General features: G+C 43.8%; 8 protein-coding genes, 15 long non-coding RNA genes and 1 pseudogene across 58 annotated transcripts; 10 read left to right on the top strand and 14 right to left on the bottom strand.

Moving 5' to 3' along the window:
- Positions 1 to 6,237: 6,237 nt before the first annotated feature.
- On the bottom strand, positions 6,238 to 12,172 carry LOC311432966. Its single transcript, XR_014690452.1, has 4 exons — positions 12,044 to 12,172; positions 11,757 to 11,951; positions 10,759 to 10,970; positions 6,238 to 7,448 (listed from the first exon to the last, which is right to left on the bottom strand). It is a non-coding gene; the product is annotated as an uncharacterized lncRNA (long non-coding RNA).
- Positions 12,173 to 18,558: 6,386 nt separating this feature from the next.
- LOC311432734 lies at positions 18,559 to 19,642 on the bottom strand. Its single transcript, XR_014690278.1, has 3 exons — positions 19,136 to 19,642; positions 18,866 to 18,965; positions 18,559 to 18,781 (listed from the first exon to the last, which is right to left on the bottom strand). It is a non-coding gene; the product is annotated as an uncharacterized lncRNA (long non-coding RNA).
- A 621-nt stretch (positions 19,643 to 20,263) lies between these two features.
- Positions 20,264 to 24,470, top strand: LOC311431972. Its single transcript, XR_014689745.1, has 3 exons — positions 20,264 to 20,777; positions 20,983 to 21,076; positions 23,706 to 24,470. It is a non-coding gene; the product is annotated as an uncharacterized lncRNA (long non-coding RNA).
- A 44,930-nt stretch (positions 24,471 to 69,400) lies between these two features.
- HIVEP1 (HIVEP zinc finger 1) lies at positions 69,401 to 198,226 on the top strand. 12 transcript variants are annotated; one of them, XM_084508781.1, is made up of 12 exons: positions 70,299 to 70,341; positions 72,194 to 72,340; positions 144,327 to 144,380; positions 161,090 to 167,022; positions 173,577 to 173,710; positions 174,996 to 175,177; positions 177,222 to 177,326; positions 186,605 to 187,122; positions 189,938 to 190,951; positions 193,050 to 193,189; positions 193,833 to 193,940; positions 197,676 to 198,226. In XM_084508781.1, the coding sequence occupies exons 2-10, from the start codon at positions 72,301 to 72,303 to the stop codon at positions 193,053 to 193,055; spliced, it is 7,986 nt and encodes a 2,661-aa protein (XP_084364907.1). In that variant the 5' UTR covers positions 70,299 to 70,341; positions 72,194 to 72,300; the 3' UTR covers positions 193,056 to 193,189; positions 193,833 to 193,940; positions 197,676 to 198,226. The 12 variants fall into 12 exon arrangements, with proteins under 12 accessions (XP_084364908.1, XP_084364907.1, XP_084364905.1 ...); XM_084508779.1 differs by having other exon boundaries at positions 189,938 to 191,011; XM_084508780.1 differs by lacking the exon at positions 193,050 to 193,189.
- On the top strand, positions 88,314 to 90,255 carry LOC311431359. The gene is made up of 2 exons (XR_014689375.1): positions 88,314 to 88,466; positions 89,759 to 90,255. It is a non-coding gene; the product is annotated as an uncharacterized lncRNA (long non-coding RNA).
- A 1,820-nt stretch (positions 198,227 to 200,046) lies between the features above and the next one.
- On the top strand, positions 200,047 to 206,791 carry LOC311431410. Its single transcript, XR_014689405.1, has 3 exons — positions 200,047 to 202,421; positions 203,748 to 203,907; positions 206,330 to 206,791. It is a non-coding gene; the product is annotated as an uncharacterized lncRNA (long non-coding RNA).
- A 17,885-nt stretch (positions 206,792 to 224,676) lies between these two features.
- LOC311430895 lies at positions 224,677 to 225,957 on the bottom strand. Its single transcript, XR_014689103.1, has 2 exons — positions 225,869 to 225,957; positions 224,677 to 225,433 (listed from the first exon to the last, which is right to left on the bottom strand). It is a non-coding gene; the product is annotated as an uncharacterized lncRNA (long non-coding RNA).
- EDN1 (endothelin 1) lies at positions 225,915 to 230,536 on the top strand. Its single transcript, XM_084507830.1, has 5 exons — positions 225,915 to 226,157; positions 226,261 to 226,402; positions 227,373 to 227,531; positions 227,798 to 227,905; positions 229,244 to 230,536. Exons 1-5 carry the CDS (start codon positions 226,094 to 226,096, stop codon positions 229,380 to 229,382), a joined length of 612 nt encoding a protein of 203 aa, XP_084363956.1. The 5' UTR covers positions 225,915 to 226,093; the 3' UTR covers positions 229,383 to 230,536.
- Positions 230,537 to 232,461: 1,925 nt separating this feature from the next.
- LOC311432492 lies at positions 232,462 to 255,110 on the bottom strand. The gene is made up of 3 exons (XR_014690082.1): positions 254,935 to 255,110; positions 238,569 to 238,678; positions 232,462 to 232,758 (listed from the first exon to the last, which is right to left on the bottom strand). It is a non-coding gene; the product is annotated as an uncharacterized lncRNA (long non-coding RNA).
- LOC311432493 lies at positions 237,001 to 244,163 on the top strand. The gene is made up of 2 exons (XR_014690083.1): positions 237,001 to 237,146; positions 243,900 to 244,163. It is a non-coding gene; the product is annotated as an uncharacterized lncRNA (long non-coding RNA).
- An 11,439-nt stretch (positions 255,111 to 266,549) lies between the features above and the next one.
- Positions 266,550 to 706,200, top strand: PHACTR1 (phosphatase and actin regulator 1; the record flags this gene model as incomplete). 11 transcript variants are annotated; one of them, XM_084511511.1, is made up of 21 exons in its annotated part: positions 266,550 to 267,202; positions 277,178 to 277,217; positions 277,388 to 277,489; positions 287,204 to 287,508; positions 288,215 to 288,292; positions 290,353 to 290,446; positions 378,969 to 379,086; positions 390,941 to 391,087; positions 392,569 to 392,715; positions 564,616 to 564,780; positions 625,608 to 625,688; positions 632,110 to 632,295; positions 633,302 to 633,508; positions 646,114 to 646,444; positions 652,287 to 652,489; positions 654,775 to 654,931; positions 683,090 to 683,145; positions 687,593 to 687,654; positions 699,002 to 699,142; positions 701,939 to 702,015; positions 704,213 to 706,200. In XM_084511511.1, the coding sequence occupies exons 7-21, from the start codon at positions 379,026 to 379,028 to the stop codon at positions 704,226 to 704,228; spliced, it is 2,037 nt and encodes a 678-aa protein (XP_084367637.1). In that variant the 5' UTR covers positions 266,550 to 267,202; positions 277,178 to 277,217; positions 277,388 to 277,489; positions 287,204 to 287,508; positions 288,215 to 288,292; positions 290,353 to 290,446; positions 378,969 to 379,025. The 11 variants fall into 11 exon arrangements, with proteins under 11 accessions (XP_084367637.1, XP_084367643.1, XP_084367642.1 ...); XM_084511517.1 differs by lacking the exons at positions 266,550 to 267,202; positions 277,178 to 277,217; positions 277,388 to 277,489; ... (1 more) ...; positions 288,215 to 288,292; positions 290,353 to 290,446 and adding an exon at positions 348,209 to 348,306; XM_084511516.1 differs by lacking the exons at positions 266,550 to 267,202; positions 277,178 to 277,217; positions 277,388 to 277,489; ... (1 more) ...; positions 288,215 to 288,292; positions 290,353 to 290,446 and adding an exon at positions 376,513 to 376,856.
- LOC311432574 lies at positions 323,619 to 325,607 on the top strand. Its single transcript, XR_014690141.1, has 2 exons — positions 323,619 to 323,697; positions 325,269 to 325,607. It is a non-coding gene; the product is annotated as an uncharacterized lncRNA (long non-coding RNA).
- On the bottom strand, positions 388,339 to 392,259 carry LOC311432934. The gene is made up of 3 exons (XR_014690435.1): positions 391,955 to 392,259; positions 390,870 to 390,988; positions 388,339 to 390,208 (listed from the first exon to the last, which is right to left on the bottom strand). It is a non-coding gene; the product is annotated as an uncharacterized lncRNA (long non-coding RNA).
- LOC311432935 lies at positions 653,195 to 816,025 on the bottom strand. The gene is made up of 2 exons (XR_014690436.1): positions 815,953 to 816,025; positions 653,195 to 653,475 (listed from the first exon to the last, which is right to left on the bottom strand). It is a non-coding gene; the product is annotated as an uncharacterized lncRNA (long non-coding RNA).
- TBC1D7 (TBC1 domain family member 7) lies at positions 717,384 to 735,778 on the bottom strand. Of its 7 annotated transcripts, none has more exons than XM_084511522.1 (9): positions 735,632 to 735,778; positions 734,545 to 734,749; positions 733,970 to 734,090; positions 733,163 to 733,243; positions 729,420 to 729,607; positions 727,948 to 728,085; positions 726,104 to 726,249; positions 718,404 to 718,533; positions 717,384 to 717,615 (listed from the first exon to the last, which is right to left on the bottom strand). In XM_084511522.1, exons 3-9 carry the CDS (start codon positions 734,079 to 734,081, stop codon positions 717,529 to 717,531), a joined length of 882 nt encoding a protein of 293 aa, XP_084367648.1. In that variant the 5' UTR covers positions 734,082 to 734,090; positions 734,545 to 734,749; positions 735,632 to 735,778; the 3' UTR covers positions 717,384 to 717,528. The 7 variants fall into 7 exon arrangements, with proteins under 7 accessions (XP_084367648.1, XP_084367652.1, XP_084367653.1 ...); XM_084511526.1 differs by having other exon boundaries at positions 733,970 to 734,113; positions 735,632 to 735,702; XM_084511527.1 differs by lacking the exon at positions 735,632 to 735,778 and adding an exon at positions 735,300 to 735,568 and having other exon boundaries at positions 733,970 to 734,113.
- On the bottom strand, positions 746,805 to 815,533 carry GFOD1 (Gfo/Idh/MocA-like oxidoreductase domain containing 1). Of its 2 annotated transcripts, none has more exons than XM_084511440.1 (2): positions 815,078 to 815,533; positions 746,805 to 754,255 (listed from the first exon to the last, which is right to left on the bottom strand). In XM_084511440.1, exons 1-2 carry the CDS (start codon positions 815,328 to 815,330, stop codon positions 753,336 to 753,338), a joined length of 1,173 nt encoding a protein of 390 aa, XP_084367566.1. In that variant the 5' UTR covers positions 815,331 to 815,533; the 3' UTR covers positions 746,805 to 753,335. The 2 variants fall into 2 exon arrangements, with proteins under 2 accessions (XP_084367566.1, XP_084367567.1); XM_084511441.1 differs by lacking the exon at positions 815,078 to 815,533 and adding an exon at positions 783,767 to 783,907.
- A 9,012-nt stretch (positions 816,026 to 825,037) lies between the features above and the next one.
- On the bottom strand, positions 825,038 to 826,415 carry LOC311432555. Its single transcript, XR_014690127.1, has 2 exons — positions 826,279 to 826,415; positions 825,038 to 826,043 (listed from the first exon to the last, which is right to left on the bottom strand). It is a non-coding gene; the product is annotated as an uncharacterized lncRNA (long non-coding RNA).
- An 11,606-nt stretch (positions 826,416 to 838,021) lies between these two features.
- LOC311430903 lies at positions 838,022 to 841,903 on the bottom strand. The gene is made up of 3 exons (XR_014689106.1): positions 841,699 to 841,903; positions 840,983 to 841,078; positions 838,022 to 840,693 (listed from the first exon to the last, which is right to left on the bottom strand). It is a non-coding gene; the product is annotated as an uncharacterized lncRNA (long non-coding RNA).
- Positions 841,904 to 852,178: 10,275 nt separating this feature from the next.
- LOC311430904 lies at positions 852,179 to 855,644 on the bottom strand. The gene is made up of 2 exons (XR_014689107.1): positions 853,588 to 855,644; positions 852,179 to 852,717 (listed from the first exon to the last, which is right to left on the bottom strand). It is a non-coding gene; the product is annotated as an uncharacterized lncRNA (long non-coding RNA).
- Positions 853,051 to 934,818, top strand: LOC311430900 (solute carrier family 12 member 7). 3 transcript variants are annotated; one of them, XM_084507843.1, is made up of 25 exons: positions 853,051 to 853,286; positions 868,792 to 868,889; positions 871,148 to 871,270; positions 876,767 to 876,913; positions 877,688 to 877,742; positions 888,287 to 888,417; positions 889,449 to 889,690; positions 894,003 to 894,214; positions 899,986 to 900,153; positions 902,092 to 902,190; positions 902,825 to 902,882; positions 904,932 to 905,106; positions 906,495 to 906,613; positions 908,477 to 908,575; positions 910,573 to 910,692; positions 912,247 to 912,351; positions 914,609 to 914,777; positions 918,863 to 919,058; positions 919,415 to 919,584; positions 919,731 to 919,862; positions 921,236 to 921,343; positions 923,252 to 923,368; positions 925,612 to 925,793; positions 933,261 to 933,394; positions 933,831 to 934,818. In XM_084507843.1, the coding sequence occupies exons 1-25, from the start codon at positions 853,151 to 853,153 to the stop codon at positions 933,920 to 933,922; spliced, it is 3,387 nt and encodes a 1,128-aa protein (XP_084363969.1). In that variant the 5' UTR covers positions 853,051 to 853,150; the 3' UTR covers positions 933,923 to 934,818. The 3 variants fall into 3 exon arrangements, with proteins under 3 accessions (XP_084363969.1, XP_084363967.1, XP_084363968.1); XM_084507841.1 differs by lacking the exon at positions 923,252 to 923,368 and having other exon boundaries at positions 853,055 to 853,286; XM_084507842.1 differs by lacking the exons at positions 853,051 to 853,286; positions 923,252 to 923,368 and adding an exon at positions 859,574 to 859,592.
- On the bottom strand, positions 885,299 to 887,623 carry LOC311430902 (inositol polyphosphate multikinase pseudogene; annotated as a pseudogene). The gene has a single exon. The product of its transcript is annotated as an inositol polyphosphate multikinase pseudogene (transcript).
- A 4,558-nt stretch (positions 934,819 to 939,376) lies between the features above and the next one.
- MLH1 (mutL homolog 1) lies at positions 939,377 to 957,995 on the top strand. 3 transcript variants are annotated; one of them, XM_084511506.1, is made up of 19 exons: positions 939,377 to 939,568; positions 939,955 to 940,045; positions 940,179 to 940,277; positions 940,829 to 940,902; positions 941,975 to 942,047; positions 942,942 to 943,033; positions 944,296 to 944,338; positions 944,641 to 944,729; positions 946,115 to 946,227; positions 946,792 to 946,885; positions 947,843 to 947,996; positions 948,706 to 949,082; positions 949,870 to 950,018; positions 951,691 to 951,799; positions 952,595 to 952,658; positions 953,166 to 953,330; positions 956,605 to 956,697; positions 957,054 to 957,167; positions 957,676 to 957,995. In XM_084511506.1, the coding sequence occupies exons 1-19, from the start codon at positions 939,462 to 939,464 to the stop codon at positions 957,841 to 957,843; spliced, it is 2,268 nt and encodes a 755-aa protein (XP_084367632.1). In that variant the 5' UTR covers positions 939,377 to 939,461; the 3' UTR covers positions 957,844 to 957,995. The 3 variants fall into 3 exon arrangements, with proteins under 3 accessions (XP_084367632.1, XP_084367631.1, XP_084367633.1); XM_084511505.1 differs by having other exon boundaries at positions 947,843 to 948,015; positions 948,719 to 949,082; XM_084511507.1 differs by lacking the exon at positions 939,377 to 939,568 and adding an exon at positions 939,599 to 939,806.
- An 8,697-nt stretch (positions 957,996 to 966,692) lies between these two features.
- On the bottom strand, positions 966,693 to 991,309 carry STARD3NL (STARD3 N-terminal like). 3 transcript variants are annotated; one of them, XM_084511209.1, is made up of 9 exons: positions 991,226 to 991,309; positions 979,295 to 979,591; positions 976,148 to 976,225; positions 974,109 to 974,186; positions 972,692 to 972,745; positions 972,473 to 972,590; positions 969,932 to 970,030; positions 967,909 to 967,978; positions 966,693 to 967,177 (listed from the first exon to the last, which is right to left on the bottom strand). In XM_084511209.1, the coding sequence occupies exons 2-8, from the start codon at positions 979,517 to 979,519 to the stop codon at positions 967,926 to 967,928; spliced, it is 705 nt and encodes a 234-aa protein (XP_084367335.1). In that variant the 5' UTR covers positions 979,520 to 979,591; positions 991,226 to 991,309; the 3' UTR covers positions 966,693 to 967,177; positions 967,909 to 967,925. The 3 variants fall into 3 exon arrangements, with proteins under 3 accessions (XP_084367335.1, XP_084367336.1, XP_084367337.1); XM_084511210.1 differs by having other exon boundaries at positions 991,162 to 991,295; XM_084511211.1 differs by lacking the exon at positions 991,226 to 991,309 and adding an exon at positions 979,949 to 980,435.
- A 10,728-nt stretch (positions 991,310 to 1,002,037) lies between these two features.
- On the bottom strand, positions 1,002,038 to 1,003,904 carry LOC311432016. Its single transcript, XR_014689779.1, has 2 exons — positions 1,003,870 to 1,003,904; positions 1,002,038 to 1,003,408 (listed from the first exon to the last, which is right to left on the bottom strand). It is a non-coding gene; the product is annotated as an uncharacterized lncRNA (long non-coding RNA).
- Between the last annotated feature and the right edge of the window lie 149,529 nt (positions 1,003,905 to 1,153,433).

The following is a 1,153,433-nucleotide window of genomic DNA, read 5'->3' as shown; positions in this document are numbered from 1 at the left end:
ACAAGTTATCTTCACACCAGTCTTTTTGATGGTTTTGCTATAGGACAACTTTAAAAACAGGAAGGGATGTGCTTCTCCTCAGCAGATGCCTGAATTCACAAAAATGAATGTAGATGCATGCAAAATGGCAAGGTATGTTTTTCTTTTGTGGAGGATTTTAGCCAGTAGGGCTGAGAAGGCGTGAAGTTTGGTGACAGTTTTGTGACGTGGACACCTGTCCCACAGACTGAAACCATCTGCTTTGTTTTCCCATATACAAGAAGCAGGATACATATCCTTCAGCTTAGCTAAGGGATGTAAGGGATGAAGTTCCACTGTAGAAAAGTCACAAAGAAAGGATGAGTGCCAGATAGGCCTGAAGTCTCTCACGTTATGCTTCATAGAGCCTTTCTTATCTCACTGCCAGTGTGATGCAGAGAGCAAATACACTGGAAAAGGGGTTTGCCTTCTCCCCATTGGTGTGAACATCTACTCAAGGTTCAGTGGAACAGGAAATTAAATCCAAAGCCTTTTTCACAAGGGATGGAGGGACTTTCACAAGGAAGGAAGAGGGACCACATCAGGATAAAGGCAGATGCACTGCTACAGATTAAGTAGGACAGGTTGGGGAGATCCATTTTCCATCTGCTTGAAACCACACCCCAGCTCAAATGTACTGCTCCCCTGCAGCTGAGCCACATTATTGCACCCTGTCAATGCTCCCAGCCTGCTGTAGGGGCTCACCTGGTTTGAGCAGTAGTAGTTGACTTTGTACTAAAGCAAATTCAGAGCTTGGTCCATTAATGTGATCCAGCTGCAGCACACTAACAAGTAACTGGTGTTGTAAATCACCTTATGCACACAAAATAGCCTCTGCTCATGCCCTCTTCTAGGAGAGAGAGCTTACCCTTCTTCGCCCTGAAATGTGCTCCACTGATTGGCATTGTATTTCCAGGCTACCAAGCAGTCCCCTTAAGTCCATTATTGCCATGCAGGGCCTAGTTAACACTTCCACCAGTCTCTAATGAGACTGAAAAATAGGAGCAATAAGTACTCGTTCCTACGATGTGTGTGTGATTATGTATGCAAATGGCCTGCAAGGTGTAATGCACAGAAGAGGCTCTGCTCTGGGACCTGGAAGCTGCCCCTGCTGCTAGAAACAAGTATTCCTGCTTCCTCGTGGGCTGGTAATTTATTTAAAAAACAATGAGGTGTCTTTCAACTATTTCCTGATATTTTTGTGCTGGCTTATTTTGCTTTCTGCCAGGGCTGCATCCATTAATGCAAAACAAGTAAGACCAAGGCAGAACATTGCAGGCAGGTGACTGCAGTTAAGGACAGGTGGGAGGAAAGGATTCAAAACCAAGACTAGGAAAGTGGTTTGTTTTTGTTTGTTTGTTGTTTGTTTGTTTTTGAGGGGGGTGGCATTGGGGGAGGTGGAAGGAAGGAAAGAATATGAAAACAAAGCTTTGTCTTTGTGTCTAGCTTCTTTTTCAGGTGGTATGCTCTAGGAACCAGGGACTTACATGGAAATGGAACTTGTCTTAGGTGGATTTTATTAGGTGAACAAGACATGATGAGTGGGGCAAGTACAATTTTGTCCAAACTTTCTGACACTTGTTTCCATCATGAATGCAGTTTTATTATCCTATGCCTGGATTTAATTGCTTAATTATTTTTTAATTTACTGCTGTCATAAACTGACTTGTGTTAAGGGTGGCATTCCTTGAAAGCGGAACCCAGGGCTGTTCTTCTACAGCATTTTCTGTATGTTACATGAGCCTGTCCAGCACTGATATAGCACATCTCTTCTCAGTTCTGGTGTTGTTGTGGATAATGCAGGAGCATATGCAGAAGGCACATTTTCTAAGGAGTATTAGCTAAGAAAGCTTTTTAGCATATAGCAGGAGGCTGCGTGAGCCTTGTCCTTATGGATGTTTGTAATAACAGTTACAATAATGATTCTCTGACTGTCCCAATGTATGAAATGAAATGAAATATAACTGGCAAAATTGCAAGCCTGGTGTAGTCTCCTCTAACATTCTCAAATCCTGAGGCAAGCTCTCAAAACTCACGTGGTTAGCGTAATGCACAAGATTTAGTTCTTTCCAATCTTATTTGTCTAGGATTTCAGTAGCTTCTAGGGATCTGAGTTTCCTAGCTCTTCTTTACAGTTGTGTGAGAGACAAATGTAAAAATGCTCTATCTGCTAATAAAAGCCAAGGGCCTTGCCTAACTACATGGCAGAGTTAGCAGTAACCAATAAAAATATCCTGAGAGTTTGCTCCTTCTCAGAACTTTATTGAACACAGCCACTGCAACCTGCTGTTTATGGAAAGCAGAAAAGTTCAACTGTTGAAAGAAAGCTTATGCAACTTTCTGCATTGGCCTCTCATCTTCATCTTGCATGAGATTTTATTTATATGTATGTTTAAGGGCAAGACAGAAAGTGATTTATATCACATAATCACCTAGGTTGGAAGAGACCTCCAAGATCACCTAGTCCAACTGCTGACCTAACACTAACCAGTCCTCCACTAAACCATATCACTAAGCTCTACATCTAAACATCTTTTAAAGACCTCCAGGGATGGTGACTCAACCACTTCCCTGGGCAGCCTGTTCCAATGTCTAACAACCCTCTCGGTAAAGAAGTTCTTTCCAATATCCAACCTGAACCTCCCCTGGTGCAAATTTATCCCCTTCCCCCTCGTCCTGTCACCAGGCACGTGGGAGAACAGACCAACCCCCACCTCTCTACAGCCTCCTTTAAGGTACCTGTAGAGAGCAATAAGGTCACCCCCGAGCCTCCTTTTCTCCAGGCTAAACAATCCCAGCTCCTCAAAAGACTTGTTCTCCAGACCCCTCACCAGCTTTGTTGCCCTTCTCTGGACCCACTCAAGCATCTCCATGTCCTTCTTGTAGCGAGGGGCCCAAAACTAGACACAGTACTTGAGGTATTGCCTCACTAGAGCTGAGTACAGGGGGACAATCACTTCCCTAGACCTACTGGTCACACTGCTTCTTATACAAGCCAGGATGCTGTTGGCCTTCTTGGCCACCTGAGCACACTGCTGGCTCATATTCAGCTGACTATCAACCATCACTCCCAGGTCCTTCTCTGCCTGGCAGCTCTCCAACCACTCATCTCCCAGCCTGTAGCTCTGCTTGGGGTTGTTGTGTCCTAGGAGCAGGACCCAGCACTTGGCCTTGTTGAACTTCAAACAGTTGGCCTCAGCCCATCGGTGCAGCCTATCCAGATCCTCCTGCAGAGCCTTCCCACCCTCGAGCAGATCAACACACGCACCTAGCTTGGTGTCATCTGCAAACTTACTGAAGGTGCACTCGATTCCCTCATCCAGATTACTGATCAAGATATCAAAGAGAACTGGCCCTAGTACTGAGCCCTGGGGGACGCCACTAGTGACCGGCCTCCAACTGGACTTGACTCCATTCACCATGACTCTTTGGGCCCAGCTATGCAGCCAGTTTTTAACGCAACGAAGTGTACGCCAGTCCATGCCAAGAGCAACCAGTTTCTTGAGGAAAATGCTGTGGGAAATGATGTCAAAAGCCTTATTGAAGTCAAGATAGACCACATCCACAACCTTTCCCTCATCCACTAAGGGCTTCACTTTGTCATAGAAAGAGATCAGGTTAGTCTAGCAGGACCTGCCTTTCATAAACCCATGCTGACTGGGCATGATTGCCCGGTTGCCCTGCAAGTGCCGCATGATGATACTCAAGACAATCTGATTCATGAGCTTCCCTGGCACTGAGGTCCAACTGACAGGCCTATAGTTCCCTGGCCTGGCCAGTTCTTCCAATAGTTCTCTCAGTACCCTCAGGTGGATCCCATCCAGCCTTATTGACTTGTGTACATCTAAGTGCTGTAGCAGGTCGTCAACCATTTCCTCGTGGATTGTGAGGGCCACATCCTGCTCCCCATCTCCTTCCACCAGGTCATGGTAATGGGTAACCAGAGAACTGGTCTTGCTGCTAAAGACTGAGGCAAAGAAGGAATTGAGCACCTCATTATTTTCCTCATCTCTCATCACCACTTTTCCGCCATATCCAGTAAGGGGTGGAGATTCTCCTCAGTCCTCCTTTTTGTGTTAATGTATTTATAAAAACATTTTCTGTTATTTTTAACAGCAGTAGCCAGACTGAGCTCCAGATGAGCTTTGGCCTTTCTAATTTTGTCCCTGCACATCCTTACGACATCCTTTAGTCTTCCTGAGTGGCCCACCCTCTTTTCCAAAGATCATAAACCCTCTTTTTTTTTTTTTTTTTTTTTCCTAAGGTCTAGCCACAACTCTTTGTGCTGACTTTGTGGTGTATGTGCAATCATAAATAGCTATTTGAAGTACGAGGCAATAGAGAGTCACCCAACAGTGACCGCATCAGTCAGTACTTGCTGAACAGTTGTAGCTTAAGTGCAAATCTATCTTAAATGTATATATATATATATCTATGGTTGCAAATGGATAATGGAAAAATGAAATAAAGACAAGGCCCATCTATAGCCTGTGCTTTTGTAGTCCCTGAATCTATCTCAGCTTTGATTATTTACAGGGACTTCCTTCCCCAGGGACACTGATTTCCTTAGTATATCAAATCCATGTTCAGTTCCTGTTTGTCCCCTGACAGTGAAAAGAAAAAAGTAAATTTTTCAGTATGTCATAGACATGGGTAAAATAAAGATTAAAATGCTTTAATGGTGCTAACAATGTGATGTCAACAACATTATGAAATTTAGTGACTTGGTGAAACTGCCTGCCTAGCGATGGGGACAAAAAGTGGGTTTCTTCCCAGTGTCTACCAGCAGTGCTTTCTTGTAGTGGTCTTCACATAAGATATCACTAGGCTCTGACACAGCCTGTAGCTCTGTGTCCTACTTCAGTAATGAGAATCCAGCTGTCAGCCATTCCTTACTGAAACAGGGGTTAGTAAGAAGGCTGTGCAAGTACCAGTGATATCTCAGTGTCTTAGCTACTGTTCTGCAACAGCAGTGTGTGAATGGTGCCGTTGAAGAGCTGGCAAGTTGTTTCCTGCTACCCAGCTCCTTCACCTGGAGATCTCCCCTCTGAGTTTTCTTGGTTCCTTGTTGAAGATGAGATAAGAAAGGACTGTGTTCTGAGCAAGTCTCTGTGCACATTCACACCTGGCTTCTCCAAGTTGAAGTGGTCTACACCTCCTCTCCATTTCTTATCCTGTTTACCAGGACTGACCCCCACTTAAAGATGCTGGGGTTGGGCTACTTCCCCTGGTTTCCTCTCAGCTCTCATTCATACACTTGCTCTCTGTAGTTTTTAATTTGCACAGATCTTACTGTCTGTGTGTCTTTTCCCTTTCCCATCTCCTCCAAATTCTGTAGTAAAACCTGTGTTATCTACCTAGCTGCGCTAGGTAGTAACAAGTTCTAACATAGGTACCCATCTGCAATCTGCATAGACAAAGGCAAAGGTATAGATAACCAAGGTGACATTAAGAACACTTTGCCTCCTTCCTCAGCCCTGCTATCTCTGCTTGTAAGTTTTGGGAAAGAGAGAGCAGCTGTATTACTTCTGTACCTGCTGCCAGGGCCTGCTTTATTCATGTGCTATATCAGGATCTTGAGGACTGGGTCAGGTCAGTGGTGGCTTCTCAAAGGCAGGCTGTCTGTTTAAAACTTTTTTTAATGTTATTGTATGTAGAAATGCACTTGCGTTCAAGGAAGAGATGGGAGAAAACAAACAAAAAATCAACATTTTTCCATCTTTTTTGACAAAATCCACATTACCTTTCCTATCATCCCTACTGGTATTGCTGTGTGTAGCACAGTAGTGTGCTTCCTTACTTTACAGCTATTTTCAGTGCTGAGGAGAAGTGCCTTTAGCTTTTGCAGCACTTCACTTGGTTTTTGGTTAAATAATCAGACATATCTGTGAGGAATCTGAGTTTGGAATAAGGCCATATGCTACAAAACTCTTGCACTGAGCCCTTCCTTTCTGCTGCCCTCTGAAAACACATTACTTAAACACTAAATGTTGCACAATATTTGAGGGGCCTGAGCTTTCTTGGTCACATGTTTTAGCTTCTTAGTGAAGCACTTTCAAGGTGCTTGGTAGACCTGTCTGCGTCCTGGACCAGCTGCTGGAGGATTTGTTGTTGTCATCTTGTTTCATACACTTAGGAGTTCTCTTACATTCTTGCTTCCTGAAAGTGGGGCTGGAAGAGAAACCAAGAAACCTGCCCCTGCCAAATTCAAGATGCTGGTTATCAGCTCATTCTACTGTTTATTGCTCATGCAGCTAAACAATTGCTCACATTTGGCAGTGAGCTTGAGTTCATCTGCAGCCTGCAGGACAGAGCTGCTTGCTTGTTTTCCTCAGAAGTTTTCTTCTCCTGTTTAATTGTAAGACTGAGGAGAGATCCATGGTAATGCTTTCTGCTTGCACATTTTGAGACACATTAAAAAGGGAAGGCGTAGTCACTCTTGTGTTGAATAAACCTGAGATCCTGGATGAGCTGTGCAAGGGTTGTGGTCACAAAGTATTGGGTGGAAACAGGTGAAAAGACAGCAGTTTGGAGTTGAGAGAATCCTGTATCTCAGCAAATCATGCCCCACAGCAGTGGCATTGCCTGCTTTTGTGTTTGCTGACATTGAGTGCTGCTGCTTCAGGTGGCTCTGACCAGTGATGATTTGTGCTGGTGACTGAGGCAGAGTGGCAATGAGATCAAAAACCCTCAGAACTGGATGAGACTCTTGCTGTTTACCATCAGCACCAGCCTCACATAAGCAGAGATGAAATTTGGCTGGGATGCTGAGGCTGAAGGTTCTCAAAGCCAAACATAGCAAGTGCAGGGCAGTGCCAGCTCCCAGAAGTGTTACTCTGTCCTACAGAGGAGTGCTGGTGCCACCTAATGAGGTGCCAGTGCCACTTCCCTCTGTGCCCTGGGCTGCCAAGAGGAAGTGTCAGCCTCTGCGTCATTAGTGACAGCTTCATGCTGTTGAACGAGCCTTTGATCCCTTCCTCCTCTGTAAAACTGCATGGTGGGTGGTAAATTAATCCCTGGAGTTCAGCCCAGCATGTATACAGAAAGCACAGTGGAAAAAGCAGGTGATCCTGCAATGATACTAAAAGCCAGGAGCTCGCCTGTGCTCTTGGGTTCAGTTTGTTGTTATTCCTCTGGCTTTGGTGGCAGAAGCATTCATTTACATAGAAGTACATAAGCATGGCCTGTTTCTTTCCTTTGGTCTGTGGAGGGGTTCATACAATAAACACGAATCAAGATGTTGCTGCTTTTCTGGTTAAATGTGCCGTAACTGTGGAGTAAAACAATCTGGTTCAGTCTACTGTGGCTTCAAGGAAAGGTGATATATTGTCAGCTGAGTGGGCTCAGTGCTATGAAATCAGGCATTATTTTGTGCATGCTTCATGATGAAACCAGGAGCAGAGCAGAAGAGAATCCAGACTGTTTGAAAACTAACGAATAACCAAACAGTGAATGTCATTAGTTAAAGGAAAGGACGGAAAGGACCTAAAGCTCATACCAGAATGTTGGTGGACAAATTGCTCTGTTAAAAGGACAGCCATTCCCAGCTTTGCTTATTTTGCTCTCTTATCCTTTTGTCTCTATCCTCTCCACTGGGATGCAAATTTCCAAGCTCAAAAGCTAATGTTATTATGTTGTTTTAGGAAACTTAAAGGGGAGAGAAATTTTGTTTTGCATGTGACCACAAGACAGAAACATTTATGCTTACCATATAAAGGTTGCAAAAGTTGTGATCTGATAGCCAGTTTGGTGTTGGAGCTGAGGGAAACTGATGCTGTGTTAGAGGAAAGACTTTGCCAAGAATACCAGTGACCAGATCAAACCACTGTCTGTGGAGAATGTTGAGTTCAATCCTCCCTAGCAGCAGATAGGATGTGGCACATGACTGCAGCACATGCTGAGGGTGCTTTGAATTGCTTTTTTTTTTACTTTACTTATTTTTTTTTCTTTTTATTAAGGAAAAAAAAAAAAAAAAGAAGGAAAGAAAAAAAAAAAGAGCATAAAACATGCAATTCAGGAAGGCCAAGTATCATGTGTGCATATGGTTGACTGTACTGAGCAGCGAAGGTCTATGCTGAATGATGTTGGGCCTCTCTGGTTCTTTGCAGGTATTTCCTAAATCCTTGAACAGCTTATCTTTGCTTTCCAAAACAGTTTTCCTGGTTTAGCAAATGCATACTCGTCGCAAAGATTGATCTATATACCCTGGTGGATAAATTTAAGTAAAGCTTTCACTTATTCAGTCATAAAAGTTAGGCTGCATATGCTCTCAGAAAGCTTTGTTCAAGGCAGAATAGCTACTCTAAAGACAGTGCCATGCAATAATGACTTCCAGACTGTCCAGAGCTGCATTCCTTCAAGCTCCTCCATCAGTGCAGAAATAAAGGATCTGCAAACCACCTGGGCTGCATCTGTACTGTGTGGGAGGTAGAAACTGTGGTGCACCCTACAGCCCTGCTCCCCTAGCTGTCCAGATGAGCTTGCTGTTGTACTTCTCCCTTGCTGCATGCCTGAGTCTCTTTACAGTGGAGCCAGGAAATGCAGCGTGACAGTGTGCATGCACACACAACAAAATGTGACCTTGTGCAACTAACAGGGGCTGAATCATGCAGGTAGGGTTTCTACAAGCAGAGCAAAAAGCAATTACGAGAGGTTCTGCAAAGGACCAGAAGGGTCTGTGTTCAGGGCAGCTTGCAGATTTAGGATATGAAGCTACCAGAGGGATTTGCTAGTGCCGTTTTGCTTTGCTTTACTGTTGCAAAGGAGATGCTCTTCATCAGCACAAAGCTAATGCATAAAATAAGCAGATCTTACATGCACCAAAAATGGCTTACATCTTCATGATATAGGAGATTGTTTCTCAAAGACAGGACAGACTTTGCTATACAAGAGCTTTGCTATAGTTTGAGAATAATGTTTGTGGGGAGCAACCAGTTAACAAAAAAGCTGAGCCAGATGTCATTAAAATCCCAAAGCTGTTTCTTCTGTGAAACTGGTTTTTGTGGCTCACCAGTGACTCCACAGCATTTGTTGCTTTGCTGGACTTGTAGAGGCCATTCCAGCAGTGACTCAAGCTTACAGGAGGGATAAGGTAGCAGCTTTCATTAGTATGCCTCATGCAGTGGGAGGAAGCAGACAAGCTCTGAGAACAAAAGCCCTTCTTTAGATCTGAAACAGGAGCCTTCTGCTTCAATGTGGAGGTACTCCAAATACATACAACATAAAATTAGGATATGCTGTTTCCTTTTTTTGTCCTATTTGTTACTATATATATAGTGAAAATATGAAATAGAGCCACGAAAAACTGTGTGGAACAGGAGAATATAGGTTTAAATGAGTTCTTAGAGTTGACTCAGTAGTGCAATGGTCTGGGCATCTTTAAATGATGGATTTGAGGATTGCTGTCACAAATCTAACTAGCTGCATAAGTCTGTAGGACATGTGCAGACTTTTAAAGATGTATTTGAAATGTATTTCTGCAGTGGAGGAAAAAAAAAAAAGCCCTTCTTCTGTCCAATTCTTTCTAATTGGTCTCACAGAGTTCACCTTTGCTTTCACAATGTGCTTGAATGGTTAGCTTTGCATTTAGGCCATGGAGACAAGTCTGGCAGGCAAAAGAAGATGAAGACAAGGAATGAAAAATATCCTGTGATCTACAGGAAGAAAATATGCAGAAGAAAAGAGACATAAAGGAATGGAAACAGGAAATGGCAACCAGCTTTCAGGAAGCTGGAGTATAATTCTTCAAACTGTTCTGCTTTTCAAATGCAGAAGATACCTGCACAAATAGTTAGTTATTGGGAGCAGCAGTTCTGAGTGGCCTTGTTATCTTTGGGTGCTATCTCTGTAAAGGATGATAAGCTATGAAGGTTGCTGGTTTAGAATCAAAAAAATGGTTTGAAGAAAGGAGGAGGGATTATGTCTTCTGGATTCTGTGTGTGTGTGTGTGTATCCATGTGATTTTGACCACCTGTTGAATGACCTTACATTGTTGCTTCATTTGTATCAGAGCAGCTCCATGATGGAGAAATCATAGAATATCCTGAGTTGGAAGGTACCCATAAGGATCATCAAGTCCAACTCCTGGCACCGCACAGGTCTGCCCAAAAGTTTAGACCATGTGACTAAGTGCACAGTCCAATTGCTTTTTAAATTCAGACAGGCATAGGAAGGGATATCTCTGAATTGTACTTCTGTATGAGGCCCTGATGTCGGTTGCTCTTCTGGCTCACTTGTTGCATTTAATGCATGGGTTGCATATTATATGCTTACGGCACTGCCTAACAGGGTGAACGGAAAGGTTGGGTAAGCACAGTATATTTCCAGTGTGCTGCTTGGTAACTGTAGTGGCAACTGGTAGCTCTTTGCAATTAATGAAAATCACCAAGCATCAGACTTATCCCCAAAACCAAGGTCCTAGTTAACCTCAAAAGCTGGTTTAAATTAAGATGGAGGCACAGAGAATGGGCAGAAAAGCAATGCACAGGAAATAGGTTTGAAGATGTCCCTGTCGAGCTTTTGCTGTCCCTCCCCTCCCCTCCCCTTCCCTTTCCTTCCAATATGGTATTTTGAGTCTGGTATCTCTCTAAACCATCATTTCCTGGTAGTTACCATTTTTATTCTGCAGAGGATTGTTGCTGGTTTAATGCTGCTTCTCATCTCTCCCAACCTCTTTGTTCTTTAGTCTGTCATATCCATCCCTGCTGCCTTCCCTTTTGAACAAACCACAGCATGGCTCACCTTTTAAGAGAAATCAGGGCAGGTAGGACTGGTGTGCAGGGCTCTTACCCCCTCGCTTGGAGGGCAGTGAGGAAGAAACATGGCCACAGCCAAGTTATTTTTGCAGACAACCCGGTGGTGCCCAGTCCTGTGCCCTGCCACTGGGCTGCAGCCGTGCCTGGGTCATGCTGTGGGACTGCTTTTGGCAGAGGAATGAATAGTGTGGAGTTCCCCTGTGCAAAAAGGCAAATTGTTTCTTTATTTCAGCATGGGAAATGCAAGCCTTGTACTTTTCTTCCCCCACCCCCACCCCTTCCGTTTCTCTGTTTTTATTTAGAGCAGAGGAGAATCCCCAGACCTGATCTTAAAAAAAAAAAAAAAAAAAAAAAAAAAGCACAAGCATTTCTTTCATTTTCACACATATGTTATGATTTGGATATTCCTGTGGTTCTACAATAGCCATTCTTGGATGTGTACAGGCTGAGGAGGCTGAGGAAAGCCAGCAACAACTGGGACTGCTCAGTGTGAGGACTTGCATTCCTAGACCCTCCTCTGGGCTTTGTTTTTCCTTCCCCTGGGTGCTCCAAAGGGGCTGATGCCTGCAGTGATCTGTGGGCTTGTGCAACAGCTGCAAATCATCTCCTAAACCCACCCCCAGCCAACTCCAAGAACAGAGAAATGTGTGCTTTGGTTTTGTTTTGCTTCCCAAAGTGCAGCACAGTTGGCAGGCTGCTGGGTGAGGCACTCAGCCCCACAAAATGTGATGCTTGAGGGCAGCCCCATATATGAGCCTGGCCAGGGCTGGCAATGTTCCTCTGTTGGAAAGGAGGATGTTCCCTGTCACCAGATGCTGACGGTGCTTAAGAATAAGGCAATGTTTATATAGAGACCAGGCATCTTTGGGAATACAGATGAAAAACAAACTTTTTTTTTCCCTTCCTGCTTAAAAGTCCCCTGTTGCTTCACCCTCCCTCGTGACACTCCCACAGCTCCTCTGCCAGCATTTCCCTCAAAACCACAACCCAATGATTGCTGCCGCTGCTCCCCGGGGATGCCCCTGCCGCGGAATCCCGGGGGGCCTCTCTGGTTGCCTGCTGCTTGGGTTTATTGATGTTGCACCGGGGACACCCCACGTGGCTCCAGAGCGGGAGGGAATCAGCCGAGAGTGCATCAGCCCTCGCATCCAAGGCGCTGCAGTGTGTATATATGAGTGCCTATAGAAAAGAGTATTTAGCAGCAGAAACCCTCATTAAGAGCAACGGGGCTTGCATGGCTTACAGCCCCAGGAAGCTATTTGATAACTTACTCTTAATTAGCAGGTCCTTGAAGCCCTTTTGCTGTACCTGGTGATTAGTTTTTTAGCAATAATCCGATGCCATGAAAACAGAGGCCTCTCAATGGCTTGCATGAAAAGGTTCCTGAGTGAGCGGTATGATTCACAGGCCAAAAATAATATGCTGCATTTAAACAATGTTAGCTCTGTGATAAAAACTGACAAAAGCCAGTAAAATTTAAAGGGACCTTGTCAAAGCAGGTCTAAAAATAACTCTAGCCAGCTGTGTTTTGGTGAGTAGGAGCATGTACTCACATGGTGCTGTCCCTCTGCTCTGCCAATTTTTGTTGTTGTTGTTGCTGTTTTCCTGAAACAGGCTAGTGCAAAGCTTGGGAGCTTTGCCATGTGGTCACCCAGTATGTGAACCAGCTCTGTCCCAGGAGAGAGAGGGCCTGGTGCTGACACAGGAGAGGCCGTGCCATTCCACTGTGCTCAGCCCACTGTGCCAGCAGCAGGGATGCCCAAGCAGCTCTCTTCTGCAGCAGACCACAGCCACAGACCTGCAGATGCAGGGAGTGAAGGCAATATTTATTAGGAAGCCTCCTGGTGGGCTCAGCTTTGTAAAACAGCTCCTGGATGTAAGACAGGGCTCATTTTAAAATTGGGCTTCCCTTCAGAGCTAACAAACCACCCTCTCTGCAACACAAACAGATGCAGCTCTGCCAGCTTGCACCTTGTCTGACTTTGTCTTGCTCTTCTTGTGAAATTAATACAGGCTTCATATCTCTAAGTGGCACTGTTCTTTCCCTGTCCTCCTCATGGACACGTGGAGGAAAAACAAACAAACAAACAAAAACATAAGGTGCATGTAAGTGTATGTACATGGTGCAGATGCTGTAAAAAGCAGAGTCAGGCTTCAGTTGGTTTCCCCATCTGAAGCACAAACAGAAGTTGGAGGGCTGGGTATTTTTCAGTGTCATTTACAAACAAATTTTCCCAAGTCCCCGTTCTTCAGTTGGAAGTGGTAAAAAAAGCAACTGCTGGGGAATCCCCACCCCCCAGAAACCTTGGTTAGGGACCTTTACCATGTCCCCAGCAGCAGCAGCTGCCATTTGCTCTTCCCTCTCCCACATGCCCACCCCCTTTCCTGCCACCTTTTCTGCCTTCTTGATGTTTGCATTGGGGAACTCCCAATGGGTAGAAACTGCAAGACTCCAAAGCTCCTTAGACCTTCCCTGCTGGGCAAAGGGAAGACTGTGAGTGCATGCAGCATCTAAACCCCTCAGCTCTGCCTTGGATGAAGGAGGGAGGTGCCCTTCCACGATAATTTCTCAATTGTTTTATCCAAGTGTTATTTCCTGCCGATTCAGAGAAACAACCCCAAATTGCACAGTTCTTGACCATAATAATAATAAAAAAAAAAAAAAAAAAAAAAAAAGAAAAAAAAAGGCCCCAAAACCATGTCCCAGCATGCCTTATGCCTTAGAGCATTTCCACCCCACTCTTCTTTTCTTGTGGTAATAGATCATAACCCTGAAAAGTGAAGGAGAAGTTGTTTGGAAATGGAAACATTAAATCTGTTTGAGAATACTGAAACTGTACAACACCGTCTTTTTGATATTGACAACATTTACTTTTTGGTATTATTTCCAAAATTAATTGTCAGTGAAACCTGGCATCTTGGTGTGGTGGTTTTACTTGGGTGGGTGGCCAAACTTCACTACAACCGCTCTCTCACTCCCCCTTCTGAAAGAGGAACACAGGGAGAAAATACAAAACTGGCTGGATACCCGGGCCCAAAGAGTTGTGGTAAATGGAGTCAAGTCCAGTTGGAGGCCGGTCACTAGTGGTGTTCCCCAGGGCTCGGTGCTGGGGCTGGTCCTCTTTAATATCTTAAAGATCTGGATGAGGGGATTGAGTGCACCTTCAGTAAGTTTGCAGATGACACCAAGCTAGGTGCGTGTGTCGATCTGCTTGAGGGTAGGAAGGCTCTGCAGGAGGATCTGGATAGGCTGCACCGATGGGCTGAGGTCAACTGCATGAAGTTCAACAAGGCCAAGTGCCGGGTCCTGCACCTGGGGCGCAACAACCCCAAGCAGAGCTACAGGCTGGGAGATGAGTGGTTGGAGAGCTGCCAGGCAGAGAAGGACCTGGGAGTGATGGTTGATAGTCGGCTGAATATGAGCCAGCAGAGTGCTCAGGTGGCCAAGAAGGCCAACAGCATCCTGGCTTGCATAAGAAACAGTGTGACCAGCAGGGCTAGGGAAGTGATTGTCCCCCTGTACTTGGCTCTGGTGAGGCCGCACCTCGAGTACTGTGTTCAGTTTTGGGCCCCTCGCTACAAGAAGGACATGGAGGTGCTTGAGCGGGTCCAGAGAAGGGTGACGAAGTTGGTGAGGGGCCTGGAGAACAAGTCCTATGAGGAGCAGCTGAGGGAGCTGGGCTTGTTCAGCCTGGAGAAAAGGAGGCTCAGGGGCGACCTTATTGCTCTCTACAGGTACCTTAAAGGAGGCTGTAGAGAGGTGGGGGTTGGTCTGTTCTCCCACGTGCCTGGTGACAGGACGAGGGGGAATGGGCTAAAGTTGAGCCAGGGGAGTTTTAGGTTGGGTCTTAGGAAGAACTTCTTTACCGAAAGCGTTGTGAGGCATTGGAACAGGCTGCCCAGGGAAGTGGTGGAGTCACCATCCCTGGAGGTCTTTAAAAGACGTTTAGATGTAGAGCTTAGGGATATGGTTTAGTGGGGACTGTTAGCGTTAGGTCAGAGGTTGGACTCGAAGATCTTGAGGTCTCTTCCAACCTAGAAATTCTGTGATATTCTGTGATATTCTGTGACTCAAGGGTTGAGACAAGGACAGGGAGATCATGCAGTAATTATTGTGACGGACAAAAGAGACTCAGCATAGGGAGATAGTAAGATTTATTACCTATTACTAACAAGCTAGAGAAGTGAGAAACAAAGGAAAGAAACCAAAAACACCCTAACCACCTTCTTCCACCTCCTCCCCCTGAGCAGCACAGGGGAACAGGGGAATGGGGGTTATGGTCAGTCTACAGCGCTTCTTCTCTGCCGCTCCTTCTCGATCACTCTCATTCCCTGTGCTGTGGGGCCCCTCCCATGGGATACAGTCCTTGATGAACTGATCCGGCATGGGCTTCCCACAGGCAGTAGCTCTTCAAGAACTGCTCCAGGTATGGGTCCATACCACGGGGTCCATCCCTCAGGAGAAAACTGCTCCAGCACGGGTCCCCCACGGGCAGCAGCTCCTGCCAGGTCACCTGCTCCTGCGTGGTCTCCTCTCCACGGGCTACAGGTCCAGCCCAGAATCTGCTCCAGCAGGGGTCTTCCACAGGCCGCAGCCTCCATCGGTGCAGGTCCACCTGCTCCACCGTGGTCTCCTCCACGGGCTACAGCATGGAACCCTGCTCCACCGTGGTACTCCATGGGCTGCATGGGGACAGCCTGCTTCACCATGGTCCTTACCACAGGCCGCAGGGGACTTCTGCTCTGGCACCTGGAGCACCTCTCCCCCTCCTTCTTCACTGACCTTGGCGCCTGCAAGGCTGTTCCTCACTCCTCTCACTCTCCCAGCTGCTGTGTGGTGCAGCGTTTTTTTCCCTGTCTTAAATATGCTCTCACAGAGGCGCAAAACAACATTGCTCATTGGCTCAGCTCTGGTCAGCAGTGGGGCCCTTACAAAAGAACGGGCAGCTTCTAGATCCTTCTCACAGAAGCCACCCCTACGCCCCCCTGCTACCAAAACCTTGCCACATAAACCCACTACACCTGGTATGACTTTATGCTTCTTTGATTCTGATTGAATGCTGTTTTCGAAGGGAACATATGCTTTTTGCATGGTTATTTTCCTTTATTGATTACTTGTGATATCAGTGGTCTCTTGCGTGATGTGATTTGTGTATTTTGTTGTAACAACATAATGCGGTTGGTTACAAATTTGGCTAGTAATAGGATATTTATAGTGATGCTTGCTATCTAGCAGTTGGGGTTATTTTTTAGGGCATCCTTCCTTGGCCCTGGGCTTACACGTGTAGTGGAGGACAGTAGTGTCCAAGGATGAAGAGGACATTTGCCACAAGAGAAAACAAAGGGAACCAGGAATATCAGCCAGCTGTTATTTCTCTAGGCTTATACTTAAAGGGGCGGGGGGGGAAGGTAAGAAACCCTTCATTTTGATCTCAATACTGGCACTGAACAGGCAATGCAGTTCAAAAGACTTTTCATCTTAAAGAAAGAGGAAATTTTCAAGATATTCTTCTGAAAATACTTGAATGGAAGATCCCCTGTCTACAGTCTTTCACATCCATTGATCTGATCCTAGGCAAGACAGACCAGAAAAAAGACCACTTTAAATCACTTTGACTTTTATTGTCAGCAAATTGTCCACGGCTAATCAGCATAGATTCACTATTTGTCTGAAGAATCAGGGGTCAGAGCAAGTGTTGCAGAGAACTTTTGTAAATGAATAAATTGCAACTTTTACGAGAAACTACTGGAATACATCCACCTCTTCTGTTTATTTTCTGTAAATGGACATACTGGTGAGAGTGCTGTGGATTTTTAGATTAAATAAGAAAAGACACATATCATGGTTGTCCCCCCAAAACCTAATTCTTACTTCATAATAAACATAGGCATTTTTCCTCCCCGGTCATTAAAATACAGCAAGACACTGGCTGATTTGGGTGTTCAATCAAGACTAATCAGCACAGCTTGAATTTTGAATATTACATGCTTATGGAGTCTGCTCACAAATAATCTACGTGACAAATTATGAAGATAGTTATTTGAAGATTTATGTTAGACAACTCATGCATCCAAAGGCTGGTGGACAATATGCAATTGAAAGAAGAGAAAGGTGTGAAGGAATACAGGATATAATTTGCTATGAATAGTTTATTCATTTCTGAGCATGATTCTGAGGTCTGTGGTTCTTAGTTTTTCAGCAATACCCTTTGATGTATGATGAGCATGTGGTGTGTTTGTTTTGTTCTGTTTTTACACCAGATAATATTTATGAGGGAGCCATCTCCCTTTGAAGTTAAGGCACCAGGAGCTGCTAGATGCTACTAGGTTGCAGAGCATCCTCCTAAGAGCGGTGTAGCTACAGCCTCTTTGGTCTCCCTGTGGGAGCACTGCAGCAGCTTGCACCTGTCAACATCATCTCACCTTGTGGCTGATTGCAGCCAGGTGAGGTAGGCAGAGCTAGGAATGATGCCATCAGCAGCCTGGACCTCGAAAAACAAAGCCAGTGTCCTGACCTACTACATAATGATGGTGATTGATCAAGTGGAAATAATGAACAAGGAACCAGCTTGCTGGACCAGAGAGAGGTAAAAGCCCGATTTAAGGAATCAAAGCAAGTCTGCAGGTGAGAGCCAGCAGAGTGCAGGATTCCAATTGGAGTGTGAAGCCAAATCAATTAAGTGGTGAATGACAGAGCAAGCATGAGCAATGAAAGTGCCATGTAAGACCTCAGAAAAATATCCAAGCAGCGTGATGTTGCACCCACAGCATGGGGTGGGTTAAAATGACATGTTTTAAAGTGTGGCTAAGGTGCTCTCACTGTGCTGCACAGATGGGGTGAGCTGTGTACTGATGGAGCAGGGCTGAGTGGTGTGCCCCCCTTGGAGGTGCTGTCTGTTCCCTGCAGGGATGCATCTTAACACCACTGAAATTTGCTTATAGCAAATGTTGGTGCTCCCAGTGGAGGAAGGTACCTCTTGCTATGATTCCCTTTGTTTGCTTGTTTTGTTTGTCTCTGCTCTTTGGCAGGGTGGCATTATTCAAAAGGGGATATTTTGTGTTTGGTACCCAGGTATCACAGCCCATCTGGGGCATGACCTAACTTGAAACATGTGAGTTCAGACCCTCCAATGTATTTTATGGGGTTAAAGAAAAGACTAATACTGTCTTTTGGACTTGGATTGCTTAGACAATAAACTGTATAGTTAACTTAGAATTTCTTATTTTGGCACAATCTGTGTTTGTGGAAAAAGCCTGAAAACAGCCTGATGCAGCAATCATGTGTATATGGTAGGAATGATAATATACATGTACATGATGTCTTTGCCAAAACGTTAATTTGAAGTCATTTTTGACAAACTATATTTTCACCCTAGATTTCTGTTAAGGGCAAATCCTAAAACCTCTGAAAATATCTTTGTAGGGGGACCCTGGTCCTCCCATTGCCGTCATCCTCCTGTGACCTCTAAGAACAATGAGTCCCTTCTGACACTGTCATCACCTTCATCTGTAGGAATGTGTTTGTGATTTGCTACAAATTAGGCAATGATAGGAAAAGAAACGTAGAAAATGTCTCCCATTTTTTAGGAAATTCCAATGTTAGCAGCTGGTTTTCATCCACAGCTCCGTCCCTTCCCTGTTTCATCTTTTGCAGCTAAATCCCAACAGTGAAATTTAACCATAAATAAAAATGAAATCATAAACAGAAATGGAATCAACCCGATTATCCAATTTGATAAAGGTACAAGAAATTAAAAGTATAAGCTGGCACAAATCAAAGGGATTGTGCTTGCTTTTTTCTTCATTAATATATTTTTCAATTACTAACCTGAGCAGGTACATTTAATTTGGGCCATTAGAGTCACACTGTATTGTCAATGAAGAATTAGGTATGATAACAACTGAGGTAAACAAAGACGTAATACAAGACAGGATCATCTAGGAGGTTGATCCCTCATGGTTGTCCCTCAGTGCTAGGTCACTCTACTGGAAGTGAGAGGCCTTCAGCCCTGCAAGAAAAACATGCAGTTTCATTTTCCAGATGCCCAGCCACCCTCTCAAGTAAGACTCACTTGCATCACAGGGCAGCTCACTGTGGTAGGCTTTTTCAAAAAGTGTCATCCAGGAAACTAGAGATTTCATTCTCAGCCAGTTGAATCTCATGAAGATCTCTCCTAATTATTTCAGCTGGTGCTGGAGCAGGGACATAACAGATCATGACAGGAAAATGAAAATGTTGTGGGGAATTCTGAATAGTTTCCAAAAAGTACATAGCTGTACTTTTGTACATACAGCGAAGATGCCTTGCTAGATGAGGGGAGGGGAAAAAAAAAAAAAAAAAAAAAAAAAGTGAAGCTTCTTACCACTGCAAGTCAGCAAAGTCCTGAAGTTTTGTCTTGTTTTGTTTTTAAAAAAAAAAGACATGGGAAGCTGCATGGATAACAAGAACTAACTAGTGCAGTTCTGCAATATTCATCATCCACATTGTCCTTTTTGACGGGATAAGGTGCTCAAAAAGTTGGTTGTGTTGTTCTTGGGTGTTTCAGAAGAGATGGATCCCTCAGTCTTAGTAATCGTCCTTCAAGACCCAGTGCCACAGGCAAGGTGTGCATATATGAAGACATCCTCATGAAAAGGTGAAGAGAGAAAGTTCTGAAGAGGGAAAATTCCTCTGGATTTAAAGAATTGTTGCTCACAGGAAGCAAAATGTATGGTTGCTGTTTTGTGAGAGAGCTAAAAGGCTGTCCTGACCATGCAATATCACCAACCACCTTGTCAGTACCTGCAGGCTTGCTTGATCTTCCCTTCCACAGGGAAGATCTGTTACCTGGGTGATTTGTTTCCTGTCATAAGGATGGTTTGGGTAAAAATAAGGCACTTCATACATTTACACAAAGAAAACAAATGTTTCAAAGGGAATAATCTCAATTCCTGGAGGTATTCAAAAGCTGTCTAGACACTGTCTGGAGGAAATGGCTCTAAGTAATTCTGCTTGAGCAAGGCGACCTTCTCCAGAGGTCCCTTCCAACCTCAACCATTCTGTGACTCTGTCAAAAGGGGGAGGGGTTAAGGATGATACAAGTCTAAAGGCATAGTTCAAATTTGTGTCCTGTCGCTGCCATCCTGCCCAACTTTCTTGGTCTCTCTGCACGTGCCAGAGAGCCTGTATGAAGATGTTTGTTCATGCTGCTTAACAGCTAGCTCTGTTTTGGATGGCTCCAGCTGGCTCTGCCCAAGACACACTGCTCTTTCTGGGGTTACCCATGAGGCAGCATCTGCTTCTCTGCAGCAGGACAGCAGTTCATCCCCAATGTCCTCTTCATAACAAAGGTATAGTCAGTTTCCAAAAGATTAATTTTGTCAAGAGAGTAATAATGAAGTGAAGAATGTCAGAGCCTTTTCAACACCTCATGGTAATGAAAATTGAGCTCTTTGTTTTAGACTATGCTGTAATAATTGTGTGCACTTTCTCTATTGATAAATGGCTCCATAACTCCAACTGCAACTTCTCATAATGGGTAATATCAGTTAAAAAGACTAAATATGTCTAGCAGCACAACCAAAACAACAAAAATATCTCCCAAATACAGCCTTTTCCAACCCAAAACTTGGAACACTAAAGGGAAAAACATGCCAGAATCCCCTTCAATCCTTTAAAATCCATCCTTTCTTTCACCCATTCTGGAGCAATTACACCCATTCTACCCCTTCTGGAACAATTACAGGAAGAACTGCATTTTGACTTTTTAAGCTTTTTCCAACCTTAAATTCTGTCTATCTAGCTCTCCTCTGATGCTTGCAATGCACATGGTGCTCATTAAGTTGGAGGAAGGTATGGTGTGATGCTGCTTATATCTGACATGAGCAACAGCTGAGGTAGGTAGTTAATGGGTAGCTGTTGGTATTGGCTTCTTCAGTGTTGTGATGCTCCATGAATTGCCAAAAGCCCAGGAGAGGTTGGAGTAGCCTTTTCTGAGGAGAGTGCAAGGCCAGCACTTTGTTTTGGTAAGCCAAGGACTAATTGGAAAAAAAAGATTTTGAAGCCAAGATGAAAAGCCGAAACCCTATTAAAAGCACAGAGAGTTCCTGATTCTCAATTTTGCAAAGAAGTTTTTCTCCAGAAGGCTGGCACTGCAGCATCCCAAGCTCTTTTGTAACTCTGTGTATATAAAAAATATGTTTTGTTTGTTTGTTTGTTTGTTTTTAATAGAAATGGCTCCATAAATATATTTCTTACATGGGATGGTCTGGGAAATAAGCAGGACTGCTTCACGTGGACCCCACCAACTCCTCAGGCTTCTTTGGTAAGCTCTTCCCCTTAGCCTTCCCCTGAGGCATAGCAGTACCTGCTTGACCTTGGGGTAGAGGAGGGCCAGAGCATCCAGTGGTGTACCTAACATCAGCTTACTGCCAATGTCTGCTAGTAGGTATTTGGTATTTGTATCCCCTTCTCTTTTTCTTTCTTTTTTTTTTTTTTTTTTTTAATGACATCCAAGGAATTGGGACAGCAGCAGATCTTGCCTATCTCTGGTGGGTACCAAAGCCATGAAGGAGGGAGAGTGGGGTGAAGATCATGGGTCTGGGCTTCTCAAATATCTGGTGGCTTTGAGGTCCCAAAAGGGAAGTGATATAAGGAGCAATGGTTTTGAGCAGGCTCTAGGGGTGTTTGAGGCTCATCAGGTAAGACTTGCAGAACTCCAAATCACTGAAGTTTTTATTTCCAGTCTTGGCTATGTTTTATGCTAGCCTTCACCCTGGGTGAATGCTGCCTTTTATTCAGGACAAGTTGTCTTTTCAGCAGTGTTTAAATGTATTTTTAATGTGAATTATCATGTTTTATGGTACAACCTCTGAAAAAGAAAGCAAGAAAGCTTTTTGCTGGCAGTAAATTAGATTCAAGTTTCTGTGATAAGCTGTAATAGCTCTTCAGAGCAGATGTTTTATCAATTTAAGAATGCAGACTCAGAAAACATATACTGTGTTTAGGCTTTTAAAAATGTATTTTCATGTTTGCATGTACACAGTCAACAATAAATCTATAGAAGCCATTGCTTTCAGTTAAACATGATGCAGCTTGTGCTGTGTCTATTATTTACACATAGAATGATAGAGGAGCATTTTGAGCCACATATTGCTTCTTATAAATGGCTACTGATGGGCTACTGACCCTGGTTCAGTCAAGGGAAAAAGCATCCAACAAGGCAGATAACCCTCCCACATGCTGTTGTATACACCCATGGAAGAAGGCTCAGTTATTTGCAATCTAGTTCCCTGGCAGACAAGCCTTCTTGGCTGCTGCGGTTGCTGCTACATATGGTATGAGGCATAACACTGACACCCTCTTCTTCCTTTTCCTCCTCCCAAATGTCTGGCTATCACCCCTGGGGCAGGGAGCTGGTGCTAGCTGCCAGCCTGGGCTGAGCTGAATGCCTAGCAATGCCCCTTGTGCCAGCACCTCACTTCACTCCAAGAGACAGCCCTGCATGGTGCAAAATTTGTAGGTGGTGCAGAAAATGTCGGGTAGGTTGTCCTGCCCAGTAATGAAAGTCCACTGAGAAGTCAATGCAGTCCCCATCTGCCAAGTGCTTCTGTGGCAGATCATGTTTGTCTAAAGTTTTTTTGTTTGTTTGTGTTGTTGTTGTTGTATGTGGTTCTTTTTTTTTTTTTTTTCTTTAGGAACAGGTCCACCTTTTCTGGGTGTTGTGTGGTAGGTATGGAATATGGCCTTCTCCATTGCCAGGTCAGCTACCCCTTTCACCAGAGCATCAGTCTGTAAAACAGGTTTTTTTACTCACCTCGTACATACGCTATACAGCTATGTATCCTGATGAGCACTGCCAAACAATGTTTGTTAAAACTTTTTCTTGAAGATGATATCTCAGATAAGGCTGCTCATTTCTGCACAAGCATGCCTGTTTTTCAACCATGCGCTGAAAATTTTCAATAAAATATTCATAATATTTTCACCAAAAAAAAACCAACAGGCAAATGAAGGAAAGCTTTGCTAAATGATGCATTGATTTCTTCACTACTCTAGAACACGGGGCTCAAAAATGGAGGCCTTAAATCTTTAGGACATTGTAAATGCAGACAACGTGACTTCTTTGGACTGCACATTTTCCAGTCCTTCTGGCAAACTAGTTTGCTAGAATTAGAGAACTAAGAGACTAGGATGGCAGCTACTTGAATTCTGTTTTCATTTTGTTTGAATTTTGGAAGCAAGTCTTATGCAATTGTTTTGGCTGCCTGGCTTGGTCCTCTTAGTGGTTGAATCTTTCAGTCACTTTTGAGAATATTTTTTATAGAGGAAAAATGTCTGAGACATGGTTAAATTCCATCTGTCATGTGAAAGTTAGAGCCCAATAAAGTAAAAAGGCAAGATGCATGTCCTAGTTCAGGAAAAGCCTGCAACATGATCATATACGTTACTAACTGCTTGAGTACCCATGTGAGAGAGACCCTTTGAGAGTCTGAACCACAGGAAAAACTTCTCTGGGAGCTTGAAGTCAACCACAAGACACAGATTTGCAAGAAGCCAGAATTTGTTGGGTTGGAGTGTGTGAGGGACAAGCTTTCAAACCTGTTTCTCCTTGCCAGCACTATCCCTATATGGTTTGATTCCTTTCTGAAACTTGCTCTACAGCCCTAAGAATACTGCTCAGATCTCAGACATCCACAAAAGCTTTCCCAAGTAAGGTAGTGGATGCTGGTGGATGTGCACTTTCAGAGCACAGAGGGAATTTTCCAGAAACACCTGCTGAGCTGAGATAAAGTAAAGCAAGTAGATATTTTCAGTCTTCATTGCCTCATTCAGTTGTCTTTGAGCTGCAGAAAGGCCTCTAGGGTTCCCAGGATAGTTCTACTGATGTGACATTATACTGGCAGTGTTTTTTTTCCTCCATTATTTGCATGTTTTTCAATTTTATTCTGTAGCTGGACTGAAACATGTTGCCCATGGTTTGGGGTTTCCAACCTCAGTTCCTTCTTTCACCACAGAGGAAATTCACAACTTCTTTTTACAGCATGACATGATGCGGACTATGAATTTTTGTGAAAACTGTTTCCTAGTGCTATTCCACCTGGAGCTTCATGGCAGTGACAAAACCAGATATGTTCACTTTTAGTTATTTGCACAAAATGGAGCAGCTCCAACTGGAATTACTGAATCTGAAGGCCAAAGAGCCAGCAGCCCTGTGGTTCTTGGGAAGGCCTATACTGACATCCTCGGTCCACATGATTTGGAATGGGAACCTGAAGTGGGTCTGCTTGCTGGAGTACCCTTACATCAGACATCCCCTTTTTGTTGAGAGTAATAAGTTTTAGATCATGTTGGGTCAAGACCAGAGAAGCTGGAAAATGCCAATGTGGCAACCTTCTGGGTGACCGCGAGTTGTGCTGGCAGGGAAATATTACGTTTGTCTCTTTCTCTTCACTTATTTGGCCCTCAGAGGGGAGAGCCAGAGGCTGCGGTTTCTGCAGCTGGTGATTCAGTTTCCCTGACTACTGTCCTTGGCAGACAGGTGTATCTGCAGACTTACTTTGAAACATGGCGATGAGGTTCTTGTCCATTGAGGTGCTCTCTAGTACAGATTTGCAAAATTCCATTTTTTTTTCAACCTGAAGTTTGGAGCTGGAATTTAGTTTTCCCTTACATGCAGTTCCTGTTTAAAACAAAACCACCGTGTACAGAACAAAATCCTGACTACGGGTTGCGGAAGGGGGGGGGGGGGGGGGGGAGACTAGTCACATGGACACAGTTGTACAACTGCATTAGCTTCCTTTCTGCCACAACCACATAAGGCTTCTTGTTCTCAAGCGTTAGATTCCTTTCTAACATGTCTAGAAGATAAGAGCTCAGAGGTGTGGTTGCATTACTTGAGAAGAAGAGAGCTAGAAAACTTCTTAGCAATGCTGGCTTTGTGCATTATTCTGTACCCTCCACTCCAGAGAAGGCCATTTTCTTATTAAATACCTCCAGCATCAAAGATGTTACTGTTGCTACTGAAAGGTTGAGACTTGCCTCAGAGTTTGTATACAAACCCCTTGACTAGAACAAATGACATGGTAAATTCAAAACAGCCAAACAAAATTATTGGCAAAGACACAAGTTGTTTTTGTCTGGGAAAATTTAAGGACAACTGACCTCAGGTGCAGAGGGGAGAGTGAGAGTTCCTCTTAGAAAGAGGAGTAGCAGTTCTCTATAAGCTTTCATTGCAAATATGGTCAGCAGATGACTGAGCAGCAAGCAGAACAGAAGGAGCTTTCTGGACGAGTTTCCATTCTCAAGCTCTCCTACAACCACCTTTCTATTGAAAACTCCCTGAAAAAAATCCGTGTTATTTTATGGTGCTTACCCTGCCAGCTTGTATACGATATATTTAGCTTTGCAAAAGCATGGCTCAGCGTGTGTGCGTGCAGCGTCTCTCATCCAGGAGTGCTCTGCAAACATAGGAAGTGTCGGGGCTGCAGGAGCCCCAGCTGCTGGGTGCTGCTGAGTCACTGCTGCACAAACAGGTCCTCTGTCCTCACAGGTGGGAAAATACTTGTCTTGGTGCTGGCTGGGCCTTCTGTAGCTCCAAAGACACTTGCAGTGTTACAAATAGCAGTGGTGGGGCTTCTAAAGAATGCAGGGCTGCGACTACTGATCTCTTTGAATAACGTGCCTTCTGCAGCAGATTTATATTTTTTATTTCCAGTGTACATCAAACATTCATAATTTTCCCATCCTGGAGTGCATGATGAATTTGGAAGGTAGAAGCTTTGCTTTCTCTTTCTGTAAACTGGAATGACCCCAATACATTGGACCTGTTGCAGACCTCTGCCCAAATGCTTGGTGCATTTAGTAGCTTAGTGGGTAGTATTGGTGATAGGAGGACAATTGAACTAGATGATCTTGTAGATCCTTTCCAACCTTGTGTTTCTATGATTCTATAATTCTGAAACAGGGAGTCCAGATCATACATTATTCAGCAAATATTCTTGGTTTTGTTACATAATTTAGCATTTTTTCCTTTAGTTCACAGAATCACAGAATCACAGAATTTTCTAGGTTGGAAGAGACCTCAAGGTCATCGAGTCCAACCTCCAACCTAACGCTAACAGCCCTCCACTAAACCATATCCCTAAGCTCTACATCTAAACGTCTTTTGAAGACTTCCAAGGATGGTGACTCCACCACTTCCCTGGGCAGCCTGTTCCAGTGCCTCACAACCCTTTCAGTGAAGAAGTTCTTCCTAACATCTAGCCTAAAACTCCCCTGGCTCAACTTAAACCCATTCCCCCTCGTCCTGTCACCAGGCACGTGGGAGAACAGGCCAACCCCCACCTCGCTACAGCCTCCCTTGAGGTACCTAAAAAGAGCGATAAGGTCGCCCCTGAGCCTCCTCTTCTCCAGGCTGAACAAGCCCAGCTCCCTCAGCCGCTCCTCGTAGGACTTGTTCTCCAGGCCCCTCACCAGCTTCGTCGCCCTTCTCTGCACCCGCTCAAGCACCTCGATGTCCTTCTTGTAGCGAGGGGCCCAAAACTGAACACAGTACTCGAGGTGCGGCCTCACCAGAGCTGAGTACAGGGGGACGATCACCTCCCTAGCCCTGCTGGTCACACTGTTCCTAATACAAGCCAGGATGCTGTTGGCCTTCTTGGCCACCTGAGCACACTGCTGGCTCATATTCAGCCGACTGTCCACCATCACTCCCAGGTCCTTCTCTGCCTGGCAGCTTTCCAACCATTCCTCTCCCAGCCTGTAGCTCTGCTTGGGGTTATTGCGCCCCAGGTGCAGGACCCGGCACTTGGCCTTGTTAAACTTCATGCAGTTGACCTCAGCCCATCGGTGCAGCCTATCCAGATCCTCCTGCAGAGCTTTCCTACCCTCAAGCAGATCGACACACGCACCTAACTTGGTGTCATCTGCGAACTTACTGAGGGTGCACTCGATGCCCTCGTCCAGATCATCGATGAAGATATTAAAGAGGACCGGCCCCAGCACCGAGCCCTGGGGGACGCCACTAGTGACTGGCCTCCAACTGGACTTGGCTCCATTCACCACGACTCTTTGGGCCCGGCTATCCAGCCGGTTTCTAACCCAACGAAGCGTGCGCCAGTCCAAGCCAAGAGCAGCCAGTTTCTTGAGGAGAATGCTGTGGGAGACGGTGTCAAAAGCCTTGCTGAAGTCAAGGTAGACCACATCCACAGCCTTTCCCTCATCCACCCAGCGCGTCACTCTGTCATAGAAGGAGATCAGGTTCGTCAGGCATGACCTGCCTTTCATAAAGCCATGCTGACTGGGCCTGATCGCCTGCTTCCCCTTCAAGTGCTGCATGATGACTCTCAGGAGGATCTGCTCCATGAGCTTTCCTGGCACTGAGGTCAAACTGACAGGCCTGTAGTTTCCTGGGTCTGCCCTCCGGCCCTTCTTGTAGATGGGCGTCACGTTTGCTAGCCGCCAGTCGATTGGGACCTCCCCCGATAGCCAGGACTGTTGATAAATGATGGACAGTGGCTTGGCCAGCTCCTCTGCCAGTTCCCTCAGTACCCTTGGGTGGATCCCATCTGGCCCCATCGACTTGTGCACATCTAAGTGCCGTAGTAGGTCACCAACCAGTTCTTCATGGATAATGAGGGCCACATCCTGCTCCCCATCCCCTTCCACCAGCTCAGGGTACTGGGTATCCAGAGAACAACCGGTATTGCCGCTAAAGACTGAGGCAAAGAAGGCATTGAGCACCTCCGCCTTTTCCTCATCTCTTGTAACTAAGTTTCCCCCCGCATCCAGTAAAGGATGGAGATTCTCCTTAGTCCTCCTTTTTGTGTTGATGTATTTATAGAAACGTTTTTTGTTATCTTTAACGGCAGTAGCCAGATTGAGCTCCAGATGAGCTTTGGCCTTCCTAATTTTGTCCCTGCACAGCCTCGCTACTTCTTTAAAGTCCTCCTTAGTGGCCTGCCCACTTTTCCAAAGCTTATAAACCCTCTTTTTCCTCCTAAGATCAAGCCACAATTCTCTGTTGAGCCAGGCCGGTCTTCTTCCCCGCCAGCTCGTCTTTGGGCACGTGGGAACAGACCGTTCCTGCGCCATTAAGACTTCCCTCTTGAAGAGCGCCCAGCCTTCCTGGACCCCTCTGCCCTTCAGAACCGCCTCCCAAGGGACTCCACCAACCAGTGTCCTGAGCAGCTCAAAGTCAGCCCTCCGAAAGTCCAATACAGCGGTTTTACTGGTCCCCTTCCTGGCCTCGCCAAGAATAGTGAACTCCACCATTGCGTGGTCACTCTGCCCTAGACAGCTCCCGACGATCACGTCCTCCACCAGTCCTTCTCTGTTTGTGAAGAGAAGGTCATCCAAAATTTACATCAAGGAAATTAATTTCGAGAGCTTTTCTCCTTCAAATCTTTGAATGACTGAATGCCAATACAACTGCAGATTTCTGATGCATAAAAGCAGATAAAAGGTAACAGGAAGCATAACCTTCTCTGTGTCCAGCTAAAAGTTAATGGAATTTCATTGTTTCACTCTCCTATGGTTATAGAAGTGCTGCTTTATATTGCAGTCTGCAGAAGCATAAATAAACATGTATTTATACATGTAGATGGTCACATAACTTTACTTAGTAAAACTCAGTGTGATATAAAGTTAAAGAAGCAGCAAAATAACAATTTTCACTACCCTGCTTTAAAATGTCCAATGTATGTATTATTGGAGACAAGAAAATAGGGCTTAATCAGTATTTGCTCCAGTGTCTTGCAATAGATAATGTTGGAATATCTCAAAATGTAATTGCTTTTTTGTTGTTGTTGATTGGGATAAGTTTTATTATGGCACAAGCTTGAGTAAATAATGTACTACGGATGATATCTTAATTGGTATGGCTTGTAATCAATTTACCAGCTACTTTGATGTGTGTGACTTCTGCTCCCCCCTGGTCAGGCAAAGTGTAAGCGGAGGAATAATACTGCAGTCTTCCTGTCTGAGCTGATTTACTACTCTGGTAAGTCCATCACTAATAATAGAGCAACTGAAGCCAAGGGGAACTGTAAGGCAAAGCAGGGATTTACAGTAACCAGAAAGCAAGGGTTTAAAGGAGCCAGGAAGAGAGATAATTGCAAGTTGCAGAATAATTAAATCTTAATATCAGGTGCAAAACATTAAGGAGCTGACCTAGCAGTGTGCATCCATGCAGATTTGTGCAAAACACTTGCTGGTTTCCTAAAGGCTTTGTTGGCATCACCTCAACAATCCCCAAACACAGTCTGAGCATACATCTAATTCAGCAAGGACACACTTGGAGGCTGAGAGCTCTCAGCATCTCACAGTGTCAATCTTTCATTTAGGATTGATCTGAGTACTCAAACTTCTGTTAAAAATAATTTGTTAATAGTCCCATTCGGACAGATGAGAGTTTTATTTACAAGGCAGACACTCGTCCTGCGTTATGCACTTCCTGAGTTTGTGCATGTGCAACTCTGCAAGTTATATTGCCACTGGAAAGGGCCACTGGAGAATACCATGTTTAGTGGAGTGTTTTGAAACAGATAAGTTATTATTAAGTTGGGAGGGAGAAGCAAGGAGCTCTTTGTAGCTTTTATTCTGCATTATTAGAGCTGAATGCTAGTTTCTGATATCTGGTAGAGTGCTGCTTGAGGCTGCTGTTTTTTTCTGTTTTGGGTGATGCATGTTTGAATCTTCTGTTGGGCCTGTAAAAAAAAAAAAAAAAAAAAAAAGCTTTTAAATGTGCCCCTGTTTTTCCACCTAACTTTGGGGTTTCTGCTATTAACTCCACATATATAAAAGCACTGTTTTTTTTTTTTTAGCTTAAATCTTCAATTAAGAAACATAAAAGTTGTTGAGTTGCTGTTGCTGTGCAGGGGTAATCTGGCTACTAGATGAATTTAAAAAATATTTACAAGCTGTTCGCCTTTGAGAGGCTTTCAGACAAAGAGCTGGAGAAAGAGAGAACAACAATGTGGAGATTTAAAGGCATAAAACCCATCTCCTTAGAAATGTTCTCCACTTTTAGAACTAAAAAAAAAAAAAAGATTGTCAAAACAATATTTTTCAGCTGGGGCTGCTGTGCTGTGCCATGCCATGGCTTGGAGAACAGTGTGGGAGGGCAGTGAATGGCATGGGAGGACAGGATGCAGGACCAGGGCTCCTATCTCCTTGGAACTGGAGTGGGCCAGGCAAAAGCCTAAGTGCCCACACCTGCCATGGGGCCAAGCCCCTGCATCTGCACCTCACAGCTGATCTTCCGGAGCACTGAGTCCCTGCAGCTCCTGTGGGAAGCTGCTTTGAGCATGAGACAATCCCGTGTTTGCTCAGTGGGGCTGAGGTTATAGACCTATTTTTGTTGCTGCTAGGTGTCAGTTCCCTATAAGCTGTTAAACAGGGCAAAAATAAATTTCTTCTGGGAAAAACAACTCTGTTGCACTTTCAGATGCTTGAGAGCTGTGGCCTGACCTCTGGTCCAGCATCACCCTGTTTTCCCAATGCTGGGTGTAAGCAGAAGAGCTGAACTGAAACTTTCTCATTCAGGTGTATCAGGCCACGTACCAGCTGGCGATGCTCTATCCAAAACATATCTGCAGGATTCTTTGTCCCTGAAATTAATAAATCTGTTAAATTAACCCCTTGGGCAGTACGCCATTTCAGTGTTTCTGGCCATGCAACAATTATCTAAATATATTAGCAAACTAGTGCTTAAATCAATGTTTCTTTGCCCAGTCTTCACCTGGAATATATACGAGTATGATTTTATCTATTTTAAAGCAATGCTATTTTATACCAGCCAAAATAATGGCTCTTTCTTTCCAACATGTGTTTGTGAAAGCTTTATTAGGTTGAGCTTACCTGGGATGTACATCCCAGAAAATTTTGACAATCATTCATGCTCTCTTAATCCAGAAACAAGGAGGGGTTTTATGGTTCTTGTACAAAGAAAGTTCTTTTGTTTTTATCTTCTCAGAGTGATTATTGCACTTGATTATCATGCAAGGATTTAATCTGACATTGAGTTTAGGTGTACCTGAATTCATTATACTGTGTAATTTATATTTGATATAAAATGACAATAGCTAGGAATTGTATTGACAGATCTTTATTGAAGATAATTACTCAACAGGAATCATTCTGAATGAATTAATCAGGTTGAAAATTTGCTTCAATTTTACATCACTCCAGCAAGAAGAAGTGTAGCTATACACATTTTCTTTGCTAAATTGTAGCTATAATTTTGTTTAAAACTCTTTGAATTCTTTCAGGTAAATTTGAGCTCCCCAGAGAAGCCTATAACACCTGAGCTCAACTTCTGAGATTTGATTAATTCACAATTGAAGATGATATCGCTGCAGGCATATGTCTCAGTCATTTCCCTGCTATGGCAGGCTGTTGCTTGTTCTAGGGAGATGGTTTGGTGGGAAGGCTGGGAGAAGCTACCACCTTCCTTGCTGGCATCAGGGAGTGTTTTTTTTCCGCATTTGTGCAGCAGGTGGGACACTGGCTGCTGCCGCATGGGCCTGGAGGTTTCTCTCCTTCAGCCAAACCCTAGAGAAGAGCTCAAGGCCCAGGTTCCCCCCCCCAGCCCATTTTCTCTGCAGTTGCTGACCTCCATAGGACTTAGCCATAGGCTCACATTTAAGCATGCACATAAGTTGCTTTGGGACTTCAGAAGCCTCATGCTCAGTACTTTGCACAATCAATCTATAGATGTATGAAATAGTGCTTCAGTGTGACTATGCACATTTTACCTCAATAGGTTGTAGTAAATTGTTATCTCAGTCTTGATCTATCTCTACTTAAAAGAGTTGTCATAAGTGAAAACCTAAAAATATTCCTTCCATTTTCTTAAGTTATAAAAAATCACTTGGAAATGCAGGTCATGTGTGTGGTATAGTGGTTGATTCTATCTTCTGTTCTTTGGCTGGAAACAGGTATGTATAGAACTGGTTTTCCCATAATTACCTTCTAATGAAGTTTTCTAGAAAGGATATCTAGCCAGGATATAAAACAGCAGAAAAAAATCTAACAGTAAACCATGGTGAGGAAGGAAGAAAGAGATGAAAAATCGACAATGCATCTGAGGTATGGCTATGGTGTGCTCACACAGAGGAGGCATTCAGTGGTCACTATAGCTTGTATATGCTTGACCTAGTAAGTGATGTAATTGCCACTCAGACACATTGAACTGTTATTCATTATGTGTCATATCTAAAAATGAGTTGAGTCACAAAAGTGAGAAATGAAGAATACTGAAGATAGAAACATATAAGAAGGCAGACAAAGAGGGAACAAAATTGTATTGAGCGTGTGCACACCATGGATAAGTTAATTCTTTTGTAGACTATTAATTAAAGGTTTATTTCTTCATTTTGAAGTCTTATTGTCTTAATGCGTTTAGACAAAGAGGAAGAAAAGGAGAGGATGGAGTGGTCATAATTCACCATCAGGAGAAGGAAGCTGCTGAGTATAATGCAGTCCATCCTTCCATATGTTCTCCCTCCCCACTAACGCATTTTTGGATTCTCCTCTGCATCTTGGAAATCATTTATTTTATTGTGCTTCAGCTGGTTTATTTGTATTCATTTTCCTCTTAGCCAAATGGGATTGTTTATTGGGAAGCATTACAGCACATTGCTCTGTATTCGTTATTTTAGTTTGTCTGTGTTTGCTTCCTGCAGGTTTCAAAGATTACTAGCTGCTTGTTCTGAGTGTCTGAGCCAGCAGATTATTAGTACCCACCTTAACATCGATTTCTGTGACTTAATATGGCTCTTCAGATGTGTACCAAAGGCCGTTGTGATTTTCATGTAGCTCTACATATCCATTGTACCAGCCACGGGACATCCTTTATAAGTAACCATGTGTGCAGAAGCACTCTCTTTGCAGAGAGGAGAAAAAGGTAGGCATTGCCTCAAAAGCTGTGCAGACACTTTTTCCCCATTCTTTGCCCCAGGAGGTATAAAAGACAAAGCACTGCTGTGCTGGCAGTCTGTGTCAGGTCAGGAGGTAGCCGTTCTTCATGGTGGTACTCTGACCTGACCTCTCACTCCATCTCACCCCCAAGGCTGAATCCAGACTCTGTTAATTAGCATCAGTTAATTAGTGAGTGCAGTTCCATAGTGTCACATCTCAGCAATCCCTTTTCTCATTTTGCATGTTTGCTTATATTTCTGGTATCAGGTGAAGTACAGAGTGAAACAGCAATTGGGAATGCTGCTGGAGTGCAAATCCTACAAGGCAAAATGGTACGATGCGGAGCCTTTGCAGAGGCACCATGTGCCCCAGCAAATGTCTTCAGTATTGGTGGAAATGGCAGTCATGAAAACTGTACAGAGCTAGTCTCGGTGGGGATGCCTCTTCGTGAGGGGCTGACAAAGACAACTGACATCCTCTAGACCCGTCATCCCAACCCAAGGGAAAAGAGGGCTACACTGCATGTTGCTGAAAGGATGGTTGGAAAGTTGGCCCATTGAAAAGGTCATTTTTGGTATCTGGTCCTACAACAGTTATTGCTAATGGAGGACAACATGGTTCAAATCCTCTTGGAAAGTGTTTGTGGGTTTCTGTTTGGGACGAGCCAAGGCAGGTGACCTCCTGCCAAGGCTGTGGCAGTATCTGGGGCAGAGCTACTAGCAGGATGGGGCCATTGTCATTTGCACCTCTTTGTTACCATCCTGTACAAACACTAAACTGCAGGTGCTCCTGGGGTTGCCCAAAGCTCTTGGACAAAGACATAAGAAATTATTGTCTGATTTTTGTCACTGTGCTTTGTTTGCTTTGTTCAAGTGCAGATGGCTACACCAAGTAATCTTGAGATACCTTAACACTAATGGGACAAGTTCTCTGCTTCTCCACTGATTTGTATGAGAAGAGAATCAATCTCGTTACTGAAAAAGGTGCCAACAGATTTGTATCACCTTACATCAGATTTATTTTCATGTCCCTGTTATAACATTTCTTCCTCTGTGTTTTTTTTTAAGAAGGATTTAATATGGTTTAGCAGGATTTCAAATATACTCTGATAAACCAACTAAAGATATTTCATGAATTTGCTCAGTCCTTTTAAGAGAGGAAATAAAAATATTGTGTAAGATTATGCTAAGGACTTTTCCATACATTTAGGCTAAACACAGGTGTAAAAAAAAAAAAAAAAAGTATGTTGTGGGAAGCTGGCTCCCTATTTTTGCTCTCTTTCACAACCATAATTACAGACCTGTGAATTAGATGCAGGGGAAACTACATTTCTCAGTTGTGTTGATGAACTCAACCTCATGTATGAAAATACTTTGCTAGCAGTAAGACATGAGTTATTATATAAACCCCCTAGACCATCTAAAAGAAAAAGTAGAAACCTCATTGGAAAAAGGTGTGTGTGTTGGCCAGCTGTTGTCGCACCAGGAACTGATTTATTTCTACTAACAATTCCTGTTGCAAAAGATAATTTGGAAACTGCTGAACTTTTATCCTTGATTTTGCAAATACAAGGTGAGGGCAAATGGCCCATAGTTCAGCAGGTGGTCTTAGCCTACTCTGTGGAAGACAAGAGGTGATTGATGGTGATTGATGGAGAATTCCCAGAAAGTGTTTTTTGTTTTTAGTTTGTTTGTTTGTTTGTTTACAAACAATAACAACAGAAAAACATAGTAGTCATTGTCTATTCAAGTATTTGATATCACACTGATATAGTGTAAGCCTGGCTTCAGCAGAACTTCAAACTAATAATTTTCTACATCTTTGGGTAAGGAAATTAGCAGCAATACCAGTTGTTCTCTGGATACCCAGTACCCTGAGCTGGTGGAAGGGGATGGGGAGCAGGATGTGGCCCTCACTATCCACGAAGAAATGGTTGGTGACCTGCTACGGCACTTGGATGTGCACAAATCAGATGGGATCCACCCAAGGGTACTGAGGGAACTGGCAGAGAAGCTGGCCAAGCTGCTTACCATCATTTATCAGCAGTCCTGGCTATCGGGGGAGGTCCCAGTTGACTGGCAGCTAGCAAACGTGACGCCCATCTACCAGAAGGGCCAGAGGGCAGACCCGGGAAACTACAGGCCTGTCAGTTTGACCTCAGTGCCAGGGAAGCTCATGGAGCAGATTCTCTTGAGAGTCATCACGCAGCACTTGCAGGGCAAGCAGGCGATCAGGCCTAGTCAGCATGGGTTTATGAAAGGCAGGTCCTGCTTGACGAACCTGATCTCCTTCTATGACAAAGTGACGCGCTGGGTGGATGAGGGAAAGGCTGTGGATGTGGTCTACCTTGACTTCAGCAAGGCTTTTGACACCATCTCCCACAGCATTCTCCTCAAGAAACTGGCTGCTCTTGGCTTGGACTGGCGCACGCTTCGTTGGGTTAGAAACTGGCTGGATACCCGGGCCCAAAGAGTTTTGGTAAATGGAGTCAAGTCCAGTTGGAGGCCGGTCACTAGTGGCGTTCCCCAGGGCTCGGTGCTGGGGCCGGTCCTCTTTAATATCTTAAAGATCTGGATGAGGGGATTGAGTGCACCTTCAGTAAGTTTGCATATGACACTAAGCTAGGTGTGTGTGTCGATCTGCTTGAGGGTAGGAAAGCTCTGCAGGAGGATCTGGATAGGCTGCACCGATGGGCTGAGGTCAACTGCATGAAGTTCAACAAGGCCAAGTGCCGGGTCCTGCACCTGGGGCGCAATAACCCCAAGCAGAGCTACAGGCTGGGAGATGAGTGGTTGGAGAGCTGCCAGGCAGAGAAGGACCTGGGAGTGATGGTTGATAGTCGGCTGAATATGAGCCAGCAGAGTGCTCAGGTGGCCAAGAAGGCCAACAGCATCCTGGCTTGCATAAGAAACAGTGTGACCAGCAGGGCTAGGGAGGTGATCGTCCCCCTGTACTTGGCTCTGGTGAGGCCGCACCTCGAGTACTGTGTTCAGTTTTGGGCCCCTCGCTACAAGAAGGACATCGAGATGCTTGAGCGGGTCCAGAGAAGGGCGATGAAGTTGGTGAGGAGTCTGGAGAACAAGTCCTATGAGGAGCGGCTGAGGGAGCTGGGCTTGTTCAGCCTGGAGAAAAGGAGGCTCAGGGGCGACCTTATTGCTCTCTACAGGTACCTTAAAGGAGGCTGTAGAGAGGTGTTCTCCCACGTGCCTGGTGACAGGACGAGGGGGAATGGGCTAAAGTTGAGCCAGGGGAGTTTTAGGTTGGGTCTTAGGAAGAACTTCTTTACCGAAAGGGTTGTTAGACGTTGGAACAGGCTGCCCAGGGAAGTGGTGGAGTCACCATCCCTGGAGGTCTTTAAAAGACGTTTAGATGTAGAGCTTAGGGATATGGTTTAGTGGGGACTGTTAGTGTTAGGTCAGAGGTTGGACTCGATGATGTTGAGGTCTCTTCCAACCTAGAAATTCTGTGATTCTGTGTGAAATGTAACATACCTTAGCCTAGTAGCATTGTATTTTAGAAGGATAATTAAAAAAATAATAATAATCAAATAAGCTTGGATATCTTTTAGATCCTACAGAAACAGCAGAGAAAGGGTAAAACAAATACACAAAAACAAAAAAGACCCTCACCAGAATAAAGCACTAGAAAGCAGGAATACCACTGAATTAAGAAGGGAGCATGGACTCCAATATACCTAGTAGGCAAGAGTAGCCAGGATGTAATTTTAACCATCAGAAAGTGAAAATTTTAGTGTATCAAGCCAATAAGAAGAAATTAAACTACAGCAGGAGAAATGTAAGGAAGAGATCAGAAGAGCTGTAATGGAAAAGGCAAATGGTACAGATATCTGGGGGAAAGACGCATCAAAAAAAAAAAAAAAAGAGAAAAAAAGAAAAAAAAAGTTAGCAAGAAATCTTTGACATATCAGGAGGACAGAATTCAGAAAAGAGTTAGATTTTGGATGGTTAGAAGGATCACTGCAGAAACGTGAAAGTCACTGAGTCATTGAAAAGACGCCTAATCAAGAGTGATTCTTTTCTTTCCTGATGTTGGCCAGTGGTACTGTTCAAAACTACAGAGAAGAAAATAACTTGAAAGAACTGGACAAACTAGATCATAGAAATTCTCCAGAGCTCTTAGGCTTTGTGAAAGATAAAAATGATAAAAGGACTGAGTTTATAGAAAGAGCATTTATCTGACGTCCATTATTTTGGACATCTCAGAGGTGTCACAGTGTCCTTGATGTTTGAAAGTCTCTTCTGGGAGGTAAGACAATTACAAACCACAAAATTGTATTTGTGCGCTTACTAAATTAAATCATAAAAGATCACAGAACATCTTGAAGTTATGGGAATTGCATAATATGACGAGCAAGTATTGTATTGTAAGAGATGATCAACAGGAAAATCATAAATCAGAGTAAAAGGTAGATAGGTGAAATGGTGGAGAATGAACTGATCAGATGGATTTGGTCTTGGAGAAGGCATATGCAAAGTAGTTCTCACTTTAAGGATGTAGAAGCTGAGCTTTTCAAATTGTCTTTGTTTCTCTGTGTTTAAATTTCTGCTGATTTACCCCCACCAGCCTCAGCTGGTCTGGAGCAGAGAAGGCAAAAAAATAAAAAATAAATTAAAAAATAAAAATGGAGCTGTAATGATGGAATATTTGTGGGAAGGCTATAGAAAATGAGAACATTATGGTGGTGTACAGATAGCAATACCATGCTGCTAGTTTTTCCTGGGGTTGGCAATTGGTGTAAAGAAGCTCAAGAGAACCGAGTGTACTTTGAAGGATGAACGGGAGTTTGTTTGTTTGTTTATCTTTGCATGTGTGTTTTTTTTTTTTTGTTTGTTTGTTTGTTTGTTTTAACAGATTTGTATTTGGAGGAGAAGACCCAAGTAGAAAACTACAGTTTCCATTTTTCACATCTTGCAAGCTTGTAATAGTGTGTTATAGTAAATAAAAAAATAAAATAAAATAAAATTGCAAATGATTTTAGAAGAGTGTGAACAATATATATGTCTTTACCAGTGTTACAACAATGAATTTTAGCTTGTCTTGTCTAAAAATACATAACACACAGATTTCAGGGAGAGAAGAAGAAAACAGTGAATTCTTGTCAAGAATATAGATTCTCCTTCAAGACATCTGACTGCACATTCAAACATCTGACTGCCAGAGCATTAGAAAGAAATTTCTGTAGCAGGAAATCATCCTTTAACCGTCCTTTACAGAATTTGTCTCCTGTGTATACTACTTCTATCATAGTTATACAACTTTCATCAAAGGCAATTTGATGGCAATGTGAAGGCATTGGCTTTTTTCACATTTTATGTTCCCACTGAATTACAGTTTATGCTGCAAAGAAAGCATGAAGTGACAAGAAGTAGAGATTCAAATTGCACCCTTTACTTTTCTTGTTTAGTCTGTTCTGCAGCTCTGCCCAGGTTAAATTTGCAAGATTAAGCTCTGGGTTACTCATGCTTTATCTGAGGCTAGGGCTGAGGTTTAGGGCTTTCATCCTTTCTCTAACATTCTTATCTTTCAAGGGCTGCAATAAAAAGATTGACTTATCCAGGGTCCTCTACATCATTATCTATGTTTGAGGCAAGTCATTCTTTGGAGTGCGGGTAAAATCCTACATGACTTCAGCATGAGTTTGCCCCTTATTTTTAATAGAAAGAGCATTGGAATCAGTTTCTGTTCTGAAGCATTTTATCTTGTGGTTGAAAACTGGACTTTTGTATTGTAAATATAGATTTGCTTAAATAGACATCATACTGTACTTTTGAAATGTTTTTGTTCAAATTCTGTAATTTACCATTTAAAGTAACCAACAAGTTAAATCTGTGAGATCCATAATTTCTTCATGTTGACACATAGATGAGGAAGCTCATCCTGAGAAGTAAATCAAAGGTAACTTGTGTTTTAATTCTAAAAAGAACATAGCTGCCAATAAAGTCACTGGTGTTATCTTACAGTATGCTGGGCACACAGTGTTTCTCTGGACAGTTGTGAAGATATTCTTTCTTGTCTTGACTTGCACAGAGCTATTCCAGGAACTGGAGGGATGAAGGCCAGGTACTGAGATCAGATAGTACTAAGGATGTGTAACTACTGCATAACCCATTGATTTCATATAAAATAAAGGCCAATTAAGATATTGAAGAACATCTGTGCTGGAAATGTCCTCTTATCTGATATAGTTTTATGATAATGAGTAACTGGTTAACTTGCAGATTTTTTCCAATTAATTATGCCAAATTGTCAATCAGAGGCATGTAGTTTAGTAGTATTCAAACAATGCATTGAAGGTGTACCAGCACTGAAGAGTGTGGGACAATTTATTTAAAAAAAAAAAAAAAAAAAGAGAGAGAGAGAGAAAAAGGCAGCTCCTCATGGACCGGACCTTCTCTCATGTTCCTTAAAGAGGCAAAATCCTTTAAAATCCTTTATTTGCCCTAATTGGAGTAAGGGCAAACTGCCAACATAAGAAATATGAGGCTGGGTTATGTATATGCTACCAACCTCCTCTCACCCTCACCTGAAATGATCTAGTATAAGTTTCTGGTAGCAGAAACTTATGAGTTAGTTTTGTATTGCTTGACCTTGACATCAACAAATACCTCCCATGATCTGGGAGGGGCAGTTAGAGGGAGAGAATAAGATAAAGGCCAGACCTAGAGATGTGTAAGCTGAAGAAATACACCTTCAAATTTTCTGTCTTGCTTTGAGAATGCAACTCTTAATCCTCCTGCAGCCACAGGAAAGCGTGGTCACCCTTCTGAGATAAAGCTGTTCCCACTGACCCATTATTTATTTCACAAGTTAGAAAGTTGTCAGCATTGCATAACAACCTTCATCATGAATATTTGATGACCACAGCTCCCATAAGCATCACAAATCTGATATACTGCTAGCAGCCATTAAATATTCTGTTTACTCCATAAATGTACAATTTTAGAAACCTATCAAGAGACACTGTCCAAAGAGATTTGAAGCTGGTATTTATCATGAAGCTTAGTTTTGAATATGAATTATGTACTTCCCTGAGAGTCTAGTCAACATTTATATCCTCAGTACATATTCTGACATTTAATGAATGCTTAGAACACAGCACCACTTTTGCTTCTGACTATTGCACAACGAAATGCAATGGCTGTTCAGTTTGCACTCTTCTGAGATGCCACATAAATGGGCCTATATTTTAATAGTCGCCAGTAATTTATAAAGGTTGGATCATTTTAAACTGTGTTTTATGCAAGGCTTGGTTGTATATGCATAGTTTTGCAATTTTCAATCCTTTTAAAACTCGAGCAGCTTTGCCTTTATGCAAGAAAATCTCCCTGGATTTGCAAGTGAACTTTGTGTTTTGCTACCTGTTTAATGCAGAAGAGGTTTGATTTGTCTGTGCCGAAATATATGGCTCCAGTGACTTATACTGTGAATAATGCCAGCTCTTTTTATGAAGTTTGGAGTTACTTCTAGGTAAGTAAATAACTTTGTGACCTGATTTGGATTATAGTTATTTCTATTACAAACCTCAGAGATCAGTTAATGATTACAATTAGAAAGCCACACATTGATGAGTGTTCATTAGGGACTGGTACCCAGCCTGTGGGATATTTAAGTAAGATGCCCAACTGGGGCAGCAGGAAGGAGAAAGTCTGTCTCTCAGCAGTTCCTCCATAGAGAAGCTGCTGAGCTTTTTTTGAAAATCTATCCATTTATTTTAGGAGAGATGTTGGGTACTAAATATTTCTGAAAATAATCCTAGTGTTGGACATTGAAGGGAAGGTAAGTGGGGAGGCGTGGGAATATTCCCCAAAGAGGTTACCAAGGAAAAGGCAGTTGACTCCATGCATTCAAAATGCCTCTGCCAGGAAAGAAAGAATGGTGGTTGTGGTAGGTGTCTCCCTTCTCAGAGGAACAGAGGGCCCCATTTGCAGACCAGACCCGAGCCATAGGGAAGAGTGCTGCCTACCTGGGGCCCGGGTCAGGGACATAACTAGAAAACTCCCGGAGCTGGTTCACCCCACTGATTACCCATTACTCATACTTCAGGTGGACAGTGATGAAATAGCTCAGAGAAGCCTGCAAACTGTTAAAAGAGATTTCAGGGGTTTGAGGCAAATAGTTCAAGGAGTGGGAAAACAAGTTGTGTTTTGTTCTGTTCCTTCTGGGGAGGTGAAGGACGCAGAGCAAGCTAGGAAAACGCAGGTAATGAATAATTGGCTGAAAGGCTGGTGTCAAGATAAGAACTTTGGATTCTTTGACCATGGGGCTGTTTACTTGACCCCTGGCCTGTTGTCAATGGATGGAACCCACCTGTCTCAAAGGGGGAAATGAAGCCTAGTGCAGGAGCTAGCAGGACTCATCAAGAGAGCTTTAAACTAGCTATGACAGGGGAGGGGGGTAAAACAAGGCTCACCAGAAAAGTGCCAAAGGGAACAATGCTGAAACTGGGGGTGAGGCAGATGTCCCATCTGAAGTGCATCTACACCAATGCACATAGCATGGGCAACAAACAGGAGGAGCTAGAAGTGATTGTGTGACAGGCTAGCTACAACCTAGTTGCAGTAACTGAAACATGGTGGGATCACTCCCACGACTGGAGTACTGTGATGAATGTCTACAAGCTCTTCAGAAGGGATAGACAAGGTTGTGGTGTGGCTCTTTATATTTAAGAGTGTTTTGATGTTGAAGAGCTTGCGGTTGGGAATAATACAGTTGAGTATTTATGGATAAGGAACAGGGAGAAGGCCTGTAGGGGTGACATCTTGGTGGGGGTCTGTTACAGACTGCCTAATCAGGATAAAGAGATAGATGAGGCATTCTATGAGCAGCTTGCAAAAATTAAACAATCACCAGAACTCGTTCTCATGGGAGACTTCAACTTCCTTGATATATGCTGGAAGTATAATACTGCGCAGAGGAACCAGTCTAGGAGGTTTCTAGAGTATGTGAAAGGTAGCTTCCTGACACAGATGGTTCAAGAGCCTACCAGGGGAGGTGCCACGCTAGACCTGCTCTTCACTAACAGAGAAGGACTGGTGGGAGATGTGAAATTTGGGGACTGTCTTTGGCAGAGTGACCATGAAACTTTAGAATTTTCTATCCTTGGTGATGTTAGAAGGGTTACTAGCAAAACCATTGTCTTGAACTTCTGGAGGGCAGACTTTGAGCTATTCAGAACACTTGTTGCAGGGGTCCCTTGGGAGTCACTCCTGAAGGGCAAAGGGGTGCAGGAAGCCTGGATGCTCCTCAAGAAGGAAATCATCTTGAAAGGCACAGGAGCAGGCTGTTCCTGAGTCCTGTAAGGCAAGCTGGAGGGGAAGAAAACTGGCATGGATGAACTGGGAACTTTTATTAAGACTCCGGGGGAAAAAGAGAGTCTAAGTCCACTGGAAGAAGGGACAGGCTACTTGGGGCAACTACAAGGAAGTTGCTAAGATATGCAGAGAGGAAGTTAGAAAGGCAAAAGCCCAGCTTGAACTCTGGCCACTGCAGTAAAAGAGAACAAGAAATCCTTTAACAAATATATTAACAGCAAGAGAAGAGCCAAGGAAAATTTCCATCCTTTACTTGACGCAGCAGGGAATGTGATCACTGAGGATAAAGATAAGGCTGAGGTTCTCAGCGCCTTTACATCTGTCTTTAATAGTTGGAACAGTTATCCCCAGGGTACTTTATGCCCTGACCCGGATGTCCCCTGTGATTCAGGTAGAGAATCACCCCCTGTGATCCAGGAAGAGACAGTTAGAGAACTGCTCCTGCATCTGGAATGCCACAAGTCCATGGGACCAGATGAGTTCCACCCTAGGGTGCTGAGGGAGCTGGCGGAGATAATTGCCGAGCCTCTTTCCACGATCTATCAGCATTCCTGGTTATCTGGAGAGGTCCTGGAAGATTGGAGGTTTGCTGATGTGACTCCCATCTACAAGGAAGGCCATAAGGAGGACCCAGGGAACTACAGGCTTGTCAGCCTGACCTTGGTTCCGGAGAAAGTTATTGAGCAAATCATCTTGGGTGAGATCACACAGCACTTACGTGGCATCCAGGGGATCAAGCCCAGCCAGCATGTGTTCATGAAAGGCAGGTTGCGCTTGTCCAACCTCGTCTCCTTCTATGACCATGTGACCAGACTAGTAGATGAGGGAAAGGCTGTTTATATAGTCTACTTAGACTTCTGCAAAGCCTTTGACACGGTCTCCCACAGTATTCTCCTGGGAAAACTGGCTGCCTGTGGCCTGGACAGGTATACTTTTTTTCTGGGTAAAGAGCTGGCTGCAGGGCTGTGCCCAATGGGTAGTGGTTAATGGAGTTAAGTCCAGCTGGTGTCCCGTTACAAGTGGTGTCCCCCAGGTGTCGGTACTGGAGCTTATCTTGTTTAATAGGTTTATTGATGAGCATATTATATCATATTGATGAGGGGATTGAGCATACCCTCAGTAAGTTTGCAGATGACACCAAGCTGGGAGGTAGTGTTGACCTGCCTGAAGGTAGGGTGGCCTTTCAGAGGAATCTGGATAGGCTGGACTGCTGGGCTGAGGCAAATGGGATGGCATTCAACAAGGCCAAGTGCCAAGTCCTGCAGTTTGGCCACAATAACCCCATGCACTCTGGCTTGGGGCAGAGTGGCTAGAAGACTGTGAAAAGGAAAGGGACCTGGGAATGTTGATCGATGCTCGGCTGAACGTGAGCCAGCAGTGTGCTCAGGTGGCCAAGAAGGCCAATGGTATCCTGGCCTATATTAGAAATAGTGTAGCCATAAGGAGCAGGGAGGTGATCATCCCCCTGTACTCAGCTTTGGTGAGGCCACACCTTGAATGCTGTGTTCAGTTTTGGGCCCCTCACTACAAGAAAGTCTTTGAGGCCCTGGAGCATGTCCAGAGAAGGGTAGCAAAACTGGTGAGGGGTCTGGAGCACAACTCTTATGAGGACTGTCTGAGGGAGCTGGGATTGTTTAGTCTGGAGAAGAGGAGGCTCAGGGGAGACTTCTTGGACTCTACAACTTCCTGAAGGGAGGTTGTAATGAGAAAAGGGTCAGCCTCTTCTCTCAGATAACTAATGATGACTTGAGGAAACGGCCACAAGTTGCACCTGGGGAGATTTAGATTAGATATCAGGAGAACCTTTTTCTCTTAAAGAGTGGTCAGGCAGTGGAATGCCCTGCCTGGGGAGGTGGTGGAGTCACCATCCCTCACGGCGTTCAAGAAGCGCCTGGACAAGATGCTACAAGATATGATTTAGTAGCTTAGTGGGCAGTATCGGTGATAGGACAGTTGGATTAGATGATCTTGTAGATTCTTTCCAAACTTGTGTTTCTATGATTCTATGAAATCTCTCCCTAGAATGGAAATATTTTGCTTGGGAGTCTGGGGAAGCAGGGAATAAAAATGGACACCACAGAGCCGGGAGACTGGAGCAGGCAGGGCCGGTTTTCCATGGGTTACCAAAGAGAGAGCCACACACAAACCCCCCGTTTAAAGGGGGACTACTGTTGTAGTTTAACCTGGCTGGCAGCTAAACACCACACAGCTGTTCGCTCACCCTCCCCCCTCCCTCTCTGGGATGGGGGAGAGAAACAGGAAAATGAAGCCTGTGAGTTGAGATAAAGACAGTTTATTAAGACAGGAAAATAATAATAACAACAACAATAATAATGATAATAGTACTACTAATAATAATGTGTATGAAACAAGTGATGCACAATTCAGTTGCTCACCACCCGCTGACCGATGCCCAGCCTAACCCCAAGCAGTCCAACCCTCCCACCCCGGCTAACCACCCCTATATATTGTTCAGCATGACGTCAGATGGTATAGAATACCCCTTTGGCCAGTTTGGGTCAGCTGCCCTGGGTCTATTCCCTTCCAACTCCTGCTGCACCCCCAGCCTGCCCGCTGGCAGGACAGAGCAAGAAGCTGAAAAGTCCTTGGCTTAGTGTAAGCACTGCTCTGCAACAATTAAAACATCAGCATGTTATCAGCACTCTTCTCATCCTAAGCCAGAACATAGCACCCTACATGCTACTAGGAGGAAAATTAACTCTATCCTAACTGAAACCAGGACAACTACATTTCCATGTAGTTTAGTTGTGGTTCAGGATGGAGTTTTGTGTGGAAATTGTATTCTCTGGTGTGTCTATATTTTTTCTCCAGTGGTACAAGACAGAAAGGGAAAACAATCTAGTGATACTTAATCTGCAAATTTTACCATAATAGATGAAAAACTTGTACATCCAATGTTTCTGTATTCATAGACTCCACAAATTGCCAACTTTTCCAGAAACTTATATAAACTTTCTAACCATACTCCCTTAAAAATATAGTTTCGCATACTTCTATAGACTTTTGTGACAGTATTTATGGTAGACATTCTTCAGCTAATATCTGAATTTCTACAGCTTTTATGTGAAGCCTAGTTTAGCTAACATGCAATTGGATGTATATATTCCAAAAGCCCTCAACAATGAGTAGAATTACCTGCACCTTATTCTTAGCACTCACTGAAAGAAATAAAAAACTCCATGGTTCAAATATGTCTGGTAAAAAGCAAAGCAATGGTGGCAATCTGGAGCCACCATGTCACATCTTCTCACAAGAATGTAAGCTTTTATTTTTTTGACAGCAAAGATTATGTATCTGAAACGAATATTTTAAATCTGTACCTTAAAAAAAAAAAAAAGTTTACACCACTTTAATGGACAGGAAAGATTGATGTGAAACAGAAAAGAAAATGAAATATCAGTTGTACCTTTTTAAAATGTTTTTCTTCTCCTTATGAATAATATAATGTGTTTAATATCACTGTAGGAGTATGAAATTAAACCATTTCCCTGTTGATTTGGGTTGGCTTTTTCCAGTTGGAAAGAAAGAAAGGAATATGCTTTTTTTTTTTTTTTTTTTTTTTTTTTTTTTTTTTTTTCTAGCATTGCAAAAGCCCCACAAGTATTCCCTTCAAAGAAATCTGATCAGTGATTTAACACAATATAAAATGTTATGTAAAAGCATTAAGAAATATTCTCATGCCATTTGGGAAGAAAAAAAGAGACAAAAACAAATGTTTCAGCCAACATTTCCGAAGGAAAATCTATCATTTTTATTATTATTTTAGACTTTTTTTCTCACTCCAGCACATGAAGAATTGGCTTTTCATATGTCTTGTGCCAAACTGGGAACAAGGTGCCTCTCTGCTCTTCAGCATTTGCAGTGGTGGAGTTCGGGATCCTGAGGGGAGGAAACAAGACTAAATTACAGCCCTGGACTGTAATTTAGAAGGGCAGGATTTGGCCTCTTCAGTTTCTGCATCGAAGAATCCCAGTAAGAAAAGGCTCTGGAGATAAGAGGGGTCCAGGAGAGCTGGTTGATTTTCAAGCATCACCTCCTCCCAGCTCAAGAAAAGTCCATCCCAATGAACAGGAAATCAAGACAAGGTGGCAGGAGGCCTGCATGAATGAACAAGGAGCTCTTGGCAAAATTCAAATGTAAAAGGAGGTGTACAGGAAATTGAAGCAGGAGCAGGTGATCCAGGAGGAATATATGGACACTGTCAGGGCGTTCAGAGATGAGACAAAAAAAAGCCAAACCCCACCTGGAGTTGAACCTGGTGAGAGATATAAAGGGCAACAGGTTTTTCCATTGGCACAATCTAATGTGATCAGTGGCACAACTGGTGTGCCCTAATGGATGAGACGAAATCCAATACTGAGTAATCTCCTCATTAATGAGCTGGACGATGGGATATAGTACATCCTCTACAATGTTGCAGTTAAAGCAGAGCTGGGAAAAGTGATTGATAAGACAAAAGGTTTGTGTTGTCATGTGGAGGGATCTCAACCGGCTGGAGGAATAGGCTGACAAGAACATTGTGAAGTTCCACAAAGTAAAGTGTCCTTCAATAAGAATAACCCCATGCACCAGCATGTGATAAAGACCGATCAGCTGGTGAGCAGCTTTGCAGAAAAGGACATAGTGGTCCTGATGGACAGGTTGACCATGAATCAGTAAATATGCCCTTGGCACAAAGAAACCCAGCAGCATCTTGGGCTGCACCAGGAGGAATGTTACCAGCAGATCAAGGTGACCCTTCCCCTCTGTTCAACCACGGTGCAGCCACCGCTGGAGTGATGCTTCCAGTTCTGGACTTTCCAGTGCAAGGGAGATAAGGGCACCACCATGGAAGGTGATAAAGAAACATCTATAGAGGGCTGAGAGAGCTGGGACTGTTCAGCTTGGAGAAGTCATCACTGTGTGCAACATCTGATGGAGGAAGTAAAGAAGACAGAGACAGGCTATTTCCAGTGGTGCCCAGTGGCATGACAGGAGGTAATGGACAACTTAAAAGAAAGGAAATTCCATCTAAGTCTAAGCAAAAGCTTTTCCACTCTGAGGGTAGTTGAATGCTGGGACAGGTGTCCATGGAGGCTCCATCCTTGGAGATGTTCAAAACCCAGCTGGAGGTGGCATTGAGCAACCTGCCCTAGTTGTCCCTACTTTGTGCAGGGAGGCTAGACTGCATAATCTCCAGAGGCTCCTGCTCACCTCACCCATTTGGTGATTCAGTGACATCCAGCATAGCCAGGGTGCAGGACAGCACAAGCTGGGAATGCAAAATATCCTCTCATTTGCTGTCACCTACAGACGCTCCACTATTGCCAAAGGAACGAGTTACCATGTTGCTTATCCCCAAAGAAAGAAGCAAAGAGGTCACAAGACCTGTGCTGCAGCCTGCCACCCTGCCCCAGCCCAGCAGTGATGGTGGGAATGGTTTGGTTGCACTCCCAGGGCTGGTGCTGCTCCACAGGTACCATGGGCTTCAGTAGTATCAAAACCTGAGTGCAAGCAGCTTTCCCACATTGTGAAGAACAGAAGTGGATGCAGCTCCTTGAAAGAGGCATCCTGCTTCAGCACAGGGTAAATATTATTTCATCTAGTAAGATTCCTCTGGATAGCTTTATGCCATTATGAAAAATAAAAAATAAAAGGAAGTCTGCCAGCTAATTTTGAACAGTCACTACTCAGAGAGTTAAAACCACAGGGAATTTTATTGGCCTGTTGTGGTACAAGTTAAATATAGGGGCATCAGGAATTTCCCTGCAGGCCAGATAAGTCCCACATAAAATATTTGAACTTTGTCTTATGGGGTGTGCACGCCTGCAATGCTGAGCATTTTGTCTGAGTAATAACATAATGAGGGCCCACTTGCCAATACTGCAGCAGTCCTGTGCAAGAGAGCAGCTAATTCCTTTTCTTTATGTATTTCATTCTTACACCGCCATGGATGAGATCTGTGTATCATCCGCCTTACTCCTGGTTGTGTACTTCTCATCTCTGATCCTTCCCAGCACCACGGAACCAAATTTACGCTAACTCCATTGCGTGGCACTACTTCAATAATTACAAGTTCCACAGTTTGTTCTCTCATTACTTAGAGCTCCGTGGGAGGTGTTTGTTTTGCTTGGCAATCAATGTAAAGACAAAAAATTAAATGGGGGAGAGGGACAGGGCGGGGAGGGGGGGGGGGGGGGGGTGGAAAAGAGTGAAAAAGAGAATAAAAGCTGCTGGTTTCCAGGTAATTGATCTGTCCTGGAAGCAATCTTCTTTGGATAGATGACAAAACTTCACTGTGTGCAAACACCCAGAAATCCCCAGAGAAATAACTGTTACTGTTCCAGTGTAAGCTACTACTCACACATAAGTACTCATGGACAGCTTGCAGCCTGGAGAGGAAGGGAACAAAAGAAGTCTGGTATAAAAGAGCAAGTCAATGGAATTATTCCTAGAAACTTTTGAGATGTTTTTAAAATGAGCTCACTGTGTTAATTACTGCTGCTTTTTCGTGGCTGTGCATGCTGTTAGGGTAGAGGAGGAGCCGGCTATGGCCAGACACTTGGGTTTTGTATGCTTTACAACTTTGACCAAAGAGAGAGAGACTCCTGACTTTTCATCGATTATTTATGGCTTAACTGAGATTACAGATTCTCTGAAAAAGATGTGTATTGTTCCAAATAGTACCTGTCTTGGTAGCAAGATACTAAGTGGATTATACATGTAATGTTTCCCAATGGAAAGAGTATGCTTGTAACAGATACAACTTTTAAAACCTAATACTTGTGGGGGATAAAGGAAGATATGAACAGTTCCCTTCAGCTTTCCTCCCTCCAACACACAGATGTCAAAGTGAATGAAAGTTCCCAAGTAATTAGATACCACAAGGACACAGTGAAATTCCTAGGGAATATTGATTTTTAAAACATGAACATATTTTCTTGCTTACATTATATAGTACAGCCTTCCCCCTTTCCCCAACAGCTTCAGTTCTGGCTGCAGAAAAGCATATTTTTGGAAGCATGTTTTTGTCTGCCTTGGCCCTAATGATGTCTTCGGGGGTGATATGGCAGAGATGCCTAGGACAAGTGCTCTGTTTCAGGGTAGGCTGTAGGTCTTTGGTCCCCCCATGGGGCTGGGGGAATGAATGAATGACATGAACAAATAAGGAAAAACATAGCAAGCTAGCAACACCACCAACAAAAAGGACAGCATAGACATGTAGCTAAGCTTAAAAATTCTTCCAGAGGTGAATATAAGGAAAAAGTCATGTTGGTCTATTTCCTTGTTTTATAGGCTATATTTTCTGAAACACATCATTTAAAGTTTATGCTTATTCTCTTTTAATCTTCTTCCAATAAAATAAGAAGTAAAAATAAATATCCTCAGCCTTTTCTTGTGCCTCCAGCTTTTGGTACTTAATGGAAAGGGAGTTTACAGTAATCATCTTGTACAACAAGGAAAAAGTTGTATTGTCTCAATCATGTCTTAGAGCTTTTCTGTTTCAGAAATATTACTCTGCAGCATTCTCCTGTGCCTGCAGATATTAATAAGACTGTGTCATTCAGATTGGAGTATCCAATGAATTTACCAAACTAACTGCACAGTAGAATTAATTGAACCTGTCTCACAGTCAAGTATCTTATCGTCCATATGCAGCAGCTAGGTTAGGCACCTGCTGTAAAAACTGAAGCCATGTGCATGTGTTTGAAGGTGATAAATAGAAGTAATTGTTGTGCAAAAACACTTGATGCAGTATTCTTTCATGTACAGAATTCCTCAATCCTCAATTTGTATTTCCTCTCCACCTTAAATCAAATACTCTTACTGGGGGAAAATGGGCGATTAAGACAAATGAGAAAACTAGACACACATCTGCCAGCAGTCTCCCAGCCATCGAGGCTGCCTGCTGGCTGATTAGCACAAGGGAGCATACTGCAAACTTCCCACAAAGTACAAAGCAATGACTGCTCTGAGCTCAGCTGTAGTGCATGCAAACAGAAATGGCTGCAGTATTGCTGGCTGCAGCATGAAAACTTCAGAGCTGAGAGAAGCAGGTACCTGTGCATGTGTTGAGGGACAGGGGGACAGAGGCTACCGCCACAGTTCAGTTGGACAAGACAGGTTGACAAGGGGAGATGCAGGCTGTGTGACATTTTGTTGTTGCTGTATCTGATCTGTTTGGCCTTTTTGCCTTTTTGCAAAATTGCAAGCCTCTGTTTTTGCAGTTAATTGTGTTCTTGAAAGTGACAGACCAGGAAATTCTGATTACAATAGCCATTTAGGGGGCTGTTCTTGGTTAGATGCAGTCTACATCAATCAGAAAAGCTGTGCCATGAGAACTCATTTGATTTCACAGAGGATTTTGATCTAGCAAAATCTGGTTCCTTTCCAGATGGGAATGAAATCTAAATTTTAAAATTTTCTGTGAAAAGAAAATCCCTTGGGGTTGCTTCATTTCTGGCAGGCTGCTAGGGAAGGGGGGGTGCTGAAAACTGGTTCATGTGGCTCACAGGACCAGGGCTTGCAAACTACAAGGTCTCCCACCTTCCTGAGGAGCTGGAAGGTTGTGGGCTGGTGATTCAGTTCATCACTCCCCAGCAGTCTGCATGGTGAGCTCTGGAGAGCTTGGTGCTGTACTCTCAGTTCTGCTCTCCCTCCTCTCTGTGTGAGTTGGTCCAGTCTGCAGTATGCTTGCTTCTTGGCTTTGGGTTTCTAGACATGTTCTCAAAGTACTCCCAAAGCGAGCATCCCCTTCTGAGAACTGAGACCTTGACATCCAGCTTGGTAGGGGTTTTGGCATTTAGCACCAAGTTCATGTGTGCAAAAACATTGTAGCTGGTTTGTCTTTGGTGCCAGCTCAAATCTTTGTCAGCACTGAATTTGACCTCCATGTAACTGTTTGCTGTCACTGATGCAGGTCCTGAGCCTGGTATCAGGTCTCAGAGACCCCCTAATGACTTAATCAAACCCTTTCCCAGAGCACCAGTTCTGTGAGTATTCTGGCAGATTGCCTCTTCAGGGATACATGATAGATGAAACTTATAGTGGAGTCTTTGCAGAAGGTTTCCAACCACATCCCCACACCCCCTTCCTGCCCACTCAACACTACTAGACAAAATAATAAAATGTCTATGTGCCATAATATGCCTCAGTTTTCTCACCGTGCCAAGATGTTCTTGAGTGCTTTCCTGGGCTATGCTCTCAGGAATACAGAGCCTCTTCTCCTTGAACCTCAGCCTGCACCGTGCACCACAGCAGTTTTCCTTTCCCTTTTCTGAGTTCTACCCTTGCCTCCCTCCTTCTTCCAACATTGCTGTCAGTCAGACTGATGCCACTTAGCACTATTTTCTTTAGCACACCTATCACACTGTCAAAACATACTGAAAATATCAGTGACCCATCCAGTCCCTTATCTAAAATAGACCTGTACCTCTCTTTCACTTATATACATCCACACTTCATCCATCCGTCCATCCATCCATTGCCCAGGCACTAGCCCCAGGAAAGATCTCTAAATACAAGAGGTCATGTAACAATCAACAACTGGACATTTTCTGTAATCAGAGTCTCTTTGGAGCATTCGGTGTAGATGAGTCAACATTCTCCATTGGGGAGAAAATACTTCCTTCAGGCAGTTTCTGACTACAAGGGACCATTAAGTGTTCTACTTGTGATTTACTCTGAGAATGAACATGCCAAGTTGAAGTGACTGCAAGAGGGAAAAAGGTTTCTAGGGATGTGAAACATAGCCATCGGTCTCTATTTGAAATGTGCCCTAGGACACATTTCCCTTTTCCCTCCATCTGCAGCTTTGGGGCAATCTGTTTTCTTGCAACAACACAGAACAATAGTAAGATTTTTTTATTTTTATTTTTGTGGAATGATGGCAGAAACCTGATGAAAATCTCCATATGTAGGTCTGGATACAGATCTGGATTGTTATTTCCTCTCTCTCTCTCTCTCTTCCTTCCTTCCATCCTTCATTTGACTATCTAGAAACTTCTATAGGAGGAGACCAGAAAAGCTTAGCTTATTTACTGAATGAAAACCCAGTCTGCAAGAGTTCATAGGTAGTAAACAGTGGGAAGATCATTGATGCTGAAGGACAATTTTAGCTAAGAAAAGATCAAGCTGGAGATGAGATGCTTCTAAATGGTGAGCATCTTTTAAAGGGAAATTATAGAAAGAATTGCCCACCTTTTTCTTTTTAAAGACAGAGCTTTATCACCTGCAAGTGGTTCAAATACAGAATGTCTACCAGGCACAGCAGGGAGCAAAAATCAGACACCCAGAAAATCTTTCCAGCTCTAAGGTCCTATAAGTATTCTTTCTGCACAAGCTTGTAATAATGAACTGATAGAAAGCTGCCAGAAAAGGAATGCTATTTGAGCTTAAGCCTGGTCATGTGGATTCATTTGAAAATTCAAGCAGATGATTTCAGGGTAATTATTATTATTATGTTGCTTGCTTAGCTGCAGCTGTGATTTCCTTTTCACATAGTGTAGATCGAGCTTTACAGGATGTTTCCCAGCACCTTCTGTGATAATTGACAGCTATATGTAAACCCTACCTATTGTTTCAGATAGCACAACATGTTCTTAATTGCATGTTTCAGAATAGAAACTGATTGAAAAATGAAAAGACAAAGCAAAAAAGTCTTTAGAATTTGTTTTACCTGTTCACCTTTTGTAACTGCCCTTGGGTATATTCTCCTTATCCCACGCATGTGAACCCAACTGGTCTCTAATGGAAGCTTTGTGAAAAAGCTGAGAGAAGACTGTGTTTCTCTGAAATTCAAGAGGTTGACATTGGTTGTATATGAGTATATGAGAGATTTTTGCTATCCAAAGGAATATTCTGTCGTTTCCTTTGCCTTAGTATCTTTGGAGATTACTTATCTTTAATAAGATCGTGATACCAAAAAATACAGGGCTAGAGTGTACTGCAGACTGGTACATAGGAATGTAATCGCTGTTTTATCTCAAGAAAAGGTCCCACAAGCTCACAATCTGCCCCCAGATGGTTGTTTGTAGGATGAACTCTGAAGACACACAGGCTCTCTGCAGAAGGTAGCTGTAGGAAAGAGAAGGGCAGGTAGTTACTTAAGATAGTAAGCTGTAAGAGATAAAGAAATTGTGTCCTGTAAAGCAAGAAGGAGAGGCCTACAAGATCTGACAGCATTGGTCAAGACTCCATGCCCAAGCTAAATTGCTTCAGCAACAACTGCACAATTTTACCTCAGTGCTGTAGCTAATCATCAACCCAGTTAGCCACAATGGAGACTTTGCTGAAGTAGATTTGAGGAGAACTGTTAAATGTGTGAAACTAACACAGGGAGGAGACATGAGGAGAGGGTGGAGATGATATAAAGATTTGGATGCAAAGTCCTTCCTCCATTAGGAGAATTATTGCAAAACTAGCTTGATGGGAAGATGGAAGGACTTATTTTAAATCAGAAAGCAAAATAAAGGTTGAAACACCATTGCTAACCCAGTGAACCAACAATAATCAGCCAGATAATACTCTATGACACTGGGAAGGATTTTATGCAGATGATATCATTCTTTGTTTGAATGAGTGTTATTAATCTGCATCTGAAGCGTAAAACCATGAGGTAATGGAATACATTAATTGCTGTAAGCTGCCAGTGTCGTGAGGCCAGTGGTTGCCAACAGTTTTGAAGCAAGCTTCTTTGCACTGGAGCTTTGACTTTTTTTCCTCCTCAGCCTTGTCCCCAGTGTATAACTTCCACCTTTGTCACAGGTTCTCACTTCAGTCTCCAGCAGCCCAGAGTCTTTGCTGCTGCTTTCTCTCCTGTGTCTCAGCTTCCCATGCTCCTGCTGATTTTTTGCTGCTCCAGAAACAAGAGCATAGATCCCAGCACAGCTTATTTGGTTGGCTCCTGAGCTCTGCTGAGCCACACCTGCACTGAGAATGTACCTCTCTGGTTGGGAAGGGAAGTCCTACGCTGCCTGAACTCTTTCCCTAGCTCAAATGCCATGGTGGAAAAGAAGGTGAATGCAGAGAATCTGAGTGGCTTTTTTTTTTTTTTTTTTAATCACAAATCAAGCAAGTGTGTGGGAGCTCTTTGGTTCAGGTGGGGCCTCATTACTGCTTTCTCCAAGCTTCTCAGCTTTGCTCATGGGGAAACCTCAGGGGATTTTCAGATCCCCATGTAAATGACCTTGCAGAGCAAGCTATTAACATTCACTGAGTATGTCTAATGGTAGGAAATAATATTAAGGCAATATTTTGTGCTGTAGCACTTCCATTAACGTCTAATTAGATTACACATCCTTTAGAGCAGATTCTTCTGCATCTCATGTAAGTATGAGCAGACAACTGATACTCAATACTTGGTTTATAGCTGTGTATTAGGGTTAGAAGGACAAAGATAGACGTCTGCTTCTGTAGTTCCTGCTGCAGGCTTCTTTGGACAGAGAAAATTACCAAACTCTTCAGAGTCCTCTTCTCTTCATCACTGATAATCCATCCACATGCCAGCAGACAAGCGCTTTGGAGTGAGAAGTTGTTGAAGAGGAGACCTGGAGACAGGTTTTAAGGGGATATATGAAGCTAAGAGGTAGTAAGATTGTAAGCTTGTTAAGGAGATGATGCCCACCCAGTGGGAAAGGACAGGGAGAAAGGGATCTGGGAGAGAAGAATCACCCTTAGTCCAATGTGGGGCTGACTGGAAAATCAATCTATCAGTGGGAAAGGGGAAAGAAAAGGGTCAGGATGAGATGATGCTGAAAACTGAGATTTTTACAGAGGGACTCCCATGGGCTCAGACACTTTTTTAGGAACTTGGGAAGGAAAACTAGAAGAGCACGGGCCTCTTGTAGCACATATTTTTTGGTTCATACTTTCTGGTGGATAACAGTGAAACCCACAAACAAAGTTTCTCTCTCTCTCACACACAGAGATCCTGGCAGATATACAGGACAATGGTCAGACATGAGTGGAAGGTGTCCTTTAGCTCAAGTGGCAGACGTCTTCAAACCCATTGTACAGGTTCCTGTGTGCCAATGACTGTGGCTTTGAGAAGCAACAAAAATAAATTTCTGGGCTTTCAGGGTGCTTTTAAAACAAAAGGAAATAATAATTATATCATTGTCTTTTTTTCTTTTATTAATGTTTTAAAAAATCAAATTCCTAGTATTTGGGTACTATTAGAATTAAGGTTGCACATGCAGCAAAATCCTCTCAGAGATGAGATTTGTGCCTTTAATTGGATGACCATGCATGCTTTTTCCCTGAGGGCTCTGCTGAAGGTGCAGGATGGATCTCTTTTGGAGCAGATCTGGGCTTTTTTCCCCTGCTTTGTTTGACATAGAAATCACCAAATGTGTATTATATGAGATGAAGGATTGAGGGAGACTATAGACTGTCAGAGCCATGGCTTGGCCTGGAAAAAAAAAAAAAAAGTCTGTTCATGGTTCTGCTCTAATTCCTATATGGTGCTAGTCAGATTCTGACAGCTTATTTTAAAAAGTATATTTCTTATATCCTACATTCCATACCTCATGTGCTGATGCTTATGCTTGCAACAAAATTCAACCTAAGTTGTTCCCTGATCAAACAAAGTGCTGTATAATGCTAAAGATTCTGGAAAAAAATAAATCAAATTGGGCATTTAAAATTAACGAACAAATGGGTATTTGTGATACTGCTGTGGTGGGTGTTGTAGATATTAGTAATCCTGTCTCCACCACAGGGTTTGAAAGGCACCATTACTAAGGCTTTGGTACCATGCCTTGAGCAATACGGTGAAAAAGCAATATTGAACAGGAGCTCATTAATGGTGCAGACACAATGTTCTGGCTGCATCAGATCCTGTCTTAGGTTGCTAACCCCTCAGATCTGCTGGCAGAGAAGCACTTCTAGCTGCTCCTGTTTGCAAAAATGGTCTGACCTGGTGGGGGCACAGATTTGTCTGACCTTTATATATATATATACCCAAAAAGAAACCACAAACCACAGATCATTCGACAGAACTTGCGTTAAGAAATTACTGCAGATGGAACTGTTCTGGCAGATCAGAAAGTGTGATCATATGCCTGGCAGAGAAGGGGTGGTGAGCAGCTGGCAGGAGGACCAGGGCAGTAGACTCTTGCTCGGGACGAGCTGTGATCAAAACACACCTGACCCTGCTCCACTGGAGTGCCATCCCCAGCCACATGTGGTGCATGCTGTGGCTTCCCCCAGAGCAAAGTAACACGAAGTTGATTTGCTGTACTCACCACTCAGGACTGAGCCAAAGCAGAGTGGGCAGTCTTTCTTGTAGGGTTTCCTGCCTACAGAGTGCCGAACTTTACAGTCTGAGTAATGTTTTCTGTGCAGGTTTTTGTGTCTAAGTACACATAGAGATACATGTTATGTAAAATATATGTGAATCATGTGTATGTGTGACTTTCCACAACAATCTTTTTGCTATCTTTTCTTTGCCATGCACCAGGAAATACTCTAGGGGGAGATGATTTTGGCCTATACCATGGCCAAAATCACAGTGAGTCTATCAAGTGGCCCTCACAGGGAACATTTAAATCCCATAGGTATTTGAGAGATGCTTAGTAAATTCTGATGCTCTTTAAATATTAATAGCTGGTCTGGCCTGTTGGATGAATGATAGTTTGGAAGTTTTTCTGTGCAGATCCATGATTTAACAGTGTCTCAGTTGAAGAGGAATGCTTCCTTTAGTCGAATCATTGTGTAACATGTCTGATTCACTGTGGAGTTACTAAGTGTTGTGTCCCGAGTGTCTTTGCTGAAGTAGATCAGCACAAGGCATCATTTTGGGGGTAGAAGTGGTAAAGGGAATTTTTTAAATTATTGTCCACGAGTCCAATGTGAACAAAACTGTTTTCCCAACCTAAAGTGAAGACTGAAGGCTTCTTTGATTTATGCCAACTGCTGGTGGCCCCAAGAACAGTATGAAAGGAGAAAGCAAAGGGGACAAGTGCAGCAACTCAGCATTGCCTGGTGGTGGGGATGTCCTAGTCCTAATCCTTACATCATCCTCAAATTTAGAAATCGCTCTGCTCACTTTGTAGTAATTTGAATTGCCAAGTTAGGCAATTCCCTCATCATGAAACTGGATAGCTTTCAGACTGCTCTGGGTTGTCTCTATTATTCCATCAGGCTGAAATGCAGATATACGGACAGCTAGCAAACCCAATTCTCTGCTGTGGTGTGATATTTGTGTACAAAATGCTTGTTTTGGTTAAGAAGGCTTTTCCAATGGAAAGGAGGTATAATATTGGCAGAACTCTGATTTCTACCAATTATATGTCTTTTCTGCACTGAAGGAAAGATTGAAAGGTAGTTACAACTGAAGATCCATTTTGTGTAGACAAAAGGTGCTAGGCTACAAGTGACATGGGTGTTGAGTGTAGGTCTTGAGGTGGCTTACAAGACCAAGAGGGCCTGGGACACATTACCAACACCTAAACCTTCCCTGAGGAAGCTAACTTTGTCTGTGAGGAGAAAAATAATTTATTCTCCTTTGAGAATGAAAACTTGGTTTAAAAGTGGAAATAGTCTTCTGATAAACAGTACCATAAAGCTGGAAAGAGCTTTCTGTGACAGCATTCTGGATGTGATAACCTGGAATAAAGGTCAGTCAGCTGAAGGGGCTATCCACACAGAAACTATTTATGTTATGTACAAGTTGTGCAATCGATTTTTGTAATCCCAGACAAAAGTAGACTCTTCTGAATCATTGTCAGCCTGTAAAAAGCTTCCAAAGACCAAAACTGCTGCTGAAAAGCCATGGGGTGGCCAGCATCCATCTTGGCATCCACCATTACTGTTCCATCTACCTAAAATTGCTGTTATTAGTTAGAAAAGGCATTTTTCATTTCCCGTTCCACACTCATGTGTGGAGTTACTATTATCAACTAAATTATCTACTTTATTAGATATTTTAGATATTATCATAATTTTAGATATTATCATAATTTATTAAACTAAATTATGATAATATCACTATTATCAACTAAATGCCGGTTTTCATTTCAGAAACAGATGAGGGCTGGATCCTGGCAGCTCATCTGTAACTGTGGAAATGAAAAAAGGTACAAGAAGTTGCCTGTTCATAAATGTATAAGAATGGTGCTCTTTTCATCAAATTTTTGTTTTTGTTTTGTTTTTCCCACTCCTCAGCCATGGTCTCCTCTCCACCAGGAAGACCATGCTTATGTAGTGCGAAGAGGAGCCCTTGCTGCATCTCTTCAGCAGGTTGCTCTGTAGTTTCTAAAGCATTTTGGATCTCCTCTGGTTATGCATGCTGAGCAACAGACACTGTCTACAGTTCAGAGCATGATAGCTGCTACTGGTGACTGGGGTTCAGTGTGAGTCTGGTTCATTTTCTCTGAAGTTGCTTCAGAAAGTAAAACTGCCCTTCTCCTCTCCCTGGATAATCCCCTTCTGCCAATGGTCATGAATCACCCTCGATGAATTATTCCGTATAGATGGTTTTGAAGTTCTATTGAGTCATCTGTGCAATCCAGGATGGTTTGCTGTTTTTCTGGCTCCACACACATGCATTTTCCAGAACAACCCAGAGGGAATTGCCCTGTGCAATTGCTCACCAAGTCTTGTAACTCTCATATGCAATACCCTGCACAGTTCTTCTTTGCCACTTCTATCTCTCTTTCCAAAGCTTAACACAGCTCTTGCAGTATTCTTGCTTTCTTGGTTTTAGCTGAGGTAGGTGACAAATGCATGTTTGCTTTGCAGTTATCTCTGCTGGTTGAAGATGTTGCCAACCCAGGTATTCTATTTTTCCGGTGCCAGAGGTCACCATTCCCACTGACCTGCCAGCAGCTGGAAATATGTTTACATATGCTATTTGCTTCTTTACAAAATTAACTCATTTAACTTAAACCACTAACGAAGGCAGTCTAAACTAGCCCACATGCAGTGGAGCAGCTTGGGGAGTGTCCACACAACCCCTTCTGCTGCCAGAGCTGGAGTAGTAAATTTCATGCAGGACACTAGTGTGCTTAATTATATCAAAGAAAAATGAGTAGTAGAGGATATTTATCCACAGACTTGAAATCCAGCTGACTTACACCTGTGCCATTGGTGGAGGTGATGCTAGGGCATGGATGGGATTTTAAATATTAGCAAATTCCAACACAAACTAAATTAAAATTTAATTACACAAATCTGTAGCAAAGAGGAAAGAAAAAATACAATATCCCACCTCTATTAAAGGATTTGAATTTGTATGGGAACATTTGCAAAATTAAATGTTTAAGAAAAATTGTTTCAGATGATTTGGCCAGGAATAATTATGACTTAAAAACAGACTGTAAATACAGAGAAAAACAAATTAAGCTGGAACATGAGGTAGAGGAAGTCTGTAATGAAAGTAATTGTTTTATATTTAATATATTGTTTTCAGCAGCCCCAAAAGGTCTTGCTGCAGGATCATTGGGATCTAATCCTTGTCCCAGGAAACCCAACTGTTGCAAACCTGATCCTGTGTGTGCGTGTGCTTGTCTGCATGTATGCTGCTTGTAACAACCCAGCCAATGGCAAGGGCAAGTTCTGGGAATGCAAATTTTTGTCCAAATTCATGCCATTTCAGGATTCAGTGCAGGGTGCAGCCTGGTGTCAGATACTCATTAGTAAGAGCAGAGAAAAGGCACATGAATGAAGAAACAGCACATGAATGATTTTTTCAGTTGATTTTTAACTTTGACGGACTACAGGTGCCACTGAAGACCACAAATAATAGAGAGCAGATTGGAAAGGTTACCCCTGTGGACTGGAAAGATCAAAGGGAGAATTAATTTGAGGAAAATAGTTCTAGGAGTAAACATAGCAGGTAGCAGCAGAATTAGAAAGCAGTAATGTAAATAAAAAGATAGGATGTAGGAAGGATGCAGGAAGTGCAAGAGGAGTCTCTGTGGAATTATAATACTTTGGAGCAAGGCGATATAAAAAGTCCTCAAGGAGATTTTAAAGTAGGACTTGATATAATTTTGAATGCAGGACATAGTATTTGAAGCTTGGAGTTTGAATTGAAATTTGCAATCCCTTAGCTGTGTCTTTCTTTAACTTTTCAATCTTTTTCTTTCAGTGTGGCATCAGATACATTTTTATAGCTAGGGACTATTCCAAGCCTTAGAGGATCTAAAATCATCTGCCAGGTGTTTGGAAATGAAGAGAAGGTGTTTAAGAATGAGAGTATTAACACGATGACATTACATTATGTGTTATACATACATACAGATATACAAGTCTGTATATGTAAACAAGTGTAGTTTGCAACTTCTTTTACTCCTTCTGTTGGGGCCCCAAGGCCACTTGCAGGCCTTAATGCCCTGACCAGCCTCACCTGTGGTCTCCACCTACCTTAAATGCTCTCAGAAAACCTTTTAAGCTTAGCCTGAGATCATCAGCCCCTGCCTGAGCTTTTTGGAGGAGTGCTGGTCTCCAGCTCAGTTGTGCCTGGCTGTGGAGTCCTTTTATCCTGAGCTTTGTATGCAGATTTGTCTCCCAGCTTGAACTTGGCTCTGCCTCATCATCACAGCTCTGCCTGGAATTTACTAGAGCTGACCCATAGACTGGCTTCCTGGTTTGACCTTAGACCTGCCCTATCACTATGCTTTTGGCTTGTGACATGGGTTCTTGGTTGGACCTGGTTACCATCTTTGAGTCTGTCCTGCTCGGTTCACTCAGGTGGTGTGGGGCAGGCCATGGGATCACCTCAGCTCCTCACCTCCTCTTCCCTTGAGGAGAAGACATGCTCTTGCTGCTCTCTGATGCTCTCTTATGTTTGTTAATGTGTAGGGATGAGCTAGTGTGGCTGTCAGTACTTAAGCAATAGTAGATGGTGATTTCTGTCCCCTCTGCAGAAGCTTTCTAACTGAAGTTCTTTTTGTCTAATGAAGAAGGAGTCGCTTCCTACTGGCTCCTCTTTCCCTGGAGGCAGCAAAGTGGCAAAAGATGACAGAAGTAAGGAACAGAAACTTCTGGTGACCCTGCCATAACATTTCCACTGCTGAAGAAATTCTAGATAATACTTTTATTTTCAGACACGAAAATTCATGGTTCAGTTTTCTCTAGAGGACTTTGTTCGTGAATAAAGATAATCCCATATTCAGTGTTTCACCTCATTGGATTGAGCCTGCAAAGCATTTCCTATCTAGGTAAGAAGCATGCACTAATGTGGTTCATGTGAATGTTTCCAGAGCTTAGTGTTTAGGTTGTAGTCACTGTTTCTTATCAATCAGACTAACATGCTTTTATTTTGTAGGTCGAGAGGACTAAGATTGAAACTGGATGGTGTTTCTGCAATAGAATTCCAGAAACATCATTTTGACTTACTTTTGTGTGTGTGTGTGCATGTGACTACATCCAGTCCATTCCACAATATTAAGGAATTGGTTTGGCCTCAGTATTACCATGACTGGGTAGTAAGTCTCAAATCTGAAAACAAGGAATAGCTATTTGCACTTCTGCATCCTTTCTGTGCTCCCATGGTGAGCTGCCTAAGAGGCATGTACCAGATGGTCAGCTAACAGGCTGAGACAATAGAAAAGTTGGTGAAGGAAGCTTCAGTCCTTTTTCTTCCTAATCTGCACCTTCTCAAAATGTGCATTTGGGGAGGAAATAACATGGAGCATATAATATCTCCTTATTCAACCTGGGTAGGAAGAAGGTCCTTTGAAGTTGGGAGAGTAGTGTGGGGAGGAACAGGATAAAGAGACAAAACAGCAACAAGATAAGTCCTGGGAATGGGTGTGTGGAATGAAGAAGTAATTAAAGTGTAAGTGGAAAGGATGTTTAAAATAACAAAAGCTTATAGGCAGCATGCAGGGAAAAAAAGAGGAAACGCACAGTGGGTGCCATGAGTTTGGCCTCCATAAACCAGATTGAAGCTGTCTTGTTTGCTTCATTCTACAATCCATAGCAATTCAGGGAAGTAATTCTGCATCTCTTGACTTCTGTGTTATTAAAATGTTCTTGGCATCTGCTTCATTTCTAATGCGATTGGTTTTCTAACATAATTAGAATGAATGGATTTTACAGCTTTTTGTATTTTTATTTAAGAAACAACAGAAGTAGTACACAGTTGTGTGTTGTTGTTGTTTTTTGTTTGTTTGTTTTTTACTAGAGAAGTATCTCTAAATCATTATACCAGAATGGCACTACAGTCTTGATAATAAGATCGTGCATAGCAAGGGTTGCAGAACAGGCTCTTAATTTCACCACACAATGGTTTTGACTCAACAAAAAGGCACAACCCATGTTTTGTTAGCCCCACTGATCTCAGTGTCACATTGTGCAAGCTGTTCATAGGATCATATGTACAAAATGAAGGCTGATGTTGGTGGGTGGGGTGGGAGGTGTGTGTATGGGTTATATTAAAATTATGAGCTTTTATGACTGTAATACGAACTTATTTTTTTCTCCATTTGAAGCTTACTGGTGAGACCATTGTAAGACTATTAGGAACACTATGGTTGAGTAGTCCCACCAAGCCAACAGGGTGACTTGTGCATTCAAATAATGCCTGTAAAATTTGATACAACAAGCACTTAAGCATATGCTCTCTCTTCCTGAAGGCATGCTTGCTGGCATTAGTAGGACTTAACAGGCACACAAGCCCTTTCCTGAAGATACACACAGGAAAAACGGCTCCATAAGGTATGCCCCTCTCCAGAGAACGGTTCATACTCTGCTATATACTTTTACCTGCTTCTCTGTACCTTGGTGTGCAAAGCCTTCATGGAGCTGAGTTTCTTCTTTCCCCCTCTATCTGTGTTCCTAATCTAAGTTCACTCCTAATCTAAGTTCCTCCCCTATCTGTGTGCCAGATTCTCCACACCTGGGTAGGTTCTCTTACCTCAGCAGGCCTGGCCTCCATGGTGGGTTTCTTCAAGTGAAGCACTGACCAGGGCGTTTGGCACCCATATCAACCTCAGTGCTGTTATGAGTTGCCTGCATGCCACATTTGAGGTTTCACAGGCTATCCAGCTACTCCTACCACCTCCAGTAGGATTTTGATAGCAATGATATAATATACATATCTCAGTGGAGCTATGCCAGTTCAAACTCAGGGAGGATCTGATGTCTTAACTTCCACTTCTTGATTTACTATGAGCGTAACTGCTAGCTGAATTGTGCACCAGTGTCAGATTCTCCTCTCCACTAACATGGTCACATTTAATTCATCAGTATGATTGTTTCACCATTTGGTCAAAACACAATATATGTTCTATTTTTGTGACATAGGAAAGGCCTTAGTACATGCTGTAAAAAGGAGCCTGAGGAATGATTCACCTCTGAAGTAAACGAAGTGCTGTTTTTTCTGTTGAAGCACGTCTTAAGCCAATAGATGGGTAGATTTGAGGCTTCCTATTGTAAACAAGAGTACATTTTGACATTGCATTTTAAGACATTGCACTGTTTGCATCAGAAATTGGTGGTCAGAAGGACTAGGGAATTTCAGTGTTGTGTTCAGTTTTGGGACCCTTTTCACACGCAAGATTTGGGTTGCTTGAGTGTGTGCAGAGAAGAGGACCAAAAATAGGTGAAGAGAAAACAAGAGGTGTGAGGAGTGGCTGGGGGCCCTGGGGCTGCTCAGCCCAGAGGGGAGGAGGTTGAGGGCAGAACTCCCAGCTCTCCACAGCTGCCTGACAGGAGGCTGCAGCCAGGAGCAGCTTGTCACTCTCCTCCGTGCTCAGGTGACAAGCGACAGGACACGAGGTGACAGCCCCAAGCTGCACCAGGGGGGGCTTGGGCTGGGTGTCAGGAAGGATTTCCTCTCAGAGAGGGTGGCCAGGCCTTGGAAGGGGCTGCCTGGGGCAGTGGTGGGGTCTCCATCCCTGGAGGTATTTAAGAGACGTGTAGATGCAGTATTTGGGAAAATGTTTTAGTGATGGACTTGGTAGTGTTAGGTTGATGGTTGGACTTGATGATCTCAAGGTCTTTTCCAACCTAAGAGATGCTATTCTATTGTAAAATATAGTCAGGTCTGAAAAACTTTGTCCCCTCTTAGAGAAAAGGAGCATTGCAGCCAGGATGTGACAAGCTGATAGCATAACCTCCTGAAAAGGGTGCAGCCGGACCTGAAGAAGCCCTGACAGAGGCGGCGAAGCCAGCCTGACCACTCTCTGTGTGACCAAGGCCAGGGTATTTTTCTCAGTATGACTTAGCATAGTGACAAGCCAGCCTTGAACTAGGTATCCTAGTTGTATCATTGTTGCTCTGTATGCCTAGTTTCCCTCTATCTTTTATGCTACACAGGTAATTGTTCATCCATGTGTGAAAAAGGGTATATGATGCAGTCATGCTGCTGTGATAGGATTTTGGAGAATGAGAGTTAGGGCTCTTACAGCTTTGGCTTTGTGAAATTTTGGGACAGCTGCAAAATAGCAAGTGCTGTGTTTTCAATTCGCATTTATTTGCTAAAGCGTGTTTTGAAACTTTATGCTCCTTAGCATTGGGGCCTGACACTTGTTAGCCTTTGTTTTTAAAAACAGATATAAAGACTTAACAAATTCATTGACCATAGCTGGAGAAACTGATTTTTCAGGAGACCCATAAAGGGAGAGATTACATGGCAAGAAAAGTATCAAGATCACTCAAAGCAAAATCTGTACATTTGGTTATTGCTGTAGTCCTTTGGATTTAAGGGTGACTTGCGGAACTTAAATGATTAGAAATGCTATAGCTTATAAAAGGTTCTACATGTCTGGCTTGTGATGCATCATTGCAAGTACTCTCTATATTACTTGAATGTCATTTCAGTCAGGAAAACAAGGCTAGAGGAACTTGAAGTTTCACTCTTGAGCTGTGATTGCTTATTTGCAGTATGCATGGCAAAGCAAACATCCCAGTAATCAGAAATTTTAGTTTGAAATTTTCAATACAAAGTTTTTCTTTTTCTTTCTCTCTATTTTTTTTTTCTCCATATTTATGGCCTTCTTTTACTCACATATGTACTGGAGAGTGTATGAGAGAAAACGTATACAGGGAAGAAAGTAAGGAAATGAATAATACATCATCAACCCTGCAAACTTTGAGTTGCTAAACTAATTTTATGTGCTCAGAATGTGATATTTAAAAAGAACTCTCTCATACATGTCTGTGGCAAACATAATGCTAGACTGCAGTTGAATGGCAAAAATACTTTCAGAGGAAACCACAGGGTGAAATGCTTTTCAGTCATTCAGATATATTAACATGTTTATGGACAGATGTAAAGAAAAAGCATACCATAGCAAACATCTTGGCAAGGTGAACATGTCTTAACTGCATGTATGCCTTCTGTTTCTTCAATAGATAAAATAAAAGGTTTTGCAAAAAAGTGCTGGCAAACCACACTCTATTTAAATGAACTGTTCAGAAACTACTGAAAAAAAAAAAAAGATCAGAGCAAACCTGTGAGCTGATGTGAAGGGAGATGCAGTGGAAAATGTGAGCAACTTTATGAAAAAGTTCAGAGATGGCAAGAAACCTGTCTATCTCAGTTGAGAGTAAAAGTACATGGTTGGAAGGAAGTAAAATGGCTGCAAAAGTACAGAACCTGCTGAGCTACAGAGAAACAATTCTTTCTGAAAAGACAGAAGCAGTTCTCAGGGGAAAGCAAAAAGCTCTGGGACTTGCTTTTCATGGATGCATCTACACTAACTTCAGAGCACCAGCCCAAGCTGAAACTTGTCTTGTGTGTTTGGACACAAGACTGTGCTCAGGGCCTTGGGTGAGCTCCATCTCTGGGAGGAGGAAGGGAGGCTGAGCTGTCTCAGCCTTTTAATGTAACCCTAATGGTATTATATCCTGCATGGCACATGACCCTGTGCCTTCCCCTGAATCCTCCATTGCCCATCTCAAAGTTGCATGTGACCATAGCTCCCTCCCAGAAGGGGCTGATGCTGCATCCCACAAAGCCCTGCTGTCACTGCCATCACGGAGGGTTTGGCTAGGCAGAGTGTACAGCCAGTCTGCAGAATGCTGAGGAGGAGCCTCTTGCTCTTGGCCGTGTCTGCAGGGAGGCCTGGGTTGCGCACACATGGCCTGGGCATGGTGCTACAGCCTCAACAGAGCTTGTGGTAGTGAAGGAGACCTCACAGGGACTCTGTGAGAAGGTGTCCTCCTCAGCAACTGCTTCGCTCTGCGGCTGATCTCAGGTTCTGTGACCAGACATATGAGGCCTGGTGTGCTGGGAAGGAAGACGGAAGGTTGAATGAATGTCTGCAAAAATGTCTGGTTAATAATACCTGAGAAGGTTTAAAGCTCTGTCAGTAAATTATGCCCTGTATCACTCCGTTCAGCTGGAGCTGGATGGACTTGCCCCATTTCTTGGTGGCCATCACACACAGCTGTGGTACACAGGAGAGGTAGAAAGTAAGATTGGGCCAAAATTCCTCACCGGAGCATTTTTCCACTGCATAATACCAGTTTGTCCAAATGGGAAGGAACTGAATCAATCTACAGGACAAAAGAAAAGCAATGTCCCTTTCAGACACCCTGGGAGTGGAGACAGGGGACACTGCTGTCAGGTCCTGAGCAGGGAGGTGCTCAGAGCAGAAGGCATGTGGCCAGGCCCCTGCTGGTGACCCTGCCTGCCCCCAGGAGAACGCCTGGCTGCTGCTGACAAGGGCAAGGTGTGGGTATCTGGGGTGACAGTTACTGCCAGAGAAAAGTGGAAAAAATGGCTGCCCCTGGCAGCAGCAGATGCTGCCGTATCTCTCTGGCCTTGCTTTAGGAACACAGCCCTGGAAATGCTCTGAGCACTAGCTTGTACTAGGTAAGCCACAATACTTCAGTTCCTCTGGCTGATTTGGGCTGAATGAGGAGCCTCAGAGCACAAGCTATTAGATGGCAATTCTCTTAACAAGCCCTTTATGTTAATTCAATAAAGGCTGCTTATGGAATTTCCCTTCTCTGAGAAAATTTCAACTTTTGCAGAGAAATGGTGCACAGTCTTTTTTTCTTTCCTTTTCAGGACTTCAGAAGTTACCTCAAAAATTCCCTGAAGCCTTAATAATAAAGATTCTGTCATGTGTTGGGATGTAATGTACAGTATAACATTTTCACATTTGATGCTCAGCACAGTTAAATTTACCACAGTGCTTCTCATTCACTATATACCAAGAATTCTAGCAAAATCACATACTGTTCAACTAGAGATTTATCATGGGGTGCTTAACAATGAATTATTTAAAAGTACCTAATGTATCGTGGTTTCTTGAGAGCCTAATGTGTGTGTGTGTGTATATATTTATACATAAAATACCTGTGAGCCATTAAAGAATACCAGTTTCTGAGCGTAGGGGTTTCAAGTGTAAATCTAGAGGATGTTTAAAAATAGGTACCCTCCTGAAAGCATAGTTGAGTTTTAGCAGGAAAAAAGCCTTAATCTTCACTGTTCGGATATACATGCAGTCATTTAAAAGGAAAATGTATCCTGTAGGGCTTCTTTTCGGTGAGATTTTTAAAAGTATCTAAATTCTGCCATGAAAGTTTTTTTTTTTTTTCAACATGCTTACCGATGTGACATTTCAGATGTTGCTGAAAACTTTAAAAAAAAATCCCTCATTTGCAGGTTTGAGAAGATTACTACATGCCTCCTGCCAGCAAGCGTACATAGTACTTTTCCCAATGTGCTGTGCTAAGTGGGTATGCACTTCCTTTTTACTGATGGAAAAACAGACAGAAAAAGATGAAGTGGTCTGCCCAGGCTTACACGGCCAGGAAACAAACAGCCCGTTATGCTGTCTTTTCAAAACTTTCCCAGGGCTGCTCTGGGAGCAGATTTTCTGCCACCCTTGAGATGAACCAGAGACTACTCTTTGGGTCCTACCCCTGCTCAGTCGGGGTGTGCAGGCTGAGGAGCGGCAGCAGCCCATGGCTGCTTCTCCAGGTCCTGGTGGCAACAACCTCATAGGGTCAGACTTTCAGTTCTGTGTTGTGTACTCGGACCCAAATCACCTTTTTTATGTTCTAACTGGCACCATTTGATAAATATGAGTACCCCACTGTCCTCTTCTCCCCCATCAAGGAGCTGCCTCCTCTTTGCCATCTCACTGAGTTGCTCTGGAAGGACAACTTGTGCTTGTCTGCAGAGGAAGGGCACTGGTTATACCTCTGTACATATTGGTGAGCAAAAAGGGATGGATTTTCACATTGCTGGGTGGGATGCAGTTTTACTTCTTTCAGTTTCCTGCTGTCTATCATGCTATCTTGCAGGTCAGAGCATCTGTGTTGAACTTACTCAGGACCTTGCAAAGAAATGGGTGGATTGGGTCTTCCTTTGGCACCTGCAACAGCTGTGGCATCTTATGAGGAAGGGCAGCATCTGATTCTTCCTCCCTTACGACATGCTGATAACAACCTAAAGCTTTCCAGCAATGGGTAGAATAGGAAGGAGCGAGATGGGTGAAGGACAGCTAAAGATGCCAAGTGGAGGTCCAGAGCTAATTTCAGAGGTCATGTGAGCTCAGGTTTGTGACTGGTCAGATCTGGTGGACAAGTTTCAGCTGTCAGCACCTGGGGGGGGGGGGGGGTGTCAAATTCATCATATCAGCATGCTCAGGCTAATGGCAATTCTGTTTTTCAAGTCAGAGCCCTAATTCTGAAAGCCAGAGGGGGAAGATGAAAAGGCTCCTCTCAAAGAGTTCATCTTTTTCTTCTCTGACAAGAGGCAGTGGAATGGAGTATTTTTCCTAAGGATTCTCTTTGAGGATTCCATCCTCCCATGACACTCTAATTAACAATGGCAATGAACGTCACCTCAGCCTTACTGTCTGGCTGCAGACTAGCCTGGTTGTTTGCAGATGGATTATCTGCCTGGCTTCTGCCTCCGGCAGGGAGCCCACCACTGCTGCAAGCCACGCGTGTTTTCAAGGTGGAGATTAAGTGAGCTCAGGAGGAAAAATGGCTCAGACCGTGACCAAAAGCTCTGGTTTCATGTCTGCCCCCAGCTCTGCAGTGAGTGACTGCCTCTCCCCACCTTGGTTTCTCCCGTGTGGAAGGCAGCACTCGTGAAAGCCATGATGAAATATAGCTTGAAATAGGGCCCCCTGCAAAACTGGGGGCTCTCTGGAAACGGTGCCCAGCAGGGGCTGGTCTGGGCGCTGCAAACTTCCAGGCGAAGAGGCTGCTGGGCGGCTGGGGGCCGGGGGAGCGCAGGCGTGGGAGCGGGAGGAGGCATTTAATTATTTCATTGGGGTTTTATGCGCTGAGGGCGGCGTGCGCTGGGGCTGACGGAAAACCTGAGTGGTTCCGAAAAGCTGCCAACACCTTCCCCCCCCAACAAAAAAAAAAAGAAAAAAAAGGGGGGGGGGGAAGCACAGAAGCCACCAACCCCCCTCTCGGCGCTCAGAGCCCCTCCCTCCCCGTCCCTCTCCGCCTGGGGGGCCGTCCCCATCCCCACCCCCGCATCGCCCCCCCGGGCCAAAAAAGGGGCGAGCCCGACGCGCCTCCCCCTCGGATTTCCTCCCCCGCCCACTGGCGGCGGTGGAGGGGCTCGGTGCCGGCACCGAAAGTTGGGGGGCGCGGGGGTGAGTACCCCGGCGGGGCGCGGAGGGGGGACGGGCAAACCGGGAGGGAGGGAGGGAGGGAGGGAGGAACCTCCGGGATCCTCCGCGCTGCGTGGCCGTGCCGGTGCCCCGGGGGCCGGGAGGTGGCAGGGGGGAGCGCGACCGACGGCACTAGTGTGTTTTTTTTTTCCTGTTTTTTTTTTTTTTTTCTTGGGGGGGGGGGGAGAATAACTTTTGGGGTGTGGGGGGTGAATGGGGAGGGGGCGTCTGGTGCTTAATAGGGCTGCTCGTGGAGGGGGCGGGGGGGTCCCCCATTATGGGGGCCGGGGGCGGTCCCCGCACTGGGAGGGATGGATGGGGGGGGTAGGACAGGGTGTTCGCCGCCCCTCCCCCAGCGGCCCGCGAGGAAACCCCCTTGGTGACCCCTCCCCCACCCCCCGGGCTCGGGGGGGGAGGGAGGGCAAGGGGGCGGGGCCGGGAGACCCGGTGACGTCACCCGCTTCCTGCAATAGAAAGTGAGGGAGGGTGACGCCCCCCCTCCCCCCCCCTCGAGCACCCTCCCCCCGCCCTTCCCCTCCCCTCCCCGCCCTGCCCCGGTCACGGCGCGGCTCTCCCCGAGGGGAGCCCGGGGGGGGCGGAGCCTGGAGGGGGGGGGGGCACGGCGCTTGGAGGAGGAGGAGGAGGAGGGAGGCTGTGCGAGGCGGCGCCGCTGGGTCATGTTTGTGTTTGAGGCTGTCAAGTGAAGGAGGCTCCCGGCCTCCCCCTTTTCCCCCCCCCCTTCCCTATCCCCCCCCCCCGCCGGCCTCCCCGCCGCCATCAGCCTCCGCCAGGTTTGCAGCGGGCCCTGGGAGCGGGAGGGGAAAGGGGGGAAGGAGAGGCACCGATGGGGGAAGGGGGGGGGGGGTACTAGAGGGGCTCCGCTCCCCACAACCCCCGCGTGGGGTCCCCCGTGTTTTGTTTCTTTTTTTTGTTTTGTTTTGTTTTTAATTTAATTTTTATGGTGCTGTTGTGCCCCCCCCCCCCAGGTGCCCGGCGTGTGCGCAGCGCTTTGTTCGGCGCGGCGTTGCGGAGGGGTTTTCCCAGGCTCCTCCCTCTCTCTTCATTCATGTTTTTTTTTTTTTTTTTTTCTTTCTCCTTTCTCATTTCCTTCCCTCCCCTTCCCCTCCTCCCCCCCCTCCCCCCCTATACCCCCCCAATTCTCCCCTTCCCCTGTATCCCCTCCACTTCTGCCCCCCCCACCTATGTGCCCCCACCCCCACCCCCAAAGTTTGATCCCGGTTTTCCCCTCCTCGAAGCGTCCTGGCGAGGAGCCCTTGGGACAGAGCCGGCAGCCCCCAGCCATCCTTTGTGCCAGCCTCTTCCCCTGCCTGGCTCCTCTTCCTGCTGCAACAGACAAAAGAAGCGTTAAAAATTAATGCTCGTGCTCCCCAGCGGCCTCTAGACCGAAGGGGTGGCGGCGAGAAGTCTGCTTGAAATGGGGGGGGGGGGGGGGGGGGGTTTGAATTTCGTTTTTATTTAAAAAAAAAAAACAAAAAACTTCGCCTGGCTTAACCCTCCCCCCCCCAAATTTAATGTTTAAATGCTAAAAATCCTACATGCTTCCTCCCTTAAGTAGCTCTCTGTAATCATCTTGTCCATATTAAGGGCCATTGAGGGATTTGTAGAAATTAAGAGAAATTCTTCCTTGTGTTAATTACGAAAATCTCACTATCCAAGACGGTATTGCCATAAAAAGAAGTGGTCGGCGTTTCGCTTTGTTTAGCTGGAACAGGGGGACTACGCGGTTGTTTTCTCTTTTATAAGTTCTGTGTAAGTAATTTGCTATAGGTCTGGGGGGATTTTGGAAATTAAACAAACTGCTCTTTAAACCAGGAGTAAATCGTAAGAACATTTGAAAAGTGAGAAAGTTTTGTTAACATGGAATAAGGTGTAATTTTGGGTATGCATGTGTGGGTTGGTACCATTTCAGTACAAAATCTGGTATGTTGGCTGTTTAAAAAAATATTTAAAAAATTCCCCTATCCGTGGGGTTTGTGCGTACTTGGCCTTTGCTGCCTGCAGCCTCCTGCAAATGCAGGGACTGTTGCAGCTACCTGGGAGGGTGGCAGGGCAGAAAGTGGCTGTGCAACAGCTTGCAGCTGGGTCAAGGGCCTGTGTGGTTCTGTGCTGCTCGTGGTATTTTACCAGAAACTTCCCCTGAGGAGTTCCTCTGGACCTGCAAGCCCCAAGTGGGGGAACCGGAGGCTTCCTTGTGTTGCAAATGGGGTTATCGCTGCTGCAGTCTGTGTTTGCCCTTCGCTCTGCCTTCTCCCCCAGAGAAATGTATGTATTATCTTAAAGCCCGATGTCAAATTTTGTTTAGTTTTCCAGAATTATTTACATGGGGCACAAGTTGTTGGAAGACATTTTCTGGCTAGAAAACTGCTGACGAATGTGGAAAAGTGTCTTAGTTTTCTCATGCCTCCTGAGTAATCCCAAAAGGAGTTTCACCCTCATTTAGTTTTCTTACAGTAGTGGAACATCTTGCTCCATAAAGGGATGGATACAGAAATATTTCTTGGTCATTGCTAAATTCTGTAACTGTTTTAGGGTGAAAGGGAGTGGATAGGTATCTTTTGTTTTCCTTCTTAATGCTGTATACATCTCCTAACTTCTCTCTTTTATTTCTTTTATTTTTTTTAGCATACAGATTAATTTACCCCTTTGTCAAGTTTATGGCGCTGCCATCTCTCTGCTTGCTGTACTCTTCGTTTCTGAGAGGAAAAAGTGGTATATGAGATTAGAGGAAAATGCCGCGGACAAAGCAGATACATCCAAGAAATCTGAGAGGTATGTAGCTCTCCATAGAGAGAAAAAGCATTTGCGAAACTTGGTTGTGTTTCCAGTTATGAGGTTGAAAAAATGTGTACTCATGAAGTCTGTTTTGACCCCAAAATATCTTGCCAGCAAATTCAGGAGGCTTCTCTAATTTTGAGAGAAATAAGTGGATCTGTTCTTATTGCTGTACTGTGTGCACGACTGCGTACTTGATATCCTCCAGATTAGAGCAATAAGTAGCTTGAACTCTGAAAAAGCAAAAGACGACACAGTTTTCTTGCCAGAGAATTTACAGTTGAAATATACTGGGAGGTTGGAAGTGTTTGCAATGTAAAATGCAGTCTGAGATCTGGCTGGCAGTCATTGTTTTTCTTGATAGTAATTGGTTTGGCTTGCTTTGGAGGGGATCAGACTGTCCTCCCGTGCATGCCTTCCCACTTTTTATCATCTCCGTCGTCCATGCTACCCCAGGAGTCACTGGGTTTGACCTTGGTCTCCTCACTGGCCTGCCTTCACGCAGCTGAGCTCACTTGCAGAAGGGAACAAGTGTGTAAAAGACATGCTCCACAAACTGACAGGCTGAGATGTCCAGGTGGCTCCTGGAACAAAATCCTGGCATTAACAGAGCCCAGGACGGGCAGATGAATGTGTGCAATCAGATCCCTTGATTATTTGTTGCTGTCTTGGTCAAAGTGGCCCTGGAGGAATTAAATGAGGGGAAAAATACAGATTAGTTGAAAAGCAGACGTGTATGTGGAAGGACAACAAGCTTCTACCATAAGCCTCATATGTAGCTGTTGGGAGAACATGCTTCCACATGCACCCCCTCATGTGGCTGTCATCAGCTTCTTAAGGTTAATTTCACTGCTGTGGTAGGGAAGCATCCCTTTAGAAAAAAAAAAAAAAAAGGACAAAACTACAAATACCAACATAAACTTCTTGGAGCAGGAACAGCATTTGATGCAACTCTTATTTAAAAAAACAAAACAAAACAAAAAAAAAACACACACAAAAAAACCAACACCTCCAAAACCCAACAGTCATAAGCGCGTGTTTCACTTAGTTTACAATTGTGAGGCTCTGAAGTGCTAGTGTATACAGCTGTATCAAAAACCTTGGGGTTCTGTGAACTGTGTCACTGCTACCAGTGACCGTCTCTGCTGCAGAGGATGTTTTTGCAGTGCCTTCACTCAAGAAACGTGGAACAGCGTGATGGATAAACCTCCATCACGGATCAGGAGAGGGAAAAAAGCAGCAGTGGGCACTTTGCAGTGCCTTGCATTTAGGTGATGCCATTTCCCATTCTGAATGAACTTAAAGCAATAAATTAGGCCCCAAGTTTCATTATTCCTGCTTACCAAGTTGCTGATGTAATTGATGTAATGTTTGCCAATCTAATATAAAAGTGATCTAATTTTAGTGCTCTAGTATCCACTCTTGTACTGCTTTGAACTTAATAGGAGTTAAGTCTACTGTAAAGCTTTTAGTAGCTTTGTATTCATTTAACTGAAAGCATTTAAAATAAATAATCCAATTAAACTCTTAATTGTGTAAGAAATAAATTACTTTTTTTTTTTTCCTTGTGTAATATCCCCTGTCATTTAGCTTTTATCACCCCTCTAATAGCAGTTTTTATCAGTTTCTGTTTTTCTACAACTAGGAGAGGTTTTTGAGTAAATTAAGGTGGGTTAAATGTTGGGAAGGGAACCAGAGGTATACAGTGAGCCCATAATTTGAAATGATGGTGGAACTTCTTATTAACAGTTAAAAATGCTTGTTGAAACTACATAGATGCTGAGATCTTCAAAATGTTGTAAGCATGTATTGCTACCATAGGTTATTAGAGGTGAAGTGATCTGAAAAATCAGTTTACTTCTCATTAGTGATGCCCTATTTTTATTTTTAGTCTTGAAAATGAGGAAAACTGGATTTCAGTTTTAGTTATTTTATCTGTCTCTGAGAATACAGCAGCAAATGCTGAAAACCTCGGGTTTTGATGGATTTTGAGGAGGCTGAAAGATTGCATATCTCTCCTTTCTGGCAGTTTACATTTGTGTATAGAAGGTTAGACCAGACTTAAACTGAGAGTCTTAACCATTAAAACTTTTAAGTATACATTGTAGATGTGCTGTTTAATTTATGGCGATTGGTACAGGTAATAACTAGATCTGCAGAAAGAATACACATCTGTGGTCTAAGGTGAAACTCAGCAAGCTCTGAAATTTTTATAACCTTTGGAAGACAAAGATGTAAGGTTAAGTAGCTTTTATTTTTATGATAAAAGTTATGTTTACATTGTCTACACCTAATTATTACTATCTGAACTATGTACAAAGAACACCGTAGCCTTACCTGCCTTCTCCTTTCCTTGTCTCAAACCCTCTGCTTGCCCCATCGCAGTCAAGTTGCCGGTAGCTTTGCCATGTCTGGAGCCCATCAATGTTTAACTTTTCCAAGAGAGCGCTGCTGAGCAATCCTTGACACTGTCTATCTACTGTCCTGTGTATCAGATGAGTTACTTGGTTTGCGAATTTGAGTCCAAATCTGCCTCAAGAGTAAGCAACCAAATCCAAGAACCTAATGTATGTACACAAATTCTAAAACAAAAGCAAACCCATGACTTTACTTCTCCCCACCCCGTAAAAAAAGTTAATTTGTGATTTTCATCAGCACAGAAATAACTGTAAAAAAAAGTTTTAATATTGCCCGTGTTTACTGTGAGCAGCTGTATTGTCTGGGGAAAATGAAATGGCATTGTTTAATATGTAGATCTAAATGTAAGAATTTGGCAAGTAACCTGAAGGCTCTTCTTTTTGTGTCATGGCTTTATTTTACTTATTTTGTATGCTTTTGAAAGAGCAGACAGTCTTTGACAAATTAGAAGTGTCCCTGAAGTGTTCCACAGTGAAGATCAAGTTTGTTTTTTGTGTGTGTGTGTTTTTGTGTGTGCTGAGGTCCCCTACCCTCACCCCCCATCTTGGGTTTTGCTGTCTGTTTATAGATGAGTCAATAAATATAGTGCTATACTAGCCTATTTTACAGCAGGAAAAAAAAAAACACACCACAAAACAAACAAACAAAAAACCAAACTGTTATCGAGAGGGCAGGATATGGGAAACATTACTTTGTAAATAATTTTTAAAAGAAAATGAAATTAGTTGGCTGTTTGTTTTCACAACTATGTGCTTGTCACATGGTTTTAATGCCTGACTGCGGCTGAATGAGCATGTTATATCTGATGCCTTATGTCAATAAGGCATCTGCTGTGCTGTGCTTGTTTTATTATTTTGTTTTGACATGTCAGTCTTCCCAGCTTCTTGCTGCAAATACATCCTCAAGTAAAAAGCGTTAGCATCACCAGTGGACTGCCTTGGTAAGAGCCGTTGTGCATGGTATCAGACTTGCATGTCTCCTGACAAGTTTAATAATAATTGTAGCCATCCCCAGAAGTGGCTAAAGTTGGAGATAAATTATGTTTTTTCCAGGTCTCAAAAGGATATGATTTGAATGCATACAAGTTCCAAAAATGAAGTAGTTTCAAAAACAAAGGCTAAAGACATGCCTGGGAAAAGACTGGCATTTATCTGAGTTACCAGTCAGCTATGCAACTGAAATGGAGCAAATAAGCAGGCGTTCCTGACCTTGTCTTAGCCTCTTAAAGAAAAAAAAAAAAAAAGCTAATCTCAGACACATTATCGTGTTGTTAACAAAAAGCATTGTCATCCCCCCCAGGAAAGGAGTGTGTTGTGAAAGAGGGAAAACATCGATCTCATTCAGGAGGGAGGCTCGAGAAAGTACTGCTTACCAGACATCCAGAGGTCATTGGTCCTAAATTTACTTTATTTGTTGTGTTAAGTTTTAGGTAACTGGTAAAAGACTACTTTGCATGCAGTCACACCATGTATTTACATGGCCAAGTGATACACGTCTGTAACAAAACATTTCACAGAAGCAGTAATGTATTCCCAGAAGTACAGCTACATTAGAGAATCATGCTTTTAGCAGAGCTGAGTGGGCTTGGTTTTGTTGTCAGATGGTTCTGAGGATATAGGAGGAAAAACAACTCATGTTTTTGTTTACTTAGGTGCACCCAATTGCAGAGTTCAAATCGAAAACTTGCTTATTATCTGTGCAGTGTTCAGCACAGTGCTCTGATGCACTAGTACAAAAATGTAACATATTTTTGTCTTTTTCCTAGATAAGCTTCTCTTTATTTTTAGGAATGCAAATTGTTGCTGTTTCTACTTTTTCTTCTCAATCAAATATTTCCATTCAAAACAAATGGTGGAGGGGCCCATCAAGTTCAAGATCTGTTTTCAAAGGTTTTAAATCTTTGTACTTGTTAAAGAAGTGCAAGTATAATATAAATTGTGTTTAATAGATTGATAGCTTTGGTGTAATCTGAAAAGTGTGCCTAAATTGGCTGGACAACTGGATACATTCTGGGTCCGATGATTTCCATGAGAATGAAGTGTCTGAAAAATCTTAAGGCTCTTGGAGTTGGTTTAAAATTATAATTTGCTTTCAGTACTGAAATAGGCCTGTCTACATTGAAAACTGACAGGTTAACATTTCTCATTAGTGTTTGGTCATGTCATCTATAAAACCTGAGAAGTGATCATTGTGCTGAGCTTTAACTCATGATTTTTATCAAAGGATTTGCAGAGTCTTCATTTTTATTTTTTTATATATATTTTTTTAAGACTCACTTCTGTAACTTGTGCTTACTCAGTTCAAAAGAAATGTTCAGGCATTATGTTTGACTTTTGGGCCACGGTGCTGTTTCTGACAGAAAAATGTTTTGCTTTAGGGTATTTCTGAGGCTCCATTGGTGTGGTATTGGTATACCACAAGTGCTGGTGTGCTGTGCCCTGTAGCGTACCCATAGACATCCCTAAAGACACTGTAGAGAAAGTCCAGGTAAGTATTTCGCTGAAACGTCTGGAGCATGTGTGATGCAGGTGGAACAAGAAGTCAGAGCTTTGACTTGGTAACTTTATTACATAAATCCCCATTCATTTGGCAGCAGTTATGGTTTCTTTGTGTCGGGTTGTTTCCAATACTTGAACAACTAAAAAGCCCAAATCTCCCTCATGAAGGTAGAAGGTACAGGTGGCTCTGTAGGTATGCTGTCAGCGGAAGTTCCAGAAGACCTTCCCACGATGCAACGCATGGACTTCGCATGTATCTCTTGTAAGCCACAGAAGTAGTCTCTCTGTGCCTTGTTTGTGGTGTGGAATAATAATGTTTCTCTATTTTGGGGGGGATTTGTTTTACCTGTTTGGAGCGTGAGAACTTCACGCTGACAGTTGTTTCCTACTGTGCTGTATAAGCGTCCTTGCACCTTACAGAGCTTCTTGGCTACAGCCAGTAAATTCTGTTGTAAGGTGAATAATATACATATTTATGTTTATAAAACTGTCTAAAATACACTGCAGTGTATAAAGGCTGGATTTAAAACTGTGGTTTGCCACCCTTTTCCGCCTTACCTATCCTATCCCCATCTCCCTGTTATATATCCCCAGTTTTGATCATCTAAGTGTTTTTTTTGACAGGGTCTAGTCCTGTTTGCTGTGCAGGATGGTTGGGCCCCTTATGTCAGTGGTCACAAGCAATGGAAAAGTGCCTGCTGAGAGGGGATTGCTAGAGAGGAAAGAATGGTAGGGTGGATAAGACTGTACTGCCTTGAGAGAGCTGCGTTTTGTTCCTGCCTCTGCTTCCAAGCTTCTTGTGTGAGGCTGAGCAATTCTGTTAAACCTGATTTTTGCAGCCAACTGTTAATTGTGCTCTTCATTTTGCTAGAGCTGAGATGCCAAGGCATGAATTCTGAGTTTCTGCAACTGCAGTTGGTCCCCTTACTTCCAAGTTGTAGATGTAAAAATGTGAAGTATCTTTTTTTTTTTTTTAAAAAAAAAAAAAAAAAAAAAGTAAAAATCATAGTCTAGGTGACCTAAGATTAGTCAACACTTTTGGCAAATCTGTTAATCTCTCCATGCTTTTGTCTCTTGCCTGTAAACTGGAGATACCGGTACCACATCAGCTTCTAAGGGTTCGAAAGATAAAGTTGTCAGTGTTGTGAAGCAGCTGCTCGGTGGCTAAACAATGGAAAAGATGATGAAGAAACTGGTAGTCTTGTATTTGGCGTGTGCTGCGAATAAGGCCCAGAGCCAAACTGAGTTTGTTTGGGTAAACAACCTTACTTTTGGCATTCTGTGACTTCTTAGCACTTGGCTTCACCATCTTAACATTTAAAGGATATTCTTAAATGTTGCTTCTTAGCTATTAAAATAGTAAACTGAAGGGGGGAAAAACAACAAAAACCAGAAAACCCAAGAAATTCAATCTTATTGAACCGCAGCACTTCCCATGTGAGTCACCACCATGGTGGGACCGCACCGCGTGGGCTGTGTACCACAGTGATGTACCCCCCATGGACCAGGCATGAGGGAGCAGAGGGAGAAATCTCTCCCATCAGTGAGCTTTGCAGCATTTGTTCCTGGTATGAGAGCTGTTAGGGCTCTTATAGGTTTTAAACGTTTATGCCAGTTTCTGTAATATTCTTCTTCTTGTATGTGGTGTAATGTTGCAGAGTTTGGAGCTGCTGCTAAGAAAGCCCCTGCAGTGAGGAGGGGCTCAGTGCAGGAAAAGCCTTCAGAGAGGAAGGTCTTTAAGGTCATAGTTTCCCAGGTGGTTTCAAGATAACTTTAGCTATGCTAACACCGAGGGCAGGGGGTGACTCTTATGCTGGATCAGATCCCTGATGCTGTGCACCCTGCAGCCTGGGAGGGCAGAGCATGAAGACAGGCTCAGCTCAGACCCCTTCTTACACCCCAGCGGTTCTGTCACTTGGGCTCACAAAAGCCTGTGCTGGTGTAAGGGTGGAAAAGCTGTGGGGATGGAAATGGAGGGCCCAGAGTAGGTAGAATTACAAGATTGCCTCCCCTCCCCCCCCCCCCCCTTTTTTTTTTTTTTTTTCCCCCAAAGCTTGTGCTAATGTATGCCAACTTGAACATCTGAAACTGTGCTGGAAACCTGTATTTGCCATGTATAAATGGTAGGCTTTTGGAGATTCTTAAATTGCCCAAAAATAGGTATGTATTTTCATCATGATAACATGAGATCTATTCCTTATTCCTAGCTTGTTCCCCTTTAGAACTGTTTCTACTGACAAAATTCAAAACTGGGAAGCAACAGAGGTTCTTAATGGAATGACTTTACAAATTTTAGTAAACCAAGAGGAAACTGAACTTTTTTCTTAGTTAACACATCAATTAAAACATAATAATAATAAAATGCCCCTAAAATTTGTCATACAGCTTTTATTCAGAATGGACAAAGTATGGCTAAGACTGAAGTTTAAAAACAAACAACATTAAATGCAGCTGGCACTGTCATCTCTGAATATGTGTGTATTACAGATTGCTGTGTACGCGTGATTAATATTAGGAGAAGGGGATAATGCAAAGTGAGTCTGCTTGATGCAAACAGTGGCAAGAATAGGTGATTTCAGAGGGTGTTAAAATAACATTAGGAAGAGGGATAAAAGAATGATGTTCCAGGTAAAAGGATTGCGAAGACACATCTGCGAGGATGACTTTGATAAAAAGAATGGAGGAAGCAGATTGGTTCTGCTCTCTTAATGGCAGAAAAGAACAAATTGCTTTTTATGGAGTAGAAATTTTATCATTGCAGTTAAAATCAGGCAGAAGCTGGAAGAAATTAGTGAAGGGTCAGGTTAAAAAAGAAAAAAAAAAAAAAAAAACACACAAAACACAACACAACTTAATTCCTACAGACATGAAGAAGCAGCCATGATCTGGGGGATTGAAGATATCTTATAAGCCAGTTAGATGTCTTTGCAAGTAAAGTGAAGTTGAAACAATGCGGATATATGATTCTGTCTCACCTTCACATTCACTGTCTTGTTTATTTTAATTAAGCAAAGAGTAAGAAATATTACAGAATTTGGCATTTGCTGATGTATGAGCCCCAGTATGTTAGGAATGTCTTGGGGGAAAAAAAGCAGAGGTTATGAAAAGAGAAACAAAAAGTAAGATTTGTTCTTTAAAAAGCAAGCGGTTGTTCTTTCAAACATTTCTATTACAACAGACAGTTGGCTCTGGGATGAAACTGAGTCAAGTTTTTTGGGCTCAGGAACAGCTACTTTTTACGAGAGTCAAGCTTTCTCAGAGCATTCAGAAGAATGACTTTTTTTTTTAAATTCTTGCAACTCAGAATAGATTTTGGTTTGCATTAAGATGTAAGGTAACTGTTTTAAAGTTCTGAGTGGCTGGTGAAGTTCCCTTAAAAAAAAAAAAAAAAGAAAGAAAAAGCTGCTTCCAGTATGCAACTATTAGAAATTAAAATGTAAATAACAAAATCCTGAATAGGCTACAGAGGCTTAGTTATCAGAGCTTCCTCGCAGATTTATCATCATCATCTTAAATGTCTGTTAGGAAAAAGGCAAAGGTTTATAGTCTCACGTTTTCTCAAATTATCTTTGTAATGCTTTAAAATCATGCAAGTTTATCTGTTGACACTCACGTCAGTATTTTCAAACTCCGTATGCATCAGTTTGTAGTTGTGTGCTGTGTTATTGCACAGGCCTCTTTTCCACAGCAAAATAAACTTTCCAAGAGCATTGTAAACATTTCTAAATATCTTGCTACAATGCATTCTCTGTAAGTAAAGAATTAAAAAAGGAATTTGTAGCCTAGTAGTGCTTCCATTAGACTTTACACTGAGCCTACTTTATGGTGTTCGGAAGGGATGGTAAGGTAAGTACATACCTGCTGCTGCAGGCAAGCATCTGTGGGCTGCATTCATTCCCTGTCCTTGGCAAAGGGAGAAAGTGGGCAGCACCTCCCTCAGCTGCCTGTAGGTAAGTGGGTGACATGCTGAAGAGGTGGGTGAAAACTCTTTTGTTCTAGCCACAGTCATTTGTTATCACTAGAACGGTCTGCATGTAGTCCAACTTCATGCATACAGGAAGTTGAGAAAAAAAAATAGCCCTCTGTTTTTGGGGTTTTTGTTTTTTGTTTATTTTATCTTGAAACAACTCCCTTTTGGTGCAGTAAGCATGTAGTTTGAGTTTCTTGCGATCAGACAATTTGATTTAAAATTGCAAACTGCTCTAAATATTTATGCAGGGGACATAAACAAGACTTTCTAGAGCTACACATTTTCAAGGAGCTGGTTATACAAGTATGTGTTTCCTGGACTTGCTTGTTCTTTATTGTGTTGGACTTCTATAGCAAGAATTTTAGCTCAGTAATGGCTTATGAGATTACGAAGAGAGAAATTCAGGCTCTCCACTCAGTTGGAAAAGTAAGATTTTCCTTTCTATGTTAAAGGAGGTGAATCAACTGGACTTTAAATTTCCAAATGAGATGAATTGGGCAAAGTGTGTGGTCTTTCCCTCCACTTGTTTAAATGTGTCATAACTCAGAGTATTTACATTAAGAAGAAGGAGGGGGAAAAAAATTACGGCTGATGTTTGGAGCCTTCTGTGACGCATTTGTGGGGGAAGTGGGGAAGCTTTTGTTTAGTAGGATAGGCAGGACTGTTTGGTTTTGTACAAAAACTTTTAAAAGGTCCTTAAAGATTCTTTCAGAATGAGATTGCTCAGAAGAACATGCTGATTTAGCAATTTCCTTATAACCTTTGGTGACTGAAAAATAAGTGTCTTTTTAATGATCCACAGGATGTGAAAAGTGGAAGACAAAGTTGAAAAAGTCTTTGTACTTTTCAGTTTAATCTTTGATTTAAGGTTCTGTTGGTGCTCCTAATTGAATCTGGTTAATGAAGTAAACTGCACTTAATGTCTTCAATATCCTGCAGAAGCAGCAAGCAGAGAATTGCTTAAAAAGGACCATGTGCTGCTAGGCTAAGATGCCCTGTGAATGTTTTTTCCACAGATTTCTGCGTGTTTAAAATATAAGTTCATGCTAAGTCCCATTTGTAAATCCCAGGGCAGACCTCAGCGGGCTGAAATTGCAAAAGGTTTGGAAAGAGGTGCAGAGAGAAAAAGTAGTGGTTGAGGAGGATCCTGTGGCCTAACGTAGCTACAAAACAATGGTGCGTGTGTTCCTAGTTACCTATGAAATATGTGGCTCAAGTCCTGCCAGCAGTGGTAGTCATGGAATATTCAGAGCACACTGCATGATTTCCTCTGATTTTTGGCTTAATTTGGGGGGGCAGGGAAGCAGGAGAAGTTAATGCTGAGCAGTATTGTTTTTAAATACTGAGTACTGCTAGGTCAGATAGGAGACCGTACACTTGTTCTTACCCTAAAGATTGTGACGCAGACATGATATGGAGACAGGAAAAAGAAGTGTTATGGCACAGTTTCTGGGATAATTTTCCTATTGCATTACCTCTGTGGAATCTCTAGCAGTTGTGCCTTTTGAAGAGGAGCTTGTCTTTTAGACAGGAGGTTTTACTGTTCTCCCCACTTTAGGATTTGTTACAGGAAGAAGTATTTCTGTCCCAGTTTTATCAAGGAAACACGATGCTGTATATAGTAATTGTGTTTATAATATTTTACTCTATAATTTTTATTAGCAAAATACATATGTCAAAATGTTCCTGTAATTCTCAGTTGTCAAGAGGCAGAGTTAAGTGTGTATGTTGTGATAGTTCAGTGCATTGAATCTTAAAAGGGAATTGCCTTCGTCAGTCTGAGGACAATGCTTCTGTGACTGGGGCAGATTAGGAACTATGAAAATACTGGGTGTTATTACAGGGATGATTTAATAATTTTCAGAGTAAATATTTACGCAGTGTACACAGTAAATTTGTTTCAAGTATTGCAAGCATTTATCAAGGGGTGGGAGAATACATATCCTTTTTCATGGTATTGATTTATGGAATGTTTCGGTAAGTTCTCTCTGGTATTTTTTCTTTCTTTTAAACAAAGTATGTTTCTGTGCCAATGAAATCATACATTTATTTTAGAACATTTTTAATGTATGTTAAGCCCAAATACATGTCCATCAGTACATTTGAAAATAGTATTTTCTTTATGTGCTTTTTCCTTTTTTTCCTCAAATTTCTGAAATATAACCTGAAATGGTGATGTACCTTCTGGAGATATCAGAGGAGTTGCTGTGTAGGTTGAGGATGATTGTACTTTTGTCAGGCTGTCCCAAATACCTCTTCAACAAAGTTTCCTGCCAGGATTGCTGCACAGTCTGCCTGCCACCCTGAATACATCTATTGCCACAGGGGTACCAAGAGTGAGCCAGTGTTTGTTGCTTGTCTGCTGAACGCAGATCTGCTTCCCTGCTAAAATGGTCTATCTTCTGTCTTTTCAGCTCCTTAAGCAGGCCAGTCAGACTTGCTCTGAAGCTCTACAGTGCTTCAGAAAACCAGAAACTTTTGCTTGTCTCAATGTATCATCTGCATATGCCAGAGTACTCTGAAGGTGGACTCTGAAGCTCCTGGAATCAGCTGAAGCAGCTGGAATCTCCTGCTTGTGGCCTTTGCTGGAGGAATGCCGTCCCCTTGAACGGGAAGGCACCCTAGGTGGATCCAGGCATGTCCCAGGGCTCATGGGAAGCTTCACAGAATTCAAGGTGGGAAATGGCCTTGACACAAAACAGGTTTTAACTATCACTTTTTTTCCAGCATTGTAAAGCTGGTTTCTACCATGTTTTTTTTTTGGTTTTTTTTTTTTTTTTTTCAAAAAGAATAGTGCATTCCTCTTTAAGACAATCATTTTAACTTTTTTTCTTCACAGCTTTTTTTTTTTTTCTTAAAGTAATGTTTGTGTTTTTCTTACTTCTCTGTGCTTTTTTCCTTCTCTTATTCTTTTTTCCCCAAAGCAACTTCCAGTTCTCACTGTCCTTGGATGTTGCTTCTCTGCCATTCGGTGGGCTAGTATAACTATTATCATCAGTGTATCAGGCATCTGAAATACAGGAAAATTCATGGTGTCCTTTTATTCCTCTCTAATCTGTTCTGAAGTTTCACAAACTTTTGATATTGCTGACATCTTATGTGTTATGGTTTGTTCACTGAACAAAGTTGTCGATATAAAGACATTTCTACAGAAGCAGAGTAAAGCCCTCTACATGGCGAGGCTTTAAAAAATACAATTAATATGTTATGTTTTCAGAAATAACATTTTTACAGCGCAGTGAGAAAGCAGAACAAGAAATTGACTATAGAGAAACATGGTGTATTAAGAGCCAAGGTTCAGGGGTTTGAAGAATGTGATATCCGTCTGTAACATGCTCAGAAAGCATTGCCAAGTAATGGATTTTCAGTATATCTGAAAACTGACCCTATTAAGTAATATTTCTACATTCTGTTCAAAATAAAAGAGCAAGCCTGTGGATGGTTACATCTGTAGTACATTTGTATAAACACACTTAGAACTGCTTGGAAGTGCATGAATATTGAAACATTTTCCTAACTTTTACAATAACTTTAGTACTTTTTTTCCATCCTGTTCTTTTTGTAAAAGTTCTCAATTTCCCTGTTCAGTTGTAGATTCACACTTCAGCATCTTTACTTCTGAATGATCAGCCTCTGTGCTTCAGCAAAAGGTTGACTGTATTTGCACTCCAGCTTCTGTCTACTGCCTTGAACTGTCAAAGTGAACTTTGATAAAGAAAGGAGAGTGTGTGACGAGCAGACTGCTGTGCCACGTGTGCCTTACAGCTTCCTTTCTGTGCTCATTTGTAGAATCAAGAGTGAAAGAGAGATTGGAACCTCCTTGCGTATTTTCTAGGGAACCTTAATATGCCACCCAGGGTCAGATGTTAAAAGCTTACAAATGCGGCTTACTAATTTCTGATTCCCAGTTTGGCTGGGAAATCATAATTTGCACCTCATGACCAGCAGTAGTCACAGCTCACTGATGTTGGGCTTCTCTAGCTGGACATGATATTTATAAAAAGCTACTTAAAAATCTTTAGAAACAGGGAGGAATCTGAAAGCTAAGTTCCTTTTGGCAGAAGAAAATGGCTTGAAAAGCATGTAATGGTCAGTGTTTTCCAGAGGTGAAAGTTCCTGGTTACCTACTTATTTTTGTGAGGGCATGCAGAACTGTAAAATGCTTTAAAATATACTGACGTCAGGGAAGAGGCACAAGAGGAAAAGTCTATTTTGGAATTAACAGAAAGGGTTATTGTAGGTGCACAATTATACACTAGTTACCTGCAAGTTAACTTGAATATTGCGTTTCTAGTAAATGCTGACGTAAAAAGTGTCTCTTGAGCCAGTAGGATAACTAATCAGCTTTTTCTCCACCAGGCTTTAAAAATACAATTTTGGCAACAGTAATTAAGATGATATTTTCCAGAAGAACGCCCAGTAAATGGAGGGAAAGCTAGCAATCAGATTTGATTAACAGATCTGCATTCTGTTATTTAAATGTTTATGTCCTGATTAGTATGCATGCTCCATTTAAATATGGTATTTTACCTCTGTTCCTCATGCTCCAAATTCCTCTCAAGTAATCTTTCAAGTGCTAAAGACTATGGGTGTGAGGTAGAAATGTGCGCCTGCCCCCACACCAGTCTTGGGATGTGATGCCTGTGCGACTGATATTTTCACTTAATTGTAGGATTACGTGGTTTCTTAATCAGATGGGGTAAAGAAAAAGGTGTCTGGGATTGGTGCTTTTGTTCTGTTTTGATCAAAATTCTGTGTAGTCTAGGATGGGCTTAAATTAAGTTTTAACTGAAGTACTGACTTAGGGCTTTTGGTAATGAGATAAATGTCTACTGCTCCTTATTTCTTTAAAGCCAAAGAAAGTTGAGCATATGCAAAAGTTTGAGATTTTCTGATTTATGTTAATCACTAACTTCTGATAGTATCTAGTCATTTAAATCTGTGTTTTCATTGTGATATTTGCTTCACAATGCATATGCAGAATAGTTACTATTTTTTAGTTGTTGATAATTCTTTCTTGTAATGGTAACAGTTGTTAGGTTCCATAGTGTAGTGCCTTGCTTTGCTGACGCACCTGTGTTGCAAAGTTGAGACTTTTGGCCATGCAAGTGTGTACATCTTTCTGGGTTGCAGATCCTGGCTTCAGGAGAGACTGGCGGATTCAACGGAAAGGTTGGCTTGCCATGTAAGCACACAATAAAAAACGAGCATCTGACAGCTCTGTGGCTTTAGTTAGTGGATCTGACACAAGCATATGGAAAATTCATGCAACAGGGATACTGTATCAAAACAAATTCTGTAGAGAGGCAAACCAAAGCCTTTCCCTCCCTCCATCCCTCCACTGCTTTTCTGCCTTGTTTGCTTATCTTTTGCATCCTGAATGATCACTCTTCAAAAATCAACATCTTACGCAAGTACTGAATGCTTCCTCACAGGATTTTAGGTAAAATGAAGGGAAATAATCACAGGGAGATAACATGAGGGAGGTGAGATGTGTTGGAAAAGCCACGGTTTCCCTTTTGCTTGCTGTCCCTGTCCAAAAGGAGAGAGAGCATACTGTGCTAACATCTTGGAAAGAGAAGTCCTGTGTACAATAACCCGACTTTCTTCTGAGTGTTATAGTTTACATGTATAGTCTTCCAATTGACACTTGATTTTATTTCTGTGCCCTCTAACTGCTCAAACTGACACACACACACACACATGCACCCACCCTCCTCCGGGTATATTTGTTGTTGCATGAGTTTTGACATGCTGGAGAAGGTTCTGAATTCTACCTTCCACCTGGGCATAGAGAGCAGAGAAGTTTGCACAGAAGGCTTCCTGCTGGTTTTGGTGAACTGGCAAAGGTTTTGAGAACTGTGAAGGGTGTAGGAAGAAAATAAAGGCAAGCAACAAATAAAACAATCTGCTGTCATAGTGAGCAAGTCTATTACTGATCTTGCCAACTTTTGTTTTGAAGGAATTTTATTTTTTTCCCACCTCCCCTCATGCCTTAAGTGTCTTTAAAACTGTTAGACATGAGCAGTACCACAAATAAGTAATTTGTGATTGTCAATCTTTCTGCATACGTAGTATCCAAACTACTCGATGCTCTGTCTATTGCATTGTTGGTACAGTACCGTTCATGCAGCCTGTTTTCTTCTGTCTCTGCTAGAAGAAAAATGAAGAAAATAACTAGAACTGACTTAAGCATTCATCCTGTCATTTTTCTCTATCATCCTTGAAGTGGTCTGAAATCAAAATAGTTGAACAGTAACATTTTTCACCAACTGTTATCTGGGCTCCCGTATCTTTTTTGTTTCGTTGCGCTTTCTTCAGCAGGCCTTTGAAAATATGGCATTACTTATACATTGTCTACTGCAAAGGTGAGGAGCTGAGGTATGTGGACATCTATTCTACTAAAGCCTGAGGAGCTGTAGTGTCCAAAGGCTTTGTTGGATCTGGCCTTGGAATGGTCATGATGGGGAATGAAGCCAGATCTTTTCTGGCTGTACTGGATAGCAGCATTCCCTGTTGACCTGTTGTTTTCAAGTAGAACCCTTTCCTAAAACTTTAGAACTGTGGTTTCTACACAGGAGTCTGTCTTTTTCTTCCCATTTGTGTTCCTCCAGTCCCCCTGTTGTGTGCTAGTGCCCAGTGCTCCTGCGTGTAAGTTAATGGGGTACAGGTCTGCCTGCCAGAAGCGTATGTGGGTGCCTGTTGCCCTGCTGTGTATGCGTGGGACATGGCTGGGTGAGAAGCACCATGCGATCCAAGACCTGTTCAGTATGCTCCTCCTCCTTACCATTTTAGAGTTTTACTGCCTTTCATTCAAGGGAGGTTCTTCATGGTGAATGAATTATTGAAATGAAGTGCCCGAAGGTACAGTTAGGCTTCAGTTCATGCTGGAAAGTAATTAACAGCTGGATGTTTCACCACCTTTAGTAGTGCACAAGTTCTCCTCTGTGTCACTGCAACTATGTTTGTGCTTCTTCAGTTGAATTGTGCTGTTGCAAGAGATGTGGCAAACTCTTTAAAAAAAAAAAAAAAAAAAAAAAGGGGAAGAGCTTGTGCTCTTTCTTCTGTTTGGTTTCTGAAGCAGGTACTGGGGAGCCAGAGCTTAATGAGCACAGCCTGTGGGTTTGTAATCTGGCTGCAGCCTCCATGAACCCTAACCTGGGAACCACAAAACATGAATAACAGGGATTAGATCCTCATGGAAATATAAATGGAACAGGCTTCTGGCTGTCTAAAGGTAGGAAAGGTTTTTCACCATCACTGTTGCCATTTTTGCACACAGGAGCACTAAGGAATTTAGCATGCTGGTGTGGTGGAAGTCATTGTGGGTTTGTTTTTTGTGTGTGCCCGTGTGAGAAAAGCATGCTTACTAAATGAATTTTAAAATGCCTGTTTTGCTCCTTCTGCTTCATATGTGGGAACTGCATAGTTCTTAAGTTGCTTAGTGTTTTGAAGTTGTACAACGCTGAAGATGCTGCAGCATAGGTGAGTGAAACCATGCTATAGCTCTTTGTGTTATTTTGCTGACCAGCTGTTAGCAAACCATACAGGAGACTGCTTGTGGGAAGGATAAGGGGGCAGTAGCTCTCCTGGTGCACTGCTCCTTTGCCCCCTTGGGTAAATCTCTGATTGACATGCAAATAGCTTTGCTTATTTCTGGCTCTGACAAATTATCCTAAACAATTGTTGTAATAACAGTATAGATTTCTTCCAATGGCCGTTTTTATGTAAAAAGCTGAGTTTTTTCCAGAGCTGGATCCAACCACCCCACCCCTTTTCTCTCTGCAGAAATTACAGCTCAGATTGTTACATGGTAATGCTTTTCCAAGTCAAACTGTTACGTCCCATTTGTACTTCCTCACCACCACAGCAGCAAGGCTAGTGATGTAATGCTCTGAAACTCATCATATATGAAACCCTTGATACAGGAACAAAAAAGAATTAGTTAAGTGGATAAATGTGTGCTGGAAACAAAACCTTGTCCATACCTGTCTGTAGCTGATGCTAATGTTAGTGCATGCAGCAGAGCAGGGGGAAGAGGTGGGTAAATATTCCAGCTGAGCGTTTTTTGCTTCTTTCTGTGTATACTTTCCTATTCATGCTCAATGCCATGGAAATGCTTTGAAAGTATTTCCTTAGAGATAATTTCACTCTTTTTTTTTAAGTCATGAAAAATTACATATAGAGCATCTTACCCTTAAAAAAAAAAAAAAAAAAAAAAAAAAGATTAAAAGAACTACTGGAAGTTACAAAAGCAGATTTTTGGCTTTTTATTAAATATTGGTTCATTTAATTTGTACTTCTGTCCCGTATTGAGCTGGAGCTTTTTTCTTTTTTAAAAAACTATGCAGAGAAGAGAAGCATGTATTCATGTCAAGAGCATAATTCCTAGTTGTTATCAGCAGGTGCTTAAACACGTTCATAAATTCCAGCTTATAACTGAGCAATTCACCTTCTACCCCCTGTATGTAAATTCATAGTGGAGAACACAATGACTAATTTGAGTGTATAAATGATACCTTTTTTCAGTGTGGAATTCCCATTGAGAGGCCTGGTCTAAAAATACCAAATGTTTCAACAAACAGTTCCTGTGCACAGCATGTTGAGTAATACAGCTACAAGGAAGGAGAGAGCTTCTACTGACAATTTCTCAACCAAATGCAAGAGTTCAAGCTGAACTAGTTTATATATAGTTTTTTAGTATTGGTCATATGCTCTTACCAGAAATCCAAATGCATTTGAATCATGATGAAGATTAGTGACACAAAATGATTGTTTGGTGCAGGATGGAAGTTTCTTTTACGTAGCACAGATGATGCAGTAACTTCCAGTTAATTATTTCAGAAATGTTTTCTGGAATGCAAATGAGCAAGTTAAGGCATGTAAACAAAAGTTGCCAGACTTACTTTCATGTAAGATGTGTGAATTATATGCTATTAAAACATGTGACTTGATTTACAGAAGTACATTTGTATCAGTGCTGTACTTTTTCAGTAAAGTATTTCAATAAATCAATATTGAAAAAACACCCACAAAATATTCTCATTAAATAAAAGGGAAATTCAAAACGTCAGATGTAAGGGGAGTAAAGGAAGTTTGCAGGACAGGCAAGAGTCATTCTAAAATAGAAAATCTTGTGTAAGGTAACATGCTATACTAGTCTAGGAAAGTTTATAGTTTCATATTTCATATAGTTTTCAAATACTAGTTTCATTTTAGAAAGCTTTCAAAATGGCAGAAATTTGAGTGTCTACTGAACTTCATATAATTATGAGTTTAGGTACTTGTCAGTGTTTGTATCCAATAGTAGCATAAGCATATTTCTGCAGAGTTACTACCCTAAATTTTTCTTTTTTCCTGCTGCTGTAGTACAGTGCTTTCTTTGGTAAAATCATGGTCAGGTAACTGGAGTTTCTCATCAAAGTGCCCTCTCTCCAAATTAAATCTCTGCAGAAGGAGGCACGTGACATAGGGAAGTTGTTTACAAGGGGTATTTCAACCAACTACGCATTTTCTTGTTGCTTGGTGGGAGAGGCATGGTTTTCACTCATCCAAATCATTTTTTTGTTTGGAAAATAAATGGATGAGAGTGATGCCTTCAAACTCCTTTCACCAATGTCTTTCTTCACCTGAAACCATTCTCATTTGTAATCTATAATCTGCAACAGCCTGGGAGATTTCAGTAGCCTCTGAGGACTTCCAGAGGTTTTGTCTTTATTTTGACACAGCTGATTCCGCTCCTGAAGTGTCTGAGTGACTCTTGTGGAATATCCTTTGGCACTTAAGTCAGGAGATATCAGACCTGGATGGATTTGACCTAAATGTATATTTCCAGACTGACAAATCCAGTTTAAAACCAACGTCAGGTACTTAAACTAGCAGCTGTTATAGTCAGTAGCATGGGTAGCAGTATTTTTCACTCTGAGTATGTTTGCAAGTAGTCTAAGCTGCAATTAGTGCTTCAACTCTTTCTAAGCTTATTTCCAGCTTTTTTTTTTTTTTGTGTGTGGAATATTTGGACTGTTGTCATGGACTGTGGAATGAGCTGTGTGTTTCTTCTGTGTTACAAAGTTTTTGTGTATTGACTTTTTGCTAATCTCAACTTCTACAGAAGTCCACCTTTTGAGAAAAGGGTGGTGTTTCCACCAAATTTTTTGCTTCCTTTGGGAACACAGAAAAAGGAAGATGTTTCCTCCTCCCCACTAAATCCTATATGTAATCAGTTCTGGCAAGTGTTCAATCATTTAAGGTTATTGATAGGCTTGAACAGCAGCTCTGAAAATACACAGGGGAAAAAAAGCTAAGAACAAGGACAGACAGTTGATGTTAAAACAAACAAAAACACACACAAAACCTACAGGCCAACAAAACTGGATCCAGATGAAGGAAGTGGAATCTATATTGTTTAACTATGGAAAGACTGTCCCCTGTTTATCCCCATTTCCCATTATTTTCAGCACAATGTGAGGAGCTCTGCTACATTTATGTATTGGAACCAAGAATAAGAAAGTAGTAATGAGTCTGTTGTCAGTTTGTTGTGTTTTCTTTAATTTATAGCAGCATCGCTGTGTTTTTCTGCCATGAAGGACAGAATATATCCTTTGTCCATATTCAACATTAGCAGAGCCAACAATGATGCATGCAATTGGCAAAGACTTAACAACAAAGTCTCCATTCACTGTTGCAGAGTAGTTTGTTTTAGCTGTGTGTATGGTGCCTCTGTTACATAAGCCATTTGTGGTATAATTTAGGACATCACACAGAATAATATTGGGCATGGATATCCATCTGTTGTGCTGCTGTAATGGGAAAAAATACCTTATTGCACTCTGTTGTTTGGGATAGGCTTTTGAAAAAGCTTGCAGAACTAAACTACTATGACCCATTCCTTTAGCAGTATCATACAACAACTGCTAACAGCAGTAATGCACAAGTGCAATAGATGTCCTACTTGCACAAATATATACGGTTTTACCTTCTTTAATGTCAACTTTGACAGTTATATGTGGAGTGAATAGGTAGGAGAAAGCTTTTCCTGAAAATACTGTGTGAGTTACCAGTCTCACGATGTAATAGTGATGTTTCGTTGGGGCTGAAGGAGCTACAAATACAAAGCAAATAAGATTTTTGTTATTAAGCTCTGAATAGTTAGTGCCATTCGGTGCTGTGTTTCCCGAAGGTAAATCCACCTGCCTTTTGTAATTAGCATTCTCTGTATGAGTATGCAAAATAATATGAAGTAGAACACTTTTGACTGCAATGGAAAGAAAAGCTAAGAAAGAAAAATGAGCACCTGAAGTACATCAGAAGAGGATGATACTGAACATATTGTTTTACCATCCTGAATGTTGTCTGACAAAGAAGTAAAATGCTATATACAACTCTTCAGTTAAAGTGATGTGTCTCTGCATTGTGTTTTGGAGGGCTTTTTAAAAAAAAATAAATGAAAGCAGACGTTTTTCAGAGTCATATACATGTATTGCCTTTGTTTTGTCTGAACTTTACCAGGGAGGGCATGTTCTGCTTGGCAAACAAATCTTTTTCTTGGCATTTGTTACTACTAGTCCTCAATGTAATCTTGCAGTGTGACTAGAGATGCTGGAGAGACTTCAAGCAAAAAATAATTTGTGATTTTATTTATTTATTTCAGCCAAGTGGTGGATTAATTTCTTCATCACTGAGTAAACAAACAAAAATATACAGTGCTAACAACAAAGTATAGACTCAGAGACTATCGTCGTGTATTGTGTTCTACCTATTTCTCCAGTATTTGTTGTCAAAGGTATTTATAGCTACAGAAACCTGAGAGTCCATTTCTCCATAGGTGCTCTTTATAATACTCACTTTCACAGGCAGAATTAAAGGAATAAAATTTTGGATCATGTTTCTGTTGATTTTTTTTTGAGCTCTTTTTTTTCTTTGTTTTCTTGTCTTTAGTTATGTGGCAACCAATATACCAGCAATGTGTTATTCTTTAAGCTTATCTAGGAACAAGTCTTCCTGATGAGTAAGAGGACTCATAATTCTTGTGTTTTACCTCTTAAGGACTCAGTTACATCATGTAGTAGAAGAGTTTTATTGAATCATGCATCACTTTGTCTTCTAGAGCTATAACACTTTATAGCAATTATGTATGACATTAACATGCACTGTTAGTTTTACTGCAAGACCATATGTTGCAAATTAAATCAATGACAGACTTGGCCTTGTAGGAAGATACTTGTTAACTGTCTTCAGCTACTATCCTGTTCTATATTTAGTTACTTCTGGGAGCTCTCTATCACAGTGGTGAATTATAAGTAAAATCTTGAGAATCTAGTTCCACTGTCGCTATAATTTTTCATATTCATAAATACATGTGGATGGGAAATGTTGATAAACTTGTTTAGGTCCTCTTCATGTATTATGGGGCTTCTTTTCAGTTGGCTGTAAGACTGAAAATACCCAGTTGAGTCAGCTTAGTAGAAGGCAGCTTTCATTCCTTATAATGTATAATAAAGTCTTCTGTAGTTGGGCCATGCAAAAAAAGAAAATAGCTTCCAAATGCAAAAAGTCCCTAATTTGAATTTAAAGGAGGTATGACTGTAAAATTCAGAGAATGTTCCAGCTCCATGGAAAAGCTTATTCTGGGACAAAAAACTGCTCTGTGTCTGCTCAGCTTCACCAATTTTTAAAATAGAATATTTAATCACAAATAGCTACTAGCTGTGTGTGGCTAGGCTTTGAGTATATGGAATTTGTGCATGTCTTACTTGGCTTCCTAAAGAGGCAATACCCAAGTATTATTGAAGTATCAGATTTCAGGCTGAGTATTTTTAGTCATCTTGTTTTGCAGGCACCTAAATTTACCATAACTGAGAGAAAGGAAACAAACTGTAGTTTGTGCTTTTGATAACAATATGTATGTAATCAACACCTGCTGTTTAATGAATTAGTTGACTGTTTCTTTCGTACATCATTAGCAGGGAAGACTGCTGGGATAATCAGCGAGTATTGGCAAAGGGGTTCGGCAACATGTATAAGCTAGTATTTCCTTTAAATAGTTTTTATGTAGACTAGATCAAAATTTTGAATGAACCCCACTATGTGTCTAATTATTTTCCAGAAACTGCCTCAAGTCAAATATTATGATCTGTACAGTATTTAATTACAGTCTACCTGAAGGAAGCACATTGAATGGTTTTGTTTCCCCTTTACAATGCAATCACAATCTGCAGAATAAACTCTTAATTTTGAGTTAGAATTTAACGTATTTGATTTTTTTTCCAAAGAGTTCTTCTGCACTGTCCATATACATGTTTTTCTTGAGTGGTGATAAGAATACATTCTTTGTACAGATTTCTGTTGTGCTTCTAACACAGTAAGTTCCTGGGGCCCAACCATGTGTTCAGAAGCTCTATTACAATTCAGAAATCATTGTTTACAATGCTTCTAGAATTCAGGTATAAAGATAGAGAGCTGTGTCGGCCCAAAATATTTGTTTTTCCTTGGTCGTGGCTACTGAACCTCAACAATATGATGTTCCAAAGTCTAGGCTTTTCTTTCAATATAATTTATTGCCAGCTGGACTGAAAAACCATTGGAGAGGAGGGTGGGGCCATTCCCTGAGCAGTGAACCGCGAGGAAAGTGTGGCTGGCCACCAAGTGCTGGCTGCCGGTCCCTTTCCAAGAGGAAAAGGCAGCAGGTGAGGAGTCAAGATTCAGGTCACGGGGATGCTGAGTGGTGTTGGACAGGAGCTGAGGACAGAGAGGGGCTCCTGGCCAGCAGAAGGCTTTGCCAGCCATGCAGTGTGGCTTTTGGGAGGATCCAAGCCCTCTGTGCAGCTCTGACATGTGCCGGTAGTTTGAATCATGTCGGTGTTACCTCAGCTTTACATTGGGTGGTACAGGCAATTCTCTGTACGATCTGGTGGTTTTGTGTTACCTCTGCTTTGTTGGAAAGCCAGTTATAACTATTATTTTCTGTTCATCAACTGTACTTTCCATCTGTAGGAGTGTTTTTTATAATCTAGTTAAGTTTGACAGTATTTTTGTCAAATGTCCAGTAAAGAGAAGTTAAAATAATTTCTGCTCAGAATTGGGGGAATATGTTTTGCAAACATAATTTTCAAATACAATAATGTGCAAGTATTTTGCATTTGAAAAAAATGGACAGCAACAAGTGACTGTAGAAGAAGTTGGGATCACTGTAGCAGAAGCAATGGTGCACAGAAACTACTTGAAACTGTTGAGTCTGTGTATGTGTGCTCTTCCCATGTCTGAAGGCTGCCAAATTCTAGATGCCATCTCTCCTGGGAACTAACCAATGCTCTCTGGCATGATTTTAACTTCTCCTTATGTCTATATTTGAAAAAAACATATGTGTAGCGCCTAAATGAATATAGTGGTTAACAAGCTATGGATTACAACCCACAAAACATATTTTCTAAAGTAAGTTTCATAATGGCTAATGAAAAACAAATACCAGAGCTACTAAAACAAGTATAATGCTATACATGCATATATTTCATATATGAGAAAAGCCGAAGGAAAAATCTTCTGAGTTTTTTGGTTTTTTTTTTTTTTTTGCTTCTTTGCTATACTAATATATTTTCCCTGGTAGGGCAGGACACTAGTGTATGGCAGCAACCTGTTTGCTGTCACTACACCCCCTGTGCTCCCCATTAGCATCTGCTGGAGGTTCTTGGAAAAGGTGAGGAGCATACCTGGACTTGGAAGGAGTGTGCTGGTATAGAGCAAATTTTCCCACTGTCTTCATCAGGAAATTGCCACACTTACTTGCAGTTCTTTGTTGCCCAGATTGGGTAGCACTGAATGAGGAAGCTAATTCAGCTAGTAACTGCTAGCTTGAACACAGTGCAAAATTAGAGGGTTGATTACAAAAGGCTTATGTTAGTAGTATTCTTAACCTCAGGTGCTCAGTCTTGAGCCAGGGCTTTCAGAAGTTGGCTTAAACTGTACTTTTATATATTTATTTATTTAAAAGGAGCTTGAGGTGCATTTACATGCCTTATTTCATCTGGTACCTGCACATTCACTTCTTCTACATTATTGTACTGCTGTGAAGGTTAGGAACTTGAGAAGAAGCAAGGTTTCTGTAACCTTTTGATTCTTGCGTCAAATCCCTTAAATTATCAAACATTGCCAAGGTTTATGATGTAATTAAAGACTTACTAATACATTTTATAACTGCCTAATTCTCCAACTAGAAAAAGGAAAATGCAGTTGCAGAATACTGTGTAGTCACAAGTATGCTGGCTCACGTTTTGAAAAACTTTGTTTTAAAATTAACTCTTATATGCCTATACACATACTCTTAGTTCTAGTAAGATCAGTGGAATTTGTTAGATGGTCAGCACTTCTTTTGATCTAAACTGTACTTTTTTTTCCCTTTGGTTATTATTTTCTCAGTACTTTGTTGATCCTAGTGCTGCACTTTGTATTTAGGAAATGGGAGGTAACTTCCATATTAGCTGCCTCTTTTTGATACAGCAGCTACTGTGGAACATCTAACCATCTTGCCGAGTTCAAAATTTTTTTATTTTGTTTGTAATAAAACAGTTTCTTGTATGCATGCATACCTAAATATATATTTTTATTCGTATAAGAATATATTAGCTGGTTGCTAATGTGGGATGTTTGTGGTTTTCTAATACGTAATTTTATACAAATCAGAACGAACTGGCCTTTCTGATTTCAAAATGAATTGAAGCATGGCTCTTAGGTACTTTCCAAATGAGTATATTATGACATCTTATGTAGCTAGCCAATACAAATCTCACTCCGTACCAGCTGTTGTCACCCTGTCAAGAACATCTCATGAAGCCAAAGGCCATGTCTGCCATGCATTTGTATAAGGTTTGGGCTACTTCAGAAAAAAATGAGGATTGCTGTGACTAATAAAAGTATTACCGCAGCTTAACATTCTGCTTGTTTTTCTTGGGCTTTGGAGCGTGTGTGTGATGTATGGATATACGGAAACTTTTTCCCATCGGGCAACACCCGGCATTATAACAATTCTATTTCACCCGCATGGAACAACAAATGGAAATAAACTTTCCAGTTAAGGCACTTCATTGCTATCTACTAAAAATAAGAGGTGTTTGCCCAGTAACAGTTCTGATAAATTGGTTGTCAAAAGCTGTTGTATTTAAACTCAACAGTTGCTTTGCATGAGAGACAACTTCAGAACGAGTTCCTGAAACTTAGTGTTGCATGTACTGTGGGCAAGGCTTTGGTAAATGAAAAGTATGATAGTAATGTAATAGCTGAGGTGTTCTATGTTATCTGAATTATTTCCTCAGAGGGCTTCAGTTCAAAAAACCATACAACTTTCTGTGTTGCCAGTAAAAGGAAAACACAAAGGAGTGTTTAGATATGATGACTGAGATTTTCACCAGGACTGCAGTCCTTTCAATTTTCACATAAACCTAGAATGGTTTTAATGGGATCTCTGTAATCTTTTGGGCTTGGAAAACATGCTTCATTGCTGGACTCCTGATGCAGTCTGTGCTCTGGAAGATGGGAGGAATGCATAAGGATCCTCCTGCCTTTAAGACATAATGGTTAATACACAAAACTCAGCACAAAAGAGGTACCTGCAGGCATCCAGATTATGTTGAGGCCCCTTCAAGCCCTACAGCAGTCCAAAGACAGGAGAACAAAAAATGGTTTTGAAACCAGCTATATTGTTCCCTGGTCTATGCTTTGTCCCATAGGGGCATGGTAGTTTGTGCCCCTGCTTTCTAAGATGACATTGCAATGCTTTTGTTCTTAAGTCTTGTTATGTGTTCTGCATCTTCCATAGTTCTGTCAGGCTTGCATCTTTTTTCCACCTTCTCTATATGTGAAATGTTTCTTGGTTTGGTCAGCTTTGATAGCAAAATCTGATGTTGCCCTTGATTGTTCAGTATTAATCGGTGCTATTACGGCTTATAGGTGAGTGAAGCCTGGAGACCTTTGCTTTTGAACGTTTGGAGGAAGCAGGCAGCAGGAGTGTCCCCGTTTTATTGGAGTTCAATGTGCTTGTCCTACCACTTTTCTTCACCCTGCAGTGCAGTGTAGGGGAATAAGAAGCTGCAATGAAGAATAGCTAGTGGAAACCAGAAGAGGTTGGAAAAAGAAAAGAGTGGAGAAGAAGAAAGGGGAAATAGATACATTTAAAATAAAATAAAAGAAAGCAAAACTTAGTTGTGGGACAGGGAAGGGGAAAACAGGTTAGCCCCAAATTTCTAGCTGTAAATAAATCCCAGTGAAGTGAGATATGCAACTCATTTGTTTGGGCTTCTGGTGGGTGATGAATGCCTGTACTCCAGCTGAGAGAGTTCCCTATTTTACTAGGGATAGTGTAAATAAGTAAAGGAGTTTTTAGTCCATACTGTTAGTAGTTTGTATAGACAAAATATGCATATGAGAGGGAAAAGCTGTGTGGTTAATGTAGTAGTAGGGTTCAGAGAGGCTAATGCCAGCACACAACATGCATTGTCTGCTGGTACAGCGAAGAGAAGTCAAAGGTGATGTTCCAGTAGATTTTTGCCATTTTCAATTTGTATACCTGTTGGCATCAAACTGTAAACTGCTTTCTGTTCTCTCTGTAGCGTGTTACATGGGCTTTGTTTTTTTTCCTTGGCTCATGTGACTCGCAGTACTCTACTCAGCTGCGTCATTGTGTGCTGTTCTGCCCTACACTTGCTGCTGAGGGCCAGGTTGTACCTAACCTTTGTCCAGGATTACTAGGGACAGCATGACCGTAGCCTCTTTTCTTTTTGTATTTTGAATTAAAGGGACTGCTCCTCTCATGGGCCTATGTGGGCACTTGGTGCTAGGAAAAGGGTGACTTCTGACAGCAACAGGCATCTTCATAATCTTCATATATAGATATATATTCTTCTTCCTATATATATAGATATATAAATATATGAAATAGCCAAAACTGACTGACTGTCTCTTCCTCCCTCCCTCTCATCCTCCCTCACCTGGCCCCATGTGATATGTCTGTTATGTGCAAGAGCATTTCTTTCTGTCAGAAAGCTTCTCTCACTGTTTTGGTGAAGTCTTTCATGTTATAATTTAATTAGTTATTCTGCTGGCCCTGGATGATGAAAATAGTTTTTTTTCCTCTTCATATCATTCTTCTGGACCATTGAAGAGCCATACCTTGGCTCTCTTCAGTCTTCTTTAGGCTAGATATATAATTCATCTTTTCTCAGCTCTTCTCTGAATATCTTGCGATTTGTGCTCATCTTTATTGGACTGCAGCAATGAAACTTGACCAAAATTATCTTGCTGACATGCCAGTAACGGTGAGTGCAGCAGAATGCTTTCCTGGTAGATCTCCTTTGCTGTCTGTATATTCTGATACCACGTTAGCTTTTTTGCAAGAGTGCGGTATTGCTGATGCACATCTACCATAATAATGTATTTTTATATAACTCTGTAATCTCTAGGTTTTTTCCACATAACTTCTGCTTAGCTGCAAGAATTGAGGTAGGGTGGTTGATAAAAGGTGGAAAATTGGTTGATTGTAGACCAGATCATGAAATGGAAGGGAGGGTAACAACTACTTGGAAGGAAACTACTAGACTAAAAAGACTGAAAAAATATTTCACTGAATTTATTACAAAGAAAAGGGAGGCGGAAGGGGAAGAGGGAGAGACAAAGCTTGGAAGACTTTATAAAGTCACTAAATCTGATGCGAAAAGGAGTTCAGGAATAAATGTGCTTCAGTTCTGCAGTTTAGCTTGTGTTTAAAGGATATATAACCTGACTGAGACTAGCAGATAGCCAAAACAATCTGTTTCTGTTGTATATATGTGATAGTACTATTATTAGTATTAGTGTTAGAAGTATGAATGTTAATGTTTGCTTGCTTGTCTTGGTGTATGCCTGAAAGCTGTCACTTTACAGCACAAGTAGATTTTCTCTGTGACCTTTTCCTATTCTTTGTACAAAAAACTTCTGTTCAAGTAAGTTTTATATAAAGTGCTAGAGAAACTCACTTGTGTTTGTTTGTACATATTTTCTTTTGAACGATAGTAAATTTTTAAGCTTGAAGAAGTGGTACTTCACAATTTTCTGCAGCTCTTTTGACCCACATGTGGAATGCCAAGGTTACTGCTGTGTTGTGGTCCAAAGCGAGTACACGCCTGGATGTTTTGGGCTGTTTAGGCTGTGCCACACATATCACAGAATCACAGAATTTCTAGGTTGGAAGAGACCTCAAGATCATTGAGTCCAACCTCTGACCTAACGCTAACAGTCCCCACTAAACCATTTCCCTAAGCTCTACATCTAAACGTCTTTTGAAGACTTCCAGGGATGGTGACTCCACCACTTCCCTGGGCAGCCTGTTCCAATGCCTCACAACCCTTTCAGTGAAGAAGTTCTTCGAAATCCTCACTCATTGAAACAATTTGGCTTCCAGATTGGACAAAAAGCTGTGGGCCTTTGTAGTGGGCTAAAAGCCTGCAAAATCTTACCACTGTATTTTTTCCAGTAATCCTAAAACTGTTTGTTCAGCTGCTTTTATTCAGTGTAGCACTTAATGTGAATATTTGAAAAAGGTGGCTAAAGCAGGGAACTTTTTTTTTTATTTCTTTCACATATACCTGTAGATTCAAACTCATTTCCATGTTCACGTTAATTTATTTTGTGTGCGTGTGTGAAGGAGTGTGTTCTTTGTGTAAGTACTCCCAGGAGGGATGTCAGCAATTTGTCTGAGTCAGCAGTTGTTAGAAAATGGAAAAATGGACAGAAGTGCAGCAACTACTGTGATGAACAGTAGTTGCTCTTGAGGTTCAGTTTGTATAGTGTGATCCTGATTATGAGCCTTAAGCCCATACCGACAGGCATAATCCCATTGTTTCTGAACCTGCTTCTAAATGCTTTCTTTTGGAGGTGCAACAGCTATACACACAACATGGTTCATTTTGAGGTTTCCTCATTAGCCTTAAGGGGACTTTCCTTATGTGTGGACCTGTGATCCTAGATGACCAGTGCTGGATTGGGGACTGGTGGCTATGCTGGGCCTGGGGACAGGAGGAGGAACTCGCGTGAAGGCTCCCAAATATGCCTAGCTCCCCAAAGGAAGGTATGGGCTGAGACTTGCTCCCTTGTTGACTCCTGCCTTGATAATGAGGGAAAAACCCGACCATTACCGAATGGGCAAAGACTGAGTCAAAATCATGTAGGGATCTGGGAGTTCTAATTTCTCCTTTAGTGCTTCACTTCTGGCAATTTTGAAACAAAACTTCACATGTTGACAGGAAATATCTTGTCTAATTAAACATTTTTTCTCTTTTTCCCATAGAAAAATAAATAATTCAGCTGAATTCCTGAAGCACTACACTTGATCACCCTCTGATGCTTGTATTCTTGAGCAAGTATACTACTCTGAAAGCTTGTGCAGGGTGTCATTGGTTGTAGCTATGGGACAGTTGGTTATAGAATTGTCTTGTACTATGTCTTTTAAGGCCTGCACATTGGTGAAAGCATTATTTGTTATTTAGCATGTTTTGTGATCGGTGCTGAAATTCAAGAGTTGCAGTTCTCAGAGATGCTGAGTAACTGCTGCTTTTCTCTTATTTTGTTTTAAATAATTCAAAAAGACGCTTATGCAAAGCTGTGGGCACCCTACTACATAATTAATACTACAACAAACTACAGCAGTATTAAAATAAATTAGTCAAAAAGGAGCTCTGCCTTTTTGCTACCTACAGAGAAAATTCTGTCCTACCTTCTCAGTGTTCTAGAAACATATTTCCAGGTCTCTCTAGGAGCAGTTTAAAATAGCTTGGCTGAAGTCCCTACATTGAAATTGAAGAAGGTATAAAAAGAACAGGAACGAAGAGGACACACCACTAGAGAGCTCAAAGGCTACTCTGAAAGGACCAGTGGATGTGAGATGAGATCAAGGCTTTGATCTCAGTAAGACAGGGTCTGTATTCTTTGGTTTCAGTAAAGGTGCAGTAGGATTTAAGCTGCATGCAGGTAGTGGGTGGGACGCAGTGAGATCAGGTGGGTGCTGGGTGTCACCCTAGTGGGTTACATAACCATCTTTTCCCAAATTGTTTGCAAATGAGCGCAATGTGATCTCCAGATCATAGCTGAATTGTGAACTTTTTTTGGATATGTATACTGAATACTTCCAATTCAGAACTTGAAAGTTAATAATGTTAACAATGATTCCTTTGTGTAGTGGTCCCCTTTGAAGTAAAGAGCCCTGTATCTATAAGAAAACATTATACAGAGGAATAAATTCTGCTTTTAAGTCTGTATTTCTTATATAGATGGCTTCTGAATCTTCTCAGCACAGTATATGTTAACATGAAGATTTATGTATTTTACGTATAAGAAGAAAATATAATTTTGAACTATTTATTTGAATACGTAAGTATACTGTCCTTGTTTGATGTTGTTTTCAAATAATCAGCAGAGAACTTTAAGGCTTTGGCATTTCATGGTCTTCTCAGTAATTTCTTCTTGAATGCTGATACTTGGTTCTGTCTTAGCTATTTGATAGTGAAGTGTCTCAGAAAGCTTTTACATCCCTATCCGCTGGTCTGGCTCTTTTGTTTGTGGGGTGTTTTTTGTTTTGTTTCGTTTTTTGTTTTTTTTAAGTCCCCTTCTTAATGTCTATCACAACATTTACTACACAATTTCACATCTGGCTTCAGCTAGAAAACTGCTGATGTTCTCATCTCTGCCTGAACATCCCAGTGTGTAGCCTGCATCATGGTGGTGTTGCTGTGGCCTGGCGAGGAGCTGGTCTGAGAACATCAGCAGTGACAATGGTCACCACTCCCAAACCCCATTTTAGCACCGAGCCCAGGTAGAGGATCCGCAGCCATGTCTGGCCCTTCGAAGGTGGTGTTGCCTTGTGTTGAGGAATTCTGTTGTTAGTCGCTTGAGGCGTTTTCTCACATTAGCAGCCTACTGGCCTGTCTTCTTCCAGCTGAGCCTCAAGGCTTATTGCACCAGCGCTCAGGAGACACTGTGTGCTGATGCTTTTGATCAGGCAGCGGTGATGTGGAGTAACAGGTTGCCCTTGGTCATGTGCTATATGCCTGACTTAATAAGGGCACAGGCAGGGCCTAGTTCAGGAGAGTAATGTGTGCGGCTGCCACTTAGTGATGCAGTTGAAACCTCATCCTGGTGAGGGTGAGAAAAGATACTGTTTGCTGGTTGCCCACAGTGGACCCATGACAACTGATTGTGATACACCAACAGTGTGTTGTAATGAATCCTGTGAGTCATGCTGTTACTTTTGGAGTATTGGTTTCCTTTAACTTTGCGCTGAAAGGGAGCACAAACGCAGCCACACAGATTCAGCCCTTCTTCACCTCCATATAGAAAGCAGCTCTGTGTGGTTTGGGCAGCAGGACGCTGTTGTTGTGTGAAAGAACTTTTTGTACGTGTTCATGCAAGGTTCATACAAGAACCTGAAAGATTTTTGGCCACCTAAGGGGCAAGCACCACAGAATTCCTTCATGGATAGTCAGCATTAGCACAGGGTGAGCAGTCACTCTGTTGTCGTCTTCTATGAAGTAACCAAAGAGTTGTGTAGTAAATATTTGTGGTTTTGATCAGCTGTGCAGAATACATTGTGTGACAGACAGCCATGCTTATGGGTCTGTATCTTCAGGATTGTGTTGAGTCATGCAGCTGATTATTTAAATGTATATAATAATTGACACACTTGAAAATTTGAATTTCATTAGGTGGGGGGTTAGACTTAAATATATGGATTATTTTTTACATAACACTGTAACATGCTTACTAGTTTTGTCAGAGTTCCCCCCCCCCCCCCCCCCAACACAGAGATGACAGATGATAATAAGCAACCAGACATGGTTATACAACAAGGGAATATTTTAATCATCTTCATTTTGGAGGAGACAGGCCAATGTGAGTTAGCTCTTAGACAATATACTTTACTGATACTTTGCTTCAGCAGATTGACAACATCTTGAAAAAGAAAATAAGTATTTGCTATTCCTGTCATAGACTTCTTTCAATCACTGCGACAGATGTTCCAAGCATGTTGTTCCTTTGTTAGGTTTCTCTAGTAGTAAAAATACTGTGGTCTAAAAATAGTTTAAATTTGGTGGGATACATTTTTGGAGTATGTTTCAAGATTGCTTTACACCTGGTTTAAATCAAATGGTAATGGGACAAAACTATGAGGGGGAAAAAATGGGAAAGACTATTTTAGACTTTTTCAAACCCAGGTAGGAATTTTTGTGCAATTATATTTATAGCAGTTCCAAGAAAGTGCTATTTCTTTCTAACAATTTTTCTTCCAAGTGCAAGAAAGTGCTTTCTTTTTCTAAACAATCTTTGTTGCAGTCTGACTTAGGATGAAGCATAGTGAGTTCCTATTTACAGCATTCATCGTTTAGAAATGGAAAATGTCAAAAATAGCTAAGTAGTTCTCTCTTCCTGTATCTTCATTGTTGTCACTTGTGACAGCTGTATTTTATGCATCAGAAAAATACGAATTTTGTTTTCCTTTTTTCAGTTGAAGCAGAGTTTAGAATCCAGCAGCAGTCAAAGTAACTGAGAAGAGAGGGATAACCAACGAGCATATGAAATGTACTTATGTTTAATTTGGGGAACTCAAAAGGTGAAAGAACTGTGATCCTCACAATCCTTTTTCCCTCTGTCAATGAGGTGCAGTTCAAAGCTCTTCTCTGTTGTCTCTCCTGCTCACGCAGTACTGGAGACCACTGGGAGAGCTAACAAGATGTTGCAGGCTGTGTTCTGCTGGAGTAAACAACTCCTCCTTATTACCCCCCTCACTTCGTATCCGGATGACTGCTTGCTGTTCATGAGACCCGTTCTTGGAGACCACCACTTGGTAGCTGCTGCCACTGGTTCTGCCTGGAACTGGGTTACAGGGCTTTTCCAGTAACTGCTCCAGGTTCTTCTGTGATTGCAGGTGAAATTCCGTTCAGTGGCATTGATCAGGGAAATGTTCTCATTGGGCTACTGGCTTTCTGAAGGCTTTCTGCTCTCTCTTCATGACATCTGTCATCAGGACACGTGTACAGATTAAATTGCTAAATTGCAGTGTCTGGGATGAGGCACTCATTCGTTTTCCAAAAGCGATGAGTAGTTCAACAGTAGGGCACAGTTCAAGGTTTATTTCATCACTTGGACTTTTGCTCCAGTGGAAGAGATTGTGAGATTTCAAGTTTAAAAAACAGAGATTATCACTTTGTAAATGTGTTTTTGTTACATTGCTAGATAATTCTGTAATAAGGCATAACACTACTCAGAGAAGGAGGTAGGGGAGGACAGGTGCTGTGGTCTCCAATTCCAAATGACTGAAAATAGTTGTCATCCTTTATTTTGTGCCCTTTCTTGGGGGAGGAGAGAGAAGCTCGTGTGGTAGTTCCATGTTGTAAAGCTGGTGGCTGTAGAAAGACATCTTGGTAGTCCTTCTGAGCCTTTACAGGAACAAGTAGTTTGTATGTGCTTTGTTGTGAAGCCCTTTGTGCTGTGCTGTGATCTCATGTAGGGAGAATACTTCTGGGTTTGTTTTACAAATTTTGAGTGAAGTTCATTCGTACTATATGTCGTTTTCCTTGGTTTCAAGCTTCTTTCACAACAGTGAACAGAGGATTGTAGCTATTATTCATTTCTTCATGCTACTTATGGGCACTAAATCAACAGATGTATTTAAGCTGAGAGAACAGTGGGAAAGACTTTGAACATCTAATTTCTCTCCCTTTTTACAGCATTGCTCTTCTGATTTAGCAGCAGTCCTGTTTCACTCGCCCCAGGAGGTGCTTTATGAAATTCTTGGGGGTAATTTTTAATTATTTAATCTCTTAAATGTTTTTATGAAAGAAAATTCTTTATGCAAGAAAATCATAACCTACCTCTTGGGTTTTTTCACCCATCTGAAGAGCCTAGAGGGGTATGTTGGGGCGGTTACAGCATGGCAAGACCATTTTTTCCTGATAGGTAAATTGTTCATTTAGGGACAGATGCCTGAGATTCTTTTTTAATTCTTTGTCCTTACCCATTTCTGACAACACAGTTTGCAGCAAGATGATGGTGCCTTTATCTTTGTATTGAGCAGTGATAATTGCTGCAGATGAGAAGAGGTAAAGTTTCTTGGGGGTGAATAGTAAAGCTGCTCCTGCCTGCCATAGCATTTGGATATAGTTAACAAGAAGGGGAGATACCTTGATCATAACATAACCTTTGGCAGGGTGCTCTGCCATCTGTCTCAAGACTTGCAATAGGAGATTAGACTGCCTCTCACAAGCTTTCCTATCAAGGCTGTCTCCCCAAAAGGCAAAAAGGAACAGAATAGTTACATAAGCATGTTTTCCTTCAAAATTCTCCAGTATAAAATTCAGCTAAGACTCTGATTTAGCGAAGTCTAAGACTGGTGCAAACCATTTTCCAAGGTCCATTTTTCTGCCCCTATAAAGAACATAAATAAAGCAATAGTTTAGTATATGGGGCACAATATTCCTAAATAACAGCAAGGAGAGCCAAAAGCGTTGATTCACTATTTGATAAGATTTCTTCTTTCAACAGGGGATACAGTTTCTTTGTAAGAAATCAGCAGGTGAGAGCTCTGGGGAGAGGTGGTGTGCTGTGAATGAGAAATGGAAGCAGCTGCAGACGTGAAACCTTGCTGCTGAACGTTAATGAACTGTAAAGTTTGTGTTTAAGGTTTGGAACTCATTCTGTGTGCTCAGTTTGTCAAAAGTTTCTGGGGGCATCAGGGGCAGGCCAGTGTCAGTTGTGCAACAGGCGAAGACTTCAGGCTGTGCTCCTAATAGTGACCTCACTTGAACTGAGAAACAAACGTCTTATCTGCAGCCATTAATGACTGAGACGTGTTCATAGTCTGCAGCGTTTTAAAGTTTGCTTCAAAAGAGTTCATTGGTGGATAAAACAAATGCATGCACTGCTCTGTGGTCCCTTCTGGCTTGCAGCTGCACATCAAGGGGGTTGCGGGGCTTGTAGAGGGGCAGAGCAGTCCTTCTGCTGTGTGCCAGCTTTCTTCCTCATGAAAGGTGCTCGTTCATAGGGATGTGTGGCAGCATGCAGCCTGTTGATCCCACAGGGGGAAAACAAAAAAAGAAAAGTTGGGTTTCATCCTTTTAATGGAAAGTGAAACTTATTTTCTGTTTGTATTCTCTGGTTTAATCTGAAAGAAGGCAGAGGCAATATAAACATTTAATGAGGGCAGTTCATTCTGTTGGTTCACAGTGGCTTGGATTTGGGGAAAAAAACACAACGTTAATCAGCATAGTACTTAAGGACTTCCGTTTAAGAATGCTATGCTTCAGTGCTATGCTACAGCAGATGCTTATGGGCTACCCCGAATAGTAATGGCTATAGGAACATGCCTAAATGTTTTCCTGAAGGAAGACCTAAGTTATCTTGGCAAGTGTTGTATTATGGCTATATTTACCTTTCCCATAAATCCCGGTACCAGAGGCAGAGTTCCCTTTCATCTCTTGAAAGGTAACCAGGTCCGTAAATTTTTCCACTTGGCTGGCTTTCCAGGGCTCTGTTGCAGCAATCCAATCAGACCGTCAGAGGTGCCCGTGCTGATCCGATTGCAAGATCAAAGTCCGTGCCTTGCCTTTTGTACCCCCTGTCCCCAGTCTTCCTATAGTTATTATTTATTTTAAGGCATCTAATGCAACGTTTCTCCATTTCAGAGACCTTCCCCCCCACCTCCCGCCCTCCCCCCCCCCCCCCCCCACGCACACACCCTTTCTACCCCCCTCATCACTCTTAAGTGGAAGCAGAGCCAGAGCAGCGAGCTGCCAAGTGGCTGGGCTGTTTTTCATTTATTTTTTATATTTTTATAGATGGTCTGGAGCGTGTGTCGGTGGGTTAATATCAGTGACCCGGCACTCGGGTGGATGCCTGGTGCACCCTCCTCACGCCTCCGAGGCGGGCCGGGCCGCGTTGCCATGGCGCGGCGGCGGGGGAGGGCTCCCGGGATGGCGGCCGGCCCGCGGCCTCTGAGCCCGGCGCTTGCGGGAGCGGCGCTCAGGGGACGGGATTGCAGCAGTTTTTGCACCTTTAATGATAATGCCGCTCTGATGAACGCTTCCTGACATCCGCCTTCCCCGAGCAGAGCCATCGGGTCAGATCCAGCCCTCGGCGGAGGGTCCCTGATTGCATGGAGGGGGTGCCAGAGGGAGATGGTGGTGCCCGCTGCGGTGAGTTTGCTTTTGGTTCCCCCCTCGCTGTCAGTGCTCCCGGCAGTGGGGCATCCGCTGCCTGCTGGCCCCCCCACTCCAAAAAATGCTTCCGAGGAGAGAAGAAACCCTGCCCCAGCTGGTAATGATGTGGTGTCATGGTTCATTGCCTGAAAACAAAATGCACAAGCAAATTTAATGTACTAAAGGTATTTCATGGCAGTGGGGTGAGAAATGTGTTAGGATGTAAGAGAGTGCACTACTGGGAAATGAGCTTGCATTACACCCACAGAGCATTTACTGTACATTAGTTATAACCCTGTTGTTTTTGTTGTCTGCAATTAATTGAGTAATTTCTTCCATGACTGAAACTGCAGGTTAAGCGTGTTTGCTTTGAAAGACAGTCTTCCAAATACAGACTGCTTCCACGTTTACCATATTAACAAGCTCTTGTGAGGCACGCTTTGTATGCTGTGAATACGAATTCCTGAAAGGTATCGTTGGGGGTTAATTCACTGTTACATAAACAGCCAATAACAGCGTCTCATTGTACTGGAATTGCTCTAAAATAGTTATTAGCTTCCAGGCTATTACTGGGGGAAAGGCTCTGTTTGGTATACATGAGCAAAGGCATTTTGCTGTTTGCAAATGTAATTTGTAGGAGAAGGCAAAAATGAACTAGGAGAATTTTTAAGCACTAAAGTAAGGATGCTGTTTTAAAAATAGGGAAAGTCTAACCTTGGGCTGTAATGCAGCCTTAACATTCAGTTTTACAGCTCTGACAAGATCTTTATGTCCTAAATTGTACAGGCAGGGGTGAAGCAAAATCATGACCAAACCGATTTTCAGGGAGCTGAGTACTGTACGAAGACGTTTCCAAAGGGTGTTGTTTTCACTCCTGAAGCATGGTCTACCTGGCGTAGGTACGTGTGCAGCCATCCTAAAAATGCAAAAGTTATTGTACAGCAGAATAGCATCGCCTTGCCGAGATGCAAGTGCATGAGCAACAAGGTGAATTGTAACCTTAGGTTTGTCGAAGCAGCATTATGTAATAGTTGAAATGCCCTGGGCCATGCAGGGAATAGCAGAGAAATGTGTGCCGGGAGGCGCTGTGGCAGAGAAGCAGGGGTGCTTCAGCCCGCTTCAGCCCCACTGGGGGTGAGCAACTGTTTCTGATCACTTTTTTTTTTTTTTTAAGCTTTGAAGCAGCTGGCAGCTAGCTAATTTCATCGTTTGGTTGGCAAAACAGGCTTGCTACCTGTTGAAGGAGCTTGAAAAACTGATGCTGTGATCTTAGAATGAGAGCAACAGTGTTTACTCCCAGAGCTTCACATGCTTGGGTACAAGAACTTTGCTGGCATGTAGGTGTTTTCAAATGGCTGCGGAATAGCATACAGCTATTACGTAGCTGGTGTCAGCTAGTGTCTGGATCTTCATCTTGGTATACGTATGCTTGTCACAGGGAATTAAGTGTTTGTACACAATTTAAAAATGGCAGACCTTTAGTACAGTCAATATAATTATGCAGGAATTAATGACATTTTAAATTGAGAAGAGTTTTTGCTCCTTTGTCTGTTATGTACTGTGATTTGATTATTAATCCCAGCAGTGCCGATGGCTCAGGAGATGCTAGATGGCAGGGCACTGTATGTCGTAGAGAATCAGCTATTAACATCAGCTCATCCATTCCTGGCTCATACTGTGAAAAAAACATTGAGAAGGCACCTATGACACAAGAGTGGGATTTATTTTCAGGGAGACTCCACAAGAAAACCCAAGCCCAAGTCTTCCCATTAATATATTTGGGAATCTTTTCATAATATCAAATCTGACAGGTAAGTCCATACAGCGTATTTTACCAAATATGAACTTTGGCAAGCTGTCTTTCGTCTAGAAAGTGGGTTACTACAGGGAGACTGAGAGGCAGGGAAGAGTCTTTTGGACCTTCTCTTAGCTGGCATCATTCTGCTACCTGAGCCAGGGGAGGCTGAGCTGGTTTTAAAGCAAATCACAGGCTTCTTTCAGTGTGGTCCAGGGGTATGCTAAGATGCTTTATGGGTGCACCCTTCTGTCTGGGTCTTGACTCAGTGCATTATAAAGTGAATGGTCACAAACCAGCTTGTGCTGACCACAGTAAGATTTTATTCTGGTTGAACATACCTTTACATATATGAGGTTTTTATTGCCACTGCAAGATAAATGTCTTTTTTCTTTAAAATTAAGTTTTATCTTTAAAGATAATTCTCAAAAAGATAGAAATAGGTTGTTACCACACTTGGAAGTTATGAGCGTGATTGTCAGGAACACAGGGGAGTTGACTTGGATGAATGCTGTTTTCATTGGTGGTAGTTCTACAATTGGCTTCTGTGGGAAAATTAATTAAAAACCCATCAGCAATGACTGAGTGCCTTTTGAAAATCCTCAACTATGTTATTAAGATTTTTGACTTTGGAATTAATTGCTGCAGGTCAGAAGAAGAGGCTATTTTCTAACTACCCTAATTTTGCACTGTGTGCGCAATAATTGCTTATACTGCATTTAGGAGACACGTACAGAAGTCAGGTGTTCTTGCAAAAGGGCTTTGGGCATCTTTCTTTGCACGGGTCAGATCTGAGACAATCTAATAGGGTCTGATTTTTAGAAAGTCCCTTGCTGAAAAGGAGGCTGTTTCAGGAGAACAGTGCTTGGGCATCTTGACTTACTGGCTGCTTTTGCAGCTATTGGGCTGCCTGTTTAGCAAGACCTGTCAGAGTGCTTCAGGGCAGGGGGAGTTTGTGCCCCTGCCTTGGGTGCAATAGTGATGTGTGGTGAAACAGCAACAATTCATCTTCCTTTAAATCTTTGTGCCGTTGGAAAAGGAAGCAGTAAATGAGAAGACGCTCAGAAAGATATGTAAAGGGTTAACTCAAGAGCATGTTTTATGTGAGCAGTTGGCAGCAAACTATCTAAATATCTCCATAAGACTTCATCTCTGCAGCAACTGTGTTCCTTAGAAACACACAGTAATTCATCATAGCAATAAATCACTGCAGTGTGAAAGCGTTGTGGGTTGGAGCTGAGGCACATGGGAAGGCTGCGGTTGGCCAGCACTGAACCTCCATATTCCAAGGAGGTTCCATTCCTTAACCCTGAGTCCAGGCTTTTCCTCCTATAAGTATTCCCTATGCTGTCTCACCCCACCTCCCCAGCCTCATCCTGCATGTTCTCCTCTGCCTGCCTGTCACATAATTGTGCAAAACCAGGTGTCCCCTTCCCTGTTTTCCATCTAACGGGATTTTGTGCTACTGATAGGCACCTTGCTGCTACCTGCTGCCATTGCACTGCTCCTGGAAGCTTTCCAACACTGTCAGTCCTTGCTTTCATCTATGCCCTGGGATTCCAGAGGAGCTGTGAAGAAGCAAACCTTTGTGTGAGATTTGGCTGCTTCACAGAGTCGCTTGCCACAGGGGAATGGAAGTAATAACAAGGGAGTTCCTGCAGATGGATGGATATTGTGGGGCTGTGCCAGGAAGTTTCATTTCCTAACAAAGTTGTGAACCATGGGCATTCTGGTTCGCTTAAAATCCTTCATAGCTTTACAGTTGGTCTGAGCACAGTCTGGATTTCAGTGAAGAAGTACAATTAACAAGCTAACAGTTTTCTAATACTCAGGCTTCCCGCTGCTCTAAAGATGCTTGACTTCAGAGAGTGGGCTTGTTGTTCAATGTCCTTTGGTGGTGGTGTCTTGACGGAGGAGTAGTGTGCGTATCTCAGTTCTGAGGGTGAGGTTAGGGAAGGGATTTTGGCTTCACCACATTTATTCCACACAATGCAGAGAGAGTTGTCTGGGTGCAAGTGTGAGGGACGGGAATACAACGAAAAAGCTGTGTTTCAGGATCCTAAACTAGGTTTGTAGGTTCACAATGCATACAGTGTTGTTCATGCAAAAAGCAAAATATATGCCTATTAGAACCACATAAAACTGGAGTATTTTCAGAGTGAATCCTTTGAACATTACTAAATTCATTAATTGGTTTGAATGCACAACAGATGTTAAAATCTATACTTACTACCAGACCAAACCATTCGTTGTGGGTATGTCAGATGATTGTAATAGACTTCAAATTTATTCCAACATCTACAATTAAAACAAGTTGAAATTAGATTCATAGGTCATTGTTGACACTACTCTTAGAAGTGTGCCTCTTTTTCCTGTACAACTTTTTTAAATGTGAAAACTAAAACCTCTACTCACAACTTGCCATGCTTATGTAATATGGAATTAAAGTAAGTATTAACTTAGAGTATTTAATTGTTATAAATTTAAAACACTTTGTTTTGAATTTGTCTTCTTACAGTCCACATGGCTTTTCTTTGTGTAGATTAAACAAGAGTGAAACAAAGCTTTAGATAATACATGTTTTTTTCTTTTTTGGTTGGGAACTTAGGAAACTGTCCTGGAGAAATATTTAATAATGTAAAACTTGCTGAAACTCCTACTTGCTACAAACAGCTTAGCTTTTGGTAATGTATTTTGTGATGAAAAGAGGTTTGTGGTGCATTTCCTCTAAGCAATATCCTCTTGTCAAAACAGAAGCCTACAATTTTCCTGGGGAAGCAAGGCGTCAGCCCAACCTAGGCCATTTTAAGCCATAGAAAATTTGCCAGCTACTACCACCAAATAGTGCCAGCTGTGCCCTTTAGTAATATTAGTATGGGAGAATAGCTGTTGGGTCGCTAAATAAAAATTAAATTTATATAGGATTTTGAAACACCACGGTATCTTGATGATTATTGACTCCCATGATAATACAGCTCTGTTCAGTTTGCACATGTGCCTTGACAGTGTGCTTCCCAACCATAAAGTGTTTCAATTTACTTTGCTCAAATTTTATGAATACATGTTACTTGGTTTGGGGATAATTCTAGGGATAATGTGCCATACAATGCATTTTATTCTCCAATACTAAAATACCAACCTCTGATCTTCTTAAAACTTATTTTTTATATAGCAATTTTAAAGGACAGTATATGATTTGACATGCTTCGTCCACTTCTTGTTACACAGGATTTGCAGTACAATACTTAAAGTCCCTTTGATAATACAGCACAGTTCTTATTGGCCTCTACAAGGTATTCCCAAAGTAAGTTTATTAGTGTGGTTTATTGCAGCCTTCTGTGTTTTTCTGGCACTATGCCTTAAAGAAGCTTTTCTGTTGCACTGTTTGTTTTCTAGTGTTACTTAAAAATGCAAATCAGACGTGATATATTTATAAAGCAAAATTTTGTGAACTTACATGGTCTGTTCTGAAAGTAGTAGGACTCTCTTTTTCCTGGGCGAATGGGCAGACGAGAGGTGGTCTGCGCGCTCAGGATCAGTGGAGGGGGATTTTGGGAACGCTGGGAAAAATCGGCAGTTGGCTGTTGGCCGTTGAAGAGAGCAGGTCGCTTGTACTGTGAACACCTGTTGAAACGCCTTGTCATGGAGAATCATGGAGCGTTTACTGGAGCAGCGATACGCAATCAAATTTTATGTAAAGCTTGGTAAAACAGGCAAAGAGACTCATGATATGATTAAGGAGGCCTACGGTGATGCTGCCATGGGTAGATCGGGTGTTTTTGAGTGGCACAAGCTGTTCCGAGAAGGTAGGGAAAGACTGGAAGACAACGACTGCTCCGGACGCCCTTCGACCAGCAAGACCAACGAAAATGTGTCGCGAGTGAAAAATTTACTGAACTGTCATCGCAGGATGAGTATCAGAATGATTGCTGATGACTTAAGCATTCCTCAAACCCAAGTTTTTGAGATGGTGAAAGAAAACTTAGCCATGAGGAAAGCGTGCGCGAAGTCTGTGCCACGAGTGTTGTCAGAGGAGCAAAAGGCTAACCGGAAAGCAATCTGCCAGGATCTTCTTCATCATGTGAATGAGGAGCCCGACTTTTTGGACAATGTAGTGACCAATGACGAGACGTGGGTGTTTGAATACGACCTGGAGAGTAAGCGGCAGAGCACAGAGCACACCCCTTCTTCCCCACACCCCAAGAAAGCACGAATGAGCAAATCCAAGCAAAAGTCCATGCTCATTTGCTTTTTTGATCGACATGGAGTCATCCACAAAGAGTTTGTACCACCCGGACAAACAGTTCATGCAGTTTTTTGTGTGGAAGTCCTCACAAGACTGCAAAAACACATTGCCCATGTCCGCCCAGCCATCATCAACAATTGGCGGCTGCACCATGACAACGCGCCGAGCCACACAGTGTTCCGCGTAGTGGAGTATCTTGCCCAGCACAAGGTGGCAACGCTGCCTCAGCCCCCGTACAGCCCCGACTTGGCCCCGCCAGACTTTTTTCTATTCTCAAGAATAGAATCGACGCTCAAGGGGAAGCATCACGCATCGCTGGAGGTGCTTCAAGAGGCCGTGATGAGGGAGCTAAACAGCATTCCGGTCCAGGCATTCCTGGAGACGTACGAAAACCGGAAAACTCGTTGGCAGCAGTGTGTAGATGCGGAAGGGTGCTACCTTCAAAAATTCTAATCGTTTGTTCTATTCTCATGAATAATTGTTTTTTTAAAAATGAGTCCTACTACTTTCAGAACAGACCATGTAATATGACCAGCCACCTCAAATCTGAACTAGAAATAAAATATTGCAAATAAAATTTTGTTTTTCTTTGCTTAAGTATCATTAATTTCCCCAATAAGGGGGACAAGGGGTATCATTTCTCATTGCATATCTTTGGCAATCAATAGTATAACAAAAGTCTGAGGAGTTCTTCTCTCTTGTAGATCTTAAGTTCAACAGCATTAAAAAGAAGCGTAGTGTGGTGATTTTTAATGTACATTTCTTGGTCACATAAAACATGAACGTTTTATGGAGGTTGTATTTTTAAATCCTGCCAGCTTCATATTTGTTCCTTTTTCCTATTAAAATGTTTAATTTCACTTGGACAACTGAACATTTTTTGTTCCACTTGAAGTAATGGCAAGGGCAAACGTGTTTGCCAACATCTGTTTGACCTGCAGGTTGGTGATGGGAGAGTGTGGCCTCCAAGAGCTTTCTTTACCCAGGGCACAGGGCAGGTTTTTCAAAATGCAGTTTCTGCCTGGGTTATGCTTAAAGAAGGGTGCGAAGGAAAGGAGGAAAGAGCTATGCATAGCTAAAATTTCAGAGTATGTTTTGTTACTAACCCCTGTACAGTCAGTTGTGCTTATTTTTAACCTGTCTCAAAACTCCTTAGTCTCAATTTCTACTCTGTCTGTAAGCCCTTGTACAGCCTGAAGGCAGCTCTTGGGTCTTCATGGACACAGAGCTCTTCCCCTGGACTTCACTCTACTGAAAAGCACAGAGTAGTCGAGGTGGCATTGCAAGGAGCAGGTCAGTCCGTGATGTGTATTGTGCCTAGCTTTCTCATAGCATGGTGTGTATTGTGCTGGACCTTTTGGCTGTAACAGTGTGCACCTTAGAGATGAAGTTGGGCTATCTTACAATACCTGCAAAGGCAGGATGTTTATAAAATTTCTCTGCTTTGCTTTTGGGTAAAAAGACTGAAAATAGTGTTTTGGATGAAAGAACAAATGGTACCTCAGCAGTCACAGCAACTTTGTGATGATGTACAGGACCTTGAGCAGAGATACGGCTTTGGGGATTTAGCAATGCTTGTGAAAGAGTCACTATTTAAAATATTTAAATTACTTCAGACTCCTTGGGAAAAGGAGAAGGTGAGGTAACTCCCCCTTTCTCCCTTTCATAGCTCAGTAACCAGGGTCCTTATGCTTACTTGTCAGGCTGGGACACAACCAGCAGTAATTTCCCTGCACAGCCTTTGGACCTGTTGGATCATAATCCTCCATCAGCACAGGGTGGTGCTCTGTATTCTTTCATGTTTCTAAGTACTCAGGTTGCCACCTCCCATTTCTACTAAGAAGTGACCAAAGATCTCTTGGATGCTGCCTGGCAGAGATCTGTTGATGATGGATGTGATTTGTATCTTCACAGCATGAGCATGCAGTGTCTTTTCCTGAACATGTACCCAAATGAAGGCTTCCATGCGTGTTGAATGCCTGTTAGGGGGGAATGTATTTTAAGGAAACTTGGACAAGTACACATCCTTGCCATAAGGCTCTTGAGAGCTGTGTATATGCTGCCTGGCTGATCTATATTTGACTTCATCTGTGGCTTTTCAAATGCAGAGTCCAATTTTCTACATCTTGCTGCAGTTGAATATAGTGTGTTGTCTCACTGCTGCCTGCCTTCCACTCCCAACACAATGTCCCTTTGGCTTTTCATGGGCAAATACTCCTTTAATTGTTTGTATCCTGGTCTTTGCCACTTTTCTTTCTCTTGTAAAATGAGTTAAAGGCTTTCATTTACGATAAATAGTCAGATAGCTGGTGCTGTTCTCTCTCTGTGAAATGACAGAAGGGATGTTTGTTCCCTGTGGTGGGGCTTGCTGGCATAGCTAGCTGCCTTTTACATCTTCTAGAAGAATGTTCAGTAGAAACTAGATGACCTGCTGTAGGAGGAATAAGGTGCACGGGTGGAAATGGAGGAGGTTCTCAAGGTCTCTTGCAAGCCTGGAGCTCAGCCTACGTTGCCATGCATAGAGGGAGGGAAACACAGCCAGGAAGTTTATACTTCATTGGGATGCTGAGCTGAGGGTCTTGGTGCACCACATTCAGAGCTCTCGCATGGCTTTGATTACAGGCCTAAGTTTGAAATAAAATAAAATAAAAAATGTTCCAGCTAGAAATGAACTCTTTAATTATTTTTTAATTAAAAAAAAAAAAAAGTGGCTTGGGTGTACTGGGTAATTGAGTACTTAAGAAACGATGTTATCTAAGTGAAGACACTCCTGTAACTCCAGCCTGGCAGGAAGACACCATAGAAAGCTCACTCATCACCAGAGAACCCCAGTAGGTGGGAAAGGGGAGAAACTGTAGCTTTTGCTCTGTGCTTTGTCAAAGAGAGAAGCTGTCTTGGGTATCTCCACCTGGCTTCGGAGGTGTCCTGGTTGTTATCCCATGGATCTGCTCTTTCTCCTTGATGTTGTGAGCCACAACCCCTTACACCTGCGGAAGGGGTGAGGTGGGCATTTTACACAGCTCAGCACCAAGCTCCTGTTGCCAGCTGCAACAGCACAGGTGAGCACTTCCTAGAGGCACGGTGGGAGGTGGAAGCAAAATTTGGGGCTGCAGCTCTGGTTGTCCTCCCAGTGTTGCCTGTGGAGAAGGCAAGGGTGAGGATGGATGTAGGGGCAGCACCTGGAAGAGGTCTGTGCTTTGCATTCCTGGGTCAGTAAGTGTTATATATGGAGTGGTAATTCGTGTCGAGAAAAAGGTTGATATTAATAAAGAAGGGGGAGATTTGGGAATGTGGCCATGGGGGTTGGAAAACCCCATGATTGAGATAACATTAGACTCTTAATGATGAGGCCATCAGGGATATAAAAGAGTTTAGAGGGAACAATGAAGGGTGGTTCAGGAGACTCCATGCAGTCTCCGGTTTCTTGTTCTCCAGCTGGTTCTCTTGTTCTCCAGCTGTTAAGGCATGGATGTTTCTGGGTGTTTGCTGTTGTTGTTACATTCCAAGTTGTTTGACCAATGAAAAGTTGCTTTGAAAAGAACTGCTGTGGAGAGAAGGGTATAAGAGGGGAGCCTGCCCTCAAGAGAAAAAAAGAAAAAAAGAAAAAAAAGGCAGCACGATGAAGTTACATCAATAAAGAAGCAGGAAGAAAAAAGTGAAGAGGAACAGGCTGGGAGAATGGAGACCAGGACGGGAACAGGCACATTGATTGCCTCATGAAGATAGATTCAGCCAAACTCAGCAAACTGCTCAGAGAAGCTCATACAGAATGTCACTGGAAATAGGCACACCGGAGCTGGGAAGAAGGTCAAGCTGAGAGAAGTGGACCCGCACACACAACTGCCCCTCACTGATCAGCAGTTGCGCATTATGGGGAATCATATGTCCTTAGGAACAAAGACTGTCCTGATAACCTTACAGCTTACTCTCCTTCTTAACAATTGGACAGTTTATGAGCCTGAACTATGGGACCAAACTGAGGTCAAGGTGTGGGACTCTGCAACTAGAAATGACAAGGTTGCAGTGGGATTGCTCGGCACCTGGCGAGCAATCTCTGAGGCCTTAAAGAGCCATGTGGAGCCACAATGACAGACGTGTGGCTTGCCAGATAGTGAGGGAGCTGTGGGCTCCTCTACTGATCCGACTGCTACGCCATCACCATGGGCCCCTCTGCTGCTACAGCCATCGAAGGCCTTTGCTGTTACGCCCCCTGTTGACCTGGACGTGCCCTTTGACCCAGGCCTATTGGCCTTGAAAAGGAGACAACTTAAAGCAAGACATTGTTCAAAAGGAATGGTAAATGGAGACTGTTAAGTTACGGAACTTAAAGGATTGTTTGTTACCTATCCTGATTGTATGTATGTATAGGCATACTTGGGTTATTATATAAAGCAATGTTCTGCATACATGTATTTAGAATGTTTGATGTGTATGTGTGCATGTTGGTGGACTGTAGACTCCCCACACACCCAGCGCTGTTTACTTGCCTTTTATACCTTTTATAGCTTTTATACCTTTTAGAAATAATTGTTTTATAAATATTACAAAATTCAGATTGACTTGAGACCTCATTTATAACAGTAAGGAAGACAAATAGCAAGACAGTAAGCAAATCCTAAGCAGGGACCAGTGATGTCCTGCTCTAACTCCCACTTACCAGTGTGGTTTAGGGGAATTTTAAAAGAAAGAAGCAGCCAGGGGGAAAAAAAAAAAAAAATCTAGGCTATACTGTATTTACTAAGTAGGGACGCTTTCAGTTATCTTCTTTTAGTTTATGAAACATATGACCAGGCCCTAACAGCTCACATTGCTTGGGGTACGTGTCAGATTTAAATGGATGTTGAACTTTTCCATGTATTTCTTGTGATTATTTCAATGGCAATTTGTTTTTACTGTGAGAACATTTCATGAGTTAAGTTTGGAATGTGCAGTGGAACAGCAAAGATATTTAATACTTCGCTTAATTTAGAAAAATGACCTTTTAGAGAAAAACACTGTGCATGTCAAAAATATACTGATGAGTTAATTCCTTACGATGTCAATGTGTTAGTTGACTTTTGAGAACAACCTTGTAGATAATGAGTTTTATTTTTACCTTAGATCTGTCTGATTGTAGTGCCTCTCACAAATCACTTAATGGTTATAAATGCATAGCAAAATTTGGAAGCAAAAAAAAAAAAGATAAGAAAAAGACAAACCACCAGCAACAAATAGACCACCTGGGACTGTCTGACTAGCATGGATAGATGTAATTTGAAATGTTATTGCAGTTTTAAGACCAGCTCACCTTCCCACCCCTCCACTCCCATCACCCTCCAAAACCTACCTTGCAGTGCTATCTGGAGATGGTTTCTATGAGAGCCACTTAAATGCAGAGGAGAGGTATGCTATGCTGTGTGCGTTATCAACCTTGCATTGCATTAGAATATATTCACTGTTTCCACAGACTAAGGCAACAACTTTGCCTGTAAAAATCTGCAAGAAATTTTGTGGAAACTTCAGTACTTTCAGCTTCTGACTGCTGAAGTTGGATTACGTTGAGAAACTCATCTGGCTTGCTGTGCCAGTCAAAGTCAGCAACTTCAGTGGGTTTATTTGTGCAAACAGTGAGAAGGATTCTGCATTTGATATGAATACTTTTAGCTTTCTGGTCCCCAAAAACTATTTTCTTACAGTTAATTATGCACCCTTAAATGTGTATACGTCTGTATGCATACATGGAGGGAGAGATGGCCCTTGGGTTTGCAAACTGCTGAGCGTCTCATTGCCTACCAGTGCTTTTAGTGTTGGTTTGAGTCAGAGCAGCCTGTGAGATGTGAAGACAGACTTGGACTGGGAGACTTCTAAGCCAGGTCACGCATTAACATAAGTTGAAGCACGTGCTACATGCAGGCGCTGAGTTCTGGAGCACTGTTGCACCTCATTGTTCCTGTGCGCTGCTTTTTGTGTCGCTGCTGGGCTTGCTCACAGCAGTGTCTCGGACATAGTTCGTTTGGGCAGAGCCTGGAATTTTCAGTAGCCAGCTCAGCAAGAGTAGTCTTATGAATGGGTTTATATGGAATAAGACACAGCAGATCTCCGAGGAGCCTGCTAATAGAGACGATGACAACAAAGTCACTACTTAAAATAGCTCATGTTGCTATTTTGACGGCATTTTTTGCTTGGATCAGTGGGCAACAAGTTACTGTAATGTTTTGGTGGTTACAGTCAGGTCACTCCAAAGCAGACACAGCCAAGCATTTTTGGTAATATTGAGAACATGCTCCGAACTTTGCTACGGCAAACTTACTATAAATCTGCAATGACCTCTTTTTGGGTTGTAGTTTCTTAGAATAAGTGGCAAGTCTAAACTGTGCTGCGCACATGAGGTGTTGTTTCATATGAAACAATACAAAGGATGTCAGTGTCTAAAGCAGCCAAAATTATTTTTAACACTTTCCTCACTTCTGTAAAGCAAAACCGGACTGATTTCACAGAATCACAGAATTTCTAGGTTGGAAGAGACCTCAAGATCATTGAGTCCAACCTCTGACCTAACGCTAACAGTCCCCACTAAACCATATCCCTAAGCTCTACATCTAAACGTCTTTTAAAGACCTCCAGGGATGGTGACTCCACCACTTCCCTGGGCAGCCTGTTCCAATGCCTCACAACGCTTTCGGTAAAGAAGTTCTTCCTAAGACCCAACCTAAAACTCCCCTGGCGCAACTTTAGCCCATTCCCCCTCGTCCTGTCACCAGGCACGTGGGAGAACAGACCAACCCCCACCTCTCTACAGCCTCCTTTAAGGTACCTGTAGAGAGCAATAAGGTCGCCCCTGAGCCTCCTTTTCTCCAGGCTGAACAAGCCCAGCTCCCTCAGCCGCTCCTCGTAGGACTTGTTCTCCAGACCCCTCACCAACTTCGTCGCCCTTCTCTGGACCCGCTCAAGCACCTCCATGTCCTTCTTGTAGTGAGGGGCCCAAAACTGAACACAGTACTCGAGGTGCGGCCTCACCAGAGCTGAGTACAGGGGGACGATCACCTCCCTAGCCCTGCTGGTCACACTGTTCCTGATACAAGCCAGGATGCCGTTGGCCTTCTTGGCCACCTGAGCACACTGCTGGCTCATATTCAGCCGACTGTCCACCATCACTCCCAGGTCCTTCTCTGCCTGGCAGCTCTCCAACCACTCATCTCCCAGCCTGTAGCTCTGCTTGGGGTTATTGCATTCCAGGTGGAGGACCCGGCACTTGGCCTTGTTAAACTTCATGCAGTTGACCTCAGCCCATTGGTGCAGCCTATCCAGATCCTCCTGCAGAGCTTTCCTACCCTCAAGCAGATTGACACACGCACCTAACTTGGTGTCATCTGCGAACTTACTGAGGGTGCACTCAATGCCCTTGTCCAGATCATCGATGAAGATATTAAAGAGGATTGGCCCCAGCACCAAGCCCTGGGGAACGCCACTAGTGACCGGCCTCCAACTGGACTTGACTCCGTTCACCACGACTCTTTGGGCCCGGCTATCCAGCCAGTTTCTAACCCAACGAAGCATGCACCAGTCCAAGCCAAGAGCAGCCAGTTTCTTGAGGAGAATGCTGTGGGAGATGGTGTCAAAAGCCTTACTGAAGTCAAGGTAGACCACATCCACAGCCTTTCCCTCATCCACCCAGCGCGTCACTTTGTCATAGAAGGAGATCAGGTTCGTCAAGCAGGATCTGCCTTTCATAAACCCATGCTGACTGGGCCTGATCGCCTGCTGGCCCTGCAAGTGCTGCGTGATGATTCTCAAGAGAATCTGCTCCATGAGCTTCCCTGGCACTGAGGTCAAACTGACAGGCCTGTAGTTTCCCGGGTCTGCCCTCTGGCCCGTCTTGTAGATGGGCGTCACGTTTGCTAGCCGCCAGTCAACTGGGACCTCCCCCGATAGCCAGGACTGTTGATAAATGATGGAAAGTGGCTTGGCCAGCTCCTCTGCCAGTTCTCTCAGTACCCTTGGGTGGATCCCATCTGACTTGTGCGCATCCAAGTGCCGTAGCAGGTCACCAACCATTTCTTCGTGGATAGTGAGGGCCACATCCTGCTCCCCATCCCCTTCCACCAGCTCAGGGTACTGGGTATCCAGAGAACATCCGGTATTGCCGCTAAAGACTGAGGCAAAGAAGGCATTAAGCACCTCCGCCTTTTCCTCATCTCTTGTAACTAAGTTTCCCCCCGCATCCAGTAAAGGATGGAGATTCTCCTTAGTCCTCGTTTTTGTGTTGATGTATTTATAAAAACATTTTTTGTTATCTTTAACGGCAGTAGCCAGATTGAGCTCCAGATGAGCTTTGGCCTTCCTAATTTTGTCCCTGCACAGCCTCACAACATCCTTATAGTCCTCCCTAGTGGCCTGCCCACTTTTCCAAAGATTCTAAACCCTCTTTTTTCTCCTAAGCTCAAGCCACAATTCTCTGTTGAGCCAGGCCGGTCTTCTTCCCCGCCAGCTCGTCTTTGGGCACGTGGTGACAGACCGTTCCTGCGCCATTAAGATTTCCCTCTTGAAGAGCGCCCAGCCTTCCTGGACTCCTCTGCCCTTCAGAACCACCTCCCAAGGGACTCTACCAACCAGTGTCCTGAGCAGCTCAAAGTCAGCCCTCCGAAAGTCCAATACAGCGGTTTTACTGGTCCCCTTCCTGGCCTTGCCAAGAATAGTGAACTCCACCATTTCGTGGTCACTCTGCCCAAGACAGCTCCCGACAATCACGTCCTCCACCAGTCCTTCTATGTTTGTGAAGAGAAGGTCTACCGGGGCGCCACCCCTGGTAGGTTCACTAACCAGCTGCGTCAGGAAGCTATCTTCCACTCTCTCCAGAAACCTCCTAGACTGCTTTCTCTGGGCAGTATCCTTGACAGTGCCCTTTACGAAGTGATTTGAAGAGAGAATAGCAAGTGCTTCAGTGGGCAATTTTGCAAGAAATGGCTGTGGAGCCTGGGGTTTTGTTTTGTTCTGTGGCTTTTTTAAATTTTTTTAAATTTTCATGCCAGGCAGTTAGTAGCTGGGTGGTGCTCTGAAAACCATGTTTGATCTCTGTCGAGAATATTATCTGTTTGCCCTTACCAGGGTATGTTTTTATTAATAATAGGAGTGTCGAGATTGTCCTGTATACACCTTCAGTACTTCATGGCAAAAGCCAATATCTCATTGTGTTTAAAAGGATTTCTTTTCAATATTATCAGACAGAATTGATCAATGAATTCATTTGCAGTGGGAAAGCTAACTTTAGAACACATGTATTTAAAATACCTACCTGAGAGCAGGGAGGAAATGAGAGTTGAGATTAATTGGTTAAACAAAGCCTGTGGGAAGTTCAGCTGCTAAGGCTTACATCTTGATATTGCAAAAAAGATTTATGAGTTTTCAATTTGTTCTTTTTTCTGCAGTAGTGTGCAGTTTGACCTTCCCTAAAACATTTATTATTTTATATACCTGTATTATGTCATTTTTCTTCCATTTCTTCATAAATAAAACTGCTGTGATCTTTTAGACTTTTCTCATCTAGAATCTTCAGCAGGCTCCTAAGTAATTTTACTGCCTTTTGAACTTTTTCTGTTTCTGCTCTTTTCCTTTCAAGATAAGGCAGCCAGCATAGAAAATGGTTCTCACTCATAGCACTGCAGTAATTATATTATTATTGTCTATATCTTTTCTTAATGCAACCTGACATTTTGTTCATCTGCAAATGCCTCTTCCCAAAGCAATCAGTCAAAACAACCACAAAAAACAGGTGATCCCTGTGCATTATGTGGCTGTTTCAGAGAATCATCAAGAACTGTGGGTCAGTTCCTCTGTGCTGTGCACCAAAAAGCTATAAATTAATTATGTGAGTAGTTTAAACAGATAAAGGGATTTGACCTGTGTATTTCCTTCTATACTTCAATGCTTTATAAGTATATACTTATATAAGTATATAAGTATATAAGTTTATAAGTATATAAGCTTTTTCGCTTACAGAATCACAGAATTTTCTAGGTTGGAAGAGACCTCAAGATCATCGAGTCCAACCTCTGACCTAACGCTAACAGTCCCCACTAAACCATTTCCCTAAGCTCTACATCTAAACGTCTTTTGAAGACTTCCAGGGATGGTGACTCCACCACTTCCCTGGGCAGCCTGTTCCAGTGCCTCACAACCCTTTCAGTAAAGAAGTTCTTCCTAACATCTAACCTAAAACTCCCCTGGCTCAACTTTAGCCCATTCCCCCTCGTCCTGTCACCAGGCACGTGGGAGAACAGGCCAACCCCCACCTCGCTACAGCCTCCCTTGAGGTACCCATAGAGAGCAATAAGGTCGCCCCTGAGCCTCCTCTTCTCCAGGCTGAACAAGCCCAGCTCCCTCAGCCGCTCCTCGTAGGACTTGTTCTCCAGACCCCTCACCAACTTCGTCGCCCTTCTCTGCACCCGCTCGAGCACCTCCATGTCCTTCTTGTAGCGAGGGGCCCAAAACTGAACACAGTACTCGAGGTGCGGCCTCACCAGAGCTGAGTACAGGGGGACGATCACCTCCCTAGCCCTGCTGGTCACACTGTTCCTGATACAAGCCAGGATGCCGTTGGCCTTCTTGGCCACCTGAGCACACTGCTGGCTCATATTCAGCCGACTATCCACCATCACTCCCAGGTCCTTCTCTGCCTGGCAGCTCTCCAACCACTCATCTCCCAGCCTGTAGCTCTGCTTGGGGTTATTGCGCCCCAGGTGCAGGACCCGGCACTTGGCCTTGTTGAACTTCATGCAGTTGACCTCAGCCCATCGGTGCAGCCTATCCAGATCCTCCTGCAGAGCTTTCCTACCCTCAAGCAGATCGACACACGCACCTAACTTGGTGTCATCTGCGAACTTACTGAGGGTGCACTCAATGCCCTTGTCCAGATCATCGATGAAGATATTAAAGAGGACCGGCCCCAAAGTAGGCCCTTAGCATACTTTTAGGATAGCATTCCAGGTAAAAACAATTTTCTCTAATTCACAATTTTTTTTTTAATATACTGATTGCTCTTGCCGTCTTATGAGGAGATGACTCCCACAGTGTCATAAAGTAGACTATATTTAAATCATAGATTAAGTCAGGTGTTTACACTGTTTGCATGCTCAGAACTATGTCCTTGTAATAATTTGAAATGTTTTTTTTTTTTTTTCTCCATATTTCAGTTGTGCTTTTAGAAGGGTTTTCTTTCCAGTGAGCACCATGAGGTTTGTCTCTGCTTTTCTGCTACATTTGGGGTAATAACTTCCAAATCTTTTGTTTACCATAGTATGTGAGCTAATGAAACTGCAGCTACCAAAATCTTCAAAATTAGCTACCAGGAGTGCGAAAGCATAAATTTCATCCAGCTGATAATTAGTAACTAAGGTCAAATTCTGCTACTGAATCCTGTCTTGAGTTGATAATGAATACCTGCTAAGTATTTAATTTGAATAAAACTTAATTTCTGGAATTCTTAAAAATAAAACAGTCACAGTTTAATACACTTGGAAGCAATTACTAAATGGGATAAAACAAATGAAAACTAAAGTATTTAAACTGCTAAACCATAAACTTCATCTGAGTTGAGAGTACTGTGGTTTTTTTTTGTTTTGTTTGTGGAGGGGAGGTATTACATGAAGCATGATTCCAAAAGCTGAGTAGCTGACTACATAAGGAATTGATTAATCCTGAGGCAAATTCAAATAAAAAATTTGAATTTGATTTGTGATAATCAATTGTAACCACAGAAAATGAGAAGCTTGACAGAAAGACTCACCAAAGGTGAGAAAGCAACAGGTTATCTGCTATGAAAGTGTATTTTTGATTAATTTTTGCTACCTGTAGGAGAGTGTCTAATATGTTTTTCATAAAGGAAAAGAAATAGAAAATCATGTGTTCAGTGTTCTCCTACATCCTGTGATTCCTGCTAAGTAGAGGCCTCGGAGTATGAACTGGTCTATGATTTTCAGAGGAGGCAAGAAAGAAAAAGAATTTCAGAGTATAATTTCTACAGTGCAGATGCCATTTGTTGGCTTTGTTATTTTACTTCACCATTTAAACCATGCATGATTTTTGTCTCAGTTGTCCTTCCTCTGGTTGGAAATGAGGAAAGTTTGAGTGGAAAGTTATTTTAGCTGAATTATTTAAAAAAAAAGGGGGGGGGGACGGGACTCCATATTTGGGAGACATAGGGATTTGGCCAACCTCTTTTCAGTGGTTTGTGGGGGCAGGACAAGGGGCAATGGCCACAAAATTGGTCACAGGAAGTTCCACACCAACATGCAAAAGAATTTCTTCACGGTGAGGGTGATGGAGCACTGGGACAGGCTGCCCAGGGAGGTTGTGGAGTCTCCTTCTCTGGAGATATTCAAGGCCTGTCTGGACGCCTACCTGGGCAACCTGCTCTAGGGATCTTGCTTTGGCAGGGGGTTGGACCAGATGATCTCTTGAGGTCCCTTCCAACCCCTATAATTCTGTGATTCTGTGACCATTTAAAAGATGAATAGTGTTAGAAATTTGGGGTTGTTTTCTAAGGGATGAATTTTAGCACTATTGAGAAAATGTCAAAATGGGCATATTAAAAAGAAAACCAGAAAATATTTCCAGGATATTATAGTGGCTTTGCATTTTCATTGTTTCAGTCAAGTAGCATATTCTAATTTCTTCTCCCATTCACCATGTTTTACCGAAGCCGTTGTTTCAATGACTAAAATAATGTAAATGACTTAAAAAGTCAGATGCAAGTCTTTCTACGTGGCACAGGGCTAACAATTTCAAAACCTTCTTGTTGAAGGACAAAAACTCTGTGAAGACTTGAAGTCACTGGATGCACAATTGGATGCAGGGCTCACCAAGCTCCATTGTTTGCTTCCTGACACAGTGTGCTGTGGCTGCCTGCCACGTGTTCCTCACCGCCCCCTCATCTTCAATCAGACAATGCAACATGGAGCTTGAGTGCTAAGTGAAAAAGGCAAAAACACACAGGGCAGTGTTCAGATTGCATCACATCATGGTTTTGTGGGTGTCTGAGAAGCTAGTTAGAAGTTAATTATCTTCCTTAAACTTCCAATAGGTGAAGAAATATAGGTTAAAAAAAAAAAAAAAAAAAAGGTAAAAGAAAATTTCCCCAATGTACCTAGGAAAAGGAGGGGAGGAGAACTAGGTTTGTTTTAGTATATTTTTTATTTGATATTACAGTGTTTTTAAAAAAAACGTAATGCTTTGTTGTTCACAGGAATAGGAACTGCACTTCATTTGGGATGGTTTATAAAGTGGCTAAAACAGTAAATAATGTGAATGGACCTATAGAGTTTTTGCTCTGTTTTTCAAAATACTGGTTAGTATATTAATAATGCACTTAAATAGCTACGAAGTAATACTACCATAATTTGCTTCCTATTCTTCTTTATTTACTGAATGAAGCCTTCGTAGTTTCTTGTAATAAGAAGCTTTTTGTACAAAAATAATGAACTAAATTTGCAGTGTCAATGTTCCATTTTTTTTTCCCCAAGAGCTTCTTTGTTGTTCAAGAGATGATCAAAGAAGGAATGCCAAGAAGATAGTTCAGCCTACTTCCTTTTATTTCTTGGAGAGAGGAGAGAGAAAACATCTTGTATTTTTCTTCAGAATTGGTGCTGCTTAGAATCTAGGGTGCATGGCAGATTCCTTTTACCACTGCCAACGTATTCCCCTCAAGCCCCACAACCAAAAAACCCTCCAGATTTCATGGGGCTTGGGGGATCATGGTAGGGGACCTCTTGCTGTGTGGTGTGGGGCACTCTGCAAGACCAGCATGCAATTTCTGCTTTCATGAGTTGAGTGGTGACTTCATAACAACTTGTTTCTAATGGTTCTTGTATGTAGTAGAATAAAAAAGCTGCAATTTGTTTGTAATTTCAGGTTGTCTTGATCTGCTGGAAATATACTGGTGAACGCATGAACCATTTTTGTTTCCTTTCAGCATAAAATTCCTCCCTGATGCCTCTGATTTCCTCTACGTATGTCTGCCAAATTGCCCCCTTCTCCCCGAAGTAGCAGCCTGGGATGTGTCTGGAGAAGTTGGATGATTTAGGCTAACCTTCCCACAGCTTCCCTTCTGATTTTCATTTTCTTTCGTTAATTTCCTCTTCTTCCTCCTGCTTGGCCTGTATTTTTCCCTTTGGAGCCGTTCTGTCCCTTGAAGCAGGTTGCTGAAGGAACACCTGAGGGCACTGCAGGTTCTGCTGCTTCTCTCCACGGGTCTGAGGGAGTTCCCATGCCTGAGCTTCCAGATCACCTCTGCTTCGCTACTGTCTGCATCCCCAAACCCAAGCACCCCATGCAGCGTTCCTGAACAAAATACCATGTTTTCAGCCTCAAAATTGCCATCTGTGGTCTAATTGTTTGCCCGGAGAAGCAAACATGAACGCTCCATGGCAAGTTTCTCTGGGTAAGCCTCTTAGAATGGCTAATACCATGTTCATGGCTAGAGCGCCATGCTAACAAGAGAGCATCATATCTTTGTGCCTTCACTTAGGTTTTGTGTTTCAGGTACACGTGATCCTGCATCAGCTTGTAGCTTGACCAGCTTTCAAAGCATTTTGCTTTTTGCCAATACAATATTGGTTGTTGTATTTCCACTTTAAAGCTTCAGCTCATAACATTTCATGTAGCATTTAAAGGAAAAAAAGGGACAAAAATAGAAGACTACGTTGGAAAGACAAACTTTAGAAGTCCACAGCTGAGCAAGATCTAGTGTAATTGTGGATTTTTTAGATGTTTTGTTTTTTTCAGCAGTAAGACCCGCTGATGTCATTCTGAGTGGACATAAGTTTGAGTCACGCACTTCACTGTGTAATATTAAGTCCTGTTAAACTCTTGGAAAAACAAGCAAGCAAAAATTAGATATGTTAGTCTGAATAATGGAAAGCTTTAACTTAACTGGTCTAGGAGAAGACCACAGGCTGTGTTAGAGCCAGCCCAGTTATAAGGAAGTTGTATGAAGATGCTGGAGTTCGGTAAGGGATGGATGGGCAGTGCAGCCGGGGGACAAACCACAGGCATGTTCTTTGAGCAGTCTGGTGAAGGCACAGAGAAATTTGGAGAGGGTGGATTTTAAAGAAGGTAGAGTATTGATGGAGTATTGAGTAAGCTCCCTCTACATGCCCCCTTCTCCCCCCCAACCCCTCATGTGTGTAAATTCATTCAGAGGCTGATACTCACATGTTTTGCAGTCTGTACCTGTTCTGTAGCAGACAAATGCTGTCTGCCATTTTGTAGTTAATTTAAATGTGCATCTGTCAATTCCAGTTCTTCTGAGTGATCCGGGAAAGAGCACAAACAGTGAAGTGACAGCATTGCTGATTTGATGGGAGTTATCCATGGTAGTAAAGATGAAGTTGCAAAACGAAATGCAAAGCATTTAAAAATTAAATTAGGTTATAAAATGACAAATGAAATCCAGTGCAGATAAATGCAAAGTGATATCCATAGGAAAAATATTCTAGCCTTTCATTTAAATTGAGTTTCTAGTTTACACTCAGGCACGGGATCTTGAGGTCATATATTTGTGTGGAGAAGTGAACTCTATACTTGCTAGCTGTCAAAAAGCAAATAAAATATTGCTAATGTTTATGGCAGCTGTGGAGGAAAACATACCTGTTGCAGTACATGCCTTCATCTTGAACAGTGGGATTCATTCTGACGTTTTGCTCCTAATTTTCTTTCCTTTCCTCACTTCTTCCTCCACCGTGGAGGTCATATGAAAGGCCTTTTTTTTTGTGAGCCTCATCAAATATATATATATATATATATATATATATATATATTATTTTTTTCTTCTTCAAAACCACCGGTACTATTTATTTACTTAATATCTGAGAATTTTACCAACTTCGGAATCTAAAGTCCTCCTAAAGATCTTATCTTTTCCACCATTTCTATCAGTCAGGGTTTTGGGATCTCAGTTAAGAGATCATTTTTAAGGTATGCTAAGCTTAAGAAAACCTAACGTGTTTTTAACGGGGTTGTTGGTGCTTCGGGCTCCTGAATGCTTAGTTTATAAAACTGCATGATTTCTGGCTTGTAACTCAGTAGTGCTTGAGGAGCTCCAGAAATAGGAGGAGAAATTAAAGAGCAGTTTGACCCTTCAGAGAACTTGAAGAAAGTCTCTGAGCTATTGTTTCAGGTGATGAAACACAAGCTTTCTCATTGCTCTGCTTGTTGAACCAGTTCTGTTCCTTGCTGGGTTTGGTAAGCGCTCCCTCAGCAGCTGCAAAGCTGAGTAGGAGAGCTTTTGGAGTACCAGAAAGCTTAATGGAAAATCGCTCCTCCCTGTTTAGCTGGGGAGTGGCTGGCTCAGCTAATTGCTTCTTTGGTATAGTCTGTATTTGAGACAGTATAGAAATTTAAGAAATCTTTTGTGCCTCGTGTTATTTTTACATGTTTCTGGTGAGTGGAAAATTTGAAGAAAAACACACAGGGATTTCACTGGCATTCATTTAATCTTTGTGTCAGGTGTTTTAAAAAAAAAAAAAGAATAAATGAAAAACACTTTTTTCTAGTTTTGGGGCACAAGATCAAAGGACAGTGAACCCACAGGGGGAGAAAGGAGAGGGACCTGCCTCGGTACAGAAGGCCTGAAGGTGCTCATGGCAGCAGCTTGGAAAGGTGGTGAGCTAAAGCAACTTGTCAGCTTTAAAATTTTACTTTAACTTTTAACCCTGATACTGGGATAGGTATAGAAAAAAACAAAAAGCTGAAATGAAACCTGGAACAGTAAATACCCTAGAGGCTCCTAAATAATTATTAAGCAGATTGCAGTGATAGCAATCACCCTGTCCTAGGCGGATAGGTAGAATCTGGCTGCATAGAACAATGCACTAGACATCAGTATAGCAATGTTGTAATTATTTTGCTAGATAACTGATTAGAAGTCATGCAAATGTAAATGCAATCAGTACTGTTTCTAGTTCATTACAGAAGTGAAACAATGTGTAAGTGAATTATCTCCCTGGTCAGGCCTCGCGTGTGTCGCAGAAGTAAAGCAGAAAGATGGGAAGATGCCCAGCAGCAGCAAACCATTCCAAAGAGCTGCCCACCTCAGAATTCTTGGGCTAGAAAGTTACTGAGGTGTCTCTTTTGTCCTATATACTTCTGGAAAGAAATGACCATCCAAAAATCCTTGTGTGCTCAGCTTTTGGTAAATTTCAATGCTGCATAATAAAAAATGTCCCGAAAAATTGGAAATTCCACAGTAGCGACTCAGCTTGGGTTCCTACATGAAGTGTGTGTGTAGTTCATGCACATACACCCTGTCAGTCTCATCAGAAGTCCTTGTCCTGCTTAAGTAATATGTATGTGATGGCAAGGATAGAGCATTTGTGGTGGGGTGGGATCAGCACTGCTATCAGTTGTCATGCTTAGCCTGTGTTCAGTAACCCACTGAGCCCTGGGGCTTTGATTCTCCGAGCCCCGAGCTGAAAAGGAGAAGCCATGAAACAGAACGTGTGCCAGAAGGTGTCAGGTTCCCACACTAAAATTAAAAAGATGTGGGGACTGCTTTTGCCTCATCTGATCTTTTCCTTTTAATCTTGAACATTCCTCATTAAATGAGAAAAAAGAAACATTTGGGGACAGACAAATGGTTTTTAATTAAAACTAGATTTAAATTTGAATGTCATATAGGTTTCATGAAATGTCTTTTTGCTGCCGTTTGCCAGCCTCACAGATTTTAATTTTGCAGCAGGAAGGCAGCGGTGGGAATTTGGGGCCATCAAAGGAATCCTCAGCACAACTGGTTTATCTTCTGCCAGCTCTTCAACCTACTTGCTCAGGGATGAGCTCATCCTTGCAGCCAGGACCGCTGCTGCCAGCAGTCCTTCCCACTCCAAGTGCAGGCCATGCTTCTCCTGCGTTGGCAGGTGCCTCTGAGAGGCAGAAAAAACATAGGGGCCTCCTGTTTTCTCCATCCCTTTTCTGTGTCCTTCATCCTACCAGCCTTGCCTGCAACAGTGTTCAATTTAGTGCGTGCTCTCTTTTTTTTTCCTCCCTTCTTTTATAATCAGCTAGTTAAGGGAAGTCCTAGGGTTCATCTCAGTTACCTTTTGGACTAAATGATGGCTGTGTTGCTGAGGGAACTGCTCCATCATCCTGCTCTTGCAGAGAATCGGTCCAAGCTTTGTCCCACCATCAGCTCCCGCACCCCTGGGTGAGCGTTAGGGACATGAAAACCTGAAGGCTTCCCTTTGGGGGAGGTGGGAAATTGCTCCAGTTGCAGCTGGGTTCTGGCAACTCCATGAAGCACCTGAGCTCTCCGTCATGCTCAGCACCTGTCTGCAAGGTTCATATTGTGCTGTGTTTTTATTTTTTTATTTTATTATTATTATTTCATTATTTTGTTAATCTGGTAGTATTCTAATGCTTTCAGAAGCAATGTTCATACACTGAGATGCAAAGTGCTGGCATACTGGAGTTTTACCCTTTTGGGTTCAATAGACAGAAGATGGAGATTTCACACAGAATCACAGAATCACAGAATTTCCTAGGTTGGAAGAGACCTCAAGGTCATCGAGTCCAACCTCCAACCTAACGCTAACAGCCCTCCACTAAACCATATCCCTAAGCTCTACATCTAAACGTCTTTTGAAGACTTCCAGGGATGGTGACTCCACCACTTCCCTGGGCAGCCTGTTCCAGTGCCTCACAACCCTTTCAGTGAAGAAGTTCTTCCTAACATCTAACCTAAAACTCCCCTGGCTCAACTTAAACCCATTCCCCCTCGTCCTGTCACCAGGCACGTGGGAGAACAGGCCAACCCCCACCTCGCTACAGCCTCCCTTGAGGTACCTAAAAAGAGCGATAAGGTCACCCCTGAGCCTCCTCTTCTCCAGGCTGAACAAGCCCAGCTCCCTCAGCCGCTCCTCGTAGGACTTGTTCTCCAGGCCCCTCACCAGCTTCGTCGCCCTTCTCTGCACCCGCTCAAGCACCTCGATGTCCTTCTTGTAGCGAGGGGCCCAAAACTGAACACAGTACTCGAGGTGCGGCCTCACCAGAGCTGAGTACAGGGGGACGATCACCTCCCTAGCCCTGCTGGTCACACTGTTCCTAATACAAGCCAGGATGCCGTTGGCCTTCTTGGCCACCTGAGCACACTGCTGGCTCATATTCAGCCGACTATCAACCATCACTCCCAGGTCCTTCTCTGCCTGGCAGCTTTCCAACCATTCCTCTCCCAGTCTGTAGCTCTGCTTGGGGTTATTGCGCCCCAGGTGCAGGACCCGGCACTTGGCCTTGTTAAACTTCATGCAGTTGACCTCAGCCCATTGGTGCAGCCTATCCAGATCCTCCTGCAGAGCTTTCCTACCCTCAAGCAGATCGACACACGCACCTAGCTTGGTGTCATCTGCGAACTTACTGAGGGTGCACTCGATGCCCTCGTCCAGATCATCGATGAAGATATTAAAGAGGACCGGCCCCAGCACCGAGCCCTGGGGAACGCCACTAGTGACCGGCCTCCAACTGGACTTGGCTCCATTCACCACGACTCTTTGGGCCCGGCTATCCAGCCAGTTTCTAACCCAACGAAGCATGCGCCAGTCCAAGCCAAGAGCAGCCAGTTTCTTGAGGAGAATGCTGTGGGAGACGGTGTCAAAAGCCTTGCTGAAGTCAAGGTAGACCACATCCACAGCCTTTCCCTCATCCACCCAGCGCGTCACTCTGTCATAGAAGGAGATCAGGTTCGTCAGGCATGACCTGCCTTTCATAAAGCCATGCTGACTGGGCCTGATCGCCTGCTTCCCCTTCAAGTGCTGCATGATGACTCTCAGGAGGATCTGCTCCATGAGCTTTCCTGGCACTGAGGTCAAACTGACAGGCCTGTAGTTTCCTGGGTCTGCCCTCCGGCCCTTCTTGTAGATGGGCGTCACGTTTGCTAGCCGCCAGTCGATTGGGACCTCCCCCGATAGCCAGGACTGTTGATAAATGATGGAAAGTGGCTTGGCCAGCTCCTCTGCCAGTTCCCTCAGTACCCTTGGGTGGATCCCATCCGGCCCCATCGACTTGTGCACATCTAAGTGCCGTAGCAGGTCACCAACCAGTTCTTCATGGATAGTGAGGGCCACATCCTGCTCCCCATCCCCTTCCACCAGCTCAGGGTACTGGGTATCCAGAGAACAACCGGTATTGCCGCTAAAGACTGAGGCAAAGAAGGCATTAAGCACCTCCGCCTTTTCCTCATCTCTTGTAACTAAGTTTCCCCCCGCATCCAGTAAAGGATGGAGATTCTCCTTAGTCCTCGTTTTTGTGTTGATGTATTTATAAAAACATTTTTTGTTATCTTTAACGGCAGTAGCCAGATTGAGCTCCAGATGAGCTTTGGCCTTCCTAATTTTGTCCCTGCACAGCCTCGCTACTTCTTTAAAGTCCTCCTTAGTGGCCTGCCCACTTTTCCAAAGCTTATAAACCCTCTTTTTCCTCCTAAGCTCAAGCCACAATTCTCTGTTGAGCCAGGCCGGTCTTCTTCCCCGCCAGCTCGTCTTTGGGCACGTGGGTACAGACCATTCCTGCGCCATGAAGACTTCCCTCTTGAAGATCGCCCAGCCTTCCTGGACCCCTCTGCCCTTCAGAACCGCCTCCCAAGGGACTCCACCAACCAGTGTCCTGAGCAGCTCAAAGTCAGCCCTCTGAAAGTCCAATACAGCGGTTTTACTGGTCCCCTTCCTGGCCTTGCCAAGAATAGTGAACTCCACCATTGCATGGTCACTCTGCCCGAGACAGCTCCCGACGATCACGTCCTCCACCAGTCCTTCTCTGTTTGTGAAGAGAAGGTCTAGCGGGGCACCTCCCCTGGTAGGCTCACTAACCAGCTGTGTCAGGAAGCTATCTTCCACGCTCTCCAGAAACCTCCTAGACTGCTTTCTCAGGGCTGTGTTGTGCTTCCAGGATATGTCAGGGAAGTTGAAGTCCCCCACGAGTACAAGAGCTGATGATTTTGCAACCTCTGTCAGCTGCCTGTAGAATTCCTCATCCGTCTCCTCATCCTGGTTCGGCGGTCTATAGCAGACCCCGACCAGGACACTAGCCTTGTTGTCCCTGCCGATCCTAACCCAAAGGGACTCGACCTTGTCATTCCCAACCTCGAGTTCTACAACCTCGAAAGACTCTCTAATATAGAGAGCCACACCACCACCCCTTCTATGCTGCCTGTCCCTTCTATAGAGCTTATAGCCAGGCATTGCAGCACTCCAGTCATGAGACTGGTCCCACCACGTCTCCGTGATGGCAACCAAGTCGTAGCCTGCCTGCCGCACGATGGCTTCCAGCTCCTCCTGTTTGTTACCCATGCTGCGTGCATTGGTGTAGATGCACTTCAGCTGGGCCATTGCCTTATCCTCCGGCCTTGCCATTGTTCCCCCTGGCACAGCCCCAACAATCCTAGCCTCAGCCCCATCCCCCTTCCTACCTAGTTTAAAGCCCTCTCAATGAGCCCTGCCAGTTCCTGGCCCAGGATCCTTTTTCCCCTAAAAGATAGGGACCCGTCTGCGGCCATCAGACCAGGTGCTGAGTGAAGTGCCCCATGATCAAAAAACCCAAGATTTCTGCGTTGGCACCAGCCCCGGAGCCACGTGTTTAACAGGTGGGCTTTCCGTGTCCTCTCTGAACCCCTCCCTGCCACCATAGGGATGGACGAAAACACCACCTGCACTCCCGCTCCATCCACTAACCGACCCATTCCCCTAAATTTCCACACTGCACCTCAGCCTTCTGCCCCTTGTCTGTAAGTTTTCCTCCCGAAAACACAAGCATCCCACCCAGTATTCTGTTTTCAGTAACACTTCCCAATACGTGTAGTGTGATTGCATTACTGTACTTTAACTGAAGAATATTTTGTAACTGTGGTTTTATTTTCTGCTAGTGATCTAGATGATCAATACAAGAAAAAAATAAGTCGATAAGATAGATACAAAAAAAAAAAAGTCGACTGAGGGAGCTGGGTTTGTTCAGCCTGGTAAAAAGGAGGCTCAGGGGCGACCATATTGCCCTCTATAAGTACATTAAAGGAGGCTGTAGCGAGGTCAGGGTTGGTCTATTCTCCCACGTGCTTGGTGACAGGATAAGGAGAATGGGCTAGAGTCGCACCAGGGGAGGTTTAGGTTGGATGTTAGGAAGAACTTCTTTACTGAGAGTGTTGTGAGGCATTGGAACGGGCTGCCCAGGGAAGTGATGAAGTCACCATCCCTGGAGGTCTTTAAAAGACATTTAGATGTTGAACTTAGCAATATGGTTTAGCGGAGGACTTGTTAGTGTTAGGTCAGAGGTTGGACTCGATGATCTTGAGGTCTCCCAACCTAGACAATTCTGTGATTCTCTAAATTGATATCTTTCTTGGTGTCCACTGAAAAACATGAAAAGTGATCTTTAAAATTATCTTCAAATGTCTTATGATAAAGAAAGGTTGAGAGTGATTTTCTTCAGAAAGCCACAAAAAACACTGCTGTCATATGAAGCTGTTTTGCTGGAGGTATTTTTAGGATGACTCAGGAGTAAGGCATGGGAGTTCTTTCTTTAACTAAAGCGAAGAAAAGCAGACATTTTCCTTCCAGCTGTTATGGTTAAAAAATTGAATATAAAAACCTAGCTTTTCAGGCAAAATAGAAATGTTTATTTTTTGAAGTTTTGATACAGTAGTCTAATTTTAGCAGATTTGTACCATATTAAGTGCTAATCCTCCAGTTATCTGTAGAGAAGTATATGGATTTTTACAAAACACGCTTTTATATAGAGAAGTTTTAAATATTCATCAAGAAATCTTTTTACAGTTATACGGATGCATGTAAATGTATACAGTGAAATGTATTGGGCATTTTGCTTGAGTTTAATGAGCATTTACCACCTCCCTCCCCCACCCCCCCCCGTAAACTCTCCTGGTAACTTAAAGTATGAGGTTTGTTTGTTTGTTTTTAAAAACAACAAAACAAAACGCACAAATGAAACTGAAAATGGAAGATTACATTTGCTGCAGTTTAAACTGCTGTCAGAAGTTACTGGTTTCATGTTTTCAAACCTCATGTGTTTCAGTATTTGGACTGTCCTTTCCACAAAGCCTAAACCCTTTTTTTTTTTTTCTTAGCTGATCATATAAGTAAGGCCTTTAAAATTTCTCATGTGTAAAATGAAAATGCCTAATGCACTTCTAATACATGTTAGCATGTTTGTTTATGTTGATGCCTTAAAAAGAAAACTACCCAAGGTCTTTTAAAACTACATTCTATTTGTGGTGTGTGCAGTTAAATCTGTGAGGTTATATCCTTGACGAATACCAAGAACAGAATGTAAAGTTGAAAACTCTGGTTCGTTTTTGCATTTATTTTTCATTCACCACAGCACTGCCTTTTCAAACTAACTCTATTGGTGTCCACTTAATGATCTTCCACAGCAGGAGGCATGTAAAACAGTAAACATCTTTTCTTGTGTGCAGATCTCCTTCCTCACATTCCTAGAAAGCACAGTTACATTATATATTTAAAACCCCAAGGAATTTGCTGATATTTCCATGCTGTGGACATCTGTTGGGAGAGCTGTATTGAACAATAGTGTGAAAAGCTTTAATACTTGAGATTAAATCAAGAAGTCATCCCGGTACTACAAACACTAATAAAAATGCAGCTCTATTTGTTTGAATGGGTTATGGTGGTGGTGGCAGGGCAATGCTCCTGAGCAAGTTAAATTCAGAGCTTGGGCACTTGGACTGCAATATTGCACAATCGGTGCAAAGCTGCGGGGCAGTGGGCTGAATGCAGTCAGGACAGACGGACAACTGGAGGCTGGAAAAGGGTAGTGGTGCTCATCCTGTGCTGCAGTTCACAGGTGCCTGCAGCTACAGACAGGCTTTGTTGGGAATTGCTGCATCTCACAGGTAGTCACAGACTTTTTTTCCTCTCTCATGTACCCATGTTGTTTTGCTACATCTTATATATATATATTACTGTTATGCTCTATTACTTGTGCTTTGTTTTTTTTTGTGGTATGCACCTGCTTCTGATAACCAAGAGTTGGTTCCGTGATGTGTGGCACTGTTGGTCTCCTCTACTTGATGGATGCACCACAGTTTCCTTTTGTTATTGTTCGCCTCTAGCGAGCACTTAATGAGAAGTGTCCTGCCTTAAGTGAGAGTGTGCCTTCACGTGGTCATCATTTGCTTCTAGATGTATGCCATTCAGAAGAATGTCTGCTGGCAGTATTAGAATGTGTCTTGCAAGAAGCCCACAGCCCAGCTAGGCGCTGTTCTGTCATTGTATGAGCAATAAAGAGGGTGCTATACCTGCAGTGTACCAGAAATTTCCAGAAGTAATATTACTTTCTGTTATCCTAGTAAAATTAAATAGTATTCTAGTGATACACAAATGTCTCCTTTGTAGAATTTCAGGTGAGGCAGTATCCTCAGTACTGTGAGTTTAAAACTGAAAGGACGCTAAATCAAAATTAAGTGAGTATTAGATCAGATAATGTTATTTCCTGATATTATTTTGAATTAACAGTGGACTTCGCAGCTTTCGGTTCCTCCTTGGTTTTGCAAGATGATCTTTGTATAAGGTATTTTTGTTTAAGAGTTAACAAAGGTGTTTACTGTTAGAGAATCTGTAATACAATTATGAAAGAAAGGATACATTATTTTAAATAATTTGCCTGAAAATGTTTCACCTAAGGCTAATTAAAAGGGACAAAAGGGAAGGAAATCATAGAATCATAGAATCATAGAATATCCTGAGTTGGAAGGGACCCTTAAGGATCATCAAGTCCAACTCTTTGACACCGCACAGGTCTACCCAAAAGTTCAGACCATGTGCCTAAGTTCACAGTCCAATCTCTTCTTAAATTCAGACAGGCTCGGTGCAGTGACCACTTCCCTGGGGAGCCTGTTCCAGTGTGCAACCACCCTCTCTGTGAAGAACCCCTTCCTGACGTCCAGCCTAAATTTCCCCTGCCTCAGCTTAACCCCGTTCCCGCGGGTCCTGTCACTGGTGTTAATGGAGAAAAGGTCTCCTGCCTCTTGACAACCCCTTACGAGGAAGTTGTAGACTGTGATGAGGTCCCCCCTCAGCCTCCTCTTCTCCAGGCTGAACAGGCCCAGTGACCTCAGCCGTTCCTCATACGTCTTCCCCTCAAGGCCTTTCACCATCTTTGTAGCCCTCCTCTGGACACTTTCCAACGGTTTCATGTCCTTTTTATACTGTGGTGCCCAGAACTGCACACAGTACTCGAGGTGAGGCCGCACCAGCGCAGAGTAGAGCGGGACAATCACCTCCCTTGACCTACTAGCGATGCCATGCTTGATGCACCCCAGGACACGGTTGGTCCTCCTGGCTGCCAGGGCACACTGCTGGCTCATATTCAACTTGCTGTCTACCACGACCCCCAGATCCCTCTCTTCTAGGCTGCTCTCCAGCGTCTCATCGCCCAGTCTGTACGTGCAGCCAGGGTTTCCCCGTCCCAGGTGCAGGACCCGGCACTTGCTCTTATTGAACTTCATGCGGTTGGTGATCGCCCAGCTCTCCAACCTGTCCAGATCCCTCTGCAAGGCCTTTATGCCCTCATTTGAGTCCACAACTCCTCCAAGTTTGGTGTCATCAGCAAACTTGCTCAAAATACCCTCTATTCCTACATCCAGATCGTTTATAAAAATATTGAAAAGTACCGGCCCTAAAATGGAGCCTTGAGGGACCCCACTGGTGACCGCCCGCCAGCCTGACGCAGCTCCATTTACCATAACCCTTTGGGCCCTGCCCGTTAGCCAATTGCTCACCCATCGTATGATGTTTTTATTTAGCTGTATGGTGGACATTTTGTCCAGTAGGATCCTATGGGAAACCGTGTCAAAAGCCTTGCTGAAGTCCAAAAAAATCACATCAGCTGGTTTCCCTTGGTCCACCATACGGGTGATCTTATCATAAAAGGAAATCAGGTTAGTTAGGCAGGACCTACCCTTCACAAACCCATGCTGGCTGGGACCAATGACTGCTTTGTCCCCCAGGTGCGCCTCAATAAGTCCGAGAACCAACTTCTCCATGATTTTACCAGGCACTGACGTGAGACTGACAGGCCTGTAATTGCTAGGGTCTTCTTTCTGACCCTTCTTGAAAATCGGCACAACATTTGCCAGCTTCCAGTCTACCGGGACCTCTCCAAATTCCCAGGATCGTTGAAAAATAATTGAGAGAGGTTCCGCGATGACATCCGCCAGCTCTTTCAGCACCCGGGGATGAATCCCATCCGGACCCATGGACTTGTAGGGATCCAGGTGGAGTAGCAAATCCCGCACACGTTCAGGGTCAGTTGGGAGTTTGTCATCCCCACCGTCCCGGTCCTCCAGCTCAGGGCACCCTGGGTCCCGAAGCCCATCATCGGCATTGAAGACAGAGGCAAAGAAGGCGTTAAGCGTCTCTGCTTTGCCTACGTCATTGTCTGTGAGGAGACCTTCCCTATCAAGGAGCGGCCCTATGTATTCTTTAGTTCTCCTATGAGAAATGACTAGATGATATAAATGCTCTGCTATTCAGCAAATTATTTTTGGTATGCTTGTGAGTATTCAGGAGAACGAAGGGAAGCCACCTTTCAGTTTAACTTCAGTGAGTTGCTTACTCACCTCCATGCTCTTCCCTCCTTCTCTGCAGAGTTTTGGGATAACCCACTCCTTCCTTTGAGCCAACAGTGTTTTGGGGTAACCCAGTTCTTCCCTCAAAGCTAAAACTATTGTGAACCATTCTAGGAGGCAGCCACCAATGTAGTGTCTGGAACTGTAAAACACAGACCAGATTTATCACTCTTCCAGATTTAGCACTGGGCTGTGAAAAATGCCTCGGTGTCCTAATAAGAAGGGGCAGCTACCCGGTAAGGATCATTAAAAGGATGTTGTGCCCAATGAAGGTGCTAGCAGCTAGACCTATTAGTACCTGTTCTACATATATTATCAAAATTGGAAGTATCTGGTCTCGGTCAAGATTTAGCAACACAGTGCAGCAGCAGGGGCTTGCAAGGCATTGCCGTGCATGGTTACAACTCAGCAGACCTTGCCCAACTTGTCACCAAAGTCCCTTTCCTGATGCTGTGCCCTCTCTGTTCAGGTCTTTGCTTGCTGTTTGGCAATCCACAGCCACCCCCTGAGTTACCAGAAGCAATATTCATATTTTTGCTGTGCTCGTGGTTCTTGAAACTCTTCTGCACAGATACCTCTACAGGTAGAAAGACATCTATGCAACTGATGTTACTCACTGGGAAAAAGATTTAAGGAGATGCAGGAAGTGTAGAAGATTTTCTGGCTGTGTACAAAGCATATGGTTACCTAGTTATTATTTCTGTTGTCTGTGGTTCTTTGTTTGGGATTACAGTTTGACAAAGAAGCAGTTGGGAATTTCTGATAGAAACTCCTCTCTCTCTCTCTCTCTCTCTCTCTCTCATTTAAATGAGATAATTGAGTTTAGGAGATCAAGATACTTTATCTTTCTGGCAATTTAATGTTACATATTTCCAAAATACGTAAGTAATTTTTCTCTTTAAAATAGAATGATTGTGAATTTAAACACTTGAATTTATTTTACTATTTATGTGAAGTATGCAGGTAATTCTTTTATTAATTAAATTACATTTGTCAGTGTGCTTGTTTATAAATATTTTGGTGACAAATCTTTTACGTCCTCTCAAGAGCTAAACACTGCATCTTGTACATTAGATATATTTCTAAACAGAGGGGATATGAATTTGATAGCCAGTCTGTGGTTTTGCTTGCTTGCTGCTTTTTGGTAAATCTGGATTAATTCTTCAATGTTTATTTTTTCCTGTGTGTTCAGGTAGCTCATCGGGTATTGTGCAATTCTGTAAATAGCTTATTCCATCACCTTTCTATAAAGAACTAATCTGTAGAAAAACAGCGTTTTTCTACATTTTTTTTTTCTACAAAAAGATTGTTAGATGTGTTTTTTCTAATAGCATTAGTAGCATGTATTTATAAAAGATGCTTTGTTTTCTTTCTGTTAAAAAATGTAATTTACAACCCTTTCTCAATAATAAAAAGTATAGATACATACACTATTTCAGCAGTAGCTTAATCTAGAAAGCTGTCCAACAATGAAGACTTGAAGTGAGTGATTTAAAGTGAGCCTGTGTAACAGGGTCAGTGATGAGCGAGCAACGTGGTGTTCTCCTTCTGAGTCACTTAGGTTTTGCGTTTAGCAGCCAGTGAATCAGTACAGAAGAAGCTGCATATATAAAAAAAACCTTTACTTTAAATACATATGTACATCGTGCTAACCACAGAGGAAAAAGGAAGACATTTGGCTTTTAAAGTTGTGGGGGTAGTCTTTCTCATCAGCAGCTCAGTTTGCTCTAGCTCTGGAAGCCCGGTTGGTAACCATGCGTGTGGGTCGGTCTGTTGTGTTCTTTGCATGCAGGAGAGAAATTACCCAGCATCTGTAAGAAAAGGAGCCAGGTGCTAGGTTTGAGAAGCAGAAACACAGGACTGGAGCAAGCTGAAGAGAACTCGGCCATAAATCATCTGAGAAGGGTCTGGTTCAGTTACAGTTCTTTAGTTCTACTGAGAATACAATGAAGTCTGAAATTGTTTTCCCAACCGTGAACAAATGATGAACAAACATCCTTCAGTGGTTCAGCTCATAAGTATTAGAAAAGTTGTTTAAAACCACTGATTTTGAGTCTGTTGAAGAAAGGACCGTCTTCTAGAAACCTTGCATTGCATAGGGATGGTGAGTAAATAGTCAGAGTAAAACCCAGCCTCTGCACTGGTGAACAAAGAGGTGAAGCCTTTGCAGGCCTGTCTTCCCCCTTGGTATGGCAGCCAGGAAGCCTGGTATTTCACAAACCGTACCAGTACAGTCAGAGAGGTTTAGGGTGATTGCAGTTCTGTTCTGTTCTTTCAATTTAATATTACAAAAACTGCACCATTCAAAAAAGCTTTCACATGTATTTTGGGAAATGTTCGATGATGTTTGAAAGCCATGTTCCAAGCTCAGGTCTTGGTCAGTCAGGCCACGGTGCAGTGCGGGGTGTAGCCTGTCCTCACACCACTGCTCCTTACTAACATGACCTCTTTTTCCCTCATACACACCAAAGGACTGTTTTCTACTAAAAAGAAATGAGCCTTGAGTTTTCGTTTGTTCCTGCTGCCCATTTTCTTCTTGCTCTACATGTAAACAGACATACACAGATTGAGGCTCACCCCCTCAGCCAGATCTGTGGTGCCACAGCAGTGGAAACACAATTCCTTTTCTTGGCACACATGAGTTTGGGGGCAGCAGGCGTGCTAACAGCAGAGAGAGCTTAAAGGCTTGAGGCTGCTTTTTGCTCCTACTGTGTGAGTATGAACGATGGGTAGTTTTGCGGAGGAATTAGCGTGGGGCTACTGCTCATCCCCCGCTACTCCCTTGTGGCAGCGTTGGCTCCGACGCTTCATGTATCAAATCTTAATTGCTGTTTGTATCACAATGCTTAATGCTGCATTGCCTTGTTCTAACAGCACTTTTCAAAAACATATTAAAATACCCTGTTATGCACAATAATACCTATTCTGATGAATCCCCTGACTGCATAAATTATTATTGATGGTATGAAGCTACAGTGGGATTAGCTGTTGACTGCAGATCTGATCCCATTGCTTTTCTCTCTGCAGTTCTGTGTAATTTAACATGTCAATAGTCTTGCTGGTAAAACATGATGAAATTTTATATGGCAGTATTACTTATAATGTGCTGCATATTTATGTGTGAATGGTATTACTCCTCAATATAAACAGACAGTTCAAGACAGACTTCAGTAAATGATTTTCTCAAAACTTGCATTTTTTTTATATATTTTAATAATGACTTCTCTTTCTTGCAGACAAAATCGAAGAAGCACAAAAACAACTAAATGGAACAGAAGACCAACAGAGAGGTAATAAGCAAAACCAAGATGAAACAGCAAAAAGGAAAATTATATTGCTGTTGTATAGGCTGATGCAAAGCCTTCCTGCATCAGTGAAAAGACTCCACTGGGCCATGGGCATTGGATGAGGCCCAGGGAATGTGTATCTGCAGATCAGGCGCTGTGATCTGTAACACCCCAATTTTGCTGAGACACAAATGCTTTAACCACTTGAGTAGCTGCATTGACCTTGATAAGGCTGCTAAAGCTGTAGCAGTAGAGACTGTGTAAGTTACTGTCTAAAGCCCTCTACTAACAGGTTGGTTCATAATATGATTTACCTAATCGTTAATAACCATATTTGGTTTATGACAAGCAACGTACGATGATTTCTAACAGATGCTGAAAGGAGATTGATCCTCACAGGCTATTTTAAGAAACAGATGACCTGTGACAGATTAATTATGTATGTTAGGGCTTAGAAAGCTAGTGGAAAGTCATTGTATTTCAGGGCTGTCTGACTGCTGGAGTACCTGTTAGGTTTTATGTGATAAAGCTTATCTGTACATCCACAGAGGAGCACAGAGAGATGAGGGCTGGGCAGGGGACAACACAAATAATCTCTGACGAGGCTATCCCCAGGCCCATCGCAACACCATGAGCCATCAGTATGAGCTCCGCAGGTCACCTTTTGGACTAAGGGGGATTGCTGCCTGAGCGTGGGATACATGAGGGAGTGCAAGGGATAGTGTGGAGGCTCAAATCTGCATGTCCAGCCACATATATGTATGTATGTGGTATATATGTGTGCTCTGTGTGTATGCACCTGCTGGGAATACATTTTAAGCTTCGCTGCTGGTTGGAGCTGGAGGCATGGAGCAGCAGCTTCACCTCCCTTAGGCTACTGGATCCAGCATGATGCATTTTACCCTATCAGTACCACATTTCACTGCTTTGTGTTGTTTTCTGTAGGCATTCACGGCTCTTACAGTGACATGTCCTTCTGACTTGTGACACATCTTTGAACAGCAGTGTAAATTGTTGATGCTCTGTCCTGGTATCCAAGTTTATTACCTTTTAAAACAATGAATTTCCAAACTTTCTGAATATTATAGAGCATAGGAAATACCCTACTGGTTATCAGCAGGGTCCTTCTGTCCCAGCATTCTGCCTCCAGCATAGGGAATAGGACATACCGGTTAAGGACAGCAGCTAAGCTTGTCCACTTTCTGTAGTCCATTCCCTTTAGACTGTCCACAGACAATGGGATGTCTGCCTTATCCCTTTAGTATCTGGACATTTATGGACCTGTTACCATTATATTCTTTTTCAGTGCTGTCTGCCTCTAGTATTCTTTGGCAGCAAATGGCAGAAATTTGCTACCAGCTGCATTAAAAAGTACATTATTTTACTTCTCCTCCCTCCCCCCCCAATCTCCTGCTAGCTCTAACAGGTGTTCTCTAGTTCAAGCATTGTACAATTTGTTAAATAGCAGTTCAATATTCACCTTACCCACTGCTTTTGTGATTTCATAAACCTTGTCCATATCCCACTCAGCTTTCTTTTCTCCAACTCATGTTTGGGTTAGTTTTACCAAGTGAAGGTTTCATAGAAGGTATCTTGAGTGGGCACCAAGACTATGATATCGCTCTGTACCTGAAAAAAGTGAAGGAGAAAAAAAACAAGTGGATAGGTTGTAAAAGCAGCTCTTTAAACATTTACAGAGATTTTCCAACAAACTAGAACCTTTCCAACAAACTAGAACTTCTACTGAATAGTAGTGTGACATTTTTGTTCAGTGGATCATAGGCAAGTGACATTGTCATCCAAACATAAGAACTTCGTGGTGTGTAAAGTATTACTGTCTGCCCTTGTTCGTCTTGTAGAAGTAATATTGCTCTGGATTATTTTTGTAATGGACATGTTCAAGCTGAAGATTAACCCCCTATTTTCATGGGCTTTGTTCATATGTGTGCCTCACTACCATCTTTGTAGTCCTGCATAAATGAAGAGACCTTCCCTAGTGTGCACTGAAAAGTGGTCTGAAGTGCTCTGGAAAGGACTGAGTTACTAAGATCTATGTGGTGATAGCACTCACCTTTCAGGGTTGCAGAAGTCAGAAAGACCACAGCTTAATTTTTGGCTCCTAACCTAAGTTTGCATGGCTGGTAGTCGAAAACTACTTTTAACATACATAATTGATGCAGAAATAACTGAGTTAGTAAGACTACTCTTTCATTTTTCTTTTTGAATGAGAAACATTCTTTTCTATTTTCTTTGGTTTTTTAAATGTCTAACAGGTTTCTTTGTAACATGAAGTAAATTAAGTTACTTGTTTGAAGGCCGGGAACAACAAAAAAAAAAAGAAAGAAAAAAGGAAATGTGTTTTGAGATAAAGAAGTAAACAAATATGTGAACATGTTAATATAAGGTATTTTAAATTACAATCCAGTGCCTACAGGCTCACCTGTAGTATTGTTGTATGTTTTTCTTATTTGTTCATTTCCTTTGCCTTTCAGTTCATCTAGATCAACTTAGATTTGTCTATTTCCTATCTGAAATTAATAGGAGATGTAATTTTGTGGAAATTATCACAAGTTAACAACTGCCCTGTCAGTACTGAAGCTGGTGATGGCTTAGCGTATTTGTATGGAAGAATTTCCTATAAGTTTAATCATGCCGCATTTTCGGCTGACTAGCATTGTGCAATGATCAGTTATAACTTTATACATGTATGGGATTTAAGTTGGATTTAATTGGGTACAAAAAGGTATGTATTTAACACATCTCATTTTTCCATTAGCTGTAATAATCCAATTAAGTGCAAAATGAAACAGGTCTGTAGTAAACACAGAGGAGATAGTAAATGAGCAGATCTAGTTTTGAAATCTACAGAATTCAGTTATGTAGTATGAAGTTGTAACTGGAAGATCTTTTTATTATTATTATTTTGGAGTGATAGTCTACAAATACATTCTGATTATGGATATAGAAATGGCCTGTCACTTGAGACTAGAAAGATATTCTTTAGAGGCCATGCTTAGCTCCATTCTTCTTCCTGCTTGGTGCAAGTATAAGATGGACAATTCTTTTACTGTCTCATTTCTTTTTAATTGTCCAGTTGCTTCTATGAATTCCCAGTAGGAAAAGCTTTGCTTCTCTAACTCTGGGTATTGTTGGTGTGACAGAGAAGGTGGTGTTCCCAATGAGTGCTCTGTGTGGTGTCCTTTAAAACTAGCTGAGCTTCAACGACAGAAAATTTCACCTTGAGAAGGCAGTGAAAGAATTTTTCTGATGTGGGACCCTGGGTATGAAGGGCTGTGGAATGCAGTTAGCTGAATCTGACTGCTATGACTTTGATCTACCACTGGCCATACTCTTAAGAAATCCATCACAAGAAAGTCTCTCTGTCTTCTCCCTTCCAGACTGGTAAAATCAAGTCCTCTCAGATCCTTGTGGTTACCACAGAGGCTTCTGATTTGGTCATCCCCAGAACCAGTTCAGCCACTGAAGGCCAATATGAAGCACTGTAAGCATTTGTTTTCTTCTTTATCCATTGCAGCAGCTCTCTGCTTATCACAATAGTCCTAAGTTCAGCTCCACCAGCACTGCCATAACATTCTTTAGGACCAGTGGTACTAATCTGGTTCTCTCAATACTTGGCACCAATGATGCTAAGACTGCTGAATGGCTCTGCTTCTCAAACTCTTCAGAGAACTAAAGCTGGTGACAAACTTGAGCAACACTGAGATTACCTATGAAAGGAGTTTCAGATCCTCTACAGAGTCTCTCCAGATTCTGGAACTCAACCAATTGTTGATGTGGAACCATCTCATGGCCTAGCGTATACTCTGTGCGCCCACCAATCCTGGGGGCTCTCTGTCTCTTAGGAGTACTGTTCTGGACATTATTTGGGATAACTGCTACTTGCCCTGTCACAGGAAAAAGAATCATTAATAGAGGCTAGATCACAGGGAATATGCTTCCTTCTTCAGCTTTTCAGTTGTGTCAATGGCTATGTCTTCCAAGTATAAAGACAGAGGTGGTCTGGGAATGCGTGTATGTGTGCATCTTCTTCAGCTTCATTGCAGTTTAGACTTGCAGGCTGTTGTGGTTGCTGGATATAAATTCATCCCTCTGAATAAGCAGCTGTTCTTGTTTGAATTTCTACTTTTTTTTTTTTTTGACTTCTGAGATGGGTAGACTTACTGTACCTATTCCTTCAATAGGTAAAGGGTAACAAATCCATCCTGGATTCAGAATTCCAGTCCCTCTAATGGCACACAAGCATCTGCCAGTCTTCTCTCGTGATCATTTCCCAGAACTGGCAGGCATGTCCTTGTCTAGGTTCATGGAGAAGCCTTTTTCAACCTATTTTACCAAGGGTCATGGACTTTGTATTACCATGTTTGCCTCAACAATTGCAGCCAACTTTATTCAGACAAAGCACGGGACTTCAAGTTCTACACTCCATGGACCAGGGTCTGTGTTGGCAGACAGCAGTTTCCAATCAGTGCACTATGTTGGCCCCCTCCAGTCCATCAGTTCTGGTAGAGCAAGTACTTTTTTGGAGAACCTACTTCAGTTGAATGAATCAGGTCTGTCCTTAAACTATGTTCAGGTTTATCTAGCACCTGTTTAAGTCTGTCATTTACCTATCAACCACGTTGCTATACTTTCTCACTCTGTCACTTTCAGGTTTCTCAAAGGGCTTTTTTCATTTTTTTGCCTACTGCTGGAGATGCTGCACGGTAGAATTTGAATACAATGCTGTGTATTCTGAATCCTCCGTTTTTCACATCCTTAGCATAGCTGCTCATTTCTTGGTCAGTGAAAGGAGATTTCTAAGATGCTCTCACCTCTTCCAGAAGCCCAAGACATTGTCACAGCTCTGTCTGGATGAGTGTTCCCTTGCGGAGTTACTGCAGGTTTTACCCTAAGGCTGTATTAGACTTTCAGCCAAATATGTTTTCCTTCCAGGGTCTCATGCTTCTGTATTAGTAGTACCTTCTTTACTTGCATCCTTAGATAGAGAAGCACTGTTGACAGATCCAAGACTTTTGTCTAATTTGGATGAGCGTGTGTTTAAATGGCAGCAGGTTCTGTCAAAATTTGCTGAGAACCAACAAAACAGAACCATTCAAAGCCATGGTTTGGAGTCCAGGAAAGTCCAAGCAATTACTGTGGTGGTGTTGAAACCTTTATTTCCAGCTTCTGTCTTGGCACTACGCAAAGTCTCTGTCCACGCTTTCAGTGGGTACTAATCCATTTCTTGTTAAAAGGTTGACCTGGCATTTGGCTTAGTGGTTCACTAGTCACTGCAGGAATACGATTCTCCATTTGCTGGCTCATGTCCTCGTATAACAGTGTGGAATGTTATGTGCGTTCGAACTGCCGTGGAAAGAAAGAATAAAGAAAGAGGAGACTGCTTACCAGCAGCAAACATACTCTGAGATGCACAATCCACATGCACATATGTTCCCCTCCCACACTTACAGTCTCTTCAAAGTAGCATATTGGCACAGAGGAGAGGCAAATTAAATCAAATGCCCTTTACCTTATTTGCCCATCTGCTATTTTTTTTTAACTTTTTTTTTTTTTTTTTTCCAGTAAATTGAACTGTGCTGAGTTAGGAAAGAAGTTTGGCATTGTAAATGGAAGCACAAGACTTTAGTTCAGAAATGTAGGTTCTGCTGCAGATGGATTCTAGTGAAATTTTTGTACCGAAGTCCTTCAGAACCCTTCCTGATCATCTCTCTTGTTAAATGAACGCATCTTACTGACAAAATTATAAAGAGTTTCAAATACATTATTGTAAGTATACCAGTGTTCACTCTAGTTAATCAAAATGCTGTGTCCATCTCACATTAAAGATTGGTGACCATTTTATATTGCCATGTCCCAGCTTACAGATGACTTAGTGGCCTACCATCTGGCCTCAGAGGAGCAGCCAGGTCCCTTCCTGTCTCTCCCTTACCCACAGGCACTCCTGATTCCTCTTCCTACCACTGCAGTGCTCTCTGCCAAAAAGTAGGTGGGAATGCTGCGTGCTGGTGATATACCCTGCTACACAGTTCATCAGCCATGGTCAAGACTATTCTTTCATCACAGTATTCAAATGAAATAGGAAATTGAATAAAAAGTGGGTAGGTCAAACAAAAATCTGGAAATGCATAACTGAACAATTTAAGCATTTTGATTTGCTATCTTAGAGTGGTCTCCTCCTCCACAGAGGTTTCCTTGAATTTCTCTTGTAGGTTTGCAAGCATGTGAGCTTTCTGGGTTCTTTGCTACTGCGGTATCCATCTACTTTCATTAGCCCAAAATACTTCCTTTCCATTTCATACTTACAGGAAACTGCTTTACATTTTGGACAAGGAATATAACCAAGATCCAAAGTTTCATTTGATTCTCTTCATCTTTCTGTCCTTACCTTCAACAACCATATGGGCTAGAAATACAGTTGTTCTAAATGGAAGTGTATGATCTTCAGAAGTTACAAGTTACAGCACTGTCCTGTTTGCTACTTAATATTTGTGAGAGGATTAGTCAGCCTTTTTAGTTTTCTGTTGACATACACCAGAGCTACCTACCTCTTACTTTCCAAACGTTCAAAATGACAGCTAGCAATGCTATTTCATGTGATTGAGTTGTGCGTTTTCTTAATGTCTGATATCATGGTGTTTGTATCTCCATTAAAATATGTCAATACATGTGTATGAGAGGTAATTTATTTAAATTGTTCTGTGTATGTCAAGCTGTAAGGCTTTAAATCAAGACTGAATTATCTTCCTCAAACATTTACAGCAACTCAGCAGCGATAGGCTTAATACGGGAACTGTTGGTGTTTGTAGCTTATGTCATACAAGATCTCACATTTTCATGAGGTCCCATCTATTCCCAAAATCTGCAATGTTTCCACATTAAGGGAACATTGTACGCTACTAATAATAACAAGGATGACTTGAAAGGTTCTTTCTGTCTTCAGGCACATTCAGTGCATGGTTTTGTACCCAAGAAGGATGGTGAGAAAACTCCACTGACTTGTGTGGCAGAAGGAATAGTCTCTGATACCATTTATCTTCAGTTTTCATTGGTTTTGTGTTTGATAGTTAAGTACGTTTTAATGTCACCATTGTGGCTGTGGCGGCAAACTGATAAAAATTGAGATGTTTATATGTTCTTTGCATGGAGAAATGTAATTAGAATATGTGCTTAACCCAAGGAGTTTTCTGGCTCCTGTAATATTCCTGGATTGTGAGTCAATGTCTATATCTGTTATTTCTATTTATTTTTTTTTTTGTTAGTACATTTAGTTTAGAATACTAGCAGCTGAAATCTGCTCAGTAAATCCACTGTTGGTACTAGACACAGCAAGAGCTGGTATTGTTTTGGCAGACAGACAAACAGATTTACAGTTTTAAACTGAACATTTAATACGTTAGAGCTATTATGAGAACTTGGTTAAAACATTAATGTGATGTTAAAGTAATAGTATTTTGACTTTTCTTGACAAGGATAGCAAATTTTTTGAGTGACATTTCAGCAAAAGAGATTCCAGACAAAAAAAAATCTGAGGTCAGAACAAGCTCGTTTTATGGTGGAAGGATGCTGAGCTAAAACACTATCTAATTAAATTGGCATACCTATGTGCATGTTGTAAATGCACTAGGGTGCTAATTTTAGCATAAGTGAACTGGGAGCAAGCCAGCTGTGGAAATGCAACATTTTTACTCTTTTTTTTTTTTATATTACTCTTTTCTTACTCTTGCATAAGAGTAATGACTGGCTTTGTTGCACTTTGCAGATAATCCTTCAATTCAGGGAGTTGTGAAATTCTAGAGTCATCCTCTAAAAGGAAAATACAGACAGACACACACACATGGTGAGTTAGATAGAGTATACCACTGTCTGGTGGCTATATGCTAGAGGCTGACCTGACCTGATGGAGTTTTTAATAGGAATTTCCTAAAAGGCTGTTACATGTGAGAGGGCAAAAAGAGAGAATATGCACATCTGTGGAAAAGGACAGGTGAAGACGGGGAAAGGAAAGAGATCTGACCAGCTCAGTGGGCTTGACATTAAAGACCTCTGAAGAAAGCCCACCCTGAGACAGATCTTTTTGCCCACCTCTCAAGCATGCTAGAGCTTCCATGGTTGGGGCATTCCTGGTTTCTAGATTTCCAGCAAATTGACTTTTGCTTTTTGTAAAGTGCACAATGCCATTTAGTCCTAAAAGAAAGACCTGCTATGTGTAAGTAAGACTTTCCCTACTCACTTTGCCAGAACTTCTATTCCTTTCTGCATTGTTAGATAGGTCTGAGCTCTTTGTCGCTCTTCATTTTTTTTTTTTTTTTTTTTTTTTCCAAAGGCAGTATGGAAATTACTCCATTTGATCCCTGCTTTTCAAGTAGAAGATGATGTTAAAGAAATACAGAGAATATGACTAAGGACCTTGTTCTGTTTGAACACCATTATATGCAAAGAGAGTGTAGTTAACATCTTGTTCCTTTCATTTCTGTTTTTTCCCTTCAGACTCATGTTTGGGGAGTTCAGGTTCAGTATTTCATCTGACCAGCTAGCAGTTGCTGGTTGCTGATGACCTTTAAATTGGTTGCTGTTTCATGAGCTGTTCTGTAATTATGGTTTAATAGCCCTTCTTCTTCTTCATCCTAAGGGTAGAAGGTGCTGTTATGTTTTATTAGCCAAATCTTAATTTATTGATAAAAATTGATAATCCATAAATTGCAAGCAGATAATTTAATTGTGAAACTGTTCACAACATTAGTTTAGTGTTAAGGCTTCCGCTTAAGAAATGTGTCATCAAATGGCTGGAATACAGAGCAGGACATTAACTGCATAGCGTAGTAAATATTTTTGAAATTTTCAGGATGTTGAAATGAAAACTGTAGTGCATGCCCTTCCTTGAACATTCGTGTATTGACATTTTGTGCACGTTGCTAAGCGTTAACCATGGGTCATGTGGTAGGCGTTTGCTGTTCTCGTGTTTTTTTGTCTGTCTCTCAAAGAAGTGTTCAAGTTATGTGAAACTTTTACAGTGATTCAGTCTCTGTTTTTTTTTATATACGTATAATGCTGGGAAATCTTGATCAGTATCAAATGTCTTGTTTCATTTAATATGTTTTGTGGTGGGCATGAAATTAGGTCTTTTTAGGAAAAAAAAAAAAGCATGCATTTCACTTTGGAGATTGGTCAGAGATTTGTAGGTGTGCTGAAATGTTACATTCAATTCCTTTTCACATACGGATGTTCGCATTTCTCAACTGAGGCTCTGGTGTTACCTCAGTGATCAGATGTTTATTGCTGTTTGGTTTTGATGGTTTTCCTCATTAAGCATACTATGGCTAAAAATCACAGAATGGTTAGGGTTGGAAGGGACCTCTTGGAGGTCATCTGGTCCAAGCTCTCTGCTCAAGCACCCAGAGCAGGCTGTCCAGGACCACATCCAGGCAGCTGTTGAAGATCTCAGCAGCCTCTCTGGGCAACCTGTGCCAGGGCTCAGTCACCTGCACAGCACAGAAGTGCTGCCTGGTGTTTAGACAGAACCTCCTGTGCTCCAGTCTGTGCCCATGGCCTCTTGTTTTGGCACTAGGCACCACTGAAAAGAGCCTGGCTCTTTTTTCATTGTGTCTTCCCTTCAGGTATTTATAGACATTGATTAAGATCCTCTCTGAACCTCATCTCCTGCGGGCTGGACAGTCCCCAGCTCTCTCAGCCTCTCTTCATAGGAGCGGTGCTTCAGATCATCTTGGTGTCCCTCCAGACTTACCAGTATGTTGGTTACTTCTTCCTTTGCTCAGGCCAAGAAGCTAAATGCACAGTTGTTTTTAAGAAGACCTTGGTCTTGTTAGCATAGTGTGGTTATGTCCCTACACCCCTACACCTGATATCTACCTCTGTCAAGCTTATCTTGATGTAAGCAGCTACAGGACTTGAAAAGATGCTGTCATACAGACAGTCCCAGACTGTAATGTGTCGTTTACTCTTTACGTATCCTAAGGCAAAAAAAAAAAAAAAAAAAAAAAAAAGAGTTGGCAGACTCTCATGGCTGGGATGAAAGTGCATTGTAGCAGAACTTCCTGATACATACAAGCTGCGTGCCTTGGGGCAAAGGTGTCTTACTTTATTCTGAGATGTTATTGCTCAATGTCTAGAGCTAATAAACTCTCTGCAGTCACTAATGGTTGCACAGAATTTCATTTAGTGTGTGAGGAGCAGCCCTGGGTACGCCTTTTTCTATGGCTGCACATTTAAACCTGTCATTTGCTTTACTTGCGTTTACTTGCTAAGTTGTACCTGTTCTTGCTTCTCAAAGAAGAAACTTACATTTTTAAGTAATGTATGGAACAGATGGATGTCTGTGTAGCCTGGGTTTGGTCAGTCCTGAAAGTTATTCTCTCCGTTCAGCTTTAGTATGGCTTTGCAACTGAAGCACTAGTGAGAGGTGCTAGTTTAAAATATAGCCAGGCCTAGTGTTTTGGGAAGATGTTATTCCAAGGCAAGAAAAACTTCCATTCTCCAGCGTTATCTTCAAAGTGACAATTCACTTGTGTTAATGTAGATTTAGTGGAAACAGATTGTATAGTTTAAACGTTACAGTTTGTACTAAACATTGCTAAACAATGTTTGCCTGTTCTTAACTGTTGCTTACTTTGGTAGCCAACAACATGAGTATTTCTTGTACTACTAGACTGGTTTCTGCCCCACGAGGACAGTCACGCAGTGTAAGATGTTGCTCATGGAGGCTGGGCCAACACTATCTTTGTAGGTTTCCAGGACCTGACCACATGAAGCCTTAAGCAACCTGGTTGCTTCCTTTAACTGGCCCTGTTGTGAGCAGGAGCTTGGATTAGAGACCTGCTGAGGTCTCTTCCCACCTGAATAATCTCCTGAAATACTTGTTTTTAAATCTGGGGAAATTTACCTGGTGGTAGAGGCACCAGATTTCTTGGAGTTTATATCAATATACAGTTTTTTTGCAATTATATTTAATATATGAACTTTGGATGCACTAATTGTATAGGCTTATCAGTCTGTGATGGTAGAGAGCACTAAAATTTAATTTTACTTTGCATAAGTGAACACTCATTGAAGTTAATGGTACTGCTCAAATGAGTGCTGATAACATATACTAGCATAACTGCACATTCCTTGGAGCTTGTGTTTGCAGGACATTTGCTACTTTAGTTAATAAGGCAAAATTATGCTAATGAAACAGCTGACTTGGAGTGCGCCAAATTCCTTGACTTGTACCCTTGCCTCTACTGTACCATCTCGAGAAGTCTAAAGTTAGGCACCCAAAATACATCTATTAAAGCTATTGATGATTGACTTTAAAATCCTCTCAATTTGTGCTTGAAATTAAGCACAACACATGGCTTAATCTTGTTCAGATTTTTCTGTTAACTGAGAACATTTTTATAAATGCACAGTTTATGTAATCATGATTTTTCTACGCTTTGGAAAAACTATGTTAGGAAAACGTTTATGGCACTACTTAGCACATAGGAGGCAGTATGAAGCTAAAGATGTAATACAATAGTAATAAAAAAATGGCAATTTAGTTATGCCCTATTGCATTTAATGTAAGTTCTGGTGTCCTTACATTTGCTAGTTAGGCTTACGTCTTTATCTCATAATCATGTTCTGTTACTTATTCATGGAAAAAGACCCACTGGGGTGATTTATGACTGCTTTGCAATAGTTTCAGAGAAATCAAAACTAAATAAGCATCAGATGTCAAATATAAGAATATTTTGAATATTTTAAGGCACCAGGAAGCTTAGCTTTTAATCAGAGTAAAATTCTTTGTAATGGTCTCTTTTGAAGAGTTGTCCGTCTTTGAACAACTGCTGTTGTTAATCATCAGTAACATTTTAGCTGTATGTTTAAGACTTAACGTTTGAACAATATCACAAGAAGTTTGATTTTGCTTGCAGTTCCCTGGGAGCTGAAGTACAGGTTTAGGATCCAAAGGGTGTGGCACTTTCATTCGAAAATCTGGTCTTTGTATGCAGTGATTTTAAAAATTCTGCAGTATGAATTGAGCATGAAAGAGGATGAAAGTTCATTGGGCTGTAGGGCAGATAGTGGCTGCTGGCTGAATGTTTCACAGGGTCATACTGAGAAGGAAGGGAGCTTGGTGCTTTACTTCAGTTCTTTTCCTTTTTAAAAAAAATAAAAGCACGTAGCTCTGTTGGAAGGGAGAGAAATGGAGTGGGTGTTATAATAACACATAGGCTTTGAGACAGGCAGTTCTGAAAGTTACTTGAACAAAACCATTGAGATCATTTTGTCAAGACACTGTCTAGTTCACCAGCAAATGCTAAAGAAAAAAAAAAAAAAAAGGTTGCTTATACCTCTCCTTTATTTGCTGCATGAGTTACCTCACTAGATTACTATTGGCACCATCACACTTGTGTTCTTTTGCTCTATTTCCTGTGCGTAAGTGCAGTAGAGAAATTGTAGTTGAGCAAAACCATGTTTAGAAAGATGGCATGTTTTGAGCGCAGAATTCACAGAATCACAGAATCACAGAATTTTCTAGGTTGGAAGAGACCTCAAGGTCATCGAGTCCAACCTCCAACCTAACGCTAACAGCCCTCCACTAAACCATATCCCTAAGCTCTACGAATTCCTATTGAAGCAAAGGAATTAAACAGAAAGTCCTGATAGGAAAGCAGAGCAAAGCGAGAAAGAGATGCTCTGGTACCTGAAAAGTGAGTCATTGTGCACAGCAGCATTGCTACCTGTCCTGTTAGACTGGGTAACCTGATTCTATTGGACATCATACAGTTTATGGAAAAGATGCTTTTTAGCCTTCTGTTGGAAATGACAGCACTTGCCAATAAAAGTATGAATTCACCCAAGAGAAAGAGGAATTGCTGCATCAGTGTCACCAGCTGAACAGGGAGAAGGGTTTTGTGACTGCACCGCGAGGCAAGCAGAGCGTGGAGTGGCAGAGAGAGGAAGACAAGGAAATCAACTTTTTTTTCATGTCAGGTTGGTTTACATTCCCTTTGTTTAGCTTCAGCTTGTTGGTATGGGTGTGCAGCCCTGACAAGGTATCACCCTTCTGAAAGTTTGTATCTCCATTCCTGTTAACAGGAAAGTTAACAATTATGGTACCCATGCTTCCCGCTGGTTTTGTTATTGCCTCTAGAAATATTGATACAGCTGATCTTTGTGCAAATATCTAGCTGTGGGTTAACAACCATGTAATGGAATATCTTCAACGTAATTTGGCAATACGAAAAGAAGACTTACACAAAAGGAACAAAAAAATAAAACTAAGTGGAAAGAAGTTGTCAGGGTTTCCTCTTTTTCCCCAAAATATGTTAGAAGTTTGATCGCTAGAAAACCTGAGATATTTCCGTTAACAATAAGTATTTCTAAACCGTCAAGGAGTGAAATACAGCACAGCACTTATACTACTGTTAAGACTTGTAAAGCCATCGAAAGAAAGTATGTTTTGCTGGATTTTATAGACAGGAATAATCTCTGGAATTGCAAAAAGCATACAGAAGTAGAAATAAGAAACTAGTTCTTATGATTTCCATAGCCTGGAATTTTATAGGTGTAGATGCAGCATAATTAATGGTTGTGAAGACTAAAGTAAATGACTATTTTTGCATAGGATGTAATGCATAACTTGCCTTTTTTCTATTTTCTTCTTTCATTTTCATACAATTTTTCAGCTGTGCTGAAAAGTCTTTCAGCTGTGCTGTTTTCCAATCTCCAGTGTGGTGCAGTGTTTGAGTGTGCCTGCTGTTCCTCACTGTGTTGATGAAGCCTTGGAATGGTTGTTATCTAATGTTCGGAGGCATCAGGGAGAAGCACATCATTTGGTTGTTCAATTACTGCAGTATAAAACACCTTCGTCTTTCTGTGTACGTTTGTCTGCTTGGATGTTCACGCTTTGTGGCACTATTATCTTCCTAGCTGCATGTAATCTGCCCAGCACTTCCCCCAGTGCTCCAGTACAAACCCCGACAGTGTGATAGGTGTGGAGGCGTGAATGTGATATGATAAAAGCTGCAGTATGTTCATAAAAGGAACCAAATTACTTACACTCAATTAACATGGCCATGGTTTTCAGAGATCACCAAACCATGACTAAAAACACCTTTTTATATAATTACCTTGTTATTTTCTCTTCGATTGGTGTAAAATGGAGTTTTGTTGCTATTGAAAAAAGTTGCAGTAGGCCATTAATTTTAAAGAAATCGCCACTAATGATATTAGTGTGAGACACTGATTTAATTGGGAAGCAATGGAAAGTATAGAACATCATGATGGAAGGCAGCTCTGCTTTGAATATGCTAAATGTAGCCTAATATGAATAGGTTTAGGTAATAAAGCAATAAATGCAAAGTTTATTTAGTGGTTAAATGGACAGTTACTACAGAAATTTCTTTCTGGGTGCATAAGATGAGCACAAGCTCCCCACAGCTAGGATTTCAGAGCCCTTGTTTCTGGAGAGGGATTCTAGTCTCTCTGTTATGAGATGACAGAAGGCAACAAGGCAGCGTCTTACTCTCCATACTTAAATTTCTTCAGGTAGGGCTTGGAGAACAATAGGTCAGGTTCTGCAGCTCTTCCACATGTGCAGTACACTGTGTACAATGTTTGTTCTTTAACCTTTCAGTTTGCAAGGAAGTCTCAATAGCCTTTCGCCCTCTGTGAATGTATGTGTAAATGAAGTAGGCAACAAATTGAAAACAGGCTTTTGAACTTCCAAGTACCTGAGCTCTGGCCTTAGCACACAGCTCAGTTAGGTTGTGCTCTGGCACCGGGCAGACATGTCATCTTCTTGCCCTTCTTTTCCCACTAGTCACTTTGTGTTCTTTTCTTCTAGACAAGCATTAGGTGCTGCCTGGATTTCCTTTAAATGGAGCAGGAATTTCACCCTGGACTCATCAGCGCCAGTATCTCTCATCAGATGCAGACAGTATGTTGGCATTCCTCTCACCATAGTGCAGAAAGCATCTGGTGTTTCTGCGAGAGGATACTCTTTATGCTGCTGAAAGGGCTGTAGGAGTTGATAGGTACTGGGAAGCCTGAGCTTTCTCCATCTATCTCCTTGTGAAGCTGACTGTGAGAGTTTTGTATACGCTGTCTTAATTAGTTTTTTCTTACCTAGGAGTGCACATAAACCTCTGTTCCTGAGAACCTCTATATTGAGGTAACCATACCACGTGGAGTTTCTCAGCACAGCTTCCCAAAATGTGTGTGCAGCTGAACCTTTTTAGAGGTATCAGACTTCTTGTCACATCAGATCCTTCCTTTGTGTTGAATATTGGCAATCAGACAAAATATGGTTTTGGCTAACAGCCAAACAGTTGTAAAAGTTTGAGAAATTGGATTTACACCCATTTAATGTTTGGCTTCCTCTGAAGTAAGTACCAGTTAGGCTATGATTGTTTGTATGTTAGGAAGTATGCTTACATGTAAAATAGTTAATTGGCAGAATAAATATGACACTGAGGTAAACAAAGGTATAAGTAAAAAACAAACAAAAAAACCCACAAAACTTTGTAAGTATCAACACTAAAATTCAGTCTGTCTGTATCTTTCGCTAGAGAAGTTTAGACTCTTTACAAATAGTACTCACTATAAAGTTATTCTGCAGAGTAATATTCAAAAATGTTTGCTTTTCACTACGCTCCTGAAGCTCCCCATGCATACCTGCTTAAACCAGCAACAAGTGTAGCTAGTAATGAAGTAATTCAAATTTATTTTGTTTCATGATGCACTAATAGAAGAATAAGTGTCTGATTTTATTCCTCTGCAGTAGTTGCTCATCTGAAACGCTATTAAAGTTCAGTAGCTCCGAAATACAGTATTTGACAGATGGCGTGGGTGGATTGTGCCATTTCCATGATAAATCTACTTATCTGCTTGCAAATATAACCATGAGGAAGTAGTCTTCATTCCTTGACTGGTGTAACATATAGACAGAAAAGGTGACAACGTGACATGAAAATGGGTTTGTGTCTTGGTTCTTCATTTTCCTGCTGTAATGATTCGGATTTTGGAACAAGTTGCCAGGGGAGTGTTAGGTTAGATGTTAGGAAGAACTTCTTTACTGAAAAGGTTTTTAGGCATTGGAACAGGCTGCCCAGGGAAGTGGTGAAGTCACCATCCCTGGAAGTCTTTAAAAGACGTTTAGATGTAGAGCTTACGGATATGGTTTAGTGGGGATTGTTAGCGTTAGGTAGAGGTTGGACTCGATGATCTTGAGGTCTCTTCCAACCTAGAAATTCTGTGATTCTGTGATTCTGTGAAGTGCAAAAGAGATTTCTTTTTACTTTATCTAAAAAAGAATTGCTGTAAATACTGAAATATTTTTTCAGTGGCCTTTCTTTTCTTACATTTTCTTTGAAACCTTAATTACTTTTGTAATTACCTTATTAATTAATTATTAATTACTTTTGTAATGTCTTAGAGCATCAGTTAGAATGTATTACTTTTGCTAGATGGGAACAAACTGGATCTTTACTAAGATATATTTGCTATATTAATATTATTGATATATTAAGATATATTTGCTATTCAAAAAATACTGGAGGTGGGAGAGTTGGACAATCCTGTTACACCAGTGCTCACTGTGTGAACTACTCTTACAGCTGAAGCTTAGAGACAATAGAATGCCATAAATAAAAATATACTACATTATCCAGTTCTAATATTCTTTCTTACTCTTTGTGTTTTAACAGAAATCACAGATGCTAGTACTAGAGGAAACCCAGATACAATTAAGGGTGTGAAAAGAAAAAAGATTGTGACTGAAAACCATCTAAAAAAAATACCAAAATCGCCTTTGAGAAACCCCACAGAATCCAAGGTTAAACAAAATGTACACCTTCCACCACTAAAAGTTCTTCCGGATGCCTCAGAACAGGTCACGGCACAGGACCACCTACCTGTGAACAATGGAAGTCAATGTACCAAACAAAACGGGGCAGTGCTTAATAGTGAGATAAGTGCTGAAACAACCAAATCTGAGATACCAATGCAGACAAAGCCTTCATCGACACATCAGTCCTTTGACTTGAGTAAGCAGACAGTAGAGGATTCTGATGTGAGCCAGTTGAGCTCGCCAGAGAAGAAGTCTCTCTCCAACTCCTTACCAAGTAAAACAAAGACTGACAATAATGAATGTATCACTTTTGTTGAAGGTAGTACATCATCCCCATGTACACGTACTGCATTCGATGTCTTGTTAAAAGCTATGGAGCCTGAACTGAACACCTTAGCACAAGAGTGCCCCCGTTATGGGGTGCAGATAGAGAAACTGAGACCAAATAAAATTGTAAGCACCTCTCCTAGTCTCACATCCAATACAGTGAGTGTCCAAAATCAGTCTGCTTTGTCTCAGCATGAGTTTACAGCTGGACCTCACTATTTTCCATGTACATTGAACAACGTGCATGTAGCAACAGCTGCCAAGAGTGGACAAACGCAGGTCCAGTCGGTTTCTCATTCACAAGACCTTGTTACTAAAACCAGCCAACAAAATCACCAGGTTGTTATGTGTCCAAATTTCACAGGTTCTGTGGTGCAACAGCAGAGTCAAGAAAATGCCAAGCTCCAGCAGATATACAGCATAGCAGTAACTTCGTCTGGTGTTCACACCTCATCTTCCACTGTAACTCAGGTTTTTCCCCCAAATCAGTTAGTAGCTAGTTCATCTTCACCTTTGTCAGTTAACACACCTAGTTCAACACACTTGTCTATAGGTCCCATGTATAATTCAGCCCAGATAGCATCAGTTGTAAACCATGGTGTAGAACAAATATGTAACCTCTTGAAAGACCAGAAACCTAAAAAGCTGGGGAAGTATGTCTGTGAGTATTGCAATCGGGCCTGTGCCAAGCCCAGTGTTCTCCAAAAGCACATCCGATCCCATACTGGAGAGCGACCGTATCCTTGCGTTACATGTGGGTTTTCATTTAAAACTAAAAGTAATTTGTACAAGCATAAAAAATCCCATGCACATGCTATCAAACTTGGACTTGTCCTACAGCCAGATGCTGGTGGTCTCTTTTTATCTCATGACTCAGACAAAGCACTTAGCATTCATTCAGATGTGGAAGAAAGTGGTGAAAGTGAAGATGAAGGCACTGCTGATGAAAGACAAGATGATCAAGAACTGGAACCTGCACAAATAGTGAAAGTCATTTCAAGTGCAGAAACTGTACGGAAGGGAAGCCCTGTTCCACTAAGTAACCCAGATTGTATCCCAGGTGATTCCTCATTACACAATACAGAACCACAAGTAAGGGCAGCTTTACCAAAAGTAGTGGTTCATGCTGTAAATGTTTCTCCGTTAAGGGCCGATAGCCCCAAAGTAACAGATCCAGCACCTGAGCTTTCTGCAGCACAGAGAAAAGGAGATTTTAAAGTGACAAATCTTCAATCAAATTTAACACATACGGCCTTAGTAAAGGAAAATGACATAAAACAAAGTCAGAAAACAGAACTGGGCCTGTTAGAGGAGCAGCTGGGATCTCCAGTAGGAGCTGTGCATGCTCAGCTTCAGAGACAACAGGCAACCGACTGTTCTCAGGAGCAGCAAGGAAAATGCCTTCTGAGCCCTAGAAGTTTAGGTAGTACTGATTCTGGTTATTTCTCTCGTTCTGAAAGTGCTGATCAAACAATGAGTCCACCAGCTCCTTTCGTAAGAGGATTACTGCCCTCTGAAAAAGATTCAAATAAAAATTTGCCCTGTGTACCAAGAGCAAGTGGAATGGTAGCATCAGTGGTACAAACAGTCTGTGCCGAGAAAAATTTGATTCTCTCTGGCCAAATGCGACCTCCCATAGCAACAAAAACCCTTGAGGAGCGTATCTCAAAGTTAATTTCTGATAATGAAGCTGTTGTGGATGACAAACAGTTAGATAGCGTGAAACCAAGAAGAACATCTCTTTCGAGAAGAGGAAGCATAGATTCACCAAAATCCTACATATTTAAGGATTCTTTCCAGTTTGATTTAAAGCCTATGGGAAGAAGAACTAGTTCAAGCTCTGATATACCAAAGTCTCCTTTCACACCCACTGAGAAATCAAAGCAAGTTTTTCTTCTCTCTGTACCATCCCTTGACTGTTTGCCTATAACACGAAGTAATTCCATGCCTACTACCAGTTACTCAGCAGTACCTCCAAACGTAATACCTCCCTCTCATCCACTTAGAGGAAGTCAGTCATTTGATGATAAAATCAGTTCCTTATACGATGATGTTTTTGTATCAGGACCTGCTGCTCCACTGAACCAAGGTGGACATCCTCGGACCCTTGTTAGACAGGCAGCAATAGAAGATTCTTCTACTGGTGAAAGTCAAGTTCTTGGATCAGTGCGACCTGCAGAAGAAAGTTATCTGGGATGTAATTTATCAAACGAATCTTTATTGCAAAGGAACAAGTCCCTGGCACAGGGATCAAATTTAGAAAAAACTAAGAAGTCCCCTCAGGTGCGAGGAACAATGTTTGAGTGTGAAACCTGCAGAAACAGGTATAGGAAACTGGAAAACTTTGAAAACCACAAGAAATTTTACTGTTCAGAGTTGCATGGACCTAAAACTAAAGCTGCAATCCGAGAGCCTGAACATAAAACTGTTCCAAATAGTACACAACCTCAAATTCTGCACTACAGAGTCACTACTTCAACTGGTGTCTGGGAACAGACTCCCCAAATAAGGAAGAGAAGGAAAATGAAAAGTGTTGGAGATGACGATGACCTACAACAAAACGACACAAGCACACCATCAAAGAATGCAGAAGGCCAAAATAAGCCAGCAATTTCTTCCAGTCAGTCAAAACTCAGTGCAACAGTAGTAGGTTTGCAACAGCCAAGCAACCTTCTACTTCGAAGTTCACAAATTCAGCTTGTAGCTCGAGGTACAGATCTGACAACAGAGCCAAAGATGTCTCCACTCATTGAAAAGCAGACAAGTTCAGTTATGCAAGAAAAGGTGGAGTTGAAAAGACAAGGGACTGGTATTTCAGTAATACAGCACACCAATTCACTGAGCAGAAATAGCTCATTTGAGAAATCGGAGTCATTTGAAAGAGTATCACCAGTTTCATCTCAAGAGCCCAACAAGGTTGCAAAACATCGCTCTTCGAATGCAGTTGCAGTCCAAGAGGATAGACCCTCTCATCTGAATACTTCCCAGCATCATCAGTCACTGTCATTAGAAGCATCTAGAGGGGAACTGCAGGGAAGCCAAACAGTTTCTAATGAGAGGAACACACCACTTCAGACATCAAGACTTGTTCGCCAGCATAACATCCAGGTTCCTGAAATACTGGTCACAGAAGAACCAGACAGGGAGCAAGAAAACCAATGCAGTGATCAGGAAAAGACAGAAAGATTTAATTGGCCACAGCGCAGTGAAACACTGTCAAAATTGCCAACAGAAAAGCTTCCACCGAAGAAGAAAAGAATTCGCTTGGCCGAAATGGAGCACTCATCTACTGAATCGAGTGTTGACTCCACTCTTTCCAGAAGTCTAAGTCGAGAGAGTAGTTTGTCTCATGCCTCCAGTTTCTCGGCGTCTCTCGATAAAGATGAGATTTCAAAGGTGGACAATCCTTCTAAAGCAGAACTTATTAGTAAGTCGTCAGAATTCCTTATGATTCCCACTGGCTCTCATGTGCTGGGCATGCCTGGCCCGCATTACAGGGAAATGAGGCGTGCTGCATCGGAGCAGATCAGCTGCACGCAGCCCTCGATGGAGGTTGTAGACTACAGAAGTAAGTCTTTTGACTGTGGAAGCATATCTCCATCAAAACCTGCCTCACTCGTAGAGATAGCTGCTCCAAAGCTGTCGTCTGGAAATGGAGTTACTGGACACGTGCCTTTGCTAGAAAGAAGGAGGGGACCGTTTGTAAGACAAATATCTTTAAATATTGCTCCAGAAAATCATCCAGTTAAATTGACTTCTTCGTTTCAGACAGTTCATGCTACAGATGTGCCATTTCACAGGCTGCAGACCTCCAGCAAATCCTTGGTGGAGTTTCCTTCAAGTACTCAGCATTCTCAAACTCACTCCAGGCCTCACTCAGCAATTCAAAATTCTAATCCTATTATCCTGTCTTCAGTTCAGCAGCCTCTAGATGATGTTTTGGATAATCAAAGACAGCAATCTTCAATGCATCAGCCTTCCCAGATTTCTACTAAAACATCAACCCAAGGGGAACAAGTGAATTCATACCCAGTTTCTTGTCACCCTGACGAACAAAAGGATTGTTTTGCTCCAAAGTATCAACTCCAAGTTAAAACATTACATATAGGTCAGCCATACTCTTCTAAATTGCTAAAAAATAGTCTATCAAGTCAGACTGTCCCAAGTCAAGCTGGAGTGGACCAGAATGCATCCTCCTTTGAGCTGCAGGCTACACTGTCTGACAATACGTCTAATCCTTACTCTGTGCCTCCTCTAAAACAAATTGTCCCTAATAACTGCAGCAGTCAGATACATCAGATTCCTCCTTTTGTAGTTCCTGTTCGTATTTACAGTAGCATCCCATCCTATGGCTTTGCAACCGTTACACCCCTTCCTCAAATTTTCGTGACTCAGGATCAGGTAAAACAATCTATTTGCAAAACAAATGCTGTGAGAATGCCAATGATTGAAGGCAAAACTCAGCTGCCAAAATCACACAAAGATCATCAGAGGACTTTGCCAAATTCATTTGAGTTTGAAAATTCAATACCAGAAAGTGGAACCAGAAATTCACCTTTGTCAAGCTCTTTGAATATTATTCAGAAAGTGCCAGTTAGTGGACTGTTCCCTCAACAAGAAGCTACACCTTCAAGTAAACGAATGCTTTCCCCAGCCAACAGTTTAGATATTGCCATGGAAAAACAGCAAAAACGTGTTAAAGATGAGAGTGGAGCTGCCTGCATGACCGATGCCAGACATTCACTGAGTGTTCGATCTAATGACCCAGCTAATAAGCAAAAGAAACCAGTCTTGGTGCGACAGGTTTGCACCACAGAGCCTCTTGAAAATCACCTCCTAGATCCTGATGGTGTTGCACAGAATGAAAAAAGCAGCAAAGCTAGTAGTTCAGACATGCTGTTGCCTGACCGTCATTCATCTGAAACTGGGGTTTCGGAAACCCTGAGGGAGTCACCAGAATCTGAAGATGTGAATTCTTCAGCATCACCAGCGTTTGTAGTTAGAAAACCATCTGAACTGTCTCCAGTGAGTAATCAGAATTCTCTCTTAAAGGCTGTAGGCAGCAGTCAAGAAAGAAGATCCCCAAGTAGTAATCATGAGAGCAATCAAATCAATAGCCAGAGTCAAGCAAAGCCTCTAACCACTCTGGCTGCAGTGAATACAGGAGAAATGCAGAGGTTGTCATTTCCAAGCCTCAAGACATCAACGAGCTTTACCTGGTGTTTTCTCCTGAAGAGGAAACCATTGCATTTGCTGCAAAATGATCAGAAAATTTCAGCCTACTCTACGTGGACCATTAGTCCCAACAATCCTAATCCACTTGGTTTGTCAACAAAGGTAGCTCTTTCTCTCCTCAATTCAAAACAGAAAGTTGAAAAACCGCTATACACTCAAGCAAGAACTACTCATCCCAGATCTGATGTACTGGTCTATTCAAGCAAGTGGAAGAACAGCTTAACTAAGGTACTTATCCTATGCTTGATATATACTGATCGTTTACGGAGGATTTGCTTTGGTGATTGAGTTTGTTCATATTTTGGAGAATGTAATATGCCTGACATGTGTAATACATGCTCTTATTTATTTTAATTATGCTGGATCAGACTGCTAAAAAGATCTTAAGTAATTCCATTAAGAAACCTCTTTATAAGGATTTATCACTTTTCATGGAAATTAGTTCCTGGATTTAAATCTGCATATGAAATGTTTATTGTGACAGGATTGTGTTTGGCTATTTTTTAAACGCAAAGCATCTGCATTTAAAAAATAAATAGTTCAGATAGACTTTTTTTTTAAACAATTGAAACAAGTTAATTCAAGATCATAGCTGCATATTTTCCTTTAAAAATCTGCTGGTATTTTCTGTTATAAAAATATGCTTATGGTGAACAGGTGTCCGTGGACAGTGTAAAGATATTTTTCACCATTGCTGATCATCTAACTGTGGGAGGAGCAGTGTACCACTTCCCTTTCTCCCACCTAGGTTAGTTGGTGGTGTGAAATAATGACAAAAATAGTGAAGTTTAAAAGAAAATTACAGCTTCCATAAAAACATTGGCAACTTCTTGGATTGACATGGCTCCAAAGATGCCAAAGATGCCATTAAATCTTGTGCAGTGGAATATACTCAGGGTAACATTTGTGACACACATAAAACACCACATAACTCCAGAGTCAAATGTGGAAAAGAGCAAACTAGTCGCTTTTTATTTCTTTAACCACCTTAGGACTGCACGGATGTACTGGGATTTACTAGACCATGTGCTGATTTGCACAGAATCAGGCATTTCTAAGTAACTGGTGTGCCTCTGCAAATTGTCGAGTGTGACTCTTAGACCTATAGTACAGCAACAAGTGTCACTGTCTATTTAGTGGATGACATAGCTTTGGTTAACTCACCTATTAAAGCCATAAAGCTTGCTGAGGAGAACCTTGGTATACAGTGTGGTTTCACACTCCTCTTTGTTATCTGCTGTGCGTGGGGTATGCTCGTTGCCATGTTTCTCTTAGCTGGCAAAACAGAGGATTTCCATAGAGCACCAATTCTCCAGAATTGCTCAGAGGCTGTCAAGGCTATATACAAATGCTTTGGGGAGGTCAGAGCAACTGTTACTACTCTAAACCTGCAGTCTGCCATCTACAAAACTTTCTGGGCATCAGGCTGGGAATCAGGACCCATGGGGCATGCATTCACTCTAGAGGAAGCATGCCACGGCCTTGGGAAAAGACATGCATTCCTGCTGATGTTGAGTGGTGAAAACTTGCTCCTAGAGGTCACAAGGGGATGTTTCTGTGCTTGTTGAGTGTTTTGCTAAAATACAAAGCTGTCTATGGGGGAAAGAGCAATAAGATGAGAAACTCTATATAAGAGGAAGAATTAGTTGCAGAATTACAGGGGGAGTTGAGAAATATGCAGAAACCCCTATGGCCAAAAGAGCAATAGAGTTAAATCTATCTCTCTTGATATCATAGGGAGATTTTGCTAACATTCATCTTGGTGTTCAAAGCTTAGTTGATAATGTTTCATGCAGGAAATACAGACTGCTGACTTGCTGCTAGTACTACAACTAAATTCAGTTACTGGTTCCATATTAGTGTGCCTCCTTTTACTTGCTTAAACTCATATTGCCTTTTCTAGCGTGCTTCCTCATATGTTTTTTGAGATGTTGTACTTAAATAGTACTAAACCTTAAAATAAATAAATAAATAAAAATTGGAAGGTTTAGCTTTTTTCAGCGTACATGGTTAAGCAATTTGTTCTAAGGAAGGCAAGTCTCTCATTACTTGTGTTGTTGACTCATGCTTGTTTTATTTTTAAAGAACAGTCTATTAGAAGAAATTCTCTGATAACAAAGCTACTATGTGCCTCATGAAGAATAAATTTTATCTACAAACAAGTTCTGTTTAGAATATAAATAATGGATAACAATACTCTGAAAAATATTTTGACAGCACCCTTTTAAGCATTCTAGGAGTTCTTAAATGCAGTAATAGGCAGCTGTCAGGTACATTTACACTGCTTCTTCCACAAAAGAACTACAGTTATTAGTCTTTCTTGCTGACATTTTGCATCAAACACACTAGCAAGGTCAAGATGAAGAGTTCTTAAGCTCTGCTTGGGGCTGATATACAAATTTTCTTCAGAGCCATTATGAAGGAAGAACGTACAGCGAGAAATCACCAATAAAAGTTTAATTGGCATCTTAGACTGTACAAACAAGGTTCTTCAGGGTGGTAGAAATTAAAAATTTTAAAGGCCTGATAGGTAGGATATGACGTAACACCTGCAAAATTTGTGTTGTGTACCTTTCAGTGTCTTGGGCTTTCCAGGATGATGAGGGTGCTGTTAGAAGATAACCTCTGTGTTACCACTTTCTAGTTAGACTTGAAAGTGGAATGGCTCGTGCCCACTTGGAAACTTCTAGTTACTGTCATCACAGGAGCCATGCTGAATGAGAGCAAAACCTGAAATTGCTCATTCTGTTCATGCCCGGTAATTCTCCCACTGTCATCTTCTGGTTGAGGTTCACAGTGGAACCAGAACATTCGTGGTCCTTTGGGAAGATAATATTCCATTAAAAAAAAAAAGAAGGCAAAGTAATTCTCTCTTACCTTCAAAAGAATGTGGTTGATTTCCTGCTTAAACACGTGGCAGGGTCCTGAGTTCGTTGGAGAACCACAGTTTAGATTACAAGTCTTTGATTACAAGTCTGACTGTCATTCAGAAGATGTTTGCTCGAGTGGTTTGCACATTTTAACCCTGACCTGACAAAGAGCTCTAAGGGTCACTATAATACTGTTTATAAATAACAATAGAAATATGGTGTTGTTATCCCTCACCTCTTCTCTCACAGTCTCAGCCCTTTCCAGAGAGATGTGGAGCATTCTGTCAGGGGGCTTTAACTGCAGATCTCACAAAGATAAACCATCCCTAGTTTTGCCACCAGAACCAAATCATGTTTACTGGAAGCTTACATTGCTGTATAACTGCTACTAATCACTGTCACAAAAAGGTAATTCCTTCAACAATAGAGACATGGGAAATGAAGAGACGTGAACAAAATGGAAACAATAAGTAACCCTGGGACTTTGTTTTCTCTTCACAACTCACTGCTCAGAGGCAATAGGTGAAGTTGCCACGTTCCAGTGATTCAAAGAACAAACCACAAAGTGGGATTGTGAAAGAAGCTCCTGGAATGAACACAGCATGTTAAAATGTAACATGGGGTTCACTTGTATGGAAAAGGCTTATTTTATCTCCCTACTCCTTATTTTTTTTAATGGTTTTATTCGTTAATGTTGTTGCCAGTTTTTGTTGCCTGAAATCATTGGTGTTGCAACAGGAGCTCTGTCTCAAGCCTCTGCTTTGTTTTTTTTTGGCTTTTTTGTCTGAGGTGAGTTAGTACAAACGTATGCCAGCATGAAGATCTCAAGGCATGAATAGGCTGAAGAATGGAAAGCTTCTACTAACTGGAAAGCTTTCCTTTCATGGACGATGGACCACAACTGTCCAACTCACCAACAGAAAGTAGTTAAATTCAGAAGATTTTTATGTGTAAACTAGGAAAATTTTAAAAAGTAAAAAAAAAAAAAAAAAAAAAAGTAAAAAAGATAATCAATCCCTCAAGTGTCTGGGTGCCAGTTTGAAAAATGTTTAATGAATATTGTCTGAAATTTATAACTTCAATGATTCAGGCTCTGAGCATTTTTTTGTGTGTGAGTGGTGGTTTTGTTTTTGTTTGTTTGTTTCCAAGGGATGCTGTAAAGTACCAGAAGTATCTATTGAACTCTTGTCTCTGGGCAGCCTAACAGCAGGGTTTTTTTTTGTTGTTGTTTTTTGTTTTTTTTTCACCAGTTAAAACTGATATAAATCTGATATAAATATCAGTAATTGGAGACAGTAGAGTGAAATTGGAGCAAAACAAAGTAGAAATGAATCATGGTCTATGTCTCTGTAGTAGGAGAAAAAGAAGACTTAGAAGTGGAAGGTGTAAGCAATTGTGGAGAGGAAAATTTTACTGCACTGTCATTTTTTACCCTTCCCCCTGGTACGTGTGGGGTTTTGTTAGTTTTCAGGTGAGGTATGGTAAAGTACTTGCATGCGAAAAATCTATGCTGCTTAGAGACTGATCCCTCTTGAAAATTTACAGAGGGACACAAATCTCATTCAGCATCAGTGCAGATCTTTTCATAAAATTGAGCATGTTTTCTTCATTATCAGCGAGCACTTCTGTAGATATCTGTGACAAGCTCGATGTTTCTCTTAGAGCATTTCTGGAATGGCAGCATTTTGCATGTTTAAGACACTGAAACAGCTGCTAAAAATAGCATATAATCAGTAAATTAAAGTACATCAGTGGGAAGTAGATAATAATTTGAACTATGTTAGATTGTCTTATCTCTGTATATAATTGTTTGTATAAAAAAAAAAAAAGGCCAAGAAGGGGATAGAATCCCAGAGCCTGGTGCTAGCTTTTGTACTCTAGGTACTTTTGTGAATATATAATATATAGTTTGGGTAACAACCTAGACCAGATACATCTGGTATCTTTCTTTTTCCTTTGTCTTTCCATTGTTGAAACATAAGTGTGGAAAAAAATACTGATCATTTAGCATCGAGAGATCAGGTACTTAAATGTTGCATTGTTTCAGATGCTGGGAATATTTATACAGTATTAGACTTATGGCATATATTCTTTTTTTTTTTTTTTCCCAGAACTCTTCTTGTTAAATTATAAATGTCACATTATTACTGTTTATTTACAGTGGAAACAAAAAGCAATTTCTATGTATATGATACAGGAACTACAAGTTGAGTTACAATTGAGTTGCAATTACCATAGCAAGCTTATCTTCTGCTATTTCATCCTAACCATCTTTTCCTCCACCTTGTTTGAATACTGTTAAAACATGCAGGGTGAAATTTCTTTCTTCCTACACACAGGCAGAGTTGTCATGTGTGCTTTGGTAGGACTGCTCAGATGCTTGAAAATCCATCCAAAATCAGTCACAGGACCACATGAGAGCATATGGACTGGAGTGGTGCATGCAGCCTGTGCAGATTCCCGAGGATTTGAACCTGATAGGAAGTCGCTTTTCCTCTGATCCATATTAATTCCCCATCATCTCCATTCCTTCTCAGAGGGGAAGCAAATACGGTGGCAGAGATTGCAAGGAGGGTGATGGGTGAGAACAGGGTGCCAGGGCGATGTCACCCTTTGATGCATGTAATGACCAGTGTAAATCATCAGTCATTTTAAGGCACCCAGTGAAAGCCATTCCTCTTGCCAAGAATTCTCAAGCTTGCAGCATTAGGTTCTATAATGAGTAGAAAACATAAGGCCAGTCTTTTTTCTCCCATCATTTTATTCACTTATCAATATGAGCAAATGTGGCAATTATGCCAGCTATGTGGGTAGAACAGTTTATAAATACAGCAGTAATAATTGCTAGCTAATTGGATCTTTCCTTCATTGTTGCCCATTTTATAAATATCCCAGACTTGGAAGGAGTAGACTTTAAGTGTTGGGGGAATTCATCCTTTTTTTAAAAAAAAATAAATAATAATAATTAAAAATTTAAAAATTAATTAAAAAAAAAAAAAAAGTTCCTTAATTAAAATAAAAGGAAACTGAGAAATGTACTTTTGTTCTGCTAGACTGCTGGTAATCTTTTTCTAGTAATTTGGCCTGGTAGTGGTGGATAGCTGTGGAGTCCTGCTCTGGAAGAGTTCTGGAGTCCCTGTTAGCAACCTCACCAAACTGGGAAGAGCCAATCCCCACACCACAACAGGAGTGTTTTATGAAAAATATTAGAAAACAGAAATATTACCTGTTAGTATGTCTTCTCGGTCTACCCTTTTTCTTCTTTGCTGTGCTGCAGGAACGCAGCTCTTAGGACAAGGGAGTCCTTCACTGCCCATGCCCCTGGTAGCCATCAGGCAGCTGGAGCTGGGAAGGTGCTACTTAAATGACCAGGACTTGAGCCATGGGGAGAAAGCACTGCTAACTGTGCATGACCACTTCCTCCCTCCCTCTCTGTCAAGCTGTGCGGCACAGTATCCGATGCTGCCGCAGAGCCCTGCCTGCGTGGTCTGGTTGCTGCTTCTAGGGCAGGGGAGTTGGTCAGTCACCATTCAGGAGTTCGCTGGAAGCATCTTTTCTCTGTAATAGGCTATGTGTGAGGTTAAAAATGTCACCTCTGCTTTCCCAAAGGAAGGAAGAGGCATCTCCTATGGTATATTCAAAGCATTCCTGGTTTCCTACAGTGCCATAATCTCCATATAGATTTGCCAGTCCACGAATAGTCAGTGCATAGTAGATAAGTGTAGTGCATATTAAAGAAGTTTAGCCAAAGATGCTGTTTGATTCATGTATTTTAAAATTAAATATATATATATCAAAATGGTTGCTTGTAAAATGAATTATGTTTTTATTCCTAATACTTTGTATGTTTCAATGGTGTATGGAAGATACTAATTTTAATGATAGATGTGTGTATCTCTCATTTTCTTTCAGCGAGCATTAAATAGAAAAAAAATGACTGCATCTGAATTCAGCAATAAGGAAAACTCTGAATCAAGTACTGAGCATGATAAAGAAAATTCCTTTAACAAAACTGAACCAAGAAGAGTGAAAATATTTGATGGAGGGCAAGTATTGTACTTTGTGTACTAGATACTGTTGGAAAAATATTTTTCTTCATTCTACACTTTGCAGAGATGTTGTTTCCTGTTAGATTTATTTTAGACAACAGTTCCTATACTGTGGTCTGTGGATGTTGGTTTATGTTTCTGAAAAAAATGGAAAGTCACCAGAAGCATGGAGCCATGAGAGTTGAGGGGACATTTTGAAATAAAGAACAATAGGCAGTGTGATTCATTTTTTTCCAAAGGGCAAACATTAATCAGCAGTAAAGACAGCTAGATACAGCCATAAATGTAGCCTATTTTCCTGTATTTCTCTTATGTGATAAATAATATGTATATATTCTGCCATAAGCTTGTATAATTATTGTCAGAGAGGATACAGTCTGGGACAGTCCAGTTGCTGTCTGGAGGTTGCAGAAGTCCTTGTCTGAAAAGTACTGTGGAAATACTTAACTGAGAGTTCCTGTCTACGCACTGCAATATTTTAAAATCAGTTGCCTGGTATGAGTAACAGTTGCTTTAGCCACAGTGTTGTGCCATGTACAACATCTAATAAAACATATTTTTTAGTTGGAAGATGTGCCAGTGACACTTCTAAAAGTTCTGAGTACAAATTGTATGTATTTTATTGTTCTAGTAATTGGTAATGGGCTCTAGGGCTTTCCATTGATGGATTTTTGTTTTGAGTCCAGTCCAGGCTAGGAGTTAAGCTATTACCAGCCACCCAGGTAAAACATTGCTATGTGCCTCAGGTCAGCTCCAGACGTTGCAGGAACCAGGTCTCAGTTTGCTGCCCTTGACTAGAGAGGTGAATGGTGGAGTTCAGTCTAAGAGACTTTTTCCATCAAGAGACAGCCCCAAGAGGTTGAGTCCTGAGCACATCAACAGGAATGTTTAAAGACGTCCCCACTGTCATAACTGATGTTGTTCCTTCTCTGCATCCAGCACAGAGCATCAGAGATGCTCCTTTTAAAGCTTTCTCATGGTGCCCAAACTCACTTCCAAGAGCTGACATTTTTTCAAAGTATATTCCCGTGTTGCAAAGAAGAAATTTGAAATCTTGAAATGCTTAGTATCAAATGGCATCTTTATTAAAAAAAGATACACCATTAATCCTAAACAAGTCCATGATTATGAGCTTAAGAAATAAATGCACAAGTAGAAAATAGTTTTGTTTTGTTCTTTTCATATTTTACATATTTTTTTTAATTTAATAGATTATGGTTGCTAACTAGATTTCTTTTTTCCTTTACACCTAATTCCCTTATTCTTTTGATACTGTTACTAGGTACAAGTCAAATGAAGACTATGTGTATGTTCGGGGGAGAGGAAGAGGGAAATACATCTGTGAGGAATGTGGAATACGTTGCAAGAAGCCCAGTATGCTGAAGAAGCATATTCGCACACATACAGATGTCCGTCCTTACCATTGCAATTACTGCAATTTCTCCTTCAAAACTAAAGGTAGAGGTTGGTTTTCAGTGTACATTTTTCCCCTTTTTTTCTTCATCGTTAAAGCACAACTCTTTTCTTCTCAAATTTGGCTACCTATAAGCCAAAGAAGTTGCTTCTTTGTGGAGTTAGTTGACTAACATTTCTAGGATTTGAAGTCTCTGATCTCCTTCTTTTCCTTTGTCTTCTGTATGCTTATTCAGATAATCACACCTTTATATGAACAAACTGTGTGGCATGTTGTGGTAGATAAGAAATTATGTTGGAAAAGGAAAATACGGTGAAAGTTATGTCCCTCCTGTGTAGGGATGTGAGCACAGTTTTAAGTCCCCACTGATGATCATTGGGACATGACATTGGCATATTTTGTACTCCTATTAGCACTCAATTTAAATGTTCCAGTCAGTAAATTGACATTTATTAAATTATTATATTAAAATGATTTCTGTCTCCTCAAAGGACAAAGTTCATTTTCCACTTGACCTTATAAGACCCAAAGATGGACCCCTACTTTCTAAAGCCTGTTTACACAAGTATGTAAATGCATCCAAATTTAAATAGGAGGTGAGAGACAGGATACGTTCATAGCCAAAATACTTTCAGTGAAAAATTCAAAGCAGTAAAGTTTTTCTGAGCTTTGAACATCTTTTAGTTATAATTCCCCCCAGCTATAACCTCAGAAACGTTTGTACTTTTAGTGGGCTTGAGACTACTCAGCAGTTAGGTGGAAAACTTTCAAGAAATAACACAGGATTGCAGAAAGTGGGATGGATATTTTTCAGATGTGTTCAAACCTAACACTGCTTCCTGACACTCTGGGGTGTCATATTGCTTTGTTGCACCATCTTTAAGATGAAATACTGGATTGTGAACCCAATAAATTCTGTTACAGTTTTTGCTGAGTAGGCTTGCTGGCCCAGTTCAGGTAATTGAGTTTTACCCATATAAAAATCTCCCTTGCTTCAGTTGTAGAAGATGCTTGTACTTGATTCCTGTTCTACAGTTGCTGTCATGGCTGCTGCCATTACTAGCAAAGTTAGATGCAGAGCTGAGTGCTTGAAGCTTAGTAAACCACCCTTCATGAAAGAACAATGATTTCAAAGGCAATAATTTCACACAGATAGTAATTTTGCTATTTGTGAGTCAATAGCAATACCATATAGCTTCATAAGAAGAAATTCAAAATTTGGGCTGAAGTCCTAACCTTATTTCAAAGTGGGAATTACATATTCTATAACTATAGTTATAGTTATAGAATATGTAATTATGTAATAATTATGTAATTAATGTAATTAATTATTATGTAAGTATGTGTTAATTATGTAATTAATGTAATATGTAATATTCTATAACTATAGTGGGTGAATCTGTATTTCACCCACTGTAACTTTCATTTAAATGTCTCAAAGAAACTGTAAGATAATATTGTGTAAAGTGAGTTGTTACTTATATACATTCAACATACTCATCAATTATAACTCTCTAATCGATTTTAACTTTTTTTTGGATGATATTTGCCATACTTTCTTTCCCAAGGAAGAAGGAACAGTAGCTCATGGAGCCTCTCAGTAGATATGCGTTGATTTTTGAGATTGAAAGCAAGTATTTTCAGGCTCTTATTATGGATAAAATTAATCTCGTTGTTTAGGTTGGCAGTGGAAATGATAGATACCATCACATACTAAAAGAGCTGCAGGATATGAACTTTAGTTTCACATGGTAGTTTTCTGTCAATATAATTTTGAAGATTGAATCAGCCTTTATTTATATTTATCAGAAAGACTTGAGGGATGTTTTACACACATGCAAAATGCATCGTTTTCTATGATTTCCACCCTATTCTATTTCAGTAAAGAACTGAGCCTGGGAACTAGTAGCATTCATGATGATGAATCTGCCATAGCCCTTGATAAACTTACATTGAGGAGTAAGGCTCTGTCAGGCGTTCAATTAAATTATACAGTTGGTTGTAAATGTAACTGAATGAGATGTGGATGTATGTATATTGGTGTATATTTGTATAGTCAAAGAGCATTTCATTTTTGGTTTCTTTTTTCCTAAGGAAATTTGACAAAACATATGAAGTCAAAGGCACATAGCAAGAAATGCATGGATTTGGGAGTCTCAGTAGGCTTAATAGATGACCAAGATGGAGAAGAAGAATTTGGTAAGAATTTAAAATCTTTTCTTTTCTGCATTGTGGTATTTATTTTATCATCCTGGTGTCTTACCCTTTCTTTTCCAAAGCTTTTAAATTCTTGTAGAGGGAAAAGATACAGTGATAAAAATCTTAGAAGCTAGTCAAAGAGAACAAAAAATATTGGAAAAACCTTCACCAAAATAAATGACAAACATATGCTAAACATACTTTGCTGCTGAATTTTTCACAGTGCTATGCAGTTTAACTTTATCAGTTTCACAGATAAATATGAGAAGATTGAAAGTACCAGAAGAACAGCTGTGTCTAGGGGGAAAAGAAAAGGAAAATGTAGTATTTTTTGAAAATAGTTGTTCATGAAATTGTCAAACTTTTGAATACAAATATGGTAAATTGTATCAATAACACACCCCACAGAAATACATATATTTGCTGAGTTCTTTGCACAGGCTTTTCAAGGAGGCTGATTATCTTCAGGTATAGAGTGCTGTCCTTCACAAATAATTGGGCATAAATCAACAGATTTTCAACCTGTTTTTCATCTTGACCTGTTCTACTCTTCCATTAGTGCCAAGAGTATTATCAAGATTACTTGTTAGTAATTGAAATTCTGCACTTTCTGCATACCAAGACAACTCTACTGAAAAGGAGGTGAGATTGAGGACAGTCAAGGAGGGCCACGCTGGGGTCATGTAGGCTTTGCTCAGCATGGTAAGAAAGATGTAGCTGCATCAGATGCAGTGAGATGTAAGACAGGTTTTTGTGTTAGGACTTCAATTTGGGTCTCAACGTGTCTTGATGCAGTGGAGGCATTTTCTGCTTCCTCCCACTTCTCAACAGGGATTTGAGTCCTGTTGCCTTGCCTTGTATTTTTTTTTTTCCAGTGGAATAGTTTATTAGATTGTAGATGATGTTTTGAGAAACAAAAGCAGTGGGGTATTCATTTAAACAGTAAAGGGCAAGAAAGATAAATGCACTTGCTCCCATATGACAACTGCTAGTAGAATAAGAGAATCATCTTGAATCTAATTCTAAATTATGTTGGGTATATGACTCAACTAGGATGATTCAGTTCTAGGTATATAGTGCACTACATACTAATAAACTTGCATTTTCTATTTTTAGCATTGTTAGTTATATTCCTTTTTAGTAAGGTTAAAACCTTTTTCCCCTTTGCAATTGAGGTACCAAACAACACAAAAGATAGGCAGCAGGACAATTTACTATCCTTTCCTCATAAATAAATGCTGTTCATTAACATTTTCAGCATTTGCTTGACAGAAAAATTGTCACCACTTTTTTAAACATTATTCTGTAGCTTTCAACGTTTTATTCAGTTTTGTAAACCACAAAGTATGTCCATTTTCTAGGAACTGAAAATATTTTATTAAGTTGGTATTCCCAATTACATACTTGTGCAGTTATAATGTAATGGTTATTGTTTAAAATGTTGATTTTTCAGTAACATCCTGTAGAAAAAAGCCATTTCAAACAGTTGTGGAAAGATTGTTCTTCTTTGTCTCTAGTACTATATAACTGAAAGTGTCCTTATATATTGTGTAATGGTCTATTACAGGTGTATTTAACCATACTATAAATATGCTATATATTCCCTGAAATACGTTCTTTGTTTCAGCACAGTAGTTACTTAGTAAATTAAAATATTGTATTTTGAGGAAAAACAAACAAAAACAACAAACAGGAAAAAAAAAAAAAAAAAACACAAAAGACAAACATTTGCTAGGGTTTGCCACTAATTGCATGAAATTATTCCAGAAATTCAATTTTTTTCAGTGCATTTTTTTTCCAAACAAAACAGGGAACACTTTTTTTGGTTGGTTGGTTGGTTGGTTGGTTGGTTGTTTTTTTTAACTGAGAACCCAGAAACAAATATCAACTTGGTGATGAAATCCCTACCTTTATGATCTATTCTAATCCTTATTTTATATGATCTATTATGATCTTTATGATCCCTAAATGATCTGGCTCAGGTACCCATAGCAAAACCAGCTGTGCAGCACAAAGCTCAGCACAAAAAAATCCCATCCAAGAAGCAGGGTAATTAAGCCCATGACAAACACGTGTCTGCCACAGCCATCCCAGTCCAGCCTCTCTAGCTGCTGCACAACACAGTGTATTTACAATTATCGGTGGACATTAAATGAGTAGCCGTACACTTCAAAAATATGATTTAATCTCTCAGCTTACCTAGCTGCATGGAAAGGTGTTTCTTATGATAATTCAGAAACTTCCTGTTGGCCCATCTTTAAAGCAGAGCCAGGAGGAAAACAAAAAGTGCAAATTATTTGCATTTTTTTTTTTTTTAATTTTAGATGGTTCTGCTGTACTCTCTGAAATCCCATACATACTAATCTTCTGGTTGCATTTGAATGTGACTGTTTTTTGAGGCATGTAGGCAGTCTCCTTGCGTAGTGAAAAGGTGGCTTCAACCACCTTTTGGCTCCCCTTCCGCAGGGCAACCTGGCAGGGTTCATCCGCAGGGCATCCCCTCTCCTGGCAGGGCAGGGCTCAGGGAAGGAGTTCCCTGCCAAAGCCAGAGGTCTGCGAGGTCCAGTGGCTTTCCTCAGTTGGAAAACAATGTGAGATGATGTGAAGAAAGGTACAGAAAATCTGATAAGAAATAATTATGACCTCGGGGAAAAAAAAAATCTTTGCTGTAGGCTGTGCAAGGTTGGCTGGTTTCCTGACCTGCAGAATGTCTGTGTCTAGTTTCTTACCCAAATACTGATTATTCTTATGGCAATAGAAATGTCTACACCTTTCATTAAAATAACTAAGCTGTATATCTTCTGTCAGACTTTGAATTAGAGAATTCATTTCAGAGAGTTAGCAAGAAATTTAACAAAACCACCAACCTTTTACTGCTAAGGAATTTGGCAATTCTACTTTTATGCATTTTTTAAGCATAGTCATGATTTGAATGTATCAGATTTATATCAGAAGTTAGCTTAGCCCTGATGGTAGTACACATAATGAACACACACACATTGAGTAAGGAGTGCAAAACTGTACAATCCTGAACACGGGCATGCACACACCTGTTTTTTCAGTAATGTGAGAAGCTGAAATTTTGTTGTGCTGTCTCATCTAGGGAAAAAAAAAAAAAAAAGAGATGCCCTCTAGCTGTTGGAGAATATATGTGATCAGAGCTCTTAACATAGCATTCTTTGTATGTGGACTTGTCATCATCTGGGTATTAGTAAATACTTTCTGGCCTGGCTTTTTGTGTTTAAAACTATGCCCTTATCCATTTATCTTTCATCTTCTGCTCTGTGGAATGTTCTTGTCACCAAAATACAGGGTTACAATGTAAGGAATGTTAATATCTGAATTAAATTGTCAGATGAGGTGAACTGCTTAGTGTGATGGACTGCAACTGGGGATATCCTCTTTTGCTGTGTTAACATTTTGCTATGCAGTCTTAAAAACAGCAATTTGTCTTCAAATTAAAATAGTTATTAACTTTAAACTCATAATACTTCATATGTAAGCTAATGCATGAGTGGTAGGGTGTGCCTAAGTAAATGTGAAGATGAGTTATTAAATAATGAAGCCTGTAAATGGGCAGAACTTGTTTAAATTGTATATAGAAAACAATATCCAGAAACATTCCAGATGTACCTATAAGAAGGCCTAATTTTAAGTTTCATGTGTCTTACATAGATATATATCTACACATAGTATAAAACTCTCATTTTCTGCAATATTAAATAAACCCTTCTAAAGATACAGTGTTTCTAAGTTAATTAGCTATATATTATTATCATACTGGATCTTAAATTAGTTTCTATGGCTGTTCATTAGCTTAATCATGACTCACTGTGTTTTCACTGCACCTGCATATAAGTAAAAATAAATGAAAATTCTTGCAATAATATCCTCCTTTTGAAAGTAGAATGGAAAGCTGTTTCTGTGTAACTCACATGATTTTTTATTGTTATTTTTTTTTAGTATCACTGCCTAGTCTTCAACTAGATGTATATTAAGTATGCTGGAGCCTTACACCTACAGCCTGAGAATAGACTAGCTAATGGTAGGGTGGATTTACAATATATAGGTTACCCTGGAAGATTTAGGCATAAATAATCTCTTTAAGGAAACAGAGATTACTCTTATTTTTTTAGGTTATTTTTACTTTATTTTCCGTACTCTTAGGAGTGAAAATCAAAAGCTCTTTTTTTTTTTTTTTCTTCTCATTTCTGAGGAGCACTGGCTGTTACTAGTCTGAATTTAACCCAGTAGATGTCACTATGAGTCCTGTGTGGTGATGATGAGCAGTGGACAATAGCTGAAGCAAGATTGAAATCAGTCAAGTAAAGCCTGTGAAAGGACTTGCAAAGACAAGGAGACAACACATTTGGATATAGATGCTACCATTGTTTCACCCAGCAGTATTTTGTTTACCCTTACTTTTTAAAATTTGTTTGAATGGTTGTGGAACAGTTCGTTGCAAGAGTAATTCAATAGGCAAAAGGCAAATCTAAGGTTGTATTTGTTTAGAAAAATACAGAATGTGTTAATAACATACAGAACTTACTTTTAAGTTAAGGTTATATGATACTGTACTCAAAATATTTCTGCCTTTATTGTCATATTGTATATATATTTCTTAAATTTGATGGAGAAGAGAGAGAGAACAGATACATTGTTACTAAATGCTTTTATATAGATTTTATATTAATCCGTAACTGAAGACACTTACACCATTTGAGTTGATAAGCACTGCTTTGAATTACTCAAGTGCTAAGAGCCTATAGATTTAGTACAGAGAGAATCAATGATGGAAATAGGCAGTAGACAACAGATACTAAGTAAAATGTCTTTAATCTGTATAAGCAGATCTAATAGTGATACCTATACTTAGTCTAAGTACGTGTTTCCATTTGCTTAGAAACTCATAAAACTTACGCAATCTGGACCTATATTTTCACGGCTTCATGGCAATGAAAGAACACAAACAAACATTTTGCTCTTCATGTGAAAATCTGCCTAAATATGATCAAGTTATAAGCCATCAAACTCTGTCATTGGATTTGGTGCAGAAACCACTAAGCCTGTAGGACCAGGGCGTGATAAAACTGATCATATAATGGACTAATTGGTCATAATATGTCAATTAAAATTACAAACTCCTAAGTTTAGATTCTGAAGAACATTTCTACTGGTACTTTGCAATATAATAATAACTAGATGACCATTGTTAAAATCATGTACAATAAGGATTCACGCAGGAAAACCTTTGAAATAAAGAACTTTAAAGTACATAGAGAAAGCCCTGTATCAGGTACCTAATTCACAGCATTGCGAAAAAAGTAGCATATAGACTTACCAGACACAGGCTGTTTGCTAATGGACATATTAGGATGCCGATAACTCCGACTGATTCTATTGTGTTGAAGAACTTGAAGGGTTTTTCTTTCTTGCTTTGGGGTAAAGTATTATAACAGAGCCTTAGCCAATTAGCACAACACCATAAACAAAATACTTACCTGATTAACGATCTGAGGATTTAAGGACAAAATAAATGAAGCAATAAGATATCTGGGTATGATTTTTGTGTTTACATCACTACATAGGATTAAAAATATTAATTGTATTAAATATGATTAAAGCTGGAATGCTAGCAAAATCCTCGATCAAAAATTGTGTTAGCCTTTCTAGTACACTTTTGTTTCCAGCTGTTACTAATTTTTGAAGCATTTTTGTCTATAGTCGAAAGTACAAAGTTTTCCTGCGAAGTCCAGAAAGTAAAGGGCTTAAAAGAAGAGATTGCAGCGGTTGGCAGAGGATGAGAGACATTCCTTACTCTTCCATAAGCAGTCTTTATCAAAAATTGAGGCTGTATTGAACAGTCTTTCTTCTAAGATGATAAGAGTTACAAATTTGAAGGAGAAGTAGAACATAGAACAGCTTTTCAGACATGAGAAATTACAGACATTCAGACATGAGAATTACAGGTTGGGTTCATGTAGGACTTTGGATATGCATTTTCAGTAATGTTTGCAAGCTTCCTAAGCAAAGGTTGGAAATGAGAGAAGGAAGGTGCTAGGAAAGTGCTCCGGGAACCCCACTGGGGACTTGCTTTGCCTGATAGCAGATGCCTTGCTGAATGATATATGCAGAGTGACGTGAAGAGGCTTTGGATCAGCCATGTGTTGAAGGAAAAGAGCCTTCCCTATTAAGTGTGAAACTTTTTTCCTTTGTGTTTTTTTTTTCTTTCCTCTTAACAGGGAATTTTCACAGCACAAGCTATTTCCTTACATGCTAGTGAATTTGAATTTATGACTTATCCTTTGCTCTAAAATATCCCACACTGATTTACAACCTCAAACAAAGTTGAACACAGAAGCAGTTCTGTTCCCTTTGGAAATTGAGTCATTTCTAGCTATATATATCAGCTACATAAGCATATGGTTGTAATTGTTCATAGTTTAAGATAGGAAGCAAACAATTATTTTTTTCCCAATTAAAAGTGCAAGGTGATCTGTAGTGGGCTGAGCACAGTTACCAAAATGGAACTGGGCCAGAACTCCGTGGTTAACAAGATGGTGCTTGGGAAAGAGTCTTTCACTGTAATGAGTAGTCACAGCTTCTATACCTTCTTTGGGTAGACCCATAACCTCCCTGGTTCCTCTGACACCTCAAACTCCAGAATCAGGTCCTCACACAATTCCACCTCTGTACAGTGAAGCTTAAAGGGATCGCTTGCAGAAAAGTTTGGGCACCTCTTGTTTCAGAAGACATACAGGGGTATAGAAGGAAGAGCAGTCCATTTTGCATTGCCAGAGAAAGAAAACAGATTTGGGTTTTCTTGGTTGTTTTGTTTGTTTGTTTTTCATCTGATGTTTCCAAAACAGTGTGAGAGTAAGGGAACCACATTCATTACTGTCACCTCACCCACATTGCAGGCGCTGGCCTCAGGTAACCACACTTAAATAGAAGCTGGCAAACTCATAAAGGGTGGAGGTAAGCAGGGAAACAATAGAGGGAAATGATATCCCACAGAGGGATTCCTTTAAGGAATCTGTACCACGCGTGGTTCCCCTTTTCCCTTTCCATGTTTTTTTTTTTTTTCTAGAAGGCACATGCAAAAAAAGATATACATAAGCAATGTTTTGTAATAAATCCTGGTGTGCTTTTAAATGTTGATTTTGAAAGGGTAGTTTCATATTATAAATCAGGGAATGTTTGAGCGTGTATTTTCCCTTTAAAAATGTGGCATCACTCTAATCATTTCAGGTTGTTTCTTTTGCCAGTGGAGATAGTCATTCATGATGGAAGTCAACTTCATAGAAAATGTGATTCATGTAGAGAGAGGGAAAGAAAAGAAAAGAAGCAGTAGGATTTCCCAGAGGAAATATAGGTATGTGATGTTAGTAAAGAGAAGAGTACCCTACAGTGAGATCAAAATAGAGAGGAAGTCCAGTCTGAAACCCAAGACTTTGTAACGCTCCATGCGTTATTTTAGAAGTTGCAAGAAATGTGTTACCCTTTAGATGTAGCACATGGAGAAATTTTCAACATCTGTTGCAGAGGCACTGAGTTCCATTCAGAACTCAAACATATGTGGAGGTTCTAACATTTTAGATTTGTTTGCTTTGCAAATTACTGTTGAAGAAATGTTTGTATGAGGAAGAGAAATGACAGAAATACAGAGAAAAACTGTTAAACAACTCTATGTGGTTTTGCTAATAACATCTTTAACAATCCTACTTCTGATATTTTGGGAATGGACTTTTCTGAATTAATTTTTCCACTAAAATGTACTTTGTTCTCTAACAGCTTTGTCTGTAGATGAGAATTTTAAATGAAGACTATATAAAATCCTAAAAAACATTTTTGTTCCCACCATTCCAATGACCTAGAGTATTTAGCATATTTTTAATAACATTTCAGTTTCATGCCTGCTGTAGTAAATGTAGAAAATCTATAGTTTCTATATTTAGTTAATATACAAATTACTGTGTAGGCAAAGAGGGGCAAAGTCACTACAGGGGAGTTTTTTCAAAGAAGCTATTAGTCTTGTTCCTAATTGCACTGCTCATTTGAAAGGCTTATAGTGGTAGGTAGTTTTTTGAGAGGTAGCTCAATTAAACCCATTTATTTTACCTGGAGCTCAAGATGCTTATTTTGGTTTTGGTAGCATAGCAGCCTAATATATTTGTCATACCTTCTCCTTCTTGTAAAAGTCTCATTTTTCTCAGGGTCATTCATTCTGATGGTAAGCTACTGCAAAGATTTCCCTAGAACAGGACCTCTTATTTTAGCTAACCAGCTGCCACTTATTTTGCAGAGCCAAATGATTTTTATGCTGGTATTTTTGGGGGGGAGCTTAGCAGACAGACCTTTAATCAAATACGAAATATTAGTGCATCCAAAGCATTTTGTCTTCTATAAAATGTGATCCCAGACAGTCTGGCTTGGAATCAGATACAGCAGATGAGATTTTGTGTCTTTACTAGAGAAGATTCTTTCTTTCCAAGTTATGATATAAAAGGAGGTTAAAAGCTGCAGTAGAGCTATATTTTGTAGAAAAATGTACCAATAGACAGCAGAAAGTATTTGATCCAGTTTGGCTTTAAGACATGAAGTCAGGAGAGCTTCTTCTTATGAATAAAATTTCATGCATTAGTAAGTTTGTATACTTACTAATGCATGAAATTTCTTGCCTCCTAAGACATCTTTGGTGACTTGCTCATAATCCTTTCAAAACAGCGAAGTGAAGAAATCTGGTATGGTCTAATTTTGATCTCTTGCCTGTTAATGAGACAGATTCCTGACTAACAGCCTCCAGTCTTTCTGTTTGTATCTTTCGAAAATTTTTGCAGCAGTGATTCATATTAGGTACAAGGACACCCACTTATGAGTCAGAACCAGCTAGAGAATATCCCACAGTGAAGGTTGGCAGACAAGCTTCGTATGTCGTCACTAGGAGCCTAATGAAGCAGGAATCTGCTTGCTTCTCCTCAAGCGAAAGAGTGAAGGGTGACTTTGAGCAAACAACTATACATAGCTTAAAACAGCCAAATACAAAAGGTTGAAAACAACACAAAAACAGAAGATGAAAGATTATGTAACTGTAGAATTAAATATGTACACTGAAAAATCAAAGTGACAATTTTCTTGGTTGTTTTGATGCAATGGGAAGTGACTGAAAAATGCACATGTCCTGAGTTTTTTTGGTGTTTCTACCTTTTACCCTTCTACCTCTTTCCTAATCTGTCTGCAACCTTCATTAGCTTAACTTTTAATTCTCACTTTTGCAGGTGAGAAACAAAGATTTGGCTGTGACCGGTCAGGGTTTGATGCAGAGGAGTCTGATGGTGCAGATGAAGATGAAAATGACAACGAAGATGATGATGAAGACAGCCAAGCCGAGTCAGTCCTATCCACAACCCCCTCAGTGACAGCCAGCCCCCAGCATCACCCCTCTCGACACGGCCTGCAGGATGCCACAAGTGCTGATGAAGATACCAGACTGCCAGACTGCTTTGCTGGGGTTCACACAGACTCAATGGATGGTCTACCGAAAGCACTGCTGACAAAGATGACTGTCCTTAGCACGGTGCAGTCAATTAGCAGGACCTCCAGGTCACCAGTAGAGTTCTCCCACCAGGAAGCACATGAGGATAAAGCCCAGGAGAGAGGAGCAGGTCCCCAAAATGCTAGTGCTATGCTGGCAGATGTCGCTCCTACATCTCCAGGTCACCAGATGTCCGTGGATTACCCTGATCCAGAAGCAGCTATGGGCCACTCCTTAGTATCAACTGCAGTTCTTACAAAGGTAGGAGTGTCCAATTCGGGGGGAGAGAATAGGATTTTAAAGATCATTTTAGAGACTTTTCAGAGATCAAAATGTTTGCCTTTCCCTGTATTCTTAGAGTTGTTGGCTGATGCTTTAAAAGAGTTGAAAGTGATTGAAGTACAGGCTGTAGAAACAACAATGTCGTGGGAGCACTGTTTTTTAAAATTCTGTAATTTTGATACAAAGGATTACTTGGAACAAGGTCATTTCAGCTGAAGTCTGGAACTGGTAGATTGTGTTACTAATGAGAAGGGATATAACAGATATGTGGAATGAACATATGGTTGTGGTTATGAAGTTTTCAGTGGAAAGTGATAGAATTCAGAAGTCATTTCACTTCGAAATATGACAACAGAATTATTGGTAACTCCTAAGGGAAATTAATCTAGTCCCAAAGGTTTCTGCCTTATCACTGTAAAAAAAAATAAAAATGTGCAGTTGTTTATCTCTCCTCCAAATATGCTTAAGCAGTAGAATTAGAAAGGATCATCATATGTTCAAGGAAGCTAGGAGATTGCCCTTGCACAATAGCAAAAGGAGAGACAAACACAGATCCGAGATCTGAGTTCCCAATGCCATCAGTTTTCCCCAAACTGAAAGAATGTTTTGGTAACAAAAGAACTGATTGCCCGTGCCTATTCTAGACATAGAGCTCTTCAGAGCATGAGGAAAGACGAGGTCAGTCTATGCGCAGGACTGCAGGTGTATTCAGTAATGTTTGCAACCGGTGCTGGAAAGCACAGAGGGAAACCAAAGGAAACTGGCAGGTATTAGGGATTTTACAATTCAACAATATTTTAATGGACTTTAATGGGGACATTTTAAATCATACACTTGATTGATCCTAATGATATCTCTTGAAAGTTTTGAATTCTTGCTGCGACCATGAAGGCAGTAGGGCTTCCCAGAGTAGTGTTCAGAAAAATGTGATGCAGAGTATTCAATGGTTTAAAATAAAGGAGTAATTACTGCATTCTCTGTGATGAATTTACAAGCATTATATGCATGCAGTTACAGAAAAATAAGCAACAGGAAATTTTCAAAAGCATAAACAGTAAGTAAAAATTTCATTATAGTTTAAGTACTCAGTAGCTTGTTTGTTCTTTGAAAATCTCTTCTACTGAATTTATTTAAAAAATAAGAGAATGAACTGTGGACAAGGAAAAAAAGTAAAAATTATTGCTGCATTTCGTTGTATGACACATGTTCGTTCCTACTGGTAAGAACTGTGAGTCCATGTAGTAGGTTTGAGTTGGAGCGATTTTGTAGTAGGATAGGAAATAAAATGCATTGGTCTCTGGTCACTGCAGCCAGCTTCCACAAAAGGTAGGAACATAATATTTGTGTTTTGTATTTTCAGCTGTTGCCAATAGATACCAAAAAGACATTTATTTGACTGATTTTACTCTCTCGTCAGATAGAACCACTGAAGGCTTAAGAAAATATTCACAGAAATGAAAGTGTTAAAAGGCATTTTATAATATAGCTGTAATGATTCTCCACATTAATATATAAAAGTCATGTATATGAATATACAAGGCAGTAATTCCTTATGAGTCAACCATCTCCTTTCCTAGACCAAATGAAAATGGTATCTGTGGGTCTGATATTTAATCTATACTCTGCTCCTGTTGTGTGTATTTGTGGATCCAACCTCTTGCCATCGAGACAAGGGGTCAAGAAAGTTCAGGGAGGCTGTGTGTTCCCTCAGAAACACCTGTACCAGCTTAATGAGGATTTCTTGTGAACTGTCATACAGTACTTAATCCTTAGATAGATTTTGACTTCTTTCTGCCATGTGTCTTCCCATTTAGACTGTATGACACTGCATGGTCAATAGATTGTGTTCTCCTTTAACCAATACATCTCCTACTAGCAGTTTTCAAAAGCATTTCTGTTACTATTTTGTTTTTGTGCCTGCTCTAGAGTGTTCTTCAGAGTTTGGTCAAAGCCACAGAATTACTATTTAGGACTATACAAACCAAATTAATATTGCACTACTCTTTATGTATTGGAATACGCCTACAATGAAAAGATATTGCAAGACTGCAATTGCAGTTTAAGACTTCTTGTTTTAGGTGTTTTTAGGAAAGGAGTTGCCAGCCTTGGTCAGTAACAGAGGCTGTATGAGAAGAAAAGGGAGCATATAATACGATTATTGGTCCAGGTCTGTGCATGGAATCAAGGCAAGCTGGGGCAGCTATGGGATGTGGATCCTTAATATCACTCCAGTATTCATCAGTCACATCAGCCTCCATGGATGCTGCAGTTGTCATCCTTCTCTTGTAATTTCTTATCACCTATTTTCCGGTTTAGAATAATACATGGATAAACATGCTGTAATGCTGTCCTTGCCTTTCAGAGGCTGCAGTGCCTCCAGTAAAGGATCTTGGTGCATCAAAAATGCCAATCTATTTAACCATTTTGCCTGAGGTGTTTTCCACAATAAACAGCTCTCCAAAGCCTTCTCCCTCTTAAAAAAAAAAAAAAATGTGAAACATGTACAGAGGATATTCAACAATGTTCTTGAGTACTGGTGCTCAAGAGAAATGAGCCAGGGTAATTGTGAGAGGAAAATTCAATTAGTGGGTGAGGAAGGAGTTGAAAAAATAAAGGAAGGAAATTAGTTCATTGTTCAAGCTGGGCAGCATTTACTCTGAACCAGTTTCTTGTTGTTTTTTTCTAAAAGGGAGTGCGAGAGGGTGGGCAGCATGCCAAGCTACCTCACATTTCCATGTAACTGCAAGGGTAGTAGTGGCCATCCTGTTAACGCGTCTCTCTTGTCCTCTCCCAGAGCACGTCCTCCACCAGCTCCCCCTCATCACCCACAGACCGGGGCATGCGGACCACAGCGGCATCGCCCTATGCTGAAATCCCAGAAGAGAAGCCGCCCAGGTGCCCGCCACGTGCTGCCAAGTTGAGGACTCCCCAGACCCACCTCTTCAGCCACCTCCCGCTGCATTCGCAGCAGCAAGCCAAGGCACCCTACAGCATGGTACCGGTAGGGGGTCTTCAAGTGGTCCCCGCCGGCCTGGCCACCTACTCCACCTTCGTGCCAATTCAGGCAGGGCCAGTGCAGCTCACTATTCCCGCTGTCGGTGTAATCCACAGAACTACAGGCGCCCTCGGCGAGGCGGGTTGCGCTACTTCTAGCACTGCCGCGAATCCTGTCGGGGTTGCCGAAGTGAACAGCGTCGTGCCATGTATTCCCATCGGACAGATCAACGTGCCAGGCATCCAGGGTCTCAACACGCCCAACCTGCAGCCTCTTCCACCCCTCAGCATGGAGACGGTGAATGTCTTAGGCCTGACAAATACGAACATAGCCCCCCAGATGCACCCTCCAGGAATTACTCTGAATGCTGTGGGCCTCCAGGTTTTGGCTGCCAGCGCTTCCCCCCAGGGCAACCCCAGCCCTCAGGCACACATCCCTGGCTTGCAGATACTGAACATCGCCTTGCCCGCCCTCATCCCCTCCGTCAGTCCGGTCAGCACAGATGGGCAGGGAGCCTCTGAAACACCAGCCACAGGCAGCAAAGCCAATGACGTTCCACAAGAGCCTGTTCCTGCCAGCTTCCCCACCATCAGCAAGGTGGCCAGGGCTGCTTCTCCTCAGGTGGTCCCCAGTGGCCAGCGGTACAGCGGGAAGAGCCTTGCAGAGCCTGCCTCTGCGAGTGACTATGAAAGACTCAACAGACCGGGTAAAGCAGATGCTGAAAAGACTGACCTCTCAAACCATGTCAAGCCAAAGTGCAACATCTCTTCGGTACAAGTCAAAAGGGCTTCTCCGGCAGAGCCCTGCTTAAAGGTGAATTCTGACGTTTTGAGCAAGTCCCCGGTCCATCAAACTGTCTCTCCGGATAGACAGGTACACAGGCCAACAGCATTGCCCCGGAGGCAAAATACGGTGCAGTTTAGTGATGGCAGCAGTGACGATGAGGATAGACTTGTAATAGCAACCTAGTTTTTGTTTTCCATTGTGTTTCTTTTTTTTTTTTTTATAACACTTACAGGTTTCTTTGCAAACCTTCCTTTCCTTAAAGCACATTTTTCTGACACAAACTCATTACTAATATTTGTGCAATCATGAACTCTTGACCAATAATTGTTGTTTCTTGTCAGCTCCAGCCATTTTTGTACATGTTGTATAGACAATTGTGCCTTTTTGGAGTTTTATGTTTAGAAACTTGTACAGATTGTTGAATATATATATATAAAATATATATATATAAAATATGTATATTAAAACCAGGTAGTTGCTTGTGTTTAGTAAGTAAACATCTTATGTCAGATAAATAAAGGATTAAATTATATGTTGCACTGTTAAATGTAAATTTTTATGGCTGTGGGACAAAGTTTCTGTGTACAGATCTAGTATGTAAAACTCCATATTTATTGTATCCATATTAGTCTTGGAAAAGGGTCTGTCCATCTTTCTTGTGTAAGACGGTAGCTTTACACTTCAAAGAGAAATACAGTATCTGTGTTATGAAATATTACAGTAAAATTTTGTTTACTGACTTTACCATTGCTTACGTTGTACCTTCTTGATGCAGCCTAGTAGGTGGAGAGGCACTCGATTCATTCATTGTAGTATCGTTCCAATTGTTTGCAGCTTGAAAGGATTTGCTGATGGTATATATATCCACATTTTCATCTGCCATAAGAGAAAGAGTATGTTCTTCAGGCACTTGGAGGAGAACCTTCCATTTCAAAACATCGGTGATGATAAAGTGGGGAGGGAATCCTTCAACTTTTTGTACAGTGAGCATCCATCTGCCCCATTTTTTCTTCTTCATAACTGAAAATTTTAAAACTTCCCTGAGGGAAAATAGCAAGAGGGTCAAGATGAAATATTTTTCATTTGTAATCTTGAACTATAAAGCCATTTTTTATCAAAATTAAAATATTGTTAAGCAAGAAAATAATAATTTTGTGTGTTCTTAATTGCAAAACTTGCCAAGATGTTAGTTAAAATGCCACTTGCTGTAGTAAGGATTTTGCATTACAAATTACTATCAGCTTCTGATAAGACTTCATTTCAGGTAGTCTTCATTTACAGCTAGACAAAGTTAATTGCTCCCTAAATATGGCTTTGTCTTACTCATTCAGGGAAAAAAAAAAAAAAAAAAGAAAGAAAGAAAGAAATAGAGTTTTTACGCATACAATTAACATGCCGTTATATCAACAAACTCATTATTATGGGCATCCAAGGCATGGATGGATCCCAGAATAATGCAGCTGGAATGCAATTTGAAGTTACCATGAAATTTTTAATGTGTTCAGCTGCTTCAAGAAAGAAGTCTGACACGCTGTAGGGCCACACATCCATGGAAGTTTCATATTGACCTGGGATTCATGCTGTAATTTTCAAATCCAGTTGTTTTTTCTGCTATGCCCTAACGTTGCATTCTTGCAAAAGTTTATAAAATCAATTTAACAAACAAGTTCCAGTAGAAAACTCGAAGATGCAAATTAAAAGCAGCATCACCTTTGAAAATAACAAGGATGAGCACACATAAAACAGCTGGAGGAAAAGGGTGGGAAGCAAAGCTTGAAAACATCAGGAATGAAGCTGAATGTGAGCTAGGCTGTGTTGTTCACAGATTAACTCCCATATCCAGCTCAAAGAGGTAATTCATACCTCATATCACTTGTATGCAAGAACAGCAATATTCAAGATCCTACCTTACTTCGGCTTTTGTACTATACTCACGTTGTACCCATTACATTATTCCATTACAGTGTGTTGTAAACTGTAGGCGATGTTGAGTGAGTTTATTAACTTTCAGAAAGAGCACTTCAGGACCAGAAAATCATTTATATTACTGTTATTATCATCGAATTGTACTAGTCCAGCAATTAGAAATGCACGTACTAGAAAGGAGAAATTACTCTTGTTTCAGACATGAATGTTCATATAATTCCTGATTGTGTGGAGCCTCAATGAGGCCTGAGCACCTGAACTACAATGCGCTCCCAACGCACTTTGAAGTTAGTGAGAGTTAAGAGTACTCAGCGCCACACAGCATTGGACTTCAAAGTTGTGAGTGTCTTGTGTGCTACCACTGTAAAATGTCACTGTGCTTTTTTATGTTATTTTTATATGTGTGTAGTGATGTCAAGATGTCTTGCATCGTTATCATTTATACTAAATGTGTGAAATTACCTCAACCAGCCAAAGTTAAACAAACCCATTGCTGAATTACATATGCTTTGAGAGCCTGCAACTGACTTGTGCTAGTGGAACTAAGTGAAGGCTTACTGTTACAGAACTCTAGCAATTTGCATTAGTTTTAGCTTCTTTAAAATGGACGCATACCTGTAAACTAAAACTATGCTGATTAATTTGAGCCTGTTTGTCTACAGCATGACCAAAAAAAGGTTTACAGCAATGTGAAACTATCCAAAAATTTTAATGCTATCACAAGAGTTAGTATTTCTCTGAATTTTATAAGGAAGCAGTGAGAAAGAAAGTGCTGTTCCACATGCCCTGAAGTCCTGATTTTACTAACCATTTAGAAACTCTGGAGATTTGCTGTGTACACATTTTAAATATTTATTTGACTAGCAATTTTGTGTGCTCATTTTCTAAGTTTTAATTTCAGGAAATACTGTACTAGCACATAGAGGCAGACAAATTCAACCTGTTGAATCAGACTATCTACATGTTTCTCTTTTCTTTGTAGGTGTTTTGAAGACATCAGGTCAACAGATGGAAGCAATACCTTGAAGAATAGGAATGACAAGACAACAGATTATGTCATAATGAGGAAAGTTATGACGTGTATCGTTTGGTAAGTCAACAATAATAAAAGAATTTATTTGTAGCAGGATCTCTGCTAACAATGAAGATGAGTGGGTAGCTGTACATATCTCCTTTTTCAAATGGAGTGGGAGGACATCATACTTTTCTAGAAGATAGGTGTTTATCCTCCTGAATATTGTACTGTTTCCCTTCCTTCAAATATGTTTTAAAATGAGCATTCATTGTCATGCCTCTACAGCATTGGGCAACAGGAAAAAAAATAATCTAGGAGTATGACCAGACTGGAGAGAAGGCCACACTCCCTACCTCTCATCCATCAGTGCCTTTCTGCCTCCTTTTAATAATGTGTGTAACCAACATCTATACTGTACATCAGCACACAGAGGATTTGCGTGTCAACTGCATTGACACAAACGTAGAACATTGTGTTAGCAAGTATATTTTCAATCCAAATTAATTCTTTTTTTTTTTTTTCCATTTGTACTGCATCGTTGTTTTCTTGTTTAGAGTCATTAGTGGTAGGAAACTTACACTCCCCTTGCTGCAGGGATTCTTCTGCTTGAGTCAGTAGCAAATAGCTCAGAGATTTGCCAGTGCAGGATTAGGCTGCTCTTCAGATGGTGTGAATTATCACAGCTGAACTGGAGTAAATAGCACAGGGGCGTTTTACTCAGGGATCAATTTTTAAAGACTGTCGGACACCCTCTGGCAAACAAAGCACAGCTGTTCAAACATGAAAAGGCCAGGGCAAGTGTCACTTCTCAGTGCACCCAGGAACAGTCTGGCATCATCACACAACTTGTTCTCATCAAGGGGCTGTAAGCAGGTGCTACCTAAAGTCTGGGCACAAGTACAGCTACATTAAGGACATGGCATGGTGAGCTTCTGTGAGAGCCCTCCCTAGAAAAAGAATGAGGCAGTAGAGTGTACCTCTACTCTTTCAGCTTGGACTGCAATTGATTTCTCATTGCAGGATATGATGTTTGTTGGTAAGGCGGTTATCTGATTTTGAAGGCGACTTGTTCCTTTGCTGTCCATGTGACAGCATTGATTTTGGAATAGGTACCTTATTAAATGTGTCCACGTTCTGCATTTGGGCTTAATAAGCTACAGCATGGCCTACCTGTTGCTTCTTAGGACAAGACCTAAAACAGAGGCAACCACTTTTGTTGTAACTGGCCTTAGATCTCTTGGTTTATATAGCATTACATTCCCAGATATAAATCCCAGCCTCTGGGCTGTAGTTCAAATAAGATAAACTTGCTAGGTGCGGGGTTTCTGTGGCTGTGTCAATTACTGTTCTAGTTTACACTTCTGCACTTTTCACGTTCTCAAAGAACTTGCTGTAGCTTTTGGGTTGATGTGAATTATGCCCTGAGGCCAGAGCAGCACACATTTGGCCTGTATCAGCCAGTCCCCCATCAGAAAGTCTGTGAGCAGCACTTTGAACCCACACGAATTCAAAGGCACATCACATGCATTTCATCTCTGATTGCATACTTTGGCTGAGCACCACCTGGCCAACCCCAAAAACAAACATATACTGTGTCTTACACTCAACTAAACATGTTCTATATCGGTTCTTAATAAACAGATTTATCTTGCCTTGACTTTACTGACATGTATCTTAAACTGAACATAAAATGAATTTAATTATACTTCTTTTTCCAGAAGCCCTCATTTTTACAAGATAATCTTCACCAAGGTTTTATAAACACTTCTGTTTAAACCTGTAAATTGCCTGTCAAACACATGTTTAGTATGGGGATGGTTTCATCAAAACAGGAGAAAAAAAAGATCTGTTTTAGCATGAGTGACTTGCCATAAGCCAGGGAAATCAAATAATCTACAAGTAGGAGTACTTGCTCAAGATAGCCTTCAGCTAATTTATCCAACAGGCCCCTGCTTCTGTTGCTTTTGAAAGATCTTCTGAGACCAGTAGCAGGGAATCCTTACATTGCTTTCAGGCTTTATACTTAAAGGCTTTATAAGATGAACACTAGGTGTCATCCATTGTAGACTGTTGTGGTTAGTCTCTAGTTGTGAATATTAAATTATAAATGTCTTTAAAAAACGTGGCTGAAATTGTCATGTCTTAAGGAATTTTCCTTTGCCTAGATGGGGTCACCATATGTATGGATGGCCATTTTCAATTATATTTAAAAAATACCAGAGACTTGGATCACATAGAAAAAAACATTTATGGGTTTTATGTTGAATGTGAGACCACTGTCAAAGGTTTGGATTGCTAACATAACATTGGATTGCTAACTCTGTTGTTGGCTAAGGATAAAAACAGGCTACTTTAAAATACTTAAGACTGATTATTAGATAACTTTAAGTGGAATGTCAGTGGGTGGATGAGCAAACAGCAACAAGGATGTAACAGCATGTAATTATTTGATTTGATGTTCATGTTTTGCTTCAAAAGTGCTGAATCAAAAAAAAAAAAAAAAAAGAAAACAAAACATGGCAAAGATGTTACTGGTGTTTTCTTTGCTCCTCCACTTCTCCTCTCTACACAGACCAGACTACTCAACATGTTAGGAGGTGGGTGGTTATTTGCAGATATTCCATGTTAGACCTAAGGAAACCATACTAGCTGAAAGATGATGAGGCTTTACATTCCTAAGTTTCAATCATGGAAAGAAAGCTTGTCCTAAGATCAGTCAGCTGGCCAGGCATGCTTGGTTTTCTTTAGTAGTAGGTTTGTTTTCCCCACAATAAGGTCAAATATTAAGACCAGTTTGGTTTTGTGGCTGTGCTCGGTAGGTTATTGGAAATCCGTTACCATGCATGAAGCATTTATGCTGGCAATAGGCCAGCTGAAAGCTGTTTGTAAATTCAAAACCTCTAGCATACCCTCTTTTTGTTAAGTTAGATGGTTAAAACATCCCTCTTGTGCTTTAGAACCAGCTGCAGGGCATTTGTTGGTCCCCAAATACCTTACAACTGGATTTCTCCTTCTAAGAAATAAAATGTTATGTAGCAGAGGTGCCAGTTGTATCCTGTAGATAGCAGCTGTCTAATAAAAGGAAGCATGTGCAAGGCAGGGACCAGCAAGCAAGGGAGTAGCATTGCCGTGTACATCCACCAGCTCCCAGGAACACAGGGCCACCATGCACCAGCTGTGATTTTCCCCTTGTCAGGAAGTACCAGGCATCATGCAGGTGCAGTGGCAGCCTTTTTCAGAACAGTTCTAAAAGACTTCTGAAAATCTGGTCCCAACATCTGGAAGTATGCAGCCTCCAACTTCTCATGGGAGGCTGAAGCACGTTAGTGCTGTGCAAGTTCTCCTTGTCAGCCAGGGTCTGCGTAGTAAGGGAGGTGGTGCCTGCAGTAAGTGGGCACCGACTGAGCTACACCTCTTTTCCGTCACCCAGCTGCAGGCACTTGCTGGCAGAAATGTAGCTGTGGTACAAGAAAGGAGAGTGCATCCAGGCTGCAAGACAGCAAGCCGGGGGAGCACTGCACTGCGCCCAGGCACAGGAAGGCAGCATCCTGTGTTTCAGCCCCATTGTGCAGCGTTAGGTGTGTCTCTGATTTGCAAAAACAATCCAGGAGCCAGAGCAGAAGCAAATGTTGAAAGAGTGGCTCTTTGCAAAACAGAAATCAACGTTTTAGTCTGGACACCAGAGAGTTTTGCTCATCCAATAGGTCAAGTGGGCAGTTAAGAAGCCATTTTTGAGGCTTGGAGGTTTCAGTTGTGTTTCTTTGTTTATTCCCTTATCTATAATCATCTATGACTCTCTCTTATTTACAGTGTTTCAGAGCAAGAGCTCACACACCTAATGCTGATTAGTTCTGTTGGACTAGGTAAGTGGCTCCCCTGTGGATACCCTGTTCTCCTGTGAATCATCGTTCCACCTGGATATGTCCTCCACCTCAGATCAAAGACCCAGGATGTATTAGGTATGAAGACATGAGACAGCGCAAACAGATTAGCAAAGATACACACAAAGAAATGCATCCCAGTTTTTCTCTCGTGTGCCCCTGAAAACTGGCATGGTCAACACAACACTAAGCCCTTGTTATACAAGAAACAGTAGAAAGGAAAAAAAAAGAGACACTTCAGAAGTTGTTTAGTTTACCCAGAGTTTTCTATAAATTACCTTTTCTAAGTATTTGCAGTTTTGTACTTAGTTCTTCCTCACATTTGGAAACTCTTTAGGCTAGATCCCCACCTGATGGAGAATGACATCTGCAAGCTTCAGCAGAGCAGTGCTACCAGCATCAGCAGAGGACTTGGTACTACTAAGCATTTAAGTATTGAGCCTTGCCAACAAACACACAAATTAAAGGAACGTGAAAGCATGTGGTCTCTTTGTTTCAAGTTTATGCAGTCTGTTGTGTTCTTGATGGTTTTATTCATTTTTTTTTAACCTATGCAAACAACTGAAAATAAATCTGTACCAGTGAAATACCAAAACTTAAGGTTGTGAGGTCAAACTAGATTATTTTAATAGTCTCTTCTACCTTCATAATCTTTGAACACAATTTTGAGCTGACAAGTCAATTAAAGTCTTTATTTCAGCAGTGTGTTTTACCTAAAGGATTGCACAAATAATTATTCTTTTACAATTTTGAACCTCTTTTTTTTTTTTTTTTAATTGAATTTTGACCTCCCCTTTTAATGGGTGCCTTTTAATCCTTTTGTTTAAGAATAAGAGTTGTGCTTGATTTAAGATGGCAGACAATGTGTTTGGATAGTGAGAGAGACTGGTTTTGTGGGAGCATTTGGACAATGTACTGTTTTTCTAAGAAGTTGTTCTTCCTGTTAGTGGAAATAGCTGTAATGAAGGACCAAAGAGCTGTCATTTTTCTGTCATTAAGTTCATATAAAAGGGTGATAAAATGTGCTGCTCTTACATCTTCAAGTGGATTGTGTCAGTCTTTTGCTCCGGTAATCAATTGTAATTAGCAATGCACTGAAAATGACTAAAAACATAATTTTCCACAACTGGAGAGAAAAAGTGGGGTTATTCAATCTGGAAGGTGGTTTGTAGGTGCCAGTTAGGCATGCCAGAGCATATGCTTGAACCTTCATTGTGGACATAGTATATCACACCCAAATTCTTCCCTGTCATTTCATCCAGGACAGTGGTGAACACTATGAGGGCTGCTAGCTTTTTAATGGGTGCTATCCAATTCCTTAAAGCAGTTCCAGCTCCAACTTCACCCTATTAGGATGCACACTTACTGAGTTAATTTTGTGTTTAATGTTTGTGCAACAATGACAATTGACAGCCTCACACTGGAGTGAGATAATAAAGCTGTCTGCAAGATGATGGTGCCAAACATGGAAAAATCAAGCTAGAGCCAACTTTGCCCATGTCCCTGTTGAATATCTTGTGACTTTCTGGTACCAACAAAAAAGGGAGCCAGCTGGGATGGGGTTGGACTTTGGTGATTTGGAAGATGAGGGAGAATACTTTTAAAATAACTCATTTTCTGGCCAAACCAAGATAAAACCTGGTCTCATGGTGGTCAGGAGCAGTCTCCTTCTGCCTGCGGGATGGCCAGGATTCCACACATTAATTTTTAAGGTTGTAGCAGGGACAATATCTGAGAACAGAATGTGGCTATTTCTGGCACAATGGGGGTTGCTGTTAATGACATGGGATCATGATTTATTTATTTTTTTTAAGCTGGCATTGCTCCTTCAAGCAAATTAATGTCTGATACATTTGCATTTCTATGTGTCATTAACCCAGATGCCTACTGCAGGACCTACTGCTTGTGTCTTCTGGCAAGACTAAATCCTCCTAATGCACTTTTCCTAATACACTGAGTGAATTCGGAGTCTCTCCGTTTGAAGCTGACTTTGTATTTTGACTAATTGCTTCTGGTAGCAGTTAATAGCGTTCTGTGAAGGTACTTCCATCTGCTGACAGCAGATTGATGTAAGGAAGGGACACAGTTCACGTTTCCAAAGGGAACATCAGGAAACCTATTACCAGCTTCATTAATCTGTTAATAATAAAATTAAAGTACAAATAAAATGTGACAAACTGTTGTGAAAGTCACTTTAACAGGAGGCTGTGAATAAAGGTCAAAACAAACTCTGATTTCTGCTGTGTTTTAATAGTAGAATCAGAGGAGAGCATTGTAGAAACACTGTAATTAATCTGGTGATACTATGATTGTCCCCAAATGATACAGAAAGAAGTTTGACAAGTGATTTTTTTTTCTCCTTGAGAACGTTTACAAAACCTGGGACATAAATCTTTGTCACACAACATTTAAGTGCTAATCCAATTACACAGGAGGCTTTCAACAACATAGGTACAGGAGATAGGCAGATTTTCCCTGCCTATGCATTTCCAGCTGTTAATTCAATTGAATATCAAGTTTAGCCAGCAAGGGCAAAAAAGGAGAAGACTCTGTGTGCAGATCTGGCAACAGTCACAGAACTGAGCCTGACAGCAGAAAAAGGCTTCATCAAAGAGTCAAGAGACCAAATCAGGCATTCCTTTTCTTGCAAGGATGGCGTTGGCTTGTCAGCGGCCCTTGTGACAAATGAAAACAGTGCAAAACTGTGCACAATCAGCTCACTGTCTGTCACTCTTCTAAGGATAACTCCCAAGCCTGTCAGGGCCCTGCACATCTCTGACATCAGCCTTCCTAGCCACATCCTAGTTTAGCATAACATCTTAGCCTAGCCTTGGCACCTGAGTAATCCTGCTACGATCTTCAGCTCAGACGGCAAAACAAAACCGCTAAGAACAAGGACAAGGTGTTAATGGGTTCTGTAGGAAAACCTCCAATTCATCCACAGTCCTGCTCAATGCAGCTGCAAAGAATGGAGGGCTTCCTGCAGCCTGGCAGAGCACAGTCTGCTGAGAGCACCTGAACTGAAGGCATGCTTATTAGGGAGCCCAGCTAGGCAAACAAATACATAAACATGTTAATCTGAGGTATTTGAATGGAATGGCTCATTAAATCAGGCGGGATGGCTGTGTGGAAAACTGATAGCTCTATTTTAAAAATCAGCAGGCTGCTGTTTTGGTTTATGCAAGTCAAAATGAGCCTGTATAGTCTTTCTCTCCTCTGGTTATTTGAGGGATAATTTCAGACCTCATGGAGAGCAGATTTCCAGCGTGAGAAGCACCATGTGGAGTTAGTCATGTCAGCAAAGAGGTTAGGGGAGGAGGGAGGACATGCTTCTCTCCTGGTCTCAGAGAGGAGTTTACAGCTAAACGTGGGATGTGTGACCAGTGAAGAGGAATTACCTGGTGTTGATGGACTGGGGGCCTGGGAAAGGCAAAAAGCCCAGAGCAAATGCCCATCAGTGCAAAAACACCGATAGCTGGAAATCAGAGCTAAACTGGGCTTAGAGGCCAGGAAATGAGTGGGTTGTGTGGTGGGCAATAAAGCACCAAAGCAGAGTATGGGAGGGAGCCAAAAAGCAGCCTGCTCTGGACAGTTACCTTCCATTAGCACAGAGCTGTCAGAGGAAGTGGCAGGACAGGCTCACACAAACATGCAGATTTTTCACTACAACATGTAGTGAGAATCCTTGTGCTCAGGAGCACCAACCTGACTCCAGCTACTTGCTTTATGCTCAGTTTCACATGTAATATTTATTGGCCATCAACGTCAAGTTAGCTCTCTAATCCATATTCTGGAGGTTGGAGCGCTGGAAGTGCTGCTATCCATTCAGCGTAGTTTGGATTCATGAAGAGCCAAGTTGTCTGTGCCTGGAGGAAGATTTTGGGCAAAGTGACAAAAGGCAGATTTCATCTGCAGCTGCTTTGGGAGCTGGCAGTTGGCTGATTTGAATTTTGTTAGCTGAGGACTCTGCTGCCTTCCACCTGTGCAGTCAGAGCTCACAGAACACTGCTCCTACTAATTGAGGTTATTCCCTACCTCCTCCTGTTCCCATTTCCTCTTGCTGTTCCTTTTCCTACTTTTCTGGAAGGGGTCTCTCTCATACAGAGTTTAATTCCTTCAAATCAGGGGACTTTTTGCCAAATTTTAACCAAAAATCTCAGTTATCTCTGACCTTGCAAAGACCCCCAGAAATGTATCCTAGGCATCTTAGAGCACAGCTTTTTTGCTATAGCGTTTGTGAGAGTTAGTTCATCAGATACAGAGCCAAGCTGTTTTCTGGGGCACATGCTGCAGGGCCCTTCCCACTGAGGAGGTGTGGTAGCAGGGCCACCAGGACCAAAGCAGCCCCAATTCCAGCAGCACAGCATGACAAGAAACCTGGGGTCTAATGTAGATCAGCCCCTGTCTCACAGGGAATCCTCTCTATGTAATTCAATTGCCCTGTACTTCCCTTTCTTACATCTCATAGTGGACCAGCTCCTTAATTTCAGGTTTTGATACCCATGGAAGATTTCTACCTCTGTTGGTAATGGTTGGTAAGTGAACTCACAGCTGCTCAGGATACTTCCAATGGTTAAAAGAACAGAGAAGACCATCTGCAAGGCTGTTTGCTACCTACTGGGTTGCTGGGCCTCATCACAGTCTTCCCCTGCTATATCGGCTGCATCTCAAGGAGGTGAGCTTCATACTGCTGTTGCCTAGGCAGGTGATCCTACAGCTGCTCATCATAAAAGTGATGGTGCCTCCGGCTTTTCTTCTGTTTCTTTCTGTACAGCACATTCCTCTCATAATTGTTTTTTCTTTCTTCTCCTGGTTGTTGGGGTGCCTCTGCTCTTTTGAACAGATCTGCCAAAACTTCTGTAACACACAAGATGAGCTGTAACCAACCCAAAAGAAAAATGTCACCTATTTCTTTAATGGATTCATTGCCACCTTTTTTCTCTTCCACTTTGGACTGCAGATGTTTTCCAAAAGGGATTTTTAGTTCAGATTTCTGTATCCTATCACCCTCTAAAATACATTTCTCTATAGAGTTAAAATATGCCAGTGAAAATCTCTGCTTTTGTGTTCAAATCCTCATTGTTTATGACCAACAGCACTGAACTTAATTTTTTGTTCTCTCTTCAGACAGTGAATAGCAGAGCACATGTGCCATTCTGCATGGAGGATTGGGATTAGTACAAACAAAGCAGTAAAAACGTTATTTCATTTTGAAAAATTAGGAATCAGAATGTCTATTCAAAAAGTTAATTGCTTTTTATGTTTTCTCACCTTTTTTTTTTTTTTCTTTTTTTTTTTTTTAAAGCAGTGGCAGTGTCTCAGCATTGTGCCCACAATGCACTTACAATGTCTCTCTGCCTCTCAACAGTTGATCCACTCAAAGCCAAACACTTTCTGCTCTACAGATTTTTCTTTCAACTGTAACAGGGAGCAGGTGGGCAGGGCCTGGCTGATGGACGAAGGGCACGGTCTTGCAGCCCCAAGCAGGGATAGCAGGGCCATAACTAGGGGCAGCCCAGAGTCCAGATCTCCAGGCAAGCCCACAGTGGCCAGGCAGGTCCCAGCTAAGCCAAGTCATTAGCCCATGAGTCAGGGTCTGGATCACTGTGGTCAGTGGCCAGGCAGGAGCACAGCTATGACCAGTGCAGATGGGGCTGTGCATCAGAGCCTCAGCTGAAGATCATTGATCAAGATAGGCACCTGGTATGTACCTGGTATGCCAGGCTCATCTATCAAAACCATCACATACAACCTAAATGGTTGCTGTCTCCTTCAAAAGGCTCTTTTCAGCTCCCTGGGGTTTCTCACAGTAAACTCAAATAGTAGGAAACTGAAAAGAAAGAAGATTTTAGCAACAAAATAGTAATCTAGCTAAGAGTAGAGGGAAGTAAAGAATATCTGTTGATAGTTTGGAAAACCAAGCTATTATCAGAAGTATTTAGAAAAGCCTATATGAGGGTGGAGTTGGTTTTTTTTTTTTTTTTTTTTTTTTCCCCCCCAGGAGGTGCCTAAGAGGAGGCTTGCTCACTCTGCAAATAAATTAGATGAACGTTTCTAAGGGGAAAGGGCCATTTCATCTGGCAAAGAGCAAAGAAGCAAAATGAAGAAGTTGTAAGCTTGTTGGAGGTGTGTTTTGCTATAAAGATAGAAGGCAAATGAAGGTATGTAGCTGATATGAGAACAGTTTAATATGGGATGTTCCCCATTCCTCTTAGTTTATGTCAATATTTGGATATCTTTCTCCGTGGCTCAATCAGAACTTCTGAGCTTGGTGCAAAAGTTGTTGAGGGAGGTGCTTTGGTCTGTACTAAACGAAAGACAGAGGAGACAGTCATAGTTGTCCCCATGGCTTAAAATTGATGAACTTATGGGACTCAAGCTTACTTTAAAGATCACAGTCTCTGTCAGTCCTGGGGAGAAGGACGGGTACCACCTGAGGTGGGTATGTTGGACCCTGACCTGCTAATACTCTTGTGCTACTCCATTTGTCACCAGTATTCCTAGCTGAGTATTTTCAACACATTTTCAAGGAGCTAGTTTCTATCCCAAGCCTGAAGCCTGCAATGATTTATGTCCTCGACACACTACAAGGGATGCCACCAAGAGACTGGGGGGATGATCACCAAGTAAACTACAAGCCATACAATCAGGTGTATGTCAAGTCAAAGGGACAATTCACTGCTGTTAAGACCAAAACTCAGCAATATGTGTGAGTCTTTGAAGCTTCAGGGTCCAGAAGGATCAGAAAATTTATAGGAAAGAAAATACTATTGAGTTTTGCAGTCACAGACACTGTGGTCTCTTAACAAGAGTTAAAAACCTAGATTATTCCTTAATACTGGAGGCGTAAAGGAAGATCTGTTGCAAATATATTATAACTGCTGGAGGGATTCCTCTTTCCTTCTGGTGGGTAGCATCTCCTAGGCTTTGCAGGAGCCCTGGCCAAGCTCAACCAGGCAGCAACACAAGGCTGGGGCATGGGGACAGGCCTGCAAGGACAGGACCACAGTGGGAGGTAGAGGCCTGAAATGCTGGCTTTGTTGTGCCTGGGTTGTCAGAGCCAGGAGTGGCGCCTGGGGGTAGGAGGAAAGGTGGGACTGTGTGGGGCAAGATCTCAGGGGCTGGCTGGCCTGGGTATTTCAGAAGGAAGGACATGAAGTCCTTGCGTATTCAAGGAAGTGGGACTTTATGACCCCTCTCTCTGTAAACAAGGTCACGCTGGAGCTACATGTATGTTTATGTATATGGGTTTCTGCTTCAACTGTCTCCCTCTAAGGAGAAAGAAGGCCAGGCAGGCCCTCAGGTTACGAAGTGCTTTGGCAGCGCAGCCTCTGCAAGAAATATAAAGCTGCGGGTCCAAAAATTAAGTCTTCATCAGGACCATGAGACCATCCCTAATAGGTTCCCCCCATCTTCTTACACTTGCCAGTCTTAAATTTGCTTAAGCTATAAGAGTCTCTTTGTTCCCAATATTTTCTCATGTCTTCCCTATGTAAGCCTATGTTTATGACATTAAATATATTCACTGTATATTGGTATCAAGCATTTGCTTTTAAAAGATAATCTTCCCCTGTTATTACCCTTTTATTTCCTCTGCTATTTTACTTGGTGAGTTATGTGGGTAAGTAATTACTGCTATTTTGTCTGGAGGTTTCCCTGAGGAACCTTGTCAAAATGAACAGCACTTTTACTAATCTTTCCCATACAGAAAGAGCAAAAATAAAACAAAATAATTAAATAGCTTCTGAAAGAATTCAGTGTCTAAAACCTTGGGGAAAAATAATGGCTCCATCTATGCTGTTTTGAAAGCCTTTTTAGTAGCTCAGCATTTGTGTTCTGCATAGGGTCTTCCAGTGTCATCATCACAACCATCAGATCTGAGCACTTTCCAGGTGTGCAGTTAAGTGACAGGACTAACAAGTGTTTTGTATTTGTTCTCACATCCTCTTCCCAATGGGTAAGACTGGTGCAGCTGGGAGCCTTGTTTTGGAAGTATATTGCTTTTGTTTGAGGCATTTTTTGTTTGTTTTTAGTATACTTGTTATCGTCTGTTTCCATCAAATAAGTTTAGTAGCACTTGGGGAACAAGCATGCCTCCTAGCTACCCATTCTCCTGAGTGCTTTCTTCTTCAATGTGAAATTGGGGGAAAAAAAATTACATGAACATTTGGAAAGTTTTTCTCAAGTTAGAAATAAGAGGCAGAATTTCACACTAGTGATGCACATAATCTATGCCTGACAAACCAGCATGATGAATAATGTCTTGGCTCTCTCTGGCATGCAAAAATATCCCACATTCATACAAAGTTATCGTTACCACAGCCCAAAGCACAGTTGTAGCACACGCTCGCTCTCTCTCTCTCTCTTTTTCCTTTTTTTACAAAGTGCATGAGGGTTCCTCTGCTTTGGAATTTGCCCTTCTCATTGGATCAAACAATCTGAAGCTGTTTAGTTTTCTGGCTCATCTGTTTCCCCCCTACTTCTCTTCAAGAGTGAGAATTAATGTGCTCAGTCCTGCAAGACATTGCTCTTGCTGGCACTGGTTCAGCAAACCACTTACACAAGCGTTTAAATTTTAACCAGGCATAGGAACTGAGCCACGGAAGTTAATAGGGCTGTAGCAGGGACCGTGGTGGAATCAACTTCCCTGACCTGCAGCCTGACCTGATGACATCCCGCTGATTCCTGTGCTGCCGCAACTTGGGGGTGACCTCAGCATGGTTGTTTATCCTGGAGTCAAACGGTATGTGGGGACTTTGACTCCACCTTAGCCTGCCTGGCCCAAAAGTTCACATCTCCACAGAGGAATCACTGGGAAAAGTAGATGGATTGGATCAACTCCATAACATCGTCCAACGGCAGCTGATTATGAATCCCTTGAGGGACCTATGTCATGGATACCCTCCTGTGACAACAACACCCTCTTCCTTGCTTACCCACTGAGGGCTTTTTGCCTCCTGAATGGGTTGTGTGGTGCAGAGAGAAGAGGCTGGCACCGTTGTTTGAGCATTCAGGTTTCTGAACACCTGGACACGCACAATTTCCTCCAGTCCCATATTGTAGCGGTGAAAGGAGAGGCCACCACCCTGCCAATGCCTGCAATGGACAAGGGCTCTCACAGGTTCTTTGTTCTGTATAGAAGCAACAACAAAATTCATCTTAGGCATGATCACTCACAAGCTTTCTGAGGTAGCCAATATTGACCCATCCATTTTTGAGAGAGAGGGTGGGGGGAAACAATCTCCAGTGGTCCAAATTACTCTGTTCAACAGAAAAAATACTTCCATGTAATGACCTCAGTAGGGAGTGAGCAGCTCCTTTTGTGTATTAAATTAAAATCTCTGGGGGAACATTAGGCCCTGTAATTTGTATTTCTCAGATGCAATTTAAGTCTTTCATCAAAAACAAAACAAAACAAAATAAATAAATAAATAAATAAACCATAATAACTGAGCTCTGTGATACCCAGAAGATTCATTTTCATGTGAAGGATGAAAATAGCCAGCAACATGTTAACAAATTCCACAGGGAGAACAATGTGATGATAAAAATAATTTGATGTGGGCATGATTTCGAAAATGCAAACACAGTGCTTTATGGATCAACAAAAAGGAAAAGGCTGTCTTAAACATTTTCTTTATATTAAGATAGAGGTGGGGAAAAACTCCCCAGCCTGCTCATTAAGGGTAAAGTACATGAGCAGTTTCCAAAGAACAGAGGCCCAAAATGATGCATCTCCATATCTTATTTAGAAAAAAATCCCTTGTACTAGGAAGACTACTTGCATAAGTTGTCATCACTTATGCTGTATTATATTGACTGAGGAAAAAAGAGGTCTGCCCAAGCAACCACTTTCACATACTGGCAGCAGTGGAGAAGGATGTAGATTTCTGCACTGACAACTGGTGCCAGATCAGATATCATGCTTTGAGGAGTATGTGTCATTCCCAAAGTTATGAAGCTTTTCCGAGAATTGCCTGTGAGTGTAGGAGAGAAGCAAACTCCAAAGTGCTTCCTCTACCTCTCCCTGGGAGAGCACTGTGTTGTAAAACAGCATCAGCAGAACTGGACCTTGGACAGAGGGTGTTTCTGGTGGGAAGAGCAGCATCCAGCTGGAAACCTTATCTAACCTCTTTGTTTATTGAAACACAGTCATGCATGCTCCTGCAATGGTTCATCTCCTAGGACGAAGCAGAGCTTTTGGTAGGATGCTCAGTGGGTGATTCTGGGCAGCCACGATCTGAGTACAAGTCACAAGCTGCTGCCCAGGTCAATAAGTGGCAGGAAGTGAAGAGGAAGAGAGAGGAAGATGGGAAAACACAGAAAAATACATCAAATTATTTATAAGCACCAATCAAAATAACAGATACAGTCTTTGTACTGTATTGTAATTCAAGTCACCATAAGCACCTGGCAGTCTCAGAGGATAGAGGGCCAATATATTAGTGACTTTGTCTATAATAATTTCTATGATGATTTTAAACAAACACCGCTTTATCAGGATTCATCATCTGCACTTGAAACATCTGATACTGTGACTCTCAGTTTTTGTACTTCCTATGTACTTACTGCTATTAAATTTAATGAAAAGATGCCTATCAATCCCATGAAAAACATATTTTGTTGCATAAAAATTATATTTTTGTCTATTTTTTATTTAATCACATATAAATAAGCAACCTAGGACCTAGTCCCACAGAACACTTGCAGTCCATGTGTACCTTAGGTACTCATTTTCAGCACACAGTCAAAAAATACTGAGCAGAATAAGTTTCCTAGGCCCTCTTAGTAAGAAACACTGAGGAACTGAGGCAGAGTGCAGTCATAGTAATCTATGAAAAGCAGAACAGAAGATCAGTCCTCCGTTATGTATTGTTTCCTGATGGAGAATCAGGAGGACAGAGATTACAAGGAGATAATGCTGGTGAATGATGCAGCTGTACTAGAAAATTTTCATGGTGAAAAACATGGGCTACAACCTGCAAATACAGATTATTCTGCTAAGTTAAAGCAGAAAACAACAACAAATACTGAGAAGACCTAGCTAAAAAACATGGCTCAAGTTATGTGGTTAATCCTTTAAGTGAGACCATGAATCACCATCATCTCTTCCTAAAGTCCTCGTGTCACAAAGTGGGTGAAATTATTTGCCTCTCCAACATCTGCCAAACCACTTCAATCCTCCCTACCCCCCAGAAAGCAGTCTGGAAAACCCCATAGGAGATGTTACAGATGTACGCACAGGCAGGGGAGAAGCCAGCTCCCATTTGCCCAGGACAGACCAGCTGAAGCCACCAGAGAAAGAAGGGGCAGATTGTTGTCACGCTGGTAATAATTCTTATTTTCATTGCAAGGGATATTTGCCATTTTCTTCTGTTTTCTTACTTCTGTTTTCTAACTGTGGATACCTTAATGCCAAGTTTCTACAAGGCATGAATGCAGGGCTGGTAAGCAGACTGTTCCTTCTGCAATTCTCTCTGCAAGTTTGGGGGAATCAGGGGGAGAGCACCAAGCCCCGAAACCAAGGAGGAGATGAACCAACAGAGAAAAAGGCCAGTGTGTTATATAGGAATTTCTTTGTTAGCAAGAATATTAAAAGAATGAAAATCAATTCATAATGAATTCAGGAGGCTCTCTGTACATATTTTAACTGCTTGGTATTATCCCATTGAAGAGGCACTCCAACCTCACTAATGTACGTTCTTACACAAGCAAAGCACTCCAGCATTGATTTTTCTATTACAGAGGATTATGAATCCACATGATTTAAGCAACTGAGAATAATGACCAGCCCTGTAAGTTGAGCCAAGCACAGGAACTTTCTGGACTGAAGCAGTTTGTATCAGCTCTTTTAATTACATTTGAAGACATATACTGTCCATTAATATTTGACGTCTAATTATGTTTTTAAGAGGTGGCTCTATTGAAAACTAGTTATATCATGAAGATGTGTGCAGAAGCTTAAACCAAAGCTATTTTTTTTCTTATGCAGCCTTTCCAGGAACAATGGTCTAAATTAAAAAGCAAGAAACTCTTGCCCTGACTTGCATTTGGAGGTACTGAAAGGATGTGATTGCCAAGTGGTGGCTGTGAGGTGTGGCAACCACAGCAGGCTCCACTCTGCCTGCATCTTGTATCCCAGTATCCTGTATCCCATCTTGTATCCCAGTATGCCTGTATCCCAGAGCATCCTGAAGCTGGCAGCCCCCTAAAGCCACTGCTTTCTTGTAAGCGGGACTGAGCAAAAGCTGTTTCAAGGCATCCAGCACCTGCCTGTTGTGCAATACTTCTTAGGCAAGAGGCAGGGAGGAAACCTCCCTCTGCAGATCCCCAAGAACATAAATACAATCCATAGCTATGGTGTAAGCATTTAGGGCTGGAAACACAAAAGAAATCACTTGGCCTTGCACTTCCCACTGCAGCAATCAGTAGTTATTTGCTGTCTGTGATGGGTGCCAAATGCAGTGACCTTCTGGAGAGCAGAGCCAGGCAAGGCCCTCCTGGGAGTGGTGGGGGCTGCAGTTCTCTCTCCAGGACTCCCCTACCTGCCCCAAGCTGAGAAAAACCAGAAATTCTTCTCTGTTTGTCACCCCTTCCCTTGAAGCTCACTGGTCTCCAAGCTGTCCAGATGTGCTGATATCATCCAGCAGGCCTTGCATAACTTCCCCTTGGAAAAAAAAAAAAAAAAAAAAAAAAAAAAAGTGCTGCAGTAGCAGTTCTTATGGAATTTTATTATTTTAAAAAGAACCTCTGAAACACTCAAAACCAAACTAACAGCTGTTCAGAGACCAGTTGTTTTCCCTGAATTCATTGAGTTTCTGGGTGAGCATGAACGTTTGGGATATAAATATGAACAATTCTAAAACCAATGCTCAGAAAACATCCATGGCAGAAACAATATTCTGATGAAGCTGAAAAGTGAATTTAGCTTTTAGGTCCCTGTTATCTCTTCCTTCTGGACTGGAGGGAAAGGATCACTGGTTTATTGCTCTGCTACTAATGGCACTAAATAGCTTTAGATGTAACATAAGGAAATCCTTTGTGTTGATTTAGGGCCACATTATGAGCCCTAAAGCCAGAGCTTGCATTAAGGAACCACAGTGCTATATTCTCTCCTGTGCTTCCTGCCTGGCCTCTGTAGAGTTCACTGTGTTACTGCTGGCTTACACCAATGCAGAAAAAAGGGAAAACACTGCCACTATAGGGACAAATGCAGGGCTTTGGCAGGCATCTATACAGTGCAGAATGACCTTCCTTGACAGAAACTAAGGATCATAATGAAATTATCGTGCAGCAGATTTGAAATGAGCTAAATGATATTTCTTTAATACCAAATACAAGTTAACCATAGAAACTTGCCATGAGATGCTGTGAACACTAAAGGCTCATCTGTATTCAAAGAACTAGATAATGTCTAAGAATAGGAACATGTGGAGGGCCGCTCCATGACACCCTTCCTGGAACAAGGAATATGGGTGAGAATGGGATGCACAAGGGATCTGAATAGATACACACAGGGTTGCAGTGTAGACCTCGAACCCGGGAGAGGGTGAGCAAGATGAGCCAACCTTCTTCGGCAGGAATGGGCCCCAAATCTCACATGTCTTCTGGCTCTTGAGTTTCCCGACTGCTGGTTGACACAAACCCTTTGGGATGCCCCTGGACTACCTCCATGGCATCTCAGCTCTTTTTGTTTTGTTTTGTTCTGGTTTTGTTTGTTTGTTATCTAACTTCAATGGATAACCTTCAAAGATTTGCCAAACTTTCTCTTTTGGTTTGGTTTGGTTTTAATACAAATTGCTCAGGATGGCAGGATTTACCTTATTTAATTTAACTGTGTTACCAGAGACTGTATTACAATTTTTCATACATAGACATCTTCAAGAATTATTCATTCAGGCTATTTCACCTCCTGCCTGGAAGCAGAAGAAAACATCTTACCTTAGGACCTCCTGGTGCATACTTTCCCATCTTTTATTTAGTCTTATTTTGCTATTAGACAAATCACTGGGCAGCATGACAAATGTGGAGATGCTGTTTCCCTCACACTGTACATCTGGATGCAAATCCTTTCCCTATGTATCACACTTTCATTAAGCCCGAACCTTAGTCTTACAGCAGATCTGCAGTATAATTGCCATGGATCTGTACCTTCTTTCTTCACAGGTTTGCCATGGAGTGTGAGAACTGGCTATTGCCTCTGCTCACATAGAAAGCGACTGTGTGAGAGCTTAATCTGTTCAGAAACGATGACCCTGGCAGCGATTTATTTATAAAAAGAAACTGCACAAACTTTCTGGGCTGTGCAGGGAAATATCTATGCCTGTTCAAGTCTGGCAGAGATGTCCTTGTAGAGGGGTGTGGGATGAGCTACGGAGATAACACCGCTCCTCACTTGTTTTTTCATACAGCAATTGTGAGAGAGGGACAGAAAGGACTTCTGCAATTTAATTGTGTTTAAGCCATCTTGCCTGAGACAAAAACTTAAGTATATCCTTAACTTTAAAGGTGGTGTTAATGCCCAAGAACCTCAGGTAAGCATAAGCCTTGTAATAATTTAAGCAAGATGTTGCACAATTTTCAGAGTAGTCCTTGCTTTTCCTCCAGACATGGGTTTGAAGATGAACTGCAGGAGAAAGCGTATCGATCAGTCTGTGTAAAGACCTAAGTCCAGAAGGATATATATGGACTAATTGTTCCTCGCCTGCAGCAGTGTAAAATGGTTTTAAAGAGCCCCCTTGTTTCAGGCACTGATGAAAGAGGAAGCCCGTCAGACAGTGGGATCTGGCTGGAGACAGGCTGTATTACCCGTCTTTGGGAGGGAACACTGGCTTAAGCTGACTGAATCTCCCTATGGACATGCAATTAGGTGGGTTGCTTCCTTCAGAGCCTCAAAATGGCAAGAGCTGAAACAGGGCCTGTTATAGGCATGCTCACACAGCATTTAGTGGCCATTCTTGTGATGGGTTCTTTAGGAGGTTCTGCATCTCCCCCACACCGTGTCCTTCAGGTATTTTATCTTAGTTGTGTGACCATCTCCACAGCCATCTCCTCCCCAGGGCCCTCTCCAGTTCTGTCCTTTTCCTTCTCATCCCATCCACACCCCCACTATATCTGACTTCAGTTAACAGCTGTGTTTTTATTTTTTTTTTTTTAGGTTTATTTTCTTCTCCTTTTAGAATTGCATAATGCTTTGGGTCTGCAGGCTGTGGTGAGGGATGAAGTAGTTAAAACAAGGGCAAAGAAGCCAGAGATGCTCCTTGTTATTTATCATAAAAGAGCAAGTTTGGGTTTAGTCCTGAAAATCTTCCAAATCTCAAGCCTAGAACCTGCATCAAGCAGAAACTTGTTTCTTGTCTGCTCTGAGTGAAGCTATGTGTAGTGCTAGGTACAGCCCAGTGGGAGGAAGGAGCCAGGGCAGCCAGCAAGTTACCAGTCCCACCAGAAAAGCTGCTGGAGAAAAAACAACAAAAGGCAATTTGGTGATACTGGGAGTCAAGGGGAGGAGAAGGAATTGGTTATTTCAGAAGGATTAAAAGGTCAAAGGCCTCAACGTGGAGAAGTCAGCCCCAAACCACCTCAAGCTGTTAGCATGGGATCAGCTGAAAAACAAATCCAAGGGCTAATTCTTTAGCATGCTATGAAAGCAGTGTGTGTCAGGGAAGATGTTCGCCCACTGCTTGTCCTGCTTCAGGGATGAATTGGTGTGATGACCCCATGCTGATGTCCTTCTGGCTGTGACACAGCCTCCCCCTTAGTCCCAGGTCTGCTTCCCCCCCCCCCCCCCCCTTTGCATGTAAATACACAGAAACAGGTAGGGGCAAGGAGGAAGCCCAAGGGCAAATTCTTCCTTCCCCTGACCAAATACAGGGCACTGTCATTTCTCTCAGGAGGAGGGGATAGCGGGGAAGACAACAGCACATCATCCACAACAGTACCTGTCTTCCCAAGCAGGAGTCAGGGAGCTGTGTTATTCCAGCATGAGGAGGATGTATATGAACATACCATGAGTGGTAGGTGGGGAATCCCAGCTGTGTCAGGGCTGATTTTGACTTTGCATGACTATGAGTATCTAATAGTTTGCTTCAAAATAGGGGATATGTTCTGCTTTCTAGTCGCATGGTGGCAAATGGAAAGAAATGATGAAGGGTTGTGCTGTGACCATCCCATGGCTGTGATTCTCCCTGGTTGTTATCCTTCACCTCAAAGATGTAAAGAGAAATAGCCTAAGCAGCTTTCTCCACACCCAGCAAACTCAGTGTACCCTTCCATTTCCAATCCATTACATTGTCCTGCCTCATAGTCAAGGATAGGGAACAGTTCTACACCATCTGCAGGTTTCCTGTGCTCAACAGCTGTTTCCAGAAGTTGTTCCTGCACCTCCCCAGATAACCAAAATAAGCTGCAGAGCAGGAAAGAAAAAGGCATCCACTCCCACCCATGAGGCTGCCCGTTTCAATTTTCTCTTCTCCAGCCTGAAGGCTATAATCTTACAGACTCCAGCTCTCTAGTTCACAGGGCTCTTCAGCAACCCCAAATCAAAGCAGCTGATGTCTGTCTTTGTGATTAGGGGCCTGACCCACAGCTGGCTTTAAAGGAAGAGGTCTCAGGGGGCTCTAGATGAATCCTGAACTGCAGGCTCTAGTGTCTGATGCTGTGTGGTATCTCTCTAATTCTTGCTGCACTTCCTTTACCTAAAGCAGGTGTTATGTTCAGGCAGACCCCTGGTGAAGAACCTGGTGAAGAACTGCTCTGCCAGCCTGGGACAGGTAGAGTGGTGATGGGGCTGCAGGCGCCACCTTGCTGTTCAAAAACCAGCCTCCTGAGGCTGCTTCTCCCCGGCCCGTGGTACTAAACCTGAGAGCAAGGCACCACCTAGAGGCATGCGGTCTGTAGTAAGGCTGGAAGAGGGAAGCGCAGGAAGGCTCCAGCTCTTTTCTGTGAGAAAAACATTGTAGTGTGGTGCTCATTAGAAACTAAAAGCATCGGAGTTCTCACTTTCCTGCTCCTTATTTTATCAAAACAAGTTGATTAGTTCAAACCATAAGTGCAAACCTGGAAACACTCTGAGAGACTAAGCTGTGGTCAGATAGACCAGGAGGGAAAACTCAGCCAACACCAAAAACTGTCCTGTAGGAGACTTTAATTGAGATATAATCCAGGCAAGATGCTCTTGATTTACTAGTAACTTGGTTTAGGCATTTTTTTGTGAAAGTCCCCGCCTCAATGTTTATGAATTAAACAAAAGCAGTTTTTGCAATTGCTGGTTTTCATCACCCAGCATATATCACAGCCTTTTAATCTTAAGTAGCTGGGGCAGTCTCTCCAGGCCAGAAAGGACTAGGATCAGAGCACTCTTGAGGCCAGCAGGTATTTCTCTCTTCTCTTCATGCAAGTCATTTCCTTTGGCACTTGGACACTGAGCTGAGGTATCTATTCCCTGCTCTGAACCACATGGGTTCCTGTCCTTGTGTTCAGATCTGCTTCCCAGAACCTGGGGACCAAGTTCCTTCAGAAAATAAATCCAACTGCCTTAGCTTTCTACATCTTTCTAATTTTCTTCTTTACAGGTTATCCTTTTCCTTTTTGCAACATCTCTTTCCACTATAAACCTATTACTAGCCTCTCTAAGTGGCAATTTAAAAAAATATAGCTAAGCTTTTGAAAGCAGGGTGCATTTGTTTGTTTTGTGCCAACATCATGAAGTTTATTGAGTCTCTGAAAACTGTTACTAGTATAAAGCAGATCTCCATAACTGTAATTATCACAACTGGAGACTAGCCCTGGTTCTATTTGCACCGAGATTTGGCATTTTCCTACATTAAGTCTCCTTGTTCAGTCACATACTTGGAAGAAGCTTGTTTTGAAAACCACTTGAGCATGTGCTTAAGGATGTTCTTCAAGTCAGTGGAATTGGTCGTGCACTGCTGAACACAGGTTAGGAGTTCAAATGAGCCCAGCAGTGGAGACCTTGCAATTTTGGGAGCTGCATGGATTTTCTGCAGAAATTGTCTCTCCTGTATGGCCTCCAAAACACATTTCTTTCCCGCCTCTTTCCCGGTTCACGTTGCTCTGGGACTAAGCCAAATACTGGTGTTACACTGCAAAAAGGATGAAGCGCCCTGCAGTTTATTCATTGCTTAGATGCATTTCCCATGCAGTGGGCCTACACGTTTGATTCAGGACTCTTAGAGGACAGAAGTTCAGGCTGCGTGTAACTTATCAGTGCCCATTTTTATTTATTTATTTATTTTAGCTGCAGCCTGCTTTGCTACGAGGAAATGTGCTACAGGTCACCATAAATCCTGCCCAGGAGCCCGGCCGGCTCCGCTGGTACCACTGCCCTCTTTAGGGGAGGCTCCGCATTGCGCCCTTCGTTGCAGCTGCGGGTTTTGTAAATGGGCAGTGCTACCTTGTTTGCTCGTTTCCGGGAATTTACCATTTGCACAGTGACAAGTGCAAGGTCCTGGATGTCAGCTGATTTGTTCCGACTGCATTTCTACCAGTTTCTTTTCCATACGGCACTCGTGTGTACGGTGGCACAGGGAGAGCAAACTTGCTTGTGGCTGAAGCTTGCTTCCAGTAAAAACCTCTCTACTGCTGGTGTTGAAAATCCCACCTTCTCCTTTCAAGGGATATCTTATGCAACCCTGTACAAGCTGCAGGGAAAACAGGATGTTACTTTCATGAAAGATATGAGTGATGTTTATGGAGAGAGAAGTGACAGAAGGAAAAATTGTGAATAGCGACTACATCAGAAGGGTCCTTGGGTGCCCTGCTTTGTCCTTTTCTTGTAATGAGGGCAGAAGAAGAAAACGAAACACATCTACTAATTAACACATAGTGTAATTTCCCTAGAAAAAGGAAGTAGAGGTTTCTGTTTTGCCTAATCCTGAACAAGTTTCCTGTGAAGATAAGTGGGTTTTTGACTGGGGTCATTTTGCCTTGCTGCTTTTGACTTTATTTTGCCAGAAAAACAAGCAAGCTGGAAACAAATCTGCAATGCTTTAAGCTGTGTCATTTAGCCTAGTTCAAAGAGTAAGTATCAGAAAAGGAAGCAAGGAGTTTTATTTCTTTTTTGTTGTTGTTATGCAAAACAGTACATCTTCAAATTTAGTGCCAGGTCATCCTCAGAGAAAAGTTACAGTTCTGCTCGCTGGTGGCTGGAGTAATTTTTAAAAATTTGATGCCAAGAGAAAATCTTGAAAAATAAGGTCTTTGAATCATGCCTCTGCTGTTCCTTAACACCTGGCTTGAACATTCTCGAGATTGAGTTTCATTGTTCTAGGGAATAATGTGATTTTTTAAGGCATTTTACAAGGTAGAAACACAACTATATGGTCAAGTCACAGTAGATACATATTGAAAATAAAATTCTAACTTTTGCTCCAGTTAGAATTGGGCCTTCCTTATTTTTCCTCCTAAACTAAAATTAAACTGCTTCTGCTTCATTTGAAAGAGGAAAAAACAAAACAAACAAAAAAACCCCAGCCTTTTCAGAAACAGCATTTTCATGGGGGAGGGGGGGGGGGGGGGAAGGGGTAGAAAAGAAATATATTTGCAAAAATTTGAACAAAGCTGCTCTGCTGTGTCAACTGCTGGCTAGAACTCTGATTTATACATTTCTCATTTTTGCAAGACTCATCCTAAACCTGTGTAGGATACAGCTGTTCCTGTCTGTGTCTATTGAAATCAAAAACAGTATTAGTTTTACAGCATAATTCTGCTAGGAAGGGTGGAATATGTTTGTCTTTAAATAAGAAGATGTCAGTAAAAACTGTAAAGGGGTGATAAATGTTGGGAAGATGACACTAGGGAGCAATTCTTAAGGCAATAGCTGGACACCTATAGGAAACAGGAATTTGCATGCTGCCTTTTGCCAAGGCAAATAAATCTGCTTGGAGCATATTCTGCAACAGCGGAAAGGTCTGGCTGCAGTCATGAAGCCTGCAGAGGCATTCCCAGTGCTATCAATTCAGGTTCTGCTGGTGAAAAGCTCCTAACAGAGATACGCCTCAAGCATGCTGACCAAAAGCACTCAGAAAAGCTGGCCTCATCCTTGTATGCTGTATGTCATATGGGGCAAATATTGTTACAGGAAATGAGAGTTGTATATTGCTGCTTCCCTGCCAGTGTTTTCTTACCTTTCACATTTCCCAGGGACTTTGTTGTGTGCTGGTGGCCATGCCAATGTTTCTGGCTGTATGCAAACATGAGAACTGACTCATTCTTGCAACCTGGAATATATAAGCAAAGAAAAGCAAAGCTATACCTTTGGCTGAGGCTGGATCTAAACTCTAAACTGTTTCCTAATATATGCTTATTTGCCTCATAAAGCAAGCAGAATGATTGGCAAGGCTGCTCATGTAACCCCAGACTTAAAACAGGTGTCAAAGCAGCCACAGAAGGGCTACATGCTGTAGCAAAAGGGCTACACTGCAACGAAAGTTCAACATCATTTTTGGAACAATGCATTTGCTGATTACCTTAATTTCAGCAAAGCTTTTATGCACAAAGGAAAGGGTAGAGCCAGCTAGATCTCAAAAATCTACTAAATTGAACCTTTGGAGACAATCCCATATGAAGGTGGAGCAAAGCTACATAATATGTGGGGAAAAAACAGCAAACAGGCATGTGAAAAGAAATACAAAAAGCCAATTAAATTAACGAATTCAAAGAATTACCTTCAAGTGAGCTGCATGAAACAAAGATCTCATAAATGCTTTCTGAGCAAAGCAACCCCAAATTCAAGACTAATCAAAACAGTGAAAACCGGTGTTTTGACAAGCAAACCTCTGTGTACTGGAGGGGGCAGGATACAGTTTTGTGGAACTCGGTTCATTTCTCCACCCCTCCAGGCCTAAATTTAGGGCTGCCAGCATCTGAGGCCCCTTTCCACAATCAAAGGAAAGCCAGTGGTTTTCTAGAGGGCAACTCAGACACTAGGTGAGCTAAGATGTCCATCTAATTCAGAAACTGCAGCAGAGTACCAATTGTTAGATAGGATGAGTACTGGTCTCCTTGTTTCAACTCCAGACTCTGAGAGTGGGGATGACATCATCAATTCTTTGCTGAGAATATGGGAAACTTGCATTTGTTAAAGATGGTGAAACTCTGAGGATTATCCATCAGATAGCTGTGCGCTGCTGTTAGTTATTTGCTTAGAAAGATTTTCCAATTTGATGCTTTGGTTTCAACTTCCTCACAAGACAGACTTGCCAAGAGAGAAGTAAACAAACCTGATAAAGCACATTTCCAACTATCCTTTATTTGCAAATAAATACTCTGTCATATGTTGTTGCATTCATAGAAGTTGTATATGGAACCAAATCTGGTTTTGCACAAGTGACAATTTCCGTTATATATTTTCCTTTTCTTCACTAAAGTCCTTCTGCTGCATTCTTGGAACAAACTTCTTGTATTTACTGGTGATAATCCTTATTACAGTTAAACTCTTGCTTATATGCCCCATTCTTAAGAGGCTGATTATGGAAACATGTAACCTTCTAGCATCTTTTCACAATTCTAGAAGACAAGATTTCATGCTGTTTGTATTTTGACTTGGAATGGACCTGCAGACCATGCAGAAATGCTTTTTTAAAAAACAAACAACAGATACAGAATCCAAGCATAGCTATGAGAACACATAACTATCCTCCTGGATCAGGCCATCCAGCTCACCATTTTGTCTGACATGGCCAGTGATGGATGTGTCTGCAAGAGCAAAAGTTAAATGTAGGGGGGAGGAGGAAGTCAAGCACCACAGTAGATCCAGTTTATAGTGAAAAAGGGCGTGGGCCGCAAGTCCTTCAGGGGGCTCTGCATGTAATCTGAGGCCTGGCTGAGAAGGCTTTGGTTGCCAGCCCTGTGTTATGCCCACAGAGCTTAACCTTGTTCCTGCCATTCTACTTGCTGCTCCTGCCTGAGAGCAAATGGGGAATAAAGGATTGAAACAAGAGGAGCTCCTACAGCTTGTTGAAACAGGGCACAGCCAAACACCTTCAATATCCCTGTGACTTCACAGAATCACAGAATCACAGAATTTCTAGGTTGGAAGAGACCTCAACATCATCGAGTCCAACCTCTGACCTAACACTAACGGTCCCCACTAAACCATATCCCTAAGCTCTACATCTAAACGTCTTTTAAAGACCTCCAGGGATGGTGACTCCACCACTTCCCTGGGCAGCCTGTTCCAACGTCTAACAACCCTTTCGGTAAAGAAGTTCTTCCTAAGACCCAACCTAAAACTCCCCTGGCTCAACTTTAGCCCATTCCCCCTCGTCCTGTCACCAGGCACATGGGAGAACAGACCAACCCCCACCTCTCTACAGCCTCCTTTAAGGTACCTGTAGAGAGCAATAAGGTCGCCCCTGAGCCTCCTTTTCTCCAGGCTGAACAAGCCCAGCTCCCTCAGCCGCTCCTCATAGGACTTGTTCTCCAGGCCCCTCACCAACTTCGTCGTCCTTCTCTGGACCCGCTCAAGCACCTCCATGTCCTTCTAGTAGCGAGGGGCCCAAAACTGAACACAGTACTCGAGGTGTGGCCTCACCAGAGCTGAGTACAGGGGGACGATCACCTCCCTAGCCCTGCTGGCCACACTGTTTCTTATGCAAGCCAGGATGCCGTTGGCCTTCTTGGCCACCTGAGCACACTGCTGGCTCATATTCAGCTGACTATCCACCATCACTCCCAGGTCCTTCTCTGCCTGGCAGCTCTCCAACCATTCCTCTCCCAGCCTGTAGCTCTGCTTAGGGTTATTGCACCCCAGGTGGAGGACCTGGCACTTGGCCTTGTTAAACTTCATGCAGTTGACCTCAGCCCATCAGTGCAGCCTATCCAGATCCTCCTGCAGAGCTTTCCTACCCTCAAGCAGATCGACACATGCACCTAGCTTGGTGTCATCTGCAAACTTACTGAGGGTGCACTCAATGCCCTTGTCCAGATCATCGATGAAGATATTAAAGAGGACCGGCCCCAGCACCGAGCCCTGGGGAACGCCACTAGTGACCGGCCTCCAACTGGACTTGACTCCATTTACCATGACTCTTTGGGCCCGGCTATCCAGCCAGTTTCTAACCCAACGAAGCGTGCGCCAGTCCAAGCCAAGAGCAGCCAGTTTCTTGAGGAGAATGCTGTGGGAAACGGTGTCAAAAGCCTTGCTGAAGTCAAGGTAGACCACATCCACAGCCTTTCCCTCATCCACCCAGCACGTCACTTTGTCATGGAAGGAGATCAGGTTTTTTAAGCAGGACCTGCCTTTCATAAACCCATGCTGACTAGGCCTGATCACCTGCTTGCCCTGCAAGTGCCGCGTGATGACTCTCAAGAGAATCTGCTCCATGAGCTTCCCTGGTACTGAGGTCAAACTGACAGGCCTGTAGTTTCCCGGGTCAGTCCTCTGGCCCTTCTGGTAGATGGGCGTCACATTTGCTAGCTGCCAGTCAACTGGGACCTCCCCTGATAGCCAGGACTGTTGATAAATGATGGTAAGCAGCTTGGCCAGCTCCTCTGCCAGTTCTTTCAGTACCCTTGGGTGGATCCCATCCGGCCCCAACGACTTGTGCACATCCAAGTGCCATAGCAGGTCACCAACCATTTCTTCGTGGATAGTGAGGGCCACATCCTGCTCCCTATCCCCTTCCACCAGCTCAGGGTACTGGGTATCCAGAGAACAACCGGTATTGCCGCTAAAGACTGAGGCAAAGAAGGCATTAAGCACCTCCACCTTTTCCTCATCTCTTGTAACTAAGTTTCCCCCCGCATCCAGTAAAGGATGGAGATTCTCCTTAGTCCTCCTTTTTGTGTTGATGTATTTATAAAAACGTTTTTTGTTATCTTTAATGGCAGTAGCCAGATTGAGCTCCAGATGAGCTTTGGCCTTTCTAATTTTGACTTGCTTCAGTGAGAAGTGGATATTTTATCTCACAACATCCAGAGGCAGGTTGTGAAAGTAGGGGCAAAGTCCCTGTTAACTCTCACCTAAAAGTTCCACGGATCCTTTATTCCAAGATTATTTAAAACATTTTTTTCCCACCTGATGTTTCCCCTCTTCTAAAAAATTGGCTTGGCTTCCAGCAAAACATTTCCCTGACACTTCCAGGTCTTTGTTGTGGAAAGTACAGGCAGGAGGAAGGTTTCACAACAGTCCCTCTGAAACCCGAATCCTTGCAGACCATGTTTTTTGCGTTTCTGGTAACAACAGTTTAAGCTCTGGGAGAAACTGTGACCTTTGCTCAGTAAAGTTGATTTTCTCCTCTATTTGAGTGCTATGCTAATTGGATTTCTGCTACAACTGAGTTTTAGCTGCTTGCTTTCCTTTCCTCACCAATCCTTCACCCACCTTTACCACAGAGATAGAGTCAGTGGTAACCAAAAGGAGTGGAGAACAGAGAAAAACCTGCCACAGAAGCATTTTCCTCTTCCTTAGAAGTCAGGGCTCTAACAGCACATAGTTGAAATGGTTTCTAGTCACTGACACCTAGAGCCAGGACATGTACGGTCAGGAAGAGCTTTATTTTCTCACCTGTGGACAGGCCTTTTGTACCAACCATCATATAGCTACCACCCTCCTTCCCAGTTTAAATACGATTTAGTATGCAGAATGAGTTTTGGAAGGAAAATGACCATTGGTGGGATTAGGGAGGGGAGAGGATTCTGGTACATATTTCAAACAGGTGGGACTGTGGTTTCTGGGTTAGTGGCTAACTCTCTACCTCTCCTCAGTGCTTTACCAGGTCTACAAGTGTGATGTGAGGTGTGCATCCATGTCCTTTGAGAAACCTCACTAGTTGCAGATGGGGAGAAATGAGGAAAGTTGGTTCACCAGAAATTATGCTTCTACCCAAGAACCCCAATAGCAGAAGTATCTGTGAAAGGAATTACTTTGTAGGCTGGGTAGTCACAAAGGAGAATAAGGTCATTTCCAAGAAGTCCCAATTAGTTAGCTCTTAGTTGCATGTTATGCAAGGAAAGGGAAGAGTCCCCTTCCCCCTCCTCTTGTGTAAGAAGGGGCGGAAGAGGACTGGATGGCCCATAAGGGGAGAGAAAGGTGCAAGAGAGGCAGTCAGCGAAGGGACAAGTTATGCAACTTTCACTTAATTGAGAATTGTGTTTCAAATCTGCAGAAAACAGCACATTGCTCTCCTTGTTCCCTGGACAGAAAGGCACAGTTTTACAATCTCCTTTTATTGTTTTGCTGATAAGCAGGCATTTCACTTGTCTGACACTATACAAAATGTCCTTTAGTAAATTCAGTCAGTGCCATGGCCTTTTCCAGCTGGAACGTTAAACCAGATCCTGGCTGGCCAGCTAAGTTTTTACCCCATAACAGATTGTTGCAGCTGTGGCTGGCCAAGGTACCTGAGCTAGAAAGGGAAAAAGTCAGCTTCAACTCCTGCTTCTACCCTTGCCCAAATGTGCAGTGCAATTATAGTGCAAGCTTTGAGACCTTTGGGACAAGCTGGGTTGGCATGCACAAGAACAACTTGAGTACATGACTTTGTATTATTGTCCATGACTTTGTATTTCCATTCTGCAAACTGACTGCTAGCCAAAGTTTAGGCCTGCTCTGCTTATTTTGCAAGAACCCTCTATGACCTATACAGACTCCTACTGTAAACAGCTATAAAGTTAGCAAATCTTCCTTCTTTGGCAAAACTCCCAAAGAGTACTTCTGCCTGGTACCTGTGTCCAAGGAAGGGTCAGGGGTTACCTCTTCCAGGGGAAACCCATCTCCTGGCATGGTAATCTCCATTGCCTGAAATGACCCATCTGGGTCACTGGCAATTGAACACAAATTTGTTTTTGCATTACTCTGACAAGCAACAGGATTGTTTGATTCCCGTTCAGCTCAAGACCTGAAAGCAAAGCTATCAGAAATTGCTGAATCAGAGGACACGGATCTCTGACAACAATAATATTTGTGAATCTTAAAAAAGAATATATATATTAAAAAAAAATAATAATCTGAAGTTGTTTTTGTTTTCTAAAAATAAATAAATAAATAAATAAAAAAGAACAGCGCCTTCTGAGGTCCCTATGATTACCATGTTTCTTTGTTAGTCAACGGAAACATGCCATTTTTGCCACTTAGCAAAATACTTTCTAACAAGACATTATGACAAAGATGAAAATACCTTGCATTGGTATGAATAATTTTGGCTTTATGTGAACATATTAGAGAAAGAAACCTCAGGAAAAAAAAATATTTTAAGTGCTGGCATGTTCTTAAGTGATAGACCTTCTGTATTTTACACAGAAATGATAGCTATCTTTCAACCCACACAAATGCATTTATTTTTCTTTTTTTTAAGCATAAAGCAACCAAAAAACTTCCACCTGATTACTATCTGAGCTTTTGGATATCAATAGAGTTTATTATTTCAGTGGGTTATGATTAGTTTTTATTTGTGTCTAGGTGACCTCTGCTGGTAGATTCTTATTATTACTGTAATCTTATCATTCTTATCATAACTGTAATAATACTGTAATAATAATTATTATTAGGAAAAAAATCTTCACTAAAAGGGTTGCGAAGTATTGGAACAGGCTGCCCAGGGAAGTGGTTGTAGAGTCACCACTGGAGGTCTTCAAAAAACATGTAGAGCTTAGTGACATGGTTTAATGGCAGTGCTAGGTTGGACTAGATGACCTTAGAGCTCTTTTCCAATCTGAATGATTCTATGATTCTAATTCACATGTAAGGGTATAGATGCATTGATATTCTGGTAAGTACTACCCTACATTCACAAGAAAACATACAATCCTTGCTCTGAAAAATAGACTCCCATTCTGTAAAGGTGTAAACAAAACAAAACAAAACAAAAAACCAGCCCCAACCACAAACCAAATAAATAAGAACAAAACCAAAACAAAACAGAAGGCAGTTTTTAGAGAAACATTTACAAATATCTAAGAACATCTCAGGATAGGGTCACTGGCGTTTATTCAACATAATTGCCTAAATGCCAGCTATTGCTCGGAAAGCCCCTGAATTTCATCCTGCAAGGAGGTTATACCAAGGAAAGGGTTAGTCTCCATTTGCATTCTTTCCTTGTACGCTTTCTCATCCCAACTGCTAACAGCTACTGTATACCAGCTAAATGGACCTTTATTCTGACTCAGCATGGCTGCTGACAGTCTGTCCCATATGCTACAGCAGAACAGGATAATATGATACTTGATAATAATAGCCATTCACCTCAGGTATCACAATGCAACTCGCAGCTAACAGCCTTGGTCTTTGTGAGACCCAAGGTCACTTCTATTATTACAGCACAGTGCAAGGAAATGCCACAAATACCAAGAGGGCCTTATCTGTTTATCATAGGTGAAATTGGCACGCTTTGCAGTACTATGGCTCCATGTCGGAGCACAGGCTTTGAGTTCATACAAGTTTATAACGCGGGGCTGGCTCTGGCAGCCCAGACAGAGCTCAGCGTGTGGTGCATGTGTGTATTTACGATGACATTGCTGCGACCATTTCTCAAGCATTCAGCTGCCACACCGACAGCAACAGTGCCTCAGGACAAGGCATCAGGTCCAGATGCACTGGAAAAAACTTGTCTTGGCCATGTCCTGCTCATGGCGGGAGCCAGGGGCACAGGCCTGGCATGGGGCTCGCCTCTTCCTTGCCCCGCATCCTTCGTGTAATGTGCCCAGTCCCCTACACGGGCTTCGCTTTGCCTGTCACGACAGAAACGCGAAGTTAGCCAACAGTCTGTGTCACGGCTGCCGCCAATCCGACCCCGCACACCCCAATGGAGCCTGAAGGGGCCGGGGTCGGGCCAAGCCCCGAGATCCGCCGCGACACCGCCGTGCCGCGGCCGACCAGTACAGCCCAGTATGGCCCAATACCGCCCAGTACTGCCCTGCCCGGCCCAGCCCAGCCCAGTCCAGCCCAGCCCAGCCCAGCCCAGCCCAGCCCGGCGCGGCGCCCCCCGCCCCCCCCGCCCCGCCCCGCCGCCCCCCTCTCCCCCCCCTCCCCCCCCGGGCTCCCGCTCTGAAGTTTGCAGGCGATTTCCTCTCCGGGCTGGCCTTATCTCGGGCCGCACGTTGGCGCGCGGTGACTAATAGCGGCACAACATTGTCTCGGGATAAAATAGAGCCGGGGCTGTTTACCCGCTCCATGGGGGTTCGCTATAAAAGGGCGCCGGGGGCTGCCGCGCCAGCCAGACGCGCCGGGCCGCCCCAAGCTGCCGCCTGCCCCCGCCGCCAGCGGGAGCCAGCGCCCTCCGTCCTGCGGCGGCCACAGCCTTCTCCTTCCGTCTCCTTCCCTCTTCTTTAACTTTGTTTCTTATAAAAGGAAAAAAAAAAAAAAGGTTTAGCTTGAGTTTTGCTCCCGCTATGGATTACTCGCACGTCGTCCTCCCGCTGCTCTTCGTGCTATGCCCGGGGCTGCTGTCGGCAGGTAGGTGCAGCCTCGGGACGCAGCGGGAGGGAGAGGGTCGGGGGGCTGGGCACTACACCGGGCTGAACCGAGCCGCGCTGAGCCTCTGCCTCTCCTTCCTTAGCCCCCGGAGCCGAGGTGGGCTCCGCTCCACCGCCCCCCGCCGCCCTGCACCGCCGCGCCCGGCGCTGCTCCTGCTCATCGCTGCTGGACGAGGAGTGCGTCTACTTCTGCCACCTGGACATCATCTGGATCAACACCCCCGAGTGAGTGGGCCGCCGGCGGTCTGCTGAAGGTGGGGTGGGGGGGGAAGATAAAGTGGATGGGGGTATTCGGGGGGGGTGGGGGTGGGGGTTGCTGAGGAACCTCAAGATCCCCCGCGGAAAGAAGGGGGAGAAAGGAGTGTTTCTGTGTTTCTGTGCATGGGGTCTCCTACTGCTTCCCCCCTACACCCTGTTTTTCTGCCGCATTTAGTAGCAAGGCTGTTCACTTGGAGAACGTATTTGAGCACCTAGAGCGAGGGGAGAGCGCCTCATAGCCCTAACGCACCTGCGCTCCCAAAATCTAGGCAAGTGTTTCCTTTGGGTGCTGCCCTGCAAGGGCTGCAGGTTGCTTTTCACCATGAATCAGAAACAGAATGCCAAAAGCATGTTTGTATCACTCTGATTTTACATGGCCATTTTTCTGAGATGTTACGAAGCTGAAAGGTTTCCTTTGACACAGGGTGTCTTCTCACCAGCTCTCGCTACACTCTGCTGCAGACTAATGCATCTTGCCTGTTAATAGTAATAGGTGCAGAGTCTGTTTCTGCAGACTCCTTTCCAAAAGGTAGCAAGCTAGAGCCTCACCTAACACTGCAAACACTGACTTTGGCAATCTGTTCTACTGCTGGAATTCCTCTGAGGATATGTGCCTCACTTTTATTGCTTCTCTCAGTATTGGCAGTTACCAAAGTTCAAAGAGATGAGGCTCTATTGGTTTCTATTGCACAGAGCGGTGTAGCAGCTTTATGAAATCACAATTAAAAGGTCATTAGCCTTGCCAGTAGCCATGTTAATCACTATGTTGCAGGTTCATCAGAAACATTTACATGGAAATTATGACCAGCAAGGCATTGCCAAACCCACAACCTTTACTCACGCAATCAATCCCATCAATAAGATTGCCCAAAATACCCTGCTGTTCTGAAGCCACAAAATTATTTGAATAACTTTCATGTTGTCTGTTTGATCATAGGAAGACTGTTCCTTATGGTCTTGGAGGCCCTTCTCGATCCAGAAGATCTCTGAAGGACATGGTGCCTGAGATGCTCACTGAAGCCAGCAGCAGATGCCAATGTGCCAACCAGAAAGACAAGAAATGTCTGAACTTCTGCCAGACAGGAAAAGATCTCTGGTGCGTTTATTGTTGCTACTCTTTAAAAGGCAGCACATGTGAAAAGGCTGGATTGTGGTAGACTTACTCATTTTGGCACTTGCTGAGTGAATAATCTTCCCAAAGCCTTGCCTCCTACCTGGGTGCTCATGCTGCTATGATACATACTAGGGTTTGGCCCAGATAGATGGCTTATTACATGCCTTGAGAAGTGGTTGATGAGATGCCTCGCCTTGCGGACTGCAGACTTGTTTTTTTTAACAGCTGCATCTTTTTACTTCTAATAGGGCTCAGTCCACAGTGGAGATGACCTTGCATCATCGCAGCAAAGGTGGCAATTGCATTGGACCCAAATGCATGAACCAACAGTTTGTTGACAGCAGGAAGATTAAGAGGTGAGTTTCCTCTCATCCAGCTGTAGTTCCCTAGAATAGCAATAGAGAGCACCATTCACCTCCCTTTGGGTCAACACAGGCATGGCTGTTGATTTCAACTTGAGAGTTCTGAGGGAATCAGTGAGGATATTTTCAGGGCTTTTGTTCATGCTGTGGAACCTTAGCTTGTGAAGACAAGGGTACTGAGCTCTGCCTAGCCTCATCCATTTGCTTGTGGGGAGCAGATTTGGTTGTAGGTTTAAAGATACCCCAGTTTTCAGAAGAGTATAAAATTGTATTCTGGCAGAAATAGCAGAACCTGATACATGAGTGTGTACAGGCATTATCACAATTACTTAAAAATAGTACGTCCCAACTATTCTAAAACTAAGTTGAGTCTGAATACTTTTTATTAGATTATTTGCTTCATCTCACTGGGGGAAAATCCAGATTTGAATATATGGTTTCTTCTGACTGGTGTGGCTGCTTATCCCTTATGTTGTCTGATTAAAACTGTGTATGATGAATACAGGATGCTAGCAATAGAAATGACTGTAGAGAGGCTGAGAAAACGGAAAATAAATATTAAATGAATATTCAAGCCCAATTTGACTTCTGAAACTGAGAGTAAATTCCAGGACTGCACTTTGAAATCCATGCAGAAAAAGTTGAGTGGCAATAGAGAGCAGTATCCCTTTCCAGTGCAGTTCAAAGAAGCATACCTTGGACTTGCTGCACCCATGAACCCCACAAGATGCCAGAAATCAGCTTTGGAGCTGAGCATCAGTACAGTTACATCACCTCTGGTGTTCAGTCTTCATATATATGCCCATGTGAAAGTGCAGCATACAAAAGTTCACCCATGCAAACGTAGGCTCTCAAGTGCTGCTTTCAAAAGCAAAACAGGGTGTGCGGGATCAGGTAGCCTGGTGATTTTGAGTGAGACTTTGGCCCTGGAGTTGTTAAATCATTTCTGAAGATGAGACTTACTTCTTAATTCTGGTATGGGCCCCATTATGGGTCCAGATCTATTTTACCTGAAAGAAAAGAAACAGTCAAAAAGAGTAATGTTGAAGACCTCTTGGTTGGATATATGCTATTTAAGAAAGTCAAGGGCATATAAAGTTGAATAAATATTTCAACATATTTTAATGTTTGGATTGAAATTCTAATTCACATATTTTGAGTGGCTTAGGTTAGCGTAATTCTGGCGGTTGTATAGCAGTCACTGGTTTCTGAGGATCCTATGGTAGAAATTGAGGCTAGGGTTTAGTTAATCAAACCGCTGAGTGTCTGCACACTGGACATGCATCTTCATTATTCATGTAATAATAAGGGTATATTTCTTATTTTTTGCAGGCTGGAGGCCATTGGTAACAGTATCAAAGCTTCCTTCAGTATTGCAAAGCTGAAGGCTGAGCACCAGAAAGGGTGGAAGTTTAAACATAACAGGGCAAACAAAAGGCAAAGCATCTGGGAAAGCCTGAAAACATCCTAGTGGGAAGATCACCCCAATCTTTCTCCATCACATTTGCTGCCAAAGCATCATCAAAACTCTCCTTTGACTTTTAACATGCCGCTACGGCAAAGGGCCTCTGTCCAAGTGTTTGTGCAGCAGAGCAAAACACTGAGGAAATCCCATATATGGAGGTATAAAAGCAAAGGATTTCATCCTTCTGGAATTCAGACAGATGGGTAGAGGGGGAGAAAGGAAATCCACATGTAACATGTTAAAAGCTATCTCTATGAAGAAATAGTTGAATATTACTTCTGGAATGTTACTCATCAATTGAGCAGCTTTCAGGGTCTACATCAAATGCATTTTGCAAGGAAGACCTCGCAGATGTGCTTAAAAAGGACAGAAAGTAAGATCTGAGCGGACAAACTTCAAAGCAAAAACTCTATTTCTTGACTAAAATGCAAAAATGAAAGCCACAGTGTTACTTTAACCAGGACTTACTGCATATATACATGTCTACCTCCCATGCTGTTTGTTGCACTCCTGCTAGAGCATTTTTACACCTTTTTATTGCCTTTAGTAATCAGTAGCAACCCTTTGCCTTTTTTTTTCAGAAGTCTAGTTTACTTGTACAACTGGAGTTAACTGAATGTGGGTTAGATGCTGTGCTTGTTTGCATAGGTAGAGTTCTTTGGTTTTGGATACCAAAGGACTGTTCAACAGAAAATAAGCATTAGAGAACACTACTAGATTTCCCATAACAATGATATCTTGATAACAAGTTCTAATAATAGAGGTTGTTACGTCTTACACGCCACCAAAACAGCACTGGAGCAGAGCTGTAACAGATACTGTTGTTGGGTTCATTCAGCGCTTTGTTTGGTATAAATGTGTAGAGACAAAGGGTTGTCTTAAATTATGTAAAAGGCTAATATTGGGTGAATTTTTATATCAGTGAATTTGTTCACATTGATGAATTTGCTGACAGGTTTGATTGAATTTTATGTGCTTAATTTTTAGGTGGTATGTATTTATATTCACACAAGTTTTTCATTATATTTACCATGTTGAATACACATTGAAGTAGGCCATATTGGTCTATGCATGTTTTATGTATTTCTGTATGAAATTGGGAAGTGCTTTATGCCTATCAAGGTAAATATTTTCAGAAATAAATATTTTTAATTACTGTATTGGCTTGTTTATCATGTGCTCTGCTTTTTTCCTAGGCCCATGGTGATGGAGGCAGACTGCCCCACATACAAAGCTGACCTAAATGAGGTGTATGCCCATGATTGCTTTTCTGACAAATTAGCAAGATTCCAGCACCGACAGTTTAGACCAGGGCTGTGCCAGATGTGAAACAACAGGCATTACTTGTTCTAGCTTAATGCTTCCACATTGAAATTTATTGACAAAATTAGAATTGGCCAAATGAGATTAGACTAGAGAAACACTCTGTCACATGGCTAATGTTATTTTTCATCCAATATTATAAATTCCAGTGTTGGATATATCGTATAATTAAAATATGGCCAATAAGGGTTGGATATTGATGAACTAGAGGAGAAAGATGAGCACACTTTGTGGGCTATATTGGGTTCAGCATGGTTATGCTAGTTATTACCATGCTATCCCAGAAGTCTCGTCTCTTAAAGATGGAGACCTCAATGCGACCTGGCCCCAACCCAGGAAAGAGCCAAAGCAGTAGTAAAACATTGCATATCTCCAAATGTTTTAGGCTATATGGGAAAACAAAACAAAAGAGTTAGTTCATACTTGCTGGATGAAAATGAGGGTTTTGTGCATGTGTGAGGGGGGGTTGTTTTGTTTTTAAACATTTACAAGCAGATAAAAGGTGTGAGACACAAAAGCTGATTATAGTGGCAGTTAAAAATTGCTGAAATAGTTCTGTATTTCTTGTTGATGTTCACTTGCTTGTAGAGTGCTTCATACTGAAACACCAGAAGGCTAAATGCAGCTATTATACCGTTTCCTCCAATACACTCTGCTGCATTTTGGGCAACAATTGAATTGAGAGGTGGCAGTGTTGGCAGCCCAGCTCTGTATTAACTGTGTCTTGCCCTGGTTTGCATTAATAAACTGGACCGAAAACCAGAATTTAATAGTCTGTTTGTCTCAAAGAATAAGCAAAAGGGAGCATGAAGTATTCTATCTGAAGGCTGGCTCACACACAAGTAACAGGATCTGTCCCAAAGGTTTGATCCTTCTTAACCTGAGCTGCATGGCAGAAAGAGCCTCAGTAACAGGGCCAGAAACCCCCGATTAAAAAAAAAGAAAAAAAAAAGAAAAGAAAAAAAAAAAAAAGAGGCATGGTATGTGCTGGGATTTATGGCATGGAATATGGAGCAGTGTAAAAGTACATTATGATTCATAATAAACTGCACAAAAATATGTTCTACCTGAAGCCAATGGAAACATTGTGCTGATTGTGAAGGCAAAGCTGCAAAATCGGGGCTCTCATTATTTTAACTAGAACTATTCTCAATTTTTCTCTTACAAAGTAAACCTTTCATGGACACTGTCTATTTTCAGGTAAGTGATAGATTTCTCTAATTCAGGATGAAATCTGAGAAGGACAAATGGCAACATATAGAGAAGAGGGCTTTCTACAGTGGCAATACCATAACAGTCCCAAAATACACCTGATATTATAGCTCAGATCAAGAACAAGAAATAGCCCAGTTCCCAAACTGTTACCAAGTTGTATCTCCATCTTCTCATTTTTCCTGGGTTCAGCATGATCATTTCTGAAATTGTAAAAAGCTTCACAGCAAAAGACTATTTCTCTCCTTCCAAATATAAGCTTGCTGTACTTATTTTCATTCAGTGCAATGTGTAATCTTACTTGCTCAGCCAGTTTATTTTCATTTTCTCTGGATAAAGGTTGTTTTGACCGCATACCAAAACAAGGTATACAATAAAACAAAGCTTCGAAATGTGAGTCAGGCTTGAAGTCAGGAAAATAATACAATGCCACTGAAATTCTTTCCATCTTATCTACATAATTCTGACCTAATTTTTCCAGAAATGGCAACTCTAATCTGTACCATGTTATCTTGAACTACCCCAAAATAATTCACACAGGAAGTCCTAATGTTGCCTATAGAAGTTACCAAATACCAACTTCTTTGTTCATTTCCTTACATTAGGATAAATTTAGCCACTACAACACATTTCCATATTTACAAACAGTATTCAGACAGTGGTTTGTGCAGCTCAGTCCATCTGATGTTTACTTGCTTCACACTTAACTGTTTGCCTCTGTGTATAAAAACTATATCAATTTCAACTTCATCTGCATTGTGGTGTTATTATTAGGTTCCTTGGGTAGAAATCCAGCTTTCATTCTCGACTGATAACTTTATTTAATTTACTGTTCTTCCTTTGTGACCTAGGAAACAAAAGGACAGAGTTTTTGATTAATTAGATGAGAATGCTTGGAAGCTGTGATGGTGAGTGTAAGTATGTGAAAAGACAGAATGCCTCAGATAAAGTACAAAGATACTGGCTGGATCATTTTTCCTGAAGTCAACATCATGCAAACGAGGTTTTGGAAGCCTATCTAGAATTGGTATTCATGTTTTACTCTAGTTTACATCTCTGATCAAATCTGAACTAGGTGAAAAATGATAGGGGAGCCTATTTTTCTATTTCTCAATATTGTTAAACTGTCAGCTGTTATGTCTTCATAGCATGCCTGGGACAATCTCCTATACTCTGATCAGGTCAAGAAGACCTGATTCTATCTGAAGTCCTCTGGGTCAGTCGGTCAGGCAACAATACTCTCAGTTTGGAGGCATCATTTATTCCAGTGAAAATGAGAGCAGAATTTGACCCAGAAGGGCTTTCTTCTTTCTGATATCACCATGATGGGGCCAAATGGACACTGATTTGCTGATGCTAGCACAGCGCTCCAATGGTTCTTGTAGCTGTTGTTCTGCCCTATTTTTTATTTTTTCCACAAGCATTTGCTAGCAACAAATTTGATAAATATCACTTTGGGGCAGTATGTAATTGGCTCAAGAAAGCCGCATATGTGAATGGAAGAGCCCCATGGAGGTTGCGGTTTTGTCAACTTCTCCAGCTATTTTGGGGGCTGCAGAACTGATCTGAGTTCACCAACTGTAATTCAAGCTCACACTGTTGTTGTTTTTCCCCCCATGGAAATAAAAATAACACTAGTAATCAAAAACAAACAAACAAACAAAACAAACAAACAAACAAACAAAACACCAACAAACACAACCAATGTACAACTAACTTCTTTCTAGCTGAAGAAAAAATGTAATGTTATATGCCCGCCATTAGAAACAAATCCAGGCTCTACTCTGGCAAGAAGAAAGCAGCCCTGCATTTTGGCCATGTACACTGGATTTACATTTTCTGCTGCTTTCTCCATCTGTTTTCAAAGATATGATTCAATCAAGTATAAGGTAAAGTGTCCATCGTGAAAAATAACGCAATGACTGCAGGACATGCCTGTGAAAGGCAGCCACATGCATTAAACATTCTGATAACCAGAGCTTCTCCTCTGGTCATCTTTCTCATATTCATTTCAATTCTGTTGGTTGTTTAAAGATGTTTTTTCTTCTGTTTCTTATTCTCATCTTCTCTTGTTTCTAACAGAGACATAAAACAGTGTTACGAAATATACAGCAAACTAAACTGGACAGAAAAATTGGGCAAATGGTTCCTGTTGTATTCTTAGCAGAAATGCACAGGCCTTCACATTATGTATTTGCATGCAGAAGGGGGTTTTAAGTAGCTGAGACCTATGACAAATGATTTAACCCACAACCAGACTCAGACCTGCAAAGAGTTAAATTTTGTGACCATCAGCTTCAGCAACCCTAGTCATGTACAGAAGTGCTCATGTACAGAGGTGCTGGGTGCTTTGCAGGACCAAACTCCCTCCTTGGGACTTCTCCTTTACTTTCTCATGTCCTGAACTTGCTCACCCACTTTGGTAAACCTCTCTTGAAGCAACTACAAAACAGGAACCATGATATCATGCACAGGAGAGGCACCTTGAGGGTGCCCTCTGAGTTCTTCCCTGATGTTTGATGAGACTGTATGTCTCATCTCAACACAAGAGAGACATCTCTTTCCTTTTACATGGGTTGCCTAGCACATCTGTCAGGCTGCTGACTTCATTATGTGGTAAGGCAAGCAGGGATCAAAGAGTCCATGCTGCTGAAAAGAGTGATTATCTGGAGGAAGGCTGGAGGGAGGGATGCGGGCTGCATGGGGCAAACTGCACAATGAACAATACCAGTGCATGCAAACTTTTCCGTGGATGGGACAGCAGGTAGCTGCAAATCACATCAGCAGCCTTGCTTGGTACCCTGGAAATGTAAACCACCCCTTCCAGGTAGCCATGAATTCACCCTGTGTAATGCCATTTGCGCTGCTTTGCTATGGCGGCTTCACATTAGATATGCATGGTCTCAAAATGGTCCCACTGCCTTTGTCAGTATCTTATGGCAGATATTTCTGAGAAAGCATCTCAGCTGGGATGGTTTTTCTCTGGCTGCAGTTTCCCTACAGATGAACTGAGCTTGGAGGAACTCCACTGACTTCACCAGCCCAGTGGTTTTCTGGGTTAAAAGTCATGAAGATACAGCATATGACCATAAAATACAGATACTTCTACAGAGGCTCCTTTGTCCATGTTTCTTCCATGTTTTCACAAGAAGAACCTTTTCATCCTTTTTCCAAAAAAAAAATTATACTTCTGTGTCTTTCTAAAATCTTATGGCATTTGTTGAGGATTTGGCCTGCTGTTTTTCCTCCCAAGTGTCTGCTAACCATTATGTCATTCTCGGTACACATCCAGCAGGACACTTTGCAGCTATGTTCTTTCCAGCAGTTTCCAAACAATGTGCGCTAAAGCTAGTAATGTAATTGTACTTGACCCCAAGTCTGCTTCATAATAAGCATATCTTTTACCTGGCTGAAAAATGAGGTGCCTGCAAATGCTCTCCTTTGCCCTGAATTGGCAATGGATTATGGATTGCAGGTTCCAGTGTTGAGGCAAGTCACAAAGTTGGCTGGATATCACCATACAGTAAAAATTTATTCTTTGAACTAACCACTTTCTGCCGAGTAATTATTTTGCTCTACAAATATTTCTAAAAATGTCTATACAAGCACAGGGGTCAACTTTCTAAGCAAACTACAACCCTTCCTTCTCCACCCCTTTATTTTTCTTCTCTCAAGCATTTCTGTGTTATTCCTGTGACCAAACACAGCTTTTGTGAGCTTTTTGTAAACTGCTACTGGATGAAGCTCTGATCATGGTTGTTTGTTCAGCCTGTGATCCATGAATATCTGAAGAGCCATGAAATGTGATTAAGAAATGCAAATTCATACATGCTTTATGGCAACCTGCATATGTGAAATTCCTGGAACAGTTTGTACTTCCACTGGGAATTTTTTAGTGGTCCATATTAAATAAAAAGTAAACCTCTGTGTCATACATGGAAAGTAGGTTTGAAAAAAGGTTGCAAAACCAAGCTGTGAGCATAGGCAAGCATAGAATTGAATCCAGACACATAGCAAATAAGAAAGATATAATTCTGATTAAAAAAAAAATAATAATAAAATAAAAAAAAATGATTGTATAACTGTATTATCAGGTATTGCAAAGTGTGTTTGTGACAGGATGGGTAAATATATCAGGAAAAACTTGAAGTGCTTACTGGTAATATGTATGTACCTGTAATCATAGATGTGAGCACATAGTGAAAGTCTTTCTGATGTTGTACAACACAGTTTGGATCTGCTTCCTGTTGTCAGAAAACTCCAGGCTCAGGGGCTCTCTGCCTTGACCTTTGTCTTTTCTTGTCCCATTTTAATCTAGCACATTCTGATCAGTACAACCAAATTCTCTGGGTGCCCTCACAAAGGATGCTTTAGCTGTTGCTCACAGCAACCTGCCCAGGCACTGCTGAGCAGAGCGATTACTTTTACATAGACTTCTGGTCTGTTCAAATAAACTCTTTTTTTTCTTTTTTTTTTTTTTTTTATTATTATTTTTTTTTTCATTACGAGGTCTACAAGGAGAGAATATGTTTGCCCTCAGTTTCCCTCTCTGGACAGCACAGTTGCAGAGCTCTGAATGGTCTATAGGCTAATTAAAAACAGCCCACAGGTTTGTGTTTTTCTATGTGTTTTGTTTTGTTTTGCTTTTGTCTTTTTGCTGCATTTCAGTTTGTTTAGTTGCTCTGTGGGGATTTGATAGGGGCTCTGTTAAGGAGATAGAAAAGCTATGGCCTGGGTGACTTTAGCATGCTAAGAAATGCCTCATTTTCACCTGAAAACCTCACAAAATTAGATCAGGTATCAGAAAGACTGGCAAAACATCTGAGGACATGAAATATGCTGCAAATGACTGACCTGTACATCCTATCTGGGTTTAGCTACAGTAGCTTTGGAGGGGAGCTGATGCAGAACTGCCTTTCTCTCTCCACCTGACAAGCTCAAACAGATGATAAATTACCAGAACTAATTATTGCCCCCACCAGGTCTTTGATCCCAATTTATAAATGATGAGCTCCTTTTACATACCACAGCTGATGGAGCTGTTGAGAAAGTTATAAAATCAATAATCCTTGCAGTCTGGCAATCCTTTAGTTTTCTACCATTTATTCAGGAGACAGCTCAAAGTGTCTGCAAGCGCCCATTTCTATTTCTTCCTGGTGCCCTGTACAGAAGAAGTCAGGCATTTCCACAGGAGGGAGGCTCGGTACAAGGAGAGAGGTAGCATCTGAAAAACTGGTAAGTCCAGGTGGATAGGGCAATCTCTAGATCATACCACTTGTGATAGTCTCTCCAGAAAGAGGATGTTCTTACAACAGAAAGGCAAGGTGGGTTTCATGGTTTCACAAATATGAAGGAATAAGCCAATATTTAGCGATATGGAATCCCTGTAAGCAAGAGTTTTCTCTCTCTCTCTCTCTTTCTCTCTCTCTCTCTCTTTCTCTCTCTCTCTCTCTTTCTCTCTCTCTCTCTCTTTCTCTCTCTCCCTCTCTTTCTCTCTCTCTCTCTCTTTCTCTCTCTCTCTCTCTTTCTCTCTCTCTCTTTTTTTTTTTTTAATTTATTTGCAGAAAAATTACACCTTATTATAGAAAGATACTGAAGTTCAGAGGAGAGCTGTGCACTCAGCTCTGACAAAGCTCAATAATCAGAGCTTACTGGACTTCTAGCAAGGGGCAGCACCTGCACAGAAATGGTTGTTCCCTTCAGCAGGCATTTCCTGAACAAGACCTGAAGGCCCTAGAGGGTGATGGCCGTCTCCTGTGGTGGCAGTGCAGAGAGAGGCTGACTTCCAAAGACCCTGCTCATAAAGAGTATTAGCATCATGCTGCAGGGTCACCTGGGACCCCATTTTCCTTGGGCCATTAGAAGCAAAGAACAACTCAGAAGAATAATAGTAGTTGGATTTGAAGGAAAGCTCTTGACCTATGCTCGCTGATGTTTGCTCATTCTCCTTTTTGTGATGATAAAGCAAGAGCACTTCCAGCAGGGCCTCGCTGACTGCTGGGAACAAGGTTTGCAGGCCTGGACCCATCGTCATTACCACTGACAAATTTTTGAAAACACAGACTCATTGCCATGAGTCTATCTTGTAACTGGGAATTTTATTTGCACACAATCCTGTCTTTCAGTACAATCACTTTTCCCATGTCTGATTATTCCGATGAGAGAGCACTCATTAGAAATAGGGAACAAAACAACCCAAGTGGAGGCATGAACAATAGGAGGTGCTGACTGATGCTTCACTTTTCATTCTGCCCTGAAATTGTGTACACAAATGTGAGGTTTTTGTAATGTGGTTATGCCAAAGCCATCTGGGGCCTGGCCACCAAGGCTTGGCCTTGCAACAGACAAAGAGATGTTTTCTGATTTCCCTCTGATGTCCCACAGACAGAGGAACACTTGGGCTGAATCAGGGCACCCCTTATAGAAAGAAATAACTGAGATGAGCTGAATCCTTTGCCTTATGCATTTCCAACCACACTGATAGGAGCCAAGGGTCACTTTCCCCATACAAACCAAACTTTATGCAATGTGTTATGAATTAAGAAATTTCATTTGCCTAGAGCTGCCTATACAAAGTTTCTGCAAAGACAGGGGACTTATATAAAAGTGACATAAATGACATAAGCACATGTTTATACAGTGAGATCCAGCGCTCACCTCTGGCTTAATTCTTCAGTGACTTACAACTTTGGAAGTTCTCTAAATCGTCAGCCTGGGTATTGTGCAGATGATCCATCGGGAAATCTTTCTTCAGGCCATAAGATGACCTTAGGAGTGGGAAATAAACGTGAAAAAGTTATTTAATTAGTATTGATTAGAGCTAGATGTATTAGGAAGTCTTGCATTGGAGAGAGAAACTAAGCTTTTTGTAATGAAAAAGCACTTGGGGACTCCTCTTCACCACCAGCTTATGTAGTAAAGGGACAGAAAGTTTGTGTAAGTTGACAGCACCAGTGGGGAAGAGGCAGTTTCCTAAACAAAACTAAAAAAATAAAATATGGTTTCTGAAGCTAGGTCTGCAGGACAGCTTTAATTGCTGTTCCCTCTAGAAAATTAGATTTTAAAGATGCAACAAGACAGAGGCAGGAACAATGCTAGAGTGAAAGAGGACTTGCAACAAGTTATTTTCTGACCCTAAGGGTCCCAAGAAACTCTCAACAAGGAACTGCATTTGAAAATGGAATTAGAGCAACAGGAATGCACCAAATGAGTAGAGCAGGGTGAACAGTTGGAAGTCCTTTACCTGGTATTTAGTGGCAATTCAATACCAAGCAATTTATTGTCAAGCTGCTATTCACCCTGAAGAACAGATGTTTCTCAGCTGGTTAAAACAGCTGACACAATTTCAGGTGAGTTTGTATACACTTAATAACCAATAAAGGAGAGCTACAATCAGCCTAATTCAAAGAGAAATGGTTAAGTGCAAAGTGTCTGAGGGATCTTCTCCAAGGACATGGAATTGCTCTAAAAACACGTGTTTATGATAAGAGAGGTAGGTATAGGCCAGGAGGACAGGTTGATAAGGAAAGGCCAGAAAATAGGATAGCAGGGTAAATGTGGGGAAATTTTCTACTGGCAATATGGTGGGACGGCAGGAAAAAACTTTGTGCCTAGGTTGAGCCTATCTAATTTACATAGCTGGCAGATATACCTGAACTGAGAGGAATGATTTTCTGGAGGCATCTGGTATTTTCCACTGACCTGGTAAAGGAGCCTAGGAGAATATATCCCTTTATTGCCATGAAGTAGCATTTGAGGAATGCAATTGTATTAAGCAGGTGGAAATCTATTTGGGCCCATTGTATTCAGTATCTAATTTTCTTATGCAAATTCTGAATTTCCCATGGGGGGGTGAGGGGTGAGGGGAAAGCAGGGCAGCTATTTTTTTCAATTGTTTTCTCATAGAAAAATTATGATTTTCCAATATGTTCCAAGCAAGTGGTAAGAGTTACATGCACTGTATAACTACTATGCAATAAACTGAAGGTACAGTGAAGCAAATAGCATAAACAAAACTCTTGGCAAGAGAATCTCATCCTCTTAAGCTGTGTTTCTAGGACAGGCTTAATTACTGTGAATTACTTGTAGAACATTACATCCTGAAGAGGCAACAAAACAAAGAAAGAAAAAAGTGAGAAGAAGCCAGTCTAATGAGAATTTGATTCCAATGTAATTCTGAATAAGGCTAGGTCCTGCAGCCTGGCCCATAACCTTCACATAGCTGGGCTGACTCAAGGGGATGAAATGGCTGACTTTGATTACTGTAATGAGGCGGGGAAAAAAGAATCTTTCTCTTTTCTAGCTTTGTCAGATTTTTGCAGAGCCTGCCACATCCAGGAGATGTTATTTTCAACTGTATGTTTCTAGGACAGTCTTTAATTGGGAAATCTTCCACTCTGTAGAAAAGGGGAAGGGTAAAACAACAAAAGGAATCAGTTCAAAACTAAGATAATTGGGAAGTGGTACTTTCAGTGTGGTTAGAAAGGATGAAGAAACAGCTTTGAAGCTGTTGCTCTCAATCGCATTGGAGTACATGCCAGGATCTCAATGAAGATCAGTTCTCATAGTACTTGCTCCGAGTTTGAAGAAACCTTACAAATTCATACTACATATAGCAGAAATCAGAAAATCAGATCATTTAGGTAGCACCAGCATTCCTTGAGAGAACTAGTTTAAACTGAACTTTTCAATGTGAGTTTGGTTGTTGAGAAAGTTGAAGTCAGGATGGGTCAGCTGAAGTTTCCAGAGTGGTGTCAAACAAGAGGACCAAGCAGGTCCAGGACCATGATTCTCTGCCTGAAATATCTAGGTGATGTCACTGGGAAGTTATGCTAGTGTTGAGCCAGGTGACTACTCAGTGAAACCTGATGAAGTGACCATGTGCTGAAGATAGAGAACAAAGTTGTGAGATGGGGCCACCTTGGTTTGAATTGATTTCTCATTAGTGTTTGATAACAGAGGGTACTGATAACAGCTACAAAATAATATTGCAATGGCAAAGAAATGTTATCATCATGTCTCTAATATTCTCAGATATTAAAACCTGTGATGCATGTCTACTATTATTTTAGATAAGCTGAAATGTTGTGTTTCTCTTCACTGGTTGAGACAGTCAAGACAGATAACATACATTGATATTGACCTTTTGCTGCAGGTGAAAACAAGGGAAAGGACCATACTCTGTTTCTTGCGCTCTTATAAACAAGTGCACATAAACAGAAGTGATAACATTTGTTGACTTGTCTCCTAATCCAGAGACCTGTATACAACTGCAAAGACAGAGTTTGCTTAGCTTATCTCCTGTTTGTTTGCTGAACAGTTTACCTGGTAGAGATGGTACTCTCAAGTTCACAGGGACCCATGTTTGAGTTTTTCTGGATTGTGGTGACACAAAGAGCTCTGAGGCACCGCAAAATTTGGTGCACTTCTTTGGTGACTATTATTGAAAAGATTGGGGAAATGCCTGTAAACCTGAATGAAAAATAATTAATGGTGATACTTTCCTGAAGAGAGTTTTCTGGTTAGGCATCATCATTTACCAACTCCCAGGTTTGCAATGGCACCAGCAATCTTTTCTAAAAGAAACAGAGGGGTAAAATCATGGTCAGTCTTCATGTCTGACCTATCCAATTTCCAAAATGTTTGTGTAAAAGAGCAAAAGGGAAATGTATGCAAGTCCCATGCCCTCCTTGTCTACTAAGATACCAGAAGTGTCCAGGGTACCAGATATATGCTGGCTGTAAATTATGGGACTAAAGAACTACATTTCACAGAAAATATATAATTCTGGAAATTTTGCAGAAAATGGATTTCTAATGAGATTCTCAGTGATTCCTACTTCCAACCCCCTGTATTTATTTATACAATAAAAGAATAGCTGTAAGCCAAAGATGTACATTTTGGCTGGTCTTACACAAGCCCTGCATTTGTTGTACTATCGAAGTCACATTGACCTAAGTGGAACTTTGGCTTGTGCCAGAAAGTGTTAGAGATGACTTACAAATGTGCTCAAAGAATTCATTGACCCAAGGTGAAAAAAAAAAAAATCTTGGGGAGATCTAGATAGACTCAACCCCACTGTTTGTATCTTGTGGTGAAGTGCACTATTGCTAAGAATTTGTCACTTTTTTTCTAGCTTCTGATACCAACTCTTCAACATTTGTCTGAGTGACAACATTTTTTCAGTGCTGATAATTTTGTTTCCCAGTTCATTCATTTTAATTATCTTTCAAGAGCCTAATTTTGCTGATATATTCATAATAGTTTGTCATTCAGTTCCAGATATGAAGTAATGACAGGAACAGCTAGTCAAATTGAAAGGCAGACTTGAGTCTGCAACAGCGGACATTAAATGCTTGCTGTGACACCTTGGAAATAAACCAAAAAAAAAAAAAAGTTGTTAAATAGATCTATTTTAAAATCTATTCAGACCAATTTGTGTGGGAAATTTGGTTTTGAACTTTCATTCTATTCCTCCATGGTTTCACTGGCTTGCATCAAAGATGTATTTCCTTATGTAAATTTGCATTCAAATGCAGTGAAAACTGATGTGAAAAGCTGAGTGAACTGAAATGCTGCTGTGTTGCATCTCCAGCACAAGATGCTATTATGGGAAAGAGAACTGGTGAGAGAAAGAGTGCTATCATAAAAGAAAGATTTCAGTACCACAGTCCTTAATTCTGAACAAAGTAATGCTGACATAAGACTTAAAAATATTTTCCATTGTGAATCAGGTGTCCTGGCCAAGTCTGGAAAGATCTGAATTCTTTTTCTCTTTATATTTTAAAATGAAAAAATGTATTGTTATCGGGACTGAACATAAAAATAGATGTGTTTTATTTAATTTGTCAGCACCCAATTCTTTTATAACTATGCAATATTCTGTGTTTTTTTTTTTTTTTCTGACTTGTTAACTAAGTTTCCAGTGCAAATGAGTTACAACTCAAGAACTTAATATTCAAGGTTGCTAAAATTTTGCAATTTCATGGTATATGAATGCACCATCTGTTCTTCCTAGTATGTAGCTATTTCAAAATTATATTTCATATGTTTTTTTACCATTCTTTGATGAAGAGCCTAGGAAACAGTTTAGTAAACTCTGACGCGCTAGACAGAATAAACTCTGACACACTAGACAGAAGTAACTTCAAAAATATTTTGATTGTTTCTTTCAAAATAAAGGAGTATTCAGTCACATCTTGTTATTCATAAGGTGTGTTATTTAGCACATACTTACATATTACCAAACTATGGAACTTATTTCCAATAGTTTAACAGAACTGGTTCATGATTTTCAAATTTAAATTCTTTCAGAACTAAAAATGATGTCTCAAAGTTTAGTTGTCAAAGTTTTCTTTTTTTTTTTTTTTTTTTTGCGGAAGTGGATGAAACAGGCCTTTTTCATACAGGAACTTCCTCTCCGTCATTTCTTTTCTCTGCATTCTTCTACTTTCCTCCATTTTCAGTAATGAAATTATTAAATATGGGGAGAGGGAAGCAAAAGAGAAATAATTGTTTAACACAGAAAAGGGAGAACAGTTTTCATCCTGGCTTGCTGTTAAAAATAGATGAGCCTGTTACAATGATCCTCTTTCTGTTGTTGCAATTACTAATGTAGCAACAGAAAGCTTTTTGAGAATAGATAGGAAAAAGCCACTTAATTGTTACTGTGATTCAAGGGCTCTACTCCTATTTTAGGTGGTCTTGATAATTTTGCTTAAGTAGACTGTGAAGTTTGATTTGGAATAGCTATACAAAAGTAAGCTTTCCACCCAACAGAAAAAATCTCAGGTTTGTGAGAACTGAGAAATATTAGGGGTTCAGTCTTGCTTCCCACATTTCTCAGCTGGCTGCATCTCTCCTAACCTTTGGGAGGATATTGTCTCTGCTCTGCTGAAGTCTTTGTCCTGTGCTCTGCACATCTGATTTGGACTGATGCAGTGAACACATGAAAGCTGTATCCCACTCTGCAAATGCTCTTGCCCGCAGGCCCACAGGAATGCCCAGATCTGACAGGACCTGCAAGCAGTCTGCCACACCAACAGTGGGATCTGCTGAGGTGGCCTTTCAGGGACATCAGAGGACTGAGATCTGTGTGGAGAAATAAATCAAAAGAGCTCAGAGAACTGGAGAACTGAAGCAGGGATGCAATGTACCCATCTGCTGATTGAGTTGCATTACTACTGGGACCTGCAAATGAAACACTTAAGAAAATTGGGGCACGGAGCATTTATCACTCTTTCTCCAGCTTGTCTGGAATATGTCATTTCCTACTTAGCCTCCCATTTCACAGCTCTGACTTTTTTTTATCATGCTTTTTTCAAAAGGAAAAAGACTTAACCACCATCCAGCCCCAAGTGGCCCCCTCTAGCTGGTCTCTCTCTCTTCCAGCTGTCCATCTCTTGGTTTTAATGAACTGAAGCCATAACAAAGTCTGAACAACACAAGGGTAATTCAGTACTGAATTTCTTTCAGCAGTTCTAATTCTTTTGGCCTTTACAGAGGCATTGAACCAGAAACACACCTCAAATGGGCAGAGGGTAAAACAACACAAACAAGCTGGGGAAACAATCTGCAAGGTTAAGAAAAGATAACCTAAGCATGTTCTTGGGAAAGTAGAGTGTTTTCCTCCAGCTCAGTGCACTCATGGCCAGACAGGTCAGGACTGCTGGTACTGGGTTAGCTCACCTATAAAAACAAATATTCCCCTATCATTGACTGCTATGCTGTCAGCACACAATGCCTTTTCCTTTTTTGAAGTTCTTTCCACAACAAGTAAAAATCAGCCTGGCTAATTGACATGTGCATGTCTTTTGTCCTGATTTGTATTTTGTGTGCCAACATACCCATAAGAAAGCAGGACCTCCAAGAGGGTGTAAGAGCATGCAAGAGAGGGAGAAAGGAGATGAGCATGTGAAAATGTGTAACAGACAACTCAGTGTGTGTATGTGTGAGACAAAGAGGAAGAAGTTTTTTCTCATCATCATTGTTATGTTAGAAGATACCTTCTTTTTTTAAAGAACAGCCAGAATGACACATGATGAAGAAATGGGCAACAGAAATGGGTAACAGGGCATTTCTTTTGTATAACTGATCTTTTTTAGTCATACTGCTTGTGCATGAGTTAGTTTGGAAATGATGAAGAGAAATAACAGATAAGATGACAACTCAGAAGCTTCTGGAAGGCGATATACAGGGTGGTCAACTTCCCTACCTTCTGGAAGTTAGACATGGCAAGCCTGACAAGTGTGTGCATCTTATCTGGGGAAAAGATGCCACATACACAGAACAAGCTGAGACTGCTGCAAATCACTGCCCTGTGTGTGTGTGCGGCAGCTCTTGGCTCTCAGCAAAGCCAAACACAAAAGGAAAGCTAAAAACTGCTATCTCTTACAGATACCAGTCATAAAATGCAGTGACTTTTAGTTGATTGCTGGCCCAGCACTGTGTTGTTTAAACCAGGCCATCTTTTGGCAGTCCTGTGGCAAGCTGATGGTTTCTAGGGTAGGGTCTAGACTCAGATTTCTAAAGGTTAATATATGTCACAAATTTATGTATGTTACAAATTTAAGTTGATTTCACTGCTGTCCAAAAGAGCAAGTGATACAATGAACAGCTTTAACATAGACCCACAACACACGCAGCTTATGGCTATGGGGTGGTATCTGTGACTTTCCTGATCCACTAGGAAGTTGGGCTGAGAAACCACATTGGATGCTGAGCCTTGATTTGCTGCTGTTACTGCAGGGTATTATCTTTAAGCTGCTCACAGTTTTCTTGGAGAGAAAGTGTCTCATTGCCAAGAGAAGCCTCTGTAATCTGCAGGAAATAAAGTGTGAGATGTTCTTGCCTGGGATCATCAACCCAGTCTACTTAATCTGACGGAGAACTATTGGGTTAACAGTTTAATTCATTCTCAGTTCAGCCTGGATCTGACATAGCACCCTGTAAGGAAATTATTTCTAATACCACTGTTTTGTTTCCATTGCACTCCTTACTGCCAAAAGAGGACGCTTCTGGATGTACAGGCACAAATTATTGTACGTACATCAGCAGTTTTTTTGGAAAACACCACAACTCTTCACTGGCGATAAAAATCTATGAACTCTCCCACGGGCTTTTTAGGTGAGTCACAAAACCTAGGGAGCTTGAGAGCCAGTCTACATGCAAAACTGGAGGAATAAAATCTTTTTATAACAGTGCAAGTCTACAGCTGAAAAAGGACTCCAGGTTTAGATGCAAGAGGGCTTATTTACACTACATACAGCATGTCTAAAAGGCACACGTTGACCAAGAGAAAACAAGTAACACTGTACAATAGGATAGAAGCTCTTATTCCAAAATGAAATATAGGGTTTTGATGCACTTGATATTAGTATAAAAAGTCAAACAATGTGGATAATCACTGATGCAAAACAGCATCTACAGACATAAAAAGCAAACTAAACTGTCAGTTAAAATGTGTGGTTTTTTGTTTTGTTTTTTTTTTTTCTTGCAGTGAATGTTTGTTGTTTTTTTTTTGTTGTTGTTGTTGATAAAGGTGCATATGCTGGAACTGTGACCCCTGCAACTTTCCAGTTTTACATGTAGTGTGCTGACTTAGGCCTGCCCAAGCAGAATGAAAAATACAGTTTCTCATATCCAGCCCCAGTTTTCTGCATGGTTGGCTCAGGCAGATGACACCACAAAACTGGTAAGGGCCATAGCAGGGGGAAACTCAGACCCGTTTCTCTTTACTGTTTCTCCAGGGTGCATTTGATGTGTATGTCCGAAGCGAGTACAGACTGAAACACGAGGCCTGGTTGAAGGCCCAGCTCTTTCCTTGCCTCTTGCTGTCTGAAGCAAGGCTGATGAAATTACTCAGCTGTGCCAATCAGTTGAGCCAAGAGCCTGCTTACCATAAGGACAGCCAAACACAGGTATGAGATCTGTCTGGAAGACGACAACTAACAGCTTCCTCCAGTCAGAAGGCTCAAACCTGAAAGTCTTCTTGCTAGGGGAAGTGAGGAGGAGTACTTTTTGATTTTATTTCCACTCCTATACAACAGTGACCTGATTCTCCATAATAAAATAATTACACTTCGTTGAAATGCTGCCCTGCAGTGCAAGGCAACACTGTCAGGAACATATACAGAGCACATACCTAAACACAAGGTCATGCAGAAATACATTTTGTATTTATACATACTTGCATGTGTATATATATATGCATTTGTATGCAAAAACTGTATTGGACCTGACATCAGTTCACTGAAGGAAAAAGTTCTGTGTCTCAGAATGTTTCTTGCAGTTCTTCAGATTACACCTCGATCAGAACTCAGAGAATTTCCCAGCTGTAGCACAAACTTACTGGTGGCCAGAGGGCTTATAAAATATTTAAGGCAGAGTTGTTGAAGTACAGAAATACATCTAGGATCTGTATTATTTACTTTGTTTTTGAAAAGAAAATTAAGACTTGTTCATCAGAAATGTATTTTGCTCTTTCTGTTAGTCAGCCCAAAAGCAACAATAAGATTATTTAAAATTTTCCTTGTTTGGGCGTCATCTCTTTGCCCAAGGATTCAACCATGTCTCCCTGTCTTGTACATAGTAAGAGAGGGGATTCACATGGAAGCACTTAAATTAACTTCATATTTGTTTAGCATCTGCAACCAGACAATATCACAAGCCATATTAATTAGGAACACTGATATGAATATGGTCATTATCCCTCTTGAAGGCACTATCCTGGAACAAGAAATGAAGTAACAAAAAAAAAGGGGGGGGCTATTCTTAGTTATTCAGTTACTTTTGCTCTGTAGAAAACTGAGTATAATTTGAACATCAGCTAAGCACACACCTAACCCACACTGTAAGAAGTCATTTGTGCCCTGCAACACAGACACGGTAAGAATGTATATGCCTTCTGTTCGAGGCTGGGTGGGAAAATAAGGGCATGAGAAAAAAGACAGAGGAGAAACAGAGAGGAGCTGGAACAAGGTGCTGAATAGAAGAACAGAGTTTTGCATAGTTTACACCCTTCCAGGGCCTCCTGACTGCTTTCTTAACTTGCTACTTTTTTTTCCTGTGAATTGTTGCTATTTCAGCATGAAAGCTCAGCCTGGGCCCTATTAACGTCATTGAAAAATCTTGGCTCTGCTTTAACTTCAGATTCTTCATCAGAGGAATTCTGTTCATCTGCAGAAATGACAAAATGTCATCCCCAATCAAGGATACATGTTTCAACAAATGTTAGCAGGAGCATTATCCAATGTAAGAGAGCCTTGCACTCCTTTAATACTTTCTTGTCATTCACTCTGTTGTGCTGTTTCTAAGAAAGCTGTTAGCTTTCAACATTGAGCTCAAGTAGTTTGTTGCATGCAGCTGAAACAACTGCTGCATGTGGTCTTCTAAAAGAAAGCAGCAAATACATTGCTGGTTTTGCTGCTTTGCCAGAAATTGAGACTTTTCACTACCTAACAGTCAATTCCAATAAATAGCATGATAATTTCCTTTCTCTGAATATCTAAGACATCAGGAACCTCTTCAAAGTTTTCCAGTACTCTTTCATCCCCAGACTACCCTCAGTCTGATTCTGAATCATACCAGCTAGCAAACCCCTCTGTTAATCTGTTTCCAGGTAGTTTGACCCTTCCTCCAGCAATTCCCTTCTCCCCCATAGTACCTCAAGAGTTACAACAAAGAAATTTCTTCTATTTCCCTTGGAGATGCATCCCTTCCAGGAAGTTCCCCCAGAAATGCTTTCTTAGCTGGTAAAACAAAACAAAACAACAAACAAACAAACAAACAAAAACACAACCTAGTGGTATACAAAGAGAGAAGCAGAGGTGTTATTCTTCTGTTTCTGACTTTCAGTGCAAGATGTAGTTGTGGTCAAGTGACTCAGGCATAATTTTGTAAAATCTTCTTTTAGCTAACTTCTGCCTTACAGTAATAAATAAATAAATAAATAAATTTATTTGTAAAGCACACAACAGCCTTCCAGACAATTTAGTGATCTGGGAAATATTTGTGACTCATGTATGACCTCAGCAAAATGCCTTGGGGAAAGCTACCTAAAGCTATTATGCCAGTGCTTGTATAGGTAAAGAGCCATCTCTTCTCTCTGTGTGAGGTCTGAAATGTGTTGACTCAAAGGCTGTGATGCAACAGCCTTGGGGAGGAGCAGAAAGCATCCTGCCTGCCTGTGCCTTCCCGTTCTCAAAGGGATCACATTCCACTTGGAGATCTGAATCCAGAAAGGCACATAGATACCCTCAGAACAATGGGTGGGGGGTGGGGGAGAAGCATAGTAGGTAGAACAGCCTGAAGTTTTGTCTTAGCCTTTTGGCATACACCCATCATTATAACTCTTTTTGTTTGTTTGTTTGTTTTCCATCTGTGCTGGTTCCAAACTAACACAGATTAGATATACATGTATATATGGCTGATTATCTGTCATTGCAATTCACGGCTTATTCTGAATGAGACTTGGTATTTTATCTGCTGCAGTAAGGTCTGCTTAACAGAGTGCTGTAAAGCAATTTTTTTCCAGTTCACCTTTTTAGGAGAAACTTGGTATATATTGATAAAACATGATTGCATGAATTGGCATTTAGCTTAGACACTAACACAGCCAGAGGGCTTCCCTGTAAACCACTGCAGTTTTGTTGGCTCTATGCACAGATCATTCTCAAGGCAAGTAATGAAATATCAGTAATAACAAGAAGTTGGTAATTAATTCTGAGTTGTATTTTATCTGAAAAATTGCTGTAAAAGAAGAATATAAACTATCTCCTATAGTTAGTCCAATCAGTCAAGTGTGCAGCAAATGTTCACGTAAAGAGATTAAAACAGGCCAGCATACAGATATCTGCCTTGCAGAATACTTCTACCCTCAATTCAGTTTATGGCTAAAGAGCAGGATGTATCCTCCAAGGATTTGGCTGTAGTGAACTACTTTATACTTTTGGCTGTCACAAATTCTGGCATGGCAAGGAGTGCTAGAACTTGGTTATGCTTCTGTGGAGAAAACAAACAAACAAACAAAACAAACACAACACTTTCTGTCTGTCATAAAACTTCTGTTGGGTAAATTGTTGTAATATCTGGTAATGTGTCAGGTACAAGCTCACCAAGAAGCCTCATTATGGTAACTTAAACATAATTGACCATTTTCCTGTGTTCTACCCACACATCTCCAGTTTAATTGCCAATGGTTTTTTTTGCAATCCACTGAGTGTATGGTGGGTGCTACAAGTCAATTCATTAGTGTGTACACACGCAGCTGTGTGCACTACAGTGACTCACAGGTGGAAGAACAATCAAACCCAATCATATGGCAAATGCAGTGTAAACCGGAGATGAACAACAGCTGTTCATTTGTACAAAGCCTTTACCTACATTAACCCCCCTATGCCAAGCTGCTGTGTCACTGTGCTTGGAGCCTGGTTGCAATGGATGACTCTTGTTTCCTGGGAATGGGAGGCAACAGGGATGAGTTTACACCTGGGAGATTTTGGAAAAGAGATTGAAGGCGAGCTTGCTGAGCTGAGTGCTCTGCTCTGAAAAAGTATTGTTTCTTGTCCTTAGATAATGCTGTCCCCAAATGCTCTGGTAGATAACTTATCAAGTATGATAGATACACCCAGCTAATCATAGCTAGTACAAAGTTTTGTACCAATCACAGTTGGTACAAAGTACAAATATGATATGCTGCTGAGCCTTCTCCATTAATTATTATTCACTAATAACTTGGGAGATGTAGGGTAGGGAGTTGAATGAGAGCCTAGTAGAGTGGAAAATACCCACTGATGAGCCCTGTCCTGACAGACTTCAGTCTGAACATCTAAATGTGCATCTTTTTGTTTGTGCAAAGCTCTTCTCCCCATTGAGAGGGAAGGAGTGCCAACCTTCCTTAGATGCCATTTCTAGGGCCCGTGAAGATGAGACACACACTCAGTAGACCTTTCACTGGTATTATCAGGATATTTCACAGGGGAGCTCATGAAAGAGTTTTGTTTTGGAACACTGCGAGCAATGCTCTGAGACTGTGTGCTCTCAGGCTAAGTTGTTCCTTGCTGCAGACAAGGAGTGGTGCTGACAAGGTTGTTTTCCGGGCTGCTGAAATGCAGAGTTCTGCAAGTTTGCATAAGAAGAGAAGACCAGCCAGGTCCCTGTCATCACAAACAAGCCAAGCAGTAAATGTTTAATCTCAACAGGGCCCTAGAGCATCACCTCCACATGCCACTGACAGTTAGAGGCTTCAAAATACTTTCCTAATGTCCTCTGACAAATTAAGACCTATGGTAAAGACTGTGAGCCAGAACAAATAATGTAGCATGTAAAGGGAGAAGAAGAGACCCACAGGATGCCCATGTCCAGGAACAATGATGCAGTAGGAAAATTGTTACTTGAAAGTAACAACAGCCCAAGAAAGCAGCTTGTATCTCACACATGAGAGAAGGCAATCTTCCTTTCCCCAGAGGATCAAGTCAAGAGGATCTTGGCCCTGGATCAAGTGTTTGACTTAACCCAGACTTCATGAACAAGACACACTACCAGATTTAATGCTTCTTGCATCTACAATACATGCTGCCATATCAGTTTTACATTGAGGACCTCAACACATCTTTTCCCACTACTTATTTTCAGCATTTCTCTAGTACTCTGCTGAAAGCACTTTTGATTTGAGTACTGGAGATACAGCAAACCTGGCAGGGCTCAGACTGCTTGGACAATAGGTGAGCAAACAAATCAGCCCTCACAAAGCCACTCCTGTTGGCATTTGCATAATCCTAGGGAGCTAATCGAGAGCTAACCTGACCAGTGTGCTGGATCTCTGTCTTCACAGCAGTGTTATAGATTTTTGCAGGGCAGTATTTAGTGTCCAACATGGTTTAGCTATATGGCAGCTATACATTCCCAGTCTGTCCCCTTCCCTTTGAGCAGGAAAGCTGCCCATGGATTTAGCATTTGGTGGTCACGGCTAACCTTTTCTGCAGTGGATGATCAATACACAGTGCCTAGGCGGCTGTGAAGTGGAAAACTCAAAAGTGCTCCATGAAGGTGTCCCCACCTCACTAGTAGCCCTAGATGATCTACCCTTTTGTTTCCCTTTCAGAAGGGTGATTCTGGAAATGAAGCTTTGCCGTGTTCTTATCCCAGGAGGACCTTGCAGCAAGATGCTGACATCCACAATGGCCTCCTCTCCGCAGTCTTTCCACGTTTTGAGCTTTATCTTCATTGCAATCGTGTTCCCTATTTTATTTTCCTTTTCCTGACTTCAGGGGTACCTACCACCACACTCTGTGTCTTTACACACAGGAGAAACTAGCTCTGAGAGGAATGAGATCTGTAACTATGCCTCTTCTATTTTCAATAGCTTTTTTTTTTTTTTTTAACAAGATCAACAAGGACAAAAAAAAAGTCAGCTGACATCTGGAGAAGTTTGACTGCAGAGTTAGATCTTCATCTCCTACTGAGGTTGCTTCACTGAGTCCAATGTTTCCACGAGGCTGAAGTCAGGTCAGCTCTACTAGCTCACACCCTCTGTATATCAGATTTACACCATAATAGTTTACAAGCGGGCAGGTGATGATCTCCATTGCAACTGCAAGTAAATCTAGAGTTTATTAGCATTCTAAATAATTTTATAGGCAATTTCACCTTGTTGCCTTTTAAGACAGGTTTTCTTTGCTGTCCATGTATATATCTATTTGAGAACACGTTTATTTCTTAAATGCAGAATCAAAGGCTAGATTTTAAGTGAGCCTTAATGTGGCTGCAAACTGTCCTGACTAAAGTTCTCTCTTCAGACAGTGTTCAAATGAACAAGAAAATTAAATCCCTTCAGTCTGGCATCTTCTGTAGTCAATTGCCTCTTGGAAAATCGTACTCTTTCTAATCACAAAATTGTGCATGTCAGGAAAGAGCCCAGTGGAAGACACCTCATTTTACTTTGTACAGATGTGCTTATGTCTGAATGTTTTGATGACAGAGACAGAATATACAGGTAAAATGTACTACTATGTCATCTATATGCTGCTGCTTATGCCAGTGAAGGATTGTGGATTCAGTATACTTATATAAATATTAAAGAAAGAGTTCAGAGGCTGTTCTAACTTACCATGAAGTCATGCACAGTTACAGCTGCTTCAGAACATGGGGCTCACTGTATTGAATCACAACTACTCTTGCTCTGTCCTGAACTGAGAGGAGGACAGAATAATCCACGCTCAGGGGGAGTGAAAGCAAAGCGGAGCATGCCTAATTCAAACTCCTTCTGAGGTCTCTCTGCCTGCTCTTTGGAAAATATCTGTCTGTGACTACTCCACTACAGACTGTTTGAAGGTAAATAGCCAGTAATGCGCAGCTCACTATGTTGACATCGCTCCAGAAGTCTCAAAAAGCAAGGCAGTTTTAACCACATGATATTTCTGTTGAGTAAATACCTTTACTGACATTGAACACAGAGAAAAACCAAGGCACAGTGAAAACAGTTACACAATATGTATTTTAAAGGAAGACTATTTGCCATGATGATGACTGAAACCTTAATTTGCCTGTGATTGACCCAGGCCCATGTAAAATTCTCATAATGATATATTTTTCAAATTATTCTGGAACCTAAAGGTCAGAACGAAAAGCTGACCATTCAAAAGGCCTGAATGAGAGCTGGAAATCTTTTAAAGACAGTTTTTGTCTTCAAAGTTTCTTCACTTTGAAGTGAAAAGAACCTCCTGATCAAGAAATCTTTCTCCAGCCATTTCTAAAAATCTGGCTCCTATTACTTTATAGAAGGGATACCCACCTTAGCTGTAAAAGAAAGGTGGCATCCTCAGACCACTGGATCCTCCAGGATATCTCTTCAAGGTGCGTGGACTGAGAATAAGTAATGCTTCACTCCATATACATATGGACCCAAGGCTCCATTAAATCACAAGAATGACCTTTTTTTATCTTGGCTGCCTGCTTTTTCACATTTTACAGTTACCTTTATTAAAAAACAAATAGTCACAAAACCTGACACATGATCAATTGTAAATAACTGAGAATTATTCTGCATAATTACTTCAGAAATATTACTCAATAAAAAAAGGGCCCCAGAGAGTCTACAAAACTGATAATATGCTTTCACAGATTCTCTGTAACATATTTAGTATTACACATTCTCTCAAATGCCTTTTTAGTATACTTTATCCTGACCTGTCAGTTTTGATAATTTACTGGTTCATCCCAAGATCTTTCTTCCACATTTAAATACATATGTGAATTTCCTGGATAAAGACAAATCACTATTAGATCATCATCTATCTCTACATCATGAAAGTAAGTTCCGTGACAATGCTAAGCCAGCATTACATGTCCACAAGCCATTAATCCGAAAAGCTTCAAAAAGGTCGTTTTTTAAAGATAATAGTGTAAAACTCACATACTAAAACATTCAGATAGAAAGTTTAGGAAGTGTCTTTTGCAACTTAATTTAAATCCACTGTAGACTAAAATGTCTGGATAAAGCTCACAAAAGATTAAAGACACTAGAGGACCTGACTTTCTAACCCATCACATTTTCTATCCCAGTGCAAATCCACACAAATCTTTACCTCTTTGAAGTTGCTAGCAAATCTCTTGGTCTTTTCAATGGGACTTGCAACTTCACTTCTGGTAATTACATCAGCCTGCCACTGTGGAACCTCACTCCTGGGAAATGTTAATAATATAAATCTGGCCACTCTCAGATCCTCTTTGTACTAAAGCTATTTAATTTAAATAGGTTTTCTCTGCTTTGTTGAACACACAAAGATGTTACTGGCTTCACAGATGCACAAATTGTCTCAGAAAGGGACAGGATGATCTTTTTAACAACAGTTTGAACCCTGATGATATGTTTCAAAGAGCTGATCATGGCTAGGCAGCGAAGTCTCATCAGCTTTCAGAGATGGTTGATTCAATGGATCTTCCTTCTCCAAGGCAAGGCTATCTTCCACCTGTACTCTCTCTCTGAACATGCCTGTCATAAGCCTCTTCTGAAAATTGTTCTTACCTCTTACCTACTCCATAGCTCTCCTCTCTCTTCCTCATGACTTGTGCTGGTGCATGGCAGCTCATTGAACCTGTCAGCCTGTGCCTTTCCTCTGCCTTTCACAGACTGCCTCCTCCTGCCACGGTCATGGGGATGCTTCACCTCTTGCTGTTGACTCTGATGGCTCAGAAATAAATGAAATAAAAATATGGCTGGATAAGACAGTAGGTCACCTTTTATCAGAAGACTTGGCACGCTGATAAATCTTTCCTCTGTGAACCTCCTTAAGTTAATATGCTGCAGTGGCAGGTTGTACTGGCTTAGGACATAATGTCTGTCCAGGGTTACTTTCCATCACTTACTGCTCTGTGTCCACATCTTGAAAGACATCTCATGGCAGCTTGAAGAGCAAAGAAAAGGAAGTAGAAGATGCAAACCGAGCTGCAAGGAAGTAAGGGACACACGCTGTTGAGTCTGCTTTTTTTGCTGGTAAGCTTCCAGACAAAACACTCCATTAATGTGCAAAGCATTGTGTTTTATTTATTTTTTGTTTGTTTGTTTATTTCTCTGTTATACTTTTCCATAGATTCAGATATAGACAAAAATGCAGAAAAAAAAAATCAACTTGAAAAAAAATTGTTGACTAAAGATCTGGGTTTTATTGTGGATCACAAGAAAGACCAATTGCAAATACTGAACTCCACAGTATCTGTATCACCAAATGCTTGTCTGAAGTACAGTTCACTCTAATCCCATTGCTGAAAATTGCCCAAAGGCTCTCTTTTTCAGTAGCAATGTATTTTCCTAATCAAAACTGCAGGATATTATGGCCTGGCAGGTTGCTAAAGCAAAAAGCTTCTTGTGCACTGCAGGCTGCTGTTCCTCTTGCTGTTGTCATTTCTTTTCTCTACAGGGGGAACTGTTGACAGAATAGGTGATAAGTAAAAACCTAGATGATGATCTGGGTGTTGACAGATAAGATCAATACATTTGTTGTCTCAGCCCAGGCACTGTTTATCCATTACAATGGTGGGCTAATTTCACTGGCACTCTATGTTAATGCCCTGCCATAAATGAAGACTTAGGAGTTATTACATCTCCACCTGAAAGCCAGTAGTACTCCTCACTTCTCTTCTTTCTCCCACCAGCCCTCCCTCTCCCCACCAGGTGAATGTCAGCTGAAATACCAGAGGCAGAGATTGCATGCTCAAATGTTTGTTTTGACCTAGGTGGATTTGCTCAGAGTATTAATATGGTACAAGTTGAATTAGATCCTCTGTTTGTGAGATTTAATGCATATCACTCCCTAGGCATCAGAAAAAGCATACAGTGATAAACCAGTATAATTTGAGTCTGGAATTACTCTCAATTACATATTAGATCTGTGTTATTCCAACTCCTTTGATGACATTACAGCGGATGTAGACTTGTGCTGTTGAAGGTAAAATCTGGCCTGTTTTCTTCTCTCTAATCACAAATGCAATCTTTTGGGAGCAGCAAATCATTTGCATGTCTGCATGACAAAGAATTATTGCATAAAAGAGAGAATTAAAAACATCACTTCATAGATCTTGTTTGAGTCACTTATTTAGTTTTGTACCCAGGTGATAAATGAGGGCTTTGCAAAGAGGGAACTAGTGTTTTCTTACTTGAGACAAGAAAGGATTTGCTGAATTCTGTCAGATCTCTTTTCCCTCTTACCACTATCTTCTTTGACAAATGCTTGTAATTTCTTTACTTCTCCAAAGATATCTCCCTGAAATCATCCAAGATAAGGTCTGTTCCTCAAGGGCCTCCCTCACACCTTTGTATTCATCAAATGGCTCTGAGATTTATGCCCTTGGCAATAATCCCAGAAAGACACTCACTTCTTAATCTCAGCATCAGAAATACATCTGAAGCAACTTCCAGTCCCATCAGCGGTGACATTGATTAAGAAACTGCTGCTGAAAAGGGATGAATATTTAGAGGTACTTTTTGTAACCATTGCAAATCATAATTAAGGCTGAATGGAAAATATGAGTAGCTTGCTGAGAAGATGAATTTGCATTTTTTTAATTAATTTCCTCAGATGGTATCCATGCTTCTTTCTAATGTTTTTGTGTTGCACAAACACCTAAGTGATAAGGATTTTCTTACCCACACAAGTCTAGGCTTGGTAAATCATACTCAGCATTGCTCCTGGTGTCCAAAGTGGCTGAGGGGGAGTCAGGAAATGCGTTTTCTCCCCTGATGCTCAATCCTGCTAGAGGAAACTGAGTTTCCAGAGCACAGACTTGCTCAGGGCACATGTGGTGCCAAATACCAGCTCCAGAAAAAATACAGCAGTGAGTTAAGTGTACTATAGCAGCCCTTTGGGCTCCCCTAAACTGCGTTTCTGGGTGATCACCCTAACAGTGGAGATACAGCTCTCCTCCATTAGCTCCAGTATCACTTCTTGAGAACATCTCACTAAGCAGAGCACCCTAATGTTACAGTCGTATGGGAATTATGTCCTTTAACTTGTGCTGTCCTGTTTTAGAGCCTGTGAGGCATAATTGCTGCTTGTAAAATATTTTAAGCTCCTAGGATAAGAGATAATGAATGCTTGTTACTGCATGATTATCATTAATACTTTCTTTTTTATTTGTAGAATGATTTTACTGTTACTTCTAGTAAACCAGTTTTCTTCCTTTTTTGAAAAAAAAAAAAATGATCAAGTCCGTCTATACTTAACGTTGTAACAGCTTTTTTTTTTTTTTTTTTTTTTTTTTGTTGTTGTTAATAAACACTGTTTACTGGAAATTTAAACTTCTTTTATTTGTTGGAATGAGTCAGAACTTTAAAGCAGAAATTAGCTTTGAAGTGGGGCCCAAAGTAAGGAAAAACAAAACAAAACAACAACAACAAAAAAACTTTAACGCTTTATCTGCAGGTTTGCTGACCAAACCCATATGCTTTATTTGACAAATGATAAAGACTGGCAGGTGCTCTAATAAGCTGGCTTTAGCTGCACTTGCAGATCATCCTTTTGAAACTTGCAGCAGTGCTGTCCACCAAATAGCGGAAAGACAAGATTGACCTCAATGTCAAACGTCTCAGTGGATGCATTCATGACCATTCTTGCAAGCGTGTGTAAAATACCCTCCCACCCCCACCTTACTACAGCTTCCTGACCCCTGCTCTTCTTTGCCCTACACGTGCACACACCTTGCCACCACATTTTGTGTCCAGACTTTCCTGCAACAACATTGATTCCTGCTGGGAAGCAGAGTCCAGTTCCACCTGTGGTACTGGTTCCTACTTATGGCTGACCCCATCAGATATAGAGAACTTCATGAGGCTAAAGGATATCATCCAGAAAAACAACTCACAAAAAGCAGAGGCTTTTGGCAAAGCCAAAATAGGACAGGAACTTTTTTGTAATAGTACACGTCTGAGAGAAAACTTACTAAATAGCCCATGTTACTCCCAGGCTTGTAGAAATGGGGAAAAAGGAACTGGCCAATGCTCTGGTCCATGTGTGCTGTTATGATTTATGTGACAGAGCTTTTTCATTAAAAAGACAAGATTTATGGAAAGAGGTAAAATAAAATTGCAGATCCCCAAGAACAACTGAGATTGGAAGAGACCTTCAAAGGTCCTCTCCTCTGCTCAAAGTAGGCCCAAGTTCAACTTCAGTGTAGTTACTATCAATACCTTCCTGTGAGACAGATATAAATATGCATGATCTGGTGCTTTGCAGGCACCAGCTGGGAATACCTTTTCTCTCTTGTAGTGTAAGGGGACAGTATAATCAGACTAAAATTAGAGCATTTTTTCCTAACTTGCATGTGGCCTTTCAGCTTCTCAGATACTCAGACTCAGAGAAGGATGCACTCAGATAATTGTTTGCTTTTCCAGCTGTGTCAGCCAGTCTGATAAAAAATATTACCTCCTCCTGAAAACCTTTCTTGTATTCTTAGACTCTCCCAGAAAGAACATTATCTTCAGTGACAGTTTTGACTCGGTGAAACTGTCTCGGAGACCAGAGAATTTTTGTCCCTGAGATTGCGTGCATTTTATCTTGGAGAAGCTACTGAAGTTGTTATTGGAATAATCAGAATAATCCAAGATTCAGTAATGCTATCTAAAGTTTAAAATGGTGCATAAAATAAAAGAGAAATTGAATTTAAATGGCCTGTGCAAAAGCAGTGTTTTTTTTTTTTTTTTGGTTTGGATGTAGTTGAAATTTATTTGTGCCATTAATCCAGAGCTTTTTCTGTTGGGGTAGTAAAATTTCACACTGTTTGTTGCTGAAGTTGACAACATGTTTGGTTTGCCATTCCAAGTGAAAGGGGAAAATATTAGGAGAGCAGACTAAAAGAAACAGGATTGGGCAGAGATGTAAATGGTAAGATGTGCTGTGCCCAAAGTTCACTTACTTAATTATGGTAAATTATTAAAGGACATTACCTCATTTTAATCCCTACACTAACATCCTCTTCTTGAAAGTAAAAGCTAATCTGTTTACAAAAGAACAATGCAATTATCTTTAAATTAGGCTTTACAACCAAAAATAAAAATAGGAAAACTTTGTCAGTTGTTAATTTTTACTGGTAATATTATGGGAAGCCCAGAGCAGACTTTTCTTTATGCAGTCCTGCTGTTCCCGACATGACTAAGCACACACACCAGATTTTTCACAGGAGTGTAATCTTGCTGTGTTGAATCAAGTCAGAAACTTAAAAAAACATCAGCTGTATCACCCTGACCCTCACTACATTTTCAAACTCCTAGGGAAAGAAAAAAAAAGAAAAGAAAAAAAAAGGTGAGCTGTTCAGACTGCCTTGTAAGGAATGTGGATTCCATCAGTATCCATTTGCATCTGTCAGTGGAAATGACCCCAAAAAAATGTTCTCTAATTGCTGGAGCTTCACTTGTTGCACTGTCTGTATTTCTTCCTAGTGGCATGTTATTGGTGGTTATGCCTTACAACAGGAGATCCCTTCAATGTGAGCACAGTCTAACCTTGAAGGAGTTCACAGTTTGATCAAAGACAAATGAAGGACAGAAGATAGTACTTGTTACCACCAATTACAGATGGTGACCTGAGGCACAGAGGGACATTAATATCTTGAATCACAGAATTTCTAGGTTGGAAGAGACCTCAAGATCATCGAGTCCAACCTCTGACCTAACGCTAGCAGTCCCCACTAAACCATATCCCTAAGCTAAACCATATCCCTAAGCTAAACCATATCCCTAAGCTGTACATCTAAACGTCTTTTGAAGACTTCCAGGGATGGTGACTCCACCACTTCCCTGGGCAGCCTATTCCAATGCCTCACAACCCTTTCAGTAAAGAAGTTCTTCCTAACATCTAACCTAAAACTCCCCTGGCTCAACTTAAGCCCATTCCCCCTCGTCCTGTCACCAGGCACGTGGGAGAACAGACCAACCCCCACCTCGCTATAGCCTCCCTTGAGGTACCTATAGAGAGCGATAAGGTCGCCCCTGAGCCTCCTCTTCTCCAGGCTGAACAAGCCCAGCTCCCTCAGCCGCTCCTCATAGGACTTGTTCTCCAGGCCCCTCATCAGCTTCGTCGCCCTTCTCTGCACCCGCTCGAGCACCTCCATGTCCTTCTAGTAGTGAGGGGCCCAAAACTGAACACAGTACTCGAGGTGTGGCCTCACCAGAGCTGAGTACAGGGGGACGATCACCTCCCTAGCCCTGCTGGTCACACTGTTCCTGATACAAGCCAGGATGCCGTTGGCCTTCTTGGCCACCTGAGCACACTGCTGGCTCATATTCAGCTGACTATCCACCATCACTCCCAGGTCCTTCTCTGCCTGGCAGCTCTCCAACCATTCCTCTCCCAGCCTGTAGCTCTGCTTGGGGTTATTGCGCCCCAGGTGCAGGACCCAGCACTTGGCCTTGTTGAACTTCATGCAGTTGACCTCAGCCCATCGGTGCAGCCTATCCAGATCCTCCTGCAGAGCTTTCCTACCCTCAAGCAGATTGACACACGCACCTAACTTGGTGTCATCTGCAAACTTACTGAGGGTGCAAACGATGCCCTCGTCCAGATCATCAATGAAGATATTAAAGAGGACCGGCCCCAGCACCGAGCCCTGGGGAACGCCACTAGTGACCGGCCTCCAACTGGACTTGACTCCATTTACCATGACTCTTTGGGCCTGGCTATCCAGCCAGTTTCTAACCCAACGAAGCGTGCGCCAGTCCAAGCCAAGAGCAGCCAGTTTCTTGAGGAGAATGCTGTGGGAGACGGTGTCAAAAGCCTTGCTGAAGTCAAGGTAGACCACATCCACCCAGCGCGTCACTTTGTCATAGAAGGAGATCAGGTTCGTCAAGCAGGATCTGCCTTTCATAAACCCGTGCTGACTGGGCCTGATCGCCTGCTGGCCCTGCAAGTGCTGTGTGATGATTCTCAAGAGAATCTGCTCCATGAGCTTCCCTGGCACTGAGGTCAAACTGACAGGCCTGTAGTTTCCCGGATCTGCCCTCCGGCCCTTCTTGTAGATGGGCGTCACATTTGCTAGCCGCCAGTCAACTGGGACCTCCCTTGATCGCCAGGACTGCTGATAAATGATGGACAGTGGCTTGGCCAGCTCCTCTGCCAATTCTTTCAGTACCCTTGGGTGGATCCCATCTGGCCCCATCGACTTGTGCACATCCAAGTGCCGTAGCAGGTCACCAACCAGTTCTTCATGGATAGTGAGGGCCACATTCTGCTAAAGGAGCAGCTTGTGGCTGACTGGAAAATGGCACAATTAAATGGGCTTCTGTCATGGAAGGAGAATATGCTAGCCCCGAAATCCCAAGCTCTCAAGCTCTGACCTGTTCCTTAAGCTTGGAGTAGACACAGGAGCATCCTTGCTCCTGGAGAGAATTTGATGCGTAGACCAAAGTTACCCTCAGCCACAGACCTACCCTCAGGACAATAACTCTTGAAATATCCCATCACAAAAGCATGAACACCAACAAGGAAAGGGTTTTAGGGGCCACAGAGCAGGCAACCTGCAAGTTTGTGAGAGGATTATCAAATAGGGCATTACTGATCATGCCACTGTTTCACAGCAATAGCTCCTTGTAGCCTCTCTTCCTTCATCTCCTTTTGCCCTACCTCCTCCCAGATTTTCATGACAGGGAGGTCTGGACTGAAGAAGCAGGAAATAAACTGTTGTTTGCCAGAGTAATTCTGGAGAACTTAGTGACTTACCCCTTGGACATTAGAGCTCACAATTTTAAATGCTAAGAGACAAGTAAAACAAGCAAGGGGATGGAATTTCTTCCCCTGTTTTTTCCTCCCAAATATTAAATTTAAGTATGCCAAATAACTTGAAAACTGTAATGGAAGCACACACAGTGTCCTGAAGGACAAAGGAAAATAAAACACATTGCTGTTCCTGGAAAACTTATGCCTGAGGTCTGGCCAGATAACCCTAACAACTTCCACAAAGCCTTTTGAACAGCCACACTCGATGTCTAGAAAATTCATCAGCTGAAAAGTGAAGAGCCGTCCTATCCAGGAAAAATAATAACCCTCAGGCAAACAAGGCAAGTAATGCAGAAATGACTGGCTGAAATCCCACTGCAATGCAAGCCTGATTGTAATGTTACAGCTTTAAAATCCATGAGTTTGATCATAGACTGCATTTGCTCCAACAGCGTTCGTGTTCTTCCCTTCAGGTTTTGACTTAAAAATCAACCACAGACTGTTGCTGTTTCCTGGTGAAAAAGCTACAGCAGCAATGGCTTGCTGTGAGCAGGAGGTCTAGGCACAATGCACAGCCACTGTCCATTTGCAGCATTTATTTGAGCTAATCCCGCATGGGCTGCAGGGTGTATCTTGCTGACAGTCCTGACATAGGAATAAGAAGAAAGTATTCTCAGTGGTGGGCTGAGCATTTCATGTTCCTCAGCCAGGCATAGAGTACCATAAAAAGGGTTACTACTGGAGTTATGTAAGGTTAGTATGTCACATGTATGTGGAAACAGCTATATGCTCATGTCTAAAGTATTCCTGTAACAGGGTATTTCCTACAGGCTTACTGATACAGAGACGTACACCTCTAACCTAGAGCATATGGGATGTCCCACTGAATTCAGGGGAATGGTTTATAAACCTCATATATTGGTAAGGTCAGATAGAAACAATGGCTTCTGAGAAAAATCTTTGGAAATGGTGAACAAAAAAGAGATGGGAGTAGATGGAAGGGCAGGGTAAGAATGTATATCCTGTAGATCAGAAAATACATCCATCTAACCATACCCTTGGAACCCTTGGAATTACAGCTGAGGGTGCAAGGATGATTTATTCCAAACACAGATCACACATGAGACCTGAAAAACACCCAGAATACCCTTGAACACCCCATAACCTACCAAATTTTCAGCACCCAAAGGTGTGTATCACAATACTTCAAATATTTGGGGGTTTTTCCAACCCTGTCACAAACAGAACATAGCCTCTGCAATTATAAAGCATTTGCTAGAAGCATTGAGATAATTTTAACCTGAAGTCTTTGTGTTAGGTCTTTTTTTTCTCTTGTATCTGGTCCTTTGCAGAGAGAGATTCAGAGAAAGCAGCAGCTACAGCCCTAGAGCAACCATGATATAGCAAACCTTGCTTTCTTCCTGTTTTGATTTTGGAGAATACAGCTTGATATGCAGAAGTAATGCTACAACTCACAAAATTGCTGTTCTAATATTTGGCTTGGCTTTGTTGCTGGTTTGGTTGGTTGGTTGGTTTGATTTGGTATGGTGTTTTTTTGTTTGTTTGTTTGTTTGTTTTTTCAGTTGGTTGGCTGGTTTGTTCTTTTAAAGTTTGATGTCAACTAGCAAGCTCCATCAGAAAATGATGACTTCTTCTCATAAAATGTTCCACTTAATTCTGCCAATGGAGATTGAAATGGGCACTTTCAGTAAGTCATGTATAGTAATTTTAGCAATTTTGTTTGCTTGAGGTATCAGAGCCTATCACAAGCTGCATGGAAAGCTGTGCAGCTCTGGGTGGCAGATGATGCAAGGTTAACCACAGGGATATGGGTTTCTCAAGCAAGGCTGTCAACTCTCCCAGACTTCCCAAACAAAGCAGCCACAAGAGAAAAGGAGCCAAGGTTATCCAGGAGGCAGGCTCACAGCTAGTTGACATTGTTTTCCACCTTCTCTTCTTCTCTCAACATGCTTAAAATCTTGCTTAAAAATGAAAAGAATTGAACATCAGGAAATGTCAATCCTTGTGGGTCATCATCAGGTTTAAAATATAAGAGCTGCTTGTAATGATGGAGGATTTCTGTTCCATTCTGGTGAAGATGATCTGTGGCTTGCTTTAACAAGCCTCACCGCAAAGAGCAAACCTATCCAGAGCCTCAGCTCAGAGCACTAGTGCTACTGCTACCCCTTGTGCAGGGCATGGTGGTGACCCCAGCTTCTGCCTGGGCTTGGCTGCCCACTGGAGCCTAGGCTGGGAGAGAGCCAGTGACGCTTGGCACTCAGCACGTGAGTCTGGGCCTCCATCCTCCAAGCTTCCTCATCAACATAAGTGAGAGCAAAATGCCTACCTTTTTAACAGGACATCTTTATTTGCTTTGGCACAAGTGGCAGCAGTGTAGAATTTTCTTTTTTAGAAATATGTGTGCAGTTTCTATGGCCGATCCTGTCCCATTTGTGTTTGTCCTGAGAAAATGTGGCAGTGAGAGGATCAATGGAAAGAGCTTCACTTTTCAAACTGGAGTCTACATGCAAACAGGGTTCATTAACTGAGTTTCATTACAGAGTTGGGCACTGTTATCCTGACAGGCAAAATGGTCTTGAAGGAAGAAAACAATGACTAAGCACAGACTTCCACAGGAAGAGATGCCCAGACCTCTATGTACAAGCTGCAGTTCTATTTTTTTCATTCCTTTAAGTACCTTCAAGTCAGAACAACAAAGTTGTTCCATATATGGATTCAAACTTTAAACTCTCTCCTGGTGGTGGCTGCATTTCCATAACTGAGCTGCTAAACAAAGGAATTTTAATATGTTCCTCAATAAGTTCTGAGCCGTGTTTTCAAACTGCAGAACTGTGTTATCAGACTTTTGTGAGCTGGAATCATCTTTCATCTCACAACGGCAGTGTAATAAACTTTGTATCTATTGAGTTGGTGAGATACTGTTCTATGCTATATAAAACTTGTGTTTTATGAGAATAAAGTTGGATAATCCAGCTGCAGCTCACAAGAAAGGAGGTGATGTATTATGTAAACTTTGATCCAAACAAACAAACAAACAAAGCAAATAAACCTACTTCTCTTTGATTGAGAAGGCAAAGCAAATAAACCTACTTCTCTTTGTTTGAGAAGGCAAACTGCACAGTGAAGGTAGCAGTGACAATAGGGTAAAAGTAGCAGAGATCAGGTGCCTGCTAAATCGTACCTTGTCAACCAAAGAGGCCTGTGAGAGACTACATTTGAGTTACAAGAATTGGATGTACATGTTTGCACTCATATATGGAGGAGTAATATTAAAGGTGGTGAGGTCCATGTACTTTGATGTCTAATGGAACTCTGAGTTAAAAAAGGAAAAAAAAAAAAAAGAGAGAGAGAGAGAGATGCAAATCTGAAATTTTATACTACAAAGTAACCTGTTACTATTAGATTTGAGCCTCCTGTTGTGTAACTCTGGCTGTAATTACATAGGAACAGCATTTGTGGTAGCGTCAGGACATCTATTACCTGCATCAAGTCTTGAACAAGCATGAACAGAGAAGTGTAGGTGTTCTCTAACTTACTCTATCCACGTAATACCAGTTAATTGATTTTATTGGGTGCTATGGGCACCCAACAATTTTGAAAAATTGTGTTTTGATTGCCCTCTAGTGGCTATTGCCACTGCACCTTGCATCGCTCCAAAAATCTTAGTGGTCCCTGAGGCCTTTGGGGTTGGACTGGACAGGTGTAGTGGGCTGGCAAGGGTCAGTGACAAGTCAGCCATGTCACTAAAAGGACTGAGAGGCTCTCAGGCTTGACTTTGCTTAAAGAAGCTGTAGCTAGCTTATAACAATGTTTAGTAATTCATTTAATATTTGCAGTCATTAACAGCTTTCTTTGAATGTAATTTGTCACAGGGTAGCATAAACTCTCCCACTGTCTCCTGGAGGAGGAGAGGGGAATCTACTGTGTTTGAATATGTCTAGTCACAGTATTTACCCCTGCACCCACTTATGTTATTTGCCTTGCAGCAATTCTCTTTGGATTTTGTACAGCTCCAATTTAAAGCTTATGCCAGCAAATTAGCATTTTTGGTGCAAGAAACATTCTCAACAAAAATTGCTTCTCTGGCCTATATTTGTGTGCAAAGTCAGACCCAGCCTGGCATTGTGCTACAAGTTGGGTGTCTTTACTGAGAAACCAAACTCTCGGGGGGAAATTATGTCCAAACAATACACTGGCAGGGTCCTTGAAGCTCTTCAGAAGTGGCCTTATCAACTCCTTCCAGCAGCAGATGCAAAATTAGTCTATATATTTTAATCATTAACAGCAGTGATAAAAGTTTACAAGATCTCCTTAAGTTAATGTAAGACTTTTCTTCCTTAATAAAGCTTATAAATTATACTTCTGTTTTTCCATGTGCTTTTTGATCTAAAGTCTATCTTAATACAGTAACCAACAACAAGCAGAAGGGTGTGTTAACATGTTTCACTTGCTAGCATTGCTACAGGCTAGAAAATACTCAAACTTTGAGAAAAGAATCAAAACCAAAACAGTGTAGTAAGATCAAAGTGAAATCACAGAAGATTTTTCTTTTACAGAGAGTTTCCTTCATTTCCTCCTCATATTTTCAGAGATGGTTCTGCTCTTGAGGTCACCCTCAGCAATTGTAGGAGAAGGATGACATGGAAACATTGATATGAGTATTAAAGTGATCCCAACAATGGATCAGATCTGAGGACAAAATTTCTGCTTCAATCAAGTTTAACTGTTCCACTGCATTTGTTTTACATATGGAAACTTCAGATGTGAAGCCAGAGCAGCAGAAGTAGCCCTGCAAGTAAGGCATCTATGATACGCACTGAAGAGGAGGACTTCACTATGGTTTTGGCTTTTTCTTCTTTCAGCTACCACATGGCAATTGAAATAAGCCAGAGTTGGAAGGACAGACTCCTTCCCAGCTGTGACTGTCACTTAGCAAAGCAGTGACTCATCCTGCAAAGGAGTGATTTCCATCCAAACCAGTTGTTTATATGCATCTGCATTGTATGTAACCTCTCTGAAACTAAAAGTCCACAGGCAGAAGTGGTCACCAAGTCAGTGGATCCTAAGTGAGTAAGTATCATGCATTAGCCACGGACAGTCCATTCTGATTTTGTTGGACAATAGGAAACAGTAAAGTAAATGTTATAAATATATATAGAATTTTTAAAGTAGAAGCTATTGATGCTACTTTTATCTGGGATGTTGTATTGGAGATAGAAAATCAGAGGAGTTCTTGTAGCTCTGCTATCAGGCTGACACAAAGGCAAGTCACTGTACTTTTTTGCATCAGACAGGGAGCACTGTTCTAAAAATGTTTATAATGAAATTGTGTCCTTCTGGAAAAGACATGGAAATCCTCTGAAGGGAAGGGCAGTTATCTAAATATTAAAGCTTATTATGATTATAGAGTAATCTGAAGGAAGGACTTGGGCTGCTGTTAGAAAACACAAAACATGCCATTGGTCCCAGGCTTCTGATTTAAATGATTTTTGTTTAAATGTCAAACACTTAAAGTACATATGAGTACTTCTGAATAAGCCTCAAATTCAAAGAAGAAACACACTGTTTGTTCACAAGCAGTTTGTTCAAACACGGCAATTTGTTCAAACACAGCAGTTTGTTCAATTCACAGCAATTTGTTCAAACTATTCTAGAAGAGAGCCAGGTAAAATTCATTAGGTAGGTTGCTAATTACCAAGTGCCCATTTAACTCCAGCTGCAAAACGATGACTACCGAGTAGCAAATGTAGCCGATGTGTGGGTCTTCAGCAGCACCCAGCACAGGTGACTCACATCATGTTACATTACATTAAAGGCTTTATATAAGTGTGGGTGCTGCCTGGAAATAGAGGGCTAGTCAGCTGCAATGGTGGGATGTGTTGGAAGCAACTGATGCTTCTCAGAGTTGTGTTGCTGTTTGTTTCTTTGTTTTTACAAGCAATTCCTCGCTGTAAGGGTAGTGAGGTACTGGAAGAGGTTGCCCAGAGAAGAGCTATGGATGCCCTGATCCTGGAGGTGTTCAAGATCAGGTTGGATGGGGCCTTGGCACACCTGGTCTATTGAAGAGGTTTGGGGGTATGTATGTGTGTGTGTGTGCACGCCTAGAAAACTAAGTGATCTTTAAGGTCCTTTCCAACCCAAGCCATTCTATTTTTCCTGAGAGGCTGTGTTTTGTGCCTTTCAGGTGTGTGCAAGCCTCCCTCCCTATGGGCCTTGAAGGGTCAGAAAGTTTGCTAGCACAAACTAAGGTGTGTTAGTTGGTGTAGGCTGGGGTGGAGATGGTGGAGTTGCTGTTTCTGTGCTGTGAATGGGAAACTGAGGTGATGTGCCCTAGCATGGGAGTTGCAGAGGTAGGAATTATTGTGGTGCTCCAGCAATGGAAGAGACTGCTGGGAGCCTTGTCCTAACGTGTTGCATGGTCCTCATGGTTTCACTTGCAGGTCCACAGGCCTGTGTCTGCAAGCTGAAGCTGATGGTCATATTACAAAGCTATGTTACAAAGATTTGATATGGTTATTTGGGTCCCCCAAAGATGAAAATGCAGGTCTTTTCTAAACAAAACTTTGAGCCTTGTGTGCTTTGGGGGCCACAAGGGACCTATGAGATACAGAGAAAGTGTAACTTAAACCTATATCCTTTCCTACTTTCATTAGGTGTTTCCTCTGTTATTTAAATTAATGCTGGTATCTTCATTTTTTGTTTTGTTTTCTATTCCTATCACTTATATCTTTGATTCAAGTATATTGTAAGGGAAAGTTGTTTCAGTCATTATAAACTTAAAAAAAAAAATAAATAAATTCCACTTATATTCTACCACACAGTTCATCGCAAAGGTCGTTTCTAGATTCTCATTGTCTTACTGCATGTTGTGGTGAGATTTTGATTCCCTTATTAAAATTTAGTTTGCTCGTAACTACCATCTATCTTTAACTTTTAAAACTTCTTGTTTAGATATGCTTTATTCCAGTGTTCATTTTATTTGCAGACTGAGGTTACCTGACAGTCATTGCTTGACTTGTCTTGGTACCTACACAAAGGCCCCATCTATGGCTGAGGTATGAGGGTTAATACAGCATAGCATGATTCCATTGTGATGGACTCATGTGAAAATGGTACTGCTATTGTTCTGCAGGATTTGACAGAACGTGAGCTACAAGAAGGGGAAAGACACATGAGCTATAAAATCAGGATTTTTTTCCGCTTTTCGTATTTGGTAATGAAAGAAGATGGGACATTAGGAAATGGGGGAAGTATGCTGCGTCGCAAAGTCTGTTTCCCCCTATGTCTCAAATGCCTATGTTCCCATTTTCAGGTACCTACAGTAATTTCAAAATAAAGAGTTGTGGTAAAATACACTCACAATCAAAATACTGTGTCAGTCAAATCCATTCTGTGAGAGGCATCCACAAATCCTGTGATTTGTGGGCTCTTTTCCTTTTGTTCTAGCAAGTATTTCATTCTATGATCAGTTCTTCCCTTCTCTTGGTTCTTCAATATCTGTTGGAATTAGCTGTTGACTGCCAACAAACTGAGTTAACTTCAGGTTAACCTATCCTATAAGGCCTTATTCTACTCTTTGGAGACTCAATAGAGGCATCTCCTCACTTTTGGAACCTCTAAAATTTCTGTTCTCTCAAACAGTTGTTTTGAAGAAAAAGTAGTAGGTATATTGAAAGCATTAGGTGCTGCAGAGTATTTTATAATTCTTAAGGCTTTTTTTTCTTAGTCTCTCAGCCCTTAAAATCTCATTTATGTTTTAAGCTTTACCTCACTGTGAGGGCAAGGCATCCATTTTTTCAGTCTTGAAGTGTAGTTAGCACTCTAAAAAATAATGTTAGTTTTTAAATTTTTCCAATGAAAAATAAGTCTATAAACATTGTGTGACCTGGTATGGTCATGACAGTGAGACTGGTCATTTATTACTTAGTCAAAATGTCTCCAAGTGCATATCAATCTTTCAAATCTACACACCCCTTGTCTATGAGTAGTTTTCATGTTTGTTGCATTGTGTGATGGGTGAAAGAGAAAGTTTAGGAAATGTTATTGCTTCATGCAATATCTTAAAATACATCTACCACCCACTGTGCATATCTAATGCACTATCTACCACCTAGTAGAGACTGAAATTGCACCATAACAAAATTCAGCAGCAGTTTAGAAGAAAATAACTTCATCTTGTGAATAGGCCTAAATCTCCATGTCTCTATGTTTGGCAAATCCACTGAAGTCCTACTTCCCCTGCCAACTCTGAGGTGTTCAGTGTTTAATTTATACTTGTGATTACTGGACTGATTCATTCAGACCATCTTTCCAGAGGTGATGCAAGGCATAGGTGTTTTTTTCCTTAAGTCAATTCCATTTCCTAGGCCTTAACTGAGTTCCACATAATAGTGTCTGTATGACTGAAAAGATGCTGCATGCAACTGGCGAAAATGAAATTAGTCCATGCAAACCAATCCATGCGATTAGACTTACTGTTTATGCTTCCAGTTGCCCTTATAATCCATAGGTGTCAGTTTTTCCAAAATTAAGTATAACACTTTGCTCCAGGTAGCAATGTGATATAAAAGGCTTGGCAGATGATTAGTTAATAATATCGCTCAATCTGTTTCAGTAATTATTATCAGCAGCTGAAAGTGCCTATTGCAAAGTAGCTGCTCTAAGGATGCTTAATCTCTTTGTAAAGTGCTTTTGAGATCTACTGATGAAAGTTAGGTGGTATTACCATTATAGTCATAAATCTGGGTGTATACTACAAAATATTTTTTGAGTACTCACTTGAATTTGGATTTTAAATAGCCTGCTCTAGCCAACTTTTATTTCTTTCAAGCTTCTTTTCACAAATTTTGCTGGCAGGAAAGTGTACAGGGTATATGCATTTAGCTTGAATTCTGCAAGCATTAGCACTGTGAGGTTGATAGTTGAGATATTGCTGGGTTGTTGTTGTTGTGAAGCAGCTAATGCCATGCAGAGTATGATCAGTCTTTACACAGGGATGTATAGGGGTGGATAAACATATCTGCTGAGCTTTCCAGTCAGAAACAAACCCAAGTCTATCTCCTAGGTTAAAGGTAGGTAAACTCTGCCTGCCCATATTTGTTAGACTGCACCACTGATGGCTAAGGACTGTTATTCTTCCTGGCTCATGAAATGTCAGGTCTCCCCTGCAATTTGTGTCCTCTGACAGGGAGCACTGTACATCTGGTGAAGAATATTTCAAGTACTGCACATGCGAGCAGGACAAAACATAATTAGACACATATTTGAAATCTTTTGTTCTTACATGTATGTATCCAAGTCTGTGTGAAGAAACCACAAGGGCTTGGTCAGATTCAAATACCTGTGTTTACTGAATATACACAAGCATAGGAGGCCTAGAAATTTGTGCTAATACTCTAGTTGTTTTCTGGCACCTCCTGCAAAAGAAAAAAAACTGTGGAGGACAGAGTACAAGAGTAAGGAAGTGTTATTTACAGGTTTAGTGACTTTTTTCTTAAAACCCATAACAGGAGGATACTGATGTTACTTAGCAATATTTTAAAGTTGCTATATGTTTCTAGAATGATCGTTATGAGACACCTTGCATGTACCCAGAGGGTCTGACTTTGTTTTCAATGGAGAATGTTGTTTCACTTTTCACTTCTTTTTTCTGCTACAGAAGACCCAGTACATTCTCTGGGATAAGCAGTTTTCCTTCTCTGGTAATAGCTATTCTGACCCAAACAGTTCTAAATGGGCAGGGATACTGTGAACAGTAGGACAGGTTTAATTGGATATGTATGGTTGGATGCAAGTCTCAGTTCATGGCTGGATCCAGAAGTGGGTCTTTCTGAGGTTGCTGAGACTACCTCATTGACAGGTAAGCCTTTACCTTTGCTTTATGTGATATTCTTTAGTGATAAGTATGAGGAATCAAATTATATCCTTGCACTACAACAGTATTTGCATAAACAGCAGGATTAGCTTGCATTTTGACAATTCGACAAAGTAATGCCTTACTGTAATTGTACCAGTTGAACTGTCATGGGTAACCTGTGTTACTATGCTATTTGGGAAAGTGCTGAGGGTTAAGGAAGATACTTGTGAAGTAATTGGGAACAACCACTTATCTTCAGCAGAAGAATTACTTCAGTGGTGCTACAGATACAGGATTACTTCTTGAACCACTTCATGTTGTCTTGTGACTCCAGGTTGGGTCCTGAGGATTAGTAACTATTTTTCAAAGGTCTGTAATGACTGCCTGGAGGACAGCATGGCAATGCATAGGATGCAAAGCAAATCCACGTGTCAGACTTCTGTGCAAATTTACTGCTAAGCTTTGCTGTGGGGATGTATGTGGTAACAGGGCTCAGCCTCTTCCCTTTTTGAAGTAGCCCAGTGAAGTAGCTAACACTTGCCTAAGTGGGCCCAAGCTGACCTTGCTCCCCATGTAGCCCAGAAATCCTGTGCAGCCTGGCTGGATGTTGGTATGAGGAAGAGGCCTGGGTTGCACTGAGTAATACATCCCCAGGGAAGGCTCTTTTTATCCACCATAATGCCTCACTAATGGAGGCGGGAGGGATATAGTGCCTGTAGCCCATACCCCACCCTGAGAATTCCCCCTGCCTCCCAGGCTCTTCTTTCCACAGACACTTTTGAAGCCTGCTGGTAATGAAAAATTTGATGTCTGTTAAGTCAAAATGAGAGGAACAACAAAGTAAAGAGGATGCCTTAGTGCTTACTTTCCTCTCAGTGGCTCTTCTGAGCTGCGGTTGACTGTGAAAGAGCCCTACTTCATTCCAGGGAACCAAATGATGTTTATGTGAGAGGAGAGAAAAATGTGCTACTAGAGGATTAAAGATTTAATAGTCAGAGATGCTCTGTAATGAACTACCAACACTAACTAGTTTCTGATGTTTTGACAATCACCAGGTGTTCTGCAGTAGCATGATTTGCACCTGCCTGTGTTATTTTAGTAGTACAGAGGCTTTCCTCCCCACCAAGCTATGTTTGCTCTGCAAATCTCCCCTGAAAAGGATGGGAGCAGTTGATGCTTGGCATGTTGTCATGTTTCAACAAGGCCAAGTGCAAGGTCCTGCACCTGGGCTGGGACAATCCCCAGACACACACTGGGGGATGAGTGGATTGAGAGCAGCCCTGCGGAGAAGGAGTTGGGGGTGTACTGATGGATGAAAAATTGGGTGTGAACTGGCAATACTCTCTTGCAGCCCAGAAAGTTAATGTATCCTGGGCTGTATCAAAAGCAGTGTAGACAGCAGGGCAAGGGGGGTGATTTGTCTCCATCTGCTCTGCTCTCCTGAGACCCCACCTGGAGTGCTGCATTCAGATCTGGGGTTTCCAGCATAGGAAGGACAGCGACCCATTAGAACTGATCCAGCAGAAGGCCACAAAAATTATCGGAGGGCTGGAATGCCTCTACTATTCAGAAGGGCTGAGTGTTGGTGGTGTTCAGTCTAGAGAAGTCTCCAGGAGACTTTATAGAATCATTTCAATGTATAGAGTGGGCTTATAAGATACTTTATACCAGAGCCTGAGGTGACAGGGCAAGTGGCAATAACTTAAAACTGAAAGAGTGTAGATTTAGATTGCATTTAAGTGTAAGGCCACTCTTGCTGTGCGGGGGAGACTGCCCAAGCTCAGTGTTTGGGAGACCTGGAGTGCACATGTGCCAGGTAGGCTCCCTGCAGACCTGTACCTTGGCCTGGTTTAATTTCTCCTCTAGAAAGCAATGCGCTCCCTCCAAGATGAATGTGCATGCGGAGCTCATGCTAGCAGTGGGTGTGCAGACTTGTTGGTCTCTTCAGTATTCAGAGTTTGCAGCAGGAGTAGTGGCTTGCTGTTAGTACTACTGACTGGGTTTCAGGAGTGACTGTGGCTCACATTCAGGAGAATGGTGGTCTCTGAAAGTCTTTTCTTTTTTTTTTTTTTCAGAAAATTAACAGAATTATCCTTTTGTTCTGCAGCTGACTTTTGCCTGCTAGAAGTCTGCTTCTGCTTTTGATGCATTCTGGGGTGCTTTTTCCCTTCTATTGCCAGTTCTGTTAAATATCACAACTCTGTTCCAAGGTGCTGGTCAATGCAGGGACATAGATAAGAAAAATGAGGAAAGCAGCTGATATTAAATTTGGGTTTGGCTGTTTGTGCAGCTATAACAGTCATGTCTTGCAAATTTCATCACCTGATTTGTTTTTCCTTGTGCCTAATGCTCCTGCTCCAAGCCTGATTCTTTCCACTTTCACGGTAGACCACTGTATTTCAGTACACCAGCACCAACACCATTAAAGACTGGAGGATGTTATCAGAAGATCAGAGGAAGCAACAATCATTCCTCCTATACTTTTTTTTTAGACACTTCCTAGAAGTCAAGGGTGTGGTCAGACAGCGGAGTAAGGCCAGCATTGTGCCTTGCCATCAGTGTGGGTGCTGTCTGCCCCCATCCCTCCCAATCCCAGCAATGCTGTGCTAGCTCTGGTGCATCTGTTTGCACAGACTTGTTCAGCCTTCTAGTCTGTATATGGGTTGTTCACACACACACACACACACACACACACACCCCCGGCTTAGCTTCCTGATGGGTTGCTGGCTTCAATTGGTTTATCAACATAAGCTGTGCGCCAGTGGGAGGGAGGTTTCAGGGAGGGGAGATAGGTTGGGTTGGACCTGCTCTCCTGTGGTGTCTGTGAGCCTCTATCAACCCTGCTGAGCATTGCACCACACCCTCAAACAGAAAAGCGAAGGACACCTCAATTATTCTTGAAATAGAGGTCTAGATAATAACAATAGACAATAAGAGCTGTGTACTGCTTGCAAGCATTTTTGGCAGATAGTTGCAATTTGGATATCAGTCTGAAGAGCAATGATCGTTTCAGCTGTTACTGACACAGACATATCTAAGTGCTTTTTCTTTTTTTTTTTTGTCAAACTTCACCTCAATTGATAGAGCTTTATCTGTATTAATTGCATCTTATCATAAGCACAGTGGCAATTTTGTAACTGCTGATAATTATATTTCAGAAATATGATACTAGGATTGGCACATTGTTAAAGTTACCGCTTCTCCCAACGTTGCATTTCAAAAATGTGTATTTGCTTCCATTTTTGAAATCAGATTGATCTGTTCTTGAGTCTTGACATTAAACTCAGATGCACGTGGTCTCATGTATTTTTGAAGAAATAAGCCTTTCTATTAAAAGCTCAGGTTATCCTTTTGCCCTCTTCTCTCTAAGCTGGATCAAATCTAGAATTTCAAAGTTATGGGTCTAAGTTAGCTTAAACTGAACTTCTATAAGTGATCACAGCAGTAGTTGGGAACATGGTTGTATCACAGTCTAAGTCTGCCTAGGTTTTGAGATGCTAAAATCCACAGATGTGACCAGTTCCTATTAAAATGTGTGAGCTGCAGCAACTCAGTCAATAAAAATTGGAGCCTCTCTAGTATCTGCACTGGCATTTTGAAGGCTAGACATGCTTTCTTGCTCAGTCTTTCTTCAGAAAGCATTTAAATAAGTAATCCTATTCAGCAGAGCATTTAATTTGAGTGCCAAATTAAAAAGGTCCACTAGAGTTGAGTATGAAAGATCTCAAAGTGCAGATTAAAATGTTCTCCAGCTCTTAGCCACATTAAGGCCACTTGTAGGGTAAAATCTAAGGCCAAATTTGATTCTCTAGTTCAATCTTAATAGCTAAAGCTGAGCTCTTAAGACTGAAGCATTTATAGAATTTTATTCATGTTTTCACAGGTGCTGAGTACTTCTGTTCCTGGTAGAATTGAGTGGCACAGACACCCTGCAGCAAAACAAAAAGGGTTTTATAGCATATTCCTGGCAGTCAGCTACCAGTGTGTATGGGCAGTTAGCCATCTCTCTTACAGCGTTTCTAGAGGGCTATGGGACAATATAATGAAGCTTGTTAATGAAGGGCTAAAGTCATGCTCTGATCTTTTTGAAAGCATGCCTGAATTGTCCACAATCTTCTGTTTATCAGCTATTGCTAAAGTTCATTTATTTATAACCATGACAAATAACCCTCATGTACATTCCTCCAGTGATTTATTGTGCAATTGTTTTGCATTCCTCAAATGTAAAATAAACCATTGGAGTAAGATGTGATGCAAGATATTCGTTTGTAAGAAATAAATGGACAGTTCCTTGAAATGAACAATGTAAAATATAAACAAACCAGCTGCTCATACACTACTGATAAGATTCTAGCTGAGAAGTTATGGTACTGATGACTTTACCTTGAGATGTAAGTTTTATTGCAGGAGAGATGATGACTATGCCACTTTGTCACATTGTCGCTTAGTTTCCAATAATTCATAGTCCTGCCTTAAAAATGAGGCTGTTTCTGGGCAGCCTTGTTCTAGGGCCTGCCTCTCATTTTGACTTTTAGCTGCAGAAAGTGGTTTGTGCAACTTGATCTGGTTTCCATTATGTCAAAAGGGGGCCAGCTCATGCATTCTATGTGTGGTGTCAATGATCATGTTTGTCTGATCTCTACTTCTCCAACACCCAGTCTAATAACAGCTCATGCACAAAGAAGGTGAGCTACAATTAAGATACCATAGGAAAGACATGGAAGTCATGCATCTCCTGAAACCTTTGGAGGAGACAAGACTGGGACTGTATAATGAGTCCCTGTTATGCAAGGAGATGGTGTTTCTCTGTTGGCTTCACTGTCATCATCTGTCCCAATTAAACTCATGAGGCAAGAAAACACCATAAAGTTTCTTGTTTGTTTTTTATGTGAATAAGCACATTGCATTCCCTCATAAATTAATGGATGCCCAGTGTACTACTCAAAGGGATTAATCTAAGACAAAGTTGGGACTTTCACAAATATTAGTTTTGAAGATCTTTGAGGTAAAATGACTCCCTTAGCTAAAGGTATGTCAACTAATATGTTGTAGGAACTTTACAAGATATCCTATGGCTTGTACTGTCATGCTCTACTGGATAATCCAAGTCCTGACCATCAGAATACTCATATGAGTGAGCATGTGGTGCTGGCTGCATTATTGTTGATTTTTACCACTGTTTTTTTCAGCTCCAGCTGGATCCTGCTATCACCCTGCAGCAGAAAACAGGTATGCTGGGAAACCTGCTGAGGTTGCTGGGATCTTCCAAAGATCCAGGGTGGGCCTTGAATGAAGCTTTTCTTGCTTGATTACATGAGCTTTATGGGGAGCTCACCCTGCACTCTTTTCCCTTGAGTGGGCTATTTTCTGATGTATTTCTTCTACTTGCCTGTTTGCAGGCAAGTAATCCTTGTAACCTATGCCTCTGATAGATCAGGCTGGCTGCGACTGACCAGTAGGTTCAAGAGCTACTAGAGAAGGACACACCCATATCTCTGCAGGTAAATACAGATACACACCCATGTGAAAATACATGTGAACAAGTACATTACGATCACACCTGTTTTTTGTAGAAGCCAGTTAAATGGATCTGTTTGCCTGAATGCTGAGAGCCCACCCTTGCTATTAAGAGTACGCTCATTCTCTCAGGATCCTGAAAGTCTGTAGTGAAAGTGCCTCTTAGATAAGCTTAATACTGATTAACATTAATATAATCAAGCTTCATTTCAGCAAGTGCTGAAACAACGTACAGAGCTCTAGCATTACTGGAAATTTGTGAAATAAGCATGCTGTCTCTTGGTTGTTTTGTTCCTTTTAATATCAATTGTTTAGGAAAGAACTTTTCTGAAAAAGGAAATCAAGAGCATTTCTCCATCCCTACTGTTGCTGCAATAACAGGAAAGAAAATTCACATATACAGAGCTCAGCAGATAAGGGCTGATTTGTAGTGTTTTTGTTGTTTGTTAAATAACTGGTGTGCAAGTGATCCAAAAGAAAACCAAATTGCTTACCTCTCTAATTCACAGTGAATTGAGCCCTCAGTCTCCTGGGGCACACAGGCACTGGGATGGAGAGCCCCATGGACAGGAGCTTCAGGAGACCCCTCTCCTGAACCAGCGAAATGACTTCAAGCCAAGCAGGTCACAGCCATGGGTAGGTAGCTGTAGGACCATCAGCATAAAGTGACCCAGCCACTCAGGGAAGGCTAGGGTGGCTGTCTATGCCTCTTCCAGGAGCTTCTGTAATGCAGGGTCTGCAGCTTTTCAAATAAAATATCACACTATCAGATGAAGGAAGTAATCCAGGTAGTCTGTATGCTCTTTGCCTTGATAGTAAGGTCAGCTGGTGGTGGTCTTTGCGCATGTGACAAACTTCAGCAGCATTTCAAACTCTGGAACTGGAGCTGCCTTGCAAAGCCTGTGGGATGAAGGTTAGTGCAGTGAGAAGCTGAGGGCACTGCTGCAGCATTTGGGGGTTTGGGTCAAACACAGTGGCTAAATAGTTTCCCAAATGTTATCAGCAGTGAAATAATCACTAGGTTTGACTGTTTAAATGTCTTTCTTCTTGAGATGGTGGTAATGCTCGGAGTGGATTTTCACTATCTATAGACTCACACTTCTCAGATGGTTTCAGGCTACTTGCAAAGTTGGGTGCTCTCTTGGTGTGTGCTGTGTTCACAATTTCCAGATTGTTTATAAATTTTGGATGAGAAAAATGAGGGTTTAAGGTGCTGTAACCATGTTTCTATGGCACACCAAGGACGATGCTCCACAGCTCACCTTGTCAGGAGGTGTACTTAAACAGTACTTGGCTGTTTCCCTTCAGGTTTCTGCATCGTGTTGCTTCTCTAACACTTTCCATTTAGTTTCTTAGGTTAGCATGTAATACTTTGTTTCACATTCATGTTTGAAGATCCTGTAATAATATCAGTGGATTTCATTTAATCCCTCCTTTTCACCTAGTTTGAGAGCTAATCCTACTTTCTGGCAGCCTCTTATTGCCTGCTAAAGCTGGCACTGCAAAGCATCTGTTTTCTCAGTTGGGGCTAGCTCTGTGGCTGGTGTGATTTGGTATATGGGTGTGATACTGCGTCAGTAAAAAGAACTGCAAGAATCCATCTTCAGTAGTAAAAACTCAAGTGTTTTAAATGACAGAAATACCTGTTGACTACTGTGTCTTTTTTCAGGTTTGGGCTCAAGACACAAGCACTCATTTCTGGGTTTGTAATGGTGGGGGGAGGATGTAGACTACCCTTCTGTAAACAAGGGCCTGTGGGAACTCAGGATTCCTGCTCTGAAGAATTTACTATTTAAGAAATAATGTGCTTCCATAGTGCGTATGTCTCACCCAAAAGTCCAATCATGCGATTCTTGTTAAGGACAGAAATTAAGCTTGTTAAGGTAGCCTTATTAATCTATTTACACATTTTTTGCTTTTAGGCTGGGCTGCATTGTAGATATGTTTGCAGGCTTAAATGCTTTGAACCAGTTTGTCTTGACATAGCAGAGAAAGCATACCGTTTGTGTTTTTTTTTTTTTTTTTTTTTCTAATGGCGTGGTGGTGGAATACTTTCAATGGCGTCAGTCAGGCTGGGATTCCTGTGTGAATTTTTCTATTGCTTAAAATGCTAAAGTAGAAAATCTGTCCGTATTAGTGACTGATAGCTTGCTGTCACTGGCCCTGATGCTTGCTTCTCTCCACTTGCCCACTGTCCTCCACAACATCCTCTATCTGTTGTATTTCCTACTTGGGGATGTATCTCTTACCTATCTTTGTTTACATAAATTGTTTCAGAGAGGAAAAATGTTTTATAAAAACAAACAAGAGCTACTTAAGTATAAAGATAAAGCAACAGTTTTATCACTAATGGTACTGATGCAGTAAATTTTGGGCTGCTTGTGAAATCATGGATGATGTTATGCTTAATACCTGTGATATCTGAATTTTCATCCATTGGGGTGTAACTTATAGAGCTGCTTGCTGCTGTGACATGTGGCTGAGCAATTTTTGTCATATCTTATCAGGGAAATACCTGCAGTACAGCCATTTTAGTGTTGTTGCTTTAACGTAACTGGGAAATGTCATCTTTAAATAACCTGGAGGAGTAACTGACCTGGCAGCGTTGTTTGTGGAAGGCAACTTTTGTAAATGTTTGGCATGTCCAGCACTTGTGTTGATTGTTTGCAAGTGGGTGGCAAGATGTAAAAGTGAATATCAACTGCTAATGGTAGCACACAGGTTCACATGTGTCCTGGTTTCAGTTAAAACAGAATTTTCTTCCTAGTAGCTGGTGGAATGCTGTGTTTTGGCTTGGGATGAGAAGAGTGCTGATAACACCCTGATGTTTTAATTGTTGCAGAGCAGTGCTTATACCAAGCCAAGGACATCTCAGCCTTTTGCTCTGTCCTGCCAACAGGCAGGCTGGGGGTGCAGTAAGAGCTGGGAGGGGACAGACCCAGGACAGGTGACCCAAACTAGCCAAAGGGGTATTCCATACCATCTGATGTCATGCTAAACAATATATAGGGGTGGCTAGCTGGGGGAGGGGGCTGGACTGCTCGGGGTTAGGCTGGGCATCGGTCAGCAGGTGGTGAGCAATTGCATTGTGCATCACTTGTTTGTACATATTATTAGTAGTAGTACTATTATCATCATTGTATTATTGTTATGATTATTTTCCTGTCTTTATCTCAACTCACGGGCTTCACTTTCCATTTCTCTCCCCTGTCCCAGAGAGGGAGGGGGGAGGGTGAGCGAACGGCTGCATGGTGTTTAGCTGCCAGCTGGGTTAAACCACTACAACATGGTTGAGTTTCTAGATGTTCACTGCAAGTTCCTCAGAAAAGTTAGCCCAAATCCTCACCATGGCCCTTGGCACGCAGCTTCAGAGCAATGCCTCTTTACTAGTGAATCTTCTAGAATAATTAGTTTATACTTATAATCAGGGACAATGGGTGCTCCCTGCTGTCTAGGGGCTAACTGTAAGCTTCAAATGACACCTTCACAGGGATGAGTGCAATTAAATTTTCCACTGTAGGTCTGGGTGGCTAAAATTCATTGGAACTTAGCACTAGTGTGGTAATGCACAAGATAGGCAAGACCCATTCTCACTTACCGTAGTAGTGAGAAGCCTTAGCCAAAACCTCCAGGTGTTGGCAAGGCTGGAGAATGCTGGCTGCAAGTAACAAGAAGCTCTATGAAAAAAACCTTGATTAATAAATCATTGGAAGCTTTTTGTAATGCCCAGTTTAATAGAATTTAAAGATGAGAGAGAATTAACTGAGTAACAGGAAGCATCCTGCAAGAATTTCCCCCAAAGCACTGAAGGTGAGTGAGAGAAGGGAGAGACAGAGCATACACAAGTTTGCAGTTGTGTTACGCATGCCTCTGAGGGGTGGTGCACTGTCCCTGCCAGGGCAAACCCCACTCACTGTATCCCACACAAGCTCTGCTGGGAGAAACCCAGGCTCGCCAGGGAGCAGGTGGGCAAACCCTTCCTTTGTGTTCAGCCTATGAGTCAATGAGGCGTGTTTCGTTTCACACCATTCTTCTGTTCCCTCCTTTCCTCAGCCCTGCAGTGAATCTCTCTGTCTCTCTTAAAGTAAGGCCCCTTTTGCTAGACAGCCCCTGCAAGGGGCAGGATTTTCAGAGCAATGCTCAGAAACTACATAACCCAGCATTGAATATATTTTATGAAACAAACCATTTCCTGACCTCCTTGAAAGCAGTTTAGTGGCAGCACAGCTACCCATAGGAAAGATAATAAAAAATGCAGAAAGACAGGTTTTATTTGAACTATAAAACACTGATGAGAAACAACAGCTGTAAGCATTAAAAGTAGTTAACCAGAGAAAATGAGTATTGCTTAAATAGGGGAGCTTGACAGAATAAGTTATCAAAGGCATGATGATGCTTGGAAAGTGCCATGAGAATGACAATGATTTTCTGCCACAGAAGTGGAAGTATGGTTCTCTTGAGCCACAGAATGTAATAATCTGGAATAAATAATTCCCTCCCTTCTCACACAAGTGCTTCTTACTGCCAAAAAGACAACTGTACTGTGGATGGGGGAAAAAATTATTCCATGAAACTCCGAATAGTGCTTTGTTTCTAGATAGCAACTTAAAATTGACGTATCAAAGAAGAGGCCTGCTAGCATCTCTTTAATTAAAATGTCCACAAATCTTGTGACCCTACTGATAGTGCCAAAACAAAAAATGTGTATTTTTCTCATTCCCAAGGTAAGATTGTTACGTGAGCAAGGCAGCAGCTATGTGAAAGGTCCCAGAGGAGCAGGAATGAGCAAAATTGCCCTGCTGACTGTGGGCTGTAACTGGCATGGCAGGGGAAAAGGAAGGGGAAAGTGTTTGAATTTTCTTCCTAGCCTCTAAAATGCTGCAAAACAATGCCAATCCTCTATGTAGCATGATCCAAATTTGGAAGAAGCTCAGCTTGCAAAAGCAGTAGCAGAGTCCTTTTCTTTACCTAACTGTTGTTAGTGTATCAAATTTTTTTTCTTTTTCAGCGTTTAGTCTTGAAATGCTCCGTAAGGGAGTGCTAGCCTCCAGAGTTAACAGGAAAGTCAGAGTCTAAAGAGTCATCTGAGGGGAAGGACTGATGGGATTGTGATGGAGCAGGTAGATGAACCCATACCTACCTCATCTCCAGCTACTGTCTTAGCCCTGAATCTTGTCCTCCTCCTTCCTCCACTTCTTCCTTTGGGCCAGCTTTCCTTTCTTTGTAGATATAAGAACTGACACCTAGCAACATTTCTGGTTTTAGCAGGCTCTGGGGAGAAAGTAGTGATCATACAGCTGGGGGGGGTGTCTTCTATACATAAATCACGGATATTAAAATTTGTGTAATTTTTCATCACGTAGAAAAAAATGTTCTTATGTTCATTGATATGCAAGAAAGGAGTAAAATGATAAATAATTGAAAAATCTGAGGTACTATAGTGGAAAAGCAAAATATCTCTCCACCAGCATGATTCAGTTCTGCAAAATGCAGCATGTGTTTCACACTCCCAGCCCTTCATCTCTACCATGACATTCCATACTTCACTAGCAGTCATCTAGCATCCTGAGGAATGAAGGACAGCAAAGGGGGAAGAAATCTGAGACATCTGAGTTAAAATACTGGTGTGGACTTAAAAGCATAGTATTTCATTAGGGAGATCCCATTTTTCTGAGGAGGAGGATGTGAAATATTCTGCTTTTTAACCAAAGCTCCTTTGTCCAGTTTCAGGTGTAGAGATTTTCAGTAAAAAAAAGAACAATTTGCTATGGAAGATGGATGGGGGGGGTGGGGGGTTAACACAACACTATATTTTTTGACTAAAACTTTAGTTTTTCTACATCAGATAATGTTTGTTATCAGCTGAAAGGGAACTTCCTGTGAGCAATGTTCCAACTCAAAGGCGAGTTGATATCAATGTGAGGTTTTGTTTATTCAGAGATGTTAGGATCAGGCTTTAAGCCTGTAGAAAAAAGAGGCCCTGTTAATCTTTTACTTGTAGATGTACAACTGATGGGTGTTCAGCCTCCAGGATTTAAGATTATCAAGATAAGGTTTCAGATAAACATCCAAATGTTTAGATCTTTATCTAACCCAAAGCTCTGAACCTTTAAAGGATTACCTATATCCAGGGATAATGCTGTAGTGATTTCAACACCTGTACTGAGTCAAAGTGAGTGCATAGTCTCCTGGCATAAGAAATGATTCAAGCCCACCCTATCATTTGTTCTGGATAGTTTAAACAATGCATGTCAGATCTGAACAAGATTAGCTGGGCATTCTTATTTTAAATGACTCTGTCTGGGGATAACTCTAAACAGTCATCAATAGGATCACTTATTACTGCAGAAAAACAACTTGTGACATCATTCTTCTGTGGCCTACAGAGCAGATATGCCCTGGATGTTTTTATGGTGAATCAGATGCAATAAATATATCCCCCAGTTTTATAGATAATTGAACGAACTGCTTTCCTGTCAGCATTTTGCTTTGGAAGCAGACTTTGCTGCCCTCTTTTGCAGTTATCTTGAAAACATGTTCACAATGGCACACAGAAAAGCTCTGCTGTAGGTTAGGGCATTGATTATAAATTGATCATAAAAATAGCATCCCCAGATACAGAGCATGATAAATCTGAGTGGCCATTTCCATCTGTTATTGCAAATATATTTGACATACTGAGGAAAACATTTTTTGGTCCTGTTCCAGCATCTGTGCAGTGTCAAGCCCATGGCAGGTTAGGTTGTACACTTCTTTTTCCAACTCAGCAGCAACTCCTCCAGGTGCCCTGAGGAGCAACTGGACTTTCAGCTTCTATCAAACTTCTCCCAAATGAAGCAGTAGCTCTTATTAGGGTTACTACAAGTCTTCCAATGAATCTAATGTGATTCTGGGTTTAGTTTCATTCTGAGATTCTATGCTCATGCCTCACAAGCAACCAGGAATTGGGAAGAACTTAACAATTTCTTATACATGTGTATGACATGAAAGTACATAGACACATTATTTTACTGTGGCTCTGAAAGAGCGTTACATGTGTTAACTGACCATGCTACAAAAATCTCATTTCCTTATTAAAAAATAAAAATAAAGTAAATATCCAATAGGTATTATTCTGACAATAAAATTATAGACAGTACACAATCTTCCCTGGGGCCTTTAGGCAAATCCTTTAGCCTTCTCTGGGCTTTGGGCTGAGTTGGCTTTTAGTCTGAAAGGAAGGCAGAGTTTTTTTTGTTTTGGTTTGGTTTTTTTAGTTGAAAGATTGCCCGGTAGATTCAACTGAGTTTTTCAACCTGAGCAAGAAAAAGAAAAGGACTTACTATTCCTTATTTGAGTTCATCTGCTGTAAGTAAACAGATCTCTGGAAGCAACTACTAGCTTTGACCACTCTCCTAACATACAACAGTATTTAAGGAAAAGTTGATCTTATTTTAATCACTGGTTCTTTAGTTCACCTTTAATTAGAAAGAAAGCTTGCCTCAACAGTAGTCAGGTGGAATGCATTGGAAACATATGATTAAATGGTAAGCCTAAGTTAGCTTTTCACCTCCAGAAACCAAAACAAGTATTGGGTGCAAGAGACATTTGGAAGACCAAGTTAGTTAATAATGGCCTATATAGTAAACAAAGGATGAAATCACAGTGAATTAAAATCACTTGGCCTCTTGCTGTTGCATTCAATGGAGCTAGGCTTTTGATCTTCCATTTGAGAACTGTCTCCTCTACAGATTTGGTTTTACATTTATGGTGATGTAAGTTGCAGAGAAGTTTATCGATAAGGAAAAGAGATGGGATGTGTTGTCTTATGCCAGTCCTGCCTGATCAGTCTGAACTAGAAGCTCCTCCCTGCCTTGTTTTACATCCTACTGCTTGGTAACTTCAGACAAATGTTTTTAACAGTGTTCTGGTGATTACATTCTTTATGTGTTGTAAATCCCTGGAAGTGGAGGAGGATGTCTTCCTGGAGAGAATAAACTTGTTTTTCCCTTTTAAATAACGCTGTTCTCTAGTAACTATGTTGATCTGGCTACTGTCAAGCAGACCTGCAAATGTATGTGTTAGTAATGTTTGGACTTGAGAAAAACTAAGATATGTTGTACCATAAAGTCTATGTGTTGTGGTTTAACCTGGCCGGCAGCTAAGCATCACGCAGCTATTCGCTCACCCTTCCCCCTCCCTCTCTGGGATGGGGGGAGAGAATCAGAAGGAAATGAAAGCCTGTGGGTTGAGATAAAGACAGAATATTAGAACAGAAAATAAAGGAAAATAATGATAATAGTACTACTACTAGTAATGTATACAAACAAGTGATGCACAGTGCAATTGCTCACCACCTGCTGACAGATGCATAGCCTATACCCAAGTAGCTGGTCCTCCCACCCCAGCCAGCCCCCCATGTTAATTTTTCAGCATGATGTCAGATGGTATGGAATACCCCTCTGGCCGGTTCAGGTCAGCTATCCTGGGTCTGCCCCTCCCAGTTCCTGCTGCACCCCCAGCCTGCCTGCTGGCAGGACAGAGTGAGAAGCTGAAAAGTCCTTGGCTTACTGTAAGCACTGCTCTGCAGCAATTAAAACATCAGTGTGTTATCAACATTCTTCTCATCCTAAATCCCAAACACAGCACCATACCAGCTACTAGGAGGAAAATTAACTTTACCCTAGCCAAAATCAGGATACTACGTCTAACTTATGTAAAGATGATGGTCCAGGGAGTATTTTTCATGCACACTACTGGTATTATGTGTGGGATACCTGCTGTTTGTATTTCTTATTCATTGCTTATTTCCCCGCTATACCCCAAAAAGGTTTATTCCTTGTAGGGATGTAGCAATAGAAATAGAAGTTACTGTGTGAACAGGTAAGGCTGCCTTCATTATATATTGTACTAGGAAGCCAAAATAAAGTTAAGTGTTTCCAGGGTTTCCTCCAACTTCTTTAGCCAGTGCTTTCTGTACTTCTGTGATATTCTCACCACCCTTGAATTTTATACCAGGTTAAGTAAAATCTGTACCATTTGAAAAGTGCAAATTCTCAATTCTATTTTTAGAAATTGCATTGCTTCGTGCTTTCTTGTGTTTCTAACACTAGCTCAGAGGATCATCAGAAAAAAGGCCATTTCCTAAACAGGGTTTTAGAATACATAACAAAATATGATGCACTTTTTTTGAATCTGGCACATATTTGAGTCTGAAATATCTTCTTTCCCAACTAACAGGAATAAAACATACAGTCTCAGTTCTTACCTGTAGAAAATGATGGCTGGACCATGATAGTGATCTCCAATGGAAAACCATTGGTAGGAAATCAAAATAGTAGATTTTTCCCCACCTTTTTTCAAAACCAGTTCACAGTAAAAAGTATTATTAATAACAAATCTCCTTAACAATTAATTTAGGCATTTGGCAGATCACTTGGAGTCTCCAAAGAGATTAAGAGAAAGTTTTAAAAGTTTCTTTAGCTCTGAAAGATATTCAGAACTAAAGGCAGAAGCTACTTTATTTGAGGGGAGAAATGAGGTAGATAGGAGACTGACCAGATATCTGGGGTTTAAACTCTAATGTAGATTAAGTTCAACTTGTCAAAATATTTCTATTTGTTTTCTTGATTTCAAACTTTGATGTCGATCTGGCAATTTCTTTTGAGTACAAGTATCGTGATAAGGAGCCACTTAATTCTTTCTATTTCCATTTGCAGAAAAGCTAAGTGGAGCACAAAATGTTCCAGGAGTGCCCAACTCCTAGAAAAAGGCAGCCAGTCTTTGCTAAGAGCAGCAGGCATGAGACTATGGCCTGGAAATTGAGGAAGAAAGAAATTGAAAGAGATATGGCCCACAGAAAGACCAAAAACAACTTCCCTCCTACCACCCCCACTGAGCCTTAAGAAGGGATTCTTCATTTTGTTGTGTTCATCTAGCATCGCTGTGACTCTCATGAAATCATGATTTCAGATCAGCCAGCTGCCTAAGTGAAAGAAATGGAGTTACAGGGCTGCTTTGCAAGGTAACTTAGTGTGTATGTACTTGAAAATACCATGAAATAACACAGAATATGCATATTGTAGACCATATATAACCAAGTATTAGAGCACATAGTGAATAGTTTTGGATGATAAAGTAGCCAATTATTCTTACATGGGTATTTTTTATCTGTTGAAACCTCTGTAGCTATTAATTTTATAGGAAAACACAGTAAACTCGCTGATTGGCAGGGACCAACTACCCCAGCCTTCCCTTTGGATGGTATTACTGCAAGATATTCTTCAAATGATATTTAATTGCTTTTTACAATTGATGCCTTTAGTCCTTGGCAATTTTCACTAAAACACTTCAATATCTAGAACATCATATTTTATTGATGAGTAAAAGGAGTCATGGTCTTGATTCTCCATTGTCCAAAGCTGAACAGCCAAAGTAAATCCAAATGCCATGTTTTTCCAAATGGGTGTTTGCAGAGCTCGCCTTGTTGAAATCTTTCCTTAATCATTTAAATGTAATATATCAGCTTACACCTGGCCAATCACATATTTTTAGGGTACATATTAGACACCAATAAGCAAATAAAATTTTGAAAATGGGGGAGCACCTGTGAGTCTATTTTACCTGACTGTTGAAGCCAGCAGTCCAGCCATCTCTGCTTCAGTATAACAATACTCCCTCTTAGAGCTTCTCAGATTATGAATGGAATCTAAAATGTGTCTGCCTGACAGGGGAAAGTAAGAGAGGAAGACGAGGAAATGGACAGGAATGGGAGGAAAAGAAGAATAACAATGCAGTGCTTTGAAAAGGTAGGCTTGACTCCAGCTTAATTTCAAAAAACCGCCGAGCTACATGGTAGCTCAGCAGCTGGAAGGTTTTCATAATGATATTGTGTATTGTGCTGTAGTGGCTTTTAGCATTGTGACCAAGCCACTCTGCAGAAGACTCTGGGGAATTACCTTGGTATTTAATTTGTTGTTATGAAAACAGTGAGTTTGACTGCAGTAAGAATAGTTTCTTCCCAAACAGTTACCAGAATCCTATTGTTGTCCTCCTCCTTGTTGACCTTTTTGCTGGTTTTGTGATTATAATAATGATTTTCCCGGCCTTGTTATCTTGAATTTGTTTGATTTATATTGTGCCAGGAATTCAGAAGGGGAAAAAAGCAGCCCATCTCAGGCAGAAGTTCTGCTGGATGAAGGATTTAAAAAAACATTTTTTTTTCAATGGAATAGTGATGGGAAGAGCAAAATTTTCCGTTCTTTAGGCATTTTAATTGCATATGGCCATTACAAACAAACATGGGACCCATTTTCAGACCCTGCTGCTACCAAAAAAGCTGTTCGATTTTTTTTTTTTGCATTAAATTAAAAGCAAGTATTAACTCTTTTAGAGTATAAAGAGGAAAAAAAATAAGTCATAATGTTATTTGCATCTATAAATTTTCTGAGTTCAGTTACTTCCTTACTTAGTTTTGTTCTTTTCTGAGGGTGCATACTGGGCTTTCTGTTCTAACTACCCCTCACATAAAATTCCTAAATGAAGAGAAAAGCCCTGAAAGAGCAGTTCACAATTCTTCTTTGGATAGCTATAATTATGCTTTCACAGAATCATCTAGGTAGGAGGAGACCTCCAAGATCACCTAGTCCAACCTCTGACCTAACGCTAACAAGCCCTCCACCAAACCTTAACACTAAGCTCTACATCTAAACGTCTTTTAAAGACCTCCAGGGATGGTGACTCCACCACTTCCCTGGGCAGTCCATTCCAATGTCTAACAACCCCTTCAGTAAAGGCCTTCCTAATATCCAACCTAAACCTCCCCTGGCGTAACTTTAGCCCATTTGGCCCTGGTCCTGTCACCAGGCACGTGGGAGAACAGACCAACCCCCACCTTGCTACAGCCTTCTTTAAGGCCTATAGAGAGCAATAAGTTTGCCCCTGAGCCTCCTCTTCTCCAGGCTGATCAAACCCAGCTCCCTCAGCCACTCCTCATAGGACTTGTTCTCCAGACCCCTCACCAGCTTTGTCGCCCTTCTCTGGACTCACTCAAGCACCTCGATGTCCTTCTTGTAGCAAGGAGCCCAAAACTGAACACAGTACTCAAAGTGCAGCCTCACCAGAGCCGAGTACAGGGGGACGATCACTTCCCTAGCCCTGCTGGCCATGCTGCTTCTTATACAAGCCAGGATGCCGTTGGCCTTCTTGGCCACCTGAGCACACTGCTGGCTCATATTCAGCCGACTATCAACCAATACTCCCAGGTCCTTCTCTGCCTGGCAGCTTTCCAACCACTCATCTCCCAGCCTGTAGCTCTGCTTGGGGTTGTTGCGCCCCAGGTGCAGGACCTGGCACTTGGCCTTGTTGAACTTCACGCAGTTGACCTCAGCCCATCAGTGCAGCCTATCCAGATCCTCCTGCAGAGCCTTCCTACCCTCAAGCAGATCATCACACGCACCTAACTTGGTGTTGTCTGCGAACTTACTGAGGGTGCACTTGATCCCCTCATCCAGATCATCGGTAAAGATATTAAAGAGAACTGGCACCAGTACTGAGCCCTGGGGGACTTCACTAGTGACCAGCCTCCAACTGGATTTAACTCCATTCACCACAACTCTTTGGGCCCAGCTATCCAGCCAGTTTCTAACCCAATGAAGCGTATGCCAGTCCAAGCCAAAAGCAGCTAGTTTCTTGAGGAGAATGCTGTGGGAAACAGTGTCAAAAGCCTTACTGAAATCAAGGTAGACCACATCCACAGCCTTTCCCTCGCCCACCCAACATCTAAAAAAAATATGGAATGCTTAACGAATTTGTGTGTCACCCTTGCACAGGGGCCATGCTAATCTTCTCTGTATCGTTCCAATTTTAGTATATGTACTGCCGAAGTGATATTTCCTCAAGATCCTATTTGCAGCACCTCTGTGTACAACCTCTTGTTAACCTTCCATAAAGGTAAGGATCAGGTAAGTCCAGTTGAGGTCATGCTTTACCAGTGTGTGTCAAGGGGGACAAAAGCATGACAAAATTACTTCCAGGTTTAATTTCTCAAAGTGCCTAAGATGGTGGCAATACTAGAAATGTGTTGTGTTGCCTGGCACAGAAACTGCATTCTTGTAAAATTATCTGGATATGAAATAAATTGGAAGAGCAGCTGGATGAACTCCCCTTTGCTCTCTGCTAATGGCCCAAGACACTAGCACTAGGGAGTGTGTAACCATGCCTCTGTCTCTGTTCATTCAATGTTCCCCTTTGTATTTTAACAGATCTTGTATGATATCCAACATATAGCAGCAAACTAAAAGCTAGTGATAGCAAGTGTCTGTTAACTTAGACACAGATATGCGTAAATTTATGATGCTGTTTTGAAATTCAGTTGTAGTAACTAAATAATATAAAATGCTTTTTACATTTCCTGCCCTAGATACTCTTTATTGTAGATATCATTGACTATATTTGAGGTAACATTTGCATACAAAACTATGTACCACGATGATAAGATAACATAGTCATTATGTTATTTACTGTGCTTATACAGCATGCTGATTCAGTTCCTGCACATCACTTTTCATTTAGTACTTATGGCTGTGTTTAAAAAACACAACATAACAAAACAATTTTTTGTGTGTGTGTGTGGAATTTGTGTATGAAACTTATCTGTGCTCTGCAAAGCTTGCATTTTAATTGACATTTATTATCTGCCAGGACAAACTTTTCAACAGTCAGGGCAATGTGTCATAAGCTGCTTATGAAGGTCCTATTGGGAGACAATTATTGTAATTATTATATATATCAACATTAGAGTAATGTTAAAAGAATTCTATCCACTTAAGGAACACAAAATAGACTTTTCCATCCTACACCCAGTTCTCATCAAGATAGCTTGTAATCCACAGACACAAAACTAGCAAGAAACAACCATAAAAGTATGCAGGAGTTGGGAGATCAAAGTGTTTTTTGTGGACTTTCTTAAAAAGAAAAAACACAAGTAGATTGAATACATTTTATTAGGGCCTAGATGAACAAACTATAAAACTATGCTGTGTACTGTATATATTTTGTTCTTAAATTTCATTAATAAAAATGAAAGAAGACAAACTTGAATTGCTGGTTTGCCACCAACTTTTCCAGCAATGTTGTAATTTTGACAACTTTCTTTTTTTTTTCCCCATAGCTTTTTGTTGTTGTTTTTTGGTTTTGTTTTGCAAACTTATTTCTTTCATTTTCAGTGGAGTAGTCATACGTTAAGAGTTCAAGAATTTCTAAGCCTTGTCCCCACAGAATATATGAAGACTGATACTATTTGTCCTATTGGCCTTCTATTGGACATTTTTTTTGTTTTAAGCAAAGATACCACCAGATCACATTAGACTTGTTTCGTTTTCCAGTTTTGTACATAGTTATTTGCATGGATATGTGCAGTAGTAGATTTTAGCACGAGGGAGACAAATAATTCAAGGAGAGCAAAGTGCTGCTGTTGAATGAAAGAAACTTGGTATAAATAGCCCACTGAACTTCACTCTCTCTCACTTGTTATTTTGCTCCATTTTTCCTCATCAGCACCAGCTAATATTTGTCCTCACGGAGCAGAAGGAAAAGACTCAATAAATCTCCACCTGGGTAGTATCAAAACCTAAACAGAGTTGAAATATTGCTGAAACAGAGGGAGAGAGACATACTTAAGAAAAGATCAGGAGAACGAGTCTGGTGCTGGAATACAGTTAGCATGCCGGTCTTCCTCCCTGTCCCTTGACCTCCCTTTGGCTGCCTTAAGCTCACATAGAACATGGATGTTCACATACTTCAGACTCTTGGAATTTATGTTAGTGTACTGGAAAGTGGGAATTAGTTTATGGAGAAATGACTCATCCCAAGGCACAGAAGAAACTACTTTTACCAACATTCTGGTCTAGCTCAAAGTCCATTTCTCAAGGGCAGTCTTGCAATCAATGGCTTTGGGAAAACATTTGGATCCCTTCTGCCAGATCCAGACAGGTGGACACTGACCTAACCAGACCTCTTCAGGCAAATAACTCCATCCTGCAAAACCACTGAGGCCTCAGACCTTGACATGGTAAATGGTGAAACTAAACCAAGCAGCACCCTTCTGGGTGCTGTCCTCAAGCACTAAGAAAGGCCCCAAAATATTCTGGGAGCAGATGGCTGCTCTGCATCTGTTGCCAAGTAAAAATGTTTTCAGGACTCTGGTAAGATTTCTGGGAAAGGATTTTCTTCACAGAAAGCTCTTAATACTTTGCAGAGTGACCATCAGGCAGGTGACTGTTTGGATATTTGTGTTTGTCAACATTATTTCTCTGTCTGCCCACTGGAACATGAAGAAAGCCACAGCCACTCAGATACAGATGATATGCTTAAATCCCAGATACCAGAATATGAATCAATTAGGAGACACAATGCTCTGCTGTTCAGCTGGGTTTTCTGCACAGTGGTGCCCAAGTTAAGTGAGAGAGGAGAAAGCCATTTGTTTGAGACTGTGCACAGGTAAGGAAGGGAGGCCAGCTCCTAGACTGTAGCCCGGCCTCCAGTTGATGGTTTCCTCCTCATGTGCCAGCTCTTAACTCCTGCCTTGAAATGTGTAACTGAATTATCTTTCAGTTCTGTGTTTGTACAGCACCTAACACAGTGAAGCCCTTCTCCTTAACTGCAGCTTAGAGACATTATCACAACACATGTAGTAAATAATAATCAGGTCAAAGATAGCACTGAATTAAACCAGAGCAAAATGTCTACTGGAGGCCAAATGGTACACAGTGCCAGCTCAGAAAACTGCCTCTCAAAACTGAAAGAGAACATTCCTCTGCAGTAAAATAAACGCTACTCTTTTTTTCTCAAGCTAGATAAAGTGTTGTGTGTTTCTGATAAATCCATATGGTTTGCTTGCTTGCAGAGGAAAGCATGAAGAACAACAATTCCCCAGATTTCTTCCTCAGAAGTTGCATTATCAATAAATGCCTGTGATATCAGTTGGGTTCTTTAACCCACACATCCGGCCAGTATCTTAATTGCAATAACTTCACATCCCAAGAAGCTAATGCAGTGATATACAATGGACCTGATTTCAACCCCTAACCTCCCAGAGCCCGGAAAGTCTTTCGGCATTCCTGCAAACTTACATAAGACAGAAGGAGCAGATAACATTGTATGCTTGCAGTTAAAAATGCAGAATGCTTATGTTCTCTTGCAGAAAGGAGTGAAAGAATAGCCTTTTAGGAAGTGCTTCTGAATTAGAAAATGGTTTTAGAACTGAAGAATTTGGAGTGCAAAACCAACGACCTTTGGGATTGCTCAAATTGTTTTTTTAACTCTCTGGAATGACTTAATTGCACTATTTTTTAATCTAAAACAACCCAAAACCTACTGAATAAACAGAAAAAAATACTATACGTGGTCCTTTATACATATTGAACTAGGCTTCACCAGTGACATAATATGAAGTGGATAGAGGAGAGGACTTATTCTTAAGTGCAGAAGGAAATTTTATTGATTTAAAATACTTCCTTTATCTAATTTACCTTTAGAATTAGGAACTATGGATTAGTACTGGGAAGTCAGACCAGTCTGATTTCCATCCATGGTTTCATCCATGGCTTCACATATCTCTTAGGAAAGAATCAACTTTTGAAAAGGGAATAGCTGTCTTTGGTCTCTAGGAGGGTGCCAATAACTCTCAAGTGAAAGGAATCCAATCGGCACAATGCATCTGAATTTTCAAATGCTTTTTAAAAGGTTCCACACCAAAGGCCATTGAAAACAGATGGTCAGAGGATTACAGTCAGCAGCAAAGAGTCCCACAGGGATTGTTGCTATTTCTTTATTCATAATGAAGAGGAGAGAAGAAATTGAATGGTAAAATCTCCAAGTCTACAGATAGGTAGTTTTGCATAGGCAAATGATGTGCCAGGTTCAGAAGGACCAAGCGAGTGAAAGAAGTTGGCATATGAGGTTCAGACAGGCAAATGAAAGGTAATGTATTTTTGAAAAAATAATCCAGACTATGCCTTCGTGATGCTGAACTCAGGCAGCTACAGCTCAAGAAAGAGACCTCGGTATCATCAGTGATAGTTCTCTGAGGTCGTGTGCTTAGTATGTAGTGGATGTTGAAAGAGTCACTGGCCATCACAAGGAAAGGAATGGATAAGGAGACAGTACTGTTCCCAGAAACCTGCTTCAGAAAACTGTTGCAGTAATAATACCTTGAGTATTTCCTGCAGTTCTGCATCTAGAGAAGGATTTAGTGGAGCTATAAAAGGTCCAGAGAAGGGCAAGTAAAACATCTGAAAGACTGCCAATTGAAAAATCTTACAAAAAGATATTAAAAAGATTGCTTCAATTTGGAGAGAAGAAAGCTAGTAGTATGAGGGGGAGATGGTAAAATCTTGCAGAATGATAAAGGTGGTGGATTAGGTGAAGGTAGAATGGTTAACTATGAAATTCAATAATGGTGGAACTGGGAGACACTTGCTGAAACTCTCAAGACAGAAGTTTAAAACAGATAAAAAGTCTACTTCTCTTATGTGGATGGCAGTAGGTTCTTGAACTTGTTGCCACAGAAAGTTGCAGGCAGATAGTGTTTACAGATTCAAAGAGAGATGGGACAGCTTCAGACAATAGTTCTCACAGGTGAAGGAAACTGGCAGAGAATATCCCCTAACGTCTCTAGTATGGTGGATTTTGAAGAATAATGAACAGACGCCAGAAAACATGGCCAGGCCCATATACTCTATTTAAATAGCATGACCTATTCATTGCTACTGTCTGAGATGTAATACTGTGCTAGATGGACTGCTGGTCTGATCCCATATGTCTCTGAAGTAGAGACAAGCGGAGATTTTCAAAACCATGGAGGATAAACAGATATATATTTCACTGGTATTTTATTTAAATCTTTAAGGCTGCATTAAGAAGCTCTGCTCCACTTTCCACCCCTGGTAATTCTTAAGTACTGGAATCAGTGGGAGTAGCCATTGCAATTTACTGCCAGGTAAGGATGGTTTTCTCCCCTTTTTTGCTTCCCCATGTTATTTGGTCAGCATTAAGAACTGCTCAGCACTCTTTCTCTGCTAGCTTGTGACCAAAACAGCTTCTTTTGACATTGGGATTATCTGGGTACAAAATAATTTGAAGTTTGATTTATCATGCCTTGGGGATAAGGGAGGTGGAAAGGTGTTAATCTCCTGGTAAGTAGGAGAAGTGCTGTGTAATGTATGAGTTTGTACCAAAGATTTTGTCTCTAGGAGCAATGAGGGAGAGAGTGCTGCTGTACTCAGGCTTTGTTTTGATTATGTCCTCTTCTAAATTACTGTTTAATGCGTTAATGTCACTGAATTTCATGGGTATATGAAAGTAAGTAAGTGAGGTAGCATTGATGTAGTTCAATTAGTAATGAAAGTAGTTAATTAAGTACATAATGTAAAAGTAAGCAATTCACATTTGAGAAATTTGGGGAAGGGGTCAGGGTGAAAGTGATCTCATGGATTTTGGTGAGCCAAGGGTCTAACTATCCTTGAGTTTGGTAAATGGTAATGCTGTCTTCCTGACCTAAAAGATCATATTGGCCTTTTCCTTAAGGTATTATTTCTGCTCTCTTGTCATCTTTGAGATCCTTATTAACACCAAAAAAAAATAGGAGTACCAGGAAAGATATCCCTCCTCCCTACTTCTGTTGCCCTCCTAGGATATTCTTTGGATGAGTGGAGCAACCAGTACCTTACAATGTGACTCCTCAATGCTGGTGCCATCCCTATGAAAGGATGGGGATGGGGATAAAATGCTGTTAGAGAAGCCCTGGCACAGATGGAGGAAAACCTCTGTGTTATTTCAATGAAACAAAGAATGCATATCTAATTTTGATCATTATATGCTTATTGTTAGTAAATGGAAGCATTACCAGTTCTACAAGGCTGTGATTCATTTTGTGAAATCTCAGTTCAACAGAAGGTGGTTGCAGTGTAGTCAGATCACATCCTGAAGTCCGTACTTTTTACTCAGTTTCCAAACAAAAAAGATTTTCTTATTTGTTGTTTAGATGACATGATTTTTACGGTAATGAAATATTGTTACAGAAGAAGGAAGCAATTCTTGAATTTAAACATGCCAGAACTTTCCAATAATTTTGGTTTGATCCAGATTAGTGTCAAGAGCTAGTTAGCTCTAGTTAGAATGAGTTGAGATATATTAAAAATCTCCCCTTTTATGTGATTTATTACTGTTATGAGTTGGACCCCGTTACCACTGAGTACTATGCAAGCTGTTAAAAAATATAAATGCCCAAAATAGTTCAAACTCTTGTTCAAAGACATATGAGTAAGGTATCTAGGCCACATCTATGGATGTCAGACAAAACATAAGATGCCTGGTCAGTTCCAAGTGTTTGCACAGAGTACAGGAAAGCAAACTTGGGGGTTGCACTAGGTTTTAATTTGCATATTTCTGAAAATTTATCCTGGCACCTATTATGATGTATCAGGTGTGTGTGGTCTCTTTCCATTCTGAAATTGCCCTTTTGTTCTGACTTTAGCTTTAGGAGAAGGAAAAATTAAAAAAAAAAAAAATTTAAAAAAAAAAAAAGGCAACTGGACAGCTTTAGTCAGTTAAATAATCCACATTACTTCCACAGCTACTCTCTTCACTGACCCTTAACAGTTTAGTAGCCATGAGAATTAAGAGGCTCAGACTTAATCTTCTGTCTTCAAAGGAGTGGGAGCTGCTGCAGAATGTGTCCTTTTGATTGTGTCTTTCCCTGAATTTTAGAAACCCACCTTTGTCAGCTGGCCATTTCCACACTTTTATCTGGATGCTGACAAAGGTAAAACTAACGTAATTTATACCGATTTGTCTAATGGCTTTCATTGCTCCTTGATACTTTGTTCTCTTCCTGGAACAAGCTCGTGCTAAATAGCGAACTGTTACCTAAGGAACAAAATGTTCAGAATTGTTGGATGAGCAGCCCAGAGGAAATATGTTTACCAAATATTCTCTGGCTCATGAGTAAAGCTTTCATATCATTACTCTAAACTCAAGAAAGGTGGCACACAAATGATGTGATGAATTGATGATAAAACTGGCTCCACATGTGGTTTCAGAGACTGCCTTTCTGTAATCTGCACAGATGTCAAGACTGGGCCCAAGGAAGCTTGTTACTTAGGGAAAATAGTCATTTTCAGCAAGATGGGGGTCTGGGCTGGTGTTCTCAGCAGATTTTTTTTCTGCTGATAGTAGTGTTCTCCCATAGTTTCACACAGTTACTGTTTCCCATTTCTTACTCTCCTTGATCTCTTTGGGGCAATGTGCTCTGGGCAATAAGTACAGAGAGCAACTGTGGACATGGTCGTGAACCTTGGCTGTTTTAAAGAACATGTTCAGAATTGGCATTTAAGGCATTGGAATTACATCCTTTCCTACCGCTCCAAGATGCACGTGGCTTCCCATGCAGCAGGCAGAGACTTGTGTGCCTGCTCTGTGTAAGAGGTTAATACCACAGAGAAAATATCTTTCTAGGGGATAGATGCATCTAAAGAAAGCAAAAATTGAAAGAAGGAGAGCCGGAAGGGAGAAAGGATCCCATTGTACAATGGATTTCCTTGCAGTATCTAACTCATGATCAGTAGATTTGTAGACAAAGGTGCTAACTATTGGCAACTGCTCTGCAACCACATATAGACATTGCAGCGCTCCTGCTTTCACCATCAATGCATGTGGACCTGCTGGCTTCCCAGGCACAAACACCGATGGCTGATGTTGGGGAAGGCTCAATTAAGATGCAAGGGCCTGTGTAGGATTGCTGTATGTTCAAAAGTCTTGACTTCATTGTGCAACATTCCTTCATATCCTGTCCTCTCTTGCTGACCTTTCTTCCTTGTTTTCCATGTGACTGACAGCCCTGTAAAGCACAAAGCAACAGGATAGTGTCAGATGGTGGGAGGAAACACTGTCATCGGTTTGGGATATCATTATTGAAACAGCTTCAAGTTATCAACAGCTTCAAGGGGGAAAAATACTGATACTTGTTTTTGCCTTGCATACTATTCCCCATTCATTAATTGGTTTCTTGACACTCTGACCCACTTTCCTGCAGTAATAGTTCTATGGAAAATCCAATATTTCTTGCCCCAATGCCTGTATTACTTTCTCTGCATCCTGGTCTCTTTAATTTCACTATTCTAACTTGGTGCCACAAGAGCTGCTGTTTTTAGTAATGTAATTACTAGCCTTGCTTTACCATTGTATAAACTGATATGCAAAGAGATAGCATTTAGTTGGGCAGCAACCTAATGTAATGTATGTGGTAGGGAGAGAAAACAGGCTGCATCTGACTCCTTCAATTCTATTTTGACAACTAGGGTAATTTTGCTTTTTGATTCTCTAAGTTCATCTAGTGTCTTCCGTAGCACTTCCCTATGGCAATAGGACAGAAACTAATGAAAGCTGTGGAGAAGCAGTGGGTGGTCAAAAAGAAACTTCCTTTCTTTTTCATTTTTTCCCCTCTTCCCAAGAGCTAAGTCTGAATGTTAACCAATGACAAATTTCTCATGAAAAAGGTGTTAGGAGTTGAGCTGCAATGGAAATTAAGAAACCTTTAAAAGTTGCCAAGATTATAGGGACTAAGTAGTTGTGAACAGTCCTGATGCTAAAGAAAAACTAGCTTTAGGGACGTGGAGCAGTGGAGAGAGCAGCTAGCCCAGGACCTTCACTGTGTAACAAATGGTGTGGCAAATGTGTTATAATTGCCATGGCTAGAGTCATAGTCTGCTAGAGAGCTACACAGGTGAGCTATTTATAATTAATAAGCTTGGTCTACTTTGAAGATCAGAGAATTCACCCAATGTAACCTCTGATAGATGATACAGGCCATGGATAGTTCTGCCCTGAGGCCAGTAACCAGTGGTGTAGTTTCATATATGCTGTTGCCAGTATGAGGCCATCATGTTCCTGATTGCTCTCTCCTTCCAGTAAATCCCTGCCCTTGTTCTCACGCTCTATCCCTTATACCAGCTGTAGTGGTCATGAGGCTAACTTAAAACTACTGAAAGAAGTGTTGTTTTCAGCTAGATCTGTAACTGCAAAGTATTTGGAACTATACAAACAGTGGGTGGGATGACACAGCCAGAGTCTGAGAAGGCTGCCCTTGGCTTGAGTGTGTGAAAGCACCAGACTATAATCGGGATTGTCTATAAAGTATTGCTTACTCTTCCTATCTGGTCCTGAAGCAGAAATGTTGACATTAGGAAACTCCCATCGTTGACTTTTATTTTGTACCTTGGGTGAATTAGAATATTCAGGAATGCAGAACAACCTTCAGCTATGTCGCAACACCCTGTACTTTGTCAGAAATTATATTTATTTTTTTTGTTTGTTATTACTTCTATTGGTCATATTGGAGGCTGAAAACCTTGAAGAACACCTTAACTTCGTGCAATATTCAGTAAAAGTCATGGGTCTAGCTAGAATTTATTATGGAAAAGAATTTATTATGAAAATAATAGAATTTATTATGGAAAAGCTTTATCATGGGGCCTCAGAAGTGACAGCAACCTCAGTGTTCAAATAACAGAAGCATGCAATAAGTTAAAAATAACACTCAAATTCCAATCGCTAATGGGTGCTGTTCAAGTGGTGAGGGTAAGGAAGGGAGTTATTTGCTAAGGTGTGATTTATATATTGGAGGATTAGAAAAAGGAAATAATGTGGAAGTAACACTTATTATTTTTAATAAAAAATAAACAAAAAATATATATATAACAGAAAAAAATATATATAACAACAAAAAAAAAATAAAAAGATGCCCAGAAGTCTTGTCTTTTACTGAATGAAAATTTTCTGGATGTTGACTTTTAGTAGGATTCTGGCTTGTGCCTATTTTCTGCTACTACTCCCAGCTGTTTTTTGGACTCTCCCGTTTGATTTCTTATGAAAGGCCAACTCTTCTCACACAGCTCCTCAGAGCCATCAGCACTTCTGCCAAGTGGGTGCCATGCAGCTCTGTGCAAGGTGTTTCCCAGAGGTGAGCAATTGTTTCTGTCTCCTGTGGGCATTAATGTAGACCGGGCTTATGAGATGGGACCATTTGGGATGAAAAGGCAGTGATGTTGTCTACTCCGGGGTCTCTGAGCTTTCTCAGAGGAAGGTTTGTACCTAAAGACAAAGTCTGGTGTTTCCCTTGCTGCTTAGGCTGTGTTGGGGAATCATGCCTTCACTCTTAATGTAACCACAGAGTGAAGGTAAGCCTTTTTGCTCAGCCCTGCCCACTCTTTAAGCTCACAGACCTGTGCAGACTTTGGCCATAATCTTGGCCTATATGTTTTTTTTCTTACAGTTAAGATAACAAACAAGATGTTGAAGGCAAAAAAAAATAATTTAAAGGATTCAAAGACAGTGATAATACTAATACAGAGTACAAATTTATTAGCTTCTTCTATTGACAAACTGGATGGGAGCTTCCAAAAACCTACACAGAAGCTGAAACCCTCATAACGGTAAATAAGCCACTGGGAAAGCCTTAGAAGAGAAGCCAAGAATACAGCACAAGTATGCTGAAATAAAGAGTGAATTGGTCAGGAGCTCTTAGAAAACATTGGTTTGAGGGGTGATGACATGATGATAACAATATCAGTAAGTGAAAGGAAATACTTTGAAAGAAAGGAAGAGAGTTATCTAGAAAGTAGTGTTGAACAGAGTTTAGCCTAAAATTAAAAATGGAAGAAGAATCAGGCTAGACATTAGGAAATATATATATATATATATAACCTTGAGCATGACTGGAATAAACTGTCAGGCTGTAGCAGTTGTGGGTGGGTGAGACTAGGTAGGGTAAGACAATAGCAAGAATAAAGTAAGGAAATAATCTTTGTAGTGTGGGTGACTGGAGTGGATGACCCAACTCATGTTTTTCCAGGCCTGGCTGTCTATATATAGTTCAAGAGAGACAATAAACAAAGTTTGTGCACTTGTCAGTGGAGGCTGGCTGCAATGGCATGCGATGATAAGCTTCCTGTGCCTCAGCATGGTTTCATGGAAATGTGGTAGTGAGGGAGGATCACCAGCCCAACGCTTGGCTGAGGTCAGGCTGCACCAAGTACAATGACATGAAAAAGAGAGAAATCATCATTCAAGACTGTGGCTTTCAAATCTTCCAAGCTTTGGTAGTTTCAAACTGCAACTGGAACAGTTGCCTTGGATGCTGAACTGCACAAGTTTGGTTTTCACAGGTCTGTCATCCTTGCTCCAGCTTCTTAATTTTCACGTCTGCCATCTCTAAACAAAACCCCTTCATCTCAGTCCATCTCTGATGTGGTGACACAGACTGTGGACTACACCAGATATTATTAATACAAAGGATCCTACAGCTCTCCCATCAGCTTTGAACAAAAAAAAATAATAATAATAAATTAAAAAAAAAAAACACAACACAGTTCTGCGTCTATTTCTGTTTTGTTTTATACTCTATATGGTGGAATGAGATAGAATGATACAAAAAATGAAGGGAATGAAAGGCATGAATTTGCTATGCTGCTTTTTGTTTTATACATGATATCAGGGTTTGGGAATTACTTTTTTTTTTCTTTATTTTTTTCCCTAAAATGTGTGTTAATGCAGCCTCAATTCCCTTTTGAAGAAGGGTGTCAAAGGAAACCATCCATCAGAATACCTTTTGGCCCTTTCTGTTTGTTCTTGTTTAATTTTGTAATGATAGGCCCATACTAAGTGACAAATAAACCTTTAAAGGAAGCAAGCCTAAATGTGCCTTAAGGTCTAGTCTCTCGGACCAGACATAAGCAGAAGAGAGAGGTTGAAAATCTCCTGCTTGCTAAGAGAAGGGGTCTGTCTGCATTTCTAACCTAACAAGTCATTTTCCCCATACTTGGCGTTCAGTAAGTCCTTAAGAGAGTTTCAGTTACGTGCCAGAGACATACCAAAAGGGAAGAAGCAAGATTTTGGAGTACTGCCAAATACTGTACACTGTTACACACCAGTGTGCTCTCTGCACACCCTTTAGGTTACTGATATGCAAATATTCAGGTAGCAATCATTTTAAATTTACATCACACTCTACGTGAAAAATATTGATCCTGTGTCCCCCTCCCCCCCAGTACCTTAAGGCAGTAGGGTTTCTGCTGGTGATTTGCTACTCAGAACACATGCTGCAGGTTTAGAGGAACTTTTTAGGAGATTAAAGAAAACTGAGGTCTGCTTTTGTAACCTGAGGAGGAGAGAGGCTGGGAAGGTGGCAACCATTTCCTTAAAGTCAGAAAGTAAGAAGGCTGAATGTACTGACACTGGGTCAAAAGTGGCTGTTCTTGGGTGGCAAGAGAGGGAGGAAATGCTTCAGGCTTGAATGAGGGAGGGCAAAATCTGTTTTCCAAGTTTTCTGCAAAAGGGGATTTCCACACATGCACAAAAAATAAAAAAATAAAATAAAATAAAATAAAATAAAATAAAATAAAATAAAATAAAATAAAATAAAATAAAATAAAAACAAAAACATGTTCAGGAAAACTTCAAATCTCATTTTGAGGGGTGATCTAAGCTTCAAGACCTCAGGAGAAGCCAGAGTTCCTGGGGCCTTTGGTTTTCTACCTTTTGATCAAGCCAGGGATGTCCTACCCTGGAGAAGGGTTGCTAACATCTTTCCATTCCCCAGTGTCAGATCAGGTAACCTAGCAGAAAATCACTTTGGTCTCACATGTGCTTTATCAGAATATTGTCAAACAAACATTTCCTAAAGACATTGTCACTCTGAATTGTCCTTTTCCAATTTATTGGAAATTAGGAATGCCTATAGGAATAGGTAATTCCTATTGTAGTAGGTAATGCCTACTTCACTGTTAATTCCTGACATACCCTAGCAGCTATCCAAGGATTCTAGAAGAAACTGAAAGGTAGCAAGCTGAGAAAATGAACTATTTTTTCCCTGTGCTAAATAATTCAACTACGCAACCCATTAAGTCGGTCTGTCTCTGAGGCCTGGAACATAGCAAGATTCAGAAAGGACTGGGAATGTATGTTGATGGTGAGCGTATTTGCAATTTTGTTAAGTAATGCTGTAAAAGGAGGTTTGGAAAGGGCTGTAAGAACTATTAAGTTAGGACATAAGCTTGTGTCCTACCATAGTTTATGATGAGGCCTTTATTGATCTCATATTTTAATGTGCTGAAGTGTAACCCTATTACGTATAGATGTATATTGCATAGGGAGTTTCTTGTGGTTCTCCTGTATGTACAACCAATGAGTCTTGATGCTGATCATTATCAGAGTGACTGATCTCACTTATTGGGATCTCATCCAGTTTTGATGGGAGAGGCTTAAATGCAAGATTTTGTATTAAATATTAAACCTTATCTTTGATGTATTAACGATGTAAAATCTGAGGGACTTTTTGCTTGATATCCAGAGTTGCTGTAACTCCCATTGGAAACAGAGGAAAAGAAGTTATTTCTCTTCAAAGGGGTTTGAGGCCCTGTTGTTGTGACAAAGGAGAGTTGGAAATGGGGAATGGACAGCAAAGACTTGTGGGGTGTCAAATCTGCACACAGCCATTGTGGGTGCAATAGGTCACAGAATGGGAGGGGAGATTGAAAGAGGAACTGAATTTTTGGCAGTTGACACTAAGATTCCTGAACAGCAAAGACAGGGGCCAAGTTTATACTGAGACATTGCTGCCTCAAAGATTTTGCCACATGGGTAATGTCAGTATTTCTGTCATAGAAAACCACTTTTGAACATGATTCACCTCACTTAGTTTCAGCTGTTTAAGATGAAGTCTAGTCATCTAGAGTCCCTGTATCCTCAGCAGAGAGAAGCCTGTCTATAGGATGATTCATCCTTCTTGCCTCAGATATCTGTTACAAAATGGATTGAATCATCCTGTGAAGAGCTCATCTCTTTCCTCTGACTTTAAAGGGTTCCTAGATGCACGAGTTTATGCTAGACATCTAATGCTCAGACAGCTCATGTAAGGTGAGAAATCTTCCTACCTGGGTAAGTGTGCTCATACCAGAAATAACAAAACCCACAAATAAATCTATTTGTTTTAATCACCTCCTGTGCTCACTGAAATGACAACATGATGTAAATTGTATGTGTACTGGGGAGAGAAGGTTGCCTTCAGAGTTGTCAGCAAGGTACCCAGCTATGTTTCTCCTCCTTTTACCTCTTAGGCTTTAATCCATAACTGTCAAATTCTCTACTTCTTTGAGAGGTGACATTACATGGAGCTGAGAAAAATTAAGAACAGAGTGTATCAGCACTGGTGTGCATCAAAGCTTGTTTGTTTTGTCTCCTGCTATACCTGTTTGTCTATTGAAAGATATCAATTCTGTCCATAAGCTTTGCCTCCTATTCTTCCACCATCAAGGCAGCTCCAAAACCATCCTTACCTTGCCCTCAGTTGATCTCTGGTGAACACGTGTTAAACCAGTAGTGAAACAAACCCGTGCTTTTAAAACATGCACTTGTCTATTGGTACCTATAGCCAGCAGAACTGCTTGCATATTTTTTTTAAATCAGAACATGCTTAAGCAACTCATAATGATGAGGTAGTTTTGCCATCGCTTTTATCTGTGGTTGGCAACATTTGTGCCTTCTTCACTTAAGAACATAGGAGGCTATGTGCCTATGAAAGAGGGATTATGTGTGTTTTATTGCAGAAAGTAAGTACACTTTCAGAACTCCAGAAGTTTCTCTGATAAAAAAATCATAAGTAGCAGAAATGAATGACACAAAAGTATACATGGGACTAAGTTACTCATATAGTAACTGTTTCTTAGAGGAGGAAAAAAATCACCTAGAAAACCTCAGAGGAGAAGCATGCAGGGAATTTCAGTATTTCGCAAATCCCTCATTTTGGGTGCATGTGTAATAGTCCTTACCATCTGGGAGGTTTCTCCCACAGCCGTGCTTCAGTAGCCACTCATTGTCCTTCTAGGGGAATGTACAGGAAGTTGTGCAAATAGGGGCCATGAGGAGACTTCCATCTCCCTCTGACGAGGAATGAGGGTGTGGATAGTGACCAGCCCCTCTGGGGCACTGCCCTTACATGGCCCAGAGTACAATTACCACAGGGAAGTGTTAAGAGACTGTGAAGGGGAGGGTGGGTGGGAAGAAAAATCCTGGTGTTGACTTTAATGTGCATTGCACAGTGCTATTTCTGGGGATAAATGATGTGTGCGTAAGTTGATGTGCTGTCTTTGTTCACCTGTCTGGGATGCTAGCAGAAGTAGATGGCTGATGTTACAGCATGGATGGTGGAGGTGGCCTGGGTGTCTCCCGAAGGTGACTTGCTCTTGGGTGAGCTGTGCCAGCTCCCCTTTTCACTAGGTGGGACCTCTCCCAGCTGCCAGAGAGGAACATCCTGCAAGTGCTGTCCCTTAGGATGCACGTGGTAGAGAGACTGAGGAATTGGTAGTGGCAGAAGCCCAATAACATCCCAAAATAATTAGTTTCGTGTTTACCACTATCTGTTTTGCTATCCCACTTTCTTGGACTTCAAGTGTATCACGGCGACTAAGTGCTGCAGCTCATTTTTGTGTTGTGTGGGGCTGGCTTGTGTGTATCCCACCCACATCAAGGAGAGCATGTATTCCCCAGGGAGTGGTTTGGAGCAAGCAGCTCCTGCGAAAGCTTCCTGCATAACATCACCTCCTTGCTGGCAACGTCTACATCCAGATGTTGCTTTCTTAAACACATCTTTAAAAACGTGCTTGTCCTGAATTTCCTGGGTGCTTTCTTAAAACACATCTTTAAAAATCAGTGCTGGGAAGCCCTTGTAGAGGAACCACTGTAATAACCCCACCTGCAATGCAACATGTGAGCCATGTCATACTTCTGGCACAGCCATGGGGCATGGGCAGCCTTCTCAGATGACCATGCCACTAACAGAGGCTGTGACCGCTCATCACAGTTACTGCAACAAAAACACCAACTGGTTTAGTCAGGGGGTTCATATTACTACCAGTAACAAAGGAGGGAGACATAGCTAGCCAGAAGGGATCCATGGGTGCGAAGGTTAAATGATGGTGCTAATCAGCATTAAGAGGAGGTTGCCTGCCCTGGTCCTTACTGCCATGCTTGGTAACTGATGCCAGTAGCAGGTTTAATATTTTCAGATGTTAGCTGCTGCTGATTGCAGCAGCTGGTGTTGTAACCTTTGAAAAATCAGCACAGTTGTTCAGCTGTTGTTATCTGGAAGAAAATAGCTGCCTGTAGGCACCCATGTTTGAAAGTATCTGAATTTTGACAAATGTCCCTCAGCTGCTGCTACTACAAAAAAAAAAAAAAAAGTTTTTTTTTTTTTTTTTAAACTCCAATTTCCCCAAAACCAAATGCAGTGGAAGCAAGCAAACTCTGATCGCCTTTAGCTCTGGTTCTGTACATTTTCCCTCAACAAATGCAGTATGAATAAAGCCAATTGCCAGGGTAAATTTTCTGAACTACCAATCCTTTGTGATCCACAGCAAGCTGTATCTCAAGTATGATTTCTGTAGGTTTCTTGTTAATGTGTACTGTATTTAAAAATGTGTAATGCAGACGCTTGCTATAGACAGTCTGAAAAATTACATTTAAAGAAAAAAATATTGGAAGAGGATGGGCTACAGGGAGCTGATGTTATTTGATTTATTATAGCTGTTGTAAGCCTGTAAATGCAGGGTAAGGAGTGACAGTTCACAGCATTATCTTCTTGCATGCTAAACCTCTATTTGGTTGGTAAACTTGGAAGGGGGGAGTTATTAGCTATGCCCAAGATCATTCTGTTTCACCCATCAAATCAAGTAAGTATTTCTGAACATAGAAATAAATAGAGAACACTGCTCTTGGAGCATTGGCTTGAGTTACAAAGTTTAGGAACACATGTGGAAAGGATTTCCGGAGCACAGCTTAGGTTTCAGTGTCTGCTTCTCATACCTGGGACTGCCTGAGCCTCCCTGGCAGAAGGAGAACTTGGCTGCATGTTTTTCCCCAGCTAGAGGCTGGATTACATGCTCAAAGACATATTTATGGGGAAAAAGAGACAAGATGGGCTGGTCAAAAAATGTGAGGATATAGCATTCAGAATTTCACATTTTTAGAAGGAAAGTGATACGTTTCAGCTAGCTCCAATAAGAAATTAGATTTTGCGTTCCTGGTTTCACCTTGGATATGGAGGAGGTGGGAGCAGGGGCTTGGAAGAGTGTCTCAGCTCACCTGAGGAGAATGTCTGTTCTGAGGTAGACAAAGCTACATCACCAGGGCTCTGTGGCATGGATGCATGCTGCCAAATCATGCCCTCCCCCTGCCCCCACCCCTTCTTCACCCTTCCCTTCCTTCCTTCATTTCCCAAGCTCTTTGGGATTCAGTGTTTTGTCTTAGTCTGCTTGCTGGCTTTACCCAGCATCTTTGCCTTGGACTCCCTTGATCCTGTTTTCTTTTCCCAAGCTCAAATGCAGTGAGAGTTCTGAGAGAGAGTCAGGCAACAAAACATTGCCCCCGGACCTGTATATTTATTTAACACTTGCTTTTTCAGATATGCAAGCTGCTGACACCCTTCAAAGTGAGTGACTGCATTTCTCCAGCACTGGCAGCCTGTAAAGAAGAAGACATCTTGCCTCAGGGGATGCCCGTGGCTCTGAGTGACAGGCATCAGTGTGGCAATTAATCTGCCAGCCGGCTTGGGCAGCTGTGCTGGAATTCAGGACAAACACATCAACACCCACTCTCAGTGGGGAAAGGGGCTCTTGCGGGACATGGTGGTCCTTTATTTCTGCTTGTGGTATTTGTGAGGGGCATGGGATGAGACCTTAGTTCCAAGGAGATGGGGCTTGGCTTGGTCAAGGGAGATCCAAGCAGCAAGCAGCCAACCGAAGGGCTTCCTTTCTCATAAAATATTCAAAATCCATGGGATCATCACTGATGGCTAGAGCTTAGCGTAGGCATGAAAAGGTAGCCTCAGGCCAAATGAAATCACAGCTCAGATGTTGTTACGCAGCCAGCACTGCTAGACTCTGCCAATTAAGTCAAGCTGTTCTCTTATTTGTTTGTGTGTTTGCTTGCTTGCATGCTTATATCTAAAATGTTGTTCTATTTTGGAGATGTAATTTGATTTGTCCTGGCTTTTAATGTGCTGTCGAGACAAGCTGAGTGGAAATTCCAGTTAGAAGTTTTCATTTGTTCCCCATGTAGGTTACGGGAACAGAGCAGTGGGCCCGTTGGCCTACATGTCATTAATCTTCTGGGAACAATGAAAACAGAGCATTTGAATGTGTCTTGTGTTTTCCGTCAGGCTCTGTCTGAAGGAGTTTTCATTTGTGTAGTGAGAAGAATAAGGGGAATCCTTGAGAGGAGAGCATTTGCGTCCATGGATGTCCATCAGCTTCACTAGACGAGGGCCGCATCCAAATAGCAGGAATGAAAGCAAGGTGGGGAATAGGGCTCCCATTCAGAGGTTCAGAACCCAAAATTTTGAGTAGATACAGCTTTTGACAAAGAGCTGTGGTTGTAGACAACCGTGCCTCTCCCCTAAAAGTTTCCTGAAGGCAAAGCAGATGGCTGGTATCTGCAAACAAATAGGTTGACCTCCCTGTGTCTCTTGCTGAAGGGTGACTGTTGACACTGCATGTGGCACTTTTTTTGTTATTCTGTAATATTCTGATGTTTTTTGTCACCTGTATTCCTTATTCACTGTCTTCACTGCTGCTCACTTGTCACATTTACTTCTCATAGGCTCTGTGGTGTGGAGCTGTTGTTTATTTAAAGTTACTGTACTAAATGTATCCCCATACTCCAACCAGGAGTTTCAAAGCAGTATGTGCCAACGTCTGACTGCAGGTACTTACATTTTAGTTCATCGTTTGGTCTAAGGACTTCCAGACTTGCTGGTAAAATGGATGTCTGAGGAAAACCTCAGCATTTTGATTATAGGGCTGGGCAGGCAACTAGAATTCCATTTTGCAAAATATTTCAAGGTGTTGACACTTATGTCAAAGTGGAATGAAACCAAGACTCTCCCAACTGTTTTTGCCAAAAAAATAAAAAAAGGCGGGGAGGTAGGGAGCGGGGTGGAATATACATGACATGATAGCCAACAGCTCACACATGCCAATATTCACTTGAGAAGTGGACTGTAATCTGGAAGAGGAAGAGCACTCTTACCACCAGGATACTCACTGCACTGGGGTGTGACTCCCTAGGCTAGGGAGCCTTCTCTGCACCCAAGCAAAAAATGTTTCCTGTATTCCTCATTGAAAAACAAGTAAAAACAATAGGTCTCCAAGGACAGTTTCAGTTTTAAGCTACTGCGCTTTCCAAGGAAACACCCCCTCCCTTTTTTTTTTTTTTTTTAAATTATTTAATCTCCCCTGCCATCTCTAATTATAGCTTTCCTTTTGTGTGTTCTCCACTCTGGAAAGGGTTATGGTAGATCCAATGCTATTGGAATTGCTTATCTTTTTCCTATAGAAGCAAAAATAATCAGAATTTCAGAGTATACTAAGAATATTTTGTTGTTCAGCTTCATAGTAAGACATGTTTTGGTTTAGAATGTTAAATTTCTGCTAATCCTGCAGTGGATTGGTAATGAACTGCAATCCAATATCCTTGCCTTTCTGGAAAATTGGGGGGGGGGGGGGGAGGAGGGGAGGCAAAATAACCCCTAATGACAGGTGACTCTAGGGCAAGAAAGAGCAAGTTTGCTCTCCCTTTGGGAGAAAGCCCCAGTTGTTGCCAGGAACTCTCTTCAGTGCCCTTACAAAGCTTTTTGGTTTTGAAAGCCAAGAAAAGAAGGGGCATTTTCTGCCCCTTCACGGCTTGGAAATGGTCTGTAAGACAACATCGAACAAGCTCATGTATTGTTGCAGCCTGGGTGTTCTGGCACTGTATTTACTCTAGAATAAAATAGGTAATGTTACTGATAAGGAAATAACTAATACTTGGCAGAGATTTAATTGTGTTATTGGAATTTTCAGCAATGAAACAATCAAAGAATCATGCCGTACAAACTGAAGCTGCCTGTCTGAATGATATGTGAGAAATTATGTTTAGAGGAGAACTGATGGGGAAAAAAAACAAAAAACAAAAAACAAAACAAACAAACAAAACAAAACAAACAACACAATTTTTGTGCCAGCAGAAAAGCTGGAAAACATGAGTGCCTTTAAAATAAAAAAATGAATGGCTTGACAGAAATGGGTATTTTAAGAAAACAGTAATTTATACAATCTGCAGTTTTAATGATAAATGATAGGATTTTCACAATCAGAATTAAAACTTTGTAGCATCACAGACAGAAATCCCATTTGCATATGAACAGCATATGTGAGAGTTCAGAGTGAAAGGGTAACTGGCTGGAATAAAATCTTTTATTTCAGCATATCCACAGAAAGCTAGGAAAACCCAAGTATTTCTTAAATTCAATTTGAATATTTATAGAAAGTGATCTCAAAAGTATTGCTGTTAAAAGCATTCTCAAGAAAACTGGTAATTTTTGTTTGTATCAAGAAACAAAAGCAAAGAATCACCCAGTCATTGATATCAACTCTTGCACAGGAGACAGTTTGTGGTTGGAAAAGGAAGCCTCTTTACCATGAATATTTCCCTCTCCTTTCACCATTTCCCAGTGAAAGAAGGAGATCTCAGAACAGGGCCAGCCCAGAGGATGGGCTGGTGGCAACCACCATCAACAGGGGACATGTGGGGCTTGTCTTCCCCAGCGGAGACCTTGAAAGGCAGAAGCCACTGATAGATCTAGGTCTGGTATAAGCTTAACTGCAAAAAGTGTGGCTGACCCAAACAATTCCCGGGCCTCAAACTGCAATCTCCACTCTGTATGTTTTTACTTTTTTATTTTATTTATAATTTTTATTTATTTCCTTCTGGGGTGTTTAAAAAATCATCCAGACTCACCTCGACCTTATATTCTGTTGTAGCTCCAGGTTCAAGACTGTCAGCTCTGCAAGTGAGAGTTTGGTGCGCAGCCTGCTACTGGCAACACGAGCACCCAGTGCTTGATTTTCTGGGCACATGGGCTTCCCTCAGAACTCTCTCTCCTCTACTCCCCAAATCTGAAGGCATAGATAACCACTTCTCATCCCATTTCACAAACAGCTTCTTAAAAGCTAAAATTCATCTCCAAGCAGCAGCATTACTCAGATAACAGAGCAACCTCATTCACTGTTTCCTTTTGTTCCTCCCTGCTTGTGGTATCCACCTGTGGTATTTCATCTTGCACTCAGTTTGGAAAGATTTATGCAGAGCTCCTTTGTTTGTTGTATGTTTGCAGGCATAGCATGGAGTGGGAAGACCTGAGTCATGACTGATACTCCTAAGGAAAGATACTCCTAAAGAAAAAAACACTACGCACACTCAAAGAGCAGCAGATAGGGCTTTGTCAGTACTTGAGCTATCCTCAGCATCCCTGTGCAGTCATGAGCCACATGCTAATAGATTTCAGTCCTGTGGGGCAAAGGAGGAGGATATCTACCTTTGGAGAACTCCATTAAAGCTCAGTATGTCTCAGCTCCCCAAAGGTGTCCTGTTCCTCCCTTGTGAACTCTTTTGCTGCTTGTGGTGATGGAGATCACCATACGTTAGCTGATACAGAGTCAAGGTGCAGTGGGGTTAACTCAGAGATGTACTAGAAACTAAATGTAATGGTCTTGGTGATGTAAGACAAGGTAAACTAGCCATTCAAGTCTTAGAGGAATATATCAGCTCGTGGCATGTGTGTATTATACACTGTTTTGAATGAATTACGAAGACGTGCATATATATACTTTATTGATGTGATTTTTCTCTCTCTTTCACTGACCTTGTGTTTTTCTTGTATTTACAATGCACGAGGAAATAATTTCATTCTGTAAAGCAAGTTTCTAATACAGGCTTTTACTTCCTTTGTATTATCAGAGGAAGGCAGGATGGTTTGAAAGAAATGCAGCAGCTTAGAAAGAAAAAAATAATGCTTTTATTTTTCACAGGTGTCAGTGTTCATAGGGGAACAGTTACTAGCAAGAATCTTTGGAATAAATTAACACCTACCAGAAATACCTTGGGCCTCAGACCAACAAAGCAATTAAGCATGTGCTCAACTTGGAACTCTGCCTATTTTGCAAGGCACTTATGTGGATAATGTTAAGCAGAGGCTTAATTGCTCTGCAAGATCATACAAAAGCAGGGTTGGAGGGGACCTCAAGGGATGACCTAGAGCAACCCTGTCTGCTGTTTCTCTAACCTTCTCTATTGGTAAGATTTGTACAGTCTCTTCTGGAAGATTGTTCCAATTGCTGAGCTATTCCTCAAATGAGAAAGATACATTACTTCCCCCCGCCAAACAGCTATGTTAAATCTTTGTGTAAAATGAACCAAATTCTCTCTTGATGCAGAGAACAAGAACATTTTTGATATTCTGGTAATGTCGTGTTTCCATGCTAGAAGACTAATAGCATCTCTTCTTCTCTTTTGTTCTCCCCCTGCTTCTGTTTCTCTACTGAACCATTTCCCCAGCCTTTGCTTGTTTAACATTTCTTACATCACATGCTAATCCCCACTGCTCTCTTCTGAAATCTCGCTTGTGCGCTGATCTCACTTCAAGAAGAAACCAAACTGATGCCCCACCAGCATCACACAGAGCAAGCTGATTGCCTTGTGTCTCACATCCTACCCTCCTAAAGTCTCAGCTTTTAGGAGGCTCAGCTTTTCTTCCTCTTTTTTCCTACAGAGCTTTTGGTCCTCTGTAAACCCAAGATCACTTCTTGGTGTGCTGCCACTCCTCTGTTCATTCAATCTAATTTACTTGTGTGGTCAAAAATGCTCCATCTTCATTGGGTTTATTTCTGCTAATTTGAAACCCACACTTTGTATCACTAACTAGTATAAGCGCTCTCCTCGCTGTCAGTCCATATCTTTAATAAATAAGGTAAGTGGAACAGACTAGGATGAATGTATGAAGGACTTTCTTAAATGTCATGCTTCTCAGACAGTAAATGACTAATAACTAAACTCTCACTGCATTTTTTTTCTCTCTCAGTGGTACATTGAAGTGAATGCAACTTCACCAAGACCATGTTTTTTGATTTTTTTCTTCTCAGAATTTAGTGTAGGAAAATGACATCCTGCCTCTTAGTTTCTGGCTACTTACTCTGTAAAAGAATTTGTCTGGCATGACTTGTTTTAAAAAATAAATAAAAATCCACACTGGCTGATATTTGTCAACATATTGTTCTCTTGGGGATTATAACTTGGTTATTTAATTATGTGTTCTATTATCTTTCCATTTATCAAAGTTAGGCAGATTAGTTTTGAATTCCCTGGCTCCTCCTTTTTCCTCTCTGCAAATTTAGGTCCTCTCTCTGCCATTTTCCAGCCCTCTGGGACATCCCCTTTAATCCTTGAATTCTTGCAGATAATGGCTAATAACTCAGACTGCTTTGATTAGTTCCTTAATTACGCTAGTGTGAGTTCCATCAGGCCTCATGAACATGAAAGCATTTATCTTATCTAAAAATTGTTTGAGCAATTCTTTTTTTCTATCCTGGTCTTTATACTATCACCTGTTAAATCAATCTCTCTCTCTCTTTTTTTTTTTTTTAAAAAAAAAAAAAAGAATTCAAGTCTTCTCTGTTTTGGCTATTATTTTTCTGTTTTATCCAGTAGTAACAGGTTTTCCTGTGTTGTCCAATTGCTTCTGGATGTTTGGGAAGCCATTTACACCCCTTACTAGTTGCTATTCATTTTTGTACTTACATGCTTGTGTTATTCCTGTATGTTCATTCATCAACGTAAGTCTGCACTTCCACTTTTAGGAATTTATTTGACACAGCAGATTTTCACAAGCTCCCAGTGCTGTCCTACTGATTTTCAACATTACTTTCTTTATTCCTCTGCAACTCAGACTGCTTTGAGGCTGTCCAAATACAGTTGTTTATAGTCACTTTTCTGTACTTTTCTCCTCTGCAGTTTATTCTTATGAGACCTGACTTACCACTTCCATGATGCTGCTGAAGTCTGCATTCCAGAAAGAGGAATTTGTTTTATATATTTTACTCCTTTCATGTATGTGACTGTTTTGTTACCACTGTCATCCTCCTTGCTTTCCATTTTAAAATTTAAAGTTCATGCCTATTCAGTAGCACCACAATTAAAGTATGCACTCCTTCCCCAAACAAACAGCCTTCTTTCTTGGAAACAATTTTTATTTTTTGGCATAGTATTCTAAGAACATGATGAAATATGCCCTACCCTTTTTAGTTAGTTATCTGAAATTTCACCATCACCAATTCTTTATTTGTGAAATTTGCAGAATTTCAGGCTAATTCACACTCTGCAGGTGCTGCCTTGTATCCTCAGATCAGGCCCGGTGCTGTTGGTTTAATCACAAGGTGCAGAGGTCAGTGAATTACTCCTGCTATGGAGTGATATCATCTCCAACATCTTATTGACCCAGCTACCTTTCTGTCTTAAACAGGGTATTGCTGATACGTCAGCTCACAAATCCACTGAAGACTGCAAAACATTCAGGTATCTGATAACAGCCAAGTGCTTGATGGTCACCCCACTATATATGCATTGTTCTTTAAATATATAATTGCATGCACTTACTTAGACTTCTCTGTAAAAATTTAATATTGAAAAGGTTTGGGCAGGTGCTGCCTTTGCATTGTCTGAAAACCTCATACCCCTAGGGAAACTTCATTTAAAAAACAAAACAAAACAAACAAACAAAAAAAAAAACATAAACAGAACAATTAGGGAGCCCATAGTAATTTCATCCATGGTATAAACTGGTCATACTGATGAGGATCCACCTTCAATTGCACTGTTGATCTGAAGCAGCATCTCTGTATAATGTTTCTTATTTTTCTGTCTGCAATGAAGGATCGAGGGGCACCTGGGGCAGAGATGGACACAGGCAGAGGTGTAATGCTCCCCTGGTTTCTGCACCTCCCTTTGACCTGCTCTCGCATCATGCAGATGCTGCAGTGAGCTCATCTTGCACACAGGGTTCGTGCCTGTTGCCTCCAGGCTCTCATGAATGTGTAGACCCCCGGGCAGGGGTAAAGGCTTTCCCAAAGGAGTGCTGAAGGATGGGGGGGGGGGAGAGTGCCCCCTGTGGTCCTACCATCTTTCCTGTCTAAAATGTGTCTGACTACTCCTTTACTAAGTGGCTATTCTCAAGGTACATCTTGTAATGCTTATTGTTTCAGCTTCTGAAGCAGCAGCTGGTACCCCCTGCCTTACCCTGCCCAGTCAAGGCTTCTGGCTCTGTGCAAATCCTTGGAGTCCTAGATGGCTTTATCAGAAGTCTCCCTGCTCCTGTTTAATGAGTGCCATGGTTACGAGCACTACTAGACTGATGATATTCACATGCAGGAAACAATGCAGGGAAAACAGGATTTGCACGGCTCCGGCTGCACTGCCCCAAGAATTGCAGGAAACGATTGTACTTTATGAAACCGCCTGTGCTCCACTAGATTGTCTATAGCTTTTAAGGTCAAGCCATAGCATGCTGAGTTTGAAATGCCCTTTGTAATAATGAAGACTGTTTATGAACCAGAGTACAGGCTGTATTGTTTACCCTAGGCTTTGGTTAAAAGGTGCTATATTTCAGTCTGTTTTGCAGGATGGCACAGGGAATCTATCATGGGCCTTTCTGGCATGGGTCAGGCCTCAGTTCAAAGGGGGAATGTCCATCATGTCAAGTCAAGTATCCCCCCGCATGCAGAAAGTCACGCAGCCAGTGCCGCCACTGCACAGAGTGAACAAAAGAGCTGGGAGAGGGGGAAATGGCGAGGCCTCATCAGGGAGCCAAGAAGAGGTTCTGCAGCAGCCGAGCTGCTCCCTTGGAGATGTGCACAACCCCAGGAGGAACGATCCCTGCCACAGCCCCTGCCAGCCATTCAAGGGATTCCTGGGAAGTAGCCATAAATTCCGTGTCCTTCCCCAACTAATTCCCCACTCATTTGCATCACGCGAGCACTGGCTGGTGTCAACACAGGTCCGTGCAACAGGGTGAGAGCAATGGGTTTCTAACCCAGTCATGTTCCGCAGAAATGCTTACACTTCCTGGTGAGGATTTAACAATTTGTTGATTAATGAGCATAGTGCTCAAAGCTCCAGCAACAAATTCTGTGTGGCTGCAGCTTGCCCCAATGGGGGGTGGGAGGATGGGGGGGAGAGGGAGGGGGGAGATGCCCTACAGATCTCCTGCTTTATATTGTATTGAAGGCACCAAACCAAAAACGTCACTTCTAAGCCCCCTTGGGGCCACAAGCATTGCTTTTTGAAAGTGGGCTGCTTCTGCAGCTTGCCAGTTCTGCAGAAAAGCTGGTTTTAAAATGAACTGGTGTTTCTTGCATCTCAGCAGCAAAGGTGATGCTTGCAAGCTTGCAATCCTGGTGTGAGGAGAGTGACAGGCTCAGAGCCTTTCGATGTGGCCAATGGTGACCACATGGATGGGTCAGGGATTTCATGGACTGCCTGAAAGATATCCTATGCTAGGTAGTCTGCTCTTGGTCCTGTTCAGTTTGCTGTCTCTGCACCACAGAGGAAGATCTCCTGGCCTCAGAACAAGATAGGTACTTAGTCTAGGTAGGCAAAATCTCCTCCTTGACCAGAACTGAATCAAGGCACAAAATTGTTTTCTAACAAATAGCATATAAGAATGGGAGTTAAGGGAAGATATAATTAATGTTTACTGCAGATGCTGAAGGGTGAAACACTTGCATTTGATAGATCAAAGGAGCAATGGGATGTGAGACTTATTTTTCTGTTTTATTGACCTGTTGAATCTTGACATGAATTAGAAACTTAGGGAGCCCAGAGCAGAAACTCATCTTGGATTGCATACTTCAGCAGAAGCATGATTACTGAGCTGTAGCTGGGCCTCTCCATGGTCCTTGCAACAACCCTTCTGGCTCCTGCTATGAGGAAGACAGGCAGGGGAAGGCACCTGTCCCAGGCGCCACCAGCTCAGAACCACCAGCTCAGATACCGGTTTGGCAAAATCTTTTGGTGCACGGAATATTCCACAGCAGAGAGAGCAGCTGGCCTCAGCTGCACCTTTTGCACACCTCCTTCCACCCACCCTCTCCAAGTCTTTATGTACCAGTCTTGGTGTCCAAAAACAAAAGCTCTATCTAAATCCTAGTATCCTGTGGCACCAAAACTTTTGAGGAGCCTCACCAGCAGTCCATATATGTTGAGAAGAAGGGGCAACAGAACTCAATACCAGCAGATATGATAACACCCAGGTGGTGGCATGTGGGAACTCCAAGGAACCTAGGGACAGACAGCATGAGGTCTGGGAGAGGAGAGTTGTATCAGGTTAACAAAAAGTAGAAAACAGTAGTTTCTCAAAGCATTATTCACTGTCAAAAAATCTTGGCACAGTTATATCTTGTGTGAGCAAGCACAAAGATCTGAGCTTATTTTAATTACTAAGTGCCTAATTGTGGTTAAAACATTAGACTCTGTTCAGACACACTGTGCCATACCCTCTAGGGTATCTAAAAGCAGAAAAGTGAAGAGGTGGTCAAAGCAAACCTTGAAAATAACATTGACTTGACTAAGTCCACTCATACATCTAAGATTAGTCATGAATGAGCCTCTGCAGACACAGGACAAATGCTCAGCGCTGGGAAGAGCCTGTTTCTATTAACATACTGGTCTTCTCGGTGTGTTTTGAAAAGCTGTGACACCACTGTATAGTTCCTTACAGCACATCTCAGATGGTTATTCACAGTTCATCCAATACAATTACTTGCTCGGTTTCTTCTGGGTTTTCTTCCTGGAAAACAGGAAGCATGTACCCAAGAAGATGATGACTACATTCCTAGAGCAAATACCTGAAACTTCTGAGGTTGAGAAGTATTTCCTTGCGTGCTACATATGTGAATAATGAGGAGAATGACCTCATGAAAGCAGCAAAGCACCTTTATTTCAGATTTTATTCTCAGACCTTCTCTTTCTTCATTTGGTCACTTTTGTGTGTCTGGTAGGCCAGACAGGCACATAGGATAAGGACATGTGAAAATATTATACACTCCCATCATAAGGACAGAGGTGTGTTTTTTGTTTTGTTTTCTGGGAAAAGACTGCAGTGCTGGACTAGGAGAACTGATGCAAAACATAGATACACAGCCCAGTAACCTAGGAATTTGCAGCTTAAGGAGGAAATATATCAGAAGACATTTAAAGACTTAGAATGAGTAAATGGGAAAACAATGAAAAAGAATAAAGAACTAAAAAACACTTGTTGGAGGAGCATTTGGGAAAAAAAAAAAAAAAAAAAAAAAAGAACTTCGTAATTTAGGGCTAAATTCTCCCTTTGCAGGGAGAAATGTTTTTATCTGTTAGGAGATAGGGGTGAAAAAGCTGCCAAGGAATAACAAGGCTGTAGGACAGAGCCTGTGCACAACACGAAGAAGTACAGAGCAGGCATCAGGGGCTCCTAAGTCCCTTTCTGGAGCACCCACGGAAAAGGAGCAGAAAGCATATGGAAGCTGTCGATGCTATTCTCAAGATGAAGAGAAAACTTTTTAAAGTGCATGACAACCCTCTGTTCCAGCATTCTGCAGTTAGGGTTTAAAAAATGAGAGTCTTGCACGGGTGTTTGCAGCCTTTGTGACAAAGGTAGGTGCAGCCAGTATTTTTATAATAAATCTCAAGTCTCAAATTTAGGGGCATAGTCACAAACTAGCAGCACGCAAGCATCACCATGATTACTTGTATGGTTGTCTACCTGCAGGCTACTCTGACCTTTTGCTCTGTTTCTCCCTTTGTCCTGTACGTAAGGTGAGAAAATTGAGGGGCATCCCTTTCACCACCCTTCCCTGTGACCATCCCAGGTGCTCAGTGTGGGAACATCTGAAGCTGATGAGTAGGTCCCACAGGATGACCTGTAGTTCCCACCCACCACCAGGACACAGCTCTCTGGTTAACATAAAAATAAACTTTAAAAAAATATATACAAAAATTACACAGGAAACTCTTGACCAGTTTGGCTCCCTGCTTCTAACAGCTTTTATAAGAGCTTTGCTTTACTTGTGATCAAGAGTAATTCCAAGGTCAGCAGATCATAACCCTTTATCAAATGATAAATATTTGTCTTTATAACCTCAGCACAGCCCATGCAACTGGGGCAGGAAATTAACTTCCACCAAAATATTTCTTTTTTGTTTGTTTATAACAAATATCCAACATTGGCACCAGACTCAGTACTGAGATACCTAACTGCATGGCTTGGTAATGCACTTGGTAAGTGCAATATAATGCACTTTGCTGGCAAAAGAAGAACTGGTTGCCTCTGATCATCAACCTCTGCTTGTAAATCACTTACCTAATTCAAGAGCTTCAGTCTATATTACAGTATTTTTTAAATCCTCTTTTATATTATTATTATTTTCTTACAGTATTCCAAGTAATTTGCACAGTTCTAAAGAACAAAATTCAAAGAAAATCAGCATTTATAACTTCAGTCTGTTCCCAAGTATTTCTTATCTATTGCTTTTAATTTTTATTATTGTTTCTTGTTGCTAATTGTTTGCTTTCAATCAACACTTTAAAGCATCTAGGACATTATGCAAACACATTTTTACTGACCTCAGAAGTTCACAAATTTTCAGTGGCTTAAAAACTTCATTGCCTTTGTTTTATATGTTATAGAGAATCTGAGATTTTCATTACCCCTGTTCTGACTTTTCAGCCTCTTGGAGGCATTTAGGTGGCACTTTCAAGCTTTTCCCTACAGCTGTGCAGACATTCTTTCTCTAAGGGGATGCTGAATAGCACACAGTCCCAAGAGCCCAGAAACTGGGGTTTTAACTGGGCCATGAACTATTGCCCAAATCATGGTAAAGTTGGAAACATTGCAGACAATTCAGAAGAGATCTAACCAAGGTATAATCAAAAGAACAGGCTGTAGAGTTGAGACAGATATTTGCATTTAGACTGTTCTGCAAAGTGTTTGGCTCCTCAGCACAATGCTTAAAATAAATAAATAGAGGACCGGTATGTTTAGAACCCAGCCGGAGTGAAAGTGCTTTTCTCCTTTATGTTAAAAGTATGCACAGCAGGACAAAAAAAAAAAAAAAAAAAAAAAAAAAAAAAAAGCCCTGGGTGTAAGGGACAACACAACCCCACAACCCCAAAAACAGCTGCTAAAACAGACATTTACCTAGCACTCTTGCAACATGAAAGAAGCCCATGAAGAGTTTTAGTTTTTTGTATGCATTTTTAGTTAAAGTGTGTGGACAGTTTCAAATGAACTTGAAAGGCTGAAATCCTCTGCCACAACTATATACCCATCTGGCTTAAGAAGAAAATCCCTAAAGTATGTTTGTTGACAGACTAGTAACAATTGTAGAGTTAATACTATTATTTACCCCTCATTCTTTTCTTTTCTTCTACCTTTTTCCCCTTGATGCTCTCAGAAGCTTTGTCTATGTGTATTTCATTTTCTCATTGATTCAGATCAACTCTGTTTTAATCCAGAACAAGAATAAATGAGGCCTGGATTTTTTTATTATTATTTCTATTTATTTTTTATTATTATGATTACTCTTACTCTTTTTTGCAGGTACTCTTTGTTTGGAGATTAGGGATGCCTGGGGAAAAAGGGGCATTTAAAGCATGTCTCCTAGCATGCCTTATTAAAGGATGGCAGTTTCTTATCACTTTTCATCACACAGCTGTGGCCTCTTAATTCCTGTTGTTTCTCAATATACATTCTTTAAGCATTTCCATGTTGACAGTGATATAATTTGTGGCATGTCCTCCCCTCCTTTCCCTTTCTGTTTTCCTCTTATCTGATTTGTTGTTGCATTATTTTTTGTTTTGGGGTTTTTCTCTGAACTTGTAGGGAGCTATTTTTAACTTTCACAAGGTTTTAAAACAGAAGAGAAAAATAAAAATGAGGTCTGGTTGGAAGAATAAGCTGCAGATTTTGGGAATGCTAGCAGGCAAGAACACCATGGACTCTGGCTGCTTTTCAAAGAGCATGGCCTGGTCTTCAACTGCTGCTTTTAAGAGTGAGATGTGGTGCATGTGCTAGAGTAGTCCTGAGCATCTCTGAGAACTGGAGGTGATGAGGTTGCATTAATTAACTATGAAATGTATGAAGTAGAAGCTCAGAGAGCAGGCCACAGGAGCAGCAAGCAGCTCCAGGGCAGCAGGGCTCAGATTTCCTTGGAGAGCAAAGCCTAATTAGGTGACAAACTGGCTGGCAAACCATGGCAGAGAACAGTAGAATCATCAGAAGGACTAAAGTGCTCCTATTTGACACAAAGTGCAATATTTTCTCAGTGTGTGGCTGAACCAGAGTCTCATACTGGAGTAGAGCCCTCATTTAACTGGAAAGGGTGTATCTGAAGAAGTAGAAGTCATAGCCAACACACATTGTTCTGCTTGGTCTAGAGAATCCATAAGGAGCTCCTTGCTCTCTTTCACCTGCACTCAAAATTGCCATTTTGATTTGCATGGGAGGCCAAGAGGTGAGCACTGGAGGGTATTGCTTCATGGTCAAGACCCAACGTCCAGTGTCAAGAGTTTAGCCTAGCTGCAACTTTGTGTTAGTGGAAGACAGCCACAGAAAGAAGAAGCAATACTACAAAACATTTTAGAACAAGGTAGGAGGACAGGACTGGGAGCTTTGTTCCCTCTGGTACTCCAGTAGGCAATGGGGAATAGGCATGCTCAGGAGAAAACATCCCACCTCCTTATGTGGGCCTACTTTGCCTCAGTTCCAGAGCTCCAGGCAGTTTGAACTTGGAGCTGGGGGTCACACACAACCCCTCAAACTCCTCACCAACACCAGTGGGACCTTTTGGAAGACATGGCAACATCCTGGAATGGTTACTGGACATTTAGTTTCCCTTTCTCAGTAACCATGGATTTAGGCACCTTGTGTTACCTCTTTTTTAAGAACAGTAAGAAAAGAAGAGAAGGGAATCACTAGGAATATAACAGCTCAGTGACTAATTAGTTATTGTTACCAAATTTGTAACTACAAAAAAATAAAATCCTCTCCCCCCCCAAATTACCTGATGTTCCTGTCAGCCAGCTCATAAACTGAATATAAATTAAATAACAATCTGTAACACAGCCAGTAAAATTGCTAAAGAAAGCACGCACAGAACATTTCAGACATAATAAGGAAGAGTTTTCAATGGCCAAGACATTACAGCACCATCTGAAATTCCCTAATATTTCTGTCCTTAGAAGGTCAACATGGAGATTTATCGAGCAACGCAAAAAAAAGATCTGCTCAATAGAAACAAATAGGCATGCAGAGAAAGGGAGCGACTCGGTGCTTTTGCATTGTGTACCCACAGTATACCCATTTTCCTTGGCTTTGCTGTTGATTTCCTTCCTTCTAGGCATTGATACTCAAGTTTTTTTGTCACTGCTGTTGCAAAAGTGGAGCAGTTGTCCCCTTTACGGTCTGGGCTTTCTTCTCACATTGCAGCGTAATTCTGTTCTCTAGTCTTAATTCTCTTTGGAGAATTGAAGGCAATAGATGGAAGCAGGGGAAATTGTATCCTGTACATTGAGAATTCTGAGAGGAGTGTGGCAACTCAAATGTGTTTAGTGGCATTCAGACCAAAATACAAGTCTCTGTTTCATTTTAGATATGGGATGGTTTGTTTTTTTTTTTTTGCTTGGTTGTTTTTGTTTCATTTTGGTTTTGTAAGAATTTTCCACCTGAGGGAAAAACTGCTATACTTCAGTCAAGTGATAACTTGCTGCTACTGAAGTCCTTCAGGTTTATTTTGAGTATAAAAAACAAAAACAAACAAACAAAAAAAAAAACTATCAGACTTTTTTTGTTGTTGTTGTCTTTTTTCCTTGCTGTAATTCTAGACAGATTTCTAAACTTGGGATTTCAGACAATCATACAAAGTTACCTGGGAAGAGGGTTTCAGAAGGTCATCTACTTCATCCCTCTGGAATGAGGTATTTTTCCATGTTATCCCACATAGTGGATTTCTGTACCAGTTTTCAGTATTCCTTGACCTTTTTTTAATTAAGGCTAAAAGCACTGCACCTTGGCTGCACCTCAGAGGTCTTATTTGTCGGGCTTTTGCCATTCCTCTTGCCCCACTCTGGGCTCAGCCCAACTCCCCTATCTCCTCCCTGGAGTGCAGCCCCCAGAACCTGAGGGAGTGTCCAAGCTGAGGCCTCAGCAACACTTGGTGGAGGACAGACAGCCTGCTCCCCTGCCTCCCAAACAACACTCTAGGTAGGCAAATAAGTGTTTTGAGGAAATTAACATGAGTATGATGAGAAGTTGAGGGCTTCCCTGGGAGACTAGGAGACTAGTGCTGCTGCTGCCCCCCTTGGTATTGAGGCCTTGCCTCCTGCTTTGGAGATAAGTCCCCCAGGCTTATTAAATATGCAGAGACTCAGGCACCAGGATGCTCTTCTAGAGTCATAGCCAACCACTGCTACTCATAAAATGCCAACTAACCTTATAAACATCTATACATCTACTTTTTTTCTTTTTCTTTCTTTTTTTTTTTTCTTTCTTTCTTTTTTTTCTTAATGCTTGGGTTTCCATTGGGGAAGTTTGGTTTTTACTCACATCCACCTGGCTCTGACGATACAGGTCTCCTGTATGATCTCCTGTGCAGATCTCACACCTCAGCCTTGCCAAGACTTGCAGAATGAGCACTGCCCTGTGTCACTCTACATATTGAAAAATGGTTTAAATGTGCCCCTTTGGTTGTCCTTTTCTCTGCACTTTTCATATTTCTCCTCTTATTTTCCAATCCTTTTATTGTCAATATATGAGGCATAGATCAATTCCTCTCTCCCAAAAGTACCTTTTAGACCAAAGACACAGCAGTGTAAACGGTACTCCAGTACCACAATACGGTGTGATACTCCATTGCCCCAGGCACTGAATCAGGTTCTGCCCCTGCACAAAGTTGTTTTCTCTGTGTGCCAGTCAGTGCTTTAATCACCATGCTGTTTGGTCCTTCACAGTCACCAGCCCCTTCGGTCAGATCATGCAAAGATCAGCTTTTTCATGACTGTTTTAGCTGAAATCCAGAAGAAAGGCTGTTGCTGCCAAGCCTGGTTAAAAAGCAATGTTTGTTAAAAAACAATGTCCTTGAGGGAGCTAAGCTGAGACTGCGTAGTTTTGAATGATTAAACAACATTGTTATCTTGCTGGCTTCTGGAGAGCCTGTTTTTAGGCACTGAGTTTTGAGCACCACAATATTTTAGGTCAGAGCTGTTTTTTTAGGGCTCAGTATCAACAAGTGTGCTAGGAGGTTAGACCAGCAGTGAGTCTGGCCTGGTCAGGCTGGCTTAGGAATAGCAGAACTCATGGGGACAGGAGGGTGGCATAGGCTTTCCTGCCACTGATGGAAAGAGTGAAAGTGGCTTTTTTTTTTCTAGATGCAAAGATTATTCTAGATATTAAAATAGTAAATTGAGCTTGAGAAACACTCACCTGCAGTATCCTTCCAGGCTCAGGCTGATCTATATTGCTTTCATTCAAAGTGCCTTGAAAAACAGCACTATACAATCTATACTTACCTCACCTTTCCAATGCATCAAACTGCATACTGAATTATAAGTAGACAATTTTGCCCTTTTCTTTTTCTTTTTGTTTTGAGTATCAATTTTCAACACTTCAATTTGTTCGGTCAGTGTTAAGTGTTTGCAGATGAAATTAGGAAAGATTCCACTTGAACAGAAACTTCGAAACCTCATCGTTGGCCTAAACTTTTTTGTTTATACCAGAGCAACTTTCCTTACTATTATTATTTAACGCTTTTTGTTTTCTTATGTTCTAATTCCTAGATGTGAACAGGGGAAGCACTCTTCCTTCCGATGGCCACAACAGTCTGGTACTAAACTGAAGTGTTGGTGCCCTCTAGTGAGCAACTTCTAATTTCAAGAAAAGAGTTTGTTTTTCAGATGTTAATCTTGTCTGCTGCTGCGACAATCCCCTGCAGCTAGAGCTCTTGTTTTAGATAATTATCAAGTCTGAAAAACTAAGAAACAGAGGTCCGCACCTCTGCAATCCCAGGGGCCACTGTTAATGCAGACCTAACAATTCAGTGTATAATTTAGGAAACATTTAGGATCGTTTCCTGCGCTTGAATTACCTATGAATAAATCGTTGTTTTCTCAAGATTGCATGATGTGTATTTGGGGGGTCACCTTGTGCTGTACATCCACCTAGATGCTCTTTCCCTGAGTCCCCTTCCTGTGTTTAACTTGGACATAATGCCCTCCTCTTCCAGCAGCATTGCCCCTTCCCAGTCAGTTCTGTCTTTTTGTCCACTGAGGCTTATACATGTAAGTATGTTAAGGTTTGGACAAACTGTTTAATATGTGATCATATAGTGAGGCTTTGATCCTTGATACTACCAAGATGCAGAGAGCAGTAAGGAGGAGCACTGTGATACTTGGTGTTCACAACTGGATCTGCTGGTTAACAGTAACTGGTCAAACAAGTCATGGTTTAATGTTGTTCTGTTTACTGGTTAGAAGGATGTCCCCTGTATGATCAGTACATCGCAATTATAGGCCTCTCTGAGAAATCTAGTTGATAACTATTGGATATCTGCTTCATTTTCCTGAAGGGCTGTACCAATTTCTGCAATATCTTCCTGGAGAAATTAAGGCACTTACTTTTACATTCATTCAAATTAATAGTATGTGCAGTGTGCATTTATCTTGGGAAAATATTGACTGATTCTTCTTTAGCTGAGGTAACTGAAGTCAGCATCTGGCAGGACTCTGAAAAATTTGTCCCTCATGCTGCATCATGCAGGGTAAAGCCTAAGGTATACTCAAGGGGGCTTTGGTGCTCTGCACAACACAAACAGGGAAATAGTGATGGCAGTGGGTTATAGAAGAAGTTTGCTGCAGTCGTGGCTGCACAAAGCTATTGTGGAGACTACATATGGCATAGCGAGCTGTCCTGGAGAGCTGCTGGTCCATGTGAATGGGACACCCAGGCAGCACAGGACTGGGGCCATGTGTGCAGGGGACAGAAGCTGCCTAACCTCAAACAGGTAGAGATGCTACCAGATAAGGGTAGCGTTAGGCATTTTCTTTATTGTCCAGATAAGGCATGTTTCCAGGTCTCACTGAGACCGGTGAAGGCAGAGGCACAGCTCCCAGACTCTAGGAAAAGTGAGCTGTGAGATTAAGTGATGGGGAAATGAGAAGAGCCACACTGTCTGTGGCACAACAGCCTCCTAACGACAGTCTGTGTTACAAGTAGGAAGCAGTATAATGAGGCAGAGATCTGTTCCTTGTGTTTCTTGTACATTTTTAACCAGCACTTCCTAAAGCTTCAATGCTTTAGTCGCAGCTTAATGCCAGTATCTAACTTATTCGCTGGTGCCCTGAAGAGGTTCCTGGGATAACAAGAGTAACAGGCATAATGCAACTCTTCCTTCTGAAAAAGTGCATGACTTGTCAAGAAAACAGGACTAATACACAATTCCAGCTATTCCAGGCAACTGCAGTCTCTCTGTAGTGTATATACTACAATATCAGGTGGATATTTTTCTATAGTATTCTAGGCTGAGCTGGCTGATGGTCACATATCCTTACTCACAGGTGCTGCTCCAGTTTGACACAGATTTCACACTACAACAACCCTAAATCAACTGGAAAGTGCTTATATAGTGACTGCTCAAGTAAAACTCTTGGAAAACAGCTAAAAAGTAAATGTACATAATGCACTTAACTAGCATATTTTCTAGGATGCATTCAGGTTAAGTGCGTGGGTAGGTTAAAAACCGCCTTCTCTGGGTATGGCTCTCCCTAACAAATCTCTGTCATGCACAGGAGAAGGCAAGCAGAATCTGCAAGTGGAGGAGGAGAAACTTGGCAGAGCTTTGGAAAATTTTATAGCAAACCATGGCAAAATCTCCAAGAATTACAAAATTGTCTTCCTTACAGGAGTTGCAACATTTTTTGAAGGGCAGCACCTGTACACTAGCTACCTACCTAGATTCTTTCATAATTAAAAGGTAGGGTTGGGGTTTCATGTTAATTTGAGGAGAATTGCAATGTATTCAGAGGACTCAGTTACGTTCAGTTATAGGTATTCCTGTTTATGAGGAGAAACCGTTTTAGTTATTTGAGAAAAGCAAATCTATAAATAGCAGTACAATTCTGCTGCAGATGGGCAGAAACTCCATCTCTTAGTCAGAACATTTCATGCTTTGGGCCACTTGAAATCTGAGTCTGACGTTTGCATCATTAAATGTTTAGAGTCCTCCTACACAAGATTGTAAAACATGCAGTTTTCAGCAGATATTACTTAAGTCAGATTCCTTCTCTCTCTGTTTCTCTACCTCTCTCTCTCTTTATTCCCTCTTCTTCTGCTGTTAAGTCCTAAAGATTTTCACAGAAACTTCTTTTTATAGATGCTTTTTATTAGAGCACTATCATTGCTAAACACTTCCATGAAATTCTCAATTAGATTGTACCCACCTACAGACCCTGTGGTATCCTGTTAAATTTCCAAACTTTATACAAGTTTCTCACTGAGCACATTTTAAATGTCAAATTATAACTTTAAGCCTGTGATGGTATATATAGTAATTTCATCCCCTTCCTTCCAGCTTTTTGAGGAAACTTTTTCTTCCCTTTTGCACATGAAACCTCCACAAGCTGTCTGATGTTTCCTGTCATAGTTCACAGAAAAATCTCTCTTTTGAGAGATGCAAAGCATTAAAAAAAAAAAAAAAAAAAAAGGCAATAAAAGTATAGTTTTGAAGGTTATTATTATGTAAGGGGAGCAGAACTATTATGTAAGAGGAGTGCTATGGAGAGGAAAGAGCACAAAATAATCTGCAAACTTAACTCCTTGAAGGCCTGACAAAAAGATTACATCCTTGAGAGCCTGTGTATTCTTCTAATAGTATCAGCCAGATTAACGATATTATCTCTGCTGGAAACCTTCCTTAACTTGCTGTATCCAGCCCATGGCGAGATATGGTGATGCTGCCACTGCAGTAGTAAATCATGTTAGAGCTAGAAAGTGTTATGGCTGTGCAGTGGTGAGGTCAACCTGAGCAGACAAGATTATACAGACCCATACTAACCTGTCAAGTGTATTCTAGAATAGCAACTTAAAGAGAAACTTCAAAAGTTGAAAGCACTGTCTAAGGCTCTTTCATTTGGAGTCCTTCAGCTGCTCCATCCTGCAGATGGATGAAAATGAAAATCAGCAGAGGCAGGACCCTTGGAGAAGCAGGCTGTTTTTCTGATACAGGCTTCCTGTCTTCACGGGAGTCAGTAAAATTGTGTTGTAATTACCTACTGTATTCATTATTTAGCTCTGACCCTGCTTTGCTTGTTCGGCATTTATCACGTACACACTTTACGTGAAGACTATATGCTGGATTTACAGAACATGCAGAATGAAAGAAGACTCCCAGATCTGTGTTCCTAAAAGAGGCTGGATAGAAAATCCTCCAGAAAATGAACTGCTGGGGATTTAATAGGTTGGCTCTTCTCTTGAACAAATCATACCCTAGTGCATTAACAGAAGCACTAATGTAAGGTTCAATGCTGTTAATGTGACCACAGAAGCATTCTTATTACTGTATGCAAAACATTTAGTTTATACTGCCCTCTTCTGTAGTTACACTGAAAATGAAAACAGAATTAAGGCCAGGAATTGCTCTAAGAAAACAAAATCCAATTTACTAATAAAGATACGTCTGTGTTAAATTCTCCTTCCAGGACAGCTTTTCCTTCTGGTTATTTGTGAAAACATTGTCCCTAGCCAGAATATAACACATCTTATTCACTTTTTCATTTTAAGTTGGCCTTTGCTAATAGCTGTTCTGCAGAGTAGGTGTCACTTCTCAAAATATCACTGTTACGTAAAGCCTGATTGATACAAGGTAAGGTGGGCAGAAAAAAAAAGTTATCAAAATCTGACTGTTTGAAAGAGAAGAATGTATTTTTGTTTAAAGCAGTGGGAGGGCATAATTACCTGCACTGAGGATAGGAGAAATTTGAGCTCACTTTGCCAACATGGAGGTCTGTAGAGAACAGACCTCCCTCTTCTTGTGCTCTCTCTCTTTTCGTGTGCTCTCCCATGCTACGCTGCCCTGGAATACCCGACAGGGGTTTCCAAAACTCCACTGCAGCCTTAATGTAACAACCAAACAACACTATGCTCTTTATCCAAAGACTGTGAGCAGTCAGTGTGTTTACACCACACATGTAAAAGTCTATGAGCGCTGAAAGATGTGCAGTGAGAAGCCGGCTGTATGCATGCTGCACTGCCCAGGCTGCCCTGGGGCACCTTACCTTGCCACGGGGAGGTGAATGGGGTGAGGAGGTCCTGAATGTTCCCTGGTGCTCTGAAGCTGATAGAAGATAGGGTGAAGATTTGGAGGGGAAAAAAAAAAAAAAAAAAAAAAAAAAAGGAAACAATGAAGCCTTGGCACACAGAATTTATTTCATGTTCAAGGCATGCTGCTTGTTAATGGATCAGAGAGAAGCTGGAAAGTGATGCTTTAAATGAAGTTTGATGCAAATTTCCAGCTTCCTTCTTGCAGGGGATTTGGTTTGGATCTACATCTGTGTTTGAAAGGTAGCTCTCAAAGTCCTTCCTTTAAAACCCTAAGCCAGCTGTTTGCAGCATTTCATTCCTCTGAAACCCTGGGAATCCTATTTTCTGTGTTATCTCTGCCAAGATGTCAAGTCTTCTGCAGTTGCGCAGAGGTTTTGTAAAGGTTTGGTTTGGCCACAGAAGGCTCTGTTCTAGTCCTATGATGAGGTTTTGCCATGCAAGTTCATTAAATTAGCTACTCTATCAAGAAGCTCTTTTGCTCACTCAGTAAATTGTAATGGAGAGCAGGAAGGATTTGTATGTACACAGCATATTGCAGCCTTGATAAATATTGGAGCTGGTGTTCAGATAAAGAAATCCAATAAAAGGCACTCTTTGCTGAACAAGTTATTTTAAGACACATTTTCACTTCTTAATGATCCTTCAATTACCAACTTCCTGACCAATAATGAGAACAGCTAGAGCAAACCAATTTACAGGGACACTACTTGACATTTTTGTAATTTTGCTTTGCATCCAGTATTCTCACACCAAACTACCAGAACAGTGATACTGCAGCACAGCTGATATCACTGTTCATCTGTACATGAACATAATTCTTTTGAAATAACCTGTCAAAGCATTTAATTTAGTAATAATGCCTTCAAACTTTTTAGTCTCCGGTACTGCAGTGGCTTTACTATTAATAATATTTGTTCCAGTGTTTTATCCTGAGAGAAATATACATATATACATATATATATACATATATATATACATACATCAGTGGACCAGAAAACTCTTTTCCCTTGAATGTTAGCACATCTTTGGCTTCCCTCTTTTCTCCTGCAGTGGAAGATCTTTCAGAAGTGTTATGGAAAACTGACAAATTCCCTGAATACTTTACAGCACATAATACTTGGGCCTGCTTAGCTCTATTTGTTAAGACTTTTGTTTGTTTGTTTGTTTTGAATCTGTGTTAATTCATTGGTTTTTACAGTGTTCTCATTGCTAATTGCTCATACTCTGTAGTATTTTTCTAGTTAAATTCAGGTTTCTCTACTGTTATTCTGATCACATTTCCTAGAGAATGTAAATTCCCTTTTGTATTACTTTGAAGCCTACAACAAAAATAAAAATTCATTAAAACCTAGTATTGAGTTTAAGCAGAAAAGTTCAGATCCCGGTGCAAATTCTGTCAAAGTCTGAGTACAGTCCAACAGAGGTGCAAAGGCTCGTTCCACTAACCTTGATGATATATATGGATTTCCCCCGCACTTAGGTGATAGGGAAGAACAGCTGTTCTCCCTCACTTGTGACGTGTGGCCACCTTTTACCATCCATCTTCCCCACCCTGAGGACAGGAGCACTTCAGTGGGGATGCTGCTCTAGTGTGGAGGAAGGAGAGGATCTCTCCTATGGCAGGGAACCAACCTGCAAATTAGGAACCTCTCCCCCTCCTTCCCTTCCCTCCCCTCCCCCCCCCCCCCCCCCATAGCTTGCTCTCTCCTCCCCTTGCAGAGCTGAGCCCTGCTAAGCTGAGTGAAGCCCCTGCCTCATGCAGCACTCTGGCACGCCAGCAAAGCAAAGGTTTTTCCCTGCTGTTGACCGAAGTACAGCATTTTCCTCTGCCACAAGCTGAGGCTCCCCAAGAGTTCCAGCTCTGTTTGCAGTGAATGAAGGCTTTCACTGAATAGAAAGCCTCAATAGAAGCAGCTGCTATGTGGGAGCATATTGAAAACAGCAATTGGCATCACACTTTCTTTCTTCTGTCTTCCCTAGTGCTGAAACTCCAAGCATTGCAGGAACATGTCTGTTACCCTCTTCTCTGTCCCTTATTTCCCTGCTCCAGTGTGGGAATAGAAATGTTGTTTTTGCAGAGTTACATTGTTTAGAAGGAGGGAATGTGGTACTGAGATATGCTTACAGTGATAAGAAAGTTTAGCAGGCGACCTTGTAAAATGCAGACAATCAGACTCCTTAGGACAATTAGGTGAAAATCACGGTGTCAAGTCAAGTCAGATAAGTGAAGAAACATTACCACTTCAAGCAGTAAAAATGTCAAAAGAAATTTGAAATTTAACAGGCCGGCGACTGAAGGCCATGCATTGTTTGTGAAGCATCAGATAGATTGTGAATCTGGATTACCCACTCAGTGGGGAAACAGGGGAGGGTCCTGCCATCAAAAGGTATATAAACTGTGTTTTGGAACTAGTAGATGCGCTCTCTCCTGCTTGTGGGGCGCCCGCCATTGCAATCGCGAATAAATTACTACTTCACTGAGATCCTCGCCTGAGCCTAAGTTATTGGCTACGGAGTGTTTCTCACAATTTGGGGGCTCGTCCGGGATCCAGTCACCTACTGGGGAGCCCCACCGCCGCAGCAGCAGGAAGGCATGCCCCGCTGATTTCAGCGGTCCTGTGCATCCACGGTGGCGGTTCTGCGGAAAGCTGACAGAGGGCCCGAGACTGGTTAAAGAGGCAGGATCCGTGAAGTAGTGGGGAAAAGAAGAAGGTAGGCACTCCGGGTTTTTAAGAATCGATCCGGTAACTCTGTGCACAGACCAAGGTAAGAAATATTAAGTATTGCCTTGGGGGTCGGGTGATCTGGTGTATGGTAAACCCTTGCACGGGGAAGTGCTGGCACTACACCAGGGGAATCTGGTGTACGGTAATCCTTGCACGGGGAAGTGCTTGGAAGTACACCAGGGAATCTGGTAAACTCAGGTGTGCAGTAACGCTGGCACGGGGAAGTGCTTGGCGGTACACCCCCATTTTTCAGTACGTTGGTGTGTGGTACACTGCAGAAGGGAAATTTCTGTAGCACATACTGGCGAGGGTTAGGAAAAATGGGAAAATATGAGTTCCAGGGGACAGGGAGATATCCCTGGGGGAGTGCCTACTAATAGTTCTTCCTGAAAAATGATAAGAAATTGGAAACATAATCCCAAAATTAGAGGGATTGTAAAAGAAAAGTAATTAAAAAAAAAAAAAAAACACAGGTTAAACATTGTGTATCAGTCTGGACAAAAGAATCAATTAAGGAAACAGCAGTATTTTGGCCAAAATATGGGTCTGATGAAAATTCAGGTGTAAATTTATGTGTAAACAATAAGATTCCTTTTTCAGAGAAGGAGCCAAGTTATGCTCCCTATAATCTTAATATTGAACTGGTGGCAGCAGCAGTCACTCCGGGAAGGGAGACAGGGACTGTAATTAACACTGTCCCTAAAGAAGGATTGTACTCTAGGCTCTGGCAAGAATTAGAACAAGGTAGAAGATATGTTGAGAATTTTGCCTTCCCTGATACTAACAGTACTAACACTAACTGTGTATCCTCTTAGGTGAACTACCCCCTCCTCCTTACCAGCAGAGAGGTTAGGACTTTTTAAGAAGGAGAGGAAGTCTTTATTCAAGGACCCCAACAGCCTAGCTGAACAATTAGACCAGTTCCTACGACCTGATTTATACTCTTGGGGGAGGGAATTATGTCTATAAGTATGTTGTTTACAGGGAAAGAAATGGGAATGATCAGGAGGAGAGCTGCTATACAAGAATGGGAAAGAGCTCATCCTCCAGGACCAGGGGTAATACCGGCAGGGCAGAAATACCCACTTGCCAATCCTGGCTGGAATAATAATAGTGTGCAACACAGAAATTATATGAGAGACTTAGTGTCAGAATGAGAAAGTACTTGGGGATGAGACCTGAGGACCCAGTATCCCAAGGGCTCTTGAAAGTTCATTGTGTGATTAAAGCCTGGCAAAATACGCAGAAAATGCTTCAGAAGGTGGGGGGAATGTAGTGAACAGTCACTGGGGGACCCTCCTGCGGGAGGCCCTGGAGGTGTGTGTCTGGAGGGGAGATAAGAAGGGAAAAAAAAAAAAAAAAAAAAAAAAAAGATCGAAACTAATGGTATTGACAGTGCAGCGGGTAGTGAGGCAGAGGGTTGGAGAAAGATGAAGAAAATCTTCAGGGGGAGTCAGGGCCAGGATGGAAAGGAGAGGAAGAGAGATGAAGGAATGGCAGGCAAAGAAGGCTGCCTGTGTTGTGGCCCGAGTCCTAGCAGAGACAGGCTTTGATAAGATGTTTTAAGTGTGGCCTTTAAGTGTGGCCAGGCTGGCCACTTCGAATGGGAATATCTGGAGTGGAAGAAGGAGGAAAGAAGGAATATGGGATGAAATATGCTATATTGATATGTTGTTTCAGTATCTTGGAGGGAAAAGGTATGGAATTAAGTTGGACCCTGACTGAGCCTTTGGTGCTGGTATTAGAAAAGTACAGGCTGGAAAAAGATAAAGGAAGTGTTAAAAGAGTTGCTGAAGGTGTTAAAGGTGTGGCATGTAATATTTAACAGAGCTGTTTGAAGTTGAATGAGCAGGGAAAGAGGATGTAGGCATTATCTAAGTAACAGTCTAGAAGTTATGGTATATTTGCATATTTGCTGTGGTGTTTGGTCAGTTTCCCAAGCATCGGGGAGGGGGGAACAGCCTGCTCCACCAGGGGCCTCTCCAGCGGCCGCAGGGGGGTTTCGGCTCCAGCGCCTGGAGCGCCTCCTCCCCCTCCTTCTGCACTGACTTTGGTGTCTGCGGGGGGGTTTCTCGCTCTCTCAACTGCTGTTGAGAAGCAGGTTTTTGTTTGTTTCTTTGTTTGTTTGTTTTCGTGGATGTGCTCTCACAGAGGCACGGACTGTATTGCTCATGGCTTGGCTCTGGGCAGCAGTGGGCCCCTTAAGGCCAGATGAAATTGTCCCTTATCTGCCACGGGGAGGCTTCCGGGTTTTTTTCTCATGGGGGCTGCCACTGCAGTTTCCCACCCCCCTACTCACAGCCCCCGAACCTTGCCATCAAACCCAATACACTGGGGAACAGCTAGGTCATTACTGACCTGTAAAGTATCAGGGATTAAATTAACTAATGAAACCCTAAAAAGTGGGGCTGGGATAACAGTGCCACTTTGGGGGGATACCAAGCTGAGACTAGGGGATAAAATGATCACTGGGTAATTATTGTATGTACCCAAGGCAAGGACTAATCTGTTGGGAAGGGATTTGATGATTAAATTGGGCATTCAAATAGTAAATTATTAGACTGGAATAACAGTGTTATTAATGGAGTGCTCTCTGGCCCTGAGAGCAAACATACATGTATATTCACCTCTGACTGGAAAGACCCTTAAATGGGGGCGGAAGCAACAATATAGGTGGACAATTTTACCTCAGGGGTTTACAGGGCCACCTATCTATTTGGGTCAGTTTAAATAACAAAAGATTTTGGAGCAATTACAACCTCCCAAGGAGGTATTAATGTTAACAAATATGTGGATCGTTTTCTATTGTCAGGACAGGAGAAAAGAGTTGTGAAGAAAGCTACTAACAAGCTATTCAACTTTCTGGGAAAGCAGGGCTTGGGAGTATTAATAAATAAATAAATAAATAAATTACAATATGGAGAAAGAGAAGTCAGGTATTTAAGGCATCTAATGTCTGAAGGAAAACAGAATAAATGCAGAGAGGATTCAGGGAATTGTTGAAAATTAAGAAAGAACTAAAAAGTTTTAAAAGAAAGATTTTTTTAAGGAATCAGGAGCCATGAAGTCTGAAGGAAAATCGATACTCCCTGATGGGAGAGAAATGCTGAATAAAGTGATAATGAGGCAAATATTAACTGTTTTACATCAGAAGAGTCATTAGGAGGTGCAAGCAATGTGTGATGTTGTGCTAAGAAAGTATGTCTGTGCAGGAATATACACTTTAGGGAAGCACATATGTAGAGGATGTACCATATGTCAAAAGGTAAATAAAAAGGTGTTCTGTAACCCATCTAGAGGGGGACGGGAGCCAGGGGTTTGACCTTTCCAAAGTATACAGGTAAACTTTACTGAGTTACTTGTTTGTCCTAATTGACCATGTGACTAGATGGGTGTAAGCTTTACTGCAAGGGTTAAAGCAGGCCTTAGAGATTGAGTGGGATTTTCACAGCCCCTGGCACCCCTCCTCTTCTGGGAAGGTGGAGCGAATGAATCAGACATTAAAGAAGCAATTAACTAAACTAGTGTTAGAAACCCAACTTCCTTTGGTAAAATGCTTACTCCTACAGGTTTAAACAGCACCAAGAAAGGATATAGGAATTTCACCATATGAGATGCTGTTCAGATTGCCCTATCTGGGCAGAAGGGATGAGATACCACAATTCAAAATAAGAGAGTTTCCTTAAGAACTGTATTCTGGGGTTGTCTTCTTCTTTGTCATCTCTCAGGACCTGTGGGTTGTTGGCTCAAACCCCACCTTTGGAATTCCCCATTCACCACCATCATCCAGGAAACTGGGTCCTGATTCGGACCTGGAAAGAGTCAACTCCGGCCTGAATGGGAAGGACAATTACTGACCACTGAAACAGCCGTAAGAACTGTGGAAAAAGGTTGGACTCACTATACTTGAGTGAAGGCATCTGTCGACGCTAGTACCTGGGAAGCTGTTCCTACAAAAGACTTGTTGGAAGTTGAAATTGAAGAGAAAAATCTCGTAGTGGACTCTGAGCAGGATAAGAGCTTACAATTGTAAACTAACCTTTTATTTTCACAGGTAACTAATGAGTGTGACTTGTGATTGAGAGAAAGGACAGACCTATAGTGAACTGCAGTGCTCCCAAGGGGGGGGTTGTTATAGTAGTAGTGTACATCTTATTTTTGTATCGATAATTATTTGGAAACCTAAGGTTTAAAAATAATGACAGGGGAAAATTGATTATTAATTTTGTTTTTAGTGATTCTAGGCCTCAGAGAAGGCCTTGGTCAATTGGTAACTTGGAAAAGGCATGACCAGATAATAGCAAAAACGGGATACCCCATCAAAATATGGGTGACTGTGACAGAGGGTTATGTACCACAAGCCGTCACGTTTGATGCTTGTGAGGTGTTAGCTTGTGGAGATTTAAATGCCCAATGACAATTGAGCAGAAAGAACAAATAACTGGGAGAGACACAACAGCCAGATTGAGAATAGCTGTATGGAAACAATCCTCTATTGCCATCAGAGAAAGGGAGAAACTCAAGGAGAAAACAGGAGAGTAAACAGGAGGCCCTCTGAAATGTGGCAGTTCAAACATTTGAGATTCAAACAGGGTATGGGGACGTGAATGCCTGGATAGAATGGGTCAAATATACTGTCCAGAGTCTCAATCGTAGCTACTGCTATGCTTGTGCCTCGGGATGACCGATTGCCCAGATAGTGCCCTTCCCATGGGGGTGGACCAAAGACTCCCAAGGGATGCGATGTATGATTGCATTGTACCAAGAAAAGACTGCCTGGGGAAATGAGGCCTGTAAGTCTCTCTTTGCTGTTTCTTGCATGATAGCAATATCGCAGTTCCCCCTGCGTTCTCTACAGCTATAGGTAACCATACAGCTTGCCTCTCACGGCAGGGTGTGAGTGCTACCTGGCATCTGGGAGAATTTGCCTTGTGCTACCAAGGACTTGATGGGAAACTGCTCAAGACTAGAGATCCCCAGGGCAGATCTCTGGTGGTACAGTGGAGGGAAGATCTTACGGTCCACCCTACCATCTAATTGGGAAGGCACTTGTGCACTTGTTCAATCAGTTATACCCTTCACCCTGGCATTTGAAAGAGAAACATCACAAATACCCAGAAGAAGTAAAGGAGGCTTAGGAATATCATTTGATGATAGAGTATACATAGATTCTGTTGGGGTACCTAGAGGAGTTCGAGATGAATATAAAGCCAGAAATTAAATTGCTGCAGGGTTTGAGTTACTGTTCTGGTGGGTAACAATCAATAAAAATGTGGATTGGATTAATTATTTCTATTATAATCAGCAGAGATTCATCAATTATACCAAGGATGTGATGAGAGGAATCGCTGAACAACTAGATGCCATCAGCAAAATGGCTTGGGAAAACAGGATAGCATTAGATATGATGCTTGTGGAGAAGGGTGGTGTATGCGTGATGCTGGGCAACCATTGTACTTTTATCCGTAACAATACTGCCCCGGATGGCACAGTAACAAGAGCATTGCAAGGGCTTACCACCCTTGCCAATGAATTAGCAGAAAATTCGGGAGCAGACACTTCCATCACAGGATGGTTAAAATCTTGGTTTGGTAAATGGAAAGGGATGGTAATGTCCATATTTACATCCTTGATTATAGTAGCAGGAGTTTTGACAGCTATTGGCTGTTGCGTTATCCCCTGTGTAAGGGGACTTGTCCAGCGGTTAATTGAAACCACATTATTGAAACAAATGACCATAGATCCACCACCCTACTCAGATAAAATGATATTAGAGGAAATGGAGAGCAAAGAAAGTGAAGAAGAGGAAGATATTTACCAAATTACACTTAAAATAAATAAATAAATAAAAATAAAAAGAGTTTTTGCAAAAATCAACAGTTTATAAAAAAAAGAAAAGGGGGGAATTGTGGGAATAGAAATGTTGTTTTTGCAGAGTTACATTGTTTAGAAGGAGGGAATGTGGTACTGAGATATGCTTACAGTGATAAGAAAGTTTAGCAGGCGACCTTGTAAAATGCAGACAATCAGACTCCTTAGGACAATTAGGTGAAAATCACGGTGTCAAGTCAAGTCAGATAAGTGAAGAAACATTACCACTTCAAGCAGTAAAAATGTCAAAAGAAATTTGAAATTTAACAGGCCGGCGACTGAAGGCCATGCATTGTTTGTGAAGCATCAGATAGATTGTGAATCTGGATTACCCACTCAGTGGGGAAACAGGGGAGGGTCCTGCCATCAAAAGGTATATAAACTGTGTTTTGGAAATAGTAGATGCGCTCTCTCCTGCTTGTGGGGCGCCCGCCATTGCAATCGCGAATAAATTACTACTTCACTGAGATCCTCGCCTGAGCCTAAGTTATTGGCTACGGAGTGTTTCTCACATCCAGTGATTAATTCTTTTAGGAATAACGTGAAGTAGCCGTACCCAGGGCAGAAGGCTTGTAACTCCCAGCCTTGCACTACCACAAACGTACACCCACGCTTTGTGGGTGTCTTGTGTGGGGCTCAGTTCTTGGCCAAGTCCCTGTATACATATGGGGGACATGCATGAGTGTATGTGTGTGTAAGGAAGCCTCTGAAGGCTTCTCAGTCTGAGATGTTCTCCGGTTTTATCTTGCCCTTATGAAAACGGAATTAGAGTCCTTGTTACAACCAGCCCCTTCTGCTGGCACTTGCTGATCGATTCGTCTAAAACTTAGTTGTGGTTAAACCTGGTTACAGTGGTAGTGAAAGAAAGTACAGCTGTAACGTTGAGAGTCATACCATATCTCTCCCCTCTGCCAAAGCTGAGATGCTGGGAACTGAGAATTTGTTTCTGGTCAACATCACTCAGAGAATCACTTGTCTTTTCTTCCCTCTTTTTTTTTTTTTTTTTTTTTTTTTTTTGGGGGGGGGGGGAGGGAGGAGGAGGGAGCTTGCAAGGGAAATGGTTGCTAATGGAGCTCGTGCTACAACAGTATCTCTCCCTGCTATGATTTCTAAGTGTGTAGGTAGTGCAGCAAGCCTACGGAAACCTTTTGTACTTTTGCAAATTGAAAGAGAACAGCCACTGCCTGTTCACAAAGATGAGAGCCAGAAAGTTATGAGGAAAGTACTATTAACCACTGACTTCTGAAACCTTGATGGAAGAAATTCAATAATGAAAGCCACAGTAATCAACGAGACAATAACACAAAGATGAAGAAGGTAGGATTTTTCTAAGCTAGGCAACTGCACTGGTGAGGGGGAGACCTCTCAATGTATCTTTACAAGTCTGCATGTATTTGCTGAGGTGAAAAGGACTTTGAAACATGTCCTGGTATAGTACATTGCTCTTTATTATAATTATCAGTGCTACAGCAGTGCCTAGCAACTTCAGTGAAGTACCAGGGCCTCTTTGCAGAAGTCATAATGTTAAGGAGAAATGGAAAAAAAAAAAAAAAAAAAAGAAAAAAAAAAAGTGATTTACCATCTTAAGCATTTCAGACAGAAAATAGCATGAAACAAGCACCCAGACTGGGACTGCATTAGCAGGTTTTAAAATATGGGTCCCATGAGAAAGAAAATGTGCAAAAACCAAAGGTGATATTTTATATTTTTAATGATAAAGGGAGTCAGGGGAGGTCCTAAGCAAAGAAGGGAAAGAAATGAAATATTAGACCAGCAACATGGGAAAGTGAGGTTATTTTAAAAAGGCTTGAAGATACCTTCATTCACTGGGGAAGAAAAGTCCAATATCAAGCTCTCAAAATATTATTTTCATGTCCATTCCCCATGTTCATATATTTCTATCAGTCTGGTCATGGTGTTTCCATACCATTCTCCCCTATTCAATCTCTAATTGTCACTGTGCTATTGATCTCCAGCCCAGCTGTGAGTGGTCTCTAAGAGCAGCATACAAATCATCTACGGGACTTTGCACTCTCTGCTTAGCAGCTTGGCTTCAGGTGTGAGAGGTGTTTTCAAATCTTGTGTTTTTTTTTCCCCCCAAAATAAGTGCTGTCACTGGTTGACTGTCACTCCCTTCTCTGACTTGATTTTTCCCATCTAATCAAAGAGAAGCTTCTGCTGTGAGCTGAAGCCATGCCCTGTGGCTCTTCTGTTCCCCAGCCAGGGCCAGTATTTCTGGAGATCAATATTCTTTATTTTCAGTGGCCGTATTTTAAGCCTTGTTGCTTTTCTGTATAGTTCCTTCCCTGTTCAGTGCTTTGCTGAAACCTCTCATAAGACTGATGCCTTGATTAATCAATAAGTAACAAGACTGAGGTAATTCTAGGGCCAAGAGGGGAAATCCCAATGGAAATACTTTTGGTGCTTCTTTTTAGAAGTCTGTAAGACCTACATGAAGTTCAAAGGGCTAATTAAAGGACTTTACAGAAAGCAAGAACCAGAGTACTGAATTTTTGTACTTTGTCTTGACCAAAAGCAACAGATGTCAGCTCACAGCCCAACATGCAGGGTCTGCAGAAATAAAGTGCAGGTAAAAGTGAAGGTTCATTATAATGGTTCCTTCAGACATGAAATGGAAGAGAGGCAGGATGAGACCTGCAGACCCTACTCCTTGCACCAGAGGAGACTGAACAGTTATTCAACACCTATATATGGGACTTATGGTTTTCACAGAATTGTAGAATCATTCAGGTTGGAAAAGACCTCTAAGATCATCTAGTCCTACCATTAACTTAGTACTAAAGTACACCACTAAACCATGCTACCAAGTTCTAAATCTACATGTTTCTTGAAGACATCCAGGGATGATGACTCAAACACTTACTTCCCTGGGCAGTCTATTCCAATGCCACACAACCCATTCAGTAAAGAAATTTCTCCTACTATCCTACATAAACCTCTCCTGGTGCAACTTGGGTCCATTTCCCCTCGTCTTATCACTTGATGGTGGGGACAAGAGCCCAATCTGATTTTGTAGCCCATGTATTTTACCTTAGAAAAATCATATGCCTCCCAGGCTGCAGAACTCCTGCCTGTTTCCCTTGTGCTGTTGGCAATCTCATTGAATCTTAATGGACAAGCCCTGCAGTTTAATATGGATATTGCATTTTTGAACTACTGTCAACCTAGTTGGTCTAGACTGCGGCTCTTAGGAGGGTCTGTCAAAGCCATAGGTGGCTGTAGGTGGTGCTTTCAGTTCAGGTTCACTGGCTTGTCTACTTCTAGCCCTTGGTGGGGAAGAACTTGAAAAACTTTGCAGTCATGAAGTTGTCAGACATCTCCTAGCTGTTAAAAAGTTCCCTTTGCTGAATTCAAGAGATTTGTGAAAGTTTTGCCAAGAGCATTGTGAAAGTGCTTCTCCTTATCCACCTCCACACATGAGCATGCATCTTGATGGAAGAGGTCGGACAAAGCTAAAAACATTGCCTTTCTCTAGCACTACAGAAAGACACCTTGAGCTTTTGCCATGCTCCACAATGGAAAAGTACACATACACAGCTGACATCCGAATACTTACTGCCTCTGTATGCAGCGATTCCTAATAGTTGAATTCTGTACTAAACCTTCACTTTTTAAAAGTTTATTATGTGGGAGAGGATAAAGCAGAGACAGCACAACCTTATTCAACAGCATAAATGGGTTTCTCTGGCAACCATCATCAAACTTCATTACATAGTAACTAAGTGTAGAAGCAGCTATATTTAGATTCTGGGTCTGCTATTGCCTTAATTTTTCCACTGCAGAAAATTAACATGTATCCGCACACCCATCCTCTGCCAGTAAGGCAGAAATGTGTCTTTGAAATCTGAAAAGGTCTGTCTGACCATTTTCATGCTCCTTCTCTTTGTAAGGTGGTGGTTGTTGTAGGTTTTTTTTTTTTTTTTTTTTTTTTGATTGGTTCATTGGTTGGTTGGTTAGTTGTTTTTTTCTTTTTGTGTGCCTTTCCAATTCTTCACAAGTTTCTCAGCCTACTCCAGACTTTCCAGTTAGTTTTGTTCATCTGTGTCTACAGGGGGCAACAGATGCCCTTTATGGTGCTCTCTTGAATCCTAAGTCCCAGGTGAGTCGCAACTGCATGCTGAGATAAGAGGTGGCTGGACAACGTTCCCCTATGCACCCTGAACTGAATTTGAGGGTGCAGGTGAACGAGCAGAGCTGCAGTGCACTGCACTGGTCTTTCCAAGGTGGTCAGTCCGGGGACCTGAACCATGGGGCTCCTTGCATGGCACATTACGCCTTGGAGGACCTGGAACTGTTCATAGGGTGAGGAGCCCAAACACTCAGAAGCAGGCTTCTGATTACATTTAAATCATACTAAATGTCTTTGAAGTTCAGAGCCTGGCTTCTTCTGTACCTGGCATTCTAGCAACACTCCAGCTAAAGAGAGAAGTCAGATGTTTGTTTACGGAACATCCCCAGCACCACCACAGCTGCATAATACACAGAGATAGGGTAATAGCCCCACTTCAGATGGGACTGTATGAACAAAAAGAGATATGTAACAACCATTTTCAAATTGCCCGTGGAATCTGAGAGTGCAAAAAGTTAGAAAGTGATAAATATCACCTTCTGATGACCAGCTTCCAGTAAAATGTCTCAGTTTCAGCACCCAAAATAGCGGCATCTAAAATCACGAGTCCCTTTTCTGAAAGTGTTGGTTCTATATATAATACAGAGACATCAGCTAGAGTAACATCCAAGGGAGTTAAAAATAAAATATTCTGGAAGAAATGAGCTATGAGGAACTTTCTTGATGTCTTTGTAATTTCTATAGAATTTCTTAGTATCACTTGATTTCTGTCATCATCCTTTCTCTTAGCTTATTGAGAAGAGAAAGTTAAAACAGCTATGTGAAGAACAGTAACAGTTAAATAAATTACTACAAATCAGATCAAAGGAAAAAGATCTTACATTCCCAAGAACTAAGAAATAATGCATATACACTGCAGGGCATAAACACTAAAGACAACAACAATACTGTTTATTCATATTTGGCAGATAAATCACAAACAATAGTGATAGCTTGACATGCAGAGATTAGCTTACGGTCTCATTATCTGCTGAATGAGCTTAATGCTTTTAGAATTACTAGATCAAACTTCAGTCTGACAGAGGTATTATGTAAGTTTTCTTCCAAAACCCAATCTATGCAAGGTGCCCTCCGTCTCACAATATTTTTGATTTTTCCTCTGTTTTTTTTTTTTTTTTTTTTTTTTGGCAGACCTCTGGGCAGTAATTTCACAATCCGCAAAACAAGTTTTTGGCATAATATTCCATCACAAGTTATATGTTTACTTACAGCTCAAGATGATAAAAAGTTGTGTTTTTTTGTTTGGAACCCAAATGGTTATTTTAAGTCCCAACTTATTCACACCTTCCTCTGGAAATTGAATTTATAGTGAAGTTGCTGAGAGATGGACTGAATGAGGGGACAATAAGTTGGGTCAAAAAACATCTGAACTGTCAGGATCCAAGGGTGGTGATCATGGGTACACAGTCCAATGGTGGCCACGTACCTGTAGATTCCCTTAAAGATCTATACTGAGGCCAGTACTGTTTAGAGTCTTTACTAAGGGAGTGGATGAGGGGAATGAGTGTGCTCTCCATAAGTTTTCAGGTGATATAAATGCAAGAAAGCAGTCAATATGCTGGAGAACAGGCTGGAGAAATGGGCTAAGATGAACCTCATGAAGTTCAAAAAAGGGTAATACTAGACCCTACCCTGGTAAGCAATAACCCCAGGCACAGGACAGGCTGAGGTCTGACTGGCTGGAAAGCAGCTTTGCATGTAAGGTCTGGGAAATTTTGACTCAATGTAAAAAAAAACATTTTTACCCTGTGAATAGACACACACTGTGGGAGATAATGAGAAAGGTGCTGGGATTTCTATTTCTAGAAAAGCTGAGCTGGACACAGCCCTGAGCAGCCTGCTGTCCTTGGCCTGTCTCTGAGCAGGGGGCTGGACCGGTGACCTTCAGGGACCCCCACAGCCTCTGTGACTGTGCAATTCCTCTAATTTCCCTTTAACAGCTACTCTGCTGGGAAACTTCTGCTAGTCTTTTCTGCTGAGCACCAGCCAGCTTTTGTAGCATGAATTATAAATTTTACTTACTGATATCTGTATTAAAAAAAAAAAAAAAAAAAAAAAAAAAAGCAGTGAAAAAGTGAAAACACTGCACTAACTATGCATTCATGACAAAGGCAAAATTCTTTCTTTGAGCCTCAAAGTCTTCCAGTGTATAGTGATTCAAAGATCGAAGCCGAAATTCCTTTAAGTGGTATATTCTTTATTGCAGCGCTGGATGCACGGGGGATCTCTCCACCTATCGTGCATACCTAAAGCGGAAAGCAGTCTTGAATTTATACAATCAATCTATCAATATTCTACAAGCACCTATACATATGCATTACCTATCCCCGCCTTCCCTCGCTTCTCATGCTAATTAGCCTTTTGGCACCTTGCGCCTGCGTAGAGCCTTCCAAGAATTGTGGGCAGGGGTCTTTGGGACGTGGGCAGGGGTCTTTGGGAGGAAGACCCCGAGTCTTCCTCACAGTGTACTTTTCACCTTTGGTCAGGAATCTGCTGAATTGGCAGGTTTCTTAATTGCGAGAGCTGGTTGTTGCCAATTCTTCCGTTTGTTGTATCTTTATAATGAATTCCAATGTCCAGTTTTGAGATTTATAGTCCTTACGTTTGTTTCTCTGTCCGTCTGCCGCTTCCTTATCATGAGTTTCAGTGTCTTGTTTCGAGATATACAGTCCATGTCTGGGGATTGTCCTTGCCTCCCCAATGCCTCCCCAATACCTCCTTAATCAATAGGACAAAAGAAAGGCATCGACCTCACCTCTCTCTAATACCAAAAGTGAAGGGCAAGAGCTACCTATCCTATTGCAAAATGTCACCAAAGACAGGTCAAAATGCTAGGATGCTTTCAGAAGACAACAGCACCTTCCAAGCCACGTTCCTTCCCTCCTGATAGGCCTGGTGTGAAAGGCCTATGATTCAGCTGTGCATCCAACTCCACTGGAACCACAAAAGGCTAAGCTCTCAAAGGTTCCAAGAGATTTACTTAATGGAAGCAAGATATTATTTTCTACTCTTAGTACCCCCCCCCCAAAACAAAACAAAACAAAACACAAATCCTGATCTTTAAGGTAATGTAGCCTGAAAGACAAAGTCAGAAGTAAAAAGCAGAATTTTGTTTTCTTTAAGGCAGTATTAACATAGTTGAAACTTTTTACAATAATTAAAGAAAAAAAAATCATGCAAAAAAAAAAAAAAAAAAAAGATTTTAAACTTTCAGGCTATAGAAACTCAAACTGAAAAAAAAAAAAATCAGCCAGCTCTGTGTTTTCCAGTTTAGGACTAGGCTGCATTACAAGTATTTAGGCATCTCATGCTAGTGGGCTAGGGGTTGTTGTTACTACTACTTACAGCAGTGGGGGCTTTTAGCTAACACGAGACCAACAATATAACAAGCAGATGAAATGTGTGGACTGTTGCTTACACAGCATCAACATCTTTATAAAAGATATGCATCTTTTTTAGGCTTTACATGAATTCTGTCACAGACTTCCAAGAATAAAGAAATCCTCCCCTGCCTCGCTAACATATCAGCCCAAGCATCAAGCTGTAGCCTTACCTCACTTACAAATGCTGATTCCAAAATGCTTATCAGCTTACCAAAACAAATATTACAAAGAGATTAAATAGAATGGTATGTTTGCATTCTTTTTTTCAAAAACATACGAACCTAACATTTGCCTCCATTTGGAGAGGAAAATATAGATCAAAAACACATGTCCTGATTACTCTCCAAAAGCAGCCAGGTGAGGGTTAGCTAATATATTCTTACCCAAATCAAAGCAGCCACCACATCTTTAAAAATAATGTGAATAAATTGAAGTCCAAAGAAAATACTAATACATGCTAATTCCATACCATCCCATCATCCTGTGAGAAATTTATATAAGGTGTTTTTAAAATTATGTGTAGTATTGTAACTTTTTTTCTTTGTCTGAGATGGATGGTGCAGAGAAATTAATTGCCTTTCAAATTATCCCTGTCTTTTAATCAAAGTGTGGAATTTAAATAGGTTTTTAATTAAAATGCAGTCAAGAAAAGTACAAAAAGAGGAAATGCCACACTTAGGTGTTCTAGCGGAGAAATTGCTGGAAACATTTTGCTGTTGTATGTTGCAGACAGCTGGAGCACGATTATTCAGCAGCCAGTGCCACAGACTTATCATGATGGGCTTAAGGTGCTAAGCACTTTGACACTGAGCTCACAGTATGGTTTCTTTGACAAGAAGTAGTTAAAAAGAAAGGTTCTTCTGGTGGAGAAATGGTGTTTTGGTAGCATATAGGTAGCTGTGAGGAGAAAGCAGAGAAGAGATGCAAGTCTCCTTTATGCAGCTGGCTGAACCCACCTGCCCAGAACACAGTGTATTCCCGAGGAGTGCTTCAGAAAGGTTTTGTGCTCTCTTGTAAAGCCAGGTGTAGAAAAGTGCCTGAAGGGTTTTTTCGAAGCTTGAATAGCTTTTCTTATACAGTAAACTCCTGCTTTTGATAACTCCCAAGTCCTTGAAACTGAAGCACGAATGGTGAAACACAAAGAGCAGGCAGTCATGGCACCTGCCTCAAGAGGCTGCGCTCGAGGCTGCTTTGCCCCTTGTTTCAGGCAGACAGGAGGCAAGTCAGGGCTACTGCTCCATTACTCCTGGGGAAATAGGTCTGGAAAACTCTCCTGGGGAGAAGTGACCAGTTGCTGCCCCATTCCAGAGGGGCTGTGCACTACCAGCACCAAGGTGCCTGGTGTGAGAGGCTTCGGAGGATCACTGGATAGTTGGGAGAGGCTTGTCCTCTGTTCTTGGTACGTCATGGCCTTTAAGGAAATGCTAGGCAGGGTGAGGACTGCTCAGTGCTCTGGACCAGAGGGTGGTTTGCAAATGTTTATTAAGTGGCTTGACTGTTAAGTGGCTCTTTTAAGGAAAAAGAGGTTCTGCCTGCACATGCAGCTGCACCCTGTCCCACAGGCCCTCTCCAGCCTACTGGCTGACCCTGGAGATTCCACTAGGGCCGGGTTGGGTGCCAGAGAATGGGGAGTTGGGGAAGGGCTGTTGCAGAGAGATCAGGGACCGAAGAGGGCACAGGCCATGTTGGTGACAAGGGCACAAAGGCTTGGGGCGCCAGGCTGGGCTCTCCATGGCACAGTCATGGTAGGGATGGCTTTCATTGCAGCTGCCTCTAGAGGGCTCATTGCGTTGTTGGAGAGGCAGCAGCCTTTGTTCTCACTTCATGCAGCATCACTGCCTGAAAAACGCTTTGTGCCTTGCTTTGCTTTTTAACCTTCTATCCATTCCCGCTAAAATAGCCGATGGCTTGGCTTCCAGATTGAACATGTGGGTTGCAAGAGGTCTGTATGCCCTCACCCTGGCATCACTAGGGTGCAGCGCATGCATCCCATCGGGGAGGCAACAAGGAGTATCCCCTTTGCATCTTGCAACCCTCTGAGAGTTTTATGTCCTTAAAAACTTCACGACTCTGCACCTAAACTCTGCTTCACATCTGCTCGTACCAGCACTTCTGCTACAGAGCTGGCTTGATGTGGTTATTTGTCCTGCTGCCCAGGATGGGCTGCCAGAAGCATTGAAATTCAAGACCAGTGCCACTAATGAGTTTTGCATTTGAACAAATTTTCTGGTCAGAAGAAAAAAAGGGGAAAGACAGACAAAAAGTGTTCCTGTTAAACCCATGCTTTAATCTGGTAGATGGACACATGTCTCCAAACACCCTCTAAGTCCTGGAAGTTGTTCATGACTAACTTCATTCTACAGGTTGCTAGGTATGTAAGCATACTTTTAAAGTTTCTTTTTTGTTTGTTTGCTTGTTTTTTTTTTTTTTTTTTTTTTGGGGGGGGGGGGGGCAGCACTTACAATAGAATCTGTGAATAAGAAGCTTTAACAGTTAGCACTGTTTAATCGTTCTTATGACTTTCCCTGTGAACTGCACCATAGTTGACAATATTAGATTTCATCTACAATTATGTTGCCTGTTCATTAAGCTCTATCCTAATGCAGGACAACCAGTGAGGACTGCTTTGCAAAGGAAACAACATAAAAGATTAAGCTATTTGTTCTGGCTAGTGATTCTTCCTTGATTTTATAAGTTTCAGAAACCTCTTGATTTCGTCTGGATTTGGTTTAGACTAGTCAGGGTGCGATCATCTCACTTATTGTACAGTTCCTCCTTATGTGGAGAGTTCGGCCTTTATTCTTTGCAGCTTTTGCCATCTCCTGCTGAAGTCAAACGAAAGGCTCTTGTTGGCAAGATTGGAAGGGGGACAGACTGTTATCCCCCAAAAGGCACACATGACTTAGCAGTGGTCCAAGACTCCAAGAGTCAATATTGCTGGTTGAGTTCATTGTTCTCCCCATGGAAATGAAAGAGCTTGTGGCAGGGAACAGCCCCTGCCATAAGAAACAAAACTGAGACTTTCTGGCTACTGGAGTTCAAACCTCTGGCATAAATCACTGAACACAGTACACAAAGGTAGTATAATAAATCTTTACTGAGGCAAGAGTGTGAGTCAAAGCAAGAGGCAAAACACAAACACCAAACACCAAAAGGGAAAAAACATCTGACTCTGTAGTGTTGTGTGCCAAATGCCGCAACACACGACAGGACACTGTCATGTTGTTGATGATATTTTGTCATAATTATGTGCAATTTACTTACAGACCTTGTTTGACACAGATAATATAATGATCAGCCTCTGTTTGGCTTCTCGCTGAGAAATGACTATTTCAGTCCTGAAAACAGCCTTTGTAATCTGCATTCCTTAGTGCCTCCACAGTGAGAGCATGAGCGTTTGTACAGGCGCGGGGAACCAGGCCAGCATTTCACCGGCTGCCAGCCTGATTTCATGTAGTTTTGGAGGGGACAGACTCTGGGGACTGCTCACAATTGCTCCAGTGCCCTTGATTGATAAACTTTGTCTTGTGGCTCCATGCAATTGGAAGGCCAATTTGCATGTATATTGCCGACGATTATTCACTCATTCTTTTTATTAGGGAACCATACAGAGACCTCATCTGACAAGCTATCCAGTAAGTGCTGTATGAACCTAAAGCTTTATGACAGTCTTGCCACAAAGGCTTTCTAGTGCCTAAGAGGCAAACAAGAGCTTGATCACTCTGATTATATACTGTTGTTGCAGAGCTAAAAGGAGCAGGATCCTTTCTGCAAACTGCTCTTTATTTGTATGGAGTTCAGAGGCAGCCACATCTCTTTTGGGAGCAGAGGACAACACAATAAAGTCCTTGCAAGCTGGGCCACATTCCACCTTTGGGATCATTTGGGATCAAGTTTGCTGAAGTCAGGCACTGTAGAGTCCAACCCAGTGCATGTAAATATGTGAATGGTCCACATGGAGTTCTGCAGACATTCCAGTGCCTCTTCACCGTCACTTTCACTTCAAATCACCGTGAAGTGCACGTTATAACCACATCCCACGGGTTTCCATGGACTATACAGTCCTTGGTCTTCTCAGGGTGTTTTTTTTTATCAAGGTTTTAAGCAGAACCGGCCCATCCTTGAGAACTGACTTATTGTATAACACGCCATTTCATTTTAAAAAGAATTATACAGTCATGAAGTTCATTCCTATAAGCGTATTAAAATAGTCAGAAGTTTCCTTTCTGCTTTTGATTATACAATTAATTGAATATTCACCCCTCTTTCCCTGATAAATGAGATAAGTAATATACATTTTAAAAGAATTCCCGGTGGCATTCAAACTTGCACTCCATAATGTTCGTAGTTAGTGGTATGCTGTGAGACTATAGCCATCAACTTCATAACTTGGTAACACTCTAAAGTTTTGTGGCTCTTTTTCATAATGGAAGACATATATAGCAATTAATTTTGTCTCTTACTCTTTATCATCCAAAGAAAACAAGAATCTGTGTAAGGACCAAAGGTTCCTATGAAAAAATGTGTAGTGTCTTACCCTTTATGTTTTAGTTTCACAATATACAAGGTCTAAAAGCTTATAATCAAATAAAAAATGTCTCTCCTTTTTATTAACCTGTCAAATCAACTATCAGAAGAGTGGCTTTCACTGAAGATGGTCAGTTTGCATGCCTTCAGTGTAGTGCGGACTGCTTTATTAAAATATTACAGCAGTGACTGTGTTCCCTCAGCCTCCATAATTCATTGAAACAGATTTTAAGACAATATTAAAGTCATCACTAAAACAGTGTCCTCACTATTAAAGTAGCTAAAAAATTTGTTGAAAATCCATCCCTGCTAGTGCCCAGTTAATAAGTTCAATTTTTTAGCCTGACTAGATAAACCTGTGAATATAAACTCTGAAACTAATTCAATTTCCAAGTAGAATGCAAGCCATGTTAACAGTACAGCTCATAAAATGAATAGATTCCAGTAATATACTAAAACCTCCTCCCCCCACATGGTGGCTGAAATGTTAAAGCAATAACAGCAAGCATTTCAGAGGTTCCCTACTGACTCTATGCTCATTCAAGGTGATGGAGCTTAGCTTTCTGTAGTGAGCCTAATTTCCATTCACTGATGGAGAAGTCGTGCTTGTAAGCAGAGAGCCCTTCAATTGCAAAAGAGATCTGGGTAATTTCTTCTCAGCAACTTGAGACTAAATTGGGACAAATATATCTGTGGCACAAATGTACTGATTTCCATAGAAATATCTCAGGTTGAAATGTATTCTATCAGTACCCAGGGTGACTAGCCAGAAGTAGTTACATGCAATATTCTTCTATATATATATACACATACTGACACACAAACACAAAGGCATGCACACACATGCGCATGTAGAAGGTGTGTCTATATGTACATATTGTATATATAAATGCAATATATATATGTACATTTATTTCCTAGGTACTCTTCTATAAGATGCTCAGCTGCTACTTCTGCAGGATAAAAATGCTAGTAGTGCTATACACTATGCAAACCAATATTCAATGGAAATTCCAGACGTCATCTCAATGATGGATATTCTATATGCAGAATGCAAGGCAGTATACTGCTTACATCTCAGCAAGCAAAGCCTTAATTTTTGATGTTGAGTAGATGCTTTTTATTGTTGTCTTCCACTTCTTGAAGTATATCAGCACTTCACAAGTGTTACCAGAAGAGCTGCCCAACATGCAATCGAACATCTGGATCACACTCTCTTTCCATTAGGCTTAGTATTCAGCATGGCAGAATTATATGAGCTTATCCTGAAAACAGCTGTTCAGTTTGATGCCAAAGATTGAGTGAAAGTTTTTTAAATATTTCAAACTGTTGCTTTAAATTTGTGTAACATGCTACTATCTCCTACGAGCTTATGGGTGGACTACCTTCAGAGGCCACTGCATTTCTGTTTGCCAAAACAAAATGTGTGCACCAAGGGTGCAATAAATTTAACTGCAGTGAGTGGCTTTTTGGGGTCATTCTGAGGGAAAAAAAAAAAAAAAAAAAAAAAAAAAAAGTTAATTTTACTTCAGACAATGGATATTTTATGCAAGATTTATGCTTAGGGCAATGTTTTGTCACTGGTATTGTGTAAACCCCACAGAAATGAATGGGTCAAAGACCCAAGAACGGGACAGAGGATGCAGATGACAAACAGATGCCTGAAATTTCTTAAGAAAAAAAAAAAAAAAAGGCAGTAACTGGACTGCTCTGTGTGCCTATGCACACAAGTACACTTATGTTAATACCATCATACATGGACCACTGTGATCAAATGTATTTAACAGTTCTGGGCAGTACTTTGGCCTTAGCACTAGACTGGCTTTGAGAAGGTCTTTGCACATGACATTTCTTTTCTGAAAATGCAGCTTGCCAAAAACATCCTCCCTCTTATCTGAGATTCCCCATCCATGAAAAAGTATGCATAGGTTGTATCTAGCTCTGCATCAAAAATATGAAGCTCCTTGAAAAGAGTATGAGCAGGATACAAATCACTCTCATCTAAGTGTCAGAGCTCAGACCTTTCTGTTTATGTATAAAAAAGCTATCACAGGCCATCTGCAAAGTATATTTTTATTCTCTGTAAGGTTTCTTAATAGTATTCAGGACTGATGTGCTAAAAGTTTTCTTCTCCACTAATAGCTGTTAAAACCAGAACCTAGCTGTACCAGAGATGAGCCCTGTGCATAATGGAAAGCTATATTCACCTGCTATCTGTGTCCTGGCCCACTGATGGCTGATGGAGTGGTTCACCCTCAGGAAGAGGAAAACAGCATAGCAATGAAATTCACCAGGCTGAGATGAGCACCAAATTTTGCAGGCTTCTGTTTTAGTGTTTGCTCTCCTGCTTTTTCAGTGCCTTACCTAACAGTAATAATTCTGTGTGTAGAACATCAGTGCCAAAGTCAAAAAAGGCTTACATACAGCAAACCTTTTTATAGCAGTTTAATACTTCCATTAGAAATTATTTGACTCAATTACATGATTAACTCAGTCTTTGTAAATAATTTCACCAACAATTTCTGGCTAATTGAAAATGTCTGGGTTTTTTTCTGCATGCTCTCACCTGACCCTTGACACATATCAATAGGTGTATATCAATATATCAATAAAACTATTTTATTCCTGTTTTCACTTCAACAAATGTTCCTTAGAGCATCACTTTAGCTCATTCATTAGAACAAATCTGAGTAGATATCTGAAAGTAATTTTCCTTCACTATGGCTATAAAAGCTTAATTACATAAGGTGGGATTCCGATCAACATTTCAACAATGTATCCCTTTTCACTTCCAAATATTCCACCAGTCTAACAACTTTTACATCACTCCTTAGGGCTGGCTCTAAGTCAACAGCTTCATTTCCCAAGTCAAATAGCTGTATGCTTGCTTATTCTACCGTATGTGGGCACTTTGCCCTAGAAAACACTGTAATTAAGAGTTTAGACAAGACCTTGGCACTAAATTGTCCCTGAATACTGAAACTATGCATGCAGAAGCAGGGAAATAAACAAATTTATTTTCTTTAAAAAAAAATAAGATTGAAAGCAATAAACACTCACAGTGTTCGTGACCATTTAAGTGGACAGATGGAGCTGTTTGGGCCTATCAGGTCAATAATCCACAAACTAAGAAGGATTTATGTGATAGGCCATAATGGATTAAAATCCACTTTGAAAAGGAGCTAGCGATAATGTTCAGTGTACGCAGGGGGCTGATGTGGTAAATAACAATGAACCATTTTTGAATTAGCATAGTTATTTAAAAATTGAACATACAGGTGAAATAACAGGGTTTTAAAATGCCTGCATTTCGCTGATTGTCAAACTACACGAGCTTTAATGCTGAGTGTCACAATAATGAGTCAGAGCCAGGTTGGCAGAGCAGCATTTCCCCTGGGAGTGGTGCAGGACACATGCAACCATGTGATTTGGTGGAATGATGCTTGCTCCAGGTGCATCATACGTTGTTTTTTTTTTTTCCCAGCTGAGTTGACCACTAGGCAATTCCCAACCTTTCAAAGGCTATCGTTTGTCATGAAGGACAGTGAACCCAGCCTGGATGGGGCCACCGGGTGCCCCAATCAGAGTCTCACTGATTCCCCACAGCAAGGGGAAATGATCTCCACCTGAGGTTACCTTTAGTCTGGTACAGGAGTAGTTCAGGTAGCCTTTCTGAAAATTTTGCTTTTTCTGTTTGCATTTATTAAGTGATTTACCAGTTTGATTTGGACTAGGCTAACGTGTGACAGCGGTTTTCTATGTCCTATTCTGGCCAAGTAGAAGCAGAATTTCTTGGGTCTGTTATGAAGCTGATGTAATGATGTGGGTAAGTGTTTATTTTATTGTTGTATGCTTCAGGAAGTCTATAAGTAGTAGCAAATATGAGTTCAAGCTCTTTTCTACCTTCCTGGATAGTAGTTATGTCTGCATTATCTCCTCATCTAAAAAGTCTTTCCTATTTCCACAGATTCTTGGCTCTGGCTTTCTTAGTTTCCTATTACTTCCCTCACACTTCCTTCCTTCTCCAAGTGTTTTTTTTTTTTTTTTTTTTTCTCTTTCTTTTAATTATCTAAAATATTGGAAAGCTTCTATGCTGCAGTCCTAGCAATAGTAGTTTCTTTTCTTTTTCTGCCTCTGTAATAGCTTGGAAATATTTCATAATGACTGTGTCTGTCAAAAACATTATGGAGCATTAGACCAGTTTTTCATTATCTATAGAAAACAAGGCCCCACAGCAAGTTAGAAGAGCTGAATTCAGTGGTGATGATGGGGATGAGGATGTGGAATACAACAGGTACCTCATACAGAGAGGCAGCTCCCTGTGCATGAGGGGGTTGGCAAACTCTCTAGCGTTCCTCTGGTCACACCAACTCCTCTCACTTTTTCACCCAAAGAGCAAAGCTCACGGTACTTCTCTTCCTCCTTCTGGTAAGGCAAGTACACTGAGAGATGTTTGAGGCATTCAGATACCCTGGATACACGTGTCTCATTGAAACTGATAAACAAGTACAGAATAAATAGAGAAGCCCTCAGAAATGCTGTGAGCTGCTCACCAGCATGTCCTTGGATGCATGCTCCTGTTCAAGTCAAGAGCTGTTCTGCTTGCAACTCAGGAAAGTACGTGGTTAAATGCACTGATCTACAGTCTTTTTTTGTTGCTTTTGAGAAGTTCAAAAGACCTACACCCACCAGCAGCAGAAACTTGTGGGAGCTGAACAAAGGAAGGGTGCTAGGAGTCTGTTAACTTAACTGCTTGTAGTTGGATCTGCATGCTTCTTCCCCTGATGTGTGAAATGCATGTGTATGTATAAAATATAAGCAGCTTGAAATGTGGTTTACATCGAAATGTGTTATTTTTTTTAAATATATGTATATACAAATGGAGCCTAGTCTGTTCCAAAACATGTTTGAACTATACAGAAATGAAGAATCAAGTTTAAGCTTGATTGCCTAATCAATTTGTATAGACGATACTTGGCAGAGCAGGAATAATGGTAACTTAATTGGTCAGGTGTTTTCTGGAAAAAATAAAAGAAAAAAAAAGTCTTTTTTTTTTTTTTTTTCTCAGTCCTTGCTTCTGTGCCTTTATATCCATCCTTCCACACAGATATTATTTATCAGAGGAGAAGAACCTTTCAGATGCCCAAGAAAACTCACATAATCTCTAAATTCGAAATTGTTGGCCTTGAGAAAGATAGCAAATAAAACAAGGTCAAAAAGTCAGGAACAACATCTTTGAAATGTGTCATCTTCTCATAATTTCTAAAACACCATCTTTGCCTTTCCACTGGGCAATGAAGCAAAATTATTTGTAAGATCTGAAGAGGGGAAAAGGAAGTTGTTGAGGCCTTGCTAAGCTTAACAGTTTGACATACCTGGAATTCACAGTTATTCAGTGCAGGACCTGAACAGGTACTTACCTTAGCCTCAGAGTTGAGGACATGTTTAAATATTCTTTTAAATTGGGTCCAGGATCACAGCTGTACATGAAGAAAGGTTTCCAGATTTGCTGACAGCGATAGAAAAATCAAGAAGTAATTTTGATTTCAGATGATGAATATTTAAACAAAAATTCACAGAATGAAGAACAAAAAAGAATCACTTGTGGTAAAGAAGTGTCTTGATTGGTCTGAAACAGAGTGTGTTTTTCAATTTGAGCTTTTTGAATAATTTTAAAATACTTTTTGAAAGTCATTTCAAAGGGAAAAGTTGTTTTGTGCTTGAAGCAAAATATATCACTATCAAAAATGTCAGAGTACAATGTTTTGACTTCTTCAGGTTTGTTTGTCATGCACCCCCACCACAGCTATTTCTAAGAACAGACACTTTGGTAAAATTGACCCAAATTCAAAAAATATTTCTTTATCACTACATAGAAGCTTTTTCACTTCATGTTTCAGACCAGCTATGATCTGGATGACATAGAAAATGTTAATAATAACTTATTTCTATAACCTTCTGCCCTGTATAATCCTTCAAATGTCAGAATATGCACTGGCTACGGTACTTATCCCCAGAAAATGGATAACCCACAAGTGAGCAGAACAGCAAGATACACTATGTGTTGGTGTCAGCAGTGAGATATCAGTGTGCGATGACACAGTGAGAAAATGCTTAAATGGAGCTATTTGTCATGTAACTAGTGCAGTGATGAACACAGACTCTGGATCAAGCTGAAGGCTGAATTTCTGGTATGTACAAGGAGCACATATTTACTGGCTATGGGAGGCTGAACATCACCATGGTGCCTGCAAAGGTACCTCATGATGAGGTCAGCTAGAAGAAGCAATAATAGAAAAAGCAAGACATGCCAGAGGAAATAGTGACCCCATTGAACTTGTAGGGAATTTTTCTGTCTACACTCCACTGCCTTTATCTTCACCATGGGACTCAGGGTACATTTTCATAGAATCATAGAATATCCCAAATTGGAAGGGACCCATATGGTTTATCGAGTCCAACTCCTGGCTCCACACAGGTCTACCCAAAAATTCAGACCATATGGCTAAGAGCACAATCCAAATGCTTCTTAAACACCAAAAGGCTTGATGCTGTGACTACCTCCCTTGGAAGCCTATTCCAGTGTGCAACCACCCTCTTGGAGAAGAAACTCTTCCTGATATCCAGCCTGAATATCCCCTGCTACAGCTTGGCACCATTTCCTGGGGTCCTATCACTGGTCACTAAGGAGAACAGATCAGCACCTGCCACTCCACTCCCCCTCGTGAGGAAGCTGTAGACTACGGTGAGGTCTCCCCTCAGCCTCCTCTTTTCTAGGCTGAACAGGCCAAGTGACCTCAGCTGCTCATCATAGTCTTCCTCTCTAGGCCCTTCACCATCTCTGTAGCTCTTCTCTGGATGCTCTCCAATAGTTTCATGTTCTTTCTGTACTGTGGTGCCCAGAACTGCACACAGTACTCGAGGTGAGGCCACACCAGAGCAGAGCGGGACAATCACTTCCCTCAACTGACTAGCACTGCAGTGCTTGATGCACCCCAGCATTCAGTTGGCCCTCCTGACTGCCAGGGCACACTGCTGGCTCATACTCAGTTTACTATCAACCAAAACCCCCAGATCCCTCTCTTTGGGGCTGCTCTCCAGCATCTCATCTCCCAGTCTGTACGTATAGCCAAGGTTGCCCTGTCCCAGGTGCAGGACCTGGCACTTGCTCTTATTAAACTTCATGTGGTTGGTGATTGCCCAGCTCTCCAATCTGTCCAGATCTCTCTGCAAGGCCTTTCCACCCTCATCAGAGTCCACATCTCCTCCAAGGTTAGTGTCATCAGCAAATTTGCGCAAAACACCTTTCTACTTCTACATCCAAATCACTTATAAAAACATAGAAGAGAAGTGGCCCTAAAATGGAGTCTTGGGGGACCCCACTAGTGACTGACCGCCAGCCTGATGTGGCCTCACTTACCACAACCCTTTGAGCCCTACCCGTCAGCTAATTGTTTGCCCATTGTGTTTTGGGCTTGTGAGACTGTGTAAGTGTTTTAGTTGTGTACCAAATAGAAACTTACCTAAGTATTTGTTTCACTCCCATGCATGTGCTGTTTTACCCAGAAGCATAGCTACAAGGAGGGAGAAACTTCACCATGGTCTAACAGGTCCCGGTCCAGATTACCATTAAAATGTTATGATATGCCATAGTAGAAAATCAGTTTCCCAGTAGAAGTATTGGATTGGATTGGTCTGTTCTCCCACGTGCCTGGTGACAGGACAAGGGGGAATGGGCTTAAGTTGCGTCAGGGGAGTTTTAGGTTGGATGTTAGGAAGAACTTCTTTACCGAAAGGGTTGTTAGACATTGGAACAGGCTGCCCAGGGAAGTGGTGGAGTCACCATCCCTGGAAGTCTTTAAAAGATGTTTAGATGTAGAGCTTAAGGATATGGTTTGTTTGATGTGATTCTGGATGCAATGTGAGAAACCAGGAGTTTCTCTTTACTGTTCCCCTGCAGGTTTCCTTTGGTAATCTATAGGCAAGTCTTCTACACTATCAGATCAATAGTAGGGGAATCAGTTTGCATTGTTTATTTGTTGTATGAATGTATTCAAGGTTTCCATGTGTGAGGGGCAAATAATTTAATGATAACACTGTAAGCTTCTACTTATATCTGTAAGAGCAAGCTTCTTCTCGAGCCTCTGAGCTGAGCCCCTTTGTGCAGGGGTTTGTGTCCCTACTTGCTGCATAGTAGCATGACTTCTACACCCTCAAACCTTCAAGGGCAGTGATTCCCCATGAATCCTTCAAGCTCAACCTCTGGGTGCAGGCAATATATCCTGAACGTGGAAAGGTCTTAAAACAATATGAGCAATAGAGAGAAAAGCAAGCATGGAAGAATGACTTTGGGTGTCTTATATTAGCAGAAGATATCTTTATTTTTTACAATGTTATGGGGACAGGGTGATGCAAGTTTCCTTTAGCTTTCACCAGCTGAACTTTATGGCAATTTATTTGGCTTCTTAACATCTGGCCTGTGAACAGTTTGTATAGTCATTGGAGTTGTTTTGATCTTAGTCTCCAACGCTGGCCGAAGAAATTTTAGCAGCTTGACTGGAGCCCAGAAATAGGATCTTCACAGCTGACAATTCTGGTTTTATCACTAACTGACCTGAGGGTGTTTATCAGCAAGTATATTACTTTTAACAAATATTTCAGGTTTTGTCTCTGTCTTTGAATTAAATCAAACCAACATAATAATAAAATAAACATCACAAAAACCAGGTCAGCATATACAGCTTGTAAATTGTCACAAAGCATCTGTCACATGCTTAATCTGCTTTTTAAAGCAGGGTGTATGCCTTTGCTTAAGGCCATGTCTCTTTAGCCCCCTGTGGTTTGACAAGGCATGATCGGAGAGCAAGATTACTTGTACAATGTTCAGTGTAGAAGCAGCTGACACATTATCAAGCAGTAGCTCTGAACAGGTTGTTTAAAGCTTTTAGCATTCTAACATAGGTCCTGAAAAGTTACAGTCCATACTAGCAGACCTCCACATAGAAAAAAAAATTAATGTATAGCAGAGCAATGCATTTCTTTTAAGAAACATCATGAAATCAGCCTCTGTCAGGACTATCCTGATTGGTCCTTAATCACAATCATCTGACCAGTACCATTAACAAGCAGCTAAGAGAACATTGTTTTGACTGATTCTTTGGTTGCGTGGTTCCATGAGCGTGAACAGAGGATTGATTTTTATAAAGGCATCTTTAGATTATTATTCTACTGTCTCTTGAACAGTGTTCACCAATAGAGGATTCACTCTTTCTGGTAAATAATATCACTTTCACTCTGTACCACTTTCATTGTCCGAGCCTGATTCCCTTGGGGACATACTGTACTGATCCACAATGACACAGGATTAATCAAAACAATATCAGAACTGGGAATTTCTGTGCTAAATCTAATGCTTCTTGGAGAATAATATTCTACTTTCTCAGTGGGAAAAGTAGGTAGCAGCTTCCATAAGAGTTGTGACAATGGGCCCATCAGTCACCTCAAAATTTTAACTCTGCAAAAGTAAATGTATTTTTTCAAATCTTCTAGGGACTTCTTTTACTGCAGTTGCATATATTTGCATAGTGATTCACAGATAAGTGTATGCCAATAGCCACTTCTGTGAACAGATGTTGAATTCTAGAAGTATCTGAGTTCCATGAACAAGTATGTATTTTTGCATGTACATAATCTAGTAGTATGCTGGAAATTTAAGTTTTGCCTTCCAGCATGCATATAGAGTCACAGCATGCTCATCAGCCTTTGTAGAAGTATTCCTGCCTTTCAGTAATAACAAGAAAGAATTTAGAGTAAGAAGAGGACAACCAGAAAAGAAATTGTGCTGCAGTAATGTTGCTAATAGAGACACTGTATGCAATACATGATGGTATCTTATTAAAAAACAACCAAAAAAGCAACATTCAATTTAAAATGGTGTTTTTCAAACAGTGTAGTGATTGAGTATATTCTTAGTCATTATTATAACAATTATGTAGCAAATATTGAAATAACAGACATTATCTGAAAATTCAAACATTTGGTATGGGCTGTTCTAGTAACAGGTTTGTAGGAATCCACTACATATTTCCTTTGCGTGTTGGTATTATCAAGATGAGTCTTATGAAGTAGAGACATTTAATAGGGATATTGTAGGACAGCATCATATAGTGGAAAAGAGAACGAGTTTTGAATCAAGTTTCATCACCCTTTTTGCAGAAAACAAAACAAAACAAAACAAAAAAAAAAAACACTTATTAGCTCAAGGGATAATCTGCCCTTCTGATGACAGAAGGTTTTTATAAATGGTAATAAGATTTCAGGCACTAATATGTTTTTCGGACCAAAATGAAATAATGTAGCCCAAACTCAATGTTAGGGCAATGAAATGCATATACTTCTCTCTGGTTCTGTTCTTCCCCTGGTGTTCTAAAAAATCAGCAGTGCTACCCCAGTAATACGTGTTACTAGACCAGTTTCTATAGATGCATACAAAATTTGAGATATACTTAGCCTATGGATTGGGTTTTTGTTTGTTTGTGTGTTGTTTTTTTGGTTTTGTTTTGTTTTGTTTTGTTTCTTGTATGATCAACAAGGAATCTATTCACTTTTATTTTAATGTTCTCTTTGCTATGTTCTTTCAGATTATACACAGCTGGCATTCTGAACTTTGTTGCATCAGAACATTAACTACTGAAAATTTTGTTTCTCCTTTTTAATATTCTTTATCACGCTTTTGATTTGTGCCTGAGAAACCACATTTTCCATTATGAGAAACAGTCCAGTAACACTTCTTGTTTTCAACATGGCAAATAATCTGAAGAAGACCCTTACCCATACAGACTGCTTGCTTTATACAGACAGGAAGCAGATGGCTCAATGAGACCATACTAAAAAGGGATCAAAAGGGCAGAAAGAAGAGGGGGGAAAAATAAGGATATTCAATTCTTTATGATTTATTCTTTAAAAGTCAGGTCTGTAAGTCCTGTCTCAAAGGCTAAGTTAACTTCTCCGGCTGTGTACTAAGAGTTACCAGCAAAGGCAAACCTTTCCTAATGGCTGTTACGTATACTTTTATTTTAATCCCCAAATGGGTTTTCACATGAATTTTTGAAAGCCAGTCTGAACTTCTGTCCCAGTCTGACTGCCTTGGTATTCCGGGGGTAAGAAGGAAGACAGCATATGCAGTCACACAAAGTCCTCAGGTTTAATATGCGTTACTAAATATGCGTTACTTACTATGCGTTAATATGTGTTACTAAAAACTTGTAAGGCCCATTATGAACATGCTGCAGCTGAACAACTCTTCCAAAATATCATAATTAAAGCCAAAATGTAGTGAATTGCTACTTCACTATAATTCTCCTATATGCCTGCCTGCAGAGGGGGATCAGCTCACGTGAACTGCCCACATTCACATAGATGATTATGTATCTGCAAAAGCCTGTACCTGAAAGGGTGTGTGAATTCCCTTGCAGCTGACTAGCTTGGGAGATCTCATTTCCTATTTACTGCCACAAGAATAGGGCTAATGGTCTTCTCATTGGCCTTTTATTATCAGCATTTTGTTATGATAGATATAAATTATGTATTCTCTAAATCTCACTAGGAGACACACTTCACATTAAGTTAATCAACATAAATGTTTCACAGTGTCCCTTTCCATTTTAGGAAGTTTCAGTAAGAATAATTTATGTTGCGTATTATTTTTGCAGGTTGAAACTCTTTATCTTGATGACTTTGACCTCTTTCAGGAATGGAAGCCTCCCTGGACACTGCTGTTGAAATCTAACTACTAAAGTTAAATTCCAACCCATGTTCCTTTTCCTAATTACTTAGTGATTCAATCTCCTTCCTATACCTTGAAATCATAAAATTAGAATTGGCCATAGGCAGATTTTTCAAAATCCTTCTTTCAACATGGTAGCTCCTATTAGTGATTTTATATTGTGCAACACTTGAATTAACCTTATGTATTCTGATTTTTCTTTAGTTCTCTTCTATGGATTGCCCCCTTAACAAGATGCTGACAGGCTTTGATACCACTTGGCACAGTCACAAAATAAATAAATAAATCTGAACTTTCAAATTACACAGCCACTACCTCATTATTTCCTAGGAATGTCATACTGTGAATTGTCTTGTTTGTGAGATGCTCAGGGGTAGATTTGGCAGAGGCTTAAATTGGAATCCAAAAAATTAAAATAGTGACCATCTCTCAATGAAAATAAGCATTTGGCTACCTTAATTTCCTCCATTTCATGTACATATACAAAGTGCCAGTTCAAAGTTTGTCTAGTCACTTTTCCAGTTTTATAGCAGAGACTTGGGCAGTAGAATTGTATCTAAAGATAGAGGGCTATTTTTCTGACACATCCATAAATTAGAACAAGTGAGCTGCATTAGGAGACAGCAAAATAAGTGTCTGAGTCTCCTTCATGTATGAAATAGCTGCAAGAAAAACAAGAAATTCTATATTGGAGGATAGTTTGGAGGTTTTTTTTTGTTGTTTGTTTGTTTGTTTCTGTAAACATAGTCTTGACTTTTTCAAGGATTTCTGGGAAGCACAAGGACAATAGCTTACCTTGAGATTTCTCATCTTTGTTTTTCATTTCTGGTTACCTCCTTTAGCAATTGCCTGTATAGGCTATTTTCTGCTGAGTAGAGGACTAAACAGTAAAGTATAGAGCAAATGTCATCTTAAGACTTGCTAAAATATGAAGCGGATGCTTTGGAGTAAAGTATGTCTGAGCTGGCTGATGAAGAGACGTGCTATTTAATAGATTCTCCTAAAAATAAGTGTGTGTGTGTGTAGCTATTCAATATTTTTAACTTACAAAAAGGAAAGTTTTTTGACGATATGATCTTTGGAACTTTTTCACTGATGAACCTCCTTTCCTTTGTAATAAAAATAATTTTTTGGCAGGGTTCTCTATACTCAGTTCACAAGTCTAAATAAGTCTGTTTCCTAAATTTTTATTTTTATATCCTGTTTTCAGCAGCTAATGAACAGTGCAAAGTATCAGTAGCTGAAAGCATGTGATTTGAATAGTACTGGACTCACAGGGCATTGATTACTGAACCAGAAGGTAGTTGGTAGGGCTCTGAGAAGCAAATGAAACTTGCTTCTAAGCGTCATTAGAATCACTTCCACATGTTATTCTAAAAATCAGATGAGGTATCATTAATGTCTTCAGCCAAGCCTAAAAAATATTCTTGAACCATTGCCATGTGATGTGCTTAATGACAGTGAGAAATTAACAAGCTGGCTAAAACTCTAATCTTTTATGCTTTATTTATTCATTTGTTTACCAGGCCATCTAAAAGGCCCTGGTATGATAGTGGCATTGTGTGCACACAGGAAAAAAAGTGGTCCTAGCATGGAGAGTTGATAACTAAAGATATGAGGCAAAAGATGAAAATGAGAAAGTGGGAAGCACTGACAGCATCATTTATAGGTGTGTGTCTTTGTGTTGGTTGGTCGGTTGGGTTTTTGAGATTTCTGATAAAGTAACCTTTTTTTTCCTTGATTTTTAATAAGACAGCAAAAGAAAGCTTTATAAGAATGGAGGGAAAAACAGGACAGTAAAGTTAAGTGAAGATTTTTGAGGGGTAGATTGGTGAAAGCAGACGACATTACTTGATAATCTTACAGTGCAATAATGGAAGAAGAAATATGTTTTAAGGAAAGAAACTAGCCAAGCACCTGTTATCCTAAGTATGGTCTTACATTCATCCTTGTCCTGCAGACCGGTGGAAGTAGATAGATTTGAAATGTAGCCTTATATTGAAGTGAGTGCTGTGATGAATAAAGGTTATGCTAAAGTTCGTACAAGTCTCTCATAGAATTACCACTCCAACCTATGCATTTCTACTGCTTGAACCTGGAGCTATTAAAGAATCTCCTTGAACTAAAGGAATAGAATTTTGCTTATTGCAGTGCAAGTAGTACTTTCGACTAGGTAAATACTTCCTAGTTCTTAATGTGATATTTAAAACTATAATTCCCATTTTGCACTCTATAATTTAGGTATTAATCTTTGACTCATCCTTGACATTCTACTTACACCTACAAGTACAAGCACAGTGTGTTTTGGAATTTAACAAAATTAGATATACTGCATTTTGCCAAAGAATGACTGGAGAAAAGGCATGCTTTTTCCAAAGCTAGATGAGTGAAAAGCACACTTCTGCAGCTTTAGTGAGTCCATGTGTGGCAGAGCAGTACATGTGGGTCAGGGAAGCTATTTCCATGTTTCATCATTGGATCATCATTTGTCACACTAGAGATGAACAAACTGGGCAGAAAGAAATACTTTGTATTGCTTAAGTTTGTTTTACATGCTTTTTTACATGTAAAAGAGAGATGCATGCATCTCTATTTTTGTATGTATGCATTCCCAATAGACACTTTGTGCTACCAAGTTTCCAGATGGAAAGAGTTCATCTTTCTCTATCAATCTCATAGGTAGATGGGTCTCTCCATCTCATCTGTTTGCTAGGGGGGACACCTCTCCAGCTATTTACTTGAACCTGTATTTCAGTATATCTTTCAGTATGTCCCAGCCTTAGTGATTTCTAAGACAGATCAGAGCGAAGAACAGTCCAGCTTCTATTTTTCAACGTTAGATTGGGTATGTGCTAGTGGGAACCCATGAGGGCCAAAGGCTGTATAACATCCCCAAATGCTGGAGATGATGTGTGGCAGCAATCAAGACGTGAAAGACATTGTTCTGCCTGTAATTATCATGCCACTTCGTGTGCTGGAGCCAGAATGGTCATGTCCTGGAGGACACAGAGCAAGCACAGTGCTGTTTATGCTGCTTGTCTGTTATGTATTTTTCCCCTTCTTATCATCAAAAGCAAGTGTCCTGAATCTCATGTGGTTGGGTCTTAGTGAATGGTGGAATAACAGAAGCTGAAAATTTACAGAAAGGAAGAAATGTTTAAAAAATGAGTCCCAAAAGAGCTGAAGCAATGAAGAAGTATTGGGAAAGGGGGAACATGGCACCTGGTCACCTAGGGAAAAAATACAACATGGTTATACCTTACTGAAATCTCAGAAGTGCTCGTGTGTTATGCCTGTGAGCTAAAACAACGGCAAAATGCAGCAGGCTTGCTGCGGTATCCAACTAATGATAACAAACCACCTGCTCTCTCTGTTGTTCCCCTTTTTTCTCTCATTGAGCAAGTAGGCCCAGGAGCTTTTGCTATTGATTTCAAGAGAAAATATTTAAATTCTTTCAGGCAGGGATTATTTTTGTATTGCCTGACACACTGGGACTTTTGAGTTATGACTGTGGGCATTAGGGACTCAGGCAAATTATGGAGAATAACAGTAGTGAAATAGTATAAAATGTAAATTATTTTCTGAAGATTGTTTAAAAGAGACATACACAGTGCTTAGCTAAACGTCTCAGCAAAATCAAGATCTGCAGCAAACTGAGGATCATCTGGGCTGGAGCTGTCCCTTCTAATCACAGCAGAAGGAAGTCATTCAGTTAATTATGTCATGGAGATATGATCTCCTGTACCCCTCAGGTCAGGACTGGGCTCTCTCTCACATCCTGCTCTAGGTTTAGGCAAAGCAATGTTTCATAGTGCAGCAGACAGCCAGAGCATGAAGGGAGCCCTATAACAGGAGTGGCTACAGAGCTCCTTGACAGAGCTCTGCTTTGATCCTTTGCTTTGCCAAGTAGCTACTGCTGGGGAGTTTCAGCCCTCCCAGAAGCAGCAGTTGCTGTTTCACTCTTCCAATTCCCCAGCAGCAGCAAAGAGGCAAGCCCAGCTTCTGCAGCAGAAGAGGCACAGCACCCAGGGGGATACTTGAGCCAGTCTATTTTACACTTGCTAGTTTTACCTTTTATCCTGCTCAGTGTTTATTAATCAACCCAAATCAAATACCTATCACTGCAGTTCCACTTAGATACTTGTTTCTGGGGAGGTGTGTGGGGGGGTTGTCTTTCCACTGTGATTGCCTGTTGTCTCAGAGCCCTTCTATCTTACAATCCCTTTGGAATCAGATGTGGAATTGCCCCTGCCCAGCTTCATTTACTGAATATGACGTAGAGGGAACAAATCAAACTGGTGGGGATAGAAACCCTCAGAGGCAGAAGGTGGTGAGAAGTCTGAGAATAGATGACAGGAATTTATTTATTACAGAAATATGCATGAGTTGTAAGAGTAAAGAAGTCCTGAAAGTGAAAACAATAGGAGTTCTTATTAGAATAGTAATGATAAGCAGGCTTTGGAACCTTTTAAACTAATAATGGCAATATCTGTCTCTGTCACAGTTCTCCAGATGATTGGATAGTTCAATGGACTATTAAATAAACTAAACAAAATCCTTCTCTGAGGTGACAAAACTTCGGAAAACGTCTTTACAGAAGACAAACAGGAATTGAAAAGGAGAGTGCTTGAGGGGCTAGGCAGATTTGCTTTGAGCACCTCAAACACATTCTTCATTGAGAAGAAAATTGTCAGCTGTACTCTTTCAAAGGTTCTCACATTTCACAGTCTCATGGTGGCTTTCTACTCACCTAGAGAAGACTGTAATTCTCCCTTCAGCAAAGTAATTGAATAAGTTATTTCTACGTGAGTGTTTCTAGTTACATCATGTTGCTCAATTATTCACGATGTGCACCAGAGGAAAAGGGAAAAGAAGTTCAATTTGTAGCAAAGAAATTGGGCAATTTTAAGAAGGGAAATAAGAACCCTAAGGGTATTGTAACACTAGAAAAGCCTACCAGGAAGGTTGTGCTGTCTTTCAAAGGAGGTTTTAAAGTGTAGGTTAGAGAAACATCAGTTAAGAATGAGCTAGGTGAGGTTTATTTTGCCTCATTGCACAGAGAAGAGATAATATCTCAAGGTCCCCTTCTGTCTTGTGTTTCTGTGAATCTGTGCTTTTGTTATTGTCAGTCATTGTCCTTTTATTGATATATTCCACTATGCTGTTTGTCGTTTAGACTGCAACTCGACACTAAGTGCTGCCTTCAAAACTTTTTCCTTCCACAGTAATCCCTTTTCTGGAGAGCACACTACATCTTTCTTTTAATAAACACATACTATTTGTGTGTTCCAGTCCTTACCTCCTCGGGCTTTTACAATTGTTTCCAGCAAATTGCATTTTCTCATAGGCTCCAGGCATTGAGAGGAAAATTACAGCCTGGTAGTGAAAGTTCACCTAACTAAAAAATGTTAATGTCTCCCAGTATGTGCTATTCACATGGGGTCAAACAGTGGGCTCACAGAATTCAGGCATAAAACACAATGATTTCAGCAGTGCTAGCATTTGGCTAAAGGAGCCTGTCAAATACAATATAGAGCTGCTATAGATACTGTCCCTGTATTCCCTTTGGTTAAGATACCATTTAATTTAGTAGTACAATTTATCCCGTTTTTGAGCTAAACCTAAACCAAGAACAGCCTATTCTCCCTTATTTCTACACCCAGATGCCTCATTGTCATTTATAAGATCCATTGAAGCCTCTCTGTGAATTGTGAATGTTGAAGAACAAATGACCAGCCACTTTGTGTCTGAAGGAGGAAAAGGAAGATTCTCATGGAGAGCTCATTTCCACAGGATCCTCAGAAAAACAGTGAGGAAAGGGAGGCAGGAGGCTCTCTTGGATTGCTCGGATGTAACCTCTGGAGTAGCCGCATTTTGCTGGCTGCTGACAAAATACAGAGCCCTGGGAGAATAGCTTTCCAGCTGAAGTACCTCCCTGGATGTGTAAACCTTGGTGAGCAGGAGAAGGGGTGGTGTCCAAGTCCATTTGTCCCCTTTGTCCAGCCCTGCTGAGGAAGGGAAGCAAGCCATGGTGCGCATATATGCTGTACAGGTTCCTTGCTCAGCCTCATGAGGAGAAGGAAAAAAAATAAAGAAAAAGAAAAAAGAAGAAAAAAATGTTGTTGGATGATTTTGTGGAATAGTGTTTGAGGAATTTGGGTATAAAATATATTTATTCCATGTTTTCCTGGTAGAAGCCCTCTCTATCCTAATTCTAAAACATCTTGAATACCAGGTCTTTGATGGAGTAAGTGAATTTCAGTTTAGGACCTGAGACTGTTTTTGTCTGTATGCATGAAAGAAACTGAGCTTTTATAGTATTGTACAAGCCAAAAATGCGAGCCAAACAAGAAATACATTAAATACACATCATAGGGTTACTGCCAACTAATTTATAGCATGCTGCAGCATTCACTCCACACAGCAGTAGTTTCCTTCCTCTAGCCCCTGTCCTACCCATTTTCAGCATGTTTCTATTTTTATCTCCCCACCACTTGTGGTTCCAGAGAGGCAGTCTTTCATATGGGGCCAAACCTTGCAAAAGCCTGGTCAGTTACTCTTAACTTTATTTTGAAATGTGGTTCCTTTGATAAAAAAGCACTTGGTTATGCCTTTATCTCATTGAATCACACTTGGAGGTATATATACTATATACTACAGGTACTTGCCAATGGTCTATGCCTGTGTGTGCTGGAGGACTAGCACAAGGAAGCTGCAAGAAAGGTTATTTACAGGATGCACCTAGCACTGGCTGGCTTCAGCCACCGTTGAAATGGTATTGTGTCCACTTAGCTCTGCAGCAGAAGCTCAGGTTCCTCTGTACACCTCAAAAAAAATACTGGAAAAAAACATTCTCCTAAGTCAGTTTGTACTTCTCTCTTTTTGGCCCATGCTGTGCATCACTAAGAGGCACAAAACTCTGCACAATTGTTCATTTCTCTAAGCGTACTATAAAGCTACTCAAAGGACTTTGCAGGTGACACCTATCCTTGATGAGGGGCCAGGCAGAGGAAGGATTTCCAGAGACTGCTTAGTAGCTTTGAAAGTTTTTTATATGACAGGGACCTCTGATTGCAGCCTGCAAATCTATTAAATACTGTAACTGCTCCTGGTTTGATCATCAGTGTTTGATTTCCACCCCCTCCCTTCTTTTTCAAAGGTATTTTTAGTTTTAATACTGGGCTTTTGAAAACTACAAATATGACCACTCAGTCAATATATTTTTGGTCTTTGTTTCCTCAATTGCATTTTCAAAACCAGTATTTTTAATTGGTCACTTGAGCTTTTTTTTCAGTGACGTTGAGCCTCTGATGCATGTCACTTCAGCATTTTCCAAACATTGTAGGCGTCATGGAGCAATTTTAGCATAAAAAGAAGAGTAAAACTAGAGATGACGGGGGAGCAAATTACATTTTGTATATATAGTATTATATGCTTCCATTAGTTGCCATAGGGATGGGCAGAAGTTGGTCTAAAATGACAGCTTTTCTGATGCTTGATGTGTTTAAAAAGAAAACATCGGGGGGAGGGCTTTTCATTGTTATTATTACCCTGGGAGTCTTTTATACAGGAGGGGAATGTATTAAAGTCATATTTCTCTAAAAAACACAGTGGGGCTATGTTAACAGACCAGGCATCACCGTCACTTCTCTGCGGAGGCACTGACCTCTACAAAACATGTATCTTTGTAGCTTCAGGACTGAACTTCCACAGCTGCTCCAAGCTTCACATTTCTTCCTGTTGTGCAATGTGGGAGCTATCAGGCAACCCCTCCTCCTGTGCACTATCTGTAAATCTGTGCAGCAGTAACCCAAGGAAAACTTTGTCCTGCAATTGCTGCTGTGCACACCCTGATTGCAACAGAACTGACAAGACCTGGTTTTCAGACCAGGCTTTTCTGTTTGTTTGCTCTCTTCCACATTTGCTTGGTCTGAATACTGGAAATCAACAGAACATGAACCCTCAATTTATAGATATGCTGTGAACTGCCACACAATCATGTCAAAAACTAAGAGGTGCAAGTTGTATCACAACATGTCATCCAAGCCTGCAACCATCTGATGTTAAAACTCTCTCATGTCAAGCATGACCAAGAGTAGGGCACCAGCTGTGCTGTTTGCTGGCATTCAGGTCCCTGGAAATTGTAGATTGTACGTGTGCCATACAAGGGACAGTTTTTGGTTTTGCTAACAAAAAAGGTAAATCAGAAATGGCTACTATATAACATGCAAATAAGATCTAATTAGGAGGCTTAGTGTTATAACTGTCAGTGTTTCTTAAAGAATCCCATAAGAGAAGGATCTAGCCCATAAGGAATGAAACTGAAGCAGTACACTTTCTGCTGACTTTTAGTAAGTTTTCAGTCAAGCACCTGTGAAATTATTTAAAAACAAACAAACAAACAAAAATAAATAAATACATAAAAACCCAAAACAAACAAACAAACAAAAAACACAACTCTAGCCTCTTGGCTGTGTCACATGTGCCTTTTTTTCTTCATTCTCCTAAAGAAAATGTTTTATTAAAATTACTTATCAGCTGGGGGGACACTGAGCACATGTGTTGAGAAGGCCACCCATAGACTGTGAAATGTCACTCATCAAGACAATTATTTGCTGCCTTCCTGTACATGCTGTTCCGACAGTGCGTGGGGGTGCACCTCATGTGATTGTACTGTCTCCAATAGTTAGTGAAAGTTGGGCAACAGAATCAAAATATTATTTTTTCTCAAAGGGTTTGACTGAAAATAAGTGCAACCCATAAAACACTAGATTTGTCCTCAGCTAATGTTCTTTTTTAGAAACCATCTCTGGTCCAACATTGTGACCAGAAAGAAAGAGCAGGTCTGAAAGACCTGCTCTTCTGTCAAGTCAAAGGAACTTGAGGAGAGGATCTACATCAGATGTTCCATGTTGGAATGCAAATTTGGTGTTAGTCCTACAGATTCCCATTGAATGTGCAAAGTGGTTTTCCTCAAAGGCAAGCAGAAATTCTTCGAAATCATGAGCAGCATGAAGAGCTTGAAGTGATCTCCCAAGTCTGCAGTGTTTGGTGAAAAAGGAGGAGGATGTGGGCAGAAAACAGGCATGTCTGAGGAGACAGGAGAACTAGTGCAGTCCCCGTCATGCTAATGGAGCACATAGCTGCAGTACGTATTCCTCTTTTAGACCATACTTTTGCCACAAGGCAGAAGTAACTTAACAGCTCTACAGTCTTGCTGTCATTAAGAAAGAATTAGGTTCTTCTGGCTTGCTACTTTGCACATCATTTTTGACATTGCATAGCTCTGTGCTATGCAGGATCAAATCTTTTGATTAAAGTCAGGAAAGCACAGCAATATGTAGTTGCATATACTTACGTATTTGAAATGCACAAAAAAATATACAATTTGCACACAGAAAACTATGTCTAAGCTAAGTAAAAGGCAGATGCAAACTTTGGAATAACTCCAGTACTGAGGTACAGTGATATGTGTCCAGGAATACTTGAGGTATCAAGATGATTTTGTCAATTACATTCACATATTTTATTACAAGTCCTATAAACATTCCTACTGCAAAATATGTGGCTTCTCAGTAGCTCAAGGGCAGTGCAGGGTAAGAAACAAAAGACAGGTGGATGTTTTTTTCTGAAGCTCTTGTTAATCTATTCTAGCAAAGTGAAACATTAAAAATGCAGTCTGAAAATCCTTGAAAACTGTATCTAAGTTGATGCAGTTTTTGGAGGATAGCACAATGTAGAAACAAGAAAGGAGATTGATTTTATGTAAATTATTCAGAGATTGTCATTCATATGCATTATTTATCTATGTATGTATGGTGCCCCATGAATATTAAATCTCATCACGTTATTTGACATATACAAACTATACTTTGTAACTTCATTAATACTCCATTGTTATGTCTTTTCCATACATAAATTCAATTGGCAAGAATTCATTTGATTTTGTTCTAACCAGATAGCAGTTCCTAGGTTTTTATCAAATTTAATCATGTAACACTGCTTATGTCCAGCTGCTCAGTTATTTCAAAGTTGTTTATCCCACTTACAACCAGCAGCCAACTGAAACCAGATTTAGGAATGATCCACTAGCAGTGCAATTTCTCAGAAGCCATCAGAAGGCTGTAAAGAATGTAAATACACATTTGTTTTCAGTCTCCCGGTGTTGGGTTTTACCCCTCTTTTGATGAAGGTTAAGATTGTATTCATTGGTACCTGCACTGGTATTTTAATCAACGGTGTTTTAATCAATAATGATCAATAATTTAATCAATAATTAAATTATAATTTAATGGTGTTTTAATCAATTAAAATCATTCCTTATCCTGTTCTCAGCAATCACACCATCCTTGGTGTTGCGGCTAGTGCAAGCTCTGGGGACTGCTCAGTCCTAAGAAGGTGTAGAGGACGGATGATTTTGCTGGGTTCCTCTCATGGTTTCTGGTTGCTCCTTTGAATCTTTTTAAATTTCCCTTGCCAAAACTCCTAGAAAAGTAAGGAAACCAAAAGGGATACCTCCCCTCCATGACTGCTGTGTACTGGCAGAGCTATGGAGGAAAGCTTAACCAAAAAATCTGTTTTACTAGTTTCATCCTGTTCCCTGCTCCAGACAGCTCTGCATTTTTCTGGTTACCCCACATGTAACCTGTAGGAATGAACTGGGGAATGTATTTTTTTTTATTTTTTTTTTTCCTGTGTGGTTTGTTATAGGGAAAAAATAATAATCTGGTCATGTAATTGAGGAAGATGATGAAGTCTATTTAATGCGGAAGAATTTCTGCCTGTATAAGGACTGAATAACTCATCTTTAACATACATGTGCTCCCAAAATCTCTCTTCCCTAATATGTTTATCATATAATTATGACTTCAAGCTCTCCTCCCTCAAATGAAGGCGTATCAAAGTGCCATATATTACCTTAGAATAGACTTCTTCTATGCAGGGTGTCTAACCTTTGTTCTCCATGACAGCATTTTAAGATTTTCTCAGATAATAACTTTTTGAACTTCTTGTTCATGTCACTGGATCCTGAAGCTGCCTCTTTTCAAGATCGTCTTCTCTGCTTTGGAAAGTGTGCAATGCTTGCTTCAGAGCTAAATAATGAGAATGTGACCCTGATGCTACAAAAGCCAAAAACAAACTTTCCACTGATTTCAAGAGCCAGAACTACCTTTATATTCTCTTAAATGTTTCTGGATATTGATCATTTTTATGGCAGAAATATCAGAAACAAGTACATCCACAGTGGGAGTTCCTCTTAGTCTTGATAACTCTTCTATAACTCGGAAGTGTTTTCAGCTTGGGGACACCAAAATGGATTTGTACAAAATCTGTTGAAACTTCTGAAAACATCAGTGTTAGTCTCTGTCACTGTGAAGCATATATAACACTCATTTAAATATTTTTGTGTTTTATCGCATGCTGTGTGTGACATATTTGTCTTGCATTACAAATAAGAAATCTAGAACACATTTGTGTCCTAATTTTGCTATCAATCCTCTCTTTTTAATATATCTAAGCACAAAACTGATAATTATGATTTAAAACACACACACACACAAAAACTACTTTTCATAGCTTAGGGGTTTAAACTTTTATATTCTTCCTTTATTCTGAATGTATCCCTCAGGAAACAAGTCTCTGTAATAATCACCTTGCCTACACTTCTTCAGTCACACATTACATTCTCTCTCCCACTTTCTTTCAGGTTAGTATTAATATTTGTCAGCAGCAGACTTTTCTTCTTTTTTTCTTTTTTTTTTCTTGAGGTTCTGAGTCATTACAGTAACAGTTATATTCTCAATAGAGAATTCAGGGTAGGAAGAAAAAAAAAAAAAAAAAAACAGCCCTCTTGCCTACATGTATCTGACTGTTAGAAAACCAGAAGGCTACTCACTTCTTTTAAATGCCAAGTGTTCAATTACTTTCTTCTTGAGGGTTTTTTGTTTTGTTTTATTTTGTTTTTCGGTTTGGTTTTCTTTTTTTAATTTGGGAAAAAATTAAATGTGATGCAGTAGGTTACTTAAGCTCCTGATGAGGAATGCCAATTTCAGAGTTTTCCAAAGCATGACAATTTTTCTCCAAGTATTTTTCTGAGGTCAGTTGGATGGTTTTATATTCTACCTCACAAAGAGTTCAATCTCAGTCTAGTCCTCTGGGGGTGTCTGTGTATATTACAAAACCATTGCATTGATTATCTTGCATAGGGATCTGTGCTGATAAGAGGTCTGGCCAACAGCAGAGGTTTTGCAAGTTTGGCTTCAGGGGTTGATAGAGCACAGGGAAGCTTTCAAATAGCTGGTAAGCAGTTTCTGGTTCTGGCTGTTGTTGCACTTCCCTGTCCTGCCCTGTGAGGTGCTCTGATGTTCTTGGAAACAAAGACAGAGAACGCATTTCAATGCACCGTACATTATTTCAAATGTTCACTGTCAAACTTTCAGAGTGAGCTTCAAGGATATGTGAACCCTGATCTGCAGACTATATTCAATACTGAACATGTTTCACCTGAACATGTTTCTAGACATGTAGGCTTTTCAGCTCAACTGGAGGTTATGGATTTCCCTATTGAGGGACTGAGGGTTAAATGTGGGACCATGCTACCATCCTAAAGGCTTTGTAATCGGGCAGGCAAGGATTTCCCTCATGGCGATGAATGCCACAGAAGCATATAAGTAAAAGGCACTGTTATCTTTCTTGTTGCTAAGTACCCCAAGCTCTTGGCAGCTGTCAGAACTACTGCACAATAATTTAAAGTGAGCTGTAAATCCCTGAAATGGATGAATGTATCAAGATGGTTGATTATGCAATAGTCAGTAGAGAGGTTGCTGGTAATTGCAATGACTGTGCATATCAGTCAAGTTAGAAGATGACAATGTGGATTGAAAGGGTGATGACAAAGAGGACCAGAAGAACACAGCAAAAGTTAATTGATAGATGTTATAAAACATTCTCCAGCATGCAAAGTTATGTTGTTCTCAGCTTCCTTTGGACTAAGAGATCCAGTAACTCTAAAGAAAGAGAAAGAAAGAGAAAGAGAAAGAGAAAGAGAAAGAGAAAGAGAAAGAGAAAGAGAAAGAGAAAGAGAAAGAGAAAGAGAAAGAGAAAGAGAAAGAGAAAGAGAAAGAGAAAGAGAAAGAGAAAGAGAAAGAGAAAGAGAAAGGAGAAAAGAAAAAAAAAGTATCGTTAGCAAGTAGCAGATATCCTTGCAGAACATGAAGGATAGTTTTCTTCTGTCTTCCATTCTCCATTGCCAGTCTTTTTTTTTTTCTTTTTCTTTCTGTTTTTCTATCTGAAACCCATATAGCTCACCCATATCTTCAGTACTGTATGGATGCTTCGAAGAAGCATTTAAGAAACCTTAGAGTGGAAATCCCTGTAATGATCTGCTCAGAGTGAATCTTACTTTCTAACCTGTACCAAATAACCCATAGTGTGAGGGTTTATTTATCTTTTGGGGCTTCTTCTTAAAAGTCCAAAAAATCCATTGTATTTGATTTAAACAGCTGTCTGATGCTGAAACAAAATCTGACCTTTCAGAACCCCCAGTTTTGAGCATCATTTAGGTTTGGTGGCAGTGCATTTCAAAGGCGTTTATAGCTGATCTCTTGAGCAGAATATCTGCAAGCAAGGGAAAACTAAGCCTGATTGTTTCCTGACACTTCTCTTGGACAGAACTTCTGCAACAAAAATTTTCAAAGGATCACTTTTATCCCTGCCTTTGTCACTTTCTGACAAAAAGCTTTGGGGAACTATTCTAGGAACCAGGCTTCCATCCCTCTCATGAGGGATGTTCTGTGCAACTTAATAACATTGCTTTTGTCAGCCCCTATTTCTTGGCTTCATTTGGGTTCCAAACAATGTGTGACTCCAGAAACATTAAGCTAGATGAACTGGAAGCCATCAAGAAATAACTGTGCTGTATTTCAGTTTATTAACTGTCCAAGCCCACTTTCAAACCTGGAAAAGGTATATTATTATTAAAAGGATCTCAGTAGAATCGTATTCTGCTTTTACGGTTTGTGAATGTGCATGTTTAAGCTATCATGACATGACACTGTGCTATTTGATTTATGTTTTTACTGATGCTTTGACTGAGGAGTTTGTTGCAATGCACTGTTAAATGGAGGAAAAATCAGAAACTGCATCAGACAACCACTTTGTATTTCATTCTAGAAAATAGCTGGCAATTACAATTACTCACTGTGTTTCTGGCTCAGAATAAAAGTGGCATTGCACAAAAACCACACTGAACATTCGTCGTGATTAGAAAATGCTCCACACCTTGGAGTGCAGTGGAGACATAAGAATAATTTTAAATGCAAATTAAATTGTGGGGGTAGCAAAGAGAACAGATAAAAGACAGTAAAACAAAGCCTTTCACTTTCTTCAAATTAGCAGGCTAATGTAGTATAAAAAAAAAAAAGCAGTTCTACTCAGATCTGTACTAAGAGCTTTCATTTCATCATAATATAAAACAGCAGATCCGTCACCTTTCTCTGTTCAGTACTCGTGATTTTGAGGATGAAGTGAAAATTAGAAGCTGTTCATTCTGGCTCACAGACTAGGTTGCATTTACTTAGTCTTAGTCCATAACAGTAGGATGGAAAGAGGTCAGTAACAGTGGTAAGTACTTATCTCCTGCATGCGATTTTATTTATTTATTTTAAAAATTTTTCATAGTGCTTTTGCTTTTGATCAATGTATATTTCCTGCAAAAAGCTACATCTTGCATTTTGTATAAAGCTGTATGTTATGCAGAAATGCAATGATTCCTAGAGAATGCTTGTATCAGATGTTATAGCACCTTCAAGAACGAATGAATTACTTAAAGTAGGAATTCTGGAATAGGGGAGATTTCTGGATAATCTATATATTTCATAGCATCTGTGGAATGTTTTTGTGTTGTTTTTACTGTATGCCTTGTCCAACAAGCAGTACCAGATAAGAAATGAATATTTTCAAGGCAGTATTTGCATTAAATCCATAGCAAAACATTCTCATTACCCTTGTGGTAAATGATGAAGAAAGTAGGTGTTTTGCTTACTGGAAGCAAATTATTGCACAAAACACAATGTTACAGTAATCATTAGGAAACACTTTAAAGTATCTCAGAATACAAGCTGCAATGAGGAAGATCAGAGAGAAAAAAAAAAATAATCTTAAGGAAACTTGATGCAGTGTATTTTTTCTATTTTTTTTTATTATTTTTTTTTTCCTGAGGAAAGTTTTTATCAAATCAAAACCAGGGGCTTAATTTTTCAGTATGAAGGGTGAGGGGGAGTGGAGGAGATGATCATAGTGTCACCTCCTGTTGCTAAGTAACAGCATCTCCTGGCCATTTTTATCTGATAAAGGAAGTCCAGTTGACGTTATGCATTATTCATCAGAGTTCCTATCAAACAATCAAAATTGTTTGCTTACACTGGGGACATTTTCTAAGATCAAAGAAACCTTCCTTGAAACTACTGGAGCTTACACGACTGCCAGTCAGCTCTTGATATTTTGCAGTAAGTATCATTTCTGGTCTGGGAGTGCTACAGCCAACTGAATTGCTGAGGAATTTTAAAAGTTTGCTCATCGGGGTAGGCTTCTGAATTTTAGAAAGGACTGCATGTTGATCGATGAAAACCAAATTAAAGAAAAAAGAAAAAGCTTTGAAACCCCGGTTTCCTGATTTTTGCCAGCATAATTAAAAGAGTTGCTTGAAGTAAGTGTCTTGGTCTCCCTGCCCAAACCTTTCCGTTGGGTTTGTACAGAAAAGGACTAGAGGTATTTTTGTCGGTTTGTCTGTTGTGCAGAGCTGTTTGTATGCTTATGATTATATGCTGTAACTAGCTGAGGTGTGGAAGAGAGATCTGGGTTGTGCCTTTTCTTCAAATCTTGGGTTTTTATGTGAGTTGGTGAGAATAGAGGAAAATGCAAGGACATTTAGCAAGAGCCCGACTGGAGAAGGGTCAGGCTGATGTGCATAATCCTGGGAACTCTGCCTGGCAGAGGCACACTTGATTCAGTGTGCATCTTTGTCAAAAGTAACCTAGGATTTAAACAGATCCAAGGTTCTGAAGAATGCCAAAAATACAAACCTTAACTAAGCCACAGTGCTAGGAGTATCCTACCATTTCTTAATGGTTGCTCTTATCACCTCTTTTAAAACTGATGGTGGGATGTTCTGCTGCTACTTCTGGTCAGTACGTAGGAAGGAGTAAGGAAAGGTTGGTTTCTGCCTGTTTAGGCAGAATGAAATGTCCAACAAAGTACAACCTTGTGTCTTTCTTCTTAGTGCTGTGTTTTGTTGTGAGCAGCATTAATGCTGTCTTTACTGTAGTCTATTACAGTGGAGTCTGCTCGGAGGTCCTGGCATTGCTGCTATCCATGGCACCCCCAATCTCTTCTGCTCTCATTTTTAAGAGCAAATGTAACAGGCAGAGTAATATAAGTCTGTACTGTAAGAAATGGAGACTGTGGCAAGAATAAAGGTGATGGTTCTGGAAAGGCACCAAGAACCTTGCTAACACTGTAGCAGTACTTTTATGTCTTTAGACAAAGATTTAAACCAGATATCCCAAAATAGAAAAGGATACTTGTGAAGTTCTACAACTAGTGATTTGAAAATGTTTTTACCCTAATAATCCAAACCACAAACTTTAATGACTGCCTACACTATTCTTTCCACAAAGAAACTCACCAACTTTTCTATCTGACATCTCTATTTTTTTTCCCAGGAATCTGACTGATCATCCAAACAGGAGTATTGTACACACAAATAAAGTTCCATCAAAATGGACTACTTTTTGGATGTTGAGTCTGCTCACAGACTGTTTTACAGTCAAGGAGCCCAAGGTAAGAAATTTTGGCACTATCTCAGACTGACTATTTTAATGGTACAGCTAAGATATATAGGGCCAGTCAATGGCCAGTCCTTGTGACTGAGCTACTGAAATGTACACAGGCAATAGGGAAAGGCCTTCAGAATGCATGGGGTGTAAAAGGGATTACAAAAAGAGGCTGATGTGCCCTTTCAGAGGATAAGGAAAAGCTATGTGAAAGCTGCTGGGTGTATGGCAGAAGCAAAATGGAAAAACAGGATCTAGACTCTGGGGTTGCAGAACCAGAGTGGACAAGTCAGAGGGAACAGCCAGCTGCATGCTGTGTTACCCTGTGGTGCCATTCCCCTCTCTCCTTGATTCTCAGTGCTGTCAGGATCACTCAGTACAGTCCGGTATTACTTTCTGCTGCAGGAATAAATGATTTAGGAAAGATCTGAGATGTTTTAATGTGCTGCATAGAAGCAGCATGCTCTCAGGGGTCTGTGTCCTTCCCAATGAAATGCTGGTCCCCCACTGAACAGAAACAGTGCAGGAGTGTGAAGGAGTAATCAAACTTCTTTGCTTTAAGGTAGCTGAGAATTGTTCACAACATAGGTGATATTTTTGGTAAAGTCAGTTCACATTTTTCTCACTAGCTCTATTTTTGGATAAAACAGTTTCAAAGAGGAGGGTTTTGTATTCCTTAAACTTCAAGCATCATACTAAACTGAATAAAAATTGAAGGACCAAGCAACTCTATCAACCTTTTACTTTTTACATATTGCCTGCATACTATTCTTTGAAAACACAGTCCAGGTTTTTTCCACTGTTAATTTCATCAATTGCTAATCCCATTCAAAGACAAGCCACCAGAATTTGGCCTTCCCTCTGTAAGTCATCCTCCCAGAGCAAGACCTAATCTACATGGGGAATGCTACCATCCCAGGAGATGTAGGGGTCAGTGCCACTTGACTTTTGGCTCAACTGAGGTGCTGCTACATTGCCCAGCTGCTGCCCCAGTTACTGTGGTACATTTTCATCTGTATATTTCAAAGAAAACTGTTTGAGGGGAAAAAAAAACCACAACTATTGTCAAAACACAGCCCTCTGCATTGAACAACAACAGAGGCAAATGCTAAGCGCCTCAAAGTCAGGTTAAAATTGGCTGAGGGCAATGACTGATTTTGCTCGCTTTTTTACAATCTCTAAAATGCAGTGGATGCCTGAGCATTTATATAAAAGTGATATTAAAATAGGTTCTTTAATATCCCTATGGGAACAGTGCCTTTTCTATTCCATAGATACAAAATTTCAGAAATGTACAAGTTACTGCTATGTAATGTACAAGTTATAAGCTGTATCAATTTATCAACAGCACCCTTCCCAAGCATGGCTAGGTACAGAGGACTATGGAAGAAATATGTATTCAAGTAGTGAAAGACAATTACAGCAACATGCACAAGGTGGCTAATAAAGGTTGCACAGGCAACATTCACTCTAAGTATTTCGAAGAAGGCAGGGAAAAAACATTTTCCCCATATTTGGAGAAATTATATTGTTAGCACATACAGAATTGCATTGCGTTGAAATTTTCACCTTAGCATCTGGTTGAGTCTTCTTTTTAATGCAATCATTTTGCCTTTTAAAATGCAAACAGAGGAAAGAAAAAAAAAAAACAACATTATGCAGAAATGTATCCATTGATACACAGGTCATCAGGGCAGGATCTGTCCCTTAAGATCTGTCATGAGGGCTTTTACCCCTTGGACAAAACAAGTAGGAACCAGCAATGAGAATATGAGACTTTCTGTCCACCCATGTGTAAACCTTTTGTTTAAGACACCAATGACATGCTTCTACTGTGCACCAGAGCATGGTACAGAGGTTCTCAAACCCTCATTACCTCTGTAATTGTAAACTGTGCATTGATATAAAAGCCATTCTGAACTTATGCTCTGTTTCCTTCAACTTTTCACCTCTCTCTCTGCATTTTTTTCTAGCTCCTGCCCTCCACATCACTTACCTCACATGCTTGTGAGCCCTCTTCCCCAAGTGTCTAGTGCTCTCCCCTGCTGAACGTCTATGTTTGGTTGAGGGCAGCTGCTTTCTATCAAGTTGCATGCCAACAGGGAAATCACTATGAGCAGAGAAGAGACATTTCTGCTCTACTTGCTCAAATGTAGCAACATGGCAATCTCCTGCCAGCAAGAGAGGTGGTTGAAGATGTGGATGGACAGACAACCCCATTAGCAATAGAAAGTGTGAGAGGTGAAAGGTGGCCTGTGCAAGAGCAGCTTCGGGAGGCTTTCACTGTCTGAGGCAGCACCAAGCATGAGGAGACAGAGTTGGTTTCAGTGGGCCAAACAATAAGCCTCTGGAAGAGTTTCAACAACAAATTTTCCTGTAGCAAATGTCTTTATTACCACCCTTAGCCTCAAACTTCTTGATGGTAGCATCCTCTTTCTCTGTGCTCTTAACCCTATACAGCAAAGAACTCAATGTTATCTCGGCGTGCATTGGTGCTGCTTGTATGGCTCCGATAACTCCTGTCATCTTTATACCTTGTGCCAATTTTAAGTCTGTCTTTCACAGCACAGGCATTTCTACATGAGATAATGGCATGATTTCTCCAAATGTGGGCAAAAAGAACCTTTCTTTTTCCTTATCTGCCTTCTGAAAAACAGTTAAACTGCATTAGTTTAAACATTCTGAGACAAGCAAAAAAACAACCAAACCCATACTGATTGTGAGGCACCCCTCTAACATATATAGCTTAGCTCAAGTAGCTACTTTGGAACTGAAAAAAAAAAAAAAAGTGTGCAAGAAAGCACTGCCACCAGATCTACCTAATGGGATCACAATTAACTATTTGATGATAATAAAATAACACGATGTTACTAACAAATCATACTATCACAGAGCTTGTGTTTATGCATTAAAATGGTATTATACCAGAATCGAGTGAAGGAAGACTATGGTATTTTGCCATTTAATTAAAAAATACATCAAAATGCATTACATTTATTATTACTTTAGTTATTATTACAGTTACTGCATTACAATATGCTCTGTTCACAGGCTGTAGAATAGGGGTTTAGGACCCACTTACTCTTTCTGCGAGATTGGAATATTTCTGCTTTTTAATCCTTTGATCCTCCAGATCAAGAACAAAAACTCATTTTCAATGTTTTCACATTAATGACACGACAATGTTACAAACAACAGCTGGAAAGCACTCATTCTCAACTGTACCCACTCCTTGTGGGTGGAAGAGAAGGGAAGGAACAAGACTGCAAGATGTTTGGAAGGAACTCGAAGAGCTATGATGGCGTTGCTAGCAAAGGATATCAAATCCCAGATGACCTCAGCTCCTCTGCAGTTGCATGCAGGATACCCTGACCTCAGCATAGGGACTGAAACAAGTTCTTGGCACCCAGCAGCTAGCTGGTTCTCTATCCCATACTGCCTGCACTAATGCCCACATCTCGTTCCTACCCCTGCAGAAAGCTGCAGAGCTGCCCTTGCTGCTGTAGGGTGGGAGGAGAGAGGTGTTACCTTATCAGCTGCCTTCTTTCCCATCCTCTCTTTCTGCAACAGCAGCTTTTACCTCACTCCTGTGGGCTGAGCACAGAACAGAGGATATTTGGCCGTTCAAGGCTGCATGTGCTGTTCAAACAGCTGCTCCCCATTTCCTCCAAGGAAAGTGAAGCAGGAGGGATGGAAAGTCCAAAAGCTGTATCTGGCAGCAAAGATTATCTAGATTTAGAAAACTTAGTGAATGAAGCCAGCTGGCTGTAGTCTTCAGATACCAGCCAGAAATATCTTAAGCCCTATCCTGATTGTTTCTTCTGTGGCCGTATGTTAGGATCTAGGAGATGGGGGTGTCCTTGCCAACTGTGTAATGCCTGGTGATGCATCTGCAAGTCAGAAGCAGGAAAGGGACTGTGTCCCTAGATCCAGCCCCTTGCCCTAGGAAAGTCCAAATCTGAAATGTAAATACGGACCTGGAGTTACATTTTTGAAAAAGTCTGCCTTTGAAGTGTGGGGAATTAAAATATTAGTCACTCCTGAATGTCAGTGTATTCTAAACACAAATCTACCATGGCTTGCAGACATAAGGCCTGAAAGCATACAATGGGGCCTGGAGTAGGATGCAGCTCACTTACCTCTTAGGTGTCTTCAGTGAAGACGTTTCCATCCAAGACATCTGACTAGCTGACTAACATGTATCACTGGAGAGTCTCAGTCATTTTGAGAGCAGAGTTCACCTAATCATAGACATCTTCCTTGGGATAATATGAATCATGTCTCATTCTCTACACAAATTAAAAAAGCCTAGGGAGTGAACTCAGATGGAAGACAGCTGTGCTAATGGCATTTGTTTGCACAGAAGGAATCCCATGTTGACAAGTAAGAAGGCACCTAACTCAGGAAATGGAGTAACTTCATAAAACAGGTCAGGCTGTAATCAAAAGCTGTAAATTTGCAGACCATAACAGTGGTAGCCTCATTTGGAGAGACAGCTGGTTTGAAGTTCAACTTTAAGGAACTCCTGCTTTGGGGCTTGCAAAGGAACCCCTCATATTTGTCAGAGCTGAGCAAGCTGGCATTGAAGAGCAGCATTAGAAGGCCGCTCCACAAGGGAAAGCGAGCCAAGAGGCAGCAAGACAGGCAGAGGCATGGTCTCTCCTATGAGAGGTAAAGCACTGAAGCACACAAGCAGAGATGGTCACCCAGGTTCAGCCAAGAGTCCAGATCACCACACAAGTCCATGGCAATGAGGAAGGTACAAGGCCAAGCAGGACATAAATCAGCAGCCAGGACATCGATCAGTGAGGAACATAGCCAGCCATGGGCTCAGGAAGCAGGCAAAGGGTAAATGCAGCTCCCAAAGGCAGAAAGCAGTACCTGAGGCTTTTTGGCTTTTTCTTTTACAGCTCCAAGGCTGGTCAGGGTGTCTCAAACTGCTCTCTCCACAGCTGTGTTGTATCAGAGAGCTGGCCTTGAGCACAGGAAATGAAACAAGGTACAGGGATGGCATGCAGTGCCCTGGCTGCTGGTTCCTATTGGCTCACACCTAGGCTTGTTCAGAATCAAGAAACAAGGAACCTCTCTCTGCCATTGTACAAAATGGGAAAAAATCTCTTGAGGTGACTTCTAAGAGAGAAGAATGACTTCTGTTTGGTGTGTCATAAATTAAGGCTTCAGGTACCCTCAGAAAAGGAGAGATACCTATTGCAGACTTTACATAACACTTTTCTGTGGCCGTGAGTTTGATGGAAGTGGTCACAGGGCTCACCCCCCTCTAACAGCCACAAATCAGAACCTGACTGGATGGGCTGTACATCATGGTCAGGATGCTGTTCTGGGCTGTGCAAGTCCATCCCTGCTCTACAGTCCAACTTTGATCCTGACGGGAACCCAGGTTCCCCTCTGCTCTCAGGTGACTTTTGACTCAAGCATAAAATCTTTTATAATTTCCTCAAGAACCATATCCACTTTTCCAGTCTCATTTCCTTTTGCACCAGCAGGGGGCATGAAGCTTAAAATTAACTGCATTAATTGAAATTTTCCAAGATGTTCCTACATACGTTAAAGTTGTTTGCCAGTCCATTTGGCAAGATACACTGTGAATATTTAAATAACTGAACAAAACTTTGTTGAAGGCTTATCTTAAACTATCTTTGTACCTAGAAATAATTCAAAGATCCACTTGCAAGAGATATGCTCTTACTGGTTGCAACATTCCTGCAATCTATTTGATGATTGTAAGGAGTGATTAAAAGAATGCAAAGTAGAAAAAAAAGTATGGAAATAAGCAAGAACATAGTACATAGGGCAAATGGATAATATATGCACAGGATTGTATAGACACATATGGAATTATTGCTCAAGAGATTTCAGAAAATCCTGCTCTATCAGTTTTCCAGGTTTAATACTCCCAGTTACAGTCTTAACTCCACATTCCCCTCTTCCACTCTGTTGCCACGATTTATTTATTTCACTGTGCTTCACTTTTGCTCATTTATTTTAATTCAGGCAGTGCTGACTCATTCTAGATATTTGACTTTAATCATTGCTGACTACCCAGTGCTGCTTCCCTTCTGCTTTTGCATACTAAATTATGTCCATTATTTCACAAAAGTATTGTTGCAGTATCCCCAAATCCTAGTCCAGAATGATTCCACTGTAGATGTTCCTTGTGTAAAGTAACGTTTGGATACTCCACCCACACAAATTTTAGAAATAATCCATCCCATAGATTAACATCTCTTCAGAATTACGTAATTTTGCATGTCTTTTTCTTATTCATGTAATCTTATTAGTTCTTAGACTAATAACATTAACAATAGCAAATTAATAACAGCAAATGAGCTGTTGTAATCAATTTCTCTCCCTTTAAATACAAGGAAGTAATTGATCAACATCAACCCTGCCCTTATCCTTTTTAAACATTTTCCCCCCTTTGCACCTCTTTTGTCATTATTTAGAATTTATGAACAGACAAGGGAGTACCATGACGAAAGTCTCTGGCTTACAGAGTCAGGTAGACTAGCTTCAGCAATTGTATAAAAATACCTCATGATTAGTTGCAGTAACTGCTTCAGCTACTTCTTGGTCATTTATTTCAATATCCAGTCAGCCAAATTAAAGTCGGAATAAATTAGAATCTTCTAATTCTAAGTGGCATATCTAAATAAAACTAGTATGTTTGCGACCCTGTTCTTTATACCCCCTAACATAGAAACTATGGAAAACTTATATGTGGCTAGCACTTGAAAAAAAAATATTCTGAACACTAAATTTAATTTTTTCAACTAAACTAAAAAATAATTTAAAATAACAAAACCCCTACTTGTCCCTATTTCCTAATCACCTAGCTGCTTGCTTGCCCTTCCCTTTCTCTCTCTCTTTCTTTCTTTTTTTTCCTTCTTTCTTTTAAGATACTTACATATATTCTGCTTTCTTTAGCCTATGCCTTTGGATTCAAAGAAGGACAAGCGCATTTCCTCTAAAATGTACAACAGATGCTAAGTAGGCATATTGTGCATAAACTTACTAAATATCACAAACCAGCATAACAAGCATGTGCATCAAAGTGGATGTCTTTTGCCCTATGATCTATTTCTTGCAACCACATATCTGAGTACTTTTTTTCAGATTACTGGTGTCCATCAAACTGGTGTCAAAGATCTCAACAGCTTCACTTTAGAGAGAGACAACAATCCATATGCATGTACTTCTCTGTTTATCCGGGAGACAAAAACCTATAAATCATTTGTCATAAATACCAAATTATGTCCTCTCCAGTGCTTGCACACATGTTCTACTGTTTCCCTCTCCTGCCAGTCAAACCCTATTTCACATCTCTACTCCTTCAAATGTTGTTCTTTATCACTTAAATTTAAAACAAGACAAAAGTGAAGTGGCATTAAATCAGCCCACGAGATTTTCTTTTTCTGGTAAGCATCCATTTGGACCCACTGTGTGATTGTCTTTAACAAACATTCACAAACTAAAAATATTTTAGCACAGGTAGATTATCATGTTCTAGATACATCAAAACCTATGGGAACCAACATTTTTAAAGCTCATATGTAGCCAAAAATGCATTTCTGTGTGAATTATTTACATGTGATGCTATAGTGAGCCCTTTCCACCAAAGCATGAAGGAGGAAAACTGAAAGAGCAGAGGATGCCAGCAGAATGCAGTAAATCAAACCAGAAACTCATACCTTTCTCTAATGAAAATAAGTAGCAAGAAAAAATCCTACTCAGTCAGCAACAGCAGCACTGCAATTAAAATGTTTTCACAGGTATTTTACCAACTTGTTCAAAATTTGCTCTGATAAATGAGTTTTTGCTCTTTAAGATTTCTGTTGTGAAGCCAATATTCTTTTACAGCCATTTGTGCGCTATCTGAAGTTACTCGTGGTTATATACAAAGAAAGATAGCCTTTCCAACACATCTAGGTCTAGGTATCTCCAGCAGAAACATCTTAGCACTTTGCTTGTAGCAAGATTAAAAACATCAGGTCTCAAGAGGTGGTGTTTTTTGTTTTGTTTTGGTTTGTTTGTTTTGCCATTTAGAAGTGAGAAACTGTTATGTAAACTAGAGTTTCTAGATGAAGAAATTATTAAGCCAAAAATGACTAGGGTACTTGTATTATCAATAAGATGTTTTTAAAACATTTCAGTAAAAGTTGATTAATAAAAGTGAACAAGAAAATCTAGATGAATATTTCACATTTTCTTTAAATAATTTTAAGAGGATGACTTTCCACCTCAGAAATTTTTCTGATTAAAAATGTCCAAATTTCTTCTAAAAACATTAGTCTTAAAAAAATATATTATAACTTTTCAAAGCATAAAGCTAGTTCTTGGCAATCAAAATTAGTACTAATATTTGTATTAAATTATGTGAAAAAGTATTTTAATGGAAAAAACAGAAACCACCAATAATTCTTTGCAAACTGTCCCCCATGTTTTTGGTACTTTCAAACAGTATTCAGAAACTGGACCACCTTCAGATGTAACTAAACATATTGAAATTACATGTTTTAAAGGTCTCTAAACACACACTTACAATCCTTCATGTATTTTCCATTCCCCTCTCCCAAATGCATGCTTGTGTCATACTTCAATAACATACAGTGTTTTGAGACAACAAATATGAGATTATATGCAATCAATTCTAGCATCATTACATATATTACAGCATTTTTATTTTCATTTTTTTTTCTCCATTAGCTACCTTTTCTCTTTCTAACAAATACCAAACTTGATGTTGGCAAAACATACTGATCGTAGCATAACCCTATCACATCAGGAACAATGCAAATGGAACAAAACAATTTAACCAAAATGACTAAGTTGTGTTCTGTGCAATGCTAGACTGGCTGCTTGAAATGAGTTTTCTGACACTGCTTTCAAATCCATTTGCAGCATAAGAGGGCCCCTTAACATGTATCATAATGTCATTCCTGTACTCCAGCACCTTCAAGGGGATATTTCCTAGTTTTCCTGAAAAGCCATCTCCTAAAAATGTGTAGCAGACGCTGAACTCATTTGTGGAAAGTATCTCAAGCTAGAAACACTGGTTGGTTGTCAGTGATGGACACAGGGTCATAAGGAAAAGTGTGTACAGGTATATTCATGCCATTCATGTATATTCAGTGTCACCATATGGATATTTGAATGTGGTCAATTATACCTTCCTGTTCCACAGCTGTGAAATAATTGATCTTAGTTTTTTATTGCCAAAAAAACACCAACACATTAGCTCCCTCTGAATATATTCCAATGTTTATTTAAAATTTCCAGGCATTCTTGAAAGCAGTTGATAATATACATAAAGGGGAGATAATCATGGTTGTCAAAATAATATGTAAATAATACTCCAGGAAATATTTTCCAACATCCACCTACCTCTAGTCAAAATGTGTATAGACCAGATCCCAGTGTTTTGACCCAAAAGGTAAAATATGGTTTATAAAGGAATACAGAAAAACTCACTTATCTTGTGTGTACAATAAATGTGTATGCAATTTGGTGTTGGTTTTTGTTTGTTTGTTTGTTTATTTTTCTGAATAGTCTCCTGTGCTGTGATCCAGCCACCCCTGAAGTGCATGGGTGGCCTTTCACTGACTTTAACTATAGCTAGATCATACCAGTTTTAAAGGACAAATCTTTTACATGGTTCTTTTATGAGATGCTTTTTGCAATGTTGACTTCATATACAGATAAATATTCCTTTGGTATACATTTGATGATGCAGTACACAAAATTCTCCGTGGCAGAAATTTTCCATTCTCTTTCATCTTCATTATTGTACATCCCTGCTACAATGGAGTAATAGTTTACAGTCTAATAGCAGTGTTTACTTTAGCTTAATCTAAATAGCTGACCTCATTAAATCAAATTCAACTCTTGCCCTATGCTTTTACTTCAAATTCAGAAGCTGTGTTAGGAGGGAGCAAAAACTTGAAAGAAATCTATTTAAAACCAGAAAACAAATAAATTAGACCAGAAATAACTGCTACCCCTAGCAGCACAGATTTTCCTGTTTGGTAACCTATGTAATTCTGCAAATTGAAAAATACAGTGTGACAGCTTTTGTTAAATCATATTAATTATAAGCTATCTTATCTAACACCTAACTCAGGGTTTAAGCATCTGAAGGCTTCTGATTGACAGATATTATTTGGAACACTCAAAAACTTTTTAAAGCAAGAATTGCAGTTACAAGGCTGCAAAATTTGCTCTTAGTCACCATCAGTTGTGCTCTCCATTCCCAGCAGGAAAATAGAGTTCATTATTAGCTATTTGAAGTGTGGTGACTTACAAAAGCCCTGAGATAAGGACTTGTGCCAGATGATCCCAAACCATGAGAAATATCCATGGTTTAGACTCTTCTTAAGGTTGAACACAAAGGCATGCCAGGTCTGATTTTTGGGCATGTATGTGTGCGCATGTGGCAGACCAGAGCTGAAACCAGCTCTCTGAAAGTCCATGTCATAATAAAAGGATAGCATGTGATAGTTTGAAATTCTCAAGCCCTAGATTTTACTGCACCTTCTTATCTAAGGAAGTATAGGCTCTTACAGAGCCCCACAATAATGTTAATAGACCCACATCACGGGTAAGGATGGGCTTTCAGTAGAAATTCTCTTTCCAACTCTGTATGGGGTAGAGGGACGAGCAGCATACTGGCAGGGTACTTGTGCATGGTACTCAAGCTTTCAGTGATCAGCCAGATTCTGCCCAGCGTTTGTGACAACCTTTTTCTAGTCAGGTGGATATATTGATAGGGCTTTTCTGTTTGTGATTTGTAATTTATAGGCTCAGTTTCCAAAGCAATCAACAGACACTCATTACATTTCACATAAAAAACACCTACATTGAAGGGACGTTATCAAGGCTGTAAGGTCAAGTGCCGAATACTTATGCAATGCCAGAATGAAGGTTCCTTCCACAACATTAATTCAGCCTCTAAATCCATATGTATTATGGTACAATTTCTAATTGCATGATGACACTGTAATTTTTTACTCTCCTACCACTCGCTTCATCAGTGGGCAGCACTCAATAAATGAGACAATATTAAATATTTTGCTTTCTCCTCCTTGAAGACATGGCCCCAAGCCACTTAGAGCCTGTTGAGAAGATAGAAATATTAATTTGCTCATGGGGTTTTCATTGGTGCTTCACTAAAATATATGAACACTTTACAAATATTAATGAATTTATATTTTTAGAAAATACCCACTGAAAGAAAATAATGATTCTCCCCAATTCATAATTAAGACACTAAGACATGGAGTGATCAAGAACAAAAATTAGTTGTTAATTTTGAGTGCCCAAATTAAGACACCAAGGAATTGAGTTTTTGGATAGCTGTTGTACACATCATTTCATGTGTTCCAAGCATTGCTCCCTCTAATTTCTGCAAACTAAATGAACACTTAACTACTTCCTCAGTGATACTCAGATATCACTGTATCAAACACAGTATTCAGAAAAGGAGGGACTGTGGCTGTTGACAAGTTGTGAAGAGTGATGCAAGATGCAAAACTAGCAAACTGTGAAGAGGAAATCCGTGTCCGAAACAGGGGTATTACTTATGTCTTGGGGGGACACAGTGCATCAGTCTTTTGTGCTCTTTGTATTACTTGGTGCAGAACATAAATTCTGCAGCATGTGAGGCAGGGACCTCACAGCAAACAGCCTCATCTACCACGTATTACAGATTCTCTTTTCCATTAAACAATTTTATTTCTTTTTTATTATTTTTTATTATTATTTTTTGTTCCTTACCCTTTTTCCCCTTTTCATTTTCTCTCTTCTCCTTCTATTGTCTTCTTCATTCGTTCGTTCTTTCTTATCAGCTCGTCGGGCAACTCTTCTCACTGTGCCCACACTGATGTCGGCTTCTTCTGAGGAGGACATAGACCGGAGACCCATTAGAAGACTGCGGTCTAAGAGTGACACCCCATACTTAGAAGAAGCTAGGATCTGCTTCAACCTTGACACATGTAAGACTATCCCTTCCCCAAACAGCCTATGCTGGTTTTGTTGGATTTTTATTTATTTATTTATTTTGAGATGCACATGGACTGGATGGTACCTCCTTGCTTGCCAGTAGTATGGTGGTTCACCAGAGGTCCAGGGATGTCACAGCTGTTTTGCTGTGAACACCTGCATTTCTATTAACATAGGACATTTCCCCCTGCATTAGCTGGGTTATGCTAGTAACATCAAAGCAAAGAGGATGGCTTTGCAAGCAAGATCTTATGTCATCCACTCTGGTCATCAAGAAACATGAAAGTTCTCGTAAAGTTGTATGAAGGGATTAGTCCTAACAGCAAACTTCAGGTAAACCTAATAGTACAACCATGGAAAAATATCCGGCACACCCCCAAACAGCTACCAGTTCAATTGGCAGAAAGGTGGCTGAAAAGTGCTGATCTTGCAGGAATGAGTGAGAAAGCTGTTCGCAAAATTCCTAACTGTGAATGCCACTATGGCTGCTTGCAGAGTTGCTGAGCCCCTGGCATTCACTGCTCCATTTGATATTGCAGCTGACCAAAACAAAAGATTTCTGAGATACTGACAACTCACTGACCTTAAGTGACTGTGTTCCTGTTAAAAATAAAATAATAATAAAAAAATAATTAGGATGAACTGCTACAATCACTGGAACACATTCTTAAGTGTTTAACACTTTATGTAGCATTTTTGAAAAGTAGCATTTTAAATAATTTCACCTACATTAACATCTAGAGCTTCCATTTGACACTGGTGCCCTAATGGGGCAGGCAGCCTACATCCACGTGAAGAGAATTAACACATTTATCGGAAGCTATTAAATAGAGAAGACAAAGGTGGGTTTTCAAACTCACCTGCCTGTATGACTGAAGCATGGAGTGCCCACCTGTCAGGGAAGGATGTTCAAAAATAAAAAAAAATGCTGCACAGGGAACCTCAACCAGGTTGGTGCTTCAAGACGCCAGGACAGATTGCCTGTTTCTGGAAACTTCTTGGCCCTTCTGCCTCGCTTCGGGCACCTGGCCTAGGTTAGAAACCCCCGCTTAGGGGAGAAAGGGGCGATGGATGACCCCACAAGCCGCGGCCTCCCTATGGGGCTCGGGGGGCAGCTGAGGCGGTGGGGAGCACGCGGGCCAGGCGGGGGTGCTCGGGGAGGGGGTCGGGCAGGGCCGGGGTGTGCCGGGCAGTGCCGGGGGAGGGGGGAGGCTTGCATGGCCGGCCTCCCTCCGTGGAGGAGCTGTCCTCCCGGGGGCGGGGGGGCAGTGGGTAGGGCCTCCACTCCCGTCCGTGGATCCTTGACGGGTTTTCCCTCTCTCTCTCCCCCTCCCTCCCTCCCTCCGCTCCTTTCTCCCTCTCTCCTTCCCCGTCCTCTCTCCCCCCCCCCCCAACCCCGACCGCCCCCTCCCCTCCCCTCCCCTCCCCTCCGGCCCCGCTCCGCTGCCCGCTGCCGCCCGCTCGCCCTCGCCAGCTCGCCGGGCCACGCTGCTCACCGTGCCCACATTAATGGCGGCATCTTCCGAGGAGGACATCGACCGCAGACCCATCCGCCGCGTCCGCTCCAAGAGCGACACCCCCTACCTCGCCGAGGCCCGCATCTCCTTCAACCTCGAGGCAGGTGAGCGACCTCGAGGCCAGGGGCTTGGGGACACGGGGCACCACCGAGCTCCCCCGGAGCGGCTGCTTCGCACCTGTGTGTGCCCCCAGCCCCAGCCGCCCACCCGGGCATCCCCGCAGGGCTCGGGGTCCTGCCCTGCTTGCCCACCCCAGCCGGGCAGCCTTGCCTCCCCTTCATCCCCTCCGTGTGGTGAGGTTGGCCCTGGAGGGTGCAGCTCGCCTCGGCTGCCCTGGCTCCCCAGGTCTGCTATTGTCTCTGCTGGCCGCTCTCCGGTCTGCCTTGTCAGCTGCCTAAATTTCCACATCCATGCTCACAGGCCTCGGGACTAGCCTCCCTGCCCGGCCTTCCTGTCCCCCTTCTCCACTGCTGCACTGTCCTCTCAGCTGCCTCTTCCTCATGGCGCCTTTGGGATTTCGGCTGTCCCCTCCTGTTCATGCCACACGTGGTGACTGTCCTCTGCCTTTCCTGCCAGGCCTGTTGTTTTCCCTCCTTGCCTGACCTTCTCTTCCCTTATGGGCTCTGTCAACAGCAAACTACACCAGAGCTCATTTGCTCTCCAAAACAGAGGAAAACAAAGTACTTTCTGTTGGGTTTCTGCACCACACCACACTTCCTCTGTTTGGAGGGGTGGGAGTGAGGATCAATAGCCAGGAAGCCCCACTGCTGCCTCTCTCCTGTCCCAGCAGCAAACAGACCTAACTGTGTAATACCCTGTGGTGCCACCCCTTCTTCAGCTGAGCCTGCCAGCAGAGAGGGGAAAAGGGCTGCCTCAGAGCTGCTGCTTGCCATGCTGCAGCCTTCCCCATCCCTCCTCCCCCCTTTCAGCCAGCTGAAAGTTGGAGGTGATGGAGATGTGTTTTCTCCTCCATTTGGTGATGGAATGGATTCCCCTCCCCCTCCTGTCATACTCAATGTAGTTATACCCTTGGTAATGGGTAATACACGGTTTGGTTTTACCATCAACAGAGCAGTTGGCTACATCGTACAGTGGGTTGTTATTTCTTTCTGACCATGGCTTCTTAAAAAAACACCTAGCTGTAGGTAAGTTGGGTGCCATTTCAGAGCACAGGCTGGAGTGCAGGGTGAGATGCCACCTTTCAGGCCTGAAGAACTGGGAGTGCGAACAGAAAGCAGCACTGCAAGTAAGGTGTAAATCACATGAGGCTGTGTATGGTTGTTTGATTGCTGAAATAACCCTGAGCTGGCTTGTGCTGTCACAGGTAATGTTATGTCACGTAGTTAAAAATAGATAAACCAGTTAAGAGCAAGACACCTTCAGGTCACTTGGTGCTTCACATCTCTATGCTGAGCTGGGCATGCTGTTTTTACTACAAGTTCCTGAGGACATGCAAGTCCCTAGGTACCTCTTTCCTGCAATCCACTGGAAAATTTGATAATTACACTTAGCTTCTTCCTGTTCCTCCCCTTTCCCCTGCTAGCTCAAATTTGTCTTTACTTTCAAACCTGGTATTCCTTTAAAAGAAATAATTGAAGAAAGTAGTATTGGCATATCAAGATATATAAATGAAAAGTGTTTTAAGCAGTGCAGGTGTGTGTTTTCAGTAATCCATCTGGCAGTGAGTAGTTTCGAGCTTTAAAAAAATATAATTTTTGCTTAGCAACCAGTACAGAGCAAGTGAGCCAAAGCGAGTGAAACATGCCAGTGGTGCCCGCTTCATTCCTCAGCTTTTGCTTTCACTGCTCAGAAAGTCTGCGTTGGTGAATTCTGCCAGGCAGCCACAGGGTGATTTTTTTTTGCCCCATTTTTGGGGTGTGAACCACCCAATTTCGTCAATTTCCCCATGGGCACTGTCCGCCGCCCGTGGTGCTGAATCGGCGCTGTCCCTAGCCTTGCTGCCATCCCCAGGCGTTGGGTTGGCCCCACGGGGCTTCTGCCTCTTCCTCTGCCTGTGCCGGGGAAGGTGCTGAAGAGGAAGCAGTGCTTTTTCCTTGACCCGGCTGAAAGTAAAGTGATACTTAGGGCACAGGAAATAACTTCTTCCTTTATGTGATTATTGCTTGCTTTCCTTTTCATGCATCCCGTGTCTACAGCTGGTGCTCAACCACTGCTTACAGAGCTGTGGTGGTGTTTTTTTTGTTTTTGTTTTTGTTTTTTCCTACAGCTGCTACAAGTTGGGTTGCATTGCCCCCTCATTGTCTCCTTTCAGGATATGGTCAGGGGTGGGATGCAGCACACAGCTGCTTTGCTGTATTGGAACTTATGTTTCATTAATAAAATTGGATACTAAGCAGATGTAGTGAATACTACCCTTCTCCAATCTTAATTACAGTCACTGGTTAAGAACTAGCAGTTTTTTATCTACTTAAGCTGTAGGTTATAATTATACCATTACTGCTAATATCTGTATTGTTGAGCAACTGAGAAATTGCGTACATAGAGTCAATTATACAGTTTGGGGATAGCACAGATTTGGTCCAGACTGTTAAAAAAAAAAAATAAAAATTATAGGTGATTAACAGTGCATATTCTACCAGCCCTTCTCTTTAGAACATTCTTACAGTTTTGCTTTTTTTTTTTTTGTCCAAAGTATTATGGTTTGTCTGTTTCTAAATATTTATCAATTAACTCACAATTATTACTTAGTAGGAGTTAACAAATGCTCTTCAATTACTTGTCCTCAGTATATATTTTTTGCTGTTCTTCCCAAACTGATTAAAAGACAAAGCAGTTTTCCAATCTCGGGGTTATTCTCCCTACTGCTATACATAAACAAATCCTATTAATCTGAGTGATGTGTTTATATCAAGAGGATAATGTTTCCCGAAGGATTTAAATTACCTCTTCTGCCAAAAATAATGTGGCTGCATAACATCATAAAGCTATAGACAGGTACAAGTTCTTTTTGCATATTTGATAATGAATCAGTCCACATGCAGAAATTAATTTTTAAATTTTCTGAAAGACTTCCTCTGGTGCCACACTAGAGGAATGTAGAATGCTCTCTTGCTTTTGGGTGGCCGTCTTTTGTTTTCTTTATTATGGCTAGCAGTCTGGCATAGCTCCATTTCTTAACATCCATCTTTAGCTTTTAGTATGCATCTTCTTAAAAGCAGTTTTCAAATTTTCTTTCTAACTTTCTTATTCAGGCACCTAGAAGCTAATCCCAAATTGCTTCCGAAAACCTGGGCCTCCATCTGTAACAACTGTTTAATAGCATAATCTCTTTCCTGGGACTGTGCCATCTAGGAAGCTAATGTGTTTTTAGAGGTTTTGACCTGTTTATATTCCTCTTGTTGCAAAATACTGGACTTCTATAGTGGCAGTGCATGATAGGTAGCTTTCAAGTTTGATAAACTAGCAGAAGTCACGACTGGTAAGGAAACACAACTCTCACTAAATGATCTAATATGTGTGAGTTTTTCTTCTGCCATCCCCTTTATAGTGTCTGTGGGCTGCAGGGGGGTCTAACACGTTGAGTTGACCTGACCAGTTTTGCTTCTATACACAGATAGATACTCTTACTCCTTCCTAGCTGAAAAAGAGCAAGGTTTGTACTGCACTCCTTTGAGAGTTGATTTTTGCAAACAGACTTATTTTTAAATGGAGTAAGAAGTCATCTTTATCTCAGCTGCCATGGGACCTTCCTGAGATGGTTCAGGGAGGTCACCAAATGCCAGTCTTTGTTTGAACAAGGTTGGTTGTCCACATAGAATTTAACCTGGCAGTGAAAACCTGGGGAGAAGGAAAGCCAGTGCCTTGGAGAAGCTATAAGGGCAGAATGACTACAGTAGCTGTGCAAGGGGTCAGGAAACAGGGGACATTCCGACAGAAGGAATATATTTAGTCTCTGCTGTGAAACGAGAGGAGGGGAGCTTTTGAATTTTAACACCCTCCCACCCCAGCCTTAAAAGCATGGGAAAGTGGTGCAACTGAACAGAAACCTGTGACCAGAGAGGTGCAGCAGCTGGGCTCTGAAAGTGGGGAGGGAGGTGTCCACAGGAACGGGCCGAGTAGGGTCTTGCAGATGGTGCCAACTGTGGAGCCCTGCTGGCTCAGTCTGCTCTGAGGCACGGCACAGGTTTGAAGTATACTGAAGTTTCTCAGAGATCTCGCTGAAGTGGCTGGATCCTCCTAAGTCATCTGCTGGCTTGAACTAGATATCCGTATCAGACTGTAGAAGTAAACATCTCTGCTTCTCTTCAATGATGAAAGATCTGCTTTATATCTTTGTATGTAGTCACATGTTCTCCTGGAATGCAATCTGGGAAAGCAAAGATGAGGGGAACGGATTGAGAGGCTCAGCATAATTTTGCCATGTGGAGGGAAGAAAGATCTTTGCATCTAGAAAAGCAAGTCAATTCAATGCCATTTACTGTTCTTAAGCGATGATGATTTACTCACATTGGGGAGGGGAAAAAAACAAGCCCACAGCAGCTTGCATTAGTGCTGCTGCAAGCAGAATTAATTCACAGGGTGTAAAGGAGGAGGAGAATCCTGGCAGAAACTGCTGAATGGCTAAGACAAATGTTAGCGATCTGGGAAATGTTCATAGTTGGTTGTTTCTGTGATGCAGGGCTGGTGGGGGAGGGAAGCCAGGACACGAAGAATGTGGAAGAGTGGCTGTGGATTTCATACGCAGGAATTTACCCAGTCTGAACTGTGCACAAAGTTGAAACCCAAAGCTGCTTCTATTTTCACTGTGCTGGCACCTTTTACAGTCTTTTAGTGCCATAGCGTTTCTTACAGTCTTCATGGTAGGCTGCCTGGTTATTATTTGTATTTCTGTATTCATTCCATTATATAGCTTTGGAGCTACGCTGAATACTTTTCAGAGGGTAAAATGATGTATAGTTTTCTTTTCTAATGAAATGATAATGTCATGTGTCTTAGCCTCATACATGTTGATTTATCTAAAAGAATTAAAGTACATTTCTCTGCAGTGATCAAAGAGCAAGTTGTGTACTTGGTTTTGTCACTGTGTAAAGCAAGAAAGAGTATTTATACAGGTGGGTAAAGTCTTAAAAATGGGAAAGCAAAATGAAATGACTGGATTTTCTGCAGGAAATCTCCATCCTATCCATTTGTATTTTTTTCTAAAAACTCATCATCAGATTAAAAAAAATCTGTTTCTGAATTTGCCTGTGGTCATCCTTACATATGATTTACTACACTAACCCAATTAATCATCATTGTAGTCGTATTAAATGTTAGGGAGTTATGCTTTTTTTTTTTTGTTCCTGTTTATCCAACGTGTGTTTCTGTATAACTACAAGAAAGCTTTCTGCATGGTTTCATGATTAGAATATCTAATCCTTGGAGTGATACAAAAACTAATTAGACTACTTTGGATTCATAGAGCTAACAGATTAGAGATGATGTTGAAGTGGTAATCTGAAAGGCATATTTGTATTTTTAAAAATACTTCCAAATTATAGTGGGTTTATGATTTCAGGTAGAAAAGGCTGCGCCCAGAAAAACAGGGGAGAAACATGCAATAGCAGGCTTTCTAATGAGTGCGGGATGATTTATTTCTTTTTGGAGAAGGATTAGTAGCAATGCATGCTTGGAAAGATTCCACCTTTATCTCTGCTGTAATCACTCCCTCAGGTTATTGTCATGGAGATCCTCTTGTACAGATGAAGCCAAATCATTGGATTTGTCAAAGCATTTCTGAATACCTGTATAAAAGGGTCTGAACATCTGGCCTCTTTTGTCATCAGGCTTTGCATTACCAAAACTTGCACCTGCCCTTTGGATCAATGGAATTATGACCATTAGCTTTAAAGCTGCTTATGTTGCAATATAGCTAAAAACCAAATTTTTACACAGCCCTTGTTTTGTGCCTGCCTTCCAAACCCAGGAAAAAGAGCACACACCACTTAAAACAAGCCTCTAAACTGTGCTCCATGCATTGTATGACAAGAGTATGCCAATTGAGATAAAAGGCCCTTTCTGGGGCTAAGTGGAGTTGCTGAAAATGCCTTAAGATCAACATCCTATGTGACAGGTAGATGTTCTGTTTTGAGGTCCTAACAGCAACTGATACTCTTCTCTCTTGGACTTGACTTTGGAGACCTTTGGCTTAAGAAATATGGCCCTAAGTTTCTTAAAGGGGTGCCAGATGGGAATAAGTTAAAAGGCTCACGAAGTCATGTAAAGGGGAGAGGTCCCTGTGCTTTACCAGCCATCATCACACCAAGAAGTGTTAATGCTTTAGTTAACAAACACAACTGGGGACAATTTGAAGGGAGAAGCAGAGTTAGTCAAAGTGAAGGATCTGGCAAGAAGAAAAATCTACAACATCCATTTCTCAGAGTGCTGGATAAGGTGCTGGAATCAGCTAAAAAAATACCATCTACATTTTATCCATTCTTGCAGCACTTGCACATGTGCATCAGCTTTCTGTGTCAGGGAGGCAACTCACACCAGTGCAGTCAATAACACTGACATTGCCATGGAACAACTCTGACAGGAGGTAGAAGGAAGGTAGAAGTTTGTTTGTGGATCAGAATGTGCAGAGTTGGTGCCTTTTACTGCTGTCTGCATTATGTACTGTTTTATGACTGCTGTAGTGCTTTGTTGGTAACCTTCATGAAAATTGATGTAACAGAATTTGCTGAAGTAAGAAGTTCTCTCTTTATTTGCCTTGTGCTTGACGAGCTTGTTGGGTTAACATAGGCAAATGTAGTCCTGCAAGGACTGCACAATCCTTTAATATTTCTTGTTTTATCAGGAGCCACGGTTTTCTTCTTGAAACCAGGACTTTAAGGAAAACACCTTTACTAAAACTTCAGATAAAATTGTCAGAACTAGCAACTCTATTCAGAATTATTAGCTGTAAAATCTAGTAAAAAAGAAAAGGCCTAATTCCCAGTAACAGGTATAATTAGCTCTAATGCTTAATTACTCTGAGTCAACTAATTGGTTTCATCGGGACTACTGACAGTAATACAGCTAGGTATGTAAGTAATAATGCCTTCAGAATCAGTGTTAAAGGTTGTAACTTTTTTGCAGTATGACAGAAGTTGATGATATGGAAAGAATGTCCTGGGCTGTCAGTTTACAGATAATAAAAAAATTCCAGAGTTAATGAAATTTTCTGTTACTAACAGTTGTTTCTTGTGCTTAGACTTCAGAGCATGGAATCAGTGTGGAATGTTATACTTGCCCGTGCTCGTGTTTTCTTGGTGGTGAACATTCAGAACAGTACTTCTCTTAAGGTGCAAAGTGTGTTAGTTATGTTTTATTTACATGGTAATACAATTTGTTAATGTGGTTGACTATTTTTATTTCTTCATGCAGAATACTTTTAGGGTAAAATTATTTGCAATTCACCATTTGTAATCCTGTAGTTTTATTGATTTCATTTGGAGTGCATTGATGGTCTTGTTGTATATTGATATGCTGAGGCTATAGTTTGACCTTCCATACATGTCTGCCTTCCCTGGGTTTCTTTATGGAACCAATGTTATTGAATATTTGAAAGAAAGTAATTATTACCTGTAGCGCAGACGTTATATTATGGGCATTGTAATAACTTTCGTTTCTTGATATTACAACTTAAACTATAAGAATCAAAATGAAGGTGATGGCCTAAGATTTTTAATGAGTAGCAAATTCAGCAAGAAAATAAGGAAGCAACGTTGAAAAATGAACTGATTTTGTGTCTTCTACACTCCAGACTGTTGTTTTATTCTAGTTATGAAGTATATTAAATATGGGAACTATGTGACAAATGTTCTCATGTTGACATTCTGTATGGACACATCATTTTAACTATGGTGGGCAATGACTGCAGCACGTTTCAGTTAACCAGAAAATCTATGCATAATTTATAATGCAATATGATTTTTGCAATTATTGCTTACAGTACTTGGACACTCAGATATGTGGTTAATAGTTCATAAGCAAATTAAATACTTGATATATTATTAAAATGGAAGAGAAATTTCATCAAGTCTAATTCTTTGCTACAGTGTTGGAAAGAGTTAAACCCTGATGCAAGCTTGATGCCCCACACCAGGGTGGATCTGGTTAAGTGTGGCACATGTTTGCTTATATGTTCTTGTTTCTGTTCTGTGGGAAAAAAGGTGAGGGATGGTAAGGAGTCTACAGATGGTTACATGTGAGAACTGACTGGATTGTATGTCCCAGGGAAAATGCTCTGATGTTCCCTTGGTCAGTAAAAAAAAAAACCTCACCGAGTTTAGTCAAGTGCTATAATAATATTAAGCCACCAGAGACAGCCTTAAGTTAAATGAATATATCTTAAGATGGTCCCATTTTGCTACAACTTTGAAGTAAACAATAGGAATTGTTCTCAGAACAGAAAATAGGCCCCAAGTTAGGATGAAATGAGAAATTAAGTTATATTGCAGTTTTTCTAGAGAAAGAGATTGCTTCCATCTGACATGCGTAATGGTCGTTTGTTTTCCATGATCAGATCATAGTAGTACAGTTTTCATATGCACTTTCCCCCTCCCCTGCTTGATTCACAATTCTTTTTGCACTATAAAAGTTCTGGAAACCAATGCAGAGATCTCAGTGTGGCTGATGCAGGAGGCATCTGTCATGGTTGGAGGAGCTTGGCTCTCCCCCGTGCTCAGCCCCAGGAGCATGTGGGTGTAATGGTCATGCTTCGCACTCCATCAACCCCTTGTGAAGAGGTCTGCAGTTGAATTTCTTGTGCAGTGCCCTTAATTTCTGCGCCTTGTGGGATCTGGTTGTTGTCGTCCTCTCTCTTTCCCTGCCATCTTTTTAATTTTCTTGCATTTGTCAGGGCTATGTGTGCTGGCAACAGCAATATGTGAGCCTACAGCTTTTTGAGGGCTGTCTGTACTGGGTTGTGAGTTGACAAATATGCATTCTTCCATCGGGAGCTTAGGGCTTGGATTGATCACCCTGTATTTGTAGAATATCTATGATAATCTGCAAGGTGCATCCCTGAACCCAAGCAAACCAATAATTCCTCAGCGTGATTTGCTCCTGCTCTCTGCTATGTGAGCACTCTTTGGTTTGTTGTGGGTAAAGATAGTTTACTGAAAATACTGAGGTGTGAAGAGCTACAAATAAACTAAATCAAGCTGCTAATAAGTAGTCATAGTTTATATTTAAAGAAATTTGGTATGTTCTGCCACCCATGAACAATTTAATTTTGTTTTATCACCATGCTTGTTCATCAGCATATATTCCTCATGACTTACACTAGTCACGAGGACACTTCTTAGATTTCACTAACGTGATGAACATTTCTCAAAAAAAAAAAAAGTATGTTTCAGAATTATCACAATTATTCATTAGGTTGAAATAGCCAAAAATAAGTGGAAAGGAATTGATGACTTTAATTTTCTCTGTGTGGAAGCACAACAGAATCTTTGAGCATTATAAAAATAATAAAAAATTAAATGGGGTTAACTGATAACTTTCAAAATGGGGGTGTGCAATTGAAAGGCAAAAAGAAATCAATAAGGCCTGATTTGTAACTCAGTCTTAGCTCAAAGCTCAAAAAAACAAGTCACTCTGTGGAATTAATTCAATAAGATTGCTACAAACAATAATTTTTGGAACAAATTAATTTATAAATAATGTTTATTTTTGAAAGGAAACAAGATAGGGATCACTGAGTGACCTTGGGGCCCAACCTTGAAAGCTTTTCCCAATGGAAGCAGCATGTGCAACAGCTCTGTCAGTGCTAAGGAGACCCAAGGGGAGAGCAAGAGAACTGTTTGGTCGGGAAACATCATTACACAGCTGGAATACAGCTTTTTGTTAACATGTAGTATGAAATGCTAGCAAACTGGGGGAAGGAGTCCCTGAGGTTAAGGTGGCCTAGAGCACAGGGTGCCACTGAGAAATGGCAGGGCTTGCTGAGCTTAGCTGCTGCCAGTTAATGGTGCCCTAGGCAGCAGAAACATATTTTTAGCAGCATTCCGTGCAGTGGTCCCAGACATCCATAGGGACCGGTGTCAGCAGCCTCAGGAGCATGCGGGATCTGTCTGCTACCAGCAGGAGTTGCAAGGCTTGCAGTGGGTAGCGTGGGGAAAGTGTGCACTTGTTCTTGCAATTGCCCAAGGCAGTCGCAGGCAGGTCAGGAGCAGTTAGCTGCTTCTTCCTCTTAGTTGTTTCAGGTTGTGTTTCTCTGTGTGGCTTTTCTTGGCAATGCTTACTGGTGTCCGTAGCCAACTGCAATTTGAAATAGTGCTTAGTGTTCAGAGGGAGCAGAATGCAGGACCTGGTGGCTTACCTTTCCAGAGATGTGTCCTGCTTTTAAACCCCTTTCTTCCCTCTGCCCACTAGAATAAAAAGTCTTACTAGCTATCAGTGTAGTGAATAAGGAGACACTTATCTTTCATTAAGGCTCATAACAAAGAGAAAGATTAGTGTCGGAAGGGGATGGAGGCACATGCTAAGTGGACATGGTGACAGTATTAGCCATAGTAAAATCCAGAGTTGCTTTAGCAAGATATATCATTCAAAAAATCCAACATCCCATGTAATTTTTTGCCACCGTGTTGGAATACATTCAGTCTTGTTTGTTCACTTGTGTGAAAATAATGGATGAGGTTTATGTGTGTGATAGTGCTTCAGTGTACCATAGCCATTAGTGTGTATGCAACTTCCCCTGTTAAATGGTATGTGGTGATGGTTTGCATTTGGGAACTGAGTGTTTTACCCCCATTAGAATTTTACATTCTAGGGCAGAGGTTTAAAGTGGATTAAGCAAATGTAGGTTGGATCTCAAGAAAAGTGTTCTCAGTAGCTTACATCAACTTTGATATCTTTGTTTAGCTAACATAGGTCTAGTAGAAGGAGATCCAGGACTGTAATGAAGTATCCCTGGTATATTTTTTTTTATCTCTGAAGAAAAGTGTTACTGTTGCTATTACTCCTACTTACAGTGTGGCCACGTAACCAACATGTGAGTCAATGAACACAAAAACATATCTGTTGTCCTTATGCTGCCTTCAAGTGTGTCCTGAAGACTCAGGAAAAGTCATCTCCTACCTGCTTGTATGTCCTTTCCCAGAGGCAGAAACTCAAAAGACCTAGAACTCAGAAAGAAAAGGTGAGTGTGGTGGAGAGAGAACCGATACCGTGTCTTTCTCTAATCCCAATGAAATGAATAAGTGAGCTTAGAAATTTTACTTACCCACATTTTCCCTCTCCAAATTTTGGGAATGATCAGGACATTTTCATGGAAGGCATTGCATGCATGGAGTGAGGGAAGAACAGACAAAGTGGATTGAATCACTAAGGTGTATTTCTTTCCTTGAAAAGAAGAGTGGACTGAAGAAAGATGCTTCTTTGTGCTAGGACGGAATGGTGCATGTTTCTGCGTTTCCTGATTAGTGGGTTTTAGAGGATTGTATTTTTCTTATTTAACGTCTCTTAATATTTCCCACAGAAAGTTCCCAAAAGAGTTTCTATTAAACCTATATGTACAGAATATTTTGAGACAGATATTTTTTCTTGCTAGATCTTTTGTACCTTGTGGTGCAACTGTGTAAGTATTTATGTATCTCATAAAAGTTTTTATTCTCATCTGTAAACTAAAACCTGAGTACTAACCACTTGCTGCTGTCAAAGTCCTCTGATTTTTTTCTGTTTTCATTAGGAATCCCCTACCTTAAGTCCTTGTGGTAAAGTGGGTGCTCTGTCTAAAGTATTTGTCCTCACTTCTGAAGACTTCATTGGAGTCATTTTTGTTTTGATGTTGGAGAACTAGCAGTTTTTACTAAAAGAACTTATCTGTTTTCTTCTTCATGTTAGCTAAGGAAATAACTATAAAAGCCAGTAAAAGTAATTTTTAAATCCTGACTGAACAATACCCTGAAACCATGTTGGCCTTGGAACAAAGTTTTAAGCATACATCTCATTTAGAGAAATTTCTTTAATTGCAATATCTTGTCACTGTACTTGCATGATTCACCCTGTGAGGGTGATGGTGATGTGTTTGTTATAATGTGCACCTCACCTTAGAAACTTTTGTTTTTCTGGAAGCCTCAAAATTAAGTAAAAGTGATGCCACTGTAATTTTTTATTTACTTTTCTTTCTTCTCCCTTTCCACGCAGGAAGAGAAAACTAAATATGAGCAAATAAGCGTACTTTTAATGCAGTTTTAAAGTGTGTGCAAATAAACATACCTTTAATGCAGCTATAATGCAGCTACAGTAGTTCTGAGTGGCTTGAATACAAAACAAACAAACAAAAACAGACCAGACTGATTTCCTACTTGTTTAAATTGTTTGCTTCTGAAGGCCCTTTCATAAAATACAATTTTTAGTTCCCAGTGTGTATGAAAGAGTTACCTGAAGCTCTACTTACTTTTTACACTGTATCAGCATGAATCTCCCAAAACAACCTTTAAAGGGTTGCAGTGTAATTACCATTTAGTGGTACAACAGTAACTAGATGGCTATATTTAATTAGCCTCTCTATGGGGTAGAATTGGTGTATCATAGTTGAAGTGCCCTTTGAGGAAGATAATGAAATATGCCTTACAGGAGCTTCAGTGTGACAATCATTGTGGTTAGTACTTAAATTTGCTGCAAAATGAGCTTCTATTACACAGATAACCCAGCTTCTGATAGATCACCATTAGGGAATCCTTCTTCAGGTAAATACATTCATATTCTATTGCAGTGCCTTACTTAGACATGGAAAAGAGAAATGTTGTATCACAATGAAGCTGAATTCCCTAGCCATCTGCTGCTTTGTCTTCACCAGAACTGTGAATGGACCAAATTCAGGGAAGTACTGATATATATAGGATCATCATTAACAGATATCAGAAGGGTATTCCTGAATCTGTCTTTAAGTTGCAAATGAGAATCTGCTTTGTGGAGCTTATCTTCTCAGCACCTTCTTTATCGGAGAGAAAGGGGAAAATGGTACCACATCAGCTCAAATAAAGGTTCCTGCTGCTCTCATTAGTAACTGTTCTTTAAAACTTTATGCTTTCCCTGCTTGTATGCTCATTTTCAGCTCGGCCAAAGGCAGCATTCATGCTTATTAAGGTGAAAGAGGATGCCCACATCTGTGATGAAGGGTATAAAATCAAATGGAAAGGGAGGAAATAGTGACATGGGAGAGAAATGCTGATGAAGTTGTTTGTTACTTGGTTTGACATACTACTGGAGACAGGAGTTGCAAGCATTTGAATTATGTTTCTTGTTCTTAAATGTTATTTCTCATGTTTGTGATGTTATTTTTCATGTTTGGGTGGTTACCAAAATACAACCATTCATGAAAGAAATACCCTTGTAGCTGTTAAACTCTGCATTGTCTGCAATCTAAGAAAGATCCCTGGGTGCTCAGTGTTTGCTAGACTAGCCTCTTGGAAACGACAGCCGCGAATGTGTGTCTGTTGTGCACCCTAATACGTGGCAGGGATGTGTCTAGTACACATGCACAGATGTAGGAAGGCAGGAGTGTTCCCCAGATTCCTAATAGTAGCATACCATTGATGTTTGTCTGGCCTCTTCCACCTTACTTGGACAGCTGGCTCATACAGCCTCTGAACATCTGCATCGTTAGGCAGGCTTATGGTTTCCAGATGTGCTGGGTTGCTTGTTGTTTCTGCCCAAACACAGCTTCTCTGCAGGGAGAGGATCCAAGGCTACAAAAGGTTTGCCAGGGGTCTCCAGATGTGAAGCAACCCCATCAGAGCTGTGGAATAAGTGCCTTACAAGACATGTAAGTCTGTGTATTTTTCTGGATGTTCAAAGAGCATCTCCACAGAGCATGTGTAGCCAATGTGATGTATCCTATAAATGTATGTATTTGTCTAGAAAAAAAAATAAATCCAAGGGATGCCACCTGCCTCAGCCTTACTACTGCTCTCAGGATGCTCTGTGGAAAGTAAGTTGTTGCTGGCTTCAGGGTGCCTGTGGTAGAAGGAGACTTTCTGGGCCAATGAGGACACTGATGTGCTATATATATTGTTATATGGGTACACTAGTGCAACAGCAAGGGGAAAAAATGTTTCCTGTGTTTCTCATCCTATAGGTGCTAGCAGATAAGTATTAATTACATATATTGAAAATATAGTTGACACTGCTTAGTTAGCTGGAACCTCTGCTATTAATACAGAGGAACAGATGCACTGAACTGGATTAGCAGCTTATCAGGTCTGAGCTCTTGTTCGCTGTAGTTTCTAAAGGATGGACAATTCAGGAATATAGGACTGTGACAGTTCTTTAATCATTGCAGAAGAAATTAGCTGTGCTCATCAGAAGGTCAGAGAAATAATATACTTAGACAAACAAAATTTACAGAAGGCATAGAAACACTTTTATTTTGGCCATTTGGAATACAGGGTGATTCTTCCAGTGTTTATTCATGTTATAAAAGAAGTCTCAACTCAATCTGAATTTTGTAATATTTATACTTATAAAAGGTACAAAAGGCAAGTAAACAGTACTGGGTGTGCAGGGAGTCTACACTCCACCAACATGCACACACAAACAAACATTCTAAATATATAGAACATTGCTTTACATACTAAACGCGAGTATGCCTATACATACATACAATCAGGAAAGGTAACAAACAATCCTTTAAGTCCCATGATTTAACAGTCTCCATTTTCCATTCCTTTTCTTGACTACAAACAAGTCTCCATTTTCCATTCCTTTTGAACAATATGTCTCGCTTTAAGTTGTCAAGCAACTCGGCCTTCAGGCCGTATGTATCCCGTTCTTCCCGGATCGAAGAAAAGCATATCCATCTCCTTTTCAAGGCCAATAGGACCTGGATCAAGAGGCACGTCCAGGTCACCAGGGGGCGGAACAGCAAAAGCCTTGGATGGCTGTAGCAGCAGAGGGGCCCATGGCATAGCAGTCGGATCAGTAAAGGAGCCCACAGCTCCCTCACTATCTGGCAAGCCACACGTTTCTGACTGTGGCCCCACATGGCTCTTTAAGGCCTCAGAGATTGCTCTCCAGGTGCTGAGCAATTCCACTGCAACCTTGTCATTTTTAGTTGCAGAGTCCCACATCTTGACCTCAATTTGGTCCCATATTTCAGGATCATAAACTGTCTGATTGTTAATAAGGAGAATAAGCTGTAAGGTTACTGGGACAGTCTTCTTTCCTAAGGACGTATGATTCCCCATAATGCGCAGCTGCTTACCAGCAAGAGGCAGTTGTGTGCACAGGTCTGCTTCTCTCAGCTTGAGCTATTTTCCAGCTCCGGTGCACCTATTTCCAGCAACTTTGTGTACGAGCTTCTCTGAGCAGTTTGCTGAGTCTGGCCGAACCTATCTTCATGAGGCAATCAATGTGCCTGTTCCCGTTCTGGTCTCCGTTCCGCTAGCCTGTTCCTTTTCATTCCTTCTTTCTGCTTCTTTATTGATGACATAACTTCATCACATCATGTTGCCTTTTTTTTTTTTTTTTTTTTTTTTTTTTTTTTTTTTGTTGAGGGCAGGCTCCCCTCTTATACCCTTCTCTCCACAGCAGTTCTTTTCAAAACAACTTTTCATTGGTCAAACAACTTTGCAAATAACAGCAACAGCAAACACCCAGAAACTTCCAGGCCTTAAGGGCTGGAGAACAAGAAACCCGAGACTGCATGGAGTCTCCTGAATCACCCTTGTTCCCTCCAAACTCTTTTACATTCCTATTGGCCTCATTGTTAAGAGTCTAATGTTATCATCAACCAGTAGGCTTTCCAACCCCCATGGCCACATTCCCAAATCTCCCCCTTCTTTATTAATATCAACCATTTTCTCAACACAAATTACCACGCCATATATAACAATTCACATCTTCAAAACATTGAATCTTCTGCATTTGAGAAGGGGAAAAATGAAATGGATGTAACAGCAGGTATGTCCATTTCATTGGGCAAATCAAGATGCTGAAAGTTTTAAACAGGATTTGGATTCTCTTAGATCAGACTTACCAGGCAGTGACAGAAGTGGTAGATTCTGATTTCAAGGACTCTATGTTTTTCAGAACGTGGCCCACGTGACATCCAAAAAATCAGTGACCTCCCAGCAAGAAGCATATTAGAAGTAAATCTTTCCACTGGCTGACCTGCATGTAGTTTTAATAGTTGTCTTTTATTGATGTCTTGGGGTTTTCAATTGTTGGCTTGTTTGGCAGCATTTGAAAGAAAAACAGTAGGAAGTGTGGCAGCCATGTCTCATTCATATCTGTTTCTTGTCTATTTGCTACCATTGATCTCAACTGGGATGTCTGCTGGGACATTGTATTTTGCTGGCAGAAGGGCTTGGAGGACTGGTAAGGAATGACACCCAAATGGCTGTGTCCCTGAAGGATTTGATGACAAACCCAGGCTACAAAGCACGGAATATGTTCTGTCTTAAGCCTCTTCACTGTTCAAACCAGACTTTCAAGGCTTTTACGCTCCAAATATTAATGCTCTTCTAAAACTGTGATAAAATAGTGGAGGTCAGGATTCCTGCAGGTTTGATTTAAAGTCCTAATGACTGTCAGATGATGCATTATCTGGCAGTTAACAGGGTAGCAGGGGGGCTAGTGTTTATTAGCATCCTAAATGCCAAGAAACGGAAAAGCCAAATGTTGTCACAAATACTGTGCACTCTGGAAAGAGATGAAGGTGAAATTGGAGTGTCAAGCTTTGCCTTCCTACTCAGGAACTGCTTTTCACAAACTGAAAGATAAAGTTAGTGGTGTGATGCAAAAGGTAAGGTGGTCTTGGCATGTAAAGTATGACGGATTTTTCAACTAATTTCAAGTAATTATCAGTAATAAATAATCACAAGCTGGTTTTTAAAACTTTAAAGGTAGAAAATAAGGGGGAAAAAATGAATAATGTGCTGCTACTGTTGTGTTCATAGAACAGTTTATTTTCTAAACACCCAATACAGTAACTAAAAAAAAAAGATTGATACCATCTATTTGTTATTGACAGTTACCTTGGTTTATTGCAACATGAACATACAACTGAAAAAAAAAAGTAATAAAAATAGTTTGTGGGGAGAAAAGGAGGGAAGAAAGACACCTGCAACCCAGAGGTGAGACCTTGTAGGACTTTTCGCTGCTTGCTTCACTGCTGCATTCCATTTTAAGTAATAATCTTTATGATGAGTCTAAAGGTGACAGATTTTGAGTAGGAGCTACTGTCTTGTGCAGCTGTATTCATTGCAGAGGGACTGCTCACATGAGTAGGGGCTACAGAGCTGATACACTGCTGCTGGGGGGTTCAGGTAGGTGGGAGGGAAAAGCAGTTTTTCCGCATGCCTCCTGGGGAAGATTCCTCTCTGCTTCATGGGATGGGAAGACCTGTTTTCTCTGTGCAGTCAGTCTGGACCCCGCTGAGCAGTTATCCTCCTGCTGGGATGTGTGTCCCACCAGGTTAGGTGCCTAGCCCAAGGTGTGTTAAGGTCACTTGTGTTTCTCATTGCCAGCCATCCTCTGCACATGTGTCAGGGAAAAAAATTGCCCTTCAGGCCTTCCCTGCTGTGATGCCATTCTGTGCTGCTGCCACTGTGGAGCTAGCCCTTGAAGACAAGAATATTTGTCTGTTTGAAAAGCATCAGTGCTTCCTTTCTGGTTTAGATCTGTGTCAATGAAAAGGAACTCCTCTGAGCTAAGCTACTATAGACCCAGTGAGAAGGAGATGTAAATAATGTAAGCCTTCTTGTTAAAATTTGGTTCTTCCACCCTCTGCCTTGCTGGTCTGTAGGTAAGATTTGTTAGTGGGTGAGGTGTAATTTAGGTTTGTTTGGGCTTCTACTGAGTGATTCAGACTCAGGGATAACATTGCATCAGTCGTACTCACCACTGAAAGAGGATGAAGGTCACACATTTTGCAGCCTGATTAAAATGCTGTCCAATGCATATCAGAAAACAGAGACCCTACAGAGTATGGCATCAGCAAGATCCTGCTCAGCCCTTCTTTTAAGTCTCTTTTAAGTCCAGCTTTTAAGTAGTCTCAGGGTAGTTGTTTTTCCTCTCAGCAAGCAAAATAACTGAAAATCCTGTAAGTAATCTTTATGAACATCACTTAAATTTTCTGGATTGCATTTGAACACCTAATCCCTGGCCAGGTCTTTCTTCATACTCATTACTTCTCAGTCCATACATAGTTCTGTGTTGCTCTGTTACCTTTCAACTCCCTTGCCTGGAGGCTAACACGTGACAGGTGAAGCTGTGAAGACCCCAGATCATGACCATTCAGATACTGTTCTGCTGGAACAGGTCAGTGTAATAGCAGGGCAGGAACAACATCTTGATTCTTCTTACTGCTGAAATCAGTGGCCTTGCAGGAGAGCCCCAGCGTGCTTATATAGTTTCAGGTTTTGATGACTTGGTCAAGGATAATCTGAAATGAAGAGTGAAAACTGGAGTTTCAAATCAGTAGCAGTTCACCATTTGTCTGGTCAGTAGGGTTGCCAATTAAGAGTGCCACTTTAATCTGTATTTCATCAGCCTTGTGAATGAAATATGAGTGTTTGCCCTAAGGAGCAACTTAAAGACTCTCAAAGGCTTAGAGGTATGCCAAGTGCATTTGTAAGAAAGGGGATAGTGGCTTGTGGGTTTCCTTTTGTTTTTGGTGGTTCAGCTAAAAGCAAAAACACTGCTGCTTGCTGTATGTGTGTCTTGGCTACATAAAGCACCAAACACTATGGCCTTGTATGTTATTAATTTCTTTTGACAGTGCTTCTTATGGTACTTAATTTTGGATTTTATTGGACTGCATTGAGATGGGAAAGTAGTATTCAAATAGACAAAAGAAAACTAGAAAGAATATCTAAAAACTGGGATTTTGACCTCGTTTTGATGTACAGGTATACACTATGTGAAAAAACATGCACTTGTTCATACATCCAACCCTCAAACTGTGACCCTAATTGGGAAATACCTTTTCTAGCCTTAACTGTAATTCTTGAGAGAGAGAGTCATTGAGACGATTCCAGCTACGTTGCTCAAGCTGGACAGGTTTTCTTCTGTAGTGCTAGTGCTAGACTGGTCTCGCTTGCAGCTCGCTGCACTTCAGCATGGTTTATCCTTGCATTGCTAGGACTTGAGCTATTTGTATGGAGTATGGAGAGTTTTCCTCCCTTTTTGTTTTTGTGTCTTTTGTTTTTGTGTGTGCGTATTTACATAGTGTGTCATAAGGGCATGACTTTACAGGGAATTCTTTTTCTTTCTGAGGTCTTGGGTTCTGGAAATTATACTAAAGCCAAACATACTGTTTCATAATTTTGTTTGTGTGGAATTAATCAGACCTTAATAAAAAATGGTCTACAATGGAAGAGAGCTTCATTTTTGAAACCTATTATAGAGATCTGAAAGGGAAACCGAACTCCCCTTTAGGAAACCTGTTTTTATAAAAGGAATACCTTCTTTTTTAAGTTACCAAATTCAAGCAATTGAGATATCAATCTGTTGTAGGTGTAGCAAATCCAGTTTTAGGGAATGAATGCTTGTGTGGCCATTCAATCAAATAAGGAATTAGTCATATATTTAGTGTAATTGAACGTTTGTGATAATGTGTATTGCTGATAATTTATACTGACAGTATGCTCTGAAAATATCAACACACGGCTATTTTGACAAAACTTTCCATGTGGCAAAACATAAATTTGCCTGTAGTCATTTAAAAATTGAAGTGATGTCCTTGTGTGGCTTTCTGAAGCATTCTGCTATTTTATGAGCCAGTTGTCTAAAGAAAAAACAGATACATCTCTTGTGAAATGAGTATTGAATGCCTTAGCTAAATTTATATTTCTTTATTTTTATTTTTCCTTACATGTTAGATCTTTAAGGATGTTTGGATTGCTGCCTTTTTTTTTTCTTCTTAATGTAGAAGACTACAGGCTACATGTGGCTTCTATGCATCCCTCATTTTTATCCTTTCTGGTGATTTTTAGAGTTCAGTTTTCAAGTTAATTCAGTCTGTAGTCGATCCTGCAGTAGACTACAGGTTGATGAAAGGAAAGGAGATGATAAAGAAAATGTTCAAGTCCTGCGTCCTTCCTGCTAAATCTTACTCTACTTTTCAAGTCACCAGTTGTGTTGCATGTAGCTCTAGTTAAGTATTCTGAATTCGATCTGAGATGCTGCTTCCTGTGTGTTTACAGTTGTCCTTTAAGATTTAAGATGTATTTTGATTTCAGAGTTGTTTCAAGTGAGCCATCCATATCATACTTGCTCTCACTGGCTCCGTTCTCATTGATAAATGTTTCTGTGCTTTTTTGGCTGAGTAATTTAGGTGTTCGTTCCCTGTTGTCCTTTTTCTTCTCCAGTTACTGGGTAGTGATGAATGTAGTTTGCATGTTTTATAAGTTTTCAGCAATATAATTCATCATATTTCCTAATTTCCTAGGGATTTCCTTGTTTGGTTACCAAAACAAACAAGCCACCAAACAAAAAAAAAATGAGTCCAACTAACAGACAAAAACCCCCATGATCACCACCACCAAAAACAACAACAACAACAAAAGAACCTCACCACCCTTTAAATTCAAATTCTTTTCGTGTGGAAGCTCAAATAAACACTCAGTTTCTGATAAGTCCTATCTTCTGTGCAGATGTTACGTTTTACGTATTTTAGTTGCTACGGATCAGTTATGCTTTATTTATACTTGAGTCTCTTCATATTAGATTCCTTTTTGTCTATGATCACACATTTAAACTGTTTCTTTCTATAAGAATACATTTTAAAAGTAATTTTAGAAGTATATGGTATACCATTCGGAAAGTCTTAGCTTAGCCCTCTGCAGACTGTCTGACTTTCAGATATTTTGATTAAGGACTGTGTTTTTCTAATAGTAAGCAGTATTAACAGCTCTTTATTTGAGCTAGTCATCAAATCTCTGCTTTAGTAAAGACCACTGAACAGTTAAAATTGTAAATCCCATCTTACAGTAACCCAAAGTACTGTTGAAAATTTTTAAAGTAAACTTTCCTAGCACATTTTTAATAATTATTAGTGACCTAAATATTACTCAACTTTTTTTTTTTTTCCCCCAAGCTTCAGGAACCTGAAGGAAAAGGGTGTTGCTATTTGATCTTCCCAGCGAATCAACACAGAACTTAAGCAGTGATAAAATTTCAGTACTTAAAAGATGTTGTGGGGCCTTTGTCTCACTGTCTGGAGATTGAGGGGAAAGCCAAAGCTCAGGCTTGTATGTGCAGCGGGGCCTACTTCAACACTGTATTGCCACCTCCTTTCAGTTGAGGGCAAGACAGGAAAGGATAAGACATCTCTTCCATTTGCTGTAGGTAGAGGTCCCTTAATTCAGGTTGCCCAGATACTGCCAGTGAGGGGAGTAATGGCCTCTGGGTACACACATGAAGTAGTATTCCGCTGGTTTTTAGCCATTGGAGTAGGCCTGTGAAGTGCTTAGTGCTCTGCTAATGATATGGGAACTGCCAGTTTAACAACTGCAGCACTAAACCATTCCTTTCTCTTTCTTTCTTATCCACATGCTTTCTCTGGGATGAAGCATCTGTGATGTGATGAAAACAGACTTGGAGGGAGATTAGGTCACAAAGCCAGGTTTTGAGCTTAGTCTTGCAGATATCTGATTTCATGTTCTACATTGCTTGTATGTGAAAATGTTAGCCTTCATTGCCCATGTTTCACTTCACTGAATTTGTCCTTTAACACCATAGGTGAAAGACTCATGGAGGACTATGGGAAACTCTTGTAATTCTCACTGGGTAACAAGGTTGTTAATCTAAAAATGGGAAGCATTAGCCTCCCTAGTCCCCAAATACCAACTTCAAAATCTAAATTGGAGCACTGAGAAAGGAAAGGTTTATGTGTTCTTATGACAATCTTAAGGGAAAAATCCCTGGAAAGAACAAAAGGGCAATTGAAATAGATGATTATTCATTTTTTGCTCAAGAGAAAGACCAAAGGACCAAAAGCAGACAGTTGCTCTCTATACTGAAAATCTCCTCTTGCAAGTCTGTTTTGAAGTATATCACAAAAAAATGCCCAATAGCATTATAACAGTTTGCAGTGACAGCTAATGACCAAAACCAAATGACTCTTCAGTATTTCATTTAAATATTTGTGTACGTGTTTGTGGAATTAGAGAAATCCTGAGTCAAACAGTGAGATTGTAAGAGCTGAAAATTATCTTCTGCTGGGGGCTGTCCAACTGTGAGTGACACCATCTATTTGTCAGGAGCTGGAAGACTGCTGAGAAAGTGACCTAAGTTACCGATATCTTTGACAGATAAGCACCACTTCTGACTACTATGCAGCGTGTCTGTAAGACATATTCTCCAGTCATTGCTACACAGGGGATAATGATTTACTTCTGTTCAGTAAAGAAGCTGTGCATACAGAATAGTTGAGTTGGGAAGGGTCCTCTGGAGATGTCTAGCACTGCTCAAAGCTGCATCAGCTACAGTAGGTTGGTTGCTCAGGTCTGAGTCCAGTTGGGTTTTGAATATCTCTATGGATGGAGACTCCAGAACCTCTGTTTGACCTCACCACCATGCCATCATTTATTTATATGTTTAAATGGAACTTCTTTTGTTTCAGTTTGTGCCCACTGCCTCTTGTCTTGTCACTGGCTACTACTAAGAAGAGCCTGGCTCCACCTTCTCTACAACCTGCCATCAGATATATATGTTAAGATACCCCCTGAGCTTTCTCTTCTACAGGCTGAATAGTCCCAGCTATATCAGCTTCTCTTCACACGAAAGATACTCTAAGCCCTTAATCATCTTTGGCACCCTTTGCTGGTCTACCTCCAGCATATTCATGTCTTTCTTAGGGGACCCTGAGCTTAGGAACCCTAGAACTGGACACAGGATCTCAGATATGGTCTTATACCTTAATTATCTGTGTGCTGAAACTCAAGGTCTTTGGTTTAATTGCTATGATAATGCATAACAAGCAGATTACTGGCATGTTACTACTTGTTTAAGCATGCCATATTCCCTGATAACTATCTTTTTCTGGTGCAAGCATGATATCACAGTCTATCGTGTCTCCCTTCCTGTAAACATGACTCCTGCCATCTTACAAAACCACGTAAACAGACAGTCCATATCCACTTGTGTCCAGTTTCCCTTGTAGCCTGTTGGTATGGTGATAGAATGGTGTAGCCTGTTGGTATGGTGTCTGCTCACCAGAGTCTTGTACCAGGAGCCAAAATTATCCTCAGAGGGAAACCGACACTAGGCCATAAATCCCTGTGCCTGAATAAAGCAAGGAATAAGATGAAGTCATGACTGAGCTATATGGTCTGTCATATATATCTGTCATATATATCTGTCTATATATCCTGACACCTACTTCAAGTGCATGAAGTAGGTGTCAGGATACTAACTATACCCATGTCTTCTAAATGTGTGTAAAAGCCCTTCCTCCTCGTTCATTTACTTTTGGTTCTGAGTGGCCACCTTGAAGCTGGTATCTGGCTCCCCAGGCCAGCTCATCTGGTTTGATATAAGCCCCTCTTCCTGCTTTCACACTGGGCATGAATAAGAACATCAAAGCCTTGCACTTAAGCCCTTCTCTTATGGAGGGGCATAGGTTCCTTTAGGTAGAGGGAGAAGGATGCCTGGCTCTACTTCCCAGCTACTTTGATACATCTTTCATCCTCTGCTGATTAAAGGACAATTTTCCTGTCCTGGTCTTAGACAGGAGAAAAGGCACTGAAGACAAACCTTAGTTGTGTGCTGAAAGTTGAGAAGGAGATAGGTACCTCAAAGGAGGCTGTAGTGAGGTGAGGATTGGTCTATTGTCCTATGTGCCTGATGAGAGGACGAGGGGGAATGGGCTAAAGTTGTGCCAGGGGAGGTTTAGGTTGGATATCTGGAAAAACTTCTTTACTGAAAGGGTTGTGAGGCATTGGAATGGGCTGCCCAGGGAAGTGGTTGAGTCACCATCCCTGAAGGTCTTTGAAAGACGTTTAGATGTAGAGCTCAGTGATGTGGTTTAGTGGAGGACTGGTTAGTGTTAGGTTATAGTTTGGACCTAGATGATTCTGTGGATATGCTCTCCCTGACATGCAAGCCAAGAAGTTTGGATGTCAGTTCCACATATTCCACTACTTTCCCTGTTTTGTCTTGAAAATAGCAAGAAATAAGGCAGTAGGACTTGTCACAAGCAAAGAACTTAGAAGACTTCTCTGCAATATTATAAGGTGCCCCTGTAGGGCTGGTATGGTTGTCAGTCTCTGAAAATGGATCCCAGGGAAGTGGTGGAGTCACCATCCCTGGAAGTCTTCAAAAGACGTTTAGATGTAGAGCTTAGGGATATGGCTTAGTGGGGACTGCTAGCGTTAGGTCAGAGGTTGGACTCGATGATCTTGAGGTCTCTTCCAACCTAGAAATTCTGTGATTCTGTGAAACATCAGCTGTAGAAACCTCCTGCATGTTTGATTCCTTGTGATGACCATGAGAACTCTTTATGAGCATTTATGCAGTGCTTTGATATGATCAGGTAGTAAGGCTTTTTTCTGTATGCATGTAAAGGGACTGTGCTTTTTATAATGTTAATAGAAATGACTTTGTTAATTACAATTGTCTCATAGTGAAGACTTCTGAGCACTAAGAAGTGCAAACAACAGAGACATAACGATGCAGAAGCCAGAAAATCATAGGGCTGCTGGTGGCTGTCACTCAGATGATTTTGTGTGACTTAAAATTAAAGAGAATGTATATCAAGTGGCATGAGTGACTCACTGGAATGGGGATGACTCAAGTTGTTGCTCTGAATTTGGTGAGAAATGCTAGATGATGGATTCCCACAGTGGCAGTACTGCAAGTCTCTAGGTGACAAGGAAAGAGCTTAAATATTAGCAGTATAATGAAGTGAAATTTAAAATTACCTTAGGTTACATTGGGAACAATAAGCAAGACTCTTGCAAGTTGTCCAGTTTCACAGCCTTGGAACAGCGTATAGGAATATTTTACTAAATTGTCTCACATAATGCTGCTAGGATAAGTGTAAGGAGAGTGATTTTAAATACAATACTTCTTGTACATAATTATTTTATATAATTGATTTAACTGTCTTTAAACACAGGAACAGGTGTAAGCCTTGCTGTGATGAAAACTTTAATGAATATACTGGAGAATCAGCCTAGAAGCCAGGGTATGTCTGCTTAGAGCTACTCAGTGGAACACCATTGCTCCTGCACCCAAAGGACATTTTGTTTTGGAAACAGAAGGTCTGAGTGTTATCACTGATGCTGTCAAGCTTTCTAGTAGTCATGGTTCAGAGCAAAAGTAGAGCTGGAAAGTCCACAGACGTATCGAGTTCTTGAAGCATTTTGTTTCTTATGGACAAGAAATAACAAGTTTTTTACGGGGAATCAGTTAAGTGAAGCAGAGTTGAGGGCATGAACAGGAAAGAAAACAGCCCTTCTGACTGAGCATTTTCAATAAAATATCAGAAGACAATTTGCATTGGTGCACAAATGCAAGACTGCAGAAAGCTGTAAACTAGTGATCCAAGCAGAATTAAAAGAATGTGAAATCCCTGCCTGCTCCAGCATTTGTTGATGCTGCCAATCAAAAATAATCCACACAAAATTCCCTTTCTTGTGTTCTATTGAAGTGTCTGAACTGGATCTGGTTAGCAGTCAGCTGTATGGCATGCAGGATCTGGGTCTCTCAACAGGTCTTTATTCATGGTTTGTGTGAAGTGTGGTAATGTAGCGAATGCACTCACTTGCCTTCAGGGAATATGGATGTTGCTGTGTGATAGTCCTGAGGTAATGGAGCTTCATAAAGGTCTTCAAATAGTAGCCATAGTATTATAACATACTGAACTTCAAGTGCAAATTTCAGCTGCAGACAAGGATACGGAGGAGGAGATCTATTCCAGATTGAAAATGACTGGTGTTCAGAGCAAGTTTTAAAAGAAAACAAATGCATGGCTTTTTTAAAGTTATTGACTATCAAGTGATTACTCCCACTAACCTAAGAGATATTCATGATCCTAGTCTTAATACAGCTATATAAACTGCACTTGCAAGCTTATTTTTGCAACCCTTGTATGTACAAATGCCTGTTACTCACAGAGCAAGTGAATGTTCGTATTCTTACTTATGCAATTGCCTATTTGTTTAATCAAGCCCGTTGTTTTATTCGGTTGCTTGATTTCACACCAACCCTCCTGTGACCATGAAATCCCAGTTCCCTTTGATGTATCCAAAAATAAGTCCTATGCATGGATCAGGTAAAAATTCACCTTCTTGAAAAAGTGGTATACTAGACTTGAGGTAGAATTAGAGTCCTGGTACCCCTAGTGTCAGTGTAGCTTCTCTTTAAGAAAGCCAAAAGAATGAAGCCGTGATGTAGAACTTTCTGGCCTCCACAAGTTCTTAGCACCAGTTCTGAGGTTTGCTCACTCCAGATTTTCATGAAGAAGTTTATTGGAGACTTTCTCATGTCAAGAATTTGGCTCGCTATACTAATTTAGCTTCTGTAATAATATGTGTATTCTTCTGGAGAACAGAGATTCAGACTGAGCTGTGCCAGAGTAGGTTTTGACACATCAAGCATCCTTCTTTTTTCTGCCTAGCAATGGCTGGTTGTTGTTTTTTTTTAATCCTTCTATTACGCACCTTTCCAACTGCATTGCTATACACGTGGAAAGAGACACTAACTAGGTGTCTTTTGGCCTAATGTGTCACTATGTCCTTTTGTTGAGTTAGTTAGATATAGCCAGAGCAATTCTCTGTCAACAAATTTAAGACAAATACTGTTCCTACTGATGTTGTGGCTACTCTACTGAATGGTGTGCAAATGCTAAATAGACATTTCCGAACTACCTTTCAAGACACTAAATATTTAACGTTCTCACATAACGGATAGTCTGAATAAGAGCTTCTGTGAAGAAATTGGCAAAGCACTTCAGAAACTTTTCAGTCTTGACTACTCCTACTCATTTGCTATTCTTAGCGCACTCTATTGCCGTCAAGAAGCTAGCTCAAAGCTTTAAGATTCTTCTCACTTCATCAGTATCGTAAGATTCCTTTTTTGCATCTTATATTTTTAGACATGCAGTTTCTGGCAATTAATGCAAAACCTCCTTTCCTGGAGAAAAGTGTGATTGTTATGTACTGTAAAAGCAGATTGTTTCACAAATGTTTGAGGGTAGGGAATGAACTTTTTCCTATTTCATTCTTACTCTGCACAGGGGGCAGATGTTACTGGTACTGCTGAATCTGCTTCAGTTCTATCAGTAGGATTATCCACACTCCCAAAATTCTGTTCTGTACTTGCTTAAATGTTTTACTGGCCTGGAGCTTTGTTTGAAGCAATGACTAGAAAGTCTGTTTCAAATTAATGAAATATGCATCAGTGAGCAAGTGAATAAACACAGTGGATTGCAGAATAAGAAGCACTATAAGAAATGAACTTTATTCATTTAATAAATGCTGTTGTTGTTTTTTTTTTTATAACTCATGGTTATACTCATGTGAAATACTGTCAGAATGATCCTGTGTAACACAGGAAAATGAGCTGTATATATGAGCATAAGATGGAAAAAACATATGAGTTGGACAGGGAAACCCCAACAAACTTGGTCCTGCCTGAATGAAACCCGTACCACTGGCTGCCAAATTCTCTTTCCTTAGCATCCAGAGTAGGTGTGAAGAGAGTACAGTGACATTTATTATTGGTTAGTATATGGTTGTTACTAAACAAGATATAAAGAACTTGTGATTTGAATAGTAGCCACACAATACCACAGACCCTGTTGAAAGAATCACTTAATGTGCTTGTATTTCATTTGTTGCAGCACCAAAATGTTTTTAAACTCTGGAGGATGACATGTTAATGAGGGGAATTCATGGATAAGCCCCGAAACTATGGTAGTTAAATGCATCTTGTATGGCAGGGAGCAGACTATTTTCAGAAGACATGCAGTCTCCATTTCTCTGTCTTTTACTTATTTATTTTTTCCCTTCTGTCCCTCCCTCCCACCACCAAATAGTGATACAATTATTATATATCAATCAGTTTACAAATATTTACTGACTTTTATGCTACTGGGATAGTGCAGAGAAGCAGCTAATCTTTGACTGCAGTGGCTTTCACGCACAGAAAACCCAGTTTTGCAGTGCCAATTCCCAGTTAGTGCGTGTTTTAGAGGTATTTATGCTGATTCCTTCTCTGCAGGAGCTTGTAGAGCTTGCTAAAATGCCTTCCAGTTGGAGGATGCATCCCTGACTACGCACAGAACAAGTCAGGGCAGTGCTGAGACTGCTCTCACTTGACCTGAGTGACGAACCATCTTCATGGAACTGAAAGTCAAGGAGACAGTGACAGTTACTTACTTTGATTAAAAAGTAATTAGGCAAAAACACCAGCAGATTGTGGTGATAACTGAGAAGCCGTTGAAAAAATTGGTGCTGTGAATTTTGACTTTCTGCAACACTGCACACAGAACACATTGGATACAAAAATAACATGTGTCATTCTTCTGTTCCCCTAACTGTGTGTTTCCTTCTAGATTACTGTTTTACCTTTAAGTAGAAGTAAATACAGTTAAAAATAGGAATGAGGAGTGGTGGGTGTCATCCACCTGATGCTACAGAGTAAATACCATCTGTGAAAGTGAGTTAACAGTGCAATACCCCACTTGATGATAAAAAGCTTTAGGTGTGTAGGGAGCAGAAGCCTTTGGACTCAATAACCACAATCTGACTGTCTATAGGAAGTAAGGGAAATGCAGTGGTGGGAAGTGAGTAGATTGATCCTTTTGGATTTACTCAACATACTGCTCTAGACTGGAGGGATTATAGAAAGTTTGGGGTGGGGCTCCATTCTTTTTTAAATTGGTCAAATGAAGGAGTGCTATCAAGAGCCATATCCCATATTCTGTATGTAGGCCAGCCTGTCTGAAAAACATTTTTGCATCTGTCTTTAACTGATGTGCTGGGAAGCCATGCAGAAAAGCATAAGCTGATTAAAGAATGCTAGAATTAGGCTGAATAGAGAAAAAACAGACCTAACTTGCTGGAGTCCTTTGAAGATCTTACTACAAAGGTATAGTGGTTGTTACTGTGTTTAGCAGCTAGAGACAAATCACTAAAATCAAAGCAGTCAGTGCTTCAGTATAGAAACCAAGTGATAACATCTGTACTGCACAAATATTTAGCGTATCACTCACCAAACTCTTCAGATCTCAAGCTTCTGTGACTACGTCCAGGCATAATACCCGTGGGTCAATTGCTGTTATTGCTATTAATATTGTACTTTTAATACTTCTCACAGGGAATATGACAGTGATAGCTGTCTTAAAAACATACTTGACAGTCTTCCCTCTCTGTGCGTGACTCAACAGATATGGTTGTGAGAATCGGGAACACTTTTGTTGTCTATTCATGCAGTCACCTCTGCTAGAAAATGTGTGTATAATTGTTCCTTCAAATGAATATTCCAGTCATTCTGCCCAGAAGATTTAAAAATACTTAAAATTGCTTCATCTGTTCCTATCCAACCTTAATGATTCTGTGATTCTGCTGGACTGCTTTCATGCCTGGAGAAAATCAGGAAGTAGTATACAGTGTGTGCTTTATTTAAAGCAAAACAAAATCAGAATGGTTATTCAAATGCAGTCCTAGAAAATGAGACTCTTGTGCAGCAGACCAGGGAAGTGGCAGGGTAATTCCTTGCTGGGGTGCCCCAGTTCCAACCTGAAGGAGTTGCCTGTAGGGTTGTTTCATTCCTTATCTAGTGGAGTGTGTGGCATCTCCTGTGTGATCAATATGGACTTTGCAATGCAGCCATCCCTTGTGCTTGTAGGTAGGCTTTGGACATCAGCTCCTTTTGCACAGGTTACTGATGAGTGGTTGTGAAGTAATGCCTTTTTGTCACCACCACCAAAGTGGCCTTTGTGTGAATTAGACTCCCAGAAGTCAAGGACTCCGTACAGCATTTCCAGGCCACTGAACAAGCTGTTAGTCTCTTCTCACAACCTTGAAATAGAGAACTCAACAAAATAATCCAGCTAGATTGTTTTTAAAACAGCAAACAACCTCCTGTCTCTTTGCTCTTGGCTGGTCAGGTTTTGAGTCTCACCTCACTGCACTGAGAGAACAGGAGGAGCTCAGATACATTGGCCATGTATGTCTTGGGTTGCATTTTGCCTATGTATGTACACACACGTGCATGTCTTACATAAATATTTGTGTAAAATAGCACCTTTCTTAGAAATGATATATCTCTAAGATGTCAAACGTGCAGGCACCTTAATGATCTAACAGCCAGAGACATGCTGAATAGAAATATTTGCCCTGCATCACATGATGACAAGTAAAATAAGAGTGCAGAATAATTCAGTTCCCACTAGAAAGCTTAGTGCTGCTCAAGCAGTGTTATTTTGGGGTTGGTTATAGCTGTGCCATCATTGGCGTTGCAAATGCAACAGGAACTACTGACCTACCTGTGCTCCTGTCCTGCCTGAGCCTCAAGAGCTATTTCATGCAAAATTACTCTCTAATTAAGTTGCACAGTGGTAGAGCTAGCACAAGCTGTACTGAAAAGGGGATGCCACTTTCCAGTAGGTACTAGAAGCTCAGCGTGGTGTTAAGCAAATGGAATAAATGCCTCTTCACGGCCCAGTGATCCCTGTATTTGACCTTGCACTGCCAGCTATTGGCTAACAGTATCCTTTGTATACTATAAACTGGGCCCTGATAGCAAGTCCAGTTTACAGCAGTTATGCCTCTGCCATATTACAAAGTGAATTTTGATTCAAAAGGTAGACTGAGATATACAGTTATATTTCATAACTTGGTGCTGCTCTGTCAGAATATTATTAACTGAGGCACCTTGAGGAGCTGGAAAGAAAATCTAGAACTAAAAAGTCTGTAGATGTGTGTTATGTTGCATTCAGTGTCACTAGCAGGTGCTGCATGAGTAATTTTCCATAAGGAAAATGTGATCTTTTGCTGCTGTCTTGGCATTCTAAAATGCAGACTATTTTGTGTGAATTGAAATAACACTTCGTAAGAAATGGTAAATGGAGAATGTATTAAATCTTGCATAAAATGAAAGAAAAATGATACTAAGGAGGCAGATCATCCAACTACAGAAACTGTTCACCTCGTTTAAGTGCAAAGAGATGGGAAAGTGAAAGCCATTAATCTGGTAGCATGAGAAGACTGTGAATTATTCTGGGCTGGTGACAAACTAAAATGTAATTACATATGTTTCATTGCTTGAAGTTACTTTAAACATCAAAGATGGAGAAAACGGGGAGAACAGGTTGGTTACTGAAGTAGGGGTAGGGAGTAGCTTTATCAGAGCCAGTGTCTATGTGACCATTGCCAGTCCTTGGCATTTGGTGACCTGTGCTACATACATACAGTGTCATTCACAGCTGTTTTCTGTGCCCCTGGGAGCCATTGTCTCTAATGCAAACTAAAAGCTTTGGGGGCCTTTCTCTTACCTAAAAAATAGTGAGATGCTCACAGGTGTGGAAATAAATAAAGAATTCATGCAAGTACTCATGGTCAATAATGGATAGATTAGCATTTTGCTGCGGGGAGAGCTGTAGCGTTAGTGAAGTTTGATGTACAGCTGTCCCTGGAGACCTAGCTCCTCTTTGCTTGTACAACTCAGTGTCACCAAAAAATGGCCATCACCCTCTGTCTTCCAGGAAAACTCTTCTTCATTTTCACAGCTGCATTTCACATTTATTTCTTCCTGGAACACTACTTCTTTGTAATGCTTCCCTTGAACCATTCTGTCGAACCACTATTGCTTTTCAGTCTCTACACAGGTGGCTGGTTTTGGGAAGGTAATCCTTTTGCTGTGACCTTAGGTTCTCCTCTTGTGTGTTTGTTTGTTTTTAAACTGGAAGCTACTTGCTGAAGCAAAATAAGTCATTATGAATGCTCCACCTGCTGTAATCATTTTTGTTCCTTATATTAACAGTTTGAGGAATTCAATCTTCCTTAGGTAATAAAGCAAAAACTATGACACTAGACTGGTATCTGAAAATTAAGTGGAATTGCAACTCCTCACACTGCTCCAACCAAGGACAGCATCCCACTGTGCAGCATCAGGAGCAGAGTAAACTCCTCTGACCATTGTTTCACACCCTCTGCCATTTCTTCAAGGATGGAATTAAATTGGTTTTGGCAAGTTTCATGGGGCCAGTACACAGAGTGATACTGTAGATAGTCAGCATGGACATGGAACTGGGACACTGCACTTTTGTCTTCATGTTCCTCCTAGTCTATTTACCCATCCCTGTGTGCATAAAAGGAAGGCAATCAATGTTCAAATTTTTCCCATTCTTCTCTCACCCTGTTGCTGGAGTCAGAAGGTAAGAAGGGATGGATGGGAATGCCAGCTCTTTCATAGGATTGCCCTGTTTTTCTGTACAGGAAAAGTTCTGCACTAACACAGTTCCAGCTTTAATATAAAGACTGATCTCTTTCTTTAAAAGCCATAAGGTGTGGGTTGCTATCCTTCATACCTTTCCTGTAGGAAACCAGTGTGATTGATGAGGTTGTTATTCTTGCCCAGTTAAAATCCTTACGGCCTGCTCAGTCTCAAGGTTTCTAATTTTTTCCCTTTAACCTTGAAAGGGAGAAATGGAGAGGGAATGTACCTGGGTGGAGGCTGTTCACAAGTGGTGTCCCTCAGGAGTCGGTCTTGGAACTGGTGCTCTTCAATATCTCTATCAATGACATAGATGATGGAATCGAGTGCACCCTCAGCAGGTTTGCAGATTACACCAAACTATGCGGTCGATACAATAGAGGGAAGGGATGCCACCTAGAGGGACTTGGATGGGCTGGAGAAGTGGGACCATGAGAACCTAATAAGGTTCAACAAGGCCAAGTGCAAGGTGTTGCACTTGGTCTGTGGCAATCCCAGGTATTTATATAGACTGGGAGAAGAACAACTTGAGAGCAGCCCTGCATGAATCTGGACATGAGCCAGCAGTGTGTGCTTGCAGCCCAGAAGGCCAACTATGACCTGGGCTGCATTAAAAAAGGGGTGGCCAGCAAGGAGAGGGAAGTGATTGTCCCCCTCTACTCTGCTCTTGTGAGACCCCACCTGGAATACTGTGTGCAGGCCTGGGGCCCCCAACACAAGAAGGATGTGGAGCTCTTGAAACAGGTCCAGAGGAGGGCCACTAAAATGATCAGAGGGCACCCCTCCTATGCAGAAAGGTTGAGGGAACTGGGCTTGTTTAGCTTGGAGAAGAGAAGGCTCTGGGGAGACCTCATTGTGGCCTTCCAGTACTTGAAGGGAACATATAAACAGGAGGGGGAACACCTGTTTACATGTGTTGGTAGTGATGATAGTGATAGAACAAGAGGGAATGGTTTTAAACTAAGATGGGGAGATTTAGGTTAGATATTAGGAGGAAGTTTTTCACTCAGAGGGTGGTGAGGCACTGGAACACCTGTTTACATGTGTTGGTAGTGATGATAGTGATAGAACAAGAGGGAATGGTTTTAAACTAAGATGGGGAGATTTAGGTTAGATATTAGGAGGAAGTTTTTCACTCAGAGGGTGGTGAGGCACTGGAACACCTGTTTACATGTGTTGGTAGTGATGATAGTGATAGAACAAGAGGGAATGGTTTTAAACTAAGATGGGGAGATTTAGGTTAGATATTAGGAGGAAGTTTTTCACTCAGAGGGTGGTGAGGCACTGGAACAGGTTGCCCAGACAGGTTGTGGATGCCCCATCCCTAGAGACATTCAAGGCCAGGCAAGGATGTGACTGGGTAGCCTGCTCTAGTGGTTGGCAACCCTGCCCAGAGTAGGGGGGTTGAAACTGGATTATCTTTAAGGTCCTTTTAAACCCAGGCTATTTTATGATTCTATACCTGCAGCAGGTGCTCAGAGGTCGAATCAAGATACCACCTGTCATCATTGTGTTTATACTGCCAAACAAAATGATTGAAAATGAAGATTAAAATTGGAAATCTTCTTTCACATCTAATGAAAATCAGTAATCTTGGCATAACATATGGCACTGCATTCAACTCTTAGTGCCGTAGGAGTAGTTTGCAGCTGACAGCGCATATGTCTGTACAGTATGTTTCAGAATCCCCAAATTTAGATATTTAATTGAATCAGTAATTTTTAAGCTTGAAATGTAAGCAAATTCCTTTTCCCCTTTCTTATACTCTTCCCTTCCCCATGCCCCCAAAAAGCAAACCTTTAAAAGTTGAGCATTTCCTAATGCTTTGAAATTATCTCCTGTGCTCATTCAGAGTGATCCTTTCTCTTAGTCTACTCAGTATTCCTTTGCAATAAGAAAATGGTACATGCAGTTCTGTTCAGGTGAACAAAGGATTCTCAAAGAAAGTCAGGTGGCATCTCACCACTCATGTAATTACCTGCCAGGAAAGCCTACTGAGTTGTTAATTTCCAGTTGTAGAAAAATTTCAATGCAACTGCCAATATGGGCTTGAGAAAAAAGGGTGTGAATTACCTGTATAGTGTAATACTGTGCTTCCTCCCTGACTGACATAACAAAACTTTCAGATGCCTGCTTTCTCTTAGTAGAGGATTAAGAAAGGATTCCAGTTTCCCAAATCATTTCTCTACCTTCGCTATGCCTAAACTCTAATTCATCCGCTTGTGCTGAGAATTGTATTTTCCAGAAAGAATAGAGAGTACAATCAGCAGTGAGTACCCTGATCAGAGACTTGCTTTGCTTGGACCCCTTCAGGGCAAAATGTCAGGGCAAAAAAAAAACACAACTTTTTTCACATAGCATTAGATTGTGTTTGTGTTCCATTACCAATATCACTTGTATCAAAATTTTGATGCATTTTATATTGTGGCATTTTGATTCCAAAGCCAAGTGTACGTTAATTAAAATTGATAAACACTTTTTTTTTTTTTTTTTTTTTTAAAAAAAAGGCAGTTTAATGGACACAGAAGTAACATCTGCTTAGTCCTAATCAGAAGTTGGGTACAACATGCCTTTGCAAATTCATGAATGTTAGCCTGCTTTCCTGAAGGTGAAAATCTGGTGAGTCATAGTAAAAATATAACTGTTCAGCATGAAATGAAGCTTAGGGATGAGCTTTTCTTGACTGCTAAGTTGAATTAGATATGGGGAAATACTGGAAAAATAAATATTTGACTGCAAAAATCTGAAGATTAAGAGAGTATCAAGATACCTCAGTGCAAAGTTGAATATATTGCAAAGCCACAGTTCTTTCCAAGTTACTCATTTTGATATTTTAAAATAGGTTTTCTCCTCACATATGAAACAGGACTGCAGGAGATTGGATTTATTTGCTTTATTTATTTGTCTTTATTTATCCATCCTTTGGAGAGCTGTGGCCCTGTGAACTGTGGTGTCAAAGGTACTCCAACAAAGCCACAGTTATGCATTTGCTCTGCTTGCTCCTATTTGTTTCCCAGGCTGTGTGTGTGTTCGTGTACCATTGTGTGAGGTGGTCCCCTTTTAAGCTCTTTTATCCTTCCTGAGAGCTCTTGGGAACTTAGCTTCCCTTTATCTCTGTTCTCTCACTTAACTGCAAGCTGTTTTCAGTGTTCCCAAATGTACCTACCAGGTTGGCAAGGCTTTTGGCTAAGCTGCTCTTATCTTACTTTAACAAATGGATCCCATCTTTTTGTTCTTTTCCCTGAAAGATGAGTCCTTGGCCAGAAAAGCCAAAGCAGTACTTGCAGTACTAGCTGCAGAGCTGGTTATTAACTCACAATGTGCATCCACTTGTGTCCAGCTCTTCCCCCTTCACCTGCAGGCTCAGTATCATTGCCTTGGCTCCCATGTCCTTTACCTTTTCTTTCTGTAGTCATTCTGGAAGTCCTAACTGTAGTCATTCTGGAAGTCCTAACTGTCCATCTTGTTCTAATTATTCATGCTAATCGCACAAATAATTAGAGATACAAAATGATTTCAGAAACTGCAATTTGATATTTTAGTTTCATTGTTAATTCTGGAACTTGTCTAAAACAAACCAACTAACGACAGGGCTTTACTGGTAGTTCTACTTATTTCAAGTAAATAAGTGAACTGTGTTATTGTATAAAATGCTGAGGATCGATTATTGGCTAGAATAACCTAGATTTTCTGGAAATGTAAGATTTGCTTCCCAGTAGAGTTGGTTCTATACTAAAAAAATAATAATAATAATAATTAAAAAAAATGTAGAACTGTCTTTATAAATCAAAAATGATTTCAGGAAACAAGGTTAAATCTAGAACTGAACAAGTACAAAATCATCTTGAAAACAGAAATCAGAACACTTTGATGGTATTCATGAACTCTTTCATCCATTTTTGATGATCAGTGACACAAGTGATGTTTTGTCTGCAAGAATGTGTGCAGAACTCTGTCTCACTGGTGATTCTTAAGTAATAGTCTAGTAGTCTTTTAAATGCAATAACAATTTATCATATAAGTAAGATTTTCCTGATTTTATGAGAAGTTTCAGCAAGGGAGTATGGGAAAAAAAAATCACATTTCAAATCACATCACAAAGCAGCTCTCAGACAGTTGCTATGCTGAAAGTTGCTTGCTCTGATGTTTGAGAAATTTAAGGAAATTAGGAAAAAATCAAAGTATTTTGTAAAGTGAAAAAGAAGTTAGATACTTCTTGGCAAAATATCTCTTTGGTTTATTTCATGGTGGGCTTATTTTTGTCTTCTGTTCCACTACTTCTGTTCCACTACTGAGTGTTAACATTTTTGCTACCTGAGATGAAAATTTCTTGCTCTTCATAATATCGTGTTCTGAGAGCTGGTTGCTGTAATCTGCTTTCCTTTCAGTGCTTGTCTGCTCATCTTGGATTCTCATACCATATCCACCATATTATGGTCTTAGTACAATCCAGCAATATATGCCATATCATGAAGAAACATTTTATATTAATATTTATATCGCCTCTAGCAAAGGTGATTAAAACTAAATAAAGCTTGATAGATTTTTAATAACTAGGTTTCATGTTTTCCACGTTATTTTCTATCTGGCTTTAGGAGTATGTGTATGTGCTGCTCTCTAGCAGCATATTTCCTAGCATTGCTGTTGTTTCTGTTTGTTGTGATAGGGACATTTCTCTTCCCCACCTCACCCCCTTTACTTTTTCTGTGTTTTGGTACACAGAAATTGCCCAAAGAACATGGGTTTATACTTGGGAGCCCTGTTGCAAAGAGGAATTATCACTCAGGATCTCTCCACATGGCTCCACAATCACTTTATAAATACTGGTGGTCTCCACATCTTTATTAGTGTTCTTAGATGGGTGTTACATAAAGATGAGTAGTTGAGAAGGAATTTCCACGCATCCCTTGTCCATTGTTTGGGCAGTTTTCTCTGGATGCTATGACATACCTGTGCCACCTTTGCAGAAGACCTCAAGAACTGCCCCAAGGGTCCCCTTGTAGTGCTTTCTTTAAAAAACAAACAAACCACATTTGGATGCCAATATATCTCTCTTGGGACCAGTCCTTTACTACCTTGAGGTCTGCTACATGTGTAGCATCTACCAGATGAGAATTATTGATAGGTAAATGATCATTTGTGCCAAAATATTGGAGGAGTACCACCCTCAATCTCCTAGGAGACTGAAGGATTCTCTGCATGTCTGACATAATATGGGAGAAGTGAAAACATTATGTGCATGACATTAAAAATGCCAAATACATGATTATCTGTGTCTAGATTTAAAGGTGGTGTAACACACAGCTTTGATTAGGGGAAAGCTGGAATCTCAAATACTGTCAGTTTTTTTCCCCACAAAGTTATAATATCATGCCAAATTTTAATTTATTTCTTACTCGCATATGAAAAAAATACTGTTTAATTACATATAAATTTGATAGGGTACATCTCTGAAAATGAACCTTGACTTGTGAAAATTTGTAACTTATGCCATTCTGAATTGGTATTTGAATTTCAAAAGTGCTTTGAAGTGGAAGTAAAAAAAAAAAAATCAACCCCAAGCTGTTAGCACAGCCTTTCCTTCTCCTGAATGAACTTTCTTTTCAAATTTTAATAAAGATATGATAACTTTTAAAAAGTAAATATTTCCCTTCTTCATTTTTTATACAGTGAAACCATCTCTTATTTTCTTCATTCTGTGTAACACCAAGCAGATGGTACAGGTGTTGGGAGCAAAGAGATGAAAAGGCTAGAGTTGTTCAAGCAAAGAGAGGCCAAAGGATTGATCATTCAGCTTTTTAGGAGGACTGAGAAAAGCCTTTTTCTCTCAAACTGCACCTGCATAGGTAGGTCTCTGAATGCCCTCTGTCCTAGTTGTATTTGTCTTGAAGGTGCATGAAGTGGGCCTGTTGCTTTGGGCTCATCCCCCTATGTTATTTAGGGAAGAGGAAAGAAAGAGAGCTTCAAGCTCTGCAGTTCCTGCCCTGGCACCTCTCAGCTTCTACAGAGACTTAATGGCATAGTGAGCCTTCAGGTACTGTAAAAACTACTGTAAAGCTTAACTGCAGTCTTTTGACAGGCTCTTTCTATTGCTGGCAGTTGTCCTCATTTATTCCTATTACTGTGTCAGTTACTGAGTCTTTTTTTCTTGTCTTGAAGGCTTTGTGTTTTTTTTTTCCCCTTCCCTCTAAGCTGACTTTCTGTATGAACAGGGTAGGTAAGATGGCTGTTTACCAGGCTGTGCTTTCACGAGCTGATGGGGCAGGGGGCTACCCAGGAGGGGCTGTGTATTCCTGGTGTCATTACCCTCCGTGCATTTTGCAAGAATGTAGGGACCAAATGAGGCAAGCACTGGCTCCTCATAAAACAAACGAGAAAATGGGAGTGCTGAATACTATGAAGTTAGTTGGTTTAAGTAATTCTTTTTTGTTGAGAGAGGGAGGCTTCAAGATATATTTGGAGTGGCCTCTTAGGCAAATTGCTGTGTCACAGAACTTCGTGTAGTCTTTCAAAGTGTCATTTGACATACTAAGAAGTTCTTTAAGAAATATATTACTAGCATATACATAACCTATATCAGCAATAATCCTGAATTTCTTGCTACTGCTTTGGAGCATAGGGTAGGAGGAGGGACAACTGGCTCAACTTCTGAAATAGTTCACAAATTTCATGTTCAATGATAACCTTTTAGTAGAGATTTTAATTCAGACTGAAACAGATAGCACCTAGTTCAGGTCTGCCAAGAATTAAAACATTCTCCCCGGTAACAACATTGGGGCCCTCAGTATAAAAAAGCAGAGTTTAAGAGGTTTCAACAATGTGTTGGCAAAGCTTCTAGAAGTACATGAGAAAAAATACATATTAATGTAATTAATTCAGTACTGCACGTGTATTAGGGCTCTGTGTTGATAACTTTTCAGAGGAACTTTTCAAACAGTCTGCCTTGAACAAGAGTCCTAATAACTGAGTATTGATCTGTGGACTCCTCGTATAGCTGAGGCACCAAGAAAAGGGTTCACCCAGAGCCATAAACTTGTATGAAGTCAACCTAAGCAAGCCAGAAGGAAATTCTGAAGAAAGGGCTGGGGCCTCATAATTAAATGGTCTTCTCTGATATCGTGATTTATGGTATTTCTCCTCTGCTGCCTCTGTAAAAGGAATAATCCCACTGGGCTCAATATGAATACCAGGGCACTTGTCCAGTGAGATTAAGACTTGTTTTCAGATCCCTTTCTCATAGTTCAGTGCTTTAAGCTCCAGGCTGCTGACTGAGTAACTCTTTTGGGAGTGTTCCTCATTCGCTGTGGTTGCTGAAGCTTTCCACTTGGTATGGCAGACTGTTCATTAAAGATTGAAGCTGTCTCTTCTAAGTTCAAAGAGAGAAAGACTGGCGTAGGAGAGCTGCAGAGCTTCTTCCCCAACCTATTGTCAATTAAGAAATTATTAAGAAACGTAACGTACACTGGAATGGTTTTGATGGAGAAAGAGAGAGATGTTTCTCTCAGAATCAATATAGATGAAGTCAGTAGTGATCAGGAAACATGGTTCAGGTCTCTACTTTAAATTGGGAAGAAGATGACTTTGCAGATGGATTTCCTCCTCTACAGTCAAGGGCTCTGACCAGTGGGCCATTGCCTAAAATGACTTCCATCTCTGGCTGCTGTGAAAATTCACTTGCCTAGTGATCTTCTGTGTGGTATGGCTAGTGTTCTTCCACAGCAGTCTGCTGTCCCCTCAGGAAAATTTTGGATAACTTGGATAACTTCCTATGTTTTATTAACTGAAAAGGAAGGGGAAAGAAATATTTCAGAAGAGGTATTCCAGATGCTTATTAATATTACAATTTTGAAGCATTGTGTTGAAATCAATGATTTCATTGTAGGTAAATGCATTAAATGTTATTCTGAATAATAATGTGAATAGCTTTTATTAATGTTAATTTGATTACAGTGAATTTAGATGCTACTGTAGATCTTGTTCAAGATTTCAGCAGTTTGTATCCAAATTTGAATTTTTATGCGTGAGCATCCTTAAACCCCAGTTGAAATGTTAAATAATTCTTCCACTAATACTAGAAAAGCTGTAAGCATCCTTACAAAATCCATTCTCAAGCAATTTGAGGAACTGTCAGTTTTTTGATATTAGTGGTGTTACCTTTGCTGTTGATGGAGATGCATGGTTGTCAGTTGCATAATAGCGTTTTTGTGAGTAGTTGCTGTTGTTGTGCATAGGCCTGATTAAACTAAAGCACTGAGATTGGTGATCTCAGTTGAAATCACTTCATGCAAAATTAATAAAATATTGTTTTTCTTGAAATGCTGTACTTATTATAAGACTTACATATGTCTACATACCTTTTCGAAGATTATATGGCAAATTTGCCACAGTCCCTTTGCATAGGGCAATGGGAGGTGATTTTACACTACAATTTGTTTTGTTGCTAATGCCCGAGGTGATGCACAGCAAGGAGAAAATTATCTTGTCCTCAAGGTCAAGCATCAGAAGCACCCTTAGATATATCACAGTGCAAGAGGAGATGTAGCTCCTCTACCTGCAGAAATGCACCTTCTGGCAGGAAGAGCCAGTGTGGTGGTGTTTCTTTTACTTGTAGGCACCATGCCAGGCATGGTTAGGTCTGAAGAAAACTGTGGAGATGCATTGTGTGTATGTGGGATGCCGCCACATGGAGGCCAACAGAGGAATTCTCACACTGAGCATGGAGCAACTTCATGGAGCAACCTTGAAAAAGTGTCGCCCCCTGCCGTCTCTGGTATGTTACAGAAGGGAAAGAGGAAACAGTTCTCTGAGCTTGTCCCCACACTTCTGCCCAGTTACGGTGTGCTTGCCTCATTTTCCAGTCAAAATAAGAAACTGGGGACATCATTTAGCTCTGACTGTACATTGCAGCAATACTGGTTAACTAAGAAGTACTAGCTTATGCATTAGTTGTTGTTCATCTTTACTAGGGATCTTCTACACTTTTTTCTAGCTCAGCCTAGTGGTATCACCTACTTAAGGTCATCAGGCAAGCAGATTCAGAAAGTACAATTTGGTAGGCAAAGACTACTTTTTTTTTTTTTCCTTACCAATGCAATAGGCATTTTTTATATCCTTTTTTATTCCTAATAGAGAAAAAGTATGTTTTTCTGATGTTTGGGTTCCAATGCTTGAGGTTCAATTTCAGCCTTCCAAAGTGAGCCTTAATGAATATTGTATCTATCCATCTATCTATCTATCTATATGTAAATATATACATATAGGCTTGTCTCCCTACTTATCCCTTCTTTGGGAACGTGTATTTTATGTTCGGCTTGGTTTGTGTTCTTTTTTTTTTTTGCCCATCCATATGACCAGAAGTGCTAAAGTTAATTTGCAGTGGTGCAAAACTCTACTCTGTAAGGCATCTACCTAAGTGGGGAGGCTTGTGCTTTAATCCTACCCCATCCTGCAACTCTCCTTCAACTCATGAGTAACCTTAAATGCACAAAATATGAGCATGCAGATTTACAAGTCTGTTCTTGAACACTCAGTTAAAGATGCTTTAGATTAATACAACACCATTTCAAAGTTCCCTTTGCAGTATTCTGACAGTCAATGTTGAGTAGGGACAGAGGTAATTCAAAAAGCACTGCTATTAACTGCAGAACAGCTTTGAACAAATAAGCTTAAATATTGTACCAGCTTCTTCTACGTTGTCCTCCCTTCTACTACTGGACATTTTATAAATGACACTGCAGCAGAAAAGTTGTATACTGAGGAGTTTACTGGTGATTACTATATCCATGTTACCGTGTGCTGAGACCTGAATGCTTTGGCCTAAGTTTCAGGCAGCAATCAGGCAGAGCATCAGCAGTTCTTTCACAGAAATGAGATCTGGTAGCATGTACAAGCAAAGTCTGAGTGAAGTAAAGGGGCCTCCACATCTGCGTGCCAATGTACTGCTGTACAGTCTGACCAGAAGCAAGTAAACCATTGGTCAGATTCTCCGATAACCTGCACCTCCTTTGCCCCTTACATGTTTCTGGTAATAAAATGAATTGAATCAGATGCATTTCTCAGAGTGTTACTAATTCAAACGTGCATATATTTTATTAAATAGGCAGAAAGTATGGCAAAATTGAGCAGAAGGGGGGAAGGGGTACTGGGTCTGGTTGGGATGGAGTCACCTTTCCCTGCAGCAGTCCACACGGTGCTGTGCTCTGCACTCGTAGCTGGAACAGCACTGGTATCACTCCAGTGTTGTGTCCATTGCTGCATAGTGCTGACACAGCATCAGGACTCCTTCCAAGCCCCCAAGAGCCAGCAAGTGATGGGCAAGTGATGGGGAGGGGACATCGCCAGGGCAGCTGACCTAAACCAACCAAAGGGATACTCCATAACACCTGATGTCACACTCAGCAATAAGAGGGGGGCTTTCCCAGGGGAGGGGGCTGTCCTCCCAAATAACCACTACACGTTTTGAGGCCCTGCTTCCCAGGACGTGGCTCAATATCACTCATTGATGGGAAGTAGAGAATAACTTTTTTTTTTTTCTTTTCTCGCTGTGCTTCAGTACGGCCTTGTTGTGTTTTTTTGTTTGTTTGTTTGATTTGTGTGTGTGTGTTTTTTTTGCTGTTGTGTTTTTTTTCCATTCCCTTTAATTAAATCATTCTGATCTCAAACCTCGAGCTCTTTGTGTCATATTTTCTACCCCTTCCTCTTTGAGGAGGGGGGAGTGAGAGAGCAGCTGTGGTAGAACTGGGCTGCCCACCTGAGTAAAACCACCCCGGGTGGGAAGCTGCCTGATGGTTAGATACCATTGTAGCAGATGCCATAGAAATCAGTTGCAAATACTGAACTTAATCTAATATAATTTCATACGGTACTGTTTAATCTAATTACATAAGTATTGCTACGGTTCATTTTGTAAATGGAACTATGGGAAGACTTAAAAATGTATCTTATGCTGGTTTTAAAATGATTTCCTTTAAACTGGAGGGAAAAAAAAATTAAATTGCAGTGGTATGCATTCGGTCCACATAATAAATCATATAATGTTAAATGCTCTAGATCGGTGACATTGAGCACTAGAGACTTTTCAGGAACCAGCCGCAGCTAAATGGTGCAAATGGGCAAGATACCTTGCTTTTGTTTCTTACCCAGTTTTAGGGTAGTCCCCTGGAAATAATAAAATAACAGGATGTCCCTGGCCTGTGTTGAATCTCCAGTATTCATCTAAACACAAAGAAAATAGATAATTTTCAGTTAAACCCCACAAAAGACAAAGACAAATAGTATCTGGAAATTGTATCACTCAAATTCTGCAAATTTTAATTCTAGAAGAAGGCCTATCTTGAAGTGGTCTGTGAAGCAAAGGAATGAGCTCAGTGACTGTGGCATGCATTCCGTGGTCTTTAAAGCATATGGCTCTTGCTGTTGTATTTCACCTTCTAATTGGTGCCATCTGTCCAGCATCAATTTTGCACCTCTTGTGAATCAATTGATGTTTCCTATTCCTTTCTCCTGTGCTTGAATATTGTCTGTGTGAAGATAACAGTTCCTTCTTGGAGACTCCCTGGAGCAAGCTCTCACCTATGTTCATACACCCCTTTTTGCTGATTACCTTGCTCTTGCAAGCACAGGAGAGGTCTCAAGGCCACTGCCAGGCTGAGCTCGGAGATGTACGGAGCCAAGCCACACTTGATCTTGTTTCCATGACTCTCCGGAGCTGGTGATGCTTTGAGTCTGAGGGGCTGCACTCCAGCCACCAATGCTGTTTTGGCTGTGCTCTCCCTTGGCAATGCATCAAGGGGTTTGCAAGGCACTGTTTCTAAGTCCTCTCTATGCTGGGAAGCAGTGATGCTTTTGGAAATGTTGGCATGGCAGAGCAAGCCACAGTATTTTAACCACTGTGCCATTTGGGCCTGTTACAGAAGGATTTAAACATAAGCTGAAATGTCAGCAAGTGCCTGAAATGTTGTCTGACAATACTCACGGAGTTGCCCCTGCTAGCAGTAATGGGGAAGAAGTGCTCAACATAAATGTATCTGTGCACTTGTTCAATTTCAACGAAGTTCAGAACAAGCTATACTTCATAAAAAGTATGTTCATCTGCTGGGGAATCTAGTGCAGAAATGAATCATAGTAGAACAGAAATTATGCTTTTATAACATGAAGTATATTTCACTTTTGGAACACAGTAGAAGTGTATTTTTTTTTCCTCAAAGTACAGTCTTTTTGCTAGAGTACTCTTTAGGTTACGCAGAAAAGTTGTGATACTTAACCCCATTTAAAACTCCCTGCATGAATATATCTTAGCTTAAAATGGACTATATCCTGTCAGGTAGCAAGTGTAGTCTAGTCTGAAGAATACACATCTGAACTCAGCTGGTGTCCTGGCAGGATTTTGAACTAGTTTAATATACTGTATAAAACTAGCAGTTCTTCCAGTGTAGTATCTATCCAGGTGTAAAATCACACCCATAATTAGGCCATAATTAGCAGGTATATCTGTTGGTGTAAACCAGGAATGCAGTTGTGAAACAGATCTCCACCTGGGCCATGCTTCCTTTGAGTTTGCTTGCATTGTCCAGTCTTGTATGGGAAGGCTTGTAAGCCCCTTGCTTGAGGTCACTCAGAAGGCAGTACTGGACTCTGCCCTGCCACAGAGGCAGGACAAGAAACAAAAGCCATAAATGGAACAGGGAAGGGCTTGACTCATCCCCTTCCCCCCCCAAAAAAAAAGTAAATAATAATAATAATAATAATTCTAACTGTGGCTACAGTCAATGCCTGGACTGGGCTGCAAAGAAACGCTGTGCAGGCTCCATCACTGGAGGCTCCCAAGACCCAAGCTGGATGTAGCTGTGAGCACTCTGGTCCGTGATTCTGCCTGGGCATGTGCTCCGCCCGTGAAAGACTGGTTGTGAGGTGTCTTCAGATGAGCATGGATGTGGTTTAAGAGAGACAAAAGTATTTCTAGGTACAGAGGGCAGAACAGGAGAGAGTGTCGACCTGTTTGTGAAAGATGGACGTTATAATTATTGAAGTGTAACACAACAAAAGGCTTTATACGTGTCATGCTGTGTGATGCTTCTTGAACACTAGGGCAGACTGGGTTGCTAAACTGAGCAATTGTTTTTAAAACACAGCTTAATAAAACTCTTAAAAGTATTCTTTTATTACCTTCGTTCTCACAACCAATTAATTGTGTTGGTCACCTGTCTCAGAATTCAGAAAAATAATCACAATACCAGATCTGTTTTCTTGGAGGGAAGCACTTAGATATACAGATGATTTCCTCATCGAGCAGTTCTTCAGGACTGATGCACGTTTATTGATGGCTTAACTAATCTTTCCCCTCCGTGCCCAGATAGTCATGTTACTGCTGTTTGGTTGCAGAAGCACATGGCTGCATCTGTCATGCTCCTGCTCTGGACTTAATCTGAATGGTTACAGAAAGCACTAGTGTATGTATTTCTCTGGTTACAGTCTTCTGTGGTGTTTATCGTAGTGTTTCTGCCTTGGTATTGTTCATAGTCACGTTGATATAACTTGGAGTACTGAGCATCTCTGTGAAGGACAGTCTTACATCTGTATGACATTTAGCACAAGTCACAGGAGCTTCCAGTGTCTTTGGTATCTCATCACGTACAATCAAGATTGTTCTAAGAACCACAAATACCTGAGTTTACAATGCTGTGTGTTTGTTTCACTTACAAGTACAAATAGTGTTATCTGGGGGGGTAAAGGAGATCAGGGTTGTTTGCTTTTAGTTGTATCCACATTCCAACATTCTTTGGAGCTGATAAATATTGAAGGCTAAGTAAATGAATTACCCCTATTAGTGGGAGATCAGAATTAGTGCTAGGAAAATTGTATTTTTGCAACAAAATTGCATTGCATATATTTTTGGAGGGACATGGTAGAAGCCTTGCTTTCTCAACATGGCTGTCCTGTATACGATATTTCCAGTCCATGTGACAGTTAACAAATCTAGCTTTTCAGGTTCCCAAATTAGATTTAACATCTACACATTGTTACTTCTGTGAAAGGCTTTCAAATTGCTCTGATTACAAAATACTTCTTGTAATCAGATCAAGATGAACAGGAAATCCCAACTAAGTGCAGAATCTTGTGAGTAACTGCTGTACAAATACTTTAAACAAATTGTGAGTAATTTCTTATGCAGTGGCTTTAGCTAATGTTATTAGGGTGCTTAATTGACTGTGTGTCAGGTTTAGCTACCATACTGAAATCAGAATGGGAGAAAACATCTGAAGTTGAGGCACAGTTACTTAATTTACATGGAAGCAAGAGTGACAATTTGTCTTTCGTACGTTTGTAAGCCTTAATATTAAAAAATGAAAAAAGAAGAGGGATGAGAAAAGGCTGGAATTTCAAAGCTAAGGACTCTTCTAAACTACCTGATTGCATGTGTAGAAAAGGGTTCTGGGGAGGCAGATGTAAGAGAAGGGGAGCATCTGTATATGGGAGATATTTTTCAACTTGTGTGGGGAAATCCCAGTGGTGAAAACAGTCTTGAATTTTGGAGGTGAGCATTCAAGCCAGCTTTGTATTAGTAACAAATTCTTGACCCCAAGTTTCTATCTCAGCAGGAAAGAAGCTACAGTATATGATGAGGAGAGTCTTACTTTTTCTTTCTTATTTTCCTCAGATAAAGATTTTAAAAGTTCTGAATTTGTTTCCCTGTGGCATGAGGATATTTCAAAAGGCAAACATTTCCCCTTCCAAGCATTTGGAAAGCATGAGCTTCCTACCAGCTTTCATTAAAATGGTGCAATGATTCCTGTTGGCTTTTACTAGATGTTAAGTAGAGTTCACCATGAGAATGGTTAGATGGGGAACTTGACTCTTTTGTTTTAAGAATTCCTATAGTATATCTTCAATGACATTGTCAGCACCCGGAAATAGTGTTGCACACTGTGAAATGGATGCCATCACACTTCCTCTTGTGGTTTTGATTTAGTTGTTGAATTTACATGTAACTCAACACTTGAATGTCTAATCATATAGGCTGATTTATCTCAGTTTTTTTTTTTTGTTATAAAATTAAAGTGAAATCACTAATATCTTTCTAGATGATATGTGGTCTTTTAATGTCAGTGTTAATCTATGTTCAAAGACTGTCTTTGTAGTTAAAACTACAATTTAACTGTGCTGTTTAAGAAGCAAAGAAATTCTATATGGTTTAGTATAAAATAAACTGATCTTACTGAATGAAAAGCTTGCATAATGCTTTATTTTTGTAATCATTGTAATGTGAATATTTCACATTAACAGGTATTGCAACCTATTCTACAAGGTAGTGCAGTAGATATTTACATAAAACAAGAAGATAGAAACAGGGGACTTCTCTTATTTGCTGTCCTAAAAACTCAGCTGTCCCCACACCTCCCCACACCCTCCTCCTATGAAGGTTATTGTTGAGCAACTCCTTTGAATATGCATGAATATTGCTGAGGAACTACAGCAGAGACAGATTTAATAATTAATGCACTGGAATTATTTATTTCCCTAATATATTGTAAAGCTTTCTCATTTCAGTAATGCAAAGTTCTCGTGGTGCTAGAGGTTGGAGCATTGAGAACAAAAAGATGAAAACAGCTACTGAGACTCATTTATCATTTGAATATGTGGTTTAATTATTTTTTAATGTTAAAGCATATATTTTCATTGTATTCAATACTTATATATTGTTTATTAGTGGAAGCTTGGTAGATTTTAGTTAGACCTTACCAAAATATTGATCGAAGGGAGATTTTTCTTTTATCACAAGACAGTTCCTTTCATTAAAAAGTATGTTAGAAAATATTGTTTCTGGTTTGGCATCGCTATTGTCTAACTCACGCTCACACGCAAGACCTGTTCCAATAGAAATATTGTTTCAGATATCTATTAGAGATTTATTTTTCACAGTTTAGCCAATTACTCCAGTGCTCATGTTCTGCTTCTGGTTTTCTCCTTCTGCTATGTAGTATTTTTGTTTGGCTTCATTTTGTGTTATTTATATGGCACTGTTTCATAAATCTATCAAGCTCATTTTCAGTTCTGTATTCTCTCTTCAGCTTGTTACTCCTCCAGTCAAAAGTTATCCACAAATTTTAGATTCCTGCTCTGATACTATTAGTAACTGCTGAAGTTGTTGAATTCCCCCCTAGTCCAGAAAATACTTCTTTACAGGGATCCTACTTAAAAACACTTTTTTGGTTTGTACAGAATGATTAATAGCTTCTTCTTCAGATGTGTTCTCAACCAGTTGATCAATCTGAGAGTCATTTAAAAGAATAACATTAATAGGCTTAATAAAAAACAATGCTCTGCATCATCTCTTCTGCTCTTTCTTTCCTTTTTTTTTTTTTTTTTTTTTTTCTGCTTTTCCATCTAACCTGTGAAGCCAAGAAGAAAAGTAAGTTGATTAGATTTAACCATGTTCCTGACATGTCTATGTCATGACTTTGGATAGGGTGGGGAAAATAAAAGGTGGAAGACAGCTGTTTGTTTAATAATTTGCACAGTGTCATTCCAGTCAATCAAGTAGACTTGTCTGTAAGTCTTTTTTCCCACTCTTTAAAGGTTAGACACAGTTTTTCCCCTCAGTGATAACACTTGCTGGTTAGCAGTTTTCTACAACTTAACTAAATACTTCTTGACCTGTTCTTTCTGTATTTTGGCCTGTATGCTTCCTCTATTGTTAAATCAAATCTAAATACTTAACTTTTTCCTAGGATGAGGAGGTTTTGAATATTTTTCTTTGTAGACTCTCCTCCTCCCCTTGAGACACGGAGTTAAGTAACTGAGATAATGGTCTTCCTCTTGTTCCTTCTGTATTTAGAGAATGCTCAGTAGTTGTAACTTATTTTGCCTCTCTACTTGTCCAATTTTCTCTGCTTGTTTTTTCTTCCATATAACTTCTGAACTGTGTGCTTTTGATTCCATATTTTATGACATTCTGGTTTTTAGATCTTTAAAGTTTCTCATTACTTATTATTATGGAAGTTTGTAGTGATTTTATTATGCTCCCTTCCAATAGCCGCAGTTCTTCTGAATATATTTATCCCTGAGGCTGTCTTTCCATTAAGTTTCTGTTGGCTACATATTTTTTTTGTTTGTTTATTTTTATGAAACTTAGTCATCCTTGCTTTTATTTATTTTTTACTGATAAATCATAGAGTATCTGCTCAGGCTTTCTTTTAGGATATTTCCAGTGTCTGTTTTTCCAGACATTTTCCTACTGGTCAATGCATTAAAGGCATGATGTGGTGGTCAGCTGACTGTGTGAGCCATTAATATGCCCATGCTGCAAAAGTTAATGGTATCTTGGGCTGCATTAGGAGGAGGGATGCCAGCAGGTTGAGGGAGATGATCCTTCCCTTCTGTTCATCACTGTTGAGGATCCTTCTGGAGTACTGTCCGGTTCTGGGCTCCCCAGTACAAAGGAGACACGGACATACTGGAGAGCATCCAGCAAAGGGCCACAGGAATGACAAAGCACTGCAGCACCTCTCCTATGGGGAAGGGCTGAGAGAGCTGGGACTGTTCAGCCTGGAGAAGAGAAGGCTCGGGGAATCTTATCAATGTCTATAAATACCTGAAGGGAGAGTGCAAACAACATGGAGCCAGGCTCTTTTCAGTGGTGCCCAGTGACAGGACGAGGCAGTGGACACAAACACGCAAGGTTATGTCTGAACATCAGGAAACACTTTTTTTTTTTTTTTTTTTTTAAACTGGATGTGAGACTGATCACTGGTGCAGGTTTCTGGGGGTGGTTGTGAAGTCTCCCTTCTTGGAGATCTTCAAAAGCTGCCTGGATATGGTCCTGGGTAAGTGGCTGCATGTGACCCTGGTTGAACAGGACCCTTCCAACCTCAGCCATTTTGTGGTTTTGTGATGGCATGACATGTCAAGATGGCAGCATTCTTATGTTCTCAGGGTTTTGATTATTACTTATTACAAACACTTCAGAAGTACCATGGTTTTCTGAATGCAGAGATAATGAGATAATATGACAGGGAGCACTGACATTGTCATCTAGTTATGTCTGACTTTTTTTCTTTTTTCTGTCTTTAGAGAATTTTGATGTGGAGTTTAGGTGTATCTTGTTGTGCTGTGTTTTTGTTTTTGTTTGTTTGTTTGTTTTATTTATTTTTTTTTTTTTTAATTGTCATAAAAATATCTTCCTGGTTTAAGTCTCAGCCGACCTAGTCAGACATCTTTCAGGAACAGGCTTGAGAGTACTCTTTGGTCAAGTTCAACTGTTGTCATAGACATCACATCAATGTCACTAGCAGTCATCTTCCCTCCATGCTGCTGCAGTTCTGAGAAGAAGCAGGCAACTGTTTCAGTGACAGCCGTTAGTACCAAATACAAAGAGAATGTCTACATCTTATCCTAACTTCAGTTATTTATAGATTGGAATTAATCATCAAATGTGACAGGATAATTACCAAAAGTTTTTGGTGTAGCACCATTCCAGGATCTATTTTCTCTCCTCTGCTGCTTGTTATATGTGGCATTCCAATATGTAATGATGCTTCTTGCCTATACCACTTCTAAGTGTACTGTGCTGTCATGTAAGTGTTCATCTCCTATATTGTGAATCCTGAGATTTCATTTGGTTTAACTTTTCTTTTGTCCATCCAATAGAGAGTCAGTCGAAGCAACTTCATTCTAAATCCTAGAAAGTTCAAGTTATGACAACTAAGAGCTAACATTGCAAAATGAACTGCTTATTCTGGTTTCTGATGAAGAGAATTTAAGGTAGAATGTCCCCCATACTCCAAAAAAATGTTGAAATATGTCTGTGGTGTTCCTTTAGATGTATATGTATATATAAATAAAAGCTCTTCAAAGGAAATAGCACATCTTTGCAAGGTGGGAAAGCTTGTATATGTCAAGTATTTCAATGATCTCAAAATAGACCTGGGAGATTACATTTGGTTTAGAGGAGAACACTGAGGAAACACTATCTTGTTACTTATTGTTCATTGCTCAACAGTAGGATAATAAAATATGGGAAAAAAATGTTTAGAGAAAGATATCAGCTAGTGTGGATTTTACTCCAATTATTGGTTTGAATAATGCATGTTTTTCTTGTGCTCAATATTAACTGTTTGTGTGTACTGCTGTTGTATTATTTGCCCAAGATGTTCAAATGTCAGTAGCTGTTTTGAGGACCCACAGTCCCCACCTCACCACATTCCCAGGACAGGCTATTTCCACTTTCGCCCTGAAGAAGCAAACAGTTCCTTGTCTTCTTTCTCTATTGATGCATTTGCTACTGAGATGATTTACTACAGTCTGATGCAGAGCTGGGCTGATGCCACTAGCTCTGTGAAGAGGGATGGACAACTCATCTGCTGCAGCTTGAGATAAAATCCAGGTTTCTGCAGCAGAGGGTGAGGAAGAATTCCTTCCCTAGCATAGAGAGAGAAGCATTTTCAGCTCAGAAGGGAGGAGGCTTTCAGCCATTTGTTTAGGTTTCTTCCTCAGACATCTTCTGGGGTAAGGGCAATGGGATGGGTGGAAGCAAGCTGCTTGGCAGATCTGGTTCCAGAGCTGCCCAGTGGATTACGCTGATCTACAAACTTTTTGGCTTATTTTAAAAGTAGGTTTGTGTATTTGGAGTTCATGCTTTGTATACATATGTGAGTCATTTTGTTTCCTTTCCTACTTAGAGTATTTATCAAGTCACTTTTACAGGCAGTCCTAAGCATGTAGAACATATTAACCCAGCAAGAGACTTCAGGCATTGTATTGCAATAAAGCTTTAGGGCATCTTTCTTGCTCAGAAATAGCTTATTTTGGTTTACAATCTGTATTTAAAGATTTTTTTTTGCTTTCAGAGCTTAACTATCAAGGTCTATTCCTGTAGTTGTTGTTTCACTGATGAACAGCCCACACAGCTCTCCACAGTAAGTGTTCTAGGCCAACAGTGTACCACATTAGCCTAAGCTTCATGGTACTACTTGAAGATTTACTGACAAGTAAGCAAGCCTAAAATGTCATATTTCTCAGCCATCTATCCTGAAGAATTTAGTCTTCCATTCCTTAATAACTTTCAGACAAACAACAGGATATTTTCAATTCTTAAAATCTATTTGTTAAGCTTTCTACCTCAGTTGAAAACATCAGAATGTCCATGCTGGAGCAGAGTTTGTTTTGAAATGGCTTTAGTGTTTATGAATAGGTGTTTCAAGAAGCCATTGATTGATTGAATCAAATAGATGACCTGTATAATTCCACTTGATCACTCCCATTTCCTCTTCCTGAGGGATTTGTGTGCGTCAGGCTGGTCATTATTTTATACTCTCACCTTATGTAGTGGCCAAATGACACTGTCTTTAGATCCACACTGATGTGAAACCTGATCTTGAATTGAATTAAAATTCTCTTGAAGACATTAGGGGATATACCTACTGTAAGAAAAGGATTGACTTTTTATCTAAATAAAAATATCACGCACAGTTTCAGTGGTGAGGTAACAAGGTCTAGAGAAGCAATGTGATTTGCCAAGATCACACAGTGGGTTAATGTCAGAGCAAGAAGTAAAACCAAGTCTGATTTGCATCCTGGTGTTATTTGAACCCTATTGTCTTGAGTGACTTCTTGAAGGCTATTGAGGAAGTATTTTACAGAGCAAGAAATAGCTCCTATTTAAGGATATTCCTAAGATCAATTCCTAAGGAGTGTTTTTTATCCTTTCTTACTCTTACTGTCTCTTTTGTTTTCTGTATTTCTAATAAATCTTAATCTTTTCCTTCAATTATATGCTTGACTGCTGTCCTGGACAGTTAAGGTTTCTGACAACAGATTTAAACAACCAAAAAGATAAAATAGAAAATTGGTAGAAATTGCTTTATTTTTGTACTTTTGTTCCTAATTAAAACTATGGTAGGGTTGCAAGTTACTCTTCTAGATCTGTTAGCAAGATAGTTTGTGTAATGGATGAGTGTTTCTTCAGGATTAGTAATGGAAATTTTCTTAAACTTTAAGATTGACACAGCGGTATATGTATTCATCAACTCAAAGGAATATATAGTATAGGTGTGGAGGTTTCACGGTGGAGTTGTAGCACAAAGCAAAAAAAAAAAAAGATCTTTTTTCTCTTGTAACAGGAAATTAATTTTCTTCATTTTTATTTCTGAAAATTAATATAGATCCAGTTCCGTTGGGTTTAAATACAGAAAAGCGTTGTTGACTTCAAGGAGAGGAATACGTTGAAGCAGCAAAACTAATGCTATGTTTTTACTTGACTCCTTGACAGTATTCAAATTCTTATCTGTGGTCAATATGGCCAGAATTTGCTTTGTTCTTTAGTTCCTCAAATTTATGGTGTATGTAAAAATAACGTTTTATGTGTCAAGTTCTATTGTAACTATTAGTATCCCACCCAGATCATTCATGTTATCCCAGTTAATGACATGCTGAAAAAGTTATTTCTGTGTAAAATACCTGTTTACGCCTTTTTTGGCTCTGTAACAGTGGAAGTATTCTTCTCTCTCTGTTATACACATTTATTCTGATGAAAACAAATCTAAGACAGCCATTAGGGTTTTCTTGACAGATAAGTATCTCATATAAACACAAGAAAAATATGCTTCCATGCTACCTGAGTATTTAGTATTCTTGAGGTTTTATTATCAGTGTCTCTGTAATTTTCTAATTTTTTTTTTAGTAAAGTGGAAGAACTGAAATGGTCCAAGAAAAGCTGTCCTCATAAGCAGCCAGCCAGAGCTTGTAACATATCCATCTTAAGCTGGAAGGATCAAGAGCTTGCTTCTGCATAAAGTTGTCCTGCAATTTGTAGTTGTACAAGGGTTAGCCATGTTTGCATGGTATAGCAGATAAAGCATTGGTTTGTGTTGTTTGTAGCTGCTGGATTGCTCTCAGGTAACATATATTTTCTTATTTTCTCTCTCCCTATGGATAACCTGGATTTTTACACGTTTAGGTGTTGAAGAGAACTTGAAAAGACCAGATGTTTGTCCAGTGGCAGTAAGTTATTTAATCCGATAAGTGATTAATACAGTCACAAAAAGAGCTTTTGCTCTTCACAAAGCTTCAAGAAAGGAAATTAAACTGCTGCAGGGAAGACACACAATTAAAACTATTTGCCAGCTGTTCCTTTTTCTAATTTAAAAATAGCTGCATTTAAAATATAACAAAGCAATCGTGAGTCTCAGCACATACAGTCCAACTGGTTATTGGCCATCAGATTTTAGTATCTCATGTAATAGTGGGAACTCCTTAACAGTTTCCTTAATGGGTCAATATCTTGTTCTCATTTATTTCTACAGTTGTCATATACTTTCAAAATGTTATTATGATTCTCTGTGTAAATGGCTTTCCCAGGTCTGAGATACCTAAAATGCTGAGACAGTGGGTGTGTTCCCAAAGAGAAGAATGAGGAAATAAGGAGTTTCTATCTTTTAATTTGCTATTTAGACAAAAACTTTCCTGCTTTCCTGGAGAATTTAATGAGCACATGATTTTTACACTGCAAATTGTGAAACAGATAATGTGCTAAATTTAGTTTGTTTTTGAGGTTCCATTTTCAGAAATGCAAAATGATTTGATCAGAAATGCAGAGGAGGGAGAAAGTACAACAATTTCAGAGAGTGTAGGAAAACTAACTCAAAATGTATCTACGGATTTACCATATAAGCATCTGCATACATCTATACATACAATACTCAAATAAGCATATGCACTTTTTTGTTAGATCAGAAGCAATTTTAAAAATTCCAGCCATTAGCAGTATATAGAAAAGCTCCCTGGAGGCTTCTCAGCATGATATTGCCGTAAGAGCTATTCAATGCTAGCAAAAGACGTATTAGTGCACACACCCACAAAATACATTTGTACTTTGGCCAAGTAGTTAATCACAAATAATTATGTGAACAAGCTCAGTTAATGCATAAGCTTGTTACCCACACCATATTTTCATCTTCTGCTGGTCCTTCAACACATATTGCATCATATTTTGGGAGTGCTGAAAATCCTTTTGGGGAAGGAAGAGCATAATGATTGTATGGTAAGTCTCTCAGCTGCAGAGTATGAGCTCACCCATAAAGGAAAAAGCTGTAGAGATGTTCTAGATCAGTGAAAACATATTTTGACATTGCGGTATGAGTGCAGTCATGGCATGTTCCCACTATACCCCTAAACCATCCTATAATCCTGAAAAACACAGGGCTGTGCTGTTGTTGGGATGTAGTTGGAGTCAGTGCTGCTACTGACATAGGCATGTTATAGTGGTTCTCTGTGCTTGTAATGAGGGATGAAAAGAAGCCTACCTCATACGTGGATTCAAAGAAACTCTCACTGCAGTCTTCAGGAGTTTATAGATCATCATCTGATAATGATTCTACTGATTACAGTGGACTCAGTAGTCATTTCTTAACAAAATACTATATACCTGTAGTCTATGTACTTGTCAACTACTTGTCATATGCGACGTACAAGTGTTGACATACAAGTCTTCCCTTCTTGACAGGAGCCACATTAAGTAGCACAGAGAACAACGGAAACATAATAAATTTGTTGTACACATCACTAATATGCTTAGCTTGTTTCTCTGGTTTCCTTTTTAGTAGTTCAATCATGTCATTTAGGCTCGTTTCAGTGTCTTGCCCACTTGCTGAGGAATGACAATAGTATAACACCTTGCAACTGTAACATCTATCTGCAGTCTCAAATGCTGTATTGTCGCTAATTCTCTTGCATTTCCAATCTGACCTTCATCTTACTCTGTATCAATTATGGCAGGGGAAAAACAAGTGCACAGAGATCTGGTGTCTTCCTCAAAGGCTGGCAGAGCAGAAACAGGTAATGCTTTGGCATTCCACACTGTGCATCTTTTCTGTCATTTTCCTTTCACGACAGAAACGACATCTTTCTTCTCCTGCTCACTTCAGAACTAAGTCTTGTCTCTTATAAAAGTTTTTTAGCTAAATTACTCTACTTTCATGTTCTTAAAGCTTTCATATGAACCTTTTCCAGATATCTTCTGTTTCCAAATCTTATTCTGTTACACTTCTGCAGTTGTGCTGAACTCTAGCTATTGAACTCACAGGACTGGATAAGCACAAAATTTGGGCAGCTTTTATAGCTTCGTATGGGACCCTGAAGCTGACACTGAGCATCAGTCAGGGGAAGCAGAAAGAGTGCAGGATGAGGCAGCCCCCAAGATCCCTGTAAAGACCACCACTCTTAATTTTTCCCAGCATATTACTACATATTTTAATGGACACTAAAGTCAAAACTTGAAAGCTTCTGTTTGTTTCTATGCTTGCTAGAAATCTGGACCATGAGAAGCATCATTAGGGTGAAACTGACCTCAATGAATTGGCAGTAAAGTGGTAGATGAAGTACAACCTGAAGTGACCTTACTCTTTCCTACTAGGTTTAAATCTAACTCTGTCCACTCAGGAAAGACAGTGGACACACTGAAGAACTAGTGACAAGTAACTTTTGCTTGGTTAAACAAAATGGTTCACTGTGGTTTAGTAAGTTCCTTCCACCTTACTGCCACCAAATGGTTCCAGGAGAGGTTTCTCTTGCTTTGGTAAGGTCACATCTCATGAATAGGCTTTGCAGAAAGGCCAACAAGCACACCGAGAATTGGGTCTGGCTTTGACTCCATCATCTATCTGAAACACTGATGCTAGAGAGGATTTCTCCTCCATGGGGAGAGCTTCCTCCTGCTCACCCCACCTGCCGTTTGCCAGTGTTGTCATGCTGTTTATTTGCATGCCCTGTCTGAAGGGCAGAATTTACTTAATGAGGTGGGAACAGGTTGAATGATTACATTTTTAGCACAGTTTTCTTTTACAAACTAATATTGTCTTTGAAACTAAATTTAATGACCCTAATTGATGAAGAATAACAGTAGCTGTCACATTAACCAGAAGTACTCATCTTTTATCGCTTTTGCAAGCAAATTCCAAGGCATGTGGCAGTGTCTCTTGTTGCTCCTGAGTAAGGAACGCTTCTCTCTTTAGTAATGTTAGCAATATCTGGCCCTCCCTGACTTGACCTGAACCTCTAACAGATCTTGAGACATCCTTTTGTAATATCAGTAATTATCGCTTAGAAAATATTTTAGCATTGTCTTTTTTTTTTTTACCATTCAAACCAAAGCGGTTAACAAACATTGCTACACCATCACCTTTAATTTTCTGAGCATACCCTATGCTTTTGTATCCCTGTTATAGTTACAACTTTGAAGTTATTGTTTGTCACCCCTATAACCCGTAAACTTGCATCCTACACTAAGTTCTTAGATAAAATGATAGAATACCAATATCATTGGTATTCTAATATAATGAGACCCTGCACACCATCCTGATGGATCCCAACTTACACCCTGGTCATATTAGTCAGTCCTATTGCTAACTATACTGACTGGCAGCCTACTCTTCACATTAATATTAAATTTCTTACCCTTATCAAAGAGATGGAATTCTCACCTCCTCTACATTGCTGCATTCTTTTTAATTGAGCTACCCCTCTCTAGGTGATAAAAGACTAATTTTTCTTCTTTTATTTCTTTCTATTTCTATCTCATCAGGTCAAACTTTTTCTAGTCAAGTTACACTAAGTTTCATAGTGACAAAACCAAAAAACTAGAACCTGGCTTTGGCCTAATCTGAAGATTGTTGTGTGGATTTAATCTATGCGTACCTTTGTACAAGGAAGACACATGTAATTGCATTTTTTTCCTAAATGGAGCAAATACTGGAACAAATGGAAGGTATTGTGTTGTATAACATTAGGGCTAATGCCCTAGCTTAAGGGTTAATCTAAATGAATTAAATGATTGTGCTGAACTATCCTGAAAAGAGGAGAGAAACTAATATGGAAGAAATTGTCAAGGCAGGGGAAAAAGTGTTGCTTCTGTCACTGTGTGGATTAGTTAAAATTTGTCTGCTAGGTTCTCAGTGCAGAAGATTTTCCTTAGGCGCATATGTGTTTTGGAAAGACTGAATAGTCAAGTTTCTAGGTGTTTTCAAAAGTGGATGTTATTTTGTGTAATAGAACTTTTGTGAAAGACAGATGTTTCCTAATAACACTTAATAACATGTTTTAAAGTATCTGCAATGAAACTGATACCTCTCCACGTGCTATAATTCAAAGTTGTGTAATAAAAGCAGTATATTTTGTTATAGAATCCACTAATGTTCTTCTGTTCTTCAAGGATATCTTTCTTTTCTTCATTCACAAGCATGTCTAGTATGAACTTGTTTTTATACCTCTTGAGCATTTAAGTACTATGTTCTATTTCCCTGAGCTCTACCGATTCTTTTAAGGGGCTACTTGGCACTATGCTTTCTTTATGGATGATAAAATAACACAATATTGAATTGTTAGCACTGCGTATCCAAGGCTTCTGAGCTTTCTCGGAAGAACCACATTTCCCAGTGCAGCTAGGGGGTGTTACAGCCACCTGGGGGCATAAGCAAGGTTTTGAAAACTTGAATGGTTGCTTGGGTTAGGTTACATATCAATGAGAGTGGATGTCTGCCCTTCCTGGATGGGCTGTTTTAATGCACCTAATCCCCCATGTAGAAACTGCAAATGCAAATCCAGCTCTAGACTTAAAGATGTTAAACTGAGAATTAGTATCAGGGAAGAAAGGCTGTAAGGAGATTTTTTTTTTCATTCATGTGAAATAAATCCTCCATGCATTGGCTGATCCATCTTGATACCCTTAGCAGAAAGGCTGTTAAAAGCTGTTTAATTTTATCACTGGGGCTGTGGACTTAGAGTCCAGAAGACAACCAGCAGCTGCTTGTTGTCTGAGTGAAAGCATTTTCAAGAAACATATCCCACGGCAGCCTGTCTGAGCTCAGTAACGATATGTCAATTTACAGGTGAAAACACATTTAGCCTGAAATGTGTGTGATGCTGTGGGGTTTGGGGATATGTATATATATCTTACATTTCAGGAATGTGCAGGGAAGAAGCACATCTTCCCTGTTAAATGATGTCATCAGGGCATTAATAAACCATCACCAGCAGTAACAATACTTAGCACCTATGCAATGCTTTTCAGCATTAAAATGCTTTATACACATCAATTAATGTTATTCATCTCCCTTGATTCAGCAACTGGTAATTTTCTTCTCCTTAAGAAAAAAGAACAATTGCCTCATTTGATTGACAGTTTATTCAGAGCTAGAATTATCTGTACAAAGAGGGAGCTGTAGGTTGTAGTTGCTTAACTAAACCTCTCCAATTGCAGTGGACTGAGTGGGTTGGCAAAGCCAGGGTGGCTGTGACAACGACCTTGAGACGTGATGGTGGTGCAGCAAAGGCACAGCTAAATAAATTTCTAACCCTGTAGAGAGATTTAGTGCTTTCCCACAAATTGTCACTGTTTTTTGTTTGTTTGTTTGTTTATAGTTAGCCAACACAGTTTTATTTTTAAGTAGGTAATATGGGCCACAAGTCTCTACATCCTGAGTTCATCTCTGGATATGATCTCATTTTGGACATGACGCTCCTGGGGATAATTGTAAGGTGTCAGGTGCTGTCTGGAGGCTAACTGTACGTCTGCCACTGTTTATGCAATGAAAGAGGGAGCACTGCATTAGAGTGAAGTGTCTGCTATTCTTTGCAAAAGTCCTGGAAAAATCAGTAGAGTTTTCACTCTTCACAGAGTGAAACTTTCACAGTTTTTAAGCCATATGCACAGTCAAGTACAGAATGGTAGTACTAGTAAATGTAGGAGATTCAGAATTGAGTCTTTTGTGATATACAAGTACATGACTGTTTTTGTTTATTTATAAGAAATATGTATATATTTGTATGTGCATCTGTGTATAGAAGTGTGTGTGTATTTATATATTAAAAACCACTGATTTATATTCAGCTGCATCAGTTGACCATCTCTTACTGTTAAGCACAGTGAGTTTGTAGAGTAACTTCTGTTAATTCTGCTACAGTAATTTGTCTATTCCTCTGTTTATTTTTTCCCCTATGGGTCTTATCCATAGAGGTACCTGCAGGAAAAATTATTAGCATTTTGGCTAAAATACTTCTTGGCAGCATTCTTCCCCCCACCCAGTTTTTCAAGAGGTAGTATTTTTCTACCACGTCATGAAATTTCAGGTCACTTTGTTGATTATGTCTCTTAAATAATTTGATATTTTCTTGATCAGCATGAGGAAGAGAAGATTGTAAGGCAGAACATTTACTTGTGCATGTTCAAAGCTCCTAAAAAAAATAGAAGTTAACTTGATTTGACACAATTCTTTGCTCTAGCACAAGTTTTCCTGCCTGAAGGTTTGGCTTGGCACAAAGATGGAGCTGGACTCTGGGATGGGGCAAATAATTTCCAGAGGAGAGAAGGAAGTGCTTGCAGTATAAGAAAATATGTAGCAGCTAGGTAATCAAAATTGATTTTGGTCTCAATATTAAATACATAATGGGAATGAAGTCTGTCTCAGAGAAACTCTGGTTCCCATGTGGGTAAACTGAAACGATGAAGACTAATCAGTTTATTCCAATAAGAGAATCAAGATACTCTGCAAAGCCAGATGGAACATAATTCCTGACATAGTGAAAATTAATTAATATTTCACACCTCCCTCTTCACTTAAATTTATCCCTCCTATCTCCTGTCACATTAATGAATGGAACTATCTGAAATGTGTAACTCACCCAATGCATTTTGCAATGAGAAAGTTGAGGGTCTCAGGAATATTTGGTGACTTTCCAAAATTACAATAATAACTCTGTTTGGTCTCACAAATAACAATACTGTTATTTTCCCAGTTTTCTTCTTTCTTACCCTCCTTAAACCTGATCAGAATTGCCATGAATAGCAAGGAGATGTGAATGGTGGTTACTCTTTCAACTGAGTGCTGAACCCATGAGGTTATTCTTTTTTTCTTTTTTTTTTTTTTTCAAATTTTTTTTTGAAAATTTGCACTTCAGCCTACTTGTCAAAAGGCTTTTTATCCAAAGACTAAAGTATCCTACATTCCACCACATCCATCTCTTCTGTTTTTGTACCACTCTATACATGTGTGCTGTTTTGTCTCTGTCAATAGCAGTATGTTTCATTCAGTTTATCTTTGCACTTCATCACAGAGCAGCTCAGAATAAAGCTAATACATAGTGTGGCAATAAAATAGCCATGATGCACTTTAGTTTAAAATCTTTTGTTGGCAGTTAGCCTCTTAAAATGGAGGGAGGAACTTTCTCCTTTCTGTAGTTGGATGTTCGATTTTCCCACAAAATTTACCTGGACTTGAAGTTTTTCCTCTCCATGACCACTGAAGTCTGAGGCAAGTCCTGTTTGACTCTTGCTGGGGTGTCTTATGCCCCTCAGGATATCTGCTGCCACACTGTTCACTTGTTCTGGCTTGTTTCCAGTCTCGTTCAGCACCCCTCCTTCTCCTGGGAATGCTCAGCCAGCACCTGGTATCTGTCCCCTTCTAATTTCTGGAGTGGTAAAGCAAAATACAATTACTTTTAATTTTATCGATCTCTGTTTTTTGTCAGTATGTAGTCCTTATGGAGTTTTAAAGGCACTGCAGTCTTGAATTGTAAAACCTTGTTCTCCCAGGGAAGGGAATACTTACTTCACAGGTCTTAATGCTGTGTTGTTAAATTCACCCTATTATGAAGTAATCATACCTCTGAGCAGGAATAATTTTTCCTCAATCTAGGAACTGAATCTAGGAATCTGCTGTCACTTCCAGCAGTTGTTTTTTATCACTACATCCAGCTGCATTTCCTCTGTAAGCTACATAGGAGTCTGAGTGCAACCACCAACCAAAACTGGCAGTAATAACTTAACACCTTTAGGACAGGCTTTTAATTTATGACAGGCTTTGACCGAAAAAAAAAAAAAAAAGTAACCTTGAGATCAGCCTAGGCAGACTAGCAGAGACATCTGTTATGTTTGTTTTCATTATTATGTTGAACTTAGTTGGTTTTGACCTTGTAACCATAACATGGGGATTCATGTCAGTGCTTGAATTTCATCTGTGTTTTACTAATTTTTGTTGACTTCTCATCATTTGAAGGTTGTTGATAACACGGTGATCTAGTGCTTGCTGGTTGGAGCATTATGCATTCTTTACACTGCCTGTCTGCAAAACTGAATACTGACTATGTTCTAGCATGGCTGCTTGTCAAATTAGCTTCTGGTGCTGTCTGTTCCTCTCCCTCTTCCTCTTTATGAATCTTGTATTGAAGACATTCTACAGCCAAGAGCTCCAATGACTGTATCAATGCCAAGAACATTGGTGAGCCACTTGACAAATACAATTTGCACCTGCATTATGAAGGCTCTGTGGTTCTGGTTGCACAGTATCAAAAGTACTACCAGAAGAAGAACAGAAACGTCGTAGAGGTGGTGAGGATAACAAGAGGTATAGAAAGAACTGCGTGGGAACAGCTAATTAGACTAGAAGACCTCAGCCTGCAAAAGATACAGCTGAGAGTAGGTATGATGCAGGTACATAAAATCAGAAAGGGGGTGGGAAAGGGGAATAGAGATCAGCACTCCTTTCAGTGTGGGAGCTAAGGGTTGTCGAGTGAAGTTTGAGTGCTGGAGTTTTAAAGCAAACAGAAGCAGGCAGTTCTTCAGAGTTTGCTGTTAAGCTATGAAGTTCCTCATCACAGGATGCTGATGCTAAAAATGCATGTTTTCAAGGGAATACTGGAGAAGTTCATGGAAGAGAGACCTATCAAAGGCTATAAAATACAAAAACATTTGCTTTTAGGTGAGGTAATCCCAGAGTTCCACATATTCATGCCTGGATGAATAGGCAGGGAAAGGATAGTTTCTTGCCTGCTGTGTTCTTAAACTATCCTGCAGGCCTCTCTTTTTGGCTCCTGTCAAAGCCAGGATATTGGGTGAGATTGCCTTTTGTTCTGACATAGCACTGTTTTTGTTTTTATGCATCACTGCCATGACCCTCAGGAATATAAAACACAGTAAGTTTAGCTTCTTTATATAGAATCATGGCAAATACACAGTCAATTTAAATACAGTAATACTACTATACACAAAAGCTCATTTTAGGATTTCAAGGAAAAATCTGCTGGGTCAAATGTCCTGTTACATAGAAGCTATGAAGCTGAAATTCTTCAGACTGATACGGTGTGAGGGGTGAGCCCAAATTCTTCAACACTCTTCCCATTTCTGTACTTTGTGAAAGGTGTAGGGAGTACCATCCCATTTTTCTCTTTTTTTTTTTCCATCAAGTAATATTCATCAAGTAGATGAATATTCATCAAGTAGATGAATCTTACAGTATTTGAGTAGCTTGTTTGGTAAGTACCAACAAGTCTGGAGACTTGAAACACTGTGTCAGTAAGAGCAGAAAAAATCTCCAGAGTTGACTGGGCATGCAGATCTAGCACAGTAAAAAGCTAAGTTTAAAAACAAATCCTAAGGCTTATGATTCAAGTGTCAACTGAATCTACACACGCATCTTATTTTCCTTGTATCTTTCTACTTAGATACTTGGTCTCTGTCCATACTTAGCTTTCAAGGTTAAGTTTTATCTAGCTGTTAACTTTTCCTAACCCCATTTTACTTATACACTCATGTATACATTGTAGAATAGTTCTAATATAGCAGCAGTTTTGCAATGTTTGTGAGACTACTTGGAGATCTGATGGAAATGCTAGAGGTCTTCTGCTTAAGTTCAGACTATGATTTCTCAGTTTTGTATATTGCAATATTTCTGAATATTAGCCACTGTCCTGCAAACTAAGAGGTGAAGATAAATCAAATATGGGGGGAAAAAAAGGCAAGAAAATATTTCCCCATAAGACAAATCTTAACCACTGACTATTAAAAGTACATTGATGTAGAGGGTATCCACTAAGAATCAATTTCCAGTGATTTCCAGTGATGGAATTAATGTTAGCATACTGCTATTTTACATTGTTCCTTATGACAAGTAACCATTAGAAAACCATTAGTAACCATTGAGAAACCATTAGAGTTGCCTCAAATTATTTTATTGCTAGCTATTCTACTATTCATTAATAATCTGGAACTTCCTGCCATGAAGAAATACTTCAATTTTAGAAAACATCAAAGGAGTGAAATTTGAAGCAATTCTTTTACAGGAGTTGATTTTCTACATGGCAGTTGACAAATGGAATAATTCTTTTTATACATGGAAGTTAAAACCATTCATGAATATCTCAGGAGATTATTCTCATTTAGGGCATTTAATTTCTCTAGTCAAATTCAGAGCACTCTTTAAAAATCATAACTTGTTCCATAATCTAGCTGAGGTTTTAAATAGCATATGCATTTATGCATTTCATATGCATATGCTCTTCTGTGCTTTAGCATTTAAAAACCGCAGGCACAGAATAGGATTGCAAAGGTCATTTATATATAATCTTGTCGTAATATACCTTGCAACATGGTGTCAGTCTGGAATTCTGCCTCCACAGTTTCAGCTGGCACAATTATGAGGAGTCATTTGTCTGCCACTGTCAGAGGTGCTAAACTGAATCGCAGCATGATCGTGTTTGCTTCCAGTTAAGTCTAGAAAATAAGAAATGAGCTTTGCATAAAATAAAATAAAATAAAATAAAATAAAAATAAAATAAAATAAAATAAAATAAAATAAAATAAAATAAAATAAAATAAATGAAATCATTCAAATGACAGAAGTTATTTGTAGCTATACTAGAATTAAAACCAAGACTTCTTGAATCTTTTATCCTTTTTTCCCTTCTGTCCTATCTGAATCTGTTGAACTAATCAGGTCTGTAAAGCTAAAGCTACCTGCTTTTGCAGAATCTCAGTTGCTATTGCTGATGCTGCCCTCTGTCTCGTAAAGGGGATTGTAGAGTAGTCTGCAGTTTCTGGAGTTAACTACACACAAACAATATGCTTATAAACAGATGATAACTACATTTTATTAAGAGGTAAAATTCTTGGACCTATGTAATCTTTATCAGTTGTAAGGGTTAAAATTGCTTCTTTTGCTGCTAATGACAAAGCTGTTTTTAACTACTATTTTTTAGTAGAGCCTTCACCAGAATTTTTTTTCTTATGGAGCTGGTCAGAGGATGGCAGTTACAGTGGCTACTGTAAGACTGAAGAGTTGGATTGTATTTTTCTCTGCAGTGAGAAATCCATTTAAAGCATTTATTGACTGGATTGAAAATGTTAGTCACTTTTCCTTCTTCCAGGAAAAACTAGATGGAGAAGTGTCCTGGTTTAATGTTGCTGTATCTTCACCATGTGGTTTAATGGCAGAATCCTACAGTTATACCTACAGTTTCTGACAGTCTGTAATTCCAAAATAGCTGCATATGAAGAAGAGGAAATAATTATTAGACGTCAAAAGCAATGGAAAGAACAGCAATTTTGGTACTTGATCTTAGCATGACATTAAGGTGGACATTATTTTTTTTACTGTATATTTCAGAAAATAACTCATTGACTTCAATCACTGTAATCCACAGTGCTCATCGCCTGAATATAGTTTTTGTTTGTTTGTTTCCTTTAAGCATTCTTAACATGAGTGCATAATTACTGAGGAAAGTGAAGTCATTCAGCTATAGAACAGATACAGCTACACAGCTGTAGTTCTGTACTAAAATCCTGTGGATCTGTAACAGCACTAAAATGAGAAAAACATCAGAATCTATTGCAGTGAATTCTAGTCATTTGGAAGATTTTCTAAGAATGCTATCAATAAACCTAAATAGTCTTACTAAAGCTGGGAGCGCAAATGTTTGTCATGCAAACAGTTCTTTTGTTCTTTTTGCTTGATGAATACCTGTGAAATTGAACTCTCACAGTGAATCTTGAATCCCATTATTTCTACAGTACTATCCAAAATAGACATGTCTCTTATAACTGGAATCTAGCCTAAGAATGAGAAAGTGGTGCTATAAATTGCAGTTTAGGGATTTTGAAACAATTACTGGTATCATTTTGAAAATAACTGACCTCTCTCTTCTTTCCTCTTATGCCAAAATTTACTGATCATCTTTTCTGCCTTTTATTATTAAAATCAAAGACAGTAGAGCAAAAGATTTAAAAAAAAAAAAAGTATTTGTTTTGCTGAGCAAAAAAATGAGTCCAAAGCGAAATAATTTTAGTTCAAAAATATGGAAATCCATGCTTTGTCTCCTTATAGTTGATCTAGTTCCAAATGGCACATTTGCAAAATGCTTGTTACTTATTTTCTTAGTTCATGTTCAAAATCAAACCAAGATGTAGCAGATGAAATCAAGTAACGTGTTGATAAGAATAGCAAATGTATGCAATATCTACTCAACTAGCCGGCGCTTGTTCATTCTGTTGGAAATCTCTTGAAGAGTATCAGTACAGATGGCTGTACAACAGGAATATGTTATTTCGGACACTTACAGTCAAAATTTTTTATTTGTTCTATACCTCTGTCCCATATTGATGATAATAGCAAGATCATAAAAAAAAAAAAAAGTCTAGATTTCACTGTAAAAATACCATAGCTATGATGACATCATTTTGAGATGTGAACCAGGAAGACAGGTGTTTTTTTGATACTGAAAATAAAAATATTTCCTTTGTTTATTTATTTATTTATTTTTATTTTTTAAATAATGGCATTTGAAAATAGTTCTGTTGTATTTTTAAAGGTGCTTTTCTTTTTAAATCCATGCCAGTCTTGAATTAAGATCATCTCAAACAGAACAGTGCTGCTGTTCATCTGGCTCAAAGTACTAGAACATATTCTATCCATTCTTTATGTATTCTTAAGGAGCTTTCTTCACCTACACAATTTTTGTATACTTCTCATGGGGAAACTTGCTAGAAGATTCAAAGGGATCCCTAAGGGATTGTTCCTGACCTGGCAGGTAACTGTCAGAGCAGGTATTCATAGCTTCTTGCTTGATAAAAGGAGGAAAATCCTTGATGCATGACTGGGGAGAGCAAATGACAGCAAAGTTCTCTAGCATTTATTTCAGTTGCAGCAATAAAAGTGTCCTGTATATCTTCCTATTGTTCGTTCGTGCCTATTTTTGAAATATAAAATACTAATTATCAGGTATACATCATAAAATGTGAATTACAAAGTAACTCAGGAAGACCAAAGCATTTATATACCTTAGAAATAGCCCCTAGCATGAAATCTGTCTTTATTAATAAATCAGTGGTTTTCCTGAACACAAATTGTAAAGAACAGAGGGAGGAATCCTTGCCATTTTTTTTTTTTATAGAAGTTGCCTGAAGTTAAGTATTTAAGAGCCGTAACTAGTGGGCTGCTTTCTGGAAGTTTTAAGCTGTGACGCTTTCCTCAGATTGATACAGGTGTACAGCTTTAGCTTTTTGTTCTATCCAAAAACTGATTTCCTCAAAACTTGATTCAAAGAAAAAGCAGAATGTAACCTGCAGATGCTACTTACATAATAGGAAACATAATTTAAGACTCTGCCGGGCAATGTTTGAAATGACTAGAGGAGTTTCTCGTGTGTCAGATTTAATTGCCCTGGGGGGACCTCCAGAATCATGGAATCATCTGGGTTGGAAGAGACCTCCAAGATCACTGAGTCCAATCTCTGCCCTAACACTAACCAGTCCTCCACTAAACCATATCACTAAGCTCTACATCTAAACGTCTTTCAAAGACCTCCAGAGATGGTGACTCAACCACTTCCCTGGGCAGCCCATTCCAATGTCTAACAACCCTTTAGGTAAATAAGTTTTTCCTACTATCCAAGCTAAACCTCCCCTGGCACAACTTTATAGTAGACTCAAATAGACTCATGATTAAACAATGAGATGGCAAATAAAGCAAATAGAACTTACCTAGTCTCTTCCATAGATTCTACTTACAAAGGTACCGAATTTCTTCATTTCTTTTCATTCCCCTGTACAGCTTTATGGAGAATTTCCTGTATTAATCAAAGCTTGGTAAAATAAAATGCTTCAAGAGAGATGGTTCAGTTCGTTAGTAAATTATGTTGTTCTCACTTGAACAATTTTAACCTCAGGTAAGGCTGAAAGATGCAAGGTATCTGAGAATAATATTTGAGCAGTAAGGCCTATGTTTAATTATTTCTGGCTAATGCTGTGCTCAGTAACTGTTCCTGTCAACTTTCAGTACCTCAAGCAGAGGTCCAACACTAAGTCCTAAGTACAGTGCAAAGCCCAAAAGGGTTGCATCAATTGGTAATGTTGTCTCCTGAAGTGAATACAGAGGCAAAGCCTAAAACTGAAAGGAAGTCAGATTCTGCACTTGTCTGAGTAATTATATTATTTTACATTTGTATTTGCTAAATCTCATAAGCGTGATATGTGGTCTTGGTTCTGCCTTCTGTATTGCTTGCATGTCTCCTGTCAATGTCCATGTGGTCAAGGCTGGGATATTGAATTTGTTTGCATGGTTCTTGTAGAATCTTGCACAGAAAAGCAGAAGATTAGAGAATAGGCTTCTGCTTTCTTTCAAAATATGTAATATATACTCATTTTCTATGATTTGTTTACAGTTGTATTGCTGACCTGTATGGTCTCAAACAAGGGCCCGCATATGTTTGCTACTTTGTAGGTGCAGAAAAACTACACGGATGTAGTTGTATTCTGCAAAAATTCTGTTTCCATTTAGAAACCCTGTTGGAGAGTTCTGCTTCAGGCAGCTCCTCACCACTTGAGCTGAACAGGTGCACGGTATTGCAGAACTGCAAGAAGGTGCTCACACAGAGGGGATGTGGTAGTTCAACTAACTTTTTTTTTTCCATAGGTTAATAAAACTTTTGTTGAGAATTTGGTCTCCCATTTAAAAACAAAAAGTAAAATAAACACAATCCACCCATGCGCACACCTCAAAAAACGTTGTGGAAAACGCTACTTTGACATTCTAAATTGCTTTGGGATTTTGACATTTAGGGCGGCAGCAGCACTGAATACTGCCTTAGGGAGAGGTGATAAATTAATCTGGAATATATCCAAATGTAAAGTGAAACATTTGTTTTACGTTGTTCTATTTGAAAAATGATCTTCCTTATCTTCCTATTCTTCTGTTAGTAGGAAATCATCTCATGCAAATGTTTTCTTCTGCTACCATTATGGCATAAGCAAGTTGAAGTTAATTTCAGGTGTCTCTGGCATTTATTGCCTTCATTACAGAAATGAAAACTTCTCCTGAAACCAGTTGTTCTGGTGAGATGCATTTGAACACTCAGACTCTGAAAAGCCATTATGATTTAAACTACCCTTGAAGCATTTAGTCTTGATTTCCTCTTCTTACTTCTTTAGGAATCCTTCACATTTAAAACATGGTTACTATTGGAGATGCTTAAGATAGAGGCCAACCTCATCCAGTATCCTGACTGAGAATGGCTGTATCACATGCTTTTTGAAGCGTTGAGGGAGTTACCCGTCCCTGCAGACCCACAGAGCAGGAGAATTGCTACCTCACAAATGCTGTGCTTCGTGGGGTGTCAGGGTATGTTGTGCATCCTGTGCTAACACAGCATGTGTGCATAAAACATATAATCGCCTCCTAGGCTTGAATGGAATGCCCATGCTAAGGGTTATCCAGGCTCTTTTTCTACCACCCCACCCCTGTAGATGTCAGCTGTAGTTGCTGAAAACTTAGTTGCAAGTTTTACTTGTTCATATTTTACCAGAACCATGTCTATTTGATGTACCTTGAAACATGAGGGTTCCTATTACCAGCCTGACTGCATGATGGACAAAACTTTCTCTCCCTTGGTCAGGAGAAATTCCAGAAGCGTCTATTTTGAGGAACATCTCTGAGCAAATAACTAAATCGTGGCCTGTAGAGGAATAAGTCTCTGAAGAGGGGTATGCATATATTCATTCTCTAGAACTCTTTTTTTTACTAAGAAGAAATTTTATTTATTTTTTAGACTGAAGGGAGTATCATAATGTTACTTGAAGTATTGATCTCAGTGTGACATTTAGTAAGGGACTGTCTCTAACTCAGTGCAGTAAATGTTCATTGCATTCGATTAATGTTAAATTTCCTGCATTATTCAAATGTGCAAGCCTTGGATGCCAGTGTTATTTTCTTCATGTTGTTTCATATTTTAGGTCATGTTGACTGACTTGCCCCTATATAAATTACTAGTTAATCATCTATATTAAAGAATGTCCCAAGTCCCAATGTAAGGCTGCTCTGCTGGACTCATTAGTCTTTTTTTTAAGTCTCAACATAAAATAATCTTGCAATATTCCTATTTATAAGGATGTGAAAATAGTTTTTTAGTTTCTGCACAGGCTTTTTAAATATTTACTCATTTATAGTTGCTTGGCAAATTAGGAATTCCTTCCCATGTAACAGCGAGAAATGAACGTTGTTGGTTCTTACCTGTATGTTATAAAGAAGTAGCATTTATAATAGCTGGATGCAAAATAATTTCATCATCAGATACACCAAAGCAGATATTTTCTTACCCTATGTAAAACAAGTAAAAGGCTGAATTCCATCTCTTTCTGCTTTTAAGGTAGTACATTAGCAGAGCTGTAAATAACTATGCAACAAAGCAATACACATGCTTGAATAAATAAGATGTAGTGTATACCTGTGAAGACAAGCTTTCTATTCAGCCTTGTCAGTATACCTATTCTGCCTGATTATGGGTTGTCCTTGAAATTATGGGGAGAAGCTGAGTGGTAGTTTACCTTTTAAAGATTTGGGGGGAGTAGGTGGGGTTGTGTATGTTCTTGGAAAACATGTTGAAGGGAGGGTCATGCTTTTTTCCTCATAATGTTTAGTGTTGCTGTACATTTGCTAGTAATAATAATAATAATAATAAATAATAATAAAAAAACAATGGCTCAAACCTCTATTCTTTATGTCATACTTAACCTTTGTGTCAGTCTGTAAGCACTAGCATGCTTATAGGTAGACTTTCAGACCTTGGGCTTCTTCATGTGGGTATGATTATCTAGCATTCAAGGCCAGAGTCTTTGTGCTAGCTGCTGTGCTCTAGAGGGGAACATAGCAGCCAGTTGTTAGGTCCCGAGTGTAAAGCCATTCCTTGTGCATGTGAAATCAAATCTGGAAAGCAAGTGATGTAAAAAAATCTATTCCACCAGCTATTCCCCCTTCCTGCTCTTTTTCTTAAATAACCCAAGCAGTGCTTCTGTTTCTTCATAGTTGCTAGTGCTGCACTTGTTGACAGCTATTTCATCCTAATCTGGCTGCTCAAAACAGAGCCCACACATGGAAAGGCTATTGACATTCAAATCCTTCTTCCCATCAGGGGACCAGCAGGATCTAAGGTGAGCAGATTACTGTTGTTTCTCAGTACTCTGTCATACAAATTTACGCTGTACAGTAAAGGAAAATGGGATCTTCCCCTCCACTCTCATAACATATCAAGAGGCACAGCATGCTAACTAGTATCTCTGCACCTCTATAAAAGAGGAATGTAATGGCTGTTACAAGGAATAGAAGGTAAGGATGTTTTATGTCCCTTTAGTTGAATGAAAAACAAAACAAAAATACAACATTATTAGAATCATAGAATCATAAAGATTGGAAAAGACTTCAAAGATCATCTGGTCCGACCATCCCCCTACCGCCAATATCATCCACTAAACCATGTCTCTAACCACCATGTCCAACTTTTCCTTGAACACCCCCATAGACGGTGATGCCACCACCTCCCTGGGCAACCTGTTCCAATGCCTGACTGCTCTTTCTGAGAAGAAATGTTTCCTGATTTCCAACCTGAACCTCCCCTGGTGAAACTTGAAGCCATTCCCTCTAGTCCTATCACTAGTTATGTGCATGAAGAGGCCACCCCCAGCTCCCCACAGCTTCCTTTCACATAGCTGCAGAGAGCAATAAGGTCTCCCCTAAGCCTCTTCTTTTCCAGACTAAATTAGAAATTGCTTGAAGACTGGGGAAATCTGACAGGGCATAGTAACTGGAAAGATTAAATGCTCCCACTTTAATGCAGAAAGATTATATAGGCCTAGTGTAGCACTGACCATGCCAACTGGATGCATAGTTTTTTTGTGGGGATGGGACACAAAACACCTAAAAGATTTCTAAGCAGGAGTGGTAACTGTGGTGTCTTGTTTCAGTAGTTCTGCAGAAACTCATCCTCAATGGCTTTAAAAAGAAAAAAGAGGAAAACGTATCAGGCAAACTAGAAGAAAACATCATGACAGATTGGCTTAAGTTTACTGGGTTATTGAGAAACTTCTGTGGTAGTTATCACATCTTCAAAATCACTGAAATACAAACCCTGTTATTATTTCAGTAACTCTTGCAGTAAGCAGGTCTTAATTTTTCAATGGTGCACCACTGAAATAGCAAAATCTATTAAACCCTCACTTCCTTTAAATCCTGCCAAAGAAACCTCAAATGCTTTGGAGAAATTGGCCTTTTAAACTTATAGCAAAAAAAAACAGTCACTGGAAATTGGCCTCTAGTTCCATTTGTTATGAATCAGTCCCTAGTAATTTCATTTTTAAGATGGTAATACTGCTGCTATAATGTGATGCTTAAAAAAAAACAAAACAAAACAAAAAAAAACGGTAAAGAGTCCTCTTATGTGGAAATGGTGTTGGGGTGAATGCTGTGCTCAGCCAGGCTTTTTTCATGACTTCCCACCAGTGCAGTAACGTGTTGGAATGAAGTCCTAAAGAATCCAGCAAGTTCCTCATAAAAAGCCATCAGTCTTTAAAATATCAGCTGAACCCAGAGTAATGTCTCTTTGTGCTAGTCTGTGCACCTGCATAATATAAAAGAAAAAGTCTCTTTTATTTCTCACCAAAAGCATACATTCACGCAGTCCTTCTCGTTCTTGAGATATGGCCGCTGTTTTGCTTTTCTTTTGCAGTGTTTTTCTGATTGCAGGTATGCAGATGGAGAAAACAGGGTTGCAGCAACAGGGCAGAGATCAGGACAGGTGTGAGAGCTTTCTCATTTCTGCTTCTGTTGTGAATAAGAATAGCGTATTTCTGTGACAGTCCATTGACAGTCAGGATACTTGGTTGTCTTTCCACTGTGGGTAGTAAGCAAAGGAAGTTAATAGGTAATAGTTTTCCCCACTCTGAAAACACCTCTGTTACTCAGTGACACAAAGCCCACATGTCTTAAAACAAACCAACACACAACCTTTCCTTTTTTAGTAGAGAATCTTTTTCTCTATGTTGTTGTATCCCTGCATAACCTCTTCCAAACCCAGAAGTCCACAAGTTAACTAGTTTACCATCTCAGTGATGACGCCTGAGGGGCCTTCTGCCTGCTGGGAGGCAGCAGGCTGGCTCTGCCCCTCAGGTTGCTGCCTGCTGTGGGTTGAGGGCCTGTGCGACAGCAGCTGAAATGCCCCAGATTTATGGGGACTAACTATAAGACCCAATCCTCATGCATCCCAAAGGACATGAGGAAATCTAGGAAGGATTTCTCACTGCTGAGAGAAGCTTGAAAAGGCTCCCCTTTCCCACAAACTAACAGCCAGCAGCATGAATTCCAAATTAGATTGTTTTAGCACAGATTTTTTCATTGAAGTCCTGAACCCTTTTGTTCCTCCCTCTCTTCCCTTCAACATATTGTGTTGTAACCCTAGGAGTTACTCCTGTTTAATATTTCTGTAGCAAGGGATAGAATGACATCCCCAGAATCAAATATTTCCTTTAAATAACCTAGCAGAGATGTTGCTTCTGTTGGGATTTGCATTCATTTTGCAGTGGTTCCTGGGATAATGGGAAGGCCCAGCAGAGCTCTAGATACGTGAGGAAAAGGACAGTTTGGACAGGATTCATGTCTCTTAACAAGGGGTATGTTCAAGGGAGGTATCTAAATCTGACCTAATCCTTTTAGGCCCCATTTACAAACAAAAGAATTTAAGAGGCACTTTAAAGCTTGAAAGGATCAATTCATTTTCCATATTGTAATGGTTACTCTAGGGGGAGATTGGCTGCTGTCCTCTTTTTCTCCATCGACTTCAAAGGGAACTTGCAATTACTACCTCAGATGGAAATGTCTGTGCTGCATTGTGTTCATGTGGTGGAACAAATACATGCAAAAAAGTATTTCTATCTTTGTAACTCTACCTTACAACTGTTACTGAATTGTTTGGGATTTTTCTTATTGTGAGGGAAAGTGTAATGTGGTCTTCTGGCTGAAATTTAGTTTAAGAATGCTCTACTGCTCCACATACAAAACAGGGTCCTAACCTGTAACCTGAGTTATCTACTCATCTAGTGGCCTAACAGTGGTAACTAACCTTCCAACAATCAGACTGTGGTGAACACTTACCCTGAACTACTTAAGTATCTTCAATGTTTATTTTCTTTTTTTTGAAGCAAACAAAACTACAAGTATATTTTATATAACACTTAGAATAAAAGACTGCAGGATTAGATGGCTTTCTCTTTTTTCAGTCAAAATTAACTGCTTCCAAGGAAATCTCTCTTAGCTGTTAGGATTAGGATTTTTCTTAGCTGTTTGCTCTGAATCAAACTGTTGCCTTGTAAATAAAATGCAATAAAACAAAAAGATGTAAGTGTGGTGGTCATGCAGAACTTGATCAAAATCAGTCTGACGCCCATGCAGCTGTATATGGCCCTGTGATGAAAAGAGAATGCCTGCACTCAGCTGGATTGCGTAGGGTCCTTTTCCACTCCACAGCTTCAAAATCTGAAGACTGAGAACAAATAGGAAGCTTTTCTGTTACCTTTGTCTTTCTCCTGTACTTCAGAATCGTTCTTCAGTGAGAGGAAGGACAAAAGGAGTTACTATACACTATTTTTCTTCTGTTCTGCCGTGGATACTGTCTGTGTTGCAGGCTTTATTTGACTAAAAGGTGTGCATATTTGTTTGACATGATATTCTAAAATAATCAGCGGTTTCAAGGTGGGAAATAATACTATTTCATTGTGTTCTTCAAAATGTGTTTCCAGAACAAAGCATTCTCTTGCTTTGGCAATTCACCAAGACCCATACTTTCAATCGTCCAGTTTATGAAACTGTGAAAGAGCATTGCAATTCTTTCAAGTTAAAGCTTTCCTGAGTAAAAAGGTAAACAGTTTTAGGATCTCTAATACATGCTGCTACAGGGATGGAAGAAGCTCCAAGTTCTGATTGGCTAAGCACATTAAGTTTTCTTCCAACAGTTTGAAGACTGGCGTAGCTCACAACCTGGAACAACAAGAAGACAAAAGTCATTTTTAGTGATGCTGAAACCTGAAGACATTCCTCTTATTTGAGTACTTCACTAAAATTTGAGTAAATATGCAGAAGCAGTAGATGCTAAAGCAAAAACCTATGGCTATTGTGTATATACGAAGATGTAATTCTGTCGGTGTAAACAGAGTGAGAAATAAATGCATGCACAACTGCATGTTAGAGACAAAGATACATGTCATAGGTCAGCTTCATTAATTAAAAATTGGCATAAGTGTTGTTTCTGATTGAAGCTGATTTCACCCACTTGTAGATTATACTGAGTAAGGATTTGTTTTAGGGTGTTATATACACATGTTGAGTTTAGTGTCGTCTTAGCAAAGCGAGCAGATGACGATACTTGTAAGTCGATTGACATTGTTCCAATATATAATCATCTTTAAGCTGTGTGGGTTGGCATAGAGGTGCTGCAGTCATCTGGTAATCAGCGGATTCAATTGTGCGTAGGTAGGTCCTTACAGCTGTGTGCATACTGTGTATGTTGCAATGGTTTCAGGAGAGCCTCTTCAGTGTAGCTATCTTGGTTTGTAACCTGTGGATTTATTCATGTTGCTATAGTGTGGCACTAAAATCAGACACTGCAAATGATAATTATGCATCCCATACACCTCCTCCACATGCTCTATTTTCCACTTCATCAATACACTCCAGTAATGATATCAAGTAATGATTTCTTCAGCATGTCTAGCTTCAATATCCTGCATACAAAAATCTGGTGAGAGAACTTACTATTTCCATCTAAAGGAAGTGTTTCATCTGCATTATTACGTGACAGGGTACCTGCAAAGCTATTCCTTTCCTATATAATGAAACTTTAATTAAGCACTCTTGTTTAAGTGAAGTATTGTCTTAGTGGACAATTTTAAACTACCTCTGTTTATTCCAGCAAAAGTCTCTTTGACCTTTACTTAGCATGTGACCAGATGTGGTGAGGGGAGCCTTTTGAGACACTCCCCAGTGTGCATCTGTCATGATCAAATAACGTTGAATGTGTCAGACCTATCTAGATATTTTGGGTGAATTCCTAATCGTATTGAAATCAAGGGCTAAACAAATTCTAACTTCTGTAGGATCACATTATCCTTGGATGTTCTTGACAGAACACTCTTTTAGGTATGTGACAAGTGATATTTAAACACCCGGTCTTAAGATTTCCTTGTTAGTTCTCTGGCCCATACAACTCCTTTCCCTCAGCCAAAAAAAAAAAAAAAAAAAAAGCCTCTCACAGAAGTTAATGGAATATTTAAAGAAAAAATAACTAGAGCAATAACTAGAGAACTTACTTGTTGCTCCAGTCAGATTTTATTTCTTTTTTCTGAAATAAATTTGAGAGATTAGGACTCTTAGTTCATTTTCTGGATGCTGATTTTGTCTCTAATTTTAAATGGTAGATGATTAGCTTGTGTGGTTCTTGACAACAATGAGAAAACATGGTGTCTGAACGAATGATAAAGAACAAGTGCAGTAATACAGTGTACTCATTATTCAGCTGTAACTCAAGTACAAGTAACTAGATTTGTTTTCCTACCTTGCTCAGGTAGGGAAGAATGTGAAACTCTTGCTTATACCTTGGAAGCCACTGGTGAATTGGTGATCTTGTCAGAAGACTGTACAGAGTTTTCTGAGGTTCATCTGTGTCACTTACAGCAGGCAAAATTTCAGACTTCTCCTAAAATGTTGGATAGAGAAGAAATAGGAAGTTCTACTTGGGGCAGGGGGAATGGCTGTGTGCTGATGGCCAGTCTTATGATACATTGCAACTTCTAACGCATCATGACAAATGCATTTTTTGCCCTGACAATAAAAAGGCTTTTCTTTTTCATTGTGATAACTATTCTTAATTGACAATAATTAATCAGTGATGTCAACATATTCCACTTTTTTTTTTTTCAGAAGTTCACATGAAAGAATATGCCATTGACTAAAAGGCCTACTAAGATGCAATTTTAAAGCAGTATTAAAATTAGCACTAGTCTTTGTGTACTTGAGTTGATACCAAGCACAGAATAAAGGGAAGGGTCAATCAAGAAATAACCTTTGATCTGCTCAGCAAGAAATCTTATACCAGCTTAAAGCAAATTCTTTCAGCAGAATTGGTTCTTTTATAGGATTCTCTCTGAATGAAGTTCATCTGTACTAGTTAGGGAAGGTAATTTGGGATTTTTCATGACATTGCTGTTTAAACATACATCTGATAATTTCTGTCATGTAACGAAAGTGCAGCTACTGTCTAATGTGGCTTTGATTGCATTGTGATCTGAAGATAAAAGGTCACATGCATCACTTGATCAGCACAGCTGTGTTTGGATCAGTATGCAAAAGCTGGAGGTCTAACTGAAGCCTTTATCAGCCAAGTGATGCTCCCTTCTCCAAAACACTTACAAATAAAGTCATTTTAAATATTTTTCACTTGCAAATAAACACAGCACGTTCTTCCATATTCTATTTAAACTAAACATAAAAGTGAGTGACTAGAATGGCCCTGAACTATAAATACAAATAATAATGACCGAAGTGAAGACGTGAGTAGGCATTACTCACTAGCTGATCATCTCTGAAGAGTTGCGGAGATGCCTTGGCATAGAGTCCTCCTGATGCCAGGGATAAAAGGCTTATTCTGTAGGAACTTTTGTGACAATAGTAAGCACAGCTTATGCCAAACTGACAGCTTTGTATATAAAATTAAATGTACAGTTACTGATTTACTATAAGATAGCTTATTTCTTTTCCCCTTGCTCTAGCATCCTCCTTCCATAGGCTTTGTATACTGTATCTGAAATCATTACTTGTCAGCACAGTGGAGAGTCATCTGGGACAGATACAAAATCAGGAAACTTGTATCATGCTAGTTTAGGATTTTTGACATTCTTATGATGACATTACAACATGAAATCTGGAGAACGAGATGCTGAAGATATGTTTATTGTCACTAGTGGTGCTTACTATTGTTGAGAGGTAGGTTTTTCATCTAAGTTTTTACTATTACAAGAGACAGTTAATTTCAGTGGTTTAGCTCAAATAGACTTGCTCGGGACATCATACTGACCGGATTTTGAAAGGATGACCGGCACCCTTCTGAGAACAAGAGCCAGCATAAATGACAGGAGTCTGCAATGTAGCCAACTGAAATAAACTTTCAGAGCCCAGTCCATAAATAATCCTTTTGTCGCTCAAGCAAAGTCACCAAAGGAAACAAAGGTACAAACATCCATCTGTGGGGGAGCCCTAAGGGAAAGTGTGGGATGGGGTCCCAGCAGTAGAAAGGACTTCCACTTTTGTATAAAATGTGTCCATCCTCTTATAGGCTATGCCTTATCAGGGTGTTGAGAAGCTCTGTTAAAAATGAAGTACCTACAGGCCAGCTCTGCAACTAGTGATTGAAGAGTGCTGGGTAGTTGGTTGTTGGAAGGAAGGGAGAAGAGTAGTTCGAGGAAATGAGCTCTGTCCTGCTGCAAGTCTTTTGCTGGCACTGAAGCAGGCTGGGCTGTACTGATATCCTGTCCATATATGAGGGCAAGTGCACCAAAAACATTAGTCACTTTTCACTGCAGCTTTCTACAAAACGCATTTCCTGGCCTGTTTCAAACACAGGGATATTTCCATGATAACACATTAGAGTCTCATTCCAGGTTAAGATGTAGACTTCTGCAGGGCAGCTGAGAAAAAAAGATATTATGCTTGAAGATCTTTTGACTCCTGAGCTGCTTTTGACCAAATGTTTCACTTGGATCTCCAAAACACAGAAAAAAGCAACCATTCTTCTGTTTTGATGTTCTGTCTGAATACTTTATCACTTGGTGTTAGAGAAAATAGCTCATTGTGTTTACATGTCCCTTTCTCCTTTCCACACCATGTTACTTAACACCTGGCTAACATCACGTTGAACCTTCTTTCTTGTGTCTCTCTGACTGGAAAGAATCCCACAGTGGAAGAGTGACTTTTTTTTTCTTTTTCATTTTTTCTTGAGTTAGAAAGCTTTGTGACTGTTTATGCTTGCTCAGCTGTGCTCTGACTTTGTGCAAATGTTGCTGCCTGAAAGCGCATAGGTTGCTGCCTTCTTCTTTGTGCCCAGTGGATAGAACAGGTTCTGCACCCAGTCTAACACAGTTTTTTTCATGCTGGAGGAACTGTGTGCACACAGAATGCTAGTTTGAAAAATGGGATTTAACAGCATAGGAAAAGGTGACGACCTTGGCTACATTTTTGTGATCATGTGCATTTGCTGTTCCGTTCCAAATAACGGTAATGGAAGCAGCAGGAGAAAAATGATAATGACTGGAAGTGCAAGGCCAGACTCTTGTGTGCTCCCCAGAGTAATACTCTTTACAAATGTTCTTCTAGTGCCATTCTCACTTTTATACTCTCCTCTGAGAGACACCGCTATGCCCCTTTGTCACAAGAAAGCAGAAGTGGCTTGTCATTGACTGTGCATCTAGTGAGTGCGCTAACATCTTTTCTTCAACAGATGTTCTCTGTGGGGGATTTGTTGCTCTCTGCTGTAGGGATTTTGGTAGCTATTAGGTGGGTCACAGTCTTAAGTGGGATTTAGGTTCTCAGATCTTACTTAACAACACTGGAAGCTGAGCACCCAGCTGCCTCTTTTGCCCTTGTAAATATTTCCTCTTGCTAAATGATCTCCTCATACTTTTCAGAAGGCTGTCATTTTTGCTGGATTTTGCTGTTTGTGTATCAGTTGAGGAGGGGATGGAGGCAGAATGGATCCAAAGAGAAGCACTGAAGGTGGTCCCACAGCAGAAAAAAAAAAAAAAAAGAGTGAAGCCAGAATTTTTACAGGCTTGCTGTCTGTCTTTTGCTGTTTATGGAGGGCACAAAGTGAAGTGGCAACTTTCCCTGCAGCTCTCCTTCTTCTCATGCTCTCTCTGGTTGTATCTAACACTAGTAAGTTAACTAGCACCAGGATGTGTTTCCGAGCAATCTGTCACTTAAGTCCACAGTGGGATTGTCATGCACATTTTTGACCTCAGCCAATGAGAGCTATGCCAGACAACCTTTAGGCCTTGCTCAGGAGTCAGTGCAGGACAGTGATCATTCCTACTAGGTGCTTTGCTATTGGGCACATGTGTATAAGGATAAGGGAGCTGAACAGTGTGGATGGAGGTTGTCCCATGCCATCTGGCCTTGTGTTGTAGGATAGATGTAGGTGTCTTGTTGGTGTTGCCTGTGGAGGTTAGGCTGCTACCTTGCCCTCAGGAGACCATTCAATGTCTCTGTACCAGAGCCAAAGGCTTGCTAGCAACACCAACCTTGAAGGGAAAGGTCTGGCTGGGTTAGATGAGCCTCGTCCGCTTGGGTTGACATTGTCCAGTAGCACAAGCATGACGGCTTCTCATGGTGATGCCCCAAGGGCTGTCAGAAGCCGAGGCCAACAAATTGTCCAAGTTTTTTCCCTCACCTGTAGGAAGTACTAATGCTAGTAAGATTGCTACCTGGCAGCACAGCTTTGGCCACCAGATCTTGAAGTTATTGGGAAGGACAGAGAGAAGGAAACACATACAGAGAGTGGCCTGAGCAAACTGAGTTTACTTGACACTGATAAAATAAGCAAAGTTCATACTGCTGATTTATCTTTTGCAAATTCCAGTAAGAGTTGCTGGAGAAAATGTGCTGACGAGTAATGTTTTGGTTTTTTTTCCCCTCTATAATTAACTAGTGCCTGAGAACATTATTATTTTTGACAGTCCACTGAAATTCATGAATTGATATTTCTTGCAAACAGCTTTGAAATAGAAGGAGCATATTTACAGGCAGAGTGGATGGATGTAAAATCATGATTAAAATAGATTAAATAATCACCCAGAAGAAATCTGTTATGTAAATTGTTCATATTCATTTTCTCTTTCATTTTCACTTGCTTGTTATTTTCCCAAAGAAACGTCCATTCTTAAAGCGCACATAAACATCTAAAATATGTTTATTTACAACAAAATGAAGCTTTTGAACTAAAGTTAGGGTTACTTAGCTAAACTGGCAAATGCACATTATGTAATTGCCTGCATAATTTCATTCCAAATGAATGTATATTCAGCTTTCTTATTTTTTTAGCATGTTTTTAATTGGTGAGATTTACTGGGTGGAGTTTTCTGTTTGTTTGTTTGTTTGTTTTGTTGTTGTTGTTGTTTTTTCTTCTATCTCATGTCAGGCAGTCTATGGATGGTGACTAATGAAAATGCAATTGATATTCATGTCAGCATCTTTAATTGTTTCTATTTGATAAACTTAATAGCATGAATACTGCCACAGATGGAAGGTCCTTTTTAGGCTGGTCTGTATTTAATACCAGCTAATAGCTCATGCCTACTAAAGAATGTAATAATGAGGTAAGCATATAGGAATACTTCCCCAGTGTACTATACTGGTCTCTGGAGATTTGTAGTTGATGGGCTATATCAACCAGATAAGCTTTTATATGTTTAATAGTCCCTGATGGATTTATTTTTTTTTCCATTTATATCTCTGAGTGCTTTATGAACTCAGTAGGATTTTTAATGTCTCTTCCTGTAGCAAGTAGTTCCACTGCTGAACCGTGTTGCATGGAAAAACATGCTAATTTTGCTGGTTTTGTCCTGCCACATGCTGGTCTTACTGAGTTTGTTTTATTTTTATTAGAAGACAAAGTGAACAGTTATTTTCTATTCACTTTCTGCAAGCTAATGAGCATTTTATGAATACCTGTCATCTCTTCCTCAGCAGTCTCTAGATCCTGATGAGTTATCTGTTTAATTGTTCGCTACTTGTGATATGCTCACTGTCTTTGATTATTCTTTTGCATTTCTGTAGACCTTGATTATTTTTTTGCATTTCTGTAGACCTTGTCTGATTGTTGTAACATCATATGTAGGGAACAATTTTGATAAGTGTTCAAGTCACAGGTATACCATACATTTATACAGGAAAAAAATATCTCTAGTTCTCTTTTCTAAAAATATTTTTGTTTGTTTTAAATATTAGAGTGCTAGGAATTACTAAAGTTCTATGCAGGCAGGGGGAAAAATAAGCTTGCCAAAACATCTTTTGTGTTCAAAATTATCTTATTATTCAAGAAACGTGTGACTGTATTCAAAGAATTGGACTGCCAGTTTATGGTCAAGTACCACTTTAATTTTTAGAACTAAAAGATCTAGAAAAGAAACTTCTTCTGTGCTGTTTTCTTATGATATTTTCCCCAAATCTCAACTGATATTTTTCAAAGCAGAATGAGTTATCTTGATACCAGTAAAGATGCTTATGTTCTTATTACTGGGATTGTGTCAAGATTAACTTTTTTCACCTAATCTTTTTATGAAAAAAATCATGCCAAGTTCCTAATCTTTTACAGGTCTGTGTACGCATTTTTCATTAAAAGGTTAATAAGAGAGTTTCTTCTATCTCAGTCCTAATAGCCCTGTATGGTATTCTTACTTAACATATCTTTAATTTTCATCTTTTTAACTTACTGTTCATACTGTTAAAGTTTGATATGTGTCAATATTCATAAAATGTTGTGTGTCATTATTCTTAATTTTTAACACTTAGACATGATTATCTGTACACGGTTTAAATATATGATAATAAGACACATGAAATCTTTCTTGTTTAAATATTTTATCTTATTATAAAGAAACAGGAAATAGTGGAGCAAGAAATAGTGGCATACTGTGATGTTCCCCTTGGCACTGAAGTTTGATTCATTTGTGATGCCATAAAATGTTTTGCAAAGCTTCGTGATAGGTTCATCTGTCTTGCATTTTTAAGCTTTTTTTGGCAGTGACATTTAATATTTTTTTTAAGAGTAGTGACATTAGGACTCTTGATTGATGAAGTAAAGTAATGATAACCATGGCAAAGCCACGAGATTTAATTTTATCGTATCTTAATGTTTCAGTGATGGTGGTGTGCCATTGACAGGCAACGGATAAGCCTTAGGCTACTTGGTTGTAGGTGTAATAGTTTATTTCTGTGGAACTGCACTGTTTACATCATTGTTCTATATTTTTTGTGTCGTGCACCATTCTGTCGTACACAACAAACAGCCCAACTCCCTGTTTTCTGAAGAGTGCATCTGTTCCTCTAAACACAACAGTGCAAATACAAATTTGCTGTAATCAGACAGTAGAAAGCATAAAATCGACACTGAATTTTATGCTTAATGATAAGCAAGATAAGATTTTCATGGAAGGAAAGTATTTTTCTTAGATAAACAGAAATATTTGGAAGAAACAGAAAAGCTCATTATGGCCCACAAGCCCTCCCTCACCCTTAGTGATACAAGAACACAATGATCCAAAAATATCATCCAGAAAGACATGTTGCAAACTGATTTAAACTCTGGCATAGAATACTAGTTAAAATATGTGGTCTTAGTTTTGTTTGTTTTCTTGAAAGTCTTAGTAATGTATTTCCTTTCCAAGGAGTTTTGACTTCAGCACAAACTTTGTAACATCAGACCAGGAATTTTTATCCCTGGAGCAAACCTGCACTGTATTTTATTTAACTAACACTTTCTATTTTAATGCTTACCGTTACTCCTATTTAGGCTGTGCATGTTAGGCTCAGCTGGGGATTCAGGGTTTGATTGTAACTGTAGTGTGAACTGGAATCTCCATTTCATCAACTCCGGGTCACCCTGTGTAATGAGGGCATTTAGCTGGAGGGTGAGTAGTTGAGAGAAACAATGGAAAGAGACTTCAGTAACCTATTGAATCAGACTGAAAATAAATATCAAATGTTATGTGATTGTTTTCTTAAGAACTGCATTTGTAATAGCATGCAGTGTTTTATATCCTGATGAAAGCGGTTTTAGGACAAAGGCTGCTGCTACACAATATAACAGATGAAATATCTGATTTTCTTGCAGTCCTTTTTCATTGCTAGTCTTTGTAATTAGGTCCCTGGGCATTGTGTAGAGAATCTGCCCATTTTCAAAACAATCTGATGCATCCTCTTAAGCATATTAGAGAAGCTTTGAAATGAGAGAGAGTTTTTAATAATAATACTGGCTAGATATTATTAATGGTATGACTGTTTATAGTTGTCAGGAAAGACTGTCAAGCAAAAGCTGTGAAGAAAGCTGTAATCAGTTCTGAAATCTGTAGACATCTGCTTTGAAGTGCCTTGCAGGAGCATCTCAGGGTTATCACACATGCTAAGTAATGAACTGCATTGCAGGAAGATGCTACAGTTGTAAAGAGGGTCTGCTCACAAAGGAGAGTGACATGAATCCTATTGGTCTGAATAAACTTGGCTCACAGTACTGCCCAGAACTGCCTGAACTATAAATATTTTATTTCTCTAATTTTTTACTTCCTCCTTAGGTTTATCCCACTTTTATTCTGCTCTGGCATTGGGACCATAAGCAGCGGATGGTAGAGAGGATGACTGTCTTTAGGACCTGAGCTGGTTTGGTTTCCTTCATGGGTACCTGTGCTTTTCTTTCCCATTCATGCAGAGCGCTGTTTCACAAGCAGAGTGACCCATTCTGTCTACCTTGGGGTCCTGCCACACATTCAGATGTTGCTCTTGCCCAAGAAGTTAACCCATGCATTATGCAGTATGGGAAACAGGCAGTGACATACTTGAAATTTCTCTGCGGTTCAGTTTTATTCCTCAGGGTTCAGAGGGAATGAATTCAGCCCTTTGCTTGCGTGTAGAGGCATCTGTTGTTGCAGAGTGTCTGCTGCTGTCTCTGCTCCTAGTCATTTCAGTGGTATTTTCTTCCCCTGGCATCAGCCAAAGAATCATTTGGAAATACTAAAGAGACAGACCAATCCTTTTGCCCACAGAAAGAATGTCAATAAATAGCAAGCTGCACATTGAAAGTGAAAGGAGAAATGAGAGGGAAGGAGCATATTAACTATCTGAATGATCACTGTTATTAAAAAACTGGGTGCTAAGGATTTACAATTTTGGTTAGCACCTTTAGGGCTAAACTGTGATGGTAGTAAGTGAGGCTGTCAAGGGCAGATCAAAGGGATGTAGAAGAACTGTGTTAAAGGTTTAAGTGCCAGATGTAAGTTAGTTATGGTGCTGGAACAGGTCTCAGTGTGGATGCAGGTCTTTGCAGATAGAGCTTCTTCTCAATCAACTCTGGGAAAAATCTGTACTGGAGATTTGGACTCACTATGGCAGCTTGTGCACACCATGCTGCCAGGCAGAAATCACAGCCCTGTCTTAGGTGTCTTTTTTCCATCTGCTGCATGCAAGGAGCTTTTGGCTCCTGAAAATGAGATGCACCAGAGTTCTTGTTTCACTGAACTCTTCACGCAAAATACTTAAAGGTTAGTTTCTAGGAGGAGCTGGAACTCATGTTCCCATCCCTAAGTGAGTGCTGTAGTTGCTGGGAGATATGCTTATTCATCCACTGGTTATCTAGTGAGGCCAATGAAGTGGAACAGTTTCAACATGAGTTCAGTAATGCTATTAAAGAATGTAGCATATTATTTTTCCCAGATGGCTTACGTATTATTTCTTGCCTATGTTTCTATCTGCTATAGCTTCCTATGAGCTATTTCTTTATCTTCATCACCATTTTAAAAAAAATCAATTTAATAGTGTAAACAATTAAATTGATATGTGCTTTCACTCCTTTTTCCAGACCATAATGAAAGTGATAACATGGTCCAGGTGACTTAATACAGATTGTATCAGTTGGCTAGGAAAACTGTTAGTCTGCTCATCTCAATACAAATATATTTAATTCAGTATATTAAAAAAATCTATTTCTTGTTGCAAAAGGTACCCTAGCAAAGCCTAAAGTTCGCTTTCTTTCGTCCAGCTGAGCAGTATTCATATATAGCAGGTAGTAAGTAATGCCAGCTTGCAGGGACTCAGTGCAAATGGACTTTGATTAAAGTATATTTTCACATATTCCCTTCACAAAGGTATGAGAAGAAAAGAAGCCACCAGAGGCATATAAAGATATAAGACAGCTTTAAAATTCAGGTTAAGATGTAAGCACAAGATGGACAGACATTTGCTTGTGAAGTATATTGTGCATATAGCAGACACTGTACTTTAGTATAGCTGCTGCCATGACTGTGAGCTATGCCAGATCATAGAATCATTAACTGTCCCCCTACCACCAATATCACCCACTAAACCACGTCCCTAAGTACCACATCCAACCTTTCCATAAAGACACCCAGGGACGGTGGCTCCACCACCTCCCTGGGCAACCCATTCCAATGCCTTACCACTCTTCGTGAGAAAAAATTTCTCCTAATTTCCAACATGAATCTTCCCTAGTGGAACTCAAAGCCATTCCCTTTAGTCCTATTGCTAGTTATCTGCAAGAAGAGGCTGACCCCCAGGTAGTTGTGACCTTTCAGGTAGTTGTAGAGAGCACTAAGGTCTCCCCCGAGCCTCCTCTTCTCCAGAGTGAACAACCCCATTTCCCTCAGCCGCCCCTCACAGGACTTGTGCTCCATGCCCTTCCCCAGTCTCTTAGCCCTTCTCTGGAAACGCTCCAGGGCTTCAATGTCCTTCTTGTAGTGAGGAGCCCGAATCTGAACACAGTACTCAAGAAGCAGCCTCACCAGAGCAGTGTACAGGGGGATGATCACCTCCTTGTTCCTGCTAGCTACACTTTTCCTGATAAAAGCCAGCATGCTGTTGTCCTTCTTGGCCACCTGGGCACATGGCCGGCTCATGCTCAGGCAAGCATTGACCAACAACCCCAAATCCTTTTCCTTTGCACAGCTTTCCAGCCACTCTACCGCAAGCCTGTAGTGCTGCATGGGGTAGTTGTGACCAAAGTGCAAGACCCAGCACTTAGCCATGCCGAACATCATCCCATTGGCCTCTGCATTAGTTGCATTTCACTTGCCATCTCTGTGTCCTGCATGCTCTCTGTGCTGCATTTTAGTGTCAAGTTGCTTTCCTGTTGGCAATACAGTGGGAAGTCTAGTTCTCAAGCAATGTTTGGCAATGTTCTCCAAATACTTAATTTCTTCCTTTTTTTTTTTTTTTTCCAAGTTTCCAAACTAAACACAAATGCGTGTATATGTCATGAGAAATACTATTTTTGTGTTATTTCACACCCAAGTAAAACTAGAAAGAACGAGCAATCTTTCTTGCATGCACACACCCACGTCCACGCTTTTCCCTCACGTCCCTGCGCGCACACCCCTCCTTCATTCTTGCATAATGCTCTTGCACTATGAAGTGTGGGTGGACTGAAATGAACTGTGTGATGCTCAACTGGACCAAAGAGCTAAATCTTTCAAGATCTCCCATCCCCACTGCTTTGATCACTCTTCTGTCCATACCACAGTTGAGAATCATGTATACATCTGTCCTTTCCAAACTGCCCATTTCTGAATGGTTGCATCAAATGACCAAGCCTTATCTGCTTTTAAAGAAATGCAATAATCTTTCTATTGGTCCATTTTCTTTGTATTATGAAGCCTTTCAAATTCCTCTTAAAATTGCTGAAGTATAGATATTTTCTATCTTTGGTTAATGTTTGCTCTCAGGCAATGCAAGCTTAGCAGGTCTTTTAAAGTTTGAGAAAATATGGGGCACAACCTCAGGCCTTAAGAATTTGATGGTACTGTTGTCTCTTCAGTGCTGCTATGAGAAGTAAGGGCAACTGGCAGAATCGGTTCTTTTTTGTTTGAAGAACTTCTCCCTTGGTGATGGTACATCCATGTGCTAAGTACCTTCCTTCATCCTCAGTAGTCTCTTACTCTCCATCTAGTCCAGTGCTGGGTTGAGTCCTGAGTTAATGTCTCTCTAAGGAGGTGCACAGGAGTGTAATCAAATTTATTCTTCTCACAATCAAACTTTAAGCAATGAATGAAACACCCCCGCTTTGCAGCCTCCTAGAAGAGATGTTGCTGTGCCCTTCCATTGTGTACAGGCATCCACTGTACTGTTACAGCAGGGGCTTGCTACTTAGCCTCAGCATATTTGCCTGGCAGCCTCAGGTACCTCTGTAAATGTAGCTATCCAGTTGCTAAAGAATGAAATCAACTCTAATTTGACTGTCAAACCTGGTGCCAACGAAGAAACATGAATGAGCAGTCTGTATGTAGATAAGCATATGAAGGCACTATTTTCACAGAAAGCATCATTTTCAGTAACTGACTTCTGTGGCCTCCTAGTTCTAAAAGACACTGTGGAAGTGTTTTTTCTTCCTACTTATTCCTGTTTTTCAGTAGGAGGTCTGAGATGTTACAGGTAGTGTACAAATTGCAGCTCACTTCATCTTCCTTATTACACCCATTCTTCATTCATGGGGACTCCAATTACTCTGTTCTGTCACTTACTACCAAATACAGTGTAAAATTTAAGGATACCTGATTAAATAAAAATAGTAAATGCAGTGGGTCTGCTCTGAGCCTTGGCAAGCAAAGTAGATGTTTTCTAATAATAGTATGTTATCCCTTCTGTAGAGTGTCATCCAAATCTATTGACGGCTGAGGAAATCTGCCCTGTATTAACAAAGAAAAATATCTTTACCCAAATCATTAACCACTTTTGAGTGTACATGACATACTGAAAAAACTAATGGCTTCCCAACTCTGGAAATCAAAAGCCTCTTTAGGAAAGAGCAGTACAGACTTCAGTGGCTGTTTTCTGAGGCGTTCAAATGAGGAATGTTCTGAAGTCAAAAGGAAGGTTTATTCTTCATGTTTGACTAGAATTCTAACATTCCTATTAAAACTGCTACCGAAATATGATAAAATTGCCTGTTATGGTGGTGGTTTGGATTTTTTTGACCCTTAGGAAGAGAAGGGTAGGAGAGGCTCTGACATTTGAGTGATTGAGTGATTTAGGTAAGTGTATATTTATATTTATGAACAAGGATGATCTGCAATCCATAACTGAAATACTAGTGGAGAGTAAATAGGGAGTTCAGCATTACAGGCAAAGGAGAGAGATAAAATAGCATAGTTAAAATTGATGTTAAAGCCCATAACTACATTGTTCATGTTCCTGTAGTTCAGAGCATGATCATCTTGTAAGACGAAAGCATCTTACAAACTGCTGTTTAAAATAACATCTGTTCAACTGTTGTCAAAGTTTTATGTCTAACAGGATTATCAAGGTTTTTCTGTCTGTGAAAAAATTGGTCACAAAACTGAACAATGTTATGATTGGATCTTGTTTGTCATGTTAGGAAGCTTGCATTTCAGGATGATTGTTCATGGGACTTGGAACTAGTTGAAAATGGGTTGTATTTCAAAGGTGTGAAAGGCTGCTATTTTTACCACCCATCCTTGGTATTCAGAGTTTGGTTTTCCTCCCTGCCATGCCAGCAGGGTCATCCTGCGTCAGGGTGTTGCTGGGACATTCTGAATGTTGTCATAAGTTTTTTGGGCTTACACGTCAAGCTGTTTGATTTTTTTTTTTTCTCTGTAAACATTACTGAGTTTTAGGAACACCAATTTACAGAAGAAGTTGATGCACAGTGTCTGACAAAGCCAAACATAGAGCCTATTGCAGAAGTCTTGGTTTTCCTGCTGTCTCTCCATAATGTAATTATCATGGCTCAGAGGACAGAGTAACCACTATGTGTTTTTTATGTTTAATTGAATCAAATGTTTTTCCCCATTTGCTTTTTTTTTTTTTTTTTTTTAAAGGCTTTTAATTCATTAAACTCTATACAATGAGTTTAGCAGAGGTAAATCCAGCTCTGACCAAATTGGGATAATTATATAGAAACACTGCAATGTCACCACCACCCAAGAACAAAACAAAACAAACAAACAAACAAACAAACAAACAAAAACACTTCTTTAAAAAGGTATCTTAAAGGATTAAGTTGACTTGCGCCAGGTGTTGCCGTTGGCTTGTGCCACACATTCTTACGGGCCAGGACACCCTGTCATGCACTAACCTCAACAAATACTCTTCACACGTGACCAGTTTTATGCCACAAGTTTTAAATTACTAGAACTTGACCATCTCCACTCAAGTTGCTCATTTATTCTTTATTTTTGTATAATTTCATGTACAGAGAGATTGCATCCTCTTGAGTGAGAAGAGGAAAATATAAAAATTATTCCATTTAAAAAATTAATCACAGGGAACATTTTTTTTCCCAGAGATGCGCAAAAGGCATTTAATTATAAATGTCTATGTCTCCATCATGAAGAACAGGACCCAACAGTCCTTCCATTGCATCAAATTGCGAAGTGCTTCTCAGCCCTCTCTGAGTTGACCTGACCTTTTCCCATACATGTGTTAGCATAGGCCAAAAAAAGTCATTTTGTGTGGTGTCTACACCTTTTGGAAAGGTTTCATAAACCAGGTGCAGAGCAATAGGAATTTGGAAGATGGAGTTTGCTGGTTATCTTTTTTGTTGTTGTTGGGGGGGAGAAGGGAGGAGCTCAGGGCATTAGTTGTTTTTTTGTACACACAGGGATAATTAAAGGAGGATCTGTACTCACCCACTACTAACTTCTAGTGAGGATGCTACAGGATTCCTTTTTTTTTTCATGCCTCATCTCTAAGTGGTCTTGTCAGAGAATATAGCATCTTCTGTCACTTTTACAGCATGCATGTGTGCATAACTCAAGCATTTCCTAGCATTTGTGTTCATACCCTTAACTTCTCTCCTCTTGAAGTCCCTTCCGATATGTCTTGCCTTTACACTTGCACCGGTCATCTCCAGAACCACTCCCATGGGGCTTTTCATTTACACAGAAATGAAAATCTGTCCTGTGTTGTCATATCTTTACTTCTGCACCTTTACTTTCTAAAATGCTGTCTTGACCATCTACTACTTGCTCTCACAAAGAAACAAAGCTTCTCTCCTAGCTCAGATTTCCAACAAGTGATTTGTCCCACTTAGGAACTGCTTTTAGTGTACCTTGAAGTCATTGACATCCCTCAGGACAATTTTTTTCCATGTGTTATTAGCCACGCTTATAGCATGTGCCCAAGAGCCATGAAAAAGGGGCCTTCTCTGTGGTCAGCACTTGTAAAACAGAATAACCTGAAGAGCATCCAGTGTAAATAGGGAAGATGTATACAGAAAGGAGGAATGGGCTGGCATAGTGAACAATGTGATGGCATTAATGGGGATGTCTGATATATTTTGTGTTGAGTAGGGTTACTTAGGTTTAGCAATCCTTACTTTGAGAAGTGAGGGAAGGTGGGCAACATGAGGAGCTCCTTCTCATGAACACAGAGAGCAACAAGAGACAGGAGGGTAGGGAGCCAGGACCAGTCAGAGACACCCAAGCAGAGCAAGGGAAAGCACCCTCAATTTCTACCCTCCCTGCCCGGCTGTTCTTGCAACTGTTCTTTCTATAGCTGGAATATGCAGCCAGACTGTGTGTCCCATTTCCTACCAAACACCTTTGCGCTTTCTGCTCTGCTCTCCATTACACATAGGAGAGCTTTTCATAAAGCTCTGCAAAACTATTAGCATTCTCCTCCCTCATATTTCTTTTCAACTCACCTTTTCCTCGTGGCCCCCAAAATTCTTGCTGATTGTCAGGCATTTGCAGTTGTGTCTATGTGCATCGTGGGAACAGGGTTCCTTGTAGATGTGAAATTTCATAATGTATTGTGGGCAAGTTATCCATAATTGTTTTCCGTATCTGTGTTGTGTCTCAATTTTTAATTTGTATTGATAACACTTTCATGCACAGGCTGTGCATGCGTTTAGCACAGTGTCTCTACGCACTGACGTTGTTTTGCCTCTTAGGAGCTAAAAAATAATACAAGGTTTTTGACCCCAGTAAAATAACTAGGGAAGAACTCCATTGCATGCCTTGATAGTTATGTTAAGTGGTGAGTCTAATCCCTGTGTGGTGTAGTTTGAGCTGTTTATTCTCTCTGGAGTAAAACAATCCTTCATTTTCTTCTTCACAGCTTTTTCTTTCCTCTTTATTTTCCCTCTCATTTCTCCCATTTTATGCTTTGATCCTCTTTTCCCTCATTACAACCTTCTAGGGCTGGGGGAGAGGTTTTCTTGGAGTAGTTGGGAAGCTATTCAGAAATACACATTTGGTTTATCTTCATTTTAACCCTTCCATTCACACCATTCCCCTGCCTGCAGATTCACAAGTCTCCATCACCACTTCAAGGCCTATTTTGGTGGTCCCACCATCTCACTCATGCAACAGTGTCAGAGAAACCATTTACACGAGGGTCACTGCTGCTGCCTGTACTTGTTAAAGCTCTAATGGTGCTCATCCATGCTGTCCATCACATCCAGGGAAGGGTAACAGATTAATTCTTTCATCCCTCACTAGCAAGGCCTTTTAGGGTGTGTGTTGGATTTTAAAGGTTTTATATGAGAATCTTCATATGTTTTTTTTTTTTTTCCTATCTGTGAAAATCTCTTCCAAATCCCTCAATTGCTAATGAATGTATTTGCCTATGCCGTCATTCTGTGCTATTTTCATTTTAGCTAGATGTCTTTTTCATTGTTGGTCTGTGTGTCTTTTCATGATGAAAGAACCCACAGTATATAATAAATAAAATCTTGCTAACAAATCACACTTTTTGCATGTGGAACTATTAATTCAATAACTCCATCATCTTAGTCTGTGTGACATCTTATAGAGATTAAATAAACTAGTCCTCTCTGCTTTTGACAAGAGGCAAGGAAACTCAGTGATTACTCTCAGATTTTCCCAGTGCTGGTTCTCCACTAATTTCAGTCCTGTTGAATGATGAGATCATCCATAACTGCCAAGCTCTGCAGCCTTCACAGCGTTTGTTGTGCCCCTCTACTGTCTTGGTTATTCTGCAGTTACAGTGCAAAAATCAGGCCTTTGTTTTTTTTTTTAGTGATAATACTGTAGCCTGCAATGCTGGAGAATGAGTGAACCTTCTCATAACTGTTGTGATGCCTTTTTCAGAAACACCTACAGTGTGAATGACTAGATATTGTTATTAACAATATATTTTTTAATCTTGACATGCAAACTGTCACCAGCAAGCATGATTAGACCAAATAAATTAAGGAGGGGGCAAACACAAGTGTTTTGCAAAAAAATGGAAGCCAGGAACACTTGTTTCAGCATCATACATACAGTTACACAACATCAGAATTTAGCAATGTATGTGGACGGTAGATATTGCAACTTTTGTACGTGACTGTATATTCTTTAATTGCATGAAAGCAAAAACCCATACATAGCCAGGTCTTCCCTCTTATGCAATTTATACCACAACAATTCTGCTGCTTTTGCAGGGTGTGACCTAATTCATGGGAGAAGAGAATAAATAGTAAGTCCATCTATCAGAATGTGTCTTAAACAAGTGAAATGAACCAAGAAGTCCAGGTGATCAAGCTAGTCTATTATTGGTGCTTAAATCTACATTAACTTGTTAATATTTAGTATTGGCTTTGAGAACAGCTTTAATTTTATTTATTTTGTATGCAGTGCACAGCAATTACCAGCATTGTTTTTTTAATTGCAAAATAATAAAGACAAAAAAAAAAAAACAGGTAAAAGATTCTGTCAAAACTGATCAATTCAGGGTCAAATCTTCCATATAGAAATTATATTTCCAGCTTCAGATATCCTCACAAAATATCAGCCCTTCCTAACATAAGGTCTTATACTCAGACTGAAATTGTAGCTTCAGGCACAGACAGTCTATCAACAAATAGGCTCAGGACACTAAGTTTAAATATAATGAGCTGTGACATATGTATCTAATAAGCACAGTATGTATCGTTATATACTGGAATAAATGAAAAGAGATAGTTGCCTAAATAATCAAGGCATGTTTTATATGCATTTCATTAGTACTCATGCAGTCACTGAGTATGTGATTGCATACTCATGCAATCACACTGTCCATTCTATTCCTGTTTTTTTTTTTCTTTTTTTTTTTTTGGGGGGGGGGGGGGAGAGGATTGCAATAAAAAGGAACATTTATTTGCACAACAAAGGACTTTTATTTGCATATTTTAATTTGATCAAAATGTGCTGTATACTTTCACTTTGTTTTAAGTACTTTTCCACAATGTGTTCTTCTCTCTTACAATGATCAGTTCTGTGGAACCAACACTGTTTTTCTAAGAAATTGAAGTGAGAAAACATTTGAAACATTCTGGAAATTTGAAGGCATTCACAGCTAAATGCCCATTAAATTAGATCCCATGTTAATTTAGGATACTTTTAAAATTGAGAAAGTTCTGTACTTCTGTATTTTTTTGTTAAGCCTGGGCTACTGTATCTACATTATGTGACATCCTGCCATGATATTTTAATAACTAAATCCACAAAAGTCTTGTTGCTAACATAATTTTGTAAATCGGATTTATACTCAACTTCCGTGAGTAATGGCTATTGCTGATGTGCTTTTTTTTCCCTAGTCTTTCAGTTTAGTAATAGCTCAAGTCCATATCCTTTTCATCCATAACAAAGTCTCCACTGCCCATTGTATGAATGTGGACTGGCCTCATTCTTCACAAAGAAGCAGAGGGATAAGCTGCAATGCAAACAGACTTCTGATTGCTTTCATAAGACTTGTAGGTCAAGTTTTTGCCATAAAACTTGTGGATCCAAACCAGTGTGGTTTTCATAGTCATGTTTTTCAGACTCATGCTTTTGGTTAAAAAAAGGTTAAATTTCTTTTCTGCTTCCTTCCTCTCCTTCCCCCCCTACACCCTCCCTCCACTTTGCCTTCCCACCTGGCTCTTAAATGCAGTGCATCAAACATCTTTAGAAGGGCTCAGATGAAAGATTGTACATTATTGCTGTTACAACTGTAATGATGAAATCAGCATTCTAATTCCTGCATAATGAATGGGAAAATGAATTATAGAAGACCCAACTTAAAGTTTAAGTCCAAGTTTTGAACAGAATCCTTGTAAGGTCACTTTTTTATTGTGTTTTTGGTTTTTAAAAGAAAAAAAAAAAAAAAGGAAGCAGCCTGTGGTCTTTCCTTATGTGCACTGGAGGTGATTCAGACTAAGCTCAGACTTTCAAGTGGTTTCTCAACAGGGAGCACTTCAGAGTTTGGGACTTTCTTACCTGAGACACCTTCAATCTCAGTATTCTGTCAAGGCATAATTACGTTTTCAAGAGACTAAAATGCATTAATTAGGCATTGGATTGGGTGAAGGGGAAAGACTTCCTTTTTTTCTCTTCACTGTCAGTGATGGCTGATGCAGGCATGTCAAATAAGGTGGTTATTGTGAAGTACAATTGATGCGTGTTGGTCTGTAGTATTGCCCACACTTATATGCAAAAACACATATTTTGCTTTAAATAGTGAAGGAGAGCCTATCTTGTAGTAGTAAACACGACTTTAACAGGATGATGCAGCTGCATGAGCATTTAAAGTCATTCTACTGAAAAAGGGAGTAGTCATTAGTGTTTTCAGTGGTTTCACATAGCAGACAACAGACTCCTTTAGCAAGAAGTTCACCTTTTGTCAGTGCTGTGGTGTACTTCTATTCCAAGGAAGGCCATAAAACAAATGAGCTTGCAAGCACTCAGAGCATCACTCTGCATGTGGCCAGCAGTAGTGTGGTGCTTGCCAAAGGGCTTCAGAAGAGTTGATACCCCTGGCTTTGGACAGAGGTAAGGCAGCAGAGAGTGCTGAGGATACAGGGGCAGGCTGATTAGACTTCAGAACTAATCCCTAGCCCAACCTCATTTATGCTGGAAATAAGCAGGGGAGCTGTGGTCATCTCTTATCAGAAAAACAGGAGCACCCTTTCCTATCTGAGGTGTGGCAGTAAAGATGTCTTACAGCCACATGAGAATTTGGTGTCTGGTTCCCAATTCTGGGAGCCCTTTTTGTTTTCTGCAACTATTCAGGGCTTCCCTACTTGATCAGTGGTACTGTAAAGCAACATCCCCCATTCTGCACCCAGAAACTTAAATTGTTTCAGAGCATCTGTTTCTTGTGCCAGTAATCATCTCTGCCCATTTTTACTGGGGGAAAAATGCATATTAAGTGTTTAATATGAGAAGAATTGTCCTCCTTTATGACTTTCCAGCTATTTGTTCTTTATGTTGATTTCCAGACATAGTAGGAATGAAATAATGTGAGGAAATTATTTACCAACTTTCTGCTGGCATCAGTATCACTGGCTTAGAAAAATACTTAGAATTACAAGTTGGCTGTCCCAAGAGGAAAAACTGTGTGCCCAAAGGAACTTTATCTGATTGCTATGCTACTCAGTTTCACTGCAATGAGGAAAACAATTCTCTGCCCGGTTTCCAAAGCATATTGCAGTTTTTGCAGCCTCTGAGTTTTAATAAATGTAACCAAGTTATCTTGTAAAAAAAATTTTAAAGTATGAGCATCAGGCATAATACAGATCCTTTCTCTGCTTTGTGTCCAGCCTTCTCTAGAGAACCAGAATAATCTTGGACTTGCAAAGTGACCGTAAATATGTACCAGAAAGACACTTCATGTATTGTGAGGGGAAGAATCTACTTTGTTTCCTGCATCTCTGTACTGGAAAGGACTTTCCTTTTCCACATGAAATTTGCTAGCCTGCAGGAAACATCCCCATGGTTTCAGACTATCCTCCGTTAGAGTCCACACTTCCACTCACGCATCCCAGTTCTTGTACATCTAGATGATGGTTAACAGGAAGATCAACATATTAACACACCAATGGTATACCTAGAAGGATGCCAGTAATCACTGCATATGTAGCCTATGATTCAGCCTGACCTCTGTGCTGAATACAAAGGGGATACTATAGTGAAAAATGGAGAATTTTCAGATTCAGAATATCACATTAGTTACTTGCATTCACCAAGTATGCAAGAGTAGGTCGATGCCTAGAAAAAGCCTTGACATCATCTCTTCTTAATTCTTCCTCATTACTGCTAGTGCCAAACAGTGTAGTGGGATCCCATCACACATAGCATGTGCTAGATTCTTGGTCTTTCCATGCTGGACATGGCTGGGTATTATCAGAGCCTGTATGCCTGGATTTCCTTCTCATGGAAATGCAAGGAACCAAGGTATGTCTTATCCCACCGTAGAGTCAGGATATGTGCAGGTGCACGATGTGACACTAGGGAAGCACTTGCAGGTTGTATGGTTTTAGACACAGATGGTATATTGTTGGGAAATCACCCCTGTGCATTAGAGGACCTTAACCTTAGTTTTTCTGTACCTCAGTTTCCCTGCCTGTTCAACATGTGCATGACTACCACTCACCTACGCATAAGGGAACCTTGCTAAGAAAAAAATCTTTGAACATTTATAAAAGAGCTACTCACAGCATTGTGGGCTGCTCCTGCTCTGCAGCTCCAATATTAAACTTCCATTTTACACATAAAGGATACAAAAAAGGGGAAACCTATTCCCCCTGCAGATCCGTTCTCTTTGCTAAAGGTGCATCGGTATTCACAGCTCTGCAGGGTTGAACACAGTAACTATATTCATTGTGTTCAACTCAAATTCTGTGCGGGGTAACTGGATGACTATTTACTCCTGATCTAGTTTGACATTTCTAGTACACAGATTTAAAACAGTCACGAATCAGGAGATCTTCACTTTTCTTGTGTTACAACCATTTCATTATTTCAGGACTAATCATTTTTCAAGAATAATCATTGCCCTGAGCTAGGGGGCGGGGGAAATAACAGGTCACAGCTTGTTGTGCTGTATCAGTCCAGAATCCAAGGCAAGAATCAAAGGCTACTCCTGACGCAACACTGTGGTCCTTTATTTCACCCCAAATGAAATTCATCTGTGAGATGTCAGTACAGTACTTACTTTGTACTGATTGCATCCTGGACTTCTGAACAGAGAGCAAGGAGATCAGAAATCCCCATGCTAATAATAACCCTCAGTTGTCAATTAGATGGCATTGGCAATGATCGTATGCTGGTACTATTTCATGCTGCAATTCAGATTTCAGTTTAATTTTTAAACTTCACCTCCATCTTGTGGTCAAATTAGACATTGCATGTGAGAGGGATTGTTCATTGTTTTGGACAGTTCTTAAGCCCCATTTTTTCAGGCCTTCTCACCATCAGTTTCTGTTATTGTGCAACTATATCTATTGTCAATGTGTGTTGTTCCTTTTTCTTCTTTTATGAGGGGTGTATTGATTGCTTTCTTAGCCAGATGCTTGTCCTGGTGTGATATAATGTCTTGCAGTGAAACTATTCTTTTTTTGCAGATAAAGCTGGGCAGACCATCATACAGCAGAGGGACGTTTCATGGTACAGCTGAGGTTACTTAATGATTCTTTTCCACTAAATCAGCATTCCCACACCTCCTTATTGCCTGCTCTCAGCCATGAGGTTCTGCCCTCTTCCTTTCTGCTGACTTGGCTATTCACAAACTATTAATTTTTGTTCTTGTAGCACTAATTTTTCCAGGGTAATGAGCCACACAAGGGAAGCAGCATGAGTGAGCTGCCTCCAGGGGAAAGGAGGAAGAGGAGAGATGGATGAGTTTTGGCAGCGGAAAGCCATTGTATTAGTTCAGCTGCTCCATTATCATACTTTAACTGGCAGGAATCATCTTTTGAATGTAACCAAACTCTGAGATATACTCAGCCATTAGAAAATAAGATTTTTCTTGGATTTGCAGCCTAACCAAATTTGAGTAGGTTTAAAGCAATGACCTATTGAACACTAAGCTTGCTTGGTGCCTGATCATACCACCTGTTGGAGGAATCTCCCTTGCAAAACTCTCGTTACCTTGAACTTAGGTCTGTGTGCATGCACACTTGACAGTCTGTATAGCTGCTCTTTGTAGTGCTCTATTGAGCATGTCTCATACTGGGCAGAGCTAATGAGCTGGGAGAGGCAGATGCCTTTTTAGCATCTTCTGTTTTGGTCTCTCCTTAGGTCACTACTGTCTACTTTGTTTTCCTTCAGCTCAGTTCTGCATTTCATTGAAAGCCAGCAAGCCCCTTCAAATGTTTCTCAGGGCAGAAACAGGCTTTCTCTCACCTGCGAACATCTAGCCCTGTCCTTGGGTATTTCATGACAGATGTCTGAATAAGGCAATTGCTTTTCAAGAATGCAGAAGAAAAAAAAAAAAAGTTAAAAATGAAATCTACATTGTGAAGTGAGAGCCGTTGTTTTAAAGAATTACCTACATAGCAGCCATGAGAAGCTACAAAGAGGTATATATTATTTTTCATTAGCAGATGAGTTAGGTAAATGGGATTCTAATTTCTGCTACTGTTCTGCTTGGATAAAAGAAAAGTATGTCTATCCCCATAATAAGTAATTTGGGACTGAACATTTAAGCTTAAAAACATTTTTTTTTCTTATCTGAAAGCTTGATAATGTAGCAAAAGAAAGGATCAGTTAGTTTCTGGATGCTTTAATGATCCAGAAAATAAGATTTAATCAAGACAATTTCTCATGCATGGGTTCTGATCATGTACCATTAAAGCCAATGGGACTTAAAAATGTGCAAGTTAAAACGTAAATGTGAAAGGATGCTATGTGAAAAGATATTAATGTTGTCAGGACTACTCAGTAAATTGCTCGTACCACGTCTTATTAGGTCTTATGAATCAAGTCACAATTGTTAAACCTTTCTATTGTGAGTGTTTTCTTTCCCAGAAGACTGTAAGTCATAGCCCAGGAAGTGTTTATATCAGTGAAAATAAATTCTCTTAAAGAAACAATCAGTGTGAAGACATCTGTGATGGGTTTCATTGAACTTGGTTTTATTTCCTCACGAGTGTTCTGTGATTTTATCATGTATGTGTGCCTTCTCAGTATCCATTCAGTTCCTTCACTTGTCACGATTTTAAGTCCCCTTCAGTAGTCTCATTTTATCACTTATTGAGGTAATGTCTCCATTAGAAAATGCAGCTGCATTTCTGAGGAAGACAACATGGTATATGGTTAGTTCTTTGGATCTTCATTAGTGCAAATTTGTCCCTCTTCTGTCAGTTTAGTAAATGGACAGAATAACAGGAGTGTCTCAAATGGATTTCTGAAAACAATTATGTTAGTGCAGATGCCATAAGTAGTCACTTTATGAACACCTTTTTTGCACATCCTTTTGTCACAATATTTTTAACAATATTTAAGGAAGAAAAGTGTTTATATGTTCAGCTTCTGAAATTTCTAGGGCTCTTTCACAATAACATGCAAAAAGATGGCTCTGAAAGTGAGCTCCAGTGCCCACAATATGGTTTAATTATAATGAAATAACAGTTTTGTTACTAATTATGTAATAGTATCTACCATTTACAATTAAATTTGCAGTGCCTGACTACTAGGAACTGTTTTGTCATAATAAGTGTGGTTTCCTTTATTTGCTTATGCTGAGTTGCAGGATCTGTAATTATATGCATGGATCATCAATTTTAGGCTTGTTTGTATAAGTAATTGAACATGAAAGCAATCTAGGAGTATCAGACTATAAAATACTCTGTGTATTGTGGAGTTGGAATAATTAGTAGATTGGAGGAATGATTATCAGTTAAGAAAGCTTCATAATTTTGTAGCAATTTAAATATAAATTTTAAAAAATCACTCTGAGTTCAACAGTAGCTTCCCTTGGGATAGTCGGATACATAGTCAAGAAGGGATAGTCAGATTTCCAAGGTTATTCAGCTATGTGTACATCCAGAATGATTTTGGTTTAGTCTAGTATGTTAGCGTAGTAATCTCTCCCAGTAATATATTCTCTGTACTGTATTCATCCTTGTGAATTCAAGCCTTATTAATAGCATTATTATAGTTATTAACAATGCATTTTATTGCTTAAAAGCTGAGAGGCTTATTAAATAAAAAATGTCTTGATATTCAGTGTACATAGAAAAGAGCTTCTCAGTGGAAGCAAACGCTTCATTTGGAGAAACTGCTGAAAAGCTTGATGCAGAGGATATCAGATATTCTTCCATGCATCAGAAATGTCAATTTAGGTGTATGAAAGTATGTAAATGCTACTGCAGGCCACCTGTTGCTAAGGCTGGCTGCAGAAAGGCCTGTTTTCATCCTGTACCCTGTGGTGAAGGTAGGGCCAGGGGGGCAGTGTCCTTTGCAGAGCCATGAAGCACAGGAAACAGCTCTGCTGGGGTCTTCCTGGGCAAATTGTTTGCGTGTTTGGATAGTTTTATACCTTTTCTCTTAAGGGTGTTTTCATTAGAAGCATACAGACCCTTGTGTTACAGTGTCAATCCTCCCAGCAGTGGACAGGAAAGAGGCTTCCTGGGATGTTCTGGGCCCAACAGGGAGAATAAACTTAGCATTTGGGAACTAAACAGATCTTTTTTTTTTTTTTAATGATCTTTCTGTGTCTGCCAGCTCTGTCTGTGCAGTATTCAGAGTGCCTCCCACCAATGGAGCGTGCTGGATGGTCTTCCCCTTGCTCAGGGAAGGGAAGTAGTGTTTTCTTTCACTGCCAGAGTAGGCTTCTTGGAGGTTGGAAAGATAAACAGATATCCTTGAATTAATACCATCTTATACTAATGTTTGAAGCTGAACTGAAAATTCAAAGGAGCGAAGTAGGCTAATCTTAGCCAAAGAAAACAGCAAAACATTGGCAAACACAGCACCATCTCCACATGAAGCAAAGGGGGGCTTGCTTGCAGTGTGAGCCATGGTTGTTTTTAGTGTTGACAGTGACATTTCAAACCTTGAGGGGTTATTACCCAGTTCTGTGTGGTTTGGTGCTGGTGCTCCGTATCATTTATATTGCACTGACATCTGGTGGCGAGAGGCAATGCAAGTTCTTCATTGCAATTTGTTCCTGTGTGTTTTCCATTAAATGCAGCATGCTGGAAAATTAAACAATCATGGAAGGTTTGAAGCTCATTAATGCTGCCACAAAATAAATATTGACCAATAATTAAAATCTGGTAACAATTTCAAAAAAAAAAATCAGTTAAATGGGTAGTTGGAATTGGGAGAGGCAGGAAAGAAAGATGCAAATTCAAAGTGTTATATTCCTTTCAGCTATGACATCTTTCCAAAGTCATTTTCAAGAAGTTGATATTATATGTGAAAATAAAATTATTAAACATTCACTAAAATAACTTTGGGAAATTCTGCAAGGTAGAATTCTCTTCTCTCCATCTTCTAGTTAGGATTCAAAAATGATAAGGTGTTTGTTTACACAAACGCACGCAGTATGAGGAATAAAATAGATGAGCTAGAAGTCCTGGCCCAGTCCCGCAACTACGACATCATCGGCATAAGCGAAACCTGGTGGGATGAGTCCTGTGACTGGGGTGTTGCGATAGATGGTTACAGGCTCTTCAGGAGGGACAGGCAGGGTAGGCGAGGTGGTGGGGTGGCGATGTATGTGAAGCAGGGGCTGGACTGTGTGGAACTTCAGGTCGGCGATGGCAAAGTTGAGAGCCTCTGGGTAAGGATCAAGGGACGAACGAATAAAGGGGATGTCGTTGTGGGAGTCTATTACAGACCGCCTGGCCAGGACGATAGCGCCGATAAATTATTCTTTACAGAACTAAGAGAGGCCTCGAGATTAACTCCCCTTGTCCTTATGGGGGACTTCAACTTGCCGGACGTTAACTGGGAGTGCCACACGGCTGACACGAGCAAGTCCAGGAGGTTCATGAAGCACCTAGATGATAACTTCTTGGTACAGGTGCTAACGGAGCCAACTAGGAAAGGTGCCCTCCTAGACCTGTTGCTAGAAAACAGAGAGGGTCTGGTGGGAGATGTGGTGATTGGTGGCCGCCTCGGTCATAGCGACCATGAAGTGGTTGAGTTCAAAATTTACGGTGACAGAAGGAAAAGTGCCACCAAAACCTCATCCCTAGATACGGGGAAAGCGGACTTCAGGCTGCTCAGGGAACTAGTCAGCAAGGTCCCCTGGGAAACTGGTCCCTTCCAACTCAGGAGATTCTATGATTCTATCTCCTTTCTTTGCTGTCCCGGTTTTCCCTTTCCTCTTTTCTGCTACATTACTTCCATTGTGAGTCTCAGGCTTGCAGTTACCAGAGCACTCTAATGATTGCAATAGTAGTGACAAAATGAAGAGTTTAAAGTCATGGGACATTCCCAAAAGCACACTAAAAGTTCCTGGGGTAATTTTAAATTAAATGTGTAGTGTTTTCTGTTTTCATTCTGTAGTTTGAGATGTGAGGGCCCACATTTTCAGGGTTATCTGCACAGTCTGTATCTGCACAGGGTTGAATTTTTCTCCACTTTCTTTTTTCTCCAAAAAGTCTGGTTCTGATGTGATTGCCTGCTTCCATGAGTTGGGACTTCCATAAAGCTGTCAGCCTATGGGAGAGTTACAAAAGCACTGCAAGTTGGCTACACTGAGAATCTGGAACTGCCCAAGTCTATACAGCCAGCTCTCTTCATACATATAGAATCATAGAATCATAGAATATCCTGAGTTGGAAGGGACCCTTAAGGATCATCAAGTCCAACTCTTGACACCGCACAGGTCTACCCAAAAGTTCAGACCATGTGACTAAGTGCACAGTCCAATCTCTTCTTAAATTCAGACAGACTCGGTGCAGTGACCACTTCCCTGGGGAGCCTGTTCCAGTGTGCAACCACCCTCTCTGTGAAGAACCCCCTCCTGATGTCAAGCCTAAATTTCCCCTGCCTCAGCTTAACCCCGTTCCCGCGGGTCCTGTCACTGGTGTTAATGGAGAAAAGGTCTCCTGCCTCTCGACACCCCCTTACGAGGAAGTTGTAGACTGTGATGAGGTCTCCCCTCAGCCTCCTCTTCTCCAGGCTGAACAGGCCCAGTGACCTCAGCCGTTCTTCGTACGTCTTCCCCTCCAGGCCTTTCACCATCTTCGTAGCCCTCCTCTGGACACTCTCCAATAGTTTCATGTCCTTTTTATACTGTGGTGCCCAGAACTGCACACAGTACTCGAGGTGAGGCCGCACCAGCGCAGAGTAGAGCGGGACAATCACCTCCCTTGACCTACTAGCGATGCTGTGCTTGATGCACCCCAGGACACGGTTGGCCCTCCTGGCTGCCAGGGCACACTGCTGGCTCATATTCAACTTGCTGTCTACCACGACCCCCAGATCCCTCTCTTCTAGGCTGCTCTCCAGCGTCTCATCACCCAGTCTGTACGTGCAGCCAGGGTTTCCCCGTCCCAGGTGCAGGACCCGGCACTTGCTCTTATTGGACTTCATGCGGTTGGTGATCGCCCAGCTCTCCAACCTGTCCAGATCCCTCTGCAAGGCCTTTCCACCCTCATTCGAGTCCACAACTCCTCCAAGTTTGGTGTCATCAGCAAACTTGCTCAAAATACCTTCTATTCCTACATCCAGATCGTTTATAAAAATATTGAAAAGTACCGGCCCTAAAATGGAGCCTTGAGGGACCCCACTGGTGTCCGCACGCCAGCCTGACGCAGCCCCATTTACCATAACCCTTTGGGCCCTGCCCGTTAGCCAATTGCTCACCCATCGTATGATGTTTTTATTTAGCTGTATGGTGGACATTTTGTCCAGTAGGATCCTATGGGAAACCGTGTCAAAAGCCTTGCTGAAGTCCAAAAAAATCACATCAGCTGGTTTCCCTTGGTCCACCATACGGGTGATCTTATCATAAAAGGAAATCAGGTTAGTTAGGCAGGACCTACCCTTCACAAACCCATGCTGGCTGGGACCAATGACTGCTTTGTCCCCCAGGTGCGCCTCAATAAGTTCGAGAACCATCTTCTCCATGATTTTACCAGGCACTGACGTGAGACTGACAGGCCTGTAATTGCTAGGGTCTTCTTTCTGACCCTTCTTGAAAATCGGCACAACATTTGCCAGCTTCCAGTCTACCGGGACCTCTCCAAATTCCCAGGATCATTGAAAAATAATTGAGAGAGGTTCCGCGATGATGTCCGCCAGCTCTTTCAGCACCTGGGGATGAATCCCATCCGGACCCATGGACTTGTAGGGATCCAGGTGGAGTAGCAAATCCCGCACACGTTCAGGGTCGGTTGGGAGTTTGTCATCCCCACCGTCCCGGTCCTCCAGCTCAGGGCACCCTGGGTCCCGAAGCCCATCATCGGCATTGAGGACAGAGGCAAAGAAGGCGTTAAGCATCTCTGCTTTGCCTACGTCATCGTCTGTGAGGAGACCTTCCCTATCAAGGAGCGGCCCTATGTATTCTTTAGTTCTCCTTTTTCCATTCACATATCTAAAAAAACCCTTTTTATTTTCTCTCACAGACACAGCCAGCTTCAACTCTAGGTGTGCTTTGGCCACACGAATTTTCTCCCTACAAACACGAACATCATCCCTGTATTCTTTCCATGGCACCTGGCCCTCCTTCCAGTAGTGAAACACTCTCTGTTTCTGCCTAATCTTCATTAGAATGTTCCTGGTCAGCCATGCCGGCCTCCTGCCCCGCCTGCCTGACTTGCGATATTTAGGAATTGCCTGTTCTTGTGTTTCTAGGAGGCATCGCTTAAAGAATGACCAGCACTGGTGGACATCGAGGCCTTCAAGAGCAGTTTCCCAGGGGACCTTGCTGACTAGTTCCCTGAGCAGCCTGAAGTCCGCTTTCCCCGTATCTAGAGATGAGGTTTTGGTGGCACTTTTCCTTCTGTCACCGTAAATTTTGAACTCAACCACTTCATGGTCGCTATGACCAAGGCGGCCACCAATCACCACATCTCCCACCAGACCCTCTCTGTTTTCTAGCAACAGGTCTAGGAGGGCACCTTTCCTAGTTGGCTCCGTTAGCACCTGCACCAAGAAGTTATCATCTAGGTGCTTCATGAACCTCCTAGACTTGCTCGTGTCAGCCGTGTGGCACTCCCAGTTAATGTCTGGCAAGTTGAAGCCCCCATAAGATCAAGGGGAGTTAATCTTGAGGCCTCTCTTAGTTCTGTAAAGAATAATTTATCGGCGCTATCATCCTGGCCAGGTGGTCTGTAATAGACTCCCACAACGACATCCCCTTTATTCGTCCGTCCCTTGATCCTTACCCAGAGGCTCTCAACTTTGCCATTGCCGACCTGAAGTTCCACACAGTCCAGCCCCTGCTTCACATACATCGCCACCCCACCACCTCGCCTACCCTGCCTGTCCCTCCTGAAGAGCCTGTAACCATCTATTGCAACACCCCAGTCACAGGACTCATCCCACCAGGTTTCGCTTATGCCGATGATGTCGTAGTTGCGGGACTGGGCCAGGACTTCTAGCTCATCCATTTTATTCCTCATACTGCGTGCGTTCGTGTAGAAGCACTTCAGGTGCGTCTCCTTACACTCAGCACCTTGTGGATCTGACCGAAGGACCTCACTGGCACACAGCCCCTCTGATTCTAGCGTACCATCCCTTAGGTCTTCACCGGCGTGCCTGGTTTTAGCCCCTTCCCCCTTCGACTCTAGTTTAAAGCCCTATCTATCAGCCCTGCCAACTCCTGACCAAAGATCCTTACCCCTCTCCGAGAGAGGCGCATCCCATCCGGTGCCATCAGGCCTGGTGTAGCATAGACCTTCCCGTGATCAAAGAACCCAAAGTTCTGCCGGTCACACCAGTCTCGAAGCCACGAGTTTATGTGAACAGCACGCCTTTCAGCTTCGATCCCCCCTATCGGAAGGACAGAGGCAAACACAACCTGCGCCCCTGATCCTCTAAGTAGTCGCCCCAAATCCCTAAAGTCTCTTTTGATCGCCTTCGGACTTCTCATTGCTACTTCATCGCTACCAGCCTGAAAGACCAGTAGTGGGTAGTAGTCAGTGGGCCGTACCAGGCGCTTGACTTTCTTGGCAAAGTCCCTCACCTGAGCCCCAGGGAGGCAACAGACTTCTCTGCGGGTTGGGTCCGGTCGGCATATCGGTCCCTCTGTCCCTTTCAGAAGGGAGCCCCCCATAACAATAGCCCTTCTTTCTTTTTTGAAGGATGATGTGGCAATGCGATGTGTAGGTCGCCTTGTCTTAGGCGCCCCCTCCAACTGGGACGGGTTTTTATCTACTTTGTCATTCAGATTGTCTTGTTCTAGTCCTTCATATCGATTATTTAAGGGTAGATGAGAAGGTGAGGTGGGCAGAGAGAGGGCTCGCCTACCACCCCGAATAGGCACCTGCCTCCATTCCCCCCCTTGATCTAGGTCTCCTCCCGCTGCCTGGCAGGAGGAGGGAACCTCCGTCTTCTGCATAACAGGAGACGTCTGTGCTGTGGCAGGCTCGTGAGCCTGCCTCAGAGAGGGTAGAGTGCACCTCCACCAGTCAATTTCCATCTCTGATTCCCTAATGCTCCTGAGCCTGTTCACCTCCTCCCGGAGCTCCGCTACCTGGCTGAGCAGTTCTTCAACCTGGGCACACCTCCCACAGGCACACCCACCACTGCTGTCGGAAACCGACAGAAGGCTGGGGCACACTCTGCAGCCCAGGACCTGGACGGCTGCGTGTTTCCCCGAGCCCTCCGTCTGAGTAGCCACGCTGGTGACTGTGGCTGGAGATGCCGCACGAGATGTGGAGGCCACGGTTTTCTGCCTGGTTGATACCATGGTCAGGTTCTACGCAAGCAGGTTACAAGCACCGAAGGGAGAGGCAGCTGCAACAGAGCGACGATGGGCCCCCCGCTCGCCCTGCCCGCGCGAACTGCCGCGCCACGCCCTGTTTGCCCGTCCTGTTCGCCGCGCTCCCTAAGGGCAACTTTTAAACAGCCTGGGAGGGGGCGCTGCTGGCTCCGCCCGCGCCTCGTCAGCCTCCCTCGCGAGGACTGCCGGGTCCCGGCGGCTCCCCCGAGTGGCCTCGATGCCGGACAAAAAGCCCTGCCCGCCTCGGTCCCCTGCTCCGCTGCAGAACACGTCTGCCCCGGAGCCGATCGCCTCAGCAAAAAAAAATTTAACTTGCTGTGTAAGCAGAAGTTTGGATTCCTATAAAAGATGGTTACATCTCCTATAGCTCCTGCCTAAAATGTTTGTGACGGTAGTTTCTGTCTTGTCTTGAGCATATGCTATAAGATCTTTGGAGACATTATTCATGAGATAGTGTTTCTTATTAGCAGTCTTCCACAAGCGGTATCTTAAGCGCTCTGTGAACTTAGTGGATTTTTCTACGCAAAAACTGTTTCTTGAAATGCATAGCTTGTAATTTTTTAATATCTGCTAGGGGGCAACATCTGTTCAATAACATCATCCTCTGTGATCCTCTGTGTGAATATTGCTAAGAATTTAACGTCAATTCAGTGAGAAAGAAGCATGTGATAATGATACAGAATTTCTGTACTTGTTGAAGGTAAATAATAAGTATCACTGAGATTCACAGAAAGCCAAAGAACAGCAATGGCTTGAGATTCTAAGTGTATTTAGATGAGAAGTTACTAGCTAGTTTATAGCTTTGCGCAGACATTTGTAGATATATGTACAAACAAGATTGTCCGTGTATATTGGTCATGAAGCATGTGAATGGACTGCACAAGTGAGTCCAATCATACATAAATGTACAAATGTAGTTTCAGTGCCACGGACAGTGCAATAAGCACTGCCGTACTGCTGCTAGTGTGAAGTCTGATGGCTGAAAGTCTAAAGAAATGAGGTCTCTGTGCTGGGTCTCTAAGTCATTCAAATGTATAAAATAATCATAAGTACTACTTCTAATGAATGACAATAGAACACTAGAAAACACCTGTTCTGTACAGATGAAAAATCACTTCATGCTTATTGACCAAGGTATATAGAAAGAGATGGTTTGTACCCAGGTTTATGCATCTGATCAGAGGTTCAAGATCAGAGAAATAAAAAAGGCTGCAAGTCTCTTCACAAATCATACATTTTTATGTGGTAGGAAGAAACAAATATATGTTAAGGACAGAAATAGAATCACATTACTTATTAGCATCTTTGGTGGAAAACACACAGATGCACCAAGCCTATTTTTATGGATTGTATATGAGGAAAAGGGTAATCAGGCACTGGAGCACTCTCCCCGGGGAAGTGGTGACAGCAGCAAGCCTGACAGAGTTCAGGAAGCATTTGGATGGCTCTCTCAAGCATAGTTTGATTTTTGTGTGATCCTGTGTGGAGCCAGGAGTTGGACTCAAGGATCCTTGTGGGTCCCTTTCAACTTGGGATATTCTGTCATTCTTGTGATTGCAGTACAGTTACAGTATGTTGTATACATTTCTACTCATGTTGTATTCCAGCACAGTTCACCTAGAAGAAACTCATAGATGCAATCTAACTACTTGAAATTTCTCATTGCTTTTATAATATTTGATCACTTATGAAATTCAAGAATGCAGATTCAGGTATTTGCCTGCATGTAAGCATGTCCTAGAACAGATGGTTAGTATACCCACTGGGAACATATATTTTACGAGCACTAACCTGTTTTTGCAAGAAGGAAAGAGTTCACTATGGAAATAATTCAAGAGATAAATGGTAGTAATAATTCACTTTCTGTTATTAAAAAACATTTATCATCACTGTATCCTTTTAAAACTAATATGCAAGTGTGGGTGCATTTAGCAGAGCATGAATTTTATAAAAGGCAAAGTATGTACAGATATAAGCAAGTGAGTTCTTTTACTTACCCAAGTCCAATTGAATTCTTTACAGGATATGGGCCCTGGGGAATGTGATGAGTGGTTTAATTAGGTTTAAACCATCATACTTAATCAAGCATTGTACATTCATTCACTTCTAGGAAGGCTTTTTCAGGTCTTTTTATTGTTACTGGATTATGAGACTTTGGAGCTCTTGATTCAGTGTGGAGCAAATCTCTTCTTCTGACATCACCACACATAAAACTAAATGATTATTCTCCAAGTCAAATTTTGGACTTAAACTCAATTTACAAGAAGGAAGAGCCATTAGACATCTCTGAGCTAAAATGTTAATTGGAGTATGGTTCATCTGCAAAGCACCCAGAGTTCATGCCAGTTATTCCAGTGATAAGAAGCCAGAAAAGGTGTGCATAAGAGATAGTGGGCGAAATAAAAGGGAATGTACCTATATCAGTTAATTTCATTTTGCTGAATGGATACTTGAAACAGAGCTGCTGTGGGCCAATTGTTCTTTCTCAGGTCTTTCCTGACACAGGTTCTTTCCTGGACAACTGAAATATTTGGTTTAAGCTTTTATAACTTGTTTCAGCAATTATCAAAGCAAAATAATGATGTCTTAACATCTTCCAGACTACAGTTATACTAAATAAGCTTGATCAATTTAAAGGGAAGGGAAGAAAAGAAAAAAAAAAAGGAAAAAATAAAAATAAAAAGGCTCTTGTGTGTTTTGATTAGCTGCAAATGAAAATGAATGGATTACAGGTTTGTTGACTTACCATGTGGAAGCAACACACTTGCCACACAAGTCAGTGTGGGCCATATTCTTTTCCGCATTGAACAGGTTTGAGGTGTGTTGATGCTCTAAGGCTGTTGGGGTGTAATCCGATTGTTACTTGGACATAGGGAATGTGCTTGAGGGCTACTGCCCTCCCCACAAGAGGTTCAGAGGACAAGGAGCACATTCTGTGTCTAAGATTAGACTGCAGCTGTGTGAACAAGTAGCCTAGACCTCCTGAAGACCTGTTGGCTTCCTTTGCTAGTAATGTACCTGTTCTTCAGCTGTCCTGTGTAGCGTCTCTAAGAGCAGCTTTGTAGTCACGGATATAATCTCTTGAGGAAGTGATCTGGACATGTCACACCTCTTGGTACTAATATTGCACTATTCACAGACTCGGGAAAACTTACTGGACATCTGAGGTCATTTTTGACATTCACTTCTGAAACTTCATGGGCAAAATGCATACATTTGAGTAAGCATTGAGTTAGATGTAGAGCTTAGGGATATGGTTTAGTGGAGGGCTGTTAGCGTTAGGTTGGAGGTTGGACTCGATGACCTTGAGGTCTCTTCCAACCTAGAAAATTCTGTGATTCTGTGATTCTGTGAATCTTAAAAATCACAATCTGGCCTTTTCCACGAAAGAGTTGTGTAGTGGATTTCAAGAAAAGTCTTTCCTGAAAATAGACTGCCATGAAATTCTGAAGTATGTGCTTATGATTTTTAAAAGGGCTTTTATCATATTTGTAACTGAATTCACAATAGCAAATTAGTTTCACAGCGTCTGCATGGTCTGTGAGACAAAACAAGAAACAGCTGTTTTCTTTACCTGTTGGATAGCATCATCATGCCTAAAGTACTTCAGAATAGTATTTGGTTACCAGTCTTCAGTCCTTATTAATAGCAGTAATAGTATTATGATAAAAGGTAGTAATTGACAAACCATAGCCTCTTTAAGTAGCCCTGGTGTAAGTACAGTCTTTGCCTTGAAGAGTTTACAATCTATATGGACGAGGTGATGAAGGGAAGTGCTTACTGAGGGAAAGTCAAAGTGACTTGCACAAAGTCACCCCACTCATTTGTAATAGAGCTAAAAATGTATTTCTCAGTACCCTCAGAGCTAGGTGGAGATTTTCCAGCCAGTGACAGCTTTAAGGTTTGCTGTCTCACAGTCCTTCTGATTTAGTCTCAGGATTCAGAACATTGCAGTAAAATTTATAGCAATTGCTTCTAGCCATGGAAAGGAATTAAGGTATCAGACCTAAAAACTGTAAGGTAGTCTTATATACGGAAAAGCTGTATTGCGTCACTTTCAGATGCTTGTGAAATTGTGTTAGACAATTCTACACCTAGACAGAGGGCACACATAAAATAGAATGATCTTCCCCCCCAATCCTCCCCCCTCCCCCAACAAAAAAAGAAAAAAAAGCCACTTTGGGTTTTCTCTATACATGGAATAACCAGTTCATGATGGCATGCCTGTGGGCCAAATGGCTTTTGTTAAAAGAAATACAAAGTGAAAGCATCCCAGGTTCATGACTTCATGACCGAACAGCAAGAACCTCTCCAGCAAAATGGTTTATTTTTTCTTCTTGGTAATGCTGCCTCATTGGAATTATAGCAACCTTTGGAAATAATTCAAAACTGGCAAGAAAGGAAGTGAATACTTGCTGGAAATCTGTCTGCTTTCCTTTGCCTGGTTTCTCAACTTTATAAGGAGCTGGGACTGCTGGCTACCCTGCTGCCAGCTGGGCAGCTCCTCTGCTGGTACCTCTTGCTGAGGCAACAGGTTGTCCTCTCATCTTAGGGGGGATGAAGAGCACAGAGAAAAGTGCACCTCCTGGACCTGGGATGTCGCATGCCTATGCATGTCTGTAGAAAAGGAGATACAGGTGTGAGCAAGTGTGGTTGTTTTACTCGGGTGGGCAGCCAAGCTCCACCACAACTGCTTTCTCACTCCCCCTCCTCAAATACGAATGGAGAGAAAATAAGATGGAAAGGGTTCAAGGGTTGAGATAAGGACAGGGAGATCACACAGTAATTATCATGACGGGCAAAACAGACTCAGCATAGGGAGATAGTAAGATTTATTGCTTATTACTAACAAGTTAGAGAAGTGAGAAACAAAGGAAAGAAACCAAAAGCACCTTCCCCCCCATCCACCCTTTTCCACCTCCACCCCCTGAGCAGCGCAGGGGAACAGGGAAATGGGGGTTATGGTCAGCCTACAGCGCTTCTTCTCCGCTGCTCCTTCTTGGTCAGTCTCTTCCCCTGTGCTGTGGGGTCCCTCCCACGGGATGCAGTCCTTGATGAACTGATCTGGTATGGGCTTCCCACAGGCAGCAGCTCTTCAAGCACTGCTCCCACATGGCTCCGTACCATGGGGTCCATCCCTCAGGAGAAAACTGCTCCAGCACGGGTCCCCCACAGGCAGCAGCTCCTGCCAGGTCACCTGCTACTGCGTGGTCTCCTCTCCACGGGCTACAGGTCCGGCCCAGAATCTGCTCTGGCAGGGGTCTTCCACAGGCTGCAGCCTCCATCGGTGCAGGTCCACCTGCTCCACCGTAGTCTCCTCCACAGGCTGCAGCGTGGAACCCTGCTCCACTGTGGTACTCCATGGGCTGCAGGGGGACATCCTGCTTCACCATGGTCCTCACCACAGGCCACAGGGGACTTCTGCTCCAGCGCGTGGAGCACCTTTCCCCCTCCTTCTTCACTGACCTTGGTGCCTGCAAGGCTGTTCCTCACTCCTCTCACTCTCCCAGCTGCTGTGTGGCAGCGTTGTTTTTTTTTCCCTGTCTTAAATATGCTCTCACAGAGGCACAGAACAACATCGCTTACTGGCTTGGCTCTGGTCAGCAGTGAAGCCTTTACCAAACACGGGGCAGCTTCTAGATCCTTCTCACAAAAGCCACCCCTACGGCCCCCTGCTCCCAAAACCTTGCCACGTAAACCCACTACAGCAAGCAAAATTCTGGTCCATGATCCTCTTTTTCTTGAGTAACCCACATTTACTAATGTGGATCACTGTTAACGCTTCTTACTTTGGGGAGAACTGGGGCCTGTGAGAATGAAATACTGTGTTTTTTCTCCCATGGCACAACAAAAACATGCATAAGAAACCCCACAAATTAAAATTACCTTTTTTTTTTCTCCCACGGGTTTCTGCTCAGAAATATATTTACATTGTAGAAAGAGGCAGAGATGATATTCCAATAATCTTCACTCAGTTGCAGTTTTGGTAATTGTTGGCTGAGGGAAGACTTTCAGTATTAAAGATGCTCAGTGCTAGAAAGGTCTGGGATTTGCAGTCAAAGACGGAATGGTGTAAACTGCTGAAGAACACGTCTTTAGGCTAAGGCCCAGGTGTTTCATGCCAGCCATGAAAGGTGGCTTTCCTGAAATACGGGTGCTGCTGTGCATGGCTATAAAGCATTAAGTCCTAATGATTCTGTCTGAAGACCTGACCAAAAGATCAAAAAGGCTTGCTGAGAGCAAGGCTATGGCCTGCAATGCTGTGGAGATTTCAAGATAAAATGTCAGGTTTCTGATGCTGTGAGCTCTCCATCTCCTCTGGAGGTACCTTAACCTCCATTATTTCTTAAGTGGGCAATCAACTGTGTGTGTCTTTGAGACACAGCGCAGAACCTGAACTGTTTTTGATGTAGTTTTCTTTTGTAGATCTTTATTTTTATTTCTTCCTTTTTATTTCTTCCTGAATGAAAAGGCAGAGGTTTGTTGGTTTTGGTTTCTTTCTTTTTTTTTTTTTTTTTTTTCTGTGTATGTTTTTCCTCTCACAGGTATGATAATTTGCTATTTCACAGTTTCAGCATTCACACATCCTTGGAATTTCTGTCACTTCTGCTGTTAAGAAGAGAATCTGTTTTATTAGTAACAAAGTGATCTTGTGGCAATAACATGAGTACAGGAATTCAGAAGCCTGATTTTTTTCCTGCGAGGTGACTCTTTGGAGGGAGCCACCACAGGGGTGGCATGGCTGCAGACTACGGAGCTGTGGGCTCTCTACAGTGAATATATAGAAAATGATGGGCACTGGGAGTAGGATACATAAACTAATTCACATTTTGCCAAAAGCACAAGTAAGCCAATCCTCTTTTTTGTATTTCAAGTGTCCCTAAAGGAATTCTCTAAAGAATTTGCAAGCCCATTTTCATATTGTGGCTGGATGTTTGAAAGTGTGTCAAAAACCTTCTCTAAGCAAGACCTCAAAGGCCATATCTCCAGTCCTTGTCTTTGTGGTCAGAGATGTTACTGGTGCTCTAGGAGATGTTGCTCCTTTGCTAGCTGAACTTGCATAGTCATTTTTTAAAGGAAGGCCAGCAAATACAGAGATGCACAGATTGCACATTGACAGCATGAAACAATTCGTAGTACTATTCCTGCTTGCCCTGAAGTAAGGAGACTGCTCAAGAAATTGTTGTTCACACACAAGCAACTGGTTGGAAATCTTTTTCTTTTTTTTTTTTTTTTTTAAAAAAAAAAAGGATAAAAAGAAAAAAAAAAGTATTTTAGTGAAGTTTTTTAAAAATGGTAGCTCTCCAGAGCTCAATTTATTGTTTTGTTTGCTTTGTCTCAACATTAATAATTGTGCCTTTCTTTGGTCACAAATTGGTATTCAACGTGAGAGGGTTGGTGCACAAAGGGCTTTAACCTGTTTGTAGCAGCTACTGTCATGACACAGTTCTGGGTTGTGTGAAAGCCCTGTTCAGAGTAGAATAAAATCCTATGTAGATCTCTGCAGAGAGGTTCCTACAGCATCTCCCCCTGTGGAGGTGTGACCTTTCCTCTTTGATGCTTCTGAGAGTGGTTCATATGTGTTGTCATTGATTTGTGGCATATCAGACATCAAATCTGCAGCTGAATTCAGCTAGGTGGCTTTTTTTCTGTGAGTTCAGTTTAAGTTCAGATTTGTTTATTTATTTATTTTGTATGAACTTAAACCAAAAACCTTTGTGGTACACAAGAGCACTCTCTTCTTTAATGAGTGGGGATGCTAGTTTTTCAAATTTGAGATCAGAGAAGGAAAAAGACTGCTGATTTTCAGGATGTAGAAGGCAAGATGCTCTCACTGCACTGCAAGGTAGTTTTATGGACAAACTGAAATCTGAGTATTAGTCCTGTTAGCCGGCTTTGACATTTTCCCAAGTGCAATACTAATCATGAGGTGATCCTTGATGTGATAAACACAGGCCTACTGATGTGAGAGCAATAAATGCTTTCGGCCACAGTATTTTCAAAAGAAACAAAGCAGTAGACTGTACTGTGCTCTCTGTAAGTGTACATAACAGATGAGGAAAGCTGTATGGCTTTCAACAACTGAACCATGGTGCATGCAACCTAAGGGTGAGGTTGTATGTCTCAAAGGGCTGTGGACCACAGGAGAACATGTTAGAGCAAGACAAAAGAGGAACCTCATTCTCCATTAATTCAGCGGGGTTCCCAAAAACAAGACTGCTCTGTGTCCTTGAGATGGTCCACAAATACAAGGGAGGAAGACATCTTTCTAAAATTGATTCCTCCAGCATGTATTGCATCATCTGCATTGCATTAATCTTAAGTGAGCTCTTGGTTTTGTGCGAGGGTTTTGTAGTTACTGAGGAAAAATTTGTGTGGTTTCTTTTCAACATTATTTTTGAACTGTGCAAATGTTTTTTTTCATCTGCACTAGTACTGCAGTTTGTGCTCTCTCAAATGTTAAATGAGAGAACAAAAGCATTTCTCAGAAAAGTTAGAAAGCAGAGATGTATTAAAGACACCATAGTTGGAATGAAGTTTGGATATGTGTTCTAAAAGATCAAAAGGTTCATTTTATCCTTAGTACTGATAATTGCCGATTCAATCTCTTCTGCCTGTTCCCTCAAGTTTTACTCTTCCAACATTTTTTCTACCCTTTTCACAACCTGTAGCTCATAGATGAAGAGGGTCTTTTGAACAATTATTAGTTTTGATGTCCTTACAGTAATTTAAGGAAAATTTACTAGTTTCTCACTTTTTCTTCTTTACTCCTATAGTAAATTATTGTAAGTGGCAGTGTGATTATTCATTTCATAGGTGAGTCTTTCATGGTGGCCCTCTGATGGGTGTTACAATGGAAAGTCACTATTTCTGCTGGATATTATATTGGATATAGTGGAGACAACTTATGAGTATTTTATTGTGTTTTCCTAGGCAGTCCCTACATGACCCTGAAAGGAAAAGTTTAAATACTTGGGAGTTTAAAAGAGGCACAAGCTGAAAATAACAAGAAGTACTAGGAGGTAGATTTTGCTTAAAGTAATTGAAGCCAACTGAGCAAGACAGAAGAGGAGCCTGCAGGCTTATTTCACAACTCTACCTACATACCCCAGTCCTTATGAGTTCACTGCTGGGACTGGACCCAAAGTCTGGAGTTAAGAGTATGAGTCAAATCCAGTATCTCCTGCAACTGACTTCAGATCCAGCCCTTTGGATTTATTTATGACAGCAAACTTGGCCAGCACAGTGCTCAATTACACTTTTGTTGGGTACATGTATTCCAGAGGCAGGACACTCCCACAGACTGGATTTCCAAAATCTCCCCACAGGAAGTGCTCAAACATGTATTTTTCTCCAGTTAATGGTTGCTGGCTTCTGATACCAGAAAGAAAAAGAAGCTTTTGTTCATGACTTTGCTCAAAGGAAGAAAATAAATTTGTTTGCACAAATATTTCTAACCAACAATCTGGATGTTCTGGGTATTTTCTTTGTCTTAGAAGCTCAGAGGGGTTGGAGTGAGGTGCTTTCTGTATGTGTCTTCTGACACTTAATCTTCTTAAAGAGGAGGTCAGAAAAGGTTATTCCTCTGGTCTCTTTCAGTCCTTAGAAAAATAAAAGTATAATCATTTCTAAAGTATTTTGCTACTCCATCCACCTGATCTCAGCTCAGTGAAAAACTGACCTTCTCAAGAGCTCACAGCTATTTTTCAGGTCCCGTAAGCCATAATTCAGACACTTAATTCACCCTAGGGCCATGAATACTAAGTGTTTGTCTGATTGCCACACTGTGCACAGAACTTAAAACCTAGGTTTGGAGACTTATGTGAGGTTCTTGAGTCCTGAAGAGCAAGGTCTTTCTCTAGCAGACAAAGTTTTCCTTTTCCTAGCCCTTCTTCCTGATCTTGCGTGTTACAGAATTTGCCCTGTTGCACTTCTCTGGAGCTATCTTAGGCAAGCCATGGGCCTACATGACATTCCGCCACTATCTGTACTCTATATTGGCCATTTCATTTCCCATTCTCACCTGCTCCCAGAACTTTGCTATTTGAAGTATCCTATGTGTGTTACATTGCCACCATCCAGAAGTGTGAGCAGCTCTCCTCAGCTGTTTTGTTTTACCTTCAATCCCACTTTAAACCTCCCTTGTTCAGTGTGTAGCAAGTTCTATAAATACACATCTGGAAAAGATGTGAGATATGTCTCTTGCAGTTTTTTTGTTGTTGTTGTTGTTGTTGTTGTTGTTTTTTGTGAAAGCCACCAGTGTTGGCATTGAAGACGCTTCAGATGAACCTTGCATCCAATATCCATATCAAAGCCAGGTAATAATTTTGTCTTGGTAATTCTGCTTTGCTAGTTATCCCCACTGTCTTCCTCTGTCTCACACTTACTATGCTGACAGCACCCAAATACAATGGACCTACATGCAAGCTAAGGTGAGATAATTTAACCCAAATATCATTATTATTTATTTATTTGTTTGTTTGTGTGGGCAGTTCTAGACTGTAAATGAGAAAAGAAGAAAGTTAGTCTTGTTTATATTAAGATTCCCAGTTAGTGTAATGTGGATTTTCTTGAACATCCTCTCATTACAAAGAGCTTTAGGTAAACAGCCCTGAGCTTTTAAAGAAGTCTTTTGAATACACCACACAAGTCAGCATACCTGCAGAGGGTTAACTTCGCTTCCCAGTTGTTGGCCACTATCCGCAGCCAAGATATGGAGACGTCAACAGAATAATGATTTCTCCCTAGAGCTTGAACTGCTTTTCTACTGTTGCTTTTAGATTTGACCTTGAAGCCAAGTCTAATCATGTTTTCTGCTTCTTCCTATCCTTTCTGAATGCCACTTCCTTGGCTGTTGTGAACCTGCAGCCTACCTTTCTATAGCAGTTGACAGAGCTTAACTATGTTTGGTCCCATTTGTCATCCCACTCCCAAAGGCTACTAAGGACCAGCAATTTTCATTGTCTTGCTTTTGTTATGGCTCTAGCTACAGCATCCAGGTTGATTAGACAGGGGAAACTCATACACTGTCATGCCAAGCCACTCAGTCTGTACTTCTGCCCTAGTCTAACTGTCTATGTATTACAAAGGACATCACAAACATTTATGGTTGAACAATGTACTTGTTCTTTATGTAAACTCAAAGATACTTCTCCCAGAATCTTCTGTATACATGTATATACAGGAGATACTTCTTTTCTTCAATATAGAGAGATACATTGTCATCCTCGTTGGGAAGGATTCAGTAAAAGCTTACATTTTAATGAAGTATAAAGCCACAAAGGAAGTATTCAGAAAATAAGAAAGCCTGTGTAATGTGTGTGCTCTACAGAATTTACGCTTCTGATGTGGCATAGCATCCAAATTCCTTTTGTACAGTATTGTGTCTCCGAGTGGATAGCCAAAACTGTATATGATGCAAGACAGTGGAAAGCCTCCTTCTTACTAAATTACACTACACAGCATGAAGATCTTTGCTAAATTAGCTGCACTAAGATATTGTCTAACAGCCAGGTGGGAAGGGGACTGCACTGTGGCAGGCTCTGCACAGAGATCCCACAAGCGGGGAGCACAATGGAAACCTGCTCAAGTCACTGGAACTGGAACAGGCTCTTAGTATACAGTTTGTTAAAGAGATGGGTGACTCATTAAGAATGATAGAAGATGTGGGTCTGGAAACATGTTAGCTGTTAAAATGCATTTGATTTTTTAGCCTTGGCTTTCCCTGTGGCTTTAGCCAAACAATATTACTGTCCTACCTCAGACTGCCTATCTGGAAAAGAAGAGGTTTTTTTGACTGAAATTTCACAATTCTGACTGAATTTCAAAGGAATGCTGTAAGGATTAATCAGTTTCTTTTTCCACTGAATGTTTGGGAAAAGGAATGTATAAGTATTTATATTGTTTCCAAGGCATTTTTGTTTGTGAGTTATCTCTGACATATGGCTTTTTAATGCTAAGAATATTTATGATATGGACACTTTTTTAAACATCCATTTAAGTCGCTTGTGTGAAACATTTATACTAACTATATTGGTAAACTACTTAAGATCCTACAGACTAAAGACGGAATTCAGAAACTCCTTCACTATGTTATAGTTCCCTGAAATACCTCATTACTTAGTGATGTTTAATCAAATTTAATCTTCAGTAAATCTCTCTGTGTCATTAAAATTCTGCTAGGCATTACTTTCACATTATTTCTTAGGGGCTTGAAGTAGACAAAGTTTTGGATTATTTTTAAAAGGAAAATTGTTATACTGAGGAAATGAAAAATAATTTGATGGGCTTGTTTCTCTAAGATACAGCATTAAGAATGTCTTCTAGCAAAATTAAAGTATTGCTGTCTATTTCACAAAAGTTTTGCTTGATGCTGGATTTTTTTTTGCCCATTTCCACTTTGATCTGTCTTAGTCTTTTACATTTCTGTTGAAATGGGTTTTATTTGTTTGTGTTTATCATGTGGAAACAGAATACAACTGGTTTGGACATGCTGTTGAGTGAAGTTGCACTAATGCTGATGGCTGCCCAAAATGTTGTGCTTTGTGTGCAGCACAACACATGACTTCATGATGAGGTTTTTCTTAGAAGCCCATCTCCTGGGATCATGCGATCATACAATAATCTGATTTTTTAAATTAATTTTCATTTTTAAGCAAAGAAAATCTAAAAATAGATCAACTACACAGAGTGAATCAAAGCACAGTCAAACAGAATGTTCTTCTATATCTATTACTGTTTTAAAAATATTAATATTTAAGATCTGGCAGGCTTTTTTTTTTTTTTAATTGTGCATGATGAAATGGGCAAGAGGAAACATCAGATGCTTTTGTAAATGCTGATGCTATTCATGAGAGTATGCCTTGCATTTCTAAGCAGTGGTTATAAGCAACAAACCTGAGTTGCGATGTAGACAAGGCTAGAGAATGAAAGATTGGATTGAGGGGTGGAGACCTCAACAGAGAGGACCTGCTTGCTGCCCTCTGTACTGGAGCAGTCAAGTACTGGCCTCTGGAGATGAAACTGGGTGATAGTTCATGTCAGAACACCAAAAATGTTCATGAGATGAGCATCAGGCATTGCTTTCCTAACAGTTAGGAAGGTACTCAGTGGCACTGGCCCATCTGTCTCGCTTCTTGTTCAGCTGGTGATTTATAATGGGCAACTGCAGAACATGCTGCTGCTGCCTTTAAAACAAGGCAGGTCATAGATATTGATTCAAGTCCCCACTGTATTAACTCTGCCCTGTTTTTAAGCACCTCTTTTCTCTTTATTGTAAAGGCATTTTTACAATCAAAAGAGGCAAAGCCGCCCATCACTGAGTCCTCCTGAATTTGGAGACTCCCACTTCCACACCCAAATTGCCTTCAACAGCATTTCCTTTTTTATTTCCATCTGTTTTTTAGAGGCATATTTTTCCATTTTTATGGCGAATATTAATTTCATGTTGGTTTTCCTGTGCATACTTTGTGGGAGTAAACATGCAGAGACGAGACTTCTAGGAGCAGTCTGTGTTTGGTGTTGGGAGTGGGGAAAAGGATAGCCTGGGAGGAGAGAGTGAACAATTAAGTGAAATAATCCATAAAATCAGTGAGTTGGTAAAATGAGACTGGCTCATTAAACAACCTAAACAGAAAGAAAACAATAAGCAAAACTGTGGTCAAGGTAGAAATATTACAAGCAATTTGGTGAAAGAAGTTGAAAATGAGCTGGAAGAAGTCTATCAACTGGAGCAAATGGAGAATTGTTTGGTCCTGGTGGCAGGGGAAACCTGAGGAATATCCATAACAACATGTGGAAGGGGAACATGACAGCATCCACCAGAGCTGCAGATCTTTCAGGGGCTCACATCCTAACATCTTTCCTGGCCATGCCAATGGGAGGTGCAACCCATAGCTGCAGAAGTCTGTCATTACAGTTAGAAGCCCCAAAGCAATGAATCCAGGTGCTCCTTAAATTTGGGCACGAGTGGGGAGAAAATGACTTGGACTGTGTTTTAGGTTGGGTGGGAATTCCATGTTTGATCCCACAGTGACAAAGGCCAGGAGGGTCTCTGTGCTGCGTTTGCATTTATAAACCACTCCATGCTAATTTTGTTATATTCTGCACAGTAAAAACTTTACAGAGTATTATGGTGGAGGTGGTCTAACGCAAGATCACAGATCCAAATGTTTGTATCAGATCACTTCAGACTTTATGAAACCCTGAAATGTCTTCCTGGTTGTGAACCAATTTGGACCTTGGAGAAGGCTTGTATAGGACTTGAATTTAAATTTAAGTTTGATCTGTTTTTATACTGTTGAAACCTCCACTGTCCCCCAAATCTGATAAACTTGAATGCATACATATCCTCTTCCACTTGGTGGCCATTCCCTTACTGAGGATGTGTTGCAGGCTGTTTGCTGGTTTATTTTCAGCTTCATGTACAAACAGGTTCCTTTCTAACACAGGTGAGGTTTTCTATAGAACTGAGTTTTCTGTGACAGCAAGTCCTGTGTGAGTGCAGGCTGGTGGAGTTGCGAAGTGCTAATCATATAAAGACAGCATTCCCTTGTCATCATGTGGGTTTATTTATATTCTCCCCCCTCTGACTTCCAGACCAGAACCCTGAAGAGCCTTAGCCCGGTGTGAATTATATAATTGTGCTGCTGCAGGCCATGTGACTGGCTGCCTGAGTAATTCCCTGCAGAAGGAGACAAACTGCATATTAAAAAGCTCAACAAACAGTGTTTAAAAAACAAGCGTGCGGTGGTAGTGTACAGTACCTGTGCCACTTTGTCTGAAATCTGCTACTACTGTTGCAGCCCTGTGGAGGCTTGATTTATGGTACCAAGCTCTGTGACTTGAGGGGAAGAGCATGGGTGGGGAGGGAAGGCTAACTGGAGCATTGGCTTGTTTCCTTTCCCCTACAACAACACTGTCTCCAAAAGTGGTTTTGTCTTAAGTTTATCAGAGCAAATGGCTACTTGGAGACCTCATCGTGGAGCAGGGAGTCATTGCCTCATGGAGGTAAGCAGCAGTCACGGCGTCCCACATCGGCTGGGAGCCTAACTCTGTTCTTGCCATTCTGCAGTGGGGTAGGACAGACGGAGGAGAAGAGAGAATCTGGCATAAAGCAAACAGGGATCCACTAAAGACCCTCTTTATTTATAGGTAATATATGGAGAGCAGGGGGAAGGGCCGGATTAAACGTTCCCATTTTACAAAAAGCCTTGTGCTGTTTTCAGGACAGTTAATTGCATCGATTGTTCTGACCTCTGTATCTTCCTTTCATACGGGAGCAGGATGTTGAATTGTAACTTGTTTTTCGACTAGCTGAGGCTGGAGGAGAAGGGGCTGTCTGGCACTGCAAGGCTGGATGGCTGTGCGTAGAGTGCATGCGTTTCCAGAGCACAAGACTTAAGGAGGTTGTTGCTCAGCTTCAGAAAGCACAGCTGTTGCAGAGCAAGGGAAGGAGTGTGGACGCAGCCTTGTGATCTCTGCCAGGTAGGCAAATGCACAAACCATGTGCTTGTTCCTGACTAGTTTTATTTCTCGCAGTGGCAGTATTATTAGCAGATAGCATTTGGGTTCACAAAGTCCTCATTTCTGCTTGTGGCAGTCGGATGTGGGTGATGATAGCAGCTGGGTGTGTTTGCCCAGAAGCTGGTATGTATGAATGAGGAGATCAATAGCTGTGCTAAAAATCACTGAGCCATCTGGGATTTACAGATAGAGGATTGACTTGCAAATCCCACTGCAACTGAGATCTGCAGTAACTGCTGAATAGCAGCACACATGATGGAGATGCCATAGAAAGTTATCCAGAAGACCTGAAACAACCCAGTGGTACTTTTCTCAGCCCTCTTTTGCAGAGAAGCTTGGGAAAGGGTGAGAAAATGCTGAGGCAGGGGGAGATGATGTTCTGCTGCTGAATTTTTTTATTATTTTTTTAGTCATGTTGACATATGATTTTGAACCTAGTGCAGGAAGATAGACAATATAGCTAGCTGTATTTTACGTGTGCCTGGTGACTACCAAAACCAGTCTCTTTACATCTGCATGCAAATTGGAGAAGCATGTAGCCAAGGGGATGTGGGAGAGAGCATAGGTAGGGAGAGGAGAAAAGCCTTGTTTGGAAAGACAGCAGAGAATGCACTGGGAAATAGAGGTTGGATTTCAAGTCCATTTTATGCTTATTCTGTGCTCTGTGATTATGCAGACCTACAGCATCTATGAAACTGCAAAAAGGAGCTAGGGACAAACTAAGATCTGAGAGTAGAGAGAAAGTCTTTTACCACTGGTAAAGAAGGCAGTGCTTTCACAACAGACTGGTCATCTCTGTGGTAGCTTTCGTCACAGATCTTAAGTATGGAATTAGTCTTCCATTCTCTCTCAGCTGTAAACAGTGATATTTGCCTGTTCTACTTCACATGAAGAAAATGAGGCATGGGAAAGTTATAAGATGTCACGTGGGTTTCTGGGTCAAGCTGTTCTAAAACATAGCTGGGAATGGAGAGGCTGGTTGCTGAAGTAGGATGCCATGTTTATAAACCTATGTAATGGATAGGTAAATATATACGTATTCATGGTATGGAGCAAAGTAGGTATTCTGCTCTATGTATTTCTCTGTTGTGGATAAATACAGATGTTGAAACTCAGATATTCATAACAATGCAGGGCATCCAGTTACTAAAATAGTGGCATTTGGAGTCTGGAAAGACTAAACAACTTAGCCAAGGTCAAAGTAATTTGGAAAATAACTGGAAATGCAAAACAAATTATCCAGTGTTTTACCCACTAACTCATTCCAGCAAAGCAAAATAACAGCTTTCCTCTTTTAATTTTTTCTTTATTTTCCTTGCAGATCATGACCTGACCTTGTGTTAGCTTGGATAGTTACATTTTCCTTCTGTGCTATTCTAGCTTGTATTTTAAGTGGTGGTATCTAGTATTTATTTTATGAAGTTGCTGTGTGGATATCTTCTACTGTAGAGGGAAGATCTTGGTGGTGGCTGATACGTCACTGAACAACATATAAGCTAGTTCGTAAATAAACTTGGGAACACAAAATAAAATGTGGAACATGATTCTTAGTCCTCCATAATAACAGTGTTGTTCACAGTGCTGTGTATTTGGAGGTTTATCAGGCTTTGCACTACTTGCTAGATCTTTTCCCTGATTTTTTTTTTCTTTGTGGAGATATTAACAGTAAAAAGACTTCAGCTAAAACTTTGGTAAGTAGGAGGCATCTTTTATATCTGTAGCTGTCACTGCATTGCACAACAGATGTAGTGGTGATGTGACCCAACCCTGCTGCCCTTACTAATGTATGTGTTAGTAGAGCTACGCTCGCTGCACTACTGTTCCTGAGAAGCAGAGCTGGGCCTTGTAAAGCTCTTTTCTCTTATTCTGAGTCCACAACCCCGTTTTTTTCTGGTCCCAAAATACAGACTGTGGTCAGCTGAAACTGAGAAGCAGTTTGTCTTTTCTTTTGTTTTTGTCTTCTTGGGATGCAGCTAGTGAAGAATGATGCTTTTCGTGTGACCTACACCACTGAATGGCATCACTCTGTAGGGGAGTCTCTGCAGGAAGATACTTACAGGTATATTTATCACTTGTTTAATGCCATTGCTTAGTGAAGTTACATGGGCCATCTGTGTAATCAAATGTGTTCACAGCTATCAAGGAAGCTCTTCAAATAGGCCTACAGGTAGCTAACAGCATATCACTATAGTACCTTTTGAAGAAGAAAAAAGAATAATTTTACTTACTCCTTACAGAACCTTTGTCATACTCCTCACCCCAGGAGCTGAGATCAGGAGTTGAATGCTCTGATATTACTTTCAGCATAGTCTTTCATATTTCCGTGTATTACCTCCACTGAAGGCAGTAAGAGTTAGGAGTTGATACCTAGGAAAGCATTGACCCATCAATTTTCTTAAATAGTAGTCAGTCTAACTGAAGATGATAATTCCTCTGAAGGAACTGTCACACTTTGTTGGATAAATTATCTGCAAATGAGAACTTTTCCAAGGAAGCTCTTGTAGGTGATGAAAGAAGGGAGCAGTGTAACGCAATTTTGTATATGTTGATTAGAAGAACAATTCTGACCCAACAGAGGAGTTAGGATATGATGAAGTAGATTGGGAAAGAAAATAGAACTTACTAATTTTTGCCTAGAACTTCAAGCAATAGACCATGATAAGTGAGTAAAGACAAAATTATTCAAGCTTTTTAATCCTACCACTATGAGATAGAACAGAAGGTGTCTTCAGAGTTTTTGGCAGCCTATCAAGCTGGTAGAGGGACAAATGTGCCTGTTAGAAAGTCTGTGGTTTAGTAGTAACCTGAAAGGAAAAGAAAAAAAATCCATGCAGGATTATACTTTTATAATAGAGGAGCCACCAAATCTACCTGCAGGTGAAGAAAAGAGCTAACTGTAGCTGTGAGTCTGACCAGCACTTCAGTATTTCTGCCTCTGAATTATTCTTGTTTCACTTAGTCTTGGTCTTGAGCTGTGCCAAAACATCTATAAGAAATAGCAACATGTACCTGGTTTTCTAATTCTCTTAACCAGTTGTCAGAGATGACCATAGATCCACAATGCTGTTGACAATTTAAGAGAATGGTAAAAACTTTTTTGAGTACACCTATGGTGAAAAAGAACTCTTCTTGCAGAAAGGGAGAACATTTTTTGACTTTGTTTAAAGGTTGTTTCCCCTGTCCCAGGACAAATGCAAAGAAACAGAAAGATGAGGGGAAAACGACAGTATGGAAGAAGTAATATTTTTACTTGAAAATAATTCTTGTCTCACTTTGAGTTATTTTAGGACAGTGAAATAGGAATAAAAGACCCATGTGATTGCCCAGACTTTATTCTGTATCAAAACAAATTGGAACATTACTCTCAAATTTTTCATGCTGTTTTTCTGAATCTAGTTTTTCAGGGATGTTCAGTTTGAGTTAAACAACTTTTCCCAGAATTACATGTATTTTCCAACATAGCAAAACTGAGTTTCGATTAAACAACCACTATTTAGCATTACAGAATATTTGAGATTTGAAGGGATTTTAGGATGTCAGGTTGCTCAATTTAATGGTTTAACGTTAAAATAGTGCTCCATCTTTTAGCAGCTTAGTGTGAAAGTAAGCAAGATTTAACTTTGGAAAATTTAGATTGTTAGTTTTTAAAGCTGTAGAAGAGGTTTGGGAGATTCCCTGTAAAGAGGGACTGTATGCAAGTGCTTTTTTTTTCCTGTTTTTGTTGTTCGTTTGTTTTTAACTTCTGCAGTGGGAAGCTGAATTTTACTGAGCACTGCAAAGAAAAGCTTTCCTAGAAAAATGTTATATTTTCAGAAGATACACCACCTTTTCAGATGTAATGGCAGATAGGACTAAAAGCCTTGTTTTCTGTGATGTGCGTTTGCCCTATGGCACTTAGCTGACTGTTCAAGTGTGAATGTATCCCAAAACATTTTGAAGCATGGAGATTCATCTTTTTCATTTCAATAGTTTATGTACACTGATAAATGTAGTGGGAAAACAGTTTAAAAAAAAGCAAAACCAAAACATCTTCAATGTCCTGCTGGAAAATGGTCATCTGGAGGATCCTTCAGAGTCTTCATGTGTTTGACATCAAGTCAAAGCCTTTCCAAGAATGACATGGATCTGCTTTTGGAGTCAGTGGAGTTACACAGAGATGAATCTCTCTCCTTGCACCTTTCCCATCTTTTGCTTAATGTGGTGCAATGAACTAAAACTTGAGACTTGTAGAGCACCATTCCCACTAATAGAAATATCTGCAAATTAATCAGGCTGTGGTATATAACATTAAATCTTGCTTATTATAAATGACTGTTATGTCATGCTAATGAGATTTCTTTCAGTTATACTGCCTGCATAGTGCTGATCCAGACAGCCAAGTTTTACTATTATTTTATGCTCAACTATGCCTTACTGACTTCTCTTTTTTGTGGAAAAGGACAGGGGGGAGAGTAGATGACTTCTCTGTTGAATTTTAACTGTAGTAAAAGTATCTGAAACGAGAATAGGAAAGAAAGGTGTGTGTTTAAGCATGTAAGGCTTTTGAGCATAAGGCTTTTTTTTTATTTAAAAAAAAAACAAAAAAAAAAAACACAAAACAGGTCCACATGATATAACTAGCTGAATGTACTTTCTCCAATTCACGAAGACCAAGCTGATCTACTCACTGTAGACCTGACCCAGATCACAGCTACATCTCCTGGGGAAAACTTCAGGTCTTTAAATGAGCATGTTAGGATGCTGAAGGGATTATTAGCATTGAGAAACCAGTTGATTCTGCTGCTGCTCCCAAGCTGTGGCCACCTGTAGTTTGAAGTTACCTGTTTTGCTCAAGTTTTTCATGGACTTAATCTAACTGCTCACTTCACAGGGAGAAAATGACCTTGGGAGGCTTCATCTGTACAGACATGCTTGTGCCTGGGAGGTGAAGTGAGCGTAGTTCAGCGTGAAAGAAGCTGTCCCTTTCACAAACGGTCTAGATGCAGTAGCTCCAAGGCCCAAGTATGTATCATAAGCAGCAGGAGTGACTAACCTCAGCTTGAGGTGGTAGTTTTCCTCCATCTGCCAAGACAGGAAACCATCAGCAGAGATAAATAAATGGTGGCATCCTTATCAGTTTTTTACAGATGCCTTAAATAGCAGAAGCAGTTATATGCCATGGTGTTCAAAAGTGGTTTGCTGTTTTTTTCTCCCTAAAATGAATAAATAAATAAACATCAAGGAAATAACCCCTTCTTTCACCAATGTGGAATGGATCCTAAAAGGTCTACCTCAGTGAACTGGCAAGCTGTACTTTAACCCCTTCCCTAGTTAGGTCAGGGCTGTGCACCTCTCACACACGAGTTGCACAGAGCCTCGGTTTGCAGGAGAAGTGATTACTTGGCAGTCAGCCCTGTGTGTGTTCATCGTTCTATTTCTGATGCATGACTTCTCAGAAGAACAGTATTGGTGGCGTTTTTAAGCTGTTAGATTGACCTGTTGTTTTCAGGTCTTTGTGGCTTTTGCGTCATATTGGAGTGTCTTTGACCTGTTTTATATCTGAGCTTTCTTGCTTACAAATTGCTTTTCCCTGAAGAAGTTGTTGGTATAATCACTGCACTTGAAACCATGCTTCTGTCATTTACATGACTGTGTCCCCAAGAAAGTCCACAGCTTCATTTCAGGGTTTGTATTTGATGAGGAGATTAAAATTGGTGGGTTTTAGTCTTCTGTTTCCCAAAGAATCCATGGTTTTTTTTGTCAGTGTGGTCAGCTGAACACATTGGGGGCTGCCTTTTAGAAAATCCTCACTCCCTTGCTTTTGAAAATCTTTTGTGTGGTTCAAGTTGGGTTAGTCATAGTTGTTAGTCATATTTGAAAATGTAGGCCTTCAGATTTGCCTTTGTTATTTGTTTTCTTTTTTAAATCATCTTTCTCTGAGACCTCAAGGAAAGGCAAATTAATCATAATCTGGTGACATTCCATTAAGGAAACATAATTCTTCTGAAGTCTCTATGCAGTTTTTATAGAGAAGCTTTCATTACATCAAAACCTCAGATTGAAAGTGATAAGACAGCAAAAAAAACAGTATCCATCAGTATCCACTGAAGGGTGCAACCAAATATTAAGTTTGCATTGGGAACTAGTTTGCAAAGGGAGTTTTTTCTCCTTAAAGCAGAAGTGCATTGTCTAGAACTTAGGTATATATAGCATCAATGGACAAAAGGTGTGGCTCAGTTTCTCAGGCCAGCTTTCTGCATTGTGTGAACATCCACACTTGTCTAAGAATATAGGTCCAGATTCCTCCCAGCACCTGTAGGGTGTCATTGGCAAAGCGCTGGAGAAGGTAACTGTTTATACCTAATGCTGGCAAATGAACCACCAGTTGAGGGTGGAGTTGTGTTGAGCTCTGCATTGAGTTTGGGCACTGATGGGTGGCACGGATGTGGTGAGCATGGCTGGCACTTGCAGTGTTTGAAGGCAGGGGACAGTTTGTGTTCAGCTTGCTTTCATCCCACTCCCCCAAGCAAGTGGCAGTATAGCTGACAGGCATCTCCAGAGGAGGGTAATAACATGTCATTACTCAGACTTGTTTAGGGCTACAGAGGGAGAAATGCTATCTTTATAACTTTCCTAATACATTCCTAATCATTTTTATATGCTTGTCATTTTTGAGACAGAGCATATATGTTCTTTTAGCAACAAATGCATTTACCATTTTGGGGTGCCAAAATAGGGCGTATTCCCTTCATCTGAATGGAGTAGCTGTTCCTTCAGTGAAGGCCCTTGCTCCAGTTAGCCTGAAAAAGGAGAGCCCAAAATACATGTATGCTACTTCATTTTTATCAGAGAAATGGTGGTTTTCTGTCAGCTGTAGGTTAACCTTCCAGGAGAATCCCAGCAGTTCAGGTCTCTGTCTGTTGTAATGAAATTCCCAGCTGCCAGAGGAAAAAGGGACTGGGCACCAATTGAAACTCAACAGGAATATTTTCATTGGCTGTACTGAGCAGGATAAACAAGTCTACAATCACTACTTGAAGCTGAAATTACTTTCTGGTAACACATAATTGAATGCAGACCTGAGCACTCTTGAGAGCATAATGAACCACAAAAGCTCGAGGTACTAGATGTTGTCAGCTGTTTGGTAGACATCAATTTATCAACTGTGTTGATACAAATGAGTATCTCATGCCATGCTAAAAATGTGTTTCTGCAGCAAATCAAAGCTGCTGCATCAAAGTATGATTCACATAGAGATGCACAAGTTTTAGCTATGCTTAGCAATCTTCCCCACATTTTTCCCCGTCCTCTTCTTATTTCACAGGGATAGTCATTAATCTTTGCTAGGAGGTAGCTTTAAAAAAAAAAAAGACAAAAAAAGCTAAGGAAATGAGCAGCATTCCAGTGTTCAAAGTGAAAAGTTGTTACTGCTAGCAGTTATGACTTCTTTAAGCCATTTCCAAACATACTAGAGTAAGAGAGCAGTGGATGGCAGTTGCATCATTAGATTTTGTTGATGTACGTCCAAGCACACTTTCTGGGGCTACTTGGCTGGTTAGATGAGTTTCTGCGTGGGGCAGGGGTATATTTTGAATGTGCTGGGGCTTCAGGTCTCTTTTTGTGAGCAAAGCCTGTATGCACAAAGGGTAAAGAGGCGCAATGTGGTGCAGAGCCTCCTGACGGAGGTCAGCATCAACTGGCACGGCAGGTAGATGTGCTGCTGGGGAGTCATGGGGGGCATGGGCATACACTGCTTACCCCACTATTGTTTCTGCTTGTCTTTTAAATAAAAGCACTACTTTACATTTTCTGATGTCCTCCACCACCTAATATATTCCCTTTGAAATGTAATGGAAAGTTGCTGCTGTAATTAACTCATTGATTGTTTATAACAATTGCTAATTGTACCTGGCTGGGAAGCTGGGAGGATCTCACTGTCTCTAATGTGACTGGATAATTATAGATTTTTTTCTCTTCATATTTTTCTGTAAAACATGTTCTCTTTGCAGGAGCTTTTATTGCTGCGCAGCATGTTCAGTTCCCATGAATGCAGGTGCAGGCTAGCAATCAGCCCTAGGGCAGCGAATGGGATGAAGATATTCCAGACCTCTGCTCCCTTAGGGATACTCTAGGCAAACAATGTATTAGTTTTTCTGTGTAACGTATGGATGCTACTACAAAGCTGAGAAAAACAAAGGTCTGTGCAATAGCAAAAGAAGCCTTCATACCACCAGAAACATCTTTGGGCAGCTTCTTCTAAGAGCCAGAATAGGGCTTGGTTGTTCATTTTTAGAAAAGAAAAGAAATAAAGAAAATAAGTATCCTGGAAAGCCACCTCTGAGATGCTGCTTCTGCATCTTGGCATAAGAGCTTGTACACAGCCTGCCACAATCCATGCACGTTCACTATTTCTTTTCAATAAGCAGCTGTTGCTAGCTGTTGCCACAAATCCTGGGGAAGCTGGCAAATGCTGTCTCTTTCTTCTGCTTCTCACAGCCAGCTAACAGTATGTCTACATGGCACAATGCGTTAGCACAGTAGTTCTTCCAGATAATGTTTTGCTCCATGTATCCCTGTGCAGCCGTGCGTTGCCCTCTGTAGAGGTCTCTTTTAAAGAAAATGCAGGTCATTGGCCTGAAGTGGCAACTCAGAGCCACTTCTTTCAGAGATATTGGGAGACTTCTAAGTGAATGTGTCTTCCACAGGAACCGACTGGAGTCACCATCACAAGCTGCTCTCATGCATGGTCTGTTTTGTAGCTTTATCTCAGATATTCCATGAATTTGTGCAAACCATTTCTCTGTCTCAGTTATTTACCTGCAAAGCAAGTATCTGTTTGTAACAGGACGCAGACTCTTCCTGAGTTTTTATTACAGTGACTAGCCCTCATACCTCTTAGGCCTCCAGTATAATTACTGCAGTGTAATTATAAGTAGTAATATTTTCTTTGGGGATTCCGTGTTTGTTTATGCAGTTTAGCTACACTTTTGACAGTTGTCTATCTTGAGAGATTTGGGCATTTCAGTGATGCTCTACTAATCACCCTTCTAATGGGCTCATGCTACTTAAGGACTGAATTCTGCCACCCTTGCTAGAATTCAGTAGTATCTCTTCATGACTATGCATCCATAAAATAATATTTATGTCTAAAATATTACATAGGAGGCCATCATTATACAATATAAGATTCAAGAAAATCAAACATTCTCTTTGAATTGAACTTCCTATAGCATAGCTGGAGAGGTTGTAAGTGTTTTTTCTTTGAAAATTACCTTTGTAGATTCATAGTCAGATTTGTAGTCTTGGGATCACTTGCTTCATACTGAACAAAGCAAAACACGTTGTACAGCAATATTTGCAAGTATTTGCATCCAGCCTAGTATGGCAGGGGAGTTTGATTCCACATTAATCTGGGCATTAACTTTATAGTAGTTACTTTGCACCTTTATTGGGAAAAGGAGAGCTGCTGAAGAGTTGACACAATTTTAGGAAGATGTTTTTACTATAAGACAAGGCCAAAGTGATTTTTGTGAATAAAAGAGGATAGTTATCAGACTTCAGTCTGGGGCATCTGCTTTAGGAAAGAGCTCGAAGTACTGTGGGTAAGTGAATATATTTTTGAGGTGTGCCTGATTTGTTTGTTTGCTTTTTGGGATAAGTGGTCTAGCACCACAGCCTCATATTCTTAAATCTTGAGGTGTGGTGGCTGTCTGGGTGTACAGAGCATAGGAGAAATGCTCTTTGGTTGCATTTGTTTCCATAAGAGGAAGGAGGGGAGGTTGCTTGTACAGTATTTTATAGCCAGGATTTGGTAGTATTGGTTTTTCACCAAGAAAGTTCATTCTCCAAAGATGCCCAGTTTGACTTAGTCAAAAGCAGACAAAATATATTGAATGCTTATTTAAATAATTGTTCAGCAGCTTAATGGGGTAGGAGAACTCCTCCCTTTTTCATTTAATTTCTGGTATAAATGACTACCTTTAAGAAGCCTAAGAAGCAAATAATATTAGTTTCTTTGCCTAGTTCTGAACCTAGCCTTATATATTATAAGTGTTTGTTTCAGTCCAGCTCAGAGGATGGAAAAAAAAAATCAGAGGAAGGTATGAATGAATTCTAAAACTTTCTGACTATATACCACCATTTAAATTCTGTATTTGCATCAAAAATCAGTGCCACTCACCAGAACTTAAGATTTAAATGCTCTGCCCTGAAAAACTACTTTCAATAGAATGAGGGAGAACAACGAAGATTTAATTTTTAATGGGGGATGTTGTACAGGAGATCGTTTTGCAAAATGGCATTGATTAGGACTGTAATTAAATGGAATCTTAAATAAATGAAAAGAAGCTCAGCATACACTTAGTTTTAAAGAAAGATGGATTTACAATGCTCCAGATGTTTTGCTCAGAATAAGCTTCATTGACCTGGAATATTAAAGTGTGCCAGCATATTTACTGGAGCATTGTTAATGCCTGTGGTAGTATTTGTTTCAGGATCTTTGGTTTGAATTTAAATGTATTTTGTTTCTGAGCACAGCAATCTGCACAGAATGCTTCTAAAGATTAAAATGATAAAGGTATATCAAGCAAACAGACACAAAGCTTGCATTGTGACTTTTTCCAATTCTTCTAAGTTATCACAACTGCATAGATTCATTGTTTCCTGAAAACCTATTTTTATAAGGCTTGTATTATCAAAAACCTTTATTTGGACTACCATGTTTAAAGGATGTGTTCACATTCTATAAAAGACCTGTGTCTAATCAGACGCTGTGGTTCCAGGCACCTATTGTAGCCAAAGGTATCAGAAGGCAATGCATGAAACAAATGAAAAACAAACAAACAAACAAACAAAAACAATCACTCTGTAATCATAACTTAAATGCTGATTAAATAGAGTTTTTGTGTGATCACTGCAAGTATTTTGTTTTATTGCCCATCTTCCCAACCAGTAGACAATTGAAAGTGGATAAGTTACAGAACATCAACCATCACTGATTTATGCCCTTGGAGCTAAGAGGTATTACAGTGTCTCTCATCTCAAATAGTCCCATGCTTCTTGTCAGTTGAGGTGAATGAGCCGTGCTTGCAGCATCTCCTGACTCTACCTACACATGGGAGAACCATGCTAAACTTTACAAGTACCTATTACTCACAGGCAACAAGTATCTATTATGCACAGGCAAAATGTATTTTCTCAGTTACTTCTGTGAAACAGTTGAGCTTGGTGTTCTAAAGCTGAATGACCATATTCAATTTCAAAACCTATGAAGAAAAACACAGGTTGTGGATATTGTCTTTCATTCCTCAGGATCTTCAGGACCATTCCTATTTTCCCTATTATTTTCCCAAAATCTAGTATTCTCTTTGTAATTGTTTACCTCTGGATGATACTTCATCTTCTAAAATCCAGCATCACCACCTCTGCAACTGGACATCTGCATGCTTTTGGAGATCCTGGGGCTATGCATTATAAATCTTGGTGTTTGTTCAAGTTGTGTTATCACAGTGTTACCATTACTGTGCAGCAGAAATGCTCAGAGCCAAATGTGACATCAGACCAAATGTAAAGATAATAGATTTATTCCATCCATAGGCTTTTAACAGCAGAACAAAACATCAGAAAGATAAGGTAGCAGAACACAGCAGTATTTTTGGGGTAGAGAAGTTCCTTGACTGTGGTTTGACATCCCAGCTAGCTTCTAACTTTTTTTCCCAAATCAAGACGGAATTGTTTTCCTGTGCTCTGTTGTCCAAAATGCCTGCTTCTCTCTGTTCTCCTCAGAGGATAGGGAGAAAAGGTGGGAAAAAATGAAGGAAAAGAGATCACCTTCTGTGCCACCCAAAGCTATACTCTTTGTTTCCACTTCATCCTCCTTACAAAACTGTGCTTCTTTCTGGCCACCAGGACATTTCCTTCCACCTCCTCCATTAGATGCTTTGATTAATGTTACTTAGTCATACCTGAATTAGCACATTCCTGCCTTGGAGACAAAGTTTCTCATTTACAAGTCCTCAAAACCTGCTCCTGAAGTCCATGCTTCAAACTTCTTATAATTGTAACTATTTTCTCTTCAGGCAAATTGTCAAAACACAAAATCTAATAGTATGGGCTGCGCAATCTAGAATACATAACCAAAGACTGACTAGCATCCTACCTGCTCCCTTCCGCACTGTTGGTTTTGTGGTAATCATTTTGGGACCCAAGGAAATCCAGTTTGGAAAGTCCCATTACTCAACAAGATTATACTGCTGCAAGTGCCTCATTGGGTCTCATTGCACAGACTCAAAGCAGAGCGTGAAGCAGAGAAACATTGCTTAGGTTAAGCACTGCGGTGCATGTTTTTTTAAGTCAGTGGGAGGTCAGTGGCAATACCAATTGATTTCATCAGGATAACCACATTGATTTGTCAGGTCACTGCCATTCCTCTAGGATCTCTCTACGTTAGTTCCTTATCTTTTGACTTTGTTTTACCTTCTTTCATCTACTAAGCTCAACTGTTTTTTCTAGCTTCCATTTATCCTCCAATTCTCCTACCTGTGTTTGGCCCCTTAACCAAGTCTCCATTCTGCACTACCACTAACCTCTCTTTTTCTCATGGACTTATTGTTCTCAAAACATGAAAAATACAGGACTCATAATTCTGAGTTCCTGAAAATTTCTGGTACAGAGCTGAACTGCAAGTTGTGACTTGCAAATCCCAGGGCTTCTATGATATTAACCCAGCAGAAGAGGCAGTTGTCCAGTGTGTGAAGATAATGTTTATAGCTCTTGTTAGTGAACCAGAAACTGCTGCCTTTCCTTGGTAACACCTTATCTTTCTCACAGAGGGGGTGGAGGGAGTAGTGGTGGGGTTGTGAAAACTCTTGAACACGGGGGCTAGTAAAGGGCACCTTACGTTCTTTGCTTCTTTATGTAGACTGTAGTTGACATGCAGCACATGGCCTCTGACATGCACTGCACAATTTCTAAATGGCCAGGCAGGAAGAACTGCCTTGTAATTGAATGTGGATTCAAGTAAAGCTGTGGCACGATTTCTGTAAGACACTGGACAAGCTATGCATCTTTTTCTCTGTCATAGTTAAATGCAGGTGATACTTCTGCAGTTGTATCTAGTTGAATCACAGCCTTTTCAAGGCTGGGCTGTTTGAACAGTACCTTGTATAAAGCAGTTCCTCATGCAAATTGAGGTCCTTATTACAGATAATTACTTATGAATAAGCCTTTGTCCAAAAGAGCTTATAAGAGACCAAACTTATTCCACACAGCCTGATGAAATAAATCATACGGCATTCACGTTCAGTTGGTGCTGACTTGACCTGAATTCAACGTGTGTGATATAAAGATGAAAATCTTTCCATATCATTATAAAACCTCTTCAACCATTCATCATCACTAATTGCTAACCTCGTTGTCCCCTAGCTAAGCAGCAAGCCAACTATTCATAATAGCTTTATAATAAGCTGCTTCATTCTCTACAGCCCATGTTCTTGTTTTGTCACCTTCTTTGCTTTTAAGTCCTAGTTTGGTCAGAAGAACAAGAGAAAAAGCAAAACAAATACTTGTTCTCCCTTGCTGGTCTTTGTGCCTCCAGTGGGAAGCCAGATCAGGCTCACAAAATTCCTTCTCTCTCACAGAGAGAACAGCTAGCACCTTACCTTTAGCTGGAATCCTTTCAATTTGGACTTCTGTGTTTCTTCTGTACAGGCATAAAGATAGCAGTCCATCAGGCAACCAGTGCAGCACACACTTTGTCATGTCATACTTGCTGTATTTCCCAGGATATTTGTCCTCTAGCAACCACAGTGTGGAGGGCACACTCTTTCAGATGGAGGAAGTTTGAAGTGGTAGAGGAGTCTCTATCAGGAAAGGTTACAAGACATAGATGTAAAATGTTCATAGTCCAGGATCACTCAAAGCATCTAGAAAAATGTGGAAATATGGCCAGAAGAAAAGTAGCACTTCCACGTGAAAAGCTTATCTGCAGTTTACAGTGCATGAGATCTCTCAAGAAGAATTGCTGGAGGTCCCGTGAGGAAGAAAGCCAAAGTTTCTCTGGAGAAAACTTTGAAAAGCTGCATGTATCCTCATGAGCACAACTCACCTAGAGCAAAGGGATAGCCCTCCCATTCAAATATCTCAGCTGAGTGTCTGGAAGTTGTTATCCAGGCTAGCGAGAGCCTGGTTGCTTTGCAGCTGCAGAATGCAGGAATACATGGCACAAGTTTCTTCGTAAGCTACAGCTTGGTAATCAATAGACACTCTTGTTAGCTAGACTGCTTGTGGTTGTTAGCACAAAGGTGTACAAGTCAGAGGAAGATGATACTGACTGAAACTGAGTGTTTTAGAATTGTGGAATAATTTAGATTGGATGTGAGCTATGGAGCTTAAAGCAGGTCTAAGTAGATCAGATTGCTTGGGGACTTGTCCACCCCAGTCTTGAAAAGCTCAGGAAATGGAGATTTCACAACCTTCCTGGGCAACTTGGTTTTACTGTTGAAGATGAGTAACTAGCCTTAATCTTCTGTGGGGAGACAAAATTATCTTTTTATTCAGAAGTGGCTGCTTCTGCACAAGCCTCACAAGAGAATGCAAACTGTGCATTCTCTCCTGGATTTTCTCTCAGCATGGTCTATAAATACTGCTCATGAATAATAAAAGTACTTAGTTGTTCATAGCGATGTAAGGAGCATAGATGTGTTTGGCCTCTTAGTATAAATTTTATTGATAAATTTTCAGTCATAATCCATAAACTGATTGAAAGCTTCCATCTGATAGTGGCCTCCGTGTGATGCACCTAGAGTCTTAGCAGAGACTTGGTGCTGGAATGCTTTAAGCTCAGAGGATTACTGCACTTAGAGGAAACATGAAGGAAAGGACAAAAAGTCTGTTGAAATGTTTACTCAGAGTACATTGTATGCTGTAGTCCTGAGGTCTGCTGGGGTGGCTTGGAACTTCTGTAATACAAAGCAACTAAAAAGATCTGCAGTGGGTATTACACTATTTTTCTGCATTTCTTCCACTGTGCAGACTTTCTACTTTGTCCTTCCATTGTACATTCTACTCCTGTTCAAACTAGTAGTAAAAACAACATCCTACTTTTTGTGCTGCCTCCACCTTTGTCTCCTGGAGGCTTAAGCTTCAGCAGATAGGCGTTATGATGTATGATAGGCATTATGATATGGAGCAGTTGGACTAGTAAAACCTCAGAAGATAAAAATATAAAAACTCACGCTAAAAAAAAAAAAAACACGTTAGGGACTAAATTCTTATGATTTATTTGCATACACGATAGCTAAGATTTCAAAGAGGAGCATAGGTATTTAGTAATGCACTATGACAGTACTTCATTGAGAAAGTTGATTTAGATTTGAGCCAACATAGCATACAAACTGCATGCTCTTCCTAGGAATTTGATGCCTATTTTTTTCTGTTAGTATTTCCTTCCTGTTATAAGAGATCCTGAAAAATTAGTAAAATCCAAACTGAATCTTTAGGCTTTATAATTATCCAACAAGCAGATGTTAAAAAGCTCTACAAATTGCGCTTAAAAATATGTTCTAGAATTGCGATTATGCAGTTCTTTCTTTGCATCCTTTAGCACACTCCAGCTTCTTCTGTTGACTGCTACTGAAGGTTTTAAAGAGGCAAACAATATTTAATATGGCCTTTTTTCGGAAAGATCTGTTGAAGGCACATACATTGGCTGTTGTTAATGTCCAGACTAGCCTGGTTACATTAAACTCTGGAGACAGTGAGGGAATGACGGCATACAAAGCCAAACTTTTCCCTCTGTGTGTTATATTTCCTACCAATCTACAGTGAAAGTACAAGTAGCAACTAAGAGATAGGGGTCTGACAGTGAAAAATGACTGGGTCATGCAATAAAGATAGTAGGGGGCTAAAATGAGGAGAGGACGAATCCTTTTCTGCTGCTGTTTAGAGAAAGTGAAAGGTTCCTCATGCTCATTTCTGTGCTGTTCATAGGAGTCTGTGTTTATGCTGAGGGAGGAAAAGACTGAAAAAGATGCTCATTATATTGTCAGAGGCTTCTTGCTTTATTTCAGTACCGTGAGCTGCTAGTTCACTGGGAGATATGTATAGAAACTGCATGCTATTCCTAGGGATTTGTGTTGTCTCTTTTTTTTTTTTTTTTTTTTCCTAATTTGAGAAACATGTGAGAGCTTATTGAAGTGAGAAGATTTGACAGTGTGTGCTGCTGTCAGGCCCAGTGGAGGCAGATGCTTATGAAAGCTTCCATCTACCACTTTGCCAGCATGCCTTAATCTTCCTTTACAGCCACTTGGGTATTCCAGGTTTCTGCACTGCTCGCATGTAATTACAATGTGCTTTTTGGTGGTGGGGAAGCCTCTGAAGGTTGGGAGGGTCTGCCAGTTCAAAGGCACCCTGAAAGCTTGAGTGTCTATTCACAGCTTGTCTAATCTTCTTTTTCCTCCTCCTTCCCTTTATCTGCTTTCTCTTCATGCTGAATGCTACCTCCACTCACCTCATGTTCCCTCCTGAATCTCTGCCTGCCTGCCTACTCATCTGAATTTCCCATTGCTTGTACCTCCGTTACACCTTGCGAACAGTTAGCTTGCTGCTTCAGCTCAGCCCCTTGCTCTTCGTCTGAGCTTGCTCAGGGTTTGACTCTACTGGACTTGCTTTCTGTCTTTCCCTACACTTAAGTCTTCCAAAAGTTTTACATTTTATGATTTTCTGAGATCCCCTCAAACACAACTGCCCTGCAAACCAGAGGATCCATCATAAGCAGTTGAACTGAGATGAAAGCTCTTTAGTTCTGTGTGGCTGACCTGGTGACCTGCAAGAGACGTGGCAGGTTCCAGGCTATCAGCCTGGAAAGTTTGGCAAGAGAATAGGACTATGTTAGAACAAGTGAGATTTGGGGGGCAAAATCTGCAAAACTTACTCTTCATTTAACCTCTTTTTTGTGTATGTAAAAGTATTCCCTAAATGAGTGTATTCCATGCACAGTCATTTCCCCTGACCTTCAAATAAACTGCTCTGAACTACGAGCAAAAGACTTAATATGAGTCATTTATAAAAGCAAAAAATCCACTCATCCCTTTTATATTCTGATCTTAACTTTGTCCATTGTAGGCTGGTGATCTCAGTGACCAGTAGAGAGTTTCTGAGATAATAACTGTCCATTTGATTGCTTTGAAATAAGTCTTTTGGTCTGTCTAGCAATTTCAAGCCACGCTCTTACTTTTTCTGGATATGTTACTTCCCTAAAGGTATCTGCAATCTGATCATTCTCCATAATTTGGACCTGAGAAGTGACAATAAAAATGCAGGTTATCAGCAGGGAATGTTAGTCTGTGTATGTGCTTTGGGAAGCCATGCTTCTCAATATCATCAAGAATTAATTTGGTTAGTCATGTGGACAGAAGTGTGGGGGCAATTTGTGCTTACAGCAATGCTTGTACAAACTGATTGACTTCATTACAATTGCCTGTGATATAAAGTTCAGTTTGACCTATTTTCTTAAATGTTCCTTAAAGCCAGATGATTCAAACCTTTCTGAAGACAGGGCAGACAAAGCACTGCTCGGTCCTTGAATGCCTGTGACAAGGAATTGAACATGTTAGACTTGTGGGATTTTGTGGTATTCGAGTCTATCCAACACACTGTAAAGGGGATGGAGTTTCAGGATATGCCAAGAGTCAGATCCAGAAAGACTGAGGTTTTCTCAGGTGCCTCAAGTTGATCACCAAAGATTTTAGGTACTAGCAATTGCAAGTAAATTTTTTTTTTCTCAGCAGTTTCTTTTACTTCCATCTTGAGCTGTGTACAATTCTGAAGAAAACAGTAAGAAAACCGTAGTGGCATCCTAAAAGCTGGTGACTTTGACCTGCTTTATGTGCTGTCTTTGCATTCAAGAGTTTCCAGAAAAGGCTGTTCCAACTCGTCAGTTTGTCATATATCAAAAGCTTGATTAGATCCACAGTTTCAAGTTTCTTCACTGCTTGTTGAAAATTCAGGGCTTCTGCTGTATTTTCCATGTTACTTTAAGCAAAACATTTGATTTTATTAAAATTAGTATTCATATTCTGAAACAATTGTAATGCAAGTCTCAGGAATCCTCCTATTGTCCTGTTTGCTTTGTGTTTTTTTCAGCCATAGTTTTACTTACAGCCAACAAAACTAATGTGCCTTATTTCTGTATCCATAGGAAGAGGTATAAAACTAACTCGTTATGTGGGAGCAGTTCTGCCTGTTTGGTGCCTAGAGCTGGCCATTTTTTGCCTTTATTTACTCCAAAGGCTTTGAATACTCCTCTGGACCCTCTCCTTCCCATTTTCATTGCTGGGAGCATTTCTGACAATGTCACATCCAGTTTATCCCCCAGATGCACATACACGTGCTCTGCCTTCTCCCCTCACTGAGCTTTTTTTAGTGTGCTGTGGGGGAGCATAACCTTGTGAGGAATGATAGTTGCAGCCAGGTACCTGACTGCAGGTTTATTTCTGCAGTGGTTGTGTTTTGTTGTTTTTTTTTAAATACTTTATCTGCATCTGCATATAAGACAGCTCTGGTTTTGATGGGAGGAAAGCAGAAGGTGCAGAACTACTTATCTATGAGCAGAAGGAAAAAGGTATTTTGGGGATGGCAGGAGTGAAAATCCACAGTGTGTATTGGACTTTGTATTCTTTCAGTGTCAAGCAGGGAATAACTAGGTAGGAATCTGCTGCATGTTTTATGTCTCCGAGTTACCAGTGCTATTGCGTTTTGGTTTATGCTTTGATGTACAACTATGTGAACTGCTGAACTGGCCAGGCTTGACTTGATTAGGATGTCTCTTTGGTTTCAGTCTTATAACTGACACCTACTGAGTCTTATAATTAACATCTACTGAGGTGTTTGGAACTGCTTTTTTATTGACTTTGAGATTGTAGATAGATGTAAACTGAGGGTGCAGGAGTGCTTTTGAGTCCAAATTCTTGCCCCTGCTCTGTCCTGTGTCTATTATCAAGGTAAAAGCAGTCTTTCCATTCTTCTGGAGAGTCAGTTGTGCAGGACCTGCAAAGTGCTCCAAACAGATCACTAAAACACCAGGGCATGCCGTGTCTAAATCAGACACAAAAATGCAGGTTGCATTTCCTGTGGTGGGAGCTAATGACCTTGATAGGACTGTAGTGACTATTGGTTCTGGTGCTGGTACTTGCAGTGACTTTACTAGAGAAAGAACTTCCCCTGTAATTTCAGCATGGAGATTGTCTCTTCCTTTGAGTATCATCTCATGTGAATGATTGCTTGCCCAGCAGCTTTACGGATCCAGATTCCACATTGGTTCATTGCTGGTGTTTATCCTTAGCTTCATCAGGCCTTTGTGAATTAATTATGCATATATGTCTGGGTTTTTTGTGTGTTCTCTGTTCAACATTCAAATGGCAGCTCAGCAACTTCCCGTCTGTTGTTCTGGGGATGATGGCATCTTCCTTTCTATCCTTAGAACTCTTTTACCATCACCAGTGCTTCACACTTGCAGAAAACAGGTGTTCATAAGCTCATGTGTTTTATGTGTATAACCTTTTCTGTTCATTTTTATCATACCATATGGCATCACACTGAAATAAAGCAGGGCTTCTCCTCAGCGCAGAGAGAGCTCCATCATGGCAAAGTGTGCACAGGACGCAGAGAGCTCCGCATGTAGAGCAAGAATAAGCCATGTGAAGCTTCAGCAGCGCTGCTGAACATGGGAAGGCCAACAACAGGCACTTTCTTTCCTTTCTTCTCCCTTCAGTTTGTTTTTGTTTGTGCAGCACTCATCACCTGGCTCTCTGGGGCTTGTGACTGTGAGGAATTGCATGGGATTGTTGCTTAAGAATGTGTTTATAGCTGCAGAACTAAAAAGGTCATCTTCTATTGTGGCCTGCAGGAGTCTCAGGCTGACTCTCCTCCCTGCCCTCCCAGTTTTGCTGATGTGCCCTGCAGTAAGCAGAAATGCACAGAAACACTGTCAGCCTAGCACACTGGAGCGGCCCTCATGGGCCAGATCCTGCTGAACTAACTGCCTGGCAAACAGCCGCTGTCACTGGATCAAATTGTACGTGTTTTCCTCTTCACTCCAAGCTGATCAGTTTGTTTCAGTGTGTGTAACAGAACGTCACATTGTTTCCATTAATCACCAGAGCAGCTGTTAATTAGTTTTCTTTTTATTTATTTATTTATTTATTTATTATTTTCACTGGGATTCATAGTACAGTGGGCAGAGGAAACAGGAAGGAAAGGGAAATATTTAGAAAAAAATGCCAAGTACAGGGGGATCCCTGCAAAAACAACACTGCCTAAATACATGTGGTGGTTTTACTGTATGGGACTGCTGCAGGGAAAGTTAACTCCATCCCAGCCGGGCCCAGTACAACAGACTGTAAAACAAGTGAATCATGGTATTTTGGTTAGAAAGGTTAAACTGTTGAGAAAAAGTGATCCTGCCTTTTTTAGACTAGCATCTGTCTAGTGTTTTTAACCTGCAGCCACCGGGACAGTGCCAATCTGTTAGCCACAGCTTCTTCAGGGATCCAATATAATGCTCCAAGGCAACCTTTGGACTGTGTTGGTGGCAGCACAAGGGAAAAGTAGCTGAAAGGCTTCCTTGTGGTTTCTGATGTCCATTTTATTTATGCTGGGAATAGGAGGGAGCCTGTCCTGCTTGCAGAGAAACCTCTGCATGGTTTAGCTGAGAAGCTTAGGGCAGACTTGAGGGATGCCCTGACTGCCAATGGGATGTTTGTGCTGTGCCAAAACTTGGAGAAAGAAGTAACCAAAAATCTTATTTTCTGAGGTGTGGAAGGTGTGTCTTTTGGCTGTTTGGTTCCAGCATCTCTTCTTGCTTTCACAGAAATTGTTTGCGGGCATGATGACCCAAAAAAGACTCTCAGCCAGGCGACACAGAGAGACATGTTGCAGGAAAAAAAAAAAAAATAGAAAGGCAGGGTAGAGCCTCAAAGATTTTTGCTGCAGATAAGAGTCCATATCTCCGTAGTCATCAATTTAAAGGGGGTGCTGCTTTCATCTCTTCTCCATGGTAGTGGCACTTTCCTTAATGGCAAAGGCTGGGGTGGGAAGAAATAAAAGTACAAATGGTTTCCCAAGGTTATACAAGAAGTGAATATGGACTGGGAATAGAACTCGAGTTTGTTGATTTAGTGTCAAATAACCAACTGTCTGACATCCACTTCATTGATTTTGGTGTCCATTGTGCAATAAAATTATGCCAGCTTTTGCAGCCACATATTGAAGCAGTGGAAGAGTTGTTATGCTTTTTTTTTTTTTCTTTTTTTTTTTTTGACTTATCTTTAAAAACAAGTCAAAAAAGTCATTTTCTGCAGAAGTACTGTAGTGCGTTCATTTTACAGTATTTGTCCTAGAACTGATTACCAGCAGCAGCTTTCACCATTATTACACAGATCACAATTAAACTTATTTTTGTTTTATGAACTGTGGCAAATTCAGATTCTCTATAAGGCAGCTCTTAGGAATGAAGGCAATTTGCATGTTATAGCAAAATGCATGTTGCAAGAGACATACTAGCAGATGGCTTCAGGACTCGTTTGCATTCCAAATACATAGCACCTGCAAGCAAAAATGTGCTGGCCTTTCTCCATGATAATTTCAGGTTTGTATCCACATGGAATCTGTGTTACCCACCAGAGAAGTTGTTTTATTCCCAAACATCCCCTAACAGCTGGGCACCTGCAGTCTCCTGGGATCTGATTGCAAAAGCTCAGTCCGTTCCCGTAATGCTCAGTGGTTCTTTCACTGTATTGTGGACCTGTGAGGTTGGACCAAGTTGCTCAAGAATTTCAGACCTGACCTGTAGGAATAGTTACACAATCTTGCTCCAAACTCTACCTGAGAAGGAGGTTGCTCCTGTTCATCTCTATAAGCTGTTTGGGGTTGGGAGATAGTAGTGATGTCACTAAAAATTGCAGGGTTTTGCATATGGAAGCTGTTTACAGATCTGAGGTGAATTTGTTTCCTTCTTATTTTGCTATAAAAAGCAGATCTTTGTATTTGAACAGTCTTTATAAGTGTTCTCTCTCCATCATATGCAAATACCTTCAGAATACCTTGCAAAATTATTTTTTTTTCTGAAAAACAGAAACTTCTGCATGACTGCTCTTTACCAAGGAGCTGAGATGTCAAATCATTGGAAGTAAGGTCATAGAGAGAGAGACTGCAGAAGACTGATGGCTGACCCAGTTTTTCATGCCTTAAGTCCTACCCAGTTCCTTAACTACAAGACCAATTTGCCTTACAAAACCACCTCTGCTGGTCTTCAGCTCTGCTGAATATATCACACTAGTTGCCTTTCCTAAAACAGGAGAGGCACACCACCACAGTACTGAAGACAGCATTTCCCAAATTCAGGGCAGTTGACATAGAAATCTGCATTCCTTTCCTGACCCATTTCTCTAATGCAGCAGTGCTGGATGCCTGTAATAGGCAGCACTGAACTCTGAGGAAGTTCAGGACTCTGGCCATGTCTTCTGCCTACCTAATTATGTTCTGAATCACAGCCCAGCTGAAGGTGTTCTCAAAGGCAATGATTAAGTTAGAGGGAAATCCACCGTGAGTGTCTGAACTGCTGTGTGACTGGTAGGGGATCAAATTGTCCTCAGCTTTCTCTTTCCAAGCATGTAATGCAGCAAAAACTGTCTCAGCACTGGACATTCAAAGGGACAGCTTCTCAGAGCATGAACTCACACCTACATGAGGTGCACTTTTTAGGATTTCATCTGCTTGTTCCTGAGCAGTTCTGCATTCTCTGTTCTCCTAACACTTACTTGAAACTGTTGAGAATTTTAGATGTGTGACAAATGGAAAATCAAGTCCTTCAGGGTAATGCGTAACCTGAGGTGACTTACTCCATTCAACATGAGCCTAAACATAGTGCAACATGCAGAATGCTTTGCATGGCTTAGGGATTGGCATGATTATGCTGAGAACATGCCTCAGCCCATGTTTCAGGAAGATCTAACAGCATCCGGTCTGATTTGTCAACACGCCTGAGAAAAGCAAAGCCTTGCAATTTTTTGCCGTATGTGACAGCTCGAAGTTTTGGCTCCTACTAGTACCAGGTGAGAAGTCGGACATGCCACAGAATGACACAGAACAAGTAGGTCAGCAGTCTCATTGCATGCATTTTCTGTGTGTGTGTATGTGTGCAGCTGAGAAAATGGAAAATTATGGCACTGAATTCTTAAGTTTCTGTTCCATCTTTCTTTAGGCAGATGTCTCACTGCCTGTTTCACAGGCAGTTGAAGAGAATCAGGGCCATTTTTGCCTCTCGTTAGAGTAAAATTTGGCAAAAATATGTGAAAAGGGCAAAGAACTGTGGAATGAGTTGATTTCTTCCAACAGGGAAGAAGGGCTTTGGCTAAAAATAAGGAGAATGGTGGTGTTCTTTACCATGTTTCACCTGCCCCAATTGCACTCTCTGTGTCTGCCAAACTGATAGCTTGCTGAAGATTTAAAGCAACAACACTCATGTTACTAAATAGCTACCAGAATAGCTGAGATTATCATCTCTACTTCAGGCTTTCCATCCCAAAGCCTGCAAGAAACTAGGCATCCTCTCCCCTGCTTGCTCCTGCTCCCCTGCCCCTGTGTTACAGGCACTTTCCCGAACTGCTGTTTCAGCAAGCTGGGCAGTTTGGGCTGTTTAGTCTGCTGCAAAAATAGATCGCACATTTCGGGGCAGCTGGGCAGCAGGGGATTGGCAGGGCATCTGATCAGAAATTATAATTCCCTTCGCACTGCAGGAGTCTTCGAAGCACCCAGCTGTGGCTGCAGGCACCCAGGGGCGCTACAACTGATCCTTGGGGCAGCTGTGTTTTAAGCAGGAGGCAAAGAAGGGGTGTTCATCCCCCAAAGGAACTACCTGAATGAATCCAAACCCTCTGCGCTTCTTGGTGAGCCGATGGTCAGCCTCGGGGAGGGAGAGCCGTCCTGCTGCAGAGGAGCTTGAGCTGTCCCTGTGAGCCACACACAGGACAGGACCAGGCAGAAGCACCTCCTCTGCTTTTAAAAAGAAGAGTGCAAGGAGAAAAAGCAGGAATGAAAAGCAGGAAGGGTTTGGGGGAGAGGAACTGGCTGTGCAGGCTGCGTGCAGCACCCAGGCCCACCACAGAAGGGGGGGCAGCCCTGTGCCAGCCAGCGGGCTGACTCTCTTTGCATATAAAATACTAATTACTGTGGAATAGGCTGCCACACCACAAGAGCCGCAGCATGTCCTGGGAGGGGAACTCTGTGCACCCTCCCAGCAGGTTGCAGCCCAACTGGGGGCTCTCAGGGCTTTGGGGGGGGGGCTGCCAGAGGAGGAGGGAGGGAATGGGAGAAGAAGAAGGGGAGGAGAGAAGTGGAGGGAGGCTGCTTGGTGCATGGAGGGTGCGGGAAGATGCTGAGCGTCCTCCAGCTGAGCCCAGATGGATTGGTGGAGGAACAGGATTGCGGGGGGCAGCCAGGCTGGGGAGCATTGCTGCCTACTCCCGCCCGCCTCCCCCTCTGCCCAGCCCTCCCCTCGATCCTTGTGGTGCGTGTGGCAGATGAACGCCAAGGCGAGAGTGAGCGGATGGCGGATTGCACGCACGCCAGGCAGACTGGGATGCTTGCTTTTTCTTCTCCCAACGGCAGGCAGGGCTCTGTTTAAGACATGAGTGGAGAGAAACCTAAAAAGAAAGCTTTCTATCTAGTGAGGATGAATCCACTGAAGGAGACCGCCACTAACAATGTCTCTTTTGTGATACAATGTCACATAGGCAAGGAGATCAAACACATTTGCAGCAACTGCAGTCGCGGGGAGGAAGCCCGTGACGGTGAGTGCTGAGATGCTGTGGGTAGAGAAGCGAGGCAGGAGTGTGTGTGCTGGCACGGGCTGCGTGTGTGTGCATGTGTGTGCTCCACTCCGAGGCTGGGATGCTCAGCATTGCCCTGTACAGATCCCAGGGAAATAGGAAAGGGAGTGCAGGAGGAATGCGCTGGGCATTGATTCAGCATGTCGATCAGAGAGGTGCCGAGGGACAGGTCCCCCAACTTGCCACAGAAGCTTTGTGCTGACCGTTAAGGAACCAAACTCTTCCCCTCCCCACCCCATCCCAAGTTGCTGTAGAAATTGCTGTGTGTATTGATTGTGTTTTGTTACCATTCCCGTGAATTTTAGATTGGGGTTTCTGCCTTGATACATCAACTTTTTCCTCGTCGTGCTGCAGTAGGGTTTGCTTGACTCAACTCAGTATTTGGAAGGACTGGTATACATGGAATCCAGCTTGTGTGATTTTCTCCATGCTTTCAGGCACATGGGGAAAACTGTATTTTTATTGGAGTTAATACAGTGTTTCTCATCAGACAACTGTTCTCATCCCTTCCCCCTCTCCTTTTTGGACTGAGCAAAACCTCCTGAGGGTATTCTGAGTGACGGTATAATCAATTACAGGTGTTGCTACAGGTAAGTATATGCTTTTTATGTTTTTGTGAATGCAAATGTTAGAAGGCAACAATGACAAATTATTTTGATTATGCCAAAGTCAGCAATTAGGTGGAACTAAGAACAAAAGGAAGCATAAGAGCATTCAGAAAAAAACAAAACAAAACAAAAAAAAAAAAAAAAAAAAAAAAACCTACAGCTTCACAGATGTTACCCCACATTCTTGTTCAGTGTTGTGTTACTTTGTCTTGCTGTGTTCTTTTACGTGTTACTTAGGATTAAAGGCACTTGACTTAGAGCTGCCTATTAACTGATGTAGTAGGTGGATCTCATTTTCTGAAGGTCAGCAAAAGGCTTTTTGTGAGAAATGTGAATATTAAATTGTTATTTTCTGAGCTGAGGGTTCTCAGTAGTTGTTGTCACTTGATTTTTCAGCTTTTGCCTCTGAGGCTGATTACTATTAGTATTAGTGTTACTACTGTTATTATTATTATTTTAATTAACCAAAAAATGGTTAATCGGCTTGGTTTGCTCTATGCAAAAGAACAAAATACAGTTTGGGATCTGGTGGTCCTTTGTCAGCCACAGGTTTGCAGCTTAACAAAGTGACTATGGTTTTGCTAATGTCTTTTCAGAATTAGCATCCTGATAGTGTGATTATAATTTTCTTTGATTAGACCACAGCTAAAGCTGAACAGAATTGCTTTCATTGTAAAGGGTGAAGACAGCCTGGGAAGCTTGGAAAACCACAGTGGGTTAAGCACTCTTACTGCTTATGCTACTGCAGCAGAGGAATAATCTAATGAATGCTATACAAAATTGTGAGTGTTTTTTTTTTTTCTTTCCTCTTATGTGCTGCTGGTGACAGCAAGCTCTACAGATATTAAATGAAGGGCTGTGCACAGCAGCAGCAGGTACTTAACACTATTAACATGGATTATTTATCCTTAAAGGCAAATGAAGCCATTTGTTAAAAATATGCTTTCCTAGATTAATCGAATTGACCTGAAACTTGACTGCATGTTTTGCTGTTTGCTTTTTTTTTTTTTTTCAGTCTTGTACTTAGCACAGTAAGAAAAGATTATTGCTCTCCTCACTGGATATATGTGTATGCATGGATGTTTATGAATGTGCAACTCTTAACAGACTAATAGTTGTATATTTAAGCATTCAGCTTCCTTTCTTATGCTTGATAGTTTAGTTTCAAGCTGTTAGATGTTCTGAGGGGAAGGTATGCACCTTGGCAGGGGATAATCTGGTAACCCTCAAAAGGCAAAAAAATAGGGGAGAGAGGCTTCCAGACAGCAGACTTCCAGAGCATCCTTTTTCACACCCTTGTTCTATGGGGTAGGATTTCATTCACCCCCATGCAAACAACTTTCACGGTCATCATTTAAAAGGGATGTAATATTGATGCAATCTTAATCCTTTCCTTCCCACCATCATGTGCAGCTATGAGTTTCTTTCAGAAAGTAAAGAAAATGTAGTCTCAGCTCTGTTGTCTGAGCACACTCGCTATCTTGACTCTTGATATATTTTTCAGGATGGAAAAAAATGCCAGTATTTTCCTGGTTGATACCAGTTGTAGACTGTAGGGGTTTGGAGGGAAAGGATTATATAATGAAATGAAATTATGATGTGATCACGATATCAGAATGAAAAAAACAGGCTAGTTACTCTAGCCTGTAACTAGCCCAGTTATGGAAACGCCTGTAGGGATCTCCAGGTGTCTGTGCAGCCTCGCAGTTGCATGGCCTGAAGACACCCAAAGAGGCGGACCACTTAGTGCTTTCTATAACAGAAACACACATCATTTTCCAATGTTTACACCCCCACCCTGCTATCCAAACCAATAGATAGTTTGTTTAGATGTTTCAGGTCTGAAACTATACTAGGACATCAAAAGTACTGCTATGGTCTGAGCAATTATTTTATTTGTTGGTACTGGTCTTTGTAGACCAGAATTCAGTCCTTATAGTATAGTCAAGCCAGTTGGGGTACTGTTGATTTAATGCAGAAATACCATCCAAATCCAGTTATGAGTTCTGGATTCTAGTCATGCCCTGACTCTGCTTTATCATTGTACTATTGCAGTGGCAAAATCAGAGGAAAATTCATGCAGAAATGCTAAATTATTCTAAGACCACTAACAAATCTAGCAAAAGGCATGACTAGGAGGAGAGCAGAAGAGATAGCAGTGAAACCTAAGGAAATGCTGGAGGCAGGAGTTGAGTACTACGATATCTTTAAAGAGAGGTCATTTAATTTGGAGAGAAGTTGCTGAAGGAATTTGGATGTATGGATGGACTCCCTGAAGTAAAGATAAAGGGAGTAGATGTAGATGCAGCATTCTGATGCGGTGAAAATTGAGAAGGAGGGAGAAGCTCAGAGATGAGCGGGAGGTTACAGGAATGCAGATGGAAGTGGAAGGTATTTTTAGCCATCAGACTGAAATTCATGGATGCATTTAATGCTAAATTAGATGGAAAATAGAAAACAGAGATGTTTATAAAGCATAAATACTGAGAATCTGAATGAGCAGAAATGGTTGGGAATGGAGGAGTAAAGCTGTACGTGAGGGGGAAAGTGAGGTGTTTGGCTTCATTCTGTGAAGTGTGAGTGACCCTAGGATATCCAGGGCAGGATGTAGAGAGGCAGTCCGATATGGTAAACTGAACAGAGAGGGAAAGGTCAAGTGTAGAAAGGTAAGAATCATCCCAAGGAACAGAAGAGCAATCTGGACTGAGCCCTGAATGCTGTATGAGGAATGGTAGCAGGGAAACACTGGAAGAAAGAGGATGAAGGGTTACAAAAGTTCCAAGACAAGACAGGAGAGAAGTGGGGAGACGACACAAGTGGAAGTATTTTGAAAGTGTGTGGTGGTTCTACTCAGCTGGGCAGCTGAGCTGCACCGCAATTGCTCTCTCACTTCCCATCCTCTAAGAGAAAGGGAGAGAAAATACAATAAAAGGGTTTAAGGGTTGAGATAGAACAGGGAGATCACTCAACAATTATTGTGACAGGCAAAACAGACTCAGCGTAGGAAGATTAAAGAAATTTATTACCTATTACTAACAAGCGAGAGAAGTGAGAAACAAAGGAAAGAAACTAAAAACACCTTCCCTTCCCACCTACCCTCTTCCACCTCCTACCCCTGAACGGCACAGGGTAACAGGGAGTGGGGGCTGCGTTCAGTCCCTGACGCTTCATCCCCACCATTCCCTCACGGTCCCTCTCTGCCCCTGCTCCCTGTGGGGTGCCTCCCATGGGATGCTGTCCTTCCCCAACTGAGCCTGCGGGGGCTGCCCACAGGCAGCAGCTCTTCAAGCATTGCTCCCACACGGCTCCGTCCCACAGGGTCCATCCATCCATCCCCCAGGAGCAAACTGCTCCAGCACTGGTCCCCCATATGGGTAGCAGCTCCCCTCAGATCCCCTGCTCCTGCGTGGGCTCCTCTCCATGGGCTGCAGCTCTGGCCCGGGGCCTGCTCCTGCGGGGGCTATCCATGGGCCGCAGCCTCCTCCAGGCCACATCCACCTGCTCCACGTGGGCTCCTCCATGAGCTGCAGTGTGGCAATCTGCTCCATGTGGGACCCGTGGGCTGCAGGGGGACAGCCTGCTCCACCAGAGGTCTCTCCACAGGCTGCAGGAGAACTTCTGCTGAGTGCCTGGAGCACCTCCTGCCCTCCTGCTGCACTCACCTTGGGGGCTGCAGGGCTGGTGCTCACTCCTCACTTTCCCAGCTGCTGTTGTGCAGCTGTGTGTTTTTTTTTTTGTTGTTGTTGTTTGTTTATTTTTTTCCCTTTCTTATATCTGCCCTCACAGAGACACAAACAACATCACTTATTGGCTCAGCTCTGCGCAGTGGCAGATCCTTTTGGAACTGGCTGAAACTGACTCTTACCTAACGTGGGGCAGCTGCTGGACTCTTCTCACAGAGGCCACCCCTGCAGCCTCCCACTACCAAAACCATGCCACGTAAACCCAATACAAAGTGCTAGAAGGATGAAGGGGAATGAAAATACTTTCTGAACTTAAATGTGGGAAAGTGACTGATAAATGTGTAAAGAGGGAGCTTGAGCTAGAAGAGATCCAGGTGCACTGGGACTGTTCGATGCTAAACATCTTGTGGTATGTACACAGCACTTCTAAATGTATTCTGGTTTCAGGGGTCTTTGGGAGGGTTGTGGTAGTGCTGGTTCACAGTAGGAGGTAAGGTTGATGAGCAAAGGTGCAATGATTGCAGAGACGAATATAGGAAGAAGAGATTGGCTGGGTTTTATTTAAAGTGTTCACACACTGAATCCTAATCTTAGTTTCTTGCAGAAGCCTGAGCCTGGATCTGAACCACAGTTTAGATACGTCTTCACTTTACTGTGGCAAGAAAAAAATGTAGAGGTTCAAAGGTACCCAGAAATTACCTGAGCAAGTGACGTAGGTTACCATTGATATTTATGCAAAGAATCTGACAGGAAACTTAAGTGGAAAACAGTTAATCTGTGTATTGAAAGAGAGGGACTGCACAGAGAAAAGTGTTTTTATTACTGTGAAAGACTAGGACTTTAAGTTGAGGGTTTCTCAGCTCTATTCCCACCTCTGCAGAGGATCTCTGGGAGGCTCCAGACATGCCTGTCCATGTGTTGTTTTCTACCTCAGTTCCATATCTGTAAAACTGAGATAATTGCATTTCCTTTCACATGCCTGCTGGTCTGTAAATAGACTATGAGATCTGTTGGGAAAAAAAAAAATAGGTGTTTCACTTGCTGTTTCTATGCTTAGTGCCAAGTACTGTGGGGCTCCAGGATTTTGGGGTCTCTACATGCAAGTGCAGTGGAAATATAAATAATATTAAGTATACCCCAAAAGGTCTCCTTCAGAACTCCTACCCAGTCTGCTTATCATATGTTTCCATAATTCAGGTTTTTGCTATTTAAGTGGATATCATTGTGTTATACATGTATGAAAATCAGTATGGACTGAGATACCATTGCCGTAGGAATTCCAACACTTGTTTTTCTGGTGTCATCCCTTTTCTAGAGCTTCTAGATACATAAAAGTTCAAAACTGAAAGTGTATGTGTGCTATTCTCACCTGGAACTCAAGACTTTCTGCTTTTTTTTTTTTTTTCAACCAGAAAATTTTAGAACATTTATTTTATCATCACTTCAGAGATTGTCTCCAAGGTGATTATTTTCCTTCCCACAAAAGTAATTATTAAATGAAATGGTTATCTTCTAGACAAGCTATAAACCCTGCAAGAGTTGTGTATAAAAACAAGTTTTCCTCCACTAATTCTCACATTATTTCAAACAGTAGCTGTTCTTCCATTGCAATCTCTGGAGTGAGTGCTGTACATGGCTATGAGGCATTGCAATCATTTACAATTGTCCCTGTTTAAAATCCTAAAATATTTTGAAGAAGAAAAAAAATAGACCTCACAGAATGTAAACGTAGAAGATAAAACAAGCATACCTGGTCCTGCTGTGAAATGTGGGGAGCTGAAAAACATGCTTGAGGTTTCAAAATCCAATATAATTATGCAGTGTGTATTTTTAGTCTCTGAGGTATAGTTAACTTAAAGAAAGGGTGGGGGAAGGACATTGAGGGGGAGGCGTGGGCTTACATTTCAGGGTGAAATATGTGCTTGACAGCACAGATCATAAAATTGGGTAATTTTTGTCAGTTGAACTCAGTAGTGTCTGATTTGAGGTGGATATGGTGCAGGGCCAGAGGAAGTGGTTGCAGTCGAGCAGAAGTACGCCACGCCCCAGTAGTGCACCTTGACCCCACCAGCATCGTTTTCTGCTCTAAAAGATGAGTGCCCTCAGCATTTTGAGGGGGGAGATAAATGTCCCTTTCTAGGAAAAACGGTGTGATCTTTCCTCCTGATCAGGAGGTCCTTTACTTTAGAAAGCTTGCAGTGAGCAAAAGCTTTGTACCCCTCTTATGGCCGTACCTCCAGAAATAACACCAAGCCTGAGGGCAAGTCCATGAGCTGCTCATGTGTGTCTGTAGTGACTAATTCATATCCTGTTAAACTGCCTGTGCCAAAAACTTCTGGCCCCAGAATTGTACTTGTTGTGTACAATTCCAGGCAAGTCCATGCTGTGGCTGGCAAAGGGTGAGTTTGCTGGCAGCGTTGCCACAGGCTGTCACCCAGCAGAGCTCTGGGATTGTTTCACAGAGCTTGGGAAGATGTCTTGGCCCAAATTGCAATACAGTTTACATTATTGACTGAAACAGTAGGAGTATGTGTAGCATTGCAGGTAGGTCAATCGGGTAAATGAAATAGTATGGGGGAAAAAGGTATATGCAACATGACGTCAATCTTACACAAGCACGTGTCTAAGTCGTTTGTTTACCAGTGATAATTCCCAGGTCCCCATGGGAGAAATATTAACAGCCTCTTCTGGGAATTCTGTCTGTCATTGATTTGAGAAGCTTTAGGAACAACAACAACAAAAGTTGGAATTGCTCACAATGGCTCAGGGCCCACTCATTTTTATTACACGGTGTTGACACGTAGACACTGATAAGAGGACACAGCAATTCTTGCTGTCTTCAGAGAGCAAGCAGATGGCTTGTTTCAGGCCCATCTCTTCTCTCTGATTTCTCTCCTTTTCTATGCTGTAACTCAGTTGCCATCTTTTAATAGTATCTTATCACCCTGCTTTCTATTCTGAGAACCAAATTTAAAGTATTAGGAAATATACAACATACACCTCATAAATACAAACATCAGGGCAATACCGAACATGCAAGAAAAAATCAGTTGCTAATGGGCAGTCCAGAAAAGCAAATAAAATGCCAGCAAGCATGATGAAAGCAATACAGCATTTCCTATATTTAACAGTAATGCCTGTCTGTAAGTATTTGTTGTCATTTTGAGTAGTGTGCCTAGTTTTGATCAAGTTAGCTATGTCAGAAATACAATACAAAACTGTGTGATAAACTGTGAAAGGCCACACGTTTTCCACGCGTAAAGGGAGGCAGTGTGGAAAAGGGGCAAGATGCAGTTGATGGCACAGGTGATGGACAAGCAGATTCTCTGCTCACTTTGCTATTACCAGTCTTTCAGACTATCTGATATCGACCTGCCTGAACAAACTTGACATTCTGCTTCTTCTTACATCACCCCGATGTTCTAATTTATGCTCTTATGCTTGCCTGGGTGTGCAGTTAGTTTACTGTTCTGTGCTCTGTCTTTTCTGAGTGCTTCCCCATTTGCATAGAAATGTTTTTGTTTATTTTTTAGGGAGTAGTTGGCCTGTTTGTTTTTTAAACCTTTGCATTCTGTAGAAGAAAATGAGCTTCATTTAAAATCAATGGTAGGAATTAGCTCATTAATAACATCACTTCCAGTGAGAGCTAAGCAACAGAACTATTGCTTATATGGAGGAGAGATCAGAAGAGGTAATCCAAGTCAGTATTCTGCCACGTGAGAGTATTTCCTTTCTTCCCTTTTAGTTTCACTTTTTCTTTTTTAGTTTGCAATCAGTTACGTCAGTTTGTGCTAATATAATACCTTCTGTCTCTGTTTAGAAACAGTTAATATCACATCATGAATAGCATGGCCGTACCATAGCATCATACATCATACAACATAGCATCAGAGTTCCCTTAAAGGCTCCTTGACTGATGAACAAAACCTATCCTTTTGAGTATATGGTTGTGTATATATAACATTATCATTCATTGCTCAGAAAAGAGGTGGGCTTTCCACAGTAATTTTTGTATTACAAGAATTTATTTCTAGATTTGTTTCAGTGGCTTGTAGTAAATGTACAGTTACTCCTTTGTATCTCCTAAGATTACCTTTTCTGTAATCAGACAGTGTAACATCTAGCTTCCTTTTGGTGTCACCACCAATTGGCCAAAATAATTTCAGGAGCATGGCATAAGTACGTGTGGTGCCACCTTGCTAACAGTCTGCTGGGGTGTTGGAGAGTAATTGGATGTGGTTGTGGGCTGTTACGTTGATCAAGCTCTGTCTCACACGTATCATCCCAAATTGGATCACCCAGAACCCAGGCACTGGAACAATTGAAAGGCAGTATCAGTGTATGGTGGGGGAGTACAGCCATGGGTGGATGTTGCAGTCACTTTCGTAGAAACTGGAGGGTGCTGTGACCATTTCCATTATCTAGATGGATGAAGCAAAGCTGCAAAGAGTTGGGGTTGGGACATACTTGGAAGCCCCACCTTTCCTTTGTGACTTTGATTTGCACACTTCAGGAAAGATAATGATGTTCTTGACATCTCTGTGAGATGAAAAATTGTCCTCTTACTGTTTTTTTGGCTCTTGTGAAGTGACATGAATCTCCACTGCTCTGCTGGTTCTGATCTCCTTGTCACAGGAAAGATTTGGCAGGGAGAGACAAGGTAACGTCTGGTCTTGTCACTGTCATGTCTCCCTGACTTTCCTGGCACTGGATCCAATTTAATCAATAGGAGCAAAGTCTCTGCCTTTGGCTGTAACTTTTAAATTTAAAAGAAGATGAATTATTTCTGTTGCTCTGAAAAACAATTAACATGGTATAATTTAAAGATAAAATGAGTAATTTTGAAATAAAAATTACTGCAGTAGCTTCTTTGGAACCACTAGATGTATCATTCTGGATCATTTTGGTTCAGGCCACCCTTTCTAAAAATAACCCTGTAGTCATAGTGCCCATTAGCCATCCTGAAGATGTACTGTTGAGAGACAGCTCATGGACAAGCACTGTCCCTCCTGGTGAAAAACCTCCTGATCCCAGGTGTGAAAACCTACTAATAAGAAGACCAGGCCTAACTGTCAGTCTCTGGAGATTTTCTTTGTTTAGATAGTGGAACTTTTTAAGATTTTAAAATATGACTCAGGAATAAAATCCAAATATTTCTCGAGATTTTTTTTTTTTTCCAAAAAAAAAGTAACATGGTGTTAAATATGTCCAAAGAAGCAAGGAGGGTAGGTATCCCCATGTATGTGTTTTGTAGCATGCTCGTCAGGAGTAAGAAACACATAGGCTCCAGGACTTTGGTTTGTATAAGTGAGATTTACTGTCTTACCCATTTCTTTGAGCATAACTAGGAGAGGTGTTCAATCAAAGCTGTTTACTGGCTCTCTGTAGCCCAAAGGTTGCAATTTAAGATGTACCTCCTTTTCTGCAGGTAGGGCCCATGTTACCTGTTGTTTTGGACATTCTGGAAGGAATGTAATATGTACAACAGATATTCCTTCGCATTTCTCCCAGCCACAACTAGGATGACAGGTTTGATGCTGCAGTTCAGCAGACACCCTCCCCTATCACTACTTAAGAGAAGGATCTTGCCCTCTGTCATCTTTTGTCTGACAGTTTTCAGGCCATTAGTCTAATGGCTTTATGCAGTATGAGAGTAGGGAATAAAATTAAAATGGATAAATGGATCCAATTATTTAATTTATCTTGAGAGATTTTGGTAGCAGAGGATGCTTTTTATTTCACCTTGCCTCCTAAGGGAAGTTGATTTTCTGTTCGAAAACTGGATAGTAATGCTATTTTAAACCCTTTTTTTTAAAGGTCTGGAAGCATTCCAATGTAGTTATGGTAACACCGAGAAAATCAGGTCATTTCAAGAAAAGCATGACCAAGTTTTGTTAGAAATAGTTGATAATAACATTCTTTATTTTCAGCAGTGGGCTGAGGGATCATAGAATCATAGAATATCCCGAGTTGGAAGGGACCCATAAGGATCATCAAGTCCAACTCCTGGCACCGCACAGGTCTGCCCAAAAGTTTAGACCATGTGACTAAGTGCACAGTCCAAATGCTTTTTAAATTCTGACAGGCTTGGTGCAGTGACTACGTCCCTGGGGAGCCTGTTCCAGTGTGCAACCACCCTCTCGGTGAAGAACCTCTTCCTGATGTCCAGCCTAAACTTCCCCTGCCTCAGCCTAACACTGTTCCCGCGGGTCCTATCACTGGTGTTTACAGAGAATAGGTCACCTGCCTCTCCACTCCTCCTTGAGAGGAAGTTGTAGGCAGTGATAAGGTCCCCCCTCAGCTTCCTCTTCTCCAGGCTGAACAAGCCCAGTGCCCTCAGCTGCTCCTCATACGTCTTCCTCTCTAGGCCCTTCACCATCTTCGTTGCCCTATGTACAGGTGCAGCACAAATGCCACTGTCCTGAATACTAATTATCTTTTTAACACAGTTTCTAGAATCAGAAGGAAGTGATGGTAAGTAGTCTTGAATGCATTGGAAATGTTGGAATAAATAATTAGACTTGTCATTAACTATATCCTGACAAATGAGTCAGGCCTTGAAATGCCACTGTGGTCTACTGCATCCATAGTCCATATATTATTCCAAGCATTTCAGAAGTATTAGTGATCCATATATTCACATCCACATGGACCATATCTGTGGTCCCTAACGTCAGCAGTCCATGTCATAAGGACTATGGCGCTAGTTTTATGTCCCTTAACACATCCAATGGGCAGCTGCTTTCACATTTCCAATATTCAGATGCTATCTGATGCAACATGGGTGCAACATCAACATTTATTTTGTTTTTGTTATTGTTGTTTTTTAAACACTAAAACTTTTTCAACCTTGTTGTAAAGCAAATAAATAAATGAAAATCAGCAGAAATGCTATTTCTTCTGCATCACCTGAAACTGAACTGATACAAAGAGCTTGTATCGTGCTACTGTTGAGCTTTACAGCATTGCACCTTTCTCATTTTACTTTCCAATCTGCTTAAAATGTAAACCCTGGTAGAGATTGAGATGCACAGCTGGAACAGTCAGCAGTGCAAGTGCACAGATGTAGATGGATGGCCAGTAGAAACAATTTGAACCAGAGTCTTTTTGAAAGACTTGTTCCTTCTCCTCCTCCTGTGCATCAGCAAGGCAGGATACTTTCCTTACACTAGCACAGCAGTTTTATTTAAGTAGCTTTGAAATTTGGGTTTGACCAGAAGGAAAAACCAGGTGCAGAGACTTGTGTGGAACTAAATCTGAATTGTACCCAACTGGGAAATAGAAGAGCAAGATGACTAAAGCTTTCATTAATATTTATAGCCCCAAGGTAACTGTCTGCTGGTTTATAGCCATAAGGGTTGTCTTCCAGCAGTCTGATGTGGCACTTAAGATTGGATTTACTGCCTGCTCTGGCATCTGAATTGAGAAGAACAATTTCTGACTGTCTGGTCTGTGTGGCTGCCAATCTTCAACTCCTCTAGCAGTGGTTGGAGAGAATTAGGCACGATACCAAAATGGGAAAGAAGGGAGGGAGTCATGAAGTTTGGTTTATGCAGCTTCCCTACCTCAAATTCCCTCCCCAAGTGGCAAGCAAGTTTAAACATGATTAGATTCAGGAGCTATTTCCTTTTCTCTTTCTTGTGTGTCTCAGTAAAATACAGACAGCATGGTGTCTGCATTGTTTGATTCTAGGAAAGTACTCAAGTTACTACTGTGAGACTGGCTTTCAGTGCACTTCTATCATCACACAAACACCATTTGCCTTGTGCTGTGTGTGGAAACCCATCAACCTAGTAGAAAACGCAGAGATCTTGCAGTTCGATGGACTGATCCATCTTTCTCCTGTTCATCTCAAGTTGCCAGAGCAGCCAGTTCAGTCAACTGCAAGACAACTGTCAGTTCAACAATATATTTCCTGCCATTGCTTAGCAGCTCATGAAATACACTTTTTAGCAATATTTTTCTTTGGATTTGTTTTCTTTTGTTAGTGTTTTCTGCCTCAGTCTCCTTTAGACATTGGGCACTCTGTGATATATATATATATATATATATATATATATATATAAATATAAAAACTTTTACAGATCTATAGGAAGATGAGAGGTTGTTTTAGAAATCAGCCTCTTTGAACTAATACAGCTATTGCCTGTATCTGGTAGACAAAGAATATGTTGTTCGTTATGTGCTTGACTGTTAATGTATTTCAGATTTTTGTATTATTATTGCATTTGTTGTATACCAGTCTCCATTTGTATATGTTTATCTGTAGGTACCCATAAGCATATCTGTTTTATTAGTTTGTTTCCTCCCTTGTAAAAAATGCTTGGAAAAATTGTCATTCTGAGCAAAAAGCTTGAGATACTCATCCAGATGCCATGGTTCAGGCCAATCTCTTACTTGTGAGTCCAAAAATGCTCTTTAAGTAAATAGGTTTTTGAAAATCAGGTATGTGTGGCAACGACTCGAGTTCAGGTGGAGTAGTGTATGTGCACATTTGGTGAGCTTTCTCCATGACTTGACATTTGACTTGATAGAAAGAAATCTGTGATACTTGTTGAAAGTTGTACAGATCCTTTGTCCAAAGTAGATTTGTATTTAAAATTGAGAACACTGTTCTCCATACAGTTATATGGACAGAGGCAATTTAAATTGACAGAAATGCTCTGAAAAGGTGTTTTTTTTTTCTTTTGTTTTGTTTTTGTTAAATATTTGCTTGGTGTCAGAGTCATGATAACTTTGAGAGGAACCTTCAACATTTAGGGAAGTCAGATTTTATAGTTTTGTTGCTTTGTACAGTGCTAGCAGTGAAGAGGTAAATATATATATATATATATATAAAACTATTTTATTGCAAGGAATGTCAGGTTTTGGTTGGGTTTTATACTGTTTCTGTATTAAAATGAATTCTCATGCCTGTCACAGTTTTGTTTGCAACATTGCAAAATGAACTTAGCTTCCAATTTCATGGTCAAGTGGCTCTTCATAGGCATACCCCAACGTGCTGCTGGGGTGCTCCACTTGTATTCATGGCTTGCAACAAGCTGCTGGTTTCTCTCTCAACCACCACAGAGATGGGAGAGTCCTATTAATACAAAGCAAAGCACTCGTTACAACCATACTGTAATGCCTTCTCCACCAATTTGTTTTTTTTTTTTTTTTCTGTAGGTGAAATATAGCATGCTGGAAAGGTCCTTTTACAACTTTGTCCAATATAGTCCTCTGATATCAGTAAGGAGGCAGGTTTTAGCATGCAACCAGCGTGTCCCAACCCTACCTGAGAGGGTCAATACATAATTTTGTTCATCTTTTTCCTCTCTTCCAGTTCATATCAATAATGTGCTCATCTCGAGCAGAGAGCCATATTTTTGCTTCATTTGTAAAATGTTCGTAGATCTGAGGACTTTTGTCCCCAGTTCCCAGGATGGTTATCCAGTCACTAGTCAGATTTGGTAAGGTAATCCTGCTCCTTATTGGCCTTTGCATTTCACTCTAGTGAGGTTAATATTTCATGTGTTTCTCTCTGCTAACACTATTTCAGTGCATAAAACTGATGGAACTATTTCAGTATGTTTTTCAGTGATGATGTTTTCTTGGCTCTCCGTAGTATTTTTCCCCTTAGCTTTGATTTAAACTCTTTCTCATTTTTCTGAGCTATTTCTGGTTGCTGGACTTGGAATTATTCATGAACTTGAAGTTACGTGCACAAAGATTCTTTCCTCGACTGTTGTGTTTCTTAGGTAGATTACCTGATCAGCTCCATGATTTTTAAAGACAGGGTAAATATATACCTATGTATGGACCACTGCAGCCAAAATAAATTAAACCCAGAGGCTTTCCTCTGAGTCTGCAGGGCAAACACAATATCCTGCCGAGCTCTAAGACATTTAATGCTAAAAAAGGAGGACAAAAAAAGGTGAAATCATAGCCATGAGAACCACACAGAAATACTCTGTGTATTTTAGCCAGCAACCCAGCATGCTTTATTCATGACTTTAAAGGAGCTGTGGGCATTTTTTCTCCTTTGGAGTATTCAGCTCTGAAACTCAAGCCTCTACTATGAGGGCCTAAAGAGAAATTTCACCTCAGCCTGGGGTCTGAACTAAGCATCACTTGAATTGATAAAAGAACTCCCACTGTAATGACAATCAGAGAAGACCATATGTAGCTACTTTTAGGTACTCAGAGGAGAAGTGTTACTTTTAATTCCTGAACATGGATACAGGCTGTCTCTTTAGAGAGTCCAGTCACTACTTTTTTTCTAGGCTGTTACTGAATTTATTTCTTTTTAAAATCAGATTTATGTTCATTATAAATGTGCCATTCGGTATAATTACTCTTTTCCTTTTGGCTGACTTCCAATCAACTTCTTTAAAGAACAAAAATAGATGTTCCATTTTCCCAAGAGAAGTAGTATAGAGTTTACAAGGGATTTTTATTTAATTTCTAGCTCATTAAACTAGGTACCTCATTCCTTCTCCCCTGACCAATTAAAGTAATTAAAAGCTTCATTTTTTATCTTCATGGTAATAGTGGTAAGATGGTACTATTATCTTTAGAAGGTTTAATGTTTCTAAAGCTGTTTCCTGGATGGGATTAGTTTTAATAAGATGGCATGTCCCCCTCAGGTTTCTGAATAGTTTAAAGATGTGCCTTCTAAGGAGCACATTTTTAGTAAGATAAAGTAAAAATACTGGATATTCCTATTTACGGAAACTTCAGAAGATAAATGTCAGAAATTGATCAGCTTATCAAACAGTCCCCTAAGAAATTAGAAGCATTTAAAATATGTCTTGTTGTTGTTTTGTTTGTTTGTTTTTTGTTGTTGTAGTTGTTGTTTTTTATGGGCTTTGTTAAAATAGACAGCCTTTAGCATTTAGCAATAGCTGTAGAAAGGCTGAACACTTACTCAGAGAGAACTTCCCACTGACTTCCATTGAGGGGCCTGTAGAGCAAGGTGCTGTTCTGTCTCAGTCCACGTGGCAGCTAGCAAAATGTGAGCCACAAGTCTGTACATTTCCATTGACCACATCCTTTTCTTGGATTACTTTTATATTTTGCAGCTGAGTAGAATTTGCAGTTCAGTACTGTGTAAGAGAGAAACCCCACTATGAAAATGTAATCATTACCAGCTTCTCCAAGAAGACACTTTAACGAGTTGCAAGGCCATCATTGAAACAAAAGTAAAGAAAAAATGTTGTGAACTAGTTCTTCATTGTGATAAACTTAGGAGTTGAAGGTATATGGGCTTCAGCACATTTTTTTGTTGTTGAGTGGATTGAAGACTCACCTGAAGGAAGGTAGCTTCTCTGGCTTCCATAGTCCTGGCTTTCAAAAAGAACTTAAGATATGATTAATGAGACTTATCTCTAGACTTGAGGAGTTAGGAGATGACTCAAAGATGGTTACGACTGCCTCTGTTGTGTAACAACCCAAGCATCTGTACAGGTACAGCCAGGAGCCCTGAGCTGTGCTGTGTAGTGCTATCTGCATGTGTTGAATCAGTTATTGGTGTTGCCACTGGGAGGTGGCCACTTGTAAGGTAGTGATCTCCAACACCACTGCAGCAGTTTTGCCTTGTAGCTTTTTTTTTTTTTTCAGTGTTAGAGTGTTGAATTATAAATAGGTCCTGTATGACTCATTCTCAGCATTCTCCTCTGAATTTTTTGGAGTTGAGAGATTCCATCTCCTTCTTGTGGACTCTACAAAGTACTTTCTAAGAAGCTTTAAAAGGTTGTATTTTTTAAATGCTATGTGCTAGTGGACACAGCTAAGGAGGCAGATAATTCCATCTTCTCAGCAGTTTCTTTTCAATCTCAGAAGTTGCATGGATTGAGTGCCACTTTATCCAGCTCCTGACATGTTTGCGCTTAGAGGCAGCTCCATTCCAAGTTGCATGCACTGGTCTGGGGCTTTCCAAGAACCTGTTTCCATAATAGTTACTTAAAAAAAAAAAAAAAAAAAAAAAAAAAAGGCCACATCTGTTCACTAGTGAATTTTTTAATAAGGAAGTATGATCACAATATGAGGATGATACCTCCCTTTTTGGAGCAGCCGAGTCTCCACCTATGTGTAGTGTCCAAAACAGGCTTGTGGGTTCTGTTTCTGTGTCCAGGCACCCAAGAGTTAGAAGCTGCAGCACTGTTTATTGAACATAGTCCCAAATCTACATGCAATAAACACTTAAGGGATGGAGAAAGCAGTGAGTAATGAGAGCAATAAGGCAAACACAAAACAGCTGATATAAATGAAATCCAACAATCCTTATTTTCTATAATTACAGGGCTTATAGGAAGCAATTATGTAGCTATTAATGACATAACCTGCTAAAGTGCTGTTGTTGCAAGTAGAAGTCTTTTGCACAATGTTAAAATACAGAAAATGCTTGGTGTTCTGAGAGATTTTCTATCATTAAAGATCTGTTTATAGTGATGCATGCAGTACAGTATAGTTTGCAGAGGCTAAAAAAAATGGCTTTCAGATTGCTATCAGCATGAATAATTAACATTTTACATCAAAGTGTGAGGAAGGCAAAAGCAGGGTCCTAAAGGGACTGGACTTCTGAAGCTATTCATTGTGCTCCAGTTCCACCAAGAGAAATATATGCACTGAGACAGAGGGATCACAGCAGAGAGCAGAGCCGTACCATGGTCTAATACCTGTGCTGAAATGGGCAAACCTAAGTGGTAAGACATGATTCAGTTTGCCTATCCAATGGTGAGTGATACACACCTGGGGAGCAGTAATAATTGGCAGGGCTTTAGAAATGGGGAGTGCTACTTAGCATGCAAGGAAAAGCTACTGACAATCTTCATGGCTCATAAACCCACTGTGCCAACCAAATCAGTGGCATTGCGAATGCATATTTCCAGTGGGAGCTATTGTGAACTGAAGAGCTAATCATCCCCGTCTGGGAAGACTGAATTTAGACGGCTGCATGCCATGCCTTGTCTTTCATTGGAAAAACAGACCTTTGAAAAGTTAGGGAAAGTTGAAATGGGTGATTCACATTGTAACGGGAGGGCTGCTGAAAATTAATTCCAGGTGCAAAGGGAAATTAAAGGGAAGTAACAGTACAGATGATAATAGAAGAGCATAAAATGAACCATTTTCCTGAAAGAAAAACTTTTTTTTTTTTTAATTGAAAGTGTTCCCATTCAGGTAAAGAGAAGACGTAAGTGCTTTGCAATTAGAGTAGTCATTCAGGTTTTCTGTCATGTCAAAAAGGCACATGGCCTTTCCACATAGTCCATAGTTCACAGTCCAACAGAGCTTTTACAGTAAGGTCTGTACAATTTAAAGAGGGAGATTTTCGGGATGCAGAGTTCAAAGTAAACATCATAACAGGAATTGGTTGGAAATTAATCTGCAGAATAAGGACTAGTTGGAAGTTGATTGGGAGTAAGGAATATTATATTTTTTGTTTGTTTGTTTTATATACTAGTGTTGTCTGTAAATAAAATGGCATGTTCAGCCCATTGCAACTTTAGGGCCAAGATCATTTCCAGCCTGTTACTACAGATTTGCAAAAATATTACAGGAAACACAATTTAGACATTGGTGTTTCCTAAGAAGGCTTAAAAGATAACTTTGTGAAGTAAACAGCTTGTTAAGCTGTTAATCATGTGTCTGAATATGAAGAAAGAGTCTTCTAAAATGGTCTGAGAGAAAACCAAGTGTGACTACCAGTGAGGAAGGTAGTGTTAAAGGTCATGGATGAAATGTGTGGGCTTCAGCCTTCAGCTGTGAAATCACTGTGTACCTGAATGAAGAAATAGTTTTGTTTTGTTTTGTTTTGTTTTTGTTTTGTGTGTGTGTGTGTTTGTTTGTTTGTTCTGGAAAAATGGAGTCTGAGCCATGGTATATATCAGTGGCATTAATAGAGGCTGTGATTCCCAAACACATGTGGGAATGACAAAACTGGTCGTTGCTTTCCAAGAAAATCTACTGCAATATGTTTTCTTTGAGAGGGCCTTTGATCTGCCTTCTACACTTCTCAAAGCCAAAAAGTAGGTGATGCCCATATTGTTTCTTACAGGACCTTCTGGAAATCAAAGTTCCACTAAAAGGTGTGGGAAACTCATAAGAGCATAGAGAACATGGCCAAGCTGCTCAGGCCTCTTTTTCCTGGGCTGTTACATCAGTTCTTTGAAGAACTGCTTTTTACATTGCTCTTCCTTGACTTGTTGATTTTGACCATGTCTGCAATTTGTGCACTATATCACAACCCACAAAACATCAAGTGACTTTAACAAACAAAAACAAAACAACAACAAAAAACAAACAAACAAACAAAATCAAACCCAATGCAAAATAAAATTAAAAAAAAAACAGGGGGGGGGGGGGGAGGGAAGGGAAGAAGTTAGCTTTCAGGCTTTTTTTTTTAAAGTCTTTTTAGTATATTTTAATCATGTTTGAAAAAAATATTTTAAATCACTTGGGTGCAAAATAGTTTTGGTTTGTGGTGCTTTTTAAAATTAAAATCACAAGTCTTGCTTAAGCCCGCCAATCTGTATATACTTCAAATGTCTTGAGGTTTATAGTAAAATCTAGAGAGCTGTTTCACAACCAAAGAGCCTGTAAAAAAGCTCTTACCATTTAGCTTCCCTATTGCTATTCCAGGATGACAGCTGGGACAGAAGAAAGTAAGATGGGGAGCACATTGCCCTTTTGCTGTCAGTACAGGTCCCAGTGTCCTTCCATTTCTCTGCAAGATCTCTCAGATCCTGCAGAAGCAGCTCCTAAAAGCACAGAGAATCATCATTAATGTTAACCCACAAATGTCACATTTATGGCACCAGCCTAAAGATGAGACCTCAGCAGTGTGACTGCAGGCACCAATGGACACACCAGTTCCCATTCCCAGGTCAGCAAACTGATGAGGCTGGGACTGCTTTTCTTACTGACGGCAAAAAAATGTTCAGGCCCAGGTTGGTTTATGTTCATGCAAGTACCACCTTTTTTGGGAACAGCAAGGGTGTGAAACCAGCCTACAGAGCCTGCTGTCAGCAGTGGGTGTCGCAGCCCACAGCTAGTCAATAGTCATTAGGAGCCAAAGAGACAGAAAAACCTGGCCAACATAAGGGAAAGATGCAGCAAAAAGCAAGAGTGCACAAATCTGGCTTTTACTTGTCTCATCGTGGTCTGTTTTTATTCTCAGCATATTAAAACTGTCATGGCTTTATGCTAATGTGGTCCATTCCTAGCCAGTGATTATTATGCTTTGAATTAGCAGAGCTCTTGAGGGTATTTTTCATGGGGAAGAAAACAACAACAAAAAAAAGTAATCCTTCTGAAAAATTGGAGTGAAAGGGGGGGAGGGGAAAAAAAGAACTGTTACTTGTATTAGCTCAGAGCCATGTGTGTTTGGAGAGGATGAAGGAGAAGGGCCATATAATCTCTTCATGGCTGATGGAGAGCCCAGCAGAGCTCCTGGAACAGCTCCATGTGAGACAAGATACCAAAATGCAGGGAAGAGCAGTCAGAATATGGAAATGGTTTTAACACTGTGTTTGGCTTTTAATGAACTCCCCTTTGGGTAAATTTCTTTTGACACCAGTGTTAGTGCTGCCTGATGGAGAATCCATGCTAGTTTACCCTCAATGGGAGAAGCTTCCTGGGGGCAGTGAGAGCACAACTGGTGCGTAACGTAGAGGATGCGCTTTACAAAATAAGATTTTTAAGGGATATCAGTTCACCTGGGAATGGCCTCAGCAGTAGCAATTAGGATCAGCTCTCAAAGAACTGTACAACTCTGAGGCTTAGTAACTGTAGGGAACCTTGGTAGCAGAAATGGTGTCTCATTGAGGGGCACGGGAAAACAGGCAAGCAGCAAGAGGAATTTCATTATAACTGTGGTTTTATGTAGCAGAAAGCCCAATTCAGCAGCAGTAGTGTGTCATTCCCAGTTTGTTCAACGGACCACTGATACACCCTCTATCCCCCAAGTAAGGCAGCAAAGACAGTACCAGCCCACTGCTTCTAGCAGCATCTCAAACAAGTCACAGCAGTGGCTCACAGCATGGTCTTGTGTGCTTTAACTAGAGGCATCTTAAAAAGAGGAGGTAGGAAAATGCATGGTCTCTTTGGATCTGCATATAGAGTAAGGTGATTTATATATATCCCATGCAGGTCTTCAAAGCCCTGCTGCATGTTCCAGTGAAATCAGAAAGCACAAGGAAATATCTGATTTCTTCTTTTTATCCTCATGGCACGTTCAGCGTAACAAGGCAATTTCAGTTTTGATGCAGCACGTCCAAGCCTCTTATAGGACAGCACCTTGTAATGGATTCTCCATATGAGCAGGTGTTTCTCTGGGCAGTCAGACACAATGTGAAGAGCTGGAACAAAATGAAATGCTGTGACCAGGCTACCTTTTTTTTTTTCCTCTGCTTTTAATTGAAAGAAAATTTTCTCAGAAATGTTTATTTCTCTCCATTGCCCCAGCGGATGATTGTTTTTTTAACCAGTTCCAATGAAACAGTTTGAGACTCTGTATCTCACTGGCTAACAGCTTTTCACCAGAAACTCAGAGGCAGCAGTATCTGGCAGTGATATTTTACAGGAAAAAGGAATGTGTTGCCAACGTTAAAAACACAACAAGAAGAACAAAATAAGCAACTTCTTGCAATAAAATGAGAGGCTCAAATAATATTTTAGTTTAGAGCTTTGGTAATAGGATTTCCTATGTGCTAGAGATATATCTGTAGTTGTTCCCATGAAAACCAACCTAAATTTGGCAAACTTAACGCCTTTGAAAAATTTCAATTGAGATGCTCAAGAATTTGCCAGCTCAAATCTCTGGTGGTTTAGTCTGTGTGGAGTAGGGGTGTTCATCCCTTCACAGCTCTGCTCTTGTTGAGATTCCCAAACCTGCGCTCATGACTGAGGTTAATCCTTAAACAATACAGGTGTAATAAAAACACTAGGTTGCTGTCTTCAGAATGGGAACAGTGAAGATCTGTGTCCCATCTTTATGAATCCAGATTGCCTTTGTGCGAACCACTCAGATCAGTTTTTCTGGCAGTGTTGCATTACAACGCAAGCCTGGGAAATGACAGAATAAAACAGAACAGTTCAGTTGGAAGGGACCTTCAAAAACCATCTAGTCCAAGTCCCTGACCACGTCAGGGCTAACCAAAAGTTAAAGCATGTCAATGAGGGCATTGTTCAAAGACCTCTTGAACACTGATGGTCATGGGGCATCAACCACCAATCCAGGAACCTGTTCCAGTGTTTGACCACCCTTACAGTAGAGAGTCTTTTTCTAACAAATGGCCCCTTTGTGCTCTTCCTGCATATCCTGTCATCAGTACCGAGGGAGCAGAGACCAGCAGCTCCCTACAGATTCCTCTCCTCAGGGAGTTGCTGAGAGCCATGAGGTGGCATCTTAGTCTCCTTTTCTCTAGACTGGACAACCCAAGTGTCCTCGGCATCTCCATCCCAGGTGCAACACCTAGCATGTTCCTTTATTGCACTTCATGCTGATGATAATTTCCCAGTGCTCTAATCTCTCTAGAGCCCTCTGCAAGGCCTCTCATCCCTCCAGTCAGCCAACAGTACCCCCAGTTTAGTGTCATCAGTGAACTTGTTGAGGTTGCTTTCCACTCCTGCATCCAGATAAATAAAAATGTTAAAGAGGACTAGATGTAGAATTGAGCCCTGGAAGACACTGGAGGTGACCATCCACCAGCCAGCTGTAGCCTCATTCACAATGACCTTCTGAGCTCTACCTTTGAGCCGTCATCACCTGGCACAGCATGAACCTGTTTGTCTTACAGTTGGACAATTTGTCCAGAAGGATGCCATGAGGGGCCATATTAAAGGCCTTGCTAAAATCCAGAAAGATTACGTCCACCACTACCTTTTCATCCACCAAGCAGATGACCTGTCCTAGAAGGAGATCAAATTATGAAGGCCAGACTTTCCCTTGACTGTGCCTGATAATAGCTTTATACTTTAACTACCTTTCAATAACCCTCAGGACAATCTTCTCTATAACTTTTCCAGGGACTGAGGTTAGGGACTAAGAGGTCTGTAGTTTCCCAGGTCTTTTCTCATGGTTTTGTGTAGATGGGGAAAAAAAACAACTATATATATATATATATGTTTAATTTTTAAAAAGTCTCCTTCAAGATGACTGAATTATGCAGATGCTCTTCTTAGAGTCAGAGGCTGCATGTTTCAGCCCAGGGCTGGAAGAGCTTCTTGCAGCCCTGGCAGCTGTGGCATGAAGGGACCCTTTGACCCTCTCTCCATGCTGCTGGTACCTTCCTACTGTTGGTGTTTTCTGTTGTGGTCCTAGCTTACCTCTGTCTGTGCCTCTCTCTAATCATCTGGATGTTAATTCCCAAACACGTTAGCATACATTTTCTCTGGAAACCTGAGGGGGAGACCATGCAATGTAATTGTGCCAAGTGGAAAAGGCTGCCCAGGGGGCTGTGGAGTCTCCTTCTCTGGACACATTTAAAACCCATCTGGACACATTCCTGCATGACGTGATCTAGGTGTTCCTGTTCCGACAGGGGGATAGGACTAGATGATCTCTCAAGGTGCCTTCCAATCCCTCACATTCTGTGATTCTCTGACTACCGCCAGACTTCTCTTGTTGTCAGGGGGAGGAAGAGTAACTTACATTCTACTAATTTGTTCGTTGGTTTGCTTGTTTATGTAAGTATTGAGACTACCATGATGCATTACAATGTAATGATTACAGACATTTATTAATTTTTGTTATTAACAACAGAAGTTCAGTGAAAACCTGTAATGCCCTCTCTAGGGAATTCAGCTGTAACTGTGGACTGTACTAAAATTCTCCAAGTCCCTAGGTTTAAAGATTTTAAAATAGGAGGAAAATGGGTGGGCAGAGAAGTGGGGCTAGGAGGAACTTTCTGAATTTTTAACATTCTTTCTGTCACTAGAAAATACTTGATGCAGCCCCTTTTGGAGCTCAGGAAGATTTAGTGAACACAGTGATGTTACCAGAGGGTATTCAGTCCTTGTCACTGAGAAATAGAAGTTAATGCAAATTTCTCTTTCCATTGCAAGACAAGCTTGCAATATTTCACTTATGCAGTATTTCATAATTTCTTTGGAGCTATCTCTTTCCAAGTCTCTATCACACACTTCCATGGGAATGGCTGGTGGATGGACTGCCAGCTGTCTAGAGCAATGCAGAAAGATTTTCTGAGGACTAAATCTGATTATTAATACTGATCTTTACAGCACAGCATGGATTCCACTGAAAGGAAAAAAATATATTAAAATAATAAAGATTACATTTTTCCCCTTTCTTACTGTTCTCTGTAACCATGTAAAAATTTAACCATCTGTGTGGTTCTCTGATAATTCGTTAAAACACCTATTTCACCTCTTTTTTTTTTTCTTTTTTTCTTCTTTTTTTTTTTCATTTTCTTGTGGAAACGACAGCCGAGGAAGTGGAAAGACTGGCTGCAATGCGTTCAGATTCTCTAGTACCTGGGACTCACACGCCTCCGATCAGAAGAAGAAGCAAATTTGCCACTCTTGGAAGACTTTTTAAGCCGTGGAAATGGAGGAAGAAGAAGAGTGAAAAATTTAAGCACACTTCTGCAGGTAATACTCTCAGTCAGGTTGGTCTGTTTATCTTGAACTGTTTGTTCAACAAGGTTGAAAACTGTTAATGCAGCCCCAATTTATACACGTTTTGAAGTTTGTAGCTTGGCTGGGAGAGATTTCTCTGATTTTAAGTAATTTTTAACTTCATTACCAGCTCTGTCTTTTTTTTTTTTTTTTTTTTTTTAAAAATGCAACCTTTCATGCATTACAATTAAACCAGTGGCTCGCCAAAGCTGTATTTTCAGGTTTTGCTGTTATAGCTAGAGGGTGACCCAGAAGAAATCTCATACATTGATTTAGCAAATTGTGGGTAAAAGAAGTGGTAGCATGAAAAGACAAGCCAAGTGGAGGATACAATCAAATTCTGTAAGTGCTAACAAGGGAGCAAGAAAAATAGATGGCAAAGGAGGTGACATTCTGTTGAGTAAATTGCATAACCATAAATTATTTTTTCCCTTGGGCTAAAAAGATGTGTCACTTGTTTCCTGAGAAAAACAAATCTGTCTTCCTGCCACATCCCTTCTCCCGCCACTGTATTTAATGCTCCTGGTTTAAGACTTTTAAAATATATTTTTATATATATGGAAAACTATGAATATATATTTTTATGTTGCAAATTGTTGTGAGCAAGAATCCCAAATCCAGGCACTGATTCATGTGTTGGAATTTTGTACCTGGTGTGTTTGGTTTCAAGTTCCATTACTTTTTTAGAAGAGTTCTTTTCTTTTCTTTGCTCTTCCGTGATGCCTAATAATTAGCATACATGTTTCTGCAAGTTTCAAGTCTGGATTGTCCGTGAGAAAAAGATGAATTTTCTTCTGATTTCTTACTGTTCTCAGCAGAGCTAGAAAGAAAGCAGTGACAGAAGAGTCTTGGTTTACAACTCAGTTCCTCTCTGACCTGTTTATGTACAGTAGAAGCTTTCAGGCAGGAGTGGAGTGTAGTTTTTGACACCCTTAAGCCTGTACTCATGAAAATGGACCATAATCACACAAGAAGTCTCATGTCGTTAAGTGCAAATTCATGTGCAAATTTAAATGCGGAAAAAGAGTTTGCAGTTCATTCAGACTTAAAGGTGCTCTTTATGTATGGTGTTTAAACTGCTCCCTGATTTTTCAGGCAAAAAATAATGAACTGGAATAGATGGCTATTTTACTCTGAGTGGTGATCGTATTTTTGACTTGACAGCTGCGAAGGTATTGTTGCTAAAATGATATGCAAAACAAGTGGCTTGTCTTTCATATTCTGTATCAGTCATAACTGTAGTGTGGCCTAGCAGGATTTCCATGAAAACCATAGTGCTCCTAGGAGCATTGGATATGTGGATGCTTTTGTCACAACCAGTTTGAAGCTAGTTTTTTGCAGCATTCTGGACTGGCTGGTTACAGCTAGTAGCATAATCACAGCAGTACAGGACATACCACAGGCTGCAAAAGCCTCCCTAGTATTTGTTTGTATGGTTTATCTAATTCCAGGAGCTGGGGCTGAGCTATATACATGTACTGCTGTGGTTAGACCAGTTAGTTTGAATCTGGCTTGAACATGTCTGCCTGGTCTGCTCTGGGCACTGCAATAGCTGGTATGTGGATTTTCCCCAATTACCAAAACATGTGGAAAGTATACAGTGATTAAAACTAGAGTAAAAACATGTATTTCCTTTTCTCAGAGCAGAAGGAAGCTTTACCAGACAAGCCAGCATATTTCCTCCCCTGGTAAGAGGGATTTCAGTGTCTGAAGGACTAAATTAAAAGAAGGGTATCCAGTTTGTTGATTGAGGTACAGAGTTTGATCTTAGATGAATCCAAAACCTTTTCTTTTTCTTCCCCCTCCTCTCCTCTCCATTTTTTTAATTAAAAAAAAAAAAATCAATTTCTAGTAAGCCAACAGTATCCTGCAGCTGCTCTGCAAAATTGCTATTCTTGTCAGCTCCCCTACTAATAACTGCAGCAAAATTTACACAGATGTCAAATTTGCTGAGCACCCCGCAGGAGGCACAGAGAGATACGTGCTTCTGGACCATACCAGAGCTGGGGACTCCACAGTTTCTGCAACCCTGGGGAACAGAAATCCAGCAGGATCCTGTGAGACCCCTTTCTGTCAATTCAGCAGCATTGGTTGTACCTAATATGTGTAATACAAAAGATTTTTCACCCACAAAACTAGCATTTTTCAACACATTTTTCCATGAGCTCCAGTCTAATACCTCTGATCTCACTGAGAAAATATAATTATTTTTTACAATAAATTTTACAAAGGACAAGCTTATGAGATGGCATAATTGGAGCCAGCATGAAACTTCCTAATACAGGCTTATTTTCTTCTAGTGCACCAATAACTACGATGCTTGGGAAAAAAAAAAAAATCTGAGTAAGTGTTGTGCAGGAATGCATCCAAGCTTTCCTACCTGTATAGAACATCAGTAATTATTAAAAATAAATACTAATACAAGTATTTTATTAACCTCTTATTTGCTGCAACAGTAGATTTAATTATGTTAAATGTTGAAAGTAGTAAGGGTCAAAACACATGACCTTACCTGTTGAAAGTTCCTTTGAAATTAATGTTTGTTTGTTTGTTTTTAATTATTAATTTTTTTCTGGGAGAGGACTAGAAGCAAGAGAGAGTCAGGCTGATATTTAAAGTTGAAAGGTTGCCCTTTCTTGAGATTTCCAAGTGCTAATGTCTTACATCCATATCTTTATCAGACTAAAAGCCTTGTGCTAAGGAATATTTATTCAGAGCTGAATGCTTTAAAATACAGTCCTGTATTCAGTGAGCAAAAAAACCTTTTGAGTAATAAGAAAAGTTTTCTGACACCTGATAATTGCATAAGATGAGGTAGAAGACCTGTAGTTTGGCTGTTAGAGGACCTTAACATTATGCTTATTATATATGGTTCCCTGCAGCATATCATTGCTCAGATTGTAATGTTTGAATGTTATGTTTGAACAAGTCCTCCATCTTCATTAGTGCATTGTCACTGACAAGCAGAAGATTAAAGGGTGCTTCATACACTTTTACACATCATACACAGCTTTATCTGCTACTACCATGTGTTGGTTTTGATATCCTTGTAGTAACTATGCAGAAAGGTTTATAATCTGATATTGCCTTGGTGCTGACTTAGTCATGAAGCTGCAAGTCATGGTTTTTGACACAGACATTAATGCCATTTCCCTTACAGTTGGTCAGTCTGTGAGCATCACCGTTAGGCTTTTTGCAGTGACAAGAGCAGGCAGAAAAGATCACACTCTGTGAGAGTCTGTTGTTGGAGATGGTAAACATCAGGTGAGACCAGCTCTGGGGCTTGATTTAAGCAACTTCATCGTAGAAGGAAGGGATGCCATCCAAAGGTACCTGGACAAGGTTGAGAATTAGGTCCTTGTGAACCTAATGAGGTTCAACAAGGCCAAGTGCAAGGTGCTGCATCTGGATCAGGGCAATCCCAGGCAGGAGCACAGACAGGAGAAGAACACAGTGAGAGCAGCCCTGCAGAGAAGGACTTGGGGGTTCTGGTGGACAAGAAGCTCAACATGAGCCACCAGTGCATGCTTTCAGCCCAGAAGGTCAACTGCATCCTGGGCTGCATCAAGAGAGGAGTGGCCAGCAGGTCAACGGAGGTGATAGTGCCCCTCTACAATTTTATCTTGCACAGAAAGTGTGGAGACCTTTATTACCATGGCGGGTCTGAGGGTCCCATATATAAATGAGCAAATATGATAAAGTTTTAGGAGCACAGTCAAGCTGATAGTATTATATTACTTGAGGAGGCTGTTTCTTTTAATTGTTGTGGAGCAGTCTTACGACAGAAGCCAGGAAAAAACAGTGGGTTTTTTTGCCTGAGCACTTAGCTGGATGCAGCTGAGATGGCTCCAGCAGGCTGCACAATGTTTTTAAAGCCACATCAGGCTTTCTGAGAATCAGCAAGGCATATAGCAGGAAGGAAGGCTGACTGTCTCCTCAACTAGACCTTTGTCATCATTTTTAATACCTTGATCTTGCTTTTCTTGCCTTGATATGAATTTGTAAACAGTTTTTTGAGTGTACTGGTGTTTTATGTCACCGCTGTACATGTGCTAGTGAAATGTCATTTCTTGGCTGTTTGGGAGGAGGAAGTGTACATTGTCTTCTGAAATAAAGAAGCTAGAGGGAAGATAAGTTCTGGAAGTATTTGAAACATTATTGAAGATTTTTTATCCTTGTATTCATCAAGAACCAACTGCTTGCAACCTTCCAGAAAAAAAAAATATATATATATTTATTTATATATATTAAATATATATATATATATATTTTATATATATATTATATATATATATATAAAATATATATATATATTCCAGCTACTTGCAGAAGTCAAGATAAGGAAAAATGCCTTGTTTTCCCATTTCAGATGTCTGATGACCTTTATTTTAAAGAACTGGTGCCTTCTTCTTCCCCCATCCATGCTCCCTGGGTTGCTCTGAGTTGCAGCGCTGAGGCAGAGGAAAGAAGCAGCTTGTAATTTGTACCTGAAGGAAACTGATTGGGCTGAGAAATGGGAAGCAGGAGATGATGAGAAATTAAGAGGTCTGAAGAAAGCTCAGTAGTAAGTAGAAGAGACGAGAGAGTCACAACATTTGGGTTAGGTACACAGGCACATCCTGAATAGATAGCAGAGAAAGTCTAGTGTCTGAACAAAGCTTGACAGCAGCTTTTTTGCTAAGTGGAGGGTTGTCTCAAATAATCAGCAATACTAACATGAGAAAAGGAAATCTGCTAAACGCAGCTATTTTACTCCCTCTAGGTACTTCAAAACCTCCTTTACTTGTGTCCCAGATCCTTCTTGTAGAAATAATTAAAACTACTTCCACAGGGCAGTGAGGATCACTGCTCAAGTGCAGCAGCTCCCATCCTCAAAGCCTGTGGGTGAGCTAGTGAGCCGTGCCCTACTCTGTGGCCAGAGACAGATATGATAGTGGCTTCCCAGCCTTGGGCTTGGGGTGGCCTCCTGAAGGGGGAAGTCTGGCTCCTGCTCCGTTTAAAGCCTTGTTTGTTTAGTGTAAGATTGTAGAGATTGGTGTTCACCTGTTTCAAGGTGTAGGACTAGGGAGTTTATAGAAATAAAGACTGTGACTAAGCAAAGTAGACCAGAATATCAGGAGAGTCAAGAGGAAAATCAGCATGAGCCAGAAATGATCAGTTGGACTGGGGAAGTTTGGGCTGAGAAACTGGGACTTTCAGGGCAAGTGGGTGGACTGACCTGCTACCCAAGGACCTTAAAACTCTGTTAATACTTGTCTGTACAGAGGATGACACTCTTGCTATCAGTATCTCTGCTGAATAGCTGAGGTCTGTGCACTGGATTTAAAGACTGAAGCCCAGTAATGTAGACAGTGCCACAAAATGGAGCATCTGGATTTTTTCAGCTTGTTTGTTTAGGAGGGCATGCAAACTCTTCCAGTTACTACCAGTCTTGCTCAAACAGCTAAAATAAAATGAAGCGTGCCAAAACTAAATTCACTCATGTAACCTTTAGCTTCCCCACTCCCAGATATATATTAAAACAGCCATTTGTTTTATACTCAAATGCTTTTTTTTTTTCTTGCTAAGCCTTAGTGCTCTGGTTTTTCCAACAAGGGTTTTTATAAAAGCGCTATGTAAAAGTTCATATGGCAATGTGTTTATGTAAGTTAAATCTCCCAGTCAGCAGAGGGACTGTTTAAATTTAGTAACACTTAGAGGCATGGGCTTTCGATGTTTCTAATTAATACAAGAATAAAACAAAATGTGATAAATCTGCACAATTAGAGGAACTGTTATTCATAAACAATCCCCATATCATTTTAATTCCTATGGCTGATGATTTCTAACCACAATAGGTAAATATTTTGAACTTTCCAGAATATTCCAAGCAGCAGAAATATGATGTTTTGTTGCCAGTGCTGCCCTTAAACAATCCTGCTCCCTTCTGTTTGTAAATGATTGCCTCTTGTGCTTCCAGATGCAAAACACTGAATGTCAAGCGAGGCATGTTATTCAGATGATAGGCTTGGATGGGAAACCATGGGAGAAGTGTGGGGGCCTGAAGACCTGCATCCCCTTCACCCCTTCACATTCTGCTCTTACCTCATCTCCCGTTGCCTCCCCACTCTGCCTGTCCTTTTAGGCAGCTGATCTGGATGTGAACTTTGAGTCGGTTTGTCCAGGTGTCTGTTGGGCTTTTGACATCTCTCCACAAAGGTCCTTCTCCCTATTTCTAGACTGTGAAAGCAGTATTTTTGTTTGCATCATTAGCTAATAAGGACAACTGTGTTGTAAGACACTTTGTGACAGGAAAATATTTGTTTTTTAAGTGCTGAAATATTACTTTGCTTCCCCTCAGGATCTGAATAAACAATTAAAACCTCTTTTAAATTTCTATTTCTGCATTGTTCCAAAATTGCACGTTTTATGTATTCTTAACTTTTAAAGTGGAAAAAAGAAACGATATCCTAGGTCTAAAGGCTTTAGAAGGTTCATGGCTCTCTAAAGGCTTATGGCTTCTCTTTGCCTGCACTAGCATTTCTTTACTGCCTTTTGAGAAGCTGCCCAGAAGTTGCACCAGAATTCATTCAAAACTATAGGCAACTTTTAAAAATTCAACCTTCTGCCCTTCCGTAAAGTGAGCAAAAACTAGCTCGTGCATCTGCTTAGTGCTGCCAAACCGAAGATCCACAGAAATTTTGAAACCCAATGGTCATTTTCAAACCTGCAGTTAGATCAACAGCTCAAAGCATAAGCACTTCGTAGCAAGGGAAAGCCTGAGTGACACTTGCTTATTTATTGCTGGAATTATAAATTATCCATGTTTTTAGATTCAGCATTTTAAACGCATTAAAAGAACGCAAATGCACGTTTATGTTCAGAAGATGTGGCTATGGTTTGCACACAGAAGGCAGTTACAGAAGTTGTCTGTTTTTAGACTTGAATTGCGAAATGGAAGCTTCCGTAAAAATGAGGAATATAATCACTCCCCCGAGTGTGTTTATTCCACTGCAGAGCAGGATTTATGTGTGTTCTCGAGGGCTGCTGCATAACATTTCCAGGTTTTAAGAAGTGGACATTGCTTAGCTGGACTGAAAATGTCTTTTGGGATGGTTGGAGTCCCACACCAGCTTTGCGTAGAGCTTTAATGGAATGTTTGAGACAAGGCCCTTAAATGTGTCCCATCTTACAGGAAAGGGATGTTTAATGAGGCCGTTTGGTTTTTATGCTAATTACATTTCCAGCTGCTGTGAAGATTATATGAGGCTGCCCAAACAGTAATACTGCGACATAACTCTACAACAATTCATCCCTTTTAAAATAATATAATACCACCATTAACCTATTAGAGAATTTACTGCAAATTTTGAGGATTGAAGAAGAGATGCTGTTAATAGCATAAGCATCTTGTTATGTGGATTAGAGAATGGCCTGAACTAGAGATGGTTTCAGAAGTGTTTTACTGACAAATCAGCAATAATAGAATATCTGGTCTGGGGGAGGGAGAACAAGCGTGTTTGGAAGAAGCTTATTCTTGTGTAAAAAATTGTTGTATATCTTCACCCGCTATTGCCATGACTGATGAATCTTCATCATGAGTCTTCATCAAACTGGGTCTTTAATGATTATTTTAGAAAGTTTTCATTTAATAATAAATACGTTATCAGCTTATTTTTATTTTTAGATTTCATTTGAAGCGTGGAAATTAATGACTGTTTCTCAGGCTGCTGGCTTTTGTTCTTCAGGTTTTTAATGCCCTTTTTAACAATGTGTAGGAGAACGGCAACATTTTACAGTGAAAAATGTATATATGGTATTATAGGGCCGCTCCTTGATAGGGAAGGTCTCCTCACAGACAATGACATAGGCAAAGCAGAGACGCTTAAAGCCTTCTTTGCCTCTGTCTTCAATGCCGATGATGGGCTTCGGGACCCAGGGTGCCCTGAGCTGGAGGACCGGGACGGTGGGGATGACAAACTCCCAACCGACCCTGAACGTGTGCGGGATTTGCTACTCCACCTGGATCCCTACAAGTCCATGGGTCCGGATGGGATTCATCCCCGGGTGCTGAAAGAGCTGGCGGACGTCATCGCGGAACCTCTCTCAATTATTTTTCAACGATCCTGGGAATATGGAGAGGTCCCGGTAGACTGGAAGCTGGCAAATGTTGTGCCGATTTTCAAGAAGGGTCAGAAAGAAGACCCTAGCAATTACAGGCCTGTCAGTCTCACGTCAGTGCCTGGTAAAATCATGGAGAAGATGGTTCTCGAACTTATTGAGGCGCACCTGGGGGACAAAGCAGTCATTGGTCCCAGCCAGCATGGGTTTGTGAAGGGTAGGTCCTGCCTAACTAACCTGATTTCCTTTTATGATAAGATCACCCGTATGGTGGACCAAGGGAAACCAGCTGATGGGATTTTTTTGGACTTCAGCAAGGCTTTTGACACGGTTTCCCATAGGATCCTACTGGACAAAATGTCCACCATACAGCTAAATAAAAACATCATACGATGGGTGAGCAATTGGCTAACGGGCAGGGCCCAAAGGGTTATGGTAAATGGGGCTGCGTCAGGCTGGCGGGCGGACACCAGTGGGGTCCCTCAAGGCTCCATTTTAGGGCCGGTACTTTTCAATATTTTTATAAACGATCTGGATGTAGGAATAGAAGGTATTTTGAGCAAGTTTGCTGATGACACCAAACTTGGAGGAGTTGTGGACTCGAATGAGGGTGGAAAGGCCTTGCAGAGGGATCTGGACAGGTTGGAGAGCTGGGCGATCACCAACCGCATGAAGTTCAATAAGAGCAAGTGCCGGGTCCTGCACCTGGGACGGGGAAACCCTGGCTGCACGTACAGACTGGGTGATGAGACGCTGGAGAGCAGCCTAGAAGAGAGGGATCTGGGGGTCATGGTAGACAGCAAGTTGAATATGAGCCAGCAGTGTGCCCTGGCAGCCAGGAGGGCCAACCGTGTCCTGGGGTGCATCAAGCACAGCATCGCTAGTAGGTCAAAGGAGGTGATTGTCCCGCTCTACTCTGCACTGGTGTGGCCTCACCTCGAGTACTGTGTGCAGTTCTGGGCACCACAGTATAAAAAGGACATGAAACTATTGGAGAGTGTCCAGAGGAGGGCTACGAAGATGGTGAAAGGCCTGGAGGGGAAGACGTACAAAGAACGGCTGAGGTCACTGGGCCTGTTCAGCCTGGAGAAGAGGAGGCTGAGGGGAGACCTCATCACAGTCTACAACTTCCTCGTAAGGGGGTGTCGAGAGGCAGGAGACCTTTTCTCCATTAACACCAGTGACAGGACCCGCGGGAACGGGGTTAAGCTGAGGCAGGGGAAATTTAGGCTTGACATCAGGAGGGGGTTCTTCACAGAGAGGGTGGTTGCACACTGGAACAGGCTCCCCAGGGAAGTGGTCACTGCACCGAGCCTGTCTGAATTTAAGAAGAGATTGGACTGTGCACTTAGTCACATGGTCTGAACTTTTGGGTAGACCTGTGTGGTGTCAAGAGTTGGACTTGATGATCCTTAAGGGTCCCTTCCAACTCAGGATATTCTATGATTCTATGATTCTATGAAATAGAGCTACAAGGCATTCAGTCTGCAATGTGATCAAAGACTGAAGAACAGTGGTGAATTGTTGCACCACGTAGTCCTTATCACCCCAAGTGGTCCTTTCTTTCCCTTTCCGGTAGGATGCTGGTTGGTCTCAGGATGTGGCTTTTAAGGAATTTGTGCCATGAGTCTTTTTCATTATTCCATTAAAGAAACAGCCATTGGATATTACCACACACGTTTGTTAATGGTCAGTAATCTGTATCACGCAGGCACACATCTTGAGACTCAGCAGAGCTCATTCATGGCCCTGCAGGGTTAAGGTGCTCTGGCTGGAGGAATCTACTTGGTAACCTGCGCATGCTTGGAGATGAACATGGCCATCTCACTCCCAGAACAGCAGCGTGAAAAACCCACCATGCATTTCAGATACTGCTGCTGAGTGATTTCCAAATGGGAAATTTGTTAGATGTCTTTGCTCAGAGATGCTGTTGAGGGAGTTTTATTCCTAGAATACAGCTTTGCTCTTGTTCAGTGTTTCCCATAGGAGAGGAAATGAAGCAGGAATACCCAAGGCCAGCCAGCATGACAGTACATCGACCAAGTCCTACTGCATCAGTGACCTGATTGATGTCTGACCCGTATTTTTGTTGGAAAATTAGTAGTTATGATAATGCAAACATGCAGCCCAATGGCTGTAATCTGATAGGATTTTTTAATCAGGGTAGTTGCCCTTTTTTCATTGTCTGTGAAATACATTAAAACGGCACATACAGCTAGATGAATGCGGTATTGGCAGTGGGGATGAGAATCCCAGATCCACTGGGATCTGAAATGGGGATGGCAGTCACCCAAAGCCATTAGCTGTAAGCTCTTTCCAGGGCTGCTTGGGCTGTTATTTAGAGGAATCATAAACAGTTGCTAGAAAGAGAATCTGAAGGGTCCTGTTTTCAGAGGTTTATCAGGAAAAAACAGATTACGAATTGGGAATTAAAGATAGTTTGACAAAGAATGGTTGTTTCTAAGAAATTTTTATCTAAGTCTAGTTTGTACTAGGGCTGGTTTATATGTTTTAACTTGGGAAAATGTTTCTGAATTATTTCAACTATAAATATGAAATGGGTTAGTTATATCACTGTAAACTCTTGGATGGATGTTTACTCAGTTCATGAACTCATTCATTTTATTTTAATTCATTAAGGCCAATTCAGTTTTGAATTGAAATGTCTACACAAGTATTTAATGTGGCTTTGCCGATCATCCTTGAATTATTTAAATCAAATAGTTTTTCATTAGTGCCCATGTAAGTAGCCACATGAGCTAAAGTGCAGGAAAGAGTTAAAGCATATAACTACCTTAGTTACCATGAGAGATCTCATAGAACTGAATAGAAGCTCTATTCACTCAGTAAGAGCTACACCTGGCTACCAAGACAGACCCAAGAGGCTTGGCAGATAAAGCCAGAGATGATGATTAGAGCCTTTGGTGAAAAGAGAAAACTTCTGCTCTCTTACAAATTCTGCTGCTAATCTGTCCCAGTCCCTGTACATTATTAGGCACTGGGACTTGATTGCAATTTCACCAGATCGCCTCTTTTTTTTTTTTTTTTTTTTGGTCAATCCACCAGTGTGTTGTAGTTCCTTCAGAACTGCTGCTCGCTAAGTCAACTTCTTCAGGGAGAGTCTTGGATTCCAGTAATACAAAAGATTATTAAAAATCCCATGTGACTGCAAAAGAATGTCATGGAAACCAGCAGCAGAGAAAAAAAAATCTCGAATTCTTAATGGAAATTCAACTTACTATTTTGAAAATCCCAATGTTTTTGAATATTTGAATGTATTTTTGAATATTTGTAGTTTGCTTTACTGAAACTAATTACATTTTCAGACATTGCAGTGTCTGTATAAAGACTGGAGACTTTATAAGACTTACTTTGGTTTCCATTGATTTGTATAGGCTGAAGATACAGTACTCTCTGTTGTTAACTGCATCTGAGTTGTCTATTACCTACAAAATGTTCCTTTCATTATAGCAAGTTCAATCTACTTTTCTGAGCCCTTTCTACAGTTTTACATAAAGTAATGGTAGAATAGATCAGTGACACTGAACATCACTAGCTATTCCTTTTGCTATTGTTAGGGTAGTGGGTATATGTTGCCAGGCTTAAGAATGAGGTATCTCAGTGTCTTATTTTGCAAATGAGTATGTGCATGTAGATTTTTGAACAGACAGACCTTGTTTGTCCTTAAAAGGTGTTAATTTTTAAGTTAACATTCTTGGTCCTTAGTACCTTCAGAGCTCTGTGAGTCTCTCCAAGTTAATCAGGCAACACAAACAATTCTGTTTATCAAAACAGGCAGTAAAAATCAGCCTTTCGCTGTGGTGAATCATACTTTTTCAACTTAATCAACAGCGTTTTTTGCCTATTTTAAAAGAGAAATTACTAGGAGTTTACATTTGCCATTAGGTACTGCTTGAACCTAAAAAACACAAATCCATCACCCCACTTAGTTTTGGAGAAAGCTCATGGTCTCCATGTGCTCATCATAAATGCCTCAGCAGCATGGGGCTGACAGCTGAAAGTGCATAGATAAGCAGTACTCAGAGCAAGGTCCAAAGAGTGCCCAGAAGTGGTGCTGCCTGAAGATGACTTGGATTTGTGCTGAAAATAGTTGACAATGGATATGATTTTCCCTTCTGCTGAAGCTGATGAATCTTTCCTGTCACTGGGTGCAGGGTGCCTGGCAGGCATTCACTGAATGACAAAAGCCTTTGCTCATGCAGACAGCCTACAAAGGCTTCTGCCAGCTGCACAATCTCCCTTCTGAGGGCCTTTGTTCCAAACAGAAGGTTGTAGTGCTCAGTAGGTGCTCAGCTCTTCACAGTAGTAAACTTTGTGTCTGCAGGCCATAATGTTTCCCGTATGTGAACATGTGCTCAAAACACACCCTCACAGCCTTTTATATATTTAAGTTCTGCCTAAAAACACTTGGAAGCCCATGAATTTTCTATTGCCATCATGAAGAACCAATACTTCATTTACACTTCTATGCTGGCACTTACATTTTCAAAACTAATAGCTTATGTGCTTTATGAACCTGATAGAAAGCCCAGTAAAATGATTGTTGAATTCCCTCTGGTTTTCATGGGCTTAGAATCAAGGCTGTATTAAGTAGTCATATTAGCATTCCTCCCAATTTCATATCTAATGAGAAAATATGCTAGAGGCATATTAAGCATTAGTTAAAAAAATACGTAGTTGTTTGTGAGTTAAATACTCAAATGTCATTTGGACTAAAGTTTAGAAATGCCTGAGCAGTAGGGTTTTTTTTGTTTGTTTGTTTATTTGTTTTTTGCTTACCAGCTAGTGGCTTCTGGACACATCATCTCTTCTTGAGGATTTTTGTTTATAGGTGTCAGGTAAAGAAACAAAGCTATATTTCCATGTACAACAGAACTTACAAAACCTGATTTCATATGGGTTGCTCCTTCCTGGATCTTTTGCTGTTTAATCATGAGGCTAGGAACAGCAATTGGGACCACTTTTCTCTAGCCAGCCTTCTAGTTTCTCCAAACTTTAGAAGCATAATGATTTCGTGATCCTATGTCCCATCACCAAAGTTGGCTGAAGTTACAAACAGGTAGAGAAGTTGTAAACGAGGGCAGAGAGAGACAAGGGAGCCACTACTGCTGCTGGAAATATACAGGAATTGATGTGAGAAAACAGGCATTGGCTGGCGGGGGCATAAAAGGTTACCTTTGAGTGTTCTAGTTTTAGGTTGTGAGATGAGTTTGAAAGAGTGGCAATGAACTTCGCATCCTTTTACAAGTTCAGTCTTGACTCCAAAATATTCAGAACACCTTTCACCAAATGTGCATCTCCAAGGAAAGAAAGGATCAGAATCGGAATTTCTGAAAAATTGTTCACGGTAATAATTTGGGATTTTATGATAGATGTAGGATCCTTGTCTGTCCTCACCCTTCCATTTGCTTTGAAAAGGAGGAGGTAGGAAGGAGAGAATATATTAACGGTTCCTAAGGAAGCCATGTTGCCTCAGGAGAGAGATGCTTCTGAAGGGTAACAAGAAAGAGCAGGAGAAGAATCCAAGGGTTTCAGAGGTAATCAGTCCCCAGTGTGAAACATGAGTGAGAGCAGTGATTGCTGGTGGTGTAGGGACAATGCTGAGTGTGTTAGCGTTGTCCCTTTGAGATCTTCAGCATTCTGTACAGCGTGACAGAGTTCTGCATCTCCTCTTTACCTGACTCTAGTCAGTAGTCAGGACAGAGCTTCCCAAGCCTCTTAGTGTTTGTCAGGGACTGAATGGCAGTCAGCAGGCATCTATGGGTTTTGGATCCAACCCCAAAGAGAGAGAAGGAAGTTTCTTTGCAGACAAGTGAATGCAGAACCACTGTGGGACTTCTGCGTGTTCCCAGTGAGGCACAGTGCAAGACAGGTATTGTACAGGGTGGAACAGTGGCACAAGTTACTGCTTTTGATTTTCCAGTTAATCTCAAGATTTGTATAGAGGCTGTGCAATGGTGTCTAGAACTGTTTGTGTGATACCCCTTGCTTACTGATCAGTGAAAATTTGTTTTCTTGGTCTTCTCAGTAGCTTTCATAAGGGGTGAGGCTTTGGCCATCCTCACCTGGTTTAGTTGGGACAACATTTCTGAAAGTGATGAAAAAGTGGGATGAAAGTGAGAAAATGGTTGTATTTTTATGGTTTTATGTCTTGTTTTCAAGAACCTGTTTCATTTGCTAGGAAGAGCACAAAACCAGACAAGATTCTGAATTATACAAACAGATGACATTTTGCAGTGTTTGATACCAGTGAGGCGCAAGCCTTAGTAATTGTTCTTTGAATCATGTTTCATTCAGCCCTTGAATTAACACTATTTGAAATTTCACATGGCTGCCCTAATTATCTTGAAAGGAACAATGTCAAAAGCAAGGGGTATCTAGATTGTACAATAAATAGCTGGTCTTGTTTTTCACGAGGCGGACAAATGACCACCGTAACCCCTGCCACCTGTAAATCCCCTATTGCAGTACAAGTATTTTCTCTGATGATTATCTGATACTGAAGGGCTCCATAAATGTTTTCTGGCTTTTATTTACTTATGAACTAGATAATTCTAATTCTTCGTCACTGTAACCTCATTCAGCTTTTGCTACAGATGCTTTTTTTTATTTTTCTTTCCTCTGACTGGGAGTAATTCCTGTATGGATTACTCTGTGAGCTCTAGTTATTACTCTATATTACTATGAGCTCTTAGTCCACCACCACAACCAGGAATGGGTGTGCTGTAATGGCCTTAGTCCCTCCTAGAAGGGGAACTCAGTGGTATGAAGAATGGTTTTCTTCTGCCAGAACAGGGTAATTCACTACAGTATGCAGTGGCCTCTGCCAGATCCATGTTGCGTATGATTCTCTGCAGGTGTATAGGGTAGGACCATAACCCCTGCTATATATGCTTATGAAATGTCTGGGTGTACGTGTGTGCCAGTATACAGCATACAGTCCTGTTGGATGTCTTGACAGTTCACAGAACACCACTGCTATTTCTTGTTCAGAGCAAAAGTGAAGATGATCAGAGGAAATTCACATATAGTGATTTCTAACTTAGAAGAATGCAATCAGTGACAGCTACTCATCTTATGTAGTGACAGATCTAAAATGGCCCTGCAGTCAGGCATCCATTGTTGCTCTCTATAACATGGGAGTCTATTATGTTGGCAAGCACTGATGCAGGAGCTCTAGCACGTGTATCCATGCCTTGTAGTAACCAAGTCCATGCACTATTTTTTTATTTAGATGTGATGTTTGTGCACCAGAAAGCTTATAATCTGGAGCAGATACCTCTAAATATTGATGTTGACTTTTTGCATCAGAATCCACAGAGGGATTGTGCTGTAATGAGAGGCCAGTGACGCTGTGGTGTTTCTGGCATTAATGTGCAGACAACACTCCTGTAGGCTAGAATGCACTGCAAGTAGCTAATGAAATCAAAGTCCCCCCATTTGTTAGTCTAGCAGATTTGTACATTTTCTGGTTTCACTGCAAGGGCTGTGAGACTGGCTTGGTTTAGTTGCCCATGTTAGTTGCCCTCTTGACAGTCATCACGCAGCACTTGCAGGGTAAGCAGGCGATCAGGCCCAGTCAGCATGGGTTTATGAAAGGCAGATCCTGCTTGACGAACCTGATCTCCTTCTATGACAAAGTGACGCGCTGGGTGGATGAGGGAAAGGCTGTGGATGTGGTCTACCGTGACTTCAGCAAGGCTTTTGACACTGTTTCCCACAGCATTCTCCTCAAGAAACTGGATGCTCTTGGCTTGAACTGGCGCACGCTTCGTTGGGTTAAAAACTGGCTGGATAGCCAGGCCCAAAGAGTCATGGTGAATGGAGCCAAGTCCAGTTGGAGGCCGGTCACTAGTGGCATTCCCCAGGGCTCGGTGCTGGGGCCGGTCCTCTTTAATATCTTCATCGATGATCTGGACGAGGGCATTGAGTGCACCCTCAGTAAGTTTGCAGATGACACCAAGCTAGGTGCATGTGTCGATCTGCTCGAGGGTAGGAAAGCTCTGCAGGAGGATCTGGATAGGCTGCACTGATGGGCTGAGGTCAACTGCATGAAGTTCAACAAGGCCAAGTGCCAGGTCCTGCACCTGAGGCGCAATAACCCCAAGCAGAGCTACAGGCTGGGAGATGAGTGGTTGGAGAGCTGCCAGGCAGAGAAGGACCTGGGAGTGATGGTGGATAGTCGGCTGAATGTGAGCCAGCAGTGTGCTCAGGTGGCCAAGAAGGCCAACGGCATCCTGGCTTGTATCAGGAACAGTGTGGCCAGCAGGGCTAGGGAAGTGATTGTCCCCCTGTAGTTGGCTCTGGTGAGGCCGCACCTCGAGTACTGTGTTCAGTTTTGGGCCCCTCGCTACAAGAAGGACATCAAGGTGCTTGAGCGGGTGCAGAGAAGGGCGACGAAGCTGGTGAGGAGTCTGGAGAACAAGTCCTGCGAGGAGCAGCTGAGGGAGCTGGGCTTGTTCAGCCTGGAGAAAAGGAGGCTCAGGGGTGACCTTATTGCTCTCTACAGATACCTTAAAGGAGGCTGTAGCGAGGTGGGGGTTGGCCTGTTCTCCCACGTGCCTGGTGACAGGATGAGGGGGAATGAGCTAAAGTTGCACCAGGGGAGTTTTAGGTTAGATGTTAGGAAGAACTTCTTTACCAAAAGGGTTGTGAGGCATTGGAATGGGCTGCCCAGGGAAGTGGTGGAGTCACCATCCCTGGAAGTCTTTAAAAGACGCTTAGATGTAGAGCTTAGGGATATGGTTTAGTGGGGATTGTTAGCGTTAGGTAGAGGTTGGACTCAATGATCTTGAGGTCTCTACCAACCTAGAAATTCTGTGATTCTGTGATTCTGTTTGAGTGACCGCATTTAGATCAAGTCATGGCTCACCTGTGTCATAGTGTCCACACATTCTGAACTCACACAGCTGATACTTGAATTGGTACCATTGAATTAACAAATATAAAATGAATTTACATTTTTATCACGATATGTTAGTTAGGATTCTTGGATTTGTCAAGAGGGAATTAGGTGAGCTGCTCTTGCAGAAGGTCGTGAGTCAGCCCCCCTCCCATCACTCGGGAACCCATGAGCAGCTTCCCATGGGCTATTCCACATGGGGGACCTAAACCTGGATCTCCAGAGGAGCCGAGCTCCTGCTGCCAGTGGAAAGGTAAAAAATTTGCAATGTAGTCCTTGTCTCCTGGTTCATTTACTGACTTGGGCTCTGGGCTCTTCAGGGTAGTTGTGGCATCTTCCTCATGCAAAATGACCACTGAGAAAAATAAGTTTTGATCGTGATCTTCAGGATTTATCTGGGGAATTAAGTGCCGTGAGGGAGAGAGTGGCTTTTGTGTGTGGTAATTGTTGTCTTGGTAACATGGTTTCATCCAGGAAATACAGTGTGTATCTGAGCACCCTTAATACCCTGCGCTGCAATATGAGTTATATTGGTCTGTTTGGTTTCCTTGCACTGCTAGAAGGAGGGACCATAAAAATGAGTGCTGAGAATACTCAGGATGGAACAGAAACAGAGAAGGAGATCTGAGATGCTCCCCTTCTGTACCAATTAAAAATATGCCCAATCATAGTTTACCCCACAGATAAATGGCAGAAACAAAAGAGGGGTTTTGAGGATTGTGCTATTTAATGAAACCCAGCAGTATCTGCAGAAAAGCAGAGCTCTCTCTTGACTAGTATTAGAGCAAACATGGTACTGGTATGCATATTATGAATAAATCGCTGTGCATACTTGCAGTGGAACTCCCAGTAGCTTAAGATGAACAAAGCAAAAGCTATTCCAAACACATGTGCTGAGGTATGTGCTAAGTTAAGTACTTTTTCTGTTGCTCTGACAATGTCTATTGTGGTGCGGAGAAGCCAGGTAGGAAGGCTAATAGTCAGGAGCCCTAGATTCATGTTAGAGTTGTCTTACACCAGCCAGCGTAAAGAATCTCCCAGTTCATGTAACACCTCCTAGTTCTGTATAACCTTGAACGTACATATGCTCGTGTCCTGCTTTTTCCCCTAGAATCTATGCATGTGTTTGAGCTCTGTCCTTTACTATATCACCTTCCCGCAGCAGATATAGTGCACTTTTTGTCTGCTAAACTTGTTGGTAAAAATCTTATTGCCTCCAGTGACAACAGGCCTGAACCTGCATAAAAATAGGGTGAAGCCAGGAGGCTTTCTTTGGCATATCTAGGACAACCCAGTTGGTGACAAGACCATTTTAAAGTAAAAGAGAAAACAAATAAATACACGTACATTTATTAGAGAAGATAACTGGAAAAAAAAAAAAAAAAGAACAAATTATGTTGTTGAATAACAGAGTGGAAATTATTTACAAAATGCTGGTCATTGTTTGCTTGATGTTTTCTCTTTCAGTATGCTTGAATAACGAAAATGCCTTGGTCCCATTAGTCTCCAAATGACCTTTAGTCATTTCCATTTGTAGTTAATCAGGGGAGTGTTTCCCAAAGTCTTTTGAAATGGGACTACCTCTACTTAGGAAGAGAGTCTCAAGAGCCACCTCTCATCCTGTTCCTGACTCTGGGCATCCCCATGGTAATCGAACCAACTGCTTATGAGAAAAAGTAATATGAAGAAGCCACTGAGGCAATTTTAGCTGTCTGTTAATGAAATGTAACAGCTGGAAATCAGAAAGCACACAAGCATCATGGGACCAATCAGCCCTCTGTGGAGAAGCAGTAAGTGTTGTGTAAACCAGTCAGTATGTCTCTGACGAGAGCAGCACTACACTGAGTGGGTAGCTAATACTATGGTGGAATGCCTAAATCCAAACACCACTTTAATTAAATTTGACTAAGTCTATGAAAAACAAATCAAGCAGTAGGCAAGATTTTAAAAACAGGAAACTAACCTGAACCAATGTGAGCACAGTGACCTGCATCTTCTGGCCATCTGCATAAGGTCATTTTCATGCCTTGGGTAGCCTTTCCAGCCAGTTGGTCCACTGTATTTGACTAAAACCTGGGCTGTCTTCCATTTTTTCAATAGTCTGCTCTGAGATTTGTTCAGAGTACACCACTGGAGGATTTTATTTCATTTTTCTTTACTACATATCGTGGGAAAAAATTTAAGTCAGATAGCAGCTTCCTTGACGCTACCCAAGTTGGGTCTGCGGTTCTTCCTGGCAGGGATGCCCCAGACAGATGTCGATGATATCATGTTCACCGCAGGAATAAACAGCTGGAAAAGACCTTACCTATGTCAGGGCCAGAGCACACAAAGGAGAGGTGGGGTGGTTCATCAGTGGCTTTTCAGCACTTTTGCATCAAGTAAAATGCCTACAGGAGCCTTGTATTTGCCCAAAGAATAACTTCCATAGTAAAGAAACTGTAAGAGACAACCAGCAGGTCCTCGCCTAACTGTGTTTGCAAGCACTTGCCTTTGGGTGTCTCAGGAAGGCAGCTGGGCCAGGGCATAGACTCATGGCATTTTCTGAGATTTTCTTCTGTTCTGTAGCCAAGCAGAGAGGATAGGAGAAGATAAAGAAGGCACAGATTACTTTAAAATCAGGCTAGACACACAGCAGCACTAAGCTAAGATTTCATTTAATTTTATTTTGCAGTCTCCTTTAGAGATGTTCTGTGTGATTTTTTTCTCTTTTTTTTAAAAAAATGTTACTTAAAATAAGCAATGCCATCTAGTTAAAGTGAAGCAACAAATAAAAGTTGATTTTTGCTCACCTAAGATCAAATTTGACTTTGCTTTACATCTTTATTCCAAATATCTCAGGTCACATTTTGCTTGCAGTAATGGTTAGGTATTCCCTGTTAAATCTTCCAGGTTGGGTAACACTGGTGTTATAAATAAAAGCCAAAGTTGGCCCCATTCTGCATCATTGTTCCATTTAAAGCTTTTAATCTGTTCGGTTACATGTCTTTTAATTGTAGAGCTAAATCCTAAATGGAAGTGAACCCATGCTCAGTGCTTGGAGATAAGAATCATGGAGCAGACTATATACTACTTGTAAATTAATTAACAAAGGATAGATGCTGAATGAAGATAGCAGAAAGACAAGGCATAAATGCATATCTCATGTATATTCGCATGATTATCACATACTTATATATGGTCATATGATTTCTTTATTACCTTCCTCTTTCTAGTTAAAAAACAAAACAAAACAAAACAAACAAAAAAAAAAAAAACAGATTTGTAGCCCAGAAATTATATTTTGGCAGCACCTGCTTGGTGTGGATTGATGTGAACAATTACTCTGAGGTTAAATGCATTAAGAAACATTTAATCACTCAACTTAGGGAGTAAGCCATTCAAAAAAGCTTGTTCAAGGGCTATACATATATATATATAAAAGATATTGTATAGCTCAGTAAATTGGAACAAGCTGGACAGTCATAAAATGCTATATGTTCTAGTTCTTACTATTCTTTATTTTAATCTGTTAATTTAGCTATATAATTTTAAAACCATTCTAGTTCTTGGTCATTTGTAAAACAGCTTTAGCTCTAGTTGTGTAAACATATGCATATTTTATATCGCTTTTATACTGAATTATGGATTAGATGTCACTGAGTAGAAGTAAAAGCAATGGAGCACATAATGGGAGTAGGTTTCTGTTTTCAGCTTCTGACTCTGGAATGAGACATATAATTCAGTCTTCTTTCTTCTTTGATTTTTGCTGCCCCAGAAGTAGGCAATGAGAAGCCTCTAACAAGTAAAATATTGTGCTACATGCTACAGCAGTCCTAGTGATGTAGAAATAATTATAACAATAACAAGACATAAAGTGGTTGTGTAGTATCCAGGCCCATATAATTGCCTAGTTCTTCCAGTCTTCTGTTATTTCAGTATGTGCTTCAGCAGGGATATTGTGTTTTCCCCAGCTGTATGTTAATGTGCACAGGCATATGCTCTTTCCTTTTAAGACTGTCAAAGCCCATCAAGAGTTTTAGATGGACAGTTCCTATTGGAATTGAATGTAACTGAAATGTGTGGTGGCCAAGAAGCTGAGGTTAACTCTGTGCATCTGGATACTGAAGTGCCCTATTTCTTCACGCTGCAGTGTTCAGAGGTGCCTGGGATGCTCCCAGGCATTTTCAAGCATTACTGAATGACGTGCCAAAGAAATGCAGGGCACTCCATGGATGAGCTGGACTGTGAGTAACTTCAGACCTTCACAGGAACATTGAGGCATGGGAACCACACAAACCAGATCTGACAGAAGAGCTTATCAGGCTTGCACGCAGCTTTGAGCTTAAGGAAGCTTTGTGACCTGGGGCAGCATGGTGGGAATGGAGGAAATCCATGGAAGACACTTGGTGTAAAACAACAGGCAGAAACCATGTTCAGTGCTGCATACCCCAGTCATTTACAGATACAGAAATGAAACTTGTGGTGGCTTCCTGGGAAATGCAAATCCTGATAAACCTAGTTTAGTGCACGTCAGATGTCTTGATATGTGCATGTTTACAGGTCCCACGTGAGCTAGCTACAGCGTGGCATTTGCAGCAGTGAGCCATTTTGAAGTGATTCTGTTTGTAGTGAAGTTGTGACTGTCTGAAACTGTTTCTGATGATTCCAAGGAGGGGAAAAAACTACCAATCTGCCTTTTCTTCCGTGAGCACAAATGTAGACAAGATTTCAAAAGCTGCCATCCTTTTGGCTATTTTAGTATTCAGACTGCCTTCCTATTTGAGAATGGCAGGTCTTTAAAATTATATCTCTGGGTGTGTTTTTGTGGCATCGGTTTGAGGAGGTATATAATTAATTAGATTACTTCAGTGCTAATGAAGGGCTTTTCAAATTCTTGAAGAGCATACCCTATGTCAGTTCTGGTCAACATAATATGTGTACCAGATATTCATGAACCTCAGTCAAATTTATTATGATGAGAATAGGTACTTTTGATGCTCTGTCTAAAAGTTCTTGATTTTTCTGAGCTGAGTGTTTTGCTAGCAAAACATTTCCAGAGTGTCAAACATTTTAACATGGATTTTACATTTCTCGTGTCCTTCCCTACTCTGTTCCACTTAATTACAGGAGGGTGAAAGGGAAATACCATCTTTGTTTACTTTTCTCTGTCCCACTTGAGAATAATTGGATTAGTGTACTGAGAGCAGTGTCTGACCCACAATGGCAGTAATAACCATCTGCTAATTAGAGGATTTGGCAAAATAATTGCAATTTTCTACTTAAATTAGAAGGTTCATCTTAGTAGAGTGTGTGATTCTTCTTTAGCTTGGGGGAAGATAAATAGAAGGAAGGCTGGCATCAGGACAGGCAAATAACTGCTCGTTAACAGAACAGGCCCCCATCAGGAAGACAAAAGCCACAGCTCGAGGAGGGGAGGGGGAGGGGGAGGGGGAGGGGGAGGGGGAGGGGGAGGGGGAGGGGGAGGGGGAGGGGGAGGGGGAGGGGGAGGGGGGGAGGGGGGGGAGAGGAGGAGAGGAGAGGAGAGGGGAGGGGAGGGGAGGGGAGGGGAGGGGAGGGGAGGGGAGGGGAGGGGAGGGGAGGGGAGGGGAGGGGAGGGGAGGGGAGGGGAGGGGAGGGGAGGGGAGGGGAGGGGAGGGGAGGGGAGGGGAGGGGAGAACATTCTCACCTTGGACACCTTGTTCTCCTCACCTATCTCTCTATCTATCCATGTATACATGCACTCACAACTCATGCCTGTTAACTGTGTTATTTTAATGTAAGTCAATAATATTCCACAGCATAGCAGCAGTAGGGTTGAGAAAAAGGCAAAACATATTATTGCAGCATTTTATGAGGAACAGCAGGAGATCACAAACCACTTAAGCTTCCATGCCACAGAAAAAAATGATTATGTATTTATAAAGATTAATTTTTAATAATGCTGTTGGCTACTGGTGTGCCTAGATCACATTTGGATACAAATATTCCTTGAACTCTGGTGAAGTTCACATCTGAATTCACAAAATCACAGATTCAGAACAATGAAGTATGTAAAATATTTCAGTTTGGTACGGAATACACAAAAATAATGGGTATTCAGCTATCATGAAGTTTTCATATCTGATTTAATATCACTGCAGTTTCTGGTGCTTGCATTAGTTCATCGTTCATTTCTTTTAATGTCTAGCCAGGATAATGCTGGTATTGCAAAGAAAACTGTGATCCTATCATATTCCACAAGTGTATAACTCATGACAGTGCAGAAGTGTTTTTGAGCAAACCAGAAAAATAAGTATTCATAAACTCATACACTGAGCATTGCCCATCTAAGCATATTTTCAAATAAAAGCATTATAATCTGGAGACTGGAAACCTATCAGCAGTACCAGGGTCAGGACTTTGTAGTATCTTCACATAAGCTCCTAGAAGCTGGTGTGCACTTGCGTTGTAAAAATGCTCCAAATTTTGTGTGGAGAAATCTTACTAAGGACATCCATGAAATGTGGAGTCAAGAGCATGTACATTGCAGAACTTGCCTCTCTCAGAGAGTAAATTAACTGGACAAAATGGTTTAAATCAGTGGATGCTGCTCCCTCTTGCACTTGGGACTTTTTTTTAAAGAAGTCTTATGTTTTGTATGGTTTTTATCTATATGAGTCATTGGTCTCAGATGTGCAGCCTGACTCAAGTCACTGGGTTTCTCAGAAAATCCTGGTGGGACCTCTGACAAGCCACATTCAGTAGTAGTGCCTGTCCCACATGCAGCTGCTATGGTTGAAGCCATAATGATGGGTGTTAAAATGTTCTGTATTTGTATACAGGTTAATTTTTGTAGATATGAAGTACATACTGCATATTATTAGGTATTTCTTAAATGCAATGCATTGTAGCAAATCTATTGGGATCGCTCAAAGAGGTATGTGGAATAAAGTTGGAGAGTAAGGGAGAAGCATTTATGCACTGAGGAAAGACTTTGGATCTGAACTTACTCAAGGGTGGCAGCATTGTTTTGCTGTTACAAATGGCGTAGGAACTTACATGACTCTTATGCATGACTGACACAGAAAAGCTAGTCAAGAAACTTGAAAGAGAGTTTTGCACAGAGTATGTTATCAGTTGGCTGCCATTTCCCAGACTGCACAATGTCTGGGAAACTTCCACAACCTGGAAAAAAAGTGTGATGATGTTTATGTTGTAAGTTGTACTCCGTAAGGTAGGCAGGGCTAATACCAATATGGGGATGAAGAGGCTTCAGAGGTTGTAATGTAAGATCCTCCCTGCTGTGTCCAAGGCTGTCACATCTTGACTATACAGCTGGTGCCTCCATTGAGCAAACAATATTAGCCTCTGTGTTACAAAGAGGTGATCGCTCTTAGTGTGTTGTTTTAGATTTAATAATAAAGTTACTATTAGTCAGAAAGCATGTGGCTGGCCATGCCAGAATATGTAGTCTCCTGTTTATTTTTGGAATAAAGTTAGTATCTGCAGTCATTTTGCTGGACACAGTAAATCCAGTAACAGTACTCAAAAATGCATGCTGTTGTTTAGTGTTGTTTCCACAAATTTCTGCCTTTGCTTTGCTAATTCCTCAGCACATCTGGCTAGGATCCCTAGGGACCTGTGAGAAGCTCCCTGACTCTGCCCATCTTTAACATTATATTCTGCTATGTAAAAGAACTGGAAAACTCAGGTAGTCCAGGTACTTCCATTCTGATTCCTCTTAGGAGGCTGGAGCATGAACAATTGCTTATTGCAATTACCATCTAAGCCTCCCTGGTTCAACTCACCTCTATCTTTAAGTAATTTACAATGAGCAGAAAATAAGGAGCACCTTGTGTCATAGACTGGCCATCCTTTAGCATGCTTTCCTACTAGCATGTTTTCCAAAAACAATGTCATTAAAATGTGGTACACCTGACTTTCAAAAATATTAGTCTGGAAAAGTTTATCTAAATTTAATTTTCAGTTTATTTCAGTCACACGTATCTACCTTTCAGCATTTTCTTGTTGTAATTATTTTCCCATTCAAGTTTCACTCATGATTACCCTTAAAATGTATGTGCAGCTAGCTGGCTGCATGGTGTGTCCACACTCTTGTAAGAGAAGGGTTGTTTGAATTAATATGAATAGACAGTGCTTACCAAATCCTGTCACCAGAGCCTTAGCCTGGTTGAACAAAAACCTGATCTTCACCTAAAACAGTGCAGACAACCCAAAACAAAATAGTCATAACTGTTTATTATCCATATAACTCATAGCTCAGCCTCAGTTCTGTAACAGCCCCTTTGCTAGTGAATGTGTGACTCAACAGCATTTGGCTTGTGAGACCAGACACAGCTCACGGCACCAAACTGTCCTGCATGAGTTATGTGCAGCACTGGGCAAGCTCCTCAGTGATTTACCTGAATGGAGAAGGAAGACATTGCTGAAAGGGGAAAAATTGATTGAGTTCAGATCGTGCCCATTCAAGGATGTTAGACTGCTTCTGTGGATTTATTAAAAAATTAGTGTGCATATTTTGTTTGCTTTGTTGAATATATAGGAAATTTATGTAAGCTGTAGAAATAACTCTTAATAGAGACAGGAGAGATTTTCTAAATCACTGGATATATTTTTATTGCCATTTTTCAGATGCATTTTCTTCTGTAAGTTTTAGCTTGTCAGTATGTAGTATACTAAGTATACAGCTTTTTGTACTTAAGAACTGCTCAGCGCAGGATATAGCTCTTCAGAAACCATTCAGCTTAACCAGATTTAATCCACGTAGATGAAATTCAGCGAGGAAATCTCCCTCAGGTGATTATGCTTGTCATTCACATCCCTAGTTCACAAAAGAGCCCAGGAGACAAGAAGTCAAAGCCAGTGCTGGGACCCTACTAGTGGCAAACCAAAGGTGGTCAGGACACTGAGCACCTCTTCCTGTCATGTCTGCAATTTCTCTTCCTTTTAAGCTGAACTCAGCTCTTCTCATGTTGAAGTCAAAGGTGGTGATCTGAAGTGTATTTATTTGCTCCCAGGTAGGGCTGTGTTCAGCAGACACTACACACATGCAGCAGTTAAAGCACTCTCTCACCTGCCAATTTTCAATGGGTACCCCAAAGGCTTTTTCTCATAGCTATATAGCTACTTAGATTGATAGCTGAGTTCAATTTTGGAAGAAATTGCAGTAAGACTGGGGGGATTTCTGTGAATTTTTTGCACCATTGTATTTCAGAGTTGATTAAAGTTGCAGTGACAAAGCAGCTGGCTGGGGAATCAGAAAACCCAGTTATCTTCTGAGTTCTGCTGCCAATCTGCTGAGTGGTGCAGAGCGAGTGCCCCTTCATTTCTGCAGCTCACTGCTTGTGCATCCAGCCTAGCTCAGGCAGCAGCTTTATCAGATTGATAATCAGTGGGGTATTATCCTGGGACTGCACGCTTAATGCTTCCAGTATCATCTACTATATTTGGTTGCAGATCGTTGTGCCTTTCTGAAAAGGCAAGTTCCTCATCCCCAGCCTTCACCTTCTCCTTTCTGACCTTTCAGGACTTATTAAGTAAACCTCGTTCCTAAGCCTTGCTTTCCTGAACATTACCGTAAGCCTTCACCTGGTGGTTTCAACCTGCCCTACAACTGAAAAGAGCCAGGAAACCTGTTCCATGGAAACTGTGAAACCTTTTCAGGCTCTGGATAACTCCACTCCAAGCCAGCAAATTCTGCTGGGTGCTGACTACAGCCTACATCCCAGGCAGAAACCTGTTATGTGTAGAAAGAGTATAGGGTGAGTTTCTCTCTGTGGACAGAGTTAAAACCCATGTCCTGCTATCGTGTGACAATGGGATTTCTGCCTGTGGGAGCAGCTGGCACCCACCACCAGCACCACAGGGCTATCTGCCTAAGGCTGAACAACTGCGCTCCAACAGGGCTCCTGATACAAAAGAAATACCAAAGTGACACAGCTCATTTGTAAATCTCGAGAGGCTCTTGTAAAGGTTATAATCTGAGTGACAAGCTCAGTCACTGAGCAATTCTTTTAATGCCCAAGGGATGCTCCATGGTGGAGCTGCTGTTGATAAACAAGCTAGCTAGAGGCAGCTAGCTATAAAAAATATAGGAAAAACATGCCCGTTAAATCAGTAGTTATTCCTACTTGGTCACATTTGTAACTAATTTAAATAGAAGCCTTTCTTAACTGAAAAATCATGTCGAAATACAAGTATAAAATGAGTTAACAGTAAAATATTTGGCATGATGATACTCAGTGGTTAAATCTCAGGTGGAAAGAGAGGAGAAGCATGTAGGCTCTGGGAACCTTGTCAGCAAAAATCTCAGCTAGCTTCCAACATCTCGGTTTTACTAGTAAGACATAGGAAAGGTCAAGCAGATTTCTTGTTACAGTCTAGTTAGGCTAGTTATTCCAAGGGATCTGTTCTCTATCTTTAAGGTAGCTTTAAGCAATTATATGCAGACAATTATCTGCCACCCACTTCTATCTTTTCATAAGCCTGCTGAGTCTTGCAAGCAGAGGGCTTTGTTTGCTGTGGTCCTGTAACAGCTAAATAAACTGACAGTGTTCTCAGGTAGTCACAAAAGATAAATTAAAAACTGTGATAAAATAAAGCCCACTGCTCAGTATGTTCATCACATAAAAAAGACTTGACTTTCAAATTCAGACTTTCAGCCTCTATTCTTGTCTGGCATCTGGGAAGAATCAGACTCATATTTTATTTTGACTTCAAATTCAAGCCAGGCAATTGTCTCCCCTGTCTTGAGGCTGGCAACAAGAGACAGTCATAAAAAAGATGACCAGGTGGGAGAATAAAAGCACAAAAAGGAATTGGAACTTTTTATTATTATTATTTTAAGTATTGATTGTAAATAAGGAAGTTGTATTTACTGTAACTTGAGGGCTTTCTTTCTTCCTTTCTCTAAAAATAGCTTTAATATTGTAAGCATTGGTTGTGACAGCAGGGACCAGAACACTTAGAAGCAAGTGATTCTTAGAAATACATGTTTAAAAAAAATAAAATCTAAATGCCTTACTTCATGTGCTGTAATGGTTCGGGATCTTTAGCTGCCTGATGGGAGAACCAGGAAGGCACGTGAGTAATTTTCCATAGGCATCTCACCAATTTCCATTGCTTTATGCATCACTTCTTTGGGAAATCCACTGCATGGCAATGATGTGTCTTCTTCATTAATGTAAAATGCAGACATATTAGGATTTTATATTTATTTAAAAATAAATAGAAATGTTCATGTTACCTGAGAAAACCTTTTCTTCATTTCATATTTAACCTAGCTAGGCTTTAAAAATATATATTAAAAAATACAAAAAATTAAAAGCCTGTAAAAGCTTAGGGGTTTCCTGTGGAGCCTGTGTCTAAATGTAGAGCAGAATAGCATGTTCAGTAGGGTGTTGTGCCAGAGAGTTAACTGCATATGACCTCACCATTTCAAACTGGGACATGATTTTCCCTTTGGTATTTGCTTGCTTTCTCTAATTCCTCCTATACACTCTTCCTCCTAAAATTTCTCTCTTTCCTTCTTCATCCTCAGATGTGTCACTGTTCTCTTTCTTTTGCTGATCAAAAGCGATTCAGAAAACCAGCTGTTCTGCAGGATGAGCTCTCCTGACTCTCATTTGAGTCCACAAAAAAAGCCTGCAAATCTCCCCTCTGCTATGCTGCAGAAAGTGTTAAACCAGCAGCAGGCAGAGTGCCAGCATGGAGTGTGCAGCTGGGCCACCCTGCTGTGCCTGTGCCTTCAGGGCAAGTCCCAAATTGGTGAGTCTCACAGCTGAGCCTTGAATACCCAAAAGCATAGGTTAATAGGAATATGATAACCTCCATGTGAGCTGATTTTAGGGAGCAGGGAATGTGACTGATTTAGACATACTCACAGCAGACAACTTTTTCCCTGCTTCTGTAGAAGGGTAAAGTGAATTCAAGATGACAACTTTGTGCTCATACAGCACTTTTTCCCCTTATCTGCCAATAACTCATATATTTAAAATTCAAAGGTCTGCATGCAGCCCCCATAACTACTTTTCCAGGCAGTAATGCGCTCACTGCATTAGACAATAAAAATAGGCGGTCTACTTACTGCTCTCTGCAGCCATCCTATAACTCTTTTGATACATCCATATCTTTGACTGTATTTTGCACAGAATATAGTATCTAGCTCAATCTCCTCTAAACTTTCTTTTTTTTTTTTTTTTTACTCATCCTTAGTTTATAATTAAAAACTGGTGTACCAAAAAAGAATTAATAATCTTCTGCTTCATTCTTACTATTTCTGTTCTGGCCTTGGTGTTAGACCACACCTTCACGGCAGAAGAACTAGGTCTCCATCAGCAACTTGAGATATCTGTAGAGGACTAAAGTGTTTCACTGACAGCTATAATAATTCTGTTGCTCTTACCAAAATTACTTTTTCTGCAACACCATAATGTGTGATCATAGTGACGAGAGTTGGCTTTAACTAGAATCACTAGAATCAAGAGGCACAGGATACATGATCAAAATACATCATTGTATTTTAATATACTGAACGGTAATGAAGTGATCCTTGATTTCAGGTGGTAGCATTCAAAGTGTAAGTATACAGTGGCAATACTACAATAGGAAATATTAATATGAGAGATTTCTCTGAGGGAATCTTGTAGTTTATATACAGAAAGCTATTAGCTAAAAATAAATCTTAAAAATAATTTTTAAATAGACCCACAAGGACATTGTATATATTTTTCCCTCTTTAACACGAAACCTTTTCTGTTGTCTAGAATTGTCTTTAATTAGGATTGCATAAGCTAACAATAAAACTGCTGATGATTAGAACCAGCAGACACATTCAGATTATGCCTTTAATTAGATTAAGCTCTTAATTGACAGAAGTAAGAGATGGAGCATTAGGCCTTTTTAACATTTAATCTGGAGAATGCTTTATAATTGTATTTAATACTGTGATGCAAAAGTTTACAGTGGGAGAAGAAGCAATCTGCCAATATCTTTTTAAGAAATGCTTGCTTAGCTGTTTGTCACATTTTAAAGACAGATTGTTTCGGGAAAATGTATCAAAGTGGGGAGGGGGTCTCACATGCATGCACATTCTCCTACATATACAGATTGCCTCTAAAGTAGCTTTGTCAGTCCGTAGCTGCCTCCCCTTCTTTCCTATTTAATTATGTTCTCCTCAAGACCTGTGGAAAATGTTTGAATAACAGTGAGTCCAGTACTGTCTCCAGTAAGCTGTTGAATCCATGATCAGTCAGTCCAACAGGTGGGATCACTAGCACTAAGTGATTTATGATCAGATGTATTCCTATTCAGTATATAGGACACTAATGAGCAAATTAATTAGTCTTTCCAGGGCTGCAGACTGTAAATTCCCAGTACATGTACTGGAGTGTCAAAATCCCTGCTCACTGGCCTGCAGTGGGTACCAGGCCATCAAGGCCTAGTACCAGTGCCAAGAGTTGTTGACTGAGCTTTGCTCTAATCAGCACTGTTAATATACTAAGAGTATGGGACCGAACTCAGCTCCACTTTCTTACCAGCAGATTGACCACATGGACTGTGGAAAAGGTTATTAGGGTTTATTAAAACAATGTAAGATTGAACCAGTTCTTCTTTCACAAAATCACAGAATCATTTAGGTTGGAAGGGACCTCCAAGATCACCTAGTCCAAACTATGACCTAACACTAACAAGCCCTCTACTAAACCATATCACTAAGCTCTACATCTAAACGGCTTTAAAATACCTCCAGGGATGGTGACTTAACCTCAACTTTTTCAACAAATAAGTTTTTCCTAATATCCAACCTAAACCTCACCTGGTGCAATTTTAGCCCCTTCCCCCTCATCCTGTCACCAGGCACATGGGAGAATAGACCAACCCCCACCTTGCTACAGCCTCCTCTAAGGTACCTGCAGAGAGTGATTAGGTCACCCCTTAGACTCCTTCAGGCTGAACAACCCCAGCTCCCTCAGCTGCTCCTCATAAGCCTTGTTCTCCAGACCCCTCACCAACTTTGTCGCCCTTCTCTGGACACTCTTGAGCACCTCGATGTCCTTCTTGTAGCAAGGGGCCCAAAACTGAACACAGTACTCGAGGTGCGGCCTCACCAGAGCTGAGTACAGGGGGGCAATCACTTCCCTAGCCCTGCTGGCCACACTGCTTCTTATACAAGCCAGGATGCTGTTGGCCTTCTTGGCCACCTGAGCACACTGCTGGCTCATATTCAGCCAACTATCAACCAATGCTCCCAGGTCCTTCTCTTCCAGGCAGCTTTCCAACCACTCATCTCCCAACCTGTAGCTCTGCTTGGGGTTATTGTACCCCAGGTGCAGGACCTGGCACTTGGCCTTGTTGAACTTCATGCAGTTGGCCTCAGCCCATCGGTGCAGCCTATCCAGATCCTCCTGCAGAACCTTTCCACCCTCGAGCAGATCGACACATGCACCAGGTCATTGATAAAGTTGTTAAAGAGAACTGGCCCTAATACTGAGCCCTGGGGAACACCAGTAGTGACCGGCCTCCAACTGGATTTGACTCCATTCACCACGACTCTTTGGGCCCAGCTACCTAGACAATTTTTAACCCAACGAAGAGAACACCAGTCCAAGCCATTAGCAGCCAGTTTATTGAGGAGAATGTTGTGGGAAACAGTGTCAAAAGCCTTACTGAAGTAAGGCTTTCTTCCCTGCATTTGTACTGCAGGAAAGCCCTAGAGCGAAATCAGGTCTGTGAGCTGCCTCCTGCAGGTGCTTCACATGCTGTTTCTCTCCTCTTCACAGATAAACATATGCACGGATAAATGTGTAGCGAAAAGGACACAGATGGACAGATGTGCTCTAGCAGTCACTAGCTAACAAGGAAGAGGCAAAAGCAGCATCTTTATATGACAAAAATCTTCAAGCTTATGAAAGGCCCAACCTGCCTGACAGTTTCATGTTCATATCACTATGATATGCATGCTTATTTCCAGGCAGAAAGATTAAATATTGCTAATTAGAAAGAGACCTGCAAAATTATTTTTAAATCAAATGTCTCTGATCATAAAGGCTTCTTAGATATTTTAAACTTTTTATTTATATTGAAACTTGTCTGTTCCTCATTTAAATTCTACTGAAGAAACCAGAAGCATCACAAATGTTCTGTGTAGAGGAAAGCTGGCAGTTTTCAGTTACCTGAAACAAGACTTTTTATCAAGTAACAGGGCTGTTTTCCCTTCTTAAATAAGTACTCATAAGAAAAACATCATGTTTCAGCTTTTCCAACAAACTTACTATTTTACTTGTGTATTTAAAGATGGCATTTGTAATGTTTCAAATGTTTACTTTTACTTTCTGAAGTTGGATTAATTTCAAAGGAAACAGTGCTTTCATTTCCAAAGATTTAATTTTGCAATCCCTAAGTTTCTGGGTTATGTATGGAACTAATTTTAGAGATGTGATGGATACTGCTTTTTTAATTATTGGCTGGCTTTGTGGATGCGACCTGTGACGTTTACCAGATAATGAGGGTACTAAACCAGCCTAATCAGTTCCTTCATCCTCAGGAAGTCATGAGAATCAAAACTCAAGTTGAATGTTATCAGCTGGGAGTAGTAGTAAAAATATGAGTTACATTCCCAATTCCTGAGTGGTTTGCATATTGTGCAGTTATTGTCTTGCATAGGGCTACAGGATCTATGGGGCAGAAAGGTGCTCCATCCTCCAGCATTAGCTGCCTGAGAAACCTTATCTACAGGTCAAGTTCCAAACGCAAATGTGGGGTTTGCTTTAGATTCCAGTAGGAATAGTACCTGAGGGAGACACTTCTTAAGACACTTCTAATATTTGAGCTCTTTGATCTTCTTCAAGAGAAGCCACTGTTGAAGTGCAAATGATTTATTAATTACAGCACAGCATCTCATGGGGTAGGGAAATTGTGTTGTGAGGTAATTTTTGAGACCAGTAAACCACCATATGAAAATTCACAAAACCAGAGGAATCTGACCAAAAAAAAGTGAGGACTCAAAGCCAGATTTAGAAAATCAGTTAAGCACTTACTTTATCATCTTGACAAAGCAATTGACTCTCCCTGTTCTCCAGTCCCCCCCTCTGTAGTTATTGCATGTTTCCAGGGACTGAAGGTGAAGAAAGGAATCAAAGAATGAGAAAGGAAAATCTTCCTGAATGAGCACAAATTCACCAAAGAGAACAAACAGTGATTCTTCTAGGCTCCAGTTGTCTATTGTCTCAGTTGTTTATTCTGGTAAAAAAAAAAAATATATATACTAGCTCACTGGGGATTTAATAGTTTTGTTTGGATACACTTAGCCTTTGAGCCAGAATCATCCCCTTGTCAAGTTCCAAAGCTATAGGGTTTTGCAGTAGTTTAAAGAAGTGTTTTATTGTGTTCATAAAAAACAGCTTGAGGAAGCATTTTTCAGCAAAACAATGAAATAATCACATTATTTTTTTTTAAAGGTAGAACTGTTATGATACTGCAGAAAACATCACCCCTTCTTAAGAAACATGGTTAAAAGGCTGCCAGTGTTGATGGTATAAGGAGGGCTGGCCCTGCACCATACCTTTGTACTTAAGTTAATGGGATGTGAAAAACACATCAGGATTCTTTTTGCACCTCTTACTACTTACCACTGAATAATGTGAAATAAGCAGACCCCTGTTTCTCTTTTGTAAAAAAAAAAAATCTTAATAGTTACCAATAATCCCCAGTCAATGACACCCACTGATGGCAGAGTGCTCTTTATTTGCTTTGAATTATGCTACAGCAATGCAGTTCTTTGTGAATACGAGGGCATGCTTAGTGGACTATAGCAGTGCAAAAAGTGGAATATTGCAATTAGCAAATTAGCCAGAAGAAAAACTCTTATATTTATATATCTATTTATTCATAGATTAGAAAGCTACGTTCTGCCATATTTTCTTACACACACTTGGGGAAAGGCTAGAAAAAGTTTCTTGCATTATCAAGCTATTTGCACTGCAAACACAGTAAACCAATTAATTCCATCAAGGGCAAATTCATAAACAAGCAATATTTCAACAATCAGGCTTAGCTCGTCTGGGATGGATCTGCCAGCAGGGAGGGACAACTTCATCCTTGCAAGCTGCATGGCAGGGTTACAGGGCAGCTGCTGTGGGGATGTAGGGAGGCTGCTTCTTGGGGGCCCCCCTGAACAATGCTTGGTCCACGCCTCTTGTGACCTAAATGGTAGCATGCAGAAATTCCTGGCAGAATATATTAGTTTATTGGCCAAGTATATTTGCTTGTTTGGCAATTCAGCACCCATCTGTGGGGTTCCTGCGTCGTGGGCTGTGCCAGTTGAGGTATGACACAGATCCATAGGGAAGAGCTTGCATGGAGGACTTAGGAGCATGGTCATCTAGGTAGACACAGCTATATTATATGAGGTCTGTGCATCTCCAGAGGGATACCTGGATTTTGTTCGTACAGTATAGTGAAGGTTAGGTTCTTTGTATTTGTTTGTCCCTTGTGGTTTACATCCTTTCTGGGAAAAACAGCAGAGCTGTGGAAAGCATTGCTAATTGGCCACAGGATCCACTGTATTCTCTAAACTTAAACCATTACTTTAGTACATCTATAAGGAAAGTCATCCTGCTAAACATCATATATTTCAGAGGAAGGAAGGTGTCACCAACTATTTGCAGTCACTGAAAGTACCTTAGAAATTTTTGCAAAACCAAGAAAAATAACTTTAGTCTTCAGATCAAGTACCACCCTAGGGCAATTCTTCCAGGTTTCCCCTGCTCTTTTTTTTTTTTTTTTTTTTTTTTCCGGTCCCTTAAGATCTGCTTTGCTGTGTTACTAGCTCATCACAATTATCACTTCTCACCCCTGTACTGGCTTCAGTTCAGAGGTTGCTGAGTAATCTGTTTATGTAGGCTCAGGATGTATTATCCTCTTTCTGATGAAAGGTGTAATACCAAAAGCAATTTTAATGTGACAATTGATTTTATTCATTTTTTTTGTTTGTTTGATTTGGTTATCAGAGCCTGTATCTAATGCTTATTTTACTGTGATTGCTCTACTTGCTGCACGTCAGGCCAGAATGAAAGGATAAAGCAGAACACAATCAAAAAGTTGCTTGAAAAAAAAAAAAGCCTCTCTTTGTAAAGAATGTGGAAAATCAAAAGCATCATACATTTTCCTTTGAGCTCTGGTGTCTGATCTTTGTTAAAAGTGACCTACAATGTGAGGAGGACTTTGGTTTCCATTTTCTTCCATTTACATGGGAGATGGAGATGATTATACATTTATATTCGCATTTTCTCCTGTATTAAAAATGAAGATCTTATCTGCCCTGGAAGATGCTTATCCTGAGCATTTCAAATTGTCCTCTCAAGAACAGAGTGATAAACAATGTATTTCCAAGTCTGTTTAAAAGTTTTTCTTAGTAGCATCAATTAGACATATATGATTAACTCTTTGGGGGAAGAAAACAGTTTTACCAAGTCCAATAGCACTACACAGCAAATATTATTTAAATCCCTCAATTCATTAACAAAGCCAGAGATAACCAAGCCTGATGTTTATGAGATGAAATAACAACTGTATGGAAACAATGATCACCTCCATCTCTTTTCAGGCTAAGAAAAAAAAATCAAATAAGGCAAACAACAGTAACAGTTTAGAGAGAGAGAGATTCTGCCTCTTTATTTTTTTCAAATTGTCAACTTACACTATCATTTAAAGTAATTTAAGCAAAAATATATGCACCCTGCTGCCTCAATTTATATCCACAATAAGCACATGAATTCTAGTGAAATTCTATCTTAGATTCGAAAGGATATAATGAGAACAGGATTTGGTTCTGTGATTGTAGTAATTAGTTACCTAAATAGTGCTTTTATTTTTATTCTTGAAAAAAAAAAGTCAGAGCTGACTATAATATGTTGAAATGGAGGAAAGCCAGCTGGCATATCCATATCTATCCATTGACTAAATAAATACAGTGTCATTAAATAATTTTGTGCAAATACAAAATCATAATTATTTAATTATCTCTTGTTCTTTTCCAAGGCAATAAGCCTGTTGTGAATATGCCTCATTCAACTCCATAGATAATACTGGCTGAATATTTTCCTAAGTGATACTGAACAGTCACACCTGCCTGACTCCACCTTGATATCAAAAAAAAAAAAAAAAAAAGATAAAAGACAATTTGATCTCCAAAATATTCAAGATAATGCTAAGCAGAATTTAAGTCCTGCAGGGACTAAATTTGTTCCTTAAGCATTACACAAGAGATGCTTGCAAGAACCCAGCCAGTAGCTGCTCAGGTTTTTGTACATTCATTTCCTCTGATGTGTTTAGTTAGCCCTTGGCTTTCTCTCATATGCAGCCTTCCAAAGCCTTTATGTCAACTGAATCCCAAGGAAAAAAAATCCATTTTACATTTTCTATCTTTTCCTGTGTCTTTAGTTGTCTGTTTTGGGGGGATTTTTTTAAGTTTTCATTCTGCTTCATGGCTAATCATGTATTTATGTTTGTTGTTTTTTTTTGTCAGTTTGCATAGTTTCATAAATTGTCAGATACCACAAAGCAATTTGGAAATGGTGCCCATATTAATGGGCATATCTGGACTGTTTGGCCAAGCTAGAATATTTAAAGCTTGTAAGTACTACAGCATTGACAGCTCATTTACTCTCAATTAGTACCAATTAAATAAGCAAAGAAATGGGAAAAAAATTGACAACTACATGCTACTGTCCAGCAAAAAAAAATCCACCCCAAAGGCAAGAGAGAATCCCTAAAGGTCTGAAGTTCTTGAGCATTTCTTAAAGTATTTCTTAAAGACAGCAATTTTTTTCTGAAGGGTTGAGGAGAACAACACCAACAAAAAGTTAGCTTACTTAGTCCAGGGAGCTGCACTTGCAAATCTCTTGGGCTTTCAAAGCTTCAATAGTTGTCAATGGGAGAGGCATCTGAAGAAGTATTCCAGGATAGAGACCCAAGTTCATAGTAAGTTCCTGCTAATCCACATCACTTACAATACAAAGAGGTATGCTCTTTCCAGTAAAACAAAGTTTTCCTGAACCTTTCCCTAAATTTAAAGACCAACAAACCTTTGCATTTCATTTAGAGAAGGTGAAATAATATGTCTCCAGTTGTTTTTCATTTAGAAAGTCTCTATGCTTCCTTGCCTGCTTTCCTTGTCCAGTTATGTAAGGGTGCCTAATTTGTTAAGAGGGACTGAAGTCTCCTATTTAAGTTGTAACCTCAGTGAGTAATCAATTGTGTTAGATATATCTGTAATTAGGAAAGGAATCATTTAAACTTGAGTTTAAAATATGCAAAATACATGGACACCTCCATTGACCTAGAAATATCTAGACCAGTGATTCTCAAGCAATTGTTCCTCAAACTTGCAGTGAGCACCATTCTGAGACGTAGCATCAAAATGCAGCTGCACTGTAGAGCTGCATAATGCAAATATGTTTTCATACCGTGCAACTCTGAGGCTTGCTGGGGTAAACAATATTGCAAAAAAGTTCAAAAGAAAAACAAACAAACAAAAAAGCATATTTTAACACAAAATGAAATCCAGTAAAAAATCACAATGCAAAGGAGAAGTCAGTGTGGGGAGAAGTCAATAGTGAAGTTCCTACAGTTCTCTCTTCTGACAAAGAAATAGCTCACACATAAGAATAACTGGCATGATCCTAGTTAACAGCTTACAGGATCAGGATTGCACCAAGTCTCATATGTTACTTCTGAATTCCTGCAGTAAGGAATTCATGAAACTGCTACTTGAGTCCATGAAAATTACACATTTATGTCATCTCACAGATTAGATCAATGAGTCATAGTAGTTGTATCCATTTTCAGAAGCCAGCTGATAACTGCAGATAAAAGATCCTTAAAGGACTTGTTTCCTATTGTGGCATATATCAGCCATGCTAAACTTCTGTTGCTCACACCATGTGTTTCTCAGTGTTGGTCTTGAAAATTTTCACTGATGATTTTGTAACTTCCCCATCAAATTGCCAGTTCTGCTGCATGACTTCCTTTATTGCTAAAGTAGTAACTTGAGTCTCACACTTATTAAGCGGTCTTAAATTGAGTGCATTTGATCGAGTGATCAGAAGAAGACAGCATGGATTCATGAAAGGCAGATCCTTCCTGACTAACTTGATCTCCTCTTATGACGAGATGACCTGCTAAGTAGATGACGGGAAGCGTATAGATGTTGTCTACCTGTTTTTTAGTAAAGCATTTGACACTCTTTCCCATAGCCTTCTCCTGGAGCGACTGGCTGCTCATGACTTGGACAGGTGTACAGTTGGCTGGGTGAATAACTGGCTGGATGACTGGGCCCAAAGAGTCGGTGAACAGAGTTAAATCCGGTTGGTGGCCAGTCACCAGTGGTGTTCCCCAGGGCTCAGTATTGGGACCAGATTTGTTTAACATTTTTACCAGTGGTCTGGATGAGGGGATCGAAAGCACCCTAAGTAAGTTTGCAGATGATACTAAGTTAGGCACAAGTGTTGATCTACTTGAGGGTAGAAAAGTTCTGCGGAATCTGGATAAGCTAGATTAATGGGCTGCATCAAATTGTTTGACATTCAACAAGGGTAAGAGCCAGGCACTGCACTTGTGTCATAACAACCCCATGCAGTGATATAGGGCTGGGGAAAAGCAGCTGGGAAGCTGCCTGACAAAAAGGAGCTAGGGGTGCTGGTTGACAGAACATGAGGCAGCAGCATGCTCAGGTGGCCAAGAAGGCAAATGGAATCCTAGTTTGTATCAAAAATCCTGTGGCCAGCAGGACTGGGGAGGTGATTACGAATAGTACACAGCACTGGTGAGACCACACCTCAAGTATTGCATTCAGTTTTGGGTCCCTCACTACAAGAAGAATATTGAGTTGCTTGAGCATTTGCTAGAGCTGCAAAACTCATGAAGGGTCTAGAAAGCATGACTTTGTGAGGACTGTCTGAGGGAGCTGGGACTGTTTAGTCTGAAGAGGAGGCTGAGGGGAGACCTTTTTTTTTTAAAAAAAAAAAAAAGGTGTCATTATACATACAACCAAATCTTGTGTTATATTAAGTTTCACACTCAAGTTGTAAATATTGCAAGGGACAGAGACTCCTCTGCCACTTTGGGAAGCCAGTTCCCGTGTTTGACTACCTTCATTGTGAATACTTTTTTTCATTGTATCAGATCAGAATTTCCCTTGCTGCATCTTGCCCATGGCATCTTGTCTTTCACCATGTAGCTCCAGGAAGAGGCCAGCTGTCTCTGCTATGGACACACATTACAGACTGACAGACGGCCATCAGGTCCTTCTTCAGCCACCTCTTTTCAAGGCTAAGCAGCCCAGCTCCCCTGGGCCAGCTTTTGTTTGGCCATCACAGTAGGTCACTGCTGGATTTGTGCCAGCCTGTGTCCTTCTGGTACCAGAGATCCCAAGGCTGGACACAGGACTGTACTAGAATTTTTTCTACTGCTACGTAACAGTAGGAGAGGTATAATTTTTAATGGAATACGAGGTATACGAAGTTCTCAGTTAAGCTTGAATTTTTCTCTTCATTTCTCAGAGCTGTATTAATGTGTAATGTTGTAGTATGCACCTGTACATCATGGTTTTATTCAGCATGCAGTAGTAAAAGGTAGATGCTGTACATCCTATCCAGCCTTTATAGGAAGGTGGGAGATGAGCAATGTCTAGGTTGACCAGCAGAGAAGAGAACATTTATAAACCAGATGTATTTTTAGTTTTTTATTTGTTTAATTGCTTGCTAAGCAGAACCATTTACCACATACGAACAGAATCAGTTTAAAAGCAAGAGGATTCACATCAAATTAGCCTAATTATCAGGCTACTAGCACTGCTGCTTTCAGCAGTAGTGTCTTAAAAAGATGCAATATGTGGGTAAGACAACAGGTGAGTATTTTTTCTTTTTTTTTCTGCAATATTAAGTAGCTGATGTGAGCTCCTTTCCAATAATTGTGGTGGGTCAGAGTGGGGTATACTATTTCAACTATACTTGTACAAACCAGAAATCTCTCCATTCCAGTATCTTTCAACTCAGAGGATTTGTTGGCACTAAAAACACTCAGTGTTTGGCCAATCAGTCAGTATAAATCCACTAATATTCTGAGGAACGGGAATCTTGGGAATATAATTCTGATATCATTCACTTGGCTACGCTCAGAGAAGGGAAGAAATCTTTTGTAAACAGATACTTCTCATTTTCCCTTAATGCTTCTTACTTTACTTGTTTCAGAATTCAGCAACTTAGATTTAAACAGCAATGTGTAAGAGTATTTAGCTCACTACTTAGCTCAGACAGGCTTCAAATAGTTCGTCTCTTCATAAAAGCATAATTTGGAGAAGCTTTTGTGTTTTGTTTTTTTTTTAATGTAGGTCAATTGCTTCATGCTACTGAGGCAGAAAAGGCAAAGATTTAATAATGTTGCTGTAAGAAGGCAGCATCATTACACATGATCATTTGGGCAATTTTCATTACACAGTTGAGGTGCACGTTGTAGTGCCAGCCAGCCCTACAGCAAAATAGAATGAAATGCAAAGGATTTCTATTGTAAAATAGTACATCAGGAATTTTATTTTTGCCTGCTTTGTCCTTCCTCCCTCAGAGAGGTTCATTAGTCTCTGCTGAAAGGTGCAGTGTGATACTTGCCTTTTAAAGAACTATGTCAAGGGGATAATTCTAGACACTTTTCATGCAGACACTTGAACACCTGTTTCCCCTTCATTTATCTTCCAAGGAATATTGGTTCAGGATAACACCCACCGATTTTATGTACTACTGCTATTTTGTTTTACCTCATAGTAATAAAGGTGAAACTGTAAGTGATTTTTTTAAGGACCTTAAGCAAAGTTACCTTTAACAAAATCAAAAGATTCATGGGCTGTATGATAACTCTTCCTTTAGCATTCAGCTGAATTTAAGATGCCATTTCATGTAACTGTCATGTTTCTTCATAGTGCGTTCATCTGAAATGTGCACCACCCCCATATTCTGTGATCCTGCACTTTACTATGCCAAATTCAAAAGTCTTATAGTTAACTAGTTTTGAGTAACGTTGCAGTACTTGCAGATTATCAATGTCATCTTTTCCTGCTGCTTTTTACTAATTTGCAATTCTAATAATGTGTGATATTTCAACCATCTCCACAGCAACTAATTAAGATGACAGAAATAGACTGACATCTATTGCTATTATGCAACAGAAATAAGTGAACTTTTACAAAAATAAATCATCCCAAGCTTTCTGACGTAAAAAAAAAAAAAAAAAAAAAAAGGATGAAGTAGGAATAGAAGAATATCTAGGTAGATTTAATCATGTTGTATTATTTCTTCACTTATATCCGAGTTTTGAAGCTACTTCTTAAATATTTTAATTAATGTATTCATAACCACATTTCAGTGGTCTTTGAAAAGATGTTTCAAGGTAGTATAAGCTTTCATCAAACTTGAAATTGTACATGGAGCCTCTCTGTAGCTCTTCTATGAAGCATTAGTCAAACCCTGGAGAACATTTTGACTTTAGTCTCTTTGTTAACAAAACCCATCTACGGTCAGGTTGTTACTCTACCCCAGGCAGAATTTCAGATTTCAGGTTTGCATTCCGTTGGCACTTCACATACTGCAGTGTCAGAAAGCAATCAATAATAACTAAGATTTGCCTAACATGAAATGCAGCACACAGGTCTGTTTCATACAGGGAAGGGAAGGGAAGGGAAGGGAAGGGAAGGGAAGGGAAGGGAAGGGAAGGGAAGGGAAGGGAAGGGAAGGGAAGGGAAGGGAAGGGAAGGGAAGGGAAGGGAAGGGAAGGGAAGGGAAGGGAAGGGAAGGGAAGGGAAGGGAAGGGAAGGGAAGGGAAGGGAAGGGAAGGGAAGGGAAGGGAAGGGAAGGGAAGGGAAGGGAAGGGAAGGGAAGGGAAGGGAAGGGAAGGGAAGGGAAGGGAAGGGAAGGGAAGGGAAGGGAAGGGAAGGGAAGGGAAGGGAAGGGAAGGGAAGGGAAGGGAAGGGAAGGGAAGGGAAGGGAAGGGAAGGGAAGGGAAGGGAAGGGAAGGGAAGGGAAGGGAAGGGAAGGGAAGGGAAGGGAAGGGAAGGGAAGGGAAGAATAACCCTGGCTCAGCATTCTCAGGAATTACTGAATAAAAATCGTGAAGCCTGCAAAACCCATGATGGAAAAGTGTCCTAAACCTGACACAGTAGCTAGCATACTGCTTTTGCAACTAATACTACACAGGCAATGAAAGCTGAATCAGTTTTTTTAATTCTGGATGCCAGTATGTTGGAATCTATGTTACTTAACAGGTCTGATTTAATCATGCAAGAAAAATGCCCTGACAAGCATGGTAAGGAGACAAAATTCAAGTTGCTTTCAAAGGCAAATTAGATGCTTTTTCACATTTCCAAACTGTTAGATAATTGAATACACTGTATAGTTTCGGTTGTTGGGATCAAGGGTGTCTTCTCCTGGTTCATTCAACACATCCTTTAAAGAAAAATATACTTGAGGACAAATGCAGTAGATTAAACCAGTCTGTGTAGCACAGCATCTTTTTTTTTTCCAGTCAACAGTTATATTCAGTAAAAAAAAATACACAAGAAGCAGGGAAAATATGTAGTTATCTGTCCTATCACATACCAAATCAGATTCCAGAACTTAGACATTCGTAAGCCAAAAGTGGCATTCAGACCACCAGATCTAAGGGCCTCCTGGATTTAACCTGCATTGTTTTGTGTCATTTGAACCAAATTACAATTTTGGCCTTACTGGGTATAACTGCAGGTAATTCCACAAGGGAAAAAAGACATAGTACATAAATGCACCTTCCGCCCCCCCCCCCCCCCCCCTTTTTTTTTTCAGAGGAACCCCAATCATTTTGCTGGGTACTCTTTATTTCTTACGTTATTTCTTACATTCCATGAGTGAGTGAATAGGTATTTGTGATGTTATAGACCTCTGTTATATTCCCCATCAGCTGCCCATTTCCCAGGGCAAAGAAATTGGCCGTTTGCTCAAATGGTGTTTGCTCTAGCATGGCCCATACTCTCAAGGACAGGTGAGAAGCAAAAAAAAGTGATTTTTAAACCACTGGAGGATGCTTACTCTTACCTCACGCTATTTTTTAGTGTTTTAATGGCCGTAACAAAAAGTTTATGGAGCTCTAGAAGCACTCTAGAACACAGCATCTTCATTCATTGACTTCTATGAACTTCCCACCTCAAACCCAGGATGATTTTTCTCCCATCTCTATTCTATTCTAGGTCTCCTGTTTCTAGGTTTATCCTGTATAGTGTTTCTTAGACTGGTGGTATGAAAACCAGCCTCACTGGCCTGTAATTCCTAGGTGACTTATGGCCTCTTAAAAACAACCTTCTCTTTGCCACCTCCCACTTTTCCATCTTATCTAGATTATATGCCATGCTTACCAGTTTACATTTGATTTCCTGAGGAACACTGCTGTTCTTGGCTGTTTATTATTCTTCATTTTATTGATCTCTTTTAAAAGTTCTCCTAGTGACACTTCACTTGGAGAGACTTTCACAGCTCCTTATAAAGTGTTTCACTCTGCAAGTCTGTTGAAGTTCTTCATGGTTAGCACTGATGCAAAAAGTATTTGGCATCTTTATTGCAGCCTTATCCTTCTGGTGTGTTGCCTTTAACCTTAGGTCTTCTATGAATCTAGCAATTTTATGTTTGATTTTCTACATTTTTAACAGATAAACTTTGTTAAGCTATGGGTGGTCAAGACAGACTGCAACGATGAGATATCAAACTGCAATTCTATTTTTATTTTATGTAATGTTATCTACTTTTATCATGTTATTACACTGTAAGAAATGTCTAGGCTATTACCATATCTCTTTCACTTCATTGTCCTTCCTGCCTATCTTTCTCCAAGTTTGCTTCTTAAATAGATACTTCACTTCAAAAACATTATTTTCTAAACTTTTGGTATCTTCAGTACTGGCTCCCCATCCCAAACAAGAATCATAACTATGTTTTTACACACAAAAAAAACCACTAAAATGATATAAAATACTAAGTGTAAAAAAGCCATATTTTCTCAGATAACTTCAGTGATGTATGTGCTAGAGAGGAAAATAAAACCATTTTATCATTGATGGATTTTAAATATATTAACTCCTATTGAAATAATGTAACAATTCATATTACTAGGCAGGATGGTGCATGCAAATTCTCATGAAGCTATTCTAGAGCCATGTTACTGTATCTGAGATCCCAATCTACTGCTTTTTTTGGTCTGTTATTTCCAGAGGACTGTCTCGCATTGTAGAAAGTTTGCCTTCATCTGGGAAAGTTATCTTTGAAGCCCAAACAGCAAACAGTCAGACCAAGACTAAATCCAGAAAGTATACTGAAACTGCTAATGCATGCTATTACTGTAACTTGAACTACTTTCTGTTTCCAAAACAGAAACTACACTTCACTATTACAGGTGATAAGAGACTGGTGTTAAAGATACTTTTGTTTTATTTCAGCATTAAGACTGTTATGTACTGATGGACTAGTGCCGTTGCACGAGCTGGAAATATCATCCAAAGATAATTGCTGGATGATGTGACAGAAGCAATTCAGAAATTTTTATATTTTGGAGGAAATGTCTGTTGCTCTGTGATTCAGTCATCCCTATAATCAAGTCTTAATGATTTCCTGTTTGGCTTCTAACAGAGCTCTGTGTCGAAGGGAAGATGCTAGTTCTTTCTCATAACAGACATATTTTTAATTTGTGATTGCTTAGTTGAGATTTTATCAGTGTAAAAAAGTAGTAGTGGTCTCCAAGAAGTAGTTGATATCCTAACAGCTTCTCTCTCAAAAAAGTGCTAAGCCAACTTTGGATTTAAGTAGGTATTTCTTAGTAGCAAGCTATGTTTCATAACATTTATTTTAAATAGGTGTACATGTGGACACAGATCCATCTGCTTCATGTATCTGTTTGAGAGGCTGCATTGTACTAATCGTTCCAACATAAACAGAAGAATTTTTTCCTAAACTGCAATTTACTGCAACAGTGTTATATGTGTAAATAAACACTTTGGGGTATTGTTTTATCTCAGTGTGCAGATTATTTTTAAATTATCCCAAATCCCTGTCAGGTGAAATAGAAACATCCAGCAGGTCAAGCTGTCTCCACAGTAGCCAAAGTAAGATTTCACTAGGGAGTAATGCACTGTTGTAATACTTCTGGCTGGCTGGGGGTATCAGGCAATTTGTGTTTGTAAAGTTACAGGTGTAAGGTAAACCCAAGCATTAAAACAAGCTGCTTTTACTATAGAAAGAGTTGTGCTGCTTGTCTTACTGAGTGCAGCTATCTTTTCTGTCAGCAGTGTGATGCTCCCAGCTGGCAAACAAGGGGACCAAATATTGGCCAGTAATTCAGTTGTTATCTCCTAGGGGTTAGTCCAGGCAAATCATCCTCCCTTCAATATCATTCTTCTGACATTGTTTTGGTTTTATCTTGATATTTTTCCACATTTTTTTCAGTACCAAGAAAACTGACTCCTTCACCCTCTAAACTGTAGAATCCAGTTTCCTGACATCTGCTAGACTTGTTTCTGTAAACTGTGCTCTGTATTATGCCATCTGGATGTGTTGTCTGATGAGGAGCAAATCCAAAAGCAGCAGCATGCCTGCTTATTTATATCCCATGTGTAAACTATTCTGGAGAGAATTCTGTTCATCTGCAGAGAGTTGCATGAGTCGTCATATTATTCAAGCGATGCCCTCGATGTGAATGCTTTGGTTTTTGCTTTGAGGGAGGTGTCTTGAACTGTCATATACCTGAACACTGCACATAGGTATTTCTGCCATTGCAGATGACACTGCAGATCCTTACTGCAGTATTGTCTGTCTAGGTATCATCTTGTCAGGGTAAAGGAAGCACGCTGCAGAAATCTCACCAAGCTGTTCACTGATTAGCTTTTAGCATAGTTCTTGTTTCTTGTGTGTACAGAAATCTGAGACTGGAAGTTGCCTAAAGCAAGTTGAGTTACTTACAAAAAGCAGCTGTTCTTTGGGCTATGTAGCCACTGCTGGTGTTCCTAGAAATTCCCTCAGAAAAATTCTAGAAAAGTAAGAACTGTGTGGTAATAGCCATATTCAATTTATCTTTAGATAATTAGGGTGAAGTATGGATTTCAACATGGGCTCTTCAAACCTGCCGAATTCTTGCTTGGATGAAAACCTTCAAAGAAGTCTGTACCACCTCTTCTTTACTGTTTTTGTTGCCTAAACTATATATAGTCAGTCTTCCCAGAGTATGGCTTTCTGTGCTGCAATCGCACTGTAATTGTAGGGCAAGTGTACTCTAAGATGTGCTATGTTAACTTGTTGCAAGTTTCTTTAATTAGACAACAGAGGATCATTTTTCATTAAGTTGTGTATAAAGCAAGGTAATTTTGCTGGTTCAACTTTCCAGTTCTTGACCTACTATATACCTAAGAATTTATGGAAATGCTGTACTACAGTTCATAAGAAAAAACAGGAGGAATGTCTTTTCTTCATTCTTTTTCAATATTCTGGTCAGATTTCTGAATTTCTTCCTAGCCTGCTGTACATTACTTCTCAAATATGACAACAAAAGCAATTATGTAGAAAAAGGATGGAAATCCATGTCTTTCCAAAATACTATTGATATACTACCACATTTCATTGACTTAGTGGAGTTCTGCTTTACTCTTTCTTAACTGGGCAGTTGAGGATGGTACTATTTTTCTTTAGGGTCTCTAGAGACTTGTTTTCTTTCCACTTCCATTCTCTGATTTTTTATTCTTATTTTTTACCAAACATACACCTTTTTTTTTTTGTTATGTTTGTCAAGATTTCTTGTTTTATCTCCTGTCTTCATGCATTCAGCTTCTGCCAGGCTTGCTCTGTTTGGCCTGTGAAATCCATTATGTTGGGTTTCTTTGGATCTAGCTAAAAATTTAGTAATTTTCCTAGGAAGGCAGCTTCTTTTATTAAATTTTTTCAGTCCTTCTATATGAAAAATTTACAGTCCATCTGCTCCTGGATTGGATTTCTGATTTCTTTGGTTCAGTTCCTTCTGTTCATTATGTTAGAGGGAGTTGTTCAAATTTTATTTCTCTGTCTTTCCTTGGTTTTGCTGAATTCTTGGTTGTACATTGTATTTCTGAGTTCTATTGGTGTGTCATGATTTTTGCTTAACATGGTTTGCAGTATTTTGATTAGCTCCTGCAATTCTGTGTTTACAGATTTGACTTTGCAACCATTTTATCCTGAGTCTGTCCTTTCGCAGTTTACTTTATGTGTAGTAATGATCAGTATAAATACAAAGTTTTCTTCAGGCTGATTTCACCTTTTCCTTAGTTTTACTTTGCTTCACCAGATTCCATCAGTAAAAAAAGATAATTCAATTTTTATCTGTAGCCACCAGTTACAGTGACTGTTGCACATCTTAAACCTAGGGATTTGAGGTCTGATCCTGCATTCTCAAAGGAATGTGTAAGTTCAAAGGCTAGCCTGTTGCAAATGAAAGTTTACCATGCCCCTAGTCCAGTGCTTCTTACAGGAGACAGACCAGTGCCTTGAGTTATTCTCAATATGAGTGGAAGCAAGATGCCCTAATATCACCTTCTCTGTGTTTTAAGTATTCATAATCTAAGTTAAATCCATTTGTTTTTTCCAATACTAGAAATAAAATAAAATGACTAGAATTTGGTTTGGCTATTGTTCTCTTTTTCCTGTTATTTTACTTGACCTAATTCTAGATCAACAGATTTTATATCTAGAAGAATCATTTTATAGCCTAGTTCATTGGCCACTGGCTGTAGAATGGCTTCTGTTAATTCTTTGCTAATAATCAAGTAGATGATGAGCCAAGCTGTTTCTAGTTGTCTGAACCTCCCTTTGCCACCTCTGTAATAACAATTATGATACTGTTTTGCTTCTAGAGTGATCTGAGTTACTCATACAGTGGGATATCAATGGCAGGTATTGTTCCTGCTTTATTAGTCTTGTAGCATCTGCCACATAAATTTTCCAAATGATTTACATACTGAAGGATATTGATTTTGTCAACTATTATTGTGGCACCTGATTTGGAGAGGTATTTATAGTGTTGTTGTTTGTTGTTGTTTTTTTACGGAACAGGAAATGTCATAGGCGGACAACACAGTCAAAAAGATGCTCTTAATCCTTTCTAGGTAGTTATCCCTCTGAGTCATATTTTGTAGATAATCCTGTTACTGAAAAACCCAGACTGAGACTACAGAAACCCAAAATGTTTCTAAAGAAATTTAAATTTCAGGTATTCAGAAACCTGTTGAAATATTTTGCCTTTCTTCAGGTTCCAAGAGATGTATTAATGTTTGCCAAGAAAAAATTGTATTTAGGACTAAGCAAATTAAATCAGTTATTTCAACCAACCTATATTTTGACATTGGTCAAACCCAAAGCTCACAGCAGTGATTCTGGGTGTTGTGTCACAGGTATTGAAGCAACCCCAAAATTAATGGAGCTCTGTGTAAGCTGACACACCTATTTTTCTCAAGTCTGAGACTTTCATCTATACCTGTATTTCCTTTTTTAAAACTCTCCAGTCAGTTTTGATTTCAGGAGTAGATTCAGCCCTAATTTTGTGCATCTTCATCTCATCTACTCACTCTTAGCTTCCTTTGTGGTCAGGAAAGACTACCAGGCACTTTCAAGGTGTAGTTCAGCCTGTTTTAGATGCTTACATTAGGCTGAGGTCAATCATGCCCAAGAATTGCTCTTGCTATATAAGGGAATGAACTCAGAGGCAGAAGCCCAATCTGTATAAATTTGTATCAGGTGAATCCTGCTCCGTTTGATTATCCAGAGAGTCTAAATTGTTGGAAGAGTTTCAAGATGATGTAACGTGTTATGAATCCATCACATCTGGAAAGCTTTCCTGCCTTGCAAATCTAAAGGAAATCGATGGTTGTTTATCTTGACACTGTAAAATTATTGGTATACTTGTTTCTAGTTATTCAGAACTGAAATATTAGCAAATCAAATTTCTGCCTATTGAACTTAAATATAATTGACACACCAGAAAGCTCCTACCCTACCCTTCATTCTTACAATGATCTTTGCTTCCTAAAATGATCATGAAAATTACAGTGGCCTTTGAAAGGAAGAATTCGTGCAAAGCAACCTCCAACACCCTTTAAGAGGAAGGCCAAGGGCAACTTCAGAAAAAAAAGCAAGGTTAGGATTGATTCAAAGATCGAAGCCGAAATTCCTTTAAGTGGTATATTCTTTATTGCAGCGCTGGATGCACGGGGGATCTCTCCACCTATCGTGCATACCTAAAGCGGAAAGCAGTCTTGAATTTATACAATCAATCTATCAATATTCTACAAGCACCTATACATATGCATTACCTATCCCCGCCTTCCCTCGCTTCTTATGCTAATTAGCCTTTTGGCACCTTGCGCCTGCGTAGAGCCTTCCAAGAATTGTGGGCAGGGGTCTTTGGGACGTGGGCAGGGGTCTTTGGGAGGAAGACCCCGAGTCTTCCTCACAGTGTACTTTTCACCTTTGGTCAGGAATTTGCTGAATTGGCAGGTTTCTTAATTGCGAGAGCTGGTTGTTGCCAATTCTTCCGTTTGTTGTATCTTTATAATGAATTCCAATGTCCAGTTTTGAGATTTATAGTCCTTACGTTTGTTTCTCTGTCCGTCTGCCGCTTCCTTATCATGAGTTTCAGTGTCTTGTTTCGAGATATACAGTCCATGTCTGGGGATTGTCCTTGCCTCCCCAATGCCTCCCCAATACCTCCTTAATCAATCCCCCCTTTTCTTTTCTCATGCAAATTCTTTTGCATCAGATACTTTCATTATTTACAGTAACACAACAAAGCAGGCATCTAAACAACATGCACACAAATATTCCTAATACTACTAATGCGATTAGAGCAATGAACACTTGTTTCAACCATTGAAAATTGGGCAACCAGGAGGTTAACTTATTCCATATTTCACTAAAACTCCACGAAAGATCATCTTTACTGATATCATGTAGGATCCTTGTCTGCTTCCATATTTCTTCCAGGTCGGTAGAGATCCTTCCACTCTGATCTACATACACACAACAACTTGTGTTTATTACTGTACAGACTCCCCCTTGAGCGGCCAGTAACAAGTCTAGGGCCATCCAATTTTGTAATACTACCTGTGATAAACTAGATATCTCTTCTTGTTGAGCCTTTATAGCATCCAGAGTTTTGTTTTCTAACTTCTCTATAATTGCAGAAATATTAACTATTGCCTTTTCCAATTCACTCACTCCTAACCATGGGATAAACCATCAAACAAAACTATGAAAAGCGGTGTGTCTCTCTATCAATGGATTGTTAATTTTTCGTCTGATTCTCCGCATATGATTTCTCAAGTAGGCTCGAGGCACTACATCGTGTACTGTCATATTGGGGACTACCGCTCCAAGAGTGCAAGTTCCCTTCCAATTCTCGGGCAAGACCTTACAGGCTGTATCATTGCATAGCCAATACCACCCTTTTCCTTCTGGAACCGTCCAGCTGGTTGAATTTGCCCAACTGCTAGTTGTACTAATATCAATTTTTCGATTACAAGATGTCTGATTCCCCACATAAGTAGTACCTGTATTTATACAATCCTGTTTTCCCATACCCTTAGGCGGGTTACACCTTTGTACACATACATAGTAAGATTCCAACGGCATGAAGCTACTAACTTCTAGTTCCAAAACTTCTTCATATTTTCGACCCCAAGATGTGTTTTCCCACAAATTAGTCCAAGATAAGTTTGCAGGCAACGGAATCCCGATTAACGATACACCCTTATTCCCATGCTGTGGCAGATGGGTGCATACCCAACAGTTCGTCTTATTAGTTACTTGAGAAATTGTTTGTATTAAGGTCAGGTGTAAGTTCTCATCCCAAGTTGCCCACCCCGAATCCGAGAACCGCACCCCTGCAATCATTAGGATCTGGAAAACCGTAATTTTGTTGGTCCAATTGGAGTGGTGGTCTATATCCTCGCTGGGACCTTCTTCACCCTTGAATTGTGGATCCAAGCTGCTTGCTTCTTAATCTTAATGGCGGTGTGTGTTGTCAGTAATACTTGGTATGGTCCCATCCACTTTCCTTCCATTTTTCCTGTAGGGGTTGTCCTGAAAAAGTCTTTATATATATATATAATTCCCGAGCTTAAAGGGGTGGATTGGTTGATCCAACCCTCTAGCCCTGGTCCCTAAAACAAATTTATGTACTTTATTTAATTGTTTCTGAAGTTCAGTTATATAAGCATATAAATATTCTGATCCTAACTGCGTTAGGTCCTCTCCACTAAATAGAAATTGCTATGGCCTTCCATATAAGATTTTGAAGGGACTCAAATTCCCTTTTATTCTAGGTTTAACTCTAATTCCAAGTAATGCTAAAGGGAGGGATTGAGTCCATGACAAATTAGCTTCTTATCCAATTTTAGCTATTTATTGTTCAATTAAATGGTTCATTTTTCTACCTGTCCACTTGCCTGTGGTCTATAAGGAGTATGCAGTTGCCAATCTATCTTTAGAATCTTACTTATCTGTTCTACCACTTGTGCACAAAATGTGAAAACTCTATCAGAAGACATTGCTACTAGAATCCAAAGCATCTGAAAACGTGTCAGTCAGAACCAGTAAATAATGATACCCCCCTTTTCTAGGGAGTTCTGAAAAATCAATTTGCCACTGTTGCCCCGAATAATTTCCTTTACCGATTATTCCAAATTTTATTCTATTCTTGGTATTGGGGTTATTGTGTAAGCAAATGCTACATTGTTGAGTTACTTGTTTTATCATATCATCCCACTAATGTCTGACTCAGGCTCTTATGCAGTGTGCCAGCTCCCCAATGCGTTTTATTGTGTTCTGTAAGAACTATGGGCCATGTCAAACTAGAGGGTATTACTATGTGGTTATCTTTTAAATATACTCATCCATCTGGTTTCATTTTACCTTTCAAATCTTCAATTAATTTTAAGTCTTCTTTTGTATAATTTGGATATAGTTTGGATTTTACCGTCTGGTATCAAAGACAATGCCTTCACCTCAGTTATTTCAGCTGCCTGCTTAGCCTCTGCCAATCGATTTCCAATTTCAAAATCGGTGTTCCCCTTTTGGTGTCCCTGACAATGCATGATAGCTACCTTTTCTGGTTGTTTTACAGCCTCTAACAATTTTAAAATTTCTTCAGCATACTTTGTGTTTTCACTGAGCGGTCAGCAATCCATGTTCTTTCCAAATTGCTCCATGGGCATGTACCACGCCGAATGTATATTTAGAATCTGTCCAAATATTTACCCTTTTTCCCACTGCCAGTTCCAATGCTCTCGTGAGAGCAACTATCTCCGCCTTTTGAGCTGATGTTCCAGGGGGTAAAGGCTTAGACTCGATTACCTGCTGAGTAGTTGTTATAGCATATCCAGCTTTACGTTGTCTTTGCGTAACAAAACTGCTCCCATCCGTGAACCAAGTTTCTTCCGCATCTTCCATGGGCTCCTCCTTAAGGTCTGGTCAGCTGGAATACACAGTCTCTATAGTTTCTAAACAATCGTGAATCACAGGCTGTGCCGGAGCATCACTAAGAAAAGAGGCTAGATTCACAATATTAGTTATCACAATTTCCACGTTGTCCTGTTCTACCAATATTGCTTGATATTTCAAAATCATCAATTCTTGTTTAAGTTGTTTAAAGACTTTTTGTGCTTCTCCAGTCCAGACTAACTTTGACTGGTTAATCTTTATCAATTCACATAGAGGCTTTACCAATAGTCCATAATTATAAATCCAAAGGCGACACCAACCTGTCATTCATAAAAAGGTTTGTAGCTCCTTTACCATTTGAGGTTCTGGAGTCTGGCAAATGACTTCCTTATGTTCAGTTCCTAGTTCTCGTTGTCCTTCCGAAATTTCAAATCCCAGATAGGTCACACTTTGTTGAGCCAGCTGGACTTTCTGTCAAGAGACTTGATATCCATTTAAACCCAGAAAATTAAGACGACTTATAGTCCATTGAATACAACTCCCTTTAGTCTCAGTAGCTATTAAGAGATCATCTACATATTGTAACAAAGCACCTTCAGTGTCCGGAGGCATCCATGTTTCGAGTTCCCTTGCTAATTGGTTTCCAAAAATAGTGGGGCTATTCTTGAATCCTTGAGGTAGTAATGTCCACGTAAGCTGCGTCTTTCTGCCTGAATCGGGATTTTCCCATTCAAAGGCAAATAGGTTTTGGCTTTCTGTGGCTAAGCCTAGGCAGAAGAAGGCATCTTTTAAATCCAGTACGGTAAACCAGACTTGACTATTCTTTAATTTAGTCAGCAAAGTATAAGGGTTTGCCACTACTGGATGTATATCCTCAGTGATTTTATTTATGGCCCTCAAATCCTGAACTAGCCTATAGCTTTTTCATCTGCCTTTTTAATTGGCAATATGCGTGCATTGTATTCTGATTCGCATTCAATCAATAATCCATACTGTAAAAATTTATTAATTATCTCTTTAATTCCTTTCCTATCTTCTATCCTCTAAGGATATTACTTAACCTTAATGGGTTTCTCTCCTGGCTTTAATTTAATAATTATTAAGGTCACATTTTTACCTCTTTCAGGGGTTTCAGTAGCCCAAACTCCTGGACATACTTGATCTGTGATCTCTAAAGGTATTTCACTTTTAGGGTCAGTTTGTATTAGTGCCAAACTTAACACATTTGTTAGTTGTTCTTCTCCTATACTTAATTCCATTTTCCCTTTTTCAAAAACAATTTCTGCTCCTACTTGCTCTAATAAATCTCTACCTAAGAGTGCCCATGAGGAGTTAGGCATATATAAAAATCTGTGTATGCTCCATTGTTTCCATAACTTGTACTTCAAAGGTTCACAAAAATAAGCCTTTTCGGTTACACCTTGTCCTGGTTTCAGTTAGAACAGAGTTAATTTTCTTCCTAGTAGCTGGTAGAATGCTATGTTTTGGCTTAGGATGAGAAGAGTGCTGATAACACCCCAATGTTTTAATTGTTAAAGAGCAGTGCTTATACCAAGCCAAGGACATCTCAGCCTTTTGCCCTGTCCTGCCAACAGGCAGGCTGGGGGTGCAGTAAGAGCTGGGAGGGGACAGACCCAGGACAGGTGACCCAAACCAGCCAGAGGGGTATTCCATAGCATCTGACGTCAGGCTAAACAATACATAGGGGTGGCTAGCCAGGGGGGAGGGGGCCGGACTGCTCGGGGCTAGGCTGGGCATCGGTCAGCGGGTGGCGAGCAATTGCATTGTGCATCACCTGTTTGCACACACCACTAGCAGTGGTACCATTATCATCATTGTATTATTATTATTATTATTATTTTGTCTTATTAAACTGTCTTTATCTCAACTCACGGGCCTCACCCCCCATCTCTCTCCCCGCCGGCCGGGTTAAACCACAACACACCTTTTACCCTAACATAATAATTCTGTGAAGGCATTAATGCTTGATTTAGAACTGAATACGTTGCCCCATATCAATAAGAAATTTCACTTCCATTCCTCCCCTAACTTCATTATAACCAGTGGAGGATCCGCTAGGGTAGATTCCCCAGGTCCCCATTATTCCTGTTGAAATCAGGGGTCAATTACCCTAGGAAAAGGCTAGTCAATTTGTCCTCCGAAGCCAGGTCCAAACCGTTTTGTTTTATTTATTTATTTATTTATTTTCATTACATTTCAGAGTTGGTCTAAAAATTCCATAGGGGTTTCTTTTAGACCTTGTTGGAAGCATATTCTCAATTCCCAATTCATCCAGATTTTAGTATTTACTTAACCGTTCATAATTTTCGGGATGATTAGGGTCTTAGTGGGGGTCGGTCAGGGGAATGCAATTGTCCACAGTTCCCTGAGCGGTCCCATCGGCAATCTGAGCTCGCACATGAACTCAGGTTGTTTTAAGAGTTAACTGGTTTTCTGTTTCTGTGACAACTCTCTGGGACCCATCATGGTCCCTTTGCCCCAGAGGGCTAACACCCATGATTTTAAGATCTCTGCCTCGGGCAGAGGCAGAACTATTATCATTCCTACATCCTCTTTCCCTGCTCATTCAACTTCAAACACCTTTAACACTTTCAACAACCCTTTTAACACTTCCTTTATCTTTCTCCAGCCTGTACTTCTCTAATGCCATCATCAAAGGCTCAGTCAGGGGCCAACTTAATTCCGTACCTTTTCCCACCAAGATGCTGAAACATCAGTATACAGCATTTCATCCTGTTCTGCTTCTCAAAAAACAACATTAACTGTAGCAAAATATTATAGTTTAAAGTTCCATTTAGGGGCCACTTTTCTCCACATTCCAGCTTATAAAGCGGCCACCACTGATTACGATATTTTATCAATGTTTTCCTGTTCACACTTCCACCGGCAGATCCTCCAATATCCTTCCAATGACTTAAAACACATCCTAACACACTTTTCTTTAAAATTTCACTGCTTGTTTGCCCCCCCATTTTCCAGTTTACAGTTTCAGAATACACATGTTACTTGCAAAAGCGTATCACAAAACGTATCACTCACAAAAATACGGGCACGCATTATCTTTCAGTAGCGATGTCACAAAACTACTATTACCAGCAATATTGCCAAAATCACAATAACAATAGTCAGAGTCAAATTCCACATGCGATAAGTCAGAAAACCGAACTGTGTAACACCGTAACGATATCTCTCTTATAACAATGCCACGAACCTACTATTACCACCAGAAAAATAGCCAAAATCACAGTAACAATAACCAAAGTTAAATACCATACTCCATGAGTCAGAAAACCGAAATAGACAACACAATTCCAGATGGACCTTAAAGCGAGCTCTTTCCTTAAGGTCCCCAAATATACTTATGGTGCTTACCACAAAGTATATACCAAACACTGCCTCGCAGAAGATCACCTTCTGACTTACAGACAGTTCCAGATACAGATGGACCCCAAGGTCCCCAGATATACTTGTGGTACTAACCACAAAGTATATACCAAATACTGTCCTGCAGAAGTCACCTTCCGACTTACTGGACAGTCCCAGATGACCGGTCTACCAGAAAACCAAACCAGAATAAAGAATATACTCACTTACAATGATGGGGTCCTTGTCTGCCTCCGCAGTGATCCGGTGAGTCGAGGAGTCCCTCCGGGAAATCCCGGGGGTACCCTAGGGAGTCCTGTCCCCAGCGGGTCCTGCGGTCCGGCAGAGAGGTCGTCCCATCTGGGGTGCCAGATTGATTCAAAGATCGAAGCCGAAATTCCTTTAAGTGGTATATTCTTTATTGCAGCGCTGGATGCACGGGGGATCTCTCCACCTATCGTGCATACCTAAAGCGGAAAGCAGTCTTGAATTTATACAATCAATCTATCAATATTCTACAAGCACCTATACATATGCATTACCTATCCCCGCCTTCCCTCGCTTCTTATGCTAATTAGCCTTTTGGCACCTTGCGCCTGCGTAGAGCCTTCCAAGAATTGTGGGCAGGGGTCTTTGGGACGTGGGCAGGGGTCTTTGGGAGGAAGACCCCGAGTCTTCCTCACAGTGTACTTTTCACCTTTGGTCAGGAATTTGCTGAATTGGCAGGTTTCTTAATTGCGAGAGCTGGTTGTTGCCAATTCTTCCGTTTGTTGTATCTTTATAATGAATTCCAATGTCCAGTTTTGAGATTTATAGTCCTTACGTTTGTTTCTCTGTCCGTCTGCCGCTTCCTTATCATGAGTTTCAGTGTCTTGTTTCGAGATATACAGTCCATGTCTGGGGATTGTCCTTGCCTCCCCAATGCCTCCCCAATACCTCCTTAATCAGGATTCAACTGGCTAGCACGGATGTGTTTAGTTTTGATTGTCAAATGAACAGAAAGGCAGGACTTGAGTGTTTAGTCTGCCCCTTGCTTTTAACAGCAGCATGATGAGTTATGCAAAGGGGAGCAGTTTATTCTCATCTAGATGCATGTTGGAAGAGTTCATCTTTGTGTTGGAGGGAAGGATGTGAGGGACGGAAACGTCAAACATCCTGACTACATAAATGCCTGTTCGGCTGTTTAATGGAGCAGCAAAAGGCTTGGCACAAAGGCAGCAGTGTGCTCACCTTCTCAGCTGGTGGAATGGCCCACAATCACTGTCATCAGAGAGCACAACGGCTTATTAGAGGAATAAAGACAAAACTGTACTCAATTTCCAGAATGGAGGGGCTGGAAATCCTCATGACCCTGTCAAGGCTTTACTGATCTTAATGGGTCTGCCACAGAGAAGCGCTCTGCTTGAACAGTGGAGGGGTGCTGCTCCTGGGGGAAGAGTTCAAAAACACTAGCTTAGAAACATTAATAAAACTATTTCCCACTGATGTTTCTTCATCAGAGCTTAAAAGTAATAGCATACTGCAGGGAGCTGTAACAAAGTCTGCACATTTATATCATAAAATACAGACATTCTCACTTACAGAAACCAGAAACTAGTAAGTGAGTCTTTATTGGAGAGTGGCTGACTTTGTTAAGATAACTGGTTTCTGGTATAAATAGTCCCTGTAAAGAGGGCTTAGTGATTGTTTCTAATCTGGAAGATTGTACACGTGAACAAAATGAGGTTAATCACCAAGGTAAATTGCCAATGAAGTAATCCATCTTTTGTTAAATATTAATTACATTTTATTTTTGTCCATCACAGAATTTATGGGTTTCTCATGAATCAAGGATTAATTCATGTATTTATGCTCTGCTGTGAATTGATCCCTTCTCAGTAGAGTGAATGAATTTATTCTGTATCAGCTTTCTGCTTGAAAAAAACATCCTTCGTAAAAGAACTGGCAATCTTTGTCAGAGAAATCCAGGCAGAGTGAAACATTTCATTGTTCAAGCTGTTAGTTCCTAATGAGTTCTGCATCTAGACACTTGTGATTTTTTACACTTGATCCAGCAGTAGCATAGCAGTTTATGCATTTAAATGTGCAAGACTTGTTTGGGAGGAAGATTTGTATTAAAGGAAAGCAGCATGTTCCATAGTTTTAGTATAACATCTGTTATTATCATTCAATGCTGCTCTTAGCCCAGCATGCCCTTCCTCTAAATATCTTATTAATTAAACTGGCTTAGTAGGAAAATAATTAATACTTTAAGTCCTGTACCTACTTTGAAAGGATTTGGATACTGAAAAAAATGTTTTCATCTGAGCTTCAAACTGGAGTGGTTTGGTTTGGTTTGGGATGTTTGTTCTTTTTTTTTTTTTTTTTTTTTTTTCCATTCTGGAACAGAAACAGATTAGAACTAAAAAGGAATACTTGAAAAAAAATATATATTTGCAGTCTTCCTAAAGTACAGATAGACTATTAGGTAGACTGCACAAAACTCTGGTTTTGAGAAGTCTTGTGCTATATTTGAATATGTTGCTTAGGAATTGTTTGGGTGAAGGTATTCCTCTGCTTCTGCAGAATATCCAGCTAGCCCTGGTTAGAAATCTGCCCTGCAGAAGCATTAACATGTTTCTTACCACTACTTTCATAACGTGGCATGTCTGCCTAGCCATGAACTCAGTACTGCTGCTACCGTGTACACCTGGCTCTTGACCAGGCAGAAGGGTGGGATGGGGAACATGGGTGGTTGCCAGTGTCTGTGTAAAATGGGCAGACACAATCATATCCTCAGTGGTTGACTTGATCTGCACACCCCATGGGGTCAGCACATTTTGTTGGCCATTCTCCCTTGGCTTATTTGTGTATGGTATAGGAAAGGCCAACATGTCACCTAGAAATCCATCTACTTGTGCACAGCATATGGTTATATGCCTGCAGCCATGTGCTTGGATTAGTATGTAAAATGTGGATATGTAACTTAGCTATTTCTGGTGAAGTTCAGAAACAGCAGAATTTGCTTGTGCCTTTGTTTTGGAGAAAGTGCTGCTGCCCATGAGCAGAAACTGCTATTTTGCTGCTGGTTCACCCGACCAGATTTCCCACTGAACAGCAGAGACTGTGTGCTGTGCTCTGTTTACACTCATGGAAAATTACCATTTCTCAGAATTATTGGAAAAGGTGTTCAGTAAGGCCAAATTACTCTTTTAAGTTGGGATTTTAATGATATATTCCATGGAAGAAAGCTTACAAGTTAGCAGTAGTTTGTTTTGGCTTTTTTGGAGAGAGCAAGGGAAGCTGTTCTTAAAGAGGAAGGGGAAGAAGATTTAAATGCCATACCAACGCAAGACCACTTGTGGGAAAAAGGCAGATGAGGGACTAGTCTACAAAGTGACTTCAGTCTGATGGTTGGGGTGTTTATTTTCCAAAAGCATGTTAGAAATCTAAGTTTCTTTGAAAGGCTGTAAGTTGCCTAAAGCACTTCTTAAAAAGAGGCTAAGGCACTTCAGAAAATGCCGTGTCTCTTAATCCCCAAAGGCTGTTACATTAAGAGCCTCAGAAATAAAACTATACCATGTTGCTGGGGGTATGAGGTCTTGTAGTGCCATTAATTCTGGGCTGAAGCTCAGAGCGCATGTTCAGGGGAGAGCACAGGTTTTATTAGCTATTGATGGTATCTACTGGCTTTCTTAGACCTGAAGAATACATGTTGAAAGCTGATTTTAGAAATGGAGAAACAAATTTATCCTATGGAAAATAATGCTTTTAAAATCAGAGCTGCCTTGTACATGCTAAGCTATATGTATCTAACAGCAAATAAATTGCAATGAGCACAGTGTGTCAGTGTAAGCACAGCTAATTCATGACGTATATTGTGACCCTCCGAGAAGAGTGAACAGCCAGCAGTGCCAGAAAAGATTATATCCTCATGTTTCCAGGGACAGGGTGTTTCAGGGCCCCTTTTTCTTTAAATCTGCCTTGGTTAGACCGGAGACGCAAAGTCCCAGTTCATTTGTGCCTGTGTGCGTCTGCGCTGTGTCTGATAGCGGAGCATATGGCAGAAGCAATTCGCCCTTGACTGTGCCTGTTTTTTGGCAAGCACAGGCTTGTTTCTCGCAGAGCGCACACAGTCCTGCACATCGCTTCTTGTGCCCCTTGCTTGCTGTCTTTCAGAAATTTGCCTGAATGCATGCCCTTTGTGGTATTTTGGTTAATTGGACATTGTTTTAATTACTACTGAACTGAACAAACATGAAATTTCTGTTATTTTGCTGCCCTGGCAACCACAGTCTCCAGGCAACAAATACAGGACTCAGGTTGTTCAGAGCTGATGTTAAATTACACTGGCTGACATGGATTACCCCTCATTGGTACCTGTTTTGGGCAAAACACCCCTTCAGGGAAGATGAGACTCCACTAAACAGCTCTTTTTTTGCACTGTCCTAAATGCCTAACTCTGCTCTTACTGGAGTTAGTGGCAAACCAGCCTTGTCTTTGGGGAAGTGGAGGTGCTGGTCCTCTTCAATGGCCTGGAGACAATCCACAGACGTGTATTTCATTGGCCATGATCTTCTACATTGCCTTCTTTCTTGCCTTTCTCTCACCAACTTCTACATTATTTTTTTTCAATTTCTTTGCTGTCTCTAATTCTCCATTTCTTGCTTGGGTCACATATCTAAATTAAGCAACAGGAATGCAGACATGACATCAAATAGGTCACTATATAGTTATTTCTATCAAAATCAGCCATGCAACAACAGCAAACAAATTCTTGGGCTGCCAGTACCTTTTAAGACAGTTTGTCACTGTTGTTAATAGGCGAAAAACACTTTAAAAGGAATAAAGCCTTTCAAAATTATCATTTTCCTTCTTTTCTATTAATATTCACGCATCTCCTCTGCTTACAGCTTTGGAAAGAAAGATATCAATGAGGCAAAGCAGAGAGGAGCTTATAAAACGAGGAGTGCTGAAGGAAATTTTTGATAAAGGTAAGTGCTCTTTCTTTTTGCAACATTAAATTGACATCCTGTATAATTTTATGGCCACATCTTACATTGTTGTAACATTAGGAACTGGGAATACCATACAAAATAGCAGGACTGTACAGAGTAAGGTCTCTAGAACATCTCTTGATTTCACACCCTCTTGATTGGATAGATGTGGTAGCTATCTAGCAAATAAAATTGAAAGCTAATCAAAAATGTAAAGCAGTAGAAATATAAGTCTCAGCAGCGTGCAATAGTAACTTGTTGCAGAACAGCAAGGCATCCAGACCATAGGGAGATGAAATGGGTCTGTGCCTGCATTTATTATCAATTGTGTGGCTGAGTCACTATGGGATTAGCAGTTGTGGAAAAAAGGAAACGTTTTAAAGGCTTGGGATCCTGTGATGAGCACAGAACAGTGAACATTCCCTTGAAACAGCTCAAATGTCAAAAAAATAATGATTCCTTTTTCAGGATAATTAATTTGTTGTGTCAGTAATGTACTTTTTATGCAAAACACCATTATTTTACACTGGTAATGCAACACACATTTGACATCTATTGTGTATGTGTCAATCTTTAACTGCAACTTTTATTTGTTTTGCTGCTTCTCTTGTCAATAACTAAGGCAGTGAATTCAGCAAATTATGTAAAAGTATGGCAAAATTGCCTTTTAATTTCAATACAACTTAGGCATGTGCTTTGATATCTCATTAATTCAAAGTCTAAAATTCTTCAGCAGTACCAGTACAAAACCTGGATAAGTCTGTAGAAGCTAAACATTTTCAGAGATTTTATAGATACAGTCCATCTCATTAGGTTTGGTCTGCTTAAATCTGCTATATGCTGTTTTAATCTAGCTTATTGGGAAAGAAGAGATTATTTAAAAATTTGCTAACCCAAATAAAAGCAATGTGCTGCTTGTGATTACATTCTACAGTTTTTATCCATTGCATATTTTAGATGCTCCTTATCCTTTGGATCGAATACTGCCTGTGCTCTTACTGTGGTGTCTTGGGAGTCATTCTATATGCAGAGCAGAAACAACAAATGGCAAAAGGTTTTCCCTTCTCAGTGTCTCAGGTTTTCCACATTTTGGACTGTGACTTGGACCATATACTCAACCATGAAGCAGACATCCCTGTGGCCAGCGAGGCACATTTGAGTCTGTCACTCCATGTGGGTCTCAGCCCAGGGGAAGCCAGGAAGTAGCTCCCAATTCAACACCCTGGGGAGCTTGTAGGACAGCCACTGTTTATCCCCGCACAAACCTAAAGGCATCCAAATGAAAAATCTCTCCTGTGCAGCATGACCCTGTCTTCTACCTTGAAACTCCGGGAAATTCTCCCTGCTTTGCTCCAAAAGGCTGCAGCTTTTTCCCTTCAAGTGATGCTGTAGTCTGTAATCTTCAATATTGCCTGGTAAAGTAGATGTTAAGCTGTCTGAAGTTCCTCATCAAAAAAACAAAACAAACAAAAAGCACTCCTCCTTGTAGTCATTTTTCACCTTTTCATACATAGCAGAAAGAGCTGGTAAGAAACTCGGGCTTCTTCCTGTTTCTAGTACAAGGAGTAGAGACATTGAACTTTTTTTATTTTTCAGATGCATATAAATGGGAAGCTATCACACAACATGGCTAGATTTGTAATCCAGTATCTCCACATTATTTCCTGCTTGTTGTAAACACAGCAAGCAAAGAAAAATTGGAGCCCTTCCTTGAAAGAAGCAGGGCAGAGATAAAAGTGTATACACACAAGTATAGTAGCATTGATCGTGTGTGATGTGAGGATGAGTATGACAAAATTTGTAGAGGAAAAGTAATCCAAGAGTATTCATATCAGAAGGCTTTATTTGATGGTAGCATCTTCTGTGCCAAGAGGCATCTTGTACAGACAATAGTTGGAGTCATAATGGTTAAATCTCTTAGTCTCCCATTCCTAACACTCAGGCCCATGAGTGGGTAATTTTGCCTTTTTCTTTCTTAAAATATTCTGAACATATAACAGGAAAATTAAAATGGATAGACTGACCTAAGAACAGAAATTCTGGAGCTGCAGTGTGCTTAGTATTGTTTTATCACCTATGTTGAAGAAGAACGGAATTAGCCAGTTTGCCTGTTATTTAAAGTGACATTCTGACCTGTTTGCTTCAGGATTTGGTGGCTTTTCAGATGACTTTGTGTTGTCCAGCAGGTGACAGTTAGTAGAGCTCAGTAAGTCACAGTGTTCACAGATGGGAGAATCACTGCAGTCCAGCTGCTATATTTGGGAAACAAGAAATGCTTTTATCACTTCAGTGACCCTCATACTTAAACTGTTCAAGTGAAACCACTCCAGACTGAACTGCAGAGAGCTCACTTCTTGGCAAGGGCCAGAATCATGACTGAATAAGTTTCTGCTATTTCAAGGGTTGCGTGGCTTGCATCTTCTGCAAATGTGGGCAAAGATTGCATTTTTTGTCAAATACCGTGTACTTTTAGAAAAACAGTATATTGAAGAAATATCTGGTCAGATGCCTGCTGGTCTAATAGTTTGCAGGCAGGCAGAGCCAAGAGCTCGAACACATAGATGAACAGCTTTGATTCTCATATGAAGCTGTAACCATCACTAAAGTATCTGTCTTTAGAGATGCCCAGTGTGCTATGGGCAAAGAATTAAAAGCTACATGTAATATTTTGATACATCTTCATTCATGTGAACATAGACAAGGTTTCCTGTAGTAAGAAGTTTCTGAACAGGAGCATAGTAATTGCTTACTTCAGAGATGATGATGCAGTGGCTTCCTCAAAGGAAGCATGTGCAGTCTTCATCTTTTGTACGATTCTATTTTTGTACTGTCTATCTAATCAAAATCAGGGTTTAAAAAACAAAATTTCAGGTTACCTAAACCCTGGCAGGGCTTGAAAATGTTCTGTGAGTGATAAACCTCAAACAAGAGCACTTGATTTTCTGTCACTTAGCCCAAGGGGGCCACAGCAGAGAAGGGCATGGACATGCCTTGCCCTTCCTAGCCTTGTCCATTGAGAATATTTGTCTGGACATTCATACTTGAGAGAAGGCCAGTACTGAAGACAACCCAAAATGGAAAATAACACAAGATTTAGAATTCTCATTATCATTTTGGCTCAGCCATTTGGCTATGGAAGGAGCACATGAGCTTTACATTTATCAAGCAGATAGGAAGTTCCCTATTGCAAGGCATTCAGAGTCAAAAGACACAGTGAGAATGTAGGCAGAGCTCCAAAGAAAAGAAACAACAAAAGGATCAATCTGTACCAGCTATCATGATGCACTGTGGGCTGCAAGTAATTTGAAAAAGAATTAAAAGAAGTGGAAATGGCAGATGAGTTTATTAGTACAAACTGTGCTTAAGGTCCACATCTTTTGAAAATATCATCTATGTATTTCTGGGCCCTCACCCTGTGCTGTTATTTTCACAGGCAAGGCTGAACCAAAGCATCCGGGTTAGAGCCCTGTGCATCAGAGAAATTCCTCTGAGGTTCTGCTTGTTCCATCACTATCCATGTACAGAGCATCCTGTTTAACAGAGCAGCAGCCTTCTTGTGCTCCTTTTGCTGCAGAGTTCACATTACTGACTTTGGTCCAGTCCAGATCATGCTGACTAGCACACTGCCTGCAGTATCAAAGCTCATGCATTTAGGGAAAGTTGTTCTCCACTTAGTAACAGCAGGCTCCCATAAAATGCAGCAAAGGGATTAGCAAGTTTGAGAACAAAAGATTACGTATGTTATCACTGTGCAAAATTAAACTCATAGTTCCTGAAGACTAATCAATTCATCCATATATGTCATAACTGCATTACTAAGATTTTTTCCATTTGTATGTCAGCTATCCGAAATAGCTTTTACTACTTTAAAAATAGCAATTAATTTGCCCTTTATGTCTGGTTGTCAAGCATACCTCTGATCCAGGATTAATTCACACTAAGAGATTCTTCACTTTACAGATGATGATTTTCATCTCCTTCTTTGACCTGTTTACTGTGTTTTAGCAGTTCCTGGTGTAGTTCTTCTTTAAGCAAGATCAGATTTAGTGTATATATTTCAGTCATGATACTGTGCCATGTCTGATGATTTCAGTCAAATCCGAGGATGAATTTTAGAGCCTAAATGAAGATAAGAGATTTTCAAAGGGAAGATTAAAATAGGTTATGTTGTCAATAAGGAGAGCTGTCACGCTTGCTATTATGACAACAAGTAAAAGTCAAAATTCTCTCTTACTTTGCTTTTTTGCAATAGTAAACCTTCAACAGATAATTTGAATGCTATCTTCTTAAGCCATGCTGAATATACCTTGATAAATACAAAGTGCATTAAAGATAGTAAGATTTCAAGATGCTCTGCATGTTACAATTGGCATCTCCATTAAAAATGTGTAGATATCCCAAAAAAAAAAATAAATTGTTGGTTTTATCATACATACTCATTGTCTGGTCATAGTAATGGTCAAATTTAGTCCTGTACCAAATTAGTGAATATTGTTGGACATAGTCACTGTCTTTCATTCAAGAAGCAGTTATTCTGCCTAAGCAGTAATTATGATCTTTCATGAAACCATGTCTCTGACACAACAGCAGCCTCTATCCCAAACACATGTAAAGGAATGTGTTTACAAAAGGGAGACAAAACAAGCACGGGATACATGGCATTTCCATCCTAACAGTTAAGTCAAAACAGTTAAGTCAAAAAACATTCAGCTTAAATACTGGCTGAACTGTTGGTTGATCCTTGCTATCTAGGGAAATAAAATGGTTTGTATTGAATGACTGCAGCAGTTAGAAAGAGGCTATGCTGTGAAAAATTGGCTGAAACCTTCAGTTTTGATTAATGTTGCCACCTTTTGCCAGCTCAGTTGATTGCTCTGAAAGCTGCAGGTGATGTGGCAATATATCGTAATAGCTCTTTGGTTCTTAATAAATAAATTAATAAATAAAATTAAGAAAGTCAAGAACCTTGGTATTTCTAACAATACCAAACTAAGGAAGAGACCATCTTCACATGTTGTACCGAAGCTTTACAAGACAGAAAGAAAAAAAATAATAATTATTTATTAGTAGTACATCTGTTGTACTTTCAGACATGCTAATTGCTGTGTACTGACACCTAAGTGCAACTTTGTTTTTCTGTCTCTTCAGTATTGTTTTCCAAAGTGTTTTGCATATCTTAGCCGTGTGAGGGGAAAGTGTGTGCTCACTTGAGTGCTGTACATTTCTGCATGGTACATTGAGCAGTAATGTGGCTAATCACAGTTGCCCAAAAATGAAGAACCAGATCCTGAAATCCTGAGTTTGACTTTAAAAATAATTTGAAAGCATAGGAAAATTAGGCTCTTTTTATTTGCCTGCTTTTTTTTTTTTTTTTCTTTTCTTTTCTTACAGGTCACATTCTGGGTTTATTTTCAGGCTTCCACTCATAACCATAAGAGCTGAACACTTTATAAAATTGCAATTGATATACCTGTGCAGTCATTGCCTCCAGGTACCAGAGTACTGTGCATAACAAGTTCTGAGATAAAAATCATGCAGGTTGACACCGTGAAGAATGATATGATCCCTCCCTTCTGTTCTATATTATTTCTAATGTGAAGTGGTGTTTGATAGAAAAGAAACGAACAATTGCTGTTACAGAAATTTTTGCCTATATGGAGAAGTTATTAATAATAACTTCAAAAACAGACTTTCTAAATGGAATCCGCTATATCTCAATATCAAGACCTTTCACCAGGCAACCATAAAAATTGTTCTCTCCCTTACTTATAGTCTTGATCATGCTGGGAGACTATAATAGTTTTATTGGGATATAAAGTAGTGAAATACTTCTGTGATTCCTTTTGTGTCCTTTATGGTATTAAAAATACTGTAAGGGAAGGGAATAATGCTCATTATTATTATTATTAAAATATTATAAATTATGTATTGTATTTTTTTTTTAAAGTTTGATAGCTTCAGTTCCAGTCCATTCTCTTTTCTGACTTTACAGTTTTAACAGAGACAGGGAAAATAAATTTTGTGGCCTTATCAGATGGAGGATGACCATGCAGCTTAGACCATGGATCATAATGACAAGCCTAGGGATAAGCAAAGGATCAACACAGTTATTTGGCAGATCTTTCCCAAGTCTTAATAACCCTGTAAGACAAATGAAATGCTGTCAGACTTCTATGAAACTGTTGTGGACAGAACATCGTTCAGACAGCTCCAAAAATTGCTCAGCACAAGTTGTATTTTTGAGATAAAAACCATATTATTTTGATCATTATCCTGTGTCTCCTATGCACATACAATGACTTAGTTCAGGTTCTTCATTCTCAAGCAAGCTATTGGAGAAAGCAGACTTCATTTCAAAATTTTCTGTATCTTATTTGTGTTTTCTGTTGTCACTGTGCTTTCCTCCAAATATGAACAGATGGGGAACTTTCCATACCAAATGACGAAGGAGCTTTGGAGAATGGGCAGCCTCTGGGCTCTGGACCAGTGCTGAGCTCCAGCCAAGTATCACTTCCAGCCCTAGCAGAACTGGAGTCAGGTTCTGCACCTGGGGAACCCTGCTCATATGAGGTGCTCCCAACCACAGAGATCATGGATGGAACAGGTAACATCTTGTTTTCAGTATGACATAGCTACTTTAAGCAGTTTGAAACAGGTTTTTGACCTCTCATCCTGAGAAACCATTGTTGAAGACCAAGTTATTCTGGTGGAGAAGGAGCATATAGATTATCGCTGGGTGCTCCATAAGAAATTTTGACTGTCTCAGCATAGCAGTACTTCTGCTATGTACTCTACTTCTACACAAGTAACCTCTTGCATGTCAGGCAAAGTCCTTGCATTTTTGTGAACATTTAAGAGTACATTTCTAACTGTCACGCTACTTCTCAGCCGTGCTGATGAGCTCTAGAGGGCTGATAACATTTTTAAACCCTGGGGTATGTCATTTCCTTTACCTGCTGCATGGTGTTGGGTGACATTCACATCACTCATCTTCCAGTAGTTAACACAGCCAGCTGCACCATCCTAGGTGAGGCTCTCTGCACTTCTTCCCCAGCCTATAAAGAGAGACAGCAATACTGTACATCTAGGTTAACTCCTCTTCCTGCATCACTTAATGTTGAAGTTGTGGATTAAGGTCAAGTGAGGAAAGTCGACTAGTAGAAGCACTCCTCTATGATCATGCACAGTTGTGTGGCCTCTTTGGAATGAAATAGCCCCCAAGAGGTGCTTTTACAGTTATAGGATAAATTTGAAGACTGCCTGCTAACATATCTGGTTCTGAGCAAGCTGTGGTGACAGACCATCTGAGATGTGACATTTTAAGCTCTTGATATGTGCTCAAGATGTGGGAATATGTCCCAGCTCAGCGTAAGGGAGCTGACTTCTGTCAGAGGTAATGGGAAATTCAGCTGTTGTCTCAATGTGTGTTACTCTTTCTCTCTTTTTCTCTCTTTCTCTATTTCTTTCTGTGTTAATATGATGTTTGAGTGAAATCTATTAGTCAGTCCTAATCCGCATTCCTGCACTGCTTTTCTCATCTTAAAATGTCTGTATCCACTGCTGCTTTGCTCATAACGTTGTTGCGTCTATGATGTGGTTGTGTCCTCCAGTGTCTGAAGAGAGCCCCACATCCAATGAATCCGGCGTCCTCCTGTCCCAAGATCCTACAGCTAAGCCAGTCCTGCTACTTCCCCCCAAAAAATCTGCTGCTTTCCCTGGAGACCATGAGGACACCCCAGTGAAACAGTTGTCCCTCCTCAAACAACCCCCTGCCCTGCCTCCTAAACCTATTGCCAGGATTGCCAGCCACTTAACTGGTAAGTAGGTGTTTCTAGACCCTCAGCATCACCGTGCCCCATATAGGAAAAACTTGCCCTTATAGCTAAGTCCTCAATGCCCTTCCGTAAACCTGTTTGCACATGTTGTTGTGTGTACTAGCAATGTGTGTGTGTTGTACCTAGGGCAGGGATTGCAAAGAATTTTCAGACTATACCATCATCAAGGTTGCTTCAGGACACTTCCCTTCGCCTCCCTGTTTACCTAGTGCTACCATGACATTTCCTGACAAACCCTCCCCACTCCTATTTATCAAGATGTACCATCACTACAAAAATGGCAGGATGTATTTTGATGGGAAATGAAATAACAATAAAATACAAGGATATCTTTAAATACTTTTTAACAAGAAAAGAGGCAGGGCAGGGGCAGGGTAGGTAGGAGGGAGAGGGAGAATTTTTCTTTTGTCTTGTTGCTTCTACCCTCAACTGACATCTGGGCAGGTCGCCCCAGACACATTCCCTTTATCTTTCCATATGTTTCTCTTTTGTCAAGCCCCTTGATCCTTACACAGGCCATTCTGTCACCTGCCTTCTTACCATTTTGCTTCCCTGCTCACACAACCTGCCCACCTGCTCCCCTTTCCACCCCAGCTCTAACTGTTCCCCTCCTACTGATGAGTCCTGCTGATGATGGGCAGCTTCAGTTCCCACTGACTAGGATTTTGGTGTTCTACAGATTATGCTGCTGTTTTTCTCTCTCTGCATGCCAGCTAGAAACAAGTCAGATTCCTTTTTTGTGTCCCAGATCTTTTACAAGCGTCCAGGCTCTCTGGGATTCAAAGCTTTAGACACATGTGGAAGGAGGATTGATGGATCTTACCTGACCAGTCTGCTCTCTCCAGTCTGTCATTTAGGCCACTGAGACAAAGGATTATTGCACTTATACAGACCAAAAAGGGCTCCCTAAGTCTTTATCTACATCCTTTGAACAGTCTGCTCATAATTGCAGCTGCTTCCCAGGAGGCAGCACCTTGAAATCCCATGCTCAAGATGAGGTATGGTGCATCTCTGTACTGAGGCAGCTCCTGGCCTCTCACTGGGTTGCTCTTCTGGTGTTCATGCTGCTCCAACCTTTTCAGGACTAATGTGAGAAATGTTCAGTCCACATTAATACATTCTAGGTACTTTTTTTTTTATTATTCCTGTCAGTTAATGCTTGTTTAATTCAGGTTAAGAAATATATCAGGAAGGAACTCATTAGGGAAGAGCGTGTTCTGGTTTTCTTTCATATTTCTATGTTGTCTCTTCATGTTTTTGTTTGGGTTGCTACACGTTTTCTTCTGTATAGTTTTGTTCATTGTATTTGGAATCTCTTACTTTCTTGCCTACCAAAATCTCCACATAAGGACTGTTTTTTTTGCCTTATACTACAAGACAAATTGGCAGTTCTGCAATGTGGAAAGCCAAGCGGCAGAATTGCTGGCTTCAGGTGAGGACGACACCAGCTTCCTATATCTCCCATAACACTCTGTTCCAATTACAAGAAGCTGCTCAGAAATGAGGCCAACATGAAAAAATTAAAAAGAAAATTATAAAGAATAATGAAAAAAGGAATAGTGTAGGAAAAACCTCTGGCACTAAGTATCCATTAAAAATAAAGCTTTCCTCTGCATGAGATAGCAGAAGAATTACAGGATGGGTGCTTCTGATAGTTGTTTTTTTTTCAGCTGGTAATTTTGTGTGAAGTAGTACCACTCTCAAGCTATCAGCATAAATTAATTGCTTGATGGTAACAACTTTTCCAATGAAAGTGAAACAGAGCTGTGTCTTCTCTTAGTTCATGATAACTTTTAGTGGTCTCTCATCCAGTTCTAAATGATCTCTTGAATGCACATAGACACAGACTCTTATACATGAATATGCAAAGCCCTCAGGGGAAAGGAACAGAGACTCAGATTTGGTCAAAGGACCCTAATTTAATTGACAGCTAGCCCTGCTAGAACTGAAAGCCTGATTTAAACGTATTTTATAAATAAGAGCACTGAGTTTATTCTTAAGGGTCCATTTACTTGGGTGGTCTAAGGATATACATGTTCAATGCCTTGTGTTCTTCACTGGTAATTATATTAGCCATGTATAATCTTTGAAAATGATCAATCAATCCTAATGAAGCACCCTCATCAGTGAGAAGCAGAATTAATGCTATTCTTTTGCTAATTACTCCAGACATCCTCAGCTTGTGTGTGAGAAAACAGATGAAATTGGAATTCTGGCATTCAAGGTGAAGACTTTTCTCTTCTCATTGCATACCCATTTTTCTATTAAATATTTTGTGAGAGAGTTGAAGGACAAAATAAGACATACCAAGCATGACTAGTGAGAAGTTACAGTGGTTTATGGTCTGGTAGCTCTGTTCAAGAAGACTGCAAGAGGAAATGTGATGTTGTAATGGTACGCATCTGAGTTGGAAGATGCAGAACTGCCTCTGAACTTCAGTCTTAAGACAGTTACATATATGTACGTGTATATGTAAAGAAAATATGCTTTATACAAATATAAATGAGAATATAGTATTATAAAATCAAATCACTATAGGCATAGTCAGCATAAAGTTAAAAAATAAAAAAGAAAAGGAGAAATATATTAAACACACAGTGTGAGGGAAGAAAAGCTTCCTGTGAGTCTGACCACATTCTTGCTAAGAACTTGTCCCAAAGTTCTTCGGGTTTGTAGGTATGAAAAAAGTATGAAGATACGAAGTTCTTCAGGTAAAGGTATGAAGATTGACTTAGAATATTTGCCAAAGAGTGTAATACAAGGTTTAGGAAAGAGAGAGAAACAGTCTTTACCTCTAAAAGCATTTGTGAACCATCTCAGATATCTCTGTGCCTGTGCCAAGACAAAGATCGGCCTTTCCCTTGATAAGAAATGCACATAAAAGTGCAAGCCTAAAGTAAACAAGCAAGATCACATTTAATTTTGTGGAGGATGAAAATGAAATATCAGTTTTAAAAGTGATAGGAAGAGAGAATTGCCTGTAGCAAATATAAATCAGACAGCTTTGGTATGCCTCTTCTCTAGATCAGGTACTGTGGGGATGGGACAGCAGAGGAATGGGGGCAGAGCCAAGAGCAGACAGCAGAGCAGACACTGGGAGTGATGCCACCACCACTGCAGAAGTGCGCTTGGTACTTTGCTTCATGCCATCACCCAATGCTCTTGGTGATGCTGCATCCACAGAGAATATCCCTATCACAGTACTAGGTGTGGAAATACCAACACAGACTCTCTCTCTACTTTTTCTTCCATTGGAATGAAGCAGTATTACTCTCTTAATCAGTGATTCCTTCATAGCACAGGACAGGCAACCCTTGCAGAACAATGTGATTCTTAAATGTTTTGATACCACTGTTGCACTGCTCTGCATTTCCTCTTGGCCAGTTACCTCCTGGTAAGCCTTACAAATATGATCATTATTATATATGATCATACCCTTCATGGGTAGAATTTCTTTCATCATTTTAATTCCCCAATATTGACACACAGTACTCAGGCATTTAGAACAACAATTGCAACCCCCCTTATTTGGTTAAAAATAGAGGAGAAAGTGAAATCATCACCTGGGACAAAATGTAACTGGACTGCCAAGATTAAGTCCCCACATTACCATAATATCTTTAATGGCCAAAAGCGACAAGAATACTGGTCATATATGGTTTGATAGACAGCATACCCCGGCTCATTTTGGTCCTGATTCACGAAGTGGTTACTTTTAGTCAGTACAGATGATGTTTCTGAAATTAATCTGATAGTTTCTGTTGAAAGAACTGAATTACCAGTTACCCATGAAGTCCCCTAAAACTTCAGATAACAAATTGTGCGCCACCAAGCAGAAGTCTCAGCAACACCTGAGTGTGTCTGAGTCTAAAATTAGCCTAATTTTATGCAAGGGTGTAGTGTGGCCACTAGGGATACACTACTAGGATGTATCTGGCCACTCAGCAGTTGTATTTTAAAAACAGCTTTGAAAAACCTTTTCCATTCTCTTGCTTTCTTCAGTCAACATTTTAAGGAGAGGCATGGCACACTTTTTTTTTTTTTTCTTTCTGTGCCTTCTATTTATGTCTCTGTAGAATAAGAACTAATTCATAATTAGAGGCAAACATTTAACAGGATAGGAAACCCTGCAAACCCCCAAAGCTTCTGATAATGTGGACATGCCAAAGATGAGGTTTGAGAGTATGGTTGCTTGGTGTCCTGATACATTGCAGCAACACAGCTGATAGTTAGTTACAGTGTTATGAAAGTATTTACTGCTACAAATTTTTCAGCAAATATTTTGTGCAGTATTTTATTATCTGACAATCACATATCTTAGAAGGCTTTTCTGTAGATGAGCCCATGAAATTATCTGAAAGCTTCCTGTTCTGTTCTGTTATCTCCTGCTGTCTGCTCTGGCAGGCTATATTTATGAAGACAGGTTACATTCATGAGGGGGCAACGGAGAATTCTCTTTTCACTGTGTGCTTGAAGGAGAGACAACAGAGAAAAAATGGGTTTCCTTTCCCAGTACATCCAGGTTCTCACAGGAAACTGGGCCCTGATGGAGTTGCTCTCTCCACACTTCATCTGCCTGCTCTTACCTGGAGGGTAGTACCTAGCACACATAGGCAGCAGGAAATCTTTTCATCTTTGAAACCCTTTCTAAGGCTCTTCAGCGAATTCATACAAGCCTATAATTTTCAGAGCTATAATTTTCAACCTTAAGGATGAGCATGCTCAGTTTATTTATGTTCTCCGAATGCAACAAACTACAACAGTTGGTCAGGGTCTTGAAAATGTCAAAAGACTGCACGACCTGTCTGGGCAAACCTATTGCACTGTTTGGTTCTTCTCATTTGGGCATAACACTTTATAATTAAGTCTTGAACCTCTTGTTTCAATTTTTACCCATTGACTCTCCTCCTCCCACCATGTACCACTGTGGAGAGTTGATAACCTCCTTCTAGGTACTGGCGTGTTGCTGTTATGTCCCTCCCCAAGCTATCTTTTGTCCAGGATGAATAAACCCCAGTCCCTCAGCCAATCATAGGAACATAAAATGGTTTGGTTTAGAAGGGACCTTAAAGATCGTCAAGTTCCATCCCCTCTGCCATGGGTAGGGACAGTCCCCACTAGATCAGGTTACCCAAAGCCCCATCCAGCCTGACCTTGAACACTTCCAGGGTTGAAGCATCCACAGCTTCTCTAGGCAATCTGTGTCAGTGCCTCACTACCCTCTGAGTAAAGAATTTCTTCCCAATATCTAATCTAAATCTACTTTCTTTTAGAATAAAGCCATTTCCCCTTGTCCTATCACTGTATTCCCTGACAGAGTCCCTCCCCAGCTTTCCTGTAGGCCCCCTTTAGGTATGTAAAGGCTGCTATGAGATTTCCCCAGTCTTCTCTTCTGCAGGCTTGTCAACCCCAACTCTCTCACCCTTCACATTGTGACAGCCTTCTGCTGAATTCTTCTCTTTTTTTTTTGTCTTACCTGTACTGGGAGCCCCAAAACTTGATACAGTAATCTAGATATAGTCTAAGGCATGCTGAATAGAAGGGGGATAATCCCTTGATCTCCTGGCAGTGCTTCTTGCAATCTAGGAGGCTATTGGCCTTTTTTGGCCTACTGGCTACTGCTTGGTATCACAAGGAGTGAAGAAACAGCTTTCCTCACACTGCTAGGTTTGTAAACATAGCCAGCTCTGCCACAAGCCCAGGATTCCTAGGTGTGCCCTCTTCCTCTGAGAGTAACTCCCAGGTGTGCTGGGGCAGAATCTGATTCTAATGGGCTTATCTAGCATCCCTGATGGAACAATATTTGCCACCATATATCCATAACTTTCTAGTATCCTATATGTAATGTGTATATGCAGTGTGTTCTAACCAGTTCTCTAGGTATGTTCAGTGCCTGGGAAGACACTGAACCTGGTGTACCTGGTGTATAGCCTCAGTATAACACAAACACTCCAGGAGTGCCATCCAGGGCAGATCTTCTGCACAGAGAGTAAAAGCACAGTTATCTCCCTAAAACCCAAAAGGAAATGCAGCAATTGTATGTATTAGCAAAATGATCTATAAGGAAGAGGTAAAGGCTGACCTGCTTGTCTGATGTCTTCCATAGGTCTGATGTGCAGCAAATATTGTGGCTTGTACAAATATATTTTAAGTAATTTAATGTCATCAGCAATGGAAAATCTAACATCTCTTTCATCAATTCTGGCACAGTTATTACTTAACCATGCACAGTTCTCAGTGGTCACAACCCTGCTAGGAACCACCATCTTGCAAAGATTGTTCATTATTCTCTTGAGCATGAGGAGCCTAAGACAGAAGAGATTAATCAGACTTGCACACCTGGCTTCACACAGTTTGCTTCTCTTCTGTCACATTAGTGCTTTGTGTAGTGATTTAGGACTCTAGTAATGTTGCATGGAGAAGATGCTTACAGCAGATTCCTTGGTCATATATAACTGTGAGTTAGATTTCAGCCTTGGTGGAGCCATTGGAAGACTTTTTTGCCTTTGAGAGCAAATTCCTCTCTCTTCAAGAGAGCAATATTAGGCAGATATGATATTGCATGGAAAATGGAAAAACTTGGGTTCTCCCCTTTGTAACTCTCACATTCTACAATGAGGGAAGGCCACTTTCTCTTCATGCCTTTCTCATCTTTGCACACCCTTTACCTCTCCTGTCTCTTGAAGAATGGGAAGATTTACTGTCTGTGTGGTTTTTCTATTGTAGCACAACACCAGTATCAAACGTATACTGTGGATGAAACAAAGCTCTGACTAAAAAGCTAGCACTAAAGAAAGTCTGATGCTAATCCTGAGCTTGGCCCCATGCATAGTCTTTTTCCACCTTACTGTCCGTAATCATTTTCAAGAAGTGCTAGTGCTTTTAAGTCCTAGTATCATGCACCTCATGCACTCTGGCTAGTAGATACGGATCCTAGTACAAGCAATACCCAGAACAGGCCAGAAGGAAAGAAGGGATAAAGGGGGCAAGAAGGATAGTTTATGTTACAACTAACCATCTGGAAAAGGACTTTACAAATCGGATATTGCTCAGGAGAGTGATGACATTTGAAACTAGAGAACATCTTACTGCCAAGCCTTCTCAGGTCATAAGAAGATTCTGACCCTTCAGTTCCTTTACCATGTTACAGCAAGTGTGAACTGAAGCAAAAAGAGGCCAAAGAGTGTGCAGAGCATTGCAGAGCCAAATATATGATATATTTTGTGGCTCGGCAAATGGCTCAATATATTGGGCCACTTGCCAAGGCAATTGGCTCCGGGGCAGACGCATGCTGTAGTGGAGCGGGGCATCAGACAGGCAGGGCTAATTCTTCCGGTATCAAGCCCACTCGAGGGAGCCGCCAGGGCCCAGCAGCCCTTGCAAGGTAGGTGAACGAGGTGAGAAGGAGGCATAGGCAGAGCCAGCAGCACCCCCTCCCCAGCTGTTCAAAAGCTGCTCCTAGGGAGTGCGGGTGACCAGGAGCGCGGGTGACCAGGGCATGGCATGTCGGAAGGGAGTGGCGCGGCAGTTGGCGTGGCAGTTCGCCCAGGCAGGGCAAGCAGGGAGGGCAGAGCGTTCCCGCCCCACCCATACGAACACCTCCTCTAACGGCGGTCTACCACTAGCTAGTCTGCAATTGTCTCCACCAGGCACAGTGCTCTCTCTAGGAAGTCTGTACACACCCAGACCGACTGCCTGCCCAAAACTGCGGCAGTTCAGGTCTCTGAGTGCAGGGAGTACCTGAGCCTGCCGCTACCACCTGCGGGGGGCAGAGAGACTGTGTGCGTGAGGTGCAAGCAGGTGGATGACCTGGTCCGCCTCGTGGCAGAACTCAAGAAGGAGGTCGAGAGATTGAGGGATATCAGGGAGTGTGAGCAGGAGACAGACTTGTGGAACAACTCTCTGCAGGTCCTGAAGGACAGGTACTGGGGTGAGACACCCCAAATGGGGGTGGACCCCCTGCCCTGTTGCTGTCGGGCAGAGGGAGAGGACCTAGGAGTTGAGGAGGAATGGAGACAGGTCCCCGCTTGACATCGCAGGCGATGCCCCCCCTACTGGCCCCACCTTCCCAGGTGCCCTTACGCAACAGGTTTGAGGCCCTGGAGCTTGAGAGACCGGTAGCTGAGGAAGAGGTAGAAAGTCTACCCAGGAGGATGCCTAGGGCGAGGAAGTCGACTCCACGTCTCAGGACTGCCTCCACCAAGACAGAAAGAAGGGTGATTGTTGTGGGCGACTCCCTTCTCAGGGGAACAGAGGAACCTATTTGTCGGCCTGACCCTACCCATATGGAAGTCTGCTGCCTCCCTGGGGCCAAGGTCAGGGACATTGCCAGAAAGCTTACCAGCCTGGTTCACTCCTCTGACTATCATCCTCTTTTAATAGTCCAAGCTGGCAGTGATGACACTGAAGAGAGAAGCCTGAAGAGCATCAAACAGGACTTTAGGGGACTGGGACAGTTAGTGGATGGAGCGGGAGTACAGGTGGTGTTTTCGTCCATCCCTCTGGTGACAGGGAGGGGTACAGGGAGGACACAGAAAGCCCACCTGATAAACACGTGGCTCAGAGGCTGGTGCCAACACAGAAAATTTTTTTTTTTTGACAATGGGGTGCTTTACTTGGCACCCAGCCTGATGGCCGCAGACGGGTCCCTGTCTCTAAGGGGAAAACAGATCCTAGGCCAGGAGCTGGCGGGGCTCATTGAGAGGGCTTTGAACTAGGTGAGAAGGGGGATGGTGCTGAAACAAGGCTTGTTAAAGCTGTGCCAGGGGTAACAATGGCAAGGCTGGGAGAGAAGGCAATGGCCCAACTGAAGTGCATCTACACTAATGCACGCAGCATGGGAAACAAACAGGAGCTGGAAGCCATCATGTGGCAGGCAGGCTACGACTTGGTTGCCATCAAGGACACGTGGTGGGACCACTCTCATGACTGGAGTGCTGCAATGTCTGGCTATAGGCTCTTCAGAAGGGACAGGCAGTACGGAAGGTGTCACGGTGTGGCTCTCTATATCAGAGAGAGTTTTGATGTCATGGAACTCGAGGCTGGGAATGATAAGGTTGAGTCCCTGTGGGTTAGGATCAGTGGGAAGGCCAACAATGGAAGCATCCTGGTGGGGGTCTGTTACAGACCACTGAACCAGGATGAGGAGACTGATGAGGAGTTCTACAGGCAGCTGACAAAACTTGCGAAATCGTCAGCACTTGTTCTTGTGGGGGACTTCAACTTCACAGATATATCCTGGAAGCACAACATAGCCCAGAGAAAGCAGTCTAGGAGGTTTCTGGGGAGCGTGGAAGATAGCTTCCTGACACAGCTGGTTAGTGAGCCTACCCGGGGAGGTGCCCCGCTAGACCTTCTGTTCACAAACAGATAAGGACTGGTGGGAGATGTGGTGGTTGGAAACTGTCTTGGGCAGAGTGACCACGAAATGGTAGAGTTCTCCATTCTCGGAGAAGCCAGGAAGGGGACCAGTAAAACTGCTGTATTGGACTTCCGGAGGGCTGACTTTGAACTGTTCAGGACACTGGTTGGTAGAGTCCCTTGGGAGGCAGTTCTGAAGGGCAGAGGAGTCCAGGAAGGCTGGGTGCTCTTTAAGAAGGAAATCTTAATGGCTCAGGAGCAGTCTGTACCCACATGCCCAAAGACGAGCTGGCATGGAAGAAGACCGGCCTGGCTGAATAGAGAATTGTGGCTTGAGCTTAGGAGAAAAAAGAGGGTTTACAATCTTTGGAAAAGAGGGCGGGCCACTCGGGAGGACTGTAAGGATGTTGCGAGGCAGTGCAGGGACAAAATTAGAAAGGCCAAAGCTCATCTGGAGCTCAATCTGGCTACTGCCGTTAAAAGACAACAAAAAATGTTTTTACAAATACATCAACACAAAACGAACGACTAAGGAGAATCTCCAGCCTTTACTGGATGTGGGGGGAAACCTTGTTACAAAAGATGAGGAAAAGGCCGAGGTGCTTAATGCCTTCTTTACCTCAGTCTTTAGTGGCAATACCGGTTGTTCTCTAGATACCCAGTACCCTGAGCTGGTGGAAGGGGATGGGGAGCAGAATGTGGCCCTCACTATCCACGAAGAAATGGTTGGCAACCTGCCATGGCACTTGGATGTGCGCAAGTCGATGGGGCCAGATGGGATCCACCCGAGGGTATTGAGAGAACTGGCAGAGGAGCTGGCCAAGCCACTTTCCATCATTTATCAACAGTCCTGGCTATCGGGGGAGGTCCCAGTTGACTGGCGGCTAGCAAACGTGACACCCATCTACAAGAAGGGCCAGAGGGTAGACCCGGGAAACTACAGGCCTGTCAGTTTGACCTCAGTGCCAGGGAAGCTCATGGAGCAGATTATCTTGAGTGCCATCACGCGGCACTTACAGGGCAACCAGGCAATCAGGTCCAGTCAGCATGAATTTATGAAAGGCAGATCCTGCTTGACAAACCTGATCTCCTTCTATGACAAAGTGACACGCTTGGTGGATGAGGGAAAGGCTGTGGATGTGGTCTACCTTGACTTCAGCAAGGCTTTTGACACAGTTTCCCACAGCATTCTCTTCAAGAAACTGGATGCTCTTGGCTTGGACTGGCGCACGCTTCGTTGGGTTAAAAACTGGCTGGATAGCCGGGCCCAAAGAGTCGTGGTAAATGGAGTCAAATCCAGTTGGAGGCCGGTCACTAGTGGCGTTCCCCAGGGCTCGGTGCTGGGGCCGGTCCTCTTTAATATCTTCATCGATGATCTGGATGAGGGCATTGAGTGCACCCTCAGTAAGTTTTCAGATGAAACCAAGTTAGGTGCGTGTATTGATCTACTCGAGGGCAGGAAGGCTCTGCAGGAGGATCTGGATAGGCTGCACTGATGGGCTGAGGCCAACTGCATGAAGTTCAACAAGGCCAAGTGCCAGGTCCTGCACCTGGGGCGCAATAACCCCAAGCAGAGCTACAGGCTGGGAGATGAGTGGTTGGAAAGCTGCCAGGTGGAGAAGGACCTGGGAGCATTGGTTGATAGTTGGCTGACTATGAGCCAGCAGTGTGCTCAGGTGGCCAAGAAGGCCAACGGCATCCTGGCTTGTATAAGAAGCAGTGTGGCCAGCAGGGCTAGGGAAGTGATTGTCTCCCTGTAGTCAGCTCTGGTGAGGCCGCACCTCAAGTACTGTGTTCAGTTTTGGGTCCCTCGCTACAAGAAAGACATCGAGGTGCTCGAGCGAGTCCAGAGCAGGGCAACGAAGCTGGTGAGGGGTCTGGAGAACAAGTCCTACGAGGAGCAGCTGAGGGATTGTTCAGCCTGGAGAAGAGGAGGCTCAGGGGTGACCTTATCACTCTCTGAAGGTACCTTAAAGGAGGCTGTAGCGAGGTGGGGATTGGTCTGTTCTCCCACGTGCCTGGTGACAGGACGAGGGGAAACGGGGTAAAGTTACACCAGGGGTGTTTTAGGTTGGATATTAGGAAGAACTTCTTTACTGAGAGGGTTGTGAGGCATTGGAATGGGCTGCCCAGGGAAGTGGTGGAGTCACCATTCCTGGAGGTCTTTAAAAGATGTTTAGTTGTTGAACTTAATGATACGGTTTAGTGGAGGACTTGTTAGCGTTAGGTCAGAGGTTGGACTCGATGATGTTGAGGTCTCTTCCAACCTAGACAATTCTGTGATTCTGTGATATCTTCTCATTCTCTTTGCTCTTGGCATGCACTGTGACCATTGACTACACTCATCTTGGGATCTTTAAGCCCTCCCATTACCTCTTCTTCCTTCTGAAAACATTTCACAGTGCATCTCCAAAAGTCTGCATCCTGCAGTTGAGTCCTGGCAGAGGTTTGTGTGCAGACCTCTCATTGATTTCCCATGGAAGTCAGGGGAGTCTTTGCCTGGCAGGTCAACTATGTGATTCAAGGAACATGCCTAGAGTTAAAAAGGTTAAGATTCAGTTCATGAGCCCCTAGAAAAGTGCCTGCCAAGTCTTCTGTAAAAGAATACATTAATCTTAACTCTCTTATAACCTTTTTACCATTTTCTCCTCCTGTACCCTTCATTTTTCCAGACAGTTCTTGTTTAGTTTTCAAACTCTATTTCATTTCTTTTTTGCCCTGTAATGTAATTTTAATGCCAGATGTTTTGCACGTTATAAAGCTGTAAGAAATGTGACTTGTAGTAATTGCAGTGCAGCAGATGAGAATGGTCAGCTTGTGCTCTGGCAGTGATGGTGGTGAGTCATCCTATTGTTAGGATGCTCCCGCCATTTACATGCCTGTTGAGCAGGAGAGGTTGTGCTTACCTCAAAGGGCTGTTTTGGAGGATTAGGGCATTAAAGCGTTGAAGTGTGCCACAAGCCTTTTTAAGCATTACTTAATGTGTTAAGGGATATGCACAGCCCTGGGATGTTTTTTTGAGACTCAGAAGTGCTGCAAAACAACAGTTATTTTTCTGAACACCGTGCTGAGTGCAAGCTATGCAGCATCATCTGTCACATCAGGGAAGGGGTGCACACTCCTGTGTTGACTTTCAACCTCAGTACCTGCGCACCCAGTCAGGTACACTGACCTCCATCTCACTGCCATGAAAATTAACACCAGGGCCTCTCTTTCTTCTGTTCTAGATCCTGGCGCTCCTGTGAAACTGCCTTGTATGCCAGTTAAACTGTCACCTCCACTACCTCCAAAGAAAGTCATGATTTGCATGCCTTTAGGGGGGCCAGACCTCTCTCTCTCATCCTATTCCACACAGAAGAGCTCCCAGCAGCCTTTGAGTCAGCACCATCACACTGTCCTGCCATCCCAGTTAGCAGCTCACCAGCACCAGCTCCAGTACAGCAGCCACAGCCAGCACCTGCCTTCTGGGTCCAGCACATTGCCCATTCACCCTTCAGGTTGCCGGATGATAGAGGAACTGAACAAAACACTAGCCATGACCATGCAAAGGCTAGAAAGGTAATGGATCAACTTTTAAAATTACATGTTTACGTGCACTGTTTCCTCCTAGCCTCAGTGTCAATATCATCACCTATGCTTACAGTACTTGAATCAGGCCTCTTCTTTGGGTATCTAGCACCTTCAGGGCAATCATTGCTGGAGAAACAGACATGGAAAAAGGTTTTTCAGGTTTGTTTGGCAGGTTTGTGGCAGAAGGGTAAAAAAGACCAAATTTTCTGAACCCTGTTGTTCTGTTTATGGAACTAGGTAATACTGCAAGTGGAAAAGAGGTTAATATGACATGTCTGGTTTGCAATATATACTGCACTGTATAACTGCAGAGCTCCAGTTATGTGGAGGATTGCTAGAAAAAAAGAAAAGGAAGTATAAGATTCAGACATAGAGCAATAAAACCAAGTGTGCCACTCAGTTGGAGTATCTGATTAGTATTAGCTCAAAGAAACCTATGAGGACTTCCTACAAGTCACTTACAGGGGTTTTAGTATACTATTTAATTTATTTCAATTAATTTAAATTAAATGATACATCTCATCCTAAAATAAGTATTTAACCCATTCCACAGCAGCTCCTTTCTTTTTAACCCATTTGCATCTGGAGGAAGGTTGTACATTTAATCAGAAGTGCTTTACCCACCTTGGGGCTGTTTTTCATTACTGTCACTTGTGAGCATCCCTGGATGCTGCTTCAAAGAATCTGAGTAAGTGAAGCATGTTGTGTAAATGCAAGCTGTCCTCATAGATTGTGAGATCAGCAAGCTTTGGAAAGTTTATTTCAACCTGTAGACAAAAATTGAGCAAGTCCCAGAATAGAGAAGGTATTCTCATAGAAAAATGACATTCAGCTTAGTACCAAGGGCAGTTTTTGTTCTAAAACCATCAGATCATCCTTCTGTTAGACAGGAAGCTAAAATGTTTGGTGTAGCAGACAAAATGCCTAATGACTTGACCCAATACCTCTTTGCAATAATGTTGCCTTCATTGTATTGCACAGTTAAAAAAGAGTTCTATTAGGGATGGCAGATTCTCTTTGCTGCCACTAAAAATAGTCAGGGGAACAGAGGCTGTCCCCCACTGTCAGTTTGTTTCGGTACCAGGATAGCAAGATCTCTGTGGCTATATGAAAGGAGCTAAGGTTTCTGCAGCCTGGGGGAATTCTCTGCTGAGGGAAGACTGTTAGGACTACCAGGGAAGTTTTTATTCCCATCAGTGAAAGGGCTGTAGCAGTAGGATTGAAAAAATCATTCACAATCCCCACGGTGTTTCCTGTGCCCAGTGATTACCTCTCCTATTGTCAGCAGGGCTGGTCAGATACATCTGCATCACCCCAAAGCTTGGTGCACTGAGCAGAAAGGATAACTGGTGCCTCCCAAAGGCTCATTTGAGGGCAGCAACACTCATTTCATCCCCAGCGCAGGTCAGATGTTAACCTTACAGTCTGGCTCACACTGCCAGCAAAAGGCACTTTGTTGTCCAGAGCCCAGTGAGATCTCTCAGAGTATGACTTAACTATGTCATCTGTTGCCCCACAGCAATGAATGCTCCAATTTCTAGGTGTTTACCTCTACATCTACCTCTATATCAAGTTTACCTCTACAAGCATATTTAACCGATTTAAAGGTGATGTTGTTTCAACTATGAATTTGAAGCTGAAGCTGTGCTGCTTGTTGAAAACTGAATAAGGAAAAATTAATTTCCTAATATGATACAATTACATCACGTTGCAGAATAGAGTGAGAAAAGGTTGTGACACTGATATTTCATATTTAAAATGAAAATGAATCCTACTTCATGATATGGCAGACAGTTGATTTTTCATAGTCTTTTTTTAGTTGATTTCAATCATGAAATAAAGTATTGAGTACTTCAGTTATTCTCCTTGTCAAAGCAAATCAATAAAGTTTGAATAAAGTTTGAATTCACAAGAGATAACAGGTAATGACTGTTTCCTCTACTACCGCAATTATTGTTTTCATAGTATTTACAGGTAGAAGGGTTTGTGGAGCTGACATTTGCTTTTAAATTCTTAATCAGAAGATTAAGCTTGTACAAGAGTCTTGTACACTATCAAGCGTTGATTCAGCTATCAAGGCGTCAGTTTGTTTAATGTATATACTAAAGAGCTGTTAAGTGGTCATACATGTATCTTACTCTGTGCAGGAACTGAACCTGTGACAGAGTGGTGAAAAATCGTGGTATCCAAAAGACAGTTTGTGAGACCATTTCCTCTGGGACATACAATTCAGCTTCAGACAGTATATTTATGAAATAAAATGCATTAAGCATCCCTGCCAGTGTCTTGTAAATCTTATAAAATGTATTTGAGTCAGAAAACGTTTCTCTTCCATAAAACTTGTCAAGAGAATTACTTCTTGTTTAAACTTTAGTATTGCCTAAGGATAGAAACATTTAATATTTGTAGCACTGCCTTCTTTCTGTCTGTCTCTCACATCTCTGTGTAGTATAAATATATATACAGTTGTTTGAAGTTATTTCTGATTTTTGTTTTAACTGGTAAGTACAGAATGGTGTCCTGTGGATCTGAAAACATGCTGATAAAAATGTACCTCTTTATTCAAAAATCAAAGAGACTGGGATGACAGATGAGAAGCACGTGTTTTTTTTCCCACTAGATTTTTAGGCATTTTACTTTTTTCTGTTTAGATTTTGTGTGTCACATGAGTCACTTATACACTTAAATTCTGAGTTTTCATTAAAATATTTTCTTACTAGAAACATTGCAAGCTATAGCGGTGTAACTTGTTTTGCCATTCTGATCACATAAAGATGACACAACAGTAAGTGCAAGTGCTTGTACTAGTCAGCTATGAATTATTCAAATCTGTGTGTTAAGATACATTTATCTTCTTAAGGCAAGTACTTGCTTAGCTGTGGCTTTGTTCTCTAATTTTGTTATAAAACATGATGATTTAAAATAGACTGTTTGAAACAACAGTGTGTTTTTTGTAGAATAATGTTAAAAAGAAATTGTGGTGTAGACCACCTGACCATGTGGGGGTTGTTTTTGCTAATGACCCAAAGGAATTTATACACAATGGAAATATCTAGTGACCTCAGTTTGTCTTTCTTAAGTGTACTGCAATACTGCATGTATTTCATAAGTGCTTTGCTTATACCGCTGACTTAGTCAAAATGATGTGGAGAAGGCTGATTTCAATGAAGAAAAACACAAAACATCAGGAAAAATGAGGGGTCTAAAATAGAAAGTAGTATTAGCAAGAAAGTGGATGATTCAGAAAAATTACAATGGGATGAGAAACCTTCTGTTTCTAGAGAAGTAGGTCAAATAAAGATCTGGCGTTGTAATTTGTAAATCTTCTTGCTGTTACCTGCTTGGTAACCTAAATTGTTGAACCACTTTGATATCTGCTGCCCTATGTGCACACTCAAATAGATGAATCTGTAACCTACATACATTCTTCACATAACAGTGAAGCACCAAATGTTCCTGGGTGCTGAACTATTTTTTGCTCTTTCCATTTACATTTCCAGAAGGGACTTAGTGAACTTGTACTTACTCTCTGTGTATATGGTGTTTTAAAAGTAGATGAATAATCCAGTGGTTATGTTCACCGTTGAAACTTTTTTTTTAACAGTGTTAACAGAATTTCACTGTATTTTAGTTTCTCTTGGGAATTTAATTCTAGGCTTCTGAATTTCCTGCCTTTCTTCTTAAAGGAGTTTTAAAAATAGGTTATGTAGAAAAAATATTTTTAAAATTAAGTTAATCAAATTAAAATTTTTGAAGTATATCTCTGCTTTATAAGTTAGTTTAAAGTTTTTAAGGACTGTAGTGCATTTGTGTGCTATTGGGAGAATTCAACTGATGCATTCTAAAACTACTGCTGAGATAAAAAGTTTTAGGTCAAGCTCATTGAAGTCTAGCACAAATTCACAAGCCAGTTTTTCATGAGCCTTCCATACTTTGTGTTACAAAACATAGGCTATCACTAAGAAAATAGAGTTCCTGTGTTCAAGGCATCCAATAAAGCTATGCATCTCATTATTGGTTAATCCCCAATAATAAATGTCGCAGTTAACAAAATGCTTTCTGGGAAGCTGAATGTGATGATTACAACATGGTATGGTTTGCTCACGGAATCTGAAACCTTTTATTCTCTTGAAACCTTTTATTCTCTTTAATCCCTAAGCTCATTGTGGCCAAGCATTATATACCCAGAAGTACATTTTTAAAAGTGTTTTTTCTGGGATGTTATCTGGCAGCCATTGGCATCTGGCAGTGCACATTAAATTTAGGATTGGAAGAAAGAGAAATATTTCAAGTCATCTCAGTAAAGAATCATTTAAAGAGAAAATGCAGTATTTTTTCAAGATGTGGAATGGCTCTGGTATTCTGAGTAGGCTAAAATATTTAAGGGAAGTGAGACTACTCAGCTCATAGTAACATCACACCCAAGTTTGCCCTACGTGTAGCTTGGCCAGCACATCTGGTTTCACACCTGTATTCCAGTGCAAAGTAAAATGAGAGTTTTACACAAAGAGTGTCCAACAGGCAAATGTTCCCCACCTTTTGTATATCTGTTGCCTCAGCTGAGATTTAGGAGGGAGAGCAGTTTCTGCTGACTGTGGAATAATTTTCAGAAGCCATCATTTTTGCCTGCCAGACTCTCATTTTAATTTTGTATTGGAAAAGCAACATGAGCTATCAGAATCACAGAACATCCTGAGTTGGAAGGGACCCACAAAGATCACTGAGTCCAACTTCTGGCTTCATACAGTACTACCTAAAAATCAAACCATATGTCTGAGAGCATTGTCCAAAGGCTTTTTGAACTCCAACAGGCTCAGTGCTGTGACCACCTCCCTGGGGAGCCAGTTTCCAGTGTCCAATCACTGTCTCAGTGAAGAAACTTTTCCTAACATACATCCTGAACCTGCTATGATGCAGCTTCAGGCTATTCCCTCCTCATGTTCCCGTTTTACTACTTCTGTTGATACGTTCCTTGCTTAAGGGCTTTGAAATAACAACATAGGCAGAACTAAATGGAAGCAATACTAATGGCAGGTCTGACCACAGTAAGCTGCAGGAAATGATCAGATCACACTTTATGTGACAAAAGAAATGTGACTTTAGATAGCATTTCAGATTTATCTACAGCACCTAGCTGGAGTGAGCAGCAGGAACAGGAGAAGGGATGTTGTCACTGCAGCCCCCACATGTAACTGTGTCATTAGCAAACAGACCTCCCAGGATTTAGCTCCCTCCCTTGTTATTCTCACTACCTCCCAAAATCTGTTTTCTCTGAGCTCCATTTCACATGCTTGGTCCCCTCTGCTTCAGATAGTCACGCACTTGTCTTCCCTTCAAGCCAATCAACAAGTTGCAACTGTGCAGATCTTAGCTTTCTTCTGCCTGCATACAATCCTCCTCTAAAATCCATACCTTTCTTTCCTCCCACTCTCCTACTCCAGCTTTTGCATTCAGGAGAGGTATTTTCTCCTTACTGCCTCCATTCTGGTGGAGAGGTCGTACAGACACCAGATTGCTTGTTGCCCTGAGTAGCTGGTGCAATTCCCTCTAAGAGACTGTATGGTCGGCAGCTTTTTGGTTCTTAGTCCTGAGTTGCTAGTATTTCTGCCTGTATGCTGTCCTACATCTCCCTAACAAGTGTTGTCCCTTAAATCTAATGTGCATTCAGTTTTAAACCCAGTAGATGTCTTGCTGGTTACGAAGATCTTTCTGTCCTCATTTCTTCTAAAAAAGGCAGGAAAGACCATTACTAAAAATAGTGACAGAAGCAACACAGACTTGCACTGCACTGTTTCCTTTAGTTTATTTATTTGTTTTTCTTTCCCAACAGCTCTGGTTTACATACAGGTGATAGTGTTACAAAAACAGGACCTGGAGGCCTTCCAGACATGAGACAAGTGCCAACTGTTGTGATTGAATGCGATGACAATAAAGAAAATGTGCCTCATGAAACCAGCTATGAAGATTCTTCCTGCCTCTACACAAGACAGGAGGAAGAGGAAGAGGAAGATGAGGATAACTCACTATTTACAAGTTAGACCCATTCCATTTTTTCTTTCTCATTTATTTATGTTTTCCTCTGAATTCTCAGTAACACAAAGGAAAAACAAGTGAATTTTCTTTCTTGACCATGGCTTTTGCATCTCTCAAGGCTTGACTACAGGGGGACGCTTGGCAAATTAATCCAAAATAATGAGTAATATGAATTTAAAGTGAATTCCCTGATCCACATGAATCCGTGTGTTGGGTAGCTCTCATGCAGAATTAAATGACCTTTTTTGTCTTATCTTAATTCTCTTCCAAATTGACTTTCAGATTAGTTTTCCCAAGTTTCTGTGGTATAGAGAAACCCTGCCTTTGACTTTAAGTCAAGATCATCTCAATAGGGTTACTTAAGGAGGATGAAATTAGCACCACAGAGAATCAGACTTTTGATGCAGAGAAAATATTAAATCATGTCAAAATCAGAATTTGGCACATACTTTATCCCAGTTTATATTGACCAAGGTTTACTAGAGTAAAGAATAGAGGAAATAGCCTTGACATTTCCATGCAGGAAAAAGTGAATAAAAAGTGGGAGAGGTTCATATTTTTCTTTTGAGTAGCTTACCTACTAGAAAGATGCCATGTGTTTAAAAAGCCTTTATTGTGCGATTTAGATTATGATGTTAGAGAGAATTGTGCAGATGAATTCAAATGAGATCAATATAAAGATGTGTTAATCAGTACAGGAATGCAGCATAGTTCTGCTTTCTACTCTGCTGCATTTTATTTTCCAAACACCCTGAGAATATAGATGGGAATAAGTTGGTTTGGATGGGAGTAAGTTTGTGTTTTGGTCCCAGAGTATTTTTTCTGTTCTGATTTCATTCTATATTTTTTAACCCATAATCATAGAATCATAGAATCATTAAGGTTGGAAAAGACCTCCATGATCATCTAGTCCAACCATCCCCCTACCACCAATATTACCCAGTACATCATGTCCCTAAGTACCATATCCAGCCTTTCCCTCTGAACTCCTGACTTGATCTAAAGGTATGGATTTGATTTGCTAAACAGTATTTTTACATGAGTGTAATTCCTTTTCAGGAGTCGTTTCTCGTTTGCATTGTTGTTACTCAAACTAGGAATCAGATTTGTATACCTCATGCTAATTGTCTCGAGAAGCACTATGGGCAGTTTGAACCCAGTTCTGTACTGGCTTACACTTTTTTCAGGTGCTTGTATCAGCACAAAATGTATGTAAAATTGCTGTATTGTGTGTGATTTTATTCCAGCTTGATGTGGTCCACAGTAGTGGCAAAATGGGCTCAAATATGAAGAGGTTAACTGATAGATGTATCACAACTACAGTCTAGAGAGTCCTGCAGCCCCTTCCTGACTTTTTTGGGAAAACCTATCCCCTCCCCTGGTGTTTGATCATAGGACTTTTTCATTAAGACAGGATACCTTACTTCATGCATGACAATAGCTTGTCATCCCATAGGCTGAGCTGAACTTTCAGGCAATTGAATTTCTTTTCTTCTGAAAACTGGGAGCAGTACAATCACACCGTTTCAAAAACGCACACAAGTTTCTAAAACAGGCATATTTCATCATCTCAAAATTTTCCCTTACCCCACAAGTGAAATTAGAGTTTTGCTCTTGAACTAAGAAGCAAAACAGAACTGCATTATTTTGCATTCTCCTGCCAAAGCCTTGTGGTCTGCTTGTGCCTCTTGACCCTGCTCAGTCTGTTTTGGGTGCAAGCCAAGGAAAGAAAGATTGACCCATGAAAGGCCACAGGTTTTCACACTGTCTTTGCCACTGTCACTTCCTGAGAAGCAGTGTCAACTAACATACATAAAGGTCTGTGCTGCTTATGATAGATTTTTGACTCTTTTTAATGCTAACTTGGCTATCTTGGAGTTACACAGCAAGAGAGAAGTAACTCTCTCTTTCTATGCCATAGCCCTGCTGTCCTCACAGATTCTGAGGTTGTATTATTAATTCTATTGAGAATTTAGAAACACCATACTAGAGAAAGCTACAGATGCTACTAGCAATTACAAGAAAAAAAAAAAAAAAACTTTCTTCACTCTTCTCCCTCTGTAAAACAATATTTTGATTCCTTTTTCCGGTACACCTACAAAATTCATCCTGTCTGTACTATGATGGAAATAATCTGAACACCAGAAGTTAATTGATGCTCCTTTTCCCACAGTCCATACCAGTGAGAACCTAGTATCCTCCCTTGCCTGGCACTTCTTTGCCTGCTGCATACTGTAATGAAATGATGACACCTCCTTTGGCAGAGCCTCTCCTCTCTCCCACAGGCTCTCTGGCAATGAAAGTCTGCAGGAAGGACTCTTTAGCAATCAAACTCAGCAACAGGCCTTCCAAGCGAGAGCTGGAGGAAAAGAACATCCTCCCCATGCAGACTGATGAGGAGAGACTCGAACTTAGGCAGCAGATTGGGACAAAGTTAACAAGGTAGGAGACAAATGTTTTTCTAGCTGTTGCTTTTCAAAATATGTGGTGGGACACAGCTTTTATCCTTACTCTGCAAACATTTGAGATCTGTTTGGTCACAACATTTAAGAGGAAAAGCCAAGGAGAAAAAAAGGCTCTAGGCATCATATCTACTTTCCTGTAACTTCCCATACAGGGTCCTATCCTGGCATATTTTATAGGATCTTTGGTTAAGTACCAGCACAAACTCTGTGGGTTTAGATGTTTTCAGTGCACTGTTGGGATAAGTTCAGCTTTGATAATATTTAGGACTGTAGCTTTTGGTGCCATTTGATAGGCTATTGGTTTGAACAGAGGACAGAGGAATAGCTTTCTCTCTTGACTGAGTCTCTGCTGAGTAGCTGAGTCTTTTTCTGATCCAGAATACTTCTGTCCTTCAGTACATGTTTTTGTTGTGTCAGACTTGAACAGATTTACTTTCATAGTCTCTTTCATCTTCATAACAGCATTTATTCACCAGCTGTTCTGTTTTTCTGTATTGCATGGCACATAGAGTGCTGGCCATTAAAGGAAGATTTCTATCAAGAAATAGTAAAGCAAGGTCAGGTAGGAATGTCGAAGGACCTCCTGTGCTCCAGCCATAATTTCTGCTGTCAGTTTAATGCTGTTATATTGTCAGCTCAGTGGTGTGAAGAGCTAGTGATTGCTATTAGTTGCTCTCTGGTGTGACTCTGAGAAAATCACAAAGAGACCAGTCAGTTTTTTTGTTGGCTTTTTTTGGGGGAGAGGCTCCTTTTCTTGCAGGGAAGTGAGTATACCGCTGCCATGTTGTACAGACAGGAAGAATAAAAGCTTCTGGTACCTCAGTCATGATTTTACCTACTTTTTTATGACCAGTCCCATCTATCTTCTCTTCAGAATAAAGTATCCACATTTTTCCAGCCCATCTTTGAAAGATTTCATTTGTGCTGAGTCATGCTTAGCCTTCTCCAAAACCTGTCTAATTCTTTAGTGCTCTTTTGAAGGGCCTCAGCAGTGATGACCAAAGTATACAAGTGGTGCTGCACTGTTGCAGGGTGCCACAACTGTTCAGTCCAGTCTTTGTTCAGCCTAATAACTCATTAATCTACAGCTGCACATAGAGCTGTAGAGCACAAAGAGCAGTGCGTGATAGCAAGGTCTCAGTCCTTGCCTTATATGATTAATTTTGAACCCTTTGAGATATGTGAGTTGAAATTTTTGTCTGTTAGTGTATCTTGATCTGCACTGCTTGACCTTGCAATGGCATTAAACAACATTTCCACTGTGCTGCCTATTTGCCTAAATTAGTAGGGTTTTTCAGAAATTTTACATCTCTGATTAAGGTAAATAGTGCCATTTGTGAACCTCAGCTCTGCACAGCTCACTGTACCCCAGGTGATTTTTATTGAGTATTTTATCTCTCACCATTCCAAAACATGCTTTTTCCCCACTAAAGAATGTTTCTTAAGCATGTGTCTTTTTAACAAGGGAAGCTAATTTTGGCAATACTCAGAATCCCTCTGATGTAAGCCCCATATTGTCACAACATCATTGTTTCCTCAAATGTGTTTGTTCCTATTTTCTCTGCTCATTCACAGTATGAGGTACAATGCTTGATCTTTTCTTGTCCTGTAGGTAGGACTTAGGGGTAATCACAAATGTTTCAAATAGTTAAAACTGTGTATATTCAAACTTAAAAAATGGCTTAGCCACTGTTGCTTCATTTCCATATGTTACAAGTGTAATGTCACTGAAATTGGTAGAATTTCACAAGCCTTACCTAGAATAATACAGTTTCCAGTCTGACCTTTTAATTACAAGTATTTACTATTTAGTATTTCACCATTTTGAATAATCAATAAATATGAGAAGAAAACCATTTTCATCAGCTCTAGTATGCAAAAAGCCACAGGTATTTCAGCACCAAAAGGAGAGTGCATGTCTTACCAGTGCTTTGTATCTAAATGTGATGTATCCATGTATACAGGCTGACAAATATATAGAGGGAATATTTCAATTTGGACAATATTTTTGTACTGTCCAGACTTCGTTACTGAGTCTTTTGCCATTGTCACACAATGATGCAAATGACAAGCAAAATTAAAGTAGTGAAGCATTTATAGTCTTTAGAGAAGATGTGAGATGCCGACTATAATTGCAGTCGGCAATTTTGGATTTCAGAGAGATCTGTACTGTTCTACCAATGGCCTTCTATGGATTAAAATATCCAGCCAATGAAATCACATAATCTACTTATAGAAGTTAAAAAAAAAAAAAAAGGCAGAATAAAAACTTCAGCAAATAGTTATTGTTGTCTGCAATTGATCCAATAATTTTCAGCAAGTGGCTGATTGGGATACTTCCGTATTTATGCATAATCCTCACAATATTTCGTTTGGAAGAGCTCATTAGCTGCAACATTTGGCAGATCAGAATTTAGTACTATGAAGAGAATGTAATTTTTAAAGAAGCTTATAGTCAGGCATATTGAGAGATTGACCATTTACATACTATGTGGGACCAAAATCATCCCAGGTGTATTTCCTCCAGTGCTATTAGCATTATAGCAGGAATCAATTTGGCTCAAAACTGTTTGTTCATGTCCTATTTAAAAGTAGTGTGGAACTCCTGAATCTCCAGGTTACCACAGACAATTGTTATGACTTTATAATTGCATTTGCAGAATGCAATAGGAGAATAGTGTTCTGACTTACACCAGAGCAGTGGTAGGGATGAGGCTGCAGAGACTGTATCTTATGGCAGAATCTGGCCCACTACACACCTGAGTGTTAGCTCATCCATGAGACAGATCAGGACCTTTGTGGCCTACCAGAGTAACATTTCACACAAATGTAGTGCTTTACTGGTGTCTAACCTGTATCAAGGCTCAGCAAATGCAGACCCAAGTGAAAATGGATGTTACTGCCCAAGACCACAAAACATGCCCTGCATATGGTGGTGCCCAGACTGCTTCATGGCAGTCTTTACACAGCAATTGCAGCAACTAATTAGAAGACCATTTCCTCCAAGCAAGCCAGAATGGACTACTTCAAAGTGTGATAACTGCTCTGAAGCCAGGAGCAAAAATAGTGAATTACTATGCAGAACTTAAGCTTATAACCACATGTAACTTGGGGATAGTAAGTGGATGCTAGAGGCCATGTTCTTAGCTGCTAAAAACCATTATAACTCCATTAACTTCCATTCTGAAATGCAGACTTGTCTGCACTAAATAAATCTTTAAGTGGGTATGGTTTTCTTCTCTGCCTAGTGGGCTAATAACTCATTAATCTACAGCTGCCAAACTCCTCAGTTTTGTCCCTTTGGTGCTTGCATAACTTCACAACTGCACAAATGCATGTAAGTGGCCATAAGCTAGAAAGAGGAAAACAGAACCCTGAATGTTAAGAAGCAGAGGGAAAAGATGAATTTCTGCCTTTCACTGGTCATTCTAGCTGTCTAACCTGAATTATACTGGTTGCCCAGTCATTCAGCTTAGAGCAGGAAAGAGGGACTGGATTTTGCTTTAGGTGGCTATCAGGGAGAGGACTAACATGTACTGGCATGATACTGCAGTACCCTGGTATGGAGATGGATGCTTCAGTCTCTGCACTTCTGTTTCCCCAAGGAATCATAATGGTGATCATAAGAAACCACACAGTCAATGTATTATTTAGTAAACACAAAAGCCCTTTAGAGAAAATCTATCTATATATTTATTTATAGCCATGCACTACAAGAGACTTTTCTGAGGATTTTGCACTACCTTGAAGTGGTAAGACCTCATTTCTTTGCACCTCTTTCACAAAGCCTCTCCCATACCTTGAGACAACTGTGGCTGATCTGCTATAAAAGAGGCTTTCTAAAGCACTTCTTTTTTTTTTTTTTGAGTCTCTTAAACCCCAACAGTAGCAAAGGGGCTCATTAGCAGTTAGATAACAGAAGTACTGAAGCTGAGATTTGTCCACTGTGACTCTGTCCACTGCTTTTCAAGAATGCATGGCATTGTCCTTATCTGATTTCACTGAATTGCTTCCTTCTGGCTTTTCAAACCTCCTGGAACAGGATCATCTAATTGTACAAAAAAATCTGATAATCCAGAATTATACGCATCACTTTCCCTAACAGTTAGAATCAATGGTAAGGGAACTGGTTGCTTCTTGATAGTCACAGTATCTTAGCAGTGTCATGTCTGCATCAGCAGCACACTCCTGCCCACCTCAGGGCAGAGGACAGGCTGGCTGCAAGTCACAAGGCAGGGGAGATGCATAAAGGCTGTCGATAGGCAAGCAGTGTGTGTGTCAGGGGACTGCTGCCCATCATCGGCAGATGCCACAGGCAATCCAGTAAGATTTCACAGTCTGTGTTGTGCTGCTGCAAAGAGTTGTCAGTTGTAGGAGTCATATTTAACCATGCCCAGTGTGGAAGCAAAGAGAGATGAAGTAGGGAAGCAGCTGTCTGCACATTAACTAACAAAAATAATTAAATTAGAAGCAAATAAACAAGCAAGAGTCTTGCAAGAGTCTTGAAATTTGCAGACATTACCTCTTGCTTCTCTTATGACTTTGAGTGAGGGACATCTGAGTCCTGTGAGTGTGTGTATATGTTCCACTGTCTTTAAAGCAGTGCGTCAGTAGCAAGCTTCTCTGCCAGATATACAGTAGTGCCCTGTTGTTTACTGTATAGTCCTAGATTTATGCACTCTGTAATGCATGATGGGGTGCTGTCCCTACAACAGTGAGTGGAAAATCTTGATCTGAATCAATGTAAATAATACATTGCAAGTATTGCAAGAAAAAGGATAGGAAGAAGGAAAATGAATCAGAGACACTATGCATGCACATGACTGTAAATATGTACACATGAGATATGGACATACACACCTGCCAGATGTCTTACTAGCCCCATTGATGCTTTGGAAATGGTTCAGAGATGTCTGTGATTTGGAAATGTAACATGACAAGTCATACATCTCATTATGGAATGGCAAGTTTGACAGATGATGGTCATCTACTATCTCAATCAGAAAGGTAATCTACTCTCCACATTTCCCAATCAATACTATATCTTTCTCAGCTGTGCTGAAAAATGCTGCCTAGAAATAGAGAACCTGACATGAAGTGAACTTGGTGAATTGCCACAGATATAAACAATTGCCTTTGAGTTTAGAATGTCATGTGTCTGCTGTAAGGTTTTTGCATATGTCCACATCAGGTGCCAGTTAGCTGTGTGTCCCTCTGTGTGTGGGTAAGTATGCAGGAGAAAGAGCATACAAGTATTTGTAAACAGTAGAAGAGACGTACACTAGAGAGTAGAAAAATTGGACAATATGGGAGAAGGATAGCATTTGCAGAGTCACCATGAAGTTGGCAGAGTTATTACCAGTGTTAAGGATGAGTCAGTCTGCAGGGTTTTCCAGTTGTTGCTTAGGTAGATGGATCACTTTCAAGGCTTTTCTCCAAAAGTTGCTTCCACCTTAAACATAATGCCTGTGGAAGACAGTCCAGTAGTTTTGGCCAGTTGTACTTTTCAGGTGGACAAGCCCAAATCAAGAGCAGCATGATGAGAGGAGATGTTATCATCATTGTATTGATGAACGTTCTCTTTCAGGAGGGTTGCTAGAACATTGTCCAAAATAATAAATTTGATTAACGTTCCAGTTCACTAAATCAATTGTTTACTTTCACCTGTGAAACAGGCTTGGATCTGTTGATTGCACCCATCACTTGACAGCTTGCTGTCACTGTCCCTGTCCCAGCCATTTGTCAGGTGCTATTAGGCAGAGCAGGACTTCCCTCTCTGCCCTCTCTTCCTGAGTCTGTGCTAGTATGGCTGACCATCCAGCCGCCTGGCTGATTTTTTGGCTGTTTGCCTCCAGGTTCCCATTTCTCACATCAACAGGTCTTTTATTTCAGGCCAAGAAAAAAGAAAGAACACATCTGAACTTTATGAGAGCAAGCAGACCACATCTTGCCATGTGGAGGAAGCACTGAGAATGGCAGAGGCCCACTGCCGTGGCCAGGTACAGGCCACTTGGTAGTGCCATAGTCATGGCTCCCCAGGATGCTGGTCTGTGAGGTACATGCCCTGCAAATGTACAGCGGTTCCTTCAAAAGCTTGAGGGGACCAAACAATCCAGAGATCATTTTTTACTCACTAAAATATTCTGCTGTGAAGAGAGGCAGCTTTTTGAAACAATTAATTATTTAAACTGTGTTGCAGTGCCAATGAGGGGAGGTTTTGTTCAGCCAGAGGATGGCAACAAGATGACCCCTGACAAGCATGGCTGGATCTTCTAATACCCATTCATCCAGCACCGTGGAGAGCATTTTGTTCCCTCCTCATTTCAGAGTAATTTAGGGATAGAAAGAGTGGACAGACAGTAGGATTAGGCTTTACTCACAGTCCTTATTTTGTTGGGTAACATGAAATAATTTCTTCCTAATTGTCTCTGATGTCTGCAATTCTCATGGTTATTGTTAGCTTTCGCTAATGAGAGAAAAACAAGTGCCTAAAGCAAGAGCTCATCTATAACCCCTAACAGCAGAATGCATGTGTGTGGTCCTTGCATCTTTACACATTGAGTGCTGGGTATAAATCACACAGAAAATGGAATTGTGGTAAACAAGCTCATCTAAATCCTGGATTAGAAGGGAGGATCCAACAGTGCTAGATTCATGAATGGGGGTGACCGAAAAAAGCCACAGAGGGCCGAGCCTAGGTTTTAGCTGTGATGATAGCTAGGGGAAAATGGCAGTTTTGTTCCTTTCATTTGTGAGGAAGCTGTACTTCTGTGAGAAACCCCAAGAGAGTTTTCTAAATTGCCCTTGGCATCAAGAGGAAGGCAGCAAAAGCAGGCGACAAATTGAAACCAAGTTATCATTACACATCTGGGCTCAACTGCCAGGAACAAACACTCTAAGCAGAACAGATCTTGGTCCCATGCAGAGGTATAGATGAGATGGACTCTCAAGGCCCTCGTCAGCCCTGTTTTCTGTGATTGATATGCTGGCAAGCTCTGTTGCTCTGAAAGGAAGGGTGGCATTGTAGTTAAAATGCTCAGGGAAGGCTGCGTCTTGCACAGGCTTTTTGACCTAAGGCAAGAGACTGAAAGATATACACATGCATATGTTTATAAATATATTTAATGTATGCTGGAGTCTCCAAATGTACATATATATACCTATGAATTTTTTTTTGGAAACAAATCTACCAGTTCACGAACTCTCATTGACAGCAAACTGTGTGCTTTCAAAAAAACCACCCAGCTATCAGGATCTCTTTAGACATCTAATGCTGTGTTTCAGTAGAACAAGGATTCTCGTTTCTGAACATGGTTTGGTCTTGTCTCTTAATGTCAGGAATTTTCATAGATATCATCATTGTCCATCACAGAAAAGCACAACTCTAACATCACAAATGATTCTATTACTATTGTTTTGATTTATGAGTTCAAACCACTAACAATATGTATTTGATTCATCTATGTAATTTTTGGTTAAGATTTGCTATGGCAAAAGGTCAGCGGAGCAATCCTGGAAGGGGGAACTAATGGTGCCACCAGAGAACATATTGCCCCTACATGCTCCCTTGCTTTTGGGATGAACAGTGTCCTTGACCCATGATCTGAATTGGCCCTGTCAGTGTGACCTCTCCTCTGTTGCAGCTCCAACTCAGAATGGGATGAATCCATGCCACCACCAGTGTTGCTCATCCAGAGTCAGCAAATGTTTTGCTATGCAGAAAATCAAAGCTTTGCACAGTGGATGCAGTTTTGCTGGCTGCAGACTGACCTTGTGCAGATGGGTCTCTCCATGTTAGAAGGTGGGGCTCCAAATGTGCACATACAATTTATTGCTGCTACAGAGGAAGAGACACTCTATGCTGAGGAGAGTAATGTTCTTAATGGTAGACAAGAGGCAGCAGGAAGCAGTGTTTGAGGGCAAAGTCTCCCCAGAGGCACCCAGGTGGCTACTGATGAAAAGGAAAGTGTTGGCTCTGTATCAAAAGTTCCAATTTCAATCAGAGGTGTTGCCAGTCCAGGAAGACATTTGTTATTCCATGGATCTCTCACTACTCCCATTGCTTGCTTTCATGGAAGCAGTACAAATCATTCTGCTTTTTCATTGCAGCAACTGTTTCTCCCATCTTTTCTTTGCACAAGCCAAACCAGAATACATTATAGAGTTAGAATTTCCCCTTCATACTTCCTGTCCTCTTCAGCCCCCTAATTCTTTCTGCATTCTGTATTTGAGGTTTAACTTATTCTGTCAACACAGCCTAGACAAATATATTTAGTCTAACTTAGTTTCCTTTGCAGTTTCAATGGGGTGCGGTATCCTTCATTTCATGTCCTGAATTGATAGTGGTGTTGCTTTTAGTTGTCAATTCACTGTCAGCTTTTACCTCAGAGGAAGCCATGTTTCTCTGCTGAGCAAAATAATTCATGGTGATATATAGTGTATGTATAATATAATGAGTGCTTGTGGCAGTAACAAGGAAATAACTTGGGTCACTAATAGAAATGGTCTTTTATTTCTGCAGTAGTCAAGAGGCTATGTGAAGTCTACAGGGTGCTCTCTTTTGACAAGTATGACAAATATTAACAAAAACAGGTGAAACACAAATAGGGAAGTAGTTTCAAGATGTTATATTCTGGCTTTAAAAGAAGAAAAAGGTGTTTTTTTTTTCTTTTGCTGTTTAATGCTGACAAATTTAGGGCAGCTCCATTAAGAACCAGCTCATAAATTTCCACCTTGAAAAAAATAACCATAAATCTTCACATTTGGTGCCTGCTGATTGCAGGGAGTTAATTACAAGAAAAAACAGTTGTTCAGATTGGATGACCTTGTAATTTCCGTAAAGGGAACAAACTAGATGGCAGTACAAGTAGATAAAAAAAGCAGACTGGCAGGAATAAACTTCACTTCATAGACTGGTGATTGTAAAATGGAGAAATTGCTTTTTGATCAAAATACCTAACCTCTTGCAGAATTTACAGTTTGCATTTTCCCCTCTATTATGGCCTATTTGGCAACACATGCAGGGATTAACAGAGGTCATCACAATAAAGGACTCAGACATAGAAAGTCATTTTTTTATCCTGACTCCAGTCTTTTATAAGCTTTTGAATATATATGTGTTCATATATCTGTGCCATGACTACTACTGTGAGCACAAGCAGGACAACTGGAGAAGTAACTATCTAACTTGTGCACAGGAATTTTATATGCAGGTTATTGTATGTGAATAAAAAACTTGAGTCCTGTAGTAAATAGGGTTTCATATATATTTGTTTTATATGGGATTAGATGTCTCTTGGACGAATGTACCAGTACAAAGAAAGCAAATATATTTATCATTACACCTGATAGAAGGTTTGAACTTTGCATGCTTTTCCTAATACATAAAATTAACACAAGGATCAGTTGGAGATGAAGACACTTCTTTGCATACATGTGGAAAAGTTACAATTGGTATTCTAGAGGAAAGTGCGGATGAGAATTATGCTCATGTTAAAGTGCACTGGGATTCATAACCACTGTGCAGACTATATGTGGAGATTAAACTCCTTTATCCTCAGTCTTGACAGTGTAAAATTACTATTTATGTTAATAACATTAACGAAGAGGAAGTATTCTCATGTGCAGTAGACCACATCAATGTATTTCTAAGTATGTAGCCTGCAATACTCATTGCTTGTCTTTCTGATGAAATTTGCAAACCATGTAACTGCAAGGAAAGCATGGGGTAAATTCAGCCACACGTTTTTTTACTGACATCCCTGAATTCAGGAGTCAACAGCACTGATGGCTAATAAGTAACAATAAAATATGCATTCAATAAACTGTACTTGCTAAATGAGCAAGCATTTGTAATGTCAGGCTGGATGATTTATCCTATAGAACATCTGATTTTTCAGCACGCTGGAAAAGTCCTTACAATTTCCTTTGTTGCACTAATCACAGAATCACAGAATATTAGGGATTGGAAGGGACCTTGAAAGATCGTCTAGTCAAAGCCCCCTGCTGGAGCAGGAACATCTATATCATATCACACAGAAACATATCCAGGCAGGTTTTGAAAGTCTCCAGAGAAGGAGACTCCACAACCCCCCTGGGCAGCCTGTTCCAGTGTTCTGTCACCCTCACTGTAAAAAGGTTTTGTCTCGTGTTTAAGCGGAACATCCTATGTTCCAGCTTACACCCATTGCCCCTTGTACTATTATTGGGTGTCACCAAGAAGAGCCTGGCTCCGTCCTCCTGACAGTCGCCCTTTACATATTTATAAATGTTAATAAGGTCATCTTTCAGTCTCCTCCAAGCTAAAGAGACCCAGCTCCCTCAGCCTTTCCTCATAAGGGAGATGCTCCACTCCCTTAATCATCCTTGATCCTATTCAAGACAGAGATTGTCTTTCTGCCTTCCTGCAATCAACTGCCTTTGATTTAAAAGCAAGACTTGCAAGCAGCAGACCCTGACCTCAAATAGCAGGGGTTATGAAGACAGCAGCACTTGTGCAGGGCCGGGGGCTGCTGCTGCTAGTGAGGCCACAGAGGCAGCACTTTTGGGGATCTTGGTCATCTGGTGGGGTTGCAAATGGCAGCTCAGTTGTATCCAGGCCCTGTTGGGGAGCATCCAGACTGTTGCAAAATGGAATTAAATGCTATCCTCAAAAGGTTCTTGCAGAAGCTGCAGGGAAAGGTTCCTGGCCATTTGCCATGAAGGTCTTTTTGTCACTCCATCAGTTTGCTTGGAGTCAGGTTTACAGCTAGGCTAAACATACCACAGCTTCACATCAGTCTCAAGGTGGGGAGCAATTTCCCTGATGGGAATTTGGTGCCTTCTTGATTATTCTCATCAGGGCATCCTCTGGCTGCAACCAAAACCTCCTTTTCCCCTTTTAGAGGAAGGAATGGCTGATGTCCCAGGGCCAAAATGGCCACAGAGACTCCCTCCCTCCCTCCCTCCTTCCCTTTCCAGTTCCTGTTCCTTTCCACTCTCCATTAACACTTTACTCTATTCGGTAGCCTTATTTTCTGAGATAGAGACATGGATATTGACAAGTACCATAGAGTTATGTGACACTCCACCATCCACTTCATCTTCCCCTGCAGACTAAAAGATAGTGTAATATGCTACTGCAGTTAGAACAACTGCTAACATTTTACACTGCATTGTTTAATTCCAGTGAGTTAAGGTTTCCATCATGTTTTCTAATGAAAAAAGCTCTGCAGCAGTTCAAAGGTCTAGTTTTTGCCTCCACTGTGTGTGGCATATTTTTGGGAGGTACTTTTATTCCTTTTTTTCTTAATGATTCTTCTCTTCCAAGTCTTTATTCTTTCATACTTCTTCTTGTATTTCAGTAGTGCTAATAAATCCACCCCCACCCCCTGGTTCAAAGGTAATGTACAGTACTAGGCCTTGAAGGATTCTAGAGCAGATATAAAGAGAGTGATGGGGAAATGCAAGGCACCAGTGGAGAAATGATAGTCATAACAGCTCACTTGTCTCAGATTCCTCCCAGATTGTTGTGAACGTGAAATTTGGTTGTGCCTGAGATTTGGTCCACCCACCAGCCCTTCATTGTACCTTGCCTTTTTCTGAGCTCTGTTCCCTTGTCACTAGACATGTCACATTTTAACAATTAGGGCCAAAGTTAAAACTTTCAAGAGAAAACAATATTGCTTTGCTATTCAGTGTAAAAGTGTATCTGAAAGGATCAATTTGACCCAGCAGTACTAAGGATTTAGTATCATCTTGTTTTCTTTAACAATTCTTTTTAATGGTAATCATACAATTATAGGATCTGGAGATTCTAATGGAAATCATACAACTTTAGGATCCTGGGAGGAGGGCAAAAAGCCAGATCACAACACTGGACTTCAGGAGAGCAGACTTTGGTCTCTTTAAAGGTCTGCTTGGTAGACCACCATGGGAGAAGGCCCTGGAGAGAAGAGGAGCCCAAGAAAGCTGGTTAATATTTAGGGATGAACTCCTTGAAGTTCAAGAATGATCTGCTCCTAAAAGCAGGTAGTCAAGCAAAAGTGCCAGGAAGCCTGTATTGATGAAAAAGGAGCTCCTGGCCAAACTCAAATGCAAAAAGGAAGCATACGGAAGGCAGAAGCAGGGAGAGGTAACCTGAGAGGAATACAGAGGCACTGTCCAAGCATGCAGTTATGAAGATAGGAAGGTTTAAGCACAAATGGAAATATTTGTTGTCAGGGCTGTCAAAGGCAACAAGAGGGCTCCTATTCACACTTACACAGGTGGCAAAGAAAAACTAGGGCACTCTGCTGAATGAAGCAGGGGACCTGGTGACACAGCACATGGAAAAGGCTGAGGTACTGAATGCCTTCTCTGCATGTCTTTACTAGCAAGGCTGACCTTCAGGAGTTCCAGGTTCCAGGGACAGAAAATCTGTAGCAAGGAAGATGTATGCTTGGTGGAAGAGGATCAATTCAGGGAATACTTAAGCAAACTGGACATGTGTAAGTCTTTGATGGGGTGCTCTTACAAGTGCTGAGGGAGCTGGCTGATGGCATTCCAAGGCTACTATCAAAAATCTTTGAACAATCATAGTGACTGAGAGAAGTGTCCAAAGACTGGAGGAAAGTAAACATCACTCCAATCTCTAGGGCAAGAATGAGAACTCAGGCACCTGAAGGCCAGCCAACCAGACCTCTGTCTCTGGAAAAGTGATAGAGTAGCTAATCCTGAAAGCCTTTTCCAGGCAAATGGAGGACAAGAAAGTCATCAGGAGTAAGCAACATGGCTTCACCAAGGGGAAGTTATGCTTGACAAATTTGATAAACTCATGTGATGAACTGATTGACCTGGTAGACAAGGGGAGAGCAGTGGGAATTGTCTACCTGAACTTGAGTAAGGCTTTTGACATTGTCTCCCATAAGATCCTCCTAGAGAAATTGTTGAAATACGAGCTGGATGAGCAGACAGTAAAATGCATTGAAAGCTGTCTGAATGGCCAAGCTCAAAGGGTGGTGATCAGTGCCATGAAGTCTAGTTGAAGGCCAATTACCAGCAGTGTATCCCAGGGCTCCGTACTGGGTCCAGTGCTGTTAAACATCTTCATTATTGATCTGGATGATGGAGCAGAGAGTTTGCCAATAACACAAAACTGGGAGCAGTAGCAGCTATTGCATAGGGTCATGCCACTGTTCAGTGGGACCTGAACTAGCTGGAGAAATTGTCTGACAGGAAACGCATGAAGTTCAACTAGGAGAAGTACCGAGTCCTGTACCTGGGGAAGAACAGCTCCTGCACCAGAACATGCTGGGGGACATCCAGCTAGAAAGCAGTTTGGCAGAAAAAGACCTGGGGGTCCTGGTGAACAAATTGAACATAAGTCAGCAATGTGTCCTTGTGTCCAGAATGCCAATAGTATACTGGGCTGCATTAGGAGGAGTTACCAGCAGGTCAATTAGATGATCCTTGCCCTCTACTCAGCACTGGCAAGATCACAGCTGTAGTACTGTGCCCAGTTCTGGGCTCACAGTAAAAGAGAGACATGGAGCTACTGGAGAGAGTCCAGCATAGGACCACAAAGATGTTTAAGAGATTGGGGCATCTCACATATGTGGAGAGGCTGAGAGAAGCAGGCCAGTTTAGCCTAGAGAAGAGGGGGCCTAAAGAGGAATCTTTTCAATGCATGTAAATGCCTGAATGGAGAGTGCAAAGAGGAAGGAGCCATGCCTCTTCTCAGTGGTGCCCAGTGACAGGACAAGAGGCAACAGTCACAAATTGAAACACAGGAGGTACTGTCTAAACATCAGGAACACTTTCTTACTGTGAGACTGAGCACAGCCACAGGTTTCCAAAGCTTGTTGTGTAGATGTCTCCTTGAAGGTATTCAAAAATCATCTGGGCATGGCCCCAAGCAACCTGTTCTGGACAGCCCTGCTTGAGCAAGCCCTTCCAACCTCAACCATTCAGTGACTGGCATCAGAGAGAGTTTACCAAGTAGTTTGAGAGTTAGCACCATCTTTGACTTTGAAGTACACAATGGTGTTGGGTGATTTTTGTAGGCCTTTGGCAGTGCAAAGCAGCCAAGTTCTGTCTCAGCCCCTCCAAATCCTGCCTACCTCCCATTCACTCTAAGGTTCTGTGAATGTATCTCGTAAAGCTATTCCAATACAATTCCTGACTTTTTTTTTCTGCTTTGTGTTACTTCATAATGACAATCCCGACAGACAATTTAGCTGGGTCACAAATTCTGGTAAATGTCTTAGTATGACATCTAGGCCATAAAAGTTTCTAGCTTACTTCAGTAATATTGGGTTAGCCCTTAAGACCATAATTTTCATGCTCTGCTCTGTGGAAAAAATTAATAGGACTCAGTTTCTAAACAAGAACATCTCACGGACACATTGTATTCATCCAACTTCTCTTAACAAACATTTCTCTCAGCCCTGCATTTCCCTATGCCCTTACAAAAAAAAAAAAAAAAAAAAAAAAAAAAAAAAAAAAAAAGACCTAGAGTCCCAGTTTCACTTCCAAGGGCTTGTTTTCTTTGTATCTTTCTAATCTTTCTATAGCTCTTTTCTCCTTTTATGTCTATCCAAAGCAGAACTTTAAGACAAAAAGGTAACTGTAACTGGCCTTCCAAACTTTCTCTGGATACATGCAGAGACAAGAGAATTTATTATTTATTTTCTGTCTCTGTTTGGGAAACTGGAAGTTTGCTGCTTTCAGGAATTTCCCAGACAGCCTGCAGTAGTACTGTCTGGTATTTATACAACAGCAATGATCTCCAATAGTGTAGAGTAAAGCAATGTTGTAATGTATCTAGTAAGAAACAGGATGAAATAATGTATTTGATGCACATTTTGCTAACAACACTGCTCAAACCAGTACGAAAAGCTGACAGTATAGTATTTGTGAGACATTTTTCCCCACTTTCTTAGCAGCTGGTGTTCATTATTTGGGCTCAGCAGAGCACCACTGCTGTCAAGCAGGAGCAAAATTGTTATCAGCACTAGATAATCTCCAGTCATATGAGTGGGTTTAACACCCAATTAACTATAAGGTACAAATGTGAATTCAGTATGTCTGTAAAGCACAAAGCAAATCCACATGGCTGTGGTGAGTGGGGGCTGGAATGAAGGATGAGAAAGTGTATCCTGTGGCTCAATGCTGATGCATGAGAGGTTGCACATTTTAAACTAATGATGAAGTTGAGCAAAACTAGGAAGCAGGCACTGTGTCTGTTTGCCCAGATCGTCCTAGGCAGTGTGTTTTGATACTAATCTGCAGCTTCTCATAGAAGTAGGTGGGTGCAGTTTCCAGTTTTACCCACACTTCGTGTATCACTGATAAATGTTCAGAAGGGATTTTGTCAGGGTGACTGTGCCCATTCTGTTTGCTACCTCTCTCAAAATTCCCTCCCCTTGACTTCACCGCAGTTGGATATGCAGGAAACAACATAGTATCACAAAAACAGGGCACATAAGTCTAGGACAGTTATATCGGTCCTGGTATCTCTAGGCATCTGAGTGGGCCCTGCAAGGAAATCCAGGCATGGCCTATGGCATGTCAGCAACCACGAACAAGCATACTTCACTTGTCTTGCACACAAAGCATTTTTAAATAATAACTCTCTTCAGCCCCTCTGCCTGAACACTAGCTAAATAAGCTATTCAGACTAGTAAGGAGCTCAAAAAACAGTCACTGATTTAAGACAGGATCAGATCTCTCTCATATTTTGTATTTCGTTTCTTTCTCTTTGTTCAGCAACAGCTCTAGGGAAAAAAAAAAAAAAAAAAAAAAAAACACCAAGAAGGCTACTCCTCTCTTCCCAGCAGCTAGACTGATAGTGAAGCAGGTTTTACTTTGTCAGGAGGAGCTGCATAATATGCAGGCAAGAATACATGTACCTGATATTAGTTGGAAACTAACACTGGAGAAACTTCAGTAGGCATTAAACTGAGCCCTCAAAGCTTCAGGGAAAAATTGTAAAAAGCTGATGTCATACTAAACATAAAAAGACAAAAAGACTGCAGCCTATTTGGCATATCACATATGCCCCTCTGGAAGTGTTTTGGTTCATGGGTTTGATTCTGTTTATTTTGAAGTAAAGAGTATCTGCCTGGAAATGGGATCTTTGCTACTTTGGAGATAATTGATTCCTGCTGCTAATTCCTTACATGATGTAATAAGCTTCTTTGTAACTTTCCATTTGTTTCACTATGGAAGTACTTATGAAGCAACAAAAAAAGAATTTTCAGTTTGTGGTCCAAATTTAGCCTCTGGGTAATTATCATCTCAGTAACTGCAAGAGAAGAAAATGCAGATGGGACAAGGCTTCTCCTGAGGAAAAAAAATATCTTGTTGTCACATTTTTAGACCACCAAATTTAAACCTAAAGGCGGAGATATAACTTTGAGCAAATTGTGTCTGATGTCTTGTCAAAATAACAACCAAGCAGTTTCCTAAGGCATTTTTCTATATATTGTAGACAGGTGAACAATTTCTCTTTGTTGTTGTGGTCGAACTAGCCATTCTTGGTATTTTCTGGTGCAGCATGATGCACACAGATGCTACAATTTAAATATAAATATATAAATATAAATATATATATGCACATATGGATTTTACTAATGCGGAAGTAGGTCCTAGTAGACACCATCTAGAATGAGACGGGTTGTGTCCTTGAACAAAGTGGTAATTTGGATAATGGGCAAATCTCTGGGTAAGGGTGGTGAGAAATGAAGGTCTCTAGAAAGGTAAGAACTAAATTCGCAAGCAGTGATGCAGATACAGAAAAGCATGTGCAAAGATTCAGTCTGATCAGCAGATAGCCCAGATGTAGATATGACCATTAAATGGACAGGATTGACCCAGATGTCTGCACTGCAGCTGGCAATGCTACTACTGGGGAGAAAGGACAGCTTTGTAACCTGCTTTAGCAAATATGAGCTTGTAATTACTGTCACAGTTACTGCAAGAAGAGTTTTGTCTAATAAAGTTGGCTGAATAAGGAACTTTTTGCATTTGGAACAAAATAAGTTAGGAAGGGAAAACTGAATAAAATCAGCCTGGTGAAGAGTTATTTTTTTATTATAAAATGAAAATACCATTTCAGGTCAATACCAAACATTTTTAATGTTTTTGGTTTTTTACTTTTTTTTTTTCAGTAATGTTTAGTAAATTGTTTTCTCAGCTGAAACTATTTACCAAGTTTGACCTCGCAGATAGTTTTCTGACCTCCTGAAACTTATTTTTTTGGCAATTTGCCTGTTTGTCACAAATGTTTCACCCAGCCCTAATTCTTAATCTCTGGGTGAACATTTTGCAGTAATTCTTGGCTCTTTATAAACTAACCTGCCTTTTATACAGTTGTGGGAGTCTGAAATGTCTCTGGCACAACATGGTTAATCACTCTTAAAGCTCTCAAAATTGTTCACTTCCAGGAATTTTCCACTTCAGTTGCAAGGCAAAGTGTGGACACCATGCTATTTCCTATGCACCCTTTCTCCCAGAAACTGCATTGTAGTGGTTTTGAATTGCTAACACTGCCAACTTCAGTTATAAAAGCATTTCTTTGGAATTCCTGTATTGTGAATGTTCCAAGTCACTGAGTGTTTTAGCTTTTGATTCATTTCTCAGAAAGTAGATAAGTTTTTGACATTACCATACTCAAAGTGCCTGTTTGGAGATTAATTGGATTTGTGGAGTATTGTTCATTTGCCTTTCTTCATGCTGGTGGTGGTAAAATGACCTATAACAAACCAACACAATCTGGGGACATATATGAGCCCCCGGTCTCCGTTCCTTGAGTTGTCTGTTGTTGCTGCAATAACAGAGGAGACTTTTCCATGTTAGCCTTAAAAGTGTTGAGCCTGCTGTCAGCAAACTGGTGAAACTCCACTCCAAAGCTTCCTTCCTTAGAACCAATATCTTTTTGTATTTTGGATTGAAATTCATCACAACATTCACAAATTAGTTGGACTGCCAAGCAAAATTTTCCAACTTTGGTTGCTTATGTGTTTTAGCTTGGTGTTTTTAGGATTACAGTTGTGCTGGTACCTATGTAAATAAAAAGAGTGCTGTTGCTTTTTTAATTAGGCAAAATGAATGCTGACAGTGCTACAAGTGTAGGATAACTAATAATGAACAGGCTACGAACATACAGTCACTGTGCTGTATATGTATACACCATATAGACATGATGGTCCACAAAGGCCCATCAGGAGGTCTTACCTTCATGCTAGCTGAATCAGCTAGAGAAGATGGTCCTTCTGTTATGTACTTCAGCCATCAGCCCTTCCTTGAAGCCTGCAACTGCTTCTCAGCATAGGCAAAATTTAAGCCTCAGGCAGCTGTAGATATCTCAAAGGAGGACCTTGAGAGAAGAGGGGCCCTGGGAAAAATCAGTGGGTCTTAGAGGGTTGTAGGAGGGAGTAGGGCTGTACTCCCATTCTCAGCTTCCCTCCATGGTTCCTTTCCTGGCTCCACAGATCTTCTTGCCTAAACAGTTGTTTTTTACCTCAAACCCCAAGGCCACCATGCATGTATCAAGCCATGTTCACTCGTGTGAGCTTCCCTGAGCACCAGGAGCTGGGGCAGGGTAACACACAAAGATGGAAGGGACTTTGTTATTCAGACTTTTGATTGGACATTGCTCTGCTTTTAAGAGTGTAACTTTTATGATAATAAGCAGCTATGTGTTGGGGACTAGAGGGAGACCCGCAATTTCTTTAAAAACACCAAGGGTGGTCACAACTTCAATCATGTCAGGCTTGGTTGGGTGATAGAGAAATAGAGGGGTCTGGGCCTTGTCTCAGGCCTGTTGTTTGGCTGAATCATCCATAGGATTGTCCAGAAAGCTCTTCAGCGGCAGAAGACTGAGGACACCTTTACAAATACAAGACTACTCCTCAAAACTGAATAAGTGCAGAAGTCAGCATTAGAAGCCTACAAACACTAGTCTTTGGACAAAAGGCGTGTTGAATTTAAGCAGAAAAAAATAACTTACTATGAGGAGTGAGGCAAATAATATTTGTAAGGTTTAGCCTTCAAATCTTTCCTTCAAAAAATATATCTTTAAAGCACTCTAGTAAGCATGTTTGTTCACAGACACAAAACCACGGAACTATGTAGAGAAAAGATTCTAAAATAAGCACACCACCAATATGCTTGTAGGTGGCAAGCATATGTGTTCAGTTCAGGTTGATTTTCATGGTGCCATTTTATTCCTTATGTCATTAATGGAATAACCTTGAATTGTGAATTATGGTTTGTAAAATCAGCTTTTGGTTGCATAGTATTACTTTTGGAGAAACGAGCGTCTTTTCACAATGCTGTACTGAAGGACAATCAATAACATCTTAGAACATTTTTTTCTTTATTATGATGAGTCCTAAAATCCATCCATTTTTTCTGGCACACTTTAGATTTTCAGACAGCATTTAGTATATTTATCCCTCTGGATTTCTAGTATTCAAAAATAGCCCATTTTTATTATTCCAAAATACATTCTTGAATTAGATACATAATAAGCTCCCTCCTTTAAAAAAAGATTGTTCTTTCTTTCCTATCACAGGTGTTAGATGTTTTGCTTTTGAGATTAGGGATAAGAGATTTGAGAATTAATGCTACAGAGTTCATATGGTGCAACTATTTTAATTGTGCCATGCTCTTGTTGTTGTTTTTTTTTTTAATTAAACTTTTATGATACTATTTTATGTGAACAGCTAATGTGTGGCTAAAAGGTTTGATGGTAATGAAACAATGGTAATGAAAGAGGAGAAGTTCCATTTTAGAGTTTGAGGTGTGAGATGAGCTTGTGTGATCTTGCAGTGTTCAATGTATCAGTAAGCAATTTGCAGTTAGTATTACTGATAGGGAGGCTGAAAGCTGAATTTATGTGGCTGGTACTAAAAATATGAGGCTTTATCTTTAGAAATAAAATGTAAGAAAATAAGTAATTCCCTGGGAAAACGCAGATGTTTGCATTGTGATACTGCTTTCCCACTTGTAAAGGGAGCTTCTCTGGAATCTCCTCCTGTGATCTTATGTCAAATTGTGTGTGTCATTATTCAGACAAGTATAAAAGGGTGTTTCTTCTCAAAGTTGTAGGACTACACAGTCATTTCTTTATTTTTTAACAAAATGCAAAGTCCATGGACCATGATGATTCTGCTTTATCTAAGTATTTTAAGGAAATGTGTTTTGCATATCATAGGCAAGATTTTAACTTTATGCAGGCATAATGAATTATCAGAGTCTACATTTTTGAATATGATTCTCTTTACCCAGGAGATCTAATTGATCTAATCTGGGCAGCCTGTTCTTTCTTGGGGAGCTTTCTTTGGGAGCTTCCCAAGAGTAAATCAAAATCAAAATATATCAAACCTTCGGTCAGCTGAAACAGAAAAGAATGCATTGCTTTTGCTGTGAGTCAAGAATAGATTCACATAGGCTAAAGAATGAAAAAACAAATTGGTCACATTTCAAGTTTTAAGCAAAGGGACACCTTCACTATTAATATTTGGATATTTTTCACTATCCAGATATTTGACCAAGGAGAAAAATTGCTGATAATTTTTTCTAAAAATCTTCACAGCGATCTAGACTAGGTAGAGCTTTAAAGTTGCACTGAAGCTGTTTCTCAACACAAAATCTGGGTTAAGCATAATTTTGGGGAACACTGAGGGACTGCTTAGAGCCTAAATTAAAATATGAACAATTTCAGTGGAAAATCTGATTTTCTTGCAGAGCCCATTTGGATACATGACTGCAGACATATTATAGGAGCTGCCAATCAGTTGGTTCATGTGCCAGACTGCTTGGTATTTCTTGTGGTGCACTAGGAAGAAGCGCTGAGCCGAAGCGCTACTTTTCTCCTTCAGAACATGGGACTGTTGTAGCTATCCTGGACCAGGTGATGCAGCTCAGGGAGCAAACTGGAATGCCGAGGCAGCAAAACCAGTAAGGAACCGTCAGGAAGTACTTTGATCTTCAACTGATACATACCAGTTGCTTTTTTTTTTTTTTTTTTTTTTTTTTTTTCCAAAAGCAAGCAATTTCTGAGTCTGTATATTGGCTCTGAGTATGCTGACTAAATAGTTCTCATCTAAACTCTCTCTCTTAGTAGTGCTTCATCCATTTCACCAGAGGTGAGCAGGGGTCTCTGCCCACTGTGGTCTGCTCTGTTCATTGCCCCAGGCTTCTTTTTAGCTGCACAAGTACCACAATCTCCCAGGGGCTGAATGCTCAAAATCAACAGGGAAGTGGAGAGTAGTCATTACATGGCAACTGAATTGTGTCAGACTCCTCACGGTTTTATTGCCTTAATTTCTCAGGAAAAGAAGTTATAAGAAGTATTAGCATAACAGATACCAGGAGACTTGTCACACAGAGAAGAGAGCTTAAAGGAAGAGATAATGTATCCTACAAATTAGCCATCAGGAATTTTAATGGTGTAAAAGTCTTATAGTTTCCTATTTGGGCAGGGATTTTGTATTTAATGTGCTTTCAGTTTATTCACTCATTGATAAAGCTGTATTAATCCCATTTTATAAATCCTGTTAGGAGGAAGATAGTTCTCTGTAGACTCTTAAGTCTGGCTGGCAGTATCTGGGCTGGTAATTCAGGGAAGGTGAACCACTGAGCTTACAGATATTTTTTGCTCATTGTACAGTGGCATAAGGAAAAGAAGTATTTTTTTCCTGCCCTCTGCTAACAGTTAAAAGGCACAAGCAAATGCAAGCTTTTCTTCATTTTTGTCCTCCATTTTTCTGTACATGGCATGGGAGTAGAAAGAGCCCCTGGTAATCTGTACTTCATCAATACTGCTTTGCTATCATCATTATTAGTAGTGAAGGCAAGCTAAATTAAGCAACAGTAAGACACTTTACTGGCATCAAATTTTCCTCATGTCAAATTATATAACTGATATAAATCAGTGCATTTCTGCTGGCGTCAGTTGTGCTCATTTATGCCAACTGAAGAGCTGTACAACAAGTAGTTCTTTGTAGCAGCTGCCTTCTCATGTGCCCAGCTCTGTTTTACTCCTCTCTTAGAGCAATCTCTAGGGTGGTATGAACCCAGATGCACCTGAGTAAAAAGATTTGCATCTAGAGAATTAATTCAAGAGGTGCTCCAGAGGTTATGTCCCACTGTGCTCAGAAGTTACTTTATGTCAGAGTGGCATATGCCATAGGAACAGTCTGTGAGCATGTCTGGGCTCCAAAATATTTAGGTGTTGCCATACTGCTGCATGTCCTGTTGTGACCACCCGTAACCTATTTGCCTATCAGTACTACTCTTGGGTCGTACATGCCAGATGTCACCACTCAAGCGCTGCAGAACTTCTGTGTTCTGCCTTTTGAATCTACAAACTCTCAGAGTTAACAAGCCTGGCAAGTAAACAGGGCATCGTTTTCCAGCAAGCCCTGTTCTGTTTCCAGCCATTATACCATTATACTTACAGATGACGCCATAATAAGCTCTTAAATGTTCTTGACCTCTGAGCAGAAGCAAAGGGATAATTCCTGATATGCAAAAAGCACTGTCCTGGTGCTGGCTGGCATTAACCATCTCTTGCTCAGAACTCATCTACAACGCCACAAGAGACTACAGAGGTAAAACCCATGACTCCTAGTAGGGTGACATCCTAGGCAGCCAGGAGCACCTCGCTTCGAATGTGGCAAAAGGGCAGGAAGAATCTGACTGTAATCTCCACAGCTAGTTGGCCAATGTCCTGAGAGCCTTCTGGGTATGACCACGCTGCAGAGCAAGCTAAGCATCACTGTGTGGGCTCTTAGTTCAAGTGTTTTCTGTTGCCTACATAGTTTTACAGCCACTTTTTCCTTTTATTGCACACACTGGATACTGTCACATTGAGCAGGAACTTCCCGTTCTGAGTTCTGAGTTTGCTGTGCAGGCTCCAAACAGTAGTATCCATCAGTGAAATTGCTGCTTTTCTGACTCTCTGAAGTGATTGCATCTCCACCAGACAATGCTTTAAATCAGTGGCAGTTGACTTTGCATGTGATTGTCCCTCCTGCCCCCAAACTCCTACTCATCCATTATGATATGCTCAGCCCAGACAAATTTGGGAAAAAAAAAAAAAAAAAAAAAAAAAAACAGAAAAAAAAAAAAGAAAAACAAAATGCAAAGCCCTTAGTAAAAGATGAGTGTTGTATAGTTGTAGTACAAGTAATGTGGTATGTTTTGATCATGCTTGGAATTAATTCAGAAAATCAAGATTCTGTGTCGTGGTTTAACCCAGCCGGCAGCTAAACACCACACAGCTGTTCACTCACCCTCCCCCCTCCCTCTCTGGGACGGGGGAGAGAAATGGAAAGTGAAGCCCGTGAGTTGAGATAAAGACAGTTTAATAAGACAGAAAAATAATAATAATAATAATAATAATACAATGATGATAATAGTACTACTACTAATAATATGTACAAACAAGTGATGCACAATGCAATTGCTCACCACCCGCTGACCGATGCCCAGCCTAACCCCGAGCAGTCCGGCCCCCTCCCCCCGGCTAGCCACCCCTATATATTGTTTAGCATGACGTCAGATGGTATGGAATACCCCTTTGGCTAGTTTGGGTCACCTGTCCTGGGTCTGTCCCCTCCCAGCTCTTACTGCACCCCCAGCCTGCCGGTTGGCAGGACAGAGCAAGAAGCTGAGATGTCCTTGGCTTGGTATAAGCACTGCTCTGCAACAATTAAAACATCGGGGTGTTATCAGCACTTTTCTCATCCTAAGCCAAAATGTAGCATTCTACCAGCTACTAGGAAGAAAATTAACTCTGTTCTAACTGAAACCAGGACATTCTGTGAAGTTTATTTTTATAAATCTGAGCAATCTGTTTTATTTTTCACTGACAATCTCAATCTCACTTCAATATTATTTTTTCAGTGAAGTCCTAGAAAGGACTTGATATCAGCATAAATCTTAGGAAGGCTTGTTGGTTGTTGGTTTTTTTTTTGGAGGAAAACCTTTGTCAGTGTATTTACAAAACCACTATTGACAATATTGCAAAAATATGTGAAGTATAAAACAGACAACATTTTGCAAAGCACAAATTACATGAAGCAGACTTCCCTATTCTCTCAAATACCTGATGCTTATTGCAAAACTACATGCATGGTACAGTTAAGCATGCTCGCATATAGTAAAGTGTGTTTACATAGGGATTTTAAATACAGAAAGAGCTGTTGAAAGGCTGTTGCTCCTAAGATCTGCATTTTCCTTGGTTAGATACTTAGGCTCCTACAGCTCCACAAAACAACCAGAGTTGCTATTCTGATCAGTAGCAGCACCATGCATGCCACTTGATTCTTACAGTTTTCATAAACACATATTTTCTTTGCTGTTGCATCAGGTTCTGCCAACTCATTTTCCTCACCTTTTTCTCCTGTTTATTCTGATTGTGTTGCTAATTAGACACTTGTTACCTGACCTTTCGCCTCTTGACAGCCTCATGCAACCCCTGTGATGTTAAATGAAAGAAGGCACAGCAGCAATCCAGCAATCAAACCACTGAAATCAACCTCTGCAAGCTAGGTGGGCTTCATTAATATTTTTATTATAGGCAGCACAGGAGGGAAGGACAAAGAGTGGAGGTATCACACCTAGTGTTTGCCAAGATCACAACAGTGCACTGGAGATGGTATATTGAAATTTGGTGTGAGAAAAAATGAATCTTTGCAGCCACAGTAACAAAGAAAGAGCTGTTTATATTTCTTGATTTGCAGTTTCAGTACCTAGTTGTAATATTTTCAGAAATGGTAGTGTTAACAGCTGCCCAACATCTGGCAAAGCCAAAAGTTAAGAGGCAAAAAATAAGAACTAAAAGGAAGCAGTTCTGAGGAGTTAGTGGAGTAGATAGTAAAGTCCAAAGATTTGGGGGTGGAAGTCACTGTGACAGCAGGAGAAGAAATGAAATGGAAAGAGCAGGAGATGAAGAAAAGAAATAATTGTGAGAGCTTATAAAGGAAGGGCTGGAGAAGGGGTTGGGTTTGCCTGATATGCTTATCAGGGAGGGACTCAATAAAGGAGCGCGATCAGGCTTAATCAATCCAATAGGAGATGGAAATGGGAATGGAGAAGCAGTTCATGGAAATGAAAAGCAGACCTTGGTACTGGAGTCCAGGCATCTCCGGAGCTTCTGTTCATTACCTTCTTCACCCTTCAGCTGTGCTTGCTCTGTAAAGACTGGTCATGATTTTGTTAAACTACAGTTACCTTATCTCTTCCTACTGCTTAAGTCTTGCTATTAAAAATGCTTGCATATCTAAGAGTCCAGAAATGATCTGTAACCCATGACTGTGGATAATTTCAGATATCCAGACTGTATCTATCAAAAATATCATGGCTTTTTCTGCCATGTCATCATATCCCTTGAAGATGATGGTTATCATTTAGGCAGGAGCACACTGCAGCCTGAAAAAAAGCGGATAATAAAATAAATCATAAAATAAACAGATTCTCAATGGGAAATACAGGTATTTCTGGTGAGCTTTCATTAGAGGCCCTAATGGGTGTCTTGGAGAAGAAGCCCACAGTCCATTGGTGTCCAAGCAGAACAGGAATGGGGAATACATATAATACGGAGAGCATACTTGGAGAAAACCCTTATCCTCATGTGTGGAAGCAATGACACAGTGAAGTCAAAGCTTTGTTTAAATGCTTCTACTTCATAGCAGGTACAGGGAACTAAATACGTGGAGGACTTGCTCTTTTATGTAAATCATTCATGTGGATAGATAAAACCTCTGCCTTTTGTTTGAAATGCTCCAGTGTGAACTATTCTCACCAGAACTGTAAGCTGAGTCTTTTAATCATCGTTTTCTTGGGAAAGGGGAGGACTTTTTTGGAAGCCTTCTTTTCAGGCTGATGTCTCCTTTTGCTTGTTGCATTATATTTGTTTCTGTAGAAGCACAGCTGCATGCTGGGTGTCTGGAGTCTGTCCTTAACATTCCTCTGACATATCCCCTTAGAAGCGTCACAGTGTGCTGTATTAAAAACTTTACATAGTACAGTTCCTACTGTGAGAAACACTCCATAGCCAATAACTTAGGCTCAGGCGAGGATCTCAGTGAAGTAGTAATTTATTCGCGATTGCAATGGTGGGCGTCCCACAAGCAGGAGCACACCTACTAGTTCCATAACACAGTTTATATACTTTTTTTTTTTTTTTTTCTCTCAAGGACTGGGACCCTCCTCTGTTTCCCCATTGACTGGGTAATCAAAGTTCACAACCTGTCCGATGGTCCACAGACAATACATAGCTTTCAGTTGCCAGCCTGTTATAAGTCAAATTTCGTTTGACTTTTATACTCTTTGAGGTGGCAATGTTTCTTACACAGTGATTTCCACCTAATTGCTCTAAGGATTCTGGTTGTCTGCATTTTACAAGGTTGTCTGTTAAGCTTTCTTATCACTGCAAGCATATCTCAATACCACACTCCTTCCCTCTAAACAATGTAACTCTGCAAAAACAACATTTTTATTCCCACACCGCAGACGTACATAATGGGGCTAAACTTGGCAACCTACTCTCCTTGATTCTCATGTGCTGATAGAAATAAGGTGGCTTTAATCTCTTCTTAGAACTGAGGTGAAGCATCCCATTAAGTGACAGCTACTGTATGTTAAGAACAGTAATGGCAAGCACTGAAATAGCCCTTCAACGTACTTCACAGGCATTCTTTACTTCTGAATTAAGGCTGAGTTTCTGTCACTATCAGCACTTCTCCAATGAGGTAAATGTTCGATCTGCCATGGCAAAGAAACAGCCAGTCACTCCAAATTCTCTGATGGAATAGAGCCATATTCTGCTGTTTTGTCTCAGTGGTGCAAAGCGGTGCCACAGGCAGTGTGGCTAGTGTCATCTCTGCTGGTGGAAATCATCAGGATGTGTAAAATTAGGTGCCCAAACATCTGCCTTCATGCAGGAGGTAAGGCTGCTACACATGTCATGTGCTTCAGCCTCATGCACCATACACAGCGTGAGGGCTGTCAGAAGGTTGCTCTGAGCGAAGCAGGGGTACTGAACTGGTGCACACATGAGCTCCTGGCTCTGGAGAGGGCTGGGGATGTGTGCACAGTTCTGAGCAGTGACCGAGCTTCTGAGGAGCCTTTGTCAGACACCCCTTGTCCAGCCCAGTGTCAGCGGGCTTCTTCTGGGCCCTGATGGGTAGAAAGCACTGGTCAGAGAAGAGGAAGCCATGCAGCCAGTGCTCATATCACAGTTCCTATCGGAACCTGGTACCTCACAGGGCACCTGATGAGCCAACTGGCCGAGCAGTTGGTAAACAGAGAGCAGGACCCCAGATTGGGAACTTCTCTTAACAGCCATGTCTGAATGAAGAGAAGGCGCTGTCCTGTCACTGGCACTGTTGATAAAACTCATATTGACTGGGAGCAGAGTAGGAGCGGACCCAACAGTGTTGACTTCTGATGTCATCACAGTGGTTTTCTTTGTTTTCCTAATACCCCTTTGTGCTTCTCTCTCTTGCTTCGTATTCTGAATATTCATTGTTTCTGCACTCAGGGCCTCCATCTGTAATGAGATTGTGTTTGTGGTGACTCTGTTGTACAGGTTGACTTACAAGTCATGCTGATTGTTCATCTTAAACTTTAATACAAGTCACGAAAGGAGGAGGGAAGTGAGGGTGTGGAGGAGGAGGGCTGCTATTGTTCGGCCCTTGGTGCTGCCAAACTGTACCTTGTTTTTTCTGTGGACCGCCTGCATATTCAAACACTGTTTAAACAAACTGGGCACAGTCAAGAGGCTTGTGAGAGGGCAGGCAGAGGGTTAGCTGGGTTTTAGCTGTAAATACTCATGCGAGTCAGGAAGCAGGCATGAGAGGAAGGAAATTAAGTGAAGACATCTGTGTAGCTTAGCTCTCAGCAGCTCTGCCTGGGATAGGGGTGGGAGTGCCGTGCCTAAGATGACATAATATAGCTTGTCTTTCATGGGTTGAAAACAGAGGAAACTGTGAAAGCGAAACATGGTCTGTGTCACACATGGTCCAAACCTATCAAGTACATAATGGAGCAGTGTCAGTGCTTTCTGCTCTGCCTTTCACACCCCAAAATAACTCTTAAAGACAGTGAGCCGAGGAGGATGTGATATGGTCCAAAAACTGATCTTGGGCTTTTTTCGCAGACGACTGAGCCAAAGGCCGACTGCTGAAGAATTGGAGCAGAGGAACATTCTGAAACGTAAGTCCTGATACTACTGACATTTAATCTGAATCCAGCTAGATTGCATTAGTTCAGATATATATTGTGTGTGTGTTTTATAAAACATCAGCTATGCTGTATGTGCATCATGAATAACAATAAGGTGCATCATAAATGCAAGAAGTGTGCAAGTCTATAGCAGCATTTATACCTGTAGAAACAAGTCATTAAAATCATAGTCAGTGAATGAACAGTCAGTGAATGAATGAACAGCCCATGGGAATGAAAATAAACACTGGATCTTTTTTGCAAGTCCTGTTCCAAACAGAGGGTCATTATGAAAAAACTTTTTATGCTGCTGTCACACAGGCATGAACATCATGTTATAAGTTAGTAAAGCCATTAGAGCATGGCTTGATTAATTTTCCTAAAAACATTCACAGCTATCTTAAGACTTAAGCAGAATTTTTATTTAATTCAAAAAATAAACTGATGTTACTTGGCATAATTCCCCTGAAATGTTCCCCTGAAATTCTTCCTTTAAATCAGCCAAAAACTTACTGGTAGACCTTCAAAATATTAAATGATGTTTTAAAGAGACAGACTAACATTCAGAGAGCCTGAGCTGAGTTAAGTTACTAGATACATTGCCACCAGTTTCAAGAGAAGCAGGATTGACTCTTGCACAAATCTTGTAATCTCATGAATGAATAGGAAAAAAAATGACAATTTCTTATTCTCATTGAAGTGTTTGAATGTAAAAAACAAACAAAAAAACACAACAACAAAAAACCTACAAACTGTCTATCAAGATGTTGCTTCTTTGGAAATAGAGAACAGAAGAAATAAGTTCTTTTAAAGTTAGCATATCAATCATTCCAGGGAAATTTAAAAAAAGTGAATACAGAAAAAAGTATTCCTGACTGGTACCTTAAAACACCATAGTGTCTCCTTAAGTAGGTCCATAATTTGCCTTCAAACAACTGCTACCATCTATTCCTACCTCCCATTCCAGCAGCTGGAGAAATCAGTCTTCAAGAGGGCAGAAACAGGGGAATTGGTGGCATATCCAGTTGTGATTGCCTTGAGGTGGGTTGCAGAACAGCTGGAAGAGGGGTGGGAGCATGCAACGTGACTCGACACCACGTTCAGGCAAGGGGGGACAGAGATCAATTCCATGGGCAGCACGTGTTGTCATCCTGGCTCTGGCCACCAGCATGAACCAATACATGTCATGCAGCGCCTGGCACTGGTATGTGACCATTAATCACAACCCTGGCACTGGTGAGAGTGGCTGTCAGTAGTTTGGGGTAAGTGCGGAGTGGGTCTCGGGCAGCTGCTTTGGTTGCAGTGTTTGAACCAGCATCAGCAGAGAAGTAGCATCACCAAAGCTGGGTGCATTACAGAGATTCACAAAGGTCACACTGCAAAGTGCTGCAGTCACATAGGTGATCCAAGTTGTCTTGTAGTTCAGGGGAATTATCCCGAGTCACATTGGTTTCCTTATCAATTGAAGAAAGGCTCCTAAATGACATGGATGTGTTTGAAAACATTACCCTGAATCCAGAACTATATTTTATTTCCTAAATGGAATTTTTGTAACATGGTTACTTCCTAAGCACAGATTTGCCCCAAAATTTCAGTCTTGGTAGACAAACAGCTTCATAATTACAGCAAAAAGTAATGTAGTATTTCCAAGACATCCCAACTTTTGGTGAAGTACAGCAGGACAAGGAACACAGAGTTAAAATAGTCTTAATTGATCTTAAAAATACACAAAAATGTTCCACTTCTGAACAAGTAAATATAAATAGTGTCTGTTCTATACAGAATTGTTTCATGTCTTTCACGTAGATTTCTAAGAAAGGAAATTAGATAAATATCATGGAGCTTAGGGAAAAAGAGACATGGAGTGCAATAATAAGAATATAAATTATCTGCATAAGCAGGCCAAGCTGTTTGCAAAAGCCCAGTTCATAACATGCCAAAAAAAAAAAAAAAAAAAGAAGCATGCTCTCAAGTAGGATTTCCTCTGCGGTTAAAGCTAAAATTTCCTTGATGTAGTTGTCTTGTTCAGTACCATGGTGTTCCTATGGCATGTGTACCCACATTATTGCCAGTTCTGATGGGAAGAAACAAGGCAAAATGCAGTTATGCGTCGAGTCTTTATATGTGCAATGATTGCTTCCTAGCTCCATGCTGCTGTGATACTCTTGAGCTGGTTGTCTTTATTGAATTACAAGGGCAAAGAGTCCACTGTACAAATACCACTACTCACTGGTAGAAGCAATGAGCAGCCACAGCAAGGAAACCAAAAGCAGGGGAAATGGTACCTTGAAGGGTCCTTCACTGAAATGCACCCACTGTCTCTTATAACAAAAGCACACAGTGCAGAGAGGTCTAGACCTGCAGGATTAGCATGAAGACTGAACAGCTCTTTTTGCAGTTAACACCTACAGGGCTTATTACTGTACGAGGAAGAATATCTGGATCCTCCAGTACCACTTCTGTGATGGATACAAGTACTTCACTTGTCTACCTGGTACATTCAGGCTTAGATAAATTACTCACAAAAATGATGGTTAGGTGGTCTCTGATGGTCTCGGGCTGTACTGGGGGACATTTCACACTGGCACAGAACTTAGGCCTGAAAATTGTGTCCCCACACACCCCTAGAGGAACAAAGCATCTCCTGAACAAAAAAAAAAACAACAGTTCTGTAGTTTCACAAGATCAGCAGACCCTAATTAATATTAAACAAATAGGACTTTCTGTTTACAGAGAATGTATTTCTAATTCCCAGCTTTTACCTGACTGAGATATTCAGCCTGCCTGGCTGTCTCTTAAGGTGGATGGCTGTGCTGAGAAGTGAGGAGAAAAGAAAAGCATTGCATGCCAAATACAAAAATGAACTGCCTTGACTAAATTTTATACATAACTCCTCAGATGCTTTCAGTTCTGCCCAGATGCCATGTGGACTCCATTTAGCATGCTCTCTGCCTAATCTTACAAGGATTTATTAATGGCCCTGTTCCTGTGAGTGTAATGCCAGCTCCTCCAATTCTGAGACATGAAAGGAAGAACAAAATTGCTGGAAGAGAAATTTCTAGAAGATAGTCCAGCCCACTAGGGACAGGAACCATTGAAAAACATATTTAACAGTGTAGGTATTCCAGTTATCATTTAAAAACCCATTTGTAAGTCCCTACTGTCTTTGATCTTTTTACTCCATTATCAGTTTCCTTCCTTCAGAAAACGCTAGCAGTATGTTTGAAAAAATTACATTTAAAGATAACAGCCATATTGTAAGCCATCATACCATTGACAGACTCTTTGTCTGCTTCAGAGAAGAATTCCCAGTCCTGCTGAAGTCAGTGGGCAATCACAATGGACCTTGTAAGGAATGTCAACTCTCTTGTCCTGAGAAGCAAGAAACCTGGCTGCTAGCCCTCCTTCTTGCCTACTCTGCGACTTTGCCCACATAGTCTCTGAACCTGGATTTAATTTAGTCCAAAGTTGAGCTGTTTAGCTGAAGCCCTGTACCCCAAAGTGGCCTTGGAGGTCTGTATCTTCCCTTCAGAGAGTTAGTCCTGCCTGAGTGAAAACCAAATCACACCGGGGCACAGGCTACCTGTAGATGAGTTGTCTTTTTTCTTCTCTACTGTGCATGGGCTTGATTTGAGTAACGAGCAATTCTGACATCAATGAAACACTGAAAAAAGAAACTTAGCTGACTGAGGACATGAGTACCTAGAAAACTGTGATTTTATTGACTTTCAATAAAGTTCAGCACAAAGACGTGTATGACAGCCTGTCCCTAAATTGAAGAAGAGGTAGTGTTGTCAGATGTTATGGCCCTCTTGAGTGGTAATGGTTGAGGCTTGCCTTGGTAAAAATTTGTAGCACATGATCTTTTGGCCTAATGTTGAAAGCAGATTCCCCTAGGATGTGCTTTTACATTCCTATAGGGTGATGTGAAGGCTCACAAAGGAAGGTAAAACACTCTCAACTCATTCTGCTCAGGACATGGGAAGTTGCAGGTTTTGTTTGGCATCCCTGCTCTGAACTTCCTTTCTATTCTCATTCTGTAGAGGAAAAAAAAAAAAAAAAAAAAAAAAAAAAGCATGTGTTCCTTTTCCAGCTGTTGACCTCTCAGAGTCCAGCCATATCATAGCTAAGCCCCATGAGGCCACCAGACCTGTGGGCTAGATAATGTTTTCTGAAGGACTGACTCATTGCCTGGCCCTTTGACAAAGTGACACATGAAGACGTGCCAGCATAGGGAAAGGAAGCTTGTGTAGATCTTTTATGATGTGTGTGAAGAAGCATGGTAGCTAAGGGTCAAGGAGGTTCACCGGTCCTAGAGGGGCATGCTGTTTATCAGAGAAGTCCTGAAACATTCATATGCAGATAGAGAGGCTTATTTGTTGCATACTGTGGATGTCTTATAAGTCTGCAGCCTGAGATTCTTGTAAATTTTTTACAGCCCGGAATGAGCAAGAGGAGCAGGAGGAAAAACGAGAGATAAAGAGAAGATTAACACGTAAGGTGAGGAGCAGCTTTGATCCTGTTAAGTCACTACCATAACTTTCTCCTTACTGCACAATTATTTGCCTTTTTTCTTTTCCACAGCACCATTTCCAAAAGTAGAGTGTGAAACCGGTCTTAAAAATAATCTTCAAAAGAAATCACCTCTGTTACAGGGTCTAAGTCCACAAACAGTGAAAGGAAATGTTTTACAGTCTGTTAACAGTAACATTTTGAGGCCTATGAAAAGAAGATCTAGTATTTAAAACAGAAGGGTGCACAGTGAAGGGTGCACAACCTAGCATTGATGTAACCTTGCTCTCTGTAAATGTAATGACTTTGGAAGCCATTATGAGAAGAGAGCAAAATTAAAACAATGTAGATTGCATTTGAGAATTCCACCTTAAAAAGCATTTACCTGGGAAATAGACTTTTTCTAGAAGGGGAGATTGACATTTTTGGCATTTCAACTAAATAGAGACAAACACCTGGAAAATGGTGTATAGTGCAGAAAACAATCTTGTATCAGCAGGGAAGGATGAAGTAAACAGCATTGTTTGGTTTTGGTTTTCCCCCCATTTGAAAGTCATTTGCTCTTAAAACTGAAGAACAGTAATTTCAGATATACATGTTCAGTTTCTTAGCTGGTACAAATGTCCACAGATGCCCCAATATACATAGTCAACTATCTATCCTATTACTGCAGATAAACTTTATGTCACTACTCACATTTATGTCACTACACACATTTTTCACCTACAGAGCTGGAGAAAGTCCTGTAAAAACTCACAAGCTTGCAGAGCCGCACCAGTCCCTTGCTGTATGCTCTTAGGTAGCTTAGTCTTTTTGGCCTACATGATTGCAAGCTTTTACGCTGTAAAGAATGACAGGACTGTGAATATATATGCAGAGGTTACATTCAGAGAGCTGGACTATTTTCTTTCATGATTAAAAATCTCAGACTTTATTCTCAGCTCATGTAAATCAGCAGAGTTCTGTGTTACCAACTGAGTGATACTGTGTTTGTCTGCAGGAACCAAGAATGTGGCCCAGAGAGCTACAAGAATATTTTTAAAACACTTAAACTCCTGACAACAATGGCAAGGATGTTCTCATATCCTCTCATAGGCTGTCTGAAATAAAGGAACCTAACTGCATTGCAGAGGTTTAGTGGGACTTAAGCTCTGTGCAAAGGCTAGAAATGCTATTTTACCAGTTTCTCAATTTCCCTGTATATTGAAGGGTAAACGTACAGGAATCCAGTTCAAAGCTTTGTGCCATGAGATGAACAGCTGTAATAGATGAAAAGCAAAGCTACCCATACCTAATCTGCTTGCTTACAAGTGGAAGCTTGCTAAGGTATTCTGCACTATCACCATGTAGTTTCCATCCTCTGCTCTTTTGTAGGAAAGGTACCAAGCAAATGAATCGCCTGTTGCAGATGGAGGCCACACCTACATGCTAAATAAAAATGCCCAGGCAGCTATAGCATTGCTGCAGCCTATGCTCCCTGATACCTCAGCAGACTTTTGAGTTTTCTTTCCTTGGTCTTGTTTGTGCTTTCATGTAGCAACAAGTCAGTCCAAGTCCCTGGCAGTCTGCTCTTCAGTGATCATAGTGATATTCCAGCTCACACACCTTTTAGCCTTTTTTTGGCTTTGTACCAGAAAAAGATATTTTCTTTACCCTCCAGCATGTTTGTGAACATGCGACATGACTTAACATTGTTTGATTTTGCTTACTTTTTAAACTGTTCTAAATTGTTCTAGTGACACATTGTAGTTTTAATGGAAGAAACACAGGCCTGATCTAAAAGCAAATTTTGTTCTCACCTGCCAAATATACTGTCATAGAAGATCAGTGATCTCTAGAGGAAAGAAGTGAATAAAGTGTGTAAATGGATAGATAACAACTAGAAATGCCAAGTACCTAGCTAATCCTGCAAAATTGTTGTTATTCCCTCAGTTCTGTCTTTCATGAATATCACAGAATCACAGAATTTCTAGGTTGGAAGAGACCTCAAGATCATTGAGTCCAACCTCTGACCTAACGCTAGCAGTCCCCACTAAACCATATCCCTAAGCTCTACATCTAAACGTCTTTTGAAGACTTCCAGGGATGGTGACTCCACCACTTCCCTGGGCAGCCTGTTCCAATGCCTCACAACCCTTTCAGTGAAGAAGTTCTTCCTAACATCTAACCTAAAACTCCAATATGTCCCAAAAGTGTTGTGTCTACAAGAGTGGCAGGCTCCTTCTGTTGATTTGTACTGAAGTCTTATTACCAAAGGATTTTAAACCTCAGATCAAGCAGAAATTTAATTGAGCATGTCAATTGTTTTGCCCAGCAGACCTCTCTGCTTGCGCTGAGTGTTTATGCGCACACACGCCCACAGGGTGAATTCAACATAAGGAAAGTATGCCACATTGCCTTTTTGTAACCATTTATGGTTGGTAACAAGAGGGGAGGGGGTTCTGCAGAAGCCAATGAAAAGACTTTTGACCTTGCACTATAGATATTGCTACTGTCCCCAGTTTTAAATAGCATCATTCCAAGGGTACAGCCCACTTCCTCATCCATTAAAAAGCCATTTTTTAAATTCCTTCAGCAATCACATTTTGTTACAGTATGATGATGATAAGTTGTAACTCGACATACTGTAATAACCAAGATTACCTTGCTAGATCTAGATGTCATATTAAAGTCAGCAATAAATACCAAGTTGAATTCATCATCTGGACAGGAAATTTCTAAAAAAAAAATTAAAGAAGTCAGGTGACCTTTAGCAAGCTGTCCTTTTAAGCACTGTTCATCCTCTTAGACTCATCTTACTCTGAATATACTAGGGAAAGAGAATAGCTGCCATTCAAACAGCAAAAACAAGGCAAATGTTGCTTGGTACAGTTTCTCAGTAACTTGTTGCCCTCCTACCAGAGGAGGTAGAGATGAAATGTATTTGAAATGTATTTGCCTGCCATCTGAGTGCCTATGGTGGGTTCTGCACCCCGTGCTCCCTCCCTTGGAGCCCCACTGGCAGCCTTGGGCACATGGACTTGTATCATTTGAGGGGACAGATGTAAATAGGAGATTTCTCTGAGCACTGGTCTCGGCCACCCCACAAGCCCATTACAGGAGTGTGAATGTTCAGAGGTCCTCTGGGAGAAGTGTTGTATCCATTTCCCTTTCACAAGGATAGATGGGTCCCCAGAAAATACAATTAAGAATTTATCCCCTCTTAAGTATGATGATTTTGGCCCAGCACCAAGGCAGTTAGCATGAGCTTGAACTCCTCCTGAGGACTTCCATTACATACACAGAGTCATCACCTGGGTTAACAGAACATGTCACAAACCACATGCAAACAGGAGTAAAACTCTTTCTACTTTCTCTTCTCTCAAACAGTATCATGTTCCCTGTTCCCCAGAGCTGTTTACTGCTTCCTATCCCCCACTGTCAATACCTGAGCTTTCACTGAGGTCTAGCTCCAAAACTAAAAATCTCATAGCAGTAGTAACAAGGAAAGTAATGAGGTGTGGCTGTTTCTTAAAACCCATGCAATAGCCTGAAATCTTTGCTCCCATTAAATTCCTGTGCCAGTACAACTTAAACTCTCTATTCACTGGAGAGCAAGTTGGAGCCTCCCTGGGAAATGTCTTGCTGTTCAGTCTTTTCTTTGATTGACCTCCACTGGCTTGCATCAGCACAGAGTGTTTAAAATAATAAACTCTTGAGAGATTTGTGACTAGTCAGAGGGAGGTGAGAGGAAGGGGGAAAAAGGCCAGAAAACAGTAAAGGTTAGCTGCTAATTTGGATAAACAACATTTAGTCAAAGAGGAAAAAGAGCTTCAGGGCATTTTCATATATCCTGCTCATATGTCACATCACAAAAGGTGCGGAGCAAAGGGGAGAGAGGGTTGTGTGCATTGATAGTTAGGTTCTGTAATTTTTCACTTTGGTTTCTTCCATAAAGAATAGCCATAATATTTCAGTGAGGTAACAAAGCAGGTAACAATGAAGTGCTAAGGCAACAAGCTTTATTGTGGCTGAAGTAGAGCAAACTTACTGTTTCACACCTCAAGACCAGAATGGCAAAACATCTCCCTCCACTTTACCTGGTGACCAGAGTGCTTTAGCTTGCTTCGTTTCCCATCCTGAGCACAAAGGGTTTTGTGTTAAAATTTCCCTTGCAAATTAGCTTACTATCAAAGATTGTAATACATGTATGCCCATTTTTACCTCCAATGATTCAAAATATAGAGGAAAGTTTCCTCTCCCATAAAAACAGTTTACATCCCCATTCACACTAAAATAATGCGCTGATTCACAATAACATTTTGTCTTTCTCCTTCAACTCACAAATCGTCACAAATAGTTAAATAGAAATGCATATGCCCAGGTGGCACACCCAGAAAAAGTGAATCACCCCTCTGACATTAACAGAAGTGGAAAAAAACTCTTTGTCGTACTTCAGAAACATACCAGTCTTTTTGCCGTATTTTTGTAATGAAACCCTTATCATGGCTCCAAGTCCTTTAAGAAAACTTCAGCCTTAAAATACCTCCCACGTTACCCTTGAAAATTTTCCAAATTCTGCAGTGTTTCTAACACCTGGGAGGACTGGAAGGACTGTGCAGCATTAAGTAATTTTGACCCAAGAGACCATAACTCACGGGCCATAAAAATAAGCTTCAGGGTGAGATCTCAGGTGAGCTGTACCCTTCTTATGAACTGACATTGAATGGACACGCACTTAAGAGAGTCTGTTCTGCAAAGCTGTCTGCCCAGCTATCACTGCCATTAAGATTTAAGGGTGTTCTGTGTAGTCCAGACATACTGACAGACCACAGTGCTTAGCAGTTCAGAAGTCTGTGCAATGGCATGAAAAGAAGGCAGTGTAGTTTCTAGCAGTACAAATAATGTAGCTTTTATTATTAGCTTAAAAACAAAACAAAACAAACAAACAAAAAAACAACCCTCTGTCTATCCTTTTCTTTCCATTTATTATGGTCGTATCTACACTTTGGCTTATTGCATTGAGTATTGTGTGTGTGTGTGTTTATGTATGTAAATATATGTAGATGTATGGCTATATATTAGCTATGTGGTGTAAGCTGTGGATTTAAGGGCTATTTTTTTTACAGCAAGAGCACTGGCATAGGATTCAGTGCATCATATTTCTGCTCGTAGCTGTGCCACGGGCCTCCCAGGTCATCTTGAGCTGGTTGCTCTGTCTCTGTGGCATAATGACCACACGGACACCAGGCTATCATCTTTAGGGATCAATAACTTCAACTATATTGAGGACAGGCTCCCTTCTTATAGCACTGTCTCTACCAGAGATACTTTCCCACTAGCTATTCATTGGTTAACAACTTTGCCCAGCAACACCAAACATTTAACAACTTCCATGTCATAAGGGTTGGAGAACAAGCAGTTTGAGACAGCAAGGCCTCTCCTGAATCACCCTTCTTTGTTCCTTCTAACTTGTTCATAGTCCTCATGGCTTCATGTCAGGAGTCTGATGTTATCACCAACCATGGGGCTTGTCAACCCCCATGGCGATACTCCCACATCTCCTCCTTCTTTATTGACAAAGAAAGCATGATTAACACAAATTAAGACACAGAGAAAAACTATCTTTAACAAACTTTGCAACCACATCCCTGGGAGAGGCAGGCACTAAGTGCTGCCCAGCCAAGGGGCTCTGGCTGCCCCTCCAGCTCCTGGAGATACTGTTTGTGGGTCCTGCATGTGCCAGCAGGACCTTCCCATACACTGTTTTGAGCTGGAATCCAAACCATGGAGGAGAGTGCTGTGATCATGTTAAAGCAGATGATGAGACAGCTGGACGGACCCATCATGCTGACACCCATCTAGGACTGGCTCCTGCTGAAACACAAGCATACCCTCAGCCCCAAGTTATTAGAGAGTAGGGCCCTTCCCATTGATTGGTGCTTTAATTTTTTACTATGACTTGCACCCTTTCTTTAACTGAGTTCAAGGTATTATGATTAAAATGTTTATTAATTGAAGGACCTTCCTCTGTCCATCAATTTAAAAAAATAAGAACATAGCATGCTTTAGCTATCCTTTCCTAGGGGGTCATACCCATACTCCCCCTTTTTTGTTTTTGAAGCATACCTTTTAGGGTACCATGGGCCCGTTCAATGATTGCTTGACCTATGGGAGAGTGGGGTATACCCATCAGGTATTGAATGTCCCAGTGTTGAAAAAAAGTGGGTTGCGGGGGCCACATATCCTGGTCCATTATCTGTTTTAATCATTTTTGGGATTCCTAATGTCGCAAAAGCTGACAGAATATGTTTACACACATCCTTTGCCTTTTCTCCTGCATGTACGGATGCAAAAATACAGGCAGAAAAGGTATCAATTGAAACATAAACATAGCAAAGTTTTCTGAATTCTGGCAAACGTGTAACAAACAACCCTATTAATGTCCATGACTGGGGAAGCATAATTGGAGATGGCAGTCCTGGTTGAAATGCTCCCATATCTCCCATGACTTCATTAATTTTTCTCAGATCATGTAACAGTCCCCACTTTCCATTCCACTTTTTGATTACAAACACCAGCAAGTTCCAGGGGCTAGTCGTGGGGACATGTCTCACTGTAAGTTGTTAAGCAACTCGGCCTTCAGGTCCTGTGTATCCTATTCCTCCCAGATTGAAGAAAAACAGGGGTCTTTTCAGGGCCTATAGGGCCTGGATCAAAAGGCACATCCAGGTCACCAGGCAGCGTAACAGCAAAGGCCTGCAATGGCTGTAGGAGCAGGTATGCCTATGGCATAGCAGGCAGATTGGCAGACGAGCCTGCAGCTCCTTCACTATCTGGCAAACCACACGTTTCTGATTGTGGTCCCACATGGCTTGTTAAAGCCTCAGAGACTGCTCGCCAGGTGCCGAGCAATCCTGCCACAACCTTGTCATTTTCAGTAGTAGAGTCCCAAAGCCTGACCCCAATTTGGTCCCATGTTTCAAGATCATAAACTGTCTGATTCGTAATAGAGGGAATAAGCAGGAAGATTCCCAGGACATTCTTTGTTTCTACGAACATACAATTCCCTGTGACACACAGCTGCTTACCTTCGGCCACTGAGAGGCAGTTGTATGCGCGAGTCCGCTTCTCTCAGCTTCAGCTTACTTTCAGCACAGGATCCGCTTCTTTCAGCTTGCTGTGTTCAGCCAAACCTATCTTCATGAGGTGATCAGTGTCCTTGTTCCTGTCCTGGTCCCTGTTTGGCAAGCCTGTCCCTATTCATTCATTTTTTGTTTTTGTCCCTGTTCTGTTAGCTTGTCTGTTCCTGTTCTTCATGTTCCTGTTCTTCATGTCCCTGTTTGGGCACCATTTGTGGCATAATGACCACACGGACACCAGGCTATCATCTTTAGGGATCAATAACTTCAACTACTTTATTGAGGACAGGCTCCCTTCTTATACCATTGTCTCTACCAGAGATACTTTCCCACTAGCTATTCATTGGTTAACAACTTTGCCCAGCAACACCAAACATTTAACAACTTCCATGTCATAAGGGTTGGAGAACAAGCAGTTTGAGACAGCAAGGCCTCTCCTGAATCACCCTTCTTTGTTCCTTCTAACTTGTTTACAGTCCTCATGGCTTCATGTCAGGAGTCTGATGTTATTACCAACCATGGGGCTTGTCCACACCTGTGGCAATACCTCCCACATCTCTGATTTTCACTTGCCCCAGTAGCTCAGTGGGAACAGAGATGGAAACCACCACTGTAATAGGGTGTACAACTACTTGAAATTACACTGTTTGCATGTTTCTGAAGCAAAGGCGGGGCAGCTAAAAATAATGTCTAGTAGTCATATGACTTCAGAGGAAGAGAATAATTAGCTTTTAGTCTGTGTTGCATTCAGGTATCATCTAAGAATGAAAAATGCACATTAACACTGAAATTTCATAGTGTGCTTATGCACTTGACAATTTTTCATGTATGACTAACTATGTGCACCATTCTTCACACCCAGTGAAGGGATGCAGTGAGCTTCAGTGCTGTGAAACATGTGAGTGATGCACCTAACTTGTTTTTGTGCAGTTGTGAACACAAGAACTTACCTCAGGTTTGTCTCATTTATTACATGGTGCTCAACATTCACCATTATTTCTGTGATTTTAACCCAGACCCAGGGCACCACAGAAGCCATATCAGCTGTTAAAGACCCTGGTGCTCTATTTAAGTAAATACCAGTAGTAAATTTACATTGCCAGCAAAAGTACCAATGCCTCAGTGGCTCTTGGTGCTCTTGCATGCTTGATGCCACCTAGACGTTGGCTTGGCATGTTGTAGTGTATCAGCAGTCATCTGCCTTCGCCTGTGGAAAAACTTGCTCATCACTAAGATGAGCACAAACACAAGAGTCAGCTAGTGTCGAGAGCTGACAGAAGCTGTGAAATAGAGCCAGTCATTTTTTGAAAAGCCTCTTAGAGATTGAAAAGCTTATAGGAGTTCCTGTTTCCCTTGTAGACATTTAGAAACACTGTTAAATTGACAGGATTTAATATTTTCTTGATGTCATCATACTTCATGTAATACAACATTTTATTAAAGAAACAATCCCATTCTGATTTCAAGTAGAGTCTAGGCTTTGTCCTGAAATGATAAAAGCTGAAAAGTGTACAGATAATATTGGTGATTCATCCTTAATTCATGTTGTTGTAAGGAAAAAAAAAAAAAAGAAAAAAAAAAGCAGATGATGGAAGTAAAGATGGAGTCTCACCCTTTGAAACGTTTGGCTGTAATCGTAATATCATTTTAGTACAAAGATTTTCTCTATTCGCATAGCCTGAGCATAGATTTAAAAGAAAAATTGGAAGAAAAATTCTGCCATGCTATCTGAATAATAATGCATCAGTGCCAACAAATTTGCCAGCTTCTAGTACTAGGGCTGATAGAAAAACCTAGCCATTTGAAATCACATTCGATAGGAGTTGTAGGACAGGGAGAAGCCTCACTCACAGCATTAATTATGGTTATACACCAGGCCTGGTACAAGTTTGTATTTCTTGCTTTTGTTAAAAGCCCATCTATTAATTGTGCTGTGTATATGGCTTGCAGGTAACTTAGGTTTAGCTATCAGGGTTGCAGGATGAAGAAGCAATTCTGTTTTGTATGAAGAGTGAAAAATTATATTTTTAAATCTATACATGTTTCAATCTATTTTATTGCACCCTTTGTTTTTTCTGACTTTATTTATTTATTTATTTAAATTATTCCTGCTGTATATGCATTTTGCTTGTAAAACAAAGGTGACCAAAACATGGTGTCTAAGTTCAGAAAGGCATGCTTCTTGCTGACCTCAGCATAAATGTGCTCTTTGACTGACTAGAGTATGGCTGGCCTGAACACATATTAAATGGGGCTTTTCTTGGGATGCTGTTGGAGGAAATAAGAGGAAGTTTTTAAATCCTGGGTGACAAACACATGCGAAGCAGCTCCTCCCATGAATCTTCATGCCTCCCACAGAAGATGGTGTGTATGAGAAAGCTGTCTAGTTTTAAGATCTTTGCAATATTCAGAAGTTTCTAATTTGTTCTTTTTCAAAACAGCAAGGAGTTTTTTTTCCCCTATTAAATTTTGTAATTTACCTTAAAATGGCTTTGGAGGCAATACATGAATCACCAAGCTGCAACTTGATCAATGTCTGTTGTCCTAGGCAAGGGCATTACATGGCAGAGTGTAGAGTAGTGCTCCTGGATACACTTTTTTTTTTTTTTTTCACATGATTTCTCGCTATTCTATGTGTGCAAAATAGTTCAGCTGTAGCCAGGAGGGGTAGAGCATGGCTCCTGTTCTCCTGAGCAGCAAAGAGATGGGACATTAGCGCAGCTTTGCAGACTCTCTACGTAAGTTTGAACCTGCTTTGTGTGTGAGAACTCAGAACTATCTGTGTAAGGAAAGCAGCCCCGCTGTGACCTCCAGGAACAACCCTCTCAAGAGAAGAGTGAGGCAACTATCCATTGCAAGGCCAATCATGCAGGAACTTAAATGCAGAGGCAGGCTGGGGTGGGGTGGTGAACAAACTTGCATCAGCACCTGGATGATGGAGGGAAGTAGGCTTCTTTCTTGTGCTCTCACAAGTTTTTCATCCTCTACTTAGCATCCTGTCTGGTTTGAGTCTTAATTCAGAATATTCATCTGAGAGATGAAATGCAGGGACCTGAGAGACTCAATTTGGGATTTAAGTGGAATTGCATTCAGGAGCCTAATTACCTTTGCAGAAAAGAGTCTCAAGTGTTTTATCTACTTAACTTTTCACTAGTCACAAGAGTGAAGTATTGCAAAGTAAACTTTTTCTAATGATAGCATGATACACTGTCTAGCTAATTGTTAGCAGGATGTGATTGTTTTTCCAGGAAATATGATTACAGATGTTTCACTAATGGAGGATTAGCAGCTTATGTACATCCATGTGCACACATCTGTAGTACCTTTCTTCAGAAACAGTTGTGTAATTCCACTTGACACTAACCAGCAAGCTGTGCATCCAAGGAGAATTGATCCCCCAAAACCAGTATCTGTCCTTGGCCATGTAACTGGCTGGACAATACGTGGACTACCAGCACACTACTGTTTCTAATTTGAGAAAATATTTTTGACTGTGGCTGCCCATTCTGCTGTGGAATTTGAAAGAACTGGCTTTGGAACAGTGAAGAGGCTTTCTTGACATGATACAATCCACCCTTGTAACTTCTTCTTTGGCTTGTAGTATGCAATATAAACTGTTCAAGTCAAATATGCTGTGACATAAAATTGAGCTGCAGCACAAAGTGAAAAGTTCAGTGAGCAATAGTCATCATCCTGCCTGCCTTTTCAGGACATAAGGACAAGTCTGTGGAGTGTCAGAATGGTAAGGAAAGTTGTTCATCACTTTTTGCATATAATTCAGGGCAGGAAATGCTCTGTTCCTGTGGCTAACTCTTCTCAGGCAGTACTAAAGCACACACAGCAGCTCAAGGCGGGGGAGTGTACAGATTGTCTGAAGTTATGTTGTGGCCTTCATCTCTTCCTTACACATTGGTGCACTATGTTTCTTACATTACATCTAATTTCTGCCAGGGGTGATCAACCTTAACCAGGAATCAGGGTCTCCAGCCACAGCTGCTACCCAAACAACAGTGTGCTGCTCCAGAAGCAAGGTGGGATGAAAATCTCCCAGGTAGCAAGTCTGTGAAAGTTTATATAAAAACAACAGTACCAGGAATATCTGAACCCTCTTGGTATGACAATGATGGTTGTAGTAAAACAGATCACAAAACAGCACTTTGCAGGGAAGAAGGGAAGTCCTGATGGTTTTTTGCACTTCTTCCTCAAACCTGCAGCTGAGTCAAAGGCCTACGGTAGAAGAGCTGCGTGAGAGGAAGATCCTCATCCGCTTCAGTGACTACGTGGAAGTGGCAGACGCACAGGACTACGATAGGAGGGCAGACAAACCCTGGACACGACTCACAGCCGCCGACAAAGTAAGTGAAGCAAGTTGGGGAAAGCCATGCCATGAATAGCTACAGCATGTTGTGGCAAACAGTACCCCTCGGGTCCCACAGCCATCAAGGGAGAGACCTCCACGTGAGCTCCCTTCCCACCACACCAGTGGTTTCTTCTCAGTTCACAACGTTTGTTGTTTGAGTTATAAATCTATGGCAAAAAGACTCCTATATGTGTGGAAACCTAGCAGTGTTACACCATCTGAAGAAAGGATAGAGTATCAGAGCCTTTGAGGAAAAGTGTTGATGGTGGCCCTGTGGTATTTATTTGTCTTGCCACATCATCCTGCCAGCTGAGAGCACCTGCAAGTGTTTCTCCACAGGACAGGCCTAAGAGTGCAGTGTGACAGCAGACCTTGACAGAACTGAGCAGACCTAGGTGCAAAAATGCCAGCAGGTCAAACTGGCAAAAGCACTTCCACTCCACTGAAGCCAGAAGTACCATTGTAACTACTGTTTTTTGCCTTGATAGAGGCCCTTTTCAGTTTAGTTTTCAGATAATGTTGCATAAACTAATTTGAAAAAAAAAACACCTTCCTCTGGACTGTCCACAGCCTGTGACATACTGGGTTAAATTAGCTTTTCCCATTTCACCACTCCACACTGGACAAGATTTCAGTCAACTGACTTAGCCAACCTATCGGTTATTTTCTCCCATTTGGTAGATGAGGCAGGGAAAAAAAATCTCCAACCAGTTCTGCCAGCTTTGAGAGACCTCTGTCTGGATTGAAAAGCATGGAGAGAGGGAAGGCAAAAGATGTGGTGCCCAGCGAGGTCTTTTCTCATCCCTGTGAAAAGAACAAGTATTGAGTATCACAATTAAATGTAGCCTTGAGTATCACTACTAAATGTAGCCTTGTAAATAATTCAGTATGAAGGAAAAGTATTTTGAAGTCACTTTTTTATAATGCAAGGTCAATATACACATCAAAGGGCTCAAGTTCTCCAAATCAACCTTTTCTCGGCAAAGCAGAAGAAAATATGTTTGTCATTCTAATATAAAAGTCCCCTCTAGCATAAAGAAGCAGATACATACTCTTTTTTCACATTTTGGTCATCTGATAGGGTATTCTGATTTGTGCCATTCAGAGCACCTGCTTTCCCCACCGTGTCCTCTGTTGCAAAAAAATAGCCAAATTGCAACCAACTCTAAAATACCTGACAAATCTGCAACATCCTATAAAAGATTATTTTCTTCCAAAACTCAGATTCAGTGACTGCCTTCACTGATTGGCACAGGCTAGATTTATTGCAAAAATAGATTTTAGTAATGGGATTTTCTGTTTCTCCGTAAATCTTACTCTGTGTGCTGGATGTGGGGAACTGCGTTCAGTCTGGCTTCATCTTTACGAAGTCTGACTGCTGAAAGAATGAAAAGGGTACTTCTAAATCTTACCAGCAGATGAGGGACGCAGGGGGTAACAGATTTCAGACCTTGTGGGAGTCAGCAGCCTGTATAACCTCCTTCACGGTTGATTAAGCAGCAAATTGGTCTGCTGAAGGCAGGCCCTGAAGCTGCTGCATAACTATCTCTTTGCCCTGATAGATGGAGGCAGAGCCTGATAGACATTTCTGAAGTTAAAAAAAAAAAAAAAGCTCTGTAAAAAGAGCACAAGAGACCTTTTCTGTAGATCACATGCACAAGATCTATCACTTAGGGCTTGTTCAAGCAAAGGTAGTTGGTGAATGGATCAATGGTTGCTGCAGAAGCTCTGTTCTGGGCTCGTGCTCTTTGTACTGGTTTAGATTTACTTAATCAAGAAAAAATACTGGCAGACACAAATACTGCTTTCAACCGCTGATTCCAGTGTTCTCAGCAATGGTGCACGCCTTGAAGTCATGGGAGCATTCAGCCACAGCAGCAACTTGCACGTCCTCTCTATACACTCCCAGTAAGGCCCACTTACAAGCTACGGATACCACAGGGCTGTGAGAAGCCTGTAATTTGGGACTTGGGACCTGAGCCAGTTCTGCTGAATTCCTTCTCCACCAAGAAGCCAAATCCCTCCAAGTCACCCCTTGCTCTTCAATATTTCCCTTCCTGTCACTCATCCCTAGTTTTCTTTTCCCCAGTGGACAAACGGCAGAGGCTATAGGTAAGCAGTTCTCCTGCTGATACTGAATACAATTTCTGCTGGATTAGAGCATCGCATCGGTTCAGCACATGGCAGAGCTGGGGCAGAACAGAGGAGGGGGGCAGAGGGGCACATCCAAGGCAGAGAGAGGGGACCAGAAAAGCAGTGCCAATCCCCTTCCTTCTCAAGTAAGTTCAGCCCGTTTAGATGGCTTCACCAGAGGAAATTCAGGACCACATAAAGGGGGGGAGACATCTCAAATACGAGTCTGGTGAGACGCAGCAACACCAAGTTTACTCACAGTCCAGCTCTGAAACAGAACACAGTGTCTGAGAAACACTGGTGCCCTTTTTTTTTTCTCATGCTTATTCTAATTTGGATTTTGTACTTGAAAGTGTTTACAAGTTCCAATTGTGACTTATTATGCATTGTCTACAATATTGGGAGTATCTGCATTGTCTACAATACATTTCCGAATTGATCCATCCCACTCACGCATTTATCTCTTCCATTAATGCAATTTAGAACATTTATGTTTTTTTCCTTTTCACATTTTAAAGTTTCTTTTTATGTTGTCTTCTCTCTCTGATAACGTTATCTATCTGCTTTGCTATATTAAAAATACAATGCTTTGAGAACAAAGTGAACTTATTTTGATCTCTCTCATTTATATATTTATGAGCTTATTTGTCTCTTACAGGCAGCCATTCGAAAAGAGCTTAATGAATTTAAAAGCACTGAAATGGAAGTTCATGAATTAAGTAGGCATCTAACAAGGTAAGCTAAGATTTTTTTTAAGACTAGGAATGAATATTGCCGTTTTCAAAAAAAGTATTTAAAAAATCAGTAGCTATTTCTTGAGTACCCTCTGAGCACTAGACACCGTTTAGAATTACAAGCTGTCAAAGAAACTCACACAGATGAACTCATACTGCCATATTTACAGGGTTGTATACAAACATGTGCATCTGTGTAATAAAGCATAACCTCCTTTTATTTTATTTTAAATCATCATGCTCTAGTGCCTGTCAGTTCTTCTGATACCAAGAGTAAATAGTGTTGATGTCTGAAGAGCAGGACAGGGAACTCTTGTAGAGCAAGCACACAGAAGAGGATGAATGAGTGACTGCAAATCAAATGCTGAGTGTACAGCTATTCCATGCTACTCACTTCCATGCACAGATCTTTTAGTCCTGTTCTCCACATCTCACCATAGGCAATATAGTGGGAAAACAATGAGATCTGCATTGTAAGAGAGGCACTTTTTTTTTTTTTTTTTTTTTTTTTTTTTTGCCAAACCACACTGGCAGGTCAGGACACTTCATCTAACAGTCTGTGTTGAGCAACTCTGTCTTGAGGCCGGGATGAGCTAAACTCCTGGAAGCTCATCTGAAGTCAGTCCTTTGCAGATCAACATTAACTCACAGTTACGGATATACAGTAAAGACGAGTGGTAGATTTTAAGGCCTAGTGAGACATTCAGGACAAGTGAAGAGTGAAATTGCGTGCAAAACTGGAGCTGCCCTTGTATTAATAAGTTCATCAGATAGGTGCTCATAAAAAAATGCAGTTAAAACTTTTAAGAGAAATACAGAAAAGCTTAAGGCAAAATTAATTTTGTATTAGGGGATTTTTTGGTGTATAAATTATTAATTATATTAAAATTCACCACATCTATTATGCATATCCCCTTGTGGAAATTATATAACTTCAACTTCCTATCATGGGTGAGGATAACTGCATTGGGATGTGTAATAATGAAGGACTGCTAGAGACAAGCAAGCTGCCTTTGAGAGCCAGGAGGTCTGGAAGAAGCTTTGTGGTGTGCAGTAGGCCTGGAGCTGTTGAACCCAGTGACTGAGGTGTTGAGGGACATTTGGCTCACTCTCTCAATCCTCCAGGAGAAAAGTATCAGTGACTAACTTACAAAGGATGAGGTTGTTTAAAAGGCGGTTGTTGCTTCAAGGAGTTGAGCTCCAATGACTTCCATGAGGTATATTAGCATCCCACAAAATTAGAGACTGGTTTAGTTTTCCAGAAGATCACTCTACCTGCTTGGCTTTTGCAGGTTTCTGGGCAGTATTTGGCTTCTCTTCCACTGCTGGGGTGAGGAGTCACCCTTCGAAGTTTGTGTTTGAAATCTATCAAGTAGCTTTGACCCCATTCAAATCCGGATCTGGAATACTCAGAGCTACAGCTAATACAATAGAAATTGAAATAAGGGTTTGTCTGAAGTTCAACAGCATTTAATGGTTAGAGAAGTGGCCTCAGGGAATATGCACTTGAAGGAAGCACATTTAAACAAGAGAGTAATTCCCTTAAACAAACTTAGATGTGTCACCATTATAAATTCATTAGCAAGGCAATGAGCTGTTCATATCATTAAGCAATGGCACAAGGTGGACAAAGAATATAAGTTCAAAAAATTGAAAAATCAAACCTTAAAAAACACATTTGTACAATTGACAAGCACGAGCCTCCTGACTGCACTTGCAGAAAGGGTGGCCATTTGAGCCCTGCTTGTCTCTTTATCTGAAGACGTTAAGGAAAAATTCTTGACTGGTATATAAATCATCTTCCTGGCTGAAGAGCTTAAGGTCTAGCTAAACCAAGCAATTGTTTTAGAATCAGACATGGTGTGGCTTGAAGGAGGACTAGCTAATCTGAAATGGCTCACACTAGGACCAGGTAGACCTAAAACTTTTCAGTTTTCAGTTGATTTTGATGCAAACTGTTAATGCCTGTGAACTCTTGAGTCTGGCAAAGACCAAGGCAATTTCAGTGCGTGTTTTGGGTCCACAGTGCCAGCATAGTGGATGTCAGTATTGCAGGAATCCATCTGCCTATGTTTATCACTAACTTTTAGAAATTAGTGTTTTGTTTTGCTTTGATTTTGGTTTTGTTTTTTATGTACAACATGCGTGTGAGGATATTATCTTGCTAATTCTCTTCTTTTTTTCCCCTTGCATTTTAGGTTTCACAGACCGTAGCAGTTCAATTCTACCTGACTACTATGCCATCTTCAAAACATAACTAAAAGGAACCATAAGTGCTGGTATTACTCACTTTCCTGTTACGTACAATGTAAATCTTCTGAACTGCCTTTTTTTTTAAAAAGGAAGAAAAAAAAAAGAAAAAAAAAAGAAAAGAGTAGAAAATAAATATTAAAAAGAAAAAGAAAATTGTATATACGTGTGATGGGTACTACAGCATCATCAGACCTGCTGGTTCAAGCTTCAATAACAGGAAATACCCCTGGTGGGAATCATGCCAAGACCTGGCATCTATGTATAAGACTTTCCTGGCACGTGGATTTGCCGTACATGTTCAAGCCCAGCTGGTGGGGCATCCATTATTTCATCTTCAGACACCCCTCATCCTGACAAGCCTCTGTCAACTCAAGAGTCCTGAGATAGTGTTCAGGGAATCACTGGCCTGGGTGAAGTCTCCAGCAGACCTGCACCTATGGCACTGAAGTACTTTTGATACCAAACACTCCTTTTAGTCTGCAAACGCCTTACGAGAACAGTGAAGGAGCAGAACTACTCTACAGGCCACCCCATCTGCAAATGCCATCTGACTACAAAGGCATTTGCTTTCCCTGGGCAGTTATTTGCCCAAGAAGACAAAGGCATCATCTGTGAAGAACAGGACTCCCTGCTGAAGGCTGGTTCTAGTAACTGCTTATTTTTCATCTCTTTCAAGAATAATTTCCTAAACCCAGGTATGAACCCAGCAGCAGTAAGCTACAAGAATATTGAGGACAAACAAGCAAAACCCATCTCTTCATAGTCACTTGCATGGCATTTGCTCAGCTTGTAGTTTGTTTTTAATGCTCAAGCCTCAAGATCGGGACACCCACTTGCTCTGCAGAGGGAACACACAACAGGAAGACCCAGGGCTTTGATAGCAAGCTTTCCTGCACCAAGTGTTCAAAAAATTGGTCCTAAACATGTACTGAGAAAAGCATGACAGTGTGGTGCCTGGCCTAACAAAAGGAATCTGTTGCATTGCTATGGAATTGTCACTGGCATCTACAGCTGAAGCATAAGGACAGAAATCCAGGGGTGTTCTGTTTTGGTTTTATTTTTATTATAGTGGTTTAACACACAAACTGACCAAATAGGGCTCAGAGAGCTGGATGCTCTGGGTCTGGTTTACCTACCAACTCAAGCATGTGCTTAGCACTAAGCAAGCATGCAGATAGTCTCACTGAATTTAAGAATAGATCTCAGAGGGTTAATTGAAGACACATTTAAGTGCTTTTCTTAACCTAGGCCAGCACCTTCCACATTCAAGTCCTTAACTAGTAATAATGACAGCAAGCTTGGGTAAACATTGTTGAGGATTCTTTTCAAGATAGGACACTATCATGCCATGTTTTGAATCAGTGATCCCAAGGATTGTAGCAACATTACTGTAAGAACTTCCAGATTATTACTTCAGGACACCTTTTTGCTTCTGTACCAGCTATTATGCTTTGAACAGAGAAGCCAAAGTTTGTTTTGTTTTCTTTTCTTTTAAATTGCAGCATTACCATTACTTTATTTTTTATTTCTCACTGTCTTCCATGTATCTATCAACTCTTCTGCATTCCCTTTCTGCCTCCCCTGCTGCCATGCTAACATAGCTGTTTATTAATTGCGGGCTGAGAGACATCTCGCCCATCAGCATTTTCTGGCCAATGCTGCAGAACGCCAATGACTTCTGCCTCGTCTCAGGCCTCAGTCTCATTCCTCTGGTCACAGGAGTAAAGCAAAAGAAGCTGCATGTAGCCTGTGGAGTCACTCCAGCATCCAGCCTGCCCAAACAACACTGTCAGGAGGCTAACAGACTCCATCTGCACTTTGCAGTGGTACTCACAGGATTACAGCACAGATTTGTGCTCCATTGGAGACAAGTGGAAGTTAAAAAAAAAAAAAAAAAAAAAAAAAAAAAGCTGGTTTCTGGTGCCTCATTTTTGAGGCATCTGCCTCTGATGTGATACTCTTCCCAAACCAGGCAATCAGACAATGATTCCCAAATAGACACAGTGATCCCTGTATCAGCAGCTCACAGTGGCTTTAGGTTCATCTACAGTGAAAGCCTGTGCTGTGCATTGTTATCAGCTCAGTGCAGCAACGCCAGGGCACTCATAGTCAGAAATATACTGCTTTGCAGTTACATTCCTGAAAAGCTGGGGTTCGTGATTTTTAAATTTATTTCCATGCACATATAACAAGACCACATTACAAGCTTTATGAAGGGAAAACAGAACCGTAGGCTTTTGGTCACACACACTGCCAGCATAGAGCCTATACCTGCCCCGGCATTATTAGCTTAGAGGCTCAGCATGCAAAGGAAAACCAGTTAAGGAACAGTGGAGACAGAAATCACAGGGTGTGGTATGGAGGAAAAAGTGATTTTTTTTTTTAATTTAATGATTAAAATCAAGAGGAAAAAGGTAGAAGAAGTAGCCTGTTGTCTGTGCTAGAGCCTACAGGGGAGCAGACCCCAGAAGTGCCCACAGCTGCCAGTCTGGTACCTAAATAAACCCTCGGGCAGTGGTTGAGGAGCATAATAGCCAAGTCCTGGGTAAATGCCACCCACCCACTACCTTGCCTTCAGCTGATGCCACCCACTACCTTGCCTGGCTGCTCTTGGCTTGGACTGGTGCACGCTTCGTTGGGTTAGAAACTGGCTGGATAGCCGGGCCCAAAGAGTCATGGTGAATGGAGCCAAGTCCAGTTGGAGGCCAGTCACTAGTGGCGTCCCCCAGGGCTCGGTGCTGGGGCCGGTCCTCTTTAATATCTTCATCGATGATCTGGACGAGGGCATTGAGTGCACCCTCAGTAAGTTTTCAGATGACACCAAGTTAGGTGCGTGTGTCGATCTGCTTGAGGGTAGGAAAGCTCTGCAGGAGGATCTGGATAGGCTGGAGCGATGGGCTGAGGTCAACTGCATGAAGTTCAACAAGGCCAAGTGCCGGGTCCTGCACCTGGGGCGCAATAACCCCAAGCAGAGCTACAGGCAGGGAGAGGAATGGTTGGAGAGCTGCCAGGCAGAGAAGGACCTGGGAGTGATGGTGGATAGTCAGCTGAATATGAGCCAGCAGTGTGCTCAGGTGGCCAAGAAGGCCAACGGCATCCTGGCTTGTATCAGGAACAGTGTGACCAGCAGGGCAAGGGAGGTGATCGTCCCCCTGTACTCAGCTCTGGTGAGGCCACACCTCGAGTACTGTGTTCAGTTTTGGGCACCTCGCTACAAGAAGGACATCAAGGTGCTTGAGCAGGTGCAGAGAAGGGCGACGAAGCTGGTGAGGGGCCTGGAGAACAAGTCCTGCGAGGAGCGGCTGAGGGAGCTGGGCTTGTTCAGCCTGGAGAAGAGGAGGCTCAGGGGCGACCTTATCGCTCTCTATAGGTACCTCAAGGGAGGCTGTAGCGAGGTGGGGGTTGGTCTGTTCTCCCACGTGCCTGGTGACAGGACGAGGGGGAATGGGCTTAAGTGGCGCCAGGGGAGTTTTAGGTTAGATGTTAAGAAGAACTTCTTCACTGAAAGGGTTGTGAGGCATTGGAACAGGCTGCCCAGGGAAGTGGTGGAGTCACCATCCCTGGAAGTCTTCAAAAGACGTTTAGATGTAGAGCTTAGGGATATGGTTTAGTGGGGACTGCTAGCGTTAGGTCAGAGGTTGGACTCAATGATCTTGAGGTCTCTTCCAACCTAGAAATTCTGTGATTCTGTGATGAGCCCATGATGGCAGGTCCCTGCTGACCTCTTAGCAAGCTGTCCATCTCTGGCTGTCTCAGGATTTGTGCTGTCCCCATAGCAGCGATGTATGGCAATGCTTTTTTTTTTTTTTTATGATGTTAACTCCTAACTGTCTGATCAGACACCAGGACACAGTGGAAGAACCAACATATTTCTCCTAAATTGCAAGTATAGCTTATTACTGGGAAGGGAGAAGAAAGAGAAAGAAGCCATACAAAGTGTTTGACACTAGTAAGCATCACAGAACTGGCACTTCACCTGGTTTTAGCTTTGGATTTGTGGATTTAGCAAAGTTACCCTTTGGCAAGGCATTCTTCAACAAGCTTTCAGTGGCTGAACAATGCAGTGTATCCTCAGTTTGCACACCCAGCTCTGTCATTTGTGGGAAGTTGTGAGCAGACTGAGAAACAGCTAGATTTTTTGTTTGTTTGTTTATAAATCTGTTTTCTTGAGCACTTGGTTTTCTCATCTATGAAAGCCACACACAGCAAGTAGCTGTAATTCTGTTGGGAGACAAAAAAAAAAAAAAAAAAAAAAAAAAAAAAAAAGGAGTCATGATTCTCCATCCTCCATCGAGCTGGATTACATGAAGGAAATAATGATAACATTCCTGCTGAAGACTCAGTTAATACCAGTCATCTTCATTCACATTAGGAAGAGCTTAACAGTAGTAATAAAGGAGTGTCATTTAGAGAATGAAAAAAGTCAACTCAGAACAAAAATTGCTATTCCAATCATTGGTCTCCAGGGCTGATAATGCATGTAATATACCAGAGTTAAGGAAGAAAAACATTTTGTCTACTGAATCCCAATGGGCTATCTATCCATCCTTAAAATAACCAAGTAATCTGACACCTGTCCTACAGACTATGGAAACAGGTTGAAACTGAGGAGAAAAAAGAGAATAGCAACTGCAGGAACTTCTAGATAAAAGTTTTGTTTGTTTGTTTTTTAAAAAAGTTATGGTGAGCTAATGCAACACTGGCATTGCCCTCTCAAATACCTACACCCTTGCCAGGAGTCAACTGTAGGGACATGGTGATGTATTTATGACTAACAGGGAAGGTCACCATTGTGGCCTTTCCACACTCCACGCCCTACTCTTAGGTAATTGCAAGCTAAAACAGTTTTAGGCTCCAGGTTTCCTGTAACTGGACTCAGGCCAGCTTTTGTATCTAACACACACTAGACACTACCATAAGAGATAGAAGGTGGGAAAATAATATAGTAGACCTTCATTTTTAACTATGTTACATTAATTGAAACTAGGTAAGCCCATTACACAAATATATTTCAGCCTAAGGCTTGTGTGTAACCAGAGCACTTCGTCATCACTGCACATAGACACCAAACCCACCATCCATTATTTCTACAGTGCCATCTGTACAGTGGAAACACTAAAAAACCTACAGACTGGGAGCACTTCCAACCTGCCTAGTGAATGTTTGCACTCACACAGTCACACACAAAAAAGGGTAAGATGGTAACCCACAGTTACATGTGAACAGGGGCTCCCCAACGTGCCTGCAAATAAAACCACTTTGTATAGCCATGAGAGATGACTAGGCTAATAAAAATCAGGAAAGAAAATGGGGGACAAATTATTTTTCCCAGGTGTTCAGTCCGCTTGAGCTTGGAACAACTTCTGTAAACAAAGAGGAGGTGATGGGCACATTACCTGCTTTCTCATGTGCCCCAGGTACTCCTGCACCAGTTGCATTTGCCAGTTGATATCCAAGTGTATGTATATAGTTCGTCTTTGTATAGGAGTGAGTGTGGTGGCTGTCAAACGTGCTCTTCCAGTATTGTAATTTAACAGATTATGGCTGTATGAAAACAATGTAAATAAGTAAAAAAAAAAATTAAACTGGATCTCTATGTCCTAATTTTTGTACATACTGAAACTGCATGGTATTTAAATTATTGTTTGTCTCTGATGTATGCAGTTTCTTTAAAAAAAATCATTTAAAAAAAAAAAAAAAAACACCATTCCTGTGTCTGTGCATTTTATCACACTCTGTCCCAGTGACCAATGCATTAGCAAATGACTGCAGCTAAAGATACCAGCCCTTCTGCCGCCAGCTAGGCTCAGCACTTCAGCACCACAACACATACATGCTTCTTGGTGGGGAGCAAGGCAGAAGAGACAGATGTACTGGAGCTGACCTGTGGGGGCATTGTGTTGGCTGAGCCTCTGGCACTGCCTGTGAGCTGGTTCAATGAAGGTGGGCAAAGGGTAGTCAGCGACTGGTACCTCAGCTGCTGAAGTTGTACTCAACACCAGGCTAATGAAGATGGAGAACAAAATCAGCAGTGAACACTAAATACACACACAAAAAAAATCATAATGTGATTAAGAGGAGAATGCCTCTGAGTGGTACAATCAAGTACTGTTGCTGTTTAGCAAAGCAGCCATACCTGCCCATCCAGCTACTTTTCTGTGGCCTCTTCCTCTCTTCCCCCAGCCCCAAAAACCCCTGAGTAGTTTCAGTTGTTGCAAAGCATTTCAGGCTGTGACAAGCTACTGCCTCCAATCAGTGACAAGGGGAAGAGAAACTTTCTTTACATGGCTAAGCGTGTACCTTCAAACAGTTTCACTAGCACTCTGCACAAAGTACAGAAGCTAACAGATGTCCTTAGGCTATTTAGTTTTCATAACCGACGGTGCAAAACGTCTGACCCCAGAGGTAACTGTTGTCACCCAGCATCCTCACCATCGCTGTCAGGCAGGAGCAGCTTCCCTGCTCTAATGCATATGGAGGCTTCCACTCGCACAAAAATAAGAGGTCTGTATGCTTTAAGTAACCAAATTCTGCTTATTTGCTTTGGTGGTGTGGGTACATACCAAGATCAAAAGGCTAGTATTGGGTTTGTTTCTATTTTGGTAAGTTTTCACTGACCTCCTTCCAACTGTTCTTTGTGTGTGTGTGTGTTTCCATTCTAGCTGCCAGCAAGTCTGTAGCTTTCCAGTGAGGTTTGGATAAATACGTAAAAAAAGAAACAAAACTTGTTTTTGACTAAAGATCCCCTTTCCCCCAGCTAGCTACAGTTTCCAAAGCAGAATTATATTGTGTTTTGGTTATATATGGTAATTTCCATGCTTTAAAAAGAAAAATATTGGTGGGACTACATTGCACAGGGAATGTGAGAACATAAACTAACCTGTTGCACAGAGATCCCTACACAAGGGCCGTATTTTTACGTTTTGACTGAAGCATTTCATAAACTGGCCTAAGTAAGGAGACAAGTGTGTCTTCAGTAGAGTCCATGCAATTACTAGCAATCGAATTGCAATCTAATGCCATCTGTAGGCAAGAAATGAAGAGGAGGGTTGGAAAAAAAAATTATCCATTCATCAGGCAGCATGCAATGACTAGCTCTGCAAAGCGTTCATGTTACCTCTATCAGCTAGTTCAAACTGCTTCAGAAATGTGACTAAGCCCACAGAAACAGCCAAAAGCCAGGTGCAGCCAGAAGTCACTCTGCTGCAACATTCATTGTTAATGGGACATAAAATACAATAATCTCTATTTTAGCATCTATTTTATGAGTGTTTAAGTTTTACATACATGGATACATAAGCCCTGAGAGGTAAGATGTAGAAATACCTTTAACAACCTATTGAAACCTATGATGAAACCTATAATCTAAAAGCTAGATACATACATAAGAACTAATCTTCAGTCCAAAGCACTCACCTCTAGGCATCTACATTTTGGGGGGGATGGGGAGCATGCTGGGTGCACTGAGCAAATCCTACAAAGGCACAGGAAACTCCATGCTGCTAGACACTAGCCCAGCAGAACACCAACAGAAAATCTAGCCAAAGAAAACAAACAGTCTGGTTCTGCTGCACTTAACGAAGAGGGATACTGCAATCTGCTCCATGAGGAAAGCCAGCCTGCGACCCTCGATTTGGAAGGTGAGAGTCAGCACCCAGGAAAAAGGAACCTGAACACCCTCAGGCTGTGAGGTGCAGGAGCGGAAGCCCCAGGTGAGGAGCTCTTCCATAATTCTGGAGCCCTGTGGGGGAACAAACCTCAGCCTCCAGGCTGCAGACAGCACCCCCTGCAGCAGCTGTTCAGGACACTCTGGCCAATTCTGTTTCCACAGAAACCTGTTCCACATCACTGTTACTTTATCAACCCCTCAGCTGCCATCTCAGTCACTTTTTTCTCCACTCTCCTGCTTTTCTTTCCATGTTTTCGTGCCCCTCACTAGAGTTCAAACCACTCATCATTTTTCAAACATCATCCTCTGACATCCGCCATTACTTTGCTTATCTGGAATTTCCATCACACGTTTGCATTTGAACTGAGAAAGAACTAGTGCATGCAACATGGAAGAGCACATATGTGGCATTCCTGTAAACCTAAAAGAGAAAATACTGCTTGAAGGAAGAACTGGACCAGATTAAGCTTATTTTTCTTGTTTGCAATTTCCACAAAGATATTTAGCAGGGGTGGATTACAGGCGGGAGCTTTCACTCTCCAAATTGAATGCTTCAGTGTTTTCTATTGTCTATGGGGAAAGAAAAAAAAACAAACAAACAAACAAAAAAAACACAACAACTTAGCAGTAAGTTCTGTATGAACAAAGAAGTATGCAGCAAGCAGTTGCATACCCTGTCAGTCAAGCAGAAATAATGTCAATAAAATTAAAATAACAACAACAAGGTTCTCAGGAAAGAAAAAGAAATCAACATCAGATGACTCTTACCACAACCCTGCAATGACATGGAGCTAGCAGAAGACAAATCAGAAAGTTAACCCGTTCCTCAAATTACTTAGCTAGGCATTTCAGTAGGATGCTCAGCTATGTGAAACTTTAAAGGAATCTGTAAGGACGAATAGTCTGTAGCACATAAATGAACAGATTCAGACTGCCCACTAAAAATGCATAGCTAGACACTAACTGTTGCAGTGTTTTTGTGCAAGAGGTTGAAGAGCAACTGTTAGCCATGCATCATAGGCTGACAGAATGGTTTGGGTTGGAAGGGACCTTAAAGACCACACAGTTCCAAACCCCCTGCCATGGGCAGGGACACCTCCCACTGGACAAGGTTGCCCAAGGCCCCACACAGCCTGGCCTTGAACACCTTCAGGGTTGAGGTATCCACAGCTTCCCTGGGCAACCTGTGCCAGTGCCTCACTGACCTTTGAGTAAGGAATTTCCTCTCAACATCTAATCTAAATGTACCCTCTTTTAGTTTAAAGACATTCCCCCTTGTCCCATCACTGCACTCCCTGACAGTCCCTCCCCAGCTTTCCTGTAACCCCCTTTAGGTACTGGAAGGCCACTGTGATGTTTCCCCAGGGCATTCTCTTCTCGAGGCTGAACAACCCCAACTCCTTCAGCCTGCCCTCATAGGAGAGGTGCTCCAGCCCTCTGATCATCCTCATGGCCCTCCTCTGGACCTGCTCCAACAAGTCCATGCCTTTCTTGTGCTGGGGGCCCCAGAACTGAGTGCAGGGGTCCAGCTGGGGTCTCATGAGAGCAGAGCAGAGGGGGGCAATCGTTTCCCTCGCCCTGCTGGCCATGCTGCTTTTGATGCAGCCCAGGACACGGGTGGCTTTCTGGGCTGCAAGTGCACTTTGCCAGATCATGTCATGTTTTTCATCAACCGGGACCCCTGGGTTCTTCTCCTCAAGGCTGCCCTCAACCCATTCTGTGCCCAGCCTGTATTTGTGCTTGGGATTGCCATGACCCAGGTCAAGACCTTGCACTTTGCCCTGCTTGCATGCCAAGCTCCGGACTGATTACAATCGCTGGAGGCACAGAACAAAGCTTCCCAAATGGTGGACTCTGCTGTAAATTGGGACTACAAAGACATTTACTTTGACCTCAACCCTGCTCATCACATGATAGGGGCAGTGACAGCTCACATTTTGCTGTTCTATTCTCTCAGGAAGTAGGCCTCAGAGTTAAAGCATTATGTTCAACTTAGCAGACATCACCAAAAAATTAACTGAGCATAACTTAGCCAGATTCATACTTTGTCTTTTGGGAATTCACTAAGGGTTGTGATTTTTTTTTTTTTTTGCATTAATTGTATCCTTCATAAATCCACAGCAAAAGCTGCACATGAGATATACACAAAAGCCTCTTACCAGACTGTTGAAAGAAGCATGGTGTTAAGCCGTTATCTATTCTCTAGAGAACTCCCCTTCTTCAACGTTGAAGACAGAGGTGAAGAATGCATTAAGCGTCTCTGCCTTGCCTATGTCGTTGTCTGTGAGGAGACCTTCCCCATCAAGTAGCAGACCTATGTTTTCTTTGGTCCTCCTTTTTCTGTTCACATATTAAAAAACCCTTTTTATTGTCTCCCACAGACCTGGCCAGCTTCAACTCTTAATTGTGATTTGGCCACATGAATTTTCTCCCTACGAATGTAAACAATGCCCCTGTATTCCTTCCTCATCGCCTGACCCTGCTTCCAGCAGCCATACATCTTTTTCTGCCTACGCTCCAGAAGATCCCTGGTGAGCCAGGATGGCCTTCTGCTCCGCCTGCTTGACTTCTGATATTTTGGAATTGCCTGATCCTGTGCTTTTAGGAGGCAGTGCTTAGAGATTGACCACTGATGGACACCAATACCTTCAAAAGCAGTTTCCCAGGTGTGTTGAGTCTGTCTGAGCTGGAGTCACCTTTTCCCTGCAGCAGCCTGCACAGTGCTGTACTCTGCACTTGTAGCTGGAACAGCACTGATATCACTCCAGTGTTGTGTCTATTGCTGCGTAGTGCTGGCACAGCATCAGGACTCCTTCCAAGCCCCCAGGAGCCAGCAGGCTGGGGGTGGGCAAGTGATGGGGAGGGGACATTGCCGGGGCAGCTGACCTAAACCAACTAAAGGGATATTCCATAACACCTGATGTCACACTCAGCAATAAAAGGGGGGGCTCTCATGGGGGAGGGGGCTGTTCCTCCTGAACAACCACTACACTTTTGAGGCCCTGCTTCCCAGGATGTGGCCGAACACCACTCGCTGATGGGAACTAGAGAATAATTTTTTTTTTCTCTCTGTGCTTCCGCACGGACTGGTTGTTTCTTTTGTTTCTGTTTTTCCTCCCCATTCCCTTTCCCTTTAATTAAACCTTTCTCATCTCAAACCTTGAGTTCTCTGTGTTGTATTTTCTCCCCCTTCCTCTTTGAGGAGAGGGGGAGTGAGAGAGCAGTTGTGGTGGAGCTCGGCTGCCCACCTGAGTAAAACCACCACACCAGGGGACCTTGCTGACTAGTTCCCTGAGCAGCCTGAAGTCTGCTTTCATCATATCCAGGGCTGAAGGTGGCAGTTTTCCTTCTGTCACCAAAAATTTTAAACTCAACCACTTCACGGTCATTATGACCGTGACGGCCACCAATTGCCACATCCCCCACAAGACCCTCTCCGTTTTCCAGCAACAGATCAAGAAGGGCACCTTTCCTAGTTGTCTTCCTTAGCACCTGCACCAAGAAGTTATCATCTAGGTGCTTTAGGAACCTCCTGGACTTGCTCATGTCAGCCGCGTGGTAATCCCAGTTGACATCTGACAAGTTGGAGTCCCCCATAAGGACAAGGGGAGATCTCAAGGCATCTTTTAGTTCCACAAAGAATAATTCATCAGCGTTGTCATCCTCACCAGGTGGTCTGTAATAGATTCCCACAACGACATCCCCTTTATTTGTTCATCCCTTAATCCTTACCCAGAGGGTCTCAACTTTGCCATCCCCAACTTGAAGTTCCACACAGTCCAGCCCATGCTTCACGTACATCACCACCCCGCCTACCCTGCCTGTCCCTCCTGAAGAGCTTGTAACCATCTATTGCAGCACACCAGCCACAGGACTCATCCCATCAGGTTTCACTTATGCCAGTGATGTTGTAGATGTGGGACTGGGCCATGACTTTTAGCTCATCCATTTTATTCCTCATACTGCATGCATTTGTGTAGAAGCACTTCAAATGTGCCTCACTGCATGCAGCACCTTGTGCAGCAGAGCGAAGGACCTCACTAGCACACAGACCCTCTGATTCTTGCACACCATCCCTTAGCTTATCACCAGCAGGCCTGGTCTTACCCATTTTCCACTTCGATTCTAGTTTAAAGCCCTATCTATCAGCCTTGCTAACTCCTGAGCAAAAATCCTTCTCCCCCTCTGAGAGGCTCACCACACTCGGTGCCAGCAGGCCTGGTGTCACGTAGACCTTCCCATGATCAACAAACCCGAAGTTCTGCCGGTTGCACCGGTCCCAAAGCCATGTATTATGATGAGTCTGCTTGTCAGCATCGATCCCCCCTATCGGAAGGGTAGAGGCAAACACAACCTGTGACTCTAGACCTTTAACTAGTTGCCCCAAAGCCCTCAAGTCCCTTTTGATCACTCTCTGACTTCTTGCTACTTCATCATTATGAGCCTGAAAAACCAGTAGCAGGGTAGTAGTCAGTGGGCCATACTAAGTGAGTGACTTTCCTAGCAATGTCTCTCACCCAAGCCCCAGGGAGGCAACAGACTTCCCTGTGGGTTGGGTCTGGGTGGCAATACTGAAAAGCTGCCTGGACATGAGTCCTCAGCAACTGGTTCTAGATGGCCCTGCTTGATCAGGGGTATTGGTCTGGATTACCTCCAGAGGTCCCTTCCAACTTCAACCACAATCTTTGTCTCTCCTGCCAGAGCAGCTCTATGGTCTACCTATTGACAGAGAAAGCATTTATAAATTAAAAATGAAACAAAAGAGCCTTCAGATAGTTTGAAGCCTTCAGATAGTGATCGGCAGAACACTCGCTGACAAGTCTGAAAGTAGTAATGCTAACTGACACTTCTAATCTTGATTCAGGACATCACTCTTTTCAGAATATTGTTTGCATTTAATTTTTCCAAACCATAGTGGAATTTATACACCTTTCTAGATCATCTTACTTAAAGAAAGACAAAAAACAAGGTGCAGCCATAAGCCACACAGAGTTGGCTGACATAAAGGAAGTATTTTGAGATACTTCAGAACAGCATGTCTCACCTGGTTGTTGCGATGTCTGCTTCAAATTCGTGATGCCTCTTCCAGAACACTTACCTGCACATTTAGAGTATTCACAGAGTACACGCACATTTCCATTCCAGCAAAGGAATGATTTTTGTTCATCAAAAAGTTTCAGCAAACTAGCAGACATTCAGTATATTCACGTTAAAAGCACCTCCAAGTAGTAACTAGCGATATCAAGTATAAGCTGGCATACTTTTTTTTTTTCAAGCCAGTTTATTTACCTTGTTTCAGGAGTTAGATTTACATCCCCAAAAGCCTTAGAACACACTGTGCAATCAGAGTACTGTAGCTGGCTGGCCAAGAAACACTCTGGACATGATCACATCACACTAGGTATCCTCGCTCCATCTGTATTTGTTGAAAAATATTTACACATTGATCATTATGCCATAAACTGCTTTAATAGCATCTTTACACAGAAGAAGAAATTAAGAACTTTACACCATGATAAGGGAATCACAGTAAAAGGAAACTTTTCAAGTGTCCTTTCTGTTTCCCCAAACTTCCATAAACAAAGAAAATTCTCAGACTGAGTGTGCTGGAGTCCCGCAGTGTGTGTGCCACAGATCCACTGCTTTGCTGACAATAGCATCAGTGTTATCTTGAGGAATCTGCAAAAGATTGGGTTAAGATGCCTTGTCAATGTACTTTATTTGGACTGTTGTTTCAAATAAAGATTTTAAACCTCAAGTTCAAGTTTCATCTCTTTACACAAAGCTAAACTATAATCTAATCTCTCCATCCTACAGCCCTACATGCACCATGTTACTCCCACATTTTAAATATAAAACTTTTATTTACAAAACAAGAGAAGGTGTCCGCTCAGGCATCTCTCACTTTACACCTCTCATCTGACATTAGGCATTACTCGTACTGGCCATCCATGACCACAAACGTATCTAATCCATCTAATCCAGCTTACATTAGGATCCTACAACCCTGCTGTCATGCTCACTACCATCCACAGAAGGAAAGTTCAGGGTCAAGTTCAAGATCCTATCATCCTTACATCAACAAACAATGTGCTTTGAGCCTACAGGTTGACACAGTAAAGGAATACAAAGGGTGCCAGACTCCAGCCCTACATGGAGGTTCTGGAAAAATGAACCTAACTTCATCTGCACTTACTTTCACAGAAACACTCTTCAATATCATAAGAATATTGTCAAATCTGCACAAACATAAGTAATACATTACACAAAGCAAAAAATCGTTTCATTCTATGAAAGCTTTACCTTAGAAAAATAGAAACAACTATTCGTCTCATTCCTCCCTGCACCTTGGTACTACAGCACTACTCTCAGGAAATAATGTAATAGCTCCTTATGGTATGTTTATGATATACAAAACACTTTTATAAACCATAGATGGTAATTGTGAAGCACAGAAGAGTACTTACATTTTCCAAAAATTGGGTGATCTTTTCTGCTGTAGTCAGTGCTATTATTTTCATTTTAAAGGTTAATAATATCTCCAAAGCAACAAAAACAAGAATTTTGCAGGACCCACTAATAATTTTGTCCCAAACTCTAGAAAAAAAAAAAAGATGAAAAAGCAATCACTACACATTACTGTAGTCCTTACCTGTCTTATCTACTTATCTACCTGACTTATCTACTTATCTTACCTGACTTATCTACTACTTATCTAGTCCTTATCTACTAGGACAGTGTGGTTTTTTTTTTTGTTTGTTTTTTTTGTTTTCTTTACAATCACCTTTTTCCAGATAATTTTTCTGAATAGCAGCAAATACATTAATTATTCACATCAGGGTAAATAAAAGACATTTTAACAACTCCTCAATCTGTACAGAATAGAGTGATGGCAAACAAATGTATTGATAGTGTGTGTTCTTGGTTAGAAATGCAACTGTTTGCAAGGCTCAAGTTGTTTTAATAGCCTTAACTGTGACAATTATTCTACATAGCATAGTAAGGGTGAGAATTTTTCCTAGTGAAAAAGAAAAAAAACAGCTTACTAGCACACTTACTAAAAGCGCTCTTCAAATAGTTAAGTAGATGAAAATTCGAAAGGATGAAATTCTGAACTACACAACTACTACATCTCAAACAGCTAAATATTCCAGGTCCTTCCTGTATGAGATATAAATTTTATACATCAGCAAGATATATCCATAACACTCAAATTATAGACAAAGAACAACTATGAAGTATTTCAATCCATTCCACTGTGCACAGATTCTCTCAAAATTAACAAAGCACTCCTACTACTTCTTTGAAGCTGTGCCCAGACCTCACAGTTTTAAAGAAACCTGAAGAAGAGGCCTCCAAAGGATGCAAGTTCTTTAGCAACAGAACTGAGAATATTAAAAGAGATCCACATTACTAGAACAGCCTGTAAAATTTGAACACATCCTTCAGCCAGCAGCTCTATCTCTGGCCCAACTCAACAGACACGGGATGAAAGATTATCCAAAATCAGTGTGAAACCATCTGTCAGATGGCAGCTTCTATGGTTTTGCATTATTTTTAGTTCTTGACTTTTAAGAGCTGTGTCAGAAAGTCTGAGGATTACTGCGCTTACTCCACCCAGACACTTGTTAAAAGAGTTTCTCCTTTCTAATAAACATTTCTCCTTTGACATGAGGGACATGATCACATACTATCCTCCATAATCTCTGAATTCAGTAACTATAACTGGTAAGCATCTTCTGCAGCCCACCTACAAACTTGGATCTACAGGTGTGTTTCTTCAGAACACAAACATTTTTACATCACCTTTTGTCTCAGAAGAACTTGCACTTCAGCCTGGACTGCCAAGAGAACACAGTGAAGGCATAAACATTGACAGCTGTGTTAACGAGTTGGTATCACGCCTTTAAGCAAAGGCTTTTTTAACTCCTAAAGTGGAATGACTACTGCTGTTACATAGCATTAATTTTTTAAACTGTGACTCAAGTCAAATCTTTGTCATCTTGATAACCTTCCAACCATATAGCTGGTTTGACACCACTTTTACCTCTCCATTCCTCAAAAAAAACAAAACAAAACAAAACAAAAAAAAAAAAAAAAAAAAAAAACAGAATTTAACTGAATTTAACTTATAATAAAGAAGCTTGGAAAAGAATACAAAAAAATCTCCACAACTATTCTTTAACTATTCTTTAAAATGAAGGAAACAAACAAAAAACCCACATGGATAGATAGGGGGATAAAGTCATAACTAATTTCTCTCACCTTCGCAATTTATTTTTATTTCCCTTCCTTTATAGGATTAAAAATGACTACAAAACCCACAAGGATGGGAACAATTAAAATTTTGCTTCCTTTGTGGTTCAAGCATCTCAGGACAAGTGGTCACTGTAGATATTACACTGATGTTGATGTCAAGTCTAGAAGCTTTAAGCAAGGCTATGAGAAAACTGAGAACACATTCCTCTTCCACACTGTACAAGTGATTCCCATTTACTTCTAATATACCTTCTCCAAACTTTCTGTTCAGAACCCAAGCATAGCTTCCCAGGTGTTTCATGGGCATCAGAACTGTAACTACAAATGACAATACAGACTCAAAGACAGGAAAGAATTTTTCAGGTTTTTATTAAACCCCGTGTTAGTTTCTGTATAAACCTACTAATTCTAACATACACTACTCAACCTTCTTCCATATTTTGCTTCCAAGTCCCCTGACTCCAGTCCCCAGAATTACATTACAGTAGGTTATATTTCATGCTCAAAAACTCAAATGTTTTCCTACTGTTTAGTCTGATTCCAGAACAAGTATTTTAACACTGGCCAACAAAACGCAATAGCTAAGTCACCAGCTTCTAACAGGAAGAGGGTACACTGCTAAGTGGATGAGATGTTAGCACTAACTAGCTGTATCTGCTGTTTTTTCCCCCTTAACATTTCCAGCTCTTGGTACTGTCAGCATAATTCCACCAGTAACAGCAATAATGGACTGACTGTGATACTGATAAACAGACCAGCAATCAGTACCTTGTCTGTACCATAGAACCAGAAACTGCAACAAACTGTGTCAGAAAAATGTTTACTTAGAATAGAAAAAAAAAAACAAGGCAGTTTCAAGGAAACAATTATTTTGATTATTTTAGCCTAAAATAGCAACCTTTATGCATTGTATCTTTACTGATGGTAACACCTATACTTTCACTACTTAAGTAACACCAAAAACTTGTATATATAAGCATCAAGTGTACTGTCAGGGATTATAACTTTTAGCAGTTTTTTTTGATCCTCTCAGAGATGGGAAAACTGTAACGTATGCCATGCAACTGTGCTTCTAGCCCTACTCAGGACCACTGAAAAAGGAAGTGCACACTAAAGTCATAAAAAACTGTAATGATACCATCCTCTGTGACATATAATTGTAACTGATTAGCCACGAGAGCACTCGTGTGTGTTTCTTGAACAGTGAAATAGTAGTAAAAACCACAAGGAAAAATATAAAGACAATGGAAGCTATGAAAGTAAAGAGAATGGCAAGAACTACACAAAGGAAGACACTTGATTTCCACTGAGTTGTTTTTTTTTCTGTAGCCAGGACATGATTTGTATGTGCATGGAAAAACAACATTCTCAAGGGCGTTTCTCAGGTTCCTCAATCACTACAGTGGGGTACTAGAGCAAAAAGCATCCTAGTGTTGCTGTGCTCTCTTTTTCTGAGAAAGTTGTTGTGAACCTCACAGCTTTCCCTCTCCCTGCAAAGGCTACACCCAGGCTGCAGGGTAGGCTCATTCAACCTTATTCCCTGGTTCTCATCCTGCAGTCATCTGGTCCATAGACGTTTAATAAGAACCACTACTCGCTCCTCTGCACATCTAGGTATCCTTCCAATGGAAACAGATGTGGAAGTACACAATGAGGTACAAACAAGTCTCATCCTGACATCATACTTTGATCTTGCACCAGCCATGGAGACAGCTGTGAAGCAGCTCAATTATTTAGACATAGGTAAACAAGTGACTTAAGTTTCTCTGTAGAGTAGAGAAACTGTAGCAGCCCACATCCCTTCCACAGTAAATTTAAGGCATCTTTTATATTTCTGTTGTTTCTGCTAAATGACTCATATTTTTACAACTGATGTAATTTATGCAGGACACAGAGATCACAGTTGCAAAACTGCACAAGCTGTACATTAATACCTGCATTAGTGCCAGTCTGAAAGGCAGTAGGATTTCAGGAGAACTACAGAATACTTTGCCACAAACAAATTACCAGAGGCCACTAACCTAAACCCATCCCAACCCACCAGCTATTACTGTGCTAAGTCTTCACTGAGGACTGACAATGTCAGCTATGGGTATGATACATGACAGGCAACACAAAGCAATAAAAAATGCCTGGCTTATACGCAACCATATCTGCAAAGCTCTACTATTTCTGTTACATCAGAGCATACTGACAGCTGAGGTGTAATTTGGCCTGTAGACCTGAAGCTGCAAAATTGACACCTTGCTTTAACAGCAAGGCTCTCCAGCTGAGGCTCCACACAGCGCCATTTGAAAACTCTCCACACATGGGGCTTGCTGAACAGATGACCAGATACCCTGATGCAGAATGTGAGCAAATAGAGCAATGGTGAGTATAAGCAAAGGTGCAGCTCAGTTTTCTCCACACTTCAGAGAGAAGTAATCCTTTCTGTCCCTCTGGAGTCCATGCTATAGGCAGGTAGGTTCGTGTTCTAGGAAGCTGCCGGTGTATAATTCCAAGTGCAACAACAGAGCCCTGAGGATACAGAGCCTTCAGCGTGCCCAGTCTGCTCTACTTTTTAACAATGTGGCACCTTAAAGGCGTTTGGAAAGAAGCTTATTACATTTTAAGAGCATTTAGCACAAGCAGAGGAAAGACAATGCATAAGTTTGAAAGAAAAGTTTCTATATGAAAGCTTTCTACATTGGTTTGCCAAACCAACGTAAATGAAATTGATGCACAACATTTACTTATGATAAAAGTAGAAGTGTACTATGAAACAATATGTATACTGAAATGACAACACTTGTCAGGAATACAGCTGGTATTATGTACAATTCATCTCACCATTATTGGATAAAATTTCTGCATAGCACATCCAAATCTTGTACACCTTTGAAAAAATGATGAAATTTAAATTTAGCTGCCTGGCAGAGAAGGCTACGATTTAGACAAAGCAAGCAACCTCTCTAAGAAATGTAGTACTAAATCATAAGATAAATTAAATCATAAAAATACTGCACTCATGTCATCTCTCACTTGAGGAAAAACTAAGTGAAACTCACAGGAGAATTGGAGACCTGTTTTCAGTTCTCAGCAGTTCCAATGCTGCCATTTAGATACATTTCAGATAAGCATTCGGGCTTCTAGATTCTAATCCGAACTGAATCTCCAAGCATTAACTAAGCTCATCTGTCACATGCTGCCCACAAAGTATTTTATTTCCTTAGCAAATGAGGCTATTTTCATTACAACTGAGTAATTCAGAAACCTGAACTGCCAAGGAAAAGCGCACTTCTATCATGTTCACACAAGAATTGTTGGTAAATAGGATTGCTGCACCATCAGAAGTTCCAACCCTCCTAAGTTTTTTACTGCAGAGTGATATAAAGAAGACAATATTTGGATATTTACCACAAAGAAAAAAAGTTATTCAAATATTTTCAGGTCAAATTATTTTACATCAGTAAATTAAAATAGAATATGAGAATGCTAAACAGTACGCTAACTAGATAAAACATTTTATGTAAATGAACTGATTCAAAATTACAGAAGTTGAAACAGAAAATTTTCCTATTTTATATTGTCAGAAATCAAAGTCCTTCATCTAGATTATTTTTTTCTTTTACATTGTCTAGATGAGACAGCTCCACAAAATATGCAGTTTTCAATAGAAATGTCAAAAGAATGGAATCCTCAACAGCAAAGCTGTTCTATTGCAAATTTCTTAGCCAGAAGACAGCCTCAATGTTAAATCCTTTAAGCTGTATATTAAAACATCTACTAGAAGACATGGAAAGTGGTTCCTAATGCTTGCGGAGGTCATTTTGTATCCCAGCAGCCTACAGAAATGAATTTTCTGAGGAGACTGGCAAGTCCCAGGGAGAACAGTCACATCTACTGACAAACTGTATTAAGTTTCATACAGAGAAAACTGGATGAAACCAGGTCAATTGTTACCTGCTAAAAATGAGCCTATAAATACAAATGTGGAACAGAGATACAGACAAATCACACATATTCAATTGTCTATAAAGATGTAACAAACATTTTATACATGCTTACATAATTTCTGTGGCCCCAACAGCAGTAAAAGCTTTTAACCTTCACATCACACACAACCTCATGGACTACTTCAGAGCCTTACAGGTGTTGGTAAAAAGAACTACATATGTAATGACGGCCACGCAGCACAAAGGATAACACCAAAAAGTCTGCCACCAACTCTTTCAGTTCTTGGAACAAGAATTGCTTTCTGTCAGACACCTTTCTTGCCAACAGTAGAACGTACACAACCTCAAAAGACCACTGCACCACAAGACTGAAAAGCATATTATCTGAAAAGCATCTTATAGCTTGTTCCCTAAAACCCTCATATTTTCTTAAGGGGTGGTGGGGGGAAATATTTTAAAAAACAGCTGTTCTACACTTGCCTTCATGAAAAGTAAAAACCCAGATAAGCAAGAAAGACTGCACTCATTATTCAGACTGCAAACAACTCTACCACGATAAAGCAAAGTATCTTTTCTATATAGCATTCAACAAAACTCTCAATTTTAGTGTTTGTTGTGGTTTAACCCGGCCAGCAGCTAAGCACCACAAAGCTACTCACTCACCCTCCCCCCTCCCTCTCTGGGATGGGGGATAGAAACAGGAAAATGAGGCCTGTGTCATGAGATAGAGACAGTTTATTAAAGACAGGGAAAAAATGATGATAATGATAATAGTACTACTACTAATATTGTGTACAAAACAAGTGATGTACAATGCAATTGCTCACCACCTGCTGACCCAGCCTAACCCCGAGCAACTGGCCCCTCCACCCTGGCTAGCCACCCCTATATATTGTTTAGCATGACCCCATACAGTACGGAATACCACTTTGGCCAGTTCAGGTCAGCTGTCCTGGGTCTGTCCCCTCCCAGCTCCTGCTGCACCCACAGCCTGCCCACTGGCAGGACAGAGTGAGAAGATGAAAAGTCCTTCCCTTAGTGTAAGCACTGTTCTGCAACAATTAAAACATCTGTGTGTTATCAACATTATTCTTATCCTAAAACATACCGCCCTAACAGCTACTAGGAGGAAAATTATCTTAGCTGAAACCAGGACAGCGTTTTTATAGCAGCCACTGAAGTCCTGGAGGTTCTGGAGTAAGGATTTCCCCTGCACTTTGTTTCTTCTCAAAGTTTTAAAAGGCGGCAGAAAATGAGACCATTGTTTTCTCTGTACCACTTCTAGCTCAGCTATTAGCAGTATCTATGTTAATGCAGAAACTTTATGCCTCTTTCCATTTAACTTGAATTTTCCACTTTCCAAGAGTTTTCAGATGGCAGAATTAGAGAAATCATAGAAGCTTCAGTTCAAAGGCCCTTTGGAAAATTACCATGCACAAGAACTTCCCCCTTTTAAAAGCTGGACAGCCTATTTCCAACCATGGAATCCTGATATAATGCACTATTTTAAGAACTCTGTAATGATTAACCTGCCATAGTATTTATTTTTTAATTAAAACCAACACTCCCAAAATCTTTTTCATCTGGTGGTAATACAGTATTATAATCACTCCCTAAGGAGTCATTTTGGTTTAAAAAACTGAAAACTAACTACTTTCAGCTGCCTATCAGTAAGAGGGGATTTGGAGTTTTAAATCCTAGGAGGCAAAAAGTGTGAAACAGAATAAGCCACTATATTTAACTCCATCCTTTTACATGTCAATACCAGAAGTGATCACGCTCAGATTACCTCACATCAGTAACAAGTGGGATCAAATCAAATTTTGTCATTGCCAAGTCAGCAATAAAGCTAACTTCATAACCTTCATTACAGATAAAGATACAGAAAGCTCATTGCCTGCTTATGGTAACAAGGAGCTAAAATTACTATGCAATTACAAACAGAAAGGGAAAAAAAAAAAAAAAAAGCTTGCCTCTGTAAACTGGACTCAGGTAAACAGCCTGCAAAACACTTTTTGAACCAAAGATCATAGGGAAGTTTGCTCATTGCAGCACATGCTTTTAGGTGCATCAGGAGTCTGTTATCTTCAATGTTCAAATACTGCTCCAGAATTTTTGGCTGAAAAAGGAATCGGAAAATTTTAGGATAAGTAACATCAAAGTATCCTCTCCTCCATTATTACAGCACTCTGTAAAGCAAGATGTGTCTTTGAAGACCTGCAAGCATAAAAACACGCGTTAAAATACTGAACTTACATTATTTTAACTAAATCTTGGTGTTCCAAAATAAAAGTATCACTGATTTTTGCAATTTAGTACTTCAGTAAATAAATAGCCCCAGGTTCTTTAAATTGCTGATCACTAGCAGTATTTCCAAAATACGCACTATTCACTAATGCAATGAGGTGTTCAAGAGCTTAATGAAATGCAGAGATTAAACCTGCAATAATCACTGCTATCTTCACAAGTAAAATTGAGTTTCATTCACCTCAAAGGTAATAATCTTAGCACGCATCATAAAAACCTACACACAGTGCAGTGAAAACAAGAAAAACAATTATCAGAGCAAATCCCTGTGCAATATAATAAAAGCTGGATATTGATTTCTTGTTTAAGAAAATGAAGCATTTAGAAAAGGCAACAAAGATCATATAAATAGGCTTAAAAATGTGAATAATGTTCATTTTGCTTAAAGTCTAATGTAACAGTACACATTTTCATAAATTCCATTGTCTTTATACTTTTTCTTATAATTAGATAAGCAGCTACTAACTTCAGCTTTCAAATTTAAAAAAAAGCACTTCCTTCATCCACATTATAACATTGCAACGTGTACATTAAAATAAAAACTTAGGGAGACATCCCTATGTAACTGAGGCACATACCTTCTTTAAAAAGGCTCCTCTGTCCTTTTAAAGAAGATACAGAAATTGGTATAGTTGGTATCACCTCTGGTAGAAGCAGAAAAGACTTAAAATGTACTTTTGTGTTCCAAGAATAACAAAGGACATACATCATCTTCTGCAACAGGTTTTCATTGATTGCCAGAGCAGATGCTCATATTTTTATATTAGTGGATATTAACTAAAATGTTTATATTTTACGACTATTTGAAGAATTACAAAAGCTTTTGTATAACAAATGAACTTTTTTTTATAAGTACGCATTTGCTTTATAATCACTTTTATAAAGCAGTAATATAGAAATTCAAAATTAACATTCTCTGAGAGCATTTGAATGATCAGTGACAAAGTCCTGTTACACTTCTAATTGTAACTTAGTTTGTAACATGCTGTCTTTCTGAAGACACAAAATACCCTGCTTCATTTATACAGCAAAACAATTGTGCATTGCCTCACTGTCATCCAGTGAACAGCATATGAATGCCAGGGATGCAGCCAAAAAAGCAGAAGACCTAAGTCAAGATGTCCTTAAGTTTATTATATCTTTAATTGTTTTGAATAAAGAGAATTCTTAACTGTATGAAACATAATTCACCTAAATACAATGTAAGCTTCAGCTAACTTTAAAAAAAAAAAAAAAAAGTCAAAACCTACAATGCAACATTAAAAAATTGGTTTTGTTTGCTATTTTGGACAAAGTTTCCTACAGCAGAATACCATCACAATGCAAAAAGCACTGCTCCTGCCAGAACATAATCCATGGATGCCGCCTCTGACATTGTGGTTACCTCCATACATTGCAACTTCCAAAACACCCAGCATGCATGCTTTCTATGACTTCCTTCTCCCTTACTCTCCCTTACTTACTGCTCTCTTCACAAAAAAAAAAAAAAAAAAAAAAATCTTTCCCTTACCAGTTGTTGCAATGCATCTTTGTGCTTGCTGTTCAGCTGATTAACAAAGCTAGTGACAAGCCAATAGCATTCTATAGGATCCTCCACCATTTCCTCCATTGCTTTAGCAATAGCAAGGAACACTTCATCTTCTGGCTCCTGGAAAACAAAGCCAAAAAAAAAAAACACAAAAAATAACTACAAAGAAGTAGACTGCCTGATTTAAGTTATTCTTACATTCCTTTTGCCTACTCTTTGCAAAACCAAAGTGGAACCAAAGCATATAAAGATAAATACTACCTGTTCATAATAAACATAAATAAATATTCATTCATAAATAAGGCACTGGGCAACAGCTGCATTATGGTGATCAGATACCTATTAAAGCAGAACAAATAAGACTTGTCTTGCTTTTAAAACCAAGCAGACAACAGGAATTTGGAAAAAATCTGATCCGAAGTTCTGAAATATTCTTAAAAGAGATTACCTCCTAATGGCATAGCAACATTCCTACTTCTATGCCCCACATTAAGTTTTTTACTACATAGCAGCAGATATTTTCCTTGCGAAACAGGCCCCTCAAACACCTTTGCCATGGGTGTTAGCTACACAATAGCTAGAAATAAATACCTTTTCCAGGTGATTATTCCCCACAATACAAGACTAGAGCATGTGGTGGGCATACGATCTTCCCTTCTCCAGAGGTTACACTTTCCTACCAAAAGGTACCAGCATGCCTAAAACACAATTACTGGTATAGTAATAGAGGTGAGTTAAGTCTAAACCAGCCAGCAACAACTAGCTCTGGAAGCCTCTCAACTGGGAAGATGCATCAGGAGAGGCACTATATTTACCCTGTGTTTCTTAAAGTTTTCATTCAGCAGGCAGTACTGACTATACTAGGACTTGGGGTAACAAGACAGATGCAAATCCATGGTCTGTCCTCACGTAACCATCAGTAGCAGTAAACTGTAGTATCATAAGCTTTGGTGCAGATTACAATTCATTTCAATTACAAATATTAAAACAAGTTATTTAGAAACATGATGTAATTTGCTACATATCACTGCTTGTACTGGCTGTGAATTATCCTCATTGTAGGAAAGTGAACAATCTAGAAAATCCAGTACCAAGTCATTTTGACTTCATTGCTATGAAGAAACTAAAGTGAAAACTAGAATAAAAAAAGGCTAAAAGCCTAGTAATGGAAATATATAAAAGACACTTAAAGTTGTATGTCTTAAAATAAGTATTTAAGGGAACAAAAAAAGAAAAGCACTTCTACTAAAATACCTTATTTTATAACAGCATTTCTCTGTTTTCCTTTCCCCTTGCATGAATTTATCTACATGTACTTTTGCTACATGCAGCTCAGTTTCTCACGGGCTTATAGTGTAGGGTAGCTACATGCTAAAAAATAATAATATATAAGTATAAAAATATAGCATAAAGTTAGCCAGTATGCTTAAAAGACTATCAAAACAACAGCTCACCAAAGGAAACGCCAAGTTTCGAGGCAATTTTCCTGATTCCAGTTGATGTATGCGGAGGAAAACATCTACCTGTGGGGTAGAATCATTGATAAAACGAATTACACGAAGGGCATGGTGTACATCCCAGTATTGCTCCTTCCGGAAGTTCATCACCAAGGCATGAGATTTATGGTGAGGAGGAATAATTCCTAAAAAGCAAAAGAAAAAAAAAAAAGCAACTGTAAAGAGAAAAAACGGAGCACTCTAAACTCCCTTTCCAAGGGATCTGCCAACAAAAATGTAAGACCTGGCAGTGCAATTTTTCTATGATCTTGTTCAAAGAATACAGGGAGAAAATCCTCCAAGAAGAAAAGCTAAGAAAGCACTTTAGCATTAGATTAACAAAAATAAACTATGTATTTAATCAAGCATAGACAAAATCTAAACTTGTACTATTGTTTCTCATCAACTGTTGAGAATTGTTTATGAAGCTCTTCTACGAAATTTTCAACAGATGAATGCTAATTCCTTTTTATATTACATTAATGTGCTGGTAAGAAATGTCACTACTGGGACAAATGAAAAATAACTTTATTGGTGTACTCTCCTTCTTCACCAAGCTAGTCCTATTTTTCAATTGTGAATCTGACTTGTTACTTTTTTATACCTATCTGTAAGCTTTAATACAGTATTAATTGCATATTTGTGTGTAGCTTCATTTTATTTTGAAAACAAAACAAATACAGAATGATTTTTATATATGCTAGCTGTTTTTGTTCTGAAATTATACGCTTCATCTGAGATGACCAGAAAATATATAAATGCAATTAACTAATGCAAACATACTGTACATCCCAATCTCATTATTAAGTTTACTGGTAGAACTCCGCTGGAAACTTCTTAGTGCGCTGTACCATAGACATTAATCCTCTCTAAAAGAACATTCAGAAGCAAAATCAATCCCACAGTTGCGTATTAAAGATTAAGAGTTAACACCCAAATTTCAATGCAAGTTTAACTTTCTCAGTACAGTACATTTTTCTAGTTCCCTAGGAGGAAAAAAAAAATTAAATGTATCCGAGTAGAGAGGCAGAAAAAAAAGAGTTGTTTATGATATCCAGAAGCGATGCTCAGCATTTCACTCTATCCTTCCCCTAACTCAAGGCTCAACCTTACTGTGCGTTGATGTTCAAAACCGAACTGTCACTGGCTTCAATAGAAACACCAAAGCAAAAAAATGCCTCTTGCATACCACCAGTGGAGCAGAACTCCTTCTAGTGTAAAAACCCACGAGAACAAAATATTCTTCAAAACTCAGTCCTTAAACAGGCTACCTGCTCCTTTCATCTCTCATTTAAAATAAAAATATTGTTGTCAAGTGTTAAACCATTAAATGGCTGAGTTTTAGTATCAAGCACAACAGACAGTAACAACTTATTTCCCACCTGCAAATCCACCTGCACTGCAGAAGCCGGGACAGATCAGAACGTTTTTCATGTGATGCAAAAACAGAGTCAACAACTATGTATGTACACACTGCCAACTGCTTTGCTTAAATAGAGAAGACTGCCTTGAGCTGACAGAAAAGAATCTTAACACAGGGATGTCAAAAAAACATTTTAGCCTCAACACCATCACGAGTCGTACTTGAACAGGAAGTTAAGAGACATTGCTGACATACCATGTAACCTGGGACAGCACCAAGGCTTGGCAGGTGTCTGAAATGATTCTGCTGAGAGGACAGAATCCCTTCTGTTAAAGTATTAACATTATTTAGAGATTTAATACCTCCCACCAGAAATGGAACTGTTGTTCCAGTAATTTAGGGAAAGAGCTTCTGTATTGCCATTTAGAAAGCCAGCTCTTCAAATCAGTGTTAACACTATAATGCAGCATAAGAAAATCCCTTGGTCACCCAGGGAGTACACAAAATTACAGGTTGTGTACTTGAAATAAATTATTTTAAAAGCTTTTAAAATACAGAATAATAATATATATATATATATATTAATTAAAAAGGCTTTGAAAACCTTCCTCTTGTGTACACAGATATTGAGGTAATTTTCCATACAATTAACTCAGGTGGAACTAGCCTAAAAATCATTGCAGTTTATATAATCACATGGATTCATAAATCATCCTATCTAAAACAGTCAAAGATATACCAGTGGCTCTGCAGTGAGTTGCAAATTTGCCAAGAGACTGTATTTTGCTATTACGATTTTGGCTGAAGGATCTTGTACTAAGTTACCTGTTCAAAACACCTATGCTATATTTCCTGTTACAAATTCTTTAAAGGATGCTGACTGCTTCACTTAGGCCCAGGGTTACAAGATTCCTTTTCATCCTAAAATTAGTGCTCTAACTGCAGAGATTTTTATCAGGTAGGATTACTGCTAGTTCTGTAATCAATACAGAATTTCATCAAGTGTATAAGAACTTCAACACTTTACATCTTACACTTTCCACACACTGTTCATTTAATAAATAAAACTTCCTAATACATTATTTCAAACTCCATGTGTAGTGCACATGGAGACCGAAACAAGAGAAAGAGAATACATTTGAACTTTCAAGATTATGGCAGAACCTAAAATAAACAAGCATCCTGAAATGGATAAAAAATTAGTGTTTTTTTTTTTTTTTTCCCCAACTACTCAATCTGAAGCAAGAGCCATCAATCTATGAATCACATGTCAAAATCCTCAGACAGGAGATGGTTAGGGGAACTGTATCGCATACTCAAGAGAGCCAACAGCCAATGGAAAAGCAGGATGGCTGCAGAGGGCAGAAGACAGCAGCTTGCAGCCAACCTGCAGACAAACACTGCAGGTGTCTCCCTGACGAAGCAGCATCCCAGGTGTGACCACAGCTGTAGTGATACAACACTTAGCATAGGAGTCACCCTCAAGCTTTTCAGCAGTGGCATGCTCAGCCACCAAGAGTGCAATAGGTCACATTTCTCTTTCAGAGATTCAGTCACACAACCTAACTCCACAACCAGTACAGCAGTGTTTCTTTACACTTGGTAACTCTATGGGAACCTCTCCAGATACCTGGTACAGGTCAGAACACCTGGGGCCTCCACAACCCCTCCTGTCCCCAAGCAGCATCACTTCATATCCAATAAATCTGACACACTTGACCACCTACTGCAAAGTCATTAATACTTTTCAATTGGTCATCTGACAGATACCCTCCAAAGAAAATTGAATTTTTCTTTTATTATTTATTTTTTATTATTGTTTCTGGGGATGCCATACTTTCTCTCTGGCCTCGTAACTTCTTCACTGGCAAATACCATTCAAATACAGAACCAAAACCAGAAGAAATCTTCAAACCAAGAACACAAAGCTTCTCTTAAAAATAAACATCCATTTCCATAGCTTGCCTAGCTTTTCAAGTTTAATCACCACTTTACTTCAACTCAGTTGTGTTTTATTTTAGGAACAGAACTGAAAACCTTATCAAGTATCAGTGCCTTAAAAGCCACCTTTTAAATCCATTCCAATAGACTTACTTGGATAACATTAAGACTAAAATACACTCTTCTCTGCACACTTCTGCAAAAGTTCTCAGGAAATATGCATGTGATGTTAAGCTTTATAACTGCTATTGTGCATCCACAGTAGATGTAAAAATAGACTAAATATGTCAGTAAATGAGAGTACAGAATAATCCATGTCATAAGTGCTGAGAGAGAAAGAGAGAGCACATTCTATGTGCTCATTTCCTCGGAGAATCACAGATGCTGTGTTTCATACCTAAAAGAACCTTCCACACCAGTATTCGATACATGGATGGGAGAGGGAACCTTTGACTAAACGTGCAAAGCTTCTCAATATCTGTAGAGAAATAAAAAAAAAATTGAAGAAAAATGTTAAATTTTAATATATCAATAGTCCCCAGTCTATGAATTACTGAAGTATGACAAGCAGATAGAAATCTCCACTTTCATGATTTGTTACTTACAAATGCTTTCACCACTTCAGTCAGGAATAGAATGCGCTATATAAACTGTAACAGTATTTATTCTGGAAAACAATATACCTTGGCTTGATTTACAACAAAACTATAGCTGCCCCAGCTTTCACTAGGAAGAAACTACCATTTTTATAGGCATTTTGTTGCGATGTTGCTAAGTCACAGCAATTAAGCACTCTGTTAAAGGGACAACTTTTATCTTTTTATTCCGTTACAGGCATTCCTCAAAGACTAACAGCAATAATAAAATCATCATTTTGAGGTTAGACAGAACTAACAGCATGATACGTATTTATGTATACAGCATGATATGTATTTTCAGATAAAATTGTTTTCACTAATTTTTTTCACTTAAGCATAGAGAATGAGAGAAAAAAACATGCAAGCACAGATCCTTAATAGTTTTTACAATTCATATCCTCAACTCCTTGAAACTCAAAGGACTGCTAGTACAAACTGAGATTAAAGGTAAAGGATGAAAAACTTTAGTGAGTATTAAGCGCAGCTGTTACAAACCATCTATTATACCCTCCCCTTCCTGATGCTAAATTACCAAATGAATAGAGAAAAGAATGAAATTGACTTGCCCAATCGGTCATCTTTTAACAAAATTTCCAGTGACTTCTTCTCTTCAACTCCACGAAATCCCACTTTTTCATAATACACGGAGCGAAAGTTTCTCTGAGAGTCGTCAGCCATGATTGATTTCTTTTGGAGAAACAGTAATTCCCCTTTTGAGTTACAAGTATAAATTCATATTATGTTAAAGTCAAATACTGCTGCACACTGATAAAAACTGACTGCCTATGTCTCTATAATATTAATAAACTCTACAGAATATGAAAGTCTTCCAAGATTTTTCTACATCATATGCTAACATAAACGATCATAAAAATAAATAAAAATAAAAACTGGACCTAAACAAGATCTAAATATATTCAATTATGAAATGAAGTACAGTCATTTTTTTACACTATTATTCCTGCAGTAAATTACATTACAGTTTCAAAACATGCTGGAGAGTCTCTTCTTAGGTGATTTCATATATTTCAAAACTAATATAAAACTACATTTAAGAGCCTGACATAATGTTGGCTACAGAAATTCTAACCACATGCAACCGTTATACAAATAAGTAAAATTCATCAGGTTTCATACTCACCAGACAAGGTAACCAGAGGCAAGAGCAAGCCAATGTTGGCTTCAGTAACACAGAAGTGATAGGAAAGGATAAGGCTAGATCTGTAGTTTTGTTCTTAAGTTGCAGATTTGAATTAAATGTTCATGTTGTTATCAGGCACCGTAACACCCCCACTCTTGAGCTTGTCATTCTGGTACTAAATGGACATAACTGTCTCATCCTTGCACTGGAAACAATGGTAAATTATTGTAGCGAGAACTATGTGTTTCATAACAAACATTCATATTTCAATGCAGCTCAAACCTTTAAATATCAATTCTCTCCTCTCCTTTGCAGGCTTACAAATACAATAAAACTACGCTTTGTAACTCAGAAGAGTTACAACTTTGTAACTCTCAGAAGAGTTACAAACAACCTCAACTTTTAAGCCCAGTGACAATAGCAAAATTTGGAGAAAAATTATTTGTTTTGAGGGACAGCAACAGGTGAATTACATATCAAAAACGTTTCCTAGTTAAATTATTCTTTTCCTTGCTAAATTGAAGCACACACAATAGGAGCACAGCATTTGCAGATATAAGGTCACATTTTTTCAAGCAGCAAACTTGCATATGCACTAGACCTATTTGTTTTTCAAACTAAGTCCATTCTGAGTGCTTTGTAGGATCACAGCCAAGACCAACTGGAAAAATATAAAGCAGCAAAGGCCTGAATTAATGCTGAGATCAGACAAATACCATCTCCAAGCCAGAGGAAAAAATATTTATATTACTTGCAGGATATTCCAGTTACACGCTGTCCCCATGAAAACGACTGTGATATTCACGCATTGTGCATTTAAGGGCTCAGCAGCCCTTACAAGCTGAGTTCAGGCGGTACAGACACTCAATTACCCTTAAAATATTTGTTTGACTTTAATACGCGCTACTTAGAAAACATTCAGCCTCTACCATTCGCGGCGAGCTGACAGTACAGCCATAGAACAGGAACAACACACCGACTACGAGCACCATCTATAAGAAAGAACCGATGCGATCCTAATTACGGTAATTAATAACTCCCTCCCCCCCTTCTCTCCCCTCAGCAAACCCCGGGGCCGGGCCCCCACCTCCAGCATCCGGACGCAGCCCCACACGGCGACCGGGTGGCGCGCGGCGCATGCGCGGGCACCGCCCACACGGTGGCGGTTGAGCCGCGCCGCGCGTGACCAACGGTTGCACTGCGCCCCGTGGCGGGGCGCGTGGGGATGGGACAAAGAAGGGTTAAAAACTCCAAAGCCCAAAAACCAAAACAAACAAACAAACAAAAGAAAAGCAAAACGTCATCCCTCATACAAGTTCTACCCACGCTGTGTTATTTACTGTTTTATGCTTAGCAGTGTGGGCCATCCACTGTGACGGGGAGGGACGGTTTAGTCACAGTAACCTGTGGAAAGCTGTTGGGCTTTGCAACGAGATTTCCTCTGTGCCCGACGCTAAAACTTCCACCTCTCACATCAGATGAAGGCCCTCACGGGGAGAAGGCCAGCACCCAAAAATCACCCTGTGCTGCCAAAATCACGGGACACCGTGTTTTAATTTCTTCATGTTTTCGTTGTTCAGAGTTTTGAGATCTGGCCAGTATTATGCTGCCCGACTGCAAGGGATAGGCAGATTCTTTTACCAGAATTTGAGTTTTCAGCTCACGGTCCCTTTCTGGAAGCAGGATCATTAACCATCAAACACCTCAGCCAACAACGCTGAGACTTCAGAATGCTAGATCCCCCTCCAGACAGCTTTTTAGGTTCGTATAAGTGGCCTGTTTTCAAGCAGACAGAACTTCCCTTTCTATCATCCTGAGCAACGCTTTTTGGATGCCTAGAGGAAAGCATGCTGCTGCACAATGGGCACGCTTTTGTTGGAGCCAGCTCGTCGAGGATTGATGGTGTGGCCTCACAAATGTGTTTGTTGAAGTAATTCTGCACAGCAGCAGGTGGCAGCCTGGTGCCATTTTTTGCAGTTTTCAAGCATTGGCATTGTACGCATCTTTTGTCGATAGGTGGCAGTTGCCTCTGTGCGAGACCCCTTTGGTGCTGCTGGCAGCTAACCAGTATCACAAGATTCAGGAAAATGCTACAGAAGTTCAATCACATCTCTGTCATTTAAAAGTACTTATTCTTGACCTCGTCAATATGTGTCACATAGCTTTAGTGGTGCTCTAAAAAGGGCTGAAGCTAGCACAATTCTTTTTATTACTGTTTCATTGCACAGCAGATACAAAAATCTTTTAAGCAGCTGAGCTACCAGGTGCTGTGCTGTGGATTTGTATCAGGTTAATGCAATAATGATGGCTTTGATTAATCAAATAAATAGTAAAAATAAGTCCGAAAAGTTTAGCTGCATGAAAATATAGCATAAAATCAATACCACCACCCAAAAAAATTAATAATATGGTCCCCCTAGAAAAGTTTCTAAACTCTACATATTGCAGGTTTCTCAGTCACGTTTCTGAAACACACCATTTTTCTTAATGGTGTCTGTAAACAGTTTCTAACATTTATTTAATAGTTTATAGTGGAATCCCAGCCAAAGCCAACTGTAAATCTGACTACCGGTCACTATATTTAGATCACTAGGAAATTAATTAAAGAAATTAATTAGAGACTTTTCAAAACATAATCGAAATTAAAAGCATAGGCTTAGCATGAACTGCTAATGATGACAAAGACCATTGTTTAGTGACAGATATAAAGTGAAAAAAAAGCCTACAAACCTACTTTTTTAAGAAAAAAAAAAAAAAAAAAAGCCCTATCAACATTTGGACATGCTTACTGTTTTCTTTATTTTATTTATGTTTTCTATATTTTAATTATATTTATCCATCTTTATTTAACAGCCTTATTTCTTTACAACTACCCTTGTACATCCACCTGCACTGAAAATGGCTAAATGACTCTATGTGCTGTAACTCAGTGTTGCAAAGCACACAGGTGATTGCATTACTTAAATCAACATATTAAACTGTCTACATGTTCCTAAACCAAATAATGATCTGATGATCTGATTGTCCTTTGTCTAGGGAGATGAATTATTTTCATTCTTACCAATGGAATCTATTTGTTGCCATTGTAAATGAAAGCAGAATTTCATCATGAATAGCTGCAGGAGTCAACCAGCTGAGTGAAAGACTGTTTATAATAACATTGATTGGTTAAATTATCTTTAATCAATAATACCTTCCAAGGCATCTCTTGGAGCAATAATAACCTAAATGTTAGTTTGTTTGTTTTTTTAAGTGCAATAACATCCAAAAAGATATAACACATAAAAGATAAAAGGGGAACAGGTTTGGAATTGACTTGGAATTATCTCAGATAGCAGAGCCAAAATCATTAGCATCCTGGTAGCATACTGCATCTCTCACCTTTATCTGTTAATTTGAGTTTTAATGCATTTGTATTTTCTAGTAATAGGTCTGTATTGCAAAAGTGAATTACTCACTGACATACAAAGTCACATGAGAAGGAAGCCAAAAGGGCATTGCTAATGTTTTTATTTCTTGCAAGATATGAACTGTATTGTGCCCATGGTTCATGAAAAGTAATGCTTTTGCTCTTAAAGCTGGAATAATTTTATGGGAGTTTTGTGCTGTTGAATATTATAGTTCTTGGAAAGTGTTTTGGGCTTTGTTCTCTCATGTATGCCTGACCTATCAGTGGAATTGCAGATGGTTACTGGAAGCACACCTTATTGTGTGAAATTACCAAAAGATGAAAATGCAAAGCAATGGAACATTGATTTTACACAGCACAGAGGTCCATATTTCTATGTCATTAAATGCATATTGTAACATACAAAAAATAAGCAGTTTCCAGGTGAGTTTCATTTGCTCTGAACTAACTGAAGATGCACTTCCTTTTTTAGGGACGCTTGGCTGAGGATATCTTCACTGTATATCAAAACCAGTGCATACTTTTAGTTTGCTCACGCACCATCCCTTGTTCCTATTGTAGTAGTACGTGATTAATGTGTTGGAATGGAGTTATAAATTTGGTAATTTCAGCTTTTCTAACATACAATCTTCTGTTTCTTCAGGAGCCTGAACAGTTCCAGATAGTGAGTAGGGCTGTGTTAATGGAAAGGAAAATTTACTTACACATTCACAGAACCTTTTCATTATGACCATCAGCAGATTGAGAAAAGCTTGGCCCCATTTCCTGGCCAAAACAGCATCATTCTGCTGTTTACATCCTACCTGAGAGAAGAATGCAAACATTGGAGCTATAAGTGTTTCTAACTCAATCCTCATTGAAGTGAGATGAAAAACAAAACAAAAACACTTTGGGGTAATAAAAATATCATAAAACAATTTGGCAGCAAAAAGGAACCTAGCCTTTCATTTCAGCATGGCAGCACCATGTCTGCCTCCAAGCAGACCAAACACTATCTCTGTAATCATGAATACACATCCCCAAATGGCAGCAAAGTAAAGGCCCACAGGGCCAAAAACACCTGATGAGCAGCTGAACTGGGAAAGCTGAGTGCAGATGTGTCCTACTTCTCTGTTTTCCCTTTCTGTTAGAGAATGAGAGCATTTCAGAGATGACATGCTTTTGTCTGAAGACATATGGAAACTGCAAGACAATTACTAAGGGAATACCAAAATGCAGTTCCTCACTCCAGTAGTAAATGGATTTGTTTTAAGATCATGTTAATGATTTTTAGGATGTCTTCTGGATTCCAATCATAACTTGGATATCTTGCTTAACCTCAGATATCAACTGTGCATGCTCTGATTCTTCTACACACCTGACTACTAGCTGAGTTCAAAGGATGTGATTGATGTTTTTGGCTGAAAAAAAGGATTGTGAGTTTTTAAATAGTAACAAAACCATGCTTTGTTCTGTCGGTGAACATGGCATATTTGGGGCACAACATAATAACAAATAATTGAATAGTCACAAATAATCTTTTGTTTGGCTTCTCTTTAATTCAGATGGGACAATGAGATGACAATGAGACAAATGTTGGTCAGTTTAGGCACATTGGGAAAATTAAATGTCAGGCCTTGAGAGTCTTAATGAAGAGATCATGCATACAGATCAGGTATAGCTATTATGATTACGCTATATGGCCAGAGATGGAGAAAAAAATGTGGCAATGTGAAAGTACCTGACACAAACATGAGACAGCAAGTTGGAGTTACGGCCATGTTTCATCCTCACAGCACTTCTTGTATCACAGCCAGAAATGTGCCTAGAGGCTAATCCAAGGTCACCAGCTGGCTATGGAGGTTGGATCTGCATTTCTCACTCAACCAAGCACCCCCAAAACTTTAGGGCCTGGACAAGCTGCACAGTGCAGTGGACTGAAGAAGGAGTTACAAAGGGTTTGACTCCTCTTGAGTCCCGTGACCCAGGATGAAGGTGGAGACGATTTGTTTCAGTCCCTGGGAAGATCTGAAGCAGACATTCTCTACAGTGAGCACTTGGCCAATGTTTCAAGGTGGCATTTTAACAGCCGGGTCCGAGTAGCTGGTGTCGCTCAACCATTACCACCCTCCTTTGCCAGCACCCACAGTGAGAGCAGCACCTGGCGACCATGCTTGAGGATTTAGCCATGGAGTTCAATAGCCGTGTTATCTGGTAGCTCTAATATAACATTAAAAAAAAAATAAAAATAGCTCCAATCTGCTCCCTAGGGTCAGCAGGAAGAACCTAACTCAGTGCCTTCACTGGGATCACTAACGAGGGGTGAAAGGCTCAGATCCAACCAAAGCCATGCAGCATACGCAGCAGCAGCAGTACCCCCAAAGAGTAATTTGACACTTAATCACCTTCTTTCCAAAAGCCTGCCTACCAAGGGGGGGGTGGGGAGACTTGTACGCAAGCTGGCTTTTGATCTCCGTGGAGCTCAGAGGGCTTTGCTAGCACACTCATTTAAAGGATTGAGCAGCAACTAGTTAATTACTCTACATTATATCAGTCATGGTTTTGAGGCTTGTTTTAACACATGAAGACAAGCTGTTAAACCAGAATGGCTGAGTGGTGTTTGTTTTGTGATAAGACAAAATAGTCTCCACCTCCCTCCCGATCATGTTTTTCTGTCTCAGCCTTCCAGGTCCCTTTCTCATAGTCACTAAAAGTAGCACCAATGTCCTGCTTTCTGGTTACTGTTACAGGGAATAATGGAAAACCGTAAAAAACACTGAACAGTTTACCTCATAAATTCCAAATTTACACTGGGGTGATTGTCTTCGGCCTCTCCAGGTGATGATTTGCTGCTATTAGCACTGAGAACTTGCCAGTGGGAAATAAAAAGAATTATCTTTGAAGGTTTTTGTTGTTGTTGTTCTGTTTTGTTTGTTTCTTTGTTTGTTTTTACCAGAAATCCTTGCCAAACTGAGCAGTATGAACTGTAGGGTTAACACCATTTCTTGAAATGTCAAACAGAACTGTGGAGTGACTTGGACTTTTTTTGGATGCTGACTTGCACTTTTCCAGGCTGATTGATTATTTTAGTGATTTCCTGGTGAGCACATAGATCTGCCGCTGATCTTATAAGCTTGTGTAATAAATGGCTCAGGATTCAAGTTAGGATTAAATGAAAAAAATAGGATTTATTAAAAGGATATAAAGGAATAGAGGTAAGCAAACAGCGCTGGGTGCACCGGGAGTCTCCGCTCCACCAGGATGCACACCAGTTACATCAAGCAGCTGATTTTTATGCTCCTAGACTAATACATATTCATTACTACTTCTAAAAAAAATAGATTATTATAATTAGCTTCCGGAGTCCAGTCCCTCCTACTGGAGCATGCGCAGTCTCCTCTGGGGGTCTCTTCTGGGAGTCTCTAGGGGTCTTTCATGCTGAAGGCTCGTAGTCTTCCTCTCCCCCTTTGTACTTACTTGGCACCATGCCAAGTTTATAGAACATTCTCTGCAGGTCTTGTCTCCCAGCCGTCCTTCAGCTTCTTTTTCCTTCCTCTTAATCTCTCGGCCCCCCTAACCAGATACCAAAGATCCGCATAGTATCCCATAACAGTCACTAGTTGTTATCAGTTGTTCTGAAACTCCCAGACATCAAACACAAACAGCTTTCTTATTTGACGCTTCACGAGTAATTAAAACATTCTTCCCCAGCCATTCACAGACACATCTATAGCAGTGTTAGAAATAGAAGTCCGGAATAACAAAAGCAAACAGGTTCATAAATTTAAGGAGTGTTTTCTGAAGACGTGATAAATTGACTAGAATGAGGGGGAGACTGGGACACACTGCAGCTGTGGTTCAAGAATTAAATTGTCAGTGCAGGGCCCAGAAGCAGACAGGATTCAAACAGAATTGTTCTTTATGGACACGAATTGTTAAAACATTCCTCACACTTGGTTTTAAAAATCAATTCTTGGAGCATGCAGTCGCTCACCTTCACCTCCATAGACAGGGCTGCACAAAATTTATTTGCTTAGATAAAGCTGTTGGTAGTGGCTTTGGTGTTGCTAGCACTTTTATAAACTGATGGATTTGAACTTAGACTGTGCAGACAACACTAGCTTATTTGGCATTCACAAACCACAGCAGCTAATTAGATGTTAATTATATATGACTAAGGATATTAATTATGTATATAATTATATGTATATATTAGGATATAATGTATGAGAATTATATTAGGCTTAAGAACTATTTAAAGGGAACCAGAAATTAAAGCAGCAGGATCTAGTATCTGGATGTCATAGATGTGCTCTGTGTGGCCTTGGAGAGCATGGTTTACCACTTTGTCTCTAGTTTTCAAAAGACAAGGTTAAAATCATGAACGGTGTGTACCTACTTCATAAAACCACTGAGATCCTGTTACAAACACAAATATCTCCACATGTATTTTAAAATAGCAGCTTGCAATTTCAAACCTTCCACTTTTAAAATCTTTTTAATGCTAAACAATTCAGACCCATCACTCCATAAAAGGAGAAAACAATAACTACAAAAAATGCCATTAAAATAGTTCGAAGCTCCAAGTAAATAAAAACTTTTTTTTTTTTTTTTAATCGTATTTGTGAAACTATTTCCAACCAAGCTGAAATTCCATAAAGACCTAAACTCATACCTAGTCCAGAATGAGAAATTTTACTTGGACACTTGGAGGGCCTTCTGACAGCAACATTTCAAGTCATGGGTTCAGCCACAGGGAGAAAGCAAATCTAATTCAGAAAAACAAAAGAAACAAACAAACAAAGAAGCAGGAAATTAATAGAAAAGATAAATTCTTCATAGACATCCTACCAACTTCACCTCTGCCTCCACCTTGCCAGCTGCAAAATGGAGATAATCACAAGAGCTCATTTTGTGAGGAATTGTTAATGTTTACAAGGTACTTCAAGCATGTGCAAGCAGTAAGCTTTTAAGGAAGCAATTTGCCAAATGTGGGTGGATAGCTGTGAGCTTTGTCTAATCAGCAAGTGACTCAGTCACTTTTCCATGGAGGCCCTGTTCCTCCTGTAGTCCTAAACAAATTATTCAGAGCTAGCAATTTCTGTAGCCAGAAGGGCAGGGTGTCCTATGGGATACTGACTCTGCTGTTATGGAAATGGAAACAAAAGGCATAGAACGGGGAATGGAAAAATTGTCTATTTTAACCAAAATACATTCTGCTGCAACAGCTCAGCACAGTCTATACCTGAGCTTCCTAGCTCTGGGACAGAGGTAGACTCATTTTTAATGCAGTAGTTTTCTAATACCAACATCCTCCAGTTCTTACAATTAGCTCTCACATCTAAGCCACATCCATAGTAGCAGATAAAGTGGCCTGGGGCCACCTCCCTCTGGCACCAAGGCCAATTGGCACAGAATGGCCCACATCCCTATCATTAATTTCATAATCTCTAAAAGGGGGTGGTTACAAGCAACTTGGTTGGTGGGAATAGTCTCTGCTGTGCGCTAACTTCCAAACTGTGACACAGGAGTGATACAGAAAAATATAAATTGATCTAAGCCGAAAATCATTCTTGGAATATTTCTAAGAATTTAACAGGACAGAGAATTAGTCGTCAGCACCTGGGAATGTTTGTGTTTCTTGCATTTCTTGTGAATCTGCCTGTGTGATTACCTTTCTTCTTGATCTGGCGAGTTTGTCATGGTAAGGAGACTCCTTTATTTTTATTTTTATTTTAAACCAGATACTTCAGAATTTATAACAATTAACACTACTGAAAAGAAACATTAAAAAAATCTAGCAATTTAGGAGCAACAGTACGGAAAAAAAAAAAATCAAACAAAATGCATTATGCATTTTGTAAGTCAAGCTCCATTTCTAGCTATCTCTGGATTCTTGAGGACTGAAAAGTAGGTCTGAGCTTTTTCAGGTTCAGCTGAAACACTGGGTAAAATGTATTTGCACAAGCAACAAAGCCAGTTGCATTCAGAGGCACTCGTCATTGCTTGGATGCGATATAATTTCTGCAAGAGGCTTTAGTCTGCAAGATTTGATTAACTGCAAAAGGCAGAGTTATTAAAACAGATTGGAGCAGACTATGAAAGGCTGCTCTAAGACTCTGTATGTACACCACTTCTGCGGCACAGATAACTGTGCATCAATGTCTGGAGGAGAGAGCCTTCACTTTCCTAGGAAACATTTGCCTATATGTATATCCTTTCTTATGGAAATGCAGAACCTATTTTTTTTTTCCTCCATACACTTTTTCTTTTGGACCTGTTTATTATTCTACAGTTACTATACTGAATATTTCATCCAATGGGGGGAAAAAGAAAAATCACATTTCTGGCAGATGGGCAACCTGGCAACCCAGTTTCTATTTACATTCTGTTATTAAAGTGATCTGTCATGAATTGCTGTTGATAATGAATCAGATCAGGGAACAGATCTGCCTAAAAAGTAATCCAGTGAAAAAAACATGTTTTGGGTTTCCAGCAAAATCAGATCACATGAACCATATGGCTGCACAGACGGTCTCTGGTGCCAGTACTCGGGAAAGGCAGGAACAAAGCTGGGTCCAGGAGCAAGGACTGGTGCTCTCCATCTGCCCACAGCCTGGTCTCATCTCTCGGGAACCAGCTCATGGAGTTGTAGCTGCAAGTAGATTGCCACATTTGTTCATTTTAAAGCAAAGATGTGGGGACACATCAAGATTTGTGGTGCTCAGTTCACTACTTGGAGCATTCCCAAGGGGAAAATATATTACAAAAAAAAAAAAAAAAAAAAAAAATATGTAGGTGATGAGCATTAGCCAGTATGAGTGGGCCTCCTGCTGGGGCTGTGTGATGGAGATTTCCTCCTTCCACGCTGAGCTTGATGGCAGCAGCAGTGATCAGCACAGGCACGTGGGCCTGAGCAGCCCAAACAGGAGGTGTTGTGGGTGCTGCTGGGCTGTGGCAGCCATTCCCCCAGACATCAGCCTCAGGACAGGCTGCAGGAGGCACAGCCATGCTATCCATCCTCCGTTGGAGCCAGTCTGGAGTATTACATGGGGCAGAGAAGGCCCTGTTGTCCTGCCCATCCTTTACGTCCACACTGAAATGCTGGTATCACAGCAGCAGCACAGCATTACAGAGAGCTTCACGGCTTCCCACCACCTGACAGCAATCAGTCTTGAAGGTGTTCAGTGCTGCTTGTCTTTGGCACAACAATACTTTTTAATAATCCCTGCCACAGCACATTTTTCGTTCCCGAAGAGAACAATGCAATGCATTTAACATTTGCCTGATTAATCCTTATGGCTACAAGCCACCCATTGTTCTTACCGCAGAGCTGCTAATCAGCAGGGGCTCCAGAAAACAGCAGAAGCTGATGGGACTGTGGAAGCCTGAGTTCACAAAAGCTATGGAAAATGGCAAGAGGTTTCCCTCCCCACGTACATTTTCACATTTTACTTACGTTTAATAGCAGAACTCTTACCTGGGTTCATAAATCTACACATACATGTCTCACTATACTGACCCACATTTGAAAATGTTTACCTTAGCGTTTCTATAGCCTCATTAGTGTGGTATTTTTATATCTGCTGTCACATTTGCACTTACCTATGTAGTTAAGTACTATGTGTGCTGGAACTAGGTACTAATAATCCCACTGTATCTCTGACATTTTCTTTCATAGGAATTGTTCCCCTAGGTGCTGTTTTCCAAATATTTTTGTTTTAGCTTTTGAAATGGAAGTAGGCCTGATGTTACTATGAAGTTGATTTGAAAGAATATGCCATAAAATTTGGCCCTGTTTTATTTCAGTGGCTAATTTATCAGTTGGAGACGCTGGTCTGGAAGCCTGACTGAGCAAGGTTATGCTCAGTCTTTCTGGGCACCAATTCTTCTTTGGCCTCGTGCTCTCCTCCTCTTCAGTCTAAGAGAACAATCTGTATAAAAACTGATAAAAGCGCATTTTATGTGTATATAAACATTGGTGCATTTTAAAAATATTATAGATGCTATGGTAGTAGTAAATATTGCAAACAAGCTGCATTTCTGGGTTGAAGTAAATGCTATACCCACTCTATTTTCATATACATAAAACATATATATATATAAAAATATATACTAATCATAAGATCGTGTGATCTCGGGGTGTGGGGGTGCATTGTAAGTGGTTGTGGTTTCCCCCCCATTCACAGTTTGATGCCCCAGACTCGCTGTACTGTCCCGGTGCCTGGGTAATGAGTGAGCTCTGGCACAAGCAGAACTCGATGTCTTTCTGCACACTCTGCTGTAAAATAGAAAAAGTAGCACAGGGGATGTTGTGGCCTTTTAACAGTCAGTCATAAAGGCAATGAATCCTTCCCACTGCTTCTTATGATCTTCTGCTTTGTACTCAGTGAGGTTTTATCCAGCATCAGAGGGGCTGGAGTTAAAAGCTCCTTAGCAGGGATGGGAGTGAGGGCTGGGTAGGCGTGGGGAAGACACTGGAGGCAGCCGAGTATGAGAAAGGCAAAAGCATCCCAGGACACCCATGGGGAGGTAAGAAGGGCCCTGAAAGGATGTCCAGGCTGTGCTCTTTAGGGGTGTACTACGCCCCCATTTTGCTATGCCCCTGGATGCGCTGCCTTTGACGCACCCTTTGGCAATAAAACGGGCTGTCTCCCCAGGGCATATCACGTAGCAGGCATTAGTTCAGGCCTTGCTGTAGCATTATGCCTTCAAATAGCTCCGTGCTAATTCTGTCTCCCCTCTTTCCTTACACCACAGCCCCCACCCCCAAACACAAAGACTGTTTTTTCTCAGATGCGCTCAACTTAGAAAGCTGGTGAAAGTGATGGTTACTACCAATACAATTGTGGGGAAAAACGACAGGCAGTTCGGATCACATCCTTTTATGTCTTTATTTGCCAGTTAAGATCCTTTTAATCCATCAATGCAAATATGCGGAACACCAGAAAACCATGTTTTAAGCAGCACATACCAGTTGGCTGAGAATAAACTAACTACATTCCCCAAGCAATGTAAAAGTAACAATGCACATCATCTTCCAGAAGAAGAAACAAACAGATATTGCAGCTGAGAGGCACAGCAGGCAGCTTCTGTACAAAGTAGTTTGGCTATTTAAAATGCTAGAACCAGTCCTTGTCCGCTTCTCCAACCCCACCCCCCGCCCCCAAAAGTCCTACTATAATTTAAACACTTTTTTTTTTCCTATCTACATAATATATAAAATATAAACTCTGTTTACTTTTAACACTTATTTTTCTTGATAAATAGCTCTTTAAAATATCTACTGTACATATGTCCATGCGTTGACATTTTATATATATAGTATTTATATATATGTATGTATGTCTGAAAAACAATAAATATATACTTAATATTGACACAGCAACAAACTGAACATACTCCCATTTTCAAAATCAAATCAAAGAAAACCAGTACAGACAGAAACAGTGAGTGTAATTTGTGAAGCACGGCAGAGCAGGGAGCTTTGATTCCTGCCCTAGCTGGGCATCAGGTATGCCATGTACATGTACTTGAGTGGTTTGCGCTGCTGACATCTTTACTGAGTTTGTATTAGGAGTTACTTCAAGTCAAGCACCCTGTATGCCATGTGTAACACAGACTGAGAGTAAACCTAGTGGGAAACAAGAGAGACCCGCCTCGTGACTTGCAGTAGAAGGAAAGAAGAGGGAGGCAAGCAAGCCTGACGGATGGTGTAAAAGGAAAAGGGAGTAATGGATGGTAGCACATGGCTGCAAGGTCATAAATGACCACAGTAAACACGTTAATAGATTTAAGTGCTTTTAAAGACGATGGCTGGCACTGCTGCAAAAAGTGTTTTGATTATCTACAGCTAACACCATGTAATGAACCAGTTTCCCCTCTGCCACAAGAAGACACAAATGAAACCCAGATGGCCAAATTCAGATGCTGGAATGGGGTCACTGCATGACACCGCAAGACTGCAGGTTCAGAGCCAAACCTGTCCAAGGGCAGCTGAACGTGGATGGGATTTTTTGAAGTGTGAACTTAAAACAATTTTAAAAACCTGCAACTCCAAATGGTTAATTTCACACATGCCAAAACATAGTAAAATGGATTTTTTTAAAACTTCATTTCAAAACAGTGATCTTTAAAAATGGAACTTAATCCCAAAATAAAAAATATAAAAAAAGACCACCTACAAACACATTTTGTGTTCAATTTTGGGTTGACTACAGCGATTTTGTTTACTCATTTAACTGAAAATGATGAATGGAAGCTATTTCAGTTTGACCTAAGCTGATACCCTTCACTTGCCAACCCCATTTCTTTGTTTGGCAGATTTAAAAAAGCTATTACTTGCCTGGGCTCTGGCTTCATACGCTCAGTAAGTCATGAGGTTACGACAAAGGATCATGAATGCAGCATAAGGTATAGTCCTGTCTACTGAAAATTTCTTTTCATGAGCAAATGGAAGTGGGCAGTTATTGTTAAGGGGAAATTGTTTTTATTGGTCAGACTTCACCAGCAGCTCAAGAGAGAGGAAATTTAGAAACAGAAATGACTGCCAATTATTATTCATTCATACATCATCTCTAAAATTTACAAGCTTTGCTCCCCACAAGTAAAAACTTCAACAAGAAACTGCTGTCCTGAATAATCCTGACATTTCACAACTAGTCCTAAATACCCCGAGAGCACTACAGAGGTCAAAGAGTCCAGTGTTGAGTTTCATACGTACTTAAAGGTACTTCACTAGGTCACTGGAGCATCAGGCCAATGCGTTGGGTATTTGCACAAAGCCCAAAATCTACTGGATGCTTTTAAACCACCGTAAATACAGAACTTAACAGTGAAGAGACTGTAATTTGTGATACTTTACACTGAAGGTAATAGATAAAAGTCAAATCTAAAATTTCTCAGCAACAAGAAATTGTCATCAGCAATTTCTGGATCTCTGTGAGGACACAATACTATGTTTATCTTTACCCATGAAATAAAATCTGCTTTTTTTTGGTAGTCATTTTCAATTGTCTGGGTCTTTTCCCCTTCGTATGGACACAGAAATGAACAAGGTAACACAGAATTGAACCGTCTTTGTGCTGTGACCAAACAGAGCAGAAAAGCCTCCTTTTCTGAATGGCTGAACTTCCAGGACGGCTGTTAACTCATACAGTCACTGTGATTCAAAAGCTATCCAAAAGAAGGAAACACTAAGAACAAAGTGGAGAGTGCCTCTGATTGCCCTGTGTTGGCTGGGCAGGAATTTCTCATGCTTTCAGCCAAAGCAAAGGATGAACTCTGCAGCAGTCCATCCTGAGCCTAAATTTGTCTATGCAAGCCCTGATTCTCTGCCTTATATGCTGCATGGGTAAGGACCTATCATCTCTACTCAGTATTTTGTATCTACACAGCTAAAATACTACTAATTTAAAACATGCAAGATATTAGAAATAGGAAGTCCTAAAGCTCTTGCAGAGTTCTTCATCTCCACATGGAACTTGAACGAGGTCAGCACTAAGGGTGTGCGTGCATCTACCAGGAGCACAGAACAGATGCTGCTTCGTCAAGGGCAGGGCCCCTCCCGGGGCTCCCTGACACAGAGGTGGAGCAAGGCTGCTGCTCTCACCCTCAGGCAGAGCAGATCTCACCCTCTGCACCACCATTTTCCCCTTTGGCATGGGCACGGAGGTACCAGGCTGCAGGCACACCTTCCTTCCACTCGCCGCTGCAACTACCATTCTCCCTGTTGCACCTGGAAGGGCTTCAGCTCTCCCCTGCTGCTGCACAGGGACACAGGGAAGGGCTGCCCTTCCCCTGCTGTGGAGCCCATACAATTCCCACTGAAAATAGGACATCGTCTCTCACCTGACTATCCCAGTACTGGAAGAAATCCCTGCAGAGCAGCAGAGCACTTCACCCAGGCTCTCCCCTTTGGTTCTTTTTGTCTTTGGCAACAAACCATAATGTTCAGTATACAACGGGCACAGGTAAATGGCAAAGGAAAGAGCCTCTCTACAGGAGCCCTAGGAAAGATTAATGAACATATCTCATCTACTGTATGAACATGCTTGCTTGGGGGCTACTGTAAATTCCAGCAGTAGCCTCAGTTTGGCTATTAGGCCTGCACCAATTCTAGCAGTGTTCATCTCAAATCTTGTGGCACAGCATTAAAGAACAGCATTAAAAGTGCAATTCCAAACATATGCTCCCTGGTGTGGTACCGCTTGAGTTCAATCAAGTACACCTCTTCTAACTCCTGCTCAAATCCTTAAACCCAGCGTGAACTCCAGAGGCTGCTTAGGGCAATTCAATGTACTTTCAACTGTACCAAAAGAGCAGAGGGTTTCATACTGCCAAGAAAGATCCCAGACTGTAAAGTAACATTTATTTTTAGAATAGTAATACCTGTTCTTCAAATAAACCAAGTCCTTGCTCCTCTTAGCCAGGTGGAAGTTTAGTGTATTTACAAGTGACACTATAGCACCTTCACCTCCTTGAGAATGGAAAAAATGTCATACAATCCTGAATGTATGCTGTTACTGCTGCCGTCCCAGCGAAGTAACAAGTTCACCTAAATCTAGCCTAACATCTATGCTGCTGGCAGAAGAGGAGGTCCCACCCTGCCCCTGCTCATCCTGGGAGCAGCACTGTGTTCACCAAGGGAGCTGTACAGGATTCGGTAAGCCGGTACTAATACCAGCATCAGATGGCATTAAATTAGATAGCAAAGCATTAGATTTTATTTCTGCTAAGCAGCAATATCTGCACTGGTAAGTCTGCAGAGGGGATGGATAATGTGTGTCACCTAAAGCTTTGGATCCAGGACAGAAAGGTCAAGCTCAGTAGTACTATCCCTATTCTCTGCATTTTGCCTGGGTTCACTGCAGAGGGGCTGTCTGATTCCAGCATATCTTCTTCCAGCTGGCATCACAAAACCCAGAAAGACATGGAAACAAATAAAATGCAGATAGGAAAAGCTGTCCACATTTGTGAACCAAAACAAGGTGCAAAGACATGAGCAGCAATTCCAGCACAATGGCCAAAGCACTAAGCAGCAAGATTCACTAACATTTTGGTCCATGTTTAGTTCCAGTTTGGGATGATATTTAACTAGACATATGTTTACTTATCCACCGGGCTTACATTCATGATTTGAAATTGCCAGCATTTTCAATAAAGGGCTTGTGCCTTACAATATAAAAATCTCCCTTGACCCCTTTGGGGCTAATTCAATTTTTCAGGAGAGAGGATTTCTTTATCGAATTTGATTTCCTGTATTTTTTTTGTGCATTTTTAAGAGCTAGAACTGTGCAGCATGGTATACCATGACAATTACAATTGGGAAATTCTAGTTGGCACAGACACTACTACAGGAATTCTCAGAGAAATCAGTTCTAGGAAAAACATCCAAACTTGTCAAGAGCTGCTTCCAAGAAGGAACGATGAAAGCTTGCCCGAGGCCTCAGCAGAAGCGGTGTGCCCCAGAGACAAATGCTAGAACTGGCAGAACAATCTGGGTAGAAGCAATTCTCTGTTTGGTTGTGTTTTTTTTTGTATCGCGTCATTTCTTCTTAAGTCACATCCTTACACTTCAGGGAGTATTTAATGAAAAGTCACACATACACACCCTTTAAAAATTAAGCACACACTAGTAATTTTGGGGTGGGATTCAAGTTTCCTAATTTGCAGCACTAAAAGTGGGAACAGGACAGGCAGGAGGATACAGCAATCAGAGGAAGTCATTTGAAGGAGCTCTTCAGAAGCCCTTAGTGCTCCTAAAAATACTAAAACTGTTAGTGCTTTTTTAAAAAAATCTAAATTATTCTGATTGTTCTCTTTCTAACCTAAAATGGCAACAGTAATCTAATGGCCTTGAGAAAGAGAGTCATATTTTCTTTTAATTTACCAAATTGTTAATAATTGTTAATAATCCAAATGTTTTCCTCTTTTCCCTAGACAAAATTAACAAAAATAAAAAATACAAACTGAAAAGGTTTTCATCAATTTTAAAATGATTTAATGCTATATGCTTTTTCTACTTCTTTCCTATCTAAAGACTTAGTGCTGTACACACATAAGCACAGGAGCAGCTTTGTGCAGAACAGCAGTATCCCCATTTACTGGGATAATACATGTGCCTTTCACTATATTCTTGTAAGAACTGAAAGAATATATTCTTTCATGACTGCAATTTAAAACATTTAAAAGGACAGGACAAACATATCTAAAGTTTGTCCACCCCTGCACTGACGACAGGGAACAATTACTACAGTACCAATAGCTAGCTACTTTAAGCAGGTAGAGAAGTGAGGGTCTTAAGTTTCCCTGGAAATGACAGGAAATCTTCTCCCCCCCCTTTTTTTTTGACTCACACACACCACTTGGTGAGCAGGAAACCTTCTGGATTGAGCTATGTGAAATTAATTGTTGGTGTAAACGTCTCAAGTGAGAGCTCACAAAGGTTTAAAAGAACTGTCTAAGCATCAAATGGTTTTCTGTTGGATTTCCGTTTTTTTGTTTTCCACCTAAAACCGAAATGCGAGATGAATTCACTCAAAAGTGAGTCCCAGACACAGGAAATTGAGTGTAAACCTTCATAAGACTAGCCTGAGTTCAGCTGTATAATAAACCCCACCAGCACTACTGTTTCATGCCACCTGACATTCATGAAGGTTTTGCACAACCCATTTTCATCAGCAAATCTGTACAGCTAATGCTGCAGCTTAATGTGAGCTCACAGAAGGCCCTCACTTCCTTAACACCACGGCATACGCACTGTGGTTGAGGGCTGCTTCGTAAAAGCCACGTATTTTTCTACTTAATTGTGCTTTAAAAGAAATGACAAAACAACTAATTAAACCAACACATAGAAGCTCCTAAAAAGCTGTATGAAAAGTGAGCTGCCAAGATTTTCTATACCACCCGACACTTTCACACCAAGTCCTGTTACTCTGTGTGTTAGAGGTGCAGTAGTACAGCATGGTGGTGTCAGCTGTCATGTTAGGAATCATTCATGTCAAACACTACAGAAAATTTGATGACATGACAGTACCTTCACAGCCCTCTGGTACGTCAGGAAAATCTTAAAGGACCTTCCCAACCTTTCACAGTAAACACAATTGGATAATCTGAAGCACCTGCAAGCAGGAGATGAGTCCATGATTTATCTTTCCAATCAGCCAGCTAATACTGTTATTAAAACAGTTATGTCAGCTCTTAACTCTCCTATCCATTTTGGGCATTGCTTTCTTAACACTTTGGTATTTCGCCACCAACGGGCTTAGTTGATCCAAACACTGTACTTCCTCCCCCCATATCCTCTGCTGTTTGCAAGATGCCCAAGCCCTTCACAAGGGCTGAGTTACCATTTCTTTTAAGAGCTGTCTGGTTCCTATCCTCTCCTAGGAGCTGAGTGGAGCTAGCAGTACAGAGACATCCTGCTCTTCCGCATGGCTTCACTGATTAAGTACGCCGGGCTCAGTTCTGGCTCCTCGGTCATGATCGAAATGTTCTGCCACTCCCCCAGCTGGTTTGACTTTTTAATGGTGTCCACCACACACAGGGCATAAAGACAGTCGTCAAAGGTGGCGGCCATTGTGAGAGGCCTCCCGTCCCAGGTCCTCCTGTCGTCCTGGTCCTCAAATGCCTGCCGGACAGCTTGGACCATCTTAATGGTGCCTCGGAGGTACGGGGATGGGATGTCGCTGAATGCTTTCTCTGGAAGTAAGGAATTGCTGACCGGCGTGGAGTCCTTCAGCAGGAGCTCCCGTTGAGGAGAGCTGTTGCTCTGTCCATAGAGATCAGTGCCTATTACAATCAGCCGGCCTGCCGAACCCACCACAATGATGTCTTGTTTGAACTCCCCAGGGACATTGAAGTTGAGCGTCACCGTGCAGCACACGCCACCCTCCAGAACCATCTGAAACGTACAGAAGTCATCACTGGTGATCTGCCGTATCCCCTTGATGTGGTCTGTCTGCTTCACGAAGGTCTTGAGCAAGCCGTGCACCTTCACGGCCTTCTGGCTGGTGAGGAAGGTCAGGAGATCGATAATGTAGGTGCCAACTGAGTGCAAACCTCCGCCTCCCATCAGGTCATCACAGCTCCAGTTGTACTTTTTGCCCAGCAGGCTTCCACTGTGAACCTGCACCTCGCACACCAGCAGCTCCCCCACATAACCCTCCTGGATCAGCTGCTTCATTTTCACGAAGGCGGGCAGGAAGCGCAAGACGTTCCCCATAATGCTCATGAGCTTTGGGTAATAATGAGCCGCAGTCATCATCCTAAAGGCATCCAGGGGAGTTGCTGTTCGGTCACAGATGACATTTTTTCCAATGCCTGAAAAACATTTACAAAAGAAGTCAACAACAAAAATATATAACTCAGAGCATCGCAGCTACTCTTAAAGACTAAGTCAAGGAGAAAGATCCTCGAAATAAAAATACTTCAATATTGTGCTAAAGGCACAAAGATTCCCTCTGGCACACATTTAACAGTTTCTTTAGCACCACAGTGAAAATGCATTCCTTTCAGTTCTTAAAATGCACTCCTGCCTAAAAATAGCATGAAAACAAGGGTCTGGACAGATAAGAAAGTAAGCTAAGATACAGTGGACTACTACTGCACATTTGCCACCTTCTGGGAGCTGGCACAAAACTAAATCCCTCAACTCTGTCATCTCACAGATGTCTCTTCTGTGATATCCTGCCTATAGGGAGTGCTTCCAGGAGCTGAATCTGAGCTTCACATTCAAAACCCTGAAGCATACGAGCCACACAACCCCACGTCCACAGTAATTTAATGTAGGTACACTAAAAAGTCTGAGCTGGTCTTCTCAATGGTCTTGCTCTGTCATCCTTTCCATTCAGACTGGACTTGTTGCATGATTTAAAATCTAAAACTTTCTTCTTAAAAAATGCTGTGCTATTCTGACAATGGCAGGCATTTTTTTGAAGGAGTTCTGCTAAAATGTCATCATTGCATCCACGGTGCCACGGGAGAGACACAATTGCTTCAAAACAGGTCAAATGTAGCTGTGACAATCTGTTCCCTCACAGAACTGCCCATATGTGCACAGTGTTTACTGAAGCTTGCACAGTGATCCTGTTTTATCTGACCATCAAGGTGTGCAGCTGAATGCAGTACAGGTTGAGATGCCTGAATAATGGTTTTATTGTTGATTTTTCTTTGTCAAATACTTCCATTCTGTACCCATACACACACATAGTGACAGAGAAGCAAAGTCACAGCTGAAGCATTATAGTAGTAACTAGCTTGTGGAGAGCAACACGGGATGTGACCAAGGACAAGTTACTTTGCGTCTTCCCAGGTTCAGCATTAATTGACCAGAGGCATCGGACCAGGGGCATCTGTCACCAGCGTAAATGAGCAGTGACTTTATATAAGGCCTGTACTTTATTTAAGGCTTTTGACATGGCATAAAAGAAAAAGACAAGTTTTGAAGTCTCCACTTGCCTTTATACTTGCATACATATATGTTTTTTTTTTTTTTTTTGCTTAATGAGCAATATTATGTGAGCCATACAACACCCTACAGCATTAAATATGATCTCTGCCTTGGGAACCTGGGGCTATAGCTGGGCCTGGCATTTAGAAGGGCTGAATTTAGATCCTGTCTGCTGGAGTCCAGATTAATAAATCTCGTAAATCACTAAATCTCTTTGTGTTTTGATTCTTTGTCTCTTAAGACAGAGGAGAAATTCCATTTTCTTTAAATAGATGTTATGAGGATAAAGTTTTTCATGTTTTGGAGCTGTCTGGATGAAGTCAAATAAATACAGACAGATGGCAAAGATCTGTCTGAGCCTGCTTATATGAATATTTAAAGCCCTGACTGCACGAAGAAGAGGGTCACAGTCCAAACATTCAATAACCAGCTTATCCACACTGCCTAATTCCCAGTCTTTGTCTGCTGCTATTTGAGTAGCTGAAACTGGACTGAGGGCTTTGACCACTGAAGTGGCACTCACATCTAGTAACAGACAAAAAGGGAAAAATCTTCCTTCATCTTGCTTCTATTTACTATCTACATAATCAGATCTGTACAAAGATACTCACTTTCCTCCCACACTAGATAGGAATCCTCTACTCAATGGCCATGGTCTTCCTTTCTCACTTTTCTTTCTCATCTTTACAGACTACTATTGGCGACTGAGTTGATATTTTCAATCTTACAGCACTCTTTTTCCTGCTCCTGAATAATATTTTTCTGCATGTCTTTGATATCAGAGACTGCATTCATCCACCCGCCCTATATTCCCCTGATAGCTCCAGGTATGCCAGGATACAGATCACTAATACTCTTTGCAGAGAGATTTTAGTCTGGCAAATTAGTTATCAAAATAAGAGAAATCTTAGGCAGTCAAATCTTCCTGAAACAGCTACTTGTGCCCAAAGAACTCCCACACCCTACAGCATGATCTGACCGCTGAGCCACGCATTCAACTTTCTGCTCCAGCACAGCTTGTATCATAATGCCTCAGAGATGTCTCTCAAATCTCAGCTGGGGTCTATGCAGGCACTCACCTCTCAAGATATGCAGCTCTACACGTGCATGTGAGGAAAAGGATGTCCTTTCACTGGGCACTGGAGACTGGGGACAACTTTTTGCAGTGTTCTCAATATCATGCACAGTGGGGGCTTGGTCCTTGACTGGCAGGGAACACTTGGGGCTGTCATAATCTAAGTACCAAATTATGATTATAAATATGAAAGAGAAGCTTAGGGGATTTCACTTTCCTTATATTCAAGAAAAATTGCTGTTAGGATCAATGTAAGTCAGGCACACATGCAAAGAAAAGGGAAGAGCCCTCAATATGGAGACAGGGAAAATGCGGAGTTCTGTATTTACTCCTTTCACCATTTCAACCTTTTTGAAAAGGTTGAAACCTGTTAATTACAGCAAATCCAAAATGCAAATGTTCCTAGAACCTGTGCATATGCTGATAATACACGCTGCACTCTCATCCCTGTCAAGGATTTAAGCAGATTTTTGCTTGGTGCCCAGAAAGCTTTTATACTCCATTAAAGCTTGTGTAAGGCTCTTCCAGCATGAAGCTGTTCGGCACTTGAGCGTGTACACACTACAAATCTTTGTCTTCTCTGTAGCTGCAAATCTGAAAGCAGACACATTAGCTTTCTTGAAACATGGAGAGAAGATGAAAGATTTGCTTAATTTAATTTACAGGAATAGTCTGGTGTGTTTATGCAACTAGACTAAGAAACAGGATGATCAAATTGCCATCATTTTTTGCTCTCCTCTCTGTGCTCCCTTCACAAAAGCAGAAGAGGCACCTTTTCCCTTTGAGCCACTCTAAAGCAGACACACGCAGACTAGAGAGCAGTGTGAAACGAAAATCACCTTTCTTAATGCTGACAGCCTGGTGCAGATGTGTGATTCTGCCTGCAGGTTCTGAAGGAGCGTTCTTGTGCAATTGGCCTAGACACAACATTCTCCTGGCCTAGGGTTGGGGTATAATCCTGGCCACGACTTCCTAAGAGAGGTGCAATTGTTACCCCCTGTCATTCTGTAAATGTGTTTTGCCATTTCACACGTCTTTGACAATCACACTACAGCTGACAGAGTTACGTAAGAGCAGGGATGTGCAGTCAGCTTGTTTCAGCAAGAAAGCACAATATATTTATCCATGGTGATAAGCAATAGAGTCAAATACAGCTCATTGCATGAAATGATACACTTCCCTTCCCTATGCATCAAGAAATACAGTCTGAGATGTGACAGTTCTCTATCAGGAAACTCCTGAGTTGATTTCTCGAGTTCTTAGGCTAACTGAAGAAGAAAAACAACCTAATTTACTTATTTACTGTTATTCTTGTTGAGCGCTCTGCATACCCTTCATCTCAGTCTCTCTGCTTGGCCATCCTTCAAAAAGAGACAGCGCAGTGCTAGCCAGGTGGTTAATGTGACGTGGGACTTCTCTGATGTGGCACCAAACAGGGGAGAGCTCACCCCTGTGCCCAGCACTCCTGAGACCAAAGCTGCCGCTGGGGAATGTGGGGAACGTGTCTCCTAGAAAAATTCCCAGGAGTGCAGGTTGACTCTCTGAAGTCCATGCACAGCTGCCATGTAGGTTATCAGCCTCAGACGCTCTCCATCCCCTAGTGCTCCAGGCACAGACAGCCAGAAATGCAACGAATCTGCATTAACTGATCTTTATTGATGACATAGGCAATGGGTCGAGTGCACCCTCAAATAGTTTGGAGACGACACCAAGCCGAGTGGTACAGTTGATACAACAGGAGGAACGGAAGCCATCCAAAGGGACCCGGACAAGCTTGGGAAGAAGGAGGTGTTCAAGATGTAGATGAGGCCCTGGGCAACCTGATCTAGTAGGTGGCATCCTGATCATGGCAGGGGGTTGGAACTGGGTGGTCTTTAAGGTCCCTTCCAACCTGAGTCATTCTGTGATGATATGATAACAGGCTCCACAATGTGGTGCCAGTGAGCCACACGTGCCCACATGTCAGGGGGCCATGAGGTGGGAACTATATTCGCCCCAATAGTTCTGCTCCTCTGAGACCCTCCAGCAGCAAAAGAGGAAAAAGGGATCTGGTCCATCCATGAGAGAGACCAGATCACAAAGCCAATGACTTCGGTACAATGTGCTCTCACAGTCCTTAAAAATGTGGAAGGATGTGAGTTTGAACAAAATGACGCAAGAGAATTTGGCTTATAGGTCTGACAACTGCTTGGTTCCTTTTTAAAATGAGCTAAAGTTTCCAGAGTAGGTCCGCACAACAAAACCACTACTAACATCAGTATTTTCTCTCTTCTCAGTGTCTCATAAGGAAGGCTAAGGTCTGAATGGCCCACCTTGACTATCCTTGATCTTCTAAATAAAACCTCAACAACTTATACACCAATCTGCATGTATTTTAAGAATATTATTTAAGAACAGTGATTTCTGAAGGCGTGTGTATCCAACCAGTTCGCTAGAAGCAGCTGAAGAACAAGAATAAAATTTTCTATGTTATCATTGCTGCTACCATTGTTTTGAGTGAAGATTTATCTAGCATCTTAGGCTGAAAAGTCAGATTTTATCAATTATCTAACAGTTTGTCACCCACCTCACAAAAGTAATTTTTGTCAGGAAGTCATGTGATTATTTGCAAACTTCAGCCTTCACTTCAGAAAAAAAGGAAGCCCTTGTGATGTGGAGATAATTTTGAAAGCCAAACAGCCAAAAGTGAGTGGCAAGTAGATACAGGTCAGGGCAGCAGCAGTTGATTTTTTTTTTCTATGCAAGTACAGGGAAGAGTAAGGAGTTAGATCAGAAATTTAAATCCAGATTTTGAAATGCCTGGGGTCTGCAATTCCTCATTTCACAGAAGGCTCTAACCCCTCAGCTGCCAGCAGCCCAAGTTGCTTTGTCCCTATCATGTCCCCATGCTACAGAGCCTAGGAATGAGCAGAGCTCCTGGGCACAGGACCTGGGGGGCATACAGTGCTTCTGTGAGGCGCAGACTTCCCCAGATTTGCAATCTGCAGTGTCAGCTTGTTTCCCCGCTGCTCTGATTGTTTCAAATAAGGCCAGCCCTATTTCCACAGGAAAATAATAATTAAAGAGTCCACCACTGACTGGAGCAAGACTAATTCTCTATCTCTTCGGCCCAGGACATGAGGCCCCAGTACGATATTTTTTCTTCCTCCTATTCACAAGAAAATCAAAAAGGACTTCATTTGGAGTCTGGGCATATAATCAAAACCCTCACCGACACCAGAAAGATTCATCAGTTAGTAGTCACTACCTATTGCTCTTTGTTGGGGTGGGACTGAGAGATAAAGGGGAAAACAAGGTCTTGCTGGCCTAAGCTAAATTAGTCATCACAAAAATACATTTATAAAGCTAAAGGAGAGCTGTTAACACTCAAGGAATAAATAGTCTGAGAGTTTCAGCGAATAGAGGAGTTGTGGAAGGGCATGCTTACCAGCTTATTTCAAATGGAGGATTTTAAGCATTTATATCAGATTATAGCATCTTCTTTAAAATGTTTTTGTTCATTTGTTTTTAAAAAGCTTATTCAAAATTGCATTCTAAATAGTGACAATCCACATTATTATTACTACAAACTACTGATATGATTTCAATAAATAAATATGGGAACATTTTTCTTCACGGATCTTGCCCATTATAGATGCTGTTGCCTTCAGCTCCTATGCAGAATTAGAGGGAAAATCACTTCTGGCACTCAGTTCTGTTCACAGCTTATAAGACACAGTGCAGTGATATGTGTTATATGATTAGTGCACTTATTACTAGCTGTAATCAGATCACAGTTTCAATTCCAATGCACTTTAACATGGTTTGCAAATACAAAACAGTATTACCTAACACATGAATGAGGAATAACTCATTTACATTTTTCCAGCGCTATACTATTGACTAATTAAGCTGAGATACACAGCTGCTTTTATAAATGTGCCCAACTTAGCAAACAATAAGTAGAAAATTTAGTTAAAATGCTCTACTTTGCTCTAAATCAGTGGTTTTGGCCGTATTGATGAAAGACCTTTCCTTAGGAAAACATCAAAAATCATTGTCAAAACCAATGACTTAAATCAAAAGTCACTACTCATTCAAATTGTTGATTTACAGCAATTTGCTCTTCTGCACAAATGTACACGTCGTCAACCATCTCAGAAGCCAGATAAGGCACCGGGAGCCAGTGCATGGAGCCTGCACAAACATCAAATTGATGTTTGATACAAGCTGAGCATCAGTAGAGCTGTGTATTTTGCATATTCCCACACAAGACAGAGATCTGTTTACAATTCTAATCATGCTAGTGTACTGTGCTACTGCAGCCCCCTTAGATACTCAGAAAACGCCCTTCCGTTTCTATCTTGCATAAAAATTAAAATAAATTCTGGCATGTACCTACATACAAAAACATACAGAATTGATTTTTCCCTAGATAATGACTCCAGAAATCCTCACAGCTATTTAAACCCTTCCTTCTATTCTTTTCTTTCAAATGTGCAAATACAGCATTTGATGGCTGTAATTTAGCCAGGACCTCAAAAATCCTTCATACTTGAAGACTCGTAATAAAAGCAGGGGGTTGTTAGTGAAAAAATTCTCTTTCCCTCCCAAATCCATCACAGCCCAAGACACCCAGCAGACAGGGGAAATGACCTGAGCTGCAACTGCCCTGAACTGCTGCCCCCAGAGCTGAAAGCAGATGAGAGCAGGTTATTTTTGCTGTTACAGACCTGTCTTCAGTACAGCCTCAGAACCATGCTCCCTTTCATCTGAGGCCAGAACAAACCAGTTCAATACCGGCCTGTATTTCTAGCACAGGTGTACCAGAGAGACACACAACATTCAGATTGCCTCTCAGAAACTGCATGCAAACACAGAGCTTGGAAGCTGTGGCTTGTGCAGCCACTTCTCATTTACTTTAAGTTTTGATATCTGGGCAGGTTCTTCAGTCTCTGAGATACAGTAATCATGAAGTCAGTTTAATGTGTTACATGCAAACTAAACCATAAACTACTACATTAGCACTGATCAAACATGACTTTCTGATGTGCTCTTCAACCACTGCAATGCTACTAGGTGAGTGTTACTCCCTCTTAAATACAAATCTGCAAACTGCCCAGTGCCAGTGCTGTTTCCCCACTGAGCTGCAGACGCTGGCTATAAGGATGCTTTGGCCCCTGTTGGAAGTTTCTGGAGTCAGTCCAGATGGGCTGCAGGCGATGCAGCAGATTCAAGCAGGAATGGGAACAGAAGGAAGGATGCTACAAGGTGGAAAGAAGGATGCTGGAAGGGGATGGGAGAGGCTGCAGCCATCAGCGCAGAGGAGATCCGGTCATTCCAGGCATGCAGCATGCCCAAGTAGTATCAGCAACATTCCCAGTCATCTGCGGTGCATCCTAAACGGCTCTCCTTTGGTGCAATGCTCATGACAGTCCTGGTAGCATCTTTTCTGCAGAAAAAATAACAGCAGAGCAGGAAGGAGGAGATTGCAGAGAAAACAAGAACCCTCCTGGACAGAAGGAAGGGATGATGACTGAAAAGCTATCAACATTAAAATGCTGATACATGTGTTAGTTAAACTATTGTCCAACATGTGCATCAGACTTAGGGGAATACAATACTGGGACTGGTTGTTCTATGGGGCTGATACTCGTTTCTGATGTATTAAATGTGGGGATGAATGAATCACATACTGTAAAGCAATAAAAAGCTTTTGAATCCCTCAGAAAATGGTATAAATAAATGTGGGTATGTACATTTCTACCGGGAGCAGTGGAGAAACTACTAGATTGCTGATCTGCCTTTATAATGAGGAGTGCGTTCTAGGCCTCCTCATGAAAACAATCAAGCATGGTTACTACACAGGTAATTCAAACACCTTTTCACACAGGACAAGGATTTTTTCTTACTAATATAGGTGTCTCTGCTCCTATTAGATGTAGCCGCTGTCTATATTGTGATACAGTAAAAATTACAGTGACAGTAATAACAATGGTTGTATTTATCATATTCAGTACACAATCTGTCACCCAGTTCCTTAAATGGCTCAGAAAAAAAGCATTTATTTCAATCAATAGATCTGCCAGGGGAAAATTGATGCAAGACATTGTCTCTTTGAGGAAACCTTATTTAATAAAACTTTTGACGAGGAGATAAATCTGGATGATGAATGCCTAAGACTGCCATTAGTCACAGCTCTAACATTGGCTAAGATGATCTTTGTTAATCACAGATATGTATAGCTGCTGCAAAAGAGTCAAGTTGCTACAGCACGAGTCATAGCTCATGAACTGATTCGTATTAACAGGGCATGTGTGCATTCCTTGTCTGTGCTAAGTGTGAGGTAAAATAACAGCAAATTAAGGAACGTATTTTACTTTGCAAGTGAAACAGGCTGCGAAGGCACATGGAGTAATACACCTTGCCACTGACAAGCAACAGCTCTTTTGGACATAGCAAACCAATTGCTTCTGCAGCATTTACAAACCCTGAATCTCTTCCTTTGCATCAAAATGTTATGATGCACTTGCACTGTTATATATCAGAGTCGACTGGGATGAGATGCACTCCACAACTGTGGAGTGAAAGATTATATACGGTAAACGTGTATAATGTTTATACATGTCCGACCTGTGCACACCAGCACCAGAGACAGGGGCTCTGTTCACACCTCTCCTTCTGGTCCTGGTGCATCACACTGTGATTCCAGGTTTCAGGCTCTGGGTTTATCCTCACTGCTATAACCTCTTTTCCACACAACTGCTGCAAAGACTAAAACCTGTGTATTCAAATAAACAGAGAAAAACTGCTTGTGACTGCCTTGGCTGCGCTGCAACCATAGGTTAAACCAAAGTCCACTCAAGTGGACGCATGGTAAAAAGGAAAACCTTGCAGAAATGGAGCAGTTGCTGCTGCTAATGACACATGGCTGGCATCTCAGCCAACAGCTTAGGTGTCACCCAGCAAAGGAGGAATGCACAGCCCACATGAACAGAGCTCCCACATGAACAGCACTACAGCTGCAAACAGTCTTAACAAGTAAAAAGGTTCACGAGCTGTGGGTTTGCAGAAATGATATCAACAGGGTCAGTGGTCTGCAAAACAATCCTAGGAAAAGGGAAGAAAGAGAGGCGACTGTTTTTCCTTGGAATAAAAAAAGAGATGCTGGGATCTTTGTAGGTAGCTGAGGAAAGGTGTGCGTGTGCACGGTGCCTCAGCTGAGCAAATATACCTGCTGGCCCCAACAGATTGTAAGGATGCCTTCAGGAAAATGAGTGCCATCTAAGAGAAGATCATAATGATGGTATCAGTCTTCATCATGTATTAATGCCAGTACCATCCTTCATTTGCACAGAGGTAGCAATTAGGATATGGATTAGGGCTATGTCTCTGCATATGTTGCTGTAGGTACAAATGCTGCTGTAGCAGTACTCAAGGCTCTTGGAAACAGAAATGGGTTGTTTAGGGATTGATGTTGTACAAGCACAGTACAGATATGTGACCTCCCCTCCGCAGACCATGTGATTGTGACACTGCACTGGCATGAATCTAAGTTTTCTAGTAAGTCCACAATAATTTTGATTGCTGTTAACGTGGCTAGTTATGGACTCTTCAACTACAGCCTTTGATTTGGGATTATAAAGCATGTGCATCACTGAATCCATAGGCAGTGTACCTGAGAGCAAGGAAACCAACCAAGCCTGGCGTTACTATGTATGCCAGCACACTTGGCACGGCAAAGCAAAAGCCTCCAGGTCATTCCTAACATTTAGAAATGGGAGTTTAACACTTGGTTCACAACCCACCCAGCCTGTCATTCTGATCACTTCTCTGCAGGCATTTATGCAAATAACAGCAAAGGAGACAGAAATAAATGAAGCACTCCATATATTTTTAACTCTATACAAAAATTTAACTGCTAGAAAATCTAGAGAAGTTATAAATACACCCTGAAAAACTAACTAGTTGCACACCGCAAGGAAATGCTCCCAGCTAGAGATTACCCATTCAGGTACCTGAAACATGCTCAGACTTACACTCCCTGAGCCCTCCTTACATGCTTTCTGTGCTCTCATGTGCACTTGGGAAAAAGTATATGGGACAAACTGTGCTGGCTTTCCTAAATTTCTGCTCAATTTTTATGCATCCAAACCCCCACCAAAACTGCTGAGTACTCATATCCCTTTTGAGAACTTCTTTACACAAGAGAGGGGGAAAAAAAAAGACTCCCCTACATACTGAGATAAACTGAGAAAGGAAAACCATTCTACTTAGACCTTATTCAAGCAAACACTCATTAATGTCTATGGGATTTTAATTGTCTAAATAAAAAACTCAGTGAAAATCTCTGTATTTGGTCCTTTACTTGTTCCAATTACTCTAAATTCCTCTATTCACCTTCTAGGACAAAATGTATGCCATCAGTCCAGCATATTGTAACACCCTTCTCTACCATGGAAATGAAATCACAGGGCAATCACAGCCCATGCTCGATTGTTATTCTCATGAGGCATTGTTATCTGTCTTTAAATACGTTTCTTTCTGCATTACCTGACAACAGCTAAATGCCCAGCTGTTGTAAAGGCTTTGGTAGGATTAGAAAATCAGGCAGTTCAAATTTCAGCTGAAATTTCTTTCAGCTTTCTTTTCCATCACAGAATTGTTTATGCTTACTGAGTCAGATAAATTTATGGCTGATAATTAGAGTTAATTTTCTTTATGTTTCTCTTGCCTACCCTTTCTACCCCCATTAAAAGTAGCAAGTTGTAATCAGTACTAAATGAGAAACTGACAAAAGAGAAACAACAGACTCATGTCTGCACGTAATTAATGCAGCCATTATTTTGGCAGTTTTTACAGGATTTGGGAGGCTTTAAGAACACTGAAAAACTACATCTCATCAGCCAGGTGATGATAATGTGTCAGGAAATCCAAGTTTTAAAAAACCCAACAAGTCGGAGCGTCCGACCCATCTGTATCTCACATGGCATCGCCATGCAGCACAGCATCCCCCTGCACCCTCCCTGCACTTTGTATGGTTTTTCTCCACTAAGCATTCAGTGATGCTGTGTGAGATGCATTGCAGTTCCTAGTATGATTCTTGATTTAATAGGAAGCATGAGCTTTGCTACCTATGAAACCCAGAACATTTTTCCTATCCTTATTTCTCTCCAGTATTTTTAGCTGGAGTATTTCTACTTCTTGCACAGTGAAGTTTGAAGGATCTCTATGCTGAAGCAAATCAAACATGTGTCAGTCCTGCAGCGCTAGGTGAACGGAGCATGCATTTGACCTAATTTTCTGATTTGACTGGTTATGATAAATTCTAAAATCATTACTCGCTTTCGTAAATAATATGTTGCCTCCAGGCACCAAACTACCCAACTACAGAATGGGATGGGCTATCTTGGCTAGACACATTGGCAAACTGCACTCCCTCCACACTTCTGCCTTCGGTATATATGCATGGACAGACACAGACACACGTGCAGAGAAAGGAATGGGAAGCAGAATTCTTTACACATTCAATTACACATTTTACACTTCATACACATATATGGCAGGTGGAGCTGTGCAGTGCCATTTCTTCTGTTCAGTGAGCATACGTAGTATAAAACAGCAGAAACTGAAAATGCCAGTTTACAATTATTGGCCACATATTCCTAGAGCCCATCAGCCTGTGCCTAGCAGTGGAACCAGATCTTCTGGAGCAATCTTATTTATGCAGGGATGGGAGTGCCAGGTTGCACAATGTGTCTTATGGAGGAGAACCATTTGCTTCTCACTCATCAAGCCAGCAGTTCCCCTCTCTGCTCGCTGAAGGCCATTAGCATCGGGACTGGAGAGACTGGCACGACTGCTGCTCTCAAGAAAGTCTGCAGCAGAGGGAAGACAAAAGCTGGGAAGCAAAAGGCATCCAGATAGCTGGACCAGCTTCCCAACTTCACCCAAGGGGCTGAAGGGTGCATTTGGTATCTGTCCTTGCTTCTGGTATGACTGGGATCTGGGAGATCACAAAAGTGCAACACACCACTCTGGATGTGAGACAGCATTTTCCAGAATGTCACCAAAGTCTGCCTAAACTATTTATTGATGAGATCATAGCTTGATTCTTTGGGGCTTCTCATTTTTGTTTCACAGTCTAAGTGATTTGGGTCAGACCGGTGGTGGTTTCTACTTCTTGCCAAGGAAAGGAGACCACAAGGATCAGGACTACAGAACTCACAGATGAAGAAAATAAGTTAGCTTAGCCCACATAAGCAAACTGAAGTAGTTTAATTAAAACATTAACCGTAACAAAATCTCTCTGTTAGGATGCTGTCAAGCCAAAAGACACGTTCACAGAAGTTGATGTTGACAAACGCTGTTCTACCAAAGCCATTCCAGGCCTACTTCTGTTTTGAAGTTAGTGAGAATTTTGCTTACTTTTCCAGTGGAGTTAGCACCAGGCCTTACCAAGCTTTGTGTCAGATTTACCTCAGCTCTAATCCCATTAATTAAAGCAGTCATTCTGTCCATTTATTTGGCTCTTCAAGCAACACGATCAATGGAACAACAACAAGAGATTACAGGCAACCTGTGGTTTAAACTAACTGCATCTGCATCAGCTTTTCAGCCAAAGCTATTTCATAATTAAGTTATCAGGTTTTAAAAAACTTCTAAATAAACTAAAAGTCTCTCCCCCTCCCAAGACAGTGGCCTTAGAATAGGGGCGTAGTTTTGGTTAAGATATTCCTGCCAGAGGTAACTAAGCACTGTTAAACAGCACCCGTTCTGACAAGCAGAAGCAGGGATGGATCAAAGTGAATCAGCAATTCTAAATACATGAGACGCTGACATCCTGCTTCCCTGGCTCCAGCCCTGGCTCCGTAAGAAAGACGGATGCTTGATTAATTACTTCCCAGGCTGCAGAGCTTACCCAAGAGGACTCGGCCACAGCCCAAACAGCTGACTGAAAGAGCAGCAACTCATCAGGTTCAACCTGCCTGGATTCCAGATTGCCCTATCTGCAGTAAGTCTGCAGGCTAATCCTCCCAAAAGGGTTTCTTGGAAAATGTCATTCATGCACCTGCTGGCTAAGTGTGTGCTGGACAAGACACAGCTATGCTACAGTAGCAGCTCAAAGCATAATTCACTAGTTTTTTTCACTGTTTGCTCTAATGGAGAGCGGGAAAGAGTTCCCACTGCTGTAAATCTGCTGAAAACAAGTCAATGCTGGAACATTTCTCTGTTGTGTTCAGCAGGTTGGATCCAGCCAATTTTGGTAGTCCAGCTTAAGGTGTTCTTCATCATCAATCTGGCCATCATCCTCATCACCTGCTTTTGATGTACTTATATCGTAGGAAACCCTAGGTGCTCCACAAACACACGGTGGAAAACAAACCCTTATTAACAACAGGCTTTGTTTTACCATATAGGTGCTGAATACCCACACCAGAACGAAGGGTCAGCGCAGGCAGGTCCTCTTGCTGTGTCGCCTTCAGACAGACTTTCTGCTATGGAAGAACTAATGTTCAGATTGCAGGGCTGTATGCAACCTTGTCGTGATGTAGTCATTCTGACCTCATCCCTCTAAAGCCCCATGAGAGTTTGAAGCAATAGTCCAGGGGTAAAAACTTATGGGGATGAGCTCTCCTGTACATCGTAGCCTGTGCCATGGTGGGTGAAAGAAATGAAGTTTGTACCCAGCTATACTCTGGTAAGTACATATCTGACTTGATGAAAAATGAAACACCTGTAAAGTAGGTCAATAGTGCTTAGAAAGCACTTGTACTGACACTTCCTTTCAGAACCTGCATACCACTGATCTTCAAGGAAAAAAAGGGCAGGAAGGACAATTCATTTTCAAGTGAGTAAGAATACCTTTTATTCTGAACCAGCAGTATCCATCTAGAAGCCTAAACCCATTCAACTATTGTATTTTTTAGTCACAGATCTTGTCAGTTTGGCTCAAATTCCCATGCAAAACAGCCTTAGATTTTCAACCTAATATCATTTTCCCCAAATAAATGTCATTTTCTAGCTGTAGCCCCTACAAAAGAATGAACAGGGGCTCACAAGGAGAAGTTTCAGGGCATACACAGTTATCTCTATTAGTCCTACTGAGATGTTAACTCTGACTGATCTTTTCACACAGGAAACTCACTATGACCAGGATGCCCAGGGTTGGGATGCTAGAAAGCAGCTTAGGCTAATTAATTGCATTTCTTTTTCTGACTGCAATGTTTTTCTGCCCTGTTGGGTACTCAAAGGCCAGCACTGGTTCCTCTGATTAGCAGTACCTCATTATGAAATCAAAAGAAAAGCTGCAAGCTAGAGAAAACTAGATTTTTGTTAGCATGGATTTGCTCTTGGCAAATAATTATAACTGACAATGTTAAAAGGAGATTGTAAATTAACTACAGCAGACAAAATAAATTTGGAAAAAGGCTTTCAATAATTACAGTACATATGTCAAATGGAAATGACTCCAATTTGCATAGCTCTGCAGCCATATTGTGGAATATTTCAAGTGGCTTCACAATAATATGCTTGTATCTTTAAGATCATTTAATACAGTCCAAGGTTTTAATAACCCAAAGAGATGTCAGTCACTACAGACTAAAAACTAGCCAAGGTTTCTTCATTTTTTTAGGCTGTATCAACAAACACTCTGTTATTATTCTATAATGATGCATTAAAAAACTGTACCATCCCCACCTCCAAGCATACATATGGTTTTACTGTTAAAATGTCTTTTATAGTGGTTTGGCTCACTGCTATACGTCATCTTTACACCAGTAAGACCAGCTGTATCAGAAGCTGTACCACAGTAACTCTGTATGTAAAACATCCTATCCCACATCCTACACTAGGACTGGTTTACATGCAGGTCAGACAAGACGCTCCTTGGGAAGCTTGTATTATTTGCGATGTCCTTCCATTTGGATGAAGTTTCCAGTTAGAAACCGAAACGTGACTGCATGTGGGTGGATTTGGACAAGAGCTTTGCTAAGAACTGCAGACGAAGAGCACAAGCAGCTCAGCTATCAGAAAGGACCCCCTCTGTGGCCTGTGACACGAGGGTTCCACTCAGGCTCTGTGTTGAGCTGATTCCAAATTCCTTGTTTGCTTAGGAATGGGAGAAATTTAATAAAACCAACCCTTCATTTTTCCCTTCTGAGCCCAGCCTATTTACCCTTGAACTGGGAGTCCACATATATCAAACAGAAGGCTCTCTAGGACACTCAAGAACTGAGCTTTTTCACCTCTCAGTGCCATCATCAATGTCTACCTTAACTGTAAGCTTGTACCTGCACCTGCTGCAGAAAAATTTGGAGTTGGATTTGTTCCTTTGCAGGAAAAGTAACAACCAACAAGCAACTATAGTACTATTGAAAGCAATCCTGGGTCAGTTATGGACCACAGCTCGCCCACAGATTTCAAAGCACTCCGCAAAGCTCAGCAGGTACCATCCCTCCATCATAAAACAGAGGAAAGAGCAATCAAGATGTTTGATGATTCATTCCAGTACAGATTGCGTGAAAGTGGCAAAAGCAGCAATCATATCTAACCTCTTCCTTCCCTAGTAACCTTCCCACACCTGAAGGCATCGTGCCATCCTACCCAGTCTCACAAGCCTGCCATCATTTCTACTCTTCTCGAAAAGAAGCAAAATCTGCACATCTCAAATATTTATTTTAGAAATTGGTTTCAAAACCAAACTTTGTGATTGTGGAGAAAAGCTTGAAATGTGATACTACTTTACCAAAGAAACTAAAAACACAGCATTTTTAAAGAGAATGTCTAATCATTTCAATTCATTTTTTAACACCTGGGAGCCAGATCACTGCAGATGGAGGGCACAGTTTAAGGTTCATAATACCTGAGCCACCTTACGAGAAAGCTTGCCAAAAAAAAAGCTGGCCAAAAAAAAAAAGGTCCACTCCACTTATTCCTTTTACAAAATAACACTTCTTATCACCATGTACTTTCTTTTCTCCCTCTCTAGAGCCCTGCTGCAGGCAGAAAAGCATGGTTACAACTCTGTAAATACAGGTGATGTACTACAGAAGGGACTAGCACGAGTCGCAAGGAATTAAGAGTTGCGACAGAAATCCAAAATTATCAGTTACGCTGCTGCTGAAAAGCACCTCTCTATGGGAAATTACCAAAACTCCCTAAAAATGCAGTGGAAGCACCACCAGGCTGTGGTTATAGCCATGCAGAGACCACCAGTTCATCAGAGCAGCCTCCACCTTCCTGTGCCATGGCAGATGTCACATGTACATGTTTGGAGAGCCAGGCACAGGGTGCAGAAGATTTACTTGCAACATACCTCTTCTGCTTCCACTTCCAGCTGAGAGTTAATATTTACCCCACCTAACCAGAAGCAGAATGCCAAATGCAGGACAGGCTGATTTCTCTGTAAGCAACTCACTGCAGGCAAAAGCTCACCCTAGTGACTCAGTGCACCATGAGGTAGGTGCCAGAACAGCTACTTGAGTTTTCATTAGGAAAGCTTCATGCAAAAGCAGCATGTGAGGAGCTAGGGTGTTTAAGCAGCAGCATGCAGCGAAGCGGGGGAGGGTTGATTGCAGCAGTCAGCATCTCCTACCAAACACTGCATTGCCCCTGCAAACATCTACATTTCCTGCCAGGGACATTACGAGAGCTGGCTTTGCCCCCAAGGCATTACTCGCTAGCAGAATCAAGGGAAGCACCCAAACAAGTCCAAGGCAGTTTTCCAGGATATGGACCAGCTGAGCTATTTTACTAAAGGTGTCCTTACCTTCCAAGGGCATGTCAACACTAAACAAGATGTGTTTCTTCCCTCCCATTCATTGGAGAAATATCTGCTCATAGGTCTCCATCTTCTTAAAGATGATGGAAGAACAGATCAGAGAATGCAAGGTCAGACATGGTAGATGGATGAGCACTTCCCACAAGAAAATACAGCCAGAGTACCTTTGCACCACGTTATCTGTTTACTGAGTGCTGCTCGCATTGTTTGCACTGCTACCTTGGAAGAAACTTGACCTCATGGATCTGAACAGAGATATATCCTGCGGCAGGGGCCTGGTGGTGAGCAGGGGCTGGAGCAAGGACTAGAGACAACAGGCTGCTTGACCTTTAGGGATTTCGTACCTACTGCCAAATGACTGCATGCATGCTGCGTGCTCACTGGATATACAGATTCCTTAAGAGAGTTTTTGTCCGCTGTAAATATATTTAGTTTCAAAAATGCTTTTCTCTAAACTGTGCATCTAGTATTTGTCCTTGAGACACAGCAGGACATAAAATTTGGCAACATGCTGTGACAGGCTTCCTGATGCAAGCTCCATTTTGCACCAAAGCAACCCATTTAACAGAGTTTTCCATTTCTGTAGGATGTCATCACACCAATGCAAATCTCTCTAGCTTGGACAGGTCTTTACTGTTATAGGTGTGGCTTCCCTTTAATAAAATTATATTTAGCACTACAATATTTGAGGGTGAACAAGGCACATGCATGAGCTGATGCCAATGCTTTTACAATAGAGTAGGTTTCAGTTGGCTCTACGATGCTGAAAAGAAGCTGGGCTTCACAGAAATTTGGATGGTTCCCTCCTGAGTCACATCCACTTGGGCTATCCTTTGGGAAAAAATTGTGTTGTCTGTTCTCAACAAAACAGACCCCCCTAAGTCTACAGAGACTATTTTGTACTCCAACTGTTTGGTCCATGGCTTCTGTTGTAGCTGGTTTTGGTTTAGTTCATCTAAAATAAATCCCTTCCAAAGTGAGAATCAACATTACACAGGAATCCAGTCACCAGGTCACAACACCCTGCTGATGGAGGTGATGGCAGCACCTCCTCATCTCTTGCTCTTCTGCTTCCATTTCAGAAAAGACTCTGATGCATCCTCTCATTTACAGCAAGCAAACATTGCCAGCATTTGTGTTCACTGCAATTCTGAAGAGTTTTCGTTGCCATGCAAATAACCCTCCAAAACACAGCAAGCAATGAGCACATCCAGATGAAATATCAGCTGCAGTATGCCTTCGTTTATCCTCATCAGCTTCCTGAGCCGAGTCAGTAGCCCAGGAAAAAATGAGGGGAGGCAACGAAGCATCCATTGCAGAGAAGGCAGGAAGGCTGGTTTCCTGGCTTCTGGCATTCTTGTACAAAGCCAGGAAAAAGTTGATGATATTATACATTACACCAAACACAGAAAATGAAAAAAAGGATCAACTGGAGGGATGGAAAAGTTTGATTTAATACAGTTTCTAAATTAGGAGCAAGATTATTATTATTTTTTTTTTGAAAAAGCCTCTGACAACTTCACTAGTCGTGAAGAACAGCTAAAAGGAGGAAACACATCTGGCAAGAGCTGTCATTCACAGCAAGGACCTAGCAGAGGCTTAGCATTCCTGCACCTCCTGCCCCACTGACAGTTCCAGAACAGCGCACCTCCAGCTGTCAGATGGAAGCAATTATTAGTCTGAGCAAAACCCCTCCTAGGAGGAAACAAATGAGCCTCAGGCACAGCCTGATTAATGACTGCCCCCATGCAAATATGTAAACAGCCATATATCTGCTACCTCAGCTTAGCAAAATGTTAAAGCTATGTGATTTTTATCCACTTGTTTATGCTGCTCTACCAAGCGCTGGGATTACAGAGGGGATCTGGCCTCGCACTGAGAGGCCTGAGGGTGGCTGCAGAAGCAAAAAGCACAGAGCCCTGCTGTCCAGCTCTCCCCACCTAACTATATCAAAATGCAGTGTCTTTCGGGGTTCCCTGTTTACTTACTAGATGTAATTGGTTTACTCCCTCCAGTCCAAATTGCACATAAAAAGTATATTACTGCCTTCTGTACAGTGAATGTACCAGGCAATCCTGGTGGCTTCTGCCTCCAAGCATCCTTGAGTGTGCTTCACCATTCCCAGGAGGATTTCAAGTCTCCAGCTGCTCTGAGCTTGGAGCATCCCTTTGCTTGTCCAAAGGAGCTATAAGAACCTCCACTGCATACCACAAGGTGTTTTAATCTCAGCCCTCTCCATCAAGAAAACCTTTCAATGCAGGTATGGAAACTTTGGTGCCTGCCATTAATCTGCAGTCCCTTAGGGTTATTCTGGACCTGCATCAGGAGCACTCAATTTCCCCCAAAGGAAGTACGTGGTTAAGTCCTGCCTTCAGCACTGGGCTTTTTCCCTCTGTAAAGCATTTCACTCAGCTCTGGAAGCTTCAGCTGGGCAGCCCTTATCCGCTCTGTGGCTATTTGTCACAAGCAGCCACCGTGATTTCTCTGACATTGCCAGTGAAGCTCACATGGAAGACCACCTCAACACACCACACACAAGATGTCCTCAGGCAGAAAGTGAGTCCCAGCACCACAGAGGCAGAGGACCAGATGGGGCCAGCTCCTTGGGCAAGAGCCTGCTCCAGTTGCTTTGCTAGGGCTTCGCTTGACTTCCCAGCCAAAATAACCCACAGCTTCTTCTCTTCACAGTCCTCTGCTTGTCCCCATTTGCCCCACCACTGTCACTTCAGACCAAGATTAGTGGCAATTAGAACTCTGATGCATGCAAATGTGACTTCTGGTTGCTCATGGCTTTTGTGCTGCCATTCGAGGCCAGCTGAAGCCTTCACTAACCTCCTTCGGTGCATGCATGTGGGCGTAGAAAGGGGACAAAGCTTCTCCCCAGACCAGAGAAGAAACCACATGAGCAGGGACCTCCAAAGTCACACAACGAGAGCGTGCTGTATCAAGCACTGGTTTGTCTCGGCAGCCAGCCCCTAGCAATGCTTTACCATACAATAAATACCACTGATGCAATGCCAGGCTTCTGGGCACGTTTTAACCACATGAAAACTAGAACTCTTGTGGTCATTACACTGTGCCATTTGATCATGCTGGAGCATTAGAAAGAGTACAGTTGTCCAGTCCCACTGAGGAAGCCTTATGCCACATGTACAGCTGCATATGGAGACAGCACACAGCATTTTGAGACTCTGCCTGCATGCTTCGGCAACCGCAACGCTTCATCCTAGAAATGGTTTCAATTCCCAGTGAAGTGAGCTTTACAGCCTGGTATAACAGGCTTTTTCACATGTCACGCTTACCAGTCCTTTTGGGAACGTGTGGGATAAAACATATCTGTATCTATTACTGAGCTATATGCCAGACTTTTTAATCAAGTTTCATTCGATCAAATCCTTAAGGTTTAGACAATGAAGGTATGAATTGGAGACTAAAGAAACTAATAGAGCAGCTTAATAGAGGGGATATAGCTTCCGTTTCTTAACAGTTGGCAAACAACCTACAAACTAACTCAACCATGAGAAAACTTCAGATGTTCATATCTCTGTATTTTTTTTTAAGACAGTGAGTTAGGACTAGCCACAGAACCATTTGTGGACTAATTTCACCAAGAAACAGAGTTCATGGGATCACGCTTTGTGCACATTTGTTTGTAGGCCAGTATGTTTGAGCATCAGATTCCTAACGTTTTAACATGCCCAGTAATTCCAGATAGGAAAAGGAAAAGGAACTGAGGTTTCATTAGTTCTGCTATTCAAAGCTATCTGAATCCAGCTCAAAGACGTATCATGACCCTGACTAAAGGCTATGTCTGTTCAGTAAAGCATGTCTTTACCTTTGCAGGTACAACATATTACAAACACAATGTGCCACAACGATAAAGCAGGCAAAAAAAAAAGGGGGGGGGGGGTTGATGTTCCATTCTCTTCTACTAAGTGCAGTTGTTCTGACTTGGAAGGGATTTAGATTGAGCTTGCAGAGGTGCCGGTCAATACACCAGGTGCCAGGCAGGGAAGAGTTAAGCTGTGTAGGCAGGAAACAAAAAACTCTGCTGATGTGTGACCTTTGCCTGATTCACCTTGAGTAACCCAAGAAGGGTGAACATATCCAGGCCAGCAAAGCCAAGCTTATTAGAGGAAACCAGTGAGCCCTGTCTAGCTGCAGGGAGATGGACCATCATTTGGATACAATGCTCAAACACTGCTTACAGAGATGGTGTAAAGCCAAACCCTGTAAGATGAAAACAATTGGCAACCTCTGCATGCTGGCAAGGGAAGTCATGCAATTGGCCAAGACAAGATACTTCTCCTTGAGTTGACGAGGAAAAAGTGTCACTGAATATTTCAAGAAGGACTTTAAGAGTCCTAGTTATATAAAACAAAATTGATGTCATTTAATAGCAATTTCTTTCAGCAATTTTCTTTCTTGACCTAAACCCTCTTTCAGAAATGCTTGTCTCCTTGTACGTCACAGCACTAGGAATACAATAAGCAATAAAACAAAAAAAATGATGATCAGAAGCCAAATTCTAGATTCTGATTTATTCAGTCACAAGGGCCTCAGAAGATTTCAATCTACAGCCAAACTCCAAACTGCAAGATCCCACGAGCATTCAGTCCAGTAAGGTCAGAGAAACAAGAAGAAATCTCAGGGCTCAGAGTTCACATTCACCAGCCCCCTACCCCAGAAAAAGACCCAGCACTGTTATAACAAAATACGTAACAGCAAGTTAAGTATAGTTATAGTATAAAATAAGTATAGTTATAGTACAGGTATGCTGTGTGAGATCAGACCTGGTCAAAATTTACAATTTTGATGAATTAAAGGAGTCTAAGGTGTACCTTCATAACGTATGCTAGTATGTGTACAAGTGAGATAGAAAGGTGACTGAGTTAAAACACACGCCCGGTTGCCTACATACAATGCAATCAGATTTTCTTCTGAGAGGTGGAGTTCTCCAGAGGAAGGTGCAAAACATCGAACAGTGAGACACCGGAGAAGGTCCCACAAGCACTACACAAAGCTTTAAGGCAACCCCGGCTGTGCCAGTGTCACAAAATCTGTCAGCATCTTTAAAGGCAGCTCTGCAGCACAAGAGTGACATGAATTACTCTATTAATATACAATGACTGCTCCAACCACGAAAGCAGTTGCTTTCTGCCTGGAAGATGACCCAAGGGCCAAAAATTAAGACAAAAATTCATGGCAAAACAACCCAATAACATGTATTGAGCTCCTCGGGATTTTCCAAGTGGCCATAGAGAGGAACTGACAAAAATGAGAAATTAAATGAAATTTTATCTACAGTCCGTCACCTGAGAATCAAGAAACAACGAATACCTGTTATAACTTATCCTTGTGGTCCACAAGGACAGCACTCATATCAGAGAATAGAAAGAACTACAGAAGAAAAGAGGGAATTCATTCACTAACACAGCTTGGTTGGACACGGAAGATTTGTGACCACACAGTGCACATACACAAATGTGTGTGTCCATGAAAGACCTGAACTGCAGAGGAGAAGAAAAAAGAGCCAAGATTGCCACAAAAGCTGCCTATTCTTTTGACTTTATAAATTTTATAAACTAGTTTGGGAGGAGGATAAAAGTTCTATTTTTTATTTTCCACTCAAAAAAAGCGAGTCACTTTATTTGGGTCACCTCTGCCTACATGGGGGTAGATTTCCCTTTTGCAAAGTTATCTTAGTTATTTATAAGATCTCTGAGTACTTTCATCATTACCAACCACAACATCCTGCAAAACAGGAGATAATCATTAATGATTTGTACAGCCAGTGAAAAGAGGCACAGAGAGAGTACAAGTCCTGCATTCATTTCTGCTACCTTCTGCCATCACAAATTTAAGCATCTAGCCTAAATTAATCATTTGAGACTCCTGGACTCAATCGACAAAAATACACACCTCCAGAAGGCTGTTTACCTTATCTAATTTAGGCAACATTTTAGGATGGAGCCTGCCTTTCCACCATCTACCAAGACAGCCTTGGTACCCAGTCAAGACTAGACATGTATCTTTTAAACCAGATGCCTAAGCAGAGACTGTCTAAAGTTAATTGAGACAGGCTTCCACTATAAAGGACACAGAATATCAGCTGCAGGACAGAGAAGCTAATTTGCATCTCCCAGCTCTCAGGCTAATGGGCAAGCTATTAGAGTGTCCCTTCCTCATCCGCATTATTTCATAATGCCTATTTGTCGCTTTTGTGCCTTGTCACAGAGGACATCTGTAAAGAGAAGAACAGTTGAAAGTCACTCGCATGGGATCTGTTCAAAAAATGTAGGCTTTTCATTCAAGGTTTTGCTTACAGGAGGCCTGCCTCCCAAAGCCCACAGCGTTTGTGCCAGTCCTTCATGCCCAGTGGGAGTCACTGCAGGGCTCGACAGTGCTGGGGTGCTAAAGCTGGACTGCTCAGACGTGCAGTGCTCCAGTAGGTACACTCAGCTGGACAGCTGAAAGGATGATGTCTGGCAAGTCCAATAGTAAACAGAGATCGAGAGTTCAAACTCAAGCCTAAAAAGAGAACTTGGAAATGCTAACCCATATTGAAGTGGTATATTCCTGTGTCTTTGCCGATGCTTCCATGCGAGTTAGCCAAGTGCATCTCAACAGACACAGAAAGATGCTCATTGTAGGCAGAGGCCATGAAAAAGGTATCTGGTCCAAGCTGTTGTACAATTTGCCTTCCTAGCTGGAGACATTTCAAGAAGAAATCTGAAGGGTGGATCAGGCAGAGAATGCACTGAGGATTTATTTCATCAGTGGGGAAGATGATGTATGGGCGGGCTGAGCTGAAGGCCATGACAGCACTGCAGTCAGGCTCTGCTGTTCTTCTCTGCAACATCCCTGCATCTGACTTATTTTCAATAAGCAGCTGCTGCAAAAATCGAAGCTCTGTTTAAATGACAACTCTGTTAAAGGGGCAGATGGTCCTACAAGCAAATGTTTCGCTAAGGACTGGGTAGGTATCATCAAACTCCTTTCTCAATGACTCAGAAATGACAGCTGATGTCCCAGGAGATATTTCACAGAGCTGCTGTACTATGTACCCAGGGGGCCAGGAATATTCCTGAACATGACTTGACTTAAAAATATAGTGAAGATGGTTGAAACACAAGCCTGTCAGTATGGTTAGAATATTTGGTAGCAGCTTTTATGACAGCCATGGATGAAATGTGCCACTTTTGGAAGGCAGCCAAACTTCTTATACATGGGAGTACAGCTGCACCATAAAGCCTCTGTAGCTTTTTGGATAGATTACCATTCATAACAAAGTGGGAAAAGGCAGAAAAATTAAACGAGGAATATGCCAAATGGATCATATTTATCCTAGAAAAGTGCTGATCTTTTTGAAACACTGGAAGTGTGATTCATAGGACAAGTTTTACTGGACAAAATTTTGATTGTAAACTAGCTCTCCTGTTATCTTGACAGAAAATTTTGAAATTCAAACTAAATATTGATTTATGTCGTCATTTCTCCCTGCACACAAGGATTTCAGAATCAAGTAATGCAATGCCTTTCACATGTAATGCTTTTTGCAGTTTTCTCCTTGCCAATTAGAAGATCAAACTTAATATCCTCAATTATTTATAACTTCCAATAAAAAACATGGAGACTCTTGGAGCATAGGTCAAGAGGGTAGAACTCGACAGCTGATCTCTGCCAAGAGCTAAGGCCTCTAATGCTTTCAAGAAAACACCTACCAAAATCATCGTACTACTATCCTGGTTCAAAGTGTGCAAACAACATTCAGAGGACACAGAGGTCAAGATGATCACCCAGTAAGAAAATGGGTTTCTTCACTGTTCCAGAGGGAAATACCAAAGACAGCCACGACACTGCTTACTGTGCAAAGTTAACCCTCCATCTGCAGGGAGCAATGGCACATAGAAGGTTGACAAAAACGCTCATTACAAAACCGATCACTAGATTTAAAAATCCATGTGGCCAAGCCTAAGGACCTTCGGGTTTATTTCTGATCGTAACCTACATAAACCATTCTCTTAGTCTAGCTATGAATTTTGTACAACAAAATTCCTGCAGTTCTTCCGCAGAGGTAAGCTGGTCTTTACTCTTCCTTTTTAAGGCATTGACATTTACATTGGCAGAACACAAGGCTACCCAAAAAACCCTTACGTCCAATATGCACGTGTATGTACACAAAGAAGCATTGCGGGTTCAGAGGCAACAATGCTGCTTACTGCCAAGAATAGTCCCTGCAAATTGATCTTGGCAACAACACAGCTGGAAATGTTTGCAGGGCTAGGACCATGTGTTAAACCATTGTGTCCAGAAACTGTGAGGTAGTACTGTCTTATTTTGACCCACCCTATCTTTGTTTCTTCTCTAACATGCCACTCATATTTACAGGATGAAATAGAAAACACACTACAAACTGCTATTATTTTCGTGTTTTTACATTGACATATATTTGCATGCCAACATCCAGTGAGCATTCAAACTGGTAGCTTTGGTGGTTCTTCTGTGCAGTGAATTCTGTAGGGTCTTGGTTCCACCTGCAAGCTCCATCTCTATGAAGACCAAGGGCCTCCTGAGTATTTCTGCTTTCTGCATTTAAAGAAGGATGAAGCACAAAAGTTACACGGATGGGCAACTATGCTAATTAAGGGGACAGAGGAGATGCTTTATAAAGAGACTGAAAAGTCTGGGAGTCTTTTGCTTAAAAAGGAGAAGTCTGACAGGGGATATGATCAAGGTTTAAAAAATTATGAATGCAGTGGAAATAGTACCCATAGGACTGCTTTTCGCTGCATTTAATAATGTTAGATGCAGGACACATTCACCTAAGCTAGCAAGAAACCAAACCACTTAAAATTGTTTAAAAAATTAATAAAAGAAGGCACATTTCTACTGAGAGGGTAGTGAACTTCTGGAATCTGTTGCCACAGCAATGACCTGCAACATCTGCCCCAGGCAGACAGCATCAAAAGGTTCAAAAAGGGATCAAACAAACCCAGGGACAATGGGTCCATGAACAACCAGCACAGGCAGGCGTGTTCCTGATACCACACCAAACACAAGAACTGTGTCTGCAGGAGACTACTAGGGAGAAGACTGCAGGCAGCAGCCAGGCCCCTGCACTGTCACCGAACAACATATCCAGGTCCAGATGTGAACCCAGGCGTGACACACTTGGGTGTTTCTTAACCTGATTATGCTTGATTGCTAGGGGGCTGCTAGTTTGGGATTGATTGTCACAGCAACCGTAACTCACTTGCAGTTGTGGCTGTTCAAGAAGTCTCTGTCAATGGGCATCCATAAAGGCAGCAGCCAATATTCATGAAACCTACTGAAAAGCAAGGCTATAAAGGTTTTTTTTTGTTTTTGTTTTTGTTTGTTTTTTGTTTGTTTTGTTTTTTCTTTTTTTTTTTCTTTTTATCATTCTGCTAGGAGACAGGCTTATACCAGAGCAGTCTGAATAAAGTTCATTCCTACCCTCGAGCGGTCCACACAACAGCCGAGCTTTGCAGGAACACATGTTCTCTGTGGCACAGCAAGCAGCATCAGGATGACATTGGGAACAGTAATTACAAACATGCCTGCCAGGCCTGGAGCTCACATGCTCTGAACAATAAGAGCAGGAGGACAGTGGGAAGGAACTCCAACAGATGTCCAATGACATGGAGGAATAGCTCGCTTGCTGACTCCATCACTGCTTTTCTATTGTAATAATTACCTGGCACGCAAAGCCTTTGTACAAGCCTGACACCGTCCGTCCTACAAAGGAGTTGTTTTATGCTTAGTGGCCTTCCATACAGATGACTGGCATCAGTGACAGGAAGAATGATTTTTGTGTGGCTCTCCTCATTCTTATTTTAGCTATCCTTCTTCAGCATGTAATCTCTTGGCATAACGCTAGGGGCAAAGAATAGGTCAGTGGGAGTCTTATTGCAAAAGACCAACTCAAGAAAACTTCAGCTTAAGTTTTAGGAAAAATCATCTTAGAGTCATACCTCTTGTTTGCTGTCTACATATTAAATGGATCTTCAAACTTTGGCTCCACGTGTAATTTGGTCATATGAACATACGTGTGAAGCCAATTTGTTTAAGCTGAAGAACTTTACTGTTAAATCCTGACAGACCCCGAGACAACAAAAAAGACTGACTTCTGCATCATCTGTGAAAGGACTGTGACCCACATAACTGAAAACTCTGATTCATCCCACTTTGGACCATCTTAAACCTCCACGGTTTACTGGCTTGTACTTGTGGTTTTTTATTTTGTGTATGTGTGTGTGTGTGTTTTTGTTTGTTTGTTTGTTTTTTACTTTACTGGCTTGTACATGTGTTACATTAAGAAGGATAAACAAATAAACACCTCATTGCTTTTGGGTACAGAGAATGTTATTTAAATTATCTGTGAAATTGGTGACCCTCTGCTGTCATCATCATCAATAGTTCACATATTCTGTGCTATAGATGGAAAACAGTATAGATGGACAAAAATTCTCCTTTTTTTTTTTTTTTGTTCTTCCTATTTGCTGTTTCCACATTTAAGGCCACCATATGCATTATCGGCCCACCTCCCAGAAGTTTCTGCAGGGTTTTCAGACAGCAACACTGGCAAGAAAGACATCTTAAAAATAGAAAAATGTGGTAAATAACATACGCTAAGGTAGGACCTGCTTTCTTCTTCCACTTTATGGAAGTTTGCATTGGGTTCCCATGTGCAGAACACAGCGCAAATATAATAGTCAATAATCCAAAAATAACACCCACAGGCAAGCCTTTTAACCTGTTTTCTCCAAGTTGACTCAATTCCCAGGGGACAGTGCCCCTTCAGTACCAGGACGAGATCCTCCTCCTTCCCATCACAGCAATGCCAGTGTGTAAAAAGAGCTGCCATCCTCTCACGCCATGCAACGCTTGTTGCCACCCACTCCTCCCACCTCACAGCTCCTCAAGACACTCATTTCTGTTCCCAGAATATATCTTCCAGACAGAATCAAAAGTGATTTACATCTCAGCAGGAAGCCTACGTTCTTCCAGACACTATTGGCTTGGTTCCCTTTGTTTAAACAAAAGATTTTCCCAAAAGCTGCATGGAGGAAGGGGCTCTTTAGTTGTTTTGTTCTGTGGTTTGCTTACACAAGTCTCCTGCTGCAAGTATGCAGGGCTCGCACTGAGGCTGCTCTAGCTGGAAGAACAGACAGAAGAAACCTCCTGATGATTGAACATGTATTGTTCAAATGGATATGAGGTGATAGATAATTTGCTTCTGCCTTGCTTCGCAGGCTCTTACAAATGTGCTGCCCTGAAAATGCTCTAATGTTGAAAGCTATGCCACTAGAAGAGCTGGATGGCTTCATGCTATTTCTTTCTTCCAGCATCAGAATATGTTTTTGCACTAAGATTTAATTGATTTTGTTTAACCTACCACTTCCTCCTGGCCTGTCTTTGTGCTCAAGGTCATAAGGAACATATAAAATTACGGACTTGGAATACAGTCCTTTGGCCTTGAAAGGAGACTACAGATGCTACAGGAAAATAAATAATGAATTCGTTTAGGTCACTGACCTTCTGAATACAGCCTACAATGGCAAACCAGGGAAGGTAAGAGGATGAATGCTGCTCAAGGCTAAAATGCTTTACAAAAGCTACCATAATCCAGGGCTGACTAAATCATATGGTTCTACATCCTGCTAGTCCCTGTATTACATGAAAGCTTCCAAAGAGCAAACAAACATCACAAGAAACAGGGCCAGCTATGAAAGTCCCAAAGTATTCCTGTTCCCTGAGCTCCTGCCAGGCACTGTCTCCTTCTACAAGTGATGCCTTGGATACAGAGAAAGTATGTACCAAGGAGGAATGCCATGTGGAAGCTGCAAGCACTGCCCAACTTAGCTTACCAAGAGAGAAGAACCAAATGCCAAACCCCTCCAAAACTGTTCTGGATGCTGCCTGGGGCAGCAGGCATCAGCATTAAAGCTGGGGTCTCACCCAGCCACCCACCTCCTGTGCAACACAGCCCACGGGGCAGGGCACCAGAAAAGATGCGGCATAAAAACATCTTTGCTGTGACATAGAGCAGGGCTCTGCGAGCTGAACACATCAGAGCTGCTTTTGCACTAACATTAATTTCTCTGTTTAGTTACTATAGCAAAGCATTTCTTGGCAATTCACAAGAAGCCTTTGTTGTCCGTTTCCCAGCCTCTCCACATCTGAAGGGCTGAGCTGATTCCCCGTGCACAGTAGGCCTTTTCATGCCATGCACAGACCGGTTATCACAAGAGAAAGGGCAACCCAAAAGCTGAAGGGGAAGATGTTTTCGTTTCAGCACCTAGATAACACACAAATAATGGTAAGCTTCTGCGAGCAAAAAGCGGGAACTGCGGGCAAAGCCACTGCTGTGTTTTCTTTTTCCCAATTTGTTTCCTGCTGGATCTCCGAGAGCGCAAATCACTATGCTTGGTAAAAGCTCTACAGTCTTTTTGTTCAAGAGAAAGAATAAGTTAGTTCTACTGTGCCAAATTCTGGTTTGGAAAATTACCATTTACCTACCCGTGAACTTCCCCATAATGACAGCAAGTGTAGCACTCCCTCCCTTGACTCAGCGAGCATGGGCAGCGCTCCTTTGTGCCTTTTGACAAGTAGCACCTCTCAGCTCTGCAAAGCCAGCAGTTCAGAAATTGGTGAATGAGCTCCCACTGTCCGTGGAAAAAAAAATAATAATGAAAGATCAGAAACGCCCTCATAAATCCCAATGCGCTTTACAAAATATGTGTTTGTCAGATTCAAATGAATTATGAGAAGGATTCACACCGAATGCAATCCACAGAAGTGTGAACTGTAACAGCAGGATGTATTTAGTTCTTGCGTTAAAGACTGAAATGCCACTTGACACCTGTTTTTCCCACAAAGATGTGTCCTTACATCTGCAAGCTATAGTGCAAAATTCCAGAAGTGGCCTTCCATTTCTGTGTATCCAGAATAATTAACCACATAATTGGAAGAATACATCTCCCTGGCATAGAGACGTGGATAAGGGAACTTCAGAAAGCCCAGCTTCATAAAGCCCAGCTTGACAAAGCCCAAGATCTTCCAAGGTTGTGGTGATGCTGCCAGCCCTGCATAGCTCTGCGCTCTCTGGACTCCCAGGTCCCCTGGCCATCTGGCAAATGACAGGCCTAAACAGATTTTTTTTTCCTGTATTTTCACATCCAAAGATTGGAAGGAACCATCCCATCATTTCAAAATGCTATCCACAGACAGTAGTTATTAGTTGCTTTCTGAGACTGGACTGCACTGTAAGAACAGCTAGCAAGATGCCGCAATGGTTAGTAATGACAGGATTATTAAGGCAGGGAAATGAGCAGCTATCATGATGAGGTGTTAGGACAATCGCTCATTGAGATGGCCCCTCTGTTTTGTTTTTTTTTTGATCTAATGAATGCTACTGACCTCTTACAGGGCTCAAGCACCTGATCATATTTTATTTTATTTATTATTTTTTGCTTGCTTTAGCCTGATGCCTCTTCATAATGAACAGGAAATTGCAACATCAAAATCAACACTTCTAGGAACAGACACTGATATTGGATGACTCTGAATTTAAGAGCCCACCACAGGATCCTGCAGCGCTGTTGTTTCAGGTTTTTTGAGCGATTAAATGAGCAAAAGTGTTCCTTTAGAAAGGAACTCCATTGCCAGTGGAGCTTGGTTTGTAAAAGTGGAAGCTACCAGAAATGCCACGGAGCTGCCTGGGGACTCCATGTAAAACATACCCAGATATCCTGGCAGCAGGTTGCAATTCATCAGTCTAAGTATCAACAGACAGACAAATGGACAGAGTCATCTCTGCAAGGCCAGTCCCTACATAACAGAGCTAGTGACCTACAAACCCACGCTTTAACCACAAACCGTACCTCCCTTTTACTCATTAAGTCATCCCCTGTGACTGTCAGTGATGATACAGCATATTCCTGCCAATTCTCCAAGGTCTTAAATGACTCAACTTCTTTAGTTTGTATGTGCAGTGACACTTTCCATGACTATATTTAGTTTTAGAGAGGGTCTGGAAAAGTGATATCACATGGGAATGAGGAAGTATTTATCCCCCAACTGGAAACACATGATGATGATGTAAAGCTACTATTTGGAGAGCTCTATTTATACTGTTGTTTCCTGAATCTAACGTGACTCAAAGAATCTCCGGACACAGCATGGTAGCACCCACTGCTGTATTCTGCTGCGGCCACTGACAAAGTTTCACAAAAGTTTGACTAACAGCAAGCTGCCACTGCTCTGTGAAGCAAGGTTGAGCAACAGATGCTGAGGAAGACTCACCCATCTAAGAACATTTGCTTCCTGGGTAAAAAATAGCATTTGAACCTGTTTTATTTGGTTGAGGTTTTCTTCCTATGACTTTAAGTCTCCTGACTCATGAGTCAAACACCCTCTACAGAAAAAAATAAAATAAAATAAAATAAAATAAAATAAAATAAAATAAAATAAAATAAAATAAAATAAAATAAAATAAAATAAAATAAAATAAAATAAAATAAAATAAAATAAAATAAAATAAAAAGATGCAAAGCCTATATACAGACATGTAAGGGGAAAAAACACCTTTGACAAATTCCCTGCCACAATGAATCCTCCCATCAGTGACTTGGTCAATGGATTTAAACTCTGCGTAATTAATGGTAGACCAGTGACAGAACTATATGGGAAACACCTAACAACCACCATATAATAAATACACGAGGACAGTTAGTGCAGAGTGAAATCTGATTTCACGAACTGTTGCTTGTTGTGATTTGTTTTAAACAGACCAACAGCTGCTTTCACAAAGACAATTCCTCCTGCTTCTTGACAAGTCAGGCATTTCTATGATCATCACTTTTTAGAAGTACTCCCTCTAAGGCTTATAAAGGCAGAGGAGATCCAGCTGCAGAACAAGTTCCCAGGAGTAAATCTTGAAAATCTGGCCTGAATGTTTCCCAAAAGGACCGCTGACCTTTTTGCTAAGACAAGAACATGGTTCCAGTTAAGGGAATGATCTTCAATTACTTCCCCTTCTTTTTACTTTTAAAGAAACGAAACAACCAGAGCACAACTCTGTACTCTGAGAGCAAGCAGACAGAAGCTCCATGGCCATGACTAGACTGATATAGCAGACTGAGGAAGAACAGAGAAAAAGAAGTTGGGAAGAAAAACAAGAATCAGAATTTCACATCTATGAGTACCAGTGATCTGCAATGACTTTAATACGCTATGTGGATCTTTCTCTAACATGATCTTCTATTTCTAGGCCAGCCTTGCTCCCGGAACTCATCCGTATCTGTAACAACTGGATTACACTGTACACAGGACTGGTCTCTCCACCAGCGTGTGGGTAAGTCAGAGCACGAAGTGACACACTGTCAAATTGAAAGCCATTTCACATCCGCTTTGCACAAAGCAGCCACATGGAATAGTGAATCAAGCCATACTAGTAGTTTGCACTTGGCTAAGAGTTTATTCACCTCTTCCAAAGTTTAATATTTATCGAAATCACAAGGTGACTGAATGATGCTACACTGCTCAGTTCTTAAGGGCAGAAACTCCCAGTGATTACAGATACAAGCAGGATGCCTAAGTACAAAATAGGAAAAATGAAGGGGGAAAAAAAGAGAGGCTCAGTAACGAGGGGATCATAGCAATTACCTTCCTCAAAAGAGTTTTCTTTTTGCCTCGGTCATGCCAGGAAGAGGTAAATTTTTTTCTAAAAAGGGAAAAAGAGCTGGGATAAGTTTCCACCAACACCTCCAAAATATTGTTTAAACTTCAGGACAAATGGGAAATAAGGACCAGCTACCTGAAAATCCTCATGTTGCTGTATCAGTGAGCAGTCCTCAGTGATCACAAACAACCAAGGGAGCCATGCAGCCCTGGGTTCTCTCCAGAGACACCATGGATGTAAAGGGTCCCCTGCTACCGCCCAGAACAGCCTTACATGTACATTTCTGCTTTCACAACAGCTCCCATGCTAGCCTCCAAGCTCTTTGCTGGGCCACCCATGCTCTTTTATCTTTTATATATCTATGAAGATGTAAGCGCCACCTGCAGGCAAGATCACAGCCAGCCAGCACCTGAGTAAGCCCCTTAGGACAGACTGAGAGGAGTAACAGAGCAAATTTTGTATTTTAACTGGGTGTAGGCTGACTGAAGATTGGTTTCTGAAACATCTGCTTATTTGCTTCTTCACTGTGAAGTATGGCTTTTACATCAATATTGCATTTTCTCAACAACTGCATGCAATTGGTAAGTGTTTAGGGTTTTACATTAAGAAAAAGCTGCATGTGTTTCAGTCTTCAGCAAATAGTTTCCCTTGTTCCCAGCCCCCTTTTCTTTTAAGTTCTGGCAATCAAAAATTTCAGACAGTTACAAAATGCTTGCAATATAATCACAACCAGAAGATCCCCCTTAGCCACAGCTCGCTTGCTAAGCAATCCCACACCCCAAAAATATAGTCTAGAAAGATAGAAAAAAAGAAAATTACAATATCAAACCCACTTTTGTTACTACTGACATCCTTAACAGAAGAAAAAAACACTGCACTCTGATAACTGAGCAGCAGTGCTGGCAGTGAGTGATTAATTGCCATATACCTTCCTTGTCTCTTTCCTGTCACACAGTTAATTCAATTGTTTTCCAAAGAGTGCTAATATAACTGCCGATTACTTATATTCTGTATTACAGAAACACTGTAACATCATTAAACACACATCATCCAGCAGCACTAATGTGACTTGACAATACTACAACAGCATTAATGCAATTGTTCAGGTTTTCTCCTGAGACATATGAAAGCCTTAATTTTTATGATTGTCCAGACCTGATTTCTCTTGCTTTACTCATACACTCCTTAACACTCTCTCCAATATTCTGTGGTCCTGTTATCTACTGTACCCTGAGCAGTACCTGTACCTCTGCAGTTCATCTCCAGATGATCTTACCAGCAAATGATTTCAGTTGTATCTGAACTGATGATGCACAGATGAACAGCTATTTCCAGACTTCTCGCTTTCAGTGCTCAGAGAATTGTTGGTCTGTCTTTGGGACAGATCACCCAGAACTTCCACCCTCTGGCTCAAGCACAACACAGTAGAAGAAAATGTTTTACTTTCCATCAGATTTCACCTCTTCTTGCTTTACATCCTGGCAACAACTCAACTCAGCCCTGTATCACCAGCTGTCCCCTTAGACATGCACTTTTTTTTTTTTTTCTGGTCTATTTTAACAGACAAGGTAGATGGGGCATCCTGCAAGTACTTTTTACACAGCGTCTCTGCAGTTCCTCCTTCCTCAGGCTGCTAGCACCTGACATTTCAGGTACTCTGATGTTGTTTTCTCAAGTCCTGATAAAGAGAAACATGTTCTCCCCTATCCAGAATGCTTCAGTAGAGATCACTTTCCAAGCCTGTCACTATCACCTCACTGCTGTCTGCACCAGTTCTCTTCACATACTTTTGCATCAAACATAAGCCTCTTATCTTTGGTTTCAATGCTTCCGTCACTTATCCTCACCCTATCTATCATTTCTCACTCACTACAGAGATATCGATTCCAGCTTCCAATCAGCCTGGGAAGCCTTCCACTATCACTCAACTCTCAGACCTTCCAACAAGCATTTTCATGCTTTCCTACTGCTACTGCCTTCCTCCTTCATTTTATTTTTTTGTGTGTAAACTTCTCAGTACCACCTTTATCAGACCTGACACCTGTCATGCAAAATGCGTAATGCTGTTGTCTTCTCTGTCCTATCCCATGCATCATCTATAACCACCTGTTATATCCTGATTTCTCTTAAGAGGAAAAGCTCTGCAGACAGAATCAGACTTCTGCTCTGTGCTGACAGTGCCCAGCAAGGTGGAGTCCTGCTCATGTGCCAGGTACGGCCTACAGTATGGCAACGTGTGGCACAACAATGTGTGGTAATGCACAGTAACAGTGAAGACCTAATGGACAGCCACATGAATCTTGGCTTGTTCTGGATATAAGAGGTCTGTGTTACCAAAAGAGCTGAGAGGTAGAAGTGAGCAGACAAAATACACCACTATATTTGCTCATTGTGGTTATTTGGGTGTAAACCTGCAATTTTAAAATAAAATAAATATTTTAGAATGTGTATCATAATTTAATTCAGTTAGCTTACTAGTAGCCACCCTGAGAAACAGGAAACTAGCATAGTCTAAACTCCAGATTCATTCATAAAACCTTTGCTAAACACTCACAGATTCCCCAGTCTGTCTGCTATGAAAAGTTATATTGTTAACATGCTTTATTTTAGTTCAGCTTATTTCACTTTTCTTACTGGAGTAAACCACACTGGTGTAAATCCATCTTTATAACCATATAACTGCACTGATATTAATGTTTCTGCTAGTGAGACTATTTCAGGTTTCATAGCAGCTTAACAAGGAAAAGTGAAGCCAAACTGTAGCCCATAGACTCATGAGGCTCGTGGCTCACGTGGCTCAGAGGCTGGTACCAGCACAGAAATCTTGGGTTTTTTGACCATGGGGCGCTTTACTCGGCACCCGGCTTGATGGCCACAGACAGGTCCCTATCTCTAAGGGGAAAATGGATCCTGGGCTAGGAGGTGGCAGGGCTCATCAAGAGGGCTTTGAACTAGGTGAGAAGGGGGATGGGGCTGAAACAAGGCTTGTTAGAGCTGTGCCAGGGGTAACAACGGCAAGGCTGGGGGATAAGGCAATGGCCCAGCTGAAGTGCATCTACACAAATGCATGCAGCATGGGTAGTAAACAGGAGGAGCTGGAAGCCATCATGCGGCAGGCAGGCTACGACTTGGTTGCCATCACAGAAACGTGGTGGGACCACTCTCACAACTGGAGTGCTGCGATGTCTGGCTATAAGCTCTTTGGAAGGGACAGGCAGCATGGAAGGGGTGGTTGTGTGGCTCTCTATATTAAAGAATCTTTCGATGTAGTCGAACTCGAGGCTGGGAATGACAAGGTTGAGTCCCTTTGGGTTAGGATCGGTGGGGAGGCCAACAAGGCAAGCATCCTAGTGGGAATCTGTTATAGACCGCCAAACCAGGATGAGGAGACTGATGAGGAGTTCTACAGGCAGCTGACAGAAGTTGCAAAATCGTCAGCACTTGTTCTTGTGGGGGACTTCAACTTCCCAGATATAACCTGGAAACACAACACAGCCCAGAGAAAGCAGTCTAGGAGGTTTATGGAGAGCGTGGAAGATAGCTTCCTGACACAGCTGGTTAGTGAGCCTACCCGGGGAGGTGCCCCGCTAGACCTTCTGTTCACAAACAGATAAGGACTGGTGGGAGATATGGTGGTTGGAAGCTGTCTTGGGCAGAGTGACCATGAAATGGTAGAGTTCTCCAATCTTGGAGAAGCCAGGAAGGGGACCAGTAAAACCTCTGTTTTGGACTTCCAGAGGGCCAACTTTGAGCTGCTCAGGACACTGGTTGGTAGAGTCCCTCAGGCGGTGGTTCTGAAGGGCAGAGGAGTCCAGGAAGGCTGGGTGCTCTTCAAGAAGGAAATCTTAATGGCTCAGGAGCAGTCTGTACCCACGTGCCCAAAGACGAGCTGGCATGGAAGAAGACCGGCCTGGCTGAATAGAGAACTGTGGCTTGAGCTTAGGAGAAAAAAGAGGGTTTACAATCTTTGGAAAAACTGGCGGGCCATTGAGGAGGACTGTAAGGATGTTGCAAGGCAGTGCAGGGACAAAATTAGAAAGGCCAAAGCTCATCTGGAGCTCAATCTGGCGACTGCCGTTAAAAGACAACAAAAAATGTTTTTACAAATACATCAACACAAAACGAACGACTAAGGAGAATCTCCAGCCTTTACTGGATGCAGGGGGAAACCTAGTAACAAAAGATGAGGAAAAGGTGGAGGTGCTTAATGCCTTCTTCGCCTCAGTCTTTAGTGGCAATACCAGTTATTCTCTGGATACCCAGTACCCTGAGCTGGTGGAAGGGGATGGGGAGCAGAATGTGGCCCTCACTATCCGCGAAGAACTGGTTGGCAACCTGCTACAGCACTTGGATGTGCACAAGTCGATGGGGCCGGATGGGATCCACCCAAGGATACTGAGAGAACTGGCAGAGGAGCTGGCCAAGACTCTTTCCATCATTTATCAACAGTCTTGGCTATCGGGGGAGGTCCCAGTTGACTGGCGGCTAGCAAACATGATGCCCATCTACAAGAAGGGTTGGAGGGCAGACCCAGGGAACTACAGGCCCGTCAGTTTGACCTCAGTGCCAGGAAAGCTCATGGAGCAGATTATCTTGAGTGTCATCACGCGGCACTTGCAGGGCAACCAGGTGATCAGGTCCAGTCAGCATGGGTTTATGAAAGGCAGATCCTGCTTGACGAACCTGATCTCCTTCTGCGACAAAGTGACACGCTTGGTGGATGAGAAAGGCTGTGGATGTGGTCTACCTTGGTCTACCAGCAAGGCTTTTGACACCATTTCCCACAGCATTCTCCTCAAGAAACTGGATGCTCATGGCTTGAACTGGCGTACGCTTTGTTGGGTTAAAAACTGGCTGGATAGCCGGGCCCAAAGAGTCGTGGTGAATGGAGCCAAGTCCAGTTGGAGGCCGGTCACTAGTGGTGTTCCCCAGGGCTTGGTGCTGGGGCCGGTCCTCTTTAATATCTTCATCGATGATCTGGATGAGGGCATTGAGTGCACCCTCAGTAAGTTCTCAGATGACACCAAGTTAGGTGCGTGTGTTGATCTGATCGAGGGTAGGAAGGCTCTGCAGGAGGATCTGGATAGGCGGGACCGATGGGCTGAGGTCAACTGTATGAAGTTCAACAAGGCCAAGTGCCGGGTCCTGCACCTGGGGCGCAATAACCCCAAGCAGAGCTACAGGCTGGGAGATGAGTGGTTAGAAAGCTGCCTGGCAGAGAAGGACCTGGGAGTATTGGTTGATAGTCAGCTGAATATGAGCCAGCAGTGTGCTCAGGTGGCCAAGAAATGCCAACGGCATCCTGGCTTGTATAAGAAGCAGTGTGGCCAGCAGGGCTAGGGAAGTGATTGTCCCCCTGTACTCAGCTCTGGTGAGGCCACACCTCAACTACTGTGTTCAGTTTTGGGCACCTCGCTACAAGAAGGACATCGAGGTGCTCGAGTGAGTCCAGAAAAGGGCGACGAAGCTGGTGAGGGGTCTGGAGAACAAGTCCTACGAGGAGCGGCTGAGGGAGCTGGGCTTGTTCAGCCTGGAGAAAAGGAGGCTCAGGGGCGACCTTATTGCTCTCTACAGGTACCTTAAAGGAGGCTGTAGCGAGGTGGGGGTTGGTCTGTTCTCCCACGTGCCTGGTGACAGGACGAGGGGGAATGGGCTTAAGTTGTGCCAGGGGAATTTTTAGGTTGGATGTTAGGAAGAACTTCTTTACCAAAAGGGTTGTGAGGCATTGGAACGGGCTGCCCAGGGAAGTGGTGGAATCACCATCCCTAGAGGTCTGTAAAAGACGTTTAGATGTAGAGCTTAGTGATAGGGTTTAGTGGAGGATTTCTTAGTGTTAGGTCAGAGGTTGGACTCGATGATCTTGAGGTCTCTTCCAACCTAGAAATTCTGTGATTCTGTGATAATCTCACATATATGGTACCAACTATACATCTTAGTATTTGGGGATAGCTTTGGACTGTCGGGGTAGAAAACAATCATTCTAACCCTGCTTTTGTTTCTGTTACTGGGGAGCCTGGACCCTCTGTAGCAACGGTCCTGAATGCCTGAGATGCACAAGACATTTCTGCTGGATGAAGTATGCAGAAAATCTTCCTCATCTTCTGTGTGTTGAGAGGATGTAATCACAGCCAAGTGTGGTCCTATCTGCTGTAAAATGTCAAAGGCCTAATCAACCACCCAAGAAAACTTTTTGCTTTTCCAGACATATAAACCTAGCATAGATTACCCATCTCTGACTGTGCAAGATATTTTTAATCCAGGCTTTTAGGTGACTTAGCAGCACTGGCACGAGCCTGAATGGCATAAAGCATCAGAAGGGAATTTTACTGCAGCGTCTGCTCAAAACTACATAAGCTCTCAGTAACAGTCTTCCAGCATGCACCAGTGAAGTGGAAAGAGCTTTAGCATGGTTCATTTCCAGAATCTGAAATAAAAGTAAAGAACAAAGTCTGCTGAAGTTTCTCTATGTTTGTCTCACCCACTAAGGCTCCCATAATGCTCATAAACTAAAATAATTTTAAAAAGAAAAAAAAAAAAAAAAGTGATACTTGAAGAAAGGCTCGTGTGCATGAAAGCTCGTTTTTCCCAACTGCATCCATCTGTCAACTTTCCATAGACCTTAGATCACCTTGGACCACTAATTGTACACTGCCGAACAATCAACTCATTTGTAGTAAATACATGGACATTGCCATGCACGCAGCTCTCCCACATGCTAATGAACTTCAGCAAATCGTACTCTTTCACATTAGATGACTAGAATCACAGAATGACCGAATGATTTGAGTTGCAAGGGACCTTAAAGACCACACAGTTCCAACCCCCTGCCATGGGCAGGGACACCTCCCACCAGACCAGGCTGCCCAAAGCTACATCCAGCCTGGCCTTGAGCACCTCCAGGGATAAAGCATCCACAGCTTCTCTGGGCAGCCTGTGCCAGTGCCTCACCACCATCAGTAAAAAATTTCCTCCTAACATCTAATCTAAACATACCCTCTTTTAGTTTAAAGCCATTCTCCCTTGTCCTATCACTGCACTCCCTGACAGAGTCCCTCCCCAGCTTTCCTGTAGCCCCCTTTAGGTACTGGAAGACCACTATGATGTTTCCCCAGGGCATTCTCTTCTCCAGGCTGAACAACCCCAACTCCTTCAGCCTGCCCTCATAGGAGAGGTGCTCCAGCCCTCTGATCATCCTCATGGTCTTCCTCTGGACTCGTTAGAGTACATCCACGTCCTTGTGCTGGGGACACCAGAGCTGAATGCAGGGCTCCAGAGGTGGGGTCTCATGAGAGCAGAGCGGAGGGGGACAATCACCCCCCTCGTCCTGCTGGCCATGCTGCTTTTGATGCAGCCCAGGACATGGGTGGCTTGGAATTGAGGTAGGAATGGAAGCAGTCCTACCATCCCACCACCACCACCTCCAGTTTATAAACTCAATCCAGCTCACGCAGCAAGCCCAGTGGTATTCCCCGTGTTTTAACAATATGCTAAGCAGCACAATAACACCCTCTCTATTATCCTTGCCTACACAGGCCCCAACACATTTTAACTGAGATATTAATTTTATTACGATCTAAGTGGACATGTCTAAACAGGAGGAGCTGTTTTCCACATAGTGATGAATACACAACAAAATCCTACTGCAGACAGAGCAAAGCCATACTTTTAGCACTTGTGAGTTGATTACAGGAAAACCTAGCAAGTTGTCTTGGTAAGCCTGACAATTTGTAATCATTATAAGTTTTAATACATATTTTCAACGCTGTTTTCATTACTTTAAATACGTTAAAATTGTTTTCCTGCTTGTCATATTTCCATGTTCAGGGCCATGTCAGTCCTCAAGACAAAACCCCATGATTTATCTCAGAACAGGACGTCACTTTTTACCATCTCATGAAGATGAATGCATTTACTTCCACCCCAAACTGAGCTAGTTTGCTCCAAGGCAAACACACTTCTGAAAATTAGGTCATTTTTTGTGGTTCATCAAGCCCATTGTTTCCAAAAGTAAATAGCCATTATCCTTGCTGATTGCGTAATCACTCTCCTTCCTTAAATCAAGGGCTTTGAAGAGAGGGGAAAGGCTGCCTGGCTCAGATAGCCTCAGTGGGAAAGAACATCCAGCCTTTGTGCTCTTGCATTTGCAGGAAGACTTGCTCTTGTTTTTATTGCAGATATGTTGTGTTTTGTTTCCCAAGGAGAAGAATTATCGGAATTCAAGAGGATGAAGAACCACGGCACAACCCTCCAGCAGGGTATGGAAGCTCCCATACCACTCTTGTTGGCTGTTAAATTGTCTTGAACAGCAGCCTGAGGACAGCACAAGAAGCCAGATGTCAGGAAAGAGAGTAAAATTTGAGGAGAGATGTGCCCCAGGAGAGCTTGTGGATGTTGAAGTCTCTTGCTCTAGTTCCCTTCTTATAGACAGGCATTAAGATTCTCCACCAGATCTCCTAGCTCCAGCCAAAAGGCTGTGCTCAGCAATGCAGACTCACCTTTTGCCTCCACTGCTGTGGCACACCTCCACAGAGGAACACAATTCACATTGGCAACACAGAAAAAAGTTTTTTGGCTGAGTTTAAGTCACTTGCCAAACCAGCTCCTGGTAGAACACACGCTACATCTGACTTGAAAACGCAGTTTTGCAGTGCTTTTAAATCACTCAAAGAGGACATTAAATCCAGTAGCCCAGGAAAACTCAGTGCTGGCTTCCCTGCTCCCACCAGAGCTAGGGCCAACAAGGCCGAGCACTGCTGACTGCTTCTGAAAAGCACATCCCAGGACCCGGTCCAAGCAGGCTGCATGCACTGGACAACTCCCGTTGACTTCTATGGACTTTGGCTCCATCCCAGGCCACATCAGCATCCCCCAGGTTTTAGTAATTTACTGCCCAAGAGCTCTCAAAGTTTTCAGTGACTCTGACTGAGCCAGAGTAAAATGTGCTGTTACTTAAGATTATTTTCATAATGCCTCTGGTACCTTTGGGAATTAATTCTTTTTCTCTCCACTGAGTAGCAGTAACTGAATGAAACAGCTGCTTTCCAAGGGCTACTTAAAAGACCCACGCTCTCATTTAATGAAGGGCTAGCAAGCAACAGCCGCACCAGATCATGTACTCTCACAGGTTTCACACCAAGCACAGCTTAATTTATCCACAGAATTTGGGCAGTTGAGTTAACAAGTAGGTGTGCATTGCTCCAGTTCCCGAGAGCCTTGTGGGACGGAAGGTATCTGTGCCTCGTGCACAGCCACATATTAGAAAGTGACGCTTATTCGGAAGGCTGCATGTAAACTGCAGTCCAAAGGAAAATGTCATACATATTAATTAAACTACAAATAAACGTCTGAAAGAACTATAAGATGGCTAACTTCAAACCACCAAATCCAAGAAACACCATGTAGCGTGCTGCAGGGAAGGATAACCAAAGCCTGGTACACACCCAGATGTAACTGCGCTCTACTAAAAATGTAAAAGGGTTTCTCCATTATACCAAGGATGAAGATTTTAAATAATAACATGTAGGCAGCAAAAAAATAAAATGAAAAGGCTTTCATTGTGTATTTTTTTCCTGCAATCAAAACTAATTATTATTCACTAATGTTCAGAGATCATCACCATTTGTCTCACAGTTCAGAGTCCAGTTTCAGAAGCTGTCAGGTCTGACCAACCCAGGGGAAACAGAGCTTTGCTGATATGTACCAGAGAGGCATTAAGCTGACATATTTACAAAGACTGTGAATTATACATGAGTTTCTGTATGAACCAGACAGGTTTAGTGCACCACACATTCTTCATGTATTACATTTGTGTCTCCTAACACAACAAGTGCAGTTTATTGTTCTGTGAATTTAATGCTGGTGGAAGCATGAGAGTGGCATCCCCAGGGGCCAATCTGCTGCTCCTGCACAGAGCCCAGCCACGAGTTCTTCCACAGCACTCACATCAGTCCAGAAAGAGCCAAACATCTGAAAGCACAGGGAGTTTGATTTCCATGTTCAGTCAGTCCTCAGTGATCACTCTGGAGGAATGAAATTGCCAGCTCCGTGAAAAAAATTATCCATATATAAAAAATTGCCATGGGTCCATATACTCTATAATGTGTTAATACGACTCAGGGAACACACTGATGTGTCCCCAGCACCCAATACGGCCATGCTAGTGTTTAGCAGAATCCCATCTACACTGGTGCTCTCAAAGTGTTCACCAAAAAGATCTGTATATTTAAAATACCATGTCCACCCCTGGGCTTCCGCACATAGCAAAATAGATGAGTTTCTTAGTGTAAAGCTTACAGATCCTCTTAGTGTGCAGTATTTAAGAAAGCTTTCTGAAAGGCCAGAATCCCCTTTCAAGGCTGTTCTGCCTCAGTGCTGTAAAATTTCAGCTTCAGTTCAGGATACAGAACAGTGAACGGTTCCTGTAAAGTGCACGACAGTCTTTAAGCAGCTGCATCCAACCACCATCCTTTTCCATCACCTCTCAAATACTGCTAGAACATCACCCACTTGAATGGCAAGAGCTGCTGCCAGACTTGGAAAAAAACAGACCAAATTCTCACTGAAGAGATGAAAAATCAGAGCTACTATCTCCTGTCTGACACGACTGTGCCTTCTCCACTCCCCAGGCTTCTCCACCATCATGGTCTAGTCCTCCAACTCGTTTCAATGTTATTTGCACACATTCAAAAGATGTGAGTCATTAGTAAAAACCAATGTAATTTCAGCAAACACACTGAAAGACAGGTATGACACACTAATGCAGAAGTCTCTAATAGAGGCAGATGTGAACCCAAAGAAGGAGAAATAAAGGACTGAAGCGGACTCAATAAGGTGTTACAAGTTGAAGTTACGTGGAAATAAAGCAACTGAATTAAGAATATGGCCTGACTACAAAGCTGCCACTTCCAGTGCACACCCACCCAAACTACAGCCTTCTCTGGAAGGTGACAGAATCCCCACCGAGGAAAACGTTTAAAATTTGGTGCATCACAAAAATACGCCATAGGGAAAACTCTGCTGTGTGCAGGACACTGCCCAGGTGACCTCAACACTTTTCAAATGCCTATGAATGTATGAAACAATAAGTTTGTCTATTGGAGACATAAAACCAAACCTGAACAATTGTTTTCATGACAAATCCATAGCAGCTTATTCCAAGATGTAACATGACTAGTTTTTCGAGTATGCCACAATTATGCCAGCTCTCTGTTTGCACATTCCTTTTTTTTTAATTATTTTTTTTAAATGAACTGCAACATCACAAGAAAGGGCGGTCATGGGACTAAGAATATTACTACACATCCATGGCAGCTAAAATACCCACTGCGACACACACACACCACTAAATAAAACTTGGGAGAATAATTCAGATCACTATAAATCTCAGTCTCATCGTGGTGTTTTTAGCAGATTTTGCTCATGGCACATCAACAGTACAACTGCTGTAACCTCAATGCTTAGATGGCAAAGCAGTGGAGGATTGCAAAGACAGAAATCGTCATTTTAGCACTGTTACTGGATTAAAATCAGGGAGCAGGACAACTACCAAGGAAGCGGTCAGAAATGAGTCTGCAGGAGTGACAAACACAGCATGAGGAAAATTGCAATGGCCACTGACTGAGTTTTGGAGGTTTGTTTTATTTTGGGGGGGGGGAGAGGTTGATTTGGCCACCTCCACTGCTCTAAGTCCATGTTTCTATATCTACAAACTCCTCTATGACAAGATGCTTCACAAAGAAACTGCACGCCGTGCCAAGTCCTTCCCCAAGCTTTCCACAGCAATACCACAGCTCTTGGTATGAGCGAGAGCAGCCCTCTGCCCACTGGCCAGGCGATGGTCAGCCGGGCTGCAAGATCTCAGGACAAACATCATAAGCCTGTTATTGGATTTGCTAAATTCCTGCTGGGTGAGGTATGCTTTCTGCAAGGTTATGATTCAGAAATGCACTGAAGGAGGCCACAATCAACAGCTTCTAATAAAAGCTGCTGTTATTTTTCTTTCCCACAAGTGAGGTAGAGGAGGTCCAAGAATGAGATGTTTGAGCACACAGTTAGCGTTCAGGTATGCTTGCATCCAGGGCAGCTTTTTCCTCTGCGCTTCAAACTTTTGGTCCCCACTGACCATTGTATGCTAAGCACAGCATTAACAAGCCTTAAGTGAATTCAGATGGGCTTCCTGTAATTGCTCCTAAGTCACAGACAAACAGGGTGTAATCTAATTACATCAGCAGCCTCCCCTGCTCTTCACTCCACCCTACAAAGCACAGACCCTCCCCAGAGGGCCAGGCAACCAGGTGAAGCGAGCACATTTCTGCATGTCCCCGTTCAGTGCTCAGCGAGTTTATGCATAATGCCCACTCTGTGCAGCTCCAGGGACCTAGTTCAGATCAGCTTGTGGTCTCTGAAATCATTCTCAGCACACTTGGCCAGTCTCTTTGGTAGGCAAATCAAATTTCTGAATTGTCCGTGCTCTGTTGAGGCTTTCACTCCTCTCTGCTATGCATAAGCTACAAGAAAGGAGACATGATTCTCCGGTCATTCCAGTTTCATGCTGGTGTTACTTGACTGACTTCAGTGGATTTACCCCTAGTGTATACTGCTGTGACACAGCGAGGTTCAAAGATGGCTTAATGGCATACAGAGATGTACCAGCAACTCAAAAATGAGTCAGTAGGAGATTAAGCTGCATGGAGTATCATCAATGCTTCCTAAGCTGATGGCTGAGCAGAAGTATCAAAATCAGGGCTAAAACAGCCATTTCTTCCATGGTGTAGGGGTGGAGTCTGAAATAAGGAACAGGCAGCACAAGAGGGAGAGGGTGAACTCATAGGGGGTGAAATGACAAAATACTCCTACACCCTGCAAAAGAATCTTTGTAAATTGTGGCTCTCAGCCCAGAGGTTTGACCCCAGAGGATATGGTGTCAGTAGGCCAATGTAATAGCAGAAGCAAACCTTGAAATGTAATGTCAGTTTCTGCTTGTAAATCTCGTCTAATCCAAAAAAAAAAAAAAAATCCCATGAGAAAGACTTGGATAAAAAGAAACCAGGAGAAGAAGAACATAGTTCAGCTATACAGAGTCATGCAAACTACAAATAGCCACGTTAGGAAAAGGCTAAGCTGCTCCCTGGGTCAAGCCAAGTGAGCCACAGTGACAGATCCCTTAGCTCTCCATTTCAAGGCCAGGATTCAGAAACGTGCCAGCGTGTGCTTTGAGCGAGGTGAGAGATGGACAACACTCAGTTGGCCACAACTCACAAGCACAAGGTTCTCAGCAATTTTTAATCCAGCAACCACCAGGCAATTCTGAAAAAATAAAAAATAAAAATGGAGCTATCTTGTATCTTGGTTCCCCATCTGTGTCATTTGCAAACATCTAACTGTCAAGTTAAACCTAAAATACTCAATTATAGAATTTTCCCCCTTGCAGACCAACTGGCTGCATTTAGGGGCAGGTACATATCTGCAGCCTACACAATGGTATCTCACAGACCTCAGGTTGACTAACAGTGCAGCACCAAAACAAATGCCTGGGTTTTTCAACACATGTTCACCCACTTTCTAAAGACGGTGTTCTTCAACAACTGACTCACGGGAAAGACAGCTCACATACTCAAAGGGACATTTGTCTGTGTGACAAGCAGGCACATCACAAGTCACTTCAAACCAAACAGACCTTACCAGGTTTGGCAGAAACTTCTGAAGTTACTCAGCAAGTCTCTTATCAAGTATCTCATGGTTTACTGATGCTGAAGCAGATATGCATTGCCACTGCTTAATTAACAGAAGCCTGTAACTGTGCTTAACTTCTCTTTGCCTTCCTTTTCCTCTAGGAAAGGTTAACTTTTCACACTGAGCCTTTTCCCCTTTTCATCCTTCACTCACCACTACAGTGATATCCTCAGTAAGCGGCTACGTTTGGTGCCCAGAGCAATTTCTGCCTGACCAGAGCATGGCTCATCAAGCCCGCACGTGGAAATTCAGCAGGGAGCCAGTGGTGCCAGGCAGGTTGCTTTGTTTCTCCACTCAGTCCTGAACTGTGAAGTTTGTCTCCACAAGGAGAGAGCTTTTACAGAGCCTTTCTCTGGGAAGCTCAAGCTGGCTTGAAGACAGGACAGTAAAGGGAACTTTGTTTCATGTTTTTTTTTTTAGCACTTTCCCTTCCAAGGAGGGCTCATTAATTCACAACAACTCAGGGCTGGAGATGTTACAGCTCTCCCTGAAGCAAAGGACATCTTCCTTCTCCTCAGGCATCCCTCCAGCTTCACCCTCTCCCCGCCCAGCCTCAGCTGTCTCCCCCCAAGCTGCACCCTACCACCTGCTTCCAGAGACCCTGCAGCGCATCCTGGGGGTAGCAACTTTTTTCCCCTGGCCAAATTTGTCAGCAACACGCATCTCCCTTTTCAAACTTTCCATACGCATCTCTTTTTCCATTTCTAAGCAGGGAGGTGTCTCATGCTCAGCCTTCCCTTCTTATCGTTTCACTGAAATGCATCCTCCTCTTCCAGTCCGACATGATCTGATGTTTCCTAGCCCTGAGTAAGGGTGCATTTTTTGATGACCACTATGCCTGCTCAGCTTGAGGCTCTACACAGAGACGGGAATGGTTTCCCAGGTTAGTTCAAGGAACCTGCAGCAAGTGTCGGGCTCCTGCAAAAGGAGACAAAGGGGAGACGAGAGCCTATGGGATTTCTACCTCTAACCCAGAGCCTGGATCACCGAACAGCCCAAGCTGCCTCCCCCCACCATACGCCTCTTTTCTTTGGCACTATTTTCAAATGAAGGTAACAAGCCAAATGCAAGATGCTGAATATAAGCAAATCACACAGGCAGCAATACAGTATTTTCTGGTTTGATGAAAGCTTGCTGCTGTGCAAACTGTACAGCAGGATGGCACAGACACGTCCTACTACACACTTCCTTCATGAATGCTGATCTTTATCTCATTTTCAGTTTTTGCAGCTCAACCTTAACTCCAAGGCAAAACCTGGCAAGTAAAGTATCAGCCATAAAGCAAACACCAACACACACCACCACAAACAACAAACATATTTGTTTAAAAAACTCAGTCTGGCCTTTATTTTCTTATCTCACTGAAGTCCCAGAAAAATGCAACTGAATGGGTTTGGCTTTCCATTTTGTGTAACGCTGTGTTCAGTAGAAGACCAGTTTTGGGAGGGACTTTTGGACAAAACAAAGATTGCTGGAAATCTTCTTTCTGCCAGTGGCAAATCAAAAGACTCAAGTCTTCTGATTTCAGGCACACTGAAGCTCTTCTGGGGTCATGCCTGGGAGTCCTGACACGCTCCCAGTACCAGTCAAGCAAGCTCTAGGCAGGCAAATTGGAATATCTGGAAAGACTAAAAATTTTAGTGGAGACAGTGAGTTCTCCAGAGCTGAAGACCTACTAGGATTTGACCTTTAAAGCATTTCTGCTGGAGTCCTCCTGGATGCTTCTCACCAACTAAGAGTCATCTCCGCACTGATGACTAGCAGCACCTGCCTCTATTCCCTTGCTTTTCACCAAAAAAGACAGGGACAAGCTGCCTACAGGTCAAGGGGCCCTATGGATCTATCCCACCCAAGCAGACAAACTCCTTCCTATACTCAACCAGAAACACCTGCTGCCATACTGAGGCAGTCCGCAAGAGGAGGAGGCCCAAAGTGCAAACCCATGGCATGACAGGCCACAGCCTCTAAGTAATTCTCCCCTCATCACTTAGGAGGAAGGAGAAGGGTGTTTTCACAACTCTTCACAACTCTACGTTAAGGGCTATGGGACCTATGAAACAAGGAACAAGACTCCCACAGATTCCTGGCCCCAGCTGCCCAAAGTGTTCTCCAGTTGCTCTACCTCTTTGTAATTTAATCCCAAACACCGGTAGAGCAAAGAACAAATGCATAAATATTTTCATGGGAGGCAGCCTGAGTTGCATTGCCGCACAGGTAGATACAAGTATCAACGCCATGTATTAGATTGTTCTAGAAAATCCAGAGGGAAATCTCTGATTATTCCACACAAATTGAGTTTCTGGCTTGTATGCCTGAAGAGCAACAGGCGAGCTGAAAGTTGTTTAAATCCTACTGAGATGAACATTTGACTATAAATACCTTGTTTTGACTTATGGCCCCGAACTTCCACTGCCCTGTACCCTGTGAAGCAACTCACAGCTGCTTGAATGCTGAAGAGAAAAAGAAACAAGATCCAAGATCAACAGCTCATGTGATTTCAAACCAACTTTTCTCCAACTTTTTTACATACATCATGTAAGGGATATCATTTCCCACATCATCCATGGTATTTTAATCAATATCCTAACTAGTGCCCACCTCAATCCAACTCATTTAGTCTTGTAATTACAAGTTTAGAGACAGGACAGCACAGCTGTATTAAATTAAAACTGAGTCTTGTGGTGGAGTTTTCCAGTCAGAGGTACAAACACTGTCTTAGTCTGAAGCTCATTTTCTGACTTTCCTTCCTCTGTGGTCATCTTCCTTCAAGAAGCTACACCCACTGTTTGCTGCCAGCAAATGGACACAGCAGCACAATACCCGCTCTTCTAATTTCCCTAATAATAGTTTCAGGCCCTAACAGGTTTTACAGGAATAAAATAGTAGATAAAAGAAAAAAAGACAGAAAAGAGAGACCACAAAGTTACACATGTTACTAGAGATATGTATTTCCTGAAAAACACTGAACTGCAAACTTATGTATCTTTATTTGTCAGCAGGACTTGCAGAACATGATCCTCTCTGCTTTTCCCACATTAATAGTCACAGTGACTTCACAAGCCTCATGCTGCAGCTCAAAACCATCCAAAGTACATTTTAAACAGATTTTGATACACATAAGAATATGCACACGTTTGCACTTGTTATGATCACAAGAATATAATCTATGTAATCTGTTCGGTTCCTACATATGGAGTTTCCAGCACCACACAACGCAGACGCAATTTAGGCTCGCCTACTTAGATCAGAAAGCTAGTTATAAAAACCCAGAAGTACGGGTCACAATAGTGCTGGTCCTGAGCTGCAGTGCAAACACCCAACACTGACAAGCAGGAAACTTTATCACCATGTGCACATCATGATGGGAGGATTCTGGAGATACACAGTCCTCTTGAATACAAGGTGAAAGTCGTGTAACTGCCTTGGCAAAATACATTATTTAGCAGCAAACAACAAACCAACCAACCAACCATCTTTTTATGTTACTAAATTAACCCTATAGCTTAAGTACTTCCCATACAATTAATTTTCTTCTCTTCAATGAAAGGATACACAAGAGGAATCCGTCCCCAAAGTAAGCAAAAGCCTCAAAATCCACTTCTTCCCCCTATTCATTAAATTGCAGTGCTCACAAAGGCAGTTAGTATTGCACTTGCGGTGCATTTCAGATGCTTCAGGGGGACTTTTAATGTTTTGCCAAAATCAGATTCAAGGGGTAGAGCATCACCCCACAGTTTTCCTTTGAGCACCAAGTGGTGGGAATGTTTTTAACCACTCTGCCTGTTTACTGACCCAATGAAATGCACTGACATGCAGGTGTAGGCAGAGAGGGAAATGCCTTGCATGTGGCTCTTTGCAACCCAATTCCGTTTGGTGCAAACTCTTTGTAAGCACAGTTACAACATGTGGAGGCTTCGGTAACTACCAGCACTCTGTTGGTTTTTGCCCAGCACCCTCAGATTATTGTGCCCAAACCACAAGGCTCTGGGCATGTGGCCTTGAAAGACAGGATAGGATTGAAAAACGCCAAGACCTGGTATTAAACACCTTTGTACATTTGAACACTGCTCAACAGCAGTTGCAAATCAGAACTTGTTCACACTGGCTTCAGACAATGCTCAAGGTTGTACTTGCAAACGTTACGTACGTGTATGCTATAGTCTGTCTTCCAAAAAAAACAGCTCCTCCCACTAGCTCAGAAAGGCCCAACATGTTTGCTAAAGAAAAGGTTTTCCCTGCATGCAGAGTCATAACATATACCAAAGAGAAACTCCGTACTTCATTAAAAATAAATACACAAACCTCACAGCTGCTGAGCCATCACTGTTCATAGCAAGCTGGCTTAATACGATTTTTGTAGCATCTGTTGAATAAAGGCCCAACACTGGGAAAATGATTACTTTCAGTAACAACCTGCAGAATATGCAGTGCCAGACACAATCCTACAACTGAACACAGTCATGGATCACTAAATGCCAGCTGCAAATCTTCCCAAACAAAGGAAGTCTCTACAAAATTCCTGTAGTTTCTTCAAAAGCTCCCCATTCACATTAAAAGAGGACAGCAACAAGAGAAGCACTGACCTTATTTTCAACCATCAGGGGTGTTGGCTGATGGAAAACTCAACGTGAGCTGGCAACACATGCTTGTATCACGGAAAGCCAACTGAATCTTGGGCTTGCATGCAAGTGAGATGGCTCATGAGCATGTAAGACTTTCCTCATTTTAGGCACACAATGGATCAAAACACTCTTTCCTAAAAATTAATGGAGTCCAGCAAAAATTACAGCCAGCCTTAACACTTCAAGTCCTTGGTCCTCTCAAACTATGCCAGCAGTCACAGACCACGTACAAATGTACTTTTGCTAGTCTAGCAAAGCAGGATGTCATCCGCACAAATGGAGCATCTCATGACACTAATTTTTAAGCAGAATTACTCAGCAACATCAGTAATGAGCTCTGCCCATGCGTCAAGGATACCAAACTCAGGACACCTTTGCATATATTTGGAAAATGTTTTATCTTGTTTCCACAAGCTAATCTCGGGGAGTACAGTTAGCCCTCTGCCTTCGAAATGAGTCTTTATCAGGGCATCTCATCTTGTTTAACAATGAAGTGTCTTTCACAACCTTAAAATTTCAAGCTCCTTCAAAGCAAGTAACAAGTCACAAAGGAGTTCAGGAAGTCCTGTCACGCTCATTCAACCACTGAGTTTCAGAGGCTGTGGCTAACATTCCTCTGCTCCAAATACTGGAGGTGTGGCACACACCTCTGCTCCAAATACTGGTCATCTTATTTTTTACTCCTACAGAAATGTCACCATAACATGTTCTACAGGCACAACCATATCAAGCTGTGGAATTGCACAGATGTAGCTATGTTTGTTGTTGTTGTTGTTGTTATTGTTGAACCAGTGCAAAAGAAGTTTGCAAGCAAATTCCTACTTACTTGAATTATTATGCCTGACAAACATTCCCTGTAAGGAATCTGTGATTTTATCTTCAAGGAGACTACTGAAGTAAGCAAAAATTTGCAGAACAGTGTTCCAAGACTGCCACCAATCACTTCCTAAGTGGACACATGCCTTTGTTCAGAGGACACAGTTCTGCAAGGCCAACCTCCCCTCCCTGCTGCGTGGTTAGATTTTTATTTCAGACCACCGTGGGTTCTCTGTAACATCAACTATTTCCTTTGATCCAGCAGAACTTTACTTGCATTCAAAGTGGAGTAACCAAGATTAGAATCTGAGATGTTAAATACATATTTCACAGACATGTTTCTGCCATTTATTTTAATGTACAGGAGCTTGGCTAGCACTGTTGATACCTAATGACTTTCCAGATGTTCTCTAAGCAATTTTGTCTCCTCTTTCCTATCCTCACATAAACCAGTAACAATTGCATTGTGCCGTATGGACTGAGGAAGTGAAGGAATAGGAGGGACTTCCAGGAATTTAAAATTTAAATATTTTTCACCTGAATGTAATTTATTTTTATGCATATAGATCTACATATGCGTGCATTACACAGACATAAATAGATACCAAGAGAAGAAATTGAATGCTTGGTCTAGCCTTTTGTTTCACGTTTTTAAGCAATGTCACTTCAGCACAGCAAGGGTAACTACTATTTTATGGTTCTCTGTCCTTGCTTGACTCTATTTGGATTTGGAAAAGCTCTCTATATTAAGGCTTCTCATTAGCTGTGTGAAGCCCAGCACCCTAGAGACAGTATTTAATTCAACTATGACCTGCCTTCTGGGCATTTCCTGGCAAATAATGACCAAAGCACTAGAGGCTGCCAAACACTCACTGCAAGGAAGTGCCAGAACAAGGGTCTTTATTACTGATAAAAGCTATGGAAACATCAGAATGCAAAACAAAGCTGCTACCTTTTTTTCACCCCCATCTGCTTCACTAAAGCTGTGATAGCTGCCGCGATGGAATTGAAGGCACTGTTTTTTACCCTGAAGTTGCATGGTAGCACAGTAGCAAATGGCCAAAATAATTTTGCTCCCTGTGTCAAATCATTATGTTTATTCTTATATTACTACCAATCGTTAGACCCATTTACTTGCCTCATTTGCAAGTTCCTCAGACTACGTTCTCATTTTCCGTGCTCATCACCATGCTCAGACTCAGGAGTCGTGCCTGATAAACAACTTTCAACATTAGCCCTGGCTGTGCTGAAATGAAGGCTGCTCCTTCCAGCAGAGCAGAGGGGGGTATACCCTCATTCTCTCCCGTGATCCTGTCCATGACGATGCCATGAAATTCCTGTTAGCCTGTGAATCAGATTGCAGACCTGCGTCCAATGTGACATCTGTATTTCTGCTACCCTGGATGCCAGTTCCACTGCAGCTACTGCAGGCACCCATAGTGCTCAAGGATAGAGGACAACTTTTCAGCTTCATTATGTTTACAATTACCATGTGCAATGCTGGAGGGATAAGGGCGTTCAGCACCAGTTTTGCAGTAGAGTGAACCCTGTTCGTCATCATCATATTCTTAGTGCAGCCACACTGCACTACACAGCCTGAACAAACACAGGAAAAAATTATAAACCCTTTGGGGGCTACCACTCAAAGGCCTCCAAATTCACAGCAATACAAAAGCCAAACTGTTTTCCTCCCAGTGTCCACAAGAATACATCACCTGAACTGATGCATCATCAGCCTTTATATGGAGCATGGCTCATAGAATCACAGAATATCCTGAGCTGGAAGGGACTCACAAGTATTATACAGTCCAACTCCTAGCTCCACGCTAGGCTACCTAAAAATCAAATGCCTATGTCTCAGAGCATTGTCCAAATGCTTCTTGAACTCCAGCAGGGTCGGTGCTGTGACCGCTGCCCTGTGCCAGTGCCCGACCACCCTCTGGGTGCAGCACCTTTCCCTAACCCCCAGCCTGACTCTCCCCTGTCCCAGCTCCATGCCATTCCCTCGGGTACTGTCGCTGTCCCCAGAGAGCAGAGCTCAGCGCCTGCCCCTCCGCTCCCCTCATGAGGGAGCTGCAGGCCGCCATGAGGCCTCCCCTCGGCCTTCTCTGCTCGGGGCTGAACAAACCAAGCTGTTGTTGTGACTTTAGCTGCTCCTCATACATCTTTCCCTCTAGATCCTTTACCATCTTTGTTGTGCTCCTTTGGACAGTCTCTAACAGTTTTATGTCCTGCTTATCCTGTGGCACCCAAAACTGCACACAGTGCTTGAGGTGAGGCCACACCAGCACAGAGTAGAGAGAGACAATCCCTTCCCTCAACCAGCCAGCAATGTTGTGCTTGCTGAACCCAAGACATGTCTGGCCTTTTTGGCTGCCAGGGCAAGCTGCTGGCTCATATTCAACTTGCCACTGACCAGAACCCCCAGATCCCTTTCCATGGGACTGCTCCTCCTGCTTCACATCCCCGAGTCTGTATGTAGATCCAGGGTTGTCTTGTCCCAGGTGCAGAATCCAGCACTTGTTACATTTCATGCAGTTTGGGATTGCCCAGCCCTCTAATTTATCTAGATCTCTTTGCAAGGCCTCTCCACCCCGAAGGGAGTCAACAGCTCCTCCTAATTTTGTATCACCTGAGAAGTTACTTGGGGTGCATTTAAGTTCTGCATGCAGATAATTTTTAAAAGCTGGCCTTAAAATGTACCACTACAGTGACAGGTGGACAAAGTCACACCAGCAGGATAGTACACACGTATATGCAACCAACAATTTGCACCTACGTAGGAAAGGGAGTAACAGCCATGCCTGTAGAGCAGCATTCACACCAGATGGACTTCTAATGACCATGCAACAATTATTACATTAAAGAAATCATACCCTTCGCAGTCATAATTATACTGGTACAAAATCCATGTGCAGACCAGGCCTTAAATCAATCTGGTGAACCTACACAAGGGATTGTTCCTGTTTAATTACATAGCTGTTTAAATCAATTTGTTTAAATCAAGACTTAAGACCTGAAATCATTTTCAGTAGGGAGGGTGGTTTTGTTACATGCGTGCATGCTGACCTTGTAAATTAAGTCTCTGACTTTGACAGCTCACTCATATGAGCTACAGGCTTCTTGTATGAATAATAAACAAAACACACTAGGGTAAACGCTTCTGCTTTGGTGGTTTGAGGAAACCAGAACAATTCTAAGCAACTACGGATAATGCTGTGGCGAACTGATAACAGTGAAGGGTGGTGGTGTACTGCAGCAGCCCACAGAAAATACCAGTCCTGGCTGCCTTCAAAATTTAACTCTATTTTAATCCTCAGGACTTTGCCACCATTGCTGCTATGTGGGCAAAATGTACCACACTCACAGAGAAAAGGACAGTAAGTTGCAGTAGGCCTCAGCACGACTTACCTAGCTCTCAAATAAGTAGACAGTACAAAGTGTTTAAGCTCAGCTACCTGTGCCTGGAGTTGCATAGCTAATCTCTTGCTATGTTGAGCCTGTCTTAAGCCTAAGAGTGCTTCAGTGGTGGGAGCAACACTGGGAAGCTTGGCAATTCTGTGATTTTATTTGCCCAGCATATTTTCCTTTCTCTGCATTCATCTAAACACAGCTTCTTAAATCTTCTATTTAACATTCTCCTGAAGCTCAAAACAACAGAGGCAGGACCAAGTCCTTCATCCGCAGAGCTCTCACTCAAGAGAAGTCCCTCATTCTTGACTTAGACCACACACCACTAAAAGTCCCAAAACCCAGCAACATAAAGTCACTGAGATAAGGGCGTGGGGAGGGACCAGATAACCCAATACCCCAGCAGGTGCTACGGCGGCCACTACAGATCAAAGAAAAGGCACAATGCCAAGTGAATAAGAAAAAATAATAATAAAAGATCTGTTTTCTGTGTTATAGGGCTCCATCAGCAAGGGACACAATACTTTATGCCAGAAGTTAAACACTTATAATATTTAGCCCCAGCACAGCTGTAGCTGTATAAAAGTATCTTCTCATAGAAGAAAACCCTGTTACACATTTTGTGCTTGTTCAACAGCATCCACAATACCATGGTCCCATTTTAACCGTATCAGTGCACTCTGCAGACATGATTGCACAATCCTCTTTTAACAGAACTGAAATAAGCATACCTTTTCCTGTAATTTTAATTAAACGTGAAAAACACTAAGCTACCACTTGACCAAAGCTGGTTTACACCTTTAGTTTCAGTTTTGTTAGCAGTCTTTAACTTAGAAAAGCAACTAAGCTAACTAAACTCTTTACTTAGTTCTGCAAACAAAAAATGGCTCACCCAAAAAATGAATCATACAACCTGCTGCCTGTGTGATAGACACTACAAACTGTGCCAGTATGAGAAATCCAAGAGGTGATCGTCACTAACACAGCTGTGCCAACAAGTACGTACGTTTACGCTATGACAAGCACGCTTTTAGCACTAATAACTGCTTTGATCATAGGAGATGGTTTTGTTATTTCCAGCCCTTTCCTAGCTAAGGCTACTTCAGACAGATTTTTGCCAGCCATACCAGCAGCTGTGCCTAGAAGAGCTACATCAGTCTTTCAGCCATTTTCAACACCAAACCAAGATGTGATGGCATTGCTAATACTCCTGCGCTGCTGTTAGCACTGACAAGGATGCTCTGGAAGGACCTGTGATGGAAATAGCTCTAGTGTCTGCTAATCTCCAAACAGCAGACAGCAGGAAAAATAGTGTACTTGCCACTACTGCTAACACAAACATAAGGCCTGAATAGTGAGAGACAAATAGTGTTCAAAGCACAGAAAAGCAGATAGCAGCCTCAAGACCTTGCCGACAAAAATAAAAAATAAAAAAGTCTCCCTTCAAAGAAAAAAAAAAAAAGACTGATTTCTCATCAAAATATTACCATGCTGACTGTGGGCTGTCTGATGAAGCCTGACAAACCAAACACTGGCAATTCCAGATGCTACCACAGCTGTCCTCTCGTCTGCTGAAGGTCAGAGCCCCAGCAGTGGAGCAGATGAAAGGAGGGTGCCCATGCACCCCGCATTGCTGGTCAAAGGTAGGAGCATGGCTAGAACGTAAGCAGGCATTTGTTTCAGCCAAGACAGCTGCAGGGCATGATACTCTCTGACAGAGCCTCACCTGGTTTAATGCAAGCACTTGGATCGCAGCTGGCTGCTCCTTAGTCTAGGTAAATTTGGGTGCATTATTGCAGTGCAAGTTCAGCACCCCAGTCCACTCCATGCTGGGCATCCAGCCTACACTACTGCCACAAGAACTGAACTGTATTTCATGACAATAAATGCCAAACAGAACAAGACAATTGGGAAAAAATGGAGAAGTGTCTTTGATTTGAAGGCCGGGAAAAAAAATAGTTTGTACCCAATCCCACAGCATCTCAAGGGGAGTTTTACAGGAACAGCACTGGAATTAAAAGTCTGCTGTACAGAGAGAAAACAGCAAAGAAAGAGCTGAACTATCCTCTGCATTTAAAAAAAAAAAAAAAAGATATTTTTTAATGCATGGTCATCACTCAAGTGGGATGAAGGCTTGTAGCTGCCTGCCAGCACGATCTTTGGAGTCACTTTCTCATGTCTGCCATGTGCAAAAAAGGCATTGTAGCCTTTCCTAGATCTGCAGATTAAAGATAGACCGCACTTCATCTGACTTTTTCTTTTGCAATAAGATGTCCATAATTCACATTTAATATGCTGCAAAGTCATCTGCCTTCCAAGCACAAGAGCTCATTCTGCTCAATGTCACTGATGATAGGTCAAATTTAAACTCAGTATTGCAGGACAAACACTGCATAGCTATTAATAATAAATAATTGTGGTAGTATTTTACCTTAATAGAGCATCTTATCGCTTTACAAAATCTGAACCACAAAAGCAGGTCCACAGCCAGAACCCTGAAACCTCTTAGTGATTTGTATAGGTGCAAAGGAATGAGCAAACGAATTACAGATTACATCAAATCTGTGGATTACTTCACTGCAGCCGATGATCCTCCCACTTCAGGGGGAGGTCCAGCATTTCAACATGGGGCTCTCATGAACACCTTCCTGACAACAGGCCTTTACTGCTTGCCTGCTAATGGGACAGTAAGGATCCCAGCAGCACAATTAATGTTCCTCTCTAAATGAAGATGCTCCCTCATGACCACAATCAATTAAAAAAGCATCAGTCAGCAAACAAATTTAAGGGATTGTCCTTAAGAGGATCACACTCTGATGGTCAGGGAAAGTCATATCCTGCCTGCACAGTCCACAGGTAGAAAGGGTTCCTACCTGTCACTACAACGATAAAAACATTTCAAAAGATAACACTGTGTAGACACAGCTATGAATAGGTACAGTGAATATTCAAGACATAACTTAGCATTTTTGCCCATGACTTAAGATGAGACAGGAAGCAAAACCACAGTCAACAGGGTAACAGCTCCAGAGACATGCTTGAAGAACATCTGGCGTTTGGTTCTCCCCAAAAGCAAAACATTTGCTCCCCAGAAACATTTACATGAACCTCTGGAATAAATTCTCTTCAGTTGACTTGACTTGACTTAAGCACCAATGCAACCAGAAGCACAGAGATGGCTGCAACTTCCCCTAAAACTTAAAGATGAAATATCATCAATGACTTCTCAGGACTACCTGCAGCAAACCATTTCATGTGATGCAGCAGGTATTTAGCCACAAAGAGCAAGTTTCAGTCAGGATCTGAAGTCGTATTTAAGTGAACAGGGGCAGAGGGAGAGATTCCACTGAGAAATTTTACGTGTTGACAATTTTGCATGAGGTGAATCAGACTGATACTATCATCTGAACCAGGACCTCTTCAGATGCTAAACACAAGTAAGGATCCTGGTGACATATTTTATCTTTGCTTGCAAACACATCCCCCATTTCTGGTCAGGCTTGGGACCCAGATGTATTGCTGATGCACACAGGCATGGGAAAAGCAGGCCATTGCTGGCAAACGTTCCAAACGTTTCTACCCAGAGAGAGGAGAAAAAACACCCTTACTCAAACACTCAGACTGTTTTCTGTGCTCACCCAAATGTTTCTCCACCACCAAGCAGCAAGTCAACTGGGACATCAGCTTTGCATTATGCGAACACCCATCTACCACAAGTACAGGGAATTAGAACAAACAGCAACACACAGAGTAACTCCTAGCAAGCTGGACAGACCACAGGCAGGAAAGAGAAAGGCTCTGATAGCCCCATCTTGTAAAAGCAAACAGGAATTAGATTCCTTTCACATAGAAGCAGCAGAGAACACCAGTGCCTTTCACATAAAATGCCACAGGTTTTCCTTTTCCTTTGGGTCATTGTCCAAAACAGCCCTTCATTTCAGGTGTTCTCTTGAACTTGCCCAGCGCTGGTCTAGCTGCTAAGCATTGCAGAACAGAGCCAGACCCTGCTTGGGAGCCTGTTTCTAACAGAGATGAGCAGAAGATGCTAGAGGAAAAGTTAACATTCCAAATTTAAAGCCCTATTTCCCCCCATTTTCTACCTCTCAGCTACCAGGAAGGGATATTTTGGGGACTTCCTCAGCTAGGGTTGTTATTCACACTTGTGTGTTTTAGCAGCATGCCTAAAACACATTTACAGCAGCAATACCTGCCTACACATCTGACATGGTAGTGAAAACGGAGCAACCGCGTGCTTCCTGTGGCATCGTCCAAGCCCACACACACAGCTGCATGGACACCAACTCGGCCCCACTGCTACCTCCAGCACCCGAAATAGGCCGGTGAGCTGAAAGGGCTGAAAATTCACCGTGCAAACACAGACACACAATGGAGACACCAGCAGCTGCTTCCCTGTGCTTTTTCCTTTTGATAGTGAAACTGCCCCGCACGAAAATACAGCTCTGGGCAACAAGTCACTTTAAAAAGTAAAATACGGGTTAGAAAATAAATTAAAAAAAAAAAAAAAAAAAGAATTGGGCCCTGTGTCCTCGCAAGCCAGATATGCCTCTGTCCACATGTAACCCAGACCAGGGTGTATCAACAAATTATCCACGCCTTTCTTCCGTCTTTTCTGCTGCAATGCAGGACATCATTTTCAGTCCTCCTGAAGCCTCACTCTGTGAGTAAAACCTTTGGTTTCCCTGCTCATGTGCCATCGCTATCACTAGCTGCCATACCATGCCTCTTGCGTGAAACCTCAAGAGAAAAGCAAACAAAAAACAAGTTTGCTTTTTTTTTTTTTTTTTTTAAAAAAAAAAGACCCACATCCTTTCCTTATGATAGAAACTAACGTTTTTCCAGCTTTTGTTTTCCTCAGCAGAGGACAGACAGCATTGCCCCTCCTTACCCGAGGATTTTGAACCCTTCCCACTTGATGAATGCATTGCACTTCTCCCCTCGAAATGTCAAATCCCGGGGCTCAAAGCAAACCCGTCGCTCCCCGGTTCCTGAGGCGTGAAGCACAAAGCAGGAGCGGGAGCCGTGAGGACTCCTTGCAGCAACTGGAGGACCACCACTCTCACCCCTTGCTTGTCTCTGTGCCAACACGCAAGAACTTGCATTTTCACAGACCCAGGGCCTGAATTCAGAAATCAAGCAGTAAGACAAACCACCTCTGAAATAGCTGGGGGAGAGAGGTGCCGATCGGTCTGGATGTGACAATCCTTTGAGTATGCGCTCTAAAAAAACGCCGTGTGTGGCGTGTTACGGCGTGGTTAATCGCTGTTTCACGATTTCCCCGCGTGTCTCTGCCCACATCCTACCCCGTGCAAGGCATGCAGCTGGCAGCTGCGGGGGGCAGGCGCTGCTGGGGATGTGTGTGCATGTCGCAGTGCCACCTTCCTTTTGTTGTCCATCACCCCCTAAACCCCGGCTCCCCCTTCCCCATCCGCAACACCCAGCGGGGCACAAAGCACCCGGATCCCCTCGTGCGCGGCGACCGCATTTCTTTTTTTATTATTATTATTTATTTTTTTTTCCCCGCCCCCCCCAGCCCCAAGCGGAGCTCACCCAGCGTCTTGACGGCCACCTGGCGGGTGAGCGGCGGCGGCAGGTTGATGCACACCAAGTCAACGTCGTGGTGCAGCAGCACCTCGTCGATGCGGCTGGTGTGGAAGGGCACGCTCAGCTCCCCGGCCAGCTCCTCCGCCTCCTCGGCCGTGCGGCCCCACAGCGCCTTCACGGCGAAGCCCTCCGCCTGCAGCAGCGGCACGATCACCCGCGCCGTCAGCCCGGTGCCGAACACCCCAACGCCAGGCAGCATGGCGACGGGACGCGACGGGACGGGACGAGCCCTCAGCAACCTGCCACCGCCACTGCTCCGGGCGAAGGGGGACGCAGCCCCCGCTGACTGCGGCCCGCAGCGGGCCCCGGCATCCCCCGCTGCCTCAGCTGCGCGGCGGCCGCCGCCATGTCGCGGGGGGGCGGAGTGGGGAAGGGGTGTGGGGGGGGCGCTCAGCGCCGCGCCCCCGCCATGTCGGGCACGGCCGCCCGCGGGAGGGGCAGGGACAGCAGGGAGGGAGGCCGGGGGGAGGGAAGGGGGCGGAGCCGCCAACCCGCCCCCAGCAGGGCTGTGTCCCGCCCCCGCCTTTCCATTGGCTGACGCTGCCTGGTGGCTCCGCCCCTCTGGTGCCCTCGGAGGGTGCGGGCGCGCGGGGGGCGCATCAGGGTGCCTCAGGGTACCATCTGCCTCAGGGCGCTCCTGCATTTCCGCAGGGATGCGGCCGCTCCCCAGGAGGAACATGCTGCAGAGTCCTCCTCACAGAATCATACAACCATTGAGGTTGGAAAAGACCGACAAGATCATCTGGTCCAACCACCCCCCTACCACCGATGTCACGCACTAAACCATGTACCCAAGCACCACGTCCAACCTTTCCTTGAACACCCCCAAGGATGGTGATGCCACCACCTCCCTGGGCAACCCATCCCAACGCCTGACTGCTCTTTCTAAGAAGAAATGTCTCCTAATTCCCAAACTAAACCTCCCCTGGTGCAACTTGAGGCCATTCCATCTAGTCCTATCACTAGGTACCTGTGAGAAGAGGCTGACCCCCAGCACCCCACACCTTCCTTTCAGGTAGCTGTAGCGATCAATAAGGTCTCCCCTGAGCCTCCTCTTCTCCAGACCAAACACCCCCAGTTCCCTCAGCCGCTCCTCACAGGATTTGCATTCCAGACCCCTCACCAGCTTCATCGCCCTTCTCTGGACTCACTCCAAGGCCTTGATGTCCTTCTTGTAGCAAGGGGCCCAAAACTGCACACAGTACTTGGGGTGCGTGCGGCCTCACCAGAGCAGAGTATGGGGGGACAATCATTTCCCTAGCCCTGCTGTCTATGCTATTCCTGATACTAGTCCTGATACTAGTCCTCGTTTGTAGGCTGCTCATAAAAGCTCCCCCCCAGAAAAGTTGTAGATAGGTGAAGGTTTATCTGGCTGCTTGCAAAAGTCAACCAAAAGTCACCAGTCTACAGGTCTGGAGGAGACACGTGAAGGCCCAACAGAAATTGGTATCAGGTTCCTATTTGTAATTATAGACTTCTCATTATTTTAGTGAGCACAAGTTTATGAAATCTATATCAGGTCATTGTCTGGAAAATTTTTCAGTAAGGCAGACGAAATGGGAATTGAGGACTAGGGAATGAAATTATTACACTCCGCCAAGTCTGTCGTTTTCCCAGAGATAATTTTTGCTTCCTTTACTTTTCAATTTTATTTATTTATTTATTCTCCAGTTAGGGTAACATAGTTTTGCAGAGTTACACTGAGCAAGCAGCACCTAGCCTGGAGAGCCCCAGTTAGCCAAGCCAAGCCAAGCCCTGAACAGGTGACAACTCCAAATCTGAGCTGGGGCTGCATTTCCCCCATGTGGCGCATGGACTCGTGGGCATCCCCATACCAGTTAGTGCTAGAGCAAGGTGCCATTATTTCTCAATTAACTGCATGAAATAGGGCAACCACCCTGTATTTGCTTGTCTCTGTGAGCACCCAGAAGGGCAGAGGGAAGCCAGTGAGGGATTATTTTGAGTAACATTGACTGTGTCCTTTCTGAACTACACACAACTGCCAAGATTGGTGACAGCAGAATCTGTGCTCACATCCATAGCACTGCTTGTACTGGCTGCTTTCTGCTGACTTTACTATCAAATCCAGGCAAGATTTTTTATTATTATTATTATTATTATTTTGTGCAAAGCAGGAGAGGTTAAGGCAGCACCAAAGTGCTCTGCTTTGAAAGCACGTCTAACCAGGACTGAGGCTCCATGGGCTGCATGTATTCCAGGAACCTTGAAGCCTCTCGTGTTTCATATATCTTCAATATCTTTCAATTTCTAAGTCTGCCAGTCTTGTCAAGAGAGCCAGCATTCAATTCTTACGGCTGCTACAGCTTCCTTCAAGGAATACATATGCACATGGATTTCTGTGACAGACGATAATTTTGATCTTCTGTGATGTTTTTCTTAGCCTGAAATAAATTATTAGCATAAAGCATTAAGTTGCTTGTGGAAAATAACAACAACAACAACAACAATAATAATATATATATATATATATATATATATATATAAAAAAACTTGACAGGCTCACATGGCTCTTTTCTGATTCTAAATTCTGTAAATGAAACCAACTTGCAGGAAATAAGAAAAGTGTTGCAGTCATCATTTTGATCCTATTACATATGTCAGTTGAGTTCTGCAACTCCAGGTTGTTACGCTATACACAATGCACAACTAGGTACATCACCAACTTTATGTGAGAAATCCTAACTTAATATCTCCTCTACAGAATTCTGGTAGTGTTGTTTGCAAAATTTTGAAACCATCTTTTCAGTTGGATGCCAGATATTTTGTGGTACTTTCAGTACTTATACTGAACTTATACGTACAGTATATTGTTTTCTTCGTTATTACATTTTGGGAATATAAAAATCAGAAATCCTTGGGGGTTTTAGTTTTTATTTAATTATTTTCACTCAACTTTTATTTAGCTTTGTATATAGTTTTATTATTATCAGCCTAGCTAGTAAACCAAAAATACTAGACATAAAAAGATATAGCAGGGTATGAAAGGATCAATCAAGTATACGCGATGTGCAAATGCTTGTTATCAGTTGGCGTAAGTAAAATGCAGAAAGTTGGTGGTCCTCCAGATCAGCCCTTAGCAGATAAAAGTCCTCAATCTACTTTTCAAAGGTGTGAAGGTCTTCCCACATGTCGCTCAGGTTTCTGTTCAGAGCCCACAGAAGTCACCAGAAAGATGTAGATCCATCTGATAGAGCACTGGGATCCCAAACTCTTTCATTCTTCTCTGCACTTAAATTTTGCTTTTTTTTTTTTTTTTTTTTTTTACGTTTATACTCAGACACCACAGCTGCATTTCTCAAACATCTCATACAACAGCCTGAACAATCGAAAGAGCTGGATAATACATGGCTTCTGCAAAATCATGAAATGGAGCTCACTGTCTCTCCAAATACATCTCAAATCCCAGGATTACAAGATTAATTAACTAATTTCTACATAAGCCAAACATGAAGCAGCAGTGAGTTTTCATTAACTAGTTGGCTCCTGATTGGGAATGAGGTGTGTGTTCTCCACCACTGGGCTATGATAGCTTTGAGACTGGAAAATATTTGCATAGAGATAATAGTGCTTCAGAGAAGAGGAAAAAGCGGTGATTCAGACCTCTCTGGTTCTCCCACTCAGCTTTACTGAGTCATCCATAGCATTAGAAATGATCTGTGAGCTGCATTGCTCAAGTCCTTTTTTACATTTAACACTACACAATTTGCAGTTCTCAGGCCAACTTAAATGTGATCTTGCAGACAGCCATACACATTTAGTGAGTCTTTGAATGTGTTTCTACTGAGACAAGCCGCAGTGGGTTCTTGCTATGGGATATAAGGTTAGCAACTGCTTTAACGTTTGAGTATTACATGGTCCAAAGTGCAGTGGAGAGCACTAGACAAAAGTAGAACACGTGCTAGCAAGGAGTTCATAACGCATTCAGCCATACATCGATCAGGTCAGTGGGTGTTTTGCCCATACCTAGACTTGCTGAGCCCATTCAGTACATTTTAAGAGTTTATTCTTTCCCAGTTCCCAAAGCCATTCTTTACAATATTTGTATGCTGAGTGCGGATGGGCTGTAAGAACACCAGCGAGTCTTCAAGAATCCACATCACTAACAAGATACCTCTGAAGGCATTGGTACTCTGTTCATTAAGGCATAGAGAAGGATCTAAGCAAGTACAGTTTCTACTCTTGCACAATATAAACATCCTGTGAAGGAAGACAGGTGTGAGTATTCACACTTTACTTGCATAGAAACTGGTGCTCAGAGAAAAATGATGTTCTCTCTTGGGTCCTCAATTTCTGGGTGCTTGAGACCAAAATGCTAGGAGACCCTTGCAATTTTGGACTAGCTGACTTTTGAGAGCTCCTACCAGGACAATAACAGGCCATTTTCCTGGAGAGCTCAGGATGCTCCAGATGTTCCTACCAGGCAGCCAAAGACCCTGGACAAATGCAATGGACTGGGCAGCAGTAGCTAAAGTTTGCTAAGCTGCCTTAGCAAAGCCATCACCCCTGTCATACATAAATAGACACATAGAGAAGGGGATTCTCATGTTGGTACTTTGTGGAGAAAAAAAAAAAAAAAAAAAAAAGAAAAAAAAAAGTAGTAACAGGGTGAATGAGTCATATTGAAAATTCTGAAAAATGGTTTTGAGCCTAAGCAGCAGTTTGTGCCACATCACACCTGTTAAGTGCTGTGCGAATAGCTGTAATGTGCTGCAGAAATGATAATTATTTCAGGAATAGAACATTCCACACCATTTGCATGGCAGCTGAGATGTTTCTTTGGGGTGAAAACAGCAGAGCATCATCGCTTCATTAGTCACGCGGGAGTGTGTGACAGCAAGCACGTGTAATTTCAGGGCTTCTCAGCCTTCCCATGCAACACGTGTTTTGAACGGGTTCAGCTGAGTGGAAACCCACTTTGATAGAGGAATGCAGTGCAAGGATGCTCTGCGCTGTGGTCAGGCAGTCATCTCCTTGTCAAGTATCTTCTCTCTGGAAGTGGCCAGGACTTCAGCAGGACTTGCAAGAAGCCTTGAGGGAGACACTTATGGGACAGGTTTTAAAGGAAAATATATCTGTTGAAGGAATCATTTTTAAATGCCCACATGTTAAATACTGCAGATTTTGGAGAGCCCTCCAGCACACTGCAAATCAGCTCTACTTCACGTTGGGAAACCTGCTGCTGAGACAAAAGACCCAGTGATTCAGCCTGGGTAGGCATGAATTTCTTTGTGCTTGTTGCAACAAGCCCAGGTAGGCACTATGTGAGCTGAAAAAGTACTGAGTCCCAGGAGTATCTGTTTCCTGGGAATAGCTGAAGCTAGCTAATTGCCCCTGAGGAGTCCCTTCCAACCTGAAGTACGATCCTGTCATCCTAGCCAGCCTTCCTCACTTGTTTCCATTTCGATTTTGAATTTATGGCACATAAATTTGTAGGAGTATCGCCATGGGGGTTGACAAGCCCTGTGGTTGGTGATAACATTGGACTCCTGACGATGAAGCCAGCTGTGAGGAATGTAAGCAAGCTAGAAGGAGCAAAGAAGGGTGATTCAGGAGATGCCTTGCTGTCTCAAACTGCTTGTTCTCCAGCCATTAAGACATGGAAGTGGCTAAATGTTTGCTGTTGCAAAGTTGTTAACCAATGGTTAACAACCTGAAACTGACTCCTAACCAATGGTTAACAACTGGTTAATGGTACTAGTGGGAAAGTAGAGCTTTTAGAGCTAATGGTATAAGAAGGGAGCCTGTCCTCAATAAAGGTAGCTGAAGTTACTGATCCTAAAAGAAACCCCGGTGTCCACGTGGTCATTACGCCACATAAATTGGTTTGTTACTGTGACTATTTTTAATCTGATCAGAAAAACAAGCTTGTCAATGAGTCCTTCCTTTCATGCATTGAGAAAAAAATGTTAAGAAAAATAATTGGTTAGGTCTACTCCAGTATTGTAGCATGGACAGGATTCATGCAGTTTTCTTTCAGATATTCTTTCAGATTTCTTTCTGCACTGCTATTGCTTCCTTAAAATCATGTTCTTTATAACCATACTACAGTTAAATATGAGGCTTTAGATTTGCCAATTGTACCAATGTGAATGTGTTGAAGTTTGGCTTGCGTTACCTGGTCTGTGACCTTTTTTCATTAAGTCAATGACGGTCAATCGTGTGTTCTTTATTTGTGCAAAGGGTAAATTTAATCCCATGCAGTTTCTCGGCTACTGGCTCTTTTAAATTCTCCTTTAGCTGAAGTAGTAAAACCATTATTTGGCATTCTTTCCAGAGGCTCTTTCTTCGGTCCAGGTGAGTACTGAGTGGCATAATGTCTGCAGCGAAGAAAGTGAGCGTGGTCTGCCTCAGAACGGCCCTTGCCTCTCCCTCTGGGAGCAGGGCGCCTAGTCCACCCCACCTTCCTGTTATTCCTTAATAATAGCTTGGGGTGTTAATTTGAAGCAGATGTTAGGCACTTTCCTTATCCATCCACCCTAGAAGACTTCTCCTTCCCTCCTAAAACCAGTGCCTGTTTGCCATGGCTATATTGAGTGCTGCACAGAAGTGATAGCCCACCTCCCTGCTTTATTCCCACATAATCCCACATGAAGGTTGCGCAAAGAAGCAGCCAGCTGTTTTTTTTTAATCCATTCCCTCCTGGTCAACAAAGGTATTTCTTATTTTTTTCAAAGTTGAAGACTTCCTTCTTGAAATTAATCATTTCCCCTTCCTCTTTCGCCTTGCCCACCACGTGTCATCATTCAACACTGGTTGTGTGTGTTTTGTAGCTTGTTCCTTCCTCCCCCAGTGAGCCCCAAGGAGCACAGTAAGAGCTGTCAGTCTTTGGTACCCAGGCCAGAATTATAACCCACAAGACAATCGGGACAGAGCTGCTCTTACAGGCAATCTGCAAACTGAGGAAGGCAATAATGCATCACTGTATTTGATGAGGTTGCCTTTTTTTTCAGATGTTCTTTGAAGCTGTAACAGCTTGAGACTGACTCCTAACTACTCAAGGTAAACAGACAATTTCCACACTAGAAATTCCTGTCAATAAATAAGCAAGGCTTAATCTGCCTCCTGAAATGAAAATGCACTCAAGGAGTACATTCAAAGGAGCTTTATTTCAGAGGAGAATGTTTCTTCCAAAGTATTTTAACAGCTCAGATAACTGCATATTATCAGGCTTCAGATATTAATCAGTGGGAATAACACAGATACTTACTATTTTGAGAACTGGTTCAGCAACTGTGGTTTATCAAATACACCCTCATGAAAGGACTTCAGGATTTCTCACCGCAGCGAGGGCTGCAGCAGGGAGCTTCCTGGTGCCACACACCACCCCTGTGGCACACACGGCGTGCTTCAGCTATATGCTCCTATATGCTCCAGCTGCATGCCTGTCTTTGGATGTTCAAGGTCACATCACCTTTTGACACGGGGCAAATGAGCAAAAGTGGATGAATGAGGATTGTGTAGTAATAGGAGAATATTTCTTTGAATATTAATCAGGCTGCGTTATAGGGCTCAGCACTTCTAATATTAGAAGAGCGTATCAACAAAGAAAGTAGGGCAGATTTATTAAGGGCATTATGGAGTCTAATACAGTACACATCAGCCTAGTATGTGATGTCCCATATAGTATGTGGGACACTGTTAAGATGTATGACTTGACAAAGGAGGGCATTAATGCAGTACTGCACTCACAGGGAGCATTCAGTTACATGTCCCTGTCAGATGCATAAGTGTTATTATTTACCATGTAAAGCTAGACTGGTTTTAATCACATTTGCAAAGCGTTTTACAAATCTGGGTTAGTACATTTACCTTCAGACTTTATACTTAACCAGAATTGATTCCACTGAGAAACAGTTTTAAAAGTAGTAAATATCATAATAGGCAAGATTCAAAGGCAAATCAAAAATAAGCACAGAGCACTTGCTATAAAATCATGCACATCTTGAAAGGTGAGCTGCTCTTTCATTTTTGTTTTATTCATTTCACACTTGAAAAAATGCAGAACACAATGAAGGGAAGGAAGAGGTCTGTGATCTGAATGCTAGAATGTGACATTCTCATCTTCGCATTGTTTTTATCATTTCAGATATCACTGCACCATTCATCTGGCATAGAAAATGGCCCACAATTAAATTATGACTCATTTTCATGACAGCTAAGGAGGAGGAAATGTTAACTCTTTTCCAACAGTAAATGCCCTCAGCCTAGATTCAAAGTAGTCTTGCGTGGATGCAAACCCCACTCTTCTCTGTGCTAAACTCTCCACATAGGTGCAGGCACATGGCTGCGCAGTCCTGCAGTTGTGCCTTTCATCCAAGGCAAGCAAACCTACTTTGAGTCAGTTCCCCCCCCATCACATTTACAGTAACATTAACCAGTAGCCAACACATTTTAGCAGCCCAAATGCCGTCCCCCATTTCTTTTTATCCCCCGGGCCGTGGTTCTCCCTGGGACTGCTGCAGAGCTGGAGCCCTTTCAGCTGCTGGGAGATCTGGCTGCAGTGGGCATCATGGTGTGATTTGGAAAGTCTCCCACAGGCATGCAGGGGAACTACACTGCACATGGGCTGGGTCGGCTTAGTACAAGGTGTGAGCAGGATGTGCAGTGCTGGAGTGACTCTGCTCACACACACGTGATGGTTTCACAAGCATCTCTCCAGTGCGTGAGACCTCTGGGGAGCATAAATGGGATGGATGAACAAGGGTAAAGACCTTGTTGGAGAGGGGGAAGGCCAAGCAGCCTCACTTCCAAGAAGGGCAGCAGAGAGAAATGTGAAGTGAAAAGGATGTTTGCTAGAAGCCCTTTGTGAGGGAGGGCTGGGAATGGATGGAGGCAAACAGAAACTGCAGCCCGCAGCAACACTGCTAGCATGTGTTGCCTTCCTCCTCTCTCGTGATCACAGAGACACTCAGCTTGCTGCCTTCTGCTGTGAAAAATGAGCTGGATGGAGAGATTTATGTGCACACGATTTAAGCAGTACTTTAATTGTCACTTAAAGGAGAAAGCAAGTGACCTTGGTTAAAGTGATCTGCTTTCACTCCTGCATTTGTACTCACTCATTTCCCCAGCTGGCAACCACTGAGATTTCTCCCATAGCACCTGAAGCCTTTTGCTATATCTCCTGCTCTCTTGTTTTGCTAATTTAACACGTGATATGTTTAATTACTTAAACAACTTAAGTTTTTATTCAAACATTTAATGTTTGCTTTTATTGTATCAGAAAATGGTAAATGATATTTTGTATTTACTAGGTAATTGAATTCTTTACTTACGAGTATTGTCACATTGCCTTTGTATAGAAATTAGGTTTTAATAGCATACAAAAAGACAAAGTTGTTTTCCATTATTAAATAAAACTGTATTAAACGCTTTGTTTATGGAAGAAGAAGGTATCAAAACACATTCTATATTTAAAGTCGGCTGAATTATTGAACAAGGAAAATTGTCGTTCAAGAAATAATCTCTTAACCAGGTGGGTAGAAAAAATAAATGTCTTACTTTTAACGATCAAGTCATTGATCGAGCTAAACCAAAGACACTGAAATGAAGGAAATATGCTTTCCTCACTTGCAGTAAAGGCCCCCAGCACAAAAGCCCTGTTCATCTCTTCAGAAAATGGTTGTTCCAGGCGTTTACTTGCTGACCTGGCTCCCCACCTCAGTGCTCTGCCTTTCTTTAAAGCTTTGCTAGCAAATACATTGCTAAAGCACCAATCTTTTCTTTTGAGCAAGGACTGGAGCTCAGGTCTTCCTCATGAGCCAGTATCCTGTCTCCTGAGCTGCAAAATTGTGGTTAGCTTAGGTAAGATGCAGATGTCCCACACCAAGCGGGAGGGAGAGGCTGAGAGCTGTAGGAGCCTCAGGACAAGAACACCCTCCCAGAAGGTGGGAGATGGGATTTGGTGTTCCATCAAGGCAACTGGAGATTTGATTTTGATTCTTCTGCAGCTTGAACCTGCCTTTACTGCAGAGTTTGTGCTTCAGAGGGAAAATGCCAAACACCTCTACGCTTATTGGGGTGGTGGGGTGTCAGGTGTAGTTAGGTCTGTGGAAGGCTCCAGGTGCAGAACAGGTTGGGAATCACCCTGCAGGCATTTAGACACAAGACATGCAGCTTGGCTGTGTCAGCGGTGCGTATGGTTGTCTGCACGGACAGCAGCAAAAAGCCTTGCGTCAAGAGTGATTCTTCTCAAATCCAGAGCAACTTACTTCTCTGGGGAAAAAAATCAAAAAGCTGTTTTTCCGGTCATTGCAATAGCTTTTATTTGCAACCAAATACAATTAGTGATGTTCAATACTTGTATTTTCCCCTTTTCGTATGTTTGTGATTCCATGTATGATAATTTCACCTTGTTTTTAAATTGTGTTTCTTCTACAGATCACCTACTGATATCTTAGAAACCATTAGTAATTTCCAGACTAGAGGTTAGAGAACACTAGCCCTGGGGTCACAATTGCTGGGAAGTTTAGTGCACAGAAAAGGTACAAGCACTGAAGGTTAGAACACAATTTTGTGACTGCAAAAAATATTACACTTAAGCTGCTATCTCTCAGTCCTAAATATAACAGAGTATTTTTCCATGTTATAATCAGCAGATCCCCAAACAGAAATCAGATCTTCTCACAGCTTATCCACGGGGCTATGTTTACTGCATTTGCATTAGTTTTGCATTTCCACGTCTGGTAGAAAATCAACAGAGAAATCCCTTTGTGGTCAAGAAGACTTCTAGAGGTGCCAGTCAGATTATCCTCAGTGCCTGATGCCATAGAGTGCTTCTGAATTAGAACTCATCACTGGATACAACGCTGTACACAGCTGAGGATATGGAGCATGCAAACCAAGATGCTGAATTTCTGGTCTCTTATCACAGGAAGATGGAGTCCCACTGCCCCTAGAAAATGTTTTTAGCCCTTGTACAGACAATTTCTTGATGAAATGCAGAAGTTGTCTGAGTGCTCATAGACCTCCAAGGGAGGAGGAGTACTACTAAGTTTCTGAACTTTTTAAGGCTACTTAAAAAATGGCCTTTTTTCCTCTCATAGCTCCCCAAACTCTCTCCTGATTTCCTGACAAATAATTGCCATGTTAATTAAATGGCAACTTGCTTGGCAAAACTGACATCTTACCAGGTTCTGCATCTGCTCAGCACTCCTTCAATTGACTTCTGAAAACATGGCTAAAGCAGGCAATCTATTTATATTCAGATCATTTTCAAGGCTGACAGGGCTTTGCCACGCTCAATATATGAACAAATGAAAGTCTTCTCAGGCAGAGAAGAGATTTATAATACACGCAGTCATTGCCTTTTAATCACCCAAACCTGCTGGATAGCCTGAGAGAAAACAGAAATCAGCTGGGCAGGAATGGCAGATCAATATGGGGAGTAAATTTCTCTGCTCTTTATAGGAGGCACAAGGGAAAGGAAGGGAAGAGAAAAGAGAGAAGCAAAGTTTGCTGCCTTACAAGAGGAAGATGAAGATGTTCAAAGGAAATGTCAAGTGTGACAGGAAAAGTCAGGACCTAGGTAAAAAAACACCTTTGTTTACAAGATGCCTCAAAAAGAGATGGCATTAAAACAAGCACCACGCAATAGAGCTTTATGGCTGGCATTTTTTCCCTTTTTGCTATGTGGGAAGCAAAACTCAGAACAGTTTTTGCTAGGGACAAAGTGTTTGAGGAATTTCATCTCACAAGGAGTTCACCATTTCTTCAGAGCATTGCAAGCAGCTCTTCCAGTTACAGGAACAGTCATGGAAATTTTGGGATTCCTTGCAGAGGAGAAGCCAACCAGCCAGACTCTGGCTGCTCAGCAGTCACACTGAAGCTCCTTTTCAGCACACCCTTTTTCCTCCCCAGCTGCAGAACCTGGTGTTGTGCACCTCACCCTTACTTCCCTGGCAAAGCAGACTAGAGCCAGCTGACAGCAATCCTCTTCTTCCTAGCACACATGTGATTTCTGAGCAAAAGCCAGCAGCTTGGTTGGCAGGAAAAGACTGAAAAATATCATTGCAATTAATGTGGAGAAACTTGAAGCTGTAACATGATCAGCAATTCTACAGAATGAAACATGGCAGTGCAAAAATGCTAAGCAACACTTTGCAAGCCTTATGTTTTGCTTTGCTTTGTTTTGTTTTTCAGGGATTGATGTACAATTTATAGTAGACTGCTTGGATGCGGAGATTCCTGTGATTTTAGGTGAGGGTCTGGAATGGCAGAAAGTCTGCTAGATTGATATTGCAAGGTGGATATCAGAACTGCAGAGTGTCTAATGCTGCTGGGATCATGAACACGGAACTCTTTAATGGCAATCTGCCTGTGGTAGGATTTCAGAGTCCATGCCAAATTCAGAAGCAGAAAGCAAGATCAATACCGAGCAGAGCACCAATTAACCTCTCTGGGTTTCAAGCACATCCTTCATTTGTCCTCTAAAATTTCCTTTGTCTCTGCCACAGTTCAATAGAGAGCACTGAAATTTCCCTCTGAGTTATGAAGCAGGTTGCAAGGAGAAGCCATAAAAAAGACATTAGAGTTTTGTGTCAATTATGAACAGGAAAATAATATTAAGTTTAAATACACGGAGTTCTTTGCCTCAGATCAGAGATTTACTCTAGAAACAGACATGATTTGTAAAGCAAAAGCTTTTTTCACTCTCAGAGATATATTTCCTTAAAATCCAGCCTATTGCCTTGTACATGCGATATGGTCACATTAAGCACTAGGGCAAATACAAATGGCAGGGAAGACAGAAAATGCTGAGGTCAGAGTCCTCTTTGCAAGCCAGCAGCTGCAGCTCCAGCATCTATATCTATTCCTGTTCCCCTAGGAGCCTCTGGCAAACATCTTAATATACAAAGTCTTGGCCTGAACAGGGGGTTTCACAGGTTTATTTCCATGAGTGGAAACATGGGAGATTTGCCAGAAAGCCTTGCAGTTGCCGAGGATGTGGCCCAGCCCCGAGAAAGCCACCGGTCCCTTTCTGCCCACACCCCCTGCTTCAGTAATAAAAACACTGCAGAGGAGCAAAGTATGAACATCTTGACTTGCACCAGGCATCCAAAACAGCAGCCAAAACAGCAAGGAATAATAAAGGTGGGGTGCATTTAGCAACCTGTTCACTGCCAGCCTCACTGCAACAAACCCACATTGCTTCTGGGTGCTTTGGGAACTTTATGGAGCCGACTGGAGCAATTTCACCCCTGCAGCATCCTGCCCTGTATATCCCTCATTCTCTTCATCTCCCCTCATTGGCTTGGATGATCTCTGGCAGAGGCAATGTGTACTCAGGTGCTATTTTTCCAGGGGCCATGAGAGACAGGCTTTTTTGTTGTTGCTTTTTGTTTGTTTGTTTGTTTGTTTTTAAACTGCAACAGTCAGTCTTGTGGTGGTTTTGTGCACAGTGCAGTCCCCACCAGCACACAGGCAAGATGATTATATATGTTTTTAAAATATGTTTTTAGTGTAGTTTTTATATATTTGTGTGGAGTGCAAAATGGAAAGAGAAATGACTGGTGAATGGTTCAGAAAATGAATACTGGAGCACGGCAGTAAGAATTGGGCTGCTTTGAGAACAAGGTTACAGGTAGATCCTGGATAGATTGCCAAGGTGCATATCAGTGCAGCATGGTTTATAGAAAGTTGTCAAATATGACTCACAGGGAGACGCACTGCAGCTTTCTGATGGGAAGGAGCTGTTTACTTGGCAGGGCACCGTGGGCTTTGCAGCAATGTACAGGCAACAACTCAGCTAGAAGTCTAAAATTTGATCAAGCCTGATAAAAGCAGGCTTATTGCTCTTTATTTTTCATTAGGTGCATGACCTGAGCAAAGCCACCTTCTCTTTTTTTCCCCATATCACATCTTGTTTAAGTTTGTAGAATCTTACCATGGTTCTGCCATGCTGCACCTGTCGTGGCATCTTATGATTCTGAAGAAAGAAATTGTATTTGATTTTGTCATCTGGATTTAATTTATTGCCCGAGATGGGTTGCTGATGCTTGTGCACTTTCCTGAAGGTTTATATGAAAACGGCTTTCGAGATGAGGTACAATGAGGGGTCAGGATTTCTATCACGAGACCTATTTCTAGAGCATTTTACCATTTACAAAGAATTAACTCCAGTGAAAAAGGAGTCTCTGTACACTGTGTTGATGAAGTTTTCAGCCTCAGAGCCCCCTCCAGTATAATGGAAATAAAGTTTAATGATCATGACTTCAGAATTTGCAGTGGACCAGGAAAGGTACTAATGCTGCACAGTTTTCCAGTTGGTCCCCAGCCAGGACTCTCTCCATCCATGCGACTAGAAATGTCCGTCTCAGGTGTTCTGCCAGCTTCTCACCCTAAAGCAGCCCTGGTAAACACCATCAGAAATGAACATCAGTGTGTTGTGAATAAATGCTGTGTAGCCCTATTGCCCACTCTGAGACTGCCTCAGAGGAAAGTTAAGGCTTGCACTAAGGCATCTGCTGACCACAACATGACCACAACAACTCCCTTTCCAATGGCAAATTCTTTCGGCTCAGTTCTTAAGTTTCCTGCTGGATTCACCCAGGCCCAAAATTGCACTTTATCCTCTCTGGATCTGGAAATAAACACACTGACAGCAATTCTAAAGTCTTTCAGTGGAGATTTAAACTTCAGGAAGGGGTTTCCATCCCTTAGGTCTCTGCAGGGTGAAAGATCTCAGGGCAAAGACCAGCACCCAGTCCATTGCCACCTCCATCTGCCTTAGGAGCTTCAGAAGATCTATGGTCTTTTTTCTAGTTTTTCCAAAAGGACTAGCAAAGTCTGGTTCCTTGCCTTCCCTCTGCCCCCTTGTGTGATACAGTCCCATGCCCTCACAACCCCCTCCAAATGTTCTGCCCCTTCTGTGTCTTTTCCCTTTCCGTCACAAGACTACACATGCTGGAACTGGCCAGGGGCCATGACGCTCAGGCAGTCAGCAGATGTCAAACAGATTCTGCTGATTTTTCCCTCTCACCTCTATCCATCTAATGATTTTCAACAGCCTCAAAGAACTGAAACTGCTGAAACATTTACTTCTCTGGGAAATTCAGCTGAAGGTGACAGAAAGTTCATATCTTCTTCCAGAAAAGTGAGCAGCTGGGTGGTCGTGGCACAACTGCACAAACCGTACCATAGTAAGGACACATCTGGTGCCTGATCCCTGGACTGGGGTGCTGGAGAAGGCATAACCAGTGCGTGACAGCACTTGGGTTATTCTCAGCTGCCCCCCCAACCCCTGCAAGCTGCATGCAGCCAACGTGCTTAAAGCATCTCTGCACCTTCTTTAAGTCTGTGTGGGCAAACCCCAGTGCTGCCACCTCTGCTGGCTACCAAGCACATGGCTCTGTCATGGGCACAGGCAGTAGAGTGCAGTTGGGAACCTCAGACTAAACTTTTTAAGTGAACTATCCTGTCTCTCTTGCCTTATGCAAATACAAAAGCCAAAGCCACACTGAGCATCATTTCCTGTACCGAGGGAACTCCAGGAGTTTAGAAAAGCTTCCTGACCAAGAAGAAAAGGGACACTGAGAAGTCAAGATCCCAGGCTGCTCCAGTTCACACCTCTCACTGGGGCAGTTGGGTGGAGGTGCCTCAGACCTCCCTGTCTGCCAGGAGATTGTCCTGTAACTGCAACCCTTCTACAGAGCAATTTTGAATGGGTTAGTGAATATTAGTTTGCCCAGGCATGATGATTAAACCAAGCCTGAATCTGTCTTGTCTCCAGAGGCACCTACAGGAAAGCTGATTGCCTCATTTTTCTCCTCTTCCATAAGTGTCAGAGAACCTCAGGAGAAATTAACAAAAAGTACCTTCTCCTTGTGTTCTCCTCTGCAGGGAAATACTTGGATTTCTGAGGGTTTTCTTGACAAGATCTGCAAATAGATTTACATCTGATCACAGCCCTCAAAACTCATATTGTTGACTGATCTGTCTGTTGAAAAGCTGAAAACCAGACAGGAGGGCAGGAACCCAGAGGGGGCAGCCTGCACAGCATAGCACCGGTCAGAGGAGAATCTTCTCAGAAACCTTCATCTTCTTCCAGGCCAACATCTTCACAGCACTTCAGATGTTCCACTCTTCCTTTTTGTAATGTTAACACCTGGCTTTTTTTTTTTCTTTTTTTTTTTTTTCCTTCCTCCCAGTGATGCTGCACACTCCTATTTCCCCTTAGATTCAATGGAAACAAAGGTCCTGCTCCACCACACTACTGGCTACAGTGGAAGTGAAGCAACCCATCACCAGGCAATACAGGAGTTACTCCACAGCTGGGCCATGCCACATATGGGTGGTAAAACTCATCGTAGATGAGTTTTAATTTTCATGCACGTTTGATAAAGAAGGAGAGAATAATGCACGACTAGGAGTGAGAATAAACCTGTTGTGGATTTGCTAGCTTGGATTTTAAACCAAGATGCCAGTTAAAGATTTGAATGGGGTCAGTTGCAGTAACACAGCTAAACAAGATGCAGTTAATAGTAGGCTGACTTCTCTTGCCGTTCTTCCACAAAACCTCTTCTTTTTCTTTGTGCACTTATTGTTCAAGATTGGTCCTAATTAGGTCTGACTTAACGTGGTTGTTTAAATAGCTAATTCTTCCCTTTCCCGCTGCTTCTAACACACATGTAGGTTGACAGGGAAGGATTTGAGTGCTTTTAACATCCTCTTTTAGAAGGTCTTTTGCTCAGACCTTGCAGAGAATGCTGTCTAAGGAAAGCTGAGTGTCTGTATGTGCATATCTGAGGAGCACGCCTGAGGTTAAGTTCAGATCCTGCAGGGAGTCCTGTGGGGTATCTTCTGTAACTCAGACATATCTCACAGAATCTATGGCTGTTTTCTGTCTCCTTGTAATATGCTGCTCCCTAGAGGAGCTGGTACTCCAGTGCTAACGGCTGAGCAAAACAAGAATAATTGCAGGCTGCTGCCACCTCTGCCTCAGAACATCTACAGCCTTGTACTACTGACTACAGGGAATATTTGCTTGCTTGCAGGGTGGAGCATCTAGCACACTGCTCAACACCATGGATGCATAAAAAAATGGAGAACCAGAAAGATCATTTTCATGGCAGCTTTATGGAGTATGATACATCTGGAAGATTTTAGGTTTCCCACTCTCTGCCCATTGTCACATTTCTTGAGTTTGTAAATCACAAATAATTCCTCTCCCTCACAGTTTAGCCTTCATTTCTGTTTCAATAACAGATCTTGGGTAATCAGATCAGCCTCAGTCTCACCTCAGAATATTTTAGGTCTTGTCGTGACCCCACAGACTAAAGGGAACCTCAGCAAAGGGGAATTTCTGTACAGAATCTGAAAGCATTTACTTTGTTCCCACTGCTTTTCATCAATTTTCTCTCCTGCTGGTGTGTGTTTTTCTGCCCTGCTGGCTGTGGTGCTGCATACTGATGGAGCAACACCTGGCCCATCCCCTGTGTGAGGTTTTATTGGGGAATTTCAGCACATCCAATAACTCTCCTACCTATGGGATGCCTTGAGGTAACAGCAGATAAAGCCATTTCCTACTGCTATACCACTGCTGTGAGCACATCACCTTCAAAGACATATCCAGCATCCCTGGTTATATACTGCAAAGCTATAATGTTTATCTGTTTCTTAGCAGATAACATTTATAATAAGTGCTTGAAGAAGGAGGCCTGTGTGGCTAAATACCCTCTGCTTGTGCTTCAGGCTGACCAAACACGCAGATTTTGTTTCTTGATGTAAACATGCACAAGAGAGAGACTGGGCTGGTCTACAAATACACTTAGGAAGCGGTTTCCTTCGGGGAGGGGGTATAGGAATGGTGGCTGGGGCTTTTATTTTCATTCTTCACATGGTTATTGTGAGCTCCTTAGCAGCGCTGGCATGGGGCTGTGTAACTGGCCTGGAGAGAAGGGCAGTGTGAGAAACACTCCGTAGCCAATAACTTAGGCTCAGGCGAGGATCTCAGTGAAGTAGTAATTTATTCGCGATTGCAATGGCGGGCGCCCCACAAGCAGGAGAGAGCGCATCTACTAGTTCCAAAACACAGTTTATATACCTTTTGATGGCAGGACCCTCCCCTGTTTCCCCACTGAGTGGGTAATCCAGATTCACAATCTATCTGATGCTTCACAAACAATGCATGGCCTTCAGTCGCCGGCCTGTTAAATTTCAAATTTCTTTTGACATTTTTACTGCTTGAAGTGGTAATGTTTCTTCACTTATCTGACTTGACTTGACACCGTGATTTTCACCTAATTGTCCTAAGGAGTCTGATTGTCTGCATTTTACAAGGTCGCCTGCTAAACTTTCTTATCACTGTAAGCATATCTCAGTACCACATTCCCTCCTTCTAAACAATGTAACTCTGCAAAAACAACATTTCTATTCCCACAGGCAGCATGCTCACATCCCTTTGCTGCAGAGCTGACAGAGAGGCGGCCAGGCTGTTGGGGTCTCCTGGGCGAGCTTGTGGTGGTGCAGGCCTGGTGGCTACCATAAACCCCATGGCACAAGCAGGTGAGCCGTCCTCGGGGCTCCGCACCCGTAGCCGTCCCTCTTCCTGGCCGAGCAGCAACGCGGTGGGAGCCGCCCTCTGCCGGCAGCAGCCAGCAACACACACAGGAAAACAAAAATTATTAAAATAAATAAATATATAAAGCGACAAATTTATTGTTATTATCATAATCACCACTACCATCATCGTCGTCGGCGTCGTCATCATCATCGCCATCATTATTCAACATCATCATCATCATTCAATATCATCATTCAATATCAATCATCATTATTCAATATCATCATCGTAATTCAACCCACAAGAGAAGGCTGCAAAGACATGCAGGGAACACCCTGCTTGCTTCTGGATTACGTGCGCAGCCGAGCAGGGTGTTTGCACCTCAGCACTCCTGAAGCACAGGGGGGTTCCTGCAGTTTTCTCCCCACTGTCAGCCTGGTCTCTCAGGCGGATGGGGACATGCCAGCATGGGGATCTTCCTGGAAAAAGAGTGGAAAAAACTCCACACAACAAGGAAATTGTGAGCCAGTGCTTTTGGTGAGTGCTGTTGACCTTTTGTACCATAAGGCTAACAGAAGCAACCACCTGCCTAACCTCACCTCCAAAATCTTGAATCCTTTCTTCGTCTTTGAAAATTAAATAAGATGCTTGTTAGGTATTAATACTAAAACTCAGTTCAACTTAATACTTGCAGGAGACAATCTCAAAATACTATGCAAACACTAACATTTAATGTAATGATAGAAGGGAAATACCTTTATCCTACCATAATTTTTCTCACAAGTTTTTAAAAAGAGTGTAGTGTGGGGAGCTGCTTTGCTTACCCCTCACCTCTTTATTTTCTGTGAAATCATGTCCAGGAATTGCCACCTAGTAAATGATTCAGCTTCCTACTGGATTTAATGTGTGCTTATTCCAAAGTCCAGTCTTTTTGCTGTATCCCCATTTAATTCTCTGAAAATGTTGAAAATTTATTCTAGTTGGCTTCATTTGTAAGGACTTGAAGGAAGCAAAACTAACAACCACTGGAAAGAAAAGCTTGTATTAATTGGACACTTTCTATAGTAGATTGGAACCAAAGGGATGCCTATGTTTCAAAATCCTGTATGTAGGGTAGGGTTACATGTTTTGTTAGGGAGCATCTTTTAATAATCATAAATTCTGGTAGCCTGTCAGTCAATACAATAATATTTTCCATTCAAAGTACCTAGAGAGTTTGTCATCTTTAAAAAGTAATTTAGGGAATTTCAGAATTTACTGCTTACCCAGTAAGCTAGGTATTCTTCATAGATATAAATAAATGCAGTTTCAGGAAGTGTTAAATTAAAATCTTAGGTCAGTGCAGTAACCCCTGGGATAAGCATTGATTTAGGTTGGTGCTTAAATTCTGTATGTTGGTGTCAAATAAATAGCTGCCAGGTACATTTGTAATTAAGTATGCCTGTGTGATTGCTTAGGAGGGCTTTATCAAAAGTTTATGCCACTCTAATTATTTTCAATTGAAGTAGGCAGTAATTAAATCGGTATTAGATTGATGCCACTGAAATATCAATGAAGTAACTTGTTAATAAATATTTATTTCTGGTAACTTTATTAGGTATTTAAGGCATGCTATATCTTACCTGTTAGCTGACATCTAAATATTAAATAAGAAATATAGCTTAAAAGTAGCTGATAAAACCTCATAGGAAATCTATGAAATGTTTATCTCGTGATTCTGTCTTTTTTTTTTTTCCAGTTATGACTATGAGAAATTTCTAGTGGTCAGCATAAACATTGGCAATGCCATTCCTGCATCTGGAATGGAATGGAATAATCCCGTGCAACTATGCAAACTGAGGCCCGTTTTCTAGAAAGCAGCCTTGTATAAAAGACCTGGGGGCACAGATGGTCCTGGTGGGCAGCAAGCTGAGCATGAGCTAGCAGCGCACCCCTGTGGCAAAGGCAGCCAGCCGCCCACCGTGCTGTGTGATAATCACGTAGACAGCAGGTGGAGCGAAGTGACTGCTCTCCTTGAGAGCAAACCTTCAGCACGTGTGGTCTTTCTAGCGTGGGATCCAGCTGTGGGCTGTCCAGTAGTAGAAAGACCTGGCTGGACTGAGTCAACAGAGGACCACCAAGTTGGTGAGGAGGTGGGAGCACGAGCCATACATAGAGAGGTAAGAGCACTGGATTTGTTCAGCCTCAAAAAGAGACAAGGAAGGAGAGATCTTACTGCTGTCCACAAGTAACTAATTGGAGGGTATAGGGAAAACAGAGCTAGAGTCCAGTGTAGAAAGATGGAAAGAAATGGACACAAGCTGAAACACAAGAAATAATTACTAGATATGTACAAAATAATTTTTACCATAAGGACATATCTAGTTTGCCCAGAAATGTCTTAGACTCTTCACTAAAAACTCAGCCTGACAAGGTCCTGAGCAACCTGTTGTAAATGGGCATGCTTTTAATAATGCGTGCTTTTAGGTAATCTGTCAACATCACCTCTAGATATGCCTTCTAACCAATGTGATTCCACACCTCAGGGTCAATTTAAACAGGCTATGCTCTTGACGTGATATTGTCTGTGAGCCTTAACAGTTCTTTTTTTCATAGTTAAACAGTTATCAAAAGTGTTTATAGAGCTCAGTTAATCAGGTTCTTAGTATTGCTGTGCAAGGACATCTTGGCTGTCTTGACCTCTCTTCAGCCTCCTTTTGAATAGTTCATTCTCCATGTCATCTTAGCAGTCAGTTGTATTCATCTTTCTGACTGTTGTATTGCATGCAGGCTTCAGAAGCCATGCACAATTCCATTAACAGGCCAACATCTGTGTTTCATTTTTCTTTTTCAAAATGACCATGATCAATTAAATGGTAAAAGAGGTAGTTTGGCAATCACACTGAAAATGTTTAATGCTTATAGCTTCTGACACTTGTTTTGTTCCAAAATGTAGTTGTTAATCAATTTTTTAGTCCTGACACAGCTTTTGTATTTTTCTGATGTCCACCATTCAGTAGTTTTTACACATTTATGGGAAGACCATCTTCTCATAGAACAGAATAGATCACATGAAACAAAATAGTTTTTATGATCTGGTAGGACCCCAGAAGCCATATATGCCATTTTGTAACTCATCATAAGTCTGTAATTCACAGACTTGTGCTACAGTGTTGGCAAATTTAAAGACTCTTACAGATATATTCAAATACAAATTCTGGAGATAACCTTCCAGAGTTTTAACAGAGGTTTTACTTTAAATGAATTTAAAAAAAAAAAAAAAAAAGTGTTTCAAAGATTTTTTTTTCATAAAAATGTCTAAATTTTAAATCATTCAGAACAGTATTGACTTTTTATTGCCATCCTTGAAGACAGAGCACTCATTCTGAGGCGAATGAAATATTCTTTGAATGTTGCCCAATACTCAATTTCATAATGATGCACATACATTTAACAGCCAAACAGCTTCTATCATCACAAATTTATTACAGAAAAATCACTTCATTCTGTGGAATGGGCATCTTGACAATAAGAAAATTTTCTTAATTAATTCTTGAGATAATTTCCAATTTTCTTATAATAGAGATGTTTGTTAGTTTGGCTCTCTGTCCAAGTTTACCTGTGAGAATTTAAAAACAGTTTGTCAGTCTGGTGTTTTTCTTAATATATTCTGGTCACAAATACATGTACTTCTTTATATGTTCAGGTTTTCATTCTGCCTGTAATCTTTAGCATATTTACTCTTGTTAGCATCTGTGCAATTGACAGGGTAGCCTGAAGCTTCTTGCTTCTGCTAGTTATAGTTCTATATGATTTGAGAGAATACTGTTAGCACTCACTTCAAAATGCAGATCTTATACCCCTTCTCCAGAGCCTTGTTCAGTTCTGGAGTATGACAGCTGCTGTCAAGGGCTCTTCAGAGCTCTGGTTGCAGAGAGCCTGTCAGGTTTCAGAACAAATACAGCACAAGGGCTATAGCAGCTTGCTATTTACCCAAACTGGAAGCACAGGGAAAAGAGACCTCATACGCTACTTTTACATTGTTGTCATGGTGTTAAAAATCTTAAAAATAGTGTTGGGTTTTGTCATGATATAGAGATCACAACAATGGGTTTGTAGGATTTCATAACATACAAGGACACAAGGCTTCATTTTCATAAATTTCTATTTATTATAATTACCACAAATCACCACTACCAAATATACTATGATTAAAAGGGAGAGCACATATATATATATATATATATATATATATATATACATAAACATGCTTCTTGGTAATATTGGTAATAGCTTTAAGAGAATAGCACTAATAGTAAGAATTAGAGGAAGTAGAAAGGCAATTAAATGTTGTAAAAATTATTAATACAACAGTAAATATAGATTAGCATTATAGGTTCAACACATTTATCAATATTATGTCAGTGAATATAATTATTACACGTGACAAACATAAATATTGTAACAATGGCTATACGTAGGTTATACTTATCAAGACCATACTTATGACAGATTATGTGTATATACATCAAAAGAATTACTGGTACAAAGTGCACCAAACCAATCCCAGAAGTGTGTGTGTGTGTGGTATGTGTCAAACCAACCACAAAAATATCTAATTAAGAAAATCAATCTCAAAACAGTCAAGTTAAGAAAACTGATCACTGAAGAGCCCAATCCCCAGAAGTGAGTCTGAATAAATAATGAACAAAGTCTCAGTTTGAAGCTCATCTGCATCACAGTTTGGAGTTGGGCAAGCATCTCCAGTGAAAGTTCAATTTGTTAAGGAAATCCTGTAGGAAACAAAAGCTTGGGCAGCAGATGAAGTTATTGGAGAGCAGCTCTCAATTTTTGGTAGGAAGCAAGACATTTCTGTGTCACAGAGACAGTAAGAGAGCATAGGACACCACCTTGTAGAGCAGGCTAATTGCTGCTAATTTCTGCTTCACATGAGAAACCAATAGGCAGTGTTGTTTCCTGTTCTTTCAAACAGAATTTTACTTTTCCCAGACCGTTTTTTTCCTTTTCAGATGATAAATTACTGTTACAGTTCTTTGTTTTTGCCCTTATTGATGGTATCCTCAGGATGTCTCTCGTTCTTAGGTACCCAGCTGCAATTCGAAGAGGCCAGCTGTTCCTTTCAAGGATAATCCTGGTTCGCAGAGCTGTTTCCTAGTTTCCTTCTTAGTCATTTGTAATATCAGATGAAGGATATAAGGAAACACAAGCTTCCAACCCGTAATAGTATTACAAGTCGATGTAAGCTCCCTAGAGCTGTGGGTGAAGAGTGCTCCTCCACAACCCGCATTCTCTGAGTGACACTTACCTTGAAGTTCAATTTCCAGTTCAAGGCTTTAGTGAATCCAGTCCTTTTTCAAGAAGCCCTTTGGGACTTTAGCTTATTCTCCTGAATAGGCATTTTGTTCTATTTTTCCATTTCAGTGGTCAGTGCTGCCTGCAGCACAGTGCAAAGTCTGCATGCTGCCAAGCAAGTTGGGCAGTTCGGGTCAGGGTGCACATGTCTCTTGGGCAGACTCACAGGACTGGTCTCTTTGCCTGGGATGGGGGTTGCTTGTGGGGTTTCTTGGTAGCTTTCTAGGCTTGGGCCACAGCCCTCCTGCATGTTATAACTCTTAAGCTGCTGACATTACATCAGCTGAACAGTGTAAGTTAAAATCTGTGGGCAGTCTATAATACAATGGTCTTTTAAGCGTCACAGACCAATCAGTAAGGAAGAATGGGAAAGGTGCAAACAGTTCAGTAGTTTAGGAAGATGGCAGTGTACTGACTCACTTCAGCAACTATAACAAAGTCAGACTGGTTCCAAAACTTTAAAAAAGAAATGGTAAAGAAACTCTTGGCAAACAAAACAAAGCAAACAAACAAAAGATCACCATGTAGAGGGAAACACAGATCAAGACCTTAGTGTCTTGTTATGTTCAAAAAAACTGCAGACTTGAAAGAACAAGAAAAGTAGGGATGTAAAAGTAGGACCAGGGATGGCTGTACAGATTTTTAAATCCATGAAGTTTTAACTTATAGAGAAAGTTAAAGTATTTTGCCCAAAGTGATGTACTTCAGAAATCTTTAATTTCCCCCACTACTAAGCTGATAGCTCTTTATCTGGTTCTAGCATCCAATCAATGATGATAGATTAACTGCTCTTTAGTACCATGTATTATCTACATGCAAAGCTCATCTCATACTGTAAAACAATAATTTTATGCCTTTAATAATAGAAAACATTTATTCTAACAATTATATTCTGAGCCATTTTATGCAGTTTCTGGACTAAACAGTTATGTGGGTCTTTTCTGCAATTACTTAAATATCCAGACTTCAATTCCCGCATTTGGAATTTGGATTCCAACACTGCTTTGCCTTCTCCATTACTGCCACATCAAAAGCTTATTTGTAAGGCCTACCACAATTTCATGTAATTATTCCTCTAAATTACTGTGCCAGTTGTTCTACACAGGAATAAATAGCCAGTGAACTGTAACTTCATCAGTACTGCTGAACCTGTGTTAAGACTTCTGCTATTCAATTTATTAATAATACAGAAAAGTCACAAAACTCACAGTTTTTGTTATGTAGATAAAGTTAGTTCCAGTTAGTTTGCACATAAACGTAGGTTGGAGATACGTTAGTTCCATGGTTGTTAAAACTGAAGTAGATGACAACCATCTAATGGAACTAAGTGACTTGATGGTAAAATGGCAAGAAGTGCTGTGCCTACCAATTGCAAAGTAAAGCCCTTTGTAGAAACATACACAATCAAGTGTTCTAAATTAGCTCTTACCACTCAGTAAAGACCTCTATTTTTTTTGTGGATTATATCCTGCTAGTATCAGTTCAGAGCCATCAGCATTTTCAGCCCCAAAGCACTTTTCCAGAAAAAGAGGTCAAAGTGGCTGTGTGCTAGTTTTTCTGGGAGAAGTGGACTCATGTACATAATCATTACAAAATTTTAAATACTTACAGTTTTGTGTTTCAGTATAGCAACTTAGCTTGGAGACAAATTCAGTAGAAAGCATATGCTGACTGTAAGTTTGATGAGGTACTAGAATGTAATGAAAGTAAAACACATATTTTGAATAAAACTATGAAACATTTAAATGAGTCTCACACTCTATCAAGCAAGAATTCTTAATGGTAAAAAGCTGTCCTGTTAATGTTGATGGTTGTGAGAGGCAATTAATTTATTTTTTTACCGAAGAAAAGAGTGGAAAAGTAGTAACAACATCTTTTCCCCCTTACATTAATGACAGAATTACAGTTTTCATCATTTTTCTCAAAATAAAAGGAAAGCAGATTTCTGTATGAGGTGCCAGCTTGGTCATAGCACTTACTTTTACGGACAGAAAAATGTTGGACTGGTTGAGGAAAGATACTCAGAGCTGGGAGAGACAGCAAGGCAGTCTGGGCAGTGACTGTATAGTCGTAGTCTTAAACAGAAGTAAACAAAAAACAAACAAACAAAAAAGTTGCCCATTAATATCTTTAAGTTTTATGTAGTTATTTTATACAAGAAGGATAATTTCACTAGGTGCCATCAATGTGAAAACATTCAAGTCTTCTATAGCCTGTTCTTTCCTAATTCTGGACCAGTTGTGAAGATGTTTAATTTTGCCAACCATTCAGCAGACCCATTTTTAATGAAAGACAAAGTAAAAAAAGTATAGAACAGGGGCTGGGTTTCCTTATACCACTAGCAGACCGTTGTCTTGTTACTGCTTATGCAGTGTCCCATTTTGCACACTAGCCATATTAAACCCTGGTTCTAAACAGAGATTGGTGGGCAACATATGTGACTTTCTCATAAATCATTCATTAAACAGAATGACAGAATTTCAGAACGTTTGGGATTGGAATGGATCTTGAAAGCTCATTTAGTGCAATCGCCCTGCTGGAACAGGAGCACCTAGATAACGCCACACAGCAACCCACGCAGCGCCAGCCACGACGTGCGAATGCGCCGCTGGCCCCGCCCTCACGGAGGCTGTTCCTAGGCAGAGGGCGGGGGCGCGGCCGCCGTCGCCCTGGCAACGCCCCCTCCCCTCAGTACCTCTCGCGAGAGCCGGGGGGGCCGCCCGTGGGGAGGCGAGGCGCCGCGGTAACGTGGGGCTGGGTGCCTTGGGCGCGTTGGGTGCCGGTTGCGGCTGTGCTGGTTGTTGACAGTCCCGCGTTCCTTGCGCCTCTAAAGTGATACTTTAAGTAGAATCCATACCAACGCTAGTCTCCATTTTCTTCACCCTTTCTCCATAGTCTTGTTAATTTTCACTGATGAAGTTGAAACGCATACAAAGGCACTCCCAGTGTGTCACTGCTGATACCACGGGCAACGTACCCACTCCTGTTAGTTTTCACTGATAACACTGAAACGCTTACAGAGGCACTCCCAGTGTGTCACTGCTGATACCAATGCTACACACCTTGGCAGCTCAGATGTAGCTATCACAGTACCATCTACCCTACCATCTACCCGTGTCAGCACTGAAATGAAATGCTTTTCTGGGAATCCACATTTCCTAAGATTTTTTGATCACTGTCCGAGGCGATTGGTGGGGGGCAGGAGGGGCTCGTAACAGGAATGTCACCAAAAGACTGCCCAGCCTTGTGCAGCATAAGGACTATTATCCACTGCTGCTGTTCCACATGGACACCACTGATGCAGCCTACAGCAGTCTGAGGAGCATCAGGAGGGCTTACAGGGCCATGGGAGCACCAGTAAAGGGCTCAGGAGCATAGGTAGTCCTTTGATCCATGCTCCTAATCAAAGGGAAGGGGATTGAAAGGGCCAGCTGAATCTGGCAAATCAACAGATTGTTACAGGACTGGTGCCACAGGCAGGGCTTTGGTTACTTAAACCATGGGAACCATGAAACAAGAGGAGTGAGAGATGTCTGCATGCCTGCAGGGCGTGCACTGATGTGCCTCATTCGCATTACAGAGATGGTAGGATGGCTCCCATGAAAGGAGTGTTGCAATGGAAGGATACAGGCTCTTCAGGAAGGACAGGCAGGGGTGACAAGGAGGGGGCATCTCCCTCTATGTCAGTGAGTAGCTAGAGTGCATGGAGCTCTGCCTGGGGATGGATGAGGAGCTGACAGAGAGCTTGTGGGGCAGGGACAGGGGACATGACAATGGGAGTCTGCTACAGGCCACCTGATCAGGAGGACTGAACAGATGAGGCCCTCTATAGACAGATAGAAGCAGGCTAATGTTCACAAGCCCTGGTCCTCATGGAGGACTTCAACTACCCTGGTATCTGCTGGACTCATAGCACAGCATGGCATAGGCAGTCCAGGAGGTTCCTGGAATGCATTGATGGTAACTTCCTTCTCCATGTGATAAAGGAGGAAATGAGGAGCGGTGCTATGATGGACCACATTCTCACCAACAAGGAGTGACTAGTGGGGAATATGAAACTCAAGGGCAGCCTTGGTTGCAGTGACTGTGAAATGGTGCAGTTTAGGATCCTGAGGGCAGTGAGGAGGGAGCACAGCAAGCTCACTACCGTGGACTACAGAAGAGCAGACTTTAGCCTCCTCAGGGATCTGCTTGATACAGTACCATGAGGCAAAACCCTGGAGGGAAGAGGAGCCCAGAAAAGCTGGTTAATATTTAAAGATCACCTCTTCCAAACTTGGGAGTGAGGTGTCCCAACAAAGAGGAAGTCAGGCAAAAACACCAGGAGACCTGCATGAATGAACAAAGAGCTCTTGGCCAAAATCAAGCAGAAAAAGGAGGCCTACAAAGGACTAAAGAAGGACAGATAGCCTGGGACGAATACAGAAAAATCGTCCGAGCAGCCAGGGATCAGGTTAGGAAAGCTGAAGCCCTATTAGAATTAAATTTGCCCAGGGACATCAAGGGCAACAAGAAAGGTTTCTATAGGTATACCAGTGATAAAAGGAAGACTAGGGAAAATGTGGGCCATCTTCAGAAGGAAATAGAAGAACTGGTTACCCTGAATATGGAAAAGGCTGAGGCATTCAACAGCTTTTTTGCCTCTCTCTTCACCAGCAAGAGCTCTAGCCATATAGCCCAAGTCCCAGAAGGCAAAGACAGGCACTGGGAGAATGAAGAACCACCCACTGTTGCAGAAGATCAGGCTCAAGACCATCTAAGGAACCTGAAGGTGCACAAGTCCATGGGACCTAATGTGAAGCATCCAAGGGTCCTGAGGGAACTGGTGGATGAAGCTGCTAAGCCACTGCCATCATATTCAAGAAGTTGTGGCACTCTGGTGAAGTTCCTGGTGATGGAAGACAGGAAACAGCCCCCATTTCAAAAAACAGATAAAAGAAAGACCTGAGGAACTACAGGACAGTCAGTCTCACTTCTGTGCCTGGCAAGACCATGGGGGCAGATCCTCCTGGAAACTATGTTAAGGCACGAGGAAAACAAGGAGGTGACTGATGACAGCCAACATGGCTTCACTAAGGGCAAATCACGCCTTACAAATTTGGTGGCCTTCTATGACAGGGTTACAGCACCGGTGGATAAGGGAAGAGCAACTGATATCATCTAGCTGGACTCATGCAAAACATTTGACGCTGTCTGCCATGATATTCTTGTGTCCGAACTGGAGAGACATGCATTTGACAGACAGACCACTCATTGATTAAGGAATTGGCTGGATGGTTGCACTCAAATAGTCAGTCAATAGCTCAATGTCCAAGTGGAGATAGTAACCAGTGGTGTTTCTCAGAGGTCAGTATTGGGACTGGCTCTTTTTAACAACTTTGTCCCTGACATGGACAGTGCGATTGAGTGCACCATCAGCAGATCACCAAGTTGTGTGGTGCGGTCACCATGCTGGAGGGAAGCAATGCCATCCAGAGGGACAAGTTTGACAGGTGGGCTCATGGGAACATCAGAAGTTCATCAAGGCTGAGTGCAAGAGCCTGCGCCTGGGTCAGGGTAATCCCCAGCACAAATGCAAGCTGGGTGGAGAATGGATTGAGAACAGCTCTGAAGAGAAGGACCTGGGGGTGTTGGCTGATGGGAAGGCAATGTGCACTTGCAGGTCAGAAATCTCACCTGCATCAAAAAGCCTGGGCTGCATCAAAATACGCATGGCCAGCAGATTGAGGGAAGTGATTCTCCTCTTCTCTGCTCTTGTGAGACCCTACTTGAGTACTGCATTCAGCTCTGGGGCCCCCAGCATAAGAAGGACATGCATGTACTGGAGCAAGTTCAGAGGAGGGTGAGGATCATCAAAAGGCTGGAGCACCTCTTCTATGAAGAGAGGCTGAGGCAGTTGGGGTTGTGTATCCTGAAGAAGAGAAACCTCCAGGGAGACTTCAGAGCAGTCCTCTAGTATCTAAAGGTGGTCTGCAGGAAAGCAGGAGAGGGACTCTGTCAGGGAGTGTAGTGATATGACAAAGAATAATAGTTTTAAACAAACAAAAAAATATATATTGAGATTGTATGTTAGGCTGAAATTCTTACTCAGAGAGCGGTAAGGCACTGGAACAGATTGCCCAGAGAAGTTGTGGATGCCTCATCCCTGGAAGTATTTAAGGACAGGTTGGATGGGGCTTTGAGTAAACTGTTCTAGTGGAAGGTGCACCTGTCCATTAAAGGGTAGTTAGAAGTAGATGGTCTTTCAGGTCTCTTCCAACCCAGGAGCCCCTGGACCATGGGCAGAATATGTTTCAGTGCAATTAAGGCCTATTATTGCACTCAGGAGTATGACAGAAAATTTTGCCTATCATTAGCTCTGCTGGTTGGAACAAATTTAGCTGAGTCTCAAAAGAAATTTGCCTAGCGTACCCTTTTCAACAATAGTGCTGAATAATTCAGCAACTTTATATGAAATCTGTGGAAATACGTTGTTTCTTTCCATGTTTCTTCCATAACTTCTGATGATCCTGAGGACCAGTCCAGTCAGCAATTAGATCTATTTCTCATTTGAGGAATTTCTCAGGTAGCTTCTTGTTCTCTGCCTGACATGCCTTGTATTTTGGAAACTTTCTGTGTTGGCCAATCTCATTTACTGTCTAGAAAAGTGAAATCCCTATAAGAGGCTCCAATGTCAGAGAGTTCTGTGTGAAAAAACACTGTTCTGGCCAATGCAGGCAAACACATACCTTTGCACTTTGCTACTTATCCAACTGTTTTTTTCTCAACAGATTACACAATACACATCTTTTTCTATTGTAACCTGAAGCCAGAATTCTATGAAATACTACTATTTGTTGTGGCACCAGAGAAGTCTACCCAACTTCATGGACTAAAAATCACAATAAATTATCACCATGTAAACTAATGACAGGACAAAGTGATCCAACTTAATCTGAAGATTTCTAGACCTTGGAAAGCTTTTACAAACCAACAGAACTCTTGAGTTCTGCTCTTATTACAGAATCCACTTAAGTTTATTGTAGTGCAAATCCTGTCCATGAACTAAAGGAATTACCAGTCTTATTAGAAATCTGTGTTGCAATACCACCACATGCACTGATACATCATTATTCAGTACACATGCTGACACTGTATGACACCTGATGCCATGCATCCCAGGCTTCTGAGGGAACTGACTGATGTATCACCAAGCCACTCTCTAACATATTGAAAAACCATGGCAGTCAGGCAAAGTCTGGGAAGACTGGGAAAAGGGAAACATCATTCCCATTTTTAAAAAGGGAAGACCCAGGGAACTACAGATCGGTGAGCCTCACCTCTGTGCCTGGGAAGATCATGGAACAAATCCTCCTGGAGGCAAAGTTGCAGGACAAGTAGGTGATCTGGGACAGCCAGCATGGCTTCACCAAGGATAAATCATGTCTGACCAATTTGCTGGTCTTCTATGATGGAGTGACTGCATCAGTCAACAAAGGAAAGCCATCTACTTGGACTTCTGTAAAGCGTTTGACATGATCCTACATGACATCTTAATCTCTAAATTGGAAAGACATGGATTTGAAGGGTGGACTATCCGGTGGACAAGGAATTGGCTCAATGGCCATGCCCAGAGAGTAGTGGTGAATGGTTCTATGTCCAGGTGGTGGCCGGTGATGAGCAGTGTCCCTCAGGGGTCTGTTTCGGGACCGGTGCTTTTCAGTATCTTCATCAATGACATAGACAATGGGATTCAGTGCACCCTCAGCAAGTTTGCAGATGGCACCAAACTAAGTGGTGCAGCTGATAGCAAAGAAGGAAGAGATGCCATTCAAAGGGACCTGGACAGGCTGAAGAAGTGGGCCCATGTGAACCGCACAAGGTTCAACAAGTCCAAGCGCAAGGTGCTACAGCTGGGTTGGGGCAATCCCAGACAGGAGTACAGACTGGGAGAAGAACTCATTAAGAGGAGCCCTAAGCAGAATGACTTGGGGGTTCTGGTGAACAAAAGGCTTGGCATGAGCCAGCAGTATGCACTAGCAGTCCAGAAGGCCAACTGCATCCTGGGCTGCATCAAAAGAGGTGTGACCAGCAGGTCAAGGGAGGTGATTGTCCCCCTCTGCTCTGCCCTCATGAGGCCCCACCTGCACTACTGCATCCAGGTTTGGGGCCCCTAGCACAAGAAAGGTGTGGACCTGTTAGAGCAAGTCCAGAGGATGGCTACAAAGATGATCAGAGGGCTGAAGTACCTCTCTTATTTAGAAAGGCTGAGAGAGCTGGAGATGTTCAGTCTAAAGAAGAGAAGGCTCCAGGAAGACCTCATTGCAGCTTTTCAGTACTTAAAGGGGTCTTACAAAGAAGATGGAGGAGGACTCTTTGCTCAGGTAGATAATGATAGGACAAGGGGGAATGGTCTTAAACTAAAAGACTAGTTTTGCAGATACTGTTCAATAATCATACATGTAAGGTGTTGTTTTTTTTTGTATCAGTATCCTAACATGCTCCATACTGTGGCGAATGCACCTTCTTAAATAATTCCAACAAAGAATCCTCCAGAATGTTCTCTATCAATGATATTGCTATTTAGAAAGAGTGCTGCCAGATGCCACATTTCAGTAGCGTTCCATTTTCATACAGATATGTGCTCTTCTATCAGCATGCTCTGACCATGAGAGACCATAGCTAACTTCTTCTGTAACAGAGGTGTCACTGAGGATTTCTGGAGCTGCTGCTCAGTATTCTGTATCCCCAAAACCGTGTGATTCCACCACTGTGGTTTTGTTCAGGCTGCCTAGAAAATGCCAGTTTACTGCTTGCATTGACTATGCTGGCAGTGACTAATTGCATCAGGTTTCACAAGCTTCCATTCCCATGTGGTCTGCCTGCAAGACAGACATACAGTCAGACACTTCGCTTCAGACACAAGGTACTGTATCATGTCTACAGAAATGCCCTTGCTATGACCACCTGGACAATGGAAGCTCTGACTCTCAAGACATTCATTGCAATGTGCTAAACTGAACTGTAGTCTAGATTGCAGTGACAATGGACTAAGGAACCAGGTGATGGCAGAGTATGGGGCTCCTCCTTCTCTCATTGATGAGACACAAGTAGTCAAACTGAATTGTAGAACAGTTCCACTTAGCATGGTGCATGGGACTCTGGGAATGCCCAGGAAATAAAAAGCACAGTGGTTGGCCTACATTTTTAGACACAAGATGGCAACAGTGGGGAAGATCTGGCTGTAAGAATGCAAATGTCAGACTGGAAAGGTGTCATGCTAAATTTGGATTACATTCTAAAAAAGATAGAGATATTTCTTCCCAAGATAAATATTCACTTCCTGTAGTCTTGATCCTCTGATATATTTATGGCAGTATGTCTTTAATCTGAATTGAACAGATAAAAACATTTCCCTTCATTACTTATTACTGCAATCATTGTCACCCACAGACATTACTAGAAAAATCTAAATGATTAAGAAAATTAAATTGTCAGAGCAAATCCTAATCTGTGTTACTCCACGCTTTATGTATTGATACTTTCTGCCTCTTAACGCTGTCAGGAAGTTGTTTTGAAATATATGGAAGGCATATGTAGTGAACTCCGTGGAAGTTTCCAAACAAATTTCAGCTAGAACCAAACAAAATGCCTTTTCTATTTTCATATGGGCTGTAATACTAGAACAACTTTAACTGTTAAGATATGTAACCTTGTTCTGCAAAATGTATAGTATATATCATCTTTCCTCAAAACAAAGTTGCCATTGAGCCACTTAGCTCAACTTTCCCGAGTTACTCTTTCCCCCTTTTTTAGGCATTGATGCTTCAGGGATATTTGTTGGGGGCGGGGGGAGTAGTCATGATGGAGTCATGTAGTCAACAGCTCTTGTTCTTACGGGGGACTTCAACTTCCCAGACATATGCTGGAAATACAATACAGCCCTGAGGAAGCAGTCCAGGAGGCTCCCGGAGTGTGTGGCAGACAGCTTCCTGACTCAGCTGGTCAGTGAGCCTACTGGGGGGTGTCCCACTAGACTTGCTGTTCACAGAGAAGGACTGGTGGGAGATGTGGTGGCTGGGAGCTGTCTTGGGCAGAGTGACCATGCACTGGTAGTCTATTCTTGGTGAAGCTGGGAGATGAGGGGGAACATTTGTCAATAAAACTTCTACCTTGGACTTCCAGAGGGCAGACTTTGAATTGTTCAGGACACTGGTAGGGAGGGTCCCTTGGGAGTCAGTCCTGATGGGCAAAGGTGTCCAGGAAGGATGGATGGACCTCAAGAAGGAAGTCTTCAAGGTACAAGAGCAGGCTGCTCCCTCTGTGCCATAAGATGAGCTGACAGGGAAGATGACTGGCTTGGCTGAGCTGGGAACTTTTACTGAGTGTCTGGGAGAAAAACAGAGTTTGTGTCCAGTGGAAGAAGGGACAGGCAGCTCAGGGAGAGTAGAAGGAAGTTGCCAGCGTATGCAGAGAAAAAAATCAGGAAGGCTAAAGCCCAGCACAAGCTCAGCCTGGCCATTACAGTTAAGGATAACAACAAATGTTTTTATAAATATATTAATGGCAAGAGGAGGGCCAAGAGAGAATCTCCATCCTTTACAGGATGCATGGGGGGGGAACATGACTGATGAGGATAAGGAAAGGGCTGAGGTTCTTAATGCCTTCTTTACATCTGTCTTTATTAGTCAGACCAGTCAGGGTACTCAGTGTCCTGAACTGGAAGCTTGGGACAGGGAGCAGAAGAAACCCCCTGCAGTTCAGGTGGAAACAGACCTGTTGCTCCACCGGGACTGTCACAAGTCCATGGGGCCAGATGGGATCCACCTGAGGGTGCTGAGGAAGTTGGCAGATGCGATTGCTGGGCTACTTTTCATCATCTATCGGTGGTCATGGTCATCTAGAGAGATGCCAGATGACTGGAGAATTGCTAATGTGACACCCATCTTTAAGAAGGGTCATAAGGAGGACCTGGGGAACTACAGGTCTATCAGCCTGACCGCAGTGCCAGGAAAGGCGGTGGAACAGGTCATCTTGAATGCACACAGCATGTGCAGGACAACCAAGGGATCAGGCCCAGTCAGCATGGGTTCGTGAAAGGCAAGTCCTGCCCGACCAACCTCATTTGCCTCTATGACCGGGTGACCTGCCTGGTGGATGAGGGAAAGGCTATTGATGTAGTCTGCCTGACTTCAGCAAGGCCTTTGACATGGTCTCCCACAGTATTCTCCTGGAGAAGCTGGCAGCCCATGGCCTGGATTGGTACACTCTTTGCTGGGTTAAAAACTGGTTGGACAGCTGGGCCCAGGGAGTAGTGGTGAATGGGGTGAAATCCAGCTGGTGACCAGTCACAGGTGGTGTTCCCCAGGGGTCAATGTTGGGGCCCACCCTCTTCAATATCTTTATTGATGATTTGGCTGAGGGAATTGAGTGCACCCTCAGTAAGTTTGCAGACGACACCAAGTTGGGGAGGAAGTGTCAATTCGCTGGAGGGTAGGGAGGCCCTGCAGAGGGACCTGGACAGGATGGGTCCATGGGCAGAGGCCAATGGGATGAGGTTCAACATGGCTGAGTGCCGGGTCCTGCACTTTGGCCACAACTACCCCATGCAGCACTACAGGCTTGGGGCAGAGTGGCTGGAAAGCTGTGCAGAGGAAAAGGATCTGGGGGTGTTGGTCGACGCTCGCCTGAACAAGCCAACCATGTGCCCAGGTGTCCAAGAAAGACAACAGCATGCTGGCTTGTATCAGGAACAGCATAGCCAGCAGGAACAGGAAGGTGATCGTCCCCCTGTACTCTGCTCTGGTGAGGCCGCACCTCGAGTACTGTGTTCAGCTTTGGGCCCCTCACTACAAGAAGGACATGGAGGCCCTGGAGCACGTCCAGAGATGGGCTACAAAACTGGTGAAGGGCCTGGAGCACAGGTCTTATGAGGAGCAGCTGAGGGAACTTGGGTTGTTTAGTCTGGAGAAGAGGAGGCTCAGGGGAGGCCTTAGTGCTCTCTACAACTACCTGAAAGGAAGCTGTGGGGAGCTGGGGGTCAGCCTCTTCTTGCAGATAACTAGAGACAGGACTAGACGGAATGGCCTCAAGTTGCACCAGGGGAGATTTAGTTTGGAAATTAGTAGACATTTCTCCACAGAAAGAGTAGTCTGGTATTGGAATGGGATGTCCAGGGAGGTGGGGAGTCGCTGTCCCTGGGGGTGTTTAAAAGTTTGGACCTGGTGCTTAGGGACATGATTTAGTCATTGGTAATGGTGGTAGGGGTATGGTTGGACCAGATGATCTTAGAGGTCTTTTCCAACCTTAATGATTCTATGATTCCCTCTTCATTCAATAGTTTTTTTGGTCCATAGCTTTGCTTTGTCTTGCTCTTAGCATTTCTAGGTGTATAAATTGTATCATGTTGAATCAAAATTGAACACTCTAGTCCTAATTTCTCCCCATTCCAACTTCTGTGCATACAGATGTGAAGTTTTCATCCTCTTCATACATGAATTTCTTTCAGGAATTCTTAAGCACTGGATGGATGGTATTGAAAAATTACCATGTTTCAAATTCTTTTCCCAATGCTTATACATGACACCATGCAGACTGTTCAGTCTGTTTTGAAGAGAGAATTATCATTTTTCAAATATATTTTAAAATTACATTTGCCATTCTAGTTTATCATTATATCTGGTTCCATAGTACTGTTAATTTTGATAGTAGCCTTTACCATGATGAAATTAAATTTAAAGTAAAATGTGCCCCAAAATATCCTTGTCTCTGCAGTACTATCAGTAACATTTTAAATCCCATGTTGCCAACAAAGATACCATTTCAGTTAGTTTTCTGTAGCTTGGAAAATCCAGGGGAAGGGTGAGGAGACACATCTCTGAGAAAGAAAGTCCTTTCTCATGCAGCCATCTTCTCATTACTGTAGTTATACTACAGACTGAATGAGGGCAAATTGCCAAGACCATACCAGACATCAGTTACCATGCCTCTCTCCCTCTCCTTTTGTTGCTGACCTGCCATCTACCCCACCATATCTGGGTACACTTCCTTGCCATCTCTGATGGCCAGAATCCCCCTTCTTTGGAGGCGTCTACTCCATCAGACAGTGCATTAAGTAGACATCTTCCATCCCACTGAGGTATGGAACTTGCAGACCATTCAGAGTCTTCTTCAAAAATGCATAGATATGCACCAAAATGATAAGAGTCCTGCTCTATTCTAACACTTCGCTGGGAAGGGAGAAGAGCAGGAGAAGAAAATAAAAGGACCTTAGTTTCCAAGCCTTCTTTTCCCACTTTTGGAGTGGAGATGCTACAATCCTACTCTGGGAAGGATGTTTAGGATAATCAAGAGCTCATCACTAATGCTACATCATTAATATTTTTTTTTTTAATCAGCCCATCCACTGATTCTCGGAATCTGCTTCACTCTAGGTTGGAGTTCACACGTTTACTTGAGCAAGGAACATGGAGGCTCCTGCTGTCCTCTATAACTCACAGCCGCTGTGTAGGGGAGCAGGTATCTGGGAACCATCTGCATCTGGTAATTCCAGTGTGTGCAGAGGACTTCCTCTTCTACTCGTCTAAATGGTGACCTGCAGAGCTTCTGCATGGGGCTTCTGGATGCTGTCATGCCTTGGAGGTTCAGTACGCTATGGTCTGGCTCTGGTTTCCTTTGGAAGTTAGTTTCCATCTGCTGGGATCAGAGGAGCAGCAGCAGCCTGGCAGTCCTGGTGCTGCAGGCAGATGTGCGAGGCAAGATTTGAGAAGGAGAAGAAGGTGTGTTTGCATGTGGTGTTTACCCAATGGCACTAGCTGGACCCACTTCTGCAGAACAAACCCAGCTCCATGCAGGCTGCCTCAGCTCCCACCTGGGGAGCCGCATATCCGCAAACAAGCCCTCCCCTCCCCACCTGCGCGCACCAGGCGACCTCGCAGCGGAGCCTCCCCTCCCCTGGCAGCGAGTAGGCCGCCTGTAACTGGCAGCGCTGGCAGGAGGAGGAGGAGGAGGCGGTGGCTTGGTGCCGGCCCCCCCCTCCCGCTGCGTGAGGAAATGGCCCTCACGTGAGGAGAGGAGGCGGTGGCGCCTGCCTGCCCCTGCCCCTGCCCGCTGCCTCCCTCGGGGAGGTGCCGGCGCCTTGCGGGAGCTTCGCGGGGGGCGGCGGGGCCATGCCGACCAACTTCACCGTGGTGCCGGTGGAGGCGCAGGGCGAGGAGCGGGACCCGGCGGAGCGCGATGCGCGGCGGCAGCAGCAGCAGCAGGAGGAGGAGGAGGAGGAAGACGACAACGGGGAGCGGGGCTCCAGTGAGAGAGACAGGAGCGGGGGCGGGGGGCGGGGGGCGGGGGGGTGGGGGGGGGCGGGCGCCGGGTGTTGGTGTGATTGCGTGCGGGGAGCCAGGCTCCCGGTGCCGCCGGGCGGCGGGGTCCGCCTGCCCTGCTCAGGTGGGGGAAGTGCGGGAGAGGACGAAAGTCCGGCGCCTTATGGTGGCTGAGAGTTTGTTTCACTCTGTTTCCACGCTGGCCCCGACGAGGAAGTACTCCCGGGTCAGCTCTTGAGATAGAGAGGAGGAAAGATTTCTGACTGTGAAGAAGAGCGTAACCATACCTGGATTGTTTCAGGTGTTTGGCTGGCTGTGTGCCTGTGCATCAGCATCTGTAGGTTTTTTACCTGATGGAAGTGTGTGAGGGACGGTTTGCTTCTACTAGGCCTCACTCACGGTGCCATCGAGGTGAGGAGGATCGAGCCCGAGGTGGAGCTTGGACAGTGCAGGACTCTGTTCAGGGCAGCCTGTTCCGTGACAGAATGGGTGCTTGTCCGCAAGTAGTGGTGGGAAAATAAGAGCTTTTGTTGCTCAGATAGCAAGGCCCTTCCGGGGAAGTAATAACTCTTTCTTCCTTTGGCTCAAAAGCCCTCAACACTTCCTCTTTCCAAAGTATGTTGCAGCAGCAGTGCCAAGTGTGGTCCCTGAACAGGCTAGCACTGAAAGCTGGTTGAATCTTGCATATTATTTTGGACACTCTATCGCAGTCAAAACATGTTCCTAATACATTTTTTTTTTTATTTAGATGTTAGATGATTACAGGTGAAAAGACAAGTTGTAAAAAGGAAGTTTGTCATAATGGTTGTTTCTCCTGCTGGTGATATAGGTCACAGATAAAATAAGGTTAATACCATATGATGCAGGATGTGAAAACAAATATTTGACAAAGTTAATTATGCACAAATGGATGAAAATAAAGATTTATTGGAAAGGTGGTCAAGAAAAACAAGCTGACAAAATTGGGTTGTTTGTTACAGAATTATAGAATGGTTTGGTTGAAAGGGAACTTTAACGATCTAGTCCAACACCATCCGTGCTTGAGCACTTGTTCATTTGTTTTCCCACAGCGTTTGCTCCCCTCGCCCCCCAACCTCCCTGAAAAAGTCGCATGTTATTTGTAGTTGCGTTTCCTTCAGTATGTTGAAATAATGAGCAACTGGCAATTTTTGTTAAAGTTTTTGTTGTTGTTATTCTTAAACTAAATTGAATAGGAAGTCATAAGCAGTATAAACTTTGAGAGCAGTTTGATTCCTATACTGGCTGGATAAAAGGCAGAAAAAAAGTGAATTTCTGAAGAGTGACTGCAACACAGAATTAGTCTGTTTAGGCGGCTTTCCTTACAGTGATAAGGTAGTTAGAAAGGCACGGAGTGTGGTGTTAGGCCATATCACATCTCAAAATACTGAACATAAATATGAGTATGGCTAGACATGTGTTGTTAGAGTGTGCATATATATGAAGCATCTGGAAAGTCTGGAACATTCAGAAACCTTGCAGGGTTGGAAAAGAGAAGAGTGGAGCTGGTGCTTCTGTAATGGTTTATTTATAACCTTTTCAGGGTGTAAGAGTTCTTAATTTTTCATATAATTAAGGAGATTTTATGTGGGCCTGAGAGTTACATTTGCACATTGTTTAGATTATAGTCTTCTAGAAATCCATCACCGGAGCCGATGAATTTAAGTATAATTTTTCCTGGTAATGGATCTGTAAATAGCAAGTAGAGAGGAAAGCACTGGAAAAGCTTTTTTGACCTGTAGACGAGGTACAGTCAGAGAGGTCTAAGTTCAGTAAGAGAGATTAGATGCTATACTTGGATACAGAGGTTGAGGAAATAAACAGCATACGTACTGTTGCCTTAGGTATTATACAGGTATCTGTGGTATGTAAACCTGTAATGCATGAGATCGTTAGATTAATGCTCTGTAATCAAACAGTTATCCTTAACTCATTCAGTCTTCTGAGAGCTTTAAGAAATCCTAAATATTGGATTTGTTAACATCAGCTAAAAGATACTGTGGTTAAGCCCATCTAAAGGCTTGTGTTAAAACTAGAAGAAAACAGAAATAGTGCAGTGGGGAAAAACATGCTTTTTCTGGTTTGGGGGTTGAAGTGAATGAGTGCTGTAAAAAGTGAGAATTGTTAAAGTTGTAAAAAGGTGGAAGAAGGGTACAGCTGGGAGTAGAGGTTGGAGTAAGAAAACAGGTGGAATGAGACCTTCTTGAGATCACCCTTAGCCTATATAGCTCAACATATGATCTTATTGTTTGGGCTATCTAGAATTTTATCAGTTTTAACGAATTGTATGGCTAACATATAAATAATGGTTCTGAAATTGCCTTGACTATGCTAGTCATTTTTTTTTTTTAAGTGTGTATTGCAAATAAAATAGTTCTGTTGATTTATTATAAACTTTTCTGTGTAGTCTCCCTTTTTCATACATTCTCATCTGATACTCATCTATGTGATAAGAGTAAACTGGGATGTTCTTACTCTCTACGTTCTTCGCTCCATAAACACTTGAAATTCTAGCCTTGTATTTTCTGATTGTGTGATGCTTATATGTGTGCATAGGAGGTGGAAGCTTACATGAGTGGCTGGTTGGCTGGATTGTAGTACTGGCTTCAGTAGGATTTGTGATGAAGAGTAATGGGGAAGGGCAGAAATTAACGTTTGGATTGAACAATACAGCTGAAATTTGGGGCCTTACTGACTCAGATTCCTCCTGCTACTTTGTATATATTTATGTGCACCTATCTTGTTCAGTGATCTTATAGTTCCCTATAAGGGAAGAGTGCTTAGGAAATAGTAATTAGTGAAAGAACAGAAGGAAAGAGTGATCTGTTGTGGGGGGAGTAATGGATGAAGTTTTAGAAGAACTTATGGTTTTTGTTCTTCACATTTGTCAGTAATAACTGCCTACAGTATAGACCTGTAAAAACTTTGAAATCAATCAAATTTGTCTTTCATTACAAGTTCAACACATCAGATGTTTTGGAACATAACTAGCATCCTGTAGTGTTATGTACCTAGTCACAGCAGTGTCTTACTTAGAAACCAATATGAAAAATAACTCCTACAAAAAAAAATTAAATTGAAGAACGTCAATTACAAAGAATATCAATGGCAAACTTGATCGGTTCCCAAGAAGTCATAGCATTTGTACTTACGTGGGGATTCTGTTAATTTCTGAAAAATGCTAATTCCAGGAAAACAACGGGATAGTTGAGGGTGCATATATGCAATGGAGGGAAGACAGGCTAATCTCACTGACATCTGTAGTTGATTATCTGTCTGCTTCTGCTTAAACACAGGACCAGTCTACTGTTCATAACTTGCTGCACAGAAAATACATTACATTTTTGTGTTCTGCTTCATCCCCTTGCGGTTTCTCCATATCTTCACACTTATTTAAATCTCCATAGATTAAGTACATAAGCAGGATAGAAAGGGATAAAGAATCAGCGGTGTGCACGGTGTATCCAGTACTGGCCAGAGGCTGATGCTGTTGTCTAGGGATATGCATGGGCTGGTGAACGTGATACTGTTTCCATGTTCTTCCAGGCTCCAACCACTTGTGGGTCAGATATAGCTGAGGCTTCTGTAAAACTTGATTTAAAAATATAAACACACAAAAATAAGGAAAAATGAATCAAATTCTAATTCTATTTTTATTCTAAATACACACAGCATGTCTCTCCTATGTAGTCAGGAAGATAATGTGGTTTTGGTATATCAGAAACTGGCAGTAAATTCTGCTGCTCAGTGGCATATTACCTCTTTTTTGTTTGTTTCTGAACCAGTCATCAAATCAAGCTAATGCCTGCCAATCCCTTTCTAGACTACTCATGATTTTATAAACCTAGTCCCATCTCAACCCTCTCACTTTACAAATGGAGTATTTTACATGTAAGTCATTCTATGTGGGAACCATTGCTTAATGCTTGTTCCCCTTACTGTCTTTCTCTTGAACTTTTTCTACTTCTGTTCATTTCGGGAAGGTGGAGGTTCAAGAACAGTGTGCAATAATCATATTGTGAATGGACTCTGCTTTTTATACCTTTGTCTAACATGGACTTCTTTATTTTTCATTCCCAATGTTCAAGCTGTGTTTTGAAAAACAATCATTGTACAGTTGTTTTTTATGAAAGTCTTAAACAGAGCATCTCATTTATGAAAGATAAGAATCAGCTAGCTTGGAGCCATACTATCTAGGGTTGTTTTCCTTCATGTATGTAAATACCAACTTTTACAGTTCTATGTTGAATTTTGCCTGTTGTGTTAATGTCCGTTTAGTCTCAAAGGTCCTCTGCAGCACTTCACAACTACCTAGTGTCTTGACTAAGCTAAATAACTTGAAAGAGTTTCCAACTGTCACATCTCTGGTCACCTAATTATTTTTGTTGTTGCATTTTATTAATATATGGAACAGTATGTGTCTCAGCACAACTTAAACAGCCATCTGACTATTACCCTTGTCTGAGTAGACCATGCTTGTCTTTTTTCTTACTCATTTACTGATGTCTTATCTGAGATCTTCTCTTTCAGTCCATGGTCATTTTATTTCTTTAAGTGTGTTCTGTGAATTTCGTTTCAAATGTCTTGGCAGACTGAGTCAGAGATCCTGATGGCAGACTACATAAATTCAATTTCCATTCTCATTGATTCTCTCAACAAGCACTTTCAGCTTTGTGAGGCAGTCTCCCTTTAGAGAAGTTATTGGTTACTTTCCCCCTGCCCCTTGGCGTGCTGAATAATGCAGTTTTGGTATGGAGAGTGCTGTTCCTCTTGCAGAGAAAGGCACATCTGACAATTGACCACAGGTGTGGTTGAAGCATGTAGGATTTTTCTCTGCTGCAAGGGGCATTGGCTGTCCAGGTCATCTCCAGATGTATGCCTAGCTATGCCAAGAGACTCTAATTGGTCTATTCACCATTTCAAAATGATGTATGTAGCCAATTTAATTCAAGTGTTTCTTGCTCTATTGTATATATGTAGCTCTATTAATAGCTACAAGGGAAGTAAGTGGGAATGAGAGAGAGTTAAGGATAATGAACTAAATAATTTCACTTTTGTAACTGTTTAAATGTTTTTAGACTGTTACAGTGTTTTCTCCTCTACAGAAGGAGAACCATAAGTTACTGCTTGATATGGACTACAAATTATTATTTTTATTCAATTCTGTTGAAGTCAAGTAAATTAAATGCTGACATTCCCATATAGGACTTACTGCCCAAGAGCTAAATTCTAGTTCTAAAACAATTTTAGACTATTCCAGGAGGAGAGACTATCAGATATAGTGATAAAAACCCTCATAATGTTAAATTCTCTGATCCAGTAATGAAAATATTGTTACTGAGATCTCTTGATCATTTTATTGTTGGAAATCTGGCTTTCTTTTCTTAATGATATATTTGCAGTCATCAGAGTATGGTGAATAAAATTTTTCTGGTGCAACTGTTTTTTTATTAGTTTTTCATAACAAAACTTTGCTCATAATGTTTTATTATGGTATAATTTTTAAGATTATTGTGACCCATGTGTTAAAATCTCAAGCACTGTAAAGGCTGCCTTTGGTAAGGGATATGTAGTCAAGATGTTAAAGCATAGCAGATCATAATAGGTGCTGCTGAATAAACTAGGTCTGTCTCCAGTATTACTGTTTGTGGACTGTTTTAGGGAGCCAAAACAGCAAGAAACTGGTTATAATAGGAACATGAAGTTTTTTTTAATAGGCTTTATTTCCATGAGTCAGCTCGCTGTAGAACAGTGTTGTTCCACTGCCATCTCAATGCACATCACCACCTTAATAACAATGCAAATTATTTTTATTTGCCCTCTAAACTGATGAACTACAGTTTTATCAAAAACTTATTTTCTGGATTTGAGTAGAAATAATGAACTTTTAAGGATTTCTTTCCCCTTTTACCCAGCATGGGTTCCATTGTTCAAAAATAGATTCTTGTAATTACTCTCCAAATAGGTTCTCATAACCCTTTCCTGGTTCATGTGGTGGTGCTTGTGTAATTGGGTAATATTTGTTTTCCTACTTTACTGTATTGGATGTACCAGTTCAATAAGGAGAATGTTTTGTGCATACTATGATGTGTATAGCTGCAGCTGCTTTAAAAAACATTTATTATGAAAATTAGTATGTATCTGAACAAATTAAGATCTCACTCTTTCTGGAAGAAGAAAGGAAAAACTTACTCTGTTTCTTGCCTTCTAACAGGGGGACACGTTTGTGCCTTCTAACACTGAAAGCCTCTTCTTGCAAGCCTGCTTGCTTGAAGTGAGTAAAACCTTTCAGTAGATTATTGAATGGGAAGCTTGCTTTCATTGAAAATATGACAGAACTTGGCTTTGTTACCTTAGAACTGGCCTGATAGAAACTTACCAGGACAGGAGCAATCGAATCGCTCGCTGCCATTGATTAGTCCTATCTCCCTCTGCTGGCACAACTTGTACAGTGCAAGTGCTCCTCAGGTCCACAAGCTGTTTTTGTTTTTTTTTTTTTGGTGGGGTGGGAGAGGTGTAGGAGTCAAAACGAGGAGTGACAAGAGCCAGGCTTTTTGCAGTATCGCTCACTTAAAGCAGGTCTTGCAAGAGGGGCTTTATGAAATGTTCCTGGAAGGAGCCTTCTAGCCTTTCCACAGGTGACCTTTTTTTTTTTTTTTTTTTTTAGTGTAAGCGTTAAGGTCACAGGGAAAAGTAGATTTCAGCTTTGATGCAAAGGTTAGACCACAGGAAGAATAGTCTGCTCTAAGCAATAACATCAGTTTAATACAATTGAAATAGTTTGTATGAAGTTGCTTGAGGCTAGTGCAGAATGCGTAAAATAAGTTAATGCATAAACCAGAAAACAATGGTTAATACTCTTTCAAATTAGATATACAACTTCTAACCCAAGTTGTAAAGGGGACCCCTTTATAAGACAAGTATTTTGAAATTATAAAGAGTGCTTCCAAAGTTGCTAGGATTATATTTTAAAGTGTTTTATTTATCTGTTACATCTTAAGTACAATATTACAAGCTCTACCTACATAAAATCATTCTTTAGCAACTACATTTGCCTAAGATCTGTTCATATGTACTTGATGCATAAAACTAACTTTTTTGATACTACATAAATCTGTGAAATAGGTTACTACTACTTGTTAGTGTTTACCAATCTTTTTTATAAGTCTCTCGAGGTGAATTTATTTGATGTGAAGAAAACCTTAAGCAGTAGCTATTATTAGGTAACGAGATGGTTTTTTATTAACTTGATCCTGCCCATTTCACTAAGCACAGTGTTTATTGCTAACAGAAATGCTGCAGCTGGATTCTGGTCAGAGAGTTTGTGACTGTCATATAGTTTGGCTTTGTCATGTGCCTGGTTACAGTGCATGAAACCTTAATGACTTCTTTCAGGATTAATCCCTTACTAGTAAGAAACAGGATTTGAGGTCTTAAGCAAAGCTGGGAAGAGGTAACTGTCAGTTTCCATTCCTGATGCATGAAGAATCAGCAGATAAGAATGATTTGATTTACTTTAATTATGAATGAGCAAGATAATGAAGAAAGTGGGCAAAATCCAAGTGAGTCTCTATATATGCAGTATTGTGTTGTAATGGCTATTTCAGTTAAGTATCACATTCTATACTTATAGCTGTCCTGTGAAGAACTTATAAAAAGTCTTTCTAGTGTGCTTTCATTGGAATTACACTGTGCTTGATTATAATAGCCTAAGTAAAGGAAAATGAAAAAAATTAGTGATGTTGATAAGGGAAGGGATGCAGTACTGGAATCCTCCATTATATGAAGGGGTTTACAAGGAGGTTAAGTACATCATGTGCTGCTTTTCAAGGAAGCTTAAATTGTACTAGTCATTGGTAGTGATAATGCAAGAAATTAGGTGATTTGTTAAAAATATGTAGACACTTATTTTAAAAGTATCACTTTGAAATGAAGTAGATTGCACTGACTTCCTAAGCCCATTCAATGTAAAAAAATAACAAACAAAAAATTATGGTGGTGAAGATGTGTTGAAACAAAGTTATTGATGTCTTTTCCTAATTGGAATTTAAGTAAGGCAATTGTTTTTGAAAAATTTGGGTTTACTTTAACACTCTAGAGAATACTTCTATATGTTTTTGGAGTAGGAGGGGTGAGAAATCTAATTTTAAGATTGTCTGAGTCCTTTTATTGCCTGCTAATTAAAAAAAAAAAAGACATACAGGAAGTAAATATGCATCATGAAGAAGATGGAATTTATGCTTTTTGCCACAGGCAACATGACATTTTGATATTTCATTTAAGTGACTTCTCAGCTTTTTTTAACCCTAAAACATTTATTTACATTAACAAGAGATGCTTTTTTTTCCCTGTTTTTACAAACAGGATCTTATCTTCATGTTTTCATTGTATAGTGGTTTGTTCTTAATACGACCCAATACTAACTTCATGAAATGCCTATCATAGTTTTTATTAGAAAGATCATTGTATCTTGCTAACCAGATCCTACTTCAATGTACATACAAGGGCTGTGATTAAGAGTTGCCATTTGAAAATGTAGTGTCTTTTTTTTTTTTTTTAATGTACCTGTTGCTTAGTTTGTTAGAGGACTTATCAAGGCCAAGCTGATTTGTGGCCATGTGGTTCAATTTAGATGGTTTTCAGAGAAGTGAGAAATACCTGTATTCTTTTGCCATTTAAAAAATAACCTGCTTTTTTTTTCTCAGATTAATGTTAATTTGTTGCAGTATAACAGGAGACGTAGATGCTTGCCATACGGACTTGTTTGGACAAAATTTGTTTGAATACAAAGGCAAATAGGACCACTTCTTGAATGTGAACAGTATGTGATAGGTATAGTGTGGAACAGCGAGGAAGCAGTGAATCTGGAAAGGATTTAGGGGTCAGACTGGAATAGAAGAGCATGATCTTGGTTTAATGCTGTGGTAAAGAGCATGATCCTTGCAGCAGAAAGGTGATTATTATACTTCTGTAAATAGCACAAATGAGACTGTAGAAGGCTGTATTTGATTTTTAGAGTTTGTATTTTTCTTATATATCTTAAAAACTGGAAAGGATGTTGCCATAAAAATGACTGGAGATTAGGAGAATGCTTTATGAACTTAGTTGGTTTAGTTTTTCCAAAAGGAGTTTAAGAAACTTGATAAGTATTGTAACCTTCATGGATGGAAAATGCTGAGTGCAAGTGGTTAAATCTGGAAGGTATACTAGGAAGTTACAGATAGGAATGTGAAGATCCAAATTCAAATGTAGAAATAAGGAACAATTCTTTGAGATTTTTCTTCTAATTTAAAAAATCTGAATCGTAACAGGAAAATATCTACCATTTTATTTTTATTTCAATTCTGAAAACATGAGGGTCAAATCTCAGCATGTTTTCTCAAAAGTTGTAGAGCCTAATGAAATTCTGTAACCTGTGGAAGGACAGGAAATAAGATTAGATGGGCTAATATTTTTGTCCTTAATCTCTTAAACAGGCATTTTAGTGCAAATTTAGGATCACTTAGATGACTGTTTGCCTTCTCAATTCCCAAGCTCTGGTCTGTCATTTTCCCTAAGACAAGATACCTGTAATACTTCTTTTTTTTAATGTTTCAACTCTTTTGAATCGTGGAGGAGGAGGGCAAGGGCTATTGTTCTATGATTTAGTTAGATTGGCATCAGTGCTAAAGAAGTGTTTTTGCTTACTGAGGCCGCTTATTCCTGTCCTTATTCTTGTCTCTGTAGTGACAGCATAAGCACTTGTGTAGTGAACACAAACTCAACTGGATTCAAAATTACAGCAAAAAAATGAAAATAAAAGCAAAATAGTTCTCTCTGAACTCTGTATTACTCCACCAACCCCTGCTGAATAGTTTACAGTTCTGTTTGTGTGAGGATCAGGATTGGGTAAGTTATAAGACAAGAGGGACACCTTTTTTGTGGCAAAGTGGTCTCTGCCTGTTTACATTGATTGTAAATCTATACTGTTGAGCTCCATCTTGTGCTGCATAAAATTGACTTGTTAGGATTTGTTTAGATTTTTTTTTATTGGTAACGTACCTTAAAGTATTCTACCTATCAATGATTGTGAGGGTCACTACTCTTCATGAAACTTTTGAGGAATGAGAATTTGAACAATGTGCTGCTTTGGCTTTACGACCAGCACTTTGAATGCAGACTTATTTCAAACATAAGTTTTGTTTGGTGCCTGGAAATGTTAATGAGAAATTATTTGATGACCTTGGCAGTTCTGAACTTTGGGCTAACACAACCCTAAGTTATTACAAGTTTGTAATAACTTGTGTGGGTTACATTGCATCTGCAATTGGAAAACTGATAGATTGGTTTGGGGGCTGGATTGTTATAATAGCTATAGTTGCTTTTCTCATTAATTGTACTAGAGAGGAATGGGGAGAAAATATGATGGTAAAGGGCTTAAGGGTTGAGATAAGGACAGGGAGATCACACAGTAATTATTGTGACAGGCAAAACAGACTCAGCGTAGGGAGACAGTAAGATTTATTGCCTATTACTAACAAGCTAGAGAAGTGAGAAACAGAGGAAAGAAACCAAAAACACCTTTCTCCCCTTTTCTACCTCCTCCTCCCCAAGTGGTGTAGGGGAACAGTGGAATGGGGGTTACGGTCAGCCCATAGTGCTTCTTCACCGCTGCTCCTTCTCAGTCATCCTCGTCCCTTGTGCTGTGAGGTCCCTCCCAGGGGATGCAGTCCATAGTGAACTGAGCCTGCGGGGGCTGCCCACAGGCAGCAGCTCTTCAAGCACTGCTCCCACACGGCTCCGTACCACGGGGTCCATCCCCCAGGAGCAAACTGCTCCAGCACAGGTCCCCCACGGGTGGGCAGCAGCTCCCCCCAGACCCCCTGCTCCTGCGTGGTCTCCTCTCCACAGGCTACAGGTCCGGCCCGGAATCTGCTCTGGCAGGAGTCTTCCACAGGCGGCAGCCTCTGTCGGTGCAGGGCCACCTGCTCCACCGTGGTCACCTCCACGGGCTGCAGCGTGGAACCCTGCTCCACCGTGGTACTCCGTGGGCTGCAGGGGGACAGTCTGCTTCCCCGTGGTCCTTACCACAGGCCGCAGGGGACTTCTGCTCCGGCGCCTGGAGCACCTCTCCCCCTCCTTCTTCACTGACCTTGGTGCCTGCAAGGCTGTTCCTCACTCCTCTCACTCCCCCAGCTGTGTGGCAGTGTTTTTTTTTCCCTGTCTTAAATATGCTTTCACAGAGGAGCAAACAACGTCGCTTATTGGCTCAGCTCTGGTCAGCAGTGGGGCCCTTAACTAACATGGGGGCAGCTTCTAGATCTTTCTCACAGAAGCCACCCCTATGGCCCCCTGTTACCAAACCCTTGCCACATAAACCCACTACAGGTGGATGTAAAAATTAGGAGGAATAGCCTTTGCATGTCCCATAAATAAACAAATACCAGATAGACTTCCAGTAAAGGTACATTAGTTGTGGCTTTAGTTTGTTTACCTACTGGTCCATCAGTAAGCATGGAGCTGTGCTATGGTATGTGAACTTGTCATAGTAAATTAATGATGATAATTTTTAGAAAGTATATAACTGAGGTGGGGGAAGCAGAGGATATGTTATTTCTAAAGCTTAGGCGTTGCACACCTTACGTAAGGTGGAATAGAGTGTCACATCAGCAGTATTTTTTTGGTGTGTCATAAAAACCAGGAAACATGTCAAACCATATGAAACAGATTAAAAAAACAAACAAACAAAAAAAAAAAACCAACATGTTTATTTTACTTTTCTTATTTTTACTTTCTAATACCAGTGGTGTTCCAAGATTAATTACTGGCTCAGATGAACTGCTAGTCTGGTCCAGGTTTAAGATGATGCCTGGAAACCATCATATTTGAATTCCATTCACAAATCAAACAATGCTAAATGCAGATTTTTGAGTGCTTTAACTGGAAGTGTCAAGAGGTACTAGTCACACTGCGTAAGCTTTAACTGGATTCCAGAAGACACACGCATTAGACAAATATTTAAGACTTTGGAAGCGATCGTTTTTATCGTATATAAAACTTGCCTCCACACACCAGAGGGGAGTTTGAAGCAATTTCAAAGGGAAAAGCATGTAAAAAGCTGTTCATAAACATATGAATAGTGAATAAACTGGAAATAAGAGACTACTTGTCAATAAACTTTTGCAGTTACTCTTTTCAACATCAGTCTTTTGTCAAAAAAAAAAAAAAAGCCAACAACAAAAACTGTTGAAACAGATAATGCTGATCAAATAAGACCATGTCAAATAGAATGAAAATGATGAAATAAATATTGGCAAAACATGAAAAGAGAGTACAGGGTATTTAAAAAAACAAAAAAACAACACCACGAGATTTCTATAAAGCCTGGCGGTGACAGACGATATCAGAGAGTAATATTGGAAAGCTTTAAAAGAGTTGCAGTGTCAGTTGGAAATGCTTAAAAAAAAAAAAAAAAAAGATATGAAGAGCATGAACCCTAGGTTTTTGTTTTTACATTTGAAGTCTGCTAGGTGCATTTGACAGGACTTGTTTGTTAGAGATGATGATCTCTATGATGAGCTCTTTCCTACTGGAACAAATCCAAGAATCCCAAGCATATAACGGAGGACTTTACTATTCACTTATCTACAATTTTAAATACTCAAAATGCAGTGCTGAGGTGTTCATTTTATCTCCAGAACTGGTAAGACAAAACTATATTCCTTAGTAACAGAATTATGAATACTGATTCACATTATTAGCTTGCCCTTTTGATACTTTGTATAGTCTAATATTGCTGCTGAGTAGTAACTCTGACTTTACACACTACATGAAGATAAAACAGTACTTGAAATTCCCCAGCTTATTTTTTTTGAAGACTATTCCTTCCTAAAGGGTTTGGAAGTATTAATATTTAGCTAGTAAGTACAGATACCATCTCTCACCAAACAAGAAAAGTTAAAGGAAGTGCTTAGCAAGAAAAGTATTAAGAAATCTCATCCAATGGAAGAGGTTTATTTAATTTAGGAATTGGCTGTATAAGAAATACATTTTTTTTAAACTTTAGCATAAATAACATTAGTCATTTCAAGGAATGCAGCTGAAAGAAGATAATGCTCCAGTAATTCTGTTAAGAAACTAAGAAGTTTTAGTCCTTGTATGCCTTAGTGTGAAGATGTAAGCAATCAGCATGTATCTGAGTGGGAACAGAGTTGCTTTTTATTGGCTATAGCAATACTAACTGAACTGTTCTCTAGGAGTCCAACAGAGCTGATAAATGCCAATTTCTCTGATAATCATGTACTAAACTGGCACATTCCATCATGCTCTGTAAAAAGCAAACAAACAAAAACCAACAAAATGCACACCACACAAAACAAGCTTCTCCCCTCGTTCTCCCCTCCCCAACAACAACAGCCAAACAACAAACCTACACACAAGCTTGGTAGCTGGTCAGTGGAGTGGGAACTATTTAGGTTGTAGGACTTGAAGCAGTGGGACGGATGATACAAGCTTAAGTAGAGAAACAGAAAAATGAAAGCTGGACATTATGGTAGAATCCTAGATAAGAACAGTAGATTGTGGATGAATCTTCTCTGGACCATAGAATAAATTCTAGAGGCCTAATGGACAACAGCTATCTTTTGAATCTCTCTGTCTTGATACTAGTAAGTATTGTGATACTGTAAATCTAAAGGAGCTATGAAGACTGGTTGACAACATTCCTGAAGGATATTCTGTCTCATCTGCTTGAAGGACTGAGATCTATTTTTCTCTTATTACAACCAGGATGGTACTTGGAGTGCTGAGACTGCCTTCTGGTGTCTATCTCAGTAATAACATTGTTCTGGGACTGTGTGGGGAAAAAAAGTGCGCTGGAAGGATAGAGTGGAGAACGCACAGAAAAGAACAGTTTGTTCTCCAGCTTTTTTTTTTTTTAATTATGTGGTGAAAGGACTGTGTAAGTGTTGTTGCTGTAACAAAATATAAGGCCAAAAAGCACAAGCAAAGGACTTGAGGCTATTTGTGAATTCCAGTGTTGCGACAGTTACGAGCATGTAACTCCTCTTGTATTGTATGGACTGGAAACTAGGGGAAGTGATGCTGTATTTTTATTTTTTTTAAGAAGGTGTTTTAGAGCAGGTCAGGGGATCTACAGCTTTGTGAGATCGATATTTCAGTAAGGAAATGATTAAGTATGACGTCTCATTGAAGAATCATAGATATAGAGCCCAAGAATCCTAGATCCCCACAACTTTTGCAGCTTTTCTAAAAATAATTATTTTGTAGCTTTTTGCATAAATTCCTGCCTCAACACTACAGAAGTGTTGTTCTTTTCTTTTCTTTTTTTTTTTTTTTTTTTAATTGGAGTCAATAACGTATGGAAAAGCTAGGCTAGCTAGGCTAGCTTAATATACCCCCACATCCCCCTGTACTCAGCTCTGTACTCTCGTCCCCCTGTACTCAGCTCTGGTGAGGCCGCACCTCGAGTACTGTGTTCAGTTTTGGGCCCCTCGCTACAAGAAGGACATCGAGGTGCTTGAGCGGGTGCAGAGAAGGGCGACGAAGCTGGTGAGGGGCCTGGAGAACAAGTCCTACGAGGAGCGGCTGAGGGAGCTGGGCTTGTTCAGCCTGGAGAAGAGGAGGCTCAGGGGTGACCTTATCGCTCTTTTTAGGTACCTCAAGGGAGGCTGTAGCGAGGTGGGGGTTGGCCTGTTCTCCCACGTGCCTGGTGACAGGACGAGGGGGAATGGGCTTAAGTTGAGCCAGGGGAGTTTTAGGTTAGATGTTAGGAAGAACTTCTTCACTGAAAGGGTTGTGAGGCATTGGAACAGGCTGCCCAGGGAAGTGGTGGAGTCACCATCCCTGGAAGTCTTCAAAAGACGTTTAGATGTAGAGCTTAGGGATATGGTTTAGTGGAGGGCTGTTAGCGTTAGGTTGGAGGTTGGACTCGATGACCTTGAGGTCTCTTCCAACCTAGAAAATTCTGTGAAATCCCCCAAAGGTTTATGTCAAGTTCTATTAAAGAGAGATTTTAAGTAAACTAGAGAGGTGATAATATGTAGAAGTTTAAAAGACAAAATACTCTACAAAGGTTACTCTGTTAAATTAAGTTTTAAATTTTATTTCCTTAGATGTGGACACAGTCTCTGCAACTGACTCAGACTTTCTTGAACTAACCCTTGGGAACCCTTTCATTTTTGCAAATCTAAGACTTCAAAAAAAAAAAAAAAAAAAAGGGGGGGGGGTGGGAGCAAACAAAAACAACAGCAACAAAAACTAATTATTTCTTTTTAAAACAATATAGCTACATCAAGTGATCTGTAGATTTTTCAGAATGATGATTCCTTGTCAAGATAGATAATTTGTCATTGTCCTCTTTTTGAAGCAGCAATTTGACTTTAGTTCCATTTGTTTTCTGGAATATTCTTAAAACGGTATCTTTTGAACATCCCTTTTATGCTAAAACCTTGTTGTGTTGTTTTCTTTTACAGCAGGGGATGGGATTGCCAGGGAAAGTAGTCCATTTATTAACAATGCGGAGATGGACAGAGGAAATAAGTATGAAGGAAAGAATATGGCTCTCTTTGAGGTAAGTTTTTTGTTTGTTTGTTTGTTTGTTTTTATAAAATATTACAGAAGAAAATATATGTTACCTTCAATTCAGGTTGTGGTAGTAAGATAGAAAACAAGGAAAACCCTCTCCCTTTTTTCTGAAATTTAGCATAGTAGGGGAAAATCTGTGGGAAATTTAGTGGGAAAAACATTACATTTCAACAGGTTGGAATGCTGTAATAAAAAAAAAAGCTCATTTTTTTCTATATTCTAGTTTATATATGCAAAACTGGTAAATGTTGGTATGCATTGCTATGAAGAGGAAAGATGAGCCTTCTTGCATTTAAAATTGGTTGTCTATGAATTAGTTGTTGATAACTGCTGAAAGGTTTAATCTAGTAGTTTTAACAAAGCATTATCAAGTACTAAAAGAATCGGGAAATATATTATGTTGATCTGGGGAAAAACATACTTTTTAAGGAAGCAAAGCTATAAGCTGCGATAGGCCATGACTTAAATATATTGTCCAGTTACAATGTATAGCATACCATAGGTATTTATGCTTTCTAATATAAACATCTGATTTTTAATGCAAGTTTAATGCCTGTTTAATTCACTGAGTAATTACAATCATTTACAGGGCAAAAAAAGTATATTGATATGATACACTTAAGTGCTGTTTTCACGTTGAAATGGTACTTTCAGTAAGTTTAGCTTAAGTTTTACTTCAGTAGCATCCACTGGTCTTGCTTTGGTGCTTTGATAAACAAGGTCTTTGTTACGTTGCTTGCTCATCTTGCTGTTGCATTCAAGCCACCGTTCTTGTCTTCCTCTTATGCTCCTCCCTTCTTTCTTCTAAATATCTTTGCACAGAAGACATGTTTCAGTTCCCTTCTTCTGTATAACCAGAATGCTTGATTTTACTACTTTTCACTAAATCTTAGAGAAGATTGTGCTAGAGATCAGTGTTGTTAGTCATTAAATGTCTATTTGTCACTTACAGAATTTTTAAATAGTTTTTTGACAGAAACCACGATCGAGTTTAGTCACTGAATTTCTCTCCTTCAGACTTTTAACTCATTAATATCCCAAATTATCTGTTGTTCAAATCAGCCGCTGTATTCCTCAGTGTTGATAAAATCTCTGTACTTGCTGCTTTTTTCTTCATTGTCCCTAATTGACTTTGAATATATGCTTGCATCAGTTATTTTTAATACTGCCTGATGTTAAATCCTCAGCTGATGGTATAAAGAAAACTATCTTTTGCATATCTCAGATCATGGATCATGCTGTTATAGTGTCTTCTTGAAAACATTCTAGTGACTTCATCACCATTGCTGATGTAGTGTTCAATCTTTTCATAGCATGTGTTTTGTTGTATGTTTCGTAGCCTCATGTTTTCAGTTGACTTGTTTGTAACATTTCATACAAAAGTAAAAAAGTTAATGTATGTTGACTGTGATTATCATGACTTAATGCCTTCAGGCAAAGATGCCTTCGTTTTTATATCTTACTGTTTGCCATCCTAATCTCATCTACCTCGTAGTGTTTGATCTTGCATGTTTGATTGAATTTCCTAGTTCTGTTTTCCTGGAATACTTTTATTATGTGTGCTTCTTTGGGATTTTTATTTTTAGCATGCTTTGGTTTTGTAGCAGATATTTGGCTGAAGAAAGATGGACTGACTTCTGTGTCAAGTAACGCTACATATGTTTAATTACGTGTCATAAGAATATATGTGCCTGTATTTTCAACAAATGCATGCTTTGGAAGTAGTATGCATGTTTTGAGATAAAAAATCTGTAAGCCTACAACAGTAGGTTTGGGAATGATCCTTGAGAATTGTGGTTCCTGAGAGGTCCTCAAATCTGAAGATATTTGGTGTTTGAGAGAATTATCAGAGGCAATTATTCAGGTGTTTTTTCTAACATCTAGCTAGTGTCTAATGACTTGATGCTGCTAGTGCAATCCCATAAACATTGTCCCTTATAATTTTTAGAATAATGGCTGTTCTCTAGATTTCCCTTGTATTCTAGCTTTACAGGCTGCATATTGTAAGATTGTTTGCTTATTTTTTATTTTTATTTTTTAAAAAAAAAAGCAATATAGCCTTATAGCGTTGAACTTCTAAAAAGATTTAGAACTTTCTTTTGATTGACAGATGACTAGTCTTTTGTCATGCTAGATTCTGGATTTGAGTTAGTCAGGGCTAACCCACTGAGTTTGTTTGAAGTAGCATCATAAAATCGTGACTTAAACTTTTTAATGAATACAGTTGTCTTAAAATCCCTACAGGAGGAAATGGATAGCAATCCCATGGTGTCATCTCTTCTTAATAAACTAGCAAACTATACGAATCTGACTCAAGGTGTGGTGGAACATGAAGCAGATGAAGACACCAAGCGAAAAGAAGTCAAGGTATTTAAACTTCTCTTTTTGTGGCTAGATTATCATGAATATTGATGTTTAAAAAAAAAACAAAGGATGCCTGAAAACAGGACACTGATAATACTGTACTTAAAATTGAGTTGTTATAATTTGTTGTTCTTAATTTGTTGTTCTTGGCATCATATTTTAGCAAGAACTTGCTGTAAAAGTCCCAGATGAAATGTGTAAAACTAGGACTCAAAGCAAGCACTGCAAGCACTCCTGTTTCCTCTTCCCTTCTTTTCTTCTTCCTTCCATCCTTACATGAACATGAGTATTTTTATCTACCTTTGATGGGGATGCAATGTGAATTTTTCTCCTTTTGTTGGTTTAATGATGCATTTTATTTTTTATCTCAGGTTGAAATTGAAGGAACACTTGGAAAAAGTCACTTTTTAATTCTGTTAATATGGTAGCAGTTTTGTTTTTTGAGTAGCTCTATATTTTCTGTGTTCAGAGGAGGGAAAGGCTCTCTTTAACACATTTCTAAACATATTTGCTTGAAAGTGACAGCTAAAATCTCTGAGGGTTGTCTGCTGGATGCCCAAAATTCCTATCTAGACCTCTAGGAAAGCAGTATATGCAACCTAGTCAATCTGCAATAAAAACTTAGATTGATCCCTCTGCGAAAGGTTGGAAGCAGTTCAGAAGGAGAAAGCCTGGATAAAAAACATGCAGCCTGACAAATCACAGAAACTTCGATTCAAGCAGGAACGATGAGGTGGAATTGGCAGGGCTTGGAGAATGAACCACAGAATGAAAACTAGGTATAGGAAAAAGGAGAGTACTGAGTTACTTGTCTTTCAGTATGACTGGGGGGGACTGCTAGTGAGTTTTTTTTGTCTTTTTTATTTTTTTTAATTCAGAGCTATGGAGGAAGAAGTAAAAGTGGATAAGAATGAACAGAATCATATAATTATAGAATCATTAAGTTGGAAAAGACCTCTAAGATCATCTGGTCCAACCATCCCCTTAGTACCAATGTCACCCACTAAACCATGTTCCGAAGCAACACTTGCAATCTTTCCTTGAATACTCCCAGGGATGGTGACTCCTCACCTCCCTGGACAACCCATTCTAATATCTGACTACTCTTTCTGTGAAGGAATGTCTACTAATTTCCAAACTAAATCTCCCCTGGTGCAACTTGAGGCCATTCCGTCTAGTCCTGTCTCTAGTTATCTGCAAGAAGAGGCTGACCCCCAGCTCCCCACAGCTTCCTTTCAGGTAGTTGTAGAGAGCACTAAGGCCTCCCCTGAGCCTCCTCTTCTCCAGACTAAACAACCCAAGTTCCCTCAGCTGCTCCTCATAAGACCTGTGCTCCAGGCCCTTCACCAGTTTTGTAGCCCATCTCTGGACGTGCTCCAGGGCCTCCATGTCCTTCTTGTAGTGAGGGGCCCAAAGCTGAACACAGTACTCGAGGTGCGGCCTCACCAGAGCAGAGTACAGGGGGACGATCACCTTCCTGTTCCTGCTGGCTATGCTGTTCCTGATACAAGCCAGCATGCTGTTGTCTTTCTTGGACACCTGGGCACATGGTTGGCTTGTTCAGGCGAGCGTCGACCAACACCCCCAGATCCTTTTCCTCTGCACAGCTTTCCAGCCACTCTGCCCCAAGCCTGTAGTGCTGCATGGGGTAGTTGTGGCCAAAGTGCAGGACCCGGCACTCAGCCATGTTGAACCTCATCCCATTGGCCTCTGCCCATGGACCCATCCTGTCCAGGTCCCTCTGCAGGGCCTCCCTACCCTCCAGCGAATTGACACTTCCTCCCCAACTTGGTGTCGTCTGCAAACTTACTGAGGGTGCACTCAATTCCCTCAGCCAAATCATCAATAAAGATATTGAAGAGGGTGGGCCCCAACATTGACCCCTGGGGAACACCACCTGTGACTGGTCACCAGCTGGATTTCACCCCATTCACCACTACTCCCTGGGCCCAGCTGTCCAACCAGTTTTTAACCCAGCAAAGAGTGTACCAATCCAGGCCATGGGCTGCCAGCTTCTCCAGGAGAATACTGTGGGAGACCATGTCAAAGGCCTTGCTGAAGTCAGGCAGACTACATCAATAGCCTTTCCCTCATCCACCAGGCAGGTCACCCGGTCATAGAGGCAAATGAGGTTGGTCGGGCAGGACTTGCCTTTCACGAACCCATGCTGACTGGGCCTGATCCCTTGGTTGTCCTGCACATGCTGTGTGCATTCAAGATGACCTGTTCCACCGCCTTTCCTGGCACTGCGGTCAGGCTGATAGACCTGTAGTTCCCCAGGTCCTCCTTATGACCCTTCTTAAAGATGGGTGTCACATTAGCAATTCTCCAGTCATCTGGCATCTCTCTAGATGACCATGACCACCGATAGATGATGAAAAGTAGCCCAGCAATCGCATCTGCCAACTTCCTCAGCACCCTCAGGTGGATCCCATCTGGCCCCATGGACTTGTGACAGTCCCGGTGGAGCAACAGGTCTGTTTCCACCTGAACTGCAGGGGGTTTCTTCTGCTCCCTGTCCCAAGCTTCCAGTTCAGGACACTGAGTACCCTGACTGGTCTGACTAATAAAGACAGATGTAAAGAAGGCATTAAGAACCTCAGCCCTTTCCTTATCCTCATCAGTCATGTTCCCCCCCCATGCATCCTGTAAAGGATGGAGATTCTCTCTTGGCCCTCCTCTTGCCATTAATATATTTATAAAAACATTTGTTGTTATCCTTAACTGTAATGGCCAGGCTGAGCTTGTGCTGGGCTTTAGCCTTCCTGATTTTTTTTGTTGTTGTTTTATTGACAAATGTTCCCCCTCATCTCCCAGCTTCACCAAGAATAGACTACCATTGCATGGTCACTCTGCCCAAGACAGCTCCCATCCACCACATCTCCCACCAGTCCTTCTCTGTGAACAGCAGGTCTAGTGGGACAACCCCCAGTAGGCTCACTGACCAGCTGAATCAGGAAGCTGTCTGCCACACTCTCTGGGAACTTCCTGGACTGCTTCCTCAGGGCTGTATTGCATTTTCAGCATATGTCTGGGAAGTTGAATTCCCCTGTGAGAACAAGAGCTTGTGATTGCTTGACTTCTGTCAGCTGCTTGTAGAATGCCTCATCCGTCTCTTTATTCTAGTTTGGTCTATAACAGACCCCCAGCAGGATGTCTGCCTTGTTGGCCATCCACTGATCTTAACCCATAAGGACTCTACCTTATCATTCCCAACCCTGAGCTCTACAACATCAAAACACTCTAATAGACACATCACAGCTCCTCCTTTGTTGCCTGTCCCTTCTGAAGAGCTTATGGCCACCCATCATGGCACTCCAGTCATGGGAGTGGTCCCACTACATTTCAGTGATGGCAAGTAGGTCGTAGTTTGCCTGCTGCACGATGGCTTCCAGCTCCTCCTGTTTGTTGCCCGTGCTGTGTGCATTGGTGTAAATGCATTTCAGTTGCACCAGTGTCCCAACCCTGGCATCGCTACCCCAGGCTCATTTCTCTTGAGCCTCATTTCTTCCTTGTCCTGCTTTGTACCTAGTTTAAAGGCCTCTCAATGAGCCTTGGCAACTCCTGGGCTAGGATCCATTTCCCCCTTTGAGACAGATGGCACCTATCAGCAGCCATCAGGCCAGGTGCCAAGTAAACCTTGCCAGAATCAAAAAATAAATAAATTCCTGTAATGGCCAGCCTCTCAGCCATGTATTTATTAGCTGGCCTTTCCAGGTCCTCTCAGTATCCCTCCCTGCCTCTGAAGTCATAGAGCAATCCACTGAAGGAATAGAAGGAAAATAGCACATTGCAGAAGACATCAAAAGGTGTTTGAAAGTAAGGCCGTACCTGGAACTTCTTTGAATGGAGGAGAGTTTCATAGTATGATGCCTGAATATTTGCACTAGAACGGTTTGCATTAAGACTTGACAGGTACAGGAATTTGATACTGGAATAGTGAGCAATGGCATGGAATAAAGTCCAGCTTTAGCTTTTTGCTGTTCTTTATTTGTCTGTTTTTGTTTCTATTGCATTTCTCTTTTCATCTGAAAGCGTAGTTTGACATATGAGAACCAATACCGGTAATTCACACTGTTCTCAGTGTGATCCCAGTCCTCCAGCCCACTGCTGCAGAGTTTTTGTTAATGCAGCACAGTATTAGTCCATCTGGAAGTGACTGGCCAAATGAACAGTGTACTTACTTGTATTCCACCAAATAGTGGCTTGAAAGTGTGATTTGTACGAGTGGTGTTTTTTATTTTTTTTCCCACTTTAGTGTTTGAAATTACATGATAGTTAAGTAGTAAGAACAGCATGATAGGGGATTGAAGCACCTCTCCCACGAGGAGGGACAGTGAGAGTTGGAAGTGTTCAGCTTGGAGAAGAGGAAGCTTAGGAGGGATCTCATCAACATATATAAAAACCTGAAGGGAGGACTCAATGAAGATAGAGCCATGCTATTTTCAGTGATGTTCAGTGCCAGGACAAGAAGCAGTGGTGGTCACAAACTAGAACACAAGAGGTTTTATCTTAACATCAAGAAGCACTTCTTTACTGTGCAGGTGGTAGAGCACTGGCACAGGTCTCCCAGAGTGGTTGTGGGGTGTCCCTCTTGGCAGATCTTGAAAAGCTGTCTCTAAGTGGTCCCAGGCAACCTGTCTTAGGTGGCGTTTGATCAGATGACCTTTGAAGGTCTCTTTCAACATTAGCTATTCTATCATTCCATGATAATTGAGATAGTAATACTGATTTTGCACAAAAACATTAACTTTTTTTAATCGCGTTGGTTATAGTCTGAGTGACATTGTGTCCTTTTAAGTACTTGGAAACTTACTGCAATGGTTGCTTGCTAATCTAAGTTGACTGCTTTTACTACAGCCTGAGATTTGATTTAAGAGTAACTTCTTTACCTGGAGACCTACTGTGTACTGTTTCAAAGTTGAGTGCTTCAACGGAAAAGGCCTGACTTTCATGAAGTGTGTATGTAACAGCAGTTCTTACAATGCTTTTGCAAAAATAAAATGTAGTTAGGTCTGTATTTCTTCTGGTTTTGTTATATCATCTTCTCTCCTTTTTTTTTTTTTCTGTTTTCAACTTACAAAAAATAAACAGCTAAAATTTTGTGGGCTAGATGCAGGCCACTTAGTGATCAACTTTTTACTGAGTATATTCAGTATCTTGATAATGCCAGTAAATTCTCTCACCAGTAGCCTGTAACTGGTATTTTGGAAGAAGTTGTGTGAAGTTTGGTAATCAAGAGATAGAGGGAGATCTGCCCTTATGAAGATTTCATCCTAATTCCTAAGGAAAAGCAGGTTTTGCTATCACAAATAATTCTGTTTTTTCAGGAATCTTTCTGAACAACTAGTCCGTGAATGTTTGTGAAGCTGGAAATTCTGAAGCTACCATTCAATCTCATTTGGTGTTTGTTCATGGAGCACTTGTGTTAAGTGTTTGAAGGAGAAAGTACTTATGGACTTTATTTAGTGCAAAGGGATTTATGGTCTCTGTTTCCAGGTTCCACGAATGGGCACTTTTATTGGTGTGTACCTGCCCTGCTTGCAAAACATCTTAGGAGTCATTCTGTTCCTACGTTTGACATGGATTGTTGGAACAGCTGGAGTTCTCGAGTCTTTCATCATCGTGTTCATGTGTTGTGCTTGTGTAAGATAACCTTTTTTCTTTATTATTGGTTTACTTATTCTGTTACCAGAATGCTGCTGCTTTCTTTTGTATAAGTAAGCAGAGCAAGATTTCCCCATAGAAGTTAAATATCTCTGTGAAATTTAAATATCAGTGCAATTGAGAGATATGGAATGAGTTGAGATGACACTATCTTCTATTATATTTAAATATATGCACTGAATGTCATGTCATTTCAGCCTGTATGGGGTTTTCTTTGAGCCAAGCACATTAAGTTTTAGCTAGAGGTATTTTAGGAATTTTTATTGAATCGGCTTTTAGCAAACGTTTAATGATATAGATTGAGTCCTGAATGGTTTCATTTTTCACTACTTAAGAACAACTGAAACATAAACTACTAGTATCATGTTCATAAATTCATTTTGTGGGATGTAAAGCCACTGGTAGATTACATTGTTGTAGCAATGATCCTTGACCAGTTGGTTAATAATATTGAATTTTAATTTAATTAAATTTAATTGGAATGAAAACATGTCTTATTTTAAGTATATTCAGTGGCTGTACTCTTCCAGTCTGTTTGAAGTCTGTCTGAAGCATCTAAATCTTCTACTGGAAGATGTAGTTAATTTAGTATTCGATTTACATGGAAATCCCTAACCAAAGGTATGACTGCTTTTGGTTGTTGTAATGTTTTATTAAAAAAATAAATACATTCTTAATTACACTTAAATCATTTTGTCTTGTCTTTCAAAAACTTTCAATTTAAATTTTTTTTCTCTATTTCATTATCCACAGACTATGCTAACTGCAATTTCAATGAGTGCAATAGCAACAAATGGTGTCGTTCCAGGTAATCAACAGTTTTATCTTAAATAATGAATGGTCAGAGGAGTGGTCAAAGAAGTAATGTTTGGAGCTTTGCATCAAGTGTTTATTTTCTTGTAATGATTTATATGACTGAAGGCAAGATGGAATTTTTGTCATCAATTATTAGATTGTTTGAATAAAATACAAGATATGATTTGAGCTAAAGGAGATTTGTATAAAGGTAAAGCAGATCTCTTTAAAAATAAGGCTTCTCTCTTTTTTGGCCTGAATTTGCCTACATTACTTGATTACTTCTCTAAATGATTAATTTTCTATATGTTGGAACTACTTACATTGTTTTCTGCAAGCATAGCAGCCTAACAGCCAGTCTACAGGCAGAAGTCTCTTTCTAGGCATTCTGGGTTATGGTCGTCACCTTCAACCTTTTCAGGATAAATTTAATAGACAAACTTGTTCCTCTTCAATTATGAAAAAGACATTTAGACACAAAGTTAGCTTTTATAACTCTTCTAATCCTTCTCAGTTATCAACATGTCTGAATACTGGTATTTTCAATTAACATTATGAACTCTAAACAGTATACCTAACAAAAGTTATGTTTTAAGCTTTATGTACATATTTTAAATAAATTAATCCTCACTTGCAGAGATTCTCTGGTTTAGTGAGGGGTTCCAGAACCGATGAATAAATTATTGGGCAAAATTAAACACTCCAATTTGTGCAGAATCTAGAATAATTGTATTTCTCAGATGCACCATAGTATGTAAAACATAAATGCAGTAAGTTTTTTAAAGGACTTATATTTTATAATGTAGTTATCCTAATCACCTTCCAGGTAAGTAAAACTTCTGCCTTTTCCCATATATTTCTAACGTTTATTGAAAAGATTGTTTCATTTCTGAGTGTTCATGGTTCTTACACTAGACTTGTCTTCATCTGTTTTTTTTTTCTCTTCAGTTTCAGTGATTTTGTTGGTTGTAAATCTAAAAGCAAAAATTTTATTAGCAATGCATCTATCTCAATATCTGTATCAGTGCATATGTAACTGAAAATTAATGTATTATTCACTTCTGGGGGGAGGAGGAGAAAGGTTTGTTCTTGGTGAGCATCGTTAATATTCAGCTTTCTCTTTTCTTCCTTTGGAAGAGCTCTAACTCTGGAAAAAAGTATCCTGCTTCATTCAAGGATAGTCTGAAGTGTATTGTAGGGTTGATTAGATAGTTGCCACACTATCCCTTCTGGTTTTATTGAGCATTCATTGGTAAACTAACTTATGAACTTCCAGTGTTATTCTCCAGTGGTTGTACCAGACTTCCAGTAATCTTACTTCATTGGTAAATGTTTTAGAATACAAAATCTTAGGTGGTAAGGAACCTTGCTTTAAAAACATTATGGATGGAAATGTTTGAAAACTGTAAACAAAGAATCTGCTTTTTAAAATGAATAAATTCTCCATCTTATGTTTGTTTTAAAATGTTATCTGCCATGAAGTACTGCTATTCCCATTGGGCATTTTCATTTTTCTATATTTTTTGGGAGACCAGTCTTGCTTCCCTAAATGTATGCATTTTTAGCAAAACTGCTCATTGGATTCTGATGTACAAGAATTAATTTCTCCTCATAAGGAGAAATTTGATTAAAATACAGGTTTGTTTATAACTTTTTTTCCTAAGCTTGTCTGAGTGTTCACCAAAAACTTGATGCTAGGATGACATCTATATCAGAGGAGAGACCTTTTACAAACGTTTTCTAAGGTTAATAGATCTAGGCCTCCACTTCTAGCATCTTGTTGGTCTTTAACCAGACAAAGATAATAGTTATCTCTATAGGTACACTCCTTCTTTAGGGAAAGAATGGAAACGGGGGCTAACTGAAGGAAGCAGGGATGAGGTATGTCAGCACTCAATTTCAAAAGCCTAGTTGTGTAAACCTTTTTTAGAGTGTCCTGTCAACTATTACCATTTTTTTCCTAATTCTTTGAAGCTTGAGGGCTTTTTTTGGTTGGTTGGTTGTTTATAAGAGAGATCTTGCAGGTAAAGAATTGTTTAATATTGCAAATCAATATGCTGCTTTGCAAATGTTTTTTCCTTATTACTGTCAGTGGGCAGGGACACCTCCCACAAGACCAGGTTGCTCAAAGCCCTATCCAATGTGGCCTTAAACAATTCCAGGGATGGGGCATCCACAATTTCTTTGGATAACCTGTGCCACTGCCTCACCACCCTCATAATGAAGAATTCCTAATATCTAATGTGAATCTACCCTCTTTTAGTTTAAAACCATTACTCCTTGTCCTATCACTACAATCCCTGATAAAGTCTTTTCCCATCTTCTTGTAGGCCCCTTTTAAGTACTGGAAGGCTGCTATAAGTTCTCCCCAGACCTGTCAGGCTGGAGAACAGTCTAAGCAACCCCAACTCCCTCAGCCTGATTTCACAGCAGAAGGGCTCCACAGGTCCATGTCCTTCCTATGTTGGGGCCCCGGAGCTGAACTCAGTACTCTAGGTAGGGTCTTACAAGAATCATAGAATTGTAGAGCAGAGAGGACAAATCAGCTCCCTCAACTGGCTGGTCATATTCTTCTTCATGTAGTGTAGCCATAGGGTTGGCTTTCTGGGCTGTAAGTACACAAAGCCAGCTTAACCAACACCACAAATCCTTTTCCTCAGAGCTGCTCTCAATTCATTCTCTACCTAGCCTGTATTTATGTGTGTGATTGCCCTTACTCAGGTGCAGGTTCTTGCACTTGGTCTTGGGCCACCTGTCAAACCTAGGTCCATCTGGATGGCACCTCTTCCTTTCAGCATGGTGACCACACCACACAGCTTGGTGTCATCTGCAAATTTGCTGAGGGTGCATGCAATCCTACTGTCTGTGTCACTGACAAAAATGTTAAATGGTACCGGTCCCAGTACTGATCCACGAAGAACACAATCATAAAATAGAATTGTAGAATGGCTTGGGTCAGAAGGGACCTTAAAGATCATCTACTTCCAACCCTCCTGACATGGGCAGGGACACCTCCCACTAGACCAGGTTGCTCAAAACCCCATCTAACCTGGCACTTCGAGGGATGGGGCATCCACAACTTCTCTGGTCATCCTGTTCCAGTGCTTCACCACCCTCTTAGTGAAGAATCTCTCCTTAATATGTAAATCTCTCCTCTTTTAGTTTAAAATTATTCCTCCTTGTTCTATCATTATCTGCCTGAGTAAAAAGCTCATGTAACCTTTTTTATAAGCTCCATTTACCTATTGAAAGGCTGCAACGAGGTCTCCCTGGAGTCTTCTCCAGGCTGAACATCCCCACTTCAATCCTTTCTTTGTAGGGGAGGTACTCCAACCTTCTGATCAACTTTGTAGCCCTCCTCTGGACCCACTGTAACAGATATACAACTTTCTTGGGCTGTGGGCCCTAGACCTGGTTTAAGTACTCCAAGTGGGGCCTCAGAAGGACAGAGTAGAGGGGAACAATCACCCCCCCACCCCCCCAAACTGCTGGCCACTCCTCTTTAGATGCAGCCCAGGATGCAGTTGGCCTTCTGGGCTGCGAGTGCACATTGCTGGCTCATGCCAAGCATTTTGTCCACCAGAACCCCGAAGTCTCTCTCTGCAAGGCTGCTCTTCACCCAGTCTGTACTCCTGTCTGGGATTACCCCAACCCAGGTGCAGCACCTTGCACTTGGACTTGTTGAACCCCATTAGTTTCACATGGGCCCAATTCTCAAGCTTGTCAGGTCCATTTGGATGGCATCCCTTCCTCCTGTTGTATCAACTGTGGCTCAGCTTGGTGTCATCTGCAAACTTGCTGAGGGTGTACTTGATCCCACTGTCTGTGTCATTGATAAGGATACTAAACAGTACCAGTCCCAAGACAGACCCCTGAGAGACAGCATTCATCACCAGCCTCCACCTGGAAATAGAGCCATTGACCACCACTCTGTGTGTGTGTCCATCGAGCCAATTCCTTATCCACTGAATGGTCTACCCTTCAAATCCATCTCTTTCCAATTTGGAGATTTGGATGTCATGTGTTGAAGGCCTTATGTTGTAAGTCCAGGTAGATGACATTGGTTGGTCTTCCCTTGTCAGCTGAAGCAGTCACTCCCTCGTAGAAGGCACCAGACTGGTCAGGCACAATTTGCCCTTGGTGAAGCCAGGCTGTCTGTCTCAGATCACCTCCTTGTCTTGGATGTGCCTCGATGCTGCTTCCAGCAGGATCTGAACCATGGTCTTGCCAGGCACAGAGGTGGGGCTTACTGGTCTGTAATTCCACAGGTCCTCTTTCTGAACCTTTATAAAAATGGGAGCAATGATTCTTTTTTTCCAATCACCAGGGACTTTGCCTGACTGCCAGGACTTTTCAAATAAGTTGGAGAGTGTCCTGACAACTATATCAGCCAATTCCCTCAGGATCCTGGGAGACATGTCATAGGACCCCATGGACTTAAACCTGTTCAGTTTTATCAGGTAGCCTTGAATCTGCACTTTGCTTGTGGTGGGAGGGACTTTACTCACATAGCCATTGTCTAGAGATTCAGAGATGTGGGAAGCTTGACTGGCAGTGTGGACTGAGGTACTCAACAGCTTCTTTGTCTCAGCCTTCTCTGTATTTGTTGTTACTAGGTTTCCCTTCTCATTTGTCAAGAAGTGGTACATTCTTCATGGCCTTTCTTTTCTGACCATCGTACCTATAGAATCCCTTCTCGTTTTAATTTGTGTCCCTTGCCAAGCCCCGTTTGTGCCTTGGGTTTCCTGATCCCATCTCTGCACATCTGGACAGCATCTTCTCAAGCCACATGTACCTGCTTCTACTGCCTGTGCAATTCCTTTTTGCACCTCAGTTTGACTAGTAGGTAAACTTTTTAACTAAAATTTCAGCTTTTATTTCAAACACTTCTTGAACAAATACTGTTTTTCTCTTGACATAGGAAACAGATGCTAAATTGAGAACTTGCAAAGATGTATATACAGATGGTGTGCAGAACACGTCTGCCTCTCTCTCTGAGGCAATTGGCTCTGGGGCAGACGCGTTCTGCAGCGGAGAGAGGGATCGAGGTGGGCAGGGCTTTTTTTTGGCATCGAGGCCACTCGAGGCAGCCGAGGGATCTGCCAGGACCCGGCAGCCCTCGTGAGGGAGGCTGATGAGGTGTGGGCAGAGCCAGCAGCGCGTGCTCCCCTGATGTACAAAGGCAGCCCCTAAGGAGCACGGTGACCAGGATGGGCAAACAGGGCATGGCGGATCAGTCAGGGCGTGGCACGGCAGTTCGCTCAGGTGGGGCAGAGCATCCCTCCCTGCTCAGAAGAACAGCTCATCTACCAGCTCTCTACCTATAGCTAAACTGCCATGGTCTGCACTAGGCAGAAAGCTCTTTCCAGAAGGTCTGTGGTGACCCAGATGGAGTGCCCGCTCAAAAATGTGGCAGTTCAGGTCTCTGGATGCAGGGAGTACCTGAGCCTGTTGCTGCCATCTGAGTGCGGCAGAGACACCGTGTGTGTGAGGTGCGAGCAGGTGGATGGCCTGGTCAGACTGGTGGCAGAGCTCAAGGAGGAGGTCGAGAGATTGAGAGATATCAGGGAGTGTGAGCGGGAGATAGACTTGTGGAGCAACTCCCTGCAGGGCTGGAAGGAAAGGCACCAGGGTGAGACACTCCAAATAGTGGTGGACTCCTTGCCCAGTCCCTGTTGAGCAGAGGGAGGGGACCTAGGAGAAGAGGAATGGAAACAGGTCCCTGCTCGACATCACAGGCAACCCCCTTCCTGCCAGCCTCTCCTTCCCAGGTACCCATACACAACAGGTTTGATGCCCTGGAGCTTGAGACCGGTGGGTGAGGATGTAGTCAAAAGTCCACCCAGGAGGATGCCTGGGGCGAGGAAGTCAACTCCATGGCTCAAGACTGTTTCCACTAAGAAAGAAGGAAGGGCTATCATTTCAGGCAACTCCCTTCTCAGGGGAACAGAGGGACCTATTTGTCGTCCTGACCCTACCCATAGGGAAGTCCCTGGAGGCCTGACCCTGGCCTCCCTGGGGCCAGGGTCAGGGACGTTGCCAGAAAGCTTCCCAACCTGGTTCACCCCTCTGACTATTATCCTCTTTTAATAGTCCAGGCTGGCAGTGATGACATTGAAGAGAGAAGCCTGAAGACTATCAAACAGGACTTTAGGGGACTGGGACAGTTAGTGGATGGAGTGGGAGTACAGGTGGTGTTTTCATTTATCCCTACAGTGGCAGGGAGGGGTACAGAGAGGATATGGAAAGCCCACCTGATAAACACATGGCTCAGAGGCTGGCGCTGACACAGAAATGTGTTTTTTATTTTGACCACAGGGCATTTTATTCAGCACCCAGCCTGACAACTGCAGATGGGTTCCACCTGTCTCTAAGGGGAAAACAGACACTACAGGCACAACAGGCACAACAACCCCAAGCAGAGCTACAGGCTGGGAGATGAGTGGTTAGAAAGCTGCCTGGCAGAGAAGGACCTGGGAGTATTGGTTGATAGTCGGCTGAATATGAGCCAGCAGTGTGCTCAGGTGGCCAAGAAGGCCAACAGCATCCTGGCTTGTATAAGAAGCAGTGTGGCCAGCAGGGCTAGGGAAGTGATTGTCCCCCTGTACTCAGCTCTGGTGAGGCCGCACCTCGAGTACTGTGTTCAGTTTTGGAGCCCTCACTACGAGAAAGACAGAGGTGCTCGAGCGTGTCCAGAGCAGAGCAACAAAGCTGGTGAGGAGTCTGGAGAACAAGTCCTACGAGGAGCGGCTGAGGGAGCTGGGTTTGTTCAGCCTAGAGAAAAGGAGGCTCAGGGGCAACCTTATTGCTCCCTACAGGTACCTTAGAGGAGGCTGTAGCGAGGTGGGGATTGGTCTGTTCTCCCACGTGCCTGGTGACAGGATGAGGGGGAATGGGCTTAAGTTGCACCAGGGGAGGTTTAGGTTGGATGTTAGGAAGAACTTCTTTACTGAGGGGGTTGTGAGGTGTTGGAATGAGCTGCCCATGGTGGAGTCACCATCCCTGGAGGTCTTTAAAAGACATTTAGATGTAGAGCTTAGGGATATGGTTTAGCGGAGGACTGTTAGTGTTACGTCAGGGGTTGGACTAGGTGATCTTGGAGGTCTCTTCCAACCTAAATGATTCTGTGATTCTAACATCACACAGAGAAAGGAGGAAGGCCACAATGTCACATTAAGTCTATACTTAGAAAATGTATATTTCTAATGAACAAATCCATTCTGAAAAGTTTTATTTATAGGGCTTCCTTAAAGCATTAAAAGCTTACTTTATATATCTCACTCTAGTCAGCTATACAAAAGTCACAACATACATGTACATTAGGAAAGCCACATATACAACATACAGAGGAGACACACCATCATCCCAATCTCAAGTATTCCATATGAAAATCTTTATTTTTCCTGTGACAATTTTCAAATCATACACCTTGCCAGTGTGTTAATTTAAAAAAAAAAAAAAAAAAAAGCTTTATCCCAGGTTCACAGACCCTGAGTTCATCAAAACCCGTGGAGGTGTGTCTGGTTGTTGCTGGATTGAACTACATCTTTGCGGCAAAGGGTCCTTCATCTGTGTTGCTCTTTGGTTCCAGTTGGTGCTCCATGACAGTGGAAATCTGAAATGCTTCTTGCAGAAATTCCAGTTGTAAGCAGCTTGAGGAAATCTCAGTATGCTTACTCAAAATTCTTTGTCTCCCCATTCAGTTAGCTTGCTTTTAAAAGCATTGTTTTTTTTGGAGAATGGCCTTCAGAACAAAGGAGTGAAACATTTCCCTTAGTCGCAACATTATAAACTCCATTAACAGATTGACTTAATCTCCTATACTGAATTAGTTCCTAGAACATCTAAATTTTTTTTTTTTACTCTTTCTCAGAAGCAAATAGTTTCTGTAGCAGTTGTACAGTTAAAACCTGTTACCACATTTTAGTCTAGCATTTTTGTAGCATCTCAATACAAATTACATTGCAGCTTGTCTGCAATGAACATCTGGCTATGGACAACCACCAAGAGGGGAAGCACCCATACCAATGTGTTAGAAGAACAATGACATCACCCCATTATATGGAGAAGCACTTCTTGATACGCTGGTTCCCAGGTTAGATGTCTGAATCTAAATGAGATTTCTCTCAAAATAAGGTTAACTCCAGTTATTCAAATACAGTAAATGCAAGAAGGCAGCGTACTGAAGACATCAGTCCTGTACTTCACAGTTTTCAGTCTCTTTTCTAAAAACCTCTTAATGGAGATATGGCCCAGTATCAAGGCTAAGTGAGCAAATGTTGTCTAATCTAAAGTTGTTATGGGTAGTAACACAACCCCTGCTTATTGTACAACAGTACTCCTTGGATTTAAGCCAACCATATACACTTCATCCTACTAATTTACCTGTCCTGCTTATCTCAAGGATCTTCACCCTTTTGTACTCACCAATTAACAACCAGTTATTTTCCTGAGTGAGACTATAAAAAGTTAAACTCTTCTACCAAAAGTACAAAGACAAATAAAATATAGTAGAACAATACAAACCCAGCTATGCAGCATTACAGGTGCAGAAATTTATCATGTTGTTGCTCTTGGTTATCTTTGGCCCCCAGTAAAAACCATAATTTAGTTATCCAAAGTATTTTGAAGTACAGTAATCAAATTTTACACATTAAAAATGTAGCCCTCATCCTTTTTGTTGCTAGGAGACATGTGGGCAAAATCTATTGTTTGGACTTCTATATTTGTGCTTTCCTTGGTCTCTGCTAGCATGGGACACAACTTTTTCCAGTTGGGGTATAACACTTCTGTTCAGGTGCTCCTGTGTTTGTGCAAGTGCTGCTTTTCCATAAATTGTCCTGCTCCATGTTTTCTACTTTTATTGAGATCTGACTGTGTTGCCTCTTAGAGTACGCCTTTTTGTGAAGTGCATAAAATTTGGAAAAGCCCTTCCTTACAGAGACCTCAATTTTTCAATTCTATGTAGAATTAATTACTTATGAATATTATTATACTAAAGTATGTCTCCACCTGATAACAGTCCTTTGGGCACTCCCCTTGCCAAGGTGTCATTACTGAAGTGCATGGTTGTTGCCTGACATGAAACTTTGTAAACAACTGGTAATGAGCAAAACAAGTTGAGTTGTTTCTAGTCCTCAAATCACCTCAAAATTTTTTCGATCTTCTGAATGCTGGCAGTGATCACATCTTTTTCAAGCAATACCAATTGTAGAAAAACTTTGAAATGCCATCCTTTACTGTTTCCTTTGCCAAGCTTATTCTATAGTGCTGATTTTCTGTCTCATAGCTGTCAGAAGATGTGGTAAACCCTCATGTCCACTACCAAAAATCCAAGCTCTTCCATCAGTGAGTACTTGCAGACCTGCTGCTGTATCTTCTCAGCTGAAGCATATAAATCATAATTTTTCTGCCCTATTTTTACATCCATTATGCAAGGCTTGGAAAACTTATACATCATAACTTCTGGTTTTAGATATGTATCATTTGGTGCAGTAGGTGGTGACCAGATACGGAATTACTTTGGAAGATATTTTTGCAGCTCCAGAAGAAAGCTGTTGTAACAGTCAGCATCATAAACCTTGTTGTAGATATCCTTCTCCCTGGGACCTCAAGGTGATCACTACAGCCGCTCAAGACAGTCCTATCCAGATGCTGCAGAATACCACCTTTATCCTTTCTGTACAGGTGCCTGGCCACCTGGTGCAACAGCAGAATACATCTATTAAATCCCTGCTGCCAGCCCCTTGCTGCCACCACCATCATCACTGGTCCCAACCTGGATGTAGGTTGACTGCGACTCTTTTGAGTGCAACCATCCAGCCAATTCCTTAATCAATGAGTGGTCTGTCTGTCAAATGCATGTCTCTCCAGTTCGGACACAAGAATATCATGGCAGACCTTTGTTCCAGAGACTCTTACAGGTGCTCCAAGGGTTCTGTAGTCCTTCGTGAAACACTCTGGATGCTCTTGACAGTGTCACTGATGCCTACATTGAATGACAGCAGTAGATAGTAGTCTGCAGGCTACACAAGGGTTGGCAATCTCTCAACAACATCTCTAATGTGACCCCCTGGTAGGCAACAAATGTCTTAAGCGTGTGTCAGGTCATTAAATGGGTGCCTCTGTACCTCTCAGAAGAGTCCCCTGCAGATATTACCTGTTGACTTTTCTTGGTTGTGCTGGTGGTTATACAGCTCTGACTGTTGTGATCAACCACTGCACTGTGGGCTGAGCCAGCACCAGAGCTATCGTCTTGACAACCAAGTATCAATAGGGATCAGTGAAGAAAATAGTAAAATGCAGCAAGACTTCCATTGCTGCTATTTGATATATGTTGAATTATTTGTGTAATAAAAGAAAAAAGTATGAGCATCTGCATTTGCCAGTTTTAGCTTTTTTTTTGTTTTTAAATACAGGTTTGGTATGGATACTTCAATGCAGGTTCATGCAGTTTTCCCAAATATGTATCTAGGTTGATTGAATTACTCATTTTTTTTTGTTCTCTATTGCCATCACTAATCTGAAAGGTTGGAACCTTTTTGGTTAAATTCACAGCTGGAGGTTCTTACTACATGATTTCAAGATCTTTAGGACCAGAGTTTGGTGGAGCAGTGGGACTTTGTTTCTACTTGGGTACGACCTTTGCAGGAGCGATGTACATTCTTGGTACCATTGAAATTTTATTGGTAAGTACTATTAAGTCTTGTAAGGCTGTATTCAGGCTACTGTGGGAGATTACTGTATTTAGACATTATTCAGTAATTGTAAATAAGTTATAATAAGGCCTAAACTGTATTCTAGTTTGTTTTTGAATGCTTTGATACTATATATCTGGTATGTCAATATTCTTACTATACTTGTGATTATTTGAAGAAGTTCAACAAACTTTGATCAGCAATACATAAACATGTTAAAGACTGATGTCAATTATTTCCCATTTAAATTAGGAACAAAACAGTTCAGTAACTGACCTTTACTAATTTGTACCAGATACAATATTTGTTGCCACCTTTTCTTAATGCATTCTAAATAAAAATGGTCGCACAAACTGTGTCTGTGCTGTACACATATATAGCTGCAAGAAAAACTGTGCTAATTGTGGTAAGACTTAGAAAAAAAAATCCAAAGTAAAGGTATTAGAAGAGAAAGAAAAGCCATCAGGCTAGGCTACAGTATGGGTTCTATATGGAATCCATACCCATTGTATTGAAACATGTTTGTTATGCTGCTCCTCCTCCTCCATTCCTTTTTGTGTTTTCTTGTCTGGCAGAGACACAAATTTATGAGAGGCAGAAGTTCTTAGCAGAAAAGCTGGATCAAAAGCAGTGCCTCTTTCTCAGCATATACACTCTGTTTTATCCTCTTCTGTCACCCTCACTCCCATTGCTTTTTCCCTTACATAGATCACTGATTATTCAATTTTACAGTTTGCTGATAATGTCACTTTGAGTGCATGCAGCTCTTCAAAGTAATCTACATAATAGATAGGGTTAGAAAAGAGGAGGGGCATATAGTTAAAAACTCATTGTATATTAAAATTGAGTCTGCTACAGTGTCTCTGTACCAGTAAAAATCTTGAAAATAATTTTTTGCAATTTCATTATACCAGATCAAGTGAGATATTTGTTTCTGCTCTTTGATAAACACTTTTGTCATCTGATAGAACTTGTTTGTGAAGTAATAAAATATGTATGATAATTTGCCATATTTCCTACAGACTTACATTTCTCCAAGTGCTGCTATATTTAAAGCAGAAGATGGTGGTGAAGAAACAGAGGCTATGCTGAATAACATGAGAGTTTATGGAACATGTATTATCATTCTGATGGCTGTAGTAGTTTTTGTGGGAGTCAAGTATGTTAACAAGCTTGCACTGGTCTTCCTTGCCTGTGTGATTTTATCCATCATTGCCATATATGCTGGAGTTATTAAGACTGCTTTTGACCCACCTGACTTTCCGTAAGTGACGTTATTAAGTAGTATAGGTTATTATTTAAAACATATGTATATGTCAATTGACCTCCATGGTAGGTTTCTTATGTTTATGTTCATAAGCTTATTATTATTATTATTATGTTTATCATGTTTATTAGGCACTTACATGTTTGCTTGTCTGAACTATATATTTGAATCTTTGTTTACCAGACTTGATACTCTGGAAAAGGTTCTTTGGTACTTAATATTACTGGCCATTATTCCATTCACACTTAAACATGAAGGTGGTCTTGCTGACAGTAAATATAGCTGTTTTATCTAATGAACGAAAAACTCAAATCTATGGGATAAAGTAAAACCTTAAAAGAGATGTAACTATGAACCATAGGTAACATACTTTCAAACTTTGTCATGATGATGAAATTTTCAAAGCTTCCATTTTACCCTATTCAAAATAGAAGGTTTACAGTGTTAAATTCATTTGCTTTATATGAAGACTTTTCTACCTTTTTGTTACTAAAATCTAGCTTTGTTGTCACACATGGCATATCGCTCCTCACCATCTTTATTTTGTACATTGCCAGCTTGCTAAGAATTTTTTCTGGTGTCCAGTTATCAGTATGCAAGTTACATTTTTGTGCATCTGTTCCTGCATGGAGGGTAAACAATAGTACCACTTAAGAAATTAGTGGAAGAGCCTGGGAACTACTGTAGTGAATTGCCATCTATTATGTAGAACTGATCCTGTGCTATATGATTGTTCTGGATTCTGTAGTACTTTGAGGTGTTGATGGTTTCTTCATAAACTGAACGTTAAAGCAGTATTTTTGTACTGTAAAATTATACTAACTTTTCTACTGCAAAATAAAGGTATGTTCAAAATTGACACTTTTCTGAAGTGAACATGGATTTCTAAGAAACTGGAACTTCCAGTAGGAAAGTATTTAAATCTTTTATTCCTCCGTATAGGTAAAAGAGGGATCATGTAGATACGTAGCATTGAAAAGAGCTGGGAACAGGTCTTTGTAACAGGTAAAACCTGTTCCTGGTTTTCTGGGAACTGCTACTGTGATATATTACTGTTAAAAAAAAAAAAAAAAAAAGTTTTATGTCTTCCTATAAATGCAATTGTTCACATTTTGGTGAGTCTGCCTTAAAATAAGAAATTCAAGCATGGTTTCATATTGTGTTAAAGCTGATCTCATGGTGAGCAGGTCACCAAACTCACCATCATGCAGCAAGTTAGCGTTGGTCTGGAAAAAAAAATAAGTCTAGCTTCTCTTGTTAACATTTGGACAGCTAGCTTACCAGATTCCTCTTTCACTTAGCTGTCCATCACCTCACTTCATCTCTGTTAGGTTTAGCCATTGTGCAGATGCTGAAATAGTATATGTCATTAATTTACATCATGATCTTCCAGCTAAATCAAACTGGAGGAAATTTCCATAGGATAAATAGTTCATCAAACACCATAGCAAGCAAAAAGAGGAAAATGGCAAGATCATCCTTTTTAGCAGCAGGTTCTCTATGAAATCTGCTTGACTTGTGATGCCATACCTTGAAGCTGTACTATAGTGTCCTGTAAGCTTCCCTTGTTCTTGTACCCTTCACAAGGCATCTACTCTTGACTGCTATCAGAAACAAGATGTTACACCAAGTAAATATTCTCTGTCACTTAATATGCTTTTTGTTTGTTCTAATGGCAAACGTAATGTTTTTACTGTTTGTTACCAGCTTCCTGAGCTCCTTCAAAAATACTCAATGTGTACTACCTGTGTACTTTTGCTTATCTGACTGACGTGAATGCTTCACTTGATGCTCCTTTTTCCATCTTTACAGATGTTATAGAATGGTTTAGGTTGGAAGGGACCCTAAAAATCATCTAGTTCCAAGCCCTCTGCCACAAGCAGGGACACCTTCCACTAGACCAGGTTGCTCCAAGCCCCATCCAACCAGGCCTTCAACATTTCCAGGGATGGGGCATCCACAACTTTTCTGGATAACCTGTTCTACTCCCTGAGTAAATAATTTATTCCTAATATCTAATCTAAATCTACACTGTTTTAGTTTAAAACCATTATTTTTTTTTCCTATTAATCCTTGGTACAATTTCCTGCTTTCTTCTAGGCCCCTTTTAGGTACTGGAAGACCTTCCCAGAGCATTCTGACAACCCCAACTCCATCAGCCTGTCCTCATAGAAGAGGTGTTCTAGCCCTTTGATCATGCTTGTTGCCCTCCTCTCAGCTTGATCTAATACATCCATGTCCTTATACTGGGGGCCCCAGAGCTGAATGCAGTACTCAAGTAGGGTCTCACAAGAGCAGAGAAGAGGAGAATCACTTCCCTCAATCTGCTGGCCATGCGTATTTTGATGCAGCCCAGGCTTTTTGATGCAGGTGAGATTTCTGACCTGCAAGTGCACATTGCCTTCTCATCAGCCAGCACCCCCGGGTCCTTCTCCTCAGAGCTGTTCTCAATCCATTCTCCACCCAGCTTGCATTTGTGCTGGGGATTACCCTGACCCAGGCGCAGGCTCTTGCACTCAGCCTTGATGAACTTCTGATGTTCCCATGGGCCCACCTGTCAAACTTGTCCCTCTGGATGGCATTGCTTCCCTCCAGCATGGTGACCGCACCACACAACTTGGTGATCTGCTGATGGTGCACTCAATCGCACTGTCCATGTCAGGGACAAAGTTGTTAAAAAGAGCCAGTCCCAATACTGACCTCTGAGAAACACCACTGGTTACTATCTCCACTTGGACATTGAGCTATTGACTGACTATTTGAGTGCAACCATCCAGCCAATTCCTTAATCAATGAGTGGTCTGTCTGTCAAATGCATGTCTCTCCAGTTCGGACACAAGAATATCATGGCAGACAGCGTCAAATGTTTTGCATGAGTCCAGCTAGATGATATCAGTTGCTCTTCCCTTATCCACCGGTGCTGTAACCCTGTCATAGAAGGCCACCAAATTTGTAAGGCGTGATTTGCCCTTAGTGAAGCCATGTTGGCTGTCATCAGTCACCTCCTTGTTTTCCTCGTGCCTTAACATAGTTTCCAGGAGGATCTGCCCCCATGGTCTTGCCAGGCACAGAAGTGAGACTGACTGTCCTGTAGTTCCTCAGGTCTTTCTTTTATCTGTTTTTTGAAATGGGGGCTGTTTCCTGTCTTCCATCACCAGGAACTTCACCAGAGTGCCACAACTTCTTGAATATGATGGCAGTGGCTTAGCAGCTTCATCCACCAGTTCCCTCAGGACCCTTGGATGCTTCACATTAGGTCCCATGGACTTGTGCACCTTCAGGTTCCTTAGATGGTCTTGAGCCTGATCTTCTGCAACAGTGGGTGGTTCTTCATTCTCCCAGTGCCTGTCTTTGCCTTCTGGGACTTGGGCTATATGGCTAGAGCTCTTGCTGGTGAAGAGAGAGGCAAAAAAGCTGTTGAATGCCTCAGCCTTTTCCATATTCAGGGTAACCAGTTCTTCTATTTCCTTCTGAAGATGGCCCACATTTTCCCTAGTCTTCCTTTTATCACTGCTATACCGTTCTTGTTGCCCTTGATGTCCCTGGGCAAATTTAATTCTAATAGGGCTTCAGCTTTCCTAACCTGATCCCTGGCTGTTCTGACAATTTCTCTGTATTTTTATGTATCACTTTATTAAACAAGCCTGGAGGAGATATTTCCAGAACATTTTTTCATGTAGCTTAACAAATACTTATCAACAGGTTGTTCCTAGATGTTTGATGTTCTTTGTTAGGAATTTGCTTCTTGCAAACCATTCTGAGTTTTCTGAATTCTTTAATTGCTTTCTGTGAAGAACATGTATGATATTTGCATTTGAACTAGGAGTTCAGAGTCCTTAGATCTTGCTGATTGATCATCCTGTCTCATTTACTAACTTTTAATGTAAAATATTTATTTGCTGGAAAATGCAGGTCACTTGCTTAATCTTTCTTATAGTTTTTCTTTGTCAGGCTTGTCATTTTCTTAAATTCCAATTACTAAATTTCTCTTGTTTCTTATAGAGATCGTGATTTGTTCACTCCTGCTGTTTAGTGGCAAAACTGCTTAAATTGATTCTATTCTCCAAAGAAAAAATCAGAAAGTAAAATAGCTGCCTTAAAGTTGAAATGTCTGCTTCATGTTTTAAAGATTATTGATGATGGGTTTACATGCAGAGACTATATACTGCTTTAGTAGATGTTGTATAGCCCATTACACGGGTATTGTAAATAATGGGTTTCTGAGGCAGTTTAATGGACAAATATATTTTATTGCACAACACTACGCTGAAGGATCACTGTTTTTTTTTTGTTTGTTTGTTTTTGGTAGCATCTGTCTTCTTGGAAACCGTACATTGTCAAAACGCAGCTTTGATGTCTGTGCCAAATTTACTGAAAGCAATAATGAAACAAAGACAACAACCTTGTGGCGCCTCTTCTGCAATAGCTCTTTACATAATGCTACGTGTGATGACTACTTTAGTCTCAATAATGTTACAGAAATTCAAGGGATTCCGGGAATAATGAGTGGAGTTTTAATTGGTAAGTCAGAAAGCACTGAATTTTTAGTGAATACTGAATACTGATTTCGCCTGTAGCTTTTCAGTAATGTAGGGGTCTTACCTGTCACAAGTCTTTTGCTCTAATCTGTTTCCAAGAAAGACTGCTTCCTGGAGTGTTGCTTCCTTTAATGTTTCCATTTGGTTTTGGAACCTTAGTATCAAATGCTTTGATTTGGGATCACTGAGGTTTTATAGTTCAAAAACTGTTGTTCTATCCAAAAAAGTAATAAAGTGTTTATTACATTAAAAAAAATAAATAAATGAAATGTTTAACTCTTTTTTTTTAACACCAGATATAGTTATTTCAAACTCTTCTGAGGAAGAACTTTTTCCAATTTACAAGTGCTAAATTGAGGAATGAAGTCTGCTGTTTGTCTAACATTGTATGGCAAGTCAGTTCTGTGTTTTTTTTTTTTAAAAAAAAGTATTTTTAGCTTTCAATATAACACTTGGAAAAGAGACATTTGTATGTAAATGTATTTGTATATAAAATCATTCAACTTCTTCAGAATCAAAAATGTAAATCTTTTTTTGACTGTTACAAGAAATGTTACTTGAGATTTATTATTCTGTGCATTTTATAATTTACTACATACATTTTTTTCCCCTGAATATTTTAAGAAGTATTTCTTTTGATGCTGCTTTACCTTCCCCCTGCATGCTCAGGATACAGTCCTGTGTTCTAACTTCTGCTACAATTTGAACTTCAAACTACTGTTTCTCTTTTGTAGCAGTCTGTTTCTCTTTCCTTCTTTCTTTCCTTCCTTCTTCCCTTCCACCCTTCTTTTCTTCCTTCTTTCTTTCCTTCCTTCTGTTCATCCATTTGTAGTTTACTTTTTTTTTTTTTTGAACCAGCACTGCCACATAAAAGTATATTTCATATTTCCAGTGTCATATAATGCTGAGTTTTCTAACAACCATTCAGAGTCTGCTGAAAGCTCAATGTTAGAGAAACACTTAACAATGTTCATTGCTAACCTGTTGATGAAACTCACCTATTTCTGCTTAGTCATTGAGTGTGGAATGGTTTTTCTGTAGTTCTTCGCAGTTGGCTTTTGCTTCCACCACCTTGAATAACTGAGTGTTACTGGTAAGCTTTCTCATCTTGCAACTAACTCATTTTTCTAGTCCAGTACATTGCAAAGCACGGGTTACATCCTGGTATGATTTCTTGTGGAAATTCACTGGTGACTTTCCTGCATTGTAAAACTGAATCTGTATTTAATTTTACCTGTTTTCTATCTTTGAACCATTTTTATTATTCATGTGATGACTTTTCCCTTTATCCCATGACTGTCTTAATGTTTTTCACCAACGGGATCTATCAAAAACACTTGGGAAATCTGAGTGGGCTAAATTAAATAGATCCTCTTCACTTATATTTCCATCAAGAATACTTTTGATGTATAATTTTCTTTCTAAAAAGCTGTTACTTCCCCAGTTCCTAAAACTCGAGGAAAAAAAAAAAAAAGGCAGTGTGAATGAATAATTACCCAAATTCAAAGACAATAATACCCATGTGTCTATGGCTGTAGCTGGGAATACTCAGATATCATAGATGGATGTCTCAGGAAGTGTGTGCTAAGTCCTCCCACAATTTACAGGACATCTGTATACAGTAAGTTTACATCTTTCAGAAAGTAACCCTTTTTCTTCACCCAGAATTTCAAATCCACTTGGTTTATCACTCTGGGGACAGTGACTATAGGAACTTAATGTAATAAAGCTCAGTGAGACATCTCACGAAAGGAGAAAATGATTTATACATTAAAAGTCTCTAAGCTATTTTTTCCTGTTTGTGCTCTCATGTGCTCCACAAATACAAATCTGATTGTTGGACTGGTCAGGCTAGTGTCATGTCTGTGTCACGCTGAACAAAGGAAACTTGCTGTTGAGTCCTCTAAGTGTTTAGTGCTTTTGATTGGCAATGACAAAGTGATTTCTGGACTTCCTTTATACACTTCAGAGGGAGTAGATATTAATTTGGAGATCTTATCTCATTTTATGTCACTGTTCGAGTACTTGCTGAAATTCCTGAATTTTACAATTCTCTTGTTTTCCTTAACTTTTGCTTTTGTGGCATCAGTCTTCATCTTTACATCAATTTGTTCTTCTTCATTTGAATGAAAGAACACATAGCTGCACTGTAGCAATTCATATTTACCTTTCTTTTTAACCTTTATTCTACTCTTGCATTGTTCTCTCATGCATGCTTCTGTTTATGATTCTAATATAGTTCTAATAGTTTTCTAATGGTTCTAATGGTTTTCTCCAGAAACCTTCTAGCTTTCTATAAGGTTTCTGGAGAGCATGGAAAATAGCTTCCTGACGCAGCTGGTTAGTGAGCCTACCAGGGGTGGCGCCCCGCTAAACCTTCTCTTCACAAACAGAGAAGGACTGGTGGAGGATGTGGTTGTCGGGATCTGTCTTGGGCAGAGTGACCACGAAATGGTGGAGTTCACTATTCTTGGCGAGGCCAGGAAGGGGACCAGTAAAACCGCTGTATTGGACTTCCGGAGGGCTGACTTTGAGCTGCTCAGGACACTGGTTGGTAGAGTCCCTTGGGAGGCAGTTCTGAAGGGCAGAGGAGTCCAGGAAGGCTGGGCACTCTTCAAGAGGGAAATCTTAATGGCGCAGGAATGGTCTGTCCCCACATGCCCAAAGACGAGCTGGCGGGGAAGAAGACCAGCCTGGCTCAACAGAGAATTGTGGCTTGATCTTAGGAGAAAAAAGAGGGTTTATAATCTTTGGAAAAGTGGGCAGGCCACTAGGGAGGACTTTAAGGATGTAGCGAGGCTGTGCAGGGACAAAATTAGGAAGGCCAAAGCTCAGCTGGAGCTCAATCTGGCTACTGCCGTTAAAGATAACAAAAAACGTTTCTGTAAATACATCAACACAAAAAGGAGGACTAAGGAGAATCTCCATCCTTTACTGGATGCGGGGGGAAACTTAGTTACAAGAGACAAGGAAAAGGCGGAGGTGCTCAATGCCTTCTTTGCCTCAGTCTTTAGCGGCAATACCGGTTGTTCTCTGGATACTCAGTACCCTGAGCTGGTGGAAGGGGATGGGGAGCAGGATGTGGCCCTCACTATCCGCGAAGAAATGGTTGGTGACCTGCTACGGCACTTGGAGGTGCACAAGTCGATGGGGCCGGATGGGATCCACCCAAGGGTACTGAGAGAACTGGCAGAGGAGCTGGCCAAGCCACTATCCATCATTTATCAGCAGTCCTGGCTATCGGGGGAGGTCCCAGTTGACTGGCGGCTAGCAAATGTGATGCCCATCTACAAGAAGGGCCGGAGGGCAGACCCGGGAAATTACAGGCCTGTCAGTTTGACCTCAGTGCCAGGGAAGCTCATGGAGCAGATCCTCCTGAGAGTCATCACGCAGCACTTGCAGGGCAAGCAGGCGATCAGGCCTAGTCAGCATGGGTTTATGAAAGGCAGATCCTGCTTGACGAACCTGATCTCCTTCTATGACAAAGTGACGCTCTGGGTGGATGAGGGAAAGGCTGTAGATGTGGTCTACCTTGAATTCAGCAAGGCTTTTGACACCGTCTCCCACAGCATTCTCCTCAAGAAACTGGCTGCTCTTGGCTTGGACTGGCACACGCTTCGTTGGGTTAGAAACTGGCTGGATAGCCGGGCCCAAAGAGTCGTGGTGAATGGAGCCAAGTCCAGTTGGAGGCCAGTCACTAGTGGCGCTCCCCAGGGCTCGGTGCTGGGGCCGGTCCTCTTTAATATCTTCATTGATGATCTGGACGAGGGCATTGAGTGCACCCTCAGTAAGTTTGCAGATGACACCAAGTTAGGTGCATGTGTCGATCTGCTCGAGGGTAGGAAGGCTCTGCAGGAGGATCTGGATAGGCTGGACCTATGGGCTGAGGTCAACTGCATGAAGTTCAACAAGGCCAAGTGCCGGGTCCTGCACCTGGGGCGCAATAACCCCAAGCAGAGCTACAGGCTGGGAGAGGAATGGTTAGAGAGCTGCCAGGCAGAGAAGGACCTGGGAGTGATGGTGGATAGTCAGCTGAATATGAGCCAGCAGTGTGCTCAGGTGGCCAAGAAGGCCAACGGCATCCTGGCTTGTATCAGAAACAGTGTGACCAGCAGGGCTAGGGAGGTGATCGTCCCCCTGTACTCAGCTCTGGTGAGGCCGCACCTCGAGTACTGTGTTCAGTTTTGGGCCCCTCGCTACAAGAAGGACATGGAGGTGCTCGAGCGGGTGCAGAGAAGGGCGACAAAGCTGGTGAGGAGTCTGGAGAACAAGTCCTACGAGGAGCGGCTGAGGGAGCTGGGCTTGTTCAGCCTGGAGAAGAGGAGGCTCAGGGGCGACCTTATCGCTCTTTATAGGTACCTCAAGGGAGGCTGTAGCGAGGTGGGGGTTGGCCTGTTCTCCCACGTGCCTGGTGACAGGATGAGGGGGAATGGGCTTAAGTTGAGCCAGGGGAGTTTTAGGTTAGATGTTAGGAAGAACTTCTTCACTGAAAGGGTTGTGAGGCATTGGAACAGGCTGCCCAGGGAAGTGGTGGAGTCACCATCCCTGGAAGTCTTCAAAAGACATTTAGATGTAGAGCTTAGGGAAATGGTTTAGTGGGGACTGTTAGTGTTAGGTCAGAGGTTGGACTCAATGATCTTGAGGTCTCTTCCAACCTAGAAATTCTGTGATTCTGTAATATTTGCCAAATCTGCATACAACCACTCTATCTTTGGCCACTTAGGAGATTACCTCTGACTCTGACTCTGAATCTTCGTATTGTGCTCAAAGTAACATGTTGCTATTGTGGAGGCTCAGAATGCTATGCTCAGCTCCCGAAAGTTGCACTGGATGACTGAAAATTGGCCACCAGATCTATTGTCCTGGTAGTCTATAGGAAGTATTTATTTCCATGGTGGAAAATCTTTTGTATACAATCTCTCTTTAACAGGGAGAGAAAGTATCTGTTTTGTCTCCTAGCATATGATAGGAAACACTATTTTATTTTAAAGTAAGAGTCAGGTTTAGGTGTCCTTACCATCATTTTAAGGGGCATAACTAGAATTTCTACAAATGTAAGCTCTCGAAAGCTGTGGTTCTTGTTTATTTTTTAATTTTTAAGGGGGTGGGTTGTGGTGGATATTGTTTTGGTTTTGTTTAAAAAAACAACAACAAAGTAAACCACCTTTGATCTTCTGTTGTCTTCTGGGGTCTGGTTAGTGACCATGTGGAATACCTTAATCATGAGCAACCAAGTCTTGAAGTATTGTCCAGACTATACTGTATAGCAGGTCTCAACTCAAGTTGCTGCCAAGAAGCATTTTTTTTTACCTGTTCCTCAAAAATTAAGAACAAGAAATGTAAATGTATGCTAAGATTGCCTGAATCTGCAAATATTTCTTTTTTCACTGCTATACTTTTCTTTTTTTTTTTTTGACTACTATAATTGATAATACACCCATATTTTTGTGCAATGTAAGTGGATGTTCTAGAAGAGTATTAGAATTTAATTCTATAACTAAATCTTTCTTTAATGGAAGAGAAAATCTTGTATGGCACATCCCATACACCACTGCTGGCATACAGTGGAAATGTCTACAAGTTACAACTGATATTGATGTTATTGATTCTCCGTTCTTCATTTCATAAGGAAGTTTTGGGAAGCATCATGACTTTTGAGTAAGAAAAGCCATCTAATTTATAACGGTATTTCATTCTCAGTATTTCATATTATGAAACAGAGTTGACAATTGCTATTCTTTTTTCCCCTTGTAGATAATCTGTGGAGTGCCTATTCAGAAAAAGGATCAATAGTTGAGAAAAAAAATCAGCCATCAGTTTCTGGATCAGAAGACATAAAAATTGGTGGACGCCCTTATGTTTTTACAGACATCATGACCTACTTCACAATGCTTGTAGGGATTTATTTTCCATCTGTAACAGGTAGATATACCTATTTTCCTTGAGTAAAGACGTGTTTTCATAGTTGAAAAAATATTTTTGTGTGAATGTTTATTGCTGACACAATATTCCTAGTCTCTGTCCAAGTTTTAAGTAGCAGATTTTCTGGTGCTGGAAAGACATAGCTGGCTACTGGTTATTTTAGGAGTTTATAGAACTTAATGGATCAGTTCAAGTGCTGTTTATGTACCTGGAAATAAAAAAGAAATATACTTTTTTATTTCTATACCTGGAAATAAAAAGAAAGCTCCATGTGTTACTAAATGTTTGTTCAGAGTAAGCTGCAGCTGAGTCAAAATTTCTTACCTTCATAATGTGTTTATCTTCATATGCATGAGAGAGAACAGTTGGGTATTAAGGTGTTTCAGGTATTCAAGCCATGAACTGCATGAGCTTTGTTTAAACTTCCAATTTTTTTTTTCAACCGTAACTAGCAGAGACTTTTTTGTTTATCAAGATTAAAAGTTAGGTTAATTTTATATCATTTCCCTCAGGTCTTGTTTGACTGAAATAACTAAATAATTTTTGTTGAAAAATCCTAGCTCAAGCAACTTAATATCAAGTAAGAGAACAGAATTCTGATGCAAAGTTGCAACATTATTTGCTAGAAGAATACCAAATGGAGATGTCACTTCGTATGCTTGTCCTCTTACTGTTCTCATTTCTATACTTCAGGTTCTTTCCTGTTTCCCATCCCTCTTCTTCACCCTTGTCTCTTTAATCTTAAAAAAGTAAGATCAAAATCTTACTGTATGCCAGCCTGTGCTTATGATTTCACTGTGTAGTGTTTGTCAGTGCTTTTGCACCGGATTCTTGACCTTAGCATCTGATTTTTGCCTCTAACAGTGATCAGGGCAATTCTAGGACTGATGGCAGAAATAGTGCATGATTTTTTTCCACTCTTTTACAGTGTTTTGGAAAGTGATTTTTGTTCTGTATTTAGGTTCAAACACTAATGTATGCCTGTGATCCCCTGACCATTCCTCTGTACTTCATGCCTGCTCCTTTCCTTTTGTTTCTGTTTTCATTATTAATTGATTTGCTTACATATGTTAATGTATAGACTGTTTAGTAGAAAGTTAGTACATTTGGTCATGCTGGTTCAAATTTTTAAACCCTTATTAGTTTAAAACATCCATCCCCTACATTTTGCTACTCTTGTATATTTCCCCATTCTAAAAATGATTGACTTTTTTCTGAGCCTTCTGGAATTTCATGATGGGTGGTAACACAAATTTCTGAATCAAATGCAGGTCTTCTAATTTCCAACCTAGAACTCCCCTGGTGCAACTTGAGGCCATTCCCTCTAGTCCTATCACTAAGTTACCTGTGAGAAGAGGCCAACCCCCAGCTCCCCACACCTTCTTTTCAGGTAGCTGTAGGGATCAATAAGGTCTCCCCTGAGCCTCCTCTTCTCCAGACTGAACACCCCCAGTTCCCTTAGCCGCTTCTCATAAGACCTGTACTCCAGACCCTTCACCATCTTCGTAGCCCTTCTCTGGACATGTTCCAGGGCCTCCATGTCCTTCTTGTAGTGAGGGGTCCAAAACTGAACACAGCACTTGGGGTGCAGCCTCACCAGGGCAGAGTACAGGGGGACGATCACCTTCCTGTTCCTGATACAAACCAGCATGCTGTTGTCCTTCTGTTGTCCCCTGGGCACACAGCTGGCTCGTGTTCAGGCAAGCATTGACCAACACCCCCAGATCCTTTTCCTCTGCACAGCTTTCCAGCCACTCTGCCTGTAGTGCTGCATGGGTTTGTTGTGGCCAAAGTGCAGGACCCAGCATTTAGTCATGTTGAACCTCATCCCATTGGCCTCTGCCCATCAACCCATCCTGTCCAGGTCAGGCATGTATTTGTTATTTAAATGAAATTAATATTCCATGTTTTTGTGACTTTTTTTTTTTTTTTCTCCAGGTATTATGGCAGGTTCAAACAGATCTGGCGATCTTAAGGATGCTCAGAAATCTATTCCTACTGGAACTATTTTAGCTATTTCAACTACTTCTTTTATTTGTATCCTTTGTACTGTGGCTTTTTTTTTTCTAGTGGGCTTTCTATAGGTATGGTACATTATAGAATTTCAATAAAAATTCATTTGAGTTGCCTGAATATAAAAATAATGAAATCTAAACTGAAATTTTAAATATCTATTCACACACAAATATATATATTGTGTGTGTGTATGTAGATGTATACATATATGTATGTGTATGTATGTATCTCCTATCTTCTACTAACATTTTAAGCTCCAAGTTACAATTTATGGTTTCAGTTAAGTGACATAGACATTTTAGCATATTTTAGTTGGCAGATTGCTTTGTCATTATACCCAGCATAACTACTGAAAGTCTTAAAGCAAACTAACAGCAAAACAAATTATTAGTTGTTCAATAACTAGAAGACACATATCTTTGTATGAGAAAATATCTTGTTGCATTATGCATGAACTGCTTGCTTAAAATATATTCCAAATCAATTGTGGATCAAATGCAGTTGTAGGGAACATAAACTAAAAAGTTGTAGTATGGGAGAATAATGAAAAAAAAAGTTTGTCATAGACATTTTAATTTCATCCCTGGGTAGGAAATCGTTTTCCCTCTATAATTATTTCATTTACAGTGTAATCTTCCTTCAGTCTCAATAACAGATCTCTCTTGCATAGTGCTGTTTGGTGCTTGCATAGAAGGTGTGATATTAAGAGATAAGTAAGTTGCATTCAACTTGTACTTTTATCAGGAGCATGTATGAAAACAGGTTATGTTAATCAGACTTATTTTCATTAATGGCTCTTCTGGGAAACATCCATGTGGAATATTTTTCTTACACTTAGGTAAAACTGTAGGGAAAGACTATCTCTTGAGCTAAGATGGCTGCAAAAACTGGAAATGTTAATGGACTGTATCACTGCAAAAAAGTAGAAGAAGAATCTGAGATAAATGTTTGTGAAGTGGAACTGTTCCTAATAAAATGGTCTTGAGAGAAAAAGCATAGTTAGTATTTTTATTGAGGTGGAGTAAGCATTCTTCAGGAACATATTACCTCTCACTAAGTAATATCATTCCCCTTACTCCAGAATGATATTACTTAGTGAGAGGTAATATGTTCCTGAAGAATGCAGGCAGAAAAATTTTTGACAGTTGCATGACAAGCAGAGTTCATCAGAAAGACTGCAATGCACCATCAGGCCTATAATTTCTACTAGCTGCATGATTCTTATGCAGATTAGTTGTCACCCGTGTTATTTTCTGAGGCTCACTTTTTGAAGCATGAGCGGCATAAAATTAATAGAGATGAGCATGAACAGCACCTCCAGGTCTTAATAAATTTCTCTGATGAGAGATTGAGTTGAATAAGATGCTGTGGGGAATGTGCTAGCAGACTTTTCCCTTCCTGTTTGAGTCTCATTTTATACTGACCAATGCACAGATTTGCTTTGGTTGACAAAACAGGGGCATTGGGATATTGTTTTGATGCTGAAAGAGATAATGCTTAGACAATTCATTTCTTTTAGTCTAGAAGGAAAAGTGTAAGTTAAAATCTGGATTCCAATCAAAGCTAATACAATGAGAATAAGTTAACATAATAGTAAAACGTAGGGGGATTTGTCTGTTTTTTGTTTTGTTTTCATCATGGATTGCCATAATATCTGCCATGGGGAAAAAAAAAGCTTGTACATTTCTAGTGTTTGTCTTTAATCTTTTCAAGTTGTACCTACTCTTTGTTTTAATGGAAGCCAAACTCCAATGCCAGCATTAAGAAGCAGATATATGTCATCAGAGAAGCATAGTGTGTTGTTTTTTTTTTTTTTTTCTCCTACATAAGTAGTGTTTTTTTTCCTCTGTCTTCTCCTGTAGTGAAGATAGTACTTCTATAGTACTAGCATTCAAGCTTAAGCATACGCAAGAACTTGAACACTGGCTTGTTATATTAATCTGATTTACCTTGGTGTTGTCAATAGCCAGGCCAAAAAGAGATGAAACATATAATTTTTCTTAGCCTATACCCTTTTATTTTCTCTGGTGTTTTTTTAGAAAATGAAAATATAAAGAAATTATATACTCCCATGGGGGGAGGAAAGAGTACTTTTTCATGCTTCACCTAAGATGTCTATAAATGAACATGAAGTCAATTATGTTTGGATTGGATACTCAGTGCTGTGTTATGAAAGCACTTCTTTCTTTTATTTCTACGCCCTCCTAGCCTTGTTTGTCATAGTGGTTCATTGAACTTGCATTAGTTAGCACGACAATGTAAACAGTTCCTCTGTATTTCGTTGTCCATATGTCAGTGTCATGCTATATATTAGAAAGGCTAATACGTTATTTTAACAAATCTCTTTATGCTCTGGGGTACACCTATATCACACACATGTATAATGCAGACTTCTGAAATCTAGTTCCTGGTATTCACAAGGATCTAAAGGATGCATATGTAAATACTTTTTCTGTTGTTAATTCTTTAAAGTTTGCCAAGATATCTGATAGTTGTCACTTGTCTGCTTAAAAGGCAGTACCTAAAATCAATCAATTATGTTTTTGTTGTTGTTGTTGTTGTTTTTTTAATACAGCACGATAAATTGGTTGTTTGGGAAATCCTATAGTGCATGATGTGATGTGGTGTTTATTGCTGAAAAGTGATGTTGTCCAACCAAGATCAAGCTATGGGTTTAGAAGCTACAAAATAAATTCTTGTAGAGTTTGATGGTTTATGTGTGTATTTGTTCACTGTTCTGTTTTGTTCTTCACTTCCCTAAGGTTTGGAGAAGCAGTTAATGGAAATCTAGTGGTTGGTACACTGGCCTGGCCTTCTCCATGGGTTATTGTGATCGGTTCATTCTTTTCAACATGCGGTGCTGGTCTACAGAGTCTCACTGGTGCACCCCGTCTGTTGCAGGCCATTGCAAGAGATGGCATTGTACCATTTATCCAAGTGAGATAATATTTTTACTTTATATTTCAAATGCGGTTTATCTTTTGTTAACAAAATATGAGGCATTATTTTTGTTATTCCTCCAGAACTGTGAGGAAACGTTTTGGAGCTCATTTGTACTCTTGTGCAGCATTGTTTTTTCAGGCCAAAGTTTGAACGTGTCTTTTTCTGTGCAATTTAATTCTTTTTGTCCTCACATATAAATGTTAGAGAGTCAAAATTAAAAATATTTTTATTAATGGAAATGAACAAGCTAAGAAGCAACTAAACTTTTTTTGAGTCCAGATTGTGCTGACAATTTGTAATTTGAAATAAGTTAATTAAATGTTATGATTGAGATACTTAACTTATAATGTCATAGAGATACAGTTCTCATTTTTATTCATTTTTGTAGGCTGAAGTCAAGAAAGATGTAAGAATCTAATTCCATTCTATGACTCCATATGTCATGCATTTTATATGACTCCATATGTCATGCATTTTTTAAAATACAAATTAAAAAAATGTTTGAAGAGAGATTTTAGACTTGGAAGGCACTTACAGTTTTGGAGTCATACAGCCTTTTCATGGACAGTAAGAGAAATGAGAGGAGATGAATACAGGAGCAAGAGCATGACGTTTAAGAAAGAAGCAAAAAAACTTCTTTTAAAACATGAGCAGAAAAAATGACATTTCATAGTATAAAGGAACGTAGACTGATCAATGAGAGGAAGCTAAGGAAAGAGGAGAAGTCAGGATGAAGAAGGAATGAGGTGAAGCACCTACACATTTGGAAAGGAAGCAGTTATGGAAAATGAGAGTGAGGCTTTAATGCTTATAATTGCAGAGGGGAGTGTGGAGGAGACTGAAGGTAGCTCTAACTTTAGGTGAGGCATTTCGCCATCTATTATCCAGTATAGCTGGATGGCTCTCACAACAAAGGAAATTACCATGTGCTAGATGATTTTTCGTAGGGCCTTGTGCAGAATAGGGCTTTCCTAAGTCCTCCTAGGAATAATCAATAATAAGGATCAATATTTATGTTTGTAAATACGGACTTGATGTCTATTTTGTATATTTTGTATATTACAAAAAATAATGCTTTCAACTGTTAGCTTTTTATAGACTAAGCATTACTCTCTGATGCATTCAGATTTCAAGTTAGTTAAGTTTATTTCAACAGCAGCTGCAGTACCACTTTAATGTAATGTAGTCTTTTATTTTAGTAAAGATTGCAACATTGGAAAGCATACATTTTTGTTTTGTTTTATGGTATAGATTTTCTTGTTTTCCTTTGTAACTAATTACTGTTTTAGGTTCAAGTTAGTTAGGTCACAATCTGCAATATGTTTCACAACAGTATAAAACACACCTTTCCCCAGTTTTACTGTATACTTGAATTGAACTAGGTATTTGGTCATGGAAAAGCAAACGGAGAACCAACGTGGGCTCTGCTCCTCACTGCTGGTATTTGTGAAATAGGAATTCTGATAGCCTCTTTGGACAGTGTAGCACCAATTCTTTCAATGTACGTATGAATTTGTTATTTCATGTTCTTTTAAGTTAAATAGTACTTTACTTTTAAATTAACTAGATAATGTTTTTTTTTTTTTTTTTTCTTCTCTTTGAAATAATGCATTCTAGACTTTGTCTTCCAACAAGTTACATTTCTATTTGATCCTTGAGGTAATCTGAAATGAAAAAAATGTTTTGGTTGGAATTAATTTCAAGGCATAAGAAACTTTCCTTGACCAGAGTTCCTGAATGCTAGCAAAAGCATTTAACTTAAAAAACAAACAAACATGTTAAAAAAGAAGTTAAATAAAAATTCTTCCTATTTAAACAGTTTTGTGTTTTAGGGTATGAACTGAAATTTATTTTACTGACGTTGTCTTGGAAGTTTATTCCATGTGTTTTGGGTTGACCTCAGTAGGCAGCTAAGCACTGCACAGCCACTTGTGCACTCCCCTCACAGTGGGATGAGGGAAGAGAATCAGAAGGGTAAAAGTGAGAAAAATAATGTGTTGAAATAAAAACAGCTTAATAGGTAAAGCAAAAGCTGCATGGGCAAGCAAAGCAAAATAAGTAATTCACTGCTTCCTATCAGTAAGCAAAGATTTAGCCATTTTGAGAAAAGTCAAGGCTTTGTCACTCATAACAGTTACTTGAGAATACAAATGCTGTAACTCCAGACATCCTCCCCTTCCTCCTCCTTTCCCTCAGCTTTTATTGCTAAGCATGACTTCACATGGAATGAAATATCCCTTTGATCCTCTGGGGACTGCTATCCCAGATGCATCCCTCCGAAATTTTTGCACACATCCAGCTTACTTGCTGGCAGGGCAGTGTGAGAAACAGGGAAGGCCTTGATGCTGTACAAGCACTGCTCAGCGATAGCTAAAACATCAGTGTGTTATCAGTGCTGTTTTGGTCACAAATCCAAAACATAACACCATACAAATTAATATGAAAAAAAATAAATAATACCGAATCACAGAGTCATTAGGGTTGGAAAAGACCTCCAAGATCATCTGGTCCAACCATCACCCTATCCCAGCCAAAACCAATACACCATTATTGCCAGATGTTAGCTGTGTTTTCTGTGAAATCTTTGTTTGAGACTGAAAATTAATCTAACATCATGTTTTGAGACATGACATTCTACCAGCATGTTGGTGTTTAACCCAGCAGGCAACTGAACACCACACAGCCATTTCCTCCCTGCCCCACCCAGTGGGATGAGAAAGTAAATTGAAAAACACAAGAGCTAAGATATAAGATATACAGCAGGAGATAGGACAGTTTAATGGGGGGTGGAGGGTCGGGTGGGAAGAACAAACAAAGCAAGTGATGCACAGTGCAGTTGCTCAGCACCCAATGACTAATGCCCAGCCAGTGCCCAAGCAACAGTGCTTCTTTCCCCCCCAGCTAGCCAATTCCCCCAGTTTCATTGTTCAGCATGATGTCAATTGTATGGAATATCCCTTTGGCCAGTTTGGGTCAGCTGTCTTTGTTCTGTCCCCTCCCAGCCTCTTGTGCACCTGCAGCTTCCTTGCTGGCAGAGCACTACAAAAAGCTGAAAAGTCCTTGACTTACTGTAAACACTGCTCTACAGCAGCTAGAACATGGGTGTGCTGTCAACATTATTCTCATCCTAAATTCAAAACATAGCACCATACCAGCTACTAGGAAGAATATTAACTCTATCCCCACCAAAACACAAACAAAGCATTAATTTAATCTACATCTTGTGTTCTGTTGGCTATTGTGAACACAGTAGAGAAGTTTCTGCACTTTCTTTGGACTGTGTTTAGACTTAGCCTTTTAACATGAGTCTGTCTAGTTCATTCCTGTTGCAAAATAGTTTTGTTTGTTTGTTTTACCTTAACAGGTTTTTCCTGATGTGCTATATGTTTGTAAATCTGGCTTGTGCAGTTCAGACGCTTTTACGGACTCCCAACTGGAGACCTCGTTTCAAGTATTACCATTGGTAGGAGATATTCTTTCATTCAGAAGAATTAAAACTGCTTATACAGCCTTGATTTGTTAATTGCATTGCTGTAATTAAGCAAAATATCCTTTCTGACTTCAATAAGTTAGTATGCAAGAATGAAGATGTAATGGAGTATCATCTTTCATATATAGATAAAGAAATGGTGAAAATCTTCAGGAGTACTGACTTTCATTTTCGTTATGCAAAAAGAGAAATAATCCGCATATAAAAAAAAAAAAAAAACTTGTACAGAAAAAAATAATAATATGTGTCAGTTTGCTATGTAACCAATCAGTATTTTTTAATTATGTCATGCTTTAGCCATTGCTTCAGAAACTGAAGAAAAGTGGATACTTGACAGTCAGTGAGGTTGAACACAAAGTATTTTTCTTAAGTGACTTAGAACAAGTTCAGAATAAGATTTTCTTTGATTTTGAGTTGATGTTAAAAATGCATATAATTTTTTATTCGCAGTGATTTGATTGAGAAATTTTACTGAGAAATTTTACTGCCAAAATTCTTTAAAAACTAGATCCTTCAGGAGATAAACTTGACTGATTCTAGGATGTAAGAGTTGTTTATTTTTTCCCCTTTAGAGGGTAGAGTGGAAATGAAATGCCACAATTAAATCCCTGACACATCTTTTCGAATATGCTCAGTAGGTACTTATTAGTTTGGCACTTAAACCTCCAAATATTTCAGTGCCTGTATCTGAAGTTTATCATTGCAAGTATTGTTTGCAACATCAAGAAGAAAATGTGGGTGTTGTGTCTTGTTGAGGTTGTTTGTTTGTTTTGTTTTGTCTTTCAAAGCCCCTCTTCTCCCAAATAATGTGATTATGGAAGAAATAGTAGGAGGTCCAAAGAAAAAAAAGCTAAAGCAGATGAATAAGATAGAGGGTAGCAAGAGGAGGATGGTCCATGGTAAGGAATAAAAAGCAAAGAGTTTTGACATGGCAGCTGCAAAGTTTGTAACAATTCGGCAACACTTCTACAACCTGTGCCCTCCCTCAGAGAAACCAGTGAGCCAATTGACTCACTGTGTGTCTATATAATCGCTTCTGCCAGGCAAACTGAGTGTCAAAATGCTTGGTCAGAATTGGGTTGGGAATATTTTTTTGTGTAAAAGCAGACTCCTAGGTGAAATTAAGCATGAAAGACCATCTGTTGCTTTTGTAGACAGGCTACATTTAGGTTGATAGAACAGCTAGAAAGCATTTCTTTGAACACATGTGTTTGTACTCAATACTTGCATGGTAATAAAAAAGTAAACTAAATGAGCCAAACAAAAGTTGTCTCTTTATATGTTCTTTGTCAATCTAGTAAAAGCTAGCTCTGAGTTGAAAGGCAGGTGTGAAGAAATTCATGGTGTATTATCTGACTAAATGTAGACACAAAACTGTCCTGTTCTGAGGTGACCTACATCTGTCTGTGTGATATTAGGTACAAAACAGGCATATAAACTTTAATCTGGAAATGTTTCTGTGACTTTTTCAGCTCAGTCATTCTTTAAAGCCTTTGAAAGATTGTTTTCAGTAATCTGTTCTCCTATGTGTGTGTGTCCTTACCTGAGACATGCCACATTGTAAGTAGAACATACAATTCATTAGTAAAATTTAATTTAAATTATTTTTTTCTGAAATTAGCATAATGTTCTTCAGTATTGTTTGAGAAATCTTAAAGCTTAACTTCAAATCAACAGTAAGCAATGGCACGTTTTGAAACAGATCCTACTTAGAAATAATGGTAGAGTTACAGAACTGGCAGTAGTGGTAACTCTATTATATCTAGTTCTTCAATTACATTTATTTCACATAGGCTTCAGAATGTGATTTTTATAAACTAAAGCTATGACAATGTATTTTATTTATATATTTAGCTATGAAATTTTTTGAAGGTATAGAGAGGTCGTTCTGGGAGTTGACTTAAGTAAGAAATTGACTTTGTAGAACACATGCATGTCTATTTAATAATTGAAAAAATGGTTTCTTCTAGGACTCTTTCATTCCTGGGGATGAGTTTATGTCTTGCCTTGATGTTCATTTGCTCCTGGTACTATGCTTTGGTTGCCATGTTAATTGCAGGATGTATATACAAGTACATAGAATATAGAGGGTAAGACCATATATCTTATGTATTTTATATTTAATATATTTAACATTCAGAAAAAAGCTTTTTTATACAAAGTAGATACAATTGAAGCAACAGAACGAAGTGTTCCCTGAAACAAGGTGAGAGCCATCTCTGTTAAGCGTTACAACTTTGCAGGTTCTAATTTCTCTGGAAGCTCTGTTCCAAAGTCCTCAGCAGGCATAACTAATCAAAATAAGAACTAATATGGCTGGGAAGTTTTCATTTGAACAAAAACTATGGTGTCATATTTGATACTTCGGGTATATTGTCTTTTTACACCAAACAGGAACTACTACAAAAATATTATATTATCTTGTGCCAAAGCCATAAACCTCTACTCTTTTATGTAGACTTAGCACTTTTTAGAATCAATTGCACAAATCCAGAGTGCCCACTGATCCATTTTCTGAAGGCTAGAATTTAATTTGCAATATACTTTAAGAGCCACACCTGTAAGAAATGCTCTACAGAAAGAGAGTTAAAGAGCATGCTCAGTTCATTAAATAATCTCATCTAGTATTTATTTCTGTATTTATGATTTTTGTGTGTGCATTTTCCATTTCTAAGGAAAGATCCAATGCAATTCTAGTCCAAAAAAAAAAAAAAGACCAGAAAATTGAAATGAGTCTAGTTATTCTGGTGAGTAATTAAGCACAAGTGTTCAGTAGATCAACAGATATAGATTGTTCCATGTTGTGGATTCTCCGTCTTTTAATGCCTCCATTTCCAGGATAGACGCTTTCTTGGATATAGTCTTCCTGGATTATAACAGCTCTTGCTATTGGTTTCGTTACAAGGAAATTCTTTTGCTTGTTTTATCCAATAAGTCAGATCCGATGAAAGGAATTCTGCTTGTGCGTATATGTATGTATATACATACATAAAATATTTTGGATGTATATATATATATGTGTGTATATATCCAAATTCATATACAGATTCTCCAAACGTTGGACCATAAGCTGTTGCATCTACCTTGTAGAAAGATTCTTTTTTTTGCAGAAACTCAGTCACTCCCACTACAAAAGCAAAGGCAGATTTGGTCTGAGGAGTGAGCAAGAACCCATTCTGAAACAGTCTAAAAACTTCTGTCTGGACAAATCTCTCTCCCTGGGAAGAAGCATAAAGCTTCATGTTCATCTGTGAGAAGCTGGGAAGAAAAGAAAGTAGAGACAGCTTTAGGAGGGTGGGGAGGAGGTGTAACCCTAACACATAGGAAATGAAATTTCATTTTTTTGTTCTACCACTTACAAGCAATTTAACAGGTTCTCATGATTAAAACAAAAATCCTGAAGTATAAAAGAGAGCACAATAAATAGTAATAAATACTTAATAAATAGAACTCTTGAAAGAACCTGAGAATGCTTCATTATTGATTATTGGTTAGTCTTCATTCATGATTTAAGTCTGCGAGATAAGTCTTTTTCAAGCATTCATGTAAAAAATTATGTTCTTTATCCCTCACCTGAGAAAATGTACTTAATTTGTGTAAATAAACTGCATCCTGTTTAATTAAATGTCTTCTGCAACACAAAGAGCAGAAAAAGAGTGGGGTGATGGAATACGCGGACTGTCTTTGAATGCAGCTCGCTATGCTTTGCTTCGTGTTGAAGATGGTCCTCCTCACACCAAGAACTGGAGGTAAAAGTCTATGCCATCTAAGTTCACATCATTCTAGAAATATGTAGATCGATTGGGAATACTACTGGTAAAGCTAATGGCCAAAGTGATATTCATCTTTAAAATAAAGTTTTTACTTGGTCATGGAAATGATGGCTTTGCAATTCTATTGTTTTACTGTAATAGAATGTTAACTTGTGGTCAGCATGTAATCAGCTTGGTAGGGAAATGTATAAATTTGAACTGAAATCCATGTGATGTTGACGTGGTTTTCTAAAATGCAGAAGGGTTTTAATGTTTTTTTTTTTATCAAGATTTTCAGATTCAAAGGAACAGTTTACTTTGGTCCCACTGTCTCTAACGAAAGAAACGTGCTGCAATTCTGTAAGATTTCTATTTAAAAATACACAGAGGAGTCCTTATTTGTGGACATATGTGTTTGTTTTTTTTTGTTTTTTTTTTTTATACTTACGTTACATTAAGGTAGATGTAATTTAATAGCAACGTCTTTGAAAGTGCTTAAATCTTACTAAAATCTCACATTTGGAGTACTTTGTTTGTAATGGGGATAAGTGTCCATTGCTGTTTTTATAGTCTATTCCTTTTACTTGGTAAACTATCAATTTTTCAAAGCCAACACAAAAAAATATTTAAAAACATAAGTATTTTCACATGTTGTCACTTCTGATATACGCAGTGCAAATTAAAATAACTCAGAGATCAGTGGAAGATACAAAAAAGAAACTGCCACTTATCACAGATGTGATTGTATCCCTGGGTACACGTACAACCAATGTTCTGCTGCTCTTCTGTGTGACAGCATTATTTGTATTATTTTACCTTTTCTTATGGGGCTGAAGAACCCAAGCAGTTACTAAAGAATCCATGAGCCATTGCTTGTTCCTAACCTTTATATTGTGTATGAGCTTGACATCTATTGTAAACATTAGTGTAAATGTTAACTTAAATGTCAACTAAAATAACTTAATGTAAATGTTAAATGTCTGCAGCCAGTTACAGATGACTTATCCTGCTATTGTGTCAACATAATTGGTAGAACTAGACCTTCTTGTTCTATCTTAAGCTGTGCTGGTGTTGAGGAGGGAAATACACTCCAGTTCTCTTGTAGTTCTTTTGAATTTTTAGTAATGACGTGAAAAGTATAGAACTTTTGTTTGGGGACAGTAAGCAAATTATGTATTGAAGGAAGCAGAGTACAACCTCATTAAGTATGCAGATGAAACCAAACTCATGCTGTCAATGCAGTCAAGAGTATGACTCTCTAGGAAGGACCTAAAGAGGTAGAGGTATGAGTCAACATGAACATCATGGTCAAAGGCAAAGTCTACTCCATGGGACAGACTAGTGTTGCCATCCACCCACGGTCCCTCCCAGTCCTCCCCCCACAACTAGCCCAGTGCAATGGTACAGGATAAGGATATTGAAAAGAACCTGTTGTTCTGAGTGCATAGTAAGCCAGCAGTAGGCCTTGGCATTGCTGGACTGCAGCAACAGGAGCATAGCTAGCCTATTGAGGGGAAGTAAATATTCCTCTTTACACAACGTTCATTAGAATATCTTCGGAGTATTTAATTCAGTTTTAGGCACCCCACTACCAGACAGACATCAGTAAGCAGCAGTGCATTCAGCAGAGGACCACCAGGATGCCTGGGGCACTGGAGCATGTCTCCTGTGGGGAAAGGCTGAGGGAGCGAGGTTTATTAAGCTTGGAGAAGGCTTAAGGGGAATCTAAAAGCTAGTATAACTACCTGGTAAACATCCGGTCCCTAAGAGGAGACTGTTGAAAAGACAGACTCTTTACAGCAATATATGATGGGAGAATGAGAGAAAATGCTAAAACGGAAAGGAAAAAAAATAAAAATAACGACAGTTAAGCATTGGTAGGTGTTGCCCAGAGGTGGTAGAATTTCTGTCCCTGGAGGTTTTCAAGATCTAACTGGACTGAAGCCTAAACAATCTGATGTGCAATTCAACATTTAACTGCTTCAAGCTGCAGGTTGGACTATATAACCTCCAAAGGGTGATAGTTCTGTTTCAACAATTTTCTTAGTAAACCTATTCTCTTAGGGTAAGGTGTTGAGGATGGTGGCTCATGTACCTGAAATGGTGTAGCTACTGCTAATTATGATTTCTTTGCTTAATGTTTGAATGTCTGCCATTGAATCTGCATTTTATTGCTTATTAATTCTATTTTTCCAGTTCTTCCCTGCTTTTATGTATATGTATGTGTGTCCTCTTATGTAATTTTTTTTGGCAGACCTCAACTTTTGGTCTTGTTAAATTTGGATTGTGAACACTTGGTGAAACATCCAAGATTGCTTTCTTTCACCTCCCAGTTGAAGGCTGGTAAAGGGCTGACTATTGTGGGATCTGTGCTTCAAGGAACCTATTTGGATAAATGTACAGAAACTCAGAAAGCTGAAGAGGTATGTAAAAGATGTATTACAAACTCTTGTATTAGTATTTAAATGTTGAATCTGATATTTTGAATGAAACTGCTGTAAAAAAATGCTTTAAAAAATGTTCTGACTGTCAGCACAATTGATATATGTATATAGTTTATATATTCATATATAAATAAAAACTAGGTTGGTGTACTATAATCAAATGATTTATGAAAATTCCTAATGGAATGAGACAATGCTGATACTTCTTAGACGTATTTTCAGTGTTGAGGGCCCTGGGTTCGCAATCAAATTGCATTCTTGAAAAATATTAAGTGGTAGATTTTTAACAAATAACTTTATGAAGAAAACAGTTTTATTCATTTTAAAATGCAGAATTTTGGCATAATTTCATCCTCTAGATGTATACCTTATACTGCTTTCTACATTGTCCTAGAAATACTTAGAAGAGCTAAAGTTAGGAACAACCTTTTTCTTCACCTTAGTTGGTTGCTTAAATATAAAGCAACATCGTTCTTTTTCTCTTTACTATTTGCCCCATATGGCCAAAGATGGTGGGATGAGGTGGGAAAAAATAGCAAGTTGTCATATAGTTTATGATGACATCTAACTGTATTTACAAACGCAATTTAATTTAATTTGAATTTTTGTTGTTGTTGTTTGTTTGTTTGTTTGTTTGTTTTCTGACAACCTGTATTTGACTGTGCTACCTATTTGGATTTACATGGAGATGTTTTTGTGGGAAGCACTTGAAAATATCTGAACTCTGAATTTTAAATCTGTCCCCTGAATGAAAAATGCAAGTTAATAGAGTTATTTGTTCTGAATATCTGTTCATAAAAATTTGATTTTCAAAGCAAAGCAATTTTACATTTTTGTTTCATCTTAAACAAACTGTGTACTTCTTTGTATACTGCAGTAGCTCCAGTATTGGTATATGGTGGTAGTATAGATATATAGTTGCTTATAGAGTTCTAAAGCTGTCTTACTCCTAACTTTACAGAGAAACAAAATATTTTTAGAAAACCCCATGTAGTCTTTTATCTCTTTCAAATATGGGTAATATCTGCAGTATTACTGAAATGAGCAACAGTTGAACTGTCTACTGTCTTGATCCAAGGCTTCTTGAAATCTGTGTAAAGACTCCTAAAGCACTAAATTATTTGGATCTGACACCTCTAGCATAGATAAGCATTTCTGAGAGATGGATCTGGGAATTAATTTACAGGAGACCTAATCTCTATGTTCTCAAGTCAGACCCTCTACTGTCAAGATCAAGGATACTGTTGCTTTTAAAACATAAATGAAGACAAATTTTAAAACAGTGTCTGAATGGCTCAGTGGTTTTGGAAAACATCAGCTAGAAAATGCATTTTCTAGAAGATTTGTGGAAAATCAAAATTTCTTCTTTTTCTCTTGAAAAGGATATATATATATATATATATACACACGCCCTTACAGATATTGTTTGTACACGCAGACTTGTCAGTTTTGATACCAAGTTCTCAGAAGACTTTTTTTTTTTTTTTCTATACTGGTATACTGAACAGAATTTCTTATGTGAAACCACACTAAGCTAGTAGCAATCATTTTGTAATCAAATGTCTCCTTACCGGTGTTTTATAGAACTTCTCTTGCAACAGTACTTTTTGATTGGAAGTCATTGTGTGGTCAGTAACAGAACCTAAGAGCAGAGAATTGTGTTACTTTTTATGCAACAGTTCTTTGTCTGGCCTCCAGTTATCATCAGGAGGGAGATGGAGATATGCTTAAGGAACAGCAGACAAGAGCACCTAGTGAGAACTTATGTACAGTGAGACAGAGATATGAGCTTGCAACTATAAGGAATAAAAAGTGGGCAGGAATTCAGAGGATTCTCTTCTGTTGAGAGGAAAGTAGAAACAAGATGCTACCAAGGTAGGAATAACATTTTGAAGGACACTGTGGGCAGCATGAACTGTCCAGAAACCTCCTCTGAAACTGTCTGGCCAAATGCAGAGAATAATTTACAGTTCTTCAGTCCTCAGCCTTCTTTGTTTCTGACACAACTATGAAGCCAAAGAGCAAACCTAGTGACTCTGTCCACGGTTAGAAGCTGCTTCATCCAAAAGAAAACAGGAATGCATTAATGCTATTGTATGTGCTATTGAAGGTTATTTTGTGAGTCCAAAACCATCTATTCCTCTGAAATTCCAAACAATTTTCTTCTAAAACAAACAAAAAATTACAAAATATATATATATATATATAATAATAATATAATATAATAATAATATAATATAATTATAATATATTAATTAAATATAATATAATATATTAATTAATATAATATATTAATTAAATAATTATAATATATTAATTAAATATAATAATAATAATATAATATAAAATATATATATATATATATATATATATATTTTGGTGCTTTCCGTCAATACATATTTTGGTGCATTGGTGCTTTTATTAGAAACAATGTTTATCTCCCGCGTAGGCAATTGATGATTATAGGATTTTCAAAGTCATGCTATCAAAACATAGGAAATGCCAAATCTGATGTTCCCTTGTCAACCTTAGAATCGTGGAATCATTAAGGTTGGAAAATACCTCCAGGATCATCTGGTCCAAACACCCCTTTAGTACCAATGTCACCCACTAAACTATGTCCCTCCCTAAGCATCAGGTCCAACCTTTCCTTAAACACCGCCAGGGATGGTGACTCCACCACCTCCCTAGGCAATGTGTTCCAATGCCTGACTGCTTGTTCTGAGAAGAAATGTCTCCTAATTTCCAACCTAAACCTCCCCTGGAGCAACTTGAGGCCATTCCCTCTAGTCCTATCACTAGCTACCTGTGAGAAGAGGCTGACCCCCCAGCTCCCCACAGCTTCCTTTCAGGTAGTTGTAGAGAGCAATGAGGTCTCCCCTGAGCCTCCTCTTCTCCAGACTAAACAACCCCAGTTCCCTCAGCCACTCCTCATAGGACTTGTGATCCAGACCCTTCACCAGCTTCGTAGCCCTTCTCTGGACATGTTCCAGGGCCTCCATGTCCTTCTTGTACTGAAAGGCCCCAAACTGAACACAGCACTTGGGGTGCAGCCTCACCAGGGCAGAGTACAGGGGGATGATCACCTTCCTGTTCCTGCTGGCCATGCTGTTCCTGATACAAGCCAGCATGCTGTTGTCTTTCTTGGACAACTGGGCACACGGCTGGCTTGTGTTCAGGTGAGCATTGACCAACACCCCCAGATCCTTTTCCTCTGCACAGCTATCCAGCCACTCTGCCTGTAGTGCTGCATGGGTTTGTTGTGGCCAAAGTGCAGGACCCAGCATTTAGTCATGTTGAACCTCATCCCATTGGCCTCTGCCCATGGACCCATCCTGTCCATGTCCCTCTGCAGGGCATTCCTACCCTCTGGCAGATTGACACTTTCCCCCAACTTGGTGTTGTCTGGAAAACCTTGATGCCATGTGGGATGCTACTTTTAAATTATTAGGTTATGTGACTTTATGCTGGTGTTTAACTGAAGGGGAGCCATATTGAAATTGAGGAGTGTGGGAACTGAATCTTGTCAGCTTATTTTGTCATTATGCAGCCAGTGATTCTGACTGTCTCCTGCATGTCTGTTTTACCATGTTTGGAGCAGATAAATAGAGAATGTGCCTCTTTCTTAATGAGTTCTAAAATCTTTGTCATCCCATTTTCCATACCCTTCCAATTCCAAAAGAAGGACTTGCCATTCCATAGATACAGTGTTTTCTCAGTGAATAAAGTTTTGACTTCACTTGGAGTAGCATTTATTATCTTTACTTAATATGATTTTACTCATATCATGTTGATTCTTCTTTGGAAGTAAAAGGCTGAATAACTAAACAAATGAAAAAACTCTGGTGTCTTTTCAGGGGTTATTCTGGGATTTAGTTACCATAGAATTGTAGCACCATGAAATCATATTTAGGTTGGAAATCACTATTGGGGAATTGGAGTGGCTCCTTGATGTTGGTTGTACATTGTGTCTAATGTTTTTCTCTTATGTGGTACTGTTATTCCTTATAGTATTTATTATCAGTGTTGTTGACTGTACTTCATGTGTACTTCCTTTCACACAGAATGTTAAGGCCTTAATGGGAGTAGAAAAGACTAAAGGATTTTGCCAGATTGTGGTATCTCCTAGTTTCAGAGATGGAATATCACATTTGATTCAGTCAGCTGGTCTAGGAGGAATGAAACACAACACAGTCTTGATGGCATGGCCACAGTCATGGAAGCGGACAGAAAATCATTTCTCTTGGAAAAATTTTGTTGGTATGTGTTTATTGACTCTTACTGTAGTTGTAATACAACTATATAGCTGTTGTATTTGCTGTGTGGGGAAAAATGTGAGGCTGAATATCCAGTGGACACTTGGTATTTCCCCACTTCTAACTTCATGTGGAGTGGGTACTCTCAATACTCAGTCTCTTCAACCATGGCTTCTCTTGTCCTCTTAGGCGGATTATTCACTAAACCCAGAATGTCCTCTTTCACCAAGGCAGAGTCTGAGAGGATTTAAGCTCTTAAATTTAAAACAAACATCAACAACAACAATAAAAAAAATACAAATAAAACATTGGGAATGAAAGCTAGAAGTTCTTGATCAAATGTCTTATTTTCCCTTGCAGACACTGTACGAGAAACAACTGCAGCTCAGCAGGCTTTATTGGTGGCTAAGAACATCGATTTGTTTCCAACAAATCAAGAACGTTTTACTGAAGGAAACATAGATGTGTGGTGGATTGTTCATGATGGTGGTATGCTGATGTTACTGCCTTTTCTCCTTCGACAGCACAAGGCAAGGACAATAGAAAATGGCTGGGATTTCATTTTGTAATAAATAGTTCTAAATGTTTCTAATGAAATGTTCACTGTGAAAGAATTATACTTGGAGATAGCAATCACTGTATTACGAATACTTATAAATAATGCATTTTTGGATAGGTTTGGAGAAAATGTAAAATGCGTATCTTCACTGTTGCTCAAATGGATGATAATAGCATTCAAATGAAGAAGGATCTTCAGATGTTCTTGTACCATCTTCGCCTGAATGCTGAAGTGGAAGTTGTTGAAATGGTAGGTTACTGCATTTTTTTTCACTGAAATTGAGACTAAACTTGGGAAACTGGATTTAGTCTTTTTGAAACTAATGTGTTAACATAAATACAACACTGAAAAGATTTTTAGGGAGTGATCACTGGTAAAAAAGACCAACTGTGCTTAGTCTAATAATCCCTGGCATCCAGCATGAGAAATGACTAACATGTCCATCTCTCTAGCTGTTGTAAAAATATGTCTCTGGAATAAGGAAACTTCAGCACCCCAAGAAACTGTCTGTTGTTTTTGGCATTGTCAGTCTCTTTGGCACTGAACAGCAAGACAATGTAGCTACAGATTCATGATTCAAATTCAGACAAAGTAAATTTTGTATTTTGTTATTTTTTAAACACCAGTGTAAACTGCTAAAAAGAAAGGGATAAAACTGTACATACCCATCTGGCAACTAAGGAAAAGCATAATTTCACTTTCAGACCTAAGACCAGAAATCTCTTCTCCACTCATTCTGAAATGGTACGAAGGAGCATAGGAATGGGTTGTTCCTTTCAAGATCTTGTGTTCTTAGAATCTTTTGAGATAGCTGACCTCTCAATATTTGTCATGCCATAAAGCAGATTTAGACTGTTTTAAGAATCACTTAAATTAGCATAAATAACTTAGGAAAAAAAAAATGCTGTGGCATACACAGGTGAAAGAAGATGGACAGCATACCACAAGAAAGGCCTTGGTTGCATTGTAAGCAGAAGTCAGCATAGGAAGCACAGTTTATTCGTTTCTTATGTGGGCCATATTTAAGCCTGAGAATCTTCCAAATGTTGAGATAGTTTAAATACCAGTGGCAGCACAGATAAGTGGTTGGGGTTGTATGGGTTGTATTTTAGCTTTGAGCTCATGTGAGAATATATACTAGAGTTTCTTCATAAGTGCTTTTATAGTGAACAGTTCTCACTGGAGAAAGGGTAATGTGTTATGTTGTGACTTTAGACTGTTTCTAAAGACACAGAGTGTCTTTAGATAATAATAACGCTCACATGCTCAGGGGTTAGCAATGCAGACAGTTTGAACAAATGCCTTTGACCTTTCCTCACTTCTGCAGCCTTGTTGGAACAGAACAATGGAAAGTCTGTCCCAAGTACCTAAAATTTAGCTAATATTACATTGCTGTTGGTATGGTATGGCAGTTTATAGTAGGAGATTGTCTTTATTCTTAACACTTCATCTTCAAACAGCAGAAATCGTCAATAAGATATACGTTTGGGATTTCTCTAATGCCATAAATGAATCTAGGGCTCAACGAATGCAAAAATAAGTGGGGTACAAGTGTCTAAATGTTGGTCATTTTTTGAGTGGTACTTCTCTTCTGATGTTTCTAATGCCAATCATTTTTGCAGTTTGAAAATGACATTTCTGCATTTACATATGAAAAGACACTTATGATGGAACAGCGATCCCAGATGCTAAAACAGATGCAACTATCAAAGAATGAAAGGGAAAGAGAGGTAGGAATTTCAGTTTGGTAAGATACTCTTTCAAAAATATGAAAATCATGTTTCTTAATTGTGATTTCTTATCAGTTTCTGACTTGTCAAAAACTTTTTTAACTGTACTGTATGTTACTTTCTCTGCAGCAGGTTTCACTTACTTGAATAAAATAATCTGAAGAAAAAAAATCCCTATGTATTTGAATAAGTATACATGTAGTTTTCCTGGTAGCTTTGTTTGTTTTTGTGGGTTTTTGTCTGTGTGTGTATTTTTTTTTCTTTTTGGATTTTGTGGTTTTTGTGGCACCAAAAGGCAAAATTAGGCTGACTAGCTTGTAATCCTCTGAGCCCGTATTTTCTTCCAGATGAGGATGCTATTTGCTGCTCCCCTACTCTTGTTAGTCCTCCATGGTATTTTGTACATTGTAATAACAATTTTTTTTCAGCTATGTTTTCCTGAATATTTGTAACTTTATTTAAAATGATCTTCTTTTTCACTTTTGGATAGTGTTTCTCTCCACTCATTTATTCTGTTAACTACCCTATTATTACCAACACATTTTTGTGCTTTAAAAGTTATTAATTTGGCTGTTCTGTCATTTGCAGTGATTTCCCTCCCATGCCAAATGAGAGATCTCTACAGTGTTTAACTGCTCATTCATGAAATAACTAGAATATTTGTCTTGGTGTATTTTGTCTAATGAGAATTGTAACTCATTTTACACCTAAGCTTTTTTGACATTAATCTTTCATGCCTATGTAGTTCCTTTGTTTTTGTCCTTAGTTATCCTTTTCATTTTTGTAGGATTTCCTGAAGTTACAGTGTAACTATAAAAATGTGCAGCTGTACATTTTAATTTCTTTCTCATCTGTGTCATAGCAGTTTCCTTTTGGTCTGAATCTACCTAAAATCTTTCTAGTAAAAGCAAAACAAAACAAAAAAAACTCTTCTGTGCTTGTACTTCTTCAAACCTTCATCGAGATAATCTGTTTTTGTACATTGTTCTTTTCATTTTTCCTTCATAAGCCTGCTCATATACCTAAGGAATTGTCCTTGTCCTCCCTTCTTCTCTCACTTTTTTTTTAAGTGAAATTTGCTTGATCTTAACCATGTGATGGTTGGGTTTTCTTGCAGAAATGGTGCACAGGAGACATTAGATTCTTTTTTCTGCAGATTTAGATGCATCTGCTAAATGCTTATTTACTTGACTTTGTCAATAATGCTGCAAATTTCAGGGGATTGGACTAGATGATCTTTCAAGGTCCCTTCCAATCCCTAACATTCTGTGATTCTGTGATATGGAAAAAAATGTAGAGATAGATTCACTTCCTTGCTGATCTGCTTGATTGTGGTTGGCTTTTTCCTCTGGTTAGTTCTAGCTGTTGGGGCAGGCAGCAATTTTGTTCAAGTTTTGATATGGCAGTCATCCATCCCAACACTACTTGGTGTTGGGTTGTTCCACATAAGTACTCTTGTATAGATTGTAAGATTGACAGAAATGTGGACACATGTAGATGAGGAGCACAGTTATAGTTTGTAAATCCCTGGGGAATGAATCTACAGTTGTCCATACTTGCGATTATGACTGAATGAAATCAATTCATCTGAGCCAACACACATAGGAAGGGACATGACCCTCATGAACACGTGAGTATATGAGGTTCCCATAATGTTTTAATTCATTTCATGATTTAACAAATCTCTGTAAAGAGACTTTTTTTGAAACAGTTAGCAGTTAGGTACAGAACTCCACAATATACACATATATAAACAAGTGCCACATCTGTGAAAACAAACCAAGTGTATAATAACCTATGATACCATATCTCATCTGTTTAAATGAGGACATTTTTTATTTTGAATAATACAATTGTCTGTTCTTTTTCTTTAGACTATTTTTGTCATTGGTAACCTTTTTGTCCCAGATTCAGAGCATCACTGATGAGTCTCGAGGCTCAATCAGAAGAAAAAGCTACTCTAGTCTACAGTCCATTGGCCAAGATGTACAGGCATTGATGACTAATGACTATGGAGAGGAGGAGGTAGCTGGACATAGTACTGGCTGTATAGGTCTTTCCCGTTGCAACACTTAGTGCCACTATTGCAAACTGAACTAGAAAAAAACATCTTGATTGTTACCAAAACAGGATTTCATAAATTTTAATTTCAGTATAGTCTTAATCATGCTATGTTTTTTTTTTCTCTAGATGATGTTTGTGACATGAATTGCATCCTATTTTGTCACAGTTTTGATTAAAAAATTGCATGTGTTATCTGGGAGCAATTGGTTTTCTTAAGAGTTAGAAGCAACAATATTTATTTGCCTTCTCTCTCTTATACATTTTTATAGTGGATGTTTGATTAATAAGCATGTTTCATGCTTTCAAAGCATTGCTTTTCCTTTTTAGTTCCCTTACTGAAGTGCTGAAGCTTCTCAAAAACTGTATAGATAGGGCTTTTGTAAGTCATTACTATTTTTCTGCTTACCGAGCTTGAAAGGAAGTTGACTGGTGTTATCAGTGCTGTTAGTGTGCACTTGAAGTGTTGCTTATCTGTAAAGATGCATAGCGTAGTTTGTAGAAGTGCAGTATTCCTTTGTGTTTCCCTTTTTTCTTGAAGTATGGAATCATGCCTTTTATTACATGGATTTAAGTTGTTATCAAGGTAGCAATAACAAAAATGTACCTTTTTGTCTCTGCATTTTTATCAAAATGTACTATAGGTTCAGAATTTGTTTTGGCCTCACTGTCTTTCTAAAAATTGAGAACTAGCTTCCCCTAAAGCATAACTGAATTGAATTCATCTTACATTTGTTAGTTTGAAGTTTTAGTTTATTGGACACTGCAGTATAGCAGGTATAGTAGCTGCATGTATTTTGTTAACTTCTTCCATATTCACAATAGCTACTGTATTCACAGTAACTTCTGATTTATACTCTTGACTCGTTATTTACTTTTTTGGGGAGATATGAACACCATCATACAGGGAGGTGTGAACCAGAAAAATGAGCTCCAGGATTTGAGAATCCTCCAGGTTAGGCTAGGGATGGGAGAAATAATTTAGGAAAAACACAGGAGCACTTAGGCAATTAAAACAGCTACAACTACAGTCTGTGAACCACTGGGGGGAATCAGTGTTCTGAGAATGAATGCAGTTTTCTTATTTGCTTCAATTTTATTAATGTCTCTGATTGTGACTAAATGAAATCAATTCTTCTGAATCACCACATGTATGGAGGGGCAATGCCCCTCACTAGCATGAATAATCGAGATTCTTGAATGAAATAGGGGATCCAATTCACAATTTAACAAGTATCTGAAGGTGGTTCCTAACTGTTAAAACTTTAAAAACAAGGAAGCAAGCAAACAAAAACCACAAAAACAATCATCCTTCCACCAATACCTATTTATTTACAATCATAAGAGTCTAGGGTACTGTACTTGGGATACTTTTGATGGAAATACAAAAGCCTATGGACAATGTATTATGATGGAAAGTAAACAAGAATTAAATATTCTATTTTTTTTTCCTCAAGAGGACAAAGGGGAGTGGGAAATGGAGATCTCAGAAGTGTTTATACATGAGGGAATAACATTATATTCTTACTGGTTTGATTTACTGAGTTACTGCTATTAGAACAGAAGACAAGGCTCTTCCATGGTAAGACTGTGATTGGCTTTTGTTATTTAAAATGCATTTGTGTGCAGAAATAATCTATGATCCTTCCATCAAAATGGAACATAGCTGGCCTTCACTTCAACCATGGAAACTCTAAAATCCAATGTTGTGGTTTTAGAAGTGTAATGGTCATGCTGCTAATTCAGATAAAGGCACATAAAATCTTTCAAGTGCAGTGCTTACAACATTGTCAGAGCAAATTAAAAATAGCAATTTATCTGATAGAAACCTGAGGAAGAATGAATACACTGTCCTACATGTTGTTCACTGTCATAAGCCTCTGGTATTAATAAAGATTAAACTCAGGTTGGATTCTAACTCACTTTAGTTCACTACAAGAATCATGTCCCAGCCCAAAAGTAGTCCTACAAATATAAACAAATAACTAGATTTTTAGAAGCAGTTTCATTTCATGACAATGTCAAAACACTTTCTGATATTTGTTCACAAAATAAGGGGGGGGGGGGTCTGATTTTTCTTTTGCTATACTTCAGCGAAATTCAATTTCAAGGTATTAATAATCTATAATCTACAAATGATCATTTGGCTGAATTTTGGTTTGGTTTCTTTTGTGTGTGTGTCTATCTGTCTGCCTGTCTGTCTCCAGGCTCAACTGATCCATGACAGAAACACAGCCTCGCACTCAACTCCAGCTGTCAAAGCAAGTGTGGCTGCTTCTGTGCCAGAAAAAGTGCAAATGACCTGGACCAAAGAAAAGTTTGTAGCTGAAAAGCATAAAAACAAAGAAACAAATGTGTCTGGTTTCAAAGATATTTTCAACATGAAGCCGTAAGTACATGTGTGATAGTTGGAGTTTGTATTCGATTCTGTGTTTTGGGTGTAGGGTTTTCTTGTTTGTTGGGTGGACTTCGGTTGGTTGGTTTGGTTTGTTGCTGCTGTATAGTTTTGTTTGTTTGTATTTAAGAGATTCATGTTTATTTAAAGTTGAGTACAAACATGGTCTTTCCATGCACTTCACTTAAATGCCATCTTTGTGAGACAGGCTGGGTGGAATGTCTGTAATAGACATTGTTAATATACATATAAAAATATTCATAATGTTGTGGATGAATCTCAAGTATGACAGACTTTAAGACTTTCAGCTTATGGATTGTACCAGAAAGCACAGATGTTTAATGCTTAATGGTAACTTTCGTTTTCCTCTCTTCATCTGGATATCATTTCCCTTAAATTTACTGTTTTTTGTTGGGGTGGTAGAAGTACAAAGAATCAGATAAACTAAAAATCTTGAAAGAGATTTACATGATTTTTTTGAAAAAAAATGTTAGGTCTTCTTCCTCTAAAATGAGTATATAAGCACAAGTTCTATATTGCTTTATACGTATGTCTTGATATATTCAGTATTTCCTGGTGAAACTATGCTTTATCTCTAAATGTCTGTTAAAATATAAGTCACTTACTCACTAAGAGCTACTGTCAGGCCTGAGCTAGTAGACCCACGAAACTGATGAAAGAAGGATATCAGCTTATTTGCTTCCTTCTTGTTTTGTGATTCAAGTGCATACACACATCTTTTCTGAGTTCTGGAAGGAAATGAATTCTAAGCATGGTCTGGTCTATTCTTTGCCCATGCTCAAATCAAAAATGTTAATGGCAAGGGAAATTTAATGTCTAGAGGAAACATACATTAAATCTAGGACTTAGAGACAGATTTAGGCACTAATTCTAGGTGTACTTAAAATCCTAAATTGTTTTGTGGATTTGCTCTAGGCTTTGTTGAAAGAATTTGCCTTTTGCAAATTCCAAAAATCTTGCTCACCTTCTGGAGCTCAGAACAAAAAAACAGGTGCTCTAATTCTTAGACTTTTTTTTTTTCTTTTAAATGTTGGAAAGATTTCCTGTTTCTTTAGAATTGTACAAGGTGTAGACTTATTGGTAGTATTATTTTAAAACTACTGTATAAGATCGGGGTGGAAATTATGGTTTGAACTTGGTGTGCCAGCACAATGCATTGCTATTATTGAATTAACATGTACCTAATAGCATAAAAATAATTTTTTATACGTTTGCTTCCCTTCCATGTAGAGAATGGGGAAATCTGTAAGTCTCTAAATTTCATTTCACTTAAGCAATTTTGGTTGTGTTCCGTAGTTCTTGTGATGGTGTATACTGTCTGCATGTTCCTAAATCATGATTTGCAGTTTGCATGTTGTTTTGTTCATTCTTTTTTATGCTGTGTTTTAGCATTTATCACTGAAAAATAGTTTTCTTCATTATCTGTTAATGTTTTCTTCTAAATATCATCAACTTTCCCTTCAAAGTAAGTCACAGAGCAAGTACTTTAGTTTCTAGAAGAATGCAAAATCTGACAGTACTCTTCTCCACAAGATTAAAATAAAAAAAAAAAAAAGTGAATATAAATTTGGTCTGGAAAAATAGCCCCCAGTGTGATAAGTTCCATTCTTTTTGTCCAAGTATTTATATCACAAAGAACTTTCACAGTCCATGAAATGCCAGTTCTGCCTCACTTCCACAATCCACATACAGAACTATAGTGAGTTCAGATAATAAATTGGGTATGGCACTAGCATATAAAAATCATAGAGTAGAATCAAAGAATCATTTACATTGGCAAAGACCTTTGATATCATCAAGTGAAACTGTCAGCCTGGCCTACTGAGTTCCATTGATAAACCATCTTTCTTAGTGCTAGATCCACACGTCTATTAAATACCTCCAGGGATGGAAAAACCACCACTTCCCTAGGCTCAGTGCATTCCAACACTTGACCATCCTCTCTGTGAAGAAATTCTTCCTAAAATCCAATCTAAACCTCCCCTGGTTCAATTTGAGACAGTTTCCTTACACCCTGTCACTGCCGTCTGAGAAGAGACTGACAACCTACTTTCAGGTAGTTTTAAAGAGTGATGATGTCTTCCCTCAACCTCTTGTCCTCTAGCCTAAACAATCCCAGTTCCCACAGCCACTCCTCTTAAGCCATGTCTTCTAGTCCCTTCACCAGTTTCGTTGTTCATCTCTGCACACGTGAGCAACTCAGTATTTCTCTTGTGGTGAGAGCAAATGAGCACAGCATTCAAAGTGCAGTCTCATCTGTGCCACATACAAAGGGACAGCCGCTTCGCTAGTCCTTCTGGTCACACTGTTTCTGATACAGGACAGGATGCCAATTGGCCTCGTTGGCCACCTGGGCACACTGTCAGATAATGTTCAGCTAGTTGTTGCAGCACTTTTAAGTCCTTTTCAACTGGGCAACTTTCCAGCTACTCTTCCCCAACCCTGTACTGTGGAAAGGGATTATTACGACCTAAGTGCAGTACCTGGCATTTAACCTTGCTGAATATTATGCAATTAGGCTCTGTCTGTCGATCTACCCTATCTAGATCCTCCTGCAGAGCCTTCCTACTCTCAAGCAGATTAACAGTCCCGCCTTACTTGGTACTGTCAACAAACATACTGAAGGTCCACTTGATCTCGTCCAGATCATTTTTAGCAAAATGTTAAACAAAACTGGCCCCAGTACTGAGCCCTGGGGAACACAGCTGGTGACCAACTGTCAGGTGAATTGAACTCCATTCACTGTGACTCTGAGCCTGGCATCCAGACAGTTCTTCAGCCATTGAGCCGTATACTTGTCCAAGCCATAAGCAGCTGGATTTTCCAGGAGGATATTGTGGGCAAGTGTCACATGCTTCACTAAAATCCATGTAGACAGCATCCACAGCCTTTCCCTCATGTAATAAGCAGGTTGTCTTGTCAGAAGGAGATCAAGTTAGTCAGGCAGCAGGACCTGCTGGCTGAATCTGATCACAGAATGTGTGATGACATTCAGGATGACATAACCTTCCTGGTACTGAGGTCAGACTGACAGGTCTGTAATTCCCTGGATTCTCCTTCCTGTCCTTGTGAATTACAGTTGCATTGGCTAATCTCAAATCATCTGGGACCTTCCTGGTTAGGCAGGAGTGCTGGTAAATTATTGCAAGCGGCTTGGTGAGTATTTCTTCTTGCTTCTTCAGTACTCTTTGATGGATCCTGTCCAGCGCTGTAGACTTATGAGCATTTAAAACATGGGGGAGGTCATGTACAGCTTCCCATTATATTATAGGGGCTTCAAGTCACTCCCTGTCACCATCTTCCAACTCAGGGGGCTGAGTACACTGAGAACAATAGGTCTTACTAAGTAAAGACTGAGGCAAAAAGACCATTGAGTACCTCAGCTTTATCTTCCATCTTCCATCACTATGTTTCCCCTCACATCCAATAAAGGATGAAGTTTCTCCTTAGTTCCCTTTTTCCTGCCGATGTATTTATAAAAGCATTTTTCTTTTACTGCACTAGCCCAATTGAGTTCTAGTTAGGCTTAGGCCCTTCTAATTTTCTGCCTGCACATCTTGACAGCAGTTTTGAGTTGCCTGCTCCTTCTTACAGAAGAACATGAACTCTCTTTTTCTCATGAACTCTCTTTTTCTTCCTGAGTGAAGAAGCTCCCTGTCCAGCCAAGCTGATCTTCTCCACCACTGGCATGACTTCTGGTGCATTGGGACAGCCTGCTCCTGTGCTTTTAAGACTTTGTTATTGAAGAAGGTCTTCCTGGGTCCTTTGCCTTTCAGAACTGTCTCCTTAAGGGACTCTGTCAACCAGATCTCAAAATAGGCCAGAGTTTGCCCTCTGGAGATCCAGGGCAGAAGTTTTGATAATCACTTCCTTTACTTCACCAAGGATCAAAAGCTCTATTGTTTTGTGACTGCTTGCCTAAGATAGCCTCCAACCACTACCTCACACAAAAGTCTTTTGTGATTGCAAACAGCAGCTCAAGTGGGACACCTTCCCTAGTTCGCTTCCTCACCACCTGTGTCAGGGATTTATCCTCCACACACTTCAGCAATATCTTAGAATGTCTCCTTTTTGCTGTATTGTATTTTCAGCAGACTTTGGGGAAGATCTCCATTAGAGCAAGAACTAGTGATTGTGAGACTTCTCCTAGTTGCTTATAGAATTTTTGATCTACCTCTTCATCCTGGTTGGGTGCGCTGTAATGGACTCCCACCATAACATCAGCTTTATTGGCCTTTCCCCTGGCTCTTACCCAGAAACACTGAACCCTTTCATCACCATCACTCAGCTCCATGCAGTCAGAGCATTCCCTACTGCAAACGGCTACCCTACCTCCTCTCTTTCTCTACATATCTCTCCTGTAGAGTCTGTAACCATCTATCACAGCACTCCAGACATGAAAGTCCTGAGACTTAAGAAAAATTCAAGTTTACCTTGTTTAAATAAATGCAGCATGGGAAATAGAAGCACTTAAACTGGGCTGATGAAACTGTTTTATTGGATGAAGTGATTGGAATTCCTTTGTGCTCCCCTTCAGGTGCTCTCCCACTGACACCTGTTCCGTTTCCCATCTCTGAACGTTCATTGCTGATGCTGACCAATAAAAGAGGACTAATGTTCCTCTCCCCCAGCAACTGTAAAGCTCTCTTCACCAGCTTGACAAGCCTGTAACCAAAGATACTTTTCGCTTTCTCTGACAGATGGGCCCCATCAGTCCCCAGTGATCCCTAGACCAGGTTTCTCAAAGAGTCCCATGGTCTAAACAGCCAATCCCTGTCTGTAGCACCAGCTCCTTTCAAAACCTTTTCCTCTCAGCAGAAGGATTGAAGAGACAACCACCTGTGCTCCAAGAGCCTCTACAGCTGCTCCAAGGGCTCTGTAACCTTTCATAATACACCTTGGACTGCTCTCGACAGGGTCACTGATACCCACATGAAATAAAAGCAGTGGATAGTCTGTGGGCTGTACAAGGCTCGGTAGTCTCTTGGCGACATCCCCAGCATGAGTCTCTCACATGCAACAAACCTCTTTTGAAGTTAAGTCAGGTTGGAAAATGGGTGTTTCCATTCCCTGCAGAAGAGGGTCACCTATGACTATCACCCATCGTTCTTTCTTGGTTAGACTGGTCGTTATACTGGGAATAGACTGAACTGGCTGAGTCCACACCAGTGGCTACCCTGACATGACAGGTCCTTCCTCCGTAGTCCCCAGAGCAGTAAACTGGTTCTGCAAGGGCATATCAGGCAGTGGGGGAAGTCTCTTCCTTCTGATGGTCCTTGCCATAACAAGCTTCATTTTTCTGTTTTGAGCATTGTTTCCTCCTGTGTATTCCTGCAGGGGCAGTTTCTGATTGTGGCTCTGATGCAGACTGCACATGGAACCACCCAACTCCTCAGGTTCCCTGATGTCGTGCAGTCAGATTCTCACTTCCGACAGCAGTTTCACTACCTGCTGCAGGAGGCCCTCCATCTGGGCACAACTTCAGCGAACAGGCCTCTGTGCCTGCCACAGGAGAAAGATCTAGGCACTTCCTGCAGTCTGATCTGCACTGCAGCCTCACCTTCCAGCAGCTGTCTAGGTGGAGGCATCAAACAGCACTGGGGTGGTTGGTATAGACACCTGCAGCCTTTGAATGCCCACTATCCTGTCTTAAGAGCAAAGTAAGAAGGGTGGCCTTCACTAGTGCAAATGGTTGCTGCACCATTTGGGGCATCTCATCTCTGCTTGAACTTGTGTGGAACCAGCTCATGATGCTCTGTGTGCTTTTTATTGTTTGTTTGTTTGCTTGTTGTTGTTGTTTTTCAGACCTGTGTTGTCTTCATTTTGAGCTTCTTATGAAAACTAGAAGGCATACTTGGTGTTCCATATATTATTTCATTTCAACCAACGCTTGAAAGGGAAATGAGGTTAGATAACCTCAGTTCACGTTATACATGGTGAACAGTCATTTTGACCCATTATTTCAGTTCTGAATGCTTGTCCACTCCATCACAAATTTACACCTACCTTATTTCCCCTTTATTTTATATGTAGCTTTACAAAATTTCTAATTCAGTATTTATGCACCTCTTCAGTTATACACCTCTCTCCTCATAGTTTTTCTTTTGTCCCCTTAAGCTGCTGTTCTGCTTCTGAAAAGCTGTGGTTCAAGTATTCTTTTGTTCCATACATGGTTTGCTTACAGTTGGCTCTTACTCAGGACAGATGGCCCTTGTGACAGAAAATTCCCCAGCCTGATAAACTTAGCTTTCAAAATGTCCCTGTCTTTTGGAGGAAAATGGGTATTAGTGAAGCTGGTCTCCACTGATCACTAAGTTGCAGGCCAAGTGTCCTTTTTTCTGATTGCACCTGTAAAGTTAAGGATAAAAATATGACTTGAGACATGCCATTTCTAATAGTTTTGTGTTAACAGCTGTTCCCTTTGCGGTAAAATAGGGTGTGCTGGAACACAAGTACGCATGCACCCAGCCTTCTCCATTTTTGTTGTCCCACCCTTTGTTTGAATGAACCTGTGTCTGTCTGCTGCACTTATTTATGTCATCTGATGGTGGCCTTGTGTTGCTGGAAGATTCTAGAATTAAATATAAAGTAGTGTGTGTTTTCTTTTGTAAATTTTGAGATCCAAAATATTTTTGTTTTGGGAAAAGGGATCTCATTCATGTCCATTGTTTCCCTAAGCTAAAAGAGTGCTGAAGCATTTGTACTATCATTTTGACTACTGTTGGTGGAATTCAGAAGAGTCTGGACTTGGTCAGGCACTTCAGAGGATGTCTATGTCCTGCCACTAGTTACATGCCAGACCTAAAACAGTATGGGAGCCCAGCTGAGCTCACATGATTTTATGGGAATTGGGGGGCGGGGCGGGGTGTTATTGTGTGTTTTTGAATTTATTTTTTTTCCTCATAAAATCTTTGCTGTTCATGAAGCTTCTTTGCTGGGCTTACAATAATCCTGTAAAGGACCACAAGGGAAGTCTTGTACTGGAAATGATAACAAACACCGTAATCTTTCTGTTATATTTCTGTAGCTCCTTTGGTGTTTAGAATTCCTTGCAAAATCCAGTTATATATTTATTTAGTTCAATTAGCAGGGTTCTCACTATTTGACTAAATTTCATTTCCACTGAAATTAAGCTTTTGATTCATCTTTGTAAATGATAACTGACAACTGAAAGAGTTGTGCATTTTGGCAATTCACTTAATGATGATATTCAGGCAATTTTAGGTTTTATTTTTGAAGAAAAAAATCTTTAAAACATAGGCATTTCATTTTCTCAAATTTATATTGAATATGTACAAGTGAAGTCCAAGAAAATAGCTTGTTATACATGCATACAGATTATGCTTATAAATTCAAATGCATAAGATGTGTACATTTTAATTTATAAGCACAGATATGTAAGTATTGTGGCAATACCTAAAAAGATTTGTTTGTGTACAGGAATCAGTCGAATGTAAGAAGAATGCACACCGCTGTGAAGCTCAATGGAGTGGTGCTTAATAAATCACAACATGCTCAACTAGTTCTCCTGAATATGCCTGGACCTCCTAAAAACAGAAAAGGGGATGAAAACTGTATCCTCTGCTATATTGCTTCTATAGTTCCTGAAATTGGAAATTTGATTTTTTGGTTGTGCCACTGTCTACTTTCGATTTCACAGAAAAAAATCAAGTGTTGATAGTGCTACGACTGTCAACCACAGAAATTTTGTCAGTTGAATTGATGCAAGACATTCCTCAATGCTGAATTTTCTTTTAACTTTCTATTTTCTCTTTTCTGTAGGTCAGTAGGGCAGAAAAACACATCTTCTTGTACAAATCCCCAGAATTAGTCTTCACTTCTTCTTCCTGAGTAAGCAGGTGGAAGTGCCCAAGCGTAATTGGGCAATAAAGGGAGATACACAGGAAAGCTTCCTGATGAACTTGTTTTTTAATTGTACATCAGATATCTTGGGTCATCAGTAGCTGTTTTGCTTCTTTTCTGTGATCTTTTCACTTAACGATACTTCAGACATGGAGTTTTTGGAAGTACTGACAGAAGGTCTGGACAGAGTTCTCCTAGTCCGAGGCAGTGGACGTGAAGTGATCACCATTTATTCTTAATCTGTTTTCTTTTTTTGTTTGTTTGTTTGTTTTGTTTTGTTTTTGTTTTGTGATTCTTGGGGCAGGGGGCAAAATGTGCAACATTATTTGATGTAATTGGAGCGGCTTCATTAAGAGCTCTAGTACATTGCAAACAATCAGCAAACTGAATCTTCTGGTGAGGTGTTCTGTTTTGTTTTTTGTTTTTTTACTAAAACGTTATATTTAAATTATATTTTCAAGAGATTTATGTTGAGAATATTTCTGTAGTGGATTAATAAATGCTGCATGGATTAGGATATTTATATATAGCATATTCTGACACCTGTTAATCTGTGGTGAAACAAGAAATGGTAATGCTATTTTACTTTTAAACATAACAGAAATGTAAGCAACTTTTATTGTTCTTAGTCTCTGCTCTGCTTCTAAATAAAAGGGAGAAGTTGGCTTCCTCACTTACAAAGATGCTGCTATGTTGCTTCTGTTGGGATTAGTTCAGGAAACTTAATTCAGAGATGAGTTTAAAAACAGTCAAATTAGGATGTTGTTAGGTATTTTGAAGTATTTCACTGAGGTTCATGATTTGCCATGCTTGCTTTAAATAGTGTTTTTTCTATTTAAAATACTTCAGGAAACGTATGTATACTTCAAAATCTTCAGGTGACAGTAATAGTAAATTGTACATCTTTTATTTTTTTTTTTAATGAGCTACACTATACTGCATAATGATACCAAACAGTCCAATTCATAGGAAGTCTATGATGCAGTATCACCATTATAGCTATTAGTAAGCCACAGCAAACTGATCAGTGATGTGTATGTAGTCTCTTGTTTTCAGATCTGTGTATTTTGAGAAATGTTGTATGTACACACTGCTGTGAAAATAAAATCTCCTTTTCAGGAAAACAAAACCAAAAGAGACCATAAGTGTTTTATTTGTACTAGTAGAACAGACAATTTAAGTGCTTGATAGAAGCAAAGTTTCTAGTCAGAAATGTGCCTGCTTTCAATCATTGTTTACTTTTGCAGTTCTAAAGACACTGAGATAACAAAATGATCTGTGAGTAACTTCTCCCTTGTACTATGGCCCTCCAAGTGCCTCTTGGTGTGTCCTGGAGGTGAGAGCCATCTGAAGTGCAACAGGTTGTTTTCCTGACCTGCTGTGCTCCCTGGTTGTCTAGCAGCATCTTTGGATGCACATCTGAGTTCCTTCCTGAGCTGAAGAAAACAAGAAGACTGGTAGCCTCGAACTAGCAAAAGCAAAGGAGATAAGGGATGAAAGCAAGAATGAGGAAAAGAGCTGAAGGAAGATTCTAGGCTGACCCATAGTAACCCTTTGCTCTTTAAAGGTAAAACACATTAAAAACCACATCAAAAAAGAAACATACGGAATTGTGGGATTAGCCTACCCCACTGCTGGTCCTCCGTTACTCACATGCTTTAGTGGGAGATAAACTAGGTGAACTAAAATGACCGATTATCGCCAAACACCTGATTCTGCTGAGCCATGTGCCTCAGGAGCAGCTCAGCACAGAAGAACTTGCCTTCGCCGTTTTGGGCTAGCTGGTGAAACACAACTCAGGGGTCCCTTGTACACAGCAGTTTGTTCTTTCCTTGTGGGGTGGCCCAGCTGGGCTGTCCACAAAACCAGCAGAATACACATTGAGCCCAAGCCTGGCGAGAACAAGGCTCACACACGCTGCACCATTCCTAACCTGCGCAAAGTCAAGGGCTTTGAAATTCTTACCGCACCACAATTCGATAATGCTGTTTGAAAGCATAAGTAGTTTTGGAAGTGTATTTGCTGTGCACCTGTGGCCCTTTGCTGTGCACCTGTGGCCCTGTCTCCAGAAAGAAGGGAATGCTAATTGGGCTAGAGCTTGCATTGGGAAGCTAGAAAACCACAGCACCTGTGGTCCTGTCTCTGGAAAGAAGGAAAACTTGGAAAACTCAGGAAAGGTCCTGTCTCTGGAAAGAAAGAAACTAAGCTAGAGCTTGCACACAGATGTGTGGCAAGCAGCAAACTTGAGCAATGCTAGTATTGTTGTTCCCTCCCGGGCTCCCAGTATCGATGAGTGTCCTACTGCAAGGGAAATCTCTGTCCTGTAGAGATGCCGCTCAATGGGGCCAGTAAGAAGAATGCTGCCCAGGGACTGCCTGTTGCTTCCTGGTTTCTGAGAGACCAAGGAGAGCTGTGGCTCAACTTGAAACTCCAGTTTGTACCACCAAAAACAGGCAGGTCTCTTCACAACAGTTGCTGTCAGGCACTGCCCTGGATGACAACGTTGGCCTTATGGTCCATGCAGAGGTAACTGCTTCCATCCTCCAACCTGACCCATGCCGTGCCTCAGTATCCCATTCATTCTTTCAATCAACCCATCAGCTTGGGGATGGTAGGTAAATTGGAATATCCAATCTCTACCTAGCCATTGAGCCCCATCTAGGACATTGTGTCCACTAAAGTGTGTTCCTTGATGGTTGGGGGCCAATGTAATCCATATGCTATTCAAGGCCCAGTGACTAGATGCCTGTACATCTGTTTGCTATAACATAATTCCTGGAACCAGAGCATCATCTTCCAGGGCTGTGAATTTTTGGTAATTTTTTCTGAGAGCAACCATGTCTGGTACTGTAACTACAAGTGGGGGTGTGACTTTGGTCAGCTCTCTACAATCTAACTTCTCCTAAAAGCATTCACGGTTTCTTTAACAATTTCTACTTGTCGAAGTGCCTGAACTTTTACAGTCGCTATCTTGGCAGGTGCGGGCAGCACAACTGGATCCCACTTTGGGAATTCACACAAAGCAGTTACAGACTGAATAGTAAATCCCGCTTGCGATGTCCCGGAGCAAAAGTGACCGTTTACTGTTTCAACAATTCATCCTGCTAACACATCAATACCCAAAATATATTCTTCAACTGTTGCAATTAACACCATTGTGGAAAATGGGGTGGTATTTCCTTCTGTTAAAGTAACCTTAGCTTGGGGGCTGAGGGGAGGAGGGCGGGAATTTCTGTGCTCTGTGGTGCGGCTTCTTTACCATTAATCTCTATGTAATACAGTAACTTCAGCTCCAGTATTATCCACCAGAGCTAACACAGGTAAAATCCCTCCAGACTGACACTTTATAGTTGAAGGAACACAGAGGTGTTGGTCCTCCTTGTGGTAAGAGACTACAGTGTAGATAATTTGGGAGGAACCACCAGACCTTCCTTTCTGCTGTTTTGGCACTTGCCAAGTAGTGCCTTGCCTTGAGATGGGGTGGAGGGGAATTATTATTATTATTATTATTATTATTATTATTATTATTATTATTTTGCATAGGTACTAACTTTTGCCATTGGCGAAACAGTTCTGATGTTGTGATCCCATCTGATTGTGGGACACTGACGCACAAGATCATTCCACATCTGTTTCTTTGTATTCTTTTGGAATACAGGTGCGTGTGATATGCACCCCTCTGCCTGCCAGCTGCTGCTGCTCCTGCATTTCTGCGAGGGGCTGGGCTTCTACCACCTCCCTGCTTTCTGAATCTGGCTCAAATTCAATCTTGGAGTCTGTTGACTCTCTCCAGATATTTCCATGCCATTCCCAGGACTACTGGCCTCCTTGCAAGGCAAGACACCTTACAGCAAGAGACAGGCAGTCCATGTTTCACACTCTTAACCCTCAACACCCAGAAAAAATGGCTTTGCTTCATGCTTCACATGTTTCTTGCAGAAACTGTGTCTTCTTCATGCCTTTGGCCAAGGCATGTGGTACCTTGTAAAACCCCTTGTTTGAAGTGACACCTGTGATGGTGTACCATCACCTGTGCTATGGGGACTAAAAGAATTAAAGCAGGTTCTTTAGGGATACTGAGTAGAATGTGGACGCCACTTAGTTGTGGTTATAATTAGACCTACATTATTAGATAGATTTTTTAGCAGTCACCATGGCTTTTTTATTACGTAAGATTTTTGATCACCTAGACACTCTGCCAGTTAGGTCAAATTCTTAATAATCATGATCTAAATTCAGAATACATGTAAAATTACATGAGTTACTCAATCCTCAGACGAAACAAGATGATGTTGGCAGTGCCCCTTGCCATGGGGGTCACAGGTTTTGCTGCCCAGCAGCAATTCTGACCTAAGTCCTACTGATAGCTGCTGGGTTTGACGGGTGGTATCTCAAATGCTGCTTTGCTCCCTTGCTTTGTAACGGGTGTCACCATATCTTAGAGACTCCATGCCCAGGGCTTTCACAGTGCTGGTGGGCACATGTGCTTCCAAAAATCATGCAGAGAGGTGGAAGGGGTGACTTGTGATCAGCCTGCCGGCAGATAGCAGCTGCATGCTTCATGAATTTAACTGTATGAAGTTCAACAAGGCCAAGTGCCGGGTCCTGCACCTGGGGCACAACAACCCCAAGCAGAGCTACAGGTTGGGAGATGAGTGGTTAGAAAGCTGCCTGGCAGAGAAGGACCTGGGAGTATTGGTTGATAGTTGGCTGAATATGAGCCAGCAGTGTGCTCAGGTGGCCAAGAAGGCCAACAGCATCCTGGCTTGCATAAGAAACAGTGTGGCCAGCAGGGCTAGGGAAGTGATTGTCCCCCTGTACTCAGCTCTGGTGAGGCCGCACCTTGAGTACTGTGTTCTGTTTTGGGCCCCTTGCTACAAGAAGGACAGCGAGGTGCTCGAGTGAGTCCAGAGAAGGGCGACGAAGCTGGTGAGGAGTCTGGAGAACAAGTCCTATGAGGAGCAGCAGAGGGAGCTGGGCTTGTTCAGCCTGGAGAAAAGGAGGCTCAGGGGTGACCTTATTGCTCTCTACAGGTACCTTAGAGGAGGCTGTAGTGAGGTGGGGGTTGGTCTATTCTCCCACGTGCCTGGTGACAGGATGAGGGGGAATGGGCTTAAGTTGCACCAGGGGAGGTTTAGGTTGGATGTTAGGAAGAACTTCTTTACTGAGAGGGTTGTTAGGCATTGGAACGGGCTGCCCAGGGATGTGGTGGAATCACCATCCCTGGAGGTCTTTAAAAGACATTTAGATGTAGAGCTCAGTGATATAGTTTAGTGGAGGACTGGTTAGTGTTAGGTCAGAGATTGGACTGTGTGATCTTGGAGGTCTCTTCCAACCTAGATGATTCTGTGATGAAATGGCGTTGGTTATGCCAACCATATTGCCAGGTGTCAGGAGCAGGGGGGACTGGTCTCAGTTTACTCCTCTGGATGCTTTATTTATTTTTTTTTTTTCTTTCTGTAAAGTGAAAACTGTTTTACACATCGCTGTTAGCACGTTACAATTAACGATGATCCCAGACACGAAGACAGGTGAGGACGGCCTCCCCTCCCCGCCACCATGAGGCCGTCCCCCAGCCCTCCGCTAATCGCCGCGCGGGGCGGGAGGGCGGCCGAGTGATGGACACTTGCCTCATCCAATTGCGGGGCGCGCCGCCGCTTGGCGCGAACGGGCGTGGGGGCGGCTGTTTCCCTCCAACGTCCCAAGCCCCTGAGGCGGCCGCCATTTTCTCGCATCCCCCCTCGCGGCGGGCCGGGCCCCGCTCCTGTCGCGGCGGAGATGGCCGGCGTGATCCGGCGGCTGGATGAAGATGTGGTGAACCGCATCGCGGCCGGCGAGGTCATCCAGAGGCCAGCGAATGCCATCAAGGAGATGATAGAGAACTGGTGAGGCGCTTGCGGTATCTCGGAAGGGGCGGACTCTCCGGGTTCGGGCTGCAGCCCGGGCGCTGAGGCGAGCCGAGGGAGCCGGGCGTGTGGAGGGCAGCAGCTGAGCGGGGGGAGAAGGGGTCGTTCCGGGGCTGGACACCCTCCTGGCTCTCTGGGCTTTGTGAAACCATGTTTGAGCTGTGAATAGTGCGTTAGAATCGTTTATATGGCTGCTGGAAGAAAAAGGAAGAAGGCGGTAAGCGCCTGTTTGGAACAGAAGTTCCAATGTGTCCGAAAACCAGAGTAGAAACATCAGATATAAGGACAATTTAAAATTCCACTTTCGTATAGCTATTTATTCTCTAGAATGGCTGTTCTATGCTGTGCTTTCTCGCTTTCCACAGCTTGGATGCTAAATCTACGAGTATCCAGGTAGTAGTTAAAGAAGGTGGTCTGAAGCTCATCCAAGTCCAAGATAACGGCTGTGGTATCAGAGTGAGTACCAACAGCTCTGTGCTGATGTCTTGTATAACCTCTTAACATTTACGTAAATCTATAAGTGTTTCTGATCTTGAAAAGAGTGGGAACAGAAAGTAGCTGTTATTATTTTCTTATCCCTGTTACATAGAAAGAAGATCTCAACGTTGTATGTGAGAGATTTACTACGAGTAAACTACAGAAATTTGAAGACTTGTCTAGTATTTCTACATACGGTTTCAGGGGTGAGGTAAGCTCTTCAGCAAGGTTTAGAAATTGTTCATTGTTTATTGGTGCCTTTCTGTAGTGCAGAGTTCGCATAATTGCTCATTCACAAAACTCTATGCTGATATCTGAGAATCTGCCTTCTGAATGTAGTTCAAAATATATTTATGTGTCTTTTAAGAATATATGGATTCCTAGTGAGAGGTGTATATTCTTTTTGCTTTCTGGAGTAAGAGGTTATTTAAGTAAAACAATACCTGTCTTTTCAAGCGTTGCTTCAGGAACGTATAGGTGAAAGGCAATGGAAGTTTTGACTGGATGGTAAATCAATGATGACAGACTTTTTGCTAAATGCAGTACTTAAAGCCAAAAGAAAGTTCTGGATAAAGTCTGGTTTTATAGGTACTGAAAGTCATAAAGGCTTTACTGACCCCAGTGACTTTTTTACGGGGGCTTTTATTAATTATTTGCAGGTGGTATATGAGAATTTTATGGTGCTCTTTGGAGCTTGTATGCTTTTTCAGCTATCAGTGACATCTAGAGCAAGGTTTACAAAGATGCTTTTTCTTTCTCTAGGCATTGGCTAGCATCAGTCATGTTGCCCATGTTACGGTAACAACTAAAACAGCTGATGCAAAGTGTGCATACAGGTATGCTAGTTATGATCCAGGTAATTTCTGCTGTAGATAATAACAAACAGATGTGTTTCATGTTCTTTTCAGTGCTCTTATTGGTGGGAATGGGGACACTGAATGCTTTGTTTCTAGGACAGTTCCAAACAGGGCCCAGAATATAAAAAAACATAGTTTGAATGATTTTTATTGCAGACTGTAAAGGTAGGCTTTACTTAAACAATATAATTTAAACGTGTGTGGGGGAAGTTTTAAAAGGAATTCTACTTCAGCAGGCAGTGTAGGGTTAACTTTCATCTTTCACATCTCAGGATAAAATGTGTGTACACAGCCTGCAAGTTTTGCAAATTTCATAGGTCTCTGAACACAGAAACATTTTGTTTCACAATGCTATCCAAAAAGGGTTTTGAATATCCTTCTGAAGACTTAGCTCTAAACATAAGCAAAAATAAGCTTATTGGTGTCTCAGCTATTTTTATGAAAAAGAAGGAAAAATGTTTACATCTTGACTTTTTTTTTTTCAAAAGACTGTATGATGATGGTCTTTCTTTTATTAATTATGTAGGGTATGTAAGAGGTCAAAAGAAGTGTGTTCTTAGGAAGTCACGCAGATGCAGAATTTCAGAAAGAGCTAAATGGGTCAGAAATCTTTTATGGTCAAAATCCTGTTATTGGCCCAAAAGGAAACACATGTATAAAGTCAATAATTTATTATTAGTATAACTGAAGTGTGAAGTCTAGTGGAAGAATTATTATTAATGCAGGTCTAGTTATTAAAGAAAGCTACAATTATCCTACTATTACAATATAATAATCCTACAATTACAGGAACAGCTTGAGTAGTACAATCTCAAAATACTTATTCTGTTATCTACTACACATTCTCTGCTGTTAACTCCCACTCTCCTGCGGCCCTGATGGGCTCTGAGGTCAATACAGTCAGTTTTCTGCTAGCAGAAAGGGAGAAGCTGCAGCCAATTCACAGCAATCCAAGTTCTTTGCTGGGAGAAGTGTGGTGATGATGGGGTTTCTGTCGTCTTCCACCCAATCCTGGCAACTGTCTGACAACTTGTTTTTATTTTCTGCCTAGAGCTTCTTACAGTGATGGAAAAATTAAAGCCCCTCCAAAACCCTGTGCTGGAAACCAAGGGACACAGATCATGGTAAGGTTTTTTTGTATGTTATCCTGCTGTTCCCTGGTCTTTATGTTTGTACCACTTATTGGTATGTGTTGCATTGCAAGGGAAGAAGTGGGGCATATTGCACAAAAGTGGAAAGTTGGGGAGAGACAGGCAGGCAGATCTTCAGTTGGTCTTGTGGTGAGATGATGTGACTGCAGATGTTAGCATGTGATCAGAATGAGACAGACGGCTGTGATACAGAAAAGCAGGGAGCTCAAAATAGAAAGAGCAATGTGTGTTGCAAGGTTTAGGGTGGGAGGTAGAAGCCAGCCCTGCCAAAGGGTCTGCAGGTGTGTGCTTGTCTTGCAGTGGGAATACGTGCCCTGCAGGCTTAGCGTGTGAATCAGCTGTAGATTTACGTTTGCATTTTTATACAGGACAACATAAAGAGTAAACTTCAAAATTCTGCTTTTCTCACTACAGAAAAGAAAAATAACTTGCACGCTGTTTCAATAAATAGTGAAAATTAACAACTTAAGTTGCTGTTTTAATAACATTAATAGCCCTGATTGCAACAGCTGTTTTCAAGTTTATTTGTGGTTCATGATAACAATCTAATCAGGGAATCCGTTGTTATCAGCAATAGAAGGAATATAATTTTCACTGAAAAGTGAATACTTGTAAAGGTGGTAGTGTTTTTTTCAAAAAAAAAATAAATAAACAAAAAAAGAATGTACTAAAATAAAGCTATGTATTTCTCTAGAGTTGAAACTTGTTAGGTAAACCTAAGCAGGTAAGGAAAAAAATCAAATGCAGATTCTTCAGAAACTTAAATGTTCTCAGAAAATTTTGTAGTATATATTTGAAAATTATCTTAATTATATAGTGAGAGGAGACTTCTTCAATGGTTTTTAATTGTTATCATCTTCTCTGTAGGTTGAAGATCTCTTTTACAATGTAAATACACGGAGGAAAGCTTTAAAAAATCCAAGTGAAGAGTATGCAAAAATACTAGAAGTTGTTGGCAGGTAAACTGAAATAAGAAACTCCAGTTTCTAGTGATGTGGAGAGCACTGTTTTGCTTGCTTGTTTTCAGAGGTATTGGCATATGCATGTATGGTATTTTTTGTTGTTGTTGTTTTTCCACTTTTTTTTTTTTTAAGCGTATGGTGTTGGATAACAGTTAACAGTCCACTTAGATAAAGAAAAAAACAGGAAGAATAGCATATTCACTCCATGCCTCTTATTACCAAGAATCCCAGCAAACAATTGATGATAGACTGAAACGAGTGAACTCTCAATGAACTTGGGATGAAAAGAATCAATGTAAAAAACGTGTAAGAGTATTGAGATTTGGCTGAAAAAGAAAAGGCTGAATGGCAATTTTTTTTTTTTAAATAACAGAAAAAAAAATGCTACTAGATATAACATTCCCTTACTAGGTCCCTTTTTTTTTTTTTTTTTTTTTATCTTTTGCCATATGTAGAAGCTTTGCAAGTAGAATTCAGTCAATTTAACAAAAAAAAAAAAAAAAAAAAGCTTTGCATTTCCAGTGAGAAATACAAAAGATAGCAAGGAGTAGCAGAAGTGCTAGCGTGCTCCCTGAATGAGCTACTTAGAGTATCTTTACTGCCCAGGAAGACTTCAGCCAGGAGGTAAAGCATCAGGTGCCAGTACTCTGGAATGGGCTGATCTGAAGTTACTAGCTGTCCTGGTTACAGCAATCTAACCTCTGTGTTTTTACCGTTTTCATCTTGCAAGGTTCTTTCTCATGACTTAATGATTTCTCTAGAAGCTTAAGCCAAGGTTATGCAGCTGTAGTGTATCAAACCTTGGACTCACATGCAGCTGAACTTTCCAGGTAGGGGAGGTCAGATGGGCCAGCCACTTCTCAGATCTTTCTCTGTATGAATTTAGAGTTAATTCTGCTATATTGAGTGAGCTTTGCTGTTCTTCTAGTTAAACCTATGTAATGAAACTGAACTAAGCAAGACAGTCAATAAAAGCTGGATTAGGTCTGGGTTGTTTTTCAACTTCTTTTTTTTTTGAGAAATAATCTAAGTTTATCATGTTTTTTTTTTTTTTTTTTTTTTAAATGACTACAGGTGGGTTAAACAGAACAGTTTTTATAGCTGTTAAGTCTACAAAGCTTATTTTGGCTCAAATCACATTACTGGATAGCAGGAAATACTTCTTTGTTTGCCCATGTTACTAGCTGCTTTTCAGCATTCATGTAGTGACATTTTATTCTTTTTCACATACCACAGTCTTATGCTTACCTGTTTTTCAGGTACGCCATCCATAACTCAGGTATCAGCTTTTCAGTTAAAAAGGTATGTGAAAAAAAGCCCTTACCTTCACCATATATACACCTGGTCAAGTTTTTTTTAAGCAACAGAACTTTTGTACAGAGCTGCATACATTCTTCACTTTCAAAGATGGAGTATTAGCCTGTATAGGTATGAGGCTAACAAATCCTGCGATCCTGTGCCATTTAACATGTTACTTTTCTGAACATTAATAAGGAAATAATAGAAAACATGATAATTACATTGTACCTTTTTGTTAGAATTGTTATTGCTATTCTATTCAAACAGAACCGTGAACTGATTGATACTTATTTCTGATCTATTAGCAAGGTGATACCGTGTCGGATGTTAGAACTTTAACAAATGCCTCAACAGTGGACAACATTAGGTCCATCTTTGGAAATGCTGTTAGCAGGTATGTTGGTGTTGAGTTCTGTTTTGACTTTCTAGCAAATCTCCTCCCGCCTTCTCTTGTAAAGAACACAGGCTGTGCAAACTTCTGCCTTCAAGGTGAATTACAAGAAAGTGTGACTGCAGTAATAAAAGGCTCTCCTTTGTACTGCGGACAGTGACTTTTTTTTTTAAAAAGTATATCAAAGGAAATAGGGAAGCTGTAAAGTTACTCCTTCAGTGTGCTGAAAGGGAACAACCTAGTTGTAATTTTGTGTGCTAATCTAAAAAAGCAGACTGTACTTGTGTTATTTATGAGTTCCTATCTTCTTGCTACACCATGAAAATCTTACCTCTTCATACTGCAGTCTCTTTGATACATTTGTCTTCTCACTTTTTTTCTAAAATCTTAAGGTTTAACGTTTTGACAAAAGCTGTATCAGTTGATGCTAAGTAAAGCAGTCAGAAGTTGGAAACAAAACTGGGCATCTACTCAAAATTTATCTGCCACTTCAGGAAAAATTCTCTTTATTAAATCTTCAGCTGAGAAGAACTCATAGCACAGACATGTAGAATGAGTTTCTCTGAGGTCTTCCCATGAATACCGAGGTGTCAGTTTGATTTGGTTACTAAAATCATAATTCACATTTAAGGAATTTAACTTGTAATACATGGAAACACAGCACACTAGAGAGGCTGCTTAGTAATAAGATAGACAGTATTTCTCTGCCATGCGTTTTTTGTCTACTTCCAAATGCTTGTTTGATACAGTTTTTTCTTTGTACAGTCCTGAATAAGTTGCCAATTTTGACATGTTTTGATCTTACTTTTTCAAGTGAAACCTATTTTACCCAATTTCAGATTGTGTTTACATGCATTAAATTGGCACTTGTGTATACAGAGTGTCTGAATGGGAAATAAAAAGCCCATAAGCCTTTCTTAACATGAGCTTCAGCAGCTCACACAATACGCTGCTAGAAGCTACTGAAATGTGATTGGATTTCCCGAACTAATGTACCATGAAAAGTATAAAATCTGTTATGAAAATTGTTAATGCTGTGCCAATACATGGCTATGATATTGTGATAGGTGTTAAAAAGGTACTCAAGGTAGTTTTACAGGCTCCAATCATACTGGATTACTGTTTTACATTCTCTTAGGGAGAGATACGAGGGTGCAGAAAGAAACCAGTGAAAGAAAGAAAGAAAATGCAGTTGGCACTTCATTATTTTTTTGTGGTTAAATAATTTTGTGTCTCAGCAAAGAATGTTGGAGCCCTCAAATCATACTGTAGCTTGCTGTAACTGTGGCATAAATAGAACATAGGACAGTGCTGCTACTTGTGAGTACCCTTTGAAACTTGCATTAACAGGAGAAACTTTGTGTGTGTTTCTGTCAAACTGTCAATAGGGAATTGATAGAAGTGGGCTGTGAAGATGCAAATCTGGCCTTTAAAATGAAAGGCTACATCACAAATGCAAATTATTCTGTGAAGAAATCTGTATTTTTACTCTTCATAAACCGTAAGTTTAAAAAAAGTTTTACAATCATATTGCTTCTTATGTACTAATCAGAACAAAATTTTCTGAAGAATTGCAAAAATCTTTTGAGTATAAAAATTCTTGAAAATGTTGAAGAATAAATATTACAGGTAACTGTAGATTTTAAGGTGTTTTTCTATGTGTAATGTGGGTCAAGTTTTGCTCTGTAAGTACTGGAGAGCAGGTAAGACCGGGTCTATATTGAAGGCTGTGAAATACCGAGGTAATGAGGGTATCTTGCGCAGTAACACAGAGTGGTCTCTTCCTTCTGTAGCAACATGAGCTCAGGATGCAGTGAACATTGACTGTATGAAATACTGAAAGGGTAGTCTGGTTATTTTCATATTTGTGAAAAATACTTCTAATTATAAAGCAAATACTAAGATGATACTGCCTAAACCTGTATTTCTCTTGGAGAGGTCTAGGGAAAAAGAGGGATAAAATGTGTGCCTTTTAAAGATATAAAGCATAAAGATATTGCTCTGAAGGTTTAGTTATTCACTAGCATTTTTGGAAAACAGAAAACAGCATTTTGTTCTCTTTCAGATCGACTGGTAGAGTCAACAGCTTTGCGGAAAGCCATAGAGACTGTGTATGCTGCTTACCTGCCAAAAAGTACGCATCCATTCCTGTACTTAAGGTAAAGTAATGGGGAAAAAGTAGCCTTTTGGTACTATCTTACAGGATGGAGCTAGGGTGAGTAGGTTTAGAAGGTCATTTGTGTTCCCGATGGTAGTGCTAAGTATTGTACTGAGGTAGGTTATTGCTAGACAGGAGGTAATTCACCATGCATCTTCAATGTTACCAAAAAAAGTCAGCACAAACAATTAAAGACAGGCTTTAATCTTCATAAGCAGTGAACTTAACTAAGCTTAAGTCCTTTGACATTATGCTCTTTGCTTAGGAAAATGAGTTATGCCAGGAATACAGCAGTGCATTTAAGACCACTCAGATAATTTTCCAAATGCCATTCATATTTTTTTCTTGCTAGGAATTATATTTGTATCTCTCTCTTTAATAGATACTGTTCTTCTTGGTATATTAGTGTAACAAAAAAGTGAATTACATGCTGCTTACTGGAAGTAATTATTTACAAAAAATAGGTAAAACCAGACTGCTCTCTTAAAAATTGGAGAGTATGAAATATTTAAGAGCTAGTCAACTAAATGGTAAGCAACTAAATCTTGTCATTCACCAGTGAAACTTAATGATATCCGGTGCTTTCTAGGAATAAAGTTCTTGCATTGCAGTGTTTGGGGTCATTGATAATGACAGGGCATCAACAAGTAACTCATGAGACACTGTGAGTAAAAGCTATTTCCAGAAACGGTTTTTAGTAGTGCAGTGGAGACGTTGATTTAAGTTTGCATGTGCAAGCTGACTTTGAGTTCAGAGTAGGGTTCTTCAGAGTAATTATTCTTTTAATATACCAAACAAATTTTGACTGTAGTGTAACTTTAGTAGGTTTTGGGACTATTATTAGCTTCTTTGCTTGTGGTAATTTGCCCCAAGTCTGACAGTCTTTATACTGAACCAATGTGTGCTCTCTGCCATCCATGGAAGATTTTAGGTTAACTACCTTTAAAATCTTTTCCAGCCTGGAAATAGCTTCCAAGAATGTAGATGTGAATGTGCACCCTACAAAACATGAGGTCCACTTCCTTCATGAAGACAGCATTCTAGAGCGTGTGCAGCAGCACATAGAGAGCAAGTTACTGGGCTCTAATTCCTCAAGGATGTACTTCACTCAGGTGAGAATACATGTTTCAAGTAACCACAGCTCTGCGCTCTTTTAACAGTAGTGGATGTGTTTACCTTCTTCAGGAGTACAAGCTAGGCAGTGATGGATAGTCATCACTGTTACACTGGTAGCGTGAGATCTTTGCTCTGTTCCAGGGATGGATTTCTTTAATATACCAGTGTTAATAATGAGGCAGTAAACTTACTGGAGAAGGGCATGGAAATATTTTAAATAACTTTCTGTCAAGTATCTGTTCAATCTTCTTGATTTTTACAAGTATATTACCCTTCACATGCACTAAACTTCTTATTCTGCCCTTTTTTATGAGAAAGATGTGTGAGGAAATTGTTTATTCTGTGTATTTGATGACATTTTGGATTTAACCTAACCAGAAAAATAGCAGGAAAAATCTTCCCTAATTGCTTTTTACATATAGCATAGTATGCTAACTGTAACCTTCTAAAAAGTTTTCCTTGTGATTTTTAAATGTTTTTAAAACTTGTCTCAAATACAAACTAATGATTTCAGTAATTGCCAAGATGGTGACACTCATATTATGCAGAAAACCACTGCAAAGCTGGTGGCCTGTTTAAGCAACTGACATGGTGTCTGTGGGGTTTGGAACTTACCTTTGAGCAGTAAGGCACTGTGAGGAGCATGGTTGGTCTCTGCTTTTACTTACCTATTGTTGATGTCTGCTTCCCCATGTTTGAATGAAGACATTGCTTCCAGGGGCTGAGTGTTCTTCCTGTGAGGTGGTAAAATCAGCAGCAAACCCTTCTGCAGCCACAAAAGGAAGCAGTGATAAAATCTACGCACACCAGATGGTCCGCACTGATTCCCGAGAGCAGAAACTGGATGCTTTCCTTCAGCACATGAACAACCCCCTAAGCACAGGCCCTGCTGAAGTGACCGTGGGGGTTATTAATGCAGCACCTCCAGAGGGTCCTGCCAGGCTGCAGGATGCTGAAATGGAAGATGTCAGTGATCTTGAAATAGCTGATGTCCTTGAAGCGGCTGAGGTTCAGCAGGATGTGGCAATGCCTGAAGAGCTGAGTAAGAGTAGACACTTGTCTCCTGAGAAAGCACTTCCTCGGTAAGTCTCATCTTTCCTGAGGTCTTGCAGTCCTACCTGGTTATTTCATGGCTTTGCCTTGAATTTAGAGGGTTTTCTGATACCTTAGGACTTTTTTTTTTTTTTCCAAGAAGGAAACCTTTTCCTAGAAATTCTCTCTTTACCTAGAGAACTCCTCATGGTATTTCAATGAGAAATCCAACTTAATCTGTGAACTGTAACTTACGTAGCTCGTGATAAATTTTCTAACTGGATTTCTGTGCATGCTGGAATGCAGGAACCTATAAAAATAATGATGACCTTGACTTTACTTGAGGAAGATCATAGTGGTCCTCCTCAGTTTGGAGGACACCACTTTGTGGTATGACTGAAAGGTAGAAACCACATCACTGAATTTTGCAGACACTACCCTGGTGAAGATAGAAGCACTGTCATCTTCTACAGCCCCTGCAGGGAGCTGTTACGAGAGGCCAGAGAAGTGTATGTGTGGGGCATCATTAGAAATGTCAACATTTATAATGTGTCCTTTAGAGCCCATTGGCTTGTTGGTTAACAGACATCCAGTGTGACCAATACTGAAGTCTTAAATTCTTTATGAATCATCTTTTTCTAACAAATTATGCATAGGAAGTAAAAAAAAAAACAAAACAAAACAAAACAAAAAAAAAACTGGAAGTGGAAGCTTTGGGAAACTTCGTGCATTTCCTTTTTGTAACGTACAATGTGTGAATGCAGCAGACCATCTGTTTGTGTTTTGCTTCAGTGACAGGAGGATAGAATATACTTCCTTTTTGTTTCTGTATTGCAGAAAGAGACCACGGGAAGACACTGACATAGAGATGGAAAAAGATGTTTCCAGAAAGGAGATGACTGCTGCCTGCACCCCTAAAAGAAGAATTATCAATTTGACCAGTGTGTTGACTCTTCAGGAGGAAATTAGCAGCCGGGCACATGAAAGTAAGCAGGTGGCTTTGATTCTTCGGCTTATTTCACCAACTAAGTATGCCTGCTTGGACTGCTGAGGGGAAGATAGTTAGCAACACAGTGAGCTTATGGGCATGTTTTTAACTGAGCTTTTGACAAACAAAATTGTTAAATGTCAAGTGTCAAACTCTGAACAGTCTGCTACTAAAAGCAGGAGACGTACTGGGAAGACTTATTAAAAACTAGCATACCTTGCTAGTAGGCAAATGCTTCATTCTAAATAGTTTGTAAACTCTAACTTGTGATTTTTTTGGTATTGGTTATGGCACAGCTTGAAAAGCTATGGTATTTTGTAATTTTCAAAAAAATAATTGTTTATAGTTATTAAAAATTTTGATTAATTGTGTGATTACAAAATATTCAGAAGGAAAACTTCATGGGACGGGCCTGATGGTCATATTTTCTTATTTACTGCTTTTGCTAGTCATTTTTATTTGGATCTGTCCCACTTATGGGAGGAGTTCAAAAAAGGCTGGTGAAATACTCTTTTGTTTTGGTGAAAAGGTGAAATGTTTGCAGTTCTTCCTAGGGTTGTTTCTTCTTTGCTCTTTCAGTTGCTTTAAGAGTCATATTGAGTCATATTCCAGTATTATTCAGTTGGTCTAGATGTTAGGAACCTCGTGGTTTTTTGTCACTGAATTGTGAATCTGGGGAGAAGCTCCACAGCTAAAATGGCTAGACTAACAGACTTCTGAAATAAATAACTGATTAAAAATCTTTAGAAGTTTTTTTTTCTTTTTTTAAAGATCAAGGTTTCTAGTAAGTAGTACCCGTGCTATAGAATAAGTTCTGCAGTAGGCTGGTAATTCCCTGTTAGGCTGTTGCGGTTTAAATACTGAAATCACGTAGCTATTCCTGTGCCATGAAATATTCAAAAATCCCCTGAAGTACACAGCACAACTTGTGCAGCTGCTTGAGGTTCTCATCTTCACGTATGTGAGAAACACAAGAGACCAGAGTAAGAAATGCTCTTCTTGTCACCTTTTCCAGCAGAACACAATATTGCAATGCAATTTGCTTAGTGTAATGCTTTGTACATGGTGTGATGGCAGTGCAGAGCTCCTATAATGAAGTTGTTTCTGAGGGCTGTAGTGACATTTTTGGTAGAGTGCGTAAAATGAACAAGGAATTCAGACTCTGCACTCTTCTTTTTTCAAATAAGAGAGAAGAGGCTGGAAACTTACGGAGGGAAGATGACACTGACTATGGCCCTAATCTACTGCATTGCCAGAACCTAGTCTGATAATCTCTGTGAGATTTTGTTGCAAGTTTCTTTTGCTTATACAGTTTTCTTTGAAAGAAGTCTACGCTCCTATCCTAGTCTCCTGTGGCTGGAAACAACTTCAGAAACTCAGGTTATTCAAATCAAATTGAGAGATTTTTCTTAACAGTTAAACTAGAAATGTGAATTTTTGTAAACTGTCTCATGAGTGCTTTAATATATTATGAATATATGCATATACAAAGGAACGATTTAAGATTTTAAAATAAACTAGAATTGGTAGTATGTGTATATTAGGAACTGTAGTGCAGTAGTAGCTGAACAGTAGGCAGACTTTAGTCACAAATCACTCAACTGACTAAATTAGGGCGGAGTTGCACACAGAACATTAACCTCTTTTTTACTTTTTTCCCCTTGTTTCAGGTCTTCAGGAAATGCTACGCGATCACTCATTTGTTGGCTGTGTCAGCCCTCAGTGGGCTCTGGTGCAATATCAGACAAAACTGTATCTTCTCAATACAACAAAACTCAGGTAAAGAACCTCTCACACTTGCTGGCAGTTCAAGTGATTACCTGTTACCAAGCTAATTAGAAGGAAGAAGGAAATGATAGAAAATAATTTTTTCTTATGGCCTATCCAGAAAGCCATGAGACTCGTGATTAAGCAACCTTTCGAAACAGTAGAAACAAGTCTGGACTGCCTGTGAAAAGCTGCAGAAGCTCTTAAATGCCAGCCACTGCACTCTGTGATCACAGACTGGAGTAAGGGAAATAAATTTTAGTTGCTTTATGCTTGTCTACAGCAACTACTCGTTACCTACAGTGGAAAGATGAGTGAGCAGAGGCTTTAGACAAGTCAGTGACTTGATCCACTTGGGTTAAGAGAAGCTGCAGGATGTGATCATAACATAAAGCTTTTCACCTGCGATCTTACTGGGCCAGACACAAGGATATTCTCCTACTTGTTACAAAATTAAAGATGGACTTGTATCAATTTCCAAGTTCCTTTGTATTTCTTGCAGCACAGCAAAGGATTAAAGACCATGAAATACGAGGGATCTGGGAACAAACTGATAGCAGCTGCATGGTTACGTAACAGCTCTGCATCAGTGTTGGTGATGTCAGAAACTAAGAAACAATTATAAACATCTAGAGAGGGAGTATGAATCTTAAACTGTTGAGTTAAAAGTAAGATCTTTATTAACATGAAAGGATATGGTCATTTATTGTTTCAAAGATGACCTTTACTTTTCCCCTTTTAATTATGGTACCTTGGAGATGCATGATCATGTCTGTGTAACTAATTTTTTTTTAAACTTCAATTTAGCCAAGAACTCTTCTACCAGATACTTATTTATGACTTTGCAAACTTTGGAGTCTTAAGGCTATCTGTAAGTATAATTTTACATTATTTTATATAAAAAATGCTTATCTAAAGTGAGGCTGCCCTTTCAGATAATGTATATGTTTATAGGTTCAATTTTGTACCCTGTAAGAGTGATGCTCCATTGCTGTCACAGTAATACAAAATAGCAAACACCTTGAGTCATTCTGTAGCTACAGCTGTATCTTGTGATCCTGGGGGCTTGTTGCTAGTGTTGCTTCTGACTATTCACCTGGCTTTGCTATTGCTTGATACATTTAGACAAAATTAGAATACTCAATCTACCTTTATTAGAAAGCGTAGAGTGCTATTGCTTATCCTGTAAATATCAACACTTGGCAAGATTGTGGGCTGCAGAGACTTGTAGCAGAAATCAGCTTAATTGCTTGATTAGCAGAACTGTCTGCTCTGAATCCTGGAAGCTGTATAATGAAGTTAGATTGTTTGTGAAGGAAAAAGCTACAGCCTTTCCTGGTGGAATCACTAACAACACTTCTGCTTCCTCCATTTTTAGGAGGCAGCTCCTTTATATGAGCTTGCAATGCTTGCTTTAGAGGACCCTGAGAGTGGCTGGACAGAAGAAGATGGCCCAAAAGAAGGTCTTGCTGAGTACATAGTTGAGTTTCTGAAAAAGAAGGCTGAAATGCTGAAAGACTATTTCTCTCTTGAAATTGACAAGGTATATGACTGCTACTATTGCTCTTTGTTCTACATGGTGCTACAGTTTGGTAACTGATAACCACAACAGTTTGCTTGCTGTACTTACTGATAGACAACTCCACTAAGGTTTAGGTGGTTTACCCCTTTCATTTAAAAAAAAGGCTCAGGACTTACGCTGCTTTTAGAGGGGACTATGCAAAGCTTAATTAATTAGTTATCAAATGAGTCATCTCCTCACTAACTAGTCTGTATGTCTCCTGTCCAGCAAGGTTGTAGAACTCGAGGATGGGAATGACAAGGTCAAGTCCCTTTGGGTTAGGATCGGCAGGGACAACAAGGCTAGTGTCCTGGTCGGGGTCTGCTATAGACCGCCGAACCAGGATGAGGAGACGGATGAGGAGTTCTACAGGCAGCTGACAGAAGTTGCGAAATCGTCAGCTCTTGTACTCGTGGGGGACTTCAACTTCCCTGACATATCCTGGAAGCACAACACAGCCCTGAGAAAGCAGTCTAGGAGGTTTCTGGAGAGCGTGGAAGATAGCTTCCTGACGCAGCTGGTTAGTGAGCCTACCAGGGGTGGTGCCCCGCTAGACCTTCTCTTCACAAACAGAGAAGGACTGGTGGAGGATGTGGTTGTCAGGAGCTGTCTTGGGCAGAGTGACCGTGAAATGGTGGAGTTCACTATTCTTGGTGAGGCCAGGAAGGGGACCAGTAAAACCGCTGTATTGGACTTCCGGAGGGCTGACTTTGAGCTGCTCAGGACACTAGTTGGTGGAGTCCCTTGGGAGGCGGTTCTGAAGGGCAGAGGGGTCCAGGAAGGCTGGGCGCTCTTCAAGAGGGAAATCTTAATGGCGCAGGAACGGTCTGTCCCCATGTGCCCAAAGAGCTGGCGGGGAAGAAGACCAGCCTGGCTCAACAGAGAATTGTGGCTTGATCTTAGGAGAAAAAAGAGGGTTTATAATCTTTGGAAAAGTGGGCAGGCCACTAGGGAGGACTTTAAGGATGTAGCGAGGCTGTGCAGGGACAAAATTAGGAAGGCCAAAGCTCATCTGGAGCTCAATCTGGCTACTGCTGTTAAAGATAACAAAAAACGTTTCTGTAAATACATCAACACAAAAAGGAGGACTAAGGAGAATCTCCATCCTTTACTGGATGCGGGGGGAAACTTAGTTACAAGAGACAAGGAAAAGGCAGAGGTGCTCAATGCCTTCTTTGCCTCAGTCTTTAGCGGCAATACCGGTTGTTCTCTGGATACTCAGTACCCTGAGCTGGTGGAAGGGGATGGGGAGCAGGATGTGGCCCTCACTATCCGCGAAGAAATGGTTGGTGACCTGCTACGGCACTTGGAGGTGCACAAGTCGATGGGGCCGGATGGGATCCACCCAAGGGTACTGAGAGAACTGGCAGAGGAGCTGGCCAAGCCACTATCCATCATTTATCAACAGTCTTGGCTATCGGGGGAGGTCCCAGTTGACTGGTGGCTAGCAAATGTGATGCCCATCTACAAGAAGGGCTGGAGGGCAGACTCGGGAAACTACAGGCCTGTCAGTTTGACCTCAATGCCAGGGAAGCTCATGGAGCAGATCCTCCTGAGAGTCATCACGCAGCACTTGCAGGGCAAGCAGGCGATCAGGCCTAGTCAGCATGGGTTTATGAAAGGCAGATCCTGCTTGACGAACCTGATCTCCTTCTATGACAAAGTGGCGCGCTGGGTGGATGAGGGAAAGGCTGTGCATGTGGTCTACCTTGACTTCAGCAAGGCTTTTGACACCGTCTCCCACAGCATTCTCCTCAAGAAACTGGCTGCTCTTGGCTTGGACTGGCACACGCTTCGTTGGGTTAGAAACTGGCTGGATAGCCGGGCCCAAAGAGTCGTGGTGAATGGAGCCAAGTCCAGTTGGAGGCCAGTCACTAGTGGCGTCCCCCAGGGCTCGGTGCTGGGGCCGGTCCTCTTTAATATCTTCATTGATGATCTGGACGAGGGCATTGAGTGCACCCTCAGTAAGTTTGCAGATGACACCAAGTTAGGTGCATGTGTCGATCTGCTCGAGGGTAGGAAAGCTCTGCAGGAGGATCTGGATAGGCTGCACCGATGGGCTGAGGTCAACTGCATGAAGTTCAACAAGGCCAAGTGCCGGGTCCTGCACCTGGGGCGCAATAACCCCAAGCAGAGCTACAGGCTGGGAGAGGAATGGTTAGAGAGCTGCCAGGCAGAGAAGGACCTGGGAGTGATGGTGGATAGTCAGCTGAATGTGAGCCAGCAGTGTGCTCAGGTGGCCAAGAAGGCCAACGGCATCCTGGCTTGTATCAGGAACAGTGTGACCAGCAGGGCTAGGGAGGTGATCGACCCCTGTACTTGGCTCTGGTGAGGCCGCACCTCGAGTACTGTGTTCAGTTTTGGGCCCCTCGCTACAAGAAGGACATGGAGGTGCTCGAGCGGGTGCAGAGAAGGGCGACAAAGCTGGTGAGGAGTCTGGAGAACAAGTCCTGCGAGGAGCGGCTGAGGGAGCTGGGCTTGTTCAGCCTGGAGAAGAGGAGGCTCAGGGGCGACCTTATTGCTCTCTATAGGTACCTCAAGGGAGGCTGTAGTGAGGTGGGGGTTGGTCTGTTCTCCCATGTGCCTGGTGACAGGACGAGGGGGAATGGGCTTAAGTTGCGCCAGGGGAGTTTTAGGTTAGATGTTAGGAAGAACTTCTTCACTGAAAGGGTTGTGAGGCATTGGAACAGGCTGTCCAGGGAAGTGGTGGAGTCACCATCCCTGGAAGTCTTCAAAAGACGTTTAGATGTAGAGTTTAGGGATATGGTTTAGTGGGGACTGCTAGCGTTAGGTCAGAGGTTGAACTCGATGATCTTGAGGTCTCTTCCAACCTAGAAATTCTGTGATTCTGTGAAGGTGTGTGGCTTAACCAACTCCGATCTACAGGATCACATTTGCTCTTCATGGTTCTTGTTTTGGGCACTCCAATTCCATACAAAACGGAACAGCTTCAGCAGGTGCCATAACTCAGGCACCTCACATGAGTTCTCAGAAATGGGACTGGTGTAGTCAGGGATTAGAGGTTGAAGAGAAAGCTGAGTTGAAGTCTCCCTGTGGTAAAAGGTCTTCAGGCAGTGTAAGTTAAATGCCACCACTGATGTTCTGCCTAGAACTTAGGCAGAACCCAGGCTTTAAAACTTTTTAACTTCAGCTGCCCTTAAGGCTCAGCAGTCCTCCAACAGGTAATAGTTTTGGTTCATTAACTGCAAGAAAGAACAGTTATTTTTCTTACTGAAGCAGCAGTATTGCCTTGCAGGAAGGAAATCTGATTGGCTTGCCACTTCTGATAGATACCTATATTCCCCTGTTGGAAGGACTACCTATGTTTATCCTTCGTCTGGCCACAGAGGTAAGTATTCAACAATTCATTCACAAATGACTTTTTCCACTTAAGAAACACTGGAATGAATCAAAGTCCTTATCAGAAGCTGCAAAGGAGAGCCTAGAGTTGATTAACTGCACTGTTACATACTCCAGACACTTTTGCTATGGTTATTGAGTAGTTGTACTGCATCTCTGTATTAGTATCTGTTAATTGAATGTTTTGATCTGAATGTCTCCAGTTCTACCCCTTTTTGTTCAGTGCCTCCACCTTAGCAGCACAAAAATGGTCAAAATATTACGACTTTTCCACCTTAGGAATTTTTGTTAGGTCTCTGGCTGCTTATTCAGGCTCTATTAAATAATTTCTGTTTCTTGAAACAGGTAAACTGGGATGAGGAAAAGGAGTGCTTTGAAAGCCTGAGTAAAGAACTCTCTCTGTTTTACTCCATTAGAAAGCAGTATTTAATAGAGGAAGCCACCCTGACCCACTCCCAGGTACTGTAGTATGTAACTACTTAAATGAACAGAGTTAAGACATGAATTCCCTCAACTATAGACTTGTAATGCCAACTCTCCTTTCAACAAAGTAAATCAAGTAGCAGTGCAGCAAGAATCTGAATGAAAGAGTGGGGCTTGAAGTTTTCTGAACTGTGTCTCCTGCCAGAACCTTTTAACAGCAGGCAGGCTGTGCACTGTGCTTAATATTGCAGCAGGCCTTGGCCTCAGAGTTTAGGATGTCTTTTTATCTTATTCAGCTGCAATAGTTTTCTATAGAGGGATTCATATAAACATAAGCAGACGATTTTAAGTACCTGCTTCATCATTCAGTTCAGCTAGCTCATTCTGCAAGTGGCATGACTCAAATAGACTTTTCAGAACTAAGAGTTCATGCTGTACAGTTAACTTTAACACTAGTGGAATTTTAGTCTCTGTATTCTGATAAAGTTGAAATGCTCTCCTTCAGTAAAAGCTTCAGCTTGTTTCTACTTTTTCTGTATTTCAGAATGAGGAGTCTGATTCTGTTTCACCACCATGGAAATGGACTGTCGAACACGTTGTTTACAAAGCTTTTAGGACTTACCTTTTACCTCCTAAACACTTCACAGATGATGGCAACATCTTGCAGCTTGCTAACTTGCCTGACCTGTACAAAGTTTTTGAGAGATGCTGAACAAGTAGTTATTTGTATAGACTTGTACGTGTTTTATTTTATTTAACAGATGAAATCTCAGCTGAGGGAGGAAGGTGTTTAATATTATACAAATATGATAGCAAACATTTTCCTTCAACTTATCAAAGAATAAAGAAATATTTTGACTAAAATGTTTCAGTTAAATCCTCACTCATGGTTTGAGTGTCAATATTAAACAATCCAGCAATAGAATATAATAGAGATGAATCAAGTTAAGTGATCTTGAGTTAAAGTAGGAGGCTGGTAGTGTCAAACATACATGGAATGCACTTAAGGTTAATTTTTTAGTACTGGATGAACTATTGTGTTTCAGATCCAACTAAACTAAAAGATATGCCTCTTGCCATATGCCAAAAAATTAGCAATGTTTTGTACGTAGTCAAATCCTCCAAAATACCACTTTAATCTGCAGAATCCACTAGAAATACAACTACTGAAGAGTGGTGGTTTCACAAAGTGAATAAAGAATGAACAGCACACTGATCTTTCTGCTCACCAAACTACTCTAGCATCCTCTTCCCTGAGTAGGCATAGGGAGATTTGTTACTTCCAGTAGTATTTCTCAAAGAGGAAGAGCAATTTTTTTCCCCCAAATCCACAAGCTACCTACCATTTACCTGCATTATGGTTGAAACTGCTCTTTTTCTGTAGTTCAGAGCTTTACAAAACTATTACCTAAAGTCACCTTGTCTCCTAAACAGGAGAAAAATGCAGGATGTATTTTGCAGTGCTGCTTGCAATAACGCAAAACATTCTCAAGCCTGTTATGGAGTACAAATTGACAACCAAATAACAGTACCAATTTTGTTAATAGTTTGGGGTTCTTATTTTCTTCCTTTTAGTTTCTTCGTTGACAACTGCCTCTTGAAACAACACCCAGTCCAAACTTTGTTTTCAAGCCCTTCCCCCCAAAAAAACAAAATAAGTTACAAACAGCACACAGCCACATTTGCTGCCTTTACAACAGTTCAGATTCACCTCTTCAAATTAGAAAAGGTCAGCGTGATCTTTCTTGCCTGCTTTTTTTAATTGCTCAGATCATCTCACTGTTGTCGACGGGAGGAAGACACAGACGCTCAATATGAGTGAACAGTGAACTTCAACTTTAATGGATAGCTCAGTCGCCTTTTATCTAGTTCGAAACTCATAAATATTCTTAAACTAAACTTAGGATTGGCTAACATTTTCCCGCGCTTTGCAGTTGCTACCGTCCTGCCCCAGGGGGTCTACCCAATTGCCCAAGGGCATCGTGTCCTTGATCCTGATTGGCTCTCAGCCACCTGTGTACGTGCCCAGACCCATGTAAGCTAAGTACGGTACTTTATTAGCTTATTGCCTCCCAACTGCCTCACATTCACATGTCCCACTTCACTTAACCATTCCTCAACAATTCCCCCGTTTTTATTTTGCTCAACAAATACCTTCTGTGTGAGTTGCTCTAGTTTCTTAGTTAGGCAGTTAAAGATTACATATGCAGCAATTATAATCAATATAACTATAAGTTGAAACCGAAGTCCCTCTTTAACTAACTGAACCCATCCACCCATGTTCCCAAAAACAGATTTAAGCCAACCGTCAAACCAACTATCTTGTACTACAATTTTTTGTGTATGATCCCTTAACCATTTCAATTGCTCGTGAATTGACTGACCATGGTCAGAAAGGTTAAAACAACACATTCCTTCCACATCTTCACACCCATGTCCCTGAGCCAGCAACAAGAAATCAATAGCGGCCCTATTTTGCAATACAGCATGTCTCAGACTCTCCATATCTTATGACATTTCAGAAAGAACTTGTGTTGTTACATCCGCAGTAATGTCCATTGGCCTCAAATCCAAGGGTCCTCGACGTTATGTTGGTCCAGTTCATTTTATTTTGCTTCCCTTCACTGAGTACAAAGCATGTTTGTGTCCAGTTGCTACTGCTATTTCCTACTACCACAGACCCCGAGAGATCCAGTTCTTGAGGGTCCCATGGCAGTGAGTTATTAAGAGCTTGCAGGGCAGCGACTACTCCATCCGAGACGTTTGCAGAAAGGGATCTACTGAGTAGAGTAATACTGGCAGAATATGGTGCTAACATTTCACTCAGTTCCTCTGGATCCCCTATTGGGACCCCAAACAAACATGTTCTAAAAGGATCAGATGCAGAAGCGAGAGACAGACAGAATGTGCTCTGCCCAGACTGATTAGCCCAGGTGACCCATATATTCTGGTGAGGGTCAATTTTCCCTAAGATGGCATTACCATGTCCAGCCATTATTATAACTGATAACATAACCAAAGTCCCTTGCTTCGTTCATTCAGCCATGGTCGCTGTTATCCTTTCTTGGTGACTTTTCTTCAAGGGCTGGTTTTACATCAGATGTCAAATACATCACATAACACAACTATACAACTTAACCCTAATAACACTACAATTACTGTAAGCACTCAATGGCAACACAATTAATAGTAAGCAACAACTCAATAGTAACACACCCAAACCCAATCACTTGATGGTGATTAAAGGCTGCTCTTGATAGTCATCGAGGTGCCACAGCCCACGTCACCGTCAGAATAACTATCAGGAACCTCTTCCTGGTCGTCCTCAGCGCGTGCAGACTCCAAAGCTGCTTCAGTCCGCTTTGCAGTGATCCACCGGGCACCCACTTCCGGCACCACTTCAAAATCTCTATAACATTTTGTAACATTTTTGCAAGTAACCCTACAACCACATTTATCACAATACTACATGCAATGATGATTGACACCACAGCGAACAAAATCCTCAATCCCTCCTTGATCAATCCCAGTAAGCATCTATGCACTGTTTCAAACAAACCAGTGAACCATTGATGGAAAGGATTGATACCATATTGACTCTTTCTCATGTGCTCTTTCAAGAAAGTAATAGATTTGTGCATTGACTCAGTACGATCAAAAAGTTTTAAACAGTACGTTCCCTTAAGTTTCTCCAAGTGGCTACTTCACACAATGACTAATTTCCTATGATTTCAGCCTGTACTATGGCAATAAATGCGCTCTCACTAACACAGTACACAGCACACTTGCACACTCAGATCACACTTGTACACCCAGAGCACACTTGCACACCCAGAGGCCTCTGGCACATCTCACTCTCAATCATACCACAACCTCAATCATACCACAAGAATATAATTTAGAATGATAAGCAAACAAACAAGTATTGCCTCTCATTGTGTTCCTCGTGAAGTGACTTGCAACACTTTATTTATGTAAGGGTAAGGTTTTAAAACACTTTCAACACAAAACACCTGGACATTTAAGAATAACACATCTTGAATTGTTCTTCGGGGTTGCAATGGGGGAGCTATCCATTCCAATACCACAGTTTCCACTCCCGTCTCCCCCGTTTTTATTTTTTGCTGTGTGATAGCACCCATCAAGTATTGCGGACCACACAGAATAGTAAGATCGAGTGGCCTGTCGGGTATGCGTCGATGTGTGACACGCGTTGTAATCAATGATGCAATTTGTTGTAATATTTCTGACTGTTTTTCTGATAATGTTACCTTTGTGGCAGGGTCGGTTCCTTTTAATAATGGCCGAAGGGAATTCAACAGTTCATTTGGAATTCCGACCACTGGCCTAATCCATTGTAAATCTCCTAGCAGTTTTTGAGCATCATTGAGGGTTTTGATGTTCGATTGGATGGTAAGTTTCTGAGGCTGAATAGTGGAATCTGTAATTTTCCACCCCAAGTACTTCCAGGGGCTTGCCTCCTGAATTTTTTCTGGTGCAATTACCAGTCCCATTTGTTTAAGAGCAGCTGCCAGAGCATTTTTCTGTTGCAGGGAAAATATCTCCTTCTGGGCTAGCAAAATATCGTCCATGTAATGGTAAATTATCGTTTTGGGCCATGCGCGGAGAATTGGTTGAAGTGCCGCATCGACATAGAGCTGACATAAAGCAGGTGAATTACGCATGCCCTGAGGTAATACAGTCCACTCAAATCTCTGACATGGCCCTTCACAGTTTATGGTAGGGAGTGTAAAAGCAAACCTCTGTTTATCATTTTCATGTAATGCAATTGTAAAAAAGCAGTCTTTAAGATCTACAATTAACAATTTCCACCCTTCTGGTATCATAGCAGGATTAGGTAACCCAGGTTGCAGTGCTCCCATAGCACACATTTGACTATTAACTGCTCGTAAGTCGTGTAGCAAACGGTATTTCCCTGATTTTTTGGGAATCACAAAAACCGGAGTATTCCAAGGGCTTGTTGACAGTCTCAGATGCCCTTGTTGATACTGTTCCTGTACTAATTTATGAGCATGTAAAAGACTTTCCCGTTTTAGTGGCCACTGTTCAACCCACACAGGTTCATCAGTTTTCCATTTAAGTGGGATTGGGAAAGTCCGAGCAATGGCCACACCTAAAAATTTTGATGATTTGTTGTGAGAACCGCTCCCATTTGGGCGAGGATATCTCGCCCTATTAACGCTTGTACTCCCTCAAGCAGTGATAAGATGGATACACTGCAATTTACCACCTTATCACCTATTGTCCATTGCAGCACTGGTGATCGACGAGCAAGAATCATACCTCCTACTCCTGAAACCGTGGCATTAGACTCAAATGTAGGCCAATGTGACGGCCAATCTTTTGTGCTAATTATCGATACATCAGCACCAGTATCCAACAATGCCTCAATTTGTATTTTCTCATCCTTTAAGCACACAGCGACCTTTTGTCGTGGTCTTTGACGCATACCAAGTGTCAATAGCACCACTTTTCCCGTGGAGCCAAATGCTCCCTGTCCTCGATACTTTCCAGATTCTGGTGCTAACGATTCAGCAAGATGAGGCAATGGGATTAATTGTGCTATTTTTGTGCCCTGCGGCACATGAATTGGAGGGAACATTGCAGAAACCATAACTTGTATTTCCCCAAGGTAGTCCTTATCAATAAGTCCAATTAATATTTGTAATCCATTCACAGTGGCAGACGATCTCCCTATTAATAGAGCTCCCACAGGTTCACCATTAATAATAATTGGTCCAAAAACTCCTGTCCTTACCCTGGTGGGTCTCGAATCCAATAAAGTCACATCGACTACTGTTGCCCAATCCAGGCCGAGGCTCCCTCTGGTGGCTGGTCGGAGAAAGAGGGAGCCGCTGCAGATGGTGCCGGTGCTGTTGCTGCCGTTGTCGCAAAAGCCGCTTTTTGTGTCGTCGCGGGGCGGCTCTTCCGGCCGTTTCCCGACGCACCTCGTCGGCATGCCGAAGTGCTATGAGTATTTGATTGACAGTTCTGGCACCACACTGATTCTGTTTTACACTCCCGTCTGATGTGTCCCGCGATACCACACCGAAAACAACGGCGCTGCGGTGCCGATCCTTGGCCATTAGAACATCCTCCGGGGGTTTGCAAAGGTGCAAGGGCGGCAGGCACTTTAGACTGCTCGTTCATGTTGTCACCTAATTGTTTTACTGCTTTTACTAACATAGCCTGTGGACCTACAGGTACCTGAGACATTCTTTCCAATCCTTCCTCTATTGTCCAAGTACTCGGCAATGTAGCTAATATACTTCGAGTTGAAGGGTTACAATTTTGGAGTGCACATTGCTTTAATATAGTGCCTTTAAGATAATCGGGAACTCCCGCGGCTTGTATTGCATTTGCTACTCGATCGATAAACAACCTGAATGGTTCCTCCCTACCCTGTTTAATTCCCATGTAGGACGGTATTCCCCCTGGTTCTCTAATTTGTTCTAATGCCCTTCTGGCTAGATTCATGGATACCTTAGCTTTGTCCGGTCCCAAAAGTGCCTGCGCCTCTGTTCTAAAATATGGTCCCATACCCATTAATTCGTCTAATGTAACACCATACAGGGGATCTCCAGGTGCTCGTATCATCGCTACTGCCTCTTGGCAAACACTGTGCCAATGTGCATTAAACAAAAGTTGTTGATGCTGTGTTAAGATTAATTTCATTGTGCTGCGAATATCTCCTGGGAGTAAAATATTTGTTCCCCATATATAGTCTAACATTTGACGAGTAGGTTCTCCTTTTAGTCCAGACTCATTTACTGTAGATGGTAATTGTGTCAATAATTTCCAATCCAAATTAGTCAACTGAGCCTGTACATTTCCCTGTGCATCTGGAGGTGAGTACACCACCGGGAAGGCTGTTGTTATCTGTGCTGCTATCTCGATATTCCCGTCCTTCATTGCCTCATGAGCTATTCTTTTCCATGTCTCCTCCCTATCCTGTAAATTGGATTTAAATGGATTTGTCGAAAATGAATTTGTTCCCGATTCCCCACCCACCCTTTCTCCATTCTCTAATTGTGCGGGTGGGGCTGTCGGTGGCTGTGAAGGTTCTTCTTCCCCTGATACGGGTACAGACGTTTCCCAGCCACCCGAGGTCCCCTGTGGAATTATAACTGTTCTATATGATGGTGGAGAGGGGTAAGACTGTTCCTCAGCTCTTTGTTGAGTAGAGGAAGCAGCAGAAGTCCCCCCATTCTGACTGGATGATCCTAATTGCTCTGTTATGGCAGCAGCTATTTTTTGTTCAGCTTGGTGTGTTGCTAATGCATTAGTTACCGCCCTCCATGGCTTCATTAATTTTCTCGCCACCTTGTTATCACTAATCACCTCATCAAATAGTTTGTCCCCGAACTTCCTCCACTCTGCTTGTTCAAACACCATATCAGGATTTAAAAAACAACCCTTAGCTACCCCACAAGCTAATAACTCTGGCAATTCCTTTTTACAATATATACACTGTGTGCTCCGCTTTTCTAAAAAGCATTTGAGCAAATCATACGCCGCTTGCCTCTCCATACCTTTATATGCGTCGGTACCGTTGCAGCCTTTGCAAGACCTCGGCGGCGCTTTCCGGCGGGACCCTCTATGGGCTCGTCCCGGGTGCGAGGACTCTCTTTCCGAGCTGCGGGTGCGGGGATTTCAAGTTTTCGTCCCTTTCACCTTTCAGGCCTCGGTTGCGGAGATTCAACAATTTTTAATCCTTTTCACCTCCTGAGCTGCGTTGCAGGTCCGGTTCCCGTATCCCGTCCAACCGTGGCTCGCAGGTTCAACTCCAGCCGAGTCCCTGTTCCCATTCAGATCGGTCCCTGCTCGGGCGCCATTTGTTGTCGACGGGAGGAAGACACAGACGCTCAATATGAGTGAACAGTGAACTTCAACTTTAATGGATAGCTCAGTCGCCTTTTATCTAGTTCGAAACTCATAAATATTCTTAAACTAAACTTAGGATTGGCTAACATTTTCCTGCGCTTTGCAGTTGCTACCGTCCTGCCCCAGGGGGTCTACCCAATCGCCCAAGGGCATCGTGTCCTTGATCCTGATTGGCTCTCAGCCACCTGTGTACGTGCCCAGACCCATGTAAGCTAAGTACGGTACTTTATTAGCTTATTGCCTCCCAACTGCCCCACATTCACATGTCCCACTTCACTTAACCATTCCTCAACATCTCACTTACCCACAACTTGCAGAAAAACAACAATCATACAAAAACACTTCTTCAGGCCTGACACATTAGGTTAGTTAAAATACATCACACTTAACTCTATTCTGCTTATTAGCTCATTGTTTTTCTGAGCATAGCTCACGTCAGCAAAAATGTCAACTTTTGAGAAATCTACCCTGACAGCCAGTATCGTACGGTCCCTGAATAATTTCATTTGTGCTACAAATAAAAGCAAGTAGCATTTTCTGGGGACAGCTGGTACAAAATGACATACTGCAATTGAGGAAGGTATTAAAGTCACATCTAGATAAAGGTTATTTATAACATTGGAACTGCCAGCTAGCCCAGCTGCATTCTCATTGAGATTAATATTTGATTAGGAACACTCCAACACTTTCAAGTGACAACTTCTGCTTGTTTCTTCTAATGAGTTATTACCTGTGTCCTTTCCAACAGATTTTGAACATTCTGAAATCATGCAGCCAAGAGAATTAAAAAAATTGGGACCAATTCAACAGTCACATTGGAGAATTTGAGAAACAGCACACTGAAGCTAATTTAACTACCTACTGCCTTCAAGGCATAATGATCTCCCATGTGAAGGAAGATGGGATACGTCATTTTTTATTCATACACAGTTGCAGAACCGTTATTTGGGGAAAAAAAAGGTGATGTTTTTAATTGTTAAGCCTTGGTAGCAACCTAAAGTGAAATAAGATAGGTCTGAAGATATTCTCAAATAACATGTTTAAAGGTAGCTACCGAAGTATTACAGAGCAGTGAAGTGCATACATCTGCGGTAACATGCGAGGAAAATGGTGGTACCTGCTATTTGCTGCGCAGATTGCTATCTGCATGCTCATGGTATCAATAAGAACTAATGGCTTTACAAAGAAAGTGACAAAACTTACAATCCCCTTTTGGGAGAAATTAGGTGTTACCAACATTTTTTTTGATCAACAAAAAATTTGATTGGTTAACACTTAAAATTTGTATCTGAAAAAAAAACAAACACATACCTACACACCTATATGTAACACTTGATTAAAGCTTCCCTTTTCTACAGTTCACAAAGGCTCAACCCACCTCCAGTTTCCTCCTTGAACTAGCATAACAACCACCACCAGACAGGAGAAGGAACTAAATTATTTCAGAAAGCTCCCTGCGTCCTTTTGATACCACATACGCAACTGTCAAAGAAATGCTGTTCTGCTAAGCACCAAGGCTGCATCCCTACAGGCAGCCGTGAACACATTCTGTACAAAAACTAGGCAACCCAGAATCCCCATTAGCCCTCAAGAAAAAAAGGAGTGGTATATGCTGATTTATCTGCTGATAAAGCAACAAAACATCAGTGCATTACCTGTGTTTCACATTTTTATTTTAGAAAGTGAACATACCATTAAAAAAGAAAATGCACAGAGTTAAAAAAAAAAAAAAGTAAACATAAGACTAATGACAAATTCTCAAAAACATAAAATAATTTTACCTAGTGAGTCCCAACTGTTAAATATACTTCCACCATAGAGAAGTTCTACTTCATTATATTACCAGTCTCTTGATTAGGTACACAAAGGCAACACTTTCCAGTAAATTACCTAGTCATTAGAAGATCAACTTCAGGAATCACTGAATAATACATCATGGACAAATATTTTCATACCACCCAGGAGGCAATCTAATATACATATGTCACAAGGTACATCTTTGTGAGGTATTACAGTACATGGGAACCATTCCCTTTGCTTTCTAAGGAATAAATTCTCCTTCAGCAGCTCCACCAGCTAGCCAACTACAGACTGCTGCCACAGCTTCCAAATCCCATCAACTTTTCTCAGGAATTTTCTTTCTGTAACAGATGACACAAATCAAGATTAAGATGAGTCAAGACAACAGTTACTGAAGACAGGGAGGCTCAAAAGAAGAAGCTGCCTGCTACTCCAAATGGGCACTAGACAATTCCAAATCAGAAGCTTCAGCTGCTCAAGAATATTTAATATATTTAGCTTGAGCATTGCCATTTGTGGCAAAATGAAAGCATACAGGAAAATAATTCTGAAAGAAAATTAATTTCTAAAATAGAGAAGTCATTTCTCATTTAACCAAAGTGCACTGCACAAATCTGAAGACACAGCTGGTATTACGCAACCCACTTGTATTTTTAAACAGACTGCGGAAGGGAAATATCAAGTCGTTCTGTCCATGTGATCTTCCAGATTCATGTATCTGTCCTAGACCTAAACACTTCCTACACCTCCTGCATTCTCATCTCCAAAGAAATTCCTCTCATTTCTTCCAAACAAGGACCTTTTACACTTCCAGTCCATCACTTTCCTTCCAGGAAGCAAGAGAAGAAATGTTGGAGGATTTTCATTCCACAAAACCTTTCATCCCTTTTTCACTGTATGTTGGAACAGGTACCTTGGCCCTCTGGGACTGGGGCTTAACTCAGAAGTCAAAGGCAGAAGAGCCTCAAAGATAAATTCCTAAGAATTAGTTCACCATTCAAATTATTTGGGAAGGAGCTAAGAAGAAATAAATATCTTCAAGATTATTCTGGTTCTATACAGAGGAACTTACCTGCTTTTCCATATTTGCTATACAACTGGTTTTTCACTGTCTTGTTTTTCTTCAGAGTCTTCATCAGATCCTGAACAGGAAGAAAGGAATGTTATTTGAGAGAACTACCAGTAATGGCTCATCAAAAGGTAATTCAAAGTAACTATTTCTCCAAAATATTTAATTTTAGATTGCTTATTTTGTTTTCAGATGTTTCATCTTGAAGGCTTCCTCCCCTCCAGTTACTGAACCCCAAAACCAGCAGTGGGATCATTCCTGAAATACCTATCCTTGTCAAGGGATTCAGTTAGCATGTGCTTCAAGTTTTCTCTACAACACAATCAGGACAATCAACTCCTAAATAGGAGCTCACTGGGAAGCAGGTTTTTCTCACTTGGTGTTTCCTGCCCTTCAAAAGACAGCTATGGAAAACATGTGTGAAACACCAAAATACTCTGCTTTACAAAATTAATAATTTCTGTAACTAGTGTTCTTGCAAGAAAATGTCTCACTCTAAGCTCACTCCTTTACCATTTGTCTTCTCTCCCCTTTATGATCCCAGCTCTTTTCTGTGACAAAGTGCTAGAGGGCCCCAGAAAGAAAATTTAGCTGACCACAACACCACACGCACAAAGATGGCCCCTGCAGGTGGCAGGGCTTTGCTGGACAGTGATTAGACAGATCAGTCATTTCAGGGAGAGCAAGAAAGTACTAAGCACGTGCAGTGAGCAGTGCTGAGCTGCAGTTCAAGCTACAGTCCAGACTGCAGATGTCTCTGTCTACACCTGAGGTGGCAGTCAGCCCCATCTAGGATGATAGAGGAAATTCTCACTCTGTGCATTGAACATGCATGTCTTGGGCAGTTCAAAGGAGTAGCTGTTTTCAGGCTGACTTTCCACATGCTACACCTGGAATGATTACTTGGCAACGAAGTGTTACATTGAAGATGAAGGGTCAACCCATACAACCAAGTGGATAGAAGAGGATGCTTGAACATATGTACCTTCAAAGGAAGCAAACTCTTAACAGCCTGTTGTAAACGTCACCTCCTGACAGCAAAGATCTGTTTTTAGATGTATCACTGCGCAAGTGGAAGGGTTTATTTAGCCTGCGTGATCATGAGGAATAGTTTACCTCTACATACTTTTCCAACCAATACGTAAATTGTCTAAAAATTGTTCTTAAAAAATTGAAAGTTTGTCTTATATAAAAAAAAAACACCATATAATTTTGAAGAAATTACTATTTTCAAGCCATGCTACTCCCCGTGATTGTGCTACTGAATAAAGATTTAACAATTTCCATGTGGAAGAGATTGCAAGTTTATGTGGAATCACTGAAATGGTTCTTGATTTACATAGTATGCTGGTACAACACAGCGTTATACTCAATGTTGTCTTAATGCTTTCTCATCCCTAGATGGAGCTCTAAGTTCTTTATAACACCAAGACATTCAGCAACTATAGAGGCTGCCACTAAACTGTGCGGTATCGCCAACATTTGTATCTCTATCATGCAAGACTGGCAGAAGTCTCTGTAGCTATTAGTGGATATTTGTATTTTAAATATATTACATAGCACAGCAGAGCTTTACCAAAACAAATTTACATTTTAAGGTAAGAAGACTGACATGGAATCCTGGGGTTCATTCTGGGTCCACTTAATTCAAAGGAATTACTCATTTCCTTGAAATGCCTGCAAGCACATTCTTAAATCTTGGAGTATTTCAATTTATTTTTTGATCACCTCCATTCAGTTGCTGTGCCATTTTATTTCAGAATATCTTTTTTGTAACGACTCTGGGGCACGTCAGAAGACCCACCAACTACCTATATTGTAATTCATCTGATAGGTCATTACTAAACTGAATTACTAAGAAGCTTATGTTTTAGGATTGTAAAGTACACTTTCCATTTAAAAAGGAAAATAGTTTCCCCCTTCATCCCCCACCACTTTACACTTCAAATGAGGGGTGGAGGGAGGAGGGAATATGCAGAAGTTTAATGCCAGTAAGAACAACCATTCATTATACAGACATAACTACCTGCTACAGATTCAGGAGGAGAATAGAACTGCCCATCAGAGAGGACCCCTGGGTGAAGAAGAGCTGCTCGTTCAGAGGCATCCTGCGCTATCAAAAACCCTAAAAGGAAGAAAAAAATCCATGTTATTAGATAGCATCTTAATGATCAAGTCTTGATCAAGATCAAGCACCTTAAAGACTGATGTATTCTATTACCACTCCTAGTAAGTTACATGTACTTCTATAAATTGCTGAGAAAAATGAAAACTGTTCGTTTAACGTGCCTTCTGTACCTTTATGCATCTAAAGAAGCACACTACAGCAAAACATGGGTACTGTACACAAGTTAAGGAATCCTTCTTTCCACTGTGTGCATTAGGATGCATTATGTAAATTTAAATTCATCAATATTCACTGGCTAAGTAAAATTCTGAAATATATTTTTTTAATGCTCGGTGAGCTGCTATGCATAACCAAATAAAGTTCCTCATTTACAGCTTGGTTCCATTTATTTGTCTCAACGCACCTAGTAACTCCAAATCCTTTGGCTCGATTTCACCCCAAATCAGGAAAACACACTAGATCCCAGGGCTATTCTATTGCGTAAAATACAGGACAAAAAAGGGATTGGGAAAGAATGGAATTCATCTCATCCTTACTGCCATCAACAGGTCTTCTGATAAGTAAAGGGGCAAAGATGACGTTTTAGACCAACATAAAGCTATTGAACTTCTATTGTTTACTCTCAGTCATGTAAAGACTGATTGGAGAAAAACAACGAAGTTTGATGTTTAACTGAATCAGGAGAGTTATCTGAGGTGGCAAGCAATTATGTTGGAAAGATTTACTTTTAGTCAATCAACTATTTTTACATATAAATTTATCTTACTAACCCGTTGGAAGTCTCCAAAGGAGATACTTCTTTTACTTATATTTCCATTCTGTCCAAAAGAGGGAGAACAGTCTCCATACTTAACAAGTCACAAGACAATGGAAGACATTCTGGGAGGATTTTAGCTTTAAACCCTGCTCACAGAAGGTAATTTTTAGAACTGGAAATCTTTATCAATGGAAAGACAGGTGTTTTTTTTGGTTTGTTTTTTATTTTTTTTTCCTTTAAAGGCACAGACATAATATCTCCAAATTGTGAACACTAGCATTAGGTTTGCTGTTTTCTTTTTTTCTTTTTTAAAAACAAACATGAAAGATGGCAAAATTTCAACTTCCATCCCCAAAGACAGTTGAGAAAAGTACCTGGTTAAAAAGCAAAAGCTTAAAATCTTGCTTCCTTACCTGCCTCAGACCAACTTAAGAGCAAATAAGACCCTACATAAATACCATCATCCACCACAATCTGCCTATGCTGCTCATCACGTCTGACTTAATTCCCTAAAACCTGAATTTTCCGGTGAAACCCTTTCTTTTTTTAAAAAACAGAGTTCAAATACAACGCATGTCTAAGTAAATACCATCTATTTGAAGCTTAGTAAGAATGAAGAAAGAAAATATCACTGATTTCCCACAGGATTACGAATATCATCAAGTATCTACATGAGTCATTTTCTTTGTCTATGAATATTTAGTATAAAACATGGAAAAGTCTCTGAGGTGGTTAGATTTCTTATTTCAGTGTAATGTAACTGTATTTCCTCACCCCCTCAACAAAATTTAAAAAACACAAATAAACAATATCCTAAGTTTCCCTTTCTCTAGGCAAAACTGAATGTACTCAATTCAACCAATTTCTACCTCAGAGTGGTAGAAAAGAGGAGGAAAAAGACTGAAGTAGAAAGACTGCATTTCCGTGAACTAAGGAATGACAGCATCCATACCCATGTAAAGGTTTTGGTTTTACCTAATAGATTAACATCCTTCCAGTGGCATTTCAGACTGTATTTCTGATAGCGATGTACAAGTAAGAGGTTTGCTGTACAATTACTTGCCTGCTGTTGAAACTAACAAAGCATTTGAGGCAGAAATCTATGCTTTCTTTTCCTCACCAACCAAGAAACATTCTCTTTCAACTAAACCAGTGGGTTTCCTCCATTTATTTGAATACATTCAGTGTCAGATGACCTGCTGCCTCATCTTGAATTCATACTTGCTCTGGTCTCATTCTGTGCATGAAGCAGACTCTCCATAATACTTTGCTTTCCCTTTTCCACCTCAAAGGAAGAGTCAGTGACACATAGTTAATTATTGTGCCTACCCTCTGCAGAAGAGGGGCCAATTATTCTATGCATTACTCAGAAAGCAAAATTTTACAAGCCCAAGCCAATTAAATTTTCATGTCTTAAACATACAGAATTAGATATGCTCTTGAAGTGTTTGTCAACTAACTGATCTGTCCCTTGTAACTTTGCCTCCTTAAGTTAATAAAACCCCTACTTCTTTGAAGACATATTTTCCTTTACAGAAAAGGAAAAAAATATGCCATATGATTTAATTTTTCCACAGCTCTTCAATTTTTTTGAGAAACTGAAAGAAGTATTCTTCTGCCAGACAATATGGAACTAAATGCTGCCAACTTCAGTAACTGATGGAGAAATAACAAAAGCTTACTGTTTTCTTCTTCAGCTTCTTGTGGTAACACTTTAAAGTCTAAGAACCAGGTTTCAATCCAGGCAAGTATGAAGGATATGATGGGCAGCACATAGCCAAAAGCACCCTGTGAGAACAGCTTGAAGGAAACAAAACCAAGCAGCATTATAGAAATTTACCTGAAGAAATTTGCTTTCAAAAACCAGCAAAGCAAAGCAAACGTTTGATTAGAATATATACCTGTGAAATAATTACTTTTGCTAATAAAAAGGCACTGGTCACTGCTGTTGTAAACTGAAAGAGACAGGGTAAGAAAAGTTAAGATTAGTAATTGGATTTACTTCTCATTTCTGCCATTATATCAGTTGCAGCTTTAAATAATTTACTAACAGCAAGATTATAAATTAATTATATTATACTTGATATGTTTTTTAAGTGTTATTAAAATAGCCTCATTAATATGGATAGTCTTTTTAATACAGACAGCTCCAAATACATATCTGACTTCTATATAGCAGACAGGCAGTTTAGATGCTACACAGATGATGCATTGTATAAATTGTGACCTTACTCTATAATGAAAAAACAGTATTTTATTCATCAACTCCCTTTAAAAAAAAAAAAAAAAAGAACAGTAAATCCAACTATTTGGGAAAAAGTGAATAGCAATTGCTCCAAATGTTTTTTTCCACTACCATCCAAATCAAAAGATCCATTTCAAATATATATTTGCGTGAGGGAACTTGAACTAATATTTTAATTCACATTCTGATATTATGAAAAAATGAAATCACTTTGAAGACTTGATATTCCCTGACATGATTGAAAAATAGCAGGTGACAAGCTTTTGAACTCTATTAATGTGTTTGAGTGCAGTGATTCTTTAAATAGCAGAACCTAACCAGGGTCTGGTAAGCACGAGCAGAATTTTAAAGACTACCAGCTTCTTCAAAACCTTCACTGAAGCAATAGCTATATTCATTGTTTACCACCACGTCATTTTTGCCCTCGTCACCTCACAACCAACTGTATCAGGTTGGAGGATATAATTGGAAGAAATACTCTAAAGCTACACAACTACGGACAAAGGATTTTTGGATACGTGCACTTAATTTAAAAAAATAAATCACAATCAGAGCACCAGTAACTGTTATTTGTATCATGCTAATACCACAATTTCAAACATATCATGACAATCTCAGATTACTAAAGAAACCACATACTACTCACTTGAAGAAGGTTATACATGAATTCATTCCACATGGACCTACTACAGTGTAATGGAAAAAAGTCTGAGATTGCTGGATTTCTGGTACCATAAATGTCAGTTCTTTTTGAAATACAGTTCAATACTTCTGGTTCAAACATAGCTCAAGCAGTAAGTCAGACATATCAAATGGTTATGACCAGCCTTTCATGCTGGATTCAGTTAGTTTTCAATTTGTGTTAACATGATATCTAATAAGGAACACACTCACTATACTATTAAATTCAGGTCTTTAGGCTTAAAATCTTCCAGACGTTTTAGTCTGTTACTGTAAAATGAATTTTTATATACAGAATCAAGATGTTTCTTAACATACAAACATTAAGAGGCATCTAAAAATGTGTTTGATCCATTTTAGTTAAAACTCCATTATGCTTGGCTACTACTCACAGCTATCGCCCACCAATGGCGCAGTCTGCACACTGCATATGCAAGTATTAACACCTTAAATCGAAAGACTGCCAGTAGCTATAGAGAAAGGAAAAAAAAATGTTGGTTAATTCAGGAACACAGAAGAACCACAAGATTCTCAGCTGACTGAAAACACAACTGCTCACAAAATAAATTATAACAGGGCAATCCAAGTTCTGCTATTGAGAAACAAATTTGGAGGTGGTTTTGCTTATTAAAACAGAAAAAGAATATCATTTCCCATTTTTAAAGCACACAGCTGATGCTACTCACACGCCTCCATAGATTCAAATATAAAAGCATGTGCAATTCCACAAATATAAGTTAGAAACATAAGAAAGCTACACAAAACATATTTATGATTATTTTACCTGACTGGAATCTAAACTGTTAAATCTGGATGCAGTTAATCCAGCAAATACCTTGAACGTCACTGCACATCTCACTAATCTTACCAGTGCACTGCTGTGCCAATAGTATCATTAAGAACTGTAAAGATTTAAAAAAATGCAACGGGAAGATGGGATTTTTTAAAAACAATTTTCTGCTTACTTAATGTTTAGATATTTACTGAAATATCAATATTGCAATGATCAATTATTCTTTATGGAGATGCCTGCAGAAACAAGCAGTTACAAATATTTTTAAGGTGAAGATAAATTATGCAATTTCTCAGCCAGAAAAAAATGAAATCAATAGCAGACGGATGAGATTACTGACCCTAACCTTCAGTTTCCCTGTTTATTCTTTCATATTAGATTGCATCCAATTTTAAAAATGTGAAAACAAACACTAAAAAATGAAGAGAGGTCAGGGACAGATAGTGCCAGAGTTACAATAAATACATTTAACATTATGCAAATATGTTTCAGACATTTGTAGCAGAAACAGAAGAAATCCTGTATAAATCCACAACTCATTTTGCAGAATTCAATGACCCAGTCCTTTCCCAGGCAATAGAAATCTGTTATTTCTCCTTAGAAGTTTTTAACCCTTGGTTCAACTACAGGGCAAAATAATCTTCGGAGAATCGAGATTTACAGATAATTTTTTTTTTTTTTTCATTTCTACAGTAGGGTAAACATCATGGAAAGGAGCCAGCAAAATAATGATGAGAGAAAAAGAGAGGCAGTATAGTTTGATAGCTTATGACATTTTTGTATCCAGTATCTCATTACATTTGACATGGCAAATGGTAAAAAACTTCCTTCTGCATCAGAAAACAGTTTCAAAGAGATATTCTAGATATAGTAATCAGTATTAAGTAACTAAAACAATTTATCTCTACCAGGCAAACAAGATCTGGTAGAGTTAACAATCATGCAAAGGAAATGGGGCGCTTTACAAGAAGCGTAAAGATTTAACTTTCACTTAGAGATCAGTAACTTGGTCTATGCAGTGCAAAACACTTTACAACTACAGAACTACAACCTTGCTGAAAGAGAGAAAAACTTACTGAGGCAGAAGAGCTTTTTCCATGCACCTAAGAAACTTATACATAGGAAAGGAGAACAGCATACTTCATGTCACCTGTTTTTAGTACAACGTTAAAACCTTGAGTTAAAACAGAGAAGTCTGAAAGAAACCTGACCTATACAGGCCAACCTGGTAACAGTCTCCCTCCTCACTTCAGACTTATTTATGTGAAAGGACAAAAATGTCAGTTTAAACAAAATGATTTTACAGCTGAAGGACTACTGGTCTACAACTCTTAATGAATTATCGTTAGATTAGATTAGTCTCACATGACTTAGTTTTTCACTTCCCCCTCCTCCCCAAAGCAGAAGCATGCCGAAGCATCTTTATCAACAGGCTCCATGAAAACTTGCTGCCAAAGAAGGACCAAGAAACCCCAACACAGGTGAAATTTGGCACAAGCCTTTCTGGTTTTAATTATCAAGAAGAGATCGACCCTTTCACAGGACTCAAACTTGGGAACAACTGGGGAAGGAAGAAACTGGGAAAACTCTAATTTGCTTTTCTCCCCCCCCTCCCCCCCCTTTTTTAAGGATACTTACAAATATATCAAAATATGAAGAAGAGTAGTCATATTGTAGAACTTCTTTCTCTAATGTAGTTTCAATACCTCCCTTCACCTACAAGGGAACAACACCACACACAGCTTCAGAACAGAAGATACTGAAGCCAGAAAATACACAAATGTGAAGTGTAAATTAATAGTTTCTGATGGATGTACAAACAATCATGAAATTAAACAGAGGAGACAGTATGCTAAAAATATAATTTTAAAGATTATAATCATGAAATACAATGAGAATGCTTTACAAAATCAAAACATTTAGGATTATCACTGTTAATAACCTGACCTACACAAGCTACATTTCAGACTGTCCTATAATAAAAGCAAATGAGTTGCTGAGGGAAAAAGAAATTAAATATAACTTCTCCTACACAGATTTACTAAGCATTTTATGTCTCAGAAGAATCTAAACAGCTGATCAGAAAGGCACCCAGAAATTAGCTCATTAGTCACATGCTAGCAAATAGGAAATACTAAAAATCTCTGATGCTTTAGCACTTGAATTCAAACAACTGAATTAACACTCCAGACCTTTTCCTTCACAGCATATATGCTATTTGTTTCCGGAGAACTGAGCAAAACCAAAGAAATACAATGTAAAGAACACAGAAGCCGTGATCATTAGTTATTTGTCAGAGAATGGTTTAAAATCCAGTCTTAATTCTTTCATTTGCTTGAGGAGATTCATAATTACATCTTCCTTAGCCACCATGTTTCTTTCACATGGAAGCACTCATCACTTTCCTGTCCAAAATGGGTTACTAAGAGAATAATTTAGGATGCATTGGCTCAGAAAACAAGAGTGCCTTAGCTGGGAGTGAAGAACCGTAGTGTTCATATCAGATTCCAAAGGCTGTTTGAATTTAATATTAAATTAGATAATTAAGGACTGCATGAAATAGTTACATAAAGCAGTGGAAAATAACATCAACAAAAAGCTTTAATCTTAAGTTTGATTTCTGTTATCCTTTCAAAGAAAGGAGGTACACTAAAGCATCCCAATATATGCTCACCATCTCAAATCAGAACAGCGTAGATACTTCAACATTCTTTTCCCAACTACATTGCTGGATATTTTCGATTTTTTTTTTTTTTCTGTGACTATACAAGCCAACTCCAAATTTATTCCTTTTTTTTTTTTTTTTTTTCCTCTTTCTCCCCCTCCCCTCTATAACTAGCAGACAGCTTTTTAAATATAGCTTCCCATTGTTTACTCAACTGCAGCTGGTATGGTCATTTATTTCCACCATAAATAAGGAAGATTCTAGAGTGATGGAAACTGTCTGTAGACTCATAAGCCTTTGGAAAGCACTTAGGAGGAAATGGAAGGGAAGATACATGCAAAGTAACACACAGAACACTGTTGCATGGCACTTGAGGTCAATTTAAAAGAAAAGACTAGGCAGTCCCTATTCTCTCCAGTCGCAGACATGCTGTCTCAGCCCTCTCCTCCTATAACATAAAACAAAATACACCACAGAATAAAAGAACACAATACATCAGCACCGGCTGATGACTGAGTTCTGAGACAATTCAGCAAACTGTTCAACATATGGTTGCATGAGCACCATATTAGCACAAGGATGAACAGAGAACCATGACAGCCTTGATGCAGGGTTTGCTCAAACTACCAAGGTAGCTACTCCCTGAAGTGCATAAAAAAAAAAAAAAAAAAGGTTTTGCTTAAGCGCATTGGATAACAGGGACAATAGGAAAACCAGACATACAGGCAATCTGGAAGCAATTCTGAAGTCCTATTAGTTATGTACCAGTGAAGGACAATCCTAACACAATGCTATTTAGCTTCCCAACAAACAAAACTCAGTTTAAAAAAACAGCACAACAAACTGTGTGTCAAGATTACAGATAGCTCTGAATATTATCACTTATGAAAACAAAACATCATTTTTCATTCTTGCTGACATTTGACACTACAAGGCTTAGGGTTCATAAATTTCCCCTAAAGCAAGGCTTTTCACAAAGAACTGCTAAGATCTTGAGATCCTTTATGCTGCAGCATTCAAAATACCAGGAGTTTATGGCATTTTCTATAGTCTTAAATATACTGAGAGCAATAATATGAAAATCTGTGTTCTAAATCCCCAACAAGAATTACAAAACCAGATTCTGCTCCTCTTAGTCAAACGTGCTGTTAAGAAACTAGCCTAAAACTAGCCAAAATGAAGTATCGGAATTCTAGGTTTTCTTTTGAGCCAGCTGAAATAATGCACCAGATACAACAGACTTTCCACCTAAGGAGATAACAGAAGTCAAAGCCACAAAATTACAGCATTCAGGCAGGCAAAGTTTGCTTTCTCAAATGAAATCAGCAAACAGATTTTTCAGTATATCAAATTATTTGAACAGATGATTCCTAAAACTTCATAATGTCAGACTAAGGTTATTTATTTGTGACCAAATGATGACAAATGTTAACTTGTGAACTTTATTATCTAGAAAAGGGATTCCTCCTATTTTTTCATTTGTGCCCTTTCATAAATGAATTTTTAGGTTATAGCTTAAAACTGAACTCCAAAACTGGAATGCTAGTGATCAAATACTAACAAACCTTCTACCCTACTTCTTTCCAGAAATTTCCTAAGAACTAGTTTGTCTTTCAAATTACAAATGCTGCAGTTAAAAGGTAGCAACTGCAGCAGTTTATATTGTTTCAATGTATCCTACCACAAACAACATACTTATACTAGGTTTCTCAGAAAATATAGCACTACATAAGAAAGGTTTTTGCCATTTAAGTCTTTTTAACACTTCAGTCACTGAAGTACTCAGGAGAACGAACACTCTTAATACTGATAAAATTCACCCTATTTGCCACATTCAAACAACCATAGTAATACTTCTGTTTTCTTGCTGCCTGAGAAGTTCACTGGACTTCCAATAGTTTCCTCAACACTGTTCATAGACTAGAGGAACATCAAAAGGTTTAATTATATGAATAAAAACGATATATTCTAATGATAAAAGTAGGTATCAAGTTCATAAAACACTAAAAATGAAAAACTGCCTTAGTTTCAATGATACGAATAGCATACAGTTGGGATAGAAAGCTTGTTAACCACTCCTGAAGCAAATAAAGTCTAGGGGTACTGAAAAGACAACTCACATTTAATTCTATTATCCACAGCAAGGTTATGAATAAGAGATCAAATGTAACGAACAAACAGAAAGTCCTTCTGACATCTGATATGCCTTTCTTCTCTCGTCCATCGTAGGACTCAATCCTTGCCATCAGCTGTGCCGGGTTGATAGAGTGGACATCTCGCAAGGATGGACAGGATTCCACGCTGCTGCTGTGAGCATTTTCTGCATCATTTGGCACCCTATTCATCCTGGGTTTGCTTAAAGTAGTCTTCTTCCAGGCTCACCATCACTTGAAGAATGATTCATATAGGAAGAATTTCTAAGTAAACAAAGATATCTAATTAGTCACTAAAGCACCAAAAATCCACTACACAATTTTTTGCTTACCAAGTCAGTTTTTTGTTTCACCATAAACTAACAGCTAGGAACATTTGGTAAGTAGATTCTAAAAAATGTTTCAAAAAGAAAAAAGATACACCTATGCCCTCTTCATTCGCTAAGATTTGTGAAACAAGAGAAATAAACTTTCATATAGACAGGTGGGAATAAGAGAGCACTGTCTAGATGTAGAAGACTCCATTCTCTGTGCTGCCGTATTGACATCAAACAGGCATAAATAGAAATCATGATATACATCTTTAAGATTTCTGACTTAAACACTCAAAAGTAACCCAGCTTAAAGGAAGTTCCACACAGCATGTGCCATTCCCACATGCCCTGGCACTGGTGACGAGGACAAGAGACAGGTGCTTGTCCTCCCTCTGCACTTCCCCTCCTTGGGATGCAATGAGAAAAGAGCAAGGATGTGGAGGAATGGTTAAGTGAAGTAGGTCATGTGAATGTTGAGCAACTAGGAGGTCGCGAGCTAAGAAAGTATCGAACGCAGCTCATATGAGTCTGAGAAAGTACGTAACGTCTGGGAGCTAATCAGGCACAAGGACACGATATCTGTTGGTGGTCTGGGAAAGTACTAACTGTGTTATTTCGGTTGATGGGAGTGAGAAACTAGCTGATAAAATAGAGAAATGCACTAACCAATCATGAGCTTAGCTTCAGCAATATGTATGAGCTAATTATATTGAATTAGATAAAAGACGACTGAGCTATCCAATAAATCGAAGTTCACTGATCACTCATATTGAGCGTCTGTGTCTTCCTTCCATCGACAACAAATGTCCTCGCAACACAAGGAGGTTAGGAGGTTGCCTCCTGGCCTCCTCTTCTCCAGGCTACACAACCAAGTGTCCTCAGCCTTTCCTCATGGGAGAGGGAGGAATCCTCATTGGACATGCTATCAGCACATCCCAAACTAGCATTACCAAAAGGTTAAAAATCCATTAAAACCCCTAAATACTGTAGTAAATATTCTACAAAGCAAGTATACAGATATCTGTTCTACAGATTAATTCATCTGCAATGCCTCTACTGACTATAAGGCTTTTGAAAAAAAAGATTCTCAGGTTCAATTTCTTATAAAACTGGAACAGACTAATATGCTCAATTAGAAACTCAACCCCCCCCCCTCCTAGAAGGAGCTGATGAAGGTTACAAGTTTCAAGGAAATGCATAGAAATGTTAATTTTATGCAAACACTCAGAAGATTAAGCTATACATCCCACAATACAAATCACATCAGTCAAGCTTCTGTAACTCTGGGGTAGTAACTTCTTGAACTTCAAGAACACAAATTTGTCTCTTCCTGTGTGGGCTGTCTTTCAGTAAACCACAAAATGGAAACAAACGCTTCCCACTCTTCTATCCCAAGTAACAACATCGTTTCAACTCCACTAGGCAAGAAAACAGGCATGGCACAAGAGGAAAAGCATACGTGATTTGTAACACAGCACTAGACAAACCAAAGGATAGACAGAGATGTAGGAAAAGGAAAGGTGGGAAAGGGGGTCTCCAGTGCAAACACATCACTGCTGAGGAAAAGGCAGATACAAGAGGGATGGTTGAAGGGATGGTTCCAACCAGATTTAGCACAGTGCATCTTCACTGTCCTTAACTCCCCCTCCTGTTTGCCCAGCTTTTTGTGTGAGTTACTGCAATGACTCTCCCCAGTCAGTACCAGCCTCAGCTCTGGAACACAGCTCCCTCCCCTCTGAGTCACCGCCAAATTAGAAATTATAAACACTTAAGCAAGTGAACAAACTTGGAAGTTAAACAAACTTGCAACACATTTCTGTGCAAAACACTTACAATGAAGTACTGAAAGCACTAAGAAGCTTTAGGTTAAGAACACAAATGTGGAATTCTTTCACAGTAAGAATCACGGATGAACCCGCTTCTCCCCAGCTCTACTGTACTGATGAACATTTTCAGCCAGAAAATGCTTTGCAATTATTTCTATACCTCTGCTTCAAATACCAGCCACTAAACCTTCTACAAGTCACATATATCAGTTAGCTTGATAATAGCCACTTATTTTCTAAAACATCTGCCTACTAAAACAAAACATTTCATTTAGCCACTCTACACAAGGAAACATTTCAGTACAGGAACATAGCAAAGGCGAGAGGAAACCAGGTTCTCTCATAACAGCCTCCAGTAAAGTCCGTGCTCTGTACCCAAGGGTTCGTTTTGCTCCTTTACAGAAAGGAACAAGATTTTGAAACCAACTAAAAACTCTGCAAAAAGCTCTGCCATCTGTTCTGTCCTCTCTTCCCTTGAACAGAAACAATACTCATTGCCATGAGTTTCCTCTGTGACACCAGACTCACAATCCTCTTATTGTAAGTTTACTGAAAGGTTGAAACTTTTCATAGGGAAATATTTTTTCCTGAGATAAGAATCCACACTAGTAAATTTGTGATACACTTTCTCCTCATGCCTTCTGACTCTATAAGAAGTAAAAGGGCTTTTTGTTTGTTTTTGGCTTCTTAACCAATACATTCACATTCACCCAACTCCTACTGCTAAAGTAAAAACTTAGCTAAGTCAATTTTTTATACAGACCCATTAAAAGTTAAACACTTTTATTTTTTCCTGAAAAGTAGCCAAGATTTAAAATACTATTTTATTTTATTTTATTTTTTTTTTTAACACTTCACAGTTATGGCTGTAACTTAAGCTTCCAAACAGATAACTAAATACCCAAATTTATCCTGGAGAACTGAAGATTTTACTTGATTAATAGTATTAACTAGTATGGGTGAAAAGTAAAGGTTTCTGTTAAAATAAGCCAGGTTAACTGCTAAGAACTGTACTCCTTCACTGCCCTCAAGTCTAATGAATATTTTCATAACACATGATGAGAAGTACCCCTTGATTTTAAGGCTACATTTACAATTAACACAATTATTTTCCCTTTAATATAAGCAGATGGCACATGTTATACATCTGCTAGTTTTGCATGCATATTAGAGATGGACGATCAGGATAGTACTTCTCTTTTTTTACCACTATACTATCCTTATTCTTCCATTCTACCATCCTTGTTTTAATTTATTTTTATGATTACTATACTAATTTATTATTCATAAGCTACAATGTAATTTGTTACCTTTTTTCTTTACAAGTAAAAAAAACAAAAAACAACAACAACAAAAAAAACAAAAACAAAAAAAAAAACATAGCAAAACTTAACTGAGATAACCAGAATTGAAAGCAAAAAAATTAGAAAATAGCTCACTCAAAAGGCAATTAGCAGCTCATCAGAACTGTGAGGAATGTTTTAACAATTCGTGTCCATAAAGAACAATTCTGTTTGAAATGTTTGAATCCTGTCTGCCTCTGGGCCCTGCACTGGCAATTCAATGCTAATGCTTGAACCGCAGCTGCAGTGTGTCCCAGTCTCCCCCTCATTCCTCATTCTAGCCAATTTATCACTTCTTAAATTTATGAACCTGTTTGCTTTTGTTATTCTGGACTTCTATTTCTAACACTGCTATAGATGTGTCTGTGAATGGCTGGGGAAGAATGTTTTAATTACCCGTGTGTCTGGGAGTTTCAGAACAACTGATAACAACTAGTGACTGTTATGGGATACTATGTGGATCTTTGGTATCTGGTTAGGGGGGGGCCGAGAAAGAAGCTGAAAGGCGGCTGGGAGACAAGATTTGAAGAAGGTGTTTTGAAGAAGGTGTTCCGTAAACTTGGGATGGTGCCCAGTAAGTACAAAGGGGAAGAGGAAGACTGCGAGCCTTCAGCATGGAAGACCCCTAGAGACCCCCAGAAGAGACCCTAGAGGAGACTGCGCATGCTCCAGTAGGAGGGACTGCACCCCGGAAGCTAATTTTAATAATCTATTTTTTTTAGAAGTAGTAATGAATATGTATTAGTCTAGGAGCATAAAAATCAGTTGCTTGATGTAATTGGTGTGCATCCTGGTGGAGCGGAGACTCCTGGTGCACCCAGCGCTGTTTGCTTACCTCTATTCCTTTATTCCTTTAATAAATCCTATTTTTCATTTAATTCTAATTTGAATTCTGAGCCATTTATAACAGAACTGAAAGTGAAAGTATCATGTGTAAGTGATTTTAGGAAAAGAAATACTAGCTAAAAGTATCAGAGAAACTACAAGAAAAACTACGTTAGCATAAAAGAAACTATGCACATCAAGTAATGTGTTATGACTGCCATTGAAACCTATAAAAAACTATAGTATTTTCTATCTATGTCTCTGACAACACAGAACACTCCCAAGAATTCCCATCTTTAATAGCTTTCCTGTGAAGGTTAAAAAAAACCTGAAAATTATTTCTTTTCAATGAGTAAAACAAGATGACATCGCCAACACAATGGTCAGGATGCCAAAGTAGCACAAAAAATACAGGGTTTTCATTAGTAAATTAAAGTTTTTCCCTTTCTTGATGAGAAAGCTGAGACTGCAACAGTAGTAATATTCATTCATAAACAAACAAAAAGTACTTATTTGCCAACAAGTTTTCTCATATACCAATAAGAAAAAAACATACCAGTTCTTTACCTCTCCATCTCCTTATCAAACTTCATGCTACTTACAGTCCCTGTTTGTCTCTAGGAACAGTTTGTGACATCAAAAACAGAATTCCTTGCAATACCAGAGCTTAATACAGTAACCAGCATTATAATCGTAACACTAAAGCATTTAAGTGACACCTCAAGACAATCTTGGGTAATTGTAACACACATTTGTGTAACCTCAAACAATGATGAAGTGTTAGCCAACTGCCAACCTATTACCTGCAGTAAATGGTCTTGAAGCCAGCACATCCTGAGTCGGCAGCTTTCCAAAGGAACCAGACCCTGGGGATCTTTCCAAAGGTCCAACCCCAGGCCCCACACAGGCAGCATCCACCACAGATAATGAACATTCCCACTGGGGCACTCTAGGATTCAATGATTCAGCACAGCAAACTGTGCCAGGCTTGAGTTCTCTAAATAAATTCTCCAGAAGGAATAAGGGACCTCAGGGCCTGAGACTTAACTGTCATCCCTATTTGCTCTCCTACCATCACAAACATCTCCAACATTATTCTTTTTCTGCACATGGAGAAATGTTACTTTAGCCAACATCTCAGACAGAATAAGCAACTAATTGTAAAGAATGCATTCCCATAATGCAATATACAAAGGCTAATAAACGAGGAATATAAGGATAAATCTGTTTTATCCTCCAGGAGTATCAGCAGAAATCTCTGATGCTGTCTTCTGACAGCTCCAACATCAACCCAGTTAAGAGCTACCCCAGATAAAGCTAACTGCTCTGAAGAACAGGTAATGCCAACTAAAAATTAAATTAAAAAATCCCAAAGAGACAGAGATTGCTTCCAAAGTTTACCCGGACACTTTTTTACACCATTCTCTGCTAGAAACAAACCAAACCCATCCTGCTGACAGGCTCTCCCTCTATTTTGTATTTAAGTGAAAGAACCCATTTTTGTGAAGTGGGCTTGTAGCAGACACATTGCTAGGGACCTCCTGGTAGCCATTTCCCCTTTTCTGAATGAGCACTTGGAACCTTTTCAAGCTGCACTCATTCTATTTTTATCTGTAACATATCACTGCCCTAGAAGCATCTTAAGGATTCAGTATCTTTGAAAATGTCTTAGCCTGAAGTAATGTCCCTGGTAAGTATTTCTTACTAGGCATGAAAACATATTTAAAAAATAATTAGCATAGACCTTTAGTGAAATACACCAACTTAATTTTAAAATTGATTCAGTTAATAGATATTATATCCTGATCTTTGAAGCACAAAATTTGGAAAATGGAAATATTTCCAGATGCAGTTCCCTTCAGGAAATCTGGAGTTTAGCTAAACAAGAGCAGATAGTATTTCAATACCACAAGACTTCACTGGACTGGTCAACAGCAGTATATTACCTCCTTCACATTGAGTTGAATCACATAAGCAGAATAAAAAGACAAATTTGTATAAAGCCTGGCTGACGTGAAGCAGACACATAGCTACAGAAAATGGAGAGAATGGAAAAAAAAAACAAAAACACGTGTAGCCACAGAATCACAGAAATGTTGGTTGCAAGGGACCTCTAGCAGCACTAGCATTGGACTACCATCAACATTTGGTCAGTATAGGCTCTGTTTTACTGAGACTTGAAAACTTTTATGTTTCTCTGGGTAACACTTACCAGTACCACACCAACTTTCTAGAGAAGTCTTGTGGAATTGAAATTCCAGGGCTTTATAATATCTGTTCTTGTTTAGCTAAACTCCAAATTTGCAAGATGAAACTGCATCAGGAGATATTTCCATTTTCCAAAGGTTTTCCTATGTTCATCCCAAGCCTCCCGAGGCATAGTTTGTTGATGTTGCCCCTCGTTTTGGCTCCTGAAATGAGTTTGGCTATCAGCCACTGCTTTAAGCCTCATGTGTAGCTGCATGTATTAGTTAGACAAAATCCAAGCATAAAAGGAAGCCATAAAGAGAAAAAAAACAAAAAAACAAAAAACACAGATTTGACACAGCAAAAATTAAATAGCAGATATTTTATGGTGATTCCAGCCTTTTCTGGACTTTCAGTTTCAGAAAATTAGCTAACACTTGTTGGGTGACCTTACTGGCATAACTGATTCCCAAAGATGCTTATTTTCAAAGGGTTTAAATGACAACCTGAAGGTATCTGCCCTTAATACAGTAGTAGCCTTTAGGGTGATGAGAAGTTGCCCAAGTGATTTATCATGTAGTTTATAAGACTGCTTACTTCTTGACATGATAAATCCAAGACACATCATCTGAACTGTGAGACAGATGAAAAAAAAACTTCATCTGGGTCAGCATGAAAAATCACATCTGTTTTGCCATTAATTACTTCACAGCGCATTTGACAATTAAGACTATTTTTCTTCCTTTCTCCACAGATTTCTTATTCCATTTAAAGAATAGAGTTCACAGAAATACACACTTGTTTTTACAAGCTCTGGTTTTAAAATAGGGAGGGAGGCAGAAGTTGTTAAGCTATGCAAGTAGATACACCCTAATACTGGACATGTCTATTCAAAACTAAAACCCACTTAGTAATACAGAACTACAAAATAACCAAATATAAGCTAAAAAAACAGTGGTTAACATTTGGAAAGGAGACTGAAATAAAAAACATACACAATTTTCACTGACATGAGACATTCTAGTTAGCATGCAGGTCATATGATATCATCAAAAGGTCCAAAGGCAGAACCATCATTTACAGAATTAAAAACAATTGCTTCAAATCGATATTAAGTGGGTTGTATTGAAGGTGAAGCAATACTTAAAATGCATGGCTGCACAATGCACAAAGAAACTCAGGCTCTAAAAAGTGAAAACAATTAGTACGGACCAACATAAACATATCAAAAACTACCTCGAGTCTAATGCTAAAAAGATGGGACCATAGATGCCAATTCTAGGAACTGTTCAGCACAAGGACAGTATTCTATCTATAGGAAAGCACACCTCCCTTCTCTGTAGTATAGGGTAAATCAGCTCCACAGCAACTACTGCAATGTTCTCCTTCTCCATCAGAGATTTTGTGTACTTACACTTACAGATGTACTTTATCTTGCAATCTATCCTCTATCCTATCCAGTTCCTTAGTGAAAGAAAAAAAATAATAAAAGCTTTTAGATACTGTTGTGTTCTACCTATTCTACCTAGGCCAAACACTTTAATCAACATAAGACAGAAAAATTCCAATGCTCATGCTCAATGCCGCATGCTCACAAAATTCCCAAATATAAGTACAAGATACTGCATATAACTTTTTGGCATTACCCTGCATGCCCAATGAAGCAACACAGCAGGAATCACAAGTTACAAATACACAATACATTTAGAAACCAGGACGTCTTCGAGTAGGAGGTGCAGGACAGTACTTTTCAGCGTACAGGCAAACACCTTAAGAAGGGCTCAGCTGTGTCTGAGCATTAAGAACTAGAGTGGTTCTGCGTGACCCTGAGGTAGAAGCTCTTACCTACCCAAGTCATAAGGAAGTTTCTCATTCAACGTCCAAAATGAGTAAGCACAAACTATTTGAGTGCAGCCTGTACAGCATACAAATTATTCTTGTACTTATAATGCACATCTGGTTTCATACTGATGAACCTTGAAATAACTTATTGCCAAGATTTGGAAAGATACATTACCAAGCAGATAATTAGATGTCAGACAAAAGACAAAGCAAGAAGAGCGATGGTTGTTTTGGTTGAAAAATGCTTCCCAATTTCTTATGCTCTAATAGTGACCTGACAAAACTGACAGTGCAGCCACACACATCCCACAGTCATACTGAGCAGTATTTTTCTCAGTGTGGAAGAGTGCAGGACAGTTTACAAGCTAAAAGGAGAAATGGGGACAAAAAAAGTAAGTCAAAATATGGGGTCATTAGGACATCTGAGGAAACAGCAAAGTCATCTTCCCCTGTCCCAGGAGCGATTCTAACTGATACAGAAAGTCAAATCAAAGTGCTCCAAGCATGGGCTAATTTTTCCCCTGCTAGTAAGCGCTGTCCTGCACTACCACTTCACTTCTTGCCCTACAAGAGCTGAAAAAATTGCAAACAGCCTGTAAATTTGGTATTGGTGATGCCTTGCTTTTATCCCCATTGCCATTTTTACCTCCAGGATCCTTCCTAACAGTACATCCCAAGCATTTTACTTCTAAAATGACCAACAACAGCTTTGTGCCTTTACATGAGCGTGCTCAAACAAGACATGGGAAATGTCACATGAAGGAACAGTTCCTCAGAGTTAAACCTAAGCAAATCTGTTTATTTGTTTAATCAAGAGTGTGTCTTTGAATTGGCAACTCTATTCTATTTTAAGAAAAATATAAAAATCTGACATGTAGGGAAGATGCACTGTAACATACACTGAAGTTGTGGCTCAGATCTCACCTTCACTTGACATTTAACCACTTCAAACTACAGGCCTGACCTGCATGCATTTTGTCCCTGTTACAGTTAAGTCCTCAGAACATACAATGAAAAAGCACTTCAGTTACAGAATTGTTGATGTATTCTATTTGAAACCAATACATTTTGGTTTATAGTATTCACTTATTTAATTAACTAATTAGCAAAGCTAAATTGTTGCTTTCCTTTAAAGAAAAAAAATCACCTCTTTCTTGGTTTAGATGTTTTGGACTAGTTTTACCAAAGAAATGAAACTATTTCATTGTATGTTAAATGCAATCAGCTCACAGTTATATTAATTACATATATATAAACCATACAAAAGGTACTATATACATACCATATGCTGGTAACATACAATAGCTGTTGGCAACAGAAAACTCAAAAAAGAAAAACAAAAAAACCATCTGATTTCTTGGAAAAGGAGGGAGGGAGGAAGGGGGGAAAACTGACCTAAAAGGGAAGTAGTACAAGGATAGAGCAAAGACAATTAACCTCCACCACATCTTAACTCTTCTTCTCAACATTATCCTGTTCTCTGAAGCTGATGTTGCAGCCCACCCAACATCAGCTCTCAAAAATAAAGATTTCACTGCACACTTCACCACATTAAGCATTAAATAATAAGCAAAAAGAGTTTATAATGCGTTCAGTTTACCAGTCTTATAACAACTGTAGGCCAAATAAACCTACTTCTGAGTTATCAATACCACATACAATTTATCCTGTCAGCATTTCTCTATAAATATAAAACACAAATCTTTAGAGAGGCCAAACATCTTACTGAGGTATCAAACATAATACTGGTTTACCACATAGAGAAAACAAGCAAATATTAGTAAGTGTCCTAACTGAACAACAAACATATGCCCCAAGGCTGCAATCTAGGTACTACTGGAACAAGAAAAGCCAGGCATGTTATATACTAGTGAGAAACCACCAGGATTCCTTCACCCTCTCAAGAGCTATTCAACAAAATGGTGCGAAAGTTTTCTCAATGTGAATTTGATCCCTGGGAATTCCTCAGAGCTCTTAAGAAACACAGTATTTTAAGAACTTAATAACTGTGTTAAAATACAAAAACTTTTGTAAGATTTTTCAGTTTTAACTCTGATTTTATAGGTCATGAACACATTTCAAAGCAAAAGGAAGCATCACATTTTATGTTACCTCAACTTTTCTCCTTATAAGGCTTAAATGACACTGGAAGAAAATGTTACCTAGTCCAAGCTGCAGCAAACTCTAGCAGAGATCTACACCTGGGCCTTCAGCATAGAATATTTCTCCCAGCAAACTTCTGCATAATTTGTCTAGTTTTTCTCTCAGTGCTAGACAGAATTTAACTCCTGCTACCTGAGGTGACATGATTTCAGGACTTTGGATGATGACTGAATAGCTAATCTTAATATGTGAAGCACAATGTCATTATAAGATACTTGGTTATCTACTCAGATCTTTTTTTCCAACCTTTATTTCTAATCTCATACCTAGCTGAATTTAACCCAGTGAGGTGGAGAGGTGGGACAAAAAAATTGCCTTTTAACATGATCAATAAGAATTTCAAATTAAAAACAGATTTTTATCTGATAGTAAGATCAGAGAATATTTGACAAGCAACACACCTGTAATCCTTTAAACATTAAGCTGTTGGATGGTGCTGGCTAACCATCTGACATCACAGTCTGCTGATGCCACAATTGTCATTTATCATTACTTCACCAGACCCTTCTGCAAAAGCACTGATAGCATTTCACTTGTTGACTTGATTTTTGGATGAAATCCATTAATCTTGCTTATGAGAAATTTGGGGAGCCAGCCTCAAGAGGGCCTATAAAATATTTCAGTAAATATTTGGGCCTATGAAATATTTCAGTAAATGATGCTATTAAAGCATACGTTTAGCTATGATGACCCAATGAAGTTTCAAATGGGAAAATCTAAATACATTCTTTCAAGCATATTGAAGCCTAGAATAACTGCAGAGTTAGTTTGGAAATGGTTGTGGCTAAACAATTATTTGAGAATTCAAGAAAATTATAACGCATTCTCGTCTAAATGCATCAAAAAGAAAGCCTAACGCATCTAAGAGTGAATCAAGCCCCAAATTTCAGTATCATTAGAAAGGTCGAGCATTTCTTTCTCCAAACACCAAATCTACACAGCACATCCCCCCTGAAATAAACAAACAGATGGGCAGAAACACACGTGAGTTATTACAAAGATTCTTAAAAGGGTTTTATCCAAAGCGTCTGGCGCTGAACCCTCACCAAGAAAAATAACAGGTGAGCAAAACAGAGAATGCACCCTGCATCTGGCCTACGTAAAACTGCAACCACAACGCCCTGTGACCCCTCTTAGCCTCTCCCGGCCCCCGGGAAGAGGGAAAAAATATTGTAAATATTGTAAACATAAATATATATATATATATATATATAATAAAGGAAGAAAACCCCGCCCTGCTGCTGCTGCTGCTGCTGCTGCTGCTGCTGCTGCTGCACCACCACCACCACCTTTTCCCTCTCCTCCTCCATCTTTCCCCCCCGCCCAGCCGTTACCGTGGCCGTTGGCACCAAAGGCCTCCGCGCGCGCTGCCCTCCCCCCGCGCCCTGCTGCTCCTACCCCGCGCGCAGGGCCCCGGCCGTAGACACCCAGCGCCGCAGGCCCGGCCCAGCCGGGAGGGGCGGGGGCGGGGCGCGGGGGGCGGGGCCGCTGCGTGGGGGAGGCGGGGTTAGCGTCAGGGGGCGGGGTCAGGGGCGGGGGCGGGGTTGGGCTCTCTGGAGCCCCGTCCCCTCCGAGGGGAGCGTCTGAGGGGAGGCAGGGGGGCGCCATTTTGTTCTGTGGGAGCCGTGGCCTCGTGGCGGTTGGGAGAGGACCTCCAAGATCACTTGGTCCAACCGTACCCCTCCCACCACTGTCACCCACTGACCATGTCCATAAGCACCACGTCCAACGTTTCCCTGCATGTCCCCAGGGACAGTGATGCCACCTGGGCAACCCCTTCCAACACCTGACTGCTTTCTGAGCAGGAATGTCTCCTCTCTTCCCACCCGACCCCCCTGGCATAACCTGAGGCCACCCCCTCCCATCCTATCAGTTCCCCAATGCGTATCCTCAACACAAGAGAACTCCTCTACAAAAAAAGTGTTTGTAGTGGTGTTGCTTGTCTCACTGCTCAAGGCAGCATCCACCCTCCAAGCAGCCTTTTTCCTCATCAGTACCACTTTGATTTCATCTCTTATTGCAGTATTCCAAGTGAGGTTTTCCTCCATAGAGAACATTGCCCGTTGCCCAGTTGTGCTGGAAATAACAATACAAAACCCAAGCTGGCCTTAGGAGCATTTCAGACACCTCACTGCAGGAGCTGATAGTCACCCTGTAACAGCTACTACTCATGCTGATTCCATGTTACAGACTATGCATTTATAGCAGGATTTCCGTGCTAATTCCTCATCGCCTAAGAGTCATGTATCTCTGCAGTCTTTAGGCAATTAGGTGTCAACATACAATGATACAGGTAAGAGTCAAAAACTGCATTGAGACACTAGCTTACCCACGTTGTTATTAGAAGATGTACTATAGTTCAAGATAACAAATTGCCTATGATCTTGGTTCAGCTTGTGCATTTCAGAGATAGCTTTATTTACAGGTGAAAACCCCTAAATGTTAATGAAACAATCAAAATACACAGTAAAGCAGATTATCTGTCATTGGCCTAAATTCTGCAATTCTGCTTAAGCTCATGTTTTATATATCATGTTATATGTATATGTCTTGTTATAGCAGAGTCCTTGTATCTACACAGATGAGAGGAAAAAAAAAAAAAAAGCAGGACTGGAGTTCTTGTGGAAATGACAGAAACTCAACCCACAAGGCAGTTAAGGAAACTATCTCCTTGTCCTGGTTTCAGTTAGAACAGAATTAATTTTCTTCCTAGTAGCTGGTGGAATGCTGTGTTTTGGCTTAGGATGAGAAGAGTGCTGATAACACCCCGATGTTTTAATTGTTGCAGAGCAGTGCTTATACCAAGCCAAGGACATCTCAGCCTTTTGCTCTGTCCTGCCAACAGGCAGGCTGGGGGTGCAGTAAGAGCTGGGAGGGGACAGACCCAGGACAGGTGACCCAAACTAGCCAAAGGGGTATTCCATACCATCTGACGTCATGCTAAACAATATCTAGGGGTGGTTAGCCGGGGGGAGGGGGCCAGACTGCTCGGGGTTAAGCTGGGCATCGGTCAGCGGGTGGTGAGCAATTGCATTGTGCATCACTTGTTTGTACATATTATTATTACTTTTCTATTATCACCATTGTAACATTATTGTTATTATTGTTATTATTATTTTGTTATTATTATTTTCCTGTCTTATTAAACTGTCTTTATCTCAACTCACGGGCTTCACTTTCCATTTCTCTCCCCCGTCCCAGAGAGGGAGGGGGGAGGGTGAGCGAACGGCTGCGTGGTATTTAGCTGCCAGCCGGGTTAAACCACGACAGTCTTTTTGGCGCCCAACGTGGGGCACGAAAGGTTGAGATAACGGCAGATCTGACCACAGTGTGTTAAACTAAAATTGGTGTAATTATTAGACCTGCTTAATAGTCACTTGTCATAATGCTGATCGCTTTAATCTCAACTCTGCTGCGCCTGTTTTCCAAATTGAGTATTATAGTACATTATTTTCCGTACTTGCTCTCTGTCATGTTGTTTATCCTCTCCGGGCCCTGGTTTCAGATCATTATGGTACTGAGTGTTGTAGCAATGGCTTATGAGACGATGAGATATCTGGTCATGACTCTAACTTGGTATTTGTACTCAGTAACATCGTCGACTCTGTATTTTGGAAACTGTATCTTGGAAACTATTAGCAATTATACCTATTGTTTTTTTCCATTAGGGAGTCAATCTGTGGAGGGGAAAGGGGAAGATATTTTTTCTTACTTGATTACTCTCCCTTTCTCCTTCACCACCCCTGTATCCTCCTGGATCACTATGCCTTCCTCCTTCACCACCCTCTTACCCTCCGAGCTTGCTACAATAGCTCTCCAAGATATTGAATATCCTTGGGATACTCAGACCAGCATAGTCCTGTTGTTCTGCCTCCTGAATGCACTTCAGGTTCTGCTTAAAGTTAAACAACTACTTAGGAAGCTCATCCGGAGATCTGCCCGGAGGCAGTATAGTTGTGGGTGGCAGGGAGTATGGGAGGATATGGGCAGGCATCTAGAGCAGTTGGCACCCCCAGTGTTTTGGAAATTCACCCCTGAACAACTGCAAAATCCTCAAAAACTGGCAGAATGCTTGAGAAAAAGGTGTCATGATTCTGGCAGTTCCAAAGTAACACAAATCATTGTAACATGCTGAGGCCTGGCTCATGCCTATCGAGCTGCCATTGATACTGCTATCAACTTAGTGACAGACCCTGCGGCCACTCCAAGCCCTGTGACAGATCCAACGGCCACTGTGACCCCTACGGTGGACTCTGCAGCCGCTCCAGTCCCAGCTTCTGCAGATGCTCCAGTCCCAGTTCCTGCAGATGCTCCAGTTCCAGCTCCTGCAGCCACTCCAGTTCCAGCTCCTGCAGCCGCTCCAGTCCCAGTTCCTGCAGGTGCTCCAGTTCCAGCTCCTGCAGCCACTCCAGTCCCAGCTCCTGCAGCCGCTCCAGTCCCAGTTCCTGCAGATGCTCCAGTCCCAGCTCCTGCAGCCGCTTCAGTCCCAGCTCCTGCAGCCGCTCCAGTCCCAGCTCCTGCAGCTGCTCCAGTCCCAGCTCCTGCAGCCGCTCCAGTTCCAGCTCCTGCTGCTACTCCAGTCCCAGCTCCTGCAACTGCTCCAACTCCAGTTCCTGCAGCCACTCCAGCTCCGGTTCCTGCAGCTGCTCCAGCTCCTGCAGCCGCTCCAGCTCCTGTGGCTGGGTCAGAGAAAAGAGCTGTAGCAGTGCAAGTTGACCCTGCAGAGGGTATTCCAACCCCTGTGGCAGACCCTGTAACGGGGTCAGAGAAACGAGCTGTAGCAGTGCAAGTTGACCCTGCAGAGGGTATTCCAACCTCTGTGGCAGACCCTGTAACAAGGTCAGAGAAACGAGCAGTAGCAGTGCAAGTTGACCCTGCGGAGAGTATTCCAACCTCTGTGGCAGACCCTGTAACAAGGTCAGAGAAACGAGCAGTAGCAGTGCAAGCTGCCCCTGTAGAGAAGGTGAAAAAATGGTATAGAGATTCAGGTCGTTTAGAACGCAGAGAGTCTTCTGCCAAATCTAGGTATAGAGACGACGGAGACGACGACGACGCTGGGCCATCAAGGGTTCAGGAGGAGGAAGATGAGGATGCCGAAAAATCAACAGTAACTACCCGAAGCCTAAACGAGCGTGAGTTACGAGATGTGCGAAAAGATTTTGGTCGCTGTATAGGTGAGCAATTTGTCACCTGGCTGCTCCGATGCTGGGACTCTGGAGCCAATTGTGTGGAATTAGACGGCAGGGAAGCCAAGCGACTGGGATCCCTTGCTAGAGACGCAGGCATTGACAAAGTAATTGCAGATGGAGCACAATCTCACAGCCTCTGGAGGCGTCTCCTCTCAGCTGTGAGGGAAAGGTATCCCTTCAAGGAAGAACTTTTATGTCTACCAGGCAAGTGGACCACTATGGAGAAGGGAATCCAGTACCTGAGGGAATTAGCCGTACGGGAAGTGATTTATGAGGATCCAGACCTCAGACAAACATCCAAAGATCCAGATGAAGTCAGGTGTACACGACCCATGTGGCGGAAGTTTGTACGGAGTGCACCATCATCATATGCCAGCTCATTGGCAATAATGGCCTGGAAAGAGGATGAGGAACCCACAGTGGATGAAGTGGCTAAACAACTCCGGCAGTACGAAGAAAGTCTCTCCTCTTCCTTACAGGCCTGCGTCTCAGCTGTGGAGAAACTTTCTGAAGAGTTCCACCAACTTAAAGAGAATCTATCTTCATCCCCACCTGAACCAACCAGTGTCCACCGACCAAAAGAGAACACTGTGGAGAAACTTTCTGAAAAGGTTCACCAACTTGAAGAGAGATTATTCTCCTCCGCACCTGTACAGAGCAGTGTCTCAGCTATCAGGGGTAGGCGTTCATCCACACAAGGAAGACGATATGGTGGGTACTCACCCCGTGCCACCCTGTGGTTTTACTTACGAGACCATGGAGAGGACATGAGAAAATGGGATGGAAAATCTACTGCGACCCTAGAGGCACGGGTACGTGAGTTGCAAAAGAAAACAATCAAGAAAAAGGGATTCTCTGAAAAGTTTGCTGCTCCAACTTCCAGCAGACAGTCCTTCAAACACAGAAATGAAGAAGATTCTGACCAGGATTAGGGGAGCCCTGCCTCCAGCCAGGGGGAGGAAAGGGACAATCGAGTTTATTGGACTGTGTGGATTCGATGGCCTGGCACGTCAGACGCACAGAAGTATAAGGCTTTAGTAGACACCGGTGCACAATGTACTATAATGCCATCGAGATATAAAGGACCAGAGCCCATCTATATTTGTGGAGTGACAGGCGGATCTCAGCAGTTGACTGTATTGGAGGCTGAAGTGAGTCTGACTGGGAATGAGTGGGAAAAGCACCGCATTGTGACTGGCCCGGATGCTCCATGTATCCTTGGCATAGACTATCTTAGAAGAGGATATTGCAAGGACCCAAAAGGGTTCCGGTGGGCTTTTGGTATAGCTGCCTTAGAGACAGAGGGCATTAAACAATTATCTACCTTGCCTGGTCTCTCAGAGGACCCCTCTGTTGTGGGGTTGCTGAGGGTCGAAGAACAGCAAGTGCCAATCGCTACCACAACTGTGCACCGGCGGCAATATCGCACTAACCGAGACTCCCTGATTCCCATCCATAAGCTAATTCGTCAATTGGAGAGCCAAGGAGTGATCAGCAAGACTCATTCACCTTTCAATAGTCCCATATGGCCAGTGCGAAAGTCTAATGGCGAGTGGAGACTAACAGTGGACTATCGTGGCCTGAACGAAGTGACGCCACCACTGAGTGCTGCAGTGCCGGACATGCTGGAACTTCAGTACGAACTTGAATCGAAGGCAGCCAAGTGGTACGCCACAATTGATATCGCTAATGCATTTTTCTCCATCCCTCTAGCAGCAGAGTGCAGGCCACAATTTGCCTTCACTTGGAGGGGAGTCCAATATACTTGGAATCGACTGCCCCAGGGGTGGAAACACAGCCCTACCATTTGCCATGGGCTGATCCAGTCTGTGCTAGAGCAGGGGGAAGCTCCTGAACACCTGCAGTACATCGATGACATTATTGTGTGGGGTGACACAGCAGAGGAAGTTTTTGAGAAAGGGAAGAAAATAGTCCAAATCCTTCTGAAAGCCGGTTTTGCCATAAAACAAAATAAAGTCAAAGGACCTGCACGAGAGATCCAGTTTTTAGGAATAAAATGGCAAGATGGATGTCGTCAAATCCCAATGGATGTGATTAACAAAATAACAGCTATGTCTCCACCAACTAACAAAAAAGAAACATAGACTTTCCTAGGTGTTGTGGGGTTTTGGAGAATGCACATCCCAAATTACAGTCTGATTGTAAACCCGCTCTACCAAGTAACCCGTAAGAAGAATGAGTTTGAATGGGGCCCTGAACAACGACAAGCATTTGAACAAATCAAGCAGGAAATAGTCCATGCAGTAGCCCTTGGGCCAGTTCGAACAGGACCAGATGTAAAGAATGTGCTCTACACTGCAGCCGGGGAGAACGGCCCCACCTGGAGCCTCTGGCAGAAAGAACCTGGGGAAACTCAAGGTCGGCCCCTGGGGTTTTGGAGTCGGGGATACAGAGGATCTGAGGCCCGCTATACTCCAACTGAAAAGGAGATATTGGCAGCATATGAAGGAGTTCGATCTGCTTCGGAGGTGGTCGGTACTGAAGCGCAGCTCCTCCTAGCACCCCGATTGCCAGTACTAGGCTGGATGTTCAAGGGAAGGGTCTCTTCTACGCATCATGCAACTGATGCTACGTGGAGCAAGTGGGTTGCACTGATTACTCAGCGGGCTCGAATAGGAAACCCCAGTCACCCAGGAATATTGGAAGTGATTATGGACTGGCCAGAAGGCAAATACTTTGGGATATCATCCGAGGAGGAGGTGGGTCGTGCTGAAGAAGCCCCACTGTACAACCAGTTACCAGAGAATGAAAAGAAATATGCCCTGTTCACTGATGGGTCCTGTCGTATTGTGGGGAAGCATTGGAGATGGAAGGCTGCTGTATGGAGCCCTACATGACGAGTTGCAGAAGCTGCTGAGGGAGAAGGTGAATCAAGTCAGTTTGCAGAAGTGAAAGCCATTCAGCTGGCTTTAGACATTGCTGAACGAGAAAAATGGCCAGTTCTCTATCTCTACACCGATTCATGGATGGTAGCAAATGCCCTGTGGGGATGGTTACAGCAATGGAAGCAAAACAACTGGCAGCGTAGGGGCAAACCCATCTGGGCTGCTGCTTTGTGGCAAGACATTGCTGCTCGGGTAGAGAACCTGGCTGTGAAGGTACGTCACGTAGATGCTCATGTGCCCAAGAATCGGGCTACTGAAGAACATCAAAACAACCAGCAGGTGGATCAGGCTGCTAAGATTGAAGTAGCTCAGGTGGACCTGGATTGGCAGCATAAAGGTGAATTATTTATAGCCCGATGGGCCCATGACACCTCAGGCCATCAAGGTAGAGATGCAACATACAGATGGGCTCGTGATTGAGGGGTGGACCTGACCATGGACGCTATAGCACAGGTTATTCATGACTGTGAAACATGTGCTGCAATCAAGCAAGCCAAACGGTCAAAGCCTCTTTGGTATGGAGGACGATGGCTGAAATATAAATATGGAGAGGCCTGGCAGATTGATTACATCACACTCCCTCAAACTCACAATGGCAAGCGCCACGTACTTACAATGGTGGAAGCAACCACCGGATGGCTGGAAACATACCCTGTGCCTCATGCCACCGCCCGGAACACTATCCTGGGCCTTGAAAAGCAAGTCCTATGGCGACATGGTACCCCAGAAAGAATAGAGTCAGACAATGGAACTCATTTCCAAAACAACCTTATAGACACTTGGGCCAAAGAACATGGTATTGAGTGGGTGTATCACATCCCCTATCATGCACCAGCCTCCGGGAAAGTTGAACGATACAACGGACTGTTAAAGACTACATTGAAAGCAATGGGCGCTGGAACATTCAAAAATTGGGATACGCATTTGGCAAAGGCCACCTGGTTAGTCAATACTAGGGGATCTGCCAACCGAGCTGGACCTGCCCAATCAAACCTGTTACGTACTGTAGATGGGGATAAAGTTCCTGTAGTGCATGTAAGAAATATGCTGGGTAAAACAGTCTGGGCTACTCCTGCCTCAGGAAAAGGCAAACCTATTCGTGGAATTGTTTTCGCTCAGGGACCTGGATACACTTGGTGGGTGATGCAAAAGAACGGAGAGGTCCGGTGTGTACCTCAAGGAGATTTAATACTGGGTGAGAATAGCCCATGAACTGAATTGTACCATGTTAATTACTATATAATACTGTATGTTATCACTACTATGACTACTGTAGGTGACTAATTAGAATGTATGGAAAAGAGTGTAACCTGAGCATGACATAAATGGCATGGAATAAGCGGTGGATAGATGTCCTGGTTTCAGTTAGAACAGAATTAATTTTCTTCCTAGTAGCTGGTGGAATGCTGTGTTTTGGCTTAGGATGAGAAGAGTGCTGATAACACCCCGATGTTTTAATTGTTGCAGAGCAGTGCTTATACCAAGCCAAGGACATCTCAGCCTTTTGCTCTGTCCTGCCAACAGGCAGGCTGGGGGTGCAGTAAGAGCTGGGAGGGGACAGACCCAGGACAGGTGACCCAAACTAGCCAAAGGGGTATTCCATACCATCTGACGTCATGCTAAACAATATCTAGGGGTGGTTAGCCGGGGGGAGGGGGCCAGACTGCTCGGGGTTAAGCTGGGCATCGGTCAGCGGGTGGTGAGCAATTGCATTGTGCATCACTTGTTTGTACATATTATTATTACTTTTCTATTATCACCATTGTAACATTATTGTTATTATTGTTATTATTATTTTGTTATTATTATTTTCCTGTCTTATTAAACTGTCTTTATCTCAACTCACGGGCTTCACTTTCCATTTCTCTCCCCCGTCCCAGAGAGGGAGGGGGGAGGGTGAGCGAACGGCTGCGTGGTATTTAGCTGCCAGCCGGGTTAAACCACGACACTCCTCATTTGGGGTGATGTAGTGTCCATCCTTCTTGAAGCCCAAAGCTTGTCAAATGCATATAAATGTAGGGTTTGTCTGCAATAAAATTTCTGAAAAGAAATGTAGAGTGAAAATCTGATGTGCTGTACATATCTGCAACTATCCATTTGCCAAAAAGGGAAAAATAGGCTTTCCTCATGGTTGTCACCCTGCTCACTTCTCCCTGGCTCAGCAAGGCACCACACATCTTCAGGGTGATCCATATGCAGCACCTGCAGCAGTGTGAGGACTGCAGTGTTCAACCCAGAGTTGGAACAGAGTTGAAAGCAAGTACCTTAAGCACTTATAATAAAAAATAAAAATAATAAAAAAACTTATGGTGGATGATAGCTGAGGTGAACCACTTCACCCATGTTGCACAAACTTGGAGCTTGCAACAAAACAGCCTGTTCAGTAGTGCTTATCATTGAAAAAAAGGGAGAGGAATTAATTTAGCTTGGAGGAGAATTTTACATGAACTTTGTGATGTTCTTTGTTTTTTCTTAATCAAAGTCTGTAAACAAGTTGTGCACTTTTATGTTTCTTTTATGTGAGTTTACTTTGATTATCTTCCTGTAGTTTTTATTTCAGTTATTGGATTGATGATCACTTCAGGCTTTCAGGCAGGTAGTTACATTTATGAATTATCATTACTTGTAATGCAAATGCAAAGAAAAAGGCTTCTGAATCTCAGTAGCAGCCTGTATTTGAATTACAGTTCTCCAAAGCATTTTGATGCAAGTTGTTTAACACGTTACAAAAGCAAACCCAGCAGCCCTCTGTCATTGCATACACTGAAATAAAAGCACATTTGAATAAAGTGTGGTTGACATTTAGCTGAACAGATCAGTAACATAATTTATGAAAACATGTGAAAGACACTGTTAATCGGGCCTCATGAGCGGTTATCAAACTAGAAGAAAGCCCAGTTCTACATCTTGAAAATATAACCAAGCCAAATAAATACAACATACCCTTCAGCTAGCTAAAGCCTGTGTAGACTGTGTGTAACCATTAACATTACAAGTGAAGAAGAACTCACAATATTCCTACACACACCTGACCAAATTTTCTAAGGGAATAAATTGGTATAAAATAAAGAAATGTAATAATTATAACCAGATGAGACTCAGGCGTATGTTCACAGAACCAGTCATCTACCCAGGTAATGGTCAAAAGGCATTCTGGCAGCAAGGAAAGGACTATGTAGGAGGACACCAGATTATAGCCACAGACTGGCTATTCTATTGTGTAGTTATGATAGATGTAGAATGAGAAAAACAGAAAAAAAAAAAAAAAAGGGAAAAAAAAATATGTAAAAGTAATGTAAAGTCTCACCAAAATTAATCAAGTTTCTTTAAGCTATTCATAGCATGTAGTACAACTTGTCTCTGTCCTCAAGTTTCTTGTTGACATGCTCTCCCTAGTCATGTTGAAAGCTCTTCTAGAGTACTAGTGATATCTGGGAGAGATTAAATTATAAAGAGGTGGAGAGCTGGGATGGTGGTTGGCTTCCAGAGAAAGGCATGAGGCAAGTATAGAAGTCAGGAAGGGAGGGGAAAAGGGTATCTTTGATCAGAAGACGGTGGGGGGAATCTCTGTATTAAGGTAACAAGTCAATGTCTGAAGACCTGTGAGATTAATGTTGGTGTCTCTGCCTCCTTCTGGGTGGCCTACCGCTTCTCTTCTGCTAGCTTTGTCACAATACTTCCTTAGAGAATCTTGGCTGGGAGAAAACAGTATTTATTTTGCTTTTCCTGCTCTTCAGGGTCCACAGAGGGGGTCCAGATGAGTGAAGAACTCTTTCAGTTCCTGCTGTATGGATTCAAAGACATCACTTTTCAAATTATTCAAGGAAATCCAAGAAAGTGTTTGTTTGTTTGTTGTTTGTTTGTTTGTTTGTTTTTGAGAAGGCTTTACTAAGCTTTTCTAAAAATACTGAGTTATTAAAGTGCTTAACACAATATACCAAGGCTATGTTTTCAGATCTGCTGACATTCTGAGAACAAAAATACCTTCTTTTGCGTCTCACACAGTATTATTCCTGTGCGCCTTCATTTCAGATCACAGTGTGCTAAATGACACCTACATTTGGGGAGCTTATAATCAACTTCTGCTCCTGGATAAGAACTTGAGAGATTTATGGTTTTACATTCAGTAAACACTCTGGTAAACTTTGAAAGAATAAATTATGTAGAAGTTGGCTTTGAAATTATTTATTTATGAATAGGTTTAACTGATCAATCTCGTGATTGCAGTGTTGTCCAGAGAGAGGACATATAGCAGTGCAGATTTGGAGCAAATGAGCTGAGTATAGGCTAATGGCTATTTTTTTCCAGGTTGCGCAGAGGTATTTTCCTAGCCTTTGGGGGATCTCAATGCAGGGATGGACAGACAACGTTAGATCATGTAAAGAACTATGCAGTTTCTTAATAGTACTTTGCTAATAGAGGCATGCATGTATGCAGATAATGAAGTTCCTGCCCCTCCTTCCAGAGGCGTAAATCAGGTTGTACCTATGTCTCAGACAACATTCCACTTAAATTGTCACCTTGGATTGTGTTCATGTTTGCTTATTACTGGGCATTAAGGAAGGAGTGTCTGCAATCTTCTGGAGCAATAAAAATCGAGAGAGAAGCACGAGGTCAGGACTCATCATTTATATCCTGAAACCTTCCTCCTTTAGTTTCCCTATGCTTCTATTTATGTTCCCATTTTCAGTCCTTAGGTTTGCTTCCCCAGTAAAAAATTTATGGCAGTAATAGTTTCCTTGTAAGAATATGTAGCCAGCAACCAGGACTGGTTAATATTTGTATGTTATTCTTTACATATTTATTGTCAATTTTATATTCTTTCTGTGGGAAGACAATTAGTGTTCAGTACTTCTCTGAGGGATGAAAGAATTCAGATTTTGTATTCAGAAGTGCTATGGATACTTGACAGAAAGTAGGTGAGATCTAATTAAAGACACTGATTGTAAATTGCTTTCTAAAGATCTCTCACATACAAGCAGGATTCCTCAGCCTTAGGCTGTATGAAGGGTAGGGCAGGAAGGACACAAAACAGAGGCAAATAAACCTGGGCTGTCCTTAATACTGCCCCTTAGGAAGAGGATCCATCAGTCTGCAGTAACAGTGGAGGGGAGACTGGGAAGGGAGTAAGAAGGCTTTACCAGGTGCTGTGCTGTAGAGCTTCCAAGGCCAGTGATGAACCTGCAACATTTCAGTGTGTTACTTCACCCTGGCCAATCATCAGGTCTAAAGGCAAGGTTCCACACATAAGGCATGATACTGCCCTTTGCTGTCAATGTTGGCTTTGGGGCATCAGTTAATTGTTCTCACACCAGCTGATGTTCTAACATGAAGGATGGGCACTGCAGCGGTTATCTCATCTCTAAGGTGCCTCATTGCATCAAGCAGATAGATGTCAGATGAGCCACTCTCTGATGTAAGGTCCTTCAGTGTTCCTTCATGTTCTTTCATGCTGTGGTAAACAGCCAGAATGTGTTGGTCAGTTCCTGTAACAGAATGTCCACAAATAATCCTGTAATTCAATGTAGCTTCTAAAGAGAGACACAAAGATGTACAAAGTCACTACACCCCCAAATCTCATTTGAATTTAAAGGAATTCATCTGCTTAAAGGCATTTAAGGACATGGTGAAAGGCTTATTTTCCTGTGCATAACTGATTCTCAAACCTAAAGCTGGAAACCCATGACCAAAGACATCCCTGGCTAACTCTGAGTGAACACCTCTGTTTCTCTTGCTGGCAAGCTCCTAATGTCTATTACTCCTTCAAGAAAAGTGAAATAAGTTGCACCTGGTGATCAGATAGCAGTCTAGATTTATTACCTGTTTGGGAGGCAATCAAATACTTCTGCAATATGGCAGAAAGAAAAAAATCTCTAGGCTAAAAGATTAGTACTAGTAGAGAATGTAGAGTTAGGATTGTTATATAATCTGAATTAAGATAACATACCTATCACACTTCAATATTATAGATGATGTTAATGCTTTCTTCTGTGATGTTGTTCAATTTAAGTGAATGAATTCCCAGTGTAGGAAATGTAAACTCACCCTGTGGCGAGAAAAGTACCTAAGCAAAACTGAGAGCCAAAGTCCAACCATTTGTCAGACATTTATATAAAACACATTCTTTTCTAAATCTGTGTTTAAGATGATGCTATATGACTCGTGCAAGCAATAATTTCTGCTTAATATTCAGTGTACTAGCTAAGCAATACTGTTCAGCATATTTCATAACAGTGCCTCATTTAAAAGGCTGATGCCACTTTGGCAGGCACCTTTTGGCACACCATGATGTGTTTGTTGCACATATTTGTTGTCTCAAATGATAACAGTCCCTAAATTTCTAATATGCTCATGAATCAAACTTTGCAGCCCTGGGCTCTAAAGAGAACATCTCTTTCCCTGGAAAGCAAACAACCCCCAAACCCCACTCTCTGATGTTAATGGGAGTTTATTTGACCAAAATGCACAGCAGTTTGCTAGTCAGCTCTGTGACAGCAATGCTCTTCTCTGAGCTCTTGTCCACCATCAAAATGAGACAAATCCCATCTTAAAGATAAGAGCTTATTCACTTAGGAGGAAGAAAGAAATGCTTGTTCTTTACTTTCAGACAAAAGACCACTTTGAATTTCTGTTAGCTTTTGGAAAGTGCTTTGAGTGGGCAGAATGCTAAGGGGCAATTTCACAGCCATTTTGTCATTTTTGGCCATGCTCACTCATTTTCTCTCTCTCTGCAAACTCTTGTCTTTTCTACTTCTTCTTCCTTATCTTTGTAACAAATATATTATTATTTTCTATTCTCCTCCCCCCCCCCCCCCAACTCCTCCCCATTGCATCTACAGAGACCCCGTTTCTGTATGTGACTTTTCAGATTGTTCCCTTTATCCTTCATATCAAATTTCCCTGCCCTATTAAAAGTTCTTCACCCACAGTTAGAGTTGCTAACTGGAAGCTTTCAGCAAGACTAAAAATGAGCAGTTTCAAGCATTTAAGTTCTTACAATTTCTTTTCCTAAAATGTTTACATGAAAAAATGAGAACTAGAAATGAGAAAAACTAAAAACTAGAAATATTAATCCTAGGCCTGAGGTTTTAAGTATGACCCTTTGGTATATTTTATTCTGCTAAAAGAGGAAATACAACCAGATTACTGTACAGAAACTGTCCTGTAAACAAGACAGGTGTTTCACCAAACTAGACATTACCCAAAAATTTATCATGCTAATCCTCCAAACCCTGAGACAGCAGACCAACAGAGTTAAGTACACTTGCAACCTTCAATAAACAAATTTACAGATATGGTATTATCAGTATGACTGCCATCACCTCCATAGACAGTCAATGCCCCCCTGTTTTTAATCTGACATGGTTAACAATGTAATGTTAACAATGTGGTACTAACAAGATAGTAACCATTTCCTGCGTAGTTTGCATATGTGCAGCAAAGTATTTTGGCCCCGAATTATGTTGGATAACATTTTCTGAATGTAAAAATTCAAAACTCTATTAAGGAAATTATTGATACTTGAAGTGTTGGCAGTTCTAGATAGGCTGAAAATGCTGGTGTTGTTTCAGCAAGGGAGTTACTTGAAAATGGTGTTTTGGCAAAAGCTGTTCACACCATTTGAAAGGAGTGCTGAAATAGCTGCAGTCCATTTTTTAGTTCTTGAACAGAGTGAGTAGGGCCCTCTTGCCCTTGTTTCCTCCCTTTTTCTCCTCTCCATTTTGCTCTAAGAATATTCTAGTGGGAACAACACTAATGTGAAACACGTTGTTCCTCTCTAAGTGACAAACATTTTTCTAAACAAAATGTTTGGGGAGGATTCTGGGTAAGTGGAAAAGAAGTACTAAATCATGCAAATAAACAAAGGAGAGAAGCAGAATTAAGCAGGTGACAAGGAAACCTGGAAAATTCAAATCACTAAATCTTGTATTTTATTTTTCTTTTTTCTCCATTCTAAAGCATATGGTCACATAAGCAGATATCAGATTTTAAAATATCTGCTGTCCTTCCATACAAAACAACAATGGAAAACAGCAGAATGAACTCCAGAATCCACTTTTTAATTGTCTCTGACCAAATTTAAGGAAGAATAAGTTCCCACTTTTTCTCACTCACTATAAGAATATTCTATTCTTTTAACTCACTCCTGCTGAATGATGTCATATACTCCTTTCCATCTCTTTCACCATCCTCCCAACTGCAGTTTCATGTGAAATTCCTGCATGGTTTGGGCTTATTTTCTAAAACACCACATATAGGCCTCGTGCAAGGTGTCAGATTCATTTCCGATGGGATGCAGAGAGATGAGACACTCCAAGCTGAGATTCTGTTTCTAAGGTTACTGCTCAGGACTGCTGCTGGTGGGTCCCCTGCAAAGCCCGTTTTGGCTAGAGGTGGACATAAAGCCTACTGGAGCAGTGATTGGGGTGCACAGGGAGGGTCTTGTAAGATGGAGCTTGGTGGCCTTTAACCGTGTGGTGGTACAGCCAAGTCTGTTGCAGTAGCAAACCTCCCAGCCCCACCACCCAACTTTTTTGCTGGTTTCTGGCAAGTGCAGAACAGAGACCAGGGCTAGGGGATGGATGGGTCCCCTGCTCCCTTCCCCTCTTTTTCCCCCGCCGGCCAGGAGCTCTGCTTTGGGGCGTGCAGCCGTCCCCCTCTCCTGGACAGCCGGCGCTCTGCACCCGCGGCTCCTGGCTGGTGGATGGAGGCGGCTCCTCTCTCGCACTCATCGGCTCTGCTTCGGGAGAGACGCGGCTAGGCAGCGAGCAGCACGCCTGAAACATGCCGCATGTCATGCAAAGTCCTACCCGTGTAGGTTGCTTGGATAAAGCAACTCACGCAGCAGCTGTTGAGGGCGTTATCTTTTTTTTTTTTTTTTTTTTCTTTTTAATGCACATGAAAGATGCTTCATACATAAGAGCAGAGAGCAAATTTATTTCTCTTTTATGCTGAGTTGCATTCAGCAATGATTTGTGACAAAAGATACTGCAAATTTAAAAGTCTTTCAGATTTTTATAGTGATATATTTTGCATAATCTTGTTCTGGCAAGAGAAAACCATTTTTAGATACAGTATATAAATGCAAGAATACCAGTTAAAGAAGACGTAATCAATCTTATCATCTTCAGAAATATAACCTTAGCTTTGGAAAATGAAATATTTCAAAAGAAAAATCTTGATAGCAGCAACTTGTATTTTTACTAAGTATTATTAAAGCTGATCAACAAAGTTCCTAAGAGAAACTACTTAGTTTGAAGTGACTGTAAGCATAAAGTGTTGACAGTTTGAGAAACTTCATGTAAAAGCTAATTATATTTACATATAAAGCTAATTATATTATTATACAATATGTAGCACATTGCAAAACAGTGTGCTGTGTCTAGCTGTTTAAAAATGGGAAGTGGCTGCCATTCTAATGCTGTGTTAAACTCTGCCCTGCACTGGGGCAGAAAATGGGGAAGAAAATTATCTTTTCTTTTTTTTTCCCAGTCTATGATAAGCAAGCCCACGGCCATCCTTTGTTATGGTGGGAAATCCCTTCTGTCATGCTGAGAGCAGAGTGGTGCAAGCAGCTGTGGGCAGCAACATCCATCACTGACTCCATGGGAGCTGAATTTGATTTTTGAGATATGTTTTGACTGGCAAATAATTTAGGTAACACAGAGAATAGCATTTCCAGCACACAGGAAAAATTCTTGAATCGTCACCTTGTGGCACTGAGCCCACACCACTGTGTCCCCTGAAGGGACAGGCTTTGAATTTGAGTTTGTATCTTATTAACTAATGGCATTGATGCCAGGGTTGTGACTTCATTTGCACAAGGCTTGTGTGCTCAGGAATACCTCATCAAACTTTTCCTTGTAGCCCTCCTACCCGGGCAGCATTGCGTCTTGCTGCACACGAGGGGACCAGGGGAGACATGGTGGGTCCTGCCTCTGCTGACTTCTTTCCTCTTGCTGCAAGTAGGGCTGTGCTGCAATTATAACGTATTTCCCAAGTGCGTTCACAGTTGTGTTGTTGTTTCCTTGCTGGGAAATATTGTCTTGTTCTCCTTCTTTGATTGCTCACAAGGGAGAGAACCTTGTGTGCAATTAATGGGGGATTATTCAGCTCAAATCTGGCACCTGCTTCTGCACAATGGCATTTGTAGCGCGAGCCTTTCCCACAGTGAGCAGTGACTGCCAGAACCTGATCATCTGACTTCATGTGGCAGCAGGTGCTGTCTGCCAGCACGCTGGGCACTGGGACTGTGTTACCACCAAGCCTTCAGGATTCTGGAGATGCATTGGCCAGGGAAGGGATGTGAAGGGCATTAATCCCATGCTAATTTCAGACCTTGGGAAGTTCTGGAAACCATCTACACCTCTGTTTTGTTAATCACTGTGTTGGCAGTAAACACTCCTAGGAGCTTCTTCAGGGACACAGGACTTAAAAGCTTGTTGAGCCTAAAGGTGCAGACAAAATTAACACATTTGAGCACCACACCTTGTGGTGAGTTCAACATGCTGGAGGGAAGGGATCCCATCCAGAGGGACCTGGACAGGCTTGAAAGGTGGGCCTACGCAAACCTCATGAGGTTCAACAAGGCCAAGTGCAAGGTCCTGCACCTGGGCCAAGGCAATTCCAAGCCAAAGACAGGCCGGACAGATAATGGATTGAGAGCGGCCTGAGGAGAAGGATCTGGGAGTATTTGTTGATGAGAAGCTCAACATGAGCTGGCAACATATGCTTGCAGCCCAGAAAGTGAACTGTATCCTGGACTACATCAAAAGAAGCATGGCCAGCAGGTGGAGGGAGGTTGATTCTCCCTCTCTTCTCTGCCTTCCTGAGACCCCACCTGGAGTGCTGCGTTCAGCACAAGAAGGACATGGATGTATTGGAACGAGTCCAAAGGAGGGCCACAAAGATGATCAAGGGGATGGAGCACCTTTCCTATGAAGACAGACTGAGGGAGCAGGGATCGTTCAGACTGGAGATGAGAAGGCTCCAGGGAGACCTCATAGTGACATTCCAGTACCTAAAGGGGGCCTACAGAAATGGTGGGGAGGGACTCTTTGTTAGGGAGTGTAGTGATAGGACAAGGAGTAATGGCTTTAAATTAAAAGAGGGTAGATTTAGATTAGATGTGAGGAGGGAATTCTTTACTATGGAAGTGGTGAGGCAGTAGAACAGGTTGCCCAGAGAAGCTGTGGATGCCCCATCCTTGAAGGTGTTAAAGGCCAGGCTAGATGGGGCTTTGGGCAATCTAGTCTAGTGGGAGATGTCCCTGTCCATGGCAAGGGGTTTGGAATTATATGGTCTTTAAAGTCCCTTCCAACCCAAACCATTCTATGATTCTATAACATTTTTTATTTTTGTATTCTTAACTGCTGAGTATATAGAGACAGCTCAGGCAGTGATTTAGGACCTTTCATTTGAATTATTGATAAAGTGCAAATCATGATTTTCTGTGTTTACATTGTCTCTTCAGAGTGAAAGACCTGTTGCCTTCTCTCACTTTTTGTTCAGTTCTTGTGGGCCTCCACTTTCTGCAAGCCCTGTTCTCAGTCCTTTCACCTGCAGCGAATAAAAAATCCATGATGTAGTATGACACTTTCTAATGCTATTGTGGTAATAGTATCGATACTATACAGGTACTTTATACTTATTAAAATACCAATATACTACCTCAGTTTTTGAGACAAAACAAAACCAAACCACCATAAAACATTACATCAGGTGCAGCATGTATCTACTTTAACAGAGATCAGAGTAAAGGAGGCCTAAAATCAGATTTCCTCTGTGGCTTACGCCCTGTGGCATTTTCAGAGCTAAAAGAGCAAGGCAAGCATGCCAGAAATGTGTAAGATACTTTTTCAGAAGACAAACATAACAGTTCATGTTGTCCAAAGCAAGTTTCAAAGGTGGTCTGAAATAGTCTACAATCCAGTTACTACCTCTAACTCTCACATTTCCATTATCTTATGCAATGTTTCTCTTCTCCTGCCCTCCCTCCATCCAGAATCCTCAAACCCCAGGGTTATCAAGCAAGAGGAACTCTGTTCTAGCCGAGGCACGATGCAGGAATAGCCTTGGGAAATGACCCACCTTGTTGGGCTTGTGTTCCTGGGTGGCAGAGCCAGAAGCAAGTCAAGGAAAAAGAAAATGTCCTGGGGAAATGTCTTGCAGAAACATCTGCTCAGGAACGTGAGATGACTCATTTCAGGTATGGAAAGCAGAAATTGATTTCCATACCATCATGATGAGGAAAGCAGTGCTGTAACAGCTGAGCTCATCTGTGACTAGAGAGGTGCAGAGACATACATACACCTCTGTTGGTAAATGCTTTCATACACATCTGTACGCACGTGGTACCATTCAGAAGGTGGCAAAGTGCTCCCATGGCTGCAGTAGGAAGCATGAGGTTGTGTCCCAAGCACTAGGGTACAGCCTTCAAAGGGAAGACCTCACCTTCCAAGGGAAAAAGTCTTTCTTAAACAAATGTTTATTTTAAAAGTATTAGCTGCCCGAGCTTCTGTGAAGAAGGACCAGGGTTGGTTTTCCTCCCAGCCTTTGGGATCTAAGCCTAGAATCATTATTATTATTAATTTTGCATTGTACAAAGAATGAGAGCAGTTCTACTCTGGTTAAAGCTAGTGTTTGCTTTTAGAAAGAGACGTCAAATGAGGCAAACAGTAACAAACACTAAAACAGGGCTTAATGTCCTTGTAATCTAGGCCATAAGTGTAACCAAGACCTTTTCCAGTTTTTCAAGACAGAACTTATAATACATTTGGGCTAATTAGAGAAGTAGTTTAGTTTCTTGAACCTGTGGTGGTCTGAACTAGTTCCCTTGCACTTTGAATTATGTTATCTAATTCTGAAAGTCACTGAGAGCAGCTCACTCGGCATGACCACAGCAATGCTGTTGCTTTCTGAAGGGGAACCAGACTGCGTCAGGCATGAGGTAACGCATGTGGAAGACGAGAACAGTGACCGTGAGAGTGCAGGTGAAAGAACAGAGAACAGGATGAGTCTCCAAAGGCTGTTGCTACTACAACAGTGGGATACTAAACTAATTCCTCAAAGTCAGTTAGTTCATGCATACCTTACTGCTCTTTGACCTGTGTGTAGCTCTCCCAGAGTTTATTCTTGGCATCACTCTGATATTAAAAATTAAAGCATCACAGTATCATAGCAAAATCTGATATCTGTACCCTAATATCACAAAGTTAACAAATTCAGCTGGGTGACTGTTTAAGGATTGTAAGGTTTCCAGATGTACAGATAGAAAAATAAATAAATAAAAAATAAAAAAAAGAGAGAGAGAAAATGATAGTATGAGTAAATGGAAATCTTTAAGAAAATGTTCTATTTAATAGGTACCTTAATAAAGAGGAATTCAACTTAACATTTTTCATCAGATAGGTGCCATACAAAAAGAAAAATAAATAAATAAATAAATAAAAATGAGGAGAGGAAGCTTTAGAAGAAATGGTCAAGTCAGAAAATTGTCTTCTATTAGTGTATTAGTGGTATCCACTATCAAAGCAGACTAAGCTAAGCAGGCCATGTGTTGATAGAATTATGGCAGTATGTTTTTAGACTGTTCTGCTTGCAACCTAAAAAGAAAAGCAATAAGGACTTGAAAATATTTATTTTTACTGAATGAAATCCTGTGTATTAAGCACCAGTGCAGAGTTACGGTAAGCCTGAACTTTTCACATCTCATTCACAAGTGATGGGGTGGGATAGAAAGCTGATGCTTCAGTTGTGGCTTGGTTTTATTATAATTACACTGGTTTGAGAATGAAATTACTGATGAAGTGGCGCATGATTCCCATGTCAACATAAAACCTCTACAAACAGGGATTTGGTCTCTAAAATACACACATCACAACATAGTATCCTATCATTTATATCTGACAAGACATATCCAGTGTTTTGGTTGGCCCTCAGCTAGGAGAGAAAAGCCAAGTTTCCAATAGCTTCACTTTCCAAACTCTAAATGAGACTTTAAAATCTGTAGAAATGCAATACAAGACCATGAAGTCCTATACATACAATATCAAGTCTTTCTAGAAGGAACAACTGTGGGTGCAATTATTGTTATGCTAACTTTGACATAGTTTCTGGAAATTACTTGGGATTTCTTACAAAGGCTTTAAAAATCTTTTCCATCTGTTCTTTCTGTTGTTTACTTTAGGGTGTATTAATAGAGCTACATTCACAATATATTGTGGTCACTATATACAGATAGTATTTGAAATATGCATTCCCCCTATAAAGCTATGTTTGAAGTGATATGAACATTGATTCCCCTAAAGAGGCATCCAAAGAAGTGCTAGGACTGAGTGTGACGAAAGTCTGATAGTCTTGGGTAAATAACAGCCTGAGGGCAGGAAAATTCACTTGGTCATTAGCCTCAGAAGAGTGAACATTGTCTTCCTGTTCAATGCAAATCTCAAGCCTGGGAAAGGACTGAGTTTTTCTTCACACGGACATACTTCAGCAAAACAGAATCCAATCCACAGAAATACCCATCCTCAGAAAGCTGATCATTTATCCCCAAAAAATTAGGAGGCTGCACATCCTGTGGGGAGAAGAGGATAGTTATTACAGGTTAGTTATTAGCTAGCCAACATGCTGACACTACGTAAAACACTCTCAATGCATAAGTCTTCCATTGTGGCCCAGTTAAGGACATGCTGACTTGGTTGTATGAGAGATAAGGCACACCAGACCTTTCATTCAGCTGCTCTTTTCTGGATAGAAGTGCTTATAATACTAAAATGTAAGTGACAGTCATGCAAATATTTGCATATTTTGGCTGAAGACTAAGGACACTTTTCCAAGGCAATGACTGCATTTATCAGATAGTTTTTTTAAGTTTTGGCAGATTCTCAAATGTGTGTTACCCCATGATGGTCAGCAAAGTCTCATGATGGCAATCTACCTCTGAAATTTGACAGAGCTTTAGTCTCCAGTTAAATAAAACTACAGTTTTCTCCATAGTTGTTGTAGCTGAGCTATCCCTAGTTAAGACTAGGGATATATAGGAAATATATCCCTATACCCCTTGGGAATAATTTCTAGTGTATGAATGACAACTAGATTGTGTTTGATTAGAAAGGCTTAAAAAAGTGTTAATAACATGTTTTCAATAAAAATGGCAAGTTGGTGTTGCAAATAATATGCATGTAGATGCAGCATGTGTCTATTAAAGGACTACATTCCCAAATGAAAATATCTCAACTAGAGATAAAACTTGGTGGGCATCATTGGTGATCCAGAACCCCCAAATTCATTAAAAAAAATTTAGGCAGTGATGTGGAAAAAGAAGTGAAGAAATCAGAATGTACCATACCACCTTGGTGGGGGCTCATAGTTAGAGGGCTGGTGCTTTCAGAAAGCTTTCTGTGGGTACCCACAAAGGAGGTCTAGACAAGAAGATGACTCCATCGTCAGCCTGTGCAGTATGCCACAGGGGTGCTCCTGGTAATACAGATGCTGGGCTGCTGTCCGGAAGGAGGGCTAGGGCTCCCAGTCATGGGTTAGGCAGTCGGAGTCTGAGACATCTTATCTGAGACACACAGTCTGACAAAGACTGTAGAGCAGGCTGAGGCTTAATACAGTCTCTCAGTTGCTACAGCCTCAACAACAGGAAACCAATCGTGTGACTGAGTGGTCAAGGAGTCAAAAGTAGAGATGCACAGCTGTCAGCTCTGGAAAAAATATATTATTTTATGTTTATTTGTGTGCTATCAAGAAGCAGTTGCTAAGTTTCCATCACTGAAGAGGGGAAGTGGATTTGCATCCACAGGGAAGTTGCATTTGAGCACTCTTGAAGAGAGAGAGACAAGTTTTTTCCTTCTGGGTATGAAAGCCTTGAAGAACTTTAAAGAACCTGAATGTTCCTATGGATGCTGAAGCTCCTGCAGAGCTGTAGTGCCAGGAGAGTATATGTATCTCCATACTTTGAAGAAATTTTCAAAGTAGGAGTGGCAGGTTGGCACAAATCCTTCTTAGGCTACAGAGGATGAATATTGTTTCACCTGTCTGAAGGACTTCTATTAACAAGGTAAATGTAAAAATAAAATATAATTGGAAGTTGGCTGGATCTTGAAAAAAAATCCCATTCTAGTTTACCAAAGTTTGCTTTTACAAAAATGTACATACAAGGAAAAAATTGTGTTCCCTGGCTTCTGCTTTTAGGCCCAGGACTGACATCTTCAGGCTATGTGTAGGATGTGTTTAATTGTTCACTTCCACGACAATGGTTGTTTCTCAGCATCAACTTCTTCTTGTCCTCTCTCATCTCCAAATATAGTGTAGCAAATTGTTATTTTTCTTTTTAGACACCAGATGCAAATCTAGGCGTACAGCCAACTTTGTGTACCCTTGAGCAGAAATAATAAGACAGACCTTCTGGGAAGTGCTAGTGGGGAGTTCAAAGGGCAGATGGGCTTCCAGCTGCATTTATGTTATGCTTACACAAGCATCATCACCCACAGGAAAACTAAAAAAAATTGGAAAGTAAAGTTAAGCACAACTATAGGTATTTATACTGTCAACACTGAGGGGCAAAATGTTACCATTGCATTAATTACCAAAGAAATGTCAGCAGCTCTTGTCTTTGGCCAGTCACATTAATCACAGCATTAAGTGCAGCATCACGTAGGTTGGACGGTGATGTAGCATGCCCACAGAGCATGTGAGGCCCAGCAAATGGCTCTCGGGCTGCTGGTTTCACTCCATCCCATTGATCTGCGAGTAAATATCAGGCCTGGAGGGAAGTGAAAGAAAAGGAGAGCTTACTTTGCTCCTGCGTGGGCTGAGAAGAAATGCAGACATCTCTGCTTGTGAGAGAAGCCCTGTGGGAATGATGAGGACTACAGATGCTGCTACCAGTCTCTCTGAAGAAATGAAATGCACAGTGTATTTTTAATAAAGTGTTCTTCATTGGAGCTTCTCATTGCCAAAACTGATAGTGATAAAACTGTTTTCCTGAAGAATGTAGAAGGCCTTTCTTCTTTTTATACCAGCCTGGGAATTTTCTAGTGGTTTGTAGAGGTCATGGTAAAGCCAAGATAAAAGGCCTACTTGAAAAAGAAGTAGGATGAATTCACTGTGTTTATGCTAGTTAACATTATTGGTTAACTAATCCTTATTTACTTGTCCTTCTGCAACATCTGTCAGGGTAGCAGGTATAATTTAGAAACACGGTGAAACCTCTGGATAGCAAAGGGGTTGACAAAAACTTTTTTTTTAAATGTGATTATGATTGCAAAGATGGAACTGTCTGTAAAAGAAGACTGGAAACCAAACTGCCCCTCCATATACAAAGCTGTTGTATTGGCAGTCCTTAATGTTGCCTGTTGCCCAAGCTGGATTTGTGTTATAGCACAAGCTTGGATGGGTGGGGGACAAGCAGAAAACATGAACCTACATGTGAGAAAGGTGGTAACCAAGTGGCTGTGGGTAGCAATGGGATTGTGACAATGCAGAGGTCAGTGACAGGCTAAGAGGACAGTTGATGAGCCCGCAGTCACATGTAGGGTTTGGCAAACACCAAATAGTGGCTTTTAGAGGTGTTAGTAGAAGGATGCAAAGGTAGCTAAATGCCCATTGGAACAGCAAAAATGGTTTTGATAGTGATTTGAAAGAGTTATCTTTCCCCATGTTGCTGATCCCTCCCATTGCACCAAAAAGCTTAGTTCTGAGGCTCTTCCAGCCTGCACCTTTGCCAGCATTTTGCTGCCTGATTTGTTCAGATGTGCCTCAGAAGGGAAATAGTCTGGAAGACTACAAGGAAATATTGTGTATGATACCTTCTGTGAGCCTGCTTAGTAGGAAAAGAAATGCTAACCAGTTTTGATGCACACAAAATCAAATGACCAAAATAGTACTTGATGGATGTCCACAGACACTTGCATACTGCAGCATTATTGTGCCTGGCTCTGAAAGCAAATGAAGTATGACTGGTGCGGCAACAGCTGTGGCCACCAGAAAAAAGTGACATTCAGGGAAGCCAGCTGGACTGTTCGGACCTGTAGCGGCTTGGTTTCCTCTACGACAACCACCATAATCACAAAAGTCTTGTAAGAGCCTGAAGCAAAGAATAACATCATCATTGCAATAACACTCTAAAAGCAATGGGTTTTGTTTGTTTTCATTTGTTTGTATGTTTGTTTCCCTCCTGGAAGACCTACTGACAGGCACAACTGAACCATGCCAGAAGGAAAAGCGCAAACCCATGAGCAGTGCATATATTACATCAGAAGGACACCAAGTCATTTTTACTGAATGCAGCACTTGCTTTATTTTTATTTTTTGAGCAATAGGAGAATACATTTAGCAGGGTCCGTTAATGTATTTGTCTTCAGAAAGAACCTGTTGGGAAATTGAACATTTATTTACAGAAAATTTGGCTGTTCTTTAAGACATAAGACTATTTCAGATATTTATTTAACTGAAAATAAAATGATGTTTATCTGCTCTGAAGGATAATATTTACTGAAATGATGCCTGTCAGATTATTTACTATTTCTTGTTTGCAAACCTTTTAGTGATGCACTGACCTCTAGGATGGAAATTATACCTACGTCTCAATGAGTCTGGGGAAGGTTTGGTGAATTTGGTTTGAATGGACCGTCATTGACTAAATGAAGCAAGTCCATGACCATGAAGTTTATTTTGACCCTGTGGGTTGGGGATGAAAAAGAAGGACTTCAGTTCTTCCAAGTCTTCTTCTTTTTACATCTTCTCTGGGACTGAAGAATCTGAATTATTTATTTCTAGCAGCCACGTCTGACTAGTCTTTAGGAACAACTCAGTTGTTAAGTTTTTAAGCCAGTTCTCCAGATTTTGCTTTCTGTAGCCTTCCAAACTAAGAGTGCTGAAGGTGTCTGCTGTTTCCACAATATATCTTAGTGTTTTTTGTAAGAAAACTGAGTTTTCTCTGTTGAAGAAACCCATAGGGCAAGGACTACTGTCATACCTAAAACCTGTTGGTACTCTTGAGATTTGTCATTTGTCTTGGCTAAAAAAGACTTCATCAGTTTTGTATATTTTAAATACATATATATATATATATTTTTTTTAAGGCATATATTCAAGAACCTCAAATTGTTTAATTCAGGAGAATATAATGCACAAATCTGTGTAAACCTGTGATAAAGCCAGTGACTATAAACATGGGAAATGTTGCAGTGAGAACAGTGTATTTCCTTTAGATTTCTAAATAAGGGGCTTGGGCATACATATCTGAACCATATGTCTGTAACTTCCATGAAGTCTAATTAGCCAGCCACTCATATGTTTTAACCCTTTCTACATTAACTGTGTTTTGGCCCATCATTTGCTGTGGAGGAAACCAGAACAAAATGTCACAGTGTGGACAAAAGGTCCTGTTACAATGATTATGCATAAAATAAATACATTGGTCTTTTAGTGGTCAAAGTGGGGTTTGAAACTATATTACTTGTGGCTGAAAAATATTTCTGAGAGGATGTTTGGTCACAAGGGAAGACTATATATTCAAATGGTTGGTATGGCCTGTATATACAATGGAGTGTCCACTATAATCCATTCCTTAGCATATTAAAAATACTCAAGCATTAAATGCATTAATATTTATTAGTTTTATAAAATTAAAAACATTAGATGTTACAAAGAATTACTTAGCCATTTTCTTGTTAAGTGGTATGTAATGATTTTTTTAGTACAATACAATGGGATTTGTGAAAAAAGGATTGTATGGCATTACAAAATCACAGTGGAATCATTCTAATATTACGTTAAAACCTGTACAACAGAGCTTTTTATGTAATGAAAAGTAGAAATAATAAAGTTCTTTAATGGGTTTATAGATTCAAACTCGTGCAATTGACCCCTAAAATATGCACTATGTTTGCCTGACAGACAGCAGTAGCCCAGGAAACTGCTTCCTCAGGTAGACGTATCTCAGTTCACCAGAAAATTGCAGGGGGATTTTCTGAAATGACTCACTGGGAGAGGAGGATATTGAAAGATGGGTGGGAAGACAGACAGCAGTCATCATTAAATTTTAAGCAAGTGGTAGATAAAAGCTGTGAAATTGATGGTCTTCAGAAATAATTGTTACCCCAGACCACAGAATAACTTGTTTTAATTAAGATAGGCAGCTCCACTTCCCCTGAAGTCAGCAATACGAATAGTAAGGCTAGGATTTTGTACTGTATCTTGGCATAAATAGAAAAGGGCTTGAAACAGACTGCAGTAAAATTCTATAGAAAAGCAAAGCAAAAATAAAAAGCCTGAAAAATAAAGACATTACAGTAACTGATTAATTATTATTAACTTAAGAAAAAAACCTGTAACTTCATATTGTATGCTTAGAGGACTAGCTATCGGGCTTTGTGATTTTTGACCATCATTTGCGAAGGAAGTTATTGCTCAGATTCCATGAAATTAAATATTAAAGCCAACAGTTTAACAAAACAGGCTTGTTGACAGGGAATTTTAATAGTGAGTTCAAGAGCCTGCTTGTGTAGTCTTCTAATCATCGGCATAGTGTATGGTGTTTATGTCATGCAGTGAATTTGCCATCTTTTCTTTGCTGCCAAAAAGCACTTCCTTTATTCAAAGTGTTCTCATAACAACTAAAACCCTGTAATTTGGAAAAATAAGTATGGTCATTGCAAAGCATCAGTGATGCCAAGTATGAGACTCAGATTCAAAGCACGCCACCACTAGTAACTAAAGGACTGGACAACCAAGAAGGAGGAAGAATAGAAAAATTGGGAGGATTTGTAGCCTGTAACCACCAGAAACGAAAAGACCAAACAGCATAACGCATGGACAGAGGTGCACTTAAGCTTGGATTTCTTTCTGGTGGTTATGGGAACTGAGAGAAAATGGAGAAAAAATATTCCTCTTCTTGTTGAGATGCATACCCAGCCTACATGGAGGGAGGTCACTGAAGGTGACCTCCTGTCACCCTAAGAGTGAACAGTGCTCTCTTTTTCCAGCTCCTCTACCTCTTATCTTGGCTGGTGAACAAGGTTCCAGTGTGACAGTGCAGGGCAGCATTAATTGCAAGCAACATGGAAGCAAGTTGTCCTGTTATCACACCCAATTCTGGAGGACGTATGTTTGTAAAATACTCCTTTTTAACTGTAAGTAGGGATTTCTTTACAGAGGGTGCAGTGACATGCAGGATCCACACAGAGTCCTTGCCACATAAAAAATGAAGACTTTCTAAGAGGAATATTTTCCTTTTTTTTTTTTTTTAAAAAAAAAAAGCACCCTTTTTCCAACATTTTGCTACTCTAAGGCTATAGCCTCTAATTAGGATAGTCATTTACTTTGGGCAATCTTGCACGGTGGAGTTGCCCATAGTCTTCCCCACAGGGTTATAAATGTCCAGATTTCCCCACCTGTAGGAACTCAGTTGTTTTTAACTGAAATACCCCCCAAAATGGTAACGAGGGACATGAATTAAATGTGTACAGGGCCATCTGCCAGTCCCACTGCATCAGATCTCTGAAGGCCTCTACATGAGCCAGGCAGGGCTGGAGTGGACATAGCTGCCAGCCACCCTAGGCTCTCTTGCCCCAGGCTATTAGCCAAGCCACTGCAAGGCTGCTCAAGACAGCAGTTCTGAGAATTACCCAGTGGTGCTAGATGCAAGCAGGTTAAGAATGTATACATATGTATTTGCTTTTGCATACTTTACAACAACCAGTACATATTTTTGGAAAAGTTGTCACACAATTTCAGATAATAAAAATAACTGCTCATATCATTTCATGTTAATTAAGAAGAGGGTAAGCAAATTCACTCTTTATTATATTAGGAAAAACTTCCAAAGCACATTGATGCACTATCTGAAGTGCTGTTTTTCTTACTTTGTTCCTGGGATTCAAATGATAACCATACATTACATTTTCAAGAAGTTTTATTTTGTTAATAACTATTATGGTGGTGCCTTTAGTGGATATTTTCACTGAGGCAGCCTGCACCTTGCTTTGCAATTCCCCCACCCCCCTCCCCAAAACCTCAGGGTTGCTTTCAAGCATCCTTAAAAGTTATGAAAGAATGTTTTCCTAGTCTCCTGTTATAACATTTTGGTCCTGTTGTCCATATGCAGGATCCTGAGAGACACATATACAGACATTTGTATGTCAGCACATCTATATGCAGACACACATATTGACCTGCTTCACAAGAAAATAAAGCATACCTGGGATATACATGGCTTTATTATTCCACCTTTTTTTTCTTGCACAATATTTTTAAATAAAAGTCTGAAGAAAAAACCCACTTCATGGTAAAAGCAGAGGAAAGGGAAGAGCAATGCACACATTGGGCACCTGTCTGAGCTACAGGCATTGCTCCCATGAAGCCAACAACAGGTGAAAAGACTGTAGGAAACTTCATACCTCAACCTGCTTTGCTTGGTGAAAACAACACAGGGAAAGGGAAATCAGAGGCTCTATTAACTCACTGCTAAATATGCAGTCATAGAAAATGGCCACATAGATCATGCTATTGTGAGCAAAGAAGAGCAAAAAAAGCTACTTTCACACAACAGAATGAAAAGTAAAAACCTTAGCCTTTAATGTAAATCTTTGTTTAATGGGCTTTAGTCATAAACACAGACACCGTAACGTTTACTATGATTTTTCCTTTTGGGAGGAGGGGAAAGGATGCATGTATATAGAGAATTTGAAGTCTAATCTTAGAAATGGTTATTGTCTTAGTGACCATTATATCAGTGTATTATTATTTTTTATTAATATTTCAGTACTCCACACACTGGACCTCATGGGTGCCACCTTCACATATAGGTGGTACTTCCATATGAAGACATATAGGTGGAGGGCAAGGATTCCAATGTTTGAGTTTAAATAGATTTAGGGACTAAAGGAGCTGCAAGACCCTGACACTGAGTTACTGTTCACTGCAAGTGATGAGTCAGAAATAAAACAAGAGTTGCCAACTTACATTGTCCTCTGTACATTTTTTAACTTGTTGAAGTAGAAGTTGCCAATCTTGATGCTACAGGTCTCTAATCTAACCTCTTGGACCTGGGAGAGAAGAAAGATCAGGGATGAGGAGGAAAGAGGTGACGTCACTCATTCCGTAGTCATATATTACCTGGCATTTTTATTCTGGTTTGTATAAATCATCATAAGACACTATGTCAAAGTTGGGAGGATGAGGCAGGATCTGTCTTAGCACAGAATATATGAAGGGGTGTTTTGAAGACCCTTGACAAATCCTGATAACACTTTAATGTTCCAGTCTGTGAAATTCTGGCTTCCAGCCTTGTTGAAGGAGTAGATTTCAGTTCAGGAGGGGAAGAGGGCAGTGTGGCAGAGCCACTTATGTTACTTGGCTCACTTGCGTGACCATCTCTACCTTTTTTTTTTTTTAAAAAAAGACTTCTCAAAAGACTTTCAAAAAGAAGCATAGCTAATGCTATATTGCAAACCATTTCCCATCATCTGTACTGTCTATCGATATCATGGACAAACTGGATTTAAGTGTTTCTGAGCAGCGTCTGTTTATGAATGTGAGTCTGCAGCCTTCTCCTTCCATTGCTGCACCCTCTTTCCCCTCCAGCTTACAGTAAAATGCCCCTGCTAGAAAAGGATTTGTTACTGTCTGAGACTCTTCAGAAAGTCTCTGCCTCTCAGTTCAAGATTTGTATTTGCTGCTGCTTGTGGGCATCCATCATGCTCCAAATGATTATGCATCAAGGGTGTTGTTATGGCCAGTACAACCATGTGAAATTTGCTTGCTCTGATATCAAACTCCTTTCATTTTTTTCACTAAAAACTGAGAAAGCTGTAGCCATATCTTTCCAAGGGGCATTTTAAATCATGTTCTACTGTTTTTATTTGCTATGTGCATTTAATTTGTTCACTGGTTTGTGAATGAAATAAAAATTATCATTAGCATAGGATATTATATTGATCACTTCTTTAAGTTTCCTCTGAAGAATGTATCAATTTCCTATTCATTAAATACAAATGTCAATTATATCCAATGCATGATAGAAAAATTAATCCAATCTCTATCTCCTCTGAATACAGGAAAGCACAGACTGATGCATAGATGCTCAGGTACACAAGGAAGGTTTTGCCTTCCCCTTTGTCCATCACCACCAGCTGTTCCCTCTGAGGAGACACAGCTATGGAGCTCCACTTCCAGCTTCATGTCCAGACAAATTCTGCTAGCAAATAAATGTGTGGATATTTAACAAACTGTCCCGCTGGACTCCCATGGTTCTCACTGCAAAATCTGTTGTACTCTGTCCAACGCTTAAAAGCTCATCTAATACATAATCAAGTCGCATACCTCTGTTAAATCAGTCACTCACCGGTATTCATGCTGCGTTTCCTCTGTGTTTATCCTAAGTTTTTCTCTATGGTTTTGTTTTTCTTTTGTTTTCTTTTATTTATTTATTTATTTATTTATTTATTTTGCTATGCATACAGTAACTGCCAGCAAGCACAGAGCTGGCAAAGTACAGAACAGCAAGAGGAAACATCAGTCTACCATGATAAGACGTGAACTGTGGATCTGACTCAGGGACCAAATTTAAGGATGAATGTTAGCATGCGGCTATGAAGCAGGGTATAAAAGCCACCATAACCAGCTACTTAATGTCACTGAGCAATGAAATCCATGCTGATTACATGGTAGTATTTGCCTTTACAGCCACAGGAAAATTTGTGGTAAAGCTCAAACTGAAAAGCCAGCATAAAAACACTATCAGTATATCCAAATGGGTGTCAGATTTTGACAAGAGCATAAAGAAGTAGGTTTTCTATTTATTTTATTTTATTTTATTTTATTTTATTTTATTTTATTTTATTTTATTTTATTTTATTTTATTTTATTATTTTATTTTCTTTTGTTTTCTTTTGTTTTAATATACTTTGGTGCCCTAAAGAATAGGAAGGCCAAAAGCGATAGATGATGAATTTGTGAGCAGCTGCTAAGCTGCAGCCCCTACTCATAGAATCACAGAACTGAAGTGGTTGGAAGAGACCTCGAAAGATCATCGGGTCCAACCCCCCTGCCAAACCAGGTTCCTCAGAGCAGGCTGCCCAGGTAGGCGTCCAGACAGGCCTTGAATATCTCCAGAGAAGGAGACTCCACAACCTCTGTAGGCAGCCTATTACAATGCTGCGTCACCCTCACCGTGAAGAAGTTCTTTCACATGTCAGTGTGGAACTTCCTGTGCTCTAAATAGCAGCCATTGCCCCTTGCCGTATCCCCACAAACCACTGAGAAGAGGTTGGCTACATCCTTCTGTCCCCCACCCCTCAGATATTTGTATACACTGAGGGGATCCCCTCTCAGTCTTCTCTTCTCCAAGTTGAACAGACTGAGGTCTACCAGCCTTTCTTCATAGGGAAGATGCTCCAGGCCCTGTATCATCTTCGTGGCCCTCCGCTGGACTCTTTCCAGGAGATCCCTGTCTTTCTTGTACTGGGGTGCCCAGAACTGGACACAGTACTCCAGGTGAGGCTGACCAGGGAAGAGTAGAGGGGGAGGATCACCTCCCTTGACCTGCTGGCCACGGTCCTTTTAATGCATGCCAGGATCCGATTAGCCCTCTTGGCCAGCAGGGCACAGTGCTGGCTCATGGTCAAGAAGGCAAATGCTGGCCTGGGCTGCATTGGGCACGGTGTCGCCGGCAGCTCCAGAGAGGTGATCTGCTCTGTTCAGCTCTGTGGAGGCCAATCCTTTGGATCCTATTGCTGGATACCAGAGGGAAGAGATCAGCACCTGCCTCTTTGCTCTCCCTCGTGAGGAAGCTGTAGACCACAATGAGGTCTCCCTTTGCTCTTCTCCAGGCTGAAACAATCCAAGTGACTTCAGTCGCTCCTCATACTTTCCCCTCATCCCTGCTGGAGCTGGCAGGATGGAGAGAGGGCACAGGTGCAGGAGCCACTCCGTCGGGGCTGGATGGGCAGGCTTCTGGCCCGGGGCTGGCCTCCCTAGCTCGGCTGCAGGGGGAACGCTGAGGCCCAGCAGGCGGTGGGCCTCCCTGCTGCACCGCTGCACAGCGACGCACAAATGTTGCCGCATTCTCGCCGAGGTCTTCCTCTACCAGCTGGAGCAGTCTGTCTCTTACTCCAGTCTGACCAGGCACAGGGTCTCCCTGATGGCATTCTCCAAGAGGAGCGCCTCCGAACTCCGTGTATGGCAGATGCGCCCCAGCTCCCAGCGCACCCAGGAGAGCAGGGGCCAGAGCAGAGCAGGGTGCTCCCGGAAGAGTTGGCCCCAGCTGTCCACGGGGAGGCCGCCCACCAGAGGGCTGGGTGCCACCCATGCAGCCCACGGCCACGCTGCCTGGGCCTCAGAGGAGCTGTCGGCGTCGATGGATGCCGCTGCCGACGGGCTGATGACCAGCTCCTCAAACTTGTCATCAGCCTGCACTGAGGTCACGATCGACATGAGCCTCCGCTTACAGAGAGGGCACTTGGGCTTGCTGTCAGCACACCGCTGGATGCACGGCAAGCAAAATCGGAGGCAGCGCGGTGAAAGCGGGGCTGCCCCAGGTGTCCAGGCATATGGGGCAGCGAGTGTCCAATGCCGCGGCCATGCTTGCCACGAGCTGCGGTGGGCTGTGGGAAGCAGCAGGTGACGATGCGCTCCCGGGGTATGGGTCCCGTCACGGGCGGATTCGGGACGGCGATCCGACGACACGTGACCGGTCACAAGCAGCGTGGGTGCAGGCCGTGACGTGTAAAAAGAGGCTTGGGCCGTGGGCTCGGTGGCTGACCGTCCTGCATACCGGGCTATCAGTCTGTCAGGAGCGGCGCCAATTCGTCCCTAATCCCTTGGCTCTGGTCCTGGGCGACTTGTGTGATACCTGCACGGGGGTCCGGGCCCCGTCACGGGCGGATCGGGGACGGCGATCCGACCACACGGGTGACTGGTCACAAGCAGTGGGTGCCGGCCGTGCCGTGCAGCGGGAGTCTTGTCCACCGGCTCGGCGGCTGACCGTCCCGCATACCGAGGGATCCATCTGTCCGGAACTGCGGACTTGCATCCCGAACCCCTTGGCGGCTGTCCTGGGCGACGTGTGTGCTAGCCGCACTGAAGTCCGCTTTCAACATGGGCTGATCGGGGACGGCGATCCGACCCCACGGGTGACTGGTCACAAGCAGCGTGGGAGCCAGTTGTGCTGTGCACAGGGAGGCTTCGTCCGCCGGCTCGAGGGCAGACTGTTCTACAGACCACAGCATTAGTCTGTCGGGAGCAGTGGCCATCCGTCCCGAACCACTAGGCTCCTGTGCTGGGCGATGTGTGTGCTAGCTCCACAGAGGTCCGGGCCCCGTCACGGGCGGATCGGGGACGGCGATCCGACCACAAGGGTGCCTGGTCACAAGCAGTGGGTGCCGGCCATGCCGTGCAGCGGGAGTCTTGTCCACCGGCTCGGCGGCTGACCGTCCCGCATACCGAGGGATCCATCTGTCCGGAACTGCGGACTTGCATCCCGAACCCCTTGGCGGCTGTCGTGGGCGACGTGTGTGCTAGCCGCACTGAAGTCCGCTTTCAACATGGGCTGATCGGGGACGGCGATCCGACCCCACGGGTGACCAGTCACAAGCAGCGTGGGAGCCAGTTGTGCTGTGCACAGGGAGGCTTCGTCCGCCGGCTCGAGGGCTGACTGTTTTACAGACCACAGCATTAGTCTGTCGGGAGCAGTGGCCATCCATCCCGAACCACTAGGCTCCTGTGCTGGGCGATGTGTGTGCTAGCTCCACAGAGGTCCGGGCCCCGTCACGGGCGGATCGGGGACGGCAATCCGACCACAAGGGTGCCTGGTCACAAGCAGTGGGTGCCGGCCGTGCCGTGCAGCGGGAGTCTTGTCCACCGGCTCGGGGGCTGACTGTTTTACAGACCACAGGATTAGTCTGTCAGGAGCAGTGGCCATCCGTCCCGAACCCCTTGGCTCCGGTCCTGGGCGACTTGTGTGCTAGCCGTTCCGGGCTGCGGGTTGGAGGGATCCGTTCCGGGCTCCAGATCCTGGATCGGGCGGATCGGGGACATCGATCCGATGACACTTACCGTGCTGCAGACCGGGGGATCAGTCTGTCTGGAGCGGCCGCCTTTCCTCTTGAACCACTAGGCTCCTGTGCTGGGCGACGTGTGTGCTAGCTGCATGGAGGTCCGGGCCCCGTCACGGGCGGATTGGGGACGGCGATCCGACCACACGGGTGACCGGTCACAAGCGGAGTGAGAGCCGGCCGTGCGGTGCACAGGGTGGCTTCTTGCACCGGCTCGAGGACAGACTGTTTTACAGACCAGGGGATCAGTCTGTCAGGAGCAGTGGCCATCCGTCCCGAACCCCTTGGCTGCAGTCCTGGGCGACTTGTGTGCTAGCTGCACGGTGGTCTGGGCCCCGTCACGGGCGGATCGGGGACGGCGATCCGTCAGCACTGGTGAGCGGTCACAAGCCGTGTGGGTGCCGGCCGTGCCATGCACAAGGAGGCTTCGGCCGTGGGCTGGGTGGCTGACCGTCCTGCATACCGGGGGATCAGTCTGTCCGGAGCGGCGGCCATTCCTCTTGAACCACTAGGCTCCGGTCCTGCGTGAGGTGTGTGCAAGCTGCACGGGGGTCCGGGTCCGTAACGGGCGGATCGGGGACGGCGATCTGACCACACGTGTGACTGGTCACAAGCGGAGTGAGAGCCGGCCGTGCGGTGCACAGGGAGGCTTCGTCCGCCGGCTCGAGGGCAGACTGTTTTAGAGACCAGGGGATCAGTCTGTCAGGAGCAGTGGCCATCCGTCCCGAAGCCCTTGGCTGCGGTCCTGGGCGACTTGTGTGCTAGCTGCACGGTGGTCTGGGCCCCGTCACGGGCGGATCGGGGACGGCGATCCGTCAGCACTGGTGAGCGGTCACAAGCCGTGTGGGTGCCGGCCGTGCCATGCACAAGGAGGCTTCGGCCGTGGGCTGGGTGGCTGACCGTCCTGCATACCGGGGGATCAGTCTGTCAGGAGCGGCGCCAATTCGTCCCTAACCCCTTGGCTCCGGTCCTGGGCGACTTGTGTGCTAGCCGATCCGGGGTCCGGGTTGGACGGATCCGTTCCGGGCTCCGGATCCTGGATCGGGCGCATCGGGGACATCGATCCGACAACAGTGGTCACAAGCAGTTGGTGCTGGCCATTCTGTTCATCGGGTCGCTTTTCCACCGGATCGGGTCTGACCGTCCCGCATACCGGGGGATCTGTCTTTCCGGAGCGGCGGCCGTTCCTCTTGAACCACTAGGCTCCGGTCCTGCGTGACGTGTGTGCTAGCTGCACGGGGGTCACAAGCAGTGTGTGCCGGCCGTTCCGTGCAGCGGGAGTCATGTCCACCGGCTCGGCGGCTGACCGTCCCGCATACCGAGGGATCCGTCTGTCCGGAGGGGCGGCCGTTCCTCTTGAACCACTAGGCTCCGGTCCTGGGTGACGTGTGTGCTAGCTGCACGGGGGTCACAAGCAGTGTTTGCCGGCCGTTCCGTGCAGCGGGAGTCATGTCCACCGGCTCGGCGGCTGACCGTCCCGCATACCGAGGGATCCCTCTGTCCGGAGCGGCGGCCGTTCCTCTTGAACCACTAGGCTCCGGTCCTGCGTGAGGTGTGTGCAAGCTGCACGGGGGTCCGGGTCCATCACGGGATGATCGGGGACGGCGATCCGACCACACGGGTGACTGGTCACAAGCGGAGTGAGAGCCGGCCGTGCTGTGCACAGTGTAGCTTCGTCCGCCGGCTCGAGGGCAGACTGTTTTACAGACCAGGGGATCAGTCTGTCAGGAGCAGTGGCCATCCGTCCCGAAGCCCTTGGCTGCGGTCCTGGGCGACTTGTGTGCTAGCTGCATGGTGGTCCGGGCCCCGTCACGGGCGGATCGGGGACGGCGATCCGACAGCACTGGTGAGCGGTCACAAGCCGTGTGGGTGCCGGCCGTGCCATGCACAAGGAGGCTTCGGCCGTGGGCTGGGTGGCTGACCGTCCTGCATACCGGGGGATCAGTCTGTCCGGAGCGGTGGCATTTCCTCTTGAACCACTAGGCTCCGGTCCTGGGTGACGTGTGTGCTAGCTGCACGGGGGTCCGGGTCCGTCACGGGCGGATCGGGGACGGCGATCCGACCATACGGGTGACTTATCACAAGCAGTGTGTGCCGGCCGTGCCGTGCAGCGGTCGTCTTGTCCACCGGCTCGGCGGCTGATCGTCCCGCATACCGAGGGATCAGTCTGTGCGGAACTGCAAAATTGTATCCCGAACCCCTTGGCGGCTGTCCTGGGCGACTTGTGTGCTAGCCGCACTGAAGTCCGCATTCGACATGGGCTGATCGGGGATGGCGATCCGACCCCACGGGTGAGCGGTCACAAGCGGCGTGGGAGCCAGCCGTGCCGTGCACAGGGAGGCTTCGTCCGCCGGCTCGAGGGCAGACTGTTCTACAGACCACAGGATTAGTCTGTCAGGAGCAGTGGCCATCCGTCCCGAAGCCCTTGGCTGCGGTCCTGGGCGACTTGTGTGCTAGCTGCACGGTGGTCCGGGCCCCGTCACGGGCGGATCGGGGACGGCGATCCGACAGCACTGGTGAGCGGTCACAAGCCGTGTGGGTGCCGGCCGTGCCATGTACAAGGAGGCTTCGGCCGTGGGCTGGGTGGCTGACCGTCCTGCATACCGGGGGATCAGTCTGTCAGGAGCGGCGCCAATTCGTCCCTAACCCCTTGGCTCCGGTCCTGGGCGACTTGTGTGCTAGCCGTTCCGGGGTCCGAGTTGGACGGATCCGTTCCGGGCTCCGGATCGGGCGGATCGGGGACATCGATCCGTCGACAGTGGTCACAAGCAGTGGGTGCCGGCCATGCTGTTCATCGGGTCGCTTTTCCACCGGATCGGGGACTGACCGTGCCGCATACCGGGGGATCCATCTCTCCGGATCGGCGGCCGTTCCTCTTGAACCACTAGGCTCCGGTCCTGGGTGACGTGTGTGCTAGCTGCACGGGGGTCACAAGCAGTGGGTGCCGGCCGTTCCGTGCAACGGGAGTCTTGTCCACCGGCTCGGCGGCTGACCGTCCCGCATACCGAGGGATCCGTCTGTCCGGAGCGGCGGCCGTTCCTCTTGAACCACTAGGCTCCGTTGCTGAGTGAGGTGTGTGCAAGCTGCACGGGGGTCCGGGTCCGTCACGGGATGATCGGGGACGGCGATGCGATCCCACGGGTGACCGGTCACAAGCGGCGTGGGAGCCAGTTGTGCTGTGCACAGGGAGGCTTCGTCCGCCGGCTCGAGGGCAGACTGTTCTACAGACCAAGTGATCAGTCTGTCAGGAGCAGTGGCCATCCGTCCCGAACCACAAAGCTCCTGTGCTGGGCGATGTGTGTGCTAGCTGCACGGTGGTCCGGACCCCGTCACGGGCGGATCGGGGACGGCGATCCGACAGCACTGGTGAGCGGTCACAAGCCGTGTGGGTGTTGGCCGTGCCATGCACAAGGAGGCTTCGGCCGTGGGCTGGGTGGCTGACCGTCCTGCATACCGGGGGATCAGTCAGTCAGGAGCGGCGCCAATTCGTCCCTAACCCCTTGGCTCCGGTCCTGGGCGACTTGTGTGCTAGCCGTTCCGGGGTCCGAGTTGGACGGATCTGTTCCGGGCTCCGGATCCTGGATCGGGCGCATCAGGGACATCGATCTGACGACAGTGGTCACAAGCAGTGGGTGCCGGCCATGCTGTTCATCGGGTCGCTTTTCCACCGGATCGGGTCTGACCGTCCCGCATACCGGGGGATCCGTCTGTCCGGAGCGGCGGCCGTTCCTCTTGAACCACTAGGCTCCGGTCCTGCGTGACGTGTGTGCTAGCTGCACGGGGGTCACAAGCAGTGTGTGCCGGCCATGCCGTGCAGCGGGAGTCTTGTCCACCGGCTCGGCGGCTGACCGTCCCGCATACCGAGGGATCCCTCTGTCCGGAGCGGCGGCCGTTCCTCTTGAACCACTAGGCTCCGGTCCTGCGTGAGGTGTGTGCAAGCTGCACGGGAGTCCGGGTCCGTCACGGGCTGATCGGGGACGGCGATCCGACCACACGGGTGACTGGTCACAAGCGGAGTGAGAGCCGGCCGTGCTGTGCACAGTGTAGCTTCGTCCGCCGGCTCGAGGGCAGACTGTTTTACAGACCAGGGGATCAGTCTGTCAGGAGCAGTGGCCATCCGTCCCGAAGGCCTTGGCTGCGGTCCTGGGCGACTTGTGTGCTAGCTGCACGGTGGTCCGGGCCCCGTCACGGGCGGATTGGAGACGGCGATCCGACAGCACTGGTGATCGGTCACAAGCCGTGTGGGTGCCGGCCGTGCCATGCACAAGGAGGCTTCGGCCGTGGGCTGGGTGGCTGACCGTCCTGCATACCGGGGGATCAGTCTGTCCGGAGCGGTGGCATTTCCTCTTGAACCACTAGGCTCCGGTCTTGGGTGACGTGTGTGCTAGCTGCACGGGGGTCCGGGTCCGTCACGGGCGGATCGGGGACGGCGATCCGACCATACGGGTGACTTATCACAAGCAGTGGGTGCCGGCCGTGCCGTGCAGCGGGAGTCTTGTCCACCGGCTCGGGGGCTGATCGTCCCGCATACCGAGGGATCAGTCTGTGCGGAACTGCGGACTTGCATCCCGAATCCCTTGGCGGCTGTCGTGGGCGACGTGTGTGCTAGTCGCACTGAAGTCCGCATTCGACATGGGCTGATCGGGGACGGCGATCCGACCCCACGGGTGACCATTCACAAGCGGCGTGGGAGCCAGTTGTGCTGTGCACAGGGAGGCTTCGTCCGCCGGCTCGAGGGCAGACTGTTCTACAGACCACAGGATTAGTCTGTCAGGAGCAGTGGCCATCCGTCCCGAACCACTAAGCTCCTGTGCTGGGCGACTTGTGTGCTAGCTGCACGGTGGTCCGGGCCCCGTCACGGGCGGATCGGGGACGGCGATCCGACAGCACTGGTGAGCGGTCACAAGCCGTGTGGGTGCCGGCCGTGCCATGCACAAGAAGGCTTCGGCCGTGGGCTGGGTGGCTGACCGTCCTGCATACCGGGGGATCAGTCTGTCAGGAGCGGCGCCAATTCGTCCCTAACCCCTTGGCTCCGGTCCTGGGCGACTTGTGTGCTAGCCGTTCCGGGGTCCGAGTTGGACGGATCCGTTCCTACTTCCGGATCCTGGATCGGGCGGATCGGAGACATCGATCCGACGACAGTGGTCACAAGCAGTGGGTGCCGGCCATGCTGTTCATCGGGTCGCTTTTCCACCGTATCGGGTCTGACCGTGCCGCATACCGGGGGATCCGTCTGTCCGGAGCAGCGGTCGTTCCTCTTGAACCACTAGGCTCCGGTCCTGCGTGAGGTGTGTGCAAGCGGCACGGGGGTCCGGGTCCGTCACGGAATGATCGGGGACGGCGATACGACCACACGGGTGACTGGTCACAAGCGGAGTGAGAGCCGGCCGTGCTGTGCACAGTGTAGCTTCGTCCGCCGGCTCGAGGGCAGACTGTTTTACAGACCAGGGGATCAGTCTGTCAGGAGCAGTGGCCATCCGTCCCGAAGCCCTTGGCTGCGCTCCTGGGCGACTTGTGTGCTAGCTGCACGGGGGTCCGGGTCCGTCACGGGCGGATCGGGGACGGCGATCCGACCATACGGGTGACTTATCACAAGCAGTGGGTGCCGGCTGTGCCATGCAGCGGGAGTCTTGTCCACCGGCTCGGGGGCTGATCGTCCCGCATACCGAGGGATCCGTCTGTCCGGAACTGCGGACTTGCATCCCGAACCCCTTGGCGGCTGTCGTGGGCGACGTATGTGCTAGCCGCTCTGAAGTCCGCATTCGACATGGGCTGATCGGGGACGGCGATCCGACCCCACGGGTGACCGGTCACAAGCGGCGTGGGAGCCAGTTGTGCTGTGCACAGTGTAGCTTTGTCCGCCGGCTCGAGGGCAGACTCTTCTACAGACCACAGGATTAGTCTGTCAGGAGCAGTGGCCATCCGTCCCGAACCACTAAGCTCTTGTGCTGGGCGATGTGTGTGCTAGCTGCACGGTGGTCCGGGCCCCGTCACGGGCGGATCGGGGACGGCGATCCGACAGCACTGGTGAGCGGTCACAAGCCGTGTGGGTGCCGGCCGTGCCATGCACAAGGAGGCTTCGGCCGTGGGCTGGGTGGCTGACCGTCCTGCATACCGTGGGATCAGTCTGTCAGGAGCGGCGCCAATTCGTCCCTAACCCCTTGGCTCCGGTCCTGGGCGACTTGTGTGCTAGCCGTTCCGGGGTCCGAGTTGGATGGATCCGTTCCGGGCTCCGGATCCTGTATCGGGCGGATCGGGGACATCGATCCGACGACAGTGGTCACAAGAAGTGGATGCCGGCCATTCTGTTCATCGGGTTGCTTTTCCACCGGATCGGGTCTGACCGTGCCGCATACCGGGGGATCCGTCTGTCCGGAGCGGCGGCCGTTCCTCTTGAACCACTAGGCTCCGGTCCTGGGTGACGTGTGTGCTAGCTGCACGGGGGTCACAAGCAGTTTGTGCCGGCCGTGCCGTGCAGCGGGAATCTTGTCCACCGGCTCGTCGGCAGACCGTCCCGCATACCGAGGGATCCGTCTTTCCAGAACGGCGGCCGTTCCTCTTGAACCACTAGGCTCCGGTCCTGCGTGAGGTGTGTGCTAGCTGCACGGGGGTCCGGGTCCGTCACGGGCGGATCGGGGACGGCGATCCGACCATACGGGTGACTTGTCACAAGCGGAGTGAGAGCCAGTTGTGCTGTGCACAGTGTAGGTTCGTCCGCCGGCTCGAGGGCAGATTGTTTTACAGACCAGGGGATCAGTCTGTCAGGAGCAGTGGCCATCCGTCCCGAAGGCCTTGGCTGCGGTCCTGGGCGACTTGTGTGCTAGCTGCACGGTGGTCCGGGCCCCGTCACGGGCGGATCGGGGACGGCGATCCGACAGCACTGGTGAGCGGTCACAAGCCGTGTGGGTGCCAGCCATGCCATGCACAAGGAGGCTTCGGCCGTGGGCTGGGTGGCTGACCGTCCTGCATACCGGGGGATCAGTCTGTCCGGAGCGGCGGCCGTTCCTCTTGAACCACTAGGCTCCGGTCCTGCGTGAGGTGTGTGCTAGCTGCACGGGGGTCCTGGTCCGTCACGGGAGGATCGGGGATGACTATCCGACCACGCGGGTGACTGGTCACAAGCAGTGGGTCCGGCCGTGCCGTGCAGCGGGAGTCTTGTCCACCGGCTCGGCGGCTGATCGTCCCGCATACCGAGAGATCAGTCTGTGCGGAACTGCGGACTTGCATCCCGAACACCTTGGTGGCTGTCCTGGGCGAAATGTGTGCTAGCCGCACTGAAGTCCGCATTCGACATGGGCTGATCGGGAAGGCAATCCGACCCCACGGGTGACCGGTCACAAGCGGCGTGGGAGCCAGCCGTGCTGTGCACAGTGTAGCTCCTATTGCCGGCTGGAGGGCAGATTGTTTTACAGACCAGCGGATCAGTCTGTCAGGAGCAGTGGCCATCCGTCCCAAAGCCCTTGGCTGCGGTCCTGGGCGACTTGTGTGCTAGCTGCACGGTGGTCCGGGCCCCGTCACGGGCGGATCGGGGACGGCGATCCGACAGCACTGGTGAGCGGTCACAAGCCGTGTGGGTGTTGGCCGTGCCATGCACAAGGAGGCTTCGGCCGTGGGCTGGGTGGCTGACCGTCCTGCATACCGGGGGATCAGTCAGTCAGGAGCGGCGCCAATTCGTCCCTAACCCCTTGGCTCCGGTCCTGGGCGACTTGTGTGCTAGCCGTTCCGGGGTCCGAGTTGGACGGATCCGTTCCTACTTCCGGATCCTGGATCGGGCGCATCAGGGACATCGATCCGACGACAGTGGTCACAAGCAGTGGGTGCCGGCCATGCTGTTCATCGGGTCGCTTTTCCACCGGATCGGGTCTGACCGTGCCGCATACCGGGGGATCCGTCTGTCCGGAGCGGCGGCCGTTCCTCTTGAACCACTAGGCTCCGGTCCTGGGTGACGTGTGTGCTAGCTGCACGGGGGTCACAAGCAGTGTGTGCCGGCCATGCCTTGCAGCGGGAGTCTTGTCCACCGGCTCGGCGGCTGACCTTCCCGCATACCGAGGGATCCCTCTGTCCGGAGCGGCGGCCGTTCCTCTTGAACCACTAGGCTCCGGTCCTGCGTGAGGTGTGTGCAAGCTGCACGGGGGTCCGGGTCCGTCACGGGCTGATCGGGGACGGCGATCCGACCACACGGGTGACTGGTCACAAGCGGAGTGAGAGCCGGCCGTGCTGTGCACAGTGTAGCTTCGTCCGCCGGCTCGAGGGCAGACTGTTTTACAGACCAGGGGATCAGTCTGTCAGGAGCAGTGGCCATCCGTCCCGAAGCCCTTGGCTGCGGTCCTGGGCGACTTGTGTGCTAGCTGCACGGTGGTCCGGGCCCCGTCACGGGCGGATTGGAGACGGCGATCCGACAGCACTGGTGATCGGTCACAAGCCGTGTGGGTGCCGGCCGTGCCATGCACAAGGAGGCTTCGGCCGTGGGCTGGGTGGCTGACCGTCCTGCATACCGGGGGATCAGTCTGTCCGGAGCGGTGGCATTTCCTCTTGAACCACTAGGCTCCGGTCCTGGGTGACGTGTGTGCTAGCTGCACGGGGGTCCGGGTCCGTCACGGGCGGATCGGGGACGGCGATCCGACCATACGGGTGACTTATCAGAAGCAGTGGGTGCCGGCCGTGCCGTGCAGCGGGAGTCTTGTCCACCGGCTCGGCGGCTGATCGTCCCGCATACCGAGGGATCAGTCTGTGCGGAACTGCGGACTTGCATCCCGAACCCCTTGGCGGCTGTCGTGGGCGACGTGTGTGCTAGCCGCACTGAAGTCCGCATTCGACATGGGCTGATCGGGGACGGCGATCCGACCCCACGGGTGACCGGTCACAAGCGGCGTGGGAGCCAGTTGTGCTGTGCACAGGGAGGCTTCGTCCGCCGGCTCGAGGGCAGACTGTTCTACAGACCAAGTGATCAGTCTGTCAGGAGCAGTGGCCATCCGTCCCGAACCACTAAGCTCCTGTGCTGGGCGATGTGTGTGCTAGCTGCACGGTGGTCCGGGCCCCGTCACGGGCGGACCGGGGACGGCGATCCGACAGCACTGGTGAGCGGTCACAAGCCGTGTGGGTGCCGGCCGTGCCATGCACAAGGAGGCTTCGGCCGTGGGCTGGGTGGCTGACCGTCCTGCATACCGGGGGATCAGTCTGTCAGGAGCGGCGCCAATTCGTCCCTAACCCCTTGGCTCCGGTCCTGGGCGACTTGTGTGCTAGCCGTTCCGGGGTCCGAGTTGGACGGATCCGTTCCTACTTCCGGATCCTGGATCGGGCGGATCGGGGACATCGATCCGACGACAGTGGTCACAAGCAGTAGGTGCCGGCCATGCTGTTCATCGGGTCGCTTTTCCACCGGATCGGGTCTGACCGAGCCGCATACCGGGGGATCCGTCTGTCCGGAGCGGCGGCCGTTCCTCTTGAACCACTAGGCTCCGGTCCTGTGTGAGGTGTGTGCTAGCTGCACGGGGGTCACAAGCAGTGTGTGCCGGCCGTGCCGTGCAGCGGGAGTCTTTTCCACCGGCTCGGCGGCTGACCATCCCGCCTACCGAGGGATCCGTCTGTCCGGAGCGGCGGCCGTTCCTCTTGAACCACTAGGCTCCGGTCCTGCGTGAGGTGTGTGCTAGCTGCACGGGCGTCCGGGTCCGTCACGGGATGATCGGGGACGGCGATCCGACCACACGGGTGACTGGTCACAAGCGGAGTTAGAGCCGGCCGTGCTGTGCACAGTGTAGCTTCGTCCGCCGGCTCGAGGGCAGACTGTTCTACAGACCAGGGGATCAGTCTGTCAGGAGCAGTGGCCATCCGTCCCGAAGCCCTTGGCTGCGGTCCTGGGCGACTTGTGTGCTAGCTGCACGGTGGTCCGGGCCCCGTCACGGGCGGATCGGTGACGGCGATCCGACAGCACTGGTGAGCGGTCACAAGCCGTGTGGGTGCCGGCCATGCCATGCACAAGGAGGCTTCGGCCGTGGGCTGGGTGGCTGACCGTCCTGCATACCGGGGGATCCGTCTGTCCGGAGCGGCGGCCATTCCTCTTGAACCACTAGGCTCCGGTCCTGCGTGAGGTGTGTGCAAGCTGCACGGGGGTCCGGGTCCGTCACGGGATGATCGGGGACGGCGATCCGACCACACGGCTGACTGGTCACAAGCGGAGTGAGAGCCGGCCGTGCTGTGCACAGTGTAGCTTCGTCCGCCGGCTCGAGGGCAGACTGTTTTACAGACCAGGGGATCAGTCTGTCAGGAGCAGTGGCCATCCGTCCCGAAGCCCTTGGCTGCGGTCCTGGGCGACTTGTGTGCTAGCTGCACGGTGGTCCGGGCCCTGTCACGGGCGGATCGGGGACGGCGATCCGACAGCACTGGTGAGCGGTCACAAGCCGTGTGGGTGCCGGCCGTGCCATGCAGAAGGAGGCTTCGGCCGTGGGCTGGGTGGCTGACCGTCCTGCATACCGGGGGATCAGTCTGTCCGGAGCGGCGGCATTTCCTCTTGAACCACTAGGCTCCGGTCCTGGGTGACGTGTGTGCAAGCTGCACGGGGGTCCGGGTCCGTCACGGGCGGATCGGGGACGGCGATCCGACCATACGGGTGACTTATCACAAGCAGTGGGTGCCGGCCGTGCCGTGCAGCGGGAGTCTTGTCCACCGGCTCGGCGGCTGACCGTCCCGCATACCGAGGGATCAGTCTGTCCGGAACTGCGGACTTGCATCCCGAACCCCTTGGCGGCTGTCGTGGGCGACGTGTGTGCTAGCCGCACTGAAGTCCGCATTCGACATGGGCTGATCGGGGACGGCGATCCGACGCCACGGGTGACCGGTCACAAGCGGCGTGGGAGCCAGTTGTGCTGTGCACAGGGAGGCTTCGTCCGCCGGCTCGAGGGCAGACTGTTTTACAGACCAGGGGATCAGTCTGTCAGGAGCAGTGGCCATCCGTCCCGAAGCCCTTGGCTGCGGTCCTGGGCGACTTGTGTGCTAGCTGCACGGTGGTCCGGGCCCCGTCACGGGCGGATCGGGGACGGCGATCCGACAGCACTGGTGAGCGGTCACAAGCCGTGTGGGTGCCGGCCGTGCCATGCACAAGGAGGCTTCGGCCGTGGGCTGGGTGGCTGACCGTCCTGCATACCGGGGGATCAGTCTGTCAGGAGCGGCGCCAATTCGTCCCTAACACCTTGGCTCCGGTCCTGGGCAACTTGTGTGCTAGCCGTTCCGGGGTCCGGGTTGGACGGATCCGTTCCGGGCTCCGGATCCTGGATCGGGCGGATCGGGGACATCGATCTGACGACAGTGGTCACAAGCAGTGGGTGCCGGCCATGCTGTTCATCGGGTCGCTTTTCCACCGGATCGGGTCTTACCGTCCCGCATACTGGGGGATCCGTCTGTCCGGAGCGGCGGCCGTTCCTCTTGAACCACTAGGCTCCGGTCCTGCGTGAGGTGTGTGCAAGATGCACGGGGGTCCGGGTCCGTCACGGGATGATCGGGGACGGCGATCCGACCACACGGGTGACCATTCACAATCAGAGTGAGAGCCGGCCGTGCTGTGCACAGTGTAGCTTCGTCCGCCGGCTCGAGGGCAGACTGTTTTACAGACCAGGGGATCAGTCTGTCAGGAGCAGTGGCCATCCGTCCCGAAGCCCTTGGCTGCGGTCCTGGGCGACTTGTGTGCTAGCTGCACGGTGGTCCGGGCCCCGTCACGGGCGGATCGGGGACGGCGATCCGACAGCACTGGTGAGCGGTCACAAGCCGTGTGGGTGCCGGCCGTGCCATGCACAAGGAGGCTTCGGCCGTGGGCTGGGTGGCTGACCGTCCTGCATACCGGGGGATCAGTCTGTCAGGAGCGGCGCCAATTCGTCCCTAACCCCTTGGCTCCGGTCCTGGGCGACTTGTGTGCTAGCCGTTCCGGGGTCCGAGTTGGACGGATCCGTTCCGGGCTCTGGATCCTGGATCGGGCGGATCGGAGACATCGATCCGACGACAGCGGTCACAAGCAGTGGGTGCCGGCCATGCTGTTCATCGGGTCGCTTTCCACCGGATCGGGTCTGACCGTGCCGCATACCGGGGGATCAGTCTGTCCGGAGCGGCGGCCGTTCCTCTTGAACCACTAGGCTCCGGTCCTGGGTGATGTGTGTGCTAGCTGAACGAGGGTCACAAGCAGTGAGTGCCGGCCGTTCCGTGCAGCGGGAGTCTTGTCCACCGGCTCGGCGGCTGACCTTCCCGCATACCGAGGGATCCGTCTGTCCGGAGCGGCGGCCGTTCCTCTTGAACCACTAGGCTCCGGTCCTGCGTGAGGTGTATGCAAGCTGCACGGGGGTCCGGGTCCGTCACGGGCTGATCGGGGACAACGATCCGACCACACGGGTGACTGGTCACAAGCGGAGTGAGAGCCGGCCGTGCTGTGCACAGTGTAGCTTCATCCGCCGGCTCGAGGGCAGACTGTTTTACAGACCAGGGGATCAGTCTGTCAGGAGCAGTGGCCATCCGTCCCGAAGCCCTTGGCTGCGGTCCTGGGCGACTTGTGTGCTAGCTGCACGGTGGTCCGGGCCCCGTCACGGGCGGATCGGGGACGGCGATCCGACAGCACTGGTGAGCGGTCACAAGCCGTGTGGGTGCCGGCCGTGCCATGAACAAGGAGGCTTCGGCCGTGGGCTGGGTGGCTGACCGTCCTGCATACCGGGAGATCAGTCTGTCAGGAGCGGTGCCAATTCGTCCCTAACCCCTTGGCTCCGGTCCTGGGCGACTTGTGTGCTAGCAGTTCCGGGGTGCGGGTTGGACGGATCCGTTCCGGGCTCTGGATCGGGCGGATCGGGTACATCGATCCGACGACAGTGGTCACAAGCAGTGAGTGCCGGACGTGCTGTTCATCGGGTCGCTTTTCCACCGGATCGGGGACTGACCGTCCCGCATACCGGGGGATCAGTCTGTCCGGAGCGGCGGCCGTTCCTCTTGAACCACTAGGCTCCGGTCCTGGGTGACGTGTGTGCTAGCTGCACGGGGGTCCTGGTCCGTCACGGGCGGATCGGGGACGACGATCCGACCACACGGGTGACTGGTCACAAGCAGTGGGTGCCGGCCGTGCCGTGCAGCGGGAGTCTTGTCCACCGGCTCGGCGGCTGACGGTCCCGCATACCGAGGGATCCGTCTGTCCGGAACTGCGGACTTGCATCCCGAACCCCTTGGCGGCTGTCCTGGGCGACGTGTGTGCTAGCCGCACTGAAGTCCGCATTCGACATGGGCTGATCGGGGACGGCGATCCGACCCCACGGGTGACCGGTCACAAGCGGCGTGGGAGCCAGTTGTGCTGTGCACAGGGAGGCTTCGTCCGCCGGCTCGAGGGCAGACTGTTCTACAGACCACAGGATTAGTCTGTCAGGAGCAGTGGCCATCCGTCCCGAACCACTAAGCTCCTGTGCTGGGCGATGTGTTTGCTAGCTGCACGGTGGTCCGGGCCCCGTCACGGGCGGATCGGAGACGGCGATCCGACAGCACTGGTGAGCGGTCACAAGCCGTGTGGGTGCCGGCCGTGCCATGCACAAGGAGGCTTCGGCCGTGGGCTGGGTGGCTGACCGTCCTGCATACCGGGGGATCAGTCTGTCAGGAGCGGCGCCAATTCGTCCCTAACCCCTTGGCTCCGGTCCTGGGCAACTTGTGTGCTAGCCGTTCCGGGGTCCGGGTTGGACGGATCCGTTCCGGGCTCCGGATCCTGGATCGGGCGGATCGGGGACATCGATCTGACGACAGTGGTCACAAGCAGTGGGTGCCGGCCATGCTGTTCATCGGGTCGCTTTTCCACCGGATCGGGTCTTACCGTCCCGCATACTGGGGGATCCGTCTGTCCGGAGCGGCGGCCGTTCCTCTTGAACCACTAGGCTCCGGTCCTGCGTGAGGTGTGTGCAAGATGCATGGGGGTCCGGGTCGGTCACGGGATGATCGGGGACGGCGATCCGACCACACGGGTGACCATTCACAATCAGAGTGAGAGCCGGACGTGCTGTGCACAGTGTAGCTTCGTCCGCCGGCTCGAGGGCAGACTGTTTTAGAGACCAGGGGATCAGTCTGTCAGGAGCAGTGGCCATCCGTCCCGAAGCCCTTGGCTGCGGTCCTGGGCGACTTGTGTGCTAGCTGCACGGTGGTCCGGGCCCCGTCACGGGCGGATCGGGGACGGCGATCCGACAGAACTGGTGAGCGGTCACAAGCCGTGTGGGTGCCGGCCGTGCCATGCACAAGGAGGCTTCGGCCGTGGGCTGGGTGGCTGACCGTCCTGCATACCGGGGGATCAGTCTGTCAGGAGCGGCGCCAATTCGTCCCTAACCCCTTGGCTCCGGTCCTGGGCGACTTGTGTGCTAGCCGTTCCGGGGTCCGAGTTGGACGGATCCGTTCCGGGCTCCGGATCCTGGATCGGGCGGATCGGAGACATCGATCCGACGACAGCGGTCACAAGCAGTGGGTGCCGGCCATGCTGTTCATCGGGTCGCTTTCCACCGGATCGGGTCTGACCGTGCCGCATACCGGGGGATCCGTCTGTCCGGAGCGGCGGCCGTTCCTCTTGAACCACTAGGCTCCGGTCCTGGGTGATGTGTGTGCTAGCTGAACGAGGGTCACAAGCAGTGAGTGCCGGCCGTTCCGTGCAGCGGGAGTCTTGTCCACCGGCTCGGCGGCTGACCTTCCCGCATACCGAGGGATCCGTCTGTCCGGAGCGGCGGCCGTTCCTCTTGAACCACTAGGCTCCGGTCCTGCGTGAGGTGTATGCAAGCTGCACGGGGGTCCGGGTCCGTCACGGGCTGATCGGGGACAACGATCCGACCACACGGGTGACTGGTCACAAGCGGAGTGAGAGCCGGCCGTGCTGTGCACAGTGTAGCTTCATCCGCCGGCTCGAGGGCAGACTGTTTTACAGACCAGGGGATCAGTCTGTCAGGAGCAGTGGCCATCCGTCCCGAAGCCCTTGGCTGCGGTCCTGGGCGCATGGCGACCACCGGATCGGGGACTGACCGTCCCGCATACCGAGAGATCAGTCTGTCCGGAACTGCGGACTTGCATCCCGAACCCCTTGGCGGCTGTCGTGGGCGACGTGTGTGCTAGCCACACTGAAGTCCGCATTCGACATGGGCTAATCAGGGACGGCGATCCGACGCCACGGGTGACTGGTCACAAGCAGCGTGGGAGCCCGCTGTGCTGTGCACAGGGAGGATTCGTCCGCCGGCTCGAGGGCAAACTGTTCTACAGACCAAGTGATCATTCTGTCAGGAGCAGTGGCCATCCGTCCCGAAGCCCTTGGCTGCGGTCCTGGGCGACTTGTGTGCTAGCTGCACGGTGGTCCGGGCCCCGTCACGGGCGGATCGGGGACGGCGATCCGACAGCACTGGTGAGCGGTCACAAGCCGTGTGGGTGCCGGCCGTGCCATGCACAAGGAGGCTTCGGCCGTGGGCTGGGTGGCTGACCGTCCTGCATACCGGGGGATCAGTCTGTCCGGAGCGGCGGCCGTTCCTCTTGAACCACTAGGCTCCGGTCCTGGTTGACGTGTGTGCAAGCTGCACGGGGGTCCGGGTCCGTCACGGGCGGATCGGGGACGGCGATCCGACCATACGGGTGACTTATCACAAGCAGTGGGTGCCGGCCGAGCCGTGCAGCAGTCGTCTTGTCCACCGGCTCGGGGGCTGATCGTCCCGCATATCGAGGGATCCGTCTGTCCGGAACTGCAAAATTGCATCCCGATCCCCTTGGCGGCTGTCGTGGGCGATGTGTTTGCTAGCCGCACTGAAGTCCGCATTCGACATGGGCTGATCGGGGACGGCGATCCGACCCCACGGGTGACCGGTCACAAGCGGCGTGGGAGCCAGTTGTGCTGTGCACAGGGAGGCTTCGTCCGCCGGCTCGAGGGCAGACTGTTCTACAGACCAAGTGATCAGTCTGTCAGGAGCAGTGGCCATCCGTCCCGAAGCCCTTGGCTGCGGTCCTGGGCGACTTGTGTGCTAGCTGCACGGTGGTCCAGGCCCCGTCACGGGCGGATCGGGGACGGCGATCCGACAGCACTGGTGAGCGGTCACAAGCCGTGTGGGTGCCGGCCGTGCCATGCACAAGGAGGCTTCGGCCGTGGGCTGGGTGGCTGACCGTCCTGCATACCGGGGGATCAGTCTGTCCGGAGCGGCGGCCGTTCCTCTTGAACCACTAGGCTCCGGTCCTGCGTGACGTGTGTGCAAGCTGCACGGGGGTCCGGGTCCGTCACGGGCGGATCGGGGACGGCGATCCGACCATACGGGTGATTTATCACAAGCAGTGGGTGCCGGCCGAGCCGTGCAGCGGTCGTCTTGTCCACCGGCTCGGCGGCTGACCGTCCCGCATACCGAGGGATCCGTCTGTCCGGAACTGCAAAATTGCATCCCGAACCCCTTGGCGGCTGTCGTGGGCGATGTGTTTGCTAGCCGCACTGAAGTCCGCATTCGACATGGGCTGATGGGGGAAGGCGATCCGACCCCACGGGTGACCGGTCACAAGCGGCGTGGGAGCCAGTTGTGCTGTGCACAGGGAGGCTTCGTCCGCTGGCTCGAGGGCAGACTGTTCTACAGACCACAGGATTAGTCTGTCAGGAGCAGTGGCCATGCGTCCCGAACCACTAAGCTCCTGTGCTGGGCGATGTGTGTGCTAGCTGCACGGTGGTCCGGGCCCCGTCACGGGCGGATCGGGGACGGCGATCCGACAGCACTGGTGAGCGGTCACAAACCGTGTGGGTGCCGGCCGTGCCATGCACAAGGAGGCTTCGGCCGTGGGCTGGGTGGCTGACCGTCCCGCATACCGGGGGATCAGTCTGTCCGGAGCGGCGGCCGTTCCTCTTGAACCACTAGGCTCCGGTCCTGCGTGACGTGTGTGCTAGCTGCACGGGGGTCCTGGTCCGTCACGGGCGGATCAGGGACGACGATCCGACCACACGGGTGACTGGTCACAAGCAGTGGGTGCCGGCCGTGCCGTGCAGCGGTCGTCTTGTCCACCGGCTCGGCGGCTGACCGTCCCGCATACCGAGGGATCCGTCTGTCCGGAACTGCGGACTTGCATCCCGAACCCCTTGGCGGCTGTCGTGGGCGATGTGTTTGCTAGCCGCACTGAAGTCCGCATTCGACATGGACTGATCGGGGACGGCGATCCGACCCCACGGGTGACCGGTCACAAGCGGCGTGGGAGCCAGTTGTGCTGTGCACAGGGAGGCTTCGTCCGCCGGCTCGAGGGCAGACTGTTCTACAGACCAAGTGATCAGTCTGTCAGGAGCAGTGGCCATCCGTCCCGAAGCCCTTGGCTGCGGTCCTGGGCGACTTGTGTGCTAGCTGCACGGTGGTCCAGGCCCCGTCACGGGCGGATCGGGGACGGCGATCCGACAGCACTGGTGAGCGGTCACAAGCCGTGTGGGTGCCGGCCGTGCCATGCACAAGGAGGCTTCGGCCGTGGGCTGGGTGGCTGACCGTCCTGCATACCGGGGGATCAGTCTGTCCGGAGCGGCGGCCGTTCCTCTTGAACCACTAGGCTCCGGTCCTGCGTGACGTGTGTGCAAGCTGCACGGGGGTCCGGGTCCGTCACGGGCGGATCGGGGACGGCGATCCGACCATACGGGTGACTTATCACAAGCAGTGGGTGCCGGCCGAGCCGTGCAGCGGTCGTCTTGTCCACCGGCTCGGGGGCTGATCGTCCCGCATACCGAGGGATCCGTCTGTCCGGAACTGCAAAATTGCATCCCGATCCCCTTGGCGGCTGTCCTGGGCGACGTGTGTGCTAGCCGCACTGAAGTCCGCATTCGACATGGGCTGATGGGGGAAGGCGATCCGACCCCACGGGTGACCGGTCACAAGCGGCGTGGGAGCCAGTTGTGCTGTGCACAGGGAGGCTTCGTCCGCCGGCTCGAGGGCAGACTGTTCTACAGACCACAGGATTAGTCTGTCAGGAGCAGTGGCCATCCGTCCCGAACCACTAAGCTCCTGTGCTGGGCGATGTGTGTGCTAGCTGCACGGTGGTCCGGGCCCCGTCACGGGCGGATCGGGGACGGCGATCCGACAGCACTGGTGAGCGGTCACAAGCCGTGTGGGTGCCGGCCGTGCCATGCACAAGGAGGCTTCGGCCGTGGGCTGGGTGGCTGACCGTCCTGCATACCGGGGGATCAGTCTGTCAGGAGCGGCGCCAATTCGTCCCTAACCCCTTGGCTCCGGTCCTGGGCGACTTGTGTGCTAGCCGTTCCGGGGTCCGAGTTGGACGGATCCGTTCCGGGCTCCGGATCCTGGATCGGGCGGATCGGAGACATCGATCCGACGACAGCGGTCACAAGCAGTGGGTGCCGGCCATGCTGTTCATCGGGTCGCTTTCCACCGGATCGGGTCTGACCGTGCCGCATACCGGGGGATCAGTCTGTCCGGAGCGGCGGCCGTTCCTCTTGAACCACTAGGCTCCGGTCCTGGGTGACGTGTGTGCTAGCTGCACGAGGGTCACAAGCAGTGTGTGCCGGCCATTCCGTGCAGCGGGAGTCTTGTCCACCGGCTCGGCGGCTGACCTTCCCGCATACCGAGGGATCAGTCTGTCCGGAGCGGCGGCCGTTCCTCTTGAACCACTAGGCTCCGGTCCTGGGTGAGGTGTGTGCAAGCTGCACGGGGATCCGGGTCCGTCACGGGCTGATCGGGGACGACGATCCGACCACACGGCTGACTGGTCACAAGCGGAGTGAGAGCCGGCCGTGCTGTGCACAGTGTAGCTTCGTCCGCCGGCTCGAGGGCAGACTGTTTTACAGACCAGGGGATCAGTCTGTCAGGAGCAGTGGCCATCCGTCCCGAAGCCCTTGGCTGCGGTCCTGGGCGACTTGTGTGCTAGCTGCACGGTGGTCCGGGCCCCGTCACGGGCGGATTGGGGACGGCGATCCGACAGCACTGGTGAGCGGTCACAAGCCGTGTGGGTGCCGGCCGTGCCATGCAGAAGGAGGCTTCGGCCGTGGGCTGGGTGGCTGACCGTCCTGCATACCGGGGGATCAGTCTGTCAGGAGCGGTGCCAATTCGTCCCTAACCCCTTGGCTCCGGACCTGGGCGACTTGTGTGCTAGCCGTTCCGGGATACGGGTTGGACGGATCCGTTCCGGGCTCTGGATCGGGCGGATCGGGGACATCGATCCGACCACACGGGTGACTGGTCACAAGCAGTGGGTGCCGGCCGTGCCGTGCAGCGGGAGTCTTGTCCACCGGCTCGGCGGCTGACCGTCCCGCATACCGAGGGATTCGTCTGTCCGGAACTGCGGACTTGCATCCCGAACCCCTTGGCGGCTGTCGTGGGCGATGTGTTTGCTAGCCGCACTGAAGTCCGCATTCGACATGGGCTGATGGGGGAAGGCGATCCGACCCCACGGGTGACCGGTCACAAGCGGCGTGGGAGCCAGTTGTGCTGTGCACAGGGAGGCTTCGTCCGCCGGCTCGAGGGCAGACTGTTCTACAGACCACAGGATTAGTCTGTCAGGAGCAGTGGCCATCCGTCCCGAACCACTAAGCTCCTGTGCTGGGCGATGTGTGTGCTAGCTGCACGGTGGTCCGGGCCCCGTCACGGGCGGATCGGGGACGGCGATCCGACAGCACTGGTGAGCGGTCACAAGCCGTGTGGGTGCCGGCCGTGCCATGCACAAGGAGGCTTCGGCCGTGGGCTGGGTGGCTGACCGTCCTGCATACCGGGGGATCAGTCTGTCAGGAGCGGCGCCAATTCGTCCCTAACCCCTTGGCTCCGGTCCTGGGCGACTTGTGTGCTAGCCGTTCCGGGGTCCGAGTTGGACGGATCCGTTCCGGGCTCCGGATCCTGGATCGGGCGGATCGGAGACATCGATCCGACGACAGCGGTCACAAGCAGTGGGTGCCGGCCATGCTGTTCATCGGGTCGCTTTCCACCGGATCGGGTCTGACCGTGCCGCATACCGGGGGATCAGTCTGTCCGGAGCGGCGGCCGTTCCTCTTGAACCACTAGGCTCCGGTCCTGGGTGACGTGTGTGCTAGCTGCACGAGGGTCACAAGCAGTGTGTGCCGGCCGTTCCGTGCAGCGGGAGTCTTGTCCACCGGCTCGGCGGCTGACCTTCCCGCTTACCGAAGGATCCGTCTGTCCGGAGCGGCGGCCGTTCCTCTTGAACCACTAGGCTCCGGTCCTGCGTGAGGTGTGTGCAAGCTGCACGGGGATCCGGGTCCGTCACGGGCTGATCGGGGACGACGATCCGACCACACGGGTGACTGGTCACAAGCGGAGTGAGAGCCGGCCGTGCTGTGCACAGTGTAGCTTCGTCCGCCGGCTCGAGGGCAGACTGTTTTACAGACCAGGGGATCAGTCTGTCAGGAGCAGTGGCCATCCGTCCCGAAGCCCTTGGCTGCGGTCCTGGGCGACTTGTGTGCTAGCTGCACGGTGGTGCGGGCCCCGTCACGGGCGGATCGGGGACGGCGATCCGACAGCACTGGTGAGCGGTCACAAGCCGTGTGGGTGCCGGCCGTGCCATGCACAAGGAGGCTTCGGCCGTGGGCTGGGTGGCTGACCGTCCTGCATACCGGGGGATCAGTCTGTCAGGAGCGGTGCCAATTCGTCCCTAACCACTTGGCTCCGGACCTGGGCGACTTGTGTGCTAGCCGTTCCGGGATACGGGTTGGACGGATCCGTTCCGGGCTCTGGATCGGGCGGATCGGGGACATCGATCCGACCACACGGGTGACTGGTCACAAGCAGTGGGTGCCGGCCGTGCCGTGCAGCGGTCGTCTTGTCCAGCGGCTCGGCGGCTGACCGTCCCGCATACCGAGGGATCCGTCTGTCCGGAACTGCGGACTTGCATCCCGAACCCCTTGGCGGCTGTCGTGGGCGATGTGTTTGCTAGCCGCACTGAAGTCCGCATTCGACATGGGCTGATGGGGGAAGGCGATCCGACCCCACGGGTGACCGGTCACAAGCGGCGTGGGAGCCAGTTGTGCTGTGCACAGGGAGGCTTCGTCCGCCGGCTCGAGGGCAGACTGTTCTACAGACCACAGGATTAGTCTGTCAGGAGCAGTGGCCATCCGTCCCGAACCACTAAGCTCCTGTGCTGGGCGATGTGTGTGCTAGCTGCACGGTGGTCCGGGCCCCGTTACGGGCGGATCGGGGACGGCGATCCGACAGCACTGGTGAGCGGTCACAAACCGTGTGGGTGCCGGCCGTGCCATGCACAAGGAGGCTTCGGCCGTGGGCTGGGTGGCTGACCGTCCTGCATACCGGGGGATCAGTCTGTCAGGAGCGGCGCCAATTCGTCCCTAACCCCTTGGCTCCGGTCCTGGGCGACTTGTGTGCTAGCCGTTCCGGGGTCCGAGTTGGACGGATCCGTTCCGGGCTCCGGATCCTGGATCGGGCGGATCGGAGACATCGATCCGACGACAGCGGTCACAAGCAGTGGGTGCCGGCCATGCTGTTCATCGGGTCGCTTTCCACCGGATCGGGTCTGACCGTGCCGCATACCGGGGGATCAGTCTGTCCGGAGCGGCGGCCGTTCCTCTTGAACCACTAGGCTCCGGTCCTGGGTGACGTGTGTGCTAGCTGCACGAGGGTCACAAGCAGTGTGTGCCGGCCGTTCCGTGCAGCGGGAGTCTTGTCCACCGGCTCGGCGGCTGACCTTCCCGCTTACCGAAGGATCCGTCTGTCCGGAGCGGCGGCCGTTCCTCTTGAACCACTAGGCTCCGGTCCTGCGTGAGGTGTGTGCAAGCTGCACGGGGATCCGGGTCCGTCACGGGCTGATCGGGGACGACGATCCGACCACACGGGTGACTGGTCACAAGCGGAGTGAGAGCCGGCCGTGCTGTGCACAGTGTAGCTTCGTCCGCCGGCTCGAGGGCAGACTGTTTTACAGACCAGGGGATCAGTCTGTCAGGAGCAGTGGCCATCCGTCCCGAAGCCCTTGGCTGCGGTCCTGGGCGACTTGTGTGCTAGCTGCACGGTGGTGCGGGCCCCGTCACGGGCGGATCGGGGACGGCGATCCGACAGCACTGGTGAGCGGTCACAAGCCGTGTGGGTGCCGGCCGTGCCATGCACAAGGAGGCTTCGGCCGTGGGCTGGGTGGCTGACCGTCCTGCATACCGGGGGATCAGTCTGTCAGGAGCGGTGCCAATTCGTCCCTAACCACTTGGCTCCGGACCTGGGCGACTTGTGTGCTAGCCGTTCCGGGATACGGGTTGGACGGATCCGTTCCGGGCTCTGGATCGGGCGGATCGGGGACATCGATCCGACCACACGGGTGACTGGTCACAAGCAGTGGGTGCCGGCCGTGCCGTGCAGCGGTCGTCTTGTCCACCGGCTCGGCGGCTCACCGTCCCGCATACCGAGGGATCCGTCTGTCCGGAACTGCGGACTTGCATCCCGAACCCCTTGGCGGCTGTCGTGGGCGATGTGTTTGCTAGCCGCACTGAAGTCCGCATTCGACATGGGCTGATCGGGCACGGCGATCCGACCCCACGGGTGACCGGTCACAAGCGGCGTGGGAGCCAGTTGTGCTGTGCACAGGGAGGCTTCGTCCGCCGGCTCGAGGGCAGACTGTTCTACAGACCACAGGATTAGTCTGTCAGGAGCAGTGGCCATCCGTCCCGAACCACTAAGCTCCTGTGCTGGGTGATGTGTGTGCTAGCTGCACGGTGGTCCGGGCCCCGTCACGGGCGGATCGGGGACGGCGATCCGACAGCACTGGTGAGCGGTCACAAACCGTGTGGGTGCCGGCCGTGCCATGCACAAGGAGGCTTCGGCCGTGGGCTGGGTGGCTGACCGTCCCGCATACCGAGGGATCAGTCTGTCCGGAGCGGCGGCCGTTCCTCTTGAACCACTAGGCTCCGGTCCTGCGTGACGTGTGTGCTAGCTGCACGGGGGTCCTGGTCCGTCACAGGCGGATCAGGGACAACGATCCGACCACACGGGTGATTGGTCACAAGCAGTGGGTGCCGGCCGTGCCGTGCAGCGGGAGTCTTGTCCACCGGCTCGGCGGCTGACCGTCCCGCATACCGAGGGATCCGTCTGTCCGGAACTGCGGACTTGCATCCCGAACCCCTTGGCGGCTGTCGTGGGCGATGTGTTTGCTAGCCACACTGAAGTCCGCATTCGACATGGGCTGATCGGGGACGGCGATCCGACCCCACGGGTGACCGGTCACAAGCGGCGTGGGAGCCAGTTGTGCTGTGCACAGGGAGGCTTCGTCCGCCGGCTCGAGGGCAGACTGTTCTACAGACCAAGTGATCAGTCTGTCAGGAGCAGTGGCCATCCGTCCTGAAGCCCTTGGCTGCGGTCCTGGGCGACTTGTGTGCTAGCTGCACGGTGGTCCAGGCCCCGTCACGGGCGGATCGGGGACGGCGATCCGACAGCACTGGTGAGCGGTCACAAGCCGTGTGGGTGCCGGCCGTGCCATGCACAAGGAGGCTTCGGCCGTGGGCTGGGTGGCTGACCGTCCTGCATACCGGGGGATCAGTCTGTCCGGAGCGGCGGCCGTTCCTCTTGAACCACTAGGCTCCGGTCCTGCGTGACGTGTGTGCAAGCTGCACGGGGGTCCGGGTCCGTCACGGGCGGATCGCGGACCGCGATCCGACCATACGGGTGATTTATCACAAGCAGTGGGTGCCGGCCGAGCCGTGCAGCGGTCGTTTTGTCCACCGGCTCGGGGGCTGATCGTCCTGCATACCGAGGGATCCGTCTTTCCGGAACTGCAAAATTGCATCCCGATCCCCTTGGCGGCTGTCCTGGGCGACGTGTGTGCTAGCCGCACTGAAGTCCGCATTCGACATGGGCTGATGGGGGAAGGCGATCCGACCCCACGGGTGACTGGTCACAAGCGGCGTGGGAGCCAGTTGTGCTGTGCACAGGGAGGCTTCGTCCGCCGGCTCGAGGGCAGACTGTTCTACAGACCAAGTGATCAGTCTGTCAGGAGCAGTGGCCATCCGTCCCGAAGCCCTTGGCTGCGGTCCTGGGCGACTTGTGTGCTAGCTGCACGGTGGTCCAGGCCCCGTCACGGGCGGATCGGGGACGGCGATCCGACAGCACTGGTGAGCGGTCACAAGCCGTGTGGGTGCCGGCCGTGCCATGCACAAGGAGGCTTCGGCCGTGGGCTGGGTGGCTGACCGTCCTGCATACCGGGGGATCAGTCTGTCAGGAGCGGCGCCAATTCGTCCCTAACACCTTGGCTCCGGTCCTGGGCGACTTGTGTGCTAGCCGTTCCGGGGTCCGAGTTGGACGGATCCGTTCCGGGCTCCGGATCCTGGATCGGGCGGATCGGAGACATCGATCCGACGACAGCGGTCACAAGCAGTGGGTGCCGGCCATGCTGTTCATCGGGTCGCTTTCCACCGGATCGGGTCTGACCGTGCCGCATACCGGGGGATCAGTCTGTCCGGAGCGGCGGCCGTTCCTCTTGAACCACTAGGCTCCGGTCCTGGGTGACGTGTGTGCTAGCTGCACGAGGGTCACAAGCAGTGTGTGCCGGCCGTTCCGTGCAGCGGGAGTCTTGTCCACCGGCTCGGCGGCTGACCTTCCGGCATACCGAGGGATCAGTCTGTCCGGAGCGGCGGCCGTTCCTCTTGAACCACTAGGCTCCGGTCCTGCGTGAGGTGTGTGAAAGCTGCACGGGGATCCGGGTCCGTCACGGGCTGATCGGGGACGACGATCCGACCACACGGGTGACTGGTCACAAGCGGAGTGAGAGCCGGCCGTGCTGTGCACAGTGTAGCTTCGTCCGCCGGCTCGAGGGCAGACTGTTTTACAGACCAGGGGATCAGTCTGTCAGGAGCAGTGGCCATCCGTCCCGAAGCCCTTGGCTGCGGTCCTGGGCGACTTGTGTGCTAGCTGCAAGGTGGTGCGGGCCCCGTCACGGGCGGATCGGGGACGGCGATCCGACAGCACTGGTGAGCGGTCACAAGCCGTGTGGGTGCCGGCCGTGCCATGCACAAGGAGGCTTCGGCCGTGGGCTGGGTGGCTGACCGTCCTGCATACCGGGGGATCAGTCTGTCAGGAGCGGTGCCAATTCGTCCCTAACCCCTTGGCTCCGGTCCTGGGCGACTTGTGTGCTAGCCGTTCCGGGATACGGGTTGGACGGATCCGTTCCGGGCTCTGGATTGGGCGGATCGGGGACATCGATCCGACGACAGTGGTCACAAGCAGTGGGTGCCGGCCATGCTGTTCATCGGGTCGCTTTTCCACCGGATCGGGGAATGACCGTCCCGCATACCGGGGGATCAGTCTGTCCGGAGCGGCGGCCGTTCCTCTTGAACCACTAGGCTCCGGTCCTGGGTGACGTGTGTGCTAGCTGCACGGGGGTCCTGGTCCGTCACGGGCGGATCGGGGACGACGATCCGACCACACGGTTGACTGGTCACAAGCAGTGGGTGCCGGCCGTGCCGTGCAGCGGTCGTCTTGTCCACCGGCTCGGCGGCTGACGGTCCCGCATACCGAGGGATCCGTCTGTCCGGAACTGCGGACTTGCATCCCGAACCCCTTGGCGGCTGTCGTGGGCGACGTGTGTGCTAGCCGCACTGAAGTCCGCATTCGACATGGGCTGATGGGGGAAGGCGATCCGACCCCACGGGTGACCGGTCACAAGCGGCGTGGGAGCCAGTTGTGCTGTGCACAGGGAGGCTTCGTCCGCCGGCTCGAGGGCAGACTGTTCTACAGACCACAGGATTAGTCTGTCAGGAGCAGTGGCCATCCGTCCCGAACCACTAAGCTCCTGTGCTGGGCGATGTGTTTGCTAGCTGCACGGTGGTCCGGGCCCCGTCACGGGCGGATCGGAGACGGCGATCCGACAGCACTGGTGAGCGGTCACAAGCCGTGTGGGTGCCGGCCGTGCCATGCACAAGGAGGCTTCGGCCGTGGGCTGGGTGGCTGACCGTCCTGCATACCGGGGGATCAGTCTGTCCGGAGCGGCGGCCGTTCCTCTTGAACCACTAGGCTCCGGTCCTGGGTGATGTGTGTGCTAGCTGCACGTTGGTCCTGGTCCGTCACGGGCGGATCGGGGACGACGATCCGACCACACGGGTGACTGCTCACAAGCAGTGGGTGCCGGCCGTGCCGTGCAGCGGGAGTCTTGTCCACCGGCTCGGCGGCTGACCGTCCCGCATACCGAGGGATCCGTCTGTCCGGAACTGCGGACTTGCATCCCGAACCCCTTGGCGGCTGTCCTGAGCTACGTGTGTGCTAGCCGCACTGAAGTCCGCATTCGACATGGGCTGATCGGGGACGGCGATCCGACGCCACGGGTGACCGGTCACAAGCGGCGTGGGAGCCAGTTGTGCTGTGCACAGGGAGGCTTCGTCCGCCGGCTCGAGGGCAGACTGTTCTACAGTAAAACAGGATTAGTCTGTCAGGAGCAGTGGCCATCCGTCCCGAACCACTAAGCTCCTGTGCTGGGCGATGTGTGTGCTAGCTGCACGGTGGTCCGGGCCCCGTCACGGGCGGATCGGAGACGGCGATCCGACAGCACTAGTGAGCTGTCACAAGCCGTGTGGGTGCCGGCCGTGCCATGCACAAGGAGGCTTCGGCCGTGGGCTGGGTGGCTGACCGTCCTGCATACCGGGGGATCAGTCTGTCCGGAGCGGCGGCCGTTCCTCTTGAACCACTAGGCTCCGGTCCTGCGTGACGTGTGTGCAAGCTGCACGGGGGTCCGGGTCCGTCACGGGCGGATCGCGGACCGCGATCCGACCATACGGGTGACTTATCACAAGCAGTGGGTGCCGGCCGAGCCGTGCAGCGGTCGTTTTGTCCACCGGCTCGGGGGCTGATCGTCCTGCATACCGAGGGATCCGTCTGTCCGGAACTGCAAAATTGCATCCCGATCCCCTTGGCGGCTGTCCTGGGCGACGTGTGTGCTAGCCGCACTGAAGTCCGCATTCGACATGGGCTGATGGGGGAAGGCGATCCGACCCCACGGGTGACTGGTCACAAGCGGCGTGGGAGCCAGTTGTGCTGTGCACAGGGAGGCTTCGTCCGCCGGCTCGAGGGCAGACTGTTCTACAGACCACAGGATTAGTCTGTCAGGAGCAGTGGCCATCCGTCCCGAACCACTAAGCTCCTGTGCTGGGCGATGTGTGTGCTAGCTGCACGGTGGTCCGGGCCCCGTCACGGGCGGATCGGGGACGGCGATCCGACAGCACTGGTGAGCGGTCACAAGCCGTGTGGGTGCCGGCCGTGCCATGCACAAGGAGGCTTCGGCCGTGGGCTGGGTGGCTGACCGTCCTGCATACCGGGGGATCAGTCTGTCAGGAGCGGCGCCAATTCGTCCCTAACCCCTTGGCTCCGGTCCTGGGCGACTTGTGTGCTAGCCGTTCCGGGGTCCGAGTTGGACGGATCCGTTCCGGGCTCCGGATCCTGAATCGGGCGGATCGGAGACATCGATCCGACGACAGCGGTCACAAGCAGTGGGTGCCGGCCATGCTGTTCATCGGGTCGCTTTCCACCGGATCGGGTCTGACCGTGCCGCATACCGGGGGATCAGTCTGTCCGGAGCGGCGGCCGTTCCTCTTGAACCACTAGGCTCCGGTCCTGCGTGACGTGTGTGCTAGCTGCACGAGGGTCACAAGCAGTGTGTGCCGGCCGTTCCGTGCAGCGGGAGTCTTGTCCACCGGCTCGGCGGCTGACCTTCCCGCATACCGAGGGATCAGTCTGTCCGGAGCGGCGGCCGTTCCTCTTGAACCACTAGGCTCCGGTCCTGCGTGACGTGTGTGCAAGCTGCACGGGGATCCGGGTCCGTCACGGGCTGATCGGGGACGACGATCCGACCACACGGGTGACTGCTCACAAGCAGTGGGTGCCGGCCGTGCCGTGCAGCGGGAGTCTTGTCCACCGGCTCGGCGGCTGACCGTCCCGCATACCGAGGGATCCGTCTGTCCGGAACTGCGGACTTGCATCCCGAACCCCTTGGCGGCTGTCGTGGGCGATGTGTTTGCTAGCCGCACTGAAGTCCGCATTCGACATGGGCTGATCGGGGACGGCGATCCGACCCCACGGGTGACCGGTCACAAGCGGCGTGGGAGCCAGTTGTGCTGTGCACAGGGAGGCTTCGTCCGCCGGCTCGAGGGCAGACTGTTCTACAGACCAAGTGATCAGTCTGTCAGGAGCAGTGGCCATCCGTCCCGAAGCCCTTGGCTGCGGTCCTGGGCGACTTGTGTGCTAGCTGCACGGTGGTCCAGGCCCCGTCACGGGCGGATCGGGGACGGCGATCCGACAGCACTGGTGAGCGGTCACAAGCCGTGTGGGTGCCGGCCGTGCCATGCACAAGGAGGCTTCGGCCGTGGGCTGGGTGGCTGACCGTCCTGCATACCGGGGGATCAGTCTGTCCGGAGCGGCGGCCGTTCCTCTTGAACCACTAGGCTCCGGTCCTGCGTGACGTGTGTGCAAGCTGCACGGGGGTCCGGGTCCGTCACGGGCGGATCGGGGACGGCGATCCGACCATACGGGTGACTTATCACAAGCAGTGGGTGCCGGCCGAGCCGTGCAGCGGTCGTCTTGTCCACCGGCTCGGGGGCTGATCGTCCCGCATACCGAGGGATCCGTCTGTCCGGAACTGCAAAATTGCATCCCGATCCCCTTGGCGGCTGTCCTGGGCGACGTGTGTGCTAGCCGCACTGAAGTCCGCATTCGACATGGGCTGATGGGGGAAGGCGATCCGACCCCACGGGTGACCGGTCACAAGCGGCGTGGGAGCCAGTTGTGCTGTGCACAGGGAGGCTTCGTCCGCCGGCTCGAGGGCAGACTGTTCTACAGACCACAGGATTAGTCTGTCAGGAGCAGTGGCCATCCGTCCCGAACCACTAAGCTCCTGTGCTGGGCGATGTGTGTGCTAGCTGCACGGTGGTCCGGGCCCCGTTACGGGCGGATCGGGGACGGCGATCCGACAGCACTGGTGAGCGGTCACAAGCCGTGTGGGTGCCGGCCGTGCCATGCACAAGGAGGCTTCGGCCGTGGGCTGGGTGGCTGACCGTCCTGCATACCGGGGGATCAGTCTGTCAGGAGCGGCGCCAATTCGTCCCTAACCCCTTGGCTCCGGTCCTGGGCGACTTGTGTGCTAGCCGTTCCGGGGTCCGAGTTGGACGGATCCGTTCCGGGCTCCGGATCCTGGATCGGGCGGATCGGAGACATCGATCCGACGACAGCGGTCACAAGCAGTGGGTGCCGGCCATGCTGTTCATCGGGTCGCTTTCCACCGGATCGGGTCTGACCGTGCCGCATACCGGGGGATCAGTCTGTCCGGAGCGGCGGCCGTTCCTCTTGAACCACTAGGCTCCGGTCCTGGGTGACGTGTGTGCTAGCTGCACGAGGGTCACAAGCAGTGTGTGCCGGCCGTTCCGTGCAGCGGGAGTCTTGTCCACCGGCTCGGCGGCTGACCTTCCCGCATACCGAGGGATCAGTCTGTCCGGAGCGGCGGCCGTTCCTCTTGAACCACTAGGCTCCGGTCCTGGGTGAGGTGTGTGCAAGCTGCACGGGGATCCGGGTCCGTCACGGGCTGATCGGGGACGACGATCCGACCACATGGCTGACTGGTCACAAGCGGAGTGAGAGCCGGCCGTGCTGTGCACAGTGTAGCTTCGTCCGCCGGCTCTAGGGCAGACTGTTTTACAGACCAGGGGATCAGTCTGTCAGGAGCAGTGGCCATCCGTCCCGAAGCCCTTGGCTGCGGTCCTGGGCGACTTGTGTGCTAGCTGCACGGTGGTCCGGGCCCCGTCACGGGCGGATTGGGGACGGCGATCCGACAGCACTGGTGAGCGGTCACAAGCCGTGTGGGTGCCGGCCGTGCCATGCACAAGGAGGCTTCGGCCGTGGGCTGGGTGGCTGACCGTCCTGCATACCGGGGGATCAGTCTGTCAGGAGCGGTGCCAATTCGTCCCTAACCCCTTGGCTCCGGACCTGGGCGACTTGTGTGCTAGCCGTTCCGGGATACGGGTTGGACGGATCCGTTCCGGGCTCTGGATCGGGCGGATCGGGGACATCGATCCGACCACACGGGTGACTGGTCACAAGCAGTGGGTGCCGGCCGTGCCGTGCAGCGGGAGTCTTGTCCACCGGCTCGGCGGCTGATCGTCCCGCATACCGAGGGATCCGTCTGTCCGGAACTGCAAAATTGCATCCCGATCCCCTTGGCGGCTGTCCTGGGCGACGTGTGTGCTAGCCGCACTGAAGTCCGCATTCGACATGGGCTGATGGGGGAAGGCGATCCGACCCCACGGGTGACCGGTCACAAGCGGCGTGGGAGCCAGTTGTGCTGTGCACAGGGAGGCTTCGTCCGCCGGCTCGAGGGCAGACTGTTCTACAGACCACAGGATTAGTCTGTCAGGAGCAGTGGCCATCCGTCCCGAACCACTAAGCTCCTGTGCTGGGCGATGTGTGTGCTAGCTGCACGGTGGTCCGGGCCCCGTTACGGGCGGATCGGGGACGGCGATCCGACAGCACTGGTGAGCGGTCACAAGCCGTGTGGGTGCCGGCCGTGCCATGCACAAGGAGGCTTCGGCCGTGGGCTGGGTGGCTGACCGTCCTGCATACCGGGGGATCAGTCTGTCAGGAGCGGCGCCAATTCGTCCCTAACCCCTTGGCTCCGGTCCTGGGCGACTTGTGTGCTAGCCGTTCCGGGGTCCGAGTTGGACGGATCCGTTCCGGGCTCCGGATCCTGGATCGGGCGGATCGGAGACATCGATCCGACGACAGCGGTCACAAGCAGTGGGTGCCGGCCATGCTGTTCATCGGGTCGCTTTCCACCGGATCGGGTCTGACCGTGCCGCATACCGGGGGATCAGTCTGTCCGGAGCGGCGGCCGTTCCTCTTGAACCACTAGGCTCCGGTCCTGGGTGACGTGTGTGCTAGCTGCACGAGGGTCACAAGCAGTGTGTGCCGGCCGTTCCGTGCAGCGGGAGTCTTGTCCACCGGCTCGGCGGCTGACCTTCCCGCATACCGAGGGATCAGTCTGTCCGGAGCGGCGGCCGTTCCTCTTGAACCACTAGGCTCCGGTCCTGGGTGAGGTGTGTGCAAGCTGCACGGGGATCCGGGTCCGTCACGGGCTGATCGGGGACGACGATCCGACCACATGGCTGACTGGTCACAAGCGGAGTGAGAGCCGGCCGTGCTGTGCACAGTGTAGCTTCGTCCGCCGGCTCTAGGGCAGACTGTTTTACAGACCAGGGGATCAGTCTGTCAGGAGCAGTGGCCATCCGTCCCGAAGCCCTTGGCTGCGGTCCTGGGCGACTTGTGTGCTAGCTGCACGGTGGTCCGGGCCCCGTCACGGGCGGATTGGGGACGGCGATCCGACAGCACTGGTGAGCGGTCACAAGCCGTGTGGGTGCCGGCCGTGCCATGCACAAGGAGGCTTCGGCCGTGGGCTGGGTGGCTGACCGTCCTGCATACCGGGGGATCAGTATGTCAGGAGCGGTGCCAATTCGTCCCTAACCCCTTGGCTCCCTACCTGGGCGACTTGTGTGCTAGCCGTTCCGGGATACGGGTTGGACGGATCCGTTCCGGGCTCTGGATCGGGCGGATCGGGGACATCGATCCGACCACACGGGTGACTGGTCACAAGCAGTGGGTGCCGGCCGTGCCGTGCAGCGGGAGTCTTGTCCACCGGCTCGGCGGCTGACCGTCCCGCATACCGAGGGATTCGTCTGTCCGGAACTGCGGACTTGCATCCCGAACCCCTTGGCGGCTGTCGTGGGCGATGTGTTTGCTAGCCGCACTGAAGTCCGCATTCGACATGGGCTGATGGGGGAAGGCGATCCGACCCCACGGGTGACCGGTCACAAGCGGCGTGGGAGCCAGTTGTGCTGTGCACAGGGAGGCTTCGTCCGCCGGCTCGAGGGCAGACTGTTCTACAGACCACAGGATTAGTCTGTCAGGAGCAGTGGCCATCCGTCCCGAACCACTAAGCTCCTGTGCTGGGCGATGTGTGTGCTAGCTGCACGGTGGTCCGGGCCCCGTCACGGGCGGATCGGGGACGGCGATCCGACAGCACTGGTGAGCGGTCACAAACCGTGTGGGTGCCGGCCGTGCCATGCACAAGGAGGCTTCGGCCGTGGGCTGGGTGGCTGACCGTCCTGCATACCGGGGGATCAGTCTGTCAGGAGCGGCGCCAATTCGTCCCTAACCCCTTGGCTCCGGTCCTGGGCGACTTGTGTGCTAGCCGTTCCGGGGTCCGAGTTGGACGGATCCGTTCCGGGCTCCGGATCCTGGATCGGGCGGATCGGAGACATCGATCCGACGACAGCGGTCACAAGCAGTGGGTGCCGGCCATGCTGTTCATCGGGTCGCTTTCCACCGGATCGGGTCTGACCGTGCCGCATACCGGGGGATCAGTCTGTCCGGAGCGGCGGCCGTTCCTCTTGAACCACTAGGCTCCGGTCCTGGGTGACGTGTGTGCTAGCTGCACGAGGGTCACAAGCAGTGTGTGCCGGCCGTTCCGTGCAGCGGGAGTCTTGTCCACCGGCTCGGCGGCTGACCTTCCCGCTTACCGAAGGATCCGTCTGTCCGGAGCGGCGGCCGTTCCTCTTGAACCACTAGGCTCCGGTCCTGCGTGAGGTGTGTGCAAGCTGCACGGGGATCCGGGTCCGTCACGGGCTGATCGGGGACGACGATCCGACCACACGGGTGACTGGTCACAAGCGGAGTGAGAGCCGGCCGTGCTGTGCACAGTGTAGCTTCGTCCGCCGGCTCGAGGGCAGACTGTTTTACAGACCAGGGGATCAGTCTGTCAGGAGCAGTGGCCATCCGTCCCGAAGCCCTTGGCTGCGGTCCTGGGCGACTTGTGTGCTAGCTGCACGGTGGTGCGGGCCCCGTCACGGGCGGATCGGGGACGGCGATCCGACAGCACTGGTGAGCGGTCACAAGCCGTGTGGGTGCCGGCCGTGCCATGCACAAGGAGGCTTCGGCCGTGGGCTGGTTGGCTGACCGTCCTGCATACCGGGGGATCAGTCTGTCAGGAGCGGTGCCAATTCGTCCCTAACCACTTGGCTCCGGATCTGGGCGACTTGTGTGCTAGCCGTTCCGGGATACGGATTGGACGGATCCGTTCCGGGCTCTGGATCGGGCGGATCGGGGACATCGATCCGACCACACGGGTGACTGGTCACAAGCAGTGGGTGCCGGCCGTGCCGTGCAGCGGTCGTCTTGTCCACCGGCTCGGCGGCTGACCGTCCCGCATACCGAGGGATCCGTCTGTCCGGAACTGCGGACTTGCATCCCGAACCCCTTGGCGGCTGTCGTGGGCGATGTGTTTGCTAGCCGCACTGAAGTCCGCATTCGACATGGGCTGATCGGGCACGGCGATCCGACCCCACGGGTGACCGGTCACAAGCGGCGTGGGAGCCAGTTGTGCTGTGCACAGGGAGGCTTCGTCCGCCGGCTCGAGGGCAGACTGTTCTACAGACCACAGGATTAGTCTGTCAGGAGCAGTGGCCATCCGTCCCGAACCACTAAGCTCCTGTGCTGGGCGATGTGTGTGCTAGCTGCACGGTGGTCCGGGCCCCGTCACGGGCGGATCGGGGACGGCGATCCGACAGCACTGGTGAGCGGTCACAAACCGTGTGGGTGCCGGCCGTGCCATGCACAAGGAGGCTTCGGCCGTGGGCTGGGTGGCTGACCGTCCTGCATACCGGGGGATCAGTCTGTCAGGAGCGGCGCCAATTCGTCCCTAACCCCTTGGCTCCGGTCCTGGGCGACTTGTGTGCTAGCCGTTCCGGGGTCCGAGTTGGACGGATCCGTTCCGGGCTCCGGATCCTGGATCGGGCGGATCGGAGACATCGATCCGACGACAGCGGTCACAAGCAGTGGGTGCCGGCCATGCTGTTCATCGGGTCGCTTTCCACCGGATCGGGTCTGACCGTGCCGCATACCGGGGGATCAGTCTGTCCGGAGCGGCGGCCGTTCCTCTTGAACCACTAGGCTCCGGTCCTGGGTGACGTGTGTGCTAGCTGCACGAGGGTCACAAGCAGTGTGTGCCGGCCGTTCCGTGCAGCGGGAGTCTTGTCCACCGGCTCGGCGGCTGACCTTCCCGCTTACCGAAGGATCCGTCTGTCCGGAGCGGCGGCCGTTCCTCTTGAACCACTAGGCTCCGGTCCTGCGTGAGGTGTGTGCAAGCTGCACGGGGATCCGGGTCCGTCACGGGCTGATCGGGGACGACGATCCGACCACACGGGTGACTGGTCACAAGCGGAGTGAGAGCCGGCCGTGCTGTGCACAGTGTAGCTTCGTCCGCCGGCTCGAGGGCAGACTGTTTTACAGACCAGGGGATCAGTCTGTCAGGAGCAGTGGCCATCCGTCCCGAAGCCCTTGGCTGCGGTCCTGGGCGACTTGTGTGCTAGCTGCACGGTGGTGCGGGCCCCGTCACGGGCGGATCGGGGACGGCGATCCGACAGCACTGGTGAGCGGTCACAAGCCGTGTGGGTGCCGGCCGTGCCATGCACAAGGAGGCTTCGGCCGTGGGCTGGTTGGCTGACCGTCCTGCATACCGGGGGATCAGTCTGTCAGGAGCGGTGCCAATTCGTCCCTAACCACTTGGCTCCGGATCTGGGCGACTTGTGTGCTAGCCGTTCCGGGATACGGATTGGACGGATCCGTTCCGGGCTCTGGATCGGGCGGATCGGGGACATCGATCCGACCACACGGGTGACTGGTCACAAGCAGTGGGTGCCGGCCGTGCCGTGCAGCGGTCGTCTTGTCCACCGGCTCGGCGGCTGACCGTCCCGCATACCGAGGGATCCGTCTGTCCGGAACTGCGGACTTGCATCCCGAACCCCTTGGCGGCTGTCGTGGGCGATGTGTTTGCTAGCCGCACTGAAGTCCGCATTCGACATGGGCTGATCGGGCACGGCGATCCGACCCCACGGGTGACCGGTCACAAGCGGCGTGGGAGCCAGTTGTGCTGTGCACAGGGAGGCTTCGTCCGCCGGCTCGAGGGCAGACTGTTCTACAGACCACAGGATTAGTCTGTCAGGAGCAGTGGCCATCCGTCCCGAACCACTAAGCTCCTGTGCTGGGCGATGTGTGTGCTAGCTGCACGGTGGTCCGGGCCCCGTCACGGGCGGATCGGGGACGGCGATCCGACAGCACTGGTGAGCGGTCACAAACCGTGTGGGTGCCGGCCGTGCCATGCACAAGGAGGCTTCGGCCGTGGGCTGGGTGGCTGACCGTCCTGCATACCGGGGGATCAGTCTGTCAGGAGCGGCGCCAATTCGTCCCTAACCCCTTGGCTCCGGTCCTGGGCGACTTGTGTGCTAGCCGTTCCGGGGTCCGAGTTGGACGGATCCGTTCCGGGCTCCGGATCCTGGATCGGGCGGATCGGAGACATCGATCCGACGACAGCGGTCACAAGCAGTGGGTGCCGGCCATGCTGTTCATCGGGTCGCTTTCCACCGGATCGGGTCTGACCGTGCCGCATACCGGGGGATCAGTCTGTCCGGAGCGGCGGCCGTTCCTCTTGAACCACTCGGCTCCGGTCCTGGGTGACGTGTGTGCTAGCTGCACGAGGGTCACAAGCAGTGTGTGCCGGCCGTTCCGTGCAGCGGGAGTCTTGTCCACCGGCTCGGCGGCTGACCTTCCCGCTTACCGAAGGATCCGTCTGTCCGGAGCGGCGGCCGTTCCTCTTGAACCACTAGGCTCCGGTCCTGCGTGAGGTGTGTGCAAGCTGCACGGGGATCCGGGTCCGTCACGGGCTGATCGGGGACGACGATCCGACCACACGGGTGACTGGTCACAAGCGGAGTGAGAGCCGGCCGTGCTGTGCACAGTGTAGCTTCGTCCGCCGGCTCGAGGGCAGACTGTTTTACAGACCAGGGGATCAGTCTGTCAGGAGCAGTGGCCATCCGTCCCGAAGCCCTTGGCTGCGGTCCTGGGCGACTTGTGTGCTAGCTGCACGGTGGTGCGGGCCCCGTCACGGGCGGATCGGGGACGGCGATCCGACAGCACTGGTGAGCGGTCACAAGCCGTGTGGGTGCCGGCCGTGCCATGCACAAGGAGGCTTCGGCCGTGGGCTGGGTGGCTGACCGTCCTGCATACCGGGGGATCAGTCTGTCAGGAGCGGTGCCAATTCGTCCCTAACCACTTGGCTCCGGACCTGGGCGACTTGTGTGCTAGCCGTTCCGGGATACGGGTTGGACGGATCCGTTCCGGGCTCTGGATCGGGCGGATCGGGGACATCGATCCGACCACACGGGTGACTGGTCACAAGCAGTGGGTGCCGGCCGTGCCGTGCAGCGGTCGTCTTGTCCACCGGCTCGGCGGCTGACCGTCCCGCATACCGAGGGATCCGTCTGTCCGGAACTGCGGACTTGCATCCCGAACCCCTTGGCGGCTGTCGTGGGCGATGTGTTTGCTAGCCGCACTGAAGTCCGCATTCGACATGGGCTGATCGGGCACGGCGATCCGACCCCACGGGTGACCGGTCACAAGCGGCGTGGGAGCCAGTTGTGCTGTGCACAGGGAGGCTTCGTCCGCCGGCTCGAGGGCAGACTGTTCTACAGACCACAGGATTAGTCTGTCAGGAGCAGTGGCCATCCGTCCCGAACCACTAAGCTCCTGTGCTGGGCGATGTGTGTGCTAGCTGCACGGTGGTCCGGGCCCCGTCACGGGCGGATCGGGGACGGCGATCCGACAGCACTGGTGAGCGGTCACAAACCGTGTGGGTGCCGGCCGTGCCATGCACAAGGAGGCTTCGGCCGTGGGCTGGGTGGCTGACCGTCCCGCATACCGAGGGATCTGTCTGTCCGGAGCGGCGGCCGTTCCTCTTGAACCACTAGGCTCCGGTCCTGCGTGACGTGTGTGCTAGCTGCACGGGGGTCCTGGTCCGTCACAGGCGGATCAGGGACAACGATCCGACCACACGGGTGATTGGTCACAAGCAGTGGGTGCCGGCCGTGCCGTGCAGCGGTCGTCTTGTCCACCGGCTCGGCGGCTGACCGTCCCGCATACCGAGGGATCCGTCTGTCCGGAACTGCGGACTTGCATCCCGAACCCCTTGGCGGCTGTCGTGGGCGATGTGTTTGCTAGCCACACTGAAGTCCGCATTCGACATGGGCTGATCAGGGACGGCGATCCGACCCCACGGGTGACCGGTCACAAGCGGCGTGGGAGCCAGTTGTGCTGTGCACAGGGAGGCTTCGTCCGCCGGCTCGAGGGCAGACTGTTCTACAGACCAAGTGATCAGTCTGTCAGGAGCAGTGGCCATCCGTCCCGAAGCCCTTGGCTGCGGTCCTGGGCGACTTGTGTGCTAGCTGCACGGTGGTCCAGGCCCCGTCACGGGCGGATCGGGGACGGCGATCCGACAGCACTGGTGAGCGGTCACAAGCCGTGTGGGTGCCGGCCGTGCCATGCACAAGGAGGCTTCGGCCGTGGGCTGGGTGGCTGACCGTCCTGCATACCGGGGGATCAGTCTGTCAGGAGCGGCGCCAATTCGTCCCTAACACCTTGGCTCCGGTCCTGGGCGACTTGTGTGCTAGCCGTTCCGGGGTCCGAGTTGGACGGATCCGTTCTGGGCTCCGGATCCTGGATCGGGCGGATCGGAGACATCGATCCGACGACAGCGGTCACAAGCAGTGGGTGCCGGCCATGCTGTTCATCGGGTCGCTTTCCACCGGATCGGGTCTGACCGTGCCGCATACCGGGGGATCAGTCTGTCCGGAGCGGCGGCCGTTCCTCTTGAACCACTAGGCTCCGGTCCTGCGTGACGTGTGTGCTAGCTGCACGAGGGTCACAAGCAGTGTGTGCCGGCCGTTCCGTGCAGCGGGAGTCTTGTCCACCGGCTCGGCGGCTGACCTTCCGGCATACCGAGGGATCAGTCTGTCCGGAGCGGCGGCCGTTCCTCTTGAACCACTAGGCTCCGGTCCTGCGTGAGGTGTGTGAAAGCTGCACGGGGATCCGGGTCCGTCACGGGCTGATCGGGGACGACGATCCGACCACACGGGTGACTGGTCACAAGCGGAGTGAGAGCCGGCCGTGCTGTGCACAGTGTAGCTTCGTCCGCCGGCTCGAGGGCAGACTGTTTTACAGACCAGGGGATCAGTCTGTCAGGAGCAGTGGCCATCCGTCCCGAAGCCCTTGGCTGCGGTCCTGGGCGACTTGTGTGCTAGCTGCACGGTGGTGCGGGCCCCGTCACGGGCGGATCGGGGACGGCGATCCGACAGCACTGGTGAGCGGTCACAAGCCGTGTGGGTGCCGGCCGTGCCATGCACAAGGAGGCTTCGGCCGTGGGCTGGGTGGCTGACCGTCCTGCATACCGGGGGATCAGTCTGTCAGGAGCGGTGCCAATTCGTCCCTAACCCCTTGGCTCCGGTCCTGGGCGACTTGTGTGCTAGCCGTTCCGGGATACGGGTTGGACGGATCCGTTCCGGGCTCTGGATTGGGCGGATCGGGGACATCGATCCGACGACAGTGGTCACAAGCAGTGGGTGCCGGCCATGCTGTTCATCGGGTCGCTTTTCCACCGGATCGGGGAATGACCGTGCCGCATACCGGGGGATCAGTCTGTCCGGAGCGGCGGCCGTTCCTCTTGAACCACTAGGCTCCGGTCCTGGGTGACGTGTGTGCTAGCTGCACGGGGGTCCTGGTCCGTCACGGGTGGATCAGGGACGACGATCCGACCACACGGTTGACTGGTCACAAGCAGTGGGTGCCGGCCGTGCCGTGCAGCGGTCGTCTTGTCCACCGGCTCGGGGGCTGACCGTCCCGCATACCGAGGGATCCGTCTGTCCGGAACTGCGGACTTGCATCCCGAACCCCTTGGCGGCTGTCGTGGGCGACGTGTGTGCTAGCCGCACTGAAGTCCGCATTCGACATGGGCTGATGGGGGAAGGCGATCCGACCCCACGGGTGACCGGTCACAAGCGGCGTGGGAGCCAGTTGTGCTGTGCACAGGGAGGCTTCGTCCGCCGGCTCGAGGGCAGACTGTTCTACAGACCAAGTGATCAGTCTGTCAGGAGCAGTGGCCATCCGTCCCGAAGCCCTTGGCTGCGGTCCTGGGCGACTTGTGTGCTAGCTGCACGGTGGTCCAGGCCCCGTCACGGGCGGATCGGGGACGGCGATCCGACAGCACTGGTGAGCGGTCACAAGCCGTGTGGGTGCCGGCCGTGCCATGCACAAGGAGGCTTCGGCCGTGGGCTGGGTGGCTGACCGTCCTGCATACCGGGGGATCAGTCTGTCCGGAGCGGCGGCCGTTCCTCTTGAACCACTAGGCTCCGGTCCTGCGTGACGTGTGTGCAAGCTGCACGGGGGTCCGGGTCCGTCACGGGCGGATCAGGGATGGCGATCCGACCATACGGGTGACTTATCACAAGCAGTGGGTGCCGGCCGAGCCGTGCAGCGGTCGTCTTGTCCACCGGCTCGGGGGCTGATCGTCCCGCATACCGAGGGATCCGTCTGTCCGGAACTGCAAAATTGCATCCCGATCCCCTTGGCGGCTGTCCTGGGCGATGTGTGTGCTAGCCGCACTGAAGTCCGCATTCGACATGGGCTGATGGGGGAAGACGATCCGACCCCACGGGTGACCGGTCACAAGCGGCGTGGGAGCCAGTTGTGCTGTGCACAGGGAGGCTTCGTCCGCCGGCTCGAGGGCAGACTGTTCTACAGACCACAGGATTAGTCTGTCAGGAGCAGTGGCCATCCGTCCCGAACCACTAAGCTCCTGTGCTGGGCGATGTGTATGCTAGCTGCACGGTGGTCCGGGCCCCGTCACGGGCGGATCGGGGACGGCGATCCGACAGCACTGGTGAGCGGTCACAAGCCGTGTGGGTGCCGGCCGTGCCATGCACAAGGAGGCTTCGGCCGTGGGCTGGGTGGCTGACCGTCCTGCATACCGGGGGATCAGTCTGTCAGGAGCGGCGCCAATTCGTCCCTAACCCCTTGGCTCCGGTCCTGGGCGACTTGTGTGCTAGCCGTTCCGGGGTCCGAGTTGGACGGATCCGTTCCGGGCTCCGGATCCTGAATCGGGCGGATCGGAGACATCGATCCGACGACAGCGGTCACAAGCAGTGGGTGCCGGCCATGCTGTTCATCGGGTCGCTTTCCACCGGATCGGGTCTGACCGTGCCGCATACCGGGGGATCAGTCTGTCCGGAGCGGCGGCCGTTCCTCTTGAACCACTAGGCTCCGGTCCTGGGTGACGTGTGTGCTAGCTGCACGAGGGTCACAAGCAGTGTGTGCCGGCCGTTCCGTGCAGCGGGAGTCTTGTCCACCGGCTCGGCGGCTGACCTTCCCGCATACCGAGGGATCAGTCTGTCCGGAGCGGCGGCCGTTCCTCTTGAACCACTAGGCTCCGGTCCTGCGTGAGGTGTGTGCAAGCTGCACGGGGATCCGGGTCCGTCACGGGCTGATCGGGGACGACGATCCGACCACACGGCTGACTGGTCACAAGCGGAGTGAGAGTCGGCCGTGCTGTGCACAGTGTAGCTTCGTCCGCCGGCTCGAGGGCAGACTGTTTTACAGACCAGGGGATCAGTCTGTCAGGAGCAGTGGCCATCCGTCCCGAAGCCCTTGGCTGCGGTCCTGGGCGACTTGTGTGCTAGCTGCACGGTGGTCCGGGCCCCGTCACGGGCGGATCGGGGACGGCGATCCGACAGCACTGGTGAGCGGTCACAAGCCGTGTGGGTGCCGGCCGTGCCATGCACAAGGAGGCTTCGGCCGTGGGCTGGGTGGCTGACCGTCCTGCATACCGGGGGATCAGTCTGTCAGGAGCGGTGCCAATTCGTCCCTAACCCCTTGGCTCTGGTCCTGGGCGACTTGTGTGCTAGCCGTTCCGGGATACGGGTTGGACGGATCCGTTCCGGGCTCTGGATCGGGCGGATCGGGGACATCGATCCGACGACAGTGGTCACAAGCAGTGGGTGCCGGCCATGCTGTTCATCGGGTCGCTTTTCCACCGGATCGGGGAATGACCGTCCCGCATACCGGGGGATCAGTCTGTCCGGAGCGGCGGCCGTTCCTCTTGAACCACTAGGCTCCGGTCCTGCGTGACGTGTGTGCTAGCTGCACGGGGGTCCTGGTCCGTCACGGGTGGATCGGGGACGACGATCCGACCACACGGTTGACTGGTCACAAGCAGTGGGTGCCGGCCGTGCCGTGCAGCGGGAGTCTTGTCCACCGGCTCGGCGGCTGACCGTCCCGCATACCGAGGGATCCGTCTGTCCGGAACTGCGGACTTGCATCCCGAACCCCTTGGCGGCTGTCGTGGGCGACGTGTGTGCTAGCCGCACTGAAGTCCGCATTCGACATGGGCTGATGGGGGAAGGCGATCCGACCCCACGGGTGACCGGTCACAAGTGGCGTGGGAGCCAGTTGTGCTGTGCACAGGGAGGCTTCGTCCGCCGGCTCGAGGGCAGACTGTTCTACAGACCAGGGGATCAGTCTGTCAGGAGCAGTGGCCATCCGTCCCGAAGCCCTTGGCTGCGGTCCTGGGCGACTTGTGTGCTAGCTGCACGGTGGTCCAGGCCCCGTCACGGGCGGATCGGGGACGGCGATCCGACAGCACTGGTGAGCGGTCACAAGCCGTGTGGGTGCCGGCCGTGCCATGCACAAGGAGGATTCGGCCGTGGGCTGGGTGGCTGACCGTCCTGCATACCGGGGGATCAGTCTGTCCGGAGCGGCGGCCGTTCCTCTTGAACCACTAGGCTCCGGTCCTGCGTGACGTGTGTGCAAGCTGCACGGGGGTCCGGGTCCGTCACGGGCGGATCGGGGACGGCGATCCGACCATACGGGTGACTTATCACAAGCAGTGGGTGCCGGCCGAGCCGTGCAGCGGTCGTCTTGTCCACCGGCTCGGGGGCTGATCGTCCCGCATACCGAGGGATCCGTCTGTCCGGAACTGCAAAATTGCATCCCGATCCCCTTGGCGGCTGTCGTGGGCGACGTGTGTGCTAGCCGCATTGAAGTCCGCATTCGACATGGGCTGATGGGGGAAGGCGATCCGACCCCACGGGTGACCGGTCACAAGCGGCGTGGGAGCCAGTTGTGCTGTGCACAGGGAGGCTTCGTCCGCCGGCTCGAGGGCAGACTGTTCTACAGACCACAGGATTAGTCTGTCAGGAGCAGTGGCCATCCGTCCCGAACCACTAAGCTCCTGTGCTGGGCGATGTGTGTGCTAGCTGCACGGTGGTCCGGGCCCCGTCACGGGCGGATCGGGGACGGCGATCCGACAGCACTGGTGAGCGGTCACAAGCCGTGTGGGTGCCGGCCGTGCCATGCACAAGGAGGCTTCGGCCGTGGGCTGGGTGGCTGACCGTCCTGCATACCGGGGGATCAGTCTGTCAGGAGCGGCGCCAATTCGTCCCTATCCCCTTGGCTCCGGTCCTGGGCGACTTGTGTGCTAGCCGTTCCGGGGTCCGAGTTGGACGGATCCGTTCCGGGCTCCGGATCCTGGATCGGGCGGATCGGAGACATCGATCCGACGACAGTGGTCACAAGCAGTGGGTGCCGGCCATGCTGTTCATCGGGTCGCTTTCCACCGGATCGGGTCTGACCGTGCCGCATACCGGGGGATCAGTCTGTCCGGAGCGGCGGCCGTTCCTCTTGAACCACTAGGCTCCGGTCCTGGGTGACGTGTGTGCTAGCTGCACGAGGGTCACAAGCAGTGTGTGCCGGCCGTTCCGTGCAGCGGGAGTCTTGTCCACCGGCTCGGCGGCTGACCTTCCCGCATACCGAGGGATCAGTCTGTCCGGAGCGGCGGCCGTTCCTCTTGAACCACTAGGCTCCGGTCCTGCGTGACGTGTGTGCAAGCTGCACGGGGGTCCGGGTCCGTCACGGGCTGATCGGGGACGACGATCCGACCACACGGGTGACTGGTCACAAGCGGAGTGAGAGCCGGCCTTGCTGTGCACAGTGTAGCTTCGTCCGCCGGCTCGAGGGCAGACTGTTTTACAGACCAGGGGATCAGTCTGTCAGGAGCAGTGGCCATCCGTCCCGAAGCCCTTGGCTGCGGTCCTGGGCGACTTGTGTGCTAGCTGCACGGTGGTCCAGGCCCCGTCACGGGCGGATCGGGGACGGCGATCCGACAGCACTGGTGAGCGGTCACAAGCCGTGTGGGTGCCGGCCGTGCCATGCAGAAGGAGGCTTCGGCCGTGGGCTGGGTGGCTGACCGTCCTGCATACCGGGGGATCAGTCTGTCAGGAGCGGTGCCAATTCGTCCCTAACCCCTTGGCTCCGGTCCTGGGCGACTTGTGTGCTAGCCGTTCCGGGATACGGGTTGGACGGATCCGTTCCGGGCTCTGGATCGGGCGGATCGGGGACATCGATCCGACGACAGTGGTCACAAGCAGTGGGTGCCGGCCATGCTGTTCATCGGGTCGCTTTTCCACCGGATCGGGGAATGACCGTCCCGCATACCGGGGGATCAGTCTGTCCGGAGCGGCGGCCGTTCCTCTTGAACCACTAGGCTCCGGTCCTGCGTGACGTGTGTGCAAGCTGCACGGGGGTCCGGGTCCGTCACGGGCGGATCGGGGACGGCGATCCGACCATACGGGTGACTTATCACAAGCAGTGGGTGCCGGCCAAGCCGTGCAGCGGTCGTCTTGTCCACCGGCTCGGGGGCTGATCGTCCCGCATACCGAGGGATCCGTCTGTCCGGAACTGCAAAATTGCATCCCGATCCCCTTGGCGGCTGTCCTGGGCGACGTGTGTGCTAGCCGCACTGAAGTCCGCATTCGACATGGGCTGATGGGGGAAGGCGATCCGACCCCACGGGTGACCGGTCACAAGCGGCGTGGGAGCCAGTTGTGCTGTGCACAGGGAGGCTTCGTCCGCCGGCTCGAGGGCAGACTGTTCTACAGACCACAGGATTAGTCTGTCAGGAGCAGTGGCCATCCGTCCCGAACCACTAAGCTCCTGTGCTGGGCGATGTGTGTGCTAGCTGCACGGTGGTCCGGACCCCGTCACGGGCGGATCGGGGACGGCGATCCGACAGAACTGGTGAGCGGTCACAAGCCGTGTGGGTGCCGGCCGTGCCATGCACAAGGAGGCTTCGGCCGTGGGCTGGGTGGCTGACCGTCCTGCATACCGGGGGATCAGTCTGTCCGGAGCGGCGGCCGTTCCTCTTGAACCACTAGGCTCCGGTCCTGCGTGACGTGTGTGCAAGCTGCACGGGGGTCCGGGTCCGTCACGGGCGGATCGGGGACGGCGATCCGACCATACGGGTGACTTATCACAAGCAGTGGGTGCCGGCCGAGCCGTGCAGCGGTCGTCTTGTCCACCGGCTCGGGGGCTGATCGTCCCGCATACCGAGGGATCCGTCTGTCCGGAACTGCAAAATTGCATCCCGATCCCCTTGGCGGCTGTCCTGGGCGACGTGTGTGCTAGCCGCACTGAAGTCCGCATTCGACATGGGCTGATGGGGGAAGGCGATCCGACCCCACGGGTGACCGGTCACAAGCGGCGTGGGAGCCAGTTGTGCTGTGCACAGGGAGGCTTCGTCCGCCGGCTCGAGGGCAGACTGTTCTACAGACCACAGGATCAGTCTGTCAGGAGCAGTGGCCATCCGTCCCGAACCACTAAGCTCCTGTGCTGGGCGATGTGTGTGCTAGCTGCACGGTGGTCCGGGCCCCGTCACGGGCGGATCGGGGACGGCGATCCGACAGCACTGGTGAGCGGTCACAAGCCGTGTGGGTGCCGGCCGTGCCATGCACAAGGAGGCTTCGGCCGTGGGCTGGGTGGCTGACCGTCCTGCATACCGGGGGATCAGTCTGTCAGGAGCGGCGCCAATTCGTCCCTAACCCCTTGGCTCCGGTCCTGGGCGACTTGTGTGCTAGCCGTTCCGGGGTCCGAGTTGGACGGATCCGTTCCGGGCTCCGGATCCTGGATCGGGCGGATCGGAGACATCGATCCGACGACAGCGGTCACAAGCAGTGGGTGCCGGCCATGCTGTTCATCGGGTCGCTTTCCACCGGATCGGGTCTGACCGTGCCGCATACCGGGGGATCAGTCTGTCCGGAGCGGCGGCCGTTCCTCTTGAACCACTAGGCTCCGGTCCTGGGTGACGTGTGTGCTAGCTGCACGAGGGTCACAAGCAGTGTGTGCCGGCCGTTCCGTGCAGCGGGAGTCTTGTCCACCGGCTCGGCGGCTGACCTTCCCGCATACCGAGGGATCAGTCTGTCCGGAGCGGCGGCCGTTCCTCTTGAACCACTAGGCTCCGGTCCTGCGTGAGGTGTGTGCAAGCTGCACGGGGATCCGGGTCCGTCACAGGCTGATCGGGGACGACGATCCGACCACACGGGTGACTGGTCACAAGCGGAGTGAGAGCCGGCTGTGCTGTGCACAGTGTAGCTTCGTCCGCCGGCTCGAGGGCAGACTGTTTTACAGACCAGGGGATTAGTCTGTCAGGAGCAGTGGCCATCCGTCCCGAAGCCCTTGGCTGCGGTCCTGGGCGACTTGTGTGCTAGCTGCACGGTGGTCCGGGCCCCGTCACGGGCGGATTGGGGACGGCGATCCGACAGCACTGGTGAGCGGTCACAAGCCGTGTGGGTGCCGGCCGTGCCATGCACAAGGAGGCTTCGGCCGTGGGCTGGGTGGCTGACCGTCCTGCATACCGGGGGATCAGTCTGTCCGGAGCGGCGGCCGTTCCTCTTGAACCACTAGGCTCCGGTCCTGCGTGACGTGTGTGCTAGCTGCACGGGGGTCCTGGTCCGTCACGGGCGGATCGGGGACGGCGATCCGACCATACGGGTGACTTATCACAAGCAGTGGGTGCCGGCCGAGCCGTGCAGCGGTCGTCTTGTCCACCGGCTCGGCGGCTGACCGTCCCGCATACCGAGGGATCCGTCTGTCCGGAACTGCAAAATTGCATCCCGAACCCCTTGGCGGCTGTCCTGGGCGACGTGTGTGCTAGCCGCACTGAAGTCCGCATTCGACATGGGCTGATGGGGGAAGGCGATCCGACCCCACGGGTGACCGGTCACAAGCGGCGTGGGAGCCAGTTGTGCTGTGCACAGGGAGGCTTCGTCCGCCGGCTCGAGGGCAGACTGTTCTACAGACCACAGGATTAGTCTGTCAGGAGCAGTGGCCATCCGTCCCGAACCACTAAGCTCCTGTGCTGGGCGATGTGTGTGCTAGCTGCACGGTGGTCCGGACCCCGTCACGGGCGGATCGGGGACGGCGATCCGACAGCACTGGTGAGCGGTCACAAGCCGTGTGGGTGCCGGCCGTGCCATGCACAAGGAGGCTTCGGCCGTGGGCTGGGTGGCTGACCGTCCCGCATACCGGGGGATCAGTCTGTCCGGAGCGGCGGCCGTTCCTCTTGAACCACTAGGCTCCGGTCCTGCGTGACGTGTGTGCTAGCTGCACGGGGGTCCTGGTCCGTCACGGGCGGATCGGGGACGACGATCCGACCACACGGGTGACTGGTCACAAGCAGTGGGTGCCGGCCGTATAGTGCAGCGGGAGTCTTGTCCACCGGCTCGGCGGCTGATCGTCCCGCATAATGAGGGATCCGTCTGTCCGGAACTGCGGACTTGCATCCCGAACCCCTTGGCGGCTGTCGTGGGCGATGTGTTTGCTAGCCGTACTGAAGTCCGCATTTGACATGGGCTGATCGGGGACGGCGATCCGAAGCAACGGGTGACCGGTCACAAGCGGCGTGGGAGCCAGTTGTGCTGTGCACAGGGAGGCTTCGTCCGCCGGCTCGAGGGCAGACTGTTCTACAGACCAAGTGATCAGTCTGTCAGGAGCAGTGGCCATCCGTCCCGAAGCCCTTGGCTGCGGTCCTGGGCGACTTGTGTGCTAGCTGCACGGTGGTCCAGGCCCCGTCACGGGCGGATCGGGGACGGCGATCCGACAGCACTGGTGAGCGGTCACAAGCCGTGTGGGTGCCGGCCGTGCCATGCACAAGGAGGCTTCGGCCGTGGGCTGGGTGGCTGACCGTCCTGCATACCGGGGGATCAGTCTGTCCGGAGCGGCGGCCGTTCCTCTTGAACCACTAGGCTCCGGTCCTGGGTGACGTGTGTGCTAGCTGCACGAGGGTCACAAGCAGTGTGTGCCGGCCGTTCCGTGCAGCGGGAGTCTTGTCCACCGGCTCGGCGGCTGACCTTCCCGCATACCGAGGGATCAGTCTGTCCGGAGCGGCGGTCGTTCCTCTTGAACCACTAGGCTCCGGTCCTGCGTGAGATGTGTGCAAGCTGCACGGGGATCCGGGTCCGTCACGGGCTGATCGGGGACGACGATCCGACCACACGGGTGACTGGTCACAAGCGGAGTGAGAGCCGGCTGTGCTGTGCACAGTGTAGCTTCGTCCGCCGGCTCGAGGGCAGACTGTTTTACAGACCAGGGGATCAGTCTGTCAGGAGCAGTGGCCATCCGTCCCGAAGCCCTTGGCTGCGGTCCTGGGTGCCTTGTGTGCTAGCTGAACGGTGGTCCGGGCCCCGTCACGGGCGGATCGGGGACGGCGATCCGACAGCACTGGTGAGCGGTCACAAGCCGTGTGGGTGCCGGCCGTGCCATGCACAAGGAGGCTTCGGCCGTGGGCTGGGTGGCTGACCGTCCTGCATACCGGGGGTCAGTCTGTCAGGAGCGGTGCCAATTCGTCCCTAACCCCTTGGCTCCGGTCCTGGGCGACTTGTGTGCTAGCCGTTCCGGGATACGGGTTGGACGGATCCGTTCCGGGCTCTGGATCGGGCGGATCGGGGACATCGATCCGACGACAGTGGTCACAAGCAGTGGGTGCCGGCCATGCTGTTCATCGGGTCGCTTTTCCACCGGATCGGGGAATGACCGTCCCGCATACCGGGGGATCAGTCTGTCCGGAGCGGCGGCCGTTCCTCTTGAACCACTAGGCTCCGGTCCTGCGTGACGTGTGTGCTAGCTGCACGGGGGTCCTGGTCCGTCACGGGTGGATCGGGGACGACGATCCGACCACACGGTTGACTGGTCACAAGCAGTGGGTGCCGGCCGTGCCGTGCAGCGGGAGTCTTGTCCACCGGCTCGGCGGCTGACCGTCCCGCATACCGAGGGATCCGTCTGTCCGGAACTGCGGACTTGCATCCCGAACCCCTTGGCGGCTGTCGTGGGCGACGTGTGTGCTAGCCGCACTGAAGTCCGCATTCGACATGGGCTGATGGGGGAAGGCGATCCGACCCCACGGGTGACCGGTCACAAGCGGCGTGGGAGCCAGTTGTGCTGTGCACAGGGAGGCTTCGTCCGCCGGCTCGAGGGCAGACTGTTCTACAGACCACAGGATTAGTCTGTCAGGAGCAGTGGCCATCCGTCCCGAACCACTAAGCTCCTGTGCTGGGCGATGTGTGTGCTAGCTGCACGGTGGTCCGGACCCCGTCACGGGCGGATCGGGGACGACGATCCGACAGAACTGGTGAGCGGTCACAAGCCGTGTGGGTGCCGGCCGTGCCATGCACAAGGAGGCTTCGGCCGTGGGCTGGGTGGCTGACCGTCCTGCATACCGGGGGATCAGTCTGTCCGGAGCGGCGGCCGTTCCTCTTGAACCACTAGGCTCCGGTCCTGCGTGACGTGTGTGCAAGCTGCACGGGGGTCCGGGTCCGTCACGGGCGGATCGGGGACGGCGATCCGACCATACGGGTGACTTATCACAAGCAGTGGGTGCCGGCCGAGCCGTGCAGCGGTCGTCTTGTCCACCCGCTCGGGGGCTGACCGTCCCGCATACCGAGGTATCCGTCTGTCCGGAACTGCAGACTTGCATCCCGAACTCCTTGGCGGCTGTCGTGGGCGACGTGTGTGCTAGCCGCACTGAAGTCCGCATTCGACATGGGCTGATGGGGGAAGGCGATCCGACCCCACGGGTGACCGGTCACAAGCGGCGTGGGAGCCAGTTGTGCTGTGCACAGGGAGGCTTCGTCCGCCGGCTCGAGGGCAGACTGTTCTACAGACCACAGGATTAGTCTGTCAGGAGCAGTGGCCATCCGTCCCGAACCACTAAGCTCCTGTGCTGGGCGATGTGTGTGCTAGCTGCACGGTTGTCCGGGCCCCGTCACGGGCGGATCGGGGACGGCGATCCGACAGCACTGGTGAGCGGTCACAAGCCGTGTGGGTGCCGGCCGTGCCATGCACAAGGAGGCTTCGGCCGTGGGCTGGGTGGCTGACCGTCCTGCATACCGGGGGATCAGTCTGTCAGGAGCGGCGCCAATTCGTCCCTAACCCCTTGGCTCCGGTCCTGGGCGACTTGTGTGCTAGCCGTTCCGGGGTCCGAGTTGGACGGATCCGTTCCGGGCTCCGGATCCTGGATCGGGCGGATCGGAGACATCGATCCGACGACAGCGGTCACAAGCAGTGGGTGCCGGCCATGCTGTTCATCGGGTCGCTTTCCACCGGATCGGGTCTGACCGTGCCGCATACCGGGGGATCAGTCTGTCCGGAGCGGCGGCCGTTCCTCTTGAACCACTAGGCTCCGGTCCTGGGTGACGTGTGTGCTAGCTGCACGAGGGTCACAAGCAGTGTGTGCCGGCCGTTCCGTGCAGCGGAAGTATTGTCCACCGGCTCGGCGGCTGACCTTCCCGCATACCGAGGGATCAGTCTGTCCGGAGCGGCGGCCGTTCCTCTTGAACCACTAGGCTCCGGTCCTGGGTGAGGTGTGTGCAAGCTGCACGGGGATCCGGGTCCGTCACGGGCTGATCGGGGACGACGATCCGACCACACGGGTGACTGGTCACAAGCAGTGGGTGCCGGCCGTGCCGTGCAGCGGGAGTCTTGTCCACCGGCTCGGCGCCTGATCGTCCCGCATACCGAGGGATCCGTCTGTCCGGAACTGCGGACTTGCATCCCGAACCCCTTGGCGGCTGTCGTGGGCGATGTGTTTGCTAGCCGCACTGAAGTCCGCATTCGACATGGGCTGATCGGGGACGGCGATCCGACCCCACGGGTGACCGGTCACAAGCGGCGTGGGAGCCAGTTGTGCTGTGCACAGGGAGGCTTCGTCCGCCGGCTCGAGGGCAGACTGTTCTACAGACCACAGGATTAGTCTGTCAGGAGCAGTGGCCATCCGTCCCGAACCACTAAGCTTTTGTGCTGGGCGATGTGTGTGCTAGCTGCACGGTGGTCCGGGCCCCGTCACGGGCGGATCGGGGACGGCGATCCGACAGCACTGGTGAGCGGTCACAAACCGTGTGGGTGCCGGCCGTGCTATGCACAAGGAGGCTTCGGCCGTGGGCTGGGTGGCTGACCGTCCCGCATACCGGGGGATCAGTCTGTCCGGAGCGGCGGCCGTTCCTCTTGAACCACTAGGCTCCGGTCCTGGGTGACGTGTGTGCTAGCTGTACGGGGGTCCTGGTCCGTCACGGGCGGATCAGGGACGACGATCCGACCACACGGGTGACTGGTCACAAGCAGTGTGTGCCGGCCGTGCCGTGCAGCGGTCGTCTTGTCCACCGGCTCGGCGGCTCACCGTCCCGCATACCGAGGGATCCGTCTGTCCGGAACTGCGGACTTGCATCCCGAACCCCTTGGCGGCTGTCGTGTGCGATGTGTTTGCTAGCCGCACTGAAGTCCGCATTCGACATGGGCTGATCGGGGACGGCGATCCGACCCCACGGGTGACCGGTCACAAGCGGCGTATGAGCCAGTTGTGCTGTGCACAGGGAGGCTTCGTCCGCCGGCTCGAGGGCAGACTGTTCTACAGACCACAGGATTAGTCTGTCAGGAGCAGTGGCCATCCGTCCCGAACCACTAAGCTCCTGTGCTGGGCGATGTGTGTGCTAGCTGCACGGTGGTCCAGGCCCCGTCACGGGCGGATCGGGGACGGCGATCCGACAGCACTGGTGAGCGGTCACAAGCCGTGTGGGTGCCGGCCGTGCCATGCACAAGGAGGCTTCGGCCGTGGGCTGGGTGGCTGACCGTCCTGCATACCGGGGGATCAGTCTGTCCGGAGCGGCGGCCGTTCCTCTTGAACCACTAGGCTCCGGTCCTGCGTGACGTGTGTGCTAGCTGCACGGGGGTCCTGGTCCGTCACGGGCGGATCGGGGACGGCGATCCGACCATACGGGTGACTTATCACAAGCAGTGGGTGCCGGCCGAGCCGTGCAGCGGTCGTCTTGTCCACCGGCTCGGCGGCTCACCGTCCCGCATACCGAGGGATCCGTCTGTCCGGAACTGCAAAATTGCATCCCGAACCCCTTGGCGGCTGTCCTGGGCGACGTGTGTGCTAGCCGCACTGAAGTCCGCATTCGACATGGGCTGATGGGGGAAGGCGATCCGACCCCACGGGTGACCGGTCACAAGCGGCGTGGGAGCCAGTTGTGCTGTGCACAGGGAGGCTTCGTCCGCCGGCTCGAGGGCAGACTGTTCTACAGACCACAGGATTAGTCTGTCAGGAGCAGTGGCCATCCGTCCCGAACCACTAAGCTCCTGTGCTGGGCGATGTGTGTGCTAGCTGCACGGTGGTCCGGACCCCGTCACGGGCGGATCGGGGACGGCGATCCGACAGCACTGGTGAGCGGTCACAAGCCGTGTGGGTGCCGGCCGTGCCATGCACAAGGAGGCTTCGGCCGTGGGCTGGGTGGCTGACCGTCCCGCATACCGGGGGATCAGTCTGTCCGGAGCGGCGGCCGTTCCTCTTGAACCACTAGGCTCCGGTCCTGCGTGACGTGTGTGCTAGCTGCACGGGGGTCCTGGTCCGTCACGGGCGGATCGGGGACGACGATCCGACCACACGGGTGACTGGTCACAAGCAGTGGGTGCCGGCCGTGTAGTGCAGCGGGAGTCTTGTCCACCGGCTCGGCGGCTGATCGTCCCGCATAATGAGGGATCCGTCTGTCCGGAACTGCGGACTTGCATCCCGAACCCCTTGGCGGCTGTCGTGGGCGATGTGTTTGCTAGCCGTACTGAAGTCCGCATTTGACATGGGCTGATCGGGGACGGCGATCCGAAGCAACGGGTGACCGGTCACAAGCGGCGTGGGAGCCAGTTGTGCTGTGCACAGGGAGGCTTCGTCCGCCGGCTCGAGGGCAGACTGTTCTACAGACCAAGTGATCAGTCTGTCAGGAGCAGTGGCCATCCGTCCCGAAGCCCTTGGCTGCGGTCCTGGGCGACTTGTGTGCTAGCTGCACGGTGGTCCAGGCCCCGTCACGGGCGGATCGGGGACGGCGATCCGACAGCACTGGTGAGCGGTCACAAGCCGTGTGGGTGCCGGCCGTGCCATGCACAAGGAGGCTTCGGCCGTGGGCTGGGTGGCTGACCGTCCTGCATACCGGGGGATCAGTCTGTCCGGAGCGGCGGCCGTTCCTCTTGAACCACTAGGCTCCGGTCCTGGGTGACGTGTGTGCTAGCTGCACGAGGGTCACAAGCAGTGTGTGCCGGCCGTTCCGTGCAGCGGGAGTCTTGTCCACCGGCTCGGCGGCTGACCTTCCCGCATACCGAGGGATCAGTCTGTCCGGAGCGGCGGTCGTTCCTCTTGAACCACTAGGCTCCGGTCCTGCGTGAGATGTGTGCAAGCTGCACGGGGATCCGGGTCCGTCACGGGCTGATCGGGGACGACGATCCGACCACACGGGTGACTGGTCACAAGCGGAGTGAGAGCCGGCTGTGCTGTGCACAGTGTAGCTTCGTCCGCCGGCTCGAGGGCAGACTGTTTTACAGACCAGGGGATCAGTCTGTCAGGAGCAGTGGCCATCCGTCCCGAAGCCCTTGGCTGCGGTCCTGGGTGCCTTGTGTGCTAGCTGAACGGTGGTCCGGGCCCCGTCACGGGCGGATCGGGGACGGCGATCCGACAGCACTGGTGAGCGGTCACAAGCCGTGTGGGTGCCGGCCGTGCCATGCACAAGGAGGCTTCGGCCGTGGGCTGGGTGGCTGACCGTCCTGCATACCGGGGGTCAGTCTGTCAGGAGCGGTGCCAATTCGTCCCTAACCCCTTGGCTCCGGTCCTGGGCGACTTGTGTGCTAGCCGTTCCGGGATACGGGTTGGACGGATCCGTTCCGGGCTCTGGATCGGGCGGATCGGGGACATCGATCCGACGACAGTGGTCACAAGCAGTGGGTGCCGGCCATGCTGTTCATCGGGTCGCTTTTCCACCGGATCGGGGAATGACCGTCCCGCATACCGGGGGATCAGTCTGTCCGGAGCGGCGGCCGTTCCTCTTGAACCACTAGGCTCCGGTCCTGCGTGACGTGTGTGCTAGCTGCACGGGGGTCCTGGTCCGTCACGGGTGGATCGGGGACGACGATCCGACCACACGGTTGACTGGTCACAAGCAGTGGGTGCCGGCCGTGCCGTGCAGCGGGAGTCTTGTCCACCGGCTCGGCGGCTGACCGTCCCGCATACCGAGGGATCCGTCTGTCCGGAACTGCGGACTTGCATCCCGAACCCCTTGGCGGCTGTCGTGGGCGACGTGTGTGCTAGCCGCACTGAAGTCCGCATTCGACATGGGCTGATGGGGGAAGGCGATCCGACCCCACGGGTGACCGGTCACAAGCGGCGTGGGAGCCAGTTGTGCTGTGCACAGGGAGGCTTCGTCCGCCGGCTCGAGGGCAGACTGTTCTACAGACCACAGGATTAGTCTGTCAGGAGCAGTGGCCATCCGTCCCGAACCACTAAGCTCCTGTGCTGGGCGATGTGTGTGCTAGCTGCACGGTGGTCCGGACCCCGTCACGGGCGGATCGGGGACGACGATCCGACAGAACTGGTGAGCGGTCACAAGCCGTGTGGGTGCCGGCCGTGCCATGCACAAGGAGGCTTCGGCCGTGGGCTGGGTGGCTGACCGTCCTGCATACCGGGGGATCAGTCTGTCCGGAGCGGCGGCCGTTCCTCTTGAACCACTAGGCTCCGGTCCTGCGTGACGTGTGTGCAAGCTGCACGCGGGTCCGGGTCCGTCACGGGCGGATCGGGGACGGCGATCCGACCATACGGGTGACTTATCACAAGCAGTGGGTGCCGGCCGAGCCGTGCAGCGGTCGTCTTGTCCACCCGCTCGGGGGCTGACCGTCCCGCATACCGAGGTATCCGTCTGTCCGGAACTGCGGACTTGCATCCCGAACTCCTTGGCGGCTGTCGTGGGCGACGTGTGTGCTAGCCGCACTGAAGTCCGCATTCGACATGGGCTGATGGGGGAAGGCGATCCGACCCCACGGGTGACCGGTCACAAGCGGCGTGGGAGCCAGTTGTGCTGTGCACAGGGAGGCTTCGTCCGCCGGCTCGAGGGCAGACTGTTCTACAGACCACAGGATTAGTCTGTCAGGAGCAGTGGCCATCCGTCCCGAACCACTAAGCTCCTGTGCTGGGCGATGTGTGTGCTAGCTGCACGGTTGTCCGGGCCCCGTCACGGGCGGATCGGGGACGGCGATCCGACAGCACTGGTGAGCGGTCACAAGCCGTGTGGGTGCCGGCCGTGCCATGCACAAGGAGGCTTCGGCCGTGGGCTGGGTGGCTGACCGTCCTGCATACCGGGGGATCAGTCTGTCAGGAGCGGCGCCAATTCGTCCCTAACCCCTTGGCTCCGGTCCTGGGCGACTTGTGTGCTAGCCGTTCCGGGGTCCGAGTTGGACGGATCCGTTCCGGGCTCCGGATCCTGGATCGGGCGGATCGGAGACATCGATCCGACGACAGCGGTCACAAGCAGTGGGTGCCGGCCATGCTGTTCATCGGGTCGCTTTCCACCGGATCGGGTCTGACCGTGCCGCATACCGGGGGATCAGTCTGTCCGGAGCGGCGGCCGTTCCTCTTGAACCACTAGGCTCCGGTCCTGGGTGACGTGTGTGCTAGCTGCACGAGGGTCACAAGCAGTGTGTGCCGGCCGTTCCGTGCAGCGGAAGTATTGTCCACCGGCTCGGCGGCTGACCTTCCCGCATACCGAGGGATCAGTCTGTCCGGAGCGGCGGCCGTTCCTCTTGAACCACTAGGCTCCGGTCCTGGGTGAGGTGTGTGCAAGCTGCACGGGGATCCGGGTCCGTCACGGGCTGATCGGGGACGACGATCCGACCACACGGGTGACTGGTCACAAGCAGTGGGTGCCGGCCGTGCCGTGCAGCGGGAGTCTTGTCCACCGGCTCGGCGCCTGATCGTCCCGCATACCGAGGGATCCGTCTGTCCGGAACTGCGGACTTGCATCCCGAACCCCTTGGCGGCTGTCGTGGGCGATGTGTTTGCTAGCCGCACTGAAGTCCGCATTCGACATGGGCTGATCGGGGACGGCGATCCGACCCCACGGGTGACCGGTCACAAGCGGCGTGGGAGCCAGTTGTGCTGTGCACAGGGAGGCTTCGTCCGCCGGCTCGAGGGCAGACTGTTCTACAGACCACAGGATTAGTCTGTCAGGAGCAGTGGCCATCCGTCCCGAACCACTAAGCTTTTGTGCTGGGCGATGTGTGTGCTAGCTGCACGGTGGTCCGGGCCCCGTCACGGGCGGATCGGGGACGGCGATCCGACAGCACTGGTGAGCGGTCACAAACCGTGTGGGTGCCGGCCGTGCTATGCACAAGGAGGCTTCGGCCGTGGGCTGGGTGGCTGACCGTCCCGCATACCGGGGGATCAGTCTGTCCGGAGCGGCGGCCGTTCCTCTTGAACCACTAGGCTCCGGTCCTGGGTGACGTGTGTGCTAGCTGTACGGGGGTCCTGGTCCGTCACGGGCGGATCAGGGACGACGATCCGACCACACGGGTGACTGGTCACAAGCAGTGTGTGCCGGCCGTGCCGTGCAGCGGTCGTCTTGTCCACCGGCTCGGCGGCTCACCGTCCCGCATACCGAGGGATCCGTCTGTCCGGAACTGCGGACTTGCATCCCGAACCCCTTGGCGGCTGTCGTGTGCGATGTGTTTGCTAGCCGCACTGAAGTCCGCATTCGACATGGGCTGATCGGGGACGGCGATCCGACCCCACGGGTGACCGGTCACAAGCGGCGTATGAGCCAGTTGTGCTGTGCACAGGGAGGCTTCGTCCGCCGGCTCGAGGGCAGACTGTTCTACAGACCACAGGATTAGTCTGTCAGGAGCAGTGGCCATCCGTCCCGAACCACTAAGCTCCTGTGCTGGGCGACGTGTGTGCTAGCTGCACGGTGGTCCAGGCCCCGTCACGGGCGGATCGGGGACGGCGATCCGACAGCACTGGTGAGCGGTCACAAGCCGTGTGGGTGCCGGCCGTGCCATGCACAAGGAGGCTTCGGCCGTGGGCTGGGTGGCTGACCGTCCTGCATACCGGGGGATCAGTCTGTCCGGAGCGGCGGCCGTTCCTCTTGAACCACTAGGCTCCGGTCCTGCGTGACGTGTGTGCAAGCTGCACGGGGGTCCGGGTCCGTCACGGGCGGATCGGGGACGGCGATCCGACCATACGGGTGACTTATCACAAGCAGTGGGTGCCGGCCGAGCCGTGCAGCGGTCGTCTTGTCCACCGGCTCGGCGGCTCACCGTCCCGCATACCGAGGGATCCGTCTGTCCGGAACTGCAAAATTGCATCCCGATCCCCTTGGTGGCTGTCGTGGGCGACGTGTGTGCTAGCCGCACTGAAGTCCGCATTCGACATGGGCTGATGGGGGAAGGCGATCCGACCCCACGGGTGACCGGTCACAAGCGGCGTGGGAGCCAGTTGTGCTGTGCACAGGGAGGCTTCGTCCGCCGGCTCGAGGGCAGACTGTTCTACAGACCACAGGATTAGTCTGTCAGGAGCAGTGGCCATCCGTCCCGAACCACTAAGCTCCTGTGCTGGGCGATGTGTGTGCTAGCTGCACGGTGGTCCGGGCCCCGTCACGGGCGGATCGGGGACGGCGATCCGACAGAACTGGTGAGCGGTCACAAGCCGTGTGGGTGCCGGCCGTGCCATGCACAAGGAGGCTTCGGCCGTGGGCTGGGTGGCTGACCGTCCTGCATACCGGGGGATCAGTCTGTCAGGAGCGGCGCCAATTCGTCCCTAACACCTTGGCTCCAGTCCTGGGCGACTTGTGTGCTAGCCGTTCCGGGGTCCGAGTTGGACAGATCCGTTCCGGGCTCCGGATCCTGGATCGGGCGCATCGGAGACATCGATCCGACGACAGCGGTCACAAGCAGTGGGTGCCGGCCATGCTGTTCATCGGGTCGCTTTCCACCGGATCGGGTCTGACCGTGCCGCATACCGGGGGATCAGTCTGTCCGGAGCGGCGGCCGTTCCTCTTGAACCACTAGGCTCCGGTCCTGGGTGACGTGTGTGCTAGCTGCACGAGGGTCACAAGCAGTGTGTGCCGGCCGTTCCGTGCAGCGGGAGTCTTGTCCACCGGCTCGGCGGCTGACCTTCCCGCATACCGAGGGATCAGTCTGTCCGGAGCGGCGGCCGTTCCTCTTGAACCACTAGGCTCCGGTCCTGCGTGAGGTGTGTGCAAGCTGCACGGGGATCCGGGTCCGTCACGGGCTGATCGGGGACGACGATCCGACCACACGGGTGACTGGTCACAAGCGGAGTGAGAGCCGGCTGTGCTGTGCACAGTGTAGCTTCGTCCGCCGGCTCGAGGGCAGACTGTTTTACAGACCAGGGGATCAGTCTGTCAGGAGCAGTGGCCATCCGTCCCGAAGCCCTTGGCTGCGGTCCTGGGCGCCTTGTGTGCTAGCTGAACGGTGGTCCGGGCCCCGTCACGGGCGGATCGGGGACGGCGATCCGACAGCACTGGTGAGCGGTCACAAGCCGTGTGGGTGCCGGCCGTGCCATGCACAAGGAGGCTTCGGCCGTGGGCTGGGTGGCTGACCGTCCTGCATACCGGGGGATCAGTCTGTCCGGAGCGGCGGCCGTTCCTCTTGAACCACTAGGCTCCGGTCCTGCGTGACGTGTGTGCAAGCTGCACGGGGGTCCGGGTCCGTCACGGGCGGATCGGGGACGGCGATCCGACCATACGGGTGACTTATCACAAGCAGTGGGTGCCGGCCGAGCCGTGCAGCGGTCGTCTTGTCCACCGGCTCGGCGGCTCACCGTCCCGCATACCGAGGGATCCGTCTGTCCGGAACTGCAAAATTGCATCCCGATCCCCTTGGTGGCTGTCGTGGGCGACGTGTGTGCTAGCCGCACTGAAGTCCGCATTCGACATGGGCTGATGGGGGAAGGCGATCCGACCCCACGGGTGACCGGTCACAAGCGGCGTGGGAGCCAGTTGTGCTGTGCACAGGGAGGCTTCGTCCGCCGGCTCGAGGGCAGACTGTTCTACAGACCACAGGATTAGTCTGTCAGGAGCAGTGGCCATCCGTCCCGAACCACTAAGCTCCTGTGCTGGGCGATGTGTGTGCTAGCTGCACGGTGGTCCGGGCCCCGTCACGGGCGGATCGGGGACGGCGATCCGACAGAACTGGTGAGCGGTCACAAGCCGTGTGGGTGCCGGCCGTGCCATGCACAAGGAGGCTTCGGCCGTGGGCTGGGTGGCTGACCGTCCTGCATACCGGGGGATCAGTCTGTCAGGAGCGGCGCCAATTCGTCCCTAACACCTTGGCTCCAGTCCTGGGCGACTTGTGTGCTAGCCGTTCCGGGGTCCGAGTTGGACAGATCCGTTCCGGGCTCCGGATCCTGGATCGGGCGCATCGGAGACATCGATCCGACGACAGCGGTCACAAGCAGTGGGTGCCGGCCATGCTGTTCATCGGGTCGCTTTCCACCGGATCGGGTCTGACCGTGCCGCATACCGGGGGATCAGTCTGTCCGGAGCGGCGGCCGTTCCTCTTGAACCACTAGGCTCCGGTCCTGGGTGACGTGTGTGCTAGCTGCACGAGGGTCACAAGCAGTGTGTGCCGGCCGTTCCGTGCAGCGGGAGTCTTGTCCACCGGCTCGGCGGCTGACCTTCCCGCATACCGAGGGATCAGTCTGTCCGGAGCGGCGGCCGTTCCTCTTGAACCACTAGGCTCCGGTCCTGCGTGAGGTGTGTGCAAGCTGCACGGGGATCCGGGTCCGTCACGGGCTGATCGGGGACGACGATCCGACCACACGGGTGACTGGTCACAAGCGGAGTGAGAGCCGGCTGTGCTGTGCACAGTGTAGCTTCGTCCGCCGGCTCGAGGGCAGACTGTTTTACAGACCAGGGGATCAGTCTGTCAGGAGCAGTGGCCATCCGTCCCGAAGCCCTTGGCTGCGGTCCTGGGCGCCTTGTGTGCTAGCTGAACGGTGGTCCGGGCCCCGTCACGGGCGGATCGGGGACGGCGATCCGACAGCACTGGTGAGCGGTCACAAGCCGTGTGGGTGCCGGCCGTGCCATGCACAAGGAGGCTTCGGCCGTGGGCTGGGTGGCTGACCGTCCTGCATACCGGGGGTCAGTCTGTCAGGAGCGGTGCCAATTCGTCCCTAACCCCTTGGCTCCGGTCCTGGGCGACTTGTGTGCTAGCCGTTCCGGGATACGGGTTGGACGGATCCGTTCCGGGCTCTGGATCGGGCGGATCGGGGACATCGATCCGACGACAGTGGTCACAAGCAGTGGGTGCCGGCCATGCTGTTCATCGGGTCGCTTTTCCACCGGATCTGGGAATGACCGTCCCGCATACCGGGGGATCAGTCTGTCCGGAGCGGCGGCCGTTCCTCTTGAACCACTAGGCTCCGGTCCTGGGTGACGTGTGTGCTAGCTGCACGGGGGTCCTGGTCCGTCACGGGTGGATCGGGGACGACGATCCGACCACACGGGTGACTGGTCACAAGCAGTGGGTGCCGGCCGTGCCGTGCAGCGGGAGTCTTGTCCACCGGCTCGGCGGCTGACCGTCCCGCATACCGAGGGATCCGTCTGTCCGGAACTGCGGACTTGCATCCCGAACCCCTTGGCGGCTGTCGTGGGCGACGTGTGTGCTAGCCGCACTGAAGTCCGCATTCGACATGGGCTGATGGGGGAAGGCGATCCGACCCCACGGGTGACCGGTCACAAGCGGCGTGGGAGCCAGTTGTGCTGTGCACAGGGAGGCTTCGTCCGCCGGCTCGAGGGCAGACTGTTCTACAGACCAAGTGATCAGTCTGTCAGGAGCAGTGGCCATCCGTCCCGAACCACTAAGCTCCTGTGCTGGGCGATGTGTGTGCTAGCTGCACGGTGGTCCAGGCCCCGTCACGGGCGGATCGGGGACGGCGATCCGACAGCACTGGTGAGCGGTAACAAACCGTGTGGGTGCCGGCCGTGCCATGCACAAGGAGGCTTCGGCCGTGGGCTGGGTGGCTGACCGTCCCGCATACCGGGGGATCAGTCTGTCCGGAGCGGCGGCCGTTCCTCTTGAACCACTAGGCTCCGGTCCTGCGTGACGTGTGTGCTAGCTGCACGGGGGTCCTGGTCCGTCACGGGCGGATCAGGGACGACGATCCGACCACACGGGTGACTGGTCACAAGCAGTGGGTGCCGGCCGTGCCGTGCAGCGGGAGTCTTGTCCACCGGCTCGGCGGCTGACCGTCCCGCATAATGAGGGATCCGTCTGTCCGGAACTGCGGACTTGTATCCCGAACCCCTTGGCGGCTGTCGTGGGCGATGTGTTTGCTAGCCGCACTGAAGTCCGCATTCGACATGGGCTGATCGGGGACGGCGATCCGACCCCACGGGTGACCGGTCACAAGCGGCGTGGGAGCCAGTTGTGCTGTGCACAGGGAGGCTTCGTCCGCCGGCTCGAGGGCAGACTGTTCTACAGACCAAGTGATCAGTCTGTCAGGAGCAGTGGCCATCCGTCCCGAAGCCCTTGGCTGCGGTCCTGGGCGACTTGTGTGCTAGCTGCACGGTGGTCCAGGCCAAGTCAAGGGCGGATCGGGGACGGCGATCCGACAGCACTGGTGAGCGGTCACAAGCCGTGTGGGTGCCGGCCGTGCCATGCACAAGGAGGCTTCGGCCGTGGGCTGGGTGGCTGACCGTCCTGCATACCGGGGGATCAGTCTGTCCGGAGCGGCGGCCGTTCCTCTTGAACCACTAGGCTCCGGTCCTGCGTGACGTGTGTGCTAGCTGCACGGGGGTCCTGGTCCGTCACGGGTGGATCGGGGACGACGATCCGACCACACGGTTGACTGGTCACAAGCAGTGGGTGCCGGCCGTGCCGTGCAGCGGGAGTCTTGTCCACCGGCTCAGCGGCTGACCGTCCCGCATACCGAGGGATCCGTCTGTCCGGAACTGCGGACTTGCATCCCGAACCCCTTGGCGGCTGTCGTGGGCGACGTGTGTGCTAGCCGCACTGAAGTCCGCATTCGACATGGGCTGATGGGGGAACGCGATCCGACCCCACGGGTGACCGGTCACAAGCGGCATGGGAGCCAGTTGTGCTGTGCACAGGGAGGCTTCGTCCGCCGGCTCGAGGGCAGACTGTTCTACAGACCACAGGATTAGTCTGTCAGGAGCAGTGGCCATCCGTCCCGAACCACTAAGCTCCTGTGCTGGGCGATGTGTGTGCTAGCTGCACGGTGGTCCGGGCCCCGTCACGGGCGGATCGGGGACGGCGATCCGACAGCACTGGTGAGCGGTCACAAGCCGTGTGGGTGCCGGCCGTGCCATGCACAAGGAGGCTTCGGCCGTGGGCTGGGTGGCTGACCGTCCTGCATACCGGGGGATCAGTCTGTCAGGAGCGGCGCCAATTCGTCCCTAACACCTTGGCTCCGGTCCTGGGCGACTTGTGTGCTAGCCGTTCCGGGGTCCGAGTTGGACGGATCCGTTCCGGGCTCCGGATCCTGGATCGGGCGGATCGGAGACATCGATCCAACGACAGCGGTCACAAGCAGTGGGTGCCGGCCATGCTGTTCATCGGGTCGCTTTCCACCGGATCGGGTCTGACCGTGCCGCATACCGGGGGATCAGTCTGTCCGGAGCGGCGGCCGTTCCTCTTGAACCACTAGGCTCCGGTCCTGGGTGACGTGTGTGCTAGCTGCACGAGGGTCACAAGCAGTGTGTGCCGGCCGTTCCGTGCAGCGGGAGTCTTGTCCACCGGCTCGGCGGCTGACCTTCCCGCATACCGAGGGATCAGTCTGTCTGGAGCGGCGGTCGTTCCTCTTGAACCACTAGGCTCCGGTCCTGCGTGAGGTGTGTGCAAGCTGCACGGGGATCCGGGTCCGTCACGGGCTGATCGGGGACGACGATCCGACCACACGGGTGACTGGTCACAAGCAGTGGGTGCCGGCCGTGCCGTGCAGCGGGAGTCTTGTCCACCGGCTCGGCGGCTGACCGTCCCGCATACCGAGGGATCCGTCTGTCCGGAACTGCGGACTTGCATCCCGAACCCCTTGGCGGCTGTCGTGGGCGATGTGTTTGCTAGCCGCACTGAAGTCCGCATTCGACATGGACTGATCGGGGACGGCGATCCGACCCCACGGGTGATCGGTCACAAGCGGCGTGGGAGCCAGTTGTGCTGTGCACAGGGAGGCTTCGTCCGCCGGCTCGAGGGCAGACTGTTCTACAGACCACAGGATTAGTCTGTCAGGAGCAGTGGCCATCCGTCCCGAACCACTAAGCTCCTGTGCTGGGCGATGTGTGTGCTAGCTGCACGGTGGTCCGGGCCCCGTCACGGGCGGATCGGGGACGGCGATCCGACAGCACTGGTGAGCGGTCACAAACCGTGTGGGTGCCGGCCGTGCCATGCACAAGGAGGCTTCGGCCGTGGGCTGGGTGGCTGACCGTCCTGCATACCGGGGGATCAGTCTGTCCGGAGCGGCGGCCGTTCCTCTTGAACCACTAGGCTCCAGTCCTGCGTGACGTGTGTGCAAGCTGCACGGGGGTCCGGGTCCGTCACGGGCAGATCGGGGACGGCGATCCGACCATACGGGTGACTTATCACAAGCAGTGGGTGCCGGCCGAGCCGTGCAGCGGTCGTCTTGTCCACCGGCTCGGCGGCTGACCGTCCCGCATACCGAGGGATCCGTCTGTCCGGAACTGCGGACTTGCATCCCGAACCCCTTGGCGGCTGTCCTGGGCGACGTGTGTGCTAGCCGCACTGAAGTCCGCATTCGACATGGGCTGATGGGGGAAGGCGATCCGACCCCACGGGTGACCGGTCACAAGCAGCGTGGGAGCCAGTTGTGCTGTGCACAGGGAGGCTTCGTCCGCCGGCTCGAGGGCAGACTGTTCTACAGACCACAGGATTAGTCTGTCAGGAGCAGTGGCCATCCGTCCCGAACCACTAAGCTCCTGTGCTGGGCGATGTGTGTGCTAGCTGCACGGTGGTCCGGGCCCCGTCACGGGCAGATCGGGGACGGCGATCCGACAGCACTGGTGAGCGGTCACAAGCCGTGTGGGTGCCGGCCGTGCCATGCACAAGGAGGCTTCGGCCGTGGGCTGGGTGGCTGACCGTCCTGCATACCGGGGGATCAGTCTGTCAGGAGCGGCGCCAATTCGTCCCTAACACCTTGGCTCCAGTCCTGGGCGACTTGTGTGCTAGCCGTTCCGGGGTCCGAGTTGGACAGATCCGTTCCGGGCTCCGGATCCTGGATCGGGCGCATCGGAGACATCGATCCGACGACAGCGGTCACAAGCAGTGGGTGCCGGCCATGCTGTTCATCGGGTCGCTTTCCACCGGATCGGGTCTGACCGTGCCGCATACCGGGGGATCAGTCTGTCCGGAGCGGCGGCCGTTCCTCTTGAACCACTAGGCTCCGGTCCTGGGTGACGTGTGTGCTAGCTGCACGTGGGTCCTGGTCCGTCACGGGCGGATCGGGGACGACGATCCGACCACACGGGTGACTGGTCACAAGCAGTGGGTGCCGGCCGTGCCGTGCAGCGGGAGTCTTGTCCACCGGCTCGGCGGCTGACCGTCCCGCATACCGAGGGATCCGTCTGTCCGGAACTGCGGACTTGCATCCCGAACCCCTTGGCGGCTGTCGTGGGCGATGTGTTTGCTAGCCGCACTGAAGTCCGCATTCGACATGGGCTGATCGGGGACGGCGATCCGACCCCACGGGTGACCGGTCACAAGTGGCGTGGGAGCCAGTTGTGCTGTGCACAGGGAGGCTTCGTCCGCCGGCTCGAGGGCAGACTGTTCTACAGACCAAGTGATCAGTCTGTCAGGAGCAGTGGCCATCCGTCCCGAAGCCCTTGGCTGCGGTCCTGGGCGACTTGTGTGCTAGCTGCACGGTGGTCCAGGCCCCGTCACGGGCGGATCGGGGACGGCGATCCGACAGCACTGGTGAGCGGTCACAAGCCGTGTGGGTGCCGGCCGTGCCATGCACAAGGAGGCTTCGGCCGTGGGCTGGGTGGCTGACCGTCCTGCATACCGGGGGTCAGTCTGTCAGGAGCGGTGCCAATTCGTCCCTAACCCCTTGGCTCCGGTCCTGGGCGACTTGTGTGCTAGCCGTTCCGGGATACGGGTTGGACGGATCCGTTCCGGGCTCTGGATCGGGCGGATCGGGGCATCGATCCGACGACAGCGGTCACAAGCAGTGGGTGCCGGCCATGCTGTTCATCGGGTCGCTTTTCCACCGGATCGGGGAATGACCGTCCCGCATACCGGGGGATCAGTCTGTCCGGAGCGGCGGCCGTTCCTCTTGAACCACTAGGCTCCGGTCCTGCGTGACGTGTGTGCAAGCTGCACGGGGGTCCGGGTCCGTCACGGGCGGATCGGGGACGGCGATCCGACCATACGGGTGACTGGTCACAAGCAGTGGGTGCCGGCCGAGCCGTGCAGCGGTCGTCTTGTCCACCGGCTCGGGAGCTGACCGTCCCGCATACCGAGGGATCCGTCTGTCCGGAACTGCAAAATTGCATCCCGATCCCCTTGGCGGCTGTCCTGGGCGACGTGTGTGCTAGCCGCACTGAAGTCCGCATTCGACATGGGCTGATCGGGGACGGCGATCCGACCCCACGGGTGACCGGTCACAAGCGGCGTGGGAGCCAGTTGTGCTGTGCACAGGGAGGCTTCGTCCGCCGGCTCGAGGGCAGACTGTTCTACAGACCACAGGATTAGTCTGTCAGGAGCAGTGGCCATCCGTCCCGAACCACTAAGCTCCTGTGCTGGGCGATGTGTGTGCTAGCTGCACGGTGGTCCGGGCCCCGTCACGGGCGGATCGGGGATGGCGATCCGACAGCACTGGTGAGCGGTCACAAGCCGTGTGGGTGCTGGCCGTGCCATGCACAAGGAGGCTTCGGCCGTGGGCTGGGTGGCTGACCGTCCTGCATACCGGGGGATCAGTCTGTCAGGAGCGGCGCCAATTCGTCCCTAACACCTTGGCTCCGGTCCTGGGCGACTTGTGTGCTAGCCGTTCCGGGGTCCGAGTTGGACGGATCCGTTCCGGGCTCCGGATCCTGGATCGGGCGGATCGGAGACATCGATCCGACGACAGCGGTCACAAGCAGTGGGTGCCGGCCATGCTGTTCATCGGGTCGCTTTCCACCGGATCGGGTCTGACCGTGCCGCATACCGGGGGATCAGTCTGTCCGGAGCGGCGGCCGTTCCTCTTGAACCACTAGGCTCCGGTCCTGGGTGACGTGTGTGCTAGCTGCACGAGTGTCACAAGCAGTGTGTGCCGGCCGTTCCGTGCAGCGGGAGTCTTGTCCACCGGCTCGGCGGCTGACCTTCCCGCATACCGAGGGATCAGTCTGTCTGGAGCGGCGGTCGTTTCTCTTGAACCACTAGGCTCCGGTCCTGCGTGAGGTGTGTGCAAGCTGCACGGGGATCCGGGTCCGTCACGGGCTGATCGGGGACGACGATCCGACCACACGGGTGACTGGTCACAAGCAGTGGGTGCCGGCCGTGCCGTGCAGCGGGAGTCTTGTCCACCGGCTCGGCGGCTGACCGTCCCGCATACCGAGGGATCCGTCTGTCCGAAGCTGCGGACTTGCATCCCGAACCCCTTGGCGGCTGTCGTGGGCGATGTGTTTGCTAGCCGCACTGAAGTCCGCATTCGACATGGACTGATCGGGGACGGCGATCCGACCCCACGGGTGATCGGTCACAAGTGGCGTGGGAGCCAGTTGTGCTGTGCACAGGGAGGCTTCGTCCGCCGGCTCGAGGGCAGACTGTTCTACAGACCACAGGATTAGTCTGTCAGGAGCAGTGGCCATCCGTCCCGAACCACTAAGCTCCTGTGCTGGGCGATGTGTGTGCTAGCTGCACGGTGGTCCGGGCCCCGTCACGGGCGGATTGGGGAAGGCGATCCGACAGCACTGGTGAGCGGTCACAAACCGTGTGGGTGCCGGCCGTGCCATGCACAAGGAGGCTTCGGCCGTGGGCTGGGTGGCTGACCGTCCCGCATACCGGGGGATCAGTCTGTCCGGAGCGGCGGCCGTTCCTCTTGAACCACTAGGCTCCGGTCCTGCGTCACGTGTGTGCTAGCTGCACGGGGGTCCTGGTCCGTCACGGGTGGATCAGGGACGACGATCCGACCACACGGTTGACTGGTCACAAGCAGTGGGTGCCGGCCGTGCCGTGCAGCGGGAGTCTTGTCCACCGGCTCGGCGGCTGACCGTCCCGCATACCGAGGGATCCGTCTGTCCGGAACTGCGGACTTGCATCCCGAACCCCTTGGCGGCTGTCGTGGGCGACGTGTGTGCTAGCCGCACTGAAGTCCGCATTCGACATGGGCTGATCGGGGACGGCGATCCGAAGCAACGGGTGACCGGTCACAAGCGGCGTGGGAGCCAGTTGTGCTGTGCACAGGGAGGCTTCGTCCGCCGGCTCGAGGGCAGACTGTTCTACAGACCACAGGATTAGTCTGTCAGGAGCAGTGGCCATCCGTCCCGAACCACAAAGCTCCTGTGCTGGGCGATGTGTGTGCTAGCTGCACGGTGGTCCGGGCCCCGTCACGGGCGGATCGGGGACGGCGATCCGACAGCACTGGTGAGCGGTCACAAGCCGTGTGGGTGCCGGCCGTGCCATGCACAAGGAGGCTTCGGCTGTGGGCTGGGTGGCTGACCGTCCTGCATACCGGGGGATCAGTCTGTCAGGAGCGGTGCCAATTCGTCCCTAACCCCTTGGCTCCGGTCCTGGGCGACTTGTGTGCTAGCCGTTCCGGGATACGGGTTGGACGGATCCGTTCCGGGCTCTGGATCGGGCGGATCGGGGACATCAATCTGACGACAGTGGACACAAGCAGTGGGTGCCGGCCATGCTGTTCATCGGGTCGCTTTTCCACCGGATCGGGGAATGACCGTCCCGCATACCGGGGGATCAGTCTGTCCGGAGCGGCGGCCGTTCCTCTTGAACCACTAGGCTCCGCTCCTGGGTGACGTGTGTGCTAGCTGCACGGGGGTCCTGGTCCGTCACGGGCGGATCGGGGACGACGATCCGACCACACGGTTGACTGGTCACAAGCAGTGGGTGCCGGCCGTGCCGTGCAGCGGGAGTCTTGTCCACCGGCTCGGCGGCTGACCGTCCCGCATACCGAGGGATCCGTCTGTCCGGAACTGCGGACTTGCATCCCGAACCCCTTGGCGGCTGTCGTGGGCGACGTGTGTGCTAGCCGCACTGAAGTCTGCATTCGACATGGGCTGATGGGGGAAGGCGATCCAACACCACGGGTGACCGGTCACAAGCGGCGTGGGAGCCAGTTGTGCTGTGCACAGGGAGGCTTCGTCCGCTGGCTCGAGGGCAGACTGTTCTACAGACCACAGGATTAGTCTGTCAGGAGCAGTGGCCATCTGTCCCGAAGCCCTTGGCTGCGGTCCTGGGCGACTTGTGTGCTAGCTGCACGGTGGTCCAGGCCCCGTCACGGGCGGATCGGGGACGGCGATCCGACAGCACTGGTGAGCGGTCACAAGCCGTGTGGGTGCCGGCCGTGCCATGCACAAGGAGGCTTCGGCCGTGGGCTGGGTGGCTGACCGTCCTGCATACCGGGGGATCAGTCTGTCAGGAGTGGCGCCAATTCGTCCCTAACCCCTTGGCTCCGGTCCTGGGCGACTTGTGTGCTATCCGTTCCAGGGTCCGAGTTGGACGGATCCGTTCCGGGCTCCGGATCCTGGATCGGGCGGATCGGAGACATCGATCCGACGACAGCGGTCACAAGCAGTGGGTGCCGGCCATGCTGTTCATCGGGTCGCTTTCCACCGGATCGGGTCTGACCGTGCCACATACCGGGGGATCAGTCTGTCCGGAGCGGCGGCCGTTCCTCTTGAACCACTAGGCTCCGGTCCTGGGTGACGTGTGTGCTAGCTGCACGAGGGTCACAAGCAGTGTGTGCCGGCCGTTCCGTGCAGCGGGAGTCTTGTCCACCGGCTCGGCGGCTGACCTTCCCGCATACCGAGGGATCAGTCTGTCCGGAGCGGCGGCCGTTCCTCTTGAACCACTAGGCTCCGGTCCTGCGTGAGGTGTATGCAAGCTGCACGGGGGTCCTGGTCCGTCACGGGCTGATCGGGGACGACGATCCGACCACACGGGTGACTGGTCACAAGCGGAGTGAGAGCCGGCCGTGCTGTGCACAGTGTAGCTTCGTCCGCCGGCTCGAGGGCAGACTGTTTTACAGACCAGGGGATCAGTCTGTCAGGAGCAGTGGCCATCCGTCCCGAAGCCCTTGGCTGCGGTCCTGGGCGACTTGTGTGCTAGCTGCACGGTGGTCCGGGCCCCGTCACGGGCGGATCGGGGACGGCGATCCGACAGCACTGGTGAGCGGTCACAAGCCGTGTGGGTGCCGGCCGTGCCATGCACAAGGAGGCTTCGGCCGTGGGCTGGGTGGCTGACCGTCCTGCATACCGGGGGATCAGTCTGTCAGGAGCGGTGCCAATTCGTCCCTAACCCCTTGGCTCCGGTCCTGGGCGACTTGTGTGCTAGCCGTTCCGGGGTTCAGGTTGGACGGATCCGTTCCGGGCTCTGGATCGGGCAGATCGGGGACATCGATCCGACGACAGTGGTCACAAGCAGTGGGTGCCGGCCATGCTGTTCATCGGGTCGCTTTTCCACGGGATCGGGGACTGACCGTCCCGCATACCGGGGGATCAGTCTGTCCGGAGCGGCAGCCGTTCCTCTTGAACCACTAGGCTCCGGTCCTGGGTGACGTGTGTGCTAGCTGCACGAGGGTCACAAGCAGTGTGTGCCGGCCGTTCCGTGCAGCGGGAGTCTTGTCCACCGGCTCGGCGGCTGACCTTCCCGCATACCGAGGGATCAGTCTGTCCGGAGCGGCGGCCGTTCCTCTTGAACCACTAGGCTCCGGTGTGGCGTGAGGTGTGTGCAAGCTGCACGGGAATCCGGGTCCGTCACGGGCTGATTGGGGACGACGATCCGACCACACGGGTGACTGGTCACAAGCAGTGGGTGCCGGCCGTGCCGTGCAGCGGGAGTCTTGTCCACCGGCTCGGCGGCTGACCGTCCCGCATACTGAGGGATCACTCTGTCCGGAACTGCGGACTTGCATCCCGAACCCCTTGGCGGCTGTCGTGGGCGATGTGTTTGCTAGCCGTACTGAAGTCCGCATTCGACATGGACTGATCGGGGAAGGCGATCCGACCCCACGGGTGACCGGTCACAAGCGGCGTGGGAGCCAGTTGTGCTGTGCACAGGGAGGCTTCGTCCGCCGGCTCGAGGGCAGACTGTTCTACAGACCACAGGATTAGTCTGTCAGGAGCAGTGGCCATCCGTCCCGAACCACTAAGCTCCTGTGCTGGGCGATGTGTGTGCTAGCTGCACGGTGGTCCGGGCCCCGTCACGGGCGGATCGGGGACGGCGATCCGACAGCACTGGTGAGCGGTCACAAACCGTGTGGGTGCCGGCCGTGCCATGCACAAGGAGGCTTCGGCCGTGGGCTGGGTGGCTGACCGTCCTGCATACCGGGGGATCAGTCTGTCAGGAGCGGCGCCAATTCGTCCCTAACACCTTGGCTCCGGTCCTGGGCGACTTGTGTGCTAGCCGTTCCGGGGTCCGAGTTGGACGGATCCGTACCGAGCTCGGGTTCCTGGATCGGGCGGATCGGAGACATCGATCCGACGACAGCGGTCACAAGCAGTGGGTGCCGGCCATGCTGTTCATCGGGTCGCTTTCCACCGGATCGGGTCTGACCGTGCCGCATACCGGGGGATCAGTCTGTCCGGAGCGGCGGCCGTTCCTCTTGAACCACTAGGCTCCGGTCCTGCGTGAGGTGTGTGCAAGCTGCACGGGGATCCGGGTCCGTCACGGGCTGATCGGGGACGACGATCCGACCACACGGGTGACTGGTCACAAGCGGAGTGAGAGCCGGCCGTGCTGTGCACAGTGTAGCTTCGTCCGCCGGCTCGGCGGCAGACTGTTTTACAGACCAGGGGATCAGTCTGTCAGGAGCAGTGGCCATCCGTCCCGAAGCCCTTGGCTGCGGTCCTGGGCGACTTGTGTGCTAGCTGCACGGTGGTCCGGGCCCCGTCACGGGCGGATCGGGGACGGCGATCCGACAGCACTGGTGAGCGGTCACAAGCCGTGTGGGTGCCGGCCGTGCCATGCACAAGGAGGCTTCGGCCGTGGGCTGGGTGGCTGACCGTCCTGCATACCGGGGGATCAGTCTGTCAGGAGCGGTGCCAATTCGTCCCTAACCCCTTGGCTCCGGTCCTGGGCGACTTGTGTGCTAGCCGTTCCGGGATACGGGTTGGACGGATCCGTTCCGGGCTCTGGATCGGGCGGATCGGGGACATCGATCCGACGACAGTGGTCACAAGCAGTGGGTGCCGGCCATGCTGTTCATCGGGTCGCTTTTCCACCGGATCGGGGAATGACCGTGCCGCATACCGGGGGATCAGTCTGTCCGGAGCGGCGGCCGTTCCTCTTGAACCACTAGGCTCCGGTCCTGGGTGACGTGTGTGCTAGCTGCACGGGGGTCCTGGTCCGTCACGGGTGGATCGGGGACAACGATCCGACCACACGTTTGACTGGTCACAAGCAGTGGGTGCCGGCCGTGCCGTGCAGCGGGAGTCTTGTCCACCGGCTCGGCGGCTGACCGTCCCGCATACCGAGGGATCCGTCTGTCCGGAACTGCGGACTTGCATCCCGAACCCCTTGGCGGCTGTCCTGGGCGACGTGTGTGCTAGCCGCACTGAAGTCCGCATTCGACATGGGCTGGTCGGGGAAGGCGATCCGACCCCACGGGTGACCGGTCACAAGCGGCGTGGGAGCCAGTTGTGCTGTGCACAGGGAGGCTTCGTCCGCCGGCTCGAGGGCAGACTGTTCTACAGACCACAGGATCAGTCTGTCAGGAGCAGTGGCCATCCGTCCCGAACCACTAAGCTCCTGTGCTGGGCGATGTGTGTGCTAGCTGCACGGTGGTCCGGGCCCCGTCACGGGCGGATCGCGGACGGCGATCCGACAGCACTGGTGAGCGGTCACAAGCCGTGTGGGTGCCGGCCGTGCCATGCACAAGGAGGCTTCGGCCGTGGGCTGGGTGGCTGACCGTCCCGCATACCGGGGGATCAGTCTGTCAGGAGCGGCGCCAATTCGTCCCTAACCCCTTGGCTCCGGTCCTGGGCGACGTGTGTGCTGGCCTTCCGGGGTCCGAGTTGGACGGATCTGTTCCGTGCTCCGGATCCTGGATCGGGCGGATCGGAGACATCGATCCGACGACAGCGGTCACAAGCAGTGGGTGCCGGCCATGCTGTTCATCGGGTCGCTTTCCACCGGATCGGGTCTGACCGTGCCGCATACCGGGGGATCAGTCTGTCCGGAGCGGCGGCCGTTCCTCTTGAACCACTAGGCTCCGGTCCTGGGTGACGTGTGTGCTAGCTGCACGAGGGTCACAAGCAGTGTGTGCCGGCCGTTCCGTGCAGCGGGAGTCTTGTCCACCGGCTCGGCGGCTGACCTTCCCGCATACCGAGGGATCAGTCTGTCCGGAGCGGCGGTCGTTCCTCTTGAACCACTAGGCTCCGGTCCTGCGTGAGGTGTGTGCAAGCTGCACGGGGATCCGGGTCCGTCACGGGCTGATCGGGGACGACGATCCGACCATACGGTTGACTGGTCACAAGCAGTGGGTGCCGGCCGTGCCGTGCAGCGGGAGTCTTGTCCACCGGCTCGGCGGCTGACCGTCCCGCATACCGAGGGTTCCGTCTGTCCGGAACTGCGGACTTGCATCCCGAACCCCTTGGCGGCTGTCGTGGGCGATGTGTTTGCTAGCCGCACTGAAGTCCGCATTCGACATGGACTGATCGGGGACGGCGATCCAACCCCACGGGTGACCGGTCACAAGCGGCGTGGGAGCCAGTTGTGCTGTGCACAGGGAGGCTTCGTCCGCCGGCTCGAGGGCAGACTGTTCTACAGACCAAGTGATCAGTCTGTCAGGAGCAGTGGCCATCCGTCCCGAACCATTAAGCTCCTGTGCTGGGCGATGTGTGTGCTAGCTGCACGGTGGTCCGGGCCCCGTCACGGGCGGATCGGGGACGGCGATCCGACAGCACTGGTGAGCGGTCACAAACCGTGTGGGTGCCGGCCGTGCCATGCACAAGGAGGCTTCGGCCGTGGGCTGGGTGGCTGACCGTCCTGCATACCGGGGGATCAGTCTGTCCGGAGCGGCGGCCGTTCCTCTTGAACCACGAGGCTCCGGTCCTGCGTGAGGTGTGTGCAAGCTGCACGGGGATCTGGGTCCGTCACGGGCTGATCGGGGACGACGATCCGACCACACGGGTGACTGGTCACAAGCGGAGTGAGAGCCGGCCGTGCTGTGCACAGTGTAGCTTCGTCCGCCGGCTCGAGGGCAAACTGTTTTACAGACCAGGGGATCAGTCTGTCAGGAGCAGTGGCCATCCGTCCTGAAGCCCTTTGCTGCGGTCCTGGGCAACTTGTGTGCTAGCTGCACGGTGGTCCGGGCCCCGTCACGGGCGGATCGGGGACGGCGATCCGACAGCACTGGTGAGCGGTCACAAGCCGTGTGGGTGCCGGCCGTGCCATGCACAAGGAGGCTTCGGCCGTGGGCTGGGTGGCTGACCGTCCTGCATACCGGGGGATCAGTCTGTCAGGAGCGGTGCCAATTCGTCCCTAACCCCTTGGCTCCGGTCCTGGGCGACTTGTGTGCTAGCCGTTCCGGGATAAGGGTTGGACGGATCCGTTCCGGGCTCTGGATCGGGCGGATCGGGGACATCGATCCGACGACAGTGGTCACAAGCAGTGGGTGCCGGCCATGCTGTTCATCGGGTCGCTTTTCCACCGGATCGTGGACTGACCGTCCCGCATACCGGGGGATCAGTCTGTCCGGAGCGGCGGCCGTTCCTCTTGAACCACTAGGCTCCGGTCCTGCGTGACGTGTGTGCTAGCTGCACGGGGGTCCTGATCCGTCACGGGTGGATCGGGGACGACGATCCGACCACACGGTTGACTGGTCACAAGCAGTGTGTGCCGGCCGTGCCGTGCAGTGGGAGTCTTGTCCACCGGCTCGGGGGCTGACCGTCCCGCATACCGAGGGATCCGTCTGTCCGGAACTGCGGACTTGCATCCCGAACCCCTTGGCGGCTGTCGTGGGCGACGTGTGTGCTAGCCGCACTGAAGTCCGCATTCGACATGGGCTGATGGGGGAAGGCGATCCGACCCCACGGGTGACCGGTCACAAGCGGCGTGGGAGCCAGTTGTGCTGTGCACAGGGAGGCTTCGTCCGCCGGCTCGAGGGCAGACTGTTCTACAGACCAAGTGATCAGTCTGTCAGGAGCAGTGGCCATCCGTCCCGAAGTCCTTGGCTGCGGTCCTGGGCGACTTGTGTGCTAGCTGCACGGTGGTCCGGGCCCCGTCACGGGCGGATCGGGGACGGCGATCCGACAGCACTGGTGAGCGGTCACAAGCCGTGTGGGTGCCGGCCGTGCCATGCACAAGGAGGCTTCGGCCGTGGGCTGGGTGGCTGACCGTCCTGCATACCGGGGGATCAGTCTGTCCGGAGCGGCGGCCGTTCCTCTTGAACCACTAGGCTCCGGTCCTGCGTGACGTGTGTGCAAGCTGCACGGGGGTCCGGGTCCGTCACGGGCGGATCGGGGACGACGATCCGACCATACGGGTGACTTATCACAAGCAGTGGGTGCCGGCCGAGCCGTGCAGCGGTCGTCTTGTCCACCGGCTCGGGGGCTGATCGTCCCGCATACCGAGGGATCCGTCTGTCCGGAACTGCAAAATTGCATCCCGATCCCCTTGGCGGCTGTCCTGGGCGACGTGTGTGCTAGCCGCACTGAAGTCCGCATTCGACATGGGCTGATGGGGGAAGGCGATCCGACCCCACGGGTGACCGGTCACAAGCGGCGTGGGAGCCAGTTGTGCTGTGCACAGGGAGGCTTCGTCCGCCGGCTCGAGGGCAGACTGTTCTACAGACCACAGGATTAGTCTGTCAGGAGCAGTGGCCATCCGTCCCGAACCACTAAGCTCCTGTGCTGGGCGATGTGTGTGCTAGCTGCACGGTGGTCCGGGCCCCGTCACGGGCGGATCGGGGATGGCGATCCGACAGCACTGGTGAGCGGTCACAAGCCGTGTGGGTGCCGGCCGTGCCATGCACAAGGAGGCTTCGGCCGTGGGCTGGGTGGCTGACCGTCCTGCATACCGGGGGATCAGTCTGTCAGGAGCGGCGCCAATTCGTCCCTAACACCTTGGCTCCGGTCCTGGGCGACTTGTGTGCTAGCCGTTCCGGGGTCCGAGTTGGACGGATCCGTTCCGGGCTCCGGATCCTGGATCGGGCGGATCGGAGACATCGATCCGACGACAGCGGTCACAAGCAGTGGGTGCCGGCCATGCTGTTCATCGGGTCGCTTTCCACCGGATCGGGTCTGACCGTGCCGCATACCGGGGGATCAGTCTGTCTGGATCGGCGGCCGTTCCTCTTGAACCACTAGGCTCCGGTCCTGGGTGACGTGTGTGCTAGCTGCACGAGGGTCACAAGCAGTGTGTGCCGGCCGTTCCGTGCAGCGGGAGTCTTGTCCACCGGCTCGGCGGCTGACCTTCCCGCATACCGAGGGATCAGTCTGTCCGGAGCGGCGGCCGTTCCTCTTGAACCACTAGGCTCCGGTCCTGCGTGAGGTGTGTGCAAGCTGCACGGGGATCCGGGTCCGTCACGGGCGGATCGGGGACGACGATCCGACCACACGGGTGACTGGTCACAAGCGGAGTGAGAGCCGGCCGTGCTGTGCACAGTGTAGCTTCGTCCGCCGGCTCGAGGGCAGACTGTTTTACAGACCAGGGGATCAGTCTGTCAGGAGCAGTGGCCATCCGTCCCGAAGCCCTTGGCTGCGGTCCTGGGCGACTTGTGTGCTAGCTGCACGGTGGTCCGGGCCCCGTCACGGGCGGATCGGGGACGGCGATCCGACAGCACTGGTGAGCGGTCACAAGCCGTGTGGGTGCCGGCCGTGCCATGCACAAGGAGGCTTCGGCCGTGGGCTGGGTGGCTGACCGTCCTGCATACCGGGGGATCAGTCTGTCCGGAGCGGCGGCCGTTCCTCTTGAACCACTAGGCTCCGGTCCTGCGTGATGTGTGTGCAAGCTGCACGGGGGTCCGGGTCCGTCACGGGCGGATCGGGGACGGCGATCCGACCATACGGGTGACTTATCACAAGCAGTGGGTGCCGGCCGAGCCGTGCAGCGGTCGTCTTGTCCACCGGCTCGGGGGCTGATCGTCCCGCATACCGAGGGATCCGTCTGTCCGGAACTGCAAAATTGCATCCCGATCCCCTTGGCGGCTGTCCTGGGCGACGTGTGTGCTAGCCGCACTGAAGTCCGCATTCGACATGGGCTGATGGGGGAAGGCGATCCGACCCCACGGGTGACCGGTCACAAGCGGCGTGGGAGCCAGTTGTGCTGTGCACAGGGAGGCTTCGTCCGCCGGCTCGAGGGCAGACTGTTCTACAGACCAAGTGATCAGTCTGTCAGGAGCAGTGGCCATCCGTCCCGAACCACTAAGCTCCTGTGCTGGGCGATGTGTGTGCTAGCTGCACGGTGGTCCGGACCCCGTCACGGGCGGATCGGGGACGGCGATCCGACAGCACTGGTGAGCGGTCACAAGCCGTGTGGGTGCCGGCCGTGCCATGCACAAGGAGGCTTCGGCCGTGGGCTGGGTGGCTGACCGTCCTGCATACCGGGGGATCAGTCTGTCCGGAGCGGCGGCCGTTCCTCTTGAACCACTAGGCTCCGGTCCTGCGTGAGGTGTGTGCAAGCTGCACGGGGATCTGGGTCCGTCACGGGCTGATCGGGGACGACGATCCGACCACACGGGTGACTGGTCACAAGCGGAGTGAGAGCCGGCCGTGCTGTGCACAGTGTAGCTTCGTCCGCCGGCTCGAGGGCAAACTGTTTTACAGACCAGGGGATCAGTCTGTCAGGAGCAGTGGCCATCCGTCCTGAAGCCCTTTGCTGCGGTCCTGGGCAACTTGTGTGCTAGCTGCACGGTGGTGCGGGCCCCGTCACGGGCGGATCGGGGACGGCGATCCGACAGCACTGGTGAGCGGTCACAAGCCGTGTGGGTGCCGGCCGTGCCATGCACAAGGAGGCTTCGGCCGTGGGCTGGGTGGCTGACCGTCCTGCATACCGGGGGATCAGTCTGTCAGGAGCGGTGCCAATTCGTCCCTAACCCCTTGGCTCCGGTCCTGGGCGACTTGTGTGCTAGCCGTTCCGGGATACGGGTTGGACGGATCCGTTCCGGGCTCTGGATCGGGCGGATCGGGGACATCGATCCGACGACAGTGGTCACAAGCAGTGGGTGCCGGCCATGCTGTTCATCGGGTCGCTTTTCCACCGGATCGGGGACTGACCGTGCCGCATACCGGGGGATCAGTCTGTCCGGAGCGGCGGCCGTTCCTCTTGAACCTCTAGGCTCCGGTCCTGCGTGACGTGTGTGCTAGCTGCACGGGGGTCCTGGTCCGTCACGGGCGGATCAGGGACGACGATCCGACCACACGGGTGACTGGTCACAAGCAGTGGGTGCCGGCCGTGCCGTGCAGCGGGAGTCTTGTCCACCGGCTCGGCGGCTGACCGTCCCGCATACCGAGGGATCCGTCTGTCCGGAACTGCGGACTTGCATCCCGAACACCTTGGCGGCTGTCGTGGGCGATGTGTTTGCTAGCCGCACTGAAGTCCGCATTCGACATGGACTGATCGGGGACGGCGATCCGACCCCACGGGTGACCGGTCACAAGCGGCGTGGGAGCCAGTTGTGCTGTGCACAGGGAGGCTTCGTCCGCCGGCTCGAGGGCAGACTGTTCTACAGACCAAGTGATCAGTCTGTCAGGAGCAGTGGCCATCCGTCCTGAAGCCCTTGGCTGCGGTCCTGGGCGACTTGTGTGCTAGCTGCACGGTGGTCCAGGCCCCGTCACGGGCGGATCGGGGACGGCGTTCCGTGATCCGACAGCACTGGTGAGCGGTCACAAGCCGTGTGGGTGCCGGCCGTGCCATGCACAAGGAGGCTTCGGCCGTGGGCTGGGTGGCTGACCGTCCTGCATACCGGGGGATCAGTCTGTCCAGAGCGGCGGCCGTTCCTCTTGAACCACTAGGCTCCGGTCCTGGGTGACGTGTGTGCTAGCTGCACGAGCGTCACAAGCAGTGTGTGCCGGCCGTTCCGTGCAGCGGGAGTCTTGTCCACCGGCTCGGCGGCTGACCTTCCCGCATACCGAGGGATCAGTCTGTCCGGAGCGGCGGCCGTTCCTCTTGAACCACTAGGCTCCGGTCCTGCGTGAGGTGTGTGCAAGCTGCACGGGGGTCCGGGTCCGTCACGGGCGGATCGGGGACGGCGATCCGACCATACGGGTGACTTATCACAAGCAGTGGGTGCCGGCCGAGCCGTGCAGCGGTCGTCTTGTCCACCGGCTCGGGGGCTGATCGTCCCGCATACCGAGGGATCCGTCTGTCCGGAACTGCAAAATTGCATCCCGATCCCCTTGGCGGCTGTCCTGGGCGACGTGTGTGCTAGCCGCACTGAAGTCCGTATTCGACATGGGCTGATGGGGGAAGGCGATCCGACCCCACGGGTGACCGGTCACAAGCGGCGTGGGAGCCAGTTGTGCTGTGCACAGGGAGGCTTCGTCCGCCGGCTCGAGGGCAGACTGTTCTACAGACCAAGTGATCAGTCTGTCAGGAGCAGTGGCCATTTGTCCCGAACCACTAAGCTCCTGTGCTGGGCGATGTGTGTGCTAGCTGCACGGTGGTCCGGGCCCCGTCACGGGCGGATCGGGGACGGCGATCCGACAGCACTGGTGAGCGGTCACAAGCCGTGTGGGTGCCGGCCGTGCCATGCACAAGGAGGCTTCGGCCGTGGGCTGGGTGGCTGACCGTCCTGCATACCGGGGGATCAGTCTGTCAGGAGCGGCGCCAATTCGTCCCTAACCCCTTGGCTCCGGTCCTGGGCGACTTGTGTGCTAGCCGTTCCGGGGTCCGAGTTGGACGGATCCGTTCCGTGCTCCGGATCCTGGATCGGGCGGATCGGAGACATCGATCCGACGACAGCGGTCACAAGCAGTGGGTGCCGGCCATGCTGTTCATCGGGTCGCTTTCCACCGGATCGGGTCTGACCGTGCCGCATACCGGGGGATCAGTCTGTCCGGAGCGGCGGCCGTTCCTCTTGAACCACTAGGCTCCGGTCCTGGGTGACGTGTGTGCTAGCTGCACGAGGGTCACAAGCAGTGTGTGCCGGCTGTTCCGTGCAGCGGGAGTCCTGTCCACCGGCTCGGCGGCACACCTTCCCGCATACCGAGAGATCAGTCTGTCCGGAGCGGCGGTCGTTCCTCTTGAACCACTAGGCTCCGGTCCTGCGTGAGGTGTGTGCAAGCTGCACGGGGATCCGGGTCCGTCACGGGCTGATCGGGGACGACGATCCGACCACACGGGTGACTGGTCACAAGCGGAGTGAGAGCCGGCCGTGCTGTGCACAGTGTAGCTTCGTCCGCCGGCTCGAGGGCAGACTGTTTTACAGACCAGGGGATCAGTCTGTCAGGAGCAGTGGCCATCCGTCCCGAAGCCCTTGGCTGCGGTCCTGGGCGCCTTGTGTGCTAGCTGAACGGTGGTGCGGGCCCCGTCACGGGCGGATCGGGGACGGCGATCCGACAGCACTGGTGAGCGGTCACAAGCCGTGTGGGTGCCGGCCGTGCCATGCACAAGGAGGCTTCGGCCGTGGGCTGGGTGGCTGACCGTCCTGCATACCGGGGGATCAGTCTGTCAGGAGCGGTGCCAATTCGTCCCTAACCCCTTGGCTCCGGTCCTGGGCGACTTGTGTGCTAGCCGTTCCGGGATACGGGTTGGACGGATCCGTTCCGGGCTCTGGATCGGGCGGATCGGGGACATCGATCCGACGACAGTGGTCACAAGCAGTGGGTGCCGGCCGTGCTGTTCATCGGGTCGCTTTTCCAACGGATCGGGGAATGACCGTCCCGCATACCGGGGGATCAGTCTGTCCGGAGCGGCGGCCGTTCCTCTTGAACCACTAGGCTCCGGTCCTGCGTCACGTGTGTGCTAGCTGCACGGGGGTCCTGGTCCGTCACGGGTGGATCGGGGACGACGATCCGACCACACGGGTGACTGGTCACAAGCAGTGGGTGCCGGCCGTGCCGTGCAGCGGGAGTCTTGTCCACCGGCTCGGCGGCTGACCGTCCCGCATACCGAGGGATCAGTCTGTCCGGAACTGCGGACTTGCATCCCGAATCCCTTGGCGGCTGTCGTGGGCGATGTGTTTGCTAGCCGCACTGAAGTCCGCATTCGACATGGGCTGATCGGGGACGGCGATCCGACCCCACGGGTGACCGGTCACAAGCGGCGTGGGAGCCAGTTGTGCTGTGCACAGGGAGGCTTCGTCCGCCGGCTCGAGGGCAGACTGTTCTACAGACCACAGGATTAGTCTGTCAGGAGCAGTGGCCATCCGTCCCGAACCACTAAGCTCCTGTGCTGGGCGATGTGTATGCTAGCTGCACGGTGGTCCGGGCCCTGTCACGGGCGGATCGGGGACGGCGATCCGACAGCACTGGTGAGCGGTCACAAACCGTGTGGGTGCCGGCCGGGCCATGCACAAGGAGGCTTCGGCCGTGGGCTGGGTGGCTGACCGTCCCGCATACCGGGGGATCAGTCTGTCCGGAGCGGCAGCCGTTCCTCTTGAGCCACTAGGCTCCGGTCCTGCGTGACGTGTGTGCTAGCTGCACGGGGGTCCTGGTCCGTCACGGGCGGATCAGGGACGACGATCCGACCACACGGGTGACTGGTCACAAGCAGTGGGTGCCGGCCGTGCCGTGCAGCGGGAGTCTTGTCCACCGGCTCGGCGGCTGACCGTCCCGCATACCGAGGGATCCGTCTGTCCGGAACTGCGGATTTGCATCCCGAACCCCTTGGCGGCTGTCGTGGGCGATGTGTTTGCTAGCCGCACTGAAGTCCGCATTCGACATGGGCTGATCGGGGACGGCGATCCGACCCCACGGGTGACCGGTCACAAGCGGCGTGGGAGCCAGTTGTGCTGTGCACAGGGAGGCTTCGTCCGCTGGCTCGAGGGCAGACTGTTCTACAGACCAAGTGATCAGTCCGTCAGGAGCAGTGGCCATCCGTCCCGAAGCCCTTGGCTGCGGTCCTGGGCGACTTGTGTGCTAGCTGCACGGTGGTCCAGGCCCCGTCACGGGCGGATTGGGGACGGCGATCCGACAGCACTGGTGAGCGGTCACAAACCGTGTGGGTGCCGGCCGTGCCATGCACAAGGAGGCTTCGGCCGTGGGCTGGGTGGCTGACCGTCCCGCATACCGAGGGATCAGTCTGTCCGGAGCGGCGGCCGTTCCTCTTGAACCACTAGGCTCCGGTCCTGCGTGACGTGTGTGCAAGCTGCACGGGGGTCCGGGTCCGTCACGGGCGGATCGGGGACTGCGATCCGACCATACGGGTGACTTATCACAAGCAGTGGGTGCCGGCCGAGCCGTGCAGCGGTCGTCTTGTCCACCGGCTCGGGGGCTGATCGTCCCGCATACCGAGGGATCCGTCTGTCCGGAACTGCAAAATTGCATCCCAATCCCCTTGGCGGCTGTCGTGGGCGACGTGTGTGCTAGCCGCACTGAAGTCCGCATTCGACATGGGCTGATGGGGGAAGGCGATCCGACCCCACGGGTGACCGGTCACAAGCGGCGTGGGAGCCAGTTGTGCTGTGCACAGGGAGGCTTCGTCCGCCGGCTCGAGGGCAGACTGTTCTACAGACCACAGGATTAGTCTGTCAGGAGCAGTGGCCATCCGTCCCGAACCACTAAGCTCCTGTGCTGGGCGATGTGTGTGCTAGCTGCACGGTGGTCCGGGCCCCGTCACGGGCGGATCGGGGACGGCGATCCGACAGCACTGGTGAGCGGTCACAAGCCGTGTGGGTGCCGGCCGTGCCATGCACAAGGAGGCTTCGGCCGTGGGCTGGGTGGCTGACCGTCCTGCATACCGGGGGATCAGTCTGTCAGGAGCGGCGCCAATTCGTCCCTAACACCTTGGCTCCGGTCCTGGGCGACTTGTGTGCTAGCCGTTCCGGGGTCCGAGTTGGACGGATCCGTTCCGGGCTCCGGATCCTGGATCGGGCGGATCGGAGACATCGATCCGACGACAGCGGTCACAAGCAGTGGGTGCCGGCCATGCTGTTCATCGGGTCGCTTTCCTCCGGATCGGGTCTGACCGTGCCGCATACCGGGGGATCAGTCTGTCCGGATCGGCGGCCGTTCCTCTTGAACCACTAGGCTCCGGTCCTGGGTGACGTGTGTGCTAGCTGCACGAGGGTCACAAGCAGTGTGTGCCGGCCGTTCCGTGCAGCGGGAGTCTTGTCCACCGGCTCGGCGGCTGACCTTCCCGCATACCGAGGGATCAGTCTGTCCGGAGCGGCGGCCGTTCCTCTTGAACCACTAGGCTCCGGTCCTGCGTGAGGTGTGTGCAAGCTGCACGGGGATCCGGGTCCGTCACGGGCTGATCGGGGACGACGATCCGACCACACGGGTGACTGGTCACAAGCGGAGTGAGAGCCGGCCGTGCTGTGCACAGTGTAGATTCGTCCGCCGGCTCGAGGGCAGACTGTTTTACAGACCAGGGGATCAGTCTGTCAGGAGCAGTGGCCATCCGTCCCGAAGCCCTTGGCTGCGGTCCTGGGCGACTTGTGTGCTAGCTGCACGGTGGTCCGGGCCCCGTCACGGGCGGATCGGGGACGGCGATCCGACAGCACTGGTGAGCGGTCACAAGCCGTGTGGGTGCCGGCCGTGCCATGCACAAGGAGGCTTCGGCCGTGGGCTGGGTGGCTGACCGTCCTGCATACCGGGGGATCAGTCTGTCAGGAGCGGTGCCAATTCGTCCCGAACCACTAAGCTCCTGTGCTGGGCGATGTGTGTGCTAGCTGCACGGTGGTCCGGGCCCCGTCACGGGCGGATCGGGGACGGCGATCCGACAGCACTGGTGAGCGGTCACAAACCGTGTGGGTGCCGGCCGGGCCATGCACAAGGAGGCTTCGGCCGTGGGCTGGGTGGCTGACCGTCCCGCATACCGGGGGATCAGTCTGTCCGGAGCGGCGGCCGTTCCTCTTGAACCACTAGGCTCCGGTCCTGGGTGACGTGTGTGCTAGCTGCACGGGGGTCCTGGTCCGTCACGGGTGGATCGGGGACAACGATCCGACCACACGTTTGACTGGTCACAAGCAGTGGGTGCCGGCCGTGCCGTGCAGCGGGAGTCTTGTCCACCGGCTCGGGGGCTGACCGTCCCGCATACCGAGGGATCCGTCTGTCCGGAACTGCGGACTTGCATCCCGAACCCCTTGGCGGCTGTCCTGGGCGACGTGTGTGCTAGCCGCACTGAAGTCCGCATTCGACATGGGCTGATGGGGGAAGGCGATCCGACCCCACGGGTGACCGGTCACAAGCGGCGTGGGAGCCAGTTGTGCTGTGCACAGGGAGGCTTCGTCCGCCGGCTCGAGGGCAGACTGTTCTACAGACCAAGTGATCAGTCTGTCAGGAGCAGTGGCCATCCGTCCCGAAGCCCTTGGCTGCGGTCCTGGGCGACTTGTGTGCTAGCTGCACGGTGGTCCGGGCCCCGTCACGGGCGGATCGGGGACGGCGATCCGACAGCACTGGTGAGCGGTCACAAGCCGTGTGGGTGCCGGCCGTGCCATGCACAAGGAGGCTTCGGCCGTGGGCTGGGTGGCTGACCGTCCTGCATACCGGGGGATCAGTCTGTCCGGAGCGGCGGCCGTTCCTCTTGAACCACTAGGCTCCGGTCCTGCGTGATGTGTGTGCAAGCTGCACGGGGGTCCGGGTCCGTCACGGGCGGATCGGGGACGGCGATCCGACCATACGGGTGACTTATCACAAGCAGTGGGTGCCGGCCGAGCCGTGCAGCGGTCGTCTTGTCCACCGGCTCGGGGGCTGATCGTCCCGCATACCGAGGGATCCGTCTGTCCGGAACTGCAAAATTGCATCCCGATCCCCTTGGCGGCTGTCCTGGGCGACGTGTGTGCTAGCCGCACTGAAGTCCGCATTCGACATGGGCTGATGGGGGAAGGCGATCCGACCCCACGGGTGACCGGTCACAAGCGGCGTGGGAGCCAGTTGTGCTGTGCACAGGGAGGCTTCGTCCGCCGGCTCGAGGGCAGACTGTTCTACAGACCAAGTGATCAGTCTGTCAGGAGCAGTGGCCATCCGTCCCGAACCACTAAGCTCCTGTGCTGGGCGATGTGTGTGCTAGCTGCACGGTGGTCCGGACCCCGTCACGGGCGGATCGGGGACGGCGATCCGACAGCACTGGTGAGCGGTCACAAGCCGTGTGGGTGCCGGCCGTGCCATGCACAAGGAGGCTTCGGCCGTGGGCTGGGTGGCTGACCGTCCTGCATACCGGGGGATCAGTCTGTCCGGAGCGGCGGCCGTTCCTCTTGAACCACTAGGCTCCGGTCCTGCGTGAGGTGTGTGCAAGCTGCACGGGGATCTGGGTCCGTCACGGGCTGATCGGGGACGACGATCCGACCACACGGGTGACTGGTCACAAGCGGAGTGAGAGCCGGCCGTGCTGTGCACAGTGTAGCTTCGTCCGCCGGCTCGAGGGCAAACTGTTTTACAGACCAGGGGATCAGTCTGTCAGGAGCAGTGGCCATCCGTCCTGAAGCCCTTTGCTGCGGTCCTGGGCAACTTGTGTGCTAGCTGCACGGTGGTCCGGGCCCCGTCACGGGCGGATCGGGGACGGCGATCCGACAGCACTGGTGAGCGGTCACAAGCCGTGTGGGTGCCGGCCGTGCCATGCACAAGGAGGCTTCGGCCGTGGGCTGGGTGGCTGACCGTCCTGCATACCGGGGGATCAGTCTGTCAGGAGCGGTGCCAATTCGTCCCTAACCCCTTGGCTCCGGTCCTGGGCGACTTGTGTGCTAGCCGTTCCGGGATACGGGTTGGACGGATCCGTTCCGGGCTCTGGATCGGGCGGATCGGGGACATCGATCCGACGACAGTGGTCACAAGCAGTGGGTGCCGGCCATGCTGTTCATCGGGTCGCTTTTCCACCGGATCGGGGACTGACCGTGCCGCATACCGGGGGATCAGTCTGTCCGGAGCGGCGGCCGTTCCTCTTGAACCTCTAGGCTCCGGTCCTGCGTGACGTGTGTGCTAGCTGCACGGGGGTCCTGGTCCGTCACGGGCGGATCAGGGACGACGATCCGACCACACGGGTGACTGGTCACAAGCAGTGGGTGCCGGCCGTGCCGTGCAGCGGGAGTCTTGTCCACCGGCTCGGCGGCTGACCGTCCCGCATACCGAGGGATCCGTCTGTCCGGAACTGCGGACTTGCATCCCGAACACCTTGGCGGCTGTCGTGGGCGATGTGTTTGCTAGCCGCACTGAAGTCCGCATTCGACATGGACTGATCGGGGACGGCGATCCGACCCCACGGGTGACCGGTCACAAGCGGCGTGGGAGCCAGTTGTGCTGTGCACAGGGAGGCTTCGTCCGCCGGCTCGAGGGCAGACTGTTCTACAGACCAAGTGATCAGTCTGTCAGGAGCAGTGGCCATCCGTCCTGAAGCCCTTGGCTGCGGTCCTGGGCGACTTGTGTGCTAGCTGCACGGTGGTCCAGGCCCCGTCACGGGCGGATCGGGGACGGCGTTCCGTGATCCGACAGCACTGGTGAGCGGTCACAAGCCGTGTGGGTGCCGGCCGTGCCATGCACAAGGAGGCTTCGGCCGTGGGCTGGGTGGCTGACCGTCCTGCATACCGGGGGATCAGTCTGTCCAGAGCGGCGGCCGTTCCTCTTGAACCACTAGGCTCCGGTCCTGGGTGACGTGTGTGCTAGCTGCACGAGCGTCACAAGCAGTGTGTGCCGGCCGTTCCGTGCAGCGGGAGTCTTGTCCACCGGCTCGGCGGCTGACCTTCCCGCATACCGAGGGATCAGTCTGTCCGGAGCGGCGGCCGTTCCTCTTGAACCACTAGGCTCCGGTCCTGCGTTACGTGTGTGCAAGCTGCACGGGGGTCCGGGTCCGTCACGGGCGGATCGGGGACGGCGATCCGACCATACGGGTGACTTATCACAAGCAGTGGGTGCCGGCCGAGCCGTGCAGCGGTCGTCTTGTCCACCGGCTCGGGGGCTGATCGTCCCGCATACCGAGGGATCCGTCTGTCCGGAACTGCAAAATTGCATCCCGATCCCCTTGGCGGCTGTCCTGGGCGACGTGTGTGCTAGCCGCACTGAAGTCCGCATTCGACATGGACTGATCAGGGACGGCGATCCGACCCCACGGGTGACCGGTCACAAGCGGCGTGGGAGCCAGTTGTGCTGTGCACAGGGAGGCTTCGTCCGCCGGCTCGAGGGCAGACTGTTCTACAGACCAAGTGATCAGTCTGTCAGGAGCAGTGGCCATTTGTCCCGAACCACTAAGCTCCTGTGCTGGGCGATGTGTGTGCTAGCTGCACGGTGGTCCGGGCCCCGTCACGGGCGGATCGGGGACGGCGATCCGACAGCACTGGTGAGCGGTCACAAGCCGTGTGGGTGCCGGCCGTGCCATGCACAAGGAGGCTTCGGCCGTGGGCTGGGTGGCTGACCGTCCTGCATACCGGGGGATCAGTCTGTCAGGAGCGGCGCCAATTCGTCCCTAACCCCTTGGCTCCGGTCCTGGGCGACTTGTGTGCTAGCCGTTCCGGGGTCCGAGTTGGACGGATCCGTTCCGTGCTCCGGATCCTGGATCGGGCGGATCGGAGACATCGATCCGACGACAGCGGTCACAAGCAGTGGGTGCCGGCCATGCTGTTCATCGGGTCGCTTTCCACCGGATCGGGTCTGACCGTGCCGCATACCGGGGGATCAGTCTGTCCGGAGCGGCGGCCGTTCCTGTTGAACCACTAGGCTCCGGTCCTGGGTGACGTGTGTGCTAGCTGCACGAGGGTCACAAGCAGTGTGTGCCGGCTGTTCCGTGCAGCGGGAGTCCTGTCCACCGGCTCGGCGGCACACCTTCCCGCATACCGAGAGATCAGTCTGTCCGGAGCGGCGGTCGTTCCTCTTGAACCACTAGGCTCCGGTCCTGCGTGAGGTGTGTGCAAGCTGCACGGGGATCCGGGTCCGTCACGGGCTGATCGGGGACGACGATCCGACCACACGGGTGACTGGTCACAAGCGGAGTGAGAGCCGGCCGTGCTGTGCACAGTGTAGCTTCGTCCGCCGGCTCGAGGGCAGACTGTTTTACAGACCAGGGGATCAGTCTGTCAGGAGCAGTGGCCATCCGTCCCGAAGCCCTTGGCTGCGGTCCTGGGCGACTTGTGTGCTAGCTGCACGGTGGTCCGGGCCCCGTCACGGGCGGATCGGGGACGGCGATCCGACAGCACTGGTGAGCGGTCACAAGCCGTGTGGGTGCCGGCCGTGCCATGCACAAGGAGGCTTCGGCCGTGGGCTGGGTGGCTGACCGTCCTGCATACCGGGGGATCAGTCTGTCAGGAGCGGTGCCAATTCGTCCCTAACCCCTTGGCTCCGGTCCTGGGCGACTTGTGTGCTAGCCGTTCCGGGATACGGGTTGGACGGATCCGTTCCGGGCTCTGGATCGGGCGGATCGGGGACATCGATCTGACGACAGTGGTCACAAGCAGTGGGTGCCGGCCGTGCTGTTCATCGGGTCGCTTTTCCAACGGATCGGGGAATGACCGTCCCGCATACCGGGGGATCAGTCTGTCCGGAGCGGCGGCCGTTCCTCTTGAACCACTAGGCTCCGGTCCTGGGTGACGTGTGTGCTAGCTGCACGGGGGTCCTGGTCCGTCACGGGCTGATCGGGGACGACGATCCGACCACACGGGTGACTGGTCACAAGCAGTGGGTGCCGGCCGTGCCGTGCAGCGGGAGTCTTGTCCACCGGCTCGGCGGCTGACCGTCCCGCATACCGAGGGATCAGTCTGTCCGGAACTGCGGACTTGCATCCCGAATCCCTTGGCGGCTGTCGTGGGCGATGTGTTTGCTAGCCGCACTGAAGTCCGCATTCGACATGGACTGATCGGGGACGGCGATCCGACCCCACGGGTGACCGGTCACAAGCGGCGTGGGAGCCAGTTGTGCTGTGCACAGGGAGGCTTCGTCCGCCGGCTCGAGGGCAGACTGTTCTACAGACCACAGGATTAGTCTGTCAGGAGCAGTGGCCATCCGTCCCGAACCACTAAGCTCCTGTGCTGGGCGATGTGTGTGCTAGCTGCACGGTTGTCCGGGCCCCGTCACGGGCGGATCGGGGATGGCGATCCGACAGCACTGGTGAGCGGTCACAAGCCGTGTGGGTGCCGGCCGTGCCATGCACAAGGAGGCTTCGGCCGTGGGCTGGGTGGCTGACCGTCCTGCATACCGGGGGATCAGTCTGTCAGGAGCGGTGCCAATTCGTCCCTAACCCCTTGGCTCCGGTCCTGGGCGACTTGTGTGCTAGCCGTTCCGGGATACGGGTTGGACGGATCCGTTCCGGGCTCTGGATCGGGCGGATCGGGGACATCGATCCGACGACAGTGGTCAGAAGCAGTGGGTGCCGGCCGTGCTGTTCATCGGGTCGCTTTTCCACCGGATCGGGGAATGACCGTCCCGCATACCGGGGGATCAGTCTGTCCGGAGCGGCGGCCGTTCCTCTTGAACCACTAGGCTCCGGTCCTGCGTGACGTGTGTGCTAGCTGCACGGGGGTCCTGGTCCGTCACGGGTGGATCGGGGACGACGATCCGACCACACGGTTGACTGGTCACAAGCAGTGTGTGCCGGCCGTGCCGTGCAGTGGGAGTCTTGTCCACCGGCTCGGCGGCTGACCGTCCCGCATACCGAGGGATCCGTCTGTCCGGAACTGCGGACTTGCATCCCGAACCCCTTGGCGGCTGTCGTGGGCGACGTGTGTGCTAGCCGCACTGAAGTCCGCATTCGACATGGGCTGATGGGGGAAGGCGATCCGACCCCACGGGTGACCGGTCACAAGCGGCGTGGGAGCCAGTTGTGCTGTGCACAGGGAGGCTTCGTCCGCCGGCTCGAGGGCAGACTGTTCTACAGACCAAGTGATCAGTCTGTCAGGAGCAGTGGCCATCCTTCCTGAAGCCCTTGGCTGCGGTCCTGGGCGACTTGTGTGCTAGCTGCACGGTGGTCCGGGCCCCGTCACGGGCGGATCGGGGACGGCGATCCGACAGCACTGGTGAGCGGTCACAAGCCGTGTGGGTGCCGGCCGTGCCATGCACAAGGAGGCTTCGGCCGTGGGCTGGGTGGCTGACCGTCCTGCATACCGGGGGATCAGTCTGTCCGGAGCGGCGGCCGTTCCTCTTGAACCACTAGGCTCCGGTCCTGCGTGACGTGTGTGCAAGCTGCACGGGGGTCCGGGTCCGTCACGGGCGGATCGGGGACGGCGATCCGACCAGACGGGTGACTTATCACAAGCAGTGGGTGCCGGCCGAGCCGTGCAGCGGTCGTCTTGTCCACCGGCTCGGGGGCTGATCGTCCCGCATACCGAGGGATCCGTCTGTCCGGAACTGCAAAATTGCATCCCGATCCCCTTGGCGGCTGTCCTGGGCGACGTGTGTGCTAGCCGCACTGAAGTCCGCATTCGACATGGGCTGATGGGGGAAGGCGATCCGACCCCACGGGTGACCGGTCACAAGCGGCGTGGGAGCCAGTTGTGCTGTGCACAGGGAGGCTTCGTCCGCCGGCTCGAGGGCAGACTGTTCTACAGACCACAGGATTAGTCTGTCAGGAGCAGTGGCCATCCGACCCGAACCACTAAGCTCCTGTGCTGGGCGATGTGTGTGCTAGCTGCACGGTGGTCCGGACCCCGTCACGGGCGGATCGGGGACGGCGATCCGACAGCACTGGTGAGCGGTCACAAGCCGTGTGGGTGCCGGCCGTGCCATGCACAAGGAGGCTTCGGCCGTGGGCTGGGTGGCTGACCGTCCTGCATACCGGGGGATCAGTCTGTCAGGAGCGGCGCCAATTCGTCCCTAACACCTTGGCTCCGGTCCTGGGCGACGTGTGTGCTGGCCTTCCGGGGTCCGAGTTGGACGGATCCGTTCCGTGCTCCGGATCCTGGATCGGGCGGATCGGAGACATCGATCCGACGACAGTGGTCACAAGCAGTGGGTGCCGGCCATGCTGTTCATCGGGTCGCATTCCACCGGATCGGGTCTGACCGTGCCGCATACCGGGGGATCAGTCTGTCCGGAGCGGCGGCCGTTCCTCTTGAACCACTAGGCTCCGGTCCTGGGTGACGTGTGTGCTAGCTGCACGAGGGTCACAAGCAGTGTGTGCCGGCCGTTCCGTGCAGCGGGAGTCTTGTCCACCGGCTCGGCGGCTGACCTTCCCGCATACCGAGGGATCAGTCTGTCCGGAGCGGCGGTCGTTCCTCTTGAACCACTAGGCTCCGGTCCTGCGTGAGGTGTGTGCAAGCTGCACGGGGATCCGGGTCTGTCACGGGCTGATCGGGGACGACGATCCGACCACACGGTTGACTGGTCACAAGCAGTGGGTGCCGGCCGTGCCGTGCTGCGGGAGTCTTGTCCACCGGCTCGGCGGCTGACCGTCCCGCATACCGAGGGATCAGTCTGTCCGGAACTGCGGACTTGCATCCCGAACCCCTTGGCGGCTGTCGTGGGCGATGTGTTTGCTAGCCGCACTGAAGTCCGCATTCGACATGGACTGATTGGGGACGGCGATCCGACCCCACGGGTGACCGGTCACAAGCGGCGTGGGAGCCAGTTGTGCTGTGCACAGGGAGGCTTCGTCCGCCGGCTCGAGGGCAGACTGTTCTACAGACCACAGGATTAGTCTGTCAGGAGCAGTGGCCATCCGTCCCGAACCACTAAGCTCCTGTGCTGGGCGACTTGTTTGCTAGCTGCACGGTGGTCCGGGCCCCGTCACGGGCGGATCGGGGACGGCGATCCGACAGCACTGGTGAGCGGTCACAAGCCGTGTGGGTGCCGGCCGTGCCATGCACAAGGAGGCTTCGGCCGTGGGCTGGGTGGCTGACCATCCTGCATACCGGGGGATCAGTCTGTCCGGAGCGGCGGCCGTTGCTCTTGAACCACTAGGCTCCGGTCCTGCGTGACGTGTGTGCAAGCTGCACGGGGGTCCGGGTCCGTCACGGGCGGATCGGGGACGACGATCCGAGCATACGGGTGACTTATCACAAGCAGTGGGTGCCTGCCGAGCCGTGCAGCGGTCGTCTTGTCCACCGGCTCGGGGGCTGATCGTCCCGCATACCGAGGGATCCGTCTGTCCGGAACTGCAAAATTGCATCCCGATCCCCTTGGCGGCTGTCCTGGGCGACGTGTGTGCTAGCCGCACTGAAGTCCGCATTCGACATGGGCTGATCGGGGACGGCGATCCGACCCCACGGGTGACCGGTCACAAGCGGCGTGGGAGCCAGTTGTGCTGTGCACAGGGAGGCTTCGTCCGCCGGCTCGAGGGCAGACTGTTCTACAGACCACAGGATTAGTCTGTCAGGAGCAGTGGCAATCCGTCCCGAACCACTAAGCTCCTGTGCTGGGCGATGTGTGTGCTAGCTGCACGGTGGTCCGGGCCCCGTCACGGGCGGATCGGGGACGGCGATCCGACAGCACTGGTGAGCGGTCACAAGCCGTGTGGGTGCCGGCCGTGCCATGCACAAGGAGGCTTCGGCCGTGGGCTAGGTGGCTGACCGTCCTGCATACCGGGGGATCAGTCTGTCAGGAGCGGCGCCAATTCGTCCCTAACACCTTGGCTCCGGTCCTGGGCGACGTGTGTGCTGGCCTTCCGGGGTCCGAGTTGGACGGATCTGTTCCGTGCTCCGGATCCTGGATCGGGCGGATCGGAGACATCGATCCGACGACAGCGGTCACAAGCAGTGGGTGCCGGCCATGCTGTTCATCGGGTCGCTTTCCACCGGATCGGGTCTGACGATGCCGCATACCGGGGGATCAGTCTGTCCGGAGCGGCGGCCGTTCCTCTTGAACCACTAGGCTCCGGTCCTGGGTGACGTGTGTGCTAGCTGCACGAGGGTCACAAGCAGTGTGTGCCGGCCGTTCCGTGCAGCGGGAGTCTTGTCCACCGGCTCGGCGGCTGACCTTCCCGCATACCGAGGGATCAGTCTGTCCGGAGCGGCGGCCGTTCCTCTTGAACCACTAGGCTCCGGTCCTGCGTGAGGTGTGTGCAAGCTGCACGGGGATCCGGGTCCGTCACGGGCTGATCGGGGACGACGATCCGACCACACGGGTGACTGGTCACAAGCGGAGTGAGAGCCGGCCGTGCTGTGCACAGTGTAGATTCGTCCGCCGGCTCGAGGGCAGACTGTTTTACAGACCAGGGGATCAGTCTGTCAGGAGCAGTGGCCATCCGTCCCGAAGCCCTTGGCTGCGGTCCTGGGCGACTTGTGTGCTAGCTGCACGGTGGTCCGGGCCCCGTCACGGGCGGATCGGGGACGGCGATCCGACAGCACTGGTGAGCGGTCACAAGCCGCGTGGGTGCCGGCCGTGCCATGCACAAGGAGGCTTCGGCCGTGGGCTGGGTGGCTGACCGTCCTGCATACCGGGGGATCAGTCTGTCAGGAGCGGTGCCAATTCGTCCCTAACCCCTTGGCTCCGGTCCTGGGCGACTTGTGTGCTAGCCGTTCCGGGATACGGGTTGGACGGATCCGTTCCGGGCTCTGGATCGGGCGGATCGGGGACATCGATCTGACGACAGTGGTCACAAGCAGTGGGTGCCGGCCGTGCTGTTCATCGGGTCGCTTTTCCACCGGATCGGGGAATGACCGTCCCGCATACCGGGGGATCAGTCTGTCCGGAGCGGCGGCCGTTCCTCTTGAACCACTAGGCTCTGGTCCTGCGTGACGTGTGTGCTAGCTGCACGGGGGTCCTGGTCCGTCACGGGTGGATCGGGGACGACGATCCGACCACACGGGTGACTGGTCACAAGCAGTGGGTGCCGGCCGTGCCGTGCAGCGGGAGTCTTGTCCACCGGCTCGGCGGCTGACCGTCCCGCATACCGAGGGATCAGTCTGTCCGGAACTGCGGACTTGCATCCCGAATCCCTTGGCGGCTGTCGTGGGCGATGTGTTTGCTAGCCGCACTGAAGTCCGCATTCGACATGGACTGATCGGGGACGGCGATCCGACCCCACGGGTGACCGGTCACAAGCGGCGTGGGAGCCAGTTGTGCTGTGCACAGGGAGGCTTCGTCCGCCGGCTCGAGGGCAGACTGTTCTACAGACCACAGGATTAGTCTGTCAGGAGCAGTGGCCATCCGTCCCGAACCACTAAGCTCCTGTGCTGGGCGATGTGTGTGCTAGCTGCACGGTGGTCCGGGCCCTGTCACGGGCGGATCGGGGACGGCGATCCGACAGCACTGGTGAGCGGTCACAAACCGTGTGGGTGCCGGCCGGGCCATGCACAAGGAGGCTTCGGCCGTGGGCTGGGTGGCTGACCGTCCCGCATACCGGGGGATCAGTCTGTCCGGAGCGGCGGCCGTTCCTCTTGAGCCACTAGGCTCCGGTCCTGCGTGACGTGTGTGCTAGCTGCACGGGGGTCCTGGTCCGTCACGGGCGGATCAGGGACGACATTCCGACCAGACGGGTGACTGGTCACAAGCAGTGGGTGCCGGCCGTGCCGTGCAGTGGGAGTCTTGTCCACCGGCTCGGCGGCTGACCGTCCCGCATACCGAGGGATCCGTCTGTCCGGAACTGCGGACTTGCATCCCGAACCCCTTGGCGGCTGTCGTGGGCGATGTGTTTGCTAGCCGCACTGAAGTCCGCATTCGACATGGGCTGATCGGGGACGGCGATCCGACCCCACGGGTGACCGGTCACAAGCGGCGTGGGAGCCAGTTGTGCTGTGCACAGGGAGGCTTCGTCCGCCGGCTCGAGGGCAGACTGTTCTACAGACCAAGTGATCAGTCTGTCAGGAGCAGTGGCCATCCGTCCCGAAGCCCTTGGCTGCGGTCCTGGGTGACTTGTGTGCTAGCTGCACGGTGGTCCGGGCCCCGTCACGGGCGGATCGGGGACGGCGTTCCGTGATCCGACAGCACTGGTGAGCGGTCACAAGCCGTGTGGGTGCCGGCCGTGCCATGCACAAGGAGGCTTCGGCCGTGGGCTGGGTGGCTGACCGTCCTGCATACCGGGGGATCAGTCTGTCCGGAGCGGCGTCCGTTCCTCTTGAACCACTAGGCTCCGGTCCTGCGTGACGTGTGTGCAAGCTGCACGGGGGTCCGGGTCCGTCACGTGCGGATCGGGGACGGCGATCCGACCAGACGGGTGACTTATCACAAGCAGTGGGTGCCGGCCGAGCCGTGCAGCGGTCGTCTTGTCCACCGGCTCGGGGGCTGATCGTCCCGCATACCGAGGGATCCGTCTGTCCGGAACTGCAAAATTGCATCCCGATCCCCTTGGCGGCTGTCCTGGGCGACGTGTGTGCTAGCCGCACTGAAGTCCGCATTCGACATGGGCTGATGGCGGAAGGCGATCCGACCCCACGGGTGACCGGTCACAAGCGGCGTGGGAGCCAGTTGTGCTGTGCACAGGGAGGCTTCGTCCGCCGGCTCGAGGGCAGACTGTTCTACAGACCACAGGATTAGTCTGTCAGGAGCAGTGGCCATCCGTCCCGAACCACTAAGCTCCTGTGCTGGGCGATGTGTGTGCTAGCTGCACGGTGGTCCGGGCCCCGTCACGGGCGGATCGGGGATGGCGATCCGACAGCACTGGTGAGCGGTCACAAGCCGTGTGGGTGCCGGCCGTGCCATGCACAAGGAGGCTTCGGCCGTGGGCTGGGTGGCTGACCGTCCTGCATACCGGGGGATCAGTCTGTCAGGAGCGGCGCCAATTCGTCCCTAACACCTTGGCTCCGGTCCTGGGCGACGTGTGTGCTGGCCTTCCGGGGTCCGAGTTGGACGGATCTGTTCCGTGCTCCGGATCCTGGATCGGGCGGATCGGAGACATCGATCCGACGACAGTGGTCACAAGCAGTGGGTGCCGGCCATGCTGTTCATCGGGTCGCTTTCCACCGGATCGGGTCTGACCGTGCCGCATACCGGGGGATCAGTCTGTCCGGAGCGGCGGCCGTTCCTCTTGAACCACTAGGCTCCGGTCCTGGGTGACGTGTGTGCTAGCTGCACGAGGGTCACAAGCAGTGTGTGCCGGCCGTTCCGTGCAGCGGGAGTCTTGTCCACCGGCTCGGCGGCTGACCTTCCCGCATACCGAGGGATCAGTCTGTCCGGAGCGGCGGTCGTTCCTCTTGAACCACTAGGCTCCGGTCCTGCGTGAGGTGTGTGCAAGCTGCACGGGGATCCGGGTCCGTCACGGGCTGATCGGGGACGACGATCCGACCACACGGTTGACTGGTCACAAGCAGTAGGTGCCGGCCGTGCCGTGCAGCGGGAGTCTTGTCCACCGGCTCGGCGGCTGACCGTCCCGCATACCGAGGGATCAGTCTGTCCGGAACTGCGGACTTGCATCCCGAACCCCTTGGCGGCTGTCGTGGGCGACGTGTGTGCTAGCCGCACTGAAGTCCGCATTCGACATGGACTGATCGGGGACGGCGATCCGACCCCACGGGTGACCGGTCACAAGCGGCGTGGGAGCCAGTTGTGCTGTGCACAGGGAGGCTTCGTCCGCCGGCTCGAGGGCAGACTGTTCTACAGACCACAGGATTAGTCTGTCAGGAGCAGTGGCCATCCGTCCCGAACCACTAAGCTCCTGTGCTGGGCGACTTGTGTGCTAGCTGCACGGTGGTCCGGGCCCCGTCACGGGCGGATCGGGGACGGCGATCCGACAGCACTGGTGAGCGGTCACAAGCCGTGTGGGTGCCGGCCGTGCCATGCACAAGGAGGCTTCGGCCGTGGGCTGGGTGGCTGACCGTCCTGCATACCGGGGGATCAGTCTGTCCGGAGCGGCGTCCGTTGCTCTTGAACCACTAGGCTCCGGTCCTGCGTGACGTGTGTGCAAGCTGCACGGGGGTCCGGGTCCGTCACGGGCGGATCGGGGACGACGATCCGACCATACGGGTGACTTATCACAAGCAGTGGGTGCCTGCCGAGCCGTGCAGCGGTCGTCTTGTCCACCGGCTCGGGGGCTGATCGTCCCGCATACCGAGGGATCCGTCTGTCCGGAACTGCAAAATTGCATCCCGATCCCCTTGGCGGCTGTCCTGGGCGACGTGTGTGCTAGCCGCACTGAAGTCCGCATTCGACATGGGCTGATCGGGGACGGCGATCCGACCCCACGGGTGACCGGTCACAAGCGGCGTGGGAGCCAGTTGTGCTGTGCACAGGGAGGCTTCGTCCGCCGGCTCGAGGGCAGACTGTTTTACAGACCACAGGATTAGTCTGTCAGGAGCACTGGCAATCCGTCTCGAACCACTAAGCTCCTGTGCTGGGCGATGTGTGTGCTAGCTGCACGGTGGTCCGGGCCCCGTCACGGGCGGATCGGGGACGGCGATCCGACAGCACTGGTGAGCGGTCACAAGCCGTGTGGGTGCCGGCCGTGCCATGCACAAGGAGGCTTCGGCCGTCGGCTAGGTGGCTGACCGTCCTGCATACCGGGGGTCAGTCTGTCAGGAGCGGCGCCAATTCGTCCCTAACACCTTGGCTCCGGTCCTGGGCGACTTGTGTGCTGGCCTTCCGGGGTCCGAGTTGGACGGATCTGTTCCGTGCTCCGGATCCTGGATCGGGCGGATCGGAGACATCGATCCGACGACAGCGGTCACAAGCAGTGTGTGCCGGCCATGCTGTTCATCGGGTCGCTTTCCACCGGATCGGGTCTGACCGTGCCGCATACCGGGGGATCAGTCTGTCCGGAGCGGCGGCCGTTCCTCTTGAACCACTAGGCTCCAGTCCTGGGTGACGTGTGTGCTAGCTGCACGAGCGTCACAAGCAGTGTGTGCCGGCCGTTCCGTGCAGCGGGAGTCTTGTCCACCGGCTCGGCGGCTGACCTTCCCGCATACCGAGGGATCAGTCTGTCCGGAGCGGCGGCCGTTCCTCTTGAACCACTAGGCTCCGGTCCTGCGTGAGGTGTGTGCAAGCTGCACGGGGATCCGGGTCCGTCACGGGCTGATCGGGGACGACGATCCGACCACACGGGTGACTGGTCACAAGCGGAGTGAGAGCCGGCCGTGCTGTGCACAGTGTAGCTTCGTCCGCCGGCTCGAGGGCAGACTGTTTTACAGACCAGGGGATCAGTCTGTCAGGAGCAGTGGCCATCCGTCCCGAAGCCCTTGGCTGCGGTCCTGGGCGACTTGTGTGCTAGCTGCACGGTGGTCCAGGCCCCGTCACGGGCAGATCGGGGACGGCGATCCGACAGCACTGGTGAGCGGTCACAAGCCGTGTGGGTGCCGGCCGTGCCATGCACAAGGAGGCTTCGGCCGTGGGCTGGGTGGCTGACCGTCCTGCATACCGGGGGATCAGTCTGTCAGGAGCGGCGCCAATTCGTCCCTAACACCTTGGCTCCGGTCCTGGGCGACTTGTGTGCTAGCCGTTCCGGGGTCCGAGTTGGACGGATCCGTTCCGGGCTCCGGATCCTGGATCGGGCGGATCGAAGACATCGATCCGACGACAGCGGTCACAAGCAGTGGGTGCCGGCCATGCTGTTCATCGGGTCGCTTTCCACCGGATCGGGTCTGACCGTGCCGCATACCGGGGGATCAGTCTGTCCGGAGCGGCGGCCGTTCCTCTTGAACCACTAGGCTCCGGTCCTGGGTGACGTGTGTGCTAGCTGCACGAGGGTCACAAGCAGTGTGTGCCGGCCGTTCCGTGCAGCGGGAGTCTTGTCCACCGGCTCGGCGGCTGACCTTCCCGCATACCGAGGGATCAGTCTGTCCGGAGCGGCGGCCGTTCCTCTTGAACCACTAGGCTCCGGTCCTGCGTGAGGTGTGTGCAAGCTGCACGGGGATCCGGGTCCGTCACGGGCTGATCGGGGACGACGATCCGACCACACGGGTGACTGGTCACAAGCAGTGGGTGCCGGCCGTTCCGTGCAGCGGGAGTCTTGTCCACCGGCTCGGCGGCTGACCGTCCCGCATACCGAGGGATCAGTCTGTCCGGAACTGCGGACTTGCATCCCGAACCCCTTGGCGGCTGTCGTGGGCGATGTGTTTGCTAGCCGCACTGAAGTCCGCATTCGACATGGACTGATCGGGGACGGCGATCCGACCCCACGGGTGACCGGTCACAAGCGGCGTGGGAGCCAGTTGTGCTGTGCACAGGGAGGCTTCGTCCGCCGGCTCGAGGGCAGACTGTTCTACAGACCACAGGATTAGTCTGTCAGGAGCAGTGGCCATCCGTCCCGAACCACTAAGCTCCTGTGCTGGGCGATGTGTGTGCTAGCTGCACGGTGGTCCGGGCCCCGTCACGGGCGGATCGGGGACGGCGATCCGACAGCACTGGTGAGCGGTCACAAACCGTGTGGGTGCCGGCCGTGCCATGCACAAGGAGGCTTCGGCCGTGGGCTGGGTGGCTGACCGTCCCGCATACCGGGGGATCAGTCTGTCCGGAGCGGCGGCCGTTCCTCTTGAACCACTAGGCTCCGGTCCTGCGTCACGTGTGTGCTACCTGCACGGGGGTCCTGGTCCGTCACGGGCGGATCAGGGACGACGATCCGACCACACGGGTGACTGGTCACAAGCAGTGGGTGCCGGCCGTGCCGTGCAGCGGGAGTCTTGTCCACCGGCTCGGCGGCTGACCGTCCCGCATACCGAGGGATCCGTCTGTCCGGAACTGCGGACTTGCATCCCGAACCCGTTGGCGGCTGTCGTGGGCGATGTGTTTGCTAGCCGCACTGAAGTTCGCATTCGACATGGGCTGATCGGGGACGGCGATCCGACCCCACGGGTGACCGGTCACAAGCGGCGTGGGAGCCAGTTGTGCTGTGCACAGGGAGGCTTCGTCCGCCGGCTCGAGGGCAGACTGTTCTACAGACCAAGTGATCAGTCTGTCAGGAGCAGTGGCCATCCGTCCCGAAGCCCTTGGCTGCGGTCCTGGGCAACTTGTGTGCTAGCTGCACGGTGGTCCAGGCCCCGTCACGGGCGGATCGGGGACGGCGATCCGACAGCACTGGTGAGCGGTCACAAGCCGTGTGGGTGCCGGCCGTGCCATGCACAAGGAGGCTTCGGCCGTGGGCTGGGTGGCTGACCGTCCTGCATATCGGGGGATCAGTCTGTCCAGAGCGGCGGCCGTTCCTCTTGAACCACTAGGCTCCGGTCCTGCGTGAGGTGTGTGCAAGCTGCACGGGGATCCGGGTCCGTCACGGGCTGATCGGGGACGACGATCCGACCACACGGGTGACTGGTCACAAGCGGAGTGAGAGCCGGCCGTGCTGTGCACAGTGTAGCTTCGTCCGCCGGCTCGAGGGCAGACTGTTTTACAGACCAGGGGATCAGTCTGTCAGGAGCAGTGGCCATCCGTCCCGAAGCCCTTGGCTGCGGTCCTGGGCGACTTGTGTGCTAGCTGCACGGTGGTCCGGGCCCCGTCACGGGCGGATCGGGGACGGCGATCCGACAGCACTGGTGAGCAGTCACAAGCCGTGTGGGTGCCGGCCGTGCCATGCACAAGGAGGCTTCGGCCGTGGGCTGGGTGGCTGACCGTCCTGCATACCGGGGGATCAGTCTGTCCGGAGCGGCGGCCGTTCCTCTTGAACCACTAGGCTCCGGTCCTGCGTGACGTGTGTGCAAGCTGCACGGGGGTCCGGGTCCGTCACGGGCGGATCGGGGACGGCGATCCGACCATACGGGTGACTTATCACAAGCAGTGGGTGCCGGCCGAGCCGTGCAGCGGTCGTCTTGTCCACCGGCTCGGGGGCTGACCGTCCCGCATTCCGAGGGATCCGTCTGTCCGGAACTGCAAAATTGCATCCCGATCCCCTTGGCGGCTGTCCTGGGCGACGTGTGTGCTAGCCGCACTGAAGTCCGCATTCGACATGGGCTGATCGGGGACGGCGATCCGACCCCACGGGTGACCGGTCACAAGCGGCGTGGGAGCCAGTTGTGCTGTGCACAGGGAGGCTTTGTCCGCCGGCTCGAGGGCAGACTGTTCTACAGACCACAGGATTAGTCTGTCAGGAGCAGTGGCAATCCGTCCCGAACCACTAAGCTCCTGTGCTGGGCGATGTGTGTGCTAGCTGCACGGTGGTCCGGGCCCCGTCACGGGCGGATCGGGGACGGCGATCCGACAGCACTGGTGAGCGGTCACAAGCCGTGTGGGTGCCGGCCGTGCCATGCACAAGGAGGCTTCGGCCGTGGGCTAGGTGGCTGACCGTCCTGCATACCGGGGGATCAGTCTGTCAGGAGCGGCGCCAATTCGTCCCTAACACCTTGGCTCCGGTCCTGGGCGACGTGTGTGCTGGCCTTCCGGGGTCCGAGTTGGACGGATCTGTTCCGTGCTCCGGATCCTGGATCGGGCGGATCGGAGACATCGATCCGACGACAGCGGTCACAAGTAGTGGGTGCCGGCCATGCTGTTCATCGGGTCGCTTTCCACCGGATCGGGTCTGACCGTGCCGCATACCGGGGGATCAGTCTGTCCGGAGCGGCGGCCGTTCCTCTTGAACCACTAGGCTCTGGTGCTGGGTGACGTGTGTGCTAGCTGCACGAGGGTCACAAGCAGTGTGTGCCGGCCGTTCCGTGCAGCGGGAGTCTTGTCCACCGGCTCGGCGGCTGACCTTCCCGCATACCGAGGGATCAGTCTGTCCGGAGCGGCGGCCGTTCCTCTTGAACCACTAGGCTCCGGTCCTGCGTGAGGTGTGTGCAAGCTGCACGGGGATCCGGGTCCGTCACGGGCTGATCGGGGACGACGATCCGACCACACGGGTGACTGGTCACAAGCAGTGGGTGCCGGCCGTGCCGTGCAGCGGGAGTCTTGTCCACCGGCTCTTCGGCTGACCGTCCCGCATACCGAGGGATCAGTCTGTCCGGAACTGCGGACTTGCATCCCGAACCCCTTGGCGGCTGTCGTGGGCGATGTGTTTGCTAGCCGCACTGAAGTCCGCATTCGACATGGACTGATCGGGGACGGCGATCCGACCCCACGGGTGACCGGTCACAAGCGGCGTGGGAGCCAGTTGTGCTGTGCACAGGGAGGCTTCGTCCGCCGGCTCGAGGGCAGACTGTTCTACAGACCACAGGATTAGTCTGTCAGGAGCAGTGGCCATCCGTCCCGAACCACTAAGCTCCTGTGCTGGGCGATGTGTGTGCTAGCTGCACGGTGGTCCGGGCCCCGTCACGGGCGGATCGGGGACGGCGATCCGACAGCACTGGTGAGCGGTCACAAACCGTGTGGGTGCCGGCCGTGCCATGCACAAGGAGGCTTCGGCCGTGGGCTGGGTGGCTGACCGTCCCGCATACCGGGGGATCAGTCTGTCCGGAGCGGCGGCCGTTCCTCTTGAACCACTAGGCTCCGGTCCTGCGTGACGTGTGTGCTACCTGCACGGGGGTCCTGGTCCGTCACGGGCGGATCAGGGACGACGATCCGACCACACGGGTGACTGGTCACAAGCAGTGGGTGCCGGCCGTGCCGTGCAGCGGGAGTCTTGTCCACCGGCTCGGCGGCTGACCGTCCCGCATACCGAGGGATCCGTCTGTCCGGAACTGCGGACTTGCATCCCGAACCCGTTGGCGGCTGTCGTGGGCGATGTGTTTGCTAGCCGCACTGAAGTCCGCATTCGACATGGGCTGATCGGGGACGGCGATCCGACCCCACGGGTGACCGGTCACAAGCGGCGTGGGAGCCAGTTGTGCTGTGCACAGGGAGGCTTCGTCCGCCGGCTCGAGGGCAGACTGTTCTACAGACCAAGTGATCAGTCTGTCAGGAGCAGTGGCCATCCGTCCCGAAGCCCTTGGCTGCGGTCCTGGGCAACTTGTGTGCTAGCTACACGGTGGTCCAGGCCCCGTCACGGGCGGATCGGGGACGGCGATCCGACAGCACTGGTGAGCGGTCACAAGCCGTGTGGGTGCCGGCCGTGCCATGCACAAGGAGGCTTCGGCCGTGGGCTGGGTGGCTGACCGTCCTGCATACCGAGGGATCAGTCTGTCCAGAGCGGCGGCCGTTCCTCTTGAACCACTAGGCTCCGGTCCTGCGTGAGGTGTGTGCAAGCTGCACGGGGATCCGGGTCCGTCACGGGCTGATCGGGGACGACGATCCGACCACACGGGTGACTGGTCACAAGCGGAGTGAGAGCCGGCCGTGCTGTGCACAGTGTAGCTTCGTCCGCCGGCTCGAGGGCAGACTGTTTTACAGACCAGGGGATCAGTCTGTCAGGAGCAGTGGCCATCCGTCCCGAAGCCCTTGGCTGCGGTCCTGGGCGACTTGTGTGCTAGCTGCACGGTGGTCCGGGCCCCGTCACGGGCGGATCGGGGACGGCGATCCGATAGCACTGGTGAGCAGTCACAAGCCGTGTGGGTGCCGGCCGTGCCATGCACAAGGAGGCTTCGGCCGTGGGCTGGTTGGCTGACCGTCCTGCATACCGGGGGATCAGTCTGTCCGGAGCGGCGGCCGTTCCTCTTGAACCACTAGGCTCCGGTCCTGCGTGACGTGTGTGCAAGCTGCACGGGGGTCCGGGTCCGTCACGGGCGGATCGGGGACGGCGATCCGACCATACGGGTGACTTATCACAAGCAGTGGGTGCCGGCCGAGCCGTGCAGCGGGAGTCTTGTCCACCGGCTCGGGGGCTGATCGTCCCGCATTCCGAGGGATCCGTCTGTCCGGAACTGCAAAATTGCATCCCGATCCCCTTGGCGGCTGTCCTGGGCGACGTGTGTGCTAGCCGCACTGAAGTCCGCATTCGACATGGGCTGATCGGGGACGGCGATCCGACCCCACGGGTGACCGGTCACAAGCGGTGTGGGAGCCAGTTGTGCTGTGCACAGGGAGGCTTCGTCCGCCGGCTCGAGGGCAGACTGTTCTACAGACCACAGGATTAGTCTGTCAGGAGCAGTGGCCATCCGTCCCGAACCACTAAGCTCCTGTGCTGGGCGATGTGTGTGCTAGCTGCACGGTGGTCCGGGCCCCGTCACGGGCGGATCGGGGACGGCGATCCGACAGCACTGGTGAGCGGTCACAAGCCGTGTGGGTGCCGGCCGTGCCATGCACAAGGAGGCTTCGGCCGTGGGCTGGGTGGCTGACCGTCCTGCATACCGGGGGATCAGTCTGTCAGGAGCGGCGCCAATTCGTCCCTAACACCTTGGCTCCGGTCCTGGGCGACTTGTGTGCTAGCCGTTCCGGGGTCCGAGTTGGACGGATCCGTTCAGTGCTCCGGATCCTGGATCGGGCAGGTCGGAGACATCGATCCGACGACAGCGGTCACAAGCAGTGGGTTCCGGCCATGCTGTTCATCGGGTCGCTTTCCACCGGATCGGGTCTGACCGTGCCGCATACCGGGGGATCAGTCTGTCCGGAGCGGCGGCCGTTCCTCTTGAACCACTAGGCTCCGGTCCTGGGTGACGTGTGTGCTAGCTGCACGAGGGTCACAAGCAGTGTGTGCCGGCCGTTCCGTGCAGCGGGAGTCTTGTCCACCGGCTCGGCGGCTGACCTTCCCGCATACCGAGGGATCAGTCTGTCCGGAGCGGCGGTCGTTCCTCTTGAACCACTAGGCTCCGGTCCTGCGTGAGGTGTGTGCAAGCTGCACGGGGATCCGGGTCCGTCACGGGCTGATCGGGGACGACGATGCGACCACACGGGTGACTGGTCACAAGCGGAGTGAGAGCCGGCCGTGCTGTGCACAGTGTAGCTTCGTCCGCCGGCTCGAGGGCAGACTGTTTTACAGACCAGGGGATCAGTCTGTCAGGAGCAGTGGCCATCCGTCCCGAAGCCCTTGGCTGCGGTCCTGGGCGACTTGTGTGCTAGCTGCACGGTGGTCCGGGCCCCGTCACGGGCGGATCGGGGACGGCAATCCGACAGCACTGGTGAGCGGTCACAAGCCGTGTGGGTGCCGGCCGTGCCATGCACAAGGAGGCTTCGGCCGTGGGCTGGGTGGCTGACCGTCCTGCATACCGGGGGATCAGTCTGTCCAGAGCGGCGGCCGTTCCTCTTGAACCACTAGGCTCCGGTCCTGCGTGACGTGTGTGCAAGCTGCACGGGGGTCCGGGTCCGTCACGGGCGGATCGGGGACGGCGATCCGACCATACGGGTGACTTATCACAAGCAGTGGGTGCCTGCCGAGCCGTGCAGCGGTCGTCTTGTCCACCGGCTCGGGGGCTGATCGTCCCGCATACCGAGGGATCCGTCTGTCCGGTACTGCGGACTTGCATCCCGATCCCCTTGGCGGCTGTCCTGGGCGACGTGTGTGCTAGCCGCACTGAAGTCCGCATTCGACATCGGCTGATGGGGGAAGGCGATCCGACCCCACGGGTGACCGGTCACAAGCGGCGTGGGAGCCAGTTGTGCTGTGCACAGGGAGGCTTCGTCCGCCGGCTCGAGGGCAGACTGTTCTACAGACCACAGGATTAGTCTGTCAGGAGCAGTGGCCATCCGTCCCGAACCACTAAGCTCCTGTGCTGGGCGATGTGTGTGCTAGCTGCACGGTGGTCCGGGCCCCGTCACGGGCGGATCGGGGACGGCGATCCGACAGCACTGGTGAGCGGTCACAAGCCGTGTGGGTGCCGGCCGTGCCATGCACAAGGAGGCTTCGGCCGTGGGCTGGGTGGCTGACCGTCCTGCATACCGGGGGATCAGTCTGTCAGGAGCGGCGCCAATTCGTCCCTAACCCCTTGGCTCCGGTCCTGGGCGACTTGTGTGCTAGCCGTTCCGGGGTCCGAGTTGGACGGATCCGTTCCGGGCTCCGGATCCTGGATCGGGCGGATCGGAGACATCGATCCGACGACAGCGGTCACAAGCAGTGGGTGCCGGCCATGCTGTTCATCGGGTCGCTTTCCACCGGATCGGGTCTGACCGTGCCGCATACCGGGGGATCAGTCTGTCCGGAGCGGCGGCCGTTCCTGTTGAACCACTAGGCTCCGGTCCTGGGTGACGTGTGTGCTAGCTGCACGAGGGTCACAAGCAGTGTGTGCCGGCCGTTCCGTGCAGCGGGAGTCTTGTCCACCGGCTCGGCGGCTGACCTTCCCGCATACCGAGGGATCAGTCTGTCCGGAGCGGCGGCCGTTCCTCTTGAACCACTAGGCTCCGGTCCTGCGTGAGGTGTGTGCAAGCTGCACGGGGATCCGGGTCCGTCACGGGCTGATCGGGGACGACGATCCGACCACACGGGTGACTGGTCACAAGCAGTGCGTGCCGGCCGTGCCGTGCAGCGGGAGTCTTGTCCACCGGCTCGGCGGCTGACCGTCCCGCATACCGAGGGATCCGTCTGTCCGGAACTGCGGACTTGCATCCCGAACCCCTTGGCGGCTGTCGTGGGCGATGTGTTTGCTAGCCGCACTGAAGTCCGCATTCGACATGGGCTGAAGGGGGAAGGCGATCCGACCCCACGGGTGACCGGTCACAAGCGGCGTGGGAGCCAGTTGTGCTGTGCACAGGGAGGCTTCGTCCGCCGGCTCGAGGGCAGACTGTTCTACAGACCAAGTGATCAGTCTGTCAGGAGCAGTGGCCATCCGTCCCGAACCACTAAGCTCCTGTGCTGGGCGATGTGTGTGCTAGCTGCACGGTGGTCCGGGCCCCGTCACGGGCGGATCGGGGACGGCGATCCGACAGCACTGGTGAGCGGTCACAAGCCGTGTGGGTGCCGGCCGTGCCATGCACAAGGAGGCTTCGGCCGTGGGCTGGGTGGCTGACCGTCCTGCATACCGGGGGATCAGTCTGTCAGGAGCGGTGCCAATTCGTCCCTAACCCCTTGGCTCCGGTCCTGGGCGACTTGTGTGCTAGCCGTTCCGGGATAAGGGTTGGACGGATCCGTTCCGGGCTCTGGATCGGGCGGATCGGAGACATCGATCCGACGACAGTGGTCACAAGCAGTGGGTGCCGACCATGCTGTTCATCGGGTCGCTTTTCCACCGGATCGGGGACTGACCGTCCCGCATACCGGGGGATCAGTCTGTCCGGAGCGGCGGCCGTTCCTCTTGAACCACTAGGCTCCGGTCCTGGGTGACGTGTGTGCTAGCTGCACGGGGGTCGTGGTCCGTCACGGGCTGATCGGGGACGACGATCCGACCACACGGTTGACTGGTCACAAGCAGTGTGTGCCGGCCGTTCCGTGCAGCGGGAGTCTTGTCCACCGGCTCGGCGGCTGACCTTCCCGCATACCGAGGGATCAGTCTGTCCGGAGCGGCGGCCGTTCCTCTTGAACCACTAGGCTCCGGTCCTGCGTGAGGTGTGTGCAAGCTGCACGGGGATCCGGGTCCGTCACGGGCTGATCGGGGACGACGATCCGACCACACGGGTGACTGGTCACAAGCAGTGCGTGCCGGCCGTGCCGTGCAGCGGGAGTCTTGTCCACCGGCTCGGCGGCTGACCGTCCCGCATACCGAGGGATCCGTCTGTCCGGAACTGCGGACTTGCATCCCGAACCCCTTGGCGGCTGTCGTGGGCGATGTGTTTGCTAGCCGCACTGAAGTCCGCATTCGACATGGACTGATCGGGGACGGGGATCCGACCCCACGGGTGACCGGTCACAAACGGCGTGGGAGCCAGTTGTGCTGTGCACAGGGAGGCTTCGTCCGCCGGCTCGAGGGCAGACTGTTCTACAGACGAAGTGATCAGTCTGTCAGGAGCAGTGGCCATCCGTCCCGAAGCCCTTGGCTGCGGTCCTGGGCGACTTGTGTGCTAGCTGCACGGTGGTCCAGGCCCCGTCACGGGCGGATCGGGGACGGCGATCCGACAGCACTGGTGAGCGGTCACAAGCCGTGTGGGTGCCGGCCGTGCCATGCACAAGGAGGCTTCGGCCGTGGGCTGGGTGGCTGACCGTCCTGCATACCGGGGGATCAGTCTGTCCGGAGCGGCGGCCGTTCCTCTTGAACCACTAGGCTCCGGTCCTGCGTGAGGTGTGTGCAAGCTGCACGGGGGTCCGGGTCCGTCACGGGCGGATCGGGGACGGCGATCCGACCATACGGGTGACTTATCACAAGCAGTGGGTGCCGGCCGAGCCGTGCAGCGGTCGTCTTGTCCACCGGCTCGGGGGCTGATCGTCCCGCATACCGAGGGATCCGTCTGTCCGGTACTGCGGACTTGCATCCCGATCCCCTTGGCGGCTGTCCTGGGCGACGTGTGTGCTAGCCGCACTGAAGTCCGCATTCGACATGGGCTGATGGGGGAAGGCGATCCGACCCCACGGGTGACCGGTCACAAGCGGCGTGGGAGCCAGTTGTGCTGTGCACAGGGAGGCTTCGTCCGCCGGCTCGAGGGCAGACTGTTCTACAGACCACAGGATTAGTCTGTCAGGAGCAGTGGCCATCCGTCCCGAACCACTAAGCTCCTGTGCTGGGCGATGTGTGTGCTAGCTGCACGGTGGTCCGGGCCCCGTCACGGGCGGATCGGGGACGGCGATCCGACAGCACTGGTGAGCGGTCACAAGCCGTGTGGGTGCCGGCCGTGCCATGCACAAGGAGGCTTCGGCCGTGGGCTGGGTGGCTGACCGTCCTGCATACCGGGGGATCAGTCTGTCAGGAGCGGCGCCAATTCGTCCCTAACACCTTGGCTCCGGTCCTGGGCGACTTGTGTGCTAGCCGTTCCGGGGTCCGAGTTGGACGGATCCGTTCCGGGCTCTGGATCCTGGATCGGGCGGATCGGAGACATCGATCCGACGACAGCGGTCACAAGCAGTGGGTGCCGGCCATGCTGTTCATCGGGTCGCTTTCCACTGGATCGGGTCTGACCGTGCCGCATACCGGGGGATCAGTCTGTCCGGAGCGGCGGCCGTTCCTCTTGAACCACTAGGCTCCGGTCCTGGGTGACGTGTGTGCTAGCTGCACGAGGGTCACAAGCAGTGTGTGCCGGCCGTTCCGTGCAGTGGGAGTCTTGTCCACCGGCTCGGCGGCTGACCTTCCCGTATACCGAGGGATCAGTCTGTCTGGAGCGGCGGCCGTTCCTCTTGAACCACTAGGCTCCGGTCCTGCGTGAGGTGTGTGCAAGCTGCACGGGGATCCGGGTCCGTCACGGGCTGATCGGGGACGACGATCCGACCACACGGGTGACTGGTCACAAGCGGAGTGAGAGCCGGCCGTGCTGTGCACAGTGTAGCTTCGTCCGCCGGCTCGAGGGCAGACTGTTTTACAGACCAGGGGATCAGTCTGTCAGGAGCAGTGGCCATCCGTCCCGAAGCCCTTGGCTGCGGTCCTGGGCGACTTGTGTGCTAGCTGCACGGTGGTCCGGGCCCCGTCACGGGCGGATCGGGGACGGCGATCCGACAGCACTGGTGAGCGGTCACAAGCCGTGTGGGTGCCGGCCGTGCCATGCACAAGGAGGCTTCGGCCGTGGGCTGGGTGGCTGACCGTCCTGCATACCGGGGGATCAGTCTGTCAGGAGCGGTGCCAATTCGTCCCTAACCCCTTGGCTCCGGTCCTGGGCGACTTGTGTGCTAGCCGTTCCGGGATAAGGGTTGGACGGATCCGTTCCGGGCTCTGGATCGGGCGGATCGGAGACATCGATCCGACGACAGTGGTCACAAGCAGTGGGTGCCGGCCATGCTGTTCATCGGGTCGCTTTTCCACCGGATCCGGGAATGACCGTCCCGCATACCGGGGGATCAGTCTGTCCGGAGCGGCGGCCGTTCCTCTTGAACCACTAGGCTCCGGTCCTGGGTGACGTGTGTGCTAGCTGCACGGGGGTCGTGGTCCGTCACGGGCTGATCGGGGACGACGATCCGACCACACGGTTGACTGGTCACAAGCAGTGTGTGCCGGCCGTTCCGTGCAGCGGGAGTCTTGTCCACCGGCTCGGCGGCTGACCTTCCCGCATACCGAGGGATCAGTCTGTCCGGAGCGGCGGCCGTTCCTCTTGAACCACTAGGCTCCGGTCCTGCGTGAGGTGTGTGCAAGCTGCACGGGGATCCGGGTCCGTCACGGGCTGATCGGGGACGACGATCCGACCACACGGGTGACTGGTCACAAGCAGTGGGTGCCGGCCGTGCCGTGCAGCGGGAGTCTTGTCCACCGGCTCGGCGGCTGACCGTCCCGCATACCGAGGGATCCGTCTGTCCGGAACTGCGGACTTGCATCCCGAACCCCTTGGCGGCTGTCGTGGGCGATGTGTTTGCTAGCCGCACTGAAGTCCGCATTCGACATGGACTGATCGGGGACGTGGATCCGACCCCACGGGTGACCGGTCACAAGCGGCGTGGGAGCCAGTTGTGCTGTGCACAGGGAGGCTTCGTCCGCCGGCTCGAGGGCAGACTGTTCTACAGACCACAGGATTAGTCTGTCAGGAGCAGTGGCCATCCGTCCCGAACCACTAAGTTCCTGTGCTGGGCGATGTGTGTGCTAGCTGCACAATGGTCCAAGCCCCGTCACGGGCGGATCGGGGACGGCGATCCGACAGCACTGGTGAGCGGTCACAAACCGTGTGGGTGCCGGCCGTGCCATGCACAAGGAGGCTTCGGCCGTGGGCTGGGTGGCTGACCGTCCCGCATACCGGGGGATCAGTCTGTCCGGAGCGGCGGCCGTTCCTCTTGAACCACTAGGCTCCGGTCCTGCGTGACGTGTGTGCTACCTGCACGGGGGTCCTGGTCCGTCACGGGCGGATCAGGGACGACGATCCGACCACACGGGTGACTGGTCACAAGCAGTGGGTGCCGGCCGTGCCGTGCAGCGGGAGTCTTGTCCACCGGCTCGGCGGCTGACCGTCCCGCATACCGAGGGATCCGTCTGTCCGGAACTGCGGACTTGCATCCCGAACCCCTTGGCGGCTGTCGTGGGCGATGTGTTTGCTAGCCGCACTGAAGTCCGCATTCGACATGGGCTGATCGGGGACGGCGATCCGACCCCACGGGTGACCGGTCACAAGCGGCGTGGGAGCCAGTTGTGCTGTGCACAGGGAGGCTTCGTCCGCCGGCTCGAGGGCAGACTGTTCTACAGACCAAGTGATCAGTCTGTCAGGAGCAGTGGCCATCCGTCCTGAAGCCCTTGGCTGCGGTCCTGGGCGACTTGTGTGCTAGCTGCACGGTGGTCCAGGCCCCGTCACGGGCGGATCGGGGACGGCGATCCGACAGCACTGGTGAGCGGTCACAAGCCGTGTGGGTGCCGGCCGTGCCATGCACAAGGAGGCTTCGGCCGTGCGCTGGGTGGCTGACCGTCCTGCATACCGGGGGATCAGTCTGTCCGGAGCGGCGGCCGTTCCTCTTGAACCACTAGGCTCCGGTCCTGCGTGACGTGTGTGCAAGCTGCACGGGGGTCCGGGTCCGTCACGGGCGGATCGGGGACGGCGATCCGACCATACGGGTGACTTATCACAAGCAGTGGGTGCCGGCCGAGCCGTGCAGCGGTCGTCTTGTCCACCGGCTCGGGGGCTGATCGTCCCGCATACCGAGGGATCCGTCTGTCCGGTACTGCGGACTTGCATCCCGATCCCCTTGGCGGCTGTCCTGGGCGACGTGTGTGCTAGCCGCACTGAAGTCCGCATTCGACATGGGCTGATGGGGGAAGGCGATCCGACCCCACGGGTGACCGGTCACAAGCGGCGTGGGAGCCAGTTGTGCTGTGCACAGGGAGGCTTCGTCCGCCGGCTCGAGGGCAGACTGTTCTACAGACCACAGGATTAGTCTGTCAGGAGCAGTGGCCATCCGTCCCGAACCACTAAGCTCCTGTGCTGGGCGATGTGTGTGCTAGCTGCACGGTGGTCCGGGCCCCGTCACGGGCGGATCGGGGACAGCGATCCGACAGCACTGGTGAGCGGTCACAAGCCGTGTGGGTGCCGGCCGTGCTATGCACAAGGAGGCTTCGGCCGTGGGCTGGGTGGCTGACCGTCCTGCATACCGGGGGATCAGTCTGTCAGGAGCGGCGCCAATTCGTCCCTAACACCTTGGCTGCGGTCCTGGGCGACTTGTGTGCTAGCCGTTCCGGGGTCCGAGTTGGACGGATCCGTTCCGGGCTCTGGATCCTGGATCGGGCGGATCGGAGACATCGATCCGACGACAGCGGTCACAAGCAGTGGGTGCCGGCCATGCTGTTCATCGGGTCGCTTTCCACCGGATCGGTTCTGACCGTGCCGCATACAGGGGGATCAGTCTGTCCGGAGCGGCGGCCGTTCCTCTTGAACCACTAGGCTCCGGTCCTGGGTGACGTGTGTGCTAGCTGCACGAGGGTCACAAGCAGTGTGTGCCGGCCCTTCCGTGCAGCGGGAGTCTTGTCCACCGGCTCGGCGGCTGACCTTCCCGCATACCGAGGGATCAGTCTGTCCGGAGCGGCGGTCGTTCCTCTTGAACCACTAGGCTCCGGTCCTGCGTGAGGTGTGTGCAAGCTGCACGGGGATCCGGGTCCGTCACGGGCTGATCGGGGACGACGATGCGACCACACGGGTGACTGGTCACAAGCGGAGTGAGAGCCGGCCGTGCTGTGCACAGTGTAGCTTCGTCCGCCGGCTCGAGGGCAGACTGTTTTACAGACCAGGGGATCAGTCTGTCAGGAGCAGTGGCCATCCGTCCCGAAGCCCTTGGCTGCGGTCCTGGGCGACTTGTGTGCTAGCTGCACGGTGGTCCGGGCCCCGTCACGGGCGGATCGGGGACGGCGATCCGACAGCACTGGTGAGCGGTCACAAGCCGTGTGGGTGCCGGCCGTGCCATGCACAAGGAGGCTTCGGCCGTGGGCTGGGTGGCTGACCGTCCTGCATACCGGGGGATCAGTCTGTCCAGAGCGGCGGCCGTTCCTCTTGAACCACTAGGCTCCGGTCCTGCGTGACGTGTGTGCAAGCTGCACGGGGGTCCGGGTCCGTCACGGGCGGATCGGGGACGGCGATCCGACCATACGGGTGACTTATCACAAGCAGTGGGTGCCGGCCGAGCCGTGCAGCGGTCGTCTTGTTTACCGGCTCGGGGGCTGATCGTCCCGCATACCGAGGGATCCGTCTGTCCGGAACTGCAAAATTGCATCCCGATCCCCTTGGCGGCTGTCCTGGGCGACGTGTGTGCTAGCCGCACTGAAGTCCGCATTCGACATGGGCTGATGGGGGAAAACGATCCGACCCCACGGGTGACCGGTCACAAGCGGCGTGGGAGCCAGTTGTGCTGTGCACAGGGAGGCTTCGTCCGCCGGCTCGAGGGCAGACTGTTCTACAGACCAAGTGATCAGTCTGTCAGGAGCAGTGGCCATCCGTCCCGAACCACTAAGCTCCTGTGCTGGGCGATGTGTGTGCTAGCTGCACGGTGGTCCGGGCCCCGTCACGGGCGGATCGGGGACGGCGATCCGACAGCACTGGTGAGCGGTCACAAGCCGTGTGGGTGCCGGCCGTGCCATGCACAAGGAGGCTTCGGCCGTGGGCTGGGTGGCTGACCGTCCTGCATACCGGGGGATCAGTCTGTCAGGAGCGGTGCCAATTCGTCCCTAACCCCTTGGCTCCGGTCCTGGGCGACTTGTGTGCTAGCCGTTCCGGGATAAGGGTTGGACGGATCCGTTCCGGGCTCTGGATCGGGCGGATCGGAGACATCGATCCGACGACAGTGGTCACAAGCAGTGGGTGCCGACCATGCTGTTCATCGGGTCGCTTTTCCACCGGATCGGGGACTGACCGTCCCGCATACCGGGGGATCAGTCTGTCCGGAGCGGCGGCCGTTCCTCTTGAACCACTAGGCTCCGGTCCTGGGTGACGTGTGTGCTAGCTGCACGGGAGTCGTGGTCCGTCACGGGCTGATCGGGGACGACGATCCGACCACACGGTTGACTGGTCACAAGCAGTGTGTGCCGGCCGTTCCGTGCAGCGGGAGTCTTGTCCACCGGCTCAGCGGCTGACCTTCCCGCATACCGAGGGATCAGTCTGTCCGGAGCGGCGGCCGTTCCTCTTGAACCACTAGGCTCCGGTCCTGCGTGAGGTGTGTGCAAGCTGCACGGGGATCCGGGTCCGTCACGGGCTGATCGGGGACGACGATCCGACCACACGGGTGACTGGTCACAAGCAGTGGGTGCCGGCCGTGCCGTGCAGCGGGAGTCTTGTCCACCGGCTCGGCGGCTGACCGTCCCGCATACCGAGGGATCCGTCTGTCCGGAACTGCGGACTTGCATCCTGAACCCCTTGGCGGCTGTCGTGGGCGATGTGTTTGCTAGCCGCACTGAAGTCCGCATTCGACATGGACTGATCGGGGACGGGGATCCGACCCCACGGGTGACCGGTCACAAACGGCGTGGGAGCCAGTTGTGCTGTGCACAGGGAGGCTTCGTCCGCCGGCTCGAGGGCAGACTGTTCTACAGACGAAGTGATCAGTCTGTCAGGAGCAGTGGCCATCCGTCCCGAAGCCCTTGGCTGCGGTCCTGGGCGACTTGTGTGCTAGCTGCACGGTGGTCCGGGCCCCGTCACGGGCGGATCGGGGACGGCGATCCGACAGCACTGGTGAGCGGTCACAAGCCGTGTGGGTGCCGGCCGTGCCATGCACAAGGAGGCTTCGGCCGTGGGCTGGGTGGCTGACCGTCCTGCATACCGGGGGATCAGTCTGTCAGGAGCGGTGCCAATTCGTCCCTAACCCCTTGGCTCCGGTCCTGGGCGACTTGTGTGCTAGCCGTTCCGGGATACGGGTTGGACGGATCCGTTCCGGGCTCTGGATCGGGCGGATCGGGGACATCGATCCGACGACAGTGGTCACAAGCAGTGGGTGCCGGCCATGCTGTTCATCGGGTCGCTTTTCCACCGGATCGGGGAATGACCGTCCCGCATACCGGGGGATCAGTCTGTCCGGAGCGGCGGCCGTTCCTCTTGAACCACTAGGCTCCGGTCCTGGGTGACGTGTGTGCAAGCTGCACGGGCGTCCGGGTCCGTCACGGGCGGATCGGGGACGGCGATCCGACCATACGGGAGACTTATCACAAGCAGTGGGTGCCGGCCGAGCCGTGCAGCGGTCGTCTTGTCCACCGGCTCGGGGGCTGATCGTCCCGCATACCGAGGGATCCGTCTGTCCGGAAATGCAAAATTGCATCCCGATCCCCTTGGCGGCTGTCCTGGGCGACGTGTGTGCTAGCCGCACTGAAGTCCGCATTCGACATGGGCTGATGGGGGAAGGCGATCCGACCCCACGGGTGACCGGTCACAAGCGGCGTGGGAGCCAGTTGTGCTGTGCACAGGGAGGCTTCGTCCGCCGGCTCGAGGGCAGACTGTTCTACAGACCACAGGATTAGTCTGTCAGGAGCAGTGGCCATCCGTCCCGAACCACTAAGCTCCTGTGCTGGGCGATGTGTGTGCTAGCTGCACGGTGGTCCGGGCCCCGTCACGGGCGGATCGGGGACGGCGATCCGACAGAACTGGTGAGCGGTCACAAGCCGTGTGGGTGCCGGCCGTGCCATGCACAAGGAGGCTTCGGCCGTGGGCTGGGTGGCTGACCGTCCTGCATACCGGGGGATCAGTCTGTCAGGAGCGGCGCCAATTCGTCCCTAACACCTTGGCTCCGGTCCTGGGCGACTTGTGTGCTAGCCGTTCCGGGGTCCGGGTTGGACGGATCCGTTCCGGGCTCCGGATCCTGGATCGGGCGGATCGGAGACATCGATCCGACGACAGCGGTCACAAGCAGTGGGTGCCGGCCATGCTGTTCATCGGGTCGCTTTCCACCGGATCGGGTCTGACAGTGCCGCATACCGGGGGATCAGTCTGTCCGGAGCGGCGGCCGTTCCTCTTGAACCACTAGGCTCCGGTCCTGGGTGACATGTGTGCTAGCTGCACGAGGGTCACAAGCAGTGTGTGCCGGCCGTTCCGTGCAGCGGGAGTCTTGTCCACCGGCTCGGCGGCTGACCTTCCCGCATACCGAGGGATCAGTCTGTCCGGAGCGGCGGTCGTTCCTCTTGAACCACTAGGCTCCGGTCCTGCGTGAGGTGTGTGCAAGCTGCACGGGGATCCGGGTCCGTCACGGGCTGATCGGGGACGACGATCCGACCACACGGGTGACTGGTCACAAGCGGAGTGAGAGCCGGCCGTGCTGTGCACAGTGTAGCTTCGTCCGCCGGCTTGAGGGCAGACTGTTTTACAGACCAGGGGATCAGTCTGTCAGGAGCAGTGGCCATCCGTCCCGAAGCCCTTGGCTGCGGTCCTGGGCGAATTGTGTGCTAGCTGCACGGTGGTCCGGGCCCCGTCACGGGCGGATCGGGGACGGCGATCCGACAGCACTGGTGAGCGGTCACAAGCCGTGTGGGTGCCGGCCGTGCCATGCACAAGGAGGCTTCGGCCGTGGGCTGGGTGGCTGACCGTCCTGCATACCGGGGGATCAGTCTGTCAGGAGCGGTGCCAATTCGTCCCTAACCCCTTGGCTCCGGTCCTGGGCGACTTGTGTGCTAGCCGTTCCGGGATACGGGTTGGACGGATCCGTTCCGGGCTCTGGATCGGGCGGATCGGGGACATCGATCCGACGACAGTGGTCACAAGCAGTGGGTGCCGGCCATGCTGTTCATCGGGTCGCTTTTCCACCGGATCGGGGAATGACCGTCCCGCATACCGGGGGATCAGTCTGTCCGGAGCGGCGGCCGTTCCTCTTGAACCACTAGGCTCCGGTCCTGGGTGACGTGTGTGCTAGCTGCACGGGGGTCCTGGTCCGTCACGGGTGGATCGGGGACGACGATCCGACCACACGGGTGACTGGTCACAAGCAGTGGGTGCCGGCAGTGCCGTGCAGCGGGAGTCTTGTCCACCGGCTCGGCGGCTGACCGTCCCGCATACCGAGGGATCAGTCTGTCCGGAACTGCGGACTTGCATCCCGAACCCCTTGGCGGCTGTCGTGGGCGATGTGTTTGCTAGCCGCACTGAAGTCCGCATTCGACATGGGCTGATGGGGGAAGGCGATCCGACCCCACGGGTGACCGGTCACAAGCGGCGTGGGAGCCAGTTGTGCTGTGCACAGGGAGGCTTCGTCCGCCGGCTCGAGGGCAGACTGTTCTACAGACCACAGGATTAGTCTGTCAGGAGCAGTGGCCATCCGTCCCGAACCACTAAGCTCCTGTGCTGGGCGATGTGTGTGCTAGCTGCACGGTGGTCCGGGCCCCGTCACGGGCGGATCGGGGACGGCGATCCGACAGAACTGGTGAGCGGTCACAAGCCGTGTGGGTGCCGGCCGTGCCATGTACAAGGAGGCTTCGGCCGTGGGCTGGGTGGCTGACCGTCCTGCATACCGGGGGATCAGTCTGTCAGGAGCGGCGCCAATTCGTCCCTAACACCTTGGCTCCGGTCCTGGGCGACTTGTGTGCTAGCCGTTCCGGGGTCCAGGTTGGACGGATCCGTTCCGGGCTCCGGATCCTGGATCGGGCGGATCGGAGACATCGTTCCGACGACAGCGGTCACAAGCAGTGGGTGCCGGCCATGCTGTTCATCGGGTCGCTTTCCACCGGATCGGGTCTGACCGTGCCGCATACCGGGGGATCAGTCTGTCCGGAGCGGCGGCCGTTTCTCTTGAACCACTAGGCTCCGGTCCTGGGTGACGTGTGTGCTAGCTGCACGGGGGTCCTGGTCCGTCACGGGTGGATCGGGGACGACGATCCGACCACACGGGTGACTGGTCACAAGCAGTGGGTGCCGGCCGTGCCGTGCAGCGGGAGTCTTGTCCACCGGCTCGGCGGCTGACCCTCCCGCATACCGAGGGATCAGTCTGTCCGGAGCGGCGGTCGTTCCTCTTGAACCACTAGGCTCCGGTCCTGCGTGAGGTGTGTGCAAGCTGCACGGGGATCCGGGTCTTTCACGGGCTGATCGGGGACGACGATCCGACCACACGGGTGACTGGTCACAAGCAGTGGGTGCCGGCCGTGCCGTGCAGCGGGAGTCTTGTCCACCGGCTCGGCGGCTGACCGTCCCGCATACCGAGGGATCAGTCTGTCCGGAACTGCAAAATTGCATCCCGAACCCCTTGGCGGCTGTCGTGGGCGATGTGTTTGCTAGCCGCACTGAAGTCCGCATTCGACATGGGCTGATGGGGGAAGGCGATCCGACCCCACGGGTGACCGGTCACAAGCGGCGTGGGAGCCAGTTGTGCTGTGCACAGGGAGGCTTCGTCCGCCGGCTCGAGGGCAGACTGTTCTACAGACCACAGGATTAGTCTGTCAGGAGCAGTGGCCATGCGTCCCGAACCACTAAGCTCCTGTGCTGGGCGATGTGTGTGCTAGCTGCACGGTGGTCCAGGCCCCGTCACGGGCGGATCGGGGACGGCGATCCGACAGCACTGGTGAGCGGTCACAAGCCGTGTGGGTGCCGGCCGTGCCATGCACAAGGAGGCTTCGGCCGTGGGCTGGGTGGCTGACCGTCCTGCATACCGGGGGATCAGTCAGTCAGGAGCGGTGCCAATTCGTCCCTAACACCTTGGCTCCGGTCCTGGGCGACATGTGTGCTAGCCGTTCCGGGGTCCGGGTTGGACGGATCCGTTCCGGGCTCTGGATCGGGCGGATCGGGGACATCGATCCGACGACAGTGGTCACAAGCAGTGGGTGCCGGCCATGCTGTTCATCGGGTCGCTTTCCACCGGATCGGGTCTGACCGTGCCGCATACCGGGGGATCAGTCTGTCCGGAGCGGCGGCCGTTCCTCTTGAACCACTAGGCTCCGGTACTGGGTGACGTGTGTGCTAGCTGAACGAGGGTCACAAGCAGTGTGTGCCGGCCGTTCCGTGCAGCGGGAGTCTTGTCCACCGGCTCGGCGGCTGACCTTCCCGCATACCGAGGGATCAGTCTGTCCGGAGCGGCGGTCGTTCCTCTTGAATCACTAGGCTCCGGTCCTGCGTGAGGTGTGTGCAAGCTGCACGGGGATCCGGGTCCGTCACGGGCTGATCGGGGACGACGATCCGACCACACGGGTGACTGGTCACAAGCAGTGGGTGCCGGCCGTGCCGTGCAGCGGGAGTCTTGTCCATCGGCTCGGCGGCTGACCGTCCCGCATACCGAGGGATCAGTCTGTCCGGAACTGCGGACTTGCATCCCGAACCCCTTGGCGGCTGTCGTGGGCGATGTGTTTGCTAGCCGCACTGAAGTCCGCATTCGACATGGACTGATCGGGGACGGCTATCCGACCCCACGGGTGACCGGTCACAAGCGGCGTGGGAGCCAGTTGTGCTGTGCACAGGGAGGCTTCGTCCGCCGGCTCGAGGGCAGACTGTTCTACAGACCACAGGATTAGTCTGTCAGGAGCAGTGGCCATGCGTCCCGAACCACTAAGCTCCTGTGCTGGGCGATGTGTGTGCTAGCTGCACGGTGGTCCGGGCCCCGTCACGGGCGGATCGGGGACGGCGATCCGACAGCACTGGTGAGCGGTCACAAACCGTGTGGGTGCCGGCCGTGCCATGCACAAGGAGGCTTCGGCCGTGGGCTGGGTGGCTGACCGTCCCGCATACCGGGGGATCAGTCTGTCCGGAGCGGCGGCCGTTCCTCTTGAACCACTAGGCTCCGGTCCTGCGTGACGTCTGTGCTAGCTGCACGGGGGTCCTGGTCCGTCACGGGCGGATCAGGGACGACGATCCGACCACACGGGTGACTGGTCACAAGCAGTGGGTGCCGGCCGTGCCGTGCAGCGGTTGTCTTGTCCACTGGCTCGGCGGCTGACCGTCCCGCATACCGAGGGATCAGTCTGTCCGGAACTGCGGACTTGCATCCCGAACCCCTTGGCGGCTGTCGTGGGCGATGTGTTTGCTAGCCGCACTGAAGTCCGCATTCGACATGGGCTGATGGGGGAAGGCGATCCGACCCCACGGGTGACCGGTCACAAGCGGCGTGGGAGCCAGTTGTGCTGTGCACAGGGAGGCTTCGTCCGCCGGCTCGAGGGCAGACTGTTCTACAGACCAAGTGATCAGTCTGTCAGGAGCAGTGGCCATCCGTCCCGAAGCCCTTGGCTGCGGTCCTGGGCGACTTGTGTGCTAGCTGCACGGTGGTCCAGGCCCCGTCACGGGCGGATCGGGGACGGCGATCCGACAGCACTGGTGAGCGGTCACAAGCCGTGTGGGTGCCGGCCGTGCCATGCACAAGGAGGCTTCGGCCGTGGGCTGGGTGGCTGACCGTCCTGCATACCGGGGGATCAGTCTGTCAGGAGCGGTGCCAATTCGTCCCTAACACCTTGGCTCCGGTCCTGGGCGACTTGTGTGCTAGCCGTTCCGGGGTCCGGGTTGGACGGATCCGTTCCGGGCTCTGGATCGGGCGGATCGGGGACATCGATCCGACGACAGTGGTCACAAGCAGTGGGTGCCGGCCATGCTGTTCATCGGGTCGCTTTTCCACCGGATCGGGTCTGACCGTGCCGCATACCGGGGGATCAGTCTGTCCGGAGCGGCGGCCGTTCCTCTTGAACCACTAGGCTCCGGTCCTGGGTGACGTGTGTGCTAGCTGCACGAGGGTCACAAGCAGTGTGTGCCGGCCGTTCCGTGCAGCGGGAGTCTTGTCCACCGGCTCGGCGGCTGACCTTCCCGCATACCGAGGGATCAGTCTGTCCGGAGCGGCGGCCGTTCCTCTTGAACCACTAGGCTCCGGTCCTGCGTGAGGTGTGTGCAAGCTGCACGGGGATCCGGGTCCGTCACGGGCTGATCGGGGACGACGATCCGACCACACGGGTGACTGGTCACAAGCGGAGTGAGAGCCGGCCGTGCTGTGCACAGTGTAGCTTCGTCCGCCGGCTCGAGGGCAGACTGTTTTACAGACCAGGGGATCAGTCTGTCAGGAGCAGTGGCCATCCGTCCCGAAGCCCTTGGCTGCGGTCCTGGGCGACTTGTGTGCTAGCTGCACGGTGGTCCGGGCCCCGTCACGGGCGGATCAGGGACGGCGATCCGACAGCACTGGTGAGCGGTCACAAGCCGTGTGGGTGCCGGCCGTGCCATGCACAAGGAGGCTTCGGCCGTGGGCTGGGTGGCTGACCGTCCTGCATACCGGGGGATCAGTCTGTCAGGAGCGGTGCCAATTCGTCCCTAACCCCTTGGCTCCGGTCCTGGGCGACTTGTGTGCTAGCCGTTCCGGGATACGGGTTGGACGGATCCGTTCCGGGCTCTGGATCGGGCGGATCGGGGACATCGATCCGACCACACGGGTGACTGGTCACAAGCAGTGGGTGCCGGCCGTGCCGTGCAGCGGGAGTCTTGTCCACCGGCTCGGCGGCTGACCGTCCCGCATACCGAGGGATCCGTCTGTCCGGAACTGCGGACTTGCATCCCGAACCCCTTGGCGGCTGTCGTGGGCGATGTGTTTGCTAGCCGCACTGAAGTCCGCATTCGACATGGGCTGATCGGGGACGGCGATCCGACCCCACGGGTGACCGGTCACAAGCGGCGTGGGAGCCAGTTGTGCTGTGCACAGGGAGGCTTCGTCCGCCGGCTCGAGGGCAGACTGTTCTACAGACCAAGTGATCAGTCTGTCAGGAGCAGTGGCCATCCGTCCCGAAGCCCTTGGCTGCGGTCCTGGGCGACTTGTGTGCTAGCTGCACGGTGGTCCAGGCCCCGTCACGGGCGGATCGGGGACGGCGATCCGACAGCACTGGTGAGCGGTCACAAACCGTGTGGGTGCCGGCCGTGCCATGCACAAGGAGGCTTCGGCCGTGGGCTGGGTGGCTGACCGTCCCGCATACCGGGGGATCAGTCTGTCCGGAGCGGCGGCCGTTCCTCTTGAACCACTAGGCTCCGGTCCTGCGTGACGTGTGTGCAAGCTGCACGGGGTTCCGTGTCCGTCACGGGCGGATCGGGGACTGCGATCCGACCATACGGGTGACTTATCACAAGCAGTGGGTGCCGGCCGAGCCGTGCAGCGGTCGTCTTGTCCACCGGCTCGGGGGCTGATCGTCCCGCATACCGAGGGATCCGTCTGTCCGGAACTGCAAAATTGCATCCCGATCCCCTTGGCGGCTGTCCTGGGCGACGTGTGTGCTAGCCGCACTGAAGTCCGCATTCGACATGGGCTGATGGGGGAAGGCGATCCGACCCCACGGGTGACCGGTCACAAGCGGCGTGGGAGCCAGTTGTGCTGTGCACAGGGAGGCTTCGTCCGCCGGCTCGAGGGCAGACTGTTCTACAGACCACAGGATTAGTCTGTCAGGAGCAGTGGCCATCCGTCCCGAACCACTAAGCTCCTGTGCTGGGCGATGTGTGTGCTAGCTGCACGGTGGACCGGGCCCCGTCACGGGCGGATCGGGGACGGCGATCCGACAGCACTGGTGAGCGGTCACAAGCCGTGTGGGTGCCGGCCGTGCCATGCACAAGGAGGCTTCGGCCGTGGGCTGGGTGGCTGACCGTCCTGCATACCGGGGGATCAGTCTGTCAGGAGCGGTGCCAATTCGTCCCTAACCCCTTGGCTCCAGTCCTGGGCGACTTGTGTGCTAGCCGTTCCGGGATACGGGTTGGACGGATCCGTTCCGGTCTCTGGATCGGGCGGATCGGGGACATCGATCCGACCACACGGGTGACTGGTCACAAGCAGTGGGTGCCGGCCGTGCCGTGCAGCGGTCGTCTTGTCCACCGGCTCGGCGGCTGACCGTCCCGCATACCGAGGGATCCGTCTGTCCGGAACTGCGGACTTGCATCCCGAACCCCTTGGCGGCTGTCGTGGGCGATGTGTTTGCTAGCCGCACTGAAGTCCGCATTCGACATGGGCTGATCGGGGACGGCGATCCGACCCCACGGGTGACCGGTCACAAGCGGCGTGGGAGCCAGTTGTGCTGTGCACAGGGAGGCTTCGTCCGCCGGCTCGAGGGCAGACTGTTCTACAGACCAAGTGATCAGTCTGTCAGGAGCAGTGGCCATCCGTCCCGAAGCCCTTGGCTGCGGTCCTGGGCGACTTGTGTGCTAGCTGCACGGTGGTCCAGGCCCCGTCACGGGCGGATCGGGGACGGCGATCCGACAGCACTGGTGAGCGGTCACAAACCGTGTGGGTGCCGGCTGTGCCATGCACAAGGAGGCTTCGGCCGTGGGCTGGGTGGCTGACCGTCCCGCATACCGGGGGATCAGTCTGTCCGGAGCGGCGGCCGTTCCTCTTGAACCACTAGGCTCCGGTCCTGCGTGACGTGTGTGCAAGCTGCACGGGGTTCCGGGTCCGTCACGGGCGGATCGGGGACTGCGATCCGACCATACGGGTGACTTATCACAAGCAGTGGGTGCCGGCCGAGCCGTGCAGCGGTCGTCTTGTCCACCGGCTCGGGGGCTGATCGTCCCGCATACCGAGGGATCCGTCTGTCCGGAACTGCAAAATTGCATCCCGATCCCCTTGGCGGCTGTCCTGGGCGACGTGTGTGCTAGCCGCACTGAAGTCCGCATTCGACATGGGCTGATGGGGGAAGGCGATCCGACCCCACGGGTGACCGGTCACAAGCGGCGTGGGAGCCAGTTGTGCTGTGCACAGGGAGGCTTCGTCCGCCGGCTCGAGGGCAGACTGTTCTACAGACCACAGGATTAGTCTGTCAGGAGCAGTGGCCATCCGTCCCGAACCACTAACCTCCTGTGCTGGGCGATGTGTGTGCTAGCTGCACGGTGGTCCGGGCCCCGTCACGGGCGGATCGGGGACGGCGATCCGACAGCACTGGTGAGCGGTCACAAGCCGTGTGGGTGCCGGCCGTGCCATGCACAAGGAGGCTTCGGCCGTGGGCTGGGTGGCTGACCGTCCTGCATACCGGGGGATCAGTCTGTCAGGAGCGGCGCCAATTCGTCCCTAACACCTTGGCTCCGGTCCTGGGCGACTTGTGTGCTAGCCGTTCCAGGGTCCGAGTTGGACGGATCCGTTCCGGGCTCCGGATCCTGGATCGGGCGGATCGGAGACATCGATCCGACGACAGCGGTCACAAGCAGTGGGTGCCGGCCATGCTGTTCATCGGGTCGCTTTCCACTGGATCGGGTCTGACCGTGCCGCATACCGGGGGATCAGTCTGTCCGGAGCGGCGGCCGTTCCTCTTGAACCACTAGGCTCCGGTACTGGGTGACGTGTGTGCTAGCTGAACGAGGGTCACAAGCAGTGTGTGCCGGCCGTTCCGTGCAGCGGGAGTCTTGTCCACCGGCTCGGCGGCTGACCTTCCCGCATACCGAGGGATCAGTCTGTCCGGAGCGGCGGTCGTTCCTCTTGAACCACTAGGCTCCGGTCCTGCGTGAGGTGTGTGCAAGCTGCACGGGGATCCGGGTCCGTCACGGGCTGATCGGGGACGACGATCCGACCACACGGGTGACTGGTCACAAGCAGTGGGTGCCGGCCGTGCCTTGCAGCGGGGGTCTTGTCCATCGGCTCGGCGGCTGACCGTCCCGCATACCGAGGGATCAGTCTGTCCGGAACTGCGGACTTGCATCCCGAACCCCTTGGCGGCTGTCGTGGGCGATGTGTTTGCTAGCCGCACTGAAGTCCGCATTCGACATGGACTGATCGGGGACGGCGATCCGACCCCACGGGTGACCGGTCACAAGCGGCGTGGGAGCCAGTTGTGCTGTGCACAGGGAGGCTTCGTCCGCCGGCTCGAGGGCAGACTGTTCTACAGACCACAGGATTAGTCTGTCAGGAGCAGTGGCCATGCGTCCCGAACCACTAAGCTCCTGTGCTGGGCGATGTGTGTGCTAGCTGCACGGTGGTCCGGGCCCCGTCACGGGCGGATCGGGGACGGCGATCCGACAGCACTGGTGAGCGGTCACAAACCGTGTGGGTGCCGGCCGTGCCATGCACAAGGAGGCTTCGGCCGTGGGCTGGGTGGCTGACCGTCCTGCATACCGGGGGATCAGTCTGTCCGGAGCGGCGGCCGTTCCTCTTGAACCACTAGGCTCCGGTCCTGCGTGACGTGTGTGCTACCTGCACGGGGGTCCTGGTCCGTCACGGGCGGATCAGGGACGACGATCCGACCACACGGGTGACTGGTCACAAGCAGTGGGTGCCGGCCGTGCCGTGCAGCGGTCGTCTTGTCCACCGGCTCGGGGGCTGACCGTCCCGCATACCGAGGGATCCGTCTGTGCGGAACTGCGGACTTGCATCCCGAACCCCGTGGCGGCTGTCGTGGGCGATGTGTTTGCTAGCCGCACTGAAGTCCGCATTCGACATGGACTGATCGGGGACGGCGATCCGACCCCACGGGTGACCGGTCACAAGCGGCGTGGGAGCCAGTTGTGCTGTGCACAGGGAGGCTTCGTCCGCCGGCTCGAGGGCAGACTGTTTTACAGACCACAGGATTAGTCTGTCAGGAGCAGTGGCCATCCGTCCCGAACCACTAAGCTCCTGTGCTGGGCGATGTGTGTGCTAGCTGCACGGTGGTCCGGGCCCCGTCACGGGCGGATCGGGGACGGCGATCCGGCAGCACTGGTGAGCGGTCACAAGCCGTGTGGGTGCCGGCCGTGCCATGCACAAGGAGGCTTCGGCCGTGGGCTGGGTGGCTGACCGTCCTGCATACCGGGGGATCAGTCTGTCAGGAGCGGCGCCAATTCGTCCCTAACACCTTGGCTCCGGTCCTGGGCGACTTGTGTGCTAGCTGTTCCGGGGTCCGAGTTGGACGGATCCGTTCCGGGCTCCGGATCCTGGATCGGGCGGATCGGAGACATCGATCCGACGACAGCGGTCACAAGCAATGGGTGCCGGCCATGCTGTTCATCGGGTCGCTTTCCACCGGATCGGGTCTGACCGTGCCGCATACCGGGGGATCAGTCTGTCCGGAGCGGCGGCCGTTCCTCTTGAACCACTAGGCTCCGGTCCTGGGTGACGTGTGTGCTAGCTGCACGAGGGTCACAAGCAGTGTGTGCCGGCCGTTCCGTGCAGCGGGAGTCTTGTCCACCGGCTCGGCGGCTGACCTTCCCGCATACTGAGGGATCAGTCTGTCCGGAGCGGCGGCCGTTCCTCTTGAACCACTAGGCTCCGGTCCTGCGTGAGGTGTGTGCAAGCTGCACGGGGATCCGGGTCCGTCACGGGCTGATCGGGGACGACGATCCTACCACACGGGTGACTGGTCACAAGCGGAGTGAGAGCCGGCCGTGCTGTGCACAGTGTAGCTTCGTCCGCCGGCTCGAGGGCAGACTGTTCTACAGACCAAGTGATCAGTCTGTCAGGAGCAGTGGCCATCCGTCCCGAAGCCCTTGGCTGCGGTCCTGGGCGACTTGTGTGCTAGCTGCACGGTGGTCCAGGCCCCGTCACGGGCGGATCGGGGACGGCGATCCGACAGCACTGGTGAGCGGTCACAAGCCGTGTGGGTGCCGGCCGTGCCATGCACAAGGAGGCTTCGGCCGTGGGCTGGGTGGCTGACCGTCCTGCATACCGGGGGATCAGTCTGTCAGGAGCGGTGCCAATTCGTCCCTAACACCTTGGCTCCGGTCCTGGGCGACTTGTGTGCTAGCCGTTCCGGGGTCCGGGTTGGACGGATCCGTTCCGGGCTCTGGATCGGGCGGATCGGGGACATCGATCCGACGACAGTGGTCACAAGCAGTGGGTGCCGGCCATGCTGTTCATCGGGTCGCTTTTCCACCGGATCGGAAAATGACCGTCCCGCATACCGGGGGATCAGTCTGTCCGGAGCGGCGGCCGTTCCTCTTGAACCACTAGGCTCCGGTCCTGCGTGACGTGTGTGCAAGCTGCACGGGGGTCCGGGTCCGTCACGGGCGGATCGGGGACTGCGATCCGACCATACGGGTGACTTATCACAAGCAGTGGGTGCCGGCCGAGCCGTGCAGCGGTCGTCTTGTCCACCGGCTCGGCGGCTGATCGTCCCGCATACCGAGGGATCCGTCTGTCCGGAACTGCAAAATTGCATCCCGATCCCCTTGGCGGCTGTCGTGGGCGACGTGTGTGCTAGCCGCACTGAAGTCCGCATTCGACATGGGCTGATGGGGGAAGGCGATCCGACCCCACGGGTGACCGGTCACAAGCGGCGTGGGAGCCAGTTGTGCTGTGCACAGGGAGGCTTCGTCCGCCGGCTCGAGGGCAGACTGTTCTACAGACCACAGGATTAGTCTGTCAGGAGCAGTGGCCATCCGTCCCGAACCACTAAGCTCCTGTGCTGGGCGATGTGTGTGCTAGCTGCACGGTGGTCCGGGCCCCGTCACGGGCGGATCGGAGACGGCGATCCGACAGCACTGGTGAGCGGTCACAAGCCGTGTGGGTGCCGGCCGTGCCATGCACAAGGAGGCTTCGGCCGTGGGCTGGGTGGCTGACCGTCCTGCATACCGGGGGATCAGTCTGTCAGGAGCGGCGCCAATTCGTCCCTAACACCTTGGCTCCGGTCCTGGGCGACTTGTGTGCTAGCCGTTCCGGGGTCCGAGTTGGACGGATCCGTTCCGGGCTCCGGATCCTGGATCGGGCGGATCGGAGACATCGATCCGACGACAGCGGTCACAAGCAGTGGGTGCCGGCCATGCTGTTCATCGGGTCGCTTTCCACCGGATCGGGTCTGACCGTGCCGCATACCGGGGGATCAGTCTGTCCGGAGCGGCGGCCGTTCCTCTTGAACCACTAGGCTCCGGTACTGGGTGACGTGTGTGCTAGCTGAACGAGGGTCACAAGCAGTGTGTGCCGGCCGTTCCGTGCAGCGGGAGTCTTGTCCACCGGCTCGGCGGCTGACCTTCCCGCATACCGAGGGATCAGTCTGTCCGGAGCGGCGGTCGTTCCTCTTGAACCACTAGGCTCCGGTCCTGCGTGAGGTGTGTGCAAGCTGCACGGGGATCCGGGTCCGTCACGGGCTGATCGGGGACGACGATCCGACCACACGGGTGACTGGTCACAAGCAGTGGGTGCCGGCCGTGCCGTGCAGCGGGAGTCTTGTCCACCGGCTCGGCGGCTGACCGTCCCGCATACCGAGGGATCCGTCTGTCCGGAACTGCGGACTTGCATCCCGAACCCCTTGGCGGCTGTCGTGGGCGATGTGTTTGCTAGCCGCACTGAAGTCCGCATTCGACATGGGCTGATCGGGGACGGCGATCCGACCCCACGGGTGACCGGTCACAAGCGGCGTGGGAGCCACTTGTGCTGTGCACAGGGAGGCTTCGTCCGCCGGCTCGAGGGCAGACTGTTCTACAGACCACAGGATTAGTCTGTCAAGAGCAGTGGCCATCCGTCCCGAACCACTAAGCTCCTGTGCTGGGCGATGTGTGTGCTAGCTGCACGGTGGTCCGAACCCCGTCACGGGCAGATCGGGGACAGCGATCCGACAGAACTGGTGAGCGGTCACAAGCCGTGTGGGTGCCGGCCGTGCCATGCACAAGGAGGCTTCGGCCGTGGGCTGGGTGGCTGACCGTCCTGCATACCGGGGGATCAGTCTGTCCGGAGCGGCGGCCGTTCCTCTTGAACCACTAGGCTCCGGTCCTGCGTGACGTGTGTGCAAGCTGCACGGGGGTCCGGGTCCGTCACGGGCGGATCGGGGACGGCGATCCGACCATACGGGTGACTTATCACAAGCAGTGGGTGCCGGCCGAGCCGTGCAGCGGTCGTCTTGTCCACCGGCTCGGCGGCTGATCGTCCCGCATACCGAGGGATCCGTCTGTCCGGAACTGCAAAATTGCATCCCGATCCCCTTTTCGGCTGTCCTGGGCGACGTGTGTGCTAGCCGCACTGAAGTCCGCATTCGACATGGGCTGATCGGGGACGGCGATCCGACCCCACGGGTGACCGGTCACAAGCGGCGTGGGAGCCAGTTGTGCTGTGCACAGGGAGGCTTCGTCCGCCGGCTCGAGGGCAGACTGTTCTACAGACCACAGGATTAGTCTGTCAGGAGCAGTGGCCATCCGTCCCGAACCACTAAGCTCCTGTGCTGGGCGATGTGTGTGCTAGCTGCACGGTGGTCCGGGCCCCGTCACGGGCGGATCGGGGACGGCGATCTGACAGCACTGGTGAGCGGTCACAAGCCGTGTGGGTGCCGGCCGTGCCATGCACAAGGAGGCTTCGGCCGTGGGCTGGGTGGCTGACCGTCCTGCATACCGGGGGATCAGTCTGTCAGGAGCGGCGCCAATTCGTCCCTAACCCCTTGGCTCCGGTCCTGGGCGACTTGTGTGCTAGCCGTTCCGGGGTCCGAGTTGGACGGATCCGTTCCGGGCTCCAAATCCTGGATCGGGCGGATCGGAGACATCGATCCGACGACAGCGGTCACAAGCAGTGGGTGCCGGCCATGCTGTTCATCGGGTCGCTTTCCACCGGATCGGGTCTGACCGTGCCGCATACCGGGGGATCAGTCTGTCCGGAGCGGCGGCCGTTCCTCTTGAACCACTAGGCTCCGGTCCTGGGTGACGTGTGTGCTAGCTGCACGAGGGTCACAAGCAGTGTGTGCCGGCCGTTCCGTGCAGCGGGAGTCTTGTCCACCGGCTCGGCGGCTGACCTTCCCGCATACCGAGGGATCAGTCTGTCCGGAGCGGCGGCCGTTCCTCTTGAACCACTAGGCTCCGGTCCTGCGTGAGGTGTGTGCAAGCTGCACGGGGATCCGGGTCCGTCACGGGCTGATCGGGGACGACGATCCGACCACACGGGTGACTGGTCACAAGCGGAGTGAGAGCCGGCCGTGCTGTGCA

Source organism: Aythya ferina (assembly GCF_964211825.1).
Source record: "Aythya ferina genome assembly, chromosome: 2".
Lineage (NCBI taxonomy): Eukaryota > Metazoa > Chordata > Aves > Anseriformes > Anatidae > Aythya > Aythya ferina.
Note: the sequence above shows the minus strand (reverse complement) of the source record. Positions and strands in the feature narration are given on the sequence as shown.

Coding starts and splice junctions, on each gene's coding strand:
- TBC1D7 (XM_084511522.1), bottom strand. CDS start 734,081: ATGGCTGACGACTCTCAGAGAAACTTTCGCTCCGTGTATTATGAAAAA. Junction 729,608..733,162: donor GGTGTGGAAGGTTCTTTTAG/GTATGAAACACA, acceptor TTTGCTTTTTAG/GAATTATTCCTCCTCACCAT. Junction 728,086..729,419: donor GAAACTTGGCGTTTCCTTTG/GTGAGCTGTTGT, acceptor TTTGTTTTCCAG/GAGCCAGAAGATGAAGTGTT.
- STARD3NL (XM_084511209.1), bottom strand. CDS start 979,519: ATGAATAGGGTGCCAAATGATGCAGAAAATGCTCACAGCAGCAGCGTG. Junction 972,746..974,108: donor GCCATTGGTGGGCGATAGCT/GTGAGTAGTAGC, acceptor TGTCTCTTTCAG/TTTACAACAGCAGTGACCAG. Junction 967,979..969,931: donor TCCTCCTGAATCTGTAGCAG/GTAGTTATGTCT, acceptor CTTCCTGTTCAG/GATCTGATGAAGACTCTGAA.
- HIVEP1 (XM_084508782.1), top strand. CDS start 72,301: ATGCCGCGGACAAAGCAGATACATCCAAGAAATCTGAGAG. Junction 173,711..174,995: donor GTGAAAATATTTGATGGAGG/GCAAGTATTGTA, acceptor TACTGTTACTAG/GTACAAGTCAAATGAAGACT. Junction 175,178..177,221: donor CTTCAAAACTAAAGGTAGAG/GTTGGTTTTCAG, acceptor TTTTTTCCTAAG/GAAATTTGACAAAACATATG.
- MLH1 (XM_084511505.1), top strand. CDS start 939,462: ATGGCCGGCGTGATCCGGCGGCTGGATGAAGATGTGGTGAACCGCATC. Junction 942,048..942,941: donor ACCAAGGGACACAGATCATG/GTAAGGTTTTTT, acceptor TCTTCTCTGTAG/GTTGAAGATCTCTTTTACAA. Junction 944,339..944,640: donor TCAGCTTTTCAGTTAAAAAG/GTATGTGAAAAA, acceptor CTGATCTATTAG/CAAGGTGATACCGTGTCGGA.
- GFOD1 (XM_084511440.1), bottom strand. CDS start 815,330: ATGCTGCCTGGCGTTGGGGTGTTCGGCACCGGGCTGACGGCGCGGGTG. Junction 754,256..815,077: donor GGTGGCCGTCAAGACGCTGG/GTGAGCTCCGCT, acceptor AATGTTTTTCAG/GCATTGGAAAAAATGTCATC.
- LOC311430900 (XM_084507843.1), top strand. CDS start 853,151: ATGCCGACCAACTTCACCGTGGTGCCGGTGGAGGCGCAGGGCGAGGAG. Junction 877,743..888,286: donor AACAAATGGTGTCGTTCCAG/GTAATCAACAGT, acceptor TTAAATTCACAG/CTGGAGGTTCTTACTACATG. Junction 914,778..918,862: donor AAACTCAGAAAGCTGAAGAG/GTATGTAAAAGA, acceptor CCTTTCACACAG/AATGTTAAGGCCTTAATGGG.
- EDN1 (XM_084507830.1), top strand. CDS start 226,094: ATGGATTACTCGCACGTCGTCCTCCCGCTGCTCTTCGTGCTATGCCCG. Junction 226,158..226,260: donor CCCGGGGCTGCTGTCGGCAG/GTAGGTGCAGCC, acceptor CTCCTTCCTTAG/CCCCCGGAGCCGAGGTGGGC. Junction 227,532..227,797: donor CAGACAGGAAAAGATCTCTG/GTGCGTTTATTG, acceptor TACTTCTAATAG/GGCTCAGTCCACAGTGGAGA.